The sequence below is a fragment of the Ictidomys tridecemlineatus genome, chromosome X (genome assembly GCF_052094955.1).
Source record: "Ictidomys tridecemlineatus isolate mIctTri1 chromosome X, mIctTri1.hap1, whole genome shotgun sequence".
Classification (NCBI taxonomy): Eukaryota; Metazoa; Chordata; class Mammalia; order Rodentia; family Sciuridae; genus Ictidomys; species Ictidomys tridecemlineatus.
The window spans coordinates 13,316,816-14,470,248 of record NC_135493.1 but is presented as its reverse complement, the minus strand read 5'-3'; the positions used below and the strand labels follow the sequence as shown (position 1 = coordinate 14,470,248).

At 36.7% G+C, this 1,153,433-nt stretch overlaps 2 protein-coding genes and 1 long non-coding RNA gene across 6 annotated transcripts; 1 reads left to right on the top strand and 2 right to left on the bottom strand.

Annotated features, from left to right (window-relative positions):
* The first annotated feature begins 213,401 nt into the window (after nt 1–213,401).
* Nucleotides 213,402–223,292, top strand: LOC101955195 (putative MAGE domain-containing protein MAGEA13P). Its single transcript, XM_040289051.2, has 3 exons — nt 213,402–213,518; nt 215,552–215,630; nt 221,870–223,292. The coding sequence occupies exon 3, from the start codon at nt 221,876–221,878 to the stop codon at nt 222,911–222,913; it is 1,038 nt and encodes a 345-aa protein (XP_040144985.1). The 5' UTR covers nt 213,402–213,518; nt 215,552–215,630; nt 221,870–221,875; the 3' UTR covers nt 222,914–223,292.
* Nucleotides 223,293–347,556: 124,264 nt separating this feature from the next.
* On the bottom strand, nt 347,557–838,302 carry Fgf13 (fibroblast growth factor 13). Of its 4 annotated transcripts, none has more exons than XM_078034210.1 (7): nt 838,158–838,302; nt 836,810–837,022; nt 543,394–543,561; nt 416,615–416,725; nt 410,497–410,600; nt 350,484–350,682; nt 347,557–348,945 (listed from the first exon to the last, which is right to left on the bottom strand). In XM_078034210.1, exons 2-7 carry the CDS (start codon nt 836,856–836,858, stop codon nt 348,809–348,811), a joined length of 768 nt encoding a protein of 255 aa, XP_077890336.1. In that variant the 5' UTR covers nt 836,859–837,022; nt 838,158–838,302; the 3' UTR covers nt 347,557–348,808. The 4 variants fall into 4 exon arrangements, with proteins under 4 accessions (XP_077890336.1, XP_077890335.1, XP_077890337.1 ...); XM_078034209.1 differs by lacking the exon at nt 838,158–838,302 and adding an exon at nt 837,665–837,816; XM_078034211.1 differs by lacking the exons at nt 543,394–543,561; nt 838,158–838,302 and adding an exon at nt 837,665–837,816.
* Nucleotides 838,303–899,177: 60,875 nt separating this feature from the next.
* Nucleotides 899,178–1,038,174, bottom strand: LOC144371604 (uncharacterized). Its single transcript, XR_013431572.1, has 4 exons — nt 1,038,045–1,038,174; nt 1,010,446–1,010,522; nt 908,622–908,733; nt 899,178–899,486 (listed from the first exon to the last, which is right to left on the bottom strand). It is a non-coding gene; the product is annotated as an uncharacterized LOC144371604 (long non-coding RNA).
* Nucleotides 1,038,175–1,153,433: the final 115,259 nt, after the last annotated feature.

Here is a 1,153,433-nt window from a genome sequence, read left to right as displayed (position 1 = left end):
TGTCTGAAATATATTGTTGGCAGTTCCCTTAAGAACATAAGTAAGTTTGGGGTTTTGTTGGCTATAGCACAATATTGGTATGTGTCCATAGGCAGGGGAGCTTTGTTGGCATGTTTTGGACTAGAAGTTTTAGTAATAGAATTTAAATTGAGAATTCTTTCCAAAGCAACGGTTATGAGGAAGTCAACTATGGAAAGAATACTTGCCTGGGAGTCAGGAAACCTCTTGGATTTTATATCTGTTGTTAACCAGTTAGGAGACTCTAAGAAAATTTCTTCCCTATTATTGATCTCAGTTTCCCCCAGCTGAAAAATAAGAAAGTTAGACTAAATGGGTTCTGTCTCTGTCAGCTCTGAAGTTTTAGAAAAATGAACTGAGAAGATAACTACCGTGAACTACTGTGAAATGAACTGAGAGTAAATAACTACTCTGGTTCAACAGCTTCAGTGCAGAGTGCTTTAAAAAGGCAGTAACCAGTAGATAAAAGATAATTAAACCAGTTTATTATTTTCATTAATCATGTTCCTATCCAGAAATTAATCTGATGCCTTTTCTCCCTAAGGAGCAGTTCTAACGAGAAAAGAGCTCTGTGTTCTCAATTGACCCTAGTTTAGCCCCAAAGTGCTGGTTTAAGACCTCTGCTATACCCAGAAGGTGGCTGTAAACAGGGATGAAGGCAGTCTCAGGTTCCCATACAGAGAGTTAGGTGAGGGCTGTGGATGCTTCCGCTACCATCCTCACATCATATCTCCCCTCCCCAACCACAAACAAGAAGTGCCTCCATAGTGCACTGGAGAACTGGGGCTGCTTTTCATTCAACAAGCACAGCCCTTCCAATCTCATAAAAAAGGAGCTGAGGTAGCTAACACCCCTGCAGTTTGGCTAGGGATTGTAGGTGATAATCACCATTAGGACTTTGGGTGTCCATATCATCTCTAGACATTGAGTATCTCTGTCAACCCAAAGTTGTCAGAATGAATACAACCCAATTATGCTCTCAAAAGCAAAGATTAGAAAGCATAAAGGCATTCATATAGGGGGATTTTATGTGCTTAATGAGAAGCTCCATATATTGGATTTAAGTCCATGAACTGCCCCTTTGTTTATCTCCATTTCAAAATGGACCTATTTCATAACCTTATTATTCTGTCCTGTGCTGACTACCGAGGTGTGAGTAAAAGAACCTGAGTGTTCACACCCTTTCTATGTACTCCATCAGAGCACCAGGAACCACAAACCACTCCTTTCCTCAGACTTAGAAAGTGTAAGAAGATCTCAAGAGATCTTCCCCTACAAGAAGGAGTGCAGACCCTCAGGGATTGGGCCTGGGATATGCTTCAGGTAACAATATGGTAATGAAGTTAGACTTCTTTTGGTGAATAATCAACCATAGCTCCTTTCTCTACCAATACTTCTCAACTGGAGACTATACTATCCCCCATGTCTTCTGCCATGCAATGGACATTTGGAACTGTGGGCAGATATTTGAAGTTGTCACAATGACTCAGGATAAGGGCATTACTGGCAATATCTAAGGGAGTTCAACACATGAGACAATCCTGCATTACAAAATGTAAACAGTGTGGGCTGGGGATGTGGCTCAAGCGGTAGCGTGCTCGCCTGGCATGCGTGCAGCCCAGGTTTGATCCTCAGCACCACATACAAATAAAGATGTGTCTACCAAAAACTAAAAAATAAACATTAAAATTCTCTCTCTCTCTCTCTCTCTCTCTCTCTCTCTCTCTCTCTCTCTCTCTCTCTCTCAAAAAAAAATGCAAACAGTGTCCCATTCTGGGTCACTGAACGTCTACACCAGGCTGTGTGCACTTAGAAAGATACAGGATTATGGCTTTATCTTTTCTTTATCCTCCTCTCAGAAGAAACTTGAAGAGGATGGGAGATTAGAGGCCTTGGTTCTAGTTCTAACTATAGTATTACATCACTGCATGGCTTTAGACAAACCTTTCTCTCTGGACCTCAGTTACATACTCTCTAAGATAGTGGTTAGCTGGGATGATTGTCAAGAAGTTTTCCAATTAAACACTTTGGGTTACCTTCTTTCAGAGTATTGGGCCAACTAGATAGCAGCTTGTTAAGAACTCAGATTCCCAACCTTGCCAAGAACTTTCTAAATCAGAGTTTAAGAAGGTGGGGTACTAGGATCCATTTTTGAGACTCTCACTCCAGTCCCAATGATTCCGAAGCATAGAAAGTTTGAGAATCAGGGTTCTAATATTCGAAGTGGTGGAACTGTACTCCGTCACATGATTATTATGAAATCAGAAGAGTGTATGTTTAGATGTGAAAATCTGCATTAAAATATTTCAAAAGCTGCTGAAGACCTGGGCTGCATGATAGACACCAGCTTCATACTTAGTGTGCACTTTGCTCAGTTTAAAAATGCAAACTTATTTTTTACATAATAAAATGCTTTTCATGTAAAAAAAAAATACAAAGAGATGGTTTCCACTTTGCACTGAGAGCTGAAGCAGCATCTGTGTAATGTCAAGTCTGCCTCCTGTGCAGCCCCACCACTGCATGCAAGGCCCTTTGTGGGCTCCAGGCCAGATTGCTCAGGCATATAAGCAAGGACGACAGAGTCAGCTCTGGGTTTGGCAATAGTAGAGGCGGAGGGTCTCGGGGGGGGAGGCAGTGTGACTTTTTAGGATTGCAAGGCTTATTTCTGTGGCAACTGAGAGGAGACAGCCTGCTCCTATTACAGCTGCCCACCCAGCACCTGCCTTCTCAAGCAGCTGCCTGTGTCAGAGCTGCAAACTCGGGCTACATATTCCAATTGCTGCTAACTAAAGAACTTCTTTACTCAGTCTCAGCAGTGCTTCTGTAGCCTGTCTCCTCATACAGCTCCAAAATCTCTCTTCTATCACACCACAGTGGATAAAGTTGGTGCCAAACATACTGTGTGCAACACACCTAGGGAGAATTGATGGTTTCTCTATTGGCTCATAGAATACTGTGCTCTTCCATTCAATAGTCCAAAGTTGAAGGCCTCTGTCAGTATATAAATCTAGAAGACAAAGACACACAGTTTACCTCTGGCTAGTTTGGTAGAGGTTGGCTCTTGGAGTTTGGAAATAAATGAATAAATAAAATGTGAAACAGATTGCTTTTATTCATTGGGAGGAAAGACGCAAGTGTTGTGTTCCAGGAAAGCTTTGGAGATTTATTACCTGGCATTTTAGGTGACCTTCAGGCCAATAGACCATTGGTAATCACCTTTTTAAATAATGCAAAGCATACCCGGCCCAGTTTCCTCAGGGAGTCTCTCAGGGATTTCAAGTTGTCTCAAAAGAAGGAAGGAAGGGAAGAAGTTAGCTGCCAAACATAAACTAGTGTCCCAGTTTAGGATATGCTCCCTCTCTGATGGAGAACAATCTTTCTGAGTTCAACTTGCCCAAAGTCATGGAATACAATGTGAGGGAGGGGCTTATACGTAAAATTTTAGATATCAACGTGCTTCTCCTTCACTATTTCTTGAAATTGACAGTGCGTGTTCCTTTCCGTTGCCCACCTCTGACAAGAAAAAGCAGTGTTAAAGTTGTGTTTACAGTTTGGGACTCAAAGCACCAGTTTTTGCCCAGAGTAAATGCCAAAGATGCATACGACCATTTTTAACAGTTTAATGTGAAGGTTTAATTACAAATAATTTCTTGAGGGCAAAAATAAGTTTAAAAAAGCCAAAAGACAACGTGTTATTGGTGAGGTAGGGCCCATTTTACACCTATTAGAAAGCTTGCTAGTTATTAATCTGCCCTGACAGGAAGAAAGCAGTTTTGTAGCTGACAGGGTTGATAAATGTGGCAAACACTGGCCCTACATTTTAAAATCAATATGGAATGTTTTTCAGAGTAAACCTGGATCAAGCCAGCATACCAAACACAGCAACAACTAACAACCAGCATGGAGACTAATTGTTGAAATGAGTTCCAATGGGCAAATAAACATTATGAGATAGAAGATGGGAAGAGACAATGCTGATAGGAGGAAAATTGGCTTTGGCTTGATTCAGAGAAACTTTTCTCTAACAAAAAGGATTTTCTGGAATGTGAAAGGGACTTGTTATGGCAGAAAGCAGTAAAATGCAGGCAAGAAATGAGCTGGCCTTCAGCGAGAGTTCTTTATGGCTAGTATGCAATTTGTAGCTGAAAGTGTGAGCCATATATCAGAATTGTACACAGCTACTGGTGCAGAAGTGTTAGCAAAATGAGGGAATCCTCCAGATTAAGGACTTCCAACTACATTTTCTATTTTGCTTGAGTCCATTTATTTATTCAACATACATTTATCAAGTATTCTGGAGTCATTGGTGACAGAAGTGTTTTCCTGCCCTTCATGGGTTCTCAGCAGAGTAAGTAATAAAGATATAGATGGAAAATCATAGTGTCATATGACAAATGCTGGGATTGAAAGAGGTTCAGGAATTGTGGGAGCACAGAGCAGGGGCACCAAGTCTGACCTGTTCTGTGGAGAATCCAGGGAACATTCCAAGAGAGGAGCAGAATCATGGAGTGAATTTGAGCCAGTTCATATTTAGATTTTGCTACTTACTTGTTGTATGTAACTTTAAGCTAGTCACTCAATTCTCATTTGCAAAATGGAAACAACAATAGCAATGATAAGGATACACAGATTAAAGGAACCATCTATGGAAAGCAGTCAGAAGCATAGTTTCTGTCATCTGGGATATGTTCAGAAAAGAGTAGGTCTTTATTCACCGACTTCTTTCCTAAAAAGTGGGTGCTATAGACTGGAAGTGTTCTAATGTACAGGTTCTAAGGTTTCTGCCATCCTATTCCCATCAGAAGATTAAAAAGGAATGATTTTTCTGAAAGTCTTGCACTTAAATTGCTTGACTAGCTCCGGAAAAATCAATCCCACAACTGCCACTGACATTTGCTGCACTTCGTTCTACTAAAACTGGCTAGTAGTACACTTGAGCCTTAAAGGAAGCCAGTAATTAAATACACATGCATGTACATGCACCCATCTGTACACATTACACACACACCTATCTTCTACATTCTGTCCGTGTCTTTCACATTTTCTTTTAAAATTATTTTTAGATATACATGACAGTAGAGTGTATTTTGACATATCATACATACATGGAGCATAACTTATCCTAGTTAGGATTCCATTCTTGTGGTTGTACATGTTGAGTTTCACTGGTTGTGTATTCACGCATGAATGCAGGAAAGTTATGTCCAATTTAATCTGTTGTCTTTCCTATTTTCATCCTCTTCCCTTCTTTTCATTCCCCTTTGTCTAATCAATGAACTTCTATTCTTCCCTCCCCCTGCCTTATGGTGTATTAGCATTCACATATGAGAGAACATTTGGCTTTTGGTTTTTGGAGATTGGCTTATTTCACTTAGCATGATAGTCTCCAGTTCCATCCGTTTACTGGCAAATGCCATACTTTGATTCTTCTCTATGGCTGAGTAATATTCCATTGTTTCACATGTTTCTCACACTAAATCCTCACACCAAACCTCAGATAAAATTGTTATTATCTTCCATTAGAGATAAAGAATAGGAGGCCCAGAGAGATTAACTTTTTCACAATAGTTCATATTGTATGTGAACTTGACTGGGTCATGGGGTGTCCAGATATTTTGTCAAATATTGCTCTGGAAATTTCTATGAGGGTGTTTATGGATGAGATTAATATTTAAATCAGTGGAATGAAGCATATTGCTCTCCATAATATAGGTGGGCCTCATCCACTCAGTTCAAGACCTGAATAGAACAAATAGACCAATCTTTCTCCTTATAAGAGGGAATTCTCCAGTGCACTGCCTCAGGCTTTCCTAGGTACCCAGCCTGCCAACCCACACTGTAGCTTTGAACTTGCCAGCTCCCACAATGGCTTGAGTCAATTCTTTATCATATATTTATGAGTCTCCAGATTTCTAAAGAATCTTGACTAATAATTAAATAACATAGCATATGAATATTATTATTTAAAAAGTTCTGTAAGATTTAAATAATATCTAAATTTCATAGACAAAACAGTGGTGTTAACCAAGATTAAGTAACTTGCCCTAAACCACTAATTTAACCTGTGCATTTCCCCTTCCTCAGACTAATTCAAGATGCTTGTTTAAACTCCCAGTTTACAGAACAAATTGTTGCCAGTAGCTTAGAAATATTACTAATTGTTCCAATGTAACTAGTGATTTTATGTTGTAGGGCATCTATCCAAAGCTCTAACACCTTTGAAAGTCATGGCATGGCACACACAGACATGCAGATCAAGCTATTGAATACAAACGGAGCCATCAAGTCTGGAGTATACTTCAGTTTACAAAAACTACTTCCTGGGCTGGGGATGTGGCTCAAGTGGTAGCGCGCTTGCCTGGCATGCGTGCAGCCCGGGTTTGATCCTCAGCACCACATACAAAGATGTTGTGTCCGCCGATAACTAAAAAATAAATATTGAAAAATTTTCCCCCCACCTCTCTCTCTCTCTCAAAAAAAAAAAAACAAAAAAACAAAAAAAACCTACTTCCTTACCCAGAATGCATTTCTCCCATCTGGAAGCCTGCTCTACATAGCAAAAACAAACTTTTAGTAAAGACAATTTTTATCCAAGCTCTGAGTTAGGAAAAATCTTTCCCATTTCTTGTCAAGGGCTGGCGGTCCTGGGTTAAGTTTATCCCCCTATGAATACTAAATGACAAGGATGTCACAGGAGACCAGACAGCAAAATGGAGTCCTAGAGCACAGAGAGAAGGGGGCAGTTGAAAGCCAGAGCTGGCTGGCCTCAGCTTTTCTGACCAAAGATTTTTTTTTAATCCAAGATTTAATACAAAGACAAATAAGACATGTCACTATCTTCAAGAAGTTCATAATTTAGTATACATCACAAGATAACAGGAAATACCTTTATCTGTGGAATAAATACTTATTGACAACTATGTACCAGGCCCATGGACTAAGTGCTGGACATAGAGTGGCAATTAAATCCACACAATATAGGCTCTCAGCTGTAATGAGGCTACCAGTGTGCTGTGCCAAGACACCTGCCCTCAAAATAGATGGGTGGGGGGAGAGAGCCCTGGAAATCATTCTCCCATGCGCAATCTCCTGAGTTGAGCACTTTTGCAACAGTGTGCTGTGTTTTCCTTCTCAGATTCTGAATCTACTCCCTCTCTCAGGAATATTACCCTTGTGATGGGAGACAGATTACTCTATTTTCAATTATACAAAGCCTAATGCTTGGGGAAAAAATAAGATCAACATGTAATCTCTTCAATCAGGAAGCAAGGCAACCAGAGGATGAAGTGACAGTTATCTGTCTTTCTAGAGCAGCAGAAGAACAAAGAGCTTTACTGCATATTAAAAGCCCAGGAACAATGTAGAGAGAAAGTCTGCACTTGGTTTTTCTCTATCCTCTTCAGTGAAATGCAATTCAGATGTTCAGAGAGGTTCCAGCTAAGTAGATAATACAGTCACATTTCTTCAAAGGGCCTACCTTGGCTTTTTATCCTCCACAGCATCTAATACCTGTCAAACATTTTAGATTAAAATGAGTGTGAAAAACAGCCTGTCTGAGCACTTCCTTTGCTCTGTAGGACAGGGTCTAAGATGAAAATCAGCCTTGTGTCCATACTGGTATTTCTGTTCCCAGTGTGTCCTCCCATTGTATTAATCATCTGCTATGTTCAGAAATCGCAAATCAGAAATGGCATTGGTTTTGGCTTTGTACAAACCAAACCTGCTCTTGTCCCTTCTCTGGCTCCCTGCTCCCCTCTCTGGCTCTCCTCTCCCCCTCCCCTCCTCTCCCATCCCCCCTCCTCTCCCACCCCCCTCCTTCCCCTCCTCCCCCTCCTCTCCTCCCCCCTCTGGTGCGCACACGCCCCTGCGCTTGCCTTGGCATTTCTCGGATGTTCAATCTTCCACACCAGGTTAACAGGACCCAATCTGATTCCACTTCTTTATTCTCATAATATGACAAGGATATTCCAAAATTCCTCCTGACCTTCCTTTGGATGTTTATTGCTTTGTTCTGGTCTCCATTTTCTTGCCAATTAGGAGGTAAGGCATCAATGTAGTATTAATACAACCCAATCAAAATGAACACATTCTGTCTTCATTAAGAAAGTGTATAATTTAACTGATGCAAATCCTCTGATAATAAGAAGGTTTCGTTTTCCATATGGAAACAAATCTCTGGTCATTAGCATCCTCTTGTCATGGGTGTGTTGAATGGCTTGGGTCAGTGATTTGCAGCATTCCAAATTCTTATTCTGTAGGGAGTTCAGGCCTAAAAGGAAATACTTTAGGAAAGAGGGAGAACTCTCAGCACTTCTGCTGTCATACATGGGAGTGGCCCTAACACTCTACTCTCTGTGCAGAAAACCCCCAAATCTTTTCCTGTCACCATATCTTCCCATTCAAACATCTTTGGTTCATCTATCAAAGTGGTATATCTGATGCTAATTTAGTGTGTGACTTAAGAAAGTCTCTTGATTTTTTTTTTATTGGTCTCAATCTTCTCTTAAATTGAGTGATCTAGAAAAGATCCAAGAGGAATTTTAGAATGTATTGAATTTGGATTCTATGATTTGTCCTAACTCCTACCTGCAATCAACACCAATAGTGTGAACAACAATTGGATTTATGCACAGGACATCAGATTCAATGGGAGGTAGAGACCTAGACTAGGAAATAAATTTGAACAAGGACAGAAATTATTTGGGCTCAGGGTGGTGCTGCTTGCTTGGATAAACCGCAATTGCGTTTTCTTCGTCCTTGTATCATTGTGCTTAAAGATAGAATGTGCTGGAATTTTGAGCCCAGTTGTATGCATTTGGGTCACCTGGATATACTGCAGCATCTGGAACAAGTACAGGTCAGAAGCAGTCTCCAGGATCCCTTTTGATTTCAACAGTGGGAAAGCAGGCTTCCCTGATCATCCCTACAACTTCAAATAACATGATTAAACTATTCCATTTATTGATCCATTAACAAAAAACCAAAGGTGGCTTGCTTAGTATTTTGTAGGTTGAGAAGATAGATTCCCAGCCTTCCCTTTTAATTTCCTTGCCCCCTACCTCCAGCTAGTTCATCTTGTTTCTACATCGTCAAACTTAAGTTCATGCTTTGTTCTGTAATCATGCTTAAATTTCCCATGCTTTTTTTATAGATTGATTTTTAAATTTTATTCAACAAATATCTTTAATATTTGTTAATTATTTTGTTTATATACCAGTCAAGTTGATATCTAATAGATTCCTTAGAGACTGCTCATGGAAGTGATGACCCCTGATTATTGATAATAGATTGATAACAATTGTGCCATTTCATACTTGACAGTTTCACTGAATATAGAGTTATTGGCTCACTTTTATTTCCTAGATATTTTAAGTGTATGATTTCATTTTTTTCAGTAGAAATCCTGATGATATTATGACTTCCTTTCCTTTATAAATATCATATTTTTTTCCTAGATGTCCAGATAATTTCTATTTTTCTTTTAAATCCATTAAATTTATTAGAATGTGCCTTTGTGTTGTGGGTCTGGGAGGCGTCAAACATGCAGTATGTGCTTTAAATTATATGGCTTCAAAACATTTTATGCAAGAAATGCTTTTGAGCCAGGCTCAGTGGCACATGCCTGTAATCTCAGTGTTTTAGGAATCAGGAGGGTCTGAAGTTCAAAGGCAACCTCAGCAATTTATTGAGGCCTGAAATAATTTATTGAGAACCTGCCTCAAAACAATAATAAGGGCTGGGGATATGGCACAGTATTTGAGCATCTGTGGGTTCAATTCCTTGTACAAAATAAATGTCAGTAGAGAGAGGGACAGAGTATTTGTGGACAAATAATGGAAAGGCTGAGCAGAAAAAAAAACAGTCTTTCAGTACTTAAATTCAGTAGTTTCCCCATGTTTTTAATCTTTATTTTTTGTTCCTACACATTCTTTTGCAAGTGTTTCAGCCATTCTCATACCCTTAATCCCATCTCCATTAAACAACTCTACTCTAGCTCCTGCCCATATCTCATTCAACATTGGACTATTGTTAGATATAGGTGTCTTTCCAGCCTTCAAAGTCAATGAATCTCAAAATACACCTCCCCATACCTCCAGGTCTACCCTCTTACTTTGATTTCTTTCTTTACATGAAACATTTCTTTCTGAGGTACCACAGAAAGAAATTCTGACATTGTGTTTGCTTCATGTCTTTGCCTCAAAACCAGATTCAGCAAAGTTTCTGTTCACAGTGACTTGAAAGAAATCTTTTAGTTTTAGTTTTTAAATGAATTTATTTTTTATAGTACCAAAGTTTGAATCTAGGGTCTTGAACATGCTAGGCAAGCACTGTACCACTGAGTTACATCCTCAGTCCACGTTATTATTTTATCTTCATCCCTATCACACTGCCTTATAACAATGCCTGCAATCCTAGTGGCTTAGGAGGTGGAGGCAGGAGGATCGTGAGTTGAAAGCAAGCTCAGCAATTTAGTGAGGCACTAAGCAACTCAGTGAGACCCTGTTTTTAGATAAAATACAAAATAGGGCTGGGGATGGGGCTCAGTTATCAGGTGCCCTTGAGTTCAATCCCCAGTACTCTAAAAAAAAAAAAATCTTTCCATAATCATCCATGTGGACCATATATGCCTCTGCCTCTAGTGTCAACTTGCTTCAGTCTACACTCCATGAAATCATCAGTGACTTCTTTTAAAAATACCACTGCCCTATTTAAAACCAACAAACTCCCACCTTCTTGGTTTTCAATATGTTTAGTACAATTAAAAGTTACTTTCTTATCCTGGCAGTCAGGGTCCTCCACAATCGTGTCCTGGCATTCCTTTACAACTTTGTATTGTGCTCATCTCTCTAGGAACCCCTTTATTCCAGACAATTTTTTTTATCATTCCAGACAATTTGAAATGGCCAAATGTTCCATTTATCATCCTTCTACTCATGCTGTTTTCCTAAACTGAAATGCAAATCCTTGTGTCATTCTTAACATTAATTTATATTTTGTTCCATCAATGAAGGCCTGTTATGACTCTTACTTGCTATAGGCAATCTACTGCAAAGGAATTATGCTAAGAATAAAATATTGAATTCAGAAGGCCTTTTCCAGTCATCATCATCAAAAATGACTGCAATGGGCTGAATGTATATGTCTCCTGAAAAATGACATGTTGAAACCCTAATCCTAAAATGATGATATTTGGAGTTGGGCCCTTTTTCAGGGTAACTAGGTCATGTGGGTAGAGGTCAGTCCTTGTGAACAGGATCCCTTTCTGCCACGTAGTCATACAAAGAATAGTCACTGGTCTGCAACCTGGGTTAGAGCCTGCAAAAGAAGCTGATCATGCTGGCATGCTGATCTCAAATTTTCAGCTTCCAGACTGTGAGAAATTAATTTCTGTTGTTTACAAGCCACCCAGTCTTTGGTACCTTTTTATAGAAGACCAAATTGACTAAGACAATGATCTATCTCATAAGAATCCCATACTGACAACATTGAAAATTTCCTCTATATTATCTACCAGCTGTTCAGGAAATGAGGCTCAGTGAGGGGAAGAGTCCTGCAAAGCTAACATAGTGAGTTGATGACTCAGAAGTATGTCTGGAATCCAGATCTCCAGAATCTCATACCAAGGCATTGACCCAATGCTCCAGCTCATTGCCTTGTTATGTGTTCCATAGTTCTTATATATTGCTGCCTTACAGTAGGGTTATACAGTTTGCTCCCATATTCCAAATTAGTGCTGAGTTCCCAGAGTCCAGGTAACATTTCTCATACTTTTCTAAATTCCACACAGCACATAATCCATTACTTTGGACAGAAAAGGCACTAAGTAAATATGTATTGATTGAACAAGAAATGATACATCACAACCTGACATAAACCATCAATTTTCACTGTCTTATTAGCATATCCTATCAATTAAAATTAGCAGTGGCCTTGGGTCCCTGAGCAGTTACAATGACAAAGCAAAATATTCCAATATAGACAAGTAAATTTGAAGTGCTAATGTATATTTCATGAATATATATTTCTTTGTATTGCACAGTTGGAATTGCCCTTAAAGTTTATCTTATATAATAGTTCCTTCCTTTAATTTTTACTGATTAAAAAATAGAGGTTCATGAAGTAACAGGACTTGCTCAAATATGCATAGTAAATGAATAGAATAGTCCTGATCAGGAACTACTCTCCAAATTTTTGAGACAAAGTTTTCCATACCCCAAAGGTTTGGCATTACCATAGTTAACATTTAAACAGTTTGGCATTTGGAGTCTGGTGGACCTGGTTTTACAACTTGAGTGAGGTAGGTAAACCTAGTGAACCTGAATTCCTTCATTTGAACTAATGAGCATGCTTGGGGAGCTCTGGTGCCATCTGAGGAGACAGAACTCTCTATAGGCTGTGGTATTGCCTATATCTTGCCACCAGACAGTGCATCCTGCCTTGATTAGAGAAAATTCAATAACCACATTAGGTCTAATTCCTATAAGATCTCTGAAGACTCCAAGAAGTCATGACCCAGAACATTCACAGGTGTGCTCTATATTTTTTTCATAGGCCTGAGATCAAGAAGAGTGCTCCTGTGTGTACATGACAGAGAGATAAATATAATTTCTATTTGGAATATTGACTAATTACACACTTTTAGGCAACAGAGAATAGGTACTGAAGTAATACAATAACATCCTTAGAAACTACTACTCCTCCATAACAGACCAATTGTGAAGCTGTCAACAATGGCAACTCACTGAATAGAGGAGAAGCATCTTGTCCCTGAGGTCCTCAAATGGAGCTGCTTAGTGCTAGGACAGACAGAGTAACTCTTTCCAAAGATTGACAGTAAAAGAATTAGAAAAGGCAGAGGAGTGTCAAAAGATTGAGAATGGCTGAGCTGGTTCCTTTTCTTAGGGTAATGCAGCTATAATCAGGGTGGTACCTGATTATAGCTATAGTCTCATCTGAGGCTTGATTTTCTTTTTAAAACTTATGTAGTTATCATCAGAATTCATTTCCTTGCAACTTGCTTCTTCAAGGCTAGCAGGAGATATTCTTCCAATTCTGATCTCTATATTCTTTTTTTTTTCCCAAAAAGGATCACCTAACTAGACCAGACCCACCCAGAATAACTCCTTTTGATTGACTCAAAGTTAAACTGATTAGGACTGGATTATATCTACAAAAATCTCTTCATCTTGACCATAATCTAAGTACAGCTGAAAATTCCATTAAATTCAGAAATTCTGTCCTTACTCATGGAAGGAATGATTGGCTAGGAGGCAGGAATATTGAAAGTTTAAGATTTTGGCTATCACACACCCCTTCTAAGTACAAATTACATTCATAATGTTTTCCCAACCATATCCCATCATAGCATCAGCTCAAAGTTTTATCATCTAAATCTATTTTTTTAAAATTTTTTAGCTTAAAACTTAAAATCGAATGCAACTATCATCAGTTGCAAGATCACAATCTCATCATCTAAATTGACTCTGTTAGGGAGATGCCTGAGCTTATACCTATCACCATTAGAAAGGCCAAGATAATACTAGTCATTGAGGATCTGTAAAATACTGACAGTTTTCTCCTCCATGGAAAGGAAAACAAAGCAACAGGGTCTTGTGCACATTGGGTGAATTTTCTGCCTCTGAGCTACATTCCCAGCTCAGCCAAGAGGAATTAAACTCGGCTCCAGCCACAATCCAGTCTGATTTGAACTTTGGCCAACATTTAAAGGGGAGTCATAAGCTCCCAGCTGTTTCAGGTCCTTCACTATAATTAGAACAATCAATATCAGAATCAAGTTTAAGTAACAACCAATTTCAATAGTGCCCATGGAAATCCCAACTAATAGGGTAATTCACTCTTATAGTAGGAATAGCCATAGAGGGTGTACTTCACATACTCTGCTGGTTACACCCTACCCAACCATTCTTGTCATACTACAGAGAAAGCAGGTCCCTCCAGCTCTGATACACTACGTATTATCCAAAACTAATTACAGTTCAAGAAGCCATAGGGAGGTTGTATTATGAAGATCATTTGGAATTAAACTCAACACTATACATCAAACCAATTTCCAACTTACATCATTCAGAGAAGACCACTTAATAATATAGAGAGTCCCACATAAAAGCAGAAGAGAGATCTGCTTCAACAGATATGCAAATCTCAGCATTAAAACACAACATGAGACGGGGCTGGGATTGTGGCTCACAGGGACAGCACTTTCCTTGCATGCGTAAGGTACTGGGTTTGATCCTTGGCACCACATATAAATAAAATATATTGTGTCTACCTATAATTAAAAAATATTTTAAAAATATGAGAAAGCAATATGGCACCTCCTAAGTCTACAATTCTATAAATAAAAGGTTCCAAAGGTATCAAAATGGATGAAATGTCAAAGAATTCCAAAGAATAGTTTTTTGAAAAGATCAATAAATTGGAAGAGAATACAGAAAATAAATTGAATGAGTTAACAAAGACAATGTAGAATATGAATGTGCAATTAAAAAACAAATTTTGAAAAACAGAAGTTTCTTTGGAAATGAAAAACTCAAAATATTAGACCAAAACCTGATAATGACACAACAAATAAAAGTATAGACTGATATCCTTGACAAACATACAGAAGTCCTCAATAAAATACTTGCAAATTAAATGCAACAACACTTTTAAAAGATCATATGCCATGATCATTTGTTTCATTATAAGAATGCAAAGATAGTTCAGCATACAACAATAAATGTAGTAGAGCATATAAATAGAATGAAGTATAAAAATCACATGATCACCTCAATAGATGCAGAAAAATCCTTTCATATAATTCACCATTTCTTTGTGATAAAAGCCCTGAATAAATTGGGCATAGAAATATTATCTCTCAATGTAGGCTTTATATGAGGAACCCATAGACATTCACATACTGAATTGGGAAAAACTGCAACATTTCATCTAAAATCAATGAGACAAAGTTGTCTACCCTCACCACTGTTACTCAATTTAGTACTTGAAACTGTAGCCAGAATAATTAGTCAAGAGAAACAAAATGGATAAGAATATAAAAGGAGGAATTCAATTTGTTCCTAGTTGAAGATGACATGATCATACATTTAGAAAACCTTGAATATTCCACTAAAGTACTCATAAAACTGAATTAATATTCAAAAATCACTGACTTTTCTATTTACCGAAAATGGAAAAATAATCCCATCCACAATAGCCTCAAAATACCTAGGAATAAACATAACCCAGGAGATGAAAGACTTTTGCAATGACTATTACAAAATACTGAAGAAAGAACTTGACGAAGACACTACAAGATGGAAAGGCCTTATGTGTTCATGGATAGATAAAATTAATATTGTTAATTTGGCCATTCAACCAAAGGTGATCTACAGATTCAAAGCAAACCCTGTCTAAATACCAATGACATTTCTTAGAAAAAGAAAAACACTCAGAAAATTCATATGGAAGGACAAAAGACTGAATAGCCAAAGCAATCATGAATAAAAAGAGAAATTCTGGAGGTATAGCAATATGACATTTTACAAAGCCATAGTAACAAAAACAGCATGTTTTTGGCATAAAAACAGACATGTAGAGCAAAGGATAGATATCCCAGATAAAAACCCATGCATCTACAGTTGAATGATTCTTAACAGAGGTGCCAAAAACATAATATTGGAGAAAGGACAGCACCAACAAATAGTGCCAGGGATACTGCATATGCATACACAAAAAATTGAAAGACTCTAATCTCTCAACCTCAAAGTGATTGGTTTGATCCAACTCAAAGAGGATAAAAGGCCTTAATGTAATACCTAAGACTTTGAAAATACTAGAAACTACTAGAAGAAGACAGGGGAACCACTCTAAAGTATTGGCATAGGCAATAATTTCTTAAATAGGAATCCAATGATTTGGGAAAAAAGCAAGAATGAACAGATTGGATTAGAGCAAATTAAATCTTTTGCACAGGAAAGGAAACAATCAGCAGAGCGAAGAAACAACCCACAGAATGGAAAAAAAATTTTGCCAATTATTCATGTGACAGGATTTGTATCTAGAATGAATAAATAACTCAAGCTTATCAAAATAAATAAACCAATTAAAAACTGGACAAATGATGTGAGTACTATTTAAAGGAAGTACAAATGACCAATAAATATATGAAAAAATGTTTATTATGTTTAGCTATCAGGGAAATACAGATCAAAACTACATTGAGATTTCATCCCAGTTAGAATGACTATTATCAAAAAACAAAAACAGAACAATAGGGCTGGGATTGTTGCTCAGTGTAAGCATACTTGCCTAGCATGTGTGAGGCACTGGGTTCGATTCTCAGCACCACATAAAAATAAATTAATTAATGTGCTCTCTATGTGTAATATGAATTATACTGCATTCTGTCATATATAACAAATTAGAATAAAAATTTTAAAAAAGGATTTTGAATGTTATCACCATGAACGAATGATAAATGTTTGATATATATATATATATATATATATATATATATATGCTTAACCTAACTTAAATGTTACATATAAATGTTTTAAAATATCACATGGTATCCTATTAATATGAAAAATAATTAAATAAAGGTATAAAATTGCTGGTAAGAATGTGGAGAATAAAGAACCCTTATACTGTTGTTTGGGATGTAAATTAATATAGCCACTATGGAAAGTGGTATGGAAGTTCCACACACACACAATAGAACTTCCATAGGATCTAGCTACACTATTCATTATTCACAACAGCCAAGGTTGCTCTCAAATAGGTGAGTAGATAAAGAAAATGATATATATACATATACACACCAAAGTATTTTTGTTTTTATTAGTGCATCATAATAATAGTGATTTATTATTGTGGTGATTTTGACATATGCTCAGTCCCTCAGTACTGCCTCTCTCTCCCCCTGATTCCCTTCCTCTATTTTTCTGGTCTTCTATTTATTCACATATGTGTTTCATGAGTGCATTATAATTATACATTTGATGTATTTATACATGCGTATAACATAATTTGCTCAATTTTATTCCCAAGTTCTTCCCCTTTTTCTCCCCCACCTCTGACTCCCTACCTCTACTCTACTGACACTCTTCTTTCTGTTTTGTGAGATCCTCTTTTATTCCTTTTATTCTCTTTCTCTCTGTAACTTCTGCATATGAGAAAAAAAAATCCCACCCTTCAGTTACTGAATTTGGCCTATTTGCATGATGTTTTCCAGTTACTAATAAATCTTATAATTCATTCTTTTTTTGTGGGAGAGTAAAACTGCACATAATGGAATATTATACATCCATAAAGAAGAATGAAATCCTCTCATTTGCAGAAAAAAAGAATGGCACCAGAGAACTTCATGTCCAGTGAGGTAAATAAGAGAAGGGCTAGGATTGTTGCTTAGTGGTAGAGCGCTTGCCTAGCACGTGCGAAGCCCTGGGTTCGATCCTCATTAACCACATTAAAAAAAAATAAAGACATCTTGTCCAACTACAACTAAAAAACAAATATTTTTTAAAAAAGAGAAACACAAATATCACATTTTCTCACATAAAAAAGGACTTGAAAGTGGTAGAGGTACTATTCAGGAATGGGAGGAAACCAGAAAAGGGAGAGGGTAGGAGGGTGGGTGGGTATGATCAAAGCACAATATAGTCATATATAGAAATGGTATAATAAAAGCTATAAATTTGTACAATTAATATGCATTATAATAAAAATATGGATGAGTTTTAAAAATAAAGATTGATTCCATCTGAATTGCAGAATGTGAAAATAAAGAGGATTTTAAAATATATATGTTAGGTATACATGAGGCCTCCTATCCATCTGTTCAGCTCTTCACACACAACATTATATTTAATTCTCAATCCAGTGAATAAATGTTCATCATCTCCATTTTATAGACACAGAAACTGAGGCATTGAGAATGTAACTCACTTGCCTATAATCTGTTAAAGACAAAGTTTCGTAGTGAAAACTTAAACCCAGATTTATGGAAGTTTGTTAGCAATACCTATTGTCTTCACAAAACCATGTTCTCAATCCCTCTTGGCAAGTAGATCTCAAATGATCATCCATATTTCTAGTAGCCAAGCTTTGGACACTTAAGGTTTTCATACTGAAGAGCTAAATGGCAAATATCAACAATAGCTTAGAATGGTGGGACATTCCTTGGTATATTTCAGTGGCAAAATTGAGAATTGGGTTGTGGCAGGAGTATGAATTAATGAAACAAATGTTACTAACACAAAGTACATGACACAAGAAAAAAGGGGAGGGATATATGGGTACTAACTCCTCCTATGTCATAATTTCATTCATGATTTGGGTATGTAGCTTTTTTGGTCTTTGAGCCTCAGTTTTTTTTTTTCCACAATGAGGAAGATATCTTTGAATGCTAGATGATCTCTAGGTAATTTTAAAAAGCTTGTAATTCTAACAAGAGAAGTTCCCAACAATGCAAACAAATGGCATGATTTGGCATTTGATGAAGAGAGACCTATTTATTTGAATTCCATGACATCATTTGTTCTAAAACAGAAAATGCTTAGGTATATGGACCTAGCTTTGACCTCAGGATATGTGATGGATCCTAACAAAAAAATTACAAGGGAACAAACAGTTCAGGAACTTTGAGAAATAAAACTGATATTTAAGCCATTGAGTATCATTATTCAGGCTACTATGTTTCTAAAAAGCAATGTCTTGAGAGGTGGTGGGAAAAATGAAGTTCTGTGGGAAGTGAGTATTTCCTATTTGGGGAGAATTGGAAGCCCTGGGAGCCTGGAAATTAAAAGGGAGTTGAGTGCAATGAAATGCAAGGTTCCACCGGGACAGATACCACTCCTCGCATCACTTTCCTTCTACAAAGCCACCATTCACGTCTTGAAATTCCCTTTCTTCTACTCACAAAGTCCTACTACTGAATTTATTCATTCTACAAATATATAATGATTAGGCACTCTGCATTCATAGTATGCATTCTTTGCTCTTGCCTCAAGTATCTGACAAAATCATTTATCTTTCAAGACTCACTTCCATGGTTGCATCTGCCATGTAAATTTATCTGGTGACTAATTCTGCCTCCATTTCCTCTTTCTTCTCCTCCCTTCCATCCCTTCTTTTCTCTTTTCAGCTCTTTGTGTGACCTCTTCACATACTACTTGCCATTGCCTTTCTTATGCTACAGACAGTGTGCTTAAGTGTGATTTCCTCTGCAGTCTGTGAGAAGCATCAGAACAGCATCATGCTTTGCTTATTACACAGTAGGTGCTCAGTGCTGTGAAGTCTTCCTGTGAGGTTGCTCTTAAGGACATGATTCAGAATAATAATCACTATTGTTACTGTTCTAGGTGCTGTACTGACTACATGCATTATATAATTTAATCTTCATAATATTTTCTCTAGATTAATCAGACTATCAAAATAATATAATTTCAACAGGAACCCAGGTCTGCTTAATTCTTAAACCTGTTAAAACACCATGCTATCCCCTTCCTAGAGTATCCAGTAATGTCCTGTCACCCTTCTATGACTCCTATCAATGTACTTCTGTTAGTTAAAAGCCAGTTCTTTCAAGCTTTATTTAGTTCAGGCCACGATTGAAGTTAATTTGTATTCTTAAAGCTCACATCGACTACTGGTTTGTGTAGAGTGGAAGGGAAATGGAGCAAAGGAAGACAAGAGCAAGCTTGAAGGGTAGTAGAACAATCAAGCAACACAGGGAAAATGATTCTCCAGGGTCCTTGGAGTCATTGGGATATTATGAAGAACCATCTTGAAGTGAGAGAAAAGAGCTAGAGACAAAATGATTACACTTGGCCCAGGTTTTCAGCTTGCCAAATTCTTGCTTAGAAATGATATTCATGGAAGAGCAAAGAGGGAAAATCTTTCCCTAATATGCTCAGTGTCCTTGACTCCAAAGGGAAGGCCAGACGTGTCTAGTTCCCTGGGCCTGGCCCCAAATGTCACTGCTACCTTCCAAGGCTCTTGAAGGGACAGGATCACCCTTGTGCCCTATGATACCTCAGTGAATAAAGCCTATGAAATGAATGACTTTTGTCTACTAAAATTGTAGGAAACATTAGAAAGTTGGCCTACCATTATTTTTAACAAAAAGCCAAGTAGCTTTTTGAGCAAACACTGTAACTACCCTCTCATTGGTGCACTCTTATTAATACAGAAAAATAAATTATTTCTCCCTATATTTATAGCCAGTAGTAATAAACTCGGGGCTTTACAAAATTCATTTATAAAATCACATTTTTAGTGCCGCAGATCAGATACAAATTAGATCTTCTCCTAGTTTTCTTAATAGTTCATATTCCAATCACTTTTCTGTGCTCATATTTTATATTACCAATTTTTAATTTGTCTTTGAAATAGTTTTAATAAATCATTTGGTGATGCTCAGTTTGCATACTCCATCCAGCATTCTGTGCTCACACAGTGATCCAATTCTGGAACTACCCAAATCATTGTTTGATTCCAAGCACTTGCAAGACTGCAAGCAGATCATTCTTTAAATGCATTTTTTTTATTGGAACTGTTTTTCTTATTTGAGGCTGTTTCAGATCTTAAATTACTTCTAAATCTCAAATGCATTTTATCAGCTGCAAACAGATAAACTATAAGGCATTATTGTGGAAAAATGTGCACAGATTTGTGCAAATATGTGTATGTGCACATAATCAAACTGCATGTTATAGTTTATGTGTCCCCCAAAAGCTCGTGTGTGAGACAATGCAAGAAAGACAAGAAAGTTTAGAGGAGAAATGATTGGGTTGTGAGATCCTTAACCCAATCACTGAATGAATCCTCTGACAAGGATTAACTGGTAACTGAAGGCAAATAGTCTATGGCTGGAGGAAGGGGTCTTTGGTGGTATGCCTTTGGGGTTTACATTTTGTCCTGTTGAGCAGTGTCTACACGCTCTCTGGCACCTGCTCTCTTGCTTGCTCATTCTCTCTTTTTCTCTCTGCCTCCCCCTTTTTGGTGACCATATCCTGACATGCTGTACTCTGTCACACTATTCTTCCTGTGATGTTCTGCCTTACTTCAGGTTGCAAGGAATGGGGTTGGTCATCTATGGACAAAGACCTCTGAAAATATGAGCCCCAAATAGGTTCTTGTCACATCTTTTGGTCACAGCAGAGAAGAATCTTACTAAAACACTGTGGAAGGCAAAGGGCAAACCTTGAATGAAAGCACTGCTTCTATTTGTCAGAAATACTGAAAAGATTGCATGTGATGATAAGGTTTTTGCTTTGTCATGGTCTTTAGGATTCCATGTTCTCCAGGGTGTAAAATGGAGTTCTAGAAATTCATTTCCAAATGAATCTACTGGCTTTTCAGAAATAAAAACAAACTGAATGTCCCAGGGGACAAGAGGAGATGTCACTACAAAGAATGAGAATGTCCAATTGAGACACAATCAATCTTCACTATTCTGGAAGAAGACAAGATCCCTAGGGAGGTAGTCAGACTAACCTTTACTCCAAAAAGCAGGTATCCAGAAACCAGTTAGAGCCTTTCCTTAGAAGCTAGAGAAAAGTAGGTTTCCTGAGAACATTGAACAGGGTTGAAGTTGAAGCAGAAGAAAGTTGCCCATGTGGAAGGAAAAATGGGAAGAAGAGTTTTACAAAGCTACTCAGGTCAAAGTATTTATTAGGAGGCTACAGGTCCTGCCTGAGGACTGAGTTCTAGAACTAGACACTGTGGATAAATGTTTAAAGACTAGTCTTCATACTCACACAGACATGGGTTTAAATCCTGACCTAGACACTTATAGTGGGTCCCTAGGCAAGTAATTTAAAATCTCTGCTTCTCATTTACATGATCTTAGAGCAAGCCTAATTATAGTACTTAACTCCTAGAATTCTGGTGAGGATTGAATTAGTTAATAGAAGGTGTAATCGAATATTTATTTCATAGATCAGAGTGTATGATCAATGAAAATGTGATAAAAATTAGACTGTGGGGAAAAGATAAGCAAGTATAGATTCAGAGCTGAATGAATAGACTAATCTTAGATACCAAGCAGGTTAGTGTCTGATCTCACAGCTTTAGTTTAGTTTAACTTGGTTTGGTGAAAGTAGGATTCAAAGCTGAAGTAATTAAAATGTTTGACCACAACTACCAAAATACCCCTTGTAGTTTGGGAGTGAGTCTCTGGGCCTGTGGAAGCAGGGAGAAAGTCGTGAATTGGTCCAACTATTCAAGGAGGAAGTCCAAGGGGCAGAATACTAGATACTTCACCATCTTTGCATCTGCAGCCAACATCTCAGCAAGGACACTTAGACCCACTCATGCTTCTCATTCTCAAATCACCTTGACTCAAGACATCATCAACTTTTTCTAAAAATTTATTTACTTGTTGTAATTAGTTATACATCACAGCAGAATGCTTTTCAATTCATAGTACACATTTGGAGCACATTTTTTTCATGTCTCTGGTTGTACACAAGGTAGAGTCATACCATTTGTGTCTTCATACATGTACTTAGGGTAATGATGTCAGTCATTCCACCATCTTCCCTACCTCCATGCCCCCTCCCTTGCCCCCCCTCCCCTTGCCCTGTCCAAAGTTCCTCCACTCCACCTCTAGGAGTTCTGTCTCCAAGACCAATCCTCCCACTGTAATCAACATCATCAACTTTTATCTGGATTATTACAATGTCTTCCTAACTGCTGTTCTGTTTTTCTATTTTCTCTCTTTCCAAAATCTGTATTCAAAGCACAGATATATTGCTCGCGTTACAGTGATTTTCAGCTCAGAAAGCTCGTTAGAATGTCTTGAACTTTTAAAATTACCTTCTTCCAAAGGTTGAATCAGAACTTTTGGTATAACATTTTACTCCACTGCTCAAACCCTTTGGTGTTTTCCTCTCACTCCGGGTAAACTTCTTTCTCATTGTACTCCAGACTTGCTGTCTTCTTTGCTCTTTTCTTGCACATGCCAGGCAAGCTTTCACTTTGGGTACTTTGCACTTATGTTCCCACTGCCTGGAAAACTCTGTCCCTGACACATGTAAAGTTCACTTCCTCACTTCCTTTGGGTCTCTGCTCAGATATAATTTCATCAGAGACACCTTCCATGCTTAGTGTATCAGAGTAACACCCCCATCACTCTCTATCCTTTTGCCATGCTCTATTTTTTATGCATCATCACTACCTACCATATTTTAGATCATTTTGTTTCCATTTCCCTCACTGAAATGTGAAAGCAGGGATTTTTGCCTGTCTTATGCATAACCACATCTTTAGCTCTTAGAGCTGTGTCTGACACATAATGGATGCTCAATAAATATTTGTTGTTGGTTGAATGAATGAAAGAGAGAGGAAATCTGTGTTTCCACCTTGCTAGGCTCTGAGTACATGAAGAGGGGCAGAGGGAGTTCCTAGGCTATGACAGTGCATGCAAGCAGATGGCTGAGTAGAACTGCTGTGCAAAGCCTAAGCTCAGGATTACAATAATTAATTGAAAACCTATTAATAATCATTACATCAAATGTGTTTTGGTTCAGTGGTCATAGGATGGACCCCAAGGCATCTTAAAGCTGTTGATAATATATAATCTGATAGGTATTGCAGGACTTTAGATAAAGTCTTAGAGTGGAACAATTTTTGAGCTCATCTCTGAAAACCTAGCAGATGGCAATGCAAATGTGGTATCTGATAGTAATACCACATTTGCATAAGTACTGTATTTTCAAAGCAATTTATTGCTTTACAAAAGGCTGGACTAGAAATGGTACATTATGTGTTTCCCATTAGTTCTTAAATGTGATTCCAGTTCAGGGAATATGTTGGGTGGCTCTGCATTGCTTGGGTTGGCCCAGTGAAAATCTTATATAGCCACCATGTGGATCCAGGTGGATCTTGAAATAGTATGATGTTCCAAAAACTGATTTTGCCCCAATTTTCATCATTGGGGAATGACAGAATTGGCCTTCAGTGCTGCTTTTCTTCCTTATTTGTACTCTACCCAATTCAGCTGTGCTGGACGATTCACTGTTACAGGAACATTCCTGCCTGAACATTATCATTTCTACAGCTGTGTCCTTGGAATCTTCACTGAATAGAAAACTCCATACTGTCTTGCATTTTTGAATTCTAGCCACCCTCCAAGGACCAGATTTAGTTCCCCACACCACCAGGGTCTTCTCTATACATCCCAGATTAAACTGCTGGCCCTTCTGATCTCCATTAGGAACCCCTGCTCATGTCATCAATCAAGTCTTTCAGTAGTTTTATCTCTGAGCATCACATTGGGTAAAAGCACAGGATCTTGTCAGGACATAATTGGGCTTCAATCTTGGCTCTGCCATTTCCTAGTTATATGCCTTTAGCAAAATGCCTTCCTTTCCAAAGTGATTACATCTTAGAAGTGACTAAAATAGTCCTAAAATTAAAACCACTTAAAACGTGAATGCTCCAAACATAAAGAAATGATAGAGATGGAAAGGCTACATACTCTGATTTGGTCAGTACACGTTGTATATACACACACATTGAGTTATCACAATGTAGGCCATAAATATATACAATTATTACTTGTTAATTGAAAAGAAAAATAATTTTAAATAAATGTCAAACTCAAGAAAAAAATGCTTAGTTAAAAAAAAACCTGTTTAATGATCAAGCTGATTCACAAATAAAATAACTGGTAAAACAAATCCTCATTAAGTCACAATGAATCCCACCATTCTGTATAATATGAAACTGATAATTTTTTTAAAACAACTTAAAAGAGATCCAGGTGTGGTAGTATCCACCTATAATCCCTGCTACTCAGGAGGCTGAGGCAGGAAAATCTCAAGTTCCAGGCCAGTCTGGGAATCTTAGTGAGATAAAAAGGGCAAGGGGTATAGGTTTTTACTGGACCAGTATGAAATATATTTTTTTAAATATAAAAGGAACCATTAAAAATTTAAAGATAATAAAATATGGACATTCAACACAATCACTTTTATAATGTCCACAATCTAATCAAAAATTAATAGGCTCAAAGAATCAGGAAAACATGATATACAACTAGTGGATGTATTAATAAACAAATCAGACATAGAAATAACAGATGAAATTAACATACAAAGATTTTCAGCAGATATTATGAATGCATTAAGTGTAAAGAAAAATGTATACAATGAGAAAATAATCTACAAAAAAGTACTTAGTAGAACTTCTAGAGTGGAAAAATGCAATAGTTGAGATATTTACTTTATAGTCTGAGGTACATATTAAACACTTCCACAGAAAAAGAGATCATTAAACTTAGCAATAGCAACTATACAAATTGAGATACAGAAAAGAAAATGATCAAAAATAAATGAACTGAACTTCAGTGACTTGCGGGATAGTATCAATCAATGAATCAGATATATAGTAACGGTCACAGAAGTGTTGGTGGGAGGCTAGAAATATACTTGAAAAAAAGAGTGGCCAAGTATTTTTAAAAAATTGATGAAAAATATAAACTTACAGTTGTGAGAAGGTCAACTGTTTCCAAGATGAAAAAGAAAACACACAGGAAACAAACCACACAGAAGTACATCATAATTAAATTGATGAAAATCAGTTATGAAGGAAAAATATTAAGAGCAATTAGAGAAAAAAATTCAGAGAGGGAAAGAAAGATAAACATTGATGCCGCCTCAGAAACAAACAGTGCTGAAGGAAAAAAAGAAACACCTATCAATCTAGACAGTTTTTCCAAGCAAACACAGACTGTAAGAATTCATCACCAAAAGGCTTGCACTAGAAGAAATTTTCTTTAGGTTGAAGGAAAATAGTGCCTACAGAAACTGGGATCTGTACAAGGGTGAAGAGTAATGGAAATTATAAAACGTTTCCTCCTTATCTAAAAATCATTGAGTGCTTAAAGAATTAAAAATAGCAATGCATTATGAGGTCGATAATATGTATAAAAATAAATACATGAAACAATAACAAAATTTGGAGGGAATATTGTAATATTCCTAAATTATACATGGAGTTGTATAATATTATTCAACATGACTCTGATAATTTAAATGTAGATGTTGTAAACCCTAGAGAAACAATTAGAGAAACAGAAATAAATCTAATAAACAGGGAAGGAAAAAAATATATCCTATAATGAAACAACAAAAACCAAACTCCTCAATCTGAAAGGAAACAGAAAGAGAAGGGATAAAGGACAAATGAATAGATAAGGTAAATAGAAAAAAATATTGATATGGTAAATTTAAACCCAACCACACATATAATTACATCAAATATAAATAGTCTAAACATACCATTTAAATAGCAAAGCAAAGTTTGTCAAACTAATAAAAAAGGCAGACTCAACCATATGCTCTGAGACACAATTTTAATATAGTAACATAGATTAAAGGGATGGAAAAAGCATAGCATGCCAGCACAATTAAAAAAAAGCTGGAGAGCTATGTTAATATCAGACAAAATGGACTTCAGAATAAGGAATCCTGCCAGTGACAAAAGGATTTATTTATCAAAAACCCAGCAAACATAAATGTTCATGTATCTAATTATACAGTGCACTTCACAGAACTGAAATGAGAATTTGACAAGAGCAGCATCTTTTTTTTGTTTATTTTTCACAGTACTGGGCTTGAATCCAGGGCCTTGGGCATGGTGGGCAACTGCTCTATGGCAGAGCTACACCCCAATCTAAGCGTCTAATCTTAGCTGGAGATGGCAACATGGTCCGCTCAGTAACTGCATAAACAAAAAAACAAATCAGTGAGGATAGAGAAGAGTTGAATGCTCAGCATGTTTTGTCTCATATGTGGAAGCTAGACAGAAAAAAGGAAAAGGAAGGGAAGAAGAGTAGCAAAAGGAGAAAGGGAGGGAAAAAAAGGTAACGAGCAAGGAAATTGATCAAATTATGTTATATGCATGTATGAATTTGAACTATTTTTGTTGCATTAATATGTACCAATATAACTTTCTTTTAAAAAAAGCTGAATACCATGAAATTCCTTGACTTTGCTGATATTTATAAACCACAACATCCATTAACAGCAACATACACATTCCTTTCAAGTGCACATGGAGCCATCAGTAGACCATGAAACATGCCTAAATAAGAATATTGAAAGAATATAGAATGTTTTCTGTTCAAAAAATTAAATTGTAAATTAATAAAAATTTAGTTGAGAAATAGTCTAATATTTTTAAACAAACAACACATCATATGCATTCCTGTGTTGAAGAAATCACAAGGGATATTGGAAAATATTTAAATAAAATGAAAATAAGAAACAGCTTCTCAGCTTTCATATGTGAATGAGAACATAAAGTATTTCTTTCTGAACCTGACTTATCTCACTTAAGATAATGTCCTCCAGATCATCGACTTTGCCATAAATGAGAGGATTTCATTTTTGTGACTGAATAATATCCCATTGTATATATACACCCCATTTCTTTATTCATTCCTGTGCAGATTGGCACCTTGGATACTTTGAAAAGTGCTGCAATGATCATGGGAGTGTAGGTATCTCTTTGATATGCTATTTTCACTTAATTTGGATATATGCCTAGAACTAGGGTGACTATCATTAAAAAAAAAGGTAGATTTAAAAGAAAAAGAGAACAGTAATTAGTAGAGGCTGGGAAGTAGAAGAAAGAGGGGAAATACAGGGAGTTTGGACAGTGGATACAAAAATACAACTAGAGAGGGGCTGGTGTTGTGGCTCAGTGGTAGAGTGCTCACCTAGCACATTCGAGGACCTGGTTCAATCCTCAGCACCACATAAAAATAAATAAAATAAAGGTATTGTGTCCAGCTGCAACTAAAAAATAAATAAAACTAGAGAGGTGATATAGTTTTAGTGTTCTATAGCACAAAAGGGTAACTATAGTTTATTTTTTAATTGCTTGTATTTTTTTAAATACATGAAAGCGGAATGCATCACACTTCTTACTATGCATTTAGAACACAATTTTTCATATCTCTGTTTGTATATAAAGTATGTTCACACCAAATCATGTCTTCATACCTGTACTTTGGATAATGATGTCCATCACTTTCCACCATCGTTGCTAATCCCCTGCCCCCTCCCTTCCCATCCCAACCCTCTGCCCTATCTAGGGTTCATCTATTCCTCCTATGCTCCCCCTCCCTATTCCACTATGAAGCAGCCTCCTTGTATCAGAGAAAACATTCACCAGGGTAACTATAGTTTAAAATACCCTATCATATGTTTTATAAAGCTAGAAGAGGAGAAATCAAAGTCTGTAAATACAAAGAAATAATAAGAAGGAAGTGCTGATTACCCTAATATGATCATTACATGTTGTGTACATGTATTTAATTATCATGCCGTACCATAAAAATATGTACAAGTATTACGTATCAATTAAAAAGAAAAAATTAATGAAAGAAAAATATATGGTATCACTATTTGGGGAAGGCAGTTGAAGCAGGGCCTAGAAGGAAATTTACAGCATTGTATGTGGGCAATAGAAAACAAACTTTCAAAATCAATAATCTTTCCCTGATTTCAATCCTCAGCACCTGAGGGAAAAGAAAACAAAATAAGAAATAAGAAATAAAAGGGAAAAGGTATTGAAATACAAAACCAAATAACAGAGAAAATTAAAGAAACCAAAAGTTGTTTCTAGTCAGACTGATCAAGAAAAATTAGATCACAAGGTCTCAATATCAGGAATAAGTACAAAAACTCCTTAGAGAGCCCTCAGATATTAAAAATAAAATAGCAGTATGTTATGCATAAATATATGCCAATAATTTTAACAATTTAGGTGAAATGGATGAATTCCTGAAAAGATACAAATTATCAAGTCTAACTCAGGAAGAAAGAGAAAATCTGAATATCACTATATCCATTAAAGGAATTAAATTTGTAATTTAAAACCTTCCAACAAAGCAATGATAGCTCACTTAGCTCCGCTGATCAATTGTATCAAACATTTAAAGCACAAATAATATCAATCACCCAAATTATTTTAAAAAATTGAGAACAAGGTAACACTTCTCAGGTCACTTTATGAGGCTAACAAAACCAGATAAAGACATTACTAATAAAGGAAACTAAAGACCAATACCTGCTTTCTGTGAGAAGGTACCACCACCCCTTCTCTTAAAGAACAACAATATGGGAGTAGTGGTTAAAAAATGTACCAAAGTGAGTATTCCATAAAGTAGAGGGTAATTAGCATTATAGACATTTCCTTGAGCAAGGTGAAATTGTTTGATGGTTTTCAAGTTTTCTATATTTTCACTGATTTCAAAGACACAGAAGAAGCATGAGATCTTCCAATCAAAGATCTGGGAGGAAAGAAATGAGAATGGGGATTGAAATCAAATTCCTTGCATGTAAGATTTGTCAAAATGAACCCAAATACTATGTATAATTTTAATAATCTAATTTTTAAAAACTTGAATAAAAGATCTGTGATATTAGGCAATTATTTATGTCCATATCTGAGTTTACTTATTATACTTTTCTCATAGACAGAAAATGTCTCATTTATTTCTGTCTACAAAGCGTTCAACATAAGATCATCTAATAAATTAATACTTTATAGCAAGGATTAACAAACTTTTTATGTAAAGGGAAAGATAGTGACTGTTTTAGACTTTTTCAAACACATGGTCTCATGGTTTCTTATTATCTTGACTCTGTCACTGCAGAGAGAAAACAGCCATAGATGTTGTATAAATGAGTGGAACTAGTTGTTTTCAGCAAAAGTTTATTTAACAAAGACAGAAAGGGGACCAGATGTAGCCTCCAGGTAATAGTTTTCCAACTACTGACTGAAGGCATAAGACAGAATTCATCTAAGACTGATCCTGAGGGTGAATCTAGTAGTACAAGTAGAAATGATATCTCCCAATTATTGATGTTCATTCAGTACTGTACTATAATAACTAAATATTGAAAATAGCCAAGTAGCTTATATGTCAATAATGAAATAATTGACCAAATGTTGTTGTAGGTATACAATGACTGCAGTCAAATGGTAAAGAACCAGTGTTCAACATGAAAAGGTATTCTGTACACATCAAGCAAAAGAGCAGAATATAAAATCTTTGTATTTTTATCCTAGGCATCTCACTGAACTCCTTACTCTAAACCATCCACATTACCCAGCAGTTAGAGTGCTATTTGAAAATTCAAATCAAAATGGGTCACACTCCTTTTTCAAATTCTTCAGTAGCTTTCCATCATATTTTCTTTGTGTGATTTGGCCTTCACCTATCCCTTTAATCTCATCTCTTCCTGCTTGCTCCTTATTCTTTAGCAAGCTCCATCAATTCAGCTTGTGCTGTTGGATGCCTTTTCCACATCAAGAGTTTTTTGTTTGCCATTTTCTCTGCTTGGGATGTCCTCATTCTCATCCTTTGGATCTCAGTTGAAATGATGCCTTCTTATAAGAGCCTTTCCTTCCCAATCTTTTGCAAGTTAGCCTTCTTCAATTACTTGTTTTTTTTTCTCTTTTTAGAGTTCTTCTCAATCTCTTTAATTATCTTGCTTATGGATTGTCTATTTTTTGTCTCCCTAACTATACATAAGCTCTAAGGGAGCAGCTACTTCATCATCACATAGTATGGGTACATTGTAGTCATTGAATATACATTTGTTAAATGAATGAAAGAATGAATGAATGATTGGTAGAGATCATATCATTGAAAAGTACTAGAATATGGAAATAACTTCTAGACTTTGTCTTCCCTCTCTGTCTCCCCTGCCCCCCATACCTGTCTATGTTCACCCCACCACACCCATTACATGGTTTATAGTCAGATAATCCATTGGTTAAAACCTAGTATCTAATTTTTTGATACTTACAATTTCTGTAAATGTAGCCCTTTATTTAAATATACTGACTTCCCTCAAAACATATTCAGGTTTCTTAAGAGAGTCAAGAATGAATCATCCTTTTTTTTTTCTACTTTTCACAGAAGGTAGCAGTTACCTCCTCCTGGAAAACAGTAAGATACAAGCTTTGCATTAAACTCTCAAAGCTTTTTACCCCTAATGAGAAAGAACCTCTTCACTGGAAGTGTAATGTGTGGTATTTTTGAAAACCTACTGCTCGCTTTCGCATTCGCTCTCGCGCTCACTCGCTCGGTCTCGCTTGCTCAGTCTCGCTCGCTCGCTCTCTCTCTGACATATATTCTCCACATAGCAAGAAACATCTCTTAAACCTGAAGACTTCTTTAAAGTATATACCTGCACACACAAAAGTCTATGCATATTTATTTACCCAGACAGGATCAATAGCTTTCTTTAATGCAGAAAATATGCACATATAAATAAACATGGAGGAATAATAAGCCTAGATAGCTTTTCAAATTGGCCAGAATAACATATGTAAAACCTATACAGTTGCTTGAGTTATTTTAGCTATTAATTTGCAATGTTATTGTCTTGTTTAAATTTTCATTTGTTGCTCAAGTTCTCCACCTCCATAATAGGAAGCAATGGCTACAACTTTTGAGCAATCACAAAATTTTCTAAGCTATCACAAAATCACCTGTTTGAACTTGCCCACTGGCCAATCCATCCAATGTGGGAAGCATTATTCACTCTGTTTTACCACATATGTGACAGTTGTGATTGTTAGACCTATTGTTAGTTATGACTAAATTCAGTTTAAAAGAAGTCATCTGCTCAATTCAAATGATGGCTTGGATTTAGTCAACTAACCAGTGATGGCCTAGTGAATGTTTAACAGAACAACCAACTTAGCAGGAAAAAAAATGCATGTCTACATAGTTTGTGTACCACATGTCTTGTAAGCAAACATTTAAAGTGTAATGCTCTACTCTGAAAATTCTAGAAAATAGAAAAATTATATTTTTGTCACTCAATGCTTTTTCTGCTTTTTACTGTACTCTCATAGGGAAAGACAACTCCTGGTTTCAATTCAACCATGATTTGACAAATGGAGTTCCACCCTAACTCTTTCCTCAAAAAAATTGTGTTCTTAAAATTGTGTTCTTATTTGTGGACTATATTAAACTATCTCTCATGTAAATTATTAAACTAAAACTCCTTTTACCTTTCACTCTACTGATTGCAATAGTGCTATGCTTCTAGCTCTTTGTATAAACTGTAGAGACTGGACAATTCTACATGATTTAATAATGGTTAATGGCTCTGTTTCAGTACTGGTTCAAAAAATTCTTGAAAATTTGACAGCTAGTTCAAAAGCCAGTAAAACCTGGTTCAGTATACATTACTGAGATAAGTGGCCAAGCAACTTCCTGTAATTAACCAGGTATTCCTGTCATAACCAGATGTTAAGAAATTTCTGTGGGGGATATGCATTTGTTTACATTTATCTATGCAATTTCATTCAACTTCATTATCACAATTAGACATAATTGAATATCAAACATTTCACTATGTAATATCTTAAGAAGAGGCCCTCTAGGAGTGTTCATTAAAGAGTAAACTGTTCAAATCTGAGATTATCTCAAGTTTTGAGAATGTCAGGTCACCCCAGTAACAAATCTAGGGATTCTATTTGTAAAACCTTAGTGTATTGAAATAAATTAAAACAATTGATCAAATATCTGCTACTATTAGGAAAGAAGTGGTTTCCAAGAAAATAGTACTATTTTACCATTAGAAAACCAAACTACTGGGGCTGCAGTTGTAGCTCAGTGGTAGAGCACTTACCTAGGATGTGTGAGGCCCTGGGATTGATCCTCAGCACCACATATAAATAAATAAATGAAATAAAGCTATTATGTCCATCTATAACTAATAGATTTTTAAAACCAAACTACTCTTTAAAAAGAATAAAGTGATTAAACAGAAGTCTTCATTCATACTCGGGAAATGAGCTTAGAGGTAGGAAATTAAAGGGAGAGTTAAATTGAGACAACTTTGTAAGAAGAAATGGACAGTTCTCTCTCAGTATCCTTTTTCACATGGTTAACTTTTGTTCATTTTTAAGGTCCTAACTTAATCATCATTTTTAGGTGTCTCCCCTGACATTCCTGAGTCCTTTATGTATTAAGTCAAATCATATGAAATTGTGGCTTACACAAATGGTCAAATAATGACAATATATTATGTCCAATCTATTACGTCTTCTATCATGCTACTCTTTACACTGTATTCTAATGGGCTTGTTCACTTGTTGATGCTACTTATTTGTGAACTCTATGACTTTCTGTGTATAGGTGGTTATCTTTACTAGACGTTTGTTGAATGAATGTATGATCAAAGAAATAATGGAGTCTTCTTAAGGATAAAAATGTCACCAGTATTTTTTATTTAAAAGATTAATTGGGAAATGCACATCCAGAAAATTTCCAAATTTTCATAAACATTTCAAGTAGCAAAAATCTAAGCTGGTGGGAGCTTCCTGAAAGTTCAAGCATCAGAAGCTTATTTGAGGTTATGTGAATGGACCTGATGCATTGACTTCAAATTGGGTAAGAGAGAGGCAAAGAATCTGTATGAAAATCAGTCAAATGTTGCAAAGCATGTCCCATAAAGCACAGTTATTATCCAGAAAAGTGTTTTGGAACTCATAGTAAATGGTTCTCTCTTAACTACAGAGGAGATCAAATATTAGATGCTCAGTAAGAGTCAGATACTGATATAGACATTTCTAGGTTGGACCGGTATAGTAAAATAGTGAAATCTTATATATATATATATGTGTGTGTGTATATATATATATATACACACACATATATGATTATTAATGCTGATATTCTAATTTTTTCAACATTTTAGCCATACTAATCTTGTCAAATACCTTGTGAGAGGTTCAAAATAAAGTTTTTAAATGAAAACCAATATCAATTTAATAATCACCTATAGACTTATATGTTAGAACCCAGTATAGTAATTCTTAAGTTGTATTTTAATTGCCGTTAATTAAGCCAAAACTAATGCTTCTTAAACTTTCATGTGTATATGAATCATCTATTAAGATGTTAAATATGAAAATGCAGATTCTGATTTAGTATGTCTGTTGGGATTCTGCATATTTAATGAGCTCCCTTGTGATGTCCATGCTGTTGGGTCCTGAACCATATTTGAGTAGTGAAGAGATAGAAAACACACTTGTGGAAGCAGGAGAAGATGGCTCTTTTCTCCTATTGCCCTAGTGTCTAGTAGAATTATCAGGATTACCAAAATTTTGTTGATCACCTATTAAGGATATACAGGCTAAGAATTATATTAAGGGCTTTTATTTATGTGTTACATTTTATCTTCATGTGTATGAAGTGCTTATTACTATTGACTTTTTCATTTAAAAGTGACATTACAGTCTGGCCTGTGTATCATTAATCATTACTCTCACTCATTTATGGCCACGTTTCTATTAAGTTCTTAATATGTTATATGTATTATGCTAAATGATGGTTGGAAATTAAATTCAGGCCCATGGGTTTGTAATGGGTGGAGATTGAAACCACTGAGGTGATTCTTAAGTACAGATAATGAGCTTGGGCTTTGTAATTTCTCAGAGTTCATAAAAATTGGGTTAGGTGGGGTTCATCATAAGTCCCTGCTATGTGAGGAACAAATTGCAGACTGAGCACAAGGGGCACACTATTTTGGAAATCAATGGAAATTACACCACAATTAGCTGGTCATGTATGCAATGTTATACAAAATATGTTATATGCACTACACAAAATGCGGGTTGGAAGTTTAATTCAGACCAGCAAGAAGTGAACTAAATCCATTGCAATTATTTGTCAAGATCCTTATCCTCAAAGTGCTGATCAGAAAGACACAAAATTAAATTAGGGGGACCTGCATCTGATCAGTTGGCCTTTGACATTCTGTATATTTGGGATCTAATCATTGATGTTGCTGAAAGGTTTTAAATTAGGCTTCAAAGTTCTAAAAATTATCCCCCATTCTATAGCTCCTATCAGTATTGCAGGGTAGTCATTTTATCAAAAATGCCTCTCTGGTCAGATTTGGGCCAGGACAGCTGAAAAGCCCATACTTAACCTGGATAGTTATATTCATTTTGATTAGACCTGTAAAGGGTCTTGGTAGGGTATTGTCATGGTTCATAATATGGTTCAAGTATATCCATCAATTCTTCATGTGTTGAAAGTTACCTAGAATTTTCTTAAAATGTCATGTTCTGCCCTCAAAACTAATACATAGTAGCATATCCCCAAATAGGCAGTTCCCCCATCCCACCAGCAGTCTAGCTAGCTTACTCCTATGAAGGTATACTGAGAACTTGCTAGAAATGCATGATTTCAGGCCTCACCACATCTTAACTGAATCAGAATCTGTATTTTCAAATGATCCCCAATGACTGGTTAAGCACACAAATAATTGAGGAGTACTGACTTATGTCAAAGGCCAACATCTCACCATTAGCCTATACTGTGAGTTTTGTCTCCATCGATCCAATAGAGACCCAGTCCAATGTACACTGCTAAAGTAACTCTTTAACCTCCAATATTATTAACATTAGGGCAAAAAAATTATGTCAGCATGTGGATGGGTGGCTTTTCATGTTAGTCATTACTATTTTGTTCAACTCTAGATATGCTATGGCAGCCAAGGAGCCAAAGTAGAACAGCTGGATTAGTTTATATAATTTAGAAAGCCTGTTTCCTTGCCTTTCCTGAGAGACCATTGAGTCAAGCGATGTCTTTTTCCCATCATCTGGTTAGCTCCTGTGGAAACTAATTTCGTGGCTGCTCTGAAAAAGCTCCATTTAAACTCATAATTTTGTGGAGCACCTTTTCAAGTGTTCATTGATCAGCCATGTATTCTCATTTGTCAAGTTTCTGTTCAAGTCCATCACCCATAATATGGGTTCTTGATGATTGTCAGAAGTTCTCCCTAGAAAATATTCAATTTTTTTGCCCATTAATTTTCTCAACCTCTTTAAGAAATGTCAGTGTAGGTGAACAACTAATTTATGCCATACCATGCCCTATATAGAAAAGGATTATAACTGTACTATGTTAAGCTACACTGATATCTGTACTTGGAGACATTTGAATGAACAGGACTATGTAAGACAGCTGTTCTACTAAAGTATTTGTTGACCACTGCATTAGATCTGCATTTTCATTAATTTCTTCCATTGTGCTCCCAAAATGAGTCTCATATACGCTTGAGTAACCCTCTGAGTATCGAACAGAGTGGCTGCATTTTCTGTAGGCAAGGATAAATTGACTAAGGAATGTGCCCAGTGGGTCAGGGAAACCTGGGCTATGAACCAAGTTCTTTCAGTTACTACCTGTGTGAACTTGAACAAATTATGTAGCCTCTCTGAGTCTCAATTTCCCTCGTGTATTAAATGGCGATAAATGTAATGTAAGGATCATATTCAATAATGTCAGGAAAACATTTTGGTGGTTTGCTTGGCTCATAGTATGTGCTCAATAAATGTGTGCTAGGAGCTATGTATATTATTTCATAGAGCATCTTATCCCAGTCTAATGCATAGAACCCATACCTTTTTCCATTCTGGAAATGAAATTTGCCTTTTATGTATGTATGCATGCATAATATTTGGAATTATAGCTATCAAAGACAGACTACAAAAACCATGGATGATTTGTAAGGATTAGAACAGGCAAACAGATGCCTCTTAACCACTGCACATTTCATTTTGTTTTAAGCATCTGGGCACTGTGGGCAGAAGTGTTCAGGGATAGGAGAGTTGTTTCAAATGCCCCTGCTCATTAAGCCAGCTGAAGAACTAAGACTGGAGTCAGAACTTGCCATCTCTGTCTACTAAAAGAAAATGTCACATCATTTTTGAATGTGCTATATTAGAAATCTGGGAAGATCTCTGGACATAAGCTAGAAGTGATAATTAAGCAGGTGAAGAATTTTCTCCTTGCCACAAAAAGATTTTAAAAATGAGAGTGCCTGTTGAGTCAGGTAATATTCCACAGGAAGAACTGATTGGTAGAAGGCATGGAGAGAGTTTTCATTTTCGGATACCAGCTCCCTGAGCTGGACTTATTTATAAAGTTCCTTAAGTTCAGTTGATTCTTCATAGGGACTGAAAGCAGACTGTTTCATTTGGAGTGATGGGCAAGAACATAAATGCAGAAACACAGAAAGGCAAGTGAATTTTTATTGCTGTTTATTAGGACATGAAAAGTCAGACTGAAGTTCTTTATGGTGTGTTTCCTGAGTTAAGAAGCTGCAAACCATCCCTGCCTATACCTCTTTCCATTGGCAGCCTGTGGAAGGTGCATTGCGTGATGTACCTGCCTGTTGGGATTTTATGTGAGCATAAATTAGAGCTTCCATTGCAAAAGGAACAGCTTGATAGGAAATCAGCCTAATAGCTAAAGGTTACCCTTAAATATTACATTGCACATTTATTTTTATGTCTACCTTGCAAAAGTGCTTACCAAAGAGGTGTATGCCAGAAAGCACTATTGATTTGAGAACCCTTTGCTGCATTTTGGTACATATTCGCATTAGGCAAGCATCTGAAATGTGACGAACTCTCTTCCTGTAGCAGGAACTTTGTGAAAATGGCCGGGAAACTAGTGTGCTAATGACATCACAGTCTTGCTCCTGATTCTGTTATTGAGTGCTAACTCCTATGGCCTGTGTGGTTCCTTAGAATTATGCAGTCATTGGGAAATGAGGGGATGCTTAGCAGTCTAAATGTTTCCAACATCCTGCAGCTTCCCTATGTTCCTCATCTCACCTCTCTCCTACTGTTCATGTTCACCTCTTGTTCTGTCAGTGATGACTATGGAACGCTGGAAGGAAATACTGTGCTTCAGTGTTTTTAGCTTCTTTTTCTTAAAAAAAAGTTTGATATAATAGGAAAAAACTATAAAGTGAGACAGACTTGGATTTTAGTGTAGAATCTGCCACTTCCTTATGGCTTTCAGGTTGCTATTAGAAAATTCCATGAAGTAGGTAGCTTATAAGCAGCAAAAAGTTATTGCTAACCCATAACAAGGGAGGGCAGGGAGGGGAAAAATAGAAGTTCATTGCATTAGACAAAGAGGAATAAAGGAAAGTGAGGGGGATGAGAATGGGCAAGATAGTAAATTGAATCAGACATCACTTTCCTATGTTCATATATGAATACACCACAGTGGAACTCCACATCATGTACAACCAGAAGACTGGGATCCTAATTAGGATAAGTTATACTTCATGTATGTATAATATGTCAAAATGCACTTTACTGTCATATATATACAATAGCAACAATTTTTTTTTAAATGTTATTGCTCACAGTTTTGGAGATTGGGAAGTGCAAGATCAGTGTACTAACAGATTTGCTGTCTAATGAGGGCCTACTTCCAGGTCCACAGATGACATTTTCTTGCTGTGTCTCACATGATGGAAAGGATGAGGGAGTTTTTTGAGGTCTCCTTTATAAGGATGCTAATCCCATTTATCAGGGTCGCTTTTTAATGACTTAGTCATCTCACAAAATATCCCCCCTCCTGAAACTATCACCATGGAGGTTTTGATTTAATCATATGATTTTGGGCTAAGAGGACACAAATATTCAGTCTGTCTTTACCAGTCACTCACTAGGTGTGTGCTCTTAGGTTACTGAGTTCATGTCTCTGAACTCATTTTTCTGATCTACAAAATCAAGATCTATAAAATCACTCATGGAGTTGACAGGAAAATCAAAAGAAAGAATGTGTCTAATATTTGGCATAGTACTTGGTATCTAGTAGCTACTTGACAAACATCAATCTTACTAAGCCTGAAGCAGTCCCTATCCCACTACAGGGTCCCTTAGAACCTCACATTCCTTCTGGTCCCCTGATCTACTCAAAGACAATAGTGTATATGGACCATCTGTCCTTTTATGATTGTTCAGGGACCTTCTGCTGATATCTCCCCTAGTCATGGCCTCCTTACTCTTCTTCTGTCCGTATTCCAGTAGCTTAGAGAAATTAAAATTAGTTCCTTTCCTCGCAATTATTGAGTAGCATCTGAAATTACTCTTCCTTAATCTGAAGCTCTGTTTAATGGTACTGCTGTCTTTGGTATGTTGGCCACTGGGGTAAGCCCTGGCTTTTTGTCAAACCTTTTTGTCAGATCCTTGATAGTGGTTAAATCAGAAGGAAGGGAATAGGGGCAATTGAACTTAAAACTTCCACTAAATCCCTGAACAAAATATTCCAATGATTGGCCATGGCCAATAACCAGCTGCAAGGTAGTTGGAGATATTGGGCTTATCTCACTCCATAACACTGTAAATTTACTCTTGGCCTACATAGTATAGCTAGGCTAGGGTCAATGTCAACCTCATGTGATCTCATGAGGGAAAGAATAGAGCTGCAAACAGCAGTTTCCAGTTTTCTGGTGCCTGAGTTCATAGGGCCCTCATGTTTGCAATACCATCTGTGTTCACTGTGCCTGAGCAACTAAAAATCTCCAAGTCTTCCCTTCCCAGAGATATGAAGGAACAAAAGCAATCATTTTTTCTCACTGAACTCCTTGGTTGCATCTACATAAACCTCTAAAGTGACATAAAGAAGCAACCCAGTTGAACCAGCTCGTTGGAAGTCAATCCAGATGGTTTAGGTGGGGACTAGAGGAATTTCCTAAGTGTAGCCTTGTCAAAGCATTAGGTACAAACATCTCATGCTCTCGTAAAGCAGAGTGCTGTATTAGAAGACACATGGATCTTCCCTATGTCTACTAAAACTACCTACCAGATCATTCAATGCAGTATTGAGTCCTCAAACTCCAAGTTACTTTGTCCTTTATTTAGTATACCTAAAGGACCCCATTCTAGTAATTGATTTGTTTTGTCTTTCTTACTACAGTTTGTGTGATCAGTTTGAGGAGATAAGAGACAAAGTTGTTTTCACCCTTATTTTCCTCAGTGACATATTTTATTTCAGCAGAGAATGGGGCCAACAAGGCAGGATATGAGCTCTGTGAGCCCCAGCAGTTTTTCCAACTCTTGGATTCAGTTTTCACATCCAAGAAAGTATGCAATGATACATGTTGGCTGAATGGATGAAGAAATAAATGCAAAATGGGGATAATAATCACACTCAGCCTAAAGCAGTTTTGTGGAGAGTAAATGAGAAGGTGCATGCAGTTGGCACTATGCTGGCACATAGAAGTAAGGGTAGCAATAAATGTGGGCCCCCTCCTTCCCTACTCCCTCTCCCTGGCATCCTTATAGCCCCACCACCTCCCAAGCAGTCCTGCTCAAAATGCTGTAGCAAATATTTCATTTCAGTCTGTCTTCCCTCAGTACCTCTAGAGACTGCCTCCCACGCAGCTGGTGTGCGCATTCAGATGGCAAGTGACTCAGGGACAGTGTCAACGGGGTGATGGAAACCTCAATGAGAGAAAAGGTTAGTCTGAAGGCAGAAATAACTACTGTGAATCCAAGTGCCTATTGATGAAGCTGAGAAGGTGCACTTTGGATGATTGGAGGTTTTGCTGAAACTGAATTTGTTAGAATATTTCAAGATTCTTATTCATTTACATACTTTGCCAAATTAAAGGCATCCCAGCAGAAAGCATTACTGATAATTTACACACAGTATCAGAAGTCATGAACTAGACTTAAGATAAAAAAATCAAGGTTATGGGAGTAGCTGTTGATGCTACCCTACACCAATGAAATGGCATCCTCTTTTTGGTCTGATCTTGCTGGTCTTCACAGATTCTCCCCACATTTCTTTTGCCTTTTTGGCTGCTCTGTGTCATAGCTGATGTGTCTGCCTTCTTTTTCCTTGCCTTCTCCCTTTCCCTTTTGTGAATTTCCTTATTTTAGGGTTAGTGATTTCTCCCTCTCTACTGCACTATCCATTCTGTCTGATGTGGTCTCTAATTTCATCTGCCAGATTACCTGGTTCATCTCATCCAATTGAAAGAGTTTGAAGCTTGGAAGTAGTTTATTTGAAAAAGTGAAATTTTCTAAGAATTTCTAGAACTGTATGAAAAGATAATGGGCTTCCTAGACAGGTGTGAGGTCCCCATTCTAAGAGGTACAAAGGCAAAAGTTCCATGGCCCATTGAAGAAGATGTTAGAGTTTTAGTATCTGATGTGGTCCCTTAAGAATGCTGAGATTCTATAATCCTACCTAGGCCAACCGTCTTATTTTATAGATGAGAAAACTAAGGCTAGGAGTTTAAGGAGATGTAATACCCGAACAGGTTTCCTGACTCCTAGTTCAGGGCTTTTCTCCCTATGCCATATGGCTTTCCCAAACCACCTTCAGTCTCAATCCCTCTAGAAAACTCTCCTTGATGAAATGAGTTGCTGGATAGATTAAATTTTATTTCAAATGCAATTATACCTTTTTTTTCCAAAGAAATTCTATTACCGCCACAAGTCTCCCTCATGCACCCATTATAACTTTTTTGAAGCCATGTGTTTGTGCCAAGCCACTAGATGGACCACTGCTAATTAAAAGAATCAAACTCAGAAAGACCTGATTCCTAGGTCTCCCTTCTTGGTTACTTATGGTTATTTATGCATGGAGCATTGACTAAAGGTGGGTTGGCATTGCCAAGTTCAATATTATGCAAGATCAAGAAAAAAGAAAGAAACATAGCCAGGGTCTTGCCTTTGGAGAGCTTAGATTCTTGTTAGGAAGATAGCAAACAAGTGAGAAAATGACTTGAGGATAATTGTAAGTAATGTGGCAGGTACCTGATTATGTGCTTAAAAATGAAAGCATTGGTATGGACTTAGAGCACAGTAAGGGAAATGATTAGAGCTATTTCAAAATCAATATTTGAAGCACTCGCTCTTCACTTATTATCACTAATAACAAACATTGATGAGCACCTTTTCTACAGGCTGGGAGAAGAGGCATCTGTGTCAGAGTGGAGTTCTAGACCATGCATCAAGTAGCAAGTGCAAAGGGGCAAGAGTGTTCAGATATATGGATGTGCAAAGGAGGTGGTAAAAGTATAGATCTTGAGAGTCTGAAGAGAAAAGGAGGGCTTTCCTGCAGGAGGCTGCTCTCAAGAGCTAGGGAAGCATAGAATGCAAAGTATGCCAGGATGGGGGACAATAGACAAATGAGAATTAGTTTACTTAGGGCTTGATGGAGATTGAAGAAAGAGGTGCTGGAGTGTGGAAGACCACACATGATACATAAAGACTGTGTACCTGATCTGTAGCCACTCAAGCACCGCTGAGCATTTCTGCAAGGAGGAGCAGAGGGATCAACTTTACAGAAAGGTTTTTAGCAGTTTTCACTTGACTTCCAGTGTGGGTTGTTAGTAGGGATTATGGGAATGATCATGTAGATGTACATTTGGAGTCAAAGCCTGAATGTGAGAATTTCAGGGAGAAAAAAAATAAAACTGAGCCCTTGTTTGGGGGATAGATATTTATGGAAAACCATGTACCACATTTTAAAGGCAAGAGTAAGGATATTGTTTTCTTAAAATTCATTGATCAGTTTTTCTCTTTTCCCTGTCTTCCTCCCTGCTATGTACATGTATGAATATATCATGATATATTTCAATTTTATATGTAACTGTAATGCATCCATTGGAAGAAAAAGAAGTACAAGTGTTAAAGTGGAGAAAACTGTTATATGCTTATATATACACACATATACATGTACATATGTATGTATATATATATATGTGTGTGTGTGTATATATATATATATATACATATACATATATATATATATATATATGAGAGATCAAAAGGAACCCCACTATTATGTATAACTATAATGCACTAACAAATAAAAAAATGTAAAAAGTCAATGGACTTTAGGAATTTGGAGTATTTGAACTCTTTTTCATGTTTTAAAGTAACTATAAAGAACAAAGTGAACATGTCTCATGTGCCAGTGAGTTATCTTTCCTTCTTCAAACCTAAATATACCTAAACTACTGTTTATTGCCAAATTGTCAATTCTGCAAGGTTAAGGTGAATTGAAGAAAATAAGTTCTTGTCCCTGATGAACCAATCTTTTGCTATTTTTCATGTTCCCTTCCAGATGTAATCCTTACATATAATTTAATTTATATAACTGTTATTACAGCCATTTATATAATTGCCATTAAAACCTGTGTACTAAATGGATGTTTTAATAGAAAACCAAAAAATATAAACAAAGATGTAAAATACAATTAAAATTAAAATGTTGTTTTTTTAATTGATTTTTAAAAATAAATGACAGCAGAATGCATTACAATTCTTATTACACATATAGAGCACAATTTTTCATATCTCTGGTTGTATATAAAGTATGCTCATGCCAATTCGTGTCTTTATACATGTACTTGTTTTTTTGTATTACAATTCTTATTATACATATAGAGCACAATTTTTCATATCTCTGGTTGTATATAAAGTATGCTCATGCCAATTCGTGTCTTTATACATGTACTTGTTTTTTTGTATTACAATTCTTATTATATACACCACATTTTTTCATATGTCTGTATATAAAGTAGGTTGACACCCAATTTGTGTCTTCATACATGCACTTTGGATTATGATGTCCATCACATTCCACCATCATTGCTAACCCCCTGCCCCCTCCTTTTCCCTCCCTCCCCTCTTCCCTATCTAGAGTTCATCTATTCCTCCCATGCTCCCTATCTCTACCCCATTTTGACACAATTTGTCTCTGATTGTCCAAACTTTCCCTAAACTACAACTAAAGTTGTACAAACTATTAGAAGGCCCTTTTACATATTACAAGCTTGACATTTGACATTCTAAGAACATAAACTGTTGATATTTTTAGGATCATTATACTTCTCATGGGTAGATAAACTGGGCTTTATGATTTGTCCCCTAGTAGTTGTGATATTTAATTCTTTCAACAATAATAGTAGTTGCCTTTACTGTATGCTTACTGAATAGTAGGCATCATGCTAATCAATTTACATATATTAATTATTTCAAGAATTCCTTCATCTAAATGGGATAGAAGTTTTTCTCATTTTGATTAATTGTTCAATTGATTGATGTATTTTGTACATGTTAGGCAAGTAAGCTACATCCTCAGTCCTTTTTAATTTTCTTAAAGACAGAGAGAATTTTAATATTTTTTTTTTTTTTAGTTATCGGTGGACACAACATCTTTGTATGTGGTGCTGGGGATCGAACCCGGGCCGCACGCATGCCAGGCGAGTGCGCTACGGCTTGAGCCACATCCCCAGCCCCAGTCCTTTTTAATTTTATTTTGATACAGGGTTTCTCTAAGTGGCCAGGCTGGCCTTGAACTTGCAATCCTCCTGCCTCAGCCTCCTCAGTGGATAGGATTACAGGTATGTATCACCATTCCCAGCTATCCCCAGTTTTATATGAAACAAATTTGGTATGAGAAAGGTCAGTAATTTCCCCAAGACTGTACAATTAGTTAAGTAGCAGAGTAAATATCAAATCTAGATCAGCCTCATTCTTGTGTACAATACTCAAAATTTCTTTTTAATTTTTGAAGGGGAAATGGAGATATTCTTGTTCCTCTTATTTATGCCCCAACTTCTATATTATTTTTCACATTAGTAGCAACAGCAACACTACAGAATCCCTGATGTCAGCAATCAGTGGGGGTATGAACAACCCTAAAGCTAACACTAAATGTGTGACTCCTGATGGAAGTAGGCACATTGGGAAACTGTTCTGGCCTAGACTTTGGAGGAATCTACCTAGTAGAAAATTACTACTACTTCCAATGATATGGATCCCAAGTTTTAGAAGCTGGGAATCACTTACTTGCATCATCCATGTCTTCTACTATTTCTGTATTATAATATCTGTTGGGTGTTAGGAGATTGAGTGTACAGCTAAGCACAGTCCTTTATTCTTTTATTTTTAAAATTATAATTAGTTACACGTGACAGAATACATTTTGACACATCATATATAAATGGAGTATAACTTCTCATTCTTCTGATTGTATGTGATGTAGAGTCACACCAGTTGTGTGATCATATATGTACACAGGATAATAATGTCCAATTCATTCTATTATCCTTCCTACCCCCATGCCCCTTCCCCTCCCTTCACTCCCCTCTGCCTAATCCAAAGTACCTGTATTCTTGTCTAGACCCCCCTTATTGTGAATTAGCATCTGCATATCTGTTCAATAGATGAATGGATAAAGAAAAATGTGGTTATATACACAATGGAATACTACTCACCCTAAAAGAAGAATTGGGAATTATAGCTTTTATAGGTAAATGGATGGAGCTGGAGAATATCATGATAAGCACATTCCTTTGACAAATATTCAAAGGACAAATATATATCATTACATATATGGAACCATATTTGACCAAGTTTTATCACTTGTGTTTATACAAATGTCTTCTTTTTGTTTCATTGAATATTCATTTTTTTTTTAAATCTTCGTTGCTTTTTTCCTCTATTGTTTACTTAGGGAAATGAAAACTTCTCAGAAGTTCTCTTTTTGGGCACTCTGTGCTAGACATGTCAAACAAGGTCTGCTCATTTTTCTAACAAAGTAGTACCTGAGAAGAAATATTTTGAGCTGTTATAATCAGTGCTCTTTGTGGGTCAGGGTTTGCTTCCTGGGCATACAACCTGTGTAGTCATACAGGCCTGGGCTTAGAAGAGCCCTACACTTTGTTGAATACTCTGCTGTCACTGTCTTGAAATTCTTAAAGATTTTGAACAAGGTGTCCAACATTTTAACTTTGTACTTGGCCTCATAAATTGTAAGGCTGAACTTGGATGGGCCATGGCCCACTGCAGCCAGGGAGAGCTGTGTTCACAGAAACATTTCCTGCCATCCTCCTCTAAACCACTCCCCATGCTGAACTGAAGGATAGTGAGAACAGTTCACTTTGTTTAATGAAAGTCTTTCCTCCAATGCCTAGTGTTAAAATACTTTGAGTTACCTTATATTTTGCAAAGTTTTCTTCTGACAGACATATTCTAAGCATAAAATGTTATTCTGCTCTACCACTTACTCAGAAGGTGATATTAGTAACTCAATATCTTTGAGCCTGTTTTCTACTGATATAGTAGTATCTGCTTTACATCCCTGAAAGGGTGTTTATAAGATTCAAATGTGAAAATGTATGTAAAAACTATCAAATGTGTTTCAAGCTTTTGGGATCACTAAAAATTTGTACTCCCAAGGTCTTTATACAATAGTTTAAAACTTTTCTAATTAACAGAATAAGCAGGTGTGATTATAAGAGCAAACAAATAACTCTAAGAGTCAGGAAATGCACAAAGAAATGCATCCAAAACCTTGTAGAGAATGCATGACATTTGTTGCATTAGAAGCTGTCAAAGTGATTAACCAGTTACCATGATATTTTCAATGTCTTGTTACAGATCTCACTTCTTTAAATAAGAATTAACATCTGAGAAGCATTTTATTCCTCCACTATAAGTCTATCATCTTTCTGTACACTAACACTTCAAAAAGTAAAACTGGAGATATTTGGGAGGAATTTGTGCCTACTTGTCTAACTTCTGAATATCTTGTACTCATATTTCTGCTGTCCTGTTTGTTGACAGCTGATATTAAATTCTTGTTGTTGTTTTTAGGATAGAAAGATATGTATAAAATGGTATTTGTCCTGTATGTCAGAATCCCCTATCAATCTGCCACTCTCCCCTCCCTCTCCAGTCAGCTATGAGCATTTACCCAGGCATAACTTTTATTGGGAGGTTTTTTTTTAAACCACAGGAGGCTGCACTTGCCAAAACTGCCAGTCTCTTGTCCCGTTAGCTAGTATGAGGTGAGGAGTCCAGCCATTTTTGAAGCTTATTTACTCTTAAATAAGCTTCCTCTTATCCTCCATGGCTGTTCTGACAGTTTTCCAGAAAGTTGGCTCAATCACTGATTTGTACAGTGCATTCAATTTTAGGCTTATATGTCACATTCCCAGAGTAAAATGTATAATGTTCACTCCTGACTTATAAGCTCGACTTTGTATCTATTTCTTCCAAGTCTCAAAATCACATCTTGTATAAAAACATATTTCCAAATTATTAGATAACTAGTGGAGTTGTGTGGTTCTTCAGAATTTGAGGGGTGGGGGATGTTTCATACTTTCTACTAGAACTACTTCATCCCTAGGTTGCTATTTTTGGAGGTGGACAGCCTTGCCTAATTTGTGCATAAAGGGTTCCAACATCTGAGCAGTCCATACAATTTGACCGTTAAGATGGTCAAAAACATTGATCAACCATTTGTGGTCTTATTTTCCTTATCATACACACATGGCTACACAGTGTAAAATTTTAAGTTAAAAAGCAATTTTACAGTTCCTTGTATTTCATTTCATTTTGTCATATCACCAAAAGCCATTCATAAATGAATCTTCATATTCCTATGGCTTAGCCTCTGGTCTTATCACAGATCCTGCTTTAGCACTTTGGCTACTTTTTTTTTAAAGGCAATAACCTTCCTGTATTATGTGTCCTCTGAGGTTTTTCACTAGATTTGTCAAACTTAGTTTCTCCCAGATTCTCCAAGGCTGATTGATTGAAGCACTTTAAAGGTACATCTGTGCACAGCCTTGAGCAAAATATGCCCCCATTCACAACATTAATGACAAAAAGTACACAAAATGGAATGATTCCATTTGCCTTCAAACTAGCAAAGGGACTGTATTTCTGACCTGCTATTCTTAAGACCCTGAAATGAAAACTGGTAATAGCAGCAGAGCCAGAAGCTCATATAGGTTCCTAGTGAAGATGCCTCATCTCAGGAAGGTGGCTGCCCAAGCTTGTGAACATTAAGTTCTACCAATGATTACTTGGGCCCAAGCAAGCAACTTCTGTGCTGTTGGCTGCCATTTCCTTATCTGTAAAGAGAGAGGGTTGGGGTCCTCTTTAAAAATAGACTTTGATAGGAAGGTGATAGATAAGAGACCATACAGAATAGTGGAAAAAAATGTGGTTTATATAGCCAGGAAGCCTAGATTCAATTCTGGTTTGCCATTTATGAAATGAATCTTCATATTACTATGGCTTAGCTTCTGGGTGGCTTTGGGGAAGTTACTTTCTATGCTTTCAGTTCTGCATTCACAGAAAGGGGGCAATAATGGTGCCAACTCCACAATATTGCAAGAGTAAAATGAACTCACACATAGAAAGACTTTTAAAGCACAGTATTACCAGGTACAATGGTACATGCCTGTAATCCTAGCAATTTGGGAGGCCGAGGCAGGAAGATCACAAGTTCATGGCCAGCCTCAGAGAGTTAGTGAAGCCCTAAGCAACTCAGTGAGAGCCTGTCTTAAAATAGAAAATAAAAAAGGGTAAGGGATGTGGCTTATTGATAAAGTGCCTCTTGGTTCAATCCCCAGTATCGAAATGACAACAAAAGCATAGGACCTGGCACATTGAAAATGCTTAATAAGCTGTAGTTATTGTTGTTATCAGTGGTCTTTAAGCTAAAAGAAGTCCAGAATTGCTGATTTGGATGCTGTCTGGTCATAGGGTCCCAGAAAGCTCAAAATATCAGGCCCCTCCATGCCCTTCCACCATCCCACTACTGAATAGTGACACACTATTCTCTTCACCTAGCTGAGCCACTGATGAATGGAATATCCCTCTTTTTGCCCCCTTGCCATGGACATCACACTCATCCTACACCTTTTCATTCTTTTCAAACTGCTTTATGCAACCCACAAAGCACATCCACAGGCACAAAAATAAGCAGTCCACACGTAACACTTGGAATGATGATTTAAAGCCTATCTTCCACTCCTCACAGACAAGCACATGGCCTCTCTTTTTCTCTTTCTTTTTCTAAGACCTTTTAATGCAATAATGACATTGACAACATATAAGTTTAGAACAGCAGCCCAGGCCCACGTTCTGCCCCAACAGGCCACCTCTTTGTGGCCCAGGAATGACATCTTTGTGTTCGTTGTTGCTCATAATGGAAGCAATGTGCTCTGGCTGGCCTTGCATGGCCCCTGTCCAGCTGGCTGCCAAGCAAATGAGAATGCCTGGCATTAACTGACTGAGACCATCATTACCTGAAGTTCAAAGCTCTTCACTTTCCAACACTACGTGTGTGCCAAATTACAGAAAGAGTCTCTTCCTGCATCACAATCACTGCAATAATTGCTGCCTCAGAGGTCAATGCAATATTATAGCATGAAACAGGACTGATCTCTACTCCCTTGCCTGAGCTTCTCGGTTGCTTCTGTGCATTGTATAAACTATGAGTTGTTCTATGAAACACATCATTTTCTTCCATAGTTTGGGTCCACGTACTATTTATTGGGCTAGTGTCTGAAAACAATGGAAAGCGACAAAGGCTGCTCCTTGATGAAAATTCAATTCAAGAAAATGAATATCCCTCCCCTTTTCGACCTGCCAGCTTAAACAATGAACACCCCTTACTGTTTTTGAGACTTATGGGGCTCTCTAGTCCTTCACTTTAAAAAAAATCTTTAATGGCCCTGTCAGTTTATACATAGAACAATAACACAGATGTCAAGGAGCTATAGGAAGAATACCAGCTTCAACTTGGCCATAAGCCTGCTGTGAAACTTCATCCAAGACACTTTCACAGTCTTCTATGAGCTCCATTTCTCCATATTTGGTGTGTGGGAGGGTACTGGGGATTGAACCCAGAGATGCTTAACCACTGAACCACATCCCCAGCCCTGTTTAATATTTTATTTAGAGATAGGGCCTCGCTGAATTGTTAGGGCCTCACTAAGTTGCTGAGGCTGGCTTTGAACTCATGATTCTCCTGCCACAGCCTCCCAAGTTGTTGGGATTACAGGCGTGTGCCACCATACCTGGATTCTCCATATTTTTGAATTTCCTCTTTGGTGCAATGCTCTAGATGACCATAGGAGTTATACCTACATTCTTCTAAAACCAGAAGAGTTATTGTCCTGGGTCTCAAAAATTATCCTTAACATAGGAGGAATTGCTCTAAAAGCAACAGTATTGCATGGATCAGGACACACTAAGAAAAAGCAGGAACCAGATCTCAATTTCTTCTTCAACTGAAGACAGGACTAAAGATCTCACAGCATGGTTGTGGGTGGGGAAACTGGCCTTGCAGTTGGAGGATGCAGTTTGTCAGCCTGCTATGCTACCCACTTACCCTCTTGTTAGGTCACAATTTACATATCCTCTCAGGGCCTTTCTGTTTCCACCTTAAAAAAGAGAAGGTTTTCCAGGCATGGTGGTGTATACCTGTAATCCCAGTGGCTTGGGATTTTGAAGTGGGGGATAGTGGAAGAAAGCTGTCTAGCTTATGCTAGAGAAAGAAACTTGGCGGGGGGGGGAATTCATTGAAAGGCTTCTAGTTTTGATATTTCATTATTCTCCTTTAGGGTTTCACATAAAATGGAGCCCATTCTATAGTTACATACTATCTTCAGTCCTGGCCCAGTGTTTGGTTACCAGCAGAAACAGGCAAGAATATGTCTATGACAATCCTTACTATCAATCACCAAGTGCATATCTGCCCTACTAACAGAATCAGCAGTGTCAACTTTGTGTCTGGACAACAGCATATTCATATCATTGCTCTATTTGAAGAAGAGCATCATTGACTACCTGACAGCAAAAAGGACATGGGTCCCTCATGACTGCATATGTGCTTTCACTGTCAAGGAAATTGACTATCTGATCCTGTGACTTGACAGATGTGGAAGGACTATGTAAAACATAAAGTATGGTAGAAGTGAATGCTGTTATTAAAATAGTAAAATATTTATCCAGTGTACTGATGAAACACTGTGGTCAGTTTCTTGCCAAGTTTGTTGAAATAGATAAGTCATCATAGCATCCATGTAACCACAGAAAGATTACCCAGCATGTTTTATTTATAACTCCTCCCTAACTGAAAGAAAAAAAAAACTAGTTATCTAGCCTTTTTGTCCTGGGGCACTTAATTTGATTTCCAAGTTTTAGACCTTCCTTAATAAGAAAATGCCAGCTTTTCTAACCTATAATCTAGTTACCTAATACCTTGCTAAAGTGATTAAAATTGATTAAAATGAGAAAGCAATGCTCTTTTAAAAACACAAAGAAAAAGGAAAATGATTGGATTTCTATGCTTTAGGTTATACTTAAGTGGAAATTGAATTAACTTGATTTTGATTGAATAAAAGACACTCTAAATAATTCTAAACTTATTCCAAGTCTAAACATTATTTTCTAGGATGCCTCAGCACAAAGTGTGGCTGTCACTTTTGTTTTATAAGCACAGATATATTTTAATGCATAGCTAATGTACTTTATAGGGGCTTTTAAAGCATAGACACTTGCATAGATATTTATTTACAACTGTTTTTGCTAAACCAAAATAGAAAAGGCTTAGTTGACTTTTAAGCACTTGCATTTTCCAATTTGAATACAGAGAATTATGACTCTGGAGTTCCTCATTTACATAACCAAGAGGTGGCAGTATTACATCCATTATGTATTCACTGTGTCATGTATCATTTAACAATAAAAAGTAAAATGTGCATATAGAAATATGTAACAAATACTTCTGTCCTTTCTAAATGGTTGCATTAGTGATAGCCACTAAAAAGCAGTCATAATAGAGTGATGTTTCCTTGTAAACAACAACCACAGCCCCTAAAATTCAAAGGTGGGAGACTTAATTTATCTCCACTAGTGAGTTTATTGCAGCTGTGGGAATCCATACACATCTACTTTAGTAATCAATTCTTTTCTGGTAAAGCATTCACATCCTTCCCAAATATATGTAAATTAGTTTTAAAACAAATAGTCACAAGCTGCCTCAAGGTAGGAACCCCTGTTTCTCTATAAAAACAATTTCGAAATAAAAGCCAAAGATTAAAATATAGAGAAACATCATCTTATTAACTGTTATTACTATTTAAATCTGATTGAAATTAAACTCTTTTGATTACCGCTCAGATTTTTTTTAACATCACCTAAGCTATGACATGTGATTTTTGACTTGGGCCATGATCCAATTAAATTTTACCTAAGCTACTTGAATCAGTTCTATTTTTGGTATTCTATTTCTAACCAGTCCTGGAGATCAAAAACCAATAATAGCAGAAGCAAAACCACTTAAAAAGTTGAACCTGTTGGATCACCCACTTCCAATAAAAGTACTCTTAGTAAAAATCAATACCATAAATGCATTTGAGCAGTCAGGAACTGGTATTTGGAATGGAAATTTAAAAAAAAATTAAATAGAATTAAGCAGTCTACATTTGACCTAATAGAAAGTTAGGTAGATCAAACTTTCTGTCACAAACAGGGAAATGTTATTTTAAACCACGAACTGCATTATGCAAGATTTCTAAAGACCAACCATCCCCAAAACTGCTACTGATTAAAATCAGTGCTCAATTTAACTCTATAGAGTGTTTGTCATATGGGTTCTGAGGGTTTTCAAAACATTTGTAAAGCACATAGATTGTTAATATCTGACCCAAACCAAAATATTTCCATCTCCAAATTTCCAAAAAAAAAAATTATATCGATTAATCATGAGATTGGCAGTCCTGACTGTGAGCAATGGAGTATTTTAGACCTGACCTTTTTATTTCTTGTTCCATATTTTATTTTGAGTCATTTTGATTATGATGGAGAATACTGAATATTTCTTTCACATATGGCGTAAATAGTGAATACTTTTTCAATGTCTTTAGTCTGAGTACTTAATTGGGGAGAATTTCATTTATAGACAGGATTCAAAGAGTGAATGTGAAGATTATGTAGTAGGACAATAGAGAAGAGTGGAGTGCCAGTAGCCATGTGAGTACATCAAATATTCCTTTCGAATAGCTTCAAAGTGGGCAAGGAATTTAATTCCTGAAAAGGGAGTAAGGATTAATTTAATTACTGTAATCCCCCTTAAGAAATGTTCCAGTTTCATCACTTTGTGGAATAATTTTAAGTTTAGAATTCATTCTGAAGCAAATTTGATGTATTTTGTTGTCATTTTCTACAATGTCAAAATTATATCTGAATGTTTCAATTGATTATCCCATGTGATTTTCACAATTTCAGATAGGAACTGTTATTATCCCTATGTGATGAATAAGGAAACCAAGATTTAGAGATATGAATGGACTTGCCCAAAGTGACATGGCTGTAAGTGATAGATACATGATTCCACACACAGGAGGCAACACCACCAACAGCCCCCATTTGCTGATTTGCATTATATGTTAAATACCAGATGAGCACTGTACAAGTATCAGTTCATTTAATCCAAAAACAACCCTATGAAGCAGAGCAAATCTAATCTCCATTTTGCAGGTACACAAATGGAGACACAGAAGTTATATAAGGACACATAGCTGCTAACCTGAGATTCAAATCCAGGTCTGTTATATTTTGAATCTGGAATGTTCCCCCAAAGGCCCGTTAAAGACTTAGTTCCCAGCTTGGCACTATAGGGAGGTGGTAAAAACTTCAAGAGTTGGGTCCCAGTGGAAGGAAATTAGGTCAATAGGGACATGTCCTTGAAGGTGATATTGAGACCCCAGTTCTTTCTTCTTCCTCTCTTTGCTTCCCCACTACCATGAGGTGAGAGCATCAAGGAACCATGAATAGAACGGATCCATTTGGATCTTACAGATTCTTTAAAGAGCAGTGCTGGCAGGAAACCCTGGCCCTGGGTATTTGTACTCAAAGGCACAAATCATTAAAGGCCAAGATCTCAGATCCAAAGAAATGAATCAGAAATAGTAGAATTTCATACCAGTGGAGGGCTAGAGAAATTATTTGCAAATGCTTTTCATTTTGTGGACTATAGTACAGATGGAGGACCACATAGTAGTTTTTTTTTTCAGCAATAAAAGCTTTTTGGTACTAATGTACTGTGAAACAGAGTTACCCACAAAAGACCCCAATTAAAGCAAACTTACTTTTTGTACCAAAGATATGATTTATATGCTAGTCTCCAAAGATTAAAAAACCCATGCAAAGATAGGGACATCTATGACTTGAATTATTAAAGTTGTCAGTCCCTATTTTTAAAAAGTCAACTTGACATGCAGTCCTGGATGTGTGAGCCTCATTTCCATTTGCAGAAGGCAGCAGTAAGGATGCCGACTTCATTTCTCTATTTCTTTGTTAAGTAATGAACAATTTGAAGAGATGAGTTATTTGTGATCAACCCATCCATTAGAAAAGATGTCTCTAAGAGGAAATGCAATCATCAGTTGAAGTTTGGGTTTAGTAGCAGGCCTGTCTTTGGAAAACAAAGTACTAAATCTCATCTATTAGCACATGCATTTGAAATTGATTACAAGTTAGTCTGCAGGGCTTTGCAGGGTGTTGCTGGTATAGATAATGAAAGAACTTGGTGATTTTACCTCAGAGATTTCTGTTCAAGCATTATGCAAGAGTATGAGTAATTTCAGCTTGAGTAAATGCAGTGGAGATGCCACTTCAATCATAACTCTGTCTCTGTGATCTTGGACAAGTTACTTAACCTTTCATGCCTCAGTTTTCACTTGATTAGAATAGGATGTTTGATTCATTGATCCTGCGGATATTGGAGGGGGACCTATCATATGCTAAACACTGAAGTCATGACAGTAAATAAGAAAAAACACTTGCCTTCATGGGGTTATACTCCATATGGAGTGAGTCAATAAGCATGTAAATAAAATAATAGAATGTATAATTTCACAGTTGCATGTTTTATGGAAAAACCAATGAAAGGGAATAGAAAGAACGAAAATGATAAATGAAGTAACTTTTTTTAAAATATTTTTTTTTCAGTTGATGGACCTTTATTTATTTATTTATATGTGGTGCTGAGAATCAAACCCAGTGCCTCACACATGCCAGGCAAGCTCTCTACCACTGAGCCACAACCCTAGCTCTGGAGTAACTTATTAATAGAATGTTTCAGGGGGACTTTTTTGAGGAGAAGTCTTTTGAGTATAGACCCTAAGGAGATATGGAATCCAGCCCTACAAAAATTTTGAGGATGATTGTTCCAGACAGAGGGAGACAGAAAGTACAAAGACTCTAAAGTGAATGTACTTGTGTTGGAGGTTCAGAGAGTAGAACAGACTGAGGAAAATTAAGAACAGTAAGAGATGTGGCGAGATCATGGAGAGCCTTCTAGGCTATGGTAAGAAGTTTGTTTTATTCTAACTATGATGGGAAACTATTAGGATTTAAACAAGATAGTGATTGCTTTACGTATATAAAAAGATAACTTTGTCATCTATGCAGAGTTTACTGTCAGGAGGTGAGGGTAGAAACAACAGTTAAAATCATGTTAGTTTGGACCCAAATTGCCCTCACAGAGGTGGTAAGAAGTGATCAGATTGGCACATATTTCAGAGGTATAGCCAACTCAGTTTCTTCATATGGATATGGTATGTGAGGGTAAAAGAGCTTCCAGGGATGATTCTGAGTTGTTAGGCTGAGCAAGTGAAAGATATGACTTGACAGCTGAGATAAGGAAGACTATTAGAGAACAGTTTTGGAGAAGTATCCTAAGTTATTAAAGACATGTGGAAGTTGAGATTCTTATTACATATTTAAGTGGAAATGTTGAAGCAGCAGTTAAATATATGAATCTAGAAATTAAAGAATGTATGCTTAGATACAGTTAGATGGATTTGTATTTGGGAACTTCTTATGTATCAATGATTTTTGAAGCCATGAAGATTATAATACCAACTTTAAAAGGAGGAAGTATAGATAGAGAAAACATGTCCAAAGATTAAACTTGGGTCAATACTACATTAAGATGCTAAAAGATTAGGAAGAAAACTGGGAAGAATCAGCTAGTGAGAGAGGAGGGAAGAGAATAGGCAAAATAAAATTGTGTTTCAGGAGGAAGTGTTTTAGATGTGGTGTGGAAAGTGACAAAACATATCAAACATGAGAATTGGCTAGTAGACCTAGCTCCAAAGTGCTTCTTGAGGAAACCTGATAAGGATGGTTGCTGAAAAATGCATGTTGAAGCCTGTTTGAGAAGGCAATGGAAAGTGAAAGAAGAAGAGACAGTGAGTATAGACAACTATTTCTTAGGAGTTTTACTATGAATAGGAGTAGATAAATTACATAGTAACAAGGCTGAGTTTCCTAGATTATAATAGAAGTGGTTTGCAAATTGTTAGGCAATGATAAAGCTCTTCACTTTCTAATGTCCATAACTGGAAAGCTCACTTCATGTGCTTCTACATATGCATACACTATAAAGTTTTATCGACAATTTTGTTGACCACATTTATCTGCACTTAAGCACATGACAGTTTTGAAAATCAAGGACCCACATTTTGCTACATGCTTTTGTTACCAATAACCAGAATAGAAGAGATTGTATTTTCAGATTAGCCTCTATTCCCCGATACATATACTAACTAGAGAGATAATACTTTCTCTTCAGTCTTTGATAGAAGCATAAGATCTATGGGGAATATAAAACAGGATGAGTCACAGTTCTAGAGAGTGACTTGAGGTCAGTTTCATAGTAATGAAAAGAGGTGCAGTAGATTAGAGAACAAATATATTTTGATTTCTTTTTTAATGAGACAATCATAGAAAAGGGAAGGAAATCAAACTTGCATTAGATTGCAACTTTCAAAGAGACATTGACGTGTACACATGTATTTATTTTCATTCTAAGGTGTCTAAGGAGTTCTTTGAAACCTGACCCCATTCATTTAAAAAATGAGAGTGGTAGAAGAGTTTATACCAAAAGTGCCTGACAGCATTAAGTAATTCTAGAGGCTGTAGTTATCATCAATATTCTCTGTATTCCCCAATGATACTTAGAGTAAAAGAAAAACAGAATTTGACCCAAGGCAAAGTAAATATTGACCGTCTTCTCTAGGGTTTACCTGGTAGGCTTGGTAAAAGCAAAGGACCTTCAGTATGTGCATGTGTGAGCAAGATGGTGGTGGGGAGAGAGAATGAATCAATCCTGTGTCCAAGTACAAACCCTATTCACCCCAGCTCTCATCTTGGAAAACTGTAAAAGCTTACAATATGGATTTCAACCATATATGTTTGCACACATATGTGCACACACACCCTTTGTGCTACCTAATATCTAAAGACCAACTCTAAATAATCTTCATGGGGAAAAGTAGTCAACAGATGTATAAACTCCATTGACATATTTTCCCAGAGCTGATTGTTTTGTGCTAATTTCCCACAACTCTTGCCTTGATGGGAACTGGTGAGAGGAAAAAGAAAAAATAAACAAACTATGGCATTGTATAGTTATATTCATGTTTAAAATTTCTTTTTTGTTTCTCATCAATATGCAACACTTATCGTATATCACTGTGTTCTGACAGCTCTAATATAAGAAAAATAAAGCAAACAATTAGCCTTGGGGTTAAAGATATAAACTAATGCACAATTCATGAATTTGCCACTCATTCATACTTGCTGTGATTCTAACAGAGTTGATGAGATACAGCAGTGAGTGGTTTTGAGCAATTTTGATTTAATCTTCTGAAAAAAATACTTGATGTCAAGATTACTTAAAATACGGCTTTTTCTTATGGTATATATTCAAGACAGGCTTTCTTTGAGAAACTAAATTCAATGATATACTTTGGTACAACTTTCCTAGGTAGGATTGGAATGAGAGTCAGGGAAGCTTCATTATAGCTACAAAAGCACTCTGCCATTGACTGAATATTTGTATCTCTCCCCAAATTCATGTGTTTAAGCCTGCATTTCCAATGTGAGTGTATTTCAAGGTGGGGCTTTTGGGCTGTGTTTACGTCATAAGGGTGGAGTCCTTATGAGTGCAAATATATTGAATAGATAATTTATCTCCAGACTGGAAAGTGAGTCCTTACTAGACACCAAAGTATAAGAAATAAATTTGCGTTGTTTAAGCCACTCGGTCAATAGCATCCTGTTATAGCAATCTGTAGCTTGATGTGTCTGTCTTGATGGGATTCAGTTTTGCAGAAGCAGGTGTGGTCTGCAATAGTCAGAGCTCCGAGTTGACTCCAACTCAAGCCAGTTTATGGACAAATAAAAATATATTGATTTAGGTTATCAAATATAAAAGAAAGAAGGTTATACCAGGTGGTCAGCAATAACTGGAAAAGGATCTTATCTTCTGGGTATATCTCTTTTCCTCTATTGCTGGTCTGCTTCCCAATGTTTACAAGTTTCATTCTCCTAGATTATCTTTTAAAATGCTAGGGAGATGATTTTTTTTTTTTTGGCCCAACTGGAGTCAGGCTCCCACTCTTATACCAATGAATGGTCCCTTGAGCATTACTTCTGGCAAATATGAGGCTACCCATACTCCCATGAAACTTTCAAATGCCCTGGAAAAGTTATTTCTAGGTGTAGTTTGGCCACATAGTATTACCAGGATTAAGGCCAGGAGAAGTAGTTACTGCCAGCCTAGGACTTAGAACTGTTCACATCTCAAACAAGATTAATAAAAAGCTAAATGAAATAAAGGGAAAAAACTCATATATCCTCAATAAAATCAATATTTTATTTTGTTGGATTTCCTTACAGACCCACAGACACCTGTGTTGGACCCGGCAGGAGCTCATTATTCAGTCTTTTTCATTTTTCTGAAAGCAATTGAGAAATAGACACAGGAGCCATATGAAATTAAATGTTTGTTTATAGTCAGTAATAGTGGATTGGAAGAAGTGATTTGGACTGGTTTCCAAAGGGAGGGTTCCATATCACTTCCTCAAAATTCTTTGCCTGGTGACCTATGGATGGTAAGTGTCAGTTCTAAAGACCAGGCATTTACTCAGATTGTCACATGGAATACCCTTAATGAGCAGGAATCAGAGGGACAAAAAGGAGAGAGACTTCTAGTCTTGCCTGTAGAAGGTAGGCCCTGGTCCAGCTGGGCTTTCCATATATAGAAGCAAGTGGAGAGAGAACAAGTGCCCTTGAAGAGAGAGCAAGCAAGAAACAGATGTATCCATGTACCCAGTGACACTTTTCCCTACCTTGCAATCATATAAATCATCTTCCTTCCCTAAGAGAAGGAAAAGCAAGAAATAAAAAGAAGGTCTTAAAATGTCTTTCTGATACTGTTCCCTCCTGGGAATGAAGCAAAAACTCTCTCATGGGAACATGAGGACAGAAGAGTAAGATCTGTTCCCCTATAAAATATTATTTTTTCATGACCATTATTATACCACAGTGTTTTTCACTTTTTTTATGTCATGAATACTTTGTGTCATTTACATTGTCTTCCAAATCATAATCATAATGGCTGCATAATATCTCATTTAGGTGATTACTGCTTTGCTAGATAATTTACCTTTATTAAATATTTAAATGATTTGTTTTCTAACCTAGATAATACTTAATTGGAAATTTTATGACTAGAGTTTATTTTTCTTATTCTTTGGGGGATTCTGAGATTGAATTCTCAGAAGTAGGATTACTATACCAAGGCTACATATACCTGAATCCAAAATGTTTATTACAATCTACTCTGCCACCAGTGATAGGGGCATGTGCCAATTTTGCTACAGCTTTGTAAGGATTACGGGTGATGAATAACATTTTAGTTTTGACTGATTTAATGGCTAGAAAAGCCACCTCATTAGTGTTCTCTTTTTTTATTTATTTGTTTGCTACAGGGTGTAAATATTTTCCTTTATCCTTTTATATGTTGATCATCTCCAGTACCTATTTATCTATTGAATTTTTTTTCTTCTTATCAATCTGTAGAAGTTTTTTGATTATATACACATCATCTTTTGTCATTTTTCCTGTTAACTATGTCAGTTGTTTGCCTTATTATTTTTAACCTTTTTGGTGTATATAGAGGTTTAATTTTTAGGGAGTCTTCATCATCCTTTGTTCCCTTGTAAATTCTTAAACAGTGTCAAAGCAAAGAATGTTATCAACCCCTTATTCTGATATTTTTTGGTGGATATTTATTTTAAAAATAGTCATGTCACATATCCAAAAAAGTTTCATGAGAATCAAAGCAACCTTGAACTAGAACACAGTTTGTAAATGAATTAGTTAAGCTTCAGGTTGATTTTTTTTTTTCCTTATTCATGCTGAAAAAGATTTTTTCTCTTTAAGCAAGCAAATATGGATCACAGCGGGAAGTATTAACTTCTAACACTTTCCAAAGAGCACAAACCTTCTGTTATTCCATTCACATAAAATATCAGTTGACAGATGGTACTTGCCAGAAAATAGGGGAGAAAAGCATTTGAACAGAGATTTATAAATTGAAAATTCTCTCAAGAGAAGTACCTGCCTATTTGCTTGGATATGTAAGAGATAATAAGACTAGGGCTGGTGTAAGAAAATGGAAAGAAAGCAGGGATAAAAGGAATTTTGTTCCTAAGCCAGGTTCGATTTTAACTAGCTATATGATTTTCATCATCTATCTACTCTCTTGGGTCCCAAGTTTTCTCATAGTTTTAACAAGGGAATTGATTAGGGTACTTTATTAAATCCTGTTTAGTGCTAGCATTCTGATTTCACATTCATCCAATCATTTATTCAATAAACATATCTTATGCCCATAATATGTTACAGATATTATGCTAGTTGCTAGGAATATAATGGTAAATAAGATAGTCTCTGGCTGGGGTTGTGGCTCAGTGGTAGAGCACTTGCCTAGCATGTGTGAAGTACTGGGTTCCATCCTCAGCACCACATAAAATATAAATAAATAAAATAAAGCACAAGCTCTTAAAAGAGAGAGAGAAATAGTGCCTTTCTTCACTCTTCTTTAGTAGAGTAGGGAAAGACACATGCAGGACACTGAAATTAGATGAAATCAGTTGTATAGTGACAGTGGAGAGAGAGGGCTATGTACTGGGGGCAAAGGGAGCACAGAAGAGAAGCATCTTCCCTTCCACCCTCCCCCATGCTCATTTTCATGCCTTCTACCACACAGGCTGGGTTGCCAAGGGGAAGATTTCTGGAGGAGGTGACACCAAACTGAACCTTTAAAGAGGAATAAGATTTAGCTAAGGGTAGAAGAGCTGTGGGTAGATGAAGAAGTCTATGCAGAGGAATCAGTAGGATCAACGGCTGAGAAGCAAAAAACAGCAGGAAGCATGTGGAAAACTACAAGTTTGAATGGTACTGGAGCTGGGAGTGTGAAGCCAAATAATCCAGAGAGAAGGCTAGAAAATAGAGCTTAGTTTATAGGGGACCCCTTGATTTAGGCTAAGGAATATGGCACTAATTCTGTTAAAAAATGGGGAGCTACCACAGGGTTCAAGCAGTAGCATACCGTAGCCAGATGTGTATTTTGGCAAGAGAATTCAAGGTGGATTGGAAAAGAGAAGAAGGGACAGGATCAGGTAATATGCTGAAAAGCTATCATCACCAACTCTATGTGATCCCAAAGGCTTAAATGGGGACGGTAAGGTTAGTTGCATATGGTTGTTCAGGTAATTCACTGCAGAATGGGTCCTTTTGCCCCTGGCTGAGGGCACAAAATGGAAGCTGAAATCCAGTTTGCACTACAGTTGCCAAGTCTATGCCCTTGGGAGAGGCTTTACCCTTCTGGAGAAAGAGACACTTTGTTATAATCCATGCAAAGAAGTCACCAGGGCAACACTGGCCCTGGGGGAGGCGCATACATATGGACACAGATTTGAGGCAAGATGAAGCTCAGACTTTTTTTAAGTATTTTTTTTAGTTGTAGTTGGACACAATACTTTTATTTATTTATTTTTATATGGTGCTGAGCATCGAACTCAGTGCCTCTCATGTGCTAGGTGAGTCCTCTACCACTGAGACAAAACCCCAGCCCAAGGTCAGACATTTAAAAAGTTACTTTCAGTATTGAAAATGTATTTGGTATTTTCACAATATCTATAGCAGGTGACACTGGTCTTTCCCTTTATCAAATTTTCATGCATAGTTCTAACTTTATCAAAATTAACTTATTTAAATAAAACCCATTGGAATTATCAGCAATTGTTACTTTAAAGATTCCCAACACTATATTTGGCACACCTCCATGTTTACTTTTTGTCACTTTTAATTTTCATACAAACCACCTAAGGAAGGCAAAGCAAGTGGTCTCATTTCCCTTCTGTAAACAAAGAAACATAGGATCAGAAAGCTGAAGGAACTTGGTATGTTCACAAACAGATACAAGATGAGAACCCAGGTTCTTTGGCTCCTAGTCCAGCAATTATTGCTTTACAACAAGTAGCTTCCATGACTACTCATGGAATCTCACTGCATAAACCAGTGTGAAAGACACCATAACTGAACATACATTCCTAGATTAATTTTCAGTATTCATGGCGACAATCGTGGCATAGAAAGCATACTGATACTTAGAGTTCATTAGTAAAAACAGTTTATTCAACTAGAAAAAAAAACCCACTAAGCGTTAGTCCCATTAGATTAATGAAGCTATCAGAATGGGGAGAGGCTCCACTTCTCTGACATTCATTCTAGCATCTTTGCCTTTGGTTCCCATATTAGTTGTCAAGTGCTGCATAACAAATTACCCCAAACCTTAGTGAAATTGATGAATAGATTGTACACAAAGCCCTAAATATCTACCAAGTGCCAAGCTCTATACTAGGTGGTAGGAATATTATAAGACACATTCCCTGCCCTCACAGATCTTAGGGTTTTGTGGTAAAGTAAACACACAAGAGCAATGAACTCTGATGAGGGCTTTGTTGAGGGTAAGCCTAGGGTGCTTTATAAGTACAAAGAAAGTAAGCTCTTGCCTCAAATACTGTGACAAGAGAAGAAGAAAGGAAATCATCATAGCAGACATATATGTGGTTGACTAGAAGTGAGTATGCTAATGGGACCAGGGGCAGGAAGTAACATTCTTGGTAGGCAGAAAAGAAAAGGTAAAGGCCCCGGGACCAAATGTATTTGGTTTGCTCTAATAAGATAGGGTTTTCTAGAGAAACAGACCCACTATGATATTAAGATGTGCATGTATATATAGTCAGCTCTCCATATCTGCAGTTTCCACCTTGGAAGGGTCAACAAACTGCTGATGGAAATTGCTTTTTTTTTTAATTCTAGAAAGTTTCAAAAAGCAAAACATGAATTTGTGTGCACCAGGTAATACATTGAATTGAGGCCAATAAAGTGATGTGAGGCATGGCCTGCTGTAGATTCCTGTCCTTATTCAGACCCTTCCCTGAATCATATAGTATAAAAACTATTTACATAAAATTTACATTGTATTTGGTATTAAAAGTAGCCTAGAAAGAAGGAGTGATAAAGAGACAGAAAAAGAAGAGAAAGAAACTTTAATAAAATGACATAGGCAGTTACAGACTGAGAAGTCCCAATCTGCAGGATGGGCCACCAGACCAGAAACCCTGGGAAGAGCTGGTGTTGCAGTTTGAGTCTGAAGACAGTGTGCTGACAGAATTTCTTTCTCAGAAAGGATCATTCCTTCTATTAAAGTCTTAGATGAGGCCCATTCACCTTCTGAAGGATGATCTATTTACTCAAAGTCCACTGACCCGAATATTTATTCAACCTGAAGATTACCTTCACAGAAAAATCTACAATGCTTGACCAAACACCTGAGTACTGGGGCCTAGTGAGGTTGATCAGCAAAATTAACCATCATGTTTGATAAACATGTCTGTTTTGCAAGAGATGAAACCACAGAGTTAAATAGAGCTCCAGTCCCTAAAGATCTTGCAGTTCAGACAAGGAACTAGACAGAGTCTTGAGTACAATGAAGAACTATGTAAGACTTAAATTTTCATTTTACAATAACTCTTGTGAATGCAAGGAAGAAACTTAATTGGGGAGGGGAGGGCATGAAGAGCTAGGACTAGGAAGAACATAAAACAAAAAATTGGGGTGGTTCAAGGAAGAAATGATTATAACCTGGACTAGGGAGATTGAGATAAATGGTTGGAATCCAGAGATCATTTGGTGGTTGCATTCCCAGAATTGATCATGGATTTGATATGTTAGGGAAGGAGAAATTGCATATGATGATACTCAGGTTGCTGGTTGGACACTGGGTAGATAGAGATCGCATTTATTGAAATAAAAAAGAGGAAGAAGGAGAGGCATGAAGGAAAGTATATAAAGGGTTCTTTGGTACATTTTGAGTTTGAAATACTGTGAGATTCTAGCTAGAGTAGTGATGAAATACAGAGAAATATATAGCCCTATCCTATCTAAAGCAGTGAAAAGTGACTTTATCCTGCTGTGTGATTCATCTGCCTTTATCTCTTCATGAGACAAATACATTTATTGTAAAGGCCTCCTAATATTTCTATAAACTAATGACTATCTACCTTCCTCCCTGGATTCACTTTGAATGCAACATAGAATGATACAATTGAGCTGTACATAGTAGTATCAAAAATTTCCTGGACCTCTTTGAGATTTTTATATCAAAATAATAGAATGTGGATATTTTGGCACTAGATTCTTATCCATCTTCATAGTCTCTGGAATCCTGTGAACTATCTAACTTAGGTGATGTCAAATGGACTCCTAAAACACAATACTAAGTTGTCATCCTACTTTTTTGAAAAAAAAAATGTAATTGTAGATACAGCATGCTTTATTTTATTTATTTATTTTTATGTGGTGCTGAGGATCAAACCCAGTGCCTCACATATGTAAGGCAAGTGCTCTGCCACTGAGTTATAGCCCCAGCCCTGTCATTCTACTTTTGTATCCACACAAAAACCAGTAAGATCCATTACAATGTAAATAAGTAAACTCTTGCTTTGGTTCTGTGTATAAGTCAAAATCTTCAGAATGACTTTCATCCTACAAGATCAGTTCTCTGGCTATTTCTTCCATCTATTCTATTTTCCCCTTACTCCTATCACTCTAGCCCTTGTGGTCTACTTGCTGTTTCACAAAATGTACCAGGTACATCTCATTCTTAGAATATTTGTATTTGTTTCCCTTTTGCCTGGAATATTCTTTTGCCAAGTATCAACATAAACACAATCAGCCTTTATTCCAGTATCACCTCTTGTAAAAGGTCTTCCCTGATCCCTCTAAATAAGCCTTGGATGACTATACCAAATTTGGTGTCTATCCCTTTGCTCATGCAAGCAGATTTAGGCATTTCTCTCCACAAAAAGGAGTTCCTTGGCAGAAACAAATGTTCTTTTACAAAAGATCTCCTTGGCTAAGACTGTGGTATAATCCTCCTTGGTCAGCCTCTCTCTCAGTAGTCTGTTTCAGTTCCCATTTTTAATCTCTGGAGCAAATATTCCCTCAACTCATAGAGAATGTGATTATATTTTATTATTTTTATTATCAACAACTCATGACATATGCTCAAGAAAGAAAAAGGAGGTTGGGTGTGGGTGGGGGGTTGAGGAGAGTAGGCCAAAGGGACAATGTTTCATGGAACACATCATTTACTCTAGGCTCTTATGACAAGAATTTATCATGTTTCCTTCTACAGTATAGCCACAACTCTGTGACTGGCCCTGCAACATCAGTATAACAAACACACCATTATAATTGAGAAGCTTTTTAACGTTGTTTGAAGGCATTAGGAGTTAGCTTAATAACTTGACTATTATATTCAACAGAGTCTATTCAAATTATAAATGAAGCTTCATCATTAGCTTTTTCCATTTTAATTTTGCACACATGTACAGTATCTCTGCTTCACAGAATGACAGCTCACTATCAGTGAGCAAACACAGGTAGAGGAAGAAAAATATCCAGCAGAGAAATTGAAACTAGCTAAGAAGTTCAACATATATCCCTTTATGCTGAATCTGACCTTGGAAAGAGGAAGCTCATTGTTAGTTAAGATTGGAAATCCAGGACAATGTGTCCAACATACACAAATCCCAAATCCTACAATTGGTTTGTTGCTGCACACTTCATGACTATTTTATACCTCTGCAGCTTTTCCAAGGGGCTCACTGAACCTGGAAGGTCCTCTCTGGAGGTACCTCCCTCTCCTTGACTATCTTGCCAACATCAGCTTTGTTTTCAGGACTCGATTCAAGCTCCACCTTTTTTGACAATTAATAGTCAATGACATCTATTAGAGTACAGGAAGGAGAACAGGTGAAGGGAGAGCAGAAAAGGGGAAAACATGAACTGAAATTGAAATTTGTGCATGTATGAGTTTGTTGAGATGAACCTAACTACTATGTATAATTTAATAGCCACATGTGGTGGTGCACATCTGTAATGTTTGGGAGGCTGTGGCAGGAGGATCAGAAGTTCAAAGTCAACCTTAGCAACTTATCAAGGCCTGTCTCAAAATAACAAAAAATAAATAAATAATAGGGCTAAGAATGTGGCTCAGTGGTTAAGAACCCCTGAGTTCAATCCCTGGTACCAAAAATAAAATAATAAACATTAACCAAAAAATTAACAAAATATTTTGAACTGTGGGAGCAATAATAAAATGATTTTTTAACCTCAAAGAATTAACAAAAATGTCAATGAGAGTTTGTTTTTATTTTCCATGCACCTGTAACATTTTTAATTTTTTGTAGTTGTAGATGGACAGCATGCCTTTATTTTTGTATATAAAAATACATTTGCCTAGCATGTGTGAGGCACTGGGTTTGGTCCTCAGTGATAGAACCCAGTACCTCACACATGCTAGGCAAGTGCTCTGCTACTGAACCCCAGCCCCAGAATGCAACTGTAACATTTTAAAACTTTTAATTTTGAAATAATTTCATATTTATAGAAAAGTTTCAAAGTATAGTTTTTATAAATTTGTCATTCTGCTTCCTTGAATGTTGATGTCTTATAAAATCACAGTAAATATTATCAAAACTAAGAAAATAACATTGTTTTAGTATTACTAACTATATCCTTTATCTAGATTTCACCAGTTTTCCTACCAACATCCTTTTTATATTTCAGGATCTAATCCAGGATCCTATATTGCACTCAGCTGTCATATTTTCTTAGTCTCTTCCAATCTGTAATTGTTTTTTTTGTCTTGTCTTGTTTTTTTTTTTTATAACCTTGGCACTTTGGAAGAGTCCTGGTCAGGTACTTTTCAGAATGTCATCTTTCTTCAGTGCAAAGTTATTATTTTTCCCCTTTTCTACTCTATTTGTTAGAAGTGAGTCACTAAATTCAACCCACACAGAAGAGAAGAGGAATGAAGTTCCACTTCCTAGATGGAGGAGTCTGAAAGAATTTGCAGATGTTTCTTAAAACCTCTAGAGTAATATTTATGTGAATACTTTGAAACTATGTAAATATCCCATTTCTTTTTAATAGCTTGCCTACATTGTTGATCACTATTTGTCACCATTTATCACTCATTGCTTCTACATATTTTAATGAGAATTCTTCTGTGAGGAAGATTTGTCCCTTCTCCCCATTTATTCACTCAACCACTTATTTATATCAATATGAGATCACAGCTTTTTATACTCAGAATTATAATTTAATACTGCTATAATTTATTTTCTTGCTCATGTTTTGAAGTATAAGACAGGAGGCTATTTTACTTGGGTTATGACATACTTTTAACATCACCCATAACATTTTATTACACTTACCTGGGTATGTGTCCATGTTTTCCAATTAAATTGTGAGTCCCTGAGGACAGAAATATTATCTTATTTATCTTTGTGTCCCCCATCCTGAACACAGTGCCCGTCACATAGTAGGTTCTTGATAAATGCTTGAGACACAGAGAAATAAGAATGAAAGTCTTATCTCTCTAATAAAAGAAGAATCTATCACTTTAGGCCCATACAAACCTACATAAGACCACAGGAAACACAGATCCAGAGGGTTTTTTTTTTTTTTGGAAAGAATTCACCATTTTCATTGGAATACTATCTGAAACAGTTGTAGACCAATTTGTAAGCAGAATTACTATAATCAAAGAAGAAGGGCTGTAGTTGAATGGATGAGAATAAATAGGGTATGTGTTAGTCAGCTTTGCATCACTGTGACCAAAATACCTAATAAGAACAATGTAGGGGAGGAATAGTTTATTTTGGCTCATGGTTTCAGAGGTTCAGTCCATGGTGTGCTGAGTCCATTGCTCTGGGCCCAAGATGAGGCAGAACATCATGGTTGAAGGATGTGGTAGAAGACCACTGCTCCATTCATTGCTAGCCAGGAAGCAGGGATGAGGGTACAGGAAAATGATTCCTTTTAGAGCATGTCCCCCGGTGATCACCTCCTTCTGCCATGCCCCATCTGTTTACAGTTACTACTTAGTCTATTCCAACTGGATGGACTGACTAGGTTATAGTTCAATTCAATCACATTACTTTGGAATATTCCTACATTAACATAAGAGTTTTGGAAGGATACTTCATACCCAAACAAGGTATCTAAAATAGCAAGAGAGTCCCCAAAATCAGGGTCTTGCAGGTTCGAAATGTGCTTTGTAAATAATACTAGTAAGCAGTTGAGGTAACTTTACTGATCAGACTCCTTACAAGGCTCCTTCTGAGTGGCAAGTTCTCACTGATAGCCCAAAAAGCCACACACACCCTATCCAGGATCACAAGAGTGGTATAAACTTAGAGTAAGACTATTTAGCCAGTCCTACTTTTTGGATTGCCAGTCTGATGATATAAGATAATATATTCCATATCTCAGTGTTCTGACATTTATTTTCATTTTTGATTCGCATTTTTTCAAAGAGTAAAAGTCAGCAAGTGGCATAATTTCATAATAGCTAATATTCTCACCCATTGTTGTCTTTGGTGAGGATCTTCTATCCCAGTTTCTTGATAGAAGGCTTATGGCTCCCAAAGGCAAAACTGACTGAATGTTGGCCAGGATATGTTTTGTCTCTATCCAAGTATTAAAGAGCTAGAAAAATACACACTTAGGCTAACCCAAAGCTCCCATGTTCTCATTTTCAAAATATTCAGAAGAGGAGGATAATCAGTTATCTTTGAAGTATCTTTAAAACTTTTGAGAAACACTGTAGAATAGGCTGGGGAGTCCATAAGACTTGAATTAGAACCTTGTCTACCTCTTGAATAAATTATTTACCTCTCCAGGCCTGTTTTTACCTCTGTAAAATGGAGATTAAAGTGCCAATTTGATAAGTAGTTTTCATTTATTTATTTCAATCATAGATGTAAAACCCCTAATGGAGAACTTGGTACATAGTAGGTGCTCAAGAAGAGTACCTGTTATAAAGGCTTCCAACCCTCACATTCCTCAAGCTCATCCTCCTAGGATTTCAAATTCTAGTCTAATTTGCAGTAAATATCTGGTGCTGCCCTACTTCATCCTAGATGTGAAAACAAGGCACTAGCTTTCTTGCATACAGTCCCCATGCCCCTTGACCTGCAATGTTTCCTTGTGGTTTTTAATCATGTTTATAACTCTCCTCAAAATGGCTCCAAAAATGTTTAAAAGTGTTACCAGCTTCAGAAGCCTCCAAAATCAACTTCCTTCTTTTATTTTTTTCTCTCTTCAAGCCATCCTGTGGTTCTCTTGACAATACATCGTGTTCCCACAGCATGCTCTAGTAAAATGGGATGAACTCTCTTGTGTTTTCTGATTGAGTGTTACAAGCTTTTTTTTTTAAATAAAAGGAGAAGAAAATTCACTCTTTATCATCCAGAATCCAAAGAAGAAAAAAAAAAATCCCCACACATGGGAATTTATTATCACTGGGAAAAAACTAATTAGAATGCAGTGATTTGTTCCCATTGTTTCTTGACTTCTGAGTAGCCTGAATCTAAAAACACAGAGCTCTTGCAGGCATTTTGGCTTCTGATGCCTTCCATCCTATGCCCAGTCAGGCTGATGGAGATGAATCTGTGAGTATAAGCCTTTAGGTCAGACTCTGGCTAGCACAGCATTGAACATCCTATGAGCTGACAATAAATAATAAAACCATATTACAAGCACCTATAAAAGTTACATGGCCTGACCTCATGCACTACAAGATAAAGGTTCTATAATCAGGACCTAATTGGCCACTTTTAGGATGCTGGTTCACTGCCATAAATGTGCCTCCAGGGCTACAATTTGATCTGTGCAGCTGAGAAGAAAGTTGGTAAGTAGGCAGGGTATTTATTTCTAAATATCTGAGGAAAAACCATAAAAGGAAGAGCTGGAAATTGTGCAGCAGTCAGTGGGGCTAGAAAGAGGTTACAGAGCTTCATTTGTGTTTTTTGAGGCACCAGGCATGTTGCATTGTTAAGGAAAACGGTATGTAACAAAAGGTGAACAGAGGACACTCTCAAGATTCATTATTAAAATAATTTCATTACTTTTGATTTGTAGGTGAGTGAGTTAGGGATAGAAGGCTACAAGCTTCCTTACAGTGTGAGACTCCAGGATGGGGGGACAAGGTCAGACAGGGTCACTCTGATTGGGATAATAAGAATTGAAAATGAAATAGATGGGGTTAGCCATCTGTGGAAATCTTTTCAGAAGCAACCAACCCTAAGAGATGACTTGAAAATGTGTTGCTAATGAAATGAAGGCCAGTCCCTAAAATTTCCTCAGGAAGATGCCAATCAAAATGTCATGTGTTTAGGATCTGCTGGGATCTGAGAATTGTTAATTCTATTGGGAGTAAGAACTGAGATCTTATTTTCTGGGTGACCTTAGGGAAGTTCTTTGAGTTCCATGATACTCAGTTTTTCTATAGTAAATATAGTAAAGTCTTATAGCTACCTGATAGAATCACTGCATTATATGAAAACATACAATAGAAATTGCTTTGTAAATAAGAGCTTGAAAATATTAGTTTGATGATGATGAAGTGACAAAAATGCAAAATAAACTGTAGAAAATGCAGAATTATTGTGAATGTTCCTCTTTACAGTGATTGTGTCTAAGTCCCCCTGACTGGTTTAGGGATATCTTGGGGTGCTTCTGACCCCTGTCTACCTCCTTTAACACACCCGGGCATAATTATCAATGATTTGTTATCCAAATCCCACTCATCTCAGTCATTCATTTTACCTGAACATAAGTATCCCCCCTTCTTTGAGGAGCCCCACCCCTTCCTACTTTTTAGCACTTCTCACTTCTCCTATAGACAGTTGTATAATAGAAGGGGAAGAGATTTTTTCTCTTTTTTGCTACCATTTCTATTTTGCTTATTGCTCATATGCACGTAAAGTGCATCATGTCAAGAGAATGTGCCATTGAATAGTCAATTACCTCAGCCTCAGGTCTAAGCCCCCTTGGGGAAGGGACCATATTGGTTCATTTGTTTTGTTTTCGATCCCCCTAAAACCATGCTGAGCATTCTTATATATTTTGGGACTGATGGTGCTGTAGTCCTAGGAGGCTGCCAGATCTCTATCCAATGTGATGTTTTATTTTGTGATTCTGCAATTTATTCCAAGCATATGCAACCATTTCTCCTCATGCTTCTACTCCTATCAGCTCTTTTGTAAATCCTGCTCTAGAACTATTGACTGCTCAAGATTGTGTTCCACATTGGCAATGAATTGTCAAGATAGTAATTCATTTTGATTGCTTTGGAAAACACTTTGGACAGTGTTTTACATTGGAAAAAAATTATAACAAAGAGTCAGAGGAATTGAGTTCAAGTTCTCAGGCTATGAAATCTTGGAAAATATTTTATTGGTTGAACTTCAGTTTCCTCATCTGTGTCTTTGGAATAATCATTGTAACTCTTCCTGTCCTGCAGAGCCTCTGCAGGGATTTCATAGCATCCTGCCCTTTGGTCTCTCATAGCATATATTATATTGTGCTTTAATTGTTTGCTTTTTTATCTATCTCCCCCATAAGAGTATCAGTTTTCTGATGACAGGACCCTCTGTATCCTCAGAACCCAGCAGAAATCCAGGCACATTCTAGGTTGGTCACATGAATGAATAAGGTAATGATTATGAAAACGCTCTGCAAATATAAAAACTTATTCAGAATTATTTTGAAATGCCTTGATTAAATACATATTGTATACATTTGCCTACCCATTTTACAGATGGAGTAACAGAAATAGGTACATGGTTCAAAGTAGTACAATGTGTTGATTATGGAGAAAGGAGGCACCCTAAGTATTTTGATTCCTAATGCAGTTCATTTTCCACTGTTGTACACTGTGTCCAGTTTCCCTATCAGTACTGTTAATTTTATTGGTTGCAGTTTTCAGATATCTTATCCTGGACCATGTGGAAAAAAGTTGTGATAATGCTCAATTTGGCTTGGGTCTGGATTTTTTAGAAACATTGCAGATTTGAAAAAAAATGGTTGGTAGCACATAAGTCCCATTATTATCAGTAAAGTCAATGCAAAAGGACACAATCTTTTTCATCAATGAGAATTTTTCTATTTTAATTAACATCTTATAAGGAAATGTCTAAATGAGGAGACTTTACATTTTTAATCCATTATATATTATACATTTCACAACTCTGTAACTGGTTTTAAGACAAAACATTTAGTTTAAAAGTTATCAACTTGAAATTACACACATTAATTAAACTGCATATAGGAATTTTACTAAAACAAAAAGTATGATGGGTACTTTTCTTGATTCTGGATCAGCTGTCTCAGGCAGGAATTTTTAAAAAATATTTTATTTTTAATTGGTGCATTGAGATTATGAATAATAGTGGGATTCATTATGCCACATTCATGCATGCACATTACATAATTTGATCATTCTCATTCCCTAATTCTTTTCCTTCTTGTCCTCCTGCCCCCAATCCACTTGCTCTAATCTACTGATCTCCCTTTTATCAATATCATCATCAGCATCATCATTATTTTTTTAGTGTATTATAATTATACATATATAAGAGGAACTCATTGTAATATGTTGACACATGGACATAGCATAATTTGATACATTTTGCACACTTGTACTTCTCCATGCCCTATCTTTTCAATCCACTTCTTCTACTCTGTTGGTCTTCCTTCTATTTTCATGTGATCCCTTTTTATATTCAAAAGGACACAATTTCTGAGCAAGGTTCATCTAAACAAGAAAGTGATACCAAAGAACAGAAGTAAAAATGTTTGCAGAGCTACTATAATTTGCAGATAATCAGATAATTATCAGCAAGCCAGTCTCCTCTAAAGCACTCGAAACCACTTAGTTCTCAGGAAACTAAGTAACTTGCCTTTATTTTATTAGGTAATGGTTACCCTAGGAATCTTTATAGCTAGAATGGATGCTAAAGGAACAATAATCACCTTTATGAAACAAGTATATGGCAGATTTCAGGAGCCCTGCAATTGTAATGTGGTGTCTCAATCAATTATTTCAAAATAGCAGCAGCTGCAGAGGCGTTGTTACCATAGAAACACAATAAGCCCAATAAGCATAGCTTATAGAACTGGACAACAGGACCCAAGCACCCACGCACTTCTATGTGAAGATAGTTCAGAGCATAATTATGCCAACTCATGCCACACCAAATACTCATTTTTAGGGTACTATATTACACACGAATAGACTATATAACCGAACCTAGATGGGCTCCAAGAAAATCCTGTGTTGCATTCAATTCCATGCTGAATTAGTTAATCCTTTCTGTCCATTATTATATACCTGCCCTAAGCAGGCCCTCATCCTTCCATATCTAGGGTACTGCAGTAATCTGTACCCTATTTTTGAACTCTCTATAATTCTTTGTTCCCAGGAGTATTCTTTCTAAAATTCAAATATTTGCTCATGTCACTAAACTACTCTATGAAAACCATTTCCAGTGATTCCCCATAATCTCAGCTGTAATTCCCAACATGTATTATTGGGTTCCATTGTCAAATAAGATTTAGAAGGGCTCGTATCACATTCATTTGCTTGCACATTCCCCCTGAGAAGAGTAACATAGGAAATCTGATTTGTTTAAGCCCAGTACTTTCATATTTATTTGACAACAGAACACTTTTTCCATACTGCTTCTATCAACATGTACAAGCCATTTTTACATCAATTTATCAGTCTCTTCAGTGTCTAAGCCATGTACTACCTTTTTTCTTTTTTTGTTTTCTTTTTTTCATTTTTGGTATGAGGAATTGAACTGATGGGTAGTTAACCAGTGAGCCACATCCCCAGCCCTTTTTGTTTTTTATATTGTCAAGGTCTTGCTAAATTGTTCAGAGTCTCCCTAAATTGCTGAGGCTAACCTTGAACTTATGATCCTCTTGCTTCAATCTCCCAAGTCACTGGGATATAGGCATGTGCCACCATGCCTGGCCCATGTACGGCTTTCTAAAAAATGAATGTATAATATATCAGTAGCTTAACCATTTTGTAGACCCATGTTCATTTTTATTTCCAGGTTGCCTAGAAAACCTGAAGATTTCTTCATTTTGTTTTCTTTTTTAGGTCATTGGCTTGAGCCTTTTTAAAATTAATTAAACTTTATTTTACAGAGCAGTTCTAGGGCTATAGTAAAATTGAGTGGAAAAATACCAAGTTCCCATGTAACCCTGTCACCACAGGATGTACACCCACAACCTCCCCTTCTATCTACATCACTGTGGTGTATTTGTTACAATTGATAAACCTACATTGACACATAATTATCACCCTAAATCAATAGTTTATTTTAGAATTCACTCTTGAGTAAAATCTTAGATTTTCAGTACAAAATAAAGTTCCTTGCCACTTTCTAATCTCTTAGGATGGCGTTTCTGTTTAAAATAGGGGCATCAACAATTTACTTTTAAGGATTAGCTTTTTAGTATTCAGTAAAAGTCCTTGATAATGAACTTTTTGTACAATGAACTTGTTAACACAGCAACACCTTAGGGAATTAGTTGTTCTCATTAGCAACATTTCCCACAAAACTGTCCTTTCCTACTGTCAAGGCATAATGACAGCGTACAGCACATAAAGACAAAAGATAAACACTGAGTTTTGAAGAGGGGGGATAGAAGTTTGCCAAATCAAGGAATGGAAGAATGGCACTTTAAGGACTGAATTATATCCTCCCCCAAAATTCATCTGTAGAATCCTTAGCCCCCTTGTGACTATATTTGGAGAAAGGTCCTTTAAGGAAATTATTAAGGTTAACTGAAGTCTTAAGGATTGAACCCTGATCCAACAGAACTGGTGGCATGATAAGAAGAGAAAAGCTGGGCATAGTGGTACATTTCTGTAATTTCAGCTGCTGGAGAAGCTGAGGTGGGAGGATTGAAAATTCAAGGCCAGCCTCAGCAACTTAGCAAGACTCTGTCTCAAAAATAAAATTTTATAAAGGACTGAGGATGTAACTCAGTGGTAAAGCACTTGCCTAACATGTTCAAGGACCTAGGTTCAATTCCTAGTACCCACCCACCAAATCAGAAAATAATGAAATATCAGAGTTCTCCCTCCATTTGTGAGGACACAGAAGATAACTACCCTTTGACCTGGGACTTTCAGCCTCCAGAACTATCACAAAATAAATGCTTGTTGTTAATCCCCCCAGTTTATGGTGTTTTGTTATGGCAGCCTAAACTGTTTAATATGGTATCCAACCAGAGAGAACAGCCTATGTAAAGGAAAAGTGTCCTAAGAAGAATGTTTGCAAAGAGTAGCAGGTGATGAAGCCAGATTTCAAATGCCCTTTATGTCATCCTAATGGGTTTCAAAAACAGTAGCCCAAAAGAATTAAGTTCAATGTGTGGCTTTTTTTTTTGTCTGTAGTAGTTGGACTATTTTATGAAAAATGTATAAGAAGGGAGAAACTAGTCAGAAAGTAGGTCTGGAGCCAGTGAAAGTTCCAGAAACTGCAAAGAAAATTAGGTGATTGATAAAGGATTACCTGATTTTCAGCAGTGGAATCTTCAGAGCCCACATCATCTGTCAACTGAATTATTATATTCACTTCTTTTTTAATATTTATTTTTTTAGTTGTAGCTGAACCTTTATTTTATTTATTTGTTTTTATGTGGTGTTGAGGATCAAACCCAGGGCCTCATAGGTGCTAGGCAAGTGCTCTACCACTGAGCCACAACCCCAGCCCATTCATTACATTAGCTTCTTGACTGATCCCAAGTCTAGTTCAGTCCACTTTGAACCGCACCAACCCATTTTTTTTCATTTGTGTCCAGAGTCCTAGATCAGTGATTCTCAAATTTAGAGTATATCTGAATGGTTTAGAAGGCTTTATAAAACAGATTGCAAGGCCCTGCTCTTAGAGATTCTGAGTTAACAGATCTGGAGTGGGGCCTGTGAATTTGCATTTTTAACACCCACAAATGAAATAGTTACTCTAGTTGTTGGATAATTCTTTGATGACCACTGATATAAAGGCAAATTGAATCAGTCTCCTGCTAACTTTGGTAGGCCCCAAAGTGTGGAAGAATCTGCCACCACTGATATTTCTAGTGCCTCAGGATAAAATCCTTAATATGGAAAATATGGTCTAAATTATCTGGCTCTTATTATTGTCTTAGACTTCATATCTCACCCCTTCCCTTGTTGAACTATTCTTTTTTAAAAATATTTTTAGATGTTTATGGACCTTTATTTTATTCATTTATTTATATGTGGTGCTTAGAATTGACTGCACAGCCTCGTAAGTGCTAGGCAAGTACTCAACCACTGAGCCACAACCCCAACCTCCATGCTGAAAGCAAGGCTAGGAAGATAGTGTATTAACAGTAAGGAAAGCCTGGCAAATTGCCAACTAAAACAATCTGAGTTCTGTAGGGAAGGAATAGAAAATAGATGGTGAATAGGTAATTAGTTGTGTCTTCAGCAGCAATACCCATTGAATATGAGATGTTTCTTTTCTGTTTAATATGCCACCTTCTTTTATATTTGAGGTTTATATAACAAGTTGAGAAAAATTACAACAATGTTCATTATTATCCCATTTGAGGTACTGTTTACAAAATACTATGGTATCTTGGCATTAGTGAGTCTAAATCCTCAGAATCGGCTACCATTTGATGCTGAACATTATCTGTTTCCAGTTTTCTAAATTTCCCAAATCACATTTTCCCCAAATTAACATTAATTTTTCAGAACATTTTGTGTTTTGTGCTGTCGATAAGGGAGAGAGAAAGCCAAATATTCACTAGTTTAGGATGTCTTTTTTGCTGATAAAATTATCCATTTTATGAAGCGATAATGATAGTAACTTGCAATCACATCATAATTAATTATCTTAATAACTTTAGTTGGAAAAACATTTTTTCCAGATACATGTGACACCTGAACTTAAGCCTTAATAATAAAGGGATGTGGATGCAGACCTTAATCAGATTGCTTTATGTTAAGTAATACACAAACTCCCAACTCCAAAAGAATGTAGTAAAGTGTTCTTTACTTTTGAAGTAAATATATGCTCTAAATAATTTGAAGTATATGGAAACAGAGACCATCTCTTTATATCATTCAACTCATCCCAAGTTTACTAATAGACACATAGCCTTCATTCAATTCTTTCTAGTTAGTCCACTTAACCAAACTTTTTCAACTGAAGAGATGTCTCTCCACCCTAATTTCATTTTTCTCTCATGTGGCCATTTAGATCCACTGATTCATCCTCTTGACTTAGGAAAAGGACTGTCAAATGGTCTAATCCTTGGACGCCTGATAGATTGCTTGGTGTATTCATACAAGGGGAGTTTAGATTCTGAGGAATAAACAAGGAAAGTCCAATATAATATGTTACCTTTGTCTGCCTTCAGGAAGGAGTACATAAAAAGAGTCAGATATTTTTCACCACTCAGATCAAACTGCTTTTAACAACATCATTCTGCATTATTAAGGTAAAACAATCTCTAGTTCTTTGTTATCATGGGGTTGTGGAAACAGAGAACAGTTTGAGTTATTCTGGCCCAGGTGTGCTTTTTACCTCAAAAACAAAAGCAGGAGCAAAGAAAAAATATGCATTCCATTGCACTTAACAGCATCCCAACTTCAAATTGATATATGACATATGATAATTAGATTATGGCAGACTTGTACCATGTAGTTACATTAATCTTTTACATCTGAATACCACTTTCAAATTATTAAAGACCTGCCATTGTTATCCACTACCTTCTTTGATTTTTCCATAGTCTCCTGTGAAATACTTGAGTGAGGTAGTTGTTAATTATGATCATAAATGTTTAAACTATGTCTCCTGTTGGCACATGAGAAGATTGCACTTCTCTGCCCACTTGAAGTTAGGCGTTGTCATATAACCTGCTTTGGCCAATAAAATATGAGCATATGTATCATTTCCCAGTGGAAGCATTATAGCCATCCCCTTTACTACCCTTTATTTTCCTTATTTACTTTACTCCATTTTTCCAAAAGTTTTTCCAAATAATCAGTGGTATCTAAGTCTCAGTATGAGAGCAAACATTACAATTCAGAGCCAAGTCCTCCAGACCCAGAATGAACGTGCAATATGAGTGAAAAATAAACATTTGTTGTTTTATGTCACTGATTTTGAAGTTTTTTATTAAACCACATAACCTAGCTTATCATGACTAATATAAACAGGCATGGCATAATTGAATCATAGCAAGAGATCAAAGAAATCCATTCAAGCTACTTTGAGAAAAGTAGGCTATGAAGATAACATACAAAACCTAAGTGTAAGGGATGGGATGTACCTCAGTGGTAGAGTACTTGCCTAGCATGTGTGACATCCTGGGTTCCATCCCTAACACTGAAAAAGTAAGCAAACAAACAAAAATACAAGTGTAGGGAGATATAGTCAAGACTTGTGCAACCAGACATATTAGACATCTCCTTATTTTTCCTCTATCCTTTCTCTCTCTCCATGTCCCTTCTCTTTCTTTCTCTTATATACACACACTATATATGTCTCTTTCAACACCTCTGCTTCATGCTTTTCTGCTCATCTATCCATTTACATATGCTTTGGCATGCCTTCCCCCAGCAAATGACAACCTTGGGCCCCAAGTCTACACGATCAAATTTCTAAAAAAGAAAAATTGATTGCCCATGGTAAAGGGCATTCAGTCATGACCAAGAACACAGAGTCCTGTGGGAAGTAGGTTGTCCAATTTGTACTATAGGTAAGACATACTCCCCTAACAAGAGAGAATACACAGAGGCATTTTTATCCAGTAGTCAAAACTACTAGTAGGCTTCAGAAACAGAAGCAGAACTCAGGTGTTCTGACTTCTAGGTCAGGGCTTTTTGTACCTTACCACCTGCTGTAGTTTCAAGCTCTTCTGTTTGGAAGAAATGATTGTATCCAAACTCTATCTAAACCAACATAACAATGACTCTTTTTGTAACAAGATACTATTATACTTTCAAAATCGTAATATATAGCAACACAAAAGGAAACTGGTATGTCTCTAAAGACATTCATATTTAATTGGACAAGTCAAAATCTCCTTGTATTTATAACTGTAGTTTACTTATTATAGGTGCCTCATTCCCTTACCTTTTTTCCCAATGTTTCTGATCTGAATGATCTGTCTTTGTCTAAATCCACCTAAAAATTTTTTTAAAAACTGTTTTATATTCCTTCCTCCAAATTTCAGAGTCAGATGTATTTTTTCCATCCAGATATCTTTGACTCCATATATTTTACATACGTTAGTATTAAATCTTTAACTCTAATGTTCCTTAAAGTACTTAAAGCAAATTGAAGGTCAACTTAGTAACTTGTATTTCTCCCAAATTAATAAATATAGTATGTGTCCTATAATGTTACTCCACTACATGCATAACATTCCTGTGGTCAACATACAAAACTCAATATTTTCTGAAGAATTTTTGCACAATTTGGGCAAGCTTCCTATATTAAATGAGTGGCGACAACTTTTTTCATGGTTCTGTGAATAGAATAGGTATCCTCTAGGGTTATTTCAACAATGAGAGATGGCAATTATTTTATCCTCTGTACAAAAAAGATATTCATATTCTTTTCATTCTTTTCCACCTTATCTATCATCCACATTTCTGTACTTGATTAGGGTGTAAAATATTTTTATGTTCTCCTTAGCAACCAATATGTATGCTATGTTTCTAGAGATCAAAGCTATCCAGACAACTGCTTACCATAAAGCTTCTTTTGGAGGCAGGATGGTGTAATAGAAAGAGCTCAATCTGGTATTGATTAACCTAGCTTCTATCCCTAGTTTTATTATTAAGAGTTCTATTCTTTATTACAGGTATGTGTCTTTATTAAAGTTCTATTCTTTATTACAGGTATGTGTCACCATGCCCAAGAGCTGGGTGTGGTGACACATACCTGTAATCCCAATAGCTTGGGAGGCTGAGGCAGGAGGATTGCAAGTTCAAAGCCTCAGCAATATAGTGAGACCCTTTCTCTAAAAAGAGCTAGAGATATGGCTCAGTGGTTACACATCCCTGGGCTCAATCCTCAGTACCAAAATTGAGAGAAAGAGAGGGATGAACCTTCTCAAAGACAGGAAACTATGAGCTTCCATTTCTCATCTGGAAAAGACATGTTATAGTGCTGTTTTATCCATCTCTCAGGCTCACTAGAGGCTCAAATGAGATACTCAGAATAATTTTTAAAACTGTGAAACAATATACAAATGTAATATACCATGAATATTTTCTACAAGAGTCTTTCTCTTAAACTTCAAAAATCAACACTGAAAAAAAAAATTGAGGGCTCAGGTTGTGGCTCAAGTGGTAGAGTGCTCACCCAGCATGTGTGAGGCACTGGGTTCAATTTTCAGCACCACATAAAAATACAATAAAGATATTGTGTCTACCTAAAACTAAAAAAAGTATTTTTTTAAAAAAGTTTGAGCATATTCTTTGGACTAAGAATATAGCTCAGTTATAGAGTGCTTGTCTAGCATGTGTGCAACCCTGAGTTCAATACCCAGTACAGAGAGAGAGAGAGAGGAGGGAGAGAAAAAGAGAAGAGAGCAAATAATCTTAAACAGAAGATAAGCAATCCCTGACTTAGCAGCATCTAAATCATAAATGATTTAATATGCAATTTGCCATAGTTAGCCCAACTGTTGCTTATCAATGTTAAAACAACTGGAACTTTCAGAGAAGCTGTAGGTTCATAAATGGAAGGAGGGAAAAAACTAATAAATAAAACCACTTTAAGAACAGATCTGAGGACAGATCCAAGGACAGATACATAGTCACACTCTCTAGTGGATAACCAAATCCTAAATTTCAAATGCCCCTCTGAATTTTTCACTGCATAAAGTCCTATCAATTACAGAATCCATAGAATTAATATACATCTTCTTTGAAGATGGAAAAACCTCCTCTTAAATCTCTGCTTTATAAGGATAGTGGTTTGGGGTTGAGGCAAGGAGGTATTTATTTTTACAGGAATAAACCTTATAGCATGGAAGAGCAGAAGATGTATTTTCTGAGGGAAAATTGCCTTCCAAAAAGAGATACAAGGAACTTGAGGACATGAGTCATTAGATATCCTGTAATGAACAATGACAATAATAACAAATACATGTGAACATGATACTAAAATAAGAGAACACAACCTTAGATGATTTCAGAATCCCCAAAAGGAAAAGCGCAAAAAAGTACAACTAGAAAAGACAGAGAGTCAAGTTGGTATGAGACTGCTCGCCAATAAGTTGTGTCTTTATGCATCTCCTCCATAACTTTTATTCTTGAGTGTCCTATTATATAAAAAACGAAAATCTTTGCCAGCTACTCATGACAGGAGATTAATACCCAGAATACATAAAGAACTCAAAACACTCAACATCAAAAACGATTATAACCCAATAGATAAACGAGCAAAAGAACTAAACATAAACTTCTCAAAAGAAGAAGCACAAATAGCCAACACATATTGGAAAAAAATATTCAACATCTCTAGCAATCAAGGAAAGGCAAATCAAAATTTCACAAAGATTTCATTCCTGGCAATGATCACAAATACAAACAGTAATAAATGCTGGTGAGGACTTGGGGGGACATGCACTTGTGCATTGTTGGTGGGATTACAAATTAGTACAACCACTCTGGAAAGCAGTATGAAGATTGCTCAAAAAACTAGGAATGAAATAACCAAAGGACCAGGTATCCTACTCCCTGGTATTTTCCCCGAAGAACTAAAATCGGCATACAATAGTGATACATCCACCTCAATGTTCATAGCAGCTCAATTCACATTAGCTAAACTATGAAACCAACCTAGGTGCCCTTCAACAGATGAATGGATTAAGAAATTGTGAGATACACACACACACACACACACACACACACACACACACAATGCAGTTCTACTCAGCTATAAAGAAGAATTAAATTAAAGCATTTGCTGGTAAATGGCTGGAAATGGAGAATATTATGCTAAATGAAATAAACCAGACTCAGAAAGTCAAAGGTCAAATGTTTTCTCTCTTATGTGGAAGCTAGTAAAATAAAGGAGGAGGAAAGGATAGGATCATAAAGATATAGGGACTATCAGTACCGAGAAAGGAGGAGATCAAAGGCAGAGTGGAGGGATGGAAAAGGGGAGGCAAGGCAGAAAGGATTCTTTAAAAATTATGTTATGAGCATATATAGATATATCACAGGGAATTTTACCTTTATGCATAAGTAAAAGAACCAATTGAATATAAATGGATGAGCAAAATGAAGTCTAGAAGAGTAAAAGGAGAACAGGGAAGGGAAGGGAGGATGGAAATAAAATGGGGGGTGACAGGGGTGGAATCATGAACTGAAATCAAATTCCATGCATGTGTCATTTTGTTTATAGGACTCCTTCTGAATAAAGCATACAATGTATGTTAATGGGTACCAAATAGTTCAGTTATATTGTTATCAATCAGTGAAAAAAAGTTCCTTTATTATGTTTAAATACATATTAGTGGCTATACAAAAACAACCAAGAATATACCTAGGAATATATCTAATAAAAATGTGCATGACCTTTAAGTATTAAGTCACAAAACTTTATATTAAAGAATATTAAGGGGCTGAGGATGTGGCTCAAGCGGTAGCGTGCTCGCCTGGCATGCATGTGGCCTAGGTTCGATCCTAGGCATCACATACAAAGATGTTGTGTCTGCCGAAAACTAAAAAATAAATATTAAAAATTCTTTCTCTCTCTCTCTCTCTTTAAAAAAAAGAATATTAAATAATATCCAGATATACCCTGTTTATGGGTATGAGTCAATATCACCAAAACATGAATTCTTTCAAACTCATCTATAGATTCTATGTGAAGTCAAGAAAAAGAGGTTTATACTGCATGATAGATTTTTTATTTTGTAAAACTATAGTTACACAGTGAATTATTGGTACAGGGATACACAAATGAGACCTTGAAACAAAATTGAAGATATTTCCATATCTATATATATGAAAACTTGATATATGATGGAGATGGCATAATATACTAGTGTGAACAAAGCATTTAATAAACACTGCAGTATAATTGGTTTTCCATGTAGAGAAATAAAATTGAGTCCTAACCTTATGCCACACACAAAATCAATTTCAGTTCATTTAAGGAGGTAAATGTAAAAAGCAAGACATTAAAAAAACCCTCAGGAGCCAAGCACAGTGGTACATGCATATAATCTCAGAGACTCTGGAGGCTGAGGCAGGATGATCTCAAGTTTGAGTCCAGCCTGGGCAACTTATCAAGACCCTAAACAACTTTGTGAGACTGTGTCTCAAAATTAAAAAAAAAAGTGAAAGAGGTTGTGAATGTGGCTCAATGGTTAAGTGCCCCTAGGTTCAATCCTTTGTAGAAAAAAAATCCTCAGAAGAAAACATCTTGACCTGATGTTAGGTAAGAATTTAATAATCAAGACATAAAAATTTAAAACCACAAGGGTATTAGTCCATTTATATTAAGGTAAAAAAAAACCCTTACAACTATATACTATACTGTTGTAATAAACTATAAGAAAACAAGAGAGCAACTTAAATAAAATTAAGAAAAGCAAATCTTCTAGAGAGATGAAGCTAGATGCCATGGAGGAGAAGCACAGTGGGGACATTTAAGATACTAGTGATGTTCTTTATTCAGTTTAATAATAGTCTTTGTTTCTTTTATTTTTAATTGACAAATAATAATTATATACATTATGGGTTTAGATGTAATGTTTTGATACATGTATACAATGGGCAATGATCAAAAACTCTTATTATATAACCTTTTTGTATATATGATATATTTCATACTTTTAAAATGCAAAACAATAAATTTATTACTTTAGCAAATCTGCAGTGAGTACCTCCTAGGTGATGGGCACTGAAGATAGCAGAGTGGACAAAACAAAACAAAACAAACAAAACACAAAACACTGTTTTCATGATGCTTGCAATTTAGGGGAAGAGGAAAGTCAATAAACAAGACTAATCAGAGCAGGGAGGAAGAGCAAGAAGAAAAGATTAACATTAAACAGAGACATGAGATGGGAGGGAAAGGGAGAGAAAAGGGAAATTGCATGGAAATAAAAGGAGACCTTCATTGCTATACAAAATTACATATAAGAGGTTGTGAGGGGAATGGGAAAATAAACAAGGAGAGAAATGAATTACAGTAGATGGGGTAGAGAGAGAAGATGGGAGGGGAGGGGAGGGGAGGGGGGATAGGAAAGGTAGCAGAATACAACAATTACTAATAGGGCATTATGTAAAATTGTGGATGTGTAACCGACGTGATTCTGCAATCTGCATTTGGGGTAAAATTGGGAGTTCATAACCCACTTGAAATATATGAAATATGATATGTCAAGAGCTTTGTAATGTTGTGAACAGCCAATAAAAAAAAGACTAATCAGTACCACAGTTTATACTTTAGACAGTGACAAGTGCTAAGGATAAAACAAAAAATCAGGTTGGAGCTATGGCTGTGGCTCAGTGGCAGAGCACTTGCCTAGCATGCGTGAGACACTGGGTTTTATCTTCAGCACCACATAAAAAAAGGTATTGTGTCAACCTACAACTAAAAAATAAATATTTTAAATCAGGAGGGAATTATGAAGTGTTGTGGAGGGTGGGTGGAAGGGAAGCCCTTAGCAAAATACTAGGGTGTAGAAGATGATGTCTCAGAACTGATGAGATTGGATCTAAGTAAGAAGGGAAGCCATTGAAAGGTGTTGCACACACAAGTGGATATGATCTGATCTGCATCATAACAAGACCACTGTTAATGAATGTCATATCATTTGGAAAAAAAAAGAGTGCCATAATTGCTCCCCTGCACAGTTACCATGAGGTTCAGAAGTGAAGTATAAAATATATCAAAGCCTAACCCCCCAAAACCATAACTTTTATTATTTTAAAAGCACTTTGAAGACAACAATAGTGTAAGAGAATCAATTAGATATTTAAGGAAGACATACTGGTGAGGGGCTAAAATGAAAAGTACCAGATTGGCAACTATTATAATATAGTGCACTTGTGCTGCTACTGGACCTTCTGATCCATATCATAGCAAGACTTCAGGGCATTTGCATCTGAGACTCTGTTCATGTATCTATAAGATTTTGTAGTCTCCCTATCCGTAAAGCTTTCTTTTCACCTTGAAATGATTCCAAAGAGAAATGATTGTCAGGAATCCAGGTAGGAGCTACATATTGTCATGTAGAGATCATAGTTTCTAAAGTGATGTTATCTGACAAACCACACAGCTACTCATTACTCAGAAACTAGGAATCCATTCTATTGCTGAGAAGCTAAAAAAAGAAATGTACCTGAAATGTACATGCCAACAAAGATGTCCTTGCAGAGAATTTTGAAAAATAAGTGCAAAAATAATGGTACAGTTGTCTGCTTCATATTTCAGTCATTGTGTCTTGTTACTTCCACAGGCACATTAAGGGAGCGAGTCCACTAGCAGATACTGAGATTTACATGCAGAACTACTTGGTAACCTCCAGTTTAGAAGGTATGTGTATGTGAAATGTTATATGTGAGAGATTTGGGAAAAATTAAAATGTTAAAATTGTGAATTCATAACATACAATAAATCATATTAATAAGTACACTTTGCTAGGCATAATACCAGTCACCCAATTTATTTTCACTTGGAAAGTTTTATAAACTAGATCATTAGACATAGACAACACAATGAATTAGCATTTTTAAAGTGTAGTCTGATTCAGATAAATGATAAGAGGCTAAGAAATGACACATGGGAAATGTCAGATATGTGGAGGGAAATTGAAAGAGTCATTTCATTGATTTATTTTATTCATACCTAAAATCAGCTACTGGACATAGAAAGCATGAAAAAAGATACTGATATTAATTTGACACTGAGATGTTAGGACAAAACAAATACAAATGAGACATTTATTCTTGTCACAGGAATTGCTACTGACACAAAGGACCTTTTGTCTCTGGGCCATTGGATAAAAAGAAGGCTGGTACCGGTCAATGCTGTTACAATAACCTCTAAGACACCGGCCACATTCTCTTCTTTTTTCTTTTATAGTTGTAAATGGACAGAATGCCTTTATTTTATTTATTTTTATGTGGTGCTGAGGATTGAACCCAGTGCCTCACACATGCTAGGCAAGTGCTCTACCTTTGAGCCCCAGCCCCATATTCTCCTCTTGTACAAGAATTTGATTGCATCAAATACTCCTTAGAGTACATGAAGTGGAATCTCAGTTTGGCAATCATCATTATGCACATTATACACTGACTTTTAATGGTGTATATTTGGGAGGTAAAGAGTGAAAACTATTCTATGTCTAATTTGAGATATAGATTAATTGGTTTGAATATGTACGTATTCTATGTATATAGAGAGAGACAGAAAAAGAGACTGGTTTCAGTTTTCAAAAAAGGATAATTAACTCAAAAGTCAGAAGCACCATCAATATATAAAAGAAAAAGCCAGGAAAAAAATGGACTTGTGTCAGGGCTCTTCAAGAGCCAATGTTCCTCCATAAAAGGACTGCAACAGCTAGTGGCCTGAAGCCATAGTTCTCCTAATGATAAGAAAGTATCAAGCAAGAGAAATTCAGCAAAAAGAGCCTCTTTGTAAATGAATGAGTAATGAAATAAAGTATGCCTGACAGTGAACCCTGCTGAGATCTAGAGTTGTTTAAATTGACCTAGGAATCTGATGAAGGAGGGGGTCAAACCCACCCACCATCTGCCAAGTAAGTTAGAGAAAAAAATCACCATTCTTTTATTTTGTATTTGTTTGTTCTTGTATTGGCTGCTTTATTATTGTCAAGACATAGAACTGTGCTGAGAATTTAACTTGCTCATTTCATAAATATTTATTAACCAATTCTAATGGTATAAGATACTTTGTTTAGTGCACATATAAGGTGATGAACAAAACCGATATGGTCTCTGTACTCATCAATCTAACTCTGGTAAGATAGGTAAATATTAAGCAAATTGATCTATAAATATATGAATGAATATATACACACAAATCAAGATAAGTGCTCTAAAAGAAAATTATAATTTTTGTGCAATAACAAAAAGTAGCAGGAGCACTTACAGTTGATTGTGTATTATGGAAGGCTTCCCAGAGAACATTGTTTTATTTAAAACTCAAAATAATTGGGCTGGGGGTGTATCTCAGTCATAGAGCACTTGCCTAGCATGCATAAGAACCATGTTTGATCCCCAGCATTGTAAAACATAATAAAAAATGCAACTCAAAATAACTGTAAGCGAAATATGCTATTATTACCCCATTTCACAAACAATAAAAAGGAGATTTAAAATGATTAAGTGCCAACAGTTAACTCAGCTAGTAAGGAGAAGAAAATGGAATCAAACCAGGCCTGCCTGATACTATATACCATCCTTTTAGCTACTGAGCACCAGGTTGAGGAGCAGATACTGTAAATTTCCTTGAAATAACTTATTCATGTTCATCTGTGTTCTGAGCCATGACACTGTCTATGCCTGCCTAATATCTAGCAGTACTTTACCTTTAGACAATGAATAGGGAACGTGGTATAGCTCCAAGCAATGAAGAGAAAACAAAACCTAACCAGAACAGAATTTGATTGGTGTGAAAAGAAATGCTTCATATTTTGGCTTAAGTTAGATTTTTTTATAAATATGAATCTGCTTTAAAATTGAAGTTTAGCTATAGTTGTTAAACTCTTTTTCATTTTTTCCAGAAATGTTTAAACTATAGTGTTAGGCTAGGCAATTTTCAGAACCATCCTTATTAATCAAGTCACTCATTTGTATATAGATGAAATATTTGATCCAAATAGTTAAAGGAACAAGAGAATACAATTAGAAAAAAATAATACAAGGATAAGAGCAAAAATTATTAAACTGGCAAAAAGATTTTAGATAATATTAAAAGTAAAATCTGATTCTTTGGAGAAAATAGAGAAACAAGAAGTAGTGTTACATCCAGGAAACATTTTTATATTCTTTACTGTCAAATGTTCTCTCTTGAAATAGTTTCATTTCTCTATCACATATAAAAAAGTAACACCACCAGCTGAATGTGGTAGGGCACCCTGTAATCCTGTGGCCCAGGAGGCTAAGGCAGGAGGATTGCAAGTCTAGAGCCAGCCCAAATCAACCAGTAGAAATTCTCCAGAATTCTCTCTTCCTCTATCTTCATTACTTGATCAAACTGTAAAATCTTAGGATCACCAGAATTTTATAGGTTCTGAGAAAAAAGATGGATGCTGTCAATGTTAGAAATGTTTGGTTTAATAAATTAACCAGAGGGAAAAAATCCAAATCACAAATATATTCTGAGCAATAAAGGAAGGTGGTACAGAGAACAGATATATAGCTATTTTTCTTATGTTGGTGACAATTTAGTTTTGGAGACGAGATATATATGCACATGGGGGAGGTCATGATTAATAATATTCCATAGTATATAAGTGGTGTGTGTGTAGAATGGAGAATATATAGTGAAGTGGAAAAAGCAAGATCCCTAGAACATAATCTTACAATTCCTGAAAAATCTATTTGACATTGAACAAGTCTCTTCAACTTTCTAATTGGCAAAGTTCTTCTGTTAAAAGCGGGGAGGGGGGCTACATCTTGGGATATTTTCAAAATCCTAATACCTCTTTCCCAGAGATTATGTTTAATTGCTCAGAAGTGGGTCCTGGGTTTTGATACTTTGAAATTGGTCTTCTAATCTTGAGAATCTTCAGACCAGATGATCTTTGAGGTTCTTTCAGCTTGAATAGTCCAATCATTGAACTGTAGGATTATCCAGAAGACGAAGAGGTCACTTTCATCTAGGGGTGATGAGAAAGTCAACACTTGTGTAATTTTAATAGATAACTGTAATCTTAATAGCTGAAAATGAAGAAAATAGACATCAGAATATATATACAGGAAGAAATATGCAACATGGGTTCAGGTAATAGTTTATAGATAATGTTTTTCTTGAATAGTGTAATAATGTTTGGAAAAGTAAATTAAAGATCAATCTAAGAATTTTTGCCCCTATCCTATAAGTAAGGGAAGCAGAGGAGATACATGATCTGTTGATTTTGTTTTTTGAAGAAAAGTATGGCAGGCCAAGCCAAGTATATAATTTGTGGATCTCCTTGTTCAAAATGAAAGAAAATTCATGATTAAAGGTACATGTAAAAACTTTATTTTCTTCTGCAGTCTGTCTTTCAACTTGCCCTGGTATATTTTTACTTTATGCAACTCTAAGTAAGACAAATTAAAATTTTAAATTATTAGCAGGAATTTTATGATTCACCTTTATATTGTGCAATGCCAGTTTTGAATGTGAATATCAGACCCTTTAACTTGTACACAAAATCACTAAAGTGACACAATTGGTACTCTGTGGCTTATCTCTGGAGGCTGCCTAGAGCTGGCCAAAAGTAAAAAACACAAAGCAGACTCAGGAAGATTGGAAAGAAAAAGAGAATAACCCAGGCCTGGAACTGGCAGGGGAGTGCACCAGTATACTAGCAAGATAGTTGTGTACTCAACGGACTTGTATCATAGCCTTCTCAAGCCTGACTACTGCTATCCCTTCTCCAGCCAATGGGCCTTTGCACTGCTCCCTGAAGAAGGAGGGGTCTGAGGATGTCCACTTAGGCATCTTATAAAACCAGAGCAAACAAATGATTTCTAAAGATATTTAAGATTCTACATTGAGATGTACTTGATACTTGGATAGAGAGTATGTGAGCAAAAGATTTGCCTCCACCAAGATGTAGAGCCAGGGCTGGCCACTTACTCTTCTGTGGTGCTATTAGCCTTGGGTGGGGCTGGCTGCCACCATGTCCAGCGCTGACTTGTGCATGCACACCCATTGTCAACTTGTCTCCCACTTGAAATTTTTTTTAGAAGGTGGCAGAAAGTGAGAGTGCACATGAGCCAAGGTTCCAAACTTCCAGTGCAGACACAATTGTCCTGATGACTTAAAAAGCAAAACTATAATGATCAAATCACTTCAAAAATTTAAGCCAGCACTGCATAACATCGATCATGAAGTGCATGGTCTTCATGTCTGATCTTCTGTGACTGCATTGACCATGTGGCTGTGAGGCTGATCTTCCTAGCAGGATGAGGGAAAGTAGATGCAAAGAGCAGATGGGATTAAGAAATGAATCCAGTTATGTAACTATTGAGATAGCTGGGACTAGAGCAATGTTGATGTGGACAGAAAGGGAGAGAGCCATTGGTGGGCTGTGTACGGAAATAAGTTTGGAGACACAAAGATGAATATGTGCTAGTAAGCATGAGGGGCAAAAGGAAATAAATTGGAAGGCAAATGGCTCAGGAAGGTCAAAGGCAGTATTTTCTTAGATAGGGAAATGTGACCTGGGAGCTTGTTCTTGATAACACATTGACAAAGTTCCTCAACGTAATACCACAAGGCTAAAATGAAGTAGAAATGAGGGTAGAACATAGAAGCACAAAGGGAATCTTTTCCCATGATGTTCAGTCTCTCATCTCATAGCTTAGCTTCTAGGCTTCCTTCTCCATCACTATAGTTACAATCTCTATATGCACATTGCCAGGAGTTTTTAGGTGGCTCAGTGTTTTGGTCTATCATTTTGTACTGATCCAGGGAAGATAGCCAAGCTGACCATTTCTTCTTGTATATCATCCTTGGACTGTTTGCATACATGTCCAAACAGCTATTATCTATAGTGAACTCTTTCAAGGACTCACTTTATAGGAGAGTCTTTCCTTCATCTTTTCCTTACTCTTTTGTCTTTCTTCCTTTATCAATGTGTCCAAGTTTCAGTTTTGTATTCCCTTTCTGTGACCCTAAATGTAGTAAAAAGAGAAATCAAAGCAGGATTACCAAAGTTCTTTTCCTGTTCCCTTTCCTCCCCTACAATCACATCTCAGCTGTTCAGAAACTTTTCTGTGAAAGTTGTTGATATGTAGTTTATATGTAATCATAAACGTATGGTTTGATGAATTTAGACAAATATATGTATACCATTTAACATCACAAAAATCTCGATACAAGGCATTTCCATTAAACAGAAATTTCCATCATGCCGTTTGTTGTCAACCCCCCCTCCTTTTTGTGCAATCATGAATCTCTATTACTTTACGTTGCCAGTTTTCAATTTCATAAAAATAGAACTACGTAGTACATACCATTATGCCTGCCTTTTTTTTCACTTAAGTATTTTAAGATTCATGTTGCTTCTTACCACCAAAAAGTATTTCATTGTAAGAATATACAACTAATTTATTTATTCAATCACTAATGGGCATTTGGTTGTCTCCAAATTTTTAACTATGATGCATAAAGTTGCCATGAACATTCATTTAAAGTATTTGTGTCAAAATACATATATACATATGTATCATATTGTAATCTTATATACATGTATATAAGATTATAATATTATATGTACATACATATATACATATGTATATATAATATTTATTTGGGGTATATACCTAGGATTATAGTAGCTATATCTTTAAGTAAGTGTGTGTTTAAATTCATATGGAAATTTCAAGCTGCTTTCTAAGGTAATTGTACCAGTTTATATTCTAATAAGAATGTACAAGTAATCCAGTTGTTTCACATCATTGGAAAAATTTGATGTCAGTGCTCTCCATTTTAGCCAATTTACTGGGTAAGAAGTGTTATCTTATGAAGTATTTTATAAAATATGTTTCTTCTGAATAATTAATAGTGTTGAGAATATTTTCATGTGCTAATTGGCTCTTAATATGCTCAAATATTTTGTCCATTACCAATTGAATTATTTATCTTACTTTAGAGTTATAAAAGTTTATATGTTGCAGATAAAAGTCTATCATCAGACATATATCTTCTAAATGTTTTCTCCTCATATGTGACTTGCCTATTAATTTACCTAATTGTATTTGGAGAAGCAGACATTCTAAATTTTCCTGAAGGCAAATTTATTATTTTTTATGATTGCTCTAAGAATAATAAAATGTATCCTTAACTTATGAAAGTTCATTTGTAGTTGATAAAGTACCTATTTATATCTGACCCTTCATATTCCTACTTCTCATTTAACATGTGACACTTCTCATTTGCCTCTTCACACATCACAGATATAATATTTTCACAATGTTTAGTTCCATTTACTCATCTCTTATCATTTGTGTTATTAACATATTTGTTAATATATACACATTGTAAATCCCATCTTATAATGCTATTATTTTATTTTAATCAGATGTCTTTTAATTACATTTGGATAAATAAAACCCAGTGTTTATTTACTCACTTATTCTTTCTGAAGTTCTTTTTTTAATAGATCATGTTATCTGTGTGGTATCATTTCTCTCTAGCTTGATGAGATTCTTTTTTAAAAAAATTTATTTTTTAGTTGTAGCTGGGCACATACCTTTAATTAATTTATTTATTGTTATGCAGTGCTGAGGATTTAACCCAAGGCCTTGCATGTGTTAGGAGAGTGCTCTACTGCGGAGCCACAACCCCAGCCCTTGATGAGATTCTTTTAGCATGTATTTTGTTGCATGTCTGCTGATGACAAAGTATATCATTTTTATTTATTTGAAAAAGTATTTCACCTTCATTCATGAAAAATATCTTTTGATGTGTATGGATAGGTTGAAAGGTTCTCTTTTTTTACCTTACTGTACTTTAAAGATGCTGCTTCACAGTCTTCTGGTCTACACTGTAATGGAAATCCAGCATCCACTCTTTAACAACTGTTCCCTGTGTGTAATGGTGTTTTATAGTACAGCTGCCTTCAAGATCTTCTCTTTATTTTTGGTTCAATAATTTGTGATGCGACCCATTTTTATTTATTTATAGTTGGTTTTTTTTGTTGTTGTTTTTTGTTTTCTAGTCAATTGGATCCATAAATCAATATTTTCTATTATTTTGGGGAACTTTTTGATCATAACTTTACAAATTTATTCTGCCCTTACTGCCAGCCTCTTCTGTTTCTGGGACTCCAATTACAAATATGGTGTATCTTTCAATATTATCTCACAGGTCTCTGAGGTTCTGCTCCCTTTTATCAAACCTTTATCTCTATCTTTCAGATTAGATGACATTTGGCTGGGAGTGTGGCTCAGTGGGAGAGTACCTGCCCAGTGTGCACAAGACCATGTGTGTGATCCCTAGCGCTGCAAAAAATAAAACACCTCCGCCCCTTTAAAAAAAAAAAAAGGATAGCATCTATTGTTCTTTCAGATCACTGACTCATTATTCTGTCATCTTCAATTCACAATTTTATGCTAAATCTAAGTAGTGAATTATTTATTTTAGTTATTGTACATTTCACTTTGAGATATTTCATTTTTATATTGTCACTTTCTCTGCTAAGATTCCTTATCTGTTCACTCACTAAAATCATGTTTTTCATTTGATTATCTTAACATATTTCTTTTAGTTCTTTATACATTTTTATTAAAGTTGCTTTAAAGTCTTTATTTGCTAAATCCAAAATCTGCATCATCAGATGAGCAATTTCTATTGACTATCTTTTACCATTGACTAATTTGTCATATTTTCTTTTTCCTTGTATGTTTATTAACTTTTTTATCTTGTACTTGGTATTGTTGATGACACATTTTAAACACTTAAGATTCTGTTATATCTGGAAAGTGTTTATTTTTAATTACCCAGACAATCATCTTATGTTAGCTCAAGTTTACACTTTCATACGTAAGATCTATGAAACTTCTACAGTATTTCCAAAGCTTCTACTTAGTAGAACTCAATGTCCAAACTTTTTCTGCTGAACATTTTGTCAGAGATTGGTTTTCTTCTTCATTAAGGTAGATCTAGAGTCGGCCATAGTGTAGTTCTTAATCTTGAGGCCCAGTCTTTCTGATGTCTCAGCTGCATGCTCAGGATGTTCTTGAAGTGTTAAAGAAGACTTTATACTCTGTTTAGGTCAGACTTCCAATGATTCCCAGTGCTGAATGACTGCCATACCTGTGTTCCTCTGTCAAGCACATAGCAGCTACTCTCTAGTGAGAATCATGCAGGGGCCTTCAGGGGCCAGTCAAGAAATCATGCAGCACCCTTTATTAGACTCCTGGGTGCCCACCCTCTGTGCAGGTCTTTCTCTTCAGTACTGTACTCTGCACATTATAGCCATTTCAGCTTCACTGAACTTTTATTTCAGTTCAGTAAGATTTCTATCCTCTACTTAGATTCCTGTCCTCTGCATTGTGAAGATTGCACAGTGACTTGAGTATTCCTTAATGTTTTATATATTTATCGGTCCATGCTCACACTTTGGTCTCATTCAAAAACCATCCCTGCTGTTTGTTTACTATCTACAAAGTTACTCCCTTCAATTTTTAAAAATATTTTTTTTAGTTGTTGATAGGCCTTTATTTTATTTATTTATATGTGATGATGAGAATGAAACCCAGTGCCTCACACATGCCAGGCAAATGTGTTACCACTGAGCCCCAGCCCCACTCCCTTCAGTTTTTACTACATTTAGTAACAACAATAAAATTTTTTAGATGTAGTGGTTTAGTCACAAACATAAGTTAACTGAGTTTTCAGTAGGTGATTTGATCTCACCTTATGGACATGTGGGGAGGTCCTCAAGTAAACAGCTCTCCATTGTCTGATAACTCTTGCATTATGTATTTTATCCAGTTTTATGATTACTTATGATATGGAGGCAAATATGGTACCAGTTACTCTATTATGAGCAGAAAATATTATTTTTTCCAAGTCCTCTCTTACTGGTGGTTCTTTGCAATCACTGTTCCTCTGACTAGAGGCATGGGATGTAATTCTGGACCTTTAATTCATCTTCTTTTAAGATAGTCACTGCCATTTAAAAAAAAAATTGCATTTACAAGTCCAGAAGAGTACGTTGATAGAAAGAGACAATGTTAGTTATACTAAATGCAGCACTTTAAAAGGGTTCAACATTTGCATTGGTGTCTAATATTTATTTAATAGTAATTTTGAAGATTGGTTATTTGTTATTTAGTATGCCTATCATTTCTCTTCAGTATACCTCCTATTTATATTAATGAGCTTTCTAGTTTTTTATATAATTGATATTTATTAAGCTTTTAGTATAATACACACAAACACACTATACTGTATATTGTGGATACAGAGATCAAATATAGTCCCTCATTGTCTAGTGAGGGAAGCAAATGAATAAACAGATTATTTGCACAATGCCCAAGTTGTCGAATTATTTAGTGCAATATATGGGAAACTGACAAATAAGAAAATATTGTTACCTTTTTATTTTACTGATCTGTTGCAAATTACATATTAACTTGATTATTCCTTGATGTTTTATTTCTTGCACACTGTTCAAAATCAATCCATGCTCACACTTTGGTCTCATTCAAAAACCATCCCTGCTATTTGTTTATCATGTATAAAGTTACTCACTTTAATTTTTACTACATTGAGTAACAAACTATAAACATTTTTAGATGCAGTGATTTAGACACAAATATAAATTAACTGAGTTTCCAGTAGGTGTTTTGATCACACATTATCAATATGCAAGCACTCGAGCGGGGAAAATAAAATGCATTTTTATTGTTTCTTTGCCTATATTTAGGAAACAAGAATCATTCACTTATTCAATAGACTGTATTAGGGATGATTAATCCACAATTGAGTATGCTATAGTTGGCTTCTTGAAACTGTATTATGAGACAGAAGGGATTGGGGAGAAGCACTTAACACACCTAGACCCTCTTTCTTGAAAGGCTAAGGTTTGGAATAATTCTATTTGATGGGTTAAGTATTGACCTATAAAAGTAGAGAAAATAGGCCAGGGAAGAACAGGTAAGCTTGGTGGAAAGAAGTTGAAGTGTGGTTGCTTCAGAGTTATAAAACTCCTAGACCTGATCAAAGAGAGGAAGGCCAAAGGGGTCCTTTCATGTGCCAGAAAAGGAAGTTTCAGAGCATTCTCGTGAAATATAAGCAATGATCTTGCTTAACTGCTAACTGGGTTTCCTGGAGGCTTTTTCTGTCCTTTTATTCCAACATCAGCAGTTTAATCACTTTTATGAAGAGAAAGAAGGGCTTGTTAAAACTCCTGCTTGGACTTTTCTCTTTTTTTCCTCTTTCTTGCACACTGTTCAAAATCAACCAATAAATGAAAAACCTACATGACAATGTTTCAACTCGTTAATGTGAAGGGAAATGGGAGGCCTACTGAATAACAAGTAACCAGTCTTTAATATAACTGCTACTTGATGACATATTAAACAGCAGTACAAATGATGGGCCTTTCATGGTGCTATATTTAGTAGAATTGAGATTCATCCATAAAAACTTTATGTATTAGAGGAGATGGAAAAATTGGGCTTTAGATGAATGAAAACCAGGTTTTTAAAATGAAGAGAAAATACATGCAAATGCTTAGGAAAATGATAAGGCTAAAGTCTCAGCTATAATCTTTCTATTTCCCTTGTTTCTCTGAGTTTTCAGTTTAGAGTATCTAACACTCAATATACTGAACAGAATTACATTAGATTAGTAGACAAAAATGACTGATGATGTGTTCTTCATGGCATGGGGTAATAGAAGAGGGAAGAAAATGAATCTCCTCTCTATTTTGGTTGCTAAATTTCACTGTAAGCAAGACTAGTAAGCATGTTTAAGGGCAGTATTTTTAGAAATACTCTGAATGACTCCTTTGTCAAAAGACCAAACACTTTTTAAGATATGAATCTCTGCATGGCCTTTTGTTTTGAGATGGATTCCATGTGAAAAATGTGATCTGTGGAGACAAACTTCTTGGGTTCATATCACAAGTCTAATTTCTCAACTTGATCTCTCACTGCCCCAGTTTGTTCATTTTTTCTTCTTTTTACTGTTGTAAGGATTTAAAGGTCAGTTAGGTTATTCACAAAAATGGAAACTCCATGAGGACATAAACTGCATTATTCATAATTGCATGTCTGGTTGTACCTAGTGCCAGACACATCATAAAAACATGATAAATAAATGTGAATGAATGAGCCCCAATCCACCCCCATTTTAAATTACATGGAATAATTCACCTCGAAGATGGTACAGGCTGTTAATGAATTCTTACAGAGAGCAACCAATATAGTCAAACAACAAAATCCCATGTAGGGAAAGATTCCTTCTGTCTCTGTGCCTCTGTAATACAAATACTTGAATGACAACACCTAACCACTAGAGGGCAGAGATAGCAACCTGGCTCTGTGACAGCATACCAGTTGGGAGAAATGGAGGACATATGGTTTTGGTTTTAATCTTTTGATGTTCCTTCTTTAAATTATTCTGTCATATCAGTGATATACAGTAACATCTCCAAAGGTAACAAGTCTCTAGAAAGATTCTTTCAAGATACCAAGAGTTAATCTATGTTTGTTCAAGATTACTGGATATAGCAGAAGTATTCACTGACAGTATTTAATTTACTCTTTTAAAAAAATTAATGCAATAGCAGTAACTTTGGTCCTCATTGATTTGATTAAAATATACCAATAAATGTATTTATACCAGTCCAGACCCTTGTACTTTTGGATCTCTTTCTTGGAGATACTCTGAATGACTTCCAAAATGAATCCTCTGGAGGAATACAAATATAAATAAAAGATTCATAGTTTATCAGTACTCAAAGAAACAACAAATTAAAAGGAGAAAGGGTAAGTGTGAGATGGCAGTGAATTCTGATTGTATAAAACTATAGCAAACTCCTTATCTGAAAGGGAGCTGAGATAAGCAGTATCCTACAGCTTCTGCACACTGGATGGGCAAGAGAACTCTCCCCTGTGTAGTTAGCACACCCAGTCAGCTCTTAGCCTTTGAAGATTACTATGATGATAACGTGGATTTTTCTCTCTTCTAAGAAGAGGTCTGGAAGGGTTTCCTTTTACAGTATGCTTTCAATCTCTGTGACAAAATATTTTAGTCTTTATATTATATTGATCTTTCTATAATTTGTTAACAAAGTGATTAATTTTCTTATTATGAAATTAACCCCACTTAATTGAGAAACTGAAAATTGCAGTGGATTAAAAGGTGTTAGTCAGGAAGATGTAGAAACAGAATCTATGTTGGTCACATAGGACCTTTGACAAATTCCTGTGTCATTGTGTACCTCAGTTTCTTCAGCCGAAAACTAAGAAATGATACAACTTTAAAGTGTTTTAGGGTCAAATCCTCCTCCTCATTTATTTCCAACCTATATAAAGAAGAGTCAGAGATGAAGATTTCATATCACTTTGAGCTTTAGAAATGTGGATATTTAGATTCTTTTATCACTTGCTAGTCAATACAATTAATCATATTTCACTACATACTTGAGACTTTTACAAAATAATAAAGAAATAAGTGAGCATTGTTATTGCATTTCAGAAAAAGAGCAATACTCTTACCATAAAAAGACATTTGCCAAGATGATGAAATGTTCTTTTTGAGTGCAATATAAGTAATATGCTCAAGTAGCTTTCAGTGAGTAGAAAATCGAGCTGTGTCACTTGGTTTAAAGAATTATAGCCATTTTATTTTAGATTAGAAGTGTGCTGGCTAGAAATTTTTTCCTGTCTTTCAAAGCTATGAAGTCTAAGGGAATAGGAATGACTAAGCTCATTTAGATAGGCCCACAGATGCCTGTCAATCAGTGACCCAAGCCTTCCTGCAGAACCAATAAAATTGGAGAAACTGACCTCTTTCACTTTAGGCTGCCTCAAGTACCAGAGGCAAATACGAAACTATTAAATGTTCAAGTAAGATTAGGCCAAATTCGGAAAAAGACGAAAGCTGAAGCTTAAAAAAAATGACTAGAACCACCATCCCCATATCAAAGCATGGCTAATGTAAATAAATTAATTTTAGTGGTTTTATTGAGAGATAATTCTCATATCAAAAATTCAATATAAAGCAGGGAATTCAATGGGTTTAGAATTCAATGTCCAAGTATAATCACAGTGTTATGTAACCATCACCATTATCTAGTCTTAGAAATTTTTCCCATCCTGAAGAGAAACCCTGTACTCATTAAGCCAGTCCCTAGACATCACTTATCTGCTTTCTGCCTCTATGGATGGGCCAATTCTGGATATTCCATATACATAGAACCATACAATATGTTGCCTTTTGTATATAGTTTCATCTAATTAGTGCAATATTTTCAGGTTTCATCCATTTCAAAACATATATCAGTGCATTACTCCACTTTATTTCCAAGTAATATTCAATTGGACAGATACATCATTTTATTTATTAATTTGTATTATTATGGACATATGTATTTGTAGTTTTTAAATATTTTTTCCTAATTGTCAATGGGCCTTTATTTATTTGTATGTGGTGGTGAAAATTGAACCCAGTGCCTCACATATGCTAGGCAAGTACTCTACCACTGAGCCATAATCCCAGCCCACTGTTTCTACTTTTAAGGTATTAAGAATACTGCTGCTATAATAATTCATGTACAGATTTTTGTGTGGCTATATGTTTTCATTTCCCTCTGATATTTACCCAGAAGTGAAATTCCTGGGTTATAAAATAATTATTGAATTGTGGGAGTCTTTAATACAGTCTGAAAATAAGTATTTTACAAATTATATGGTTTGCAAATATTTTAACCCATTCTGTGAGTTATTTTTTTCACTTTCTAGGAGATATGTTTTGAAACATAATTTAAAATATTTTGATGAAGTCCAATTATCTTTTTTTATGGCCTGTGCTTTGGTGTCACATCCTAGGTGAGGTGGTTGCCTATGATGTACTCCTATGTTTTTCTATTTTTTTCTTTCTTTTTCTGGTATCAGGAGTTAAACACACTGAGCACATCCTGAGCCCTTTTGAAAAATATTTTATTTAGAGACAGGGTCTTGCTCAGTTGCTTATGGCCTCACTAAGGTGCTAAGGCTAGTTATATTTCATTTTATTTTTTAAATTTGTTCTAATTAGTTATATAAGACAGCAGAATGCATTTTGACACATTGTATACAAATGGAGCACAACTGTCTCATTCCTCTGGCTGTATATGGTGCAGAGTCACAACAGGTTGTGTAGTCATTCATGTATATAGAGTAATAATGTCCATCTCATTCCATCACCTTTCCCACCCCCACATCCCCTCCCTTCCCCTCACTCCCCTCTGCCAATCCAAAGTTCCTCCATTCTTTCCTACCCCTCCCCATTATGAATCAACATCTACTTGTCACAGAAAACATTAGGCCATTGGTTTGAGGGGGTTGGCTTATTTTGCTTACTATGATACTCTCCAGCTCCATCCATTTACCAGCAAATGCTATAATTCCATTCTTCTTTAAGGCTGAGTAATATTCCATTGTGTATATATACCACATTTTCTTCATCCATTCATCTGTTGAAGGGCATCTACGTTGGTTCCATAGTTTAGCTATTGTGAATTGAGCTGCTATAAACATTAAAATGGCTGTGTCAATGTAAGTCCCTTGTGTATAAATTGAGGAGTAGGATATCTGGGTCAAATAGTTGTTTCATTTCAAGTTTTCTGAGGAATCTCCATATTGCTTTCCATAGTGGTTGCACCAATTTGCAGTGCCACCAGCAATGCATGAGTGTACCTTTATCCCTGCATCTTGGACAACACTTATTGCTTGTATTCTTGATGATTGCCATTCTGAATGGAGTAAGATGAAATCTTAGAATAGTTTTGATTTATATTTCTCTAATTGCTAGAGATTTTGAGTATTTTTTCCATATATCTGTTGGCCAATCATATTTATTCTTCTGTGAAGTATCTATTCAATTCCTTAGCCCATTTATTGATTGGGTTATTTGGGTTTTTTTGGTGTTAAGAGTTTTGAGTTCTTTATATATCCTGGAGATTAATGCTCTAAGGTGTGTGTGGTAAATTTTATCCTATTCTGTAGGTTCACTCTTCACATTGTTGATTGTTTCCTTTGCTAAGAAGAAGCTTTTCAGTTTGAATCCATCTCATTTATTGATTCTTGATTTCACTTCTTGCACTTTAGGAGTCTTATTAAGGAAATCAGGTCCTAAGTTGACATGATGTAGATTTGGGCCTGCTTTTAAAAGAAATAGGTACAGAGTCTCTGGACTAATTCCTAGGTCCTTGATCCACTTTGAGTTTTGGACAGGCTGTGAGATAGGGGTTTAATTTCATTTTGCTGCATATGGATTTCCAGTTTTCCCAGCACCATTTGTTGAAGAGGCTATCTCTTCTCCAATGTATGTTTTTGGTACCTTTGTGTAGTATGGAATAACTGTATTGTAGTGGGTTTGTCTCTGTGCTGAGGCTGATTTTGAACTCATGATCCTCCTGCCTCAGCCTCCCAAGTCACTGGGATTACAGGTGTGCATGACCACACCAGGCCTGTTTTTTTTCCCTAATAACTATACAATTTTCGTTCTTGTTATGGTTTGGATATATGAAGTGTCCCCTGAGGACTCATGTGTTGAGACTTGATCAACAATGCAGCGATATTCAGAAGGGGAACTTTTGGCAAATAATTGTATCATGAGTGCTCTGACCTCATCAGTAGATTAATTTACTTATAGGTTAATAATTTTAATGGACTACTGGGAGGTTCTGGAAACCATAGGCAGTAGACATGTTTGGAGGAAGTAGGTCATTGGGGGACATACCCCTAGGGATTATATCTTTTCATCAACCCCTTTCTCTCTCTGTCCTTGCTTCTTAAGTGCCAAGGCTGAGAAACTTTCCTTCACCACACCCTTTCACCATGATGTTGTACCTTATCTCAGGCCCAAAGTAATGGAGCCCACTAACCATGAACTGAAACCTCTGAAATTATGAGCTAAAATAATTATCTCCTCCTTTAAGTTGTTTATTTCAGGTGTTTAGGTCATAGTGATTAAAAGTTGATTCATACACTATTGTGTTTAGATAATCTATTTTGAATTTTTGTATATGGTGTAATGTAGGTGTCCAGCTTCATGCTTCTACATGTGGGTATCCAGCACAAATTGTTGAAAAGACTATTTTTTCCCATTCCCTGGTGTTGGGACCTTTATTAGTCCAATTTGTTATAAATAAGTGGATTTATGTCTAGACCATCAATTCTATTGTCTTGATGTGTATGTCTGCCACTAGGCAAATACAACACTATCTTGATTACTAAGACTCTGATTTTTCAAGATTACTTTGCCTATTCTGGGTATCTTGAATTTCGACAGGAATTTTAGGTTCAATTTGTTCATCTTGCAAAAAACAAAAACAAAACAAAGCCCCAGCAGGGATGGCATTGGATTTGAAGATAAATTTTTGCAGTATTGCTATCTTAATATTAAGATTTCTAATCCATGAGTACAAACTGTCTTTTATTTGCTTATCTCTCTTGAAGTTCTTTCAATAAATAATTTTGTGGAAGAAAAATTTTGTGGGATGTTTTCTGGTACTCATCCATCTCCTTTAATACTGTAACACCTCTTCCAGGCATCCTTAATGGCCTCATTCCTTGGACTTTTCATGGATAATATAATAGACTGGTGTTCAAACAGATGTGAGTTTAATACTAACTGTTTTGTTTAAGGTCTGTGGGATCATTTGAAAATCAATTCATTTTTCTGTGCCCCAATGCCCTCTTCTTTAAAATGGACAAAATGTCTGCTTCAGGATTACGGTAAGGAATCAATAAGTACTGGAAAGTGTCTGCCTGGTTTCTGGTATATGGCCGTCATTCAATAATAACTACTCACCTTCTCACCCTTTGTTCATATCAAAATAAATCTTTCCTTAAGATGAGTGTCAGTAGCTCATGGAAAAAGCACACTATATTGTATATTACCTTTCTTATAATAATAGTCATTTCCAGAATAACTTAGGGGAGATTTTTAAGTCATGTGCTTTTTCAAATTACACACTACAGGCCACTCCCATTCAATTATATTAAACATTTACTACATGTATGATCATGTGAGAAGCTACAGTTTATGTAAGGTATAAATAACTCTTGGCCTAGAGATATTGATATTGTAGGTAGGGAAAAATAGAAAGAAAATAATGAAAAATTGCCATAAAAATGTCATAAAAAATTGTGGCTATTCCTGGCACATGCTGTGGGTTTGTCAGACTTTAAATACGGTTATTCTACACTCAACAATAGCCCCCTTTCATTATTTTATCAAAAGGATTATATGAAATAACTGGCATGAAGTTACAGAGGTAGAAAAGGTCAAATGTGGATTGGTTTGATACAAGCTGTTTTAGTCAGCTTTTTCATCATTGTGACCAAAATACCTGTCAAGAACAATGTAGAGGAGGAAACGTTTATTTGTTGCTCATGGTTTCAGAGGAGTCAGTTCATGGATGAATGCCTCACTCTGCGCCCAAGGTGAGGCAGAACACCATGGCAGAAAGATGTGGAGGATGAAAGCAGCTCCGCACATAGCAAACAGGAAGCAGTGAGAACTCCTCTCACCAGGATCAAAGCATAAATACAAAGGCACATCCCCAAGGGCCTGCCTCCTTTATCTGTAACACAATGTTTGCATATTCTTACTATATATTGAACATCTGATTTAAAATTTTAAATATCTGTAGATCAAAACTTGCTTGGTAGCCTTATTTTCATAAAAAATATAAAAACTTCATGTTTTTTAATTTTTTTTGAGATTCACTGTGGTGTATGTATCTAGGTACATAGGAAAGTTATGTTTACCCTACTGTCTTGTCTTTTCTCATTCTCCCTTCTCTCCACTCTCTCTCTTGCTCCCTTCTCAGTTTTAAATAGTTCCTCATCTACTCTCATCATTTTTTCAAGTTTCCACATATGAGACAAAACATGTGATTCTTGTCTTTTTGTGTCTGATTTATTTCACTCAGCATGATGTCCTCCAGTTTCATCCATTTTCCTATAAATGGAAAGATTTCAGTTTTCTTTATAGCTGAATAACACTCCATTGAATACATATACCATATTTTCTCTATTTCTCTGTTGACAGACAGACACCTGGGCTGTTTCCATATCTTAGCTGTTGTGAATAGTGCTACAATAAATGTAGATATGCAAGTCTCTCTTTTGTATGCTGACTTTCTTTGGGGTAAGCACCCAGGAGTGGTATAGCTAGATCATAGGCAATTCTACTTTTAGGTTATTGAAGAGCCTCCATATGGTTTTCTAAGATGGCTGAACTATTTACATTCCCACCAGCAGTGTATAAGTGTTTGCTTTCTCCACATCCTCACCAGCTTTTGTTATTTTTATAATAGCTTTTCTAAATATGGTGAGATGGAATCTCAATGTAGTTTTGATTTGCTTTTCCATGATGGTTAAAAATATTGAGCATTTTTCATATATTTTTTGTACTTATTTTTAGAAGTGTCCATTTTTAGATTGGATTACTTATTTTTGCTAGGTTTTTTAGTTTTTTATATATTCTGGATATTAATACTATGTCAGAAAATTGGCCGGCAAAGATTTTCTCCAGTTTCGTAGGTTATATCTTCGATTATTTCCTTTGTTGTGCAGAAATGTTTTAACTTGATACAAACCCATTTATCAATTCTTTTTTCCTTGAACATTTTTTACTTGTTCTTTTTAGATATACATAAAAGGAGAGTATTTTGGCATATTATACATACATAGAGTATAACTTATTCTAATTAGGATCCCAGTCTTGTAGTTGTACATGATGTAGAGTTTTACTGGTCGTGTACTCATATATAAACATAGGAGAGTTTTGTCTGATTCATTCTAATGTCTTTCCTATTCCCAGCCCCTCTATTCCCTTCATTCCCCTTTCTCTGATTCACTGAACTTCTGTTCTTACCTCCTCCCCACCTGTTGTGTGTTAGCATCCACATATCAGAAAGAACATTTGCCCTTTGGTTTTGAGGATTGGCTTATTTCTCTTAGCATGATACTCTCCAGATCCGTCCATTTATCAGCAAAAGTCATAATTTTTTATGGCTGAGTAATGTTCCATTGTATATACACACCACATTCAACTACTGAAGGGCATTTAAGTTGGTTTCATAGTTTAGCTATTGTGAATTGACCTGCTATAAACACTGATGTGGCTGCATCACTGTAGTATTCTGATTTTAACTTGTTTGGGTATATACCAAGGAGTGGGATAACTGAGTCAAATGGTGGCTCCATTCCAAGTTTTCCAAAGAATCTCCATACTGCTTTTTCAGATTGGTTGCAACAATTTGCAGTCCCACCAGCAATGTATGAGTGTGCCTTTTACTCTACATCCTTGGCAACATTTATTGTTACTTGTATTCTTGGTTTTATTTATTTATTTACTTATTTATTTGGTACCTGAGATTGAACCCAGCAGTGCTTAACCACTGAACCATGTCCCCATGTTATTTTTATAATAGCTTTTCTAAGTGGTTATTTAGGGTCCTACTGAATTGCTAAGTGTCTTGATAAGTTACTGAGGCTGACATTGAATTTGTGATCGTTCTGTGTCAGTTTCCCAAGATGCTGGGATTAGAAGCATAAGCCATGGTACCTGGCTATTACTTGTATTCTTCGTTTTTTCCCCATTCTGAGTGGTGTGAGATAAAATCTCAGTGTAGTTTTAATTTGCATTTCTCTAATTGCTACAGATATTGAACATTGTTTTCATATATTTATTGACCATTCATATTTCTTCTTCTGTGAAGTGCCTGTTCAGTTCCTTTTCCCATTTATTAATTGGGTTATTATTATTTTTTTGGTGTTGAACTTTTGAATTCTTTGTATATCCTGGAGACTAATGCTCTATCTAAGGTTCAGGTTCCAAAGATTTTCTCCCATTCTGTAGGCTCTCTCTTCACGGTCTTGATTGTTTCCTTTGGTGTGCAAAAACTTTTAAATTTGAAGCCATCCAATTTATCAATTCTTGTTTTTGTTTCCTGACTTATTGGAGGCCTTATTCAGGAAAAATTTTCTTTGCTAATATCTTGAACTGTTTCTCCTAAGTTTTCTTCTATTATTGTAAAAATTTCAGGTCTTATATTAAGGTCCTTGATCAAGTTTTAGTTGTAATTTGTACAAAGTGAGAGATAGCATTCAAATTTTAATCTTCTACATATAGATATCCAGTTTTGCCAGCACCATTTGTTGAAGAGGCTGTCCTTTTACCAATGTGTGTTTTTGGCAACTTTGTAGAAAATCAAGTGGCTAAAGATGCATAAGTTTATTTTGAATCCTCTATACTGTTTCAATGGCCTTTGTGTCTATTTTTATGCCAATACCATGCTTGTTTTGTTATTATGGCTCTGTAGCATGTTTTGAAATCAAGTATTGTGAAGTCTCAGGTCTTTATTCTTAAGTCTCTTAATCTGAGTCCTTGGGCAGAGGTATTCTTCAGGTCCCTCTGCCATGGCTTCACCATTGGTAAATATGGGAAAAACTGTGTGTGTGTGTGTGTGTGTGTGTGTGTGTGTGTTGCTGGGGATTGAACCCAGGGCCTTGTGCATGTGAGACAACCACTCTACCAACTGAGCTATTTCCCCAGCCCCAAGGGGAAAATCTTAATGAAAAAATTTTCCCCTCTGTCTCGGTCCATAATCACTACTTTTCTATTCTGACCCATCCTTGACCACCTTCTTAAATCTTAGGGTCCATAAAACCGTAGGAGCCTTTTTTTGTGGCTGAGATGACTCCTACTTCTGCCCAATCAACCTATCCCTTGACTGGTGCACCATTCTGTGGGGGAAAGTAGAACAAGGTGAGTTAGTGCTTTCTTGGGGTTTAGCCTCTTAATTATACGATTGCAGTGAGTGAGTAGAAGCTTAACTCTTCAACTTTGGGTTTGTTGCTTTAATCAACAATTGTAATACCTGGCAGCTCAGCAATCTCTCCAAGCTCAGTTGAGCTTCTGAAAGTATGCACGAATGAATAACTTGCTCTGGGTAAATATACAAAAGAGAAACTTTCTTGGAAAGATAAAAGAAAATGTAGAGAATTGATGGGAAAGTTAAAGAACCAAACATCAGAAAAGACAGTACAGAGAATTCTACAGATTCCAATATAGTTAATATTTCAGAGATAATTTTCTGGATGAATCAGGTCCAATTCTTATGTTTAGTACTTATTTACCCTGATTCTGAATGAAAATTCCAGACAAAGGGAGTTTGGTTCAATTAAAACTATATTTTCCTGTTGGGTACTTTATTGGATGGCCCACAAAGATGTATGCAATGGGAGTTGGGTAGGTTTCCCCAAACAATATTTGCTACTTGAAGAGCATGGATGAATTTTGGTGGGGAAAAAGAACAGGTATATTTTAGGGAACCTAAAATTGTATATCAGAACCAGTATAGATTCCAGTTTCCCAGGACTATGGGATTCATCCAAAACATTAGGGAGTAGAAAGGAAATATTAGAGGCTGACTCTATGGACATCTTAAAACTCAGACTAAGGAGTTTGTTCTTTATCTTGTAACCATAGGAAGTCACTAAAATATCTTGTCAATGAGGCAACATGATAAAGGTGTAATTTTAGAAAGATTGACCTGATAACATAAGGAGTTGGGGGGAAAAGGGGGAGAAAGGTAGGAGGTTACTGTAAGAGTATAAGCATGAGACCCTAGAGGAGAAGATGGTGGGCCAGAGGGAGGCATGTGTTGCTCCATGACCCAGATCTCACCTAGTCGGAATACTGCATCTCAGAGAGTGTAAGAGGACCCAGTTGATTTCTGCAGCCATGCACAGCTTGTGAGCACCTTAGCAGAACCACCTATCAGCACCTCTGCAGAACTCCAGACTGCATTCCACTCCCACACAGATCACTCAGCTGCTACTACCCACAGCACAACACCATCACCTGGCTCCCCCAACCTCACTAGACACCCTGGCGCTGAAAGCAGACTCCATCTTTGACTACATTTCTTGCCATATTCGGTGGGGGCAGCTCCCAGATCGGATCTCCATCTGTCCAGGTACAGGTTTTCAACTCCGTCTCTCCCAAGTGGCAATAACTCAACATAGTAACCACCCAACACAAAAACAGCTCTCAGTTGGACAAGTGTGCAGTGTGACCAGGGTACCATGAAGAAGTAATTAACAAAGTAATTAACAAAAGTTAAATAACAAAAATAATCAAATATGGCTGGGAATACAAACCATGTCTCCATAATAACCCTGAATGTTAATGGCTTAAACTCACCAATAAAGACATAGGATAGCAGATTGGATTATAAAAAGACCCAACAATATGCTGCCTCCAGGACACTTACCTAATAGGAAAAAACGTACACAGACTGAAGGTGAAAGGTTGGGAAAAATCATACCACTCACATGGACTTTGGAAGCAAGCAGGGGTCTCCATACTCATATCAAACAAAGTAGACTTCAAGCCAAAATTAATCAAAAGGGATAAAGATGGACATTACACACTGCTCAAGGAAACCATACACCAACAAGACACAACAATCATAAATATATATACCCCAAACCATGGTGCACCTATGTTCATCAAACAAATTCTTCTCAAGTTCAAGAGTCAAATTGACCACAACACAATAGTCTTGGGTGACTTTAATACACCTCTCTCACCACTGGATAGATCTTCCAAACAAAAGTTAAATAAAGAAACTATAGAACTCAATAATAAAGAAACTATAGAACTCAATAATACAATCAATAACTTAGACTTAACCGACATATATAGAATATTTCAACCTGCATTAAGTGGATACACTTTCTTCTCAGCAGCACATGGATTCTTCTCTAAAATAGACCATATACTATGCCACAAAGCAACTCTTAGCAAATACAAAAATGTAGAGATACTACCATGCATTTTATCAGATCATAATGGATTGAAATTGGAAATCACTGACAAAAATAAAGAATAAAAATTACTCCATCACCTGGAGACTAAACAACATGCTATTGAGTGAATGGTCACAGAAGACATCAAGGAGGAGTTTAAAAAATTCTTAGAGGTAAATGAGAACATAGACACAACATATTGAAATCTCCAGGACACCATGAAAGTAGTACTAAGAGGAAAGTTCATTGCATGAAATTCATTCCTTAAAACAAGAAAAGTCAACAAATAAATGATATCACATTACATCTCAAAGCCCTAGAAAAAGAAGAACAAATCAACAGCAAAAGCAGTAGAAGGCAAGAAATAATTAAAATCAGAGCTGGAATCAATGAAATTGAAACAAAAGAGACAATTGAAAAAATTGACAAAACAAAAAGTGGGTTCTTTGAAAAAATAAATAAAATTGACAGACCCTAAGCCATGCTAATGAAGAGAAGGAAGAAAGAACTCAGATTACCAGCATACATGATGAAAAAGGCAGTATCACAACAGACACTAGAGAAATACAGAGGATAATTAGAAATTTTGAAGCCATATACTCCAATAAAATAGAAGACATTGAAGGCATTGATAAATTCCTTAAGTCATATCATGTACCCAGATTGAACCAGGAAGATATACACAATTTAAATAGACCAATATCAAATGATTAAGTACAAGATGCCATCAGAATCTTAACAACCAAGAAAAGCCCATGACTGGATGGATACAAAGTCAAGTTCTATAAGACCTTTAAAGAAGAACTAATACCAATACTCTTCAATTTATTTCAGGAAATAGAAAAAGAGGCAGCACTTCCAAACTCATTCTATGAGGCCAATATCACCCTGATTCCAAAACCAGGCAAAGACACATCAAAGAAAGAAAACTTTAGACCAAAATCTCTAATGAACATAGATGCAAAAATTCTCAATAAAATTCTGGCAAATTAAATACAAATCATATCAAAAACATTGTGCACCATAATCAAGTGGGATTCATCCCAGGGATGCAAGGTTGGTTCAACATATGGAAATCAATGAATGTAATTCATCACATCAATAGACTTAAAGATAAAATTCCTATGATCATCTCAATAGACGTAGAAAAAACATTTGACAAAATACATCACCCCTTTATGTCCAAAACACTAGAAAAACTAGGGATAACAGAAACATATCTCAACATCATGAAGGCAACCTACGCTAGCCCCAGGCCAACATCATTCTAAATGGAGAAAAAATGAAGGCATTCTTTCTAAAAGCTGGAACAAGACAGGGATGCCCTCTTTCACCACTTCTATTTAATAAAATCATGGCATATGCAGGTAAATGGATGGCGTTGGAGAAGATAATGCTAAGTGAAGTTAGCCAATCCCCCCTCCAAAACAAATGCTGACTGTTTTCTCTGATATAAGGAGGCTGACTCATAGTGGGGTAGGGTGAGGGAGCATGGGAGGAATAAATGAACTCTAGATAGGGCAGAGGGGTGGGAGGGGAAGGGAGGGGCCAGGGGGTAGAAAGGGTGATAGAATGTGATGTACATCATTATCCAAAGTACATGTATGAAGATACAAATTGGTGTGAACATACTTTATATACAACAGGAGATATGAAATATTGTGCTGTATATGTGTAATAAGAATTGTAATGCATTCCACTGTCATTTATTTTTTAAAAATCAATTAAAAAATAAAAAACAAAAATCACCTTATTTTCTTTTTGGATATTGGGGATTGAACTCACGGGTACTTGACCCCCAAGCCACCTCCCCAGCCCTATTTTATATTTTATTTAGGACAGGTTCTCACTGAGTTGCTTAGTGCCTCGCTTTTATTGTTGTTGTTGTTGAGGCTGACTTTGAACTCTTCATCCTCCTGCCTCAGCTTCCAAAGCCACTGGGATTACAGATGGGTGCCATTGTGCTCAGCTAAAAATCACCCCATTTTCTTATAAGCAAATAATAATGAAGCTTCTATAGTAAATTTATTTGTTTTTAAATGCATTTACTTAAATAATCTACACCTTCTTTTTGTTGTTGTTCATCCCTTTCTGGGCAGATGAGTTTGAGGAAAAAAAATCAAGCAAAGCAAGTATGAGAAAAAGGAGAAAAGTAGGCAAATAAAAGAAGAACGGCATAAAGAAGGTCAAAGGCCAAATACTTATAATACATTAGCATCAGTGATATTGTATGAGATGAGTCTGTCAGGCCTTGGGACCTACTTAAGGATTTTATTGTTCCTTTTTCTCCAAAATCTTCTGATGAAGAAACTAAAACATTGCCAAGTCAGGGTAAAAACCACACCATTATGAGAAGCTCTCCCATATCTGCTTGGGGTTTCAGCTACATCTTCTCAGTTCTTTCAAAGTTAGCCCACGGAAACCTCCAACTGTTAGTTGGAACATCTATTCAGTTTATAATGTATTTAGTTGAATTTGTTATGGGGTAATTCTGCATGTGAAAGAAGAGCCTTGGAAATAATTTTTAAATTATTATTGCAAAAAGTTTATTTCAGAGTATCTAATATCCTTAAATAAATAAAATAATCAGAAAACATTTAAAAAAGAGTATAAGCATGAGATTAGCTACCTGGAAGATTTCAAATGTAAAGATATTGCTAGATATTACAAAGTTAGATTTGCATTGCTGAATGGTTAGATAAGTGGTGGGGGAGACAAAGATGAAGCCTGACCAAGAGACAGATTGGAAAGTGAATTGGAACATGCTGCTTTTGGAGAGAAGAGGGAATTAATCCCTCTATCATAAAATGAAGACGCTAGATTAGATTTCTAAGGTGATTTCTAGCTCTCATTTCCCTTGATTATGGGAGGGAGTTATGTGGTTCTCTTTTTAATTATTTTAAATTGTTGATTGACACATAACATTTGTATGTGTATACACATACACATGTATACATGCAAGTTAAAATGTGATCTTTTGATTCATGCACATATTGAGTAGTGATCATCTCAGGGTAACTAGCATATAACTCTATCAGAAATAATTGAGCTACATAAAATAACACATAATTAACAGATAAAATTGGATGAATATAGATTTATGCATAAACCTATGAATCCATCACTACAATTAAGGTAAATAAAACCCATTGCCTCCCCCCAAATCCTCATTTTACAAATTTATTTTTTTAGTTAAAATTTTCTTATTAAATTTTTGTCACAAAAACATGTACTATGAGACCTACAAATCTCTTAACAATTTTTAAATACATAAAACTGTATTGTTGGGGCTGGGGCTGTAGCTCAGTGGCAGAGTGCTTGCCTAGCACATGTGAGGCCCTGGGTTAGATCCTTAACACTGCATAAAAATAAACAAGATAAAGGCATACTATCCATCTATAAAAAAATTTAAAGAAAACAAAAACAAAAATTGTATTGTTAACCACAGGCACTGTATTGTTTTGTAGATCTATTGAAGTTACCCATTATGCATACTGATATTCCATACTCTTTGAGCAAAAACTCCCTATTTTCCCAAGCCCTGGAAACCATCTATTCTCTCTGATTCTGAGTTGAACTGTTTGGATACTTCATATATGTGAAATCATGCAGCATTTGTCCTTTTGTGACTGTTTCATTATACTTAAAATTATTCCTAAGTTTCACCCATGTTGTTATATATGGCGGGATTAATTTTAAGATTGAATAATATTGTCCATGGTGAGAATATACCATTGTTTCTATGGATGTTTGGATTGTTTCCATATCTTAGTATTGTGAATAGTGCTACAATGACTATGGATGAAGATATGTATTTGAGATCCTGATTTCAGTCTTTTTGATATGTGCTTAGATATGGAATTTCTAGATCACAAAATAATAATCTTTTTGAGAAACCTTCATACTATTTTACACAGTAGCCATACTATTTTAAACTCACACAAATATTGCACATGGGTTGTAATTTCTCCATATCCTTGCCAACAGTTTTTGTTATTTTGATAATAGTTATTCTAATAGGTGTGAGGTGCTATCTCGGGGTGGTTTTGATTTGCATTTTGGATGATGAATAAGGTTAACCACGTTTTGGCCCCTTCCATTTTTCTCCTATAAATGTCTATTCATGCCCTTTGCATTTTGAATTGAGTTACTTGCTTTTGCTATTGAGTTGTATCTTATACCTTATAGTTCTACCTTACATATTTTAGATGTTAACTCCTTATCTGATATGTAGTTTGCAAGTATTTTCTACCTTTTTGTAAGTGGCCTTTTCAATTTGTTGATTATTTCCTTTGTGTTGCAGAAGCTATTTAGTTGAAGTCAGTCTCACTCTTCTGTTTTTCCTTTGGTTGCCTGTTCTTTTGATATTATATCCAAGTAATCTGGTTTACTGCTGTTGGCACAGCTTTAAGAAATTTGTATAAGTTACATAACTCTGAGAATTCTCTCAGGAGGGAAGAATAGTAGTGGAGCATGGATTCACCTTTCTGGCCTTTGGTGTATTGTCCTAAAGAAAATGTCTGGATGGCTTGTTGCAGCCAGCATGGCTCTGAAGATTGTGAGAATGTGCATAACTCTCTCAGAAGGGAGAGGAGTGGAATGTGCATGCTACATAAAAGATACAAAAATCTCCCAGAATGTATAACAGGCTGATTGGTACATGTCTTCCCTTGTCAAAGTCAGTATATAAAGACTGGCAAAGATATCAAATATGCAGATACCAAAGTGTGTGTGTGTGTGTGTGTGTTGTATAATGATTTGGGGGAGCTACTTCCAATGATTTACTCTTTCACTTCTCCCTTAGACAAAACTGAGCATTTTTAAAAAATGAGCTTATTGATTGGAAGAATCAATTTAAAAATGTAAACATTTGGAGCTGGAATCATAGCTCAGTGGTAGAGTACTTGCCTAGCATGTGTGAGGCACTGGGTTCGATTGTCAGCACCACATATAAATAAATTAAATAAAGGTCCATTGACAAATAAAAAATATTTTAAAAATATAAAGATAGAAATGGGATCAGTCACACATTATTTCTACCTCTCATCCCTATTACTTGGCTGTAATATAGAACACTGTCATGGGTTGAGCAGGAAGGTTGCTTATGGTAGACAATGTTAATGCCCCTACTAGACCACTGGATTATATTCAATGAGTACCCTGATAGCCCCCCTCCTTTTTATTCATCCCTGGGGAACCTGGAGGAGAGAGTTGGATTTCAGGACATAAGCCACCCATTAGCATTGAACCAAATTCCTGTTGGTCTTTCTCTGCTAAGCCTGAAACATCAGAAGTAGAGGGAGAGACTTATGATTTATTGCTGCCTAAAATACAAATAAAAGAGATGGAAGTCAATTACATCATCTTCTCTTTTTTTATTGGTTGTTCAAAGAATTACAAAGCTCTTGACATATCATGTTTCATATATTAGGTTCAAGTTGGTTATGAACTCCCATTTTTACCCCAAATACAGATTGCAGAATCACATCTGTTACACGTCCACATTTTTACATAATGCCCTATTGGTAACTGTTGTATTCTGCTACCTTTCCTATCCTCTACTATCCCCCCTCCCCTCCCCTCCCATCTTCTCTCTCTACCCCATCTACTGTATTTCATTTGTCTCCTTGTTTATTTTCCCGTTCCCCTCACAACCTCTTATGAGTAATTTTGTATAACAATGAGGGTCTCCCTCCATTACCATGCAATTTCCCTTTTCTCTCCCTTTCCCTCCCACCTAGTGTATCTGTTTAATGTTGATCTTTTCTTCCTGCTCTTCCTCTCTGCTCTGTTCTTAGTTGTTCTCATTATATCAAAGAAGACATTTGGTATTTGTTTTTTAGGGATTGGCTAGCTACATCATCTTCTTTAAGGAGAAAAAAACTAAATATTAAAACATCCCTCTGACTTGGTCATGCTGACAAGTGTAAAGTTATTTTTTGAGTCCTGTGTATTTTGAATGGAAAAAATAATTTAAAAATAATAGTTAAAATATGAATATAAATTTGGTTTTGGGCTTTGTTACAAAAGCAAAACAAACAAAAAAAAAACACAAAACTCAGAGTTTAAAATCTGTTCCACCATTCTTTAGACCAACCCCTAAGATCCATAATCACAAGTAGCACTTTCAAAAACATACTCTACTGTCCATCATTCATCTATCACATGGAAGCAGAGGTATAGCAATCATCATTTTAAAGTACTGCTTTAATCAAACTGCACCAATTCTAAGAAAAGGGCCATTATAACAAAACAATTTTCATGGACTATTGATCATACATGTGTTTAACACGGAAATGTATAATGTTTGTTTTATGGGTAGAGTGGGATTGACAATAGATGTAATTTTTTTCATTTTAATTATTTCCTCATAAATATGTTCTTAAACAAATGACATTAGTTACAACATGACTACTAGTGAGTACTCTTAGATAACAGAAATAATCAGCAAAACGGGAACAGATACTCATAGGATAGGAAAAAAGCTAGTAAAAATCGTATCCACACCTACCAATTTAGAGCAGCTTTACAATATTTGGGGAAAATATTCAAGTTCTTTGTTCAGGCATGATTTTCCTCAATATGTATATTTATAATCATTTTTCATGAACTCTTTTGAAGAATCTTTTCATCTAAATCAGTGTGTATCTTCTGCTGAAGCTTTCCCTGAAAGTAGTATCTGTCCCAAATATTAGCAGTTTGAATTCAATGAACACTGTCAAGAGTAGGAAGGACACTTTAGTAATATTAAGATTCAGCATTTTCTTTTTGCATTACATACCCAGAATTTGAATTCAAATTAACTTACCCATACAAAGTGTGGGACACTTTGCTAATTGGTAGAGTGTAGAAACCCAGATAAAGGCCTTCATGAGCTAGGTCTCCACATGCTTATGAGCACATGCTTATGAGCCCAGTGATTCTGGAGACTGAGGAAGAAGGATCACACATTCTAGGCCAGCCTCTACAATTTGGTGAGATCCTGTCTCAAAAATAATAAAGGACTGGGATGTAGGTCAGTGGAAGAGCCCTTAGCTAGCATGTGTGAGATACTGGGTTCAATTCTCAGTACTGAAAAAAAAAATAGAAAGAAAAAAGAAAAGGCCCTTACACTCAAGACCTGTGGAGTCTAGTTGGAGATACAGAAATAGAAGCAAATAATTCTAATACAATGTGGTATGATAACTGCTATAATAGAGATAGGTTCTAACTACTGTGTGTACCAGAGGGAGTGCAAATCTCCTTAGGTAAGGGAAAGGAGAGGCTTTCCTGAGATGGGGATATTTACTTTGGGTCTTGAAATATAATTAGGAATGCTTCAGACAAAGGGAAATGAGAAGGGAAATCTGAGAAGAGTAAAAACTGATATAAAACTAAGATGACTGCTATATCCAAATATATGGGACAAAGTAAAAAATTCAAAAAAGCCCAATGGCTTTTTCTATTGATTTACAGCTTAATCATATGAGCACAATGAATATTTAGAGACTGTATGATATAAAAAGAACAATCAGAATAAGCTATTATGTCTTCCTGAATCTCATTTAAAACCTAATTAGGTCTGGTTGGAAGCTGGCAGAGTCTTGTCTGGGTGGAAGGAGATAGATCTGTCACTGGAAAAAAAAAAAAAATCCCGAAAAGTCAGCTTATTTCTTCACAAGCCTAGCATTTATCTTTTAACTCCACTTTACAATGCTGGGAGAGTAGATACTTGCATTTAAAAAGACATTTTGATTTATAAAGTGTTTTTCAGATATGTTTTTTTCATTTGATCTTTAAATCACCCTTTGAGGTATGGACAAATAGGACCTGTATTACCGTCTTTACTCATATGTAAAAAAAAAAAAAAAAAAAAAAACTCAGAGAAGTAATGTAACTTGTTCTAAGTCACAAAGCATGTCAGTTTGCAAATCCAGGACCTAAAGTATACCTTCTGATAACTAAATTCCTTATTCTCTACTGTACCACACAATATTTACCAAATCTAAAACACATTTACAAAGTAAAAATGCCATGAAATTATAATTGTTTTTAAATTGTTCTATAGTAATCTTCACTGCAATTGAATTAAATCACTTCTTCAAAATAAATTCTACTTCTGTAATCACATCAACTTGTAGACACATGTAGGCATGTGATCACTTTTTTCCAGAAATCCTTACAATAGAAATCTCTGCATTCTTCTTCACCCTTCTCATTGCCCCAGGATGCTGACTCCTGTAGGCTTATATCATCAGGCACCCTACCCTTCAGCTTCTGGTCCAATGGGAGTGCTATCGGATGGGAAAAAAAGAACAAAGTGAAGTTGGTATGTGTATTTCGCTAACTCCCTTCCTGAGGTCCTATGGTGGGATGACAATGTTCCTCTGTTGAAGGTTGTGGTCCCTTACCATATAATTGGCTTGTCTGGGTTCTAATGATCATTTCCTCTTTTGTCCCTTCAAACCAAGAGATAGTTGCAGAATCCTATGTTGTTAGCCTTGGGATCCTTCACCATTCTTTATAGCTTTTCCTAAATCCTATCCACACTTTTCCATGTGTTAAATTGTCTTCAAATTATGGAATATGAGTGTGGCATCTGTTTCTTACATGGACCTGACTAATAAAGCCCTTGATCTTCCTCTTTTTCCCTGCATACATTTCCTGATGATAATAATCTCATGTAAACACTTTATTTTCTAATGGCCATTATATGTCGATTGGAACACTCTCATTCTTGCTGTCCATTTTATCATGTTCCAGTGCTATGATTTTTTTTATTTTGTGTTTTGTGTTTTTTTCCCTTCTTGTTTTTCTTTTTAGTACTGAGAATTGAACTCAGGGAGGCTCTAATATTGAACTGCATCCCCAGAATTTTTTTTTTTTTTTTTACTTTTCAAGATGAGACAGGATCCTATTAAGTTGCCTGAGCTGGACTCCTGAACTGGACTCAAATTGCCATCCTCCTGTCTCAGCCTCCCAGGTTGCTGGGATTACATGTGTGCACCACTGTGCTTGGCCCCAGTGCTAGTTCTTGGTCATGAAACCATTTATATGATTGTCTTTGTTACACATGTTTAGTGGTTAGGGATGTAATCCTGTAGACTCTGAGGAGCTATGGAGTTTTGGGTGCTTAACATGTAATTTATTAATTTAATGGCAAGGTTTATCCCATAATTCACAAAAATGGGATACACACACATACACAGCACAACTTAATGACATAGGCATCAATTTGTTTAAAATTTTCAGGTCTGTGCAGTCATTGCTGCATTAGTAAATATAAACTATATGCTGAAATTATGATGACCAACAATTTTAGAAACTGATTTTGTCATTTTGATGCAGTGCCTTTCTCAACACAGCTTATTTTGCTGAAAGCAAAAAAAAGAAAACCAACCTAGAATTCTTATGCAAAGAGCATTTTTTTTTGGTAGTGGCAATTGAATTTTGGGGCACTCAACCACTGAGACACATCCCCAGCCCAATTTTGATTTTATTTAGAGACAGGATCTCGGTGAGTTGCTTAGCACCTCGCAGTTGCTGAGGCTGGCTTTGAACTTGTGATCCTCCTGCCTCAGCCTCCTGAGCCACTGGGATTATAGGTGTGTACTACAGTGCAGGGCAAAGAGTATTTTTAGAAGTTGTCTGGTGGAATTTTTTGGATCTTGAAGATATAGAATCATGTCATCAGCAAATAGTGATAGTTTGAGTTCTTCTTTACCTATTTGTATCCCTTTAATTTCTATCTTTTGTCTAATTTCTCCGGCTAGAGTTTCAAGGATGATGTTAAATAGAAATGGTGAAAGAGGACACCCTTGTCTTGTTCCAGTTTTTAGCGGGAATGTTTTCAATTTTTTTCTATTCAGAATGATAGTGGCCTTGGGTTCAGTGTATATAGCTTTTACAATGTTGAGATATATTCCTGTTATCCCTAGTTTTTCTAGTATTTTGAACATGAAGGTGTGTTGTAATTTGTCAAATGCTTTTTCTGTATCTATTGAGATGATCATATGATTCTTGTTTTTAAGTCTATTAATATGATGAATTACATTTATTGATTTCCATATGTTGAACTAACCCTGCATCCCTGGGATGAACCCCATTTGATTGTGGTGCACTATCTTTTCAATATGATTTGTATGAGAATTGCCAGAATTTTATTAAGAATTTTTGCATCTATGTTCCTCAGGGATATTGATCTGAAGTTTTCTTTCCTTGATGTGTCTTTGTCTGGTTTTGGTATCTGGATGTTATTAGGCTCATAGAATGAGTTTTGAAGGTTTCCCTCCTTTTCTATTTCATGGAGTAATTTGAGGAGTATTGGTGTTAATTCTTCTTTGAAGGTCTTGTAGAACTCGGCTGAGAATCCATCTGGTCCTGGGCTTTTCTTGATTGGTAGGTTTTAGATGGCATCTTCTATTTGATCTATTGAATGATGAATGGATAGTAGAAGAAATCAAGGACGAAATAAAAAATTCATAGAGGTAAATGAGAACACTGATACAACATATCAATTTCTCTGGGACACTATAAAGGGAGTACTAAAAATAAAGTATATTGCATTGAGCTCATTCATTAAAAGAATAAAAAGTCAACAAATAAATGACCTAACACTACATCTAAAAGCCCTAGAAAAAGAAGAACAGATCAACATCCCAAGTAGTAGAAGACAGGAAATAATTAAAATCAGATCTGAAATCAATAAAATTGAAAGGAAACAATTGAAAAAATTGACAAAACAAAAAAGATGGTCCTTTGAAAAAATAAATAAAATAGATAAACCTCTGGCCATGCTAATGAAGAGAAAAAGAGAGAAAACTCGAATTACTAAAATACAAGATGAAGAAAGAAATATCACAATGGACATATCTGAAATACAGAAGATAATTAGAAACTATCTTGAAAATTTATATACCAATAAAATAGAAAATATTGAAGACATTGACAAATTTCTAGACACATGAAACTATGGCATTTGCCAGTAAATGGATGGATTTGGAGAATGTCATGCTAAGTGAAAAAAGCCAGTCCCACAAAACCAAAGGCTGAATGTTTTCTCTAATATGCGGATGCTAATTCACAATAAGGTGGGGTGCACTAGGGAAGAATAGCATTACCTTAGATTAGGTAGAGGGAAGTGATGGGAGGGGAGAGGAGGGGACAGGAAAGATAATAGAATGAAACAGACATTATACTGTATGTATATATGTGACTGCATGAATAATATGAATATGAACAACATGTACACTCAGAAAAATGAGAATTATATTCCATCTATGTATGATATATCAAAGTGCATAAATGCATTCTACTGTCATGTATAACTAATTAAAACAAATTTTAAAGTAAAAAAAGTATTTTTAATGTCCTAACAGCTATTAGTTTATGTACTAACATTGCCATAAATTGTCATCATGTATCAACTTCTCCACGACTATGTATTTTTGTACATTTAAAAGGGGAACTCTTTGAAAATGAGTCACTGTGTTGCAGGTTAGTTACTACAGCTCAGGCAAAAAAAATTGTCCCTACAAAAACCAGACAGCTACTGGAAGCAACAATCTATATGTTAAAGCAAAGCCTATGTAAGTACACACCCATCAAATAACTCAAATGAGCACAATGATTTAAAGAGCAACATTTTGTCACCTTATACTAAGAATTTCCCAATTAGCTATACACGACTGTTGAATGCATTTTTTTGAGAGAGAGAGAGAGAGAATATTTCTTTTTTGTAGATGGACACAACACAATGCCTTTATTTCTATGTGGTGCTGAGAATCTAACCTGGGTCCCTCCCGTGCTAGGCAAGCACTCTACTGCTGAGCCACATTCCGAGCCCAGTAGTATGCATTTTGATACATCATATATAAATGGAGTATAACTTCTCATTCTTCTGGTTGTACATGACATAGAATTACACTGATTGTATAATCACACATGCACACAGGGTAATAATATCTGATTAATTCTACTGTCCTTCCCACCTTTGTACCCCATCCCCTTCCTTCACTCCCCTCTGTCTAATCCAAAGTACCTCTATTCTTCCTTAGCCACTTCCTTATTGTGAATTAGCATCTGCAAATCAGAAAATATTGGCCCTTGGTTCTTTGGGATTGGCTTATTTCTCTTAGCATGATACTCTCCAGCTCCATCCATTTACTGGAAAATGTCATAAATTTCATTTTTCTTTAAGGCTGGTTAATGTTTCATTGTGTATATAGACCACATTTTCTTTATCCATTCATCTGTTGAAGGACATCTAGTTGGTTCCATAATTTAGCTATTGTGAGTTGAGCTGCAATAAACACTGATGTGGCTATGTCATTGTAATAGGCTGATTTTAAGTCCTTTGGGTAGAAACTGAGGAGTGGGATGACTGGGTCAAATGGTAGTCCATTCCAAATTTTCTGAGGAATCCCCATACAGCTTTCCATAATAGTTTCACCAATTCACAGCCCCACCAACAATGTGTAAGTGTACCTTTTCCCCACATTCTCGCCAACATTTATTGTTGCTTATATTCTTGATAATTACCATTCTAATTGGAGTGAGATGGAATATCAGTGTAGTTTTTTCTTAAACAGAGAGAGAGAGATAATTTTAATTTTTTATTTTTCAGTTTCCAGTGGACACAAAATCTTTATTTTATTTGTATGTGGTGCTGGGGATTGAACCCAGCGTCTCGCACATGCCAGGCGAGCACGCTACCACTTGAGCCACATCCCCAGCCCCTCAGTGTAGTTTTAATTTGCATTTCTCTAATTGCTAGAGATTTTGAACATTTTTTCACATATTTGTTGATTGATTATATCTCTTTTTTTAAATTTTTAAAATTTGTTTTAATTAGTTACACATGACAGTACAATGATCTTGACGTATCATACATTTGAATCAGATGGGATATAATTTCTCATTTTTCTGAGTGTACAGGTTGCAAAATCACATTGGTCATGCAGTTACGTATATACATACAGCAATAATAATGTGTTTATTATATCCTACTTCAAAATTCTGTAATGCAGAGAAAGTATGAATAAATAAGTAAACAACAAACATGCTTATTTGGTATTAGCAAATAGCATTTACTCTCTTTGACCCATTTGCCAATCAGTTCAAAGAAGCAAACTCTCAGATGATTTAACTGACTCATGTACTTTGCTGTTATTGCCCAGCGAATGGATGCATTTGACCAAATTACTTATTGCAGTGGTTTTCTGTATCAGAGGGTAACTTCTGACAAACTCTAGCAAATTGATGAAAGCAAGGTAGTTAACTTTCTCAAATGATCATCAGGAAAAAAAAATCTAGTATGCTATGTCAAAAAGATTCTTAAATCATCACCACAACTCAATACTTTGAAACTTGCACAACAATGCAAGCAATTTGGTGGTAATGTCTAAAATTATACAAGAACTGGGACAACTTCCACAAACGGCAACAAGGAGAAGAATCTATTGCCAGGGTGTTTTTAGTGTCTGTGGGTTTTTAAAATAAGGCCCAGTTTTTCTCCTGGTCTGGAACACCTCATTATCATCATCAAAAGGAATATTTCATTCTGATGTCTTACATATTTACTATCTTTTAAAATATAGCCAGGGGATTGCAGTCCTTGACATTTACATTTATCTAATTTATTGTCCACAGGCTTTGAATTGCTTATTTAATTTAAATTAATGGGCCGTGTTCAAATCAAAGGAAGCTAAACTAATTAAGGCAGAAAAGTCTAATCTGGCACTTTAAACTCTAAGATTTATTGCAGACATTCAAGATTTGAATTTGATTGCATTTATTGAATTAAGCCAGGAAGCTATTTTACTCTAATGTTTAGACTAGACTGATCTATAATAAAGTCCAACCTAAGATTAAAGGTAGGGGTTCAATTCAGTTCAACGTTTCAGTGCCATTTGTTATATAAATAGATGCTAGATACTGGGCAAAGAGTAATGAGTAGGCCTATGATCTTAAAAGAGGTCCTGTCTTCTGAGTAAAGGAAAAGAAGATGTTAATAACTGAACAGATGCATCTTCCTATTTTCTGTCCTACCTCTATCTACTCTGAGCAGGATATAAGTTTCAAATATCTACACAGTTCAAAAATCTCTTACTGAGCACTGACTACTATGTGACGAGAACTAGTTCTCATTCTGTGGACTGGGAATGCATAGATGCATCTGTTGTTGAGTTTTATCAGAAGGAGATAGGAAAAAGAAAGAAATGTTTACAACAGAGTGGAAAGAACAAAATATATGAGCACTGTAAAGAGAAACACAACTTGTTCTGGAGAAGTGAGAGATGATGAGATGTTGTCAACTCATACATTAAGTAAACATTTAATAAGTGCCCACCATGCAACAAAGTCACCGGGTTAAAAAAAGATGAACAAGATATGATACCTTCCCTAGAGGAGCTCACAATTCAGTGGAGCTATGTATTGCAAAGTGATAAAAGTGTTAGCACCAGATGGGTGTTTTTATAGCAAAAAGTAAAAAATGTTTTAAGTACTCAATCTTCTGAAAGATACATCAATGACTTAAAGGTAAACACCAAACAAAAAATTCCAAGGACAGAAATAACAAATGTTGTTCATTTAAATACTCAGAATTGTTAGTTAGATGAAGGTTAATAAATTATTTATTTTACTTAGTTGTGTTTAAAAAATAATTTAAATACTAAATGCTGAAATTCAATGCAATTAGGGTTTCCATAAATTAAATTATGTGAAATTGCCTCAAATATTTTTCTTAGATTAAATTCTTATCTATAATATTAGACTCTGTTTATACAGTATCAAAATTGCTGATGGAACAGTGCAAGATTCGGTGAATTAGTTTTGATCTACTTTATGTTAAATGATTTGAATAGAGCAATAATAATTTCTATAAATATAACAATGCTCAAACATGATTCACAAAATTGTTACCATAGTACATTTCTGTACAATCGAGAGTTATTGAATTGGTTAGGAACAGAAACTATTACATTTTCATAGAACAGTTTGTTTGCATTTAAACAGGATATTCTTTTCCAAATTCTGAAACTCAAAAAATATTAATGTATATGATTATGTACCTAAAACTCTGGTCTATGTTTAAGAACCATGACTTTTTTTTTTGAATGTTCTACCTGCATTACCAGTAGTTGACTTCATCATGAGGGCTCTTCTTCCCTACAAAATTCTTTATCAGTTAGAATTATGTGAGGTTGACGGGAGAATAATCCTGCCACTTACAGAGGCAAAAGCATTCTAGTCTGCTGGCCTCACCTATTGGCTTCATCCAAACAAGTACTGAATATTGCTATTGGTATGAGAAGGAAGCAAATCATAACATCATTACCCAAAGCACCATGTGAAAGTAATTTAAACTTTCAACATGAAATCCAAGATTTCTCTTCTGTACTCTAACCATAGTTTTATAATATTTTCACATATATGCCTGGTAACATCTCGAATCCCCTGACAATCAATATGAGAATCTTAGAAGATGGGAGAGGTGATTGGAATTATTTCTATGTTATTTGTGCCTAGTATTATAGTCCCACCTTCTTCATAATCACATCATGCCCAATTGGTCATTAATATGATTGTTTATGCCAGAGGTTAACAAACTTGTTCTATGAAATAGTAGATATTTTTGGCTTTGCAGGTCATATGATATCTGTCACAGCTAAACTCTGCTAAGGTGGTGGGAACATGGTCATAGACAATAGATAAATGAAATGAATGGAAGTGGCTGTGTCCCAATAAAATTGTACTTATGAAAACAAGGCATAGGCTGCAATTGATCTGCAGGCCATAGTTTGACAGCTCCTGGTTTGTATAGCCAGAGCTTTGTTTAGCTTTACATAAAACATAAGCCCACTTCTGCCTTTTTCTTAAATTTTTGTGCCCTACTCCTTGTATGTAGTTTTCTCCTTCCCGAAATGCATCGTTTTATAGAACTTTCTGTTTCTAAAGCATACATTTTTTTTTTGGCTGTAAGGCAATCCTGAAGCCCTTTAGTCTACAGCTTCTAATCTAGTTTGGTAATAAGTCCAAGCTTTACATAAAAATTATAAGTTCTGATTATTTTCTTCAAAAAGCCCTATTATAATACATATCCTCTATTTAAATCTACTTAATCATGGTATAAATATGGACAACAGCTGGGAAAGAATGTATGGGAAAAAAAGAGTTGATTTGTTCAAATGGTAGGATTGAAAGTGATTCTTTTTTTCTATTTATATTTGTTCAATAAATAAAACTTTAAAGGTCTTCTTGAAACTGATCCAACTTTCTTTTCCATAGAGAAAAAGATATCTCCATCTTTCAAGTAAATTGGTATATTATCAATATCTAGATAAAATGACATTGTTTCCCCTTTGTAAGATTCCAGTTTATCAAAGAATACCTTAGGGACAGATCTTGACAATTCTCTGTAGTTATGGTGTCTGGTCGACACAAATGTGTCAAACAATAATTCCCAGAAGTATACACTGATTTCTTCCCAAGGGGCCTATGTGCCTGTCTCATATGCTGAAAATTGGTGGCCTCTTCGCATAGGAGCTCTACTATATAGTCTCTGCTCATGTTCCATCAGTATAATTTGTGCTACTGACTTAATCTCATACTTACTTTTAAAAATTTTTTAATTGATTTATTAAAAATAAATGACAGTGGAATGCATTACAATTCTTATTACACATATACAGCACAAATTTATAAATGCCAAATGTTTCCTCTGATATAAGGAGGCTGATTCATAGTGGGATAGAGAGAGGGAGCATGGGAGGAATAGACGAACTCGAGATAGGGCAGAGGGGTGGGAGGGGAAGAGAGCGGGCAGGTGGTTAGAAAGGATGGTGGAATGTGATAGACATCATTATCCAAAGTACATGTATGAAGACACTTATGTCGATTTTAATGCCCTTGGCAATGGCTATTTGGAAAAAAAAAAAACTTTGTTACTAGACTATCAGTAGAAAAACCTAGGTCTTACACTCATGACATATTATTCAGTGATGACTGTCATAATGGAATATTCTTTTTAAAAATGTAATATTATATTATGTATAACAAAGTGTCTTAAAACTTAATGGCTTAAACAAGCAACTGAATCCTATCTCTCCAAATTTTTTGAGTCTCCTAGGATCCATTTCTGATATACGCTGGTTTTATTGATGTCTTCTGTGATCACAGATGTGTCTCTGTTCAGGTAGTGGGTTGGATAGTACCTGGATGTTCCAAGATAGCCTCACTCAGGTGTCTGGCACTTGCCAGTCTAATTGAGTGGGATCTTTGTTCTCTGTAGGATGCTACTGAATGCAATTCATATCTTCCTCTTCAAGGTGAAAATATTTTTTCCCTACAAAACCTTGAACTATTTTCTGTGGACAACTTACTGATGAATTCCCACTCTGAAAATTGCTAAGTGTAGCAGCTCATACTCCCTCATTGTGGGCATCTTACTCCAATGACTGACTGGTTGATGGGGAAATAAAAAGTTGCCTCTGCTTTCAGCAACTTTGAAGAACCATCTGAGCTCCATAGTTTTCCAAGGAATTACCTGAGATTTGTTTTAACTGTGTTGTAGCCTATGACAAATTCTATATTTAGTGCTGCCTTATTATGGTATTTCTCAAAACTTCCAGCTTGTAAATTTCCACCCCAGAAGCTATCAACTGAGGAATATGACCTAAGGTTATCCTCCATGTGGCCTCTCATCCTCCAGCAGACTTTCTTGTGTTCATTCACCCAACAGTAGTTACAGGCTTCCAAGTATATAAAAGTAAACCACATCTTCTTCTGAGACCTGGTCTCAGAACTTGAACAGTTTTTAGTCTGTCACATTATTTTGCTCAAACATATCAGATATTACTTTGTGTCAGGCATCATTCTAAGCGTTAACTTCTTTAATACCACAGCTTTATGAGGTAAATACTTGTTGTTATTCTTTTTTACCAATGAAGGCCGTAGGGTTTCATCATATATTTTGCACAATAAGTTAAATCTACCACATGAAAGACCTCGAGTCTTAAAATGGAGATGAGTGACACAGAAGTATAAAGAAATCAATTGGCTGATTTTAGTTTTGGAATTTCAATCATTGAAGACTGCTAAATGTAGTAAGAAATTTCATTGATTTGAGAATTTTGCAGGTTAATGAAACCTAGGTAAAGCACAGATAGTGACAGACCTCAGTTATTCTGGTCTTTATTTGGAGTCCTCCAATGTCATAGCCCTCAGTGTACTTATGGTCATGGACCTTTACCATATTCTATTTACTAAAATGCTGAAAGAATTTCAGCTGAAAGATTAGTCTAGTGTAGGCAAACCTCCTGTTGTGCGTCAGAGCAGACATTTGAAACATCAAGCCGGCTTATATTTGAATAGAGGTGGATTTAGTTCTGATCCCATGCATTTATGCTGTCTATCTTTTATTTTAATGATTGCTTTTCCCCAACCTCCCTTGATAATCAGAAGCTATTTTTATGTCTACTCAAATACTACATAGTGAGCATAGATTTAGCATAAAACTTTGTTCATCTGAGAATTAACCATTCCTTCATTCCTCTAACATAAAAGTGCAGAGACCATTTTTAAGGGAATGTGAGAGCAATATTCTAACACTTTTATCCCCTGAGTGAGAGGATGGGTATTTGGTCTGTCTGGTTGGGTGAATTCTCTCTCTTCCTCACTGTTTGACCATATATTTGTCAAAGAGGCTGATGTTCCCATATGGTAAAGATTACTACTTTGTCCAGGGAATGCAAGATATCCTTTCATGCTAGAGTTTTTAAACAAGCTTCTAGAAAACAAAAAAAGGCATCTTAAATACCCTACAATTATAGAATATGCATTTTTATTACTATTAGGACATCTCAAGTGTCTTTGTAGATTCTCAACCCGGAGCTATACCACTTCCCTGTCACTTGTACTGGAGGGAGAACACTAAATATATGATTTTAATGTAAACCTTTTTCTCTTTCATAAGATCAAATAAAAAGTCATCATCCAAAATAGAGCAGTGTTCAGATATATTCTTTAAAAACTGGTATACAAGAGATTAATGGAAAAATTTGTCAGAGAAAAGAGGATGTATTCTAACCACTTCTTCTAAAATGCTGCCATTGACTTCAAAACAATCATAATCAAACTCCTGGGAGAGTTAGTGAAATCATTAATGAAAGGTGACTGAACACTAATAAGATTGGAAAGGTTCTCCAGTGAATAACAGCCCAATCAGAATATTCATTTTGATTTTTTTGTATTTATCACTTACTGAGTTTATTAAATTAACAGAGCTCATGTTAGGCTTCCTGACCTCAGTGTTATTGATATTTCTCAGAGAATATGATTTTCAACAAGGGAAATCATTTTGTTTAATTTCTCAGTGAACTAAGGAAAGATTCTATCTCATTTCCAATTCCCTAGAGTTTATTCACTTCATTCAGTCTTCAGTGTTTATATTGGAGTTTGTATAATTTCTTAAGTAGGACAGGAACAAAATGATGTCAGAATACTAAGGTATCTGGATATTTCTCTTCATAGCCTACTAGGTGTTTTTTCTGCCTAACTCAAAGAAAGTTCTACCTCCCTAAATAGGGCCCAAATTTCCAAACTGAAAGAACATCACCATTTTTATCAGTGGAGCAATATGCTAAAAATGCCTTCAGCAAGTGATTTGTTATAACTGAGCTAAAATTCTACAGAACTCCCCATTGTTTTGAACTGGACCTCTATTTGTTTTTACCTTATGCAGCTAAGATGTCAAATTATAGATAGAGAAACTGAAATGATTTTTTTAATTCCTCAAAATAAAAGCAAATAAAAGCCTTTAAGCAGTTTGTTTTCTCTTAAAACCTCCAACTCCACAGATAATATCCTATTCCAAGAGAATTAAAGTCAAGTCATCAGATGATTATACCTATAGATAAAGTTATTTTCTTCACTATTCGGATCCCTTTGAAATTGTCTTCCCTCTAGCTCTTAATTTCTTATTAGTGTATTTTAGTACAGGCTTGAAATCATTGAATTACCACTGATGGTTCTGCCTTGATCACATTTTTTTTCCCACTCAGTGTTTCCCTTGATGTAGCTAGGAGCTATTTTTCCACTTTGATTTGACTGAGATTTTGAAAACTAGAAATGCAAATATCATTTTACATCATAAACTGCACTAAATATTTTTCCTTCTCATCCTTGGAGGATCTTTGTTAATATTGGTTTAAGATGGCTATTCTTAGCCACAGGTCACATAAATTATTTTTCTGAACTGTATTTGAATTGATTTGGTTTTTATAATCAAATAAAGGCATTTATTGACATCATTAAAATAAAATTTTTCACCTCAGATAGGGAGTTAATTTCTAGGATATATAAAGAACTCAAGAATCTTAACACCCCCCCCCAAAAAAGGAAAAGAAAAAACACAAATAACCTAATCAATAAATGAGCAAAGAAATAGTCACTTCTCAAAAAAGAAGAAATATGATGGTCAACAAGTATATATAAAAAAGTTCAACATCTGTGACAACTAGAGAAATGGAAATTAAAACCACACTGAAATTTCTTCTCATTCCAGTCAGAATGGCAATCACCAAGAATACAGGCAACAATAAATGTTGGTAATGGTATGGGGAAAAGGTTCAGTCATACATTGCTGGTGACACTGCAAATTGGTGCATCTACTCTGGAAATCAGTATGGAGATTCTTCAAAAAACTAGGAATGGAACCACCATTTGACCCAGTTACCCTACTCCTTGGTCTATACCCAAAGTATTTAAAATCAACATACTACAAGGACACAGCCACATCAATGTTTATAGAAGCTTAATTCACAATAGCTAAACTATGGAACGAACCTAGATGCCCTTCAATAGATGAATGGATAAGAAAATGTGGTATATATACACAATGGAATATTATTTGACCATAAAGACGAATGAAATTGTGACCTTTGCCAGTAAATGGAAGGATCTGGAGATGATCATGCTAAATAGAATAAAACAATCTCCTAAAACCAAAAGGTGAATTTTTTTTCTGATATGTAGATACTAACACACAATAAGGAGAGGGGAAGGAAAGAAGTTCAGTGGATTAGACAAAGGGAAATGAAGGCAAGACAGCAGGAATAGGCGTAGGAAAGACAGTGGAGTGATTACGACATCACTTTCCTATGTACATATACAAATACACCCCAGTGAATCTCATCATTATATATATCCACAAGACTGGGATCCTAATTAGAATAAGATATATTCTATGATTGTATAATTTTATTTAAGAAATGGACCCTACAATTGTGTATAACTAAAAAGAACCAATAAAATTTTTTAATCCATTCATCCATCTAGATTTTCCAGATGGTTATGTTTTAGGATTGACCTTTCAAGTCACTTTCCCCAACTTTTCATCCTGCTATGCCACTATAAACCTGAGTGGCAACAGTACCTACTAATAGTCATATGAGTGTGCACACATACCACAGAAAAAGAATTTTCAAATGCCAAAGATAAAGTTTATGACTACTTTTTCCCAATTGGTGTGCAAAATTTTATGTGCTGGATACCTAGTGGAATTTCCTTCCAAATATCTGTAGACAGGGAGCTATCTCTTAATTTAAGCTGTGAATTTTAAAAATGGAAACCTCATTAACCTTGATTATGGACTCTTGAGATCCAGCTGAAAAACACACTGTGAAGAAACTGTTAATTAGGAATTAAGTTATGTAATTGATTAAAATTTAACATGTTTTATAAAATTATATTCAACCAAAAATATGTAGTAGGGTCATTAAAAAATGACCAACACTATAGAAACCATATTGGGAGTACATAAGAATGCAAATAGTTTAGAAAAAAATGTGTCGTAAGATTGTAGCCAATGAAAAATTTGGATTTCCAAAACCTATCATGGGCCCTTCTTTCTTCTTTCTCTGGCAAATTATAATTCAAATAAAGAAAAGAAGCCCCACAGAAAGCAATGTTGTGCTTACTACTACTCTTCATTTATTGTCCTTATTATTCTTATTCCTTCTGTTTTTGACTCGTTAGTTGTAAGTACCTGCATTTGTGTATACGGGAAATCAATACTAGGCAACAGTATTGAACTCACAACTTAAAGCCACATGACTAGCTCAGTTTCTGTCCATCACTGTGATTCCAAAAAACTGCAGAAAAGGGATGGGCTTGTTAGTCTTCCAGTTAAATCTCCTCCTGAATATCCAAGTATGAATGATAAAAAATAAAGAAGATACGTTATGCACATTAACTTTAATTATCTCTTTAGTAATTCATTTGAGTCTAGAAGTAATATCCAATGACAATACGTATACCGGCCTTCCCTGAAAGCCACATCTGGGCCAGAATTGCAAAAACTGCCTTAACTGTAATCTAGTGTCCCAGATGTATGCACTCCTTTGCAACTCATTTGCTAAACCATTCATGAAATATTTAATCCATTTTGGAGAAATAGTATGGGATATTAGCAGCAGACTTCATTCTGCCAATGAGGAAACCAAGACCCACGGAGACCAAATGACTTCCCCAATATTACCCAGTTCGCTTGTTAAACTAAATGCAGATTGAATAGGTCATAATTCAGAACCTCAAAAACTGCTGTTTACTACTTTTATCTGCATTAATTGACATGTAGCAGATAAACAGGAGCAGTAGGAACCTATAAGAAGATACCTTCTGACCTCTGCCAACAGTGCTCCCTCCCACCACCTAAGCTCTTTGAAAAAAAAAATAGCCTAAGGCCACTCTGGTCCTACCCTGACTTGAGTAAATAGGACCTGTTAGGTTCCTCACCCAACAACCAGTTTTCTGCAGAGCTATTGTCAGGGCCTCTCTGCTGATAAGAAGAATACAAGCTACCCTGAGGGGGGGACTTTTGTGATCTTTACACAGACCAAAGATTCCAGAACTCAGGATACAGGATAATTAAAAGCAAAGACCACGCACCATAAAATAACAGTAAGGATTTAAAAATCTGAAACGACCCCACTGTCAATCAAAAGTTGAGAAGGGACATCTGGACAGGACTCTCTAAAAAACTTCCCTAAGATTCCCAATAAAATTGGGAAATAAAGAGCACACATTCTCAAACTCCTTTCTGAGAGGACTCACTCTCCTTTGAGAGGGTCTTTCTTCTCTTTTTCTCCTTCTAATAAAATTTGCTATACTTTTACTAAGTTTTGTGTCTTGCCCAAAATTTTCTCATGCAAGATCACATAAGCTGAGAACACAACACAATCTCCTATAACATTAATATCCGTCCACAAGAACCATTTGTAATATGGGCTTTGATGAAATGAGTTTTGTTAGGACAGAGGGTAAAGGTAAACCTTACGTGGAGTGAATGACTTTAGCCACTTCTTAAATGTCATAAACCTATGTAGAATGACATAGCAAATATCATAAATACAGAAAGTACTTAGGTTATGATTTCAGTACCAGGAGAAAACAATAATTATTATAGCACCAATAGCAATATTTCCCCCATGTATTTTTGCTTTTATTTTTTATTAGAAAGAAAAAGGAATTGGCTCCCATGATTGTTGATGCTAAGAAGTCCCACAATCTAATGAATTCAAGCTGCAGATAAAGGAAAGTAAGTGGTATAAATCCCACTCTAAATCTGAAGGTCTGAGTATCAGGAGTGCTTATGATGTAACTCTCAGTCCAACAGCAGAAGATCCATGTCTCAAATTATACAATAAGGTAGAAAGAGAAAGGATTCTACCTTTATCTGTCTTTTTTGTTCTGTGTAGGCAATCAATTGTTTACATAATGGCTTATATTGGAGAAGTCAATTTGTTTTACTCAATCCATCAATTTAATGCTAATGTTTTCCGGAAACACCCTCACAGACACAACAGAAATGTTTAACCAGTTATCTGGACATCACATTGCCCAATCAATTTGACACATATAATTGACCATCACATATAGATAGTGGTTTTAATGTCTGGTCTAATGAATCTTCACTTACCACTAAGATTGCAAATATATCATCCTATCTGTTCTTCTAGAAACTATATAATTTTAGCTTTGACATTTCTATGATCAATAATAAGTCAATTTTGTAAAACATGCATTAGAGATTGTTTCATTTTTTAAAATTTTACATTTATCAAATTCTTCTACCACTGTCAGAAATTTAATTTTCTCATTCAATTATTTTGTGGTGTTTTCCCAAGATTTCTTGTATCTTTTTAAATTCATTTCTGTACTCTGTTGTATTCCATATGTAAGTGTATCTACATGTTGATACTATACTCTTCTTTGATTATTATACTTTCAGAGTAAGAATCAAATTCAGATACTATGAGTTCTTCAAAATCCTTAATAAACACATGAAGAAGATGGTACATCATGATCAAGTGGTTGTGAGAAACAGAAGGTGCAGTGGTCCATTTTCAGTATATAGTATTTAGCCTTAATTGGGATATAAGATCCAATGGTAGCCATTTTAACTCTAGACCTTTTCTTTGCCCTCCTCAATTTTAATTAGCTGGCATAGATTGTAACCCTGGGCTGCTCCTATCAGGGCAAGGAGCAGTGCTGTGTTAGGGATAAAAGCAGGCAGGCTGCCCATGTGCTTGCTTGCTGGGTTTTCTATGGTAGCACATCTGTCTGCAGAAGTGAAGTTTGCCTTGCCAATCTACTTTCAAGCATGCATTTGATTCCTTGTGACACTCTGGTATTTCTAACATAGGTTTTATCCCAAGGATACAAGATTGATTCAACACATGCAACTCAATAACTGAAACTCACATAAATAGAATTAAAGACAGGAAGCACATGATCACCTCTACAGAAAAAGAAAAAAGAAATATAGTCAAAAACAGTTGGGAAAAAAACCCCAGCACCTTATTCCTGTTAAAAATACTGGAGAAACTATGGGTAGAAGAGACTTTCCTCAGCATTGTGAAGGCTATATACTAGTTCTCTAAATTAATTCTTTTTCAAAATTGTTTTTAATCTGTTATAGATATTCTCCATTTCCATAATAATTTTATGATTAACTTATAAATTATTCAAAATTTCTTAAAATGGGGTTTTCATTAGAATTATATTGAATCTCAAAATGAATTTGGAAAGAATGAATATCTTAAGTCTTTGGTTTCATTTATTTAGGCCTTCTTTAATTTATCTCAGCAATATTTTGTAGTTTCCAGTAGAAAACTTGTATATCTTTTAAAATATTTCAATCCTAAGTATTTTTGATGCTGTAGCAAGTGGCATTATTTTAAAATTTTATTTTCTCAGTGTTTTTGATAGTGTATACAAATGTAGTTGATTTTTATAAATTGAACCTCATATTCTTTAGCTTTACTAAATTTACTTGCTAGGGCAATACATTTTTGTAGATTCCGATTTTCACATAAACAATCGTGATCTGGCCTGTGAATAAGGTAATTTTACTTATTTTGTGGGGGGCAATGCCTTTATTTTTCTTAGTTTTTCACATCACTGCACGGTCTAACTCCTCTAGAATACTGGTAAATATCCTTCACTGGTTCTTGATCTTTTTTTTTAAAGAGAGAGTGAGAGAGAGAGGAGGACAGAGAGAGAGAGAGAGAATTTTTAACATTTATTTTTTCTTAGTTCTCGGCAGACACAACATCTTCGTTTGTATGTGGTGCTGAGGATCGAACCTGGGCCGCACGTATGCCAGGCAAGCGCGCTACTGCTTGAGCCACATCCCCAGCCCTGGTTCTTGATCTTAAGGAGAAATCATTCTATACTTCATTACTAAGTATAGTGTTACTAATGCTGCTTTTTAAAAATGCATATTTTAGTGGCTAAAATCGCACTGATTTACTATTTTTAACCAATCAGAGGATTGGTTGATGGCTTATTTTTCTACTTTTTGCTGAAATAACTCATGTGGCTCCAATCAGCATATGTACCTGGGAGATGTGTTCAACTGAGATGTTAGAGTAGCTAGGTATCCCTACATAATCTCAGAACCTTTCTCTCCATGTGATCTCTCACTTTTCAATGGTCTAGGTGAGGTTATCTTACATGGCTACATGAGCCTTTCAAGGAAACACAAATGAATGCTGTAATGCCTTTTAAAGCCTATGGCCAAAGGTACATAAGAGCACTTCTGTCATAGTTTATTGGCCAGCAGTAGACACAGTGCAAGCTTAAATTTAAGGAGAGAGAAGGTAGATCCCACCACTTTGGAAAAGAATGGCATATATTTCAATGGATGTGAAGAATTGTTGATTGCCATCTTGGCAGAAAATCTACTACATTAAGTTTAGGTTTTTAGGAGACATCATTTATCTGATTGGGAAATTCCCTTGGATTCTTGGTTTGCTTAGAACATTTTTGTTGTGCAAGAGTATTATGTTTTATCAAATTATTTTACTATGTTTGCTGAGGGCCATTGCCAAGTAGAAATGACGCATCAAAATTTCCTTGCCAGCGTACCCCATGTTAAATGGACTTGCCTTGGAAATTCACTATGACATTGCATGTGTGTTTGAGAAAGGTGACCCTGCTCAAGGACCAGGGTGGATCCAGGTTTAGGGTGTATCCTGCAGGTTTTAGAAAGTATCTTGCTCCTTGGGTTTAGGGCGTTCCCTTGTTTAAGACAAGTTTAGGGTGTTCCCGGTTTAAGACAATCTGGGTTTAGGGCAGTTCCAGGTTTAAGGTTATTCCTGCTGGGAATACAGATAAAAAGCCTCATGGAGTACATGAAATGGCGGCGGCAAAACTTGGATTTCCCCAGAACATGTGTAGAGGCCGGTGTGAGTTTGGGAATAATGAATTGCTGTTTGAATCTACAAAGCTGTGAGTGGCTTGTGATCTTGTGCCCAGCCAGACTGTGGCATTTGGCGGTCCGTCTGAAACTTGGAGGTAAGTGAAATTGCTCGCCCCTGAGGGAAGGCGAGAGAATGGGTGATCATTTCAAAAAACAATGTGTTCTTGTTTTGATTTATTTTGTTTTTATTTCAAGTTGCCTGTCCCTAGAAATTTCTCAGGCAAACTGGGAAAAATGGTTGGCTCAAGGTTTGAAGTTTGTCCACCCTGAGGAAGAGAAATTTGATACAATGATTTTTTATTCAGTTTTTGTTTCATTCAGTTTTGGTTTTGTTTTGTGTTATCTTATTGGGTTGCATTATCTTTATAGTAGATTAGAAATTAGTAAAAAAAAAAAAAAAAACCGAAAAGGTGTAAAGGAAATTGTTAGAGGTTCAGACCATGGAGAAAGACATTTTAGAACAAGCAAAAGAGAAGGTCTCTCGAGCTAGTCAGACAGAGGAAGAAAATTTAAAGGAAAAGGGGCTATTAGGAAAAAGGCCACAACAAGAGGCTGTTACTAACTCTGTTTTATTACCAGAGGGCGTAATTCAACCAACAGCCCCACCGATGGAGACAGCTGAGTGGCCCTCAAACCCTGTAGTTGATAAATGGGATCCTGAGACAGGACCTCAAAGATTAGCATACCCTGTACTTGAACAGGTAGGAGGGCAGCGAATTCACCATGCTTTAGATTTTAAAACAGTGAAGCAGTTAAAGGAGGCTGTAACAACCTATGGTCCCCAAGCTCCCTTCACGGTAAGCATGGTCGAGTCCATTACTAACTTGGATATGATGCCAGCAGATTGGGCTAGCATGTGTAAATCTGTGCTAAATGGAGGACAATATTTGTTATGGAAGGTTGCCAATGAGGAATTTTGCATGGAGGCAGCTAGGCGAAATGCAGGAGCTGGTTACCCTCAAAGAAATCTAGATATGTTGTTAGGAAAAGGACCTTATGAGGGTCAACGGCAACAAATTGAATATGATCCTGCTATATATGCACAAATTGCTGCAGACGCAGTTAGGGCATGGAAGACTTTACAAGGATATGGAGATTTACAAGTTCAGCTATCTAAGGTAATACAGAGAGCTAACGAACCTTACGCTGACTTTATAGATAGGCTTATTCAAACAGCTGCCAAAATTTTGAGGGATACAGAACAAGCAATGCCATTAATAAAACAACTGGCTTATGACCAAGCAAATCATTGCTGCAGAGAGGTTATTAGACTATGGAGACATGAAGATTAAACACATATATTCAATTATGTAGAGATATTAATGAACAAGGGCAAGTCTTGGCAGCTGCAGTACAACAAACAGGCTTTAGATGCCAGGCCAAAAACATGCGATAATTGTGAACAAACAGGACATTTTAAAAGGAGTTGCCCCATAGGAGGAGGGTTTAACAAAACTAGAAATCAAAGGAATAGAATACTGGGTATTTGCCCACGATGCCATAGAGGAAGACATTGGGCTAATGAATCCCGTTCTCAAACCACCATAGAAGGTACTCCCTTATCAAAAAACGGACAAGGATCAAGTATTTACCCACGATATCATGGAGAAAGGCACCAGGCTTCATTGCCAAAAAACGAACTGGGGGGCCCAATGCTCCGGGGCCCACAACCACAAATATACGGGGCAGTGGAGGAACCCAGCAACACCATCAGGGTGGTGCCCAGGACACATTGTCCATTAAATCCCTCATCAGACAAACCCGAGGGAGTGCAGGGTTGGACATCTGCGCCTCTGCCAGAGCAGTACTAACTCCAAAGATGGGAGTTCAAATCATTCCTACAGGAGTAAAAGGACCTCTTCCCCAAGGAACAGTAGGCTTATTATTGGGACGTAGTTCATCTACATTAAAAGGACTTATGATAAGTCCTGGGGTAATTGATCCCAATTATGTAGGTGAAATAAAAATTATAGCTAGTTCTCCAAGAGGTATATCAGTAATTTCACCTGGAGATAGAATAGCACAGTTGTTAATAATACCCAGCCTATATAATAAGCTCTAGTTGTAGTGTAGAAAGAGGTTCCAGGGGATTAGGCTCCACAATGTAGATTGGGCTATGCTGTCTTTAAATTTAGATTCTCGCCCAATGCTAAAACTAAATATTCAAGGTCATGAGTTTAATGGGCTACCGGACACAGGTGCTGACCTTAGCATCATATCTCGTCAAGAATGGCCAAAACATTGGCCATTACAACAAGCCACTCAAATGCTTCGAGGCCTAGGAGTGGTGACTAATCCCCATAGAAGTGCAATGATATTAGATTGGAAGGATCCTGAAGGATGTGAAGGAACTATACAGCCATATGTATTGGATCACCTTCCTATAAATTTATGGGGACGAGATGTCCTAGATCAACTAGGTTTGATGTTAACAAATAACATCAATCCTAATGTGCCCACTACTAGGGCTAGACAAGGTTGTAGGAAAGAAAAAAGATTAGGAGAACAAGAACAAGGTATAGTAGCACCAATTCAAATAGATCAAGGAACAGACAGACATGGGTTGGATTTTCAGAAAGAGCCACTGAGATAATCAAAATTACTTGGAAATCAGAAAGACCAGTGTGGGTTCCTCAGTGGCCCCTGACTAAAGAAAAGATACAAGTAGCCCATGATCTTGTCAAACAACAATTAGTGGAAGGACATATACAACCTTCCGTATCTCCCCATAATACTCCCATTTTTGTCATCAAAAAGAAATCAGGTAAATGGAGATTATTGCAAGATTTAAGAGCCATTAATAATGAGATGGTTATTATGGGACCTGCTCAACCAGGGATTCCTCAATTGTCTGCTTTACCAAAAACCTGGCATGTTTTAGATATAGATATTAAAGATTTTTTTAGATTCCAATTCATCCAGAGGATAGTCCACGTTTTGCATTTACTACCCCTGCATTAAATCATGAAGGTCCTGATGAGAGATATGAATGGAAAGTACTCCTTCAAGGAATGGCTAACAGTCCAACTATGTGTCAAAACTATGTTAATAAAGCAATCCAGCCACTTAGAAATCAAAATCCTGAACTACAAATATTTCACTATATGGATGATGTATTGTTAGCACACAAAGATAAAAACACATTGCTAGAATGTTATGCCACACTTACAAACTTATTAAAAATTATAATCTAGACATAGCAATAGATAAAGTACAATTAAATTTTCCAAATATTTAGGAGTTTTATTATCCTCAACCATGGTCCATCCACCAAAATTTCAAATATGAGTAGATCAACTCAAATCACTTAACGACTTTCAAAAGTTATTGGGAGACATAAATTGGATAAGGCCTTATCTAGGCATACCAACAGGAGAGTTGGGACCTTTATTTGATATCCTAAAAGGTCCATCAGATCCAAATTCACCCCGCATGTTAATGCCTGAAGCAAGAAAGGCATTAAAAATTATTGAAACATATATGGAAAATATGCATTTGGATATAATTGATATAACTTTGCCTTTATTATTTATTGTAATACCAACAAGAAATATTTCTACAGGAGTATTTTGGCAAGAAGTTCCATTATTGTGGATACATTTATCTTATTCTCCTAACACTATTCTTACTAGGTATCCTGAGGCTGTAGGACAATTAATACTCGAAGGAATAAAAGCAGCAAAGAGAGTGTTTGGAATTTCTCCCAATAAAATTATTACTCCATATACTATGGATCAAATTGATGAGTTAGCTAATGAGTTAAATACATGGGCAATAATCATGTGTAAATCTAATGTTTCATTTGATAATCATTTACCACCTAATCCTTTGTTGTCTTTTTGGTCTAAGCATCCTGTAGTTTTTCCTAAAATGACAAGAAAAACACCTATCATGAATGCTCCAAATATATTCACTGATGGGTCTAATAATGGTACAGCAGCAGTAGTTAGCCCTGATCAAACTTTTATATTTTTAGTACCCAAACAATCAGCTCAAAAGGTAGAGCTTAATGCAGTTTTACAAGCTTTTGTGATGTTCAAAGATTCTGTATTTAATTTATTTTCTGATAGTCAATATATAGGTAATGCTATAGTATCCCTTGAAGATGCTGGTAGGATTTCCCCTTCCTCTACTGTTTTCTCTTTGTTTTCCACTATACAAAGTCTAATCTGGGACAGAAAAGATCCATTCTTTATAGGACATATTAGGGCACATACAGGATTGCCTGGAGCCCTTAGTTTGGGCAATGATTTAGCAGATAAAACTACACATGACGTACATATTTTCTCTACACTAGAAGAGGCTACAAATCTTCATAAAAGGTTTCATGTTAATGCTAATACTTTACAAAAGCGTTTTAAAATAACTAAGGAACAAGCCAGGCATATAATAAAACAATGTCAAAATTGTGTGACCTTTTTACCACAAGTTAATCTTGGAGTCAATCCTAGAGGACTGATACCTAACCATATTTGGCAGATGGACATCACACACTTGCCAGAATTTGGAAAATTAAAATATTTACATGTTACAGTTGATACTTCTTCTGGATTTTTGATGGGCTCCCTTCATGCCAGAGAAAAAACTAAAGATGTTATAGCTCATTGCTTACAAAATTTTGCCACTGTGGGTGTTCCTAAACAGTTAAAAACAAATAATGGTCCTGGTTACACTTCTACCTCTTTTAAACAATTTTGCTCATCATTTGGCATTACTCATATAACAGGAATTCCATATAATCCACAGGGACAAGGCATAGTTGAAAGAGCTCATCAAACTATTAAAACGTACTCATTAAAGCAAAAAGAGGGAATTGGAAAGGGGTATATATCCCCCAAAGATAAACTTAACTTAACCCTTTTTACTCTAAACTTTCTAAATTTGGATTCATCAGGACTTAGTGCTGCGGAAAGACACATGTATCTGAAAAATGTACATAAGCCTAAGGTACTTTGGAAAGATATTCTAACAGGACAATGGAAACGTCCTGACCCAGTTATTGTCTGGAGTCGGGGTTCCGTTTGTGTTTTTCCACAGGGAGAACAGCAGCCAATTTGGATTCCAGAGAGATTAACTAAAGCAATTTCTACAGAAAAAGAAGATGATTTGACTCAAATCCATAACAGCTGATATCCAGAGCTCCAGCTTGGCTATTCTTACATCTGCAACAGTGGTTAACCAGGGTGATTTTTTCAATATCTATTTTATTATTGCATTTTTCCCACATCATAAAGTTCTATTTTATTTTTTGAGCTCACACAGACCTAGGTTAATGTTTTTCTGATCAGTTTTATTTTTTGACTGTGGAGTTTTTAAACATTGCAATAGAGATTTCACCTAGGTAAAGCTACAAGGCCTTTATTGTCTTATGTGTTGTATGTTATGTGTGCACACTTCTGTTTTGTGTTGTATGTCTGTATGTGTGTATGTCCATATTTCTTATATGAGGAGTGCTCATGAAAAAATGGATCCGAATTTTTTTTATTCACATGATTTAAGTGGTTTAATTTAAATTAGGTAAACAGCTGTTAAGGATTGTTTTTAAAGGTGGTTAACAGATCTGTTTGTTTACTAATTTAAATTAGGTAAACAGCTGTTAAGGATTGTTTTTAAAGGTGGTTAACAGATCTGTTTGTTTACTTTAACCTTTCCTTCTCATTATATTTAATAATTCTGTTCAGGATAATGTCTCTTTAGCATCATTGCCAGAATTCCCATCTCCATCCCAGTGCTGGTGAAGACTAAGATAAAACCAAACTACAGCTTCTATGATAGCTATCACAGTAAACTGTATAAACTGATGCATCAATGAATATAACTCAACAAGTAATGCTCAATCAAGGACTCGATTTACTTTGGGAAGAAATGGACATATTGATAGACTCTTCCACTTTGAACTGCCTGCAGAACTTACCTGGACTATATATCAGTTGCATGCATTGTGAACTATCATCTGGTGCAGCGAATTGTGGTACTGCTGGCATATCTTTGCTGCTGTTGTCACCAGTGAAGCAATTTCCTTGCCAGTGCACCCCATGTTAATTGTGGTAGTGCTGGCATATCTTTGCTGATGGTGTCACCAGTGATGCAATTTTTCCAAAGGAGCCGTCAATTGGCTTGGTGTCGTGGCATTTCTGTATGCTCCTCCCTTCTACTAGTGATGGTCTAAAATTTGGGGGCCAACAGAGGTGAGGCAAAGAACCTCACCCCCCCACTGGCACCAAGGCTAAATTTGGGGGCCAACAGAGGTGGGGCAAGAACCTCACCTCCCCACTGGTGCATAGGCCTATCCACAAGTATGGCTGAATGCTGGACCGGTAGTCAGTGACGGGTTTGATCTGATTGCAGTGGTATCAACCTAAGACAGGAGGCTGATGCCTAGAGGTCAGTTTTTCCCATGACAGGTAAGAACCATATGTTGAATTGGACAACCTACCAGGCACGGTTCTTAAGCCACATTGCTTTTTGTTTAATTAATCAGAAGCGGGGAGATGCTGAGGGCCATTGCCAAGTAGGAATGACGCATCAAAATTTCCTTGCCAGCGTACCCCATGTTAAATGGACTTGCCTTGGAAATTCACTATGACATTGCATGTGTGTTTGAGAAAGGTGACCCTGCTCAAGGACCAGGGTGGATCCAGGTTTAGGGTGTATCCTGCAGGTTTTAGGAAGTATCTCGCTCCTTGGGTTTAGGGCGTTCCCAGTTTAAGACAATCTGGGTTTAGGGCAGTTCCAAGTTTAAGGTTATTCCTGCTGGGAATAGGGATAAAAAGCCTCGTGGAGTACGTGAATTGGTGGCGGCAGAACTTGGATTTCCCCTGAACGTGTGTAGAGGCCGGTGTGAGTTCAGGAATAAAGAATTGCTGTTTGAATCTACAAAGCTGTGAGTGGCTCGTGATCTTGTGCCCAGTCAGACTGCGGCATATATTATTGAGATAATCATACAATATCTCTCTTTTATTCTATACAAGTCCCAAATTACATGGTTTGATTTTCAAATGTTAAAGAAATCTCAATGTTGCCATTTATTAATGTCAAGAATTGTACATGGATCACTAAATTTTTAAATTTTTCTTTTCACTTTTAATTGATAAATGTATGTGTTAAGGAGTACAATGTAATGTTTCATTAGATTATATACAATGTGGAATAAGAAAATCAAGCTCTTATTTTTCTTAAATAGGTGTTTTCCCATCCTATGGAGAAAAAATTGATTTTCACTGTTTGAGTTGTTTATTTAGTGCTATGATTTGAATAATTTGTCCCCATCAAAATTCATATTGAGGATTGATTTCTCAATGTACTATTATGGAGAGGTGGTGGAATATTTACAAAGTAATTAGGTCATGGGAGCTTCAGGGCCATGAAGGATTTGATAAAATTCTTATAGGAGTGAGTGAGTTATATTGACACTGTGTTGTGTTTATTCCTTTCTTGTCGTGTGATCTCATTATGAGTCTGCTTACTTCTGCATTTCATCATGTGGCCCTTTCCAGATACTGAGCATATACTGGTACCATTTTCCTGGACTTCCAGAACCATGAGTCAAAATAAGCTTATTTCTTTATAAATTATCCATGTTCAGGTATATTGTTCTAGAAATAGAAAATAGATTAAGATACTCAGGGTTATTTTCTAGTATGCAGTAAATCCAGAATTCAAATATAGGTTAACTAATCCAAAATCAGCACCTTTCTTCTGCATTCTGGTAGTGGGGTACTTAAAAGGAAATGGATAACCTCTGGAAGTCATTTTTTTTTCTAGCTAATAACTTGCCACATGTTTACTTGTCATTTTAACCTTTGAAATGTTTTAAAATTTACATTATATATGAACCTGGTTCTGCTTACATTGGCATTTTCAGCCCACATTTTATCAAACATTGAAAAAATATTCAGAAAATTGGGCTAGGGTTGTGGCTCAGTGGTAGAGTGCTTGCCTAGCAAGTGTGAGGCACTGGGTTCCATCATCAACACCACATAAAAATAAATAAATAAGTAAAAATAAAGATATTGTGTTCATCTACAAGCGGATGTGGCTCAAGTGGTAGTGCGCTTGGCTGGCATGCATGTAGCCTGGGTTCGATCCTCAGGACCACAAACAAACAAAGATGTTGTGTCCGTCAAAAACTAAAAAATGAATATTAAAAAAAACTCTCTCTCCCTCTCTTTAAAAAAATATATTAAAAAAGAAAATTGGTAATGATAATGATTCTGAAATATTTTTAGCTTCACTTTCATACTCACTTTACAACTAATTACAAAATAATTTTAAAATAAAAATTATAATATAGAAAAATCAATCCAAATTCTGTTGTCATTGACTCAAAAATATAATTAGGTAGGATAACAACTCTCAAAATAATGTACTATATTTCCATCAAACACAACAGATTATCTTACCTATCACAAAAATGCCAAAACATTGTGAACACAGGACTTACTATGCTAGGAATACACTACTGCTCTGCTTTCACGTATACTCATGAAAACTGTCCTTGGTGAAAGCATTAGAGTGAATAAAACTATTTTTAGTTAATTTGAGAAAGTAAAATTACCTGTATTCAATCAGAATTTCTCCCATGCTAAAAGATACAAAACATTTTGGTAAGTCACAACGTAGCAATCATTTCAGGTGTCTAGTAAAAAAATTGTGTCCCTATCACCATGTTTACCTATATTTAGAAATAACAGACCCATAAATATAAGCATTTATCTAAATTATACTGAGAAACATTATTCATATACCTTAAACTGATGTCCAATGTTCTTTTACTGCATCAGAACTGTAGTTTTGGTTCTTTTTAGTTATGCCTAACAGAATTCATATGATACAATGATACAAGCATGGAATATATCTTATTCTAGTTAGGATCCCATTCTTATGGATAGACATGGTGGTGGGATTCAAAGTGTTGTTTTCATATATATATACACACACATGGGAAAATTATGTCAGATTCATTCCACTGTCTTTCCTTTTCTCAACCCCCTCCCTTCTCTCCATCCCCCATTATCTAATCTACTGCATGTCTACTCTTCCCCTCACCCACACCTTATTGTGGGTTAGCTTCCACATATTAGAGAAAATATTCAACCTTTGGCTTTTGGGTACTGGCTTATTTCATTTAGCATGATAGTCCCCAGATGTATCCATTTGCAGGCAAATATCACAAAGTCACTCTTTATGGCTGAGTAATAATACTCCATTGATTGTATATATATATCACATTATTTTATTCATTCATCTGTTGAAAGGCACTGAGGTTGGCACTGGGTCAAATGGTGGTTCCATTCCTAGTTTTTTGAGTGGTTGCACCAATTTGCAATGTCACCAGCAATGTATGAGTGCACCTTTCTCCTCACATCCCTGCCAACATTCATTGTTATTTATATTTATAATTGCTATTCTGACTGGAGTGAAATGGAATCTCAGTATCGGTTTAATTTGCATTTCTCTAATTCTAGAGATGTTGAACATTTTTTCATATACTTGTTGACTACTAATTTCTTCTGCAAAGTGTCTTTTCAGTTCCTTTGCCCATTTACTGATAGAATTTTTAGGGGGAGTGTTAAGTTTTTTGAGTTCTTTGTAAATCCTGGAGATTCTCTATCTGAGGTGTAGGTTGCAGATGGCAAAGATTTTCTTCTGTTCTATAGGATGGCTCATCATGCTTTTGATTGTTTTTCTTTTCTGTGAAGAAGATATTTTTAGTTTGATGCCATCTAATTTTTTTGATTATTGATTTTATTTCTTGTGCTTTATGAGTCTTATTAAGGATGTCCGTTCCACATATGGGCATTGGCCCTATATTTTCTTCTAGTATGTGTAGGGTCTCTAGTCTAATGCCTAGGTCCTTGATCCACTTTGAGCTGAGTTTCGTGCAGGGTGAGAGATAGGGGTTCAACTTCATTTTGGTACATATAGATTTCCACTTTTCCCAGCACCATTTGTTGAGGAGTCTGTCTTTTCTCCAATGAATGTTTATGGTGCATTTCTCCAGTATAAGATAACTATATTAATGTCGATTTTCTCTGTGTCTTCGATTCTGTACCATTGATCTTCATGTCTGTTTTGTGCCAATACCATGCTGGTTTTGTTAATATAGCTCTATTGTATATTTTCATGTCTAGTATTCCTGCAAAAGAACTATTAAAATATTTTAAAAAGTATTTTTTAAACACTGTGAAAATATTTAAATATATTGCATCTCTATAGTGTTCTGAATTTGTAGTTCAAATGAATGAAATTGGGCCACTATCAAGATGTAGCTTTGTATAACATAGACACCCATGTTGTTATAATGTATGGAACACAATATATGTCCTTCTATAGAACCATTTTTGCCACACACTCCTCAGTGCCTTTTATCCACTTGGAATGGCAGTTTTAAAAATGTAAACAACCCAAAGGCAACGTATTAATTCAATAATAAACCCAAATAACAATATCTAAAACATGCACATCATACTATATTTGTCAATTATAATTATACTTTGAGAAATTATTTTAACCTTCCTTAACTTACTTACTATAACCAAATGAATTAGGTGGTTATATTAGCAGTAGCAGTAATAATAGAACCCTTATATAGCCTATACTATGTACTAGATACAGTACAGATATTTAGTCCTTGTTTAGCATGCTGAAGGCCCTGGGGTTCAATCTCCAGCAAAAGACACACACACACACACACACACACACACACACACACACACACACACCATCATCAAGTTGTATACCTTGACTATACACATTTTTTATTGTCAATTATACTTCAATACACCTGGGAAAAAACAAATAAGTAGCTCTTCCCTAATCACTATCTTTCACACAACATTTTATACTTTATCTAACATTAACTAAAATTTTCTATATGTGTGTATATATCAACACACATACATATAGCAATGTATGAATATTGAGCACTATAGTATATTAACTCATTTGATCATTATATCAACATTATGAAGTAGGTCCTATTTATAGTACCATTTTTAAAGCTGTTAAAATCAAGTCATGGAAAAGTTGAACACCTTGCTCAAGGGCATAGGACAGGCAAATAGTGAGTCAGGATTCAAATCCTGGCAATCTTATTCTTAGGGCCTATACTCTTAAATGCTTGACCAAGATTTTTTATTTGGTTATTTACTCAGTAATTATTTATTGAGCCCATATGCCAGACATTCCTCAAGGCTCTGGTGATTGAACAATGATCAAAAAGTTTTGGTCTCTCCCAACAAGGGTCTTCAGTTACAGAAAGGGGAAGATGTCATGCATGGAAAGGACAATTTAGCATTAATGTTAGATAAGGAAAGTAAAAGAAAGTGATTATGAAAGAGTTACGTATTTATTTTTCCCCAGCTGTATTAAGGTATAATTGACAATTGAAAATTGGGTATAGTTAAGTTATACAACTTGCTGATAACTGCTGTGTATATGTGTTTATGTGTATGTGTGCATGCACATATGTGGTGGGGATAGAACCCAGGCCCTTGTGAATGCTAAATAAGCACTCTATAATTGAACTGTATCCTCGGCCCTTGATAATTTTATGTATGTATACACTTAAGATCTACCCTTTTAGACAGTTTCAAATGTATAATAAAGGATGGTTAACTATTTAGTGCATTTTTTTCCTGCAGAATTAATTCTTCTTGTATAACTGCAATTTTATACTTCTTGATCAAAATCTCTCCATTTCCCACCTCGTTTCTTTTAGCATTATTCACAATAGCCAAGATATGGAAACAACCTAAAATGTCCTTCAATAGATAAACAAATAAAGAAAATGTAGTATTATCATACAATAGAATTTTATTTGAGTGTATAAAGAATGAAATCCTGCCATTTGTGACAGCATGGATGAACCTGAAGGACATTATGCTAATTGAAACAAACCAGGCACAGAAAAGGCCAATATTGCATGATCTCACTTATATAGGATAGAGCTACTTTTATTTGGGATCTAGGAAGAGAAACCTGATATGAAAACACTGGAGCTGAGAAAAGAGCAAGAGGAAAGAAATAACCATGTAGAAGATTTTACAAGAGTTCACTGTGAAGGAAAAATAACAATAGCTGTAAAGTGGAATTAATGAAACAATAGAGGAAAAGGGAGGAAGTAAGTGTGGATAAAATTTGGAGAATGTGGGTGAGGGTAGCAGACCTTGATATCAGAGGTTTCAAAGGGGCTCAATTTGGCAGAAGATTTCTGGATTTTGCTCTGAGAGGAATGGAAAGTCATGGAAGGCTTTTGAGTAAGATAGTATCATGGTCTGATGTAAATTTAAAATGGCTATTTCTGGCTGTTTTGGGGAGAAGGAACTTTACAAGGTTAAAAGTGAAAGCAGAAAAACCCATTAGAAACAAATGGATTGGAAACATATTTTAGATTCACAGATAGTAAGGAGAGAGAGAACCTGTATGAGAATTCAAGTTGTGTCAAAAACTGTTTCAATTTTAACACCAAGGAAATGGATACTTCATCTTCCAGCAGAGAGAGGTAAGGAATGAGCAATAGAGCCTAGGGGACAGGAAAAGGTGGGGAACAGGAAAGGGAAGGAGAAGAAAGAGATTTTGGACTATAGATCTCTGCGGATATCATTTAAGTGAATGGCCACAGATGGAAGTTTTTAAGCAATAGACATTTTCTAGATTTGATGGAGCAGGTACTTAGTGTTACAGAATAGCAGGAGGACAATTTAGCCTAGGAAACTTGCCCATTAAGGATAAAGGCAAGATAGACTCTAGGTGGCTTCTAAGATGGGAGGCAGAATATCAGAGTTCATGCTCATAAAGTAGCTCCCCTTTATCCTTCCAACAAACACCGCTCCCCTAAATTGAAAAGACTAATGGAATTCAGTGAACTAAGTGTACTTTTTCCTTAGCTTCTCTAATACTTATTTAGTAAATTTCTGCCATTTTCCTTTTAAATAGGGATGTATAGTCACAGCATATGCCTGATAAATGTTCAGTCACTAATGAACTAAAACCTCTTCCTGGATGGCCTTAGGCTTTTCTCTGGGGTGTAAAGTCTACATAATTCTGGGAAATAGTTACAGTAATGGTTCAGTCAATTAGTATAAGTATTAGCTGTGACTACGTTCAAATGATGAAATTATATTTTAAGTACTTTGGATATAAAGCGCAATATATCTAAAACCTCTTTTATAAATTAAATCAAATTACAGCCAATATTTCATCAAACCCCATTTAACAAATCTTCCAAAAACTTAGAAGATCACTCCCTATCAATATTATTTCTCCTTCACTTCCTTTATCTTGTCAAAATCTACTCTAAGGCAAAGATTTAAAAAGTCATTTGCAGAAGTATAAATGTCTAATAAGTCTTTAGATATTTATTTACTCCTCTAGCAAGATTTTCATTCTAATAGGAAAATAAGAAATCCCAAGCAAAAGATTGAAATTACAGTTACAAAAATATTATAAGGAGGTTGATCATGCTATTTATTATGAAGGATGGTAATTCCCAATTTACAGTATGGACCCTTAGGCTAGAGACCAAGAAAGCCAGTAGCATAGTTCTAAGTCCAAAAACAGTCTACTGAAGAATTCCATCTTGCTCAGGGATGCCATTCTTCTGATTTCCTTCAAGTCTTCAACTGATGGGATGAAGAGTACCTATACCATATAGTGTACTGTTTTCAGTAAAGTTCACCAGTTTAAACGTTAATCTCATTCAACCACATCCTTCAAGTCAACACACAGAATTAAACCATCACAGCCACTTTGATAACCATAGTTAAGAATATAGTTCTATTTGTGCACTAATTATGTGGTCTGTAGTCCCCCATTATATTTATTATTATTTATTTCTTTTGAGACAGGGTCTCACTATGTTGCTCTGACTAGAGTCAACACTCCTGGGCTCAAGGGATTCTCCCACCTGAGCTTCCCAAGTAGCTAAATCTATAGACATGTGCCACCATGCCCAGTTTCCCCATTATATTACAATCTCTTTTATTTGTAGTTCTGTACAAACTAAATCTAACTACATATTCCCATATTTGAAATGTTATATTATCTTCTATCTGCATATTGATATGATGAAGAATTGGTTATGGATGATTGACCCTGTCCAATTTGACAAATGTATATATTGAGCCTTTATTATATGATGTGGATTGCCTTTGAAATAAAAAAAAAACAAGACATAGACCTTATTCTCATACACTGTGTAAGTGAGGAATAATGTGAGTATAGAAGTAACCATAAAACAAGGCAGAATAATAACACTATCAAAAATAAATATTAGCTTGATGTTTGGGGGTTCAGTAAAATGAGATATCAAATTCCATTCAAAGAATTTATCCACTTTCTTCCACAAATATTTATGAAGTTCTATAACCAAGCACCATTTTAGATTCTGTAGATACAGCAGTTAAAAAAGTCCCTGCTCTTATGGAACTCATCTTCTAGTGGTTAAAACAACAAACATTAAAACAAATAAGTGGAGTGATTTTAGGTTCTAATAATATTTCAAATAGTATAAAGTGAAATTAAAAAATAAAGTGAATGACACCCACAGAGCCCAGGCAGGCCCAGGACAGCCCTGCCAATGCCTATGGAGTCCACACTGGATCTGGGCTGCATCTTTGAACATATTGCCACCACCAACCCCCCTCCCCATGAGAGCTGACACTCCGTCACTGAAAGCAGCTGCCTCCATCTTTCGTCACCATCATGGCCATCTTTCATTGAGGCAACTCCCAGCTTGGAATACCACCTGAGCATGAGAGGTATTGCAAATTGGTACAAGCATTCTGGAAAGCAGTATGGAGATTCTTTGGAAAACTGGGAATGGAACCACCATTTGACCCAGCTATCCCACTCCTCAGTTTCTACCCAAAGGACATAAAAATAGCATACTACAGGGACACAGCCACATCAATGTTTATAACAGCACAGTTCACAGTAGCTAAACTGTGGATCCAACCTAGATGCTCTTCAGAGGATGAATGGATAAAGAAAATGTGGTATATATATACAATGGAATATTACTCAGCAATAAAAGAATAAAATCATGGCATTTAAGGTAAATGGATGGAGTTGAAGAATATAATGCTAAGTGAAGTTAATCAGTCCTCAAAAAACCAAATGCTGAATGTCTTCTCAGACATACAAAGATGCTGATTCATAATGGGGATGAAGGGAGGGGGGAACATGGGAGGAATAGATGAAATCTAGATAGGGCAAAGGGGATTAGCAAGGATGGTGGAATGTGATAGACATCATTATCCAAAGTATATGTATGAAGACACTAATTGGTGTCAACATTTTATATACAACCAGAGATATGAAAAATTGTGCTGTATATGTATTAAGAATTGTAATGCATTTAAAAAAATCAATAAAAATAAGAGTGGCATTTGAACTGACATCTGAACAAAGGGAGAGAATTATCCATACCTGTGTCTAAGGGAAGAACATGGCAGTAAGCAGGAAGAGCAAGAAGACTTCTGAGGGAGAAATGAGTTTGAGATGTTCAGGAAAATCTTCCTGATGTGTGGCATTTATGAAGGAGCTTAAAGAAGAGTTAATATTTTTGTAAGTAAAAGCTTTTTTTGAGAGAAAAAGCACTGATTTAGAAGCATAAACTTTTCTAGTGAGAGTATTAGTTATAGTTGGCCACTGACTTGCTGTGATTTAACTTGGGATTTTCTAACTGTATGATGGTGCAAATGTGATACATGTTCAGTTGAAATCACATTTAAAATTTCAAATTATGATTTATCTCCAGACTAGCAATATGTAATACAATCCTCTCTTGTATACTGGGCATTGGCAGAGAACCACAGCTACCAGTCCAATAGGGGATCACCAAGGGAAACTCCTGAAACTTTGTACTGTGCTCTGTGGCTATGTGAGTGTGATTGGTAGGTTAGATGAATAAAATAGATTTTTTGACTTAAAGATACCTTCAATTTGTGATGTGTCCATCAGTTACAACCCCATTGTGGTTGAGGAACAGCTATATATGTGTTTACCTGGCCTTATAATATTAATTTGAGTTGGATAAGTCCAAATATAGTGCAATATTTTACTTACTATGTATTTTATTTCTCCCCTGCTTTGTACAATGAGGAATTTAAAACACCACCAAATATTTGCCTGAGGATTAGCCTTGTCCATATGAAAGAGTGAAAAAAGGGAGGAAGTGGGGAGGGGGGTGCTAAGCAGAGAATATGTATAAGATGGTGGAAAGTGCTCTTCTTTCCCCAATCACCTTTATCTCTAATTTTACAATGAAATTCAGATAAAGCATGTAGCAGTTTTATATGCCACCAGAGAGGGTTAAGTCAATTCATCATTCGCACTGAAGTGAGAATAATTCTGATCACATAATTGAATACTTTATTTGAATACTTCATGCAACTTCAGATAATCAGAAAATTTAAAAGCTGTCTCATCTGAACAATTCCTAATGTTTTTTTTCTAATGGTTTTGTCCCATCAAGCAATTACTTACCTTATAGAACACAACTAATGATTTTTACAAGCCATCTCATCCCATCATGAGTCAGCTTTGATTAAATCAATTCCTCCTTGAAGTTTGTAGCCATTTTTGTCTGAGATTATACCTGCGTAAACCAGAGTTCCTAATTATAGAATCTAGCCACCTAACCATAACAGGACTCATCACAACTTGCTAGATTATTTACAGAACGTCCACAAACAGAAAAGACCTCAGAGTGGGTATTATGCAACCACTAATGTGAAGTTCCTAATGAAACTATGGGACCACTCTAAAAGGAATTCCAATCAACACCTATGATTTTTGGCAACAAAGAATGAAAAAAACCTCTGCTATTTTCTCTAGAAGATTTTTATTCATAGTAACATTTCCCTCTCAAATTTAATAGGAAAGTGCACCTGTTTTGGTGAAGCCTAGATCACATGCAGAAGTATAGATGCAAGAAAACCTGGGAAATGTGATTCATAATTACAAGACTCTTAGTAGAGGAAGGCATAGCAGAAAAATATTAAAAGGAATATTAAATAAGCCAATTTGCAATATTTGTCATACTTCTCTCTGAGCTTTCTTGAGAGTAAACATCTCCAGTTCCTTCAAATATTAGAGGATGTTGAGGTTTCAAGTTCATTCATCATCCTCCTACTCCTTTGACTGCATCCCAGTGTGTGCAGGTCCTTCAAATGTCACAACAGAAACAGAATAAATTTTTAAATTATCTTTTGACCTGTGCGAAATGGAGCAGGCCTATCACCTCTTCTAGATATTGAACATTTGTCACTATAGCTTCATAATGCTGTTGACTCATAGGATCTGTTGCATAAGACAGCAAATATTTTTCACACGTTTTACAATGTTTTTAAGACAAATCATTCCAAACCCTGCTGTTGCATTTGTATGCTGGTTTTCTAACAAAATTGGGAGGCTAAAATATATCACTATTAAATTTTGGCTTATTAAAATCAGAATTCAAAACATAATATCAAGAGGCTAGAGAGATATCTTTAGTTATAGCTCAGAAATATTGCCAGTTTGGTTCAGACCACTGCAATAAAGCAAGTCATATGAATTTTCTGGTTTTCCAGTATAAAAAACATTATAGTCATACTTTACTGTAGTCTATTAAGTGTGCAATAGCTTTATGTCTAAAAGTATATGCCTTAATTATACAATATTTTGTTGCTAAAAATGCTAGAAATAATCTGAGCCTTCAGAGAATTGCAATGTATTTGGTGGTGGAGAGTCTTGCCTCCATGTTGATGGCTGCTGACTGATTGGGGTGGTGGCTGCTAAGGGTTGGGGTGGCTGTGGCAGTTTCTCAAAATAAGACAATGGGTGAAGTCTGCCACATTTGTTGACTCTTCCTTAATGAAAGATTTCTCTGAAGCATGTTATCATTTTACCCATACAGAATTTCTTTCAGGGTTGGTGTCAATTTTCTCAGACCCTACTGCTGCTTTATCAACTAAATTTATGGCATATTCTACATCCTTTGTTGCCATTTCAATGATGTTCAATGCATCTTCACCAGGAGTAGATTCCTTTTCAAGAAATCACTTTCTATGCCTATCCATAGGAAACAATTCTTAATCCTTTTAAGTTTTAGTATGAGATTGTAACAATTCAATCATGTCTTCAGACTGACACCACTTCTGAATCTAATTCTTTTTAAAAAATTTCCATTATATCTGTAGTTACTTCCTCCATTGATGTCTCAAACCCCTCAAAATCATCCACAAGATTTAGAATAAACTTTTTCCAAATTCCTGTAAATGTTGATATTTTGATCTCCTCCCATGAATCATGAATGTTCTTTTCTTTCCTTGGGGTACTGGGGATTGAACTCAGGGACACTTGACCACTGAGCCACATCCCCAGCCCTATTTTGTATTTTATTTAGAAACAGGATCTCACTGAGTTGCTTAGAGCCTTGCTGTTGCTGAGGCTGGCTCTGAACTCGAGATCCTCTTACCTCAGCCTCCCAAGCCACTGACTGGGATTACAGTTGTGTGCCTCCATGCCCAGCTCATGAATGTTCTTAATGGCATCTGGTATGGTATTCCAGGTTTTCAACTGACTTTGTTTGGCTCCATCAGAGGAATCACTGTTTGATCTTACAAAATGCATTTCTAAGGCTATAGCTTTATGGCTATATGGTTACATTGCCTAAATGATAAAACTTGAAAGTTGAACTTAACTCCTTGATCCCTGGGCTGCAGAATGGATGTTGTGTTAACAGACATGCAAAGAACATAATCTCGTTGTGCATCTTCATGAGAACTCTTGGTTGACCAGGTACATCAAGCAGTAACATTTTAAAAAGAGTAATTTTATTTTTTTCTGAGCAGTAGATCTCAAGAGTGGGCTTGAAATATGCAGTAAACATGTTGTCAACAGGGGTAGTGTCACCAGGCTTTGTTGTCCTACTGAAACACTGGCAGAGCAGACACAGGACAATTCTGAAGGGCCTAGGGCTTCAACCCAATCAGCAGCTGCATTACATACCCCACCCCCCCACCCCCGCAGGCAGGAGAGTCAGCCTGTCCTTGGAGGCTTTGAAGTCAGGGTCCACTTCTCCTCTCCAGTGCTGAGAGTCCTATAGCTGCCATTCTTGCCACAGAAGGCTGAGTCGGTCTGTTGAAGACGTGCGTCTCCACTTCTCCACCTTCATCCAGGACCCCAGCTGGGTCTCCTGGAGAACTTGCGGCACTTCTCCATCTGCTCTTGCTGCCCCACCGCCCGCTGGCTTTCCAGAGATGGCCTCTTTCCTTAGGCCTCACCAACCAACCTCCCACTAGCTTCCAACTTTGCTTCTGCGGCTTCCTCACCTCTCTCGGCCTTCAGAGGATGGAAGAGTTGGGGCTTGCTCTGGATCAGGATTTAGATTCAGGGGATGTGGCGGCTGCTTGGTTCTTCTGTCCTGACCACTAAAACTTCCTCCAGATCAGCAATGCAACTCTTGTACTTTCGGAGCTTTCCAGTGTTCACTACAGGAATACTTTTACTTTCCTTTAAGAACCTTTTCCTTGCACATACAATTTGGCTGTTCATTGTCAGATGCCTAAATTTCAGCTAATCTCAGTTTTTGAAATGCCTTCCTTACTAAACTTACTCATTTGTAATTTTTGAGTTAAAGTGAGAAATATGTGATTCCTTCTTTTACTTGAACACTTATAGACATTTGTAAGGTTATTAATTTCAATTAGTCTAATTTCTTTTTATTAAAATTTTTAATTTTTTTGTTTTAGTTGTCAATGAACATTTATTTAATTTATTTATATGTAGTGCTGAGAATTGAACCTAGTGCCTCACATATGCTTAGGCAAGTGCTCTACCACTGAGCTACAGCACCAGCCCAATTGGTCTAATTTCAATGTGGTTATTTCTAGGCTATAGGGAACCCTAAGGGGAGAGAAGGATGAGAATGACCACAGAAATTTTGTGGAGCAGTCAGAACACACACAATATTTATCAATTTTTTCTCATCTTACATATATTTGGTTTATGCTACTCAAAAAGATCACAATAGTAACATCAAAAATCACTGAACTCTGGCTTCTTAGGACTGGCTTATTTCACTTAGCATGATAGTCTCCAGTTCCATCCATTTACCAGAAAATGCCATAAAGTCATTTTTCTTTATGGCTGAATAATATTCCATTATGTATATCTACTACATTTTCTTTATTCATTCATCTGTTGAAGGGCACCTAGGTGGGCTACTATGAATTATGCTGCTATGAACATTGATGTGGCTGTGTCACTGTAGTATGCTGATTTTATGTCCTTTGGGATATATACTGAGGAGTGGGATAGCTGGGTCAAAAGTCAAATATTTTCTCTGATATGTGGAAGTTAATCCAAAATAAGGGGGAGGAAGTATAAAAATAGAAGAAACATCAGTGGAGTAAATGAAGGGGAATAAAGTGAATGGAAGAGGGAGGGATATGGGAAGACAGTGCAATGAATCTGACCTAACTTTTTTATGTACGCATATGAATATACCACAGTAAATCTTACTATCATGTGCATACACAAGACGCTAATTATAGAAAACTGTAAGTAAATAACAGAAAGATCTGTAGAATAGAGGAAAGGGAAAGGGGAACAATTGGGGGCTGAATTAGAACAAATTATATTCCATGCTTTTATAATTATTTCAAATGAATCCTAAAGTTATGTATACTAAAAAGAACCAATACAAAGAAAATTGATCACAGATAATAACAACAGATATAATAATAAAAAACTTAAAAAATTGTGAGAATTGCCAAAACATAACTCAAAAACATGAAGTGGGCACATGTTTTTTGGAAAAATAGCATTGATAGACTTAACTGCTTGAAAAGAGGTTGCCACAATCCTTTAATTTATAAAAAATTATAAAAATTGCAATATCTGAAGTTCAATAAAACAAGGTGTGCCTATACTTATGGTTGGATAAGCATGTCAATTATGTTCTCTCTCTTCATTCATATTAATGATTAAAATGACAAGGCAGATGACAGAGTTCTAAAAGAGATGAGTTCACATTGATGTATTAATTAGGACAAAAATTATTTAGCCAGATACATATCAGCACAATTATGTGGTTCCAATTTATTCATATTATTAGTAAGATACTAGATTTTGTTAAATGCCACATAGAAATTCAGTTTCAAAATATTTATAAAATACCATTATCTACCAATCTAATACAATTTAATGCAATTAATCTCATCAGCTTACCCTCATAATAGATTTCTCTCTTGATTTCCCTGTGTCTAAAAAAGAGGTCTTTTCTCCTCAGGTTGCCCAGGATAGAATGTTAAATCATCTTTGATACCATCCCTAAGATGACTAACTGTTCTTCAATTATAATGTTGTGGCACTCTGGTATCTCCAATTTTGTATTTTCACTACCATAAGCCAGGGCCTTATCATTTCAGATATGGACCACTGAAAAAATCTTATTTTTCCCTTTTTTATATAATGGCAGTGTGAACAATGGCTTCCCTTTGTTCCTATCACTCCCATTGAAAATATACTCCTCCATCTCCTCAGTACAGATTTATTACACATTTTGGGGGTTGTTTCTTGTCTTTTTCAACCTGTTGTAAACAACATTAAGGCACATATTATAGTATCAAGCCCCACATTCAATGTTGACACAAATACTGCATGATTTTTAGTAGATTAACTAGAGCTTGACTCCATTGAATCAATTCATTTATTTAAGGTAAATACATGATCTCATGTAGCCCTTCAGTGAAGACAAATATATGCATTTTTTGAAGCTAGAACACTATATTGAATTCAACAAGGCAGTCATGTGGCAAAGTATTATGAATGTGTTTTTTGACACTCTTCCTAAAGGTATAGGCTGCTACTCCAAACAGAAAGCTATTGGCACACAAAATACCCTGAATTCAGTGTTTCACTTGCAAGGTTGGACAGAATCATGTGTGTCAGTAAAATGCATCTAGAGACATCAAGAGACTTACTAAAACTAGATAATGCTGAAGCATAGCAAAATATTTTTCATTTGGACCATGGTGCTAACTTAATAGATGTATGAAAAATAAAATGATTAAGTAGTTTCTGCTAAGGACATACATCTAACCATGCAGTTCCTAAAACAGCCAATATGTATACATGTATTAGGTCAATGTAGTTGACCTAACTTCTTTGAACCCTATGACCTAAAATATGAAGGCCAAGAAATGGCCTCATACTGCAGCATGTATGTACTATAATAGTAGAAATAATACATAATTTTGAAGTAGAAGTATATGCTCCATTTGTATGACATAACAAATGCGAATAGTCACTGGGAGAAAATCTTAGTGATGGGGGAATGGTTCATTGGTTCCCAACTCTGTATATGAAACATGTTTATCTCAAGTCTCAAAGCAATGAAAAATGTTCTGATTGTCAGTGGAATAATTCATTGTCATTATAGAACACTTAGAAAATACTAAAAGAAAACAAATTCACCTGAAATTCTATCACTTAGATATTACTTATTCCAGTTAACATTTGGAAATCTATATATGTAAAATTTTAATCACACATGATATAAAATTCATATATATAGTATGTATATATATATATATATATATATATATAAAAAACCATGCATATTTTTTAAAGATTTTCTACAATAGAATTTTGTTATTCATTTTCTTGAATTATTGATGCTTCCTAATTGACATCCATATGTCTATTGTTATCAACTTTAACATTTTATTGGTTTGTTTTGAGAGAAAACCATGAACATGTGCATTGCCAAGATCACTGTCTGAGGCTTATTTTAGCAATTTTGCTAGCTGTTATGAAGCTGTTTTCTGAAAGGCCTCATTGGAGGCACGATAAGGTCCAGTGAAATGTGAAGCTCTTTGATTGTTGTCAACAAGTGTCAAATAGGCTCCTTCCAGGGAAAACTGAGTGTCTTATGTACTTCTTAGGAGCCTTTCTAGTGGGAAACATTAGCCAATGTGAAGACTGGGAACTGGAAGTCTAAGTTGTTATTGTGACATTGCCACTAAATTGCCACTAACCTCCATTTCTTACCTATTTATGGAATTATGGGGTGGGTAGGAGAAGCAAAATATTTTAAAAGATCTTAAAACTCACCAGGGACCTATTCTAGTCTAAACAGAAGGTACAAGTGATCAATGTATGACACATTGGATGTTGAATGATTGAAATAGGCTCTCTAGCTCAGAAAGGTTAGACAGTTATAGCTACAGCACTAAATTAACTAGAAATGTGGGAAAAGGTAAAGGAAAAAATATTGTATCAACTCTCCTAAAAGTGCTTTTCAGTGAAACACAATAAATAGCTCTCCTTTATAACCATAAGTAACTGAAAATATGCATTAAATAATGCTAAGTCACTCATTTGCTGAGGTTGAAATCTTGATCACCTTCGGCTCCTTCCTATCACAATCTTCCTTTTTCTTTGAAGATTTTTATTCATTCCATTCTTGGAGCAGTGGAATGACACAGGTAAACACCAACAGAAATCTCAAGCTGGGTAGCTCATTATATTAAAGTCTTGAAATATATCATCATGTGTCCTACTTAAATCCATATTAAAGTAGTTAAGGTTAATGTTTCCTGAACTTCCTCTGCTGTTAATTCCTCCTGAAATTGACTAAAAGAACAATTGTATATGTGTATTCACAAGCTTTACTAATGAGACAGCCTATTTTTATGTTTTGGCTCAATTTTAGTGACTTGGGGTTGGAGATTCACATTAACTATGTGGCTTTTCAAGACCTTACAGCTGACAGAGTAGATTATGAATGATACAGAGGAACAAAGCTCTGACAAGGTCTCACAGTGATAAAGTGCTATGTCCCAAGACAGACAAAAACCTACAAATCTCAAATCTATCATTAAATCTCTGTTTTCAACAATAATAACAGCTACACACAGGAATAAGTGGAAGAAACTCCACTTTTCTAACCACCTACTCCTTTTTTCTGCATTACTCCCATGTTTGCCTACATTAGACCTGGTTTCTCGTGTCTGTACTCAAATTGTTCCTGTTTGCTTCAACCATTTGGAAAACAAAATCAGCCAGAAAACTTTCAGGGGAGAGACAAGAAAAGTCTGGGAAAACTAGAGATTTTGCCTGTATAATCTATTGCCCTGTCATTCCTTATTGCTACCTTGGAAGCTGGAAAACTTCCAAATTTTTCAGAGGAAGAGATGAATGGAGGATAAGAAGCATTGTGTGTCTTCTTTTTCTTCTCAAGGATCTATGGGGGCCTATTTCTGAAAAACATGGGAAAATTGAGGAGAAGAAACAAATCACTGCCACATGAAATTTGAAATTTGAAAGCAGTACTGCCTGGTAGCAAAAAACAAACTTGATGACAGATAAATCTTCTTCAATGACAATTGGATCAACATGCCACAAGTTCCAAGTAGTATAGCCACAATCACCAGCTGAGGACTTTATTGAAAAGAATGGAGCAACAAGAACTTTGCATAGAATCAGTACCCAGTTTACAGCATCTCTTAGAGAATGAGAAAGTACCCGGCATGGTGGTGCATGCCTATAATCCCAGCAACTTGGGAGGCTGAGGCAGGAGGATTGCAAGTTCAAGGTCAGCCTCAGCAACTTAGTTATACCCTAAACTTAGTGAGATTCTGTCTCAAAATATAAAAAGGGCTGTGGATGTATCTCAGTGGTTAAACACCCCTGAGTTTGTTCCCTAGTACTAAAACAAAACAAAACAAAAATAAGAAAGAAGAAAGGCACTTATAGAAATAACCAAAAAAATTACATCTTGTTTGTGAATATTTCTACTCACAGCCATGAAGGATTCTCAAAAAAATCTCTTTGCAAAGCCTTGGGGAAAATGAAAATTTAAATTTCTGCCTAATAGTAGAAAGCAAAGGGTTCACTGGAAGACTCCTAAATCATATCTCCAACCTTTCTTGTTAACCCATTCTTATTGGTAACACAATAACAACTACCAACATGGCTGGCATTTATCTAATATGCTTCTATATCACCTACATACTATTTGTATCAATTCTAATTGGCCAGTGCCTGATTAAGCTATAATATTTCTAAAGGGGATTTTGGAAGCATATAATTTTCTTCCTTGATTTTGCCTGATGTATTTCTCAGTTATGAAGGCTTCTGTCAGAGAGCTACTAGGGAGGTCAGGAGCTTTTACATGAAACCAACTTTCCCATTCTTACATTTGACAACCAAATGCTGCCAGATGTTTAAGAGCTGACAAAGTCAATAGTCCAGGGAAGATTTGGTTAAGGGGTTCATAGAAGTTAAAAAAAAAAAAACTAACAGCAGATGGTGTGGGATTCCCAGGAGAAATGTCTTCTCATTATCTCTATCTTCTCCTATTTCTGGTTGCAGGGAGTTCTCATGGCTGCTCACATCCACCCAAACCAGGAGACCTAAGGAGCTTTAGCTGCTCTAATAGCCATATAGCCCAAAACTTGTAGTAAATATCAAGTAGCAGCAGGGATTTTCTAGGTGTAGAGCACCAAAAGAGATGGAAAATCTGAAATGTTAGTAGTAGAAAGTGGTTACAATGACATCTCTAAGTTTGACAATTTCCAGGGTAGATGCAGAACTGCTTTCTAGAGTTGGAAGTATTTTCTCTTTTTGGTCATATTTCTGTAGCTAGTTTTCTGCTGCTTTTCCATTCCAGCTCATAGATATTGGGTGAGGAGGAGAAGGTACCACAGAATATTGACATCAGTTCAGTCTTAGGGGTGAATGAGGGAAAGGCCGAAAGTGTGCAAAAGGTGACACTGGAATGTAAATGTTCTGATTCTAAAATATGATAATAAATCCATTAATGTAAGCCTGTATAGGAGAATCATGGAAATGGGTTAAAGTTTATGATTCCTACATGTCATCTCATAGTATAGCTTATAGCTCTACCAAGAAGCCAAAATATAGAATGTAATAGCTGAACATTTTTTATAGTTTGATATAATGTTGTTGTAGGTATTGTCCAACCATGAAAATCTAAGGCAAATGAACTGGGAACTCAGAGACATGAGTTCTTTACAAAGGGAAGGTATCACAGTATGGTAAAAAGTATATAGATTTGGGAGGCAGATAAATTGAAGTTCAGATCCCAGATATGCCAATAAATATATATTTTGTGAATTTAATCAACTTGGCTTTGGTCTTCCCATTTGTTAAATGGAACTAATAATAGCACCTATTTATTAAGGTTTAACAAGGATTGAATAAAATATTATCTTAAAAGGCCATAACATAACCATCTGATACATAATAGGTACTCAGTAAATGGTTATTCAATTTCACTTCACTTTGCCCTTCTTTTAACTTAGCCTTGTGGAGTTCAAGAACTTAAAATACAGACACAGGTATGGGTCCAGGAAACCCAGAAAGTGAAGGGTAACTAAGCATGATATTTCTTTTCTCCAGACTATAGCTTAAGAAAAACCAGCCTTTTTTGAGCTTGAAGGAGACCACAAAAGAAAGATTTTCGCTAGGAAGTATGCAATCAGTAATGCTGCCAAGCAAGCTGCCCTACTTACCTTACCTAGGATCAGTCTTTAAAGTTTCTTTTCATCAGAGCTTATGGAATAGTGGCTAAAATCCCAGAAATGATAAATAATCCAATTCAGAAAATAGCTGAAAGATACAAGTGTTTGTCAGTGTCGAACTGTTTCCCTAGCTAGGCTCTGTGGGTGCTTTAATTATGACTAAGAAAAATCAAACATGTTACAGATACACCATATAAAATTACACCATACAGCTGGGTGGGGTGGCACACACTTGTAATCCCAGTGGCTCTGGAGGTTGAGGCAGGAGGATTGTGAATTCAAAGCCAGCCTCAGCAAAAGTGAGGCCCTAAGCAACTCAGTGAGACCCTGTCTCTAAATAAAATACAAACTAGGGCTGGGGATGTGGCTCAGTGGTCGAGTGCCCCTGAGTTCAATCCCTGGTACCCCTCCCCCCAAAAAAATACACCATATAAAATGTGGTGTATCTGTGACATATTTAGAACTTTCTGTGTTGCTTTTGTTTGAATCTGAATTAGAAGAAATTTCTTTATTGAAAAAAAAAATCCACACCTGGATTTATTTCAATAGCATATTTTAGAATGAATTTTCTCCATATTCAACTCTTCATGAATGTGCCTACTGGGAAAAAGCAGAATTCTGTATATAAAAGGAAAGAGGTGATGATTTACCAAAAAATCAAGGGAAGCAAGCATGAACTGGACATAGGTCTTACCATTTGTTCAATTGCCTTCTTTATTGGTGATACTATGCTACCAACCAATCACCAGGAACAGCTAAAAAAGAGTTAACCACATGACTGAAAATTTAAGTGTGGCTTTTGAAGTGTTAAATTGGAATCAACTATTGCTGAAAAGTTGCTAGATGCACAAGCATCTCTTTTAATACATATTATATTCTGTACAATATATTATTATTAAAACCTATTAAGTAATAATTTGAGGCACCCAGGGAGTCCATGTGTGTCAGCTATAGCTCTTTTGGTGATGGAGGAGATATTATAATTTAGAAAGGCAAGAAGGAAATAAAATTAGTTTCTATTAAAATTAAAGGAAAGCATTAGCTGACTTCATTAAGACAAGGCAGAGCCATTAGGAAATGAAATTACATATCCCAAATCATGAAGCCTGCAGATAGAGCAATAAGTATGGAATCTATCTATTTCCCTTCTAAATTTATCTAATGTTACTTCAAACCCTGCCAGAAACATAATTCATTCTCTCATGCCCCTTTCCTAGTTAGAGTTATAGAACTTTTCATAAGAGGCTAAAATTACCCTATATTGTAAGACACAGGTTGTTATTCATGTTTTTAGTCCTGGTGTTATATTCTTTCCTATGATATCAAGTGGAATTTCCAAAGAAGCCAAATCTTTTTTTTTTAAATTTAATTTCTTAAAATTTGTTGATGGACCATTATTTTATTTATTTTTATGTGGTGCTGAGAAGCAAACCCAGTGCTTTGCACATGCTAGGCAAGTGCTCTACCACTGAGCTACAATCGCTGTCCCCCAAGTCTTAATTTATATTTCTTAAACATTGCTGTAACAGAGTCCTAGTAGGACAAAGAGAGCATGCCCAAGGGGTATTATTGAAGGTACTTAATACAGGGGATGTTTTTACAAAGGTGTAAACAGGGAAGGGAAACCAACAAAGATGGCAAAGTGCTTGGGGAGAAAAAAACTGAGGGAAGATGCCAGCATGCATATTATTAGAGGAATCTGGGGAGGGAGTGGTGTTATCAGAATTCAGCAGGAATTGTAAGGTTTGGGAAAGGATGACAACCACTGGGAAACAGCATAGTCTTGTTGGATGTGGGGTGGGGAGTCAATGCTCTATCTAATATCTCTTTCTTCCCATATTTTGATATGAAGCTAATTCCTCTCATGGACTGAATCAGGAGTCACTGATAGGGATCCTAGAGATACAGTAACTAGGCTCTGTAGAGAAATAAAATAGAGCAGAGAATCATGGAGAATTGTTATGATTTGGATCTTGGAATGTCCCCTAAAAAGCTCATGTGTTAAGCAATACAGCAATATTCAGAGGTAAAAAGATTGGATTGTGAGAGCTGTAACTTCATCAGTGCATTAAACTATTTGATGGATTAATGATTTGAATGGACTACTGGATGATAATTGTAGGCAGATGGATATGGTTGGAGGAGATAGGTCACTGGGGGCATGCCCTTGGGGACTATGTCTTATCACTAGCTCCTCTCCTATTGAGGAAGAGCCCAAGGGTTTGAAGGATTTCACAGATAAGTTCTACCAAACATTTAAAGAAGAACTAATATCAGAACTTATCAAACTCTTTCAAAATTAAAGTGGAGGAAATATTGGAAATATTACAAGGCTAGCATCGCCCTATAACAAAGCCAGATGGAGAAAAGATAGCTTCTTCAACAAATGATGCTGGGAAAAATTGGACATCCATATGCAACAAAATGAAATTAAACCCCTATCTGTCACTATGCACAAAACTCAACTCAAAGTGGATTAAGGACTTAGGAATTAAACCAGAGACACTGTGTCTATTAAAGAAAACGTAGACCCAACTCTCCATCATGTAGGATTAGGCCTCAACTTCCTCAATAAGACTCCTATAGCATAAGAATTAATATCAAGAATCAATAAATGGGATGGATTCAAACTAAAAAGATTCTTCTCAGCAAAAGAAATGATCAGTGATGTGAATAGAGAGCCTACTAATTGGGAACAAATTCTTACCACATGCATGTCAGATAGACCACAAATCTCTAGAATATAGAAAGAACTCAAAAATATTAACATCAAAAAAACAAATAACCCAATCAATAAATGGGCTAAGGTACTAAACAGACATTTCTCAGAAGATGATATACAATCAGTTAACAAATATATGAAAAAAATGTTCAACATCTCTAGCAATTAAAGAAATGCAAATCAAAACTACTCTAAGATTTCATCTCACTCTAGTCAGAATGGCAGCTATTATGCATACAAACAACAATAAGTGTTAGCAAAAAATGTGGGGGGGAAGGCACACTCATACATTGCTGGTGGGACTGCAAATTGGTGCAGCCAATATGGAAAGCAGTATGGAGACTTTTTGGAAAACTGGGAATGGAACCACCATTTGACCCAAGTATCCCTCTCCTCGTTCTATACACAAAGGACTTAAAAACAGCATACTACAGGGACTGGCCACATCAATGTTTATAGTAGCACAATTCACAATAGTTAAACTGTGCAACCAGCCTAGATGCCCTTCAATAGATGAATGGATAAAGAAAATGTGGTATATATACACACTGGAATATTATTCAGTATTAAAAATGAATAAAATTATGGCTTTTGCAGATAGATGGATAAAGCTGAAGAATATAATGATAAGTGAAATTAGTCAATCCCCCAAAACCAAATTCTGAATGATTTCTTTGATTTAACAATGCTGATCCATAATATGCTATGTGTGTGTGTGTGGGGGGAGGATTTAATGAACTCTAGATAGGGCAAAGGGGAAAGGGGAAGGGACAGGGCATAAGGGTAGGAAAGATGGTGGAATGAGATAGTCATCGTTACCCTAAGCATATGTAAGAAGACAAGAAGGATGTGACTCTACTTTGTGTAAAACAGTGATATAAAAAAATTGTGCTCTATATGTGAAATATGAATTGTAATGCATTCTGTTGTCATATATAACAAATCAAAATAAAAAATAAATATGTAAATTCAAAAAGAAAAGACATTACAAGAAAATAAAATTACAGGGAAATATCCATGATGAACAGAGATGTAAAAATCCTCCACAAAATGCTAACAAATAGGATCTAACAACACATTAAAAGAAGGTTTCACCATGATCAAATGGGATTTATCCCAGGAATATAAGAATAATTCGACACATGCAAAACAATAAGTACGATACACCACATAAACAGAATAAATGATAAAAAGCATATGATCATCTTAATAGATGCATAAAATAATTTGAAAAAAATCATTATTCTTTCTTATATTATTTTCTAAAACCAGGGAAATGAGTTCCATTTTGATTTTATTTATTTATTTATATGCGGTGCTGAGAATTGAACCCAGTGCCTCACACATACTAGGCATGCTGATAACAGAATGAGAGAAAGATGGAAGAAGAAAAAAATATTTGAAAAAAAATCATAACTCAGAACTTCCCAATATCTTGAAAACCATTAATCTATACCTAAGCATCCAACAAACTCCACATAGAATGAAAGTAGAGATCCCAAACCAGTCACATCATAGTAAAAATCCTGACAGGCAAAGAAATGGAAAAAAATTAAAAGCAAGAGTAAATGATGCATCACTTAAAAGGGAGCTTCAATAAGATTAATAGCTGACTTCCCATAAGAAATATTGGAGGCCAGAAAGCTGTTTGATAGCATATTCAAAGTGCTCAAAGGAAAAAAAGTGTCAACCAAGGATTCAACATCCAGCAAAATTGTATTATAAAAATGAAGAAAAATAAAGGCATTCTCAAATAAACAAAAGATGAGAGAATTTATTGCTGGCAGATCTTCCTCACAAAAAAATATTTAAGGAAATTCTCTAGACTGAAAGAATCTGAAACAGTATTACAAGTCCACATACACACAAAATGAAAGAACACTGGCTAAGGTCATTATGTAATTAGAAAAGATAATATAACTGAATCACATCAGCATAAATGGTAGAGTAGGCAGCTTCAAGCTTCCATCCTACCACCACCCGCCAGTGCAAAGAAACAGCATAAAACAAGCAGAAGCTGTCAGAATCAACTTTGTCAGAATTCTGAAAAACATTCCAAAGTTTACAGCAACCTAATCAAGAGTGAATGAAGAAAAAGGTAACTTAAAAATGGTAGGAAAGTTTTGTAGTGCTTTTATCTGCCCTTGCTCCACACCTCCACCCACCCTCTCTTGTGGGAATGGTCTTGGCCTCTTAGCAGTGGCAACCTACCTATTCTCAATATGGTACCATTGCTCCTGATTCTGGAGGAAGGACAGCAGACCTTATTTGTGAAGTATTGTGTTTGTGTTTTCTAACCTGTCTAGAGGTTACCTGAGAAACAAACACAGGGTACTCATATCTATTTTGCCTAACTTGGGACTCAGGCTGGAAAATGTAGATTTTGCTCAAAAACACTGCAAGCTGAACTAACAACCCTCAAATGCCAGGGGCAAAAATTTATAGTTGAAACATTCAGTCTATGACTGAACTGGTTTAGATGTAGTTTGTTCCCTCCCAAACTCATGTTGAAATTTGGTCCTCAATATAATGTTGAGGTGTTGAAAAGCAGTGGGACTTTTTTTCAAGAGGATTTGGTTCATGGAGGCTCTGCCTTCATGAAAGTATTAATGTGGATCTTACAGGACTGGATTAGTTACCTGAGAATGGGCTAATATAAAAACCAGTTGGTTGGTCTTCCTTGGTTTTCTTTTTTTTTGCAAGAGAAAGATATTTACTTGAATACAGGCATAAAGGCAAACACACTAGCAGGGCTAGGGTAGAGGCGCGGTGTTCCCAAGCATTGTGGGTAAGAAAACATGACAGAACAGGAACCCAGTCAATTGCTTTTTGAGAAGGAAACCTGCAGAAAACTTCTTTGTGAAAGCAACAATATTCAGAAGCAACAGTATATACATGGTCATTTAGAAAACAAATGCACATCCACAGCAAGTTACATGCTAAGAAAAGACCCAAGAACAAAAGAATTAACCATGCACTGCTCTATAGTGTCTCTCTACTCATATGCCCTTAGTGATTTTATAACTTTACTGTGACAATAAGAAGATTTTTAACACCAATAGTCCAGAAGAAAAACTGGTATATAATAAAGCACTAGACTGCATATAATTAAGGGCCTTAATGCATGATAAAAATTACCATAGGGTTTATTCTCTTGGTTTCAGAAAATACTTTGAAAATTTTTTCTTTTTTTCCAAATTAAATATTTAGTATACCTTTAAAATATTCATATCCTTTTGTTTTAATTTTAATCCTTAAAGCACATGCATATACTCAAGCACGTATAGTGCTATACAATTCCATTAAGATATCAAATTCATTAATGAGGAGGCCTCTGATGGAAATCGTGATTATTTTCCACCAACACTTTCACACTGATTGGCACCATCTCTTTTCTTCTTAGCTCAGATGGTTTTTCAAGTTGCTATAGGGAATTTTTCTTCATCATTACAGTGAAATGCCAGGCTTATAATAACCACTGCCTGGAGACAGGAGCTAACAATCTATTACCCCAAACTCTGAGAATCAATTAAAGTACTTTATTGAATCAATGAGTCAAACTTTCATCAAGCATTCTTGCTAAGGCCCTAAAGCACAGACATCCTTTCCTTAGATATCCATTATCTCAGTGTTTTCCCTTGTTTTCAATTCTCCTATACTTTTCCATTTTCTGTTTTGGCAAAAGATTCATGCTATATGGGGTGGCCCAAGGAAGTAGGCTTCACTATAATGTTACTAAATAAAAATGATAGTGAAAAAGATGGTGAGCAGTGGGAAGGGAAATAAATAGTAGGTTATTTATTATTTTAATAACAAATTATTTTTATAAAATAATTTGTTATTAAATTTTTAAAATATCAAAACAACACCAAACCATACTTAAAGAAACAAAACTACATGAGAATAAAGACCTATGCCATCTTACTGAATATGAAGATTTCATAGTATACAATTTTTTATTCTTTCCAAATTCCTCTATACTTTGAGCACACACACAACCAACCAATGAAATTTATTCTGCACCTAAAATTTAATCTTATATTCATCAAAAAGAATAAATGTATATGACCCATCAAGAAAATATTGTAAAAGAAAAATGTTATAGGGTAGTTTATTACAAAATAATTTTTAAAGTATAATGTGATCATAGAATAAGTCAGCATAATAAAACAATAGAGAATCCTGATGGATATCACATATACATCAGATATAAATATGATTAAAAGTCACTTCTATTTAGTAGGAAAAGGAAAACTATCATATATGTTGTAACAAAATCCACCAAACCAACAAAACGTTTTTATAAGCAAAACTACTGTGAAAAAAACTGAACTGAATGACAAATCAGAAAAAAAACACTATTATTTCAAGCTCTATTATACATTTTAAAAATGAATAACATTTTCCCTTAGTTTGTAACTATGTGAATTCAAGAAAGAGAAATGACAAACACAAAAATGAGATAAAACCTGAAAAAATCCAATCTCTCAAATAAAAAAAACTGGCATAACCATACAAAATTATAGTAACTCAGGTTGCCAATGGAATGTGGGAATGTTGACAGGCTGATATTAAGAGGGTAATCCAATGAATCTCTGGAGGCAATGTGGTAGCATGAACTAAAAACCTTAAATACATGATTCAGCTGAGAGATAGCTATTCTGCTTCCAGGAGTTCATATGAAGGATAGGATCATGGAAACTCAGAGATTTAAATGTGAGAATGCTTTGGTATTTTTGGTATCTCATACCAAAAATATTTCTTTAATCTTCTTGGTGATCACCTTTCCCCCTAAATTTCTACATTAAGAAGTACTTTTATAATAGGAAAATCAATATTGTATGCTTTTGAACAGAACTAAATAAGCAAGAAGGTAGCCATTTGATTTAATGAAAATAATATTGGAAATAGGATTTCAAATGCAGATGTGTCTCAGAATCACTGGAGTAACTCTTTTCTAAGATTAATCTTTACTAGAGAATATGTCATATCTGACTTAGGCCTCTATTGCTCTATTACCCATTACCCCATGACTATTAACAATCCAAGGTGTATGAATATCTTTGCTACTCTTATCCCTGGTTTGCAGAACAAAAATCACCAACATACTTGTTACTAATGTTATTGTCACTCTCATTCCTGAAGGCCTTGGTGAATGATGAGTATTTCAAGTTCCCCATGGAACATAAATCTCATTGGATTTTACAGCCCCATATCCATTCCAGAATTACCACTTCCTTGGGCTTATTTTCCTTTTCCTCTACCATCTGCCAGGACAACTTCGGTATTTCAACTTTCCACAGCTTGAAACATCACTTTCCCCAAACATCTAAGAGAGACATTAGCAGTGAAGGCTGTCCTATCCAGGGGATCCTTGCCAGGTGGTAAATCCTGTGCCCTAAGTAAGTGCCCTAAGTCAACATATTCTTGAGAATCAAGTATTGGATTCCAGTTATCCTGTAGACTATGCTTGGAATTCAATCTGAGGGAGTACTAAGTTTTCTATAGTACATTCTAGCAAATTATTGTCATTACGTTAGTATGTAATGTGTCTCTTCCTTGTCAGACCCATCATATCCTAAACCAAGTTATGCTGAGCTTTAATCCTAGTTAATTATAGGCTTGGTAACCAGAAAAGTTGATAGGACATCTCTTTAGGGTGGGCCGTACAAGTTGTCTTGCATGGGAAGTCCTCAGCAGTTTCTTTCCCCATGAGAGAACTGCTGGCTCCTAACTCCAGAATGATGGGCCACTTTTTCAATCTCTGAAACGTTTAGGAGAAATATACAGAGTCAAAATCCTCAAGACTATCTCTCAGAGGTCCTCTTCTCATGTTTTATCATCTCTCCCAACAACAAATTTGATTTTATCACAGTTGACCTGCCTTGCCTGACAATTTAAATATCTCTAGGACCCTAACAGGCAGATTCTGCATCTAGTCCTTTTCTATGCCTGTTCTACTCCTGGAAGCCTCCTATGTTACCAAAATAATACTCTAGCTTTCATATTTGGCCATTCTTAATATCACTCTGCAGATCACAGTGCAACTTTGTAAAAAACCAGCAATCCCTATTGGACTACATAAAAATTTCAAACTTTTTCTCTTCAAAAGACCTTGTGCAGCCAGGTGTAGTGGTGCTCACCTGTAAGCCCATCAACACTGGAGCCTGAGGCAGGAGGAGTACAAGATCCAGGGAAGCCACAGGAACTTAGTGAGATCCTGTCTCAAAATAAAAAAATAAAAAGGACTAGGGATGTAGCTCAGTAGTAAAGCACCCCTGGGTTCAATTCCTGGTACCACACACAAAAAAGACACACTACAGAAAAGTACACAACTGACACAAACATATTCAAATCAAACATATTCTGGACCATAAAATAAAGCATAATACTTTAAAAAGTTTAAACTACCCCAGTTATGTTTTCTGAATGTAATAGAATTTAACTAGAAAAAAAAGAAGTAGCTGGATGTGGTGGTGCATACCTGTAATCCCTGCAGCTCTGGAATCTGATGCAGGAGGATCACAAGTTCAAAGCCAGCCTCAGCAACTTAGAAAGGCCCTAAGTAACTTACTGAAACCCTGTCTTAAGATAAAATACAAAAAGGGCTGAGGATGTGGCTAAGTGACTAGGTACTCCTGGGTTAAATCCCCAGTGCCAAAAAAGAAAAAGAATTAAACTAGAAAAGGGTCAAAGTAGAAATCACAAGGGAAATACAAAAATAATTTTGGTAGAATAATAAATTCCCAGAATATGGAGGTACAACTAAAGCAGTGCTGAGAGAGAGAAAAAGTAATGTTTAATGCTTATACTATAAAAGTAGAAAGATCTCATATTAGTGATATAAGATTTCACCAAAAAAAAAATAGATGGGACTGTAAACATTGGTGCAGCCACTCTGGAAAGAAGTATGGACATTGCTCAAAAAACTAGGAATGGAACCATCATTTGACCCAGTTATGCCACTCCTTGGTTTATTTCAATTCAATATACTACAGTGGATTAAAAAAATTTAATGTCAGTATACTACAGTGATGCAGCCACATCAATGTTTATAGCAGCACAATTCACAATAGCTAATTGTGGAACCAAAGTAGGTGCCCTTCAGCAGATGAATGGATAAAGAAAGTGTAGTATATATACAAAATGGAATATTACTCAGCCTAAAAGAGGAATGAAATTATGGCATTTGCTGGTAAATGGATGGAGCTGGAGATTATCATACTAAGTTAAATAAGCCAATCCCCAAAACCAAAGACTGAATGTGGATGCTAACACATAATAAATAGAGGGGATAGAAGTTCATTAGATTAGACAAAGGGGAATGAAGGGAATGGGAGACAAAGGGAATGTCTTTCCTAGGAGAAGGAAAGACAGTGGAATGAATCTGAAATAATTTTCCTATGTACTTCTATGAATACATCATAGTGAATCCTACCATCATGTACATCTACAACAATGGGATCCTAACTAGAATAATATATATTCCATGTTTGAATAATTATATGAAAATGAATTTACTGTCATGTTTAAGTAAAAAGAAACAATAAAAACTCTTTAAAAGGATTTCTGTTGCAGTAATTCACTTGCAGGTCAGCATGGGAAAAGAAAGAAAAAGAAGAAGCAGAGCAAGCGAAGCAGCAGCAGAAAAAAAGTGCTTTATTGTGTACAAGCAATCTTTTTATAGTATTGTGAACAAAGAAGGCAGCCTTCCAACATCAATAAATCAGGTCTTTCAGCTAATTAAACACACCAAAAGAACTAAGTAAAGAAAAACACTGAAACAAAAACAAGTAGAGGGAAAAAATATAAAGGTAATAGTAGTGAAAACAACAACAGTAGAAAGAATCAAGGAAATAAAAAGCAGTTTCCTTGAAAAAGGCAATAAATCTGATGAACTTCTAGCTAGACTGGCCAAGAAAAAAAGGAATACATCAATTACAACTATCAGTAATAAAAAAGGGGAAATTACTGTAGAAAACACGGATACTAAAAAGATAATAAGAGGATATTTAAAACAGCACTATGGCAATAAATTCTACAAGTTAGATAAAAATAGATGAATCCTCTAAGTGCTACAAGCTTCCAGAACTCACTGATGGAGATACAGATAACCTGATAGTGCTCTGTAAGTAAGAAAGTGGATTTGTAGTTTAACAAACTTGCAACAAAGAAAAATTATGTTTCAATGGCTTCACTGGAATATTTTATCAAATGATTTATGGAAGAAATAATGACAATTACAGAGAAACTCCTGTAGAATAAATAAAATGAAGGAATCCTTCCAAACTCAATTTATGAGGACATCATCATGCTGATAAGCAAAACAGACATTACAACAAAAGAAAATTATACAATAGTATTCATCATAAATGTCAATGCAAAATTCCTCAACAACATATAACCAAATAGAATCCAACAATATATAAAAAGAAGAATTGCCAAGTAGGGTTTATCTTGGAAATACACGTTACTTCAGCATTCAAATATCAATCACAGTAGTTCACTTTATCAGTAGACAAAAGAAAAATACATATGGCCATTTCAATAGATGTGGAAGAAGACTTTGACAAAATTTAACATCCATTCATAATAAAAACAAATTTTTAAAAACCTTAGCTGGGTGTGGTGCGCACTTCTGTAATCCCAGTGACTCCAGAGGCTGAGGCAGGAGGTTGGCAAATTCAAGGTGAGGCCCAGCAACTTGGTGAAACCCGTCTCAAAATAAAAAAATAAAAATAAATGCTGGGTATGTATCTCAGTGAGAGAGCATCCCTAGGTTCAATCCCCAGTACCCCCTTTAAAAATCTCCTAGAAATTAAGTAGTGAAGTGAACTTCCTCAGCCTATTAAAGCCTCTCTCCAAATATTTTACATTTGTCCAGTGATGATCTAATTTCACTATTTCTTTAATAACTGAAAATGTTTAGTTTTCAGTTTATACTGAATAGTGGCTTTTATTCATATTCAAAAAAATTCACTGTATGCTTTTAAGACATTGGATTAGTTGGGGAATATTCTAAGTTCACCATAAACATCCACCAGATAGGCAATAATCTTTCAACTATTGTTTCTCTAGAAAATAAACCTTACATCTCTTTTTTGAGTTAGACAATGTGGCTACATGAGTTCCTATTGAAGATAAGAAGTCTAATAGCATTTTATATAGATTTTAAAACTGTTCTTATCCTTTCATATTACCTCAGTTTCACCTATGCTTTCTGTGGGTATGTGTGAATCAGGCCTCTAATTCAAAACCATGCTCATTTTTCTCAAAGAAAAATTTGGTCTCTACTTATTATTCCTCCCTGTAACTACATAGGCTTTAGCTCTTTCTGTTCTGAGAAGTCATTTACTATTCTTCTAGTTACTATTTATCTTTCAAAATTTGTACATATTCTCTTGTGTAGCCTCTTCTCCTATGCTCTTTGTAGTTATGGTTTTATATGTGTCTTAGTTCATTGTGTTCTTTTAATGAGATGTAAGGTAGCAGCACAGACACAGATAAAGACATCTTCATGTGTCACTTTATAGTGTTATTATTGTTTAATTTACCCATTCTAATCCTACTTTCAATAACTTTTAATAAAATTTTTAAGGTTATTCAACTTCCCCTACAGTCCAGTTTTAGAACATTTGTATCACTCCCAAAATTTCTCTCATACCTATGTCTTCTTATCAATACCCATTCCTATACCCATACTCAAGTAACCAGTGATCTCTTTTCTGTCTCTGTGGATTTTCCTTTTCTAGATATTGTATATAAATAGAAAAAATTCAAAGTCTTTTGCTGCTAACTTTTTTCATTTACCATTATCAAATTTCACTACATAATAGTCACCAGAGCATTAATGGATATTGACAAATATTCCTTTCATCCCAATCTTGCACCAAAGACAGATTAGAAATAAATTATTTTTAAGTAATAGAGGCACAATGTTTTAAAAAAGTGGCTTCCTATAATGGTTGCACCCCACCATTGCTTTCTTAAAACAATTTGGCACAAAATCTGTAATTATTATGTAGTAAAATACCATGTATTTGAAATTTGTTCATGTATAGAATGTATCAGTGGTCTTTCTCTCTAATGATGAATGCTATTTCACTGTGCATAAAAAGCACTTTTGTTAATCTTTTCAAAAGTTGATGGATATTTGACTTGATTCCAATTTATAGCTATTACATTAAAAAACTCTTCTAAGGATTTTCCATCACAAGTTTATGTGGGAACATGTTTGTATATCTCTTGGATTGATATCTAAGAGCAGAATTTTCTTGTGTGGTATGTTTATGAGTAGATTTTTAAGAAATTGCCAAACCATTTTTTAAGTACCTGTAGCATTTTGCATTCCCACCCACAATGTATAAGGGTCCTAATTTTTCTACATTCTCGTCAACATTTCTTATTGTTTGCCTTTTAGCTATAGCCTTTTTAGTCATTGTATGCTGTTATATCCTTATGTTTTAATTTACATTTTCATAATAACTAGTGATCATAAGAATTTTTTCATGTGGTTCTTTACTATCCCTCTAACTTTTCTGCTGAAATGTCTATTCAAATCTTATGGCAATTTCTTTTATTGTGTTTTTTTACTTGTTCGTTTTAGATATACATGACAGTAGTGTATATTTTGATATATCATACATACATGGAGTACAACTTATTCAGATTAGGATCTGATTCTTGTGATTGTACATGATGTGCAGTTTCACTGGTGGTGTATTCATATATGAACATAAGAAAGTTGTGTCTGATTCATTATACTCTCCTCCCTTCCCTTCATTCTCCTTTGTCTAAATCAATGAACTTCCAATCAACCCCATTGTTGTGTGATAGCATCCACATATCAGAGAAAGCATATCGCTTTTGGTTTTGAGGGGTTGGCTTCTTTCACTTAACATGATAGTCTCTAGATCCACCCATTTACTGGCAAAAGTCATAAAGTCATTTTTTAAATTGTCTTTTAAACATAACTTTTTTAAAATTTATTTTTAGTTGTAGTTGGACACAATATCTTAATTTTGTTTACTTATTTTTATGTGGTGCTAAGAATCAAACCCAGGGCCTCGAATGAGCTAGGTAAGTGTGCTACCACTGAGCTATAACCCCAGTCCAGTAAAGTCATTTTTAATTTTTTTTAGTTGTAGATGAATACAATATCTTTATTTATTTATTTTTATGTGGTGCTAAGGATTGAACCCAGGGCCTCACATGTGCTAGGCAAGTGCTTTATCACTGAGCTACAGTCTCAGCCCCAGTCCCAGCCCCATAAACTCATTTTTTATGACTGAGTAATACTCTATTGTGTGTATATACCACATTTTAAAAATCCATGTATCTGTTGAAGGGCACCTCAGTTAATTCCATCACTAAGCTATTGTGCTGCTATAAGCATTGATGTGACCATGTCACTATAGTATGCTGATTCTTAGATCCTTTGTATATATACTAAGGAGTGGGATAACTGGCTCAAGTGGTGGTTCCATTCCAAGTTTTCTGAGGAATCTCCATACTGCTTTCTAGGCTATTTGTACCAATTTGCAGCCCCACCAGCAATGTATAAGTGTACCTTTTACTTCACATCCTTGCCAACATTTAATGTTATTGTATTCTTGATAATTGTCATTCTGACTGGAGTGAAATGCAATCTCAGTGTAGTTTTAATTTGCATTTCTCTAATTGCTAGAGATGTTGAACATTTTTCATATTTTGTTGACCATTCATATTTCTTATGTGAAGTGCCTGTTCAATTCCTTTGGCAATATATTTATTAGGTTATTTGTTTCTTTTTTTCTGGTGTAAAGTTTTTTGAGTTCTTTTTATATCCTGAAGATTAATGCTCCATATAAGGTGTAGGTGGCCATGATTTTCTACCATTCTGTATGCTCTCTGTGTTCTTGATTATTTTCTTTCCTGTGAAGAAGCATTTATTGGTTCTTAATTTTATTTCTTGCTCTTTAGCAGTCTTGTTGAGGAAGACAGTTTCTAAGCCAACATGATGAAGATTTGGGTCTACTCTTTCTTCTAGTAGGTACAGAGTCTCTGGTATAATTCCTAGGGCCTTGATCCAATTTGAGTTGCAAGGTGAGAGAAAGGGGTTCAATTTCATTCTGGTACATATGGATTTCCAGTTTTCCCAACACCATTTGTTGAAGAGGCTGTCTTTTCTCCAATGTATGTTTATGATACCTTTGCCTAATATGAAATAGCTATATTTATGTGGGATTTTCTCTGTGTTTTCTCTGGTATTCTCTTGGTCTTCATGTCTGTATTGGTGCCAATGCCATACTGTTTTTGTTACTATAGCTCTGTAGTACAATTTAAGGTCTGGTATTTTGATGCCTCCTGCTTCACTTTTCTTGCTAAAGATTGCTTTGGCAATTCTGAGCCTCTTATTTTTTCAAATGAATTTCATTACAGCTTTTTTTTATGAAGAACATCATTGAAATTTTAATAGGATTTGCATGAAATCTATATAGCACTTTTAGTTGTATGGCCATTTTGACAACACTAATTCTGCCTATCTTAGAACATGGGAGATCTTTCTATCTTCTAAGGTCTTCTTCAATTTCTTTCTTTAGTATTCTGTAGTTTTCCTTATTAGATTGATTCTCAAATATTTTTTGAGGCTATTGTGAATGGGATAGTTTTCCTAATTTCCCTTTCAGCTGATTCATCATTAACATATAGGAACGCAATTGATTTATGGGTGTTAATTATATATCCAAATACTTTGCTGACTTCATTTATGAGTTCTATTAGTTTTTGGTGGAATTTGTTAGGTCTTCTAAATATAGAATTATGTCATTGGCAAATAGGGATAATTTGAGTTGTTATTTTCCTATTCATATTCCTTAATTTCTTTCTTTTGCCTAATTGCTGTGGGGAGAGTTTCAAGAACTATCTTGAATAAAAGTGGTGAAAGAGGGCCTCCTTTTCTTGTTCCAGATTTTAGAGAGAATGCTTTCAATTTCAACAACTGGAGGAGGATTAGTCTTCGTTCTTCTCTGAGGGTCTGATAGAACTTGGCTAAGAATCTGTCTGCTCCTTGGCTTTTCTTTGTTAGTAGGGTTTTGATAGCATCTTCAATTTCAGTGTTTGAAATTCACCTGCTTTTATTTTCTATGTTCTCTTGATTCAATTTGGGTAGCTCATGTCTCTAGGAACTTGTAGAAATGGTTATTTTATTTATTTTTATTTTTTTAAGATAGAATTTTTTTAATATTTATTTTTTAGTTTTCAGTGGACACAACATCTTTGTATGTGGTGCTGAGGATCGAACATGGGCCGCACGTATGCCAGGCGAGCATGCTACTGCTTGAGCCACATCCCCAGCCCAGAAATGGTTATTTTATTCAGCTCTTTTGCTGCTATGACTAAAGGACATGAACAGTACAATTATAGAGGGGGAAGATTTTATTTGAGGGCTCACAGTTTCAAAGAGCTTAGTCCTTAGAAAGCTGGCTACATTCCTTGGGGCTTGAGGTGAGGCTTAACATCATGGTGGGAGAGGATGGCAGAGGTTAGCATCTCACATCCTAGTGATCAAGAAGGAGGGAGGGAGGGAGAGAGAGAGAGAGAGAGAGGAGAGAGAGAGAGAGAGAGACCGCACTTGCCAGATATAAATATATATACCCCAAAGCCACATCTCTAATTCCCACTTCCTCTAGGCACACCCTACAACTTCAGTTCCTACTTAGTTAATCCTGATCAGGGGATTAATTCACTGATTGGGTTAAGACTCTCACAACCCAATGATTTCTCCTCTGAACCTTCTTTCATTGTCTCACATGTGAGATTTGGGGGACACCTCAAATCCAGAGTATAAAAGATGTCAAGATTTTCTATTTTATCAGAGTATACATTTTCAAAATAGTTTCTGATTATTATCTGTATTTCAATAGTGTCTTTGGTGATATTTCCCTTTTTATCACAAGTTTTAGTAACTTGAGTTTTTCCCTCTTTCTCTTGGTTATCATGGCTAAGGGTTTATCAATTTATTTTTTCAAAGAACCAACTTTTTCTTTTTTCAATTTATTGAATTTTGTTTGTGTATTTCAGTTTCACTATTTTGGCTCTGATTTTAATTATTTCCTGTCTTCTGCTTTTTCATGTTGATTTCTTCTTTTTCTAGGGCATTGAGATGTAATGTTAGGTTATTTATTTGTTGACTTTCTATTCTTTCAATGAGTGAGCTCAATACTATGAACTTTCCTCTTAGGACTATATTAATAGTGTCCCAGAGATTTTGATATTTTCTGATGCTATTCTCATCTACCTCTAAGTATTTTTTTAAATTTTACTCCAATTAGTTCTGAATGCTATTGATCATTCAATGGTGTGATGTATTACTTAGTTTCCAGGTGTTGGAGTAGCTTTTATTTTTATTTAATCATTGATTTATAAATTCATTCCATTATGATCTAATAGAATTTTAGGTATTATCTCTATATTTTTGCTAAGAGTTGCTTTTTGGACTACGATATGGTCTATTTTAGAAAATGATCTGTGTGTTGCTCAGGAGAAATTTGATTTAGTCATTGACTAATAAAATATTCTATATATGTCTGTTAAGTCTAAATTATTATATTCTTTAAATTTATAGAATTTTTACTTAGTGTTCTTTTGACAATGTATCCAGTGATGAGAGAAGCATGTTTAACTCACCTAGTATTATTGTGTTGTGGTCTATTTGATTTTTGAAATTGGGAATGGTTTGTTTGATGTATATGTGTGTGTATATATATATATATTCCATTGTTTGGGGCATAAATATTTATGATTGATATATCTTGTTGATCTATTCCCTTAAGAAATGACCTTCTTTTTCCCTTCTGATTAACTTTGGCTTGAAGTCCATTTTATTTGATATGAGGATAGAAACCTCTGCTTGTTTACAAAATCCATGTGAGTAATGTGTTCTTTTCCCATCAATTTACCTGTAGTCTGTTGATGTCTTTGCCCATGAGTTGAGCTTCTTAGCGACAGCATATTGCTGGGTCTTGTTTTTTAGTACAACCTGCAAATCTGTATATTTTGATTGATGAGTTGGGTCCTTTATATTCAATGTTATTATTGAGATTTGATTTGTAATTCCTGTCATTTTTATTTTTTCTGGCTTTTAATTTGAATTAATTCTCATTTTATTGACTATTCTTCTAGTGCAATTCCTCCATTTTCTTATTTTTAATTTTATTTTTTTATTCTTCATGAAATATTTTATTGAGTATGTTTTGTAGTGCAGACATTCCCATTATGAATAATTTTTGTTTATCATGGAAGGTTTTTATTTCATCATCGATTCTGAAGCTTAATTTTGCTGAGTATATTATTCTTGGCTGGCATCCATTTTCTTTCAGAGCCTGGCATATATTATTTGAAGACCCCCTAGTTTTGACAGTCAGCTGAGAAATCAGCTGACATCCTTACTGATTTCCCTCTAAATATGACCTGCCATTTTTCTCTGATAGCCTTTAAAATTCTAACCATATTCTGTATGTTAGGGAATTTCATAATTACATTCATTGGTGTGGTCTCTTGTAATTTTGTATATTTGGGGTCCTGTAAGCCTCCTGTATTTGATTTTCCATTTCATTCTTAAGTTTGGGGAAATTTTCAGATATTATTTTATTGAACAGATTGTATATTCCTTTGATTTGTATTTCTAAGCATTCATCTATTCAGATAAATCTTAAATTTGGTCTTTTCACATTATCCCATATTTCTTGGAAGTTCTCCTTATGTTCTCTTAACACCTGTTCTTCATGGTCAATTTTATTTTCAAGTTTATATATTTTGTCTTTATTGCCTGAAGCTCTACCTTCCAAGTGGTCTAGTCTGATGGTGATTTTTTATTGAATTTTTTATTTAGTTTATTGATTCTTTCATTTTGAGGATTTCTACTTTTATTTGAGAATCTCCATATTTTTAATGTAGTGATCTTTCACTTCCTGCATTTTCTCTCTGGTTTCACTCCTTACATCATCCCCTAACTCTCAGATCTTTTTAACTATGAACTTTCTAAACTTCCTCTCTGACATTTCTTCCACTGTGCTGTCATTGGTTTCTGCTATTGAGAAATTTCTGTTTATTTAGGGTAGTTTATTCCCTTTCTTTTTCATGTGGTATATGTGTGTCCCATATAACATGATAGATCTGAGACAGCTAAGTTTCTACCCTGTGGACTTATAGTGTCCCTGAAGGTTTCCAGTACTTTACAGTTTTGGGGAGACAAATAATAATAATGAATGCAAACAATATACACATTAAATGTAGTTCCTTCTATGTCATCTACAGTGTTAATTGACACATTAAGCAGAAATGATTGATTAGTTATTGCCTGCTTTAAAAACAGTAAGTTTGCAAAAGGGTTTATAATTTCAAATGGTGCACTGGGAGAGAACAGAAGAGGTGTAGGATGTAATGATTATGAGGGAGGAGGAGAAAAGTAAAGAATTAAAGTATCTCAGTGGCAGAGCACTTGCCTTGCAAGTTGAGGCACTGGGTTTAATCTTCAGCACCACATAAAAATAAATGAATGAAGATATTGTGTCCATCTACAAGTGAAAAAAAATTTTAAAAATAATAATAAAAGAATTAAAGGAAGAGTGAAAGAGAGAACAACAGAGTTTGACTGTTAGCAGAAGTAAACTGAGAAAGAGAATCAAGGGAAATAAATTAGTGAGAGAAAATATAGATATAAAATAAAAATTTTAAACTAAAAATAATTTAAAACAAAACCAAAATATACTAATCAAACATCCTTGCCCTCAAAAGATTGAACCATGACAAAATACATGCCTTCAAAAGTGCTAGAATTGAAGTCAGGCATGGTGGTGCACACCTATAATCCCAGCAGCTCAGGAGGCTGAGGCAGGAGGATCACAGGTTCAAAGCCAGTCTCAGCAATGGCAAGGTGCTAAGCAACTCAATGAGACCCTGTCTGTAAATAAAATACAAAATAAAGCTTGGGATGTGGCTCAGTGGTTGAGTGCCCCTGAGTTCAATCCCCGGTACCAAAAAAAAAAAAATGCTACAGATGAGAAAAAAGAGAAAAATAGACATATTTATAAGTGTCCATGAACCACTCAGCTTACAATTAAACAGAAAAAGAAAAGAACATGTTGTCAATAAGAATTTAAGGAGTTGTTTCTGGTGGAGTTGAAAATATTTTCAGCTTCCCTTCTAAGTGTTACATAGGATTGGCTGGAGTGTGATTTCTGTTCCACCCTCAGTGTTGGTTCACCAGCATATGAGAGGAGAGCCAATAGGTGGAGCTTCTGGAGGCTGGGTTTATGCTTAGGTAGGCTTCAGGGTCTTTGTTGAATGGTGATTGGACTGAAGATTTTAACTCAGCGCACCTCCAGAGCCCAGCAGTTGCTGGTCCACACTGGGGTACTGCACCCCACAAATCTCCCTTGAGTTCCACTCCTGTGGCAGAGGAGTCAATCCTTTGTCCCCTCTATCATCAGTAGACCCCACATTTCCTGGTCCCTTGTATTCAGTCTCCAAACTCATTCACTTTTTCCCCAGCCCTTTCAAATTCCTGGCAGGGTGCATCTCTCCCAGCTGGTCCTGTGAGTGGCCAAACTGAAGAGATGGGGGAGCTAGCTAGGTTTCCACAACCTGTATAACCCCTCTCTGATCTGATATTCTCTTGGTCAATTGTGCACTCTCTATGTCATGCAGTGTGGGTTTGCCAGTCCTTTATTTTGGGCACATCTCAGGTTTGTCAGGTTTGCTCCTCCAGCTCCTGGCCTTTGTGTTGTGGCTTCAAAATGGCTTCTTCTGTCCTCCACAGGTTTTCATGAGAGATGTAGCTTCTTTCCAGCACAAGGGCATTGTGCAGCACATCATCCAGGTTAATCCAGCAGCGTCTTTGATCTCTGATCTCTCCATACCCAGGCACACCACAGGCCTCCTAAAAATGTGAATTCCTTTAATTCCCTTAACCTTCCACATTGCTCACAAGGGACTTCTCTGGTTGGTGCTGGTGCCAGTGTTGGCACTGGGGATTTCTTATTTTATTATACTCAACCTCCTGAGTCCCCAATCTGCTTTGAATGTCCAGTATTAATTCCCAATAAATTTTCTCTCCCCTTTTTATTACTCACCTTACTAAGAAAAGCTGCCTATCCACATTCTTTGTTTTATACCATGGAGCAGCCAGGAAGGCAACCTTCTCTATTCCACCATATTGAAAAACCATATGACCACTTCTTAATTGGGTTGTTTGTCTTATTATTGAGTGACAGAAGTTGTTTAACTATTCTTTATTCTACTCTTTTATCATATATATGACATGTAAATATTTTCCTTCCAGTTTGTGAGTTGTATTTTTATTTTCTTAACATTGTATTTTGAAATACAACAGCTTTTTATTTCTATAAAGTGATTTACTTTCATGGATCACTTATTTGGTGTCATATTTAAGAACTTGCCTAACTCAAGGTCAGAGAAGTTTTCTTTTAAAAGTTTTAAAGTTTTTCATCTTATATTTTGTTTTGCCAAATTTTGAATTAATTTTTGGGTATTACCTGAGATAATAGGGTAAATTCATTTTTTTCACATATGGTATTGTTAGACCAGGACGCAAGAAAAGACCACTGACTCCAATTAAAATCAAATTAAAGCAAGCTTATTATTTTGACTGCCTCTCCCACCCAAAACCTCTGGAAACCAGACAGCAGCTGCAGCTTTCCTGCAGCCCAACTTATAGCCCAGAAAGTTACACAAAGCGGGGTTACAGATAACAGAACTCTGATGGGCATTACACAAATGGTAGTTTACATTTTTTGCTGGCCCCAACATCAGAATTTATGAGGACAATTAGAGCCTCAGAGAGAGTTGTTGTCTGGCCAGGGAAGGCCAATATTTATGAGGTGTCACTAAGGTTTCAGAGAGGGCTGCTATCTGGTCAGAGAGCCAGGCATGGGTGAGTTCAAGGCACGGGCAGGCATTCCAAGCAGGTTCAGAATTTGCAGTAATTTATAGTAAAGCCAAAATTATCTTTTCATGGCTTTGTGGTGAGATGGCTCCCAATTTTAAGAAAAGATCAGGTTGGGTCTATCAGGTATTATAGTGTCCTGGGACCATTTTTTGAAAAGGATATACCTTGGGGTCTGTGGTTGTAACTCAGTGTTAGAGAGCTTGCCTAACATGAGTGAGTCACTGGGTTCAATCCCCAGCACTGCATAAAAAACTAAATAGGCTGGGTGTGGTGGCACACACCTGAAATTCCAGTGTCTTGGGAGATTGAAGCAGGAGGATCTCAAGTTCAAAGCCAGCCTCAGCAAAAGAAGTGCTGAGAAACTCAATGAGACCATCTCTAAATAAAATATATAATATGGCTGGGGATGTGGCTCAGTGGTTGAGTGTCTCTGAGTTCTATCCCCAGTACTCCCCTCCCCACAAAAAATGAATAAAAAATAAAGGTATTGTGTCCATCTACAGCAAGTTTTTTTTTTTCAAAAAGGATATACTTTCTCTATCAAACTGATTTGACAATTTTACTAAACATAAATTGACCATAGAAGGTATTTTGAGGATTTTAGTTCAGTTCCATTAATAAATAAGCCAATCTGCACATTATTATCAGACTGTCTTTACTAGTGTAGGTTTATAATATGTTTTGAAAGTAGGAAATATAAATCATTCAACTTTATTCTTTTTCAAGATGTTCTTGGTTATCCTGGGTCCTTTATATTTACATATGGATTTTAGGGAGAGCTTGTCAATTTCTGTAAGAAAAAAAGAACATCAGAGAATTTGATAACATTGACTCAACAGATCAATTTGATCTCTTAACATGTTGACACTTATAATCCATGAACATGAAATGTCTCTCCACTTAGATTCACTGTAATTTCTCTCAGTCATGGTTTATAGTCTTCAGATTGTAAGTCTTGCTTTCCTTTTGTCAAATTTTCTCCTAAATGTTTACTCTTTTGTTGGTAATTGTTTTAGTCAGCTTTTTTTTTTACTGCTATGACTAAAAGATCCATCCAGAACAACATTAGGGGAGGAAAAGTTTATTTGAGGGCTCATGGTTTCAGAAGTGTTAGTCTATATAAGGCCAGCTCCATTCCTCAGGGCTCAAGGTGAGACAGAACATCATGGTGGAGTGTACGGCAGAGGGAAGCAGCTCACATGATGATCAGAAAGCACAGAGAGAGGTGTCCACTTGCCAGATACAAATATATACCCCAAAATTCATGCCCTCAATTACCACCTCCTCCAGGTACACCCTACCACTTCAGTTACCACTTCAGTGACCACTCAGTTAATCCCTATTAGGGTACTAAGGCACTGATTGGGTTAACCCTCTCACAACCCAATCATTTCTACTCTGAACCTTCTTGCATTGTCTCACACAGGAACTTTTGGGGGACTCCTCACATTCAAACCATACATTCTGCCCCTGGCCCCCAAAATCATCTCGCAATGCAATATACATTTTATCATTTCCAACAGTCCCCATAGTCCCAACAGTTCTCAGATTGCTCAAAGTTTAAGTTCAAATTCTTCTCTGGGGCTCAAGGCAATCTTGCATTGTGAGCTCCTGTAATATTAAAAGCAATTTACAAATATAGAATATATAATAATACAGTCTAAACATTCCATTCACAAAAATAGGGGCATAGAAAAAAGGTATGGGACCAAAGCAAGACTGAAATCCAGCTGGGCAAACAAGTCCTTCAGCTCCACATCTGATATCTGGGGCACATGTCATTGTGATGTTCTCTACAAAGGGTTTATGCAGCTCTACCCCTGTGGCTTTGTTTGTTGAAGCACAAGTAGCCTTTCTGTTGACTTGTCTCTGCTCAATTCCCACATCTTTCCTAGGACAATGTTCCATGTTACTGGCCTTCTAAACCTTGGGGGTCTCCACTGCAGCTTCAGCTTCCTTTTCTCATCTCCACACCTTGCCTTCTCAAGGGGTTCCCACAGGGACTCTGACCCTGCTGCACTTTGGCCTCCAAGGCCTTCCTTTGAAATCTTGGTGGAAGCCTCCACGAACCCCTAACTCCACCATTCTGCATTCTTGCAAAACCAGTACCACATAGATGATGCCAAGGTCTGCTACCATCTTGAGCTGCAGTCTAGCCTCCAGGGACCCTTGCTGGAGCAGCCTCTGCATTTCTATATGGTTGAGCATGTTGAAAAAACTTCCTAGGCCCCCTTGTGTAACAAGAGTGCTCCCCTGATTTCTGCTCAAAAGCATTTTCACCTTTAATCCCTTGAATTTGAGATAGGTGTGGTCTTGCCAGCTCCTAAGAAACCCTCAAGCCATCTTTCTTACTGTGCCTAGGCAAAGTCTTTAGCATTTCTTTAGTGGCAGTAATGTCTTTAACAACTGCAACTTCCTTAGCCCTAGTTTTACTCTGGCCTTTTAAGTCCATGTTTACTAAATCTTTCTGCTCTGCTTTATGCTCCTGATTATCAAAATAAATTTGGCTAAACACCACCAACAATATCCATGCCACCATCTGAATGCTATGCTGCCTAGATTAAGAAATTAATTGCTTTTAAAATCAACCAGATTAGGAAACCCATTGCTTTTAAAATCAACCTCACACAAACTCTCAGGACACAGGCAAAATGCAGCCAGCTTCTCATCATGAACATAAAATGAGTGACTTCTAGTCCAAATAAATATTAAGAGTATCCTCCTTTTCCTCTAAACCCTCCTGATCCCTCTCTTCACGGCCCACATCCTATTGGCATTCTGATCTTCTGAGCTCCCACCAGGATATGCCATTAAGCTCTATTTACAACAACCTAATGCATTTACAGCTTCCATTGCTAAACATCTCAAAATTCCTCCCCCCAATTCCAAAAAGCTCAAGAAACTTCTGAACCACATAGTCAGGTTAGTCATAGCAATGAGCCGACTTCTAGATACCAATTTCTGTCTTAGCTTTTTTACTGCTATGATTAAAAGATCTGAACAAAATAATTTCACAGGAGGAAAAGTTTATTTGAGGGCTCACACTTAGTCTATAGAAGGCCGACTGCTTTCCTCAGGACTCAAGGTGAGGCAGAACATCATGGTGGAGTATAAGGCAGAGGGAAGCAGCTCACATGATAATCAGGAAGCAGAGAGAGAGGTGTTCACTTGCCAGAAATAAATATATAGCCAAAGCCACACCCCCCAATTCCCACCTCCTCCAGGTACACCCTACCACTTCAGTTACCATTCAGTTAATCCCTATCGGGGGACTAATTCACTGATTGAGTTAACACTCTCACAACCCAATCATTTGTACTCTGAACCTTCTTGCATAATCTCACATGTGAGATTGGGGGACACTGCACATCCAAAACATCACAGTAGTATAAATGAAATTGTTTATTTTCAGATTATTTATTGACTTAAAAGAAATTCCCTATAATGGTCATTACCAGCCTTTTAATGTAAAATATTAATTTCATAATACTGGTTGAAAAGCTACATAAATACATTTTTCTAGTGACATTTGCAACAACACTACCCATTCTCTTGTTTAGAAATTCAATGTCTGATGTTTAAGAAATATTTCCCTGTAAATAGAAACAACTAGGTACCTAAAAGTGTGTTTAAAAAAAAAACAGTAAACCTTGATTTGTAAATTTAAAAGGAAGGACTTAAGATAAAATTTCAGACAATTATACTAATTCAAAGATTATCTTAGTTTGTTTAATTCTTGACACTTAGCTTTTATTAGAGATTATGGTTAGATTTTTAGACTTATAATAAATATGCTGACAGAAATAAAATCATTATGAAATGATATATCTGTGTAATATTCTATGAATCTATTAGATTTTTTATGACAGCAAAATTCTTATTACAGCATAATATTATAAACTTTTATACATGTTGTATACACAATTTATCAGTTAACTATAACACTCCACAAAATCTCAGTGGCATAAATCGTGAACATTTTTATAGCTCACAGGTCAGTGAGTGAACTAATCTAGCTATGTTCTGTTGAATGGCTCTGCTAATCTCAGATTTGCTTGCTCAAACATCTGGATGTTGTCTAATCTAGGCTTGGCTCTATTGTGATACCAACTGGACTCTTTATTCTCTCATTTCTTTTTTGGGGTTCCAGTAGGCTAGCCTGAGTCATGTTCTTTTTATAGTGATATCAAAGGCCAAGAGCAAATGGAAACATACAAGCCTCTTGAGACCTAAGGTTGAAACTAGTTCACTGTTCTTTCCAGCTTACTCTACTCTAAAAAGCAAACCTTACAGTCATACCCAAATTTGAATTAGGGAGGACACTGCTGCAACATGGTTTTAGGAAGGAAGAGGGAATGTGAAATAGCACAATCTATAATAAAAACCTTTAAAATAACTGATTTATAAAATTCTGAAATCAGCATGAATTCACTTATGCTTATTCAAACTCACATTTAAGATTCTAACCCTTAGACTCTCTCAAAATGAGAATGTCTATTCAATGCTAGAGTCAGGGACTACTGAAAATGTATTATCTGGGCCTTTGTTCTGCTCTCTGCAATTTAAGTAAATAAATACACTTCTAATACATGCTATATTGATGTATTGACCTACACAGTATGCCCCAAACTACAGACATTTATCTAAATAATGCTTTGGAATGTCACAACTAATATATTTAATTTGATAAGAAAAACAGATGGCTTTGTGCTTTTGAAACTCTGCTTTGAGCATTCACTTGCCCTTTGTACCTTGCTCCCTCTGATTTTTATCCAGCTCTAATGGCTCTGTGTTTCAACAGTCCCCCAGCCTCTTATGCTGAGAAGACTGAGTGGGATGTTCAGCAATTGTTATACTGTTCCTAGTTGGCCAGATTCCATACAAATCACTAAATGGTAGAAACATCTCAGTGTATTACAAAAAGAAAAGAAATATTTGACATGTAATTAGACTGTACTTATTTAGTAAATTATATTGGGAGCAGAGGAAAATTGCATTTTGAACAAATATATCAAGACACTACTATTTTATCCTAATTCGTAGTTTCACTGTGGGTTTCCATTCAACTGTGACTAGGAAATTGTTTTACTTGGTGAATTTTAAATATAGAAAAAATTTGAAAGGAGAACCAATTTATTAAAAGTCTAAGTTTTCTACAAATCTTTTAGGAATAAAAGTCCTAACAATATATCACAGTCTAATCCCACAAAAGTCAATGGCACCCAGATAATACCATATTCCAAAGAATGTTATGAAACCTAAGTGAATAATAAGTTTGAGTTTAGTTAGATATACCTTTGGATCAAATCATTGATTCAGTATAAATCCTCATCTACTCTCAAATCTATTGATCTATAAGGAAACTGACCAAAACTGATTCAAAATGAATTACTGGGTCCTCATTATTTATAAGGCACATGAAAGTACAGTATGCATCCGGATATAGTTCTGGAATCCACACATCCAAGAAAGGAGAGAAATACCTAGAACAATACTAATTATGAGAACTAACTTTTTTGAGGGCTTACTATGTGCTAAACAGTATGTTAAGTGTTATAGTCATTATGTAATTTAACCTTCACAAAATTCTGAGACACAGTAGTTATCATTAATCTCATTTTATCAATGAGAGAACAAAGGCTTAGAATGGTTAAGTAACTGGTGCATGGTTTCACAGCTAATAAAGAGGGCCCAGTTTGAATTTGAACAACATTGTGTTGGATTCAGTATTAATAACCATTATTTAGTAGAAGTGCTCCAATTGGAACAAAAAGTGCAATAGGATCAAAGAGAAGAAGGAACTTAGTAGATATTAAGGAAGGAAATCATAAATGGATGCAGTGACGAAAGGAATATTCAGGCAGAGGGATACATGAGCAAAGTAAAACTCTACAGGGCATATCCAGGCAAAGGCAAAACATTGGAATAGCTGATTGCTACTATTTTATCCTAATTTGTAGTTTCAGTATGGGTTTCTATTCAACTTGACTAGGAAATTATTTTACTTGGTGAATTTTAAATACACAAAAAATTTGAAAGGAGAAGCAATTTATTTAAAGTCTAAGTTTTTGCCCTCCAAAGTGATGGCAACTGTAGTAATGTGAACCTGGAATGATAGTTTGGCATGAGTTTGTCCCATGACTTGAATGTTTTTCATAGAAAATTGTGTTTTAGCTTTGAAGGCTGCAATCTATCATAGAAGGGTCATATCAATCATTAGAATAGGGACGGTGATGAATTTAAAATTGAGATCTATATGCTTACCAAAGGGGTGCTAACCATTTGGTGTTATTCAAAAAGCTACAAACTTCCATTATTATGGCATGCTGCAGTTAATCTTGGAAATACAAGGCCAATTCATCATTCAAATATCAATAAGATAAACTCACATTATCAACAGAAAAAAAGCAAAAAAAATTATCATCTTAATAGACATAGAATAAACCTTTGACCAAATTTAACATGTATCCATGATATAAAAATACAAAAACAATAAAAACCTCCCCAAAGTATAGTTATAGAAAGAATCCAATGTGAGCATATAGGAGAGTCAGTTTGAAAAACCCATGTTTGAGTCAAAGTCGGTACTAAATGTATAGGGAAGCTATCACTTCAATGGTATATGAAGTAATATTCATTTGCAGATGTTTGTGAAACCTGGACTATTTGAAATTTAGTTCTCAGATGGGTAAAATAGATGATAAGCATTTAAGAATTTCAAGATTCTTTTGACAAATGTATAAGTTATAAACTGAATGAAACATGGCATCCATGTAAAGCTGACTTCAAAAATGAATTGTTTAGTGAGGTCATGAGGTATCATGTAGGATTGTAAGTGAACTTTCCTATTCTATTGAAGTTCTTATTTGTTTTGTTTCTTCCAGAATTCCCATCCTTACTCTTAGTCTTACCTTAATGACTTTGTATTAAGTGGTTCCTGTACCTGGAATGTCCTTCGCCTTCCTCTGCTTGATTTATTCTTAATGGTCATACAAGACTTAGCATGGGCATTACCACCTTCTTTCAGTAAGCTACTGTAGCACATTTTCCCACCCACATATTAATTATGTGCACATTTTGTATACAATCTAAGTCTCTGGTTCTGGACTCTGGCTACTCTTATAATTTTTCTTATACTAGATTGCATTATTCTGCTTACTTTTCCATGTAATGATGACTGTGAGAACTGTGAGTTCAGGGACAGTCATATTCACTTTTAGGTCCTCAATCATCTTTTATCTATGTAATTACATGTGCAATAAAACATTTGCTAAATGAATGAATGCATCTGTAACTGTGAAGCTAATACTTCTGGAAAAGTGATTTGACTGCTTACGAGCCATGATTTTAATTGTAAATGCTATAAAGTGAGATGAGATAGCCTTTCTTTATAATGAATGTGTACTTTTATTTAATAGTTATATATTTACAAGGGACAACAAATGTTAGTGCTAAAAATTGGATGAAACCAATATAATAACCCTTGCTCTGAGATTGAATATGATGTTACTCAGTATACTGGAAATAATTAACTCCAAGACCAATTTGAAGCACTATACTCTCATTACATCAAACTCTAGGCAAAGTTGACTCTATTTCTGGATCTTTTGCAGTTTTTCTTTACTTGATTCAATGTTGGACATTTCCTGTGTTTGAATCAACACATAGGATTCATTTTCTGCTTTCATTTTATTGATAGAAATCTTTTGATAAGCATTTGAGCTACTGGCTTCATATTCATATCAAAATACTGTAATATCAGGAATGGTATCTTATAAGTATGATGAGTTGGTACCCAGCTATTTCTCTGGCTTGATCATATAGAGCTGCCGAGCGCGCTTGCCTGGCATGCGTGCAGCCCGGGTTCGATCCTCAGCACCACATACAAACAAAGATGATGTGTCCGCCGAAAACATATAGAGCTGCCGAATTTGAGTATTGTAAAGTTTAAACAGATCTCAACTCTTTCTTCTCTCATAGTATTCACAAGGATAAAGATAGTTTTGAGTTGTTTTCCTGACTCTCATACAAATATGCAGAAATTGACTAGTTTTCCCATTGGCATTTGGGCCTACTGTGTTAAACAACACCTTTAATATAGAACTTTAGAATGTGGAATGTATTTCTTTTCTGTAACATTGCATTTCTTATTATATAATATTTTAGAATTTTACTCCTCATGAAGGAATTTAGCACTTAACACTCTTGTCCTGGAAGGGGTGATGCTCTTATCTACAACAAAGAGTTTAGGTCATGTTTGGAATGTATAAACGCTAGAAGCCTATGCTCTCCTGCTAGTGATACCACAAGTATCCCAGGCTAATGAGTGAGATAAGATCGACCTTCAGCATAGCACCTAGCAGTGCAGAAACTCTGGAGCAGGCCTAGCATGATTCCTTCCCCTCACAATATAGTAAAGACTTACATACATACATACATACATACATACATACATATATATTTCATTTGATGAATTGAAAGTCCTTCTGCCAGACCATTTTTTAAAGATTAATTTGGTTCTTTCATGAATCCAGTGATACCATTTTAAAATGATTAGCTTGATAATCCTGCTTTGATTGCATTTTATTTTCCAATATATCATACTTTTATAATCTCATTCCTTCACTTGGAAACCAGAATTTAGATGGTCATTCATATCTTATTATAATCATTTTCTCTCATCAATTCAGCTCTCAGTTAAGACAGTCTGGATTGATGTGTATGATTTTGGAATATGCACTTATACATTTATCCCCAGATCTGGATTTTATTATGCATTCCTTAAGGGAGAAAATTCCAACTGGCATAACTATAGTTATCCCCCATGTTGATAAACCTATTCCTCCAAAATGTAATGAGGGACTTTCCAATTTTTCAACAAACTGAACTCCCACTCATAGCAGGATAGAAGAACTCAGTTATCTAAAAGTTAAATTATTAGTATGTAATAATGAATCCCATAATTATGTACAACTCTAATGCACCACCAACAAAAATGTAGAAAGAGAAAAAAATTAAAAGGTGAATATGTAAAAGTTTAAAAACAAATTTAAATTATTTTTAATATTCATAGTTTAAAACCTCATACACTAAGTAACCAAAATACACGTTTGTTATATAAGACAACATGAAGAATAAAGAAAAATTAAACACTCTTTCCTACCAACAGGAAAACTAAGAAATGAGAAAGTGTGTTTTCATATAGTATCCTGAGTTGGTTTACTTCATTAAGTTTCTTGCATTAGAATTCTCTTCAGGAATGCACCAGCAACATAGCTTCATTTCTTATTATATTAGTGATCTCTTAGAAGCGAAGCATTTCTTTTTAAAATATACTCAAGGAAGAACATGGTTTAATTACAAGAAGAAAAGCCAACAGAAATATTTTTGGCACAGAAAGTTTACTCTCTGCCAAAGTATAATTTGTTCCTATATGTATATACATAAGAATATAGAAAAAGAAAAAGTGTGTATTCTTTCAGACCACATCATTTACTACATTCTCATCAAGATGAAGGAGGAAAGGATTGGATGACACATAAAGCCCATGATTTTCACACTCAACAGCCAAAAAAAGATGAGCATTCTTTCATTCATTCAAATCGACTTTATAATTTTTTTTTCTAAATACCATAACTGTAGGTTTGATACCCAAGAAGCCAGTTCTGAGATGAACTTTGATATTCAGGATATTTACTCAGGAGTGATCTGGAAATACAAACCTATGGAAGGGAGCAGGAAGAAAGCAAAAGTGAAGTTGAACTAGACAATCTGTGATGTAGTCCAATAACCACCATGTGCAACCCCACAAGAATGGCTTAAAATATTAATTCCCTTCAGAATTTTCACCCCTCACCAGGTCTGTCTATTCCTAAATCAGCTGCTCATTATGTCTAGGTCACCATGAGAAGGGATATGATCTAGAATCAGTCACTTCTCTCAGAAGCTGAAATGATCCCTGAATTAATTACTGAAGGGTGTCTGCTGTCAGTACTCTCAACACCCCTGAAGCAGAGTCCTTCACTGAAGGGGATTTTGGATAGCATATCATTGAGTCCATCACAATGCTAGGGCCTAGGTTGGCATAATCCCATTTATGCCAATCTTTGCCAGTACCTAGAAATGCAGAAGTGGACATAATGTTTGCCCTTGGAAAGGTCAAAGTCTTATAGGGTAGATTGTCTCATAAACACACAAACAAAAATAATATTGCCATTTCTTTTGTTATTTATGCTATTCATTTTGTAGATTGAAGATATTGTCACACATATTTTACCTACATTATCTTTTTTAAACATCATCAGGTCCTAATGTGTGTGGTACTATTCATATTTCCTCTAACAGAAAAGGCAAAAGTCAATTATAAAGTGACTTGCCCAAGGTCTGATAAGTGGCTGATGGATCCAGGATTCAATCCCTTTCAGCCTGACTCCAGTGGAATAAATGATAAAATAGTAGTTGCTATAGAAGCACACAAAAAGCATGGTCAACTATGATTGCAGAGCTATTTGCAGATTTCAAAAAGCAGGATCTTTTCTAAAACACAACATATACCATGCCCCTTTCTAATTTTAAACCTTTTCTAACTACTCATTGACTTCTAAGACAAGGCCAAACTCATCAACATGGAGTTTTCCAAAGTACTTTATGATCTAGCCATTCTAGCTCTTTATACTTATCTTTATTAAATATTTAAAGTCTCTCTCATCCCTCACCTCCTCACTCATACACAGGCAGATTGGATAGCTTGAAGCTTCATTACGCAAATTTCAAATAAGGTTATATTGTTTTAAATTTATCCATCTTTGCATACCCAACCCCCTCTTCCAAGAATGATTTTACCACAATGATCCATTACCATCCTAACAAATCTTATATATTCTTTTTTTTAAAAGTAGATGTCTATTTTTTTAAGAGAGAGTGAGAGAGAGAGAATTTTTAATATTTTTTAGTTTTCGGTGGACACAACATCTTTGTTTGTATGTGGTGCTGAGGATCGAACCTGGGCCGCACACATGCCAGGCGAGCACGCTACCGCTTGAGCCACATCCCCAGCCCTCTTATATATTCTTTAAAGCCTTCCTCAAATTTCCCAGGTAGGGTAAATCACTTCCTCCTCTTTATTCTCCACTATAACTTGTATATAATTTTACTTTTGTTCTATTATACTATCTTATAAATATTTTTATGTCTTTCTACTTCTTTTACCTGAAGACAAGGACTGTATTCTACTTATCTTGAGATTTGTAGGCTCTAGTGATTTCTGGCACAAAGCAGGAAATTAATATATTTTTAAATGAATGAATAAATAAATCATTTAGGATTTCTACCTCTACTTCATCTCCCACACCCAATCAATCACCAACCCTTGCAGCATCTGCCTCATTCTGAATCACTGTTGCCCTCCATATACCTGCAAGCAGTAACTAGTTTAACACATATCATTTTATACCTACAGTATATCAGTAGCATCCTAAATGGGTTTCTTGCCTTCAATTATGCTCCCTCCTCTCCCTGCTCATGCTATCTTATGCATGGCTAGCAAAGTGAATTGCATAAAATGTAAATTGAATTATGCCAATCTCATAGCTAAATCCTTCCCATAGATGTTAATGATGCACAAGATAAATTTCATATTTTACATTGTATATAAGGCCTGTTAGTTATTTGCCCCTGATGATCTCTGCTGCCTCATCTCTCATTACTCTCCCATATTCAGAGGCAGAGTAATAAAAAGTTCTATTCTCGGGATGGCTAATAGTTTGGCACTAAATTAAGTCAAAAAATTTTAAATACTTCTTCAGCCACTTTCAAGTGAGGTTAGGAAGAAACATATTTCCTAATGTTAAAATCTTATTCCTTTTTATATTTAAAGGAAAGGATCTATGAAATTAATTTATTCTATACAGTTGTCAAATTCTGACAACTTCTTGGGCAGCAGAGTGAAGTACTTAAAATACAGCTACTTGCCTGGCATGTGTGAGAAACTGGGTTTGATTCTCAGCACCACATATAAATAAAATAAAGGTTCGTCAACAACTAAAAAATATATATTAAAAAATACAGCTACTAGATAAAATTTCTAATTCCAAATAGTCCTATACTTTGCTTCTGAATTTGAGTGACTGTTCTCTGCCTGATGTTGGGTTTAGTTGTGCCAACTGCAATTGGAACATGCAACTTGCATGTATATGTTACAAAGACCATTCACAATGAGAGGATAGCACACTAGGAACATTTTAAAATTTCTCTTTGAGATACTAAGAATTTCAGACAAAGAAGGCCTGATTTCTATTTTCCCAGTTGTATGAATGACTTGTAGATAGAAATATGAAAAATGGTGCCATTTACTATTTAACATTTTAATGCTGATAAAATAATAGTTTGACACCCGTGCCACTGCCTGCCTGATCCACCTGAATATGCTTCTGCCCCTAACTACTTTGTCTGACTATACCATGTATCTTCAAGCCTTCAACATGTTCCTAAACATATGCGTTTTGAATACTCTATCATTTCTTCCTTCAACACTGTTATGGTTTGGATGTGAGATGTCCCTCAAATCTCACGTGTGGGACAATGTAAGAAGGTTCAGAGGAGAATAATTGAGTTGTGAGAGTCTTAACCCAATCAGTGAATTAATCCCATGATGGATTGAGTGGTACCTGAAGTGGTAGGGTGTGGATGGAGGAGGTGGGAATTGGGGGGTGTGGCTTTGGGGTATATATTTTCTATATGGAGGGTGGAATCTCTCTCTCTCTACTATTGGGTCACCATGATTTGAGCTGCTTTCATCTGCCACACTCTCCCGCCATGATGTTCAGCCTCACTTTGAGCTCTGAGAAATGGAGTTGCCCTTCTATGGACTAACCCAAACCATGAGCCCCTGAATAAACTTTTCCTCTTTTATAGTTGTTCTGGTCAGATACTTTAGTCATGGTATCAAGAAAGCTGACTAAAACAAACACTCTTTGCTTTCTTTGTTCTCACTAGGATCTTTCTTTTCAAAAATGTTATCTTATTGAAAAACTATAATTGTATATAATTATCAACTACACAGTGATGCTATGTGTATATAGTGTAGAATGATTGAATTGAGATAATTAACATATTCATCAACTTAAATACTTGACATTTATGCTAACTGTAACTTTCTACACTTTGACGAATCTCTCTCCATTCCCTCACCCGTTTCCTCTGATAACCATCATTTCTACTCTCTAAATTTATGAATTTGATTGTTTTAGATTCCACATGCAAATGTGAACATGTGGTACTTGCCTTTCTGTGTCTGGATTTTTTTTTTAGCACTAATGTCTTCCAGCTTCATCTCTGTTGTTGGAAATGATGAGATTCCCTTTGTTTTAAAGTTTAATAGAATTCCTGTGTGTGTGTGTGTGTGTGTGTGTGTGTGTGTATCACATTCTTTGTGCATCCACTGATGAATGCTTATGTTGTTTCTATATGTTAGTCATTATGTAACTTGATCACCCCAACCAAAATGAGGGTGCAGATATATCTTTGATAAACTGATTGCAAAGGTTTTTTTTAGCATCATCTGCTCCATAAAGCTTTCTATAAACCTTTCTCTAATGCTCACCTTCAAGCCACCAGAGGCAAAGTTATGATATTCCCTTGTCTTCATTTCTATATAGCTATCTACATAACTCCTAGGTTTGTCAGCACACATTGTGTATGAGATATCCATTACCAGGAAGGATTATAGAGATGTTAGTGAGAAAAACAGAGTTCAATTTTGAATACATCTAACTTGTGATTACATTTAGGGCACCTAAGTAAAGATATCCAGTATTCTGTGGAACATGCATCAGTTTACACTTCAGATGAGAAGTATGTGGAAACGGCTCTTCATGATTTCTCACATTTTGGCATGACTTGAGAGCAGAGAATTCTAAGTTCTAGATATAGGGGAATTTATTTACCATGAATTGAGGATTCACAAAGGTACAATGGAATAGGCCATGACAGAAGTCTGCAGTGAAAGAATTATTTAATTCAGATCACTAAGAGATGAGAGCAATGATACCCTTGGCTTAAAAAATAATCTGCACTTAATGATGCTTGTCTGCCTAATAAACTCCTATTCATCCTTTTATTCTCAAGAAGTCTAAACTTGTACAAACATTTTCCAGAAGACCTCAGTTTCCCTTTCCCGTCTTTATACCACTATCTATCTTAGTCTGTCACTTTTACACAGTATTATTGCTGCTGTTCTACATGCTTTTCCCTTTTTCTCTAGAACAAGAAAGAAAGGAACAAACTACAAATAACACAGTCATTTTTCTTAGTATTTATTTGAGCTAATGTTATATTTTGGATATGAGGTATCCCTCCGACATTCCTATGTTAATGCAGGAATGTTTGGAGGTAAAATTATTGGATTGTGAGAGCTGTAACATCATTAGTCCACCCTCTGGGTGGTAACTGTAGACAGGCGAGGCATGGGTGGAGGAGGTAGGTCACTGAGGTCATATATTTGGGGATTGTATGTTGTACTTCTAGTTCCTCCCTTGCTCTCACTGTCTGCCATGAGGTGAGCAGCATTCCTCCATCAGGACCCTTTCATCTGTGATGTTCTGCTTCACCTTAGGCCCAGATGGAGCCAGCCAGCTATGGACTGAAGCTCTGAAACTATGATTCCCAAATCGACTTTTCCTCCACTAAGTTGTTGTTGTGAGGCATTTTGGTCACAGCAATGAAAACCTTACTAGCACATTTAATAAGAGAGGTATATAAAATAGTACTGAAAAAGGACTTATACCTAGAATAATCTTATGCAGGGAAGAAGTATGATCAGGCTGTGGGGTGGCAAAAGAGGCAAAGGACAATTGTTACATAGTCAGTGATACAACATCAGGACCTGACTATGAGAAGAGAATATTTATGGTTGTGGAATAAATGCACAGTTAATTGTGAAAAGCAGGACACAATGATAATGAGAAAAGTAATGAAAAGTAATGGCTATATTGTCTAAGCATCTGCACTAGGCATTTTTTGTACATTGTTTCATTTAATATTCCAAACATTAGTGTAAGGTAGTTACTATGGTAATTTGGAGGCTTAGAGATATTACATAATAGACATATTTGCAAAGGTGGTTAAAAGAAAAATATGGAATATGAATGAAGGCCTGTCTAGTTTTAAATGCTTTTTCTAGTATACAAGTTTTTTCCAATCTGTATTTAATATAATGGTGATATGTGCACAACTATCCAGAAGATGTTGAATTAGTATGCCTCAATAGAGTATTCTGAAGTCAAATAAGGTGAGGACACTGAAATAAGCAAGTTGAATATACACATTAACTGTGGAATTCCTTTTTTTCCTTTGCAGGTGCACTTTTTAAAAAAATATAATTTTAATTTGTCCTTTTTTAGATATACATGACAGTAGACTGTACTTTGACTAATTATTCATACATAGATCATAATTTATGCTAATTAGGATTCCATTCTTGTGGATGTACATAATGTGGAGTTTCACTGGTTGTATATATGTTCATATATGAATATAGGAAAGTCATGTCCAGTTCATTCTACTGTCTTTCCTATTTCCATCCCCTCGCCCTACTCTTGATTTCCCTTTGTCTACTCCAGAGAACTTCTGTTCTTTCCGCTCCTTATTGGGTATTAACACCCACATATCAAAGAGAAAATTCAGCCTTTGATTTGGGGGATTGGCTTATTTCATTTAGCATGATATTCTCCAGTTTCATCCATTTAGTAGCAAATGCCATTCTTTCATTCTTCTCTATAGTTGAGTAATATTTCATTGTGTATATATCCCATATTTTCTTTATCCATTCATCTGTTGTTGTTCACCTAGGTTGGTTCCAAAGCTTGGCTAGTATGAATTGAGCTGCTATAAACATTGATGTGGCTGTGTCACTGTAATATGCTGATTTTAAGTCCTTTGGGTATATGCCAAGGAGTAAGGTAACTGGGTCAAATGGTGGTTCCATTCCCAGTTTTCTAAGTAATCTCCATACTGCTTTCTAGAGTGGTTGCACCAGTTTGCAGTCCCACCAGCAACGTATGAGTGAATCTTTTCCCCCACATCCTCGCCAACATTTATAGTTATTGTATTCTTGATAAATGCTGTTCTGACTGGATGAGAAAGAATCTCGGTGTAGTTTTAATTTGCATTTCTCTAATTGCTAGAGATGTTGAACATGTTTTCATTATTTTTGACCAAATGTCTGTTCTGTACCTTTGCCCTATTACTGATTGGGTTATATCTTTTATTGTTGTTAAGTTTTTTGAGTTCTTTGTATGTCCTGGAGATTAATGCTCTATCTGAGGTGCAGGTGGTAAAGATTTTCTCCCATTCTGTAGGCTGTCTGTTCGTGCTCCTGATTGTTTCCTTTGCTGTTAAGATTTTTTTTTAATTTGATGCAATCTCATTTATTTATTCTTGATTTTACTTCTTGTACTTTAGGAGTCTTATTCAGGCAGTCTGTTCCTGAGGCAATATGATAGAGAGTTGGGGCTATTTTTTCTTCTCATATGCACAGGGTCTGTGGTCTAATGCCTAGGCTCTTGATCCACTTTGAGTTGAGTTTTGTGCTGGGTGAGAGATAGGGGTTCAATTTAAATCTACTACATATGGATTTCCAGTTTTCTCATCACCACTTTTTGAAGAGGTTATCTTTTCTTCAATGTATGTTTATGGCATCTTTGTCTAGTATGGGATAGCTGTATTTTTGTGGGTTTGTTTCTATGTCTTCTATTCTGTTCCATTGGTCTTCAGTTCTATTATTTATATATTTATTTTATTTATTTTTATGTGGTGCTGAGGATCAAACCCAGTGCTTCACATATGTGAAGCAAGCATTCTACCACTGAGCTAAAACCCCAGCCCTTCAGTTCTATTTTTGTGCCATTACCATGTCATTTTTGTTACTATAAAGTCTGGTTTTGTGATGTCTCCTGCTTCACTTTTCTCACTGAGGATTTCTTTGGCTATTCTGGGTCTCTAATTTTCATGACTGATTTTTCTATTTTTATGAAGATTACCATCAGAATTTTAATGGGAATTGCATTAAATCTGCATAGTGCTTTTGGTAGCATGGCCATTTGATAATACTAATTCTGCCAATCCAAGAACATAGGAAACTTTTCCATTTTCTAAGGTCTTCTTCAATTTCTTTCTTTAGTGTTCTGTTTCTTTCTTTAGTTTTCATTGTAGAGGGCTTTCACCTCCTTTGTTAGATTGATTCCCAAGTGTTTTATTTTATTTGAGGCTATTGTGAATGGAATAGTTTTCCTGATTTCTCTTTCAGCTGATTCATCATTGGTGTATAGGAACACAATTGATTTATGGGTGTCAATTTTATATCCTGCTACTTTTCTGAATTCATTTAGGAGTTCAAGAAGCTTTTTGGTGGCATTTTTTGGGTATTCTAAATATAGAATCATGTCATCAGCAAATAGGGATAGTTTGAATTCTTCTTTTCCTATTCCTATCCCTTTAATTTCTTTCTTCTAATGCTGTGGCTTGGGTTTCAAGGACTATGTTGAATAGACGTGGAGAAAGAAGGTATCCCTGTCTTGTTACAGGTTTTAGATGGAATGCTTTCAATTTTTTCCCCATTTACATTAATGTTGGTCTTGGGTTTAGCATATATAACTTTTACAATGTTGAGGTTTATTCCTACTATCCCTAGTTTTTCTAGTGTTTTGAACACGAATGGATGCTGAATTTTGTCAAATGCTTTTCCTTTCATCTATTGAGATAATTATGTGGTTCTTGTCTTTTGATGTGATGAATTATATTTATTGATTTCCATGTATTGAAACAACCTTGCATCCCTGGATTGAACACCACTTGATCATAGTGCACTATCTTTTTAATATGTTTTTGCATGTGATTTTCCAGGATTCCATTAAAAATATTTGCATCTATGTTCATGAGGAATATTGGTCTGAAGTTTTCTTTTACTTGATGTGTTTGGTTTGGTATCAGAGTGATACTAGCTTCATAGAATGAGTTTAGAAGGGTCCCTTCCTTTTCTATTTCATGGAAATAGACCTTATGTGAATGTCTGGTAGAACTCGGCTGAGAATCCATCTGGACCTGAACTTTTCTTTGTTGGTAGTCTTTTGATGGTGTCTTCAATGTCATTGCTTGAAATTGATCTGTTTAAATTTTTTATGTCTTGCTGGTTCACTCTGGGTAGGGTATATGTCTCTAGAAATTTGTCAATGCCATCATGATCCTCTATTTTAATGGAGTTTAAGTTTTCAAAATAGTTTCTGATTGTCATCTTTATTACAAAAATCTATGGTGATATTTCCTTTTCATCATGATTTTTAGTTATTTGTGTTTCTCTCTTTTCTTCATTTGCCTGGATAAGAGTTTATTTATTTTATTTATTTTTTCAAAGAACCAACTTTTTGGTCTCTTTTTTGAACTGTTTTTTTTTTTGTTCATTTGTTTGAATTTGATTAATTTTGGCTCTGATTTTTTTTTTTTACTTATTTCCTATCTTATACTGCTTTTAGTGTTGATTTGTTATCCTTTTCCTAGAGCTTTGGGATGCAGTGTTAGGTTATTTATTTGGTGACTTTCTATTCTTTTATAGAATGAAAACAATGCAATGAACTTGCTTCTTAGAACTGCCTTCATAGTATCCTAGAGATTTTGATAAGTTGTGTCATGATTCTCATTACCTCTAAGTATTTTCTAATTTCATCTCTGATTTCTTAGACTATCCATTGGTCATTTAGTAATGCATTATTTAATCACCAAAGGTAAGAGTAGCTTCTATTTTTTGTTTTATTGTTGATTTCTAATTTCATTCCATTATGGTCTGATAGAATGTAAGGTATTATCTCTATATCTTAGTATTTGCTAAGAGTTGCTTTTTGGACTAAGATATGTTCTATTTTAGAGAAGGATCTGTGTGCTACAAGAAGAAAGTAAGTTTAGGCTTTGATGGATGAAATATTCTATATATGTCAGTTAAGTCAAAAATTATTTGTTGCATTTTTATTTCTATCACATTTTTATTTAGTTTTTGTTTGGAGGACATATTCAGTGATGAGAGAGGTGTATTAAAATCACCCAGTAATATTATGTTGTGGTTTATTTTAAATATTCTTGAAATCAAGAAGGATTTCTTTGATGTATGCAGATAGTTCATTGTTTATGGCAATAATATTTATGATTGTTATATCTTCTTGATGTATAATTTTCTTAAGCAGTATGAAAAGGCTTTCTGTGTCCTTTTTGATTAGCTCTGGCTTGAAGTCCACTTTATCTGATGTGAAGATAGAAATTCCTGCTTGTTTACAAGATCTATGTGAATGATATGTTTTTTTTTCCCATACTTTGACCTGCAGTCTATGGATGTCTGGACCTGTGAAGTAAGTCTCTTAGTGACAGCATATTGTTGGGCCTTGTTTTTTAATCTAATCTGCCAGTCTATGTCTTTTGATTGATGTGTTTAAGCCTTTTATAGTCAATGTTATTATTGAGATATGATTTTTACTTTTTTTAATTTATTTTTTATTGGTTGTTCAAAACATTACAAAGCTCTTGACATATCATATTTCATACATTAGATTGAAGTGGGTTATGAACTCCCCATTTTACCCCAAATGCAGATTGCAGAATCACGTCGGTTACACATCCACATTTTTACATAATGCCATATTAGTAACTGTTGTATTCTGCTACCTTTCCTATCCCCTATTATCCCCCCTCCCCTCCCCTCCCCTCCCATCTTCTCTCTCTACCCCATCTACTGTAATTCATTTCCCTCCTTGTTTATTATCCCATTCCCCTCACAACCTCTTATATGTAATTTTGTATAACAATGAGGTTCTCCTTCCATTTCCATGCAATTTCCCTTTTCTCTCCCTTTCCCTCCCACCTCATGTCTCTGTTTAATGTTAATCTTTTCTTCCTACTCTTCCTCCCTGCTCTGTTCTTAGTTACTCTCATTATATCAAAGAAGACATTTGGTATTTGTTTTTTAGGGATTGGCTAGCTTCACTAAGCATGATCTGCTCTAGTGCCATCCATTTCCCTGCAAATTTTGACCCAGCTATTGCCCTTCTAGGTCTATTCCCTGAAGACCTTAAAAGAGCGTACTACAGGGATACTGCCACATCGATGTTCATAGCAGCACAATTCACAATTGATAGACTGTGGAACCAACCCAGATGCCCTTCAGTAGATGAATGGATAAAAAAGGTGGCATTTATACACCATGGAGTATTACACAGTACTAAAAAATGAGATATGATTTTATATGCATTTTTTCTTAGGTTGTAGGTAGACAAATATTGTCATTTAATTTTTATGTTTATGTGATGTTGAGGATCAAACCCAGTGCCTCACACATGCCAGGTGAGCACTCTAGCCTTGAGCCACAGCCACAGCCCGAGAAATGATTTTTAATTCTTGTCATTTTGATTTATTTCTAGTTTTTAATTTGAATTAGTTTCTCCTTTGATTGAATATTATTCTGGTGTAGTTCCTCCCTTTTCTTATTTCCACTTTATTTTTCATTTCTTCTTCATGAAATATTTTATTGAGTATGTTTAGTAGTACAGGCATTCCAATTGTGAATTCTTTAACTTTTGTTTATCATGGAAGGTTTTCATTTCATCATCAATTCTGAAGTTTAATCCTGAAGCTTAATTCTGGGTATAATATTCATAGCTAGCACCCATTTTCTTTCAAAGCTTGCTATATATTATTCTAAGACCACTTATCTTTTAAGGTTCAAGTTCAGAAATTAGCTGAGATCCATGTTGATTTGCCTTGAAATATGCTGTTCTTTCTGGCAGCCTTAAAATTCTATCCTTATAAGCAGGATTGTAGCACACTTGCTTAGCACTTGTGAGGCACTAGGTTCAACCCTTAGCACCACATAAAAAATAAAAGTATTTTTTAAAAATCTCAGTCTTCATTAAAAAAAACTATCCTTATTCTGTATGTTAGGAATTTTCATAATAATATGTTTTGGTGTGGGTATGTTATAATTTTGTATATTTGGGGTCCTATATGCCTCCTGTATTTGATTTTTTATTTAATTCTTGTTTGGGAAATTTTATGATATTCTTTCATTGAAAATATCATGCATTCCTTTGGTTGAGCCTTCATCAATCCTGCTAAATCTTTAGTTTGATCTTTTCATTCATTCTGTTCATAGCCTCCTAACATATTTTCTCTGCAGTCTACTTTATTTTCAAGATTATATATTTTACCTTCATTGACTGAAACTCTGTCTCTCAAATGGTCTAGTATGCTGGTGATAATTTCAAATGAGTTTTTAATTTGGTTTATTGATTCCTTTATTTCAAGGATTTCTGACTGTTCTTCAGGATCTCTATTTTCTTATTACTCGTTCACTTCTTATATTTTCTCTTCTTTCTTTCTTACCCCATCTTTTATTGTGTAGATCAGTTTAACCATGAATTTTTCTGAATTCCATCATTAAATTTCTTCTACTGTGGTGTCAATGGAATCTATTGTTGAGGTATTCTATGTTGTTTGGGACAGTTTGTTTTCCTGCTTTTTCACTCATTTATGTGTATACGCATCTTTCTGGATTGATCTGAAGCTGTAGAGTTTCTACCTTATGAGTTTATAGTACCTCACAGATTGAATGGGGGAGCCCAATAACAGCAACAATCTATGCAACAATATATAGCAGTAGACTGGGTACTTAGTTCCTATTTTGATATTTACAGTGTCAGTTGGTACAATATGCAGAAATAGTAGGATCATCAGTTTCCATCAGTAAAAACAGTACATAATCATGAATTATCTCTGGCTTAAAATCAAACAACAGGTGTTGTCCATGACTTCTACCATATAAATTATTGCTCTAACATTGGTGATAGAGGTAGACTTATATATATATATATATATATATATATATATATATATATATATAATAAATTGGTATTAAGAGGTATTAAGGATAGATCTATGTATGAGGAAAGAAGAAGAGATAGGAGGCTAGAAAGGTGTTTGAAATTTCAAAGGATAAATAGGGCAGATGCAGTGGTAATTTAGGAGGTGTGGTTAAGGAGAAAGGGAAAGACAAAAATAGAAGAATATAAAGCAGTAGACAGAGAATAGAATTTAGCTGTCAGCAATAGAAAAAAGAGAGAGGGAGACAGGGAGATAGAAAACAAAATCAAAAATATTCTAATCAAGCTGGCACAGTGGCACTTGCCTGTAATCCCAGCGGCTTGGGAGGCTGAGACAGGAGGATCGAGATTTGAAAGCCATGCTCAGCAACTCAGTGAGACCCTGTTTCTAATAAAAAATATAAAATTGGACTGAGGATGTGGTTCATTGGTTGAGTGGCCCTGAGTTCAATCCCCAGTACCCCCCCCAAAATATTCTAATCAAAAACCCTAACCCTCAAAATACGGCACATGGTAAAACAACACCTCCAAGACAAAAAGGCAAGAAATAAGGAGATGGAGACAAATATGTGTATGTATATGAGTCCTTGAATCAATCAGCACATATTCAAATAAATAAAAAACCCAACCTAGAAAACCAAAAACAAAAATCAAAACAGCAAAAAAATAAAAAAAATAAAATAAAAATCTTGTTGAAATGTTATAAAGTTATGGAGTCATTTCCATTATGTTAGACTAAATAGTCAATGAGGATATGTGTTTGCTGTGCCAAAATAACTTTCTTTTCATTTTATTTTGAGGTATGACCTAAGCGTGGGAGTATGGGTCATGGATTGTCACCTCCTTCCTTTTTTTTTAATGTCTTCATAATGTACTTAGAGTAATGATGTTCATCTCATTCCACCATCTTTCCTACCCTCATCCTTCCTCCCCCTTTTTTCTCCCTTCCCCTCCCTCCCCTCTGCCCTATCTAATATTCCTCCATTCCTCCCATGCTCCCCCCACCCCTATTATGTATTAGCATCCACTTATCAAAGAAAACATTAGGCATTTGTTTTTGGGGGGATTGGCTAACATCACTTAGCATTACCTTCTCCAACTCCATCCATTTACCTGTAAATGCCATGATTTTATTCTCTTTTAATGCTGAGTGATATCCCATTGTGTGTGTGTGTGTGTGTGTGTGTGTGTGTGTGTATGTGTGTGTATGTATATATACAATCACTTTTTTATCCATTCATCTACTGAAGGGCATCTAGGTTGGTTCCACATTCTAGCTATTGTGAATTGTGCTGCTATAAACATTGATGTGGCTGTGTCCCTGTAGTAAGCTTTTTTTTTTTTTTTTAAAGAGAGAGTGAGAGAGGAGAGAGAGAGTGAGAGAGAGAGAGAATTTTTAACATTTATTTTTCAGTTCTCGGCGGACACAACATTTTTGTTGGTATGTGGTGCTGAGGATCGAACCCGGGCCGCACGCATGCCAGGTGAGCGCGCTACCGCTTGAGCCACATCCCCAGCCCTAGTAAGCTGTTTTTAAGTCCTTTGAGTATAGACTGAGGAGAGGGATAGCTGGGTCAAATGGTGGTTCAATTCCCAGTTTCCCAAGGAATCTCCATACTGCTTTCCATATTGGCTGCACCAATTTGCAGTCCCGCCATCAATGTGTGAGTGTATCTTTTCCCCACATCCTCACCAACACTTATTATTGCTTGTCTTCATAATAGCTGTCATTCTGACTGAAGTGAGATGAAATCTTAGAGTAGTCTTTTTTGATTTGCATTTCTTTAATTGCTAGAGATGTGGAACATTTTTTCATATATTTGTTGATTGGTTGTATATCCTCTTCTGACAAGTTTCTGTTCAGGTCCTTGGGCCCATTTATTGATTGTTTTTTATTCTTGTTTTCAGATTTTTGAGTTCTTTATAATCTAGAGATTAGTACTCTGATGTGTGTGTGGTAAAAATTGAATCCTTCCTTTTTATTGTGTTGCTCTCTGAGTTGAAGTTTTGGGTTTAAAACTTCCCAACTTTCCTTCATGGGAAATTAGTGTGGGTGGGCCAGGCTGTGGGTTGGGTTGTGAAGCCACAGGTGGGCCTAGCAGTGAATTGGCTTATTGGGCAAGCTGGCTGTGGCTGGGCAATGAAGCAGCAGGCTGGGCTATGGGCTGGGGGTAAAGCTGCAGGCCTAGTAGACAGAGTGGTGGGCCAGGTTATGGGAGTGGGGACTGAGAAGCCCAGGGGAGCTAGCAAGTGCCAGACCAGTGTCTGCAGGGCATGGTGGGTAACAGGGAACTGGGTGGATGCTGAAACCCCCAGGAATGGGCTACTTCTGGGGAACTGATGAGTTCTGGCCTGGGTGGGTGCCAGGAACTTTAATGCCAGATTAGTGGGACCCAAATAGACCTCCAGGAACCAAATTCAATGCAATCACACAAGAGTCTTTATTGCAAGCTTGAACCTGGACTCACAACTGTTTCTGATGCAGTGGTCCTGAGGAGTGAGTTCTGGTCCTTTGTTTAGTGAGACTTTATAGGTTTTGGGGGAATACCCCAAAGAGGGTTACAGATAACAAAACTCTGACGAGCATAACACAAATGCTAGTTTATATTTTTTGCTGGCCCCAACATCAGAATTTATGAAGTTCAGTAGAGCCTCAGAGAAGGTCATTATCTGGCCAGGGAAGGCCAAGATTTATGAGTTGTCACTAAAGTTTCAGAGAGGGCTCCTATCTGATAAGGGAAAGCCAGGCATGGGTGAGTTCAAGGCACAGGCAGGCATTCCAAGCAAGTTCAGAATTTGCAGTAATTTATAGTAAAGCCAAAATTAGCTTTTTTGTGTCTTTGTGGCGAGATGGCTCCCAATTTTAAGAGGGAATCAGGCTGGGTTTATCAATTTGCAAACAAACATCTCAGCAGGGTGGCTGTGTGCCTAGGAGTGCTCTGTGGGTTTTTCCAAGGACAAGGTCATGCCCCCTCCCTCTAGACAGGCCTTGAGGTAGAAGCTGTTTTCAAAAATGGAGTCATATCAGTTTCTCAGAGCCAGTAGGTGCCAGACCAGCTGACTGGACTTAAGGAGAGCCAAGGGCCCTCATACCCACCTTCCCAACCTCCCAACCCACTACAGCTGGCTCCATCAGCCACTGTGAGCCATAGGACTCTCAGGGCTGGGTAGAGCCTTGTTCTCTCCAACCTCTTCAACCTTTCCACAGGTTTTCTAGACCCAGTCAAGTCCTTGCTTGTCTTAGACAGGCCCAAAGGGACTTATCCACGAACTCATAGATCTGGGTTTCCAGTTCCTGTTGGGGCCATGGTGCTGCCATCTCAAGATTCTTCCTGGATTAGCTTTCCACAGACAATTGATAAATTCAAGGAAACTTTTTTTATCCATTGAATGAGTCAAACAGTTTGGTTTGACTGACCCAGTCTCAGGATTTTTTACTCTAAGCCTCCAGAAGAAGGAATATTCCTGCTGCTTGAGTCCTGGGTAGCTGAGTTAGGAGAAATACTGCCTCACCCTAATCTACCATCTTGCCCCCTCCAACTACAGAATTTTTGAGATCTCCTGATAGGTTAAGGTTTACCATGAATAAATTAAGAAGGAGAACCCAGCAGGTCAGAGTTTAGGAAATGCTACACAATACTATGATAATAAATGTCATATGTATACAGTATTTCATTTACAGATGAAATATAACCAAAACAAAACATGCATGACTTTCACCCATTCATTCACTTAAAAGTCTTAAATGTATCATACGGCTCAAAGGTCCTATGAGCCAGTTCACATTGTTCATTCTCAACGTGTCATTCTACTATCAACATATCAAAAAAGACTTATTCCATAGCAGGGCCACTAATGTTTGACTTTGTTAGGCTCATGATAGCAAATGCTCCCCGCTGCCTTAGAAAAACTATACAATTATAGATGAACAAAATGATCTGCTGGTGATCTTATGTCAATTTTGGAAACACCAATGTGGGTATTCTTAAACTAAAATGACTTTGTATGTAAAAGTACTAATTAAAAACTCTTTAGGGAAAAATATACTTCAGTATTACATGCATCTAAGCAATTTAAAGGAAAGTGTCCACACAACACTCAGAGTGACCAAGGGATCTTTATTGCAGTGGTATCTGACCAGAGAAAAAGAGAGGAGAGAGAGAGAGAGAGAGAGAGAGAGAGAGGGAGGGAGGGAGGGAGGGGGAGGGAGGGAGAGAGAGAGAGAGAGAGAGAGAGAGAGAGAGAGAGAGAGAGAGAGAGAGAGAGCGAGCCCAGCAGGAGAAGGTTTTTATAGCCCTTTGCTGTGCTGATTGAATCTAATAGAGTCTCTGGGTCTGCAAGTTGCCTTGTTGGCATACAGTGATTGGGTCACACAGTAGTTGCTAAGGGTGTCATCTTCTGCCTTCAAGTGGATTGGGCATGGGCTCGGTACCGGTTTCAAATCGAAAAACAACAGGAGGAAGTAAAGGGAAAAGGCACCAAATAACTGTCCCAAAAGGAAGGGACATGAAGGGTGGGGGTTGGGTACTCAGTTTTACCCTGCATTTATTTAGCCTGTCCTGCAGCTAACATATTGCTCTTTGTTGATCATTGCTCTACTTTACATGGTCATTTGTTGGGGTGTGTGTGTGTGTGTGTGTGTGTGTGTGTGTGTGTGTGTGTGTGTTGAGGAAAAGAAGTTTTATTGCTTTGATAGCACAGGAGGAAACAGGTGGCTCTGTCCCAGAGGCGGTGATTCTGCCCATCACTGGGAGGGGTTTTTTTTTGGGGGGGGGGATACTGGGGATTGAACCCAGGTGTGCTTAACCACTGAGCCATATCCCCAGCCCTCTTCTTTATCTAGAGACAGGGTCTGGCTAAGTTGCATAGGGCCTTGCCAAGTTGCTAATGCTGGGTTTGTCTCATGATCCTCCTGCCTCAACCTCTTAAGCCGCTAGGATTACAGGCATGTGCCACTGTGCCCGGCAGCAGGGGGCTTTTATTTTCTTTATTTTTTTATGTGGTGCTGAAGATAGAACCCAATGCCTCACACATGCTAGGTGAGCACCCCACTACTGAGCCACAACCCCAGCCCCAGTAGGGGGCTTTTAAAGAGGTGATTGAAAGGCTACTTCCATGTGTTCTGAGTTGTAATTCACTGGTTAATTTAGGAGATAGCCATTTTTGAGATCTTCTGGTGCTATTCCCAAAGTCTGAATTACTTTATTCCTGTGATGAATGTATGCTCAAGAACAGATAACTGCTTAGGATGGGAAGAAAGTTAATCCTATTTCACCTGAGATTAAGGAAGGGGAGAAATAGAGAAAGAACATGCCTATTTTGTATTTAAAAAAACGTTGCAGTGGCAGAGCAGGGAGGGCTATACTTAAAATAAAAAGTGGACCACTGTTACATTTTCCCACTGACAATTTCTACATTCCATTTCTATGGGAAAATGGGTGAGGATATCTCCAAACTGCTTCCTGATGAAAGAGTGCGAAGTTGGGGCAAGTAAGCAAAAATCTTTGTTCTCTATCAGATGGGATGTCGACAGTTAAGGGTATTCAGCATAAGAGTCGTCCAGAAGTCCGAAGTGGCAAATTGGGGGTGAGTGGACAAGGCACACATAGGGCAGAGATTGTTTAAAGACAACCATAAATAAGACAGCAAAGTATTGCTATTTTGTAAATAATTAGTGCAAAAACAATTAGTAATTTAGCCCGTCTCTGAAAACCGTTGAAGACAGTAACTCATAATCATTATCAGTGAAAAACAGGAGTTACCTATGTAGGACCTTAGGAAGATTTGTAAATCAGTCTCAAATTGACTCATTTGGTGTTTAAATTGCTTGCCTAATTGGAAAACCACCTCATGTTGTCTGCAGGTGATTCTGTAGACAAATGAAGATGGAGATATTAACAAGCTAGTGGAGGCCTTTGTGTATGAGATGGGCGGAGGACAGAGAGAGGGAGAGGTGTAGATAGATAGGGGCAACCTACCACTGAGCTGCATCCCCAGTCCTTTTATTTTTTATTTTGAAAGAGGGTCTCACTAAATCGCTTCCACTGGCCTTAAACTGACAATCCCAATAGAGGCCTCTTTTAGGTTTCCATGCGAGTTATGATTTCAAATGGATTACATTTCCCTCAAAACCTAAAAATCAATGTAACCTATGGTAATCTATACTGCCATTATCTGTTTTTTAAAGTAAAGATATTAGAATAAAATTTTAATTTAACATAGAAGTATAGACTCTTGATATATACCATATGAGTCAAGTGATATAGAAAAATTAACATATACTCTCTGCATGATTTTTGTCTACTATAAAGATACTATTAACCCCTGCTTCATTGAATTTTAGGTGAATTTAATGAAATGACAAAGCCCTCCAGGAAAAAAAAAGGAATTCAGACTTTGAAGCACATTAAAATGTTAACTCAATGTCCTACTAGATATGCCTTATGTTATTTATAAAATATGGTCAATAGTAATACCTACTTTATTAAAAAGTCACTGTGAAGATTAAATGTAATCATCTGTATTAAATACCTGGTAATAGTAATTGCTCAAAAATGCTAGTTTAAAAAAATCCCTTAGATTAGTACCTGTAACATATTGATGCTTTATAATTGGTAGATTTATTAACTCCAGGGCTTTTATCAAAACATTTAATGTGTTTGTTTGTGGATCTATATGAGCTTAACTGTCAAGAAATGGAGTAGCATCCTACCTATTTGGTACTGTACTAGAATTCCTAGCTAGCTAGCAAGCACTCTGAGCCAAGAAAAAGGAAAAAAAAAAAACACATAGGTTTGAAAAGAACGAAACAGGACTGAAAAAGAAATGGCACATCAGAGGAACCCACAATATCATTGCAGCTCCTGAGAGTGAATTAGAAGAGCAGTCCTCCTGTAGGAAACTGAGGTAGGCAGATTGGGGAAACACCTGTAGGCAATCCAGAGTGCTAGCGACCAAGTGAAAACCAGTATCATCAGTTTCTATAGTACAGAGACTTATTGCTGACATCTGTTGATTTCATTATCTGGTGGCTCAAAGAGGTTGGAGCTGGAAGCTCCCCTTCAACCAGATGAGATTCTTTGGTAGAAATTTGAATAGAAAATAAGCTCAGAAACAGCAAGTCAAACCAGTATGCAAGACCTCTGAGGAACTCCCCAGAATCACCTTGACAAAAATACCAGATAAAGACAAGCCAAGGGGAAAAATTAGAGACCAATAACCCTAATAAACATAGCTGCAAAATAGTTAGTATTTATTAATATTTATTTATTAATATTTATTAACAATATTAATTGTTAGTCTCGGGAAGTTGAGAACAAGCACCACCAGCAACACCTTCGACGTTGTGTGAAAGGTTGTCTCAGAGAACTAGAACACCTGATGAAGGCAGGAAGGGCAAGTCCCATTAGGAGAAAGTGTGAAAACTTTGAGAAGGACTGAAAGTAACCTCCAACCCAGAACACGAGCAATCACACAGAAACCTCCCCGGCTCTAGTAAGCCTCCTAAGAGTCTGTCTGGCGAGGCCGTACCTCACACCCATATTGGTTGTCTCAGGGCAGTAAGGGCATTGATCTGAGGGGTGTGGCCTCACATCGACACACTGAGAGGGTGTCAGAAATCGGAGTGCGGACACAGCTGTGATTTATGGGTTTTCCAATCTCAAAAGAGAATCTGCACAATGCGATCCTCCTATCAGCCCTAATAAACCCCACGTGGAGTGCCCGGATGTGGGTGTGGCCTATAGTAACTTCCGCTTTGGGCTTTGAAAATCTGAATGTGGGGAGGCCTCCACGGACGTGTTTGGACAGAGGTCGGAAGATTGAAGGAGCTCTAGACGGTGTCGGACACCAAGACCTTGTTGGATTTCAAGGCAGCTGTCGTCCCACTTAAAGGTGAGAATCCAGAAAGAAGAGTAACGTCCATCCCACCACAAGTAGGACCCCCATTTTCATCCTAGCCATTCCCTTTCTATCAGCCCTCGATGACTCAAGGCAGGGTTCCCGGATGTGGTGTATTGGCCGCCCATCTTGAAGTTAGGGAATAGTTTTTCTGAGCGGTTTTTCAGACTCCGCTGAGCAGAAGGAGGCTTCTCAATCAGCGTCAGGCATCAAGATAATGATTATGGTGGGCAGAGGGAACTTTTACCTGTGTAGCTCATAGAACTGCACCCCTGCACTCAGCTGTGGGAGCTCAGACGGGACAGTCAAGCAGAGACACCTCCCCCAATTCTCGGCACTTCATGTTGGTATTACCATGGTAGGGTCTTGGCTGAGTTCAGGAAATGGAACTATTTGGAAATATATGTCCCAGTCATTAAATATGACCTTGGAGACAAGGAGAGTACCCACCACAGAACCCAGAACAACATTGAAATTCCCCCTGGCCAGGTAGAAATCCTAGTGGCTCAGGGGGCTGAGAAAGGGGAATCCTGAGATCAAAGACGGCTCCAGCAACGTAGCGAAGCCTAAGCAATTCAGTGAGACCCTGTCTGTAAATAAAAACACAAAATGGGGCTTGGAGTGTGGCTCACTGGTTAAGCACAACAAAAGTTAAGTACCAATACCAAAGTAAAATAAGAGAAATGCACCCTGATTAGTTATCGACATTGCTGACTCTAGGAAATGCTGCCCACTGGAGCCGCCTCCTCACCTTGCATCCTATCTAGGAAGAGCATTTCAGGGTGGTGAGTGCCTTGGTCTCAACTGAGCCTCTGCTTCTCAAGGGAGGCACAGGTTCTCCCAATTGTAAGAGGAGTACCCTTTGATACAACAAAGCTGAGTGTACTTGCCACTGCATATTGGGAGAGATCCACAGAAAAGCACCCATTTTCTAAGAGCCCAAGGTGCGGTTCTACAGCAAAGGATTCACTTTCTATTCCCTTTACTTCCTTGTCTGGCATCTATGGGAGTTGAGGGACTTTGTTTAAGGGAGGAATTCTCAACTTGGACAAATGAAAAGGTTGGCTGGACACTGGTGCACACCTATAAACCCAGAAGCTCAGGAAGCTAAGGTAGGAGGATCGGGAGTTCAAAGCCAGGCTTGCAATTTAGCGAGGCCCTAAAAAACTTAGCAACTACGTTGTGCTAGATGAAAGAAGAGGGTTGGGGGATGTGGCTCATTGGTTAAGCACCCCTGGGTTCAGTCCCTGGTACCAAAGGAAAAATTGACCCTGATCCCTGGTGTCAACACTGGGGACCCCAAGAAATGCTACCCAGCTGAGCTTCCTCTTTTCCTTGTATCCTATCCAGGTAGAGCGTTTCAGGGTGGTGAGTGCCTTGGTGTGAAGGGCTGAGCCTCCGCTCATCAGGAGAGGTGCAGGCTCTCCCAGTTGTGAAGATGGGTCCCTTTGGTAGAGTACAGTTGAAATCACTTTTCATTGTAGATTGGGAGACAGCCATAGAAATGCACCCTTTTTCCAAGAGCTCAAGGTGTGGTTTCTAAGAGCCCAAGGTTCCCTCTTTACTCCCTTTACATAGTTGTCTGACAGATATTACCCCCTCTACTCCCTTTACTTTGTTTTCTGGCAGAGGTTCTCCGCAACCCCCCCCCCACTCCCTTTACTTTGTTGTCTGGCATCTCAGAGTTGTGGGCTTGGTTTAAGGGAGGCATTCTCAATTTAGGAAAAGGAAAGAATGGCTGAGCATGGTGGTACACACCTGTAATCCCAGCAGCTCAGGAGGCTGATTCTAGAGGATCTGGAGTTCAAGCCAGCCTTGCAACTTGGCAAGGCCGTAAGCAACTCAGTGAGACCTTGTGTCTAGATGAAAGACAAAAGAGGGTTGGGGATGTGGCTCATTGGTTAAGCACCCCTGGATTCAGTTCCTGGCACCAATGGAAAAGTTGACCCTGATCCTTGGTGTTAGCACTAGGGACCACAGGAAATGCTACACAGCTGATCCTCTTTCTTCCCTTACATCCCATCCAGGTGAAGCGTTTCAGGGTGGTGAGTGCCTTGGTGTGAAGGCTGAACTTCTGCTCATCAGAGGAGGCGCAGGCTCTCCCAGGTGTGAAGATAAGTACCATTTGATAGAGTACAGTTGAAAACACTTGTCATGGCAGAATGGGAGAATACCATAGAAATGCACCCTTTTGATTTTTCTTTTTTTTAATTTAACTTAACTATTTTTTTTGCATTACAATCCTTATTACACATACAGACCTCAATTTTTCATATCTGTTCCTACAGTATATTCACACCAACTTATGCCATTATATGTGTGCTTTTTTGCATTACAATTCTTAATACACGTAATAACACATTTTTCATATCTCTGTATATAAGGTGTGTTGGCCCCAAATTCAAATCTTCATATATGTATTTTGTATAAGGATGACCATCAGATTCCACCATTTTTGTTAGTTCCCTTACCCCTCCCTTTCCCTCCCACCCCTTTTTTTTCTTGGCTAGAATTTAATCTTCCCATTCTCTCCCTCCCTACCCCACTATGAATCACTCCCCCTTATGTCAGAAAACATTCGGTGTTTGTTTTGGGGGGATTGGCTAATTTCACTTAGCATTATCTTCTCCAATGCCATCCATTTACCTGCAAATACCATGATTTTATTGTTTTCTTAGTGCTGTGTAATATTCCATTGTATATAAATGCTACATTTTTTTAATCCATCCACTGAGGGACATCTAGGTTGGCTCCACAGTTTAGCTATTGTGAATTGTGCTGCTATAAACATTTTTGTGGCTGTGTCTGTTTGCTGTTTTTAAGTCCTTTGGGTATAGTCTGAGAAGAGGAATAGTCGGGTCAAGTGGTAGTTCCATTCCCAGATTTCCAAGGAATTTCCGTACTGATTTCCAAATTGGCTGCACTGATTTGTAGTCCCACCAGTAATGTATGAGTGTACCTTTTTCCCCACATCCTCGCCAACTTATGTTGTTGCTTTTCTTCATAATAGCTGCCATTCTGACTGGAGTGAGATATCATCTTAGAGTAGTTTTGATTTGCATTTCTCTGATTGTTAGAGATGATCAATTTTTTGTATATTTGTTGATTGATTGTATATCCACTTCTGAGAAGTGTCTGTTCAGGTCCTTGGCACATTTATTAATTGGAATATTTGATTTTTTGATGCTTGTTGAGCTCTTTATATACTCTAGAGATTAGTACTCTATCCGATGTGTGAGGAGTAAAAATTTGCTCTCAGGCTATAGGTCCCCTGTTCACCTCAGATTATCTCTTTTGCTGAGAAAAAACTTTTTAGTTTGAATCCATCCCATTTGTTGATTCTTGGTTTTAATTCTTGTGCTATAGGAGTCTTATTAAGGAAGTTGGGACCTAATCCCAATTGATAGATTAGGGCCTACTTTTTCTATTAGACACAGGGTCTCTGGTTTAATTCCTAGATCCTTGATCCATTTTGACTTAATTTTTGTGCATGATGAGAGATAGGGGATTCAATTTTGTTTTGTTGCATATGAATTTCCAGTTTTCCTAGCATCATTTGTTGCAGATGCTATCTTTTCTCCAGTGCATGTTTTTGGCACCTTTATCTAATATAATTGTAATTTTGTGGGTTAGTCTCTGTGTCCTCTATTCTGTATCATTTGTCTACCCGCCTGTTTTGGTGCCAATACCATGCTGTTTTTGTTACTATTGCTCTGTAGTATAGTTTAAGGGATGGTATAGAAATGTCACCTGCTTCACTCTTTCTGCTTAGAATTGCTTTAGCTATTCTGGGTCTCTTATTTTTCCAGATGAAATTCATGACTGCTTTTTCTAATTCTCCAAGGAATGAATGCCATTGTGATTTTGACTGGAATTGTATTACGCCTGTATAGTGCTTTTGGTAGTATGATAATATTAACTCTGCTTATCCATGAGCAAGGTAGATCTTTCCATTTTCTAAGGTCATCTTTGATTTCTCTTTATGGTTCTGTAGTTTTCATGTATAGATCCTTCACCTCTTTTAAGTTGGTTCCCAAGTATCTTATTTTTTTTTTTTTAGGCTATTGTGAATGGGGTAGTTTTCCTCATGTCCTTAGAGGATTTATTACTGATATACAGAAATGCCTTTGATGTATGGGTGTTGATTTTATGTCCTGCTACTTTGCTGAATTCATTTACTAGTTCTAGAAGTTTTCTGGTGGAGTTCTTGGTGTCTTCTAGGAATAGAATCATATCGTCAGCAAATAGTGCTAGTTTAAGTTTTTCTTTTCATATAGTGATTCCTTCAATTTCTTCTAATTGCTCTGGCCAGTGTTTCAAGTACTATGTTGAATAGAAGTGATGAGAGAGGGCATCCCTATCTTGTTCCAGATTTTAGAGGGAATGCCTTCAGTTTTTCTCCATATAGAATGATGTTGGCTTGAGGCTTAGCGTAGATAGCCTTTACAATGTTGATGTTCCTGTTATTCCTAGTTTTTCTAGTGTTTTGAACGTAAAGAGGTGCTGTATTTTGTCAAATGCTTTTTCTGCGTCTATCGAGATGATCGTATGATTCTTAAATCTTTAAGTCTATTAATGTGATGAATTACATTTATTGATTTCTGTATGTTGAACCAAACTTGCATCCCTGGGATGAACCCCACTTGATCATGGTGTACAATCTTTTTGATGTGTTTTTGCATTTGATTTGCCCAAATTTTATTGAGGATTTTTGCATCTATGTTCATTAGATATTGATCTGAAGTTTTCTTTCTTTGAAGTATCTTTGACTGGTTTTGGAATCGGGGTGATATTGGCCTCATAGAATGATTTGGAAGTACTCCCTCTTTTTCTGTTTCCTTAAATAAATTGAAGAGTATTTATTAGTTCTTCTTTAAAGTTCTTGTAGAAGTTGGCTGTTTATCCATCCATTCCTGGGATTTTCTTGGTTGGTAGGCTTCTGATGGTGTCTTGTATTTCCTCACTTGATATTGGTCTGTTTAAATTGTGTATATCTTCATGGTTCAATCTGGGTACATCATATGACTTAAGGAATTTATCGATGCTTTTACTGCCTTCTGCTTTATTGGAGTATATGGCTTCAAAATTTCTAATTATCTGTATTTCTGTAGTGTCTGTTATGTTGCCTTTTTCATCATGTATGCTGGTAATTTGAGTTCTCTCTCCTTCTCTTCATTAGCATGGCTTAGGGTCTATCAATTTTATTTATTTTTTCAAAGAATAAACATTTAGTTTTGTCAATTGTTTTTGTTTCAGTTTCATTGATTTCAGCTCTGATTTTAATTTTTTCTTCCCTTCTGCTTTCACTGCTGATTTGTTCTTTCTAGGGCTTTGAGATGTAGTGGGAGGTCATTTATTCGTTGACCTTTTCTTCTTTTAAGAAATGAACTCCGTGCAATGAGTTTTCCTTAGTACTGCTTTCATAGTGTCCCAGAGATTTTGATATGTTGTGTCTGTGTTCTCATTTACCTCTGAGAATTTTTTAATCTCCTCCTTGATGTCTTCTGTAACTCACTGTTCATTCAGTAGCATATTCAGTCTCCATGTGATGCAGAAATTTTTATTCTTTATTTTGTCATTGATTTCCAATTTTAATCCATTATGAACTGATAAAATGCATGGTAGTATCTCCTTTGTATTTGCTAAGAGTTGCCCTGTCACATAGATCCTTCTCAAAAACAGACAATATACTATGTGCTGCTGAGAACAAAGTGTATCCACTTGATGCTGGTTGATATATTCTATATATGTCAGTTAAGTCTGTTATTGTGTTACTGAGCTCTATAGTTTTTTTTTTATTCAACTTTTGTTTGGAAGATCTGTCCAGTGGTGAGAGAGGTATGTTAAAGTCACCCAAGATTATTGTGTTGTGGTCAGTTTGACTCTTGAACTTGAGAAGAGTTTGTTTGAACATAGCTGCACCATTGTTTGGGGCGTATATATTTATGATATGTATTGTAGGTGTACGGTTCTCTTGAGCAATATGTAATGTCCATCTTTATCCCTTTTAATTAACTTTAGATTGAAGTCTGCTTTAATATGAGTATGGAGACTCCTGCTTGATCTGTAGTCCATGTGAGTGGTATGATTTTTTTTTCCCCAACCTTTCACCTTCAGTCTGTGTATGTATTTTCCTATCAAATGAGGCTCCTATAGGCAGCATATTGTTGGATCTTTTTTAATCCAATCTTCTAGCCTATGTCTTTTGATTGGTGAGTTTAAGCCATTAACATTTAGGGTTACTATTGAGACATTGTTTGTATTTCCAGCCATATTTGTTTTTGTTATTTAACTTTACTTGGGTTTCCCCTTTGATTATTTTTTTCTTTTAGTTTACTACCTCCCTCTGCTGGTTTTCATTGTTCTTCATTTTCTCTTCATGAAATATTTTGCCAAGGATGTTTTCTATTGCCAGTTTTGTAGCTATAAATTCTTTTAACTTTTGTTTATCATGGAAGGTTTTTATTTCATTTTCAAATCTGAAGCTTAGTTTTGCTTTGGTTTAAAGGTGGTTTTCTCACTTTAGAAAAAGGAAAAGGTTGGCTGGACATGGTTGTGAACACCTGTAATCCCAGTGGCTCAGGAGGCTGAGGCAGGAGAGATGCAAGTTCAAAGTTAGCCTCAGCAACTTATTGAGGCCCTTTATCAAAATTAAGAATAAAAAGACCTGGAGATTGTTCAGTCATTATGCTTCACTGGGTTCTATTGCCAGTTTTAAAAAAGTTATATGCCTTGTTGAGAATAAATATGCTGTTAACCCATCACTCAGAGGGATACACACAGACAACTACTCTGCTCTTTGTGAGCCCCAGTAGACCTGTCTCTCACACTCAACCTCACTTCCTTTCTGATAATCTTGGTCAAGTAAGAGAGGAGCCCCAGCTGTACCAGGAATCAAAATATGGCCTCTGAAAAAGGCCTGAGAGGACCTCCAATTATAGATAGAGATCTAGCTCTATTATCCTGATATCATTTCTGGAAAACCCTGGTAGGGCTGTTTGGCACAGGTACCACCCTACTACCCCCTCCCTCCATCTGTTCCTTGTTGGCATTTGGAAGATGGAGGCCTTGGCCTGAGGGATATATCCTCAGGATAGCAGAAAGGAAGGATTGTAGGTCCAGTCAGGAGTAAACATGAATACCTTCAGGAGGATTAAGAGTAACTCTTACTCCAAGGGGTTCCTTAAAGAAACCTGCTTCACCCCTGTTAACTCTGGCAGAACCCACATAGGTCTATCTGAATCACCCCTCATTTCCAGATGACCTGGTTGTGTAAGGGTGGTGAGGATTGGTTATTATTGTTCTGTTGTTTGAGAAGACCAAGTCACCAGAAGGAGTCCCAGGTTCTGCTGGGCATAGAGGAGCAGACCCTGAGGGAGTACTACCATATGCCACCACTAAAGGACATACTGGGTTGAGCCCCTGCTGTCCACCCTAGGAGATACTGGGCAGATGTGACTGTGATATCTTCTCAGTTTTTTTTCATTGGTCTGAAGGAGGTGAAGGTCTTGGCCTAAAGGGTCAACCTCACATCAACAGGTAGCCACATGTGGTCAGCCTATTGAGATGACCCAAGGTAGGAGTCAAGGTGAAGAACCTGAATTTAGATTTAGAGGACTCTCTCCCTATGCCTTGGATGTTTGGGGGCCCTGACCTGAAAGGCCCTGGGCACTGGGTTTCCAGATGTGTTGTGCCCTTACTTCTACCTGATAATTTTAGTGAGCTAGATTCAGTTCAGCTGAGGGAGGAATCTTGGGCCTTTCAATAAATCAGTATGAGGATAGAGAGCCCCTGTGCACAAGAGCAGATGGAGCTTAGCTCTCCATTCCTTTTAGTCTGTTGTTGGGAGGGCCCATCCACTTCATAACTATAGAGATCTTACAGAATCCAATTATTTCTGCCTACCTGCAGTCTGAAACCTGTTTCTCTTACAGAGGCTCCGGAAACTTGGGGTGGAGGCCTTGAAATGAGTCACATAATCCCCAGATCATAGAGTAGAAGAGGGTCCGGCCATGTTAGAAGGCATGGTGAGATGCACACCCTGAATGTGTGTCTGGGACCTTACCTCTAAAACAAAGAGACCCCATAGTTCTGAATCTACCTGCTCTGCTGCCAGCCTCAGACTGTGCTGGCCAAGTATATCATGAAGAGCATTCTCGAATCCTCCTACAGGTTCCTAGGAGATAGGCTGATGAGTAGGACAGAAGACTTGTGAGGCCCTAGAGCACTGTCTGAGGGAAGACCTGTGAAGATGGCTTTTGTCAATGTTGACAAGGTTAAGTTTTTCACACTCTTCCCCTCTCAGACCAATTTGTATTAACAACCCTTCTGGTTTGTCTTTGCAGTTAATTATGATTCCTTCTAAGCAGAAGACTCAAGAGTACACTCCCCTCCGCGCTCAAGGAGAGGAAGTGGATCCACTTGATCCTGATGTTCCTGTAGTTGAGGAAGTGCTTGCTATAGCTACCTCATCCCCTGCTTCAAGCCTGAGCATCATGGAAGAATGGCCTGAAGCTGGAACACCTGTCCTTTCTCAGAGTCTATTAAATCTTACCCAGAGTCTTTCTCAAAGTCTTTTGGAAACTGCTTTTATTGATTCCAGTCTAACAGGCCAGTCCAGTGAAGGTTCTAGTGGCCAAGAAGGTGATATAGGTGCCTCATCTGCCTTCAGGGATCCCGAAATCTCCCTTATTAATATACTAGAGAAAAGAGTGGGTGAATTGGTGAATTTTCTTATCGCCAAGTATAAATCAAAGGAGCCTGTCACAAAGGAAGAAATGCTGCAAAGTGTCCTTAAAGAGCAAAAGGACTACTTCTCTGCAATCTTCAAGAATACCTGTGAATGTATGGAGGTTGTTTTTGGTATTGAAGTTAAGGAAGTGGATCCCACTAGCCACTCCTACATGCTTATCGAAATGGTAGATCTCACCTATTACAGGAAGATAAGTGACCAGGGTATGCCCAAAACTGGCCTTCTAGTATTTATCCTGGGTATAATCTTCTTGGAGGGAAACTGTGCATCAGAAGAGAAGATATGGGAGATGATTAATATGCTTGATGTGCATGGGAAGAAGGAATTCATGTCTGGGGAATGCAGGAAGCTCATAACCAGAGAGTTAGTGCAGGAGCAATACCTGGAGTACCAGCAGGTGCCAAATAGTAATCCGCCATTGTATGAGTTAGTTTGGGGCCCCAAATCGTATGCTGAGACTAGTAAGATAAAAGTCTTAGAGTTCTTTTCGAAAGTCAGTGGGAATCGCCCCACTTCTTTCTCATCCTTGTATAGGGAAGCTTTTAGAGAAGAAAGAGAAAGATCAAGATCTGCAGGTGATGCTACTACTGTAGACAGTGAAAATTCAAAGTCCAGATGCTTTTCCTGTCCTGAGTAAAGTCCCATAAAGATACCTAACTGCTCAAAGAAAAATCAAAAGGTTTAAGTAGTAAAGAGATTGAGAGAAACATTTTCTTTTTGGTATTTTCACATTTTGTTTAGTAGTTTTATTAGCTTCAGAATTTAGGTCTACTAATTACATTGGTCACACATTTATTGCTTATTAGGTTTAATGAGTTTTGATATTTTGAAAAACTGAGAAACTTTGTTTTGTGATCTGCAACAGTATACCATGGTGTTGGAATAAAAATTTTCTTAAAAATGTGAAAATCATTAAATGTAGGAAAATGTAAAAGATGATTCATCTTAAGATTTCTATATCCATTTTGTCTGATCATTGTGCACAATTAAAGATATCTTTGGTTGGTTTAAGAATATGCAAGAAATTAAATATTGATAAATATAGTCCTGGTTTATTGGCTTGCTTATTCTGTGAGCATTGAGTATCTGCTCACTGGAATGAATTGTATTAGCAATGGAGATTCTAAGATCAGCAAGGAAGATGGTAAGATGTTCTCTAAAACATAAAGATCAAGTAAAAGATGAAATGAGGAGGTGGGATTCTAGATGCCAGCAGTCAAGTGTAAATGCCCTGATCCAGGGGACTTGGGGATTTGGGAAGCTGCCATTCTTTCCATGGGAGCTTAGGTTAAGCTAAGTGGTGACAGAGGTCAGACTCAGACTGTGTATTACTGGTGAGAGAAAAGCCTGTAATGGAAAACTGATCTGAGCATTTCCTTTTGGATTATAGATAAACCTGAAAGAAATCTACACCTGGGCCAGGTGTGGAAAGTGTCCAGGTATAAATGAACAGTGCACAAACTAAGTGTCATATACAAAAAACCTGTAAGAATTTCCTAGGAAATATTCCCTTGCATTCTTTTCCCTGGCCTGGGACAACTGGAGTCCACTTCATTGAAAAGATATGTATAATTAAGTTATCTTGTAACTTAGGAGTTAGATTTTTGGTTAGAGTGAAATGAATGAAAATGGTTTGGATGAAGAGCTAGTTTAAATTTCTAGGGGCTTTGAGCTACACACAGTTGGGGAAAATTCAGCCACATCCAAATTCTGTCCTGTCATAGAGGAAAAATTGCTGAGTTATGTGTATAAAGTAGCATTTCTGACCCATTTTTTGAGTCATAGAATTTTGTCTCTTGAGATGTCCTTAATCTCACTCCCAGAGAAAATAGTAGTTAGGTAGAATCTAGGGTCAAACTTGGAAAATACTGCCTTTAAAAAAAAAAAAAAAACCAACATACACCAGACAGTATGTAAAGTGCTTTACATGTTTGACAGGAGTCCTACACAATAGGACTCAATGAAATCATTTTATAGATGAGGAAACTTGGACTTAGCACTTGGCAAATTTTCCAAAATCACATGGCTATTAAAGGACAGGGCTGGGACTTGACTTCTAGTCTAAATCCATCTAGCCCCATATTGTCCCCACTCCTATCAGTTTAAGGCAGACCTGTTCATTTTTTCCCTCAGTCTTTCAGGCAACAAAAAGGAGAGCCTTGAGGCCAAGATACTAAAGGTAGACCTAAAGAAGAAAGTGATAGGAGAAACAATCTGGCACTGTCTTATGGTTTTTTAAACCTGAGGTCCTACAGCCTGAGTTCCAGGATTCTAGAGAGCTAACTTTGCCCAGGTGATGGTATCTTTGCCCCACCCCAGGGATTTCCCAATTTTCAGTACCCTTTCCCTAGTGACTCCACATGCCCTCCTGTCCAACTCTGGAATCTACCCTGATGACCTATCACTGCAGCTTCCTGTGAAGGCTGTACTCTGTTCTCTCAATGGAACAGCCCAGAATCGCCTTCTTTCTCCCTGATGTGCCATCCCTCATTCTTAAACCTCTTTGATGGCAACAGCATATTCAATGTAACAGCGCACTTTGAAGAATATTTTGACCCCTGGTCACCCCCATTGAGCCTCTTCAACACACAAATTATTTTTCAAATGAGCTGTGAGTAGAACCTAATTTGCAAATAAAGTACTGATCCTTGTAATATAACCCTAAAGTTAGAGGAGAGGTTTTGAAATCACCCTGATATTTGCAGTAGGATTTTAAAAAGTTGTATTATTTGAAACAGGCCACTGGACACATACAGTTGAATGGACTTAGATGCTTGAAAACTAAAGCCTCTCACATAAGTGGTAGATGAAGAAAGACCATAGAATATACATAAGAGGTTAAATTCCTAAAACCCTGGAATTCCCTTAGGAGGTGGGCAGTAGTTCCTTGCCGCAGTCTGGCTGGGCACAAATAATCGAGCCGCCACAAAGCCTTGTAGGTTCAAACAGCAATTCTTTATTCCCCAACTCTCACCGGCACTGCACACACACTACTGGGGAACATACTCCTTCCACAGGGCTCCGTGTGCCCAGTTCCCCGAACCCCGGGGAGAACTTCCCCAGGGAACTCCAAAGTAGCATCTGAGGCAGATTTCCCAGAGCCGCCCTATTCTCGGAGCAGGGTCCATATACAACTCAAATCAATCCAGCATCACAGCAATTATATACAGCTTAACTCATCTCAATGGTTTGCTGGTGTCACCTTTTAACCATTCCCTCTGGCAATATGCCAGGCATCATTCTGACTCGGTTGTGGCTCTCAACAGTTCCTAGTTTACCTCCTCATGCTGATGGAAAAAAGAAAATGTTTAATAGTCCTTCCACTGCCGGTGTTTGTTTCCATAGGAAAATATTTGTTTGCAGTTTACCTAATGGCATCTATACAGGTGTTCAGAAAAGTTTGTTCATGTGGAAGGTAGCAGAGGCTTGTAAGTTGAGATTTTTACCATGCCTCAAATAGGAGAAAAATCTCAACCTACTAAGATTATATAACTTATTACAAAGAGCAGTGTATAACTCCCTATTAACATTTACAGGATCCATTTGAAACTAGATGTAACCCTATATTTGAAGGCATTTGAAAAAGTGGATTTAAAAAAAAAACACTTGGCTTTCTCAGAAATTCCTCTAAGAAATGAAGGGTTTTTTATTATTATTAAAACATAATAGTAGCATGTAATTGAGCACGTACTATATAAAACCTTATGGAAGAAACTAGAAGTGCTCACCCAAGGCCTATCTTTCTCTCCTTCTGGGCCATTCACCAGTAGTTAGTCAGGAGCCAGTGTGACATTTCCATTCAACAGAAATGGCATTCCTGGGTCAAGATGATGAAGCTAAACATGGAAGCAGCCTGGATCCCTGGCTGTATTAAGAGAGGAAGTCCCTGCCAACCTACATCAGAATTAATGTGCTCATTAATTCTGTGTTAAGCTGTTCAAATTTCAGGTTTTGTCTGTTGTATAAACTAATAGTCACTTAACTGATTAATGCAGAGTTCCTATTTATAGTAAATTATATATTTTAGTAAATATTAAATATTTATATTAGAAAATATTTTACTAATTTATATACTTAAAAAATATTTAAATTACTCTAGGAGCTCCTTGACTTTGCATATAGACCACTAAATATTTTAATTACAAAGGTAATTGTGCAAACATACCTATTGCAAAAAAAAAAATCTGAAAGTTCACATTTAACACAATTCTTACCTTTACAAAGTTCCTCCAAAAGGTCATCGGAATTAACCACAGTTAATAATATGATGTGTAATATTTGAGGAATGGCCTAGGACTAGTTACCTCATGCAGATAAAGGGCTGGGGTCCAACATGCCTTGAAAAATGATCCAGATAGTGTACCCACCTCAGACCATCTCCCTTGCATTCTGGGCCATTGGCACTCTAGAGGGCATTTTTGCTGTGGCTATGACTGCTGACCTATGTTGCCACCAGATACTATCTGGGATAGAGGATTAGATAAAGTTCAGACATTGGCAGGTTAGATGAAGATGGCTTGCTTCCTTGTGGAACTGAAGAGATATGTGGGTGGAATGCTCCTGAAGATGGAATACTTCCTTGTTAAATTAACAGAGATGTGTGGGATGCAAAACAAGAAGCATTGTGTGCCATGCTGTGTGGAAGTATATCCACAATCAAGAGGGCATTTAGGCCTGGAACAGAGTCCATATTGAAAGTTTCAGTGGTAGCTTTCCATGGGAATTCTTAAGTTACATTAGCAGTTGTGGCACTTTGAGTTTTTTTCCATAAAGGCATAAGGCCCAGGCATGGGGCAGGCTCCATGTTTTAGTCTGTGAATGTGATCCTTTGCTACTTTGATTCATTCATTCATTCACTCATTTATTTATTCATCCAGCAAACATTTATTGAGCAAATGTTAAGGAAAAATGAAAAAAAAAAAACAAGAGAACACTTAATTTAGCCTGGATTGGGTGCATAGATAGAGGTTGTCTGAGACACAAGCTTAGGAAATATTGTAGTTTGTATACAATACAATCATCCCTTCTCCTGAAAACACGGTAACCAAAATCACACAAAACTTGATAAATCTAGGTAACCATTTAAAAAGAGAAATTACTTACCAAGAAAAATCTACCAATCAGAAAGTTTTCCTGTTTACACACACACATGTGCCTATGCCTTTTACATCTCTAGTCTTATCCCTATGATTCCTCTAAAATAATATGGCTGTTTTAGGCTGTTGGAAGCTCTTCAACAACCAAAGTTTCTTGTGGCAAACAGAGCAAGTGGCTAGAGGCAATACTGAGCATAAGTATCTGGAGGCCAAGATTCCATTATCTATCATAACTGGTGAATAGTAGTTGTCAAAATTTTACATGAGAGTGGCTCGAAAGGCCAAGGCAGGAGGATCTCAAGTTCAAAGCCAGCCTTGGCAACTTAACAAGGCCTTTGAGTAACTTAGATCCTGTCTCAAAATAAAACATAAAAAAAGGACTGGGTATGTATCTCAGTGGTTAAGCATCACAGGGTTCAATCCCTGGTACCATAAACAAACAAACAAACAAACAAAAAACATTACACAAGAGACCCATCATCCAAAATGAAGCCTTCTACAGAAATCCAGCCCATGAACATGAGGAAACTGGAGCAAGCTGATTATTGTGAGGATTACTAGACCAGAGTCCTGCCCATTCAGTACCCTTTCCTCTCCCTTGGGGTCAATGGGTCTGGATACTCAACTATAGAACTCTAGGCTTCCCCTAGCACAGATAGGAAAGCTCTGTATTAGAAAAACCCCCTCCTGAAAGATGAAGTTTATCATACACCTGCACAAGCATCTGTGAGGTCCGCATTCTGCCCAGTACACTGAATCCCTACTTTGCTTCCATAATTACAGATACTATCAACTTTTGGCCCACCAACTTCTGTATCTCCAGCATACCTTGCCATTCCATTTATGATTTCTCCAACCCCACATTGCCATCAAGTTAGAGCCCCATAGGCACCCACTACCTTCCTAGCCACTCATTAAGACTCCATTCTCAGTCCAAGACAGACTGAGAATATCTAATTCCCTGTAATGCACTATATTCCTTCAGATTTTGCATAAATTCTTTCTTCCTGCTGATTCCATTCCTGGTCTCTACCTTCCTTCATAACCTCCTTTGACTTTTCACCATGTTTTCTTCTTTTGAACCTATTATCAGGTCATATTCCAGCTCCCTCAAAAAGAGCAGAAAACCTATCTTATTTTACTTTGATTTGTTGGCTCTTTTCCCTCAACTTGATTCACAATTCCCTTGACTGATTTTCAAATTACCTAATCTTAGCCATACTCTATGAAAGATGTATAGCTTAATTCCTGTTAAGAACCCAAGGGGAAATTATTCTTCTAAGAGTTCTTTATATGGGACAGAGAATAGTAATTTGTGGTTCACAGCACCCATTCTGATAACCATGTGTTCACCATTTAAATGACAAGTTTTTTTTTTAAATCCCTCTTATATGTGAGCTCACTTGGTCACTATGCCAGGGCCTTATGTATAACAGGCAAATAGCTTGCCCTACTCAATTGGACCTCAGAATAATCATCAATATGAAAACTAACAATATCTCTCTTCTTGGCCTGTGGTGAATTGTTAGCATACATTTTACACCTACACATGTTTAAACTCCTTTTGTACATTGTTATTCTTCTTATTTTAATTGTTGATTATCTTTTTTAAATTAAACAACACATTTATTTTCTCATAGGTGGAGGTACAAAACTGAAGGTATCATCAAGTTTGTTTTTTTTCTGAGTTTTTAAAATTTTTTTAATTTGTTCTTTTTAGTTATACATGACAGTAGAATGTATTTTGACATATCATATATACATGGAATTACATGGAATATAACTTCCCATTCTTGTGGTTTTACATGATATGGGGTTACACTGGTCATGTATTCGTTCATATATGAACATAGGAAAATGATGTCCAATTCATTCTACTGTCTTTCCTATTCCCATTCCCCCTCCCTTCCCCCCTGACTCTGCCCTGTCCAATCTGGTGAATCTCCCCTTCTCCCTCCCCTCTTTGTTGATTATCTTTTAAAGACACACACATAAAAAGGAAAACATTTTATATTTACCCATGTAGTCACAATTTCTAGTGCTCTCCATTTGTATAGGATCCAGATTTCTGTCATTGTTTTCCATTGACAGAAGGACTTCTTTTTAACATTTCTTATAGTCCACAACTGTGGTTGACAAATTATGTTAGATTTTTATTTCTACAAAAGGCTTTGTTTCACTTTTCTAAAAAATATTTTTCCTTATATAGAAAATTAGGTTGAATTTTTTCCCTTTTCAGTACTCTGGCTTTCATTGCTTTTGATGGGAAATCTTCTGCCATCCTTATCATTGTTCCTTTGTAGGTAGTGCCTTTAATTTTCCTCTAGCTTCTTTAAAGATTTTCTTTGTATCGCTGGTTTTTAAGGAATTTGATTATGATGTTGTGATGTCCGTTTGCTATGTTTTCCTTAATGTTTCTTATTATTGTATCTATGATTTGCAGTTTATATCAAATTTGTGGACTTTCACTCATTATTTCTTTAAATATATATTTTTTCAAACTGCCTTTGAGCCTCTTTCTCAAGGTCTCAATGCATATAAGTTGGGCTACATGAAATTGTTCCATAGATTGATAATTCTCTACTTAGTTTTGGTCTTTTTTCTTCTTTGTTCCAATTTGGAAAGTGTCTATTGCTATATCGTCAAATACACTAACCTTTTATTTTGCTATGTTTAATTTGCCATTAATTTAGACAAGTGTAATTTTTTACTTAGATATTGAAATTTTCTTCTCTCAAAGTAACATTCATTATATATTTCATGTCTATTTTTAACATGTTTACTGTTCCTCTTATTTCTTGAACATGTGAAATACTGTTATAATAACTGTTTTTCATACCTTTGCCTATTAACTAATCATCTGTGTCAGTTTCAATCAGCTGATTTTCTTCCTCAGTATCAAGCCAAATTTCATGCTGCTTGGCATGCATGGTAATTTTGATTAGATGTCAGACTTAGTGAATTTTACCTTGTTGAGTGCTGGATATATTTTTTAATTCTATAAATAAATAACCTTGAGCTTTCTTTGGGGACATAGTTAAGTTACTTGAAAACAGTATGATTTTCTCAGGTCTTGCTTTTAAATTTTGTTGGATAAGATTACAACAATGTTTACTCTATAGCTAATATTGCCTTATTACTAAGGCAAACACTTCAGAGTATTATACCTACTGCCCCAGGAATTATAAGGATTTTCATTCTGGCTGTTGGGAAAAGGAACTATTCCCAGCTCTGGGTGAGCTCTAGAGTTTCTCCCTGTATATCTCTTTCCTCTCAGATATTCTGTATTGCAAATTCTAGCTACATTGGCCTCCCTGGATTCCCAGCTCTAAATCCTTAATTCAAGGAGAATGTGTTTTTTATTATCTCCCCAGGTAACTACTACTCAGCCTACTGGCTGAGGCAATTGTGGGTTCACATTATTTGTTTTACTGTTCTCAAAAATCACTCTTCATCATTACCTGATGTCCAATAAGTTGAAAATTGTTTTGTAGATTTCTTCTATATCTTTAAGTATATCAGATAGGACTAAAAATTTGTTCCCTGTTGCAACATTGTAGTCAGATGCAGAAGTCCTATAATCCAAATGTAAAACTTAAATTATCTGAGAAAGACAAGTCTCCCAATTTCAATATTATTCAAATTAAAATCAGAATTGAAGGACTTTCGGGCACACATTTATATTCGTATGGACATATTTATATATAACTGGCAGAACATAGAGCAAAATACCAACAATGTTTTTCTTTACTTGTTGTAATGTAAGTGGTTTCTTCATTTATGTTTTTAAAATTCTCTAACACTTATGAACCATATGAATTATCTTTAAATATATAAAATAATATAAATATTTAAAAATATGGTTTAGACTACCAAAAATAAACACATGTTCTCTAGGTTGTTTGTTTGCAATATTGATCAACCTCTTGCTGGATTCTAGTCAGCCTTTGGCATGTCTACTGCTTGTTTAACAAGAAAGAAAAAAATGCAATGCAATTAGTAGACTATGGTTAATCATCCAACTTCCCCCACAGTTTCACATAAAATGCTGCCCCAATAAGAAAGCATCTTCATTTTAATGTCCTCACTTTAGAAAAAGTATTCATTTATATTTTATAAGGGAATTATATGTATACTTAAACTATATTCTCTCTGACATGATTGCATCCAATATTTATATGAAGTACAGTATATAGGCAATATTTGGAGAAGGGATTATGATGATCACTCCATTAATTATGAGTATTGTTTTACATGTCTTTTGTAAATGCTAACAAAAATTATGCTATTATACAAATGTATTCTTTAGTCATTACTGCCAATATTTCCAAGTTGTGATTGAAAATGTACTTTTACTTAAATATTCCTTGATTTTCCTGTGAATTATGCAATATTTTCAGAAGAGAAATTAGCATTTTCTTTCATAGACTTTTATTCAATACATGGTTTCTTAACATATAGTTAAATATCATATTATTAAGTAAATATCATGTAAAAAGTGCTATGCTTAGGCTGGGGTTGTAGCTCAGTGGCGGAGCGCTTACCTAGCATGTGTGAGGCACTGGGTTTGGTTCTCAGCACCACATATAAATAAATAAATAAAATAAAGGTCCATCAACAACTAGTAAAATTTTGAAAAAGTGCTATGCTTCATGATCTTAATGTTTCTCTACTGTATATATTATGTACTTTGTTGTTAGCTCTATGTAACATATTCATTTTTTGCACTCAAAAATTTCACCATTTTAACATTTTCACTCACACACTCTCCTACCAATGTCATTAATGGTTATTGATATAATTCCATATTATTTTTATGGTTTTAGCTTTTCTCATTCCTGTATTATTTTTATTTCTTGTTACTATATATGAACACAATACCTTTATTTTCATTTATTTATTTTTATATGGTGCTGAGGATCAAACCCAGTACCCCACATGTGCCAGGCAAGTGTTCTACCACTGAGCCACAGCCATAGCCCTCATCACTCTATTATTTGTTCGTCTTTTATTTCCTTTTTATAAAACAACACTGTCTACTTATCACTGTGAATTGGTAGATAGACACCTCTTATATATTCTGAACTTGTTTTTTTCCTATATTGGATCATAACCCTCTTTCTGAAACTACCAGTTTCTGAACTTTACCAACTGATTTGATTCAAATGTGTCTCTATAGGTATTAAATTGTAAAATATGTATACATTACTTGCAAAGGAATTAACATATATTTTTTTTTAATTTTTGACATATAGGTTTGTTTTATCCAAAAAGAAAAGTATAAGTGAATTAATAAGTACCAATATCTTTGACAATATCATTAATACCAACACCATTCAATATTTAACCAGCATTTTTCCCTTGCAAAAATAAATCTCTTAGTTTTCCATGTTATTACCTTTCTTTATACTAATTCCCTATTGAGTTAAATAATTTGGTGACTCTTCCACACTTTTATATACCTCAGTGGTAGAGTTCTTGCCCAGCATGTTTAAGGCTCTGGGCTCAATCCTCAACATTGCATTTTTTTTTAAAAAAAAGTAAACTATTACACACCAATTATGTGACATTTATTCATTTATATGATTATAACAGATGTCTTGTCATTTTTACCCTCTAGCCAACTCCTGTGTTATGTCTTTCTATATGTATATGCAGTTCCCTTTATTTTAAGTTGTTTCCAAAGTCATTCCTTTTCAATTAAAATTTTTTTTTGAATATTTAAGATTTACTAATTTTTTCCAAAGAAACATTTTTGTTCCGTTGATATTATTTATTTCTAATTTCTATTACATTGGTTTCTACTCATCTATATTATAACTCTTTTTGCTTGTCTTGGGTTTGATTTATTTGTTTTTTATAATTTCTTAAGGGGGAAGCTGATATCATTAATTTGAGACATTTTTCTTTCCTAAAATGATCATTTAATGGCATAAATTTTTCATTATGTTGTCCTTTAACTGAATTCCATAAATTCTAATAAATGGTAGTTAGAATTTCATTCAATTCAAAATATTTTATAATTCCCCTCAAACATTGTTTTGAAGTATGGCTTATTAAAACTGTATCATTTCACTTCCAAATATATGTGGACCTTGAAGATATAACAAAAAATAATATTGGGGCTTTAAAATGCCAGAGAAAAGTATCTATACCTAATATGTTGAATAGTGGGTGTCATTGATGATTTCTGAGAAGTATACTGATCATAGTTATGTATGAGAAAAATCAGTCTTGAAGGGTAGACAGATTGGAGGCAAGAAGTGAGTGGGTAGATAGATGCCTCTGACATATTCTAGCCAACTGTGTCATATACTGCACTTACCTGCATTGAATTTCTAAGAAAGAAGGTATTTCTCTAGGTATTCAGGTCACTTTAAATTTAAATCCCAATTTTAATACACTAGTAAATTCCCTAGATATAGTATTATCTGCATTTTTAATTAACACATTTAAACTACCTATATTCAAATGACTGTTACACTGATCAAGTCAGTTAAATCATTCAAATTGGGATAAAACTGTTGTTAGTAGAAAAGATGTTTGCATTTAAAATATATTTTCAAATTATAAGTAATTGTTGTTTAGCTACATATAACCTAAAATGTAATTGGCATGAGACATAATTAGTATGAAATCAGAATCTTATATATCTCTGCCTAATTATTTTGATTCATAATCCCTGAAGTCTAAGTGCTATATATATTTTAAAGGTTTTATGATTTTTAAAATTAAAACATTTATTTAAACAAATATATTAGAACTTACAAATGCTATGGAAATAATACATTTGTCATATAACATATGAAATAAAAATGGTAAGAAAATTACATTGAGCTGGGCTCATAAAATAACATTACATTTTGTTCTGCAAGGATTCTTCAATTTTAAAGAGTTTTGGTATTTTGTCAATAGAGCTAAGTATCACGACAGCATATTATGTAGTCGGGGAGTAAGAGTATCCTCTTAATTTGGTACATAAGGACAAAGAGATAATTTTTTCCTAAAAAATGGATGAAAGGATAAGCCATAGCCCTACAGTTAAAACAAGCTGGTTCTTTTCATAGAAGAGATTTCTGAATCATGGCTTGGGATACAATGCTCTCATCTCAAAGTCAGAAGGCAGTTTTCAAAGAATATTTGAGAACTTTATCAGTGGCAACTGTCTTTTTTTTTTTTCAAGACCAAAAGGAGTCACAGTTTATTGATAACAGCCATGAGAGTCAGTTAGCATATAGAAGACAGATTTTCAATAATGTTAGGGATGTTAAGGTCCTGGAATGAATTCATAACTTTAGTCAGAATGATAAATACAAATTTCTTTTTTTTTATTTATTTTTTTTATTGTTGGTCGTTCAAAACCTTACACAGTTCTTAATACATCATATTTCACAGTTTGATTCAAGCGGGTTATGAACTCCCAACTTTACCCCGTATACAGATTGCTGTATCACATCAGTTACCCTTCCATTGATTGACATATTGCCTTTCTAGTGTCTGATGTATTCTGCTGTCAGTCCTATTCTCTACTATCCCCCCTCCCCTCCCCTCCCCTCCCCTTTTCTCTCTCTACCCCTTCTACTGTAAATCATTTCTTCCATTTGTATTATCTTGTCTTACCCCTCCATTACATAGTTCTTGATATATCATATTTCACATTTTGATTCAAGTGGGTTATGCACTCCCATATTACCCATTATACAGCTTGCAGAATCTAGTGTCTGTTGTATTCTGCTGCCTTTCCTATCCTCTACTATCCCCCCTCCCCTCCCCTCCCCTCCCCTCCCCTCTTCTCTCTCTACCCCCCCTACTGTAATTCATTCCTCCCCCTTGTATTATTTTTCCCTTTCCCCTCACTTCCTCTTGTATGTAATTTTGTATAAACCTGAGGGTCTCGTTCCATTTCCATGCTATTTCCCTTCTCTCTCCCTTTCCCTCCCACCTCTCAACCCTGTTTAATGATGGTCTTCTTCTTGTGCTCTTCTTCCCTAGTCTGTTCTTAATTACTCTCCTTATATCAAAGAAGACATTTGGCATTTGTTTTTTAGGGCTTGGCTAGCTTCGCTTAGCATAATCTGCTCTAATGCCATCCATTTCCCTCCAAATTCTATGATTTTGTCATTTCTTAATGCAGAGTAATACTCCATTGTGTATAAATGCCACATTTTTTTTATCCATTCGTCTATTGAAGGGCATCTAGGTTGGTTCCACAGTCTTGCTTTGTGAATTGTGCTGCTATGAACATCGATGTAGCAGTGTCCCTGTAGCATGCTCTTTTTAGGTCTTTAGGGAATAGACCCAGAAGGGGGATAGCTGGGTCAAATGGTGGTTCCATTCCCAGCTTTCCAAGAAATCTCCATACTGCTTTCCAAATTGGCTGCACCAATTTGCAGTCCCACCAACAATGTACAAGTGTACCCTTTTCCCCACATCCTCGTCAGCACTTATTGTTGTTTGACTTCGTAATGGCTGCCAATCTTACTGGAGTGAGATGGTATCTTAGGGTGGTTTTGATTTGCATTTCTCTGACTGCTAGAGATGGTGAGCATTTTTTCATGTACTTGTTGATTGATTGTATGTCCTCCTCTGAGAAGTGTCTGTTCAAGTCCTTGGCCCATTTGTTGATGGGATTATTTGTTATCTTATTGTCTAATTTTCTGAGTTCTTTATATACTCTGGATATTAGGGCTCTAATATCCAGGAGTAAAGATTTGTTCCCATGATGTAGGCTCCCTATTTACCTCTCTTATTGTTTCTTTTGCTGAGAAAAAACTTTTTAGTTTGAGTAAGTCCCATTTGTTGATTCTAGATGTTAACTCTTGTGCTATGGGTGTCCTATTGAGGAATTTGGAGCCCGACCCCACAGCATGTAGGTCGTAGCCAACTTTCTCTTCTATCAGATGCCGTGTCTCTGATTTGATATCAAGCTCCTTGATCCATTTTGAGTTAACTTTTGTGCATGGCGAGAGAAAGGGATTCAATTTCATTTTGTTGCATATGGATGTCCAATTTTCCCAGCACCATTTGTTGAAGATGCTATCCTTCCTCCATTGCATGCTTTTAGCCCCTTTATCAAATATAAGAAAGTTGTAGTTTTGTGGGTTGGTTTCTGTGTCCTCTATTCTGTACCATTGGTCCACCCGCCTGTTTTGGTACCAGTACCATGCTGTTTTTGTTACTATTGCTCTGTAGTATAGTTTGAAATCTGGAATCGCTATACCACCTGATTCACACTTCCTGCTTAGTATTGTTTTTGCTATTCTGGGTCTTTTATTCTTCCATATGAATTTCATGATTGCTTTCTCCATTTCTACAAGAAATGCCATTGGGATTTTGATTGGCATTGCATTAAACCTATAGAGAACTTTTGGTAATATCGCCATTTTGATGATGTTAGTTCTGCCTATCCATGAACAGGGTATATTTTTCCATCTTCTAAGGTCTTCTTCAATTTCTCTCTTTAGGGTTCTGTAGTTTTCATTGTATAAGTCTTTCACCTCTTTTGTTAGGTTGATTCCCAAGTATTTTATTCTTTTTGAGGATATTGTGAACGGGGTGGTTGTCCTCGTGTCCATTTCAGAGGATTTGTCGCTGATATACAGGAATGCCTTTGATTTATGCGTGTTGATTTTATAACCTGCCACTTTGCTGAATTCATTTATTAGCTCTAACAGTTTCTTTATAGACCCTTTTGGGTCTGCTAGGTATAGAATCATGTCATCTGCAAATAGTGATAATTTAAGTTCTTCTTTTCCTATTTTTATGCCTTTAATTTCTTTCATCTGTCTAATTGCTCTGGCCAGTGTTTCGAGAACTATGTTGAACAGAAGTGGTGAGAGAGGGCATCCCTGTCTTGTTCCAGATTTTAGAGGGAATGCCTTCAATTTTTCTCCATTCAGAATGATGCTAGCCTGAGGCTTAGCATAAATTGCTTTTACAATGTTGAGGTATGTTCCTGTTATCCCTAGTTTTTCGAGAGTTTTGAACATAAACGGATGCTGTACTTTGTCGAATGCTTTTTCTGCATCTATCGAGATGATCATATGGTTCTTATTTTTAAGTCTATTGATGTGGTGAATAACATTTATTGATTTCCGTATATTGAACCAGCCTTGCATACCAGGGATGAATCCTACTTGATCATGGTGCACAATTTTTTTGATATGTTTTTGTATCCGATTTGCCAGAATTTTATTGAGGATTTTTGCATCTAGGTTCATTAGAGATATTGGTCTGTAGTTTTCTTTCTTTGAAGTGTCTTTGTCTGGTTTCAGAATCAGGGTGATGTTGGCCTCGTAGAATGAATTTGGAAGTTCTCCCTCTTTTTCTATTTCCTGAAATAGCTTGAAAAGTATTGGTATTAGTTCCTCTTTAAAGGTTTTGTAAAACTCTGCTATAAACCCATCCGGCCCTGGGCTTTTCTTAGATGGTAATCTTTTGATGGTTTCTTCTATTTCCTCAATTGATATTGGTCTGTTTAGGTTGTCTCTATCCTCCTGACTCAATCTGGGCAGATTATATGACTTAAGAAATTTATCGATGCCTTCACTATCTTCTATTTTATTGGAGTATAAGGATTCAAAATAATTTCTGATTATCTTCTGTATTTCTGAAGTGTCTGTCGTGATCTTGCCTTTTTCATCCCTTATGCAAGTAATTTGAGTTCTCTCTCTTCTTCTCTTCGCTAGCATGGCTAAGGGTCTGTCAATTTTATTTATCTTTTCAAAGAACCAACTTTTCGTTTTGTCAATTTTTTCAATTGTTTCTTTTGTTTCGATTTCATTAATTTCAGCTCTGATTTTAATTATTTCTTGCCTTCTACTTCTTTTGCTGTTGTTTTGCTCTTCTTTTTCTAGAATTTTGAGATGAAGTATGAGATCATTTATTTGTTGGTTTTTTCTTTTTTTAAGGAATGAACTCCAAGCAATGAATTTTCCTCTTAGAACTGCTTTCAATGTGTCCCATAGATTCCGATATGTTGTGTCTGTGTTTTCATTAAACTCTAAGAATTTTTTAATTTCCTCCTTGATGTCTTCTAAAACCCATTGATCATTCAGTAACCTATTGTTCATTCTCCAAGTGATGCATGATTTTTCCTTGCTTCTTTTATCGTTGATTTTTAGTTTCATTCCATTATGATCAGATAAGATGCATGGTATAATCTCCGCTCCTTTATATTGTCTAAGAGTTGCCCTGTGACATAATATATGATCTATTTTTGAGAAGGATCCATGTGCTGCTGAGAAAAAAGTGTAGCTACTTGATGTTGGGTGGTATATTCTATATATGTCAATTAAGTCTAGGTTGTTAATTGTGTTATTGAGTTCTATAGTTTCCTTATTCAACTTTTGTTTGTAAGATCTGTCCAGTGGTGAGAGAGGTGTGTTGAAGTCTCCCATGATTATTGTATGGTGGTCTATTAGACTCTTGAACTTGAGAAGAGTTTGCTTGATGAACGCAGCAGCACCGTTGTTTGGGGCATATATATTTATGATTGTTATGTCTTGTTGGTGTATGGTTCCCTTGAGCAGTATGTAGTGTCCTTCTTTATCCCTTTTGATTAACTTTGGTTTGAAATCTATTTTATTTGATATGAGTATGGACACTCCTGCTTGTTTCCGCAGTCCATATGAGTGATATGATTTTTCCCAACCTTTCACCTTCAGTCTATGTATATCCTTTCCTATCAAATGCGTCTCCTGTAGGCAGCATATTGTTGGATCTTGTTTTGTGATCCATTCAACTAGCCTGTGTCTCTTAATTGGTGAGTTTAAGCCATTAACATTTAGGGTTATTATTGAGATATGGTTTGTTCTTCCAGCCATATTTGTTTATTAATGCTGCTAAACCTGATTTGTTTTTCTCTTTGATTTTTTCCCCCCTTTACTGTCCTACCTCCCACTGTTGGTTTTCATTGTTGTTTTCCATTTCCTATTCCTCTAGTGTTTTGCCAAGGATTTTTTGAAGAGATGGTTTTCTAGCTGCAAATTCTTTTAACTTTTGTTTATCATGGAATGTTTTAATTTCATCTTCCATCCTGAAGCTTAATTTCGCCGGATACACGATTCTTGGTTGGAACCCATTTTCTCTTAGCGTTTGAAATATGTTATTCCAGGATCTTCTAGCTTTTAGAGTCTGTGTTGAGAGATCAGCTGTTATCCTGATTGGTTTACCCCTAAATGTAATCTGCTTCCTTTCTCTTGTAGCTTTTAAAATTCTCTCCTTATTCTGTATGTTGGACATCTTCATTATAATGTGTCTAGGTGTGGATCTCTTATGATTTTGCACATTCAGCGTCCTGTAGGCTTCTAGGATTTGGGGTTCTGTCTCATTCTTCAAGTCTGGGAAGTTTTCTCGTATTATTTCACTGAATAAATTGTCTATTCCTTTGGTTTGGAGCTCTGTGCCTTCCTGTATCCCAATGACTCTTAAGTTTGGTCTTTTGATATTATCCCATATTTCTTGGATGTTATCAGTGGCAACTGTCTTAATACTTTTCAATGGGGAATCCTTTCAGAATCAGATGAAAGTTAAGGACAGAGCAACTTTTGCCAATAAAACTCTCTATGGGTGTAGAGAACTCATAATTTTGTCCATAATTCCAAGTAGTTGATAAATTTCTTTATATTATGGATTGAATTACAACCCTCAACAAAGAGAGATTGAAAGCCTAACCCTTAGTACCTCTAGATGCAATCTTTATCAATATAAAGACACTTGTGTGACCCTAATTCAATATAAGTGGAGTTCCCACAAAAGGAGGGAAAACAATGCAAGACACAGAATAGGAATAGAATGTCACATAAAGATCAAGGCAGATTGGAGTAGTGCATTTATAAGCCATAGAACACAAAAGACACCTAATGATGTGGATTCCCTTGAAATTAAAAGAAGACTAAAAGGGCCTTCTAGGACAAAATTCTTCTCCATTTATAGAACTATGAAATCTAGGAAAGAAATTATTTTCTTCCAAGGCACAGTAGTGAAACAGACCTAAGATAGATATTCTATTCCAAAAGGAAGAAATCATAAGGAAAAACAAGAACCACTGATTTAAAACAAGTTTGCAACACAACAGGGAAAATTCTATTAGTTTCCAAGACCTGTGAAAGTGACCTTATTTAGAAATAGGTTCTTTGCAGATATAGTCACATTCTTTAGGGTAGGCTCTAATCCAGTATGACTAGTGTCCTTATAAAAAGAAGGAATATAATACAATGTGAAGATGCAGACACAAGGGAAGTGCCATGAGCAGATGGAGTCAGACGTTGGAGTGATAAATACAAGCCAAAGAATGCCAAGGATTTCTGCCCATCACCAGGAGAGATAGAGATAGATAGATAGATGATAGATAGATAGATAGATAGATAGATAGATAGATAGATAGATAGATAGAAAGAAATTCTCCCTGGGAAACCTTGTATGGAACCAACATTGCTGACACCACGATTTTGAACTTCTAGCATCCCAAATTGTAAGACTATACATTTAAATTGGTTTATGCCACCCAGTTTGTGGTACTTTGTTTCATCAGTTTTAGCAAACTAATAAACTTACTCTCAGATCTCATCCATGACTTCTTTTAGCAGTCTATGAAATCCAGGATCCTTCCATTGGTAGGTATTTGTTCAGCAGCCAGAGTTAATGGTGCAATGCCTTGAAAACAATATAAAGCACATTTTGCTCCAACTTGTATGACTAGGACTAGATAATACTATACATTTTAAGACCTTTGCATAATTTAATATGCATAATTTAACTATTGAAGAGTATACTTTGAAATTGGCACAAGTTGGACACAGAAATTTTATTCCAGAATTCTGATTCTCCCTCTGACTAGCCTTTGCTTTCTCATTGATTAATGTGTTTACCTGTTCTCCATGAGCACAGGGTTGAATATCAGATTTGCAGCTGACTCACTATTAAATAGACATTCAAATAAGCTCTTTTTCAGGTTCTAGGTAAAACATTTTTCTCAGTAGAATAAAATGTAGTCAATGGGTAGATAACTTTTACCTACTGAACTGTTAGGGCGAGTGACTTCCTAGGTTGTTAACTGGCGTTTATATCAGTATCCTACCCCATAAATCATTGAAATATGGAAAATACAAGAGTTTAAAGATGGACTGGTACAAAAGTAAAAAATCAAACTATTTGGGTCAATACATCATGTTTCTTTGAGGCCAAAGCAGTTATTGAAAATTCATGAAATAGGTTTCACAGTGTTTAAAAAAAACAGAGAAAAAAGAAATGATTGCTTCCATTAAATTTAATTTTTGTCTTCTAGGGAAAAATATACTATTCTATCAAGTGTGAGTTTAGAGATCTATTTTAGGAAACATTTTCTTATAATTTCTTAGTGCAATAGTAAAAGTTTTCCAATTGTCTATAAAGAGAAAATATAAATATCAGGTAATCATTCACTTATCAATGCCTATTATAAGTAAGGTACCATGCGGAACAATGAGAATATAGAGACAAATTAGATATAGTTTCTACCATCAGGGAATTTTGCTGATAGGAAAAAAATACCCAAAATAGCAATTATTACACATGGTAATAAGAGTCCTCTGCTCCACCCAGGATACCTAGGTCGGAGAGAATTTCAAGGATGGGTGTCATAAAGGAGATAGTAATTGCACTAAATCTTTTTTTTTCTTTTTTTTATTGGTTGTTCAAAACCTTACAAAGCTCTTGACATATCATATTTCAAACATTAGTTTCAAGTGAGTTATGAACTCCCATTTTTACCCCAAATACAGATTACAGAATCACATCGGTTACACATTCACATTTTTACATAGTGCCAAACTAGTGACTGTTGTATTCTGCTACCTTTCCTATCCCCTACTATCCCCCTCCCCCCCATCTTCTCTTTCTTTCCCATCTACTGTAATTCATTTCTCTCCTTGTTTTTTCTTCCAGTTCCCCTCACAACCTCTTTTATGTAGTTTTTTTATAACAATAAGGGTCTCTTTCCATTTCCATGCAATTCCCCTTTTCTCTCTCTTTCCCTCCCATCTCATGCCTCTGTTTAATGTCAATCTTTTCTTCCTGCTCTTCCTCCCTGCTCTATTCTTAGTTGCTCCCATTATATCAAAGAAGACATTTGGTATTTGTTTTTTAGAGATTGGCTAGCTTCACTACTTCATAATCTGCTCTAGTGCCATCCATTTCCCTGCAAATTCCATGATTTTGTCATTTTTTAGTGCTGCGTAATACTCCATGGTGTATAAATGCCACATTTTTTTAATCCATTCATCCATTGAAGGGCATCTGGGTTGGTTCCACAGTCTAGCTATTGTGAATTGATTGCACTAAATCTTAAAATTACAAGTGATTGAATGGTTATTCTCATGTGGAAAATAAGTAGAAGAATGAAAAGGGATCTCACCAAATTAGAAGAGTGACCACTAGAATAGAAGTGGGGGACCAAAAGGGAGGGAGGGAAAGGGGAAGAACTGAGGAAGGAACTTGATCAAATTATACCTTGTGCATGTATGAATATATCACAATGAATTCTACTCCATTATAACTATAATGAACCAATTTTAAAGAATTATGTGTAAGACCAAGAGAATAGAAGAAGAGGATCACGGGAGTGGGGGGAGAGGAAGTACTGGGGGTTGAAAAGGAGCAAACTATGTTATATGCACTTATAGATATGTCAGAATGAACCCCACTGTCATGTATAACTATAAGGCACTAATAAAAAAAGTTGAAAAGTAAATCCAGGGAGATGTGATAGCATTATCTAAAACTAAGACAAGAAACAGTATGCTATATGCAACATGCATATACCAAAAATGTGTTCATTGTTTATCTGAAATTAATATAAGTTAAAAGTCCTAAATTTATATGGAAACTCCATATGTGATTAAATGAGAGCATTTCTGTATCATTGGAATATTCTGTGTAAGGCAGGGATTGTGAGATTATGCTGGAAGTGTAGATAGATGTCAGATCATAAAAATCTAGGTTTCCCAAGTCAGACATTGCACTTAGTTTTGAGGAAAATAGAGTACTAGTACTTTGACAAGTTTTTAGTAGAGTACTAGTACAATCATATTTTTTAAATGTGTTATTAAATAATATATGGAGACTACTTTGAAGTTAATAAAACTATGGACAGGGAAATTATTAAATAACTAAAGCTTTGGTTAATCCAGAGGAGATGATGGTAGCTTGACTGGTTCAGTGGCTGATAGAGTTGAAGATAAAGGAATGGAAGAAAATTTTTCAAAGTCAAACCTAAAAAAAATTGAGTGTTTGGTTAAATGGGGAAATAAAAGAGAGGAAATCTAGGATGACCCTAAACATCCTATTACAGTGACCAGATGGATGAAATGTGTTATGGTTTACAGATGAGATTTTCCCCAAAAATTCATGTATAAGACAATGCAAGGTTTAGAGGAGAAAGTATCAGATTATAAAAGTTTTAACTTAATCAATGTATTAATATCCTGATAGTGATTAACTGGGTGGTGACTGTATTCAGGTAGGGTTAAAGGAGGTAGGTCCTGGGGGTGCCTTTGGGGGCCCAAAGTTTGTTCTTGGTGAATGGAGCCTGCTCTCTCTTGTACCCAACCCCCCTGCCACTGCTCTCTCTCCTTCCTGATGGACTTTCCTCTCCACACCCTTCCACCATGAGACCTCTAAAACTGTGAGCCCCAAAACAAAATTTTCCTCCTCTAAAATTGTTCTTGACAGATCTTCTTTTGTTAACAACAACAAACTGACTAAAACAATATGGAAAATCTAGGTAAAAGGGGAAGGATTTTTAGGAAAAATTACAAGTTATGTTTTGGAATTAAGACACAGAGAAGTTAATTAGCATTTGTAGGGAGATGACAATTTCCTGAGTATATGTTTAGGAATGTCATATTATGTGTAATATAATATATTTTTAATGAGTGTCATGTATATATAGAAGTAATATATAAATATACATATCTATGTAGGGATATACATGAAAACATAGCCTAATGTGTAGTCTAATAATTTTTTACCATTGTCAGAGTAACATTCCCTATTTTACTGCTTGTTTAATGATGCATATCATAAAATCTGCATCAAAGGGAATGGTATAATGTGAATTTCTCCCTCTCTGAACAGCTATGCCATTAAATAGCCAACATATTGCTTTGACATATGTCAATTTACCTTCTTACATTTGAACCATAGAATCTCAGAGTTAAAAACTTTTTTATTTTCTTATTCGAGTATTATAGTTAGACATAATATTGAGATTCATTTTGACATTATCATATAAGCATGGAATATAATTAGCTCTGATTCACTTCTAAGTGCTTCCTCTTTCCCTCCCCTAAGCCCTCCCCCTGTTTCCCTTCCTTTACTGGTCTTCCTTCTATTTACTTATAGGCTATTTCTATTTATCTATTTGTTTCATAGACATACATAAAGATGAAATTCACTGTGGTATATTCATATATACACGTAGTATAGTTTGGTCAATTTTATTTTGCTATTCCTCCCTTTTCCCATCCTTCATCCTCCCCCTCTGTCCCCTTCTTCTACTCTACTGATCTCACTTCTATTTTCATAACCCCCCTTTTCTGCCTTATTTTGGTCTAGTTTCCACATATGTGAGAAAACTTTCAAATCTAGAAGTAATGACAAATTTATAGACAATATGACCTACCCAAATTGAACCATAAGGATGAAGAAAAATTAAACAGATCAATATCAAGTAATAAGATTGAAGCAGCAATTAAAATCTTCCAACAAAGAAAAGCACAGGATCAGATGGATTCTCATCCTAGTCTACTAGTCCTTTAAAGAAGAATTAATGCCATTCCTTCTCAAATTATTTTATGAAATATAAAGGAAGGAAGCACTGCCAAATTAATACTATGAAGCCAATATCATCCTCATACCAAAACCAGACAAAGACATAACAAGGAAAGAATACTTCAGACCAATATCCATGATAAATATGGATTCAAAAAAAATCCTAAATAAAATATTGGCAAACCACATTCAAAACATACTAAGAAAATAGTATGCCATGAGTAAATGTGTTTCATCCCATGGGATACATCATATGCAAGTCAATAAATGTAGTTCACCACACATATAGAGTTAAGGGCAAGAATCACATGATCATTTCTTTCCTTTTTACTGTCTTTTTATTGACTCTTTAGTTATACATGACAACAGAATCCATTTTGATATAATTATACAAGATATAATTAGAATATATTTTATTCTAGTTAGAGTCCCATTCTTTTTTGAAATACTTATTTTTTACTTGAACAAAATACCTTTATTTTTTCACATTTATATTACCATGTTTTTAAATTTTAATTTGTTATATAGGACAACAGAATGCATTACAATTCATATTACACATATAGAGCACAATTGTTTTTTATCTCTGGTTATACACAAAATAGAATCACATCCTTTGTGTCTTCATACATGTATTTAGGGTAATAATGACCATCACATTACACCATCTTTCCTATTCATATAGCCCCTCCCATCCCCTCTCTCCCTTTTTTCCCTTTGCCCTATCTAGAGTTCATTTAATCCTCCCATCCCCCTCCCCCCACACAACATATTATGGATCAGCATCCTTAAATCAGATAAATCATTTGTCACTTGGTTTTTTGGGGATTAGCTAATTTTACTTAGTATTATGTTCTCCAGCCCCATTAATTTACCTGAAAAGGCTATGATTTTATTCTCTTTGAATGCTGAATAATATTCCATTGTGTATGTGTGTGTGTGTGTGTATGTGTGTACACACACACACACACACACACACATACCACCTTTTATTTATTCATTCATCTACTGAATGGCATCTAGGTTGGTTCCACAATTTACCTATTGTGAATTGTGCTGCTATAAACATTGATATGGCTGCATTACTATAGTATGTTCATTTTAAGTCGTTTGGGTATAGACCGAGGAGTAGGATAGCTGGGTCAAATGGTGGTTCCATTCCCAGTTTTCCAAGGAGTCTCCATACTTCTTTCCATATTGGCTGCACCAATTTGCAGTCCCACTAGCAGTGCATGAGTGTGCCTTTTTCCCTGCATCATGGCCAACACTTATTGTTGTTTCTATGCCTAATAGCTGCCATTCTGACTGAAGTGAGATGAAATCTTAGAGTAGTTGTGAATAAATGAAAGAGGTGAAAGACCTCTACAATGAAAACTACAGAATGCTAAAGAAAGAAATTAAAGAAGACTTTAAGAAGATGGAAAGATCTACCTTCTTCTTGGATAGACAGAATTAATATTGTCAGAATGACCATACTACCAAAAGCACTATACAGATTTAATGCAATTCCAATCAAAATCCTAATGACATTCCTCATAGAAATAGAAAATGCAGTCATGAAATTCATCTGGAAAAATAAGTGACCCAGAATAGCTAAAGCTATCCTTAGCAAGAAGAGTGAAAGAATGAAGCAGGTGGCATCACTATATCAGACCTTAAACTATAGTACAGAGCAATAGTAACAAAAAGAGCATGGTATTGGCACCAAAATAAACTTGTACACCAATGGTACAGAATAGAGGACATGGAGACTAACTCACATAATTACGGTTATGTTATATTTGACAAAGGCACCAAAAGTATACATTGGAGAAAAGATAGGCTCTTCAACAAATGGTGCTGGAAAAAACTGGAAATCCATATGCAACAAAATGAAATTAAACCCCCATCTCTCACCATGCACAAAACTCAACTCAAGTGGATCAAGGGCATAGGAATTAAACCAGAGACACTGCATCTATTAGGAAAAAAAGTAGGACCAAATCTCCATCATGTAGTATTACGCCCCAACTTCCTCAATAATATTCCTATAGTGCAAGTATTAATATCAAGAATCAGTAAATGGGATGGATTCAAACTAAAAAGCTTCTTCTCAGCAAAAGAAACAATCAGTGATGTGAGCCGAGAGCTAAATTGAGAACAAATGCATGTCAGAGCACTAATCTCTAGAATATATAAAGAATTCAAAATATTTATTTATTTTTATGTGGTACTGAGAATTGAACCCAGGGCTCACACATGCTAGGCAAGCACTCTACTGCTGAGACACAACCTCAGCCCTAGAGTTCCATTCTTATGGATGTACATGATGGTGAATTCGCTATGCTGTTTTCATATATATACATGGGAAAACTATGTCAGATTAATTCCAGTCTTTCCTTTTCCTATCTCCCATCTTTTCTCTCTATTCTTCATTGTCTAATCTACTGCACTTGTATTCTTCCCCTCATCCTTACCCACCTATTGTGGGTTAGCTTCCACATATCAGAAAAAAATTTGACCTTTGTTTATTGGGGATTGGCTTACTTTAGATAGCATGATAGTCTCCAGATCCATCCATTTGCTGGCATATGTCATAAAGTCATTCTTTTTTTATGGCTTAGTTATACTCCGTTGTGTATTTGTACCACATTTTCTTATCCATTCATCTGCTGAGGGGCACCTAGATTGGCTTAGCTATTGTGAATTGAGCTGCTATGAACATTGATGTGGCTGCGTCACTATAGTATGCTGATTTTAACTCTATACCGAAGAGGGGGATAGGTGGTCAAATGGTGGTTCCATTCTTAGTTTTTTGAGGAATCTCCATATTGCTTTCCAGAGTGGTTGCACCAATTTGCAGCCCCACCAGCAATGTATGACTGTACCTTTTCCCCCATATCCTTGCCAACATTTATAATTATTTTATTCTTGAAAATTGCCATTCTGACTGGAGTGAAATGGAATCTCAGTGTTGTTTTAATTTGTATTTCTCTAATTTCTAGATATGTTGAATATGTTTGCATATATTTGTTGACAGTTCATATTTCTTCTTCAGTAAAGTGTATGTTCAGTTCCTTTGCCCATTTATTGATTGGGTTATTTGTGAGTTTTGTGTTTGTTTGGTGTTAATTTTTTTGAGTTCTTTGTATATCCTGGAGATTAATGATCTATCTGATATGCAGGTAGCAAAGATTTTCTTCCATTCTGTAGTCTCACTCTTCATGATTTTGATTGTATTTCTTTGCTGTGAAGAAGATATTTTTAGTTTCATGTCATCCCATTTATTAATTATTGATTTTATTTCTTGTGCTTTAGGAGTCTTATTAAGGGAGTCAGTTCCTGAGCCCATATGTTGGAGTGTTGGGCCTACTTTTTCTTCTAGTATGTGCAGGGTTTCTGGTCTACTTCGTAGGTCCTTGATCCAATTTGAGCTGAGTTTTGTGCAAGGTGAGAGATAGGAGTTAAATTTCACTCTACTACATATGGGTTTCCAGTTTTCCCAGTATCACTTGTTAAGAGGTTATCTTTTCTATAATGTATGTTATTGGCACCTTTGACATGATCATTTCTATTAGATGAAAAGAAGCATTGACAAAATCCAGCACTCTTTCATGGAACTCTGGAGAAACTAGGGATAGAAGGAACTTATCTCAACATTATAAAGTCTATGTATAAATAAACCAAAGGCCAACAGCATACTGAATACAAAACTTTTAATTAAGTTCAACCTCCCTTTCTATGTGAGATTCACTCTCTGAAATCCATGAATATGTTTTTGTTAGTCTCTGATGAAATATTTGTAGTGACTAGAAGAACAAAGGCCATCAATTCTATTCTTGGGCAGCTGCAGTAGGTATATACTGACCCACACTCTGAGTAACACTCTATTTTTAAAAGAACTTTTGTAGGGTTTTCCTCTAATTCTTCAGGCATCTCCTACTCCTGAAACTTCATTCAGAATTTCCTTGAATGATTTGTGCAGTGGCAGTAAAATATGTCCACGTAACTTTGATACTATTCCTTTCACAATGTAGTGCATAATTGTCCCCCTTTTTGATTATAAGCTGGATTAACAAATAAAGTATGGCAGAAATTATCATGTATGACTTTTATAAAAGACACTGAAGCTTCTTTCTGTTTTCTTCCTTAGATTACTTGCCCTAGGGAAAGCCAGATGCCATGTTTTAAGGACTTCCAATGAGCCCCGTGGAAAGGTTTATATGGTGAGGCACTAAAGTGTTGTGCCAAAATCCATAAAGGAACTGAAGCTTTATGCCAAAATCTATGTGAGTGAGCCATGTTGAAAGTGGGTCCTCCCTGCTTCAGTTGACCCTTCATATGACTGCAACCCTAACACTGAGCCAGAACCAATAAGCTAAGCTTCTCTCAAATTACTGACCCCTAGAAGCTGAGGTAAAAATGTTTATTTGACTTGCTAAATCTGGAGTTCATCTGTTACACAGCAAAAAATAACTAATACAATGATTTCTAGGTCTTTTCACATACTGATCTCCTCTTCTGGAAACACTGAAGTTTGTTGGTATCTATCATAATATGTAACATAATAATTGATCAGATTGTTCTGATTCTTGTCACTCTACTTGGTATGAAATGCACTGAACTATTTTAAGAATTGCAAAATAATAGATTGTGAACTTGCAGTGAACTGAATCCTTAGATTTTTTTAGATGAGCTTTTGACAAGCTTTACTTCTTTTCTGTGGTTATACAACTGAATTTGAAAAAACATAAATCACAAATATGACATTTATCCTTATTAAATATTATTTTATTGGGGATCAAATGCTTCCACCATGCTGAATATTTTATTTTATTCTGTTTTGAAAGAACTTTAGATTCACATTACATTGCAATTAATAATACTGTGAGGTCTCATACAGCTTGTCTGCAGTTTCTTCTAATGGTAACATTTTGTATAACCATTGTACATCACAGCAAGGAAATTGATAAGGATACTATCAATCAATCTCATTAAGTCTTCCTGAGTTTTAGATATACATGTATACATGTGTGTATTAAGTTTTTACAATTTTATCCAATGTGTATTTTGTATATCTCCCATGACATTCAAGTACTGAATAGTTTAAAGCCACAAAAATTCTTTGCATTGCCCTTTTTAACCACACCATCTTAGATTTCTCCCTCCATCTAATTCTGATCCTTTGGTAACCACTGATCTACTCTCCAGTGAAAATGGCAGAGTAGGGGCTGGGGTTGTGGCTCAGTGGTAAAACCCCTGCCTAGCACATGGAGGCCCTGAGTTGGATCCTCAGCACCACATAAATATAAATAAATCAAATAAAGTTATTGTATCCATGACAACTAAAAAATATTTAAAAAATTAAAATAGAAAAAATGGCAGAGTAGGTGACCAAAAGAGGTCATGTACAGAAACATTTAAAAAAATTGAATAAGAACTGTCAGAATCAACTATGTCTCAATTCTAAAATATAGTCAAATGTTTACAGAAATCAAATGAACCAAGAAATTGAGGGGAAAAAATGAACTTTTAATTGATAGGAAAGGTTTCTGGTGTTTTGTTTGCCCTTGGCCTACTCATCTCTCTGACTTGCCAACTATCTTGAAAATGGAAGCCCATGTTCTCAGTATGGGAGCCTATCTGGTCTCTCATTCTGAAGGGAGCAAAGCATATCTAATTTTCAAAGCATTGTTTTTGTCTGTTTTTACTTGTCAGGAGGTTTTCTTAAGGACTGATACAAGGTCTTTGCCTTTTTTTATTTAATGCAGAACTCTTTATTACTGATGCAATATAATTATACATAATAGTGGGATTCATTATGCTACAGTTGTTCATGCACATAACACAATGTAATCAATTTCATTCCCTAGTATCTTCCTATTTCTCCCATCCTCCCTCCCCTTATCTGCTTGCTCTACTCTACCAATCTCCCTTTTATTACTATTATTATTATTATTTTGATTATTACATTGTAATTACATATAAAGACAGGATTTACTGTGGTATATTTATATATGGACATAGCGCAATTTGTTCCCCATTGTTTCCCCCTTCTCTCTCCTCCCCTCTTCTCTCCCTCTTGATTCCCTTCTTTTACTCTATTGGTTTCCCTTCTATTTTCATGAGACACCTTTCTATTCCATTTTTTAAAAAAATTCTAAGACAAATGAACCACCTATTTCCATTGTGGCAAGAAAGCACAGATGAGGCAAACAACAGCTATATTAAAAGCCTAGAAGAGAGTTTCATGGGGAAGTAGTGTATTGAAAGTCAAATGCACATATAAGGGAATTAAATAGACATGCACATAGCCAGAATATGCTCAGTAAATGTCTGAGAGTGCTAAACTTTCACCTCTGGATTATCTCTAGGCTCAGTCTAATCAGGAATTGAAAATGAAGGCAATGATGGCCTAGCTAAGACTCAACACTGAAGCAACATGCAAAGGTGGTGTACAGATCTTTCAATTCCTAGGTCAAAATTATTCCTAAGCATTTTATTCTTTTTAATGTTACTGTAAATGGGATTTTATTCTTTCTTTATTTCTTTCTTTCTCTTGGCTAATTTCTTGTTAGGGAATAAAAATGTAACCGCTTAAATACTACAGTGCTGGTAAAAAAAAAAAAAAATCAAACACACAGACCAATGGAAAGAGAACAATGAGCCCAGAAATAAACCCATACATATAGAGTTAACTCATCTTTGACAAGGGTGTCAATAGGATACAAGGAGGAAAGGATAGTCTCTTCAATAAATGGTGTTAGGAAAACTGTATTATAACCACATGAAAAAATGTGAAATTGAATTGGAACCTTGTCTTACAACATATACAAAATTAAACTCAAAATGGATCAAAGACTTAAATATAAGATCTGAAACTATAAAACTCCAAGAAGAAACCCTAAGGAAAAAAATCATTAACATTGATCATGGTACCAAAAGCATTGGGAGCAAATAAAAATAAACAAGTGTGACAACATTAAAATTCCGTACAGCAAGGGAAGTGATCAACATAGTGAAAACCTGTAGAATGGGAGAAAATATTTTCAAACCATAAAACTAAGGGGTTAATATCCAAAATACATAAGGAACTCATAACTCAGTAGCAAAAATATAAATAAATTAATTAATTAAATAACCTTATTTAAAAATGGGCAAAGAACTTGATTTTTTCCAAAGAATGTATACAAATGGCCAACAATATACAAAAAAGGTGCTTTAACATTATTAATCATCAGGGAAATGCAAATTAACACTACCATGAGCTGTTACTTTATACCTATTGGGATGATTATTTTTTTTTAAATGAGAAATAATGATGCTCACCATTAATCATCAGAGAAATGCAAATTAGTACTACAGAGAGATATTACCTCACACCTGCTGTGATAGTTATTATACAATACACAAGAGATAATAAGTACTGGTGAGGATGTGGAGGAAAGGGAACCCTTGCACACTTTGGGAATATAAATTGGTATCGTCATTATGGAAAACAGTATGGAAGTTCTTCAAAAAAGAAAAAATAAACTTCCATATGCTTTAGCAATCCCACTACTGAGTTTCAAAAGGAAATGAAATTGGTATCTTGCAGAGAGATGTGCTCTTACATGTTCATTGTAGCACTATTCACAATAACCATGAGATGAAAATAACCTGTGTCCATTGACAGATGGTTGGAAAAAGGAAATGTATCATACATACACATGTACTCACATGTATATGTGCAAATAATTGAATAGTAAATAGCCATAAAGAAGGAAATCCTTCCATTTGTGGCAACATGGATGAACCCAGAAGACATTATTCTAGGTTAAATAAGCCAGATAGAGAAAATACTGTATGACCTCATTTATATGTGGAATATAAAAAAGTTGAACAAACACAAAGAATGGAGAGTAGAATAGTGGTGGCCAGAGGCCCAAAGGTAGAATAAATGAGAAGATGTTAGTCAAAGGATACAAACTGTCATAAACTATTTTAAAATAGATTGATTATGGGTATATAATGTACAGCATTGTGACTATAGTTAATAATTCTGTAATGCTTTCTTGAAATTTGATAAGTGAGAAGATTTTAAGTGTCCTAATCACATATACACAAATACAAATTGGTAAATTTAGGTGGTGATGGAGTGTTAATTAATATGACTATGATAATCAGTACACAAGATAGATATATATAGCTAATAGATATATAAAATCATCATGTGTACACCTTGATATGTATATATATATATATATATATATATATACACACACATAATTCTTATTTGCTAGTTAATTTTTAAACAACAAAATAGATATTTGCAGAATGAAATGTAAAAATATATGATCCAAATATGTGCTCTCAATTTTAATTCAGACAAAACTTTGTGGAAAACAAAAGGATGGAAAAAAGACATCTCAAGAAATTAAAGAGAGCTGGAGTGGCTATACTAATATCAGACAAAAATATACTTTAGGCAAAAAGTTATTGCAAGAGAAAAAGTTACATTATATATGAATTAAAGTGTCAATTTATCAAGAATATATAATGATTAGAACACACACACATATATCTATATCTATCTCTATATCTATCTATCTATCTCTCTCTCTCTCTCTCTCTCTCTCTCTCTATATATATATATATATATATATATATATATATATATATATATCCTGAAATAGAATTAGCAAAATCCACAGAATTGGAAGGAGAAGTTGTTCGACAACAACTGTTGATTTTTATATCCAACTTTCAATAATGGACAGAACATTTAGAAGATCAGTAAGGAAATAGAATACTAGACCAGAACAATAAATCATCTAGCACTAATAGACATACATAGAACACACCATCAAGAGAGAAACACTTTTAGGTCACAAAACAAGCCTCAACAAATTTAATGATATTTAAATCATCCCATTTATCTTATCCAACAATGATGAAATGAAACTAGAATTTAAAACCATGAAGAAAACTAGAAAATTCATAAATATGAAGAAAGTAAACAATGTACAACATTCTTCAGCAATCAATGGGTCAACAAAATTACAAGGGAAAATGAGAAATACTTTGAAACAAATGAAAATACAACACACTAAGATTTATGGAATGTAGTCAAAACCAAACTGAGAAGGAAATATACACCTGAAAATATTTAATTTTAAAAAGAAAAACAATTTCAAGCTAATAACTTTATATCTTGTAGAACTATAAAAAGAGGAGCCAACTAAACCCAAAGCCAGGAAATCTAATAATAAAGACTAGAGAGTAGATAAGTTAAATAAGAGAATAGAAAGATAATAGGAAACTTCAACCAAATTAAAAGTTTTTTTTAAAAAATCAACAAAATTGACAAACTTTTTTCTAGACTGATTAAGAAAAAAGACTAAAATTACTAAAATCAGAAATCAGAAATGAAATAGAGATCTTAACACTGACCTTACAGAAATTAAAAAAAAAATGATGGCAAGCATATTAGAAAACCAAGATGACAAGAGCAAATTCTTGGAGAGGTACAACCAACCAAAACTTACTCCAGAAGAAATAGTTAATAGCAAACAATGAGATTGAATTAGTAATCCAAAACCTTCCATTCAGAAAAAAGTTTTAGATTAAATGACTTCTCTGTTCTCCCCTTCTTTCTCTCTCCCTTTCCTCCTCCTCCTCCTCCTCCTCCTCCTCCCCTTCTCCTTCTCTTTCTCCTCCTCCTCCTCCTTCTCTTTATTCTTCCTCTTCTTCCCCTTCTCCTTTTATTCCTTCTCCTTCCTCTTTTTTATAATTTGGATTGAACCCAGATTTGCTTAGCCATAAAGAACTTTCTATTTTTGTTTGTTTGTTTTGAGACAAGTCTCACTACATTATTTAGGGTATTGCTAAATTGCTGAGTCTAGCCTCAAATTTGTGATCCTCCTGACTCAGCTTCTTAAGTTACTGTGATTACAGGAGTGAGCTCCCATACTCAGCTTCACTATTAAATTCTATCCCACCTCATGTCATATGAAAATTTCAATGCAGAAGGGATTAATAATCCAAAGGAGCTAAAATATAAAAGTTTTGCAAGAAAACAGGTATAAATTTTTATAACCTTGGGTTTGATGTTACACTGAAAGCACAGCCAAATAACAAGAATATGAGATAAGACTTTATCCAAATATGTCATAGCTTTTGTTCATTAAATGACATTCTCAGGATAGAGAAAAGACAATCTCCACAATAGGAAAAATATTTGCAAACTATATCTGATAAATTTCTAGTATTCAGAATATATGAAAAACTCTACAATTAAAGAAAACTACACATCATAAGAGGGCTTGAATATTCATTTCTCCAAAGAACATATCTAAATGGCAAGTATATGAAAAGATGCACAATATCATTAGTCACTAGGGAAAATTGAGTCAAAACCACAATGAAATATCATTTCACATCCATTAGTATGGCTATAATTAAAAATGCAAAATAACAAGTGTTGGAAAGGATGCTTAGAAATTGTAGTTCAGAATATAAAATGGTGCAGCTGGCCTGGAAAACTGATGGGTGGTTCCTTATGTTAAGCATATATTTTCCATATGATGGGTTATTCCACTTCTGGGTATACCTAAGAAACTTGAAAACAGTATATTCAAACAAAATTTGTGTACAACTGTTCATAGTGACTCTATTCAGAATAGATAAAAAGTCAGGGGAAACTCCAATGTTCATCAAGGGCCAAATGGATAACTAAAATATGGTCTATCTAGAAAATAGATATTCAGTCATAATATGAAATAAAGTGCTGATGTATGCTACAATGTGGATGAACCTGTAAAATAGTATGATAAGTGAAAAAAATTAAGTGCTATGTTATTATCTGGTTTCACTTCTATAGAATATCCAGAATTGGTAGATACATAGAGATAGAATGTATATTGGTGTTTTCCAGGAAATGGAGGAAGGTTTTAATGGGGAGTGACTACTTATTGAATCCAATGTTTTGTTTTGGGGTCATGAAAATTATTTGGAACTTGATACAGGTAGTATTTTCACAATATTGTGTATGTCCTAAGTTCCACTGAATATACACTTTCTAATGATTAATTTATGTGCATTTCACCTCAATAAAATATGAATGGTATATAAATGTAATCAATAGCATATGACCTTTTCTGTCCTTGCAATACTGGGGATTGAATGCAGAGGCACTCTACCACTCAGCCTCATCCCCAACCTTTTTACTGTTTTATTTTATGACAGGGTCTCTCTAAATTGCTTAGAGCCTCACTAAGCTGCTAAGGCTGGCATCAAACTTGTGATCCTCTTGCCTCAGCTTCCTGAGCTGCTGGGATTATAGGCATGAGCCACTGTGCCTGGGCAATATGTAACATTTTGATATTAACTGTTTTATTCATCAAATTTCATTTGAGATCCATATAAGCTCTATGTTTTCTGTTTTCAGAGAAACTGAAAAAAGGGTCAAGGCCAAGCTAGAATATTAGTGGCATTCTCTACCCAGGTTAAATTGCCCTATTCATATTTGTGTACATTTCTACTAGATGTAATGCCACTTACCTGTCCTATCATCTGGTCTACTTTTCTCCCTCTTGCTCCTAAAGCTGTAATGAAAGTCTTTGCTGAATTTAATGAATATCTTCATTTGTTACTATTGTTGCTGTAATAAATCCCCCCATTTTGAAGCTTAAAGTAACAGGAGTTCATTCTGCAGTTCTGGAAGGGAAAAAATAAACAGTGAAGTACGTTTCATTTGCCTCAGATGAAGATATCAATAGGACTGAATTCCTCTTGGAGACTCCAGAGGAGAATATATTTCCTTGCTTTTTCCATCTGTTAGAGACTGCCAGCAAGCCTTGCCTATTAGTGGTACTTCTATCTTCAAATTCTATCCCTCCAACCACCTTCCATTATGAAAACCCTCTCTCTCTGCCACTCATTTCCTTACTAAAAGACTTATTACCTTGGAATCACCTGGATATTTCAGGATACTATCCCCATCTCAAGGTCCTTAATTGAATCACATCTGCAAAGTCCCCTTTGCTGTGTAAATTGACATACTCAAATATTATGGGGATTTAGGACTTGAATATATTTGATGGACCATTATTCAACTTTTCACAGTACTTTTCCCCTGAAATCCACGCATATTGGTTCAACAGCATCCCTTGACTTTCTAACCTTGTAAGCCTTTCAAGGGATATCAACCAAATCCATTGATTTAGCTGCAATGCATTGAATGAAATGAGTGAAAAGAACCACATTAAATTGCATATGCCAATTATGTTGCATGAATTGACTTTTTCTAGAGCTATGATTTTTATTAAAGCATAACCCTTACTTACAGTTATTCATACACTGTGTTTAAGGGAAATGCTTGGGATATTTGCAGATTCAATATGCATTGATTAATTAATCTTTCTTACATCTCTTCATTGAGTTTTTGTTTTGGTGGTTTGCAGTATTGATTTCCACAGTAGAAGTAATGATTTGTATTGGTAGAAAGAACAAATTAATACTTAAGTATTAATTTGACCAACATTGTTACCATCTTTTGAAGAAAGAGAAGAAAATAGAGACAATACAATCTCAGAAAAGCTAGGCACTTCTTCTAAATATACTTAAGATACAAGGTACAGCAATGTATCTAATGTATCTAGTGCATATTTATGACATAAAAATGCAAAGTAAAGCAATGTACATTTATACACATGTTGCATATGTAATGTATTAAAATATATAGCATAGTATGTATAATATATACCCTCCTTAAAAATGGGAAAACATATCCAAATAAGAACATTTTTTAAACTGGGTCTTCAAAAAAAATTTCTCACTACAAAACTAAAATTTTATTATACAAAAGGAAACCCCTTTTTCAGGAGTTCAGACCCAATGTTCCATTAGTACTTATGGCAATTACCAGCTGAAAATATAAAAAGTATAGAAAATCCCATCATAGCTTTCAAGTCAGTTGACGACAATGAAAATACTGGGACATTTATTCCTCAGACTGTGACTCCAAAGAGACCTTAGGAGTCTTCTAGCTTAAATGTTATCTACTCAGTTTGTGGCATCTGCCTGTTTAGTAAACATATCTTCTAGGTAGTCATCAAAAATGTTGACTGAGTAGAACCAAAGATGGGGAGCAAAATAGGAAGGTCCCTTGAAAGCATTCTTGGCCATGTTTGTTTGGACATTTCCTAAGACTTGTGTGGGGGTTTCTAATTTACCTGTGGCCCTCCCCCTCTCTTTGTCCTCTTCCAGCCCTTGCAACCTGTTTTGATGATCATGTTCATTGCTTGTATTTGCAAACATGTTTGACTGGACTGCTTTGATATAAGGAAGTTACTAAGGGTCTTCTTTTAAGCTTCAATTTTATTCTATGCACTAAATCCAAAGGAAAGAAATTTCTTTTTACAGACTATGGAATATTTCTATAATATCTTTACTGCAGTGGTATCTTTACTGAAACTGGGAATTTGCCTTACTTTACCTTTTCTTATTCATCGGGTCACATTTATTTTTTAATCAAATGGTATATATTGATATGTCATTGTTTCCATGTTTTTCTTTGTTGCCATTTGTCTCTCTAAGCTGTGAGCTGAGAAGGTTGAGAGCCAGACTTTGAAATGAGTCAGCTGTGTTGAGCCCAGATACCAAAAGAGGTTTCCCTAGCAACAGGAGCTGTGTGGGAAAGCCTTATGCACACTATAGTTTAGGAAGTAGGATTTACTGGCTGAGGCACAAAGCTTCCCCTTGGTCCTGGAGTTATTTTTTAAGTATCAGGATAGTTTGTATTCGTTTTATCTAACAAACATGATAAAATTTCTTCTCAAGGCAAAACTTGCATTATGTGCAAATAAATTAGATGGTGATACGGAACACATATTGCTTCAAAAATAACCATAAAATCACACAGAACCCTATTAACCAAAGGAGCCAAGCTTTAGTAGTCAGTGATAACTAGCAAAGGTGTCTGATTTGTTTCAACACAAATACATTCACTGTAATAGTGAATTCAATCTGGTAAATGTCTTGCTTCTACCCTTATCTAGAAAGTGGTTCTTAAATATATAGAAAACATTTGACACCTAGAAAGTTTCCTAGAAGGGACTTCATCTTTCAGAACAATTGTTAGTTGATCTGTGGTTGACTTAACTGGTTAAAAATGATACAAAGTGAGCCAAAGCTTCTAGTCTGATCCCCTGTGCCTCTGAATCCTATGTAGTTGCATTGTGTTGTGGGCATTGAGCAAAAGAAAGAATCAGTATGTTTCCACTACTAGAGAAGTGACTCCAAGGGCATTCTGGGAAATGCATTCTTCTAAAATAAAGAGATTATATATTTCTGGAGATTTTGAAGACCAATTACAGATGTCTATGTGATCTAAGAGATACCACCACTAGACCATAAGGGTACTTGTAAACAAATTCTGCAAATGAACAATTTTTGTAAAATACTCTGTCTCAACTTAAAGCTAAACATGGTAATTTTTGAGGTTAGAATTATCATCCCATAGTCTTTGGGTCCATGGTGAGAACCTGGTTTATTAAGAACCATTCCTTTCTCTTTATTTCTGTCTTCTCTACTCATCTGTCCTTTACACTCTTGTTGCCATTCTGCTGCAAACCCACAATAAGATTTATCTCCCTTACAGAATCACTTTGTTGACATTTAAAGGGACCCCAGCATTTTTTAACTAAAACCTGCCTCAAATTTGTGGTCACTATAATTAAAATATTAGATGGTCTTTTAAAAGTGACTAAAACTAAAAGCTATGTAGGGGTACATGCAAACTACCAGCAGTGTTTTGTAACTTCAACATAGGGACCTGCTTTTAGATTCAGCTCCGTATTTATAGAATGTGAGAGCAAGAGTTGCTTTAATTAAGTAGACTATTCTTCTCATTTTATAGATGGTAAAACTTGGTCTTTTATTGACAGGAGGTTATTTCTCCTTCATTTTAATAAAGGGAAGTTTAGTGATGCTTTTAATTTGAAATATATTTTTCAATTCCCTTCGAATATACATTTTAAAACCAAATTACATGTGGTTAACATGACTATTTTTCTTTGAAGATCTTACAGGACATGAGGGCAGTACCCTCATGAATGGGATTCAGGCCCCTATAAAGGAGGCACTTCCTAGCCTACAGAACTGTGAACAATTAATTTCTGGTAATGACAATTACACAGTCTAAGGTATTTTGTTTTAGTGGTACAGACTAAGGTATTTAATGAAATAAAAAATATAATGAAATCTTCTGTGCCTAGGTTCAGTGATCCTTCCTCTTTGTTCATGATAAAGACAAAAATGTTGAAAATACCTAATATCATTCAGACTAATATTTATAAATACTAAATATGTAAATGGAATGCTCTTATTTCTGAATTAATATAAAAATATTGAAGGTATAGCTAAAGCCTCAGAAGTGATTTCATTAATGACAAATACTGTCTTACAGCTATAATGAGAGAATTTCTCTATTGGTTTTCTTTGATTCAGTAGGCTGTACATAGAAAAAAACTGCCTATGAAAGTCTTTCTCAAACAAATGTACCAGTCTTACTATCTTGCCTGCTTTTCATCTTGGTATTACTGAAGTAGTAAATTATTTGTATTTGAATAATTAATAAGTTCTAACAAGTATATAGCACATAGTTTACAATTAGTGAATGCTTACTGAATAAAGGAGTGAATGAATGAATAGTACTCCTAATTTGTTTTTGCCAGGCTCTCTTAGGGACTCCTATCTTCCATCTAATCCCTGCAATTAGTATTAATCAATGCACTATTTCAAACGTCACATTTCAAATTTGACCCTTTGACCCCGTTCTAATATTTCTGCCTGGATATTTGACATATCTTCTTGAAGTGTGTATTCTTTCCCCCAAATTAGTTAAGTCCATAAGCAAACTCCCTTCCCACAGCTACCATCCCGAAATTGTTTTCTATTCCAGATAACTTTGTCCCTGCTAGTAACACTTTTAATTTCTTAATGTATTTAGGCTTAAAACTTTGGATCATCTCTGGAAATTTCTACTCACATAGCTCTCATTCTAATTAAACACTTCATTTCTTTTCAAAAATGACTGCTGTTTTCCTCCTATATTATTTCCCTTCTCTCCATGCCCATTCTCAAGTATTCACGGTCTCATCCTTAAATTGCTGTAAGAGCCTCCTTGCCAAGACTCCAGGTTCCAGCTTTTCCTTTACCTCAAATTATCTCCATTGCTTTCCAACTCTGCTCTCTACAACAGCATTTAAAATGTATCCATCAGGTCAGCCTTGAACTATGCAGTTTCACACTGGTCCTTACTGCTACATGTAAAGCTCATTTTCCCCCCAAAATATTGTAAATTCCTCAAAGACCTGGATACTATCTTAAATTGCTCTGTATTTTTTTGCAGCACTAAGCCCAGAGTAGACACTCAAAAAATTAAGAAAGAATGTGGATAAAAATAAAGAGAAAACAGAAAAGGAGAAACAAAAGAGGAGAAAATAATCCTTAGAATTCTGTGGAGCATGTAGTAGTTTCTCAGAAAAATATAGCACCTACCACCCAAAGAAGGTATGGTAACTCTGCAAAGGCCATAAATTTAACTATTTCAGAAGTGGAATTAGAAACCAGTATTTTTTTTATTTCAGAAGAAATGAAAGAAATTTTCTATGAAAAAATACATTTAGAGGAATGTTATCTCCCAATTCTGTCACACCATGCCCCTGACCCACTCACGGTATTGGAATAGAAAGAGTCCTTTGTTTCTTACCATGACTGTCATTTGTTTTGTTGGTCTAATACTCTGGAAGGCTCTTAGCTTTAACATCAAAACAGGGCTTATGATAGAGCTGATGTCTTGGCCAGAGTACTGAATTTTGACATGATTTGGAGAAACTTTGCTCAGGAAATAAAGTCTGTAATTCTTCTTGTAGGGATCACCACCAAAAGCTTTTTGGAGTTCCACATCCCTAGTTCTCTAACTTCCACAGAATATTTCAAATATCAATAATGGCTTATGTTTGTGCTATGGTCTGAATGTTTGTATTTCTTACAAATTGATACATTATCCCCAATTATATATAGTTATTACAAATCATCTGATATTGTGTGAATATATATATATATATATATATATATATATATATATATATATATATCTTCAAAATTTATACGATGAAATTTGAAATACTAACCCAAAGTAATGGTATTAAGATATGGGGCTCAGGGAGATGATTGGATCATGAGGCAGGACGCTAATGGATGGGATTAGTGCCCTTATAAAAAATATTCTGGACACCTTGTTTTCCTTTCTGTCATGTGAGGTCACACAGAAGGCATCATCAATGAGGAAAGACTCTCACCAGACACCACAGGCACATTGATTTTGGACTTACCAGCCTCCAAAACTAGGAGCAATAAATTTCTGTTGTTCGTAAATTATCCCATCTAAAGTATTTTGTTATGGCAGCCCTAACAGACTAAGACAGTTTGTAGCAATGCATTAGAAGAGGATTGGGTATATTTCAGTAACATACAGCCTCAAAATCAAAGAGGCTTAAGATACAAAAATGTATTTCTCACTGTTATGGTGTGAATGTGAGATGTTCCCCAAAAGTTCATGTTTGAGACAATGCAAAGTTTGGAGGTGAAATTGTTGGGTTATGAGAACCTTAACCTAATCATTGCATCAATCAAATCACCTGATAAGGTAATTGGGTGATTACTGTTGCAGGTAGGATATAGCTGGAGGAAGTGGGTCCCTGATGGCATCCCTTTGGTGTACATATTTTGTTCTTGTTGAGAAGACCTCTCTATCTGCTTCCTGGTGTGATATCTGAACTGCTTCCCTCCACCACAGTGTTCTACCATAATGTTCTGCCTAACCTTGAGCCCTGAGGAATGGATCTGGCAGTCTATGGACAGAGACCTCTGGAACTGAGTGCTCAAGTAAACTCTCCTCCTTTAAAATTGTTCTTATCATGTCTTTTAGCCACAGCAGCAAAAAAAAAAAAAAAAAAAAAAAAAAAACCTGACTAAAACACTCACACAGTCAATTGAGAATCATTTGAGTATGGGGGTTTTCATCCATTTAATAACTCAGTAATTGATGTTCCTTCTATCTTATGATACTACCATTTCAATATATCATCTCATTGGTTACTAAAGAGAGAAATATGGAGCTTGGAGAGGGCACACTAATTTTTCATGCTTTGACTTAGTTGTAACACGTGCCATACCTACTAACAGGGTGCTCATATGGTCCCAAGATAACTAAAAACTTGTTAGGCTAAATATGGCAACACACAGTAAATAGGAAGATAACTACTGTGTTCCACAAGCACTTTATGTTATCCAAGCAATTTTACATCTCTTTCTTGCTTGATTCAAACAACAGTCCTGTGAAGTCTGTAGAAACAAATCACCCACCACCCAGAGGGCATGACCCTTCTAAGGTCATAAATTTGACTATCACAGAAGTAGAATTATAGCCAAGGATATCTGTTTTCATTCTAGAGTTCTTTGTGCTTTAAAACATTTCTTCCTAGAAGAAAGAAATCAAGGGCCAAGAGAAATCCAAGAAGATATAGTCAACTTACTGCATACTTAGCTACTTTCATTCACTTCTGGATTTCAAATAAGTTCTCCCTCTTTAGAATGTACTTCTAAAAAAATTAAATGCATTTTCAGAATCTTTTCAGAAGAAATTATCAGATGTTTATACATTTTTAGATAGATACATATATTTCTTTTTTACTAGAAAAGAATCTCTGTTGATGCAACAGCAGTTAGCACCACAAAGCAGTTTAAAAAAGTAGTAGAGAAAAAAATCTTAATACACAGAACAGATGCTAAAAAGAAAGCCAATCAGAGGAAATTTAGTATTACTTATATGGTCTTCTTATGTCATGGTCATTTGCACACATATATACTTCTGATTATACTAAACCAAAGAGAGAATTTGTCAACTAGACTTCAAAATAATAATGTTCCCAATTTGTTACTATGCCTCTCCTTACTCTTCTTCCACACTTACAGACCCCTGTAGTAACATGTGTCACATTGTGCTGTAATCACTGATGTTGGTATCTCTCTCTCATCCTTCCAATTTTTAGACAAGGACCATGTTTGTTGGTCATTACAGTCACAACACATAGTGAAGTGCTCTTGCCTCTCTTGTTCCTTCTTTGATCAACTCTTGTCTCAGGTCCTCCTTCCTTCTCAATCTGTACTCTCCTCTTGGGAGATTTCATCTATTCCCATGGGTTTAATTCTCAGCATTGTGATGATCCCTAATCTATCTCTGATTGAGCTTTAGAATCATAACTCATGGTCTACAAGACCACTCCATTGATCCTAAAATTTAACACATTTCTAGCTAACTCAATTATCTCCTTCCCCATACCTATGTTCCCTAGCTCTTTGAATGACACTATCTTCCAACTAGTCATTCAAATAAGATATTTGAGAGTCATTTTTCCTCCTTCTTATCACCTATCATGATCAATTAATCATCAAATCCTGCTCATTCTACATCATTAAACTTCTCTCAAATCCATAAAATATCTCATCTCTGTCTCCATCACTATATTAATCATGACACTATTACCATCCAATTGAAATACTCCAATCTGTTTTTCTATCCCTTTTACATAATCTAGAGGGTGATATGTGTAAAATATCAATATGCTCTTATAGTGTTCATAGTAAAAATAAATCAATATGCAAATTATATAGAGGAAATGCATGATTCATGATCTTAAGGAGCTCAAGTATAGAAAGAAAAATCACTTAAGATTTTTGAACACAAACAACAGAAACTGACTCTAGATATTCAAGCAAAAATTTTTTAAAAATGTGTTGAGGGGCTGGGGTTGTGGCTCAGTGGTAGAGCACTTGCATAGCATTTGAAAGGCCCTGGGTTCGATCCTCAGCACCACATAAAAATAAATAAATAAAATAAGGATTTTAAAAAAATGTGTTGAAAGATCAGTGAATGGTTCACAGAACCAATGTGAAATCTGGAAAAATAGGTTCAGAAAACAGTCAAGAACCAAAGATAACTAGGTGGCAAAAAACACAGCTAAAGTCATTCCACAAGAAGAGCCGAAGCTGGCAGCAATATCTGTGGTTACTTAACTATCATATCAATGAATAATCTCTAACTGTTCATCTTTCTTTGTATTACTTCCTCAAAATTCAAATCCCAGGGGTTGGGAGTATAACTCAGTGGTAGAGTACTTACCTAGAAAGTGGAAGACCCTGGGTTCCATCCACAGCATTACAAAAAAATTCAAATCCCAGAGTATACCATTCAATTGGTGAAATCTAGGTCATGCAACCAAGACCAGGTGCCAGAAAGAAGTAAGGGTACCTAACTACTTTGAAATCTATGACACAGTACTGCCAGTACTCCCATGATGGCAGATTCTCATAAATAGAATGGCTATTTAGATATTAGGCAACCCAAACTAATGATAACTCTATATAAATACAATCAATTTTCAATTCCTTATCCCCCAAACCTTGTAAATTGCTGTATTTCTGAATTCATAGATTTTTCAGAGTCAGAAGAGTAGTAAAGTCTTTATAACATATTTTAAATAATATGTTGAATAGGATTGGGGTCAATATTCTTCAATCAATCACATTTATATTTCTGAGCTGAAATATATGGCTATTAACACTAAACTGAACTAAATAATGTCTAGAGAGAGTCTCACATCACTACTGGTTAAATATTACCACCAAAAAATCCAGGCCAAATCAGATATTTTAATGTATTATGAAAAGTTTTCTAATTTTATAGCTTTGAGGATTTGAGAATTATAAGAAAGACATGGTTAGCCAATTTGTGCTAAGCACCATAAATACTAAACAAAATTTCTCTGATAAAGGAGAAGGTGATTATTCTAAATCAATCAAGTAAAATTACTGAATAAGGTAACATTTGAATCTACTCTAACTTAAATGATGGCTAGGATTTGAGTGGCCCTGAATGTGAAGGACATACATATTAGAAGGCATAGCATGAGGAAAAAAATCCTGGATAGAATTACAAGGAAACATGTGAAGAGTAACTTGGGTTAAATTTTACAGTCTTAGAATAGGAAGAGTAGATTATAATATTGAAAGTTGGAGAACCAGATCAGGAGATTAATTTTACTCTCTAGCCAATGGGGAACCATTGAAGGTTTTTGAGCATGGTATTATAAGATCAGCAGTATGTTTTGGGAAGATTAATCTTGCTGCACTGTGTCACTTTCAAACAATCTTTACAGATAAATTTGATCTGGTGTCACAGGAGATTTTTAATTTTTACAATTGAAATCCATTTTCACTTGTCCTTGTCTCAGTGAAGATAAACTGCTGCTCAACACAAACAAGTCAATATTCCTATACTTGCAGAACATCCCTATTCAATTGGCTACTAAAATTATTGAAGAATTGTCAGAAGAGTTGTGAAGAACTAGGTATAAGATAAACCCCAAACATGCAATGTAATGCAGAAGACTGGAATTAAATGTTAATATTTAGCCACCTTTTCAGTTATTGCTTGTTTATTTTAATTATCTAGTATCAATATGCCAGATGTTGGTCAGAATAAGTTATTTACAGTTTTTCCTTAGTGAGGGAAATAGTTAAGAGAAGATCAGCTCCAAAAATATTTATTGAGCATTCGGAGCCAGACATTATCCTAAGCAATTTCTGTATGTGATATTCATGTCAGGAGAGAACTACTTCTTGGCCATGCACCAGCAAATAAATCTCTCACCTTTTCCTCCTCACCCCAAATTACACACTCATTTCTTGGATGCAAAACAAAAATTCCATATTTGGCACTTCTTTGTCTTCAGGAATAAGAACTGGTAGTTTTGTTCATTTCAAAGTATCTCTAGTCTCAGCTACCACAGGGATCCAAAGTAGCTGTATATATCAAAGACCATTGGCTGTCCCAGCTGATTAACAGCCAAAAGCACAAAAGAAATTCAGTCTCAGCATATTTGATAATAGAAGCCCATTAGTACCCACTAAGAATGAGCCATGAAAATTCTTCATTGCTACCACCCTCACCACTGCATTTGGCTAGATAGCACTATCCTCCCTGTTAGCTCTTACCTGCAGACACTGCCATGACATAAATCGGCCAGTTATGGTCGATATTAAACAACATATTTTTGCTCTGTAGGCTAAAATATTTCCAGGAATTAAGGGACTTCAAAATGAATTGTTTTAAAACCAATTATTTTTCATGCATTTCACCAGTATCATTACAATACAATATATAATTCAGATCTTCAAATCCCTTAGTTGCTCCTTCCAACAACTAATTGTAAAAAAAATGACTCCTCTTTAATCTGGAATAACATTTTATAGCAATAAATATGTTAAAAGTCAGCTAACTATGTTAAAATATTTTCAAGGACTTTATGTTTAGTTGGCTGCTATAACTGGAAAGATAGCATGGCCCAATGGCAGCAGTTCTCAGCTCAACTTTCCCATGGCATGTGGAATGGAAAATGTGAATATTTTCCCCACTCCTCTGAGAAAATCCCAATGCACTATTAATAACGGCATCCTTTTCCCTTTCATTCAAGAAAGCAAATCAGAAAGTTTGGGGCCAACAGTAACCACATATTCTCTTGTTTTTTTTTCTTTCTCTTTAATATTTATTTTTTGTAGTTGGACATAATACCTTTATTTTATTTAGTTATTTTTATGTGGTGCTGAGGATCAAACCCAGGGCCTCCCATGTGCTAGACAAGCACTCTACCACTGAGCCACAACCCCAGCCCGTGTTTTTTTTTCTTCTATGTCACTAAATCTTTATTGTTGGATCTTCTTCCTCAGCTTGACTTCAAACATGGAATCTCTTTGAGATTCAATCCTGGAGACATCTATTTTTATTCTAGACTATTTTGTTAGAGAAACTCTTAGATATCTATAGATTGATTTAATATCTAGATGCCAATGACTCCAATCAAATATATATATATCCAATACAAATCTCTTTCTTGGTCTCTAGAAACACATCTGTTTTTCTGTCTACTTGATAGCTCATTTTTTGATATTTAAAGGGCATTTCTAACTCAACTTTTCTGCATAATATTTCCCCAGGTCATTTTCCAATATGTCATGCCTTAGCTAGTTCTATAAGTCAGAAACCCGGGATTTAACTATACAACCTCCTTATCCCTCAACTACTATCGCTAATCTATCCTCAGGTCTTATCAATATACACAGCAAAATATGTCTCTATTTTGTCTGCATGTCTCTCTTTCTACAACTATCACAGCTATCCCCCTAGTCTAAGTCATTCTATTTACTACTTTACTTGGATTATTATCGTTTACTTTCCACAGAACAGACCAAATAGAAGGTGAATGGTGCCCTAAGAGTTAGGGGTTGCTCGACTCAAGTTGTGGCACTGGAAAGTAGTAAAATTATGTGATCATGACCAGAAATCAGTTTTCAGAATTGTAGATGAAGAGATGCTCAAAGGCAGACGTTTCTCTGTGACCAATCTAGGGTCACAGGTGATAAAAAAATATTAATAGATGCGAAGAATTAGGATGCAAGAACTGAGAACTCTGGGTTCATTTTTTATGGAGAAGTTAGCTTCTTATGACTCTTGTGATAGTCCAGAAACTTTCAGTGATCATGAAACTTGACCATCATAAAGGCTCAGTACACTGAGTGGAACCTGTCATAGAATTTGTTTTCCATAAAGGTCTTCTCTAGCTCCTGGGCAGATTCAGCTCTGTCTGCTAAATCCAGTTCTCTAAGAGAAGAAGGAAACGGATGAACAGGGAGATGTAGATGGAGATAGAGATAAAGGGAACAAAGTTCTATTCTGAAAAAGAACAAGAACAAATAATATGGTCTTAAACAATGAAGAGGGGCTGGGGTTGTGGCTCAGTTGGCAGAGTGCTTGCCTAGCATGTGTAAGGCACTGGGTTTGATCCTCAGCAACACATAGAAATAAATAAATAATAAAATAAAGGGATAAAATACAATAACATTATAAAAAAGAATGTTATTAAAGATAATGAGGAAATGTTTCACCTACAGCTACTTTTGTTCTCTTGCAAAATCACAAACTCAATTTCATCATCCATTGCTAATTAGACATGGGCCCATAGCAATGAAAGTATGCATCATCTTTTACTACTCTCTTCTCCATATTCCTTTCAAATCAGGAATTCTTCTTGCTATTACAGGAACCTACCACGGCTTGCCTTAAGGATTTATACTTGCTGTTGTCTCCGCTTGGACCCATCTTCTCCAGATATCCTCACTGCTTTCTACCTCACTTCCTTCAGGTCACATCTCTGGTGGTATTTCTTTCTTCTTACATCTCAGATGGTAATGTTCCTTTGGTTCTTCCCCCCATGCCTACCCACCCATAATACAATGTCAGCTCCATCAGTACATGTTCTATGTTTGCTTCTTTGTGACATGCAAAAGGTTTAAAACAATGCCAGACTTACAGTAAGTGCTCAATAAATGTTGGTTATATGAAAAAATGAACAAATAATCTGATGCACCCTAATGATAAAAAACCCTGATGAAAATTCTTCCTATTAATTACTAGCAAATGCAAACAAAGAAAGCCCTAGTTACTTAAGCAGCATCAATCTGGTTGGATAGAATCCAGGAACTATGACAATCTCTGCTAACACCCACTCAGAAACCCCTTTGCCCCATCCATCTGCTAAGTGTTTCTATTCATGTATTTGCCTTGCGGCTTTGTTTTCAGTCCCATTTAAACCTTTTCTTGCCCAAAGGAAGAAAGATAATCTCAGTGTCTTGTACATATTTAGCCTTTTCCTGCTCAAGAATTGGTGTTATTTCTTTTTCCCAGGCTTCTGAGCCACAGCCCCAACTGTCAGTGGTTATCCTGTAGCCAGGCTACCCACCCTGCTCACCACATTGCTGACCTAAAATATATTCACATTTTCTAGACTGAGTTAAGTACCTACCTCATACTGGGAAAGTATGGACAAGCTGACTAAGTTGTGTGTGGGAAGTAGAACTGTGAAAACTAGTTTTCAAGCTGCTTTTAGGAGTTGCCTGAGTAGTTATGCTTATGACAGTAAGCAGCACAAGAATGTATTCATGCTCACAAAACAGTAGGAAATGCTAAGAATTAAGTTTTCCAGAAATTAAAAATATTAGTATGTGCTTATTTATACAAAACCAAAATAAAACACTAATTATTCTACTGGATTTATATTGAGCCCTTTTCCTATGAAGGTTTTGTATGGAGCATTTTATAAACATTAAGTAAATCAGTGTAGCAGGGAGAATATCAGGAAATGCAACTCTCATGCAATAGGTCAGATGGCTGTGGAAGGTTCACAAAATTTATAGAACAGTCATACTCAAAACTCATACCTCTTCTTCATGGTGATTTTTCCAACAAGTGATATTAACTTAGGAGACAAAAATAAAACTATCTTCTAGTTCAATTTACATTGGAGTTATAGTTGGAATATTTTCATAACCAGAGAACTGAAACAAGAACTGGGATCTAGTCATAGGTCTGTAAAAGGAAATTGTTGTTCAACTTATGTAAATTACCTCCACTCTATGAACCTCAGTTCTTCCATCTGGTCAATGAGAGGGTAGAGTAACAGATGGCTCTACAATACCTTGAGGGGTGTATTTTGTAAAACTTTGGTGGCATTCTTGGCAGGTAACAGACAGGCAAGAGGATATTAAGTGTTCTACAATGTATATGCCAGTCCTATACAATTAAAAAATGTCCTCCTCTAAATGTCAATAATGTTCCTCTGGGAAAACCTTGGGCTGTGTGTTTTTAAAGATCTCTTCAAGCTCTGAAATTCTTCAGTCTTATCATACTACCTCTTTTAAAATCACTACACTGATATATAAATACTTACACTTGGAATCAATAAGAAACATTTTTTGAAAGATTGTTTTAAATGTAATATGAAATATCAACTTTTCTTTTGGCCAATAAATTGTATGGGTGGAAATATACACTGAATATGATCACAAAAAGTATGAAGGATGAGGAAGAGAAAATGGGCTTATAAATAATAAGGTTTATATATATTTTGGGAAGTGACAAAATATTAACCACAAGACAATGAAAAGTTAAAGAAGCATAATATCTAAATACATTCTAAAATAAAAATAAGAAAGATATGTAGTTACAGAGCCAAAAGGAAAACAAAAATTAATTTTTAGAAACATTTGATTATAGTAAAAAACATTAATGGAATAAGTAACAAGGGTTCACCAGAAAATGAATAGTAAATTTGTAAACCTAAATCTAACTGTATCAGCCATTATAGTAAAACCTCATATCAAGTTCTCTAACTAAAATGTTAAAACCATTAGAATGGATAAAATTCAAGACCCACGTGAATGCTATCTACTAGTGGTACACCTTAAAAATAAAGACACAAATTGGTAGAAAAAAAGGTGGATAGCCAAAAAGATGAAGAACATAAACTGTATACATGGGAAAGCAAGAGTCACTATATTAATATCATATAAAATGGGTTTCAGTAAGTGTATTAACAAATGCAGTAGGGAATTTCATAACAAAGAGGATGGGTAAATTCATAAGGAAGGCATAAACAACCATGTTTATGTATTTAGTAAAGAGCTTCAAAATAATATAATAAATCTGAAAATGTCAAAAGGAAAAATAAACATTTCTACAATCAGGCAGAAATAAGAACATATCTCTTTCAGACATAAAATAATAAGACAAAAAGTCCCCAAAGATATAGAAAATCTGAACAACTTTTATCAATCACTTTGAGCTAGTTATTTATAGAGCTCTGCACCTTACAAGTGCAAAGTGCACATTCCTTTCAAGTGTAGCTAGACCAGTGTCTGGACTGAAAACAAAAGACATTTAGTACATTTAATAAGACTAAAATCATAAGAGTATGTGCTCTGATGCCAAGGGAGTTAGAAATATCATGATGTTGTCTAGAAAATAAACAAATATTTGGAATTAAACTTTTAAATGACCAAGAGAAGAAAGGTCAAATCACAAGGAGAATGAGAACATTTGGTTGGGGGTACCAGGAATTGAACCCAGGGGCTCTTAAGCACTGAGAAACATACCTGGCCCTTTTTAAAAATTTGTTTATTTAGAGACAGGGTCTCACTAAGTTCCTTAGGGCCTGACTGAGTTGTTGAGGCTGGCCTCAATCTTGTGATCCTCCTGCCTCAGTCTCCTGAGCCATTGGGATTATAGATGGGTGCCACCACACCTAGGAAATTGGATCATTTTAAAGCTGAATATAATAATCATGACAATGAAACTATATGACATGCATAAATTGTGAAATGTAGGTAAAGCAGTACTTATAGGAAAAATGTATAGCTATAAGTGCTTATAATAGAAAAAAAAACTCCACCCCAAAGGCCAGAGGAAAAAAGAGCAAAAATAACTTTTAAACTTATTGCACAATTTTCATGTCTTAGATGTCAGTAAAAATTAAATATAGTAAAAATTTGTGGTAATTTATTCTAGCAGCAGAACCTTTAATCTTAGATAAGTAAAAGGACATAATGAAGACAAAAATCAGGGGCTCTTCATTCAATCCCAAACACCAGGAAAAAAAAGAGGAGGAGGAAAAAGAGAGTAATAGAGAACATAAAGAAAAATTGGTTTCTTTGAGGAGTTGATAAACCTCTAATTAGTCTGATCAAGGAAATATGGAGAATAGAAATCAGCAATATCAGTAATTAAAGAGGACTTAACAATAGAAAAAATATTAAAAGTATGATAAGGAATTATAGCCCATCTATGTATGATATATCAAAGTATAGAAGTACCTTCTACTGTCATATATAACTAATTAAAACAAATATTTTTTTAAAGTATGATAAGGGAATTTTATGAATAACTTTATAACAAAACAGACTGTTTAGATGAAGTGGGCTAATTCATTGAGAAATACAATCTATCAAAAGTGACCAAAATAAAAAAAATCCCTGAAAATCAAACTTACACAGTAAATCTTAAGAAAAAATGAATTTATTATTTTAAAAATACTGTCCACAAAGAAAGATTTTGGCCCCTTATACTTTCAATTGTGATTTTTACCAAATAGTTAAGGAGGAAACAAATGAATCTTAAAGAAACTCTTTTGGAAAATAGAGAAGAAGGGTCAATTCACAATACATTTTATAATGCAAAGCATAAATCTAATTATAATACCTCAGAGAAATTAAGAAAATAATATTCTTCATAAGTACAATCATAAAACTCTTAACATAATTTGAGCAAATGAAATTCAGAAACACAAAAACACATCATAATTATGTAACATTTATCTCAGGAGTATAGAATTGGATTAATTAAAAATAATTGGGAGGGGGTGGGATGAGGGTGCAGCTCAATGGTATAGTGTTTGATTAGCGTCCATGGAGCCCTGGATTCAATCCCCAGCAACATAATAGTAACAACAATAAATAAATAATAAACTTACGTATTGAATAAAGAGAAACATAACTTTGCAGAATTCAAAATCCATTTATGATAGGAATCTTTAGCAAATTGGGTACAGAAGGTAACTTTTTAAAGTCAGATGAAAGGCATTTACAAAACGACCTAGAACCAACATGACATTTAATGGTGAAACACTGGATATTTCTCACCTTCCCCTTCAAATAAGAATGGCCAATTCCACCATCTTTGCTGGAGGTAAATAAGGGAAAAAAGAATTAAAAGATATAAAGATCAGCTAGGAAGAAGCAACAGTCTTTTATTTCTAGATCTCATGGAAGTATATATAGAAAATCACAAGGAATCTACAAGTAAAATTACTAGAACTGATTTATGTCACTTTAGCAATGTAACAGAATGCAAAATTAATATATAAGCTCAACTATATTTTCATACAAAATGTCTCAATTGGAAAATATAAAATTAAAGCAATACAATTTACAATAGCAACAACAACATTATATTCCTAGAAATAAATCTAGCAACAGATGTGCAAGACCTCTACACTGAAAATTACAAACTATCGCTGAGAGAAATTAAGACCTAAATTAAATAGAAACATATGCCATGTTTATGAATTGGAAAACTTAATATTTTAAGATGTCAGTTATACTCAAATTTATCTTTCAATTCAATGCAATCTTAAATATGATCTTACCATTTTTGGTAAAAATTGACATTCTGATTCTCTAAATGCATGCAGAATTCAAAGAACCTGGAAATGTGAAAACAAAAAAAATAACAAATTCGGAGAAATACACAACCTTATATCAAGGATTACCACAAAATTACATTAGTAAAGATAGTGTGGTACTGGCATGAGAATTAATAGGACAGAGTCCACAAGACCCACATGCTGACAACATTTACTCAATTTTTCAAAATGTGACTGAAGCAATCCAATGTTCAATGGAATGTCCTTTCAACAAATGGCAATAGGAAAATTGGCTATCCATATAAAAATAATAAAACTCAATTTTTACTTTGTATCACAAACAAAAATTAAAGATGGATCATTAACATAAATGTAGGATAATAAATATTATGTGTGTTTATAATTAAATACAACTTAGTAATAGAAAAGTACTACTGAAATAGGAAACAATTTGGAAAATCTCAAAAATGCTGAATGAAGAAATCTTCCACAAGCAAGCACATACTGTGTGATTCCATTAAATGAAGTTCTATAAGGGAAAACAAATATACTGTGGAAAACATCAGAACATTGCATCTGGTGAGAATATGGGCAGGATATGCCTAGGCATGGTGCATTTTGGAACTTCCTGAAGTCATGGTAATGTTCTATATTTTTGATATACATTGGAGTTACATGGTATATTCATTAGTCAGCACTCATTGAAAATTACATTAAAACTTTTACATTTCATATTATGTAAATTTCACCTAAGAAAATAGATGTAAAAACACTTAACTGTAATTAATGATATGCATGCCCAAGTCTTCCCTGAAAAAAAGTCTTCCATTTATTTTGAAGTGCGTTAAAGAAAAAAAATGTATGAAAACAGATATTTTGATAAAGCAGAAATCATAGCAGTAATTCTAAAATCTAGATAATATGGGGCTGAGATTTTAGCTCAGTGGTACCTAACTAGTGTAGCATATTTGAGGCCCTGAGTTTGATCCTCAGCACCATAAAATAAATAAATAAAAGTATTTTCTCCAACTACAATTAAAAAATAAATATAAAAAATCTAGATAGTATGTATATTGGTGCTCATTGTAATGTCTTGGAGCTTTTTTGTGTGTATCAAAGATTTTATTGCAGAATGTTAGCCAAACAACAGACAAAAGGAATAAATGGATACATTTATAATGTCAAGTAGTTGTCTTCAATATAATACTAAGTGGGCTGGGGCTGTGGTTCAGTGGAGAAGTGCTTGCTTTGCACGTGTGAGGCCCTGGGTTAGATCCTCAGCATCACATAAAAAAATAAACAAATAAAATAAAGGTATTGTGTCTACCTACAACTAATTTTTTTTAAAAGATAATATTAAGTGAAAAAAATTAAGGCACAAATTAATATGTATATTATGCTTCCATAATGCAAAGATATATGTATATATAATATTATAAATTCATGTTATATTGTATTATAATATTATATATAATATTATATATCACATATATAATATTACATGTTTATGTATAATGTGTGTACACATAGACACCTATGCATATAAAATATGCATATATATGTTTTATATATAATTTCTTATATTCTTTGCATAAAATATTTTTGGAAGAGTAGGCAAAAGACTGATAATAGTGGTTGCTTTGTGGCTGCCTCAGCAGGTAGAGACTAGAGGACTAGACACACTATTTATCCTGTACCATTCTAAATTGTATGAAATTTTATTATATTAATGCATGCTTTTTCAAAAAGGTGCTATGTAAAAAGTTAAAAATAAGCAAAATAATAAAATAGAAATTAATCCAAGCATCTTCTTCTCATATTTATTTAATAAACTAGCAATAGATAAGCCTAAAATTTAGAATCCAACAGAGTCTTGGCCATGCTATCATCAGGGTAGGCAAGTAATCAGTTTCAGCAAGGTCAGTATACAGATACTCTATACCTGTGTGGGTTTCAGACAAGTTATTTAAAGTCTCTGAACTTTGTTGCTCGTTATAGGATAGAGATAATAATATGAGACTTCAACTTTAAATTACATGACCAGTGCAAGCATATGGATGAAACAAGATCTCAAAAGTCATAGCCCCCATGATAATAAACTCCCCCAAAAAGTGGAAAAATAAATTGATTGAGGATCATTTGACTTGCTGGATATGTATGAAACAAGACACCTTCCTTCAAAACTACCACCATAAGAGACCAAATGCTCAGAAAACTATTCATAAATTACCAGGATAAATTAATGTACATGATGCTCTGCTGCATCTTAAACATGTTGATAAATGGGTTCAGTTACTTCTTAGCACCTAATGCCTGAATACCTGTGAATCTTTGCTCAGGTGAACCCAAATCTTGTAATGAGTTCCTTGCCCTCAATACACTTATTTAAGAAGTGCCTAATAAATAATAAAAATAATTTCATTAGATTATTAATATTAACTTAGGGGTTAATATTTATCTATTTAGGAAAACTGTTTTTCCAAACAATTGCTTTTCTAAATACTTCAGTTTTATGAAGATTATTCAAGTGTTGAATGGTTGTAAGGACATGGATCCATTATAGGGGTGCATTCAATGCACATTTATATATCTGATTAAACTTTAGCTTTACACATATCCACATTTAGCTTTGTCCAAAAGAAAAAGAAAGGTCATTAATAGGAGAAAGCCAATGGTGTTTCTATGTTCCTGTTGACCTAATATGCAGAGGTGGTTCTAGAAATCTAGGTGTTGCCATCAGATCAATGTTTGATTAATCCAGCAAGTATTTATTGAGAACCTTCCTTTTAAATGCCAAACACTACTGCGGCGGCAGTAAAAGCAATGCTGTGAAAGAAAGATCAGACTCTAGCTTTTGTTGGGTTTTCATCCTCATTGAGAAAGATAGGCAATAAAAAAGTAAACATATACAGAATAACATAACTTCCAGATGGTGTTAACTGTGAAGAATATAAGACAGGATGATGAAATAATGACTATATGATTTGGATGTGAGGTGTCCCCAAAAGCTCACATGTGAGAAATGTAAGAATGTTCAGAGGAGAAATGATTGGGTTATGAGAGCCTTAACACAATCAGTGAATTAATCCTCCTACAGGGATTAACTGAGTGGTATCTTGGTATCTCCAGGAAGGTAGGGTGTGGCTGGAGGGGGTGAGTCCCTGGGAAATGCTTTTGGGGTACATATTTTATCCCTGATGAGCTCTTTCCCTGCTTCCTGGTTATCATGTCTTGAGCTACTTTCCTCCTCTACACTCTTTTGCCATAATGTTCTGCTTCACCTGTGGCCCAGAGCAATGGAGTAGGACATTTATGGACTATGAGCCTCTGAAACCATTAGCCTCCCAACAAACTTTTTCTCCTTTAATTGTTCTTGTAAAGTTTTGTTGTTGTTGTTGTTTGTTTGTTTGTTTGGTAACAGGGATCAAACTCAGGGGCACTCAACCACTGAGCCACATCCCCAGCCCTATTTGTATTTTATTAGAGACAGGGTCTCACTGAGTTGCTTAGCACCTCCCCGTTGCTGAGGCTGGCTTTGTACTTGCAATCCTTCTGTCTCAGCCTCCCAAGCTACTGGGATTACAGGCATGCACCATCACACCCAGTTCTAGTCAGGTCTTCAGGTTATAGCAGTAAAAAAAAAAAAAAAAAAAAAAAAAAAAAAAAAAAAAAACAGCTGACTAAAACAGTGACTTAAATTGGGGGCAGGGGGCTGGGGTTGTGGCTTAGTGGTAGAGAGCTTGCCTGGAGGTGTGAGGCACTGGGTTTGGTTATCATCACCACATATAAATAAATTAAATAAAGGTCCATTTGGCACCTAAAAAAATTGGGGGCAGGGTATGTTCTGCTACACTGGCTGGGAAATCCTCTCCATTCTAGAAGGAGACACACTGAAGGAATAAAAAGGTTTTATGGTTTGGATATGAGGTGTCCCCCAAAAGCTCACATGTGAGACAACGCAAGAAGGTTTGGAGGGGAAATGATGGTGTTATAGTCTTAACCCAATTAGTGAATGAATCTGTGATGGGATTAACTGAGCGGTGACTGGAGCAGGTGGGGTGTGTCTAGAGGAAATGGTTCATTGGGGGTGTGGCTATGGGGTATATACTTTATATCTGGAGAGTGGAGTCTCTCTCTCTGCTTCCTGATGTGAGCTGCTTCCCTCTGCCATATTCTTTTGCCATGATGTTCAGCCTCACCTCGAGCCCTGAGGACTGGAGTCTGCTGTCTATGGACTAAGACCTCTGAAACCGTGAGCCCTCAAAGAAACTTTTCCTTCTCTACAGTTGTTCTGCTCAGATCCTTTCAGTCACAGCAGCAAGAAAGCTGACTAAAATATAAGGACATGCAATAACAAGGACTGATTCTTAAATATTCATGTAGTGATTTAAATAATAATTTCTGAGCTCCAACTGAACTATTCTCATTCAATAGGTCTGAGTTGAGCTCCCACATCTGCATTTGAGCCAGCTTCATGACCACCCCAAGATATTTCTGATTCTGATAATTTATTAACCACATTTTGAGAAGCATAGACCTAGGTCCTGCATCTTGTCTATGTGGGATGGATTTTTATACACTGAGGCTCAAGATTGATTGGGGAATCTAGAGCTTTGGGCCTAGAAAAAGGACCACTAGAATTTTGTAACCCTAGAGGCATGGATGACATTGAAATGGGCAGGCAAACTGAAATCACGTTGTCAATCAAGGCTGGAAATCGAGTCGAAGTAGGAAGATCAGCTAAGGTAGATGGTATAGGCTCCATGTCTAGTCAGATAATTTTCTAATTAGCAGAAATCACTGAGATTTGTAAGAACTGATGGCTGATCCAAAAGCAGGCTGCTGTCTGCCTTGCTCATATTTCCTGTTGTGTGTGGGTAGATCTGAGCTCATGGGTGTTGATTGGCAAAGAAGGACTTCAAAATCCTGCAGACATACTGTCTCTAAGGGGGGAAAAAGTTGAGATGTTGAGTTTTACCTTTCTTATTGATGCATCTCACCAGTGGAAGTATCTCAAGGTTGTTGACTGAGAGAAATGGGGAAGAAAGAGATACATTCCACTTTTTATTTCCAACTCGGATGATAATGAGCTTCACCATATTCTAATTACTGATTTCTGCCTGGAGGGACATCTTGACTTTTCCAATTAACAATAATTTAATATGTTATTGCTTATCCTTTGTTCTTTTTCTTTGACTTCATCCAATTATTACATACTGCTTTTGTTTTCTTAGGCTGAAACCCTAGTTTTATTATTTTTTTCCTTGTGAGATTTTTCTTAGATCTTGTCCTAATTATAAAGTATTTCCAGTTGTATTTAAAACCATAGTTAAATGCTTTGTATTTTTGACAAGTATTAAAAGAATGGATAAAGTATCATACATTTGTTATTTAGGCAATAATAGAAATTACAAAATATTGTTTTGAATTTTTTAAACAAATCATTTTCATCTCTCTAAACTATTATCTGTACAAGGTATATGAAATTTAAATTAAATTGCATCATCTTTGCAAATCAATAGTTTCAGAAATAATCTCCATTGTTGATTGAATAATCAATCCAGGATTCATTCTGTTCCTTTTGCAACAGTGTGCAAATGAAATCATCCAAAAAATATAGTGGTTTAGCTGTTAATGAAATACTTTAGAAAGAAAATAATCATTGGCATAAAATTTCCCAAGATATCACTGTTTTTATTAAGTAATAACAATCTTGTAGGCATTGTAATTAGTGTCTTCTAAGCAGCACCTGCAGTCTATACCTCATAATTTACCTTATTACAATGTTTTATATTTCCCAAATGTAATATCAACTTATTCATGGCAGAAATCTTCTTGTGTGCCTTTCTATGTCCCTATCATGTCAATCAAAAAGCTAGGATCAGAATGGGATTCCAAAGGTAACTGGCTGGCTCCCCAGTTCAAAAAGAAAGAAAGAAAGTTGCTAACATATTTTAGTGTCATTTGTCCCTCAATGTGCTACCTACATTTGTGGTATAAGAGCATCCCTGAGTGTAAAATTCAATTAAATTAATGTTTCTAACTCATTTGTTCACCTACAACTTCACTGAGCTCATGCTTTGCCCCCGTTATAGGCTGTCAGAGAGGCCGGCTAACTGATCTTCTGTTGGGAGGAAAAAAGAATAGAATAGACACATTCCTAACAGTTTTTCCAGTCTTCATTAGAAAATTCTATAGCCTGAAGGCCAAAGCACAATTTTCAAGACTACTCTTTTAACAGAACTCATCAGCTTTATTTCATTGATTTCATTGATAGAATTTGTGATCTACTAGAAGAAATGTAACCTCTGAATCATTTATTATAAAAGGACAACACTTTTAATCAGGTTGTATACTTCACAAAAGGTTATACATGTTGGAATATTTCAATTACTTACCAACCCACCCTTCTTAAGAGATTGGAGAGTTTAATTCACTGCAATAAATCATTGACTTATACAAATACATTATTAGCTATATGTTGTAAGCACCCTCATTCAATCTAAATTTGCTAAAAAGCTCTTCAGTTGATTTGCTTATGTAAGAGAATATGTTCTTAATGTTGATGTAACTTCAGATGTAAACATGTGAAATAGCTTTGTGGGTAATACAATGAATTCTGAAGATACAATTGGAAGAACTGGCTCTAGGCTTGATCATATCACTTATTGGCCAGGCCACATTGGGCACATCTGGGTACTTCTCTAAAATATTGACTCATTCCTTGTAATGATGCCCATTATCCATCCCTTTTCAGGGCTCTGGGAATTTAAATACTTTGAAGTGGTCAAATACAATGCACACTTAAAGGGTGATAGCCACATGTTGACCAAACAAATTCTTACCTTGGACTGTACTTTTATTGGATTGAGCACGAATTTTTCCAGAGGCAGGAAGATTCTAGTATCTAAATGAATAAAATTCAGGTCCTACTGGCTACAAATTGCTTCTTGCATACAAACATTTACCAGTTCTCTCTAAAAAGGTAGGTCTGGTCTTTTCTCTTCAATTTAGATACCTTGTTTCTAAGTACAGCTTTCCTCCTCATTTTTGCAGGCTGTTAACTCCAGTTCCTTGGCCAATGTATCCACACTACATTGGTTTCTTCCTTCCCTGAGTCGTCTAAACCATTTGGAAAATTCCAGCTCTAAAAGCAAAATTTCCCTGAAACCCCTGCCACGTCTGCCATCCGAGGCCCCTGGGCATGTCACACCTCTCTTAAAGCACCTGTCACACTTCATATTTTAAAGAGCATTATGAGCTCTGACATAAAACTGAATTAAATAATAATTATTTATTCAAAATAGATTTTAAGAAATAATGACCTCATCAAAATATTGAAGTCATCTAGGCCCGCCTCTTGAGCTTCATCCTTCTTTCTTGCCCAAAGAGGTAGCCATTCTGTGTTGATATACATTGTTCCATGAAATTCCATATCATTTGACTATACATCATCTACAACATATAGTATTATTTGATATCTTTTAAAAACCACATACGGAATTACACTGGAAGCATTTTCCTGTGATATATGTTTCTGCTTAATGCTTTTTTGAAAAATTCCTCCATGTTGTGTTCTTGTATGTTCTGCAGTTTTGGGCTTTGAATATACTACAGGCTGAGCATCCCTAATCCAAAAATCTAAAATCTGAAATTCTTCAAAATCTGGAACTTCATGAGTGCCCACATGTTGCTCAAAAAGCTTTTGATTTTAGAACATTTTAGATTTCAGATTTTTATATTAAGGACACTCAACTGATAAAGTCCAAAACAAAAACTTCCAAAGGCTGAAACAGTTATAATCCCAAGCATTCTGGTTAAGGAATACTCAACCTGTACAATATGCTCATTGATTGTTTTGACTGATGATTTATTTTTCAACCAATATTTTCAGATATCTATGCTATGGGCATTCTTGTCTTTTGCTGTACTTGTATGTGTTTTTCTGAAAAGTATATACATAGAAGTGGGATTGTTGAGTCATAATGTATGTATGTGTTAAGATTTAGCAAATATTGCCAAATTGCTCTCTAAAGTGTTGGTTAAAAAACCCATCAGGATTGTATGGGGTTTTCCTTTGCTGTACACACTCTTCAACACTTTGTATGGATAGAGTTTTAAAATTAAATGGATCTTCTGCCACTCCAGATCCACTCTTCATTCCTTTTTACCCTGCTAGGTGATCTAGGAGATTGAACTGTATGGAAGAGAACAAAGGGTTCCCTTGTCTTTGGATTCTATTTGGGTTCACAGGAAGAACCAAAGAAGAAAACTGAAGGAAGGGAAAAATATTCTTACTCCTCCTGTCCCCTCTCTGTGAAGTAACTGCAATGTGGTCTAGAATCCTTTTTTTCATTATTTCTTTTGGAGTAATCTTTTATTTACTGATTTACTGAAGTTTTTATATATTCTGGATACTAATGCTTTGGTGGTGGAGGTGGGGTATATACATTGTAAATATCTTCTCCCAGTGTGTGTTATTTTGTATCAAGAGTTCTAAAAAAATTTATAGTGGTTATACATATCAAGTCATTCTTTTTTATAGTGTATGCTGTCTTTGTTTTCTTAAAGAAATCTTTCTCTACTCTAAAGTCATAAAGTTTTTTTCCTGAATTTTATTCTAGAAGATTAATGAAAGAATTGTTTTTCACGTTAGACTTTTAATCCACCTGGAATTGATTTTTGTATATAGTGTAAAATGAAAATCCACCTTTAATTAACTTTCAATGCCACCTTCCTCTGAAAGCTCAGGGGGAGAATGCTCTCTTGCTCTTTTATGGCTTCTAGAGGCCACCTATATTTCTTGCTTTCCCTGACACATGACTCCTTCCCCCCATGTTCAAAGCCCACAGCATAGTAACTTCAAATCTCAAAAGTTGTTACATCTTTAATCTTCTGTAGTAAAATCTCGTTCTTCCTCCAGTTTATAAGGAGTTTTGTAATTACACTCAGGTTCTACCTGGATAATCCAGGAAAATCTTTCTATCTCTTGATGCTTAACTTAATCACATCTGCGAAACCCTTGTTACCATATAAGGTAACATTTATAGGTTCTGAGAATTAGGGCCTGGATATATTTGGGAGATATTATTCAGTCTATCACATGCTCCATGAGACCTGTAAGCTGCTTGAAGGTCTATAATCTTATTAGCCTTTATATCCCTAGTGAATCACACATAGCAAATGTTCCCTGAATGAAAACAATTTTGCTTCATTTCCGTGCTATTATTGTAAACTCCTTTAAAGATGATTTTGTGTCTTTAGCTTATTTCATACCTTCCAATTAGTCTACTATAGCATAGTAAATTCAATATACTTAAGGCAATATGGCAGAGTAGAAAAAGAACCTAGAATCTAGTCCTGGTTTATTGCTTATGGACAATGAATTAAGGTAAACACATTTTTTTTGTTGTTGTTGTTTCTCTGGAATTCTCTTTCTTCATTGATAAAATGGAAAGGAGAGAATAAGCCTAGCTGGTGAGATCCTAAGCTCCCTACTCCTGATCCATCCAGGGATTTTCTGCTTTTATTTGTTTAATATAACTAATGAGCTTTTTTATATGAAATTTCATTTGAAAAAAGAGTTTTGCTGTTTGATCAAATTATGTTATGTGCATGTACAAATATACCACAATGGAACCCACTATTCTAAATAAATATTATGCACCAATAAAAAAGTCTTTATTATTGTTCTTCTTGCAGCCCGCCATGGGTGATACTGAAATTCAGAAAGTAGCATTACTTTACCCCCTGAATTTTTTTTTTCTGAAACCACTATCTTGAAACCATCTTGTTGAAAGAGCCACTGGGACCATTTCTGTCTTTTTCCTAGGGGTTGCTAACATTCTCTCTTGCTTCACTCAAAAGTCACCGTGTAAGATCTAAGACACCATATAATTATATCATCAGTGACATGTTTCCTATTAACAGATGAAATCCCAATCTGTAGTACAGTTTCGTAAATGCAAAACCAAACAATAATTTGGAAAGAAAGGGAGAGTAGCACTAATCCATCACTAAGCCAGGCAACTTACTGTCTGTATTCCATGTGGTGGGGTGCACAAGAAACTCATTGAAAGCAGGAATGGTATTTTATTTATATTCATACACACATTTATATTGACTACATGGCACAATATCTTCCCCAAAGGGACTTATATCTTAGTATGTTACATCACATATACAACTTTCATCTGTCTTCATCAGTAAGGCTGCCAAGCTGATTTGATTGACTATGGGCCAATACTTGTAGTCACTCAGATATGAGTTACATTGTCTCTCTCTAAGCTCTATGATTCAACTTCTAGAGCTCACTGTCATACATCCAAGAAATGGTCAATAAAATGACTGATGAGGAATATCTTAGCTTTTCTTTTATATATTTTCACAGTTTTCCTGAAAATTTAAATAAAATCACAAGCTCATTTTATTATATGAGAATCATGTTTATGTATTCCGATCATTTAATATCTGTGGGACTTTAAGCAATCCTTTCCTAATTCAGTGTGTCATTTTTCATATATATAAATGAGAAGACTCAGGCTAAATTATCCCTGAATTCCTCTTCAGAGCCAAGGGTTTATAATATTTTATTATGTACATAAATGTATCACTTTAACCAAGTGAATTGGTTTTCTTAAATGTTTTCACCCTTCAATAACTATTTTAATAATTACTAGGTGCAAAAAAATCACTCAGATAAAAAAGAAGCAGGAAGAGAGCATTGATTCTGTTAGTGATAGATAATATTATTCATTGGCACAAATGGTGATGTCTGGGTATTTTTTCAAGTCAACCAAGAGTAACCATGGTAACATAGGTTAAATTGACTATTGCCCTATGGTAAAGTGTCAAAGTTTTAACAAATTCCTCCTCCGCAACAATGATAGCAAAGCAAGAAACCAGACACTCATTTCTGAAGCTCAATTAGTTGAAATAAATGCAGTAAGCTGGGTAATTTGAAAGGACTTCTCAAAAAATTTGTGACAGACCTTTTAAGTATTGAAGAGGAATTTAACTGCCACCAATAAAATTAGATTACCATTTTCTAATGTCCCATTCTGTCCATACAATGTAAACTCAATAGTCTGAGTTGTTGAAAAATATTATAATAAAAATGGATTCGTATTGAAAATATTTGCTATATTAGTCAATTTTCTTATTGATTAAAATTAAGAAATAATTTTAAAAATTTTATCATTAATAATATAAGAAATGATGAGTGAAAGAACATACAGTGTGTGAAAAATATGAAAAATAACCAATACATCTTGAAAAAGAATTTTTAAAGGGTAGAATAATTCAGAACCACCACTTGTATAAATCATTTAGGATTCAAATAAAATGAATTACATTTGAACTGGTTATTTAACTGGTTATTTGAACTGGTTATTTGTCTTAAATTATGGTTGTGTTATAGCATCTTATTTTTTTACTAGGAGATATACCAACAATATTTGTTAACATGTTAGATTGCTTCTCAAAATCAGAGATGAATATTTCTTAGTTCTTTATTATGTTATGCCAAGTCCCTAATCTTTTTTTATCCTCACTTTCAACTCTACTTTCACTAAGAAGACACAAGAAGATAAACGTGGGCTGGGGTTGTGGCTCAGTAGTAGAGCACTTGCCTAGCATGTGCAAGGCCCTGGGTTTGATTCTCAGCACCACATAAAAATAAATAAATAAAGATGATATTGTGTCCAACTAAAAAATTATCTTTATTGAGTTCCTCCAAGGTTTTTCCATTCCACTTCTGTTCACTCATTCCCTCATTTTTTCATATTTTAGAGGAAATAAATTCTTTCCATGATTTTAAATGTAATTCATCCCATTGCTCCTCTGTGGCTCTTTCCCCAAAATATACTCATCTCAATTTTTTAATCCACTTCCTATATTTCTGTCTCAAGTACTTGCCTTTTGTGTAGGATCCAAAACAGTCTTTACCAACTACAAGATGGATATTTATAGGTAAATATTCCTAAGACTCTTCAAACTCAATTTTTCAATGAAATTCATTATTGCCTTGTAAACTCCTATCCAAAATGTTGCAAATTCTGATTTTCTCATTTTGTGTAATATTACTACCCAATTATTCTGTATTATCTTGAACCAAGTTTTGAACCATTCCTCCCACTATGTTTTGAACCATTCCCTCACTACATCAAGATAGTTATCAAGTCCTATTGATTTTAAGACTGTTATATTGGTGACATGTGCCCTCTGTTTTGTGGTCAAGTTAATTCAAGCCCTCATGCTTTCATAATATACTGCAAAAGCCTCCCAATTAATCATTTTCTATTCTCACCCTCTTAATTTTATCCTTCATACTATTCTGAAATGATCTCTTAATATTCAGCTATAATCATGCCTTACACCAGCTTAAATACCTTTGTTGAATGAATCAAGAGCAAAGCATAAACCAGTTAACAGCAAATTCCATTTCCTCAAGAAACATGGGCTAATTTTCCCATGAACCTCACTTCTTAGATCTACTTAACAACTCTTTGTTTCAGAGATGACCCTATTTCATTTCATCTTTGCAGACCTGCCCCCACCCTGTATCTGCAGCCTTACTCTCATGTCTATCAAAATTCAAGTCCAGTTCAACCTTCAAATCCACTATGAAGGCTTTTTATCGCTCTGTTTAAAATCACTCTTTCCTTACCTGTGTTCCCTTCATTCTCTACTTGTTCTCATCAGGTTTTAATTATTAGATGCTATGTTCTCAAAGATTCTGACACAATATAGGCCCTTGCATGTTTGAAGTGAATTGAATCAATACATGGGCAGTAAGTTGATCTGTGGTTGTGGTAATATTTTATGTTGTATTATATGAAATCACTGTTTCTTTTGGTAAAAGAAATAGTTGAATGTAGGTAATTTCACATGGTTTAACTTAACACAGGCTTATAATTGGATGTTCTATTTTTTTCTGGAAATGAATTTTCACAGTATAGCTGGGCCATAATTTAGCTAGTTTGAGTGCCATGGTTCTCCTTGTTAGAATTAGAGTATTTGGTAAACATTCTTCTATTTGTATTTCCACATTATTAGCAGTCACATTTTATTCCCTAGATCATATCACCTAAATCACAGGACTAAGGTCATATAGGATCAGAGCTAATACAGCATAAGTGAATTCCTGAAGAAGTATTGGCACACATATTTCATGGAAAATAGTCATTTGAACCCAAAACAGTATGGCTGAACATCATGAGTCAATAGAAGGGTTTAATTTTGGTTTAGTTGATCTGGCTCTATTGAAGGAATATTACCACATTCTTGAAGTATTTTACAAATGAACTGATTCTGATTTTCTTCTTTAAATTCATTATGGCCTGTTCAAGAGAATTATGAAATAATTTTCACATATGTAAACGAAATGCACTTGTAACCTCTCTATAATGCACTTTACTTCACTGAGCCCTCAGCGGTAAATGATTTCCTGGAAATGGCTGGCATATCAGGATTACAGTCAGTACATTTGAGTTATATCTTGCATTTTCTCAACTACCCAATCTGCTCTTTGGAAGTAAAAAATACACTGGAAATTTTATGCGATGCTAATTCACAATAAGGGGGAGGCTAGGGAAGAATAGAAGTACTTTGGATTAGGCAGAGGGGAGTGAAGGAAGGGGAGGGGGAATGGGAGTAGGAAGGATAGCAGAATAAATCAGATATTATGACCCTTTGCACATATATGACAACATGAGTGGTGTGATTCTACATCATGTATAAGCAGAATGAAAAGTTATACTCCATTTATGTATGATGTGTCAGAATGCATTCTATCATGTCTAACTAATTAGAAATAATTTTAAAAATGGGCAAAAGTTATGACAAAAGGAAAAAAGAGCTTTATAGAAATACCCGTTTTGATATTGTGGAGGAACAACTAGTTAAACTATTTTTTAAGCAGAAAAAAGTTGTTCTGCCAAGTTACCAGTATTTATTCTCACCTATTAATCTAAGAAATGTACTGAAACTATAATTACATAACTTGATATAATCATTCTAGTTGTTTTATGAATTTCTGAGTTCAAAACAGTAAAATAAAACTAGAATGCAGATTCCAAATACATAGCTGAATCCCATTGAATATAAATGTGTACATTTTATCAAAAGTTATTCCCTGCCTTATAAAAATGTTGATATATAAAAGGCTCTATGTTCAAATTTCATCACCTTAAAATAAAAACAAAATAAATGCCCCCCCCCAAATGGAATCAGGCCAAATGCATTTTGATAGATGATGTTTAAAAAGAAACAGAGAAGGAGTTCAACAAAGTAATTTAGAGTCAAGGGGTATATAGTTTGAGGCCCTACTTAGCCTCATATTAGTTAATGACATTGAGTCAGCTGATTTCTATGGATACTTATTCATGTATAGCACCTTTTCTGAAAGTTTATTAGGACTGCTATAAGAACAAGAGATTACAGAAATTAGATAACTTTTTTAAGGCAAAGAAACATCATCTTTATAGAAACTATAGAGATAAATCAGTCCATTTTAAAAGGAATGAAATACTTCACACTTTATAAAACTGCTAACAAATCTTATTTTCCTGCAGATTCCAGAGCCTCCTAGCAGAGTTAATTGTTCATGCTAACTGGCTATTGCCATTTTTATTTACACTTTTTCCCGTTAAACCATCATTCTGATTTCTTACATGCAGAAATAGCTGCCTTTATATTTCATGTCTTCTTTCCAATATCAATACTAATACTTTGCGGTGACATGAATAATAGCCAATCTGCCATAGCATGCACTATACCTAGTAACATGATTCATTGAGGCAGTTCTGGTAATGCAATGCTCCTTGATCTGAAGTCCTGCAGGTCTATGGTTTCTCTATATTAACTTTGACCATGTTTTGTCAGAGGCTTTGGACTGAAGAATGCTCCATTTTGAGGGACAAGGACTGTACTGTTGAATATAGAACCACAGTTTTTAGACAGATCCAATCCTTTTCTTAGTTCTCATTCTCTTGTTTACATTAGAAATAACTGTTACACTGTAGTGTACATAATGATTGATTTCACAACGTATTTCATTGCTTTCCCCTCATTTCATTTTGTAAAGAGCCAGCGTGAGTTAGTAAAGCCATCACAAAAAATCTTTTAATTGAAAGAGGAGTCTATAAAGTAATCAATGGCTATGTTGAGGGCAATCCCATCCATGGCTTGTCTGCTTACTTGTGGTTTTTTTTAAAAAAAAAGTCTACCAGCACTTTCTACGAGGTTTTTTTCTTCAAAACTGTGAGATACTCTCTTTGTTCTGGGATATGGGCTCTTTTCATATCCCTATACCTATAAAGTCATGTATCTGTAGAAAAGTCAATTCTCTATTTTTAGCTGTGCTAATGGCCAATTTTCACACAATAGAGGAACCTGACCAAACACTGACCTGAAACAGCATGTTAAGACAGATGACACATAGACCTGCCGCTACGATTCAAAATGCTGGTTGTTAAAAGCTATATGTGGTAACAGCTAAATCCAGAGCTGCTTAAAGATGGCACCCATAGCACAACTTTGGGAAGTTATTTGCAGCTCCATTTCAGATAGATGCTGAGTTCATATTCTGGGACAATGGAGTGAGCCCTTTTATGGGCTGAGGTTGACATTTCAACTGATTGATACATATTTCTTGAGTCTTTGCCATGTGTCTGAGGCTAGCAAATTGACTGAATTATTTGATTGTGTTGAAAGGCACCCAGTTTTAAGGCAGGGATCAAATTTGCAAAGTGAAATACTAAAAACTAAATTTAAAATGCCTTTACCATAGCCTAGGCTATGATACCTTAAAAATTATTTAAGTAAGGCATCTAAAGAGCAGACTGGGGGCCTAACCACAGCAAGAAGCAGGAAGAAAAATGGCACATAAGGTCTCAGAATGGGACTGGGAAAATGAGGGGAGATCTCTAGTCATCCTGTATGTTTTCACCCATGGCCTCCAGCTCCCTTTGGAGGTAACACTGGATGCCGCTGTTCTCTTTAATATATAAGTCAATTAGTCAATTGGTAAATAATTACTTCCTTGTGTACACTCTTCTCTTGATAATATAGAGAGGTGAAATATGAATATTGAAATATATGAAATATGAAATATGAAATATTTATTTTTAATTAACTTTAATCAGATATGATTTATATTCAATAAACTGTAGTCATTTAAAATGTCCAAGTTTTGATATGTGCATAAGCCATGGAATCACTGCCACAATCAAGATATAGAACATTTCCATTACCCCAAAATTCTCCTGAGTCCCTTTATAATCTATTCCTACCTCTGATTATGGGCCCTGGCAACTACTGATGTTTTGGTTACTATAACTTCAGGTCAATTTTATAGAATTTCACATACATGGAAATATAGAATATGTATCCTTTTGTCTAGCTTCTTCCACTAAGCATAATGACTTTGAGATTCCTTCATGTTATTGTGGTAACACAGTATTTTTTTGCACACCCAACAGTATTTTCTGATAACCATTTCCATTTTATTGCCATATATTATTTCAGTCATTTTCTCATGAAAAATGGACAAGTGTGTTCCAAGTGGCATGGGATATTTTATAAGAATCTTCAGAAGAGTCTTCAGAAGAGACCTCAAAACTTATCATTGTTAAGTGAACTTGCATCATGCATTGGAATGAGTATTACGTAATTTTCATCTTTTGAAACTCTGGGATTCATTTTCTTTCTTTTCCTTTTAGCTAACTTCTTGTCAGATGTATTAGATAGTCATTGTTTTTAACTTGAATATAGCTAAGAGCTTGTAAGAAACATGTCAAATCTGTCATTTACCTGTCATTAATTTGTGCTCTTGTTATTTGTATTAGCCTCAAAGCTAAATGTCTTTGAAGGTATATTTTTATGTTGCTTGTCAATTTTGTAAAGGTTTGTTTATTTCAAGCCATATTTTTAAGAACCCACAAATCAACCTAACTGGGTTCACAGAAACCGTAATTCATTGTAATCAGTGGAAAGTGAAGTTGGATAAGCAAGGGCTCTACTGTGTGTGGAACACCCCTCTGTGTGGTGGTCCCCCTCACTCTTTCCTTGGTACACTTTACCTACCTTGTGCTGTATGTGGTCCTATAAACACAAGGTGAGGCATCACCATATATCTGCATATTCACTATTAGTAGAGTGTATTTCTCTTGCCTGCTTTTCAAGCTCAACTATGTAAATAGAACCTACTTCACTTTGGAAACCACTATAGGCAGAGTTAATGAGGGTCAGTGAGCAGAGAAGTGACATGATGTAAAAGGTGCTTTAATTATATTACCCTTTTTAATACCATACCAAAAGCATTGTAGAGACTAGAGAATGGAGGCAAAAGGAGCAGTTACAGGTTTGTTTGTTTTTATGTCCATTTATTTTTTAATGAGTATATTTATGTTTTTATATTTATTTTTTAGTGGTAGATGGACATAATACCTTTATTTTATTTATTTATTTTTATGTGGTGCTGAGGATCAAACCTAGGGCCTCGCATGTGCTAGGCCAGTGCTCTACCACTGAGCCACAACCCCAGTCCCTAATTAGTATATTTTATTAGACAATCTTTATAAACAATCCTCCACAAAGAATGTGTGCATTTTTGATGGCTCTTTACAACTCTAAAAATATTGTAATATCCAGTATACCATAGAATAATAATATAAAATGATATAAGATGTATTGTAAAAGAAGAGCCAAGAGAACTTTTTAACTGATTAGCTATATAATGATAGGCAAGGATTTTTAAAATTTCAATGTTCAAAATTGGGCCTCATTGCCCAAGTTAGAATTTTGTACTACAAGAAACTACTCTGCTCTCAACCATAATAATGCTCAGATACCCTCTACAAACACATTCCTAAGGTACTTAAGCATCTTTAATAATAGAACCTCTCCTTTCCCTACTATAATCATTCCATTCTTTAGAGTTTGGCTACATAAGTGTCCTCAATCAAATGAAATTGTTCTTCCTAGAAACTTGAACTCCTCAGTCCTCCTTCCAACATAGAATACAAAGAATCATTCAGTTCTTCCCTTGCCAATTACCATGCTCTTCCTCAGTCTTTTCTTCTTTAGATTTAACATCCCCAGCTCTTTCATCTGTTTCCCATTTCATATCCCTTCCAAAATATTTATACTCTCTGTGGACAGCTGTATATGGATATTTCCTATTTTCCAACATTCCTTTGTCTCACACAAAATATGGAGTCTCACAAAATATAATGGAATGCAGTACATAAAAATGAGAAAGGTTTGACTAGTATAAAGCAAAGCCGAACCATTATTTCCTTTCCTTGGTAATTAAATTTTTAACATAAACCGAGGCTATGCTAGCTTTTTTTTTTTGAAAACTGCATTTTACATTTTACCTATTTATATTTTTGAATAAATGAACAGCCAAAAAACAGAAACATAATTGAAAAACCTTTTTTATGATACGTTCATTTTGACACTGTGCCAGGAGAGCCTTGAAAAGTCCTGAACTTCCAAGCCAAGAACTTTTTGTCACCCTACGTGTGACAATCTTTCATCTATGAAGAAACTGGGCTTAATAAACTGTTGTTCCTCTTACTACAAAGTAGTATCACTAGTACTGGTCCATTTTTATTCCCAAATTATAATTTAAACATCACATGATTTACTTTACAAAGAAAAATAATAAAACTTGAGATGCTCTGGGAAAATATTGTATCTTGCTTTTGTCCTGAGACCATATAGATATTAGGTACCCTGTTATTATTTATTTATTTATTTATTTATTTTTGTGGTTCTGGGGACTGAACCCAGGGTTTTGTACATGGTGGGCAAGTGTTCTACCACTGAACTTACTCCTGATTATGTTCTTAACAATAGATTCACTGTTTCTACCAAGTTCTTGTCATTTTTTTAAGTACAGAAAAAGCCTACTTTTCATTGTATCAAATGAGAAGGAAAAGTTGTACTTACACATTAAGATTGTCATCTCAATATATTAATATTAAAATATAATAAGAAAGAAAAGGCAGATGGGCTGAGGTGATAGCTCAGTGGTAGAGTGCTTGCCTAGCATGTGTGAAGCAGTGTGTTAGATTCTCAGCACCAAAAAAATATATAAATAAATAAATAAAGCTACTGTGTCCAACTACAACTAAATATATTTTTACCAAAAGTAGAGGCAGTAATACTTTCCCATAAGTAACCAGTTTCATTCTTTTGAGAAGGTGGAAATGGTTGGGATTTCTAATTTTTAGATGTTTAAAACGAAAGAAAGAAATGTTATTGGCATAGGATTGAAAAACCATTACTTATGAAAATAATTGTAACTTAATGCTGTCTTTAATATAAATGGGTCTTTGTTTTGACTTTCTTTTTGAGTCTAAAATATAGTAATTAATAGTCTTATCAATTAATTGACTAATAGTCAGTTAATCAATTTATGGTTTAGAAGGGAGCTAAGTCCCCTGATCTTTGGCGATGAGTTCCTCTAATATAAGATGACATTTCCCTAAACTGTAGCTGCAGAATGGACTTTTTTCCACACCAATTATATTATTTTATATCAATCAAGATTCATCATTTTATTCAGACCAAGAGTCTAGCTTGGATAAATCTCTAAGGCTCCTGATTATGTCTTAACAATAGATTCACTGTTTCTACCAAGTTCTTGTCATAAGCAGATTTTATGTGCATGTTATGAATGCCATCACCCAAGTCATTAAAAAATTATTGAATAGGACAAGCCCAAATTTTTAGCTCTGCAGTATGGCACTAGAAAATTCCCTCTAGGATTGCAGGGAGCTGTACTCAGCACCTTTTTGGCTATAGAAAATCAACAGGGGCTGAATCCACCAAGTTCTACTGGGCATCTAGCCCATTCCTTTCTAATTCATCCAAAAGGACATCATGAGAAATACTAATATCTGCTTCCTCGATGCCCACTCTTGTTTTCCTCCCTGAATTCCTAGTTTTTAACTCAGCAAGGTTTAAGATTTTCCTCATATTATTTAAGCTTCATAAGGAAAGGCATTTCTAATGCAAGTATATTTTTGAATGACCATAAAGTTCTTTAATTTGAAAATGCCAAATTCATCCATACAACAAATAAAGTGAAATAGCCCAATGCACGCTATTCTTAGCACAATCTGTCAGAGCAATTTTGCATAATATCACAATGTACTGATTTCAGCTGTTTGTAATATCAGTACCAGAGGGAGCAAGGCCAGGAAACAGTGGAAGTGGCTGTAGATGCTACAGTACTGCTGTTCATTAATAAGGAGCTTAAAGAATGGCCTTCAAAAAAATAACACTTGTCAGAGGCTAAAATGGGTGCTTTTGAAGGAGTTTTGATAGATCTCAACTAGCCAAGAAACTAGAAAGAGGAGAGCTATAGTGCAATCAATAAAAGGAATCTTCTGCTCTGGAAACCATCTCTCTCCTGGTCTTTAGATATTAGGTAAAAGCATCTTTAAGGATGCCATCTTTCAGAAATGTATGTTTCTTTAGCAATTTTTATGTGTTATATTGGAAAGTTATTCAATTATAGTAATTATTTGAGCTTATACTTGTCAACTTAAACCACTTTTACTCACACTCTCCTACAAAAGTAAAGTGTTATAGGTATGCAATGTCCCCTAATGTTATGAAGGAATTTCTCAATATAGTTTCATTGAAAATGACCTCATGTCAATGAAAATTCAAAGTTACATTCAATTTGTAATGCTTTCATTAGAATGTAAGCACCATGAGATTTGCAGTGTTCCTTTGCTCTCTGTCATGTCCCTAGCAATGAGATGAGTGCCTGGCATGTAGCAATAGTTAATAAATATTTGTGAGATAAATTTATGCATAACTTCTTTAATACATATCTATAGAATTTCTAAAATAGACAAGGGGTCATATGCTGTTGAGAAGATCCAGTTAGTTATTTAACAAATATCGAGTACCTTCTACATCTCAGGCCTTGAACAAGGTTCTAGGCTTACAACTATGCAGAAGATGATGTTTACCCTCTTAACAATTTATAGAACAGTAACAAGTAGCCAATAATAAAAGATAGATTCTCTACTCTTGAGAATTAGCTATTTGAAAATCAAGTTGTTGGGCTGGGGATGTGGCTCAAGCGGTAGCGCGCTCGCCTGACATGCGTGCGGCCTGGGTTCGATCCTCAGCACCACTTACCAACAAAGATGTTGTGTCCGCCGAAAACTAAACAATAAAACATTAAAAAAAAAAAGAAAATCAAGTTGTTGAGACAAAACCTAAACACAAAAGAAGTTAAACAATGAGAGTTTAACATATATGATACAAAATCCTGCCATTTCTTTTTGTTATGTGTAGTTCATAAAGCATAGAGACTCCACCTGCAGTTAAAGGTCAAATCAGTTTTTTAAATTTTGTTTTGTAAGAATTTAGTTGCCCTTACCTTAAACACATAAACCTATTCTTTCCTTTTCCCTTATAGCTACTTTATTTTCACTTATGATTTTTTCTTTCCTGTATACTGTAAACCCCCAACCAAATAGGAAACAAAATAAAGTGTGATACATCTTGTTTATTTTAAAACGTCTCAACCTTTCTGCCTACACCACCAAAAAGCAATCATACTTCAAAGTCTGTTGGCTGTATCATCTCAGCACTTTTAATTTAGATGTAGTTACATTTGCATAACAGTTTAGCTGTGAATTTGGCAGGAAATTTCTGAAGAGTTATTTTGGATCTACAGAGAGTGTGCCCAATGTCTAATAAGCAGATCTCCTGTGCAGTGTTGCATTTTTATCTTTATAAAAAAAAAAAAGTACCCTGGAGACTCATATCTTGGCAAAAGCTTTTTTCCTAACAAATAATACGATTAGCAGCACTGCCTTTCGTAAGAGTGAGAAATGGTAAAGCCTGTTGAATCTCTGAAACCATAGTAACAATACAGGAGAAACTCAATGAAATGGTCTTTAACATTTTTGTATGATTTAATTTTTATTGTAAAAGAAATGAATATTCAAGATTGCATATTTAGAAGAGGCAGAAAAGTATAGAGAGGGTAAAAAAGAAATCACTCAAATCCTACTACCAGAAGGTAGCCACTTGTAATTTGCTGGAGTAAGTCTTGGTTACTTTTTCTGTGTATGTGTGCACGCATGTGCGTGCACACACACAAAATCCAGAGTATACAAGCCCAGTATAGGAAGTAAGCATTATTTTATGTGCCCCTCTGATAGATTATTAGAGATTGTTAATGTATTAAAGACAATTCTTGCTGGGAAGGATGGTGATGTATGCATGTAATCAGTGACTCTGAAGACTTTGGCAGGAGGGTCGCAAGTTCAAGGCCAGCCTCAGCAACTTAGCAAGGCCGTGAACAACCTTGTCTCAAAATAAAAAAAATATGAGGGGTTAGGGATGTGACTCAGTGATTAAATGCTCCTGGGTTAGATCCCCAGTACCAAAAAAAAAAATGACAATTCTACACAAAGATACTGTGAAGAAATTAATGACTGCCTTCTTTGTTTCCTTTTTACTTTTGATTACAGAAAATTTCAAACATAAAATTTTAAAAAATAATGGAAACCCATATACTCATTAACTCACCTCAATAACTATCAATGTTCTGTCATTCTTGTCTCATCTATATCACCCCCACTCACCAAGTTACTTGATTATTACATTTGTATATTTTATATAAAATATGCAAAAATGCACACATTTTAACTACACAAATTTAAAAAGTTGACAACATTCATATCCAGAAAATTTCCCTTTTATAGTCAATCCTGCCCTCTTTCACCATGGAGGCAAACATAACTTCACCTCTCCTAAAATACAGTGTATTTATACATGTAAATGTAAATGTGCTCTTTTGTGTATGGCCTCTTCAATCAGCTTAGTACCTATGAAATTAATCCATATTATTGTGAATACCACAGTTTATTCATTTTTCCATTGATGGCCACATGAGCTATTTCCAGTTTTGGCTATTATGAATAAAAGTGCTATAAAAATTCTGGTGCATATTTCTTACATATATTGATTAATATATTTTTATTTTTATTCAGTACATACCTAGAAGATGAACGGTTGAATCATAGAATAGGTATATGTTTTCTTTTATAAGAAATTGCCAGAATTTTTCAAAGTGTTTGTACCATTTTCTATGCCATTAACAATGTAAGAGATTTCTTATTTCTCTATCCTCAACCATATTAGTTGCTACTGGCCATTCTGGGGGAACATTGCTATTACATTTTGCTCCAGTCATTATGAAGACCAGCTTCCTAATGTGCACATTTCTAGAGCAAACTTGATCAGAACCCAAAGGACACCAACATCACCCTAATGTCTGAGGTATCACAAAAGCTAATATGGAGCTAGAGCACTGGGATACAGTGTGCAAAAATGAGCACTAGTGACTGGTGTTTTATGACACTAAGGACAGCTGGATGATCAAGCTTGACCGGTCAGACCAAAACCCAGCCATCTCATTTTCACCATGACCAAGAAAATAAAGCATAGGAGCTCCTATAGGTGTCAGAAGCTGACTTTCTCCTTCTTCCTAAGAACTGAGGAGCAGTTCCCAGGGAGCCATGTGGATTGCCTTAAGCAGGAAAAATATACTGTCTAGTGTCTGGGATTGTTCATCTGGTTTTCCTTAGTGCTACTCTTCAGTACTTGGTGGCCAACATCCTGGAGCTGATAGGTAACAAGGCCCACAACTACAAGATGTACATCACCACAGAACACATGAAGAGGGTGGTGGATAACAACCCACCACTTTGAGGATGACATCAACCCTCAAATTGATGAATTGTTTTGATCCAGGATGAACTGCTGATACCTGGGTCCTATACTCTGAAGGAAGTCCACACAGCCTTGTCATAATACCAAGCCATTTCTAGTCATGAGAGCTCAGGCTATTGCCATCTGAACATACAAGTAAGGACTTTATATCAGTATGCTTCCAGTTCCTCTCAATTTCAGATGATTTGAATTGAAAGTGTGAAACATCTAGGAATAAAAATATATTAAAGAGTTGAATGGAAAGGATCAAATACTTTCTCTCATATGTGGAATCTAGAGATTAAGAAAAAGAAAAAAAAGGTATAGAAACTTAACAGAGGGGAAGATCCCACAAAGATAGAAGGAAAACCAATAGAATAGAGGAATAAGATTGAGAGGAAGGTAGGAATGAATAGGGAAATACTGTGGAATGAAATCTACCAAATTAAGTTGTGTGTATTTATGAATTATACCACAATGAATCTCCCATATGTATGTGTAATCATAATGCACTAATTAAAATAATAGAAGAGAAGTCAGTGGAATACAGCAATAAAGATGGGGGAAGGTAAATTGATCAAATTATGTTACATGCATGTACAAATACAGCATAATGAATCCCACTACTATGTATAATAATATAGCACCAATAAAAATATTATGGTATGGTCAGTGTAGGGTGTTCACATCAGTGATTTTTGGATAAGTACAATTTCTTTTTTTTAATTTGTTTTAATTAGTTACACATAACAGTACAATGACCTTGACATATCATACATTTGAATCAGATGGGATATAATATCTCATTTTTCTGAGTATACAGGTGATAAGTGCAATTTCTAATGGTGACAGTGCCAGACTCATTAGTTCTAATAAAGGCCTTATCAGGCCAGGAAGTTGATTTGGGGCCTCAAGGCATGTTAAATTCTCAAATGATGGTGACAGGTGGAATTGAATGTCATGACTGTGGTCTAGAAGGCTTCTTTTGTGATAGATATAGCCTAAAGTTTAGAAGGTGATAACAATGAGGATGGGGCAAAAAGGATTACATAATAGTTGGGATGAATTAATGGGGCTTTTAAATGAATATTGAGGCAGAAAAAATACTAAAAACTATATAAAACAAAACATGCTCATGTTTATTTCATTATTATTGTGCCCTATTTTATTCAGAGAAATGACTTAAAGCAGACATTATTAGCTACATAGTGCTGTGGTCCTCACTGTAGAAATTATCTTTCTCTCCTCTTTTATGACACTGGTAAATAGTAATATTATTGTTAAAATAAGGCCTAAAACATGCAATTCAAAAAGTTCTTGATGACTATTAAGTATTAATGAAAGGTTTTATTAATACATGTCATTGTAAACACAATTATCAATTGCATTATCAAATCACGTAACAGTGAATAATGATAATATGTCAGGTACAGTACTATGGAATTATAAGTGGTTGAATAAGTGTTTTAAAAGGTATAAGTATATTCTATATAAATTCCATCCGAAGTGATGGACTCAAAGAAAATGTAAGACTTATAAACACTTATATCAGTAGGTGTCACAGTATGTGTTGTAGGATAAGAAATCAAGTTTTATGAACATTAACTATTCACCCTCTGTTGTGAGTGTCAAAATTTGATGTTTTCATTGTTCATTGGATACTGAAGGGTTACTTTCTTCTGTCTATTGACTTTTTCATAGAGAGCTAGTAAAAGCCTAAGCATCTGACTTGCACCATGGAATCAGAAGGCCTGGGTTTGAGATCATGATTCACCGCTTACCAGCCTTGTAATCTTCTTTATATACTAAACATTTTAGGCATGGCTTCTCAAGGTCAAATAGATATGGTCCTCACATGATTGCTGTAAACCTGGATCATTTGATATGGAAACTACACCTTGCTGAATCTTTTGGAGAGACAAAGGAATACAATGAAGGAGACATCAGAGAACTAGACAATCCATACACTAGTTTCTCCTTGGTTGTCCAGTATGTGGTGACTCACTCCCTCTCTGTTTCTTTCTACCATCTTTCACATTAGAAGGACTCTTTGGCCTTTGCCTGCTTCACAGGAGTTGCCTAAGAATGAAATTTAAAGTATTAGGATTGGGTTAACAGCTTTGTGGGAATACATGTCTATGTAGATTCCAAGAAACTTTTCTTGTCTCACAATGCTTATTAAAATTCATATTGAAAGTTGATTGTCAAAATGCTCATATTACAAATTTGTGATTTGTTATAGAGAGGCATTAAGCCTTCCTTTCACTAGCTAAGCTTAATTCATACTAATTTTGAGCCTCTCCCTGACAACTGGCAGTGGAGATTCAGCTTCAGATGATAATACTGGAACACACACATTGCCATTATCACCTAACCCCAAAATGAAGTATGGTTTTCCAAGACATTAATTTCTCATATTACTGCTCTTCAGTCTACAGTGAATGCCTCTCAGATGAATAATGCCAAAAATTAATCATTACATATTATGGTTTGGATGTGAGGTGTCCCCTAAAAGCTTCTGTGTTAATGTAAGTATATTCAGACATGAAATGGTTGGATTACGAGAGCTGTAAGTTAATCAGTCCATCCTAGCTTGTGTGGCCTGGGCAATAAATGAAGGTAGGTGGGGGGTGTAGCTAGAGGAGGTGGATCAATGGGAGCATGCCCTGGGAGAATTTGTCTTCCCTGCAGCCCCTCCTGCCTCTGCTTTCTGATCACCATAAGCTGAGCAGCTTGCCTCGTTACACCCTTCCACGATGATGTTCTGCCTCATCTTGGGCCCAGAGTAATGGAATGAGCCCATCATGGACTAAGCTTCTGAGACTATGAGCCAAAATAAATTTTTCCTCCTCTAAGCTCTCCTCTATTTTGGTCACAGTGATGAAAAGCTGACTAACACATTATACTAGGATATGACATGTTGATAAAATAGTTAATCTGATTTTTAAAAATTGCTTACTTGGTTTTAGAGTTGTTACTTATGGCACAAAACATAGTCTTCTGGATACTTCACTTGCACAGCAGAGGAATTCATTATAGGAGTCAAGAGGCCACAGTAGACAGAAAAAAACAATGTCAAGGTTACATTTTTATATAGCTAGACACAGACCTAACAATCCATGCAGTAGTCAAAAATGGTCACTTATGACTCTTGTAAGGAGACAGGCTTCCAGGGCACTTCAGATACTTAGTTTAACATCTGAAGTAAAAGCTGAGCATTCATGAGCCCATGTTGGCAAGTCCTTTGCAGAGTTAGGAGAATCAGGCAGAAGAATATCACAATAGATTTAAAGAATTGTGTTTCAGCTGCCCTTACAGTTTTTACAGGAAGCACAGTGACTATGACAAATATAACATGCAATGCAGTTTGTAGCTTGCTTATTCATTTCCATTTATTGGTGTCTTATGAGAACTGTAAATTGTTATGAAGTATATTTTTTCAGAATTATGTTGAATTTCATGGAATTATTTTACCTTACCTTGCTAGGATAGTTCCACTCCATCATAATGTATTTTCTACTTTATGTATTACTCTATACAGTTTGCTAATATTTGACAAAATAATTTTGGATTTGTGTTTCCTGAGGAATAGCAGTCTAAAGTTTTTCTTAGACTCTTCAAATGCCTTTTTGGAAAGTTTTGGCATTAGGGTTATTTTAGCCTCTGAAATTTAGGAAATATTTCTCCTTCTGCTTTCTGAGTTTGTATAACATTGTTATTTCTTTCTGAAATGTTTTATAGAGCTCAGCAGTAAAATTATCTGAGGTGGAAGTTTGGTTTGTTTAAATGTTTTCAATAACAATTTCAATTACTTTGATAGATATAAAACTATTCAAATTTTTGTTTCATCTGTAAACATTTTGATGAGGTTTGTTTTTCAAACAAATTAATACTTTTTTCCTCATTGTTAATTTATTGGCATAATATATTCTTTTGATATCTGTAGAATCTGTATAGACATCTGCTCATGCACTCCTGAGACTATTTGTTGTTGTTTTTTTCACTCTTTGTTTCTTAGTCTTTCTAGGCTTTTATAAATTTTATTAACCTCTGCAGACAATAATATTTGCTTAGTTCATTTTATGTTTTTTGTATGTTTTCTGCTTCTATATTTGTTTTTTGTCATTTCCTTTCACTCTACTTAAAGTTCAATTTGGTATTATTTTTCTAGTGACATAGGGTAGAAACTGGATAATGATTTTTACTTTTTCTGTAATATGAGCATTTCAGATGCTGTAGCTGCATACCACAAAGTTAATATGTTGTATTTTTAGTTTCTTTTTTAAACATTATTTTTGTAGTTGTAGATGGACAACATGTCTTTATTTTGTTTATTTTTATGTGGTGCTGAGGGTTGAACCCAACACCTCACACATGCTAGACGAACACTCTACCACTGAGCCACAACCCCAGCCGGACACAGATTTTTTAAAAAATGAAAATTTCCTGAGTTTTTTTTCATAGATGGACATTATGTTTTTACCATTTTCAACATTTGATGCTACCTTGGACAGCTCTACCCTATGCCTTGTGTTATGAAGGCTTTTCATTATGGATGGTAGGAACACAAAACATTCTCAGTCTTGTGAAACATTCAGAATTTTTTAGCCTAGTGCTTTACAGTGATTCTATTTCCTGTGCCTGCTAGTTTCCTCTCACATATGGACAGTAATAAGAATCCAAAGACACACAAGAACATTTCTGCAGGTCTCTGGAACATTTTTCTTTCTGGTATTCTGTCACACATTTGACTGGCTCTGTTGGCTTCCCTGAACTTTGATTATTGGTTCCTCAACCCGGCAACATCACCAGATTCTATTTAGTTGCCACCTCCTTTGAAATTGCAGCTTGAAAAAACCTCCAGGCAAGAAATCGGGATAATTTGGAGAGATCACCTCCTTATTCTTTGTGAAAATGGTTCTGTGCTGTCTGTTGTCCAATCTGAAAACCATTCATTCATGTATTTTATCCAGCTTTCTGGTTGCTTCAGCAAGGAAAGTAAATTCAGTCCCATTATTCCTTTTAATCTTATCCACGTTAGTGATGTATTATTGACAAATAAAAAGTGTGCATATTCAGAGTGTACAATGTGATATTTTTGATGCATATATACATCATGAAATTCCAGTTACTCTAGCATGGATGAATACAGAAGTCTGACAAATTTCACGATTTGTTATTTCCCAATGACATTTTAAAGCTTGTCTTTTATTTCTTTAAGCACAGTAAGCATGGTCATTTTGTGTTTGACTACAGATAGTTCCAATTTCTCTAGCCTTTATTGGGGTTTTCAATTTTTATGGTTGCATATCAAATTACCACAAATTTAGTCACTTAAATCAGCAACTGTTTATCAGTTCACAGTTTGGCCAGTTGGAAGCTTATATGGAATTCTCTGCTTGGTGTTTCATAAGGTTTTTGCAAGCTGCATTTCATCTGAAACTGAGAGTCCTCTTCCTAGTTCATGTTGTGGCAGACATAAAATTTTTGCAGTTGTAGGACTGTGTTCCCTGCTTCCTTGACTGGCAGCTGCAGTGCAGTGCTAGTTGTCACATGCCTGCATCACTTGACACATAACCCTGCCAATTTCACAGCCTGAGGGCCATCTCCCTATCTCAGTCAACTGATTTGGAACCTTAATTACATCTTCAAAACCTTTCCACAGCATCACCTTAGTGTTTGATAAAATAACTGGAGAAGGGATTGTGAAGAGGGCTGCAAGGGACTGTGTCTGAGAATTTTGTCCACCACATTTGGTATGTTTCTGTTGACTGTGGTTTCTGTTAATTCTTTCTCATGGTCCCTTATTTCCTTATGCATCTAGATATAGTTACCTGTTTTCCTAGTATGGTATTTGAAAGTACCGATAAGAATTATTTGAGGCCTATAATTATAGTATCATTCTTCAGAGAGGATATTTTCTTTGTTTATACCAGGTGCTTATGGGCATTACTATTCCAAGAACACCTTAATAAAAATTTGAGGTTCGTGTTGGTCTAGACCATTTAAGACTCTTTGTGTTCTGTTTACTTCTCATTACCTTCATGTTGAGAATTTATTTCTTCAGTGTTCTACCACAGAGTGGGAGCCAATTTATTCAGTCTCTCTATCCTAGGAAGACCCTGGGGTTTGACCATTGTCTTAATTAACCCAGGAAATTGTCAAAAATACAGATCATTTTTGTAGATTTATTTTTTTAATTTTCAAGTTAGAAAATTTCCTTCATAGCCAAAATGTCTTTGAGTGTTGGACTCCCTTATTTTGTCTTCATCTTCTTATTTCAGTTATTTCTTTGTGATTTAGAATGTGAATACAATATTTCATTCAACTTGTCTTAGATGTGTTCCACAGAAAATTATTCTAATTATTTAGCTGCCAATTTCAGAAGTGGATGTCATCTCCATTGTCTTCTGGGCTTAATGTTATTTTAAGGAAACTGATGCCATTTTGAGTCCTGTTTCCTTGTATATGACCACTTTTCTTTTTAATAGTTTTTAGTTGTAGTTGGACACAATACCTTTATTTTATGTATTTTTATGTGGCGCTGAGGATCAAACTCAGTGCTTCACACATGCTCAGAAAGTGCTCTACCACTGAGCCAAACCTCCAGCCCCAACCAATTATATTTTCACCACACAATGTTTTACAATTCATTCTTTAGGTCTGATTTATTTTCATTTCATAGTGATGTGTCTGTCATATTTTGTTCCTATTTATTGTCCCAGGAACTTAGTATGTTCTTTTGACACAGAAATTTATATTCTTCAGTTATAGGAAGTTTACTCAAATATTTTATAATTTCTTTCTCTGATTTCACTGCTCTCTTTCTAAATATTAGTTAGTTGGATATTTTGCATCCTATAATGATCTTCTAAATTCTGTCCTTGTTTCCATTATTTATTCCCTTTTTTCTTTTTTTTCCTTATTTTGCTCAAATTATCTCCTAACACTTCATTAAATTTTCACATCAGCAATTACATACTTAATTCCTTGTAACTATGGAGTGGCTTCATCTGAGAAGATTTTTCCTCTCTTAGATTTCTCTCTTTTTATGTCAAAGAGGGTGTGGAAAATCATGGAAGCCTTTCTGGGCCAGCATACCCTATTATATTCTATGTCAAGTGCTTTCCCCTATAATGTGGCTCAATGTCTCAATGTTTCAAATTCAAATTCTCAAGAAAAGGAAACAAATTAACCTGATACTGCTAAGTCTGTAAATTATACAACTTTTCTTGAAGTCTTTGGTACATGGTGAATGAGGAACTCAGGGTGCTATGTTCTCAGACAGTAGGTGGAGTGGGCCACAGGGAGCCAGGGACACTGGAACTCTTGAGGTTACAGAAGATGTCAGTGATACTTTAGTTTACCTTTCATAGATTTTTCTAATCTGCATGCAGTATAAGTAGAATTACGGAGTTAAAGGAAGACTTAGAAGTTAAAAAGAAGCCAGGCATGGTGATGCACTCTTATAATCTCAGCCTCTCAGAAGCCTGAAGCAGAAGAGTCCCAAGTATGAGAAGGGGAAGGGGAGGAGAAGCAGGAGAGGGAACTCCAAAATTTAAAATTGGAATGATGATGGATCGTGGTAGCAGATGACTGCTTAATTGCCGCGTCCGGCTAACGGGAGCTGAGTCCAGCGAGGGACAGCAAGGTTAAGAAACACACAGGACACCAAGGTTCTTCATCCAGGAGGAGGCATGTGCACTTTATTGTCAAAGTTTGTTCCCTTATATATCTTTTGTAACAGCTGTGGGAAATCACTCAAAAGCGAGGAGGGAAGAGTAATAACTGCGTCCTTGAGTTACCGCCACCATCCCCTATCAGGAGGCTCCGAACAGGTCAAGATGTTCCCAAAGAGGCACATATGTCTGAGGCAGATAAACAGGAAACCGCAAACCTGTGTCACGACCCTATGAGCTGGCCACTTTGACATGCAGAACAAGGAACTGGGGGCTGGGCCCCAGGGGCCAGGGAAGGCCTGCTACCAGCACTTAATGAAACCTTATCAAATTGATGATATTTTTATTAGCCATCTCAAGGAGAAAACTAGTAAGTGGCAGAAGAAGCAAAGAAAATTTTGTAAGAAACTGGCATTTAAGAATTCATCGTGCAATCATTTCAGCAGGTGTCAGCAGATTTGAAGTTTAGTATGCAAAATTAAAAATAATATAAAACTTGAAGGTTATAAAAGTTAAACATGCTATAATACTTAAAATTTTGTTTAATAAAATTAAATATTTTAAAAAATGAAAAATAAGTATTTGTTTTGATCTGACAATTCCACTTCTAAAAAAATTATCCTAAGAAAATAAACTTAAGGACACTAGTTAATATATGTATGCACATGCACGCAATGGTGTAATAAAATATCTATATTTATATGTATAAATACACATACATATGTGTATATACATACAAACTTTCATGTTCTAAACATATTTTATGACATGAGCTATGACATTTTAATTTTTTAAAACAAATTACAAAATTTTAGAGATTCTCTTCTTACAAAAATAGAATAATGCATAAAAATAAAGGATGTATGTTCTCATGTTAATAGTGGGCATGACTTTATTTATCCTTTTTAAATTTATTTTTTAGTTATAGTCCGACATAATACTTTTATTTTATTTATTTATTTTTATGTGATGCTGAGGATCAAACCCAGGGCCTCACACTGCTGAGCCACAACTCCAGCCCCTTTATTTTTTCTTTGCACTTTTCTAGATATTCAAAGTTTCTATAGTGAACATATATACTTTTTAAAAATAAAAATGACATAAATATTATTTCACTTGTTAAATAAAAAGATCTGGTAATTTCAAACAGCATATTGATTGCTTCAAAGTATAGGTGCCTCTTGAAACAGACAATGCTTGCATGATTTTCAGATCAGTACAGATCCTGGGAATTTTGTGCTACAAGGCAGGTAGTCAAAGAGAGACACTGTCTTCTTGTCTCTTTGCACATTGATAGGGAACTGCTCATTTTTTTTTTCAGAGATCATTGCTAGAACTTATTCCCAAGAATCTGTCAGTAGATGGCCTGTCTGACTTTTTGCTGCCTTTTTGAGTTTTTATCTTTTTCTGGGTATTCATTGATGTTTCAGGGGATATGTTATGTGAGGCTTAATTAAATATATTAGTGTAAAGTCCTTTTGAAGCAGAACATAGAGGAAATTATTTCTGTTGCTCTACAATTCAGTTGTCAACAATAGTTGTGCAATATATGTGATGGGTCCCCCCACCCCGACGCCGGGGATTGAACCCAGGGCCTTGCATATACTAGGCAAACACTCTACCACTGAGCCACAACCCCAGCCCATGGCAGTATCTTAAGTAGGCTATTTTTCCTCTTATATTATTACTTCACAGAGACCAGTAATGCCTCCCACTTTGTGGTCACTACAGTAAGTTAGGTATGGCTTCCTGGCATATTGGGGAAATTTGTTTTGTTTTGTTTGTATTTATTCCATATGTCTGAACCAGAGTGCAAAAAGAAGAAATGTTATACACAATGTGGATATTGTGCAAGCAACAAGGTTTGTTTCCGAAGATCACTTTCCTCCTGGTCTTCAGGAACCTCAGACAGCTTGTAGTTGTTAATATGCTTGGAGCAAAATCTCCCTGAAAGTTGAACTGTACTAACAATGAAAATTAGGGTCATTACAAGAAAAAAAGTGTCATAGATCCCACTTCTCATACGTGTGGATTTTCTTGAGGGTCTTATTTATTTTTATTTACTTTTCAAACAAATTCCAATGATCAGAAATTTGCCCTAGTGTTTTTCTTTAAGCCTCACAGAATTAGCCAACATAGGAAGAGGCCTAGACTTTTCCTTTACAGATTTCCATGGGTTCCCAAGGCTTTTCTTCTCCAGATTTCAAGTACTCAGTTCTGTCTACCTCTTGACATTTTGTTCTTTGTTCCAGCTCCCTTTGGGCACAGTGGTTCATTGTATCCCAAATCTTCCAGCCCTTCTCTTTTCAGGTCACCATTTTTGCATGTTATTCACCATGATATCTCAGGAGCCTGTCAAGTTATTTGCTGCAGATACCTTATTTCAACAGGCTTTGTCTGACCAAGTCAAACTATCAAAAAAAATATGAGTTTTTGTCTGGAGTTTTCCCTTTGTAGAACAAAGTTGGAGCAAATTTTATATGAAGTGTTTCTGTCTCCTCCACCTGAAAGTATCATTGTGATGGGTTTTATGTCTCATTGGGGAAGGCTTCCCAGACCTAGTATTGTAAAAGCGAAGGCATGTAAGTTTGCCCTTTGGACATGTGTTTTTAAGATTACACTTTAAAGTTTTCTGCTAACATGATATTGAAGTGAATGAATGGATACAAGTTACATGTAGATTTGATGAAGATTGGGAAGTGAGATCTCATAGAAGGTCACTACAATTTTCTCCTAATAGAATTTTCTGTGACATCCCAAAATAAAAATTTTAAATTGTATACTTGTTTTTTAAAATATTTTTTGTAGTTGTAGATAGACAGAATGCCTACATTTTGTTTGTTTATTTTTATGTGGTGCTGAGGACCAAACCCAGTGTCTCAAGCATGCTAGGAGAGTGCTCTGCCACTGACTGAGCTACAGCCCCAGCCCAACTGTATGCTTGTTTTTAATGCCTTAAATGAGTTGCCCTGAACACAGATTATTTATTCCATTTTATGTTTTAAATAGAATAAATTTTAAAATATGAAATTTATCATTCAAAATAATGATGGAGCTGTAGAGATGGGTTGTAAATGAGTTTTGTGTGATCCCTAAGACAGTTTGATTAGTAATAGTCTTTGAATCATTCTCCCAAAAATTAGCAAATCTGAAAAATCCTGAAAACTAGAGTTATATTGTTTATCAACTTGAAGAAAACTTTGAAATCATCCAAACCTAATTCTTTATTATTTTAAAGAAGAAAAAAATGATACTTTTCTAAATATAAGAGCAAATGTTGTATGCCAATCAAAAAATAATAAATATATAACTTGGGATCATATACCAGAGTTTTAAAACTACTGTTTCCTTGCTTTTATGAGACAGTCAACTGCAAAATACACATGCTGTGGAGGATGTCAACACAGGTGTCCTATAAAAACAAAATCCTGAACTTATTTGTTGAGCAATTCTTTCCTTTTTGTAAGTGAAAAGAATCAGAACAGCTATTGCTCCTGCTATTTCTTTTGCTACTTATATTTAGTTCACATTTTTTTTCAAAGGCTCATTTGGTAATTACATAAAATCACAACCATTAAGGATGAGTCAGTCTACACTCAAGCAAATTTTTATTGAGATTAATTTATGCTAATCAGGGATAATGGGCTGACCATGAACAATTATATTGGCTAATGTAAATACATGAGCTAGTTATTAGAGTGGCGGCGCTCTGAGGAAAAAGCCAATTTGTAATGAAACAGACCTCTTCCACCTCTGAGCTATAGCTAGAGACCTGTCAATCCTTCAAATTCCCTAAGGCCTATGCTTCCTAAGCTTTGACACTAGCTACCAGAAACTAAAAATGAATTCTTATTTCTTTCACAAAAATCCTCCTGGCATTTAGTGTCTTGTTAGGCACCTAAGCAGCAGATAAATCTCAGCTTCATGAAATCTGACTGTTTGGCTCTGTCTCTTACAGAGATGAAACTAAAGAAAAAAAACCATCAATTTCTGACACCATCATGATTTCTCAAAAAATTGTGTGAATGTATTATTGTCATTTAGATGTGGACCCCTCCAGCTGTTTCTATGTGAGCTTTTGGAACATAGTTACTAATAGATTTCCCTGGGAATGTGATGGTTGTTTAATGATGCGATTTCCTATACAATCTCTGCTTTTCAAAATGTAGTAATTTCCCCCAAATTTATAAACACTGCTAATCACATCTCTTCCTCCATCTCTCCTGAAGGAAGTGATCTCAACCTAAAAATACAATAGTAATTTCAAACCAACATGTAGTTCCATTTGATCTATTCTTGAACGTATGTGTGCATACTTGTTTAGTTAAGAGGCAAGTTTGAATTAATGAAAATTTGATATGCCTAAATATTCTAGATAAAGAGTGATAAAACATTTTGCTTGTTGAATACCTTTATGTGTCCAAAAGTATTTCAAATGCATTGTTTCATTTGATTTCACTTTTTTGGTTGTCATCATTGGTATTTAAAAAAAATTTAGTTGTAGGTGGGCACAATATCTTTATTTTGTTTATTTTTATGTGGTGCTGAGGATCGAACCCAGTGCCTCACACATGCTAGGCAAGTGCTCTACCACTGAGCTACGATCCTAGTCCTGGTATTCTTATTAGGACATGCATTAATGGATTTAACAACATTATGTAAATTAATTTTATCATAACATAAGTAAATGAACATTACTGAAGTGTTTGAAAAGAGTTAATGAAATATGTTGTTATAAAATTATTACTAATACTATAGGGATGTAGCTACATCAGTGTTTATTGCAGCACAATTCACAATAGCTAAGCTATGGAACCAACCTAGGTGCCTGTCAACAGATGAATGGATAAAGAAACTGTGGTTTATATACACACAAGGAGTTTTACCCAGCCATAAAGAAGAGTGACTTTATGACATTAACCAGTAAATGGAGGGAACTGGAGACTTTCATGCTAAGTGAAATAAGCCAGATCCAGAAGGTCAAAGGTCAAATGTTTTCTCTGATACTTGAAGATAAACCAAAACAATGGGGAAAAAGAAAAGCAAAGCAGGGAGGATTCCACCAAAATAAAAGAAAGATCAATGGAGGAGAGGAAGAGGATTGAGGGGGAGGGAGAAGGGATAGATAAAGGAAGAACACTGAATGCCTCTGACTTAACTTTCCTATATATGTGTAAGAATATAGCACAGTGAACCTCACTATAATGTGTATTCACAAGGCACTAATTAAAAATAAACTGTAAAGTAAACAGCAGAAATATTAATAGAGAAGAGGGACAGGAACAGAGGGAGGGCAAATAGGAGGAAGAAGGGAAATACTGGGGAGTGAATTAAAGCAAATTATATTCCATGCTTTTATGTGAAAATGAATTCTAATGCTATGTATAACTAAAAAGAACTAACTGAAAAGAAAAAATATTGCTGATATATTCGGAATTCTGCACAGAAGAATCAAGACGTCAGAGGACTCTGGGTAATATAGCAAATGCTAGAAATTAGCCCATCATTTACTGATCAAAGTTGACCATTCAAAATTGACATGGTGACATTAACAAGGTGCTATTGTTTGAATATGTTTTTTTCTCCATAGATTTGTGTGCCAAAAGCACGGTCACCAGTTGGTGGTATTGAGAGGTGGTAGAACCTTTAATAGGTGGGGTCAAGTCGAAGAACACTAGGTCTTTGGGAGCACCACATTTGGTCTTATGAAATTGGATGGATTACAGCAAGAGAGAGTTTTATAAAGCAACTTCAGCTTTCTTGTCTTACTTTCTTCTTGCTTCCTCTCTTACCTTGAGATATCTTTCTTGCCTCTGTTCTTGCCATGTGATGCCATCCACCATGAGTATCTCACAAGATTCTAATGCAAGTGTAATGCTCTTGGACTCCATAACTGTGATTTAAATAAATTTATTTTCTTTATAAAGTACTAAGCCTCAGGTATTTTGTTATTGCTACACAAAATAGACTGAGACATAAGGTTACCGTTCCAATTTAGGATATTCAAGCTGGTGTTTTAGTTGTGAGTACCAGCTCAATGAGAGCTGAAGAATAAACCATTTTCACTCTTTTTCAAGCCATAGTATATCCTCTCTTTGCCTCTACTTCACTTAATTGAAAGTCTTGCACTGGTAAGTTGGCTTTTTCAGGAAGCTTTTTTTATCTGATGTAGAACTCCATGGAAGCATGTTCTATTCACTGTTGGTGGTACTGAATTTATAACCTCCTCTTGCCTTATGTATTAAGCAGGTCTTTCACTTGTTCCATTTATCACACTATCTTTCAATATGAGAGCAATATAACATGCTTGCTTAAAACATGGATTTAGAAGTCAGATTGACTGAGATTTGTTCTTATCATGTTCTTATCTTATCCTGCCACCCTTAGCTGAGTGATCTTGGACTACACTCCTGAGGCAATGATTCCACATCTTAAAATGGTGTTAATGTGTTATTTACAGGGGGGTTGGATAACAATTATACATAGCAAGTATAAAGCTGAGACAATGCAGGGACTGACAATAACTGTAGCTGAACTGATTATTCACCCAGATTATTTGGTTTAAGGAAGCCTATGTTACTTGGTTGTTACAGTTATTGAATTATGATGAGCTAGATAGACAGGCTGACATAGATACTTATAGATATCATCCACATTCTGCCAAGGCTAGTTAATTATGTGACCACTCAACTATAGAAATATCTCCTATATAGATAGATGTATTTACACATAGTTTCTGCAGTTCATTTAACCTAATTTCTTCTTCTGGGACTCTGTTTGTTAGTATATTTAAGTACTCAGTAATAGAATAACCAATTAAAAAGTGATTTAAAACAATGGAGGGCTGGGGTTGTAGCTCAGAAGTATAGCACTTGCATAGCATGTGTGAGGCACTGAGTTCAATTCTCAGCACCACATTTGAATGGATGAATAAAATAAAGATCCATGAACAACTAAAAAAATATTTTTTAAAAAAGAAACAAAAACAAACAAACAATCAAACAAAAAACAATGGAGATTTGTTATCTGATTTGGTAAGAATAGATCTACCCTGGGCTGGGTCTATAGCTCAGTGGCAGAGCACTTGCCTAACAAGCGTGTAGCACTGGATTTGATCCCCAGCACTACATAAAATAAATAAATAAAATAAAGTCATGCTGTCCATTGACAACTATAAAAATATTTTAAAGGGAATAGATCTACCCTAGGATCCAGCTATACCACTCTTGGGCATATACCCAAAGGAATTAGTCAGTAGAGTATAGAAATACCTGCATACCCATGTTTATCATGGCAAAACTTACAATAGCCAAGTTATGAATTAGACTTGATGCCTATTAACAGAATACATAAAGAAAATGTATGAAATTCACAATGGAATGTATTCAGCCATAAAGAAGAATGAAATCTTGTCATTTCAGGAATGGAAATGAATGGAACTGGAGATCATCTTAAGCAAAATAAACCAGATTCAGAGATTATCACAAGTTTTCTGTCATATGTGTAATCTAGACAAGAAAAATGGTATGAAAGTAGAAGGGATACTATTAAAGAAAAATGGGGGGCTAGGGTTGTAGTTCAGTGGTAGAGTGTGAGGCACTGGGTTGGATTCTCAGCACCACATATAAATAAATGAGTAAAATAAAGATCCATTGACAACTAAAATATTTTTTAAAAAAGGAAAGGGGTGAGGGAAGGAAAGGAAGAAAAGGTAATGTGGGAGTGGATGTGAGTAAGTATGTTGTATACATGAGTGAATATGCTGCAATAAAACCTAGTACTCTGTATAAATAATATGCACTGATGACAAAAAGGAACTCTATAACTAGGCTCTCCTGAGATCTATGCCCCAGGATTCTGAGTTTGGTGTCTTCACAATTATTTTGGCTTCCCCTTCACGATCGCAAGATAGCTGCCACAGGTAACATATTGACAGGGAACCTGGCAAAGAGTTCTCCTACTGCATGTTCTGCTGTTTATCAGGAAGTAAACTTTACCCAGAAGCCCCACACCCTTGCCCTCTTGGAAGAATTTCCTTTAAGTCTTTTTTTTTTTTTTTGAGGGGGGGTATCAGTGATTGAATCCAGGAGTGCTTAACCACTGAACCACATCCCCAGCCCTTTTATTTTATTTTTTAAGATTTGAGACAGCATCTTGCTAGGTTGCTTAGGGTCTCGCTAAATTACTTAGGGACTCACTAAGCTGAGGTTGACCTTGAATTTGTAAACCTTCTGCCTCAGCCTCCCAAGTTCCTGGGATTACAGGTGTGTGCCACTGCACCCAGCTCCCTCTTATGTCTTTTTAAACAAAACTTGATCACATAATCATTACTGAACAGATCACTGTTATGTTAGTGAAGCTTTCTGTGATTGTGACCAAAATGTCTGACAGGAACAACTTAGATCAGGAAGTTTATTTTGGTTTATTGTTTCAGAGGTTCAGTTCATGGTTGCCTGACTCCACTGGTCTGAGCCAGAGTGAAGAGGAACATCATGGTAGAAGAGTATGGCTGAGGAAAGGTATTTACCTCATAGTACTTGGGAAGTAGAGAGAGTGGGAGGAGCCAGGGATAAAGTATATAATGCCCAAACCATGCCCCAAACAACCCACTTCCTCCAGCTCAAGTTCCACCTGCCTACAGTTATCATCCATTGATCCATTCATATTATTAATCCATCGAGTGGATTAATCTATTAATTAGTTTATGACTTTCATAATCTAATCATTTCACCCTCCTGTATTAACACAGGAGCTTTTGGGGGACATCTCATATCCAAATCATAACAACTGTCAAGAGGGCAATGAGGTTCACATATTTCATTTAGACTGGAGCTTATCACTATATATCACTATATATTTCTGTGAGCTTATCACTATATATCGAATGAAAGTAGGGTTCTGTTAATAAGGTAATGGGGGAGTGGGGAGCTGGCTATAGGCCATGGGGACACACAGATTTTTGCCAGGCAATAAGTTTTTATCTGATGTAAGATTGAACCTCTCCTTGGCCTAAAACTGAAGAAAAAAATACAGCCCTAAAGACTCTTTGGAAAGTGAGAGTAATTTTCTTTTTTGGAATATTTGTTGTTTAAACAGTGCTAAGAGCCACAGCCAAGCAATATGATGCATGGCATTTTTGGTTGAAAGGTGACGCCAGCTAGCCATTGAGATGATATGATTATGTTAAGATTTGCATTCATATGGATATTGGACTCCTGCTGTTCACCTTGGCCTGCTGCAGGACTCCTGGAGAGTCCCCATTGATTGGGGAAGTGCAGTAGGAGGGAATTGGAACTTCTGCGTGTGTGGATCCGCAATCTTCCCGGACGCATACAGGGCATTGGCGGCAGTTTCAAAAAATAAAGTTTGTTCCCGCTTGAGTGGCTCGTGATTTTGTGCCCAGCCAGACTGCGGCAAAACAGTACACATTGGTTTTCTTATCATTCTGGTGACTAAAAGTCTGAGATCTGGGTGCCAGTATTGGTCAGTTTTGGTAAAGCCTCCCTTCCTGCTTTATGAGCAGTCCTCTTTCACTGTGTTCACATGACCTCATTTTACCTTAATAAAAGTGACCTCTGGAGAGACACTATCTCCAAATACAATTGCTTTGGGGGTTAGGACCTCAACACATGAATATGCAGGATGAGGAGACACAAGGAAGCACATAACAAAATGTGAGAAGAGAGCCAAAGCAGAGACAAGGTAGGATTGAAGGGGGATTCTGTGAGTCTCATTGCAAAGGAAGTAATAACTTACAGATTGTTTGAGAAACCAATTCAAATGAAAGTTGCAGATGGCCCCAGTAAATTTAGAAGTGAAATTTGATATACAAAACCATATAAGCTATAATTTTAAAATTAGAGGATCATTTTCTAAGTTATCCAGAAATCCCAGTGTTGTGTTAATAGAAAGTAGTTCTCTCAGGTTCAGATATCTTCTCAAATATTTATATATTTTGGATATAAATTAGAAATGACTTACATTTATTTATATAAAAATATAATCCATTTTCCACCCTTATGAAACTACTGTTAAAATTTTTGTATGTTTTCTTTATAATATCTCATGTCTTTCTCTTATCCTCCCCCTTATGATCTTAATCACTTTGATATTAAGCCAAAACATGTCAGGTGAATATGTTCTGTTTTTTTAAATGTTTTCTTTTTTTAGTTGTTGATGGACCTTCATTTTATTCATTTATTTATATGTGCTGCTGAGACTAGAACTCAGTACCTCACACATGCTAGGCAAGTGCCCTACCACTGAGTCACAACCCCTGTCCTGAATGTGTAATTTCTAATGAAAGAATGCAACATACTTCCTTCACCCATTTCCCCTTCATTAGGCATTTAGAATGGTGGTTTTAAGTAATGCTACACTGAATCTCTCAGCCATATAACGTTTACCATATTTTGAATAATTTCCTAAGCATAACTCCCAGAAGTGGAATTAATTAGTAAAAGGGCATGAATATTTTATTGAATATTTTAAATTTCTTTCCAAGAGATCTATAAAATTTGCAATAAAATTTTCCACATATGAAGATACTGGTTCTGTCACACTGTTGCCAGAATCAGGTCATATCACTTATCATTTAATTTTTTGCAACTTAATAGACAAAATGACCTTATATTGCCTTCTGTGACATGCATTTCCTTGATTATCAGCAGGGTTAAATGTGTTCTTACTCTTAAATTTTTCCCAATCTGTTATTTTTCATTTATTTAGAAGTAAGGATGTAGGTTTTGGGTGAATAATAATATTTTTTAAGTGGCCATGAATGATCTGATGATAACATGGTTTATGTGAAGATTCTTATCATGCAGTTTTCTGAATGAATATATATTCATTCCACAAAGTAAAATCAATGACAGCATCTGAATACTTACCTGGTCCAAGGGAAACCAGATCCATAGGGCAAAAAGCCCTGTCTACCTTGGGGTAGGAGTGGGGAAGACATGGAAAGAAAGGTAAGAGAAGTAGGGAATTATCTTTCATTCTGTTATTTTGAAAATATTGGCAATATTAAAAGAAATATGACAATCAGTTTTGAACAAATTATGCTTTACTACACAGAAAAAGATACCTAGAGACAATAGGAAGTTCTCTAGTTTATGTGGATCTTTTCAACCTAACTTCCAGACTTTTAAATATCCACAATATGTAATTTGTGCTTTACATTTAGAAAAATAGCGTTTGGTATAAATTTTATTCTTTTTGATAGTCCATCCTTTGCATATCTCTCACTTTATTTATACATTTCTCTATTTACAAATATTCAGGTTGCCTTCAATACTAACACTACTGCAATGAGCATACTCGTACCTATTTTTGTGTGCCTGTGCAGGAATTTTTCTAGGCTCTATATTCAGGAGCAGAATCTCCAGGTCCTGAAAACTTGTATATTTCTGTTTTTGCTGGAATCTTGCAAATGCCTTTTTGTAATAGCCACACCCTATAAACACATAAGGATTCCAAATTATGCAATACCTTTATAGCACCAGTTATTATCCAGATATTGAAGTTATCTGACAAATATAAAGCAATGCTTTCTGCTGTTTCACCCTGTATATTTTTAACATACCAGGTTGAGCATCTCATTTTCCACTTATTACCCATTCATGTTGTCCTTCTCTGAACTTTTTTCCATATTTCTTAACCATTTTTCTATTATGGACGTCCCATTTTTATCTTGCTGATTTGCATGAGTTTCTTGTGCACCTAAACTCATTATTCTCAACGAGGGTAGCACTCCTCCCAAGGGACACTTTGGAATTTTAGTTGCCTCAATGATTGGAGGGTATTATTAGGATTTAATGGCAAGGGACAGGAATGTGAAACATCCTACACATAAAAAATTACTCTTTTATCCTTCTCAGATTTCAAATGTCTTCTCAGACAATCATGTGAATGATGAACATTTCTGCATAAAACATACTAGATTTGGAGTTCAGATAATTTAAGCACAAAGTAGTCCTATGCTTTGTTCAAGAATCCATCTCATTTTATTCATCATTTTACCTCAGTTTGTTTAGAAAAGCAGATCATTGATGGCCACAAGGCTCAAAAATCTGTGACTTCAATAAAACACATCTACATTAGATTACATTTGTAGCGGACCCATTCCTAATAATTCTAAGTATAGATTCAAGCATCTCTCTACTCTGTATATTTTGTGGTATATTTGTCCTGACATTTACATTTTGAGCACATATATTATCATTATTATTATTATTATTAGTAATATTATCATTATTACTTCACTACCTCTAATATACAATTAGAATATTATAGTGAATACTCTAAATTGTGTGTATTGGTAGGTCATAGTATCCGTAAATTTTATTTCAGGATAATACAGGATGGTTGCAAAACAGTAATGAGAGGAATAGAATATGATAGAATTGTGACCTACTGCGGTTTACATTAATCTGTTTGTGTGTTTTTGACATTGCAAATGATCTTTCCCTAATAAGATCCTTTGTGTGTGGTGTCTTCTAATAAAGTGGGCATTGGATTTTGAAATGTATTGCATTTTTTTCATTATATTTTGTGTTTATTGCATCTTTCTTTAAAAAATCTAATTCATATCCAACAATAACTGAAATCTCTTATATTTCCTTATAATAAAATTATAGTTTTACTTGGAGTTTATACTTTGAACATGGTGAAAGGTAAAGATATTATTTCACTTTCTCAATATGGTAAATCAGTTTTTCCAATTTCATTTATTAAATATTTGATACAACTTTGTAGTATGTTTTTGTTTTTTGCAGTACTGGGGATTTACCAGGGCATTTCACATGCTACAAGAGAATTTTATGTCTAGGTTACATTCCCAGCAGCACCCCCCCTCACTTTTTTTTTTTTTTTTGTTATTGGGATTGAACTCAGGGGCACTCAACCACTGAGCTGCATCCCCAGCCCTATTTTGTATTTTATAGGCACTCAGTTGCTTAGTGCCTTGCTATTGTTGGGGCTGGCTTTGAACTCATGATCCTCCTGCCTCAGCCTCCCGAGCCACTAGGATTACAAGTGTGTGCCACCATGCTCAGCCATCCACATCCCTTTTTTAAATTTTGGTTTTGAGACAGAGTCAGGCTAATTTGCCCGGGCTGGCCTCAAACTTGCTACCCTCCTGCCTCAACTTCCCAAGTACCTAGAATTACAGGAGTGTGCCACCTTTTTAAAACTTAGTAGAACCAGTGGCTTGGAAAGCTGAGTAAGGAAGATCTCAAGTACAAAACCAGCCTCAGCAATTTAATGAGAATCTAAGCAACTTACCAAGACCCTGTCTCAAAATAAAAAATAAAAAGGGCTTGGTTGAGTGCCTAGTAGGTTCGATCCTTGGTACAAAAAAAATAGTACAATAAAATCCTTCTTTGATATTTTTTAGAATTGTCTTAACTAATTATTATCATTTACTTTTTTCTATAAACTTTTTAGTCTATTTGGCTTATTACTCCTAAACTAATGCTGGATTCTGTCTAATTTCATTAAATCTATAGATTATCTTGGTGTTTTATTCAGCTTTTTTTATCAGTATGACCAAAAGACATGAAAAAAAAACAATTAGAAGACAAAAATTTTATTTGGGGATTGACAGTTTCATTGGTTTCAGTCCAAAGACAGCCAGCTCCATTACTCTAGGTTCTAGGTGAGATGGAATACCATGGCAGAAAGATATGGAGGAGAAAAGCAGCTCAGGACATGAACGAGGAAGCAGAAAAAGACATCTTCAATCTCCAGGATCAAAATATTTACTCCTAATGGCCTACCTTTTCCAGCCATATCCTACCTGCTTAGAGTAACCACCCAGTTAATCCCTATCAGTGGATTAATGCATGGATTGGTTAAAGCTCTCATAACTCAATCATTTGACCTTTGAACTATCTTGGTTTGTTTCACACATGAGTTTTGTGGAACACCTCATATCTAAACCATAACACTTGGGTAGAAATGCATGCAGCAATATCATATATATATATATATATATATATATATATATATATATATATATATATATATATTACTTATTCAGCTATTCTTTAAGGTCCTTTGTAAACATTTACATTTTCTTCATTAGGTTTTGTGCTTTTGAGTTAAATTAGGTTTTGGATAATTTGTCATGTTGTCTGCTGTTTTAAATTGCATCTTATTTTCTATTATATTTTCTAATTCGTTATTTTTGATCTAGAGAAATGCTATTGATTTTTTATGTTGACTGTGTTAGGCAAATTTTAGGAATTCTTCAGTTAATTCCAATGGTTTGGGGATTCTTTTCTGCTTTTGATGTAAATTATTATATCGCAAAACTACATTTTCAAAATTAACATTATATCTAAACCAATTATAGTAAAATGTAGTGGTAACAATCAGCATCATTGTATATATCCCAACTTCATAAGAAAAGTGTGCATGCTTTCTCCATTAGAAAGTGCTGGGCCTGGAGGTTATAGCTCAGTGGTAAGATGTTTGCCTATCATGCACTGGATAGATCCTAGGTTCCTTTCCCTGTGCTAAAACCAAATAATAGTGATTGCTATAGATTTTTGAAAGATAAGCTTATGAAGGCAAAGAAGTTTCTTTCTAAGCTTTGTAAGCACTTTTGCCTTAAAGAGTTCCCCTCTTTGGTTCATTTATGTGGAAATTATATTAAAATATTTTTTCTGACACTAAACTATTGTATTCCTGTGATACACCTCATTTGATCATGATATGTTATTTTTCCCTTGAGTTTCTCTTCACTTGAATTTAGCTAGTTAATGTTGAGTTGTAAATTTTATATCAATAGTATTTGAAATTTTCTTGTTTTATCCTTGTATTTAACTGGACTTAGTTTTAAGACTGGAAGCCCTATAACACGAATATCTCTCCAAAATTTGTATAAGAGAATGAAATATTCTTTGAAAGTTGGTAAAAGAAGGAAAGTTGTTTTATTATCATTTCATTTCTTTAATATGATTAGGTTAATCAAGTTTTCAAATTTTTATGGCAGTTTAAGAATTTCTATTTTCCAGGTTAAATTGATTTGTGTAGGTTTAAGAATATGTCCAATGAATATATGCCATTTTTATTCCTGTAATTTTTCCACTGGGGTCTAAAGTTTCACATTTTATTTTTGTTGCTTTCAGATGTCTCTAGTTTCACATACATAAAAGCCTAGACTGTTTAGTAAAGTGATGTTTTCAGAGCTGGATTCCCCAATACAAAAAGGAAGGAAGGTTCTTCAGCCTTGTCAATATTGGTAATATATAGTATTTATTATACAAATGTAGGATTTGATAAACTTTCTGATGGGGATATTTCAAGAGACTGATCTCTAAGCATCACAGGTTTTAAGAGGGTAGTGAACATCCTGGTGGTCAGAGGATGGCCTGATTATCTCAGAGGGAATATAGGCTGTGATTAGGAGAAGGAACAGTATTTGAATGTATTATATGGCTTCAATATTTTCTCAATGGCCACATTGGATTAAAAGCCAGAAAACTTTCCTGAAATTTTTTTGGATTATATGTGTTATGACAATTTTATGCAAACAAATCAAACAATTATATGCAAACCTCCAAATCATGACTGAGACCAAATTTCACACTCATTTTAGTGGTAAGGGCTAAGCCAGGTTTAATTAGGTCATTATAAAATTAGTTTTCTCCTACAAACTAGAAATAATGGGAATACTTTGATAGAAAGGAATGGTTTGTTTTCAGAGAACCACAACCAAAGGAATTCTTCCTGTAAGGCCATATAATATTTTGTCCCATCTCTCTTTTAGCATTTATTACATTCTTCCTTTTATTAATGTTATTTGTGGCCATGAATCATTAACTTAGAGCTCCAAAGGCATATATCATTTCATATTCATCATTAAATATTAGTTATAGTTATATTTCTGATTTTCCTTCCAGAAATGGTCTGAGGAAGGTGATAGTTCTCTGCCCCCTAAATTTAAGTCCAGCCATGTCACTTGTTCAATTAAACATGAGTGAAAATGTGTTTGTTATTTCCAAGTAAAAACTTCAAGAACAAGGACATAATCCACCACACTCTTTGTCTGGTTTAGCAATTCTAAAAGCACAGAGTTTGAGATTTTCTCAGCATGAGTCTTTGAGTAAAAAGACTGGATGTAACACACCAAGCCAACAGTGGTGAGCATGTAAATTGGATGAAAAATGCATTTTTGTTGTTTTAGCCCTCTCATACTTGGGAGTTGTTTGTTTTTGAAACATAAATAAACCTATTCTGACTAATATATAATCCATATCACTAAACATGGTACCTCACAGATAAATTATCAATCACTAAAGGTCTTTTAGTTCTTAGGATTATTTCATTCTGTGAAGAGTCTTCCAGATCAGTGGCATGGATTGCTCTTGGTGTGGAAGCCTATATCTTTCTATGATTCTGAGTTTACCATGATGTACATGACCTTTAAATAATGTTTCATTATTTCACCTTACCTTTCCACTAAGCAGTAATTGAAATCAATGTGATTTGAGAAGCACCTGATCTTCAATTGCTATAGCCATGGAGTTCTAGGACATCAAATTTGGAAGATACCACAGAGAACATCAACAATTTTCTTTCACTGTACTGATGGCCATTACACAGAGAACTCACGACTAGAGAAGGAAACCCTTAAGGCTATGGTCAGTAGAAGAAAATGGGTTTAATGTTAATGACTGAAGTATTTACAGTCTAGTAGGGCAGAGAACAGGATGCAAGAGCAAAATCTCTGAATACACTTATAATAAACTTATTAAAAATGGGAACCTATAAAAGAAGTGATCTATCTATCTCTGCTATATAATAATATATCAGTGACATCATATGAATTTTCTCCATGTGGCTTGTGTGCAAAAAATGTTGCATTTCTTAATTTAAACAAAAATCTAATTGAATCTGACTTAGTCCTTACCACTAAGAGGAGTGTGAAATTTAGTCTCAGTCATAATTTTGAGTTTCTGATTTTTACTTTGCTTGCATAAAATATCCATAACTCATATAATTCAAGAAACTTCAGGAAACTTAGTTGGCTTTTAATTAATTACCTAAATATTAAGCTTCAAATACCTCACACAATGTGTAAGCACAGAGATTTCCATGTGCACTGCATAAAAAGGTTAAAATAAATATGAGATGGGGTTAGAATATCCCAAATTTAACTTGGAAGAGAGAACAAAGTTTAGATCCATGTATGTAATTCAGTTCAACTGCTGTTATTATGATTATTCTGGAGTTTCAATCTATTTAAAACTTCCTTATAAATACATTGAATCATATCTGAAATGTTTCCCAACACTGGTAAAGGGAAAGTGCATCTCATAGTAAAATTTTCAAGGATAGTAGTTAGTCCTTGGGCATCAAAAGTGATTACATGGGCTGGGGTTGTGGCTCAGTGGTGGTATAGCACTTGCCTAGCACATGTGAGGCACTGGGTTTGATCCTCGACATCACATAAAAGTAAATAAAATAAAGGTATTGTGTCCATCTTCAACAAAATTTTTAAAAAGTGATTATACTTTGAAGCTTTCCATTTGCAGTACAATATTCATTGAATTTCTGTTCAATTCCTTTTAATCATGCTCTAAAAACTTACTGGATTTGAATTAAGACACATTTTATTTATTCACTTATTGATAGAGTGGTTGTTAGAATGTAAATTGCAAGCCTCATTATGTGTGGAACTTCTTGTATTGGTTTGCATTTACTTGTGGATTACTTATTCTCTCATTATTTTGTAACCCTTGATAATATTAAGTTGAGTACTCACTAGTTCTTTTTCTCCACTTCTGATTTCTTTCAGGTGATGATGCATTAGTTTTAAATAACCTAACTGGACATAGGGGGCACTCAGATTTCCAGAACTCATAGAATGCCAGTCCCAGTCCCAGTGTTTGCCTCAATAGTGTAAACTCTAAATTTCAAGGTTCCTTCATGACACCCACAAATGTATATTCTTCTTGATATTCTTTTGTCTTTTTATATGGTCCTCATAGATGCATACTACAAAGAAAACTTCCAGGAATATCTATAGTCATTCTATTTGGCCACAGCAAATTTATAGTTTTCAGAGTTTTGTGTAATTTAGTGATAAGGATATCTAAAAACTTAAACTAGTTTTTTTTTAACTACAGTTGGCAAAAATCATAGTTTCTTTGTGCTGGCAACAATTTTATTGTTCTCAAATTCTATGAACTTTCATTGCACTATAAGTTAATTGCTATCAAAAGTTACATATTGCTGTGTGTGGTGGCACACACCTGTAATCCCAGTGGGGAGGCTGAGGCAGGAGGATCATGAGTTTGAAGCTAGACTCAGCAAAAGTGAGGCCCTAAGCAACTCAATGAGACCTTTGTCTCTAAATAAAATACAAAATAAGGCTGAGGATATGGTTCAGTGTTGAGTGCACCTGAGTTTCATCCCTGGTACAAAAAAAAAAAGTTACATATTGCCAGGTGCAGGAGTGCACGCCTGTTATCCCATCAATTTAGGAGGCTGAAGCAGGATGAGCCCAAGTTCAAGGCCAGCCTCAGAAACTTAGCAAGGCCCTAAGCAACTTAGTAATATCGTGTCTCAAAATGAAAAATAAAATGAGCTTTGGATGTAGGTCAATTGTTAAGCACCCCTGCTTCAATCCCTGATACCCTCCCAAAAGTTACATATTACTACAACTAGAAAAGTGTGGAGGTTTCCAACACGTAGAAATGAGAGATATTTGAGGAGATAGAAATTCTGATTACCCTTACTTGATCATTGGACATTATATACATGTATCAAATTATCATATATACCCAATAAATGTCTACAAAAGTTACGTGTCAATTTTGTTAAAAACTTACATATTAATAATGTAGTTTTACTGTTTATCTTCAATTTTAGGTGGTGTCATACCTTTTTTTCTGAGAAAATGGAAGCAATTGAGAGAGAATTTCCACATTTTTATACCACTAAATTGATGGATCCAACTATATGGTACACAAAATGCTGCTTCATCATTGCTTTTAACAAAAACACTTCCACTTTTGTACAGGATCCCTAAACAAGGATTAAAACTATCACCTTTTAAAAAAATAAATAAAAACCCTTCCTAGACACCACAACCACCCTCCTCATTCCCCAACCTCCATTATTAGTTATCTACTGCTGGGCAACAATGACAACAACAACAAAAATCTCTAAAACGTATTAGCTGAAAACAATGTACACTTTCTTACAGTTTGTGTCAGAAATGTGGAGGCAGGTCAGATGGCAGATGTAGCACAGGTACTCTGATGAGACTGTGATCAAGCTATGTATTTGTTTACTCACAAAGTCATTGGCAGGATATGGTCAATAGTCCACCAGGACGTGGTCCTTTGTGGAATATTGGCAATTGTATAGAGGGCCTTAAATTCTTATCATAACTTTTGAACCTCTCCATACAGTAGAGAGTGCTCTGCTACCTGACAGCTTGCTCCCCACCAGAGAGGAAGATAGAGGGAGAGAGAGACAGTGAGGGGGTGGGGGGAGAGAGAAATGCCACAGAAAATATTACACTGTTTTGTAAATTCAACTTAAAAGTTGAACTGTGTCACACTCCAATCTTAGAAGTAAGTCTAAGAATTTAAGGGGAGAGGATTACATAGTAGTATGAATCCCAGGAGGTAGGGAATCATGGGAGAATAGTTTGGGACTGAGACTAGTAATACTGCCTCAGCTGCTGTCATAGTCCTCAGCCTCCCTTCCTAGCTAGCTTAACACCCTAAAGGGTGATGCCTTAGTCAATTTTTGATGCCATGATAAAATACCCATAGAGTGGGTAATTTATAATTACAATAATAGAAATTTATTTCTCATGGTTCTGGAGACTGGAAAGTCCAAGAGTAAGGTGTCAACAGGTTCAGTGTCTGATGGGGGCTTCTTTTCAGCTTCTGAGATGACATCTTGTTGTTTTGTCTCCAGAGGGAATAAATACTGTGTCCTCACATAGTAGAAGGAATGGAAGAGCAAAAGGGAACTCTGAACTAACTATAGTTTCTTTCAGAACGCTACTAATCCCATTCATGCAGGCAGAGCCTGAAGACCCCACTTTTTAATACTACTACATTGAAGATTAAGTTTCAACATGAATTTTGTAGGGGTACAAACACTCAAACTGTAGCATGTAGCTACTATTAAAAAGAAAGAAAGAAAAGAAGCATTGGTGAAGATGTAGAGAAATTTGTATAATGATGCAGCTACTATAGAAAACAGGACAGTTCCTCAGAAAGGCAACACAAGAAAATCCAACAATAGTTAATGACTGATGAAAATAGATGTGAAAATTCTTAATAAAATACTAACAAACTGAATTCAATAATACATCAAACAGATTATACATCATGACTGAGCATGATTGAGCTTAACTCCTAAACGTTTAGCCTGTACTTGTCATTTTCTCACCTCACATACCTTATTTTACTTCTTCCACTTCATTGAAACAACTTTGACTTTGACAAATCCACTGATTATTCTCAGCCCTTATGTTAAGGAATTATCAACAGCTTCTGATGTTGGAAATCACATCCTCCTTGAAACAATTGCTACATATGGGTTTTAGGACTCCATAGTCACTTGGTTTTCCTGATACGCTGATGGCTTTTCCTTGCTAACTTCTTTTATTGTTTTTTTCTACCTATTCTACGAAATTTCTAAGTGTTGGTATGAACAAGCATTTACTCCTAAATTTTAAGGTTTAGATATGAGATTTTTTTTCCAATACAGGAATGTTCAAAGGTAGTAAGATTAGATTATGAGAGCTATGTCCTAATGAGAGGGTTAATCCATCAAATGGATTAATAATTTGGATGGATTAATGGGTGACAACTTTATACAGGTAGGGTATGTCTGGAGGAAGTATGTTATTGAGAGGTATACCCTTGGGAATTGTACTATCCCTAGCTCCTTGCACTCAAGTTTCTCTCTCTCTCTCCCCCCCTCCCTCTCCCTATCCCTCCCCCACCCCTCCTTCCCTCCCTCTTTCTCTCTTTCTCTTTCTCCCTCCCTCCCTCCCTCCCCTGCCTCTCTCCTCTTTTTCCCTCTCTCCTCTCTCTGGTTGCCATGTCCCAAGCAGCTTTCCTCCACAATGCACTTCTGCTATGATGTCCTGTTCATCTCTGGCTCAGAGCCTAAATTGCTCTTCTCAGATCTTTTAGTGATGAGAAGCTGATTAACACATAAACCATCTTCTTTTCCTTATATTATTTTATCCAGACTCACATCTAATGTTGGAGAATTTGATCAAAAAGTTTGGAGATGTTAAACCTGGGCTGCTCTCATAGTCTTTGAACTGAATTTCTGCTTCCATTCTTTAAATCCTACAGGTTTGTGTATGTTAAAAAAATGCTTAGTATCATACCTTTTAAGTAGTAGTTAAGTAGTTTTAATTATACTCACAATGTTGTGAAAGAGATATGAAGCTTCTTTTACCTTGTAAAACTAAAATTCTGCATCCATTAAACAACAATCTCCCTTTTTCTCCTTCTCCCAGCTCTTTCTATCAATTTGACAACTATAGATAATGCATATAAGTGGAATCATAATGTCTTAGCCCATTTTGTCTTACTGTAACAGAATAGCACAACTGTGTAATTTATAAAGAACAGAAAATTACTTGACTCATGGTTCTAGAGGCTGGGGATTGAAATACTTTTGTTAATTTATATAAGCATTACTATAGTCTACACTAATTAATATATGGAAAATAGAGAAACATAGAAAGAAAATGATAATTACCCATAGATATTTTGTGGACATGTTAATATATATCAATTTAATTTGTTATAAAGAATTGGAATTTTTACCTAAATACATTGCTGAACATGGATGAACTGTACTTTATTTAACCATTTCCTTTTTGTTGAACATTTAAGTGGTCTTTAATCTTCTGTTAATATCTGATGAACAGTGTTATAAAATTTTTTTCATTTTTATGCATGTTTCTTAATAGGAAAATTCAATATTAAAAGATTCTGGGTCACAGAACATACAAAGTATTGAGTTATTTTTATACATATTTCTAAATTTTCTGCGGAGATAATTCTTTTAACTTGTACTCATATTAGTAGGGTTGGAAATTTCCTATTCCTTTAAAATTTTCCAACTTTGAATACTTTCATATTTATTTTATCAATTCATAGGCCAATTCATAATGATGCTTTGTCTTAATGTACATGTGTGTGTGTGTGTGTGTGTGTGCTTTACAGGAGATTGAACTCCAAGACATGGTAAGCAAATATTCTACCACTGAACTACATTCCAGTCCTAGCATCCATTTTACTTATTAAGGCTGAGCATTTTTATATGTTTATTGAGACCTTATTTCAATTTTATGATTATCTACCCCTTGTCACTTTTTTAGTTTTCATTTTTGCTTATTGATAAGGGAGTACTCTATTAAGAAGATAATACTTTATTGAATATATGATCCCTTTCCGAGTTTCTCATTTTATTCTTATGTGAAGTTTAATGTGTTTATTTCTATTGCATCTAAATGTCATAATTTTATTTAGATAAAAACTAAATATTACTTGTGTTAATTATTAATACTTTATATTTTCTTGTTTTTGTAAATAGGACTTTTGTCTCATCTTTTCTAAATTACATTAATAAGTTAAAATTTTAATAGATGTAATTTTATTATGTTTATTAGTTTTTTAATATTTTTATATTTATTTTAGCTGCAGTTGGACACAATACCTTTATTTTGTTTATTTTTATGTTGTGCTGAGAATCGAACCCAGGACTTTGCACATGTGAGATGAGTACTCTTCTGAGCTATAACCCCAGCGCTATATTTTAATCTTTATTTTATGTCACTTGAATGTAATGTTTTACTTACTCCTTCATTCAACTATATTTATCTAGTACCTAATTTAAAAACAGACACTACTCCTCACACTGGGGATCTTTATCCAGCTACAGAACAAGACATATGACAACTGTACCCTCAGAGTAGAAGAAATCAATGATCCATCAAAACCTTCTACAATACATAAGATGCTGATAAGTATTTTGAAAAAAAATGAATCAGGGAAAGAGAATAGAGAGTAACAGAGAAAGGTTGTAATTTTAAATATGGTAGTGATTCAGCAAGGATGCTCTGATAAGGCAATATTTGAGAAAAGGCTTAACATAAGTTAGGGAATAAACCATGGAAAGATATAGATCTGAGAAACAATATGCCAGATAGAGAAGGGCACATGAAAAGTTTTTCTCTGAAGCAGAAATAAATCTGACATTTTTTAAAGAACAGTAAGGTGGCCAGTGTGCCTTGTGTGGCATGAACAAGAGGAAGAGTAGTAAGAAATGAGGTCAGAGAAGTAATAACAATGGTAGAATGTGTATCACTTTGTAGAGTTTTGGTTTTTGCTCTAAGTGAGATGGGAAACCATTAAACAATTTTAATGAAAAAAAAATGACATGAGCCAACTTAAATTTTATAGTGATTTATCTACTAATAGAAACATTGGTGGGGAAGGACAAAAGCATGAAAACTCAGTTTCAAGGGTATAATCAGGGCAAGCAATGAAGATATTGGCTATAATGAGATTGGTAGCATTAGAGGTGGTGGAAAGTACACAGGTTTGTAGTATGTTTTGAAGATGTAAGTGACGATCATTGCTCACTGGATAGATGTAAATTATGAAAGAAAGTGTATTAAGTATAGAGTAAAGTATAATTTCTAAGTTGATGACCTAGACAACTGAGTTAATGTCCTAGCCATTTATGCAGATATAGAAATATAGAAAAGGAGTGGGGTTAGCATGAGAAATGAACAAAAATTCTTCTTTGCGTACATTAAGCAGGAGTTTTCAATTCAACATCCAAGTAGAGTTCTCATGGAAGATATTTAATATATGAATGTGAATTCAGGGAACAGTTCTGGGTAAAGATATTAGTTTGGGTTTCATCCATTTATAAAGAGTGTTTTAGTTAGCTTCTGCATCACTGTGACCAAAATACCCAACAAGAACAACTAAGAGGATGGAAAGCTTATTTGGTGCTCACAGTTTCAGAGATCTCAGTCCATAGGTAACTGACTCCATTGCTCAGGGTCCAATTTTAGACAGCACATCATATAAAAAGGAACAAGCTAAGGAAAGCTGCTCAGATTATGATGGGATCAGGAAGCAGAGAAAGGAAAAGAGAGGGAGGAGAGAGAGGGAGGAAGGAACCACAAGGAAGCTGCACCCTTCCAGGGCTTGCCCCCAAATGGCCCACCTCCTTCAGCCATACCCCACCTGCCTGCAGTTAAAAGTCAGTCCATTCAAAGTAGGTTGGACTGATTAGGTTATATGTCTCACAATCCAGTCATTTCACTTCTGAATATTCCTGCATTAACACAGGAACTTTGAAAGGAAACCTCATATCAAAACCATAACAGATGAAATTGAAAGACATCATCTGGATAAGACTATCACATGGTATCCAGCCATATGATTTTGCATGGAAAGACCTCAAGGTCTGAGCCCTGAGATGCTCCAACATGTATATGTTGTGAAAATGAGTCAAGATCCAGCTTTGGAGACAGAAAGGAGTAGTCTGCAAGGTTGAAGAACAACCAAGAGCAAGTGGTGTCACAGGAGCAAATACAAGAGAGTATTTCAAGGAGGAATTGGTTCTTATTTTCTAAAATTGATCTCTAATTTATCATTACATTCTCCAAAGATTTCAATGATATTATTAACAGCATTTATGTATTAAGCATTTTGTTAAGTCCTTTATGTGCATTATACAATTTAGTTTACATAATTGTCTTAGGAGTAGATGAAAATTATTTTCAGATGCAAATCTAAGGACAAGGAAAATTAGAGTACTTACCTAAGATTGCATAGCCTTGAATCTGGATTTGAACCCAGAAAGTCAGAATTCAAAATTATTGTTCTTAACCACTAGGCAATTTTGCCAAAGTTGTGTTAATTATTAATGATATTATCAGTGGTCATCATTGGTTTTAAAATGGGTCTTGCCTTCTTCATTGACTGTAATACTAGCAAATAAATAAAATAGATTATAAAACAGATTCATAGAGATAGACAAACACAGTCATACTATGGAAATACAAGAAAAATAACCTATTTCTAATTTGAGAAGAATTTTTATCAGGGACAAATACTAAAATTGATTTAGAAACCCACTGAAGTGTTTTGAGATAATTATTGATAAGATTATTTTAAGGGGCTGATTTCAATGATATTATTAACAGCATCTATGTATTAGGCATTTTGTTAAGTCCTTTACATGCATTATACAATTTAGTTTTCATAATTGTCTTATGAAAACTAAGAGGCTGGGGTTGTGGCTCAGTGGTAGAGCACTTACATAGCATCTGTGACGGTCTGGGTTCAATACTCAGCACCACACACACAAAAATAAAATAAGCAAATAAAATAAAAGTATTAAAAAACAAAACAAAAATTTAAAATATATATGGAAGCTGGGCATAGTGGTGCATAGCTATAATCCCAGTGGCTCAGGAGGCTGCAATAGGAGGATTGCAAGTTTAAAGCCAGCCTCAGAAATTTAGCAAGTCCCTAAGCAACTTAGCTACACCCTGTTTCTAACATTTAAAAAAGGGCTGGGGATGTGGCTCAGTTCAATCCCCAGTACCAAAAAAAGTATATGGAAATATTAAAAGGCCATAGAATAGCTAAAACAATTTTCAATAAGAGGAACAATGTTAGAGGATGTACCTCATCTATCTCAGAACACTATAACACTACAGCAATCAAGACATTGTGGTATTGACGTAAGAATAGGCATATCCTTTTGTCAATGGAACAAAATAAGGAGTCCAAAAATAGATTTATAAATATATAGTCAATTCATTTTGACAAAGGTGCAAAAGCAATTCAGGGGAGAAAAGATAATCTTTTAAACAAACTGTGCTGAAACAATTAGATGCAAAAACAAGTGGCCTGATGTTTTTATCAGGTAATAATACAAAAATTAACTTGAACTGAATCATAGACCTAAATTTTAAATCTGAAAACTATAATACTTCCAGGAAAAGACATAAGAGACAATCATTGTGACCTAGGGTTAAGCAAAACTTTCTGAAATAGGATACAAATATGTGCATGAAACCACAAAAGAAAATTTGGGCAATTGAACTTCATTGAAATTTAAAAGTATTGCCCTTCAAGGTACATGGTTAAGAAAATGAAGAGGTAATCCTCAGACTTGGAGACGTAGTTGCAAAACATTCTGATAAAACATGTATTTCTATATTATATAAAGAACTCTTACAATCCCACAAGAGGATAAATGATCCAATTAAAAATGTGCAAAAGATTTGATGAGATATTCCACAAAAGTATGCATGGGATCAGTAAGCACATGCAAAAATAGCCAGTATCGTAAGTGGAATATATGACAAGTGTAGCTTTCACAAACTGGTGGTAAGATATACAACAGTATAACATCACTTGTGTGATGGTCTGGGTTGAATACTCTGCACCACACACATTTTTATTAAAATAAATTACAAATTTTTATTAAAATAAACATGCAGTGGGCTGGGGTTGTAGCTCAGCAGTACAGAGCTCACCTAGCATGTGTGAGGCCCTGGGTTTGATCCTCAGCACCACATATAAATAAATAAAATAAAGGTATTGAGTCCAACTGCAACTAAAAATAAAAATAAATAAACATGCAGCTGTATTACTCAGCAATCCTACATTTTTGCTTTTACCCAGGCAAAGTAAAATTCTATATGCACAAATAGACTTGCACCTGAAAGATCATAGCCACTTTGCTGATAATACCAAAACTCTAAATCATACAAATATCCATCAACACATCAATACACTGAAGCATTATTCCACAGTGAAAAGGAATGAACTCATACATGTTATGGCCTGGATGAACCTCAAAAATATTAGATTGATCAAAAGAAACCAGACAGAGTGGATACTGTATTATTTCATTTATTTAAAACTTCAGACAAAAAGGCTACACTAGATATATTAGGGAAGGGTATTGACAGTGATGTTAGCATGATGAAACTTTTAGTGGCAGAAAGATAGTTTTGGGGATAATAGAAAAGTTTTACATCTTCATTGTTGTGATGATCACATGAGTTTCAGTCAGCTTTTTCACTGCTGTGACTAAAAGACCTGACCAGGACAATTGTAGAGGAAGAAAAGTTTGAGGGCTCACAGTTTCACAGGTCTCAGTTCACAGAAGGCTGATTCCATTCCTTGGGGGCCAGTGAGGCTGAACATCACGGGGGAAGAGAGTGACAGAGGGAAGCAGCTCATATGATGATCAGAAAGCAGAAAGAGAGACTCCACTCTTCAGATATAAAATATATACCCCCAATTCGCACTCCCCATGCCTACCTCCTCCAGGCACAGCCCACCTTCAGTTACCACTCAGTTAATACCATCAAGGGTTTTATTTACTGATTAGGTTAAGGCTCTCATAGCCCAATCATTTCACCTCTGAATATTCTTGCATTGTCTCATACAATAGCTTTTGGGGGATATCTCACATCCAAACCATAACATGAATAAATCTGTCAAAACTCAACAAATGCACAAAGTTGTATTGTAGATGAATAATACTTCAATAAACTGTACTTTTTGAAAATAAAATCTGTTTTGACAACCGAGGAGGTAACAGTATGATTTTTCTGGTTGATGATTTAGTGTGAGAAAGATATTTATAAATTTCATAATATTTGCCCTCCTTGCATTTCTGAAGTGAAGCACAATTTATCATATTTTCTTCACTTACTTTCTTGCTAATTTTCAGTTTTTAGGATTTTCTTTAAGAATTTTGCATCTATATTTAGGAAATTCATTTGTGATTTTATTTTTCTATATTTGTCAAATCTTAATATCATGATCATAATAGCAGTGTGAATAAAGTTGGAAGCATTTGTAGAAAAAAATTTAGAAGTTGTTAAATAACATTATTGTCTTTTTTTTCTTGAAGGCACATAAAAATCTGTGTACAATGTCATTTAAGGATGCTGTTCTTTAATTTTTTTGCTGTCTCATTGCTATTGTGTGTCTATATTTTCTACAGTCCTATAAATTGTTTTTTACCTTGAATTATATTTTGTGTCATTTGATTTTGTTTCTAGCAAGATTTTTGACCTTTCTTCTAGTCTTTATTTTCTGTTATGTGAAATATCAAATTAGTTATCATTACCAAAATAAAAACCAAGTTCATATATAAATCCATGCTTAATTTCCAAATAACATGTTTCTTCTCTTCCCAGCTCATCCATCCCCAAGATTATGATATACTTTCTTAGGGATGTTGTGTGTGTCTAGGTTTTTATTATTTAGTAAGATTGCTAGTGACACATATAGCATAGCAACATTGACAACAATAATCACACATAAAAAGAAAACTAAAAATAATGTATTTGTTCGTTTAACTATAAAGGTCAAGAATAGCACAGTGAGTAAGAGAAACTATTGCTAAAAACAAAACAAAACAAACAAACAAAACAACTTAATTAGATTGTCCCTGTTTGGGATATGTGCCCACTTTTGAACCAACCATATTGAGTCAGGAAATAGTAGGCTGGGGCCAGGTCAGGGCCATGTACTTCACTCATACAGTGGTCCAAAGAAGGGTCAACTCCATTATAAGCACATCAAACAGGTTTCCCAAAGAAACAAGTGGTTCTGTTACTGAGGAAGAAAGGAAATCAGAAATGTGCCAGGCACTTTAATATACTCTCACCAATTGCACACTGGCATGCATACATTTGTCCTTCTTATCTCTCTTTCCCCTGTGGTCCCTGGTATTAGTTCATAGCCTGACATAAAAGTTAGACATTTTTTTCCTGTTCATATTTTGCAAGAAGTATTTGTTACACCAAAAATATGTTTTATAACTTTGTGTAACCTGGTTTTTGAGTGACCTGGGCTCAGTTAGGACTGGAGGAAGTTCTTTGACTATTTCCCAACAGTTCTTATTAAACTTTCTCCAGCAGTTTGCTCATTCTTCTCAGAAAAAAGTATTGGGCATGTTCCATAGCTCTTCTGGTCATTCTAGGGTAACAAAAAAGCCCTCCAGTGACTTTCAGGTAATGAAGAGGCCAGTTCAATGCAACACCAATGTCACAAACCTCATTCACTTTAAAATATCTCCACTTTCCCAACTTGTGGGTACCACAGCCTGGTAAATCAGAGGAGAAGGGAAGTTTGGTGCTTTCTAATTATTTCTTTCTCCAATTCTATCCAAAGTTACAAGCTGCCATAATGTGGAACTTCAACAATCAATCACAAAGGGTGAAAGAAAAGAGGTCAAGAAAGTAGAAAAAATATTTTCCCTACATTTCTTATTTTCATATTTAGTTTCTTATTTTATACTGTCCATTTTTTAAGAATAACCAGTAGAAACAGAAGTTATCTAAAATTTGTTTTCTTTCCTTCTACAAATAATTTAAAAAATATGTCCTTTCTCTTGAAAGCAGAGATCATCCACGATTATTATTTCTGCATTTGCCACATTTGGCAAACACAATAGATTTGATTCCCAAAGGCATTCATAATACATATTTACCTTGTTTTCCTTCATTATAAAAGCAGATTATCTAAAATACCTTGCCAGTCTTGCTTGCAGCTGAGTGTGGCTATAGCCAATAAAACACAAGCAAATGTTTCTGAGTAAGACTTACTAGAAACTTTTTATGTGAAATATTAAGTATCTAGGCATGGATGTACACTAAATTAGCATGTTCTTGAAGTAAATTATGTATTTCTGCCTAAAATTCAGATGTGAAGCTTAGGGATACAGTTATGAAGGGAAAATCCATGCATTAAGGCTAGTAGAGCAAGAAGATAGAAAAATCTTGAATCTCTGTTGTTGTCCTTGAGTGCTGCATAAGCCCTGGATTGTCTACCTGTGGTCAGTTAATCACTGAAATATAAAGCCTTTCATACTTTTAGTCATTGTTAGTCAGGTTTTCTCATATACACAGAACAAACGTAAGTGGATTTTCCTTGTATAGATTCAATATCTACCAGGTGGCTATTGACATTTTTCTATCACATATTACAATGGAGAGTGGACTGAAAACTATTAAAAATAACAACTAGTGAAGAAGGTAGAGCAAAGAATAGAGAAAGTGTTGGTGTTCTGAGAAGCTATATAATTTTTTTATGATGTCTTCCGTTTAATAAAGCCACTGAGCTGTGTGACAGCTTTCTGTGTTCATATGCCTTTTTTGCTTAGCCTCCATTTGATGGCTCTTCCTGGTCTTCTTCCTAGAGCTGTTATCAGAAATGCAGCCATCTGTTCAGCTGGCTATCTGCTCTTGGTAGCAATGTACATCCTGGAACCTTCCAGGGTAGTTGTTTGTTGATATTATGGCTCTTCATTGTCAAAGGGGACTCAAGGAGGTTTGTTTCACATCTGCTCTAAGGTCCATTCTTGCCTGCAGCCCTTGCCCTTCCAAATGAGGTGATGATGATTGACCATTGCTAGGATCCCCTCTTTCTATGGTCCTGAATGCACAGTGCCTTTTCAGAAAACATTTCACAGTACAATTTTCCCCTCTTCAATATGCTGATATATTCCTAACATTTAGAAAGAATTCTTTGAAATTTTACTATGTGACTAGCACCCTTACCTGGTTTCCAGAAACAAAACAAGTCCCCTGCCATCTTTTTAAATTCTTTTAGTTGTTCAATTGGTGCCTATTTAGGAAGACACTTTTGTTCAAGCCCCTTTCTTATACAGGGTTCCTGAAGTTGGCTTTAAACTTATGTAAGTATGTAAACATTAAGAAATAAAATTAAATATCTCAGTTTCAAATATAAATGATCTGCTTCATAACACTTGACAATGACACTAATGCATGTCAATCCAGTCAGTGTGGAACAGTTTGAAGTGCCCTGGTCTGGAAGCTAAAGGCTTGCTTACTAGGTGTACACTAGGGGCAAGAGATTTCAATTTCTCCATTTCCTCATCTGCAAGCAAATATTTGGTTACAGTTTTCATCCAAAATTACATTGTAGAACAGTAAATTGTCTGATGTCTGCAGTGTGAACCTCAGGAATAATGAATAGAGCACAGGGGACAGAAGAGGGCATGTTTTCAAGACACAAAATAGCAGACAATATCCTAAGATTTCTTTGAGCTCCAATATTCTAGTACATGATTTCTTTCAGTGTGTGACATTTCTTAGAAATACCACGCTCAAAAAAATGAGATGCCTCATTTTCATGAATTAAATATAGATAGGTAGATGATACATAGATATAGATAAAGATAGATTTACAATGTATATTATATATGGTGGCTATTTTAATTTGGCAATTTTTATATTTCTATGTTTGAGCCTTTCTGAATTTCATACATTTTCTACAGAGTCACATATTATATGTCTAACAATACATGCAAAAGGAAAATCATCCTTTCTTTTCCTATAATGACATGCTCATTTAGGTAGGGGTTGTCCAATAAAGACATTGGGATAGTTAATATGCTGGTGTCAGTTTCCAAAAGGTATAATACAATAATAGAAGCAGCAGCAATAACAAAAACAGTGATAATAAACATTAAGCTCTTATTCAAGCCCTATTTTGTGTTTTAGACTTTTATTTTGTTATATAAGATAGTTAATATTTCTCATTTAACACGTGCCAAAACCTGTTCTAACATCTTCAATTCAATTTTCTTTAATTCAATTTTTATAAGAAACCTATAAGAACACTACTATTATTATCCATAATTCATATTTAAAGAAACTTAGGAATATGGAGATCTACATCATCAGAATGACACACCATCACATGAAACAGAGGAGAACCACAGCAACCCAAAGATCTCTAAAACAATCAAGTAGTTTTAGTAAACTCACAAAATTGTACTACCAACACCACTATCCAATTTCAGAATATTTCAATTCCCCAAAAGGAAACCCTATACCTATCAGCAGTTACTTCCCTAAACTTTCCTTACTCTGGTGCCTAGCAACTATTAATCTATTTCTTGTCTTATGGATTTGCCTCTTCTGGATATTTCATATAGATGGAATCATACAATATGTGGCCTTTCATGTCCACCTTCTTTCACTTAGCATCATGTTTTCAAGGCTCATTCATGTTGTCAATGTGTCAGTTTTTTGTTCTCTTTATTGTATGAATATGCAACATATTATTATCAGTCAGTTGGTGTCATTTGCCCTTTTTTAGTTATTGTGAATGATGCTGCTATGAACATTCATGTACAGATTTTAATATAACATGTTTCATTTCTACTAAGCACATACCTAGTAGTGGAATTGCTATGTCATGTGATAACTTCACATTTAACTTTTTGAAGAACTACCAGACTGTGTTTCAAAGTGGCTATCACATTTTACATTACAACTATCAGTGTATGAAGGTTCCATATTCTTCACATCCTCACCAATGTGTTTATTATTTTTTCCTAACCATTTTAGTGAATGCCTTTATTGCAATCTCATTGTGATTGTGACTTGCATTACCCAAATGACTACAAAGTTGAGCGTTTTTCATGTACTTATTAGCTATTTTTCTGCAATCTTGGAAGGAATGACTATTCAAATCATTTCGCTACATTTAAGTGGGTCTTTTTGTTGTTGAGTTGTAATGGTTATTTATATATTCTGGATCCAAGTATCTTACCATATATATGATTTGCAAATATTTCCTCCCATTCTATAGGCTTCCTTTTCACTTTCTTCATACAAATTTTGAAGCACAATTTTTTTTTTAAATAAGCATTTTGATGTGGGCAATTTATTCCTGTTTTTATCTCTTGTGCTTCTGGTGTCCTATTTAATAAGACTTTGACTCATCTAGAGTTATAAAGATTAATGCCTATGGTTTCTTCTAAAAGTTTTAAGGTTTTAGTTTTTCATATTTAAGTGTAAATGTAAATGGGCTCATACATAAATTTGGAGTTGATTTTTATGAATTTTGTGAGCCAGCTATCCAACTTTATTCTTTTGTGTATAGATATCCAGTTGTCCCAGAATCTTTTATTGAAAAACTCATATTTATTCATTGAATTGTCTTGGCACTGTTGATGAAACTCAACTGACATTAAACCGAAGGGCTTAGTTTTATACTCACAATTGTCTGACATTGATCTATATCCTTATGGCAATATCACACTGTCTTGATTACTGCAGCTTTGTTAATTTTTGTTCTTATTTTGGCCATTTAGTCTCTTGCATTTCCCTATAAATTTCAATATAAGCTCTTGAATTTTGGTACAAAAAGGTTGATGTACAATTCCGTATTCCTAAGTTCCTTTAAATGTTATATATGGATAATAATAGTAAGCACTGAGTCTGTGGATAATTTGGGGGAATGTTGTTAAGTTTTATGAGGCAGCTTGGTTAATGCTGTTGTTTAATCAAGTAACAATGTCATAGATACACCTATATCTCTACAGGTGTTTTGTAGATATGGTTAAAAAACCTTTAGTGCACTTTAAGTAAAGGAGATTATCTTTTACAGTGTGGATGGAGGGCTTTAAGCAACAAGTTGCTAGGCCGAAAGAGTATAAATAGGTTTCTTGGAAAGAAAAATATTCTCTCAAGCTTCAGCATCAATTCCTGCTTGACTTTCCAGCTTGTCTGCCCTAAAGATGTTGTATAACAGCCCCCCATAATTATGCAACTGAACTCCTTGAAACAAATGTCTTTATAAATATATTTTTTCTCTCTCCTCCTTTTATGACTGCTCTCCCTATTGATTCTTTTTCCCTGGAAAATCCTGACTGATACAAAGACTGACTGTATGTTTAATATGTCAAAATATACTCTACTTTCATGTATATCTAAAAAAAACAAATAAAAAAATCAAAGAATATAGCTATCTTAAAAATATGAAGTCTTCTAACCCAGAAACATACACTTTTTATTTATTATACCTTTTCATTCAGCAGTATTTATAATTTCCACTGTACAATAGTTGTACTTTTTTATTTCTGAGTATTTTATTCTTCTTGATGTTATTATAAATGGAACTGTTTTTGTAGTTTCATTTTAGATTATTTATTGATATGGTATAGAAATACAATTGATTTTGTATATTAATTTTATAACGTAACAATGTTGAATCCATTTATTAAATCAATTGTTTTTGGTAAATGCCTTTTCTCTATACAAGTTCATGCCTTCTGCCAATAAAGATAGTTTTACTTCTCTTTCAATCTTAATTCCTTTTATTTTTTTTCTTACCTAATTGCACTGGCTAGAAACTACAGTATTTTTTTTTAAATGGAGGTAGCAGATGTCTTGTTCCTGATGGTAGAGATAGTTTTCCGTCTTTCCCCAACAACTACAGTGGGAGTTATAAGATTCTCATGATATTCTTTATCAAAGAAATGTCCCTTTTAAGCTTCATATTTTCAGTGTTTTTTTTAATAATGAAAGGGTGTTGAATGTTGTCAATTTTTTTCCTACAACTATTGAGACAGTTGTTTTTTTCCCTTACTAAATTAATATTCTACATTATATTTTCTTATATTTACATGTCAAATTGCATTCCTGAAATAAATCCTGCTTGTTCATGGTGTATATAATCCTTTCTGTATGTTTCTGGGTTTAGTTTGCTAGTATAATTTTTAGGATTTTTGAATCTTTAATAATAAAGGATAAGGATCTGTTTGTGCTTCAGGTAATTTGGAGTTTCATTGGTATGTCATATATAGCTATAATTGTTATGCCTTCTGGATGGATTGATCCCTTTATAGAATGTCCATTCTTTCTAGTCTCAAGTTTTGTCTTAAATTATTTTCTAGTATAAGTACAGCCACTCATCCTATATTATGGTTACTTCTGGCATAGTATACACACACACACACATGCACACACACACACAATGCATACTATATGACAATATTTTGTACCAAAACATAATGTTTGTGAATGTAATGGTCATGTATTTTGAAATGTTCTTAAGATTTGTGAAACTCAAATGCCGTTCAAGCTGTTTTGTTTCTATTCTTTTACTCTCCATAATTTTATCTTAGACTCTAACGTGTGTTCTTTTAGATAGCTGATGTCTAAAATATGCATTTTCTCCATTCTTCCAATCTATGATTTTGAAGTAGAGATTTAAATCCATTTATTTATTTTTTAATATTTATATGTTATTTGTAGTTGGACCCAATATATTTATTTATTTATTTTTATGTGGTGCTGAGGATTGAACCCGGGGCCTCGCATATGTGAGGCAAATACTCTGCTACTGAGCCACAACGCAGCCCCTCCATTTATTTTTGATTGTGGAAAAATATACAATTTAAGTTATCACTTTAAATATTTTAAACTGTACAATCTACTTCTATTAATATGTTTCTCTTGTTATACAATTATCACCCTTCTCCACTTCCAGAACTTTTTTTATATTCTCACACTGAAACTCTTTTTTTCACATTTTTATTTTTGATGAATACAACTTACCTATTTTCTTCTTGTTATCTGTGCATTCAATGCCATGTCTAATCCATTTATTTTAAAATTTTTAGATTGACACATGGCAATGGTACATATTCATGGGGTACAATGTGATAATTTGATACATGTAGAGAATATGTAATGATCAAATCTGTAATTAGCATTTCTATCTCTTTCAACATTTAGCATTCCTTTGTATTGGAAACCTTAAAACTCTTCACTTTTAGTTCTTTATCAGCTATGTAATAAATTGTTGTGCACTGTAGTCACCCTATTGTGTTGTAGAACAACAGAACTTATCATTCTTTTTTAATATTTATTTTTTTAGTTGTAGATGAACACAATGTCTTTACTTCATTTTTATGTGGTGCTGAGGATCGAACCCAGAGCCTCACGTGTGCTAGGCAAGCACTCTACCACTGAGCCACAACCCCAGCCCTGGAACTTATCATTCTTATCTAATTGTATTTGGTACCTGTTATCCAACCTTCCTCTATCTCCCCTCCCCTTGCCCTTCTTAGCCTCTAATAGTCATTATTCAAGTCTACATTTCTCTGAAATAAACTTAAATCTTCTATTATACGACAGAAAATATGCAGTACTTGTTTCTCTTTGCCTGAATTATTTCACTTAACATAATGTCCTCCAGTTATTTCTGCATGCCACAAATGACAAGGTTTAATTCTTTTCTATTGTCGAGCAGTATCCCACTGTGTACATATGCTACATCCTTTATCCATTTTCCCATTGATGTATAGCTCTGTCAAGTCCATATCTTGGCTATTATGAATAGTGCTGCAATAGACATGGCTATGAAGATATCATTTTCAGAAAGTGATTTCATTTCCATTAAATATATATTCAGTAGTGGGAAAGCCAATTCATTTATTTTTAGGGTCATTACTAATATGGTAGAACTGACATCTGCCATTTTGCTGTTTTCTATGTCATATCTTTTTTGTCCCTCTGCACCTTTGTTACTGTTGCTTTTTGTCTTAAATGACTATTTTTACTGTATGACTTTAATTTCCTTGTCACTTTTTGCTACATTTTCAAAGTTTTAGTGCTTACCCTCAAAATTCCAATCAATGCTGTATTTTAGATTAATAATGAACTTGGTAGCATATGAAAAGTTCGCTCCTACATATCTGTTCCCTTCCCCCTGTGCTATCACTGGCATACATATTCAGTCTTTTTATATTATACATCCAACAGTTGTATAGCGTTTATCATACTCTCAATATGTCTACTGAACACTCTAGACTGAGAGTTTGTAGAAAGTAGAATCTATGCATTTGGTTTCTAGCACAGTTGAGCCACATGGTATTTTACTTACTGATGTGACTCCAAGGACCTTTGAAGCTCTCTGTAGCCACACCTCCCTGAGAGTAGGAGGTAATAAGAATTATGTAGTGCCTTGCTCCATAACACACACACACACACACACACACACACACACACACACACATACAAATGCACACTATATGGCAGTATTTTGTACCAAAACATAATATGTTTGTGAATGTAATGGTCACGTACTTTGAAATGTTAAGATCCTTGAAACTCAAATGCTGTTCAAGATGTTTTGTTCAGCTATTTTACATTACAAGAGTAGATAGTCTTTTAGAACTAATTCATTCTGGTTTTAAGATTTTTAAAGAAAAGAATGCTTGGATTGTAAACATCCTGTTTGTATAAGGGTATGAGTGACACAGAGGTTTTCATGTGTGAAGAACTGAATGGTTAATTCCAATTAGAGTCCCACTTTATTAATCTCAGTAAGGAGATTAATCCTTACAAAATCCCCCTGTTGCTGAACCCAGAATCTCTCTTTTTCTATGAGATTGACTCAGCCTCAACCCATTTATCTTTGTGTGAATGCTTTATCCAGCCTTGGTAACATGCCATGCAGCATCAACATTTTATGAATCAATAAATACCCACAGTGCCAACAAGCTGAGCCATTGATTCAAAGAAACAGAGTTTTTACCAAAGCATTGCTCCATACATTTTAACTCTAATTGTTAACCTTACACAGCATCAAAAACATTATTATGAATGCACACAATTATTTAGAGTACAAAATGTGCAGACATACTAGCATGTTGTGAGGCATACCCAGGCAAAATTCCTTAATGTGCAGAAGACATGTGTCATAACTGCCAGGTCAGCTTCTGAAGTTTGAGATCCCTGGATTTCTAATCTGGCTGTTCTAGTGTCCCTACTGAATAAACACATGGTCATCTTTCCAGAACACAGCATCTCTGCAAACTTTAGGAGGCACATCTGTGTTTGTGCACGTGTGTGTGTGTGTGTGTGTGTGTATGTGTGTGTGTGTGAGAGAGAGAGAGAGAGAGAGAGAGAGAGAGAGAGAGAGGAGAAAGAGTGGGGGAGAAATGTTTATATGAAAGACAAGAGGCAGAGTGAAACAAAAACTAATAAAAAGGAGAAATTGAAGTGTTATTAGGTCAGTTTAGAATTCTAAAGTGAAAATCATCCATATTTTATGTTCTTCAAAAACTTCCTGCATGATGACAGAATTACAGCTTTTACAAACATCTTTGAGAATGTCCACATAGAAAGCCAAGCATGGTGACATGTACTTATAGTCCCAGATACTCAAGGAGCTGGGGTAGAATTACTTGAGTCCATGAGTTCAAATGAAACCCCCATTTCATAATACATGTAAATACCAAAATACCCACATAGAAGTTGTAATGTCCCCCCAAATGATGCAATATATACTTTTCTGCATTCATTAGCATAAATGTGATGAGAAGGACCAGACATTTGTACTCATGAGATATTAGCAAAAGAGCTGATTTTGCATAGATAGTTTGCAACAAATCCAAACCAAACTCTAAATAATGGTATGATGTTTAGAGATTAAAATGACCCAGGATGTGGTTCAGGAAAGAATTATTCCCCAGTGCTTTTACATTTAAGGTGGAATTTTCTTTCTTTCTTTCTTTCTTTCTTTCTTTCTTTCTTTCTTTCTTTCTTTCTTTCTTTCTTTCTTTCTTTCTTCTCTCTCTCTCTCTCTCTCTCTCTCTCTCTCTCTCTCTCTCTCTCTCTCTCTCTCTCATAAAGAACAGTCCAGAGACATATATTTTTGAGTATACAATAGCTTGTAGCAGTCTTATTAAAGAGAAGGGGAATGCCTAGGGTCAGAGCATGGCAGCTAAGTGTTTTCATTCCAAGGTAGCTAAATGCATGAAGTCAAACCATGGACCACATCTTTGTGGACAGAACAGTGAAAGCATGTCATGCTGTCCTTGTAAATATGGAGTCCTAGTGGCCTTCCCTAACTACAATTCATAAGTTATTTCTGTAATTGGAAATGATCATGTATTATGGCACTGCCATATCCTTGTATAGATTTTTTGTGGCAGCAATAGGATCCTGCTATAATCAATACTTAAAATGTAGAAGTGGCTTTGAATAGAGGTTGGAAGTATTTTGAGAAACAGAATAGAAAAAGTGTATGTTGTTTTGAAGTGACTGCTGGTAGAGACATGGATATTCTTCAAAGACTGCTGGGAGGATACTTTTCAATTTAACCCATGAATGATACACTTCAGCTAATGAGGGTTCTAAGATGCACTTGGATGAAATTGATTCAAAATGATTATCAGTTCTGATCCCATCACCCCTTATCCACAGAATGGTTACTATAATAAGCCAGCATCAGTGAAGAGATAATCCTATTAGACATTCATTTCCCCCATATGTTTACTTAGACAATGAATGGTTGGGAAAGTTGGAAACGTGTAGCTAAGGTCTGTGAGAAATTCTTTAGGGAGCATGTCTGGCTTAGGACCAAAAAAAAAAAAATGCTGGTGACGGAGGTGAGGAGGAATGCCATAGATCACTTCCCCTCTCAGTGCTTTATAGACCCAATGGCAATGAGAACATGCCCTGTCCAATTGCAAACTCCTGGTTAGGATTTGTAAGTAGGGGCTGGGGTTTGTTTGCATTATTACTTAGAAGAAAGTGATTGTTTCTGTTTCTATATTCTACCCTAGGCTAAATACAGTGTAAGGATTGGATGTACATTCACAGAATAGTGATAATCTGTGGTCAAGTGCTATGCCACAGAACAATTGTTTTCAAGCTTTGGTAGAAATCATATTCAGGAGATTTCCACCCAAGCATAAAAATGCAGAAAAATAAAAATGACCATAGGTAGTTCAGATATCCACAAAGGTTTTGAAGTCTGCACTCCAGTGTTAATTGGTACTGTGTATGCCCAATCCTTATATAGCTTTATGTACAGATTTGTTTATTTCAGCATTTCACCAAGGTAAGCAGAGTTCTTCAACATGTTTTTTTCTCCCTCAGAATATGTGCTAATGCACACTTCATTTTTACAAGAAAGTTTACTTTTTTCTTACTAGGTCTTCAATATCTCCTGTCTTTTTTGTTTGTTTTGTTTTAAGACAAGGTCTTGCTCAATTGCCCAAGCTGCCCTGGAACTTGTGATCCTCTGACTTAATTAAAGATCCTAGCCTCTAAAGTTGTTAGGATCCCAGACATGTACCACCATGCCCAGTTTTAATGTACACTTTAAATCTGAGGAAGGGAAGAGTGTATGCCAATGGATGTCAAAGTGTGGTTCCTCAGGATCAACAGTCTCAGCATCACCTGGGAACTTGTTAGAAATGCTAAGTCTTGGGCCCACGTCAGATCTACTCAATCAGAAGCTCTGGAGGTCAGTCCAGCAATCTGAGTCTTATAAATCTTCCAGGTGATATTGTAGTGTTTTCCAAAACTATTTGACTACAGAATCTTTTGTCTTTCATCAAGGATATGGTAGGACTAATATTTTCTGCCATGATGTGTGCATGTGTGTGACCAAGGGAGGTGTGTGAAAGTGGTGTCATCACTTACAGATAAGTTTCTTTGAGAACTATTTATTGATTTAAGTACCTCCTTCTTTTAAAAATAACTTGAGGCAGCTTAAAAAGAATACTAGGAACAAAGTATTCTTCAGTATTTTCATTCTTTCCTATTTATGTCAGGTTTCCCTGAGACACCAAAGTGCTAACTTGTTAACTACCAGTATGCCTACAGTTTTCCTGAGCAATGAAAGAGCAAAACCAGCAACCTCATAATAGTCAATAAAAAAATCTTAAAGTTCTTGATGGTGTGCTGTTTTATTGGTTGAAAATTATTAAGACTTAAAGGGGGAATGGGGAACAAGTGAGAGGCTACTGGTGTTTCTATCGTGTGACAAAGGTTTCTGAGTCCAATATAGGCAGCCTCACTACATACAGGTGTGCTTTAGAGCTAAGACAGGATGACTTAAAATGGAATCTCCAGGTCACTGGGCTAGGCTGGGCTGGATTGGATTGGGAGTTTGTGCTGAATGTACATCTTGGGAATGGGCAGCCCCCTGGCCTTGCAAAACAATGCTGCTTGGGCCACAGTTACTATTTTGTGTATGCCCTGAACACAATTATGTTTTATCTGGTCTACTATTCTTCCCTTCTGTCATGGTTCGGATGTGAGGTGTCTTCCAAAAGCTCACATGTGAGACAATGTGTAAGAAGGTTCAGAGGAGAAAGGACCAGGTTGTGAAAGCCTTATCCCAATCATTGATTTAATCCCCTGATAGGGAGGGATTAACTGAGTGGTAACTGAAGTGGTAGGGCGTGGCTGGAAGAGGGGGGAATTGGAGCATGGCTTTGGGTATATATTTTGTATCTGGAGAGTGGAGTCTCTCTCTCTGCTTGTTGATTACCATGATGTGAGCTGCTTCCCTCTGCCCCACTCTTCCACCATGATGTCCTGCCTCACCTTGAGCCCCAAGGAATGGAGCCTGCTGTCTATGAACTGAGACTTCTGAAACTGTGAGACTCCAAATAACTTTTCCCCCTCTACAATTGTTTTGGTCAGGTCCTTTAGTCATAGCAGTGAAAAAGCTGACTGAAACACCTTCATATATCGATAATTCCCAAAGAATTCATGGTCAGGCAATAGCAGCTTGTGGGAATGAGGTGAAAGATATCAACACCAAACAATGTTTTCCTTCAGCTCTCAGAGATGAGAAGAACTTCAGATATTTAGTCCTGTGTATTTCCTCTACAGAGGTGAGAAATGAGAAACAGACAGGGGATATGACACTGTAAATGGTAGAAAGACTACTACAGCACAGATCTCTTTTGTGTAATTTGATTGCTGAATGGGAATGAGATTTCCTTGTACCAATCTGAACTCTAAGTAAGTCCAATAAATGTACTTGAAAGATTGAACCTGTTAATATGAATGTCTAGACTGTAGATTATCTGAGGACATTGACTTTATCTACATAATTCAGTGTTTAACTCCCATTTCTAATATAGTTAATGACACCTAATGGATACTCAATAAATATATGTTGAAGGATAATCTTCTTTGAATGAATATAAAGAGTTTATTCGGTGCGTATTTGGGTATACAACAACAAATATTAAACAACTTTTTTTTTTTACTTTTTGTGCACAGGACAGAAAACTGCCTGTACATGCTATGTTCACTTTTGGAACACAGATTTTAACAATTATTAATGCACAAAATCTTACATATCATGCAACTCTATGCCAAGATTCCAACTTTCTTCCATGCAACAGATATGAAGATCTAAATGGAAACCTAGCTAAGTCTTAAACACTTTTCCAGTAGCAGGTATAATATATGTTGTTTAGGGGTAACCAGTCTTAACATTTCCTTGTACACAATATTCACGTGCCAAATACAATGACAGGAGGACTTGTACATATACAGAGAAGACTTTTCTTATGTTAACAACACAAAAGACAACATCACATTTCCACAGTTCCTGTCTTACACAAGAAGCCACAACAATAGTTTAACATGATACACAAATGGAATTAAGAGAAATCTACACTTAAGGATATTCTTTTTTTAAAGTTATCTTTACTGACCAGGGTTGACAATATAACTTAATTTCTACTCACAAAGTACAGCACAAGAACTTGACCAGAATACTACAAATCTAAATAAAATAATTGGTAGAATCACAAGAACACTGTTACCTTGAGCCTGAGATGCCAATTCAGATTCAACCCTGAATTTGGTTGATTTGGATTAGGTGACACAGAGTCAATAGAACCATTGAATTCAGAAACCATAAAGTTGCGCTATATGAAAGTAAAGAGTACAGTTGAATGAAGCATAGATAGAAAACATTAAGCCAAGAAAACAACACTGTTCACATAATTTTGTTTGCCCCTACAAAACATTTAAGCGGTTAATTTTATTTTGTTTTGTTTTTGAAGAACAATTGTGGTCTTTTAAATTTTCTTGGTTGGAGAGCAAATTTTGATCAGCGTTAGTGCTGTGAAATATTTTTGGTTGTCATCCCCAACATATATGTAAGATTGTGAGAAAATTTGGCAGTCCTTCTCCCAGGTTTAGTTCATTGATAATGCTTGGCATTCTTTTGCACAAGCTTTATCTAAATTACGGGGCTTTAGTATGGATGATTAGAAGGTCTAATGGCAGATAGAATAGTGAACTCTGCCTGTTTGTTTGGTAAACGTCACTGACAAATTTGAACTTTTGGGTGAAGGACTGCTAGAAGAATTCAACAGCACCTGGAGGTAAGGTTCTGTTACAGAGCCCTTGTTTTGCCCTCACTGGCTACGTTGATTCATTGTGGCTCATGGATTTGCCTCCGTTCAGCACTCCGGAGACACTTCTGCTCTTGGTTGGGGTCCCACTTCCAGATCGAGAGAACTCCGTGAGATCGTGCAGCGACGGCTCCTTGTACATGGCCACTGAAATGCACATAAAGATCGTGTAAAAGGCCTTCAAATGAGCACATCAATGTATTGTAGCTTTGAAAATTGCTAAGAGAATAGATGTTAAGTGTTCTCACCACAAAAAGAATATGCATGCTATGCAAGACAATAGATAGCTAATTAGCTAAATGTAGTCATTCCACAATGGATATATTTCAAAATATCTTGTCCATGAAAAATATATACAGTTTCATTTGTCAATACAGAAATAACTAAAAAAAAGGCAAAACAAAACAAAACAAACAAACAAAAAAACTGGGCATATCACTCCACATTGGCCAACTGTTCTTCTGGCCAAACATGAAAAATGCTGGTTTCAAGTCCTCATTACAGAGTGGATGCGATCAGATGAAGCAAAATCTGGTCTTGATGCAGTAGTGTGTCAAGAATTTTAATGCCTAACTTCTATCACTTATGTTTATATATGAGAGGATTGATGAAAAATGCATTTAATAAAGCTCTTAGAAGTTTAAATATGATCTACAGCATACTGTGCAAGCCAAATATTAAAGTTTAAAACATCTTAAAATACCGATTTCTATCATACTTAGAATGAAATTCTCCAAGAGTCTATTACCATATTTCTTGGTGCAGTAAATGTAGCAATTGCTACTGTTGGATTGTAAATAGCAGTACTAGCTTATACTTGTAAAACATAACATGCTAGAAGTTGTTCTGAATTCTTCACATGAATTATCTCATTTAATCTAGATTCCTATGGCATAAATACTCTTACTCATACTTTACAGATGAACTTGAGGTACACACTGATAAATAACCTTTTTAAGACCATTAGTTAGTAAAAGTAAAGCCAGGACTTGTACCCAGGAAGTCTGGCTCCAGAAAATGTGTTGTAAAACATAATGATATGCTGATTTCAATGGGGGTGGCATCATTGTGCCCCTACTTTAAATTCTTATTCTAATCCCAGTCTGGAAAACTTCTTTGAAATCTTCTCTTTGATCTGCATTTTCTGTGTCTTCTTTAACATATCTCACTACTTCTAGTATCCCTGTGTTCCATAGCCAATTCCTAACTTTTGCCTTTCTAATTTGCTATTAATCTGCTAGTAATGACTGGAAAACAAATTTATGAGTGAAAATTCTTGGGACCATATTGTTGGGTCTTAGAAAGGGCCCTCAGGAGATATCTGATAAGTGTTAAGTGTGTGCACATTTTTAACATCTGTGTTTCTTCATAGTTACCCTTTTGGTATAATTTGGGACTCTTAACTTTCCTGAGTTAGCAATTTAGCTACTTCTACTAGGAGTTACTGTTGTAGATGTACAATGGAAAAAATCAGGAGACTAACTAACATTGCCTTAATATTTCTGTGACTTTTTCATTATTGTCCTAATATTTTGAGTACTATAAAATGTAACTCTATGTATAAATGCCTTAACATAAAAAAAATTCTCAAAGTTTTTATCAAACTTTCAAAAGTATAATAAAGATTCGAGTTAAATTAATATTTTTGGTACTATAACCCATAGTTCCTACAGTATCAACTTTACCTTTTAGTGGTTTGGGCAGAAAATGAGCTGCAGGCTTGTTCTTCTTCACATGGTTGCCTTTCATGATCTCTCCTTCTTTGTTCAGACCCAGATACCACCCTCGGCCTGACTGCTGCTGACGGTATATCATCGACGAATAGGTCACATAATAATTTTCAAACACTGATTCTTTGAATTTGCACTCAGGTGTGAAATGTTCCTGCAACAAAAGTAAATAACCAAAATCTCAATATTTGTAGCTATGAATTTCATGTAGAATAACTTGAATCACCTTTCGGGGGTTTAGGACATACTTTGTTAAAGCTTGTATGACTGCTGCTCTATTTTAGTAGCATAAACTATTATCATTGGAAACCAATAGACTATACATAACATTTTACATGATGTTTTAGGAAAAGACCTAAGTGAAAGTGTTACTGATCAATGATTAGTTCTCTCTGTAATAGGTAATGGGGAAATGAGAAGTAACCACATAAGTATAACATATTGGACAAATAAAAGAGCCAAATTTTGAAACGACCAATATAAAGCTATACTATGGAGCTTTGCTCCGTTCAAGAATAAATATGAGAAAATAAACAGTCAGTATTTGTACTTAATTTTCATGGATTCTCAAGTTATTATACACTATGGTTGTCAGTTGCCTGAGGCAGAAACCTGTGTTACAATGCTGACTGCCTATATTTCTAAAAGGATGCTACAAAAAAGGCTACCTTTTACTTTAAGACAAACTAAATTGATTTTTTAGATTATTGGACCTTGACTTTAAAAAGAAAAAAAAATCCTCCCCCCACCCCATCCTTGCCTTATAGTACATTTACAAGCAAATCAATATAGAAGCAAGGAATTTACAGTAATTCTACAAGCAGACATGAGAGAGCAACCCAGGAGACTCTGAACCCTGGAATGTGATTTTCTGTCACGTACTTGGCCATGTTTTCTTTGGACTGGGCCATACAAAGCCACAAGAACTTATTGGGTAGAAAAAAAAAAAGACCAAAAAATAGCCTCTTTTTTAGTGTATGTGTACCCATGTATACATGCATGCACACAATAAATAGCCATTACAAATGACCATTTCTAAGTTGAATAATTGAAAAGCAGATTTTAATCTGTAAGTAATTCAGAGAGTAGCAAAGTGTTCACTGAGAATGGAAGATAATGAGGAAAATGCCAACTGAGCTACCTGTGATACACATACCAATGGAGTGCTATCAGATTTTTGCTAATATTTTATATGATATCAGGAATAACTGTTGATAATACCCCCAAATTTTTTAAACATTGGATTGTAAGCCTCTATCTTTTTTCTAAACATTGCCTCTATAGTCCTTCTTTTTTCATTTTCATATTAGGTATCATTTTTAAAAAATATTTTTTAGTTGTTGATGGACCTTTATTTTATTCACTTATTTCTATGTGGTGCTGAGAATCGAACCCAGTGCCTCACACTTACTAGGCAAGTGTTTTACCACTGAGCCACAGCCCCAGCCCTAGCCCCATATCATTTTAAGCAATTGTACACTAGTTGAGCAACTACATCTGAAGTACACTTAAGTCACTTCAGCAAAGAGGGGCACATTCCTCAGCTTTTCTCTAAAAGTTAAGTACCAAAGCAATTTTCTTTCCTCTTTTTTTCCTTGGAATTCACAAACCCTATTTCATTCAGTTATCAGTCTTATTCTCCCCCACTGGGCCTCCAGACCACATGAATTTCAGTATCCTGAAGGGGTGGAACATTGCAGCCTAGGTACACACTTGACAGATTCTCAGAGGAGTCACACAAATTCAACCTACTCAAGAAGAAAGGTACTTCTAAGGCAGCTGTCACATGGTAGGAACTGAAGAGTTCTATATACAGGCTGTGAAAACTCTTTGTAGGATTTCTTGACATAAGGAAAGCCAAGGTATGTCTACAAAAAATCTGACTAGAAGTCTCATTTTGTCTAGTGGTGGGGCCAACTGCATAGAATACTACTGAAATTCGTTGGGAATTAAATAATTTCTAAAAAAGTTGCCATCCTTGGACAGTGTGGACTGTGCTTTCATAAAGAGTCAGAAATCATTTAAAAATAAAATTGCTGGAAAAACATATCATCAAGGTGGGAGGTACCATTTAGCCTCATGAACCATGTATAGCTGACCACAGAATGATAAGATGAGATTATAATTGTGTTCTAAGCTAGATCCTCAAAAAGAGCTATATTTTAACATCTTGTGTAATAGCAGCATTAATTCATTCATTTCATGCACATTTTCTAATAATCCATGTGTTTAGGTGGTGCTCAAAATTCATAGGTAAATAATATGTCCTGCCAGATGGCTTATTATGAATTTGCAGGAGTCAGGCACGTACCCAAATGACTTACACACAAGATATGCTGCCCTAAGAACAAAAGGGAAACATCAAATAGGTATTGTATGAGAACAGAGGAAGTCAGACTTAATTCTGACTGGGGGACCTGGGAGAACTTCACAGAGAAGGTGTCATTTCATTTGAGCCTTGAAGGATGGGTAGGAATTCAATGCAGAAGAAAAGGAACGATACTTGAAGTACTGTGTCACACTTACTCTCCCTACACTTTCCCTAAATTTCCTCTCTTAGTAATTGGAATCATCTATGTTGGTAGTTGCTTACACTAAAAGCTTTACATTCATTTACATACTCTCCAATCCATGATCCATGACTTTCACTTCCTCATTGCCACTGCTCTAGTTTATGCCTTTGTAATCTCTTTATTGGACTGTTGTAAGAATCTCCTAACTGGCCTTTCCTCTGCTGGCAGATTTGTCTTCCTAAAGCAAAGTTTCCTTCCTCAGGAAATTTTGATGATTTCACCACGCCTATAGTACAAATGACAAACAACTTGGTGTGGCATTTAAAATCCTCCACTATTCAGTCACCACCATGCCTTCCAGCGTCTTCCACCAGAGAACCATATATGTTTCTCCAGATGCTATTCATTTCCTTTATTTGGAAGGTCATTCCTCTTTTCTCTCTACTGGTTTCCTCTCATCATTCAAAGCCTTGCTCAAATACGAGTAATTTGGAATCATATATAATCTGTCCCAATCAGAGCTGAGTATATCTGTACCTGGGCTCCCATAAACTCTATCTATATGACTACATGGCTCTGAGACTTAGACATGTGCATGATTAGCTACAGATGACGGGGAACTCATCTTATTTCCAAATCTATCTTCTCCCCTCAAAAATGACAGATCCTACTGTCTAGCTCATGGCAGACCAGTTGATTATTAGACCACTCAATTACTGTTGATAGAATTTGAATTTCAGAGAGTCATATTTAAATATTAGAAATTCCAGGACTCTGATGTGTCAACCAGTAAAATGTCTGCAGGGATTTCCTTAATGCCATAGAATAAAATCAGCTGTCTGTAGAAGCAGGCTGTCATTGCACAGGCAGATCCCACATGTGTGATTTAATATCTGTTAAGAATAACATGACACCTACAATATTAGGAGGAAAACTTGGCAATTGTTACAACTATTGGAAAATGGCAAGGAAGGACTCAATGAACTGAATGCTCTGTCACATCCTGGAAATTTCTTAGTCATCCTCACTAAATTTGGACTCAAAAGCTCAGTAGAGAGAGAAAGAGAGAGAGAGAGGAAAATGAGGCCAAAAAAAGAATGTTGAAGCAACCAAAGGAGTGTTCTGTTCTCTATGTGTGACACTTGTCATTTCATCCAGTGTGGGAATGAGTAGGCAGAAGAGGTTTGATTTTATCAAATGTGGAAAATGTGAGCATCCCACCCAACACAGAAAGGTCCCCCAAAGGAGACAGGGTGCAACTGTACCTCTTTATATCTATATCCCTATAAACAATAAAAATTCAATTTGACACAAGCCAGAAAGGTCCTATTCAGGGGAGACTAAATAGACATATGCTAGGAACCAACCTACTTTGATTGATTTGGAGATGCTCACTAGCACCCTGAAAGAAAGAACCCTAGTGGTCACATATGAAGGACTGAATGAAGAAAGTAATCACTGTGTTCCAGAATTAATAGGCACTAGATAAATATGTCCTATTAGAATGAATAAGTGAGGTAAATAAAATGTCCCATATTCCATGCATAATCACTAAGAAATTACTTGGCATGGGCAAAAAGGAAAGGTGCTTTGTAACTTTTTCTACACAATTTTCTCTTAAAAGTTATTTACTGCCCTTGCATATCTGTATGGGAGAAATAACATCTTCTTAGTTCATGGAATAATTGATTTGTCTCTAATATCTTTCCTCTATATAATTGTCTCTATTCTATTTCCCTTAAACTTCAAGGTTTGCTTTTTTAGTGAATATTGAAACTTTTATCTATGGAATCTATACCAGCTAGTTATAATGATCATATTTTGAGTAAGGAATGAGGATCTACAGTTAGGGAACACATGGACCCAGGAGTAAAATATAACACTGCTATTTTGCCAATTTGCTCACACTATTAAAGGGGAACAATTTGCAACTCTGCTATGTCAATAGAACACATCAATAGAACATATTGAGAATTTTTACAGCCACAGATGTTAATGTCAGCTGCTCTTCTACGGCAGATCAGACCTCCACACAGACTATGAGATATGAGAGTTAAATGAAGAAGGCATTAGCACAATCAGTAATGTGGCCTGTGTGCAAATAACCCCAATAGTAAATGGTGTGTCAGGAACATATTCACCTGAGTATAAAGGGCTATTCTCTATTATAGTCAGAAAAAGCAATAGGGCCCTGGGTTGCCCCAGGCACTGAGAGTAAGATGTGGGGAGCACAGTTATCTTTGGCCTGCTGCAACTGGAGAAAGTCAAAAGCATGGGCTGTGAAGGTGGCTTCCCTGAAGGGAGCCAAGCAAGGGCCATGTCACTCAGCCAGAGGGTGTATAGCTACACCCTCAGCAACTATAACCCAAAACACGAGAGTCAGAATATATCTGTATATAATTTATATTATCTCAGTCCTTAAATACATCTCCAATATTAAAGGATACTCACTCAGGCTAAATACCTTCCTGATTAAAGTACGTAATTTTGTAAACATAGGCCTTAACAATAGATTTTCATTCTTTCTTCCCTTGGTCTTGTATTTTCAGCTATGACACCACTACTAGGTACCAGCATTTCATTTAAATCTCTTTCTCAGCAGGATGGGAAGCTTTGAGAATGGCTGTGTAGACTGTAAATGTTTCCTTTTAACATATTTTTCCCCAGAAGAAATATTTTTTAAATGAGCTGCCCTGATTCTCTTGGATCTAGAGAGAGCAAGAGTCTATTGAAGTGGTCCATACACAAAATGGCAACACTAAGCTCCTAGACAGTAGGGGAAAGCCTGTGATAACAGTATCACACATTAATCACTTTTCACATATGTGTATGCTATGCTAAGTGCACACATCCTGGTACAGATGAATGCTTTTCAAAACACTTTATTTAATGCACATGTAACATTTTTAAGGCAGGCACCACAGAAAATGGAAACCAAAATATTTTATAGATGTATGAGTGAGCATTAACAAACTCTGATAATGAACCTAGAAATACATGATTTCCTGTTTCCAGCAAGTTCTTCATTTTAATTATTCTACATTTCCCTTCAATGCTCCCACTTCCCTCCCTTCCCCTTCTCTCTTCCAATGGCCTTATCATCCAATTAATTTAAGAATTACTGCCTATAGCAAGGGTCACTCTTCTAATTCTGATCCATGTTCTGATGATGATTAATTTTCTATATTTAAAGTGAGCAGGTTATTTAAGCAGGTTTGACTTATGTGTGTCAATTATTCCCCAGGCTAATGAAAATCATAGGCAGATTAAAATCAGGTTTTCAACTCTGTAAAAAAATAAATAAATGGAATTTTAAAACATAGATCAGACCCATGGGGTGACAATGTAGCTACCTATATTCTCTGTATAGGCTTGTCCTCCATCAGTGATCTCAAAATCCAGGACTAATTATTATATTCAGGGCTTTCATGTTCTCTCCCAGGGTGTATTTGATGTGAATGAACTTCATTATCATTGAGTTCAAGGAATGGGAATGGATAGGTTAGGGAAGAGAGAATCAGTACTTACCCAGTACACTGTAGCTAAACTTGTTAATTCATGATAAAAGTGCATGGTTTATTCACAGATTATGAGATACTTGAGGGCAGCACATACTATGAAGCATAGCTAATAGTATAAATCCAAAAAAAGGGTAAAATATGGCATTACATTTTCCAAATGAATAGAGAAAGCTATTTTAAAGGACAGAGCTTGCCTGCCAGGGCAGAAAGAATAGGTAATAAAAGGAGGAAAGTGGCCTATAGATACATTCAATATTTTTGTTTTAAAGGAAAAGAATGGAGGGAGGGAGGGAGGAAGAGAAGAAGAAAAGAGAATAATAAAGCATTGTTTTCTAATGCTTAAGCAGCAAACAAGAATAAAGACACTCCCTCATAATCAAGACATAGGCACAAATGTATACTCTTGGTTTTTGGATATGCAAATATTTAAAGTAAATTTTACTCGTCTGCTTTTTGTAAAATGTTAAAAAAAAGTCTACCAGTCCTGCTCACCTTATTGGGTTTTTGTAAAAGGATCCAATGAAATGATATAGTGAAAGAAACTCTGAAAATTATAAAGCACCATAAACATGAAATGTAGGATTACTTCTTATAACACATGCCCAGAAAATCAGGACAAAATAAATAAAATCTCTTTTGTTTGCAATGCTCTTTTTACTATGGAATCAATTTACAAAAAAAAAAAAAAGTCTGCCTGTATACATTTTATTAACATGGAAGAATATAAATTCTGCCAAAAATTAGAGCTGCACATGAATTACACTTGGTGTTTAGTGTTCTCCAAGCTTGCTTCCCAGAAAACAGTTTTGTCTCGTTTCATTTTTCATTTCTGTCTGCAGTAGGCTGAAATGGCTGCAGTGCTTCAAGCCACAACACTAAAGAAATGAGGTGTTTAAAATGGGCTTCATGAAATATCCTGCTGCAAAATGACTTAAAAGGTACACATAGTAATTAGCAGGCATTTGAGAGTAAGTGCAAATTATAATTAACAATATGCATATGGGGCAATTTTTCCTCATTGTTACAATGGAATTTCTTAGTAGTGTTTTTTATATTCCAAGATATTTCATAGACATTTTAATTTACTTTAAGTTGAGCCCATAAAATATGCCAAAACAGTATTGCTTTATTCTCTTAGTTCTTTATGAACAAAAATAAATAAACTATTGAAGTGCCTGTCACAACCCATGGTCTGTTGAAAACAGAATTAGAGCAGAGATAGCATGATATTTTAGCCCCAGAGGGTCATTTAGACCTTTGTAATGGATAGTTTGGGATTTTTATATATTTCTGAAAAACGGGGCCATGTGTTAGATTATCCAGTCTGTCAAATTTTTAAAAGCAATTTCTTTTCATAAACACACTGAAATAAGCTAGAAAACAGAATAAACAAAAATCATACATGCTTTACAGAGCTAAAAGGGTTATTTTTGTCATGACATAAAATATATGATCCAGAAGCTGGAGTTGTGGCTCAGTGGTAGAGCACCCACCTAGCACGTGCAAGGCCCTGGGTTTGATCCTCAGCACCACATAAAAATAAATAAATAAAATAAAGATATATATAAATATCCAAAGGCCTCCAAGCCTGGTCAACAAGTGCAGTATAAAATGGAAGTAGCTTGCTGATATTTGTAACAAAAAGGGATGGCCCACATATCTTCAAGCTGTGTGATTGGCACAAGGCAAGTTAGTCTATCCATACTTTCTAGAAGAATACAGATTGTTTAGGCAATCCAATTAGGTAGCAGAAGAAATACATGATTTTACATGAAATATGTTCCAGAGACTAAAACAAACCAAACCTCAAATTAACAGAAAGAAAGAAATAATAAAGATTAGAGCAGAAATAAATGAAAGAGACTAAAAAACACAAAAGATTAATGAATTGAAGAGCTAGTTTGTTGAAACAAAACATGAAACTGATGAACCCTTAGCTATCCTAAAAGAGAAGCCTTAAATCAATAAGATCAGAAATGAATAAGAAGATATTATATTGACAACACAGAAATACAGATAATCATTAGATTTTTATGAATAATTGCATGCCAACAAGCTTAGTAACCTAGAAGAACTGGACAAATTCTGGGATGTATACACCTTATCAAGATTGAATCGTGAATAAATAGAAAACCTGAATTGACCAATAATAAGTAAGACTGAATCAGTAATAAAAAGTATCTCATCAAGGAAAAGCTCAGGACCAGATGGCTTCACTGATGAGTTCTATCACACATTTGTAGATCTAATAACAATCTTCTTAAATCATTCCAAAAAAAATTGAAGGGGAAAAATTCCTCTAAACACATTCTATGAGGCCAGCATTACCCTAATACCAGAAACAGACAACAAGGACACAACAAGAAAGAAAACTACTATCCAATATGGTTGATGGATACAGATGTAAAAATCCTCAACAAAATGCTAACAAACAGAATCCAACAATACATTAAACAGATGCTCACCATGATCAAATGAAATTCATCCCAGGGATGCAAACATGGTTCAACATATGCAAATAATAATCTTGATAAACCACAGCAACAGAATGAAGGACAAAAAACATATGATGATCTCAAAAGATGCAGAAAATTCATTTGATTAAATATAACATCTCGATTTTAAAAACCCTGAAAAAATTAAGTATAGAAGGAGCCTATGCAATAAAATAAAGGCCATATGTAATAAGCCAACAGCTAACATTATGCTGAACGGGAAAAACTAAAAGCTTTCTAAGATCTGGATCAAGACAGGATGCCCACTTTCATCACTTTTGCTCAAAAGAGAATTGGAACTCCTAGCCAAAGCAATAAGGCGAGAGAAAGAAATAAAGCTCATCCAAATTGGAAATGAAGAAACAAAACCATCACTTTTGCAGATAATACAATTCTACAGATAGAATATTCCAAAGATTCCACAAAAAATGATAGACTAATAAATGAATGCAGCAATCTTGTAAGATATAAAATCAACATACAGGAGTCAGTAGCATTACTGTTCACTAATTGTGAATTATATGAAAAAGAATTCAATGTCCCCTAAAATGATCTATACATTTATGAAAACTCTATCAAAATGCCAATGGTATTCTGAATAGAGAGCCTAGAAGTAAACACAGCCATCGATGGCCAATTTATTTTTGACAAAGGGTCTAAGAACGTACATTGAAAAAGGCCATCCTTTTCAATAAATAGTGCTGGGAAAATTGGATATTCATATAGAAGAAAGAAACTATACTCCTTTACCAGTAACAAAAATCAACTCAAATTGATTAAATAATTAAATAAAAGATCTGAACTTATGAAACCACTAGAAGAAAACATAATGGAAATGTTTAGGAGATGGGAATGGCCAAGGATTTTTTTTTATAAGACCCCAAAAGCAAAGAAAATAAAAGCAAAAATAGAAAAATGGGATTCCATCAAAATAAAGTTCTGCACAACAAAGAAAGCAATCATCATAATGAAGAAACAGCCTACAGAGTAGGAAAAATATTTGCAAACTATATATCTGACAAGGAAGTGATATCCAGAATATGTAAGGAGCTCTAAAAACTCAATAGCAAAAACCAAGTAACCAATTTCTAAATGGGCAATAGACATGAATAGCTATTTCTCAAAAGAAGACATATAAATAAATGGCCAAATGGTATATGAAAAAGGCTTGACATTATTAATCAAAAAGAAAATGCAAACCCAAACCACAATGAAATATCACCTCATTTTAGTAAGAATGGCTTCTATTGAAAAGACAAAAAACAACAAGTACATGTGAGGAGGTAGAGAAAAGGCAAATCTTGCACACTGTGTTAGCAATGTAAATTAATAGAGCCACTATGGAAAACAGTAAGGAAATTCCTCAAAAAAATAAAAATAAAAATTGATCTATCATATGACTCAGCAATCCCACTACTGGGTATGTACCCAAAGAAAATAAAATCAGCATGTCAAAGAGAGGTCTGCCCTCCCACATTGATTGCAGCAATATTCATATTAACCAGTAAATAGGAATAATCTTAGTGTCCATCAAATGATGAATGGATAAAGACAATTTGGCACATATACACAAAGAAAGACCATTTTGCCATAAACCATGAAACCCTGCCACTTGCAACAACATGGATGGAAGTGCAGATCACTACGTTAAGTGAAATAAGCCAAGCACAAAAAGAAAAGTGTCATATTATCTCACTCATGTGGAATGTTAAAAACATAGACCTCATAGAAGTTGAGAGTGGTATGGTGGCTACTAGAAGGTAATGGCTACTAGTGGAATTGTGGGTAAAGCAGAAGGCAGGGGGAGTGATGAAACATTGATCAACGGGCACTGAATTACAATGACATAGGAGAAAGAAATTCTGGTGTGGTATTTTACAGTAGGATGATTAAAGATAGGAACAAATTACACATTTCAAAAAGCTAGAAGAAAGGGTTCTTAATGTTTTCTCCATAAAATTGATGCTTGAAGAGATAGATAATGTTTAACCTGATTTAAACATTACACAATGTGTACTTGAATTGAAACATTATTTAGTACTCCACTAATATGTGTGATTTTAATATTTTATGTATACATTAAAGAAAGAACTATGTTCCAGGGAGACTGTGTAAGCATCAAGTTATTTTTTAAAAACACAGTGCAACTTACTGTTTACGAGAATTAGCAGAAAAAAGTATTTTTTTCTAAATAAAGAATACTTCTATAATGGGAATAAGTTTCTAAAACTTTCTTGCTTATTATATGTATTAGCTCTGCATATTGGCATTTTTAATGGCAGAGCTGACCTACATGATTTGGAAGGTAGATCACATATCAGAAAAATTTTCTCAAAATAATCTTTTTAGCTAGTTCCTAGAGTTAATTACCCTGGTGCTTTCTAATTTGTGGCAGTACTTTTCTCTGTAATAACTTCAGAGTGTGATCTAAATCTATCTGCAAGAAAATGAGATCTGAAGTACTTTGAGGCAGCAGAAGAACAAGCTTAGTAGGTTGTATCTTTTCAAATAGCTGATGCTGGCACCTGACTGCAAACTGAAAGCCTAGGAACTCTGGAAAATTTTTCCCAGAGATCTGACCAAGTGTCAGGCAAAGGAGAAAGCTTCTTTTCCTCCTACAGCAATTGAAAAGTTCTGGCACAACAGGTAACCAATTAAGAAATAAAATCATACCAACATAGGTACAGAGGATGCTTTGATACTTGAGGAAACTTTGAGTTTCATAATTGGATAGAGGTTATATTAAACTTGATAGGGTCTGTCTCTGTAGAAGTATATCACTTACACAAACTAGGAGTCTGCCTTTTCAAAGATTTCCAGAGGAGACTTCTCTCTTTTGTACAGGTAGAAAAGCAATGCTGAACGAGAGACTGGTAGCTCCAATGGAAATCAGTAATGCATGCTTCCACTGCAAAGTAGAAAACCTGGTATCACAGGTCAAGGGGCAAAGGCCTCATGTATACACTGAGGATGAGAAGAGTGTCACAGAGGACTATTGGACTGCTATATTGCATGATCTCTGCATATTACTTCTGAGGACAGGAATCTTTCTTATAAGGGAGTGCATTTCCATAGTCAACTGCCCCTTGAAAGGAGCTATATGAGAGGATGCTAGGCTGTCACTTTCCAGGAGTCTGAATGGAGGAAGTCAGTTGATTAATTTAAGATCCTCGATGGAATAATTTATTCTCAACTACCACTTACTGAATGCCTACTGCATGCTGGGCACTCTGGCAGACCCCTTTGTGCATATAATGATCTGATTTAATCTTGACAGCACCTCTCTGTAATCACTTCAGCAAGGATCTACATCCTTTGGTCTGAGAAAGAAATTCCCCCATCTCATAGGTAGAAAGAAAAAAAAAACCCAGAGGAAAGAAACCCTTAACAAGTCCTTTATTTATAAATTCAATTGCAAGTTCACCTTTTCACCCAGTTACCAGTAACTGTGTAGACAATAGTTTCAATGTCAACTTCTTTCTAAATGTATGATTCCAACATGAAGGTTCAGCCCTTCCTCTCATTTGTGTGCCCTGCCCCTTGAAGAGATCTGTTTGAGTCTGTACTCTACCTCTTTCCAGCTTTTTGAAACCAGGCAATTTACATTGTGCTCTGATCCTACCTCTGAAATATGGGAAGTAGTATCATATGCCTCAGAGGGAGGATTGGAGAGGGCATGGGAAGTGATTAACGTGTGTGTCAATGTTCAGTGACCACTGGATCTTTTGCCCTGACTTTCTGTTTGTGATATATGAGAATATTATAGTTTCCCTTCTACCTCTCCCCACTTTGGAACTGCTATAAAAATTAGTAGCTGTCAATGAAGATACATGAAGTAGAGGACCACTTTTCCATTTCTGTGAAGGGTTAATGTTACGGATTAATTGTACCTGTGAGAATTACTTTCACTTGCAATTCCTTTTCAAGGGTAACAATACATAAGCTTTTAATTTGGACCTAAAATATCCTAAGATTCTAAAACTAGAATTACTATAATGTGTATCAGTAAGCCCACATGATATTAAAGGGATCTCTGAGATAATCCAGTATTAATGGGCCAAATGACATTTCCATGTCTCATTTTGATTTCTATGCCACAAAAAGTACAACATTATTATCTCACTTCCTTTGTTCTAACCCACTGTTTCACTAGTTCTACTTTCATAATGTAGGCTACCAATAAAAACAATAATGAAAACCCTAATAGTACCTTATGTTTAAGCAGTGCCTGCTTTTAAAGTTTCCTGCAACTGCTTGAACATTATGTTATGGCATTCAAGTGACAGATAAGGGACAGTTTAATAATGATGATGATAACAAAGGTAATGATTATAATGAATTTTGGTAATTCTTCTTTTTCAAAAAATGTTCTCTAAAGAGCTTTTTTTAGCATCAAAGAAATGGAACCAGAGATGCTAATATGCTGGAACCTGGCATTAACAATTTTTGCTAGAGAATGAATCCAGGGCAGGGAAGCAGTTCTTTCTAGAGAAAGATAAAATCTGTTTAAGGTAGCTGGCACTGGCCCCTGAGAGGCCCTTATTCTGGGGCAACCTGCTCTCTAAGATGCTCCCCTGGCAGTAACACACTGAGCATCCAGTAGCCTTAACTGGCCCTGGATTCCAGAGGGAAGGACAAATTGTAACACAGAGCAGAAGCCAAGATACTTCTTCCTCTACCATACCAGGCAGCAGCTTTCCATTTTTATTATATAAATCTGTCCACTTAACATTCTCCTAGATCATTCCAAGAATAGTCTATTCTTCTACTGCAAAATATTTACAATTATACTTCAGCACATTTTAGGTTTTTTCTTTTCAGTGACTTTCTCTCTACCCCATAGGTTTTTAAGGACATTTGCTGAAACTAAGCTTGTGTCTTTTTGGGTGCAGATGTGGGCATCACATACAAGGAGAAATCTGCATTAATCTAGCCAGACTTAATGTGTGTAGATTTGCATGCACATGTGTGAAAGAGAGAGATGGAAACAGGGAGAAACAGAACACAGAAATAAAAATAGAGAAAGGAACAATTGTGATGACTTGGTTTTTCCAATTCTATAATTCTATGGTCTTTGAGAATGCACCCCCAAAATGTTAGTGGGGAAGATGAAAAGATAAGTTGTTTTCTCTCTGTTGGGGAAGATGTGTTTCTTATCGACAGTACTGGCTGTGCTCAGAACTGGAGTAAAATCTGAGAGGCTGCCACAGACAGGCTATGTTCTTTAGTGAAGTTAGCATGTATACAGGAACCAGAGACAGAAGTAACCCTATTTCTTCTGGGAGATATCCCAATGCACAATGCACATCCATCTCTGGGAGGAAAAAAAGGAAACTCAGGTCTCTTGAGAAACTAAGAATTGATGCACAGAAGTCCTGTAAAAGTTAATTAAGACACTTTGAAATATGAATGTCACTCTCATAAAGTGAATCACATTTTCACAAGGGACATGTAATGCTTAGCTGTGTAGTTGCCCTGAAGTAATCAAGATGATGGTTACCTATTTATGACCAAACTGCTATCACCTGGGATGCTATTTATTATTATTAGCACCTTATATTATGGTTATGTAGAAAGCACTGCAGTGAAACCTTAATTCTTAAAAACACTGCTTTATAGGATTGTGTCAAACAAGTAGATAGCTATAATTCATAACTGAGCTTCTGCAGCTTAGCTAAAATTAAATGTTTTTTTCTGTATTTCCTGAGATGCTGCAATATTTTGTGTTAATATTTTTAAAAAGCATTTGATGACATTCAATTTTGAAATAGGAAAATTATGGTTCTTTGTCAAAATATGCAATTTAAACTTTCAAATATTTGTTACTTAAGTATCACCTTGGTTGAAAACACAGCAATGAAACAATAGAATATACACTCTGAGACTATATAAAAATGATGACTACTTCACAAGCTTTGTACAACCATTACCTATTGGAATAATTTTCAGCTTTCATTTTCAACTGTGTAGACTGTTAAAGCATCTGACTAAGAGCAAAAAATGCATAAATTATCCCTCCAGGAGCACTTAAAACTTAAGGTAATTATATAGCATAGAAGTGGGGTCGAATGCAAACAAAATAACAATTCTACAATCACTCTTTAAAATGATTATTTTCCTGTTACCAGTAATCATGATCACTAAAATTCCTTCTCTTTACAACTACATTCACAGGATCAATTCTTACTTTGTTCTTTTACCATCAAGCTCATACAGCTGGCTCTGAAAATTTGCATGCTATAAAAGCTGAACTAGACAGCTAGTAGAGATGAATCCTCCAGTTATATTCATGCTGCGAACAGAACCGTAACACTCCCTTAATATATCTTATCATTGCACTTTTATACTAAACATGCATCCAAATCAAGTCCTATTTTTTACATTCCTCCTGCTCAAAATCTTTTCATGGCTCCCTGCTGCCTACAGGATAAATTGCAAACTCCCTGGCCTGGCGTTCAAGGCCCTCCACAATCTGGCACCTGCTCTCTTACAACTCCAGCATAAGATTCCTCAACTCAAGCCAGAAAGGAGAAATAAGGCCAGGGCAAAAAGTAGCAGAGATTTTTTTTCTTATGAATGGAAAAAATATCTCCAACAAACCATTTACCGTGCTTCAGAGGCTGGGATACTCACTGTGTTTACAGAGACACTCACTGGGCCACAAGGAATATATAACTAATCATTCCTATATTTCTTTCTTATGCTCTGCTTTATTATATTTTTATCCTGAAAAATGATTTGCACCTCTGGAACACCCAAACTGTCCTATATTCTGATACTCTGCACTGTGAGTTAGCAGACACTGTGCTCATATAAGGGCTGCCACCAGACATGTAATTCTTTGGGGGACACTTGCTAATAATCATCACCTCTTCTTTTCAAAGCACAAAGAGAAAAAGAGTCAAACGTCAGCATGTCAGAAACCTCCAGGCTCAGCTTTGGCTGGAATGCAAAAGCATTTAACAATTGATTATTTTTGAAGACTTTTCACAGCATCAAGGAAGAGGGTAATGAAATTGTATCTGAACAGAAGGAAGCTAAATTATTTATCTCATACTAATCTTTACCAGATGGCTGGTGATGAAAAATCTATACTGGCAAATATGCTGTATATATTACCTTAAAGATAATCAGGGGAACTAAAACTTTAAATGTTCACAATATATGTGTTATTTAGTCTTATGTCTCTCATTGATTGCATACAAAGGTTCTTTGGTTCTTCCAAGTGTACCTGACTAGTATAAAATAAATCACATCACCAATTTCTAAGCACATTGTCTATTCAGAAATCACATACATCAGCAGTTAGATTGCCTTTCTCATTTTAACCTCTCAGATGTAATAAATGTGATAGCTAGCTATGTGATGGTGCCTACTATATCCTTCAACAATCAGGAGGATGCAAACAACACTTCTTCCCCACAAGGAAGAGAAGGATGTAGCCCTTTAGGGATAATGGTCCTCAGAATTAAAACTTCCTCACTGTGCTTCATGAAGAACTGATTCAATGCTGCCTTCCAACTAAAATAAACACATTTTGTCAGTTGAAGGAAAGGTGACTACTAGGAAGGAATCACACTATACCAGATGTACATTCTTTTTGTTTCCTGCCCAAGTTATGTCTTCAGGGGCGAGGGTTGTGTGGGTTTAACATCCAATTCTTCCCTGCCCCATCCATCATAGATCCATTCTCTCTTTGCTTTGAAACTTATCAACAGGGAATGGACATGGACTTGTTCTTTAACTCTTAAATGCCAACTGTTTAGAAAAAGGAGAGAAGACAAGTGTGCAGGTTCAAATCAAACATTTTCAGATGAGCCTAGCTATGCTATACTGTTTCCTATGTAAATTAGGTAAAAGTTCTGACCCCAAAAAGGAATTGGTTTGTGTAAAGAATCACAATGCATGATTTGCCTAGAGGGTCAGAACTTCTCTGAACATCTTCGTATAATGATTTTTTTTTTTTGCAGAATGTGCAATAACACCCCTGGATGACTTATAAAGACTGACTATTCTGTATACCATTGTATGGGGAGGTTACTTGTTCAAGTCAATGAAGATTTCTTGATTGCCAAGCATGTGCACTGGTTTCTAGATTCTGGCAAGCATAGTGCTCAGCATTTGGGGAATTAGCATGTGTCTGTTCAGACAGTTGTCCAAAGTGCACTTCCCAAGGCCATACAACAGACACTTTGGTTTCACTGAAGTTATATTTTTGGCAAATGACATCTACTGAAAGAATGTTTAGGAAAGCTGAGTATTTGTTGAAAATCATAGGGAAGAGGAAGACACAAGAAAATCATAAGCCAAGGGACCAGAAAAAAAGGACAATATCAAGACTCTGAGCAAACACTAACTTTCAAGCCTCATAGCTTTGTGGGGAGCTTCACAGCCTAAGCTTAGTGGTTAGGGACTTTGTGAATTTTCTAGAATTAGAATGAAATAGAAGTAGAGAAATTAAGCAGCTGTGAAGCCATTAGAATCAGGATGTTTAACTCTGTGCAAACATCAAACTGCTTGTGTGAATCCAGTAGAAAAGCAAAGAGATGGGTGTGCAAACAGCAGTCACTGGAGGACAGACATTCACACAAAGGCAGCTTGAGAATGACTGTAGATTACTTGCTTTCTTGGCAATATTAACTCTCTATTCTTCTAAACAGACTCAATGTTTAGACACAGTTGCTTACAGTATTTTGAATAAGCAATAATAGCTTCGATTTTCCCTAAGCTTAAAGCATAGCTTAGTAGTAAATTAGGTACTTAGAAAGGTGCTTTACTTCCTTGAGGACACTGGGCCATCATTTAAGGCATAATATGCTTGCCTTGGTTTATGAAGATGCTCCTGACTCACTTCAGTGGGAGTTGTTCTTGCACTGCTGATGGTGGAGTTAAATGAATGTACTTGTTTTTTCCTTATTGCAGTATGGGTGGGACAGCCTGAGCTAATTACACTTTCTTGCCAACTCCATTGTGACCCACAGAGCAAATGTTCATGATGTTTGGTTAAAGTTTGAAGTTTATTCTGTGGCTTTGGAACAAAGCAAAGTCACTGAGATTAAGTAGAGAAGTGTTTGTGGATTACTTGACAGCATTCTCTAATTGACTATGTTAGTTGGACATTGGTACCATATTAGCCATAACTGTAGGGAAATATTAATTAGCAATATAAGTCTGATAATATCACTCCTCTACTAACACCCTCCAATAGCTTCCCATATCACTCAGTTAAAGCCAAGCTCTTGCCTTGATATATATCATTGATATGATTGCTGCCACTTCTCTACACTTGGGTATCACTTGCCCTCTTTTTTATGTTACATCAATAACGCTGGATTCCTAGGTTACCCACTGAACATGTGAAGCACATTCCTATCTCATGACCTTTGAACTTGCTGTTACCTAGGCCTGGAATATTTCTCTCCAGATAGCCACATCAACCTTTCCCTCTGATCCTTCAAATGCCTCACGAATACAGAGACTTTCCTTGACCAGCCTGTGTGAAAGAGGAACCTCATCTCTCAGACTGCACTATTCTCCTAACCCTGCTGATTTATTCCCCACAGCAAACTATATATTCATTTGTTTGCCTAATGTCTGTCTACCCCTCTAGAACATAAGCTCCATAAGTACAGGGATCATATTTTGTTCACTGCTATATTCTAGCATTTGGAACAGTGCCTGGTGCTCTGTATTCATGCCAAAAAAATTTTACTGAATGAAAAGATGGATAAGTCCTGGTGGCCTGGCAGATTGAAGGGACTAATTGTTCCAGATTATTAAGGTCTCTGCATAGTTGTTAAATAATTAGATTTATCATAAAATATTTAGGCTCCTTTTGAGGTACAGCTATCAGGGCTTTAATTTTCACTGTGGTTATGAATTGCATTATAATTATAAACCAGCATCTCTATCCAAAGCAACCAAATAAACTTTTACTAATACTCTTTTGAGCTAAACATGAAAGGCTACTCAGAAAAAAGGGAGAAAAAGATGAAAGGAAATAGCTAAATACCTTTGAAAAGTGTGCCAACAGGTAATTAATCATTGAAAAGAGCAAATTTTGATGGCTACTAAATTTCAGGGGCTTTCCTCAGTAATAGATGAAGGTGAAGTCCTCTCCTCAACATATTAGAAATGTCTATTCATTGTACAGGACAAAAGAATACATCTTTCCAAAGAAAATGCTGTAATTTTAATGATTCAATTAAGATACATTGAAGATTAAAGCATTAAAACACCAAGAGGAGCTTAGCCATGGACCTAGTGCTTAATGCTGAAGTGTTTCTCAGGGGTAGGGCTTAAAACCTGGCATTACTTGTGCTTAAACTGCTCTGTATAGACACAGAGATCTCAGGCAAATATACATAGAGTAGGATTCACAGCTCATTTCTTTTGCCATGGACCATGTCTTGTCTTCAATTTACCAAAACAATTTTTTTTTTGTAGAAAGAGGTGCATTAAGTAAGAAAGAAATGTGACAACTTACTAATTACATACCATGGGATAAAAAAGTCATTACAGGATCACAATTGTGATATTGTTTACAGAAGGGACTAATTTGAAAGAGAGCAGAGTGAAGGAGAAAGAAGAAAAAGTGATTTGGGAGTGGAGTATAGCACTTGCCTAGCATCAAGTGTGAAGCCCCGGATTTGATCTCTAGCACTATAAGGAAAATAAAAAGTTTACATTGTGAATTACATTTCACAAAAATAAAAATTTAACTTTGTTAATAGCAGGCAATGGAAAATGTTCTGTTATTCTGCTCATTGACTGGCTGTGGCTATGTAAGGTAAGTGTGCACTTCGTAGGCACTTCAGGATTCCAGGGCACTGTGCCTTGCTGATAAGTAGACTCAGAAGTAACTAGACATAACCAAATGCCTGGCATGGGTCAGCCAGGAGCAGAGGTTCAGAGCCCTGATCTAAATATAATGAAGTGACTTGGCTGAATTCCCTGCAAGACAGTCTCTTTTGGATATAAACTAATGAACTAGACACTTTTTTTCATAAGAATAAGGCAAGAAGCCCATTAGGCCCTCTAGTTCTTGTCTCAGAAACATTTATTTGAAGATACACCCATTTCAATCAACTGTCTTACTTCACTGATTTTGGGCACACTGGGAAAAGGAACAGTGGATAACAACATGCCCCTCAAACAATCCTAACTAAAGGCTAATGGCAAACAGTTCCAGACTGCTGTACTGTACACTCTTGACTTCATTTTGAGTACTATGTTAAAGCAAGTTTGTATACCGGTTAAGACAATAGGTTTTAAAGTCAGTAAATAGAAGCGCAACAGTTAGAATTGAGGACTAATTCAGTAATCTTAGGCAAGTAACATAGCTTCTGTGCCTCAGCTTCCTCATATTTAAAGTGGGAATAATACTATTTTCAGAGGGTTTTCAGCAAGATAAAATAGGTTAAGGGCTATTGTAAAGGGCCATCTGGCCTATAGCAAGGAATCAAATTTTCTAAAGCAGATTTTTATAAATCCAGGAATGAATGGCAGCAATTTAGGATGTTTACATTTGTATAAAACATAATTACTTTTTGCCTGAATAAAATATCAACATATTTTCTCTGGATATAAACCCAGAAGTGAGGTGGTGGAATCATATGTTAATCTATTTCCAGTTTCTTGAGGGATGGCTACACTGTTCTCTATAATGGTTATACTAATTTACATTCCCACCAAGACCATATGAGAGTGATTACTAGATACTACAAAGGGGAGGTGATGAATAAAGGGAGGCTGGATTTGATCAGTGCATGCTGTATGCATGTCCTGAAATATCGTGCTGAACTCCATTACTATGTATAATTAATACATGTTAATCCAAAATAAAATTTTAAAATATCAACACAGTGGTGGCTGCTAACAAAATCATATGGGCCCTACATATAAACCACAGCAGGACTATTATTAGCACCTGCAGGCAGCATCAAATCTGCTTCACAGTAGATGATTTAGACTTTGGGTTCTCAAAATGGGATGGTGGCAGGTTTTGAAATTCTGTAACTCAGTTTTTTTCCTCAGTAAAGTCTATTTTTCAATCTATGCTTAATCAGTCATTCTCAGAGCATACGTGAGGATCCTCTACCTTTAAAAATTTAAGCAATATTTCCTAAACATCTGGCTGAGAAATCCCCAGAGGAATTCTCTGGAAGTGCTTCTCCACGCCTCTGCTCTTTCTCAGCTTTTGAGGAGTGAGGTCGCTTCTTCTGTTGCCAGGCAATAAATTACAAGAGCTTATATTCTGATAGTGGCCTCCAAAAAAAATGTGTTTCATTCTAGTGCACCTCCTCCTTATCAACATCCCAGTTCCTAGGATTTTTCTTACTGTTGTTTTGTTAATATTCCCATCTAAAACACTGTTAAAATGTTGCTCAGTAACAGTAATCTGTGCCTGATAGTTTTCACTTGAGAATGGTCAGATCTTACTTTAGAAGGGATCCTGGAGTAAGCATCAATTGTAATTAGCCATTCAGTGTCTCTTTCTTTCATTTGAATGTTAAGTTCAGACAAAGCAGGGACTACATTTGGCAAGTACAGGGCAATCAGTGGATTATTGTTCAATTAATGAATGGATGCAAATATATATGTAACTATAGTAAGCTACTTGAAAATGGTAAAAGAAATAGAGATAAAAAAGAGCAAGAAACACATCTGTTCAGAATTTTACTAACTGGTAAACTAAATGAGAATCTGGGATTAGGTAGACTTGATGAACATATCCATAATAGGTGGAGAAAGTAAAAAGTAGGAGAGACGTAAGATGTGTTGACGGGGTAGGTTTGATGCATGTGGGGTTTGGTTGCATGAGAGGGAATGTGCATTTTAGAGGCTGCTACCCTAAGCAGATTTTAACCAATTAGTAATGGTACTGCATAATGATGGTGAAAGTATAATTATTTATTAACCAATCAAAGGATTTGTAATTAATGTCAAAGTGTTATTATCATCTTGCAACCAACCCACAGTTAATCTCTGGAGCACAATCACTAATAGTCAGGCTTTGCATCTATTCATAGCACTTATGTTGATTACACTAACCAACATAAGGGGGTATAACTGAACAATGTACATCATCTTTGGGGTCCACTCTCACTCTGTAGGAGTCAGTTAGACCCTGTGATAGTAGAACATGTCATTCAACACTTACTGAATACCTATCATACATATGAAAAGCTCACACAGTATGCTATGCACTAGAGATACAGTAGTGAACAAGTTATAATCATTTCCTGCCCTTTTAGAATTTATAGCCTAGTTAAAGAAACAGGAGAGATAAATGTGCAAATACTGTTTGGAAAGATGAGTCCTGAAGGAGGTGTAATCCCAATGTACTATGGAGACCTTGAGAACACAGAGCTATCTAGTCAGGAAATTTGCTGCTGTTTACTAAGAGCACACTAGGCCCAGATGCATCAGCCATTTTATCCTGAGGGCCACTAGAAAGGCTTAGTCATAAAATGGATATTTAATAACAGAAATGGCTGCTGGGTATGGTACCATATGCTTGGGATCCCAGCAACTACAGAGGTTAAGGCAGGAGGATCACAAGTTGGAGGCCAGCCAGTCTCAATTTAGTGAGACCTTCTCTCAAAATAAAAACGGATGTGTTAGATGGCACTTGGTTTCAATCCCTAATACTGCAATAATAATAAAAGATAGGGCTAATATTAACTTTATACTTACAATATGTCAGTAATGTGCATAAGTCTTTATATACACATATATGTAGGTAATAGGATGAAATATCATATGTAGATCACATAGGCATTGCCAGGAGAACAGCAGAGTTGCCTTGGGAAGTTTTCTAAGAAGGCTTTTTTCTAGGCTGTCAGCTCCTCAGAGCTGAGGTGCTGACAGCAAAAAAGAACAAGAACTGTCCTGTGGCACTCTCTTGGCTGGCAAGGAGTTCAGTGGAGCTTGTTAGAGAAGCAGTGAATGGCAAGACCTATAATAGCTATTCTGAATTGCCAGTCCCCAGAAGCACAGGACTCTAACAATAGCAAATCTTCTGGCAGATGCCAGTATGCAAGTATGATGCTTGTGGGAGGGGTGGCAAAGCAGGGGGAGGGGGGAGGCTCAACTTCCTTTTTAATCTTCTATGTAGGTACTACTGAACTATGAAAGAAATGATAGAGTCCTCTAAACCTTGGAAAATAGGCACAATGTCCAGGGAAACAGAAAAGCTTGGGAGATGCTAACTTTGAAACATCGTGAAACATCTTAACCAGGGAAATGCTATATGCAGAAAGGAACAAAGTGTCAGCTATATATACTGCTATGGCCTAATATCAATAGTCTTAAATGAAAGAATCTCTTCTATTTTTTTTTTCTTTTTTGGTACCGGGGATTGAACCCAGAAGTGCTTAATCACTGAGCCACATTCCAGCATTTTTTATATTTTATTTTGATTTAGGGTCTCACTCAGTTGCTTAGGGCCTTGCTAAGTTGGTGAGGCTGGCCATGAACCTGAGATCCTCCTGCCTCAGCCTCCCAAGTCACTGGGATTACAGACAGGCATGCACCCCCTCACCTGGCTTTCTTCTATTTAATGACTCTTAGAGAAGCTTTTTATATATGATGCTGTTTCATAGCCCACCCGTGTATACTTTTGAGCTGAATGCCCAATTCGAGGTCAAATGATTTCTAAGTATTGTTCTCCTTGAATGAAGTCTTATTCTTTTTTAATATTTATTTGTTAGTTGTAGTTGGACACAACACCCTCATTTTTTATTTATTCATTTTCATATGGTGCTGAGGATTGAACCCAAGGCCTCACCTGTGCTAGGCAAGCACTTTGCCGCTGAGCCACAACTCCAACCCCTGAAGTCTTATTCTTTAGAAAAAAAAATAGAAAACCAATTTTAGCAAAAACAAAGCTAATTGACTGTTAAATATTATGGATTGCCTATGGGCAGGACACTGTTCTACCAAATTCTTGGGAACAGATGAAAAATGTTGTTGAATCTGTATTTTCTCTAGGGTCTTGTTTACCATGAATAAGCCCCACCTACTGACTTACAGATTAGGTATCTACATGGCTGCACCTACCATTAAAATAACATTAATCACTTGAAGTTCATCAATTATCTTGTCAGAACTACAAATACAAATATAACTCTACCAACCACAGATTCCATAGCAGCATGAGAAGTTAAAGATGGTCATTTGTCTTTATCCCCAAAGAGCCAATGTTAACTTTTGTCTTAAGCTACATGGGTACACATAAACTATTTAAAAATATTTTCAAAAACTAAACCCAATGTCATGCAATGATATTGCATGTGATAATGAAACTACATTTCCACTTCCAGGCCAAGGCTATATCCTTAAGGAAAACAATTTTTTTTTTAACTGAAGACTGATTTTTAGCAAGGTTCACTCTGGCATTCCATAACAGAAATTCAGTTTATTTCCCAGCATTATGCCTGCTGGAAAAAAAAAAAACAGCCCCTAATATGATTACTTCATTGATGTCAAAAATCACTATATGAAATACTTATTAATGTTGGTCTTTGCTCATTATATTTCTTCCTCAATGACTCTATAGGACAGCATAGAATTCTAATAAAGATCTTGCCTTACTGATTTGCTTTGGGTTTTTAAAATGCCTATGTACAAGTTGATAATGCAAATACTCATTATGCTTAATTGGTTGTTTTCTTTTCTTTTCAGTCATAAAAGGTGGAGACTGTGAAGTAAGCTCCCATTTGCAATTGTGAGACCTTACTAAAACAAAGCCAACTCGTAAAGTTGAACAGTTAGATTTCACCAAAACTATAATATTTGTGTTCCAGAGGGAGGGATTTTTTTTTGTAAAATAGAAGGAAAAATAAATTTTCTGCACTCAAGTAATTTTCCCATGTAATTTCCAGAATGAGCAGAAAATGTGAGCCTGTCAAAACAGACAAGTTTCCTTTAAGGAAAGGTATGAGCAAATATAATCAGCAATTACTAACAGAAATTGCCTTCACTACAACAGTTATCAGCAAGGTTGCATAGCATATGTAAGAAACTAATCCCTAAACCTCATTTCCTTTTGTATGGGTACTTAAATGAAGGCAACCAGCTAATCCAATTATTCTAATTGTACTTTTTAAATTAAACTTTCTGATTTACTTTGGCTAGGCAGATAACTCAAACATTACAATTATGACAAATTTAAGTTCAATTTGTGAATACAGAGAATGATCAGTCCCATATAGCACTACAGGAAATAACTTTTCAATTTGGAAAATGTTTGAGTATTCAATATTTGAGTCTAGTTACATCTTGGAGATTCAGGAGTTCTAGGAAGGGACCTCTGCATCTTTCAGTGACTTGACAAGTACCCTTACTCAAGCCTGGCAAATGCTTTGAGTCTTAGATTTCATAATTCATACAATGGGAAGAATGATATTGATCATTTCCATTTACAAGTTAAGGTATGTTGAGCATTATCTCTGCAAAGCTACGTAATCATAGTTGGATTTATTTCTCAAAATCACCATTAAAGAAGAAACTAGTTTTTAAAGTATGAGTAAACCCTCATCTCCTGCATTTTCTGACAAATATCTCAAGTTGAAAGAAATTTGCACACATCATATCTCAATGAAATAAGTCAAAATATAGGGTCTTAACTCAAGCTGATGGGGGAAATACTGGCTTGCTTTTTCTATCAACCTTATATAATAATCTTGAAAGTTGTTCTTATCTGTCTAATCCTGAAATATGAAGGACATGAGTAATGGCTTGAAAACTGTGAATGACAGATATTCACAATCACATTAATGCCTTCCAAAGCAATGAGCCAAAAATGTTCCATAAAGATATTTTTTAAATTAAGAATACAGTGACTATGAACTTAACTGTTCTTATTTTTTGTAAACCATGTACCTTTACCAATTTGATGCCTGCTTCTAGTATTCATGTCTAAACAAAGCTGTCACATAGGTTATTAACCCAAGGCTGGCCAGAGAAAATTAACTTCACTGCATTTCCAACTTCATGTAAAAGTAATTCACTTTTAGAAGTGAAATGCTATAGCCCTTCCTAACAACTCTGTGGGCTGCAAACAAGTGACAGTGGTTTCCTAGTCTCTTTAACCCACCTGGATACTTTTGTTTAAATCATTTACACCTTGTCTAGCAAGTCAAGCCAATGATTTGAAGTGCCCATTCTTACATGAATGCCACTTTATCTATGTAAGATTGCCTTTGTTTTCAGAATCAATTGATTTGAAATGTTTTATATTTGGGGAATTACATAGGAAATACATACTCACTTTAGTATCCATCTAAGAAAAATATAAATGGGAAGAATCATTTCTGCTCCCCAAACCATCTTGCATGATCCTAAAGGTCCATAGCAAATACATTTGATGAAATGTGCTCAAAGACACTATACAGTTGGGTATTTTTGGCAATTTATTACCACTACTATTAATCTACTGGAGGAGTTTAGGCTAGTTAATGGGTAGCAAGTGACCCAAACTACATTGGTTATTAGCCTACTATGTGTCCATGTTATTTTCCTTCTTCCTCCAACTCCCTATCACAGCTCTCTTGCTTAGCCTTCTCCTTTTGTTATACACTAAATAAATAAGAGCTCAGAAAAATTATTAGAAGCAGTATAAACCTCAAATCTCATCTTCTCAGATATCTGGTGCTCTCTACCATTGACATTTTGGAAACAAGAATCATGGTTTGTTTTTGTGTCTCCTAAATAAACTGTGTTTCTGTTTGCTCATAGAGAGACCAACAATTGAGGAAGAATCTAATTTTCTAAGCTGTGACAAAAATCTACTTGGTGCTGTGGAGTTCAGTGGGGAACAAAGGATTTCACCATGAACTCTGGTGATGTGACTGATGCTATATTACTTCATCATAGTAGATGCTCCCCAATCTAGGAGGCCCAGGAGGCACTGGGCTATTATTTGGAGAGCTTTCCTTTTTCTTATATGTTCTGCAATTTTCATCAAATTTTTACATAATAATTTAATTTCTCTGCCTCATTACTTTGGTAAAAAAAACAACACAGAGAGAGTTTCTGTATTAGATGAAAAATAAAGGTACTGAAATAGTTGAAGATCAGTATCTCTGTGTTCCTTTTCACAATTTGCCATTTTCATGTGTTTAATTCTATAGGAATCGTTTTGTTTTATTTTTTGATAATTGGGATATAATGAGAAACAGAATCAAGCTGTGAAAATGTTCATGACAAAATCTCACTTAGACGATTTCTCTAAATGTGATGCAAATTTCATTAGTGGTTTCTAACCTTCTTCATCACCTAAGTCTTTAGAAAAATAAAGCCCAGGATCCTCAATAAAAATTCTAATCTGCATTTTAACTAAGTTTTGCTTCTCTTTGGAGGAGGTGGAATAAAACTGGAAATAAACAATGCATCAACATAAGAAATGAGGAATTCACATTTACATAAGTCCTCATCCAAGTCTATGTCAGAAATATAAAAAAGCCATATTAGTAAAGTTGAAATTCATGAAGTCCTAATGATGTTTCTCTGAATTCTATAAGCCTGGCATTCAATGAATCACTTTCTGAGCATTGACAAAATCAGATCTATTGTTTCTTTAATTTCATTATTTTTTCCTATAAAATAGTTCCTTTTCAGACAAGGGTACAGTGATAGGTTGTGACAAGTAGAATAAAAAAACAAAATGCTCCCAGTTAACAATGAATGATTAAGCTGTCTCAATAGCAATCGATATGATTCCATAAACTTGCTGTGTGAGTTAAAGGATGGTTTTGGAATATGCGTCAACCGTCATTTTAATATATATTGTTCAGCATGAGAAAATGAGCTTACTAAATAATGTTTTCTAAAAAGCATCTGAAAATAAATGCAGCAATCAGCAACACATACTGAATCCATGTCCAGAAAATTTCCATTTTTAGGTGGAATGAAGCATGTGTCCATGGCAGAAAATAAGACATAGTTCAGGTACAATGGCACATCTGATTCAGAAAAGCGCATTCTTTTCTGTTCAAAAATTGATTCTAAACACTAAAAGCAGCAAGGGCCTCTTCAGTTTTCCATTTGCTAATTGTTTCTAATCTATTCTGCAATAAAAACATGGTGTGCTAATGGATAATCATTAAGAAGGAGGGAATGGCATTCAACTAGCTCCCATTCTCTCCAAGTCCAAAGGAGGCACTGACTGCAGTTTAGAAGCTCTAATACCTACTGGGTAGCTGCTGGGTGCTGTCACCAGCCAGCTGACAATGTAAGAGTTGGGATTTACCTCTACTCTAGAAGGCTCTTGGATTTCATATTTCCTTTTTTTATTATCTAGTCTCAAGCTTTATTCAGGGTTTCTAAAGTGTCTGTGCTATGTAATGAGTTCTAGCTTGGACAAGATAAATTCCTCCCCAACCCCCAAAGGCTAAATTGTGCATTAATGGAAAGGAAAAAATCTGCAGAAGTTATCTAAGGGTAAAAATTACCTCAAATGTGTTTCTTTGGGAATTTTGTATGGTGCAACATGGTATTCAGGCAAGAACTTATCTTCCTAATTACATTTCCCTTAGGTGAATATTAAGATGCCTGTGTATTTTTTAAGACTCTTTGGTTGTGGGGAGTAATTCAGAAATGGAGTAAAGCGAAGCCAGCCTGGAAGTAAACATTTTTCTTTCTTTCTTTCTTTTCCTTCCTTTCTTTTCTTTATTTTCCTTCCTTCCTCCCTCCTTCCCTCCCTCTCTCTTTTTTTGGGGGGGTGGGTACCAGGGATTGAACTCATGGACTCTGGACCATTGAGCCACATCCCCAGCCCTATTTTGTATTTTATTTAGAGACAGGGTCTTACTGAGTTGCTTAGCACCTCACTATTACTAAGGCTGGCTTTGAACTCACAATCCTCCTGTCTCAGCCTCCTAAGTCACTGGCATTATAGGCATGTGCCACCATGTCTGGCTTGGAAGTAAGCATTTTCTGTAGATACAAATCATAATTTTCCATCTTCTAATTGCTTCTAATTAATCTTCAAATAGCCTGACAAAATCCATAAAGTAGTGAATAGTACCTTGATTATATATATATATATATATATATATATATATATATATATATATATATATATTTGAAAGTTGACTAGTGAGTTCTAAAGAACAAAATCCAAAAACATCAAAAAATGGTTGATGCATGAAAAGAGTGCACATTAAATCCTTACCACAAATCACCATTGCTGACTTTGTACTTATATACAGGCATCCACTAGAATTTTAAAAATGGCATGGTTTGAATTGTGTCTGCATTCTGTATCTTATCCTAAATGAGTCATCTTTGACTACTATCCCTCACTCTCCACTATGGAAGCATATAATAAGCAAGTGGACATATGGTTGTGGACAATCTTAGAAACAGACATTCAAATAAACATGCACATATTTTATTTATTAAAAAGCAAAGTGGCCACCTACCCAAAATCCAAATCCAATTTATAAAACAATATAGGGTTGGTGTGAGAGTAGCACAGGCATTTTGGTCTATACTTTCTGTGCTTTATACTTGACATCATTGTAGCTGAAACTTAAGTTTTTTTAATTAGAGTGGGGAAGCCCTACAGAAAGTCTTACAGCATCTTCTTCTGTGATTCACCTGTCTCTTTTGTATTCTTTGTCATCTGATCATCTACTAGTCTAATTTAGGTCTCATTTAGTACACCCCCAAGGCTTCTCTTACAAACAGGCAGCTGCTCCTAGAGCATCTTCTTAAATGGCTCCATAAATGAATAAGTAAAGAGTATGGCTGTTCCAGTGGCCTGTTTTGGCTCAATGGTACAATCTCCCAGCTGGTGAATTCCCCAGGAAGTAACCACTACAAGAACAATCTGTTTGATTGATGTAGTGGAGTCTGAAATTCGCTATGGCATGAAGTTCCCTATCCAGATTGGGAGGAAACTGCCTAGCACAGTCCCTTGAGGACAATCATATGAAAACCCACCTTAGATTTCCCTTGTTAGCCAGGGCCCTCAAAACACTCAAAATTATTTCAAATGAATATTCAGGCCTCATATGCTATATCTGATACCTATACAGGCCCCCAAAACATACATTACTCCTTTGTTGCAATGAAATTACCTCATTTACCTGATTTTAGGAGAAAACATTATTAAAAGCAAGCAATAAAGTTCAGCTGGGAAAAGGAAGTTGTTACAAGAGAGATCAGTTGTTCATTGATCTTCAATCACTAAGGCACAGGGAGAGAGAGAGAATAAATTAATAAAAAATTAACAAGAAAAAAATTCTTCCACAGATGGTTAGTTATAGAACACTTGGCAGTTAGAAAATGCCAAGAGGTTTTCCCATATGGGGCCAAGAAAAATGATTTTACCTCTGTTTAAAAGAAGTAGTGGCAGAAGGACCAAGAAATAGAGAAAGGGAAAGACAAAAGTAAAACAATCTGACCTCCCTCAACCAATAACCAACAATGGTCTGGGTCAAAGAATTCAGGCAACATATACCACCTGGTTTGGTTCTGAGAAATCCAGAGAAACAAAAGTATAAGAAAGCTGTCCCCTTCTCACCCTATTCCATCTTCTTCACCATCATTCCACTCTTTGTTTCTAGGTTGTTTTTAAAAATTCAGTGTGCACTGAACTTAAAAATCAAGGGCATTTTGTGTCCACTGAGCTCCCTGGACGTGAGCGAACACAGCCAAGATATTCATTTGTAGGAAAGGGGTTCTTTGTGCCCTAGAGTTTGCTCCTTTAGTTTCTTCAGAGCTCTCTAGACTTGGTGAGTAAACTCTATCTCATTGTATTAAGAGATCAATTCCAGGCAAAATCCTGTTATCACTTAAGCCTAAAGTTCCTTTACTCATAACCAATTTGAAGGGACAAAGCCATGCTATCTTGCCTCTTCTTGGTCCTGTGAGGCCTTGGAACCTGTGTCAATTTTCCTTCAATTATCATGTTGATTCCACAGCTACCTGGGTTTTGGTTTGAGCATGGGCTCTTATGATCTCAAGTTATCCTTGATCTGACTATGTAATTAATTAAGTTAGTTTCATGGCAGTGCAGTGAACAGCTATTATATTTCCTATGATTACTGGAATGATGAGGGGATAGTGTGTGAACTGATACCTGCAAAAATATTTTTGGAAGATTTCATAAATAGAATCTGTGTATCTACAACATACTCTTCCAGCTGGACCTTTGGAAATGTGTCATAAGCACCAAGTATACTAAAGTTAATGCCAAAGCATTAATTCTGAGGCAAGGGAAAATACTAAAACATTTCTTTGCTATTTGTGAAGCATATGCAGATTATTTTTCATTGATTTGTGCTCATTACATCAAGGGAGTTTTGCTGAGATGCAGTGGCACTTGATTCTTGGAAAAAAAAAAAACAGTCTTTACCCTCATGTAAAACAGGTGGTTAAAGTATGTGCCTGACCAGGATAGAACAGGGGAGCATATGGTGCTATTTTAGAAAAAATGGCAACCTTCTGTGAAGAGGAAAAAAAAGAGGGAAGCAATAATGCCATCAAATCAATTTGGGCTGATATGAGATAGGAAGTTACAAGATCATCTATTTCAGAAGTCATTAGGTGAGGAGAAACCTCATTACCACTATCTGGTTATTTTACCATGTATCATATCTTAAAGATGTTTCGATAGGGAGTTTTTGTCCCATGATTCTGATATGTTGACTGTATTTTTTAACCTGACAATCCACATTTTGAAATTAAGCTTTTCAAAATATGGATGATGGCAATCTATACTTTCTAAACTCTTCAACAGAAGTAATGCATTTCTTTCTTCCCAAGAAAAGCCTTAGTTGCTATGTTAACTCATAAATATCATCAATAAACATCAAACTCTAAGAGTGTTTTCCCTAGATACATAATATACAGCTAATTTGCATTTCTGAAAGGAATTTTTATCATAAAAATCTAGCCATATTCAGTTTTTTCATAATAAGGAAATTGATGAGAAATCTATATTCTCCTAAGGAATGATTTGAAAAATGTGTAATAAGAGAATATTTAAAAAGAGCTACTAGAAGCAAAAGGTGGAAAAGTATTGTTTGAGTCAGAATACTTGATTTTAAATGCTAAATTCCAATTTTTCCTCTTATTTAATAAATTATGTGTCCTTTGGAAAATCACATCATCTCTGTGAACATCAGTTTACTCATTTATAAGGACACAACATTGTAGTGTTTATCTCACAATCTGGTTGGAGAAATCAAATGAGGAAATAAATGTGGAAGTACTGCAAATCTTACAGAGTGTTAAACATATATATTACTACTATTATATATGAACAGGGTATAGACACATACAAAATTTATAAGCAAAAGATTATTATAAACTATTTCGTTTCGTAACACATTTTCAAAAATTCAAGTGCCTAATATAGATGGAGATTGTACATTTAGATGCAAATAGTCACAAAACCAAAATGAACAAAAACAATATAATACACTATAACTATACAGCCATTAAAATGTTGATTTAGAATATTCTAATATATGAGGTAGTATTCATGGATGAGAAGAAAGCAATTTTTAAACATGTACACATAGATTGGTTCTAAATATGTGTACATACACACACACACACACACACACACACACACACACACACACACACACACACCATACAGAGAAAGCAAGAGCAAGAGCACCAGCCAGTCTAATGGACCTATGATAGAACATTAACATTGGCTTTCCTTGGTTAGGGAAATTTTAAAAAATACTTTTTTGTATTTTCTAATTTTTCTACACAGACATTTATTACATTGATAACCAGAAAACAAACATTAGTGTTAAGAGATACAGAAAGAGAGGCTCAACTTGGAACTACAATTACGGTTCAACTTAAGACAATAAGAGAGTTACAAGGACATTTTGATAACTAAAGAAATTTATAAAGGTTGAGTTTCTTCTTACAAGCAGATGAGTTGACTTTTCATGAAGACTTGGATTGGTGGGGTAGATTCCTGGTGAAATGGCTCTGAAATTGAGTTCTGGTCAATCTTTGCTTTGTAGGGTAGCTTGTGCCCTCTGTATGGGAAACCCTGCCCTGCGCTCCCTTCAGTATGTATACAGATAGAGTGCAGACCAGGGTCTCCCAACAGCAGCAGATTCAACATTCCACTCCAGATTTTCTCTCTTCTGTTGTGACTTTATATGGGAAATGGATGGCTCGGAGAGTGACCTTGTCCTTTTGAACTGTCCTACTTTAGTAATGAATATGGGCTGATGAGGGTAGACTGTGGCCTTGTGGATCACTTTACCCCTGAAAATAACTGTACTTTTGGACTTTATATAAATGGTATTAATTCAGTGTTTAAGAAAACAAAATATGACAATTTAATACATGTTAAGATTCCTATAGTTTTCCAAGAATTGTAGGCTGTTACATAGGGGCCTGAAGGCAGCATGTTATTAAATGGGCTGTAATAGCAAATAATAATATCAACCATTTATTAACTTTTGCTTAACAATATAAAATGCTGTGCATGTATCATCCCCTTGAATTCTCTTAAGAACCCTACAAGGTCTATACTATTATTATCCCGTTTCATAGATGAGGAAACTAAAGGATAGAAGGATTAATGCCTTTGTCACAAATCATTAACTTTACAAACACTCGAGCTGGGTTTCAAAGCCAAGTAATCCAATCCTCCCTATTTACCACTGCAAGCATTCTGCAAGCAAATATTACGTAACATTTATTAATGATGTTGAGTCTGTTTAATCCTAGGACATCAAATATTTGTTGCTACAGGGTAAAGAGGAGAAATATTCTGTTCCACTGCAGAGATAGAGACAATGGTTCCACAGTTGGCTATTTTCAGTTTAAAGAACAATTTATGATGGGCTGATGTGCAGGAGCCAGTTATACCGGTCTGGCTTTCAAGAGGAAGTTGTCTGTATATGGATGGTAACATGAATAGAAAACAAGTACAACAGAAGCTGGAAACTAGGGGAAGGGAAGCCATCAGACCTTTAAGAGATGAAATAAGAGGAAAAAATTAAGAGAAAAATGGTGGTGTAGAACAGAGAGAGACACAAGTCGATTTTAATGAAGAGGACATTCCCAACCAGGGTCCGATGCTGCAGAAAGGAGAAATAAGGCAAGGACTGACAGGAACAATGGACTTTTATCTGTCAGTCACTAGTGATCTTAGAAAGAGGAGTTTATGGATGGTGATGAGGGCAGAAGATAGAATGAAGAGGGCTGAGGAATTAAAAAATAGGTGATGAAATGAAGCAGAGGTAAAGTTGGGTTTTGCCTATGAAGGGAAAGACAGAGATAAACTGTCCGACAGGGAGACAGAGTTGCAGGAGAAACTTGTTTAGGATGAGGAGACCTGAAATAATCTGCATGTCAATGGGAAAAATTCAGGAGATAAGGAAATGGATAATGATATATCTAGGTCCACATGACTTTGGGAAGGGAAAAAAATCAATAGAAAGGTAGAGGGCTTAGCTCTGAAAAAGAAGTAGAACCCTTCTTTAGGGAAAGAATAGTTGACCTATAAGGCCCTTCCCGATTTTCATATTCTTTAATGAAGGACGGAAAATCTTACAGCTATTGTAGTGAGTTCTGGAAAAGTAGAAAGTGAATATACTCCTGTGAGATTAGATTGGTTGCACATGGTACAAGGGAATGTTCCAAGGATTCCCGTCTGTTTCAGACAACTACTAATTAGTCATTCACCTGATGCTAAATGTAGACTTTTCCAGCAAAGAACCCTCTTTTCCTGTCTTGCTTGGCTTTTTGTAAATGCTGAGAATAAAATGTGGTACCTTTTACATGAAAATGACATGCAACCTTACATGGAAGTTGCTAAGAATATTTTGCAAATAGGTCACTTTAATACTGTGGATTGGGGCTCCCTACCTCACCCCTATCCATACTATTTTTAAATTCCTTCTCCTCCTCCTCCCTAAAATATTTCAGGATTTCTCCTGTGTGCGTAACAAATAACAGCATGATTTATATTTCAGCACTTTTTCAAAGAGGTTTCCAGGTGCTAGATATAAGCAGAAGATCTTGTGTTTTTTCCTTTAGATCTAAATAGTCTGAATCTCAGTATTGCTCATGGGAACTGTTTCAAAGGCTGAAGTGTCAGAATCAGAAAGGAAAGAAATGTGTGGGTGGGAAGTTCTACATGCAAACTTGTCACACTCTTCTTTCATTTTCAGACCTGAATATGCATGGATGCAGAAATTATAGCTTATTCCAAAGTTTTTATTGTCAGCATCAAATATAACAAAAAATGTCAAGAAGATCAGTTTAGTATATTTAGGTTAAAATGTTCAACAGACTTGATCTTTAACTTAAATAGCTCTATTTGTTAATGAGCTCTTTCATTCCCTCTGAGTATACTTTTGGTTCTTGGGCAAAGTACAGAGTAACATCTCATTTATTCAATTTCATGACTTTGAAATTTACAACAATTTAGAAACAGAATAAGAGAGAAACTTTTATTAATGATTCCTTTAACACAGGAAAACAAAATAATGGCAGTGAAGAAGGAATTTTAAAAGTACTTGCAAATTGAATTATAAAGTTGCAGGGATTAAGACATTCACTGCAGAATTGTTTTAAAACAACAACAACAAAGAGAGCAATTCATCAACAGAAGACTGGCTAAGCAAAGTATGGTACATACATAAGACAGAATATTATGCATCTTTTTAACATAACAATGCAGATTACATTTTGTTGACATAGAAATATGTGCACAAAGCAAGAATGGAAAAGGCAAGTTACAGAATAGCACAGAGGAGTTTAGTCCCTCTTACCCATGGGCGATGTATTCCAGAATGTTCCATGGATGTCTGGACTGCAAATAGCACTAAACCCTATTACATACTGCTATATTTCTTCCTACACATACATACTCATGATAAATTTTAATTTGTAAATTAGGCACAGTAGATTAACAACAGAAATAATAATAAGGGAAAATTATAACCATATGTTGTAATAAAAGTTGTTTAAAACTCATGAATTGTTTATTTCTGGAATTTTCCACTTAATAATATTTTCAGACCACAGTTGACTAAGGGTAACTGGAACTATAGAAAGTGAAACCTCAGATAAGGGAGGGCTGCTATATATAATTATCATGTTAATGTACAATCAAGTACATATGTACATATATATATATACATTATATACATGGAGAGCAATATGGGTAATAGACACAAATCTGGGTGATGAGTTCGAGTGATGGTTTTACTTGTTTTCATTTTACTGTAAAAAGTACATATAAAAAAGCAACTTAAATTCATCTATAAACAACTAAGACACTAACTGTATGTTATCTCATTAAATCAGGTCATCTCAGGACCCAAACTAAACAAGAGTTAGCATAGTTTGAATTAATCTAGGAAATAGATGTAATGATATCTCTTTTAAAATATTTTATAAGACTGACCCAATTCATAATTCTTTTTGGTCATAAGGGGATTGTGTGGTGTGTGTGTGTGTGTGTGTGTGTGTGTGTGTGTGTGTGTGTGTGTACTGAATAGCAAATTCCAATGCTGCTCTTTATCTGCAAGACACACACACATACCACCACCACCACCATCAAAGGGGTATTAAAAGCATGGAAGTGATCACCTCTTAGTGGAAATAAATATATACCTAAAACACAAAAGAATCATTGGATGGACTATAAATGTTTAATATAAATTAGGCTGAATGACATCTTTCCTTCACATGGGGCAATACACCTAGCAGGCAAAAGCTCTGTTTTTTATAGTTATATTTAACTACCTTTGAACAAATCAGCATTTCCATACCAACAGGTAAAGTAAAACATGAATCCTAAAAACACAGGCAATGTTTATCAATACATTTTTCTCACATAGCACTTGGATAAATATCCATCACATTAATTGTATTGGAAGCTGTTTTAATTCTTGAACTGATTAATTAATCAATTATTTCAAACAACATTCATTAAGCACCCACAGTATGCCAGGCACTGTTCTAGCCATTGGGGATAAATCACTGAACAGAATGGACTTTGACATCAAGAAGCTGACATTCTATTAGAGTGACAATACACACAAAAATACATGCATATTCATTCATACAACAAAATAGTGAACAAAAAAACTTGCTTATGAATAATTTATATTCTAGTGTAAAGATACAAACATTATACTTGTCCCTCAGTATCTGTGGAGGATTGGTTCCAGGACCTTTGTCAGATATAAAAAAATTCACAGAAGTTCAAGTCACTTATATAAAATGATGTAGTATTTGCATGTAAACTATATATATATATATACTCCCACATTTAAAATCATCAAGATCATGTAGAATATCTAAATACAAGATGAATTCTATATAAGTGGTTGTTATATGATATTACTTAGGGAATAGTGACAATAAAAAGAACCTGTATATTTTCAGGTCAGATTCAAGTTTTTTTATTTTATTTTATTTTTGTTATTAGTGTTTTTGATTAGCAGTTGGTGAAATTCACGAATACATAACTTGCAGGTATGGAGAGTTGATTGTGTACAAATAAACATCTTACTCAACAAATATACTCAACATAATCAACATGACTTGACCCATTTATATGTACAATATAAATGATGGATGTATAAATAATGGATAATGGAAAATGACGGTGACAAAGTACTATTTTAAATTAAGTAGTCAGGGAAGCCTCTTTGATAAAGTGATATCTGAATAGATACCTGAAGGCAGTGAAAGAATGAGTAATGGGGAAAAGAGTCCAGAAAGGAGAAACAGCCAGTGCAGACACCAAAGCAGGAGTGGGCTTGTCATGATGTGGTAGAGGAATAGCAGGAAGGTCAATGTGAATATAGTATGTGGGTAGTGGGGAGCTCATGAGTATCAGGAGGATGTGGTCACATAGATTGCTAAGGGGCCACATTAGGAAAGGCTTACAATCCATACAAAGGACGAGAATAAATTCATTGGAGAAACCTGAACACAGAATTCATTACATGGTCTGACTAACATTTTAAAAGGATAACTACGTAGAGCCTACAGTGGGGGTGTATAAGGACGGAAGCACAGAGACTAATTAGAAGGCTCCTACAATAATCCAAGTGTAAGAGCATAGAACTAGAATGTAGAAGTGGAAGTGATGAGAACTAGTTTGATTCTGGAGTACATATATCTTGGAAGAAAATCCAAGATTTGCTTATGTATTGAGTGTGCAACCTTAGAAAAAGAAAGAAGGTGAGCATAGGTCCAAAAATATTGACCTAAGCAATAAAAAAGATAGAGATAGAGAAAACTGTTGCAAAGGAATATTTAGGATGGGGTATGACCATTTATGTTTTGAAAATCTTGAATGAAAGGTGTTAATTAACTAAATGGAGATGCTGGAAAAGTAGTTGAAAATATGCCTCTGGTCTTTAGGTTAAAGGTCTAGGCTGAAGAATTTGGAGTTGCAATATTTGAAGCCATGAAAATGGTACATCATCAGGGTAAATGTAGATAGAGAACAGAACTGGTTCAAGAATTGAGTCATGAGCCTACCACAGGCCAAAGGTGAGGAAGATGAGAAGGAGCCAATAAAGGAGACTTAGAAAGGTCCACCGGTGCAGTAAGAGAAAAACTACAAGAATGTGAAATATTAGAAGCCAGGTGAAGAAAGTACTTTCAGGAAGAAGTAGTGGTGAATAGCACCAACCACTACTGTTAGGTCAAGGAAGAGGAGGACTGAGGAGTGAACACTAGCTCTGGACACATGGAAGTAATTGGTGACTTAGCAAAGAGTAAGTTGAGTAAAAGGGGGTAAAAGCTCAAATGGAACAGGTTTAAGAGAGGATGGGAGAAGATGAGGTGAATATACGGATTGTGTAACTATGTGAGGGATTCTGGAGTAGTAGCCGATGAGGGCTGCACAATAAAGGGAGACTTTCTTATTTTAAATGGGAGTATACTTGTGTGCTGATGGGGGTGATCCCTAATAACAGAAAATAAGACAGAGTATGGGGGCAGACATACAGGTGGGTAAGTAGATATGAGATGGGAGTAGAAGCAAATTATATCCTTTGTTTTCTCTGTGAAATAATGAAAATAATTTTTTAAAAAAAAAGGCTGAAAAAGGGAAGGAGACATTCAAGTTTCAAGAGAAAGGATGCATGAAATAATCAACAAGGTTAGATATAAAAGTAATTCAACTAGGGAAATGCTAAGAACACTAATATTGAAAGGGGGAGAAGGGGGAAGAAGGAAAAAAAGAAAGTAAGCACACACCAGATACCAGAGAACTGTAACACTCTTAAATCTCCTATCTGTGACCCTGTTTGTTTGCTATTATTATCTTTATATTATAGATGGGAAAACAAAATCAAGTCAATACTCATTTGAGTCAAAGGTATACTGAGTTGCAACGATGGTCCATTGACAGTCATGGACTTAAGGTGAAACCAGTCACTGTGGTTGTGTTTTCCCCTGGAAGCACTAGTACACATGCAGAGTTGGCACAGACACAGATTTGCCTATGAGTGGGGTGCTGTCTAGTGATTCACAATGGTGGGAGAAATGGAAAACTAAATCTTATGCATACAAGATTATTATAAGGTAGTGGACTCTAGGCTAGGAGACAGAACTGAGGACATGAATGTGAGGGAGGTGAGAAGGTACTAGAGGAAGTATGAAAACTATGATAGAGTGAATATGGTGTCTCCCAATGGGATCAAGAAATTGTAAAAGTATGGGGGCTCAAAGAAGTAAATTGTAAAGGTAGAAAGGGATAATCAAAGAATGGAATGCTTGAATTTAAGATAGGGAAGCAGAAGTAACCATTGATAACCATAATGTTTCTATACAATTGGATGACTAATACAGGGTGGGCAAGATCATGGAGGAGAAAAGTTCAAGGAAGAAAAAACTGAAAAACTCTTCCATACTTAAAAAATTTTATGACTCAGTGAATCAGCAGCTACCTAGTTCTTTGGCCCTAGCGAGCCTGAAAGGTCTATTACCACAGCAGCCTAAGAAAACAATGAGTTGGAACTAAGATATAAACCACGTTTATGGGGCCACTCAGGGTTCAAAGTTATGTTAAAAAATTGATGAAGTTGATGCACTTAGAAAACCTATTTAAATGTCCAGTAAAGATTTATTTCCATGAATATGTGTCTGCTTCATCACTATTCCTCACTGACTTCAGAAAGCTTTAACTTTGTCCTCAGTCTTCCAAGCTGTAAAACAGGGAGGCTATGAGGATATGGGATTACATTAATGGAGCTCAAGACTAGATCACCTTTGTGGAGACTCCCATGATTTCCTATAAGGAATTCATAAAAGTATGAATTCTTTTCACATAACTCAGCCAATCAGAAATTTAAATGTTTGGGACTATGATTAATACTAAAAACTAGCTCAGTCTTCAAATGTGGTTGATCCTTTCACAGAAAGCTTTTCATATTTCACTATATTATGTATTGCTTGTTATAGTCACAGACTGACATAATATCTCTGCAAAACAGAATGGCAGGAAAAATAATGAAATATACAATGATATCTTAGGAAATAAAATAGCTTTGCAAATAAACTATCACTTGATATGGATAAGTAAGCTGTTAGATTCAGTCATGTCAAATATTCTTTCAGTAGCTTTAATGCACTTTTTGTTCCCTTCTAATATATACCAAATACCATTCATAATTATCATGGGTCCACACAAGGTTAGAAAGAAGCGACTACAAGTGTGAGCCTTTCACAGGGCCCTATTTGTGCACATTTACAACCTGACCATATGTTTGTAATGTTAGACAGGTGGGCCATGGCAAGTTCTAGCTCTGAAATAATCTCAGATTTATACTAGTAATATGAACATAGATGAGTGTAGCATTTTCCCACTGATATTCTCGGCTTACTTAATATAGAAGAACTTTTAGCTTATAATGAACAAAGTACTCTCAACCAAATAAAACAGGATAACAAAGTACCCATAGGAGATATTTTCTTTATAAGTTGCTTCATATAAAAGTCTAAAAATCCCCATGGCTTTTCCATAAACTGAGCTTCCAAACTAATATTAAATTTTAGACTCTGTAATTACATGAGCCCCAAGAAATGATTCTAGAACTTCTGTTACATAGAAGGTTGCCTAGTCAAATGTTCATTCAACCACAACATGGATGCAGACATTTAATGAGCATCTATATATGATAGATAATTCACTAAACCTGAAGAAAACATAATACTCCACTTCTATATTTGGATCCTTAAGTTCATAAATGTAAGGTAACTTGTCCAAGGTCACAGAGTTAGCAAGTGATAGGATATTCATGTTTATGGTGCCATGTTGAGTCTTAATGGTGGGTTCCCTACACCTCGATTTTCTGTGACCCTATTCTATCACAGGAAATGAGGTTGTTTGAGGCTTCCACTGTAATTCTTTCCTCTATACATCTATAAATAGATTATAAGATGGAAAATTTTATGCATTGCCATGTCTAAGGAATATTTACAGTGCCCCTGAAAGTTGTGCCATTAGAGTGGGTTGACTCTCTAGGTCAGAAAAAAGTGCTAACTAACTGTGGAAAGTTACATCATGGAACTTCTCAACTTTGTCCTGCAAACTAAATGGATTCTGAATCCTCATAGTTCCTGACAGAATTATACAAATCTCCATCTACAAATATATTTTTAGAGGAGTAACTTGGGGACATTGATCTTTCTGTGTTTCTCTAAAATGAAATAATTTGTACATAAATAGGAATTTTATGACAGACTCTATGTCCTCTAAAAGTTAACCTGAATTTCATTGCCATTTAGAGATCGATAAAAGAGGTCTGTAAACTATGAAATGGCTTATCTTAGCTCATTTATGAAGAAACAGCACAGAACTTCTTTGGTTTAATTCTTGGAAATTCTGAACACCAGTATATTTGATCCCCCCAAAAAATAAAACACAAAGGAATAAATAAACAAACCTGAGTCAAACCTAGAGCTTTAGCACTTCCTCTCTTTACATCATCAAAGCTTAGATTCTTTATCTGTGAACAATTCCCCTGAAGAATTCTCAAGCATGTTTTCTTGCCAGCAAAAGTAATATAAATTCTCAGCAATTATACTTGATAAATTCATAGAAGAGACAAGATTCCCATAAATATATCAGAAGCTTGCTGACATTCTGTAGTAACACTAACAAAACCTGCTAACAGAGAATAGAACTAGGGTATCTTTGGAGGTAAACTGATTTTAATTTGACTTATGTTTATGTATCATATTCAGTTATGCCCAGAGATCCTTTCTGATAAATATCAACTTTTCTAATACTGTTTAACTGAGTTTGGAATGAAACTACAGATTGGCTAATTACCATCTGAGAGAATAAAGCCTGTAACTACCACAATTACCCACATTAATTCAAATTGCATGAAAAGAAAAATAACAAATGTTTGGAAGACTGCACTACGGGGGAAACTAAACAAACCAGCAACAAAGAAAAACCTGATTGTAACAGAGAAAGAAATCATGTATTTTCTCTTGTTATGTGGCATAATGATACTTCAGCTATAAGACCATTTGATTTGCTTCCTGGGGCAAATTATCAGTGGGACAAGAATAAAGATGGGGCAAATGAGCCCTCATTAGATAGATGACTTAATATCTAAGTATATAACAAAAGTATATTTCTAAGCCCAAATGAGAGTTTTTCCATTTAGAAATATCTAGTTATGTACCTTAGCATTTTCAAAAGCTGTCTGCCTCCCTTTGCATACAGCAAATTGCTGTGTTTTGACACTATCCACACTTTCATTTGTTATGTGAGTCATAGAGCACGGAAATGTGACATTTTCCATAGTTCAGTGAGATGAAGAGCAGGACCATTAAGCGGAGGCAATTAGAAGGCACAAACAATCATCCTTTATTGGTCAAGTCCAATTATGTCCCCAATGGAATTCTAATGTTACCTTTATATAAATAAACTCAATAATTAGAGACAGAGAAAAATAAATGTTTTCTACCATGAAAGAATCAATAGAAACCTATATCCACTGTTTTGACCATGAGCAGATAATAACTATTTATTTGTTCAGGTATAGCCCATCTATTCCAAAGAGAAGATCCACCTGGCTACCCAGTATTCAGGAGCACTCATTAGATCTACACTCTACTCAACCTCATTGCTGTGGATTTTATTGGATATTTAATAATGGATACAAAGCAGAGGGATTATTTCTACTTACAAAATAGATCCAAGGGGCCACAAGAATCAAACATTATCATTTAATATCAGACATGTAAAAGGAGGGAGTTGGTCAACTTTATACATTCATTTAAACAAGGTTTAGAAGCTATATTCCTGGATTTCTACTTCACTATGCCTATATTGTAATTCCCTATTTAACTAATATTTCTGATGTATATAAAAAAGACATGATTAATCAACCAGCAATTTATTCACTACCATTTTGGAATGGTGACAAAGATTTGGTACATTAATAGTTTCTATGAGGAAAAGAGAGAGAGATATATATACATGTGTAGGCACGTGGAAATACACATAATTTGAACCTCTAAATCTTTCCTTACTCAATGGTCTCATTCTGATCCAGTTATCTTTTATTTTATAAAAGAGAGATATCATTTTTTTTCTCAAAATCTTTGGAGTTTTGCATGGTAACAGTTTCTTCAACCATTAATTTATTACATATTTGTAGATGATTTACTGGGTATTTGGTAATGAATTTGATATAATGGGAAATATCAAAGAAGGCACCATTCTTATTTGAAAACATCTTATATTATAGTTTACAAGATACCAGATTTATATGCAAGAAACATTTGGGGATAAAAGAGGTATGTGAAAATAGTACACACACTGAGCTCTAAAAATGCAAGGTTAAGGTACTTGTTTCTGTAATCTTTTAGGAGATTGTAATCTCTCAAGCAGATAGTTTGATGTTATCTGATACTTATCTCAGTAATCTTCATTTACAATGGACTAATGAAGTCCAAACAAGGTGTGGACTTAAAGACATGCAATCTAACCTCTACTGAAGAGACTTTTTGCTAAATAAAAATGTGAGGGCAGTGAGTATTCCCTTGAGCAATTCAAGACTGAACAGAATGGCTGTACAAAAACCAAACAATAAAGCAAAAACTAACAAGAAATCCTATCTCATTTGAATACAGAATGTCACACCTGAAGGGAAAATGAACTACTTGATATTCTTACAAAGAAAATTTCAATTTAAAGCAGGAATTACAATTGAGTTTTATGGAAGCTCATTTAGCAAACACAAATAGATACAATAAAACTGTCCAGAGGAATACTTTTTTCCTTGAATTTGGTGAGATGACCACTAAAGGTGTAGAAATGCCTTGGGGATTACTATCAATATCTCAACAGCAAATTTTTTTTCTAAGACCTTTGGATACTATATGAATCTGCCTCAAGATCATTTCAGAGGCAGTTAATTTGGAATTCTTCCCAAGATTGAGACTTAACCAACAACTAAAGTGAAGTTCATGTATCTTTTCAAGAAAGACAGTTGAATGGTTTCTTGGCCAGCACTGCCTAACAGAGAAAGGTACTTTACCTACAACTTCTAGGATGAAAGAATCCTTTCAGTATTACCCTACATCATAATAAAAGTGGCATGAATGCCAGAAAAATAATAATGGGCAAAATGATAAATTTCACGCTATCATTCTTTGTGGTATTTTCTGTTCTTAGGAATTCTGAACCATCTGGACCTATTTGGACTTTGCATTTAATAGAACAGTATAAAACTGCAGTTCCAATACAATAGTGTTTTGTGATCACTTGACAAGTAAGTGCTATAAGGTAATGTAGGCAACAGGGCTTTGAAAGTATAAATTTCCATACTAAGTATTATATCTTTTAATATTATTACACTGGGTTATTATTATAATAGTACCCTTAGAGTCCTAGAAGCAGGAAAAACATAGAATGCAAATTGTTTTTATAGCAAAGTTTCTTTGGCATGCCACAAACTAAACTCCCCTAAATGAGATCTTCCTATATAGAGTGAGAACATTTATAACCAGGGTCTCCTGTGAACTTCTGACCCACCATGCATTCTAATAAAACAGCTCTGCTTGTGACTTCATAAAAGAGTAATTTCCTCAATATACTGTATAACACGCTCCTTCCTGATGAGATGGTAATAGGTTGGGTTGCCACAATAACAGCAAATTAATGTTCAATAAAATATCATCAAAAAGACAAATTGTCTACGATGTTTGTAGTTTACATAAACTCCATTTGAAAAAAATATTTTAAAATATCTTGATGCTAAATTTTAGGAACAAAGGTTAATCTTAATTTCAAAGAGAAAAAATATTATTTACTCAAAAATTATATTGAATGGTTTCAATTTTTCCCTAATGCTCCAATAAATGTTTGAGAAGGCAGCATGACCACTGAATTGGGTCAGCCCATATGCTAATTCATAACCTATGCAACAGTCGTTAGTTCATTATGAAATTAAATGTTGTTAATGTTCAGTAAAATAAAGTGTTATTGTGCTTATAAAAGTGAAATGAGAACATGATGGACAAATTTGTGAAGTAATTAACTAATGTGCCAGAAACGAGCAACTTGCTAGTGATACTTTTCAGGGTTTTTCCACAGTGGCCCTATTTTCCTTTTACCTGACTTGAAAACATCCTATGAAGTTTGAGATCTGTCAGGTTGAGGAGTACTGAGGCATATAAAAAAGCAAATTTAACTATTAGATGCTATTTATTCAATAAATCAGTGGGTTAACATCTCATACTCTTTATGGCACATTTCATATAGTAAGATCTTGATATGATTTTACCTCTCCACAAATGACTCTGATGTCTTAGTAGAATTTTTTGGACTACTGAATTTTGGATCTGATGAAATCTATATAATTTCAGCTAAGACAATTGTGTCATATTAAAGAATGACTCAAACTGTGTAATGACACCAATACTTGAGGATTAGCTGTACTTAGAAAAAGGCTGGGATGTGCATATGTGAAGCCTCTCGAAGACTGATTGTGTCACTATTTGATGATACATAGAAATACTTCAGGAAACATTAATAATAAAACACAGCCAAGCATGGGTGGTTAAAATGACGTGAAAATCCAAATAAATGAATTGTCCAGCTCCTCAGGAAGCTTTTATGTTAGCATTCCAGTGCAGTAACCCATTACAGCAACAGAAAGTCTCATTATGTTTCTAATGTTCACAAGAACTCTGACTAAAATGGCAAATGCTTCCTCTTCCAAATGGAGGACTGACCATAGAAAAAGATGATGGTACAAATGCTTATATATTCACCACAAGAAATATTTTGTCAAATATGATGACAGAAAATGCTAAATAAACAGGAAAAATCTGACCTTTTGGTATGAAATCAAACCATTTAAAAACCCATTTGCATAGATATTTATATGAATATGAGCATAACTGAAATAAATAAATTATAATTTTTTTGAAAATATCTGCCATGTATAATCTACTGACTCGCCGAACTCCCACCATTTAATAGCATTATCTCTTAAATAACAAAGGTGGGGACAGGAATTATGGGGTATCTAAGGAAGGAGCCCCCACACTGTTGAACCCTGAGAGTAGAGCCTAGCACTTAGAGGTCAAGCAGAATTTCAAAGAGAACTAAAAGCTTTGTAGAAGAAAAGTGCATTTTCATTTTTGCTTTGGCTCCCTAAACTGCCAAGACTGAAGAGTCCCAGCTGCTAAAATGAAGAGAAACCAGGTCTGAAACAAATTGAGTCCAGAATTGTTTCATACACATCTGGGATTCTTACCTTTCTTCATTCCTCACCTGTATGCTTGCATTTTTGTTTGCATGTATTGATTTTCCACAATTATAAAAACAACACTGCTATCTAGGTAGCTTGTTGCAAAACAACTGTGTCTGTGGATCAACATCTAGGTGTAAATGCCAATAGGCAGAGCCCTTGCCTCTCTGACAGCAAGGACCATGAATGGTTCATGCAAATAGATGAACATCACTAGAATGTTACAGATATCAGAAAACAAATAATTCCTTCACTACTCTCACAAAGGATTCAGAAACTCAAGAAAGCTGGAAAGATTGGCCAGGAAAAGATAGATTATAGAAAAGAGAAAAAAAAAGCCTAACTTCAAAATATGAATAGGTGACAGAGCTGAGGCAACTAGAGTACTGAATAAAAGAGCTTCCAAGCCATCTCAGAATGCTGCTATGCATAGACAAAATCAGGCCAAGGTCCACAGCAAAGAAAGGTGCTATGCAAAACCATCCATCACAGTTCTGTTGACCACTGTTGTCAAGGTTAACTACTGATTTGAATGAAGGCTCATGCTCAGATTGAAAACACTAACAGCTAAAGCATTTGTTAAACCCGTTTTCTTATGTAAAACTTAAAAATCATTAGGTGAAAATACCCTTGTGACATACAAATGCTTTGATTTACTGATAGCCCTACTAGAAACAGAACTTCTTTTGTATGAGCAAATAATCCTATTTGGAAATAGATAAGTACAAGGAAACATGAGTTGGCCAGGTGGTTTCCCTTGCTGGTAAGGATATTAGGAATATAAATATAATAAATAGCTTCAATAAATATGGTTGCATCTACTTACTTTTTCTAGCACTAACTACCCATCTACTCCCAAGGAAATAAGAAATGAATAATAGAGATTTTGAAGCAAGTAAAAATAATAGGATCAAAATGTGGCTCCATTTCCTAATTGCTCATGAAAGTCAATGATAGCAAATAACTCCTTTCTGGAGGAAACAAAGCACTTTTTATTACTCAAAATATCAGGTGTTAATGTGTCTTGTGTATTACAGTTGCAAGCAGTTGTACCTCTATAGATCTATATTGTTTCTCTTTGTTATTCCTATTACTACAGAATGGAATCATGTAGGGAACAATAGCCCTATGTCCTTGCCCAAACATGGAAGGTGGACTCTGATATATCTAAAAGGTTTGGTTGGTTGAATCCATCATAATCCACTTGTGCTGTACAAGTGGGAGATTTTTTAAAGAATCACATATTTATGAAAAATTAAAAGCACTTTAACCAACATCATTTCTGGGTAAAATTGAAGATTGTTTTCCATTAAACTCAATTTTACCTCACCATGACATATAAACATGGTCTTAATGTGTTCTGTATTGTTTAGTACAACTGGTAAATTCCCATAAAGGTGTGCCCTTATCCACCCCCAATCCCAAGGGCTCTCAAATTGTTTCCCTATATGGAGTCCTCTTCCAATGAGTTCTAGGCTAAAAATAGCATTGCCAGACTGAATAAATTGGGTTGAAATAGTTTCTGCAGATCCTTCCTGTAGTAGATCAACTATTAGCGATCAGAGCTCTGAATTTAGGGCATATGTCTTTATGCACCCTGTAAAATCCAGACAGTGTTAATAGGGACCAATATGATCACTGCTTGGGGTGCCTCAGAAATTGTGGAGATTCAATGGGTATCTACTAATCTATTAGCTGAAAAAGTTCCTGGAGCATTTCAAGCTTCAGGTTCTCTGGGAGTGTGTGACCAAGTTCTCTGAGACTAGAGGAATGAAGGGAGTTTTCTGGGAAATTGCTACTTCACAGCTTTCAGTCTCCAATAGGTTCTGTCTTCCACCCAAACTGCTTGCAAAGAGGCTTTTTCATTAAGACTTTTATTAGAGTGATTCATTATTGTGATATGGGCAGAAACCAGGGAATACTTTATGCAATATTTTAAAAAACTCTTTAACCAGACCAAATAATCTAAGAGGGATTTTAGTGTTTAACCTTGCTGACTTTGTGGCCAGGATACAACAATGGATGTTCTAACACAGACTTTTTTTGTTATAGCATTTGCTATATACAATGGAGTTTTACCTGTCTGAATTTCATTTCTGAAAGTGATTACTGTGATTGTCAGGTTTCTCACTGCCAATTATGAAAGTATTATGGGATAATTCATACCTTCCTTCTGTTAAACATTTTTATCCTTTATATTTTCAAAGTCTAAGTTATAATACTTTGGAGTTGTACATTTGCCTTTTCTAAATCTCTATGAAATATTTTTCCTTAGGTAAATATGTTCATGATCTCTAATTTTAACTGCTCCTGTTATATTCTCTCCCAGAATTCCTGTACCCATCTGAAGTCTTTAAGGAAGGGGGTGTTATGTATTATTGCTACTGGCTATATGCAAAATCCACCCAAGAAATCAATTGAGGTTTTCCCCTAGTTCTACTTCCAGGGTTGTCAAAAGTAGTTAGCATCAGAGCATCTGATGAATAACTTAATCAGAATTTTTGCACAGACGTGTCATCCATTCGCACATTCAGGCTGGGCAAAACATATTAAATGTATTAGTCAGGGGCTTGCCAGTTATTAACCTTGGTTACAGCTATTATAATGATCAGAGAAATGTTTTCATTTAAAGTTTCTCTGTTCAGAAGTCACAATTCCCTTTAAGCATTGTAATCACTGAAACCAGTACTGCAGCCTTCAATATTTTTTTCTTGCGTCTCAGTAATTCACTTACTTATGTAACCTTGAAACGGTAACAGTTTAGCAGATCCACAAAAGGTTATAATTGGGTCCTTTAACATATTTAAAATATTCAAAAGACCCAACAGAAAAATATTAGTGGTCTTTATATTTTATTACACAATAATCTACTAATTATTTAAATAAATAAGTACAAAAACATACTTTGTGCCAAATATTGCTCAAAGACTAAGGGGAATGTGGAGAAAAAAATCAGTTACTACTTAATGAGTAAATATTTTTGTAGGCAATTTGATTCAAATGTATGAAATGTCAAGATCATTGTACTGTCATGTGTAATAATTAAAAAATTAAAAATAAATAAATAAATAAAAGATTTTGGTAGGCAAACCATTGCAAAGTACAAGTTTCATGGAAAGAAGGACAACACAGAAAAATGTGTTGATGAGCTGTTTTTTTTTTCTCCTATCCCATTATGGATTAAAATGATACAAACAGGAAGGCAGAGACTAAAAAACAATATTCTCATCAAGACAGTCAACTCACTGGATAATCACATAAAATAACGCTAAGAAGTCTTATTTGTTCTCTTTCATAAAGCTATTAAGTATTACTGAATGTTGCTAGAGCAATCTCCAAATGTTCAGTGTAGGTTACATATTTAAAACTTAGAATTATTTTAAGAATTCCAAAATAAACTCGTGTCATCATAGCAACAGAGCAATGAATATAAGACTGGTTTCATATGTGTGTGTGTGTGTGTGTGTGTGTGTGTGTGTGTGTGTGTATCTGTGTGTAATCTCCTTACATCTGGCTTTATTTGTTAAAAGTACGCTTAGTCATTCCTGCCAATTATTTTATTCTTCATCTCCAAGATACTGGTTTCTTCCTACAAAGATGAATTTAGCTTCAGAGTTAAAGCCATGAGACATTGTTAAATATGTGCCCCATGACCTCTTATTTAGATTAGTTTTTCAACTTGGCCACAAAAACAGAATACAGAGCCAATCTTGCTCTCTTTAGTTACAACCACCATAGTCTCTGATTTCTGAGAAAGTATCATTATCATTCATATACATAAGAAAGTAAATAACTTACCAGCTTTGGTTATTTTTTTAAAAGGGATCATAAAGAAAAGATACTTGATTTTGAAGGTACAAACAGATTTATCTAATTCCATTTTCAAATATGCTCAACTAGATTTTCTTTTACATTTTTAAAATATTTTTAGTTGTAAATGAACACACAGTATCTTCATTCATTTTTATGTGCTGCTGAGGATTGAACCTAGTGCCTCACATACGCAAGGCAAGTGCTTTACCACTGAGCTACAGCGCCAGCCCTAGATTTTTTTTTACATTTTAATGAAATTTTATTAACTGCAAAAAATACTAAACATGAAGTAATCTGAATTGGGAAATGTATTTTGGCATTGAAAATTATGCTGATTCACTGGTAGTCTGAGGGAAAAAATGTAAGACAGCTACTTGGGTATATTTTTCACTGCAATAATTTTAATGACTTCTTAGCTCTATAGCACCAATACCATAACTGAGCATCTCTTTAAAACATATAATCTAGCTCCTTAATCTAACAGAATCATTCAGTAACAAATAAAATGTGCTTGTTTTCTCTGTCTTCTTGTAAAATAACTTTCTACATTTTCCATTTCTAGAGATGTTACTCAGAAAAATGTGTGTGTGTTTGTGTATGTATATATATAATTACCCTCATAATCTTACAATTCAGTATCTGAACTAAAAATGCCCATCGAACTTCAGTGCAGTGGCACATACCTGTAATCCCAGCACCTCTGGAGGTTGAGGTAGAAGGATTGTGAGTTCACAGTCAGCCTCAGCAAAAGTGAGGTGCTAAGCAACTCAGTGAGACCTTGTTTCTAAATAAAATACAAAATAGGGCTGGGGATGTGGTTCAGTGGTTGAGTGTCCCTGAGTTCAATCCCCAGTACCCCCCCCCAAAAAAATGCCCACTGAAAATATTTATTTCCATATGTATTCACTATTTTGTCAAAAATTTTCTTATATATGCACCAAATTAGGGAAAATAAGTTTTGGTTTATATTAAACAAACCAAATTGAATAATCTTTTAAATTAAATGAAGGGTACAAATATGCAAAGTTGTAATTAGAAGTTAGAATTCTTTGTACATGCCTGCTCTTTTTGGTTTGATATTTTCATTTGATCATGATCACTTTTTTCCACATTGGATATGATACTGCTGGTGCATATTTTAAATCTATTTACATTTGTAACTGAGTCAATCTCACTTTCTAAAGAGCTCAAATGATGAAACCAATGCTCTCCATTTAATTCTATTAAATTTGCAATTCTCTATGATGATAACCCTAGAAGTTATATTGTAAGTATATGCTGATATAAGGATTTGACATAATGTAAACATTTACATGCTACAAATATTTACTAGGAGTATATTCATCACTGCACTGATCCATGAATTCATCTAAATTTCAATAACCCTTCTATAGTAGAATGTGGGATATAGATGTGAAGTCACATCATCTAAAATTAAGTCCTAAAGTATCACACTGAAATCAGAAGAACTAAACAAAGTAACAGAAGAGTAGCTCAGAGTCCACAAGTAAACATGCTGAACATTTGAGGCACCTTAACACGAACCAATCTCCATCCACAGTATGAAATTAAAACATTTATAAGAACTAATTTAAATATACCTCTGCAAAACTTGCCCATAAATAATTCTATTTAAGCCCAGAGATAAAAATGCCAAATCTATAAAATCTTTTGTTGCCATATCCTATTTTTCATGACTCTTGTTGACTTTGGGATATAAAATATTAATTTTTTTCTACCTCAATTTAGGTATCAGTAAACTTACAAAGACTATCTACTAATCACTGGTCATGTCCAATCATATTATTAACATAATTGCTAGTATTCATATATTTATTCCTGATTTTCTCTCATTCCAGTAAGCACATGAACACATATTACATTTCTGTTATTCATTAGAATTTTGATGAGTACATGCTACTGGTTTCTCAATAAAGGCTTGATGACTGAATTGGTTAGACTCAAAAGAGAAGGATAGGTATGACCTCATGAGTATTAAAAATTTGTTTTTATTTCTACATAATTCAAAACTTACAGAAAATCTGTAAGAACAAAGAATAACATATATCCCTTACTAAGATTCATTTTATCTCAAATTCTTTATCATTTCTTCATTTGTTCTATCTATAATATTTTTCTGAGCCATTTAAGAGTATGTTGAATCCTGGCATAATATAATTATAATTATATTATTATATAATCATGTTATATAATTAGTGAAACTAATTATATTATCTTTTGAAAGAGGTTAGGGATTCCTAAAAATATAGTGTTAAAAACTGGGCTCTAAGGCGGGTATGGTGGCACACGCATGTAATCCCAACAGCTCCCAAGGTTGAGACAGGAGGATTGTGAGTTCAAAGCCAGCCTCAGCAACTTACCGAGGCCCTAAGCAACTCAGTGAGACCCTGTGTCTAGATAAAATACAAAATAGGGCTGGGGATGTGGCTCAGTGGGCAAGTGCTCCTGAGTTCAATCCCCAGTAACAAAAAACAAAACAAAACAAAACACAACAACCTGGGATCTTAGAGGGCTGGGTTTGTGGCAGTGGTGCAGCACTTCTCTAGCATGTGTGAGGCACTGGGCTCCATTCTCAGCACTACATATAAATAAATGAATAAAATAAAGGTCTATCAACATCTAAGAAAAATTCTAAAAAATACTGGGCTCTTAGGAACATGATATTTACATGGTCTCAAAATGTCTCCTGATGCACTGTTTACTAGTTGAAGCAAACAAACAAAAACTCAAGAGCTAAACAGTGGAAAAATCAGATAATGCATTGACTGGAGGATCAAACCTAACATCATCAGTGAGGACAAACATGTATGCCTCCAGATGTGAACCCCTAGAAGGATATATAGTATTCTGGCTAGAAACAATTAACCTCAGTCAAATCATGAAAAATTATCAAACCCCAAATTGGGAATTTTTTTTTCAAAAATGGTGGATGGATTTTTTTTTCTACAAAAACAATGTCAAAAGATAAAGACTATGGAACTTTAAGGGACTCTAAAGGGACATGGCAACTTAATTCAGTATCTGACCCTAAGCTAGATCCTATAGTGAAGGAAAAAAATGCTATAAAGAACAATTTGTCAACTAACAAAATTGGAATATGGACAGTAGATTAGATAAAATATTATATTCATGAAAATTTACTGCAGTTGACAAATGTACTGTACTATTGTTATATAAGAAAATAGACTTATTCTTAGGAAATATATACTGAAATATTTAGAGGTAAAATGCCAGGATTCAAAATACTCTGAAATAGCTCAGAAGAATATGATGGGCAGATAGATAGAACAAATGAACAAATGATAAAGCAAATGGGGTAAAAATGAATGTGAGTAAGGGATATATGGTGTTCTTGCTACTGTTATTCTTGCAGATTTTCTATAAGTTTGAAATTATTTACAAATAAAAAGTATTTTTTAGAAAAAATGCTCACAAGGCCATACTTATCCTCCTCTTTTGAGTCTAACCAAGTCAGTCATTAAGCATTTATTGAGAAACCAGTAGCATGCACTCATCAAGCCTCCAGTGCATAACAGATATAAAATATGTGCTCCAATATGCTCATTGGAATGAGAGGAAATCAGGACTAAATATATGAATATGAATTTAAAACAGATAAGATATTAAAGAAGATAAATGAGGATAACATGGACAAGTAAATGTACTGCTTCAGTTAAGGTGTTCAGAAGTGAATTTTCTAAGGAATGCCTTCCAGGTTAAGACATGAGAATGAATCAGCTATGCAGCTATCTGGAAAAACAATTCAAATTTCTATCAACTGATAAAGGATAGACTAAATGTGGCATAGCCAATACAATGGAATATTACTCAGTCATAAAAAGAATGAAATACTGATAATATGCTATAATATTTCAAGGAGAGAAATAATGTAAGTGACTTCATATCTACTCTGTGAAGTTTTGAGGACTCTCAAAGGCTCATATGTAACTCTTTATTATTGGTAAGAAAAACCAAAGGTAAGAACAAAGTTACCACTGCACAATGAATAATAAGTTCCTTGTAGTTCCAGAAAGATTTAGTTATATTATGGGGGAAAGTAATTATGTTATGAAATAATGGCTAATTATGATTCTCTTGCCACAGATGGTTTCTCACTGCCACTTGAGCCTACATCAAGTCTGTCCCCCATGGCAACAGGAAAAAAAGGGGAGAGGGGAGGGTGAAGTGCAAGAATCCTGAGATTAATTATGGAAAGTAAATTGCTATCTCTGTAACAATAACAATGTGGAGGTGTTGTTCCTTTATTTAATGGAAAAGGGGGAATAATTTGTAATTTATAATTCAATCCTGAATTCAAAAGAAATTAGGGATATAGAAACAAATGCAAAACAGGAAGGAAAAAAGGAGATAGAATAAGAAAGCTCTTCCACGAATCAGCATTTTCTATCATCTTAAGAAGAGTCCTTTAGAAATATAAAGGCAATTTGCTTATAAAAGCAGAAAAAGATTGGCATTAGAAATATGGGATAAAATAAAGTGCATATAAATTCATGGTTTCTAACTTCATGAGGGGGGGCTCAATGCTATTGTATTATCATTTTTGTTAGCCTCAGATCTGTGGTTTCAACACAGGCTACATATACACATCAGCTTAGAAGCTTTAGAAAATAGACCCTACCCTCAGATATTCCTATATAATTCGTGTGCATATAGCACAGGGAATGGCATTTTTTTATAGGTTCCTAAGTGATTCTGATGGATAAGTAAGGCTGAGAACACACTGTCTTATTAATAAGAGTTTAGAAGTCCACCAGGTGTGATGGCACATGCCTGTAATCCCAGCAGCTCTGGAGGCTGAGACAGAATGATCTCAAGTTCAAAGACAGCCTCAACAAAGATGAGGCACTAAGCAACTCAGTGAGACCTTGTCTCTAAATAAAATACAAAATAGGGCTGGGGATGTGGCTCAGTGGTCGAGTGCCCCTGAGTTCAATCCCAGGTACCCCACCAAAAAAAGAGTTTAGGAGTCAACAAACATTTTTTGATAAAGGGTCAAGTTATTTGGTAAATAATTTAGGCTCTGTGGTCCACAAGGTCTTGTCACAACTATCTAACTTTGCTAATGTAGCATAAAAGCAGCCAAAGACAGTAGGTAAATGAATAATTATGACTGTATTCCTCTAATACAACTTTATTTACAAAAATAGGTAGTGGCCTGGATTTGATCCATGGCCATAGTTTCTCCATGCCTGGTTATTAGACCCTTTTCCTTGTTCCTTTCCCAAAATAGCTATTCTTCACCAAATGCTATCCCTATGCCTCTGATTTTCACAGATGACCTCTTGTTGTACATCAGTGGGAAAATGCAAGTTGTGTGGCAGGAAACCCTTCAACTTCCTTGTGCATCGCCAGCAGACTCAGAAAGAACATCTACATCTGCATCTGTCATCATCTTTGCCTTCTACCACAAGAGGAACCCTTCTTCTCAAAGGTCATTCTAATCCTTTTACTTACACTCTTTTTTTAATGTTTTTTTGTTTTTAGTTGTTGATGGAACCTTTATTTTATTTATTTATTTTTAGGTGGTGCTGAGGATCAAACCCAGTTCCTCACACATGCTAGGCAAATGCTCTACCACTGAGCCACAACCCCAGCCCATTACTTATACTCTTAATTGCATCACTCTCCCATCTACTCTGGAGCTATGCCCCATAAAGAATACCATTTCCTATTTCTTTAATCAATCTCTCTCTGCTAGCTCCTTTCTTTTACATAACAAATATTTCCATGTGTCTTATTAAACAAAAAACCTTCAAAGCCTTCCTGAACCCTGTGTACTCACCATGTCTCCCTTTCTCTTAGGAATTCTATCCTTGCTGCCTCTTCTTCCTCTCCTCTCCTTCCCTCCTCTATCCTCTGAAGCCTGGCTTGTGTTCCTACTACTCCACTGAAAGTGATTTGTCTACATCACCAAAGACATTCATATGGTAAATTCACAGTTCTTGGTTTTGTTTTCTCTGAAGCATTTGACATGGTTGACTCTTTTAATACTCTCTCCCCCTTTAGTTTTTGCAATATATCTGCTATAATTAGTTCTTTCTCTTCTGGATGCTTCCATGCTAGTATTCCCTAATATTATTTGACAATTCTATTCTCTTCTTATGCTACATATGCTCTCAACTATTCCCATGGAATCAAGCACCACCTACATATGATATCTTCCAATTTTATCTCTAGCTCAAGTCCTTTTCTCAAGTGCTAGGTCCACATTTTCAAATATCTTTTGCAAGCTGTACCCAACGATCTTCTTTCTCAAATCTGCCCTTCTTCCTTTATTCCCATTTAGTTAATAACTTTACATCAAATCAAATGCCAAAAGTCAAATTCTCCATCTCCTTCATGACCTTTGAACACCCTCTGAGCTCTACTGTACAAATTTGTTTAAATTACTACCTATAAACACTTCATTTCCATCCATGCAGTGAATGGCAACAATACATGTTCAACCATATGTGGTAATCCTGCATTCTTTTCAAATACAATTAGCCAATAAATCCTGATGATTTTACCCATGTTGATCACCATGGGTAAATTGGTATAGGGACTGTAAGCTATAATCAACATGGTATAGGGACTCTAAGCCATAATCAATCACGAGTCATGGGAGCAATGGTAACATTTATCATGGAGAAGATTTGGATTTCTTTCTTAGGTAGAATAATTTGAATATTTTCTTCCTATATGAATTTCTGAATCATCAACCAGGCATATTTCCTTCTTCATAAAAACAGTTTGTTTTCCTTTATAGGAAATGCTTACTTACTGCTTCTTTTCCTAAATAGGAAATGTATACAGAATGTTTGACATTTTGCTAATATCTTGTACATTATAAAAAGGAAACTCACAAATCTACAGTGTTGATTCCTCTGGGAACCCAGACTGTCTATCTTCTTTTTTTTCCTTCCTTCTTTCTTTCATTTGGTACTGGGGATTGACGCAAGGAGCACTTTACTACTGAGCTACATCCCCTGTCCTTTTTAGTTTTTTATTTTGGGACAGGTCTCACTAAGTTGCTGAGGGTCTTGCTAAGTTGCTGAGATTGATCTTGAACTCTCATTATTCCTGATCAGTCTCCTGAATTACTGGGCTTACAGATGTTCATTAACATACCCATCAGCTGGGAAGCGGTTTTTTTTTTTTTTTTTTTTTTTGTTGTTGTTTTAGAAATGAGCTCACATTGACATTTACAAGTTTGTTGGAATAATGGTAAATTTGAATGGTAGACAATACATTTCCAATATCAGGTCCCTAAACTTAATACTGAATGCTCTCATTTTCTTGAGTGGGGGAACCTCACATATGGCATAATGTAAGTGATTTCCCCACTCTTAAATATTATTTCCCAAATGTGAGTTTAGAAAAATTACACCATTGCAAGATCTGTTTTTACTCTATCCTTCTCATCCCAGCACCATAATGGGGACTACATCCCAGTGAAATTCTGAATGCTTTACCAGTAATTATTTCCTCTGCCATCTGGCATTTGCCTTCTTACTGTCCATTATGTTCCATTTTCTTCCTGTGCCTGCATATAAGTTTGTTTTATTTATTTATTTATTTATTTATTTATTTATTTATTTATTTGAATCACTGGGGTATAATTTCTCATTTTTCTGATTGTACAGATTGCAGAAGCATATAAGTTTTTGAAAGCGTTTTTTATTAGAAACCTACCTTTGCCTCTGGTCCTGTTGACCTAAGGGAGGCTCCTGAAAATCCTTCATTATAAAATTATCTTACCTCAATGTACAAATCTAAAAAAATAAATTCCTTTTCCTATCAGTTATTTTAATAGCACTGTATTAAGAAAGTGACAGATTTCATGAAGTTTACAATACTTTCAAATCTTTCATTTAGTAAGAGGAATAAAATCCCTGTATTCATTAAGTAATGAGAAGATGGATATAGGAAAGCAGATAGAGACCAGGATTTGAAGCTGCTAATTATCTTTCTTATCAAAATCTTTTTCCATAGCATGAAAAGGACCACTTGGGTTAATCAAATAAATAAGCCCTTTATGGACTAACTCTTTTCTCCCTTTTTTCCTATCCTGGCCTCTGGTTTCTACCATGTCTTCCAAGAACCTTTCTATGTGCCTGGCTTGGAAATAAATTCAGGGAACAGAAGAGAACAAAAGTGATTGCAGGTAAGTGTTTTACCTGCTGTTTTAGGAATAGATTTCTATAGTCATAATAATAATTTCCTTTAGGGAAAACTGGTGGGGAGTTTGACAAACAAATTTTTCCCTCTTAAATACCCCCTCCTTTTATTAAAATATAAGAATTCAAAATAAAGATAAAATAATTCATATATTAAATGGTCTCCTATATCTGAAAATATATCTACTGATATGAATGAAATCCTAACTTTTGTGCAAGTTTTGCTTCATAATTAAATGTCAAACATTTGTCAAAAAGCTTAATTGGCCTCATGTTCCTGATTGAATTGTAGACTATAAATTAATTCACCTTTAAAAAATTCCATTTTTTTACTTATTTCACTCCAAACTTGTAAGAAAAAGTCAAGCAAGAATTTGTATGTAAGGAGAGGTTGAATTGTGCTTGACAGAAAATGGTACTTAAAATGTATGTTTTATGAATAAGAAGAGAGGAACTCAAAGGCTCCAAACACAAAATTATGTCTGAGATACAAATACAAATTATCCTGCTTTGTTAGGTACATATTATGTACATGCATTGAAATAGTACACCATACTCTATAAATATATACAGTAATTGAGTGTTAATCAGAACAATTTGAATTATTAAGGAAATGGAAATGTTCATTATCTGATTAGACCATTACACATTGTATGCATATATTCAATTATCATATTATACCCCATAAATTTGTATAATTGAAATAAAAATTTACAAAATTGAAAGTAAGTATAGGCAGACAGCCATCATGTACTAGTTGAGCAGTTAACAAAACTCTAGAAGTATTTCTAGAACTGGTCTTTTTGTCCTAAAGTTCATCTGAGGGAGATATATCATTAATTATTTTAGGAGTAAAAATGGTTAAATATGCTTAACTGCATTAAGAAATGGCTTTCTTTTCCAAAGCAGCAAAGCAAGAGAGATCATTTATTCCCATAGCCCATGACATTCCAATGGCACTGTATGTACAACTTTCCAGTAAATCTTTAATTTATTCTAAACATGTTAGCTTCACATTGGTTAATCAATAAGAGATATAATTTTCACAGGAAACTAATTTATCCTTCCAATTATGTATTTCCATCAAGAACATGATTCTTTTCAACACAGAAATTTGCACATTATTATGATTTGAACCTGAACATGTTCCCCAAAAACTCATGTAGCTTGGTCGCCATGAAGGCAGTATTCAGAGATTTGGTCTTTGGAAGGTGATTGAATTAGGGTTCCAAAATGATTAACCCGTTGATAATTTCATAATTTAACAAACTACTGGAAGGTGGTAGAAACTTAGGAGTTGGTGCTTAGTGGGAAGAGGTAGATCCTTGGGTGTGTGACCTTGAGGACTATGGCTTATCCCCAATGACTGTCTGTCTGCCCACCCCCACCCCTGCTTTCTGGCCACAATGAAATGAGCAGCTTTGTTCTGCCACATCCTCCCTAACATGTTTGCCTTATCAAAGGCATAGAAACTACAGAGACAAAAAAAAAAAAAAAAAAAAAAAACATGGACTGAAACCTCTGAAGCCATGAGCCAAAATAAATCTTTCCTTCTTATGTTGTTTTTCTCAGGTATTTTGCCACAGTCACAGAAAACTAACACACATAGATATTTTGTTTCATATCAGGTGAAAACTAGAATAGCCAAAACATGCACAATCAGAGGCTTACCGAGGTGTATAAGTATCCCTCACTGTTCATTGCCAAATACAGCTTGGTTTGAACTCCTTGAATAGCCACCACTCGAAGACCCACAGGGATGAGGTTAAACAGAGCTGAAATTTAAAAGAATGTGAAAACAACATTAATATTCTGGATTCCATAGCTTTTAATATTTCTAGCAGAACTACTTTATTCTCCAAAAGTAGTGTGAACTTGGTGAAGATAGATAATTAGATACAGATGGTCATTTTTTTTCTTTCTGTATGGTTAATTTATGGATATAGTCACTTAACAGGGAGTATAACTATACATTATTGGATAAAAGAGGAAATAGAAGACTTTTGTCCCAATTCTATGTGGTTTACACTATTGGAGGTGGAGAATCTTGATGCTTCTGGGGACCATGATCTAGTTCCAGGAATTGGTCTGTATACTAAACAGTGTCATCCTCCACAAAGTGAGATTTCAAACTGCTCCCCCAGATAGTTACTGAAATCTGCACAGGCACAGTTAATATCTACCAGTCAGGGAGAGGTTATTAGACTTTTAAATACTAGTCCAATGCCCTCATCTAAATTATCTGTATGATTTTCAATGCAAAAACCCCCAAATAATTTACGTCTTGCGAAAAAAGTCATCTTGCAGTCCTATATTCCCAGAGTAGTATTTCTCAAAGAACTGACATTTTCCAAGATAGAGTTGAGAGGGTTCCTAGCTTTTAGTCTCCAAGAGCAAAGGTTACAGGAATAAAAATAATGAATTTGAGAGAGGTGTATTTTATTATTTTATTTTTTTCTGCAAAAGAGTTGCAAGTGGGCAGCTGAGTGGTGCCAATGAGGCCTTCATTGCCCCCACCTGAAGGTCTGATTGCGTGAAACTTACACCCAGGCTCTCCTCACAACCACACACCACTCACTAGAGACAACCAGTGGGTGTCCTCCCACTACCAGCTGTCTACTCCCTCCCACACTGTGAATAAAAATAAAACAGTACATTTTTAAAACATAGTGCTTGCCACACACATCTTTTGAAAATAGCCTATGCACCTTTTGCTTAGGAGTCATAGACTAATGTTGATGATTTTTGCCTTGTTTTGTAATTTTCTCAAAGATGATACATCAGCCTGTTATTTTTGTGAACAAGAATGTAAAGAATTCAGTTCATGGGTAAGAGCAGGTTTTTTAGGGGGAAACACTTTTCTCTGTGCATATATATTCTGCTGCAGTAGGTGAGGTAATATGGATGAAAAATATTAATGAGGAACTAAGTATTCCTTGGTGAGCCTACAGTGTATCTTTCTCTTAAAACCAGGGTGTTACCAAAGAGGAGCTAGGACATATTGTACAGTTCAAAATACAAGTGTTCCTACCACATGCTACTGATGGCACTTTATTCAATGCTCATCGTATTAAAAGCTGTGCCCTTCTGTTATGTGAGGTAAAGGAAAGTAATTGCACAGATTGCAAGCCAGGATCTCATGTTATAGTTGACAAAGCAATGCACAGGCAAGAAGTCTGATATCTTTGGGACTGTCATCTACACGTCATATCTCTATTGACCATGCCTTGCTCACAGCAAGGTGTTCAATACACATTTGTGGATTGATAGCAAACTGTATGGTGAAAACACAATATATTTTGGTAAAGTAATAGATCACAATTCCATAATATAAAAGCCCATATTTTAAATTTTTTGATGTAAAAAAAGTGAACAAAAGCATTTACATAGGTTTGGAAGCTTTAAACCCTATATACTGCTTGACATCTGTAATACCAGAATATGTCTGAAAATGCATTTGGAGGTACTAATTGATAATGTAGAACTATAAATGAAATTCAGAATTATTTCAATAACATCATATTTGATAAAATTCTCAACCTTTTTAAATTCTCTCAATGCAGCTTGAAATAGCAGAGTTGGGGAAAAAGAGGGAAATGGAAAGAGATATTGAGATTGACTTGATGTTTGACTTGTTCCACAACCCTCTGATTTGGGCTTTAATGAGCAATAAAATGTTTAAACTTGGGCTGAGGCTGGGGCTCTGTGGTAGAGAGCTTGCCTAGCACATGTGAAGCCCTGGGTTGGATCCTCAGCACCACATAAAAATAAATAAGATAAATATATTGTGTCCAACTACAACTAAAAAAATAAAAATTTAATAAAAATGCTTAAACTTAAAACACCAGACAACTGTAGGGGGAAGAGAAGCAAACAGCATCAGCAATCCTACCTGAAAAATGGGACTGTGTAGTAGAAAATAAAAATTTCACTATGTACTATATATTTTTATGAAGTCTGTCTTTTTCCAAAAAAAAAAAAAAAAACCCAGTACTCAAAAAAATTTTTTTGAACAGCAAATGCTAGGGTCCTGCTCATACTAATCCAATATTTTTCTTTACTTAGACATTCAAGATAGATCATAACCTGAGTTGGCTTCAAATGTGTTTAAAGGGATAGTCTTTCCAGATAAAAATGCAAAGAAGTTACATTAGGGGTAAGCTTGGACAGGATCACTACCTTTCTATATGCCTTGGTTTCTCTAAATCTGAAGTACTTCATCATAGACTTAAGATTTTTTTGGTCAGGATGAAAATATTCTAAATTTAAGAAGAAAGGAATTGATCATTTCTTTTTCCATTTTAGCTAAAGTTTTGAAGAAGTTTTTAATAAATAGAAGCTTCCTTGGTTCTTATTCGTTCTATGTTGTATCTACACAAAAACACATTCTACCCTGAAGGTATCATTTTCTTGGAGCTGTGCACCTAGTTGGCACTTAGTGTTTGTAGAAGATAGCAGTAAAACCATGCTTCTTTATTGGTTGAGTTAAAGTCCATTTCTCAAAAGACGGTAATTAATAAATGCATATTTTAATGTAGATTGGAAAGACACGACACACTGAGCTGGTAATGCTATAGCAGTTTTGAAGAGAAAGGGCAAACTATCCTTTAAAAATAGCCTTCATTGTATCATAGTCATGAAATGCCTATCATCTTTTCCTTTTCAGGGGAAAAATTCATAATTTATAATGGCTGATTTGCTCATGATGAAATTTCCTTGGACTGACATTTACCATTGTAATAAATCTATATAAGGTAGGCTTGAATGAATAATATCAAACATGTTTTAGGATTGAATATGTCTGGGTAAACATTAAATGATTTGTTTTATCATGATCTTGCTTCCCATATCAGAATTTAAAAAATATAAAATCAATTAAATTGAACTAAATGAGAAAATCATGATAAAAAAGAAAATTAGGAAAAGAAAAACATAAATGTAATACCAGAATACATATTAAGGAAATACACTATAAATGAGTGGTAGTTGAAGAAAAACAACTTGTATTCTTGTTCCACTCATTTAAATAATTAGTTAAAAATTAGTGCCAGGCACACCTGTAATCTCAGAGGCTCAGAAGGCTACAACAGGAGGATCATGAGTTCAAGACAGCCTCAGCAACTTAGCAAGACCCTGTGTCAAAAATAAATAAATAAATAGGGCTGGGGATGTGGCTCAGAGTTTGAGTGCCTCTGGGTTCAATATCTGGTATAAATTAAAAATATATATATAATGCCAGGAACATTGCTTGGATTTAGAAGAAAAGGAAGTCAATTCGGATGGCAAGATTTCCATTGTGACAGATCACTTCAGTCATTAAACACTCTTGTTTCACGATGGTTTATACTGCATGATATTCTCACTGGGGAAGCTAAATTAGCTTTCTAGCTTCTGGTTACTTAGCATCAAGGCTAGAGTCAAGTCTCACTGAAGTACTATTTCCTTTGAGATAACTTCCATCAGTATGCATTACATTAGAGATATTAATACTTACCTTTGCTGACTTACCTGTTTTTGCTTTAATCTGCCTAAAAACAGATACTCATTATCAAGCTATGTTATCTAAAAGCCTTCCAATATCATTAGTATATAGAAATGCCACACTTACCAGTCAAGAGTTATAAGAAAACCAAAGGCTGGAGTTATGCATATGTAGGGATAGAAGAGTAAAACCCACTATGTGATTTAAAGATCCATAGTAAGAATTGGAGCCTGATTTGTGTGTGTGTGTGTGTGTGTGTGTGTGTGTGAGAGAGAGAGAGAGAGAGAGAGAGAGAGAGAGAGAGAGAGAGAGAGAGAGAGAGAGAGAGACACAGAGAGAGAGAGAGAGAGAGAGCGAGAGCGAGCACATGTGGCATGGATCTCCTAAAAAGCTTACATAGAGTGTGATCTTGATGAGTTTGGCATAAAGGCTGTTAGTAAGAGACAGCATAATGAATCATCTATTTTTTTAAAAAAAAATCCTTTTCAGGAAATGCATGTGAACACTGGATCCAAAATATTTCTTCTGATTTGGGCCTGGAGAAGACATTAAACATAGATGGGAGAAAACTTGACTGAGAAGGGCTCATTGGTAGCTAATCACGAGCTTCCCTTTAATAATGCCCAACAGACCCATTTTCTTGAGGGACTCTGGAAAACAGAGCCTTAATTTCTTACCCAAACACTAATCTGTACATGTGATTTTGGGGAATAGTTTATTACAGTGCTAATGTCTGTTATTTGATAATAGTAAAGGCCTCCAGTTACACATAACTAATTGCTTTAAATAGAAGAGTATGCATAAAACTGAAACTAAGATTCATTATAAAACTTTAATATCACAACACAGAGAGCACTTTGCAAAACAGGGAAGAGTCATGTGCAATGGAGATTCTTTATCCCAAGAACCAACAGAGCTGATTTCAAGGGTAATTAAAAGTGACTTCCTCTTGAGGTCACGGCTTTCCCATCAGCCCGGGAAGCATTCCTAAAAGACCCCTGTCTAGGCTTTGCTGTCTAAATCTTTGCTGTCTACAGCCACACAAATTCTTCAAAAGCTGCAGAGTATTTCTTAAGAACAAGGCCTTCTTTGCTTGGCTGTTTTCTCAGCCAACAATGGGAATATTTCTGGAAATTATCAATGTCTGAGGGAAATTCAAAACAAATTGAGGAACAGAGCATGAATTGTGAGAACCAAGTGTGTTAGCTGTGTACAGCATTCCATAGATCTGCAGAAATCTGTAAAACTGTAAGAAAACACCAGTTGTCATATGGAAGAGAAGGTTGCACTTTGTGTTTATGTTTTTATTATTTTAAATAAATCATATATCGGTGATCCAAGGTTATATAACATCTTGAAATTACCTTTTTCCAATAATTATAAATGAAATGGCTGTTATTTTTGATGTGTTTCCTTTTGGGTTCACCACTATGTTCTCCAGTTTGGGCTTTATTTCAACCATGGTTAATTCTTTGTTTTTAATATTTATTAGTTGTAGTTGGACACAATACCTTTATTTTATTTATTTATTTTTATGTGGTGCTGAGGATCAAACTCAGGGCCTCACACTTGCTAGGTGAGCACTCTACCGCTGAGCCACAGCCCCAGCCCCTCAATCATAGTTAAAAATGAAGCACTAGAGCTGGGGTTGTGGCTCAGTGGTAGAGCACTCACCTAGCATGTGTGAGGCACTGGGTTCAATACTCAACACCACATTAAAAAAAACCAAAAAATCAATAAAGGTATTGTGTCCATCTACAACTAAATTTTTTAAAAAAATAAAGTACTAAAAAAATCCTTCACCCACCTGTGGAGGTCACTCCACATTAAGGTCCCAATTAATCTCAGGTCTATCACTGTGTGTGTGAAGGGGGGGAGCAGGAGTGAAAGCTTGAAATGATGAATTCTCATGGTATGAAACCACTCCTGCCTCTTGGGATAAGACCAGTTCTTAAGAGTAGAGATAACATGCTATTTCAGGATCGGTGTGTGGGTGAGTCAATTTTCTGTGGGGAAAAAAGTAATAAAATCTAAAGGACAGCCATAAATCTATCTAGATTACCATGGAGATGACATTTGGATCATTCTTCATATGGTGTCAACATTATTTGCTCAAGTTCACTATTTTAGATATTTTCATGTTCAACTTCCTGTAGGTGAACCTGTGTAAACAGGATTATGTGGTATGATCATATTTCACATTCACCTAAGGATTTAGTGAGGATTCTTTGCTGAAAAAGTAAATAAAAAGAACACAAAGTCAACAATATGCTGGCATATTACATTATTTATTTAGTGGTCACTTACTGTAAGTGCTGTCCTCGTCTTTGGTGCCATCAATGGTTCCATCTGCCTGCAGCTGCAAGTGGTAGCCTTGTCGGCTGTATAGTTTGGTAACTATACCCTTAAGCTGAGGCTCTGCAAAGAGAACAATGATTTGAATCAATTGATGGATTGTGCGTATGTAGTTGAAAAGACTCCATTCGAAATTCTAATCTCAGTTACAAATTCTAGTGCAAAAGGTTGAATTACATGTTTAAAGAATCCTCTAGAAGAAGAAAAAAAATTAAAAGTTTCAGACTAAATCTCCATGCTTCTCCACTGAAGAAATATTTCATTTCTACCTCAGAGCGTTGGAACATTGGTAAAGCCCTAAAGCTTCTGACAGCATTCACAGTGTCTCATAGCTTGTCCTTTGACTTACTCTGATTGAACATTCGAATGGGTTGGCAAATGGTACATTCTGCCTTTTTAACAATGTGCCGCCTTTCAATGTGCAAGGAAAAAAAGTGTAAGGATGATTTAGAGTTGTTTGCCAACCAAGGGCCAAAAACCCACTAGCAAAGGTTTCCTTCAGAATTACCATAATTTGAATAAATAATCGCCTCCATTCTAAGAATGTTAAAAAAGCAAAATAACCTTGAACCCATCAAAGGATCTGTAGTTAGAAAACTGAGGCTTCCCTACAAAACAAGGAGGGGGAGATAAAACAACCAGCATCATGCCCTATCATATTAATTACTGTTAAGGAAAACGGATGTGAGAAGAGCAAGGTTTTTTGTTGTTGTTGTTGTTGTTGTTGTTAATGGGGAGGAAAGAAAATTAGTTCATACTTATTTTCAGATTTAATATCAGAAATATGATTACCTAAAACATGGGTTATTAATTAAAATGATTTTCAATTATGAATTACCATAGATTAATCAAGAGACTAATTTACCAATAACAGCCGTGTTATCCAAAATTTGCTTTTACTGAATACAGACACCTGCGCTGAAATATTTATGTGATTATTCCAGCCACATAATCATACTTCGCAACCGCTTAAGCCTCTTTAAAACAAGCCTAATTTACAGCTAATGCTTTACAAACTTTGTGCAAACAGAAGACGTATGCCTGCATTTCCATTCAGGGGTGTGTAGAATAAAGAAATAATAGATTGATGAGTAAGTCTGATTTGCTGTAATATTTACCTAGTAAAAGGTAAGAAAATACTGCAAAACATTCATTTAGTTAAGAATGACAAACTGCTTGTTCCCCTGAAGGTCTACCTTGACGCAACCTGACACCTAGAGCTATCTGAATTATCCTGTCACCAGAATATCGTGCTACTCTTACCACTGAAATGGTTCAAAAGGACCCACAATCAAGCTAGCTATGAGTTTAAACTCCCTCTTCAATCTTGCATTTTAATAGCTAGTAACCACAGTTTTACTAGTCTAAACAGATCACTAAGCTCTTTGCCGCAAGGTTCTAGAAACCCTACCTCTCCTCCCGCAAACATTTGAAAGCTGCACCACAAGTCTGTCCCGAAAAGCATAAAAGTAATCAAAGAAATGGAATGCCTAGACAGCGGAAGCCCACATCCCTTGGGGACGGAAGGTGTAGGGGAAGGGTCTGACAGGCAGAGATCAAGGAAGAGAGGGATTCCCTGGGTTTTCCAAGGGGAGCAGGCAATGGTGTCTGCCCAGCTCCACTTCTGCAATTTCAACGCCACACACACACACGATAGCCATGTCTGGGTCACGCCTTCCCAGAGCCCACCAGGCATGCACACACAAGTGCGACACGTCTGAAGCTGATGGCGTGCCTCCTGGGCAGGGTATACCCCCAGGCTTTGCGCCTGTCCCAGGGCAGTTGCAATGCAGCAAGCTCTTTACTGTTACGAAGGAGGCAAGAAAGCAATCGCCTTGCCTTGCACGCACTCGGGCTAGGTAGTCTCACCAACACAATATGGGCTACAGACAACTCACCTAGGCTTCCATGCCCGCCCCCTAAACCCCTCCACACTCATAAAGTACAGGGGGAAAAAACCCTGAAAATTCCTAAAGCCCCTTCCGACCTGGTCTTCTTCTGCGCCTCTTCTTGGAGCCGAAGAGTTTGACCCGGGAAAAGACGTTTAACTTGTTTTTGTCGCAGCTGGTCTTGCCTTTGCTGGGGCTGCTGACACACTTGCAGGCGTTGGATTTCTCGCGCTCACGGGCTTGTCTCTTCTGACGGATCAGAGAGCTGGCGATAGCCGCCGCCATGGCCACGACGCCCACCACCACCACTTCTTTTGCTGCCCCTCTCCGGGTTCGCCTCCTCCTCCTTCTCCTCCGCTGCTCTCCCGCTGTCTCGCGCTTCGCCGCCTTGGTCTCCTTAGCCTGCGCTTGCCCGGGCTTCTTTGCACTCGGGCTTCAGCCGAGGAGGGGGCTCAGCATGCCGTCCGAGCTCCTCTGGCGGTGGTCCGGCTCCCGCGCGGGCTGCTGGCTGCCTGGGTCCGAGCCGACGCCACAGCCCCGGGCCGGGATCGCAGGCGAGACTGGCAGGCGGAGGCAGAGCTGCGCGACTGCGTGCGCTCGGCCCCTGAGCCCCGAGGACACTGTGAGTCCAAGTGGCTCGGGTCGGAGTTTCGCGGCACCCCCCGCCCTGTGCCGCTGGAGGGGGCCGGAGGAGGGAGGCGGGAGGGCGGAGGGAGAGCGCGCAGGCGGGAGAGGCCGGGAGCGCGGGGGCCGGAGAGGGGGGAGGCGGCGCGGGGGAGCGCGCCCTGGTCCTGGCCCCTCCGAGTCTTCCACTAGTCCTTGCAACTTCTTGGCCTGATAATCGGGAAAAGTTGGCCCGTGCCGGCTTCCCGGCTGGGATCAAACAGGTAATGGCCTCGCATCCTCGCTGTTGCTGCTGCTCTGGGCGCGGCACAGTCGCAGCACAGGAATTCAGTCGCTGCAGGCACCCTCCCGAAGAGCGCGACGGCCTCCCTACGGCCCCCTCCCTCGCCGGCCCCTCCCTCGCTGCCTCCTGACGCTGAGCCGGTTGGCTCCGGGCCGCGGCTGCCCCCCACCCCCCCACCCCCCAAGTCCCCGACGGGCCGTTGGAGCTAACACCTGTAGGGGCTTGGGCTCTGCCCCATCGCCCCAAGGCTTCTCCTCTTCTTTTCCCGAAAGGAGCTTCGGGAGGAAACAGTGATGGAGGAGGCACCGGGATGAGGTAGTTAGATTGAAGGAGCGGGGGTTTGCTCCGCGATTGGGTGCGGGGAGGAGCAGGGAGGGGGTGTTCCCTTAGTGTTTGACTCTTAGCGGGCCAGACTGTGCGCGGGCTGGAGCCCCTGGAAGTTCACCAGACCCCCAGCCCCAGACTCAGGCTCACCAACACCCCCACCCCCACTGAAATATTTTGCATGGCGACACTTGTAGCCATTCAGGAGAGGAGGCCAGTGCTCCCAGACGGGCTCAGCCCCCGCGGCAGCGGCAGCAGCAGGCACTGCAGCGCTGCGCCCGCACACCACGCTGCCACCCAGTGGTTTTTGCTGACTTTTCATTTCATGCCAATTTGTGCCGTCCGAACCCTGTTTTTCTTCTGCGCCCCTTAAGCTGTGGGTTTTGACTTTGGGATCCAAGCGGAGAGCTGGATCGTGAACCATAGGCAGTATTTGGGAAATATCTTTAAGCTATGGCCCATCTGCAGTTTCCTAATTTCTTCCTTTTATCTGCTCCTCAAACTCAAGCACCCCTCCCCCCAAATTCAGGAATCCAGTGTGGCTCTTTTCTGACTTCACTCTATTTGCAAGTTCTGTCTACACTGTCAACAAGAGAAGAAAGAAGGAGTTTTGAGGATAAGGATGCAGTAAAGACAAGGGTCCTTCGACATCCCTACCTTCAAACAGACACAATTGTCTTACTATTTTACTTGATTTCTGAGGCCAAACAGAAGTCCCAAATAGTAGGACTGCTCTATCCTAGAGCTGCCTCTACACTCCTACACTTTCTTTTACTGGACTCCTTCCTCCTCCTTTCCAGATCTTTTCAGAATTGAGATTAGATGCAAAAACAAATACATAGCTTATCCCCAAGACTCCATTCTGTTTTTGTTTTTTTTTTTTTTTTGCCTGACCTCCCAACAAGCTCAGATTCAGCAAGGCGGAAGCTCTTTCTGGATTCTTAGCCCATCAGAGCTGAATCACCTGAGCCTTCTGTAGATTCTCTTGCTTAACAGGGGCTGTTGCTGCTACCTCCCCTTTATCTCCTTCCCAATATTGAAACGTCTCTTGCTCCATCAGAATCATTATCATGTTGCCTGTCTGCAAGGAAAGCTGGGGTGAAAGTTGGCTGCAGAAGCTGATGGATAGTTACAGGAGGATGATTTCAAAGGGCCTGAAATTCCCTGCATATTCCTTTGTGCTTTTAGCTTTCCCCAAAGAAAAGGACACTTCAGACTTGAATTCATACGGGTTAAAAAAAAAAAAAACCTGGTCTGTCCCACTGGACCTTAAATGCCTTGACTGTTGAGAAGAGGTCTTGTTCACTACTATGTTCCTCATCTCCTATCACAGATCTCATCATATAGTCTAATGCTCAGTAGAAATTGTTGAAAATAATTGATGGATGATCTGAATGTAGGCAATTGTTGGTTACATTTCAGGAGGGGAAGTAAACTCACCAAAAGAGGGGTCAGAAGTTTTGACCAGGATCAGATTCTTGAGGTGTGGATGCACAGTTAAAGAGGTCCTTGTTCATGCTGCCTGTTTGTGCCTTCTGTTGAGCACCCACCCCAAGGGCCCTTGTTTTTCTACTCTTGCTTCTTTCTTGGAATCGAAGCCAGAAAAGGCATGAAGAAGCTAAGAAGGACAAAGTTTGGATTCAGGAAAGGTATGGACCTGGAAAGAATGAGGGGATGATATTGAGAAAATGAGTAAGGCTTTCCCATTCTTTTTTCCTCCACTCGTCTTCTGAGAAAGCTCTCATCATTTGTTCATTCAAACACCATCCATAAGGTATTTTCAGGATGCTTGGAGAGTCACTAGTATGGCCACTCGGGTAGATATTAAATGAAAACAGACCCAGAGAAGACTTCAAGAATATATTATCAGGGTGGGGAGGACACTTATTATTACAAAATTGCACACACAAATGTGTAAACGCATCTGCTCAGTTCCTAACCCCTATCTACCACCCACAGCTTCTTCTGACGGAGAATTAAACTCTATTCCATAAGCTCATGGAGCTACTGGGCCCAAACAGACAGCCTGTTGATTCTACAGGTGTTAATAGATGCCTTTCTTGCTCCAAGCCCCATCTCTCTGATTATTTTGTATTAAATTTTTAACTGCAGCACAAAAACTTAAAATTTTACACATTAATGGGGTACCATGTGATGTTTGTTCAAATCAGATAGATCTCAAATATTTATAATTTCTTTACTATGAAAATATTCAAAATCCTTTCTTCTAACTTTTTACATTTTTGTAATCTATTGTCACCCTACTGTGCAATACACACCAGAACTTCTTGCTTCTATTTAACTGTAGCTTAGTATCCATTGATGGGCCTCTCCTCAGTTGACTTTTATAATCCTGAAAAATGAGCAGTATGAGGGAACCAGACATATTTCTTGTCTGTCCATTTTTATAGCCACCATTCATCCCCATGGATAAGAAAATAGATGGTATGTTATTGGTGACACTGGACAAGGGGGCCTCTAATATTTGTGATCTGTCTGCCTTTAGACCATCTGCTTTCTTTTCTCTCCTTCACTAGGAGAACTCAACTCTACAGGGTCAATTTAATCCAGAGCAGAAAATGAAGAAAGACCATTTTCAGCTGGGGTCTACCCAAAACATATTATCCAATCAGCTTATCAATGAAGCAGATAGTTTATATTTTCCTCTCATTCTATTTCCCAGGTGCTTAGTTACTCAGAGATGAGTGTGAAGAACACTCTCACATCCTCAAAGGGGAACTAGGCCAGAGTCCTATCCATCTCAGGAAGAAATGCTGAAAGACACATGGACTGCCAATCCCAGAGAAGCCCATTTTGCCTTCTCTTTCTTCTGCATTGCCATCTGAGACCAAGAGAATGGCATTTTAGTGGAAGAATAAAGAACTCTCTTTTGACACTTATTTGCAAAATCCCTTTTCTCCTGTCTTGCTTTATTCCAAACAATTCTGCTATGAAACTTCTGGATCTCCTCCAGATTCAGAGTTTCAATGCTCTCTGTTTCACCTCTGAGCTTCCTTGAGGCTGGATAGTCTACTTTTCTTTGTTCCTATCCTCTGGACCTCCTTCCCTATATTGCACTGCCCACCACACTCTCCTTAACAATGTGCAGGAAGAATGCATTCTTAGCCCCTTCCTCCAATTCCACTCCCAAAAAGTTTTAGCCTGGCTGGCAGGAGGCATATATTTTAATCGTATGTCTGCCACTGATTGTGTGACCTTGGATATGTCATTTCTCCTATTGGGGCTCTCAGTTTTCCCATTAAGAAAGTAATGCTTAGATACTATTGGTTGGCTTTAAAATTCTGTTCTGTAGCACCCTAAAAGTACATGAAGATGATATGTTTCCTTCCCAGTGGGAGGGGGAACCATAGCACATCAGCTTTCATTTATTTTATATACTGTGGCTCACTGTATCATTTGTTTAAAAAAATGATCCCATTACTGAAAATAAAATGTTCAAAAACCTCTAGATGAGCTGTTTCTTAAAGTTCTTTTGGCTCCAGGAGTCTGTGATTATTTTTCATTTGCCCTGTTCCTCCTACCTCCTTATCTTTCTCTCTTTATACTCCCTATCCTTCCAGTTCCTTCCTACTTCCCCCACCAAAACATAAAAATCTATTTTAATTAGAAAAAAGAAAAAAACTATAAAATCTAAATGGGATTCCAAAGAAAAACACAAAAGTCCCTTTGGTTCTATTCCTTGTGGCTTCTCTTGAGAATCAGGTTTTAGCATCCTTTTCAAAGAGTTATGTGAGTTATCAGAGCATAGAACGCTGATCATTCTCTGCCAATCTCCCTTAGCAGGCCACAGATGAGCTGTACGAAATGAAGGGGACCTGCTCTCAAGAGGCATCTCCAGGAGAGAGACAGAAACCCAAACAGATGTGACTGTGATGAGTAAAAACGAGAGTATTCAGACAGCCTAATCAGGAGCAGTTTCAATACCTTTGGAGAAGGAAGTAATTGGCTGTCTTTCTGCAACTCTGAAAATGAGAGGTTTTAAACACACTTCCTTCGTGAGGCTAAACATAATCAGAGCCACTTGCCAGTTTGTTTTCTATGTCCACTAACAGTTCATCAAAGCCTCTGAGTGTCCAGTTCCCAGGTCAAGGGCTGATGATGAGCTCAAAGGGAGGCTGTAGGAGAAGGTTCAAGTGCATTGGAATGAAGTAATGCTGGAACCTCCTTATTCACTGAGTAAGGCAGCAGGGGGAGTTTTAAAAGAAATAAGCAACAAGTAGCACCTTTTGTGGTCTATCCAATTATGTCCAAAAGCCCAGAGAAACAACCAGATAGAAATACAAATGAGGAGATTAGGGAAAACCCATTAGAATAGGTTTGTGCCACTTAACTCCATGTAGGAAGAAAGATGCAATTTAAGGAATTTCTGTCAATGTCACACTGGAGTTTCAGTGACAAAAAAAGTGACAAATGTATCCTGTAACATGACCTGACATATTTATTAGCTGCCAAGCAGTCTTTGCTAGTCAGATCATCTGAGGAAGTTTGACTTCAGAAACAATGGTCTCCAGAACCAATTTTTAATAAATTGATTGGCTCTCCAGGTTTGCATTCAGAATGAAAAGCCACGGGACCCTAGGTTTGCATTGTACTGGAATGGTCTTCATTATGTCTTCCCTCTGACATCATTCTCTAAATACTTATTAGAGAATTTACTGAAGCCACCTCTGATTTATATTTAAAATCAATTGAGAAAACAATGATTAATTCTGATTCTTAAGAAGAAAAATCCTATAACCACAAAAATTTCATTGTTCAGTCATAATTTATGAACATTAAAACATAAAACACCCTCATGGTATTAATCATATCCATGAGTTTAGCTCTTTACCATTTAATTAGCCATGGCAGCTGCAACATTGAGAGTTCAAGGCCCATGATTACCTGCTTGGCCATTTAATCAAGAAAACCTGAAGAGAAATAGCAGCTTGCTGGGGTGGAGGTTCCTCTCTTGACCATAAGGAGAGAACATAAGGAACTGAGCTTAAGCTGCAGTATGTGGAGATTTACATTCTGTAGGAGGAAAACATTCTTTTCAGTAGGGGTTGTTAAATACCATAATTGATTACTGATTTTATTTCTGTAGATGCATTTAGGAATATAATAGAAACTAATCCATTAGGTGGGTATGTGGGTTGATTTCACTCAACTCTCAATATGTCATAAAAACTACACTACATATATACCCCTGACCCACAACCAAAACATGGTCACAAAGAAAGGGCAAAGGGGAAAATAAGAGCCATGCCATTACGGAGAAAGCTTAATTGGGCATGGAGACAGCAAAAGCCTTTGTCCTTAGAAGATCATATTGGATGGACTTGGAGCATATGGGTCAAGGCAGTCACATTTGCTTTCCAAATTTTCTCTCATTCAAATTGTGGAAAACACATTGTATAACAATATATTTATTCCTTACCAAATATGTTGCTTCTGTGGTGAGAGAATATCCAGAACTGACAAAAGTATCAGTTTCTCTAGATGAGTTTGATTCTGTTTTATTCAATGATATTTGAAGATCTCGGAAGAACAGTTTATATTTCTTGAACTGACTAGTGGCTAACAACATAAATGAGGTGTTTTGATGATGAACATTTATGGCAGACTACAAATGTGCAAGATTCAGAGGCAAAATATCTGTAACACTGGCTTCATTTCTTGCCTAGTGAACTAACTAATCTAAATGAAAAACTGGGGGAAAATGATGGAGGATTTGAAGCAAAAGCAGACAATACAATATTTCTGGATCTAAGATGTTTCAAACAATAAGGTTAATGGAAGCAGGCTATCTAAACTCAGATTTAAGACAAGGAATGCAATATTTGCAAATGACCTCATGTGCATTATTATTTAGCATATGGCGTAGGGCTCAAAAGAAGCATAAAGAACACTGGATTGATTTCTTACTGTTGTCGTCACTAATTTCCTATCAAGAGTTTTCAATTTTTAAAGAAGCAGAGAGTTAATGGGGAAAAACTTCAGCGCTCTCTTAGGGTTAAGAGTCTTAACACCTCTCTTTTAAGACATCTGACTAGGATTTGTGCAGGAGAACCTGCAGAATTTGGAGGAAATATTATTCTCCAGAATCTATGAGAGTCTGAAGGATATATACCATGACACACCTGAGAACTGTATAGATGCCCTGGATGGTTTTTAAACTCTTCAATCTGCTTCAGATTTTTTCCAAAACTAGGATTTCAAGTAGTAATAACATTCAATTAATTCCATGGTTATAATTGGACAAGTAAATTGTTAAGTGGTAGAAGACTACTTCTTCTAATCAAACAACCTGTGAGGTAGGTACTATCATTATTGCCATTTAAGAGGCAAAGAGAATGAGGTTTAGAAAGACTAAGTGATATATCTGTGATTCCCTGGCAAGTACACAAGTGGCAGTGCCAGTATTTAAACTAAGGATCCTCAGCCAATACAATTTATGTGTACAAGGCTAGCCTGTTAAATATGACTTCTTTTCTCTTTGGCACAGTGTCTGGAATTGGGTTGCTGAAGAATGGTGCCTGGATAAGGCTATTTCTTGGCTGGGGTAACAGAAAAAGATGAGATATAGCATGTTCTCAATTCAGTTCTGTTGTTTTCCTTTCTTTAACAAAAGGGAATTATGAAATAAGCAAGAATATAGATGATTTATACGTTGTAATGAGTTAAAAGTTCATAACACTTTTAATAATAGCCTCTTACAGCAATACTTAAGAAGAACACATTGCTAATTTTCCTCACCAAAATCCAATGATTACAAATCACTGCTTACTGTTGTCTGGGGTTTCCCAGCTCAGGGAACTAGTTTGGCACTAGCATGTAGTCTGAATCAGGTAACCTGGGCCTTTTCAATGACATAGACCCAAAGGACACTTCTAGGCCTTTATCTTCATTAACTTAGCAGAGACAAGAAGTGGAAGCACTCTCCATTCTCTCAGTTCTTTTCATATAAGGAAAGCTGGCTTTCCACATTGTAAGCTTTTCTGTGCCATCTGCTTTCAGCTACAGGAAGCTTGAGTTCAGCCAAAAGAGAGAAAAATATTACACACAGTGTGTTTACTTCCATGGGTGGAAGCCCATGACTATCCTTTTGCAATCAGGGGTTTTTCCAGTATCCATTATAATTTTCTCTCACTTTCCCCTTCTGACAGACAGCTAAAAGTACAATCAACTGATTGAACTTATTTTGTAACTTCTCTTTTAACCACTGAAGGGCTCCAGCAATTTTAGAACCTGATTTCATAACAGAGGCTTGGATGCTCAGCTAAGGATCCCATTTTTGAGAAGATATGTGGAGCAAGGGAAGTTAAAATACATTTGACCTGGGCTATTTGTTCACTTGTTGATTTGTTTGCTTATTCTTTCAAGATTTACCAGCAACTACCACCCAAGTACAGAGGTAAGACCTGAAGAATGCCAAGCTACTAATAGCTAAAGTCTATTGAGCAGTAAGTTTATCCCACGTACTCTTATATCCTTGTTTATTCATTTAATACTTACAACAATGTTATGAGCTTATCCCCACTTTACAGATGAAGAGGTTGAGGCAAAGAGAGGGTAATGAATGTGGTCAGGTAGGAAGTGGCAGAATCAGGATTCAAATGAATGTATTCTGACTTCAGATCCCATGTTCTTAAGACTATTCTACTGCTACTCTCTCTTCAGTGACTATCCTTGGCCTTAAGTGGAAGGAAAAGAAAAGTAAACAATAAAAACACAAATGTCATAAGCACAATGAGTAGCACCATATGTCCAAAGTGCTGGGAGACCCTGAAAGGAGGTACAGCTAACTGTGGGCAGGAGGGCAGGAACTGTGATCACCTTCAGAAAGAAATATCCCACTAAAGATGACTTTTAGAGAATGAGAAGGAGCTAGGAAATTCAAATATGGATCTAAAGTGACTCCTGGTACAGGATTATGACCAGTACATATTATTTCCTCTCAGATAAATGATCTTAGAAAACCTTGGATTTTTATGCCCTTTCACTTTGAATCCCCTGACAATAAGTTGCTCCAATATTGTAACCCTCTCTAGAAGTATACTTCCTTGTGAAATGTTGATTACTACTATGGTTAGGAAGCTTCCTGACCATATTGAAGATTGAGAAAAATAATTGGGCTATGTGGATATTCTGATGGACATTTGGGTTTTATCATTCCTTGCAAACTGATTGTCCTCCTTTCCCCACTGATCGCATTAAGCACACATTGTCAATGATGACATTCAAATGTACAATTGCTATCAATTTACCACTGCCATCAGCAGAGACCTGGTTCAGTAAAAGTAATGCTTTTAGAAAGATGCCAATCAAAATTAAAATTACATTGACAGGTAAGTTGCAGTGAAGCCAGCCATTCCCCTCCAGAAATAACCTGAGTGAGCTTGAAGGCCAGAGATTTGCATATGAATATCATTAAATGACTTTTATTTTGATGATGATGAAGCTTTAAGTTAACAAGTGAATTAAAGATTATAGTAACATCACTGTTCAAGCCAGGCAATTCCTCTATGTAGATTTGAATATGCCTATTAGAGAGGAACAACTAGGATTTGGTTGATATTGAAATATATTGAAAACATGTTTAAAATCTCCTTATTCATCACATTCCTCTTCCTGACTCTAAAATATAATATGTACTTTATTTGCTAGAATATTGGTATCATTTGGTCTAAAGGAAAAAAAAAACACTTAACAGAATTGGTAAGGGAAACAATGCCCTATATCACTACATGAAGAAAAAATGTAGAGTATGTACATGCATGCATGCATGTATGTGTATGTACCTACTCCAGGCAGGCCTCAGGAAATGCTGCAAAGCCAGTACCTTAGCCCAGATTCTCATTGTCTTAATGAGGCCCTATAGAAACCTACTCTTCAGAAAAAAAAAAACACTTTAGGTTCCAGGGTTTCTTAATTATTCTCCTTCTTTAATATGGTCCCTTCCTGTATCACTGCCTTCCAGTGAGACAGCTTGTCCCTCAGATGCTCCCATCAGTGCCAGGTTAATGGGTACTACTAACATGCCTTCAACACACTCCAACCCCCAAACTGGCTCACACAGAGATTTTATGGAATTAATATTAAACTACAAAAAAGCACCACTAATGGTGATATTTGAAATGACAGAATGGACTTCAGGGCAAGGGATACTTTCAAATAATCCTTCCATTCAAGGAAATTTCACCTTTATGTATATGCGGAAGAAAGGAAGTTTAGGAGGGAGGATGGAAGAGAGAATACAGGAGAGGAAAGAGTGGGGTAAATAGGGATTGAAATCAAATTCCCTTTGTGGGGCTGGGGCTGTAGCTCAGTGGCAGAGCTCTTGCCTAATAAACACTGGGTTTGATCCTCAGCACCACATATAAATGATTAAATAAAAATTAAGGTATTGTGTCCATCTACAACTAAAAATTTAAAAAAATCCTTGCATGCATGATTTTGTCAAAATTAACCCAAATAATATGTATGATTATAGTGCTCTAGTAAAAAACTTAAAAAGTCCCCTGCCAGTTCAGTTCATGAGTATGTGTGTATGTAAGTGTACATATGAGGTTGCTGAGCTGTTTTTGCTACTGATGTGGCATAAATTAATATATTTAGATGTGCACATCCTTCTTCTCCTTCATAGCCAAGGTTCTTGCAAAAAAAAATTTTGACTGATAGTCCCTACTGCCTTACTTTATATTCATCATTCATTCTGGTTTATTATATATTCCTGGCAGTTACTCTATGTAGATTTTGGTATTCCTACTGGAGAGATACAAGTAGGATTTCGCTGGTATTATAATATACTGAAAACATATTTCTAAATCTCCCTACTCACTGAATTCCTCTTTGATTGTGGTCCTTCAATTGTTCAATTGTTTTTCTACAATTCTGTAAATTTAGCCACCATCCCTTCAGTTATTGCATCTCTTTAAATCTCTCTATTCTTCTTCTGAAACTTCTATTAAGTGCATCTTCCTTCTTTACATCATGATTCTCACTTCTCCTACTTCTCTTTCCTAGTTTCATCTATTCATCTTTCTTTGCAAAACATAGACACTTCACTCATTCCCCTCTTTAGCTAGACTTAGTGTATTATTTGACTTTGCTTGATTTTATTGGTATATACTCATACTATATTGTATATTATGCATTATATTTTATATATGACATTATAAAATCATATATACATATATTATATACATAATTTATAATTTATCTTTGGTCATTACAAAATATATCTGCTGTTTTTCACAATGTCCTTTGGCATACATTATGGATTCTACTCCTTCCTTTGACCCATTGAACATTTTGAAGATACTTGTGTTAAAGTATTTCATATTACCTTATTTCTGAATACCACTGTGAATTTTTGTCACTGTTGACTTACTCTGATGTGGTTTGTCTCCTTGCTTGTTCTGTAAATTAACCATGGGTTTATCTTTAGCAGAAGAGTTGTTTTCTGTAGAAGTCACATATGAAGCCAGGGTAGAAGGGTTATCTGTCTCTATAGTTTTGTGTTTGTTGTCTACCAGCATTTTTCACTTGTTCCAGATCAGTTTTTCTTTGAATTCCTCAGAATAGTTTAGAAATTCATATGTGAATTCAAATTTCTTATAATCTCAGCCAATTAACATTCTGTAACTGGGCCTTGGGTCCTGATTCATCATTAACTGGGCAGGTCTTGTTGGTTCCTGGTTTTATGCAAGAAACTTGGGACTCTGTATTAGGGCTGTGGTTTCAATTTAAGCCCCACTTCTACTACTTTTGATGGCTATGTAGCATCCAGTGGCTTCTTTGTTTCTTTTTATCTTATTTGACTAATCTTTCTCTACCTCTGTTTTCAGACCATTTGAATTCTTTAGGATTTTGTCCTTTAGTCTCTAATTTTCTCCCTTAATGTTTTCTTTCTAAGGATTTGCTCCATTCATTTCATGCATGTTCTTTTTTTTTTAAATTGCTGAGAATAGAACCCAGGGCCTCACACATGCTAGGCAAGTTGTCTGCAACTGAGCTACAACCCCAGCCCTCAACAAATGTTCTTTTAGCATCTACTATGTGTTAGGGTCAACGTGTAAATATTTGGAAGTGAAAAAGGCAGTGGTGATCCCACTCTCACATGGAAATTACCTTCTAATGAAGAGGAAGATAATAACATAAATATGTAGTTATGAATGATGATGGTTACTCTTAAACAGCATTCTAAAAGTAATGTAGAAGAAACAGAGATTAGAAAGTTGGGGAATACTTCTAAAAGAAGATAATATTTTGCCAACTCTTGAAATATGGAGGGCCAAGCCACATGGACAGTATAGAAAAGAATTACTATTTATACTGTTCACAACTTCAAAGTTCTCGATTTGCTGTCATTAGTTCAGATGGCTCCATATTATATATAGTTTCACCCCAATGCCCCACAGGACTGAAAATTAAATAAATCCAAAGCTGAACTCATCTCAGCACACTGATGATTAACAGTGTCTCTTGTATCCTACTCCTGTCTAGATATACCAGTTATGTCAATCAAGCCAAAAACTTGGGCACTCTCCCAAATGCTTACTTTTCCCCAACATGTATCCATGGGGTAACCTGGTACTGCAATTCTACCTCCTTAATATCTCTATGAAATTCCCATTGTTATAATACTTTACCCATTTCTATTTCATTTCTTTTTTTGCCTGAATACATCATAGCCTCCTAATGGGTTTCTCTGCCTCCTCTCTGCCTGTGATCAAACTATTTGGCTCACTGCTATAATCCTAACCTACAAAATTGATCATGGTATGCCCTATTAACAAGTCTCCAGTGGCTCTTCATTATATACAAGCTCACTATTATCTTCCCCCAGATTTCTTTGTCACAGTTGCTTCCTGCGACTCTTTCTCTGACACACTGTATTTCAGACATATCAAAGTACTTCCTTTCCCCAAACATATCTCTCCTATCCTTTAACCACTCCAATTGCTATACCCTTGAAATTTTGATTCCATCCCATCCAGAAAAGTCTTCACAAGTGGTCACAGATATTATGTCCTCTAGGAAAATTTCCCAACTAATCCCATGTAAAGTCACTGTTTCCTCTTCTCTGTTCCATAACCCCCTTCATATAGAGTTGCTATTATGACAACTATTAATTTGTCTACTTGTCTATCATTCCCTACTAAGCCATAAGCTCTCTGAAACAGGGATACCACAATTCTGTGTCCCCATATCTAGACAGAGTGAACTAAATAAATGATAGTTTCATAAATAAATTAATTTTCTAACTCTCACTTTGTCCCTTGGGAAAGAAGACAGAAGGCAACTGAAGCAATGAAATGCAGGACGGGTCCATGTAGATGGAGTAGATTCATGTTCAATACATATCAGAGCAAGTAAGATTCAGGCCATGTTTAAAGTACAAACAGATAGCAGGAGTGTTCTGGCATTGAACTATGAGCAAGGAACTAATACTAATACTAATAATCAAATTAGTGGTTATATTGGTCCATATTTTACCAATATTCTGATATTAAAATATAAATTTGTAAATATACAACACTTTAAGGTTTGGTTAAGCCTGTTTAAACAGTTGTCTTATTTACTGTGCATGAGGACTAGTGAGGCAACCAGGGTAACTTTCAACTGGATCCATTGTACAAACTGGAGGTCATGGTTTACTTTGGAAAGCAGTATAGAGATTTCTCAAATGACTAGGAATGGACCCACTATATCACTCAGTTATCTCACTACTTTGAATTTTCCTCCAAAGAACTAAAATCAGTATACTATATTGATACAGGCACATCAATATTTATAGCAGCTCAATTTGCAATAGCCAAGTCATGGAACCAGCCCAGATGCCCCTCAATAAACAATTGGAAAAATGTGGTATAAATACACAATGGAGTTTTACTCAGCTATGAAGAAGAATGAAATTATGTCATTGGTCGGTAAATAGATGGAACTGAAGAACATTATGCTGAGTGAAGTAGGCCAGACTCAGAAAGTCAAGGGTCAAATACGTGGGAACTAGAGAGAAATAAGGAATTAAAAAAGGGGGACAGATCTCATTAAAATAGAAGGGAGAACAGTGAAATAGAGGAAGAGAATAAGGGGGGAAAGATTAGAAAGGGGGAGAAATAGCTGAATTAAATTTACCAAACTATGTCATGTGCATGCATGTACATATCACGATAAATTCCACGTTTATGTATAAGTATATTGTACCAATTAAAAATAAAAAGGTTCAATATACTGATATTGATCAGAAAATATTAACATTATATTGTATTCACAATAACTACATAGTCTTTAAAATCATCATCCTTAACAGCTGCAAAATGTTTGAGCAAATGATTCATTCATTCTTTTAATAAATATTTGCCAAGCATAAAAATGGAGTAAAATGGTCATGGTTTATCTAACATTATACTACTCATTTATTAATCAGTGTGGGTCCCACCTCATTCCAAAGAAGAAAAGCAGTGGCTTATAAAAAGTTGTACAAGAAAGAAAAACTGAAACACAAAGAAAAGGACACTGGAATCAGGAGAGGAGGTCAGGAAGGTTGAAAAGTCAAAGCTTCTGATTCCTTGGGTCACTCTTTTTCAGGCCAAATAGGCTGCCTCCAAAAGTTTGTTAGCCACTAAGTGATAATGGGCAGAAATTTTGTTCACATTCAAAAAAGAGTCAGTAAAAAATTTGGCCTCACAAAGCATGTAGCCCAAACAACTATGTTTTGAATAATCTCCCATCAAATGTGAGCACTGAATATTGAATCCAAACATCAATTACTGCAATTATCCTGCTTGGACTAGAAACATAACCAACAAAGGCAAGGTGAAATGAACTGAAACCACAAAGAAAATTGGTCCATGAGATGGCAGAGGCCTGGGTTTGTTTTTCAGAGCTACACATACATTATAAAAGAGGTGACTGTGTTCCTGTGGTAAACTAATTCACTTTTGATCACATAGCGTTTTAGAGATATCCATCTGCTCCCAGATTTTGATGAGAGTTTAAACAATAATGTGGCTTTACTTAGATCCTGTGCCTCAACAAGAATCTCAGTTACCATTTTCCTAAGTGTTGCACTGAAATTGAAAATGATAATACCTATAAAACCTCTCCAGTGCTGACATTTCCAAGTCTCTTTTCTAGCACAAACAAAATTAGAAAATGGAAAATATAACCTTTCTTGCCCTGTAGTTTCTTCACAAGGTATAAAAATTGAAAGGTAGTCTACATTTTAGAGTCATGACCAACTAGCAGGAATAATAATGATGATGATGATAAGAATGATCATCATAATAAAAGCAACTAACATTTTCCAAGTGTTGACACTGGGTCAAGAACTCTTCTAAATACACATGTTAGCTTATGCAAGTCTCCCAACAACTCTATAAAATAGGAACTCTTCCTATTCCCAGGTCATACATGAGAAAGGTGAGGCACAGTAACACTAAAAACATTGCCTAGGGGCTGGGATGGTGGCTCAGTGGTAGAGCGCTTGCCTACCATGTGGGAGGAACTGGGTTCAATTCTCAGCACCTTATAGAAATTTTAAAAAAGGCCCATCAACAACTAAAAAATATTTTAAAAACGTCAACAACGAAAACCTTGCCTAAGGTTACATAGCTAATGAATATTGGAACTAGGATACTAATGCAGACAATCCTGCTATACATTGCTATGCAAATAGTCTTAATTCATAGTTATTTGGTCAAATGAATGGATTACATATTTTATGGGTTAGTTCTAGCCTTTTCCTACTCCTTTCTGCTTGTTTTCTATTTATATCATTGTCAATTGTCATTCTAGTAGTAGAGGCTCAGGGAAGGTAAGGATGCCACCAAGTTTTTAGAAAGTTGTATGAACTTCTTAAAGAAATGAGAATACTTTTCGTTTCTGATTTTGTTTTCCTCTATGCTCACTGCAGTAATTTCTATCATCTCTTACAGTTTTGAAATCACTTCTTCACATGTATACTGCTAACCTCATTGTTGCCATGGAAATTAGATCAACACCATGAGCCAGGGCCTAATTTGCACATTCTGTTGATTAGCAGGGGTATTTGCTAATCCTTGCCAAACACTCCTATCCACTACCATGACTAATCTTACCAGTTGGCGATATATAGGATTCATGAATGTTAGGAACTGATCCTCTGAGGTTATTTAACACTTCAGTTCTGTTCAGTAACAGCTTAATTAAACCTCAAGAGAGAAAAGCTCGACAGAAAAAAATAAAATTTCATCTTTCAAGAAATTAGTTAGCAAGAAGAGAAAGAATTCACTGCTGTCAGGAAGAACAAAGAATAATGCAATGCAACACAAAGGGTCCAGTTCATGTGGGTATTCTAGAGTTGATCATCCTAATCAAAAGGTAACAATCATTTCTTAACAGTCTTTTATGTGATTTTTGGTGTGCTAGGTGCTTCTGTATGTGCTATGCCATTTAATTTTCACAACAATCCTATCAGGTAAGTTTTAAAAAAAAACAAGTTAAGGAAATGAAGATGTTGAGAGAATGAGTTATATGTCCAAAATGAAACACTGAATAAACAATACTATGTGGTTGAATCTAGGACCCCTCTGAATGTGTTCAAATTCTTCCACACCACTGGGGTAGGACTCTATTTTGCAGCTTACTTTCCCTCTAATACCTTGGTTCTCTGGAGTATAGAAATAAAACAAATGAAGAGAAGCTACAAAGGAACAGATTAGAATTCATTTTTAATGAATTCATTTTAACAATATGGACTGTCCAAAGTAGGTAGCACAGATTTGTGGGAGGTAATCAAATGCTGTCACTGAAAATATTCATAGAGGGGTTGAAGTAGCATACAAACCTGTGCCAATGCTTAGCCCATATTGTGGAAGGAATTCTTGAATTTAGTGGATGATTCAATCACATTATCATGGATCAATCTGATATAGCCTCTACATAAAGACCACTGGAGAAATCTGTTGGCCATATAATGCTGTATGTATGTGGAAAAATGCTAAGCAAGAGAAAGTATCCCTTGTTAGAGGATCAGTAACAGCTCAAAACGGAAGAGTTAGTAAAGAGTAGGCATAGGTTCTTAGAGGCTAGCATTGGTCAGACTATAGTTTTAGCGCAGAAGTCTCTTAAATATGGCTCTTACAAATTCAGGTCAAAATCTGTAAGGTAGGTAGGTTGCTAGAACAGTCAGTGGTCCTATCTTTACGACACATAAGCCATGATGAGTCACTGTTAAAATAGTCTGAGCTGAAAAAACAAAATATGAAAGACTGTCACAGACCAGAGGTGGCTAAGGAGACGTGACGACTTAATACAATGTCCAATCCTGGATTGAATCCTAGAACATGATAAGGGCATTAGTGGAAAAACTGATGAAATCCAAATAAAGTCTATGGTTTAGTTGATAGTAATGTACCAGTGTTGGTTTCTTATTCTTTACAAGTGTACTCTAGTATGCAAAAAGTAAACTCAGGGTAAAATGCATGAAACATACATATACTATCATTACAATTTTTCTATAAATCTTAACTTATTAAAAAAATTAAAGGTTCATTAAAAATTTTTGAGGTTCATTTTTCTCACACATCATGTTTTGCTCCAATTGATCTATTTTGTGACTGATAGTTCAATATGTTTTACAAACTGATTTGTTTCATTTCGTATCATGAACTGAAAACCACTTCAGAGGCCATGTAGTGTAATGCAAACACAGTTTCTACATAAGTTGACTTATAAGGAAACAAGTAATGGGATAGATTATGGGGTTGGAAAAGATGTGTATAAAATGAGATCTAAATACTGCATTCATTCATTTTTTTCCTAATTGTATAATATCCTGAGCTAAGGGGACCATTCCGAGTGTACAAATAATATTGCACCAACAAGAATTTAGGGATAAAATGCACAACTTTTGTCACCACTATCCCCAGTGTTACATGTGAAGAAGTTATATATACATGTGAAGAAATGATTTCAAAACTGTAAGGGATGGCAGAAATCATTGTAATGAGCATAGAGGAAAACAAAACTTGAAAGGAAAGCAACAAGCCAAGACTAGGGAAGCCCATGATATGACTATAGCCAGAGACTACAACTCCCTGGGTCTAACGACCAGTGTAGAAAGTCAAAACAAGTTAAGAATGCTTCTAAAAAAAAAAAAAAAAAAGAATAGCTTCTTCATGTCCCACTGAATTAGAAACTGTATCCTTATTTCTCTTAAGAAGTACCATGAGATTTCTCAGCATTAAGACTGCCAGCACCACACATTATGAATGTCGAGTCTTTATCTCTTCAAAAGAGCTAGCTGCAGAAGGTGTTTATGACTTCAGTAGAGAAATGCCATTTAGGGCAAAGAGTATTGATAATACAATGGCTTCTGTCCTAGCTGGGGATATTTGGCATGTGTTTCCACCAATACTTACTTTCATGTGCTCAGGAAGCTTGACATTCCTTCCTCCATACTCCCTGCAATAATAGTGATAGTATTGGTAATGGGCAAAGCCTTACCTTGCATTGGCAGAAGTAAGGCCTAGGCATTATAATAAGACAATTGGTGTGAGTTTTTATTATTTTTATTTTTTGATACCAGAGATTGAACCCAGGGATGTTTAACCACTGAACCACATCCTTAGCCCTTTATAATATTTTATTTAGAGATAAGTTATAACTAAATTGCTTAGGGCCTTGCTAAGTTACTGAAGCTGGCTTTGAACTCATGATCCTTGCCTCAGCCTCCTGAGCCACTAGAATTATAGGTATGTGCCACCACACCCCGCCTTGGTATGGGTTTTTACATAATAATTAGAAGCAGTATTTAGATGTAGTCAAGGTGTATTGTGATTTCCACTTTTCAAACTAATAGGTTTGTTGGAATGATGGAAATAAGCCTCTTGGGTTTGAGTCTCAGTTCTCCCTTTACCTAGTTATGAAACTTTACGAAAGCTCTACCTACACACTGGGCTTCTGTTCTACATATGTAAAATGACAGATAAAAGTTATATGACCTCCAAGGCCTAGGAACAAGAAACCCCTTTGAAATTAATCAGTCCACCACTAATCAGAAAGACAATGGCTATGGGAATTAATCCCATAGCCACCATTCAGTTGATCGATCCATCAAACCAAAAAAGTCAAGAAGCACAGGAATGCTGAAGCCCCAGGGCAAGCTCTCTACCTAGTGTATAGGATACTGGACTCTATGGCAGAGTTAGAAGTATGGGCTTTGTAGCTAGGAAACTCAGATGGAACTCTTGATTCAGTAGCATGTAACATATATGACCTTCAAATGATATTTAATTTTTCTGTTCCTCATTTTTTTATCCTGCAAAGTGATAATAAGTACAGCATCTACTCTACCTTTCTAGGTTAACTGTGAGAATTAAATGATTAATATTTGTAAAAAGTTAGTACATACTTGGTATGTTGTACATATTCACGAAATTGTAGTTACTTATTTTGTAATTTTCTTATTTACAGATACTATGTTTTTATTAGAGTTAGCTTTATCTGCATATATGTCTTGACAAAAGCAGCCAGAACCTCCTGTTTACTGTAGATCAACTAAAATGACTAATAGTTGAGACCTCCAATGGTCTCCCATCTCAGCTTGCCATGATCTGGACTTTCTGAAATGGAGAGGAATAACAAGGATACATAACAATAACAAGTAATAAGAGTAACAAATACATATAAGCATACTTATTCTATGTATCAAACACTGGTCCTTTGATGCATTGATTAATCTAATCCTACTGATGAGGTGGATACTATTAATGACCACCTAATTTGGGGATGATAAATCCGAGGCATAGGGTGATTAAGCAGCTTGCCCAAGGAGCAGTTAGGAGACATCAGAGTCAAGATTTGGACCCAAACAGACTGGCTCTGGAGTCCCTGCTTTTAATATTTTGCTTTGCTGCCATCATAATACCTTGTATTTGTTAAGTGCCTAGCAAATGCCAAACTCAGTACCAGCTGTATCTTTCATACTTAAACTACTGCTGTAAGGTAAGTATCATGTTTACCTAAATTTTTATAGATATGAAAGTGATACTCAGAAAGAATAAGTGACTTGAAATATTTTCCCTATGTTTTTGAGGATGTGGAGAAAGGGGAACCCTCACACACTGTTGAAGAGAATGTAAATTAGTACAGCCATTATGGAAAAGAGTAGTATGGAAATTCCTCAAAAACTGAAAATAGAACAACCATATGATCCAGCAATCCCACTACTGGGTATATATTCAAAGGAAATGAAATCAGTATGTCAAAGAGAAACATGCACTTCCATGTTGTTATGGTTTGGATCCTTAATGTTCTAGAAAAGCTCATGTGTTAGGCAATACAAGGATACTCAGAGTTGAAATGATTCAGTTATGAGAGCTATAACTTCATCAGTAAATTAATACATTTGACCAATTAATAATTAGAAAGGACTACTGTAGGCAGGCAGGGTGAGGGTGGAGGAAGTAGGTCACTGTTAGTATGTCCTTGGGGATTATATATCTTCTAATTACCCCTCCTTTTCTGGCTGCCAGGAGCCAAGCAGCTTTCCTCTGCCACACCCATCTACCATGATGTTCTGCCTCATCTTAGGCCTACAGCAAAGGACTTGGTCAACCATGGACAGAACCTCTGAAACCATGATCCCAAATAAACTTTCCCTCCTCTAAGTTGTTCTTGTCAGGTATTTTGATCACAGTGAAGAAAAGCTGACTAAAGCACAGGTTTATTGCAGTGGTATTCATAATAGCCAAGATATGGAATCAATTCAGTTATCCATCAATGGATGTATGAATGTGAAAAAAAATGTAAGCTATATACACGGAATATTATTCCATCACAAAAAGAGAAAAATACTGTAATTTACAGTAACATAAATGGAACTGGAGGACATTATACTAAATAAGATAGGCACAGAAAGACAAATGTTGAGTGTTTTCTCTCATTTGAAGAAGATAAAAGAGTTGATTTCTGGGAAGTAGAGAGCAGAATAGAGATCAATAGAGGCTAGGAATTGAAAGGGGAAGAAGGGAGGAAGAGAAGGTGAAAAAAATACACACACACACACACACACACACATATATATATATATGCACACCTATATATGTGCATATATATGTATGTGTATATATATGCACATTATATGTATGTGTATATATATAATTATAATATTGTATACTATATATAAGTATAGGCATCATACATCTTAAAAAAGACTAAATAACTTACTAAACATCACAGAGGAATGCTAGAGTCTGTGTTTACAATCTGTGTTCTGTCCACTCACTCTACCAAATTGGGTCTTGGCAGGAAAGAGACCCATTTTTTAAAATTCAGAGGCTTCATAGTAGAAGATGAAGGCAAATTTTATTCAGTGCTGAATTTCAGGGAGAGTTAGATTACAGCAACACCAACAGTCTGTCTGGGAAATATGCTTGTTCCACACCCCCTATTAATGAGGGACTGAAAGCAACAGCTTTCACTGAAGCCCCATACTGCCTGTCTAGCCCCTGCCCCCAGACCCTGGGGAGTTCTCACCAACAAGATTTTCTCATATATAAAGTAAAAATGTTACTGAAGCACATAAAGAAAGCTATCATATGAAATTCAAATTTGTTCAACCTTCCTGAGAATGAATCTTAAGTGAACAAAATAACATTCTGACTGAAGCCCATAATCACATCACTTTTTAACATGATGAAATACAATGAGATACATGATGGAAATAATTGTGGAATAAACTTGCCATGTTTAATTCTATATGAGAACAGTGCACAGGATATCAATGAGGCCAATACATTTTTATGATCTACTACAAAAAGAGTAGTCAGTGTGGAATTAAGCTAATGATTAATATTTCCTTCTCTTTAAACTAGATGCTTGCAAGTATTGCCCACAAAATATTAATATGAAAGAATGTTCCAAAAGGCATTATAATGAACAACAAAGATTTAGAAAAATATGTAAGTTTATGATTTGTATGCTTTCTCACTGGAAAATATCTCCCAAGTTCAATGAGGTCATAATGCTAAATATGAAAAAGAAGACAGATGGGGAAACTTGTATCTTAACAGTGACTTTTACTCACCCAGCATTTTAATATTATATTATCCCTTCCAAAGCCACAGTTAGCAAAAGCTGAAGAGAAATGTGTGAATTTCTACTCTGCTGAGGATCCTTATATGCAGTAAAATATGAACACATTTGTATTAAATCAAAGTCTTTTATGAACTATAATCCATCATTGAATGACTTATTTGCTTATATTCCACTCTAAGCTGATACATTTTTTTACAGCTTTGCTGTTTTGGCTCTATGGGCTAGAATTCCAGGTTCTTCAAAGATTCAGAGTGGAGTATATCTCCTATTTAGCATTTAAACATGGATAGACAAAGTGTTTCCCTTATCCCGTTTCCAAAGACCCCATTCCTTGAGCCCACAGTCTCTTAAATCTTCAAAGACTTTACATTTAAAATTTATTATAAACAAACTCTGACATCCAAATTGAAGATGGGGTTTAACTACACCCTATGTCAAATTATTACTTAGTTGACTACAACATGTACAGAATTTGAGAATGTTGTGTGGTTGGTATACATTTGATTAACATTATATTAAGCTATATGCTATAATAATTATACTCAAGCATAAGTATAATACAAAATGGTGAATGAAACTCAGAAAGTATGAGTCAGAATGCTCCTACATCCTAGGCTTTACTACAAGTAGGAAACAATGGTTATCTAAATTGGGAAAGGATAAGGAAAGCTGAGAGCCACTATATTCTAGATTTACAGTAGAAGGAGGAATAATAACTGAGAAAATAGACACAGGTGTTGATTACTTCAGCATACTTAATAGCACCCAGTGGACCTCTACTGCTATGAGGGGTGAGAGATATAAGAAAGAAAACCCCCTCTAACTAGGGTTCTGCAGATGTATGAGGTTAAGGAAAAAGAATGAAGACAGATTATCCAGGTACTCAGATCTAAAGTCCCATTAAAGATAAGGTTGTGATCTTTCTCTTAAATAGTGTGCAGCCTGTGGTGAACTGAATGTAAATAAAGCAACAACAATGCTTACATCCATCTCAATCTTACAGTAAATTGATCCCCAACAAAATATGAGTGGCCTAATAGAGAAAAAAATTCCATTTTGGAACACTGATATAATTTACCTCAATTTCTGTTCTTTTACAAATAACAAGCTGTATTCAGAAAGTAGATAAACAACAACAAAACACACTTACACAGAAGGAAGAAAATATGAAGCCATATCAACCAGTCACACAGATGGCCAAATCAAGGAATTATCAAATAGGGACTTTAAAATAACTAAGATAAGGGCTGCAGATGTAGCTCAGAGTTAGTGTGCCCCTGGGTCCAGACCCCCCAGTAGTGGGAAAAAAACAGAATAACTAACATAATGTTTTTAAAGATTTGGTGGAAAAGGTGAATAACATGCATGAATGGGTTTATAATTTTGGCATTGAGATGAAGCCATCAAGAGAGAAAAATGAAAAAGCTAGAAATGAAATATAGAACATCAGAGATGAACCCTTTATAAGGGCTAAGCAGTTGACTGGGTATAGCAGAGAAAGGAATTTATTACTGGATAGTCTAAAGAAAAGTATCCAAAACTCAACAAAACAAAACAAAACAGCACAAATCTAGAACACTGTCTGATATCTCTGGGAGAATAGCAAATCATCTAGCATATAAGTAATTGAAGTCTCAGAAGAAAAAAGAGAATTGGGCAGCAGTAATATGTGAGGGGATAATGACCAAGAAGTTTTCAAAATTTGTAAGATACAACATCTTATATATCCAAGAATCTCAAAAAATACCAGGCAGGCATGTCATAGGAAAACTGTAAAAATACAAAGGTAAACAGAAAATCTTGAAGGTATCCAGAGATAAAAGAAATATTACATAAAGCAGAATAATAATGAGAAGTATATATCTTCTTAATGAAAGAATAAAGAATAGAAGACAATGGAACATCTCATCCTTCCCTCTCGCACATCCCCAGCCCTTTTTTAAAATTTTGAGACAGGGTCTCACCAAGTTGCTTAGGGCCTGCCTGGCTAATTTGCTGAGGCAGAGATAAAGATGCATATTTTGCTTTTAAAAATTTGTTTAAAATAATACTAAGAAGATAACATGAAAAATTATGTTTGGTTTACCTCCAAAATGCTAGCAAAGAGGAACAGAGAGACACAGAAAAGGCAAGGTAAATGGAATTCAAGCACCAAATGGAATATTTATATTGAAACATACCAATAATTATTATAAATGTAAACAGACTAAAAGATTAAATAGAAGGCAGTTCTGTGGACCACAAGAAAAAGGCAAGACTCAATTACACGTTGTTTATAAGAACACATTTTAAGCAAAAAGACACAAAAAAGGATGGCAGTAAAAGGATGGAAAATATGCACACTGGAAATACGAAACCTAACAAAGATAGTGTGGGTAGACTGATATAAGGTAAGGTGGACTTTATGGTGAAGAATATCAGCAGAAATTATGAGGGAAATTTCATGATTATAAAATGTTCAATGTAAAAAGAATATACAAATTCCTATATATGTTAACTACTAGTCCCAAAGTTTTTACACACTTAGAGAAAAAATTGAGAGCACTACAAAGAAACTTAAACCCACAACACAGGTTGAAAGCTTCAATACTTTGAGCAATTTCAACACCTCTTAAGGAATGAATAGAATTTATAGAAAAAATCAGAATATAGAAACATTGATCAACAATATTAATTTTACTTAATATGAATTTGTAGAACTGACCAACAGAAGAATATCCAATTAAGTATACATGGAATAGTCACCAAGTAAACCATAAACTGAACCATAATATAAGTTTAAATAAATTTCTAAGGTCAAAACCAAATAAGATATGTACTGATGCTGTGAAAATATTGAGCTTGAAATCAATGAGAAGTTATACTCCATTTGTGAGTGATGTGTCAAAATGCTTTCTACTGTCATATATAACTAATCTGAACAAAAACAAACAAAAAAAAAAGATTAAGGGCAGCACTATTGATTTCCCTCCTTCAAAGTTATAAAATTCTTATTCTAATGTAAAAAAAATGTAAAAAATCTACATCCTCCCACATTGGAAATCAAACATCCCACAACAAAATAAGTCATGAGTAAAAGAAAAATTCAGAAGGGAAGTTGGAAAATACTTTAATTAGAATGATAATTTAAGTCTAATAGTGAAAAAAAGAAAATTAATGTAAAGTAGCCCTAATAGGGGAGATTTGTAGCTTGAAATGCCTTTTCTCAAAAGGAAGAATATCCTAAAAGAAAGAGTTTGCATTTATATCTGATAAAAATCTAACAAAAGAAGAATTAATTAAACCCTGAATAAGTAGGAGAAAGTAATAAAAATGAGAAAGGAAATCAAGTAATGACATAAAAGCAGATAAATAAAATCACCCAAAGCCAAAATTTGGTTCTTTGAAAAGACTAATAAAATGTTAAACCACTAGCAAGACTGATCAAGGAAAAGAGAGAAACTAATAGTACATTACTAATCATTATCACACAAATGAATAATATAACAAATACAAGTGGGGATATTACTGGAGATGATATAGACATTAAAAGGATAATGAGGGGTGGTTATGAACAATTGACTAATAAGACCAAAAAATAAATAGACAAAACACTTGAACAGAAACTTCACTAAAGAAGATACACAAATGGATTAGGCACACCAAAAAGCACTCAGCATCATTAGTTATCAGGCAGAAGCAAATTGAAACCAAACTTCAATACCACTATATTCACACAAGATGGGTAGAATGAAAATAATTGGCAACCCTGAATGCTGAGATTATGTGAAACAATCAGGACTCTCATAGATTGCTGGTGGTGGGAGTATAAAATGGTACACCATTTGGGGAAATTGTTTGGCAGTAGCTTTATTTAAATTTATATCAACCTTATGAACCAACAATTTCACTGGGAGGTGTTTGTCCAAAACAAATTAAAACATTTGTCCAAAGAAGATTTGAAAAAAAAATGTTTATAGCAGCTTTACTCATTAAAGCCAAAATCTGGAAGCAATCCAGGTGTCCCTGAATGTGTAAAAGGATAAACAAACTGGCATATTCATGTAATGGAATACTACTCAGCAATAAAATGTAGTGATTTACTGATACATACAAAAACATGTGTGAATGTCAAAAACATTCTGGGTGAAACAAGGCAGACACACACACAAACACATCACACATACACAGAACTCCACATAATGTAGTGTTTCCATTCCTATACAGTCCTAAAATAGGAAAAACGAAGTTATGTTGATTGAAATGGTTACTTCTGGTGATAGAGGGAAATTCACTATGAAGGACAGAAGGAAATTTTCTGGGTTGATGAAAATCTGTGTCTTGATAGAGGAATAGATTACATGACTGCATTTTCCAAGCTTATCAAACTATCCACTTAACCATGGAGTACTTCACTGTATATTAATTACACACATAAATAGCAAGACAACTTTAAAAAGAAGTATACACTCAACTTCTTGTATGTGGATGAGTGAGGCTGCTGAGAGAAGAACCATGAGCACTAGTAAGAGAGACATCAGTAGAGAGAGGAATTCTCAGTGAGATACATATGGTCTTCCTATATCAGAATCACATGGAGTGCTTATTAAATGTAGATTCTTGGATTCTCATCAACTTAGTTTGGAATCTCCAATTTTAACCAGATTCACAGAGGATACTGATGGCACATGCTAAAGATTGGGACCAGCTGGGTTGTAGAATTTTCAGCCCAGAATACAGAATTTTATCATATAGAAATAGTGTAGTTAGACAACATTGAAGTTAATGCTTAAAATGTGATTTTGGATATTTTCACGAGTTATGAGTGTTATGAGCCAGCTTTCATGTCTATAAATTGTATTATTTTATTGAGATAAGTTGACAGTAATTTTTGAAACTTTGATCATCTGAAAAAAACTAGAACTTTAAATGGGATTCTTTTTATATTATTTTTCAGTTGTAGATGGACACAATACCTTTATTTTATTTATTTATTTTTATGTGCTACTGAGTATCAAACCCAAAGCCTCACACATGCGAGGTGAGCACTTCACCACTGAGCCTCAACCCCAGCCCCTTTTAAATGGGATTCTAACTCTTCCTATGTTATTTAGATAAATTTTCTTTTTTTAATAGAGAGAGTGAGAGAGAAGAGAGAGAGAGAGAGAGAGAGAGAATTTTTTAATATTTATTTTTTAGTTCTCGGCAGACACAACATCTTTGTTGGTATGTGGTGCTGAGGATCGAACCCAGGCCGCACGCATGCCAGGTGAGCACGCTACCGCTTGAGCCACATCCTCAGCCCTAGTTAAATTTTCAATAAATATTTATGTAAAAATGTTTAGGAAAGTGAGTTATATTGCACTAAAATAATAGCTTTGCTTCTGTGAAGCATAAAGCATTCAAGCAACTACTATTAGGAACATAAAGACATCTGCTCAGGATTGATAGCAACCAAACACTACCAATCTTTCACACTGAAGTTTTGAATATACAAAGAGCTTTCAGGCAGAATAGGAATAATCAATCAATCAATCAATCAATATTTGCCTCAAATCTATTATATCAAAGTTACTATAACTTTACATGAACCTGTTTTGAAGAGTAGCTCCAATGATCATTAATTAGGGATCTTGGTCAAGATATTTCACTTCTCTGAGCCTCAGTTCCTTCAGTATTAAAATGAAGAAACTACTAATATATCTCACAGGATTTTTGTAAGGATCGGATCTATATTGATATATAAGTGGGGACTGGCCCATAGTTGATGCTTAATGAATAGTAACTGTCATTTCTTGGTCACAGTCTAACCATTAGAGTGATTATTTAAGCCTCCCTTTTCTTAATGAACAGGGACAAAGAAGATGTTGACTAAGGATCAAGTGGATCATATATTTAAAGAATAAAATATTTTGGAGAGGAAAAACAAGAATCTGAGCCGGGCACAGTGGTGACACAGTCCTGTAATCCCAGTGGCTTGGGAGGCTGAGGCAGGAGGGTTGCAAGTTCAAGGCCAGCCTCAGAGACCCTAAGGAACTTAGTGAGACCCTGTGTCGAAATTAAGTATGAAAAGGATTGGGGATGTGGCTTAGTGGTTAAGTGCCCCTGTGTTCAATCCCCAGTACCATAAAAAAGTACCTTTGTATTATTCACTTTTCCTTGTGTTTGGGATGTTGAGACATGTAGGATAGGATTAGGATGTCCTCTTGTGGAAAGGGACCAAAAAGACCACTTCAGGTGCTTCTAGACCTTTTAGTCCATGTTTTTATCTGTACTTTATACCTGGCAGCCAGCACAGTGCTTGGAACATAGTAGGAAATTAGAATAAGGTTTAGATTAAGCTTCCAGCTAATGACAGTAAACATGACTTGTTTTTTTTTTCCTGTTTGATTCTCTTGGTATCCTTCTGTATAGCAGTGGTTAACTAAGAAATCAAAGAATTCTCAGGATCCAACCAAATATTTTTCACATAAATAACATTTTCAGTTACTATCATTATTGGTTGTAGGTAATTGATTAGAAGGATAAAAAGAAGAGTTGAATATGGGCCTTGCCTCCCAGGAATTTATAATCCAGTAGGGGGAAATAAATACAATGGTCAATACAATATGAGCAAGTTTAAGATAAATGTTGTATGAATGTTTAGCTAGTATTATGAGAGTTGTATGGGATGGGGGGAGGGGAGTGAAAGGACAAATCTCATTTTAGTTGGGAGGACAGGAAAGACATTTCAGAGAACATAAACTAAAATCACATACACTGAAATTATACCTCTTTGATGAAGCTGTCTCAAATCCAGCCAGGAAAAGGCATCTATCTTAATCCTGTTCCCCTGTGGCTTTTTGAATTTTGATTACAGCTCTCTTCCCAGAGTGTCTGTATAAGCTAGCTGGGCAACCAGGCTGTGCCTTCCTGGAAGGCAGGGTCTATGGCTCTTTCATTTTGGCACCTTCCTCACTGTCTAGCACATCACAGAGAGGACACTGTATAGAGTACACATTAATGAATTAGATATGTTTAGGCCCAATAGAGGAGACTGGATTGGCTAAAGTATTATTTGTAGGTTAGGACTAGAAAGATATGTGGAGCCAGACTACTATGCACTTTGTGATAGAATAAAATCAGCCACCCTCTGCCCCCAACTGGTTGGCATTTAAAGTAAAGCCAGGAAAAGGTTGTATATAATGAAAGAATATGATGAATGTGGCATTTGGAGATGTTATTTGGATTCCATTAGAGTAGTTACTATTAGAGCTTAAAAAAATCTTCTTCATATTTAACTATGCAGTGAAGTCTGAGTAGAACTGTGGATGTTACAAAGAACACTGTTATATTTGGTAATTACACTGAGATGCAAGCACCACACCAACCAAAGAGTCCCAGTGAACATTTTCAACTCTGACTCCACTGGAGAGCTGGTATATGTCTAACTAAAATCCACCCTGTAACGCAAGGCAGAACTTCTGAATCATAACTCTAAGAACAAAGTAAAGAATGGAGTATACTAGGAAAGAGCTAATATTTGGACACCACAGCTGCATGTTAAATTTGACATGGGGAACTGGCACAGTTAACATTAATTAGAGTCTCAGGTATAGAAGATGGGCACATACCCTATTTACATATATAAGTGGCCATACCTGTTACTAATAGCACACTTTTGATAAGGTTTTTAAATCCTATTTCAGTAGACAATACTATCATGTCGAATCAGATAATAGCTGCTAAATAGTAAAAAAATACTAATAAGCTTTTCCAAAGCTTGCAAAACAAAGTTAGCAGATTTAAATGTAACCATTTTCAATTTTCTCACAAATGAGGTATTATTGCATTAAAATATACATACACCAAGTAAGCCTTTGTCAAATAATTCCTTCTGAGTACAATGTATATATCTTGTTTTCATGCTGATATAAAAAAATCTAGACTTTCAAACAGATAAAGGAGTGATCCTTTAAATATGCCTATTGTACAGAAATCTTCATTTATAGAACCACTCTCAAAAGATTCTTTTTCTCTTTATACAACCCATGTAGATTTCAAATGAGATTTGAGTTACATATAATTTTCTGGAAACAATTTTATTGTATAAAGTCAGACACATTTACACTGCCAATTGAGATATGCCTAAACTTGTAGGCCATGCCCAGTGGCACTGATGAAATTAAAAGGAAAGTTAATGGCACATTTGTCTTTCTCTCATGGGACTGGGATCCTAAGGGAACTTACAGAACTCTTTCTGCACAGGAGGCACAAGTGCTTAGGTGCTTGGATGAATTATCCTACCATCCAAGATATTTTCACTTCCGATGTTATTCTCAACCCCAAAGCCTCCATTTTCTTTAGAAAATGGTAAAAAGCAAATATAGATTTTCATTATATGTTCTAATGACTACATTAAACAGAGTCATCTTGGTTCATTTTATATAATTGGCATAGATTATTAAATAATTTCCCAAAGAAAATATTCACATATTTTTCAGTGTTCTATGCAGTAATTTTGCTTAGACATAATCACTTGAAAAACACTGTCAAATAAGCACAAGCCAGCAGCCTTATCAGAACTGCAGATTATAAGGAGGCACTTTGAGACACTGTTCAGGTGACAATAGCCTTGGTATTTGGAATAAGAGATCTGTGGACACTGAAAGAACACCTCTGCAGACCCTGAAAATAGACCAAGGAATTGTTGATTAAAAATGATAAGTTTATCATTTCCTAATTGTCCATGTCTAAGAAGATAATTTAAAATATATGGTTTCCTATCATACCCAAAGAGAGTGAAATCTGTTTTTCACATACCCTGTCTTTGGAAACTCGAAGTCAATATGAGAGGTTGACTATTAGGCAGATGGTCACTGAATAAAAGGTTTGTAGCCACAGACAAACAGAAGAGAACATGATGAGCCTTTGAGAAGTCACAAACAAACAGAAGGCATCAAGGCAAGAAGCATAAGGTATATATTTTTACCTTAGAGAAGTAAATGGGTGAAGTAAAGCATGGTGTACTAGAAATAAGACTAAAGGGTAGACTAATGAAACTCAGTCTCCTTAACTCAAATGAGCAAGATCAGAAGGACTTCCAGGCTATGATGGGTTACAGAGAGCACAGCCACTGTCTATTCTTTAGCTTCCCTACAGACAAATGAGAGGCATCATACTTAACTTCAAGATGGGGGACTTAGTGAGAATGTTTTTCTTGTCTTGAGAACTGTTGAAATGAGTTCTTTAGAGAGCTTGTGGATATGGTGGCTGGAACAGTCTCATCTGTAATATGGGGGCTGAAGTATTTTCCTGTCTGTAGGCAGAGATAAACCACCTCACCTTTCTTGGGACTTGACACTTTTATTTCATAAGGCTTTTCCTGGTCTAATTTGCATTGTGCTACTATGAATTCAGAGCCTATCCTATATCACATCAGGTACTTCTAGTATTCCTTTCAAAGAAGAACACCTGCAGCATCACCAGTCACTGCTGATCTGTCCCATAGCCTGCATTCATTTCTGCAAACAGACTAGGTTTCCCATGAACATACATTTATTAAAATGGACATGTCTATTTATAATATTCCATCAATCATCTCGAAGTCTTTTGTAAGCATAAAGTTGGTTTGTGCTTGAATCTAACCCAACAGCTTAGATGGCTGCATGACCATTTCCAATTAATAGATGCACATGTCGATGCAGTGGTTGTTTGGTGAGAATTACCTGTATCACAGACCTTACTCAGCAAAGAATTGATGTACGCATTCCACTCAAACACTTTAAAGAATGCTGAATATAAATGTCTCAGCTACACATAGCATATTCTGAGTTAAAGGACATAGAGTGTGTAGTTTTTTTTTTTCTTTAAGGATGATTATAAGCTGTCCCCCATCTAGTACGTGAAAACTCTAGTGTATTTATTACTGGCATGAATTGTGAAAATAATCAGAAAGTTAAATGCTGACCTGACCTCACAAATTCTACAATGATTTTCATCACTACAGTTGCCGTTGCTGCTTTAGCCTTCCAAGGGAGTCTTGTACACTTTTTCATGGGAAAAACAGTCCAAAATAACCAAATAACACCCATATAACAGGATAGAGCAACCCAAACCTTCATTTGGGATTGTTCTAGGACCACTCCAAGTCACTCAGGAGATCCTATAGTATATGAAGATATACACACACTCCTCAGCAGTTTCAGGGCAGGGGAAAGGATTGTGAAGAACCAAAACATCACAATGAGTAATCGTTCATCTGGACAAAATGCTCTAGCCAAAATATGGCATTTAGAGAGGTTAACACTCTCTCTCTGGAAACCTTTCAAGTTCAGTGGTAAAGAATGAACACGTTTGCTTGATGAGGTTACTCAATTCAGATAATACAAAGATTGGCAAAAATAAGTTTTCCGAGAAATGATGTCATTTTTCATTTAGCTACATATTAAAATTTCCCATCAAAAATTAGCTGGTGGAGTGATTTCAACCTTCCCAAAGAATCCCTGTCCTATTCTCTCCAAAGAGGCTTGAAAGTGACCACTGGCTCCAGCAATCTTCTCTCCGCTTGTTTTTCTCTGTGAGCCGGAGGCTCTTGGGCGTTGGTTCTGTCAGCTATCTGCGGCATCTCCCTTGCCGCCATGGAGGGACACTTGCTTGCTCTCCTAGTTTCCCTTCGGCATTATGGAGTGCTTATCTTCTGTGATTTCCCTGAAGATACACCTAATAAGATTCTCAGAAAAATATACCAATAGCTAATTATAATTACTTATACTCTCATGTCATAAGTTAAAATTAATGTTTTGTGCTGTGTGCTTAAAGTTAATAAAAGTATGAGGGACGAGATCCTTTTTGAATCAGCTGGTATACCATTTCCTAAACACAAATAGGGCTTTAAACAGTCAGATATACACATTCATTTTTCAATATCAATATTTTCAATTCCTCTTAGAAAACAAAACAAAACAAAGGATGTACTTTTTAAAGATTCTAAGCTGAACAGTCAAACATCATGGAGTTTGGAGAATCAAGAACCCCTGTCCCATCCGGAAAGAAGAAATGCCTCAACAAAAAGATCCCCAGCATAAATTTGTTAATTTCTACAAAGACATCAGTATTCAGGTTAAGCCTTCAAATCTACATCCTTCAAAAACATTGCTTAAATAAATCTTACCTGAATACGATTTCCTTAACAAAGCCATGCTTCTTTATAATCTGGTCCTACCCAGACAATTGCTGTCTACATTTGGAGCAGACACAGAGAGAGGAAATCAGAGAAAGTTTAAGGCATATCTAAAGTATTCTCCAAGGTACTGGCCAGAAACATCAAGCCCATACTCGCGGTATAGAGAGATCATTAATGGGCATTAGTGACAGACCATTATGACTCTCACAGATCATTAATGATTCATCATGTAGCAGTATTGTTCTGGCAGTAATCAGACCATTGCTTGGACGCAGATATAAGCTTTGCCCATATTATTTGCTTAAACTTATTATTTCCAAGCATAAAATTTTATTTTGCCTTCTAGAATTACGAAAAATGGTCTGTAATAGGATCCCTCAGCACATTAGAGGAGTTTTTGGAGCTGGCTGCCTTATTTGGTAGTTGCTTCTTCCTAGTCAGGAATCTTATAGTCTGAAAGGCTCCCCAATAGCTTTTGGGATGTAGAAATGTGTCTTTTAGTTTGAAATTGAATTATTGATGAACAGAAAATGCTATGAGCAAAATAAACGTTTGCAAGAAATATAGTTACTCAATCCTCTGAAACAGTTTATAAAATGTTGAAAATCTACCTGAACATTCAGTTCTTCATCTAAAAAATACATTTTCATATCAAAGACTTTTGTTAGAAATCCAGAGAATCTACTAGCAGTCTATGAAAAAGGCTTTCAGCTAATTTTAACAATAAGCAAGAAATAGACTATTCCAGCATTATAGCATACATGTTACTGAAGCACTCGATAGTGTTAATATAGAAATCAAAATGTTAAGAAAAAGCAAAAGCCCAAGCCAAATTACCACTCCTTTTATTTTTGCTTTATGAAAGATCCACTATTTTGGTTAAAATATGCAAATGGAAATGGAAATTTCAGTTATTCCGGGAGCAAATGAGTCTTTCCTATTGAACAGATTGGATTCTCCTTCTGTGTGGCTCTGGGAAAGCTTCCCTTGAGTCAGAGAGAAAGGAAATCTGTCTCAAGTTCTGAATATTGTCACTATCAATGAATATTGAAGAATTACTGACACCCACAGGGAGCTATATTTATGAAGTCCCATCACCAGTATTCAGTGCTATATGGAAAGGAAGATTATGTATATTCAAAAGTATTCCATGAACTTACATTATTTTTTTTTCCTTGAGCTTCTCTGCATAATCAAAGTTGCCTTGTGCTCTTGCCCTCCACTTTTCTATCCAACACTAAGAGTGTAACAGACAACAGCTGCAAATGTTAGCCCCTCCCAAAGGGATCCAGCCTCAAGCAGAATTGGTTTAGCTGTAAGGATGGGATTTCAGCAGAAGACAGAGGGTGTAGAAAATTTGTTCTGCCCTGACATCAAACACCCTCCTCTATACCCCAGTAGCTGTCCATAGCCCAGGGAATTTGAACATCAGGATCCCTTAAGACCCAAAAGGGCAGAAAAGCTGGTCCTCATCAGGGCTAAATTCCTGCATATGTGACTGCTGTGGTTACTCAGGGCACTACTCTGAGAAGGGCCCTCTATTTGGTTTAATGCTTTGCTTTCACTGGTTTGAAATTCCTTAACAATTTGTAAACCAGGAGCTGTGCATTTTTGTTTTGTACTAAACCCTGCAAATAATATAGCCAGTTCTATCCCTCAAGAAAACCATTTGTTAAGTAATCAATAATTCTGAAAAGGGCAGGTGATCAGCTTCAGAGCATAGCCATGGGATCTTCCCCATGGCTCTTTGGGAAGCTGAGCTAGTTGCTCAGGCCAACAGGAGCACAGTTGTATATGCTCAGTCCCCTATTTGCAACCAAAAGGGCTAATGGAAGAATTTAGGCTTCAGTGAACTCCTCATACAGGAGGGATGCCAAATTCCTTCAAACAAAAATAGAAAACCCTAATATGGAGGCAGCATCTCTTGGCCAATATAAGAGCTCTTTTTTTTTTTTTTTTTAAAAAGGCATTTCCCAAGGAACAAAATTAAGTTATCTCCATATGAGTGGTCTTATCAGGTCTAATCAAGAGACTCAGTCTTTGACTTGTGTCATAGCTTTGTATAATGGCCCTGCAGGGGCTGCACGGGTCAGTGCAGTGGGGAAGGAGGTCCCCAAGGATGGAAGCAACTCAATCTTTTGATGTCTAGACAGCACAGAAATAAACAAAATGAGGGCTGACACGGAGCCAAATTGCAAGGTAGGTGAAATTCATTTCTGTTATCCTGTCTCTCCTGAACCAATTCCCAACTATAAGGTCCTCCATGCTGCTCTATCTCTAGCTGTCTGTAATTCCATTGCAAGAGTCATCCCTATTCCCTTAGTAGTAGCCCTTGCTCCTACCTTCTCCTGCATTCCACTTCTCCCTATTCTCCCAGTCCTTATTGTGCCTGGTCTTGGTTAGGAATTATAGAAGAAAGCAGTCTGATTGAATAAATACATACACTTTGTCAATTTTCATGAAGGTATTTTCATTTTGGAACTAAGCATCTTCTCTGATGGGAATACTGTTGGGTAGCAAGACAAATAAGGTGGCTGCTAAGCAAAAGAAAGGCACAGGGTACATCAGTGTTCCCCTGTTATACTTCAGTTTTGATACCTTAGGACTAAGATGCTCCATCCTATAAAAGGTCCTAGGGGGTACTTATTTGTGCCAAACCAGCCTTTGGCTCAGGGCGCCACCCCCAACTCCACACCACCAGCCTGACTTCTCAGAATGTACGAAAGTTATTCTGTACCTCTGCCTGTTTGTTCAAGATCTTTCCATACCTGCCTACTAATCTTTCAACTTTCTCTAAGAAGAATCTCTGCCACCTTTCCACACTTCTCAGATTGACTGTGGCCTCTTTGGTCCCTTTACTCCACAAACTTCTATCACCATACTATTAAATTTGGTGGTATTCAGTTATTTACATAAACTTGCATTCATTAGACTATGAGTGGCTAGAGGGCAAAGACTAAGTGACATCTGACAAGCACCTGTGAATAATTCAAATCAATAGAGAATGGTATATCCTCACTGGTGAATACACTAGACGTCTGAAACTGTGTGGCTGCCATAATTGTGGCACATCCATATAGTGTACATATAATGTACAATTCTGCATTAGCTGACAGGCAGTGAGTGCATACAATAGTTTCAGTCTCAACAGAATCACTACTAGGTTCCACTTCAGTGCTGTGTCATGCATCCTTTTTAATAGATGTCATCAGCATCTCTGTTTTTCTCCATGTCTCAGCCAATTAACCAATAGTACCCGTTTAAAGTCACAATCCATCATCTGTCCCTATAGGCAGAGTCCAACTAAACAGAACCTGACAAATCTAGTTAATTCTCAGGCCTAAGAAATTGCGGATCTCCAAGCTTTCATTGCTTTGTGGTCAAGCAGCCCGAGCAAGCTTCCTGCCTTCCTGGAGGCCTCAATCAATACTCTGCCCTCTTCTTAGAGCCCAGACACATCAAAAGCAATAATGCCTGAGATTTAATCATTTCTCATTAAAATGCAAAGTGCTGTCTCCAGGTCCCCTTGATAGCTTAATTGTTTTAAAATGTCTTCAGAAGCCGATGTAAACAGATTTGTAGTACATTGTTTACTTGCTGTGCCACCACAGCTTCTTGGCTAATTAATAAGAGAAAGCATTGTGCTACAAATTGGGCATCTCCAAGGTACCAATCCCTCACCTTAAGCAGTTATATGGGGCGAATTTTGAGAGTAAGGACAAACACATTTTTTGTTATAAAGTACTAGGTACCAATAAGTTGAAATCTAATATCCACAAAACCTTCCCAAGGATGATTACAGCACTTTTATAATTGCCCAAACTTGGAAGCAAGCAAGGTGTCCTTCAATAGGTGAATAGATAAATAAACTGTGGTACATTCAGACAAGGGAACATTTATTCAGCACTAAAAAGAAATGAGCTAGCAAGACATGGAAGAAACTTAAATGCACATTAAGATGTTAAGGAAATCAATCTGATAAGGCTACATACAGTGTGACTCTAACCATATGACATTCTAGAAAAAGCAAACTATAGAGATGATTTAAAAAATCAGTGATTATCAGATGTTGGGCAGGGAGTGAATAGGTAGAGCACAGGCTTTTAGGGCAGTGCAATGATGTGATACTGAAATGCTGGATACATGTAATTATGTATGTATCACAACTCACAGAATGTACAACACTAACTGTGAACCCTAATGTAAACTGCGGACTCTGGGTGATAATGATCTGTCAGTGTAGGTTCATTACTGTAACACATGTACCACGATGGTGGGGGATGCTGAAGGGGAAGCTTGTGTATAGTGGCAGGGGGTATATAGGAACTTTATAAACTTTATGTTCAGTTTTGCTGCTAACCTAAAACTGCTTGAGAAAACAAAGTCTATTTAAAAGGCAAAAAAGTCTGAAAAAAGTACAAAAATCTATTTAAAGAAAACCACTGTGTTTCAGGAGTACATGTTTTCTCAGTAATCCCCATGACAACCTTCTAAGGTTCTCTTTTTCCTTTTCTTTCTTTCCTCTTTTCAGAGAAGGAAACTCTAGCTAGGAGAGATAACGTTCCTTGTCCTAGGTCACAGAACTGGCAATTGGCTGGAATACTGTCAGGGATTTCAAAAGCTTGCTTGGTGGTTACACTGGACACCTTTGAGAGTTTCTTCCAACCCAGAGTTTACATGAACCCGTGCCTCTATTCATTCCATAAAGTTCTGTCCAGTGATTCCAATTACTTGAAGCCCAACAGAACTGCCCAAGTCACTCTTTTTTTTTTTTTTTGTAAAACTAAAGGGTCCCATGGAGGAAGAGAAACACTGCCCAGGGAGCCCTCCATTTCAGTCATATCAGATCATTGATGGCTATTAACTACCCTCTTATCTTCTCTGAGGGTATCAGAAGGAGAAGGTAACCAGGGAGATTCCTGCCCCCCATGTGAACACAGTAGCCCACTGGCTATTCTGCCCATGCCCCAAATCCCAGTCAGCACCAGAAGCCCTAACATACAGAGGACAAAGGCAAAGCCTTCTATGTACTCAAACACACCATCTATTTGAGTATTTTGATATAATAGCCACATCATGTTAAACAAAACAGGTGATGGATGGTAAGAATTGGGTGATAATAATTTCTTCTCTGTACACTTAAATCATATATTCATATAAAGTCCTTAGTGCAGTGCTGGGCACCTTGTGAGCAGTCAATGAAAGTTAGTCCTCTTCTCTTACCCTTAGTCAATTGTTATCCATTCACTTGTCTCCTCTATAACCTCATCATTCTCCTTCCTAACATTTTTGGCAGCATTTTTGTGAAAACAGATCAATAAGCAAGCAACCCACAAATATTAACTGAGTCATTATAAGGTACTAGGACATTTGCCATGTGCGAGAGTTACGACTATGGAAAACACACATGTACACCCAGAGCTCTGGGTTAGAGGACTAGTTACAGGACCAGTAAAAATAGACAGGGATACAATTCAAAAATATCAGAGTCCAAGGCCATAAGGGATATACATAGAAGGCAGTAACTGGACCTAAGATGTTGACAATGTAGTTTGATTTGTCTGAGTCACTGGTTTCATAAACTTCAATGTTCCCAAACTTGACCTGATTGTGTGTGCTCCCCATATGGTCTTGTAAGAAACAAATCTGAACTAGTATACACAGCTGGTAATGTGGCATCTGTGTACATTTACTGATAAGAGGCGATTGATGTCCCACCTCTGATAGGACAAATCTTCTAAAAGTGTCTATTCTACGTCAGAGTTAAGAGCCACACGTTTTTTTAGTCTATTCAATTCTGCCTCTGACATTGTAATATATAATATCTAAATTTGTCAGTGAACAAATTCCAGATATGGCACAAATCATACATCTTTCAATTTGATGCCTGGTCTTTCAAAGGTGCTGCTGCTGTGTGTCTGGGAGTTGGGGGACAGGCACATTCACATGTGTGCATCTTAGTACCAGTAAGGCTTGTATGAAGCATACATAATTTTCAAGCATTATGGGAATTATTCATTCCTTGCACAATTGTACGCAATGCAGGGAAAACAGAAAAGTTACTTGGTTTCTGCAGTTCCTCTCCAAGGAAGAAAAAATTGAGAATGTCTTCTTTTATGTTTATAGCACCCCCTGGTGGAAAAACAGCACATTTCAGTTGCATGCTAATCCCTGCCAACACACCTATCACCCTTCCTTCAATAATTTATTTTTCTTCTCAAGAGTTTTATGGAAGGAGAAATCAAAGAGTTAGATGTTTCCAGATTCATATTTCATGACCATAGGGGCAGAAATATCAAATTTTAGTCTCTTTGTTCATTTATTTTGAAGATTATCTTGGTCAATTGAAAAATTAATGTCAAATACTTGCCCTATTTTAGGGAAACTTTCTTTTCATTTTTTAATTCAGCAAGCATTTCCAGGCTTCCGGTTATGTTCTATATCTGTTCTGGGTACTTGGGACACAGGAATAAATAAGGCTGATTCCTACTGGGGAGGAGCTTGTCCAGAATAGAGAGAGAGGAACCTGTGGAAGGGAAACAGTTCCATCTTCAAAAATTCCAGGTTCAGGGCTGCATCAGGTCTATAGGACTTAAAGAAGGTGAAAGGGAACCATAACGGCTTTATACAGCATCCAATAATTGAACTGAGTATTGAACAACTATTTAATTTTTCTCAAATCAGATGGGCTTGGTTGGTGAGGAAGATGAAGTACATCAGGCAGAAGTAGAGGGAACAAAAACTTGGAGGTGGGAAATAACCTGAAACCAGGCAAAATACAGATGAAACTTGAAGTAATCTGGCATTCCGACATGCCAAGAGGTAGAAGCTGAACAATAAGACCAGACCTAGAGCTTGACTACCTATTTAACCTCACTTGATCCTTGTATCCCTGAAAATAAGGTGAAGGGTGTTTCTTTTATTACTTTGAGTCTAGTGATTAGCAAGACCTTGGGGGAGAGCTACCCTTTTAGCTTGTCCATGGCTTAGTATGTCAGAAACAGCTCATTGGAAAACTCATCAGCGAGGCAACCCAGGAAATCATGATTTTTGTCGTCAAAAGTTGCAAGAGTGAGAAACATTCCCTGGCCCAGCCATTAGGGTCAGATGTGCTTCATTTGGCCATAAACTTCTACCTGTGAGAAGGCACCCACCAGTCTGGGCTCACCCACCTCTTCCATAAACTCCTCCCAAATCAGCCTCCTGGCAACATGGCCTTTTAAGAATGATGGCCTTGGGCCATCATGCATGAGGCACTGGGTTTGATCCTCAGCACCACATACAAAGTTATTGTGTCCATCTACAACTAAAAAAAATTAAAAACCATAATGATGGTCTTCCATCTTCCAATGAGCTAGCTCATTGTCAAAGTTTTTTCTCTACTCTGCCTCACCTTTTTTTTTAAGCAGCAAAGAAGTGTTTATTGTGAGCTAGCTCTGTCCTCCACACGCACACAGCAACTGGTGATGCTGAGTCTGCCTCACCTTTTGACTAGTTAGCTTCCATCATGTGGCCAGCAGACTGATCCTATGCATGGTAACAGTGAGAGTGGGCCAAGAGTTGGCACCTGCTGAAGTAAGCAAGGGAAAATTTAGGAAGCCATTTGTTGGGGCAGACCATAATGGCTATACTTAGGTTCCTTTGCCAAGGCGTCTGGTGAGCTGTGTTATGACTTTAGTGTGTAACAAAAGCCATGAATCAGCTATGTTATGGTCAGTGTGTAGCCAAGGTCAGAAACACTCTGATTCAGCTTATGTACACAAGGTCTTAAACATTTGCTTGTGCGCATGCACCCACTTATGTAACCTGTTGGCAGTGTGCCTCCTTTGTCTGGCCTGCACATAAAAAATGGGCCTTTGGAAATGGCTGGAGGTGGGGGGGCTGACTAGGGGCTATTGCTGCCTCTAAATAAAGGATGACCAATATTCCTACCATGCCTCACATCTTCTTCCACCTTCCAGGATCCTGAATCTCTTTCCTGGGTCTGGGCCCCCACACAATACCAGATTAAGGAGTTTGGACTTCATACCAAGGACAATTGGGTTTTACACTAGCAATGATCAAACTGCTTTCAGAAAGGTGACCTGGGCTGTGATGTGGAATATGTCATGGGAACAGGATAAGATAGGAGACAGGGAGCTCTGTTAAGAGACACAAGAGGGATGGGGATCTAAATTAGTACCTCACTGTGAGGGTGAAGACTGGAGTGTATGTTCCCTCTGAGGACACCACCAAAACTTGGATCACTGTCTATGAAGAACCTCCTTCTACTTTCTAGAAAACAATTTCCTGGAAAAAAAATGGCACTTGAGTTGGGAAAGGGTCAGCCAGGGATTATTTTAAACAGCTACGCAAGGTTTGATATGACCAATACAGTACAAGTGAGCCCTACCCTTTCTGTAGTTCTACAAAGAAGTAGCAAGACAAAGCTGATAAACCATAACGAAGAATGAAATTTTGGCATTTGTTCGTAAATGAATGGAACTAGAGATGATCATGTTCAATGAAACAAATGAGAGGACTCAGAAAGTTGGGGTCAAATATTCTTATATTCAATAGCTAGAACAAAGTAAGAAAAAAAACTTGAGGAGGCAGTGGGAAGATCCCATGAAAATAGAGGGGATATCAGTGGAGTATATGGGATTGAGGGGGCGAGAGGAGGGAAAGGGAAAGGACAAGGGAGGAGCTGTGGAATGAATTTGACCAAAGTATGTACAGATATGAATACACCATAGTGACTTCCACCTTTGTGTATATCAATAAAGCACCAATTAAAATGTAAATAAATAGAAGGAAGACCACTAGAAGAAGAATATAGGGAAGGAGGAAGAGAAATGGGAAGTACTGACAGAAGTAAAGCAAATTATATTCCACACTTGTATGATTATATCAAAACAAAACCCACTATTATGTATAACTATAATGCACTAATAAAAACTTCTTTAAAAAGAGAAAACCATGAGCAAGAACTGCACAGATATAGATTTGAATCCTGGTTCTACTAATCATTGTAAGCTATGCTTCTTGGGCCTGTTTGCTCATCTTTCTGTGCTTCGTTTCCCTTCTCTGGAAAATGGATATAATAATTGTATCTATATCATAGGCCAGTGATATCCATCAATTAGATAATGTACATAAAGCACCTACTACATCCTGGTACATGGTTAAGCCACCAATAAGGGCCAATTTGTTTCATCTTCCTCTTGCTTGAACAGTGTGTCCAGGCAAGTTAGGTTTTTGTAAGAAGGATGGTACAGAACTTCCCTTAGTACCTCCCCAGGACAATCTACCCTGCACCGAAGAGAAAGCTTCTGTTTGAAAAGTACTCGGTGACTTCATCAGTTTGTTTCTCTGCTAACTAGGGTAGAGTCAAAGCTCCTCAGAGCTGGAAACAAGCCTTTGGTGCTCATAGTCCCAAGGACCTGGTCTGAATTTTTCCCAGTTCTCACAAAAACGCATGGGTCTGGAAATAAGGCTGGCAATAGAATCCTATAGGGTTCCTAAGTCAGTCAAGAAAAAGACAGGTGACCAGGACAAGGTGACCCAGTCACACTGGGAGACCAAATGAGTTTGTTTACTGGGAAACAATGGGTGGGTGATACAGGGAGGGAGATAGCAGGACTATACAGGGGAAAATCACTGAGACATGTTGTTCCCCATAGCAAAGGCTATTTACATAATTCTTCCAGAGTTGGGGTTCCTAAGAGTGAGTCCTGAGGAATTTTAATCTTACCAAGATTCTCTGAAAAGGAATCAATGATTTTGGTAAAGTTTGCCTATCAGACCCCTCTGTTGGTGATTTATATTGTACATTTGGCTTGCTGAAAGTTCAAATAAAGCATACAGAAAAGAAACCTATTTAATATGAAAAATCCTTGGTAAACATACTTATTTGCCTACAGAATCTTTTATTTCCAACAATAACTACTAATGTCCCTTAATATTAGTATTCAATAAAAATGCTTTAAGGGATGTCAGGCTAATTAATGCTTCCTGGGCACAGGTTCTTTAGCCAGGACTGACAGAATCACTCAGAGAGGCCCACCTTAGTGGCCTCCAAAGGTCTTAATCCCAGATTAGTACTGTATTCTCAATCCATGTATCAGATGACCACAATAGGAAGGGACCAACTCTACTGCTTCTGAGATTTCTGGTTTCTAGGCTAGGGTTCTTTAGGGAGGTTTCTGATGCCTGTTACCCAGAAAATGGTAAAAGTGAAGTTCTTGAAGAAAGCAGTCCTTGTGACCAAAAGAGTGGGGCCTCTGAGCCTTTCACAGTGATTCTAAGCATTAGGGGTAACCTGAAAGGATGGAAAAGGAAAGAACTCAAATATCGTTTTTCAAGTCCAAGTGTTTCCCAGGGCTTCCACTAGGCCCTGTACTGCTCCTTTGACACATAAGGTAACTGATATACAGGCGTTTGCTCATTAGTTACAACCTATTTTGCTGCTTTGTTCTAAGGCAATTTAAATGTAGCATTTCATTCAATAACACAAAATTTTGATGACTTAGGAATGTATACATGTTATGTAATGAATTATGACCCCCCTCAAATGCATGTGTTGCATCTGTCACCCACAAAAATGATTGATTTGGAAATAGGATCTTTAGGGTGGTCACTAGGTTAAATGAGGTCATAGAGTGGGACCATAACCTGGTAAGATTGGTATCCTTATCATAAAAGAGAAATGAGAGAACTATTTGTCTTTCCATGCAGGTACAGAGGAAAAGCCAGGAAGAGAGAGCCTCACTGAAAAGTGACCCTGAAGGCACCTTGATATTGAACTTCTAGTCTCCAGAATTGTGAGAAAATAAATTTATGCTGCTTAAGCCAATTAGTCCATGATATTTTGTTATCACATCCATGAAAGAAAAATGTGGTCCTTCTTTCTTTTATTTCTTTCATGCCACTTTTGCCATTTCTTTTTTAAAGAACTCCACCTAGAGGACAAGATAGCATTCCAAACTTAAAAACAAAACAAAACTATAGAACACTTGGAAAAGTTGTCATAAGCAGGAGTAATCTAAAAATGGAAATGTAGGCCAGGTGTGGTGGTTCATGCCTGTAATTTCAACTTCTCGGTAGGCTGAGGCAGGAGGATCACAAGTTCAAAGCCAATCTCAGCAAAAGCAAGGTGTTAAGCAACTCAGTGAGACCCTGTTTCTAAATAAAATGCAAAAAAGGCTGGGAATGTGGCTCAGTGGTCGAGTGCCCCTGAGTTCAATTTTTGGTACCAAAAAAAAAAAAAGGAAATACAATGTACAACACTGTGATTGTACTTAATAATACCATATTCTACACTTAGAATCTAGAGGGTATATACCATGGCATGTATTCTTACTACAATTAACATAAATTTAAAAGAGAATGGAATTTTAATAAAGGAAAAGTAAGAGGTAAACTTGCAATCTCCAAAATGAAAAGCAAATCAGTATATGATTCAAGAGGGCCTAATCTGTACCAGGCTGTATGCTTGGCCAGACAAGGCTCAGGTAGAGAACATAATTTTGAACAACACAGTCCCTTTTTCCAAGGAGCCAGTATTTAGGCCAGGCACCAAGAATGTAAAGGAGAAGTTTTCTGTTACCAAGGGAGGGGATCTAAATCATTGGCTGGAGGTTGAGAGGCTGAAGTCAAGGAAAGCATTCCAGAGGAAGTGATAATAAATTGAGACCTGAAGGAAGAGCTCTAGAAACTGACAGAACTCACACAAATCATACAAATTCTCTGCTCTGTATGGGCTTCTAACTCCCAGGGAACAGAGACAAACATGTATGTGTGCAGATGTGCATACACAGGCACACACAATTACTTCACAAAGCGGTAAGTGTAATGACAGAGATGTGGCACAAGGCATTATGAAATCACAGAAAGGCACTTTCAACCTAGCCTCAGGGGTGGTCAGGGAAACCTTTCTCAGAGTAAGAGTTTGGGGCTGTTTCCAAGGCCTGGGATCATTAGTCAAGTCAGTTAAGGGGAGGGTAAAAATGGTGGGCTGAGAGAATTCCAAGCACAGAGAAAAGCATAAAGACATTCAGGCTGCGACAAGGGCTCAAGCTGTGAACGTTACTAAGGGGACAGATTATGTAGATGTTCTTGGACCACAGAAAGGAATCTGACATACACCTGTATGACCTGGGGAACTCTGCCAGGGTTTTAAGAAAGGAAGACTCATGATTTGATTAACATTTCAGCAAGATCTCAGTGGCTACAGGAAGGAGGGACCAAGAGACTTTGAAGAGGATGTCATTTGTTTAGAGAGCAATGTTGATAGCCACAGAATCTATAGAAATTGGTTATTGGGGAGGTGAGGAAGAAGGAAGTGTTAAGGAAGATGCCAGGGTTTCTGAGTGGGCTATGTGGTCATTCATCAAGATGAGGTGTGCTGGAGTCCATTTTACCAATACTCTATTTTTACAGGAGAAGAAACTAAACATGTGCAACATTACTCAAAAAGTGAGTTGTTCCTGGCGCCACCCACCAAAGCTTTCTGTTTCTCTACCAGCTAATCATCTTCTTCTACCATCTTGTTGCACACAACCAGACACATACACATTCAGTATTGGATATGCTTTTAGGGCATAGTAATGAACACAAGCTAGAAGGATTAGGTCTGGAATAGTAGGGAAGAGGGAACTGGACTGGAGATTCTATAGTGATGAGTCAAGAGTTAGTAATTATAAAATCTTGATGTGGGTGTGGCAAAGGGCAGAATGCCCTAGAAAGAATGTGTACAGCAAGATGAGAAGGATGACAATGGAATCATGAGGCATACTAACATTCATCAAGAAGGGAAGGAAACTAGGAAAGGATAGGTTAGGCCACAGGAGCCTTACTGGCCCTGACCTAGAATTCATGCACAGAAGTGCCTGTTCCCTCAGCCCATGCTCCTGAGACTATCAATTTTATACTGCCTTGAAGAACACAAGTCCTTTTCATTGTTTCTACCAAAGCACAGACCGTGGGATTAATCTAAAATATATCTTTGTGAACAATATATTTTGCAGACATTTGTCCTCTGAGGCTATTTCTCATTGTCAGGAAAAAATCAGACGTATCTATGTTTGAATCAGCACCTTCCATAATTCATTTTTATTGATGATTTTTATAGCTGAAACATGAAAAGAATGTGAAATACACACCCAGGTATATTACAAGTTAGCTTCATTTTCCACACAAACCCTAATCACTATTTTGTATTTATGCATTTATTCCAGTTATTCATTCATCAGCTACTATTGGGCACACATTAGGTCCCAAGCTCTGTTCCAGGCAATAAGGAGTTAAGCATTCATTCAATTCATCTCTCAAAATCCATGCCTTGGATTTTGGTCATTTGTAAGAGCTGTGTGCTGGAGAGAGGGTTTTTGTTATTGTTTTTTTTTTCTTTCAGTTTTTTAGCCACCTGTGGCAGAGAGGTAAGCACTGTTGGTTACTTAGTTTTATAAGAATACAGCAAATATGTAGGAAGTTATTGTATTGGTACACATTAAGTCACAATTGCAGAGGTGTTTAACATTTTGATGGTTTTGAGCTACACTTTGGACTTTTAGAGGGTAGACATCAAGATGTATGTGATTTTATCAAGTATCCAAACTACCTGTATGCTACAGTCCTCACAGAGCCTAATTCAGCTGAAAATAAACAATGCCAAACTATCGGATTCCTGGAACCTTTGAAATAAGCATATGAATCCTAAGATACCAACCTCTCTAGTTCTGTGGCCACATCTGGACAATGTTTGAATCTAAGACTGGACTGTGCAAAAGTAAACTTGTCTTTTATGAACTGTTGTCAAGTTAAGCTGAGAACCACTCTCATTGGTATAATATGGAGAAAGTTATCTGGAGATGTGACCTAGCCAATTGTGCCAGAGAGTTGACAAAAATAGTTCAGTCTGTTAAATAGCAGTATTCTTGAGGATTTAATTAGAATTGATCAGACACTACTAGGCTTGTTTGGATAAAGCAGATTAGTCTGTTTTTTGGACCGGTTGGACCTATACTCTGAATAGCTAGCAGGTTATTCCTCACTCCTGTTATCAACAAGAAAAATACATTCTACTGTCATGTATAACTAAAAAGAACAAATTTAAAAATCTAAAAAAAAGCCATGCTACTAATATATAAATAGATTTCTGATCTTTGGACCCACCACTGACAAAACACCAAGGCTAGTGATCAAAGCATCATCAAATGGCTTCCTTTTAAGTTCAATTTATTAGCAGTCAATATATATATGTATAACAGGTTACTGACACGCAGGCCTAGCTGCAATTTTGGATAGTGGATATTTTCTTGTGTTTCTTCTAATCAGGAAATCTACTGAATATATTTAAATGTTGATGTTCTGCTTGAAACTAGAGAACTTCCAATAAGATAGATGTGGTATAACACATATTTGCATATAAAATGCACTAAAATATAGGCTCTGCAAGGACACCAACTTTTGTTTGGTTCCCTGTTGTGGCTTCAGAGCCTTGCATATCACAGGGCACATGGAAGGAACTCAATACACATTTTTGAATGAATGCACATATGGATACACAAAGACTGTCAACTTGATTAATTTGTCTCCTTTGCCCTCTCCTTTTGTTCATTTTCAAAAAAGCAGCAGCCCTTGTATTATGGTTTGGAGGTGAGGTCTTCCCCCAAATCTCATGTGTAAAATAATGCAAGTGGTTCAGAGGAGAAATGATTGGGTTAGTTATGAGAGCTTTAAACCAACCAGTGAATTAATCCCTTGAGAGGGATTAACTGAGTGGTAACTGAAAGCAAGTACTGTGTGGCTGGAGGAGGTGGGAATTTGGGCATGGCTTGGGGCTATATATTTGTTTCTGGCAAGTGGAGACCTCTTTGTCTGCTTGCTGATCAACACATGAACTGCTTTCCTCGGCCATATACTTCTGCCATGATGTTCTGCCTCACCTCAAGTCCTGAGGAATGGAGCCAGCCTGCTATGGACTAAGACTTCTGAAACTGAGTCTTCAAATTACTTTTCCTCCTCAATGATTGTTCTGGTCAAATATTTTGGTCATAGCAGTGAAAAAGCTGACTAGAACACCTTGATATTACTTTCCCCAGTTAATTTAACTGAGATTGCAGTCCTTAGGTTAGCTTACAAAGTTGCCCCTTGGCTGACGACTGGGCATTTGACTGGTAAAAGTTCTCTACGCTGATAGGAAGCATTTGCTAAATGAACCTAGTGGCTCAATGTATTTAAACAGTTTTGCATAAACAATGTGGTTTATGCTGAACACCTACCTACCTTCTAGGCATCTAGAATTTTGGTATATACCAGGCAGAGAGTACCCATGTGGCCAGCCTTTGACAAAGTCCTTAGATGCTGGGTCTTTAGTGAGTTTCTCTGGCAGACAACATTTCACATGTGTCATTACACTCATTGCTGGGGAAAATAGCATGACCTGTGTGATAGCACTGGAGAGAACTCTTGCAACCTTGCCTCTGACTTCTTCTAGACTTCTTCCATAATACCTTTTCTCTTTGTTCATTTGGCTTTTATATACAAACTATGGTAAACCATAACCATTTGTACAACTATATGCTGTGTCCTGTGAGTCCTTCTAGCGACTTATGAGGCTGGGGGTGGTATGGGAAACCTCCAACATGTCATCTACTCTATACTTATCACATTTAATGCAATAAACAAAATAGTCTCTGATCCACTCTAGACTGTAAGCTCCATGAGGTCAATAATCATGCTGGTTTCATTTAGGATCTGTAGCACCTAGCTCAGGCCTGGCCTACCATGGATAATTGAAATGTTCTTGGAAGGCAGGAGTCAAAGAAAGGATAAGTAAACCCAAGGAATCCATACAGGCAATCAAATCTTTCAGACTCTATATTTACAAATCCATTGTTAGAGTTATAAGAATGATTAAATTCGATATTAGTTTTAATTTATACACCTTGTGTTCCAACAATTTCTTGAGAAATATGTGTCTAAATTATAATAAGAGCTAATTAGAAAATATGGTCTAATCTGTTCAGTTATTTTCTCACACTTAGCCTAGCACCTAGCACATATGAGGCCCCAAAAATGTTATTTAATAAACAAATAAGAATATATAGCAAGTTTTCATTCTATAATGAAATTGCTTACATTGGTTGACTTTAAGAATAAGAAATCAGGGCTGGGGCTGTAGGTCAGTGGTAGAGTGCTTGCATCACAGGTATGAGGCATTGGGTTCGATCCTCAGCACCACATAAAAATAATAAAATAAAGGTATTGTGTCCATCTACAACTTGTGTTAGCTCTTTGTCACTGTGACCAAAATACCTGACAAGAACAACCTAGAGGAAAAGGTTATTTTAGGTTCATCATTTTAGAAGCCTCAGTTCATAGCCAGTAGACTCCATTGCTCTGGGCTGTAGATGAGGCAGAACATCATGGTATAAGGAAATGGTGGCCAAAGCTACTCAGCTCATGGTAGCCAGGAATTAGAGAAAGGGAATGAACAAGGAGCCAGGGACAAAATCTAGACCACAAAGGCACACCCCCAGTGACCTACTTCCTCCAGCCATGCCCCACCTGCCTATAGTTACCACCCAATACAGTTGTCCTTTCAATTATTAATCCATCAAATGGATTTATCTGCTAATGAGATCACAGTGCTTATAATCTAATCATTTCACCTTTGAACATTCCTCTATTGTCTCACATATAAGATTTTAGGTGACTCTGCCTATCTAAACTATAATGTAACCCATGACAAATTTTTATTTCTTTTCTTACCTGTGCTTCATAGAATCACTCATTTTTAGACAATATCTCTAAGCTTTTAGGTCTAACCCTCTTATTATAATGATGGGGAAAGAAAGATCCAAAGAGGGAAAGAATCAGGGTACCCTCTTACCTATATGTAGGGTATTATGGCCTGAATTGTGCCTCACCCCACAAATTCATATGTTGAAGTCCCAAGCTCCAGCACCTCAGAATGTTACTATATTTACAGATATGTCCTTGATTGAGGAGATTCAGTTAAAATGAGTCCACGGGGTGGGGCTTAATCCAACCTGACTAGTGTCCTTCTAATAACAGGAGCTCAGGACGCAGAGACATCAGGGATGTGTACACACAGAGGAAAGTTTTTCAGTGAGAAGGTGGTCATCAGCAAGCAAAAAAGTGAGGCCTCTTGAGAAACCAAGTCTACAAGAAGCCCCTTGATCTTGGATATTCATCTTCCAGAATTGTGAGAAATTCAATTTCTGCTCTTGAATTCCTCCAGTATTTTATTATGATCTCTAGCAAACTAACACAGGGTTTTTTGATCCTTCAAAAATTAACCTTTGCTGTACATCCCTGTGGGACCAGAGAAAAGGAAGGCAGGTGGCAGTCATGGGTTCTAGAAGCCCTGGGCAGTTTCTCCCTCCCTCCAGCTGCCTTATCAAATTTCAGGCTGGGGAAGCCAAGCCAGCCAGTGGAGGCCCGTGGGGGCAGGCAAGGAGGAGCCTGCCTGTGCAGCCAGTTTGAAGCAGGCCTGCTGTGTACTGGATATTAGCAAGCAGGTTCCTGGAGATGGCAGCATTAGCTAATGATTACTCCTTCAGGCAGTACAGCTGCCTTTTTGCTTTTTCTCTAGCAATTTGTAGCAAGGAGAGGATAAACAATAGGCCCAAATAAGGAAAGGACCCTTGCCAGGGCCATATGTTTCTAACTGGGATGGTGAGACCTAGCAAAGCTTGGAGAAAGAAGCGCTTTTTTCTAGGCTAATTACACTTCCCCCTACCCCAGCCCTTCAGCTGAACACAGTCTCAGGAAATGCCAGACTGCCCAGGGGGCCACCGGATCATTACATCCCTCAGTCAGAGTTGCAAATTGCATTCATCCTATTGTACTCTGTCTTGCCCATCCCCCAACATGCCATTGCACATTTCTGGCTCCAGATTTATGGTTCCCACTCTATGCTCCATGTACTCCATCTGGTGTGCCCTCCTTCCTATTACATCATTCCAGTCCTTTACTTACTTGTAGGCAGAAGTGTCCCTGTCATCTATGAAGCCTTCCTTGGGTACTACAACCTCTCAGTAAGGTCTCTGTCCCCAGATCACAATGATGCTGTGATGAGAGACCTACAATAGTGCTGTGCATAAGGGGCAGTGGAGGCCCAGGTAGGAGCAAGGGATAGAGGAGATGGGCCCAGTCCTATCTGCACACCTTGCACTCCTGACTGGCTTGGCATCTACTCACATGCTACCCATGGACACATATAGAATCAAGTTTGACTCTTAGGTCACATTATATTTTATGTACTTGGTCACTGTTTTGTCAGAGTTCCTCTTCCAGCTTTATCCCTCTCTTTGGCCCTCCTCCCCATCATTTGAGCTTTACTTATGGTGTCTGTCACTAAGTCTTCTTCCAAGATACTTACAATGCTGTGAGCTTAGTAGGTGTTGAATATAACACCTACTAAGGTGTTATATTTTTTTGAGGTGAATTTAAATCCAGCACATTGTAGCTCAGTGAATTTCTGAGAAAACTTATAATATTTTGCTATTGTTTTCTGTCATCATTAAAATGTCAGTGAAGGGCTTGAAAGAAGAGCTACCTGCTCTGCTAACTGTGCTTACAGTATCTAGAAATGAACATCAGGCAATACAGAGCTGGTAGTATGCCAGACAAGGCAGGGGCATAGGCAGGATGACAGTGGAAAATGTTTAATACAGGATTGCTGACCTTGAAGTATGTACATATGTATGTGTGTATATGTATTTATACCAGGGATTGAATCCTTTGCATCCCTAGCCCTTTTTATTTTTAATTTAGAGACAGGGTCTCGCTAAGTTGCTCAGAGCCTAAGTTGCTGAGGCTCGTTTTGAACTTGTGATCCTTCTGCCTCAGCCTCCGGAGGCATTAGGATGTCAAGCATGCTGCCATCTTGAAGTATTTTGATGAGTGAGGAAGATAATGTACTGAGGGCTATAATGAGAAATGAGCAAAGAGAGATGGGAGCAGAGGGAAGAGAGATAGGAAGTGGGGAATAAGGACCATTTGCTGAAAACATATTATAAACCAGGATTTGTTACAACTGCTTTCCATGCGCCATCTTATTCAATTCCTTTAGCAATGTGTGGCATTGGGACTATTACATGGGTGTAGTAATGACATGTAATTCTGACATGACAAAGAGTAAGGTTAATTGGCCTGTTCAAAACTACATAACAAAAACAGTATAGGCAAGAGTCAAACTGAGGTTAGATGGACTCCAGGGAGTAGACTGTAAACCACTGTGCTGAGCTGGCAGATGCAGTCCTGAACACTCTCCTCTCATAAAGCTTCCACTCTGGGTGCACGGTGACTTGACTTTTTTTTGGCAGGACTAAAGAAGCTATGTCTGCTTTTCCAAGTTGGAAGTGGAGAAGCAAATGCAGAAGAAACCAGAGCAATCCCTGGACATTAGCACCATTGTGTGCAGTTCTTCCTCCATCACAGGTCTGAGGGCCTACTCATCCTCTCCTGCACATTGGGGATACATTCCCTAAAGGGGTTTGCAGGGTTTGCAGCACACATCTCTTGTTCTGACTCAGTCCATTTCATCCAGATTTGACTTCTGGAATGCAATACCTTTTCTTTGTGATGGCTGCACCCTTCTCTGTAGTCTTTTCCATACACAACCCAGCATGAGGAACCTGTAGCCAAGTGCTCAGCAAATGGCCCACTGACATGACCAGAGAGACAACAAAAGCTCCTGAGTCCTAATGTACGTTATTCAAGCTCTCAAACTCTCCTCTGTGCTGGCTCTTGTGGCTTCTCTTCTCAGTAACCACTAAGTAAGGTTGACATGAATCCAGTCTTTCTCCTCACACAGGAAGTGCCAGCCAATCCCATGGCATGCTATGTGCTTCCTGCTCCAACTGCTCAGTTCTTAAGGCCCACCCCGAAGCTTTCAAGTCCCACAGCTCTTTTTGCTTTTGAGCAAAATGAGTTTCAATTATAAAAACTCTCAGAAGGAAAATCATTTCTCTTTGTTTAGGGACATAGCCAAAATCAATATGTGCATCCCATCCTATATAACAGTCATTTTCATTTATGATAATTAAACAATATATCCACAATCAATTCTTTGCCTATTTACTAACAGGGAGTACTGAAAGAAACTCAGGTGAATAAATTCACATTTATTCCCTCTCTTTTAAATCATTTTAGGACAGTCTGTGCACACTTTAATACAAATGAGCTCACCTTCCAGGTGTTCTTGAACAGCAGGCAGCTCTTGCCTTACACATTAACTCTTTCAGAATGACAGGGTAGCAAAAGGCAACCTATAGGCCTTTTCTTTTGGAACCAATGGGAGATGAAAGGGTGAAAATGTTCTCTGCACGCATCCCACACGCAGTTTTCACTGCAGGTTGGTCTGAGTCATTGTGGGCTTTTGTTCATAAGTAAAGCAGCGAGTTTCTGACTAGATCTCCTGACAAAGAGCTTGGGATGACATCATACATCTGATGAAACCACTTTTGCTTCAAGATCTCAACACTCCTAACCTGCATACATAACACCGAGTGGATATTGGTGTCTTGACATCTCCTTAGGGCTTGTTTCAAACTGGTCACCTTCCCTGTAAAATGCCATTTATGGCAACTGGCTGAGAGGGAGCTATTTATAGTAAGCAAAGCAGGGCACTGCTCCCGTGGACACCTCAAGTGTGCTTTATTCATCACCTGTTTCTCTGGACAAGCAAACAAGGGATGGATGACATTCTAATATAGGCAGAAGAGAAAGAAAATGTGGGAAACAGTTACAAGGGGCCAACTCACAGTTTCCAGGTCCTGAGTCACAAAAGAAATGAGAATATCTTTAGCTCTGCTCAGTGCTATCCTGTGTGCCTCACTCTGTGGCCAAATCCTGGGGGCTGTGTTGCCCCTGTCATCCTCCTTTTCCAGTACAGGGTGGAAAAGCGGGAAGGGCACAGACTGTGGAGTCATAGAGACCTACACTGACTGTGTCACAGAAACTTGGTGACTCTGGGTAATTGTCATCTCTATGAACTTTAGTTCCCTGTCTGTAACTTGGGGCTGTGCACTGTTCTTGTGAAGGTAAGAGGACTAAGTAGTTGAGACCTGCAGTAAATGGTAATTTACTGCTAATCCCAAGGCCAGGTTCCTGTGTTTCACCTCATCTCTCTTCCTAATAATAATTGGCACAGTGACTTCAAGAACTAAAGTAAATTTTGATAAGCCTTCCCATATGGCAGGAACTCTGCTAGATATTGTGCATGCCTTGGTGGGGCAAATGAGGGCGGAATGGTGTGAGTGAGGAAATTGTTGCTATGTACAAAAAAATTATTTGGGTGTTGGGGATATAGCTCAATGGTAGACTGCTTGCCCAGCATGTGTGAGGCACTGGGTTTGATTCTCAGCACCACGTACAAAAATAAAGAAAATAAAAATATTGTGTCCATCTACAATTAAAAATATTTTCAAAAAAGAAATTATTTGGTTACTGAACTTCTGTCATCCTTGGCAACCATTATGAATTTTGGAGACACTCATGTAAGTGTTCCTAAGTGATGCAGTTAATCCAGATTTGAAGTTATGTACACTGTCATTCAAATACATTTACCCTCTCTCCACCAACTCCTTGCATTCATCTTAAATGGAATAAGCAGAAAGGTGTCACTGTGAGATTTGGATGGCTGTGTGTGCGTGCGTGCGTGCGTGCGTATGTGTGTGTGTAAGCTAGTGCCAAAGAGAAAGGCAAGTTTGTGTGAAAAGTGGTTTGTTTACATTAAGTCCTGTCTTCTTTTGCGTGCCAGTGTTCATTTTTGAGAGAAGGAGCAGGGAGCTGATGTGAGTCTGCCTTGGTGTCAGCCTTACTTTCTAAGGTTAGGGCCATCTCTGGGAAAGATTCTGGGGACTCTCAATATGGGTGGGGGTGGGGGTCGGGAATTCATCCACACCAAGGAAGAAACTTGGAGACAATTCATTGAAGCTTAGAAGACTGAGGGCTAGAAGGCTTGCTGGCACGTATAACACCCCTTATCATGAGCCCTCACAAAACTCTGTGAAGCTCAGAAAGGGTAACTACCTGGTCTAATGTCACACAGCTGGTAAGAGGCATAGCCAGGATTCTAGTTCAAAATGGTTCACTCTCAAGGCCTCCAACTTTCCTACTGTAACATAATATACCACAGGATATTTCTTCCCAGGTCACTGAGTCAAGAGCAGAGCTGGATTAGAACACACATCTCAATGTGTTAACCCAGGCCCTCTAACACCTCAACACAGGGGTGCCTTGACAGCTACAAGTAAAAACGAAAACCTGGAACAGTCAAGTAAAAGTGAAAACTAAACTTTCTCTCAGCTTCTAGAAATGTGTGGATGGACTTCCATTGCATTATCAGAAGTACTGGATCCAAATTCTGATTTATTTCCTCTCTGGGCCTATCTCAGCAGAATCACCTGGGCCAGTGTGCCTAAAGGAACCCCAGATGGAAAATTTTCAGTCAACTAAAAAGGCTCTTACCAATACTTTTCACAGTCCTTGTGATGTAACATTCTTTATGGTGCTGACTGGTCTCTCTTACATGTCATTCAGACTTTCTTAATGAGTATAAAAGGTCACAGACATGTTTTTTGCTGTCATTATCAAACTCAATCATCACCTTCAAAGTGAGTAGTGCTGCCTTTCCATAGTGCTGAGCACTTTGCCACTCCTGGAATTGCTCTGGAAATGTTGAAGGCCAAAGGCCTTAAAAGGACCATTGGGACCTTCAACAGCTTAGTGAGACCCTATCTCAAAATAAAAAATAATAATAATTAAGAAGGGCTGGAGAGCTGGGGATGTGGCTCAGTGATAGAGCACTTCCCTGGCATGTGTGAGGCACTGGGTTCAATCCTCAGCACCACATAGAAATAAATGAATAAAATAAAGGGCCATCAACAACTAAAAAGTATTTTTTTAAAAAGGGCTGGGCTGTGGTTCAGTGGTTAAGAGTCTGTGAGTTAAATCCCTGGCACCAAAGGGGAGGGGCACTGAGGCAGCAGGAGGTAATGAGGCATGCTGCTGACCACAGGGTCACAGCCAGTGGCAAGTCAGACTCTCAAAAAGCAAATCAATACTGCACTTCTGTGTACTGTCTGCCCACTGCACTTGAGAGCAAGCAGCAGCTGGGGCTTGGGACCTGCACTGTCCAGCATAGTATGAATTCATAAAGCAGCTTCATTAGCAGTGCCTAACAAGATGGCACCAACTACATATCAAGTCCAGAGGATATTATTCAACCTTTAACTTCAAAAGACCTCTTGCCAGCATCTGACATTGATAATCACACTTGGCCCCTTGTTATTTTCCCACCCTTGGCTTTCTTAATTCTGTATTAGTAACCTTTCCACCCCTTACATCTCCTCCTATCTCCTTCACAGCCCATGTTTCATTTCCTGAATCCTAACAACAGGTAGTCAAGGTGGGTCAACATTTCTTTTTTGTCCTCTTTGTTCCTTTCTCTGTAGATCAGTGCTATCCAAAGAGCATTCTGTGATGACAGAAATGCCCAGTACCTTTGTGTCTAATCTGGTAGCCACCTGCTATATGCAGTCATTGAATAATCAAGTGTGGCTAATGTGAAGAACTGAATTTCAAATTTCATTTAATATTAACTAACTTAAAATTAACTGGCTGCATGTGGCTAATACCTATGTTATTGGATAGCTCTGCTCCAGACACTTGCATGTGGCACTCCTATCCCATTCCATGGCTTCAGGTAGCACCTCCATATACATGACTTCTCAAGGTCCTCTGCCTTGATCCCAAGTTCCCAATGATTCCTTTGACTTGATAACCAATTGCATGTAGAAGAATTTCATAGCTGCTACATTCAATAAAATCTCTAGTTATAGGTCTAACACATGTATTTAACGCTTGTTGAATGAAGGAACAAACAAAGATAACTTAGTTAATTTTAACTTCATTTTTGTGAGAATGAGGTTTCTGGACTGAGAAAAAGGTGGTTCAAAAAATTAATTGGTTTTCTGTTCAAACATAAAAAGCTATGATCTTCTGAAATGATTATATTCCCTCACTAAATTTATAACCCAAGGAACTTTGATTCTGTCCTCTGGGGAGGCAACTGAGTGTTGGGCTTAAGACTTTGATATCAGGCAAAAGTGTGCAAGTTGCATAAATGCCCTGTGCCCCGGTTTCCTCATCTATAAAATGGGGATGATAATAGTACCTACCTGATAGGCTTATTGTGAGAATCACACACCAAATGAGATCACACAGCAAATTTCACAAAGCTCAATATGTGGCATATAATAATGGTAAAAAGCAAATCAATACTGCACTTCTGTGATATAATATAATATAATGTATAGATATAATATCTAATATTGATGTGGATCACAATCTTCCTGAATTCACTGAGTCTGGGTTGGACATGTCATCTATTGGGAAGTATATGGATTCTGCATCTCAGTTGCCAAATGAAGAAACTTCAAAGAAGTCCCCAGCCCCAGAAACTTCAAGTAACAGAACTGATAAGTTCTTGTTTCTGGAATACACTTAGCCCCTGGAGCTTCAAAACTTGTAGGGCCTGCTTCTAACTTGACATAATTATTCTCAATGTTGACTACAAAATTCTAGTAGATATTCTGGACTTATAAAGAATAGTTCCCCAAATGGTTGGGTTTTTCAACATCTCTGACTATATATAGCTAGACAATGTTGTTCCCTACTTAGCTAACAGCAGACTTATAAACAATGCATATGTATAATTCCCAAAGTTGCCGTGAGTAAAGCTGTGGATCCCACTGTCTCTAGTTAAGAATGTGTACATGCATATATGCATACATACAATAGAAGTATATATTATACATACCATTAGATACATACACACATACTTATGTCCACTATATGGAGGGGTTTCTCCTATTTGAGTGGGTCCTTAATACATACAACATTAGCAGAGAAATCATGTATGTCCTTGCTAGTTTGGGGACAGACACTTGGCTCAATCCACAAGTATTGTAGTCCTGTGTCACATCCAGTGTACAAAACTGCAGCTATTTTATCTGGAAACACACTGTGTGTCTTGTATGGCAAGAAAGATAATTAGATGCTAAGGTCCTAAAGTCAACATTTGCTTTTGGATTGAGCATATTGGTAACGGGAAATAAGCATCCCCCTGCACAGCATTACCCTCTATCCTAAATCAAGAACCTTAGCATGAGGGGCTGCTTCAGTGGATACTAAAGAGTCAGCACCCTTCTTACATACCACTTTCTCTCCTCTCAAATTCCCCAACTGTAAAACAAGGCCCCCAGGTCTTCTTCCACGTGGTAAGTTGGACCTATGTGCTAAGAATATATCTTTAGCAATGGGACAGCATTGTCACTCTTGCATGTATGTATTGGATAGCAAGAAGTCAGCCAGGGAGAAGGCTGTACCAGGGCCTCATGAAGACAGTAAGTACTCACACTGCTGCCTGGTTGCTCTTTAGAAGGCCACAAGGGTTTCTTAACACAGAACCTTGCCATCTACCCTGTGCCTGAGGCACATTGGGAAGGAAGACTGCCAGTTCTATAGACACAAAGGTTCCATACCAGCCTCTCTTTCCTCTACATGAGGAGTCTTTGCCGACAGCACTGCTAGCTTAAATCCTGAGTTAAAAAGCCCCTTCCACTCCCAGGGAACCTCAGGTCTGGGGCCTTAGGATAATAGTCCAGCAGCTGAGGAATAAGCTATGATTAGGCAGCATGTCAGCTCTGAACCTGAGCCAGTGGACTCCTGGCAGCTTTTCCAGATGAAAGCATGTGTCATTAACCTTCTGATCCTCCAGCTGAGTAAAATCAAATACTATTGTTTGCCTGAAATGAAATTTGGGTATGGGGAAAAACTCTACTCCTGATCATATAAACATCCAATTTTTTACAAACACTATGAGAGTTGCTAGGCAGGAACACACAGACATGTTACTTAACCCCTTTATACTGAGGTTGGCAAACTGTGGCCCAAAGGTCAAACCTGGCCCACTGCCATCTGCCTCAGCACAACAGCAGGAATGGGTTTTACACTTCTAAATGGTTGGAAAAATTCCAAAGAAGAATATTTCATGCTATGTGAAAATTATATGAAATTCCAGCTGTGTAGTCCACAAGTACAGTTTTATTGGAAACACAGTCAGGGACACTTATTTCAGAATTGTCTGGGGCTGCTTTCTAACTACAGTTGCAAAGTTAAGTAGCTGGAACAGAGACTACAAGATCTAAAATATTTACTGTCTAGCTCTTCACAGAAAAGTTTTGTTAACCCCTCTCTTAGCACTCTAGTAGACTCTTTTATAAAATGCAGTTGTTAACTCTACCTTTGAGACTTCTGTGTGGACCTAATTATATCATGTATATAACTGGACCTGTTGGGAATTTGTGAGGCAACATAGAGGCAAGAGAGAAATCTGGGCTTATTTCAAAGATGTTACTTCCTCTGTTCAATCAGGTCCTGATAATAATGCAATGTGAAAATTAGCAACTCAGGAACTAGAGAGGTTTTGTTTTAGATATGAGCTAAACCACTTACTTAAGAGGTTACCTGGAAAAGTCTTATGAACTTACTGAACTTCTTTTCTCATCTGTAAAATGTGGTGATAATATATCACCCTATTTAATGGTTACCACAATCTAATAGGGAAATAATTACCTATGTCAAATTGTGTTGAACTTTTTTTTTTTTTTTTTGGTAGGGGAGTACTGGGGATTAAACCCAGGGGCACTTTACCACTGAGCCACATTCCCCAGCCCCTTTATAAGAAGTTTTATTTAGAGACAGAGTCTCACTAATTTGCTTTAGGATCTTGCTAAGTTGCTGAGGCTGCCTTTGAACTTTCAATCCTCCTGCCTCAGTCTCCCCAGTCACTGGGATTATAGGTGTGTGCCACTGCGCCAAGCCTTCAAAGTGTTTTTGGATGCAAGAATGCCTTGAATATCAGTGTTAATATTATTACATGGATAGGCTTTCTCTCATTCACTTGCTTGGTCATTCTTCTGGAGAATGCCAGACCTATCAGGCATGACCCCTGCTTATAGAAATGACATGTGCTGCATCTCTCCAGATAGGATTCTCTGGTAACATCCTGTATTGTAAATTCCACCAGCTTATTTGACATGGAAAGTTAGACTCACTCATCTCACTGACACCATGCAACATATACTGTTCCAATGCCCACTGCCACATTGTGAAAAACACTGAGGACATGCTTTAAAACAAATCAAAGCCAGGCACGGTGGTACATGACTATAATCCCAACATCTCAGGAAGCTGAGGCACAAGGATCACAAGTTCAAAGCTAGCCTCAGCAACTTAGTGAGGACCTAAGAAACTTAGTGAGACCTTGTTTCTAAATAAAATATTAAAAGGGTTGGGGATATGGCTCAATGGAAAATTGCCCCTGGGTTCAATCTCCAGCACCCTCCCCCTGAAAAAAAAAACCTGAAAACAAAACAAATAAATGCACAGATTGAATGAGGGATAGCCTAAAGTTTAAGGAATGAAAGAGATTTTGGAAAAAGTGAAGCCACCACAAAAGACTATAAAAGCACTATGTTATCATGGTTAAGAGACCTAGCTGAGCTGTCAGAAGAGCTTAGGTTCGAATCCTCTCACTGCCCCTTACAGTTGTTAAGATCTAGAACAATCCATTCTCAATCTCAGTCTGTTGAAAGACCTTGGAAGTTTCTCCATGCCCTGGAGTCAGCATTACTACCTCTCAGGTGGCCATCAAGGCCCCGTGCAATCTCACTTGTGGGCAACTTCTCTCTCTTTCCTTAAGCCTTACTGGGTCTGTTTTAGTTCTAGAGTGTTCTGTGCTCTTTCTTACCAAAGGAACCCTGTATGTGATATTTCCTCAGCTAGGAATGAAACCCCAACTCCAACTCTTCTCTCACCCACTTTACCTAGTTAACACCATTCATCTTTCAGATGTTACTTCCACTGGAATGTCATTTCTCTAAGAAAGTTCTCCCTATTGCTACCCCCATCTCTCCAAACTGTTTTAGCTCTTCCTCCTAAACTCCCAGTATACCCCGCACCTCTGTGTACTTGCAAGTGACATCAATATTTCCATTTTTAAATGTGTAAATTGGGCATTATTTGTTAAATAGCTACTCACCCATGAGATCAGGGGCTGGTCTTGTTTGCCATTTTCTCTCTAGCATCTAGATTTATGTCAGCTATGTAATAGGTGGTCAATAAATGCTTGTTAAATAAGCAAATGAGTGATTCTGTGATGTGCCGTTGTTACTGTGACATTTTAGAGTTCAACTTTACCATCTCACTAAGCTAACAAGCTCAGAGGATAACAACTGCACAGTGGTCATTTTTTCTGATGACAAAAGGCCTTGGAGAACAGAGAAAACCTTTTCTGAGGAGCAGTTCCAACATTCCTGTTCACATGCTTTAAGTGCAAACCCATTTCTCTTTGCTGTTGCTAGCCAAAATGCTATTAGAAGCCAAGGAATGCAGCCTCTATTTAGGAAGTTTAAGTATCTTTTTGATGCTGCTCATGATTTATTATTTCTTTATTTATGTGGTAATGAAGATTGAACCCAGGGGCACTCTACTACTGAGTTACATTCCCAGCCAGTTTTCATTTTATTTTGAGAGAGGGTCTCATAATTTGCCCAGGCTGTTCTCGAACTTGTGACCATCCTGCCTCAGGCTTCTGAGTAGCTAGGATTTCAGGTGGGCACCACCGTGCCTGGCACCAGCACATGATTTAGAATGTCTACAAAGGCATAACTGAGAATGGCTGATGTTTCCTTACATTGCTGCAAATTAAGGTGTCTATTTTCCCCAGCAGGTGTGTGAATACTGTAAATCCAATTAATGCTAATGTTGCACATGCCTGCAGAGCCAGCAAGTGAATGAGGGAGGTTGTTCCTATTTTAATCTTCTCACAACCTCCCATTGCCTTGGTAAGGTAACAGCTGCAGGGTTTTTTTTTTTCTTCTGGAAATGAGGAAAACAATAATCTCACCCTCTTTTTCTATGCCTTTTACCCAAGACACTAGCTCCACATAAGCCCGTTTCAGCAGTGTATACAAACTCTGTTTCCAGGCACTTAAGCACGCTTCTCAAAATTTAATGTGTATACAAATTCTATTGGGAATTTGTTAAAACATAAGTTCTCATGCAGTCACAAAGAGACAGGGCCCACGATCCTTTGTCTCATGCTGGTGGCCCATGGACCATACTATGAGAAGCAAAGCCCTAAGGGATACTTTAGTCTTTCTCTGGTATAATCAGTAGTAACTGATGTAATTAATGATCATTCTTAGGTCCTGAAAATTCCTTTTGAACCATGCACACAGAGCAGAATTTTAAGACATTGATCTGAAATTCTGGGAGCCATACTCAGGAAATTCTCCAATAAAGAAATACTCTGGGAAGCTACAAGTATCTGGAGCGTTCTCTTCTCTCTCCCCTCCCTCTCCTTCTCCCTCTCCCTTTCCCTCTCCCTCTCCCTCTCCCTCTCCCTCTCCCTCTCCCTCTCCCCCTCCCCTCCTCCTCCTCCTCCTCCTCCTCCTCCTCCTCTTCTTCTTCTCTCTCTCTCTCTCTCTCTCTCTCTCTCTCTCTCTCTCTCTCTCTCTCTCTCAGCAGGGGCTCCAGTCAAACAGACATGATTTTTGCACACTGGCCCAATCATTTATTAACTATTTGATCTATGCCATAGCATTTAGTCTTTCTGAGCATCAGTTTCTCATCTCTAAAAAAGGGCTAACAAGCCAGATGCAGAGGTACACAGCTCTAATCCCAGCAGCTCAGGAAGCTGAGACAGGAGGATAACAAGTTCAAACATAGCTTCAGCAAAAGTGAGCTTCTAAGCAACTCAGTGAGACTCTATCTCTAAATAAAATGCAAAATAGGGCTGGGGATGAGGCTCAGTGGTCCAGTGCCCTGAGTTCAATCCCCAGTACCGAAAAAAAAAAATAGGGAAATTGGCTGGACCCAGTGGTGCATGCCTGTAATACCAGCAGCTGGGAGGCTGAGGCAGGAGGATTACAAGTTGAAAGCCAGCCTCAGCAAAAGTGAGGTGCTAAGCAACTCAGTGAGACTCTAGGGCTGGGGATGTGGCTCATTGGTTGAGTGCCCCTGAGTTCAATACCCACCCACCCCCTCTCAAAAAAAAAGGGGAGTAACAATCCAAGGGGGATTAAGATTCAGAACTATAGTACACCATCTGGCAGTGATTATATTATCCCAGCTAAGGGTTGTCTGCTTGGTCCCATGAAGTCTTGGTTGTAATTAAGACCCATACTGCCTGGCCAACTATGCTTCCTCAGTGGCAATTTCCTCCTGTGGGAATAACTGCTCAAATAGCCCTCTTGGTGGACTTCAAAGCATGGAGTTCTAGGACTTGGCCAGCAGCTCTTGGAGATGACTACTGTTATCAGCCTCTCCAGGGGCAGCATCCTGGAAAGCTGGCATCTTCCAGGGCTTACTCTTTTAGGTCTGGCTATTCAGGCACCTCACTTTAGCTTCCAACACCATGAAACAGATTTTTCCCCTTTGAACCAGAAATATTCTTCCCACATGGAATTTAGAAAGTTTCATAATTGTAGGAATGAATTAGCTAATGTATAAGTTTCAAAGAAGATGGTTGTAGCTCAGTGGTGGAGGACTTACCTTGCATATGTGAGGCACTGGGTTTGATCCTCAGCACCACATAAAAATGAAAAAATAAAATAAAGTTATAAAAAATATATTTGAAAAAACCCCAGATGGTCCAGATCTCATGTCTGCCATTTAGCAATTGGATCCATTTCACTTTTTCTAGCTCATATGATGTTCAGATTCAGGAAGAAATTACCCTTGAGGGTGAAGAGGTCCAAGTCGCTCATCTTGGGATGTGTCTGTGTCTGAGTCCTCACTTTTTAGGTGTGTTCAGTTTGTTAATATTAATCATTAAATATAATATGTGAATTCTTGTGTGTTAGATATTACTGCAAAATTACTAATATGCCATTCCTATTAACTCATCCACAAAGACTAATCAGTGATCTGAATAAATGCTTTGGCATGAAAAAGCAAGAGTAAGTAGAAGAGTTTAAGAAAATGAAAGAATGAAAATATCACAAGTGGCCAGTCTCTGTACTGACAGCCTAGAAGGTGACATCTCATGGATCTTCACAACTAGCCTACTTCCTGTTATTTGGTCTATGTGGAAAGAAAAAAAAACAGATTCATGGAAATCTAGAAGACTTAGAGAGAAGGTTACAGAAGACTGAAATTTGGGCAGCAGCACAGTATAAGCCTGACTGGTTTGGTTCCATTCCAGGTGTATCTAATTGTCCCATGCTCTGGATAGTTAACATCCCGCATCAGCTACCAGTTACGAATCAGAGTTAAACATAATTCAACTTATTATTCTAATTTAATAATACTGTCATCACACTTTGACCTATCACATATATAACAATGATATATAATCAACCTATGACTACTTGGAAAGTATGCATACATAGATCATAAATGGGTTACATGGTAACAAAGAGGTTAAGATTGTTTTCTTGAAGACATATTTGTGTGAACATAGAAAGGAAATGCATAGAACTTCTATTTGGTTATACACTGCAAAGGATTTGTAGTAGACTTAATAGTGGCAAGCACATAGTCTTTAGTGCCAGATAGACCCACAGGTTCAAGTCCTTGCTCTGCCAATTACCTGTTGTGTGACCTTTCAGAAGTTACACAGCTCTCTGTGCCTTGGTGTTATTATAAATGGATTTAATTGTTCAGAAGATTAAACAAGATATTTTTAAAATACATTAAGCCTGTTGCCTGGAAATAAACAGTTAACTGTCATGGAGAGCACCAGGTATAAAGTTAGTGCTGGACAGATAAATACTGTTATTACCTTAGACTATTATTTCAGAGATTAGCATTGGTGTGAAACCATTTGACCTATAAGGCAACTGGAGGTTTTCCTGAATATCTGCAGTATAATCTGGCTTGTAAATAAAAAAAAAAGAAAAAAAATAAGTATAAATTACTGTTCCTGAGGAAGATTTGCAACAGGCTTGGAAGCTGCGCCAGCCCACCTTGTGCATGGCTTCCCATGCTGCCCAGGAACCATCAATCACCCAGTTTCAGAAAGACTATAAAGGATAAGCTGAGCATTTTACTTATCATAGATTTTTCTCACTTTATATTCATTCATGTAGCTATCCATTTTTATTTCTCCTATGGAGCATGATTTCCCCAAGTGTGTTCCAAAAAAACAATCTTTCAAATGTTTTATTCAGTGAAAAAAAAAAAAAACAGGTATGTGGGCAAATAAGGCAAGAGGTATATTATACCCAACTCTTTCAATCTATAACACACACTGGCCAATTCAAGGCTCTGACAAGTCCTGGCATTTATTCAGTCACAAGTTCATTCATTTACTAAAATATATATTGGGTGCCTACCATTTGCCTGTCAAAATTCTAGACATTGGGGGTAGCAGACCAGGAACAAAATTATGGCAGAGGACATTGTTTAATCTGGTGTTTCTCCAAACATTATCTCTGTAAAGATGCTTCATAATTTGCTACCTTTTACCCCCTACTTTCAGTCCAGCTGAAATGAGTACCTTGAGGTTTCCAAAGCATGGCATTTGGTCACAAAATCTCTGTGAACCTACTCATGCCATGTCATTCTGTCTAGAATGCTTTCCTCTCTCACCCATCCTGCCTCACAAAGCTCACTCTTCCATTCAGATTCTGGTTAAGCTCCAAACTCTGAGAATCCCTCCTAATTCCGTGGCACCAGGCTGAGATAGCTTCCCCTTCTCTGTGCAGATCTCCTATCATGGCCCATTTAGTAATAATCTCTTTATCTATCACAAGCCAGACTGATTCCCTAGAAGGAAGGGACCATGCCTCATCTCATCTCTGTATTTCCAGAACTTACAGTGCTTGGCTTAGTAGTGACTTGGCAAATGAGTGTTAATGCTTGTGTGAATCAAGGCCAAGAGTCTAGTGCCTTTATGCAAATTATAAAAAGGTGCCTGCTGTGAGCAGGCACAGTGTGGGAATGTGTATGAGTGTTTGCACAGGCAGGGGTGAGGTGGGCGGTGCCCTTTCTGATGTGCACAGAGCTTGAGAAGCAGAATGTGGGATGGTCTTTGGACACAACTGACCCCTTTTTGCCAGTAATCCTGGAATGAAAAGAACAGGATCCCCCCACAGTAGGGTGATTTCATTACACTGACTGACCTCTGCAGCTCTTTCCAACTCTGAAACATTGTAAGTCTAATTAAAGAAAAATTTCTATGCAAGTGTGTGTGTATGTGTGTGTTTGTGTGTGTGTGTGTATGTGTGTGTGAGTGTGTGTGTGTGTGTGTATATATATATTATATATATATATATATATATCATTAGAATGTTTCTTTTTTCTTATTTAAATTATTATATAAGTTGGTTGTACTCAGCTGACAGTTCATTCACCAAATCAGACATATGCTGCTCATTTGTCACTAAGGAAGTGGTGAACATTCTGCAGGATTCCCACTCTAATGAAGCAAGTTAAAATTGGACTTCCTGCTGTCTCTCATTTATGTGATCTGGAAATTATAAATAGCATTTAGGGTTGCCAGAGAAAATAGAGGATGCCCAGTTAAATTTGAATTTCAGATAAACCATGAATTTTTTAAAATATAAGTCTGTCCCATGAAATATTTGGAACAGACTTATACTAAAAGTTATTTTGTGGTCATTTATCTGAAATTCAAATTTAATTGAGTATCCTCTATTTTTGTTGGATAAATATGGAGCTCCTACACATGGTAATATAGGAAAGATTTTCTGGTGCTGCCCCTCCAGAAAAAGGTACATTTGAGGCAGTAATTAATAGACACACATGAGAACAATCTCTATTCCTTCACTGTTTTCAGAATACAGTATTCAGGGAGAAGGGATACAGTCCTGTCTGGAAGAGAAAGCAGCTTTCTGATCAGAAAGCAAAGGAGGAAATGCAGTTGGGAAGGATTCAGAACTCCAATGTTGGCTTGGTAAATTCTATGCTGGCTGTGATAACAGAGGCATTTAAAGTGAAAAGAAGAGAGTGCCTTTGTTTTTGCTCTTGGTTGGTTAGGTTTTGTCCTCTCTGTGTTCAGACAGCATATAAATTTGTTTTCTTTAAAATGAAGTTTTTAACTGGTTTTGTGTAAATGCTATTCCATTTCCTGTTCATCTATCTCAACCCTTGCTGGGTGCAGACACGTTGTGTTCTCTCCAAGGCTCTGTCTGCTTCCTGATTCTATGAGTAGACTGGAAGCAGCCCCAGGTGCTAGTGCAGGGCTGGGGTGTCAGTTTCTGGTATCATGCATGTGAATCCAGGAAAGCATTTGAGATGTCCAGCTTGGAATAAGGTTTCTTGGGAGGGGTGGGGTGAGGGTGGCTGAAGCTTCCTAAAAATGGGAGGGGGGAACAGTGAGCAGGGGCCCCAGGGTCCATGTAGGTATGGGGAGGTGGTCCCTGGGTGGACTGGGCTAGGGGCACAAACAGATTCCAGGGTGCTGCCCAAATGAAATATTAAATTATCTTTGTCAAAAAATCAATAAAATGAAGTTTTTGGAATATTACCTTGGGGAGAATAAAAATTCCTATGGCTGAGGGTTTCAGAAAAGTAAGAATTAAATGTGGTATGACGTCTTAAGCATCTAAACAGACCAAATGTTCCAGAATCTGAAGCCCTTAATCTTGGTACCGTCTCTATTGCTGTTATTATTTCTACATCTGGATCCCACAATCTAATAAGAGCTACCCTTTTTCAGGTACAAACAGGAAGGAGTACCTATTAGGAAAGAGACTTCTATGCCTTCAATTTCACCCTCAAGACTATATTTGTGCTCTCAAATTTTAACATTCACAACAGCAGCAAATGTTTTACTCAAACAGAATGTTGATGCTATATATTTTCATTTATTATTTATCATGTGTCAGTTTTTTAATTTCAAGCTGTTCTAACCATTTATTAAAATTGACATTGAGAAAATTTTGCTAACTTTTGTTTCCCAATTACAAAGATGGGCAGAGTCTGTGTCTTGCTTTCTATTCAAAAGCACATTCAGATAGCTAGGTTGTTAATTGGAAACTTGAACTCTACCACAAATTGGCCCAGTATGGTTTTGGCAAAGCCACATTTTTTTTTAACGTGTTTAATAGGTCGTTAGTTTTGAAAACCTTTAAAATACATAAAGTAACTACAAATAGAGCCTGTGTTAAGCTGGTGTGACCTGTCATATTTTTAGTTCCTAACAGGAATCTGGACAAAGTATCTTTCTTTGAGGCTTGCTGGCAGAACTAGCAATAAAAGTATCTACAGTGGACTCAAATCATAGCAGAATAGAATATTTCTGCATCATTGACTGAGCTAACTGCTATGTCCTTTTTAAATGTCAAATTGATAGCTGGTCTCTATACAATTTTTTTTAAATGGCATCATTGGAAAATGATATAAGTCGTCAGAGAGAGACAGCACACACAAATGAGAGTTGTCACATAAAATTAGAAGAGGAAGACTCAAGGAGGCAGGGCAATTCAAATAAAGCCATGAAATCAGTTCATGTGCTGTATGGTCTGTGTTCCTCACAGTATGTAGTGTGCCTGGGACTCAGTCCCAATAGACAGTGCTGAGGTCATTCCACTGGGGTCACATGGAGGCCTTCCAGAGAAATTCTGGTCTCACAGGGCCCCTAAAGGACAAAGGAGCAAAGGCAGACTTGACCACAGGTGAAGTTGATGAACTTCCCATATTTCAGTGACCAGGAGAATGCAAACACTTCATTGTACCCATTAAAAAACATTAAACACAAGTAACAACAGACCACCAGCTTAAGTTCTTTGAGACAATGAATTTGGGCCTCCAGAGTTAAACAATGAATATTAACCACATTTCATAAAGCCATGCTATAAAACATTGTCAGGTGGTTAAGGCATTAAAACCAAAATGAACGTTAACTGTTCTTATTTCATAGCAGTTAAATTTGACAGTCTTATTTCTTAGCTCTAAATATTTTTTCTGTGACATGAATATTTATTTATAATTAAGAAATTTATTAGAAAATAATATGTCATGGAGGGTCAATTTCACAGTTTGTGGACACAGACCATTTGGCATCAGCCCAGTAGCTACTACAGATAAGACTTAGGTACTATATACCAGCAATGGGGCATACCCTCGCCTGTGGTTTGTCTAGCTTCCACCCAGCTATTTCAGGTAGTTTTCTTAAAGACAACCCAGAATGGCTTTATGTTCACAAGTGTGCACATGAATAGACTCAGATAACACAGGCCTTGCCCTATGCTTTCACATACTTGACATAAGCTCTATGCATCATACATTCCAGTGACACCAGTCTTCCTGTCCTCTATCCTTTCATTTTCCTGTGTCTTTGACTGCTCCTGCCTTAGATCCTGACTTCACAGAGGTTATAATCTAGTAGAAAGAAGTAGGTAAGCTAGATGTGGTAGTATACATAGTATAATCACAAAGGATTGGGAGACCGAGGAGAGATCACAAGTTCAAAGTCAGCTTCAGCAACTTACAGAGGCCCTAAGCAATAGTAAAACCCTGTCTCAAAATTTCAAAAAAATTAAAAAGGGGTCTAGGGTTGTAGCTCAGTGGTAAAGTGCTTGCCTAGCATGTATGAGGTGCTGGGTTTGATCCTCAGCACCATATAAAAATAAATAAATAAAATGTATTGTGTCCATCTATAACTAAAAGTATTTTTTAAAAAAATAAATAAAAATTAAAAAGGGTTGGGGATGCAGCTCAGTGGTAAAGTACCTCTGGATTCAATCCCTAGTACTATAAAAAAAAAAGGTAAATGTGTTTTACCCATTTCTCATACGAACTGGGAAAAGCAGGAATATAATAAATAAATTCTTCATAAAAAAGAATGGAAGAATGAATCATGAGATTTAACTAGTCCTAGAAGGCAGAACTCAAATACTTTCTCTGTACAAATAGATGATGATGATGATGTTGGTCATGAAAGCTAAAACTTGGTATGTGCAAGGAACTATCAGAAATACTTTGTACATGTTAACTCATTTAATCTTATATGCACCATATCATCCCAATTTATTGATGAGAAAACTGAGGCATAGAAAAGGATGACATCTTGTCCAAAGTCACTCAGATGTCAAGTAGAATATTTTGTATTCAAGCAAGGCAGTTTGGTGCCAGAATCCTTGCTCTTACCCACAATGCCAACATGTTACACTTTCTTAGAGCTCCCATAGCACCTCCACAAAAGCCAGGTGCTTCAGAAATAACTAGAACACATGGTATGCAGTCTAAGTGTTCACATTCAAAGGGAATAGTGAGATCTTTGAAGGCAAGTCCCCTGTCTCACTTGTATCTATATCTACCTGGGTCAAGCACGGTATCCAGATTTGTGACATGCCCAGAGTAATTTTTAATTGAAATGAAAATATTAGACCAATAAATATAAAATATACATTTTTATTGTTAAAAACCATCAGGAATCTCATCAAATATAACACAATGGAATGTGAACAACACCCACCAGCTCTGAAGTGGCCCATATTATTCATGCTGTTCCCATATTATTCATGATATTTAAATGATCTTATTAATTTGCAATGCATTGATAGTTAGAGGAAGAGAAAATACCATCTGACAGTATATTCACTGCCACTGAAAAGGGTGGGAAAAGAAAGAGCTGGCAATCTTTGACTTCTTTATGCAAGTAATTTTTTCATTTTCCTCTGTGGTTGGTACATAATAATGCCTAAGTGGGTATCTACAACACCATTTTTAAAAGTCCAGCACATTTAAAAGGGACAGCACATTAGATGTTTTATCAAGGAGATATTCAGCTTAGCTATGCCTGCACTCCATTTATATCCTCTCTCTCGTTAATTAATTTATTCAGTAGTTATCAAACATTCCTATCCGATTGTGTATGGATGATACAAACAAAACGTATTTGGTTCCCTCTGGTGTCTTTTAGCGACTGCTAAACAGTAATGACAGATCACTCCACTAGATGGCACTACTAATTCTTCTTTGTATTTCTTTTCTATCATGATTAAAAAAAAAAAAAAACTATGATTTATCTACTCTTGTGGAACAAATAGAACCATGACTTCTGTTTCACAATTCATGCTGTGGATGGCGCATATTAACATGTTTCAGACACTTGAAACCCTTGGGTTTTCTCATGGGCTTTCAAGTGTTACCCTGGGCTGTGGTATATGTTAAACAGCATGGAAGCATGCCGTGATGTGAGCTGGAACCTTTCCCTACTGCTGGCTCCCATCCTTGAGGAGTTCTCAGGCTTAAGGATAAGATGGGCAGAAAGTTGCACATAATCCTGCAGGTAGGCAATGCTCCAGAAGAATATGCACCTGAGCTGCTGCAGCTCAGAAAGAGGTCTTAGGCACTCAAGCTTCCTAGGGAAGCAGGTGTTTCAGTTGTATCTTCTACCCATTTGGCCCCCACCTCACTATTCATACCAAGACTGGTCCTCCTATATTTCTGTGCCCACCTTCATCTACACCCTGTCTACCAAAAACATGGATTGAGCTGAGTTTGGCAAATTTGACCACTGATTTTCCTTCAAGGAAATATCTTAAGGCTAAAAAGAAGAACAATGAAAATGATAACAATTAGTGAATGCTGACTACCAGGAAGTTTGCTAAGGACTTTTAAAACTTGATATTATTTAAAATTCATAAGTGTTCATGTCAACATGATGTTCTAGGCATTTCTCAAATATTAATTCATTGCAATCAATCATCATAACATTCTTATGAAAATATATGCTGTTATTATTTCCATTTTATGGGAAACTGAGGCACAGAAGGACTTCTGTGTTTTGCTAAAGGTCTCACAGCTAGTTAGAAGTGCAACTGGAGCTCACAGCCAAGAATGAAAAACCCCAGGGTCTGGACTCTAATGCTGCCACTCTATTCACAGAAAAATAATGAGACCCATCTGCCAAGAACATCCTCAAATTACTAATACTTAAACTATATGAATTTACCTGAATCTCCATCTTCACTCCTCCCCAACAGTTGCTACCATGTATAATCTTATCTGTGTTCTGAGTTCTCTTCTTTTAGCCCTTTTGGGACCTTACTCTATTGACTGCCCTCTCTATCTTCGCTTTGTCTTTTTGGTGTTTAAAACATAATCAAACTTCTGGTTCGGAAAAGATGGTATAGATGCATCTCTCCTTGCTCCTCTGTACAAGTATAAATCCTGGGGAAAATGCAAGGGGCAATCAAAGGAGAACTTTGAAAGGTGGTGAGAGGAAGGCTTACTGGTTTAGGACCACAGGTCTGAAGAAATTAACACAGTGCAGGGCATCTTATGACCTCATGCCATTGACAGAATGAGGTGACCCAGACTCAGAATTTCCTTACCCTCAGCTGAACAATAGAAGGCAGCTCAGATAGTTGTATTTCCTCCTGGATCAAATGATAATTCCTTTGACAACATCAGTTGAACTTGACAGCACCAGCAAGGGGAAGTGACAGGGAGTCCTGCTTCCAGCAAGTAGTCAGGTGAAGCAGTCACCTTTCCTGCCACAAGGACTGATCAACTTAGTGATCAACACCAGGCTGTCAGACAGCACTGGCAAGGGGCATCTGCCACAATGAGCAGGCATGCTCCAGAAAGTTTCTTTGTCTCCTCAGTTCTGACATTTTCTCACCCTCTTGAGAGATATCAATTATCCAGGCAACACCAACCAGTGGGATCCTATCTTGAGTACCTTATGAATGAAAAAAAATTTTCACCCAAAGGGAGCAGAGGGAACTGGGACTCCCTACCCCTACCAGGGTTTTTGGAGCAGGTGGGTGGAAATGATGGAAGGCACTAAGCCTTGATGAATGGTCTGTCCAAGAAGGTTCTTTCTTGCTATGGACCTAGGGAAATCTCTTTTGCCCCATTAAGCAGCCTAAACAGAGACCACAGGGAGCCCCTAAGACATCAGATGAGTAAGTTGATAAGAGTAACACAGCAAATGCTCTAAAAACTAAACTGCCATTGGAACCATAACCTATGAAGTAGGCCAGGACCTTCAAACCAAATCTCAGCAGAGTGACTACCTGCTAAAATAAATGATTTAAATAGAATCCATAGTTTCCTAACATATTAACCAAGTACAGGACACAATAAAAGAGAATAACCTATCATACCAAGAATCAGGAAAATCATAACATGAATTAAAAATAACTCACTCTTGCCAACACTGACATGACTAAGATTTTAAAACAGTGATCATAAAAATGCTTAAATAGGAGGCTGGTGTGGCTTGGTGGCAGAGCACTTGCCTAACATGTGTGAGGCACTGGGTTAGATTCTCAGCACCACATATAAATAAATAAAATAAAGGTCCATTGGCAACTAAAATTTAAAAAAATGCTTAAATAGGCATTACACAAACTCTTAAAACAAATTAAAATATAGAAAATATAGAAAACCTCCATAAAGAAAAGTTACAACAAAGAACCCAATAGAAATCATAGAAGTGAAAAATACAACATTATAAATTAAAAAAAAAACTCAATGGAAAAGCTCAGTGTTAGAGTGGAGACGACATGGGATAGAATCAGCAAACTTGAGAAAGAATCAATAAAAGTGACAATATGAACATAGAAAAAATGGACTTTTAAAAGGAGGGGAAAACAGCCTCAGAGAACCTTGGAGCAAAAATGAAAGAGCCAGGGCTCAGGTTGGAGCTCAATGGTAGAGCACTTGCCTAAGTACCATGCCTGGGTTCAATCCTTAGTACCATGCAAAAATAAATATACAAAATAAAGGTATTGTGTCCATCTATAATTAAACATAGTTTTTTTTTAAAAAAATGAAAGATCCAATTTTTGAAAAATACCTTTTAGTTATCAGTGGACCTTCATTTTATTTATTTATATGTGGTGCTGAGAATTGAACCCAGTGCCTCACACATGCTAGGCAAGTGCTCTACCACTGAGCCACAGCCCCAGCCCAAAAGATCCAGAAAAAGAAAGTGGAGCTGAAAGAACATGTATATAAGGGCTGAATACCTCTCATATTTGGTGAGATACATACCTATAGATTTAAGAAGTCCAGCAACACCGCAGTAGGATAAACCAAAAGAAATGAATGCTAGGACACATCACAATTAAAATTCTGAAAAATAAAGACAAAGTAAAATCCTGGAAACAGAGATGCATCACCCATAGAGGAACCCCAAAATGAATGACAGAAGACCATGCATCTGAAACTATGAAGAATAGAAGGAAGTAGGGAAATAGTTTTAAATACTGAAAAAAAAGGTTTTTTCCTTTATGGAAGGTCATATGAAAATACATGCTACATACTGGGAGAGCATATTTGTAAATTACATAATATGACAAAAAACATATAGGGTAAAATCATTAAAAATCACACAATCCAATTGAAAAATGAACAAAAGATATGAACAGATATTCTATCAAAGAGAACATACAGATGGCAAAAAAACATATGAAAAGCTATTAGGTATTATGGAAATGCAAATAAAACCAAAATAAGATACCACTATACACCTATCAGGATAGCTAAAATTACAAATAACATCAATTCTGGTGAAAATTCCAAACAGATGGGTAACTTATCCCTTGCTAGTAGGAGTGTAAAATGGTATAGCCACTCTGGAAAATGACCTGACAATGTCTTTTAAAAAATTAAATACACAAGTACCATATGACCTAGTACTCTTAAGCATTTATCCCAGAGAAATATAAACTTATTTTTTCACAAAAACCTGTATGGGAAAGTATATAGCAGCTTTATACATAAAAGTTAAAAACTAGTAACAAGGGAGAGATCTTTTAATGGGTGAATAGTAATGCAAATTGTGGTGTATCCATATCATGGGACTCAGCAATTAAAAAAATATGTAAACTCCTCACAGAATACCTAGATGAATCTTCAGTGAATTATGGTAAGTGAAGAAAGCCAATAGCAAAATGTTACATACTGTCTGATTCTATTATATAACAACAATACGAAGGCAAAATGATTGAAAAGGAGAAGATTGATTCTGAGTGATTAGGGACTAAGGTGAGTGGGTGAAGAGATGCAGGAGGGTAGTAGCCATGGTTTATTAAAGGGAAATAGGAGAGATCCCTATGGTATTGGAACAATGTCTTAACAATGGCATTCCATGCATAAGTGATAAAGTTATACAGAATTGAATACACACACTCAGGAAAGGACAGGTGTTGCGGGAGAATGCTGGGTAAGATCAATGTTTAATATTAGTGCAATTTTAGAGTTGAGGGATTGTACTATGTAATTATAGGATGTTAGGACTGAAGGAACCTGGGCAGGTTGTGCAGGGGATCCCTCTGTATTACTTCCTGCCATTTCATGTGAATTATAATTATCAATACAAATTTCAATTAAAAACACAATTAAATGTTAATTGGTCTTTGAAAAAAAATCCTTCACTGAAGACTCCATATTCCTATTTAGCTACCACCTATTCTTTAGTTTCTCTTCACAGCCAAACTTCTTGAAAAAGTCCTCTGACTTCTCTGGCTCAATTTTCTTATTGCCCAATCCTGCACCAAGGATTCTATCAATCCACTGAAACAGCACTTGTTCAGGTCAACAATGATTCTCTTTATGTCAATATATCCAATGTTCATCTTTCTATCCCTATTTTATCTGATGTAAAGTAAAAGTAAAGTAAATGAAGAAAAAGAGACTGGTTGACTGCTTCTTCCTTCTGGAAATATTCTCCCCTCCTCCTACCTCAGTGGTCAATCCTTAACCTCAATTGTGGGTCCTTATATCTCTATCTGCCTCCTCCTTTTCCTTCCCAGTTCAATAATCTCATTCTAGTTGTTCTCTAATTTCATATAATTTCACCAACCTTATCATCTTTCCACCACTCTGTCCACTTCATGTCTTTATATCTCTCTACTCACACTTTGCATTTCAGAATCCATTATATTTGCCATCTTGCAAACATATTTAACTCCTTAATTTCTGTCTTCCTCCATCACATTTTCTCACAAATTCCAAACGCTAGTTTTCTCTGTGCCTGCTTCATCACTGTATTTTTGTAGCTGTTTGTTGCCTGAGAAAAACACACAGCCAAGTTGACAGGTTTCATTTAAAAAGTCACAGCTATAGATTTCAAATGAGTGGTCTATGTTGGCTGAGCATCCTACCACACTAACCATTAATATCCAGCTCTCTGTTCTTCAAAACAACTATTTTTCAGCTTTTCTCTTTTCTCAAACCTACAAACACATCAAACACCCAACCCTTCACTCACAGAAGGTGTCCTGACCTCACCTAGTTGACCAAAATGGACATTACTGTGAAATATCCTTGCTCTTGACCACTTGTATTTAGTATCCATATCATCCTATCCAGCTTTCTCAAGGGTGACCCTCTCTTTCTCAACTCTTACATTCCCCCCTCTTTACAGGATCATCCTCATTAGCAAACAGGCATGTCCTATTTGTCACCTATCTTAGCTCCTATCTTCATTCCAGCTGCTACCTCATTTCTCTTTTCCCCTTCACTTTCTCAACACAATTTCCTTTATAAGTTGTCCACAGTCACCATTTTCAATTCTCACTTCTCTTTTTTTTTCATCAGCTCATTCTAATCTAGTTTCAGTCACTATCACTCTATAGACACTTTTATCAAAGTCATCAACAACCTCCAGGTGATCAAATTTCTTCTCTCCTCTTTCATCTACTTGAGCTTCCAGCAGAATTTATTATGGCCAATTACTTGGTTCTTTTTAAAACCCATTCTTCTCTGGGCTCCCAAGATATTGGACTCTCCTTGTTCTATTTCCATTTAATTGGCTTTTCCTTGCAACCTGTTTTGCAGTCTCTTTTTCTTATCACTGTAAGTGACCTCATTTAGTTTAATAGTTTTAAATATTATCCACGTGCTGTTGATTCCAAAGTTCACGTTTCCATTTATATGTACCACTAACCTCTAGACATGTCCATTTGGTGTCTAATAAGTACTTCAAACTTAACATGGCCAGATCCAAACTCATGATTCTGCCCATTCATTAAATTATCTCCCTTCGTCGCCAATTGCACACATAAAAAAGCAAGGAATGATTTGTCTCATTTTCTTATCTCATGTCTGATTCCTTCACAAGTCTTGACTCTATGTAGAATCTGATTCTGCCTCCAAAAAAAATGTATCCCAATTCTGTCTACTTCTATTCATCACTATTATTACCATCTGAATCTGGTCCACCATACCCATTTGGCCCAAGGTAATTGCTTCTGGTGTGCTTTTTCATAGCTTCTATAACTACCTAGAATCCATTCTCCAATCAGTATCACAGTCATCTTTTTAATGAAAAAAAATGAAATTGTTTGTTCCCTTTCTCAAAATCTTTCAGGGCTTGAACAGGCTTATAATAAAATCCAGATTTATTTTCCTACTTATTTCTACACCTGGTCCTATGGGAAAAGCCAGAGGAAGGTTGCAGTCTGCAACTTCCAGAGCAAACAAACAAACTTGGAGAGAGGGGAATGGAACTAAAATATAAACACCCACTCTATATCTACATCTGATGGGGAGGAAGTTGTTTTGTTCGTAGGGAATCAAAAGGCAATGGCAGCTCTTTCCTAAGTATGGGTTGATGAGTCTGCCACTTCCAGGGCTTTCCATCTGGGACTGCTTTCCAGATTTCTCTAATCTATTAGCCCCTGTTTCAAGCAGGCTTGTTTTTTCAAGGTGTTATAGTGAGTCAGCCTTTTGGGCTCTTGTTAAGCTAGATCTGCCACTGACTAGCTGTGTGAACTTGGGCAAGCCACATAACTTCTCTGTACCTTAATATAGTTGAAATGGCTCTTCTTTTTTTTTTTTTTAAAAAATATTGTTTTAGTTGTAGATAGACACAATATCTTTATTTATTTATTTATTTATATGTGGTGCTGAGGATCCAACCCAGTGCCTCATACATGTGAGGCAGGTGCTCTACCACTGAACTACAGTCCCAGCCCTGAAATAGCTCTTCTTAACATTAAAATTCCATAATCAACTTCTATTTTTCAAGTCAAAAAACATCACTAATTCTACTAGTACCAAGTTAAAGAGAGGAAATGCAATGGTTAATTTTCCTCTTGTTTTTCTTGGAAAGCCTATATAGTTAACCAATGCTTTGATCTTTCTTTCGTGAAACAGAGAAATCTTAAGCTCCTGAAACAAACTGTCAATATCTGCCCACTTAATAGCTTATAATTGCAACAGTTTTAGACTAATTTCTTTAACATGGTGGGTCTTGCTTGACTTTTCAAAGGAGGAGATTTTTCCTCATTATCCGCCCTGTGAAAATGTTTGAAAAGGAATTAAACAAGGAACGATTAATTGATATTTGAATTAGTTCTTAATCAGACAGATGGGGCTGTGGAAACTTCAGGGAAGCACTGGCTCTGGTGGTCCAGATTTTGTTGCACACAGAGAGAGTGATGCTTCCCAAAACAGATACTGAGTATCTTAGACAGTTAGGGCTGCTACAACAAATGACCACAGGTTGGGTGCTTTAAACAGCAAACATTTGTTTTTCAAAATTCTGGAGGTTGGGTGCCAGCAGGCCAGGTTGTGATGTGGGCCCTCTTTCAGGTTGTAGATAGCTCACTTTTCATTTGTATCCCGATATGGCATAAAGAGGACTTGCCATCCCTCCATGCTTTTCTTACAAGGGCACTAATCACATCATAAGGGTTCCACCCTCAAGACATAAATTTGGGAAGACAAAAACACCCACCCATGCCATTGAGGCAAATCCAAACTGCGGGCTCAAAATGCAGTCCTAAACCTTCCAGCTTTCTGGCCTCGACATGCTCTCTCTTTCCCTCCATTATCTGATCCTTACCTACTCCTGGTCCTGGTGAATCCAATATGGAAACATTTCCCAGATAGCTCCAGATCTCTTCACCTTTAACCAACTTATGCTTTTTTGATGCTTTCTCATTATTTTCCCCTTTGTTCTCTGTCTCTGGTAAAATTTCTACCCCAAAAACTATCTTCAGCTCTCATTCATCCTCTTAAATGAAGCTGAAGTACCCCTCCTATGGAAGCCACCCTAACTCTACAAAGAACAATAATGCTTTCCTTGCTCTGTACCCTTCCCCAAATTTACAGTACTGTATCAAAGTTACTTTTTAAATTTATCTGTTGAGTCTGATTCTTCTTTATCAATGTATTGCTAGCTCGTTAGGATAATACTAATGAATTCAAAGTACAGTCACTCCTCAAAATCTGTGAGGGATCCATCAAACAAAATCTGCACTACTAAAATCCCTCATATAAGGTATAGTATTTACATATAACCTGCATATATCCTCCTGAATGCTTTAAATCATCTCTAGATTGCTCATAATATCAAATATAATGTGAATTTTTAATAAATGGTTGCTATACTGTATTGCTTAGAGAATAATGACAAGAAAAAAGTCTGTACATATTCAATACACATACAATTTAAGAAAATATTTGTGTCAGGTATGGTTGTGTAAGCCCATAATCCCAGAAATTGGGAGGCTGAGGCAGGAAGATGGCAAGTTCGAGGCCAGCCTCAGTAACTTAGGGAGACCCTCCCTCAAAATACAAAATCATAATAGCTGGGCCATACACAAGGCCCCAGGTTCAATCCCCAGCACAGCAAAATGGGGGTGGCTATGAATGCAGCAAATGGTAGAGCACCCGTGGATTCAATCTGATGAACTGCAAACATATATACATACATACACATTTGTGATTCACAGATGGTTGAATCTGCAGATGTAGAACCCAAGGATACAGAGTGTCAATTGTAGTCATTGTCTGTTGAATAAGTGAACACAAGAATGGACTCTCAAAGTCTCATTTACCCATTCAGGAAATTTAAAAAGTGGTACTTCCTATACCTAATGCCTAAAACGATAGTTGATAGTTCTATCAAACTCTGAACTGGCTGATTTACTTAGAAAGTACTTTTCCTCTGCCATTGGTTATGACTTTACATTTTAATTGATAAAAACTTGGGCCACTGCATTGTATTTAACTGCCATCAAAGAAAGAAGCAACAAGGCAAATTGGGATTCCTACATTGTTGTTCTGGAAGACTTCCTTGGTGGTCCAAATTGTAATATCTTGATGTTTGAAGCAACACTTTAATTTCTGCAGAAAGCAAGATATTTATGAATAGTCAAGCTGGTCTTGTCACTCTAATGACCCTAATTGGAATCTGCCAGTAAAATAAGGAAAAAAAACCCCTCCATGAGCATTCAGCTAGAAAAGTGAAATGCAATTAAAAAGGGTTCATTTGTTAGTCGTCTACATTTCTCAACTTATCCCCAGGACATATTTAAAATCTGTGAATTTTGACAGAAAAGACATTAGCTTTGATCTGTGGTCTTGATATCAAAATGTTCACCATAGTTAAAATGTTTGCTCGTTAAAACTTAATTCATCCCCAGCTTCTTCATTCCTTTCTAAATTCCTCAAATGTTTGCAATTTCATCCAAGAGTGAAGATGATTTAACTATATTCCATGAAAATAATTTCAGTGGTGTTGCAAGTGGCCATGGGTTGAGCAGTGCTGCATGGTAATATTATCTTTCATCTGCTAAGTTCAACTTGTATTATAGGGAGACTGAGGTGCACCCCTGCAGTGCTTCATCGTGAACAGTAGAATGGCTGGCATAGATGAGGCACTCCATAAACTGCCAACTAACAACAACAATAAGAAATTTAGTGAGTAAACCTTGACACCAACTAAGTTTTATCTACATTTGATTATGAAATGCTCACATCTCTGCAAGTTAAAAGTTGTCATCCTTATTTTTTTATATGAGAAATGAGTTTCAGAGGGTTTCAGTGTTTTGCCCCAAATTAAATTGGTAGTGGATGACAGATCCAGGAACCAAAGCCATGCATTTCTGTCTCCAAAGCCTAGGTATTTTTATCTGTCTCCCAAGAGCCTCTAACCAAAGTGGATTTCCTTATCTGCTTTCTAATCTGCAGGTGAGTTATCTGAGTCCTACAGAGGTTAAAGTAACTTGTCTATGGTCACATCACCTAGAAATATTAGAGTAACTTCTAACCCAGTTCTGTCAGATTTCTAAATTCATACTCTCTTATACTCCCCTGCTTCAGTGAGCAAATGGACCTAGAACAAAACTCTGACTGATCCCATTGGGATTGAAAGAATTTACAGCCTGAGGGGGCATGTTGGAGGGGTGATACTGATAGAATGGGAGGGGAAGGCAGCCCTAACCCTATCTTCACATTCCTATTGGCCCAATTTGACCCTGAACAGCCTGGTTCCACATCACTCAGAACACAGTTGGGGAATGTCAAGATATAGGATGAATGGTGATTCCTCCAAGTGTTCACTCCTGGTCTAGTCCTCAGAACTTGAGGATCTTACCATTTTTGAAAAAGAGAATTTGCAGATATAATTAAGGACTATAAAATAAGATCATCATAAATTATCTGAGTGGGCCCTAAATACAATGGCTAGTGTTGTTATAAAAGAAAAGAAGTGGTGGGAGTGTTGGGGCTTTGGCTCAGTGGTAGAATACTTGCCTAACATGTGTGAGGCACTGAATTTGATCCTGAGCACCACATATACATAAATTTAAAAAAACAAAGGTATTGTGTACATCTACAACAAAAAGTCTTATAAATAAATAAATGAATGAATGAATGAATGAATAAATGGCATAGGAATATTCAAGACAGTAGAGAAGATGATGCTGAAAAAGAATGATATAAAAACAGAGGCAGAGATTGGTGTGATATATCTACAAACAAGAACTACTAAGAAATACCTTCAGACATTAAAAGCTAAGAGTCCAGGGACAGGTTCACCCTAGAGCCTCCACAGGGAGTATAGCCTATTGACAACTTGATTTTGAAATTTCTATCCCCCACAAATGCAAGAAAATAAAATGCTGTTATTTTAAGTTCTCACATTACTTTCAATTTGTTATAGCAGCCAAAGGAAACAAGTACATGTTCAGAGCATGGCTTGAAGTGTCTCCATCTCTAGATACACAGGAAAATAGTTCTATTTCTAGGGCTGAGTAATTGGATTCTGACAAATTCTTAGCCAGGGAATTCAGGATGTTTAGCATCCAGGGGAAGGCCCAACTTAATGGACTCCAAGGTATAGGGAGTTAGAGGGTGGCAGTCAGAGCCTAGTGAAATCTTCATGATTGGAACCATCCCCTGGAGTAAAATGTGTGGCAGCAAATTCGTGATGTGTATGAAAATAAGGATTACAACAAAAGGGGAATCAATGCCATACAATATACATTATCCTGGAACCAAGAGGTCTTCAGCTAGGCTTCCATTAGGACAATATGCCTTGCCCTTAAACTTCATTTTAAGCTATGACATAGCAAAAGGAGCATAGGTTTGGCCTAAAATCATGGGTTTGAATTTTAGCCCTGCCCAAGGTCATGGTTAATTGGGATGGCATGACAAGAATATGTAAAATTGCCTTTTGTGTAAAACTGTGATAAAGATAGTAACTCTTTTTTTTTTTAAAAAAAATAGTTTTATATGGACACAGTGCCTTTATTTATTTTTATGTGGTACAGAGGATCAAACTCAGTGCCTCAAATATGCTATGCAAATACTCTCCCACTGAGCTACAACTTCAGCCCCAAGACAGTAACTCTTATTGAGATGTTGTCTCAGGATTAAATATTACTCATTTATATGTAATACCATTGACACAAAACAAGAGCCCAGTAAATTGTGGTGGTTGTTCTGGTCATTCATGAGTTCTCAGAATAAAGCTCTGTCATTGCTTTCCTTTCCTTGAACAGGTTGGGAGGGGTGGAGCTATATTCTCATACCCAATGCTGTACTCTCAGTGGAAGATGGTCAGAATAGCAGCCTCCTCTCCATCTTGGACTTATTTTTCCAAGTAGAGAAGTGGGAAAATCCAGGATTTCATAACTCTGGGCAGAGGCAATGGTTTCTCATTTATAATAAAATTGCTTGGGCAATTTCCTAGTGATTGTCCTCAACTTAGGATAAAATTCAGTCATATTCATGAAATGCATGGTTCAGAGGAATTACATTTAAAAAATAAAATCTACAGAGCCAGGCACAGTGGCATGAACCTATAGTTCCAGCTACGCAGGAAGCTGAGGCAGGAGAATGGCTTGAGAACAGGAGTTTGAGGTCATCCTGGGCAACAATATCAAGACTGCCACCTCTAAAAAGAAATGAAGTCAGCAAAAGCACTCAAGGTGCCACCACAGCTAATGGGCAAGACAGTGTCATGATATTCACTGATGGCATGTACTTGAGTGGCTGTGGAGATTGGATGATGCAAGGGACATAGCATTTGGAATGACTACTTTTTATGAAGTCACACTTCATTTGCATTGTGACATCAAATGACTCAATTCATTGTCATGTGTTCTGCTTAGTTCACAGGCTTTATCTGCAGTCTAATCTGTCTGATCCTCTTAGAGGTGTTATAAGAAAGATCTGGCAGCATGTCAGGTGGTCTTTTCTTTTTCCTGCTATTCAGTGTTCCTACACTCTGGGATTTGGATAACTGAAAAAATGCCTGTAATTTCTTATTTAATCATGGGGAACCTCAGAAGTGAGGAAACTGATTTATTGTCCCAAAGGCCATAATTTGGTTTTAATATATTCTCTAGGGAGCGGAGAGATCAGCAATGAAGTGAGCAAAATTCTCTGGGCTTTTAACTGTGTGTATTACTCTTACCAAGTCACAAGTTAACTCCCTCTTCAGAATGTCGGTCATTTGGTGGGGGGAGGGGGGAGAAACAGAATCACAAATAACTCCAGCCAGGAATAGTACAATGCATGCGTTTGTTCTTAACTGAAGAGGTATTTTGACATTTTGTGCTGTGCTTGGCATTTTAGAGTTTCTTCATGGAAGTACACAAGAAGTCAAACTCAGACAATTCAAGTGAGATTTTATTCATTCTATAGGGAGTCCTCTTTACAACTATGAACACAGGGCATAGGAAGGGTCAAGTTATTCTCGCAAGAAGCTAAACTGAGGTGGAATGGAGCCAAATTAATTAACTCCTACATAGGTTTAAGTTATTTATAAACCTGAGAAATAAGCACATCTTGGATTTCCAAGTGCCTCTAACTAACACACTTAACTCTTTACTGACTAGTTAAAAAACACACCAAGTCTCACTTTGGCAGTGGAGCATCAAAACTGCTGGGGATTATTACCACATGTTTATTGGGGTCCACTCTGTGTCATTCACCTCTACTTGGGCAAGTCACTATCACATATATATTTTCTTGGATGGGGCTTTGGCAGTTCAGACAAAACCTTCAGGATTTCCACCCCTAAGTCACTGTAGGGAATCTCCTGGTTATTATGACATTCTATTTGTATATGTTTCCTGACTGGCTGATGATCTTTTGGCCTAGAGTCCTGGGGAAGCAGTCTTCTTTTTACACAATTTCACAGTATTTGAGAAAAATAGCAATGGCATAGCTTTCACTAAAGCACAACTCTGCAGTTACATTTGCTTGCTGTGCAGTAGATTTGGTCTCTTGGCTCAATGCCACATGTGGTGGATGCATCAAGTCTGGTTTGGGACTAAGAAGCAAATTTAAAAATATCAAAATCCACACTCTGAACCATAGCACCCACTTCAGTGCAGTTTGTGTGTGCCATCATGTTTCCTTGAGTTATAGAAGGGAGTCAGTTCTCTACGTGACCCCTCCAAAGAGAGGCATATGTTACTACCTTTAGACTTAAAGTGCTTTATAAAACCTGAAACACTTTGCTCCCACAGAATTTCAATGTTTCTCTTCACTTAAAATATCCTCAGCTCCCTAACAAAGAAAAAGTGTTGAAGGTAAACGGCAAACACTCTGCTTCTAATTTCTACTCTCAAATTCCTTTTGCTGAGTGTGTTAGTACCATTCATGTTACTCTCATGGACAGCTACGTTTGTTCTTCAAATGTGGCATTGTCACTGGTTCTTCCACCATTGCTGTTACCTGTCATATGTCACCTGCACCTGACTTGTATAATTCACTATGGACCCATTTCTCAGGTTATATGGTCAAAACATTATTTGGAGCTAATAATTCTTTGACCAATGGCACTATTAACCATAATTATTCAGCACTATTTATTCTATTATTATATGTATGTCTGTGGGATGTGGACACACAAACACAAACACACACACAAAACCAAGTACATTATTGAGATCTTCCTCTTCAAAATGGAGAATCATTAACACAATAGATCACTTTATCTATGCATTTCAAGTGCCTTTCTGCTTTGTCAATTTGACTCTGGTTCATTTTGTAGAAATACACAGATTCTATTTTTAAAAGGCTTCCTTGCAATTCAAATCTCTGTTGTATAAGCATATCAGAAGAAACACTTCACATTTAGTCTTGCTTTGAGGTATACTGGAAACTTCTGAAACAGATGAATATTCAATTTTTGAGACTGTCTTTCTCACTGAACTACATTCAAATAATTTTAACCTTGGAAACATTCTTTACAGTTTTAAAATTTGATGTCAGAATTAAGGTCTAAAAGATTCCACATTACTTTTGAACAGTAGCTTAACAGTAGTGTAAATGTTGATAATATATTTTTTTAAAAATTTTTATTGTTGGTTGTTCAAAACATTACACAGTTCTTGACATATCATATTTCACACTTTGATTCAAGTGGGTTATGAACTCCCATTTTTACAGAATCACATTGGTTACACATCCACTGATTTACATATTGCCATACTAGTGCTACTTAATGGTATCATTATTTGTTTGAAATTAAAAAGCCTCACAATTATTGATATCAAACTGAAAAGGTATTTCAAACACATGTAAAATGAATGTCAGATGTGACATTAAAAAGTTTATATATATCACATAAATACATATTTATATATGAATAACCTCCTATACATTCAAATTTATATAAATACCCTCAAATTTGGATTTAAAAAACATTTATGTATATTGTCTTTGGGGAAATAAATATACAAGATAATATCAAATGCAAAATTATTTTTGGACATTTATGTCTGAGGAAACCTTGTTGTTTTTATCCTTAAACTTTTCAAAAAACCTTGCTACATATTTAGATAGTCAAGGCATTATATTTGAAATAAAGTGAACTGAGATGTCAAAAAGTAATGATAAACATAACTACATGCATAAATTATGGAAGGAACTTGAATATAAAAATGGATAAAGTATGGGGGGGCTGGGGTTGTGGCTCAGTGGTAGAGTGCTCACCTAGCGCATGTAAGGCCCTGGGTTCAATCCTCAGCACCACATAAAATAAATAAATTAAATAAAAGTATTGTGTCCAAGTACAAGTAAAAAAATATTTTTTTAAAAAAATGGATGATGTGTTCATTAAATTGACAGGATGGATTGAAATTTTTTTGGGGGGGGGGTACCAGGGATTGAACCCAGGAGCACTTGACCACTGAGCCACATCCCCAGCCCTATTTTGTATTTTATTTAGAGACAGGGTCTCACTGAGTTGCTTAGTGCCTCGTCATTGCTGAAGTTGGCTTTGAACTCGCAATTCTCCTGACTCAGCCTCCTGAGCCACTGGAGTTACAGGCATGTGCCACCACTCCTGGCTGGATTGTAATTTTTAAATGCAAAATTGGACTCAACCTGTGGTCATCTAAGGTGGGGGTTAGGAATGGAGAAATGTGATCAATCTTGTGCTAAGCAGCTCTAATGCAACACAAAAATCACGATTCAAAAATGTGTTGGACCAGTTGAGTTCTGCAAACATTAGGATTTGAATACTTTTACAATATTTTTAAATGGTACTATAGTAAGAACACAATGCAAGATTTGCCCTCTTATCAATCTTGAGCAGCAAATTATTGATGACTATAGGTACAATGTTGTACAGCTACTCTCTAGAGTTTATTCATCTTGATTAACTAAAACTTTATGTCCTTTCATTCATGACTCTCTATTTTTCCATCCTGCTTTTAATCCTAGAAGAAAAGGGGAAATGCTGGAGTGACTGACTACTCAAATGAAAACATCTACAAACTCTTTGTCTAGTTCAGCTCTGTGGTGCCAGGATGGAGTGTGATGCTTTGCACACAGTGGGTGCTCAATAGAATAAATGGCTGTAAATGAAGTAGATTAAGGAAACTTAAATTCTTAAATAACAACATAGTTTTCCAAGGTATTCTGTTGCTATTTTAATTTAATGACAAATGTTGCATATATCTCTCTTCATTCCCATCTTCTTCTAGTTATGTTTTTTGTTAAGTTTGAAGGTTTATTTTCCCCTGCTATGTAACTTACTTAATTATAAAAATAAATATGTTCTTATGTTTCATTAGCAGCCAAAATCAATCCTGAAAGAAAAATCTCCCTATCTAAGGAAAGATTAATAATATTAGGAATTTGAATCTAGTTCTTATAATTTTTAGAACAGCAAACCTCAAACTTGATGAAGCAGAAACTATATGTGGAACTTGAAATACAAAAGCATTAAATGCAGAACTGGTTGTGTATGGAGAGGTGGCATTTTCTGTCTCTCTAAATACCTCTGTATCCTAACCTCATCATCTCTTCACAACTTTCTGTAGCCCAGAAGCCCCCAAGTTTGAAAACTAATGCTCCAGAACATACTTTAGTAGTGGTAGAGAAAGGAGGCCAAGTTCTATTTCATGGTAGTGCTACGAGGACACAAATTTGGAGCTAGACAATGTGGGTTGACTTGAAAGAATGTATCACAAGGTAAAATGAGCAAGAACTACAACCAGTTATGGTAGCCTCCTAGAATAGCACAGCCTGTGCATTGCTTGGTGGCAACTGCCTCAGCAGGAACAAGGAAACTGCTGTTGGCATTCAGGGTGCATCAGAAACAGCTCCTGTCAACACTTCTAAGTGTAGGACATGTTTTTCTCCCTATGCACTCTCCTGCCTGCATATCTGCTTTTCTTTCCATAGCTTCTCCACCTGAGAATCTGAAATGCTATGACTCTGAGAACACCCTTTGCCCTGGCCCAGGCAGAGGGTATGATCCCAGAGGGCAACAATTATCTCTGATGCAGGAGACAGGCCACATAGGGCACAAATATTTGAGATTCCTTGAAAGTCATTCTACTATCCACATCCTTCAACCATGAACAAATGCTACAGCAAAACTGGGACATTTCCATCCCAAAACAAATTGGAACACAGTACCTAGGGCACTATCAGGAAATGTCAAAGTCAAGTCAAGGCCTATTAAAGCACAATCTCACAAGGAACTAAGACCACAGGACATTTTATTAGAGCCTGAAATGCCCATTCCCTTCCTCTTTTCCTGGGCATAGCCTTCAAGGGCCCGAACAAACACTATCTCCTGCAGCAGGCCATTTTCCATTGGAGTTTGCAATGATCTCTATCTTTGGAGATTTTATTTGCAATTATTATTTCTACTGTATCACTATTTCTTACTTTTGTTTTCAGAATTGTTCTTTAATAGTTTTTGGCCTCCCAAACCAGACTAGAGAGTCATTTAGGATAGACTCTGTATACTATAAAGTGATAAACTGTTTATCTGTATGGTAAATTCCTGAAAACATCATATAGGAGAAAGCTGTGAACTATCAGTAGCTCCAGAATCGACTGGTCTATTTCTACATCCCAAAAGCCAACTGTCAACCACATAAAATATTCAATATTTAGAAAACATTTCCAAATCAACATGATAATAACAAGGATTAAATTTTTCTATTACACCTCTATCCCATCCTACTTTTTCTCAAATTCCCCATCAAGTGTAAAAGGTACTACTATACAACTCAATTATTCAGCTCCCAAACCCAAACTTAATTCTTCATTGTCTTTCTTTCGTTCTCCAATCTGATGCAATCTATCATTACATCTCATTATTTATGTATAAAAATATAGCCTTAATTCAACCATTTTCCATCATCTCCCGTATTACTCTAGAGTCTAGACCATACCACTATCATCTACCTGTCACTACACAGACAGCCTGCTAACTGAGCTCTCTGTTTTTGTTAAGGTTCCTTTATAGTCCTTCTCTTCATTATCCCTCTCCCATCTTCTCCTTTCTCTAAAACTCTTTGGTCCAATGAAAGTATTAGGAAATGCACATTGAACCAACAGCTGCCTCCTTGTTCCACTTTTCCATTGCCCCTTGATCTACTTTCTAGAGTAATGACAAATTCCTGACACCCATTCATAAACAGGCAGGAACTCCAAGTTAGCTCTTCTTTAACCTCTAATATCTCTAGTTCTCTAGTCCTCACAGGAGACGCTTTCTTGACCTCTTGGCATATCTGGTTGCTCTTCTCCAGATTATCTCAATTTTTGTCAATGTTTCCTTAATCTATGATGCTCCCAAAAGAAGAAAGTACTCTCTAAACAATTTAATGTAATAATTTCACAATGTATACATGTATCAAAACATCACATTGAGTGCCAAAAATAGTTTTTATTTGTCAATTATATTTCAATGAATCTGGGGGGGAAAGATGAAAATATTTTTAAAAGAAGATGTAGTACTGATGTATCAATGGAAATAGGAATAGAAAGTTCAGAAATAGACCAGGGTAAGTATGGAACTCTAGTAGTTAATAAGGGTGACATTGCAAATAACTTGAGTAAACATATCTTAAGTTGGACCTTTGATAGTGCTGGAACAATAAATAGTCATTTGAAAAAACACAAATTAAGTCCACACCTCATACTATATATAAGAATAAATTCAAAATGGGATTTCAATTGAAATGTTCAATGAAACCATACAAACACTAGAGGAAAACACTGGTGAATTCCTCTAAGTTCAATGAGAAAGAGTTCATTTAAGTAGAACTTCAAATGTTGATATAATAAAACAAATGACTATTGATATGTAACAACAAAAACTAATATAGGACAAACACTACTGTAATCAATTCAAAATATAACTGACAAACCAGGAGAATATCTGAAATGTGTGACAGCTAAATGGCTAATATCCTTACTATATGAAGAATTTTTAAAATTCTTTATTCATTTAAAAGATAAAAATTGTACATATTTGTAAGTTACCATGTGATGTTTCAATACATGCATACATTGTGTGATATTCAAATCAGGGTAAGCATATATGTCTCTTCAAACACTTGAGAATTCTTATATATTGAGGAGGAAAAGCAAACTGAAGACAGAAAAATGGTAAAAAATGAGAAGCTAAGGTAAAAAAGATAATAAAATGGTTTTAAGGCCTATGAAAAAAATGCCCTTACTCATAATGATGGACACACAAATCAAAGCTCCATTAAGTTACCATTTCTCAGTTATCAGATCAGTATATTTAAAAACAATAACACATGCATAAAGTGAGGCTATGAAGAGGCAGGCACTCTCATATATTCCTGGTGGGAATACAAACTGATACAACCCTTTGGAATGGAATTTGGCAATATTTAACAAAGGTATAAAATGTATTTTGACCCAGCAATCTCACTTATCAAAATTTACTCTATGGGCTGGGGTTGTGGCTCAGTGGTAGAGTGCTCGCCTAGCACAGGTAAGGCCCTGGGTTCTATCCCTAACACCACCTAAAAATAAATAAATAAAGGTATTGTGTCCAACTATAACTAAAAAATAAATATTTTTTAAAAAATTACTCTGAACACATATCACCAACAATGTAAATATTCAGAATAAGCACAAGGTTCCTTATTCCAACATGGTTTTTAATTGAAAAAATGCAGAAAGCAATGCTGTACTAATAGAGTACTGCTCTTTTGACTTTTCTGAAAGTCTGAAATTAAAAGTAAAACAAATGATTTTTCCCTCTAAGGAGATCATTACCAGATCTTTCAAATATGTACAAATATGTACAGATCATTATCAGAATAATAGTCAGAAATCCTATTATCATAGTATGCATTTTGTATTGCATTTTCAAAATAGAGGATCAGAGCTTTTAACATATAATTGTGGAGACTATTCTACAAATCATTAATTATACTGTTGTAGTCCTTTCCAGATTGATAACAAATTCTAGAAATCAGTTGGTCAACAATATTTGCCTTGAAAATGTGAACTATATGGAGAATACTTCAGGAGACTCTAGAATAGGATGGTAAAAGTCATGGAAGTGATTCTGATCATTCTTCCACGTCCCAACTAAAACTGGTTATTGAGTACCTTTAAATCTCACTTAGATGGACTTAGCAATGGAGGCCAGGTGGTAAAAAGATGGCCACAGATATGGTGCTTTCCTCAACTCCGTGTGAAAAAGGCAGATGAACCCTAAGTTTTTTTTCCCTTAAGAGTTGCCTAGAGATTGATTTCATCAGCATGGGCCAGACAGAGTTCGAATGCTTTCATCAGCATGGGCCAGATAGAGTTTAAACTTGTCCGACATGAAAATCAAACAGTAACATGAAAACCAGTGATTCTTACTCTTAGAATATAACGGCCACCTATGATCTCTCTTACTCCTTCCACACAAGTTGGCAAGCTATAGTATATGCATTTTTGCCATTTCTCTCTATGCAGTATGTATGCTTGCCTGTTAAAAGAAACATCAGTGGTATATCATGGATAATGTTGAGGAAATATGTAGAGGATTGATGGGAAATTATAATAGTTACAACCTCCACAGGATCTTCCCAAAGATAATACTATCATATGGTTCATTCATTTCTCTAAAAACATTCTGATCTAGCTTTGAGAAGTAATGATGTGTGGACTGCCTTTGTGCGTCCTCCAGTTTCAAGTTTAGGCCACTAGATTCAAGTTATGGATGTACCTGTTTACAACAAATGTGATGATCTTTTGTTAAAAAGAATCAGATAATAGATATTTGAGGCTATGTGGTCCATATGTTGTCTGTTTCATCTCCACAGATGTGATGCAAAACTAGCCATCTGTAATATGACAGTAAATGGGTGTGGCTGTGTTCTAATTAAATTTTATTTACAAAAGTAGATATCAGATAGGATTTATCATTTGAGCCACAGTTTTCTGACCCCTTAGACTATAAGACAGAGGCCATGTCCTAAGTCTTTATATTGCCAGTCCTAGAACATTACTTAGAATCCCCCATGGGACTCAATAACTAGTTGCTGAACAAGTACACAGTTGACCACAGGGTCAAGTTGTGTGGTTATGCCTAGAGACTTCAAATTTCTGATTTCTCCCAAAGTATGAACTATGGAAATAATGTTAAGTATAATTGTAATTCTGTCATTAATTTAATTTTAATATCTGAATAACTTCTCTGACACTCCCACCAAGTTTGGTACATTTCTGCCTGACTAGCTTTAATGAGAGGAAATGAGCCACCACTGAAGTTACCACAATTGATTTCAGCAAAGTTGTACCATTGTGAAGTAAAATTCTAGAAAAAATGCAAATAGAGTTACTGTTAAGTATCTTCACCACAAAAATGATAACTGTGTGAAGCAATGCATTTATAATTAGCTAGATTTAAGCATTCCACAATTTAGATATACTTAAAAACAACATGTTATAAATAATAAAAACATACAATTTTAACTTTCCATTGAAAAAATGAAAAATAAATTTCTTATTTGAAATAAAATCTATCTCCTTCAATTGGTCCTAAGACTTGCAAATCACACTTCCTATAATAATATTAATAAAATAACAATAATAAGGTGGGAAACAACTTCAAATTTCATTTAACTCAGCTTCCCCATGTTATAGATAAGAAATGAAGGCTCAGAGAGATTTAGAGTTTTGCTCCAAGTAATCCAGACTCTCAGTTGCAGAACTCTTTAATAGCCATTTTGGTGTGTGCTGGTCCCTGGCTGGATTCCTTACAAATTTAAGAAAGATAAATAATAATTCATGGTTGGAGTGCTCTTTTATTTTCTTTCCTTTTCTCTAAGCAGAATTTCTTTTCTCAAAATGATTTCAAAAATAAAATAAAATGGCTGTGCACTTGTTTATATTTAACAAGAAATGTGAATTGGGATGTAGTAATAGTGTAACAGTGGACTAGGTTGTCAGGAAGATAGCACTGTATGTCCCATGAACTGAGCTAGTTAACTTGGGCAAGTTGTTCAACCTCTAATGGTTAAGTTAGGACTCTGGCCCCTTCTAGCTCTAGGACTTAAACTTTCGAATGAAAAAAGAAAAAACGTGCCAAAGCATAGTACTTTTTAATTTCAGAAGTCCCATTATTTTCATCACAGAAAATATTACTTTCTACAGTAGTTACAAGCATAGAGAGATGTGGTTTCAAATCTCAGATCTGCCACTTTGTTGCTATGTAACCTGGAGTACAGGGCATTTAGCATCTTTAAGGACCAGTGTGCTTCTCTATACACTGAAAATAATATCTACCTCACAGGGTTATTGTGAGTTCAAGAGATTATACAAGCAAAATTTTAGCCATGTTTAGTAAGTAAAATTTGTCATTAACCTTAAAATTCTGAGACAACAAGAAGTTAAAAATTTAAACTATAAAATTAGGGGTGAGAGTGAAGGTAGATAATGAATTCCTCTAATTACTATCAATTTGAATGTTCTCCTAGGAATTGAAGGAATTCTGTAGCTTTTGTACCTTTTGCCCTCATATCATAAAACCTCCAGATCTTTCTGTGAGATCTGCACCTTCTTGTCCTTGAAGTTCTTCATTCATAAAGGTATGGCTCAAGTTTGGAAGCCATTTCCAAGGTTTGCTTCCTGAATTCCAGTTTTAAAATGTGACACTATGATTACCAAGTGACATTTTAGTAATATGGTTACCAATTTCCTCCTTCAAACAGGAAACTTTCAATAATAGGGGTGGGATCAGAGCAATGTTCAAAATCTATGGCCATGGTACTTATTTATTCTCTGTGGAGGAAAAACAACTTCTTTAATTTAAAAAAATTATATGTTATGTTCACAATGCCCATTAGAAAACTGCTCATTGCATTCACACACACTTTGAGCAATACTTGAAGGTGGGATATTGTAATTTTCACTCAAGAATCAGAAAATAGCATTAACAAGTTAGGTCAAGTGTCTCATCTAATGTAACCAATTAGGCCAAAGATCAAGCCAAGACTTGAATTCACAGCTTCTGCCACTTAATTTTGTGTTAGAGGCACTCAACCTCTTAGAATTTAATCATTTGGTGTTCTTGAGAAAAAATGAAATTTAATAGGAATCACAGTGGAAATGGTAGTAAAACAAGCAAACAGTGACAGTAAGGTGGGTATTTTAAAGAATTCTAAAGAGGTAGCAAAAACATAACTTTCCTCCAACATGTTATCAATTACAGAGATATCAGCTTTCATCCAACTCATCAATTCAATTTCATTCAATCTATCTATCTTTCAATTCCACCACCATTTACTGAGAACTTGCCATTTATCTGGTGCTATGCCAGGCACTGAGAACACATGAGACAGAGAATCCATCCTCTAGGACAGAGGTAGGCATCTTTTTTTTTCTGGAAAGGCAAGATATAAATATTTTAGATTTTGTAGGTCACTCACTCTGTTGCAACTCTTCAACTCTGCCACTGGAGCATGAAAGTAGTAGGAAATATGTGAATGAACGAGTATGGCTCTGTTCCAATGAAACTTCCTTTACTAACTCAATTTGGCCCATGGGTTATAGTTTTCTGAGCTCTACTCTGAGCTCCCAGATTAGTACATAAGATAAGCCAACACTCAGATCTAGATAATACAATGAGAAATGTCTTTTATTTGAGTTATGCACAGGGAAATTAATGCTGCCTGGAAGAAGGGCTACTAGAAGGCTTCTTGCAGGAAATAGCATTTGATCTGGGCTTTGAAGAAACAATGGGATTTGGACGTGGAAGGGAATCTATGGAGAGTTGTTTGTGCATGGTGCTCCTAAAGAATGGAATGCACTTCAAACACAGAAGAATAGGTAAGGAGTGGCAAACTAAGAGGTGGTGGAGGTTCAAAGAGATCAGGTCAGAAAGGGTCTAGCATGACATATTCATAAAATTGAGCTTTACCCTGCAGTCCACATGGGGGCACTGAAGAATTCTTAAGCAGAAAAATAACCTGACCAGATATGTGTTTTACCAAGACCCATCAGGAATCAGTGAGGATGATCAACTCGGGTGAGGTGGCAGAGGATTAAGGACAAAGTGACTAGATAGGAGAACATGGTTAATAGTCCCAACAACCAAAGTAAAGCTTCCATCTTAGGCTTTATTAGTGAGGGAAGAAAAGGAGATGTATTTTGAAGATAATTTACTTGGAGCTCTCAAGTACTGGAAAAGTAGTAACATATCAAGCCTATTATGCTGAACATGCATGATCTCATCTAAATGACCAAATTTAAAATTTAACTTTAAATTAAACCTTTAATTTAAAAGCCTATACATGATACAGTCATTAGAAAACTTTTGAATATGTTTAGAACAGCTTGAGTAATGCAGACCTAGGTTTTCAGCTGTAAATTTGATCAAATACACACTATTTCCAACAAATATTTGGTTTTTGCTTTGAGATATATAGTAAATATAAAATTAACACCAGATATTAAAGAGAGTATTGACAAGGCTACACTATTTAATTAAAAAACTTTCATATCAATTAAGCATTCAAATGATATTTCAAACAGATTAAAGAAAACTTATCATTAAGGCTAAGTTCACCTATTTCTTATTTTTTTTAGTGTGACTACTAGAAAATGTAAAATTACAAATGTGGCTCAAATTATGTTTCCATTGGGCAGTGTTGTTTCAGAGGGAAGATTTCTATGATTCTGTGACTAACTCCATGGAATACAGTATGAGGACTGTTGGTAATAATAGTAAAGATATGAGGAAGAAAAAAAGCAAAATGTGATTTGAAACTTTAAAAAAACTCACCTTAGGGCTGGGGTACTGGCTCAGTAGGGCTGGGGTAGTTTCAGATTTGAAACCTTAAAAAACTCACCTTAGGGCTGGGATAGTGCCTAGCATGTGTGAGGCAGTGGGTTTGATCCTCAGCACCACATGTAAACAAATAAATAAAATAAAGGTCCATCAACATCTAAAAGAAAAATTTTAAAAGCTCAACTTATTCTCCCATAGAGTACGTAGGGAGCCTAGATTCTCCAATCTGGGAAAGAGAACCAAGGTTCATATACTCTGATCCTCCATGCCTAGCACCTAGTCCAGATCATCAAATATGGCAGGTACATGATATCTGATGATGTAGATGACATGCTCATGATCACACACTGAAACCCAAGGTTAGATCAAGTGAAGAAATGTGATTGTTCCTTTGACTAATATTTCTATGGCTTGGTTAGAAGCACTCTAAAGCAAATAGGAGGACTTCTTTATCTTTGTCTACAGAAATGAGTACAGTTGGAACCACTATCATATTCTTCACAATGAAAGAAACAGCAATTTCTTACCTTTACTTGGTTATACACAGGAATGTATAGGTTAGTCCATAACTTTGTTGGATCAGAATTATAGATAGTGTGAGGGGAATTTTTCAAAACACCTCAAGGGCAGCAATAATCTGATGGAAACAAGTTGCCAAAAGCTATCTGAGTTCACTGAAAGAGAAGGGTCATTTCATATGGGAAGGGTCCTAGAAGGAAGAAGATGGGATATTTAAGAGAATGACATGAAGAGTGCTTGATAAAGGGACCAATTAAAGAAGTATGGGTAGAACTCAGGGAACTCTTAGGGGATGATGAAACTCCCAGAGAAAAGCAAGAGTAGAAAGTTGCCATCTAATATAAATCTGGAAAGATAATGAGAAGAAGTTATTGCTGGAACCTAGCAAGAGCCACAGCCTTGGAAGAAGGGCCACCAATAGAAGAGGAACATGAACCTTTGTCTCTTCCAATCTCTGTCCAGGACTCCCCATTGGCCTGCTCCACCTGAACCAACCTGAAGTCAGAGAGAAAGGGGTTCTGGATGATTCTCTTAGCCCACACCTTATGACCAATACAAATACAAAAGTAAGAGTATGGATCTCTAGTGGCAAATGGGGAATATTTGCCTTCTGAACTCATTCTCCAGCCCAGGTGTGTAATCTGTGAGCCTATAGAAGAAATCAAAATACAGTCTTAGGAAGATAATGAAAAGGGAAAACAGGTAACAGGGATAAAAGTAAATACACGTAAGTCTTTCCACTTAAATGCCATAAGAATACCTGCAAAATAAGTAGAACTGAGTCAGCATTTTTCTTTGGACAAAACCTGGCTTGTCCATCATTTTGTTCTTTTTCTCTTTCCAAAATAAAGAATTTCCCCAACATTCTGACACTAGGGCAACAAAATGGAAAACATAATTAAATCAGAGGTTCTCGAACAGGAGTGCTTTCATCCCTTAAAGAATGTTTGGCTATTCTGGAGACATTTTTGGTTTTCACAGTGGGAGTGTGGTGGCATGTCATTCACATGTCAAAGGCAAGTGACCAAAGATGCTGAAAAATACCCCATAATACATAAGTCAAACCTCCATAAAAAAGTTATCAAACCCAAAATATCAATAGTGTCAAAACTATAAAATCTTGTTTCAAATGCAAATATTCTACTTGATCAAAGACAATGAGAATATGAGGATAGAAGAATTTATAAAATCAAATATTTGGTATACAAACTGAAGAACTTTTCAAAAATACATATGGTAGAGTTTAACTGAAAAATATATTTTCTCTGAGATAAAGTGTTTCCCCCTGCTAAAACACAAAAACAAAGTAGGCCCTGAAATTAAAATATTCAGATGACTACTGTGAAGCCAGGCCTTAGTATGCTCAATTGCTCATTGAATGTGTAACATTATACATACATGAGAAATTTCAGACAACTGAAAACAATGTGCATTATCTTTCACCAACTACTTGCTCTTGATTGAACATGGGCATTCAATTTCTTAAAAGACAGAATGCTCAACAGGGGGTAATGGTCACAGAATGGAGCCTCTTCGTGACTCTTGAGGACATTCATAAGTGTTTTCAAATATCTGAAGGAACCTGAACTTGTTCTGCTTTGTCCCACATCATAGGGAGAGATGCAAGAAAAAAGTAAAATCAGTTAATTACAAAAAAAATAACTTTCCCTCTGTTCTCTCCTATTGAATATTCACAATGGTCCCAATGGGTAGGTGCTAATATTACAACCATTTTAAATATGTGGTGGCTGAGAGGGGTTAAATTCCATGCACAGTCAAAAATCTGGTCAGTAAATCTGAGCAGTTCAAGATAGAGGTGTGGAAGTTATTGATCTGATTCAAGCCAAAAATAAGCAAAAGGGGACATTTAGATAAATTGACCTTTTAGGTCGTTTCTAAACCTTAGATTGACAACAAATAAAGAACTAAGTAGAAAACTCACTTTTGGAAGAAAAGATCTGATCTTACAGGTAAAGGAAAGCTAGGTCTTTAAGGTATCTGAAACTAATGACTAAGATGTAATTAAAACATTAGCTGTCACAAGGTTGCCAACCTCATAAGTAAACTACAATCCCAATCCCATGGTTAAGACAGCCCTGAATTCTTCCTTCCTCTTTAATCAACTTCTTCTCTTCCAGAATTATAATTTTGACCCTGACAAGAAGACAGAATCTGGACCTACTGGATCCTGCTATCTGCAACTCTTTGCTAAATGATGAAGGCATGCTTTACATCTTGAATGAAATCATTAAGTTGATGATAATTACTGCTTCCAAATTCACTATGTAACTTCACATACACCAAACAGGGAAGATGGCAGAGTTCTCTTTCATTTGATGAGAAGTCACTAAAATCACTCAACTCCTCACAGAGAGGTGAATGAAGAGTGGCTGAGAAGGGATTCTACTTATTGGAGTCCATCATTTTTAAGAGATTATCTGCCCTTTATACTCTAGAATCTAAAAGGTTTGATTTCTCAGAATCCATTGGAACAGCTGGGAAGGAAATAAAGATTATATTAATTTCTCAACTATAGAATGTCTAAGAAAGGGACATTCATATTTAACTACTTAAAATTTTGAAAACCAGTTGGTCATGGTAGCATATGCCTATAATCTTAGCTATTCAGGAGGATGAGGTAGGAGGACTGCAAGTTCAAAGTCAGTCTGGGAAACTGAATGAGACCCATGTAAAAGTAAAATAGATGAATGGGGATGCTGCTTAGTGGTAGAATGCTTGCATAGCATGTGTTAGACCCTAGATCCAATCCCCACTACTGTGAAAACAATTTTTTTGAAAAATAAAGAATCTCTGATGTCACCAAATTTATTTAATGTTATCATGCAGTTCCTTTTACTTGGTGCGCAGTGTCACAAGACCACAGGAGTTTTCCATTGACATAATCATTAGACTTTTCCTAAGTATTCCAGCACTGGACATCAAGCTGAACTCTAAATGCAGTAAGCAGATGTAACAAGACTATGGAATATTTATGTACATTGACTCTACAAACAAGAAGAGGCTTTGAGATCCCCAACTCAGCCCAGACTACTGTGGTGATGAGAAAAGGTAACTGAGCTAGGAATACCATTCTAGGTTTTATGGAGGAGGAGAAAATTCATGAAAAGCAAGGAAACAGTATAAACAGCCCTAATGTATAAAAGGCCATGATTCGGGGATGGGAAGTAGCCTAATGTGCCTGAGTCAAAGGAGGTTTTGAGAGGAAAGGGGACCAGGAAAAAATCTGCATGGAGGTATAATGTATAAAACACTATGACAAAAGATAGGGCAGTGAGTTATGGGCCTAAACTTGTACTTGTGGAAGTAAAGGGTATCTTATGGGTATTTTCATTCCATTCCCCCAAAACAAGTATTCCTGCCATTACTACTATAATTACGACAAATAGCCCCATAGCTGCAAATGTTATCATTTTGAGCATTTACTAGGTGACAGGTTCTGTTTGGTGATACACACTGTTCCATGAGTTAATATGCATTGATTCATTTGATGCTCAAAAAAACCATGCCATGTCTATATCATTATAACCATTTAAGAAATCATAACATTTCACTAATGGATTAGTTTGATACAGGGGATAGTTGAAACATGAGAGTGAAGCTATAACTCATTTTCCTGTATTTCCTATCCTTGCCAATTAGCACCAAAAGGCATGTAGTCTCTCAGGCTCATTTCCCTGAGAATGTTTGTATTTTGAAAGACAGCACAGCCAGTGAAGTGAGAAGGAAGAAGCTAGCAATATAACAGAGGGAGGACTGATTGAGATCAAGGTCACTGAAGGGTGGGGAAGAGGGAAATCCATTGTACATGAGGAGAGAGAAGAGGATTTACATTGCAAAGAAAAAGACATTTTCCTGGATATGAGGGATAGAATAAAGGGTGTAGTTATATTTGTAGATGCAGAAGAGAGAAGCTGAGAGAGTGCATCCCAACTTTTTTTCTGCAAAGTTGAGAGTTAATTTGCTGAGTAGGCTTCAGATGGAGCAGAAGGGAGCTCACTGGCAGGGGATTGAGATATCTGCCATGGAAGTTGAAAAAGGAATACAACAAGATACATGTCTGACCTGATGGCTTCAGTGGCAAGACTGGATGCTAAATAAACTTGCCCTACTCACCTATTATAAAAGACCAATAGGAAGAATACTTGTTTTATTGTGTCTTTGAGTGTAAATCACCTAAAAATTAGAGCCTGAATGAGTATAGCAATTTTTATTCAAAAGTGACCTAACAGAAGTAAACAAAAAAATACACACACACACACACACACACACACACAATTCAATTTGTCAGAGTACTTCTAGAAAATATCGACTTATCTTCATGACCTAACAGTGAACCTATGAAATAATGTCAATTGCTTGCATTTCTGGTGTACATTATATGCTAATCAGAAGATTGTTCATGTGCCCTTTCTTAAATATTTGGCTGTGCTTCCCCCCCCAAGAACTTAGTAATATAATTCTTCTGTAGAGTGCTCGCCTAGAACGTGTCAGCACCATATATATATATATATATATATATATATATATATAGCAAATGAAGACGCATAATAAAAGTGACCTTTTATTTGTGGTGATAAAATGCATATGTTAAGAGGAGCTGTGACAATGATCTTGGTCATAAATAGAAGTTTTGTGGAATTCTGCCTATATTTCTTCTAAGCATATCCACAAAAGCTAGAGTAACATTTGGTCTTTAAAGAAAAGGAATTGGGTGTGGTTAGGGTTTCTGTGTTAAAAAAAAAAGTCCCTAACACATATTCACACATTCTTTCCTTCACTTAGTTGTAGCTTTATGACCGCTAAGGAAAAGGAACAATGTCTTCCTGCTTCAGTAAGTAGACTATTACATCTTGCTGCAAGGGAATTATATGCTGTACTCTCTTTGTGCTTAAGAACAATATATGTACTCAAACATTTTCTCCTTTGGGAATTTCCTCCACTAAATAGGTAGCTCACAATACAATTCTTATGCATATAGAACTATTAACTACAGAACTTGGGGAAAACATTCCTTTGAGGGATGTCTCTAGGCCTACTGAATGAGACCTAGGAAGGCTGGACCCTCAGTTCACTCATTTTCCTTTCCTCTACCTTTTAGTGTAACATTGTGAGTGTGAGTAATCCATGAGCAGGTGTGACTGCTTCAATGCTCACAAGTTGCTCACTGGGGTAATAGTCACACAATGGTTAAAAAGCATACTATCTAGAGGGCTGGGGTTGTGGCTCAGTGGTAGAGTGCTCGCCTAGAACATGTGAGGCACTGGGTTCAATCCTCAGCACCACATAAAAATAAATACAATAAAGATATTGTGTCCATCTACAGCTAAAAAAGATTTTTTTAAAAAAGCACACTATCTGGAGTCCAGCAGTTCTGGATTCAAATCCTAGCTCCATAATTTCCTAATTAGGTGATCTTGGACAAGTAAATTCAAATTCATTATCTAAGTCTCCATCTTCTCATCTTGAAATAGGGGACAAATAATAAAAATAAGCTCACAATATTATTGTTAGGATTACAAAAAGTAATGTGTATAAATTCCTAGCAGGGGACCTGGAACACAGTGGTGCTCACTAATGTGCAACTGAATAAAAATAACAGTTATTTCTCTTCCCTTTGCTTCAAAGGGAAAAATCACTTTTTCATTTTCTACCTTTCCAAACCCCTGTGACAAGCATGCCAACCCTCTCAAACTAAACTGCTATGGTTGACAACGTGACCTGTGGACTGACTGTCCAGGTTTGAGTCCCTGTTCTTCTACTTATAAGTTGTGTGATTTCAGACAAGATACTCTTCTAAGCCTCAGTTTTCTCATCTTCAAAAATGGGAATTAAGTGAAACAAAATATGTCAAGTACAGTGATTAGCATATAATGTACACCAGAAATGCAAGCAATTAACATTATTTCATAGGTTCACTGTTAGTTCATGAAGATAAGTCGATATTTTCTAGAGGTACTCTGACAAATTGAATTGTAAGCTTCCCACCCATAGTGTGTAAAGTCTTTTACTTGTTTCCAAGGTGTCAGCCAAACTTGTATCGGGATGGGTTTTTGTTTATCTTCCTAAACAGAGAGCTTCTAATTCCCTAGGCAATAAAGAAAGTTTGGCTATACTGGGCAACATTTAAGGACTTCTAGAACCCTAACTGTTCTTACAATGTTGGCAAGCACATTTATGGAAATAACATCTGACAAAAAATTTTGATTGAAAAGTGATCCATCCTTTCAGTCACAGCCACCTCAGCTTTTTGATTTATATAGATACTTTCCAGAAGATTGTTACATGTGCCCTTTCTTAAATATTTGGCTGTGCTTTTTCCCCCCAAGAACTTAGTAATATAATTCTTCTGTTCTAGGATGTCATGCCAATGCATTAGGTGCTCTACAGAATGAGTTTGCTATTTCTAGAAACCTCTGAACTCTTTTAGGCTAAATGAATGCCATCAGACAATGAATCTCTACAATACACTAATGGAACCAAGGGCCTAAGAGTTGGCACACCCCTTAAATGCCTCACTGGTCATTTATAATGTTCAAACAAAATCTATACAGAACAAATCCAAAGAATGATACCATTCCATAGGAATACAAAATATAAAAACACAAGCCTAAAGTACATGTTTCTTAAAAGACTTAAATGGTGATATTTGACCAAAAAAAATATTCCAGTCATGTAAGCCTCTTCATGATCTGCCAACTATGCAGAAACAAAAAATCAGACTGAAAGAACGCTGCTAAGGGATGGAATCAAACCACATAGCCCAAGGCAGCTCTCCCTTACTTTATCTAATAAAGTGGTTTGATCTTAGAAAGTAACATATAAATCGATGCTTATTTAAATACACTTTAGAATGGCTTTACAAAGCAATCTTGCAGTGCATCCATTAGTAAAATGAATAATCACTCCCATTTACCTCTTTTATAAATTCAAATGCTCAAATAGCAATACTTAAAGTGAGATTTACTTAAGACTCAAGAGACCATAGCTCAATAGTTATACCTTAAGCAACTCATTTTCCAAGATGGACCCATGGCACTATGCTGGCACACTGGTATACCAATGCACAGTAAAATGAAAGAAAAGCAAAAAAAGCTGGTGACATGACAAACCTAGTATAGGGGGCACATATGGCACCTAGCCCTCTCTATAGAAGATTACACTCCTTATTCCATTGGCTGCACTGCTACTTATCAAAGGAAAAGTGAGTGAGTTACTGGTGCCAGTTGCAATGCAGAAAGAATTTGTGGACAAGGTAGAAAATGGTAACAAGAACCAACAAATCTCTAATGAACAGATGGGTATAATCTATGGTCCTCATAGCTTGATAACAGTATTTGCAACTTCACAGCCCCTGACTATTGAAGGACTTCCCTGCACGGGAAAGAGTAAAAGAATGTTAAGAGTTCTGAATATAGAAAGGAAGTCAGCAAGAACAGAAGAGCTTTCATGGTGAGGGGCAGAACTTTGTAATTGAAAAAAAAAATCATAGACATAAAATAAATAACATAGGACTCTTCACAGTCTTTAAATATTTTATTGTTTAGTGTAAAACTCCAGGGCACAGATATTGCAAGCAGCTGTTCCTCCAACAGCTTTTACTCATGGGACCCTTCTTGGGGGGAACATTTCATTCTGGTAACATATTAGGAAATGCTGCACTAAAGACCATTTAAATAATAATAGAATGACTAGCATTTATTAAATGCCAGGGACAGAATGTGTGAAACTGAGAAATCAGTCTAGAAGCAAAGTTTAAGATAGGTTCCAGTGGGAGGCAGTGGTGCACTCTTGTAATCCCAGAGATTTAGGAGGCTGAGACAGGAGGATCATGAGTTCAAAGCCAGCATCAGCAACTTAGCAAGATCCTAAACAACTTAGTGAGACCTTGTCTCAAAATAAAATATATAAAGGTCTTGAAATGTGACTCAGTGATTAAGTGCCCCTGGTTCAATCACTGCTCCCCGAATCCTCAAAAAAAAAAAAAATAGGTCCTAGTGAGTAGTTTGGGAAAGAAGGTAAAATTAGCAAGGACTCTGAAAGTCCATTTTTACATAGCAATGACTGGGTAGGCTTAAGGATGGCGTGATGAGAATGGATTCCTTCAGAGCTGAATGATCATAATCTTTCATAACAACAACAATAATACATTCTCCTTTATTCAACGCTATGTTTCATGCCTATGCTCAGTCAACCCTCAAGACAACATCTTATATTTGATCCTATTATTGTCTCATTTCCCCCTTATTGCCCCCAATCACCCAGCTGGTAAGTGTCAGAGGAGGTTTGTTCAGCAACTAGTTCTGTATTTGCCATTCTACTAGACTTCTCATGAAAAAAAAAATTAAAAAAATATTCTGAAGGTCATTCACAGTATCATATACAATGTATCATGATATAGTTAATTGCATTCACCAGAAGGTACTAGGAGAAAATGATATATATGGATAGATTCACACAGCTTAGAAATAAAAATACAGAAAAATACTTTTAACCCAAAGTAGCCTACAGAAAAATTCTACGAGGAGGTTAATTGCCTTGATAAAATAATGAATCTATTGTTCGCTCTGCATTTTAAAAATTCCATTAAGGAAAAACAGCACTCAAGAGACAGACTTTATTGTGGAACACATTTAGTGGAAAGTGACTTACTAGTAAGACAAACGTGCCCTTAACAAGGATGTGGAACACATAGCATTTTCCAGTTCTAAAAAGTATTCTTTGGGGCATTAAGAGGTAACAGAGGGTTCTATTTACTTGGTGAGTCCCCTGCCTGCTATCTAAAGCAGCAAGCAGCATGTGGATTTGATTGAGAAGTTTGTATTGTTATCTTCCATATGCCAGGAAGATACCAATGGACCTGCATTTTAAGGTGAAAAAAAGAAGCTCTTTAATTTCAGGCAGGTAGTGGTAAGAACTAAGCTGGAAGGCCTTAGCCAAGTGCTGGGAAATTGAGATTAAGGGTCTGATTGCAAGAGCATCTCAGAATTGGAATGTTAGGAGTTGACGTGGGAAGGCTGAGGCAAAGGCTAGATTTGAGAAGGCTTTTAAGAGTTTTGAACCTGACCAAGTAACAGGGATGTGCTATGTTTCCCACACTAAAAGAGAAAAATTTCATGTTAAAAAGTCTAGCTATGAAGATATTCAATAAATTGTGCTTTCTATTTATGGACCAACAGGTTTGAATGCATATGTATGCAGACACCATCTTTATAGTTCACAACAGCTTCATCAATACAGCATTTTGTGTGTCTAATATAACTATTACTCTAGAATAAAATATTTTGTAAATAGAGAATATAAATTTAGTCACATCTTAAACAACAGTTGAAGACACCAACCTAGGTGACACTCCAGATGGAAAAGCCATCTAGTTTAGATTACTTACAGTTGTAAGTCACACTGTATTTTTTAATGCCTAGTGGATTCCCTAGTCTAAGTTCTTTGAGCCTCAGTTTCCTCATGTATGAAATGGAATAAAATACCTTTGTTAGTAGATTTCTATATAGATTAGAGAAGTTTGAGGAAATATCTGGTCCAGGTTAGATTTTCAAAGAAATGGTGGTTATAATGATTGCTCCTCCAAATCCAAAAACCAGATGCTGGGGACAGAGTTGAGGGAGATAGAAATCTGCCTTTATGTGATATTCCACTGAAGTTTTCAGTTTCCCTTCCAACTGAAATATCACTTTTATTTTCTTAACTATTCATTAAACTTCTCCAACTTCCAAACAATCAGGATTCAGAATAATAAAAAAAAATAACAGGGATTATGAGCTGCGCTGTTCATAGAGATACTGGGGCTGATTCTCTGGAAGGACAAGAAGCTACCACCTAACAGAAATCTGGGTAATCCAGGAAACTGCATATCTTTTGATTGTGTTTACTGCTTATCTGGGAACAGTTTACACATGGGAAGGATGTGAACTGTTATTCACTTTCAAATAGAAATAGGCAAACATGGAAGTAGGTGGATGGTTAAGATTCAATGTGCACAAGTACTCCTACCTCCATGTATTTCTCCACAGGGGAGATTAATGAAAATGGTTTCCAGAAGAAAGAGAAAAAGATAAGTTAGCACATACCTAGCTTCTCTCAGAATAGTGCCTCTCCATACCTGACTGTCCCTGTGTATCTGGAAGAAAAGGAAGGGGCTGTAGGTAGGAAAGCATAAATGCCAAGAGAGCACCAAGATGGTGGCTGGTGAATTGAGGAATGATGTGAAATTTGATGTCTATGGTTCTGAATCAGCGACAGACATGTGAAGTCTAAGGGTTGGGGTGCTGGTCTACCAGTAAGCATTCTCTCTCAGTCCCAGCTTCTAATCTTCTACCAGTGAGGAGGGAATCTTCCTTACTCCAAAGTATTTCTTCACAAAATGACACAGAACACAAAGCAGGGGGTTATTCCCATCAGGATCATAACATCATTAGTTTCTTGACATCAAGGTTGGAGGCACTAAAAGAAAGAGTTAAAGGGTCATCAGGTAAGACATGCTTTCATAATCCTCCTCAAGGTAAATTCTGGGAGTCTAATTTGATCATATTAACTAATCTGAAATGAAGACGGTCAGGTTCTCAGAAAAAAATACTTTTCCTTTTCTCATAGCCACACTAGGCCCAGGCTTTACTCTTCTCCAAGCCAGTCAAGAATCAATATCACAAGTTTTGATAAGAATATGGCCCATAGCCATCAAGTCCTCCTGCTTAATAAAGATAGCAAAAACATGAAAATTTTATGAGTCTTATTTCCAAACTGGTTGAATATAAAATTGTTAGGAAACAAAGTAACAAATTGAGTCTTATTTTGTACCATTTTGATATATATGAAACAAGATAAATTAGTACCCATTCAATCCTTTTTTGTTCAGTTTTGTTGTTTTTCATTTTATAGATAAGGACATGAAGACCCATGGAAGGAACAGACCTTATTCAAAGTGACTTAAGTCACTGAAGGCACTTTACTGTAATAAATAAAATCAAAGCTAAAAAACAGGAACCAGATAAACCACAACTACTTTTGAAAAAAAATAAAGCAAAACACACTAAATTAGCTGAGAGGTAAATTTAATTCTGGTCTTTGATAGTCCTTTGGAGTATTAATTTTCTCTGAACTTTGATAGGTTTAATTCCTGTATGTCCCTCAAAATATGCAAAACTTCACAAAATTCATTTTTTCCCTGATAATCTTATGCTTATTGGCAGTGCAAAGGAACCAAGAAGATGCAAAGACAAGTGATGGCTTATTATTTTGGATTGTTTTAAGAATAAAAATCTGTGCAAAGCAATTAGTCCAGTTCTTTGCACTACTATAGGGACCCTATATTAGTTGAGTTTGAATGATCTAAGATTCTGTATTTTGAATTCTATATGAAAACATGGAAACATTGAAGAATACCCTCACCTTTGCTCATTATCAACTCTGCTGAAGAAAAAATGAATTGAGCAGAAGTCTTCTAAAAGGACTACAACAAAAAGACCTTCATGAATAAGGTTAAACATGAGCCTGGGCATGACACAAACTGACTTACATTACTTTTCACATGTGAGAGCTTTACTTTAAACTCTTAGAAGGAGGGATTCTGGCTGGGCATGGTGGCACATGCCAATAATCCCAGCAGCTGGGGAGGGCAAGGCAGGAGGATCTCAAGTTCAAAGCCAGCCTCAGCAACTTGGTAAGATCCTGTCTCAAAATCAAAAACAAAAAGGGTATAGTACCTTTTTAAAATTAATTAAATATTTCTGATAAAAGGAAAAAAGAAATAAAAAGGGCTAGGGACATGGCCCAGTGGTTAATCACCCCTGTGGTCAATCCCCAGTTAACAACAACAACAACAACAACAAAACCCCACAAAACAAAAACAAAAAAACAGTGTGACTCTGTCTTGTGTCTCCAGATCTCCTATGATAGAGACAAGGAAGAAACCAAGTTGGTACTCACTGTAGAATGCTAATTTAACCTGATTTCCTCCATTTTCTTATATGAAATCTTCACTTTAAGCTCTATTGGGAAGTTTTATAAATAGCTTCGAGGTTTTGGAGGGACAGGGGAAGGACTGTCAGGAGAAAGGCAGAATTTGGATGATGTTGAAACTATTACTATATTAGCTATCCCAAGGAAGGAGAACATTGCTGGTGATTAAACAGAAGCATTTTTACTGACTCAAATAATTTTCAGGAAATATCTATTTTGTTGGCATACTTATTACATAGTCCAGGGTTCTTAACAAGGCATTTTTTTCTTCTTGTGGAATAATTCCAATGTCCGAAGATATTTTTGATTGCTACAACAAAGAAGTGATACTGATATCTAGTGAGTAGAGGCCAGGGATAGTACTCAATGTGTCCTACAATGTACAGAGAGGATATCACCTGACAAAAAAGAAAGATCTAACCCCAAAAGCCAACAGCACCCAGATTGACATATACCAATAGTCCAGCATGGGACCTAGAAATACTAAATGAAGGACAGACAAATATATAAACTAATTTTTCAGAAAGAAAGAAGCCTTAGCAAATATCCTCACTGAGATTTATGTCTCACATGTGCATCCCAGGTTAAGTTGGTATAATTATTTTAACCCAATGTTATTCATTATCAAGTATTAGAATGTGTTGGTTGATTTGTCCAAATCTTTTATACAGAAAAAATTAGGGACCATTGGATAAAGATGACAAATCACAAATCTCTGGAGTACTCTAGGGGCATAGGTTGGCTTCCAATGTTCCCTGTGTCCATTCCTTTTCCCACCTCCCAGCAGGATAAGCACAAAGGTCAATTTCTTTGTTAAATCTGACCTTCTTCCTTCTACCCACTGAGATCTTTCTCCTTCCTCATAAAAGCCCTTTCTCAAGGCTAGCAGACAGGCGGGAAAATAATGACAGGATACCAAAGGGCTTCACAGGTTGCAGGAATATATAGTCTCCTTGATTTACTTACATGTACCACTACTGAAACCCCAAACTACATTTAATGTTCAAGATGCTGTCTCAGTACAGAGTCAAATGAAATAAAGTCGGGAAAGGAAGTATCACTGGATATGCTAAGAAAAAAACCACTGAATGTCATTAAGAGTAGGTACATAAGTGCTGTATTTATTATGGTGACATTTGCCTGTTTTAAGAAAAAGGTGTTCAGGGGAAAAAGTATATAGTGGCTCTAGCCTCTGGAATAAATTGAGAAATGCAGAGTAGTTTAATGTAGTCTGAACAGAGGGGTGATTCAAGTACCAGACTTGGTTCAGAAAGAAATATTCCCCCAAATACTCTCCCTTATACTATGAAAAGTGAATCAATTGAATTTTTTTATTTTCTCAGACTAAAGACAACAAGCCTCTCTCCCCACTTGAGGCCACTAAGGAAGAATTATTTGACCTTGGATTAGAGGACAACCCATACAAAAAACTTTCATCCAGTTCTGCATGGGAAGCTTTCCTTGGATCCAAATCCACAAATTCCAGATTAAAACTCAGCTCATTATATGGACTCTATATAATCCTGTCAACTCAACAGTTCTTTACCACAAAACTGTGTATTTGTTCCTTTTAAACACTAGTTTTTTGATTCAGCAAGAAACCTTTGCTGCTAGATAAAGAATCGATTTCCACAGGCTAGCAAGAGTGCACGTTTGTAAAGTTGGCAAAAAAAAAAAAAACTTGCTTTATTGGAAACTCATGTAACATCATCCTTGATTGCAGCATATTAATATAGCTCCAAAAATATGTCAATTTAAAAAATTTAATTCCCAGCACTCCAGTATTTTTATGCTACTGAAAAAAATTATTAAGTGAGCTTAACTATATTAAAAAGGACAAACAACAAAAGAATAAATTGGTCTTGGCAAGGACTTACACTTTAGATGCACTATGAGAAGAAAAATCAATGACATCTTTATGAAGACCTATTTTCATTAGTAGTTAGACGGTATGTGTTTCCCTGTAACTCTATCAAGGATTCTGAGCCAACCCATTTTGATTATTTCTGCCACTTATTCACCAAAATGTGAGAGATGGAGAGACTTCTGTTCTATATTACAATGAATTGTACCACAAAGCCTAGATGTTAAAAGGGATATAGGAAAGACTTACATTAAATTAGCATTTCCTCATTGCATTTAGCTCTTCTTATCTACCTGTCCTTCCTGAAGCCCAGTCCTTCCTTAGCTTCCTTAGCACCTCATTTTCCTGGTTTTCCTTCTTTCACTTCTGAGCTAGTTTCTCTACCAATTCTATATCACTAGGTGTCTCCTCTGCTCTCAGTTTTTTAAAATGTATTCTTTGATGTTATAATCTGTAGACAAAGTATAGCTGTACATACTTAAGGGGTACAAGTAATGATATGGATTTTTCAAACAATGTGAGAGACCAAATCAAGTCAACCAACTTTTCCATCATTTCAAACATTTGATATCATCCTTAATAAGAACATTCAAGATCCATTTCCCTAGAAACATGGAAATGTACTGTATCCAAATATTAGCTCTATTCATTATGCTGTATAAGATACCTCAAGAAAAAGGAAAGAAAATATATTCTTCCTGTCTGAGGCTTTATGTCCTTTGGTACTGGGGATCCAATTCAGAGGTATTTTAACACTGAGCCACATTCTCAGCCCTTTAAAATTTTTTTTTTTTTAGAGAAAGGGTCTCACTAAGTCGTTTAGGCCCTTGCTAAATTGTTGCGGCTGGCCTGGAACTTGCAAACCTTTTGAGTTGCTGGGATTACACGTGTGCACCACTGTGCTTGGCCCCTTTGATTATTATTTCTCCATTCCCCACTGTGGCCTCTGGTAACTACTATTCTATTCTCTGCTTCTATGAGTTCAATTACTTTAGATTGAACATATAAATGAAAAATATGCAGTATTTTTCTTTGGTGTTTAGCTTATTTCAGTTCATATAATGTTCTGCAATTCCATCCCTCTTGTTGCAGATGTCAGAATGTCTTTCTTTTTTAAAAGGCTGAAAAGGACCCCACTGCATGTGCATACATGCACTCATATGTACCATTGTCTGTTTCCATTCATCTGATGATGAATACTTGTGAATATTGTGAATAGTGGTTGAGTAAAAATGGGCATGTAGACAACTCTTCAGCATACTGATTTCAAAGCTTTTGGTCAAATCTGCAAAAGGTACTGACAAAAAAGCAAAAATTGACAAATGGGATTATATCAAAGTAAGAAATCTTTTGCACATAAAAGGAAATAGTGTGAAGAGACAACCTATAGACTGGCCAAAAATATATGCAAGCCACATATCTGAAAAGGTATTAATATCCAAAATATCTAAGGAATTCAAACAACTCTATAGAAAGAAAACAAATAATTCTAATAAGAAATGGGCATCTGAATACACTACTCAGATGAAGAAAGATACATGAAAAAAGTTCTCAACATTACTACTCATTAGGGAGATGCAAATTAAAACCAAAATGTGATATAATCAAAAGATATCAAGAGCTGGCCAGGATGTGGAGTAAAGGAAACATTGGTCCACCCATGGTGGAAATGTACATTAGTACAACCATCATGGAAAACTTTATGGTGATTCATAATAAAACTAAAAATTTTATTATCATATGATATAATATTCTTACTTCTGGGAATTTATCTGAAAGATTTAGAATCATTATGTCAAAGAGATATCTTTCCTCTCAGTTTTAATACTGGCCACAGACTGATAAATCTTAAATACTTATTGCCAGCCTAAAACTCATTTCTGAGCCATTTGAAGTCAAGTTCATGTAGTGCCTGACACACAGAAAAGTTGCTCAGTAAGTGTTGCATGAACAAATCAATTAATGACACAGAAAAAGGATTTATTCAACTTGAATAAAAGAAAAATGGAGGAGATCTGAGTTGTCATATACAAACCCATCCTAGAACCATCAGCACCACCCTAGTTTATCAGCTAATCAAATACATGTGATGGAGTCCAAGTGAGATCAGCAGCACCATCTTGCCAACTACAGCCTATGAGAAAGTGGTTTTGAATGTAAACAAGCTAATAAGAGATGAGTATGAAGTCTGTCTTTCCTGCCAGTCTTAAATTCCTTCTAGAGAGTAGAGTTGCTATCTATCTTGACATGAAGCTCCTAGTCTCAAGCATGATGGATCACTGTGCAAGACAGTCAGTAAATATCTATTGACAAATATATCCATTCTGCTAATGGTGATTAGAAACAGTCACTTGCTGCCAGGAATTAGGGCAAATGGTCCATTGAACTCAGAATATCCAAATTTGTTATATAAGTAAATTATTTGTAATGATAAATATTTCTTGAGTACTTCTTGTTGCCAGACACAAATATGTTTAGTAAAGTTCTATTCAGAAAGGATGAAATAAAGGCTATAATGTTTAAATGAAGTCCACACTGGGAAGAGAAATAGAAGTCTTTTAAATCACTAGTATCTGTTTCCAAAGCAAAAACTCCACTAGAAGAAAAGGTTCTCAAAGTATTCTACTTTGCTTTGGGGAGCTTTTTTTTTTTTTTCCTTCTTCAAGCAAATGTTCTGGGTATATTTAACAAATTATCCACTAAGTGAACAGCTAACCATGCATGTTGATTAGAGATTAACTGAATCAGTTCATGAATCCTCTAACCCAGATGCAAAACACCTTCTTTGAGAAGAATCAAGAGAGTTCAGAAGAAAAAAATCAGTCATGAAGGAAGAAGTGGAAAAAGTAACTGGCTAGCAGTTTCTATAATCCCCACTTTTTGAAATGACTTCTGTCCTTGTTGCATGAAACAAATCAGATTTTGTTCAGAGCCTGAGGCAACCTGCTAGACAAATATTCTTACTGTATGAATGAATGGTTTGCTTGGATCCACAGTGTCCTATTGACAGATGGGATTAGCCTGGGCTTTGCTGGATTGGATGGATACTAACAAAGAACAACAGTGGAGGAACCCTGTGAGCTCCACAACTTCTCTGCTTGTGTTTTATTTCCATAATTAACTATTATGAATACTGGTGTGTGTGTCTGTGTTTGTTCAGACCCTCTTTGAATGGAGATCAGCAACCACAGAGGGGTATTTTCCCTTTCCCTGTGTTTTTGTATTTATTTTGTTTTTTAAATACTTTATTTAGTTAGTTAATGTGGTGCTGAGAATTGAACCCAGTGCCTCATACATGTTATGCAGATGCTCTACCATTGAGCCACACCCCTAGTCCTTGTCCCTGTGTTTTGTGTTTTGCAATGGAGCAGAATCAACTTTGTCACCATAGGGGCAATGGAAAGACTCTGACAGAAGTCAACCAAGACACCTCGTGACCCATTGAGGTCCTTAGTGAAAGCACAGTTCACAATGTCCTGCACAGAATACATCTGCATCTGATTCAGGGAAAGTTACCTATGCTTATACAGAGAGAGACAGAAGGAGTGAATAACCCTAATATGGATATGTTGGTCCCTAAAATCTCCATGTGTTTGTAGACAAACTAACCTAAAAGAGGTGCTGCTCCTCTTATTGCACACGATCCCTGTAATCCAAGGATGGCATGAAAATCCAGAGCAAGAATAAAAACTCTTGAGCTCTCACTAGGAGTACCAAATCCAGATGACCTTAAAACAGGCCTTCTCTACCTGTGTGGACCCTACCCAAAAATATTACAGCTCCAGAACTCTACCTTCCCCTTCCCCCTTTTGGGACAATGCAGCTCATGGCAGAATCAGCAAAGCCAGCTTTAAAGTCTAGTGGTTCCATGAGGTAAACTATGGGATTGAAGCATTCCTCTAATTAGCAAGCATTGCAGCAAACAGGATTCCAGATGTTCATATAGGGAACAATGTAGAAGGACATGGGACACATCTCAGGGATGCTTCTTTATTTAACCCCTTGCCTATCACTTCTGCCACCATTTGAACCAGGATGAGGGAAATATACAAAGGAAATCCTCCATTGGGTACACTAAGTAATTCTCCTGGAAAGTTTCAAAGAATTCTATGATTTTCTTCTTAGTACCTCTGGCATGGATAAGATGGGGTTGAGTTCTTGTGTTTTGTGACTGAAAGGTTCAGGGTATAGGAGGAGCTGAGGCAGCACAGTATGGTAGAAAAGATCAGACTTGGGAGCTAAATAATCTAAACTTCAACTTCCAATTAAGACACTGATTAGCTGTATGACTCTGAATGAGTTATGTCACAGCTCTACACTCCAGCTTCACCATCATGCCTTTCAAGATTGCTGACACCTACCTCATGGGGTGGCTGGAAGATTATCAATAATAAGCCTAAAAGAGCTGACACATAAAAGATGCTAAAAGTTGGTAGTTAAGCATCTACTCAAAGCACAGTTCACAATGTTCTGTACAGAATACATCATGAAAATTCCAAGGACCTCTTTCTTCATACTTCTGGAGTTGACCATTATATTCAATCCCACTTTGTGTCAAAGTCACAAAGAACAATATCTGGACAGTGATCCAACTGAGTGTGGCAGGACTTTCTCCTCATGTGCCTTAAGTTACTTCTATGTAATGAAGGTTTTGTCACACAGGAACTTAAGGCATCAGGTAATATTATGTGAGACAAGTTTGGAAGTGGAAGGTCAACTGGCCTGAGGTGATCAAGAACTACCTGTAGCTGAGAAGCTTACGCCAGTACAGGGAGCGAATCCCATCTTGGAATGCTACATATTGTAAATCATTTTGCCCAAGTCAAATTTGATTAATATTTCCATGAAACATTCTAAAATCACATCTGTTTCTCTTCTCTCCTAAAAGCAAGCTACCTTTTTATTATTCTTCTGACAGCAGGCAAAATGTCTAGCCATCTCTGGTTATAGGCAATGTGTCTCATCAAAATGATACTGTCATCACTAGATGGGAGCTCCTTCTAGGGCCACCCTACATATGACACACATTCTCCTATTAACAGAAAGACCACAGACTCTGGATTGACACAAGTTTCATTTGAGTATTTGCTCTATCATTTACCAGCCAGGTGACCTTGGGCAAGTTATTTCACTTACCTGAGTCTCAATTTCCTCATTGATCAAATGGAGAAGAGAAAACATCTGCCTGCCTCCAAGGATTTCCCTGAGAATTAAGGCAATGTTGGGTAAACCTGGTCCACATACTGAGTTCCAGATAACTCAATTATTATTTTATTTTGTTCCTAATTTCCATAGGCCAGAGAACAGTGTTCCCACAAGTTACGAAAGAGAGTCTGTTGTGATTAGCCCCATGTCTAGGTGATATCTAATTCAATGGGGCTCAGGAAGCCTGCAGGGCAAGTCTGAACACTTCCATCAGTGGTGGTGATTTTATTGAACTAAGAAAAAAAATTAAGCTATAGAATTGGCTTTTTAATAATTTGGATGACATTTCCTCATTTCTATTATTATAGGTGGAGAGAAACATCATCTAACTTAAAGAAAGGACAGAAGGCAAGTGATATGTTTATGTCTTTAATCCAGGAATAGTTCTGTCACGTTCAAATTGATTTAATTATCCACTCATTAATCTACTATTTCTTTGTGTGCCAGATAAATCATCAGCTCCTTGAGGATAAGGGCCACTGTATTTACTCCTTTTGATCACTGCACCCCACTTGAACCTAGGCCCAGAGAATGAGCAAGCAGTCCTGAGTTCCTACTGTTTGCAACAACACCTTCCTTCTACAAAGCTGAGGATGGAGTGTTGACAGTCTTTAATTCCTTTAAACATTAAGACACTTTTTGTAAATAAAATCATATGTATGCATGTAAGGAAGAAGAAGAGGAAAACTGAGCATTGAGAGAAACCATGAAAGGTAAAGGGCATGGGCATTAGAAGCCAGAAAAGTGAAATTCAAATCATATCCTGCCCATTTATTGTAGACATTCTTAGGCTTTCTGTATCTTCATTCATCTGTTCAGTGGTGGCAGAAGTTCCTATCTGACAGGGTTTTGATGCTCCTGCCTTCAAGGGACTTCAGTGTTTTCCCTCTATGGAGACATGACCCAGTTGAAGGTGATTTCTTCCCTTCCCCACTGGAAGGCCTGGACTTGGAGCCAAAGTTGTTTGTTGCTTTCAAACTTGACATGCCTGAAGTTTGTCTTGGAACTGTTTTGAGAACATATATCTTAAAATAGCTGAGTCTCCTAAGTAGACATCTGCTAGCACCTGGGTAGAAGTGGACATGTGACTTTCATGTGATAGAGTGTGGATGTTGGCTGTGAGGCAAGACAAGGGTAAGTGTTGATAAATGCAGGATGTAACATCTCGTTTGACACGTTCCCTTGGGCATTATTCAAGCTGCTTATTCAGTTCATGGAGAAATACTACAGAGGATAACAAATGAATACCTGAATCAGAGTAATTTAGAATGCTAGGAATGATTAATAAATGGATAGAAATTAAAGCCTCCCAATTGGTCAAAGTCAATGTTCACATGCATCCTGCTGTAATGATGTGATGCAGAGGTAGCTGATGATGTGTATGTGATAAAGGGGCAATGCTTCAATAATGAGTCAAGCTCTGCCATGTCACTAGAATAGTAGCAATCAAGTAATGAAGCCACAGTACTTTTCTAACATATCAAAATATCTTTTTTATGCTTCTTTATCTTCTTTAAGTGCACTCACACATAGGTCCCGAGAAACTCTTCCATTTGCAAGCTGCACTAGAGTCTGAGAGCAGATCCAGTGTGACAAGGATTGCTTGCAAGAAAGGATGTTGGTCACAAGGTGGCAGATTACCACGCTCCTATAGAGAAGCCTGATTATTTTTTTGAAAAGCTCAGAATGACACAGAGGCAAGAAAACTTCAGAAAGGGGTGTGCTTGCAGTGGGAAAGATGGCTACCTTACATGGCCACGAGTTCTAAAGGTTATATAAATGCTGCCTGTCCAACTGTGCCCTCTAATCATGGGGCACCACTTGAAAAGGCTCAAGCAATCAACGTGATAAGATTTTGGAAATGACAGCTGACATCAAGCAACAGGCACAATGCCAAGGTAGTTATTTTCTAAGGCACTGGTTCCAACTCTGTTAGCACATTTGAATCACCTTGGAAGATTTTTTAAAGTGCCCATGTTGAGCCTCCACCATGAGAGATTTTGGAGATTTTCTGTTGATTTTGGTCTGGTCTGAGGCTTAGGCATCAACATTATTTAAACAGTCCTCAGGTGATTCCAATGTGAAGACAAGATTGAGGATCACTAATCTAAAGCACTTATTACTCAGATATGGTCCAAAAACCCAGGGCTGGTCTGGGAACTATGTCACTAAATATATTTTTTTAAAATTTAGTTCAGTTGACATTAGTTTTCACCACAAGAGAGAAATACTTTATCGATGAAGGAAGCAGTGTATTATTAACATTTTGGCATAAGCTTCTTATGTAGTCATGAACTGGAAACAAACCATTTTAGACCCAGAACTGATCCATGGACTACACTTTGAGTAGCATGTAGTAGGTGGGAGTCAGAGAGAAGGGGAAGGAATAGCAAAGCATTTTCTTTTTTCTTTTTTAAAGAGAGAGTGAGAGAGGAGAGGGAGAGAGAGAGAGAGAGAATTTTTAATATTTATTTACTTATTTTAGTTCTAGGCGGACACAAAATCTTTGTTGGTATGTGGTGTTGAGGATCGAACCCGGGGTGCACGCATGCAAGGCGAGTGCGTTACCGCTTGAGCCACATCCCCAGCCCAGCAAAGCATTTTCAAAAGTGTGATACTTGTCAAAACCCAGCTCTGATGAGAATACACTGCTCAGTGGAGCCAGCACAGCCTTCCAATATATATACTTGTGGGATTTTAATGGGTATAAAGAATGAGATAGAAGATGTTGTTTAACAATGAGCTGCCTGAAGTAAGATAGCTTTCTCATCTGCAAGACTCCTCAAAACCTTAAATATGCTCATATGCATCATGACTCTCTAGGGATGGTACATAGTTTGGGAAACATTTGATTGTAGAATCTGTCTTTTCCTGAATATATCTTATACAATCATTGTGTCATGAAACATAACTAGAAAACAATGATCTGATGCTTATTTAAGAATCTGAGACAAAGAATACAGTTAATTTATGTATTCTACTTGATCAGGCAAGGAGTTGTAAACAAAAGGGAGTGGTAAACAAAAGATGAGATGGATGTTGAAGTAGCTGCAACAGCAAATTCTTATGCATTTCCTTAGTAAAGGAAAACTGCCTTGTTGGCCCTGACTTAGGGAATCAATTTTTATGGATGAAGAACACAGTCTAGCTGTTCACACTATGCTAAGTCAGAAGGTTAGATTTTGCCTTATCAATCAGCTGTGCAAAGAGGAAGAAAAAAACCCACTAAGGGCAGTTGCTGAGACATCAAAGCCCAGGGGCATGTTGGCCACATGATCTATAAAGTAATAGTTTTGAAAGGGGCAGCACCCAAAAGGATGGGAAATTCCCAGATTTTTTACAGGTAACATACTGCAATTGTGATTTATATCAAAATCACCTCTGCACAGGATTCTTCATCCAGTAAACCTTTCAGAGCAGTTTCCCAGAATGACATCAAATCAAACATAAACTCCTGAAACAGGTCATTAGCACTGGATTCACACAGCAAAAATATTTACTCCTAAATGGGAGTTCATAACCCACTTGATTCTAATGTATGAAATATGATATGCCAAGAGCTTTGTAATGTTGTGAACAACCAATAATAAAAAAAAGAAAAAAAAATTAAAAATAAATAAATAAATAAATAACAACAACAACAAAAAAATATTTACTCCTAATATTATGAAGGGAAACCTGGAGAAGAAATTTATCAGAAAAGATTACTTTGTCTCAAGAAAAATTCACCACCATGATGGGAACACCTAAGTGCAAAAGAGATGGGAGGCCTGCTACTTTAAGAAGTAAATCATATTTTCCAAGAACAAATGATTATTAGTTTGTACTGTAAAAGCCAGCCTGGAAACTGAATTGAGATGCATATATTCAATAAGAGAATAATAAATGCCCATCCTGTCCTGAAATTGAATCATGGGCTCCTAAGTATACTTCCTGGATTAGATTATGAGTTTTCCAGAGTGCAGAAGCTACCCCCAAATATGACTTAATTTCATGTTTGCTGCCATAAGGAGGGGAAATAGAAGGGAACTGAGAACATGTGCCATTTCCGGTTTCCTAATGTTATTAGGACATAACAAATTGTGTTCTAAGAAATAATTGATATGCAACTGAAGAGAAGCATTTTTGAACACTCTGTGGAGAGAGGATGGGTTTTACTGGTTGCTAAATCAACAGGGCCTACAGATTTCTACATTTTATTTGGACTAATATTTTTATTGGAGGGGACTCTGCAATTAAGCTGTCACTTGTTTCAATGAATAAAGAAACCTTTCTGGTGTTGTTCTGCCATCTTTCAGGTCATGAATCAAAGGCAGGGTGAATTGCAATCAAGTCATAGTTACTTTGCAATAAAACAGTTTGGAATAAAGTGCTTTTATCTTTTCATAGATACTCAAACAGATGGGCCCATATTTTCCTAACAGAATAGGGATATTTCCTCAGGTCTCATCCTCAAAGTGACAGATATGGAACTCAGTTTTATTTTTCCTAAAAGGCATCTCAGGTGTCAAGTATCAGAGATTGTTACCTAATTCCAGTTTAGTGACAAAAGGATTTAATAACAGTAGTTTAGATTTGTCACACTGCCTATTAATTCAAATTGATACTGACCTACTTTTCAAAAGAAAAATTAGTATTAAAATGAGAAAGGCACTACAACAGGAGAAAACAAAGTTTGAAAAAATGAAATGAAAAGAACATTTTCATCAGCATGCCCTATAATATTTCTCTATGGTTTTCTGATCTTATCATTTTGGCAATACTGATATTCATGGTGATATATGCTCTTTCTGGGATTAAAATAACTAAGGCATTATCAGAGTATCATCATTGTGATAGTCAAAACTATATCCTCTTAGCATTTAGCACAGAATTGTGCTTTCTCTTGGTTGGTAAAGCCTACGGCACTTTATCACAGTCTCAAGTATATAGTCTCTTCTCCTCCAACAAAAGCCACTATGGTTGGATACCTCTCTCTATAAAAAGGTTATGGATGACCCCAGCCCAGGGAGATGTATGTGTATATGTCATTTGAGAACAGGCTATAGGAAAGAGACCAATGCCTGATTAAAAGATGGTGACAAATCACTGAGCTTGGTAATATTTTCTTCTATCACATTAATTCCTTCAAATTTACTATTGTAATCAGAATTTTCAATCCTAAAAGCAAACACCGGGAATACATGATTTATTTGTCTCTGTAGATTTTCAACACCATCTACTTGTAAGCTTGTGTCTCATGGTGTGATTCTTTTAACAATCTTCAAATATCAGAAAAAGCCCAATGAGTGCCATTTTAGAATAAGGAGCTGTGCTGATAATAGATTGGTTTCCAGGAGTTAGTCTAATCAGTGATTTCATTTGGCACACATGACATAGAAAAAAAAAAAGAAACAAAGCTATGAAGATTATACTTTCTCTTGCCAAAAGGCTCCTGGAATAGTGAGAAAAAAAAATTTGGTAACGATCTTCCCTCTCCATGCAGCTTTCTTATAACAAAGGATGTTGCTGGTACCAGGCCAAGTTAGACTCTCAGATATTTGTATGTACTTCTTCAGCCAAATCCCAGTACTCATATAAGTACTCACTAATATCATAAGTGGTTTTTATGGAAATAATCACATCACTGAAAATCACAAGTATTTGGAACAGATTAAAATTTGTTTTCAAATAAACTGTTCATAAATAGAAACTAGTGTTTGGCAAAGTATAATTTGGCCTTAGTGAAAAACCAGTGATATATTTCATTCCATCTATGTACTTACATGGATTCTGGAGGGCCTGGATATGACCCCAAAAAATGCCTTAAAAAGACAACTATGAAGCATTTTAATGAAGTTATCTGTACCAAATCTTACTTTGTCATAAACTTTGGAAATAACATGGCCCTTACAAACCACTGTCATCCAAAATAAACGCTACAACGTTATCTATACTAATACAAAACATTTTGATTTTGTCAATTGAGTAAGGGAAAGCAAATTAATTCCAGCCTTATCATAAAACACATAGACCTTTTTGACCTGTTAATCATTTCTAAAACGTATGCTAGTCAAACTTTCATTTTCTCCCAGATGTAAATAAATGTTTCATTTTTCACTTCAGGGTTTCTGAATAGACACCACCTCGTTAGAAGAGGTAATACTGGCAGGTTAGCATTGCACAAACCAAACAATGGATGGCTTAACCATTGCCTACTCTTGCTGTGAAATTTGTAGGCATCCACGGTCAGTGTCAATTAAGATCTCATGCTTTGGCTCAGAGACCAAGAGATGGAGTATCTACTCAAAGTGCTTCACATAGGAACAAATGTTTCACTGTCTACACATAGTTTAGATCTAAGATACTATCCATTTATAATAAGAAAGTCTTTTATTCCTATTAATGGCAACAAAATGTTACAGCAACTTTGAAAGAGAACTGAAGACTATACCTTATAGCATTTAAAAACCATCTTGCAAAAATCTTCAAGGTTGCCTGAATGGCCACTGAACCCTTCCAAACCCACAGTTACTTCACCTCCTGGAAATGACAAGATTCAGTATGCTATGGGAAGTAAGTGTGTTAATTTCTCAGCATTGTTTCCTTATTTACCCAATGTCTGTTCCACAGCACATTTTCTTTTGCCCCGTCTAAGGTCTTCTGCATCCTGTTCATCTGCACAGAGATCAAGCATTTTCATTTGTAGATCTGGGTTTACCATTAACTTCCAGGCTCTTGTTTAAAGGAGTACAGTCCAATTTAAGCAGTATTAACATGTCACCCCAGAAAAATTCTAATTAATCTAATTTGATTTACAAACAATTCAGAAGAATAAGAAGGGAAATACTAGCTCCAATACCCCAGAGGACATGGAAGGAGATCATAGCCAAGGGACATCTTCAATCTGAAAGAAGACAATGCCCATCAAAGTATACGAATAAAAAGATGACAGCCACACTCAGTATGATGGCAGTCATTCAATATATGGATGAAATTACAGATGAAAAACTGCCCAAACCTTATAGAGGAGAATTTAACTGCTACCTGCTCTCTAAAGAATACTTCATATTAGAAAACATTCACAACAGGATTCACAATACACTCCAGGTGGTACTTAAAAATTAACAGATCCTGTCAAAAGTGCATGTAATAAAAAGGTGGGGTCTTAAATTTAGTTTTTCAACTTTTCTTTAATCCAAAATATTATTGAAATAATTTTAAGTTTCTAACCAATTTCTTGACTGAATTTATTCAGTGGCTTCTTAAATGGCTTATTTTTCTTACCCAAAGCAAATTTTGCTTTTCAGGCTAATTTGCAAGTACAAAACAGTATTTCTATGTGTGTATACATGCATATATAATTTGAGAGTGAAGAAAGCAGAAAATAATGGAATGCATTATATATAGTAAAGTAATTGCCACTGGTCAAAAATTTTTGTTTCAGTAAAGTCGAAATCAAGTTAGTATCTTCTCTACTAAACCACCAATATGTTGATTTTACTCACTGTAGTGGGTCACCATTTCCACCTGCAGATGAGTAATTGTTGACATCAGAACTCACACTCAAAGTGGATAGGTTATGTACCAAAAGTAGGGGAAAATAAATCCAAAGGCTCTACTCTATTGCTGAAATAGAATTAAACATAGACACATATAGGCTTTTCATTTTCTGCCAATGAACACTTAAAACTCTATTTGAAAGAAAGAAAAGAGATGTCAAATTTTGCTTCTCAAATCATGGACTGGAGTTCACATGTAGTAATTTCCTCACATATCAAACTTCCAACCAAACCAGGTGGCAGTGTTTTCCAGATGAGAAAGACAGTGATAGTGAGGATTCTCACAATGTTGCAAACGGGCAACAAATAGAAACAAAGTCATTTTCAGGAAACATAGAAGAACCATTTATGCATATGTGTACATAAAATACCAAAGAACAGATGAATTTTGTCAGTTTCAGTGTTATTCACTGGAAAACTACAATAGTGTTTCATATGAGGGAAAGATGAGCTGTTATATAATAAGAATTTAAATAGCAAACACATTATAATGATCAAATGTCATCTTTGAAGTTGAAATGTACACAGATGCAATAAAAGAGTACATTTTATTTGTACATTATCAATTCTTTTTTGTAATATTGGGGATTAAACCCAGGGCCTCACATGTGCCAGACAAGCACTCTGCCACTGAGCCACATCCCCAGTCCTACCATATTTTATTTGTAATATGAAAAACAGTCCTATCTGATAAGTGCAAAAATGTTAGAACAAATGAATGAATATCTTCTGGTCAGGCAAGTTACGTCAGAGAGAGTTTTGTCACAAGGATTAGAAGGAATACCTTATTAATCTGAGTTTAAGTAACAGCAAGCAGAGTTGTCCAAACCTGTACTTGAGCTGAAAAGAAGAACAAACTACTCATACTCTCCTGCAGGCATGCATTCACTATGGCAAAGTGCAACTGGACGTGCATTACATGGGAAGTCTGGGCCCACTTCAGCGAACTACGTGGATCATGAGCATTCTTCCAGAGCAATGCAGAAGCTTTATGGAGTGGAGGAGAGTTAGAAAATTTGAAACAATCTTCTCATTATTTCATTTCAGGAGTGTCATTCCTCAGCTGACTGCTGTTTCAGGAATGAAAGGTGATGGGGAACAGACTTGGCCAGATGTTGGCTATAGGAGCAAGCAACTTTGGCAGCCAAAACCAGGCAGTGTCATGACACTAACTGAAAATGTTTTAGCTGCAAAAAGCAGGAGGATGCTGCGTGCTGTGCCAGAGATGACTGTTTTATACAGTGTCCCATCTGAGACTGCATAACACATTCACCCGCGAGCCAGGGGGCCTCCTAGTCATAGCAGGGGCCGAACAACACACAGCACACCAGAGGGCAATGCACAATCAGAAACAAAAAAAGGAGAGAGAAAGAAAGAAGAATGAGAGAAAACAAGCAAAACACGCGTGTGTCGGCCACAAACCTTCGGGCTCTGTGTTCTCTTTGTGGTGTACTTGCTTCAGCGGGCAGCAGAAGATTTCGTGACACTTAGCACGAAAGGGGGACTCTTTTTTCTTTAATTCCGCAGATTGGATGGAATCTTGCCGTAACATAATGTATTCCTGTGTGCCAGGGGGGGCGTCATCCAGAACTGTGGTCACCACATAACAAAATGAACTCAAGTTAGAGCTTTATGAAAGTAGTGAACATCATAAACCAAACCTACACCCAGGAAAGACTAATGAAACAACATTTCCTACACAAGTTTCAAAGAAACACTTTGGATAATGGTGATTTTATTTGTAGGGGATGAGTTTAAAATACTAAAGCCTTGGAGATAGCTACTCAATCATGTATACCTGTATGGATAGTAAAATCAAAATGTAACAGTTTTATTAACTTATTTATTTTTGGTATCGGGGATAGAAACCATGGACATGTTAACCACTGAGCCACATTCACAGTCACTTTTTAATTTTTTTTTAATTGGGAGACAGGGTCTCACTAAGTTTCTTATGGCCTCAATAAATTGCTGAGGCTAGCTTTGAACATGCAATCCTCCTGAGCTGCCAGGATTACAGGTGTGCACCACCACACTGGGTGCAATTTAACAGTTTTAAATTGTACCTGCAATGAATAAAATATCTTAATATCAATAGCCATGCTGTATGTAAATTATCACCATGTAGAGCTCACATGCTTCCATTTGAGATGCAATATAAATATCTACAGATGAAACTGCCTAATGTTGACCAATTATCAATGAGTCAGCTCATGATTCTTGGTCTGTTCTTGGTGAGGGCCTAACTTCAAAGAGATGTATACTGAGTCTGACAGAAGCATATTGGATTCTGCTCTTTGGTTTCCAAAGAGAACTGGGGCCATGATAAATACCCTTCAGATGTTCAAAAACCATTAATGAAGTCCACAGATTCTGGCTGATAGCCCAATAATCAATGGATCAAAGACCTACCTTATTGGATTGTGGAACAGCAGGGCCTGGTTTACTAATTTTGGCCTTTTAGATGCACATCAGGCTCCTCTTAGTCTGCCCTTGCTTTCTAGGCCCCATGTGTGTTTCCTAAGTAGGCCTGTGAAGCACCAGTGTTTTTTCCCTGTAAAACCCAGAAGTCTGCCTTCATAGGATCCACTGCTACATTCTATAGTCAGAAAACCACCCACCAAAGTGGGTACAAATTGGATCTGCATTTGCAGAAACAGGGAACAAACCCCAGAATGGATTTTTTTTTCTCTTTCACACTCTTCCCAATGAGCCTATTCCCTTTCACCAGGAGTGAGTCAGTGCCTGCAAAGCTGTGATTAATGATTTCCTGGCTCATTCTTGTCCCCCAAATGCATACACTTAACATGCATTTAGGAGGACAGATACCACCAGCAGATTTCTTATGGGGAGAATAATGTTGCGGTGTTTGTGAAAAATAAATGGTTTATGGCTGAATTTAGATGGGATCTGAAGTTTCTGTGCTTGGCAAACCATTCCTAGCTCATTGGCTGGGATTTTAATGGGTTTTAACAACTTCCTTTCATATTGGGGGGGGAAATAGCTTAAAAACAAACATAACTTTTAAATTCATATTATGAGTTTGGAACAAATTCTTGATAGATTGCCTGTATTTGGAATCATTGTCATCCTTTATAAGTCATTAAATTATGCAAGAAAGTTATGAATATTTTAGTCAGTTCTCTATTTTGCTCTAGTAGTCAGTGGCAGTAATCAAAAATATTCTATAGATACACCAGCACAGCTTTTCCCAGCACAGAGTTCCCTTCATCTACCAGGGATGTTACTGCAACTTTTTAGGATCTTGTTGTGGGATACACATCTTTGCTAGCAACAGCTGCTGTTCAAAACATGTGCAAACATTTCCTGCCATGAGCAGATAGTTATGATAATATAGACACTTATCAAATTTCAGCATCACAGCTGAAGACAAATTCTGATTTTTTACCATCCAAAATATTTAAAGAAAACTCCCCAAATTAGAACACTTTTTTAAAAAACCCACAATTATATGAAAACTGAGAAATCCATTTTCATGAAGTACTATATAGAAAACACAGTTTAAGATTAAAGGGCAATTGGAGGATAAAAAAGGAAAAAAATGACTTTTGCAGATTGCATAGGAAAGTTGTTGCTCAGGAGCACATGATATATATATTGGTAAGTTGTCTTCCATTTTCATTGTTCAATAGCAACAATGATGTCACAAATGGGCATTTTGGGAGATTAATGGTGGACCAAAGCTAATAGCCTTTGCCTGACTCTCCAGCCATCAGCTTTTCCCAGCTGGTCATTAATTCCCAGAAAATGCCTTACACTGCCATCATTATTGTTTAATTAGATACAACTGGTTATGTGCAACATACAACAAAATTCCAGCAAAAGCCGTGTGCTGACTGATACAGGGCTAACCCCAAAATTCATCATGATGAAGAAAGCACGAAGGTCATGAAAGTGCAGGATAATTGTGTACCACAAAATTCCCTCTCTCTCCTGTTCTTTCTTCAAATTGAATTTAGCAAGTGCAAAAGGTGCCAAGATGAGAGCATTTAAGGAGCCATCTGAGTAATAACCACAGGCATAGAACATTTCCTTGAAAATCGTGAACATCTGGGAGTTAATGGCTCAGCTTTGGGTCACAGACTGTCTCTCTACTCAACGCCTCAAACATCAGTCAAGTCAGGCACACAGAAAAAAAGAAAGAATAGTCAACTTCACAACAGCTTGATGTTATGTTGACACATGCACTAGAAACATTTTGGATTTTCTAACCAGAAAGGGCATTCTATAAGCAACATCTCACTTGGGTCTATAAAATCTCTGACCTTAAATTTATTTTGGAGGAAAAACTATTATATGAAACCCTCTTATTCCCAGGACTTCCTCAGGTGGGAGACTAGCTGTATGTGCAATGGACAGCAACAGGAAAGAAAAGGGATTTCCCATAGGACCCCAGCACTAAGGCAGGTGGGAAGCTCCGTTCTACTTCCCCAAGGAAGGGATGAAGATACTGTGCTTCCAAGGGCCACCAGTTCTAGAAAGGTAAGGGGTTGCAAGGAATTCAGCTCATCAAAATGGGAAAAATGAGATTCTTCTTTTCCTGGATCAATCCACTGTTCTCAGCCATTTCTCCCCTTCTGGTAAATTCCCTTCTTGCCCACAACCTCTATCCTGACTCCTCCCTCTGTTCATTGGAACCTTTTGTTCACATTTCATTCAGTGAAAACTCTTGCCCTTTCAAACCACAGATTTATCCAATCCTGGTGGGGGTAGAGGGTCAAAAATATCCATTGATTAGGTAGACACTGGAATTATACAAAGTTTCCTCCTCTTTCAGAGGTTCAACTTGACTCTGCAAGGCAGATAAGGTGGTAACACTGGCTCATGGTTGGTTTCTGTATCCAGGAGCCCCAACCTTTTCAAAAGGCTGCTGAGCCCCATGAGAATAGCTGCAAAGGGGTATGCCTCTGGAGAATTTTCACTGACAAAGCAGTACCCTCAGTCTTGACCACACAGCCCACACTTTCAGGATTCCAAAGTACCACAGGAATAAGTAGCACAGGGTTACAAGAGACAAGTGCACCCATGCAAATCCACACATCCACAGACACACAGACACTGACAGGTGGCATACTCAGACACAGAGGTGACAAGAATAAGTGACCTTAGTGGTAGAATTACAGTTATAAGCACAATTTATGCAGGAGCTAGTTCCCATTACAATAAGAGTACTATCAACTAAGCATTAGGTGGGTAAGCCTGCATCTAGATTTCATTTCTCATCAGCAACACTGGACTGACACAGAACTATCCCCACCCTTCAGTAGTCTTCTTGCCAATTACCAAAAATCAAGGTCAGGGACAAGAAGCAGTCATGATAAGAGAAGAGAATTTGGTAGAGTCCAAGCCTGCTGACCAGGCCTAAGATACTCATATTCACAGAAATATTCTCATTTCAATCTAGAAAAAAAGGAAAATACCAATTTATAGCAATATTTAACCTCTCATAAATATTTAAAATATCAATATACTATATCTTTCAAATGAATTTTTGTTTGTTTGCTTTTTGCACCATTGGGGATTGAACTCAGGGCCTCACAAATGCTAGGCAAACACTCTATCTTTGAGCTATATCCTGAGCCCATTTTCTTGTTTTTATTTTGAGACAGGGTCTCCCCAAATTGCCCAGGCTGGCCTTGAACTTTAAATCCTCCTGTTTTAGCCTCCCAAATAGCTGGGATTGTAGTTGTGCAATGCCATGCTTGGTTTAAATGTAGTTTTAATTAAAAAGTTCATCATGTATCCATATTTAGTAAGTCCAGCTCTTAGTTTACAAAAATATATCAACAAATATTGATATAAAACAGCTAGCCAAATATCTAGTAATATGATGTAATCTCCATGTCATTCCAAACAAAATTTCTTTAGAGAAAATTTAATGCAAACTTTTTGTTTTAAAACAAGAAAAATAAGGCTTAGAAAGGGGAAATGGCTTTAAAAAGTCACACAGTAAGTTATTAGAAAATCCCAGAAGCCAGGATTCTGGCATGTTTGCCAGAAAGTCTAAAAGTAGACTACTTTGTAAAACCATCAATACATTGATGGTGATCAGGTCTTTTAGTATGTCTTCATTTTCATGATTATCTCTGTCTACAACCAATTTTTCTTTCTTTATTCAAAGACAGAAAAGTATGCAGAAACAACCTAGAAAACTATTTAGACAATGCCAGAAAAAGCACCTCCCCTGTCTCCAGGATACTGTAATTCACAGGGTTTACTGGCTTCAAGCTGGAAGCAGTTAACAAGCCCTCAATTATTTGATGGTTCTGATTTTTGGTTTTGGGGGGTGTTTTTTTTGCTTTTAAATTAACTCTTCACAAAGATGACTCAACATAATTAATGATACATGATTTAAATCAAAGCAAATCTAAGATCACTAGGGCAACAGAAATGAAATTAGCAATGAGACTACCAATCAAAGTTATTAGACATATATTAGTGACTCCAACAAGAAAATACTTAAAACCCTCTATGAAACAGAAAATATGACAAAATATACAGATTACCAAATGTCCTCATGTAATCGCAAAAAAAAGTGAGAGGAAAATGCATTAATTACTGTAATTAACCTTCCATGTCACTGAGCACCTGTTATGCTGAAAAATACATAGAACCACAACATTTGTTAGTGCTAGACCCACATTCTGCCTCCCTAACTATCTACTTATCTGAATATGGTATTAAGCTTTATTGCCACAGTGGACACTATAAGATGGCAGGTTTAAATGTGCATGAAGAACTTAAGTCAACAAAGAGAATATTAATAATAGTCATTAATATTGGTAAAGGTGGACATAACTTTAACATATTTGTTGAAGTTTTAGTTATATTCTGCTTTATAATCTCCACCTATCTCTATTCAGTACCTCAAGCACTCATAGGTCTTTGTCTATCTCATCTTTCTTCAGGTTGTTCTGTTCATTTCAGAGTAGAATGAAAGGCAAACTTCTTACCATGGTTCCCATTCCTCCCAACCTCCTCAATTCCATTATATACCTTCTTGCTCACACTAGATTCCATTAGCCTCTAAAATATTCTGGGCTTTATCTTGCCTCAAGGTCTTGGACTTGCTGTTCCCTCTGACTGCCCTTCTATGTACTTCAGGAATGCACCTCTTAGAAATGCCTTTCTAGGTTTCCACTTGTCAGGATAATAATTCTATCTATCTATCTATCTATCTATCTATCTATCTATCTATCTATCTTGTCTCTCAATATATGAATGAATACAAGCACCCTGAGTCTGGGATTTTATATATCTCCTTTGCCATATATTATTTATGGGGTCCAGGATAGGGCCTCACTCTAAATTCACACTCATTAGCCAATTGAAAGATGCTCTCCTTCTTCACTCACCCTTCCCAAAATGCAAATGGTCAGCTTCATCTCCCAACTGTTAATTTCCATTTAACTTTTTAGGAAGTTTATCTGGTGATGCCTCAGGACAGCTTTTAGGTTAATATAGGCTTTTACTAAAAATTTAGAAGAATAATTACTTTCACATATATGTCTAGAATATCACCTTAAGAACCATGTTTCAGTCTCTTTAGAGAATACCTTTGTTTTGCAAATGGCCTAAAACATTTTACATATGGTAATTTTATATGCACAAAATGAGTTACTTCTAGGAATAGGCGTGCCTACCTTGAACGTGTGCATTAAGGAGGGAAAATAAATGGAAAGAGCACATTGCCTGGCATGTAGCAGGCACAAAGAAAGGGGGCACTGCAGTGGAGAAAACGATGTTCCTGCCAGAGCGAAACTGCTGAGCCCGGCATTCTGCTGGATAAAAATCAGTACCTCACCCTTACTCAACACTTTCTGTATGACCTATGGAATGCCACTTTACTGCTCTGAACCTCGGTTTCCTCATTGCAGAAATAAGAGATTTTGACTGGACCAGGGTTTCACAACATTGAACACATTGGTACTTTGACCATTTGAGGCCTAATAATTCTTTGTTTTGGGGTGCTGTTCTGTGCCTTGTGATAGGGCAGCATCCCTAACTTTCACCTGCTAGATGCCAGTAGCACCCTCCTCCATTATGACAACCAAAAATGTCTCCAAACATTGGCAAATGACTCCTACCACACCCATTGAAGCCATAATGTCTTAGTTGAGAATCAGTGGACTTGAAGATGGGTAGTCTCTCTAAGCTACAGTCATCTTTGTAGCACTAATCCCAGATGTCCCTTTATGACATTCAGAGATGCTCAGCATCCTCCAAGACATAGCAATTCCATTGAAGGGAGCTTGGCCCACACAGACCAGGAAGAGAATGGGATGCACTGGTGAGCATGCCAGTCATCCAGGGAAAAGAACCCCTCTGACTGGCAAAGTGGAAAGCCCTCTATACATCAGTAGAGCCCTTAGTCATCTTAGGGCAAAGACTTTCCTAAGTGAGTGCCATTGGTTGGGACTTAGTGCGTACTCTCAAGGGCCTTCTGTGTATCATAGGTGGGCCCAGCCAACCAAAATCTGACTTAGGAATTAGAAGCAAGAAGGGAGAGCTGGGGGAACCTTCTTTGGCATTATGACAGCAGCTCCCTCCAAGCCTGGGCTCCTCATCATATAATGGCCCATGTACCCAGAGAGGATACATCTGCCTGCTAAAGACACAAATGTATCCATTAAGAAGAAAAGGGCAGCTTCCAACCAGCAGAGAAGAGCGTGCTTCCAGGTGTCCTCTGCCCTAGCACGAATGACACATACCTTATCCCTGCTATAATTTTAAGCATGTGAGAAGAATATGGCAAGATTAGAGAGAAGTACATTCTACCATAGTATGTTGGGTATTGCTGTACAGCCCCACGGTATAGTTAGAATTGATACCAGCCTGTAACTTTCAGCTTTCTAGTCATATCTCATTGTACTCCCCTCCCATAAATGCTCTTCAACTCCAAATCAAATTTAAGCATATGAGACACTTACCTAGAGAACTCGTTAAGACCCAGATGGCTGTGTCCCACCCCCAGAGTTACTGATTGCAGTGGATTGGCATAGAGCCTGACAATGGGCATTTCTCACAAGTTCCCAGATGGTGATGCTGCTGTTGGTCAGGGATCACACTTGGAGAACCAATATCCCCAAGATACCAGTTCTGTCTCTCTGTACTCACCTGTACCAGTCTACATTCTCTCTTGTCCAGTGCAAATGCAATCTAACCAGTGATTCTCAGCTGTGACTGAACATTAGAAGCACCTGTGGGACTTTTAAAAACTAAAATAACCATGGTGGCAAGACAGATTAATTAAACTAGCAGCATTTCCTGGCTGTAGCCTGAGCACTGGAAGGTTTCAAAGCTCCTCAGGTGTTTTGACTGCATTGCCAGAGTTGAGAATTACTACTCTACATAAAGCTTTTCTTCCTTCTCTCCAGTGAAAATTCCTTTCTCTTTTTCTCCAGAGGGAAGATTCAGGTCCCTGATTATCTTATTATTTCCATCTCTTTCCAGAGCTCAGTCTAGGCTTCCGTTAACCCTTGTTCAGTTGTGCAGTGGTGCTATTTACTGTGTAAAATGTCACAGTGGCACATATCACTACACAAGCAGCCCTCTTCTGGCTTGAACCACCATGATGGATTACTCAGAGCTCTACTACAGAATTAATACAACCCTTCCCTGTGTTCTCATCTTTAAAAATGTATAAATGAATATATCCTCACTAGCCAGTTTTATTTAACTGAATAAAACCAAACTGAATTTTTCTTAATGCCCCTAATGATTTTAGGTTGGTGAGTGAGTCAAGACTTCCAACACGTGTCTTGCCCTAAAGGCAATCCATGAAGCTCCATCTCTCCACCGTGGTACCTCCTCATCAGTTCCTTCATGGGCTCCTCATCTATAGGAGCCCATACAGAGACCTTTAGGGTTCACATGGAACCATGTAAAACTTTACATTAGCTGAAACCTTGGGGAACTCAAAGTTCACAGGCACAAAATGATAGCAAAAACTCACTGCAAAACTTGCTGGAGACTGGCTAAATATACATGACCTTCCTCTTGGACATCATAAAAAAGGGAACTGGGGGATATTTTCCAGAAATTGTTTCTTTAAATCCTACAATTCAGTATTCTGATAGCTGCACAACAAAATCACCTGGGGAGCTTTTTAGACAGTGTCCATACACAGGACCAACCTCCAGAGACTCTGGTTTAATTGTTCTATGAGTGGGGTTTGGGCCTTGGTAGTCTAATGAGTTCCCCAGGTGGTTCCAAGGTGGACTGAGGGTGACAAAGCAATATGTTTAATTGAATGAGAAAGAGAAAAACCCACAAGTGTAAGCACAGTTAACTGAAAAAGATGTTTTCTGAAGGAAAAAAAGGAAAAGCTCTACAGGAAGCTAGGACTTTAAAGTGCCAGGCTCTTTGATCAAGTGTGGAATACAAATGGATCTCTCCAGGAGTAGTGCAGTACGGTATACTAGCAGTGTCCTTAAACTCAACCTGTTCCAGGTTCAAATCATAGCCCTGTACTACTTACCATTACCATGAATTTGGGTAAGCCATATATTCTCTTTGGGGCTATTTCTTCCCCCATAGAAATAGAGTGATAGCTGGTCTCCCAAGTGAGAACAAATACAATTTTTTTGAGGCAGTCAGTCACAATTCAACATTTAAAAAAACACACACACAACCAGATGGCACTTTTAAAGAAATATGACTTTTGCTTGTCAGTCAATATGATGATCCATGAGCAGTACACCATCTTTTTTCTCCCCTGGGTCATTCTCCCTACTTTGGCTAGAAACTAAAGTGAAGATCATGTGAAAGTTTCTTTGGACCCTGTCATCCCTTTTTTGGTGTCACCTGAGAGGTTGTTATACATGCAGACTCTCAGCTCTGCAAATTCCAATTCAACAGAATTGGAATCCATATTTTTATAAGATTGTAAAGTGATTGCTGTGCACAAAGTTTCAGATACCTCTGGCACCGTGGTTGGCACATAATTGGTATTAAGTATAGATTCATTCATTTTCTCCTGAGCCCCAACTTTTCTTTGGGCAGAATTAAATGTATATTCATGGAAACTCAGGCCTAGGGTGCAAGAGGGAGTACCTCGGCCACCTCCTAAATGACCCTGGATAAGTCAATTTCCTACATTTTACAGATGACACTACTGATTGACAACATTGAACTCCTTAGAGTTGTTTTACCAGTTTTAAAACATAATGTGAGTAAAGTAGCTAGCACAACATCTAGACCTTGTGTTATGGTTTGGAAGTGAGGTATCCCCCACAAGCTCACATGTGAGATAATGCAAGAAGGGTTAGAAATAAAATGATTGGGTTATGAGAGGCTTAGCCTAATCAGTGCATTAATCCCCTGATAGGGATTAAATGAGTGGTAAAGTAGGCAGGATGTGGCTGGAGGAAGTGGGTCCCTGGGGGCATGCCTTTGGGGTTTATATTTTGTCCTTGTTAAGCAGAATTCTCTCTGTTTCCTGATCATCATATCCTGAGTTACTTTCCACCACCACACACTTCTGCTATGATGTTCTGTTTTATCTCAGGCCCCAAGAGTGAAGTGAGCCATCTATGGACTGAAATGTCTGAAACCTTGAGCCCCCCTCCCCAAGTGAATTTTCCCTTCTCTAATTATTCTTCTAAGGTCTTTTGGTCACAGTGACAAAAAAAAAAAAAGCTGACAAAAACATCAGTATAGGTACTCCATGTGTATTCAGAATTCCCTAAGCATCAAATGAGCCTGACCTTAAATTAACATTGATAATGTCTTTCACAAGGGGGAAAAAATACCAACCACCTATATCCTCACTGATCCACAAAGTCCTTTCCATTATCTTCACTTAACTATTTGGTGAAAATAACAGGAATGACCCAGGGAAGAAAAAAGATGGCTGTATTGCTCATGGATTATCAGACTGACTGATGAGCCTAAGCCATACTTCTTTCAAAATGTCATCTGGAATTTCTTGAAAATGTTTAATTGTGACTGGCTTCATCGACAAATTTTATCTGGTCTCAACTGTCTTGTTATTAATGCAAAGTATTCCTGGCCCAATGTACTAGGGACTGAATACCTCTGCAGCTTTTAAAAACTACTTACAGACTGATTCCATGCATCACTTTTGTACTAAATTTTACATCTTTCTCCATGGATAATAATGGAGGTCACTGATTTCATTCAAGAGTAAGGTTCCCAGATAATGCACTGCTCTGTGCATGTTGTTTCAGCCAACTCTGACCCATGTGTGTGTGTGTGTGTGTGTGTGTGTGTGTGTGTGTGTGTGCGCGCGCGCGCGCACACGCATGCATGTGTATGTGGCTTAACACATGCTTTTGCTTTTAACTACTATTAGTACAGACGCTCCAGTTAGGATATCGAAATGATGTCAGAGCTATTCACAGACACTTTTTGAGCTGAAGTCTTCCCAGACTTTGATCCTAAGACCCTTTTCAGGGAACATCACAGACTAAATTGCTAGAGGAAGTCTATTTTCTCCTCCTCAGTCATTTCCATTTCTAGAGTACTACATCTCAGAGGACTGAGGTTTATGTGCCAGTATACTCCCAAGCACACTCTGAAGCCTTATAGCCTGACTAGGGCATGTGCACCTCCATATCACACCTTCTCACACACATGGCACAGACAGGAATCCTGCACTGGCTCCCCCTCTCTATCCCCCTCACACTCTTCACACTTGCACTTCAAATTTCGAAAGCTAATCCCTGATGCAGATCTCATGGGCCAAGGGAGAAGTTTGATCCTGGTAGTTACCCCAAGCCTCCTAAGATATCCTGGGAGCTCAGAAAATCCCATTTCACAGGTTCTGTTGACTGCCAGGAATTCCTTGGTCCTTGTGCTTATGGCTAGAAAATTATGCTACAAGGTTATTTAAAAATTAGACAATTGGGAGAGTGACTAGTGCCATCTGGCTCACCTCCACTTCTCCATAACTCTCCTGCCTCTGAAAGTTTGAAGAAGGAAACTAATGTTACTTTCTATCAATCATGAAATGCTTGTATTTTCAAGCAGTCATAGTTCTCTTCCTTCCCTTGTGACCGTTTTTCTGTGCTCATATGTGCTTCTGTCACCTACTGGTGCCTCCTTTCAACTTCAAGGATATAGATAAAAAAAAAATCACTTCAGGGCTGGGGTTGTAGCTCAGTGGTAGAGCGCTTGCCTAGCATGTGTGAGGCGCTGGGTTCCATCCTCAGCCCCACATAAATCAATAAGTAAAGGTATAAAATAATACATTGATACATACATTAGTGACCCATCTTAACTGACCCTTCAGCAAAGAACCATAAAGCAAATACTAATAAATAGGCTCAGCCATAAAAACAGCTCTCAAAAACTATGATCTGTGCATATCTTCATGGCCTTTTGCTCCCAGGCTTTCCACAGAATATGGCTGTGCTAGTGATGGGAGTAGGGTAAGTGGATGAGGAAGGCTGAGAAAGAAGGGGAAGAGAAGCTTCTTCCACTTAATCAACACATGAGTCCTGGCTTCTCTCATTTCATATAAAATATACACTGTTTAGATTCTTCTCTCCCTAGTTAGTCACAAGCTCATCAAAAGGCAGTTAGTTCAATTTGGCCTCAAAGTCATTCATCAATTTGCAAGCTCAAATGGTCCTCAGCACCTCCAAGGAGGTGCAGTTTTCTACCTATATGCTAAGGAATTCATCCCCCTTAGATAGTCAAAAGAAGCACATTTTTAGCTAATGGAAAGCACCAGAACATGGCTCCCAATTAAAATAATTGAAATCCAGAAAATAATTCTAATAAAGAAAGAAACATTCCAATTAGATGGGTGCTTTTCTTTGCACTCATGCCTGCCACTACTTCTAACTCCCCATTCAGTAAACAGAGCTGGCGCTGCTTCTCAGGAATTCCTGCAGGGAATTCAGATGGAAGGGTATATTGTGCCAGGTTAGAACCCACTCCAAATTTGTTTGAGAAGAATCTTTAAGCAAATGGTATTTGAGTTTGTTTACACTTGGCAGCATTTCTGTTTAAGAAAAAGGCATTACGATTATTTTAAAAGCCTCGAGCCATCAAATGTCCTTAAAATAGGATTTAATGATTTAGTTGTAAATGAATCATAAGCACTTATATTTAACTTCCCCCTCATTCCTTGTAAACCCAGCTGCTTTGATGAGGTTTTAGCAAAGGAACACTTGGTCTCCTTTTTTCCATTTAAAGGTAAGATTTTCCAAGGTGGGCTCTAAGCTGGATTTGGTGCTCAGATTTAGAACAAAAGGAAGACTCTGTGTTTTTAAAACAGTAAAATAGAATTCCGGATACATATCATTTACTTTCACATATCATATTCAATACAGGCAGCAACCCATGTGGCAGATAATATTATTGTTCCCATTCAATACACACAAATCTGAATGTCAATGAGGTTAAGGAAGATTTTCCAAGTAATCCAGCTCTGAAGTTGGAGAGCTGGAACCCAAACCCAGCCCATGCCATACTCACCAGACCCTATCACATATCCATTTGTTCATTTGCAGTAGGCTCAATAATGACACCCACCAAAATGCTCAATTTTGAATCCCTGGAACCTGTGACTATGTTACCTTAGGCAACAGGTTGATTTAAGGTTGCCAATCAGTTGGCCTTTAAGTGTAGGGATTATCCAAGTAGACCCAATGTAATCACATGAAGTCTTAAAAGGGTAGGTAGAAGAGTATGTCAAAGAGATAAAAAGGAAGGAGAGGCTGAAGAGATGAAAAGAGAGGACTTTCTTTGCCACTGGCACTTCTGAGGACAGAGGAAGGGGGCCATGAGCTGAGGAATACACTTTCACTTGAGAAGTTGGGAATGGCCCTCAGTTGACAGCCAGCAAAAGGAAAGAGGGATCTCTGTCCCATGAGGAGCTGAATTCAGCTAAAGACAAAAATAAGCTTCCAAAAATGGAATGCAGCTATTCCAAGACCTTACTTTTGGCCTGGAGAGATGTGTGTCTGAAATGTAAAGAATAAATGTCTATGGTTTAAGCCATTAAGTTTATGGTAATATGTTATGGGAGCAATTGAAAACTAATACAATATTCAAACCTTAACACTAAAAAACTAAATAGGTTCTAAAGCCTGTAAATCATCTAGTTATTTTAATGACAATAACCAAATATTATATGTGTAATTAATATATCTTCACCATCTTTAACCGAAGAAGAAAAAATACTTCCTTTAAGGTTTTCCATTTCCATTCCCTCCCATAATATTTTCAACTTTGTTTCAACAAATATTTACTGGGAACTTACTATATGCCACATAGCATTAGAGACCTAAGGTATACAGCAGGTATGAAAAAGAGATTGGCAAAAACCCCTGTCTGTCATGGATTTTACACATTGGTGGGGGACAATAAACATAATACACAAATCACTAAGGTCACACCATCAAGGATCTTGGAGTCTCTAATTAGAAGTGAACTTCTATGAATTGCTTTAAGACCCATGTGTGAAATGTTTTTAATGAGTTAAGTACCTAATATATCAGCTAGCTTTCTGTTACTACAGTGCATTTTAGTGTCATAAAGACGATATAGAAGACCTCACTGAGAAGGAGATATCCAAGCACAGGTTTGGAGGAAGTGCAGAAGAGGGTGAGCCATGGAGATATGAAGGGCAAAAGTGTCACCAGCAGAGGGATCAAAAATACAAAGTTCCTAAGAGAAGAGTGTGAATCACAGTAGGACCTGGAGGTTCACTCCTGTAATCCCAGAGTCTTGGGAGGCTGAAGCAGGAGGATTAGAACTCCAAGGCCAGCCTCAGAGACTTAGTGAGTCCCTCTTTCAAAATAATAATAATAATAAAAAAAGATTTAAGGGGCTGTGGATGTAGCTTCAGTGCTAGAGCACCCATGGGTTCAATACTCAGTATCAAAACAAATAAAACATTAACAGTGTAAATTGCTGATTTGCAGAAAATGAAGAAGACCAATGTGGCTGGAATTTCTGCAATCTGTATATGGGGTAAAAATGGGAGTTCATAACCCACTTGAATCAAAGTGTGAAATATGATATATCAAGAACTATGTAATGTTTTGAACAACCAACAATAAAAAAAATTGAAAAAAAAGATATTGAGGGAGACACTGGTATGAGATGAGATCATAAAGGGAACAGGAAGGCTGTTTATATGGGCCATCACTATATTACCTCTAAATCCTAATACAATATTAATGCTATAGAAATCATTGTTATCCTGTTCCATTTAGGGAATAATGCCAAGAAAACAGTCTATACATGTTCAGTACAGACCAATTTTTTCAAATATTTTTGATTGGTAATTGGTTAATATGCAGGTAAGGAACCTTCAGGTATAAAACCCATGGATATGGAGGGCCAACCATATTTTCTTCTATATTTATGCCAAAGGTTCCACCAAACAAATATGACACTTCAGGTGCTAGTAAGGGAAATGAATGGTGCGAAAGCCATGTTGGAAACCAGGTGCTTGGGTTCCTAGCCCAGCTGAGCTACTGCTCTTCATTGGATAAGTCGAGATGGCCTCAAGGGAAGTTGACCACATGACCTAAAAATCTGTTCCTGAGTTTAAGTGAGGTGTGAGAATGCTTTCCTCTCCATGATGTTTTCTTCACTAGGAAGCTCATTAGCATAACATTTCTGCCCTTCTTTGGCCACATTATTCAGTTTTTTACTGAAAGCAGTAGACTGAAGTGGTGAAAGAGAAACCAGCATTCATAGCCAGTTCCTTCTTTTTTCCGCTGGCCTTACGTTTCCTAGGTGGAGGGCCTGGGTCAGGTAAGGATGGGAGAGGAAAACAGGGGTGTGCTCTGACTTAGTTGTCTGCAACCAGATTAGCTCTAATTCTGGGGCTTCACAGAAAAAGTCTCTTCCTCCAACACTAACTTTACTAGGAATATAGAAGATATTTTGCTTTCCATACACCTGTCTGTTTTGACTCATTTCTTAATTTGTTCACAACTTGGACAGAGGAGTAAGAACGTGTTTGGGGTTGTATTTTTTGTTCCCCACACCTCCCAGCCATATTTGTGAAAGCTCACAATCATAGCCTGCAGGATACTGGAGAAGCCTCCAATATCTCCATTATCAAGCTCTGCTGGTCAATCTGGCTCTGGTCCACTTTTCTTTGTAGCCAAGATCAGTAGCAGAGACCTTCACTCCCAGGTCAGGAAAAGCAGCAGGAAGGAATAAAGAAAATTCTGGGTAGTAGGGAGGGGCACAATGAGTGAGTACCAACTTGCTCCCTAACACATGGAAGGTACACACCACCACATTCATTTAAAAAACCTTCTTCTGCTGCTGTGGAAGTCACTTGTTACTGACTGATGTTGCTGTAGTCCCACAGGAATCTTGTCAAAAGCCCTGATTCAGAGCAGCAGCTGGGGAAAGATCATGCCAGACACACATGGGAACAGGAACGCTAAGCAAGGGGCAAATGCAACTGTGAACACATTTCTCTGCAATGACATTGAAGCCAAGTGTTCACATCAGGAGGCAGCAGGAGCTTCCTAAATCTGACCTCCCTGTCTTTTTCTGATGGCCCTTAACAGCTCCCCACTGACACACCTCCAAGTTTTGCTTTTGTAAGATGTATAGTGAACACCTGGTCTTTTGGGAATACCTGTTGCTGTCATCTAGAAATTGAAATATGCTGCTCTTTCGGAGTGGAAGAGCAGCATATTTCAATAGGTGAGGGAGTAGAACCACTTCCCAGTTCTCATACTAAAGATGGGCCTCCGCATCCTCCCTAGTGGGTACTAAAGAGGAGTTCAAAACTGCTTTTAGGAAAGCCAGGGCAAATATTCTTCATAAATTCTCTCCCATCCAAATGGATATTTAATTGCTGAGTGGTTGAACAGATATCTTTAGAGTTCCTATGACATGCAGAAGAATCTCAAACCTTTTAGAGTCATTTTGAGAGTGGTTCACTCTTCCTTTCTCTCCCCAAGTCTTTGTGTAATACATGTTTAAGTGACAACCATTCCAACAGGAGCATAATGCATGTGGGATATTCTCAGCTACTCAAGATATCATTTGACTCAGATTCCTATCTTGCAAAAACATCTTAAGGTGAAGCTATGGTGAACTGGAAAACAATGTTTTGGGCTGAAAGCAGGATGGCTCACATTCAAATCTAGAAAGCCTCAAGGTTCATGGATACATCTACGTGCAACTTGGATTACCAACATTTTTCAGCAGTCTGTTTCTCTACAATTTTCTCTGTTCTGTGAGGAGTTTTGGAAGTTCTGTTCCAAATTTCTGGTGAGCAGAACAGGAACGTGGTTATCTTTTCTGATATTCTGGGTGTGTCTTGGGGGTATTTTTTAAATCAGTAGACTGAGTAAAGCAGATTGTCTTTCCTAATGTGGGCTGGCCTTGTCTCAGCAGTTGGAGGCTTGAATAGAATAACATGGTTGACAATATAATGAGTCATAGTGATTCTTACTTGTCGAACCAAGTCATTACTTTTCACTTGCCTTAGAATTAGAACTGAAGCTTCTCTTGGATCTCCAGCTCACCAGCTGATCCTACAGATCTTGGAACTTACCTGCCTTCTTTTTTTAAGTTGTCAATGGATATTTATTTATTTACATGTGGTGCTGAGAATCAAACCTAGTGCCTTACACATGCTAGGCAAACACTCTACCACTGAGCTATGACCCCAGGCCCTTAACCTGCATTTTTAATCATGTGAGAGCAATTCTTAATGTGTACACCTATCTACACACATACACAAACTTTATTGGTTGGTTCCCTTTCTCTGAAGAGCCCTGACAAATGCAAACAGCCACTATAGCAAGCTGGAGAACATGAAGAGAATACTTGCGCATTTCTTCAACCAAAGTTTGACCTAGCTACATTAGTTTTGTTGTAAAACTCATCCTTCTGCCCATCTTTTGCCAACGTTGGGTAATAGTCCCAAGGTATGGGGTACACATTCTAGACTGATGCTTGATTCCTTAAATTGTAAACAGAAGCTATGATATTCTTTTAGCGAAGAGGATATGGCAAAGGCAAAGATGATTTTTAAGATGTAATTCATATTCCAGATGAGTTGATGGTGAGTACATAAAAAGGGACATTAATCTGGATGGGCCTGACTCAATTAGGTGAAGGCATTAAGAGAGATGCAGTGGTTGCCCCTAAAGAAGTAAGATGGCACAGGAACAAGGAACTCTGTGCAGTCCCTAGGAGTTGAGAATGGACTGGGTAACATCCAGCAACAAATGGGATGTCAATTCCACAAATATAAGCAACTGAACCCAGCCAACAATCATGAGTTTAGATCACTTTGACCATCATAGACACACATCATCCAGGAAATACCTTGATTAGGTCTTGTAAGATCATGGGCAGAGGAACCAACCATACTATGCCCTCCAGAAAACTTCACTCAGAGACGTTACTAGCCAGAAGTGTGCTATTGTTTTGAGGCTTTGACTATTAAGGTTGAAGAAATAAGCTGTGGTGATGGATCAAGATTAGCTCAGATGGGTCTATGTGTTCTATAAAACAAGATTACTATAGTCAGGCGTGGTGACACATGCCTGTAATCCCAGTGACTCAGAAGGCTGAGGCAGGAGGATCACAAGTTCAAGGCGAGCCACAGCCACTTAGTGAGCCCCTAAGCAACTTAATGAGACCCTGTCTAGTGAGGCCCTGTCTATTCCTAGTAACTGAGATTTGTTTGTGGTCATCTTTATTTATTTAGAGAAAAAAATGATTTGAAAACACTTTTACTGCATCTTAAATAACTTTATTTTTAATAAAGTTATTATTTAATAAAGTTATTTTTAATTGGAAAAATTTCTATCTCTGTAAAATCTGAATCATCAAATATCAGTAATCTAAAACTTGCTATTTTAAACAATTTTAGTAGACAATTTTGTGGTCTTAATTATATTCACCATGCTGTGTAAACATCCCAAATATCCATTTCCTAATTTTTTCATCTCCACTATATATCCAAACTTCACTTCCTTTTTCATGGCAAAATATATTCCATTGCATGTGTATAGCAAATTTCTTAACACTTTCATTTGTTGATGAATGCTTAGGTTGTTTCCAACTTTTGACTATTATGAATAATACTAGAACTAACTTTGTAATACAAGTATTTATTTCGGCCTCTATTGTCAATTCTTTGGGGTATATACCTACATGTGTAATTGCTAAGTTGGGGAGTCTATACAAAGCCTTTTTAATAGCTGCCAAACTGTTATCCACAGTGGCTGCATTATTTTATATTTCAACCAGTATTGCACAGTTTCCAGGTTCTTCAACATTTGTTACCACCACCTGCACTTTTTTATTTTTTATTTTTTTGTTACCAGGGATTGATCCCAGGGGTGCTTTACCACTAAGCCAAATCCTCAGCCCCCCATTTTTAAAATTTTGAGACAGGGATTTGATAAATTGCTTAGGGCCTTGCTAATTTGCTGAGTCTGGCCTTGAACTTGCAATTCTCCTGCCTTGATCTCCCAAGATGTTGAGATTACAGGTGTATGCCAACATGTATGGCCTTTCTCTTTCTTTAAGACAAATTATATCCATTTTAATGGGTGTGAAGCAATACCTCACTGTGATTTTGCTTTGTATTACCCTAATGACTATTGGTTTCCCATTGAATGGACTTAATAGCCTTGTCAAAAAAAAATGGCCTTAGATGTACGGGTTTATTTCTGGATTCTTAATTCTATTACTTATTGGCCTATATGTCTAAACTTATGACAATACCCCACTGTTTGACTACTATCATTTCCATTAAGTTTTGAAATCCAGACAAATGAGTCTTCCTTGTATTTTCTTTACATGATAGGAACCTATATAGGAGCCCTTTGTAATTCCATATGAATTTTAAGGTAAGTTTTTCCTCCATCAGTGTACAAAAATGATGTTGAACTTCTGATACAGATTACATTGTATCAGTAGCTCTCATTGGGTATTATTGACATCTTAACAATATTAAGTCTTTCTATCCATAATCACAAGATGCCATTCCATTTATTTAAGTATTAATTTCTTTCAGGAATGTTTTGTAGTTTTCCAGTGAAAGTATTTTACCACCTTGGTGAAATTTATTTCTTGGTATTTTATTCTTCTCAATGTTATTATAAATGGTCCTAATTTCTTTTTCATAATGTTCCAATTGATATATAAAATCCCAAGCAAATTTTCATGCTGATTTTATACCTTTCAACTTTGCAAAATTTGAATATTTTCTCTTTCTTGTGAATTTGTTTTGATTTTCTACATATAAGTATTATGCCACATGCAAAGAAATCATTTTACTACTTTGTTACCAATTTGAATGCTTTTATTTCTTTTCTAACCTGATGGCTGTAGATATAATTTCCAGTAACATGTTGCAGAACAGTGGTGAAATTGGACATCTTCACCTTGTTTCTGATTTCAGGAGAAGAACTTTTAGTCTTTTACCATTGACATGATGTTATCTGGAGGGTTTTTTCCATCAATGGCCTTTATCATGTTGAACAAATTCCTTTCTGTTATTAGTTTTCTGACTGTTTTAATCATGAGAATATTATGTCAAATGCCTTTTATTTTTCAGTTAAGATAATCATGTGTTTTTCTCTCTACTCTATTAATGTGATATAATGGCTGATTTTGTTATGCAGAGCCATCCTTGCATTCCTGGGATAAATCCTACTTGTTCATGGTATATAATCCTCCTACTATACTCTTGGATATGGTTCACAAGTACTTCATTGAGAATTTCTGAATCTATGTGCACAAGGGATATTGTTCTACAATTTTCTTGTGGTGTCTTTTTCTGCCTTTGGTAAGCAAGATAATAATGGTATCATAGAAGAAGTTAGGAAGTTTTCCCTTCTGTTCTCTTATATGAAAGTGATTCAGAAGGACTGTGTTAGTCCTTCTTTAAATGTCTGGTACAATTCACTAGGGGAGCCATCTGTTTCTCGACTTTTCTTCATTGACTGGTTTTAAATTACTGATTTGTACATCTATTCAGATATTCTTAATTCTCCATTATCCAGTCTTGGTAGGCTGTTTGTTTGTGTCCATTCCTTTAGGTTATCCAAGTTATTGCCATATTGTGGCTCTTATTAATCTCTTATAAAGCTTTGTGTTTCTGTAAAGTTACTAATAATGCCCCCATGTCATTTTTTATTTTATTTGTATCTTCTTGGTCAAACTTGCTAAAGCTTTGTCAACTTTGTTGATCTTTACAAACAACTAGCTTTTGGCTTCATTAATTATTTCTATTGTTTTTCTATTCTTTTTTAAAAATTCCATTCTAATCTTTATTATTTCCTTCATCTTCTAGCATTGGATTTAGTTAGTTCTTCCATGTCTTCTCAACGTATAAAGTTAGGTTACTGATTTGATATCTTGCTTCTTTTTTAATGTAGGCATCTGTATTTAGAAATTTACCTTTGAGCTCTGCTTTCACTATAACCTTTAATATTTGGTATGTTGTCTTTTTCTTTTCCTGAATCTCTAAGTATTTTATAATTTCTCTTGAGATTTCTTCATTGACCACTGGTTGTTCAAGATTGTGTTGCTTAATTTCCACATATTCCTGAATCTTCTGGTTTTTTAAATTATGGATTTCTAGTTTTATTACCATCAGAGAAGATATTTTGGATTATTTCAGTCTTTTTAAAAATCCAGAGATTTCTTTTGTCACTTAACATATGGTCTATCTTGGGAGAATATTCTATGTGTACTTGAGCAAAATCTTTACTATTGTTTATTGTTGGGTGCAGTATTTCATATATGCCTGTTAGGTCTAGTTGATTATATATATACATATATATATAATCTTTTGAGGAAGAGAACTTTGGCATTATGTTGCAATCAAATAAGTTTCCTGAAATCTCCTCTTTGACATTCCTCAAAGGAACCTCAAATTCTTCACAACCAACAAAATTACATCCCCACTAAATAAAGTGTTTTATCAAGGGATAGAAAGTGGCATTTTATATCCCAAGTAAACTGATCCATGAAGGTAAACTGGTGGTTAGCTTCAGGTCTCATTCTATAGGAAACATGAATGGGACTAATTTCAGAAGACAGGACAACTAATACATAGACCTGAAATCAGCACATCATAGCAGTTACTTTCAAATTTCTTCCAAAACCTTTTATTCAAACAAAGTCTACAATGGAAAATTAATACACAAACTAGTTTGATAAGGGTTTGATAAGAGCCCCCCACCAAATCTTCTTCCTACCAAATTTGAAAAATGCTACCCTACATCATAGGACTTCAGCCAAGGAGAAAGGATTGAGAAGCCTTCCCTAGAAAATGTTTCTATTCTCTCTGCCTCAAGGACAGTGGCAGCTACCACTTGTATCTGGAGTACCAAGTCAGGAACAGGTATCGATATGATGTGGAGAAGAAAGAAGAAACCTATACACATGGCCCAGGTGAAGTGCAGTGTAGTCATGTTTAGCATAAGTTGTGCTGCCCAAGAATTGCAATAGCTTCAACAAAGAAGTACTATAATCTTATTACTTATCTGGATCCCATTCTTCCATGCACCAAGCAATTAAAATTCACTAGAGCAAATATTTACTATGCAAAATACCTAGAGACTACAAAGTAATCTTCTCTGATTTGGAAGTAAAATCTGTCTTCGTCTCTATCAGACAGAAATTTTATTTGGCTACTCTTTAGTGAAAGTGTGATAAGCAGGCATAAAGAGAGTGGGGATAGAGCAAAGGACTAGACACCAGCAAATGTGGCATTTTATATCCCCAGTAAATTTCTCTATAAAAGAAAAATTTCACTCAGGCCTGTAAGGCAAGCTCTTCTCTATACCGGGATGTCAAGACCTGCACTCAGGAAAGCAAGGTTTGGCTAATGGAAGGAAGATTAATTTCTTCAAAGGGAGAGAAGGCATGTCACCAGAGACCTGGGATATACAGTCATGATCAGCAAAATGGTCATTTATCTGTAGACAATGAAGTCAATCATTTCAGCTATGGAGAATGAAATATCAGAAACTATCCATTCTTTCCATGATTATTGATAAGCAGTCGCCATAAGCCAGACACTGTTCCAATGTAGAAAAGGTCACAATAAGTAGAGGAATTTGGGGTTATCAAAACCACAAGTAGTATCTGATGATGAGACTCATTGTAAACTTGGTTGCAGAATGTCCACATCTCTGATGGTGATGGAAGAAACAGAAGGGATAGCTAATGACTAGTGAGAAGTCAGGGGCACCCAGTCTCAAGTTCTGGTCCTGATTCTATCACTCCTTTCCCTAACCTAGGCCAAATTAATTCCTGTTTAGGTCCAAGTTTCCTTCTCTCTGAGACAGTTTTGAGATACCAGGCCTTCTCCTCTTATAATATATAGCAGTAAAGACTGAAAAGTAAACACTAAATGGGGTGTATTTTGTAGAGGGTAGACTAAAGGTTCAACTTCTCTTGCATTGTGACAATGGTGATGAGGATAACAATAATGCTGCAGTATAAATGAAGATACACATTAGGCATTTATTGAATGCTTACCAGGTCTCAAAACTCTTCTTATGTGGTCATTTTTTTTTTGCGTCTTCAAAGTATCCTGCCAGATTACTAGGTTTGGAAAAACCCACAAACGGTACAGCAACCAGAAAAGTAAAACACAGACCATTCAAAGGACATCAGATTCTCACCTTCATCTCAAGCAAGTCTCCTCATTTCTCCTAACTTATACCCCATTATTTGTACTTCCTCTATTTCAAGTCAAAACTCATCAAGCCCAATCATAAGTGTAATAATGGTTTTTAGTGTTTTCTCCATCCCTCTGGAAGGGTCCCAACTGCTGTGAACAGTATACTATGTATGCAGAGGTAGAATCTTTATTCTAACACCTTGTAGTGTTGTGACAGAGTAAATAATAGGAAACTTATGTTTCAATTTGTACTTTATATTCCTGTATCTGTACATACTAGAAAATGTTAAAATCAACACTTAACACAATTCTGTGCTCTCCTCCCTGTGAGGTGAATCTCCTCAGTGAAATCTATGAATACTCAGTATCATTTCCATTGAATGTTATCAAAATGTTTTGGTGAAATGGATGAAAAACACTGAATGTGGTTATCATAATGATACCCTGAAGACCCAAATACAATGTGGTGTGTTACCAGTAGACAACTAACCAATTTGAAGTATTTAGCATTTTAGACTAAAAATGCTTTCCCATAGAGTCCCTCATTGTGATTTGACTTTGATCTTCTCAGCAACTCTAAAATTCTGAAGAAGGCAAGTATTATCCTGATTGTATCAGGGAAGAAATATGAGGATCTGGGTATTATTTGCTTTAGAATACCCAGAAAGCTCATGGCAGAATTAGAAACAACCTGATCTCTGATCCCAAATCCTCTAACACAGATAGATTGCTTAGATCCAAAAAACTCACTTGCATATCTACTTATTCTGTACCTACTATGTACCAGATCATATGTTGTATGTGCTAGACTGTAAGGCATATTGGGGTGAGCAAAGCAATGAATGTTTCATGAGGTTAATGAATGAATGAATCAATCTTGTCCTCTTTCAGTCTTGTTTCATACAGCTCTCCAGCAAGAAAAGCCATATGACAGATATGTTGGTATGACAATATAGACTTTTCTTACTATGGGACACCATGCTAAAGATCATGCACAAAGTGTATAATCTGAACAATTTTTGAGCTAGGCAAATCGGGGGCCACTAGTAAACTAGGAAGGAAAACACTACTAGACAGGAATTATTCAATTAAGGTCTGCCAGCATTGCCTCTTGAGAGCAAATTACTCCAGACAACTCTATTTATTTCCCTTTTTGAATTTAAATACAGTGACAATAATGACAAAAAGAGTTGAAGGGGACCCCCCAAAACAGGCTAAGGAAATGTATTTCTAAAATGAAACACAAAGCTTTAATCAGCACCTCTGCCTATGTAGCTGCTGGAGGAGATGGTGGTGCCTTTCCTTATTGAATTAAAAGGAAACAAACCTCTAATTTTTCCCATGTTTTGGCAAGAAAATTATAAGTAGCTGTGCCCCCTGGGTTTGGCATGACTCTAAATATAGGCGGGAACATGTAAGCTAAATGCGTGAATGCTGTCAGTTAGAGGCATGTGCACTATCCAGCATCTGGCATGAGAGAAGGTAGGAGGAGTCTTCTTCAGGCAGATGCCCCATAGGAGCTACCCAATCTCGTGCAGTTGCTTTGCACAGAGGGTTTTTCCCTGGGCACGCTTACTCTCTCCTGCTATATGGGGCACAGTGCAGCCAAAAAGGTGTCCTGGTATCTACACGGAGGTAATGTTCATTCTTATTACACACCCAGCCTTGCCATAGGACCTATGGTGACTCAACATGCTCACTTATTATATAGCATTGATGAATTTAAGATAACAGTTTCAGGCCCATGCCCTGTCCAGTCATATTACCCATCTACCCTTGGGCTTATGGGATAGACTGAGAGGGGAAGGCTCCATGTATTGACACAGAGGCCATACAGCATCTACATGATTTAGCAATTATCTAAGCCATTGAATTTTGGGAACTGTCCCATCATAGGTGTGATCAACCACAATGATCACTTGTCAAGGTCTTACAAAACAAGGTCCTCAGAAAGTTTCTTATAAGACCCAGAAAAGCTTAGTCAATATTTTCAGTTGAATCACTCCCCTTTGGCTATTTTAAAAATCACTGCCAAGAGAGGTTTCTGCCATCTTTGATGCTCTGAGTTATTGAGAGAGTTCTAATTTCTTCAACAAAGGGAAAAATAAGACACAGTCACCTGCTTCTCCATAAGGTGCCAAGTACTTATTCACCCATTACCTCCCCCATCTCACCACCTGCTCCCTATTCTCTAAAACTCTGTCTAGTTGAACTGGAAACAAGCTGATCCCAACACACTGAGATAGATTGGCGGGTTTGTCTCTGCTTGTCTGCTGTTGGCAAATCCCAGGGGAGTAACCGGAGCTGGAAGACACAGGGGAGGCAGCATTAAACTAGTTCTCAGGAGTCTGGATCTGTATCCCATACAACACAGCATGGCATTGATTGATTAATGACCAACCAGGAGCCAAGAGAATAAACAGGAGGTGGAAAATATGCTGCCAGATGACAGAGATGGACAAGAAAACAGGTGGCTGGGTAACTGATGAAAAGGAATGCAAAATGAGGATGAAGAATCACACAGCTACAATCCAGAAACTCAGGACTCAAAGAATCACTCCACGGTAAAGCACAGCCAGCCACCAAGAGGCTATAACGAGGAGAGTGCCACCTTGGCAAATTACTTGGAGAAAGCAGATTTGATTTAAATAAATGAAGATGTGCTGGCATCCCTGCATAAAGAGGAAGTAGAATGACCACATTAGCAAGCATGATGCCAAAAAATAAGTCGTTGCTTTTCCTTAACATTGATCTCTGGAAGAGCATAGCTATCAGAAAGTCTAGGGTCTATTTCTATCAACACCACTTAAAAGCTTTGTTACCAAAAGCTTGGTTCTTGTCCCCAATGGCAATCCAATAATGAGTACACAGTTTTGAGAAAAAAGAAAAAGAAGGTCCATTGCTTTGCTAGTGAAGGAGAAGTGCAGAGGACTCCTGTCCCAGAGGCTGTGATTCTGCCCATCAACATGAACTTCTAAAGAGGTGATTCAAAGGCTACATTCCACATGTTCTCTGCTGGAGTTGTAATTCACTTGGTAATTTGGGAGATGATCATTTCTGAGCTCTTTTGGAGCTATCCTTAAGTCTGAATTACTTGGTTCCTATGGTGGGTGTGTGCTCAGGGACAGATAACTCTGACTAGGATAAGGAAGAAAGGTAATTCTGTTTCCACTGAGATTGGGGAGGGGGAGAGATTAGGGAGGAGCCAGGGAGACAGGAAGAGAAAGAACACATCTGTTTAAAACATAAGTTACAGTGGCAAAGCAGCAAGGGTTATATTCAAAGCATAAAGTGGACCACTGTTACAGCTTTGTGATCTTGGGTGAGTCACTTAAATTTTGAAACCATATTTCTTCATTTGCAAAGTGGAACCATTGTGCCTCCATGCCTATGTCACAGGGTAACATTATGGGGTGGCACTGTGAGAATGGAATGAAGTGTCCTCAGAAATTACAGAGGTCCTTCAAGACATTGAATTTGCTCATTCCAGCATATGTAATGGGGAGGACCTTCAGTTGGTACTTTCTCACATTATTTGCTAAAATTTAGATCAGTAAAGAGACATTTATTACCCAAGCATTTGCCCTCTAACCTTTAGTTCCTGATAACAAGTCAATTTTCCCACACTTATGAGAAATGGGTAAAAGGCAAATCTCTTGGTATTATTGAGATGGATTCAAGTTTTCCAGGCAGTTTATTTCTGCTTCAGAAAATGGAAACCAGGAATAAAAGGCTGTAGTTAGATAAAAGGTATTTTGCAAAACACTGGGGTTTCTCAGAAAACTGCAGATATTATATTCACTCACTCATGATTGCAAGATTTCAGGAAGGAAGTCAATATGTATTGACTAAGATTCCAAATAACTAAAATGAGGCATCTAAAGAGACCCTCCTGTGGATTCACCTACTGGTGTAAAAACAAATCAATCACTCTAACACAATGCCATCAAGACCCTAGTTAAAATGCTCTCTTCCACTGAGCAGCAGAATTCGAAAGAGATTCACAGGCGTGCACAATGGTAACTTTAGTGTATCTAGCTCCTAAGTTATCTTTCCTGGCTCCTTAAGACCATGGAAGATAGTAGAGAATGTCATAAATGATCTGCCTCACCATTTTGGCATCTGGTTAAATAAAATGTAATCCAAAGTCAATATCTAAAGAGGAAAACAGAGCATGTTAGTTTTCTAAAATTATATTGCTTAAAGTTGGTTTCCTTGGGTTAGGTTTCCTAGAAGCAGATACTAAGCCAGGGATTTGTTGGGGAGGTGGGGTAATGAGAATGAGCAGGAGAGGGCACGGAAAGAACTAACAAAGCAAGACTGGGGTCTAGAGTTTACCTTTAAACTAACCTCATGGGGATATCTGACCAAGAATTCACCACAGGATTGGTTCTACCTTGAGGAAAGGGGGTTGAGTCAGTCATTGGCTATGGGCTGCCCTTGGGGCTGTGGAGGCAAAGTTTCCCAGGTAAGAGTGCTCTTGCTAACAAAGGAGAGGAGGTACTATGAGCCTTAGCAACCAACATTTCTAGCAGCTAAGGGATAATAGAGCAGTCTGGTAAAGGGAATCTGGGTAGGCCAGCAACAATGCCACTATAGTAGTTGAACATCTCCAGATGATATCTTGTAAACCAAATTTCTCACCATGGTCCACCCAGCTTCCTGGCCACCTCTCTGATCACATCTCCTACTCTTCTCTCCCTTGCTCATTCCCCTCCAGCCACACTGGAGTGTATCACCATCATAAGGTCTCAGCATACTCTGTTCCCCTACCTGGAGCTCTGATGTATGCATTTCTTCATCTTCTCCTTCAGATCTGGACTCAGATGCCACCTGCTCAATGTATTCTTCACTAACCACCTCCAATGCTGGCACCCTTCCTCCTTGCTTTAGTTTTCTCCATAGCCCTTATCACCACCTGACATAAAATATGTTTAACTTATGTTTATTGTCTCTTCTTCCCCTTTTGAGTGTCAGTCGAAGCAGGTAATAATTTTTGTCATTTTAAAAAATTCATTGATGTATCTCCAGTGCTTATACCAATGTAAGATTCATCAAATATTTGTTGAATAAGTAAATGAGTATCTCCTTAATTTTAATGTCCTCTCCTCTATGCTTGAGCTAACTGAAATGTATATCCAGTGTTCACATTTCCCTCCCTCTATTTCATCTACACTATTTCCAGTGCATTAGGTTCGTTTTAAAAATCATTTACAGTAATGGTCTTGTTTATTCCCACTTCATGTTTTCAAATGTTGACCAAATCAACTACAGTCACTACATCCACATGGCTTATGAGTCATATTTGTTTTGAGAGAGAAAATGCTTAAAGCTACAAATTCTGCAGTCATGAGGGACAAGATGCTACAAGAAAGAATCCACTGTCACATACCAAGGGCACAAATAAAATTGAAATGGAATGAAGGTATATTGTATATTCTGAAAGGGAACCAAGCCCCCAACACACATAAACAAAAAAATCAATGCAGCTTCTATCAACTACCAATTTCCATTATATAATTCTTATTGTAGGGAACCTAGAGAATAATGAATGCTACTTGTATTCTTCCTATAATATAGGACAGTATTTATGAATTCAATCAATGTTTACTGAATGAGTTTTTAGATCTGAAATGAAAAAGTAATACCAGTGTATCATTATGCTCCTGCATGCATGATACATGTTTTGAAAAGCCAAATGTTTCACTAACTGGTTCATTTCAGTGGGGCATAAAAACAGAATTGCCAGCTCTGATAGACTTCCTCTGATATATGTTTGTGTTTGCCCATGCCCAGTACCACAGGTGCCTGACAATGACTCCAAAACCTTAGTAGCTTCATGACATTGGGTTCTCTAAACCTTTTATTTCCTTTGTAGTAAAATGGAAAGAACGCTCAGTAGCTTGTTATAAGGATCCTATGTGATCTTGGATGTGGAAGGACTCTGGAAAACACAATACACATACAAGATGTCAGGTGCATCGACTTCTCAACAGGCCTCAAGAATTTAGCCTGTAGATGGATTTATATTTCTTAGCTTTAATTACTGGAAGGGGACCACAGTAGGAAGAGAGAAATACATTGTAAATTACCATGTGTTATTGGCATGGTGGTAAGAAATAAGTATTTAATAGTAACAATATTTGAAATTAGCAGATGTGGATAATTTGCTCTTCTAAATCTAATCTTGTGCATCTGTACTTGTTAAACTTACTCCTGCAAAGAAAAAACATGTTTGTCCTCTATTCTCAACTGTTCCTTTGTCTCTGGACTAGTTAACATCTACTTCATTCTATTCTGGTAATTAGATTCAATGGAGAATGGTGGTTATGAGCACAGACTATGGGGTTTGACTACATGGTCTGCATCTTATAGCACTGAGTTATGAGTTGAGAAAGATTGATAATGCTATCTAACCTCCCTGAGCCTCAGTGTCCTCATTTGGAAAATGAGTAAATGAATATAAGCTTGAGTATTTACCTCCCTTATAGGATTGTTATTAGGACTAAATACATGAAGTGTGTAAAATGTGTATTTCACAGAAAACTCAAAAGGGGCTAGCTATGATTGTCACATAAGTGCTCTGTGCCCAAATTCTGTTTTTGTTTCAACTTTACCTTTTACAGTTCCAGGTTCCTGCTATGCTCAATGAGCATTAGGAAGCCCTGAGCAGCTGTTAGAACAAAACTGAGCTGCCTCATCTGGCCAAGTCATCATGGCTGTGACTAATCATTCCTCTTCCTTGTTGAGCAACAATGTGACACAGTGAGGAGGGAACTGACTTAAAGTCAGAAGATTACAAGTTGCAGCCTTACCACTTACTAACACTGCCATGTAGGTTAACTCCTTCCGAATTCCTACCAGAATAGAAGCTCTTAGAGGGGAGGGACTATATCTAAATGTGTTCACTCAGCTCTAGATAAGAAAGTCATGAATGTGTCTGAGTCTCAATTTCCTTATGCCTTCAAAAGGATAATAGTTGCCCAGCCTATTCCTCAATATTCTCTGGAGACTAAGCAGTGGACCCTGTACTAATCCCTTCTTCACCCATGCCCAGCTTTATTCTACTTAATTGTGACTACTTTTTTGTTTGCTTTCTTGTGCCTAGTAGAATACCTCTCATGATAATCATCCTTCTACTCCCTACTTTAATGCCTATTCATCCATTAATTCTCAGCTCAGAAAACCCTTTCATTGACTCTGCACAGTTCCTCTTGCTATTATAGCTCTTCCAATATGTCCTCCACAGAATTCAAAATGTGGCAACTTCATTCTTACCACTAGAGTTTAAATACCATCAGGGTAGGCACCATGTTTATCTTGCTTACCACTATATATCTTGTGCTTGGCCAATTACTAAGCTACACAAATACCTTAAGAAACGTTTGCTGGATGACTGAGTGAATGAGCAAGTGAATGAATAAGAAGCAGAAGAAAACCTAAAAACTGAAAATGATCACCCTGTCTGCCTTACCATTTTATAGAACCCCCTACTTGTTAGTTTAAGTCTATCACATTGTGTGGTATCATTCTATTCCAATACTCTTAGGAATGTCACTCTACAAGCCTACTTTTTAAAACAAAACATCTACTATAGTAGTTATTTCCTTTTTTTACTGCATGACCAATTTGATTCTATATCATGATAATCATCCTTCTACTCCCTACTTTAATGCCTATTCATCCATTAATTCTCAGCTCAGAAAAAACATTTCTTTGACTCTGCACAGTTCCTCTGCTGTACAACCAGAATAAGAAGTTATACTCCATTTACATATGATGTGTCAAAATGTGTCTTACTGTCTTGTATATTAGAACAAATAAAACAATTATAAGACACTGAAACTGAGAAAGCCAGCACTCTACCTCAGTCTTTGTGAACACTAATCACATAAGGCCCACATTTGCACTCCCACCTCTCCTCTGCTTCTAAGATTTGTGCTCACAGGCCCTCATCTGTCTAGCTTGGAATGGGACCTGCCTTTGTGCTCTACTGTTCTAGACCTCTGAGACCCATGCTTAGCAGTCCTCACTTGGGGCAGTGCTTCCCAAACTCTATAAGGTTGGTAGCTGACAGCACTCTTTATAGCTCAGTGAGGAAGAGTGAAAAGGGAGAAGAAATGGAAAGAAGAGATAACCTTTGTTTGTAAGGTGCTGTCTTTTTTTTTCTCCAAACTCCTGCCTGCTTATAGGACCAAGAAAAAGAGGGAAACCAAAATTCTAGCTGCTACGTAGAAGTCAGAGCTAGCTTCCTTGGAGGGCCTTTATGCGCTGAATTCCTACTATGTTCCTGGGAATTTCCTACTACAATTAGTACTAAGTTCTGAACAAAGAAACTCTGACCAATCTTTTCCCTGGCAGCACTCCCAAGAGTGTCACCATTCTTCTGATATCTTTGTCCACAGTAAGCCCTTTGTGTGATATAAATATGATACATGGGACTATAATTGTGGTTTTTGCTGTTCACTATGGACATTAGAATCATTCATCCAACTAATATTTTGTGAGCAGGAACCATGGGTTCAGCACTATTCTTGGTGCCAGACAAGACAGCCACAGACTTTCAGGAGTGGGGAAAGAAAGATAGAGTTAAATGGACATAACAATACAGTGAGTGCTGTAATGGGGGTAATAAATATTGTGAAGGGAGCAAAGAGAGCTAGATAATTCAGTATGTGGGTGGAAAGAAAAGGCCTTCTTTGCTGTAGTGCACACAAGACTGGCCAAATCCAAACTTACTAATAACATAAGCATTTCCAGTATTCCCCTGAAAGATATTCATTTAATCAACAGATGTCAATTGCATCCTTACTCTGTGCCAAACATAGTGATGTGCACTGGTGATGCAAAGGGAAACAAGGCAAATACAGTCCCTGTCCTTAGGTGGAAGTTTAGACCAGATGGACTCAAGAGGCCCCCAGCAAAAATGTTTGATTGCTTTTCCTCCCATCAGAACAAAAGCCCTTTGATTTGATGCTACCATGACAAACCCCAAGGGTAACAACAGGCAGTCTATCCAAGATTAGGACATCTTAGAATCATACAAAAAGCAAACTCATCAAATCTCCCTGGTGTCATACAGAAGACAACACAGGTGGCTTTCACAACACATCTTGTAGCCTGGCTCTCTTGAGCAGGCCCCTAAAGAAATGACAAATAACTCAAAGCAGCAGGCCGGAAGAGAGTTCCAAGAAAAATCATTCTTATTCATATGACAGAGGAGAGAGTTATTACTGTGGCATCCTTGCTTATAACTGTATATCAAGGCTAGAAGAGAAAAAGGTATATCATGAAAGAGGAGCCTTGTACAGTGCTGAGACAAAACCTGGGCTTCAGGGGGCTCAAAATAGAGGGAGAGGTAGAATGCTAGGGTATACTGGAAACTCACCCATTTTAAAACAATGAAGAGATTTCAACTAAACTCTACCTTTAGAACTTTTTCTATGTAGATACTTCAGTAATGTAAAGGTTTGAGAGCATTTAATGTCTTACTCATTCTACAAATATTTTTGTAATATCTGTTAAGTGTCTAGTACATTGACAAGTTACATGTGAGACATGTAGATAGAACTTCTCATTCCCTAAGACATAAAGATCACTGGTGTCATTAACACCATTCCTCTTCCTTTTGTGTCAAGTTGCACACACTAACAGCAGTGACAGTAACAATGATAGAAGAGCAGAGATACATCAAGTGTCCCCTTTTACTCTAAATACTTTACATATATTAATTCATTTATACCTAATAGTAACCCTATAAATACTATTATTATTCCCATTTTATGGATGAGTGAATTAAAGTAGAGAGAGGTTATGTAGTTCCATCAAATTGTAGCATTCTCCTTTCTTACTCAACCTGGTGTTGAAATAATCATTTCAGGAATATTTCAGTGTGCTTACCCTGTGCCAAACTAAGATATGCTGTCCTGGTTTTTGCTTAGGTTCACTATAGCCTTTCAATTTTTAAGCACTCAAGGATCCTACAAAAATTAAGCATCAGAGAGTTTCCAGGGTGTGTTCCAAGGTGATAGAAGGGGTGTTTCAGCTGAGGCTGCTATAAAAACATACTATAGATTGAATGGCTTAAAAAACAGAAATGGATTTCTCAGAGTGCTAGAGGCTGAATATCCAAGATCACAGGTTCTGGTGAGGGCTCTTTTCACGATTATAGATGGCTGCCTTCTTGCTGTGTCGTCACATAGCCAACAAAAGAAACTCTGGACTCTTTTCTTCTTCTGAGGACATTTTATGGGGACATCCTGCTTATGACCTCATCTAAACATAATTACCTCCCAAAGGCCCCACCTCCAAATATTATCCCACTAGGGGTTAGGAACTCAGTATTTGAATTTATGGAAGGGGGAGAAACACATTTAGTTCATAACAGGAAAAAAGAATTGATATTCAATCTTATCCTCCTAGCTACAATGTAAGCTCTTTTAGGGCAGAGATTAATATCTTACCATGTACTGGTTAAGAATTTAGTTCTAAATTCATGTGAAAACTGGGCTTAAATCTCAGTTTTACTCTTACAAACAATGTGACCTTGGGCAAATTAATTGACCCCATCTGAACCTTATAAAACGGGCATGATGAAAATACTGAATAATTAGAAATAAGTTATATCATCAACATAAAAAGAATAAGTACCTGAAAAGAAGCCAGCAAAGCAACAATGCATGCTACCAATACATATATGTATATCATAAGAACAGAGTAATTAACTAGGAAACCAGTGGTACCATGGATAAGTGCTGTGCAAGGTCAACAGGTACAGGATCAGTATCAACTGCAGGTATCAAAGCTTCATGGAGGAACTAGAGATGCAGGATGCTGAGGTATACGCAAAGCAGAGGAAATGGACATTTCAGATGGGGGAACAAGCTGAGCTAATATAGAGGCCAAGGGATGGCAATGAGCAAAAGCCCACAAAAGGCTGGCCAGGGAATCAGGCTGCCAGGAATAACTTGGTATATTCCTGGAAGCTTCCAGTTATAAGCTTGGTTGATTTAGATGAGCTCTTAAATGATAGGAACAAGAGTTGGTACTCAGGTATCAGTGGCTTCCAGAGACTCTGGTTGAGAATTCAGGAAGTGCACATGTATATGGTAAATATACTTAAATACTTGAGGCCTGCATTGTCCAACCCATTGCAAGGCAAATAACTTTTAAGTTCTGAGTAAGTTCTAATAACTTACTCATACACTATTCATTAAGCATCCCCTAGGACCCAAGAATACCTAAAGTAAATGTGTGAAGTAAGTAAAGGAGTGGGAAATAGAGGGGGAGAACAGGAGGAGGGGAGGAAGAAAGGGAGGGTGGGAGGAAGGGAGAAAACGAGAAAGGGGGAAATAAATATGTGCAGGAAGTAACAGAAAAAGCTTGGAAGGAGACACTACTAAGGCAGCCCAAATGAATCTAAGCAAGGCTTGAAGCACAGGAAATGGAAGAAAAAGGGACCATCCAGGAGACTCTAAGGAGCATGAGAAGAACTTCAAAGGTAGCCCAGAAGGTCTGGCAAGGAAGATCATAGGTGTCAATGGCCTGGATCTGGTGATATCTATCCCCCAGCCCCATGAAGACCCTTTGCTTTTTGAGATATCCCCCCAACTCATTTTGGCCATTTGCCTCCAGGTGGGACTCAAAGCAAGTTAATGCACAAGAATTGTCCATGTGTTTATAGTTTTCTGACTTTTATTGAAATGATACTTTGGATATTGTAAAATGGCCCCATGTTTACTTGTTATCTATCAACGCCCTCATAGCTCTATTGTCACATGAGTTGGGAAGGGATTATCACCTTTAGTTTACAGCTAAGGAAGCTGATGTCTAGAAAGTTAAAATGTCTTGCCCAAGAGCATTAATTAATTAGCTAAAAAGTGACAAATCAGTGTATGGTTTTTACCCAACTATGCTGCCTTTCTTACAATGAGCTGAGCGTCTTCATTGAGGATGATTTTATGTCATTAATCACTAAAGGGTAAGGGGGGAATCAGACCTCTGAGCTAAACTTCACCTGAGGTTCACCTTGTCCAATTTCCTGCTAGGTAGATGACTTTGAGTAAATCTGAGTAATTTATCTGATTTCCGGGTGAGCCACCTGGCATGATGCCCAACACAGGCACCCAGATATTGCTCAGGAAATCAGAGCTATGGTGGTAAAAATACACATAACCTTGACTCCAGCCTGTCTACAAAATGTTCCTTAGTGCATTCAACACAATTACAATCAAAAGAGCCAAGCATAGGGCTCAGCAGGGCTTTTCTCTCCCCACCACATGCTTATATTCATTATAATTGGGGTAACACAGATCCACCATACCTTGTTACCATATCAGCAATTTCAAACTCCAAAATCCTCTAAAGAAAAAGATGTATTTTTGTGGCATTATTTGACCTGAACTGAACTTATTTGGCAGCAAAATTTGACCTCAACTGCCATGAGGCTACTTACTGTCTTTATTTATCCAATTTTAATACCAGTAGAATATTTGAAAATGTTCTAAGGCACACTGGGACACAGGAGATTTTAGGCAAGACTGAAGGATCTGTATTACCTTCTCTGCTGACTGGACACAATTCTTCTGAGCAAAAAATGTTAATCGTTGTGAATATACTATGATTTCACAGAAAAAAGTCTTTGTTTAAATCAAAGTGATTATCATATAATTTTAGAGCTGTACCTATAAGGATGAACTTAGATTATGCTCACCATCTCTAGCAGTCAGAGAAATGCAAATCAAAACCACTCTAAGATACCATCTCACTCCAGTAAGATTGGCAGCCATTATGAAGTCAGACAACAAGTGCTGGTGAGGATGTGGGGAGACGGGTACACTTGTACATTGCTGGTGGGACTGCAAATTGGTGTGGCCAATTTGGAAAGCCGTATGGAGATTCCTGGGAAAGCTGGGAATGGAACCACCATTTGACCCAGCTATTCCCCCTCTCGGACTATTCCCTAAAGACATTAAAAGAGCTTACTATAGGGATACTGCTACAATGATGTTCATAGCAGCACAATTCACAATAGCTAGACTGTGGAACCAACCTAGGTGCCCTTTAATAGATGAATGGATTAAAAAAGTGGCATTTATACACAATGGAGTATTACTCTGCACTAAAAAAATGACAAAATCATGGAATTTGGAGGGAAATGGATGGCACTAGAGCAGATTATGCTAAGTGAAGCTAGACAATCCCTAAAAAACAAATGCCAAATGTCTTCTTTGATATAAGGAGAGCAACTAAGAACAGAGCAGGGAGAAAGAGCATGAGAAAAAGATTAACATTAAACAGGGATGAGAGGTGGGAGGGAAAGGGAGGGAGAAGGGAAATTGTATGGAAATGGAAGGAGACCCTCATTGTTATACAAAATCACATATAAGAGGAAGTGAGGGGAAAGGGATAAAAAAACCAAGGGGGAGAAATGAATTACAGTAGATGAGGTAGAGAGAGAAGATGGGAGGGGAGGGGAGGGGAGGAGGATAGTAGAGGATAGGAAAGGCAGCAGAATACAACAGACACTAGTATGGCAGTATGTAAAAAAGTGGATGTGTAACCGATGTGATTCTGCAATCTGTATACAGGGTACAAATGGGAGTTCATAACCCACTTGAATCTAATGTATGAAATATGATATATCAAGAACTATGTAATGTTTTGAACAACTAATAATAAAAAATATCAATCTAAGTACATACAATGGTCATGGGATTGTTGAAAAATAAAAAAACAAAAATTTCAAGCCACCATAAAAGCTCATGAGCCATTGATTCAGTGAAAGCAATAGAACAGGTTTAGCCCAAACTGTGGATTTCACTCCAGTGGCTGTAGTGGATTCTCCACTTAAGTCAAGGGATAGTCATATATCTGAGATTGGCTCCCATGTGGGCCCCTTAGCCTGTAAATTTGATTTCCTGTAGCATAGATGCTTCTTTGTATTCTCATATATTTGATTTGGAAGAATTTTCTTCTAGGGGTTTCTGACTAATCCCCAGACTAATGCTTCTTTTTTAAAAACATAACAAGAAGAAAATCAACATCTGAGTTACCGCACCCTATTTATCAGCTCTGTGTTCACAGCACAGAGTCATAGAGGTATCTGATTATGAAGACCACATTATCATTACTAAGGATGTTGTGACAGTTTCACAAATAATTAGAACCTAATTCCCCTTATCAAAAGAATTGAGCCAAGTGCATGGTGGGGCATACTGTCTACAGCTTGTTTACTTTGCTAACTCTCTAGTGTACCAAATCGAGTTATTTGTAGCAACTCATTCCAGTTTTCTTTGAAAATTGTAAAGTTGTACTGCATATGGGCAAAATCAGTGTCTTTAAAATGTAGCCTATAATGATGGTTCACATTTTCAGTCTCTGTCTCCAAATAGAATTAATATAGTCTCAGAGGTTTCAAATTTAAACAATAGCTTTAGATGTATCTTATTTGTTGGCAAACCAAGTTCTTCCTGCCAAAATGACCCCAGAAGTATATTATTGCATATATACTATATTCACAAATACCACTAGAGAGATTTAATACAGTAATGCTTTGAGGACTACAAAAAATAAGTAACCCAAGGGAGTAGAATGCAAATGGGTAGTCCAAAAACTGAAACAAAGGAACAATATTTATTTGTTAAGTTTCAAGATACTTTACTGAAATGTTAGTTCAATCTAATTTATTTGATATTCATGAAATGTAAATTAAAATAAATAACCCAAACCAATTGATACTGCCCAAGTAGCTACTTCATTCCAATCAAAGTCTCTTTGGGAATGACATGCATGAGATCAATATGAGACCAATAAAAGAATGTACCCAAAAGGGGAAAGAGAGCACTAGCAAATTTCCTTTTTGGATAATGCTATATTTATATGAACAAGTGGGTATAGGACTGATCATATTATGTTAAATGGAATCTTTAATCCCTAGTCCACCTCTAAATTACTGAGATTTATTTTAAAAGATTTTGCATTTTCTCTACCTCTATTTTATGCTACAACTATATTTAACTTATTTATGCCTACTAAGGTTGCTCATTGTGGAAAATGTGGAGATTAGTAAATTTACAAGGAACCTAACAAGTACACACAAACCTAAAAACTAAGGGTAATCCTCTATTGACATCTTGGCAATATTTCAATTTCAGTTTGCTTTTTTCCTATACACTGTTAATTAGTTCCCACATAATTTAAGTCAAATTTTCATTTCCAATTTTTCACCTAATACCATATAATAGGCATTATTCATGTTACTAAAATTCATCATCAACTTAAATTTTAATAGTCACATAATATGCTAACTATAATTTCCCTAATACTGAACACTAACACACAAGGCAACAATGAACATCTAAATCAGATCCATAGATATTAGGCACCATGAAAATAGAAGAGAAATCACTGGAGTAAAGGAAGAGGTTAAAGGGGAGGGGGGCACAGAAAAGGGAGAAACAGAAAAGAAACTGACCAAACTATGTTACATACAGATATGAATATACCACAGTGAATTTACCTTTATGTATGCCTATAAAGTACTGATTTAAAAAAATTATATATGAATACAAGGAAGACTAGGAAAGTAGAGGAAGTAGGGTAGGGAAGGGAGGAGAGGAGGTCTCAAAGAGGAAGTACTGGGGACTGAAGAAGAGCAAATTATATTCTATGCATGTATGATTATGTTAAAATGAATCCCAATGTGATATATAACTATAATGCACTAATAAAAACATAAAAAAGCAATGACAATGAAATTGTTTATTTTATACTCTAGATGTAGCATTACAAGTATATGTGCATTTTAAAGTTTTAGACAAAACTTGTCAGCACAAATTCCAGAATGATTGTTTGAATGTGCCTTTCCAGTAGCCCTATACTTGAATACCAGTGTCAACTTAATGCCACTCAACAATGGCTATTATTAAAATGCAAACAAATAAATGAAACCAACTTTCACCAATGTGATAAATATAATGGTCTACCAATTTTGATTTTGTCATCAAGTATTAGAGAAGGAAAAAGAACATTTTTTCACAAGCTTATTGTGTGTTTTTAGATTATATTTTATAAACTGACTCTTTAAGATATTTGAGAATGGGATGTTTTTATTTGTTGTTTTTAGATATACATGACAGTAGAGTGTATTTTGACATATTATACATTCATGGAGTACAACCCATCCCCATTAAGATCCTATTCTTGTGGGCATACATAATGTGGAGTTACACTGGTTATATATTCATATATGAGCAAAGGAAAGTTATGTCCAGAGAATGGGGCCATTTTTAAAACTATGAGATAATAAATATTTTCAAAGGAAAAAGCTTTTCTTTTGTTCCCCATAGCTAACATAAATATCTCTTTTTCTTGTTCAAACCCACTTCCTCTCTTGCTGTCTTCACTGGGGATACATGGTTTCTTCTATGGCTTTAAATATAAAATCTTAGTTTAGCCATCAGTCCCCTCTTCCTTGGAAAGAAAGGAAACCCTTTAGTTCTCAATGTTCAGTGCACATAATAATCATATATTGTGCTTGTGAAATGCAGATTCCTTTATCCCTTTACCAGAGATTCTGATTCAGTAACTTGGGACAGACCCAGAAAGTAAATTTTAAAAAGCACCCCAAGTAATTCTGATGTAGGTGATGTACTAATCATACTTTGAGAAGCACTGCTTTAGGTATTCATCATAGATCTTTGGTAACCCCAGGAATCCCATAGGAACTCTGCCGTGTCCATCTTGCCAGCTTCCTCTCCAGTGTTTCCCTCCAGTGCACTTTGGCATTTGGACCCAGATAATTCCTTGCTGAGCAGGATATCTCATTTAATGAAGAGCATTTCACAACTCTGACATCTGCCAACAAAATGTGAATAGCTCCCTTCCATCAGTGTGCAAATTCACAACACTCCCAGTACTTTGCCAAATACGCCCTAGGAAAGTAATGCTTCCCCTGAGTCAGAAGTACTACCAGATTCTCTTTGGCTCATATTGTTGGGGGACATCTGACCAGTTATAAGACTCCTGAGACATATTCACTCTATATGTCTGTATGTATGTATTGGTGTGTCTATATCTTTCTTTAAGCCAACATCATATTTCTTTTTTTTTAAGATTTTTTTTAAGTTGTACATGGACACAATACCTTTATTTTATTTATTTATTTTTATGTGGTGCTGAGGATCTAACCCAGTGCTTCACACATGCTAGGCAAGTGCTCTACCACTGAGCTATAACCCCAGCCCCAACCTTATATTTCTTTCCAACAGGCCCAAATCTACCTGTTACTTCTCAAATAACATGAAGGCACTTGATACACATGCAATATGTTACACAAGTAGATCAAGAGGGGTCTAGGGAATGAAGAGAAGATGTCTGTCTCTTTTGATGTCTATCCATCAGGACACTATTTAATTACAACTGAGGAGCAGTAATGAATTGGGAAGCTGAATCCTGATTGTTTATATGTCTCTCAGATAATAAAGACCTTGTAATATTCTTCAATAAATCTGCCAAATAAAGGCCTTGTAGTACTCTTAAATTTTTTTTAGTTATACATGAACACAATATCTTTATTTTATTTTTATGTTGTGCTGAGGATCTACCCCGTGCCTCACACATGGTAGGCAAGTGCTCTACCACTGAGTCACAACCCCAGCCCTGCTATACTCTTCATTAAAATTGTCATTTTATGACATAACTGACTCCAGTTTAGGTAACCAAGTGGATTCTATCATTGGAAGCTAAGGTATATGGAATGTTAGGAGGAGAGATGAGTAGAGCAAGACACTGAGACTACTCTTGGGAGCTTTTTTTAAGTTGTAGATGGACACAATACCTTTATTTTATTTATTTTTATGTGGTGCTGAGGATCAGAGTGCAAAGTGTATAGAAGTACACTAGGATTTGGGTCACTGTGAGTTCCAGTGTCCTTAAGGCCTTCTTTCTCTTCCTTCCCAGCAGAGAAGTGAGGAGAGCTTGCCCTGAAAACAGTAGCATTATAGTTGATCATCTAAGATTAAAATGAAAGAATCAGTATCTGCCTGAGTTGATGAAATGGAATGATCTAGATAGAGAAGATGACTATCCAATTCTTACATTCATTTTATTTTGGTCCAAAGTGGACATGAGGAGAAAGGCTATATAAACTATTTTCCTAGAGATACTGCTATATTTAGGAACTGGAATGTCCCCCAAGGACCTGAGTCTTGGTACCCCAGCTTGGTGTTATTGGAAGCATGTGGAAACTTTCAGAGGTGAGGCCTAGTGGGAGATATTAAGATATTAGAAGGCATGCCCTTGAAGAAGATTGAGTGACCCCTGTCTTCTCCCCTCTCTGTTGTTTCCTAGATATGAAATGAGCAGCTTTGCTCTACTATATGTTCCTCTCCTGATGTGCTACCCTCAACAGGCCCAAAGCAACAGAGTCAACTGAGTGTGGACTAAAACCTCTAAAACTATGAACCAAAATAAACCTTTTCTATAAGTTGATTATCTCAGGTATTTGTTACAGTAATAGGAAGCTGACTAACATAGATACCTTCTGGACAAGAGCATCATGATAATACAAGTCCAAAGCCCACTCAAAACATAGCTCAGTGGTTATAGTACCCCCAGGTTCCATCTCTAGTACCCCTCACTCCCTGACCACCAAAAAAGAAAGGAAAACACTAAGCCAGAACTTACCATGAAGATTAGTGTCGATGCAGGGGCATGCTGTCCAGGCAGTCAGGGTGAGGCAGGCATTAATGCTGCTTCCACTACTTATGTAACCACTGTGGGGATCAGCATTTCCCCCTCTGATGGTAGCCAAAGAAAGAGGTCATAGCCTCCAGGAAATAACTAGATCATTTTTGAGAGTTCAAAGTACCAAACCCCAGAACAATAGGGACTGGATAAAATTCTCGGTGCAGGAGCAATAGTGTCTGAGCATTCATTCATGCCTGCTAGTGGCAAAGATAATTAGTGAGGCCCTCTCTTCAGAGCTTTTGCAAGTATGCTTTACTGCCACATGACCTACTGGCAGCAAAACAAAAACAAAAACAAAATAACAACAATAACAACAAACCGAATAATCACTTACTCTTTCTTCCAACTCTCCACACCCTCAGCTCCCAAAACTGCACTTTCTGTCTTGCCTCTGAAATGGCCACCACAATGTCCATGCTTACTCATTTGAACTAGGAAAAAAAACATGCATTTGGCTTTCTATATATACTTGTTACTTTTCTTGGACCCCCTTTCTTACTTGGCAACCTACTTTTTCAAACTTAGTTGAGGTATAACTGACAAATAAATTTGCATATATTCTGGGTATATAACTTAATGATTTGATATATGTATATATTGTATAATGATTAACATTTAAAATTAATTAACATGTCCATCATTATACATAGTTACAATTTGTGTGTATACTGGGGGCCAAGAGCACTTATATCTAATACGAGGTTAATGTCTAAAATATATGAGGAATTTATGCAACTCAATCCCATCCCCAAATCAAAACTTAAAAATGTGTAAAGGGGCCTAGGGTTGTGGCTCAGTGGTAGAGTGCTCGCCAAGCATGCATGAGGTACTAGGTTCTATCCTCAGTACCACATAAAAATAAAATAAAGACATGTGTCTACCTAAAACTAACCAGTTAAAAAATAAATATTTAACAAAATATGTGTAAAGGGCCTGATTAGACATATTTTCAAAGAAGACTAATGGTTAACAGGTATATGAAAAGATGCTCAGCATCACTCATCATCAGAGAAATGCAAATCAAAACTATAAGATTTGAAATGCAAATCAATACAATAAGTGTCTCATACTTGTTAGTATGGCTACTATAAAAAGATAAAAACTAATAAGTATTGGCAAGGATGTAGGAAAAAAGGTACAGGTTTGGTGGTAATATAAAGTGGTAGAGCTATTATGGGAAAAAGTATGGAGCTTCCTCAAAAACTTAAAAATACAACTACTATGTGATTCAGCAATGTTACTACTGGATATACATCCAAAGGAAATGAAATAAGTATGTTGAAGAGACATCTGCACTTCCACATTTATTGCAGCACTATTCATAATAGCCAAGACATGAAATCAACCTAAGTGTTCACAAACAGATGAATGAATAAAGAAATTATAGTGCATACAAACAACAGAATACTAGTCAAGCCTTAAGAAAGAAAGAAATCCTGTGAATTACAATAACATGAATAAACCTGGAGGACTTCAGGCTATGCAAAATAAACCAGGCACAGAAAACGAATGCTGTGTGATCTCACTTATATATAGAAACTAAAAAAAAGTCAGAGTCAAAGTAGTAAACAATACGATTGTGCTCACCAGAGGTTGGGAAGTGGATACATGGGGAGATGTTGGTCAGAATATACAAAGATTCAGTTAGGAGGAATAAGTTTGAGAAATCTATTGCATAATTGCTATCTATAGTTACTAAAAATATATTATATATTTCAAAATTGTAAAGAAAGTAAATTTCAAGTGTATCCACCATAAAAGTATCTGAGATGACAGATGTTTTAATTAGTTTGAATCATTCCACAACATATACATATATCAAAACATATTATACCCCATGGATATATCCAATTATTATTTATCAGTTACAAATTTAAAAAAATATACCTGCGATACATATTATTGTAGGGGAATTAAATATCAATAGCTGATAATACAGTGATAGGTTCTAAATCATTTATGCCTATGCTTTTACAACATCCTCCAACTGTTCTCTATTTCTAGCCTGTCATTTTGTTAATCTATGCAGCACATGACCACTGAATTAATCTTCTTAAAACATTGTGTTTTGTCATCTAACTCTCCTTCCTAACCTTTTAATGGCTCTACTTGAGATATATCCAAATTCCTCAATCCAGCCTTCATAAGGCTGCATATTGGCAAATACACAGGCTTTGAAATTAAAGAGACATGGGACTGAATCTGGGCCCTGCTATTTTAACCAGCTATTTGAACTTAAGTAGGATGCCTCAATTGTCTAAGCTTCAGTGTCCTTCTCTTAAATGGGAAAACAACTGATCTTCCCCATCTCAGAGGTTTTTTTTTTTTGGGGGGGGGTACCAGGGATTGAACTCAGGGAACTCAGGGGCACTTGAACATTAAGCCACAACCTCAGCCCTATTTTGTATTTTATTTAAAGACACGGTCTCACTGAGTTGCTTAGCACCTAGCTGTTGCTGAGGCTGGCTTTGAACTTGTGATTTTCCTGCCTCAGCCTCCAAAGCCACTGGGATTACAGGAAGTGCACCACCATGCCTGGCCTACATCTTAGAGTTTTGAATGCTATTCCTCCTACCTGGAATGCCTTGCTCAGGTCTTTCTCTGCCATCACTATCTGAATGCTCCCAATTATCCTTCAAGACACTGCTGTAATAGCAACAACACACTGTACAGAAGAGTAATCAGATAATGCAGATGTTGGTGAGCATCTAAATCCCTGATCTAATCAAAAGTTCCAGGAGGGGGCTGGATTGAGCATTACTTGGCTACGTGAACAAGGACTATAGGATTGGAATAGTTCATACTCTATTGATCACTAACTACAGTGAATAATTATGTGAATGGGCTCTAAGGCCACATGACATCAGGCATAGTTGTTGAAAATCTAGAAAGGAAACTCACCAGAGCAGTAGAGCCAACTACAACAGATGTAGCACAACTGCCACATCTCTGTCTGCTGGGCCAGCACTATTACCATTGTGTTGGGGCCAGAAAACTTTTAGAAGGCCATCTGAGTCTAGGCACACTTACGGATGAAGCTGGTTACAGCAGATAGGCTCAAAGAGCTTGTTTCACCAAACTATTACTGATGGGTCTCAGCTGCCACACTCTAGCTATGTCCTAAATCATCAACCATGGCAGTTTGCCCTGAGAAACATTTCAGAATCAGACCTGGGTCAAATACAGATCTAAACCAGGATTATTCCCTGACAAACAAAGCCAATCCCCATGTCTTTGTTTTTCTTTGATGAAGCCAAACATTAACAGAACTCCCCAAAACATCTGGGAATACCTACTCAGGCTTTTTGTAAGAGAGTTGACAAATCATTCCATATGTACAAACCTTAGATATAACATCAGCCTTCTCTGAAGCTAAATCCCACTTGCCTAAATAAATGTCATGAGATCTCTCTCCAGGTATAAGAGGCATATTTGCCCTTCTGTTTAAAAATACTTCCTCTGACATCAACAGAAACAACACAAATTAAGATTTCCTAGTAGAGCTGGAGTCTAGCAACGTAGAAGAGAGGGAGTATGAGCACTATTTTATTGCACACCTGTGAGTTGTTTGAAGGTAAGCAATAACATCTATTGTTCACCCCTGCACCATCAGCCATTAGCACAAGGTCAATGCTAAGAGGAAGCAGTTGATAAATATTTCTTGAATATCAACTAGCAGCCAAGCCAGGCATGTTATTAGGTACTAGGAAGGTTCGTGGTAGGACTGTGGTGAAATGAATTTATTGCTTAGTCACATTTCCTTCTACTCAGCTACTGAGGCAGATGTTTAAGTACAAGGACCCTGGAAGGCCCAAAACCCACTTTATGCCCCAGGTCATTGAGGTAAAGTCATTGTGACTTTCACTTTGGAGAAACATGTCCAGACTCCCTGTTTTGTGAGTTTGTCTTTTTTCTATTCTGAAGCATTCATTGCTTTTTTAAAAAAATTGATAGTTTGAACAATATTAAGAGATGATTAAATGCCTCAAATTGGTTGAGAGGATGGAGATTTGTCGGGGGATGAGAATAAAAAAGGAAACTTTTCTTTTAACATTTTCATAAAACATTACAGTAATTTCATAAATGAAAAGGAGAAAATTTACATCTTCTACCTTCTCAAATAGCAGTCTGAGGGAGAAATAATTGAGAAAAGCTGTTTTGTGAAGTTTTTTTTTTTTTTTTTTGGGTGTGTGTGCCTCTTCTCTCCTATTGTCTAAGCCCATTTTCTAAGCTCATTGCAAGGGCTCAGGAGACCATCACATTAAAACAGTCACAACATTTCCTTTCACCGAGGAAAGATCTTTCTGGCATTTTACTTTCTAACCCCAATAGTCAGGTCCATGGAGTTAGAACCCAGGTTCAAGGCTGTCTTGTTCTCTCACTTTTATTTGGTTCTTTATTAAAACCTAAGTAAGTTGTTGCTATTGCTTACATATTATAAGGGTGTAGATGAAGAAAGGAAAAATAAAAAGCATATGGGCGTGGATTGGGGGTTATCAGAGTTTAGAACAACTACTGGTTGTAGGCTAGATTTGCTATGTGTGAGTTGGGAAAACATGGGAAAATGACAGCCTATATTTAAATATAATTTCCAATGTCATGATTGTTAAGCAATTAGAATCCCTCACCCTCCCCACATATGCAGTAGAGCACTCTGCCCAGGTTCTGCCCTGCACTCAGGTCCCACAGAGCAGCCTTACTGACTGGGGAAATTCATCTTTCCATCTCTTTTTTGGCATGAACATCAGTCATATAGTCCTCATTCTCTCCATTTCTGAGGAGAATGGTTGCCAAAGTGAGAACACTAGAAATGTTTGGAATGGTTTCATAAGAAAATGAGGCTGGACTAGGGTTGTGGCTCAGTGGTTGAGCACTTGCCAAGCATGTATGAGGCACTGGGTTCAATCCTCAGCACCACATAAAAGAAATAAATTAAAAAAAGGCTGGGGCTGGGGCTGGGGCTCAGTGGTAGAGTGCTTGCCTGGCATGCATGAGACCATGGGTTCGATCCTCAGCATCATATATAAAGAAATAAATAAAATAAAAGATCTATTGACAACTAAAAATTAGACATATTAAAAAATAAATAAAATAAAGGTATAGTGTCCATCTACAACTAAAAAAATTCAAAAAAGAAACATGCTGGTAGGCCCAAGTGACACATGTCCACAGAAGCCTTCTGAATCTCAAGCAAGAAAGCAGGTAGAGCTAGAAAGAAATTCAAAAACGATATATGTGATGAGTCAAGACAAGAATTAATTGGTCATTTTCTACCTTGGATTTCTCCAAAGAAACTTCCATGCAATGTATTTACCCAAGAAAGCCTATTTTTAGCTTTTCCTAAAGTAACTAATAAGTAACTATCTCACTATTTCTCTCAGAAAGTTGCCTATAATTTAGAAACAGGAAGCAGACTGCCAGGCCAGTCTTACAAGTAAGGTCACATACTGTTGGTGAGGAAAATGGAATTAGTATAATTTTTTTGTACACATGAATGTATCAGTGTTCACATGGGTGTGACCATGTGTGCCTGTGTCCTGGGTTTATAATCAGGACAGGACCTAAGTTTTAGAATGTGAGAAGAGAAAAAGATGAAGAATTAAAATTGTAAAAGGCCATATGTCTCATCAGGACTGAGGTCAGACAAGTTTGTTTTTCCTCATTGATAATAAAATGTATATCAAAACCATACTTAGTATACATCAGTCAACATTCTGGGGCTCCCAGTGGATGCTCAATTGCATTCTAAATACCACAAGTTAATAATGCTACTTACTAGTATCCAAATCTCCACTAACTCAGGGTTTCACACAGGATCATGTCCAGATTGCTTAATAAGCCTTCCTTATCTCCATTGTCACCCTCTATCCCTTGGCAGGTCAAAATTGAAACTCTTCATACTCATTTCCCTCCCTTTATTCAGAAGCTTCTCTCAAACCTCCCCATCTTAGTCAAAGGCACCATCCATGAATGCAGCACAAACTTGGGTTTCACTCTTTCTTACATTCTCAATTCCAATCCATGAACAGGTTCTATGAGCTCTACAACAAAAACAGTTCCCAAATCTAACCAATGTCACCATTCTCTCTGCTACCACCCTAGTTCAACATACCATGACTTCTCTGTTGGAGTATTCCAGTAGGTCCCCAATTTTCCTCTTTCCATTCAATTATTCACACAACCTTCACAACATACCTTTTTTACATTTTTTTGAGAGAGAAAGAGACAGATAATTTTTTAATATTTATTATTTTAGTTTTTGGTGGACACAACATCTTTATTTTATTTTTATGTGGTGCTGAGGATTGAACCCAGCACCCTGTGCATGCCAGGTGAGCACGTTACTGCTTGAGCCACATCCCCAGCCCCAGCCCTTTTTACTTTTAAAAGTAAACTCTGATTTGATTGCCTCTCTGCTTAAAATTATCCTCCCATGTCACTCGGAAGAAAATCCAAACACTTTAGCATAGACTATAAGGCTTCCCTTGATGTAGTCAATGTATATAGTCTGTCCTGAGCAATGCTGTATCCCAGCATATTTTCTGCAATATAATCAATAACTGTATTCTGAAAGCCATGTCAGAATGCCCCTTTTTTTTAAGGTGATGATTCCTCTTCCTTCCCCAGTTTTAGTATTTAGCATCTGGATTAAGATGCATTGATTTAATTTTAGCTAAACAGTGGAGCTGTTAGCTGAAAACTTACCAGCCAACTTGCCCCTCTTTGTGCAATACATTACCAAGAAACTTACATGGGAGAGTTGGGAGCTCAGTATGTTAAAGGCACAGCTGCCTATGGCAGGAGCAAGGACAGAGAATTACATATTCCCTTGATGTCCATAGCACTCCCCTTCTTAAAATTACCGTTACCCATCTAGGCTATTGTGAATCTCTGAGCCTTTGAACATACATTATTTTCTTTATTTAATCAATGCCTTATTCCCCTGACAAACTCCCAAAAATCCTACAAAACTTAGCAGAAGCATTGTGCCTCTGCAAAATTTCTATGACTCCCACCCCTTCCTCTGGTTCTCACTGCATCTCATGTAGGTAACTCATGTAATTAATGTGAGGACTTCTGGTCCAAAGTGTAAACTCCATGAGGTTAGGGGATGGTTACTAGCATTTTATCATTGCCCCAGGACCAGACACAAGATGTGATATATAGGGTAAACAACCGGAATGGATTCATTCATTAGACATTCATTGAACATATATGATCAGGGAAAAAAATCAAAGGTCAGTGTTCTTTCTAGCCTAACACATTCTCTAATAACTGGTGGTGATATCATGATTACATCCCTTGCTGCAGCTGAATTTCCAATTAGTTTGAAGGTGTTAGGATTCATGGAAATGAAATTATTAAAATATCTTGCTATTTTGAATCCATGCAGATTTAAAATATCTGTAAACTAGAAACTTTCTGAGAAAAAAAGAAAGAAAAAAAAACACCCAGACTGTAGTACAGAGAGGTAAATAGACACTATAAAAACAAGGTTAATAGACTTGGAAGGCAAAATGAGGAACCAACCAAAGTCTTAACAGGATTTTTGAAAGGAGACAATAGAGAGAATGGGTTTGTTGAAACATTTCAAGATATAATCTCAAGAACTGAAAGAAAAAAATACATGAATCCTGAGATTTAAGAAAAATATTAAGTTCCAGAAAAGATAAATAAAAACAAATCCATACCAAAACACAGCACAGTTATATTGTAGGTTCTTGAAGAAAAAAAAACAACAACAATATTTCAAGTGACCGAAGAAAAACAAAATATTATCTACAAAGGAAAGACAATAAGATTAATAGGCTTCTCATAAGTCAAAAATGGAGTAGTAATTTTGAACTGCTGAGGTTGTTGCTGGGAATCAAGATATTTCTACTGTACTAATCCATCATTAAAAGAGCAAAAGGATAGCAGGGTGTGGTAAAGGGCACCTGTAGTCCCTGGGGAGGTTGAAGTAGGAGTAACAAAAGTTCAAGACCAACCTGGGCAACTTAGTGAGACCCCATCTCAAAACAGTTTTGTTTCAAATGAAAAAAAAAGAATAAATGGGAAATTTCAACCTCCGCAAATAAAGTAGAACTTAATTCACAGCATAGAAAACTTCACTCTAGTAATTAGTCATATTTAAAACACAAGGTATGTAAATCCAAATGAAAGGACTAAGATATAAGAAAAAAAGGACTGTAGAAAGAACCTACAGCATGGGAGAAAATATTTTTTAGGTACTCTTCTGACAGGGGATGAAAAAACAGAATATATAAAGAACTAAAAAAAAACAAAACAAAACAAAACACACACACACACACACACACAAAAACAACCCAAGTGATAAATGGACAAATGAAGTAAACAAATAGTTCTGAAAAGAAGAATTACAAATGGCCAACACGAAAGAGTGTTCAATATCATTACCATTTAGGGAAATGCAAATTAAAACTATACTGAGATTTCATCTCTCTACAATCAGAATGAAAGCCATCAAGAATACAAACAATAATCCAGGTGTAGTGGTGCACGCCTGTAATCTCAGCAACTCAGGAGGCTGATGCAGGAGGATTTCAAGTTCAAGGCTAGCCTCAGCAACTTATTGAGACCCTAAGTAACTTATTGAGATCCTGTCTCAAAAAAAGAAAAAAAAGAAAAGGAAAAGGGCTGGGGAGGTGTCTCCATTGTAAAGTGCCTCTGTGTTCAATCTCTAGTACTCGCCCATCACCCCCCCACACAAAATGAATATAAACAATAATAAATTCTTGCAAGGAAGTAGAGAAAAAGGCAGATACATACATTGTTGAATGGGACTGCAGATTAATACAACCACTTTGAAAAGCAGTGTGGAAGTTTCTCAAAAGACTAGGAAATGAACCATAATATTATCCAGCTATCCCACTCCTTGGTATTTTTCCTAAAGAACTAAAATCAATATATTCTGATATAGCCACATCAATGTTTATAGTAGTGCAACTCATAATAGCCAAACTATGGAATCAGCCTAGATGTCCATCAACAGATGAACAGACAAAGAAAATGGTGTGTGTGTGTGTGTATGTGTGTGTGTATGTGTGTGTGTGTGTATAAGATGAAGTTTCATTCAGCCATAAAGAAAAATGAAATTATGTCATTTGCAGGAAGATGGAAGGAATGTGAGACCATTATATTAAGCAAAATAAGTCAAACTTCATATGTTTTCTGTCATATTTAGATGCTAAAGTGGATAAAGGAAAAGAAAGGTGGGGTGGTTCATGAAAATCAAAGAGTAATCAGTAGAGTAGCAGACAAGGATCAGAGGGACAGAAGATGAGAGGGAAAGGGAATAGACTGGGGAATGATATTGGCCCATATTTGTTTGTTATATTCTGTGCCCGTACAAATCTCACATTATGTACAACTATAATGCACTGATAAAAACATGGAACAAAATAAAAGGTAAGCAAAGAAGCTCCTGGTCAATCTAAATAAATGTTAACTGTAAATAATAAAAGAAAATAATGATTAATGGAGGGTATATGAAAATAAGGTGAAACTAAATACTGGTAGATAATAATTTGGTGTATTGTAACTGAGAGATCAAAATTAACACATTCTATGTTCCTCATGATTATTGGAAGGATATTAGAGAAATTGTATAGTTTTAGATTTGTGAAGGTTATCATAGTTCATAATATTTTAAGGAAGACCAGTAAAATAAGAGAAAATGGAAGTCTGTTCTTGGTGGTCAATGATTGTCTGGTACCAGTGAAATAAACTTTCCTATCTCACAGCCTGCTGGGTTGCAGATTTATTGATGTCACATATTTCTGTTACATTGTGAGAACAGGGCACTCAATGGGAGTTGCCATTTTTTAAAATAATTTTTTGTAGTTGTAGATGGACAGAATGCATTTATTTTATTTGTTTATTTTTATGCAGTGCTGAGGATTGAACTCAGTGCCTCACACATGCTAGGCAAGTGCTCTACCACTGAGCTACAACCCCTGCAGGAAGTTGTCACTTTGATGGTCATACCAAGGGGTAAATGTGACACTTGTTTTGTGTTCTACACAAAGTTTTTAAATGAGGCCTATCAACAGAACAATAGACAGTGGGAATTTATCACTTATTTAGTAATTTGATCTTATTCTCATCTGTGCCTGGTTCTCTGAAGGAAACCATCCCTCCTCCTCTAATAAGATTCAAGTGCCTGCACTTTCTCCTCTTTTCAACAGATATTCTCACAATCTCACTTGAACTAATAATTTCAATCTTCTGCCCATCAACTTTTTACCTATTTCAGGGATAGGGAAAACATCTAAATTGGAGTCATGTTTCTGCCCACCTTTCTGTCAGTGTGATAACAAGTAGGAAGAATAAAAGAATAATAAGAAAAGGTAATGATTCAAGCCCTGAATAAGACACATATTGGTAGAAATACCAAAAATATACTTAATCAGTCCATTGCTTTTTGAAATCTATGATGGAATTCTAGAGATATTGCTAGTAGCCTCTATATTTAAAGCAAAACACAGACTATATGCAGCATCACTTAAATGTCTAAATAAAATCATGAGATCATTTATTAAGTGCCTCTAAGGGGGCCATTACCACAAGTGAACAAACATCCCTAGTTTAAAAAACACATTTAATTAAATATTGAAAAAGAATCATCGGACAAAAAGTGTTATGAGTCTTACATGGAAAAAGGTAGACCTGATTATCAATATTTGAATCTAGAGAATTGGATTAGACATGGAGTCAACTTTTCATTATTTTTATATTAAGAAAAAAGGTTTAAATGAAGATTAAGTTTAAAGAAGATGAGATCTGCTATTATTTCAGGGCCCAGTGAAAAGAATAAAAAAGGGGAAAAGTTCCCAGTGAAACTAGCAGTTTAAAAGCAGCTTAACAATTATAAAGAAAAATACTAATTACCAGATACCGTCAAGCATAAAAGGACAAGTTTGATAACTGACCCTTGCATACAAGCTTCTAGGATGTCAATAAGATGTGGCTCTCTAGGGGCTGGGGTTGTGGCTCAGTGGTGGAGCGCATGCCTTGCACGTGTGAGGCATTGGGTTTGATTCTCAGCACCACATAAAATAAATAAAGGTATTGTGTACATCTACAACTTAAAAAATATATTTTTAAAAAGATGTGGTTCTCCAAATTCCGATTACAGACTATGCCAATATTTTAAGGTTGTTATTCTGCAGGAAGATGTTATTGTAGAGGAGAAGATAGAAAACTGACAAGTCTATAAAAAATTAAAATGGCAAGATGAGTAGGGACTAATACAACTATATTCTACCAGCCACAAAGCAAACAGTCTAGCCCAGGGAAGTGATTCCTTCTAGTGCAGTGAAGTCTGCAGTTCTTTGGCAAGGCATAACCTAGCACCCTGGAGTGCTAGATAAGTTGTGTAATGAATCCACACCTATCTCAAGCATGTTGCAGGGCAGGCTGAGAATGAGTTTTCTCAAGTACTTAAAACACCATATTTATACACAGGATTTGTATCTTTATTTCTGAAAGCAGAAATGAATGGTCCAAGTGCACTTAAGGCTGTATCATGATCATTGCTCTTTCCAAACACCAAACAAGTAGATGAAAAGGACATTGGTTTGTATTGGGATACTTTAAATATGGTCACCTAAAAGCAGCTCCAGGAAGATTTCCAAAAAAAACCCACTTTGCAATTTCCAGGAAGACATGATTTAAGTATTTGGTTGAAACTTCACTAGTATTTCTGGCAAGGACAGAAAGTGATTGGTGCAAATGGCCAGGCACTGGGAAAATGTATACTTCAAATAATACTTTTCTAGATCAGTGGTTCTCAAACAAGATGGACTGCACAATAAAACCCTAGGCATGGGATGCAGTGGAAATTCTGTAATTCAGTGGCTCTTAGGTACATATTAAAATATCCTATACCTTACCCCCAGACCCTCTGATTTACTTGGCCTGTGGTGGAGCTTGGACCATGGTCAATTATGAAAGTCCTCCCAAGTGTTTTTAATAAGCAAACAGGGTGAGAACCTGGAGATAGTTGGTAAAAGAAACACGTGCACTCAGGCAACAAATCACATGGGCTACATTTCTTCCTTACCAATTTATAACTTGAAATGATAGAATGTGTTTAAATGTGAAACTTGGTAAAAAAAAAATAGACTTTTATCTAAAGTGACAGGAACCCAAGTGTCAGGAGCCTATATTCCTTCTTTCAGAGATTTATTCATTATCTACAAGTCAATATGAAATATTGAAAAGGACTTTGAAATCTCAGTGAACTCAAAACATATGTAAGTACAATCATGATCCATTCCAGACAGATAGAAAGAAAAATTGGCTCAGGAAGTCTGGTAAGTGGTTTGAACACTGAGAAGGGACCTAGAATCAAACCAGGTTGAGTAGCACAGAATTCTCCTAAAATCTGGGAGTCTTGGGCTGGGGATGTGGCTCAAGCGGTAGCGCGCTCGCCTGGCATGCGTGCAGCCCAGGTTCAATCCTCAGCACCACATACCAACAAAGATGTTGTGTCCACCGGGAACTAAAAACTAAATATTAAAAATTCTCTCTCTCTCTCTCTCTCTCTCTAAAAAAAAAAAATCTGGGATGGCGAAGTCTTGGCTGGGCACAGAATCAGGAGCCACCACACACCTTGTAGATTCAAACAGCAATTCTTTATTCCCGAACTCACACCGGCCTCTACACACGTTCTGGGGAAATCCAAGTTCTGCCCGCACAATTCTCAATTCCATGAGAACTCAGTGGGAACTCAGGCAGCAGGAATGCCCTATTCCCAGCAGCAATAAACTTAAACCTCGAACTTCCCTAAAACCCATATTGTCTTAAACCGGGAACGCCCTAAACTTGTCTTAAACCAGGAACGCCTTAAACCCAAGGACGGGATACTCCCTAAAACCTGATCAGCTCTAAACCCCGATCTGCCCTGGTCCTTGAGCAAGGTCACCTTACTAAAGCATACATGCAATGTCCCAGCGAATGTCCTCTAAGCAACATGGGGTACGCTGGCAAGGAAATTTCGATGCGTCAATCCTACTTGGCAATGGCCCTCAGCACTGGGAGTCTTAAGACAGAGAAAACTGACTGAGCATAGTGGTGCTGGAGCTTGCCAGGTCCTTGGAAACAAGAGTGACCCCTTCAATCTTTCTTAGGTACACAGCATCTCTCATTCAAATATAGGTCTCCTCCAAAAAAGAATAATAAAACTCTTTAATTGGCTAATTATAATACAAACACACGACAGAGACTTTAATTTTCATCAACACAAGATAATGATGTAACGACTCTGAGGATGGATTGTGCCAGGTGCTACTGTGAAGATCAGCTCTGCTCATGATGAAAATGAGACTCCATGTGCTCTCCCACCCAGGGGGCTCACAGTTCCTGGCAGCCCCCCACAAAGAAAGAAGCCATTGCAGGAATCTTAGGCTGCACAAACAAATATGTATTCCCCTGGAGGAGTTCAGTGGGCTGCTTTTACTCAGGGTGATTTTGTGCTCTGATTTATTTTTGTTGCATTTCTCTTGGGGAGACAGAAAACCTACGAATTGCCCCAATACATTCTGGCTTTGTAAAGTATTTTAAAATGGTAAATGAGGTTGTTTAGATCATGTCTCCAACAGGAGAAAACGCACATTAAACTAAGGACGTATAATGGGCTCTTTCTGTCACACACAATAAGGCACTTTCTGTGTTGCTAGTTTAAGTTTATGATGATAAGTGTGTATGGGTTACAGGTGAAGTGGACACAAAAGAAACATGCACCTTGTGTGATCATTTTAATGAAATTGTTTTGTAGAGTTGGTAAGAAGCAAGGAAAAAATTTTTTAAAAAATTTCAATTCAAAAGGTTATCAAGTGAATCCTTGGCCTGGCCTGTCTGACATTATTGCCTCTAGGTTCTGAATCCAGTCTGGCTCTGGCATTTTTTCATGCTGTGACCCTCCAAGGTCATGGAAACAAGTCGCTTTGCCTTCCAGTCCAATTTTCCTTAAGTGCAAAAGAGGGAAAAGGACAGCATATGGCATGCATGGTTGCTGAGAGAACTAAATGGGTTAACAAACCACATGTATTAACTGTTCTTATTGTCATTTTACCAGTATACTAACTTTCTTATGTATACTAGCTTTATTTATTAACACAATTCATGCATTCATTTGACATATTTTCTGAGCACCTGCCATGTGTTAAGCACTGTTCTAGAAGATGGGGACACACCAATGAACAAAACGAGACCCCTATCTTCTTGAGCTTTACATTCTAGTGGGTGAGACAGACAATAGAAAATTTAATAAACAAATGAGAAGCATGATGTCAGGTCATGATATGTGCAGGGAAGAACAATAATGCTGGCTAAAAGGAGAGATAATGACAAGGGCTACTTTAAATAGAATGCCAAAGGAGACTTCACTGAGGGTGACATTTGAGCAGAAGCCTGAGGTTTCAATACTCCTGGGTAATGAGGCCGCTTATTTTTTCCTAATTCAACCTCTCAGACAATTGGTACACCATGTTTCCTCAGCCCTCAGGTCTGTGACACAGAGTCCTATGTCTCCTTTCCCTAGTGTTCACGTTCTGGTTGCCCAGGGATGTGCAATTACACTAGCAGCACTGCACCGATGCAGGCAAAAAGTCTCATTTGCAGCCCAGCTAAAAAATCTTGAATGTTAAAGTTTGGCAGATCATTATTCTACCTGCTGATCCCCAAAGAGTAAGCTGCTATCTTTTTATTTCTCCTCTTCTAAAAATAGATGGCTGCCTCACTAAGGTGCTGTGTAACAAAGAGGCTGCCTGACTCCCCATCCTATTTGTTTCCTATTATTTTGAGTTAGCTTGGGCAGTATAGTTAGTTCCTGCCTCCCCAAGGAATTATGGCCAGCCAGTAAGGCACAGAGAATCTGGATTCCCTGTTAGGAAAACCCTTGGGGAAAGTTCTTAGCTCAGTTTAACTAAGGGAGTTGGGGCAAGAGGGCATTCTCTTACTCTCTCCTCAGAGCACAGGATGGTATAGCAGTACCTACACTAAAACAGAATGTACTCAAAGGACATTCTGACCGATCTCAGTTGCCCTCAGCCACATCCCTGCCAGGGCACCCTCCCTTCTTACTAATGGACCTGAATCCGACTGATGATAACAAGATTGTGGGTTGGAAGAGATCAGGGAGCTGGAGTGCAGGCTGCAGCTGGAGTTCTAGTAATTTGGCCTTGGAAGAGAGAACAGAAGCTAAATCAAAATGCCTAGGGCCCAGGCATTGCATTCCTGACATTAACAGGACTGTCAGAAGCATCTCCTGTGGCCTTTCCATTTTCTGCTCCCTTTCTGGGGTGGGATGAGCTCAGGCATGGAGGCTGTGTTTCAAATAGAGGGCATGCCACTGAGCATGCTCCTTGAGGGCAGGAATGGGGTTACGCTTGGCTCTCTGATCTAGGCCATTCTGGTGATCTGATTTATTCATGATTTCATTATTAGTTCTGTTTTCTTAATGAGCCATATATGTTTGGGGGCTCACTGGCAGCTCTAATTATTTTAGGTAATTTAAAATCTAAATGTTGTTTATCAAGTATCAAATAAGGATGCCAGTTTAAAAAGGCAGCCTAGTATGCTAGAGAAAGCACTGACCATGATGTTAAAAAGCTTAGCTTGTAATATTTTTCCCAGTAGGTGAAATAAAATGCACAGAGAGAAGACAGAAAGGAAGGCATTTGCCAAAATGATAATGGTGCATATGTCTATGCAGTGGGATTATGAATGTTCTTTTTCTTCATTCATTTTCATACTTTAAAAATGTTACCCAATGAGTATGTCAAATCAAAACATTGTCATCATATAAGACAAGAGATCAGAGTTACAATCCCACTTTTATCATTTATTATCTGTGTCGCATTGGAGTCAGACACAGATCATTCTGTAGTTCCTTGGTTTTCCTGCCTATGAAAGGAGAAGTGAGGAATACATGAAAGGCCTACGGTTCTAACATTCTATACTATTAATGCATTTTTATTATATTTTATTTTTTAAACTGGTAATCTAAAGAGTTAGAACATTTACTGCTACTTCAAGTCACTAGAACCAGAGTTGCCATGTGCTGTGGAAGCTAATCCTTTCTGCAGGATTCTGATTCTCAGACTAAAAGCTCAGGTATTGTTGTTATTCTGCATTAACTTGTGAGTCACAGTTGGCCTGATGTGGGATCTTGAAGTGCTATTACAGATGTTAAAGTATGGGATTAATGACAAACTATTCATAACATCTGCCTTCAGTTGAACCAATTTTTTTATTTCAAATTTTTAATTCAAATGCTGCATTGGAATGCTCATGAGACACATATATAACATAGTCTATCAATTAATTCATCTAATAATTATAATGACACTATGAAAAATGAGCAAGAAGTATTATCCCCATTTAATAATGATGAAACTGAGGCTAAGAGAAGTACACAGCTAGGTATTGAAATCTGAATCTATATTTTCTCAGCTATGATCAATGCCACTCTAGGAATTTAACTGAAGAGAAATGTGGACAGCTAGATTTTATGGGGTTTACTGAACTTCTGTCATTATGTGGCTTTCCTCTGTGACTTAGAGACACCAAATTCTCAAGAAAGAAGGGTTTTGTGTGCCATTTTCTCATCCCTGGATACTGGCGATAATAGCACTGTAAAACCCTCTACAGTGATTCCCACCCCAAGTGGGAGGCTCGTGAGCGGGTATGGAAGACACTGACACAATCCCTAGATGAAACAGCTGGTAATTATGCCATGATCTGTACTCCTCCCATTTGAGAATTTCCCCAAACCCACAGAGATGACAGCAGACCCATGGCAATCTCCCAGGTATGAGACTAAATGACATACCAATGGACAATTCCCAAGATTTTTTTGTGGCCTCAGTTAAACTAGTTCTGAAAGCATAGTGTATCCCTGCTATAAAACTGAGGGAAACAGCATGGGCTACTGATGCCATGAACAACCTATGGAAGGGTATTGCCTCCCAACCTTGTGCAAATATGACATTTTTATTACAGGGCCAAGGTCAGCACTTAAGCCTTCTGGGATAGTAAATGTTGGGGGAAGAGTAGCAGGATTTTCAACAACTTTTCAATTTGCAAATCTTTAATTTGCTTCTAGGTGCTGCTGGACCAGTCCTGTAAGCTCTTTGAACTGTATTTTGTGCATCAATAAAATGGAGATAATATATCTATCTCATAGCACGTTTACTAGGATTCAATTAGGACATTTGATCAAACTGAAAGGAAAATAACATATGAACGCACTAATAGACATTTGGTAGGCATGTTATGTGAATCAGATTGTACATAAGCAAGAAAGTACCATGGCCTAATGGGTATGGGAGACACTGGGGTAAACAAAGTTCAGTTATTATATAAGTAGCTTTTCTACCACCAATTTCCCAACCTGTCATAGAGTCTAGAAACTGCTTAGAAGCCCCCACAGCCAGCTCAAGGCAGGCCAAGATTATCAGGCTGGCCTGAGGGAGCTATTCTGGACTACCAGCTTGTTCATAGTGTGTGAAGACAAGATCAAGCTATGAACCACAGGTCTTCTTGCCTTTGCCTAAGGGCATCATCTGTCAGGTTCAGGAGTCCATTTCAAGGTCAGCAAATATTCAAGCTGGCCTCAAGCTGCTATCCAAGGGTCTCACTCATGATCAGGTTGGTTACTTTTGATCAGCCATAGCCGCCTGTAAGATTGGATTGCAGGACCTGCCAGATGCAAAGACCAGAGTATATTTTAAAAGACTTTAAGGTACTTAGCCTAGAGGCAGCATTAGGAACTCTGTATGGTTGTGGAAAAGCTCTCAGGAAGACAGGGTAAAGCCAACAAGATTAGACAATCCAAGTTGGGGTCAAAGCATGCTAAAATGGGAGCAGCTTAAAACCCCAAAATAAGTCTACTACAGAGGAAATATACTGCAAGTTCTGAGGGGCTGACCTTTTTTTCTTTTTCTTTTTTTTTTTGAGAGAGAGAGAGAGAGAGAGAGAGAGAGAGAGAGAGAGAGAGAGAGAGAGAATTTTTAATATTTATTTTTTAGTTTTCAGCAGACACAACATCTTTGTTGGTATGTGGTGCTGAGGATCGAACCCGGGCCGCACGCATGCCAGGCGAGCACGCTACTGCTTGAGCCACATCCCCAGCCCCACCTTTTTTCTTTTAGGTTATCAACTTTCAAGGGGCTATCCTGATCCTGGGTAAAGTTAAGCAGCGAGCTGAGATTTAAAGAAGACATCGTATGTTGTAAAATAGAAAAAGAAGTGTACTTTGGCTTTATAGAAAGCCAGGCCAGCATCCAGCATCCCATTTTGAAGTGTGGTCTCTATGAACATTACCCAGATAGTTAATTTATTGAACATTTACACTGTATTAGCTACATAACACACCTTATATTTAGTGATTAAATTGTGCCTAGTATAACATGGGTGTTGAGAATCAAAGTTGGAATCCAGGTTGATCTGATTCCAAAGCCTGGGCTTTTTTTCATTTATACTGTAAAGTCAGTAGTTTGTCTGGCTTTTTCTAAACCTTTTGGCCTCTATGTTTCAGTAACATGTCCCAGTGCTGGATCCTTACCAGCCCCACAATTGGCTCCTTATCCCAGCAGAATTTCTGCTATTTATTCACTACCACAGCTCAAAATCCCCAGGATCCCAGGCTTTTCCCATGGAATAGAGTTTTTGGAATGCCCAGATATCTAACAAATCCTTAGATGACTAAATATCAAAATAAACTTCAAATCCTTAGATGACTAAATATCAAAATAAACCCCAACTTACATCTACACAGAGGAAATTACCCCTTTTCATGACAGTCTGAAGGAATTTCAGGAGATTTTGAAGACAATTTCAAACATACCTTGGCTATGTTTACTGTCAAGCCATTGTCCCAGCTGTTCTCTGCAGTGGGCATGCCTGTATATGGTCCAATTGTATGTGTTTCTCACATCAATTTCCCACTATGAATAATTTGCTCATTCTCCCAATATTTGGGGACCTTCCCTGCTCTGAATAATCATGCTAATCATTTTTACTTATATCACAAACAACTGATAATTTACCTTTACCCCACACTTTGCAATCATTAGTGTACACTGGTCAAATCAGGAACTACACATTCCTTATATCTATGTGTTCTGAAACATCCAGAATACCTTGTCCCACAAGTTACTCAAAGACAATTCCTTGATTTGAATGGATAAATAAATGTCTAACTCATATCCTGAAAGAACAGCTCCCTCTTACTTACTGGAAAAAGGACTAAAGGGGAGTGACATCCTACGTCCTTAAGCAAATAGAATTACATCCCAAGAGAAATACCATTTTGTAAAATTGTTCAGGGTTGACATAAATAATACTAACCAAGACAAACTGTGACCACAAATCTATAATTCCTTTTAAATCATTCAATTTAAGATGACAAGCAGAGATTGATTACTGCAAGGTTGATGAATGAATAGTTTTATCCCCTGCCCCCATCTGTCTTCCTCTTCATCTGCTGAGCATACATGTTTTACTGACACCATGTTTCCATGGTAATTTACATTTTGAACTTTTCACAATCATTTTCCTTTTGCATGCAGCATGCTAAATAAGGGTGGTAAAGTCCACACGGGAGACGGGGAAAGACTGAATCATAGATATGTTAAAGGTCAGTCTTCAAATCAGAGGCAGATCTGAGAACAGAACACTGACTTCAGAGACTTGGGCTCTAAAGACACATTAATCAACAATCCAGTTATCCATACAAAGGAAAGAAAAAATGTTACTGAAATAGAGTTAGAAATTTCTATAAACATACCATTATTTGACTTATATCAAAGGATAGATATAAGTTGACCAAGGAGCACGTTCAAGAACACAGATTCCCAAGCCTTACCTAAAACCCACTGACCCAACATACTGGCAAAACTGCCCAGGAATCCACATTTTAATAGATTCCCAAGAGACTCTAATGGACAGCTATGTTTAAGGTCATGGATTTTTGTAACTGCAGAGATGTTACATGTGAATTCTTACTCCCAAGTTCTGTTCTGCCTCACTCTGAAGTTCTTATTCAAAATGGCAATGGGTTTTGGAGAAGATGGTAGATAGTTCTAAGGCCAGGGAAAATGAACTCCCTAAAGAACCCTGAACAGGAAGCTAGAAGACAGTACCCTGACCATGCCTCAGGTTGCACTCAACATTTGGCCTTGACATTTCCTCAAAGCCAGCTTTTGCTCTTGTGTTGTTCTAATATGAAGAGACAAGAAGGTACTAGCAAACACAGCTTATTCAAACTCAGGATATGATTCCACAGCAATAAGCTTCGAACACAATTTCATCTCAAAGCCATTTGCAACCAAACCACAGCATCCTTAACAACACCATTCCTCTTTTAGGAGCAGGACCTTGTTATATTTTTCTTCTCTTGAATCTCAGCAGAAAAGGCCTCTACTATTTAGAGGCCCCAATTATAGTTGGGTTACTGTTAGACTTGTGAAAATCTGATAAATTAAATTACTCAGAATTATAACAATGAACAAGGCAGAAAGCAAAAAGGAAAAAAAAATCTAGCAGGTTGAACAAGGAGCATTTAAAACCAGCCCTAAAAAATAATAATATGATTTGACCAATTTTGCCCATCCTTAACGATTAGAAGAGTTCAACAGCTTGTTTTTTTTGTTTCTGGTGCAAAGATAAGACTCCAGGAAGAAATATCTTAATGGAAACAACTTGTCTGTACCCCAGGATTAAATCCAGACCAACCCTGAGGGAAGGCTCTCACTGCTATCCTGTTAGTATTATTTGTACTGTGCTTGAGCCAGGTGAGCTAATGCCTCATTAATGAGAGTAAGGCTACCACTGAGATAATTCCTCCTTTCTCAGGCCTGAAAAATAAAGAAAATGCAAAAAGCCATGGAAATTTTTCATTTGCCTTTGACAAACTCTATTCACTAATTATAAATCAATCATCAGTTCTCTTAGACATCCTACTCTCAGGGCTCCTGCTGACAGAGCTCCCACCTTCACCTCCTACTGCTCTCCTGGACACCAAGCAGCTAATGAACAAGATCCAGGAAAAAAGGGCACTTGACCAGATGATTCCATCCACTTGTGCCCCCAGAGCAGCCATTGCCTTTCACACAAATACCCTTCCTTTCAGCCCCATCCTGAAATATTAATATTCCTCTGACCATCATTTTGCAGCCCCCCACCACACTGTACATTAGGCCAACTTCCTGGCCTTGTTCTGCTTCTTCACTTCTTCCTCAAAGATTAAAATGTTACATGTTGACTTGCTTCTCAGTTTCCCCCATCACAGGGCAAAGGAATTAATAGCACAGACTATGCTTATCTCTGCTTTTTTCTTTACAATCTATTGGATTGACAACAGGTAGACAGCTTCCAATCCCATAATAGTTTCCAAAGCCTTCATAAGGCCACGACCTCACCACGGTTTCTGAGGTCCTCTTGGAAGTTTTGCTTTGTCTGTTTTTTCATGTATTTGTTTAAATAAAACAATAAGTGTGAAGGGTTTTTTTGGACAAAAAACCCTTCACACTTATTGTTAGGAGATTCTTTGCATCAGAGTGGGGGGAGTAGTGCAGAAACTTCTCCAAAGAAACACTTAGTTAATCTTAGAAAATTCACTGTGTGGTTTCAGGGCCCAAAGCAAATTCTAGCTATACCCCACCTTCAACCTCTTGGCAAAATCTGTTCCTGTATATAGAAACAACTTTCTACTGAGTGCATCTTTAATTTCTGTTTTCAAAGAGTCCTCTCTGGCCCTGGGAGCTTGCTCAGCCTGAGAATGAGGCAAGCTGGAGAATTGGCATAATTGCCAGGGGTTGACATTCCCAGGAACAGCCCTTAACCAATGACTGATAGAAATTAACAAATAACTATTCCAGTTGTTTTCAACTCTGAAGCATGTTCTGCACAACTCCTAGGAGCCCAGGATGATTGAGCCCTAGTTGCCTACAGTTGTAACCTCTCATTAATGTATTCTGAAGTGATTTACATCCCTTTCTTCCCATTTTGTTTCCCCACTCCATTTATAGTGCTTTGTGGAATCAATCACTATCTAAGTAAATCACTTCAACTCAAATCTTATCTAAGGGTCAATTTCATGGAGAGTCGAACTTAAGACTCAGAAGTTTCAAGAAGGAACTGGGCATGATGACCTGAGCTCCTTTGTCACTCTTGATACCTGCTTCCTTAAAGGAACCCATATTGTTTGTTTGGCCACAGATCTCATCCATTATTTCCAATAGCTTTATCAGAAATCAGAAATTGATGATATTTTCATCTCCATTAACCTCCATACCACATCTTGTTTTTGTTCGAGACTCAAATGGGGAGATGAATGGGTATTATTTATTGATCCCCTAAAGCCTCAACAGAAACTTGTGTCTTGTCATTGTTCATTGTCAGAAGAAACCTAGAGTTAAGGAATCCCAAATCCCCTAGGGTGCAGGATGATGGGTCTTTGGTAATCTCTTCATCACTGTTATTAATTTCCATACACTTTCTTCAGAGAGGTAAACATATATCTTCCTTGCCATGAGAACTTTAGAAAACTACTTAAATCTCTCTGCACCTCAATAATAGAATTTTCATGAAGATAAGATATGAAGTATCTTTTACAATGCCTGGCACAGTATGCATAAAACAAATAGTACATCAATTTAAACAATGACCCATCTTTGGCTTCCTCAAGTTCTTCGTGGTCCTAGTACCTTGACTCATCACACTTAGTTCTTACCCATTTCACAGTAAATACCACCATATGTAAATCCTGGATCATAAGAAGCTACAAGATGTTAACAGAAGAAATTCTGAAATGTTTGGGGTTTGGGTAATTTTCTTCAACTGTTCTGATGGAATTGTGAAAGGTGCACGCAGGGATTTTGGAGGCCTACTGACTATAGAGCAACATCTGTCCCATCATCCTCAGTGAGTTTGTTGTAAGGACATCAAGAAATGATTGGGAAAAATGTCACTATCTAGGTCTGGGATGGCAAATTATTGACATGTGGGCCATTCTGACACTTCTATGTTCATAGTGGCCAAACAATCCTCAAAATACTTTTAACAGGGTCTGGAGTTGTGACTCAGTAGTAGAGAGAGCACTTGCCTAGCATGTGTGAGGCCCTGGGTTCAATCCTCAGCACCAGGTAAAAATAAATAAATAAAATAAACATATTGTGTCCAACTACAACTAATAAATAAATAAATAAATACTTTTAGCATAGAACCCTGGTATCCTTCACTAATTGAACAGAATTGTCAAGTGAAATAATCCTACTTTCAATCGCTAGCATGATGAGACTTGATCATAGAAGAAACAGACTTCATAATGGGAAGAAGCCTGCAGAGGTGTCAGGATGATGATGCCAAGAAAGGGTGTGCAATCTGATAGGCTACCAACAGAAGTGGACAGCAGTGAGTCAGTGCATCATGCTGATTATAAATTCCCATTTCTGATGTTGACAAAGACAACATTAAGAGAACTACAAAAATGAAGCAGACAGAACAAACTCTTTTCTGACAAAAAGAATGCTTTTAAAAAACTACTTCAGGTAGAATGATCATATGCTGCTTGCTGTTCAGGCATCATATCAATATTCAATTCAGTAAAGATCATATTTCAATGAATCCAATATAAACATAAGCATAAGCAACTTTAGAGATCTATTTGCCCAAACCTCTCTTTGTATACTTACGAATACTGATTTCTACAAAGCTAAAGGAATATGCCAAGTCCGCATAGTCAATTAGTGGCAGAGTATTGAACATAATTAAGATATTCTGGCTTCTGGATAAATGTTATTTTTATTGAAACAGATTATCTCTAAATTACCAAAACCAAAACAAAAAGGAAAAACAAGGGAGAGAGAAAAAGGGAGGAATAGCAAGATAGTATAAAATTTGGCAGTGTTTTTTTTTTAATGCTAACCTTAACTACATAGTGGCATCAAAGGTCACTTAGGCAAAAACTAATGAAAAAAAAAGTAAAAAAAAGAAAAGCATTATATTGAAAACTAAGGAGTCTAACACTACATGAAACACCTTTGGTTTGAGTCTCCCACTTTGTTATAGACTAAATATTTACCTCCTCTCAGAGTTCATATGTTAAAGTACTAACCTCCAATGTGATGATAGTATTAGGAGGTGAGCTGATTCAGAGGTAATTAGAGTTAGATACATTCAAGAGAGTGGGAACCCCATTTTGGGATAGGTGCCAGCATAAGAAAAAGAAGAGACACGAGAGTTTCCTCTCTTCGCCACATGAAGGTACAACAGGAAGGTGGCCATTTTCAAACATGAAGGAATCCTTTACCAGAACCTGGCCATGTTGGCATCATGAATTTGGGCTTCCAGCCTCTGAAACCATGAGAAATAAATGTCTGTTTTTTTTAAGTCAGCACATCTATGGTGTTTACCAATCCCATCTGACTAGAACATTTGCACTTTACTTTTTGAACAGAAAGTCTCACCCAAAATAATTTACTATCCTATCATTTACAATAAATTCTAAATGATAGTTAATTTCTGGACCATTATTTAAAGTTTACTAAAGCTTGTCAAAGCATGTTAAGTGTGTCTTGTTATTTTCTCTTTATTTTCCTTTTTAATTCTATGTTGCCATGTTATGAGCATACTTTTGCTACTGGCAGCATCTGGGGGTAATGAATTTTAGATCCCACGGGTTACCATGACATAAAATTAGTCTTTCAGCTCTCTAATTTTTAAAAATATTTTTAGTTGTAGATGGATAAAATACCTTTATTTTATTTATTTATTTTTATTTGGTGCTGAGAATCGAACCCACTTTCTCACACATGGTAGGCAAGTGCTCTACCAATGAGCTATAACCCCAGCCCTCAGCTCTCTAATGTAAAACAGGCTTTCTGCTTCATGATAGCAGTCAAAGTCCAGGACCAGCAAGAACTGACCAGAAAAGGAGAACCTATTTTCTCTTCACTCACTATCAGAATAATTTTTCTTAATTACAATGAGTCTGAAAAAAACTGTTTATTATTAATGCATCTGAAATAAGGAGTCACAGAGAATTCTGTGAAGTCTGACCCTTCTCCCTGGGATTGACCATGTGTCTGAGTCTATGATGGGAGAGGGAATATATCCTACCATATAGTTAAACCATTTTGGATCAGAACTTTTTCAAAACAATTTTCAAACTTCTCAACTTCCTCAAATGGAGGAGGAGAAGGAGAAAGAAGGAGAAAGAAAATGACTCCCTCTCTACATGTATTTCAGTATTATTTTCATGTAGTCCCTGGCTCTTGACACCCAGGCATGTTGTTCATACATGCTCCCTCTGGGAATTTGACTTTGGCTTTCTTTTTCTCTCTTATGTTTAACTAACCCCCTTTATTACCAAGACACCCACTACCTTGAGCGTTAACACCGTGCACTGTAGCCTGTGGCCCCCAGACTCTCTTCTCTATTCTAAGTAGTTCAAACTACAAAACTCTGTCAAACCCTTCTCACATGAGAGAGCCAAGGATCCTAAGAGAGTCTGCTTTTGAACTAAGAACACTATATGTGTGTGTTTTCATGTGTTTGTAGTTCGATGTAATTCCATGTGTAGTCTTGTGACAATAAAAAATAAGAATAGCAATGCAAAAATATAGGGTTAAAATCAAGCATAGCTAGTTTAAATCACAGATATGCTACTTGCTAGATGTATGGCCACAACATCAGTTTTTTATTTTATAAAATCAGTATAAAAATCCCTGCCTTAAAAAAGGTTTCTTTTTCTGTGACTAATTAAAATAATGGCTACAATGTGCCTGGCATATACTATGAATCTGATTAATTATTGATATGAAATGATGTTGATAATGGTTAATCCGCTTTATGTAGCCTCTACAGAAATTCATTTGACACATCCCCACAAAGCAAGCCAAAGATTATTCAAGTTAGTCTATGAAGGCTTTTTCTTAAAACAGGACAAGTATACATTGGTTGGTATTTTCACTTTAGCAACATTGAATCATATAGTCCTTTACATGATTTTATAGAATTCAGAAGATTGTATAACAGGGAAGGTAAGTGGGGATAACTGTTGTGATGTCATCTCTGTCAGAGTTTTATTATTATTTTTCAATGGTTTAACACCAGAGAAAAGTAACAACAGAGAAAAGTAACACTGAAAGAATGGAGTGACAGCAACATCAGAGAATTGTGTTTCAAGTTCTCTGTTTTCTACTCTCTACTGCGTATCTGTAGACAAAAGTTTAAACAGTTCTTGGCAAAATTCCATGACCTCCTACTTGCATATACAAAAGAACTGACACTGATTATAATGTAGTTAATATACTCTGTAAGCGGTATAACCTAGTTCTTAAGGGCATGAATTTGAGATTTAGCCTTGAAGAGACCTAGCTCCACCACTCTCTACTTGTGTTCACCTCAAATGAATTACTGAATGTCTCTGAGGCTCCATTCTTTTATCTATAAAAATACAAATGAGTTGGGCACTGTGGCCCATGCCTGTAATCCCAGTGGCTTGGGAGGCCAAAGCAGAAGGATCCCAAGTTCAAAGCCAGCCTCAGCAACTTATTGAGACCCTATCTCAAAATTTAAAAAAAATTAAAAATAAAAGGGCTGGGTAATACTTGGTGCAAACAAAGAAACAAACAAACAAAAAACAACCTTAAAATGAAAAAACAAATGAGAAAAACCTGTTCCAGATGATCAATCATTAAAGGAAATAATAATAATAATCTATATAAAATTCCTAGTATGGTAGCAAGTACATAGTAAACTCTTGAGAATAAGCTAATTGACATTATATTGACATTAGCTTATTCTCAAGAGTTTACTATGTACTTTCAAACCATAAAGTACTGCTCATATCAAAAGCAAACTCTACTGACCATGACATTTTGTCTTAAAAGGTCCTAAAGGAAATTAGCAAGACATAAAAAATAAATTGGGTTATAACTTTCATCACTGCTTCCATGCAAAAGTTGTACAACATGTACTCTTAGGTATGTAAAAGTTCCATCTTATTGCATCTTTTAATACTATAAAATGAAATGATAAATATTTGCCACTTAGTGAGAACTAAGTGACCCGACCTTTATAGCAACAATTTTGGTAAGATATGTATTATATGAAATGTTATTACCAAGTTCCTGGGAGTGAGTCTTACAATAGTTTTCCCATCCCTCTTATAGCCAATTCCTTAGGTCTTTCTGACTTACAGCTAAAAAGAGCCCTTTAAGCTATGATTTCCACATGTTTTTTCCTTTAGCCTAAGAAATATATCTTGTGATTTACTAGAAGAAAGTCAATATTTATGGGAACAGCTTGATTGCAATCTTGCACAGAGGCATGTGAATAGATTTGACAGTGTTTCAAGGGTCATTCTATGTAGCCTTATAATTCTATTTGTTATTATATAGTTTTTTTTCTGTAAGAGATATTTGAGTGTATGCTACAATAGTTCAGCACTATATGAGATATTGTTGGGAGATCCAAAATGTATAAGTAGAGCCCACATTTCAAAAGAGCTGAAAATTTATTGGGGCAATAAAACCTAGAAACATCAAGTAACCAGAGGAATCAACCAATCTTGTCCTTATGGAATTAAAAAATGACACATGACCTCTGTTACCATTCCTCTTCATTTTAAGTTTATAGTTCAGGGTGTCAGTAGCTGCTTTTGCTGTTGGCTATGCCCCAAATAATCTCTCCAAGAAATCACTTCTCACATGTGAAAATGTTCCATTACCATATTTTCTCACAGAAAGGAACCTTAATTAGGGATTCCTAACTAACAACCTGAGTGGAAGCAAAATTTACTCTCAACATATCAGGTCCATTAAATGTGCTTCTAAGTGGCAGAGCTTGAGTGTTCTCCAAAGTTTCCCTGTTCCAAAGACTAAGGCTTGAATCCCACATCACCATGGACCCAATGGTTCCAATCACCCTCATGGGGAATGGTATGGCAAGTTACTCCATGGTGGCCCATACAGGGCAAAAGCCTCTATCTGTGGGCCTCTCTTGTCTCTCTACATTCCTCTCCTTGGATGAGTTTGGCAATTTCCATGGCTTTCACAATCAGCTTTAGAGGGGTGACTTCCAAAACTGCATCTTCATCTTCAGAACTCAACTTGATGCTCAGTTCTAGATCTGCCTTCCAGATGTTCACTAGGTATCATCTTCCATGTTTCTTTGAAGATCCCAATTCTATCAAGAGCACTACCATTTACTCTGCCACCCACAGTTGACGCCAAAAATACATAGTTGATCTGTCTCTGTCAACTCAACATCTAATCTGTTACCAAGTCCTGCTAGTTTGATTCCTAAATAATCTGGTCACTTCTGTAGCTCATGCTTATAGTTTCACTTACTCATAGGACTAGAAGTGTTTCTTATAAGTATGTCCTGCTTTATTTTTGACACACATCCAATCATTCTGTATACAAGAAGCACAGTCTTCTTTTTAGACTACAGATCCATATCAAACATTCCATATATGTATGTTGAATTGAGATGAATTAAATTGCCTTGCCAAATCTTTCTAAGTGGCAGTTTCCTTATTTGGAACATGTGCATATTAAAGATCCAGGGATGTTCTGAGTGTGGAAGAATAAACATGATTTGAAGATATTTTTGTGAGAATATGTCCCATAACTTGAAAAGAAAAATATACATCTATTACATTCTATTAAATCATCACCATTTTTGCAGTATGATGAGCTTCATAGTACTAATTTTATTAACATTGTGAGTTCATGTTTATGGTACCATCATTTGGAAACCAGGCAAAATTCTGAGTAAGGTAGTCACACAGAGATAGGGCATACTCTAGGCCCATCCAGGGCAAGGAGGAGGCAATTGTTAAATTAATCCCCAGTTAATGTGAGAGGTTAATTTATTTCCCAAACCTGAGCCATTTATTTTCAGCTCTGCTAACTTCCTAAAGGATCAAACAGAATATATTTAACTATATGATCAAAACAGAAGGATGATTCACTGACTTTTCTAGGTTGGTAGTACAGCAAGTGAACTGCTGAAGAGCTTTGCAGACATCATCCAGCACAGCTACACTGAGCCACAGTGCCAAAAGGGCAAGCTATCCTGTGAGGTCATTGCAGGAATTCAGGCCTTCTTTTCTGTCTTTTTGGCTGCCCATTTTTATTCCCATATTATGTGAGACAGGGCTAGATGCTTAGACTGCTCATAGTGTCCCAATTCATGTCTTCTCTGAAAAAATTCAAACAACCCTTGCCTGCCTCCACTCTTATTCCATCTCCTTTTCTTTCAAAGCTCTAGTCACATGGACTTTCTGTACATATCAAACCAGCACTGAGCTCATTCCTGTCTCTGGGCCTTTGTACTTGCTGTCTCTAGATGAGCACATGCCTGGCTGCTTCTCATCATTCAGGTGTCAGCTCAAATGTCACTTCCTTGATTTAAAGGAACAACCCTCAGTACCACCTCAGGTGCTCTTTAGCCCATTACTAAGGCGTTCTGTCTCCAGTGGCATCATTATCTCTGCAATTCTGAATTGATCAAGGCAGGAAAAGATAACCACATGGAAACTTTGATACTAGAATTTATAACCTTTTGCTGATAAAAAGTTCTTTTTTATTTTTTCCTGGAGCATTATGAGGTAGTGGAAAGAGGATGTATTAGACAGACCACTTTTGATTGCAAATGGCAGACTCCCTAGTCAAATTAGCTTTAGCAACAATGGGACTTTATTAGCTGAAAAATAGGATGTCCAAGGGGTTATGTTGGCTACAATCATGACAGGATCTAAGGGTTTGACCAATATCAGTACTCTGCTTCTTCTTCATTTCTCTACTTTACTGTTCTATATTTTGGCTTCAGTTTCACACAGGTTTCTCCCCTATTTGTAAAAGATGGTCACCAGAATCACAAGACTCTGTGCCGGAGACACAACCATGAAAAAGAAGAGTACAGTCCCTGTTCTCTTGGGGGTGATTTAAAGAATAATGAGCTGTCTAGGCATCAACCCCTGTGTGACACAATACAGGAGTAAAATGGACAATAGGATGCAAAAATGATATATACATGCAAATAAAGAAATAGATAGGGTAATTGTAGAGAGTGATAAATACTATTTAATACACCCTTAGGACAGTGATCACTATTTCCCACATACTTTAGTTCCAATTGGTCCTTATAGGACACCTACTCTGTGCTTGCCTGTGCAAAGGTTGGAGTGTAGAATTGAGTAATCAAGTCTCTATCCTTTAAGAACACATAGTACTATACTATATACCCCAATAAATCACCAACATAATAAGCATAATAAGATGGAATACATAGGCATCATCCTAACCAAGGGCTATGAACCACTTTGGTAGGTGAACTCTCAAGTTCTTGAGGGCAGGGAAATGTTAAAATCAATCCTGGTAAAATAGTACATGTCTGATGATGAAAGGTAAGAACTAGAGTAGTAAGACTGGTAACTGAGAGGAAAAGATCATCCCTCAAAGAGTCAAATTGAACAGTGGCTCCCCAAGAGCCAGAAAGAAATCAAGGAGTTGGGTATGGTAGAGCATACCTGTAATCCCAGCGGCTTGAGAGGATGATGCAGGAGGATCATGAGTTCAAAGCCAGTCTCAACAACTTAGTGAGGCCCTAAGCAATTTAGTAAGACCCTGTCTCAAAATAAAATATAAAAAGAACTTGGAATGTGGCTTAGTACTTGAGCAACCCTAGGTTCGCTTTCCAGTAGAAGGGAAGAAAAAAAAAAAGGAAGGGAGGGAGGGAAGGAGGGAGGGAAGGAGGGGGAAGAAATCAAGGAGCAGTAGTTTTCTTAGAATAGTCTAGCAGAAAGTGTTGAACTTCTTTTGAGACATGTTAATTTGAAGGATATATAGAAAGCACTGAACATTATAGATTTCCTGTTCCCATTTGTTGAGACCTATATGTGCAAAAAACTGTGCTTAGAATACATTATCCTACTTAATCATACATCTAGTGGCTCTTGGCAAGGTACATGTGCTTTTTATTTATGGAACCCATGAAACTCAGTGAAGTTATGGAACGTGCATAAGGTCATACAGATTAGCGGCATGGCCAGCACTTTGATCCTTTACTGTTATCTGATCTTTTCAACCTTGCCACACTGCCCCATAATAACATATGCCTTCAGAAATGACAAAGGTCTTACTAGCTTACTTTCCCTTTGAAATCATTTCTCAGTTAAAAAAGAAGCAAGGGGGGTGACTAAACCCCAAGAGGAAGGTTGATTATTGTAGAAAACTTTTCAGAAGACTCTTAAGGAGCTCTCTGACAGTGCTAATTTTAACCAAGTCATTGTGAAGCAACTTTGGATTCTTCTATGCCAGGCAAAGTACAAATACAAGTTTGTGACTCAGCACAAAACAGCTGTGGCTCTCCCTCCACCCTATTACCCACACACCAAATGGGATGAGTAACAACTCTCAGGTTCACTAAAGAATTCAAAACTTGCTCAGAAAGCTCTATGTTCCCCATCTATCCAGGCTTTTCCTTATAAGAGTCTACCCCAGAGAATCTTCTTTCCACAATTATCTCTTACTCAGGTATTGGAAGAAGTGTTGAGCTAAGCTGTAGGACATGTCCCAATTATACATGACAGTGAGCATCTATTTTCTGAGACCTCCAATCAAATGAAGATGTGGGCAAGAAAAGGCTCAGATTGTAGTTACAGCAGCAGAAGCAATAGGGACAGAAACCTATTCTCAATTTGGGGATGAGGTTCTTCATCAAAGAACTCTGAAATGCTGATCTTTATTTCAGACCTGTTATGATAACAGAGCTTTCTAGGACATCCAAATTCTCCCTATAATTTTGTCCTCTGTCTTCCTCATGCCTTCCTCAACATGAAGAAATTGAAGTGTGTGTTTCTGCAGTCTTTGGACTAGAGTCCAGAGAAAACAGCTCAGGGGGATGGGAGAGAGTTCAATAACATGATCAGTAATTCACTTCACAAATATATAATGATCCATTATTGTGCAGAAGACACTGTTTTAGGCTCCAGTACTATAGCAGGGCTCAAATAAAGATTCTTGCTTTCATGAAGAAATGGGGGAAACAGACAATAAGCAGCCAGCATAATAAATAATTACACAGTATAATAAAAAGTTATAAGCATAATTTGATTAAAAGGGGAGGAGTCTAAGCAGAAGAGGGACCGGGAATACCAGAGTTGGGTTTGATGGTATGTTGTGTTATTAAATAGGGTACTCAATGTCAACATCACCAGCATTGTAAGAATTGAGCAAGGATATCAATGAAGTGAAGGATTTGGTCCAATGGATATCTGAGAAAAGCCCATTCCATGCTGAAAGAATAGCCAGTGCAAAGGCCCTCAGGTGGTAGTATACACAGTATGTTTCAAAATCAAAACAAGACCCATATGGCCAGAGAAGAGTGAGTTGGTCTCCTTCAGTCAGCCTCTTAGCCAGATGAGGCATTTAGGGCCAGAGTGCAAACTTTGCATCTGTTTCATTACCTAATGCATTTGAACAAACTACCAAAAATGCAGCTCCAATGCTATGTTCGTAAATGCATCATCACTATGAAAACAGTCCTGACTCAAAGAAATAATTGTTAAATGACTAAAGGAATAAATGAAATAATGAATGTAAAGCTCTGGCTTTTATTATGACAACTTGATCTCCCTGCAACCAATCCAGTTCACTTTCACTGCTAGGCTCTGTGATCAGTTCAACTCACTGATTTTATATTGAAACAATCCAGTCTACTCTTCAGTCACATGTGCTATATGCTTCATGAACTAGACCACATTATATCTTTAACATGTTTCTCTCTCTAGCACTTCTCTGATATTAAGTTCCAATGCATTTAACAACATCATTGCTCAGTAGCCCTTCACTTCTCAGTTCTACCTCTCCACTGATTCCTTCTACACATGCTTATATTCCCTTTTGAATTCCCCTCAGCCAAGAACAAATCACATGTCATCTCAATGGGTCTTACCACCTTCCCTTTAAAAATGGCCTTTTCAACAAATACACATAGTATAGCTGATTTGTGCCAAGAAAGGTAAAGAAGAAAATGTCCTGTTTTCTACAATAGATCAGTTTTCCATGTGTCAAGCTAATACAGATTACAAGCCATGCTATTACTTAGCACCAGCAACAACAGGGTAGTCAGCTACTTCCATGTACTGCTGGTGGAAGTATACACTGGTGTACTGTTTCCAAGAAGCAGTTGGTAACCTCATTCCCTTCGTAATTTCAATTAATGAGAGCAAGACTAAAGAAACAGGGAGAACTGGTGCACACATGTAATCCCAATGACTTGGGAGGCTAAGGCAGGATGATTGCAAGTTCAAGGCCACCCTCTATACCTTAGTGACATCCTGTCTCTAAATAAAAAAAAAATTAAAAAGCCTGGGGATGTAACTCAGTGGTAAAGCACCCATGGGTTTAATCCCCATACTGAAAGAAAGGAAGAAACAAACAAACAGACAGACAAACAGCAGACAGATATGGTCAAATGCTTACAAATAAAGCTATTGTTTGCATGATGTCAGGAAGGAAAGTCTGACAAATAAATTCTCACAAACACACATTTTAAAATGCTACTGTACAACTGTATAACCACCAGGAACATTTAATGACATAAGGAAATATATGCCTCACACTGCTAAGAAAAAAAAAATCGATACAAAACTGTGCATTATTGTTAAACTTATTTTATTTAGCACACATACCGAAAGTACTGGAAAGAAATATAATAATATACCAATCTGATCTTCTACAGATGTTTATAGTTACAGATATTTTATGTGCATTCTTGTATCTCCCACAGTGTGCAAATATTTTAACATATATACTAAATTGTTATAAATGACATAAAATTTTTAATAAAACAATTTAAAAATTCTAAAATAAACAATAAGCAACAGACAAAAGATGTATCCTATTTCTCAGAGTTTTCTCCAAGATAAGGGACATGTGTATTCCATGTGTATATTTAAATCTACAGAAGGGATATCAGAGATTTTTTTTTTGTCTCTTCCATTTCTGATTTTGAAGGACATAGTTCTCTTACAGAAATAAATTGTCACATTTTTCTCAGTAAGTAGGAGGTCAGAGTCAAGGATGCCCTCACCTCCCAGGAGTGTCTTCTTCCCCAGGGGGCAGGACATTCCCCAAGGGGAGAAAGAAATCACCGAAGTTCCTCTGGGAGGATTCTGCAGTGTCTCAAATTAAAGAACTATAAGGTGGAACACAATCTTAGAAAAATAAAAGTTTCCCATGAGTGGCCACTGAGCTCGAGAATTTTTTCTATGGTTTCTCTGTGAGTTGGCCATTCAAAGAGCCATAAAGACTTCCTTCTTCCATACTTAAAATGATTCCCTAAGTTACAGGCCCACTCTACTTCTCTTTCAAGTCTATATTTTCACCATTTCCTACCACAGAAATCCTGATTTCCAGTTATTCCAGTCCCCAAACAGTTTACTAAACATACAATACTCATGTCAAATATTAAGTCTCTGCATAGACCTCTATTCTTTCGTTCAACAGTGACTAGCCATATTTGAAATGACAATCAATTCTATGATCTGTTTTGACGCAAGTTGTATACCTTTGAGAATAGTTTTAAAGTTGTGACTTTCCCTCCTAGGTATAGCTGAATTGGATCACAATGCACAATTGATATAAGATAGGTCATTCTGTCATCAGGACATGTAAATTCTCATCAATCTCTGTTGGATCCTCCAATTCTGCAATGTAATTAAAGTTGAGGCTCGAGTGGCCATAACAGTGTAAAAGCAGAAAAAAAAATCCTCTTAAGTATGTGTATACATGAGTTCAGTATGGGAAAGGGAGATAAATAGCCTTTGGAAGGAGTAACATGTGTCTGCATGACCAGAGATAACTGATGAGGAATCTTGCATTACTGATCTGCCCAGCTGTAGGATTTTACCACAGGATCCTGGATCAGGTTGTAATCTCAGACTTCTCCAATATAATCCTCTCTTTTATTTAAGCGGTTCAAATGGATTCTCAAAATATTATAAAAGTTGCACATTTGTAATGAGTTAGTCAATAAAATAAAAGCTGTCTCCATACTAAACCATAAGTTCCATGATGGCACTGATGATGGCTGTCTCATTCTTCACTCTACCCCTAGCATTTAGCAAGTAAGAGGTTGTCAATCACTATTTGCCTTGCTTGGGCAACATCATGAATCCCTGTACCCAGTGTTTATAATATCCTCCCAACTCTATTTAGTTCAGTTCCAGAGCTTTTTTCATGGCTACATGAGTCCCCTGTGATGACCTCCTTTCCCTGTAGTATGTTAGATCATCTGTGGTCCACCCCAGTCACCCTGGTCCACTGTCAGGAAGTGTCCTGGTGCTATTGCTATTTATGTGTGTTACATATGTGCATGAATGTATGTTGGATATTCTCAAAAGACTGTAAGCTCATTAAAAGCAGGTACAACACACACACTCTCTCTTCTTAGTCCAATATACTTCCAATCCTGAGTACTATCTTTGGCTAGAGTAGACAATTAATACTTGCTTAGGTATAGCTCAATGGTAGAGAACTTGCCTACTATGTTCAAGGCCCTGGGTTTAATCCCCAGCATCACAAAAGTTAATTAATCAGTTAATTAATTTAATAAATAAATAAATACTTGCCTAACAAATGCATCATGCATTCTAAATATGCTGTTTCTATTCTCAGGTCAGTCCGTGGCAGAAAACTGATAGATCTCAAAGCCATGGACTCAAAGCCAGCAGAGTATTGGGTATCTGGCATTGAGTGGCCTGAAAGAGTTAATGACATTCATCAGGTCTGAAAAACATGCTACATGTTTACGTTGAGGCCCACATATTTCCCAGTGAAACGTGCACTATGCTAGGGTGTCTGATTTTTTTCCTGTGGTGATTATGTCATAATAAAGTAATGTTTCTGTCTGAAAGCTGTTTGAATGTAACTAAAAACTAGGATGTTCACTTCTTTAGTAAAAGCAAAATTTATATTCTAGGGTTTCTTAATGTTCACAAATAAATATAAAGAAGATGAATAGTAAAATGCACACATAATGGAAAATATGATCAATTGACTGCTTTCTGGATTGGGCAACTTTCCCCCTGAAAAGATGACTTCTCCAAATCCAGAAAAAAAGGCAAAAATGAAGATATACAAACAAAATATTTTGCTGCTACTTAGGAAGACAGATCTGAAAGTCTTGCTCTTTTCTCATTAAAGTCAAAAACAGGCATTTGCCAAGCATCATTTTTTTCATCACGAACCTAAGAACCTGTGCTGGAAAACTCTACCAGCTTTTACTTGCTGCATTATCCTCCCCACACACTTATCTCAGCAGTTTAGTGAAGATAACAAATGAGCCTGAGCTGCTGCTGGACTGCAGCTGTTTACTAAAAGCTTGACACGGGGACTAACACACAGCTCAAGCTGCAACTTGACCACACAGATTATAATTGAAGTTGAAAAGTCAAGGGCTGTGGAGATACCCCAAACCTCCATTGGCTGCTCTGGGCTGAAGCACTTGATGTATCCCTAGCAACTTGGGTCACTGAGGTACACACATATCCTACATTTAATAATTGGTTTTATACAGAAAACAAAAAATGAAAAGAAAGGGCAATAGAAGGGGGGGCTCCAAAAACAGTTCTCTTCTGAAGTAAATTCCTTATGAATTTTAAATTGAAAAGAGTTTTCTACCATAATCAAAATTGCAGTCATTTTGTCCCCTTATGGCCATCCTTTTGGGCTATTTACTCCTTAACTACCCAGAATGCTTAGTAACAGTGGCTACTTGCTGTGAGAAACATGAGCATACCTAAGCACTCGATACAGACCATTTGCAATGGCAGACTTTACTGAAAGGGTATGACAGAACAGAATTCTCTTTTTAATAACTGTCATCTTTTCCCTAACCAGCAGTGAGACTGACAGGGACACCTCCAGCTACAGATACTGCTGGGAAACCTTCAAGAGAATACTGTCTAGGACAATATGATTCCCCTTTGCTTTAGCACAGATGTTTTTATGAAACTCCAACCCACCAGGGAGCTGAGAGTCTAAGCAGAATTCTTTTGTCAAGAATCAAAATGATGAACCAACACCTCTAAGCTGAAACAGGAAAATAAACTCATTAAAAATAGAACATGTCACGTTATCGAGTTTGGGGGTTGAGTTTCCTTCCAATCCTAAAAACAACTCTCCATGGCCAATTGCTCCAGGCCTCTAACACACCCAACATAGCTATATGTGAATAAAGTCATCAACTTCCCCAGTTAGTATACAAAACCTTGTGTATTCCTACACAGAATTTAAGAACTCAGAGATAGTCTATTCAGTTGTATCCTAAATGCATACAAGTCTAGTAAGAAGAGCATAACAAAAGGTGATTTGCAGCATTCAAATATTGGGATATCTTCTCAGTCTAAAGCAAGCATTCCATCCACAATTCAAAGCAAAAACAAAAAAGTATATAAATAGGAAAGAATGAGCAAAGCTCAGCATCTAGAAACAGGCTCTGACAACAGTGGTAGATTTGGGGAAGATTCCCCAAGTATTAATTAACATGGATGATCAGTGACGTACTTGAGAATTAAATACATGTCCCCTCAGACCAAGATTCTGTAATATAGCCTGGGAACATGGCCCAATCAGACAGGAAGAGAGACAGAAATAGAGCAGAAGAAAAGCACAAGTGCTGCCCCCCACCCCCCCGCATCACCATGACATGATGGGATAAAAAAGCTCCTATTGCTCAGCAAACATGAAGGGAGCAAGTCGAACCTTCAAGTTTCACTTTTGGAAGTTCCTAGGGTAAGTAACTTGGTGTTTTAGTGAGCTTTTCTACTGCCATGACTAAAAGACCTGATAAGGACAATTAGAGGAAGAAAAGTTTACTTGGGGCTCATGGTTTCAGAGATCCCAGTCCACAGACAGCTAGGTCCATTCCTCAGGGCTCCAGGTGAGGCAGAACATCATGGTGGAAGAGTGTGGTTAAGAGAAGCAGCTGAGGGGGAAGCAGAGAGACTTCACTGGCCAGATATAAAATATATATCCCAAAGCCATGCCCCCAATGCCCACCTCCTCCAGCCATACCCTACTTGCCTTTACTTATCATCCAGTTAATTCTATCAGGGGATGAATTCACTGATTGGATTAAGGATTTCATGGCTCAATCGGTTCTCCTATAAACTTTCTTGCATAGTCTCACACATTAGCTTTTGGGGAACACCTCATATCTAAACCATAACACTTGGGAAGGACATCACACTGTCTAAATGACACTGTCTTTACCTTAAGGCCAAATAGTAAAACAGTGTGGCATCTTGGTAATGACTTCCTAACTAGTCTCTCTGCTTCAAGCCCTACTTTCTTTACACCATCCTGAATACTGTTATCAGATAAATGGTTCCAAGAGTACTTTTGTCATATTGATGTCCTGCTTAAAAGTTGCACTGGCTTCCAATCGCCTGCAGGACTAAGTTCTTCTTTTCCACCAAGCTGTGAGGTTACTGAGGGCATTGAATACGTCATAGTCATCTTCAAATTCGCAGAACTAACCATTAAACCTGTAACTGTACACATTAAATCAGATGAAGTAATGAACCTGTTTACCTAAGTGGTAGATTATAGATGATTTTAATTTTCTCTCTCTTGTCAATCAATGTTTTAAAATTTTCTGTAATCAACAGTTTTATTTTTCTAAATTAAAAAAAAGATTATTTTCTTAGAATTCAAGATAATCTCTTTTGCTTTAAACTTTAAAGAGCTGAATCACACAGATACCAGCAAGGCACTCTTCATAGTTCTCTGAACAAGACCTGGCTGCCCTGGAGATGAGGTGGATATTATAGACTATTCAGGGATGTAGCAAATAGAGAGATAATTATTTTATGAGGCAAAATGCAGCAGCTATAATCTATAAGCATGGTTCTAGAAAACACCATGGGAGTTAAGGGGAGGGAACAGGCCTATAGTAAACAGGATGCCTTCTATTTAAAAAGATGATAGCAATGAAGGTGCAGGAACATTTTTTTCTCCATGTGACCATACCTCAAAAATGGTTGATTTGACCATGGGCAAGTACAAATGAATTGTCATCATAAGAACAGGTTTCAATTCTTTCTAATCACTCCAAGGTACAATAACAATTTGGTATCTTGTCTAACATGCCAGAATACCTTGATGGAAACTTGCATTTTATTACAATTGTGTGCTGTTCATGGAGCATGGCTGTCTGCTCACAGCTTTTAAAATAAAATAGATGAATTGTGGTATAAGTTGCAAACCTATATCTGTGAATTGGTTGCTAAGTAGATTGAAAATAAAAGCATATGTTCCCATTGTAATAAATTGTAGTGCCCAAGCCAGTCCATCATAAATCCTCATTCATCCTCATTGTCATATACATGTACCCGATTCTTTGATATTTGGCCAAAACAATCTGGGGTTAAACAGGATGAGCTCATTATCTAAATACATCAGATAAAGAAAGAATTAAGGGCTTTATTTTATGCACCTTTCCAATGGTCTCATGTAGTAAAGAGAGGCGTTTAGGAAAATCTATGCATGTTGCTGAAACTAGCAAAATTTGTGACAAATTCTCCCAATATAGAAGGTGGAACTAGAGGATAGAAAAGAGAGAGGCATACAGCCCCCAAATTATTTGGCAGAGATGCATTGGTCCTTCTACTCTACAGCATCAGAATTGAAGGTTCCAGTCCACTCTGTAGAAAACTTTGTGGGTGACCCATTTACTAAGTCAGGGCCTGTGTAAGTCAAGATCTGCCTGCTCTGGGATGCAAATAAAAACAAGAACTAGAGTCATGTCAAACATTGACAGAAAGCTGGGAGGCTGATATGTTTGAGGATTGTGGTCACAGCATGGGCAAAAATGCTCTTTCACCCAGCTTTACACCACTCCCAGAGAATATGCACTATGATTATGTACCATCCCATACTGCTCTCAGGGCCTTTTTCAAATGAGTGCACTCAGTAGCTTAACAAGGTACATGTGAGGATAAATGAGTTATCTTATGACTTGAAAAGAATCAAGTGCCAAATTCAAACAAACAATCTCCCCATTTATTATCCTTCTTCCAACCCTGCCAAACAAATCATCCAATGCTTTGAGTGTCCACACTTTTGTACAGGAACTGAGAGTTAAACAATTAAACACACAAGATGCCATGTACTTAGTTCTTTTTAAATTTTACTTAAAAAAAATAAACAGTAAAGTTGGCTTTTCTTGGTGTATAGTTCTATGGACTTTAGCACCCATAGAGATTTGTGGAACTACTACCACAAACAATTGATCACCAAACTCTCTCATGTTTCCTCTTTTCAGCCATACCACTCTCCTGTCCCCCAACTCCTCACAACTACTGTTGTTGACCCAACACTAGCATTGTATCTTTTCAAAACTGCCATATAAACATGAAAGACACAACCTATGTGATATTCTTTCATTTTGACCTGTATGAAGCACACTTGTGGGACCAGTTGCTTCCAAATGCACATGGTCAATTATACAGCCTGGCTGGGCTGTGGGTTCAGGAAGTTCTAAAGGCACCCTTTCCATTGATTCCCCAGGATCCCTTATGAATCCTTAGAAACACAGACATGGGCAAGGTATACTGAATTATTCTAAGGTTCCAAAGTTGCACCTGTGCAAAGAGGTGAGTCATCTTAAAATTCTTGCTAAGGCCCAATCATCTCTTGGAGAGAGGGCCCCATGGTCTACAGAGGCTGTACTACCATATACCAATGAACCTACCACATTCCACTGCCACTTCCTAAAGCTCCATCCCTGAACTGATTCTCTGCCTATAAGAGGCCTCCCTATTATCCAATCCTGCCAAAATGGTCTCAAGCTTCAGTCCAGACCCAAAGGCACAATCAATGGCATGTAAGAAGCCAAACCTTGGAGTCTATCTGCCTGGTTTGAATCCTGATTTTATCAATTTCTAAATGGGTGATCCTGTGAAAATTATTTATTAACCTTTTTGTGACTAGGTTTCCTTATCTAAAAAGGAGGAGGAAATTAAAGTATCACATTGAGTTATTTCAAAGATTACATGAGATAATGCTCATGGAGTATTACCTGGGCATAAGAAGGGCTCAATAAGCATTAGCTATTATAATGTCCATAATGAAAAATGGTATTGACTTATTAACACCTCAGTGTGTTGCATTAGAACGTAAACAGAGCTTCTTGGGAGCAGAGACCTGAGAATTGTCATCTGTACATACCCAGTATTCACCATAGTAGCCAACCTAAATATATTCTGGCTTATTACAGCTCACCTATAAATCATTTATTCAGCAAGTATTAATTAAGCACCTATTACGCATTTATTTCTATGGAAGTATGCCTTCTATAGAAAAATTTCTATGGAAACTCACATTCTGGGCTCTAAACAGAGCCTTAATATTTCACCATTCTCCCTAACTCCTCCAAACTGGAGAGTGCAGTCTAGGGGTTGAGGAGTGAGTCACAGTGCTATCAAGAGAATATCTTCCTATAAATCTGGGCCATCTCTGGTACTCTAACATGACAGATAGGACAAGAAGGGCCCCACAGCCCTCTTCTGCCTGAGAATAGGTACACTTTTTTCCCTCTATTTCATCTCTACTTCCTCTTTAGAGAAGTTAACAGGAACTCAGAGAGGCCAGGTTTAGACAAATGAGCCCTTCAGGTCAAGTTCAGCCAAATAGGGCTGGAGTTATATATTCTTGTGGGGAACCCAAGATCTAGAAGTGCTCCTATATGTAAGGAGAAAACTATGAACTTGGCAAACACCAGTTTTTCCAACACAACTTATAACATGCACATATAAACATGCAGGCTAACTTTGAGAATCCCATCTACACTTATTTTGGCATCCAAATCATCTCTGTGTGACGCTTAATGCAGCCTTGTGATTGCCTTTTGACTTTCTAACTAAACTATATGCTCTGTACAGCATTATGTGGCATAGCACCTGGCATACTGAAGGTTCTCTGCTAATATTTATAGAATGAAAATTTCTACATGACTATGCGCATACTAATGACTGCATGAATACATGCATCTCTGCTATCCAATGAAGTCACATATCCTAGTGTACTGGAATTTTCTATCCCCAACCCCCCAAACTCCACTGCAGCTATCACTGTGTACAGCATAGATTATCTGCTAATATCTGTTGAAAGTAACTCTTGGGTAATGGAGTCTCCAACAAAAAAGATATCAAAGGCCAAGGAGTAAAAGAAAGATCAGATCTCTCTACAGTTAACTTTACTTCATTGTTCTGCTTTCACAAGAATATTTAGCACAACACATCTGAGAGCAAGATTTAGGATTGGAGACAGCAGTATAGAAGTCAACTACATATATATTAAAGCCATGGTGGCATATGAGTCCACCAGGAAAAGATGTACACAGAGGGAAGCAAGTTCTGAGGAATCCTACCATTTAGAGAATAGTTAAGCGGGAGACAATAGGAAAGGAGCATGAGAAGGAGGGTTCAATGAAGAAGGAGATTTAGGAGAACATAAGGTCAAATGGATGCTGCTAAGAGATTACTTGAGTCATGAAATGAGAAGACCATTCTATTAGGTCCCCTGGGTGTTCACTGGTGACCTTGACAAGAGCAATCTCAATGGATGTATGAGTAGAATGGAATGAGGAAAAACGAAGAAGGGGAGGCTGCTAGTAGGGACACAAAGAGTAAACCTTTCTACCAACCTTTAGGGAAATTAGTACGCTTCCCAAATATCATTAGCACTTCATTTGCTGCTCACTACTTGAAAAGATACTTCTCCTGGCTAAATCAGAGCAATTATAGGATGCAAAAAGCAGGTATCCAGAAAAGAGAGCCAGGGTGGCAAGTTCTTGGCCCAGGTTTCACTGGATTCTGCAGTTTCAAAGAACCATGACTTGTCTCCCTGTGTTGCCCTGTTTTCTACTGGGCCCCTAGCAAGTTCTCACCCTGTCCCTACCCATTCCATCCATTATTAATGACATCATTGTAATGAAAAAAAGAGTTAGGAAGAGTTTGGAATGTATCAAGTAGGAGTTGCAACAAAATACTTTGTTATTCAATGATGAATTTTTAAATGAACCATCTAAATACAGATTTCTCCCCAAAAGATGTTCCGATTTTGAGGCTGAGCTTGATGTACTTCCAAGAAACTGTCTAATTACAAATTAGGTCCTAAACCTAGAAGCTTAGGTAAGTTTCTCATGCACAACACAATGATGTCTTTGCTACCCAGCTTCTCCTCGGGGCTGGGGTGCAGAGCAAGGTTAGGGCTAGACAGCTCTGTTAAGGGGCTTGTCCATTGGATTTTTAGAGGCATATGCTAAAGTTCCTTTGTGTTGGAGTGGTTGGCTTTAAATGTAATGTTAATTTTACTTTGCTTCAAAGTGCTTGTGGAACAGTGGCTGGCATTTAAAGCAATTTCCTAAAACAACAACAACAAAGAATCTGAAATCAGATTTGTCTCTAGATTTTCTTGCTTGATTGAGATATTGCCAGAAAATAATAAAGCTGGACCTGGTTTGGCCTCCTTCTGACATTGTTTAAGTTGCTAGTGAGAATGTCTTTATGGACCCAGGCCATAGGTCATCTGATCAGGATAGGACCAAAATCAATGTCTCCCTTTACCTGTTTGATAAAAGTAAAAACAACAGATGTTGCTTCAAATTTCACAAACTGTAAATCCACAGTCTTGTACAAAGAAGATGTCCTCAAGCCTTTTAAGGTAGCATTTAAGTAGAAGGCCCCTTCCCTGAAATTCCAGGCTAAATTGGGATGCATCCATGACCTCTCATTCCTCTGAAAAAGTGGCACTTCTGCTGATCTACAGGCATCTGATGCCACCTCTCTACTAGTGTGTCTGTGCTCAAGCTGTCTTTCACCTGTCCCTCATAACCAAGGCCACACTCTGAAAGAACTCCAGATAAAGCTTTAATCTGCAACTTGTAAACTTCTGCCTTTCCTAAATGAGACTCAGTGACTCAAAGGGGGAGGCCCTCTCATTAGTATCATGTTCACAGAAACAGAGTCAACAAACCCAGGCGGTCCTTGTCCTGCCCAAGCCCATCATTATCATCAATCTTTCCTCAAACAACTATTTACCATAAGTACGGCATAGGGAGAGGGTTTTTTATATGGATTATCTCATTTGATCCACGAAATAAGCCTTGGAAGTTCTTAATAATGTTCTCTCCATTTCCTAGGCAAGCCAGCTGGGGCTGAGAGAGAGTGAGTCATTTGTCCCAGGGCATATATGGAATAATTGACAAAACTTAGACACCAGAATCCATGTTCCCATACCTGCATGCTTTCTCCTCCAGAGCAAAGTACCTGCCTGAGCCTAGGTACAAAATGCATCTCTATTCAGAAGGAAGCATTCCCTATAAACAACCAGGGCCAGGGTATGTTTTGAACACATATACAACTGTATAATCAATTGGCAAAGAAAAGGACATCTTAAAGGCTGTGTGTGAGCCAAAGATCTGGTTCCAATGAACCTGGTTATTTGAGCAGTGAGATACTATCCTCTTTGGTTCTTCTCTATTCTTCCAGCTTCCCTTGAAAAGTCAGTGAGACAAAATGCAGCCTTCTTTTTGCTTGCTACGAAGCTAATTCTTCCTGTCCATGGGACAAACTCTTCTCAGAATTTTACTTCTAACAACAAATCTCTGAACAATTAATTAAGAATCTATGCTTAACTAGATTCCAAGGTATTCTCTATTTTCTTAGTTCACATGGGGGGACAAAGCTTTCAATATTCCAAGTGAAACAAAATGGGGGAAATTCTCATTATACTGAGTCCTTGTATACTGTGCTCTTCAAGTGTCTTGTTTGTTTTGCCATTCAACATATCACTTTTCATCTTAGAAATCATTCTAGGCCATTTACAAGTTTGCAAATTTTTATTTGAGCCTAAAAAAAAACCAGTTTCTACAAGCATTAGACCAACCAAGATTCTGCTTTGCTCATGAAATTTATGTCAACTCCACCTAAAACTCCCCCACCCTGCTCTTTCCTATTGGCTCTAAACCCTCCAGAAGATCTACGCTGTGTATACTTTTTGCATCGTGGGGGGGGGGAGTGTGGAAGGGGACTGTTGTTCCCTAACTTGGGAATTTGTTTCTGTCCTGGGTATCAAAGGGCTCCATGACTATGCAAAGTCCACATTCTGCAAGGAGGCTCTGCTCTATGCAAGATCCATCATGTAATATCCAGTAGGGCCTCACCATCCAGTCTTGCTGTAAGCTGTGCACAAGTTACTTGGGTTGATGTGATTAGAATCCTACACGTTGGACAGTGTGTGGCAACAGAAGTCCTGCAGTTGGTTCCAGTTCTCAAAATTTCATTAAGGTAATTGTATGAGCTTGGGCTGGGGCTGTGGCTCAGTGGTAGAGTGCTCACCCTGCATGTGTGAGGCATTGAGTTCCATCCTCAGCACTACATAATAATAAAATTAAGATATTGTGCCCAACTATAGCTAAAAAATAAATATTTAAAAAAACAAAAAAGAGTATGAGCTTTCTGGAGCTCCCAAATGAATTCTGAAGAAAATCATATAATATATACTAATGAAGTATTATTATCTGATTTACTGGAACATGGGTAAATCTATCTGTGAAAATGTCATTAACAAAGAGCAACCAACAGATTGCTGGCCCATGGGGTTAATTAACTGCAGGGCATCTGAACAGTAATGGGTAGAGCCATCAGTCTAAAAGAAGGAAAATCTGAAACCTAAATGGGTCTTCACTGTGACTCTATCAAGTAGGACTAGGAATGGGGCATCATTTTAGCAAAGACCATCATGGTAAAGAGGATGGAGGCAGAAGAAGAGAGTAAACTTCACAGCTGGAATAATCCCATGCCTTTTTCACCCCTCAGGGACAAAGTATAATAGGCTAATGTGGACACTAATCTGACTGCCTTTCAAAAGCAACAACACTTGAAATAGTCTACAGGGAGAGACCTTAAATCATTCATGGAAAAGAAAGGAGCCTGGAAATAAATTCAGGACTGAGCATTGACCATTGGTATTATGTTACAGGTTATTTCATGACTCCATAATGGGTATCTTTGTACCTCCCATGTAACCCCACAAGGAAAGTATTTTAGTTCCTATTATACTGATTCATTAAATAAATATTTATGGAATGCCTTCATGTGCCAAACAAATAACTTTAGTGTGATAAAGAATTGGCCCAGGGTCACACAGCCACAAATGACAAAGTCAAACAGTGAAGCCATATATATGTCACTCCTAAGTCTGTGCCCTTTCCACAGGACTACACTCTCACCCCAGCTTCCATGATGCCTTCTATTATCCAAAAGATCTGTCACCAACAACTGCCATTCTCAAAGAGCCCTAAAAATAATTCATTGTTTCTTCTTTCCAAGGTCCTCATTGAAAAACCCATGTCATCAGAGAGTATGACACAATATTAAGCTCTTAGATTTAGTCACGTGAAAATTGAGGGTGTGGAGAAAGATGATTAAGACCCAGAAGACAAGAGTTCTGATTCTCCTTGTCACTTAGGTGCTTGTGACCTTGGGTCAATCACTTTGTCTTTTAAATCTTAGTCTCCTCAGCTCTCCTCATGGGAGGATAAGACAAATAGCTCTCCACAAAGATCATGAGAAAGTCACAGTGGGAGTCCAAGAGCTCATTTAACATTTCAGTGTGCCTAAGGGTGATGGGTTGTAAAGATTCCCAAGATCAAGATGACACCAGGCTAACTGGACCATCTTCTGCCTTTGCTTGAGAAAGAATTACATAAGCTTATGATGGTCACACTGGTTATTTCATGCTAACCAGATACTCTAATGGGCAATCATCAATGGCTCTGAGCAACAAAGAATACAAAAAGGAGTTGTGATGTGATAAAGGTAATTAGTTTGGTAGGCCTGATATTTCAAAACATAGAGTGCAGGGATAAATTAATTAAAGGTGCCCTTGGTAATGAAAACATTTAGAACCACTAGACTAGATCATCTCTAAGGGTACTTCCAGTGCAAAAATGCTCTAACACACTCCAAAGCAGCCAATAGATCATGGGCTGCATCTTAGAACCAGGCAGGCTAATTTCAGGATGAAAGATTAAAAAGTAGCTTCTGTATTGCTGTTCCTCAAATATGCTTAGATATTAAATTTTTCAGTAGCTGAAAAGCAGTGGCAATTTTCTCACTAATATTTTCCTATTCAAGAAACAAGTAATCTAAAGTTCAAAGAATAACCATCTACTACCACCCCCACCAACATGGGATTAATAAATCCACTTTAATCTTGAAAACACCCATCCTAACTTCTGTCCCTTCATATCTATTTATCATCTTCTATCTGTCACAGTTTTCTTTTTCCTAGTTTGACCTACCATGAAAGATATTGGTCACCATTGCTTGAAAGGGGACTGAGGTGGTGTTGAGTATACAGAGGAAGCCTATGGGGAGACATCAGAGAACACCTGGCAGGAGCTGCCCTAGTGAAATGCAGATACAGTGGCCAGAATTTGTGGAGTCTCATGATAGACCTATAGTATTACCAAGGCTTTCATTTTCTACATCATTATGTCCAAAATGGTGTTCTTCAGTGCTTCACTTTGAGAAGTTCATGAGACACGCATTGAACCTCTTTCAACATGATGTGAAGTTGTAAGTCCAAAAAGCAAGTGCAGATGTTGGGATGGTTTCTGTAAGGACTGCTTCTCTACTCCTCCAGCAGAGATGCTGAACCCACCACATGGCATGATGAGGAGTACATTGCATGTAGCAACAGAAGTCAGAGTCAAATGCCTACATATAGGCAATAGGTCTCAAGGAAGCCAGTTTAGTGCAGCAGTCTGCCTACTGAATGAGCAGTGAAACCCATTCAAGGAAAAGAGATATACTCACCCAAGGGATCTACATTATGACACTTATTAACATCCCTTGCCAACAGAATTAATGAACCCTTATCAGGAAAGCATACAGGGTCTGAGACTTGTATGGGTGAGTATGTTTTCAAATAAGTTATACATGAACCAAAAATAATAGGTACGTGGAAAAGAAATCTAGTGGATTAGAGAAATAGAAGGTCAGAAATAGTTTTGTAGCAGTAATGCGCAAAGAAGCTATTCTCTTTGCACTCACAGCACCTGTGAGTGACCCTTAGAGGAACCTGGCTTATAAACTTTCCAACCAACTATAGAAGACTCTTATCTAATTAGATGATGTAGTTAAATTGACAATTTAGCTTTCGTAGGCACATGTTTCATTGCGTTATTTTAAAATTATTGGATATTTTTAATCAATCTATTTCCTAAAGAACGGCCCCTACAAACTATAACTTCCAAATAAGGTAGGTTAAAATAATCTGTCCACTGAATTAAAGGGATATAATGATTAAAAACCATGTTCTGGAGCATGACTGGATTAGTTAAGTTGTATACCACTTAATACTAGCATAACTTACCACTTAATATTAGCAAAATTTTGGGAAAGTTACTTGATAGCTTCTAGACCCTGTTTCCTCATTTATAAGGCTAATATGATAATAGTTCTTTTTACAGAGCTATTATAAGGATTAGAAATAATGTATGGCCAGCACCTAATGCATGGCATTATGGCTGTTCATTACACATTAGCAGCCAAAGGAAAACATGGACATAGAAAACTGAATCAAGGACCAAATTCACTAAACGCTCTGCCTCACAGAGCCCAGTGAGAAAGAAGCCCCAGTATCTTGGCTGGTATCCACTCAGCATTTCAAACTAGTAAGCCACTATTAATGGCCCCAATTCTACTTATAAATTTTTCCAAGAAGACAAAATGTACAATGGTTGAAAGTAAATGACACAATGTGTTGAACATACAAAGAATCATTTGGGAAGTGATGACTTAGATGTTTGCTCTGCCTCCATTTAACCTCTTTCACCTCAATTTCTCATCTGCAGTATAGATATCCCAATCCCTAACTGATCACTTCAATGTGATTTTCTGTAAATCAAAGGAGATACAGAAAATCTGCATAAGTCCTAAAGAACTTAACTATAGAACACATTTTTATTCTCATCACCAACGTCAGTTTGAAATGGCCCTCAAATCCCCTGGAATATATTTTATCTGTCACTGGCACTGCCAACACCCCCTCCCTCTGCAAAGAATCAATCCTTAAGAACCGATCCATTCACTAGACAGAAAGAAGATCACAAAATGTTCTGAGAACTGGGATGGTCCTGACTTTTCCCATATAATCTCTGATCAATTCTAAGAGTTTGGGAACAAAACTGCATATGGAACAGTGCACATAAATAGACCATTTTTGGTACTGCAAAGCAATGTGTTTTGACAAAGAAAACTGGAGCTTGATTGCAGAGGCCATAGGACAAATGTGAATCACTTCATTACACCAGCAAGGCTGAAAGGGCTCTCTGCACAATCACCCCCCAATTCTTTTCCTCAATTTATAATTAACCACTTTGCTGTCTTCATATTCTGATTCTTCAGTTGTTCAAGTTTGCATGGCAAGTTCAGAAACAGAGACAGCAAGTGAGGCAATACTAGAAAGAATGCAGAGTGAAGTATGGATATATGATAAATGGACATATGAATAAACCATGACTGTGAACATTTAGAAACCCCTTCATAGAATTGTTTGGTTTTTTCATTTTAATAAAACAGCTTGAAATGAGAAGAAAACCTTTTCCCCCAATTCCAGATAAAAGATGGATATGGGAAATACATGCATGGATTTACAGACAGATTTATATTCAAATCTCAAGTCTAGTATTTCCTTGTTTTATACCTTTGAGGAAGTCAATTTGGCCTCTCTAAGTGTTATTTTCATCTTATGAAAAAAATGGAGGTATAAAAAATTCATTTTTCTGAGTGACTGGAAAGAGTAATTTAAAAAATGTTATTACAGCCAGGCACAAGTGGAGAATACCTATAATCCCAGCAACTTGAGAGGCTGAAGCAGGAGGATCACAAGTTTGAGGCCAGCCTAAGCAATCTAGCGAGACCCTGTGTCAGAATAAAAAAATTAAAATGGCTAGGGATGTAGCTTAGTGGTAAAATGCCCCTGGGTTTAATCTCCATTTCTGAAAAAGAAAAAACTCCTATTACAGTGCCTGTTGCATGGTATATGTTCACTATGCAATAGCTCCTGTGATTCATTTGCCTCTCCTTTAGTAAGGAAGTCCTGAAAATTGTGCTTGAGTAATTTCTACGCACATACCACAAAGTTGAAGTTCCAGCCCTCAAAACTTAATGTGTGGCTAACCAAGACTAAATTTAAAAATCCATCAAAAAGTGATTGGAAAGCTCTTGGATTATAAAGATCTTGACCACAAACCTACCACAGGGCTGTTATGGGCTGAACGGTAACTGCCAAAAATCTATATGTTGAAATCCTAATACCCAGTACCTTTCAAGGTAACTTTGGAGATAATGCCTTTAAAAGAGTAATTAAGGTAAAATAAGGTCAATATGGGTGGGGATCTAATCCAACCTGACTGGTGTCCTCGACACAAAAGGAAATTTGGACACATGCTCATGTGTGCATGGAGGAAAAACCTTGTGAAGACAAAGGGAGAAGAGAAGACCACCATCTCCAAGCCAAACAGAGAGGCCTCAGAATGAAATCAACTTTGGAACATTTTGATCTGAGACTTCTGGCCTTCAGAACTGTGAGAAAATATATTTAACTGTGAGGCAATATATTTCTGTTGTTTAAGCCACTTAATCTGTAGTATTTTTTGTTATGTAAGCCCAAGCAGATTAATACAAGGCCTTTACCCAGATGGACAGGCATGTTATGTTTATTAACTACTGCCCATGTTAAACATAGTACACATCAACGTGTATAAATGCTCCAGTATGATTTGACATAAAGCCTGCTCTCAAATAATTCTGATGATATGCCTGGAAAATGAGATGATGAACAAAAAGTAAGGGAATGATATTAATCATTGACCTTTTCTAAAAAGGGGATTGGTAGGGTTTGGTACAGAAACCAAGAGCTCAGGACAAGGAACATATACATAGTCCCAACTTATTGACAGGTAGTGAAGCCTCCAGGAAAGAAAAGAAAAAGATTCTCCAGAGCTGACCCCTTTAGGAAAATGTCCTGGAAGAAGAGAGACCAAAATACCAACTGGAAGACTTTCGACTTTTTCATAACAAGCAGCAATGTGTACAGATGTTCCAGTGCCATGTATAGGAGCTATTTGATTAACAAAGCACTTTAACGTTTCCAATTTTCTACTCTACATTTAGCCATCAAGACAAAATCTACCCCACATCTTAAAACTCTGGAAGTAAAGGATTAAAAGACTTTTTGTTTTTTAATAACTCAGTGCCTTAGATCATGGCCAGAACTCCTAAAGTAGAAAACTGGATCCATGATACCCTTAATTTGAACACTGCTTGTCTCTTCCATTGGTAGGTACCACATTCTACTTGTACATACAAAGATGACTGCATGCCCATCTATGTTCCCTCTAGCCCATGAACTACTAAAAACAGAATTGTTGTTCAAATATTAGCACAATGAGACAGAATGAGTAAATCCATTAAGAAATATGTTGTGTCATATTTATTGACACAACTGCCCCCATTAGGTTGACATATTATTTCCCTTATGCAGATAAAGAAATCCAGGCAGAATTTGGGTCAGGATTAGAGTCAAAATTTCTCTGGCAATAAAGTTTGTAATCTTTCCACCACAGCAAAAGAGTACGGAATTAAATCTAGTTAAAGAACACTAAGAAGGTATCATATTTGAGCCTGACCATGAGGAAGGGCCTCCTCAAGGCTCAAGAGAAGAGTCCTTCCTTGCCTCCTCTTCACTTCCAGTGGTTGCTGACAATCATTGGCTTTCCTTAACTTCTAGATTCCTTAACGTCACTCTAATCTCTATCATCACATGGCCTTTTCCCCTATGTTTCAGTAACTTTGTGATGTCACATGACATTTTATAAGGACATTAGTCCTTAGATTAGGGCCCACTCTAACCCAGAATTATCTCATTTTAACCAATTACATCTGCAAAGACCCTAGTTCCACACAAGGTCACATTCCAAGGTTCCAGGTAGATGTGAATTTCAAGAGAACATGATTCAACTCAGAACAGATAGATACTTTTAGTAGTGGATATAGGAGGAAAAGCTTTGTGGGTTGACAGAATGGAATAGCAGGAATAAAGATGTAAAAATAGTTAAACATAAGAATTATCAAAAAAGTAGTTTACCATGGCAAGAAAAGAGGTAAAGTTACAAAGGTAGGTTGAGATCAGAACATGAAGGACCTAGAATGGTTCCCATGGTAAGGACATTAATATGACTAGCTTCTGAAGTCTTGATCAAAGTCTTTGATGCCTAGAAGCAAAAATGAATTTACAGTCAAATTAGCTTTAGCAACAATGGGACTTAATTAGCTCAAAAAAGGATGTCCAAAGGGATATATTAGCTGCAATCATGACAGAATCTGAGGCTTTGACCAATATCAGTATGTCCAAGTGATTGTTTTATATGCTTTAGTCACTGTGTTCACCCTCAAAACAGCAGCTGTAGCAGAAAAAAAAACTTCATGGGCACCTTCCTTTCCTTTTCCTTCCCTCCCCACAACAGAAAGATGTTAAAAGGGGAAATGTATGGAGCAAACTTTCTTCCTCATTATGAGGAATCAGTTGAATGCATGTTTCTATCTTTTAGACATGACAAATGGCTAGGAATCTTCTTGTATGTTTCAGAAATGCATTTAATCAATGAATGATCTATAAAACGACCCCACATATCAAAAGAGATATATTCAGTGAACATAATTTTTGAATGCAAAGAAGAAATTCATCTAAAAGCACTATCCTTCACTTCTTTAGGATCTTACTCATTTGAAATTCAATAACTCACCTTAGTTTGCTATCACAACTGATAATACAAATCACAACAAATAATGAGGCTAAAAATTATCACTCTTGAATATCTGCTATGTGCCAGAAAGTATACACATATTCTATTAAATAGTCATAAAATATTCTCCAGTTACTAATTAAGCCCCATTTTACAGATGACAGAAGTAAGGCTCAGTATAACCAAGTAATATATCCATGTATTCAATGTCACATCTCAAAATCTCTGGCCTTTTCTCTGTACAACACTAACTAGAAACCTTTCTAGAAAACATCTGCATTTATTCATATTTAATCAACACATCTCATGTGTAGGAAAGCATTTCATGTATTATTTCATACAGTTTCAGTTTTCAATGAAATTGTCTTCTGTGCCAGTGAGTTATATAAGCATATCTATCATATCTGTGCTGGACAGGTACAAAAAGTAAGGGACAGACCTTAAAACCATCTTGCTGAGAGAAAAAGTCAGTTATTATTATTACTCAAATTATAAACATGTGATTTTTTTACACAAAAACTATGTCCACAAATAAAGCCTACCTCTTCTTGGTGGTTTGTCTCTGTTCAATAGTTTTTTTGAAGGCTGATAGGAAGGGGGAAAGGGCAACTCTATTTGTCTCTGGCATTAGAAGCTCTTTGTAAGATTGGTATAGTATGAATGAAAATTATTATAACTACAGCAGGTACCATTTTTTGAAGACTTACTCTGTGCTGTGCCCTGTGCTAAGAATTGACTGGATCCTTGTATATTAAATCCTCATCTTGCAAGATACAAATGAGAGAACTGACCACAAAGAAAGATCAGTGATTTTCCCAAGGTCACACTGGAGAGAGGATTTGAATGCAGTTCTAGTGAACATCAAAGGTAATTTTTACTGAGTTCTGCATTATACTGCTTCCCATCACCTTATTCTGATAAAAATGATATGAAGAACAAATGTATCCCTATAAAAAATAGGGGCGGAGATAAAGTGCACATTGTTATCATGGAAAATGTAGGCTTTTGAAGACACCAAAGGAAATATGTTCATGAATTTGGGGTTGACAAAATTCTTTAAGCCACAGGATGTATGCACCATAAAAGAAAAACTGATAAATTAGAAGTCATCAAAATACAGAGATAATGCATAACAAAAGAGCAGAAAAAATAAACAAGCCAGAGTCTGGGGAAAATATTCACAAAAATATGCCTGACAATGAACTTATATCCAGAATATATAAAGAACTCCCACAACTCAATAATAACAGCACCAAAAAACATGGAAAAGGGTTAGCAGATGATTAACAAGAAAAGATACATGTATAGCCAATAAGACATGAAACAGTGCTTATGAGGGAAACATCAAAGAAATATCAAGTGCTGGCAAGGATGTGTCACACCTGCAACTCATATATTACCAGTAGCAAAGTAAAATGGTACTGTCTATTCGTAAATATGCTTGGTAGCTCCTTGAAACGTTAACCATATTCTTTCCATAGCACCCAGGAAATCCAATCTAGGTAAATATAGAGAGAAATGAGTACCTCTCTGCAAACCTGAACAAATGGTCATGACAATTTCATCTGTAGTAGCCAAAACCTGAAAATAATTCAAACATTTATCAAAAGAAAAAAATATGAACAAAATTTTGGTATATTCATACACTAGAACACTACTTAACAACAAAAAGGAAATAATGAGACAAAAAGTAATGGAGAGATCTTAAAACCATCTTGTTGAGAGAAAAAATTTAGATGCACAAAAATTCATAATGTACAATTCTATTATATGAAATTGTAGAAAAGACAAAATCAACCTGTGATTGAAAAGCAAAAACTAAGAAAAGCCTTTGTTTCCAGAGTGGGATGGGAAGTTGACAAGAAAGGACAAGAGGAAACTTCTAGGATGAAGGAAATGTTCTCTTTTTTTAATGTTCTTTTTAAAATTTTTTTAATGTTCTATCTCTTGATGGGTTTTATAGGTATAAGTATTGGTCAAAGCTTATGAAATTATATACCAAACAGTGGAACATTTCATAGTATATAACTTTAGCCTAAGAGAAAGAAGTGGGGTACGTGTGTGTGTGTGTGTGTGTGTGTGTGTGTGTCTGTGTCTGTGTTATTACTGAAAAGAGCACTTTGAAATCAGACAAACTTGGGTTGAATCCAGGCCCACCACTTAATATGTTCTACACACATTTAGTTATTGAGCTATAGTTACAAGCCAAGCACTATTCTCATTGCTAGGGATACAGCAGTACCATAAATGGTCAAATGTCACTGGTCTCACAAGGTCATCTAGATACTTTGTTAAGTATAAAGACTGTCACTGACAAATTTTATAACATTGAATAAAGTGACCCAATTTGCATTTCTAAAAGACCATTCCCATATCTGTTCAGCAAATGTAAATCATTTATTAATTGTGTGGCCTCAGGTAAGTCACCTTGCCCCTCTGAGCTTTATCTTCTTTGTTTTAAAATTAGAAAAAATATTAATGCCTATCTCAAAGATTATCATAAAGATTATAGAAACATAGGTAGTGACTGATACTTAGAAGGTCCTCAATAGCTATTCACCTTGAAATAATTCTACTCTATGACACATGTTGTGAAATTTTCTTAGACTTCAGTCACAAAGTAGAGCAAATGCATTGTTTAAATGATTTGAGCAATGATCTGGGAAAGCCAACAGGAAGCAGAATCCTCAAATTCTCTCTGATCTGTACTATACCTCCTGGCATCTGACATCAAGTCACAAAAGCAGAACCAAAATGTATTTTCCATAGGAAAAAATCTCATCTTCAAGGCCATCTAGAAATAGTGTAAATACTCTTATTTTTTTCCTGTGTGAAAATCACAAAGTCTGAGTGGTGTAGGAAGTGGCAGGCATGACTAATGCACACAATTTTTGTGAGAGTCAGAAGTTCTAAGATGGAAGGAAATCATGAAGGGAGAACTTTCAGAATTTTCTGAATCAGTGGTTCCCACATTCATCAGAATTATCTTCAGGGCTTGCAATACAGATCCTATGACCAAACATTTGATCTCTTCAATCAGACTCTAAGAGTGACACCTGTGTATCTAAAAGATCTAATTATCTTTTATTTATTAACAAATAAATAAATAAATAAAAGATGACTTTAATAATTCAAGTCCTGGATCAGTATAAAGAACAACTGTTCAGGGGCTGGGTGGTGGCTCAGTGGTAGAGCACTTGCCTAGCACATGTGAGGCCCTGGGTTCAATTCTCAGCACCACATAATAAATAAATAAATAAAATAAAGGTACTGTGTCCAACCAGAACTAAATTTTTTTAAAAAAAAATTGTAAAAAAACCAAAAAAGAACAACTGTTCAATGGTAAACCTCTCATTCTCTGGTGAAATCAAACCAAAGAGAGGGAAGGGAAGTGAATCACAATTCATACAATAGTTGGTGGCTAAATTAGTTCTTTTAAACCTATGCCCACCACGTTTTCAGTGTCCCCTCTATTGGGTAGCTATATAAACCAGTGGTAGGGAATACAACATTTAAAATACAAAGTCTATTGTGGGGTTCTGAGGAAAATAGGCAAGGGGAGCAAATGGTTAATATTCAGACTTTGTCTCCTCAAAAGACTTTCCTAATGTGGTTATTCTTTTCTCTGTTTGGATAGATGAGGAAACAGACTGCATCTTAAAAGACTAAGATTATCTGGCCACACAGGTAGTAAGTGGTAGAACTGATTCAAATTTATATCTGACTGAATCCAAAATGTGTGTTTATAACCACTACACTCTGCTATTCTGGTTTGGAACTGCAGCCTGGCAAACTTTTGTTACTTTTTAGTTCCCTGTATAGGATAAAGCGATATGCAAGTAGATCTCTGGCCTGGCAGATGAACCAACTTTGCTTCTGATGTAGTACAGAGAAATTTCACCCAAGGAAACACTAGTCTTCAACTTAGGAAGTCTAGAGGCCATCTTGCCCCTAACTCTATTAGTCAGCTTTTCAATGCTCTGACAAAATACCAGGGAGAAACAACTAAAAGCAGTCAAGATTTGTTTTGGCTCATGGCTTCAGTACATGGTTCACTGGCCCCACTGCTTTTAGGCCTATAGCAAGGCCAAAACATCATGGAAGAAGGGCATGGTGGAAGAAAGCTACTTACTATGTGGCAGCCAGGAAGCGGAAAGAGAGAACACAAGAAGAAAGGGCTAGGAACAAGATATACCCTTCCAGGTCCTGTCCACAGTGACCTACTTCCTCCAACTAGGCCCTACTTACTACAGGTTTCACCGGCTCCCAATAATGCCATTTTAATGCATTAATAGATTAATCACACTGATGAAATTAGAGGCAAAGGTTCAGTCACCTTCTCAAAAGCCCCATCCCTGAACTTTGCTGCTCACTACATGAGACTTTGGGTAGACATTCCAGATCTACATCATAACAACTTCCAAAGTAATTAATGAATTTCCTTTTTGCCTTCTTGATATTGTTTGTTTTCCACTCCGATATCCTAAATCAGTGTCCTCATTTTGAAACAATATACAAAGAAAAAGACAGAGCAGACTACGCTTGGCTTGTGTATACTCAGGTCCAAGGTAGATACTGCATCTGGGACTCAGTTGAGTTTCTTGACAATGACAAATTAGATTGGAAGACTGGGGTGGAGACCAGTCCAATAATATCCTGGGTTGTATAGCCAATGGCCTAAAGCCAAGCAGGCACTATGCCAGGCCTATGGCCAGCTGCCGTTTCTTTAAGAATTATGGGCAGACAGTGTGTATATGGAAAGCCAACTGGAAGGCACTTTTTTGAGGACAGAGAGGTTGCTTTAGACTATGATGTGTATTCTAATAAAGCACATGCTTTGAGGCAGGCCACAAAGACAAGTGGCAGAAATGAGGGAGAGTGAAGGAAAGCCTTGAGAAGGCCACAACACACAAGTCAGTTGTATTTTCATTTCCTTCTGTATGAATGGTGGCATTTTAACCAACTTTCTGTTGCTGTGATCAAAAGTCCTGATAGAACAACTTAGAGAAAGAAAACTTTATTTTGGCTCACAGTTTAAAAAGTTCAGTCCATGCTCAGCTGACTCCATTGCTATGGGCCCAAAGTGAGGCAGAACATCATGGCAGAAGGGTGTGGAGGAAGAAAGCTGCCCAGGACAAGATAGCCAGATTGCAGATAAAGCAAGACAGAGGTGCCTGGGATGATATAAACTTCAAAAGCACACCCCCAGTGATCTACTTCCTTTATCCATACCCCACTTGCCTACAGTTTTCACCCAGATAATCCATTCAAGTGGATTAACCCACTGATTCCATTATAGCTCTCACAGTGCAATGATTTTACCTTGGAATATACACTTGCATTATGTCATACATGAACTTTTGGGAGACACCTCATATTCAAGCCTTAAGAGGTGATGATTATATATAATTGCAGGTGTACAATATGTTGTGTCCAGGTTCCTTATGAGGATAATGCAGTATTGTGGTAGGAGAGTGGCAATTGGAAGAGAAATAAGAGATGGTAGAGGCTCTGCCCTGGGAGTCATGGGCATGGGTTCTAGTTTCAACAGTGCCACTTACTAGATGCATGGCCTTGGATTAGTCAACTCTGCTCCCTCTTAAACATTTTTTCAAATGAAGGAATAAAGAGACTGGACAAGATGACTAGCTTTCAGAGTTTGCTCCTCAGAAGCTCTCCAAGGATTCTGTGGTTAAAATAATTCTGAAAAGCAGGGAACCTAATGATTTGTAGAGCTGTCCCAGCACTGAAATTCCATAGTCCTCATGGGCAAGCATCCAGCGGTGGGCTAAGTCCTTGAGACTCTTCTAACTGGATGTTCAATTATATGTACATAGGGAAGAATAAAATTTTCTTCAGAAAGGATTTACAGATTTCTTCAGATTCTCAAAGGAGTTCCTGATCCCTGCGAAAAGAGATGTGGAATGTTCAAAATGCCCCATATCTTCTAAATCCTTTATAGTGTAAATCAAGATTAGCTATAAATTAGGACATTAGTATAGGTTTATAGGGAAAGAAGAGATGAAAAGGAAGGGAAAGCAAGACAGAGATCAGCTCCCAGCTAATCTACCACAACAAAATAAGAGAAATCATCACAAGTCACACACAATCTCCTCCAGGAGGAGACTGGGAGCATCGCCCAAGCTAATTAGTACACACTGTAATAAGGAGAGACAATTAATACATCATAATGCAGTGGCAAAATATATACATGACTTCATAGTATTCAGAAAACCTCAGCACAGCTGCTGGATGCTATTTAGTTGAAGGTGGATGAAGAATTAACAAGCACAAGAATACATCTACTTTCACCTCCAAACCACATTTCTGTTCAATTCAAGATGAAGAAAATAGATGGGAGTTCAAAGTTCAGCTGCCAGAAATAGAATCCCCATTTGACTTTCTTGGCACACAGTAGGCTCTCAATAAATATTTGCTGATGGCTTAAGAGGCTGTTCCAAATCACTCACTGGGAGGAAAATTAAACTCTTTCAGGCCTCTATAGTCTTTTTCCATGAATTCTGAGATATCACTTCTAACATTCTGGGAAGCTACTCAAATTGCCCTTGTTGCAAGGCTTTCTGACCACTCCCATTATTAGGCAGCACTTTTCCACTTACAGAGTGGTGACTGGTAGTTTAGGAAACACATTACCTAGCAAAGACTTCTGAGAGTCCCTTCACACCTGCCTTAAGAGGTTAATGTTCGGGCTGGGGATGTGGCTCAAGCAGTAGCACGCTCGCCTGGCATGCATGCAGCCTGGGTTCCATCCTCAGCACCACATACCAACAAAGATGTTGTGTCCACCGAAAACTAAAAAATAAATATTAAAAATTCTCTCCCTCCCTCACTCTCTCTTTAAAAAAAAAATAAAAAGAGGTTAATGTTCACTTCCTTCCCATTGGCTGGCCAATCTCCAGGTAAGTAAACTCTGGATTCATAAAACCTAGGTGACATCCCTGGCTTATTTTAACGTATGTTTCTAAGCTCTCTGCACTCACCTTGCCTTAGCATCCTGTACCCACCCAAATCGTCTTGGGACTTGTTCTATACTAACTGAGATTGTTGAATTTAATTCCCATGCAGTTATTTAACTCCCATATTACACTGCACACCTCATGAAAAGACCCATATAGAATCTTTGCGGTTGGTGTTTTGCTTTCAGGAAGCCCTATGAAACTTGATTCATTTTCATTTCTAAACATCCCCTTTGAAGGAAAGACAGTGGAAACACCCTTTGAGTGTTTAAAAAATAGTATAGTTCAATGGATACTTATTTTATTTTACCACCTACCAGCTCCTTAACTGTGGTCAAGATCAACTAGCCATGTCTCAGTTTTACCATCTTTAAAATGGGGATAGTAATCCTCCACTCATTCATACATACTCTCAACCAACACTAGTTCAGCTAGTTAACCAGGAAGTGGACTAGGATATTGGCTTGAAGGTTTTTTTTTTAATTTATTCTACTTAGTTATACATGACAGTGGAGTATATTTTGACATATTTATACATGTATGAAATATATGTTATTCTAATTAGGACCCCAGTCTTGTAGTTATACCTGATGGCAAGATTCATTATGGTCTACTCATACATGTGCATAGGAAAATTATGTCTAATTCATTCCACTGTCTTTCCTTCAGTCTACTTTGTCTAATCCAATGAACTTCTATTTTCCCCCTGCTTTGTTTTAAGTTTTTAAGTTAGCATCCACATATCAGAGAGAATACTTGAATATTTTTTTTTAGTTTTAGTTGTAGATGGACACAATACCCTTATTTTATTTATTTATTTTTATGTGGTGCTGAGGATCAAACCCAATGCCGTACATGTGCTGGGCAAGCACTCTACCACTGAGCTATAACCACAGCCCTTGAAGGTTTTTTTTTTTTTTTAAGGCAGCTTACAGACCCTATTTCCCTTGTGTCCAATAATTTAAGGATCCTTAAACATAAAGAAAACAATGCCTATAAAGTATGATGTATGGCTTGATCAGGTAGTCCCAAGGATGTTGCATAGACATACAGCAAAAGTAGTAACCTAATCTACAGAGCAACAAGGCCTCTCTGGGAGTTTAGAGGGCAATACAAAAGAAGAGGGTTAATGGAGAGTTTTCCAGGAAGAGGAAAAGCAAATGCAAACAAAGCTTCTGGAACCTGAAAGAGCTTAACTCTAGATCAGAAATCAACAAACAATAGGTTAAAAAATCCAATTTCATTTTGTCCCTAAATAGTCAGAAAACTACCTGAAACCCTCTGTTGAATGTTTCATCCCTCACTCTTTGTGGTTCCTCCCAGATTGTCCTAGTTTAAAAGATCATTGTATCATAAATTGAATGTGCATAATTTAGAAGGAAATTTTAAATTCTCTAAAAAGGAATACTATTTAGAAAAAAAGAATATTTTGTAATAGTAGACTCTGAGTATTCTGTAATGTTCTACCATTTTAGAAACCCTGAGGAAGTGAAGTGGAGCTGGATAAGGTGCCTGGGACAAATAAAGGCAGGAATGGAGGGCAAGGGAACTAAAGGAATTGGCAAGTCCTGGATGGAGGGGGTTAAAACACCTGGGCAATCCACGTCAGGGGGGAGACTCAAATCACAATTTTGAATACAACTCATTATCCAACTGTGTGATGCCTTCAAGTTCTAGCCCTGGAAACAGGTTAAGACAAAATACGGTAAACAGAATATAAGGTTATGATAGGATTTATTTATAACCACAGGACAATACAAGACTGTATACCTTTTTGGAAAAGATTAAATGGAAACTATGGTAGTCTATGCCTAACCATCAACCAATTAGTCTTTCCAAAGAACTGCCCAGAAGCAGGAGATCAGAGTAGAACTAGCAAACTAGAAGCAAGACAATGAACAGTTGGTCCACCTCCTTACTTTTCCAGCTGTGGAAACTAAATCCCTCCACAGTGAAAATATTTGCCCCAGATCATCCACCTACCAAATGCCAGAACCAAAATTACACTTTGGATCTCCTGGCTCTGTCCGTTCTATTTCTTCTTGATGCTTCTTGGAAAAATGATTAAAATGAAATAAAATGTACTTCTTGCAAGTTCTGACAATTATTACATAGCAAGAGAATGTGAAGGCAAAGATTAATTCACCTGTGTGTGCAGGAGATTTCATTTAATTTCTCAGTTTAATATTAAGCTGTAGAGAAAATGATTTATAAACCAAATCACAGGCAGAAATATTCATTCATTCCATATTTTAAAGGAAATATATCAGTTGTAAAATTTAGTGGCTTCTTTTTGATTATGCAACCCTGTTGGGTCATAATACAAAACTAGTAAGTTTTCAAGGCAAGGAAAAGTGGAACTATATTGATTTTCTCTCTCCTTTCCTTCCCTCATTCTTCCTTTCCTTCCATTCTGGCTTCCTTCCTTTTGTCCTCCCTTCCTCTATCCTTTCCCTTTTTACCATCTTTCTATCTTTTTCTTCTCTCCCCTCTTGCTTCATGTCCTCCTTTTCTCTCCCTCCCTTTCATGAACAGTAAGACCTATTCAGAGTTCTGGGTAAGTGCTGGCACAGTGCTGGATACCGTGAAGACACAGCTGAAAAAGATATTGTCCCCTTAAATAAAGAGTCAGGAGGGCCAGGTCTGACATGCAAATGAGAAAACAACTTCAAACTATGATAGAAGCATGGAGAAAAGAGAAAGCAAGCTGAAAATCTACCTTAGATATAATGCTTACCAGATGATTCCTGAAATAGGAGTAAGCAATTTCTAGACAAATAGACAGTGAGGAAATTGCTTCAGGCAGAGGAAATGGCATAGGAAAAGACACAAAAGTTGTAATAATGAAACAATCTGTGTATTTCTTGTTTGTTTCTCCCATTATAATGCAAATTCCATGAAGAAAGGGTCTTTTGTCTGTATTGTCCACTGCAATATACCCAGTGATAAGACAAGTACCTAGCACACAGATATGCACCAAAATGAATAAATGCTAGATTCTGGAACTATAAGTATTTTGGATGGCTAGAAAATAAAAAGGAATGATGAGAGCTGATACTAGATAGAGAGGGAACAAATCAGGCAGACCTTTATATGTCATGCTATGGAATTTGTGTGCTATTCTTTACAAACAGCAATGGGAAACCAAAGACCAAACATGAAAGTGACAAGATCAACTGCTTGTCAGAAAATTGAGGCTGTAGTAAAGAAGGTTGAAAAGGTGGAGCAGGACTGGAGCTGGAGGTAAGGAGATTGGTTTAGTTATTGCCATAAAATAAGCCTGAGATAAAGAAAGGAGAAACTAAAGTAGGAAACTCAAGAGAACTTTGCAACAGGACAAATTTGGGAATCCATATGCCAGAGAATTAAACATCTAGGTTGTCTTCTAGATTTCTGACTTCCTTGGTGCCATCACACACAAAGATTTGAAATACACAGGGCAGAACTATTTGTGGAGGAAAAAGATCAATTGGAATATATATACAATCACAACATAGCTTGTATAATGCCTAAAAAAATAAAATAAAAATCAGTTTGTGGGATGTCACATGCATGAAACTTGCTATAAGATAGCATAGTGCATTTTTTCATTTCTAGAATTTCCTTATGAGTCCAAAATGCAACTTATCAGGAATGCCTTTTAAATTATCACATCACTGCAACAAATTAAAGAGCTGATAACTTGTCAATGTCTCCCATGTGTAGCAATACCAAGAAACTAAATTTGAAATGACCTAACCCATCAGAAACCCCTAAAGCCACCTGACTTGGTGACTATATCCATACATTCATCCTGCTCTGTTGACAGGCAAGTCACTCAAAGCCAATCAAGACTGTTTTTTTTTTTTTTAGTTGTCAGTCAGTTTTTGTTTTTTTTTAATTTATATGTGGTGCTGAGGATCGAACCCAGGACCTCACACATGCCAGGCAAGCACTCTATCACTGAGCTACAACCCCAGCCCCTCAAGACCTGTTTTTGACTGACTCTCCTGCCATACATGAAAATGACAACAGTCTTAGTAAAATAATTGAAAGGCATAAAGATCTGAGTGTATGTGCATGTGTACTCAACTGATGCTACACTATATATGCATGCCATTCCTAACATTATGATGCTAAAACAGAAAGAAAGAAAATCCACATTTTGTGAGCACTAAATATGTTGGGGGTAACTTTACATCCAGCACTCTAATCCTCACAGCAGGCTTACTGACCAGAAGGCAGGTACACTCTGTTAAATTTCAATTTCATGCAGGCAAGGACAGTGTCTATTTTATTTGCCACTGTATTTCAGTGGCTAGCACAGTGTCTGGCATAAGGCTGGCACTCAATAAGTATTTTAAAGAATAATTTAGTGGAGGGAGGGAAAGTGGGCAGTCACCCAGCTCCACTTTACAATGAGTCATGTACTTAGTAAGGAACAGAGTGGGCCTTTATATACACTTTGCTCCCTTAGACCCTGTTACGTTTACTGTGCTCCACTGTTCTCCACAATGACATTGAAGGGGGAGAAGAAGAGGAACAATATGTTATTTTCTTTGGAGAGTGATAGTCTACAGAAGTAGTGCCATTTCTGATGCTCCTAAAAACAGCCTGTCCAAAATGGCCTCAATTCTGAAGGCACCATGGAGTTTCCAGTCCAGGAGTGTTTCCGGTTATATCTAATACAATTTCAGGAGAAATTTCTGTTCTCTCAAAGCACCAACAGGACCCATGATAATTGGCTAGTGACTAGTAAAAGTGCACTTGGGAGTTAATAGGTGGATTCTAAACTGGCCTTTATCTACTTCAGTTTTCATTTCATCAAGCCTTGGCAATTCCCCCAAGTTCCTATCCATTATCGACACTTTTTGCAGTAATCAAATCCTATTTTCAAATATGATGTGGAATAAAATGCTTTTAGGTACTACAGTTAAGAAATTATAGATAAATATCACAGTTAGATGCTTAAGTAATTCAACTGACCGCATAACAGTAGCACTAAAGTCCTTTAAGCTTTCAGCAAACTCATTGGCAACTTGATTCAGAATGAAATTCAGAAAACTTGGCTTGAGCATTAACAGATATTAATAGAATTCATGACAAACCCTATTTTCATAATTCTAGAACTGAGTAATCTAAGTAAGGAAAGAGAATACAAACAAATTTAGGCACCACAGACCTCAGTAGCCCATTACAATGGGTATCCTCTGGAGGGAAGTAGAACAGGGGATTGCCAAGGGCTGGTGTAAAACAGACAGATTTAATTTCTGGCTTTAGTACTTATTAGTTGTGTGGCTTTTGGCAAATTACTTATCCTCTCAAGACCTCAATTTCCTTTGAGGGAACAATACCTATCTTATAGGGATATTGTTAGAATTAAATAAATAAAGCATTTAACTCAGTTTGAAGTAATTAGTAAGCATATAATAAATGCCAGATGTCTTTAAAATTATCTTGAGCACATTAACAGAATCATGTGAATCAAATAAGTACTATGTTTTTACTTAGATGAACCCTTCCTTAAAACCTTCAAAGAGAGAGAGAGAGAGTGTGTGTGTGTGTAGGATTATTTTTCTTTGGTACTGGGGATTGAATCCAGGTGCATTTTTACCACTGGGCTACATCCAGACCCCTTCTTATTTTTTATTTTAAGACAGGGTCTTGCTAAGTATCTGAAGCTGGCCTCAAACTTGTGATCCTCCTGCTTCAGCCTCCGGAATAGCTGGGATCATAGGTATGCACCACTGTGCCCAGCAAAGAGCTTCTGTTTTGACTGTAGATAAGACAAATACCAGAGACACCACCTGAATGGTACATGTTCGGTAAATCTTTATTCTGTGATTAAATTAATGAATGAATAAAAGCCGCATATAGGAAGGAGTAAAAGCCCACAAGAGTTAAGGTTATGACCAGTGGAGTTCATTCAAAAAACTAGACTCACACTAACACAGGAACATTATCTCAGATCCTACTATAAGACCATTGGATCTGAACCATTTGTTGCTTCTAGGATAGCCCAAAATAATCACCAGATGCAGAGGATGCTAATTTTCTTCCCTGGGCTACCTCAGTGAGGTAAGAAGGGCTTGGCTTGTGGGCCGATGCTGAAGGCTAGTGCTAGAGCAACTTGAATTAGATTGAGCCTGAGGTAACATGGAAGGCTCAGCCTAAAAATTCCTCCTTAATAGCAAAGTTAGGTCAAAGGTGAGTTAAGGGCTGAAAACAGGAATAGGAGTCAGAGGCCAGAAAAGACATGAGTGAAGAATTGGAAAAGATGGGTCAAAGCAAACTTGGAAGGATAAAGAGAGCTGAAGAGTCTATGGTATTAAAAGAATTGAGCTTCCTATAACTCTTTACTACAGGTGCTGTATACATAAGGTAGTGAAAAGAATGAGTGGGGTATAGAATGGAGCTCTCTGTTGTCATTTTATTCATTTTATGATATGGCCTACTTAGGATTTCCTACCCTAAGAACAAGGGCTCAGGCGACACTTATCACCCTGCAGAAGCCCCATTATTATACTACTTGTTTTTAATTAATTTATTTATTTTAATTAGGTATATATGACAGCAAAATGCATTTATATTCATTGTACACAATTGCAGCAAATTTTTCATTTCTCTGGTTGTACCTATTACCATACTTCTGCCAATTTGCCATTCCACAACCTCATTCCCACCTCTCAAACTTTGCACTGGGTCATTGTCTCCTCTCTCTGCTTCTAAGTCTTCTCTTCTTGAAGGTTCAGTGAAGGTTAGGAGAACCCCTCAAGTGTGAAAGAAAACTAAAGAAAGAGAAGTTTAACAGTATATCAGGCTGGCACAGTATATGTTTTGGAATCTAACAACTAGAATTTCAGTTACACATATTACATGAGTAGTTTTTTTTACATTCATTACAGTTCCAAAATGGAGACAGAGAATTAGCACATTCTGCAGACCAGTGCTGGCATGGTGTTAAGTACCATGTAAGCAAATGCTGTAGTTACAGAAACTGTGATTTTTAACCCCTCAATCAGAACACACAGTGTGACTAAAGATGTCTATACCTCTTCTGCCTCCAGCCTCTAAATTCTGGAAATTCACATTTGTAGGTTAAAATATCATAGTTTCTGAGACATTCTCATGATTGTGCCCAAAGACTTGCTGACACACTTCATTCCCATGCACCTTTCAAACTGATTACTTCAAAGCGACCTTGGCTGCTTTTTCAATGGAAAAACAACAGTGAAAGGAACAATACTGCCTACACACACAGCTCTGTGCTATATACAGAGAACTTTAATGAGCATTAGCTCCTTTAAGATTCACAGAAAGTCCATGCCATGTGCAGAGAAGGAAATATTATTTCTAGATGAAGGCGCAGTGTCTGAAAGTGAAGTTAAATGTCTTCTCCAAATCACATGGCTAGAAAATGGCAGAACTGAGACTCAGTGCCAGGGTTTCTGCTTCCAAGCTCTTTGACCACACACAGTCCTAAAGGACTAGACTACCTTAGAGAGGAAGAGCTTCAGTATGACTGGGGACTCTTGGAAAATTCCCTAGAGAAGATAATATTGGTACTATGATTAGAAGAATGGTAGGTTTTGTCTGGCAGATCCAAAGGCAAGAAAAGACCCTGGAGGAAGAATGGTGTGAGCCAGGGGAGATGGCAACAAAGAGTATGAAGGATGACAATAAAGCTGAACATGGTTACTGGCCATGTATAGGAATAGGACAGTGAGAACAAAGGCAGAGAATGAGGGAAAGAGCAAAATCATGAAGGACTTTGACATTTAGGCCAGAAAAAAAAGTGCATTTAGTGGGCAATAAGCAGCTACAGGAAGTTTGGTTACTGCAGAAGTCAAGGTCACTATGCTGTGTTTTATCGAGTCTAAGCTTGTAGCCGTGTGGGACTTGAGGGGGTTGTCTTGGACCTGCACTGTCAGATTTTGAACTATTGTCCATTGGTAATTCTCACTCACTAATAGAAAAAAGAAAGGCTGGGTTCCATTCATGGCCATTCACTGATGACTGCTGTTTTCAGTCCGGACTGCTGACATTGTACTGTGTTACATGTAAAACTCAGCAAAGCTCCTGGCCCCTGGGGAACAGCTCAAAGTGAGGCCTACTTTCCCATGACTTTGTGAATGAATTGATTTTAATAAACACATTTATTCTGTGAACATGTGTGAGAGCTTTCAACATTTCATATTTTAAATAAAATAAGAAGTATTTGTGACAATTTCCTAAGGGGGAAGAAAAGGCCACTGAAAATGGATTAAGGTGGATTATTAGCAGATAGACAAAATGACATTTTATATAAAGAAAACAGGCACAATAACACATTTGGGATTTGATTGTTGAAATTATAGTCCTTTTCTCCCTAGCCAAATGGAATAAAAGGTCAGAGTCACCATTTTCTCTACAGAAAGCTGCTGAAGTTATAATTTTAATATGGATGGATTCCACAAATACAAAGAGGTTTTACAGTGCTCTATAAAATAGCTTCTTTTACAATAGCAAATGTTCAAGTCATTTAAGATATTAACTATGACTCAGTGCACATTTAAAAAATCCAAAATACTGACAATGAGTGGTTTTAACCTGGATGTTAGAAATGTACAAAGGGCTTGTTTTAAAAGGGCTGTAACTTTGTTCACGTGGCAAACACTGGCCTCAAACAACACTACCTGGATAACAATATAAGTGATTCTCAGCTCCCGTGGTCCAGCCACTATATCTTCACCTTCCAAATATAGTTAAGTGCCATTCATTTTCTTGGCTTTATGTTAAGTGTTTCTCTTTCCCTTAGAGAACTAGTTAACTTTTCAAAATAAGGTGTGTTATAAAATGAAGGAAGTGGGGCTGGGGTTATGGCTCAGTGGTAGAGCACTTCCCTCACATGTGCAAGGCCCTGGATTTGATCCTCAGCACCACATAAAAATAAACAAATAAATAAGATAAAGTTGAAAAAAATGAGGGAGGTATTAAAATATCATCTGCATCCAGCTCTGTAAATAGTGGCAGCTTTTGCTGACAGTCCACCGAAACTTAAATGATCTTGCCAGTGATCTACTACTTAATAGGTTGGTAGGATCAATACTAAATTGATGGAGGGTAACTCTTTGCATGAAAATAGTGCAGAAAAAGCTTTCTTTTTGCCACAGCTTGCAACTACTTCACAATCACCTCCCATTCCTAAGTAACTGACCTTTGCACCACAGGAGTCTTAATATGCATCCTCAAGGATATCTTAATGACCTTAATTGATATGAATTTGCCTACACTGGCACAGGTCTCAAAATACATTTGGTTGAGGAAGCTGGCTGGAAGAAAACAAGTAGAAATGAAAGCAGAGTGTGGAGGTAAAAGGTGAGAAAGTGGCATAAAGGGAGTAACAAAAAGAAACCTTTTTGAGATACAAGAGGGACCTATGAGGTTCCACTTGGAAGAAGTCCCTAATTCCAAGTCACTGATACCAGCAACAGGGCATTCAGTCATATGCAGCTATTTAAAATTAACTATAAATTATGTAATATTAAATACAATGGAAAAATCACTTTCTCATTTGGATTACGCACATTTCAAGTTTAAGAAGCATATGTGACTAGCGACTACCATACAAGAGGGTAGATACAGAACATTTCTATCATCATAGATGGTTCCACTGAACAACATTATCCTCAATCATTATTTAAAATATGGCTTTGTGAATCTTCTGTAATACTGTCCAGCTCCTTTCTTCTGCAGGTCTGCTCTTTCTTTAGGAGATTGCCTATTGTGAATTTAATATGCTTTCCATCATCTTTAGTCTCCTGGACAAGTCATCCTGCTTCTACTGGTGTTATGTTATTATTAATATTTTTTTGGTACCGGGTATTGAACTCAGGGTGACTCGACCCCAGAGCCACATCCCCAGCCCTATTTTGTATTTTATTTAGAGACAGGATCTCACTCAGTTGCTTAGCACCTCACCATTACTGAGGCTGGCTTTGAACTCTTGATACTCCTGTCTCAGCCTCCCAAGATGCTGGGATTACAGGCATGCACCACCATGCCCGGCTGGTGTTAGAATATTTGATAGTTCAGTCAACAATGATGATAATAAGAGCTGACATTTATTGAAGACATGTGATTATACCAAGTATTTTAAAGCACTTGACTTATATATTCAATCCTCACAATCCATTTTAGAGAAGGGGAAACTAAGCTACTGAGAGGTTAACAAAGTGTCCAAAGTCTTACCGCTAGCAGGAGACACACCAGTATTTGAACTGATGCAAGTTTGACTCCACAGCTATCATGTACCAGATTACTGTGTGATTGAGAGGATTTTCAGATAAAGCACTAAAAGAGTTTATATACTTTGAGATCTTACAACTAAGCCCAGGAAACTGACAAAATGAGGTAAATACCAAGCTATCAAATAATTGATAATTTCCAAGTAATGTGTCTTTTCCTCTAATATAGAATGGCCTTCTTAAATTACAGATTTTTGAATGAAGGCTTGTTAAGTAGTCATCCTACCTGCTTAACCTCTAAGTAATGTCAACACAGATATAAAGAGATAACTACTATCCTGGAGTTCTCTGTGTTTATATACCTCCCTGTGAAGAAATGTCAAGGTCAGACCTCTTATCTTCTATGAGAAAACTCCAACTGTGACAGGACAGAGACATTACAATTACTTAACTATAGGACAGATTGATAAGACATCATCATGCAGAAAGACACTAGTTGTGAAATCAAAATATTTATATTCCAGTACTAGTTTGACCACAAGTTAACAAGCATTGCCCCCTTAGGTAAATCCCTTCCTTCTAGGTCTGAGACCATCATCAAAAAGGAGGAGGGGTAGACAAAATCAAATATTTTCTTATTTAGTGTCTGAATTTCCCAAGGGTGAGTAGCCTAGGATATTTGCCCATCATTTATAGATTCTCCTTTCCCATAGCCATTTCCATGTGTTCCTTTTCCCATTTCACCAAAGAGGGAAAGACCTCTGCACCATCCTAAATTTTAGCATGAACTTTGTCCAAGGGGAAAATTCTCCCTCTGAGGTACCAAACAACAAATGAAGGGTTCAAGAACATGGGAGTTTCCAGGGAGAATCCCTAGAGAGCAAAGCAGAATATATGGATAAGAGAACTGAAGAAATAGTTCCTTATTTCACCCACATGAGAGACCATGATAAGGCTCTGGGCCTAGGTGTCTGACTTCACATTAGAATTAGAATGTAGTGGTGGCATGCTTGTCACACAGGAATATAATGAAATCAGACTCTTCCAAACAGAAAGCTAATCTGAGTTGGTGAAATGGGTTGAACAATAAGAATTGGTTTCACTATTGACATTACATAGTGGATAAATTCCATAAACTAAATGAGCTGAGTAATTCAAAGGTATTTCAAGTATATAATAAAAACATACTATGCTGAAAATTATATTTTGTGCAACCATTTAAATATAATATTAGCATGCACACACCTTAATACAAAAACACATGAACAGTTATATAATTTATTGAAATACTTTTATACTTTAAAGGAAGAGAAAAGCAAAAAATAAAAGATAAAAATAAGAGGATCACTGAACAAAATATACTTAAAGCCTTTCCTCTCTGTCAATCTAGGTGTAATGTTCCAAACTACTTTTCACTCATTCCTTTTAATCCCTGAGCCAAACTTACCTGATGTAAAGTCTCCAGGATTTGTATCACTGGATTCTGCAAATTTCCTTGGAACATGAACATCTTACCCTTCAGATTCTTAACTAGAAATCAAAAAGAATCTACCATTTCATCTCTCTTCTGATTTACAAATGCTGATCACGAAAAGTTTCATGTTTTCCTTTACCATGTGGACTTGATTAGGGAGAGAATATTTTCTTTTAAAAAACAAATTTTACATTAGATGCCACTTTGTTCCTGCAATTAGCTACAAAATGTGAAACGATTACTAAAGCTCTTTCCATGAAACAGCTGGTTGATAAATGCTAATAATCACTAGAGAATAGTAATGATAGTCAGCACTAAGGATGCTTCTAGAAGCATTTTCTGGCATGGATGGCAGGGAAAGCATAGAAGAAAGTCATATTAGAAGAGAACCAGTTTGTTTCCTGGATAAGAATAAATTGGGTTTACTTGTAGATGCCCATTAATTTTGGTGACTTCTTGATCTATGTATCCAGATGAGCAAAAGGGTCAAATGGAGCAGACAGGATAAGCAGGAAGAAGGTTTCCATTCATATATCCAGAAAATGTACATTGAAAGCCTAATATGAGCCAAGCCTCAGGTTAAGCACCAGAGACAGAAAAAGATGAATAAGATGCAAACTCTGCCCTCTACAAGCTCACAGTTCAAAACGAGATGAGATCAGAAATAAAACTGTCAAGTTCTGTTCATTTCACTCTTATGGCAATGATATCTTAAGATGCAATGCTCTGAGAACACAGAAGAGGAACACCTGGGGACATTCTAAGGTCATCAAGGAAAACTTTGTGGACAAGGTACTAGAGGGAAATGACATAGGTAGAGCGATAGCAAGTGCAATAGCAAGGAAATATGAAAAAAATATGGCGTAGTCAGAATACCACTGTTCCAACCAAGGGATTTATGTGTGTGGATGAATATGAGAGAGAAGGATTATTGTGGTGAAAAATTAGGCATTCAAGTGTCAGGTCTGTATCTACCATGCTAAGGAAGGCAAGAAAAATCTGGAATAAATAATCCTATATTGAGCAATAACTAAATGCTACCAATATGCCAATAAGATAGGCATGAAGAGGAAGACATATTTCTTTTGAAGGGCCCACAGAGCAATTCTTTTCCATTATCATTTACCCATACAGAGTCCTAGAGAATATTCAAGCAGTCCTTCCCTTTACCTTCAGGTGATATAGTACAACAGTACACTTGAACCACTGTCCACAGAGTCATGAAAACTGAGAAGCAGCCAAACTTATTCACCCACAGACATAGGGCATTAACTTTGGGCTCAGAAGCCATACAATGAAATCTCTGTTATAATTAGTCCTCTTACTCATTTTTCACCTCTTATTTCTCTCTTCCTTCCACATACCTCTCAATTCATTTAATTTATTTACTCTTACCCCCTGCCTTAGATCTGGCTTCCATAATCAGTCACCAATAGGTGATCAAGATCAAGGAACAGACTGGGGACCCGATCAAAGCCCAGAGGTTTGGCAAGATTTGGAAGAAGGGTAAGGAAGGATGTGTTCAGTATTGTTGGGGTATACCTGAAAGAGTAGGGGGTATAGATAGCAGTAGATGTGGCAGAACATTCTTAGCTGAAGTAGCTCTGTGGGGTTAATGAATTTAATTGGGGTTGGGGGACAGTAGTCCTTAAAGTCAGGAATACAAGTATGACCAAAGAGAAGGTGGATATTTTAGGTCTGAGCTGCTGGATATTTTGTCAGAATTCAGGGATCTGATTTAAGAACTGTTTTTGTGCTTGAAATATGGTGAGGGCTGGGAGATGTAATGATAGAAGGGACAGAGAGAAACATTATGCTTCTTTTTTCTGTGATTTCAAGCCCTACTGTTTTCTCTACCAATATCTGCAGTTCTTTCCTTATTTTATCATTTCATATTTATTTAATATTTTTTTGGTAATGCTCCACAAAATCAGGACACAACTATGCTAAGGAAAAACAAAGATGACAAAACCCAAACTCAGAATGTATGTTTTTAAATGCAGAAAAAATTATTGAGAGTGGGGAAAAATGGCTTCTGAATGTCAGTACAGGTTAAATAACCTCAATATAAAAAGCTTGGAACCAGAAGTCTTTTAGATTTTAAGCTATTTCAGATTTTGGAATACTTGCATATATAGTACGAGATATTATGGGGCTGGGACCCAAGTCTAAACATGAAATTCTTCTCTTTCATATATACCATATGGATATAGATTGAATATAACTTTATATAATGTTTTCAGTGATTTTGTGAATAAGACAAAGTTTCATTATATGGAATTTTCCACCTGTGGTGTCATGTTGTCGCTCTTAAAGTTTTGGATGGTGGAAGATTTCAGATTTATTTATTTATTTTTTATTTAGGGATACTCAACCTATAACAGACTTCTGCATAGAAACTCAGGAAGCCATTAAGAAAATTACACAAGAAAGGGTAAATAAATAATCATTTCAGTCAAATATAATAGAATCCACGTCTTCACAGACTGGTAGAAGAGAAATGTGAGTAAACATGACCCAGTAGCCCAGAAGAAAATGGCACAAGATGGAACAGGAAAAACATGGACCAGGAATCAGGAGATTAAAATTCTTATCCCAGCTCTGCCACTAGCGAGGTGAGTACCTCTGGGAAAATTATATTACTCTCTGACTGCCCATTTCTCTATCAAATAATGAGTTGTTTTTGTTTTACATTTCCCTGATGAGGAGTGATTGTGAGCAACTTTTAATATACCTGTTGGCCATCTGCATGTCATTTTAAAAGAAATGTTTATTCCATTCTTTAGACAGTTTTTGAATTAGAGCATCCATTTTATTTTTACTATGATGTTATAGTTCCATGTACACTTTGGTTGTTAATCTCTTATCAGATATATGGTTTGAAAATATTTTCTCCCATTTTGTCATCTGTTTTCACTGTGTTGATTGTATACTATGCAGAAACATTTCAGATGGATATAATCCCACTTATCTATTTTTACTTTTGTTGCCTGTGCTTTGGAGGTCATATCCTAAAAGAAACCATTGTCCAGAACAATATCAAGAAGCTTTTCAATACATTTCATCCTAGGAGTTTGTAAATTAATTTCACATTTAAGCCTTCAATCTACTTGGAATTGATTTTTGAGTATGGTATAATATAAGGGCATAATTTCATTATGTTTATGTGGAGATCCTATGCTCCCAGCACTAGTTATTGAAGAGACTATCCTTTCCTTATTTTGAATTCTAGTGTCCTAATCAAAGATCAGTTGGTCACATATACATGGCTTTATTTCTGGGGAATTGCAAATCAAAATCATAATGAAATATTAATTCACACCTGCTACAATAGCTACTATCAAAACAGACAAAATGTTAGAAGTATTGGCAAGGATGTGAAGAAATTAGAATTCATACACAATGCCGGTAGCAATATGCAATGGTGCAGCTGCTATGGGAACTGGTATACAGGTTCCTCAAATAATTCAAAATAAAACTATCATGTGACCAAGCAATATCCCTTCTAGATATTTAGCCAAAGAAATTAAAATCAGCACCTTAAAGACATACTTACATTATCATGTTTGTTGCAGCATAATTCACAGTAGTCAAGATATGGAAACAACCCAAATGTCCATCAGAGGATGAAAAGATAACAATAATGTAGCAGAAAAATACAGTAGGATATTGTATAGCTTTTAAAAAGATGGAAATCCCAATATAGGCTATGATATTAATGAACCTTGAAGAAATAATGCAAAGTGAAATAAACTAATCACAGAAGAAATTATGCTGTACTTTTATGATATATTACACATAATAGTCAAAAACACAGAAGCAGAAGGTAGAATGGTGGTTGCCAGGGGCTGGGGTTATGAAAAAATTGGGAGGTGCTATTCAAATGACACAATGTTTTAGTTATGCAAGCTGTATAACATTGTAACCTACAGTTATCAATAAAGTGATGTGTACTTAAAAGCCTGTTAAAGGCCTGGCACCATGGCCCACAATCATAATCAAAGAAGCTTGGGAGGCTGAGGCAAGAGGATTGAGAGTTCAAAGACAGCCTCAGCAAAAGTGAGGTAGTGAGACCCTGTCTCTCAATAAAGTGCAAAATAGGGCTGAGGATGTGACTCAGTGGTTGAGTGTCCCTGAGTTCAATCCCTGGTACCCAAAACAAAACAAAACAAAAGTCTGTTAAAATGATAGGATTTCATGCTATGTTTTCTTTTAAAAATAAAATAATTAAGAGCCTTGACTGCTGGGTGATGAAGACTAGCATTTTGATGATGGTTTTACTTTGTTTTTAAGCAAAAACAAGGTAAAATGAAATGTACTGTGTCGGTTTACTGTGTGAGGTTTTTATTTTATTTTTATTGTTGTTGTTTTTGAGGGGTTGATATTTTTGTGTTTTTTTTCCTGTAAAAGCAATAAAGCAACAAAGTTATCTATTTAAAATGAAAGTTCTCATTTTAAATGAAAGCACAGGCAGAAATATTCTTCAGCTACAAAAATTACCTATAGCGGTAACACAATAAAGGCAGTTTAAGGGAATATTGATGGCATCACACCTAATCATACTAATGTCTTTTAGTTAGATAATAGCTTCCTCCCAAAGAGTTCAAATTGTGCACCCTACTTTACCCCTGGAAAGGAAGAAAGGAAATCATCAGTGTCCTCCGATAGGCCTATGTGGAAGCTAAAGATGAGACTATATCTAGATCATAACAAACATGTTATGGCAAGGAACTACATGTTATGCAGATTTGCAAATAGGAACTAGTGTCCCAGTTTTTTGTTTGTTGGTTTGGTATTTAAGCAGCCAACTTAACAAGTTTCACAGAATCACAAGATATTAGGGAGACATCAAGAGAGGAAGAGACAGTGAATAGTGATAGGATGGGAAGAAAACTGGAGTCACCTAACTCTGGGTCAATGGCTTTCTACCACGCTTCTTCCTACCTAACATAACTGATGAACTGGAGCTCCCTATGACATCTCTGCAGTCATGTTTGTCTACTACAGAGATTAAAAATAAAAGAGACCCTTAACGTAAACCTCCCACCAATCCTTTGTGAATACAATTCATTATTGGAGAAATACTATAGCCAAACAGGCTAAAAGAAGTTGAGAGTGCTTCCAGCCCTACTAAGGACAAGTGTGAGCTCAAAGTAGAACCTGAATGGAGCTGCTGAACCTCACATGTGCTTCCTTCATGATGTGAATCCAGGGTAAGAAAGAAACAGACTAGCCACTGGCCAAAAGCAATCAGAATGGACCTTCGCTATTCCCAACCCTCAAGAAAATAGCCACCCACAAATATGACTGATTACTGAATGTGGTTCTCATTTTGCCAAATACTAATCTTAAAGAAATGGGTTATTAGCCAAATTGTTGCTGTCTGAAAATAAGTAAAATCATAAATTATTTCATCAATTAAATGATTAGCATTTAAATAATCTTAATAGAAAAGAATATCAGCTTTTTAAATAAATGCCCTATGTTATAAAATTACACATTACATTTTTTCCTGTAAGGATTCTTGAGAGATTTAAAAAGCTGCTGGAATTATGTAATCTTTATAAATATAATCTAGTTTGAAAACAGAAAAAAAGTAGCACTCTGTTTATTGTCAAGTCTTGAATATGAAGAATTTTCAAGTGTTAATTCAATGTCACCTTTACAATAATCAGTTAACTCAGCCATACCATTACACCCATTTGACAGATAAGAAAACTGAAGCGTAAAATGGTAAAAAGCTCACCTAAGATCACATAGTTTGTATGAGACAAAGATTCAAATCCAAACAGGCTAGCTCCAGAGTTCATACCCTTAGACACTATGTGCTTCTGCCTATGTGCATGGAAATTTACCAGTTGAGATTAGACATTTATTTCTTTTGCACTACAAAAGCAATAGGATCTAACTCTATGACTAATCCTGGAAATTACGAACAAAGTACCACTTGCAGGTCATCTAGCACATTTTATCTCCTTTTACTCAGGAGGAAACTGAGGCCCAAGCCAGGTTCAAGATTAAAGGATGAGTAAATGACAAAGCTAGGAATTTAAACGATATACCATCACCCCACACTTTCCCCAGTCTATATTATGCACTTGAAATTGGACATGCCCTTTACCAAGTTAGCAAATACAGTAATCACTTCAACATTAGGACCATGTACTGTCCTTCATGGAAAAGGAAAAGGACATATGTCCTCCTGTAATTGAAGAATTATTTAAAAAAATATCATCAGGGCTGGGGTTGTGGCTCAGTGGCAGAGCGATTGACAAGCATATGTGAGGCCCTGGGTTCCATCCTCAGCACCACATAAAAATAAACAAAATAAAGATATTTTAAAAAACACATAGTAATGATGTTTTTAAAAATTAACATTAACTAAATTGGCCCTACAGTAAATTTCTATGAAGCAACCCATTTTCTCATTGAATCTATTTTAAAAATAGAAATGTGTTACATTCATTTTTTTTGTCATATGATATTATGAAAAGTATATCAAAATAAAGAGTCACAGGAAGGAAACATGGAAACCGAACAGAAATAGAAGGAACGATTTTTTAAAATCACCCATTACCCTGCCAACTTTTCAAGCCAAATATTTAATGCTGTTATAATGTTGCTTGTGCAATAAATATTTATAATGAACAAAACTTCAAAAACCTTTGAAAGAGAGAAAAGAAAGCAGCACAGCTTTTTAAATAAATAGAAGCATGTATTGAATTGAATGGCCAAGTCATTCAACACTCCAGGAGATTTGACCCCAGCATATTAAGGAACTGTAGGTATAGGCAAAAGACAAAAAAAGGCCCAATCAGGATTTCTCTTAGGTATAACACCAATATTGTGTCATATCCACAAAAACAGCAGCAGTTTTTGGTAGGGATGAGAGTAAGCACCCTCCCCTTAGAATGTTCTCCCTTAAAGTCTACTTTTTTGGTTTTTGGTACTGGTATTGGACCCATAAGTGCTTAACCCTGAGCCACATCCCCAGCCCCTTTTATATTTTACTTAGAAACAGGGTCTCACTAGTTTGCCTATAGCCTTACTAAGTTGCTGAGGTTGGCCTTGAACTCACAATCCTCCTGACTCAGCCTCCTGAGCTGCTGGGATTACAGGTGTATGCCACTGTGCCCGGCCTAAACTCTACTCTTAATCTACTAATAACTCTGTGACTTATTCTGAGTACACTGCCCATTCTATTAGAACCAGCATTAGCAGCAAAATGGGAAGGTGCAAATCCTGCAAGTATCTCCAGATACTCCACAGAGGGAATCCATGGCTGGAATTCATTTAATTAAATTTTGAAATTGCAAATTGGATAATGTTCAGCTGAAGCAAAGATTTGGCTGATGTTCACTTAGTTGAATAATCTTCATATTGACCAAAATGACCTCTTATTGGCTTGGAGACTGGATGAAGTGCTGGTCCAAATGCTGTCTAAAAAATGTTAACATTAGCAAATTAGCTAATGGTAATAGATACATCAAGGAAAATTAATGAATTCTTAAAATCATATTGAGACATTAGCAGGAATAGTGGAAGGTTAAAAAATTTTTAACAGCTACTATTCAACTTTCAGCTATAAAATACATGTTCAACATTTGGTGATAAACTAAGTATATATAAGATATGCTATTAATTTATTAGTTCACTCATTTTTTGATAAGGGGACAGAAACACAATCATCTATATGATTTTATTCATAACTTATAATACCTTTGAATATAGGAAAGAATTTTCCCATCATGATCATGAAAATAGACTACTGTTTATCATTATACATTAAAAAAATTGATGTGGAAAGAACAATCACTGATCTCTCTGGTTTTCCCTTGTTCCCTATTTACCAACAAGCAGAATAATTTCCTACCTAACTCATAGTGTGTTTGTCCAAAATCTCTTTGGTGAGCTCTCTTCTTTATACATCCCTAGCTTATATCTCAGTGTTCCAAAGTCTCCTTTCCTTCATTAACCCCTTTCTCTTCTACCTCTCCACTATCTCCTGCTGTGAATATCATCTGCTCTCTGATTCAACTATCCATATGTTAAGACTTTCAAATGGCCTATTTTCTATAGTGAGCTCAATTGACAATTAAGTCAGGAAATCAGATTCAGATTTCTAATTTTATTTATTTTATGTTATTTGGTACTGTGGATTGAGCTCAGGGGTGCTTAATTACAAAACCACATTCCTGGCATTTAAAAAAATTTTTTTAGTTGTTGACAGACATAAATTTTATTCATTTATTTATATGTGGTGCTGAGGATTGAACCCAGTGCCTCACAGAGGCTAGGCAAGTGCTATACCACTGAGCCCCTCCCCAGTCCCTCCCTGGTACTTCTTATATTCGATTTTGAGACAGGTCCTCACTAGATTTCTGAGGCTGGCCTCAAAATTTGAGATTCTACTGCCTCAGCTTTCCACATTGCTGGGATTACAGGCATGAGCCACCACACCCAGCCAGATTTCTAATTCCTATTACAAGTAAAAATGCACGTAGGAAGTGATCATAAATATTTGCTGAAGGAATGAATGGACCTATTCATAATGATAAACTATTATCAGAGGCTCTTCAGCTAAGATCTCCAAATCATATTATATAAAAATATAGGGAAACAGATTTAAAATGCACCAAAATTTGTTAGTATTTTTCTAAAAAGTCCCAGTCTTCTGAATGTAAATATTGTCATTCAAAAGAGCTCTGCTCTTTCATCAAAATAAAGAAGGAGTGTGCCTGAGGAGTGTGCAAACATGAGTATATATAATTGTAACAGGTATATTATACAAGGATCCCAGTATCCTCGAGTTCTGGAACTCAAGCACTTTATTTACAACTGAGGTGAATGGGACATCCACTCCACCTAGCAACATCATTTAAAAATATAACCACAGAAAACAGGAGTTGGAACTATCATAAATTTTCCCTTGTTTTTTGTTAGTGTATAAAATTCTACATAATAGCAGAATTTATTGTTATATTATTTATACATACACATAATTTAATGATATAATTTGTTCAATTTCATTCTCTACCACTTCCCCTTTTCCCTCATTTCCTCCCTCCCCCTAGTCCCCATCCTCTATTCTACTGGTCTCCCTTCTTTTAAACATTTTTTTGGTATTATGGATTGAACCCAGGAGTGCTGTACTACTGAGCCACATCACCAGGCCTTTATTTTTTGTGAATATATGGATTCACTAAGTTGCTAAGGGCCTTGCTAAGTTGTTAAGGCTGGCCTTGAACTTGCAATTCTCCTGCCTCAGCCTCCTGAGCTGGTGGGATTACAGGTATGCACCACTGTACCTGGCTAAAGTAAAATTTTAGAAAAAGTCTGTGCATTCTTCTCTTTAATATGCATCTATGGCTTTCTGCTACCACTCTATGCTTTCCTGCTGCATAATTTGGGGAAGTAAATTTCTTCCTTTATGCTTATAACATTTTTAATATCTCCAACCAGGAGTGATGACTACAGAAAACTAAGAGATGATACTTGCATTTAACTACCAGAAGGAACTCCTTATTAACTGTATAGAAATTAAACCTGTCCTCCCTAGAAACAAGTGGAGAATATGGAAGAACTACACTTAGCAAGTGATTTTGTGTCCTGGGATTTATCCTACTGCCAATTTGTCCTGGACAGAACAGCAAGAGGCCATGCTGAGCACAGCCATGTTTCTCACAAGAGCCTCACTTGACTTTTCCACAGCTTAAGGGGTCAGCTAGAAACACCCACCTTGAAAATTTCTTAACCCAAAGTATTTTCTTAGAAAGGACCTGGTACATAATAGACACTCAATAAAAAGTAACTATTGCTATTTATATTTCACTATATATAGAAATTCCTGAGCTATAGAAACTTCCTGGTATTGTCATAAATATCTTGGGTAGGCAGATCCCACTTGAAAATAACATTCATAATTAGAGGTCTGGCAGAGATAGAGCTGCAAGGGAAATCATCACAATTATGGAAATAGCAGACATCTAAGCATAATAGGACACTGATTAAATTTGAGAGTTGAACCACACAATGAATGTTATGAAGAAATAAAAATAATGATGTAAAAGGATAATAACATGGGAAGATATTCATGATTTACTGCTAAATAGAAAAAAAAGCAAATTATTTCTCTTTGTGGGGTTAAATGGCTGGTCCAGTTACATAACTACTGTAGGAAACACCAGGAAAAGAACCAAGATTATCTAACCCCAAACCATGCATTACATTAAAACTCTACACTCAGAGATGGGGTTGTGGCTCGTCAGTAGAGTGCTTGCCTTGCACATGTGAGGAACTGGGTTAGATCCTCAGCACCACATAAAAATAAATAAAGATATTGTATCCACCTACAACTAAAAATAAAAAGAAAAACTCCACACTTGGGCTGGGGTTGTAGCTCAATTTTAGAATGCTTGCTTAGCATGTGCAAGGCCCTGGGTCTGATCCTCAGCACCACATAAAAATAAATAAAATAAAGGGATTGTGTCCAACTACAACTAAAAAATTAATATTTTAAAAAACCAAACTCCAGGTAGAGACCCCAAATAAACTGCAATACCCACCAGCCTTGAATCAATGAAGCCTTTGCATAAATTACCAAGTAGAAAATTTTATTTTTTAAATTTTTTAATCAATTTCTGGGACCAACCTTTATTTATTTGACAGTGAATAAAGGTACATATATTGCCATTGAACACTTCCTTTAAAATTACCAAGTAGAAATTCTTAAATACTTTGTAAAAATGAAGGAATAGTGAATATGGTTTTGGCATGTTAAAAGAATCTGCTTGGACAGTATGTGTCCAGGCCTACAGATGTCCTACCCATTAGAGAATTTACATATTTCCTTTTTTTTCTGGAAATGTACTGCATGATACCTATACAGTGAGTCTTTTTGATCTGTCCATTGTGATCATATGTAGAGCACTTAACCATTAGAAGCCAAAATTCTGATCCATAAAGTGTAGGAATTAGGTTAGATATTCTCTAAAGTCTCTTACAGATTTCTCAGTAAAAAGGGGAAAACAGGCTTTCTAGTAAAGAGGGAGAAACACAGATTTTATATTTAGATACAATTTGTTTTCAATCCGGGGGCCTCTGCTAGCCTATAAGGCACTTCTGCATGAATTAAAGCAGCTGTCCCATCAAGGTAGACCCAATCCTATAAACGTATGTAGATTGAGCTTTGGGGAGAAAAAGTGTCCTTTCCTTAGGAGCCCCTATTAAGAACATCTGCTAGAACCTGGCTTGGTGGCGCATAACTTGTTGGCACCAATATTTTTTTTCTACTTAGCAGTAAATCATGAATATCTTCCCATGTCATTATCCTTTTACATCATTATTTTTATTTCTTCATAGCATTCATTGTGTAGCTCAACTTTCAAATTTAATCAGTGTCCTATTACGTGCATGTCTTGGTGGCACATGTCCCAGTGGCTTGGGAGGCTGAGACAGGATAATCAGGAGTTCAGAGCCAGCCTCAGCAAAAATCAAGGCCCTAAGTAACTCAGTGAGACCCTGAGCAGAGAATAGGCTGGATTCTAGCTCCCATAGGTTCCCAGTCTAGGTGTCTTTGTGAATTTTTACATAATCCTCCAGCTTCAGTTGAAATAGATGCTCCAGGTCTAGGGTAGGCCCATGGACATATTATCAAGTGACCAAGAGAAAAGGATAATGAAGCTAGAACATAATTTAGTAATCAACATACACTTAAATGATATGGCTGCAAGTGCTAATGAATTGCTGCTGCCTAAGGATCCTGGGAGAAGTATTATGGATGATTATAAAAGCGGTACATACTTTCCCTCAACTTGATACTTAGGAGAAAAGTTGCTCTCATGAAATGAAAGTGGGAAACCTTACACAGTTGGAAAACAGTGACATATGTTGCTCTAATTACATACACAGTATGCCTACTATAGGTCTGGTTACTTCCAGTTTGCACAAGATTTGTAGCATTCTGGTCAGGACCCATTTCTCTCAGCTTTGACTCACTGTGTGACCCCAAGCACATTACTAGCCCTCTCTGGACTTTGTTTTATCCTCAAAATCATCCAGGGATGGATAGATCATCTCTAAAGTTGTTCTGAGCTTTTACCTTTATGACTCTATAGTTCTATTTTCATTTTACTGAGAGGTCATATATCTGATTCAGGTGGGAAGCAAAAGAGCAAAAATGTTAACATCAGTAACAATGAAAACGACTGGCATTTTGAGGCTTCTTAGTCAGGACTTTATCTCTTTTTAAAAAAAATAGAAGGAGGTAGTATTTGGGAAAGTATTTCAAGTACCTATAAATGCTGGTTGGACAATCTTATGTAATACGACTGATATTACCAATGACCTTCAGGAACATTGTAAAGCAGCCTTCTCCCAAATGTCACCAGAAAAGAAACATATTTCTGTTTCAACCAAAGTATAACCTCTGTATTAGAAAACTGAAAAAGTTCCCTTACCAGTTTGCATTTCCATCAACAATGATGTGATGGGGGTACCTGTTTGCCATAGCCTTACCAAAACAATATGTGGTCATACTTTTAAATTGTAACCTGTCTGATAAGAGTTATATGATACTTTCATATTATATTAATTTGCACTATTTAAATTATGATTGAGCTTAAACACTTTCCTTATGTTTATGGAACATGTATTATATGGTATATATATATTCCCCATAGTAAATGTTATATATATAGTGAATTGTCTGTATCTTTTTTCTACTTTTCTGTTAGATTTTTTAGTCATTAAGTTGTCAATTTAAGGGTTCTTTGTATAATTAGGTATATTAGCCTTTTGTGACTTACCACAAATATTTTCTTCCAGTTTGCCAGATGTCTTTTGACTCTGCTCATGGTTTTATAATGCAGTTGTTTCTTAGTTTCACATAGTTGAGTTTATCAGTCTTTTATGTATAGCCTTTCCCTACAGCAAACTTTAAGAGGAATTCCTCTATATTTTCTTCTAGCATTTTTATGGTTTTGTTTTTTTACATTAATAGGTGTATACAATCATAAAATTCATATGAAACCATAAAATATTCCTGTCTTAGTCAGCTTTTCATTATTACAACAAAATGCCTGAGATAATGAACTTAAAGAGAAAAGCTCTACTCTGGTCCGTGATTTGGGAGATTCTATTCTAAGATTTGGGGGGTATATTGCTTTGATCCTCTGATGAAGCAATACAGTATTGTGGGAATGCATGGTGGAACAAAACCACTTACATTATGACCCAGGGAGGGGAGAGGAAAAGGTCAGGGTCCCCTAATTCCCTTCAATAGTATGTCCCCGAGGACCTAAGGACCTCCCTCCAGACCACACCTCCTAAAGGTCTCACCATCTCCCAGTACCACCATCCCCCTGATCATACCTTTAAAACATGCACCTTTGGAGAACATTTGTCCAAACCCTAGCAGACTCCAAGTAGCCCAAGCAATCCTGAACAAAGATAACAAAGCAACAAAGCTGGAGGCTTCACAATACTTGACTTCAAAACAAACTAAAGAGTTACAGTCACCAAAACAGCAATATATTGGCATAGAAATTGGCATGTAGACCACTGGAACAGAATAGTGAACTCAAGAGAATATTCTTTTATACAGTGTGAAATATAGGCTTAATTAAGAGATTATAGTAATGGAGTACAATCTATATAACAAAGTAATGATATCAGATTACATACTGATAAAAATAATTCAATCAATAGAGAATTCAAATTAATATATGTAGAAAGATTTTAAAAAACACCAATAATCAAATACCACAAAAACAATAGTTATAGACAAGGAATATTAATAGTTGATAAAATTAAGGCATTTACATAATACCAAAATATTTCCCTGAATGATATGAATTAATACAGAGAGAAAACTAGTATCCTTTAATGAATGGTACCATACCATCCCAGCACCCAGTAAGGCAACTTAGGAAAATCAAAAATACCCCTGTTGATATGAATCACAGAATGGCATGACATAACTTCTGTGATAATTCTGTCAAATCTTTGTAATTTGAATTTAACTATGAAGAAACTTCATAAAAACTCACATTGCAGAACATTCTGAAAAATACTTAACCGATAAGCCTCAAAAGTGTCAGATTATGAAATACAAGAAAATACCAAGAACTGTGATAAAGTAGAAGAGAATAAGAAAACATGGCAACTGTATGTAACATGAGATCTTAAATGGGATTTCCAACAAGGAAACATTAATGGACTAGATGGAAAAATCTCAATAAAATGTGTAGTTTAATTAATTGTATCAATGTTTTCCTCCTAGTTTCAAAATTATGCTATGTCAATACAAGAAGTTAAGATTAGGGGACACTGAGTGAAAGGCATATAGGAACTTTGTACGATTTTTGTCACTTTCCATAAGCCTAAATTATTTCAAAGTAAAAAGTTAGAAAAAGTTCCTCTTTGCCATCTGATCTATTTCATCCAAAATGAAAAATTTAAGGAGTGAAGCAGCTTTTATCATTTATACTTAATGAAAACATGTATCTAAGACAATAGCTCTGTCCTAAACTCTTGTTACTAATTAATCATCATAGCTGAAGAACACCTCTTCCAGGAAATCTTCTCTCATTATACCCAGTTGGCATGATGATGAGCAAAAAATAAAGACCTGGGAAACAGACAAACCAAATTCTCCCTCATTTCATATGTCATAGGTATATTATCCTAAGTGACTTAATCTCTTAGAACTGTACTTTCTACATTTGTCAAATTGAGACAAACCTTACCCTGCTATAAAGTATAATAAAGATTAAATGACATACTGTGTTGTCATAGGATTAAGTGTGTTAAGCTATTAAAAGTGCCTCTCCCAGTGCCAGGTATCCAGGAAATGCTAAATTAGTAATAACCACTATTTTCATTTTTTTAATTATCCCAATCGACCCAATCTTTCCTTTTCAGATCAATGCATTTAAATTTTTTATCATGACAAATGACTGAACCTATCCTCTCAGGATTAAGGCACTTAAAATGATTTCTGATGATTAGAGATATTATGTTTGCCTCTTCTATCAGATTAGAGATTACTGAATCCCTGAAGTAGAAAACATTCCCTCCAGTTTTGCTTTTATTTGTCTTAGTCTGCTCAGGCTACTATAACAAAACATCACAGATGTGATGGTTTAAACAATAGCCATTTATTTCTCGCAGTTCTAGATGCTGGAAGTCCAAAGTCAGGGTTCTGATGAAGGCTCACTTCCTGGTTGCAGATGGCTGCCTTCTTGCTGAGTCTTCACATGGTAGAAAGGGGGTGCTTTAGTGTTTCTTCCTCTTCTTTAAAGGGAAATACTTCCACCATAGGGTCACATCCTCATTACCTCACCTAACCTAATGAACACAAAGGTCCTACCTCCAAATACTATGATATTGGAGGTTAGAGCTTCAAGATACCAGTTTGGTGGGAACAACAACAACAACAAAAAACATTAAATTCATAGCACTGTTGTTATTGCATTTTTAAATTTTAAACACCATTTTACCTGGTAATTTTATTTCACATTTAGAAATAAAACATTTTACACATATAATTACCTTACATACAATATGTACTACAGATGTTATGAATTACATTGTACAGTGTGATTTTTCGCGTAGCTTTTGTATCATATCCTTATATACTTGATTAGGAAACACAAGAAACTTATGGTTTTTAAAGCTGCTTAATATTTCATCAGAACATGTATTATAGTGCTAACTAATACCCTTATTCAATATTTTATGGTTGTTTCACCCAACATCATTCTTATGAAAATAATATGTGCTGATGCATAAAAAAAGAATCTTCACTTTTGAGAACATTTCCCTCTATCAATAAATATTTTTACAATAAACTTTTTAATAATTGCATTGTATTTTGCCACATGTTCCATTTTTCTTTACTAAATTCCTGTTATTAGAGAGGTTGTATCTAATGTTTTACTATGAGAAATAACTCTACAACAAACTTGCTTGTAAAAAGTGGCTTTATGCACATCTTTGATTTTTACTTCAAATGAATTCCTCAAAGTGGAATTGCTGGATCAAAGGCTTCACCACTTTCAAGGTTTTGATATCTACCACGAAGCTGTCCTCAGGAAAATAATATAATTTCAAAGTTCACTAGAAGACTATCAAAGTGTCTATGTCTCTATTCTTATCAATATGTGTCATCTTTTAAAGAATGTCTGCTATTTTAATCTGTAGAAAATATTTCAGTTGTGTCAATACTCTCATTTTAAGTTGAGCTAAACATTTTAGTCCCATTTCAATCTGAATTACTTGAACCTGTGAAGGGGTTTAAAATATCATCTGGTTATGTTTTATATTTTGATACCAAGTAGTAGTGCAAAGGACAGGGAAAGTATTACCTCTATGCCTGTTTTTGCAAATAGGGAAGCTGATGCTCAGAAAGTCAAAAGCAGTTATCCCAAGGTCAGTCAAAGTTCAGGCCTCCTACACTCTTCCTAGTTCCCTTCCAACCTGAAGTTGCTAAGTAAACATGGAGCTGGAAGGCAATCCAAGCTTTTCCAAGTGCAAATAAAAACGGAACATATATAATTCAGTGATGAAGTTGGCCCAGGCTTTTCCTCTTCTCTTGCCTTTCCCTTCTAGCTTCATCTTGGCAAAAGAATGTTGAGGGAGGAGGAAAGAAGGCAGCTGGGCTCAGGAGGTCTCCCATGCATAACTAGAACATATTTTATTCGCTTCAGCATTTGGCTCCACAACAGTACTTGAGATGACAGTCTGTGAGGTGCCTCAGGGCCAATCACATGGCCTCCCTACCGATGTCCTATCTAGGTTGCTCTGGCCCTCCTTGTCCCAGCTTGCTTCCAGTTTGCCTACTGCATGGAGATCCAAGAAGAAATGGGCCACTCAAGAGACAGTTGCTTTCCCCGGCACCATAAAAATATGCTCATTTCCTAATTTGAGTTTCTGTGTTTTTAAAGAAAAATGCAAATGTACTACTTCCTTTCAGTCAAAGTCACATTTGTTTTTATGTCCTTCCAAAATATTCATGTTCTTTCCGCACACCCAATACTCAAGACAAATCTTTTTGCTAAAAAGCTTCAGCATTCTTTCAAGTGATTTAATCTTACGTAGCTATCAACTTTACCCTAGAAAAAATATATACATACACATGCACACACATACATATGCAATATATATACATGCATAAATGAGTGTGCATAAAAACAGGATAAGTGCTTATTTGGTTGCATGAATGAAGGCACTAGATATGAGTCCAGAGGTAGGAAGAAAGGAACTGGCACTCATTGAGAGATTTCTATATGAAGGCATTATAATTGTATTATTTCAAAGTAACCCTTGAAATGGGACAATATGGTGCTGGTCTCTCAGACCCACCAGCATATTCCCACTTCAGTTTCAATGATCCTACAGATTGATAATCTCCAGGAAATCTGCATCAGGGCAATGTTAACTCAGGATGATTCATTGTAGGGATTAATAATAATGCAAATCCTTTAAAAACTGCAGGTTTGCTTTTTGGGGGGAAAGGGGGTAACAGGGATTGGACTCAAGGGCACTCGACCACTGAGCCACATCCCCAGCCCTTTTTTTTATATTTTATTTATAGACAGGGTCTCACCGAGTTGCTTGGTGCTTCATCTTTGCTGTGGCTGGCTCTGAACTCATTATCCTCTTGCCTCAGCCTCCTGAGCCACTGGGATTACAGGTGTGCACCACTGTGCCCAGCCCAGAGTTTGCTTTTGCATCTTCTAGTTGGCACCAAACAACTGAAGAAATTCAGCATGGGACAGTGACAGAGCAGAATGATTCAGATACAGATTAAAGTATCCAACTTATTACAAATCTGAGATGCAAGCTGTGTCCCAAACTCTGTTGTACAAATTATATCAAATGTCTGGAGTAAACCAGTGCTATTGGGAGTAAAGCTGATGGTTCCAGTGGAGATTAATAGATCCAATTCCTTATAAAATCAAGATATAAGATGTGCATTTCTTTTTATCCTTTCATCATGTGGAATGGCTCAGTGTAGGGTAACAGGCCAGAATGCTTTACTGTGGAGATAGAGAGAGACCCCATTACAAAATGAGGGCCTAAGTCATGTCCTCAACTGTTAGATCTGCCAGATTGTGTCAAATGTCTCTAATAAGCCTGCACTGAGTAAATTCACCTTGGAGGAGCTTTCCCAGTGGAGATGGATAAATTAACTCTTTGGAAGGTATGGCCTCAATTCTTTTTAGTATCACAACTCCATACTGGATTTGCCAGTATTGCCAGGCCAGGTTGGTTTACATTGAAGAGAAGTAAACTAAAATTGAGGTCTGAGGTATGTCTCAACTCTTCAGCTAGGAACTTGGAAGGCCACTGGCCCTCATATGCCAGGAAGCTCCAAATGGCAAATTATTTTTGCATTGTGCCTACTTCAGGTAGATGCTGAAAATAACTCCCCAAATCCACAAAGGACTAAAAATTACCCAGTTATGGTTTCTAAAAGGAGGCAATCCTGCCACAGAGGCAACTGGCATACAGCTGAGGAGAGAAGACCTGAGACCATGTACTTATGGGTATTTCTTTGGGTCATGAAACTAAATGGTGAACCTCAAGTAGGCAGAAAAGATTGAACTGATTCATTGAGGCCAAAGGGATTCAATTGTTGGTCATCCCAGGAATTTCCCGTCTCTCTTTAAATAGATTTTTTAAAAACATCATTGAAATGTAACGTACACCATTCAACTTATCCTTTAATATTTTAAATATATTTACAAGTTGTCAAACCACCTCAATTGATTTTTAATATAAGAGCCTTGTTTTAATTTCTTCATTCACTTTTGGTCACAGGATTGAACCCAGAGGTGCTTAACCACTGAGCCACATTCCCAGGCTTTTCTATTTTTTTTTTAACTTAGAGACAGGGTCTCACTAAGTTGCTTAGGGCCTCACTAAATTGCTGAGGCTGGCCTCAAACTTGTAATCCTCCTGAATCAGCCTCCCAAGCAGTGGGATTATAGGTATTTCCACGACACCTGGAGCGAACACAGTTAATTTTAGAATATTTTTTCACCTCAAAGAAAAACTCCATATCCTATAGCAGTGAACACCCCATTGGTCCTCCATATTCTTTCATCCCTAGAAAACCACTGGTCCATTTTCTGTCTCTATAGATTTGTCTAATCTGGACACTTTGTGTAATTCTGAAATGTAGCTGTTTTTAGTTTTTCTCAAAAAGCTAACGAACATTTGGAGATGTTAAATAATTCTCCAAAAGACACATAGGTAAAAAATGATGAAACCAGGTACAAAACCAGTGTGTACCTGAATCTAAACCCAATATCACTTCGATCTTTCAATCCTGCATATTTCAGAAGACCTGGGTTCCAGCCTGCCTTACTCAACATTTTGCTTTGTGGAATAAAATGATCCAACATATATTGTATGCATAATAGAAATGACTTAGGATTTGTCTATAGGGATTCAGTCACAGAGAGTCTCTAGCTTGAGCAACTGGGTGGATGAAGGTCCCATTTATTAAATAAGGGAAAAGGGGAGATAAAGGTAGGGCAAGAGGAAAAAGATTAAGGCTCAAACTGCTCCTGTAGAAAATAAAACCATATCTTCACATTCTGAAAATCTTTAGAGGTCAAAAGTGAAAAACTAAATTTTATAAAAGAGTAAAACAGAAAGGGAGACAGATAGGAAGGGCAGAGCTGACTTAGATATCCTAGGCATTTCTGAGGATGAAATCAGAATAACTGGAAGATAATAATTAAAACTATAACTGAGGATAACTTTCCTGAGCTGAAGAAAGAGCTAAATATACTTATAAAATGGGTTTCCCAAATTCCAGGCAAAATCGGTAAAGAGAAGCACATGAGATGTTTTAACTTTATTGTTGTTGTGACCAAAATACCTGACCAGAACAATGTAGAACAAGGAAAGTGTATTTTGAACTCATGGCTTCAGAGTTTTGGCCTATGATTAGCCAATTCCATTGCTTTGCCCAAGGTAAGGCAGAACATTACGGACAAAGGGTGTAGCACAGGAAAACTGCTCACCTCAAGTGTGCAAGGAAGCAGAGAGAAAAAGAAGAAAAAGGCCACACCTTTCTAGGGCACACCCCCAGTGACTACCTCCTCCAACTACACCCCACCTGCCTACAGTTACAACCCAATGAGTCCATTCTAAGATTGACTGATTAGGTCACAGCTCTCACAATCCAGTAATTCCACTTCCAAACATTCCTGCATTAACACAGGAGATTTTAGGGGACACTTTATATCCAAATCATAACAAAATATCAATATGGTTTTTGTATATTTGTGTGTATATGTATAATAATGAGACAAGCAACCATTATTATCATCATTAAAAACAATCACATTGAGCTGGGTGTGGTGGCATACACCTGTAATCCCAGTAGCTTGAGAGGCTGAGATAGGAGGATCACAAGTTCAAGGCCAGCCTCAGCAACATAGAGAGGCCATAAGAAACTTAGCAAGACCCTTTCTCAAAACGAAAATAAAAGTAAATGTGGATGTGTAACCGATGTGATTCTGTAATCTGTATATGGGGTAAAAATGGGAGTTCATAACCCACTTGATTCTAATGTATGAAATATGATATGTCAAGAACTTTGTAATGTTGTGAACAACCAATTTTTAAAAAAAGTAAATGGGCTGGGAATGTGGCTCAGTGGTTAAGTGCCCCTGGATTCTAGTCCCTGAAACAAAAACAAAAACAAAACTATTACACTGAGTCCTGGAGAAGCAGTATAGAGTAATGGGCAAACCATCAGACTAGGTGCCTTAAGAACTGGCTAGTCATATGGAAGTCCCTGATTATCTTGAGACTTGGTTGCTTCCAACTTGATGTCAAGATAATTACATTTTCCCATAGTTTTGTAAGAAGGATAAAAAAGTGATAATTTGTAATTATAAATTCATCAACAGAATCAAACTAATGTTTTTCCTTTCCTTTCTTAAAGTAAGGACCATGAGTTCAAAGCCAGTCTTAGCAACTTAGTGAGGCACTAAGCAACTCAGTGAGACCCTGCCTCTAAATAAAATATAAGAAAGTTCTGGGGATGTGGCTCAGTGATTAAGCATCCCTGGGTTCAATTATCAGTACCAAAAAAAAGTAGTTCTGCTCTGTCCTTCCCTTCTCCTCAGACAGAATTTATAGTTGAGGCAATCTATGTGTGGGGACATAAAAAATCCTCTTTCTTTCTCTCAAACTTCCAGCTCTCAATGTGGTAGCAACACAGGTATAAGCCTCTCTGTTTTGCACAGAGTAACTCACTTGACAGTTTATATTCTCCAGATTTTGGTCCCATCTTGTACAGTGAAACCTATCCCTGGCTCTCTCAAGAGTGAAACTAATGGGTCTTATTTCTTCATATTACTGATACCTGATCCATCTTCTATCATTCAATCTGTTTGAAGCTTGGATCACACCTGCCCTAGTACCTCTGCTAAATGCAGTTGTCTTACAGTTAGGAAGAGATCTGTTTATCCACTTCTGCCATGAAGTGTCCCCCAAAGAGTGCAACCATTATTGAAATTGCCTTTCAAATTTTCCTATTTAAACTGTGACACAAATAATGTGATTGATACTCAAGTCATACTCTTTAGTTTCTATAATTCACAATTTGGTTCTTCTCTATTTATAATTTTAGCTATATTTGCCCATATCTCCAAGTTCACTGTAATTTCCTTGGTGCTAGGAGGTTAGGAGTACATGTATAAAGACATGAATAGTGTGAATATACTTCTATATAACCAGAGGTATGAAAAATTATGTTCTATATGTGTAATATGAACTGTAATGCATTCTTCTATCATATATTATAAATTAGAATAAAAATTAAAAATAAAAAAGATTTGAACTATATAATTAACAGATTTGATCTAAGTGAACTGTGTAAATCCCTGAACACAATAATTAGAGAATATCCATTCTCTTCAAGCCCACATAGAATACTTGGAAATCTGGTCATATATTAGTCAAAAGGAACTTCCAAAAATTTCAAATAAATGCTTTAATAAAGAATACAAGATCTTTCCAACATCTCAAGATCCAATAACAAATGCTAACAAGTAGGACAGAAGGCAAGACAGAAACCTATTGCCTCCTATGTTCAGAAAATGAAAAAGCAATAGAAGTTCATGGATCAAAGAAAATATTGTAACAGTTTTTAAAATAATTTGAAAATAAGCATGGTAAATACTGAAAAGATAAATACTTCCAATAGCCACCACATCAACTTTGCATTCCATCAATCTGGATGATTGAGAACTAACATAAGTTCCTGATTTCTTTAATCCAAATGAAACTTTCTGCTTTGCATTCTTCCAAATATCAAAGAGGACCCTGTGATAAAATTCCTGAAGAAATTATCATATGAATAATAGAATGAAATAGACATTGTTATTACTGTGTGTATATACGTGACTGCATGACCAATGTGATTCTGCAACCTGTACACTCAGAAAAATGAGAAATTATACCCCATCTGATTCAAATGTATGATATGTCAAGGTCATTGTACTGTCATGTGTAACTAATTAAAACAAATAAAAAATTTAAAAACAATAAATTATCATTTGGAATACTTGAAGGTGATGGGAAATCAAAGCAATAACAGATGAAACAAGGTATGAGATTGGCCAGGTTGGGATGGGACAGGAACATATACAGGAAGAAGAAAGGAGAGGCTATCATCTTCTAAGTTTGGGGAAAAAAGTAAACGGATTGATATAGAAAGAAACACAGCATGAACTTAACACATTATATATAAAGGCAATAACTCCAACCACTGTGTACATGGGAACCTTTGATTACTCAAGACATTTCTCCTGAGGTACATAAAAACCTATTTTCTCTAATTTTTCTGTATGACTTTTAGGCACACGATACATAAGGAATATTAAGAATCGTTTTCCTACATCAACTTAAAGTAAAAAAAAAAAAAGTCACCACATTCCAATATCTTTCATCCCCTTTGCTTTCTTCTCTGTCAATTTTTTCTTCTTTTTCTTTATAGACTCTTTACCCAATTTAGTTTCTATAATTTTCTTCATTGACATTGTTCCAGGTGCTTGTGATCGTGACTCTAATACAAAGTCACTTTACAAAGCACTGTGAATTATCTTTATGTGCTTCTGATAGTCACTTTGTAAAGGAAGTAAAACTTATTCAACCACATGCAAGCACCAGAAGCAATCAAGATAGCCCCACCAGACTAGCAACCTGGATGGTTCTTGATCAGGGAGAACAATTTCCACCTCGCCCCATTTGGGAGCATCTCCAATGATTTTAGAAGGTATTATATGTGTCAAACATATGAAGATCTCCAAAAGAAATATGTTTGGACTTCCATCATTTGAAATAAGTGTATGATCTTCTAATGGGACACTCAGCAAATGGCTACATTTTCTTTAGTGATTCTACTTAACCACCTCTGAGCCAGCCACTCTTCCTGGTGCTTCAAATGTATTAACTCATCCACTCTTCACATAAACCATGAGATTGTGATTACAATTAGCTCCATTATATAGATGAGAAAACTGGTGTTTGGATTTACAATATTAGAGTAAGCCATGTAAGCAAATTATTCTGTAAACAATTTAAATGACTTGCATTAGCTATAATTTCTAAATCTCTCTGGGTTAAATCAGGGCTCATCAACCTTTTTCTGTAGAGAGCCCAATAGTATAAATAATTTAGGCACCGTGGGCCATACAGGCTGTGTTGTAACTATTCAACTCTGCCATACCAGTGCGAAAGCAGCTACAGACAACAGATAAACAGCTATAGCTGTACTCCAAAGCATTATTAATGGACACTGGAATTTAAATATCATATAATCTTCACATATCACAGAATATCATTATTTTAGATTCTTCAACCATTTAAAAATGTAAAATTCATTCTTGCTTGTGGGTCATACAAAATTAGAAGGCAGGCTGCATGCAATTGGCCTGTGGACTGTTGACCCCTAATCTAAATCAGTAACATGCCTGATAGAAAATCCACAGTATAATGATATCAAGGATGAATCTGATTTCAAGTATAAATTTTAACAAAAACAAAAGAAAGAAAGACAGGAAGACAGGAAGGCAGGAAGAAAGAAAAGAATAAGAAGACAGTCTAGGGTTATGGCTCAGCAGTAAAGTGCTTGCCTAGCACATGTGGGGCCCTGGGTTCAATCCTCAGCACCACATAAAAATAAATAAAATAAAGGCATTGTGTCCAACCACAACTAAAAAATAAATAAATTTTTAAAAGAAAATAATAGGAAGAGAGAACACTTTGAGTGTCAGTCATTATATTTCTAAGAGCCCAACTAATCATGACTGCATGCCATATGTTTCTATATGTTTCTCCTGAATTAAAATATTTTGGGCATAAGTCTGTGAAAAAAGCAATTTTTCCTGATAGGCTGGTTCTTCTAGCTATAGTGATAGAACACACAGAAGACCATCAGGTATGTACAGCCAAGTCACCAAGCAGTAGGAAAGCAGTCATCTGTGAAATTTACATCTAGTGGCTCAAGCCTAATTTGGGCCACAAGTTTTCCTGGAAGCCATTTTTAAAAAACTTACAAAGTTAATCATTGTTCAATTCTGGGTACAAAGAAAAGTTAGTCACATGCAAATTGTGCCAAAGCAAACTGTGATCCTGGTAAGAAATACTGACATCAAGTTCTAAGCCTTAAAGTTTGGGGTCCTTATCTAAACTTAAACTTTAACCTGGAAGAGTTCTTTCCCAGGACTTACTTTTCTACAATTCACAAGATAACAAGGAAGCTCCACAAAGCTTTCATTAGCCTTCCACACAAAACTGAGGTCAGAAAATCTCAATATTCCTCCATCCTGCACCCATCATCCTTTCTCATTGCCCAAAATGTAAGACCCTTTCTCACCTGTAGTCTCATTCTCATCCCCCCCTGTGCTGCTTCTCTATGCCTCCAGCTCCCACAGCTGCCCTTGTCTCTAAAGCTTTTCACTGTGTGATCTGGACCCTTAAGACTATGGTAGTTGGATTCACCTCTTTCCTGAACCTCAACAGAATGCTCCTCTAACTCAAGACTTTTATGACAAACTGGTTCTCCTCTGATGACATTGTTTTTCCATTAGGGTCCCAAGAGAAGACTAGTTATTCTTCCATCTACTTCTCATACCTCAGTATCATAATATTATTGGCAATCTGGTCCTGTTTTTACTAAGCCAACATAATGATCATTATTCCTGAATTTTTATGTAAAAATTACTGGTCTCTTAAAATGCTCATCTCAGCTATATACCTCCCTAAGCCTCCTAAAAACTCTCTCACATTCCTATTCAGGGTGATTTTAGAGCATAGTTAACTGTCTCCTGTAGTCTACCCTCATATCAGCCTCAGAGGGTCCTGTGGTTCATTGCCATCTGCATTTCCTCCCAGGCTACCAGTGAACACACTGCTCCTGTCTTCACTTTCTTCCCTACCTTGCCTGATCTGATGGTTACAAACACAAACTACTTGCCTCCAGGCCCCTCACCTTATTTCCCTCACTCTCCTGCCACAACCTCAAATCCCAAACCCAAGTCTAATCCCACAATCTACTTTTTCTGTTCTACAAAGCAAGGAAAGCATGCAAACCAGGAAGTTCAGCAACATCACAAGCTCATGATCTCATCTCAGCAACATCCCTTTATACTTTGGTCCATTCTCTATTCTTCTCTATGACTTTGTTAAGCCTTTAATACATTTCCCAAAACCTGTAGCTCAACCTTTGCCCCTTCCAACTTTAATATCTGGCTGGCTTCCCTGCTTAATTAAACAACTGAGACCTTCAGCTAAGCTAACATTTCCATAATACTCCTCCCATCACAGAATAAACATTTACAAATCATGACTGAGGATAAAGGAGTCCCTCCTCTAATTGAAGTTCACTCCTTCCCCTGTATCCCTGCTTGTTATATTACAAACACAGGCCTTCATTCCTGCCTGTTGTCTCTGGGACATCAGTCCTCAATTTCCTTTCAAAATCTCAAACCATTCTTTCCTTCTCCTGTCAAACTATAATTATCCTAAAGATCCATCACCCTTTTTTGGTACCAAAGATTGAACCCAGTGGTGTGTAATCACTGAGACACATCCCCGGCCCTTTTTTTATGTTTTATTTGAGGACAGGGTATTGCTAAGTTGCTGAGGCTAGCCTTGAACTTATGACCTTGTGATCCTCCTGCTTTAGCTTCCCAAGTCACTGGGACTACAAGCATGTACCACCATGCCAAGCCCTAGAGACTCTTTATGACCTTAAGTTTTTTAAAAAAATATCCTTTCTTTATGGATGTCTTGTCTTCCCTCTAGAAATCACATTCTTGTCTCTCACTAAACCTCTGAAAGGAACAGATTATTCTCCCTTCCTTCACTTCCTACTCACCCCTCATTCCTTATTTCTGCTTCTTGACCATTCAATTTAATATAAGGGGATCTTGGTAAGGTCAGTATTGACCTCCCAACTACAAAATCCTATACCTATTTTTAGTCTTTATTATTCTGAACCACTTTTATATGTCTGACCATGTTGAATACTTGATCCATCTTGAAATTTTCTCCTCCTTTGGCACCCATGACAATGTATATTCATGGCACTATCTGCATCTATCTAAATCACAACCACTCTTGTAATGCTTGCCACAGAATTCAGGACAAGTCTTGGAAGGTTTACGCTTAATGTGGATCATTATATTCAAATTCTCATTGCCCCAACTTCTCTGCCTTTATACCACTCCATCAGTGAAATATCCCTGCTAACATTTTTAATGCCTAAGTAATATTTTAGCAATAATAAGTAACTTTTTAAAAGATGATTCCCTTGTCATGTTTATGTCACATTATATGATATAATTTTATTTGTAAAAACATAAATATATTCTGCTTAAAATTAGAAGAGCCACAGCATGGAATACTAGAAAGAGCTTTCATTGAAATACTTAAAATATTAACATTCCTCACAATAATATGAGGATTAAATGAGATAAAAGTATCAGAATAACCAGACACTACCTGGTACAAAGTAAGTCACATAATAAATGTTTATTGAATCCAAATATAATGCCATTGAGTCTCCTTGGCCATTTAACAATTGGTCAACTGAAAAAAAAAATTAGCCCAGGCAAGTAAAGGAAATCCATCCCACAAATCTTCCGGTGTACTCAAATCAAGGTCAGAGGTCAGTATCCTCTAGCAGATGTACCAAAACATGCAAATGACACCATGCTAGTCTTAGTGGGAGGCCCAGTGGCTTTCTCCATGTTCCCCCTCACCATTGCTTCCAGCAGCACAATGGGAGCAGCAGCGTTAAAGAGATGGGAGAGCTGGAGCCTGTGCTTTCACAGCTGGCAGGCACAGGAGGCATGGGAAATATTTGCTGCTGCTCAAACCTGTGTGCAGTCAGCATTCTCCTCCCCCAACTGTAACCAGCACACCTTGGCACACCCCTTTATAATGTGGCCAAGTACCAGCATAAAGAAAACCAGTGGCAGATGGACTGGATCTTGATTTCTGCAAGCAGTCATTTTGGCATTATACAGCCAGTCTTTGAGTGCTTCTCCTCCCCAAGATTAATGAGGTCACCATGGGAGTTTGTGAATAGACACAGGAGGTGAAACTGCCACATTTCTTTAGCTCCTCTTTTTTGGCTGTCAAGTGAAATTACCCAGTATGGCTTTAGTAGTGCCCAAGGCAATCACGAATTTAGCACACATTACACATATCCATTGCATCTCTTCTACTGTGCCCCTTATTCAAAGTGGCATTTGATTGTTTGGGAAAATATTTGTTCTTATGTAAGCTTCCTTAGACCTTATAAAATGTACTGTCACTTGCAATCTAACTGGTACAGAAATGTTTACATAATGTGACACTGATCTTTTTGAATTTGGGAGTGGTATTGATGCATAACACTTTTCCATAATGGGATACAGCTTGTTTCTCCTATCTTCCTAAAAATATAAAAGGTTAGAAACTTACCTACAGGGTTAATAAACTTCATGATGTGGGACACTTTTAGGGCATGATACACATTATCTTTATTACTTTAAAAGTCTCACTTTTAAATATTTAAAACTTTCAAGCCATTTATCTACCTAAATATCATCTCATTCATACTTTGCAGCTACTGCATGAATTCCACTTACATCACAATGTATACGCTGATGCTGACATTTAAAACATGCAACACCAGTAAACATCTGTGCTTCATTGATTCCAAACACAGGCTTATTTGAAATCAAGTTTTCATTCAATACCAATAGGCCATAAGTGCAAATATACCTTTAAATATGCTAAAATAAAAGGCCAAGGGCCAGTTGTACCCTTTTTTTAATGTCACTCTAAATGAAGAAGCATAAAAATGCAGAAAGAAAAAGAACAAAAAGACAATCCTGGACTAATGGATGAGAAATTCTGGAACCAACATACATCTGTTCTCCCAGGATAGCCACTTCTTCTCAAATTTTTGAACACAATATCATAAGTGTCACTACGCAGTATGTACAGATACTTATTTTTGGCAAACCAACTGTTCTACATGCTTTCAAAAGAACAGACAATACCAAAAGATCTAAGACAAACAGTATCACATAGAACCTGTCTACCCAGTGATCACTATCAATACTTAAGCTCAAGTCCCTCCAATTTTATTTGTCTAAGAGAAAGTGAGATATCACACGTACACACACACACACACACACACACACACACACACCCCTCCACACAAATATACCATGGCTACAAAGCTAAACCACAATGCATGTCAAATTCTTTTCATCAGTATTACATTATAAGTGTTTTCTAATGTCACTAAGTATCTTCATAAACATAATTTTAGAATTAGCGTAAAACTCTGTCCATATGGAAGTATCAAGTTAAAAATGGGTTTTCAAAAAAGGTTCAAAACTTTCATTTCAGATTATTATGTGTTTGAGGGAAATTTGGGGTTTGGAGCTCTTACAGCAGTTGCACACTACATTAATTCATAGTTCTTAAGGCTAACTGGGCTAACCAAAAAGATTCTTACTTGTATCTCTCCTGCACTTGTTTTTGGCCAGAGGCCTATAAAGGTTTGCCTGGGCTCAATGTCCAATGATGCTTTATTCATATGCTATCTATTCAGAAAGATAACAAATATGGCACTTGGCTGATCAGACATTGTATTCCATGTGGTCTCTTGTATTTAAGTTTCCTTGATATTGTGGAATTAAGGTAGTCAGACTTCTTACCTGGTACCTACCTTCCACTAGAAGGTTGATTCCAAGAGACTGAGACTGAAGTTGCAAGACATATTATAACCTAGCCTAGGAAATCATGAAATGTCAATTCCAGCACATTCTTTTCTATTCTAAGGCTCTCTAGATTCAAAGGAAAGGCTTAAATACAAGAGACATAGCTCACCAAAGGCATCCACTTCAAATATCCAGTTTTTGGAGCAATACTTGGTTGACTTATATAGAAGTCTGAACCAAATCACTCAACAAACTCCAAGATTACTCTGTCTACTATATATGTGTATTTCCTTAGATTAATTGGCTCTACATGCAACTTGTCAGAAGTTTTGGTCAAAATCTCTTCATTTTCCTAAGGGACATGCAGAGCCACTTTATAATAAAGATGTAAAATATCTTCAAAGAAGCTAAATATATTTGAGACATTTTTTTAAAGCTGACCTTTCAGGAGAAAAGCAAACATTGCTCAAGATTCTATCCATAAAACCTGTTTGAAGGTAAATCCAAAGCAGGAAGACAACAGTTCCTGTATTATTCTAAACTATAGCAGCAAGGATAAGCCAACAGGGAATCTCAGAATTACAAAGAACCCAAGAGAGCTTCTAATTCAATTTTCTACACAAGATAAGAATTCTTTAAGCAACAAATTTTAGGGAAGTAACACTTTTACCAAATATACCAACCCCTACACCATGCTAAATGATTCAAATAATATCTCAGTAATTCCTCACAACAGCCTTATGAAGTCATTACAAGGTAGATGATATCATTACTTCCATTATACAGATAAGGAAACTGAGGCTCAGATAACTTGTAATTTTCCTGAGGATACATATATAGCAGCAGTAGAATCTAAAGCCCATCTGGTGTACATCAAATGCAATGACTTTTTCAACTTTGCTACCCTGTCTCCTGGCCAGTCAATACCTGTACACGTGAAGTATCAAGTATTGATTCCCTCAAGGAATAGTTCATTCCAATATTGGGAAGGTCCATGGTTAGAACAAACGCTTTCCTAATGACTTGCCCCAACAATTTATGTGATCACTCAATAATCTTTTCCTGCAGGGATTTTTACCCTCAGCATGGCATGGCTGGGGTTTAGTGGCACCATAATTCCTTAATGTGTAAATTGTGTTGTTTGCAGTTGTAATTCATGGCAGTGGGGGCTTCAATTTTGATCAGGCTCTCAAAAAAAGGCAACTCCAAAAAGAACACAGTTATGCCCAATGGGAGCTGACAAGGTGTCTATTCATGAAGACAGCAAAGATGGACCATGATCTTCATGAGCTTACATTCTACGTGAGCAGAGAGAAAGTGCACCTATGCAACCACAGCAGGTACAAAATAATATAATTAACACTGAGCAGGTCCCTACTACTCTATGGATATGTAACAGGGCTGAACAGATGCTTTCCCCAATAAACTGCTTTGGCCATAGAACTTTTTCTCCAAACAAAATCACATGCTGTTGTCAAATTTGGGATAAAATGGAAATTATTTGGTGGAAGCAACAATAGGTTCAGTATTTCTTGGGCACAAATTCACACATCTTCTGAATTCCTCCTTATGGAATCCTTGAGACTCCTCCAGAATATTACTCTAGGGCTCTATGAAGTACAGTTTGAAAACCAGCAATATAAATATTATGATTGTCACTGAGAACCCATTTTTTCCTCTACTTCCCTGTAGTGCTATGCCTCTACATTGTTCATAGCTACCAAATAAACATATAATTTCTTATTAGCTAGGGTACATAGAGAAATTATTTAGAACTGAGAATGAATGAACACAAGACACTCCAAGAAGAAAAGGGAAGAACCCTCGGACCTATAGACAAAGGAGGACTTGGCTTAGACATTGGAATGCATGGGTCGGAAGGCAGGTATCAGCCAAGTCACTGTAGCCTAAAGAGTTTGATGTGTCAGTAGAAACAAGAGGAGGCTCATGTATGTGCTTTGCAGCCCACTGCTTCCTGCTCAACTGGGGTCTGAATGGCTGAGAAACCATGACAACTGAGATGGATGGATGTTTCTTTACTCAGTTCGCTATCACCTTCCTGCTGCAAGCTAATAACCTTGCAGTCTGAAGAGGCAGATGGCAAACATTTCAAAGGCACTAAGGAGGGCTTTCTATTCTTTGAATTTCCTGGTGCCAAGAAAGACTCAGGTTTGTCAGCTCTTCTTTCCTGATCTGGTGAAATAATTATAAGACCAGGATCAGGATATCTGATTATAGTAAAAAAAGAAATGGCTGATATTCTGGGGCTAATTTGGAGAGATTCATGGGCCTTCTTTTTCCCCTCAGCTCTGTGGGGAAACTCCCAGACTACATTTGGATTATATCAAAGCAGAGCAAAATTGGAGTTTCTCTGGCAGCTATTGCTTTATTAAACAAATCAATTTTATTTGCAAAGGTAAGACACATTTGATACTTTCTTCTTTCCACCTCTGATTTACAAAAGGATGTAAATAAGTAATGTTAACAATAACAATAAAATGACTACATTCAGTCACAGACTTGGAAAAAGAGAAAAGACCAAAAGTGCATTCTTATTCATACTGTCAAGGGACTCTCCTTTAACAATAACCTACTTAGGTGAAAGAGAATTTTCACCAGATGATCATGAGACTTAGATTACCCTGACCCATTCTAGAAATGACAAATCAAGTCTCAGAGTCATCTACTTGCCCAAAGTAATACTTGCCCAAAGTAATACTTTCAGAAACTAAAAAGATGAGAAAATTTGACTCCAAATTTAAAACTATTTCTAATATCCACATTCTTTCTTACAGGGAGAGAATTATAATGTCACTAGAAGATTTAAAAAAGCCATGTGAATACACAAGGTATTTCATGAAACCCAACTCTGTGAATCTAACCCCAAATGTCATCTTTCAGCCCCCTTCCCTTCCTGACCAAATGACTGCAGCATGGGACAAAAGTCCAAAAGCTCCTTTGAATTGTTGGAATAAGCAATAGTATCAGTCAAGCTACAACCCAATAAGTTCTTTTCTTGCATAGACAAGTGTTAAATGTGAAAATGAATGATGAAATGATTTCTCTCTATTGCTACAATCTTATTGTGATCTTGAACACATCTGAAGAGAAACACATTACTACAGCAAAATATTGCCCAGCAACACAGTGCATATGCTGCCTAAGCAGTATTCCTTCTCTCACTGAATGATTATGTCTGCCCTACTCCCAAAATGACTTCTATCAGCATTATAAACTTTTGCCAAGTGCCTTTCAAACATGGAAAACATACACTTTATAATCAAAACAGAAAAATCCATTTATTGAATACTTACTCTGTCCCAGGCACTATGCTAAGAGTTGGAAATATAATGAAAAAGTATAGCCAGTGTCCCAGAGCCTATAGTCTAGCAGGAGAGACAGATATTCACCAAGTAATCACCACTTGGTGGGACAAATTGCCCAATAGTAAAAGTTACCTACAATAGGGAAACAAGTCTGAAAACTCAGGGAGAAGTTCCAGCAGAAAGTGACATCTAAGATGAAGCATGGGAAGAATGTGGGGGAGTAAGCTAGTTAAATGGGGAAGAAGGGAGAGAATGTGGACCAAACAGAGGAAACGGAATGTATAATGACATAAAGGCAGGAAAGAGCATGTTCTAGAAACAGGAAGAAGTACATTATGTCTAGAGTTGTATGAGGGGGCTGAGGGGAGTGAACAGGTAATAACAAGCCTATTCTTGGAGGACTTCATAGACCATGGTGTCTATACTCAGTGGGAAGACACTAAAGCAAAAGGCTTGCTCCTCCATGATTCATAGGTGGCAGGAGTATATTCCAAGTATCTTAAATATTGGACTTTTAATTCTTACACACTTGCTTTGTTAACTTTTTCTACTCCTATTTATATTACCCAGAGAAAAGCCCTCTGAGGAGAAATTATTACTCTGGAAAAAAATTGATGTTTTTGTCATGTTAGAGGATTGGAATTAGGAATTATATTCTAAATTTTCCTTTTAAAAAGCAGTGTTAATAGCTGGGCACAGGGTGCACACCTGTAATCCCAGCAGCTTGGGAGGCTGAGGAAGGAGGATCATGAGTTCAAAGCCGGCCTCAGCAATGGCAAGGCACTAAGCAACTCCGTGAGACCCTGTCTGTAAATAAAATACAAAATAGGGCTGGGGATGTGGTTCAGTGGTCTAAAATAGTGCTAATAATAGTTGTTCTTTTTGATTAAAAAAATGAAAGCACTATGGAAATGTTTCATGATAACATCACAAAGAACAATTTTTTATCATTTTTACAGGACAATTGATCAGCATTGTGCCATCTGCAGTATCAAATTGGTGGAAATATCCCATAGCAGTGACTAGACCCATTATAAACTCTGTATGGCAATGGTCTTCCTATCCTCTTTCCACTCATCAATTCATCTTTTACTTCATTTCAAAGATCATTTCAAGCTGCTCCAAATAAATACATAATGAAAATATGATTTAAATTTTTTTAAAAAAATTTTTAGGCAGCAAACAAGGAAGGGTAGATTAAAATATGTCACTAAGATCAAGGCGACAAGAGAATGGCATTCAGACATGCACACTTGAAGTCCTATACAGCTCTAAGAAAATGTCCCAAAACTGATTTTGAGCTTTCCAGTAGCCAAAGCACAGAGAGCCTGGTCAGTTCCAATAGTAATCTTAAACTATGATCATTCATTAGAATCAATGGAAGGTGGAAGGAGGATTTTTAGAAAAAAAAATATCCTCATTGTAGAAACAACAAATTCCTGAGAATAGGGCCAAGTACTATTATTTCTAATATGCAGTTATAGGGGTTTTTTTTGGTTGGCCTCACTACTGAATACCAAAACTTCTAATGCCCATAAATTTAAAAACACCTTATAGCTAGGCATCGTGATGCACATCTGTAATCCCAGTAATTCAGAAGACTGAGGCATGAGGATTGCAAGTTTAAGGGTAGACTGGGCAACTCAGCAAAACCCTATCTCAAAATAAAATATAAAAAGGATGGGGATGTAGCTCAGTGGTAATGTCCCTCTGGGTTCAATCTCTGGTACCAAAACAACAAGAACAATAATAAAAATCTTTTTGCTCAAGAAAAACACAGTTCTTCCTGGCAATGAAGATTGAGAGAACTTCCTTCCCCCCTAGCATTCTTCTAAAGGTATGGCATGGGATATGCTGGGCAATGGTCCCAATACCATTTATACAAAAAAAAAAAAAAAAAAAAACCACAATGGCAGTCTCTGAAAAAGAGTTTCTAGAAAGTGTTCCATCAGAAGTAGGCTTAGGTGGGGCTGAGGCACATTTCAGGGACACAGGTCTGTGTTGTGTTCATTTCATCAGAAAAGAACATTTTTTTTTAGAGGAACAGATAGAAAAAAAATAGAGTTACTTCACCTACCAACCCCCAAAAGAGAAGCCCTTTGAAACTCAAGTACATTTCTCAACAGCCAGGCAAAGAAACAGCTCAATGTGCAATCATTCCAGATGATATATTTAAGGCATTAGAGATATGAAACATCCTTAGTTTACCAAGGGACCAGTAAGTAAACCTTAAAAGTCATTTTTATGTCAAGCAAATGCTTAAGGATCACAGAGAAAGCCACTAGTGATCTATGGAATAATAGCACACCTGACCTATGAAATAGGGGATGATTTGAGAATTCTATTGATTTTGACCTTTGCCAATGCAACAGAAATACCCCTTCGTCACAAATGTGTTTAAGCCTCATGGGTTATGAAGCTCCAATTTTTATAATCCACTTTCAAAATACAAAAACAGCCCAGATGCTGTCATATGCATGGCATTCTGCTGTTTCTCAAAGCCATCCTCTGCTTGGAAGCTTGAAAGCCAGGCCTCTTGGGGTCTCCAAAAAGTCTGCTATGTCCCATTCTCCTTTCTGTGAGGTTTGATTAACCATCACCACAGGGATTGTAATTCTTATCATCTACAGAGGCAATATACAGCACATCGACCATTATTTTAAATCATTTTAGCCTCAGAATCATTTTATTATTTTAATGAAATCTCACCTAGAAGTTAAATATTTTAAAAGCAAAGAGCCTCTATGGTTGAAGGAACACATAATTTCACACATATACATCTCTCAAGAAGAAATCCTGGCATGGTGGCAAACGCCTGTAATGTCAGCAGCTCAGGAGGCTAAGGAAGGAGGATCACAAAGTTCAAAGCCAGCCTCAGCAACTTAGCAAGGCCCTAAGCAATTCAGTGAGGCCCTGTCTCTAAATAAAATATAAAAAAGTGCTGGGGATGTGGCTCAGTGGCTAAGTGGCCCTAGGTTCAATCCTCAGTACCCTCCTCCCCCCAAAAAATCCCCTGCCTGGCAGCAAGCCCAAGTTTAAGTAAGGATTTATGCCCTGACTAAAGGTGAGCTCAAATCACACAGCAGAATGTGTTAGGCCCAATAGAGACAGCTCTACTATCATCTCTGGATAGGTTTGCCACTTCAGACATCACCACCTACTTACCCCATAACTCCCTGAAATTTGGCTTTCTTTTGCTACTTCTCTACAGTACAAAGTGTAGCACTGAAGGAAAAGAACACTGAAATTGGAATCAAGAGCACTTGGTTGCATCTCTAGGTTACTCTAACTACAAGCAAGAGTTTTCAAATCTCTGACCCCCCCCTTTCCCTCTATATAATGAATAGAACAATTCCTTCCTCACCAACTACCTTAGTTTACCTGTGAATATTAGAATAATGTTCATGAATCTGCTTTGTAAACTAAAATCAATTAATAAATAGAAAGCTACATTGTCAGTTTCCTATTGCTCCTGTTGAAACTTACTACAAATTTTGTGCCTGAACAGTACATAAATTTATTATCTTACAGTTGTGAAAGTGAAAAGTCTAAACTGGGCCACAATCAAGGTATCAGCAGGGTTGTGATCCTTCTGGAAGCTCTAGGAGAGAATCCATTTCTTGCTTTGTTTACCTTCTAGAGGCTACTCACATTCCATGGCTCATGCCCCTATCTTGGTGACTTGTGCATCTATGATCATGTCACCTTTAACTCTCCTGCCTCCCCCTACAGAAACCCCTGTAATTATATTGGGCCCACCCAGATGTTCCAGAAAATCTCCCCATCTTAAATTCTTAATTGCTTCTGCAAATGTGTTTTACCATATAAAGTAACACATTCACAGTTCCAGGATTAGGACACGGACATCTTCTGGGGAAATGGCATTCACTTACCACAGTTATATAATAGATACTGTGCTGTTTTCAATTTGTCTATGTGGTTGTACACTTCACCCCTCCCCATGTGCTCTATGTTCCAGAAGGATAATTTCTATAGAGTACATCAACCCAGCTCTCTTCTGCTCTAGCCTCCAGTAGAATTTGGCCAATAGGAAGGTATTGGCAAGAGAGCAAAAAACAAGGTATATGTTCCCCCACCAAATTCCTTAGTGTTGAGCTTTAAATTGGTAATAGTTGTGTTTGTCTACCAAAGGCCATTGCAGTCAGCAGGACGTCTCAATGTAGCTGCTGCCCTCTTGGGCTCTGTTATTGCTTCCTCCCCTACCTTCACCAGGACCAGGGGTAATAATAATTCACTGCACTTGCTTATCCTGGAATGTTTCCTTGTTGGTTTCATTTAAATATTAACTCTAAATCCTGTCTAGAGATTTGTAAATAATACGTCTATTAAATTATCCTCTAATTAACCTCCACCACTTGCATGGATCACTCATTTTCCGATGGGACCTTAAACTTATAAAAATATAGAAAATATTTTTAAAAGCTTACCATGGAATCCTTATTGCCTGCTCCTACTCCCTTGACCTCTGTATATTATTTGAAAATGTAAATATCTTTTCCTCATTTTTCTAAATAAAGGATAAGTATATTCTTGTAAAATAATTAGAACATCTGTAAATTTCCCTTTATAGAAACAAAACCAATATTGAGTGAAGGTGAGTAACTTGTTGAAGGTTAATCATTAAGTTTGGATCAGTAATTAGAAACCATGCATCCCTTTACTCTCTAACTCTCACTAATAATAGCTAATGTTTAGTGAGTACTTAGTTTATGGTAGGCTTGTACAAAGTGCTGTATAGGCATTCTTTCTTTTTAGTGCTCATGACAACATGTTGGTAATTATTATCCTTATGTCAAGAAACTAAGCCTCAGAGATGTGAAATGGCTTTCCAGGGATCACACAGCTAGGAAGCAGTGAAAGTGAGATTTAAGTTCAGTAGAGTCTGACTCCAAATCCCTTTCCTTTGCATCATGAAATGCTAAAGACCTTAGAACAGTGTCAGACACACTAAAGCCTAGAATAAGGTGAGGCTTTCCTTAAAAAAGAATGTGTTTCATATTTTCCAAAAAGGATGAAATAGGAACTGCTAGGCTTGTTCTTGGGAACAAGAGCATGCTGTAACCAGAAGAAAGAGAAAGGCAGAGATTTTCAAATCCTATTTTGCTTCTCTGTTCTCCAAACAAGGTAATGAGTTGAAGATTAAGAGAATAATGGGGTGGGGTGGACAAGTTAGGCAAGGAGACTAGAAACAAACCTGTGGCTGTCCTAAGGATTTCTCCTTTCTCCTCATTTCTCCTTACTCCAGGAAGGTAAGGAAATTATTCTGTTCACCCTAGATCCCTAAAACAGCAACTGTCTAATAGTAGGCATTCAATTGGTATTTTATCAAAGAAGTTAGTCTCCTGGAACATTTAGATGACATCCTAGGCAAAAAAAAAAAAAAAAAAAAAACCAACTCACCAACTAGATTACTGAGTGACCCTATATAAGTTGAGAAAAGGAGGTGAACCATATCAGAAACCAAAAATTAGCAAACAATTTCCAAAAATGTTGAATATTTACATTTCTTAACAAGCTGAATGAGCTCAGTAGGATACTATGAGAGTGAATTCTTTAACAGGTTGGTCTGGAAGAACTTACCTATGAGGAGCCTCAGTGCTTACCAATATTTTCTGTTACATTAATTGAACATTTCATTTGTACAGGGAACGTATGAGACATTTCAAGGGATTTCTCTCTTTTAATCTTCATAATAGCCCTATAAGGCAAGTACTATGATTATTCTCTTTTCATAGTTAAGAAAAATGAGACACAGGGAAGTTAAGCTGCTTGCCCCAGTCTGACTCCAGAGCCTAGCCATATTACAGCCCCATCTCATCACTGGAGTGTTCAAATGTGCTGAAGATGATGGAGATAATCTCCAGTCATACAAGCCAATTAAGAAACACAAAATAAGGACTTCAATTTCATTAAAACATTACTTGTGTGTGGGGGAGGGGAGCTTTGAGAACATGGAAGTGAGACACATTGCAGCTAGAAATAGAATATATGTTAGATTGGCTATATCAAGAAATTTAAAAACCCAAATCCTTGGAAGGGTAGGGGAAGATCAAGAGTTGCCTAAGAAAACAGAAGCTCAGGCACATTTCAGTTAACCAATATAATGTGCATGCTAACATAATAAAGGTTGTTGTTTTTCAACTTTTCCTATTAGGTACAATAGACTTGTCAGATCCCTTTTCTATTACAACATTTAAATCAATGGGATAGCACTCTTGAGAGGATTAAGTAGGATTATAACATGTATACAAAAACCATTGGTGGGGGAATGGGAATGTGGCTCAGAGGTAGAAAGCTGGCCTAGTGTGCAGGAGGCCCTGGGCTCAAGCCCCAGCACCACTTGCCACTGTCAAAAAAAAAAAAAGCACTGATGCTTATGGAGTCACATGGCTCGACTTAATCACTGTACAAATATCAGCGGATATTATACAAACTAAGAGGGCCAAAATATCACTAAGGGATATGATCTAATGTGATCATCATCATACATGCAGTCCATCAATGATCAAAACATCAACTACAATATATTATCTATATATGGATACATAGATGGATGCCTCCCCCCCAACATTGAAAATTATATTCTAGATAGATTTCATTTTTAATCATTTGCCGCACACATTCATTCATTTAACTGATGACTGAGTATTCAGTGCATATTCAGCACTCTGCTTGGTCACATCAGTTGCTTTGATAAACCTCAGTTTGTGTCCTAATTGAACCATATTTCCTAGCTATATTCAGATAATTTGAATGGGTATTTTCAAATTACTTTAGCCATACCAACCTAAAATTTGATCTAATGTAAAAGCTGGCATTTGAATATAACTTCAGAAGCCTTGATGACTGTGGGTGGAAAAACAACATGGAAAATCAGCTAATAGTACATGTCCACAAAAGCCACAAAAGGATATACTCTCTTGGAAGAAAATGATGCCTATTCTGTCAAAATCATTCAAAAATTATTTATGATTCTTAGAAGCCTGTCATGGAAAGGAAATAATCTGAATATTCAATCACATGAGTAAAGCTGCTGAACTATCAGAATATTCCATTATGGTTTTTGACAATACTGGGTATTTGGCCATTAACTAGAAGAATGGGTATGTCTAAATTACCTAAGAATTTAAATGGAATTTATACAGAGAAATAAAGGAGTCATCGTACCTATGTCCATTTCCATTTCAAAATGCAGAGCTATGCTTTGTCTATAGAATAGTGCTGCTATTTTTAATAATGGGTGTTCTTTGTGGACACCCCCCCATGGGATATCCAGCCATGCTGGGCATAGATTTAGGATACATGGAGGCAGATCCATGAGAAATGAGTCATTTGGACTAGGAATTATCCTAGGAATGGCACATCTTACTGGTATACTATCCTAGGTAATCCATTACAATATTTACATAGAGTAGGCAGAGATACAATTGGCTCATTGGTACTGCCTACACTCAGGAATTTAGGGACAAGTTCACATATTACATTATGATGGCAAATTCTCTCAGCTATAAATTGAAACTGACAAATAAAGCATAATTAGTGCACTGTACATTGACTACCTATTAACATTCATTTATGTAAAAAATATTTGATTTTAATAATAAAGTATATTAATGATTCCATTTAGTTTCATAATTTAAATATTATTTTAAAAGGCAGATGAACCACTGTAATTTATTCAATTTTGTGCGGTGTTCATGTCAGTTGAATTATGTGTAATTTTTTGGACATGACCCTTTAAATATTTTATGAACTGACATAACAGAAAAGTGAGGTCACTTATCATTGAGAGATATCATTGAATAATGTTGAATTTATATTTCATGGAATTGGATTCTTAAAAGGATCATGGATTCTAATTAGTGTATTATTATTTTACTAAAAATATTCTATACTCAGCTTTTAGAATTTGAGCTTGTGCAGGACAGAAAGTTTTCTTTATGTATTCACAGTGTATGTCACATTTAGTAGTACCTTATAGGTTCTCAATAACTTTGTGTTTAATGCATGGATGATAGTTATTCCTCCTAGCTACCTGTCATCTCTTGAGGATGGCATGCTCCACTTCTCTTTTCCTCTGTGTACATGTGAAAGGATTTCAGCTGGAGTAATAGTCTTAGGTTTCATACACCTGTGACTCACCCCACCCCAAGAAAGAGCAGTATGTTATCAATTGGTGGGAAACAACCACGTGGACTAAACTTCTCAATTCAGGAAAGCAAATGAATATTAAAAGGCTAGAACTATGGACAAGTTTGGTGATTTCTTATCACTTCAAACACAGAATTACCATATGACCAGGGATTTCATTGCTAGGTATCTATCCAAAAAAGAGTTGAAAGCAGGTATTCAAGGAAATACTTGAAGATAAAAGTTCATATTTATAGCAGTATTATTCACAATAACTGCAAAGTGGAAACAACCCAAATAACCATCAATAGATGTATGGATAAGCAAAATGTGGTAGATATCCAGACAATGGAAGTTCATTTGGTCACAAAAAGGAATGAAGTACTGATACATGCTACAATATGTATTAACCCTTGAAAACATTATATGAAGTCAAAGAAGTGACAAAGAAAGCATCATATTATATGACTCCATTCTTATGAAATTTCCAGAATAGGCAAATCCATAGAGCAAAAGTAGATTATTAGTTGCAAGGGGTTTAAGAAAAGAAAATTCAGGGAGGTAGGTGGGTATGGGTTTCCTTTTGGGGTAATGAAAATATTTGAGAACCAGGCACAGGTAGTGGTCACACATTGTGAATACACCAAGTGCTACTGAATTGTATACTTGAATGGTTGAACAAGTGAATTTTATTTTATATATATTTTGTAACAATAAATACAACAGGCCACAAGTATGGGAGATTCATTTTCTTCTGTTCCTTTTTGAACAAGATTTGTAAGAGCCAGCACCCTTGGTAAGTACAGTTTCTCCTCTTGGGTCAACCTTTCCCTCAGGTTTGCCATCCCAACATCTAGATTTGAAGCACTTGGAGGATACAGTGGAATAAAAATGTTATCGAATTCCTTTCACTATAAATCTAAAGCCAAATTCTCTTAGCAGCCTCACCCATAATAATATTGACATTCTGCTTCTATCCATCTGACTCTTGAATCTTATTTCTCAACTAACTCTTAACTTGGAAAGGAAGGAATGGAACATTATTGATTGACATACCCTGCCCCAACAACAAAACTGAAAAACCTAGCAAGCATGGCTTCTATGGCTTCATCCAATTTGATGACATATAGGCTGAACAATAAAGAGTTAAAGATGAAACAGGTGAGGATGTGGGGGAAAAGTTACACTCATACATTGCTGGTGCGACTGCAAATTGGTGCAACCAATCTGGAAAGCAGTATAGAGATTCCTTGTAAAACTTGAAATGGAACCATCCTTTGACCCAGCTATCCCACTCCTTGGTCTATACCCAAAGGACTTAAAGTCAGCATACTATAGTAACACAGCCACAAAAAATGTCTATAGCAGCTCAATTCACAATAGGTAAACTTTGGAAGCAACTAACATGCCCTTCAGTAAATGAATGGATAAAGAAACTGTGGTATATATACACAATGGAATATTACTCAGCATTAAAAGAGAATAAAATTATGGCATTTACAAGTAAATGGATGGAGTTGGAGAATATCATGCTAAGTGAAGTAAGCCAACCCCCTCCCCCCAAAAAAACAAAGAGGAAATGTTCTCTCTGATAAGTGGATGCTGATCCATAATGGGGCAGGACATGGAAAAAATGAAGGAACTTTGGGCAAAGGGGAGGGCAGGGTGGGGAATGGCATGGGGGCAGGAAAGATGGTGGAATGAGATGGACATCATTACTCTAAGTACATGTACAACTGCACATAGGGTGTGATGCTACATGGTTTACAAACAGAGAAATGAAAAGTTGTGCTGCTATTGTGTACAATGAATCAAAATTAATTCTGCTGTCATGTATACCTAATTAAAATCAATCAATAAATAATTTTTAAAAAAGATGAAACAGGACCAGCAGGGCCCCCTTCACTCTAACCCAACCTCTCTGATTCTACAAAAAACAGTCTTAGAATTTGCTCTGAGAACGCAAAAAGAAAACAATCTGTTTGCCCTCAAGATATTGGGACAATGTGGACACAAAGCTTTTCATCCATCCATTTGCCATTCCAGTTCTGAGATTCAGGCCTCTCTTGTATCCAGCTGGTGGTGTCTGAGAGACCATGGCTCAGGGCATCCCTGTAAGTTAGTGGTCAACTGACCATCAATAGACTGAATTCCCTGGCTGCTTTAAGTCCTCTTTGAACTATAATCAATCACATCAGCTCAACACTAACAGTGTCTGGGTATGTTTTCTTAATGATCTGCTTAGATCTACCTAACTATGCCACCACCTAGCACACCTTCCTAGGTTCTTTTCTTTAAGAGAGAGAGAGAGAGAGAGAGAGAGAGAGAGAGAGAGAGAGAGAGAGAGAGAATTTTTTTAATATTTATTTTTTAGTTTTCAGCGGACACAACATCTTTGTTTGTAAGTGGTGCTGAGGATCGAACCCAGGCAACACACATGCCAGGGAGCGCACTACCACTTGAGCCACATCCCCAGCCCTTCCTAGGTTCTTAACAGTACAGCATTCAACATTTATTTTTTAAAGAATTATGGCATTTATTATTTCTATGACTTGTTCCACCATGATTATTTATTTATTTATTTAATATTCTCTCTCTCTCTCTCTCTCTCTCTCTCTCTCTCTCTGGCACTGTGGAGTGTATCCAGGGGCCCTTAACTACTGAAACACATCCCCAGCCTTTTTTGTATTTTATTTAGAGACAGGGTCTCACTAAGTTACTTAGGGCCTTGCTAATTTGCTGAGGCTGATTTTGAACTCATGATTCTCCTACCTCAGCCTCCCAAGCCACTGGGATTACAGGCATACACCACCAAGCCTGGCTGTATCCACCATGATAATTTCATTATCCAACAAAACTAAACCTCTAAAAGTAAGGTATTATATCTTTAAACTTTTAAATTCATTTTGGATAAATGATAATTTTTATTTTATATATATATATATATATATATATATATATATATATATATATATATATTTCCAGTGTACAACATGATGTTTCAATATATGTATATATAATGGAATGAGTAAATCAAGTGAATTAACACACCTATCATATCACATACTTATTTTTGTGATCAGAGGACTTGTACTCTTTTATCAAGTGTCAAGTATACATTATTGTTACCATGTTGTACAACAGATCTCCAGTACAAATGGCAGCTCTGCCACTTTGGGGCTGTATGGGCTCAGATAAGTCAGTCAAACTCATTGAGCCTCAATTTCTTTACCTGTATAATAGAGAAATTAGCATTACACAAGATGAGTTGCAGGCTTGAATGATATTGTATCATACCTGGCACAAAGAGGGTGCTTCATGAGTGTTAATTTATTCTATCTGTAATGGGACTACTTTCCTAGGTCTTTTTTTTGCTTTAATGACAGTAATACTGGTCTTCATCCTCTTGGCTTATTGTAATCTTTCTTACAATACCAGAATTAACTAAAGTAAAAGTGATAGTATTCTTCTCCCTCATCTAATATCAGACCCTTCTGTAGCAACCATCAACAGTTATATGCCTAATATTTCCTAATATTTCCATATTAACAAATAAAAACATACCTATACTTGGGCTTGCTTTTTGCTGTTGAATAGTATGTTATAATTTTTCAGAGATAGTATCTTTCTAATTATGTCTGTTCCTACATAACTTTTAAATCACTACATTGTTGGTAAATGGGATTTTGTCCTGTTTCTAACAGATTAGCACAAGTATAATTAAAAGCAATCGATTTTTTTAAATATTTATTTTGTATCAAGCCAATTTATTAAATTCTTCATTCTAATGATTTTATAGTTGAATCTGTTGGATTTGATAGTTATGATAACCTATGCAAATAATGATGATTATCATATTTGTTTATAATACAATTTCTATTCCTTCATATATAATATTAATGAATATCCACAAAATAATGTTGAACTATAGTATTAATACAGATATATTCCTGATTTTCATGCAAATGCCATTTTCATTTCTCCATTTATTATGATGTTTAGCATTGGTTTTTAGTAAATATGCTTCATGAATCTCCAAATCATGCACAACACAAGAATGGGATTCTAATTAGAATAAGTTATACTCCATGTATGTATAGTATGTCAAAATATACTCTACTGTCATATTCATCTAAAAAGAATTTTAAAAAGTAGCTTTCTACTACCATTTATTTAATATTTGTCATTCATTCCTAGTTTTAAAAACTCTATAAAATGTTTCCTTTTTCTGTATCCACTATGCATAATGGCTTTTCTAATTCAAATTTCTCATATTATAAACAACTAACAATTATTTAAATTATTTAAATTTAAAAATTTAATTAAAATGTTAGCTGATAACTAACATTAACTAATAACAAATATTAACTAACATTAACTAACAATTGTTGAACTAGCCTTGCATTCCTATAATAAAACTGACTTAAAATTTTTCCTCTTATTTTTTCCCCTTCAACTCTCTCTTTTCTGTTCAATTGACAATGGAAATCAATGAGTTAATGGGAACCTATTTGTTTGGCAATGTCAAAAAATTGCCTAGCATGCTGCCCTGCCTTTTCTGGTCTCCATACTGCATAGGATGCCTCTGCTCTGCAATTCTTAGCTTTTTCAAGCTGGGAATTTGCCATGAGTCACAATGGCAGCTGGGCTTCAGAGGGAAGCTGCTCTGATTTTGCTAAATTGTCTGCCTATGCAGATGTTATTTCTGTCTTGCTGACTGAATAACTTTTCATAGTTTGGTCATACCTGGCACAGATGGTGATGAGTTTTGGAATCCCATGGCATTCTTTCTGATTTCAGAGATTAGTACATTTGTATAATGGGCAGTCAGGAGAATAATCAGGGTTACATTTTGGATCAAACTGGCATGAACACATAAGAGAGAAATGAATTTTCTTTTGCCTTGGTTCAGAACTCAATCAATTAAAATCAACTTGCTCCTGGATGTGAAGAAAAGTTTAAAACATACATAGCAACATATATTTACTATATCTTGTTTTTCTAGAACAGTTCTTCCCAAATTATAGCTTAGCTCATATCTGTCATTCATTGAATATGTGTTTAGCCAATGCCATAGTCAGTGTGCTAGGTTTGGGGCAAAGTCACAAGTCAAAAGCATGTGGTAAAGGCACTCTAAATAGGCAAGAGACAAACATTAACAATTCAATATGATATAATGAGATAAGGTACAGTAAAAGAAGGAGATCTGGACTCATGTTCTTCAATAAAGTCTTCCCTTTTGGCCTCCATCTTTGATAAAGTAATTGATTTTCTTTCTCTTGTCTTAAACAGGAGACTCACTTAAAGCAACAATCCTTCAAGACAATACCTTCCAAAATGCAATAATGTATTAGAAGAGTAGCTTATCATCTCTGTATCACCAGCAGCACCAAACAGAGCCTTCTTCTGAATCAGTACATGCCTTGACTATGTTCTGGATTCCATAAACATGTGAGTACAGTCAAATATCAAAAGCATTAGAGCCTACAGAAGTAGAGACCAAAGCCAAAGTGGATGAACAAATAGACAGGCAAGAAGTTGAAAATGGAAAAATCATATAAAAGTATCAACAGTGCCACAATTTTTCCCCCTCAAGTAACATGACATTAATAGCACCACTGTCTCTCAGAGGAAGGCAACTATGTTTTAAAATGGAATGTATGATACCTCCAGTTTATTTTCTTGGAGATGTTGGGTATATCCTGACAAAAATCTAGATTGTCCTTTAATGCATGTGATTTTTAAAAAATCATTTGGAAATGCAACAGCTCAGAAAAAACATATTCAGTCATAGTGAATTCAGATTGCCTGAAATAACTTTATGACTCAAGTCAGCATTTACTGTATGTGTATAAAAAATTTACCAATACTTTACACACACTCTTCTCTGGCTCTTTGGCGTGATAGTCTCTATTAAGCATAAGAAGTACTATCCTAAATTCAGATCCTTCACTAACTGATTCAATAGACATTCAACTGCTCAACATAACTGGGTAATGGCATATATGGATTAATGAAAATCCTAGTCACTGGAGACCCACCAATATACTTACAGCCCCATTAAATATACTACACATAGAAATATACAACAGAAAAATCACAGTAAATCAAATTCAACGTTTTTCTAATGATTCAGAAACTTATTGACTCCAGTAATCTTTGTGGAGGATGTACATAGGTAGCTTGGTAGGTTATTCATCACTGGACATATATAGTACCATTATTAGTCCAGCCTTCAGGATGGGTAACATATCTCAGACAGATATGTTACATAAAGTCACAGACACCTGCTTTGGTTTTACAGATGTCAAAGAATCTTAAACACCTGAATGATCATCTAAGGATCACTTGGTCTGATGATATCCCATTCACTCAGGCCTTAGAATCCTTAATCTAAATGAAACACCAAAAAGAGCCCCTGTGTACAAACCAATGGAAAATGGAATTGATTGGAGTTGAAGGCTTGGAAGTCAGCATCCTTCCTTCATGAGCTCTAATGTATATTTGTGGAAGACCATAACTGCACAATATAACTTTTAATTAAGTATTCTGATTAACTACTAGCCTTCCAGGGAGGAAAGTAAAGTCTACAACATTAAAGTGACTTTTTCAGGACCTCACTATAAAGTAGTGACTGATCTCGAACTAGATACCAAGTATTCTGACTCCCAAAGGGCATTTTCCATCCCTACCAGTCTGCCTCTGCAGTTTCTCTTACCATATATTTTCCTTATAAAATAACAGCATGGTTTCTGAAAGATCCATTTATGTTCAGCACATGACTAATTTCAGCCATGTTCTGAAGGCCCCTCTCATAAAACTAGATCTTTCTTTTCTTTTATAGTATTGATCCAGATGTTGGTATAAATTATAAGTCTCTGAAGATTGAATTTTTCCACAAAATACCACAAATAGCTAAAGAAATCCTGAGCAAAAATAACAAAGCTGAAAGCATCACAATACCTGACATTAAAGCACACTATAAAGCTATATAAACAGAGCAACAAGGTATTGCATAAAAAAAACAACACATAGACCAATGTAACAGAATGAGGAACCTAGAAACTAATCCACATACATAAAGCCAACTGCTTTTTTTACAGTGATGACAAGAACATACATTGTAGGGGAAAATGTCTCTTTGATAAATGGTGCTAGAAAAACTGAATATACACATTCAGAAAAAAAAAAACAAAACTAGATCCCTACTTGTTATTATACCCAAAAATTGACTCAAAATGTAACAAAAACCTAAAGTAAAGACCTGAAACAACAAAACTACTAGAATACAAGGAAAACACTTCAAGACAATGGTGTAGGCAAAGAATTTTTGGATAAGACCCTAAAAGCAAAAATGGACAAACAGCATTATATCAAACTAAGAAAATTCTGCACAGTATAGGAAAAAATCAACAGGATAAATAGACAAACTGAAGAGTGGGATAAAGTATTTATAAACTATTCTTAAGTTTTATTCCTAACATTAACTTAGATAGTGGTACTTTCTTTAATAGTTCATTCATCTGCCCTGCCTTCAAAATGACATAAGGTTATGTGATGTGTGATATATTGATTATTTGTTAGCTTTCCACTGCTGTGACACAATGCCTGAGAAAATCAATTTAAAGGGAGAAAAGTTTTATATTGGCTCATGGTTTCAGAGGGTTCAGCCCATGGTTGCTTGGCCCATTGCTCTGGGCCCACAGTAGGGCTGAGTATCATAGTGAAAGCACATAGTAGAGCCAAAGGAAGGGGCTGAACACAAGATGTACCCTTCTAGGATACATCCCCAGTGACCTCCTTTCTCCAAATAGGCCTTCCCTCCTAAAGTTTTGACTACTTCACATATTTCTATCAGATTGGGGCCACATGAGTCTTTAGGGAACATTCCAGAGGCAAAGTGAAACATAACAGTTATTCGATTTATTTATGTTTTTCAACATTGTTAACATTGTTAATAATGACAGTTTATAAAAATCTTAAAAATAATGAAAAACAGTGGAATGCTTAAATGTAGAAACTACACACACATTACACACAGAGCCATTACCTGAATTAAGAATGAATAAATCACTGGGCGCAGTGGTGCATTCCTGTAATCCCAGCAACTTGGGAGGCTAAGGCAGGAGGATCACGAGTTCAAAACTAGCTTCAGCAAGTAAGTGAGGCCCTAAACAACTCAGTGAGATCCTGACTCTAAATAAAATATAAAATGGGCTGGAAAATATAAAATGTGGCTCAGTGGTTAAGTGCCCTTGGGTTCAATCCCCAATACCAAAATAAAAAATCAATAAATCTGGAATTGTTCAATAAATGAATGAAGAGAAAGTTTTGGATTAAGGGGGATTTGGAGAATTGGCAAAGCCAACTATATAATAAGCTCCTAGTCCACAGCATTTGTTCAGCAAAATCTTACAATAGGTACCATATAAGGAAGACCTGCTAGCAGTAGTTACTTTATAGAAATTTCTTGAAACAGATATATAATCATTACCCTTTACTGCCTAGGAACTGGGGATCAAATAATCACTGAAAAACTAGTGTTATAACTTTACAGGAAACCAAAGGATCAAACCTTGAAACCTGAATAGCCAGTCAGAGTGTCAGTAAAGAGCAGGGATAACAAGATTGACCCAAGGCAGTTGGCGAATGATGAGGATTAGAAAGTTCATGTTTATAGCATTCCTTCTAATCTTCTTTGACAAAATACAAACTGTGAAATTACAGAGCATTGTTGTTATTACAAGGGATTTTGAAAACTGCTGAATGTACTTTCAACTCGAAAGATTGTGCTGGGAATCATTTTAATTCAGATTCTCATTTGGAATGAAAGTAATAAACATCTTTTTAAAAGATTTCTTTCTCTGTCTAAGTGGTTATGAGTAATAATGTGGGTGTAAATCTTCTTAATTCTTCCTGAGCTATTTGAAATTCTTAATCATGATCAGAGAATAAAAACAGAACAAGATATTATATGTGTATCATTAAAAACTGTATTTGCTGAAAAGTCACTTTAAGTTTTCTTTCTCTGGCTTAAAAGATACTAGTTGTCAATGATGGAGCATGCAAATATTCAATAGAAGGAGAGCTGCTTCTTTGATTTTCAATTTAAATCCTGGAAACAGTATTTTTGCTGCCAAAGATAAATTCCAATGTCTGCAAATTAACAACAGAGAGGAATCAAAGAAAAGAGAAGGAAGTTATCTAGGAAGGTAAAAAGAACCCTGGGACTGGAGAAATGAGACCTTCACACTAAGCCCAGGTTGGCTGGTTATGTTCATTCCCTTCTCTGCCCTTTAACGTTCTCTATGAAATGAGGCAATTGCATAGATGACATCTAAGGCCATCTGAGTACCTAGATGTAAATATTCCATAAAATAACAGGGTGTAGAATACTATAAATACTGTCAATCAACAAAGTTTCCTTGGGTACCTACTTTGTGTCAAGTCTGTGCTGAAAGACATAAAAGAAGCAGGACATCAGGACAAAGCCACCAAATGTAGGCAGGTTAAAAACGATTTAGAGAATGCTTTCCAGTAGAAGTGGCAACTGAGCTAAATTTTGAAAGCTCTTCTGTCCACATTTTAGAAAAGATAAGGAAATACTTGAACAATCAAAGCCCTGCCTTTGAAATGACATAAGGTTAGTTAATTGACAGAAGTTAGCTTTGGAGATATTTTCTGAGTAACAAGACAAAATAGAAAAACATAGACCTCCCACAAGAGTGGCTAAATTAAAGACACTTGCCATACCAAATGTTGGCAAGGATATGAAGTAACTGAAACTCTTGTACACTACTGTATGAGTGTAAAATATAGTGGTTGCTTTGGAAAACAGTTTCACATATTATCTGGCAATTCCACTACTAGACATGTACTCAAGAGAATTGATAATATATGTCCACAAAAAAAAACATGTACATAAATGTTCATTAGCACAACTATTCATAATAGCCACAAACTAGAAATAGGCCAACTATCCATCAATTTATGAATGGATAAACAAATATTGGTAAATCCATATAATGATGAACTATATGGCAATAAGAATGAATGAGTACTGATACAAGCTGCTATATGGATGAACTTTGAAAACATTATGCTAAGTGAAATAAGACAGTCACAACACTACCTATTGTATGATCCCACATATATGAAATGCCCAGCATAGGCAACCTCTGGTGGTATATGAGTTAACCCAGTTGCCCTTGTGGTGAGGAGTAAGGGCTGAAAGATAGAGGGAGGAGGACTTCTGGATGTTCATAATGTTATCTTTCTTGATCTGGATGATGATTATTCTGCATTGTTCAATTTGTAAACATTTAATGCAGTATACACTTAGGATTTGTGCACTTTCCTGTGAATAGCATTCGTCTAAAGAACTTTGCTAAAAAATAATCTAAGAGGCTATTTATAATTTGGCTGCTTCTATCTTCTGAGGGAATATTAACTTTACACAATCAAATACCTGCATCATCTTGAATTCTGTGTTTGAACACAAAACCAGAAAGAAGCCATGTAGCTTTGATGTGATTTTCTTCCCTTCCTCCCTGGAAAGACTTCAAACATTTTTAAGATCATAAATAGCAAGTATCCTGTGGCTGGCACTCTGGATATCCAAGTGAGAGGACAGGCATTTTAAATACAAAAGGCAATTTTCCTATAAAGTGAATACCTTCCTCATGAGACTCTCCTGAGGCTTCTCCCTTCTGTTTGTTCATCCTTCTTCCCTTCATTCTTCCCTTCACCCATCCACCCATTCATCTATCCAGGTATTTAATACATTTTGCCTTTTAAGCCTCCACAGCCATAGATCTAGTTATATAGATGACTAAAATATCCCTTTTTAGGCAGTGCAGTGAGTCCAATTTCCTATATGAGTTGCTAAATTTAGTCAATGATATTAAAACAATGATTCCTAACATAATGTGAGATGCATACCAAAATAAGATAGGGCAAAATCCATAAATCAATGATATTAGAATAGTGTGTTGGCACAAAGCTGACAATCGACTAATGTATATAATGATAATTACAACTCCCAGAATGAACAAAAATGTTCCAAATGGAATATGTAATTCAGTTTTCTCTTTCATATATGCAGAGAACATTTCAGATCAAACAGCAGGACCTGTGAACCCTACCATCTAAATTATGGTAACAGGAGGTTGCTTGGGTAGCCACATCAGATGAGGCCCTGATTTGATCTCTGTTGGCCTTCCCTTTTCTCTCTTTGAAAGTTACATTGAGTTCAAAGGGATTAATCAACCAAAAAGTTACTCTTCAGAAATGCCTTCATCTTTCATGTTCTGAGAGTGAAAGAAAGCAGGGTATGGGGATAGAGAAAAGATTTTTGAGTATAACTTTCTTTCATTATCAGTATGGCCAAAAAGCCTGAAAATTCTGAATTTTTAGAAATGACTTTCTATTCTTTAACAAAAAACAGCCAAACGTTAAGTGATTTAAAAAAATAACCACTGGGCCCTTTTCTTTCAAAAAGTTTTCAGTGGTACACAAAGAAAACAAACAAACAAAAAAACCCACACACAATATATGTTTTCTGGTTCAGCTTATAAATTCAGACTTTTAATCTAGAATCTGAGTCATTTGACCCTTAAACTCTTCTTGGCAGAGAGCCACCACACAGAGCACCTGAATCATCACCACAATAATAAATGGTATTCCACCAGAGTTTTCTTCAAGGGTAAGGAGAAGATTCTTCTTAAAGTAAAAATGTCCTAAAGGGGCTCTCTGTTTTACTGCTTCAATTTTGTTAGGCACAAGGAGACAGGACTGATTTTTTCCAAGATAGTCTCCTCAGGGAATTGTATCAGTCATATTTAGCTCACTTACAAAAACTCTGAGAGCTCCTCTGGGCAGGATCTATTTTCCTATTCTTTTGCATATCCTTTTACAAAATTGCTTTGTATACTCAACACTATTTTCCATATTCATCTTTGAAGCATATGCATACAGTTTATCTATTTAAATTGCCATATATTCTTCCATTCTTAAAATATGCTCTTTATAATATTAATCCTTTCTAATATTTTTTGACAATTGATTGACTGATTGGGGGTATTGGGGATTGAATCCGGAGGCCCTTTACCATTGAGCTACATCCCAATACTTTTTTTTTTAATTTTGACACAGAGTCTCACTAAGTTGCTCAGGGCCTTACTAAATTGATGAGGCTGGCCTCAAACTTGTGATCCTCTTGCCTCAGCATTCTGATTCCTGGGATTACAGGCATGAGCCACCATACCTCACAATTAATAATGCATTATAGTTGTATATAACATTAGGGTTTATTTTGACATAATCACACATGCATGGAAATATAACTTACTCCTTCAGTATTTCCTCTTTCCCTCATTTCCTGCCTCCCCATTCCCTTCCTCTTCTCTACTGGTCATTCTTCTACTTATAGTTTTTTAAAAGGTATAATTTGCGCACATATATATAACAGACAATAGTTTTTTTTTAAATGGCAATAAACATTCTTTGCCTGTTATGCACATGCAAAGATTTTCCCAAGGTAATCTAGGAGAGGGATTGGAAGATTTTAAGAAGGTACACCTACCTTTTCTTTGCCATAATGCTCTCCAAAAGAAGTATATAAATTGATACTCCTTCAGAAGTCCTAATCCACACCACAACATCTTCCCAGTGAGTGATCTTGGTATCATTCCACTGTGTAATGATTGCTGATTTGATGGTTGTGAATTACTTTTAATTTAATTCACATTTCTTGTATTATTAGTGAAGCTAGGCACCTTTTTCAGGTTTTGCCTTCTGTAAATTGCTTGGTCACATCCTCTGCACATTTTTAATGAACTGTTTGTCATTTTCATAATGGTTTTTCGAGTACTTTATAACCGGTGGATATTAATTCTTCATTATTTATAGAAGCTAAAAATACTTCCCAACAGCCTATGGCTCATTACTGTGAACTTACTTTGTAATATGTTTCACCATATAAGGGTTTTCATATTATGTGGTATAGAAACAAAAAGAAGTTTTACACAGCCATAAAGAAGAATGAAATTAGGTCATTTGCTGGTAAATGGATGGAACTAGATAAAGAACATCATGCTAAGTGAAATAAGCCAGACTCAAAGTCAAGTTTCCAATGTTTTCTATCATGTGGAATTTACACCAAAACAAAGTGGGGGAGTGGAAGGGATTCCATGAAAATATCACGAAGACCAGTGGAGTCGAGGAAGGGGGATGAGAAACTATATGAATATACCACAGAGTGTTTCACCTTTATACTTAATACTTGATATATAATTGATACTTAATAGATATACATAAGTATATCTATTAAGTATCAATTAAACAATAAATAAGTGGAAGGAAGACCATTAGAGAAGAAGAAGGGGATCAGGGGGAGGAAGGGAAAGAAAGTTAAAGAACTAGGGATTGAAATGAAGCAAATAATATTACATGTATGCACATATATGTCAAATGAACCCCACTGTTAGGGATAAGTATAACACACTAATCACAACTTTCTGAAACACTTTTATTTAAATGAAGTCAGATTCATCAATGGTTTCTTCCATGATTTCCATTTTGTACTTTGAAGTCTCCCCATCTTGAGACCATAAAGAGAAATTCTTCAAGACACTGAAAAGCAAATTAATTTTTGTTTTTCATATTTAGGTCTTTAATCCATCTTGAATTTAATTTGTGGATGGTGAGGGGTGAGGGATTTTTCCATATGAACAGCCAATTGTCTCATGACTACTGATAACCTAATTCATCTTTTTCCCATTAATTTGTAGCTTTCCTTCTGTCAAATAACAAGTTCTCATATAATTGTGAATTCATTTCTGGAATTTCAATTGTGTTCCAGTGGTAGCTTTGTCCATTCTGATGCTGAAATCATACTTTATATTAATATGGTCTAATAATATTTAATTTTGACAGAACTAGTCTTTTCCATCTCATGGATTTTCATCAAAATAATCTTGGCTAGGATTCACCTTTTCTCATTTCATATGAGGTTTAGAATAACTTTGTTAAGTTCCATGAAAACGTTATATGAGGTTTGATCAGAATTGCACTGAATTCGAAATTACTCTGTGGGGTATTGACTTGTTTATGATATTGAGTCTTCTAAATCATTAATCCCTTAATAGTTCATGATTATGTTCTTTAATAAAATTTCTTATTTCCTTAAATGTAGAATATATTTTTTAAATTTATTTATTTTTATTTCAAGTAAAATTTCATATTTCTATAAAAATAAGGACCTCATGTATCTTTTGTGAGGAATATTTCTAGATTTGAGTTTTGTTACTATTGTAAATGGAGTTTTTCCCATTCCAATTTAGTAATTTATCTTGCAAATAAACTATAATTCTGATATAATTCCGTAAATTAAATAAATAGCTAAGGAAATAGATCTATGCTCTTGAGAACAGCTGACATTCTGAGCTCATCAAATTTTAGTCAATTTTCTGCTATCATTAAACAAAATATCACAATTCCCATTATTTCAGAGATGGCTTTTCAGTTTGTATGATGTTGTTTCTTCAAAGTATATTTGAGACATGATATTTTTTAGTTATAAAAGCTACTTTTATTACATAAAACCCCGCTCCATCTTCATAGTTCTAAATTGAAATTTTCTTTTCTTGTTTTTTTAGAATGTGTTGGTGCTTAATTTTCATTTGATATAAGTACTTGCTAAATATTTTTTCTCCTTAGAAAGTTCTAGTTTTAGAAAACATTATTTACTTACATATGTCCTAATTTGTTGTGCTTTTTCTTTTTTTTTCTATTAAAGTCCTTTTTCTGAGTACTATTTGCCTTGTTTTTCATTTATATTTCTTTTCAGTTGTTCTCCATGTCTAATCATTTTGTTCTTACTTTGCTCATTCAATTTTCCATTGTTGAATGAGGCTTCTTATAGACAAAGCAGTTCGTTTTTGTCTTATTTTAGATATAGGTTCATATTCTTTGTAATTCAGTACTTAATGTAAAATAACTGTGATCCACCATCTTGATAACACATTCATCTGTAAATTCAAGAGAACCTGCATTCTTTGTAATGGAATGGATCTATACCTATATGATCCAAGATCGTTTTCTCAATCTTCTGCAACATTCATAAGTTTCAAGGATTCCTTGAGGTTATATCATACTTAGGTTTTTTAAAATAGTTAAATATTTTCTTCAAATGCCTTGCTCATAGGTTAAATTTTTCTTTCACAATAATGGCTTCCGTTCATCCTAAGAATCTAATTATACAAATTTAAGGGCTTTCTTTTTCACTTTAAGTAGGGTCTTGCTATGTTGTCCAAGCTGGCCTGGAACTTCTAGATCCAAGCAATTCTCCTACCCCAGCTTTCCAAATAGTTGGAAATCGGGGTGCCTGTCACCATACCTAAAGCTTTTGTGTTCAAATAGTTTCTTATTTAAATTTTTTTGAAGTATTTGTATTTTCTTTGGTCTTCCCCTTCCTCTTACCCTCTTTTCTTGACAATTTCTGGAGTAACTTTTAAAAGTCAATAGGACTGATTTTTTTTAACTGACAAATAAAATAATATATATATATAATCACATATATGTACAAGATGCTGTTTTGAAGTATATGTACATTGTAGAACAAATAAATCTAGCTAATTACCACGCATTATCTCATATACACCATTTTTGTGCTGAGAACATTTAACATTCATGTTGCTAGAATTTGTACAATTAACTAGACCTCTGGAATATTATTTTTGTGTCCTATGACCAACATCTCTCCAACCCCTCACCCTAAACTGACCTGATCCCTGGTAACCAAAGGTCTATTTTCTAGTTCTGTAGGACCATCTTTTTCAGATTTCACATGTGAGCAACAGCATGCCGTATTTGTCATTCTTTGCCTGGCTTATTTCATTTAAGATATGTTCTTCATGTTTATCCATGTTATCACAAATGGCAGGATTTCCTTTTTAATGGCTGAATAATATTTCATTGTGCATATAGATCATATTTTCTTTTCCCAAGCATTTGTTGATAGACATTGATAGATTGAATCCATATCTGGCTATTATTTTTTAAAATATTTATGTATGTACCTTTAGTTTTAGGTGGATACATTAGTTTGTTTGTTTGTTTTTTATGTGGTGCCAAGGATAGAACCCAGTGCCTCATGCATGCTAGGTGAGCACTCTACCACTAAGCCACCATCCCAGCCCCATATCTGGCTATTATTAATAGTGCTGTAATAAATATGGAGGGGAGATATATCTTCAGTTATTGATTTCATTTCCTCTGGGTATACAACCAGTAGTTGGATTGTTGGATAATATAATGCTTTTAATTTGTGGAGTAACCTCCATCCTATTTTCCATAATGACTGTACTAATTTACACTCACACCAACAGTGTCTGAGAGTTCCCCTGTCTCTATATTCTAATCCACACCTGTTAACATTTTTTATAACAGCCATTCTAATTGCAGTGAGGTGATATTATGTTTTTGTCTTGCATTTCCATAGTGATTAGTGATGCTGAGCATTCTTCATATACCTAATGGCCATGTGTATGTGTTCTTCCTTGTTTCCTTTGCTTAGCAGAAGCTTTTTAGTTTGATGTACACTTATTTGTCTATTTTTTGCTTTTTTATCTGTGTTTTTTTCAGGGTGGGTCATATTTTAAAAAAAAAACAAACATTATGTACATGAATGTCCTGGAGATTTCCCCCTATTTTTTCTTCTGATACTTTCATAATTTTGGTTCTTATATGTAAGTCCTTAATCTATCCTGAATTGATTTTTTTGTATGTAGTATGAGGTGAGGACTTAATTTCATTCTTTTGCTTGTAGATGTTCAGTTTTCCCAGCACCATTTATTTTTTTTATCTTTTCTTTTTTTATTGTTGTTCAAAACATTACATAGTTCTTGACATATCATATTTCACACTTTGATTCAAGTGGGTTATGAACTCCCATTTTTACCCCGTATACAGATTGCTGTATCACATCAGTTACCCTTCCATTGATTTACATATTGCCTTTCTAGTGTCTGATGTATTCTGCTGTCTATCCTATTCTCTACTATCCCCCCTCCCCTCCCCTCCCCTCCCCTCTCCAGCACCATTTATTAAAGAGACTGTACTTTTCCAACTATGCATTCTTTGTACCTCTGAAGAAAATAAGTTGGCTATACATATGTGGAATTATTCCTGGGCTCTTTACTGTACTTAATTTGTCTATGTCTGGGATAAATACAGGTGCTGTTTGGATTACTAGAGCTTTGTAGTATATTTTGAAGTCAGACAGTGTGATGCCACCATCTTTTTTAGGATTGTTTGATTATTCTGGGTATTTTATGATTCCATACAAATTACATGATTTTTTCTGTGAATAATGTCATTGGTACTTTGATACTGACTGGACTAAATCTTTTGAGCCCTTTGGGTTGTATGAACAGTTTTAACAATATTAATTCTCTCAATCTACAAACATGGGATATCTCTCCATTTATATTTACCTTCAACTTCTTCAATGTGACTGGTTAAAAAGAAAAGTAATTAGGTGAACTTGTTGCTTGAATACACTCAAGGGAAGCAACACATTTTCCTAAGGGATGTTGTATCCTTTATTTTGGTAAAATAAAAATGAATTAAATTTTTAATAAGCTGGTACCAGAAGAATCACTGTTAACACTTTAACATTCAATTTTAAAGCCACTCTGAATGAGGAATAGGAACTACTGCAGAGGAATATTTTCTAAGTCCTTCCCAATAATCCTGTTCATCTTCATTTGTTTTTGTTTAATTAAACCAGTTAATTTCTATTTTGAGGACCTAAAAGAAAGGAAGGGAAAATCTCACAGCCCAAGCATATTGTAGTAGTTGGAGATAAAGAGTACCATTAATTTTTAGAAAACCACTTAAGACCCAAAATAATATAAAAAGTGAGAGGAGAAGAGACATTAATGCAAATCATGGGTGCCATATTGGTTGTGAGAACTGTCTTTTAAAACATTTTTTTTCTTGGTTCTTACTGTTGTAGAGTACTATTGATTTTTATATATTGATCGTATGCTCTGAAGACTTGTTGAACTCTATATTAGTTCTATTAGTCTGTCTACATATTCTCTTACATTATCTTTGTAGATAATCAAGCCATTTTTGAAAAATGAATACATATTTTTGCCCTTATATTTATCTTTTCCCAGTTGAATCATTTATAATGCAAAATAAAAATGGTAATCATTAGTTTTCTTGTCAGTCTTCCAAACTTAAAAGGGACATCTGGGTGTCTAATATTTCACCCTTAAGCATAATATTTGTTATAGGGTTTTGGAAGATTATCTTTTTCAGGTGAAGGATCAATTTCTTGTTTGTTAGGTAGATTTTTGTTTTTAATCATAAATGTTTATTGAATCACCTATGTACCTATTGAGATTACAGTTCAGTTTTGTTTCCTTCTTTAATGTAGTTTATACTTATCAGTTTCACACTCTGTATCATTTTTTCTTAAAAATCTGGTCTATATGATGCTAGATTTCTGATACTAGAGATTTCTTTTCAATTTCAATTTTAATACATGTTTCCTATTTGTTAGAAAACACATTTATTCTCTGATCATTGGATGCAGGTTCTATACATGTCCTTTGGATCTAGTTTCACCATTGTGTTTCCCAAATTTTCTGCATTCTAAATATTTGTTTGCTTGATCCATCAGTTTATCATCACTGAGGGTTTAAATCACACATTATGGTTGTATATTTGTCACCTTCCCCTTATGATTCTGCAAATGTTTACTTCATATATTTGAATATATGTCGTTAGATGGATCAGATAAAATATGCTTACTTTATGTGTGGAATTATTCCTTTTATTGTTAACTAATATTCTTATCATTAATGATGCCTTTGTCATTAATATATATTTAGTCAGACGTTGTCTCAACTAGCTTTTTAAAGTTAATGTTTACCTGGTACTTACTTTTTCATCTAAAAACTTCCCATTTTGTTGTCATTGTGTTTTTGTAGTGCTTAGTATAATAAGCATAGGGATGAGTTCTTCATGAAATTAGTCTGAGAATCTTTATCTTTAACCAGGTAATTTACATTTATTATAATTAATGATTATTTCCACCACACAATTTTTAATTTTATATTTGCCATATTGAGTCTATTTCTCTGCTATCATTTTATTGAAAGAATTTTCCCTGTTTTCTTTTATGTCTTCTATTGGTTTGAAGTCTTTACATGTAATTGCCATTCACTTGGTAATACTGATAACCTTCTTACATGATACTTGACTTTTAAAAGTGTGAAGTTAATCAGCATCTATATTCTCTTTCTGAACAATGCAAGGACTTAGAATTTTTTATATCCTATTACTCCACTCCATCTTATATGCTATTTCTGTCCAGAATTTCTTACCCAACTTATTTTACCCTTCTCAATATACTGATTATTTTGTTTTCTTTAGTCCATGCTTAAATTTACACTTGGTTTATCAAAAGCACTGGTCCTCACTGTTTGTTGCATCTCATACATTCTTTATGTGTTTTAATCAATTTCCAGTATAATTGCATCCTGTGAGAGTACTTTTGTCAAAGGTCTGTTAGTCACAAAATTCCTCTATTTTTCATGTCAAAATGTCTTTATAGGTCAATATAAGGCTATGCACCCAAATTTATCATCTCAAAATACATATGTTAAAACACTTTTTATTTTTTCTCAACTAACAGAAATCAAATGGAACTAAACCATTTGAAAGACACATGTGTCTAGTTGCAGTGTTTTCCTCCTCTCCACTGGGAATGTTGTTTGGGCACCCAGAATCAAAATCTTCACTCACAGAGTGAACAATTGTTTCCTATCCCAATTGGAAAGTGTGTAAAATTATTACAGGTTTTGGTGTGATGAGTGGGCAAGAAATGTTTATCAAGTTTAAAAGGTTTGAGGGAAGATGCTAAAACTCTGAATAGCACTTTCTTTTTAATTCTGGTTGGAAGTATCTGTAACTCTCAGAACAAAACGTAGTCCCTGGGCTGTCTTTTGTCAGATAGATGGCACTGAAATTCTCTTTACTCTTGTCAGTTTTAGAAAAAAGTGTATTTGTGTTTAATTGCTGCTGTATGCTTGGGAGAATTCTGTTGGTCCTTTTGTTGAGTACTCCAAGATGAGAGGAATAATGTGTGGTATCACATCAATGTTCTTGTATTCATTTCAAAGCCAATTTTTATCACAAAAATGTACAACTCATTCAGACCACCAGCCTGCAGGGCTGTACTTAATAAAATCCTGAAGAAAATCTGAAGACTCCAAGCTAGCTCTATCTTCCTCTCATAAATCAAGTGTGGACAGAATGTGTTTGCTGAACAGTTGACACCTAAAAGGAGGTTACATATAGCAGATAATCTGAGCAATAAAGCACAGCATCTCTTAATTCATTAAACTAAGCTCAACATTAAGCTAAACCAGAAGCCTAATTAGGTTCAGAGAAGTGAGGCAATTTGCCCAAGATCACACAATCCATCCATTTTTGTCTTACTTCCATCCTAGACCAAGCTACCACCATGCCTTGTCCAGCATACTTGCCAACAGCTGCCTAAATAGTTCGCCTGCCTCCAATGTGGCTCTAGTTTTACTCTATTTCCACTTTATACTTCCAAATAGTCCCTCTACATAAAACCTGCCAAGGGATTCCCATTGTTCGTATACTAATGTTCAAGTTCTTTACCAAGGATAGGTAGGACTGCAAGGCTTCAACCTTCTTATCTCCTCAACCTCAGTTTTTGACACTTTGTCCCTCATTGCTGTGCTCTAGAACCTACTATAATTTCTTCTTATGCCTTACAATTTTTGAGTCTGCTCTTCCCTCTTTCAGAAATGTTTCCTTTACACATCATTGCCTAAATAATCGTTCTTGTCCCTTCATATTAATTCTTCATGTATCAACTCAAGTTTACTTTCTCAGGATGTGAAGTTCCATCAATGAGGTTCACTGATGTACCAGATGAGGCTGGGTCTCCCATAATATGTTAATATGTACTCTTTCTTTCTTTCTTTTTTTGGTGTTGGGGACTGAACTCAGGGCCTTGTGCACATGAGGCAAGCACTCTACCAACTGAGCTATATCTCCAGCCCTGTACTTTTTCTTCATAGCAGCTACCATGTTTGTAACATGCTAAGGTCAATAGCTATCTGGTGAATACATGAATTACTTGTTAAATGGTTCTCTTTTTTGACTAGATAGTAAGTTCAAAAAAGATTACTGATTAAATAGTAGATCTAGGGTTTTAACTCAAGAATTCAACCCATCCCTATTCCATCCTGTTTTCCACACTAATTTCCCACTCTGCTTCTCTCCACTCCTCTGTTCCTCTGTTCCCTGTCTGGCCAGTGGGCTCCTCTCAACAAGTGCTGCCTGATATTACTGGTAGCTCAGTGGGGGGCTATTCTCACTTCCATCTAAATACACATTAGCAAGTGTTCCTTGTCCAGGAAACCCTTCCTCACAGGTGGTAAAAGCAGCTTTCTGCAAATACCTAAAATGCCACCACCTCTGGTCGTGTTCCTTCTAATAAGGATGGTCTTTCCCATGGAGTCCTCTTTCAAAATGCCCATAAGCCTATCATGGGGAAGGTAATGAATGTTTGCCATATCCATAACTCAGAGTCCATGCTCTTATGAGTCCACTCTCTTCACTTCATTGAAAGTGGCTGAGGCACTCAAATAATTAGATAGAAGAGGGAACTGGAGGAGAAAGAGAGGTTCTCAATTTGTCCCACAGGCTAAATCTGCCTCCGTTTTCCTACCTAGTTTTCCATTTTCCCTTAGTTTGGAGTGGGTAATTTGGTTTTTAAACCTGTATATACCTTTACATTAAATTATCCATATCAAACCTGATGGCAAATTATGTGTATGTGTATTTCTCCAGGTACCTTTATTTATGTAGCTTGAATCAATAATAATCATCCAACATTATCCATAAGAAAATGTGCTCTCTGATGATTCTACCAATGCCATTTGCTGGCCATTTAGAGCTTCATGCGTGCAGATAGGCTACCCTTACATTTAAAATTCCCCATTAGCAAAAACATCACATAAATGGCTTGGTCACCTAACACTGAAGCATTCTGTAGGCCATTAGTGCTTTCTGGATTAGAAAACCCAAAAAGTGTAAAATGGAAATTTGTGACCTGAATGTGGCCTAATCATCATATGGTCAAATACAATCAGTGCAATCACTGGAATAAATAAGCTGGTATAGAAGTACAATTTCCACTCATTTGGATACCTGGCTATTTACTTTTGCAGTATTTGACTTTCACGTTCACTAGATCCTAAAAAGAAAAAGTAAAAAGAGGAAAGGAAATACAAAAAATTCTATAAATACAGAGATTAATTTGCCTTAAATAATCAACATTATTGAGTGGTAACTTTTTTATTTTAGTGTTCTGATGTTTTCTCCTCTATCATCTCATTGATGAGTGAAATAGAACATTGAAAATAAATCTGAATAACATGCAGCTCCATGATATCATAATATTTCTAAGTTATGATCACTTAATTGAGGATGGAATCTGACTCTCACTTGGGAATTGAGGAAAAGGAAAACTTCCATTTTTTAAAATCAGTGCCCCATTTTATGACCCTCTGATCTTTTTGAAACTTTGGGGGATCTTAATAGCTTGAGACATGTGACAGACTATGCCTCTGAGATTTGTCTAAAAGTATCAGAGGAAATTAAGCCTACCTCCCACTAGAGCCCCACAAACAAAGCAGCACATAGCATAGGTGCATTTATTTAATGACAGAGAAGAGAAGAAAGTGTTCTTTCTGAAATGTTCAGATTTGAAGAGGGAGGCTATGTTTTTTAGTTTAGTTTTGTTGTTGTTGGTATCAGGTATTGAACTCAGGGGCCTCAACCCCTGAGCCATGTCTCAGCCCTTTATTACTTATTTTATCTAGAGATAGGGTCTTGTTAAGTTGCTGAAGCTGTCTTTGAACTTGCAATCCTCCTGCCTCAGCCTCTCAAACTGCTGGGATTACAAATATGTGTCACCATGCCCAGCTGAAGGGGGAGATTTAAGGAACTACAGAACATGCTTTCCTGTATCACTGCACCCAAACTTCATTTGGATCATTTCATTGTTCTGCAAAATGACAGGAAATTGTGGGGCTGACTGGTGTGGAAGGCATAGCTTTAATTCGTGTTGATTCAACATTGACATCATCACTTTCTAGTGGGCTCTAACCTCCCACTTAACAGATCTCTTGTAGTAGTCAATAAATGCTGGTTGAGCCTTAATAAAATATATCTCCATTTTAAAAGCCACTGGAATGTAACTAAAGATTGCCAATGGAGTGGTTGTTACTGATTAGTTTACCAAAAATTCTATTTGAAGAAATGTAAGTTTATTAAAATAAAACCAACCTTGGAATTACATAGGAATTTTTATTATAGTACATTTGGAAATACTGTGTTGCTTCATTATGGAGCAGAGGCAACACCATTTAAAGGTTTAGGAACCCTATTTCATGATCTCTATGTCCCCAGTCCCTAACACGTTGCCAGACACAGAATAAACATCTAATACACACACACGCACAAACATACTTTTATGAGGTGGTAGCATAGAATGGACTCTGAACTAGCCACTGAACATAGACTTGAGATTGGTGCCTCATATATTCATCTTTTAACAAAAACACAGGTACCACATGTTCTCTTTCATAGGTGGAAGCTACAAAAATGTCAGCCTGAATGTACAATAGTGAATAATAGAAGGGTTGGGGAATGAGGGCAGATTGGATAATTGGTACCCAAATATAGATAGAAGCAATCAGTTAAAGTGTCCCACAAAACAGTAGGGTGACTATAGGTCACATCAACCTATTATATATTTTATGAAAATCATGGAGGATGGAGTTTGAAGTCTCCAAACATGAAGAAGTGTTGTGGAGAGAAAAATGATAATTACCCTGAAATGATCAATGCACATTGTGTGCATGTGCTGAAATACTACAGTGCACCCCATTAATATGTACAATTAATACATAATGATAAAAATAAAATAAAAATGGAATAAGAACCTCTTAAGAGTAGTTATTCTTGTTGGGCATAGTGGTGGCGCATGCCGGTAATCACAGCAGTTCAGGAGGCTAAGGCAGGAGTATCGCAAGTTCAATGCCAGCCTCAGCAACTAGCAAGGCCCTGTCTCAAAATAAGAAATAAAAAGGGCTGGGGATGTGGCTCAGTGGTTAAGCACCTCTGGGTTAAATCCATGGTTCCAAAAATAAGTTGATTTTTTATTTTTTTAGCTAGGTAATGGCCACTATGCATTATCTCATTCACTCTTTCCCAAACCCTATAGAAGCACAGGTTTCCCAGTGGACAAATGAAGAAAGTAAGGAAATTTGGGGGAGAATAAATGACTTTCCCAAAAGCACATGAATAGCAATTGATAAAATAAGAATTCAGACCAAAGTCCTTCTTACCTCCTTTTAGCCACTGTCTTCCATCTACTTGAGATATTCAGTCAGCATTTCTAGCATCAGGGCTTAAGCCTGTGGGATTTTTGTTTCTTTAGTTTTCACAGTGATTCTGATTCAATTTCCTAGTTAATAGTGATTTAGGGAATAATCAAAATGAGAGAGGGAGAGAGCACATGCACACTTTCAGGCAGACTGTTCAGGCTATTAGCAAAATTATTCAAATTTGAATAAAACTATTTGAAACAACCCATTCCTGTGAGTGAAGCAAAAGTAACTGGACCCTCAGATGGATGTGAGTCTTCTCTGAAAGAGGGCTAACACTTCTTCTGTCGTTCTGCCATTAGCTTGTCCTAACAGTCACTATGTATAGCAAGGATAGTTCTACCATTTCTGGAGATGGGACCATAAGGACAATGACACAATCTATATAATATCCTAAACTTAATATTAAAGAATAGATATTATTCACAGCTAAACTGTCCAATACTTTTCCCCACTGAATTTATAAAAACATTGGGAAATAGTCTAAACATCAATGTTATTGCAGAACCAAGAAGCAACTATTGTCCCAGTTCCATAATAAATGCAGATCAAATACATTGGAATTGGAAAAGTACATTTAATTTGCAGGTTGCTGTCTACATGTTCTGCTTCTATTTTCTTTGATAAAATTAGTGAACAAAGTTCAGAGGACTTTTTCAGTTCAAACATTTTCCCATAATGGCAAATCAATCTGCTCAGGCAAACAGAACATCAAAACACTAACAATAAGGAACTATCATCAGAAGTTGATCCGATTTACACATAAATATGCCCACTAAAGTTTCAATGAAACTTTATAGAGGAGTAAAATTGGCTAAAGGATTTTTTTTGGTCTTTTAAAGCAGCTACTACAGTAATAACTATAGAAGTATGCACAAATTCTGCCAACTTTAATCAATCTTGTGTATTTCTTCTGCACTGTTACAAAATACATTTCATAGAAGGGTAGAGCAAGCTCACAGCAGGAAAAATGTAGTAGCTGAAGTCAAGCATAGCTAATTTGCTGCTTAGGACAGATGCAATCTACAAAATTCGTCAATCCATCCTGATCAGCTTTGATATGGAGGACCGATTCCCAGCATGCGTTGCTTCTACGGGTTTTATGTTGATGAAATAGGTCTCTTGAATCTGGATAGATACAGGAGAGAGTGGCAATATATGAGCAGAAAGTATATCCTATTTTACACACTGGCATTAAGTATGATAAAAAGGCAATTTGTCATGCCAAGCCTGGGTGAAGTGAGCAGATCTCAGACTGAGTTCAAAAATTACAGAAAAGAATGGGGATGCTGGGGGCAAAATGATAGCATTGAACAGAAAGATGGTAGCCTATTATCAATGAAACCAGCAAAGCAAGAAGATTCAACCAAGTCTCAGAGATGAGGAGGCATCAGAATATACACTAAAACCTAGAACACAAGTCTTCAGAACAAAGATTGCTCTCACTCTAGCCTCTTATAGATTTTCTATGCACAAAATGGATGGAGGACTTGCAGCTGAACACCACGCATACCTTCACCCCAACCAGCAATTAACATGTTCAGTTAGCACAAAGGGGGCATTGGGAGAGTTCAAGTGAGTGGACAAAGAGATGAATGAGTGCACCAACTTTAGCAAATGAAATCTTATGAACTGAAAGGCAATTCTGGAATGGTTAGGAATGTGGATTGTGAATCAAAGTTCAGGGTTTAAAACCTAGATCTGCAGATTATTAGCTATGTCATATTGGATTAATTGTCTGGCTTTATCTAAAAATGAGAGTAATAGTATTGAATCCCTATTACTGTCATGAGAATTAAATGAGTTAATGTATCTCAAACACTAAGTGAAGTGCCTTCTTTATGGTAAGTACTCAATAAATGTTTTGTTGGTGCAATTATCATTATCATCATCATCAACATCAAAAGACCAGTAAAGCTTTTACACTAACCAAAATAGACATACTTCAACTGCAAAAAATTTTTAAAAAACAGACTCATAGTGAGTTTTCTTCAAAATACCTGCTATTAAGTTTTTAATATTAAATATTCTACAAGCTCGATGCCCATCTCTCTTGCTAACTTGTACATGGTTCCTCTGGGGCTTTGCCATTTTCTCTCTCTCTCCCCCCTCCCCATACCTGTTTATAACTAGGGAGGACCTACTCTGTACCTATTCTGAAATAGTATCAGTAAAGTCATAAAATGAAACAGAGCACAAAAAATAAGGAGGAATCATTAAGGAAGTTGAAGGAGATGAATCCTGGAAGAGGTCTGCATACACCCTCAATTTCCATGCTCCTCCTTTATCATACACATATGCTGACAAAACTCCAGTTCAGATTAATTCCAACTCCAATGACTCCATGCCTGCTCTCAGGAAGCTTACTGTGGCTGGAAAAGTACACAACCATGCTGCCTGTTCTCCTTTAAACTCATGACCTCAAGCCTTGGTGGGGGCCCACAGTGCTGTCTGCCATCTACTTTCTTAGAGAACTGTTTCATTCTGTCTCTTGTGTACTCACACCTCAAATTATCCTTTCCCTTTCCTGTTCTCAGCTGATGACCAGGCTTTCCATTTCATGAGAATATGGAAGCAATTTGAAGAGAAAGCCCACATCCTTCCCATTAGCACATCTACCACCATTTGTAAAATACATCAGTTCCTATCCTTCCTTAGCTACTCTAAAGACTTTGCTCTTGTAATTATTCCCACTCATGTCCATACCATTGTACCATGCTCAGCATACTATAATTCCCACCCTTAAAACAATAAAGCTATTCCTCAACCATGCATTCCCTTCCACCAGCTACCACACTAGTGATTCCCTTCCACTTTAGAGAATAACTCCTTGGAAGATTTGGTCCATCCATACTAACTGCTCCAATTCATAGCTTATCACTCTATTTTGAAATGCCTACACTCCCACATTCTACCAAGTAGTCTTTCATTCTCACTACTCCACTAAAAATTCTCTGGTCAACATCATCTGCAACCTCCCTGTTTTCACATTGGGGAAAAAATTTTCTCTTTATATGACTCAACTCTGAAACATTCATGGGGTTGATTAGTCCTTCATCCTTGAAATATTTTGTTTGTGGGGTATCTCACTCTCTTGATTTTCCATCATCATCAGCATCCACTCCTTATCAACTGGCCTTTTAATACTGGAATGCCTTGGAATCCAAAGCTTGATCTTCATCACTTTTACATCTAATTCAGTTATAAACTCATCCAGTCCCCTCTCACTGCTGACTTCCAAATTTAAATTCTGCAGCCCTCCTTTTCTCCTGTGAACTTTAATATTTTTTTAATTGTTCATAGACCTTTATTTATATGCAGTGCTGAGAATCGAACCTAGGGCTTCACATGTGCTAGGCAAGTGCTCTACCACTGAGCCACAAACCCAGCCCTGAACTTCAATCTTATATATTGTTACCTTCAATCTTATATATTGTTCTCTGTATCAATAAACCACACAGCTATTCACAGTGTTGCTTAGACTGGAAGATTTGCAGCCATTCTTGATTCACATCTCTCTCTCTCTCTCTCTCTCTCTCTCTCTCTCTCTCTCTCTCTCTCTCTCTCTCTCTCTTTCTCCTATCTCTTCCATTAAATTCTTTCTTTTATAAAAATATATTTTAGTTATCAATGGACCTTTATTTTATTATTTTATTTTTATGTGGTGCTGAGAATTGAACCCAGTGCCTCACACATGCTAGGTAAGCGCTCTACCACTGAGCCACAACCTCAGCCCTTTCATTAAATTCTCTCATCTCAATTTTCAAATAATTATTTTCTAATATGACAATTTTGATCAGCTCTACTATTACCACATAGATTTCTATAATAATCTCCAAATTTGCTCTGGGTTTCTACTCTTTCCCCTAGATCATTTTTCATACATTATTGAGTGATTGTTTTTAATTAAGGTTAGATTATATCAATCTCCTGCTCAAAGATTTCCAAGGTCTTCCCTCTGCCTCTGGAATAAAATACAGATTATTTTCCATGAGCTTCAAGCACCTGTATCATCTGATCCCTGGCTGCTTCTCTGACCTCATTTCCTATCACTTTCCTCTAGTCCTTCCCACTGCACTCCAATGGTGCTGATATTTTTGTTCTTCTTCTAGCACACAAAGCACAATTCAGTCTCATAACCACTGCACTTCATATTCCCACTGTCTAGAACACTCTTCCCCAGGAATTCTCATAGCTGGTCACCTCATTTCCCTTGATTCTTTCCTCAAATATTCACTCCTCAGAAAGATCTTTCCTGATTACTTTATCTAAAATAACAGACTTCACTTTTCTTCTCTTTCCATGGCTATAGTAGACTGAATACCGTACCCCTAATCCAAAATTCATGTTCACCCAGAACTTCAGAATATGATCTTATTTTATAAAATAAGATGACTCAAATTAAAGGGGGTTTTACTAGATAAGCATGCACCCCAAATCCAATGACTGGTGTCCTTATAAGAAGAGAAGAAGATAAACATACAGAGACGCTCATGTGAAGATAGAGTAAGAGACTGGAATGATCCAGGAACCATGGAATATAAAGGATGCCAGTAGCTATGAGAAGCTGGAATAGACAACAAAGGATTTCCTGGAGCCTTGAGAGGGAATGTGGTCCTAATGACACTTTAGTTTCCGATTTCCAGCCTCCAGACCTATGACCAAAAAAAAAAAATTCCATTGTTTTAAGCCACTTGGTTTGTGGTAGTGTGTTATGGTAGTCATAGGAAATTAATATAACTGCTTTGTTTATTTCTTTTCCTAGCATCATGACATAGCAATTACTCAATAATTTAATATCTGTCTATTTGGTTACTATCTCCCTCATTAGAATATAAATCCCTTAAGGATACTGTTGCACCCTGAGCCTAAAGTAGTGCTGGACAATTATCATACACTCAATGAATGTCAGCGGAATGAATGAAAAGATGCATGAAGGAAAGAAAAACAAACTTCTCACAGTGTGTGAAATTCCCATTTTCATGCTTAGATTTCCTTCCCTCCCACTCCCTCACATCTTTTAAAGAGAAACTCAATGTACCAAGAAGCTAGGATATTAAAAGGTAATGCTCTTCAGGGAGGAATTCCCTGGGCATCCATATAAATGATGCCACCTGTACATAACCTGGCCTTGGCTAAAAACAGCATCAGTGACTGACATTTCAACCACATAGGAGGGCTGGCCAGTGAATATAGGAAGCATGCTTATCAAGGAAAATTCTATTTAGGATCTGGATCCAGTGACAGGAAAGCTTCTGGACTTCCTTCCTTTCTCACCACTGAGGCTGAGGATGCACCTGAGAAAGTTCCAACCTTCAACACCTACAGAGAGATCCCAGAGAGGAAATTTGAAGCTCTGTACACCACCTACATGGTGCTCCAGAAGCAAGTCAGTCTCAATGGGGAATGTCTGTTGACTTGCACTTTCCATCTGAGGGGAAGATAAAATTTCTGGGCACTGTGGCCAGGATAAAAAAGGATCCAATGAAAATCACTGATGTAATAGTAACTTATTAATTTAATAGCACACATGATTTATAACAGAGAAGTTATTATGAATATGATAATGGAGAAGAACAAAATGAAAGAGGAGGAAAAGTAGGGGAAGGGAGGAGGGTAGGGAAGGAGAAACAAATCATGAAGACAAAATAATTTAGCTCTACATGGCATAAGTGACTATGACTATACTAAGGAAAGCAGATGTGACTACTAATCTCTTAATACTCTCTCAGGTCCCAGTGTGGACACATTGGACAAGTCCCGTTCCTTGTCTGGGCCTTGGTTTCCCTACCAGTCAATGAAAGGAGTTGGTAACTTCCATGGTCTCCAAGGATCTTTGCAGTTCTGACCTCTGTAGTCCATAATCATTGCAGTCACCAGTTTGGCTCTGTAATCTGGGTCAGTGGAGCCACCAAATATTAGGGCCAACCAGGACACAGTTTAGGGATTTAGCAGATGTCCTTGAAAACAGTCACAGACTCCCAGTGCCAAAATTATTTCAGTCTCTGAATGGAAGCTTAGCTGCTTCCTCATAGCCTCCACCTTATTCCTAGGAAGATATTGTCCTTCAGAAACCAATGATAATGTTACGTCTCATTTTACAGTTTCTTTTTCCTGGAAAATGATCAGCACAAACTATCATTTGTTCCTTAGCACAGAATGAAACAGTCCAATGAAGTAAAGCCAATTTGTCCTTTAATAAATTTTACTGGCTCTTTAATGATGAATTCATTTGAGCACTTGGCCCCAGAACCTAATTCACAGTGACTCTTAATGCAAATGAACTTCTCCCAATCTCTGCTCCTGGCACCTTTTGAACTTCCATAAATCACACCTGGTCATGTCAGGCCAGCCACTCTTGTTCTATTTTGGGAAAGAATCCAAGATGGCAGGCAGCACACAGTTCCTCAGAATTTAGCCACAGGCAGGCATCTCAGAGGAAGCCATCCCGGATGGGGAAAGAAAGGGGCCCAGTCTATGAACACCATGTTGATTCCTTATTAATATATCTTTTCAAAATAACTGGTGTGGAATTTAAATCCCTCACCCATGTGTAGCCTTGGAATATCGTAATTTCAAGAGGATTTATGATATACTAGAAAGCATCATAAATTTTAAGTCCAAAAGAGCAAAGTAAAATTTTGTCTCTTCCATTTATTACACTTTGGGCAATTTACAAATTGTTCTGAGCTTCTTTATTCTCTCCATTTCTAAAATAAAGATAATAATTCATTAAACTAGGGCTGAATAAGATACTTTTATCTAAAATACATAGTACAGTAAGTGATACATAATATATTTATTATGCATGAGTGTATAATAAGTACTAGCTATTAGACACTAGTAGTATTAAATAAAATAATGAATACAGAAACACTGGTAAAATAAGAAGAGCCAACAAAGTGTGTTTGCAAAATAGCTGAATCTAGGGCTGGGGTTATAGCTCAGCGATGGAGTGCTCGCCTTGCACGTGCAAGACCCTGGGTTCGATCCTCAGCACCACATATAAATAAATAAAATAAAGTTAAAAAAATAACTGAATCCAATGTTCAAAACATATATTTGAAAAAAATAAGGTTTGGGAAAAGATATTCCATTTTATACTTTATAAACTTATCTTGTATTAATTTTAACAAACATGTTTTACAAGCAAATAACACATGATCTCAATTTTGAAAACATATTCAATTATGTTAAAATGCATAGAAAATTCCCAAAGACATTACACTAACTGGTGATTCTCTCAGGAAAACAGAAATTTTGATGATTTTTACTTTTTCCTTGGAATTAGCTGAATTATGTTTCTATGATTTGTTGTAAACAATGAACTTGTATTTGTTTGATGTTATGACAGACAGGGTCCCTAGCCCTAAATCATCAATTCTCTCAAAAGAGCTAAAAATTATTTTCAGAGGCTGATATGCTAGTTTCAGTGAGCCTTGAGCCTCCTAAAAAGGATAGGCACCTACTTCTGTCCTTCAAATTTACATTGTCAAAGAGACAAAAGCAGAAAGTACATTTTAAAAATTATACCATTCTGCAGGAAGGGAGGAGTGTGGAGTAACTGCATAAATGTGTATGCAATTACAAATGTGAATGAATTTCCTTTTTATTATAATTATTAAAACATAGTAATTGTATAAATTAATTGGTTTCATGGTGATATTTTATATATATATATATATATATATATATATATATATATGTATGGAAATATATTTTTTATGCTTTGATCATATGCACCTTCCCTTCTATGCTCTATTGACTTCTACTCTTCCCCCTCTGCAGTTTCCCTTCCCATTCTATAATAGTCCGTCTTCTAACTTTCAGGTTATGTGTTTTTTTTTTCCCACATATGAAAGTAAATATGTGATACTTGTCTTTCTATGTCTGGTTTATTTTGTTTAGTGTGATTTTCTTTATTTCCATCTGTTTTCCTGAAAATACAGGATTTAATTCTTTATAGCTGAATAATACATCATAGTGTGTATACATATTTTCTTTATCTAGGTTTTGTTTTTGTTTGTTTTGTTTTGTTTTGGGTACTGGAGATTGAGCCCAGGGTTGCTTTACCAGTAAGCCACATCCCTAGGCCTTTTCATTTTTAATTTTGAGGCAGTATCTTTGTATGTTACTTAGGTGGTCATAAGTTTCTGAGGCTGGCTTTGAATTTGCAATCCTTCTGCCTCAGTCTACCCAGCCACTGGGATTACACACATGTGCCACTGCACCCAACTCTTTATCTATGTGATGAGTACCTAGGCTGATTCCAGAACTTGGCTATTGTGAGCTGTGCTGCTCACATGAGTCAAATTAACCCTGTTTGCAGATGATATGATTCTATACTTTAAAAACTCTAAAAACTCCACCAGAAACCTCTCAGAACTGATAAAGAAATCCAGCAATGTAGCAAAATACAAAATCAACATACACAAGTCAGTATTTTTTAATATACCAATAATGAACTCACTGAGAAAGAAAACAGGAAAGCAACCCCATGCTCAATAGCCTAAAAATACTGTAGATTGGGGCTGGGGTTGTAGCTCAATGGCAGAACACTTGCCTAGCACGTGTGAAGCACTGGGTTCAATCCTTAGCACCTCATAAAAATAAATAAATTAAAGGTATTATGTCCATCTACAACTACAAAAATATTTTTAAAATACCCTGGAATGACCCTAACCAAGAAAGTGAAAGACCTCTACTATGAAAATTATAATACCTTGAAGTAAGAAATTGAAGACTTTAGATGGAAAGATCTCCCATGTTCATGAATTGAGAGAATTAATATTGTTAAATGGCTATATGACCAAAAGTGATCTTCATATTCAAAGTAATCCCATCAAATTAACAATGACATTCTTGAAAAACTTAGGAAAAAAAAACATTCCTAAAATTTATATGGAAGCACAAAAGGCCCAAAAGAGACAAAGCAATCCTGAGGAAAAAGAATGATGCTGGAGGTTTCACAATACCCGATTTCAAAACAAATTACAGAGACATAGGAACAAAAACAGCGTGGTCTTGGCATAAAAAAACAGACATGTAGAGGAATGAAATAGGACCCAGAAATAAACCCACACATCTACAAAAACTTTCTTGGCAAAGGTGCCAAAAACATACCTTGAAAAAAGGGGAGTCTAGTTAACAAATGGTCCTGGGAAAACTAGATATCTACATACCGAAGACTGAACCTAGACCCTTTCTCTGATTATGTACAGAAACCAACTCAAAATGGATAAAATACCTGAACTTTGAAACTACTAGAAGAAAACATAATATAAACACTCGGGCTGGGGTTGTAGCTCAGTGGTAGAGTGCCAGCCTTGCATGTGTGAAGTACTGGGTTCAGTCCTCGGCACCACGTAAAAAGAAATAAAGATATTTTAAAAAGATAAACACTCTAAGATAATGGCAGAGGCAATGATTCTTTGAATAGGAATATAATAACTCAGGAGACAAAAGCAATTATTGACAAATGGGATTACACAAATTAAAAAGCTTTTGCCCAGCAAAGTAAGGAATCAACAGAGTGAAGAGACAATTACAGAAAGAGATAAATTTTTTGCCATTTATTCATCTGACAAAGGATTAATATCCAGAATATATAAAGAACTCAAAGAGCAGCAAAAGAAGCAAAATCCAATAAAAAATATGATTTCATCTTGGCAGGATGAAAATATTTTGGAACAAGATAGAGCTAATGTTGCACAGCATTGTGAACATACTAAATACTACTGAATCTGCATATTTAAAAATGGTTAATTACATGTTGTGTGAATTTTGCCTCAAAGAAAAAATAAAAATTAAGCTGTGGACGCTGAGTGCAGGTAACTTTATTATGGGTGTAAAAACATTGCCTTTTTGGTTTTTGTGTGTCCAACATGTAAATATTCTCCACAAATAGATCAAAATTTTAAAGAATTCTTTTCATTTTGTTTGGAGGAAATAAATGTATATTAACTATTGTGCAGTTTTCATTATGACATAATATTTACAGGATATTAGAACTAAAAGACAGTTTAGCTACTTTGTTTTACAGAACAGAAAACTGAGGTCAGAGAAGACTTGAACACATAAGGAAATTACAAAACCAGATTTAGAATTTAAGTGTGCTTGTACAGTGTTCTTTTCACAATAACGTGTGACTCATCTTGTCTTCATTTAATTTTCTGGGACTCTTTAAAATTATTTTAAATATTTAATGTTTGATTGTATGTTTCCTGTCATTATCCAGGATTTACTATGTGCACTCAATTTTTTTATATACTTTGCATTAACCATATGTTTTGGTACTTGCAATGAACAAATTTATCTTTGTTTGATACAGTTAATTCCGTTGTGAGAAGGATGTGATGTATTGTGGATTAACTTAGTAATGCTCCACACCTTCTTATATCTACCACTTTATCCCTGGGAAAGCTGAAGATTGGGGTTGCACCTGGGTCTCGAAAATACTGTCATTAACACAGCAGTTTCTGTAGCTGTACTTCTTACACTGCCTTGACTCCATAACCAGTTAGATCATTTATTTGTGGGACAAAATCTTTCCATTCACAGCTAAGAAAATTATACCTTACTTGTGCTTTGTACACATTAATTTCTGAGAAGGCATATAATCAAATGGCTCTTGAATGTGTGTACTCCACAGTTGGACTATATGGTTGCTAGTGACCTGCTCTTTGAAATTAAAGGAGCATTGGCATGAGGGGGGCTGCAAGGAGTTTCTGGAACATCTTGTTAAGTTACATGGTATAAATTTGCACTTTTGTAACATCTCCATATAGCCATTTGTAGTGTGAGTTGAAGTGTGCCATTTCTGTAAAATGGCAAGTTTTCAATACAACCTGGGAAGCTCTGGCATTGTGAATATTCAGATACATTCAGAAGGAATGATCTGATTTGAATCTACATGCCAGCCTTCAGAGGTTTACTCCCTAACACACACACACACACACACACAAAAAAAAATCCCAACCCTGATCACCAACCTAGCAGAGAGCCAATGATGACATACCAAGTAGTAACTTGGGCAGGAAATAGAGATGGGGAGACCTATTTGTTAATATATCCCAGTCAATGCACATAAATTTAGAGCTAAAGTTAATTTGATGGTGGGGATGTTAATGCAAGGAAATAACCTACAAAGTTTCCCCAGGCAGATTTAACAAAATCAGCTACAGTATGATTCAGTCAGCATTACGGACACAAAACACTCCCCCCTCCCCTAAAGAAAAACCCTGATAATAAATTTCCAAACTTCAAAGGAAATGCCAATAACATGTGCCCTATCAGACTCGGCAATCTAATCATAAAATTAGAAGGCTGAACAACTGCTATGATTTTTACAAATATCTATCTTACAATGACACATGTTTTGGAGAAAATATACCCATGGTGGTGCTGTGGTTTGAATGTTTATGTCTCCCCAAAACTCATATATTGAAATCCTAGCCCCTAAGGTGACAGCATTTGGAGGTGGGTACTCTGCAAAGTTACTAGGTCATGAAAGCTCTGCCCTTATGAAGGGGATTAGCACCCTCATAAAAAAAGACACATCAAATTCCCTCATCCCTATTTCCATGTGAGGATACAATGAGAAGGAATCATCTATGGACCATCCCACCTGGATCTTGATCTTGAACTTCCTAGCCTCTTGAAATGTGAGATATAAGGTTCTGTTGTTTACAAGCTGCCCACCCAGTATGTGGTATTTCATTAGAGCAGCCTGAACAGGCCAAGACAGGGATTGGCCAGGTTATGATAAAACCCCAATGGAAATTCCATTCTGTGTATGTGTATGTATTCACATGCATGCATGGCACTATGGAGGAACAAAACCAAGGAGCAGCTTCAAGACAAGTGGCTGAAGCACCCCCGGGGGAGTCCTAGCACACAGGGCAGCAATTGGCTCATACACTCTGACAGTGCAATATAATTTATTTCAAAATAAATCAAAGTTGAAAGCCTCTAGACTACAGCTCTTTAAAATAGTTGAATTGAATCAAAAATAGTACTACTGTTATAAGATCTTTAAATATTTAGACTTCCTTGTCACTATATCTACATCTAATACCCACCTGAACTCTCATGAAGCAGTGAAAAAGTGCTTTTGATCCCCTGTTCATGTCCATGTAGATGTCTACATTACTCATTCCATGTGATGGTTGTGAGCTGATGGAATTGATTAGTTTTAGTGACAAAGACATGGACTCAAATTTTTCCTCTGCCACTGGTAAGTTTTGTCTGACTCAGTTTCTTCATCTGTGTTCAAATCCTGAAGAACCATCATGCAATCTCCTCAACTTCTCTAGGGCATGCTCTCATTGTTTATAAACTAAGGATAATGATAATATTCATTTACTACACTTGTTCTTAAGGATCTAATGAAATGATATGTGGAGAGCTCTTCAATTGCCTACAGCAGAGAGAGTGCTCAATAAATGTTAGTGACAGGTAATAGAAACATTGCCTTTGATATTATTATTATGACAGTGGTTTTTATGGTTCTCATGTATAGTAGGCATTTTAAGTTGACTTTTGAATAACTTTATTAACTTCCTGTACTCTAATAATTCACTTAATAACACTAATAATAATAATAATAATAATAATAATAATGGCTAAGAATTGAGCTATTATGTATCACATACCATGATCACAGTAAGCAGTTTTGCATGAAATAATTTATATGATATTAGCAATGTATCTGCTGTATAAGTCCATAGAGAAGGTTCCCATAGATAAGAAACTGGTATCAATAGTCACACCACAAATATGTGACAAAACTAATATGTGAAGTCAGGTCTGTTTTACTGGAAAGTAATTATTAATGATATAAAAAACAGCAAAGCTTCATTGAGTTCTAATTATGTACCAGGCACTGTACCCAAAGTTAAATGTGCATGACAACTGTGTCAGGCAGATTCACAATGAGTATACTGCCTTGGTTTTCAGGGTCAAAAATTAGAGAGGCTCTGGAAATATTAGGAGATCTGGGGTCTCTGAGGGCAAAAATTTTTTTAAAAGACAGTTTATCCCTTGATCTCTCCCCATATCCAACAATCAAAGTAGCACAAGCCCAAGCTCATGATGCAGAGGAAATGATTTGGTTTTCCAAGCAGAAATTATAGTTGTACAAACCCTTCTTGGAAAGTTGGGTCATAGAATGCTGGAGCTAACCAGGACCTCAAAACTTTAAAAGCCAACATTGCAACACCTCCTCCCAGATTATTAGACCAGAAAACTTAAGTCCTAAGAAAGGAAGCAATATGTTTTCCTCCCCTCCTACAGACTCTCAAGGGTTTTGCAAGCTTTTAGCCAGTGTGGCAGGTGGGGTCATGAAAATATTTACCAAGGGCTCTCTTAAGGCCCCAAAGCAGAATGTGATGATGAATCTGGCACAGGTCCTGGCATTCAAGGAGCTCACTGTCTACTGCAGGGTGAGGGGCAGAAAAGTCACAAGCACTTGAACCGAAGCCAAGAGAGAAATTCAATCACCAGCCTATGTGAGTTCAGAGGAAGAACACCGTTTCCAATTGGGGATAAAGTATCAAGGAAAGCTTAATAAAATACATGATATTGATGAATGACGGGTGAAATTGAGAGAAGTAGAAATAGGTGACAGTTGTAAAAAAGGCATATAACTTCAGGTGTGTTCTGCAAATTTACCTGAATATGAGCTCATATGAAGGGGGATAAACAGGTATGGGCTTTAAATTGGTTGGGAAGCCTGTGACCAAGAAACTAAGGAGGGAAGACTCTGTTTCTTAGCTTATGGAGTCTGAGTCCAGGACTAAGTGATGGACTGGGTCTTAGAAAGATGTATACTGCACTGCATTATGGAAAGTGGTAGAAGAGGAAGGATCCAGAGAAGGAGGTATGGGAAGCCAGAAAATAGCTAGGAGGCTATTTGTTGCCATACTCAGAGAGGCATGGTTGAAAATCTACCTAAAATTGGTCAAGAGCCTGGGAAGGGAGAGGAGGATGGCTACTAGATACACTTTTCCTTCTCTTCTATTCCATCTGTGCTCAATCACTGAATGGCACCCAAGTATCAGAAGCAGTAAATAGCCCTGGCTCACACTTCTCTTACACTTTGAAGGCTTTTGCTCCCTGAAAGGGTTATCACTAATGACATAGCTTTTGATCATGCAGTCCTACTCTGGGCTTCATTCAGTCAAATTCTGGTATAATTGAGCCCTTTATAACATTCTCAAACCTCAAATTTTATAACCTCATCAACACATTCCTCCAGACTGCTTTTTCTTCAGAAAAGAGTATAGGAGTGGGATGCACAGGTAGAAGCCAGGCAGTTCAAATAACAGTCCTTACTGTGATCACATCTGTAATTGCTTCCACTTGCCTGTGGCCACTGCTTTTCTGGGTTTTTGGTTCCTAGCTGGAGCTTTGTGCTGCACCAATGGTCAAACACCAAAGGTACCTGCCTCCCAGGATTGCAACTAACAGAAAAAGCTACTCAGCAATGACATATATCTATTCAGAAGCTAATATTTACCCAGTAAAATCTTGCAAATATAGCTGGAAGGCACAGAGCAAAGAGAGATCCCCGATTAACTCTCCACCATGTTCTTAGACATTCCAAGAAACCCAAAAGCCCCACCAGAGAAACTAATCCTTCGCATTGCGTATTTATGTTTAACCTACCCAGAGAAATTCGCACAATTAACAAGATGAATTTGGTTTTCTCCCCTAAGATGAGTTACTCATCTTAGGATAAGGCAATAATACTTGATAAAGCCATATCTGTAGCAGTAGAACACATCTCAAATCTTCCTATAACAAAATCTGTTTCACAGCTATTCAACAGACTAAAAATGGAACAACCACAAGCATGGAATGATCAGCAGGGACTAGAATAATCAAGAAGGAGGCACCAGTCTTCCAGGGATGAGCACTGGGGCATGCTGCAAACACCTGTGGAGCACTATTTACCTGAACCCACTGCAAGCAGAGTCATCCTGATGAAAAGAGATGTAAAATTAATGGGCCAGCCAGCTTTGTGCGGCACACCAGGTAGAAGAGATGGCTCTGATGGACTAAGGATAGCTGTTGTCACAATTATACCTGCTTTCACAGCTGTATGATTTCTTGCCTTCAGAATTGTCTCTTGCCAATTCAAGCTTACTGCCTGTTCTTAGGACTTTTGGCAGCTCTTCCTTGGAAGCTGCCTTTGGAGATGCTTGTATGTGCTTTTAAGCATATGCTATTGCTAAGAGAGCGAGGGGACACTGGAGAAGTGAGTAGCAGCTGGAACTGACCCTACAGCTAAATCCTACCTTTTGCCAAGCAGGGGTGGATTCTGAACTTCTGTAGTATTTGCTGACCTCTTTAGATACTAAAGGAAGGTGTAGCCCAGAAACCACAATAGAGGCATTAGAGTTACCTTTCAAACTCCTCTTCTAGGGCAGGACAATTTATTCCCTTAGACTGCAGGCAGTGCCAGAGGCTCCAGAAGGCTGGCTTTCCATGGATGCATGTGTCAGCTAGCACCGAGAGCTTAGGGGACATGCACAAGAATATAACAGTATCTCTGCTCTTACAGCATCTCCTACAACTATGTTTTATTATTTTATAACCTCTCTAATAATAAAAAATGTACAGTTACTGTTCAGAGAACTGCATACACCATTTCCAAGTGTTTTTGATATATATCACCTCATTGGGTTCTCCCAGCATATCATGGCAAAGGTTATTATTACTATCAACAGGTGAGGAGACTAAGACTAGGAAATATGAAGTGACTTGACCAAGGTAATTTTTCTTGGTAGAGGATGTCAGGGATAGCGCCAGTATAGGAATGTGAAGAAAAGACAAGCATATCTGACACACTATTCAGCAGGTATCATCTGTTCTTCATGCAGCCCCCCCCCCCCCGACCTCCCAGTGGCCTGTTGATTTGTTTCAATTACAGATTGATATCCCAAGAGAAGCTTGCTTTCTTAAAGCTGGGGAAGAAAGCAGAAAACCAAGCTTCATAACCCAATTATTCTGTATCTTATTGACAAGGTAGACATAGCTATGCACTTTTCTTGATGGTACTGCATGAAAAATTGCCTTATAGCTTTAAAGTTAAATGAAAAAATACTCTACAGACCATATGTATGTGATGTAAAAGCATTATTAAAAATCTGCATGAATCAGTCAGGTATGGTGGCCCATGATTGTAATCCCAGCAACACAGGAGGCTGAGGTAGAAGGATCCCAAGTTTGAGGCTAGCCCCAGCAGCTTAGTGAGGCCCTAAGCTACTAGCAAGACACTTTTTCAAATAGTAAAAAACAACTGAAAAAATAAAATGAGCGGGAGAATGTAGCTCAGAGGTAAAGTGCATCTGAGTTCAATCCCCAGTACCAAAAAATAAAATAATAAAACTGTGCATTAATTAGAAACAGAGTTTAGAATGGACTTCAGGGCACTGGAGCTAGTAGAGGGCCTGGCTGTGAAAGCTCTCCCTCCAGGTAGAGGAGATACATACAGTCAAAGGTTGCATTATAGTGAGGGCAAGGCCAGAGACACTAGGAGTCCTGTGGAATGAGGTTCAGAAGAGGAGGCTGAAGCAAATAAGGCAACAAACTCTCATTGAGGACCAAGTATATGCAAGGCATGGTAAGGAGTCCAAAATCAATTATAAAATATACTCTCAGTCTTCAAGGTACTTAAAGTCAAACTGAAAATAAAGATCATGTTCCCTAGAAAATATAACTAATAGAAAGCATAATCTTCACTGAGAGCCAAAGAAAGTCGCCCAGGCTGGGACATTCCATCAAAACTCCCGAGTCTTGCAGGATATAGTGGCACATGCCTGTAATCCCAGGGGCTCTGGAGGCTGAGACAGGAGGACCCCAAGTTCAAGGTCAACCTCAGCAAGTTAGTGAGGCCCTAAGCAACTTACTGGGACTCTGTCTCAAAATAAAAAACAAAAAGGGCTGGGGATATGGCTCAGTGGCTAAATGCCTCTGGGTTCAATTTCCAGTACCCAAAACAAAACAAAAAAACTCCTAAGTCTTAATGTAGGCTTGACCCCCACAGTCCCCACTGTGCTATGTGACCCTGGGTGAGACATGCCCTCTCTCTGGGCTATCTGCTCCTCATCTTCACAACGAGGGGTTTGGACCAGATGACCTATAATACTATAGACCTGGCAGCCCTAAAGCAGCTTTATGGATTGGGGGCGTGAGAATATGAAAAATGTGGACTCTCAGAAGCCAGCCAAAGACTGCCTGGAAAACAGAACAAGAACTGTCCACAAATATATTCAGTCTCCAAACACATGTGCTCTTTGGTTGGCCCTCCAAACTATTTCCTGAGGCCACCCTTATTCCCAGCTTCCATGGAGACAGTTGTCTCCCTTTCCTTTCAACAAGGAAGTTGGTGTTTCCAAAAGTTGGATGTTGGTATGATCAGGTTTCAGGAAAAGTCTACAGATGCAGTTGGAATGACATGACAAAGCAGAGACTTTGTTTTTAAAGAGGTTTCAGGTCCTTCCAAAACCCAAAAGTCCTCACTCAGGGAACAGAAAGAGCTGCTATGGGTACTGGAAGCAGCCCAAGAAATTTCACACATTCTTGGCCTCTTTCCAGCAGCTCCCAAGAGCAGTCAGCAAACAGGAAGTCACTTTGACCACTAAAGTATCTGAAAAAGTGACAATGATAGTATGGAGCCAAGCAAAGCTACTCATTTAAAAAAAGGTGCTTAATAAATAGCTGGGGTTTGGACATGGGGTAATAAATAACAGATAACTTGAGTAGGGTAGTAGATCACAGTCCTCCAGAACTTCTTCTGAATCTCAACTATGCATTAACTAGTTGAGTGCTCTAAGATAAATGTCTTAACCTCTCCGAACCTCAGTTTTCTCTTCTGTACAACTAGAGATGATTAGTAGTACCAAACTCTTGGAGCTGTTATAAAGAATATATATTATTTAGGACCACACTTAGAATACAGCAGATACTAACTAAAAGTTAACCACTGTGAGTATACCTAACCATTACTTTCTGCATCATTTTTGCCTCCTAGAGATGTTCCTTGTTCAGGTCCCATCAGTATATCTATTCTCGCAAAAAGATCTAGGAAATCCACTTGCTTTTTAGAGGGTAGGGAAAACTGTATGGAGTTGGGTGTCAATGCCCAGTAAGAACTCTTCTACTTTGCTAGACCAGTTAGTATTTTTAACAAAGAAGAAACCATTAAGATAAATGAATGGAGCTCAAATGGTAGACTTTCTGACTTTAGCCAGTTATCTAAGGAGGACTTTTAAGAGAGGTAAGGACCTCTTCATGTTACTCCAGAAAGAATGCTTTTCAAATTCCACTCAGTTTTATTCATTTCCATTGACTATAACAGATTTTGAGTAGAGCCCTGCTAGGTGTTTAGAATGTAACTATAGAGAGGACAGGGTCTTTTTAAAATTTTTTTGTTCATAGATATACATGACAGTAGGGTGTGTTTTGGCATATCATACACACATGGAGTCTAACCTATTCTAAGTAGGATCCCATCATGTGGTTGTACATGATGTGGAGTTTCACTGGTTGTGTATTCATATATGAACACAGAAAATTTATGTCTGATTCATTCCACTGTCTTTCCTACTCCCATCCCCTCTCCCTTCTCTCATTCCCCTTTGTTTAACCCAGTGTTCTTCTGTTCTTCCCTCCCCCTTTATTTTGTGTTAGCATCCTCATAACAGCGAGAACATTCAGCCTTTGGGGTTTTTTTTGGACTAGCTTATTTCACTTAGCATGAGCCACAGGCTCACAGCCTACAGGAGTCTGCAGACACATAAGCAACTCATTAAGTATAAACAACATTATACTTGCTGTGGAGAAGTTCGAGGGAATATTTTGCCAGAATCAGAAGAAAATTTGTATTCTGTTTTGCAGAAAAAAGAGAAATTCATGGACAGAATTTGATATGAGCCTTAAGAAACAAGAAGTATTTCAATGGATGAAGATGTACAAGAAAGGGTAACCAAAGGTCACAAAGGCATTGTGCTACAGAAGTCCAGAATATATCAGAAATACATTAGTCCAGTGTGACTAAATCTCAAAGAGGAGGAAGACAGTTTCAAACCAACTAGCTGGGGTTACATCATAAATGGCCTTGAAAGTCCTCTTATGATTTGTTAATGTGGAAGGTAATTATACTATTAGTTCCATGTTTGAATAACGTTATTTTGGTGATTATGTGGGCTTTGAAATAAAAGGGAATAATACTGAAAGCAGAGGCACAAATATCAATATTAAGAATTAAAAGGATCATAACTACTGATGCAGCAGAGTTTTAAAATGATCTGAAAATGTTACAAGCACATTGGAATTCAGAAATTTCAACAAAATATCCAAATTGCCAGAAAAATATAAATTATAAAATGGACTAAAAATGATCCTATAACCATTAATTTTTTTATATTTCCCATTAAGCAAGCATCAGGCAAATTCTACAAAATATTAGAAAAACACATAATTTCAATGTTATATAAACTCATCCAGAATTTTAAAAAAGGGAATATTTCTTCACCTTTGGAAGCTACTCACACCCTGGCACCAAAAATAGACCAGAATAATATGACAAATTAAGAATATATACTAATATATAAAATTTATGAATATAAATTCAAAAATACTAAACAAAACATTAGCAAATGATATCCAGCCATGTATAAAACAGAAAACAAATCATGATAAAGTTCTGTTTATTCCAGGAATTTAAGTTTGTTTTATCACTAAAAATCTATGAGGCTAACATGCTACGTTGGCTGAAAGGATCAAAAGAGAAAGAGGGGCAAAACTATGTTAAATAATTATCTCAAAAGACACAGAAAACACGTTTGGTAAAAATCAACATCCATTCACAATAAAATATATTAATTAACTATATGTGATAATTCCTCAACTTGATAAAAGCTATCTATAGGAAATATTTTGGAAATATTATAACTCAACAATAAAATGTTAGAAGTATTCCAATTGAAAATCAAGAATAAAAGAAGACTGTTTACTGGCACCACTGTGATTTGACATTGAACTACAGATATTATCTAGTACAGTAAGTTAAAACAAAGGAAGAGATGGCATAAGGACTGGAGATGAAGAAGTAAGTCTCATTATTTGCAAACAATATGATTGTCTCCCTAGGATAAAAGACTCTTATAAATTATTGGAATTTTATTAAGAGAATTCAGCAACATTGCTAAATATAGTCATCTAAATACAGATAATATTCCATTTCTCAAGCTATATGTTAGATATGTTAGGAGTTCATTTTGTTCTTAATCCCCATGCATATGTTAATATGTACTTTTTAATCTATATTTCACCATATACATTAAAAACAAACAGAAAGATCAGTGCTGTGCCTAGATGATATTTGAAAGCAGAAAGATCAGTGCTGTGCCTAGCTGATATTCCAGGTAAGAGAGGGGAGGTCTTGTGTAGGGCAACACAGGATGGGCTAGCTAAGGGCTGTTACAGGAAGTCCACCATCACTACCGCAGAGCTTGACAGATACTGAGAAAGGAAGAGGGTCTGAATAGGGCATCATAGAGTCACCCATCACCTCTCTATGAGGACACCCCTCTCTTAGCAATCTTTGCCCCAGAGCACCTTAGTGCTAGGCTGTCTCTAAGCACACACACAGCCCCAGCTCAGAGACAGTGGGAACTAATCTCTTGGCCAGTGGTTGGGAGTTTCATCTCAGCTCCATGCTCTGCTTCCTATGGCCACAAAGCATTTTAGCCCTGGCTTTAGAATGACATTAGAATGACATGGCCAAATGGATCAAGTAAATATGCCTTTACTGGGTCTGAGTGACCCAGCTTTGCTTCTTAGAATAAAAGTTGGAAATAACAACCTCATTATAAGAACAGAACAGATCTTACTCACTTAAATAATCTCTATTAAAGACATGGTAACCTGTCAAGCTGCTATCAGGGCTGGTTCTGCCTGGGGCTTTTGGCTGCAGGGGAAAGAAGTGGAGAGGATCTTTTCTGTCTTAAAACAAGAAGGATTCAACATCTTAACCCTCCATACTGGCCAGACATCTGTTAGATACTGACATGAATATTGAACCAGGGGCTGTCTTTTTGTTTCATTCAGGACCAATGATTGGGCTGCTCACTACAACTTTGCACGGTTGACCCTTTCTGTCCCTCTCCTCTCCCTGTCTGCATCTTGGTTGTCATGTATAAGTTGAAAGGAAAGAGAATCAGCCCTAGGCTTCATCAAGCTCTACTCCAATGAACTGTAGAGGTGGCTGGGGAGGAGCAAGGAAAACGCAGAATTCTCCACCTACATTTTAAGCACAGCTGCTCCAACTGACCTATTTAAAATATTGAACTTTGCTCAAGATTTCCTAATAATCCCAAGTGCTGGGGATACAGCTCAGTGGTACTCCATTTGCCTAGCTATTGTGAGACCCTGAGTTCAATTCTCTACATTGCTCTCTCCAAAAAAATCCCTATTAGAAGAAAAGAAAGGAAAGCAAACCAATCCCCCCCAAAAAGGTGTGAAAGCTGTGGATATCAGAAGACCTACAGTAATGAAAACAATTTATCTCTAGATCATTAAGCCCTAAAATTCCAGAACCATAACCTGATGCACTTACTGGCAGCAAAAGAGAAGCAGACTTGAATGTGAACAGGGCCCATCCATACTCCCTGAATAATGCAAAAGTTGGGGGTGGGGGTGGGGATGGTCTTCACAGTGTCTGTGTGTATACAGCAATCAAGGAAGCAAAATTATTTCTTTGGGCAGGAACCCATCATAGTATGGCATAACAAAAACTGGGCGTGAGCTAGAGTTTGTGGAGCAAATGGCCCCAGTTTGAAACAATACTTTCCAATGTGCTACAGGCCAGGTACTAAGGACACACAAGCAGAATAAAAAGGAATTGAGGAAAAGAAACCAGATACCTCACTGAGAATATACTAGCACTTAGAAGTGACAGAATCAAGAGATAGCAGGTGGGAGAGAGAGGGAGAGGTAAAAAGAAGGAGGGGGCAAACATAGTGGCACAGACCTATAATCCCAGGGGCTTGGGAGGTTGGGGCGGGAAGATCACAAGTTCAAAATAGCCTCAGAAACTTAGCAAGGCCCTAAGCAACTCATTGAGACCCTGTCTCAAACTTTAAAAAAAAAAAAAAAAAGGGACTGGGGATGCTGCTCTTGGTTCAGTGGTTAAACATCCCTGGGTTCAATCTCTGGTACAAAAAAAAAAGGAGGAGGGAAAGAGGAATGATAGGAGAGAAGGAAAAAGAAAAAGGTGGAGAGAGAAGGGAGGATAATAGGCAGATAAAAAGAAAAATGGGAGGCTTTGAATAGCAATGAAAAGAAGCACTAGGAATTTCACAAGAAGTCCAGTTCTGAAAAGGGGAAGGCAGACTATTACCTGAAAACTTAAGGCCTATAATCCTGATTTTGGAGGCTGAGGCAGGAATCCTGCAAATTCAAGGTCAACCTCAGCAATTTAGTGAGGCCCTAAGCAACTTAGCAAGACCTTGTTTCAAAGTAAAAAAAGAAAAAGTGTTGTGTGGATTCTTCTGTTATATATAACTAAAAATAACCAATATTTTTTTAAATAAAAATAAAAAGTGTTGAGGATATAGCTCAATGGTAGAGTGCTCCTGGGTTCAATCTTCAATACAAAAAAAAACATTTTAAATTAAAAAAAAACAATTTGATGCATAAAGGGTGCTATGGTTTGGATCTAAAATGTCCACCAAAAACTAAAACTTATGTTTTGCAGCAACGTCAAGATGTATGGCTTTGAGAAGTGACTAGATCATGAGTGAGGTAGATACAGAAAGGTGTAGGCAGTCAGGGTAAGATGGAGAGTGAGGAGGTCGGGGGCAGGGCCAGAATAAAGGGGTATGAACGGGTAGGTCTTCTGATGAGGTCAACCTCCTGCTTGATGAAAGTGCTCATGAACACAAACAGGGGACCCAATCAGACAGACATTTCTGTACTTGTACCCCTAAGTGGGGAATCCAATAGAAAAATGAAAACAGACGCATGGAGATAGGGCATACCAATTTATGATAGTGAAGCTAGTGTGGACAGAGGAAGAGATAGGAGACGGAAGAAATTCCAGAGACCATAAAAAGAACAGGCCCAAACTCCCCCACCTGACCCTTCCTCTTTGGAGAAGTTCATCTCTGAATCATCTGTCACCTTTGCAATAAACTTACTTCTTCCTTGCTATCTCTGTGTCCTGTTCTTCAATTCTTTTTTATTGATTTTTTAAAAAAATAATGCTGGATGCATTACAATTCTTATTACACATATACAGCACAACTTTTCTTATCTCTGGTTTATATAAAGTATATTGACACCAATTCTTTGCTGAATGGAGACCATGAACCCAGCACCCCTAGACAATAACACAAGGGCTCTGACCTTATCAGTGGATTAGTTCACTGATAGCTGAATGAACCATTGGGAGGTAACAGAAAATGCAGGCAGATTGGGCATGGTTGGAGGAAGTAAGTCACTGGGGTATATGCCCTTGGGGATTATATTTTGTCCCTGCCCCTCCATTCTCCCTCTCTCTCTGCTTCCTGGTTGCCATGAGAAGTTTTCCTCCATCATGCCCTTCCACCATATTGTTCTACCTTACCTTGGGCCCAGAGCAATGGAGTTGGCCAACAATGGACTAAAGTCTCTGAAATAATGAGTCAAAATAAACCTTTCCTCTTTTAAGTTGTTTATGTCAGGTATTATAGTCACAGTGAGGAAAAGGTGAGTAACACAAAGGGCCAAGTTGAGGATTCGCTGGTGGAGATGTAATACAAGGAAAAAGAAAGAAAAGTTTTTCCCTTTGAACATGACTATCTGAGAATAACAGGATTCCTCCACTTAGAAGGAAAGGTAAAGAATTTTATAATTACCCTTTTCATGAAATACACAAGTTCAAAGGACAAGCAGAACACTTGAAAAGACATCACAGCATTCCTAGGGCCTGGGTTCTGGGATGTGATCTCTTATATATAAAGGGGAAGAGAGGGACTACTAACTTTATCTGTAAGCTAACTTCTTTGGCCCAAGTGTAAGGTGAGCATCCATCCTTGGCTCTTTTCATGTAATGCTATGAATAAAGACAAGTGGTTGCTATGGTTTAGCATCATGACAAGACAAAGAGAAAAGATCAAACAAGAAGAGGAATTGCTTATAAGGTTGAGTGCTCTCAGTTTGCCTGGTCCTCAAACATGACTCATACTAATTCAAACCGAACAAGTCCATCAAGACCAGGATACTCAACTGCTAAACCATACATGTACTTGGGCTCAGAGGCCCAACTCTGACCCTCTGCTGAGCAGGTGCTTTTTATACAAAAAGCCACACTCTCCTCAAAGCCATTGTGACAAGAAGCCAATAACCCACTATCCCTCCAGAGATTATTAATACTGTAGTTTTGTTAGAAATCAATAAATGTACTTTTTAATCATCCTTGAAGCCAAAAGCTATTGAATAGTCTGCTGTAAATACCTAAAAACCTGCACGATTTATTTTACTGCTGTTCCAACTACAGCATTTGTTTTGAACACATGCTATTATTTGTGGTTTATAATCAGACACAAGATCATATTTTTAAGTGAGAAAGAGGTTTATAATTTTGAAAAAGAATGTTCAATGGGATTGGATATTGCTTTGCCTTTCAAGAAAACTGAAAGAGCTCAAGAAATAAAATTAGAATGTAAGGAAGTATAAAATCTTCAGAATAAATATCAAATATATCTACAATGGAACAAAAATAAATTAAGGCTCCAATCTATTATAGTAAGTGAAAGCAGATGCAGATTTTAAAATCAAGTTTAATATCTCAGCAGAATACCAGATGTGCAAAACACACAACTCTGATACAGTAAGGCACAGAATGGTTTTAAAGGGAAGGGTAAGAAGAAACAATGCTCTGAAAATATAGGTTTACACAAAATGATAGACCCTTCAGAATTCCATGTTAGGGATGTTAGGGTTTACAACCAGATTGGTCTGAAGAAAGAGAAGGACCATTATTGAAAAATGCAAGGCAAACAGGTAAGTTACCAATCCAGCCTGGACCCCAGATACAGGTCCAGGCATCTAACCTGGGCTGGCTGCTTTCCTTGTTGTTCCCTGGGGTACCATATGGGAGGATGCAACCAAGGCATTCCATAGGACTTTTGCTTTTATCATCACACTGGGCTATATGAATTCAGTTTCATTTGGTAGTTTAGGTTTTTCTTCCATACAATACACACCTGAAACAAGGAAAGAAGTTACACAGGGAGTGACCTTGCTTAGGGCTCATGCCCTAGTGAGAAATGCTGACTTGTTACAGCACACTATAACTACATGTGTGTCTGATTCATACTTTGAAGCACAGATGGAGGCTTTTGTGAACTCTCTCACAAATGACATTAGTTGACAATGGTATTCACCAAAGCAAATTTATTTTAAATTGAACTTATAAACCTAAGTAATTCTAATATACATCATCCAGTTATATCATGGCCTCACCTGTCCCTTTGAGATACATAAGCATATTACAAAGTCATATGCCTACTTCCATGTTACACAACTCTCTTTTTCTAACACTTGTCCCAGTGGTGCTAAGACCAGTGCTAAGGATCTTAGAGAATATTGGACAATGTGGAGGATGGGGCTGGAAAAATGACTCCATCAGAAGCTTTGAACTGCTCCCTCTCACCACCTGTCTTTACCTCTCCCCTCTCTGCTTTGCCAAAGTCACTCCTTCTTCAAGAAGAAGAACAAGCCTTCCCTCGTTTATGAAGCTGTCATGACCTTTCTCAAAATTTCTATGACATTTATAATCCTCACCACAATATAGAATCTTCTAGCTGCTGTGATTGTTTATGTGTGAGCATCTCTTCCTCCCTGCTGTTTTATAACATGGTAATTATCATCATCAAACAGCACGCTGAGGCCCCAACACACACTAATGCCATAGTACAGTAGGGGGAAAATGTGCTTAGAGACAGAAGTTCTAATTTTAAAGTCTCTTCTTCAACACTCACCACACATGTGACCCTGGAAAAGGCACCTAACTTGTCTGAGCCTTCATCTCCCAATCTGCAAAATGGGAAGGATGCCGAACCTGGCATTAACTGGACCTAAGCTATATCACTTACCTACTGAGACATCAAATATAAGTTACTTGGGCTCTCTGTTTCCTCAGTTAAGAAATGAAAATAATAGTTCCTAATCTGATGACTTGTCTTTTTGGTTGACAAATACAAGGTCTGGCATGTTACAATTACTGAAACAAATAGTAGGGATGGTTATTATACTCATGATCCTGGTTATGAGTCACACTTGATTCCTGACCTCGTGGGGTTACAATTCAACAAAGGAAATGAAATAGATAAGTATAGCCCTCCCAGTGTGTAGCAGCACATGCTAAGGGCCACATGAGCAGTAGAGACAGCTCCTCAAAGAACAAGAGAGGAAGCAGAGCCAGTTGACATGTATGACAAGATGGGAAAGCTTTATGAATAAGCAGTTTTTTTGAAGGGCCTGAGTTAATTGGCCAGAAAGGCATTTCAAGCAGGAAGAACAGAGTGAAGACAAAATACTAAGAAACAAATTTGAAATATAAACATAACAGAGAGCTTGTGTTGACGATATGGTAAGAAAAAGTAGGGGCAGGAGGAAGAGCAAAGACTTAGGAAAGCACAATTCCCTCACCATTCCATCTGCAGTAGAAGTGTCCAGTCCATACCTTGTGCTTTCCCATAATAAAACGTGAACTCTGGAATTTAAACAATATCTAAGAAGCAACAGGAAATGTATGATGACTTTTGTTCAAAGGGATGACATGATGACTGCACTTTAGGAAAATTAACCTGAGAATGCTGTACAGAATATACACAAGAAGCCAGTTAGTTCATAATATTTAAAAGATTGAAATGACCCAAATGTCCATCCACTAATGACTGGATAAATAAAATGTGGCACACCCATGCAATGGAATAATATTCAGTCATCAAAAGGAATGAGGTTTTGATGAATGCTACCTGTGAACTTTAAAATAATATGGTAAGAGAAATAATTCAACCTTAAAAGCCTACATATTATATAAGTTCTCTCAAATGTAAGTGCAAAACAGACAAATCCATATCAATGAAAAGTAGATGCATGGCTGCCCAGGGCTCTGGGAAGGAGCATGCTGAACAGGAGATAGTGGCATGATGCCTAAAGGATTTGGAGCTTCCTTTTGAGTTAATGAAAATACTCTAAAAATTGATGTGGTGATAGTTGCACTTATCTGTGAATATACTAAAAATCACTGAACTCTCCACCTTAAATGGGTGAGTTATAACACAACAGAGCTGTTTTTAAGGGAGCTAGTTGGAGTTACTGAAGAGATTCAGGCATGAAATACTACAGGCCTGAGACTGAGAATTGAGGACAAAATAGGAGCAACATGGGAAAGGAAGAAGGGAAAGAACGATTTCAGATGTGGATTGAAAATCAATGCTACTATTTGGTTCTCGAATAGTTCCCAAAAGCTCATTAGTTGAATACATGATCCCTGATACATCCAGGTTCAGAGGTGGGGCTTTGGGGAAGAGAATGGATCATGAGAACTGTGACCTCATCAGTGGAGTAATCTATTGAGAGCTGAATGGACTACCAGGAGGTGGGGCTTAGTTAGAAGAAGTAATTTATCTTCTCTCTCCTTATTCCTCTCAGACTTTTTCTCTCTCTCCTGGCTATCATGAGCTGACCAGCTTTCTCTTGCCGTGACCTTCTGCCATGATGGTTCTGCCTTGGAGCCAGCCAGCCATGTACTGAAACCTCTGAATCCATGAGCCAAAATAAATCTTTCCTCCTCTAAGTTGTCCCTATCAGGATTTTGGTCACAGTAACAAAAAGCTAACACAGGCAGCCTTCCTGTGCCCTCTACAATCTGAAACACCAATGAAGTGTAGGACAGTGGTAAAGGGCATGGACTTTTTCATCACCTGGCCTGGCTATAGATTTTCCTTAGCCACTTATTAGCTATTTGACCTGGATCAAGTCACTGAACCTCTTTGAGCCTCAATTTCATTATCTGTTAAAAGGAGGAAAGGTAGTATCTTTTTAAAAAAGTTATTCTAAGAACTCAGTGATGAAAATGTATTAATATTGGGTAAAGTGCTTGACACATAGAAGGTCCCGAGTAAATGTCAGCCGCCATGATCCTTGTTGTCATTATTCATAAATACTTTTGACTAAATTGGTAGAATAATGAGTGTGGAGCTTTAAATTCAGAGGCGCATTCTGTAAAGCGTTATATTGGTGAGGCCTGAGCTAGGGCTTAATGCTGTTACCACTGAGATACTTATTATTTGATATGACTTCATTGCTCAAAATACCTCTTAAGCTATGTTTACAAAAAGAAGAGTGAAACTTAATAGCCAGTCTATCAGTAAGGAGCACCCTCAGAGAAATGAGGCCTTTGGCATAACCAAGAGTAACTAGGGACATTGGGTAGCACTGGACCATTCTGCCCAGCTTGGCGTTGACCAATTTGTGTCTGCCTGAATGCATACCCGAAAGCAATCACAAATAAACTGTCTTAGTTCACCTGAACTGCTATAACAAATTACCATAAACCAGGTAGCTTATAAAAAACCAGATATTTATTTCTCACAGTTCAGGAGACTAGAGGACAGGGATTAGGGTGTTTTCATAGTCAGGTTCTGGAAGGGGCCTGGGTGAAGACTACCAACATTTCCTTGTGTCTTCACATGGAAATAAAAAGACAGAGCTAGGCCTCTGGTCCCTTCTTATAAGGGTACTAATCCTTCATGTCTAAATCACTCCCTAAAGGCCTCACGTGCCAACACTATCCCATTAGGGATTCAATATGAATTTGGGGAGGACATAAATAGCTGTATCACATACCAATTCATACTTTTTTACTATAGGATCAGGATTATTTAAGTCAGAAGTGGCTTGCAAACCAGACCCATCTTTTTCATATAAAATATCATGGAAGCCTAGCCATGGTCATTTGTTTATATATGGTTTCTGCCTTTTTTCCTTTTTCTTTTTCTTTTGGTACTACAAGGGTAGAGATAAGTAGTGAAAACAGAAGGTATATGGCTTTCAAAGTCTTAAGTATTTTCTATCGGGTCACTGCTAGCAAAAGCTTCCCAAACCCTGATTTAAGCTATAATGAGCTCACTACTATGTGCTTGATACATTTCTTATTTTTTAGAGATAGGGTCTTGCCTTGTTGCTCAAGCCAGTCCCATACTTCTGGGCTCAAGGGATCTTCTTGCCTCCTGCATAGCTGGGACTCAAGTTGTATGGTGCTTACAAAGGCACTTTTTATTTCTTTCAATGTTTCTCATTTTAATTATTTATTGTTCTTTATAATACCAGTACCATTATTAATACCAAAACTGTTTTCCAGTAAGGCTAAACTATTCCTTATCTGACCAATTCTCACAAGATTATACAGGCCACACATATGAAAGGCATTGGAACTCTGGGCAGCCTGACATGTTAAAAATAAAGCCTGGTTCATTTTTTAATCTTGATTGCCATGCAATGACCTGACCTCTAGACATCATGAGGTGCCATGTGTTGTAGGATCAGGGTGGTGTGGGGGAAAGCTACTGGATGGGAATCAGAAAGCCTGATTTCTGGCCCCAGGCTTTCTATTAACTTTCTGAGACAAGGAAAATTGCTCTCCTTCTCTGAACTTCAGGGTCTACTTCTGAAACTAAGAACATCTGGTTCCCTTCTGTCCCTGTGATTCAGGTGCCAAATTCCATGAAATATAATTTACTATACTCTATCTTCCTGGTCATGAGCTACTACCCCAGAATCAAACAGGCTTGGATATAAACTGTAGCATTGGCATTTGGCCTGGTGTCTAATCTCAGACAGGTGGCATACCCTCTTAGAGACACAGTTTCTCAATCTGTCAAATACTGAGGATCCAGTAATATCATTTAAAGTAGCCAGCACAGAATGGGGCATATAGTTAGCACTCAATAAACAGTAGCAGTTCTTATCATTATCATTCAATATTTACTTTTTATTTACTAAATGTTTAAATTACATTATCAACTTTTCAGAATATGTTAGAATGCATTCTTTTACAATATAAAGCTTTTGAATACATTATAGGTTGTTGTGACTAAGAAAACAATTATCCAAAGCAATCTAAACTTATAGAAAAGATAGATTACGAGATGAATATTTACATTATGAAAAAGCTTTTTCTTTTACTAAATAATTCATCATAAGTTTCCTGGAAAAACACAAACTTGCCTCAAGCAAATATAATTGGCTGTATGACCATGTGATTTTCATTTAGTTCTTAAATATCACCTCCAATAGCTTTAAAAAAGCAGTATATGTAGTATAGATTATGGGAAAGCACCAAACTGCCTTCCAGTAGTAACAGCAGGATTTTAGAATTAATTTGAGAATGCTGTACAGGAATGATAATTCATATCCATTTGAAACTGGAACCTGTGTTTGTAATGCAAGATCTTTGACCAAGTGTCCATCTCAAGATGAACCTCTCCCCTCCCAAGCTCAAGATGGTATCCTCCAGCTACTGGAGCACACTCCACACAAAGGCAGTCAAGACTGATTACCTTCATTTATCAGATGACTCAAAAGAGCCACAGAGGTTTGGTGACTTATCCAAAGCCATTCAGCTAGTCAGCCACAGAGATGCTATTTCAAGTCCAGTGATACTTTTCCCTATACTTTCCACTTGGCTTTGTGCAATCCCAGTACTATAAACTTCTAAAGGATGGTTTGGGTTTGTTCACAAAAGTCCAAAATTTTATAATTTCTTACTATGGTCTCACTGAGCCTATACTTGTGAACATTTAGGGCTGGATAAAAAAAAAAACAGCATACACAGATGGGATGGAAGTATGGAATAATCAATTTGGTCCTCTGAGATGTTCATCCCCAATATTGTTTCTGGTAACTGCTTTAAATATTTTAATGAATCACTTCGTTGGGCTTAAGTTCAATGAAGTGATTCATTAAAATATTTAATGAATATGTGAGCAATCCAATCCCTAAAACCACAAAAACAAAACAAAAATACAGAGAATATATAAACAAAGAAGGTTACTTCTAAGATCAAGTTAGGATTCCAAACTTACTTGGGAAAATATGTGCAGGATACTTCATAGAGTTTCAAACAGGGCTTTGACATTCTTTCTAAGGCATTTTAAACTCTTTACTGTCAATTGAAAAGGAGTCTGGATTTGCCGATGCAATCAATGTCACAAAGGCCAAAGAGTCTCAAGACCAGGAAGATTTCAAGAAGGAGCTAGGGAAGGGAAGCTAGAGTCTTGCTGAACATATGAGGAAATCAAGCCTCAAGATATTTCCAGAAGGCTTCAGAAGCTTATAAATTATCCTCACTGTAGAGGGCATGCTTTTTCATTGTTATTTCATTTTTAATATGTATCAGACCCTGGGGATATAAAAATGATTGAGACACAGTTCTTTACGCTTAAGGTGTACACAGTGAAATGCACAGGAAGGGTGTGGAGCAGTAAACTGACAAGTACAATAAAGTATGATAAACAGAGGCACATGCTGTGCACCTCTGTAAGGAGCATCTGGCCCCTTATAATGATTATAGAGTAAGTGAACAGGAAAAATTATGGTTGTGAGGGGAGAAGCATATTGTAACTTGTTCCTGTAAGATGGCTTTCCTGAAACAAAAGTGGCTATTTGTCACAAACATTCTACTAGCAAGAACCCTCTAAAAAGCAAAGGCAACAAAATAAACTAGGCCCTGCAGATGGAACGTAATCAAAAAGCCTTAGGTCACTGATAAAATATGCTGATCCTGAAATATTTATCCTTTGCTGCTGAAAAGAGAGGGATCAAGTTATGAAAGCTGGCCTCTCCGGCCATCTGCCAGGCTAAGTGTGAATCTCCAGTGAATCTTAGTTAGGAGAGTTTAAAATAAAGATTTATAGAAGTAACTAAAGAATGAGAGAAAGATGGAGGGTGAGAGATGGGAAAGGAGGAAATGCAACAGGGATGACTTTGTATGTTTGATGTCATCTTCTGGGTCATATTCTGGGTTCATGAACAGGTATTTAGTCTCTCAGAATGTAACATTCTAAATGGCATAAGTGTGGTAGTTAGACAGAAAAGACCAAGACAAAGATGACAACAATGATGAGAAGGAAGGGGAAGAGATATGGAAGTAGCAATCATTTTATTGAAACATAGTATTACTCATTTAATTAATGAATACACTGTGGTGAAGTAATACAAGTTGAGGAATTTGGATTCAATTGTTGGTTCTCCCTCTTCCTAAATGGTCATATCAGACTTTAGTTTTCTCATCTATGAAATTAAATAATAGTTCATATCCTAACTATCAAGAAGTCTGTAAGACATAACCAGATGATGGAAATGAATAGGTCATATAAAGTCTAAATAGTTGTATATTGCTGTTAGCTATAATGGACAAGTCTCTTGTCCATTACAAATCCAAGGGAGGTACAGCTGTGCTGCTGTATTCACATCCAACAAGGCATACACTAATACATTCTTGATGTCAAATGTCACAGACCTAGAGAGTTTTGATCACTGGAAGTTGGGAATCCTTAACAGTCTGGCAACTAATGGCTCATAACCCTTGCTCTGCCTGGGCAACTGACACATAGGACTGCTGTATCTCATTGACTCACAGGCAGGGGCAAATAAAGAAATGATAGGTTCACCTTTAAGAAGATGCCAATTCAGACCATGAATAATAATTTGCTTTTTCATTTTTCTATTATTAATAAAAGTCATATAAATTCATGACAAAAAATCAGAATATGAGTGTAAGAAAATAGAATCAATGAAAAAGTGTACTAGTTTTACTAACTACAGTCAACTGTGGTTAATGCCCTTTTAGTGTGTATTTTAAGAGCTCATTCTATGCACATTTACACAGATGTTTAAAACAATTGTAGATACTGATCTTTTTTAAAATTTTTTTCTTAGTTGTTGATAGATCTTTATCTTATTTATTTTTATATGTTGCTAAGAATTGAACCCAGTGCCTCACACATGCCAGGTAAGTACACTACCACTAAGCCACAGTCCCAGTCCCTATACTTCTATTTCTTTTAAAAATAAAGATTTTTTTAAAATAAAACTAATGGGTTTTATTTTAAAAAATAAGCATTTGATAATGAATGCAAGGAAGACATGGAACAAAATGATGTGAGAATCTCCACAACATTTTCTTTTGACAGTGATGAGAATTGATTCTGTGGTATCTTTCCCTGCTGTGGGACATGGGACCAGCTCATTAATGTTTATTTAACAACTAACCCAGCAACAAAAAATGCTCCCGACTGCCAACACATGTCACAAAGGGGATGAGAATCCTAAGACACAGGCCAGCACTTCTGTAGTATATTTTTGGATAAAGATGAAGACAAGAAAGACTACATGGAAGAGGAAAAGGAAAAGAAGGTGACAAATCTATGCCCTCAATGTCATTCTCTTTGAGAAAAACTGAAGCTTGCTTAGTGACAATAAGTAGGACTTTCAAGTGAGGCAGATGTGAGCAGTATGACCAGGACCAGCTACTTCTCTTTTCTGAGCACCCATTTTCTCACATATTAAATGACTAAAACTCTTCACGGGGTCTTCAGGAGGCTAAAGAGAAATGCTGCACGTCAAGTGCTTGGAACAGAGACTCACACAGAGGACTGTGATGGAGATCTTCAGGTAGCTGCCTAATGCAAGTCCACCTAAGAAACTCTCAGGGATTTAAGCTGGAATTTGGAATTTGGAATTTGTCTAGTCTAAGCCCTTCCTTTCTCAAAGAGAAGGCTCAAAGAAGGGAAGATGGTTTACCAACAGCATACATACCTATTTTTAATGAATCCAGGACACACCTACAGAGCATTTGGGTAAAAACTTGTGCTAGAAGAGAACAAAATGCATATCAAGTGGTAAATGTGCTTATAATCCGTGCAAGTCACTAAATATCCCTGTGCCTCAGTTTCTTCATCTGAAAAATAAGGGCAATAATTGCAGCTATTTCATAGGGTAAGGATTAACTATACTAGGATTAACTGAGTAAATGTATATAAAGAGCTTAGAACATTGCCTGAAACATATTAATCTATGTGTGTATTTTCATGTTGATATTTTAGGATATTTATATATTTAGAATTGGCATGATATCCAAATACAGATAGATAGGCAGATGTCCATACAAATGCTTTATTTTTTTTTACACATTGTTCACATTATATGCTTATATTTGGGAGATCAGAGCACAGCAAAGACCATTTTCATACATCAAAGCTATTTGGTTTTTCACTCCTGGCAAGCCAAGTTGAAGAGAATGGAATATTTCACTGTGATATGCCAGGGTCTAGTCACTAGCTTTGGCAGGAGGGATGGCGGTTTCCTCCCGCTGGGCTACAGCATTACCTATGTGCCCTGGAATCCAGCTTTTAAGTGGTGGTCTCCCAATCCCCCACCTCCCTGGATGTAACAACACAGCAGATGCCTTTGGTGGGCCAGCTCTGAGTTGATGTTCTGGTGTCATTCCTGCAGACTCTGACTAGAGCTCCTACCACCATTCACCCCATGACTTTGTAAGTTCCTAATTAAAAGCATTGAAATACCTGTCTTATCTTTTGTTGCCTACAGAGGAATATAGAGGTGGAGTGGAGAGACAGGAAATGTGCCCCAGCTAGTGGGGACAGCCAGAACAAAGATGTAGGGGCATGGTATGCAGGATACCTTCTGGTGACCATGAAAGGAAGGGGTCTCATGCCAGAGTGGACAGTTGCAACAAGTCCAGCAAAGACTTGCTACAGGGACTGACAGATACACTAAAATGTACCCCACGAACAAGTTATTAAACATTAAAGAAAACCAGAAATCAAGGCATACCACTGCAATGAGGCAAGGCTGGAAGATCCTCAGTACCACTACAACCCTCGAGAGATTTCTTTTAGAACTACGGAAAGATCTGGAGCTGTAAAGTTATAGCATCAGACTCCAAAGATGAAGATGTTTTTAGCAAGAAGGATAAGGATAGAACCAAGTCTAACTAACACAGAATGACTTTATTGCTTCTAAATAGGAATTTTAGATTAAAGTATATCAATATGAACTCTATTTTATAGAATTCCAATATTTCTGCCAAGATAGTTTCGTTGCAGTGCCATAGAAAATGCCCCCAATGAAACTGCTTCATTTTATGAATGCTATCTATTTCTAGAAAAAACACACGCTGCTGCTTGTCATAAATGAGGAAAGTTTACATAAGAGAAACAAAACAGAACACCCAAAATGAACAGTACGTTTAAAATAAAACATTTCAGTACTGCCAAAAATGAGCACAACAAATAGCTCATACATTTTCCCCATTCTAAATTCCTTACACATGAAGCATTTTTCAATCTCCAATTTTTACCTGATATATTAAATTTTAATCATTAAAAACTGGATGAACACTCCCTCCCCCTAGCTGTTTCCACATAGAAAAATAAAACATGTGGGTAGTGATGTGGCAGAAACATTGCAAAGTTTTCTTCCATGACCATTTGATTGTAGAGACAATCATAAATTCTAAGACAAATAAAAACGGAAGCTATATGTTTTCTATACCAAAGAAAAACCCAACCACTTCCTTATTTTAGGAAGATAGAAAAAGTACAAAAGCTTTAACATCAAAGACAAGTGGGGAGGCTGGGGCTGTGGCTCAGAGGTAGAGCACTCGCCTAGCATGTGTGAGGCACTGGGTTTGATCCTCAGCACCACATATAAATAATAAAGATATTGTGTCCACCCAAAACTAAAAAAAAATGTAAAAAATTTAAAAAAAGACAAGTGGGGTTAGGTTCAGGCTCTAATGCCTACATGTATGATCTTGGCCAAGTTCCTCAATCTCTTTAAGCTTTGACTTCCTCATCTATAAAATGGAAATTATGGCACATTTACTTCACAGGGCTGTTTTGAGAACAACTAAAACACTGTTTATAAAAACCAGCATGATTTACAACATATATTAGGCTCTTAGCACTAACCATAAAGTTATCCTGCCTTTATATAACAAAAGATTTGAGGTATAATCCACATGCTATACAATTCACCCATTTCATGTATTCAATTCAATGACACTTTTTATTTTAAGAAAATCAGTTGTGTGACCATCATCACAATCTAAGTTATTCTTCTCACCTCACCCCCATTCAAAAAAATTTTATACCCATTAGCAAGTCACTATAATGCCTTTTTTTTCTTTTTTCCTTTTTTTCCCTTTGGTACTGGATAATGAACCTGGGGGCACTTTACACCTGAGTTACATCCCCAACCCCTTTTATTTTTATTTTAAAATAGGGTCTCACTAAGTTGCTGAGGCTAGTCTCAAACTTGTGATCCTTCTGCCTTGGCCTCCCAAGTCACTAGGATTACAAGTGTGCACCACTGCAGCAAGCATTATAATGCCTTTTGAATACCCATATAATTTTGCTAAAACCTTAGGTCCTGGAGATAGTCACAACTGGATTCAATTCCAAGCTCTACTATTTTCTAGCCATGTAACCCTGGACAAATTGTTTCCATTTACTAGAGTCCCATTTCCTCACTGAAAGAGGGAGGCTGTAAAGGGACCCACATAAATAAGTCAGGATACAGTGAGACAATGTGCTTATAGTACCTGCTCATGGCTGACCCATAGCAAGTACCAGGTAAATGGCAGTATCATTGCACTTGCACTCCTTCTCCTTTTCATTCTGCTTATTTTCCTTCTCCTATCTTTCCTATCATTCCACTAGAATGCATCCTGCATCCCAGGGACCTTGAATAGTACCTCATGCATAGTAAGCACAATATGTGTTTCATGCATTAATTATGTGTATGTGCATGCATGCCTATGTATTTCTTTTCATTTAGACCAGGTCCTATTCCAGAAAACAAAAATTAAAGTGGTTTCTTTAATAGTAGTAACACATCAAAAATTAAAAAGACAAATGCTCACATTAATGCCAACTACATACAGGCCATTTTAGTGAAGGAATGCGTCTATCAACACTGTCCCAAATTATCAAAATCACTGTCTAGATTCATCCACAGAGTAGAATTCTGTCACATTCTAGAGCTGAACACCAGGTTCTCCAACATCTCTGAGAATGCTCTTTCCAAAGACTTAAAAACTAGTAGATTGTAAAGCCATGATTTGGAAACAACAAAGCTCTATGCTCTCTCAACTACATGACACTCCTACCTTGTCAGAATCATTCATGTTCTTTTCAGGAATTAAAAAGAAAATTATATTTCCCTCTTTGTGCACTCTGCAATGGTAGCAGGTTACAGAGATGGAGAAAACAGTACTAAAAATATATAACCATTCCATATTCAATAGCAGATGTTGCCACTGCAAACCAGGCTTGGGGGTTGATTATATTTGGTCTATTATTTAAAATACAAGGTTACACTTTAATGAACTACTTCTTTACTCTTTAGTAAAAGCCCATTCACAATTCCTTACACTTGGTGAGAATGCCTTTCACATGTTAAATTAAGTGACAGCATGCTAAAGTAGAAAGAGCCCTGCAGTGGGAGGCAGAAGACAGGCCCAGTAAATGGCTTGACCTAGCCAAATGCCTCTGCTACTCTGAATCTCCAGTTACTCCACTTCCTCTTCCGGAAAATTAGGGGGACTGAACTGGGGATGACTAAGGGCCCTTCTGGCTCTAATATTCTCAGATTCTCTGGTGTCTTTAGGCAAAGCAAAACTGACTTCATATTCTCTTAACACCCACTTAATTTAAATAATTAATGTCCTTACAGCCTTGGATGGCAAGTAAGTCATCAAGTGACTTAATCATGAGTACTCTGAAATGAGAAGAGAGCTCAAGTCTCCTTCCAAGGCCTCAGGGCCTGGTTAACTGGAAGTTGGCTTACTAAAGGGAATGAAATGCAGAAAAATTCCCTCTATAGAGAAAGATTTGCTGTAAACGATCTGGGTTGTTTTGCCTTGAAGTAAACAAACTCCCAAAAAGAGAACTGGCTGTGCTTTGGAAAATACAATTATTTAAAATTTTGGAAAATATGATTATTAAAACTCTAGGTTTATAAGATAAATGAATCAGGACAACTGTTCACAGTACAAAAGAAGATAGGCCAATAGATCTGGATGGATTCAAACCTAGATGTAACAATTAAATACTAGGAATGTGAACTAGCTAAGCCAGATCTGTTCAACACATGCACATTTTATTGGGTACAGATGGAATGCTAGGCCCTGGATTAGGAGATTGGGCAATCGGATGCAATACAATCAGTCCCTGCTCATGAGGATCTCATTGTCTTGTGACTGGAATTGGAGAAGGTGACACCTAAGCAAGCGTTTGAACTTACCTAACATCCTCTCTGAGCTTTTGTTTCCTCATCTGTTCAATGGAGAAAATGAAGTCTGCCTTACAAGACTGCTATGAGAGTTCAATGAAGCCACTGATGGAAAACTGAAGACAATAGAAATTCATAGTTATAGTGGCTGTGATGTTTTCTCAATCTTATGTAGAACAGGACTTACATAAGCTATTTATTTTTCTGTCAGTTCTTACTTGTCTATCTACCTCACTAGAATGCCTTACATTAGAACAGGGAACTTTGTTTTGTTCTTTTGGGTGGGGGCAGTACTGGGGATTGAACTCAAAGGCACTAGGCCACATCCTCAGCCCTTTTTATATTTTGAGACAGGTCAAGCGCTTAGGGCCTCACTTTTGCTGAGGCTGGTTTTGAACTTGAAATCCTCCTGCCTCAGCCTCACAAACCACTGGGATTACAGGCATGTGCCACCATATCTTTCTTGTTTTATTTTTAATATCCATCTCCAGTACCTAGAGGAAGCAGGGAAGAAAAGAGAAAGGAGGGAAGAGAGAAAGGAAGGCAGGCAGGAAAAAAGAGCCAGTTGGTCTATAAAACTTTGCTACTTTTAGCCATACATAAAATACAATCTGTTAAAAGTGTATGTGTTATACAAATACAATTTCACATTAAATCTCTGAGCTCCTCCTTCTAACTGTAAGTTCTTTTGTGAAATATTGCTGTTGACATGAGAAGTAGTAGTATGTCAACCTGAAAACTCCACCGGAAGTTTCACAGCCATCTCAAAAATAATACGACCCTAACTGAACTCTTGGCTGTTTCCCCCAAAACATATTCTTCCCAGACTTCCGCGTGTCAATAATGTAACCATCTGTCCCTATTCTTCACATCCTGACATTTTATTCAGTATAACCAGGTATCTAGCCAAAACAGAAAAGAAAGCATGCCCCAACCACATTTGTAACTGACATATAAATAGCAGTCCAGTTATTGGGTAAGACTTGCAAGGATTGCTCTTCAAAGGGCCTGACTTAGCTGAGAGGCAAGTCCTTTTGTCTCCTCCATTTCTTTCCCTCTTCCTCCTCCTGCCTGACCGAAAGGCCAGCAGACATCTCAGACCATGAAGTGAGTTTAAGAGGGAAGCCCTACTCTAATTCTGGAGAAGCTAGAGGGGCAGAGAGCTAGAAGGTGCCTGTATCCTGATGACATTATGGAATCACCTCCACCCTGAACTGCTCACCCCTATACTTATGTCATGTGGGAAATACATACTTTGAGAGTTTTTCCTGTTATTTTGAGTTGAATGATTATTCTGACACAAGTTCTCAGCTCAGATATTTGTTTCTTTTGTAGTAATGCTTAACAGTTTTCATTAAATTGTTTATTTCTCTGTGTTTTTGTCCTTTTGATGTTTTCTCAACTGGAAATATCAACTCTATGACTTTAGAGACTGTCTGTTTGGTTTACCATCATGTAGTTTATGCCTGGCACATAACAGGAACTTAATAAATATTTTTAAATAAATGATTCAAGCTTGAATATGGTATGATATAAAATGAATATTTTAGATAATTCCCACTTTAAAAACTCATGCAGAAGGTACTTTAATGAGTTTACTCCAGAATCAATTGTTAATAACAGCTCAACAAACGTTTGTTAAGCACCTACTAGGTGTCAAATCCTATGCCAGAGACTAAAAGGAAGTGGCCCCAAATTTTTATGTCACAGTACTTCATACAAGAAAAACCTCTCAATTTGCATTGCAAACTAACAAAAGCAACCATATTCTGATCATGGGTAATTCTGAAATCTTAACAAGGAATATAGGATGAGTGATCATTGCTAATTTTCATTAAAAATGCACAAGTTCCAAAATAGTGGGATGCTCATATTATGGCACTAGGATTAATATCTTTAATTTATTTTCTTCATTTCTAGCATACTTTTTTTGCATCAGTACTTTTCCTTCTAGATCAAGAAAATGCAGAAACAAATATTTCTAATTTTTCCCAAAAGACCAACTTGTTTTGGGTAATTAATATACAACAGACTATAATAATTCGATTGCAGCTTTATCTATTCTGGTAGTTGAATTCTTCCCATGAATATTGTTTTGGCATATTTTTGAATCTTGAAAAAGAATATGAATATTAATATTAAAAGGCACATATGTCTTCTTATTGCAAAGCTAAAAGCTTATTTCTGTGAAAGTAATCTAATGTAATATCAGAAGTTGTTCTAGAGGTTGGATCCTGTTGCTTCTAGTTGGCAAAGAAAGGATAAGGGGGAGCATGAAAAAAGTCTATTTTCACTGTGTCTCACTAACCAGGAAGAAAGAAAAGAACACCAGGGGGATTGTTACTGAGCAAAGGAAAGGCCAAATTGAAGAACATGCAAGCAGGAAGGAGAGTGGTACAGAGTGACCATGTTCCTGTCTCCGCCATGGCAACCACCTGATTACCCATGGCTAGACTTCCCTGGAGACTGCTAATGAGATATTCTACGAACTTGGACATTAAAATTATCAGCCACAGTGTTAGATGAGTAATAGCCAAACAATAAGGACTTTTGAAAGGAAACAGAATAGGAACAACTACCATTAAGTAAGAACTTAAGATGTGCCTGATACTGTGCTAAGGACCTCTTAGGACAGAAAGTACCACAGACAGATCATTTAGCCCAGTGATTTACAACTGGGGGTGATATTGCCCCTCCTCCCACAACACTTAGTAATATCCAAAATCAAGTTTGATTGTTACAACTGAGGAAGGGATGCTACTGGCATCTAGTTAGTAAAGGGCGGGATGCTGCTAAACATGCATTAGATAGTCCCATGCTACAAAGAATTCACCAATCCAAAATACCAATGGTTGAGAAACCCTAATTGAGCTCTTCCTCTTATGGTACAGAGGAGGAAATCAAGGTCAAGAAGGAATATGTCTTGTCCAGGTAATCTTCCATATCTCTTTATTCTCTATATGCCCATCTTTCCATCCAATCATCTATTCATGTATCCACGATTGCATGCATCTATTGGCCTTAGCTAAAATTTTTCATTTGAATAAAGGATTCAGCCATCTTTAAAGGTATGAAAACCACTGCTCCAATCTCCAGGTATTCTTAGATGCACTGAAGGAGGTGTTTCCTCCCTTTTCCAAGGAGGCTATTAGTGTCCAGAAAGGCATATAACCCTCTCAGTTAAGTTCTATTTCTATCATTAATTTTTAGATGAAGCACAATAGTGATAAGAAGAGAGCAAATCACTCACCACCCCACCACTCACACACTCTACATCCCACCCATGCCTGAGGTGATACCTCCCTGATGCTCAGGACCTGGATGTTGAGTTCCCTACCCTTCCTCAATCATTACCCATCATTTAGTCCATGAAGTATCCCTTCTCAGGCTTCCTCATTTGCCTGATCTTCATATCATCTCCTTGGTACAAGGCACTGAGCTAGGGCTGGAGTAAGTGATAATTAGGTGTAGAGAATCACAAAGCACAGTCTAGGCCCTCTAGGGACACCCCAGCTTGGTAAGGGATCGAGGAGACAATGAACAATTTTTCACCAGATATGCTGGAATAAAAGTTTCTGGAGGTTACAGAGTCCTACAGGGGCCACAGGAGGAAAGGACTACCCATGGCAGCTGGAAGAACAAGAGAAGGCTTCCTGGAGAAGGTAGCAGGCATCCTGCAAGGCCAAGTATGTACTGGAAATTGGGAGAATCTACAAAGGAGGAGTAGTCTCAGACCTACTCTAGACTTACAACTTTTGACATTGAGGTCAAACAACAGAATCTTATTTGAAGCCTCCTTTCCCTACTAAATGATTTATATCCTCTATGGCCAGCAAAATCAAAACCAAATTCCTTACCTCAACATCCAACACCCTTCTATCCCTACATTAAACCACATCTCCCGCTACAGGAACCTTCCACGGGATCCAAACTTGTCTGTTCATCGCCACCAAAACTCCATGGGAGCTTCTTGCCTTCCTGTCTTTGCCACTATATAAACCTTTCCTTTTCAGAACACCTAAGTCCTTACCTACCTTTCACAATGGCAGTTTGAACTCTTCCAGAGAGTTACAACTTGCACGTACTGCAATTGTGAGGATAAGCAGCAACTGGTAAACAATATCCCCATCTACTAACCACTGTGTCACGTACTATTCAAGACAATTTATGTGTACTACCTTGCCTAAGTCTCCCAAGGATTCACTCTCATACCCATTTTGCAGTTAGAGAAACTGAAGCACAGAATGATGATGTAAGTTGCTCAAGATCACTCAGCCAACAAGTGGCTGAGCAGGAATCCAAACTTAGGCCCATAGCCAAACTGCTTTCCAATATATCAAGTGTGGCCTGGGGGCCTACTATCTCTGCAATGCCTTCCAGGAGGCCCCAGTTCCCAGAATGCACTTGTTCCTCTGAACTCTGAAGCACACTGTGTCTGCAACTCTTCAAGCCCATGCTGCCTTTGGCTACTGATATAAATGATCAATAGCAATCATCACAAACATTTATGTAGTCCTTCCATATGGCAGGTACTCTTTCAATCACTTGACATAGTTGAACTCATTGAATGTTGGCAATAACCCTATCATAATCATCCCCATCTTACAGGTACAGTAAATGAAGCAAGTCAGGATTCAAACATAGGCAGACTGGTTTCCCCACTGTCTTCCTACTTGCTGTATTATCATACCTCTTATATACTAACTCTTTTCATCTGCACATCATCACTACGAGGTGGGTACCATAACCTATATTTTTATAGATGAATAAATTGAAGTTGAGAGATGTTAAATAATTTGTCCGAGGTCCTACAACCAATAGGAAGAAGACCTGGGATTGGAATTCAGTCTGGCTCCTAAGTTCACATTCTTACTCAACACACTATGGCCCCTACAGAGCCACAAGATTTCTTAAGTCTCCCTATCTATATCCTTTATTAAACTACCATGCAGTTATAATAGGTTCTACCTAAAGAAAAAGAATTTTCAAGCCTCCTGCTGTAGGCCCCTGAGAGGTCTCCCCAGGAGGTCTCTTTGGGCTCTGATCTCAGTTAATTTGGGATATTCCCACATGCAGTTACATGTCCCTGTGGGTTGTGGGCCAGCCAGAGAATCTAAACCCCTGCTTCCCTATCCTCAGACTCAAGTCAAGCCTAAACTGACAACCAGATCCACCACTGAAACAGATGACTAATGAAGGCAGAGGAGGCAGGGAAAAATGACAAGCATATTACTCATTTTTAAACCACAAACGTACAATTATAACCTTACTCACTAATAATTTCAGGTGGCACTCTCCTGACAAGTAAGGATGACTCTCTGCTTGCAACAGGACCATTTTATAGTAGCAAGTGGTATGGCGAGAAGCATATAATCATTTATTGTTGTTTTTATTCCCCCTAAGGGCTTCCAATGTTATGATTCTGACATCACTATAATTTATTACATTTCTTTCTATTCTTCATCAATAGAGCCTGTCAGAAAATGAGTTACCAATTCTCATTCTCCATGAGAAGATCAGACAGGATTTAAATGCTTTGGGTGTTTTCCTGAGACCAACATCTGCAGGGCATTTGTAAAATAAGCATGTCTACAAAGCAAAAGAAAGAGCATGGATCCTGCTTTGAGAAATTGGGATGGCACAAGTGGCTTCACCAGCACCTGTGTGGTCATGGGCAAAGCAGTCCTCATTCCAGGCATGTTGCAATCATATCCAGAATTTGTTCTAATCGGGTATGGCAAGGTACACCAACATGGAAATGAAAGAGTTTACTGTACTACTTACAACCCCTTAGGAGTAGGAGGCTCTCCACACCATGCAGAGCCACATGGGGTAGCACCAGGGTTAGTAAGGAGGCAGTGGGAGCCAAAGAAAATGTGAGCAAGAACCTTAATTGTGACTTCCCCAGGAGAACAGGGGAGGCAAGGTAAGCAGGCTTAGGAATGGCTAGTTTGTAGAACTGCAGTGGGTTCTGGAGTATAAGAGCTCTTGTCCCTGCTTGTCTGACAAGGGTGGGGGTGGGTAATAACAGCCCAGAGTCTAAGAGCTTGAAAAGAGAGATTGTTGAGGTAGGGAAATATAAGATGTACACTCAAAGTAGGCTTCTTCATCATCTCTATTAAGTAGCTAACACGAGGAGGGACAGTCCCACCAGGGTCATCAAGTTCCCAAGATGTCAAAGAATCAGAAAATAAAAAACATGACTAATAAAAAGTCTCAAGACCATTCTCAATAATAGGAGATAGCAATGTTGGTATGGGGTTATTTGAGGAGTAAATACCATAATTTGTAAATGTCAAGCCTCTCCATAATCTTACAGAGCCACCAAGAATAAAGCTGGTGGTTAAAATCATAGGGAGGCACATTTCAATTCAAGTACCTTTTCCAAGTAGGTTTTCATCCAACTACCCCACTGGCACTGTGGATGTCATGAGCCATGATCATGATCATTACTGACTTCCCCATTGCCAAATCTAATAGGCAATTCTCAATCCCTACCTCATTCAATCTTTCTGTGGCATTTGACACTTGAAACACTTCTTGGACGTGACTTCTGTGACCAGTAGTCTCTTGATTCCCATTCTCCTTCTTTAGCTACTCCACAGTCTCCTCTAAAGAAACTTTAGACACATAACAGCCTCCCCAAATGTATCATGTTCAAAATTGAATACTTGATTACTCCTATCCAAACCTCCCCACCCCCACTCCCACCACCCAGGCTTTCTTATCTCAGACTCTCAGAACAAAATTCCTGGCATCATCTTTCTCTTACATCCGTGTCCAACCCATCAGCAAATCCTGTCAGCTCAATCTTCAAACATGCATCTTAAGGGAAACATTTTGCAATCTGGATGCTGTTCATATTTTGAGCCAGATCATACTTTGTTGGTGGGGGTGCTGTTCTGTACACTGTACAATGCTTAGTAGCATCCCTGCCCTCCACCCACTAGATACCAGTAGCAACCCTACCTACAAACTGTGGATGTAAAAAAATGTCTCTATACATTGCCAAATGTTCCTAGGAAAGAGGGATATTACCCTTGGTTAGAACCACTATCCTCCACTAATCACTTCTCACCACCTTTATCCAGGTCTCAGCCACCTTTCCCCTGCTCCTACCTTTGCCTTCCTAAAGTATATTTTCAGTAGGATACCCACTGATCTTTTTTTATTGGTACTGGGGATTGAACTCAGAGGCACCCAACCACTGAGCCACATCTCCAGCCCTATTTTGTGTTTTATTTAGAGACAGGGTCTCACTCAGTTACTTAGGGCCTCACTATTGCTGAGGCTGGCTTTGAACTCAAGATCCACCTGTCTCAGCCTCCATAGCTGCTGGTATTATAGGCATGTGCCACCAAACCTGGTGCACTGATCCTTTTTAAAAAGTCAAAATTGTGTCACTTTTTTGAGTCCACCCAGGGATGCAAAAAAAAAAAAATGATGTCACTTTTCCACTCAAAATCCTCTAAAGGCTTCTTATTGAAATTTTTAAAATTCCTGGTATACTTCCTAATCCTTACAAAACCCTATAGGATCTGGCCCCTGCCTACCTCTCACACCTTATCTCCTTCCAGTCTTCTGCTCACTCCTCCCATGATGCTGCCTTGCTGGTCTTCAAACACAACAAGCAGGTCTTGAGCATGGACACTTTGACCCAACTCTACTCTGTGCCAGGAATGCTTTTGCCCAGTTGTTCACCATGGCTCACTCAATATATTAAGGTCTGAACTTAAATGTCACATCTTTGAAGAGACCTTTCCTAGCTGAAACAGCACCATATGCACTCTCCCCCACCTTCTTTTTTGTTCCTTCATGGTGCCCCTTTCAAGTTTCCTTCCTTTTTATTCCTTGTCACATTCTGATATTATATACTTGTCATGGTGTGTGTTCTGCATTAGAATATCAGCTCCTTGAGGGAAGAGACTGTCTGCTTTGCCATGCATCTCTAACATTACAAAAGGTTCTCAGCACACAATGGGTGTTGAATAAATATGGTGTAGATGTGAAGTGTCCCTCAAAAGCCCACATGTGAGGCAATGCAAGAAGGTTCAGAGGAGAAATGATTGGGTTGTGAGAGTCTTAACCTAATCAGTGAATTAAGTTAAGATTAGGCTTTGTGGGAGCAATACATTGAATTAATGCCCTGACAGGGATTAACTGAGTGGTAACTGAAGGCAGGCAGGGTGCAGCTTGGAGGAGGTGGGAAGTGGGGCATGGCTTTAGGGTGTATATGTGTATCTGGCGAGTAAGACCTCTCTCCTTTCTGATCACAGTGTGAGCTGCTTCCTTCCACCATACTCTCCCACCATGGTGTGCTGTCTCATCTTGAGCCCCAAGGAATGAAACCAGTTACGTATGGACTGAGACCTATGAGACAGTGAGCCCCCAAATAAATTTTTTCTTCCCCATACAATTGTGCTGGTTGAATCCTTTAGTCATAGCAGCAAAATAGCTGGCTAAAACATGTGCTGAGGGGCTGGGGTTGTGGCTCAGCAGTATAGCGCTCACCTAGCATGTGAGAGGCTCTGGGTTCGATCCTCAGCACCACATATAAATAAATAAAATAAAGGTATTGTGTAAAAAAAACAAAACATGTGCTGAATATATACAATATAAGGTCTAAAATTAAGGCCCAACACTATATGCTTCTTTGCAAAATCAGGAGGGTCTCAAGTGCTCTAACCATAATTTCCCCTCCACACACTGCTCCTTTGGATAAGGTCGCCTAGTCAAACAATCCTCCTTATCAAGTGGACAAGGTACTATTCTTACTTATACATGAATAGTGAGTTTCAGTTTCCTGACAGCATGTGGAAATTTTCCAACAAAATTCCAACAAATCAAGCACACTGTCCCAGGGAACGAGGGCACCCCACCCTCTGATGCTACAAAGCCTGCCTCTCACAGCTCCTGCTGGCTCACTTTGTTCACATTTGCAATCCTTGTGTATCTTTGCATGGCATGAGGTACCCTCCTCCCTGGGCTGTGGGTATGAAAGACTAAAAACCATGGCCAATTTTATCTGTCCAGTGTCAGCTGACATGTTTTAGGCCATTCTCATAATTGTAAGGTACTAATTTCTCCCTCATCAATGGGATGAATAGGAGGCAAATAAAACAATTATAAAAGAACATAGAAATATTTTCATAGGGAAAGCCCATGAGATAATGATAGCTGAACAATTACTTCCCTCTGAGTCTTTTTTTCTCCACATCACCCACCCAGTCCCCTTCCCAGACCTTTAGTCCTCACAAACAATTCTGGGGGTCCAGATCATACCCACTTCGCAATACAGGGCCTACAAGTAAGCACAGGGACTTCCTTCCCTCCACAAGCAGGCTCACCACCAAAATGAAAATACCACAGGTTCTGAAGTTAGACAATTGTAGGTCCAACCAAAGCTCTGTAGCTTCTGCTCTCAGCCACCCTAGCTATATTTTCCTCATCTGGAAAATAAGACTACCATCAAGTTCCTTATAAGGTCTTCCTGGGGCTCAACTGAAAACACATTTATATGGAGCTTAGTCCAGAGGTGGAATTTAGTAAACTATTGATATTATTACTACAATCAAGTCAGAAAACACCAATGCTATATGGGAGAAAACCTGGGCTGGGGGTGAAGGGAGGGCTGAAAATGGGCTACAGACGAGCACAACCATCTTAGGCCTCCAAATGGGAACTCTCCTGTGCACTTCCTCTGGGAAGAGGGTAATACTGCTGATTCCCATCCCAGCTGCATGGAGAGCAAACACATTCTAAGGCTCCAAATTGGCATTCCAAACACCAAAATCACATGACACAAGATTCATCCTTCTGTCTATGAGACAGGAAAGTAAAACCTTTTAATTTTTTAAATTATGAACACAAGGTGATTGTGACATGGCCCATGGGCCCAATCAACTAAAATCTATCATGGAAGCAAGAGGAGAAGTTGCAAAACTAGAAATGCCTACACATCTGACTTCAGGGGTATTTTTAAGTCTCCCTAGAAACAGTCTCCCTATGGGCATATTCATATTTAGGACTAATTATTTCATAAGTATCTTCAATTTGATCCACAAAAAGGGGGGGGGAGCCTATTGTCCCTAACACCAGCAAAAAAAATTTGGCAACCAAAAGATGTTCAGCTCTTTTTTCAGCTTGCAAAATTATGGACTTTGTCATCTTCCACTTTCCATTCATTTAAAAAATAATAATAAGTGAAGAATGAAAAATTTTTTTTCCTTTTGAGGAAGTGCCAATTTACTGAATGCTACATAAACTGATGAAGCAAATGTGAGCTGGGCACTTGCTCAGTGCCAGACCTGTGTTGGGGAGGTAGTATAGATGAAGACATGTGGCTGAAACAAACCGCAATGCTTCAAGGCAAGACCTTGGAAATGGGTAGCCTGTTAGGAGGAAAGGATAGACTACAGGGTAATAATAGGTCCAGAATACCAGGACTAGTCCTGATTCTCATGGCACAGTATAAGCACACTTCTTCCAGGTTACCCACAGGCCATATTTCACATGTACCCTTGACCCTTACTACTAGTGCCAGGATACTTATGTGTCTGGGCTTCTTTATCTGTTCATATGAGGTACTGAACACACAGGCAATTGTTTGGCCTAGGGCAATTCAGTTAACCCCTATGAACTCCTGTTTCCTCACAGACAAATGGAGATAAGAAATGTACTTATACCTTATTTGGCACAGCATTCTTCAGCAGTCAATCATTTGTTTATATTTAGTCTATGGTGGTGGTTGCACTACAAGGTACACTTGATTAGTTGAAAAAGACAATGTATTGCTCCACAAAGCCTAAAATATTCACTATGGGCCACCTATAGAAAAAGTTTGGAGACTCCTACTCTATAACACCCTCCCCTCTCTCTCCTACTTGAGTAAGTCCTTATCTTTTAAATTAAGCTCAGGAGTCCTCTCCTGTAGGAAACTTTCCCAGATCTTCCACCTGCCAAGAGATACTTGGAGGGAATTTGAACCTTCTTCTTCTATGCACCCTTACCCCAATTTACACTCCAGCCATGCCCCTATCAAAGCATTAATCACACTGGATTGGAATTATCTGTCTGAGACACAAGAGAGCAACTTTGCTGCGGACAGGCTCATACATCTATGGATACTGAACACCCAGCACAGAGGGCTTGCCTGTAAATTGCAGTAGATAAATTCTGCTTGAATGAATAGGCTTAGCTGGCTTGTATTTTTAATGTGACATTAGGCTATACCAGCCAGCATTCAACAATCACCTTGGCACTTTAAGTCACAGGCATGGCCCTTCAGAAGAAAAATAACCGCTGGGGGGAGCCGTTCTCTAGTAGACAGGTGTGGATGAAAGATGTCAGCAGAACAGTCCAACCTGGCCCTTCTACTTACTAGGAAGGGTCATCTACCCGGCCTTGAATTCTAAGAGCTATTTCCCAGTCTTTCTCTATTCAAATATAAGCTGTGAACACAGCTTAACCAGGGGTCTGCTAGCTGAGCCACACTCCAGGCTGTGGGTTCTCAACCTCTTCATTTCACAGCTCATCACCCCCAGCTCCAACCAATCCCATACTCACACCCTCATGCACGCACCATGGTTTGAGTACTGCCTCCCTCATCACATACAGCATGTCCATGAGCCTGATTTTTGACCTGCTTGTTGTCTTCCTAGGTACTGATCTTAATATTAGGGGTGGGCACAGTGCCACAAACAAAGCACTGGACTTGGAGTCAGAAGACCCAGGTGTTACTATGGGCTCCTGCACTCTGTGTGAGAACCTTGAATAGCTGAAGCCTTAGCTTCCTTTTCATAATTTGGAGATGACAATGCTACCCAGTCAGAGGAAGTGGGTGGAAAGTTCTTTTGTATCTGGAAGTACTAATTCACAAGGGATAGGAACATGCCCCCTCAGGAAGGCATTTCAGTCACCTGAGGTGCATTTTCAAACTATATGCAACCCTGGGAAGATCCATAACACAGCCTGCCCATCATGAGAATCAGAACTGGGTCAGATACCTTTATCATGGCAGTGGTTCTTATCACTAAAAGGTCTGGAGTAGAAAAGGGTTTAAAATCACTACTCTTTTTTATGAAATATGATATGTCAAGAGCTTTGTAATGTTTTGAACAACCAATAAAAAAATAGAAATGAAAGAGGACATTGTACAGCACTTAAAGAGGCTGATATGGAGTGAGACTTCAGTGACATTTCCCAAACCTTCTCATATCATGGTACTTAGCACAGAATGCCAATTGCATAGGATATTGTGAGGGAAACACCTAAGGCTGCTAGCCACAGGAAACCCAGGGTTAGCACTCCTGGAAGTTATGAGAACTTAGGGGTAAAACATGCCCAACCTGAACTCATTTTTAAGTACATCATTGGGAAGCTGCGCTCAAGGAGGAGTTGGAAATTTCAAGATATATGACCACATTTCATGAGCAAGTGAGCCAGCAGGAGCCATTTTCCCTAATGCAAGGGGATGCTGAGAGCATGCCTGTAGTCATAACCCCACCATCCCATGGCACACCAGGAACTTTTTAAAATTCTCAGCCCTGAAATTCCCTTTCACTTTGGCACAGGGTTTCATGACCCTAAGTCCTCAACCTGCTTTGAAGGAGCCCCTCAGCTCTCTGCCCTGAATCTACTTCTCTCTCCATCTCTGCAGTTCCTTAGCCTGAACTCAAAGCCTTTGTCCCATCCTATACTCAGTCAAGGACTACTATGCACACAGTAGCTTATGAAACTCAGCATCAGTACCAGGGATGTTGGTACTGCCTTTGTCCTGGGCTCTAGTTCTGATTGCAGGGGTTTATCCTTGCTTCATAGAGTAATCCCCTAAACACAGTAACTGTGTTTCCTCACAGACAAATTGGGATAAGAAATGTACTTATAGCACATTATAAGTACTTATACTAACTGGCTTCTCATCTTTTATCTCTGTATCCAAGAAACAGTATGTTCCCCAATTCTTCAGGACTATGCTCCTGTCTTATTCTTTTCTGATCTCTAAAGGCCTGGAATGAATACTTTTAGCCCTTACTAGGACTTCAGTTCTACATGTTCTACCCCAGTTCCCTGCTGTCTATCCCAGAGCCCACCTGGCTCTCTAGATCCCCTACTCTGAATTTTCTCCAAGGCCTTTCCGCTAATTATTCTCACCAGTGCCATCCTGCCTGGGGTGTCTGCTGTGTATATCCATGGCCTTCTTGACCTGGCCCCTGCCTAGTCCATAGGGTAGAAGGGCTCATTCTGCTGGATGGCCCATTAGAGGATTGGGCTTTGACATAGAAAAACCATGGGAAAAATTGCAGCTCCATGCTCACAGGCTATAACAGATTGAACGGAGCAGCCGACTTCAACTTCCACATTTATGAAAAGATAAGAAGAGGATCCATCTTATTAGGTCACTGTGAAAATAAAAATATGGTATTCATTCACCAAATAAAGAGTTGAGTGCCCAATGTGTGTGAGGCACTATACTTCTTAGTCACTGGGGAATACAGAGGTACACTCTCCTGTTAACATTCTAGTGCAAATTAGCAAATGCTCTATAACTGTTATAACAGTGATAATGATGATCAGAGACCAGAAGTGTTTACTAGACACACTGTAGTGTATTCCAACACCTGCATTAGCAGACCAGTCTAAACATTTTGCCTAATTTAATCTCTTCATTCAGTAACTTTGGGAGAGGACTCCTCTAGGCAGGTACTCTATCTGATACTATGAAGTAGTTTTTTTCCCAAACCTGGTTCTTCAGCAAAATAATCACAGAAATAAATACATAAACAAAGATACATACACAGACACACAAATATACATATATAATTTAAACAACTGCATGTTAAGTGATATAATAAAATATCTAATTTATTTAATATGTAATAACATGAAATATATTCATCATGTACTATGCCTCCAGATCTATGTAATCTGAATGATCAAGGTCAGAGATTTATGTCTTTTTAAAAGGTTCCTCTGTGTTTTGATAGCCAGCCCAGTTAGGAACTGATGCTGTAGGGAATAGGGAAAAGAAGGCCTTAATCCCACCTTTGAGGATTTTGGTGGGGAAGACAAGCCTGAACAAGTTTCCCCATGACCTATTTGAAGTCTTTCATTGAACAAATGAACTATTGCATAGGTGCAAAGAAAGGGAAGACATGTTTGTTATGGGCACTTGAGAAAGATTTGCCCCCAGAGACAGGCCCCAGAAAATGAAGAGTTTTCTACATCAGAGAAATAGGCGAGGCCAGACTCCAAGAAGCAGTAGAAAGCAAGGAGAAAGCAGACTGGTACCCTTGGTCAAACTTCTCACCCTTCTTTAGGAAGATGATGATTAGTGAGAGCTCCCAAGTATTGTGGTGGCACTACCCAAGTCCTCCATATGCTGAGGAAAAAAATCCAGGTATTTCCTTTATTGACTCAAAATGTCACCAAGAAAATCTTACATCCAGGAACATTTCTTTGTTTCTATGATCTTTCATGCCTTACTTGCTTAAAAATGAAGGCAAGTCTCTGATGTTGCGACTCATCAATTTTCTGATGTTTTGGAGAAAGCCACTAGTTAGTTCTTAAGGCCATTTTCAAAGTCCTACAATAATGATTCATTTCTCTCACTCAAAAATTTATAGGTACTTTTATGAGGTAGGCACAGGACTAGGAATTGGGTGGATATATAAACAAGAGACTAACTAACTCATGGTAGAATAAAATACCTGTCAAAGTATAACTTCTAATGATCAATTTTAAAATGAGTATTCCTGCCTTATTTTTCTTGATGAATTATGCCAACAATTTGTCACATCTCATCAGTTATTCCACTGAGTCTTTAATTGTCATATACTGACACTATACATGAACTCAGGTAATACTGTAAAAAATTTTTCCCACGTTTTGCCTTTTCAATTTAAGCAAAGTATCTCTCCATTTATTTAATGTATGTTATTCCTCCCATAGGATTGTATAATTTTATTTAAATAAATCTCATGTCACCAATTAAAATAATGTCCAAGTATTTAATGTATTCTGTCTCCATTGCAAATGAATTACCTTCCTCAAGATATTCATCAAATGTTTGCCAGTAGGAACATGTGTTAATGTGCCTTGGATTTCATAATGTTGCTGAGCTCATTTATATCAACTAGCATATAATGATCTTATGCCCTAGATCTGCACAGTCTTTCTGGGGTGCATCTTCACTATCTTTCATAATGACTAGCATATATGAGGTGCAAGGTCTGTTGAACAAAGGATTATCTTTCTTTGCTGATGGCCTTCATCTGATTTCTTTTTCCCTATCAATGGCTATGGCTCATATTTCTAGTAAAAATGTTTAAAATGGTAGAACTTTACCATTTGTCACTTATAATTTTTTCCTGTTTTTATGGAGACTCTCTTCTCCGTAATATGTAGTATTGGATTTTATATTTAAATATTTAGAAATTAAGCTCATTTTCAGGTTGCCAAAACATTTCCTAAGAATAGTTGTTTCCATTTTCTGGATATTTCAATATCTATTGAGACAAATATTATACTAACTGCTTTCATATTAATATGATTATAATGATAATTTAATCATCCTGTGCTCCTGGATGAAATTCCACTTAGAGATAGATTTTTAAGTGGAATTATTTTTATTTAAAATTTAATAAATATTGAATATCCATAGGTAAAGTTGGCCTATAATTTTCTTTCTTTATACTTTTTCCAAATGTGAAGATTGACAATATTTCCCCAAAATGTAAATTAAGAACCACTTATGAGAGGCATTTTTATTCTGACAGAAATTATAGAACAGGCAAAGATTATGAACTTTGTAGCCAGACAGATATGGATTCAAATCCCAGCTCTATCACTTATTTGCTATGTGATTCAGGCAAGTCATTGAACTTTTCTAGACCTACTATATTAGCTGTAAATTGATTTTATTAATAACTCCCACATAAAATGTATGTATGGATTAGAACATATAATATAGGGGTGTGTGTGTGTGTGTGTGTGTAAAGTATCTAGTCCAGTAGGCAGTAAAAAATTATTAACACTGTTCTGAAAGTCTGGGATCTTTCTATTAATCTGTTGGGGATAACAACCATAGCTTATGTGGGTTACATAGTAAGACTTTAATGACTTCCCTCATTTCTTCCTCTGATATTGCTATATTAATGTTTTCTATTTAATATTGCCTGAGTCTCATATTTTGTAATTTTGCAGGGAGTCATTCATTCCCACTCTGATTTATTTGATTTATTAACATGCAGTGGAGAGTATTGCTTCTCATCAAATTCCTAAATCTTTTACATTTATTGTCAACTCTCCCGTTTCATTCCTAATTTAATGAATCTGTGCTTTTTCTTTCTTGGTTAATCAAACAGTTGTTAGTTTTCTGAAAAATCAGCTATAGAGTTTACCAGCATTTTATTCGGTATCTTATTTCTGCTTTCAGGTTTATTACTTCCCCTGCCCATCATTTCTGGCCCCTGACATTGCTCCTGTTTGATGATATCTAAGTACAAACTTAATTCATTATGTTTTACCATTTCTTTCTGACCAACATAAACAACATCATATTATGTTCCTCTAAATACCACTCTAGAAATATCCCACATTATTTTATTATGTTCACATTTATTTTTGTTTTGCTTCTTCAAAAGTCTGGGTTATGAGGTTCTACACTTCTCTCAGGATGAAGGTGTTATTTGAGAGAGTATATTGTTAATTTCCCTTATTTATTCATCATTTTTATTACAGCTTCATAAAATACACTCTTATTACTTTTATCTTTTTATATTTACAAAGGATGTATCTAAGTCCAGGCATATCATTAATTTTTATGAATGATCTGCATACATTTGCAGAGAAATTTTATCACTATCTTAAGAGTAAATAATGTGATTAGTTTGAAATTTATGCTGTCATTTTTAATTAAAATAAGAGCAAGAGGACTCTGAAAAATGTGTGTTTTCTTTTTTAGATTCCACTCTTAATTATGGGAATTCTTCCAAAGAAAAATTAAATGCTGTTAGTTAATTTCCTAATGTTGCCACTTCACATGAGAATGACAGTTAGTCTAAACAAAATATTTCAATGTGTTAATTCTAACCAAATGTAGTAATTTGTGATATTTAAAGTGGGGAACATAGTGAGGTCTAATGTTAGTAGTATCAAAATACACCAGTGTTGAAATACACACCTCTTTTAGATAAATGACCATTGGTTAAGGGGGGAAATTCCACTTCTCAGTGGGGAAAATAGTTCCATGAGTTAAATACTTCTCGAAGCCTAGATTAAAAGTTTTCTTACTACAAAATTTCCTGGATTCTTTATGTTCTTATTTAGATTATGAATCCCTAAAAAAGGAATATGATTTCTAATATTTGACCATAGGGCATTTCATTGCTCTGTATGTTGAACAACTAGTATTTTAATGGAATATACTTTGGGAAACACTATTGGTATAGATCTCCAAAGGCAGAGATGCCTGATGTTTTAGTGAATTTTTTACTGCTGTGATCAAAACTGGCAACAACAATTAAAGGAGGAAAAGTTTATTTGGGGGCTCATGGTTTCAGAGGTCTCAGTCCATGGAAGGCCAGCTCCATTCTTCAGGGCTTGAGATGAGGCAGAACATCATGGTGGAAGAGTGTGGAAGAAAAAAGCAGTTGGAGACTGCACCAGGAAGCAGAGAGAAAAGGATTCTACTTGCCAGGAACAAAATACATATCTTAAAGGCACGCCCCTAATGACCCACTTCCTCCAGCCACACCCTACCTGCCTTCAGTTACCACTCAGTTAATAATCCCACCAGGGGACTAATTCACTGATTGAGTTAAGGCTCTCAAAACCCAATCATTTCACCTCTAAACTTTCTTGCATTGTCTCACACATAAGTTTTGGGGAGAATATTCCATATTTAAAGTGTAACCATTCTGCCCCAGCCCCAATAAACTCATGTCCATTCCACAATACAAAATACATTTAGTCCATTTCCAAGAGTCCCCGTAGTCTTAATAGTTCCAAGATTTCCCAAAAGAACAAGTTCAAAGTCTCCTCTGAGACTAAAGGCAAACTCTCAGTGTGAGCCCCTGCAAAAATCAAAATCAAGTTACACATATCCTATATACCTGGCCTCTGGAAGCTGGTTCCCGAGCCCTGCACAAATTTGCCTCAGCAGGAAGCTTAGTAAAGTTAAGCTGGTAATAATTCTTGCAGGACCAGGAGAAAAAAAAAATAGATTCTCACCAGGAGGCTGGGGCAAAGCAAATGCAGAGGATAGGGGTCAGGTAGTAAGAGGAATGCCCTCATGGCTGTTGTACAAAATTTAAAGGGTATCTATTTCTTAAAGGGCCAAAGCAGAGACTGTCCTGGGTCAAAGTAAGCTTTAGATAAAGAGGGAAAAGTGCAACTTCACATTCTGTGTAATATGTCCCTTCTTTGAGGTTTATAACCATACAACTATGTGACCTCTCCATTTCCTCAGCTCTGTTGCCTCAGGCCTCATAGGTGCTTTCTCAAAACTACAGGGGCTTTGACGCCTGGCCACTAGACTTCCTCTCTGCTGTAAGCCCCACCTTCACCCTAGATGGCTTCAGTGTACATGTGGATAACAAATCCAACATGTGGCCTTTTGGATCCTTGCTTTCCTCACCTCCAAAGATGTTCACTTTTCCATACCCATGTTGACCCCTAGAGTTTGTACTCATGTGGTACATCCCAATTCTGAAATCTTAAATTCAAATAGCACACTTTCTGGTCATTAGTTTTCTCAGCCTTTTATTCTCATTCTTCCAGAATTTGGATATAAATTAGAGGAGTCAGGGCTACTAAGTCTATCAGGGCACTCTTGCTTTTCATGTTAGATACCATGGTTCCTGAATTCAGTCACTCTTTGTTCAATGTCCTTAACTGTTTTCCTCCTTTTCCTTCCAATTCCTCCACCTGGAAAACGTTTAAACCCAGACCAACATGGCAGAACATACATCATAGAACCATGTGGACTAGGGCCCAACCTCAGCTGGGTCTTCAACCCTGCGGAACAATCAACTATGCATTCCTCAATATGGCTCCCTTAATTCTTTCATTTGTTTCTTCAACCTTGAGTTTACTTGTTAAAATATAGCTCCTGCCTATATTCTCTTCATTTGTCACTCTCCAGATACATCAAACTATTTATTGTTCTCAGAATGAATCCTGGTCTCTCTTGCTACTGGAATTTTTCACATGCTATATTTGTTCTTGCTAGAAAGCCTTTCTCCTGTCCAGGTTGAAATCCCTTATACCTTATACCCTTATACCTAGACATCTCCTCTCATGCAACACTCTCCTTGACTACCCACTTGCAGAGGAGGATAGGAACTCTCATCCTCAATCTCATCATCTTGCAGCAAGATTTCCTCAAAGTCCAACCAACTCAACTCAGAAACTTCCAGATCCTCTTGAAAAACAAGGGCTTGAACTTTCACTCTTGAGTCCCTAATAGGCAGCACAGAATGCTTTAAGATATAGTCAATGTTCAGCCCATGTGTGACATGTTAGTGAACACAGTCATTAAACATTTTTAAAGAAAGGAGTGAATCAAATCTAAAATGATTTAATGTAGAAGAACAAGTTAGTCTTTAAATTTGTGTAATGTCTTTTCATCCTGCTTCACATAGCTAACTTTCAATTGCCCTTCTAGGTTTGATTCAAGAGCCAGGTGCAGTGGTGCATGCCTGTAATCCCAGCAACTCAGTAGACTAAGGCAGGAGGATTGCAAATTCAAAGCTAGCCTCAGCAACTTAGTGAGACCATATCTAAAAAATAAAAAGGGCTGGGGATATAGCTAGCTCAGTGATAAAGTGCTCTGGGTTCAACCCCCTAACACCAAAAAGAAAAATAAATTAATTAATAAAAACATTAAACTCAAATGTCAACTCCTCCAAAAAGCTCTCCCAGCCCCTCTCCATTAGAGCTGGAGTAAATGTTCCTCCTCAGTTCTACCCCAGCCTCCTGAATTAACTTCTACTCACTATATTATAATTATATGCTTAAATTTGGTTTCATAATTAATGTGTTGAATCTCTGAAGGGCAAAGTATGTGTCTCACAGTTACATCTATATCCATGTGTCAGGGGTCTCAAGACCATTCCCAAGTTTGATGATCTGCTAAGAAGACTCTCAGCATTCCCCAAATTGTTGTGCTCATAGCTATGGTTTATTATAATGAAAACAGGCAAAAATATAGCAAAGGAGAAAATTACATAGGGCAAAGTCCAGAAAAAAAGCAGGTGCAAGCTTCTGAGAGTCCTCTTCTAGTGAAGTCACACAAAACATGCTTAATTCCCTCAGCATATTATGATAACACATGTGAAATGACATCCACCAGGGAAGCTCATTAAATTCAGTGTCAAGGATTTGGGAATGGGAGAGAGGCTGGTCATGAAGGTACTTTCTACCAAGAACATACCAAAATTCCAGAGTTCCTAAATGAAAGCAAAATGTTCTACATAAACTACATTTTTTGTACCAAAATTATAGGAACTGTGAAAAATTATGTTATTTAGAAATTGGTGAGACCCTTCCTGAAATCCAAATTCCCAAACTCCAGCCAAGGACCAATCATATAAACGGACCTTCCAAAGGACAACAGTTAGTCAGGTCTGCTATGTCAACCTTTTTCTGTACACTTGGTAATGACTAGTACTGATCCTGTACAGAGTGGGCATTTAGCAATATATAAAGAATACCAAATGCCAGATATTAGATAAACCAATGACCTGTTATCCCATGACTTTCACAATCAGCCTGTAACAAAGCACCAACAAGCCAACTGAACTTGCAGGACACATACCACCAAACAAGTTTCCAAAAGTTCTCAAGAGCCATTCATATGTTACCAAATGAGGAACTTGCAGGGGTCCTCATCTGGATTCTTCCTATTCTATAAATGAAGTTACTTAGCTGGGTTATTGATTGCTAAGTTACAGACTACTTCACCACTTGGAAGTCACACTTGTCCCAGATACACAGTCACACTAATGAAAGCTAAGCAGACAAAAATCCCACCAAAGGATTCCATTTGGAACCCAACCTAGGGATGAGGAGTTAGAACTACTCAAATTGCCAGAGTCCTCAGGCACTAGCTGAGGAACACTCACCTTTACAAATCACTCCTCACAAAACCATTTCCATTATATAAACCTTAGTATCTACTGATGAAGGTCTGTGACTACAATACTGGGCCAAACTCCATTTAACAGCTCATCTAATGATTGAGTGTTTATGCTTATGTTTAGGGAAAAACATTTCAAACCACCATAAAGCAACATTTACATATCCACTTCAAAATCTCTGCCTTGTATTGAGTGCATGCTCTGGCCAACCCTAGCCCATGCCTTGAGAAGGCAGAGTGAGCAAGGTCCAGTCATGGTCCTTGTATACTGTATGCAATAGTAAGGGTTACAAAGCAGAATATCCCTCATTCTGGACTGTCTTCTATCAATGTGGAATTGAAAGGACCTACTGAAATCTATATCCACAGTAAAAACAATAGCACCCACCATTTACTAAGCCACTTGGCTAAGCACATTCAGTGTAATTTCATTTGTTCCTCATAATAACCCTGTGATATATATTCTTATGAGGTACACATTACAGATGAGGAAACTGAGAATTAGAGGGGCTAAGTAATTTTGTAACCTTCAAAACCCAATAATTGATAAAGCTGGGATTCAAATCCATTGCTCTTTGACTATAGAGCCGAAATTCTTGTTTGTGTGTATATATGTGTGTGGTGTGTGAGCACACACGCACATACGTGCATGCCCAGGCAAGTGTGAATACATCACTAAAAATTGAACCAGAGGTAATTTACCACTGAGTTACATTCTCAAACTTTTTTTTTATGAGACAGGGTCTTGCTAAATTGACCTCAAGCTTGCAATCCTGTCTCAACCTCCCAAGTTGCTGGGATTATAAGCAAGTGCTACTGTGCCCACATAGTACTCACTGCCTTAGAGAAGATACTGAAAAGAAGCAAGGTGGCAGGATTTAGCCACTCTGCTCCTCCCTCACAACCTGGAGGGTCCTTTCTTACACTTAGAACAAAATGGTCTGGTCAGGGAAGGCCCATACTTGGGCCCAAGAACAGGTCTGGGACTCATACATAGCCTATCAGCCATTTTTGTATAAACAGCTCCCTCCACAGAGACTCAAGTGCACAGGGGCTTGAGACAACTACCAAAAATTCACTTACTAATATATCCCTACCTGAGAGATACCTAGTACAGGATAAACAATAGCATATACCAGTTACAGATGATGAGCCCCAGGCACCCAACACCCAAATGCTCTGGCTGGGATTCCCATACAAGCATACCTTCCAAGGGGAAAATATTTCCAGTTTGCAAAGCACGTTCACATGCATGACCTTATCCAATGGCAGCCTTTTAAGAGAGGTTTGACTCTCTTGCTTCTGATTAGAGGAAACTGAAGTTTGTGGATGTCAAATGACTTGTCAATATCACACAATATATATGGGGCAAAGTGGATTTTGACCTAGGTTCTCTGATTCCAAATCCTTAGTTTTTCTATATTAACTTACATTTGTTAGCACCATACTGCTAAGCAAGTTAGACAAAGAATTATTGAGTACCTTAATGTCCCAGGTGTCCACAAAAATAGGTATGAATTACTCATATGTCCTCATGTGCATACAGATACATTTACCTGGAATGAGCAGATTACTCAAGGCCCAATAAGACATTAGCATATTTTGGAGAGAGTACCAGGAATTGAACCCAAAGGCACTTAACCACTGAGCCACATCAACAGCCCATTTTTAATTTTTTTAAATTTTGAGACAGGGTCTCTGCTAAGTTGCTTAGGGCCTCGCATTAGCATTTTTTAAAAGGGTCTGTTAAATCAAGTGTTAAATTTCTTTCAGTCTTAAGAAGTAGACTAACAAAGGAGGATATTCAATTAAAGGTACCAAGAATGTTCAGGCTTACAAAATTATACAATATTAATTGAAATGGGAAAAAAATTTTTCCGCTTATCTTAATATGATTTGTATATATCTTGGAGAAAAAGATAGCTAAATGTAGCAAGACTTTCAACTTTATGAATTAATGATACATAGAGCTCCATAAATATATGGGGGTATACATATTATACCCTAGTAACTATATCTACTTTGAACTATGTGCCAGAAATTATTCTATGGCTAGATGTAAAGGTAAAATAAAGCACAATGTTAGAGGAATATGCAGGTAAGGGTGGGAAGGGAGGTGTAGGTACTGGGAATAGTGTGTGCAAAGGCACTGAAGCAAGATCAATTGCTGTGAACAACTCATTTCTTCTTGAAACACTCTACCCTTGACTTTTGTGAAGCACACCCTCCTGATTTTCCTTCTGCTCCTTTAAACATTCTGTTTCTACATGTCTTTATAATTCAATTCTTCCCAACCTTTAAAAGTGGTGATCCTTACCTTGCATCATCCCTTTTCTTTTCTCAATCCCTCTTTACCAAGCTTATTCATAATCCATGGTTTTACTTCTCATTCATATCTTCTTTCAGGTCAACTCCTAAATCTACATTTTTCAGTTCAGGTCACACATCTGAAATCCAGACCTGAATGTCTAATGGTCTGCTCTTTTTCTCCCCCTCAGGTTTCTTGGGTATCACTAAATCTACCCTAGTTCAAAGTAGAATCATTCACCCATTTGGGAGCAAGAAGTGCCCCCAGTAAATGACATCACCTAGTTGCTTCAGCCAGCCAAACTGGAGCCATCCTTAATGCCTCTCTTACCCTCATTCCCCACATTCTACCCATCAGCCCACCCTGCAGATCAGCTCTAATGATCTATCATATCTGCTCCTACCTCAGCCCCACACTCAGATTCAGAACATCCTCAGCTTTCTTCCAGTTTCTTACCAGGTCAGTGCACCAGCTCACTAATGCATCTCCTGGCTTCTATTCTTGCCTTCCTTCAAATCTGCTCTGCAGTGGTCATTCTGATCTTACCTGTGATCCTAGTCAGCATCTCTTATTTCCACTTTATCCCTAATGGTCTACTTCAACAAAGCAGACTGGCAGAGGACGGAGGCAGGGACTAGCAATCAAGACTGATCAGCTAAAACACCTTGTATGTTACATCATTCCTCCAATGGCTTCCCATTTCACTCAGCATGAAAGCTAAAATTCTTGAATTGGCTGAAAAGGCTCTCCACAATCTTGGTCCTTACTATCTCAGGGACTTCATCTCCCTCCACTCTCCTATACTCACGCTCCCCTTGAACATCTCCTCCCTCCTTCCAGCCTTTGAGCCTGGTCTTCTCTCTACCCAGAAAGCTCTCCTCCTTCATGGTTCTTTGACTTCCACCAGGTCTTTACTTCAATGCCAGTTTCTGTTTGAGGCATTCCCTTGCCACCATGTATAAATTAGCACCCATTCCCACACCACACACTTCTAGACCTTTGCTGCTCTGTCTAGATCTCCTTGCCATTTGGTTCTATCCATAGTCAGTTGCTAACTTCTTTAGTATCTTCCCACCCCACTATAATGTACATTATAGGGCAAGATTTTTTTTTTTGTCTAACTTGATTCCCTGTTTTACCCCTTCCCCAGAGCCATTTCTGTAATGTAGTAAATGCTCAATAATTATTTGTGGAAGTAATAACAACTACATTGACCTTTAAAAAATGTAAATGTAAATTGGATCATGTTACCCCAGGCTTAAAGCCTTTAATAACTTCCCATTGCCATTAGAAAAAGGTTTAAATCAGCATCATCTGTGCTACCCCACAACACCTCCCTATGTCTGCTTACTCTCTCTGCTCCAGGCCTGTTAGACATCTCTGTTTTCCTCTATCATACTATTACCTCTTCCACTGATAGGCCTTCACACATACTGACTCTTCTACCTACAATGCTCTCCTTCCTTCTCATCACAGACTAACCCCTGCACACCCTTCCATCCAGCAGAAAAGACATTTCTCTTGGGGAAGCCTTCTTGGAATCCCTACACTAAAGCAAGATTCCTTTTGGATTTGTGCATTTCTTTTGCAGCCTTTCCTACTATTAACTTGGTCATATTTGGCTCCTCAGTGTTCTGTTTCCCTAATAAACCATGAAGATGAAGACCATGTCTATCCTATTCAGTACTCTAGTTCCTACCATGCACATAGTAGGTACTCAGTAAATATTTAAATGACTGCTCAAAGCTCATGGCTGATAATACAGTTCAAATCACATTAAAGTATGTAAATTAAAGGCCATGGGTTGATGCACCCTGGGATTCACACACTGATTACTCTCCAGACCATAAATAGAGATCACTGGAGCTCAAGCCAGCAAGCAATATTTCAAGGCTCAAGCACCCAAGATACATGTTCTGCCTTAGGACCCCATAGGCAATGTAAGACTACTGAATGCCTTCTGTGAGATCCGAAATGGTGTTGTAAACACCAGTTCTTTACAAGGGCATCTGTCACCTGAATATGAAGACAGTTTCCAAAACTGAGTCATGATAAATGTTTTGCCACATTTTTCTAAGCTGTAAACAATGATTTTGATGTTTATTGTCAATATTTTCCTTGCTGAGTAAGAAAATAGCCCGATAATCCACTATAGGTTCTGTAGATAAAAATGACAGCTTAAAAGAAAAAAAAGTAAAAATACCACCATATAAAAACACAAATGGCATCACAGGCAATAAAAACAGATAAAGTGTAAACTTTCAGATAATAACAAAATACTTTCTCCAAGAAAATTTTGAATATATGAGTCTTCAAAGTCAGCTGCTAAGTAGAGTAACACCTAATTCTGAATAGTTTAGGAGAAATGTCTTTTGGCTTTTAGGTATGTGTAATGGTTATAACAAGGACTTGGGCTACCTAAATTCTCATTCAGCCACTTCAAGGCATGTGACCTTGGGCAACTTTCTAAGCCTTCATTTCTTCTCCATCTGTAAAACAGAAAAAAATAATGTCTCTCTTAAAGGTTGTTATGAAGATGAAATGCACTAATGTACGAAATGAACAGAATAAGCATTCAATGTCACTTATTTCATTGTGGCAGTTGTCATCACCACATTTAATATGAGCTAAAGACTAAAGAAATATTGGCAAGTAGAGGTCTTGATAGACTTTTTAATGAAAAGAAGAATGAACTGGGCATGGTGGCACATGCCTATAATCCCAGCAACTCAGGAGGCTAAAGTGGGAGGATGGCAAGTTCAAGGCAAGCCTCAGAAACTTAGCAAGACTCTGTCCCAAAATAAAAAATAAAAATGGCTGGGATGTATCTCTGTGATAAAGCACCCCTTGATTCAATCTGGAGGATAAATATTGGGGAGAAGAAAAAGGGGAAAATCACCCAAGGTCATTCACAACAAAACATAACAGCACACTGTCAAAGATAGGACTTAGCAATGCAAACACTGTCTTCTCTTAAAGGTTTTGATAAACAATATAAGGAAGCCAGGAGATTAAATGGTTCATGGGGAATGTCTTGCCTGTAAGAAGCATGCTATAAGTATTTTTGGAAAAGAAACTAGAAGTCTCCAAGCACATTTATATTTGGTTATTTATTTGATAATCTAAGTTATTGGTTCTACATTACTGGTGTCCATGTTAACAAGTCCGTAGTTTGGAAGACCCCAATGCTTCTGCAGTTATCTGCAAGGTGCCTATGGTCCTTTATACATGTGCCATACTTTGTGAAAATGGATACACTTCCATAAATTAAATGTAAATTTTTTAAAAGATAGATAGATTGAGAGAGAGAGAGAGAGAGAGAGAGAGAGAGAGAGAGAGAGAGAGAATTTTAATATTTATTTTTTAGTTTTTGGCGGACACGACATCTTTGTTTGTATGTGGTGCTGAGGATTGAACCTGGGCCGCACGCATGCCAGGCGAGCGCGCTACCGCTTGAGCTACATCCCCAGCCCAAATGTTAATTTTTAACAAATACATAACACATTTACAAAAATGTTCATTTTATCTTTGGTTCCATCTGAATGGCCATTACTTTTATATCAGTGATGTTCAAATTACTAGAGGTTTAACACACTTCAAAAAGATATACCCCCATATATTACATGTGTTGCTGGTGCCCTCAGAGTGTGGAAGAGACCCCATGACAAATAAGGTTCTTTTCAGAAGACCTCAAAGCTCAATTAAGGAAGGTGATACCCATTCATTCCAATTTGGAGCTTCTTGTCCCCAAATGTTCTCTGGACTTGAAGACAAACTAGCCTAAATAAGGAGCTGCTCTTCTATGGGCTAGAGGACTACTTCCCTCCAAATGGACACCAAACAGACTTCTCCAGGGCAGGGCTGGAGGCTCTGAGCTCATGTTGGAGTTGCATCAAAGTCTAGTCCGAAGGAACTTCTAGGTACAATGTCCATTAAATCTAACTGATCATACAAATCCATTCTACCTTTTCAACTGCCTTCCAGTGTGGTCTCAGGCTCAAAGGACTGCCTCTCTCCTCTTGCCATGTCTCTGCCACACCAAAACTTCTGCCAGTCCCTGCCTGCCACCATACTTCCTTCACAGTGGTCAGGTCTTCAGTCAACCTAGCTCAAGTCCACACAAACACAACCAAGGAAGGATGGGTCAGGTAGATTGCAGTGATGCCTCCCTTCTTCTCCCCAGCAGCTGCTGGCTTCACCACAGTCTCATTCTGTGCACCAGCTGCTTTCTGGGCAGAGAAGCCTAAACCACCCTTAGACTGTGGGAAAGGACTCTGACTTGAGGTCCAGCCCTGCCCTGGCCAGCCCTTTCCCTTTACCCTGATGGTGTTCTGCCATAGCCCAGCTAGAAATCCTGGACACAAGAAGCTGCTTCCCTCTTATCCACTCCTAAGAATCCCTGTGTGGGGAACAGTTTACATCCACATTCTATGAGAAATGAAGTCCTAATACCATACCTTCTGTTCTCGTGATCTCTCAAGCCAGGTCCCTTCTGTCCAATTCCCTCTGCCATGGTATCCTCTCTCACCTGGACTCCTGCAAAGGTCTCCTTTCTGGTCTCCCTGTCCCGTCTTCTCCCATGCTTGTGCTGCTAGAGCCTTCTTCTAACCCCAAGTCAGATTTTGTCACTTCTCTGCTGAAGAAATCTTCAACAAGTGCCCACAATTTAGGGTGGGGAAGGGGAGGAGGAAGTCCATAAATGTTAAAATAGCATCAAAGCCCTACATAGCAATTATTGTCAAATGTTTTGATCTCAGGATCTTAAAAATAACTGAGAGGTAGAAGAAAAGGACGCTTTCTAGAGAGAGAAAAAAAATGAGTATTCCCAAAATCTCTCACTGGTGTGGGTTAAATTTACCAATATTTATTGTATTATAAATAAAAACTGAAGCTTAAAAATATTCAGGTATAGATTCATTTAAAATAACAATATTGTGTCTATTATATGCTCATATAAATAATTAAGTACATGGTAATATAAATAATATTTTTAAGAAAATAACTATATTTTATGAAAACTAACTATAATTTTCAAAACAACCAAAAATGCAATTCAAAGCAGTACAGTTCTGCTTTTTTGCACATCTCTTTTGGGTCTAGCTTAGTGGAGGACAGCTCAATTCTCATGTCTGTTCCGGCTTTCAACTTGTAATCAGTTGCTTTAGCTGAGATACAGGAAGAAACTGAAGGCTTATGCAGACACATAATTAGAAAAGACTTCATGGACCCTGGAAAGTGGGTGGCTTCGTAGACATGGATGCATGAGTATCAGAGCCATGGAGAAGTGGAAAAGAGGGAATCACAAAAGACAGAAGGAAACTTTGGGGGTCATGGATATGTTCATTATCTTGATTGTGGTAACAGTTTCATAGTATACACATATGTCAAAATTTATCAAATTATACATTTTAAATATATGTTGTTTGTTATATATCAATTGTGCTTCAATAAAGTGGTAAAAAGTAGGAATATTTAGAAAGAAATATTAGTCATCATAGCCTCAACCTCCGTTTCTTCCTCTTATGCCTCCTCTCCCAAAAGCCATGACTGCACTACTGCTATGGGTTACTGACAGTCGTGCTCCAGACCCACCAGCACTGGCTCCTCTCTGTACTTTTCCAATCATCCCTTCCTCTGCCTTAAATGCCTTTCCCTATCCATGCCACTCTCTGTCTCCCCTCCTTCTCCAACTGAAAAATCTCTACAAAAATCCACATGAAATATCATCATATTTATGAAGCCTTCTTAGATCCCAGTACCCTCTCTGTGATAAATTAAGCTAGCAATGTGTCAACTTCTAAAGTCAAAAAGGACTCAGGTGAGAGCAGCTAGGCACAACTCAATCTGAATTTCCTCACAATGGCCTATCTGCTGGTAAATTTCATTAATCAAGAAGACACCAAAAAAAGGAATCAAAGCCAAAGCAGCCTATAAGCAGATGAAGGCAACCCAGGACAAGCAGGGACTATTGGAAAAAAATCATCTCCTCCACATCCAGGGCTCACCCAACATACACAACAGAGGAAGTAACCAGCGCTACGTACTGCAGGGAGCTTTCTGAGGGCAAGGGTCACACTTAGCCATCTATAAGCCAAGTATCTGACTCATTGAAGTTGCTCCTAAAATATCTGTGGTGCAAGTGAGACAGGACAAGCAGTAAGACTGAGCTTCCTCCGGGAGATCTACAGTTGCAAAAGAATACCTAGGAATATATAAGATAGGACTTTCACCTGCCAATGTTGTCAAAAGTCCTTACTAACACAGTGTATCAGTTTCCTGGGGCTACCATAACAAAACCACCAATTGGGTGACTACAAACAACATAAATATATTCCTTCCAAGTCCTGAAGTCTTGAAATATAAAATCAAGGTGTCTGATATGGTTTGGATCTGGAGTGTCCCCCAAAAGCTCATGTGTTAGGCAACACAGCAAGGCTCAGAGGTAGGGATTTAGGTAATGATCGGATTATGGAAGGTTCTAATCTCATGTGATTAGATGAATAAACTACTGAGAGGTGGGGCCTAGTTGGAGAAAGCAGATCACTGGGAATGTGCCATTATGAACTATATCTGTCCCTTCTTTCCCACCTACTCTGCTTCCAAGTTGCCATGAGCTGAACAGCATGCATGTTGACATAGTCATGCTTCCTCTGAAGGCTCCTCTAGCTTCTGGTGGCTACCAGAAGTCCTTGACTTTCCTGAGTTTGTAGCTGCAAAATTCCACTATCTGCCTTGATCTTCAGGTGATCCTGTGTCTCTGGGTATCCAACTCTGTTTCTCCTCATAAGGATGCCAGTCACTCAATCTAATCCACTATAACCTCATCTTTTTAAAATAATTTTTAAAATTTTTAGTTGTAGATAGACACAATACCTTTATGTTATTTATTTATGTGGTGCTAAGGATCAAACTTAGTACCTCATTCATGCAAGGCAAGTGCTCTACCACTAAGCTACAGCTTCAGCCCCTAGATCCTCATCTTAACATCTACAAAGATCCTATCCCAAATAAGGTTTCACTCTGAAGTTCCAGGGGGACATAAATTTGGGATCGGAGGATGGCACAATTCAGCCCAATACATAAACCAGTGTGAAAGTGCCAAGAAATAGCAGGTGTCTGGTTCATGTGAACATCCTCCTTTCCTGCTGCAAAGGCAGAAGCATAGCAGAACCTCCTTCACAGAGGGCTGAGCTGAGCTGATGGAGGGCTTTCTACTTAGATGCTTACTAACCAAGTGGCAGCCACTGGAAGGGAACGAATGATATAAGCCAATGATAGTTTTCCTTTACAGTCCCAGTCCCTGTCTTCCTTCTACAACTGTTCTGCCCCCATTCTTCCTTGTTCCCTCACCCCATATCCGCATGGTCCATCCCATCAGAACATACACCTGCCTATTCAGGGTAGAATTCCATATGCTATCCAAGAAGAGCCTCTTTTCACTTAGGGACTAAAATTTAATGTTAAAATTTCTCAGTAACAGCAATAGCATTTCCCAGAACGTTTCTTATGTGATGTCTACACAATAAATTGTAAAGGCCAGCTTTTTCAAATGAATAAAGGGGAAAGAATAGCTCTGAATAAAATTACCCTAAAGAAGTCTTCCACACTAGCTCTGATCCAAAAATGCTACAATGTAACTGGGCTTTCTAATATCATTAACCCCTGGTCTTAAAAAAAAAAAACTCTTAAATATATGTTAAACCATCAAAAAGCTTGGTTGAAAAACAGAAACAAGTAAATAGTATTTGTCCATCTTTAATGATGAAAGGTCAGAAAAGTGCAACAAAATCCACATTTGGGAACCTGAACTTGAGCTTTTAGCTGTAATGAGCATACTCCTAATATCAGTTGTACAGTAAATTAGTAACAAGTCCTGCATACCCCAGAGGTCTAGATGCCTGGGAAGTATGGAGACAATTGGGGGTCACATATGGGAGGTCCTGAATACCCCCATATACCCCAAGAACACAAGGATTTGTCAGACAATGAGGTGGTAGGCATACAGTCCTGCTATGATTTTTTTGTCCCAAATAACCAGATATTAGGTACAATTTTGAGTTACTCAAAACATCATTACTTCTCAGAAGCAACTTGGACTTAGTCTCCTGCAATGTTAAAATGGCCTTGACCTTTTCTGCTGTCACTCCTTGGTGATTTGGTGATGTATTTACAAAACCCTATTATTTCCCTTGAAGATTTTTTCTCTCTTTGTTTTTCTTCTGTTCTTTATTCTTCCTCTATTCTTTCAGAATGTTCACACTACCTTTTACAAATTGTGATACTTAACACATCATTAATTTGCAGCATTTCAAAGGTTTTCCATTTCTAGACCTATCTACATAACATATACTATTGGAATACATTAGGTTAAGGATATAAAATTAAATTAGAAACATGGAATTGACATCAAAATGGAAACCACATGCTATAATATATTGAGAACATTCTGTTAAATGGACACAGAGATTCAATCTTTACAAATGCCAAAAACTAATAGTGCTCACATTTGTAAGGACAACTCTTATTATATCTTGCTCGTTTGGTTAATAAAAGTAAGTTTAAGATGTTCTAAGAATAAAAGTTCAGTATCTGGGTCAAAATTCTCATTAAAGTAATTATATTTTCCAACCAAATGTTAATTAGTGCTTTTTGAAAATACTGTTGGATCATATTACTTGATAAGATTATTTAAGCAGGTACAGGTCCACAATGTATAAAAACAACCAAGATCACCAATAGTTTACTTTTTCTATGAATTGGGAATCTGTAGTTATTTATTCAAGGGTGAGTCACCACTGAAAGATTCTTGGCCAGCCCATTAAGACAAACATAAACTTCATGTGGATACATTTCATAAACTTTTCTGAAAAAATAGTAAACCAGTCACTTGCTTATGTAACACAAAACTTATCAGTGCATTTCACCCATCCAGAACTCAGGGAATAATGGGAAGAAGAACAAAACAGGTTCTGGAGAGGTCTGCAGTTGTGCAGCACATATCTATACCCAAAGTTCCAAAAATTTAAATCATAGAACTCCTCAATTATTCCTGAGAACTTTCCTGTCTCCTATTTTACAAAAAATTTTTACAAAGTGGGCTACTGATCTCCATTTGAACAGTCTATAAATATCAAATGAGAGCAAAGAGAGCAAGTGCTACCAACAGGTCCCCAACAGAAACCCAAAGTGATAGCTACTAAGCTGTCAAGGAAGGAGACAGAAAAACATAGAAATATCAGTTTCCAAGGACTCAAAATCTAGTCTCAGACCACTTGGTGCAAGATAAAGTGATCCTATTGCCTCAAGAATTTATACATATTAGGGAGATTTTGAGTCTCCAACAAAAGGTAAAATATATTCAGCAGTAATATTTACTTCGAAAAAGCAAAGTGGTGACTAGTATATTTTAGAGATAACTCCTCAAACTTTTCAAATTATAACTATTTTGCTATCTAAATGGCAAATAGTCAAAGTCAGTTCTCTACAATATCTCCCTTCCTGAGGCTCAGGTAGATGAGGTAATGTTAATGAGAAAGTTTTGTTTGGAGATGGTAGCTTGGGAGTCTTCTCAAACAGTGAAGTTTCTTTTGTCATGTTGGATTCAATCCTCACATAGCTTACAAAGTTGGCCAAGTTCATCCCTAGTTTCTTCTCTCTACTCTATCAACAAAGATCTACTGAGCTGTTTCTGTGTGCCAGGCACTTTGTTAGATGTTAGCCAACAGGCAGAAATGGATGATGCCTGCACAGGGCTGGCAAACTATAGAGCTTATGAAATAACTGTTACTCATAGTACAGAAAGCACCAGGATGACACCAAAAGATGCAAGAACTTGGAGGAGTGGCCCTTAGCTGACCCTACTGCTACAGTACCCTCACATTAGTGACCAAGATCTCTTCTTTCAGTGCTCCACTTGGGCTACTCTTCCATGTCCTGAATCTTTCCTCATCCTTTGTCTGAAAGCCTAATCCATTCCCAGACACCCTGAAATGACTTACCACTCCTCTGGGGGTAAGGTGGGAGCTAAATCTTGAAAGAAAGTTTGCAAAGCATTTCTTGATGCCTCCTATACCCAAATTGAATTTCTTCCCATTTCCCCATGTGCTGTTTTTGCTGTCTCCCTTCCAAGCCCTCACACCTATCCTTCATTTTGTCAAGAAAATTCCTGCTTCTCCACCCCTTTGTTCTGCTTGTTTTCTGGGTAACTCCCAGTCACCTTTTGAGATCTCAGTTCTTCAACACCCCCACAGAATTCGAACTGGGTGCCCCTATTGTGTACTCCTCTCACAGCCCTCACACAAATGAGCAAAAAATTTGAGTATAACATAGTCTGAGCATTCACTGGACTGTGAGCTCTATGAAGGCAGGAATAGGTCCTATCCCTTTTATCAGTGAATCCCCAGTACCTAGTTCAGGCTAATAGCTCATTAAAAATTTTGATCTGATTGAACTGAAATGCATGGAAGACTGACCTGGACTCTAGTCTCACATGGCTTTGAGCAGTCAATTCACCCTCTATAGATAGCCAAGAACTACAACTATTGGCAGGTCAAATCTGACTTCCATTTTTCTAGCTATTTTTAGTTTTATACTAATTTGCATCAATGTCCATTGGGATGTTAAGTTTTTCAGCCACAACAATCCAACATCTTTATCACAAGGAAAAGGAAGAAGATAAAGAAAAGTCTTCACCTTGAAGTCAGGAAACTCAAGTTTGACAACTTGACTGTTCCTTACTAGGTTTACTAGATTTCTGACCTTAGCCAAGTATCCTCCTTGACCCAAAATAGAAGTCTATGACTTCTCCTAGCTTTCTCCCTTTTGCTGTAACATTCTATGACATCTAATTTTTGTAAATCAATTATTCCTATATCACTGGGTACAATATATTTTTCAATGGAAGAAGCAGAAGTCTCCATATCAAAATAAGAGAGAAAGAGAAATACATGTTATCATGGGTTAAATGTACCCCCCTAAAAATATATGTTAAAAATTTTTATACCTCATATCTGTGAATGTGACTTTATTTATAAATTGGGTCCCTATAGCTATAATCAGTGCATGATAAGGTCACAGTGTATTGAGGCAGGCCTTGATGCAATGACTAGTGTACTTAAAAATGTAGAAAAATATGGATAAGAGATAGAGAAGATGCACAAAGGCACACAGGGGAGAAGGCCCTGGAAAGACAGGGGCAGAAATTGGAATGCCAGCAACTACTAGAATCCAGAGGAACCAAGGAAGCATTCTCCCCTGTAGTCTTTAGAGGTAATGTGACCTTAGTAGTAGATCTCAGACTTGTAGTCTAAAACTATAGACAATAAATTTCTATTGTTTGAAGGCATCAAATCTGTGCTCATTTGATGTAGCAGTCCTAGGAAGCTAACTGGAGTACCATCTTAAGAAGAGACCAAACATAAAAAAGTATTTTTTTTTGTTCATTTTATCTAAGATCTAACATCCCTTGACTACACCATGGATCCTGGTAGTTAGGGGACTTCTTAGGACTACTGCTAGCAGCAAGAGGGTATCTGGCTATGCACAAAGCAAACTTATCTTCAGGAGTGGGAAAAGGGGGCCAAAAATAGCCCTACTTAGAGTTACATTTTGTGCTGATCACAAAGCAGGCCACAATCCGTCATTTTAAGACCACTGACAAAGTGATGCATTTACCAACCTCCAATCAGCAACAGGGATGTATCTAGGACAACACATCAATTGTCTCAAGAAAGGGATAGATGAATATACTACATTATCATGGAAGCAAACAATTATGAAAAAGGGTTCTTCTGGGCACAAGAAAAGTACATCTAGGCAACCACTATTTTTGAGAGACTCCCATTTCAATATGTGTCTACCAAACGACAATAGGCCCTCAACAACAACAGAAGGCTCAATTGCCTTTCATTAGGCAAAGGCTTTAAGAGACAAAGAGTTCAGTATACAATAGCAAAAAATGATGTGGCAAGTGTGTACAGGATCCCTGAGCTCTGTCCCCAGCTGTGCATTCATTTAAGAAACATAATAGCAGTTGTATTTTTAGTATCTTTTGATTGAGAAAATGTGAACAGCTACCATGCACTGAGTAGTTCTTTTAATTTGGATGTTAGTAATAATAAAGTTAACACGTACAGCACTTTGTAGAAGGCACCATTCGAAGCACTTTTTTTGGAATATCTAATGTAAGCTGGACACCAAACTTCTATGGTAGAGACTACCATTATATTCACTTTCTAGACAAGAAAACAAAGGCCCAGAGAAGTTAAGAGATTCATCTAGCACCATCACACATCACATAGCTTATATGCTCTAGATGAAGAGTCTCAAACTAATGTCCTGGATACATCCCCATTGCTGATTGGGAGTTGGCAGTCTAGTTCCAGAGCCTACTCATTCTTAACTTTTCATTACAACAGCATGAATGTACTTGTGAAAAGCAATAGCACATATTAATGTTAACCATTTAGACTATAGCAAATACTAAATGATGGCTGTCCCATCATCCTTTTACAGAATATCTGTAATGACATAATATTTATTTCAAAGTTACTATAAGTGGTATATTTGCAGCTCAACTTAAGCTCTTATAAATGTCCTATATATCAAAACATGTGACATAATGGTTTAAGGCACCCCAATATCCTCAGGGTCCAGAATCTACAGGTTAGAGCCAGTAGACAAGATATTTTACAGCCGAATCCAGCTGTCTCTCTATGGAGAACCCTTACAGGAATCTACTACAACGAAAACCTTTCAAGCCCCACTTGAAGCAAAGAAATTCCCCAGCACTCAGATGGAAAGACATAGTGACACAACTTCTTTGATTTTTAAAGTTGTCTCCCATGAGTTAGCCTAAGCAGTATGTAGCTAACTGTGAACTTCCTAACTCACCATAGTAAGGAAGAATTTTGTCATATCCTGGGAATAGGAAAAGGGGCAGAAATGTTCAAAGGCTCTTACTGGCCCCAGCACTTGTGAAAGACATATTTGTACCACAGATCCAGATGCCTGGTAGATAGCAGATGGGTAGAGAAGAACATGGAAAATACTTGACTTAGACATCTATTTTCTCCTCTGTATTTAGCGTTAGCTCCCCCAAAACACTGTACCAAATACAAAATAAAACACTCTTCCAGAACTCATCCTCTCTACTTTTCCAAAAGTGCTTGGGATAATGATTTAGGGAGTCCCCCATGCTAATGGTGTCTCCTGGTAGTAGCTGCTAGGTCAGGGATTAGCAAACCACAGCTGGGGGGGGGGGCTGTTAATCAGGTTGAGTCTGGGCTGCACTATTTTCCAGCAAAGAAACCACCAGAAATAGGGCTCCAGGGAGCTGCTCTGCTTGGTGGTAAAGGGTACTGACTTACCTTTCTGTTAAGCTCCATCCCTGAAAAGCCCACTGTTTATCTGACATCTTCTCTCAGCTTTCCCACAGGAAGGACACATCCATGTTTGGTGAGGCCTAAAGCTTACACAATTCTAGAGTCCCTTTTCTAGGAATAGATTACAAAACTATGAATGTGAAATTAGGTATATGTCCTTGGAAGGTCTGTAAGTACAGGGGACTGGACTTGAAACTTTTTTAATTAAAAAAAAAACTACCTTTGCACATAGTGCCTTAACTGTCACATATGGAGAAATGAACTCACCATCTCCATGTATCTTCACGTTCTGTAGGAGACAGATTCCAATGTGATTCCCATGATCCCCACCTCCTGGTATTCATGACCCTATATAAACCTTTCCTTTTCAGTGTGACCTGTCCCTAATCAAAGGATATTGTAAAGGTGACAGGATGAATGTGATTATGTGTACATGGCTACACTGAATCAGAATGTAACACCTACATTGCTAAAATAAAAGACTCTTCCCCTATTGGCTTTGAGCAATCAAGTGGTCATGTTGGGAAGGCCCAAGTATTGAGGAACTGAGGGTAGCCTCTGTCCAATAGTCAGTAAGAAACTAAGGTTCTCAACCCTAAATTCCATGGCCTAAGAAAGAGCTTCTCAAACTCTGAAACACACAAAAATAATCAGGGGAGCTTATTACAAATCAGGGCCTATTTCCAGATACTTTTTTTCCATGTTTTTATTGGTATGTTATATTTGTACTAATTGTGGCATTTATTGTTACATATTCATACATGTACATGATATAACAACATAGTTTGGACAATATCATTCCCCAGTATTTCCCCTTTTCCCCCCTATCCTCCCTCCCCCATGTCCTTTTCCTCTACTCTACTGATCTCTCTTTGGTTTACATGACATCCCTCATCATTTTTCTCCTCTTTCTTCTCTAGCTGTCACATATACAAGATATTTCACTTAAAATAATGGTTTCAAGTTTCATCCATTTTCCTGAAAATGCCATAATTTCATTTTTCTTTATGGCTAAATAAAATTTCATTGTGTATATATACCACATTTTCTTTATACATTCATCCATTGATGTATATGCACGGTCTGGTTACATAGTTTCACTGTTGTGAATTATGCTGCTATAAACAAGGGTATGCATGTATCACTGTAGTAAGATGACTTTACTTCTTCAGGATAAATACTGAGGAGTGGTATAGCTGGGTCTTGTGGTGTTTCCATGACTAATATCTTGAAGAGCTTCCATACTGATTTCTATAGGGGTTGTACTAATTTGTATTTAATTTATAGCCCCACCAACAATGTAAATGTGTTCCTTTTTCTCCACTTAATCTCCAGCATTTATTATTGCTTGTATTCTCTTTTTAATTAGTTGTCAATTAATCATTTTATTTATTTATATGCAGTGCTGAGAATCAAACCCTGTGCTTCACACATGGTAGGCAAGCACTCTACCACTGAGCTACAACTCAGCCCTTATTGCTTATATTTTTCATGATTGCCATTCTGACCAGCGTGAGATGAAATCTCAGTACAGTTTTAATTTGCATCTCCCTAATTGCTAGTGATGTTGAATATTTTTTCATGTATTTGTGGATCACTTGTATTTCTTCTTTTGAGAAGTATCTGTTTAGTTCATTTGCCCATTTATTAATTGGGTTTTTGGTGTTAAGTTTTTTGAGTTCTTTATATATTTTGGATATTAATCTTCTGTCAGAAGAGTATCTAGCAAAGATTTTCTCCCATTCTATAGGTTCTCTCTTCACATTCTTTTTTTTAAGAGAGAGAGAGAAAAAGAGAGAAAACTTATATATATATATATATATATATATATATATATATATATATATATATATATATATAAGTTTTCAGCAGACACAACATCTTTATTTGTATGTGGTGCTGAGGATCGAACCCGGGCTGCACGCATGCCAGGTGAGCGCGCTACCGCTTGAGCCACATCCCCAGCCCTCTTCACATTCTTAATTGTTTCCTTTTCTGTGCAAAAGCTTCCAGACACTATTTTTCAGTAACTAGCATAGAGAAGAAAGACTATCAATCATTTTTAACAATATGGCGACTCTGATGCTATGCTTTGCCAAATAATGGACCCTAATTCCTATTCATCTTTCTGCCTGCAATCCTTCTCATTTGTCACCTCACTAGTATATCTATGATCTTATTTTACCTATACTAATGGAATAGTCTCCTGCCATTTCTCCCTGCCTATAATCTCTTATTCCTGCCATCTACTTATCATAGTGCCCCAAGAATAATACTGAAATGGAATTGAGATCTTGCCACTCCCCTTCCTCAAAAAACCTCAGTGACAATACAAACAATTTACAAGCCAACACCTTTAAACTTTAGGGCTTATAATAATTTAAGTTAAGGAAAAAATTCAGGTCTTTCTGTTACTGCTTTATGTCAAATTGTAATGAAAATCCAGGCATGGTGGCTCACACCTATAATGCCAGCAACTCAGGAGGCTGAGGCAGGAGGATCAAAAGCTCAAGGTTAGCCTCAGAAATTTAGTGAGGCCCTAAGTAACTTAAGACACCCTGTCTCAAAATTAAAAAATAAAAATAACTGGGAATATAGCTCAGTGGTAAAGCATCCCTGGGTTCAATCCCCAGGAGCAAAAGGGGAAAAAATGAAACATAGTCAAAAGCTAAGGGAACTGGGCTGGGAATGTGGCTCAGGCAGTAGCGCGCTCATCTGGCATGCGTGTGGCCCGGGTTCGATCCTCAGCACCACATACCAACAAAGATGTTGTGTCCACGGAGAACTAAAAAATAAAATATTAAAAATTCTCTCTCTCTCTCTCTCTCTCTCTCTCTCTCTCTCTCTCTCTCTCTCTCTCTCTCTCTCTCTCTCTCTCTCTCTCTCTCCCCTCTCTCACTCTCTCTTTAAAAAAAAAGGCTAAGGGAACTAAGTAACACCACAAAGCCATCTGGAGAAAATAAGACCTGGACAGAGGTTGTTGGGGAAATCCAATAGCAAGATTTTATATTCCTGGCAGCATTTGCAGGGCAGGGATGTGAATATGAGTAAAGAATAAAATATACTGTCATCCTCATTTCACTGATATAACTTCTTTGAGCTTCAGTTTGCTTATCACTTGCCCAAGGTCACACAGCTAGTAAGTGGTAAAGCAAAAACTCAAACCCAGGTCTTCCTAATTTAACCCCTGTGAACTAAAATAGACCATAATAAGGTTCCTCCTTTCAGTACTAGCCTGGCTATATATAGTTCCTTCAAGATGCCACTAGAAAGCCCTTTCTAAAACCTGTTCTGAACATTCTACTTCCCCACATAAAACATACCTAAGAGATACACCTAAGAGATAACATTCAAGCTTCTTACAATGAGATGTGACATCCTTCAAAATCTGGCCCAGACTATTTCTAGCCACTCTCATACCCCCACACATGCTTCCCAAATTCATCATCCTATTTCATGCCTCTGCACTTTTTACAAATGATATTCCTTCTGCATTTCAATTGGGAAAACTCCTATTCACCCACAAAAACTCATGCCAAATATCACCTCCTCTGAGAAGTCTCCTTTGAGCAATTATCCTTTATAAATTAACATCTCTTTCCTTTTGTTTTTCTCTAATACATCATATGTAAGTCAACTGAAGCAACTGCCAAAGTATACTGTCTCCTTCACTGGACTGTGACTTCTTCAAGAATGAAGTACATACCCTGTACTTACCATAATAGCTGGCATATAATAACATTCAATCAATGTTTATGGGAAAATAGCACGTTTAATATAAACACCAAGACAGAATATATTCTAATTACAGAGGTAAAAGTAAGCAAAAATCAAGTCAGCAATTACATGCATGTGCACACATACCCCAAACTAAAATGTCAACTTTGCATTAATTATAGCAAAATAGAGGCTCAATCAATGTCAATCATCTCAACACACTCCAGGAAATTTTCTATTCCTAATATCCAAGATATGAATGTTAGCAACACCTGAAAATGAGGACATCTCACTCAAGAATATGTTAATACAGAGTGCCAGAAGAATGACATCCAACAATGCCAATCATCTAATACATGGACAGATGTCAAAACCTCAACTGACCCTAGTCCCTCATGAGCTATATATATAATAAGAATAATTCCAACCACCAATTTCTGTGGAGTCCCAGTTGGGAATTTCAGAGCCCATGAGTGATATCTGCATTAACAAGTCACAAGTTTGATCCAGAAAATAAATTTGGTAGTATTCATCAGCCCACAAATTCAGACAAATTCCACTTCACAAAAATCTGGGACAATGTCATAATGTATATGCCATCAACAGCTTTAAAAAGCAGCACAGGACTCCTTTCAAACACTGACATGTAAATGTTGTAAAGTAATAATTTGCAAACTATAACTGCAATTTTACTATATATATAACTACAAATATCTATGCTTTCAAAAAGCACATACTTTCACTTGTTCAGAAGACATCATACTTTACAAATATAAGTAATCCAAATGTAAACTAGGATTTCACACTTAAATGAATGAATGTGAGAGCAATTTACAGATGTATGCTTTTTCATTTAAGACCTTTTATGAACTGAACTATTTCTTACATTCTTTTTCAAGACAGTTTCATAGTAAATAAGCTAGATGACAAGTTTCTGAATTGAAGCAAGTGTTACATAAACAGAACTTTGGAACTTTATCAGTAAGACTATCCAATCAAGCTTTTAGTAAAGTGCAAGTTTTGGTACCCTATACTTATGAATGGCAGATAAAATTCCAAAAACTGACTCTCTTGTCACTTAGATCCTTAAGAAAGTCAATTTCAAATGGACTTACTCTTTAAAATATACCTTTACTTTGTGATAAAAAGGTAACTATTCTCCTTAATAAGTAAAACTTTTTACTTCCCTATAATATATACAGCAACAAGTATATATTAATATCTATAATAGGTAAATGTTAAGTGTAAGAAAGAAGCTGAGGAAGAATAAATACAGTGAGAGGTCTTATACCTAATGTTGAAATAAAGAACAGCAAATGACATGGAGCTAGGGTTGTGGCTCAGTGGTAGAGTGCTTGCCTGGCACATGTGAGGCACTGGGTTCAATCCTCAGCACCACATATAAATAAATAAATAAATAGATAAGTTGTGTCCATTTACAACTAAAAACAAAAACCAAAGGACAAACCAAAAACAAAAAACAAATAACATACAGTCAGCCCTCCATACAAGCAGGTTCCACATCTACCACTTCAACAAACCACAGATGGAAAATATTTGAAAAAATAAAGTTATATATATACTAAACACATACCAGCTTTTTTTCCATCATTTTCTAAAGAAAAGAACAACTATTTACAGCATTTACATTGTATTAAGTATTATAAGTAGTCTAGAGATTATTTAAAGAATATGGGAGGATATATATATAAATTACATACAAATACCATAACATTTTATATAAGGGACTGAAGCATCTGTGGATTTGGGGATCTGTGGTGGGGGGCAAGGGTCCTGGAACCTATCCCTGGGGATACTGAGAAGCAATTGCATCCTTCACAGATGTAACCAGAATATGTAATCCCAATATGAAGGGTCTCAACTGCATCAGTAAATGTTTTGTTACAATTAGTGCTGGGTCCACAAGTTCTCTATGAATTATTCTTCATTACTATTTTGGTATCTGAATTCCTTCCTAGTAATTTTTAAAAGCCAGTGCTAGGGTTAATTCCTTGAATTTCCTTCATGAGACATAACTAAAAATACAGGATGCTCGGGTTGTTGAACTGAGAGGCGTTCTTCCTTAGCAAAGATAAATTTATCAAGATATGAGGTTTGAAGCCACTGCTGTAATTGAGTAGACAGTCTTCTGATTATAAATAAAGAATATTAATAGCCAAAATATATCAAGCACTTACTATGTGACAGTCACTGTGTTAAGCACTTTACACAAATTATGTTCTTTAATCTTCATACAAACCCACTGAAAGAGGCACTAGTGTGATTTATGTTTGATAGATAATGAAGCTGATGCTCCACAGGGTTAGGGAAGTTGTATGAGGTCACACACCTAGTAGTGGCTGGGCTGGGACTTGACTCCAACTGCAGCTCCCCAGCTCTCTCCTGCTCCTCACCACGTCATCATACTGTCCCCTCCGCAAAAAAAAAAAAAAAAAAAATGCCCACTGCTAGAGCAGGAAGGGTCTTTGTAGGAATTTTTAAAAGGCACCCTCCCCACAGGAAGGGCACAACCCCTCCCTGGCAGCCAAAGCACCATCTGCATTACATCTCCACTCGCCCCAAGGGCCAGGTGTCCTTGTGCAGTGACTCTGGATAACTGCATAGAGTAGCCCCATCTCCAGCTCTCAAAGAATTCTCCAGATATTTTGCCTGTGAGCCCTTCCTGGTTGATGAGAGCCTCAAATAGAGACTCAGCTGACTGTCCCCGGGCAAGTCTGGCTACTCACTGCCCAACTATACCAGTGAGGAGGCCAGTTTCCCTTTCCCAGAATCATGGAAGATAGCAGCCTTGGTTCCTGGTGGAGTACATGGATCCTTTCAGAGCACTGGCTTTCAAACTGCATTTTCAGAGCTTTATTCCATTCTAGGAGGTGCCTCAGGATCCATTATAAAATAAAAGAATTTGGGAGAACAGGGAGACATCAACCCAGGCCCCATTCCCACCAGAATCCCATGTAGCTTGGCCCTTATTGTTTTTGCCATTTGTGTAAGGTTTTCATCAAAGAGTCCACTCAACTAATAATGTAGTTTTAGCAAGAATATAAAACCATTCCCCTAAATCCTTTTAGTCATCCCTCCAGCTTTTCCAGACTCTAAGCCCCTAATACTGTTCCTTTACTTGTTTTGCCCCCATGGTCACTCTTCCCTCACCAAACCAGCTTTTCTCATTTGTTCTAATGCATGCTCCTTACCACTACCAAACTGGTGGGTTTTTTTTTTTATTGCTGGATTGTTTTATTTTTTTATTTTTATTATTTTTTTTTATTGGTTGTTCTGGTGTTTTCAAAGCATGCGTGTAACAACCCTTTCCCGCAAATGGTCCCTGAAGTCCAAACTGCTTAGCTAGGTCTCAGCTCTACTGGGATCTGGTTCCTGCCCTCTCCCCATCTTTATCTCCCATATACCTACACTCTATAACAAAGTCTCTAGCAAGACACACTCTCCAAGACCCCTGGAACTCTGCAGTTGCAATTCCTTCAGCCTGCAATATCCTCCTTCAACTCAACCCCTAAGGACTCACATCCATCTTTCAAGACTCATAGAAGGTCATCCATTGATTCGTTGACACGTTCTCCAGCTTCCGTAACTGTGGAGATTAGTGGTTCCCTCACTCTGTGCTCCCAATCCATTTGCATTCATTTCTCTCATGGTCATAAAATGCTGTCAATATTTGTTGTAGGGCTGCCTAGCTAATTCTCTGGATATGTCTTAGCACTACCTATAAATAAAGTCCAAAAGGCATTGCTCTGACATTCAAGGCAGTCCTTGCCAATCCAGCTTCAATTTACATTGCTAACCTGACCTCCCATCATCTCCCTTCCCAAGCCTTGGACTTCCAGAAAAATCTACTTCTGTTAGCCAATGTGCTATATTCTTTCTTAACAGTGTGGCTGCTCCCTCTGCCTCCACCACCTCCTCATGCTCAGATTCTACCTATCCATCAAAATCCAACTCCAATTGCCCTCTTCATGAGTGCTGCCCCGAGTCTCCTAGGAGGAATCAATTTCCTCCTTCCTTAAGTGCCCATAGGCCCTTGGTGTGTCTTTATGTCACTCTTATTCCATGAAACCAACTAGATTGTGAGCTCCCAGCAAGCAGAGTGTGCCCCATTCATCTTTGTGTCCACAGAGCTGACAGTGGGTGTCCAATGCAAGTTTGCTGAAAGAATAAGGATGAACTCTCAGGGCTATTTTTAAAAGAAAAATCCTTATTAGGAACTTGTGAAATGCAAATTCTAGATCGTGTTCCTTTTGCCTCCTTAAAAAAACTATTATTAGATGCCCAATTTCTCCTCAGTTGTACAACAGAGTACCCAAAGAAGATTGAATATACTTGTGAAAGAAACAAGAGCAAGGGACTGGGGAAGGAGAATGCCTCGTAATGGCTTCTGGTGCCATGTTCTAACCCAGCCCTCTACTACAGCTCTTAAACTATCTTCTTTCATCAGAAGTGGGGGTGTGAACAGATCCTGTTCACAATCCAGGCTCTGCCTTGGGTCCTTGTTCCTCTGCCTGTTTGTCCTTCCATCCCCTCCAGTGATGACTTTTACTTTGTAATAAGAAGAAATCTATTTCATCTCTAAATTGGATGCTTTTCCTAAAACATATATGTCATTAATAGCAAATCAGCATGCTCATTATCCAGTGGTTTCTTGAAGACTTATCACAGTCATGTAAAAGAGTGTGCTAATTGTTTTCTTTTCAAAGTGTGATTTACAAATGAATGAATAAGTTAGACTTCTAACAACTTTATGCAAGAAAACAATGTATTATCTTCTCTATGTTGTGATTATGATATTGCTTTGACATGCAGCCAATTTATAAACTTTTCAAGAGTGAAGAAATGTGCATAGTTCTATTATTTTCCTTTATAAATATTCAAGTAACTTCATTATGACTGGTTCTATCTTCCTTTCAAAAAAAATCTTACCTAGAATAGGTATGATTTGAGTACCCATACCAGTGAGTACTCAACAAATTATTTAAAAGTAGCTTCATGAAGATATCATTCCAACGTAAAAACTCAGATATGACTCTGTATTTCTATTTTATTTGTATTAAACTCCTAACTGTTCCAGAAACATCCCATATACTTTGACATACATTTAAAATGGTTTCAATTTTTTTTAACTCTTTAGTATCAGGACCCATATCCAATTTGAATAATAATTCTTATGGGATTATTTAGATGGCTGGTGGGCTACTGCTGCAGAATGCTGGAAGGCCAGTGTTAGCAAAGGGGCACATTAACTCTTTATGGCCAGCAGGTCATCTGGGGAGATGACAATCAACCAGGCTTCCTGATTCAAACATCAGGCTTGTGTCCAGACTCCTACTTACATTGCTTACACTTCCTATTTCTTCCTTCCTCTTGCTCTCTCTCCATTTTCCAATCTTGCCTAATCTGGCTTCCGCTTTCTTGGCTCTTAGCACAAACCAGGTATTTGATCCTCCTTGGTTTCCACGGTTCTGGTTTTAGGCATAGAATATTACCCTGTGAAACACTGCGCAAAGCTCTAAAGACGAATCTTCAAAGGAGAAATAAAACAAACTTTTTCACAATTGGCAGACACCACAAAGCTCTGGAGACAATTTAGACAGCATTCTACAAACTCTATGCCAGAACTCTGCAACCTCAAATTAATCTTTATATTCATATTCCAACAGTCAGAATCTGCTGGCAGACACAGATTTTCTCAAATCAAGAGACAAATTTTACATAACACCTGATTAAGGATAGGTGACTTGCAAATTTTATTACCCATGATTTTTTTTTTTTTACCCTGAGCCAGGAAGCAAAAGACACTTGCATTTCCAGATTTATTTTAGACATATGCCAGGCCCCAGATGACTGTGAGTATCAGAAAATCAACAAATACTCATCAAGCTTGTATTTCAGGTTAGGTACTAAGAGAGATCATATCCAAAGGCAAAATAAAACTTGGCTGGCCGTAATCCTCAGAGACATAACAGAGAAACAAAGTAGCTACACGTTTTTAAAGTTAATGACCATTCTAAGGAAATTTGCAAGTGCCAAGGAACAGTAGTGTCAAAAAATGATGCAAGAGGGGGCTGGGGTTGTGCCTCAGTGGCAGAGAACTTGCCTAGCACATGTGAGGCACTAGGTTTGATCCTGAGCACCACATAAAAATAAATAAATATCCATTCATCTATTGAAGGGCATCTAGGTTGGTTCCATAGTCTAGCTATTGTGAATTGTGCTGCTATGAACATCGATGTAGCAGTGTCTCTGTAGTATGCTCTTTTTAGGTCTTTAGGGAATAGACCGAGAAGGGGAATAGCTGGGTCAAATGGTGGTTCCATTCCCAGCTTTCCAAGGAATCTTCATACTGCTTTCCAAATTGGCTGCACCAATTTGCAGTCCCACCAGCAACGTATAAGTGTACCCTTTTCCCCACATCCTCGCCAGCACTTGTTGTTGTTTGACTTCATAATGGCTGCCAATCTTACTGGAGTGAGATGGTATCTTAGGGTGGTTTTGATTTGCATTTCTCTGACTGCTAGAGATGGTGAGCATTTTTTCATGTACTTGTTGATTGATTGTATGTCCTCCTCTGAGAAGTGTCTGCCAAATGTCTTCTTTGATATAAGGAGAGCAACTAAGAACAGAGCAGGGAGGAAGAGCATGAGAAGAAGATTAACATTAAACAGGGATGAGAGGGAAAAGGAGAGAGAAGGGAAATTGCATGGAAATGGAAGGAGACCCTCTGGGTTATACAAAATTACATACACAAGGAAGTGAGGGGAAAGGGAAAAATAATACAAGGGGGAGAAATGAATTACAGTAGATGGGGTAGAGAGAGAAGATGGGAGGGGAGGGGAGGGGAGGGGAGGGGGGATAGTAGAGGATAGGAAAGGCAACAGAACACAACAGACACTAGTATGGCAATATGTAAAAAAGTAGATGTGTAACTGATATGATTCTGCAATCTGTATATGGGGTAAAAATGGGAGTTCATAACCCACTTGAATCAAATGTATGAAATATGATATGTCAAGAGCTTTGTAATGTTTTGAACTAATAATAAAAATTTTAAATAAATAAATAAATAAAGGTATTGTGTCCACTTTCAACTAAAAAAATTATTTTTTATTCCAATAATTCATTTATTTGGACATTTTAACATATGAGACATTGGGAAATATCTTTCAATTGATGACATCTTAGATTTTATGAAGAACAGGGATTGAAATTCATTGTATTTAAATTGAGATGATAGCACCTAATTATGTCATATAAATTCATATAATGAAATCTTGAAAGTCACCAGTAAGTGTTTCCCCACTTTGAATAGAACACCAAATCTGTAAAGAACATCTTCACTCATCAGGAAGATATTGTTATATAAAACAGAAGGACTTTAAAAATACGGGAGACAACATTGAATCTAATTCTTAGGATTCATTCAATGTGATTACAAATGCATATGAGCTTGGAGTGCATCAAATCATAGCACATGCTTTTGAAAGCCCCCAAAACACTTGTTTAAATGTTGAAATAGAAAAACAAAATAGTTTCCAAAATTTATATACCAAAGTTAAAAAAAATGATGCAAGAAGTACTTCTTTGACAGGCCTAATGCAACAGAAATGTCTGTTTGGAGGCATTATGGTGTCCTATCAGAAATCTAAAGACTTGGGCTTTAATCCAGGTAGGCCACTCTCTCTCAGGTCTAAACCAGCATTTTAACCTCTTTAGTTGACTGGGTCTTCCATACATTGAAACAAAACGACCTACCCTACCTTCCTCACCAAATTGTTTTAAAGACTAAGCATAGCTTGAAAAAAGTATTCCCAGCAGGTATACTTTACTATCCCAAATCCTTGGGAAGTTTTGTACCCTCCCCTGGCCTCAGTTCCTTCAACTATACAGATAGAACACTGGTTGATCTCTGAGGTCGCTGAGTTTAGGATGATGAGAGAAAATGGAAAGAAAGAAAAGGAGAGACATCACTTATTCCATATTACCAGTGGAAACTTCAAAACATCAATATCTCTGTCCATTCAGGTCTCATAACACCAGAGAGAATGCTGCCAAGTATATAGGTATTTTCATTCTAACACAATGCCATCACATACTTGGAGCCAAAGCCCATACTCCAAGCTACCATATCACATTAGGAACTTTTCTACCACTGCAAAGTTTGGAATTCTCCATGAAAACTTCAAGGAAGGGCAGATCCAGAACATGGTTGCTAAATAAAATATGTCAACTGATGACTCTATCTAAGGGATTTAAACAAAGATCTAGTGAACTATCTGCCTAAAATAATAACAACATGTGTTTCATGGGACCACAAACTGCAGAATTTGGGTGTCAGGCCTATAATAACAATTTCTTTCTTTCATTCTTTGTCAGAAACCCTTCCCAGTTATGTGCCTACTTCATCCTCTGATTGCAGAAAAGAATAAAGTATTAAACTGTATATCAGTGTTCTATATCCTCTTTATATGTCTCTTTGCTTATCTGAAAAGTATTGTCAGCAAAATAAGAGAGAAAAAAGCCAACCAAACTAAGCAGTATTTTTTTTTTTGAGGTGGGGTGGAAGCAGTTCTGAGGATTGAACCCAGGGCCTCAGGCATGCCATGAAAATACCCTACTACTGAGCTACATCCCCAACTCCTCTAGCATTCTTTCTTATTAAAAATGTTTATGCTGCTTGTGATGACTCATACCCATAATCCCAATAGCTCAGGAGGCTGAGGCAGGAGGATCCCAAATTTGAGGCCAGCCTCAGCAACTTAGTGAGGCCCTGAGCAACTTAGTGAGACCTTGTCTCAAAATAAATAAATAAATTATATATATATATATATATATATATATATATATATATATATATATATATATATATATATATATATATATATATGACTAGTAATACAGCTAATTGGTTAAGCACCCCTAGGTTCAATCCCTGATATGAAAAAATATAAAATAAAATAAATATAAAACTAAAACAGACTGGGGATGTAGCTCAATGTTTTAAAGTACCCCTAGGTTCAATCACCAATACTAAAAAAAAAAAGTTTATAAAGTGCAAGCCAACAAGATTAAAAACTGAGACACATAGATGATTAGATGCACAAGTGACTTTTACACAAGTTTTGCTTTGTAGAACACTTAAGTATATGGTCAATATTCCATGGTGCTATCTGTAAATTATCACCACTTGTTTGAGAAAGAAATACGTCCCAACAATTCCAAGACTTTTGTGAAGGTAAGACTTTTGAAAGGGAAGGCTCTTGTCTAGTAAGTCCTCGTTTCTTTTTTTTTTTTTTTTCTTGGAGAGCCGGGGATTGATCTCAGCTGCATTCTATCACTGGGCTATATCCCCAGCTCTTTTTGAGACACAGTCTTGTTAAGTTGCTGAGGATCATCTCTAAGTTGAGATCCTCCTGCTTCAGTATCCTGAATCACTTGGAATAAGTTCTCATTTGTAATAAAAGTTCTCTCCAAATATTAAGACTGCCTTGATGCTCAGGAATCAGTGAAGAAGGATTACACAACTACTTCTCAGCTCTAAGACAAGAAAGAAGAGTATGGAATGTACCAGAAATCATAGCAAACTGTGGTATTTCACAGTGAAGTAGTGAAGCAACACATCCCGCCTGGTTCCTTTTTATTTTTAGTACTTATTCACCTTCCTGTTACATGTCTTCAAACTCTAACTTTTCTTGAGTTAATGGCAATTTTTTTTCCATTCAGAAAAATCATTTATTTCTTTAGGAGAAAGATGCAATTCTTCCCACAGAAAATCATTTTTCAAACTTTATTTCTGCTCATACCATATTGAACTGAGCAGCCTCATGATTCTAGAACATAAAAACACATACAGAAAAAGTGGGTTCATGTCCTGGCTCAGCTATTTCTTAGTGTGATCTTCAGCAAATCACTTAATTATTCTGTGCCTTCAGAGCACAGATCTAAACTCATAATATCACATTCATAATCTCTTCATTCATAATCTCACTGATTATGTGAGATGTACATGAAAACAGAAACAATCTCACAGGATTGCAGTGAAGATTATATCTGCCTCATGTGAAAAAAAAAACACTGCTTAATGACAAATGGCTAACTTTGTTTTAATATATGAATCTACCTGGGCTATGGAAGTGTGTTAGAGTGGCCTGATTTATTTCTGTATCCCCAGCATCCAACATAGAGTGAGACCCAAAGAAGAAACGTAATCGGTGTTTGATAAAGGCATCAATGATTGATAAGTAAAGGAATGCATTCTCAGTGTGGCCCTACAGTATGCCAAGAGCAGGGACAATGTCCTATGTATCTCCATGTCCCTAATATCCAGCATAGTACCTGGCACAAAGTAGTTGATGAAACAAATTTCCACTCATGAATGAATGAATGATTTGTTCCACCACTAACACCCCATATTCCATTTTATTTTCGTTCCCAACTTTCCCTTTCCCCCACTTGAATTTTACTTTCCTCTACCATAGGTCTTTCCCTAACTTACCCCACCCTTAGCATGCTTCCTGTGAACACTTCCCATATGTACAAAATAGACAGCTTAGCTTTATATTTTGTATCCTCTCCAACTGCTCACTAACATTTCTTTGGTGACAAAGACCAGGGCTTAATAATTCTTTACAATGACTGGCACCATGCTGGACACTAAACTAAATGATGCTCTTATGCAACTTATATTCCCTAAGGGTATTCCATATATGAACTGCTCTAAGCTGGGGTAGCCACTGCAAGAATTCTCTTTTCCAGAATTTTTTAAAACTGAATTTTATGAAATACTTGGGGTTATTTATTTTTTTAGTTCTATTTCTTTCTGGATATATATAAAACAAACTTACTCTAAAACTACTATATACTTGTTTAACTTTTCAAGTGAGGAATCTCAAAGATGATTTGCCTACCTTTTGTGTATCAGTAATCACAATGAATACATTGAACTTCAGATGTACATGAGGATGGTGTTCAATGGGGTTACCTGATTTAACCACTCACTGTATGACTATGTGTGGTCACCATTTCCTCTACTTCTAAACTACACAGGTTGATACACTCAACCCCTTACTCAGGGACCTCTGCCCTATGAGTTGCTGACCTATATTCCCACCTCCAAATATACCCAGAAAATAGAAGCACCCTACACCTATGCTGCTTTTAGGTATGTTCAATTCAACATTCACCAACCAATTCCTATGTGCCAGGTACCAAGTGACATCTCTTTTGCTTGTTTCAACCTCTTTACTGAACAAAACTCCTTCAACACTCCCTTTTCCCTTTCTAACAGCCCATGTTTTATGCAGAGTATTATACTGGGGTTTGAACCTAAGGTCTCTCTACCACTGAGTTACATACATTGTAGTACTTTTTATTTTTTATTTTGAGATAGGGCCTCACTAAATTACTGAGGCTTGGCCTTGAACTTGCAATCCTCCTGCTTCAGTCTCCCAAGTCGCTGGGACTATAGGCATGTACCATTGCATCCAGCTATTGTACTTTAGACAGATTCTTCAAACCAACGACCTTCATACTGTAATAGTGTCCTGTGCGTACTGGAGGGTTCTTGTCTCGTACACAAGAAGAATGAAGTACACAAATGACAGATGTGGAGAATTCATTAGCAAATGTATAAAAAGCAAGCATAGGAGAGGTCCCAAACAAGGTATCACTAGTGGCTCTCTGTCTAGGGGTTTTTATAATGTTTTGACTAGGAACTAACCTTTCATTAGAAAGTGTCTCTTGACTGTTCTCTTTCTCTGGAATCAACTGAAGGTATACAATTTTAATTCCTTATTCCCATAATGAGATGGTTTACTGTGTTAACCTGAGTTTTTCCTGAACTTTTTCCTTAAAACAAGATAATTGCTTGGGTTCAAAAACAACTCTTTGGGGTGGTGTTAGGATAGTCAAGGAAGCCTGGAGCAACAATAGAATGTATGGGCATTCAAGTGTAAGGGAGGCCTTCCACTCGGGCAGCCAAAAACAAACAAACAAAATTTTAGCCTAGGGTTGTGTGTTAGGTAGAATTTGGCACAGGCTATGCCATTTTAAAACATATCCTCCATCTTAGAATAAGAGTCACTTCACAGTCACTCTGACTCAGCCTGAACTAAACCCCAGACAATAAAAGAAACCACAAACACTCCATCATCATAAGAAAAACAAAGGTTGTTATCTGGGATTGAAATCCAGAAAACACCTTATTCCTTATGAAAGTGACACCACAAGGACCCTTCTCTGACAGGTCTCAGTCTCCACTGGGCCCTCCTTTGCAGGTTTGTCCAGAATAAACCTGTGTTACTGTGGAGCTGCCTCCCCTCTCTGTTTATTTCCTTCACTGGCTTCTTTGCTTTCAGTGGGATCCCATTCTCCAAGGTCCCCAATTCTATCTGCCTATAGACACCCTAAGTCCTGCCTCAATATTAAGGGTTTATACACTGATGATAATAGTTATGTAGTCCTTATTCTGTGTCTGTTATAATTCCAAGTATTATATACATTAACTGATTTAATCGCCCAGCAGGTAGGTATTATTGCCATTCACATTTTACAAATGGGGAAGCTAAAGCCCAAATTTTGTGCTTAGCCACTACGCCACACACCCTTTCCTTTTTATTATGAGATTTTGAAGGTCTTCCCTCACAGCAAAATGGACTTTAGTAAGCAATCCCCAGGATACTTTGATTTAAATACAAAGTGTTAATCTCAAGTATCAGGGTCACTGGAAGGCATTTCCCTAATTGTTTCAATTGTCCTTCTTGAAAAACTTCCCATCTTTGAATTCCAAAAGGACCATCAGTCTTTCATGTTAAATAAATTGCAGTGTCATAAGGTTGCTTCTTTTGAAATTGCATATTGTTCTAGTTCATATACTATTAAACACTCTATAATATTTTCATCATTGAATGACAGCAAGGCAGTAGAAATGTAAGCTCTCCTGCTGATCTGGGCCTGTCACTTTCACAGTACATTATCTTTTATTTGTCAATAGTAAATTGTCCACATGTTCCCTTAGGGTAGGGTGGGGAAGGTATCAAAATGAAATAAAATGGCCTATAGTAGTTTAGAAACCAAACATACACTTTCAAATGTGTTTAATGCTCATCTGGGGGACTTTCCTGACAAAAGATTGTAAGTTCTTTGGATGGCTGAAAAACTTTCACTAGAAAGGCCTTCTAGAAAAAAAAGCAAGTCCACTGGCTAAATCAAATACACTTACATGCATGGCAATATACCAAGTGCTTTCACATACTACATCTTGTTTTATTCTCCAATAAGTTTAGTAGGTGTTTAACTCATTACTCTCATAGTAAACATCCAAAAAAACTGAAATCCAATGAGATTAAGAGGCTCACCCAAGATCGCCCAGTTCCTGTTTTCTTCCTACAAATAGTTCCTTCCTCCCCTCTACCCCACCCCCATAAGTGTATATTTTACAAATGAGCATTTAAGAGAAGACAAAGTAGGGGAGCATATCACAGTCCCTTCCCAATTACAAATATTTTTCCTAGCATGAGTTTACTCCCTGGCTCTATTGGTATACAAGAAGCAGACATGCCAAAAGGCTAAATATTACATGCCCAGATCTTGTGCAAGGGAGATTGCAGACATAACTTTTCACTTGGGGACTGGGATCTTCCCAACAAAGGATCAGTCCATCCTTTCCAGATCTAATGGGTCTCCCCCACCTTATCTCTCTCAGGAACCAGCAAGGGTTAAGCAGAGCACTGTTGAGGGAGATAGATTTATACATTTCTAGTCCTAATACTAATCCACACCAAATAACTGCACAAGATCCATTCCTCCCCATAATTTTGACTCCCACGCTACTCAATGCAAGTAGTTAACTACTGTTGTCACCTGCACCCTGCAGGTGCTCTGAAGAAGCCAATCTCTCCAAAATCATCCCAATTTCAGGAGTCAAATTTTAAAGTTCTCCAAATGAACCTCTGTACCGGGGAGATGCTCATTCTTCCAAGATATCCTTCTAGTTCATGCTTTCTTTTGCATTAATGAAAATCTGGCATGCTTGCATTTACAAGTCAGCAAGTAGTTCCAATGCCAAAGCAGGTATATCCATGGGTACATACCAATTTAATACTTGCAAATGTTTTCTGTGTGCATATACAGAAATTTCAGAGGATGCAATGAAAAAAGCTGTTCATGCACTTTTAAGATTCAAATAACTGGAGACTATATTTGAAATTCTATCTTGAAAAATTTATACAGAAATGTAGACAGAAGGGCTTCAGTCCTGTTCAATAAAAAAACAACTCTAACTGCATGACTTCTGGTTGATACATTTTTTATTTGGGGGCCCTTTTCTTTTCCCCAGGAAATGTGGCAAAGTTTGGCAATCCCTTCCCCCCAGGTATCTGTACGGCTGTTTCTCGGGGTTTTTTACTTATCAAAAATCATCCTCTTACCAACAGAGTAGAGGAAGGAGAGAGAGAGAGGGAGGGAGGGACTGGGGAAGTACTAGGTAACAAAATCTACCAAATTATGCTATGTCTATGAATGAAAATACCACAGTGAGTCCCACTTATGTATATAATTATAATATACTAATTAAAATAATAATATTAATGGAAGAGAGATCAATAGAGCAAGTGGATCAGTGGGAGGAGGAGGGAAGAGAAAGGAAAGGTACTGGGGAATGAGATTGATCAAGTTATATTATATGCATGTATGAATATGGCATATGAATCCAACTATTATGTATAATTATAATGCACCAATAAAAAATCATCTCAGTGAGCCCTCCTGAGATGATAGATTTATACATCTCTAGTATATACCACACTCAAAACTGAAGAGATTTATCACCACCATCTCAACTCACCCCAATATGCACACATCTTTTGGGAGTTATTTTCCTTCAAATCACTTCTGAAAATATAACATCATTTAGTCATATATTTTGCTTATTGTATATTCAATTAAATATTCTCTTAATCTCTCTCCTTCTCTACAACATAAGCCCAGGAAGGAAGAGATCTTCATTTTATTCTCTGCTTCATCATCACATCTGAAACAGTACCTGACACACAGTAGGTATTCAATAAGCATTTGTTAGTGAATGTTGAATGAAAACTCCCTGTTTTCAAAATTGAAATATTTTCCCATAAAACCACAAGTGTTACTTCAAAATGAACATCCTTTTTCATTTCTTCATTTGCTAACACATTTTTGACTTATGAGCATTTCTATCTTCAGAGAAAGCACTCAAATGCATATTCTAAGACATTTTATTGGGCTGGCACTCATTATCATAGCCTCAAATGTAAACCATTTGGTTCTAGCCCACGCACAGATGAAACAAGCTCTCGTAGGTAGTTGTATTAACTTTGGTTTTGCACTGGAGAAAAACTTATTAAATCCAACCCAACAATATAGAATTCATAAATCCCACATGGCCAATCTTTAGCTATTTGTAAGGAAAGCGTGTGCTGAGTAAAACTTAGTAACACTTGCCAAACACTTTTGCAATAGCTACCTTTAAAAACAATATAAAAATTTTTTTAAAAATTAAACTATTTTAATTTCTTCATTATAAAAAATCATAAAATCCTTAAAAAATTTGCTAGGCAGACATTCACATTCCTTTGTATACCTGTGTATAATAAAAGTGACCTTTTTTGAACACATTATTTTTTTAGATGTAGATGGACATGTTATTTTTTTAGATGTAGATGGACACAATACCTTTATTTATCTACTTTTTTATGTGGTGCTGGGGATCAAACCTACCACTGAGCTACAACCCCAGCCCAACAGAACTCATCTTTAAACCCATTGCCTTTCATTCTACTATTCAGATGAACACCTATTCCCTGAGATAATGACCTCAAAACACTGTGCCTTTGACAGTTTGGCCTAATAATCTAGTCTGAGGTCAACAGCAATAGCAATCCCTATACATTTCCCCTTTACCAGGATAGAGTTCTTACCAGTTGTGGTTTTGGCTTTTACATTTGGTGCTGAAAAAAGAAAAGACCATGTTGCACAAGACTATGCAGAGTGAGGTGTGTGATTGGGAGTGAGCAGAAAGGCATTACCTAGACAGTGGCAGCCTACAGGGAGTTCAGAATGCCCACCACACCCACTGCTTAGGTTAAGTGTGGGGTAGTGTCAGGGCATAGATTCTCTGAAAAGCTTAAAGACTCTTCAGGGAGTTCCATTCTCTGCCGTACCCCATCCCCAGTAACAACAATGAATGCCTACAATCCCAGTGACCAGGGAGGCAAGTTCGAGACCAGCCTCAGCAGGTTAGTGAGACCATGTCTCAAAATAAAAATAAAAAGGGCTGGGGATTTAGTTCAGTGGTAATCACCCCAGGGTTCAATCTTCCCTCAAAATACTAAATGCTTAAAAGCTATTATATTTCTAATAATAACACCACTGAAAATTTAAGTCAGGATCTGGAATTATTATCTACATTTTACAAATGGGAATACTGATCTAAAGCACTTAAGTGACTTTCTGGTACACTAAAGAAAAGCAAGATAATAGCAGAGGAGAAGAATGTGAGTTTTTAAGTGCCAGCCCAATATGGGGGACCATGATACCACACTCACTCTAAGGTTTGATTTCTACTTTTGACTGGCTTAGTCTTCTTTCAAAAATATATTCCAAGCTGAAAACTCTAGTAAGAGAAACCAGATATGCTAATCTGCGCCTAAAGCAGGAAATAAGCATATACATAAAGATGTACCTGCATAATGTCATTCATTTAGGCAATTTTTTTTGAGGGTCAGCTATGAACTTTAGAAGTAAAACATTGAGAATCATTTTGAAAACAACTGAAAATCGGTCTGCACTCACAAAGGAGGCACAGAGAGAAGTAATACTGCCCAATCACATGTTGAATAAGCGCTTAAATGGAATGATATTCCAAAAACATGAAAGTCATCAGTCTCAACTCCTCTCTCCTCATTAATTAAATGAGATATCAATGTGCCACTTATATTATTATTGGCACTAAACCAAATCTCCCTCTACTCCTAAAGAGTGCTTTCAAATTTTTAGACATCATCCATCTTTCTTCCTACCCTACGAGGTCTCAGCCTCAGCCTGGACCACCGCATCAGCTTTCTCAGAGCTCTCCCAGTCAGATCAAGGTTTTGAAAACATACATCAGAACATTTTAAATCCTCCCTTTTAGCTATTTTGAAATACATAATACATTATCATTAACTATAACCTCATTAAATCATCCCATAATGTATATGTATATCAAAATACCACATTGCACCCAAATAAGTATATGCAATTATTGTCAATTAAAAATAAAAATTTAGGCCAAGCACAGTGGGATACTCCTGTAATCTCTGCAACTCGAGAGGCTGAGGCAGGAAGTTTGCAAGTTCAAGGCCACTCTCAGCAATTTAGTAAGGCCCTGTCTCAAAGTAAAAAATAAAAAGGACTGGGGATGTAGCTTACTGGAGAGCACTTCTGGGTTCAATACTTACTACCATAAATAAATAAATAATTTTAAAAACATATATAAGACCATTAGGGTTTCCATCACAGAACCCTCCAAGGCTTCCCAAGGAATTTAAAATGAAATCCAAACTCTTCATCCAAATCCACAAAGCCTGGCTGCCTTTGTGTGTCCACCTCTCTGGGTGCAACCCATGCCTCTCTAGCCATAAAGCATGTCATGGTTTTAGTCACATCTATTTACATATGCAACCCCTCCCCCTCTCCCTTCCCACCCTCCATCCCTCTCACTTCTTTGTCCTCAGAAGTGCTGTGCCCTCTGCTTGCGACTGTTTTCCCCTCCTCTTTGCCAGGCCAACTCTTAACTCACTTCTAGGATGCAAGGGGATCCTTTTTCTCAGGGAGCCTTTGCTTCTCCAAAGTTGAGTTAACTGTCCTGCTCTGGGCCTGCACAGCTTCCTGAGAGCCCCTGTTACAATGCTGGTCAAACTGTTTAGTCTAAACTATTTCCTTGTTTTTCTTCCCCACTAGACTGTGAGCCCCTTGAGGGCAGGAATCATCTATAGTGTGATCACCGTTTCCCAATACTTAGAATTAAGCCTGATCTAGAGCTTGTCCCCAATACATACATGTTCATTGAATAAATGACATGAATTGAACTATCTAGAAATTTCTGTATGGCAACATCTAGGCAAATATTGTGAAAGCATGCTGCCTCTCATGAAAGTGCTGAAGTCAAAGCTGAGAGATGACATGAGTGATGAACATGAAGTCAGAAATGAGTTGTGTTCTGCCTGACTACACCTCAAGCTATAAAGAATGGTATTATCTGTTAAATATCAATGGTCTTTCTGACTTAAAAATTCATGACCTACTAATAGCATACATATAACTATGTACTTTTGTAAGAATTAAGCTGATTAAAGAAGTTTTCTGGACTAGCTGTGAATTAATACAAAACAATCCATATTCCAAATAGCTTAGAGATTATCCCTCACTCCTGTTGTACCCAATTCATGTTCATTGAATAAATGAAATGAATTAAACTATCTAGACATTTCTGTGTGGCAACATGTAAGCAGAAAAAACAAAAAAATTCATATATTTATGAATTCCTGATTGTAGAGCCTATAACCAACAAAAGCCCAAGGCTTTTGATCGTAGCAGCAAAAAATATGGCTTCTATTTAAAATCTAATGAGTTTTATTCATTTAAAAAGAATATCTGAGGTTTTGTTCACAATCAGCATTTAAACAAGTACATTATATATTATCACTGAGCACTGAGGCTGAGGCTGCTTGTCTCTACCTACTAGGGAACTTCCTTTTTTTTTTTTTTTTTGTTTCAGGGAATTGAACCCAGGGGTGTTTAACCTTAACCACTGAGCCACTTCTCCAGCCTTTTTTATGTTTTACTTAGAGACAGGATCTCTAGCCAAGTTGCATAGGTCTTTGCTAAGTTGTGTAGAGCTTCACTAAATTGCTGTGGCTGGCCTCGAACTCACAATCTTCCTGCTTCGGTCTCCCAAATCGCTGGGATTACCGGCTTGCGCTACCATACCTAGCCAGGAACTTCCTTTTAATACATGGGGGGAAATGGTATATTTTTTATATTCCTGCTTCCAAACTGGAATCAATGAGACTCTCCACTGAAATAAGAGTGGCATAATTCAGCATATGCAAGGACCGTCTATGTAACTGAGGTGACTCATTCCTCTAGGAATACTGAACTTCCTTCAGTTCTTTAAGTAAGCCATGTTCTTGCTCATTTCCCAGCCTTTTGTGTGCTGTTCCCACTTTCCAGGACTCCCTTCTTCCTCCTCATCAACTGACAAGCTCTTACTCATCCTTCCGGTGTCAGATTAATAATCCCAATATTACCATCACAGGAGAGCGTCAGCTCTCTTTACTATCTTTCCAGAAACTTCCCTAACTCTCTATCCTCCCTCATCAGGGCACTGCTTTTTTGCCTATTTCTCCCATGGTCATCTCCAGAAGAGCATAAACAGGGATTCTCTCCTCACCAGTGTCTCCCCAGTGCTTGGCATTGAGCCTGCCATATGGCTGATACTCATTGAATGAATGGAGTCCAGATTCTCAGACATATGTCGCTAAACCATTGTCTATCACCTGAAAATAAATGTATCCACAGGTTTTCTGCCCACCAATGGGAAATAGAAAATTAAACACTGTTAGCACCTTTACTAGAAACCAGAGTCCACTTTGGGAGATTTCTATTTCTAGAAATTTATAAAGATGCAGGACTGGGTTCAGAAGAAGGCAGGGAACATGGAAAACAAGGCTTAGGAGCCAACACATGGAGTGGGAAATCTGTACCCTAATACAAATACAGCACTTACCACACTAGCTGTCCAACCCCAAGTCACACATAATGCCTATGCATACCACCTTCAGAGGTGGATGGGAGGATAAACGCATAGTGAAAACATCAGAGGAACCTACCCAAATCTAAACTAAAATCCAGGCTCGAATATTTTCTTTTCATGCCAAGTGTTCAGCAAATGTTTTTCCCACACCCTACAAAGGGGTTAAGAAAAAAAAAAAAACCTTAACTGTCACATACTTAAACTTAATTTGTGCTCCTGAACATAAGCCATGTCTCGCACTTGAAAGCAGATAAAAACAAATAAAAATGTCAAATTGTTCCAAGACTAACTAGGGATTTAATTTTTTCCAAATGACAGAATGAGACAAATTTCTATTCAAACAAGCATTTATGTGTTTCATTTGCTTTATGGGACAGGCTGTCCTAGGTACTGGAAATCCCGAGATGAATGTCAAGGTCCCTGAGTGTAATAAGTTTATAGTATAGTGGGAGAGACATACAAAGCAAAAGGGAAATAGAAGTAAATGGCAAAGGGTACAGAAAGGCACAATCCACTCCAAATGCAGGCATAAAGGGTCAGGGAGGCAATCACAGATGAAGTATCTTATTTCTACAAAAAGCTGCACAAAAGGAAACAAATAATAAACAGACCTAAGAGGACCAAAGAAAGCCCTGTTCTCTCTTCTCATATTGTCAAACTTGCAAGTCATTTAGATTGGCATGTCAATACTCCAGGTCCTTGACAAGTTCGAGTTCTTCTTTCATTTTATCTACCATGTTATTTTAATAATCTAAGACTGAAGATTGAGGAAATATATTAAGTATGTTAAGACAACTTTCCCATCAGTTAAGATCTACACTTGGGCTGGGGTTGTGGCTCAGTGGTTGAGTTCTTGCCTAGCATGTGTGAGGCACTAGGTTTGATTCTCAACACCACATATAAATATGAACAACATAAAGATCCATCAACAACTAAAAAATTTTTAAAACAAAGATCATGCTACAGTGGTACTTGGTATACTGTCATAAACCTCTACTCCAAGAAAATGTGACTGTGGTAGACAATATTCCCAAATGTGTAACTTGTGTAGAAACAGTTACCACATCAAATGAAGAATTCTTCACCTAATTACTAAATCAGAAAAACAGTGCTGCTTCAATTCTTTCAGTCATGGGTCAATACAATGATATGAGCAGGAATGAATGTACTTTCAAATACTGCTCGTGCTTTTGTAAGGGAGAAACAATGCAGGCAATCTGATTTAGGTCACAGCAGTTACTGTAAACATCCCAAGGAAAGCTTATTAATAACAGCCACCTACAAAGGGCCTGGTTTTAACCATGGAATGACATGGAGTCAATGGAAGGAAGGCTAGAGGACAATTCTTCTGGATCTTAGAAATTATAATATAATATTAGCAAGCTCTTGTATTTTAATTTAGATTTAGAAATAGCAAATTGATTCAATGTTTCAAATAAGGAATTTTGACTAGAGGTTGTCTGAAGGGTTTCCAGCTCTAAACGCTAAATGGTTGCTTGCTTGATAAAAATGAAAATCAGAAAAGCATCCTAAATATTTATGCCAGTCCTTGAACCTGCTATCAAGAAGGGAGACCACATGCTTGAATCTATCAGTATGTCAAAGTAGAAGTATGCTGGGCTAGGCTCCCGCACTACCTTGGTTTATGACTTTGGGCAGGTCACTGCCTGAGGCCTGATTCTTCTCTGAAATAGGAAGGTTGGACCAAATGATTATTACGGTCCCTTCCAGCCATTATAATCTATGATTAAGAATTAACTTCGGGAGAATGGTGCTGAAGGCTGCAGAACAATGTGAATGTACTTAATTAATGCCATGGAACTGTATACTTTAAAATGGCAAATTTTATGATGTATGTTTTACCACTATAGAAAAATTTAAAGTAATTAAAATTTTAAAAAAGAAGCTGGGAAGCAAAAACAGATATTCTGAGCAATAGTTTATAATTAGAATTGCAAGAAACTTAAATACTTCCACAAGAGCCCTCTAGGCTTGGTTTTTATTTCTTTATTTTTAATCAAGTAGTCCTTGATCCCTAAAGAGACATTCAGGTACACCATAGATGATGCTATTAAAAGAAAACCTTTTCATAAAACAACAACTCGCAAAATGGTAGTTAAATCCCCATTCACCATTTAAGTCCAGTTTGTATATATATGATTTTCATGAACTGAGCCTCACTCCTATAGAATATGGTCCAGAGATGGACAAAATCTCACTGTCAGCAAAGCAACTACTCTCATTTCTTCTAGCCATGTAAACTAAGCAACTCAAATCTGACTCAAAAAGGCAGGGGAACAAGTTTATTATCTTTTACTAGGTTCTTCAGATCCTAGGGAGGAGATGCCTCTGCACTAAAAAATCAATATAAGATTTTTCAAGGTATTCAGTTTTGTCACTTGTCTGGAGACAATGGCCTCAGAAAAGATGAACTGCCTTACTTCCTTTTCCTCCCTTTTTGTGCATGCTGCCCTTTAAAAGTATGTTCTTTGTATCATAAATTCAAAGGTTGCTTTTATGTCCAGTGGGGTGGAGGAAGCTGGTGTTTTTTAAATGGTGAAATCTGTCAAAGTCCCAAAGGCTCTTGTGATACAAATCAGGTCATTCTATACTGCCTGAACCCCCAAATACATAAGAGAGATTAAAAAAAACATTTATAACTCGAAGTAACTAGCAGTAATAGGTCAATGTACTTGATTGGTCATGAACCAATTACAGCAAATACTCCTTGGTACCTGAAGGATAAGGAGAGGTAGGGGATGCACCTAGTCCTGGCCTCAACCTTACTCTCCCACCCACATCTCCTGCCCACTGTCAGACACAGGAAGGATATCCAAGAAGGAAAATTCCCTTGACCACCTCACCTCATCCTGTTCTTGACTAGCAGATGATCTCTTAGAAGTAGCCCCACCATATCTCACCATATAAGGATTTACTGAGGGTAAGTGGATAAATTAATTTGTTCCACTATGCTAGGATCCACTGAGGTTCAAGCTACCAAAAGCCTCAAAATATTTAGGCACGACCTCTACTGTCCTAACAGTTGTGCTGGGATTGCCAGCTCTGAAGGGCATCCCTAGCACTACCTCCTCTCCCCAGGCCCTGCCCTCTCTAGAAAGGCGCAGGTTTTGAAATTCTCATCTATCTCCATTTTCCCCTAAAGAGTGGGCAAGCAAGAGGAAGAATGGAGGCAAAATTAGCAATAAGAAAGAAAATAGGCACCAAAAGGAGGAAAGGAATCTTCCAAACAGTTCATTCAACCCATGAGGAAACTGAGACAGCAAGACACACAGTTGATGACAACATTGGCCCTTGACTTCAGGGATCTACTGCAAGTGTATTTTTGGAGTCACTGATGCCCTTGAGAATCTGTTGAAAGCTATGGACATTGCTCACCACCAAAAAAGTCTCATTTATGTGTTATTTCTAGGGGTCCTGTGATTGTTTCTAGGAAAAAATTTCTCCAACTTTGCCTGATAAGAGTCATCCAGACATATTTTAAACAATTTGGATTACCAGGCTCTCTTCTTACATTTCTGATTCAGAAGTCAGAGGGAGGTGTATTTTGTTCTTAAGCAAACACTCAAGGTGATTCTTAACTTCAGGCAAGTTTGAGAAATACTGCTCAGGGGCAGTAAGTCCCTGAAACAGCTGTACATTAGAACCACTTCAGGAACTTCATAAAAACGATGGCTTCCTAAGCCCCCTGCCCACATCTATTGAATCATGGTGGGAGATATATGTGATGGGAGATAATGTTGATATCTGCATGGATTCAAGCACCATGATTTTGTGGTCCTTGGAGCCAGATAATAATCCCTGCCTAACTCCATTCAGGTTGCCTCCTTAATAGTTTGATTGGGCCAGGACCTGAATGACTATGATGAACACCAAGTCACTCACTACTTGACATACCACCAACAAAGAGCAGAGTGCTTCAGACACTTAATGTCTGGTTTCCAGAAGCAAATTTATAAAATACAAGCTCCATGAAGCCAAGGGTTATTATCTGTTTCGTTCACTGCTATACTCTCAATGTCTGAAGTAGGAGCTGCCCCATAGAAGATTTAATAAATTTTTGTGTGTATGGTACTAGGGATTGAACCCAGGGACCTTCTACCACTTAGCCACACCCCCAATCCTCTTTTGGGGGTATACCAGGGATTGAACTCAGCGGCACTTAGCCACTGAGCCACATCCTCAGCCCTATTTTATATTTTATTTAGAGACAGGGTCTCACCGAGTTGCTTAGCATCTTGCTATTGCTGAGGCTGCCTTTGAACTTTTGATCCTCTACCTCAGCCTCAGGAGCCTGGCTCCCAGTCCTTTTTATTTACTTTAAGACAGGGTACTGGTAAATTGCTAAGGATCTCACTAAATTGCTGAGGCTGGCCTTGAATTTATGATCCTCTCTTGTCAGCCTCTTGAGTCACTGGGATTATAGCTTGGACTTGAAGGATTGTAAAATGCAGAAATGATAAGGGTAATACAAATTAAGAAACACTGGGGTCTGGAACAGAAAAATCAGCCTGAAGAAAATAAGCAATACTTTGTTTATATGAATATATTGTTAATGTAGTCATGTATATCCCCCGAAGACAAAATAGAAAATAATAATAAAACCTGCATATTTTTTTCTAATCCAACTGACTAAGGGTCCCTTTTAGTGTGTATGTAGTGTTTTGTTTTATTTTGCTGTGGTACCAGGGATAGAGATGGAACCCATAGAAGAAAACTTCTATGCTACACAAGTGCTCTACTACTGAACTACATCCAAGGCCCTTGGTATCTATTCTTACAGAATTTAATCTAAGCACATTTGTAATGTATTTATTTAGACATATGCATAGTTGTCTACATGTTATTTTGAATTTACAGGTTTATACATGCACATAGGTATCTCATATGCACATATTCATATATATACTTTTATAAAATACTAACAGCACTTGTGCAGTCCAGTGATAATGATGTCAAGGAAATGCAGAAAAACCTGTCACGTTCACAGATACAAAATTACCATCTCTCTTTTGTTATACCCAAATTCACACCCAGTTCACACACTAAAAATGATGGTGCAGATTAACAACATAGACTAACATCCCAACATGTTATTGGGAAAAAATGAATATAGTATATTCTGCATGATTCCACACACATACTTAAAGATAATTATCCATGTCTATGCGTCTATAATAATATGCGGAGAAAAAAAGACTGAAAGGAAAAATCTCAAAATGTTAATCAGGGGGGTGAAACCTTGGGTAACATTTTCTTCTCTATGCTTCTGCAGCATTCCATATTATCCCTGGTAAGCATGCATTATTTTGTAATCTCAAAAAGCATTGCAATGGAACATAGCAACAAAAAAATGCAAAAAAATTCCAAACAGCCCTGAGCATTCTGCTCAAGATGCATCCTTGATTGTTTTGGAACAGCTAAAACCGAATAAGCTTTAACCAGAAGACAGAGAAGGCAAAGCTCTGGTGTTAACCAAGCCGGGACTTCAAGCCTCTGGTTACAATCTTTGCCTTCTGTAGTCTGCCTTTGAGGCGTCCAGTGGGTGGGGATCAGGTGTTGGGAGAACAGGGCTACTTGACTCCTGCGCCCCCTGAGGCCACCACCATCTTAGGGCTGAACATTGCCTCCCACCGGCTGCAGGGTGCCCGCCCGCGGGCCGCAAGGAGCACCGGGACTCTCTCTGCACACACTCCGCAGGCAGCCACCGGCACAGCCAGTCTTGGCCCGTCTTATGGCTCCCTCAGAGGCGCCGGCACACCAGCCAGCCGCGCCACGGTTCCGAGGGCAAGTGGGCAAAGCCCTCTGCTGCCGCCAGGAAGGAGCTTTGTCATGCCAGGCGCCGCGCAGCTCCTCTCCAAGTTTCACCTTCGGTGACACAACTTTTCCGTGTTTCTTTTTTAGGCAGCTGCCACATCACGAGGCTAATGAGCACACTGAGGTTTGTAATAAACCTGACTGCCAGATACATGGTGACTGAGGGACACTGGTTGACCAGACCGTTCTGCGTGACTGTCCGGTTCCCAGCTAGTTGCAAAACAAATGCTCTCTGGAATGAGAGCATCTAAGGAGCGCCCTGCCCTGTTTCCAGACTGGCTCACGTTGTGTCCAGAGCTCGGAAAACCACCATGAGCAAACCCAAGTGCTCCTGGAAGCCTTAATGTTCAATAAACCCCCTGAGGGGAGAGGCAAGCATACACACAGAGAATCAAAGGCAAGATAAGCAGGTCAATTCTCAATACTTTCAAAGTCATGGTTGAAAGAAGATTCTGAAAATATCTATGGGCAGATTCAAGAACTGCATTCAGCCTGCCTTCTTTAGGTTGTTTACTTTTACTTTTAACAGCAAGATAAATATTTCAAGAACTGGAGCTGTTTACTAACCCTCAGTTCCTGAGCAGTAGAAACGCTACCTATGTTATTTAAAGGGATTTTACAAAAATGGATTTCATTTTTGTTATTAAACTTACCTATAACCATGTAATAGACCCATCACTATTAATTACAACTGTTAAACATAGGTTTCCACAGCAGAGAAACACTACATGATTCCCAACTTTGAGAACTATAATTAATATGCTCGTTCAAGGCGTGTGTCTCTGTTAACAAGATATATTTTTGGAAATATTATCTAACTGAAGACAGCATAAATAGTATAAAAAATAAAGCTTGCACTTTTTTATTTTTTCATTTAAAATGAGTTATATAAAAAGTAGCAAAAAGCTCCTTCCATGGAGCTACACTTTAAGGGAGGTGGGGGAATTTTCTTTCACAGTTAATATATCTAGAGGAAAAAAAATCCTGAAATGAAAATCCTCCAATTAGCCTAGCACACCCAAAGGAACCCCATTTGGTTAATAAAAACCAGAGACATCTGTTGACAAAAAAGGAGGGAGGGGGGGAAAGAGAGAGGGAGAGAGGGAGGGAGAACTGGATAGAATTAAGAAGGGAAATGAAACATATGATTCTGATGAGAGACAGACTGAAAGCATATGCCATGTAATGGAAAATAAAATAAACAAGTGGAGTTTTACACAACAGTGAATTAAGAAGAAGTGAAACAAGCTTCCAGGTACAGTTCTGGAAAAAAAGTCCCATTGTTTTCAAATTGACAAACACTTAAATCTTGAAAGCTACAGTCACATAGCCAATTCTCTGTAGCAGACTCCAAGCAATGGTCAAATGAGGTCAGATGCCATTGAAAAGGGAAAAGTTGGAATGTCCAAAGCCAAATGGGGAAGGAAAGGGAAACCTTATGAAAGGACTCAGGTTCTTTCTTCTCTGTATTCTATGGCCTAGCACAGAACCTGGTATAGAAGTAAAACAAGAAATGTTCAGAGATTTGTTCAGCTGAATCAAGACCACAGACAACCCTAGAGTAACAATGCATGTTTGGGCACACTCTTCTTTATATCCATGTTGGTGAATGGAGGTAGTTTTATCTTTCTGCAAATCTGGATTTGAAAAGAACTGACTATGTTGTCTAGGTAGACATTAGGAAATTGGATTTGTAGCCAATTAAACTTGGCTCATATCCTCATTCTATCAATGTTGGCAGTTGAGTGACCTCAAGATGGCTTCCATTTCTGAGACTCAGATTTTTCATCTGACAAATGGGAAGAGTAGAATGTATATCTATCCTCCATAAATTGTTATAATGTTTTCATGAGATATTTCATGTCAAACCCCTGGCATACGGTCAGTGCTCAGAAAATATCTATTTTAGGATCCCAACCAAAATTACTTCCCTAACTTACCCAGATGTTTAGAAGTCAACCACTAATGATTGATTCATTCGGGTTAAAACTTTATGTCTTAGTTACAATATAAATATTTCACCCAGACATTTATCAGATTAAGCCACCAAGAGGCACAACAGGGCCTTTCTCCATCACACTGCCTTCTGACAGGACAACAAAACAGGAAGTTCACATAGCATAGGACCAATGACTTTTGATGGCAATGGCACATGCTCTCAATGATCATTTATGTATTACCAAAAAACACCTAAGCACTGTGCTAGTAATTTGCAACCTACTAGCTGTGTGACCTCATACAATCTACCCAGTCTCTCTGGGCTTCAATTTTTCTCATCTTCAAAGTCCATGTACTAATGACTATTTCATTTGGTTATCATAAGGATTAAATTATATATATATATATCTCCTAATAAAAGTTCTCAGCAATTTAGAAGCTACTGTAATAATGGTGAGAATATTGCTTATTGATCTTAAATGATGAATAAAACATACTGATGCCTAAAGGGATTCCCTGCTTTATCTCAGTTGTTCAACAACTGCTTCTTATAGTCTATCAAGGTACAAAACTCTATTAAGTACCCTAGTGTAGGGAACAGTGGGTCCTCAAAGAAACCAGAGGACAAGAAAAAGAGATATCAATAGGGGAAGTATCACTGAAAGGGGAAGTGACCAAAGCCAAAGAATGCATACCACATAGTTCTATTTATATGAAATTCAACAGCAGGCAAAACTAATTTGTAATAATATAAATCAAAATAGTTTGCCTTTGAGTGGGGGAATGATTAGAAATAAATATGAGAAAACTTTCTGGGGTAACAAGATTCTATATCTTGACACTGGTACTGACTACATGGGTATGAACACTTGCCAAAATTCATTAGGATGCATACTTCAAGCCAGGCATAGTAATGCACTCCAAGGACTAAGGAGGCTAAGACAGGAGGATCATAAGTTCAAAGCCAGCCTCAGCAACTTAGCCAAGCCCTAAGTAACTTTGGCCCTGTCTGAAAATAAAAAGGGCTGGGGATATATAGCTCAGTGATAAATTGCTTCTGGGTTCAATACCCAGTACCAAAAAAAAAAAAAAAAGAAAAAAACTTCAAAAGTGTGCATGTTACTGTAGGTCAACTTTGATTACAAAAAGGGAAGTTGAGTCTATATTATATTTTTTAATTAACTATTCTCTAATTTTTTTTGTCTCTGTCCAGGACTACTTTGCATCAAAATTTGTTTTTTTTTTCCCCTAGGCCCCACTGACATGATCTAAAAAGGACAGACATTCACAATGGGAATTCTTGTGGGCCAAATAGTGACTGTCCAGATGGAATCTAATATCTCAGCAGGCAGACCAGGCAAGTGACCTAGCTCAGGCTAGCCCTACTCTCTCTCCTAGAATGTCAACCAAAACAATAGGAGCCAATAAGACTTCCAAATTTAAAAGAATTAGCAAGGACAACTATTACCCTTTTCCCTCTGCCTGTGGGGAAGGTCATTAGCAAGTAATGCCAATACCATTTCCATTTGAAAATTAATGCTAAAAGTAACTTCAAAGGGCAAAGACCAGGGCATGAGAATTGCTTTCCAATAATCTTAACAATGTAATTGTAATTTAGGCTTAATGTTTATTACAACTTAGCTCTCTTAATAAAATAGTACACATTTTGATCATTCCCCAAGAACCAAGAATTTAACTCTTTTCTAATATAAACTTCCCACTTTCAGGAAAAATGAAAAACACTGCTTTGCAGAGAGAAAAAAAAAAAAAACAATGCCCAACCAATTCAAGGAGAAACTGGACTTCAGGGCTAGAATGGTGGTCATAATGACTCTATATATTATTTTGTTTTCTTTAGGAGATCAGTACATTTACCTAGAAGTCCTCACCCCTAAGAAATTTTTCATCAATACATGACATTCAACAAAGAGATAAACTGCCATGTTAAAAAATGGCACAAGGGCTGAGGTTGTGGCTCAGTGGTAGAGCACTTGCCTAGCAAGTGTGAGGCACTGGGTTCAATTCTCAGCACCACATAAAAAATAAATAAAAATAAAATCCATTGACAACTAAAAAATATTTTTAAAAATGGCACAAATAAGATTCAATCAAATTTTTAGAACTCGTATATAACAAGTAGATAACCTACATTTCAATTTGAGAAAGATGAACCATGTTACACAGGACAATGTACCTGAAATCCACTCTTCCAGCCTGTGCTGATAAATCCCAGTGATAATATGTATTCTGAGTAGGGAAATGTAAATTTGTGACTACAGAATATGAGGTATGCAGTCATTTGTATTCTGTACTAATTATTAAAACCATATTCTGTGCCTAACCTTTATATTTCAAAGGTTATGTTACGCTCAGTGTGGTAACAGACATACAAAATCCCCTCCACCCACTGTATTTTCAATTCATGTGTGTTTTCTACATTGAATTGTTTAATCTTGGCAATTATTTTCCATTCCTTTCAAATTTCTCAACTCCAAAAATATAAGCCATAATGAAACAGACACTTGAAAGCCTTTTTATTGGATATATTTGAAGAGCTGCAACACATTCCGGTTGTTCTGTGTTGATTGTAATTCCCAAAATGAGGAGTTGATTTGGACATAAAACAGCACAGCTGCAAAGAGACCTGAAACTCTAACAGTTTCCTCTCCTTATATGCTGCCTTAAAAATCTGCCCTCCAGCTTACTTCCCAGACCCTGATTCCAATTCCCTCCCCAGCTCTGCCCATCTTCTAGGCCACTATACATCTGTGGCCCCACCATGGATGCAAACCTCAACCCCTTCCTTTACCCCACAGCTCACTTTCCACTTCTCATTCAGGCCCCAATCTGATATCCATTCCCACTCCAACCTCACCCCTTTCAGGATCCCTAGGGTACACCTTTTTAGTGACTTAACTATATTCCAAGTTGACTTAAATGAAGAAATACTAAGTTAGGGAAAAGAAACAGGACCCCTACCTTATGCCTCAAGATAATATAGGGATACAAGTAGCTGGTGTTGAGGCATAAGACGGGGTACTATTTCTTTTTCTTTTTTTTTTTGAGAGAGAGAGAGAATTTTAATATTTATATTTTAGTTATCGGCGGGCACAACATCTTTGTTTGTATGTGGTACTGAGGATGGAACCCGGGCCACATGCATGCCAGGCGAATGTGCTACAGCTTGAGCCACATCCCCAGCCCCAGGAAGTACTATTTCTTCTTATGCCTCAAGATAAGGTAGGGGTACTGTTTCTTCTCCCTAACTTAGTACTTCTTACTCTCTTCTAATTTCAGCCTATGTCAATGAAGAAGGCATATACATACAGAAATAGTAATGACAGAGAGGATCTAGGGACATTGTGCATCCATCTCCCACACCCATCCTCCAAGAACAAGCTAATATTTGTGATTAGAGGTTTACCCTCCCTGACACTGTGATCACCATTTTCAGCATTGAACAGACTATGTGGCTTATGACAACTGTCCACAAAACCACTGGTCCATGATGACAAAATCAAAAAACAAGTCCTTACATAAGTAATAGATTATGATTGTTATTTTTTAATAAGAGGCCACCAACATGCTTTCTTACCAGAAAATAATCTCTAAACACCTGCTTTGCCTGGCCCAAGTCTGAGAAAGACACTTCATGACATTTATTAGAGTAAATCACCGAGACCAAGATGATCTTTGGGAATGGCATTTGGGACTCTGAGCCTTGATATACCGAATGCCTGACCACAATGCTCTCCCTGTCCTTCTTGGGTAAGGTACAGAAGCCATTGGAAAAGGCCAGGAAGTGAAGAGAAAATGAGCCATGGACATAAATGCATGTGGGCACCACAATCCATTAAAGCAACAGCTGTGCAAGTAGCTGGCCTCTTGGACTATGCATGGAATTATCCTCCATCATCCAGCAGCCAGCATGAGCCCAGCTCTGATGATAACACTTTCTCACCAAGAGAACCCACAGCCTACATAGCCTTGAAACCTGCCTAGATCTGCTGGCTCTAGGGGTAGGCACAAAAGAAAAGATTTCTGGAAAACATACCCAACTCCACAAATATCTAGCAAAAAAACAAGTGACCAGATTTAAAATCAAGAATTGCCTAGCACTTTTACAACATCCAGAAAGATTTGCTTTTATCTATAGCAGGCTACAAGTTTTCTGGTGCCACAAATGCACAGTTGCAGTAACTACACACAGCCTTACTTAGTGCTTTTCCAGTGGAGGGCTGCTAAAAAGATCTCATGTGACAAGGTAGAGAAAAGTGAGACAAAGCTAAGCCAATATCTGCTTGAATGAATGAATGTTATGCTTTCATCTTCCCTGAACTAGAAATAGATTCCCGTGTTCAAGAGCAGTGTGACCCAAATTACATACACAACTGACAATTTTAAAGTTTATGCAAAGCATAAATTAATACACAAAAGGTTACTGGCTGTACAAGAGGCCATTTTAATAGTTTCAAACAGAATCAAGATTCCTGCCCCCCTTCCAAAGGGAACAATCTTATCTAGCTACATTATTGAAAAGGTTATCAAAAAGATCATTGTCCATCACTGATCTTAACCTCAAATAGTTGAAAAGATCATTTTAAAAGATGATCAGCAATTTATATCCTCTCAAACCCGCATTTCAGCTGGGCAGTGATGTGTGCCTGTAATCCCAGCAACTCAGGAGGCTGAGGAATGATTTCAAGTTCAAATACAGCCTCAGCAACTTAGCAAGCAACTGTGTCAAAATAAAAAAAAAGGTTTGAGGATATAGCTCAATGGTACAGCACTCATGGGTTCAATCCCCTAGCAACAAAAAAGCCATATTACAATCATCAGTACAAAATAACTTTCTAATTACCTGTGCTTCATTTTTATGTATGTATATATGTATTTAGGCATATGTATATATGTATTTATATGGGGAGTGAACACAGGGGTGCTTTCAATGAGCTACATCCCCAGTCCTTTCTATTTTTTTTTTCTTACTTTGAGACAGATCTTGCTAAGTTGCTAATGCTGGCCTTGAATTTGGCACTCCTCCTGCCTCAGTTTCCTGAATCCCTGGGATTACAAGCATGTGCCACTGTGCCCAGCACTACATGTGTTTAGAAACTCTAGAAACATGGGAGTCTATGAAAATCTCTATTTAGTGATGATAGGCTGTGGGCATAAGCCCTAACTGTTAGGGTGGGAGGTTAGATTTAAAAATAACAGTACACTCCAAATCATGAAATTCATTCAAACTTAATTTCTTGGATTTGATTCAATTATTTGTCACACCACTGTTCAAAATTAAATGTGTATTTATTTGAAGTATCTATTCAATGTTTGATCACATATGCTAATGAGTACTTCAGCTTTAAAAAACTCAATAGAAAATTTGTAAATAACCAAATCTCTTCATGAATATGGACAATGTAAATACCCTTTATTGGCTAAAAATATGAACAATCCTAGTATCTTTCACCTCTAACATAAAAAGTAGTCTTTAAATTTTAGTCATAATGTGGGCATGGTGTGACATACCTATAATCCCAGCAACTTGGGAGGCTGAGACAAGAATATCACAAATTCAAGGTGAACCTCAGCTAATTAGCAAGGTCCTCAGCCACTTAAAGACTCTCAAATAAAAAATAAAAAAGTGCTGGGGATGTGGCTCAGTGGTAAAGGGCTCCTGGATTCAATTTCCAGTACCAAAAAGGAAAAAAAAAAACAGTCACAAGTCTTTTCACATACTTGAAAGGAGAAATTACTAATGAGGATATGTATTCACTATTTTGAAACTGCTCTAAATTCAACAACCAACAGAAAGGTTGAATGATAATATTGTTCCTAACAAAAAGGAAGAAGATCCCCATCTCCTCAAGAAAGTTGCCTTATGAAATTAATTTATTTTAATTACAACCACAATTTCAAGCACTAATTACACAATTTCTACGGAGAGGTATATGGTTTCAAATGTGTTGAGTCAACATAAGAAAATGTCATGATGGATGCCTAGTAAAATTTTCATTATTGAGTTACAGAAACCTGTCCCAATGTTTCCAGACTTGTTAATACATTCTGGACAACTGCAAATTATATTCCTAAACCAGCAAGTTATTTTCTGTGAATGAATTTGGTTTTAGAATCCTTCAAAGGTAGCCTGAAAGAAACTTGAGGTAACCACCTGATGGAAATCAGGAATTCAAGTTCCAGAAACAAAGGTGAAACACCCCCAGGTTCCCAAGGGAATGACTTACTTAGATCAATTAGGTGCTAGGATCTTTAATTGCATTCACTTCTCTGGGGCCAGAGAAAAATAAAACCTCTTAAGGAGGTGGGGAAGGCTGTATAATGGGAGCATGTTTGCCTAGCATGTTGGATGCCCTGGGTTTGATTCCCCCCAAACCACACACACATACAGATTTCTTAAGTAGCCTTAAGTTATTTGCCTTTATCATAACTGTCCTTATTATTATGGCATGCTCAAGAAAGCCCTGAAAATGTACGCCAGCAGTTCTAACTTTCTTAAGTTACTGCTACAATTAATTTGTGTACCACGGCCAACGTGTCTGAATGGGTTCGTGGGCACTGAATTCTGGACTGGAGCGAGGCCAGCGGCAACACTGACCCTTAGGACAACAGATACAACCCTCCACAAACTTAAGGAGTCTTCCTTCAAACCCTTTGCCTAGTTGGAAGAGAAACGGCTCCATTTAGAAACAAGGATAAAGGCCCTGAGCTGAAGACTTTGACAACTTTCTGCGGGGGAGGGCTGGCGCTGCCCTAGAATCTCCCGGGAAAGAAAGCTCTGAGAGATGGGGAGAGGCGAGAAGGAGGAGATGAGAAAAAGAATAGGGAAAGGAGTGGGAGGGAAGGGGGCCCGAGGGCTTAGGGAGGAATTGAGGCCCCCATGAACGAAAGCTGGGGCTTCCCCCGCTGCAAACCCACTTCCAAAGCATAGACTCGGCACGGTGGTTCGGTGTACGTGGGGCCCTCAGGGCCACTTCAGCCAGCGTCTGCTCTGTGGCCATTCGGGACACTTGCACCTAAGGCACCCACTGCTCTTCCACACCCCCTCAGTGCCTCTCTCCACGCCCAGGTCTCCAAGGCTGTCTTCAGTTTACATTCCAGAGCTAAGCCTGATCAGTGGCAAGGCACTGGATAGGACTGGTGGGGGTGGGGGGACGCCCCTTCCTTTGCCTGAGTTCTCCCCAGCCTGAGCCCGGCCCTGCTGTGCCTCCCCAACCCGCGGTGTATGGCCCCAGGCCGAGACGCGCACTACAGGGGACCTGAGGCGGGGCGCCCTGGGCTAGGTGGCTGAACCCCAACAAGATGAGGGAGGGTACTGCCTTCTCCAGCGGAGGCCCACTCCTTCTGGGCACTAGTGGCAAGGGGACAACAGCCTTTGTTCTCCCGGGGCTTGGCGAGGCTGCGCTGCTGAGGCGCAGCGCGGGCGGCGCCAAGGCACCGAAACTGCTCACTTTTGCACGCGGCGGGTCAAAGGGTGCAAGCTCCTGCCTTTCCCAGGGGGTGGGATGGGTAGGGAGTTGGGGAGTAGGGGGATGAGGGGAAAAGGAGCGTGTGGGGGGAGGGGTTCTGCGTCTTGGCCAGGCTCTTTGTTTGCACTGGGGGCGGGGAGACGGGGTTGAAGGTGGGTTCAAGCTTGGGTTCTGAGAGCGGGGCAGATTCCTGAGTATGTCACCATGTTATACTCGCGCAGCACGCATATGCACACTCGCGCACACGCACACACACGCACTCGCACAGACCCGCGGTCGGCTGGTAGCAGGCAGCGCGGTTCTCGGCGCTCCGGGCTGCAGCAGCTTCGTCTGCCCGCAGCGCCGCCAGCGTGCGTCCAGAGGGGTAGGCACTCGAGGGGCGACAATTCCGCCAGGAAGGAGGGAAAGTAGTGCAAACCCAGACTCCCCCAGAGGCCTCTGACCCCCCTTTCTTGCCTTGGGTCGCAGAGGTCATGGGCAGCTTAGGCTCCAGGAGGGAGAATGAGAACCGCCGGAGGGCGGCGCGCAAGCAAGGGGTCGAGGGAAACCTAGCGAAGGGAAGCAGGCGGACTTGGCAGGCGGGCTTACCCTTAGAAGCATCTTTCTCCTCTTTGGGCTTGGTCACCTTTCCACTCATAGATCCCAGCTTGCTTGACAAGGTTCGCCCAGGAGACTGAAGTCCTCGCCGAGCGGGCTGGACTTGGGAGAGTGCTTAGGGCGGCAAGTCGCGACCGCAAGCTCTCCTCGGTGTGGCTCGGGGCGAAATCCGCTTTTCCCCACCGCTGCCGCTGCCGCCGCTGCCTGCAGGAGAGTGGGGAGGAAAAGAGAGGGGTGAAGGAGGAGCCGCCGCAAGCCCGAGCGGCCGGCTGCGGGAGGAGCCGCTCGCTCGCTGCGCTCAAGAAGTGAAGAGACAAAGCGGTGCGGCGCTGCCTCCGCGCCCAGTACCAGCCGCTCCTGCCCGCCCGCGGAGAGCCGCACTCGAAGCCCTCGGGGCGCCCGAGAGGCGCGGCCGGGACTCCCCGGCTTCGCCGCCGGCCTCCCGGAGCTCTGCGCTAGCTGCTGGCCGGCCGGCGCGGGCCGCGCCTGGAGTTGCCTGGGTGGGCTGCCCGCGCACGGCGGGCCGCTTTCGCCCGCCTCTCTCAATCTGCTGCGGGCCGCCAACTCAATCAAAATAAAACCCCGAGGAAGGTTTTTTAAAAATCAAAACAAAGACGAAAATATTCACTTAAAAATAACGAGCCTCCCGAAAGGGAAATGTTTGAACATGTGATGAGCAACGTGTGAGCCTGTTACACCGCAGAGCCCAGCAGCTTCTCGCTCGCGGGGAATCGGAAGGAGAGGGTCGCCTCTTTCTGTTTAATCCATTTTCGGGTTCCTATTATTTTGTCAAAGGGGGGGCCTGAATTGCTCGCGAGCAGAGGAACGGGAACCGACGACCCTTACCTGCTCTCTCCCTACACCCACACCCCCTCGGAGCTCGCCCGCTCCCTCGCTTGCGCTCTCCTTCCAAAGAACTCTCAGGTCCCAGAGAGCCGCGAATCAACACCGCGGCGCATTCTATATAAGCGGCAAGGTGTGGGCACGCGGGGGGCGGGGGCCGGCGAGGGCGGGGCCCCACAAAGCCGCCTGCCGGCTGTAGTAAAAGGAGAGCTCGGCAGGGGCGCGCCGACGTCAGCCGGTGGCTGGCAAAACCCAGGCGAGCCCGGCGGAGTGCGGGCGAGCGTGTCGCCCGGGCGTTCCCCGGCCCCTCGGGAGAGGCAGGACCCGCGGTCGACACCCGAGCGGGCTCGCTGTATCCGCCGCGGACACCAGAGCCTGGCGCCCCTTCTCCGCCCCTGTTACTCCCTCTCCTCCCAGCGCCTGCCTTCCTGGCTGCGCTGCCGGTGCCCGCGCTGGTCGTCACCCACACTTTTGGGACTCCGCTGTTGGCAACTACCTGCACCGAACAGTGGAATCTCAGTCCGGGAATCGGTGACTTTGCCGCTGGCCAGCTACCCAACTTGAGACAGCCGAACTCTCAGAGAGGAGAGGAGGGCGCGCTGGGATCTGGGTGTCACTAGGGCACAGAGTGAAACTGACCCACCCCTACACGCTAGCCCCTCCTCCTAGAGCTGTTGGCTCCAGTTGGCAAACAGGACGCTAAGAGTCCCAACTGCCCAGATTAGCCAACCCCAGGCAAATGGCGTGAGGTGGGACTAGGGACAGGTGCCGGGGAGAAATAAGTGGGATTGACAAGTCGCCTGGGCATATTTGTTTCAAAACCCAGGGAAAGTCCCTGAAAATACTAGAAGAAAAACTGCTCAGAAATTGTACAGAGGCGAATGGGGAAAGGAGAAAAAGTCAATGGAAGGGGACAACGGGGCATCCAGGAATCAGCCCCCAGGGCATCATAGGAAACCATTCCAGGGATGGCCCTTTCTGTAAGTAGTGATCAGCGTGGGCCCGACACTTTCTTGAGGGACTGGGGTGGCTGCTAGGACTTGATCCACAGCATCATCCATTAATTAGACTGTAGGTTTCAGCCTGGCCATGGCAACATACAGTGAGTCTTACGTAGCAAATCTGTTTCCCCTCAACCCCACCCGCACCTTAATTCGGTTTCCTTAATGGCATTAAACCAGGCGAAGAAATCATATAGATGGATTAGTCCTACTGAATCCCTGGCAGTAACTCAATTATAAGAGCCTGCTGTGGCTTTCAAGACCAGGAGTGTGGGCTGCCCCTGCTGCCAACCGGGGTCTAAAGGTCAGCAACCCTCTAAACTCAATTTGCCGCCTCCATCCTCAGTCTGGGAGGAATTGGAGGTCTGCTTTTCTTGTAAATAATATCTAATAATCTGGAGCTTGATGACACAATGCAATTATCCAACCCAAGTTTAGATCATTAATTAAGATCAGTAGTCTGGGAAGGAAGGAACTACTCTTCAAATGACAGGAATTCAAAATGGGTGGAGACTTGCATAGGTTTAAGGGAAATGGGTAAAAAGTTCCTAAGTAATTAATACTCAATAGTTACCATCCATTTAGCGCCTGACCTGTGCCAAGCAGTGTACTAAATGCTTTCTATCACTCTTTTTCCTCTTCAAATCAACAACCCTAGTAAGTGCTGGTACTGTTATTTCCATTTTACAAATGAGAAAAGGGAGGCGCAGAGAGATTAAGTAACTTTCAAAGAGGTCACACAGCTAGTAATTGGTGGAGCATGGATAACAAACTAGGCAGGTCAGGATAGGAAGCCAGTTGGGGTCTCTCTACAAACAATGTTCTTCTATTATACTTCACCATATCTCAGCACTCCTATCAGCCTTTTAAATAGAAGGTGGAAGAGGGCTGGGAATGTGGCACACTTGCTTAGCAGGAATGAGGTCCTAATTTCAATCCCTAGCACCACTAAAAAGGTGGGACACATTTTCACTTGGCCTATCAGACAATTCTAAACTCCTAAGACTTCCAAACTCCTCTCACACACACTCCTCTCCTATGTACACATACAAGGTGCTTTGTCAACTCCCCACCCCCAGTGAGCAACAACACTGTGAACTTACATACATACCAAGTGTATTAGCTTTCCTGCCACCTTAAGAGATCCCAAAAGACTCTCCGCGCAAATTTGCTCCACTCATCCCTGCCCAAACTCTATAATCAATGGCATCTTTAACAAGGATAACTTCCAGGTGGAAGCCACATTTCATTCTGTTCTTTAAAGGACACTAATAATCAATATATGGCTAGGTCTAGGTTAGTTAATATTACTGAGGAGAGTTGAGATGTTTGCTTAGGAACATGAGTAGAGTTTACCTGTTCATGAATATAAACTGAGAAGACAAAGTGTGTTTCTTCACTTGTAAGCCACCTTGAAAAATAAATATCAGAACATAAAGGGAACAGACACCTCATACAAGGAATCTATAATGATGTGTGTCCATATGGAGGCAAATCAATGACATCGTAAGGGAATTCATGCCAAAGAACAAGGATTTGGATTATTCATGTGCAAGGTCAAGTAATTGTATCTAAATAAAACTTCTGAAGCCCCACCAGGAAGGTGACAGGTAGCCTGATTTGTGAAAGAAACAGTGGCCTTCTCATCTTCAAAGCTCCATGTGTCTAATATGAGCAGAGTCCTATTAACACTGGCTCAGAAAAAGGCTTGCTCCAGTGTTCAGTTCCCAAACTACTTGGTAATGCAGAATGGTCTTCTGGAAGATGACCTCACATCTATGGAGGTCAGAGGGTGGTCTTTTCCCCACCACCAAAGGGACTCAATCTGGAAGCATCTCAGTGAAGCCCTGATTTATCTTGTGGCACCCTCTTCCCCACACATCTACCTTGCCCACTGGGGTGGAAGTGCCCTCAGATTTCAGTCTAGCAATTTTCCTTCACTTTTCTCTGCCTTCTCACCATGGTAAAATATGTCCCAACCTGTCTCTGCCTCTTCTATGAGCAAGAAGTACATAGACCTGACAAAGCATTGGGCACAGGAATTATTTTGTGTAGTCAATTCATCATGGAATTAAATATGCTAAAACAAAATGTGGAATGGCCAGGTCTCTAAAGAGGGTGGGGCTTTTTTTCTGGAGTAAGAGGCAGAGGCTTGAGTCTTAGTTAATACAAGTGAAAAAGGTCCTGTGAGTCTCAACACTCTTGGCCTATAATTTCCCTGGTATCTGTTTTGTTTCTATTATTATTATTATTATTATTATTATTATTATTATTATTATTATTATTCTAGGGCTTGAACCCAAGGGCACTTAACCACTGAGCTACATCCCCAGCCCTTTTTATTTTTTTTATTTTGAGTCAGGGTCTCACTTAAGTTGCTCAGGGCCTTGCTAAGTTTCTGAAGCTAGCCTTGAGTTTGTGATCCTCCTGACATAGCCTCCCAAATCACTGGAATTACAGTGTGCCATCACACCTGGTCTGGTGTCTGTTTCCTGACAGTCTCCTAAGGCCTCAAGACACCAGCCTCTGAATTCCAGGTTGCTCTTCCTCCAGCACCTCTGAGTACAATGTTTCCAGACAAGAGGCTGCATACTTCCCTGTCTATAGTAGAAGGTAAGGTTGGAGTGAGTGGCAGCATGAAGGGCACATACACTTAGGGATTTATTCCTGGCAGTGTTGGACTGCCTGAGTGTGGAGACATTATCATCAGGCACAGCCAATTAGATATTTTAGTAACAAGACTGCTTCTAATTGGACAAAACATGTTTTTCATTTGTGAAAACCCTGCATAGCACAAAGCTTCTTCAGAAGGAGGCAGCCTGGCAAAAGTTCCACTTCTAGTCAGGCTACTTGAGATAAAGAAAGGCCCATGGGCCAAAGTCTAGGAGTTGGAAATCACTTTAATTTTTAAGCTCATGTCTCAGCAATTTGAACCTTCATATCCAAATGCTAGAACTATGACAGACATTCATTTCTGATTCAAGCACTGCAGTGTTTATCTACATCATGATCTAAGGCTGCTTTCTATCAATCTCAGGTGGGTTAGCAGGTTACTGGAACATAAGAGCATGGGAAGATAATCTCCAAAGTGAACACTGTGTCAGTTTTAAGTATGGCCATAGAGATGTGGAACTATGTCCTCTCCCCTTAGTCCTAGCTGGGCTTGTAACTCCTTCAGCCTATAGTGTGTGGTGGAATTGATGCTCTGTTCATTTTAGGCTTTGTTAGAAAAGGCCATATGGCTTATGACTGGCTCTCTCATGGGTCTGGGGAAAAGCCTTCTGCTATGTATGAAGTTTCCCCACCCAGAGACCACCATACTAGAGATTTCACAGCTAGGCTCCTCAGTTGACAGTTCTAGCTCAGCTCCCAGACAACAGCCAGCATTACTTGCCAGCCAGGCAAGAGAGCCATCTTGGACAGCCAATCCAATCAAACTATCAGATGACTGCAGCCTCAGCTAACACCTGACTGTACCCTGATAAGAGACCCCTCCATGGAGAATTACTCAGTGTAGCCCTGCTCAAATTCCTGACCCCCAAAAATTGTGATCAAAATTAAATACTTGTTTTAGCTACTGCCATGGTTTGGGTATAGTTGGAGTATCTCCCAAGTGTCCATTATGATTATAGTCATCCATAGGAGGGTGCTATTGGGAGGTATTTAAACCATTAGGAGGTTAAAGCCTAGGTCACTATGGATATGCCCCACCTTGGAAGAGGTTATAAGATGCCAGCCTCTTTTTATGACTGTCTGTTTGGTTATATAATTTCTTGTATGTGCGCGCGCGCGCACACACACACACACACACACACACACACCTACCATGATGTGACTGTTTGACCTGAAACTCATTCCTGCAATCCAACATGAACTGTTGCCATCCAACATCTACCATAGGCCTCTTGCCATATCCACTTGAGCTGCAGTGGCCTGTGAATGCCTGGGTGGCTAAGCACAGTGAAACAAACCCTAAGGAAACAATTTCCTAGTCACTCCTCTGTGAGCAGGGTACCCCCATGGTCTTAAACAAATTTTCACTTTTACACCATTGAGCCTACATGGATGAGGTCTTGCCCATACCTGAGATGCCCTCATGGTATCTGTCCTATTGTATCTGTGCAAAGTAATTAGCATTTCTTTGGTAATGATAATCTCTTCAATACCACAACTTTCTTGACCCCAATTTTACATGTGCTTCTCTGGCCAAACTGCAAGTTTTTAAAATCTTTATTTTCTGCATTCTGATCCTGATTCTCACAGTAAACCTGACAAAACCTGGCATCAATACCTATACCACCACTTGAATGCTGTGCTGCCTTCAAATTTCCTCTGCTGGATTAATTATCCCATGGCCTTTAAATTCAGTATCACAGAAAGTCTCAGGACATGGACAAAACAAAGACAACTTTTTTGCCAGAATGTAACATGAATGGCCTCTGGTCCATTTCCCAATAGAGTTGTTTCCCTCTGAAACCTCATGAGCACAGTCTTTACTGATCACAATTCTATCAGTATTCTAGTCTTCTAAGCTCCCATCAGAATCACCCATTAAGCTCTGCTTATAACTTTCTAAAGCTTCTCTAGCATGCATCTCCAAACTTTCCCAAACTTCTTCCATAACCAGTTCCAAAAGCTTCTGAACTGCAGGATCAGGTATTGTCACAGCAACAACCCATCTTCTTGGTGTCAATTTCTATGTTACTCAGCTTTTCATCACTATGACCAGAATGCCTAACAAGAACAACTTTAGAGAAGGAAAAGTTTATTTTGGGCTCATGGTTCAATCCATGGTCCACTGACTCCATTGCTCTGTGCCAGAGGTGAGGCAGAACATTATGGAAGAATGGCATGACAGAGGAAATCTTCTTAGCTTATGGCATCCAGAACCAGGGTGATTGAGTACTGAGGGACAAAATATAATTCCCAAAGCCATGTCCCCAGTGATCTACTTCCTCCAATCATATCCCATCTGCCTAGCCAGTTGTCTATTCAAATTATTAGTTCATCAAATGGGTTAAACTACTGATCAGGTTACAGCTCTCATAATTTAATTATTTCACCTCTGAATATTCCTACACTGCCTAACACAGGAGCTTTGGGGGAGAGGGGTACATTAAAGATTTAAACCATAACCAGCAGAAATCTCAGGGCTTACTAGACTTACATTCATACTCTGTCAATGCCTGATCCTGCCACCATCATCTGCTGCCATGATGTCACCATGAAGGTATGCTATCCAGATATCCCCCTCCAGAAAAGACTTGATGCTCTGCTATATGGAGAGGCCATCCTTCAGCTTTCAGCTCTGTCAGGGTCTTATATACAAGAGATACTTGTATCTGTACTTTTCTTTACTTGAAACTGTTTGTAACCCAGTTGTTATATGTGATAGTCAGCTTTCTGTTACTATAACAAAATACCTGAGATAATCAACTTTTAAGGAGAAAAGTTTTGCTTTGCTCATAGGTTTGGCGGTTTTAGTCTGTGGTCAGTTGGCCCATTGCTTTGGGGGCTGTGGTGAGGCACTACATTTTGGTGGGATTGTGCAGTAGAGAAAGCTATTTACCTTATGGTGGCCAGGAAATGAAACAGTGTGAGGAATGGGCTAGAGTCCCAATATATCCTTTGAGGGCACACTCCCAGTGACTTAATTTCTACCCTCTGGGCCCTATCTTTTTAAAGGTCCCATGACCTCTAAATAGCACCATACATTGGCAACAAAAGCTTTAACACATGAGGTTTTAGGGGACACTTATCCAAAACCATAACTGTGATTTTTTTATATGCACAGAATGGATATGTGCCTGGCATATGATCACAGTGACTTTACCCATTATACTGTTGTTATGACTATATCTGCCATGCATGGATAATTTTGGTCTTCTCTAAGGGACCTCCATATTCATGTACTCCTTCTCAGTTTCCCACTTCTGGGTTTCTTTATTCTTCCCCATTCTACTTCTCCCAGTGCAACTTCTGGTACTATTTTCCATTTCATATTCTCATTCATTCTCCTACTACTAAGATTTAGCAAGACTATTTCTTTTTTTTTCTTTTTACAAAAGGGGATTTATTTATTTTAAATTGTTCTTAATTTTAATTTGTTATATAAGACAACAGAATTATTAGAATTCATATTATACATATGGAGCGCAATTTTTCTCTACAAAGTAGAGTCACATCCTTCATGTTTTCATGAATGTTCTTAGAGTAATGATGACCATTGCATTCAACTGTCTTTCTGACCCCCATGCACCCTCCCTTACCCTCCCTCCCCTTTTCTCCTTTGCCCTATCTAGAGTTCATTTAATCTTCCAATCCCCCCTGAGTATGGAGATTCCTTAGAAATCTGTGAATAGAACCACCATTTGACTCAGCTATCCCACTCCTCGGTCTACACCCAAAGGACTTAACAACAGCATACTACAGGGACACAGCCACATCAATGTTTATAGCAGCACAATTCACAATCATTAAACTGTGAAACAAATCTAGATGCCTTCAGTAGATGAATGGATTAAAAATAATGTGGTATATATACACAATGGAATATTATTCAGCATTAAAAGAAAATAAAATCATGGTATTTGCAGGTAAATGGATGGAGCTGGAGAAGATAATACTAACTGAAATCAGCTGATCCCAAAAAAACAAATGCTAAATGATTTCTCTGATTTAAGGAGGCTGATTCATAAGACTGTTTCTTAATACATTTTGCCTCCATTCCATATATTTGTAAAAGACTCCCTCTGTTCTATATCACTTAGCCTACAAGGTAAAGATTTACTATTGTTTGTTTTTGGAGAAAACAATAGATCAGTGGCAGGGGATTTGCCTCCCTGCTATAAGGACAGCAAAAGAGGAGCTGCTTTGAGAGTTCACACTTGCTATGGAATAAAAGAAGCAACAGCATCATTTTGCTTTGCTGTAGGCAGACACCAGAAGCATAGTGTGGCAGCAAGGCTAATGACTAAAACAAAGGAGGAAACTCATATATGGTGCTTGATGTAAACTGTCATTTCACCCTTGAATTGTTTTAAATGTTAGATATTTTTTTCTTGATTTACAAATAATAAAATGAGCTAAGAAAAGGCAGGAATAGAAAGAGACACTCTGGCTTTAGTGTTAGCAGAAAAGACATTTCTGAGACATTGAATCATTCCATTCAAGAGAGATATGGCACTGTGAGTAAGGGCAGAGGAATGATCTCTAGAGGCTTTCTTAGCCACACCCACAATCCTATACTGTTTTTCTTTGTTCTTCCTAGTGGGATATTGTGCTGGCACAAAATGGCATTTGGTCAGAGTGACTGTACCCATTACACTGTTGTCAACTCAGCTACCAATGCCAATTCTGATCAAGGCTAGGGTCTAATTTTCCCAGAATCCTCTTCACTGTATGATTCTAGGTTAGAGTTTTACATCCAGAGAAACTCACTCAGGACTCTGAAAGTGGTTGTGAAACAGAAGACACTGTTCTCTGGAGGCTATAACAGCCAGATAGTGTGGCTTCACAGAGAGTTCCTGCTTATTGGTAGTACCGTACAGCTAGTATGGAAACTTTTCAGAATTACTGTGGGTTTTGATTTCCTCACTTCTTCCAATGCTTCAAGTTGAAGCCATTAGAAACATTTATCTGATACTACAGTGTGAACCTTCTGGATCTTCACTCTGTTAGCTTCCCCTACTTTGTAAGAACTGAAGATTTAAAATACATTACATCCCTTAGCATTGCAGTGTTTTAGTGGCTCTATTTCCATGGCTGTCCCTAGACTAGTACAGGTACCTACCCTGAGCCTTACCACCAGCCCTGTGCTTTTATAAAGTGACTGCTTGGGAAATGATGTAACTAAAGTCTAGTCTATAAATGTCATTTTCCTTTTTCTCTAGAAACCACTGAAGGCTCTGAGAAAATGATGACATAAGCATAGATTGTGGCCCATTCCCAAATCCAGGCTACTTGCCTCTCCTCAGCCAAATAGCTGTTGAGGCCTACGGAGATAAACTTAATGTGAAGGAAGTCTGAGATGTTGTAAGAGCCTCAACACAAAGAAATTTCTTTCTTTCTCCCTTGAATGCCAAGAAAATCCTGCATCTAGCACTAAAAAGCCTAGCACAAGGAGACCAAGAAACAGAGAAAGTGATATCCGACCTGTGTTCCTGGTTTACTAGGCCTTCAAGAGGCCATGAAAGAATGAACTGAAGATACATATAGGGACAGTATAGACCTGTAGAGAGGGAAGCTTCCTTTAGGTACTTTTCTAACATTTCAAGACCCACTACTACTTGGGGAGCTCCCCGTTGATCATAAGCTGACCTCAATGGGCTGACAACAAAATATTTATAACCCCCACTGTGAATCTAACAACCAGCATCCACGAAGGGGTGCTTAAGTAGCCTAAAGAAATAAACTGGTGGGAGAAACAGGTGACAACTTGAAAACCAACAATAATGATTTAGGAGCATATGTGAAGATTAAAGTATAGCATAAAAAAAAATTGATTTGGGGAGGGGCTGGGGCTGTGGCTCAGTGGTAGAGCACTTGCCTAGCATGTGTGAAGCACTGGGTTCGATCCTCAGCATCACATATAAAATAAATAAATAAATAAACAAACAAACAAACAAACAAACAAATAAATAAATAAAGGTATTGTGTCCATCTACAACTAAAAAAAAATATATAAATAGTAATGGGTAAATTGCCAAAATGCAATTTCCCAAATCAACAGATCAGTAGGTACGTTGAAGAAGAGGATGATCATGGTCAAGATCCCAAACATTGCCTAGAAGATAAAGTGGAAGAATTACAGAGCACAAAGTCAAATACACCACAATAGAGAAGTTGTGATGGAAAAGATAAATGACTTGGAGGATATATCCTGAAGAATAATCTTTTAGAAGGAAAAGGAGGAAACAAAAGCAATATAGTAATTTTAAAAATGGAAAAGAGCTTTTTTGAGCTTAATACCTATAAAATTTAAGTAAATAATTTAAAATATGCAAAAAAACTGTTTAGAATTTAAGAAATACAATCCTAGAATACCACTATGTGAAAAGTGAAATTTCAAGCTATCTAGAGAGCAATTAAAAAGGAATACTTTACTTCAAAACATACATGGCACAGAGAATGCTATATTCAGAAAAAAATTATATTCTTCAGTGTCTTCAGTATTAATGAACAAAAGACAGGAAGACAAATGAACTTGGTGTTCATCTTAAGATATTTAGAAAAGAATTACAAATTAATCTAAAAAGAATTAGGAAAGGGGACAATCAACAAAAAAAGTTGGAAATAATAAAATAGCCAACAATTGTTCTTTGAGAAAACCAATGAGACACATAACCTCTTACAAGTCCAACTAAGGAAAAGAAAATAAATATTTATAAGACTTGAAATATAAAAGGAGATATAATCATGGATTGGATAAAGAAAAGATTTAAATAATTATAAAAGATACTACATTAAGCTCTATGGCAACATGGTTGAAAATCTTAAGAAAAAGAAGGATCTTTTAGAAACCCAAATTAACCTAAAAAGAAGTAGAAAGATTGAATAGGCTGGTTATGAAGTAAGAAAATGAAATAATGAATAAATATTTATCATTGAGCCAATCATCATAGCAGAGAGGTTCATTGGCTTTAATTCACCTATATATATATATTTTTTTAAATAAGGTATTTCAATGTCATTTAAAGTCGTATAGGACATAAGAAAAAACCGACAAAAGGCCCTTAATTCTTTTCATGAGGTCAACCTAAGTTTAATCTTCAAACCTACGGAGGATGCTACAAATTAAGAAATCTATAGACACTTTCTTTCTGGATATACATGCTGACATTTTGAATAGAACATCAAATATAACCCAGCAGTTTTCCAATAAAGTAAAATTTTATAACCAATTAGGATATGGTATATTATAGCAAGGATTTCTATTTTTCACTCCTCCTATGTCCAGGAGTTGTTTCAATGGTGTATATTTCCCTGCCCATTAATTTGGGGATCAGCCAAGTAACTGGTGACACATGTAAGGTGGAAGTGTGCCACTTCCCAATCTGGGCCTTAAGAGACTTTCTGCATTTTCTCTTTCCTTCCTGTTTCTCTGCATTCCCCTTGAGACTAGCCTCGCTAGCCTGCTTGCCCTAGCAGGGAGAAGAGAGTTACCTGAGGCAAAGTGGTGCCAGCCACCACAACCTGAAGAAAAGCAGCCCAAAAGACCTACAGTGACAATCACAACCACTTAGTTGAGCCCAGACTAGTCTGATCAGCCAGACCCCAGTTATCCTAAAGACACATTAGCAGCAACAAATGACTGTTGCTTTTTCAGCTACTGATATTTTGACTGGTTCATTTTACAGAAATTACTAACCCACATATAAGATTAAATTTGGAAATGCAAAGGAGGTTTAATATCAGAAAATCTATTAACATAATTCATTGCATCAATAAAGAGGAAAACCATATGAATGATGATATCAATAAAGGCTTAAAAGTCATCTGATAAAATTCAGCTGTATTCCTAATACATTTCTAAGTTAAATAGGATTAGAAGGAAATCTCTTAAAATAGTACAGACTGTTTACCAAAAATGGATGCCAAATATAATCCCAAATGGCAAAGCACTGACCTGTTTAAATAAAATTCAGAACTAGACAAGAATACCTCCTATTCCTGTTATTATTCAACATTGCCTTGAAGGTTCTACCTAATAAAAAAGATCCAAATATTAACTAATACAAACATCAGAAAAGATATCTATTTCCTGCCTGCTGATGTTATTATATTTGTACAGCTAGAAAACCAACACACTCTAGTAAGATCTGTGAGACTTATCAGAGAATTTGGTATAGGGAAGGAATATAAGGTTACTATACAAAACAATTTTTGTCTTGTCAAGCAACAAGCACCAAGAAATGAAAATTTTAAAAATTATATTCACAATAACAAAAATATATATTATATTCAGGACTAGATTTAACAAGAAAAACATCAGATCAGTATGAAGAAAATTATAATACCATTGTGAAGGAGGTAAAACAAAAGCCCCCCAAAAGGGTTAAATGAATCATAAAACAAGACATCATAAAATCTTAATTGTACCAAGGTCAAATAATATGTATTAAAATTCCAATTTAAATTCTCAATATGATTTTCAGGAGAAAGATAGGAGGTTTATGTAATATACTTTCTGTCTCCCCCTTTTTTTTTTGGTACTGAGGATTGAACCCAGGAGTACCACTGTGCTTTGACCCCAGCCCTTTTTATTTTGTATTTTGTATTTTGAGACAGGGTCTTGCTAAATTATTGACTGGCCTCAAACTTGCAATTCACCTGCCTCAACCTCAAAAGTCACTGGGATTAAAAGTGTGTGCCACTGTGCCTGGTAATGTAACAGATTATTAATCTTTATATGTAAGAATAAATGCCCTAGACTAGCCATGCAAAATAAGACAGATACACACACATACACACACACACACACACACACACACACACAGAGGCAAAGAGAATATCTTATCCTGATATCAAAATATACACTAAAGTCAATGTAATCAAATCAAAAGATGGTAGTGGAACAGGAATAATAGATAAATAAATTAAAGAAACAAAATAGGTGGTGCAGAATTAAATTCCATATAAAAGCATTGAGTACTTGACAAAGTTTGTGTTTTCATTTCAGTGGGGTAAAAGATGGATTCTTAATGAACAGTATGGATGTGACTGGCTATTAATTTGAAACAGAATTAGACCTCTATTTTATACCTAAAATAAATAAAATTTCCAGGTAAAGACAAATTTAAGTATAAAAATAGTAAAAGTCCTGCAAGAAAATAGAAAACTTGGGCTGGGGATGTGGCTCAAGCGGTAGCACGCTCGCCTGGCATGAATGTGGCCCGGGTTCGATCCTCAGCACCACATACAAACAAAGATGTTGTGTCCGCCAAAAACTAAAAAATAAATATTAAAAAAATTCTCTCTCTCTCTCTCTCTCTCTCTCTCTCTCTCTCTCTCTCTCTCTTTCTCTTTCTCTTAAAAAAAAGAAAATAGAAAACTACGTATAACCTTGGTGTGGGGAGATCCTCTTAACCAATTCTCAAAACTCAGAGGTTATAAAAGAAATTTTACAATATATAATTTTTCAAAATTTGACATAAGATACAATAATTAAAATAGACAAATAAGAAACTGGAAACATAACTACACCCAGAAAATGGATGAAGGGTTTATAGCAAGAATATATAAGAAGGTCTTCCAAATTGATAAGGAAAAATAACTCACTTTAGATACAGGCAAAATATTTGAAGAACTGCTTCACAGAGAAGGAAATTAAATAGCCAACATTTTTCTCTAAAGATGCTCAGACTGAGAAGAAACTAGAGAAACTTAAAGTAACAATGAGGTGACTCACTTTGTCCACAGGATTGGCAGAGTTTAAAAAGAGCACTAAGATCTAACATGGTGGAATTGCTGGTAGAATTGTGAGTTTGTTGCATGCTTTCTAGAAACCAATATGGCAACATTTAATGAAATTAAAAACAATACTCATACACTCTTCAACCCTGCTTTGTAGGGAATCTGCTCCAGAGTAAGAAAAACAATAGTATGTAAGGGGATATATTCAAAGGTGTCCATTGCTATATTGCCTTTGAGTGCAAAACATAAATTTAAAAATTGGAACCAAAATGAATATTCACTAAAAGTGGAATTGTTGGAGAAATTATTCTCCATTGACTTCACAAAATGCTGTGCAGCCAATGGAAGAGTAAAATTGAATGACTATGGATGATTTTTAGGTTTTGTCAATTGGGAATTATAGTAGCAATGTAGTAGCAAACATTCACATATGGCAGTTTTAAGTGCTTTATGTATTTTTTAAAGATTTTGAGAACTTTGTTACTGATTCTGCTTTGTTGTCTTTTAATATATTTTTAGTTGTAGAAGGACACAATACCTTTATTTAGTTATTTATTTATTTTTATGTGGTGCTGATGATTGAACCCAGTGCCTCACCCATGCTAGACAAGCGCCCTACCACTGAGCCACAACCCCAGCCCCAAGTGCTTTATGTATTTTAACTCACCAAATCCTCACAGCAATCCTATAAGATATATACTATTATCATCTTTATTTTCTAGATGAAGAAAGCAAAACCCAAAGAATTCAAAGGCCACATAGTTTGATTTAACAATTAACAATAACATGATTTAATATGATTTAACAATTAGTCATCCATATAATAACTTGGGTTAGTGTATATTCTTTAATTATATTACTTATTATATATGTATGCTATATAATTTTATTTTATACTATGTATTTAAATTGAAAATAACTAAGGAGCCACAGCCTTTCATCAATGAACAATTACAGAGATGCAGTTGTGGCTCCAGGTGCAGCCGTGAAGGGAACCCTGTCCAAAGTGAAGCACATCTGAATCCCCATCATCCATTGCCTCTTGCCCTTCCTTGCACCCTTTGGCAATTGTGCTTATCCCTCCCATATGGGATAACTACTGTATTTAGAAATGCCAGGTGCTTCCCAATCTAAATAAGCCAAGAGATTCTCTGGAATCCAGTCATCAATTTGCTCTGAGAATTCCCAAACAGAAGGCCTTTACGATTCCACTCTGGTACATAAATCTCAGATATGGGACATGTAGACAAAAAAAGAACCTGCCTCACTCATGTCCACGTCTATTAGGAACAATAAAATGTCACCTTGTGACAGATTCTACCATCCTCCATCTATAACAGAGAGATTTAAATTTTACCACCCCCATAGACACACTTATACTCATACATAAGGTATTCACAAAGATGAATAGGCAGTGATCTCTTCTCCCATGGAGTTTGAGTTCTTGAAGAAAAGTTGTGCCTTTTACATTAGGCACTTAATGAATGTTATTTGAGTGTAGAAAATGCAAACATACAATAATTCAAACAAGGTAGAGAGTGAAGTTTTAAATTATCGTGCTATAAACAAACTGCTATGGGAGTTTGATTAGGGAAGGGTGAACAATTCCAGAAATGATTTTGTAAAAAGACAGTATTTGAGCTAGATGCAATGTTTCTGAATGTGAGGTCAACATTAGATCGCCTGAGGTGCTTAAGAATTCTAGACCTCCTAGCTCAGCATGCTGACACAAAACCTGTAGTCCTGGCAGCTCAGGAGGCTAAGGCAGGAGGATCACAAGTTCAAAGGCAGTCTCAGAAACTTAAGGAGACCCTTTCTCAAAATAAAAATAAAAAATGATTAGGGATGTGGCTCTGCGGTTAAGAACACCTGGGCTAAATCCCCAGTACCAAAAAAAGAAAAAAAAAGATTCAGACATTCTGAAAAAGAAGTTGTAGGAGTTGGTTATTTTAAAGAAGCCCTCTGTATCATTCTTATGCACAATATAGTAGAGACCATAAAAAATCAGATAGACTTAGGTGTGAAGAGAAGTGAGGAAAGACACAGATATTGAAGGCAATATCATGAGTAAAGTATCCAGCCATGATAGCAGAATGGAAGCCAGGGGCCAATTCAATTAGACTGTGGATGTTGGAGGTGGCAAAGAGAAATAATGAAGAATAAGATGGTGGTTAATGCTAGACATGGAGGGCCCGGGTAATGTCAAGTTAAAGAGTTTGAACTTCATTCTGAAGGCAAAAAAACATCATTTAAATATTTTGGACAGACAAACAAAACAGAAGTAGCAGGATCTTGAGTTGCTCACTGCTTCCCAAACCAAGCTATGCATCAGAATTACCAGGATTGCTTGCTACAAGTCCAGGGTGTAGGGATCCAACCCCAGATCCTCTGAATCAGAATTTTGAGGGATGTGACTCAGAAATCATATTTTAGACAATCTTTCTAGGTGATTACTAAGCAGCCAGTCTGTCATTGGTTCATGAAACAGTTTGGGAACCACTGCTTTACTGATGAATGCATTTCTGAAAAGTTGTTTGTACACAGAGATTTTATTATTGGAGTCATTTGTTGAAAGTACTAGGCAAGTATGCTATTTAGAGGCAAGCTCCAGGAAATCTTCTTGTTCAGCAAAAGAAAAGGAAATCACTTTCTCTAGAGTATTTCAATAAAATGCACACCCAGGTTAAATGAAAACCCCCTGACAACTTTCAATAAATGTGACAATATGTTTGAGTGTGCAGTATTAGTGATACCATATGGTCCACTAATGCAACATGGAAAAACAATTCAAAATGTTCAAGTTTTATCTAGCTCTGCAGCAAAATGAATAAACCTTAAAGCAATGTTGAAAAGGAGAAAGCACCAGTATGATGTGATGCTGGCAGGATGTGATGCCATGGCTTCAAAATGAAAAATCTACCATGTGGCCATGTTGAGGTTCCAGGGAAAGTTGAGGAAACATTTGAGGTAGAAACTCATCACAACTCAAACTCAAATAAGGAAAAGATCATATGACTTTCAAGGTGTTTTTGGTAGTGTAAGATTTTAAGTTTATGTTATTTGGATATTTACATACCTTGAAGATAAGTGAAAGAAAAAATAGTAAGGAAGGGCAGTAAAGGGAAAAGTTTCCGTCTAATTCATTTTTCTAAAATAATGCCAAAACAAGGATGATTCTGAGTTAGGTTTGTTTCCTTAGCCATGTGATATTTTAAGATTGTCATTTTCATTTAAAGAAAGCATATCTCTTATTAAAACATATCTTTATTTCCATGAAAACACCTTGTTTTGGCAAGCTGCAATGTTGGCAATGCAGTTTGCTTAGTATAATGCTCAAAAGCTAATTCTGAGCAAGAACTTGCTGATGTTTAACCTTCCAACAGCCAAGCCTGCTTCATTTTCTCTCAAAGGGCTCCAATCCTTACCCCCAGAACTTTTAAGTTCCCCTTCAATTCCAACACCTTCCTCAAAGCCTATTGCTGTAATCTGGGTAGGAATCAGAGCTGAGTCCTGACCGTAGTATTTCAGGAAGAAAATGTAATCCAAGCAAGATTTTAGTGCACCTGCATTGGAATCCTTCTTTCATGGGAACAATAGGAATCCCTTCAAGGCAGCTCTGTATTGCTCTCAACTTTCACATAGCAGAAAAGGCAAATACCAATAACCAATGCCCTGAGCAAAATTCAAATGCACAGAGTAATGGGGCAGGAAAGACAAAGCACCCAGATAAAATAAAGCAGACCTAGGCAGAGAAGTTGAGAGAGGATTAAATTTAACATTTGGTGTGCTTTCTTACAGGTTAACGACTTGGCTTTTAAGTGGAAGGTGTTACAAAAGGAATATAATTCCCACATGTTATTGTAGTTTGATTGTGTTAGGAGCATAGACTTGTATTTTTTTATTTGTAGGCTATATCCTGTCCTGACATTTGTCTTCCTGCCCCAGGCCAAGGAAACCTGGGCCTCAGTTACCCAAGAGGATCCCAATTCCCATAGCATTTTCCCCAATGAATTTGGTTTCACCTACCTTAGAAGTGGAGACACAATAGGCCTGGTAGTGAGGAACAAGTAATATCCCACCATGGACCAAAAGCTTAAAGGGCCCTGTTGTTATTAGTGCCAATGGTCACACACTCCTTGGAATAGGAAGCTTCTTGGTCATATCGTCTCCGTGAGTTTCTGAGGTTTGCAAGAGTCTGCATGTGAGCCAAAACACCCCCAACCCTCTAAGCTCCTCCTGGCTTCAAGGGCTCCAAGCAGGAAACACAAATAGTCCAGAGTGATTTCAGGGGCCAGTGGACCCTGTTCAGCTCATATCAGACTGTTCTGAGGAGTGGTAAGTCACAGGGTCTATATTGCAGCTATTTTTAGTGAAACCAAATTCCTTCCCCAAGTTCTCTTGCTTCCAACTTGTTCTAAGTGTAGGAGACCAGCTGTGGTCAGATCATCTTACTGGACCAAGGCTCTGTCAAGGCAAAGGGACCAAACCAGGGAGGTAAAACAGAGAGCTTTTGACTGGTGGTGGTTTGGCCCTCTCTTACTGTCTCAGCCATGTCCAGAAGAGGAGGATCCTTTGGAAAGGAAAGTGTTATGACCCAGGGTAGTGGGCATTCCCCTCCATTCTGGCAGAAACTTGATAGGTAGGTGACATGAGGGGAAAATTGAGAAACTGGCAGTCCTTCTCCTCTTGTCCAAATCATATAAACACACACACACACACACACACACACACACACACACACCAGCTTTTCAGGCCAAACCTACATGTTGGCCAGACTTTCTAGAAGGATCTAGAAAAGAATGTCATCATCCAGGATCCAGGCCAGGGGTGAAAGTGTGAGGAAGAGTGATGTCTAGTCACTTTGCAGCTGTCATTCATTATTCTAAGGGGAAAATTTAATGGGGAAGAAAATTCAAGGAAGATTTTTTTTGGCTTCAGACCTTGGCCAGAGGTGTTAATTCAAAAGAAGATGGTTCTCTGGGCTCTTGAGAGTGCTAATTGCCTTCTTCAAATTCATCTAGGTAAGTGTTTTACAAACTGTGGGCTATGACCCATTAGGCAGTAATGAAATATATTTAGTGGGCTACCATGAACATTTAGCAAATGAAAAGATAAAATGGATAGAATAGAATGAAATAGAATAGGGGACACTGTACACAGTAAGGGTAAATCTCATGAAAGTTTTATTTTTTCTGTGTATATCTGCACTCAAGCACTACATAAAATGTATTTCTTATTGTTGGTCATAACAAAATTTCACTTTCTTGGAAAACACTGATCTGGATGATGTGGTAGAAAAGTACATAAAGTTAAACCCTCAGCCAGCCTCGATTTTTATCAGTTACTCCCAATTATGATGATTAGTTTGGGGTGTTTATTGCCAGGTACTATTATAAATATCTCATGTTTATCACATTATTTAATCCTTATCACAACCTTCAATGGTAGGTTTATTTCAGATTGATAGAAGAAGCAGTTGAGGTTCAGTAACAAGTTCAAGTAGCTAATAAGGGGAGCACCTAGGGTACGAACCTACGTCTCTATGTCTCCCCAAATCTGTGGATTGTGGTATGTATGTGTGCATGGGTGCATGCGTGCATGTGTGTACATATATGTACGTGCACACATATGTGTGGTACTAGGGATTGAACTCAGGGGCACTCTACCAGTGAACCACATCCCCATCCCTTTTTATTTTATTTCTGAGGCAGGGTCTTGCTAAGTTGCCCAGCTACCCCAGTTGCAAAATCTGTGTTCTTAACAACTTGAAATCACTTCCCTCTTTAGTTGGACAATATAAGGTTAAATTCATTAGTTAAATGGATATGAAAATCTTGGCAGTGCTCATAGCTTTATATAAAATGAGATAAATGAGATTTTTTTTTTTTTTTTTGCGATTTTAGGGATGGAACCCAGGGCCTCATGCATGCCAGGAAAACACTCTACCACTGAGCCATATCCTCAGCCCAGATTAAAATGTTTAGAAAAATAATTTCAGTTTCCTAGAAACTGCCAATAATCTCTTATTAAATAGACTTCTTAATTTTGATTGGTTGCCTGTTTGACTCACAGTGTCACACCCCAACCCAGTCTCAAGACTCCCTACTGGATGTCCGAAAAATCACCTGGAGGAATATGATTTCAAGGCACTATATTTTCATGGCTTTACCCCTCTAGTTGCTTCCATTCTATTTCACACAGAAATTTTGTCCCAGGGTGCATTTGGTTTTTGTCTTTTTATAGTTTGAGCTAAATCAGTTCAACCACTTTTGAGTTGATGAAGGAAAAAAAATCATACTTATTCCACTTCCAAAATAAGCTCCTCTTTTGGGTACACAGAAAGCTCAGAAAAGGCTGAAACTTTCAAACTTCCCACTTCACATATGGGGACTTCTAGGTCCTCATTACTTTGAAATTTACTTTAAAAATTCCTAGTGATTTGCTCATTTTGTAACCTCCTATGTTTTGTTTTTGTTTTTGTGATTCCCATGGCACACATCCTGTGTGCATGCCCAGTATGTTACAGATCAGAGCTACTTGCCTCAACAAGTGCCACCATATGGAAGATGTGCATATGTGTGTGGGGGGGGGACAGGACTAAGTAGGGGGTAAATATTAAATAAAGCCTCCCGCAGAGCCCCTGCAGGTGTACAGGATAGGTCAAAGATGCCCAAAAGGGAAGGCCCCTTTTGTTTCTTGGCTGCCTGCAAAGGCCAGAGTAAAACTGCATGGTTGCTAGCTTCAGAATAGAATTCTCTCCAAACCAGGCAAGGCTGAAACTTGACCTAACTGGCTATTAGCTTCTCTGTAGCTGTTCCTGGCCACTCATCAGAGCTTCTTTGCTCTCTTTGTTTGGAATGAAAGTTAATTGACTCATAAATAAATGCAGAATTTCCAGGCAAAACATTCTCCATTGTTTCCAATGTCCAAACCAGGCACTGGGGCCACAGGTGCTGTCAGGAGTCCAGCCCAAATCTTAGCTTCCCACCATGGGGCCCAGCAGCTTCCTGGCAGGGCTTTACTCTTAGGGGCAGATATTCACCCCCACCTGCAGCCACATCCTTCCGACTCTCTTCAAAACAGGAACAGTTGTCTCAGTCCTCGTTCTCCTGGCTATTCTATTTTTGCCAGGCTGGAATAGGATATTGCAGGCCTTCTCTGGCCAGAGCTTGGCTGACATGTCTAAAGGGAGCCCAGGACTCCAGGGCTCAGGGCTTCCCATCCCAGGCATGCTTCTGGCCCTATGTGTCCCAGCCACTACTTTCATAGAAGCAGTGTGGCAAGGACAAAGGAAAGGGGTTCTACTCCTCAACCTTACCACTCTGCCTGAAGCTTCTAGGAACAAAGGACATTTAATAATAGAATTCCTCCTCTGATATTTATAGCATCAATTGCTCAAAGCTGTTTTAGGTTTTTATTTTAAAATCCCAGTCTTTGACACAACCTTGCCAGGATCTAGAGCAAAAGGCAGGTACAAGCAGCTCCACTTTGCAGACCAGGAGACTGAGGGCTGAGGGGTCATCTTTCAAGGATGGACAAAATGCAAACATTGCTGAGAAGTACAGAACCCATTAGCACTACTGTGCTAGGATGTTGAAGATGTGGTACTTTGCTCATTCATTTATCTGTTTGCCTAACAAGAAGTTTGGATTATTTCCTAGTTTCTGCACTAGGTGCTAGATGACTAAATTATGGCCTCCCATGTCTTCAACAAATAAATTTCAAAGAAACAAAAGAGGGATGGAGAACTTACTGATTAAAAGAGATTTGGGAGATATATAAACTAGATGTAATATGTGAATTGTGTTTGGACCTTGAATCAAGCACACCAAATAGAAGGACACATATATGAGACCAAAATGAGAATTTTAACACAACTGTTGGGTATGACATAATTATTGTATTATAATTACCTTCCTGTTTAGAAATATATACCAAATCATTTATAGATGAAATGACACATTTGAGATTGAAGGAAATGGGTAAGGGATATAGATGAAATAAGAATGGGCTTAAGTTGATGATTGTTGTAGCTAGGTAATGAATGTAGGGTAGTTCATTTACTTTTCTCTTTAGTTTTATATATGCTTGAAAATTTCCATAACCAAAGAGTCAATTATAAAAGAAAAGTAAAGAAGAGAAGTCATGGTATCTGCTCTTGAAAGAAGTCCCAGAGTCCACATTCCCTAGAGAACTTTATTGACAGCCATTTGTGATGAGCCCACAGCCTCTCATGACTTATAACAGTCAAGATTAAGGAACATGAGGCCCAGCATGTGGCCAAAGGTTCAGGAAAAATTAGCTGGGCTAATGTGGGTCCTGATATCATTTCTTTCACTACTGGGGACTCACCAGGTGATTTTAAAATTTTCTTCTTTTTAGTTATACATGACAGTAGAGTCTATTTTGATATATTTACACAAGCATGGAATATATCTTATTCTAATTAAGATCCCAGTCTTGTGGACATACCTTATGGTGAGATTCATTGTGGTGTATTCATATATGTACATAGGAGAGTTAAATCAGATTCATTCCACTGTCTTTCCTGTTCCTGTCCCCATCCCTTTCCTTCATTTCCCTTTGTCTAATCCACTGAACTTCTATTCTTCTTTCTCCCTTGTTTTAGGTTAGCATCCAAATATCAGGGAGAACATTTAACCTTTGGTTTAGGAGGATTGGCTTATTTTACTTAGCATGATAGACTCCAGATGCATTCATTTACTGGCAAACGACATAAAGTTATTCTTTATGAATAATATTCCATTGTGTATATGCACCACATTTTCTTTATCCATTCATCTGTTGAAGGGCACCTAAATTGGCTCCATAGCTTAGGTATTGTTAATTGTTCTGCTTTAAACATTGATGTGGCTGTGTCACTGTAGTATGCTGATTTCAAGTCCTTTGGGTACATGCAGAGGTGTGAGATGACTGGGTCAAATTCCTAGTTCCATTCCTAGTTTTTTGAAGAATCTCCATACGGCTTTACAGATATTTGTAGTACTACCAACAATGTATGAGTATACCTTTTTCCCCAGATGCTTGTCAACATTTATTGTTACTTGTATTCTTAAAGATTGTCATTCTGTTTGGAGTGTGGTGAAACCTCAGTGTAGTTTTAATTTGCATTTCTCTAATTGCTATAAATATTGAATTTTTTTTTCATATATTTGTTGACCATTTGTGTTTCTTCTTCTGAGAATGGTCTGTTTAGTTCCTTTGTTCATTTATTAATTGGGTTATTTGTTTTTTTGGTATTGAGTTCCTTGAATATCCTAGAAATTAATGCCTTATGCAAGGTAGGGGTGGCAAAGAGTTTCCTCCCATTCTGTAGACTCTCTCTTCCTGTTCATGATTGTTTCCTTTGCTCTGAAGAAGGTATTTTTGTATGATACCATCCCATTTGTTGATTTTTTAAAAAATTTATGTCTTGCCCTTTAGGAACCTTAAGGAACTTGGTTCCTAAGCCAACATGTTAGAGTGTTGGGCCTACATTTTCTTCTACTAGGTGCAGGATTTCTAGTCTAATTTCTAGGTTGATTCACTTTGAGTTGAGGCTGGTGCAGGATGAGATTTCCAGTTTTGCCAGCACCATTTGTTGAAGAGTTTATCTTCTCTCTAATTTATTTTTTTGGCACTAGGTTTGTATCTGGGATTTCTAATTCTATTCCATTGATCTTCATGTCTGGTTTGGTGCCAATAGCATGCTGTTTTTGTAACTATAGCTCTGAGGTATAATTTAAGGTCTTGTATTGTGATGATGCCTCCTGCTTTACTTTTCTTATTAAGGATTGCTTTGGCTATTCTGGGCCTCTTATTTTTCCAAACGAATTTCATCACTGCTTTTTCTATTTCTATGAAGAACATTATTGGAATCTTAATAGGAATTGCATTAAATCTATATAGTGCTTTTGGTAGTTTGGACATTTTGACAATATTAATTCTGCCTATCCAAGAACAAGGGGGATCTTTCCATCTTCTGAGATCTTCTTCAATTTTCTTCTTTAGTTTTCTGTAGTTTTCATTGTAGACACCTTTCACCACTTTTGTTAGATTGAGTCCCAAGTATTTTTTGAGGCTATTATGAATGGGATAGTTTTCCTAATTTCTCTTTCAGCTGATTCATCATTGGTGTATAGAAATTCAATTGATTTGGGGGTGTTAATTTTGGATCTTGGTACTTTCGTGAATTCATTTATAAGTTCTAGATTTTTGTTGGAATTTTTTTGGGGGGTTTTGAAATATATAATCATTTCATCAACAGATAGTTTGAGCTCTACTTTTCTGATTTGTATCCCTTTAATTTCTTTCTTTTGCCAAATTGCTCTGGCCAGAATTTCAAGGTCTATGATGAATAGAAGTTCACTAGGTGATTTTTGAACCAGAGGGCCCTGAAGCTCTAAAGTGGAAAAATTGAGTCTGCGAGTTTTTACACGGCCTTCCAATACTACACAGCAAATGAGTGGCAAAAGCAGCCATCTGAAATCTGAAGCCCTTGACTCTTCACCAGGATTATATTCTTTAAGCAATTAAGTTCCAAGTTTTCATTCTGTGAATGTTTTAATGAAACTGAACAGGTGCATTGAAAGAAGTTGGAAATCATAATATAAAGCTTATGAATTCTTTATATATATTTTCATATATATTTCTCAGAAGAACAGACCTCTAAAAACATAATAACAATTTCAAAGTTATCATCAGTGGCATATCTTATTCTCAATTTAAGTTCTTAGAGGTTCTCCACATTCTGGGATGATGGGACAAAATGATATAAACATTTATAGGATACCTGTTACGTGCCAGGAACCATACTAGGCAATAGTATACTGTCATTCCAACTTCAGATCCTCAAAGACAGAGAAATACATATTCATTCCATTTTATTGCTCTTAGTTGAATATCTCCTATAAAGTAAGCACTAGTCTGAAATTTGATTTAATTAGGGTTGAATCCCTGAAGAGCAATATTCCTTTGTCTATATTTGACATATATTTGGATCTATTTGTTTCCTTTACTGAAGCTCTAACCTCTAGTACCAGAATGTGACCATATTTGGAGACAGAGTCCCTGTAGATGTAATTAGTTAAGATGAGGTCATTAGGGTAGTAGGCTTTAATCCAATATGACTGGTATCTTTATAAGAAGGAGAAACTTGGACCCAGACTTAGACTCATACAGAGGGAATACAATGTGAGAGGACTTCAGGGAAAGATAGCCATCTTCAAGCTACACAGAGAGAGAGATCCTTCCTTCCAAGCACTCAGTGGGAAATAACTTTACTGTTACCTTGATCTTGAACTTCTGACCTCTAGAGCTGTGACTCAATACATTTCTGCTGTTTAAGCCACCCCATTTGTGGTACTTTGAATGGCAGCTCTAGAAAACTAACACAGCTTTTCTGAGTAGGCAGGTGAGTGGAGGAGGAAGTGACTGAAAGAAAGTCAATGGAAAGAGATTCATTACACAAACACATATTGTACCCTTTTGATGTGTCAGCCATGGTGCAAGGCACCCTGGAGGCTATAAAGATGGCCTTTTGCTCCCAGTGGTAGTCACAGAGATAACATGTTCACTCACAACTATAACGTGGGGCAAAAAGTATTGAGAAACCCTGAAGGAAATACTGATAAAGTACCAGTGGTGTTCAGAACATGAGGAGGATGTCTTTCAGCTAAGAGAAGGAGAACAATACACAAGACTAAATGGACAAGACATAAGTTAAGATATACAGTGAGTAAGATCAGAATTCCATATCAGTGAAGGGCAGTTCCAGAGGAAGAAATGGTATAACATAGGCATGACAGAGACTTAAAAGAGAGGGATGCAGTGGGAACAATGAGTAGTTCTTTAGACCAGAGTTTAAGTTTGGTGAGAGAGAGTGTCGGAGGAGAAAAAACTTAAAAGGCATTGAGGAAACCAGTTAAGAGGCAGTATGGAAAAATACCTGACACAGCAGAAAGTTTTGAGGTAGAGAATGTAGCTAACAATAGACTTAATGATACTTTCCCTCAGTTCAGTAGTATGGCAAGAAGAGGGATCAGAAGTTGTCTAGTTTGGTAGACTAATAAGGCTAAGATGAGTCAGAGTGCTCTTCTTCTATGCTAAGTCCATGCTAGGCCCTGACCAGGGCCTACAGATCCAGCAGTAAGCAAAACCATAGTCACTACCCTTGTGAAATATGATGTGGAAAGATAAGGGTAGTATATACCAGCACATTCATTTCAATCCACTCTGAGAAATGCTAAGAAGGAAATATATGGGGGTACTGAAGAGGTAAAAGACCACAAGGCAACTCCCACCTCCACTTTGCCCTTAGAGAGACTCCTGGTTTGCTTTCCCAGCATGAAATTATTTTTTCATCACAATAGCACTGTGAGGAAGTTAGGAAATGAGATGATACATGTGCAGGCTTAGGCCAGAGAAGTTAAGTAACCTGTCTAATTCACTCAGCAATGACTTAACATGTGTGCTTTAGAGACTATGACTTCTTTGTTCATCTCTTTTTTCTCCTAATACCTTTGGCACCTAGAACACATCTTGGCCCAGAGAAAGCACACATAAAGTATTTAGTGAAAGAAATAAAATGGTATTGTTCCTCTTAATTAAACACTGGAAACAGTAGCTCCTTCCTATTAAAATTCCACCCAAAGCTATCTAATTACCCTTCACTTATTTGTTGAGATTTCAAAGTGCTAGGTATAGTTAACAGTGAGGTTTAGCCTTCTAGAAGCCATATGAGCCTTAGTTAAAAATAATTTAATCAAGGAAAGCATCTTTAATAGGCACAGAGATCACCCTTTAGGAAAATGAAATTTGCAGAGGGAAGTAGTGAACTTTTATTCTAGAAGCCTAGGATCAATGATAGAATTAGCAAGCTGAAAATGGGTAGGCTATACTCAGTAAATATAGTAAAATAGGGAAGTAGTTTTTTTATATACAAACAGAGATATGAAAAATTGTGGTATATATGTGTATTAAGAATTGTAATGCAAAAAAGAGCACATGTATAATGGCATAATTTGGCGTGAACATACTTTATATAGAGAGTTACAAAAACTTATGTTGCAAATGGGTAATAATGAGTGTAATACATTCCACTATTGTCATGTATGTAAAAATAAATTAAAAAAAGAAAATGGGTAGCCCATACTAAGTATATATAGTAAAATAGGGAAGCAGTTTTTTGGTGGGAGAATTCATATAGGCAGAGACAGAGACAAAAGGTATGAAAGAGGGGAGGCCAGCTTTGAAGTAGCTTATTTTCTTCAGAATGGGATCTTCTTCTTATGATTTCTAGTTTGAAAGGCAAGGGGAGAAAAGCAGGTAGGGATTTCTTAAAATGTAGTAGTTAGGACTCTTGATTGCAATAAACAGATCAACTTCAATGGCTTCCCCTGTCAGGCTATTCTTAGGTCTGTCAAACATAAGAAATACAACTCTACTGAAAAGAGATCTCTTTTCCAACAATTACAACCAAAATTCTGGAATTGAGTCACATTGAACTCAACTGAGTCACTTGTCTAATACTAAGCCATCACTGTTGCCAAGAGGCTGGAACTCATCAGTAATCCAGTCTCAGGTCACAAACCTATCCTTAAGTGGTAGATGGAGGAGGTCAATCCCACCCAAACCAATTAGACAGAGAATGGGGACAAATGGTTCCTAAATGAAAAATTAGTGTCATCAGAACATAAGGAAGTAAATGATGGGTAGAGAAATGACAGAAATCCTCTGTACTGGAGGATGACACCATGAAAAAACATACACTTGAAAACCTTTGAGGAGAACGAGCCCGGCAAGAGATGAGGAAGATCATTGGATTTAGATGGGAGAGGAGTGATGGTGGGGAAAAAAAAGGCTTCTTGAGGCCATTGGGATGGACTTTGGGGATTTTTGCCCTGTGTTTGGGACACTGACATAATGTTTTATGGGACTGACATGAAAAATGCTCTGCTACTGGACTAATCAAAAGAGGAGTAGAAGTTGTAAGGGAAGATAGCCTCTGGTCCTGAGCCACTTATTCACAGAAGGCCTGAAAAACAAATTGTAAACATAATCCTTGAATGACAGTAACAGCCATCACACAGTATGTGCTATGTACTGGGCCCTATTCTGAGTCCTTTGTAGATAACTCATTTAATTCAAATAAGGTTATACTAAAGTGATATTTTAAGAAAACATTAAAATTGTATATATGCTAATATTTTAAACAGAGCACAAATGTTGTAACCATATTTGGGCATTATTTTTTCCTTAATATATTATAAGCTTCAAACAAATGAAAGATGCCTGGGTCTACTGAACTTGGAAAGGACCTGTCACCATGTGTCATTAGCCCACTCACTCACCCATTCATCCATCCACCCCATGCATCTATACACACATCCATCTACTCACCCATCCATCTATCCAACAATGCTGAGTTTCTCCCATATACCAGGTCCTAAGGCTTGTGCTAATGATACAGAGATAGAGAGATACAGTACTAATAGTCTGTGCTTGATTCCTTCAATTTGGTAGAGGAAGAATAAGTATAAGAGACTATAGAACATGAAAACTACTGTTCAGTAGTGACATAGAAGCACAAAGGAGGGGCACATTATGTGATCTGTTTTAGAGGGAAGTCTCAATGAAGATTTAAATGCACAAGAAAGTGACACCTCAGAGGAAACTGGAACAATAACAATAGGAGACCCAAGCAAAAGTTTTCACTTTCTGATATCATAATACCCTTTGAAATTCTGATGAAGATTGTAATTGTCTAAATAAATGCATATATATATATATTTATTTATTTATATACACATTTCACCTATTTTGAGGTGAGTTTAAAAACAGCCCCATTGCTTACTAGCTGTAAGACTTTGTTACCCAATTGGTAAAATGAAAGTTAGCAATGACATTTGTCTTCCTCTTGGGGTAGTTGTGATGATCAAATGCAAAGTTGTGTGTTAAATACCGCAGAGAATTGGCAATCGATAAGTCGGAGTTCCTTTTCCTTTCCCTAAGTGGAATTTAATTTTCAAAAGCAATGAAATGGCAACGTAGCCAAGAGGTTAAATTGATCTTTTCTTGCTTCACATGGAGTCTACTTCTTCCTGCCTGTCTATCACACAGGTTAGTCTGGCCTCATTTTCCCAAGTGGCTTCTTATGGTCAACACCTTAGATTAAAAATTCAGAGCTCCTTAGAGTGCCCAGAGAGATCTGATCCCTGCTGAAGGCAGAAAGCAGTTCTTTCCCTTTGGGAAATCTCGTTTTCTACCTGAAAGAATTTCAACATCTTTTCCTGTAGGGCTCTCAGAAGTTCCTAACCAATCCCAATTCTAATAGAGTAATGGCATGGGCTGGAGGTACTGGCCTTCAGGAAAATGCCATCGTCACCCCAAGATCTTAGCTTTCTTTTTAGGGTCTGTATTAGTTTCTTAGAACTGATGTAACAAAGTACCACAAACTAAGTAGTACTCTCACTGATGCCCCTCTCTTAGCCTTTCATGGCTGCTGGCCATACTTGGCATTCATTGGTTCATATTGGTTTATAGACCTATCACTCTAATCACTGTAGCCATCTTTTCACATCCCCTTCTCTGTGTCTCTCTGAGTGTCAAATCTGTCCCAATAGAGCTGCCCCATGCTGCTTCTAACAAGAACACTTATCATAGGATTTGGGGCACATCCAGATAATCCAGGATGATCTCATCTCAAGATCCTTAACTCAATTACATCTGTAAAGACCCTTTTTAAAAATAAGGTCACATTCATAGGATTTGAGAATTGGGACATGGATGTATGTTTTGGGGGTTCACTGTTTAACCCACTACAGATCTTATTTCTTAACCAAAGTCCAGCATTTTCAAGCATGGCATTTAGGCTTTTACATGATGTCACTGCCTTTGAGTAAAATGAAAAAAACCTTAACAGTTATGATTTGGTGCCAAGCAGAGTACTGGGTGCTGTATATGCATTAACTGACAATCTTCACAACCTTTGTAGGAGGCAGATGCTATCTATGATCATTCTTATTTTATAGATGAGGCTGAGAGTGTGTCAGTAATTTATTCCAGGCCATACAGCTCATATGTAGTGAAGCTAGCATTCAAATTCATCTCGCCTAATTCTGAAACTTAATCGGTCAAGCACGAACACTGGGCAAAGTACTCTTCTGTGTGCTTCACAAATAAAACACATCTAACATTCACAAGAATTCACCAAGTTAAGTATGGTTTTCTTTAAAAAAATTTGTAGTAGTAGATAGACAGAATTTTATTATTTTATTTTTTATGTGCTGCTGAGGTTCAAACCCAGTGCCTCACATATGCTGGGCAAGTGCTCTGCCACTGAGCTATAACCCAGCACTAGTACAGTTTTTAATAGCCCTTCTTCCCCTATAGATAGGGAAACTGAGGCACAGAGAGTTTTTTAAAAGAGAGAGAATTTTTTAATATTTATTTTTCAGTTCTTGATGGACACAACATCTTTATTTTATTTTTATGTGGTGCTGAGGATCAAACCCAGCACCCTGTGCATGCCAGGTGAGCATGTTACCGCTGGAGCCATATCCCCAGCCCAGGGGGTTTTTTTGTTTGTTTGTTTGTTTGCTTTTTTGGTTTTTTAGTAACTTGCCTAAGGTGGTGCAGCTAAAAGACTAACTATGAGCTTGAATGTCCTTCATCTGTAACATCAGAAAGGTTTACTGAATACCTACAATGAGTTAGGCACCTTGTGTTTTTTTCATATAGAGTCTCCCTGGCAACCTGTGAAATAGATATTATTATGATGCCATTTCACAGAAGGGGAACTGAGACTCAGAGGGGCAAAAGAACTTGCCCATGTATGATGGTAGTAGGATATAAACCCAGGTCTTTGCACTTTGGCCAGCATTATTCTTCCCACTGGCCCTCACTGCTTCCCAGAGTCATCATAGAGATTAATGTGTATAACTATGACTCACTTTGAAAAGTTCGGTGGAAAACTAAGTAATCGTCAGTATCTTTATAATACTCCTCCTCTTTGTCATCGTTGTCGTCATCATCATCATCATCATCATATCAAAGTCTTACTGTATTTGTCCAAACTGAAAAGACTAGGGCCAGGGTCAGCAATACCCAGGGGGTGCTGCAGGCTCACACAGCTCTGATCTGACTCTGACCCTATTGAGCAAAATAATTCCATAACATCAGGGAAGGAGGACAAGTTGACATGAGGCACACGGGTCAATCACATTGTAGTCACACTTGGAGTGGCCAATTAAGCATCAAGTGTGTTCCTCTTGGCAACAGCTGCTAAGAGGGTCATGACAGAACCACACACCCCCTATATACACAGGGACCTGGGAAGCAGAACTTAGAGGTACAACAGAGCTATGTAGCACCAAGTGCTGCTCCAGGTGGGCCTATCTGCTAACAATGAGGATAGGTGAAGACAGAGCTAATGTCATCAGAAACACTATTCATACTGCAGGTCAAGGGCAGCAGAGATTCAACCATTCAGGGCAGGTTCCCCAAAGCACTATTTGTCCTAATGTTTCTTCCTAAATGATGCAATTAGTGCTGAAACTCCAGCTCATTTCAGCTCCTTTTTCTGCTTTATATTTTGTGGAATTCACATAGTGGTGATGGCCTTGGTCCCAGAAGTCTCCTTGGGTTCCATGCTTATGGTTTCTACCTCTCTTTTGAGAAAAGGTTCCTTTTCCATGGTGATGATAAGACAGGGTCTCACTAAGTTGCTTAGGGCCTTGGTAAGTTGCAGATACTGGCTTTGAACTCATGATCCTCTTGCCTCAGCTTCCCAAGCCACTGATATTAAAGGCTTACACCACTGGACTAGTTGTAAGGGTTTATTTAACATCTTTACCAAGCCAAGTGTGCCTGGGAGACAGTCTGCATCTTCTTTCTTGACTTCATCAATGTTCATTTGTCAATACCTTCTACATTTTTGACCCTACACTTTGTGCTGAGGATGGTTAAAAATATCAGAAAACAAGACAGAGACTATCCAAAGAACTTTACACACATTAATTTTTAGAGTACATTATGCTTATATAATTCTTACAGTAATTCTACAGAGTTGGTATTATTGTGCTCATTCTGCACAAATTAAATAAATTGCTTAAGTTTTCATGACTAATGAGTGGCAGAGATGAGATATAAACTTAGGCAGTGTGGCCCCAGAGATCTATTCTTAAGCACTAAACTAGTCTGCCTTTGTAGCCTCTTTTCCATCCTGGCACTCTCTTCCTCGATGATCCTATCCATTCCTACATCTTCATTTCTTTATTCTTTCATCCATTCACACCACACAGTTTTATTGAATGCCTATTGTGCGCCAGATACTGATGGTGATTCAGTAGTACAGTGAGCTGAATGATGGCACCAAAGATATGTCTACATCCTGATTCTTAGAACCCATGAACACTGTGTAATATGGCAAAGGATGTGATGACATTAAGGATCTTGACAAGGTGAGTTCATCCTGAATTAACTGGGCAGGTCCAATATAGTTACAAAGTTTCTTATAAGAGGTAGGAGAATCAGTCAGTAGAGACATGACAATGGAAGCAGAGATTAGAGTGATGCAGCCACAAACCGGGCAATTCTGGAATGCACCAGAAGCTGAAAGAAGCAAGGAACACATTTTCCATTAGAGCCTGTGGAGGGTGTGCAGCCCTGCTGACACCTTGATTTTGGCCCAGTGATACTGATTGCAGACTTCTGGACTTTAGAATTGCTAGACAATATAGTTCTGTTGTTTGAAGCTACCCAATTCCTGCTAATTTGTTATGGCAGCTCTAGGAAATTAATACAAACAGTGGTCAAGATAAATGTGATTTCTGCTTTGATGGATTAAAACAAGACAGATACTAACAAAAAATTAGAAGGCCACTGAAGATTATAAATGGGAAGTGCAGAGCACTCTTGAGAACTTCCATAACAAACCAAAAGCTCTTCTTCCTTGTTATATGCTTGAGGTGGACAAAGGAACAAGGATGATGGCTAAAGACTCAAAGATTTAGTACAGTAATTTCCCCCTTATCCATGGGAAATACTTTCCAACACCCTCAGTGGATGCTTGAAATCACAGATAGTATTAAACCCTATATATAACCATGCTTGTTCCTATGCCTATACCAAAGCACATTACTAAGGCACAGTAAGAGATTAACAACATTAGCTAATACTAAAATAGAACAATATGACAATATACTGCAATAGAAGTTATTTAAAACTTATGAATTCTTTATTTCTGGAATTTTACATCGAATATTTTCAGACTACAGTTGCCCACAAGTAGCTGAAACTGTGAAAAGCAAAATCACAGATAAGCAGGGACTACTATCAGCATATTGAATAAGAATGGCAAGGGTATCTTTGACCAGTGTCCCTGGCATTGCTTTATGACATAAACATAGCATATAATCCTCATTTCAGCTGCTTTCACTGTTTTTATGGGAGATACCCAGAGGTTCTTAAAGCCTCTACCAGGAAAAATATCTCTCTCCTTTGTTAAGATATACACAGAGGCAGACCTGTTGTCACTTATGCTAGGATGACAATTGAATCTCCATTAAATTGGTAGTGACTAATTAGGACACTATTTAAAGAAAGCATGGAGGACTTGTCCATGTTCAGCTAGAGTCATAACAGGCTGTGTATTATGAATTGGTAGCATATACACCACTCTAGAGCAATAGTTCCCAAACTTTAACTTGCATCAAAATCACCTGGTGGGTTGAAACACAGAATGTTGGGTCTTAGTTCCAGAGTCTCTGGTTTAGTAGCATTTGTGTGAGGCCTTAATATCACACATTCTCAGGTAACATTGATGCTGCTGATTCCAGGTACCACACTTTTCAAACAACTGCTTTAGAGTGCTTCCCAAACTTGAACATGGGTGCAAATCACCTGGAATCTTTGTGAAAAGGTGGATTCTGATTCAATAAGTCTGCAGTAAGGTCCATGATTCTATATTTCTTTCCAGCTCCCAGGTAATTCCTATGCTGCACCATGAGCTACATGCACCTTAAGTAGAAAGGAACTAGAAAATCAGTTCTCAACTGTGGTGACATGGCACACAAGCAAGCCAAGAATAATTAGAGGTGTCACAAGTATCTACATGAATTACCATCTTGAAAGGCAAACTAGAGGTGATTCATTTTCTCTATTTAAAGAGGCTATCCTTTACTTGTGTATTTGTGTAGTAGGAGAGAAAGAGATGCAATTGTAGTGAATCCACAAGGAATTGTTTGCTAAGTCAGAGACCATCCCATCTGTCCAGTGGGCCATAGTGTGTTGAAGTGTATATTGTCCCTCTAAAGTTCACCTATTGTATGTAGAAGCAGAAAAAGGCTAAGACCACTGCCACTGGGCAAAAGAGTAGGATTCAGACCTTTTGGCAAAGGACATCTACTTCTTCCCCCTAAGCTTTATTACAAGGACACCATGAAGGGTAAGAAAAGAGACGGTGAGTTCTTTATTAAAAGATAAGGCAAGTTGGAACATAGTAGGGTGACCAACACACTAGGTATGCCCAGTGACTTTTCAAGATGCAGAAATTTAGCACAAGAAGCCAGAGAATTCCAGGCAATCAGGGATGATTAGCATTCATTTTCTTTTTTCTCCCCTCCTTATATTTCAGGTTCCTGTATTACATAACCCCTGTCCTTCTCCAAACACATAATATTATTTGGAAAGTTCTTGGTGCTGTTCTGGAATGTTGCCATTGCTTATGGAATATTAACCATTATTAATATAAATGTTGGTAATGTTAGAGACATTTCTCCCACTTCGCTTCATCTCAAAACAGAAGAGCAAAATGATGGGACAGGAAAGAACAGAAAGATGATAGGGATGGAATGAGAAAGCCAATTACTAATGTAGGCAGAGTCCATGCAAGTAGGCAGGGAGATGTGTTTTCACAATGGGAGAGAAGACACCACACATTTCCTTCTCCTTCCTGTGGATTCCCCTCTGGCTAATTTTGTAGATTTTTTCTCTATTCATTATAATAGAAGTATATAATGTATATCTATATAATAGAGATATATAATATATAACTGAATTGGGGCTGAGACTGTTTTCTTCAAGGTTGTATTTCATTATAAATAAGTTGTGATCTCTGTGGATGAGGATGGTTGGACAAACAAGGGAAAATCCCTCACCTAAGAACCTGTATGACACAGGGTCACCCATGGGTGTATCAGGTCTACCCATTTTCTGCATAGAACATCCAAGCCCTGATAATATTTGTTTAATTCAGGAATTCTAGTCCTGGGTCTTCTCACACAAGATCACCAAGAAAGGGAAAGAGTAGAATGAGGCCTCTGTTCTTTGGGGATTTTATCTTCTTTTGAGGCTACAGGGGAGAAAATATAAAACTAAATTCAAACAAGTCATTTTTAGAACCTTGATATGGTAAAATCCCATGGTAACATCATGGTCTACAACTTACCCGTAAGTAGTAGACATAATTTACTTAGCAATTAGATGAATTGTGGTATGTGTTGACAGAGAAGAAAACTCTAGGTCATGTGCTGTGGGTGTAAATTTCAGAAACAAAAATGTATGCAAAAATTAAATGTCATTTCTCTAAAGCTTAACTTAGCTCTTAGTCTTTCTATTTGTACTGAAAACAGAAAACTTAACCTTCCCAAATCAAAGTAAAACTATCATTTGCAGTTTTCTTTCAGTTTCTTTTAAGTTAATACTTAACAACACAACATATTCCCTTACCCCTTTCTTCTGTCCTTCTTCATTTTGAGAAGTTTACATAGGGCAGATATCCGTGACCTGCTTTCTGTCTTTAATGAGTTTTAGTTCTAGGTTGGCAGCCACTGTCCATGTGCCTCATTCTCTCTGTTCTTTGCTATCTTGCTGCACTCACTGCTAAAGCACTCAAATTCACCTTTAATCTTTCTTCCTTGTAACCCTGCAAATAGTTTTGCTTCATTCTCTCAGGTTGTGCAAGCTCCCCAAGCTCAATGACCTACTTTTAAGTACTATCCCAGAGAGTCACATGTGTGATGAGGGTGTGTCAGGCAGGATCTTTCTATTCATCCCATACCATCCTTGGTGATAACCAGGTATTTTAGGGTGGAGGTAGATTTTTCTACTGACCCCAGAGTATCTTCTGATCAACTGATATCTCTGTATCAGAAGGCAAAGAAAGAACCAGAGTAGGTATAAGGTAAAAGAAGAGAAGGAGCAGATTGATTAGTCTGCCTCTGGTCTGTGCAAAAAGTGTCTAGGCCATCCTAATGTGCTCATCAGAGGAAGAATGATCACATATGGATCTCAGGTCAGAGTATCAGTCACTGGTATAGTCATGGAGATGATTTTGACCTTCAGGAATCTATAGCAGCAGTATGAAATTGCCTGATGGTTAGTAGTTTCAGGGATCTAACCAAAATCCATGCAATATCCAGGACCAATGGAGTTTTCTTATTTCCCTAAATATCAACACAGTTATTTCTTTTATTTTCCCTTATTTTGTAATATTTTTGGCATTATCTCAGATCACTTATGTTGGTATTTCAAGAAAATAGTTTTCCCATGAGGCAGAAGTTAATAATGCATCTATATAAATTCCCTCAAGAGGTTTGATTACTGAAGTCTCCAAAGAATCTCATGGTCAAATATGTTTTGTTTTTGTTTTTGCATATAAAGCAGGGTTTATTTAAAAAGGGGTAACATATCTTTCTCTCAGGAGGGAGAAGGGAGCCATAGCTGTTATCCTGGTATCCCAAGAAATGACAGCATTCTGCCTTTTTATATGTCCTAGGCTTACTTTGTTCTCCTCCTCTCTTCCCCCTATCTCTCTCCTTCCTGTGTCCGTGACTAGGCCCAGGAGATGCTTTGGTGGGATGGCCAAAAGGTGAGAAGCAGTTGGGCTGGAGGGACAAATATTTTAATGATGACAGTCCTGGTATGTAGTTCTTCCCATTAGTTTAGAACTGTGTACCTATTTAAAACAAAGATGTTCCATTTTATTTCATGTTATGGTTAAATATTGGTGTCCCCCAAAAGCTTATATGTGAGACAATGCAAGAAGGCTTAAAAATGATTAGGTTATGAGAGCCTTAATACAATCTATTTTTTAATCTACTGACAGGGATTAACTGAGTGGTAACCATAGGCTGGTAGAATATGGCTGGAGGAGGTGGGTCATTGTGGGGGGTATGCCTTTTGTGAGTTGAGCTTAGTCTTTCTCACTGCTTCCTGCTTTCATGCTTTGACCTACTTTCTTCTGCCATACACTTTTACCATGATGTTCTGCTTTACCTTGGGCCATGAGAAATGGAGCCAGCCATCTATGGATTGAGACTTCTGAAACCTGCTTCTACAATTCTTTCTGAAGTAAGAACTTGAAGTCCTCAGGGAAATAGCAGCATATTTTTGTTGTTGTTCCTAGGCATCAAGTAGAAATGCAATGCTTCAGGAAGAGAAGCAAATGGGAAGGAATTTATCTTGGGATCAGTATCTTGCAACGATACCAAAGAAAGGCCAACATCACCTAGAAGAGGGGAAAGAAGTCCCCACACTAGAATGGCCACAGATTAAGGAAGAATTTGGATGCCACAGGAAACAAGGGTTAAGAACACTGAGAAATCAGTACACAAGAAAAACCCATCCCACACCATAAGCCAGCCTATCACTGAGTGACAAGCAAGAGCAGTTTAGCAACTATGAGGGGAAAGTCACATCTTTAGTGTAGATAGAAGGGACTGGTGAAAGCTGAGGAGGGCAATGGAAATATTTGGGGAAAAAAATCCGCATCCAACTCCCAATCTATGTACAAGGCAACAGCAATCTATACCTAAAGGAATTTAAAGTCCATGCTACACTTAAGGTACATCTACAAAACACAAATTTGCGAAGTCCTTGACTAGGCTGACTCAACCCCTAATGCTAATGGCCTGAAAGAAGTGTACTCATTGCCAGTCTAAATATTATTTTTTTTCCATTTTCAATGTCCTATCCATGATGTCCAGAATTCATAAGGAATTTCAAGAAACACCAAAAAAAGTAAGTTATAAACATTGTCAACAGATAACATGATTAATAGAACCAGACTCAGAGATCATCCATTTTCTGAAATTTTTAAACAGACATTAAAATAAATATTATTAATGTGTTGAATATGATACTAGAAGGAAATGGGGATGAATACAATAATTAATAGTGTAAAGAATAGTAAAGAGTAGTAAAATTAAGGTAAACATAAAATATGTTTTTTTCATCATCATTTTCATTGCTTTAAAAGACACTAAATTCAAATCCTAAATACCTTACAGAATTATACTCCATATTCTCTCCACTGAATGCAATTATAAAACCTTGACTGAATGTATGAACTTCTACTTTAGGACTCTAAAAAATAGTAGCACACAAATTGAAGAAGTAAATGACAATTCAAAGTAACACTAAATAAGCAACAAGTTTAGCATTTTCTATCTCCTTTGCTATTTTCCAGTTTAGACATAATGCAGCCTGAAACCTAGAAGCAGAAACTGACATGAACAGAAAAAATTTCTAGGGAAAAATCTCTATTTGTTGCTTAAGAAGCAGGAAAAATAACTTCCTAATGTTCTAAGAGGGAGAAATTGACATTTTTAAAATTTTTCCATTAGTTCTCTCATACTCCCAAGTCCCTCAATAGTTTTGTATTGTTGACATAGGAGTAAAAGAATCAGCAATAGGGATTGGGAGGAACCAAAAAGTCTCAAAGATGAGAATCATAGTCTCCAATCAGAGGACCCAAGGCCCCAAAAGGATGGGCTAAATGTGCCTTTCAATTTTTCTTCTATCTTCCCACCAGTTAGTACCAAACATGGGCATAATCAAGGGAAGTGCACAGCAGCATGAAGTAAATACAATCTCAGTGACTGAGTCAGAGAACCAAAATGGGGGGAGTCCCAGGGGATGGAGGCAGGTAGGGAAAGAGAGGAAGAGAGAGAGAGAGAGAAAGGCCTAGAGAGAGAGAGAGATCAGGATACAAAATCAATAAAACTGCTCATGAAGTCATGTCCATGTATAAATCATACCCTGAAGTGTAAAGTGTAGACGTTGAAAACTAAGTTAAAGATAACCTGCCAGTCAGGTCCAAGACTGCCCACTGGGTGGTAAACACATGGAACAGATACCAAAAGCACTTAAAAGGCATTGAAAATAGAACAAAACTTGGCACCATGACCCATAAAAAGCTGTTTGGAACTTGTGACCTGAACCTGACAGGGTTAATTGCTTACGAAAGGTAAATTATCAGCATTCTCCATAAATAAAATACAGAGCTTCATTACATGATATTTTCAATGTCTAAGACACAATCCAAAAGTACTCAGAATACAAAGAAATAAAAAATATAAATTCTCACTGGAAAAATAACCAACAGCTTCAAAACCAAGATAATAGAAATGTTAGAATTAACCAACAAAATAGCTATTTAAAAATATGTTTAAAAAGCCATTATGAAAATGCCTATCAAAGTAAGGTGGGATGTTGAAAAGGTATAAATTTCAGCAAAAAAAGAATAAATAAAAATATAGATATGAACAAGAACTAAATGTAAATTTTAGAACTAGGACATAATGAAACAGAGGAAGGGCTTAGCAACAGAATGGAGGTGACAGAGAAACAGTAAACTTGAAGACAGAACAATAGAAAATGATCCAAAATTAAAAAACAAAGGGAAAAATTAAATTATAAAACAGAGCCTCAGGCACATGGGGACAGCCAAAGGTCCAACAGTTATGTCACTGGAATTCAAGAAGAGTATGAAGTTGAAAATTTTTCAACTAAATTATAGTTGAAATTCCCCAAATTTGGTTAAAGTTATAAAACTCTAGTTTTAAGAATCCCAGTAAACCCCGAAAAGATAAGCCCAAAGAAACCCAAACTAAGATAAGCAAATTGCTGAAAACTATAAACATAAAAAACTTAGCATCTGGAAAGAAATGGCACATTGCCTTTAGAGAATGATGGTGTGACTAGCTGTGGATGTCCCACAAATAACCATGAAAATCTGAAGTAAGGGACACAACATTTTAAAGTGCTGAAAGAAAATAACCCTCAACTCAGAATTCTATATCCAGTAGTATTCCTTGGGAAAAAAAGGTGAAATAAACTCATTCTTAGATGAGGAAAACTAAGAAAATTTGTAGGCGGCAGACCTACTCTTAGCAGAACTGCTAAAGTTCTTCAAAAAGAAATGATATCTGAAGGAAACCTGGTAAATCAGAAGTGAAGAGAAACAGCAGATATGACAGAGATCTGGGTAAATATAATAGGCCAATCTTCTCTTGAGTTCTTTAAAATATGATGTATACTTGAAACAAAATTATAATATTGTTTGTCAAGGTGTTCTGTGTAGGTAGATGTAAAGCAAAAAGTATAACAAAGAATGGGGAGGATAACAGGACATATATGGTGGTAAGGTTTCCATGGGCCACTTAAAGGAATAAAACATTTATCTTAACTAGACTACTGAAAATGAATTAGGATATCATATATCCTAAAAGTAGCAATATTTTAAATCCTAATAGTAATTCACACAGAAACCACTAGAATTAATACATACAGAGATATACTAAGAAACAAGGGATAAACAAGGGATAAAAAATCCTCAAATAACCAAATAATAATAAAAGAATCCAGGATAGAAGAAAAAGAATAAATACCCAGAACAGAAAAAAAATAATGAAACGGTATATATAAATCCAAATATATTAATAATGACATTAAATATAAATGTCTTAGACACACAAATTAAGATAGATTGTCAGAATGTATTTAATTTCTTTCATCAGCATTATGTAGTTTTCAGCATACAAGATCTCTATGTTAATTTTTTAAAATATTTTTTAGTTGTAGATGGCAGCATATCTTTATTTTATTTGTTTATTTTTATATGGTGCTAAGGATTGAAACTAATGCCTCACACAACCACTCTACCACTGAGCCACAACCCCAGCTCCCTGTTTTATTAATTTTTTGCGTAAATAATCTTTGGAGCAATTGTAAATAGTATTGTGTTTTTAACTGCCATATCAACATTTTCAGTGTTTTTACACAGAAATATAATTGATTTTCATAAGCTGCTTTTGAAAGAAAGAATAAAGATAACAGATAAAATAAACAAATGGTTTACCTTGCATTTAACCCAGGAATATAATGTTTGTTCAAATTTAAAAGACTGCCGAATATTGATGAGAACTTTTAGGACCCTAGTATGATTTTATTTTTCTTAAAATCATAATTACAAGCAGGTTTCTACCCTACTGAGGCAAGCCAACCCCCCTGCCCCCTTTTAAACTAACAAAACTCTCCCCAAGCCCTTTTTTAAGATTCTCCAGAATCTTAGTGCTTATTGACAGAAAAGGAAAGCATAAACCTTTCTATTCTTACCAAGAAAAAAAAAAGTGTATGAGAAAGTGTGGATTTTCAGAGTGAATAGAGTCCCTGCTGAACCCTGTGTGATGAACCACCTAGGGGTATGTTTTGAAGAAGGCTATGTAGGGTGGGCTCAGGAATGTGTATTTTAGGGAAAGACAAAACACTAGTGGCAGAACTCTCTGGGCTCAAGTCTAGGATAAATGAAATTCATTTTAACTCTTAGTATGGCATGTGTAAGCAATGTGATTTTGCAATCTGTATACGGGGTAAAAATGGGAATTCATAACCCACTTGAATCAAATGTATGAAATATGATATGTCAAGAGCTTTGTAATGTTTTGAACAACCAATAATAAAAATGATTTAATATTGATAACAATATAAAAAACTATTTCAGAAACTCATCTTTGTAAAGATCTAACAGTATGATCATAGTGTAATTTGGTAAACAAAAATATTTTATACAAAAGGAAAAATAAAATTAAGACAATACAGTGAAAAACAAGGATGAATCATTTTAAGTGAAAAAATACATTTCAATGAAAATGAAGAAAAGAAGTTATACTTTGGTAATTTCTAGGTTCAAATAATGTTAAAAATATGAATCAGATTTCTTTAAAATGAAGTAAAAAGTTCAAAAGCCAATAATGAGATTCACTATAACAACAGATGAATTCTCTTAAAAAATGAATTATCTCTCTACATGTAACAAAAGCATTGACAAGATTCACATTCATTCATGTTAAAAATTTTCAGAAAACAGGAAGAGAAAAGAAATTCTTAAAACTGATAAAGGATATCTACAAAAAAATCATATAGCCAGGGCTGGGATACAGCTCAGTGGTAGAACACTGGTCTATATGTTCTGGGTTCTATCCTCAGCACTGCAAAAAAAAAATAGCCATCATATCTCCAGAAAAATTGCTATAACATGCTAATTCAACCAGGAAAAGTGGACCATACCTATAATCCCAGCAACTCAGGAGCCTAAGACAGGAGGATTACAAGTTAAAGGACAGCCTCAATAGTTTAGTGAGGCCATAAGCAACATAGTGAGACCCTGTCTCAAAACAAAAATGGCTAGGGATGTAGCTTAGTGGTAAAGTACCTCAGGGTTCAATCCCCAGTAACCTCTCCCCCAAAATAATCTAACAAAATACATACAAGTTTTGTATGCTGAAAATATAAATTCATTGTAATAACAGCTTTATTAGAAAAAAACTGCAAATTAGATTCATGCCCATAGTATAGGATTGGATAAACAACATATGATTCTTTAAATAAAGAAACACTATTCAATGATTTTAAAAGCTATTGTATGGAGTATTAGTCAGTCATAAAGAAGAATGAAATAATAGCATTTGCCAGTAAATAGTTGAAAGTGGAGGACCTCATGATATATGAAATAAGCCAGACTCAGAACATTGAAGGTCGAATGTTTTCTCTCATATGTGAAAAGAAAAGATGACCTGAAAGTAGAAGAGGGACTATTAAGGAATGGGAAGGAGGCTTGGGGGAGGAGCAACAAAGGGGAGCTCAAGAGAGGGTGGAAGGGAGGGTAGACATGATAAAGGCACTATATATACAAGTATGAAAATGTCACAGTGAAACCCATTAATTTGAACAATTAATATAAGAATAAAAAATTGTAGATTATTATTTATCAAAGTGTAGTTTCCATAAATCATGTTTAAAAGGAAATTTTTAAAAAGTATATGTAATAAAATTTTGTTTAAAAATTCTATATACAAGTATTAATAAGAATGAGCTCTGACAGACATACATCAAGGTTTAAGTCATAATTATCTCTAACTAATAAAATTTGGGGTATATTAAACTTTTTCATCTATTATCTTCTTTTCCTTATTTTTACACAAACATGGTAATAGTTTATATCATAAAAATAAATGGTAAACATTTTTATATGTTACATTTGGTCTCTATCATCTCTCTCTCTTTTCTTTTGGTACTAGGAACTTACTCCAGGGCGCTTTACCATCAAGCTACATCCACAACTCTTGCTAATTTTCAGATTGAGACAGGGTCTTGCTAAATTGGTGAGGCTGGACTTGAACTTGCCATTCTCGTGTCTCAGCCTCCTGAGTTGCTAGAATCATCGGCATATGCTACCACTATCACCCTAGCTATATCAGTACTCTTGTATGGTTGAGAATGAATATCACAGAATCATTTATGTGTGTGTGTATATATATATATATATATATATATATAAATGATTTATGTGTATATATATATATATAATCTTTCTAAATTTTTCTTCATCTTCCTCATCTTCACCTAAGTAGCTATCAAGATAAATTTAGTGCCAGCCTTATCATGTAACTGTGTTGAGATTTGGGTGGTTTCATTTGAACTTCATATTTTCAGCATTCTAGAATCTCAATTATGTTTATAATTTCCCCCAAATGCTTTAAGGTTCAATTATATTTTGACATTCATAAACAATCTTGCTATTTTGAATTTCCTTTTTTTATTGACTCTTATTGCATTTGGTGTGATAATATGACACATCACTAATTTTGACAGTAGTTTTAATCAAATAATAGTACAAATGATCACATTTCCATTTGCATTTTAAAATATTACTAAGTATACATAATATATATATTATTCAGATAACTGCTGGGGAACATAATTTCTATTTTACTTGTATTGTCTGCTTTGGAAAAAATCACTAATTCACATCTTGAAATTATTATTATGAAAAAATGTTCCTAAACAGAAATCAGATCCCGACTTGTCAACAAAATCTTGGGCCTGGTACCTTGTCTAAAAGTCATCTATTTCCCCCTCCTTTTAAAGGATTATGGAAATCATTATACATTGGTTGGCCACTGGAGTTAAAAGAGAAAACTGACCCAGGATTCTAGTATATTATGATGAAATTGAGTTTAAAATCAAATACTGGTAAATGAGCTAATAATGACACATGTTTGCAACATTTTAGGAGACTAGGCTCTGGAATCAGATGACTTGGGTTCCACACCCTTGGCTTATTGGTCAAGATAAAAGTTACTTAATCTCTCCTGGTCTCCATTCTTCTTTTTTTTTTTTCATTTTTTTTTTTAAAGAGAGAGTGAGAGAGGAGAGAGAGAGAGAGAGAGAGAGAGAATTTTTAATGTTTATTTTTTAGTTCTGGGCGGACACAACATCTTTGTTGGTATGTGGTGCTGAGGATCGAACCCGGGCCGCACGCATGCCAGGCGAGCGCGCTACCGCTTGAGCCACATCCCCAGCCCCTCCATTCTTCTTTTATAAAATGAGGATAATGCCAGTCTCTCCCTCAGAGGGATGAAATGAAAACTGATTGAATCATTACTTATAAGGTATCATGTGACTGTGCTAAGTGCTATTGCATAACATTATCCAGTTTTGTGAAATTCTCCAATAATCTTATGGTATAAATATTAGCATCTCTATATCATATAAGCAGCATAACACAGTAGTTAAGAATTCAGACTGAGGATCAGACTTCCAGGGTTTTAATCCTGGCTCACCACCTATTAACTATGTGCTCTGGGACACATCACTTAAACATTCATAGCTTCCATTTCCCATCTCTAAAGTGGGAAACACTTTAAGCAAAATGCCTACAACATAATGTAACTATGAGGATTAAATGAGCCACAGCCTATTGAGGTCATCACAGTGCCTGGAACATAAGGTGATCTTAGCTATCATTATTGCTACTAGAACAGATGATAGCAAGAATTTTGTCCCATGTCACAAAACTTCCTAGTTTTCCACTTCGTGTTCTTCGCATAGTTCTGTGCTGCTTATGATGACAATTTAATTCCCTTTTCTTGGCTTCAGTGAAGGATGAGGATCTTAAAAATAAGTGTGATCTCTGGTTGCACCATAAGGCTGTCTTGCTACTCTAAATGGCAATGATTCCTGGATGGATTGAAATAGTCTAAATTAGAAGTTGAACAAAAAGCAGGAACGCATTCTTTCTATTTAACATTTAACATGTCAGCACACACACACAAAAAAAGGTTGAAAGGGAGATATATAATTAATGACAGCAGTGTCACCTACAACACAGGTATTTGCATAATTTTTAAATTATCTTATTGTGTTTTCTAGTGTTTATGAATGTAGAACATACAGAGTCCAATACTCTGGTAAACCTTACTGAGAAGGACAGTACATGTAAATGTGATTCTGTTCAACTAATGGTGACATAAACTTCCCATCTCTGAAAGGATGGGAAGGTGATTAAAGGGAAAGAGGCAAGCAGAAAAATCCACCCTCAGAGTAAATCTTTCTATGTGTACAGCCAAAGAGCACCAGGCAATTAACTCCTCTAGACAGCCTTGAATACTCTTCCTAAAGTATAGCCTGTGGGTTTGACAACCAAAGAATTTTTGTTACCTTTGTTGACCAAAAAGATCATTTGAATCCTTAGATTTTACAGCTTCAAAAGTAAACTGATACCAAACTAACTTGGATTTTTGTTTCATTTGAGCAGTATGACTAAACATCTTTTGAAAATTTCAGAGACTAAAATTCAGAAATCAAAAAAAATCATAAAAGACATCTTAGCAAGAATACTGAATTTGGTAAAATATCTCAGGAAAACAACATAAGAGGAGGTGGCTAAGCATACTACCTCTTTTTCATTCTGAACCTTGCAACATTTATGCTATATTTGAATTGCCCTCTGAGAAAGCTTTATGAAACTTTCAACACTAAAGGAGAATGTGCTATAATTAGTCTGTATTTGTGATTGGGGAAAGTTTTTCAAAGCAAAGAATACATGAAAAGTATAGCTTCCAATAAATAAAACTAACTATTGTAAATAAAAAATCACATTAGGCCCTTAATCTGAGATCAGTTGTGTCACAAAACCTCTTCACTGATATTTTGGTTTCTACAAACAACAAGCCAAAAGGACTTCCATTCAGGATATGTACTGAAGTAAAAGTAAAAACAAAAACAAATTTCTTGCTCAAAACACAAGCAAATGCTACATTAAAAAATGACAAAGTTCATTTTAAAATGCATTGACAAGATTAAAAACAAGAAGAGGAAATCCACTTGTTCTAAAACCCAAGGAGGACCTCAAAATCATAACACAAATGGCTGTTGAAATCCAGCAGCTCATGGAGATATAAGAACAGTTCTCCAAGTTTATATTTTACTATTTATTCAGGAATAGCAAAGAACAACTCAGGTCTATAGGAATCTATGATTGAACTCCCTGCATAAAGCTACATGGCATAAAAAACATGGCCCTAACATGATGCAGGTAACTGCCTACCAGCCAAGGAAGGCATTAAAGTAGCTCACCATCTTCTTAGCCCTGTGGGTAACAAAAAAGGAGTCGACTTCAGCAACCAGTCCCCAAACCTGTATAACTCACAGATGTAATATCCCGATTCATAATACTTGCATGTTTCAGGAAACTAAAATGAATAAATAAACATAAAAATAAGTTTGAAGAAAGGGGATTTTTAGGGCTACCAAAGAGACAGCCAAATTGACCTATAAGGTGACATCTGCAACCAAAAGATCCAGGATGTCTACTGAAAATAATTCCTTTTGAAGACTCATTGGCATTCAAGCATTTCAAGGAAACAAACCACTATTATTGAGAATTTGGATTTCCCAGAACAGGAAACAGTTCAGTATCTGACATATACTTAATATCTCTTTAATTTTTTTTAATAAAGGAAGAAATAGAACCAATATAGTAAGAATCAGTGGATTTGGAGAAGATCTAAATAAGAACTTCAAAGATTGAAAAACACGATCATTAAAAATCTTTAAACAATATGTTAAATATGCTATAAACATGTTAATTTATTTTGTACTTATATATTTGTATATTTATATTACATTTTTATATTTTAAAATGTCATATTTTTAAACAATATGTTGAAAATAGCTTAAGAGAGTTAAATGAACTGGAAGATAACTCTGAGAACATCATTGACGATGCAGTACTAAGAGATAAAGAGATGGAAAAATGAAAAAGAGGTTCAGAAACATGAAGATAAAATGAGAAGAGTCAACATATGGCAATCAGGAGTTTTCGAATCTTAAAATATAGAGACTATCTTCAAAGCAATTATTGCCAAAATTTGTTCAGAATTTAAAAAGTCTCTCCAAATTCAAATGGCAGTACCCTGGACCCCTAGCAGGATGAGTTACAACAAATTACAATTAGACATACCGAGATGAAATTGTTGAACAAATAGCATGCTTTAAGAGAGGATAGATTAATCACAAAGGAAAGAAAGTCATGTTGGCAGTAGATATTGCATCACAAATAAGAGATGTTAGAAAGTGGTGGAATAATATATTCATAGCTTTAAGGGAAAATAACAATCTAATGAACTATAGACAGTTAAACTATAATCATTTATATACATATATGCATATATATCAAAACATAGAATATAGACATATAAATCTTGAGTTTATCACACAAACTAACAAAATCACTAAATGATATATAACCACAGAATAAAACGAAAATCACAAGTAAATTGTTAAATGCAAAAGCACTGTAAATAAAGTACTAAACATTTCAGAAAATCTAAATATTATTTAATTTACTAAAATATAAGACGTATATAGCACTTACTATAAACCAGACATTCTTATAAGCACTTTGCAACAACCCTGTGTAATATTTACTGATATAATCCTATTTTATAAATGAGAAAGCTGAGATTCATAGAGGCTAAGTAATTTCCTCATGGTCTCACATCTAGTACATGGCAGAGCTTGGGTACAGAAATTGCTTATATCCACTTTGCTCTATTGAGTCTGCATAAACATCAACTATTAAAATTATTAATACAAATGATAAATGAAAGATGAAACTAAGCATCTAAACAATGCTAACAGAAGATGGAAAATGTTATCTCAGAATTAAGGCATCTTAACATAATTTTATTGTTCAGGAGGATAGAAATATTTATGAACATTAGTTTGTATTAAGTATAAAGAGTAAAAATTTAAAGGTAACCACTAAAAGAATACAAATAAGCTCTATAACAAACCAAAAGAGGGATAAAGGAATAAAAAATCCTTGATTACTCCAAGCAGATAAAGAGAAAAAAGAGTAAATAAAGAGCATAGTGAAAAGAAAACACAAACTAAAAGAAACATACCCAAAAACGTAAATGGTAAATGTAAACATATTAAACGCATCTATTAAAAGAAAAAGTCTCATACTGGATTCTAAAATGAGAGATACATCTAAAAATCAATGATATAGAAAGCAAATAGATTAAAAAAGATATATCAGTTAAATACTAGCCAAAATAAAGATGAATCCATGACTTAATGAAATAAAAGAGAATACAAGGTAAAAAAAATGAATACAGACACTCTGAAAAATGAAAAGAAAAATCCACCAAGAATAATCATAATGATGTACCAGACAACCTAGCTTTTACACACACACACACACACACACACACACAGGGAAACATTAACTAAATGACAAAATTTGATAAATCCACAATTACAGTGGAAGATTGTTAACATACTTTGCTAAGAAACTGATGTTTCAAGTAAAAATTAGCAAATCTGCAGAAGATTTGAACAATACTTAACAAGTATTCTCTAATAGACATATAGAATTCTGAACTTGGTTAATATAGAATTCATAACTTTTTCTTTTTTTATTTTTTTTTATTTTTTTTTATTGGTTGTTCACAACATTACAAAGCTCTTGACATATCATACTTCGAACAATAGTTTCAAGTGAGTTATGAACTCCCATTTTTACCCCAAATACAGATTGCAGAATCACATAGGTTACACATTCACATTTTTACATAATGCCATACTAGTGACTGATGTATTCTGCTACCTTTCCTATCCTCTACTATCCCCCTCCCCCCATCTTCTCTTTCTATCCCATCTACTGTAATTCATTTCTCTCCTTATTTTTCTTCCAATTCCCCTCACAACCTCTTTTATGTAGTTTTTTATAACAATGAGGGTCTCTTTCCATTTCCATGCAATTCCACTTTTCTCTCTCTTTCCCTCCCATCTCGTGCCTCTGTTTAATGTCTTTTTTTAAATTATATATGACAATAGATCCACTTTTTATACCTTTATTTATTTGTTTATTTTTATATGTGTTGGGGATCGAACCCAGTGCCTCACGCATGCTAGGCAAGCACTCTACCACTGAGCCACAGCTCCAGCACAATAGATACATTTTTAAAATTTTTGTTGTGTAGTTGTAGTTGGATACATTATCTTTATTTTATTTATTTATTTTTATGTGGTGCTGGGGATCAAACCCAGGGCCTTGTACTTGCTAAGCAAGCATTCTACCACTAAGGCACAACCCCAGCCCGACAATAAATTCATTTTTAAAAATATTTTAAAATATATTTTCTAGTTGTCAATGGACCTTTATTTATTTATATGTGGTGCTGAGACTCAAACCCAGTGCCTCCACATGCTAAGTAAGTGTGCTACCACTGAGCCACAACCCCAGCCCCAGGATTAATTTTGACATAATTATAAAAGCATGGAATATAATTTGCTCTAATTCAGTCCCCAGTATTTTCCCTTCTTCTCCTTTCCCCATTCCCATTCCCTTCCCTCTAATATAATTATCTCTCTTCTATTTAATTATTTTTTTAAATTAGTGTCTTGTGGATATACATGATGGTGACATTCACTATGGTACATTCACATATGTACATAGGAAAGTTAGGTCAGGTTCATTCCACTGTCTTTCCCTATCCCATTCTTCCTCACTTCACCTTCATTCCCCTTTGTCTACTTCACTGATCTTTCTTCTATTATTTTTTATCCCCCTCTCCTTATTTTTAATTAAGTTCTGCATATTAGATAAAACATTTGACCTTTGACAGTTTTGGACTGGCTTATTTCATTTAGCGTGATAGTCTCTAGTTCCAAACATTTACCAGCAAATGTCATCAAATCAAACTCCTTTACAGCTGAGTAACACTCCATTTGTATATATAACACATCTTCTTTATCCCTTCATCCCACATTGTTTTTAAATACACATGTAGTATGCCACAAAGGAAAATTTAAGTAAATTCCAAGAATTAAAAGCCATAGAAACATTTTTGTTCAACCACATTTAATTAGAAATCAATGATAAAAACATTGCAAATATGTAGACTCCAAAACATATTTTATAAATGAGTGAATTAAATAAAAGACTAATGAATCTAATTAAATATTTGCAACAATGAAAGATCTATCTATTGAAATGTGCTGGATGTAGTTAAAGGGGAATATTTGGGGTAAATTTTATAGCTTCAAGTATATATATTAGCAAACAGGAAAGATTGAAATTTAATAATATAAAACTACAGATCAAGAGGAAAGAAAAATATCAGTACACAAAAATGAAAAGAATGGAATGGTAACAATAAATATCTAAATGAAACACCAAAAACACAGATGATCAGCAATATCAGAAGATAGTTTTCTGGAAAAAAGAAACAAATAAAGGTTAGAAAGGAAAAAGAAGACATTACTATAGGTACCACAGAAATGTTAAAACAATGACACAATACTATGAACAGTGCATGCCATTAAATTTGAAAATGTAGACAAAAAGAATAATTTCCTTAAAACTACTCAAACTGATTCAATAAAATATATAGATTTAAAAACTATGGAGAAACTTAATTAATAGTCAAAAAACAAAACAAAATAAGCAGTAGGCCAAGAAATTTTCCAGAAAACAAATTTTTTTAAAAACTTTGAGGAATAGATAACTCATATCTTTTATAAAATGAGAGAATAAAAAAGAAGCAAAGTCCTCAACTCATCCATCTTGTTATGTTGTTATGTTACACACACACACACACACACACACACACACACACACTGCTAACAGGGAATAAATTACATCTAAAAGATCTTCATTTATATATAAGCTATTATAAAATTTTATCTAAGGACTTGAAAGAAGACCTAAATAGAGAAGCATGTTCGTGGATGGGATGACACAAAATGAAAACTGTCCGTTTTCCCCAAAATAATCTATCAATATATCATGAAGCTACTCTAATAGAATGTCCCATGGAATTTGATCAACTGATATTAAAATTCACAGAATGTTGTAATTCAAATGACAGTATTTCCTTGTTATCATACCTGATTTTCTAATTGTATCTCATTTTGATCTGACACTATTGAAAATATTAGATCTTCCAGCTTTATTTGCAACCTACTGCCAGAGCTATCCCACTTGGTATCTTCCCACACCTGCATACATTGCATTTGGCAGCACTGATTCATTTTGGTTCTAGGATACAAATGTCTTTTACTGTCATTGAAAGTGAGATTTAGGTCCTGATTTCTTTTTCTACTGGTTGATTTGAGATTATTTCTACAAGAAAGAGGAGGTTACTGGGCAAGGTGGCACACACCTATATTCTCAGTGACTTGAGAGGCTGAGGCAGGAGGATCGCGAGTTCAAAACCAGCCTGAGCAAAAGCAAGGTGCTTTGCAATTCAGTAAGACCCTGTCTCTAAATAAAATACAAAATAGAGCTGGGTATATGGCTCAGTGGGTGAGTCCTCCTGAGTTCAATCCCTAGTACCCACTCACAAAGAAAGAAAGAAAGAAAGAAAGAAAGAAAGAAAGAAAGAAAGAAAGAAAGAAAGAAAGTCTTCAGTGGGTTTTATTTTTTTTATTCTTGTTTCCCAAAATAATGTTTTAGGAACAATATGCTAACTTGCACATTTTAAAGTTGAAATGTTTTTGTCATATGTGTAAATAGATATAAGGAATATAATTTTCTACATGTGAAAAATTGTTATATCATTCTATGGTAATCACCATTATCTACTTTAAATATGCATAGTTACTTTTCCTCTTGATTTCATATATCCATTCCTTTTCATCTGCATATTTTTGTAATGTAGTGTATTTTATGTTTAAATATTTATAATTTTTCCATATCAAAATATTTACATTAAAATTAATTCCTATAAACATAAACCTAGATTGGGTTATCATTGCAGTGGTCACTATTGTACAACTAAAAACAATATAAATTAATATTTTGGTAAAAATTTACTTGCTTTTATGTTTCATAATTTTTTACCAAAATAAAAAGTAAAATTTTATTACAGAGAAATCTCCATGCTTTGGATAGGGATGGATTTGCAATTAATTTGTAAATTAATGAATACTATGTTTTGCAAAATGAATAGAGTTTAATATTTAGCCCTCTTTTACATTTTTGTATAAATGAGAGCTAAGAAATTTTGTTCACATGAGCAAGTACGAGAAGTTTGGTATAACAATGCCACTCAATTTTTTGAATCCCTTCTGAGTTCTATGCCAAAATTGCTTAAACATGTTTCATCAAAAATATTTTCGGTATACTCTTAATGGGAATGTAAATTAATATAGTCATTATGAAAAACGGTATGGCAGTTCCTAAAAAATAAAAAAAATGGAACTATATAATCCATTTACTATATAATCTAGTAATCCACTACCAGGTCTATAGCCAAAGGAAATGAAATCAGTGTGCTGATATAAAACCAATTTCAAAAGCCCACCAATGGACAAATAATAAAGAAAATGTGATATACATAAATAATGAGATATTATTCAGCCTTAAATGAAATCCTGCAACTTGGGACAGAATGGAAAACCCAGAGAAATTTACATTAAGTGAAATAAGCCCGACACAGAATGGTAAATATTGCATGATCTCACTCATATGTGGAATGTTAAAAAGGTTAACTCCAAGAAACAGTAAATGGTGGTTACCAGGGGTTGGGGTGTGGTGAGTGTTATTAGTCAAATACTGATCAAGTTATACAAAATTTCAGTTATATCAGAGGATAGGTTTGGATATTTTGTACATCATGGTGATTGTAGTATATTGTATGTTGTATATTCAAAAATTGTTTTCAGTGTTATCATCACAAAGCATTGAAAAAGATATGTGGCAATATATGTTACTTTGCTCAAAGTAGTCATTCCACAATGCATACGTATTTCAAAATGTCATGTGTTACTGAACACTTTTCTATTTGTCAGTCAAAATTAATTTATTAAAATAATTTTTAATGATCTATTAGTTGAGCACACTATGAAGTCACCCTAATCTCTTCTCAGGTAGATGAATTTCAGGGGAGAATACATAAAGAGAAGATATCAACATGGATACAGAATGTCCATGTATTCCCAGGAGTATATTCATCCTAATTCAAAAAATCATTGTTTTACTCTACCATCTTAAAATTGAAAGTTTCTGGGAAATAAAAGATGTGATCTGATCAGGATAGGCTCAGAACTCTATTCAGCTTGAACCTGAGCATTCCCACTTTTATCATGTTTATAAATTGAGTTTCTGCCTCAGATTTCCATTTTAAAAAGGGCATTGGTATTGAAAAAATAAACAAGTCTAAAAACAACAACAACAAAAAACCCTGCCTGTAATACCAGTGACTTGGGAGGCTAAGGAAGGAGGATCACAATTTGGAGGTTAGCCTTAGCAAATTAGTGAGACCCTGTATCAAAATACAAAATAAAAATAAAAAGGACTGGGGATGTAGTACTGGGTTCAATCCCCAGTACCAATAAATAAATAAATAAATACACCTAAAAGTTTCTGTAACATAATTATGAAAAATTTGAAGTAAAATATCACCATTCATTGTTTTGGGGTTTGAGCATATTAATATATGTGCTCTGTATTTGTCTGTGCATGTAAAATATCTCATTCAACATAATTCATTACAAATTGACAATGGTTGACAGGACCTAATGAGGACATCATACTCTGAGTACAAGCCCCACCCATTGTCTAGAACATCTGTTTTCTTTTGTGGCATTCAGTTGCTTTGATTTCTCAGATTTCACTGCGAAGTTCAAAACATACTATTTAAAACAACCATTTAAAATCCACTAAAGAGCATATACAGAACTTGGAGCCTTGTCAAATTTGAAAGTCTCAGACATGGCTGGAGGGCACGTGTGTTTGCAAGCCTCCAGTACCCACACCATCACTGCCCATCCATACCTATACTCACACACTCTGAACATAGTCTGTGTAAAAAAAAAAATCCTTCAGAAGAAGATTTCAGCCAAATTTGTTATCCAGGGTATTCCAGAGTAGGAATGAATGAGCCTGTGGCTGGGGCTGGGCATAGTACAGCTCTGAAAGTACCTGATCTGAAGGGAGTGGAAATCAACTGTAAATATTAAGCTTGATCACACCACTTATATGGCTCAAAGAGAGTTGAGACAAGATATATTCATTGAGAAGCTACAACACCAAGGCTATGTGAATGCCATTGTAAAAGCAGCCTATTAGGTAAGGAAACACAAAGGCCCAGGAGTCAGAGTGACCTAGGTTCAAATCCTGATTCTCCTGATAAGCACAAGCTAAATGATCTCAAATACATTGCTAAATCTCCACAAGTTTAATTTCAGATTGACTGTAAGGATGAAATTAAAGGGTATGATTTTATGTAACAAGTCCTAGTCAAGCCCAGCACAGAATAAGCATTCATTCAAAATCTGTTCCTTTCATGTTGTTATTTTTAAAAGATATTTTTCCATCATTTGAGGCATTAAAGTTAGTGAAAGATATGCAGATAAACACATGAATGATACTGGGAGTTTACTATTTGGGAATTTATGAATTTTGGGTGGATGGTATAGTGAACAGGTTTAAGAGTTCTAATGTCCAAATGTCTGGGTTCAACTCTCACCTCCACTATGTTTTAGATATATAAACATGGATATATAAACCCTAGCAGACTAATACACATTTTTATTTTTATGTTGAAGCCCTTGCATGCTAAAACAGCTTTCTGTCCTCAGATCTTCAGTTGTTAATGGTACCTCTCACAGGATTGTTATAAAGATTAAAATGTATTATCCATGTAAGGCTTTCCCACTGTGCTTGGTACACATATGAAACACTCAGTTTAGTTAATTTATACACACACACACACACACACACACACACACACACACACACACACAATTTTATGAGGACCTACTCCCAACAAATCATACTACATAGTTTTTTATTATCGTTGTTTCTTGAAAACATTGCTGAATGTGCTGAATGAACGCTTTAACTGACAACCAAGTCAGATAATTGACCATTTATAGTTTTGTTTCTCAAACACCATAAACATTGGTGCTACCTGAGTATTGGTCAGAAATGAGGAATCTCAAGCCCCACCCTGACCTACCCAATCAGAATCTGCATTTTATCAAAATGCATACCACAAAAAATATATACAGCACAGTTTCAGAAATGCTGGCTTACCACTCTACTTTCACTCTTCTCCCTACTATGACATGTTTCACTGTTCCAGAACAGGCAGAACTCCTAGGACTTCTAACAAAGCCTATATTTTGACCTTGAACTCTTCCATAAGTTTTCAGTGTCTTCTTTGGTCAAGCCTGCTGTTTCAGGACAAGGACTGTCAGAGCTATACCTGCTTTACATCCAGCACTGAGCACAGCACTTGATGTTAGTCAGTTTACCCCGACAGGATTATAAAATCCCCAAAGGCAAAGACCATGCTATGGTTGATCATATCAAGACACCATGGTTGACTACTACATTTCATTTTACACTGAGCACCTGAGGGAAAGGGTAGACTACAGAAAAACCATAAAGCCATCTTTAAGATGAGGACAGCAGACTCACCAGAAACTAACCTTGACAGTATGTTGATCTTGGATTTTCAGGCTCTAGAACAGGAAGAAAATAAATGTCTGTTGTTTAAGCCACCTAGTCTATGGTATTCTGTTACAACGGTCATAGCATAATAATACACATTTTATTTTTATGTTGAAGCCCTTGCATTCCTAAAACAAACCTCAGTTTTTCATGGTTTATAATCCTCTTTATTTTTGTGATGCTGGGTACTTAATCCAGGGTGTGGGCATGCTAGGGAAGAGCTCTATCAAAAAGCTACATCTCCAGCCCCTATAATCCTTTTAATATATTGCTTGATTTGGTTTGTTAATATTTTGCTGAGGGTTTTAGCATCTATATTAATAAGGGATATTGGCCTATAATCTCCTTTAGTTTTATGAGACACAATCCTTCACACATGCATGTCTTTCTAGATACCCAGGGCTTTGTTGGGGTTTTTCAAGATATCCCATGGACATCTCACTACCTAATCTTTCTCTACAGTCTTTTTTTGTCCAAATTAGTATCGTTCACTCAGATAGCTACAATGTTAAGTGTTGGTGACCCTTTGTAACCAAACACCCTCTAGCTAGGGTTTTTGGCAATGAGCAAGATCTTTGCCAGGTCAAAGAGAGATAAACTTTGAAAATAACACATTTTTGCATGTTGTCATCCAGGTCAAACAGTAAAATGTCTCTAGCTGGGTGTGGTGGTGCACACACCACCACAATAATCCCAGTGGCTCAGGAGACTGAGGCAGGAAGATCACAAGTTCAAAGCCAGCCTCAGCAATTTAGCGAAGCTCTAGGCAACTTAGCAAGGTCCTGTCTATAAATCTAAACAATAAATTAATTAAAAGGACTGGGGATGTTGCTTAGTGGATAAGCTCCCTGGATTCAACCCTTGGTACCAAAAACAAAACAAAAAAGTCTCTAGCCATGGGCTTTGGGGGGATTCCAATCCACTCTTCTTCCAGTGTCTGCTGGGCTACTAGTTTTCATGGCTATTATGAGTTGAGGAGAGTAGAATGAATAAGGGAATTTTAAAATATTGCAATGCTCTCTGTTCTTGTTGAGGTTCAGTTGTTTTTCTTGAATAAAATGCTCCATGGATTTCCAGAGTTGTGACAAAGTTGATTTTGAAAAAAAAATTTTGCAGGGCTTTTCCTTGTCTTTAATGGAGAGTATTTTTTGGAGGTCCTTACTCTACTATTCTGCCAGCATTTTCGTGTTTCTAGTGCTTTTTCGTTCTAGATCCAAATGATCTCTGACCTTGGGCAATCCAGGTTACTTCTCTGGGCTCTCTTCCTCTGTACAACAATACATGAGTCTGGAGGTATGAAGGATAGATAATCTCAAGATCACTTTTTCTTACATAGTGAATGCACTTATGATGAAATATATTAATCCTCTACTTCATTGATTCTAAGATGCATTTTAAAAATTTTAATATCACTGATATCAGAATGCATGCTGCAATTGATGTGTAAAACAGCACTAAGCCACAATTTAATTTGCAGTGTGAAAAAAAATTCTTAGAGGCATATAACATAAGAGAGTACCTTACATAAGAGGCATTTGAGATTCTATAAGATACATTGAGATACTCCTATTTACAAGGCTTTTAAGCCAGTTGTCATGGCAAGCTGGCTCAAGCTGTTTGACAGGGGTAACCAGGTAATATCTTATTTCTTCTCTGCTAGCACAGGACTCAGCCTGAAGTATTGTTAGGCTATCCAAATCACCCTCTTCTCTGTAAGCCTCATAGCCTAGGAAAAGTGATAGAGATTGTAAACTTTAACCTGTTGATTTTTAATTTTAGATCATTAAATCTGGCAGGAATTTTAGAGATCAATGTCCAACCTCTCTTTGTGCACACTGGGACTCTGAAGCTCAGCTTTGCAAAAGGACATCTCAATATCACTCAGTTAGTGATAGAGCAGAATTAAAACCATGTTCTATTGCTCTGTTCTCTCTTTTATCCCTTCCTTCTGAGCTTCAAATTTATCTGCATATCATTTTCCAAACCATTCCAAAGGCATTCTCCCCACCTTAATGGGCAGTTAGAATGGAGACAGCTACATGTTTTAAAAATCATTAAATCATATTTGTATTTCAAGTAATATGATTCCCATTTGGAAATGAGTAAAAATGCCAAGATAAGCCAAAGCCCTTTTGCAGACCAGATTCTCTTTCCAGACTTCAGCCAGATCACTGTTGGCAGGGGCAGACTGGCTGTAGCATTTGTTAACCCTCAGTGGTAACTCAAATGTTTCTAAGCCATTAGGTCAGGAAATGCAAGTTTTTGTCTCGGCTGGCTGTGTGACCTGAGCACTGGGTTGTCGAGCCAAAGTGTGGACTGTGACTGCTATAGTTTAAAATGAAGCAATCTGGATCAAATGCCAAATGGATAGGGATTAAGAACCTTGAAAAAGTATATGGCCCTTGACATAGAAATTCAATTTCTAGGGAATTATTCTTTGGAAATAATAAGATTGATATACAAATGTGTATAAAAGGGGAATACAGAAATGCTACTTATTACAGTAAAATTGGAAATAATTTAATATTTAATGTATTTCTTTACAGTGAAATGTTATATAACTACTAAAAGTAAAAATAGATTTGTGATGACAAATATTTTCATAATTGATCAAAAGTCAGTTTATGAAATAGTGTGTGAATGCCTTCGTGTATAAAAAGTGACAATCAGAAAGAATAAGTGAGTGAAAGGAAGATCAGTAAAGTAGAGGAAGAAAAATAGGAGAAGGACAAAAGAAAGGAAAGTGGGGAGAAAGAGATTGAAATCAAATTCCATGTATATGTGATTTCATCAAAATTAACTCACTATGCATAAATATAATGCTGTAAGAAAAATAGTGTGTGAATGATAATGCCATGTTTGTAAATTTAAAAACACATATATTTCTATATGGATAGGAAAAAGATAAGAAATTCATGTTCTCAAAACATCAACTGTGCATTTTTTTCCTCCCTTTATTTGTCTATATTTTGCATCTCTTCCTCAAAGAATATGCCTAATTAAAAGGTTTAATGCTGAGCTGGGGATGTAGCTCAGTGGTAGAGTGCTTGCCTGGTGTGCACAAGGCCCAGGGTTTGATCTCCAGAATCATAAAGCTGAAAAAATGGATCCTGAGCAAACTGAGCAGTGCTCACCAGAGGAAGATGGAATATAACTTTATGATGAAAGCTGCTTTGGCTTTCTGGAAGGTACTGTGGAGGAATACAGTTTTAGACAGATAGGTTCTGAGAGCTTAGGAGCCATTGCCCAAAGGCACTGTGTTTGGCCCACATATTCACAAGAAACATCCAGCATGGGTGCCCCCAATAAGTACTCTATAAATGTTTAATGACTGAATAATGATAAACAGATACACAGTTATTAGTAACTTATTAAGAAACATTTTCTTTTGTTTTAGTCCCAGGGATTGAACCCAAGGGGTGCTTAACCATTGAGTCACATCCCCAGATATTTTTTTTTTATGTTTTATTCTGAGACAGGGTCTCACTGAGGTGCTAGGGCCTTGCTAAATTGCTTAGGCCGGCTTTGAAATTGTGATTTTCCTGCCTCAGCTTCCAGAGCTGCAAGTATTATTACAGGCATGCACCACCATGCCCAGTGAAGAAACATCTTTTTACTTAATACAGCAGAGGCAAAGCCTGCATGATTTCAGATAAATCTGTAAATTAATATTCCATAAAGAAACACTTCATTTACAACATTCTGATATTTTCAAATAAATACATACACAAAGAGGTTACTTCCCAACTTCCCTTGAGTTTGTGGGAAAGTATGCCTCCAACCCCAGAATATTTTAAAGATTAACTGCATTAAAATTATTTCTCATCTTTATGAGTTGATGAAAATCAAGTTTGCTTTAAAAGGGTCTGAAATAGCCAGCCTTAATCTAGTTCTCATTCTAGCACTGACCACCTTTGGGCTATTGAACAGGTCATGACCACCCAACACCTGAAAGCCTCCATATATACAAAACACCATCCAGATCTAAGAGTAATGACTCCAGAAGTGAATAATAACTACAATAAGCCTGTATTACCTTTTGATTTTAAATATAGATGTTCCTGTGTGCTCTTGTTCTATCTCAATTGGAGTTTCTAGCATTGAATATATAAATTCAATGGGTTGATTCTTCTTGGATTGACCTTCATGGGTCAGAGTCACTGTTGAAGGATTGGAAGGATAGGTTTATCTCCAGAAAGACCCAGGAGGACTGGTGGTAAGGAAGAAGACCCCCTCTCTGTTCAGTGGTGGCCACCATACATACTAGACTACTCTTTGAAAAATTATCTCTCCAATATTTCACCAATTGTGTTGATCAAGCACTTGCACATACATAGGTGGTATTAATACATTGGTTTCTACTGCTTCAACTAGCTGTACATGAGAAAGAAATGGCCTCACTCAAAGTTCTGTTGATTCCTTTTCAGGAGTGAGAAGAGAAGAAGAAAAGGAAGGATATAGAAAAATGAAACAAGAATCATGGCTATTCGCTTCACCATATATCTGATTCCTCCTTATAACTGATTTTGTATTATGTGTGGTAATAGGGATTGAACTCAGGGGTGCTCTACCCCTGAGTTATATCCCCATCTCTTTTTTATTTTTTATCTTGAGATAGGGTCTCCCTAAGTTGCTGACACTGACCTTGAACTTGTGAGCCTATATCAGCCTCCTGAGTCACTGGGATTATAGGCATGCACCACCATGCCCAACTAGTTCATTATGATATATTCTTGTATGCACTTAGTATGCTTTACTCAATTGATCTCCTTCTATTATTATTTTAATTAGTGCATTATATATGTGTATGTATATGGATATATAATGCACTAATTATATATAATACATATATACACACATCTAAAAATTAATTGTGGTATATTTGTATGTGGACATAGTATAATTTGGTAGGGTTTGTTCCCCAGTACCTCTCCATGCTCTCCTCTCCTGCCTCCCTCTTGATCTCCTTTCTCTATTCTATTGTTCTTCCTTCTGCTTTTTGAGCAGAGACATATTTCTAGGCTTTGGAGGGTCGTGGGTTTAATAGAAAGAGAGCAGGTTCTGGAGATAAAACAGTTTGGTTTGAAGACCTGGCCTTGTCACTTACCAGATTTTTGGCCTTGTGAAAATAAATAAATCTCTCCAAGTCTTAATCATTATACCATCACTGAGATAACTATAATGCACCTTTCTCATAGAGCTACTGGGAACCATAAATAATTTGTGTAAAAGTGATCGGTATGAAACTTGTTGTAGGATAGCTGCCCAATAGAGGGTCTCTCTTTTAAAAATACTGGAAGTCTAATCGCTAAATGTGGGACTTCCTTCTCTAGCCAGTCCACATCTCTCAGATATTTAACCTGGCAAAACAGAAGAGAGAAGGCAATGAGATTAGAGAGCTAAGAAGGACCTGAAAGCCACTAAAGGGCTTTGGCTATTATTCTGAGTGAAGTGGAAGAATATATGGGAATAATATTAGTACCTAACTCCTCGGTTTTTTTTTTTTTGAAGATTAAGTGAAATAACATGTCAGTGCTTAGCCCAGCAGCTGGCACATACACGCCAGCTATTATCATAAATAGTCCTGATATTATTTAGTATTCCTGTTCTGGAGACATGAAAGTATTAATGACTGAATGAGAAGAAAGAGGAAAGAAATTATGGAGAGCCTCTGTCTGACCTCAGATTTTTCAGTCAGTTAGAAGGTGAGCAAGGGTTACTATAGGTGGATGTGTGACAATAAGATGAGATCATGCCTGTAAAATTGTTTCCAGAGGAGAAAGATGTCCTGCAAATTTAAGTCACTATTATTTTGAAAACCAAATACCAGGCTTCGAAATACAGCCTACCTCTCTCCAATATCTAGTTATGTCTCCATAGTACAGAAAAAAAAAACCCAACTGTTTATATGCAGTAGTATTTCTGGTAACTGAACTTATTAGTTTAAAAGACAATATTTACAGAGCTCACAAAATAGTGTGCACACTGTCCACAGAGACCCGTTTTAATTAAAGCTCTACCTTTAAAATTCATTAAAGTAATCAGTTCTAAGCGATTAGGAAACCTGCATATTAGATTTCACCATGTGAGAGCCTCAGATTTCCTTCTGCAGGTGCAGGAAGCAGTGATTTAAACAATTGTAAAGATCTCTTCTTTCATTTGATTTCAGTTTTATTGAAAGGCACCGAATGGATAGCCTCAGGAATTTCACTTCGTTATTAGGCATGAATAGCTCAGATGCCTGTTATGTAGATCACCTCATTACTATTGTCACCTGGGCAGAGTTGTGATTCAGAAGCTGGTGCTGGTTCTCCTGAGGAAGAAGGGATAGAGAGGTGGCAGTTAACTGTTGAGTGACAAAACATCACAAAGAGCCTTTGCTTTTTCACTCTGAATCCCTGGTCATTTCACAAGAGGGATAGTGGGAAGAGCTCAGTGAGGTGGCTTAGAGTGGTGATGACAACAATAACAACAGAAACCACAACCACCATAGCTATTACCACTACAGTGTGTGGGGCACTGACCATGTGTTAGGTACATAAGTTATGTTTTGTGTGCCTCATAGCAACACTATCAGGTAGGCACTCTTGTCATTTTTATTTCTTAGATGAGGCTCAGAATGGCTAGGTCACTTGCCAGGAAAGCAGTGTAGAAACAAAAGGATTGGCCTTAGAATTCCCTTGGAATTACATTCTATATGTGGGTTCTGTGGCTTAATTCCCCTGGGCTTTAGTTGCTTATATAAAAAATAGCCATGATTAATGTCCACCCTTAGAGGGTTGTGGTAAGGATCAAATGAGGCAACATAAAACATTTAGCATAGAGCCTAGCCCAGAGGATATACAGATGTGGAGTAGTGATTCATGTCATGAGACTGAAATGTGGCACCACCAGCAACCTTGTACCCCAATTATCTACCTTGCAACCATGACTGGGAGAGTGGGAAGGAGGCAAGAAAGGTGTCCTGCAAAGAGGGGATTTAAATCAGCTTGTGTTGGGGATGTAAAATAGCCCTAAGACTGAGGGCCATGTGGCAGCAGATAACAACCCTCTTCTCACAGATCATGTGAAGTAGAGCTTTTCTGGAAAGCACTAAGGCAGGGATACTAGGTACAAGAGGATAGCAAAGAACAATGAGCCCAGGGAGGTGACGGTTTACTCTGAGAGGGACCTTGGCCACTTCTATCACTGCCCTATGGAAAGACTAAGAAACATCTTTAATGGCATTTGTGTCCAGCCTCCTCAGTTTCCATGTGAGGGTACCAAAGATTCATGATTTGAAGTCCCATAGTTTTAAGTATATTCCATTATCTTTATTGTCCAGAGAACAAATCTCTACACTCAAGTTCAAGATGACTCTGCCACCTTACTAATTGCAAAACTCTAATAAAACTACCTAATAACTTTATGCCCCAGTTTCTTCTTCTGTAATGAAGCACTCCACAGAATCTTTCAAGGACTAAGTGAGAAAATTTCTATAAAATGCTTAGTACAGTACTTGGCACCTGGTACACATTCAATACCTAGAGGTTTCTTCTTATCCTTCCCTAATTCTCTGGAACTTTATTCCCCCATCAGAATCATCTTCTCTGCTGTCCCCACCTTTCTTTCCCTTAAAAGCTATCCTTCAAAGTTTCCCTAGATGCTTGCTGATGCTCACCCCTGTTATTTGTGTCAGTTTAGCCCTCACTATTACGCCCACATTGGTGAAATGTCTACTCTGTAGCCCTCTGGAAAATGGAGGGCCTCACTCAGTGTTCCTGTTCTAGAAGCTACTTTTGGGATAGCTGAGCCCCAAAAGGATTAAATCCAGGAGTCTCCTGAGGGCAGGCCTGCCTTACCAGCTGTGGCTTCTCCTGTTGAGAATCTGTAGTATGCCTCTTGCAGGCATGACATTCATAGCAGGCTCTTACAGTAACCTTTCTCATTGTCCCTAAGGCAAGGCTGGCATCTATCCCTGAACCAGACTCATTCCTTCAGTAGGCCCTGATCTGGGCATTGAGCATACAGTGGTAAGCAAGATGGATACAGGGTATGCTTTCAGGGATCCAAAATGACAGTCAATTAAACAAGAAATCAAAATACAAGGTTATTAGAGCTATTTACTACTTAATTAACTAGTATGGATTGAGCCAATATTTTGTGCCAAGTCCTATGCTAGGTGTTAGAATCATGCTGATGAATCAAAAGACACTGTCCCCTTACAGTCTAGCAAAGGGACTTAATAATTATAATTACATATTTCTTATTATAACCACTTGATTGGCATCTAAGTGATGAGAAGAACTGGGTAGCTAGAGCAGAGAATGGGGATCTGACCCAGGGGAGAGGATCAGTGAGGTTTCCCCAAGGAAGTAATATGTGACATGAGCTCTGAAGGATGCAGAGTTATTTAGGTGTCTTTGTTTTGTGTTGTTATAATAAAATACATGAGGTGAAGTAGTTTGTAAAGAAAAGAGGTTTATTTAGCCCATGATTCTGGTTCCTGTCAAGTCCAAAAAGCATGTGTTGGCATCTGATGAGGGCTCTCTGGCCATATTATAATACAGCAGAGAAACAGAAAAGGAAGTGGACATGTGCAAAAGGAGAAGTGAGAGACCAGGAAGGGGCCAGGTTTGCTCTTTTATAACAACCTACTTTCATGGGAAATAACTTGGTTCCTGTGATGATTAAATTAATCATTTCCAAGGGTGTTGTTGCCTATAGGATGTGATTTGATCTTGAAGGCCCTACCACCTCTGTGCCTTCACATTGGGGGACCAAACTTCCAACACATGAAACTTTGGGACATAAACTTCATTCAAACCATAGCACTAGGCAAAGGCAGAAGGAAGCAGGGTAGTGGGTGGGAGAAACCACTCAAGGAGGAGGAAAAATAAGGGAAGGTTCCAACAAAGGAAATCATATAATAAATTTCAGGAGTTGAGAGGTGACCAGTGTGTCTGGGGGTAGTCACCAAAGGAAGATATGGTACAAAATGATGTGATGAGCTTGCGAGTTTAGAATAACCAAGGTCTTGTGTCCATCGTAAAGGATTCAGACTTTCTTTTCAGGGTAATGGGGAGCTGTTGATGGATTTTAAGCCAAATAGTGATGCTGTCTGAATTATGTTTTCAAAAGATCTGGCCACTATGTGTAGAATGGATTGTGGGAAGGCAGACCAGAACGAAAGTGCAGAGACAAGTTAGGATGCTGTTATCCAATAAGGGATGATAATAGCATGGACTAGGGTGATGGTGAGAGGTTAACTTGAGATAGATTGTCAGAATTATACCTGGAAACACATGGTGACTAATTGGATATGGAGCGAGAGAGAGAGGGGTCAGGAATGGCTCCTCGCTTTCAGATTTTCATACCAAGTGGATGATGGAGCTGATTACTGAGATGGGGAAACCCAGGAGGAAGAGCAGGTTTGGGATGGGGTGAGAGGATGGTGAGGTCATTTTTAGATGTTGAACTGAGGTTCCTTTGGGACATGGAACTGTGCAGTTTTACACGTAAATCTGGAACTCAGAGGAAAAGCTGCCAACTGAAGATAGAAATCTGGCTGCTGTCAGTTCAGTGCAAAGGTAGTAACTGAAACCAAGGAGTGAATGAATTCACCTAGCAAGAGTGGAAAGTGAGCACAGAAGAGAACCAAAGATAGAACTCCAATAATCTGCAACAGCTAAAAGTCAGAATAAACTTAGGAAACTGAGAAGAACTAGCTAGGAAAGAGAGTGCTTTAAGGAGGGAATGGTCTATAGTAACTACTGGGACAGATGTCAAGTACATGAGAACTGGAAAACAGCCATTAGATTTAGCAACACAGATGGAATCATACAGGGTGAAGAAACAGCCCAGCTCTTCCTGTTCTCCGCTTTAGCTGAGATGCATTCTTTTGGTGACTGGCCTTAAGTTGTGGAATCCAGCTTCTTATTCTTTTCCCTCACCAGTACTGTGGATTGAACCCAGAGGTTCTTTACTACTAAGCTACATCCCCAGTCCTTTTATAATTAACTAACATTGATTTTATGGTACTGAGGATTGAACCTATGGGCACTTTACCACTGAGTTACACCTCAAAACCTTTGACTATTTATATATTTACTTACTTTGTGGTACTGGAGATTTGAAACCAATGGTGTTTTACCACTGAGCTACACCCCAGATCTTTTCATATTTATTTTAATTAATTATGGTACTGCAGATTGAACTCAGGGGCACTCCTACTGAGCTACATCCCCAGCCCTTTTCATTTTTAATTTTGAGACATGGTCTCGAAAATTTGCTGAGGGTCTCATTAAGTGTCTTGCTAAATTGCCAAGCTGGCCTTGAATTTGCAATACTCCTGCCTCAGCCTTCCCAGTAACTGGGATTATAGGTATGCACCACCACACCCAGCCCCTTTGCCCTTTCCTAAACCCACCAATGTGTTCGGAAAATACCAGTGACAAGGCCACCACCAGTACAGTTCATCTAGTCCTTCAGGTCTCTGGGTTACTACCAATTGGTTGGTGTTCCAAGTATCATTTTTATAACTACCACTTATCACTAATTTGGTCCTAATTCTGGCTTCATGCAGTTTTCCTTTTAAAGGCTAATAGTTATGCATTAGCTACAATTTATGCCAACAATTACTTTTGAAGGGCTCAGCAATGATAGTTTTCAATCCTGTAGTATAAAATGTGTTTTCAGAGCTATTATAATCACATAATTATATAAATAAGTGAATGAACAAATTTTTCAAAGCAAAATGCTCTTAGGCTTCAGGTACACTATCTTATCTCTAGAATTACAGGTACTTTCTCTTTCAGGTACCTCCCAGTAATGTCATTACCTCCATATGGATACATAAAAATTAAAGCACAAAGCAAAACTACTAAAGCAGCAGATAAAAAAATTCAAGGTCCATCCTAGGCAGGAAATTTGATGATGCAAAAGTCATTGAGAAATAGACAGTTATTTAAAACCACAAAAATGCATAATTAATTCAAACTTGGAGAAACTTGGAGAATGCAAGATCATAATTCAATTTTTGTTTCAGAAGTAGTTGTTATATGGGCTGGGGTTGTGGCTTAGCAGTAGAGTGCTCTCCTAAATCTTGCGAAGCCCTGGGTTTGATCCTCAGCACCATATAAAAATTAATAAATAAAGGTACTGTGTCAAACTACAACTAAAAAAAATATTTTTGAAAAGTAGTGGTTATAATTTGGATATTAGGTATTCCCAAAGATTCCTGCTAATGCAGGAACATTCAGAGGTGAAATGATTAGATTATGAGAGCTGTGACCTAATCAGTCCATCCTAGCTATAATGGGCTCACTATGTGGTAACTGTGGGTAGGTGAGGTGTGCCCAAAGAAGGTGGGTCATTAGGAATGTGTCCTGGCAGGGTATACCTTCCATGTGACTCCTTCCCCCTCCCTCTGCTTCCTGACCCTACCAGGAGCTGAGTAGCTTTACCCTCTGGGCCCTTCCCCCATGATATCCTGCCTCACCTGGGCCCATGGCAATGGAATCAAGCATCTATGGACTGAGACCACTGAAATCATCAGCCCCAAATAAATTTATCCTCATCTAAGTTGTTTTTGTTAGGTGTCTTGGTCACAACAATACAAAGGCTAACTAAAACAGTAGTTGTTATTTTCTTATATAGGAAAGCAGAGCATATTGAGAGTGGATTTACCTCTTTATAGAAGTTACTCCTTAACATCTCCTGTGAGGATTCTCATTAAGTTTAATTTTAAAGATGCCATTGCTGACTATTTAACATTTGGACAAAATGGTTCCCTCCTACTCACTAGTTGTATTTGAATCTGTTAGGAATAAATTGAGCTGTATCTACCCAGGTTGACATCTCAAAAATGCCATATGATCGTGGGTACTAATGATTAGTCCAGATATGAAGTGTGTGTATTCTATATTGTGCACTTAGTGGCATGAAGCCTGGCAGCACCTTCAGGGAGTTTTGCCCACTGTTCTGGGCACCAGGCTCTACTCAGAAACTTGGAGAATACACCTTCTCAGCCAGCTGGACAGTTTGTACTCACAACTCTTCAGCTCAATTTACAAATAACTTTTAAAACAATTACCATGTAGCACTTTGCCCTCTCAACAATCTACTCTATCTCCATTAGCTTTCCTGGGACTTATTTTCTTACTTCAGATAATTTTTTTTTTCTAGAGTTCCTGCTTCTCCTTGGCTGGTTCCTTGTTCTCCCAAGGTTTGCTGGTGTGTGTCCTTGTTATTTCTATCCTTGTTATTTTATGGAAAGCCCTCTCATTTAAGAAAGAGACTTTGTGGGATTGCCAGCCCTCTTCATGTAATGTCTACTCACAAAGAAAAACACCCTTCCCTTATAAAGTCCCTTTTTCTCTTTTATTGCTGGTGATAATGAAACATAACTTCATTTGAATAGCAACAATTGCTTTGTCCCCAAACTACTCTCCTTCCAATTCCACTTAAAAATTGGTACATTCTTTTTTTAGAAGACTACATCCTAAATCTCCATCATTCTCCCCAGTCTTTGTTTATGTCTCATGTATCTCAAAGGGACCATAGAAGCATAACACACAAATTAGCACACTGAGAAGCAAAGAGCCCCCAACATCCATAAGCAATTGTTTTTAAAGGCAGAACTTTTCTGATTTCAACAGACTCATTTTTTAAAGATTTGAATATCCTAATTCCAGTTTAAAAATAAGAGAAAACTCTTCCTCCACTATTTGGAAAGCACAGGGACAATGAGAGTACTTCGTTTTGTAAAGAAAAAGCAAAAAAAAAAAAAAGTACCATTATCTTGATCTTTGGAACCTGGCTTCCCTTTTATTTAAAGATCTGCTTGATTATTATTGTGGTCAGTTTTGAGAGTCCCCTGAAAAGTTTCCAAAGTTGGATGTTACAATGTTAAGAGACTCTAAGGAAAAGTCAATATTTCTCAAGACTCAATAACAATGAAGAGAAACAATGGGATATGAATTTCTAGGTGAGCCATGTTCTAAAATGAGTAGCTTATAAATAAACAATATGCCTCTGATTGTGGTATTACTAATATTCTTTCTTTGAGAAAATTCTAGCCACAAAACTCAGAACAATGCAGACAGAGCATATTTGCATTACAAAAGGCTTTTTCAGATTATAAAAGAATTCTCCACAAGGCTTCTTTAATGAGAACATTTGTACAAGAATTCTGTTTACCAAAATAAAAACATCAATCTGTATCAGAGTTATAGAAATGCTCTAATGGGTAATATGAGATGCACCCTGTTAGATGATTTATCTTGGGTCAGCTGGGATGGAAAGCCACACTCAAGAATGTGCTGGCTGGCTCCACCAGGACCCTGGAATCCACTGAGTAATTCTAAGCTCATGTTTCCCAAATATCCTTATCTGTTTTTTGAGTGTACCTGTGTGGAAGAGTGAAGAAAAGAATGTTTCAGGATATTTCAACTTGGAGATAAAATCTAACTTAATCCTGTGTCATCCTGAGCTTCAGGAATCATACCACACCAACCCTTTCATTTTACAGCCTCTTAGCCACCAAAAAATTGGGGAGTTAAGTGGCCAGTACCCTCAAACTCATGGAGTTTGACATTAACACGTAACTGCAGAGACCAGATTCTATATCACTGCTCATGTTGGGTCTGTATAAAAACTGCTTTAAGTATCCATTTAAAATATTTGCTAGTGATTGGCTAAAAACATCAACAAAGGTTCTTTTCTGATATAAGCTCCAATTTGTGAATGGAATCTCTATCAAACAAGGCTATGTAGTAGTCTCAGTACTTATTTAAGGAAGCTCGAAAATGTATTACAGTGATGCTAGATTTTGTCCCACTCAGAAGTTTACAGAAAAAGAAGCAAATAACATAAAACAGGGCCATTTTGTAATTCGTGAAAGAGGAAATCAGTTAGCAACCTTTACCATTAGTCACTCATCCTACTGTTATGGGACAGCTTTTCTTTTCATTTCAACTGGGAGAAAAATAGTAAGAAACCAAGTGAGCACCACATAAACATGGACAGGGTCCCCTGATCTGGAGATGAGCTACAGGCAGCTGGAAGCAGTTGAGCATATTATTAGAAAGAGCCCGTGGAGCTTGGCAGCTAGTAGACCTGGGTGTGAATCTGAGCTCCACCATTTATTTTCTGTGGAACTTGAGCAAGTGACTACATCTCTCTAATGATATGATTCCTCATCTGGGAAATTGAGAGGATACTTCAACCTTGCAGGGTTGCTATAAGTTAACAAGATGTATAGGTAAAAGGTTTAAAGAACACAAAGCCTGACAAACAGTAGGTTCTCAAGAAATGTTGAATTAATGAATGACTACATATAAATATTGAATCTAAAGCTATCTCTTTAATTCTTTATGAAGCTTAAGCAGGGTCAAGAGAGCACTTATAGTTGTGACATAATTAAAATTAGGCAGAGCATTAGGCTTTTGATGCAAATTTTAAACTCAGGATTTGATTTTCAGATTACATTTACAGTAAGTTAACAAAGATGATCTAATCAAAGCCTGGAAGCAAAAAAAGAGTTAAGATTAAGTATAGGTGATTGCCATTAATGGATGTTACAAATATAAGTTCTGCAGTTAAGACCAGGCGTTGGGGCCACATAACCAGTGCTCACAATGATAGTGCATCTTCTTTATATACAACTTACCTGAGGGGAAAAAATGTGTCCCCTGAAGAACGTACTCTTCTTATTACCTCAAAAGTGTAGTAACCATAAAAGACTTTTCCAATCACTGTCAGTTACTGAACCCTTTTCTTTAAGAGAATGAAGAATCAAATGTTTTCCCTTTCAAGTCTGCCATGCCTCATCTGAGGGGTTTCAGGAAAAAGGTAACCCCTTCTGAACTTCTTGTAAGAATTACGACCCTTGGCTTGTCTTCTTCATCTCGTCTTGGATATTAGTTCAATGAGAAACACATGACTAGAAATAGATGGCATTAACAGGTATTCCATAAAGCAAAGAAAAACAGCATGAAACTTGCTTTGGGTTAATGTATCTCTTTGCTTCATCCAGTGTCAGAGGGGAGGAAAGAGCTTTCATATTCAAGCTGTACCAACAACCTTTTCCCTGCTCCCCAATTGAATTTGCCTTATCTCAGGTAAGTATGCCTTATTTTCCTGACATGCCCTCTCCAAGAGTCAAGGTAGCCTTTCTCTCTTTTTATTTACATGTAAGAAGATCTATTGCCTGGTGCCATAGAAGCATACTGTGGAATCCAAGGTTCTCTTTATATACGGACTCCATTTGGGCTATCCCAGACCTCTTCAGGAAAGCATGAGGATCAGGCCATATTTGTCCTTTGACTACACTAACGGCCAAGAAGTTCTTTCTGACCTTCTGTAGTGCATCTGCCACATGCTCTACTCAATGTAATTTTTCATCAAGCATTTATTGAACACCACAAGTGAGAAACACTTATTTGATTGGCAAATTTAGACAGATTACCTGGATATTCCCAACTCCGTTCAGTCTTCCTTTGTCTTGGGAGCGATCTCACTGATGAGAGCAGGTGTTGCAATCTGCTCCTCCTGGTGGGCACCCTGTCTTCCTGTGCTGCCTGTATTTAAGTGGAAAAGTCAGCCTTATTTCTGAAATTCACTTATCAGAAACTTTGTCTTGCCCATCAATCTAGGTTCTCTAGCGTGACCTCCATCACTGATGAAGTAGTAAATCCCATACAACACTGTTCTATGTATTTTCCAACTTGTTCAGAATGTGGATGATAAAATGAAGTGGTATTCATTGGGGTTTGGGGGCGTCCCCCACAAGCACCAACTACATGCCAGGCACATAGTCTACAATGCACACATATAATGGTAAGCATCATAAACAGAGGTCTTGTCTTCATGGAGCTAATATATCTAAGTCTCCCAGGAGATATATTTGGAGAAAATTGCATTTCTCTCCCCATGACTTTTATGACATGTTATCTCCATGGAGTAGATCACTGGGGAAGTCCCCCAGCCATATGATATCTGCAGCATAGCCAGATATTCTGCCCTGCTTTCTGCTCATGCCTTTTTCCAAGATGGCTTTGCTAAGAGTTATGTTCCTTATGGATGTAACTGCTACTGGAATAGAGATGGAATCCTGCCTGCCACACCTAATGTTGAAACTTGGCACTTTTTTTTCCTTTTCAAAATGTGTTCTCTTCTTGTTTATAGATCACATCAATGCCCTGTGGCAGAGTCAAAGCTTTTGAAGGTTTACTCTTTAGGATTCAGGATTACTTCAAAGCCCTGGAAACTTTAAGCTTTGACCAAATATCAGATATAAATTTCCAAATAAAATCATAAAGTCCAAAAATATTCCATATGGTGCACTGTGCTTAGAGTTCTGAGGCTGTTAAATGTTGTTAGGTATGCATGCATGTCTGGAACCACAACCTGGAGCCATTACAGGTATGCCTCTTTTCAAAAAAGGTTTTCATTAGTGCATAGTTATACATCATATTAGGGTTCATTTTAACATAATCATACCTGCAAGGGTTATAGTTGGCTCCATTTCAGTCCCCAGTACTTCCCCTTCCCCTCCCTTCCTCCTACCCCCTCTTTCCCTTCCTCTACAATACTGGTCTTCTTCATATTTATTTATTATTTTTAATTGGTGTTTTGTATATATACATAAAGGTGAAATTCACTGTGGTATGTTCATATATGTACATAAAACAATTTGGTCAATTTCATTCTGCACTTCCTCCCTTTTCTCATATGCCTCATTTTACCGTGTTTTGCTTTATTGTGGTTTGCAGATATTTTGAGTTTTACAAATTGAAGGTTTGTGGCAATCCTGAATCAAATGAGTCTATAAGCACCATTTTCCAACAGCACAGATGATTGTTAGCATTTTTAGCAATAAAGTATTTTTAAATTAAAATATGTACATTGTTTTCTAGACATAATGCTATTGCATACTCAATAGACTATGTATAGGGTAAGCATAACTTTTAAATATACAGAAAAACAAAAATTCATGTAACTGACTTTATTATGATATTTGCTTTAGTGCAATGGTTTGGAATCAAACTTGTAATATCTCCAAGGTATACCTGAATAATTTTACTGGATGTATTGAGGTTACCTCTAATAAGTACTCTCAAGCAATGTGCTTTTACCAAGTGCCAGCAATGTGCCCCAAGGTGTAGTAACTGTCAACTCCTGCTTATCCCAGCTCTGCCCAACTTTAGTTATTAAAAGCCTATATATTGCAGAGGAGGATACAGGCAGCCCAATCTTTACCAGGGATAGATTTTTTTCCTCATTTTTTTTTTTGTGGGGGCGGGGGGGAGTATACCAGGATCACTTAACCACTGAGCCATATTACCAGCCTTATTTATTTATTTATTTATTTATTTATTTGTTTGTTTATTTATTTTACTTTGAAACAGGCCCTCAGTAAGTTGCTGAGGCTGGCTTTGAATTTGTGATCCTCCTGCCTCAGTCTCTCCAAGCTGCTGAGATTACAGGCATGTTCCACTGCACCTGGCCTTTTTCTCATTCGCTGCCTGAAACTTGCTCTCATATCTAAGATGAGACTTTGGGCATTCATGTCACATGAAATACAGCCTCCCCTCTGAACTTCGTTATATGTACTCAATCAGTTTCTAGTTACCATTCCCAGGCTTCCCCTGATATAGGAGCATGGCTCTGATCCCACTATTCACATTTATTTCATACTCAAGAATTTACATGATATCCAGCTTTGCGATTTTTTTCCCCACGTGCTACATGGTTATTCTGTCAAAGTCACAGTCATTTGTTATCTAAGACTAATCTCAATTGGAGATAGAACTGAGGATTTTAAAGGGATTGGAAATAAAAGACCAGGTAAGAAGAAATTAGTAATAATTATTTTAGAGGAAGAGATAAAGATATGGTCTGCTTTATATATTTTTCTTCTCCATCACTAACCATAATATATGTTAATTGTGATAATGATTTTCTGAATCATAAATCTTTAAGACACATAGCTGATTAAACAAATATTTAAACCACTTGCATTGTGAAAGACACTCAGAATTTGTAATAATGGCAAACAGTGATGTTTATATTTTGATTACTTGTGGCAGGGTTAAAATTTCAAAAGTACAAGTTCCAAATATATAACCAGTGACTGAAATGGGATAAATGTAAGACCACAGGGAGTGGTGGGGATATTGGTGAAATGGAGTATGCTTGCCCTATTTAAATGCTTACCAGTTCATGGAGGGCATCATATTAATCAGAGTAAGTGAGACTCAGAAAGTAAAAGGTCATTTGTTTTCTCTCATTCATGGAAGCCAGAGGAAAAAAATGGAAAAGAAAAGTCTCATAAAAACAAAACAGAAACTAGTAGGATAGAGGAAGGCAGGCAGAGGGAGGGGGAGGACAAGGGAAGGTATTGAGGAAAGAACTTGACCAAAGTATGTCATTTATGTGCATGTACAAATGTGTCAAATGGAACCCACTATTCTATGTAATTGTTATATACCAATAAAAATGAAGTTTCTACATATAAAAACATAAAGACTTATCAGTTAAACTGAATCAAACTATGGGATTTAGGGTGGATTAATTCTAAGAGACACCAGTTTGCAAAACTTAAGTTTACAAAAATTGTCCATTCGCAAAACTTCAGGTTTTAAAAAATCTCTATAGCTAATAATCTTCTAAATATAATTATTCACATACAGCTTCTTTACACAACCATAGTAACAATGGAAGATACACTAGAATCAGGATCAGAAGACCTGATTTCTGCTTTAGATCTAAAACTGTGCTCTGTAGTACTGAATCAGTCCCTTCTCTGCTTCTTACTATGTAAATTTTTAATTGAAATTTTGCATATGTGATGTGATGTGTTGATATACATACATACTCTGAACTGATTACTAGAGTCAAGCTAATTCATATATCCATCTCTTCATATAGCTACCATTTGTGTGTGTATGTGTGTATGTGTGTGTGTGTGTGTGTGTGTGTGTGTGTGTGTGTGTGTGTGTGTATGTGTTGAGAACAGTTAAGATCTAACTCTTGGAAAATTCCAAGTACACAATAGAGTATTATTAATTATGGTTCCTACACTGTACATTGGATCTCTAGAAAGACTTTATCTGTAAATCACCTGTACTAGATGGCCTCTAAAGCACCAAAGCCACTTCATCTCTAACATTCTTTGTTCTATTTTCTAATATAAGAATGAGATTCTGGGAAAGAGGAAGAGAAAATATTAGAATACCAGTATTTACTTCCATGATGTGCAAATAACATGTCCATGATAATGATTTCAAAGAATAAATTCTATTAATATTCATGACAAGCAATTGAACTCTGTGTTCTTGTGTATAAATGGTTTGGGGCTAGATATGGCAAGAAAGGGCAAGAGACAGAGTTCCATTTTGCTTTTTTATTTCCAATAATGCTGATATGTAAGTCTAACTCATGAATAATTGTGAGCAGAGAAACAGGAAATGGATGCTGGCTAAGCAGTTTTTATTCACCATTAATTGATTAGTCATACCTTCATTCAACAAATAATGAGGACCTCAGCTTCTGGGGGTGCTGGGATAAGTGAGCAAGTTTTTTTGCCTGGTGGAGCTCAATGATAAGCATTAAGAGGCATCAGGTTTCACTGAAAATTATAACAGCAGGGAGGTGGTGGCTGAGGTGTTTCCAAATGGTGTCTTCCCTTCAGGTATAAATCAGTTTTATTCAGCTTGGTTCTGGAGTCACAAGCTTTTACTTTAGGTGCTTCTGAGACAGTCATGGGAAGGAAGTAATGGCAGTTGAAAGGGTAAAACATTAAATACAGCAGCTCTGCTATAATTTATATATTGCTATTCCTCACATGATTTCACTTGAAAAAATTTTATTAATTGTGATAAACTGAAGAATAATGCCACCCCCAAAGATGTATACATCCATGGGGCTGGGGCTGTAGTTTAGTGGCAGAGCATTTGCCTAGCATGCATGAGGCACTGGGTTTGATCCTAAGCACCACATATAAATAAACAAACAAAATAAAATAAAGTCATTCTGTCCATCTTCATCTACAAAAAAATTTAAAAATATGTATACATCCAAATTTCTGAAACCTGTTATCTTGTTAGGAAAAAGATATATTTTAACTCAGGATCTTGAGATTGGCAGATGATCCTGGATTATATGAGTAGAAGCAATATAGTCAAAGGATTCTCATAAAAGGAAGATGGGGGAATCAGAGTCAGAAAGAGATTAGACAATGTGACAATAGAAGCAGAAGTCTGGATGAAACAACTACTGGTCAAAGAATGTAAGTGGCCTTTAGAAGCTGAGATAGGCAAAAAATGGATTTTCTTCAATAGCATAGAAGGAACATGCCCTGGTAACACCTTGATTTTAGCCTACAGAGAGCTGATTTGGACTTTTGACATACTATAAAGTAATTAGTTAGTGTTGTTTTGAGATACTAAGTTTGTGGTGATTTGTGATAACAACAATAGGGAACTAAAACATTAGTATAAAACTTGATATTAGAAGTCCTCTAATCAAAGCAAGTGTCATTAAATCTACAAGGTAGAAGGAAGTTTTCTCTGGGGCTGGGGATGTGGCTCAAGTGGTAGCGCGCTCCTCTGGCATGCGTACGGCCCGGGTTCGATCCTCAGCACCACATACAAACAACAATGTTGTGTCCGCCAATAACTAAAAAATAAATATTTAAAAAAAATTCAAAAAAAAGAAGGAAGTTTTCTCAGAGCATTTTTGCCTCTCCATCACTGTTTCTAAGGCCTTTCTAGTCCTGGTACTGCAGTTATAATTCTAGGTGCAATCTTTCCAAGGACCAAGTTTTAACAAGATTCCAACCATACCAAGCTACCCCAGGCTAGAAAAGCTGATTGTCTCCTGCTATGGGTACAGCTCAAAGATGGCCAGTTTCCACTGTTTAAGAGTACTGACCTACCTCTGCAAGTTATTGCTAGTTAAATTAACATTCTGAAATAGATACGTTATTGCTTATTCCTCTCCATCCTATTATCTTTTTTAAATATTTCTTTTAGGTGTAGTTGGATACAATACTTTTATTTTATTTATTTATTTTTATGTGGTGCTGAGGATTGAACCCAGTACCTCACATATACTAGGCAAGCACTCTACCACTAGCCACAACCTCAGCTCCTCCATCCCATTTTCTAACCAGGTTGTATTAACAGTAACTCAGAAATGGATGCTATGAGTAGGTTCTTCTGACTCAAGAGGGAACACATCAGCAAAATATTTAAGTGACCATTTTTCTTGGCCCCCTGCACTCCAACAGGGTTAATAATCATAGGAAGAGAATTTCATTGTCATTTCCCATTGGACCTTTAGCTGTTCTTTTGTTCCTGAATTTAAAACAAAACAGAAAATAAACAGTACATGGTAAAAACTTGCTTCATAGTAAGGACAAAGGTTTCTTTCACTGCCCCTTTCCATTTGGAGCATCAGAACAGGTAAGGGGAAGCTCAGTTAGCCTGAGTGATCTGAGTTCTAATCCTGGTTCTGCTATTAACTTGCTATATGAATTTGAGTCCTTCAGCTTAAGTATCTGCAAAATTGGGATGGGGATTAATGTTGAAGAATCCTTTCATTTTGGTGTTCTAAGACTCCCATATTTCTGGTTTTCATGGATCAATAACACTTTCCCTAAACATTTCATATATGTGAACAAATAGATATTATATAATATTATATATTAAACAAATATATAAATACTATTTATGATTATATCATATATCATTGTTTATATAGTCATGCAACATATATATTTATAAGTATGTACTCATACATAAGTAAATCCTATGGATATATTTATATGCAAAAACTGTCAAAGTTCCTCAGATTTACCTTTAGGATTCAATATTCTACAACATGCAAATTTTCTTCTTGCTCTCAGTAAATTACTCTTGATAGGTTATTACTTCTGCCAGGTTTGTATATTGCTGCTTAGTCAGAATCTCATGGAATGGTGATATCACTGGGCTTTTTACTCCATAGAGAAAAATAACAGCTCTGCCTACAAGCTTTTGAAAAGAACAAGGAGGAGAAAAAAAGTGACAAAGGAAGCTGGGTTTGATGACTTGGAAAAAATCAAACAAATAACAAAAACACGTGTTAGCTTACACACACACACACACACATTCCAAAAGAAAAATAAAGAAAATTTGAAGTTTGGCCCCTGGCAACTGAAGCTCAGTCTCATTTATCTGACTCTGGTTCCAGTGAAAAATGCTATGACCTGGGTCTCTCCACCCATCAGGGTAGGCTGGACAGCTATTTTAAAGTCAGGTCTATCTAAGATTTTCAGCAAATGCCTCTGAAATAGTTCCAGCTCACAAATGTTGGCGATTCTTATTGGTTCAGAGCATGGATCTCAAGCCAGTGATGCTGCACTATGCTGACTTTAATCTCAGAGTAAGAGAGGTTACGTGACTTACCCAAAATCACAGGTTGGCCAGTAGAAAAGCTGGCATCCCATCCAGTACTATCAAAATACAATGTGTATGTTCTTAATCAGGCAATATACTGCCTTCCAAATAGTCCATTTTTAAAATTTTATTTGTTCTAATCAGTTATACATGACAGTAGAATGCATTTTGACACATCATACATAAATGGAGTATAACTTCTCGTTCTTCTGGTTGTACATGATGTAGAGTTGCACCAGTCATGTAATCATGTATGCACATAGGGTAATTATGTCTGATTCATTCTACTATCCTTCCTACCTGAAAACCCCTCCCCTCCCTTCATCCCTCTCTGTCTAATCCAGAGTACCTCTATTCTTCCCTGCCACCCTTATTGTGAATTAGCATCTGCATATCAGAGAAAACATTCAGCCCTTGGTTCTTTGGGATTAAGCTTATTTCACCTAGCATGATAGTCACCAGCTCCATCTATTTACCAGCAAATGCCATAATTTCATTCTTCTTTAAGGCTGAGTAATATTCCTTTGTGTATATGTACTCCATTTTTTATCCATTCATCTGTTGAAGGATGCCTAGGTTGGTTCCATAGTTTAGCTATTGTGAGTTGAACTGTTATAAACATTAATGTGGTTGTATCACTATAGTATGCTGTTTTTAAGTCCTTCAGGCATAAACCAAGGACTGGGATAGCTGGACCAAATTGTGGTTCTATTCCAAGTTTTTTGAGGAATCTCCATACTGCTTTCCATAATGGTTACACCGATTTTCAGTCCCACCAGCAATGTATGAGTGTACCCTGTTCCCCAAATCCTTGCCAATACCAAATAGATCATTTTTTTTACTGTAACATAGGCTGTATGATGGTTTGATAACTCATTCATCAAAACTTTTTTACTGAAATAGTAGAATGAGAATGATTAAGCAATTGTGGTGAAATTTGAGTGATGGATAAATTGGAGTTCTTTGTAACTATTTCTTAAAGTATGAAATTATTTCAAATGAAACAATATAAAAATAGTAAAAAAAAAACATGCCCCAAAAATCAAACCTGGCAGGCTTATTGGAAATTATCATAAAAGCCAAAGTATATTCAGTGCTTAATGTTTCAGGAACAGTGAAAAACACTTTACATATGTTATTTTATATGATTTTCATAGTAACACTATAAGTTAAGAAATATAATTATCCCCAAATTACAGATAAAGAAACTGAGGTACTGAAAAATTACAAGACCTGATATAGGTCACAAGGCAGTTGATCCTGGAAACCATTTCAGAGAGAGAGAATTGAGAACCCCACTGTATCCTCCATAATTCTTCTTCCCATTTGTCTCTTCTTCCTGTTAGGACATCTGTATCAAAGTTCCTATTTATGTTCATAATAATTTTTATACTACACACACATACAACCATAAGCAATATATATCATTGGTTTGTGTGTTTTCCAATGTTTAACTAATGAGCTCATGCTGAATAATGAGGCAACTTGTTTTTTTCATTCAATGTTATATTTTCAAGATAATGTATGGTGCCTCTGTGCAGATTGTTTTATTACAAAATAAAATTTATCAGTTATTTCATTTATGGTTTGCGTTTTTCTATCTTGTTTAACAAAACCTTCTGTGTCCTATGGTCACACAAATTTCTACCCATGTCATTTATTTTTTGTATTATGTGTAATGGAGGTTTAATTTTATTTTTCACCATCTCATAATTATTCTATTAGAACCATATATTAAATGATACTTCCTTTACCTCATCAATCTGAAACTCCTTCTCTGATGTATGTCCACTTTCCATGAACATATGGGTATGCTTATGGGCTCTCTATTCTAGGCCATTGGTATTTTTTCCTCCCTGCACCAAGACCCAGCATCTTTTTTTTAACCATATGATTTATTTTTAATTTTTTTAGTCATACATGACAGCAGAATGTATTTTGATATATAATACATATATGGAATGTACATACATCAATTATAATGTCTATTCTATTCTGCTGTGCTTCCTATCAAGACCCAGCATCTTAATTATTTTAACTTTATAGGAAAATTATTAGGTGGGCAGATTCTGCTGCTTCATTCTTCTAAGATATTTTACCTATTTCTCTTCTACTTTTTAATTCACTGATATAGTTTATAAAAGGTAGGAATTACCTGGTCCTTGAAGTTTTAGAAAACTTTTCTGTAAAACTGCCTGAGCCTTGTGTCTTTTAAAGAAAAAACTCTTGACAACCAATTCAATTTCATTGATGTTTATTGGTTATTGTTTTTTTCTTTAGTCACTTTTGATCCATTTTCTAAGAAATTATTCACTTGTAAGTTTTCAAGTTCCTTGGCATAAATTTAATTATAGTATTATCTTATGATCGTTGTAATTTCTAAATCATTTGTATAATTGTTGCATTCCCATTTTGTTCCTAAAATGGTTTGTTTCTTTTCTTGACCACTGTTGATATTTTATAATTGTATTCACTATTTTCTCCCCTAAAGAACCAACTTTTGATTTTGTTAATCTTTTCTATGGTTTCTTTCTTTTCTACCAAACTAATTAATTTTTTATTCTTATCTTCCAATTTTCTTCTATGTAATTTACATTTTGTTCTTTATTCTGTTTTCCTGAGTTGAACACTTACCCTACTGATTTTCTCTCTTCCTTTAAAAAAATTAGTTATAGATGGACACAACACCTTTATTTTACTTATTTTTGTGGTGTTAGAGGATTGAGCCAAGTGCCTCACATGTGCAAGGCAAGTGCTCTTCCACTGAGCCAGAACCCCAGACCCTTCTTCCTTAATTTTTTAATTAAATATAGTTAAGATTGGAAAATTGGCCAGGCATTGTGGCACACACCTATAATCTTAGCAGCTGAGGAGGCTGAGGCAGTAGGATTGAAAGTTTGAGGCCAGTCTCAGCAATTTAGTGAAATCTTCTCTCAAAATAAAAAATAAAAAGGTAAAGTATGATGTTTAAATACATGTATATAATATATAGTGATAAAAGTGCCCAAATCCCAGAACCAAAAAGAAAAACAAATTGCAAAATTACTTTTAATTATTACTTTAGTTAGATACCATCAGATTTTATAGTACAGTACTCTTATTGTGTATATTTTTGTTTTATTTTTAAATAATGTAAGAGGGATAGAAAAGTTGCAAAAGCAGTGAAAGAATTCCCATGTAACCCAAATTCCACAAATGTTAACATTTTATCCTATTTCATTTAACTTTATCACGGTTTTTTCTTCCTTCTCTCTTTCATGCACACACACATAAACTCACACAACTATATTTACTATAGATATTTTCCAAACTGCTTGTTGAAGGAAAGTTGCTGATAATTCCCTTCAAGGGCATACCCCCAATGACCAGAACACCTCCCAGTAGATCCCACCTCTAAAAGGTTTCACCACTTCCCAATAATACCACAGTCTAGGAATCAAACCTCTAACAAATGGGCTTTGGGGTGAAACTTATCCAAAATATAGTAATCTCCTTAAATATTCTTTTAAATTTTTTATTAACACTTAAGAATCATGCATATTTATGTGGTAAAGTATGAGGTTTAAATACATGTATATAATATATATTGATCAAATCAGGGTAATTAACACTTATATGTCTTTACCAAAACTTTGTTTTTTAATCCTTTGAGTTCCTCTCTTATGGGTATTAGGTAGAAGTAATAAATTCTAGCATTCTGTAGCACAGTGGGGCAACTATATTTCACAATAACTTATTATATATTTTATGAGCTATGGGTTCTTAGCAGGACCTAGTAGGGATAATTAGGCACCTGGGATGCAAATTTTAAAGAGGCACTCACTCTCAGTATTGTGCAAGGACCTTCTTAAGAATGGTATGTTATGTACCTCAAAAAACTAAAAATAGTGCTACCATATGATTCAGTTATCCCACTTCTGGGTATATATCCAAAGGAAATGAAATCATCATACCAAAGACATATCTCCATTCCCATGTTTATTGTGGTACTATTCACAATAGCAAAGACATAGAATCAGTCCAGGTGCTTTCCACAGATGAGTGGGTAAAAAAAAAATACAGTATGCATATAGAAAAGAGCATTATTCAGCCACAATGAAGATTGAAAACCTGTCATTTGCTGCAAAATGGATAGAAATGGAGGTCATTATGTTAAGTGAAATAAGCTATATATAGAGAAACAAGTACTGTATATTCTCTCTCATATGTGGAAACTAAAAAAATGAATCAGAAAGTGGAATAGTGATTACTAAGAGACTGGGAAGGGAATCAGAGGACAGGTGGGAAAAAGGTGATTAGATTTGATCCATGAATGCTGTATACATGTATGTAAATATCACACTGAACTCTATTAATATGTATAATTAATACATATTAATAAAAATTTCAAAAAACATAATGATATGCCTAGGGACCTTTTTTGTTTCTTCTTCTACTCCCATTCCTCCCCATCTATTAATTTTGTTTTTATCTCAACTCAGCCATAAAAGTTCCTATTCCAGAACCAGATCTGATAGAATAAATTTAGAGTTTTAGCCCAGTGGTAATATTGAAGACATGGCAGATCCTTTCACTGAAAAAAATTTGTTAGTCAACTTTCCATAACTGTTTCAGAATACTGAAAGTAAATAACTTAAAGGGAGGAAAGATTTATTTTTGCTCAGTTTCAGATGTTCCTGTCCATGGTCATTTGGTCTCATTGCTTTTAGACATTGTGGTGTGAGTGCATGGCAGGACAAAGCTGCTCATTTCAGGGTGGCAAGGAAATGAAGAGAGAGCCTTCTTTTATAACAAAGCCAATCTCCCACAATCGATTAAGCTATGAATATCAATTGATTAATCAATTGATAAGGTCAAATCCTTCATGATCCAATCACCTCTCAAACACCTCCCACCTGTCTTTGAACACTGGGAACGAAGCCTTCAACACATGAGCTTTTGCAGGACATGTCAGATCCAAACTATAATAGATAACTTGGTTTATTCTTAAGTCATGAAGTTTATTTATGTCCTCCTACTCCTTAAGCCCATATCTTATGAGGACTATGGTCTCAGGTGACATTTTCCACCTTCCATGAGACAAAGTGATGTGTTCGGTTCCCCATTCTCATTGATTTTAAGCAATGAGTTAAATGTTTAAAGTATTCTTCTTTCTATGTGGAACACTTTAGCTACCTCACCCCTGAAGGATCTAAATCCTTGGTCATCATTGCCTTTTATTAGATAGGAGCTCAGCAATACTAGCCTTAACAGCACTTGGATTTTTCTCTTCAGGATATGATCTGTGGACATACTTATTTTCTATTCAAGGGCAGTTGTTATCATTTTATTCATCTTTTTTTTAAAGCCTCCTGAAGAAATTTATATGCTTCCTATTTTAGTTTTTTTTAAATCTAGCAAATAATATATTTCAGTGTTCAATACCAGCTTTAGATTTTAAATAAGAGAAGCTGAAGAATAAAATGCAAATAAGATAGGAGAAAGCTCCATAAGAAAGCTTGATTAACATTGTAAGGTGAAAAAGAAGGAAAATAGCGTGAATTAGTCCTGCTTGACATTACCAATTGAGCTTTTAGCTTCTGTAATAAGTACCTAACAGAGAGGAATGGGTTATATTCTTTCTTATGCATACATGTGAATTTTGTTTCTTTAAAATTATGAAAATAAATCTGCTTTTAGAGGAGAGACTAATTGCCCATTTATGCAGGTTCTAGCTAACTTTACTGTTAAATTAATTATGTGGCATATATAGTATGTTTAATGATCAACTAATAACCTCATTTTAAGACTAGAGGTTGGCATTTAGGCCTCCAGGATTTTTGTTGTGGGCTGAATATTGAAATTAAAGCCATGTTCAAAGTTTTGAATTCCCAAGCTCATTCTCTCCTGGGCCTGATTTATGTATCAAGTAGCTGACATGGATTTGTGGTGGAAACGTGCGCTTTAGCTAACCAAGACAAGTGATTAATTACCCTGGACAGCAATTACATGAACAGATAACTTCCCTTTAATTAAATATCAGCCTTAATATCTACAATGTCAATGTCACTTCAGAAAATATAATGGAAATGATGAAAATGCAAATCTTTTAGAATCATAAGAGAAAATGTTGTAAATATGAAACTAAATCTTTCATTTTAGGATTCATTTTCATATATTCTCAAATCCCTTGCTTTTATCTTAAAACCTTTCATTTCAGTAGTTACAGAATGGAAAGGCTTTGGGAGATATGAAATCAACACACTGAATACTTAAAGAATGATGAATACAGATATTACAAAACAAAAGCCTATGTCTTTATAGTGTAACAAAAATCCTATGAATACTACACTGCACATGATAGATGCATTTTTTTCAAATTTGTTCTGCATTTAATGACAAAATATTCTGACTAAAGTTCGATTTTTTTTTTGCCTCAAACACCTAGCCATGCAAATAGGTGTCACCGTCTTAAATTTAACTTTATTATTTCCTGTCTTCTCATTTTTTCTTGCCCTTGCCATCTCATACTAGGATTATTATAACAGCCTCAAAGCTGGCTTCACTCTTTTCTCATAAAAATAGGGGCTTTTGCTATGGTTAACATGTTTGTCCTTTCAAAATTCATGTTGACATGATCCTCAATGCAATAGTATTAAGAAATGGGGCCTTTTGAAAATTGATTAAGTCATGGGAGCTCTGCTCTCACAAATGGGATTAGTGCCTTTATAAAAGGGCTTGAAGGAGAAAGTCCATCCTGTTTTTGTCCTTTTTACAATATTAGAAGCAACAAGGAGGAGCATCTTTGAAAGAGATAACAAGCCTTCACCAGATACCAAATCCGCTGGTCCCTTGATCTTGGACTTACCATCCTTAAGTCCTATAATTAATAAATTTATGCTGGTTACAAATTACCCAGTCTAAGATGTTTTTAGAGCCACCCAAAATATGGTTACCACTTATTGTTTGATTACTATGGATCAGACCTAGGAAAAGCAGGTCTGAGACAACTTAGAGTCAAGAAAGAGAGAATGGGACAACTGAGAGTTAAGAAATAGAGAATGGCTTGCAAGGCTACATAGCCAATCAGTGACAGAAATAGGAAAATGATCCTAAAATTCAAATGGAACCACAGAAGACCCAGAATAGCCAAAAGTTATCCTGGGAAAGAAAAAAATGAAGCTGGAGGCATCATAATACCTGACTTTTAAACATGCTACAAAGTATGGTATTGGCATAAAAATTGACACATAGAAGAAGGGTGAAGAATAGAGAATCTAGAAAGTAATCTATGTACATAGAACCAACAGATTTTTGACAAAGGTGCTAAGATCATACACTGGAGAAAGCACACTCTCTTTAACAAGTGGTACTAGGAAACTAGCTATACCTGTGCAGAAGAATAAAACTTCCTCTCACTTTACACAAAAATCAACTCAAAATGGCTAAAAAACCTAAATACAATACCTGAATCTATAAAATTACTATGAGAAAACATAGGGGTAATAGTCAAGACCTTAGCGTAGGCAGAGTTTTAGGGATAGGACCTCAAAAGCACAGGCAACCAAAGTAAAAATAGACAAATGAGATTATATCAGCAAAGGAACAATAGAGTGAATAGAGAACCTATAGAGTGGAAGAAAATATTTTCAAACTATTAATCTGATAGGGATTTATATTTAGAATATAATAGGAACTCAAAAAAATTCACATCAAAAGCATCCAATTTAAAAATGAGCTAAAGATCTGAATACATGCTTGTCAAAACAAGGTGTACAAATGATAAAGAGGTATGCAAAAAATGTTCAATATCATTACTCTTTAGGTAAATGCAAATCAAAACCACAATGAGAGGGGCTAGGGATTATGGCTCAGTGGTAGAGCGCTTGCCTAGTATGTGTGAGGCACTGGGTTCGATTCTCAGTACTGCATATAAATAAATACAGATACATCAACAACTAATACAATATTTTTTAAAAAACAATGAGATATAATCTTACCTCAGGTAGAATGGTTATTATCAAAAAGTCAAAAATTAATAAATACTGTTGAGGATGTGGAGAAAGTGGAACCCTTTGAGCTGTTGGAAGGAATGTAAATTATGTGAACTAATATGGCCATTATGAAAAACACTAGTGGAGATTCCTTAAATAAATGAAAACAGAACTATCATTGATCCATCAATCTCACCATTAGTTCTATGGCCCAAGAATATGAAATTATATCAAAGGGTTGCCAGCACTCCCATCTATATTGCAGCACTATTCACAATATTCAAGATATGGAATCAACCAAAGCATCTATCAATGGATAAATGGATATGGAAAATATGGTATATTCACAGAATGGAATATTATGCAGCCATCCAGAAAAATAATGAAATTCTGCCATTCACTGCAAAATAAGTGGAACTGGAGGTCATTCTGTTAACTGAAATAATCCAGACACAGAAAGGCAGATACCACAGATTTGCATTCATTTGTGGAAACTAAGAAATTAATCTCATAGAAGGATGGAGTAAAAGAATGGTCACTAGAAGCTTGGGAGGACTGGGGATGGGTCAGAAAGAAATTAGATAAGGGTCACCAAAACACATTTAAATAGGAGGAATTAGTTCTGGTTTTCTCAAAGTAGAATAAATATTGGTTATAAAAATCAACAACATATTTCAAAACAACTTGAAGAATACAAAAGTTTCTAGCATATAGAAATGATTAATGTTTGAGAAGATTGAAATGCTTATTATCATGATTTGATCATTACACAATGCATACATATGTCAAAATATCATACTGTACCCCATGAAGATGCATAAATATTATGTCTCAATAAAACATACTGAGTGTGTCAAAAAAACACTGTAACATTTAAAATATAATAAAAATTCTATCAAAAATCATCATAAAAAGAGAATCAATTCTGGAATTAAACTACTTGGGTTCAATCTTAGCTTTGCATCCCACTGTCTGTCCTTGGGAAAATTAATTTCTCTTAGCCTCAGTTTTTTATCTGTAAAATTATTGTGATAATACTTATAACAAGTAGGACGGTCCTTCTCACACATGATTGTTTTTGAAGTTTGGCACTACAGTTAGTAAAAAGCATCCACTACAATATTCTAGCACATTGTAGGAATCTAATTCTTTCCATAATTGGTGCTCAGTAAAAATATAGATGATATGTAGAGAGATTAGATACATGATAGAGTGATAGATGAAGATGTAGTAGGAGTGAGTGTGCTGGCCCCGACTGGGTCAATACAGAACACTAAATGTTGGGAGCAATATGGACACAAATGTACTTTCTTCAACTGTGCTTATTTGAAAAAAAAATGGTTTTCCATGTTTTCTCATTTCCCAATGAAAAGACAAATGTCCACATCAGTGATGTGACACCCAGTATAGTACTCTTATATCCAGAACTCCAAACCAGAGCTGTAAATGGTATTACCTTCACTAGAACATGTGGTTTTGATACCACAGGACTAGAAAGTCTCACTATTTGCATTAAGTTTCACAGAAGAATCAAGCTAGAATCTGCATATCATATGTTTTAGTGGTAAAGGGGATATTATACCAGGAAACTATTAATTTCTTCCAGGAAAAATAATCTCATTTCAAAATAGGAACCAAATATTGCTCCTTAGAAAATTATAATTTTGTTACTAGAGTGCCTCTTCATCTAGAAGGAAAACTGCTCACTCATACAGTCAAACATGGGTAAATAAAACATGCTGGTAGTGAAATACACTAGGTATAAGGTCCCATTTAATTCCATTCTACTGAGTCAGTACATTCTCTAGAGATAAGTTTCCTAGACTTCCACAGAGTTTTTGCTATTAAAATATCGGGGATTGGGAAGCAGGTTGAATCAGGCTTATATCCAAGTATAGTGTAGAAAAGTAAAAGTTCTCTTAACAAAAATATGTATGAGATGGATTCATTTAAAATAATACCTCTATTTATAAGCCTCTGTAGTTTTGGTACAAATCCAAGAATCTCAGGTTAGACCAGCTTCTCCCAGTATATCAGCTACTTCCTGAGAGGCATTCTTCATACAAATTAGAATCAATATTTGCAAACATCTCAGGTACAATTTCATTTGGCAATATAATGAGTGATTCCACCAATGTCCCTCATTTTAGGACACAAAGATTAATGGGTTGTAATAATACTTATTTATCAGGAACAGAATAACTGTCATCATTGTTGTCATTAATACTTATATAACAAATATTTTGTGACAGACACTTTCTAATATGCAATTCTGAGAGATGGATATATGATCTTTACTCATTCCCAGCTATATGCCCTTTGACAAGTTGTTTAATCTCTCAGATCTTCTACCTACTCATTGGTAAAATGTCTATAAGGACTTTTTGTTCACACAGGTCCAAAAAGACACAAGGTAATATGCAGATGTCAGAGAATGAAACCAATGATTTGCCACTACATGTTTGTAACTAAACCTGGTCTGTGCCTGAGAGATTTGTTATGATTTGGATATGAGGTGTCCTCAAAAGCTCATGTGTAAGTCAATGTTCAGGCCAGGTGGTAAGATAGGAGACTAGAGGGGAATGGCATTTCTCATAGCTCAGCAATCCAGGATTCAAGCAGTGGGAAAACTGCTTCTTTGTGAGGTCCTTCCTATTATTTGGCTCCCCCTATTCTATGGGGGTACTGGAAACCAAAAGGGGCACTAGATATTCATAGGGTAAAAAGTCTTCTGCTTCAGATTTATTCAGATAGATGGGTTAACACAAAAATAATATGAAAAATAAAGGGAAAAATCACCCTTGATCAACCCTGAATGCTTCAACAATAGACTCCATTGATACCACAGTGGAGGATATGTCAGAGAAAGAATTTAGACAGTTCATAGTTAAACTAATCTACAAGGTAAAAGATGATATGGAGTGGAATCAGAGAGAAAATACAGAAAGTGAAAGATCACTTCAATAAAGACATACAGATTATGAAGAAGAATCAATTGAAAATCCTCAAAATGAAGGAATCAATAAAGCAAATTAAATATTCATTGTAAAGCATCACCAATAGACTAGAGCACTTAGAGTTTTAGGCAGCAAAACATATAATCTTGAAAATGAAGTTGATCATGGAGAAAATATGTTAAGACACCATGAACAAAATTTTAAGAAATATGGGATAACATTTAAAGGGCAAATCTAAGATTCAAAGGGATAGATGAAGGCTCTAAAGAACAAGCTAAAGGAAGGCACAATCTTTTCAATGAAATAATATCAGAAAGTTTCCCAATTCTTAAGAATGAAGTGGAACATCAAATACAGGAGGCATACATGACTCCAAATATACAAAAATACAACACTCACTCCAAGACATATTATTAGGAAAATGCCTAACATACAGAAAAAGGTTAGAATTGTAAAAGCTGCTAGAGAAAAAAAAACCACTTGTCACATTTAGAGATAATCCAATCAGGATCTCAGCTGATTTTATTCAATCAAGAATAAAAATTAGGAGGTCTTGGAATAATATATACCAAGCTCTGAAAGAAAATGGATGCTAACCAAGAATACATACCCAGCAAAATTAAGCTTCAGGACTGAACATGAAATAAAACCTTCCACAATAAACAAAAATTAAAAGAAATCACAACTTGAAAGCCTGTCTTACAAAACATAATAAAATATTTCATGAAGAAGAAATGAAGAAAATAAATGAAAAACAGTAGAGGGAGAAAACACTCAAAGAATAGTCAAGTAAAGGAAAATATAATTCAAATTAAAATCAGAAATAAATCAAAATGACAGGAAATAAAAATCATCGCTCAATAATAACTCTGAATGTAAATGGACTAAACTCATCAATCAAAAGACATAGGATTGGATTAAAAACTAATAACAAACAATATGTAGTCTCCAGGAGGATCACATCATAGGCAAAGATATCCACAAACTGAAGGTAAAAGGATGGGAAAAACAAATCATTCATATGGATCTTGTAAACAAGCAGTGGTCTATTCTCATATCAGAAAATTTATACTCCAATAAACTAAAATCTTGAAGACATAGCAAATTCCCAGAAACATAGGACCTACCTACATTGAACCAGGAGGATATAGAAAATGTAAATAGTCCAATTTCAAATAAGGAAATTAAAGCAGACATCAAAGCCTACCAACAAAGAAAAGACCAGGAAAAGATGAATTCTCAGCCAAGTTCTACCATACCTTTAAAGAAGAACTAATACCAATCCTCCTCAAACTATTTCATGAAATAGAAAAGGAAGGAATTCTTCCAAACACATTCTATGAAGATAGTATTAGCCTGATTCCAAAACCAAACACACATCAAAGAAAGAGAACTTCAGACCAATATCCTTGATGAACACAGATGCAAAAATTCTTAATAAAATACTGGCAAATCACATACAAAATCACATTTCAAAGATAGTACACCATGATCATGTGGGTTTCATCCCAGGGATGTAAGATTTTGTTCAGTGTATGGAAATCAATAAATGTAATTCATCACATAAATAAACTTAAAGACAAGAATCAATGATTATCTCAATAGATGCAGAAAAAGTATTTGAAAAAAATACAGCATCCATTCATGTTTAAAGCACTAAAAAATAGGAATAGAAGGAACATACTACAACATTATAAAAGCTATATATATTAAAAACCAAGGCCAACATCATTCTAAATGAAGAAAAACTGAAAGCATTCCCTCTAAAAACTGGAACAAGACAAGGATATCCTATTTCACCACTTCTATTCAATATAGTCCTTGAAATTTTAGCCAGAGCAATTAGGCAAAATAAAGAAATTAAATGGATATGAGTAGGAAAATAAGAGCTCAAACTATCTTTGTTTGCCAATGACATGCTTCTATATTTAAAAGACTCAAAACGTCTACCAGAAAACTTCTAAACTAATAAACGAGTTCAGCAAAGTAGCAGTATAAAAAATTAATGCTCAAAAATCAATTGTGTTCCTATAAACCAATGATGAACTAGCTGAAAGAGAAATTAGAAAAACCATCCCATTCACAATAACCCCCCAAAATAAAATAATTGGGAATTAATCTAATAAAAGAAGTAAAGGAGCTCTATTATAAAAACTATAGACCACTAAAGAAAGAAATTGAGGAATACCTTAGAATATGGAAAGATCTCTCATGTTCTTGAATATGCAGAATTAATATTGTCAAGTGGCCATACTACTAAACACACTACAGATTCTATGCAATTGACATTCAAATTCCGATGAATCTTCATAGAAACAGAAAAGGCAGTCATGAAATTCATTTGGAAAAAAAAACTCCAGAGGCCCAGTATAGCCAAAGCAATCCTTAGTGAGAAAAGTAGGAGACATCACAATACCAAACCTAAAATTATACTACAGAGCTATAGTAACAAAAACAGGCAAGAAAATCAATTAAATGGAATAGAAGACACAGAGACAAACCCACAAAAATATAGTTACATCACACTAGAAAAAGGCACCAAAAATATACATTGGAGAAAGAATAGCCTCTTCAACAAATGGTGCTGGGAAAACCGGAAATTCATATATAGTAGAATGAAATTTAACCTCTATCTCTCATCTTGCATAAACCACAAAATGAAAGGACTCAAAGACCTAGAAATTATACCAGAAACCCTGCACTTACTACAAGAAAATATAGGTTCAACACTCCCACATATTGGTTCATCCTTAGCAATACTCTTAAATTGTAAGAAATAAGACCAATAATCAATAAATAGGATGGTATTAAACTAAAAAGCTTCTTCACAGCAAAGGAAACTATCAATAACATGAAGAGAGTCAACAGGATGGGAGTAAATCTTTGCTATCTGCACCTCAGATAGGGTGTTAATTTCCAGGATATATAAAAAATTTAACACAAAAAAACCAACAATCAATAAATGAGAAAAGAACTAAACAGACCTCTCTTAGAAGGAGAAATACAAGTGGTCAACAAATGTATGAAAAAAAATGTTCAACATCTCTAGCAATTAGAGAAATGTATATCAAGAATATAAGTAACAATAAATGTTGGCAAGGATGTGGGGCACACTCATTCATTGCTCATGGCACTGAAAATTGGTACCAGTCTGGAAAGCAGTATGGATATTCCTCAAATAACCTAGAACAGGGCTGGGGTCGTGGCTCAGTGCAGAGTGCTTGCCTAGCATATGTGAGGCACTGGGTTTGATTCTCAGCACTGTGTATCAATAAATAAAATAAAGGTCCATTGACAATTTAAAAAATATTTTTAAAAAACTAGGAGCAGAACCACCATCAGACACAGCTATTCCACTCCCCAGTATAAATCCAAAGGATTTAAAATGAGTATACTACCATGATACCACTGTTTCTAGCAGCTCAATTCACAATAGCTAAGTTATGGAGCTAACCTCCATGCCCTTCAACAGGTGAATAAATTTTTTAAAATGTGGTACATGTACACAATGGAGTATTACTCAGCCATTAAGAAGAATGACTTTATGACATTTGCCAGTAAATGGATGGAGCTGGAGACTATCATAGTAAGTGAAATAAACCAATCCCCAAAAGCCAAAAGTTGAATGTTTTTGCTGATATGTGGAAGCTAACCCATAATAAGGGGAGAGAGAGGAAGAACAGATATTCTGTAGATTAGACAAAGGGGAATTAAGGGAAGGTAAGGGTATAGGAAAAGGATAGACAGTGGAATGAATCTGAAATAAATTTTCTATGTATATTTATATGAATACACCAGAGTGAATCCTACCAGCATGTACATCCACAATAATGAGGTCCTAATTAGAATAAGATATATTCCATGTTTGTATAATTATATCAAAATGAATTCTACTGTCATGTGTAAGTAAATAGAAGCAATTAAAAAATTAAATACATTTCTAAAAAAGAATGTTTCAGAAATGATTGCATTATGATAATCTTAACTAATTAGTGGATTAATCTATTGATATGGATTAACTGGGTGGAAAATACAGGCAGGTAGGGTATGGCTGGAGGAAGTAAGTCATTATAGGCATACTTTGGGGGTTTATATTTTGTCCCTGGTGAACAGAGTTCTCTCTGCTTCCTGGTTGCCATGTCCTAAGCTTCTTCCCTCTACTATGCCCTTCTGTCATGATATTTTGCTTCATCCTGGGCCCACAACTATAGAATCAGCTGAGCATAGACTGAACCTCTGAAACTAAGTTGAACTTGTCAGATATGTTGATCAGAGTGACACAAAAGCTGTGTGAAACAAGACTTATCAATGTTGAACACTTCAAATGAGTGCTGAACTTGCCAGCACTATTCAAATTACTACAGTGGATTCTTGGTGTAGAGGAAAGCACTCAGACCTACCCATGAGTTCTAGATTCACATTAACTGGGTTTGAATCCTAGTTCTGCCAGTTGCTAAATTTATAACTTTAAATTATTTAAATTTTCATGTCTTCATGTCTTTATTCTCTCATAAGATTCCTCAAGAAGCGAAACAAATATAGGCAAACAGCTTAGCAACCATGCTTGCCCCATCACATGTGCTTAATAAATCTCCCTTTTTATTGTTTTAATCAGTTTTCTTGCTGCTATGACCAAAATACCTAACAAGAAAATTTAGAGGAGGAAAATATTTATTTTGGCTTATAGGTTCAGTCCACAACTGGCCAACTCCATAGCTGTGGGCCCAAGGTTAGGCAGAACATCATGGCAGAAAGGCATGGTACAAGAATGCTGCTTAGAACATGGTAACCAGGACCCTGAGAGGGAGGTGGAGGTGGGGGAGGAAGAGAGAGAGAGAGAGAGAGAGAGAGAGAGAGAGAGAGAGAGAGAGAGAGAGAGAGAGAAACACTTTCCTCACTAGGGACAAAATATAAGCCCTAAAACTTCCCCTGGTGACTGACTTACTCCAGCCATAACCCGGTTACCACTCAATCAATCCATATGAGTGGATTAATCTGCTCATTAGGTTAAGACTCTCACAATCTAACTATTTAACCTCTGAACATCCCTGCATTGTCTCACACATGATCTTTTGGGAGACACCTCATATCTAAAACATCACAGTTACTTTTGTTATTTTCTGTAAAGTGTGGATGAAAGTAGTAGAATTGTTACAAGTTTTACTGAGGAAATTCCATCAGTTTCAAATGGATTGTTTCACATTCAGAATTTATGCTGAAAGAGTCTCTAAGAGGCCAGTTATTTTGATCTCTCTTCCCCATTCAAGAATTCCAATCCCATTTGCAGGTAAATGGATGCAGTTGGAGAATGTCATGCTAAGTGAAGTAAACCAATCCCAAAAAACCAAAGGCCAAATGTTCTCTCTCATAAGTGGATGCTGATCCATAATGAGGGGGGGAATGGAGACAATGGAGGAATTGTGATTGGGCAAAGGGGAGTGAGGGAAGAAAGGTGAGGGGGTATTGGGGTAGGAAAGATGGTGGAATGAGATGGACATCATTATCCTAGGTACATATATGTCTGCATATGTGGTGTGACACTACATCATGTACAACAGATAAATAAAAAGTTGTACTCCATTTGTGTACAACAAATCAAAATTCATTCTTCTGTAATGTATAACTAATTAGAACAAATGAATAAATAAAAATAAAGTCCCAAACTTAAAAAAAGAATGACAATCTCACAAATGGAAAATAGCTACAAATGTTGTGTCCATGTAAAATTCTCACATTAGGCAGAGATTCCTTAGCCTCTATCCTGTAAGTCCTTCCTCCTGGTAGCCATATATTGCTGGTAGCCATATGTTGCTATTTATGCTATCCAGCCCCACCTCATGTTTCCTGAGTTCAACCTCTCCTTTCCAATTTGGTAGGGTTAAAACCCACCCCTTTACCCATCTCCTTACTCCCAGGATATACCTTTGTGTATAGGAAAACATAATACTTAAAATTAATCCAAATTGATTTTATGTTCAGTAGTCCTATAAAAAGATGCCTTTAGTATTAGGTAGGATCAATTACTAAATATATTAAATTCAATCATGGTTGATTGAAATACATAGCAGCAGAATATGTTATATTTGACACTATGGGTCAAGGGTCTTATATATATATATATATTTAAAACAGTAATTGTATTAGGAATTTATAATAAGGTAGTGGTTGGTCAATATATAGACAAATTAATTCATGATAGAACTATTTATAATTGGTTTTTATAATAGCAAGAAATGAAAGCAGAAGAATGTCCAGTAGTTCAGTAATAAAGGATGGGTTAAGTGAATTTTGATCAGTTGAATCATATATAACCATGAAAATTTTTTCAACAAATTAAATGACTTGAAAATATGCACACAACAAAAGGTTAAAGGTTAAAAGCATTGTATAGAACCATGAATAAAACATATTCATTAAAAAATGTAAGCATGCATTTGGATAAAGAATTGGATAAAATATAATAAATGCAATGGATATGTGTAGGGATTTTGAATCATTTATATTCTTGTTTTCCTCATTATACTTAATCTTTTTCAATTTTTCTCTAATGGTCACATATGGAGGCAGATCTTGGGGACAGTAAAGTGTACAAGATCTAGAGTCAGAAAATCCAGATTCTAATTCCAGAACTGCTAGTTTCTAGCTGTGTGGTACTGAAGGAGATACAGAATTCTTTGGACCTTTTCCTTCTATTTTGAATGGAAATATTTACTCCAGAAGGTTTCAGGGACTAGTCAAAGCATGTAAACACTAATCCTATTACTAGCTCTTGGTATGGACTCAAAAGGATGCCATTATTATGCACTTCTTTTATAATCAGAAAGTGTTATTTCAAAAATAGCTCTGAATGTTCCAAAGTTGATGATAGGCCCCAGGTGTTTTGCTTGCCTGAAAGCCTATTTGATAGTAAAATATGCACAGAGCAAAGAAAATGCTAAAATAAAGACCCCATTTAAAGTACATCACATAAAACTTGTCCTGGTTGAAAAAGTAGCTACACTCTGAAGCCCATAAGGGAAAAATGGAGAATTTTTTTTTCAATTTAAGCATAGAACTATAGGAAAATCAGATCCTAGCCATCTAGCATAATTATTGAAGTGCATACTCTATCAAAAAACTCCATGTTTTCATCATATCATGCTTTTTGATATTTTGTTAAGAGTGATGGTGTGAGTTGTCTTAGCATTGTGCCAGATGCACTCCCCAGCTTTTGTGAGTGACCTTTTCCAGATAAGCCATGTCAGGCAGCACTGTACAAATCTATCAGCTTTCTTACACAAACCCAAGGTACCAAAGGACACCAGGTAAGTGGCAGCATGAATGAACTATAAGCAGTCCATCAATCACTCTACAAAAATCTGAGCAGGATAATTAGTCCCTCCTTCTCCAGGAAGTAACAGCCCTGGTAAGAAAACTCAGAGTCCTCTTGAGATGCCAACCTTACAATCCAGCGTCAGACCACAAAGACGAAGATAGAATGAGTCTGAACACGTGAAGAAACACACAATCCACCAAAGCATTGTATGCTTAGAAAGCAACATCTGAGTTGAGGATTCAACCTCAGATTGGCACTTGCTCAATACACAAGAATTCTTGACAGAGGGAACAGATACCAAGAGATTTGTGAGGGAACCTCAGGGTGGCATGGGCATGTTCACACTTGTTTGATTATTCATGAAAAATTTGAGTACTCTCAACAACTTCAAGAAAACTTTATGAGAAGAACACTCACAAATCCAAATAACTGTCTTGGAAAATAATGCAAAGACACTAGTGAAGCCAAAGTGCTCCCGAGGTTCACTGTAGACTGTGAATGCTCACAGGTATCCATTTTTTATTCTTCCTGGGAATAAAGCTAGACTACACTTCCCAGCCACCCTTGCAGCTAAATGTGGTCATGTGACTGAGTGCTAGCCAATAGAATGTGAATGAAAGTGATCATATCCTTCCAGGCTGACCCCCTAAAACCTACTTCATTCAACAGCTCTCTCCACCCCTGTTTTAGTTGGTTTTTCATTTCTGTGACCAATATAACCAATATACCTGACAAGAACAACTTAGAGGAGGAAAAATTTATTTTGGTTCATGGTTTCAGAAGTTCCTTCAGTGTTTGGCTGAGTTCATTGCTCTGGGGCCAAAGTGAGGAAGAAAATCATGGCAGAAAGGCATGGTAGAGAAGAATAGCTCAGGACATGACAACCAGGGAGCAGAGAGAGAGAGAGAGAGAGAGAGAGAGAGAGAGAGAGAGAGAGAGAGAGAGAGAGAAAGAGAGAGCTCTGCTATCCAGGGACAAAATATAAACCACAAAGTCACACCTCCAGTGACCTACTTCCTCCAGTCAAATCTTACCTGCCTACAGTTACCACCTAGTTAATCCATATCAGTGAATTAATGCACTTATAGGTTACATCTCTCATAATCTAATCATTTCACCTCTGAATATTTTTACTTTGTCTTATAATGAAATTTTTTTGCACACCTCCAATCTAAGCCAAAACAATCCCTTATAATCAATTGCTAGAGATAATGAATATTGTTTCATATATTTGTTAATCAATTATATTTATTATTCTGTGAAGTATCTGTTCAGTTCCTTAGACCATTTATTGACTAGGTTATTTTGGAGGTTTTTTGGGAGGGGGTCAAGTTTTTGAGTTCTTTATGTATCCTGGAGTACAGTGCTCTATCTGAGGAGTGTGTGGTAAAGATTTTCCCCCATTCTGCAGGCTGTCTCTTCACATTATTGATTGTTTCCTTTGTTGAGAAGAAGCTTTTTAGTTTGAATCCATTCCACTTATTGATTCCTGATTTGACTTCTTGTGCTTTAGGAGTCTTGTCGAGAATGTCTGTTAATGTGGTACATATACACAATGGAATATTACTCAGTCTTAAAGAAGAATGAAATTATGGCAATTGCATGTAAATGGATGGAGCTGGAGAATGTCATATTAAGAAAAAGAAGCCAAACTCAAAAAACCAAAGGCTAAATTTTTTTTTTCGAATAAACAGATGTGAATCCATAATAGTGAGGGGTGCTAGGGAAGAATGAGGAAATTTGGATTGTGCAAAGGGGAGTGAGGAGAGGGGAAGAGGTGTGGGGATGGGAAGGATGGTGAAACGAGATGGACACTATTACCCTATATACATGTATAATTATATGTGTGACTCTGCAGCATGTTCAGCTAGAGGAAGGAGTAGTTGTGCTCCATTTGTGTACCATGTGTCAAAATGCATTGTACTGTCATGTATAACTAATTAGAACAAATTTTTAAAAATAAAAATAAATGTGAAAATAAATAAATTTTTATCTTATTAGCACCTCCAAAAATTTTTAAAAAATGTATATACAAGTGATCCAGTGGTTCCAGTAATAAGCATTTATCCTATGACTCTACATGCATTGTAAGCAATGATGTATGTACAAAAATTATTTGAAATAGCAAAAAAAGTACAAAAAAATTGGGGATTGTGTAGGTAAATTATGGGATAGTCATATTTGAGTACAACATAGCCATTAAAATGATAGAAAGTTATTTATAATGAAATGGCAACATCACTGAGACACATTGATAAATGATTAAAAAAACAAGGTTCAGAATTGTGTGTAGAATATACAATCAGGGTGATAAAATTATGCAGAAATTGTTGTATATGAACAGGTTGGTTGATAGAAAACAGCTATTTATTCTTCAGTGTATAACCTTTGGTAGTTCTTGTCTTTCCCCCTGTGGGTATATATTATTAAAAATATAAAATAAGAAAAAAGGTCAAATTTTTGAAACCTCTGTGATGTACAAATTCTTCGAGAGGTTAGAATTTCCATGTAAACAGCCAGAAAACAGAATAGATATATTTTCAGAGGGGAAAATGTAATACAAAATTGCTTCAGCTTAGTTTCCCAACTTATCCAAATTTTAATACAAAAAATACATCTTTCTAATTTGAAAATAGTCAAGCTAAAAGTTCAGCCATGACCACTGTAGAGCTGAAGCTGAAATTTGCCAACTACCTAAATAAAGGCAAAAGATCTATAATTACAGATAAGGGAAGGACAATGAACAGATAGTTGCTAGACTAGACACTCTACATGTACTTTCTTTGTTTTTAAAATAGACTTTATTTTGTATTGTAATTTGGGGTTCACAGCAAATTTGAACAGTTATGAGATTCTCATATACCCCTATCCTCACACATTCATAATCTCCCCACTATCAACATCTCCCATCAAAGTGGCATATTTGTTACAATTGAAGAATAGCACACCATTATCACCCAAAGTCCATAGTTTGCATTACCTTACATCACAAATTTGGTATACATTCTACTAATCTGCATAAGTTTATAATTACATGTTGTATACACTTTCTCATTTAATATTTATGGCAAATATGTGATGTAGGGGTTATCTCCATTGTACAAAGGAAGGAACAAACTCAGAAAGAGAAATGAATTTGACCAGAATGACATGGTTAGTTCCTCTGAGAAAGCAAAGAGATAATAATACACCTTCCATGTTATTTATCAGATGTCCACTAAACAAAAAGAATCGAGATTTTGCCTTTCTTACCAGTTCAGAAAATGTCTAATGAAACCCAGTGGCATATAGCCCTTGTGCTTCCCAACTTTGAAGGATACTAAGTTTACAATTAAAACACAGTGCCTGATCTCCATGAGTCCCAGATTCCTTATCCATAAAATGGGAAGCACCTATATAGCAGAGATGTTTCAAAGGTGCAAAATAATCTCTCTGAGTTGTTAGGGACATTATGGATGCTCAAAAAATGGTAGTCCCTAGATTTGCTATCTTCATCAACTGAAAGTGATATTTATATGAACAACAGTGGGATTCCTGATTCCAGACTATGGAAATTGCTGGAACCAGGATGGTGAGAATGTGAGCTCTGGAGTAGACTTACCTCTGGCTGAATACTGACCATGATTTCCTAGTTGTGTGACTCCGAACAAGCCATTTAACTCCTCTTGGCTTTCATTTCCTCCCCTTTAAAAAGGAAGTGCTTATTTGCAAGCACTATCTCATAGATTTTCAAGTTTTCAATGAGGTAATAATACATCTGACTTATTTAACAAGTGTTTGATCACATATTAATTGATCAATAAATGTCATATTCTATTTTTACTCACTTTTCTGAATTTAAATATACATCTCTATGTCTTGAATCAGAACTCACAGATTCTTGGTTTTGGATATCAAAGCACAGAGATACTCATAATAAAGGAAAAAAACTAAAACATCATTAATCACTACCTCTGCTGTCAGATATCCTCTTTGGTTTCCCCCAAATTCCACCTCCTCTGTAATCCTTTTTTACCTAATTCACCCAGAGAGAAACCTAATTGTGCTTTACTCAGAGTTCCCACAGCATAATAGTTATACTGCTGTCACAGTATATTTGAGAGTCCATATGCCTGTCAGGGTGACCATACAATTTATTGTTCAAATTGAGACATATCTGAGAGTGAAAGGGGGTCTGTTAATCATTTCACTAGAAGAACAAGATTAAACCAGGATGGTCCTAGAGAAACCAAGATATGACTCTATGCTTAGTAGAATGAGAAGGAGTCTTGGTTTAGGTGAAGCCCAGCTCTACCAAGTACCAGCTCTGTGATCTCTGACAATGCCTGCAGAGAGTAAGTATTTAACAAATGATAGCTATTATTTTTGTGTACTTGTATTACCCAATAAATTGCAAGCCATTTGAGTGAACAAAACAGGTTTAAATTACTTTTATACATCCCTAGTATCTCATTTACATATACATGGAGAATATTAGGTGGTAGCAGAACTGTTGACCAAGTAACATATGTTTCTACCTCCAGGGGAGGTGTCCCACTGCATGGAGGAGATCAAATACTATAACAATGACTGTCACCAGGAGCAGCAGTCAACTCATTCCAGGATGTCAACTCACTCCCAGCTTTGAGGTCACCAAGGTAAATATGACTCACATATGTACTAGAAGGAATACTCACACAGAGAAAAGTCAAAGCCAAATCAGCTACAATCGTGGTGGAACAGTTAGCATAGGGAAATTATCTGCTCCTACCCCTCTCATGCTTTAAAAAGCATAGAACCCTGTTCCATTTCCACCTAGAACAGATATAATAGTGTCTTGGTCAGGTACTGTGATGCATACACTTAAACAGAACAAAAGAGAATAATCAGTCTGAAACAATGAAAGATATTCCCACATAAACAATAAGATTAGCACAGGCCATGAGGGCTCTTTGTCTCTGGATAAGGAAGTGATGTGGACCCAAGGCATTCTTCTACAGCCAAGCAGGGGGACAAAAAGACTGCACTAATGAGACTAACTTTCCTAGGAGTATTTAATGAATATTAATTGAGTGAATGGGAGTAAATATTTTATTTTTTTTCTGAAGTCCATATTCCTAACTAGGAATTCTAGGATTGTCTGAGAGAGAGAGAGAGAGAAGCCAGTGTCACCAAGTAGGCACTGAGAATGGGAATGTCAGCACATTATATTCATGCTAATCTATTGATTAATACATTAATTTAAATATTAGAATATTTATGAAGTGCTAACTATGTGCTAGGCAGTAAATACCATGGTAACTAAGACTTAGTCATTGTCCTCTTGGAGCTCAGTGTTTATGGAGGTCATAGCCAAGGGAACTGGTAATTAGGGTTGAGAATAATAAGTGTTCTGACAGAAACAGACCCAGAAAGTAGCACTCATATCTAGCCTGGAGAGCAAGGTCTCCATTTCTAGAATAGAAGAAATTTACAGCTAGCAAGGATCTCATAGAATAATCTATCATAATAATAAAAAAATTGACCAACATTTGTTGAATGCTATGTATCAAGCAACAGAGTAAGAGCTCTGTTATGTCCTTAACCTCATAACAGTCCCTTGAAATAGGTAAAATCATTGTCCTCATTTTATAGTTGAGGAAACCAAGAATCAGAGAGGTTACATGGCTTTCCCAGGGTCACAGAGATAGGAAATTGTAGGGTTGGGTTTTATCTAATTCATGTGTATCTGACTGGCAAGGCCTGGGCCCTTTTTGCTATAGAATATTGCTTGCCTTTGTAGAAAGTACAAAGGAGTTCATGATACCCATGAGTTCCAGGTTCCCAGATCTTGCAAATACATATATAGTATATATATGTATATATGTCTATGTATACATATATACAAACATACGATACCAACTTTGCTCTTTCTTTTCAAGATTTATCTATTCAAGTACCTTCCTTCTCTAAATTTTAGAAACATTTTATCAATTTTTATAAAATAAACTTCCTTGATTTTTCTTTTATTTCATGATTCTATCAATTACTTTAAGAAGAATGGATATATATATTTGAGGCAGGGTCTCACCAAGTTTCTTAGGGCCTTAATAAGTTGCTGAGGCTGGCTTTGAACTTGCAATCCTCCTGCCTGAAGCTCCTGAACCACTGGGATTACAGGTGTGCACAACTGCACCCAACTGAATATATTAATATTTAGTTATTATGCAGCAATTTTTGTGATTTTCAATCTAAAGATACTATATGCCTGTTGCTAATTGTTCTTCATAGATCATGTTATATTTCAAAGATTCTCTGAACAGAATTGGTCACTTAAATTTTTCCAATTTTTTTCCATTATAAAGATTAGTAGTGCTATTTCTTTATTAAATAATGCTAAGTTGTAGATTCACTTATTTATTTGTTTTGAAGATTTCTTAAGAATATTTTACATGAACATTCATGTTTAATGAATAAATACACTTTTCCATTTTCCTTTTAATATTTACCCATATGGTTTATTTAACCTGCTTTATTGCACTTGTTACTATCTCCAAAACAGTGTTCAACAGAAGTGGTGAGAATGAGCAGCCTTGCCTAATTCTGAACTTCAGAGAAAGTGTTTATATTTCATTAAATATCATGAAAGATGTTGGTTATCAGATGGAGGAAGTTTTCTTCTATTTCTACTCCACTAAATTTGTTTTATAAAATTATGAACATGGGCTGGGGCTGGGGCTTAGCAGTAGCACACTGGCCTGGCATGTGTGAGGCACTGGGTTCGATTCAGTGCCACATATAAATAAATAAAGGTCTAATGACAACTAAAAAATTTTAAAAATATATAAACAGGTATTGGATTTTGTCTTCCTTTAATTTTTAAAATTTGTTCTTTATAGATATACATGACAGTAGAGTGCATTTTGATATATTATACATACATAAAGTATAACTTCCCATTCTTGTGTTTGTACATGATGTGGAGTTTCCCTGGTCATGTATTCATATATGAACATTGGAAAGTTATATCTAATTCATTCCACTGTCTTTCCTATTCTCATCCCCTCTCCCTTCCCTTCATTCCCCTTTATCTAATCTAAATTACTTCTATTCTTTCCTCCCACCCACTTTGCACCTACTGTCTGTTAGCATCTGCATATCAGAGAGAATATTCAACATTTGCTTTTTTGGAATTGGCTTATTTCACTTAGCATGATACTTCCATCCATTTACTGGCAAATGCCATAATTTCATTCTTCATTATGGTTGAGTAATATTCTATTGTGCATTACCCCATTTTTTTCCCATTCACCTGTTGAAGGGCACATAGGTTGGTTCCATAACTTGCCTATTGTGAACTGAGCTCCTATAAACATTGATGTGGCCTGGTCACTGTAGTATGCTGATTTTAAGTCCCTTGGATATATTCTGAGGAGTGGGATAACTGGGTCAAATGTTGGTCCCATTCCAAGTTTTCTGAGGAATCTCCATACTGCTTTCCATAGTGGTTGCACTAATTTGCAGTCCCACCAGCAATGTGTGAGTGTACTCTTTTCCCCACATCCTCATCAACATTTATTGTTACTTGGATTCTTGATAATTGACATTCTGACTTGAGTGAGATGAAATCTCAGTGTAGTTTTATTTGCATTTCTTTAATTACTAGAAGTGTTGAACATTTTTTCATATATTAGTTGACCATAACTGGGTTATTTGAATAAGCCAATTAATAAATGGATTTTGTCTTCTAAAAACTATTGAAATGATCATACTTTTTTCCTTTTATTCTACTAATGTGATGAATAGCAGATTGATTGGTGAATGTCAAATCAACCTTACATCCCTGGAATAACCACCATTATATAATGATTTAATATCCATTTTATATGTGGCTGGTCTTATGTAAATAATTTTAAAGGATTTTTAAATATGTGTGCAAAAGTATATTGGCTTATAGTTCTTTTCTTTGATTTTTTAGAAGATTTTGGTATCGGTATTTTGTGATTTCTTGGAAAAATTTATGAAGTATACTTCCCCTTGCATTTTATATAATTGTTTGTGTGTGATAAGTAGCCTCTCTTATTTGAATATTCCATTCAATTTACCAATAAAAATATGGGCCTGGAGTTTTCTTTGTGAGAGAAATTTTTTCAATGATGAAATTACCTAATGACATATTTCTAAGAATATACCTCTATCATTAAGTAAAGCATAAATGTATTCTGTATGTTTCCAGTCTTTTGTAATGTTTGAGATTTATTTTATGGCCTATCATATGGTCTATTTTGTTTAATGTTCTATGTTCACAGAAAGTGTGCTTTGCAGTTGTTGTCTATAATGGTCTGTTTATTTAAGTCAAGAGTTTTTGTAGCCATTATTTATTCAAGCACTTTTATTTTTTATTTTTTTTAGCACTTTTATATCCTATGGTGTGTCTCCTTCTGACTTCAGAAAATGTTATAACAGTTTTTACAAAATGTTATACCATAGTTCACAGTTCATATTTTTCCTTAGGAAAGAATACATTTTATTGATATAATATTCATTTTTACTTATCCATTGTACTGCAAGGTCTAGTCTACTTTTTTCTGCAGGGCTGGGGATGGAACCCAGGGCCTCATGCATGCTGGACAAGTACTCTATCACTGAGCCACATCCCAGCCCTCTAAATCTACTTTTAAGTCCAACCAAAAATTTATAAAATTTCAGAAATTTACTTTTAGTTTTAATCTTTTCATTTAGTTTTAGCTTTTACTATTTCCATTCTTCTGCTGAGATTTCTCATCTGAAATTTCAACGCAAGCATGAGTAAGGATACATATTTTCACCTTAGAACAACCTAACCCTATCCCTTTATTTTCAATAAGAGGATTCTCCTTTTTATTACTTCCTATACAAACTATAATTTCAAGTATGCAGGCCTATTTTTGAAAGGGAGTGTTTAAGAAAGTAATTTTAAAAATATTTTTAGTTATACATGTGCACAATATCTTTATTTTGTTTTTACTTATTTTTATGTGGTACTAAAGATTGAACACAGTGCCTCATATATGCAAGGCAAGTGCTCTATCACTGAGCCACAGCCTCAGCCCAAGAAAGTAATTTTTAATATCCAAGTTCTTAAGATAGTTTTGTCATATTTTTATTGGTTCATTCTAATTTCATTTTATTATTACAAGCAGAAAATATGAGTTGCAAAATAATGTCTGGCTTCTGATCAGTTTCTGTTAATATTCCTTTAATAGAAGAAGAAGTGCCTCAGGTACAATGGCTATCATAAAAAAGACAAAACATAAACTAGGTGTCGGGGGAACATGCCTGTAATCCCAGTGACCTGGCAGCCTGAGGCAGGAGGATTGCAAGTGTCAGGCTATCATGGGAAATTTAGCAAGACCCTATTTCAAAATTAAAAATTATAAAAAGGGCTGGAGATATACCTCAGAGATAATTACCCCTGAGTTTAATCCTGAGTATTGGGGTGGGGGGGGAAGCTTACAAGGATGCAGAAAAAAGGGAAATTTTATACACTGTTTGTAGGAATGTAAATTAATATAGCCACTATGGAAAACAATATGGAGATTCTTCAAAAATCTAAAAGTAGAACTACCACATGATCCAGCACTTCCACTATGGGTAGTCATCCAAAAGAGATGAAATCATTATACGAAAAACATATATGCACTTCCACGTTTATTGTAGCACTATTTACAATAGCCACAATAATGAATCAACCTAAATGTCCTTCAGTTGAGAAGAAAATGTAGTATATTTACACAATATAATTTAGCCCGAAAAAGTGAAATTATGACATTTGTAGCAACACAGATGGAACCAGAAGCCATTATGTTAAGTAAAACAAGCCAGATACAGAAATATATACACACATAGTTTTACACATTTGTGAAAATCAGTAAGTCAGCCTTGTAGAACAATGGACTGGGGTGGGATGCCACAGCACAGGCCTGTCATCCTAGTGACTTGGGGACAGAGACAAGAGGATAACAAATTCAAGATCAGCCTCAGCAACTTACTGAGGTCCTAAGCAACTTAGCAAGATCCTGTCTCTCAACAAAAAGGGCTGAGATTGTGGCTCAGTGGTAAAGTACCCCTGGGTTTAATCTCCAGTACCAGAAAAAAAAAATAAAGGACGAGAATGGTGGCTACTAAAGACTGGGAAGGGCAGGGAGTGAGCACAGAAAGAAGTTCAGTAGGGCACACCAAAAATACAGAATGGAAGAATCACTTCTGTTTCTTATTTAGCACAATATGGAAACTATTGGTTTAAAAAACATGATATAGTTCAAAATGAGTAGAAAATAAGGGTTTGATGTTCTCAACACATAAAAGTGATGTATAGTTGAAGATATGGGAAAGCTTATAACCCTGATTTGATTATGACACATTGTATACATGTATTGAATTACTATAATGTACCTCATAAATCTATACAAATAAAAAATGAAGTTAAAGTTTAAAAATGATTTCAAAAATAAGTGTATATATAATCCATATTTTTAGGATATAAGGTTCTAAATATATTCAGTAAATCAAGCACATTGTTTATATTCTTTATATTCTCAACACTTTACCTAGGTTTTGTTTTAAAATTTGACAAAAGCTGAAAAGGGTATAATAAAATCCCTACCATAACTGGTTTTTGCCTTAAATTTTGAGGAATATTAATAAAACTTTAGCTGATATTTAAGGATATATACTAACTTATGATCACTAAATCTTTTTTCTTTCTTTCTTTTTTCCTTTTTAAAACTTAGCTTTTTCATTGAATGATGTCCTTTTTATCTGGTTAATGTTCTTTAACTTAATCTCATTTAGCCTGATATGCATTGCTCTGTTACTGTTCCCTTTTTGATTCTTATAAAAGATAGTGTTCTCTTTCCTATTACTTATTTCATCTTTCTTTCATAATTTTATTTTAGATATGTTATTTTGAAAAAAATAGCTGGATTGTTCTTCCCTTTTAGTGGGAGAGTTCATCGTGATCATATTAAAATTGGTATGCTTATGACAATAACCTGAAAAAATACTTGGGAATTAATCCAATGAAGGAGGTAAAGAACCTCTGCAATTAAAACCTTAGAAAATTGAAGAAAGCAATTAAAGAAAACCTCGGAAGATTTAAAGACTTACCATGTTCTTGGATAGGCAGAATTAATAGTATCAAAATTTCTATATTACCAAAATGCTATTGAGATTCAATGCAATCCCCATCAAAATAACAATGATATTCTTCACAGAATTAGAAAAGGCAGTTCTAAAATTCATTTGGAAACATAAGAGACCCAGAATAGGCAAAGCAATCCTGAGCAAGAAGAGCAATGCTGGAAACATCACCAGACCTCAAAATATATTACAGAGCTATAATAATAAAACAGCATGATATGGCACCAAAACAGACATGGAAACAAATGGAATTGAATAGAAGACACAGAGATAAACCCACATAGATACAATTATCTAATACTGAACAAAATTTAGAAACAAATGGTGCTGGGAAAACTGGAAATCTATATGTAGTAGGATGAAATTTGACCTCTATTACTCATCCTGCACAAAAGTCCACTCAAAGTAGATCAAAGACCTAGGAATTAGACTTGAAAATCTGCAACTTCTGGAAGAGAAGATGTAAGTCCAACACTCCAACATGTTGACACAGGAACTGACTTCCTTAACAAGACTCCTAAAGTGCAAGAAATAAAACCAAAAATCAATAAATAGGATGACATCAAATTTAAAAGATTCTTCACAGGAAACAAGAGTGTGAAAAGACATTCAAAACAATGGAAGAAGATCTTTGCCAGCTCCTCCTCAGATAGGGCATTAATATCTAGAATATGTAAAGAATTCAAAAAACTTAACAAAAATTTAAAAATGAGCAAAAGAACTAAATAGACTCTTCTCAAAAGAAGAAATACAAATGGCTCAAAAATACATGAAAAAATGTTCAATATCTCTAGATATAAGGGAAATGCAAATCAAAACTACACTGAAATTTTATCTCACTCTAGTCAGAATGGCAATTATCAAGAATATAAATAATAAGTGATGGCAAGGATATGGAGGTAAAAACACACTCATATATTGCTGGTGAGACTGCAAATTAATACAATCATTCTGGAAAGAAGTGTGGAGATCTCTCAAAAAACTAGGAATGAAGCCACTATATGACCCATCTATCCCACTAATTGGTATATATCCAAAATTGGCTTACTATAGGGATTCAAACCACATCAGTATTTAGGGCAACACAAGTCACAATAGCCAAACTATGGAACCTAGGTGCCCTTCAACAGGTGAATGGATAAAGAAAATGTGGTACATACCCAATAGAGTATTACTCAGCCATAAAGAAAGATGAAATTGTGGCCTTTGATGTTAAATGTATGAAACTGGAAACTATTATGCTAAGTGAAATAAGCCAGACTCAGAAAGTCAAGGTGAATGTTTTCTCTGATATGCAGAAGCTTATTCAAAATAAGGGGAGGGGGCAGAAACCAAACACTAAATATTCTCTCTGATAAGTGGATGCTGATCTATAATGGGGAGGTGGGACTGGGGAGAATGGAGAAACTTTAGACAGGGCGAGAATAAGGGAGGGGAATGGGGTAAGGAAGATGGTGGAATGAGATGAACATAATTACTTTGAGTACATAAATGACTGCACATGTACTGTGACTCTACATTATGTACACCCAGAGAAATGAAAAGTTGTGCTCCATTTGTATACAATGAATCAAAATGCATTCTGCTATCATATATAACTAATTAGAACAAATAAAATAAAATTAAAATATAATAAATGCTGGAGAGAATTTGGAAAAAAGGTGCAATCATACATTGTTCATAGGACTGCAAATTGGTGCATTCACTCTGGAAATCAGCATGGAATTTCTGCAAAAGACCAGGAATGTAACCACCATATGACCCTGCTATACCACTCCTCTGTATTTATCCTGAAGAATTTAAGTCATCATTTGGGGCTGGAATTGTGGCTCAGTGATAGAGTGCTCACCTAGTGCATGCAGGACCTTAGGTTCGATCGTCAGCATCACATAAAAATAAATAAATAAATAAATAAGTAAAGGTATTGTGTCCAATTACAACTAAAAAACATTAAAAAATAATTAAAGTCATCATGCTTTAGCTATATATTCATATCCACATTTATAATAGCATAATTCACAATAGCCAAACTATGAAACCAGCCTAAATGTTCATCAATGGACAAATAGTTAAAGGAAATGTGACATATATATATATATATATATATATATATATATATATATTCAGCCATAAAGAAGAATGAAATTATGTCATTTGCTGGAAAATGGATGGAACTAGAGAACATTATGTTCAGTGAAATAAGCCAAACTTAGAAAGTGAAGGGTCATATATTTTCTCTCATATGTGGAAGCTAAAAAAGAAAAAGGATGGAAAAAAGGAGGGATAAAAAGGAAGATGCCATGAAAATCAAAGGCAGATCCGTAGAATAGAGGGAAGGGAGGGAGAAGGGGAGGGGAAGGGGAGATACTAGGGAATGATATTGGCCAAATTATATTGTATACATATACAAATATTTAACAACAAATCCCACCATTATGTGCAATTATAGTGCACCAATAAAATATGGAAAAATATTTTTAAAAAATAAGGGGAGGGGAAAAGAGAGAAGGGAAAATGTGTGTGGAGAGAATTCCATAAAAATAGAATAAAGATTGGTGGATTAGATGAAGGGGACTGAGGGGGAAGGAGAAAGAATGGGATAAGGGAAGAATGGTGAACTAACTTTCCTATGTACATATGTGAATATACCACAGAGAATCTCAAAAAATGTTGGTATACTTAGCCTTTTTTCTGTCACCTTGTTTTTTGCTTGATTCTCTTTCTTGGTTTTGTTTTTTTGTTTTTTGCTGGTCAAGTTTTTGTTCCCTTTTATCTTCTTACTGCTTTGGACTGTGTTTCAGTTCTGTCAATGGTTACTATTCCATTTGTAAAAATTACAAATATATTTATGCTACTCAATTATGAAATGAAGAGAAAACTACATTTTACCAATCTTCTCCATACCATTAGAACAATTTTATCTCAGCACTCCTCTCATTATTTTAGTTCTTTTTTTAGTTCTGAAGTATTAATAGGCCTTTCCTTATGGTTCATATTTCAAAAACTTCTATTTTTACAGTAGAAATTCCTACTCATGCTATGATCATTCATTTAGATTTAACTAAATATAATACTGTTAAATTATTGTTTTCTCCCTTTAGCTTTCCCTACCTGAGGGTCTCTATTATTTTTGTCCTTTGTCTGAAGTCTACCTTATGAAATATACCTTGTTGATAAAATTCTTCAGTTATAGTATACACACAGTAATGTACTATATAAATACCTACATACTTCCTATGTCCTTTCTTTCAGTATGACAAGTGAATATTTCAATAAGTAACGACTTTATTGTAACAATATTTTTCCTTCATTAGGTTGTGACTATTGCTCCAGTCTCCTGTCTTCTGGATTCCAGAATTACAAATGAAAATTCTAATATGGTCTGATTCTTCTGCCATTGTAATAACTTGCTCTTTGTGTGGATCTCAGAAAGTTTGTTCTCTTTATGTGAATTTCACGAGGCTATAATTATAATTATATTATAATTAGCTTCTCTAATTAATACTTTATGAATAACTGCACCAGATTATCAGATTCAAGTTGCTCTTTTTTTCCTCAAAATCAAGTCCTTTCTAATCATTTATTTAAATACTTCCTCTCTCCCACAATTTTCCCCTCCTTCTGGAACTCTTAATACTCTCCTGTTTAGCCTCCTGGATCTGTTCCCCAAGTATCTCTTCCCCAACTATTTCCATTTATTTATTTGGTTTTGAATTGTTTTTTCCATTAGATTGTCTAGGTCACTAAAACTGCATTCAATAGTGATTATCGTCTCTTTCAGTTCATCAATCAAATTAACAGAAAATCATATTATTTTAATTCCATTCAGTATCTTTCAATGTTCCAAATGAATTTTCTTAAAAATTTGTACTGGTTATTGTTTTGTTTTGTTTCTAAAATTCTCTCCTGACACTTCCATACTTTTATGCAAAAAGGAATGACTAAAAAAGTTGCTCAACAAGGTTTACTTATTGTAATTTATTTTCATTAAATTTGATATTTATTTTAATCTTTTCATGTTTGGTTTATCTTCCACCTTCAGTTAAGAGTATTTGAGTGTCTTGAATAATAGCAGTTTTCTACTCTTTGCACTGAAAAAAAAACAACCTGGAAAACAATTAACCCTCAATGAAACACAGATCAAAAAAACCTGTTACCCAAGAATTAATCAAGTACAACAAAAAAATCATCACCTCACCTCAGGAACTATACAAGTGAGTCCACTAGTTCATTTATAAATCAAGCATTAAGAGAGAACAATATTAAGTAGTATCCCAGAACCAGAAGCAAACAAGATTCAGCTCTTCTCTAGTTTTGGCCTCAGATCTCTAACACTGATCCATAGGCTTCTAGCCAGCAAAAAGTATCTCAAGTTTTCAGACCTTCTGTACCACCCAGTGATTCTGATAGAATCTGTAGACTTAATCACACCATCCAGGTTTGACTGCTTGCCTGCTAATGTTATTCAAAATGGGAGATGAGTAAAACTTGTTATGGAAAGGTCTGAGTTGGTGTCTCTCAAGTCATTATCTTTTCAGAATCCCTTGTGTTTTAATATACATTAGGTGTTGGCAAACTGTTGCTCCCCAACTCTTTAGTGTGGTTCATAAGCTAAGAATTACTTTATATTTTTAAATGGATAGTAAAAATAAAAGTATCAGTATTTTGTGACACATGAAAGTTATATGAAATTCAAACTTCAGTGTTTTTAATATACACGTGCATTTAACAAATATATTTTGATTTAATTCTTTTAAAGTCTTCTGTACAAAAATTCACAGCCCTGATTAAATATCATCACTACTTAATGATATTAGAGTATTATCTAAAAAAATCACTTAATTTGGTTCCAGTTAAAATTCAGCATTTTTAATGGAGTGCAACAATATTCATTCTTTTGCATGCTGTGTATGATTGCTTTTGTGTTGCGACAGTAGAGTTGAGTAGTTAAACCAGAAGTCAAATGGCCTTAAAATTCTATCTTGTCCTTTACAAAAAAGTGGATAATATCTGATATGAATCATCAAAAATGTTTTATGACAACATATAAATAGATATCATATGGCAAAAATTATGACTGGAAAAAAGCATATTAAGGAGGAAAAAACAGACAATGATTAACTTTAGCTGTTATTGAGAAGTATAAGCTAAAGTACTGTAGTTGTTATCTGCTGATGAATATACTGCTTTTTGAATGAGACTATTTAAATGAATATCCCTATTTTTTGCAGGGAGGAATAGCAAACAGTTTTATGATCATAGTTATACCACAATAATGTAGACACAAAAAGTCTGAGGGTAACTATTACTACATTAGAAAATGAATGCATACAATCTTCAAACAAGTAGAACAGAAAAGATGTAACAAGAAAATGTTGACTCCACCAAATGGCAAGAAATATTTCAGGAGAAATTACTACAAAGTTTTATAAATAGAAAGTAAAATTGTGGAAATGAGCCCATGCATATCAATAATCACAATACACTTTTTACATAATAGCTTTATATTTTTCTTCAGTCCACATTTATTAGCAATTATGTTTTTAAATTATTTTTTACTATATTATAGTTATACATGGTTTGGGGGTTCATTTTGACACAATTACACTTGCATGGAATATAATTTGCTTCAAATCAGTCCCCAGTATTTCCTCTTTCCCTCCCCTACTCTCTCCTCCATTCCTCTATTTTACTGTCTTCCTTGTATGTATTTATAGGTTTTTTAAAATTGGTAATTTATAGATATACAAAAAGGTGAAATTCACTGTAGTATAATCATGTATGTACATAACATAATTTGGTCAATTTCATTTCATGGTTGCTCCCTTTTCCTGTCCTTCCTCCCTGTCCCTCAATCTCCTTCCTTTCCTTCATTGGTCACCCTTCTATTTTCATGGAACCCCCAAGTTTTTTCTTATTTTAGTCTAGCTTCTGCATGTGAGAGAAAATAGTCAACCCTTGGCTATTAAAATACTTAGGAATAAATCTCACAAAGGAGGTGAACAACTTCTAAAATGAAAAATATAGAACAACAAAGAAAATAATTGAGGAAGATTTGGAAAGATTATGGAAAGATTCCCATGTTCTTGGATGGGCAAGATTAGTATTATCAAAATAGTCATACTAACAAAAGCAATATACAGATTCAATGCAATCTCCATGAAAATATCAATGACATTCTTCATAGAACTAGAAAAAGAAGTTCTAAAATTCATTTGGAAGAATTAAAGACCCAGGATAGCCAAAGGAATCCTAAGCAAGAACCATAATACTGAATGTATCACAATACCAGATCTCAAATATATATTACAGAGCTCTAGTGACAAAAACAGCATGGTTTTGGTATCAAAACAGACATGAAGACCAATGGAATAGAGATAGCACAGAGACAAACTCATATAGATACAGACATTTAATACTTGGCAAAAAGTGTAAAAATCATGTTAGAGAAAAGATAACCTTTTTAACAAATGGTTTGGGAAAACTCAATATCTACATGTAGAATAATTAAACTATATCCCTATCTCTCACCTTGCACAAAATTCAACTCAAAGTGGATCAAAGACATAGGAATCAGATCAGAAACTTTGCAACTGCTAGATGAAAATGTAGGCTCAATGCTCTAACATATTGTTGCAGGATGACTTACTTAACAAGACCACTAATTCACAAGAAATAAAACCAGCAATCAATAAGTGGGTCAGCATCAAATTAAAAGGCTTCTGTACAGCAAAGGAAACAATCAAGAGTATGAAGGGAGAGTATACAGAATGGGAGATCTTTGCTAGCTGCTCCTCTGACAGGGGACAAGCATCCAGAATATATAAAGAACTTAACAATCTTAAAACCCAAAAATAATAATAACCCAGATAATAAATGGACAAAAAAACTAAACAGACACTACCCAAATGAGGAAATACAAATGTTCAATGAATATATGTAAAAATGTTCAACATCTTTAGCAATCAGGTGAATACAAATCAAAACTACATTGATTTCATCTCACTCTAGTTAGAACAGCAATCATCAAGAACATAAATAAGAATACAAAAAAAATACATACTGGTGAGGATGTGGCCCTGATACATCATTGGTGGGACTACAAATTAGCACAACCACTCTGGAAAGTAGTGTGGAGATTCCTCAAAGACTTAGGAATAGAACCACCTTAAGACCCATCTATGCCACTCCTCAATATTTATCCAAAAGATCTAAAATCAGCATATTATAGTGATTATAGTCACTTCAATGTTTATAGCAGTACAATTCACAATAGCCAAGTTATTATGGAACCAGCCCAGGTACTTGTCAACAGATAAATGGATTATAAAATGTGATATTTATACACAATGGAGTTTTATTCAGGCATAAAGGAGAATGAATTTATGGCATTTGCTGGTAAATGGATGGAAATGGAGAATATCGTGCTAAGTTTTCTCTTATTTTTAAAATTTTTTCATTGTAGATGGACACAATGTCTTTATTTTATTTATTTTTATGTGGTGCTGAGGATTGAACCCAGTGCCTCACACATGTGAGGCAAGCCCTTTACCACTGAGCTACAACCCAAGTCCATTTTCTCCTATTTTTGAGGGAGATTCTCAGATTTGATTTTTTAAAAATCTAATTAGGCAAATTTTTAACAAAAGATACTCACCTAAAACAATGCAAGGTAAAAAAAACAAAATGCAGGAAAAAGAAATGATAGAGAATATTTGAAAAACAATTAGCAAAAGTAATATAATACCAATTTAGAGAAAGTTTTACACAGAGATAATCTACCTTATTTTTAAACAGATATGGAACCATCTTAAAGGTTAACCACACATTATTTCTGTCTCCCTCCCTCCCTCCCTCCCTCCATTCCTCCCTTCTTCCCTCTTTTTCTCACATACCCAAAAAATTCCTGCACATTGCAAAAGTAAATGTAATAGAGGCAAAATCTACTGATGACAATGTAACAAATTTATACACTAACCAGAAAATGGTGACTACAAAAAAATCTACAAACTAAGAAACAGATTTTAAAAACTCTTCTAGACAATTATTTTAAATGAGGCATTTTAAATAATGTAGTGCAGCAATTCCAGAAATCAGATTATTCTCCTCTCCCCATAATTTGCTGTGGTTGTTTTTTTTTTTTTTTTTTTTTTTTTTTTTTTGTTGCTGCTACTTCTACTGCTCACATAGCAACTTTCCTGGACTATCCCTGTAAAGTCTGTATACTTTATCATTTTTAGTCACTGGAGTGTCTGGCTAGCCTAGAGGTCAGGTAATGATTATAAACAATGTTCATTTAATGCCTTGAACCCATAACTTTTTAATTCAAGTAAAGGGGCTCTCATAGCCAAGGGACTATGTGTATATATTGGAATATGCTTCAAACAATCCAGCAGGTAGTTGTTTCACTTCCAGTTCATACAAACCTCCAGGTCAGTCAGATGTCAGAGATTAGGACCTTTTTAGACTTCTGCATGCACCACATACTAGTCTTACACATGACCTTCTTGATTTTCTCAAAATATCATAAAATTTTAAAGATCTCTAGGGATGTTTTGTTCCCAATTTTCCTTTTAGATATTTTGATTACCTTGCTATTTGACCCAACTGTTATCTGCATCTCAAGCAGCTAAGATGCTTTAAAAAAATTGTCCCTGATTCTACAAATCCGCTGGGGAAAATACCTATTCATCCTAGGAAAACTCTGACCTGGGTCAAATAAAGACAAGCCCTGCAAACTGGGATTTTATAAGGAATGGACAGATAGATAAAATAATGGCAGTTACCTGGGAATGGACCTTTGGAAGTGCTTCAACCCCATTCTGCTCCCTCCAGTGCTTACTAGGCTATTCATTTTCAAGAAGATGAGTATCTATCTGGGTGGGAAAGAATAGGGCTAGTAAAAGTGCCACAAAGTTTGTGGTTCGTACCACCAGTAAGTCATTTTTTTATTGAATAACTTCTCCCTAAATTACAGCAATTTCTGGTTAATTTCTAGAATTATAAAATTCTTATTTTGACATTTTTTCTTCAATTCTTAATATTTGATAAGGGAATAAATTTTTGGAAGTCCTTACTCTACCATTCAGGAAATTCTTCTCTTAGATTATTCCTGAATTATAGGAAAATCACAAGTTGTTTAAAGATAAACAATGAATTGAAAATTATATGTGTTAGTCAACTGTTTGTCCATGGCACAAAATTTCTGAAAAAAAAAATCAACTTAGAAAAGGAAAGATTTATTTTGGCTCATGGTTTCAAATGTTTCAGTACATAGTGTGGCTGGCTCCATTTTTCTAGGAATACGGTAGGGTAACCAATCATGACAGAAGGGCATGATAGGATACAGTTGCTCACCTTATGGTGAAACAAAGAGAAAGGGGAAGGGGCCAGGAACAAGATATAGTTCCCAATGGCACACCTCTAAAGTTCTATTTCTTCCAACTAAGTTCTACCTGTTATAGTTTCCACAACCTCTCAGCAGTCCACTCAGCTATGAATCCTTCAATGGATTAATCTAATGATGATGTTATAATCCTTATGATCCAATAACTTTCCCACATCCCCACCTCTGAACATTGCTGCAAACCTTCAACACATGTGTCTTTTGGAAACATTTCATATTAAACACGATATACGTATCCCAGTGAAATGCAGCCAACATTTGGTAAAAATAAAATATGTAAAATAAAGTACCTTACTGAGAACATCAAAAGACCAATAATATAAAGTTCAATTTTAACTCAGAAAATATTGAAAAGAACCAAAATAAATAATGCCAAAGAAAGTATGAGAAAAAATGATAAAACCAGGAAATACTAAAATTTGACAAAACAATCAATCCCTATAGAATTCAAGATTCACTCAATATATTTTTATTGAGCCTCAATGAATTCTTTCAGTGTTCTTACCAGTAACACTTTCCAATATAACTTTCTGTGCTGATGAAAATATGCATTATAATCTGCATTGTCCAATTTGGTAAATATTATCTACATATGGCTATTGAGCTCTTGAAATGCAATTGAGGAGCTGAATTTTATATTTGACTTATATTTGATTAATTTAAATAAATGCAGTCAACCAGACACATTGCTGAGTCTTGAGTGATGAGAAGGAGCCAGTCAAATGAAGAACAGGAAGAATAGTATTGTGGGGGCAGGGGGCTTTGAAGTAGAAACAAGCACATTCTCTTTTAGAAAGCAAACAAAAGACACTGTAACTGCACAATCAGGGAAGAATGGTAGGAGATGGCATCAGAGAAATAGGTGGGAGTGAGAACATGCAGTCATATAAACTGTGATAATTAATGAGGATTTCATTCCCATTACAATGGGGAAAATGTTAAAACATATTATTTTTATAATAATAACAATGAGTGCTCATTGTAAACAAATGAAATAATGTATAAAAGTACAAAGAAAGTAAATATCACTCAGAAATTTAGGAAACTATGTCATATGTTATATAGACTATAATGTGACTATTTTATTTCATCCAACAATATTGTTTCCTTATCAGTGTTACATTTTTCATCATCATTTTATGATGTTTTTTTTTTAGTTGTTGATAGACATTTATTTTTTTGTGTGGTGTTTAGGATTGAACCCAGTGCCTCACACATGCTAAGCAAGCACTCTACCACTGAGCCACCACCTCAGCCCTCCATCATCATTTTTAATGGGCTGTATAACATTTCATTGAATATACCAAAATTTATCGTACCTTACTGATAGATATTTAGATTGTTTGTTTTATACTGAAAGTTTTAATCAAAGAGAATAATGTGACATGACTTTTATTTTAATGTTATCAGTCAGATGCAATACAGAGAATGGACTGAGTGAGTAAGAATCATAGCAAGGAGTCTATTCAGAAGCTACAGCAGTATTTCAGGTCAAATATTATAATATCTTGATAAAGGTTTTAGTAGTGGGGATGATGCCATGTGGTTAGATTCAGAAAATACCTCATTGGTATTGGCTGCTGAAAGTAAATTTGGAAAACTAAGATTTTTTTAAGACCAAGAAAAATGAGCAGAACTTTGGCAATTTTGACTAAGAAAAAGAAGAGAAAAAAGTAGAGCATCTAAAAAAAAGGGTATGTGAACATAGGTACATAAGATATTTTTTTAATGTAAGGGTTAACTTAATGCTATGTACAACCTCAATTAAAATATTTAAACCTATACTAAATAAATAATTAAGAGTATATAAATGATCTAGATTTGAGCACCTGAATAGGACATAAGCAAAAAAAAATGATTGCAATTTGGTCAAAGACCTATTCCCTCAATATAAGATTCATATGGCTTTATGTGTGAGTGCAAATCAATCTTCAAGCCATAGGTGAAATCTACCTTAAACTGTAAGCATAGAATTTTTAAAAATAACCATTTGTTTTAGCAGAAAAAATACAGCACAAGAAATAAAAGTCAAACGAATTTCACAAATAAAAACAGATGAGAAGCCAGGCATTGTGGCAAATGCCTGTAATCCCAGCAGCTTGGGAGGCTGAGGCAGGAGGATCATGAGTTCAAAGCCAACCTAAGCAAAAGTGAGGCCCTAAGCAATTAAAGACCCTGTCTCCAAATAAAATATAAAATAGGGCTAGGGGTATGGCTCAGTGGTGGAGTGCCCCTGATTTTAATCCATGGTACAAAAAAAAAAAAAAAGATGGAAAATCCTAAATAAAATGTAATAATCCACCACTGTGTCAAAGAATAAAGAATAATGTATTATGACCAAGAACATTTCACTTTCAACATACTAATATGATGGCAAAATCCTCTTACCAAATCAAGAACAGAAGAGAATTTTATTAACATATAAAGGTCAACTTGTAAAACCCTACAAGTTGAATAGCTGTTTTGAATTATTTTCCATTCACTTGTAGCAGATCAAACCACTTACCAAGAAAAAATTAAAAATTGTATGGATTTTTAAAAACAAAATATCTACCTTGAGGCATCACAGTGCTACCAAGGCAGATGGACCTCCGAAGTGAAGGCCTAAAAGAGAAGGAGAATTCATTGAGATGAACCATGAACTCAACATTCAATGACACTTTTCCCCTCACTGGCATTTGTTAACATTTAGGCCTACATTCTGAGAAGCAGAGTGCATGAGGAAAAACTGGCAGCTAAGGGGAGACAAGTAGACCTATAAAGTTTATCATGATATTGAGGACACACAAATGGGGCTCTAGGGATTGCTAAACAAAAGAGGCCTTGGTAAATAACCAGGTTTTTTTTTTTTTGAGACTACTAAAGAAGTAAACAATAGGAGAGGGTCTAATTTTGAAACAGATTTTGACAAAATGAACTCTAATCTCTTAACAATTTATTCCATGACTACATGATATTTAGCTGAGTCAATAGACATAAATACCTGCCCAAAGCTAAGAATTTATTATTTATTCAGAGTATCTATGATTTTTATGTAAAAAGTTCCTATATTGAATAAAAATTTTCAAGTTAACTAAGAGAATGCCAAGACAAACAGGGCATTCAAGCAAACCTCAAAGTAACCCAACATTTGAGTTATCAGACTTATTTTTTTAATACTAGCAATTCTAAGTTTAAGAAAACAGATGAGACAAACTGCCCTCTGAGCAAAAGTAAAATAATATCAGATGGAAATTTGGAAGAAATAATGTGAATTTTAATACAATCTCTTAGAAAATAGAAGAGGAGGAAATATGTTCCCTCCTGTCTTATGACCTTCAGAACAAGATCCAAGACTTATAAAAATGCACAACAAATAGTGTTTGTGAATATAGGTATAAAGCTCCTGTATTAAGTGAAGACATAGCCAAAGAGTAAGCTTCATTTGATAGACTAGATTTAGATCATAAAGGGCCTTACCTATAGGTCACATTAAGGATTTTAGATTTTACCCTAAAAGCAACCTAAAGCCATTGTGGTATTTTAAATAGGGTGGTTCCATGCAGCCTGAATGATATTGTAGAGAATTGGAAAAGTTAAAGTGTTCAGGTAGTCCAAGTAAGATATGGTATGACAGAGATTAAGGTCATGTCAATGGAAATATTGAAAATTAAACAAATCAGAAATAAATCTGCCAGGTACAATGACTCCCAAGTTTCTGGGTTTAGTGACTAGATTGATCATGATATAAATCATGTACACAATCAGGGACCAGAGGGTAAAGAACGAATTTTGTTCCTGATCTAACTCTAAATTTCCTGGATTGCCCTGCATACCTCTTCACATAGGTTAGGTACTTTTTTAAAATAAATAAATAGGCCAAGCAGAATACATACTCTTTATAGTCCATGTATCTAGAATATGTCACAGAACCTGACAAGACAGTTTACCTCTGCTTCAGGAAGAAATGAGTGATAGCTCAAGAAATAAACAAATTGACTATTTTGAAATCCTGAGTAGTAATAGAAAGAATTAATAACCTTGGACATATTTTCATTTTGCCTATTGTGGAAGCCAGATCTTCAGGTCAATACAAACTGTAAACATTTGTAGATAGAGCAATGATGTTCAGGGAAAAGTATTTTTTTTCCAAAAGAGAGTTTATGATACCAAAATAAAGAACAAGAGAAATGGTCCATCAAAGGACCTCATTGCCAGTCTGACCTATTTATATACCTCTCCTCCCATGCAGAAGTTAAATATCCCCTTGAGAAGAGCTGAAAGTGGAATAGTGTTGGAATACTAAATTGAGGAAATCTCCCAGAAAGTATAACAAAAAGTCAAGATACAGAAAGGAGAGGTAATTTTTAAAATTTTACCTACTTTTTCACCTAAAATTGCCACAATACAAAACAAAATGGAAATCACCTCAGGACCTCACATTTTACCTTCAACACTTAGTCATGATTATTACAGCCAGGAGAAAGCAAAGACCATCAGGAATATACTCTGAATTTTATGCTTCTCTGTACAAATATTTATATCCTCTTGCCTTCCCCATTGATTATTCCTCCTTTCTGTCTTTCCTGTATCTTCTGCTTCACCTTCCCTACTGAGTCTTCGTAATCATAAATATAAAAATGCCTGAATATGTCCTAATTAAAAAATAATAGATCTTCTTCCTTAGCCCCAAAATACCATGGTATATCCTTCACAACCAATCTTCTTGAAAGAATTATCTATGTTTAGAATCTCCATTCCTTTAAAACCTCTCACTACTGAACTCATAGCATTGTACCTTCTGCCTTGTTGCTCAGAGGAAACTGATCCCACCAAAGTCATCAATGATGTCCCCGTTTCCAAGTTTGAGAAATAATTTTCAGTCACTTTTACTTGACCCAACTACATCATTTGTTACTATTATCCAATTTCTGCTTCTGACAATTCTCATTTTTTTCCACATTTTAATTGGTACATTATAGAAGTACATAATGATGGAATTTGTTGTTACATGTTCATACATGCATACAATGTAAGAATATAATTTGGAATAATTCTCATTTATGGTTTCTGCTATCAATCAATGGGGAAACTGTATTTCTTCCAGTTTCCTTTTTCTCTCTGTAGCTCTTCCTCATTTCTTTTTCTGCTTATGCATCTTTTAAAAGCTCTTAATTGATGCCTTCCAGGATTCTATCTATCTTCAGTGTTTCTCCCTGCTCAATGTTCTCATATTTTCCAGGTAATCTTATCCACTCCTATAGCTATACTGATATTTTCTTAGTTATTTTCTCTAACCCATACCTCTTTTCAAAGTATGCATCTCATTCATTCGTTCACACTCATACATATTAAGTTCATCCTATATACCAACACTCTTCTAGGCACCAAGGATCTAGCAGTGGATAAAACAATCCTTACCTACAGAGAAACAACAACTAAATAAATAACCTAGAAATGAACCTAAGGATGTGAAAGTCTTCTACAATGAAAATGAGAAAACACTGAAGAAAGAAATTGAAGAAAACAATAAAAGGTGTTTTCTTACTTCATTCCCTAGCACAGGAACTCAAACAAAACCAAACAAATGCTAGGCACAGTGACACATTCCTGTAGTCTTAGCAGCTTGGGAGTCTGAGGCAGAAAGATTCCGAATTCAAGGCCAGCCTCAGCAACTTAGCAAGACCCTGTCTCAAAATAAAATTTAAAAAAGGAGGCGGGAATATATCTCAGTGGAGGAGTACCCCTGGGATTGATCAATCCCCAGTAACAGGTGCACATGTGTTCACAAACACATGCACACAATTTCAATGACATTCCATACTCAGAAAGTCAAGGGTCATGTTTTCTCTCATATATGGATGCTAAGGAGAAAAAAAGGGGGGGAAAGGGAGAGGATCTCATAAATATAGAGGGGAGACCAATAGAGTACAGAAAGGGGACCAGAGGAAAGATAAAATAAAAGAAAAGGGAGGTACTGGGGAATGAAATTGACCAAATTATGTCATGTGCATGTACAAATATACAATAATGGATCCCACTATTATATACAGTTATAATGTACCAATAAAATATTAAAAATAAAAATAATAAAAATACTATTTATATAGCATCAAAAACAGAAAATGAAATGCATTGAGTACTTTTATGGCAGCCATGCTTGGAATAATATAAATATAAATAATGATGACCTATGTTAAGATGACTATTGCAGAAAGAAATAGGAAAGTCCTGATCTCTTAGGTATGAGCAACTGCTACATAGTGGTATCAGCACAGTACTTGAAGTTAAAAGACATATTAGCATCTTTGTTCTGTCACTTAGTAGCTTTGGAATTGTGAAAAAAAATATTTAAACTATTAGAATATAAAGGATTTTATTATACCATAAAATGGTACAATGTCTACCTACTCTTTAGGTATGTGTAATAAACAAATGTGATAAGAAATGTAAAAATGTAAACTATAAAAGTGTCTACAAATGTAAGATAAAATGATTCCTGTGGTCTTCAATGACAATAATAAATACTGAGGGTATTAAAAACTTTTTAAAATGCCATTATCTACAGAAATAGAAAAAGCAATCCTAAAATTCATATGGGAGTACACCCTGAATATCCAAAGCAATCTTGTACAAAAATAATGAAGCTGGAGGCAACACCATACCTGATTATAAGACATACTACAAAGCTATGTATTGGCATAAAAACAGACAAATAGACAAATGGAACAGAATAGAGAACCCAGAAATAAATACATGCATCTGTGGCCAACTGATAATTGACAAGGTGCCAAAAACATACATTGAAAAAAGCACAGCCTCTTCATCAATCTCTGCTGGGAAAATGGATATTCACATATAGAAGATTGAAATTAGATCATCATCTCACCCTGTACAAAAATCAAATCCAAATTAATCAAAGACCTTAATGCAATACCTGAAAGCTTGAAAATGAGAGGAAAACATAGGGGACACATTTCAAGAAGCTGGTACAGGAAACAATTTCCTGGATATGACTCTAAAACCAAGAATTGACAAATAGGATTCCATGAAATTAAAGTTTCTCTCCAGCAAAGGAAACAATTAACAGAGTGAAGAAACAATGTATGGAATGGTAGAAAACCAGGTACTCATTCAACCAGGGATTAATATCCAGAATATATAAAGAACTCAAAAAGGTTAATAATAAAAAAATCCAAAAAAATGTGCAAATTGATCTGAATAGATCAAAAGAATAAATACAACTGGCTAATAAATTTGTAGAAAATGCTCAATATCATTAACCATTACAGAAAAGCAAATCAAAAGCACAATAGGATTTCATCACAACCCAGTTAGAACATCCATTATAGAAAATAAAATAAATGATGGCAAGGATTTGAAGAAAAAGAAACCCTAATACACCGTTGAAGGGAATATTATTTAGCACAAAAACTAAGGAAAATAGTAGGGAGTCTCCTTATAAAACTAAAAACAGAACAGCCTAGATGCCGGTCAAGAGATGAATGGATAAAGGAATAAACATAGGTTTTGTGGTGGATATTTTGCTGTGGAGTAGTGATTTATCAGAGATCTCTCATAGTATGAAGAAAATTTTCCAAAATCATATTGGTCCCAGGTAACTGAAGTGTGACCTACCACATTTGCTGTTTACCCAGACTCTTGTTTGTTCAGTATTGTCTCTGTATGTGGCTGAGGTTTACATTTAGCTCAAAAGGTCTCAGAGAATTTATTGATCAATTAATTGTGCTGCAGACCTGTCCCCTAGCTCTTATTTATTCAGAATGGATCAGTCTTTTTAGGAGTTCTGATGTGTTCCAAATTTGGCCCCATTGATTTCTATAATCTGAGCATCAGTTCCTTGCTTCCCTGCTGGTAGGCTGGAGGAAATATTACCAACTGCTGTCAATATTATTGATATTTGCAATTGAGCATTTGGAGAATCTAAACTTTTAAATCATTTATGCTATTTTCATGAACACATTTAAAACATGATCCATAAGATAACATAGATGACAAAACATAAGCATGAAGAATTCAGTTCTTTCATACAATTTTGCATCAAAATATAGGGCCTCAGGAACTTTATTTTTTTAAAACTGCCATTAGCTGGAGCCTGGACATTCAGGATTGTCAAAGCAATGGGAATCATTTTTTGATGACAACTTTCTCCTCTAACAACACCAGCAAAATTATATGTACTTTTTAAGGTTTCTCCTATAGATGCTTTGACTTCTTTTGGAAATTAAGATAACACTGAATATAAAAATTGGTATTTAAAAGTGATAGGAAACAGACGTGAGTTGTGGGAACACAAGATTAAGGGAATAATTCTATAAACTGGGCCCACTGTGCTGACCCCCACATGCTTTCTTTTGCAAGAAGCAACTTACCTGCAGCCCTGCCTGGCCTCAGTGGACAGGGTATGTCACATTCTTCAGCAAACTACCTGTTAGCCACAGAAGAAATGCATGCCCAAAATAATATTGATAAGAGGAACCCAAGTTACCCTGAAGGGAGGGGCTTTATGACCCCTTTCATAGACCAGAACCCGAATCTCATGGAAATAAGGATAATTCCTCCTAACAATAAAATTGTAAGAATTTATAGTTAAGAATCCAATTAGAACTGGTCAGCATGGGCCAAGGTGACCTAGAGTTGTCATGGCAGTGGGGACTTAAAAGTCTGATGTCACCTTGCTGTCAATCAAAAGTGAAGAGGTGGACCTGGGTGGGGCTCTCTGGAAACTTCTCTGGGATCCCCAATAAATTAAGAGTGCAGGAGAGGCATACTGTTCCTCTCCTCTCTGAGAGAACCCATTCTATCCCTTGAGAGTGTCCCCTTTCTTCTTTCCCATCCCTTCAATGAACTCATGCCTGTTTCTCTGAGCAACATATCATAAATCTTTCTGACATGATCACAAGAATCAGGGTTTGAAGGTGGGGGGGGCTTTACATTGTCTCAGTTTCTTGGAAGGCCCTATCCCCCCAAATCATAAGTGGGAACATACTGTGCAAACTGATCACATCAATTTGTGATCCAGTTCTTTTGAATCCTCACCAACATTTGCCAACAATTGCAATCACTGTTATTTTTTATTATTTTAGCCATTCTAATAAATGTATAGCAATGCTTCATTGTGATATTACTTTTATGGCTACTGATGTTGAACATCTTCTAAAAAATGAACTACTAGCAAGACCTCCATTATCACCAAAATTTAGTTTCCACATCTCTTCTCTAGACTTCTGAAATAGCATGTCCAATTAAAATTTTCACTGAAGTAAAGATTCACATGCAGCTTTAAGAAATAATATAGAGAGATCGCTGTTCCTTCTGTCCAGTTTACCTCATGGTAGCATTTTACAAAACTATAGTATAATATCAAAATCAGGATACAAACCTTGATACAATCCACCAATCTTATTTAGGTTTCTACAATTTTAGTGATTCTCATTTATGTCAGTGTGTATGTATTGTATACTTAGTTTTATACATTATTTTTGTCCTGTATAGGCATATTCACCACAATATCAAAATACTGAACAATTCCAATGACACTAGAATCCTATCTGTTTCCCTTTTACAATCATGAACGTCCTCCTACTGTCCTTTTCCCCACTCCTAACCCCTAACAACCACTAATCTGTCCTCCATTTCTGAAATCTTGTTATTTTGAAAATGTCACATAAATAAAATCACATTTTTAATCTTTTGTGAACAGTTTTAATTTCCTAGGCATTCAACTAAGTTGCATGCATCAATAGTTTGTTTCTTAAATTTACTGAGTAGTTGCATTCCATGGTATGGATGTAATTTTTTTAACTATTCACTTGTTGAAGGACATCTGGGGTATTTCTAAATTTTGCCTCCTAAGAATAAAGCATCTGTGCTGAGGTTGTAGCTCAATGGTAGAGCACTTGCCTAACACATGAAAGGCACTGGGTTCAAACCTCAGCACCACATATAAATAAATAAAATAAATGTATTCTGTCAACCTACAACTAAATTTTTTTGAAAAACTAATTAAGCATCTATGAACATTCATGTATAGATTTTTAAAATATTTTTAGTTGTCAATGAACCTTTATTTTATTTATTTATTTTATGTGGTGCTGAGAATCAAACCCAGTGCCTCACACATGCTAGACAAGCACTCAGCCACTGAGCCACAACCCCATCCCTCCTCATGTATAAGTTTTTTGTGTGAACATAAATTTTGACTTCTCTTTGATAAATACCCAAATTGTGCTCCCTGGGCCATCTGGAAATTGCATGTTAAGTTTTATAAGACTCTGTGAAACTAGTTCCAAGTGTAGCTATATCATTTCACATTTCCATATCAATTTGTCATCTAGTTCTTTTGACTCCTCACCAACATTTGTTGTCATCACTGTTATTTTTTATTATTTTAGCCATTCTAATAAATGTATATTAATGATTCATTGTGATATTAATTTGATGGCTACTGATGTTGAACATCTTCTAATATGCTTATCTGCAATCTGTGTATTCACTTTGGTGAAATGTTTCTACATTGTATCTTTCTATTATTTTATAATTGTTTTTTTTTAACTGCTGAGTTTTAAGAGCTCTTTATATATTCTTGATACTAATCCTGGGGCTGGGGATGTGGCTCAGTGTTAGAGTACTTGGCTAGCATGCATAAGGCCCTGGGTGCAATTCCCAGTCCTTTGTCAGTTATGTTGTTTGCCAATATTTTCTCCAAATTTGTAGTTTATCATTCATCTTCTTCACATGCAATTTCAAAGAAGAAAACTTTTTAATTTTGATGAGGTTCATTTCTCTCTATTTATCCTTTTATGGATCATACTTTTGTTGTCAAGCCTAAGAGGAAGGCCAAGGAACTGAATAGATACTTCTCTGAAGGTGATATATAATCAATCGACACACAATATGAAAAAATGTTATACATCTCTAGCAATTAGATAAATGCAAATCAAAACCACCCTAAGATTTCATGTCACTCCCATTGGAATGGCAGCTATTAAGAATACAAACAATATGAGTTGGTGAGGATGTGGGGGGGAAAGGCACACTCATACATTGCTGGTAAGACTGCAAATTGATGCAACCAATATGAAAAGCAGTATTGAGATTCCTTGGAAAACTTGGAATGGAACCACCATTTGACCCAGCTATCCCACTCTTCAGTTTATACCCAAAGGACTTAAAAACAGCATACTAAAGGGACACTGCCATATCAATGTTTATAGTAGCACAATTCACAATAGCTAAATGTGAAACCAACACAGATGCACTACAGTAGATGAATGGATAGGGAAACTTTGGTATATATACATAATGGAACATTACTCAGCATTAAAAGAGAATAAAATCATGGCATTTGCAGGTAAATGGATGGAGTTGGAGAATATAATGCTAAGTGAAGCAACCCTGTTGGGGGTTTTTAGCCCCGTCTCCTCCTGACCAGTGGGAGAAGCGGGAAAAGCACGCCCCGACCAAGATGAGCCAAGAAAGGTAAAGATCAACTGGCCACCCACACCCAGTCCTCCCTCCTGGGAGGACAATCAGAGGTGCCAGGGAGAACAGTCAAAGCAGGATCTCGTTTAATAGGAAGTACACACAGCTTATATACTGCGCAGGAGCCAATCAGAATAATGGTCAGAGGGGTGGAGCAAGTTCACATGTACACCCACCCCATAGTCTGTAAGGGAAGGCACAAGCTGTCCATGAGGATGGAAGAGTCCTGGACCTATCCTGGAGGTGGTCCATCTCCTCCATCACCACCCACAGCACCGCCTCCTGGCTGATCGCCAGGAGCCGTCCCAGCCATATGTGCGGCCTCAAGACCAGGAAGCTGGTAGCTGGAAAATATAACGCTAAGTGAAGCAAGCCAATTCCAAAAAACCAAAGGCCGAATGTTTTATTTAACATGAGGATGCTGACTCGTAATGGCGATTGTGGAGAGCATGGGAGGAATGGAGGAACTCTAGATAGGGCAAAGGGGAGGGAGGGGAAAGGAGAGGGCAAGGGGATAGGAATGATGGTGGAATGAGTTAGACATCATTACCCTAAGTACATGTATGAAGATGTGAATGGTGTGAAAATACTTTGTGTACTATTAGTGACTTGAAACATTGTGCTCTTTATGTGTAATATGAAATGAATTGCATTCTCCCATCATGTATAACAACTTAGAATAAACAAATAATTTTTTAAAAATAGACCAATATGCCTATCCTTTTTGACCAATACCACACTTGTTTTTTTTTTTTAATTGTAGGTATACAGTAAGCCAAGTAGAGTGATTCCTCCTACTTTATTCTTCTCCATCAAGATTATCTTATTTATCTATGGGCTTGTGCCTTTCCATTAACAATACATTTATTAATGTATGCACAAACAAATAAAAAATAACTTGCTGGGCTTACACTTAATGCATCAATAGGTAAATTTGGCAATAACTGTCATCTTTAGTGTGTTGAATCTTCCAGTCCATGAACACAAGTGTCTCTCTATTTGAATTCATACTTTTGGATTTCTTTCATGTGTGTTTTATAATTTTCAGCATATAGATCCTGTACATATTTTGTTAAATATATTCATAAAGATTTCATTTCATTGGAGTGATTATAAATAATATCATTTTGAATTTCTGTTTTCAGAGGTTCATTGTTAGTATATAGAAATGTGATTAATTTTTGTGCCTTGCCTTTGAATCTGCAACCTTGCTGAATCCACTTATTAGTTCTAAGAGTTTTCTTGTAGATTCCTTGGATTTTTCCATATATGCAATTATATCTTCAGATAGAGAATTGTATCTTCCTTTCCAATACATATGCATTTTATTTGTTTTGCCTTAATGCAGAGGTTAAACATGTAGTACTATTTTTTAAATATTTTTTTTAGGTGTAGATGGACACAACACAATGCCTTTATTTTTTTATGTGGTGCTTAGGATCAAACCTGGATCCTGCTCATGCTAGGCGAGCACTCTACCACTGAGCCACAATCCCAGCTCCTGTAGTACTATATTTAATAGGAGTAGAGAGAGCAGAAATCCTTGCTGATTTAGGAGAAAACTTCCACCAGTAAGGATGATATTTATGAATAGGAAAGACAGTAGAATGAATTGAACATAACTTTCCTGTATTCATATATGAATACACCATCAGTGAAACTCCAAATCATATACAACCATAAGAATGGGATCCTAATTAGAATAACCTATACTCTATGTATGTATAATATGTCAGAATGCACTCTATGTCATGTATATCTAAAAAGAATTTTAAAAAGAGAAAAAGGAAAAGCCAACCTTATTAAATGTTTGCAACAACAATAAAAAGAATGTCATCTGCAGGGATTTTTTTGTTATTTTTGTTAATGCTCCTTACCAAGAAGAGATAATGGGACTGGGGTTGTGGCTCAGTGGTAGCGTATTCACCTAATATGAGTAGGGGCCTTGGGTTCAATCCTCAGCACCACATAAAAACAAATAAATACAATAAAGATATTGTGTCCAACTATAACTAAAAATAAATATTTAAGAAAAAAAGAGGAGGTAATATCCCTCCATTTTAAAATTGCTAAAAGTATTTTTTTTCCATTAGTGAGTGTTAGATTTCATCAAATACTTTTCTGTATCAGTTGATTTGATTATAGATTTATAGTTCTTTAGCTTTCCACTATTGTGGAATAAATGTTTATCAAGCCTTGCAATTTGGAATAAATTCCAGTGGTGGCCATATAATGTAAAATTCTTTGTACTTTGATGGATTCAGTTTGCTAATATTTTGTTGAGAATTCTGGCATCTAAATGTATGAAAGATGTTGGTCTGTTGTTTTCTTTCCTCTCCTCTCTCCTTCTCCCCTCCTTCCTTCTTTCCTTTTTTGATACTATTATTTTCTGGTTTAGCTAATCACATACCACTGAACTCATAAAATGTGCCATGAAGTATTCCTTTCTCATCTATGTTCTAGAGGAAATTTATAAAATTAGCATTAAGACTTCTTTAAATGTTTGGTAGAATTCTTTCATCAAACTCAGAAGTTTCTTCTTGGTAGCTATTTATTACGAACTCAATTTCTTTAATGTGTATAGGCCCAGTCAGCCTACCTATTTTTCCTTGTTTGGATCTCTGGACTGTTGATTTTTTCAGGAAATTGGTTCATTTCTTCTAAGTTTTCAAATTTATTTGCTTAAAGATATCCTAATATTTTAAAATTATTTTTAATGATTATAGGATCTGTTGTGACATCCTCTAGTTTATTCCTTATACTGGTGACTTGTGTCTTACCTTTTTGTCAGTTTTGTTCCAGGTTTATCAATTTTTCTGAGGTTCTTCAATTTTATATTTCTGTTTAAGAAGTCAGCTGTTTGTATCATTTATTTTCCCTACATTTCCTTATTTTCAATTTCATTGAATTCTGATCTTATTATTTCCTCTTTCTACTTTGGTTTTATTGTGATTTTCATTTTCAAGTTTCTTGAGGTAGGAATTTAGGTACTGATTGGAGACCTGTCTAATTTCTTTTTTTTTTCTTTTTTTTTCAAACTTTTTTTTTATTGGTTATTCAGAACATTACAAAGATTGCAGAATCACATCGGTTACACATCCACATTTTTACATAATGCCATATTAGTAACTGTTGTATTCTGCTACCTTTCCTATCCTCTACTATCCCCCCTCCCCTCCCCTCCCATCTTCTCTCTCTACCCCATCTACTGTAATTCATTTCTCTCCTTATTTTTTCCCATTCCCCTCACAACCTCTTATATGTAATTTTGTATAACAATGAGGGTCTCCTTCCATTTCCATGAAATTTCCCTTTTCTCTCCCTTTCCCTCCCACCTCATGTCTCTGTTTAATGTTAATCTTTTCCTCCTGCTCTTCCTCCCTGCTCTGTTCTTAGTTGCTCTCATTATATCAAAGAAGACATTTGGCATTTGTTTTTTAGGGATTGGCTAGCTTCACTTAGCATAATCTGCTCTAATGCCATCCATTTCCCTGCAAATTCCATGATTTTGTCATTTCTTAGTGCTGCGTAGTACTCCATTGTGTATAAATGCCACATTTTTTTTATCCATTCATCTATTGAAGGGCATCTAGGTTGGTTCCACCGTCTAGCTATTGTGAATTATGCTGCTATGAACATCAATGTGGTAGTATCCCTGTAGTACATTCTTTTAAGGTCTTTCTAATTTAAATATTTAGTACTATAAATTACCTCAGCACTAATATAGTTGTATCTATATCTTTTTCTATGCTTTACATTCCTTTTCATTTAGTTCTATGCATTTTTAAATTTTCCATTGAGTTTTTTTGTATGACTAATGGATTACTGAGAATGATGTTGTTGAAATCCAGGTGCTCAGGGATGTTGTTTTGTATTTATGCTACTAATTGTTGGTTTGATTCTTCTACAGTCAGAAAACACTATATTATTTAAATTCTTTTAAAATCTTGAGGATTGTTTTATGGACATAAAATATCATCTATTCACATATTCATATGAATGAGTAAATAAATAAATAAATTTGCATATATTTGAAGTTTAAACATGATATTGTGGGATATGAATAAATAGTAAAAATGATTACTATAGTGAAGCAAATAAACTTATATGTCATCTCATATAGCTGCTCTTCTTTTTATGACAAGACCAAATAAAGTCTGTTCAACAAAAATCTCTAATATGATATAATTTTATTAAATATAGTCCTCAAATTGTACATCAGATCTCTAAGTCTCTTCATTCTGCATATCTGCTTCTTTGTGTCTCTTGTCCTATATCTCCCCATTTACTCGTACCCCAACTTGTCCCCTCGTTATCTCTCTATATTCTGGCCTTTAAAAATATTTTTAGATCCTATATATAAGTGAGATTATGCAATTTTTTGGGTCTTGCTATGTTACCCAAGCTTGCCTCAAACTTTCAATCTTCCTGCCTCAGCCTCCAGAGTAGCTGGGAGTATAAGCACAATGCCATCCTGCTCTGCCATACACTATTGTTCTTCCTGTCTGGATTATTTCCCTTAGCATAATGCCTTACAGTTCCATCTATATTGTGATAAGTGCAAAGATATACTTTTTAGGGCTGTATAGTTTTCTTTATCATTTTGTCCATTAATGGACATTTAGGTTGTTTATAAATCTTAGCAATTGTGAATAATGCTGCAAGTAACGTGGCATTAAAGAGATATTTACAAGGATATGGGTATTTTTCATTTGGGTATATAACCAGCAGAGGGATTTGGGGGTCCTAGAGTATTTCTGCTTTTTATTTATTTAGGAATCTCTGTATTATATCTATAATAGTTTTACCAATCTATATTCCTTTAAGTATGAGGAGATACGTCACTTCATTGTGATTTTAATTTGCAATTCCCTAATTAAGAGTAACATTGAGATGTTTTTCATATACCTGTTGGCCATTTTTATGTATTCTTTAGAGAAGAATGTGTTCAAGTCCTTTGTCCATTTTTAAATCAGGTTATTTGCTTTTCTGGAATTGAGTTATTAGACAGCTTTATAAATTTTTAATATTAACTTCTTATCAGATATGTAGTTTGTACATATTTTCCCCAATATGTAGGCTATTTTTTTCATTTTGAGTGTTTGCCAAGGCCAAGGCCAAGGAGCTTTCCCCCTGTTTTCTTCTAAGGTTTTATGGTTTTATGTCTTACATTTACATCTTTTGTACAATTTTAGTTGATTTTTATATATAATAAAAATACTATAAGATGTAGTATAAGATGATTTTATTTCTTTTTCTATTTTTTTATTCTTTTACGTCTGAGAATTCAGTTTTCTTAGCACCCTTTATTGAAGAGACTGTCCTTTGTCCATTGTGTCCTCTAGGTACCCTTGTCAAAAATTATTTGATTATATATCTTTGGTTGTTATTTCTCAGTTCTCTATTCCATCTCTTTGGTCTATGTTTCTGTTTTATGCTAGTAAATAATTAGCTAATACTAACCATATTATTTTTGGTTACTTTAGCTTTGTAATACAATTTTAAATCAAGAAATGTAATGTCTCTTGTCAACTTTTTACCATTTCAAATGTAGGAATTTCCTTCCCATTTAAATACCTTTACCCTTCCAACTTTTAAATGTAATTTTTGAGTATTAGATGATATCATAATTTTTGGTTTTGCTAAAAATGTTATTTATAAAACTCATGAGGAAATGGATAGCCTAAGGTACATGCCAATATTTCTATTATTTCCATTGTTCCTTCTTTCCTTCTAATGCTCCAAAACTCTTTTTTTTTAATCATTATCTCTCTAGTGGAAGAACTTCTCTTAGTCTATATTTAATAGTAAGTATGATAGTGAGAAATTCTCTTGATTTTTCTATGTCTAAAAAAGGTTTTATTTTCTATTTATTCCTAAAGGATAATTTCCCTGTATACAGAGTTTGTGGTTGACAGTTCTCTTTCAGCAGTTGAAAACATGTCACTTGTTTCTGGTCTCCATGCTTTCAATCAGAAATCTCCAATTGAATTAGTATTTCCCTTTAAGTAATATATAATTTCCTCCAGGCTGCTTTAAAGAAACTTTTTGACTTTATTTCTAAATTTTGAATTATGATGTTTTATTAGAGTTTTTATTTGGCTTTTCCTGTTTATGAATCATTCAGCTTCTTGGGTCTGTAAGTTTGTTCTGCCAAATTAGGATTTTTCAGTTATAATTTCTTCAACTACTCTTTCAGCTCCACTCTCTAGCTCCTGTCCTTTATTAATATAGATTATATGGATGTTAGAATATTGTTATTTTCTCATATGTCCCTTAGGCTCAGTTTATTTTCAGCTTATTTTCTCTCTGTTCTTTAAAATGGGTGGCCACTATTATTTTGTCCTCAAGTTTATGTCCTCCGTCATCTCTACTCTACTATTAAGCCCATTCAGCAAGTTCCTTTTCCAGTTGTATTTTTCAGTTCTATAATTTCCATTTGGTTCCTTTTTGCAACATTTTTGCTATTTTCTATGTTTTTCATTTATTTCAAGAGAATATATAATTGATTGCAGAAGCATCTTTATGATGACTGCTTTGAAATCCTTGTCAGATAATTCCAACATCAGATTTATTTTGGTGTTGGAATCAATTGATTGTCTTTTGCTCATTCAACTTGTGATTTTCTTGTTCTTGTTATGATGGGTAGTTTTCAAGTGTATCTTGGACATTTTGTCTATTATGTTAGGATGCTCTGAGAGCTATTTTTTTTTTTTTTTGTATTTCAGCAGGCAGTCACCCTGTTTTAGTTTAGCATGCAGGTTCTGACCTAATTTTGTGGGCTGTAGTTCCAATGACAGTGTGTTTTCAGAGACTTGATGGTGTTATTTTAGTCTGCTTCTTTTATGTGTTGCCATATTTCTTGCAGGTGCTAACTGGGGGGATTAGTAAAATAAAGGTTCAAGTTGTTCTAATGAGGGAGTAGGGGGTATTTTAAGATACCTGTACAGATATCTCCAATTGCTCTGGTATCTCTGGATGGGGGCAGAGAATCTCTTACCTGTGGAAATAAAGAGATTTCCATATCTGGCCACTTACTGTTGACCAGCTTTCTTTTTCCAATTCTTCTTGCCTTCCCTAATGTCTCGCAACAGGGGATAAGGGTCCTTTGTTCATGAAGAGAAAAATACTTCCCAGATTGGGCCCATGGCAATCCTATAAAAATCATTATTTTAAATATTTTTTGAAGTATAATTTACATAATGCATAATTCATTCATTAAAAGCATTTAAAAACAATGACTTTGTAAAATTATAGACATATACAATGAGAAACATCATATAGCTTTAGAACACTTGCATCACCTCAAACAATTTGTTGATACCCTTTTGCAATTAACCCAGGCTTCCACCTGCAGCCCATTGATTTACTTGAGGTTCTCTACAAATTTACACTTTGTGGTCATTCCATATAACAGGAATCGTAAAAATTGTCAGGGTTTTATATCATGTTTTTATAAGTGGTTTCTCTCACTTATCACAATGTTTTTCAACTTCACCAATGTTATTACATGTATTAGTAATTTATTTTTTTTAACTGTGAATAGTAATCCATTTTATAGATATACTACCTTTTGTTTCTCCATTAATCAATTGATGGTCATTTGGATTTATATATATTTTTATAGTATGTTTATATTTTTTTATATTTTTATATTTATATAAAATATATAAATATATTTTTATATATTTTATAGTATGTTCATAACATTAAAAATGATAATGTTATGAACATACTATAACATTCTTATAACATTATAAGAATGATGTTATGAATATTTAAATGAATGTTCTTGTGTGGACACATGCTTTCATTTATCTTAGATTTGTAGGAATGAAATTGCTGAATTCCCCCATTAAGAAATTGATAAACTGACTTCAGTGATTATATCATTTTACATCCTCATCACAAATGTTTGATGAGTTATTGTTGTCATACCATATTTTTTTTAGTTCTTTGAACATATTTATAAGAGTAGCTTTAACATCTTTTGTGCTAAACACAGCATCTTGATCCACTCTGAGACCAACATGTTGATTATTTTCCCCTGAGTATGGGGTCACACTTTGCTGTTTCTTTGGATGTCTCCTAATGTCTTACTGAAAACTGAATATTTTCAAAAAACTATAGGAAGTCTAGATTTATCCACTAGGGGTTTATTGTTAATTTTTTGTTAGTTGTTTATAGACTTTTGTTGTATGCTGAATCTGTTGCCCCTAAAGTATGCAACCAATATCTCAGCTCAGTTTTTTAAAAATTCTTCTTTTTTATTCTTAAGCCTCTTTTCTTAAAGATATTCTTGAATCAGTCTACCTTTGTGAGCAAACAAAGATTGGTAAGAGGTTGTACTCAAACACTTCAAGCCAGTAGGTCTCCCACCTTTGGCTGACGAATCCCTGCATGAGTTGGAGATCACATTCAACTTTCCAGCTTTTACCTTCTAATGGGCTCTCTTGTGTCTCTTCCACCATGTGCAATGCCTTATATTTGGACAGGGATTTATGGATAGCTAGAGCTCCCTCTGATCTCTCCTTTACATACATGCAGCCATAAGCATGCACATAACCTTCCAGACTTCCAGAGACATGTACAAGCTTATCAAAGCCCACCATAGCTATCTTATTCCCTGGATTTCCCTGTTTAATTTGAAGTCAGTCTGCCAGACTGTTGCTTACCAAACAGGATCATAACATCAGGCAAGCTGTGACATTGTCCTTCTCCCCTCTCATTTCTTACCAAGATCTCTTCTTTTTCCTCCTATTCTCAGGGCAGGTGTGGAATTTTCCCTATTATACTCTAAATCAACTCAGCCATGGTTAAGTAGCAGAGTATGTATCTATCTCCTCAAACATTTATCATCTCTTTGTGGTAGAAACATTCAAAATTCTTTCTTCTTCCTTTTTTTTGGGGGGAAATACACAATGCATTATAAATTATCAATCTGTTATATGTCCTTAGTTGATTTCAAAAATTCAGAGTGGGTGTTTTTGTTTGTTTGTTTGTTGTTTTTTAGTCAATTTTGTGCAAATTTATTGTTGCTTTTTAAAGGACTATTTGCTGACCTTCACTTTTTACACAACCCATAGTAGCCTGTAACTGTTTCTGATGCCCTTTGTGCCTTGCTACATTTCACTCCTCAAGAAGAGGTCAGATCATATTCCTTCCCTACTGAAAATATATCACTGGTTTTCCATAGCATTTAAAAAAATACAGCCAGAGGTGGTGACACATGCCTTTAATTCCAGCAGTTTAGGAGGCTGAAACAGGAGGATCATGAGTTCAAAGACAGCCTCAACAATAGCAAGGTGCTAAGCAACTCAATGAGACACTGTCTCTAAATAAAATATAAAATAGGGCTGCAGAGGTGGCTCAGTGGTTGAGTGCCCCTGAGTTTCAATCCCTGGTACCCCCAAAAGATAAATAAATAAATCCAAACTCTTTAGTGTGGTCAATGGGTCTTACATGATCTGGCTCCTGCCACCTTCTCAAACTGCCCCCTCATGCTGCCACCAAGTTAATCCACTATGCATGCACCTAAGTACCCATCTTCCTATATCTGCAATATACATGCTCTTTTTTTCACTGTTCTCTGTTGTATTTGCTGTTCCCTTTGCCTGAAATGTAGAATAACTGCCTTCTTCTTATCACTTAGATCTCACCTTCTCGGAGAGGCCTTCCATGACCACCCCAACTAAAACACTATCTCCAATCTGATTGCTCCATTTTATTTATTTATAGCACTAATTGCAGTCAGAAATCATAGCATTTGTGTTAGTTCATTCCCTTGCTAAATTCTCCTGATACAAGCTTTATGAAGATAGTTTGGATTCTGTGGCACTTTAAACTAAGTCTGGCACTATAGTAGGTGACCACTGAACGTTTATGTATATAAAACAAAAATATTTTGGATATATTGCCAAGCTTTTACCATTTTTTGTAATGGATATATATTTTTTCATTGCAAAATGTACTATCATTCATTCATTTGAGCATCTTACTACTATAATAACTCAGAGTCACATGAGAGTTATGCAAATGAACTTTGAAATCCAGCAGACTTGAGTTCAAATCCTGGATTAATTATATTTATTAATATAATATTAATTATATTTATGTGATTTCATATCAATTCTTAATCTCTCTGTCTGGTCCAGTTTCCTTATTTGAAATAATGGCATCTGCTTCACAGAGTTGTTATTAAATAGTAGAGCGTTAGAGGTTCAGGATTGGCAAGGTTCCCAGCAAATGGAAGTTAAATTGCTTTATTTTGCTTTTGTCTGAAGTGGCAAATTTGATCCCTAGTGCTTTCCCTTCCCTGTCAATCCTGCACAAAAATAATATAACCCACATCAAATAGACTGACTCTCTGTCTCTCCTCCTTTTTCATTTCCCCTTGTACAGACACTCAAGTAATATGGAATCCCTGCATTCCATTTTTTTTAGTAATAGTAGAAGCCCAGCAAAGAGGATGACACTAAGGATGATATAGGTTCTCCAAAGCACATCAACTAAGTAGGTTGCAAATGGAGCCTGAAACACGTTTTGCTTCTCCTGCCAGGATCAGATAATTGTGGAATTCTATAAAGTCCAGGAAGGACCTTGTTGACCTATAGATAAAGTCAACTCATTTGATTAAAAATTGTCCATATGTAAAGTCAACCATATTTCAGTAACCACTATAGTTTGTAATCTGGTTTTTGAAAACTTCCTCTTAAATCAGAGAAATTCTGAAGAAACAGTAGACTAATACACTTATCAGGAAGAAAAATATTCTGGCTTCTGAAAGCCTAGTCTAAATATACATGTTTTGTGAATGCATGGGTACAGACTGACAGGGATGGGGCAAAGGGCCTTTTAAAAAAAACAACTTGGCGACCAGGTGGAATCCCACCAGCCAAGCCCGCACTGACCCCCGGGCTGAGTACGGGAGTTTAGACGGGGAAGGAAGCGGTACAGTCCCATCCCCCACAGCGGACACTCCACCAAGGGAATCAGCAGTCAGCATCTTGAACAGCTGAAATATCCACCGCCATTCTCCGACAGATCTCAACAACAAAACAGGTGTGTGGCACTCAGCCCATCCCCCATACATCGGGAACTCGCATAAAATCTCTCCTAGGCTTGCTGGGGGAGGGAGAATCAGAGTGAGCCTGCATAAAGACTAGGGGGGAACTAGAGGCACCTGACCTGCAACCCCCCCTACCCATCTGCAGCCAAAACGAAACCTGTCTAGCTAGCGCTGGGGAGGGGCAAGCAGGAAAAATCCAAAGGACAGAGTGCCTGGGATCCCAATTGCCAACTGTGGGACCCCGGAGATCCAGGCCCACTGATTCGTGTGGCCTGCCCTGCGGCTACAGAAGGCGTGGCGCCCCAGGGAAGCGATTAATTAGCAAGCAGGGAGAGGCTCCGCTGCGATCAGGTGGAATCCCGCCAGCCAAGCCCACACTGACCCCCGGGCTGAGTACGGGAGTTTAGACGGGGAAGGAAGCGGTATAGTCCCATCCCCCACAGCGGACACTCCACCAAGGGAATCAGCAGTCAGCACCTTGAACAGCTGAAATATCCACCGCCATTCTCTGACAGATCAACAACAAAACAGGTGTGTGGCACTCAGCCCATCCCCCATACATCGGGAACTCGCATAAAATCTCTCCTAGGCTTGCTGGGGGAGGGAGAATCAGAGTGAGCCTGCATAAAGACTAGGGGGGAACTAGAGGCACCTGACCTGCAACCCCCCCTACCCATCTGCAGCCAAAAGGAATCCTGTCTAGCTAGAGCTGGGGGTGGGGCAAGCAGGAAAAATCCAAAGGACAGAGTGCCTGGGATCCCAATTGCCAACTGTGGGACCCCGGAGATCCAGGCCCACTGATTCATGCGGCCTGCCCTGCGGCTACAGAAGGCTAGCAGGAGAAACCAGGAGGCTAGAGGCAAGGCCCTCGAGACTGGGCAGCTGGAAATTGCAGGCCCGCCGGCGACAGTTCACCCACTGCCCGAATAGCTGGGCGGTAGGAGAACACCCGGCCGCAGGTGACCGATCACCCGCCCGCGGCCTGTGATACTGGGCGGCTAGAGACCGCCTGCCTGCCGCGACTGGGAGCTGAAATCAAACAGAGACAGTCCAGTCACACCACCTCATCAGGACACCCAGGCAAGGAACTGGGGCCGGTCATAGCAAAGTAGTGTCGTCACTGGAGCTCGGACGTCGGATCTTCCTTCACAGTGGAATCCACGTCAGCAGGCATAGTTTAACAACACTAAGGAGAGGCATCAGAGTAATACAGAACCAAAACAAATCTATAGAAGAGAGTAGAAACACGACAATCAAATAGAGCTGGAAAGCAACGGGGACAACATGAGAAAACAAGGGAAAAAAGGAGTACAAACAATGCAAGACAACTTAATTCTACAAGAGGACATAGAAACATCAGAAGCAGGGATAGGGAAAGAACTCAAGGCATACCTAACTCAAATGGAAAGGAATATTAGAGAAGACATGAGACAGCAAGTCCAAGCAATAAAAATATATTTTGAAAATGAATTAAACAAACAAATTCAAATGGCAAAGAACGAGCTCTACCAGGAGATAGAGATCTTAAAAAAGAATCAAACTATAATCCTAGAATTGCAGGAAACTATAAACCAAATTAAAAACTCAAACGAGAATATTACAAATAGACTTGATCAAGTAGAAGTCAGAACATCAGATAATGAAGACAAGGTTTATCAACTTGAAAAGAGTATAGTCAACACAGAAAAGATGCTTAAATCCCATGAGCAATCTATTCAAGAGATATGGGATGTCATTAAAAAACCAAATTTGAGAGTCATCGGGATAGAAGAAGGCACAGAGATTCAAACCAAAGGAATGGACAGCATATTAAATGAAATAATTGTAGAAAACTTCCCAGAGATGAAAGATGGAATGGATTGCCAAATCCTGGAAGCCTACAGGACCCCAAACATTCAAAACTATAATAGACCAACTCCAAGACACATAATTATGAAGATAGCCAACATACAGGACAAGGAGAGAATATTAAAAGCTACCAGAGAAAAGAGACAGATTACATTCAGGGGTAAACCAATTAGGTTAACGACTGATTTCTCAGCACAGACTTTGAAAGCAAGAAGATCCTGGAACAATGTATTTCAAACGCTGAAAAATAATGGATTTCAACCAAGAATACTGTATCCAGCAAAATTGAGCTTCAGATTTGACAACGAAATTAAAATCTTTCATGATAAACAAAAGCTAAAAGAATTTGCAGCAAGAAAACCAGCACTGCAAAGCATTCTGAGCAATATACTACAAGAAGAGGAATTGAAAAATAGTGCCCAAAACTAACAACAAGAGGTATCTCAGTAAAGGAGGAGGAAAATAACCAAAAAAGTAAAACTAGCCAAACTAAAATAAATAAATAAAGAAGCATGACTGGAAGTACAAATCATATCTCAATTGTAACTTTAAATGTTAATGGCCTAAACTCACCAATCAAGAGACATAGGCTAGCAACCTGGATCAAAAAAACAAATCCAACAATATGCTGCCTTCAGGAGACTCATATGATAGGAAAAGACATACACAGGCTGAAGGTAAAAGGTTGGGAAAAATCATACCACTCACATGGCCCTCGGAAGCAAGCAGGAGTGGCCATACTCATATCAAATAAAATCAACTTCAAACCTAAGTTAATTAAGAAGGATAAAGAAGGACACTATATACTGTTAAAAGGGACCATCCACCAACAAGACATAACAATTATCAATTTGTATGCACCAAACAATGGAGCTGCAATCTACATAAAACAAACGCTCCTCAAGTTCAAGAGTCAAATAGACCATAACACAATAATTACGGGTGACTTCAACACACCGCTCTCGCCATTAGACAGATCCTCTAGACAAAAACTGAATAAAGAAACTATAGAACTCAACAGCACAATCAATAACCTAGACCTAACTGACATATATAGAATATACCAACCATCATCAAGTGGATACACGTTCTTCTCAGCAGCACATGGATCCTACTCAAAAATAGACCATATATTATGCCATAAGGCAAATCTTAGTAAATATAAAAGTGTGGAGATAATACCATGCACCATATCTGACCATAATGGAATGAAATTGGAAATCAATGATAAAAAAAGGAAGGAAAAATCCTACACCACATGGAAAATGAACAATATGTTATTGAATGATCAATGGGTTACAGAAGACATAAAGGAAGAGATAAAAAAATTCTTAGAGTCAAATGATAATACAGACACAACATACCGGAATCTATGGGACACAATGAAAGCAGTTTTAAGAGGGAAATTCATATCCTGGAGTTCTTTCATCAAAAAAAGAAAAAACCAACAAATAAATGAACTCACACTACACCTCAAAAACCTAGAAAAGGAAGAACAAAACAACAGCAATTGTAGTAGAAGACAAGAAATAATTAAAATTAGAGCAGAAATAAACGAAATTGAAACAAAAAAAAACCATTGAAAAAATTGATAAAACTAAAAGTTGGTTCTTTGAAAAAATAAATAAGATAGACAAGCCCTTAGCTAAGCTAACAAAAAGAAGAAGAGAGAGAACTCAAATTACTAATATACGGGATGAAAAAGGCAATATCACAACAGACACTACAGAAATACAGAAGATAATTAGAAAGTATTTTGAAACCCTATATTCTGATAAAATAGAAGATAGCGAGGATATTGATAAATTTCTTAAGGCATATGATTTGCCCAGATTGAGACAGTAAGACACACACAATTTAAACAGACCAATAACAAAGGAAGAAATAGAAGAAGCCATCAAAAGACTACCAACCAAGAAAAGCCCTGGACCTGATGGGTATACAGCGGAGTTCTACAAAACCTTCAAAGAAGAACTAATACCAATACTTTTCAAACTATTTCAAGAAATAGAAAAAGAAGGAGCTCTTCCAAATTCATTCTATGAGGCCAACATCACCCTGATCCCAAAACCAGACAAAGACACTTCAAAGAAAGAAAACTACAGACCAATATCTCTAATGAACTTGGATGCAAAAATTCTCAATAAAATTCTGGCGAATCGAATACAAAAACATATCAGAAAACTTGTGCACCATGATCAAGTAGGATTCATCCCTGGGATGCAAGGCTGGTTCAATATACGGAAATCAATACATGCTATTCACCACATCAATAGGCTTAAAGACAAGAACCATATGATCATCTCGATAGATGCAGAAAAAGCATTTGACAAAATACAACATCCCTTTATGTTCAAAACATTAGAAAAACTAGGGATATCAGGAACTTACCTCAACATTGTAAAAGCTATATATGCTAAACCTCAGGCTAGCATCATCCTAAACGGAGAAAAACTGAAGGCATTCCCTCTAAAATCTGGAACAAGACAGGGATGTCCTCTATCACCACTTCTATTCAATTTAGTTCTCGAAGTACTAGCCAGAGCAATTAGACAGACAAAAGAAATTAAAGGCATAAAAATAGGAAAAGAAGAAATTAAATTATCGCTATTTGCAGATGACATGATAATTTACTTAACAGACCCAAAAGGATCTACAAAGAAGCTGCTAGAATTAATAAATGAATTCAGCAAAGTGGCAGGATATAAAATCAACACGCACAAATCAAAGGCATTCCTGTATATCAGCAACAAAACCTCTGAAATGGAAATAAGGAAAACCACTCCATTCACAATATCCTCAAAGAAAATAAGATACTTGGGAATCAACCTAACAAAAGAGGTGAAAGATTTATACAATGAAAACTACAGAACCTTAAAGAGAGAGATAGAAGAAGATCTCAGAAGATGGAAAAATGTACCCTGTTCATGGATAGGCAGAACTAACATCATCAAAATGGTGATATTACCCAAAGTTCTCTACAGGTTTAATGCGATGCCAATCAGAATCCCAAAGACATTTCTTGTAGAAATAGAAAAAGCAATCATGAAATTCATATGGAAAAACAAAAGACCCAGAATAGCAAAAGCAATTCTAAGCAGGAAGTGTGAATCTGGAGGTATAGCGATACCAGAGCTCAAACTGTACTACAAAGCAATAGTAACAAAAACAGCATGGTACTGGTACCAAAACAGGCAGGTGGACCAATGGTACAGAATAGAGGACACAGAGACTAATCCACAAAGTTACAACTATCTTATATTTGATAAAGGGGCTAAAAACATGCAATGGAGGAAGGATAGCATCTTCAACAAATGGTGCTGGGAAAATTGGAAATCCATATGCAACAAAATGAAATTGAATCCCTTTCTCTCCCCAGCCACAAAAGTTAACTCAAAATGGATCAAGGAGCTAGATATAAAAACAGAGACACTGCGTCTGATAGAAGGAAAAGTTGGCTAAGATCTACATATTGTGGGGCCGGGCTCCAAATTCCTTAATAGAACGCCCGTAGCCCAAGAGTTAATGACAAGAATAAACAAATGGGACCTACTTAAACTAAAAAGTTTTTTCTCAGCAAGAGAAACAGTAAAAGAGGTAAATAGAGAGCCTACATCCTGGGAACAAATTTTTACCCCTCACACCTCAGATAGGGCCCTAATATCCAGAATGTACAAAGAACTCAAAAAATTAAACAATATGATAACAAATAATCCAATCAACAAATGGGCCAAGGACCTGAACAGACACTTCTCAGAGGAGGACATACAATCAATCCACAAGCACATGAGAAAATGCTCACCATCTCTGGCAATCAGAGAAATGCAAATCAAAACCACCCTAAGATACCATTTCACTCCTGTAAGATTGGCAGCCATTATGAAGTCAAACAACAATAAGTGTTGGCGAGGATGTGGGGAAAAGGGCACACTTGTTCACTGCTGGTGGGACTGCATAATGGTGAGGCCAATTTGGAAAGCAGTATGGAGATTCCTGGGAAAGCTGGGAATGGATCCACCATTTGACCCAGCTATTGCCCTTCTTGGACTATTCCCTGAGGACCTTAAAAGAGCACACTATACGGATACGGCCACATCAATGATTATAGCAGCACAATTCACAATAGCTAGACTGTGGAACCAACCTAGATGCCCTTCAATAGATGAGTGGATAAAAAAATTGTGGCAGCTATACACAATGGAGTATTATGCAGCACTAAGAAACGACAAAATCATAGAATTTGCAGGGAAATGGATGGCATTAGAGCAGATTATGCTAAGTGAAGCTAGCCAAGCCCTAAAAAACAAATGTCAAATGTCTTCTTTGATATAAATAGAGCCACTAAGAATAGAACAGGAAGGAAGAGCATGAGGAAAAGACTAACAGTAAACTAAGACAAATGGGGGGAGAGAAAGGAAGAGAGAAGGGAAAACATATGGAAATGGTAGGAGACCTTCAGTGATACACAAAATTATAAGAGGTTATGAGGGGCAAGGGGGTGGGGGGAAAAAAGGGGAGAGAATTGAACAACAGCAGAGGAGGTAGAGAGGGAAGATGGGAGGGGAGGGGAGGGGAGGGGGGATAGTAGGGGATAGGAAAGGTAGCAGAATACAACAGTCACTAATATGCCATTATGTAAAAATGTGAGTATGTAACAGAAGTGAGTCTGTATTATGTATTTGGGGAGTTCAAAACCCAATTGAGTCGAATGTATGAAAGATGATATGTCTTGAGCTCTGTAATGTTTTGAACAATCAATAAAAAAAAATAAAATAAAAAAAAAAAATAAAAATAAAAAATAAAAAAACAACTTTATTGAGATATAATTAGCATATTACACAATTTAAAGCATACAATTTTATAAATACTGATATGTATATGCACTTCTAAAGCCACCTGCACAACAAAGAGAGTGAATAGGTCCATTATCCCCAAGTTTCTTTTGTGAGTTTGTCCCTTTGTGATTATTCCACATCCCATCCCCCACCCACTCTTCCCAGGAAAGCATTGATCTCACAAAGGGACATTTATAAGACTTACATCTATCTTGCAGAAAACTGATTTTGCTGGAAAATGAAATTTTATATCTCATGTTCTTCTTAATTAGAATCTTATAAAAACTGAAAATGGAAGTCAAATTTAATATGCAGTAATATTGTTGATAGGAGGTTAAATCCAGTTAACAAAATCTGAATAAATTTGGTTTTCTGTCATGCAACCCAGATGTAGTAAGGGCTTTCCTTTCTGACTTAAAAGGTATTTTTGTCATCTCTATTGTGGATCCAATTTGGTTTCCTCTTGTACCTGAGGGCTCCTTTGGGATGTTTTCTCCTATAGATAACTAGTGGACATCATCCCTTAATAATCTAGTAGGCAGTAGGTACCTGTGTTAATCAGCTTTTTGTTGCTATAATTAAAAGACTTGAAGAGAACAACTTAGAGAAGGATAAATTTCTTTTGACTCATGGATTCAGTGGTTCAGTCCATGGTCAACAGAGTCCACTGCTGTGGGCCTGAGGTGAGGCACAACATCATGTTAGAAGGGTGTAGTGTAGGAAAGCTACTAGCTCAAGAGAGCTGGGAGGTGGTAGTGGGCACAGGGAAAATGAACCCTCCTAGGGTATACCCCCAGTGACACACCTACTCCAGCCATGTTCCACCAGCTTACAGTTACCATCCAATAATCAGTCCATTCAAATGAGGATGGACTAATTAGGTTACAGCTCTCACAATCCATTCATTTAACCTCTGAGTATTCTTACATTAACATAGGAACTGGGGTGGGGACACCTCATATTCAAACCATAACAGTGCCCTTATTTGTGTCATTTTATTCTCAGCAATAACAATAAAACCATATCATTTTTAGGCCTATGACTATCCTTTCTCTTCAATATTCCACAAGATGCACTGTATTAAAATGGGAGGATATTGTACTTTATTAAAGAGTAAGAGAAATCAAGAGTAAATGAAAGTCATATTCTTTTAGAGACTATTTACTGCATTCTATATCCAGTCCAAGGGCCACTGCAATCTCGTGAGAGAAAGATGGTCTTTTCAATATTGGGTAGTGGGCCAACTGCATATCCACGTGGAAAATTAACCACAACTCTCAAACAGTCCATGAAAATGAACTTGAGATATATAATAGACTTAAATGTGAAAGGTAAAACTATAAAACTTCTAGAAGAAAATATCATAAAATACATTCATAACACTAGGTTAGACAAAAGTTTCTCAAATATAGCATAAAAAGAACTATTTTTAGTTGTGGCTCAGTGGTAGAGCACTTGCCTAGTACATGTGAGGCCCTGGGTTTGATTCTTAGCACCACATATAAATAAATAAAATAAAGGTCTATTTACAACTAAAGAAAATCTTTTAAAAAGTATTAATTATAGACAAAACAATTGATAAGGTGGACTTTGTTACAATTATGAACTTATTAATGAATTTTAATTAAAATATAAAATAATATATGAGCTTAATTAGTGCTGGATGCTGAAACAAACAATGCAACAAGGGTTTATTTTTCATTCACATTATAATAAAATTTGGATTAACTGTTTTGAAAGCAATGACTAAAAAACTCAGACTGCTTTCATCTAGTAACTTCAATATCACCTGGTATCATCCAGACAGCAGAAAAGTGAAAGAGGGTGCTAATAATATGAATGTTCATGTCACCCTGAAATCTATGTGTTGAAATTCTAGCACCCAATGTAATGGTATTAGGAAGTGGGACCTTTGGGAAGGAAAATAAAAGAGGCCCAACAGGGCTAGTTTAATCCTTCCCACCATGTGAAGACAATGAGAGGGTACCATCTATGAACCAGAAAAGGGACCCTTACCAGACATTAAATATGTTGACAACTTGATTTGGGACTTCCCAGCCTTCAGAACCATGAGAAATAAAATTATGTGCTCTATAAATCATCCATCTATGGTATTTTGTCATACCAGCCCAAAAAGAGAGTTAAGAAGTGGTGAACTGGATACTTAACCACCTAGGTATGTAAATGACACATGTCACTTTCATTAAGATTCCATAGACTAGAATCAGTCTATGGCCAATCCAACTGCAAAGGGATGCTAAGAAGTCTAGGTTAGCTCAGGGCTATCAATAAGCACCAAGACTGGCCAATGAAAAGCAAACTGTTTCACATTTTGAAAACTGTTATTACTCTAAGTTGAAGAAAATTTGGAAATTACACATACCAAAACTAAATGTAAAGAGAAAAATAAAGTTTAGATATTCAGGGTCCCTTCTGCTCCCACTGATTTATGAAGACCCTTCTTCTGCTTGCCTGACCCTGGAAGGTACTAGCAAGAAAGAGATGAGTAGATCCTAAACATGAGAGCAAAGAGCAAGGAATATAAGACTCACAGTACAGACTATCTTTGGGAGGGGCTGAGACAGAAAAAGCACTATAGGTAAAAGCTACTGAGATGGAATGACACAGAGAAGGAAGTTTTAGAAAGAGCATTTATGGAAATTTGGTATACCTTGAGATTAGAATCCTGTTTGGTACTTTATGTAACAACATCTATAATACTAATTCTAGTTTTTTGTGATGTTTAGAACAATAGTTCTTTGAATGTGACCTCTTCCTGCCAAGATTAGGTCCTTGGTTATTCTGCTTTTCTCCACACACCTCCTTCCCATGGAATCTTTGCATACGCTATTCCCTTTTTCTGGAATGCTTCCCCCACCTCCATACACTTGACTTAGTAACTCCTATCCATCTTTTATATGTTGATTCAAATGTAAGAAAAATCTTCCTTGACATTAGACCAGTTATGTATAATCTGTAGGGCTGTGGCTGTGGCTCCGTGGTACAGTGCTTGTCTAGCACATGTGAGGCACTGAATTTGATCCTCAGCACCACATAAAAATAAAATAATAAGATAAAGGTCCATCTACAACAAAAATATTTTTTAAAATAACCTATATTTCTCCTTCATATCATTAATGATAATTTGAAAGGAAGTATTACTTTGTATTAAATGTTTACATCTGCCAGTTGGCCCCATCTGTTTTGTTCATCATTGTATCCCTAATACCTAGCACATAAAGGCCTTTAATAACTGCTTTTTCAATGAATGAACACATGTCTTCTGGAGGGATTAAAAGCCAAACCTGTCATCCAAAGTTACTTTCCCCATCCCCTCTGGGGGAGCAATGATAGCTTGGTCTGGACCCCCCATTAATATCCCTCTGCTTAACCGGTTGCTTCCAGGATCTCTAAGCAAGGGTTCTCTCTGTGGAAAAAGTCATTAAGAATAGCCAAGTGGAGATAAAGCTGTAAACCCCTATTTCAGCCCTGATGCTATTTTTTAATTTAAGAGTTGGTATAAAGACTTATTCTGTTGATCCCTTAGGGAAGACCTAGGACCAGCTTATAGAAGAGCAAACTCTTTTGATTCACATAAGAAAGAATCTATCAGAACTATTCCAAGATTGAATGGTGGCACTAAGAGGCAATGAGTTCTCTGTTACTGGAGATATTCAAGAAAATACTGGATAACCTCTTGATGAAATTATTGTACATCAAATGGAGAACAAAATGTAAAGAACTCTAAAGTTCTTTCCAACACTGACATTGGGAGATTCTAAGATGTATGTTCTTTGAACTGTCTCTCTAATCATGAGGTATGTGTTTATACTGAGTCATCTCCTCCCTCCCCTGGATTTCCTTAGCCCCAAGAATCTTCTGGCTATGACTGGGTTACTCTCTGTCATCAGGGAACATAACTGAGTTAACACCTTTACAGAAACTGAACCCATAACCTTGTCCTCATTAGCTCTGTCTGCTAATCCCTCAAGTTCACAGGCACATTTCTTATAGGCAGCAGTGAAATTACCTCGAGAGAGAGTCTTTCACACCATGAAAAGTGATGTAATCCAATGACATCTATTTCAGCATGATAACATTGTGCTCAGTTTAAAAATGAAATTTTCAGGGTGATAAAAATTTAAATGATGGTTTTGAAGTATTTGAGTGAGGAATTTTCTATCAAAGCAAGAGGAAATGTTATGCAAAAGGATTTGCAGTTTCAACCATGCAGAGACATAAATATCACATATTAATAGATTTGACCTAGTTGCAATCATAGTCAGCTTCATTCTCATCTTGTCTCCCTCACATGTTTGTTCTCTATCTGGGTAGCTTACTCTTAAAGCTCATGGTATATCTGTAGATATGCAAAAATAATGAGAAGTGGACAGTAAGTATGATACTAAACAGCACAAAATAAAGATAACTTGAAAAATATTTTATTACTACCTTCATTTAAAATTTTTGAGGTTTGCAGCTTATTGTTCCTTATTACTCTTGCTGTCTCTAATTTAAAATCAAATTAGTTTATCTCAATACATAGATTTTCAATTATGCTAGGTAGTGGTAAATATGACATGGCCTTCATTGGGCTACTGGTTGAGTTTCCTATCACCTTCCTCTCAACAAAAGAAGAGCTAAAATAAAACTACTCCATAAATCTCTGAGCTTTAGAGTTACAGAGGAACTTAAAACACCTCTAGCTCACAGATGCTTAATTTTCTGGGGTTACAAGAATGTTGGAGAATCTAATGAAAGCATCTACTCTATCATCAGAACGATGCACATATATATTCACGCATACGCATACACACACACACACACACACACACACATACACACAATTTTGCTTAGTTTCCTGGGGCTTATGGATTCCCCCTCCATGAAGCCCACCCATGGAGCTCAGATGAAGAAACTATGGTGTAATATAGCTTTTGCCATTTAAAGGCAAGGTAGGTGAGGATAAGGATGTGCCTGCTCATTTTTCTCCAGGGATATGACAAGATGAATGTGGGTTTTTGTTCTTATTCATTTGAACAAAAGGATGATTTAGTCCACAACAGAATTAACAAGAGTAGAATCAGTTGACTCGAGAAAATGGCTCAATTTTCAGTTGAAATCTGATTAAAACACAGAAGACAAATGAGAAATTGAAGGCATCAAGTTTAAGAGAACATATCACTTGATTTTTTTCTTAAATTTAAAACCTCTATAAATAAACTTTGAGAATCTAGAGTCATTACTAAAATATGGGACTAGCATATATAAATTGAATATGATTTTAAGTGATATGTCCAAAGAAGAGGAAAGACATTTTGCCTGCTAAATTTATTATAATTCCTTTTCTTCATAGTCATATGTATTTTGAAGACCCTACACTATTTTGTTATTTTCTTTGGAAAACTATACATATCAAGTTAATTATATTTTCTTCCCATTCTAAGGAAGGCCTACAAAAGTAATATTTGTTTGCTTATCTATTTGTTTATAAAGATAATTTAGTGTGGACACACTGATACAAGAAAAGGTTCTCAGGAGATCCAACATGGCGGCGGGCGCGGAGAGATCAAGTCTCTGACCCCTTCAGCTGCGCGGGCATAGGGAGTTGTAAACTGTCTAGATGCTGTTTTCTCAGGATCACTAGGCAATGCTGAGCTGACGTGGATCTGGGGCGAACAGTCTGGGCCTCTCGGAACACACACCGAGCCGGATCGGCTGCATTCAAGCTCCGGTTTGCCTGCTTCTCGTGACTCAGCACTAACGATCCCGCTGAAATAACTGGTAGGCCCTCCTGAACTTACAGAGGTAAAAGCCAACCGAGCCTTCATAGGCAGTGGCCACAGGATTGAAACAGGGCTTGGGAGAGACAGTCAGGACCCACCCGTTGCATTGGTCACCCAGCAAAGGGAATGAACGGACACCATTTGCATGAAATACCACCATGGCAGAGAACTGACATCATGGGCGGAGGAGATAACTTCGTTGAAACCAGCGGCGACAGCATCAAATAAATTTATAAGAGTAAACAGTAACTCAGCAGTCAAACAGAACAAGAAGTAACATGAGCAGCATAAAAAAGCAAGGAAGAAAAGGAGTACAAACAATGAAGGACAGCCTAAATATTCAGGAGGACCTAGAGTCATCAGAAAAATGGTCATATAAAGAACTCAAGGAATACCTTAGACAGATGGAATGGAACCTTAAAGAGGATACGAGACAGCAAATTCAAACAGTGAAAGAACACATTGAAAATGAATTACATAAACAGAAAAAAGAAGAAGTTAAGCATCTTTATCAGGAGATAGAGATTATAAAAAAACAAACAATAATTCTAGAAATGAAGGAAATGATAATCCAAATTAAAAACTCAATTGAGAGTATCACTAACAGAGTGGAGCAAGTAGAAGCCAGAACATCAGATAATGAAGACAAAATATATCATCTTGAAAAGAGTCTAGCCAACTCAGAAAGGCTGGTAAAAAATCACAAGAAAAACATCCAAGAGATATGCGATAACATAAAAAAACCAAACTTACAAGTCATCGGGATAGAGGAAGGTACAGAGATTCAAACCAAGGGAATGAGTAACCTGCTGAATAAAAAAATTACACAAAACATTCCAGAAATAAAAAAGGAAACAGATATACAAATTGTAGATGCATACAGGACACCGAGCACACAAAATCACAGTAGACCAAGGCCAAGACACATTGTTATGAAGATAGCCAATATACACAACAAAGAGAAAATATTAAAATCTACAAGAGAAAGGAGGCAGATTACATTCAGGTGTAAACCAATAAGGTTAACAATGGATTTTTCATCACATACGCTGAAAGCGAGAAGATCCTGGAACAACGTATTTCAAACATTGAAAGAAAATGGATGCCAACCAAGAATTCTGTATCCAGCAAAATTAAGCTTCAAGTATGACAACGAAATAAAAATCTTTCATGATAAACAAAAGCTAAAAGAATTTGCAGCCAGAAAACCAGCATTGCAAAGCATCTTGAGCAAAACACTACACGAGGAAGAAATGAAAAACAACAACCAAAACTATCAGTGGGAAGTGCCTCGGTAATGACAGAGGGTGAGGGGAAAGCTAATCATGGAGAAACAAACTAAATTTTAAAAAAAGGATAAATAATCAAACATGGCTGGAAGTACAAACCATATATCAATAGTAACTCTAAACATTAATGGCTTAAACTCTCCAATAAAGCGACATAGGCTGGTAACATGGATTAAAAAAACAAATCCAACAATATGTTGCCTCCAGGAGACACATCTGATTGGAAAAGACATACACAGGCTGAAGGTGAAAAATTGGGAAAAAATATACCACACACGGTCCTCATAAGCAAACAGGGGTGGCCATCCTCATATCTAATAAAATAGACTTCAAGACTAAGTTAATCAAAAGGGATAAGGAAGGACATTATATACTGTTAAAAGGAACCATTCACCAACAAGACATAACAATTATCAATATTTATGCACCAAATAATGGTGCTGCAACGTTCATAAATCAAATTCTCCTCAAGTTCAAGAATCAAATAGACCACAACACAATAATTGTGGGTGACTTCAACCCACCTCTCTCACCATTGGACAGATCCTCCAAACAAAAGTTGAATAAAGAAACTATATAACTCAATATCACAATCAATAACCTAGACCTAACTGACATATATAGAATATATCAACCATCATCAAGTGGATATACTTTTTTCTCAGCAGCACATGGATCCTTCTCAAAAATAGACCATATATTATGTCATAGGGCAACCCTCAACAATAATAAAGGGGTGGAGATAATACCATGCATTTTATCTGATCATAATGGAATTTAAACTGGAAATCAATGATAAAAGAAGGAAGGAAAAATCCTACATCACATGGAAAATGAACAATGTGTTACTGAATGATAAATGGGTTACAGAAGACATAAAGGAGGAAATAAAAAAATTCTTAGAGATAAATGAAAATACTGACACAACATATCGGATTCTATGGGACACAATGAAAGCAGTTTTAAGAGGGAAATTCATCGCCTGGAGGTCATTCCTCAAAAAAAAGAAAAAAACAACAAATAAATGACCTCACCCTTCATCTCAAAGCCCTAGAAAAGGAAGAGCAAAACAACAGCAAATGTAGCAGAAGGCAAGAAATAATTAAAATCAGAGCAGAAATCAACGAAATTGAAACAAAAGAAACTATTGAAAAAATTAATAAAACTAAAAGTTGGTTCTTTGAAAAAATAAATAAGATCAACAGACCCTTAGCCATGCTAACGAAGAGAAGAAGAGAGAGAACTCAAATTACTAACATACGGGATGAAAAAGGCAATATCACAACAGATGCTACAGAAATACAGAAGATAATTAGAAAGTATTTTGAAAACCTATATTCCAATAAAATAGAAGATAGTGAAGACATCGATAAATTTCTTAAGTCCTATGATTTGCCCAGTCTGAGTCAGGAGGATACACACAATTTAAACAGACCAATATCAATGGATGAAATAGAAGAAGCAATCAAAAGACTACCAACCAAGAAAAGCCCAGGACCGGATGGGTATGCAGCAGAGTTTCACAAAACCTTTAAAGAAGAATTAATACCAATACTTTTCAACTTATTTCAGGAAATAGAAAAAGAGGGAACTCTGCCAAATTCATTCTATGAGGCCAACATCACCCTGATTCCGAAACCAGACAAAGACACCTCAAAAAGAAAACTACAGACCAATATCTCTAATGAACCTAGATGCAAAAATCCTCAATAAAATTCTGGCAAATCGGATACAAAGGCACATCAAAAAAATTGTGCACCATGATCAAGTAGGATTCATCCCTGGGATGCAAGGATGGTTCAATATATGGAAATCAATAAATGTTATTCACCACATCAATAGACTTAAAGATAAAAACCATATGATCATCTCGATAGACGCAGAAGAAGCATTTGACAAAGTACAGCATCCCTTTATGTTCAAAACATTAGAAAAACTAGGGATAACAGGAACTTACCTTGACATTGTAAAAGCTATCTATGTTAAGCCTCAGGCTAGCATCATTCTGAATGGAGAAAAACTGAAGACATTCCCTCTAAAATCTGGAACAAGACAGAGATGCCCTCTATCACCACTTCTATTCAATATAGTTCTCAAAACACTAGCCAGAGCAATTAGACAGACAAAAGAAATTAAAGGCATAAAAATAGGAAAAGAAGAACTTAAATTATCACTATTTGCAGATGACATGATTCTATACCTAGAAGACCCAAAAGGGTCTACAAAAAAACTACTAGAACTAATAAATGAATTCAGCAAAGTGGCAGGATATAAAATCAACACGCATAAATCAAAGGCATTTCTGTATATCAGCAACAAAACTTCTGAAATGAAAATGAGGAAAAACACTCCATTCACAATATCCTCCAAAAAAAAAAATACTTGGGAATCAACCTAACAAAAGAGGTGAAAGATTTATACAATGAAAACTACAGAACCTTAAAAAGAGAAGTAGAAGAAGATCTTAGAAGATGGAAAAAATATACCCTGTTCATGGATAGGCAGAACTAACATTATCAAAATGGTGATATTACCAAAAGTTCTCTGTAGATTTAATGCAATGCCAATCAAAATCCCAACGGCATTTCTTGTAGAAATAGATAAAGCAATCATGAAATTCATATGGAAAAATAAAAGACCCAGAAGAGCAAAAGCAATTCTAAGCAGGAAGTTTGAATCAGGCAGTATAGCGATACCAGATTTCAAACTATATTACAGAGCAATAGTAACAAAAACAGCATGGTACTGGTACCAAAACAGGCGGGTGGACCAATGGTACAGAATAGAGGACATAGAGTCTAATCCACAAAGCTACAACTATCTTATATCTGATAAAGGAGCTAAAAGCATGCAATAGAGGAAGGATAGCATCTTCAACAAATGGTGCTGGGAAAACTGGAAATCCATATGCAACAAAATGAAACTGAATCCCCTTCTCTCGCCATGCACAAAAGTTAGCTCAAAATGGATCAAGGAGCTAGATATCAAATCAGAGACAAGGCATCTGATAGAAGAAAAAGTTGACTCCGATCTACATATTGTGGGATCGGGCTCCAAATTCCTTAATTGGACACCCATAGCATAAGAGTTAATAACAAGAATCAACAAATGGGACTTAAACTGAAAAGTTTTTTCTCAGCAAGAGAAACAATAAGAGAGGTAAATAGTGAGCCTACATCCTGGGAACAAATTTTTACTCCTCACACTTCAGATAGAGCCCTAATATCCAGAGTATACAAAGAACACAAAAAATTAAACAATAAGATAACAAATTACCCAATCAACAAATGGACCAAGGACCTGAACAGACACTTCTCAGAGGAGGACATACAATCAATCAACAAGTACATGAAAAAATGCTCACCATCTCTAGCAGTCAGAGAAATGCAAATCAAAACGACCCTAAGATACCGTCTCACTCCAGTAAGATTGGCAGCCACCATGAAGTCAAACAACAACAAGTGCTGGTGAGGATGTGGGGAAAAGGGTACTCTTGTACATTGCTGGTGGGACTGCAAATTGGTGCGGCCAATTTGGAAAGTAGTATGGAGATTCCTGGGAAAGCTGGGAATGGAACCACCATTTGACCCAGCTATCGCCCTTCTCGGACTATTCCCTGAAGATCTTAAAAGAGCGTACTACAGGGATACTGCCACATCGATGTTCAAAGCAGCACAATTCACAATTGCTAGACTGTGGAACCAACCCAGATGCCCTTCAATAGATGAATGGATAAAATTATGTGGCATTTATACACCATGGAGTATTACACAGCACTAAAAAATGACAAAATCATGGAATTTGCAGGGAAATGGATGGCACTAGAACAGATTATGCTTAGTGAAGCTAGCCAATCCCTAAAAAACAAATACCAAATGTCTTCTTTGATATAATGAGAGCAACTAAGAACAGAGCAGGGAGGAAGAGCAGGAAGAAAGATTAACATTAAACAGAGACATGAGGTGGGAGGGAAAAGGAGAGAAAAGGGAAATTTCATGGAAATGGAAGGAGACCCTCATTGTTACACAAAGAGGTTGTGAGGGTAATGGGATAATAAACAAGGAGGGAAATGAATTACAGTAGATGGGGTAGAGAGAGAAGATGGGAGGGGAGGGGAGGGGGGATAGTAGAGGATAGGAAAGGAAGCAGAATACAACAGACACTAGTATGGCATTATGTAAAAATGTGGATGTGTAACTGATGTGATTCTGCAATCTGTATTTGGGATAAAAATGGGAGTTCATAACCCACTTGAATCTAATGTATGAAATATGATATGTCAAGAGCTTTGTGATGTTTTGAACAACCAATAAAAAAAAGAAAAAGTTCTCATGTATCTTTCACTTAAGCTTCTTGAAATGTAAGCTGAAGATTTTTATATTGTTCAAACTCTGGTTGTTTCCACACATCTGCATTGGAATGGCTTCCCTGGGTGACCTATTGCTAGGGTCAGCCTGCTTTAAAACAATGTAGCTAAAGAATAAGCACTTCCCATAAATATATCATCTGTACCAAATCCCAGTTACCCACAGTGTCATGCAAAGGCTATGACTCAACACTGACCGCAGGAATCAGCATAACCCCATAGGCTTCTACAAATCCTCTTTTTCCTTGAGTATAATAAATCCATTGAGCTATGATATGCCCTATAAACCTTAAAGCAAACATTACCATTCTAAAGGCTGAGCACAGATCCTGGCGAGAATATTGGTGCTAACAGATTGGATGCCATGGAAACTGAGAAAGACCTATTTAAGCAGAAACCTGCCATTTATTTATTTATTTATTTATTTTGATCAGCCTTCTAAACCAAGAATGAGTAAGAGTTTGGGGGCTTCTAAAAATAACAGATTTGTAATATTTAAAACCACTTGTTTTTCTGAATGTAGGGCAACAAATACCAAAATTTCTTTGCCACCTGCTTCTTTGCAGTGAAATGCTGGTTTTCAGGACTATGAAATTCCTGAGGCTGGGCTTGAGATTGTTATAGCAATTGGCATAAATGCATAGATCTCCCAGTCTTTACCTGAAGAATCATGTACTTTTACATATGCAATTTATCTTAGATCTAGCTCAGAAATTATTTGAGTAGACTATTAATAAACATCCTGCTCACTTTTCTCAGTGGATGTTGTTAAACAAGGTGAGTGTGGGTGTTTGTTCGTATTCAATTGAACTAAAGTACAATTTAGTCCACAACAGAATTAACAAGAATAGAATCAGTTGACTAGAGAAAGTGGCTCAATTTTCAGTTTTGCAGATGATATCCACCATTTCTGTTCTTGAACTGCATGTCAGGGCTACCAAGTGCAAGAATGGCACACAAGCAAACAATCCTACATACAGCATAAAAGTCAACACATCACAATCTGGTCTTTGTCTACAGTCTGGCAAGTAGCAGCCAAGATAGAGTCAAAGCACTGTCATTCTGTCTTCAAAAGATGCCACAGGATAACCTTTAACCACTCAATCCTTTACCTGAAGTAGGATGGTGTAATGATTAGGTGCACAAATCCTAATGCCACCACTGCTTGAATTTTCATTGCTGAATTCACTACTTCTTATCTGTGTGATTCTCAGAAAGTTTCATTACCTCTTTGTGCCTCTGTTTCTAAATGTGTAAAATGGTGATGATAAGAAAAGCATACCTACCTCTGAAGGTTGTCATGAGAATTAAGTAAAATAATGACTATATAATCACCTAGAACAGCACTTGAAATATACCAAGTACTATATAAAAATTAGATACTATTTACTAGATTTTGCCTAGTTCTTTAAGTGCTAAGAAACATGGCTTCACTCAGGAATATACTAAGGAGACATCAACTTATTTTTTATCTTTCTTCTTCATTACATGGTCAAAGGAGTGAAGAAAGTGCTGAATCCTAGATGGTATTGATAGGAATGAAAGCTTTATTCCAGCAAAGAAAGCAATATTCTTTTCTACCGCCTGTGCTCCTACCCCTACCCGACATTGCTACAGGTTTCACCATCAATGAGGTAGCTATCTGTTCTAGATTTGCTTTCTCTTTCTTTGGAATAAAATGAAAATGAAAATCAATTGCTTCTCATTTGAATTGCAATAGTTCCTCAGAAACCAAACTCATAAAATTTCCAGTCCCTTAGTACAAAGACAGAGCATTTGTAGAGCAACTTCCATCAGGCTACTTGCCAGCCAATCATGTTCCTAGAGGAAACAATGAGTTACTAGAGGACAACAGGCTGTGAAAGACAGACTCCAGTGTATATGAGAACCAAACTCTTCCTGCTACTTTGTGAGGTTTATAGTAAGTCCTATTTGCCAGCCAAAACATGGTTCTTAGATGCTACCTACTGATTCTCCTAAAGAAAATGTGTAAAAAGTCACCAGATTGATGAAAGAAAATCCAGGCAAACTTCTGAGATCCTCTGACATTCTCCAATTGTGACTAAGCAGTCTGCACATTGCTATGTTTAACACATGCGCTGTGAAATCAAACAGAGCTAGGTGTGTGAATCCTGGTTCTGCAATGACTCACAAGGCGAAAAGCTATTTAATATATCTGTACCTCAGTTTACTCACCTGCAAAATAAGATAGTAAAACTTACATTGGAAGACTACAGTCAGGCTCAAATAAAATAATGTAGCTCTGGTAATTAATGCTTTGTTGCCTCAATATCTGAGCATGTAAGAACAGAACACAATGGAAAACCTAGAGTAGGGGACTTGATGTTTAGTATCCATTATTTTTTCTACATTTTAGCCCAGAATTGCAACCTCTTCTTACCAGCCCAGAATACCCACTTAATCATGTGACCCCTTGAACAGGAGTCTGTTGAGGGCTTTGTATATGCTGCATAAGCAGCTAACCCCCCAAGAACATCAATATTTTGTCCAGATATGGCTCATTAATGTAATAACCCTGACTTGGGCACATGTGTCAAACCTCAGTAGTAGTTTTGCTCACTTCCACTTCCAGGCATAACCTTTGCAGGAAATCACCTTTTCATTAATGTCACGAAGGAGTTGGGATAGAAGATCATCTCTAAGGGCCCTGAAACTCTGATATTTTAGGTTCTTTTGAGTTTATATCTAGAGATATAATCATGTAGAAATATCGTGTTCTGCTGGGGATGTGGCTCATGCGGTAGCGCGCTCGCCTGGCATGCATGCGGCCCGGGTTCGATCCTCAGCACCACATACCAACAAAGATGTTGTGTCCGCCGAGAACTAGAAAATAAATATTAAAAACTCTCTCTCTCCTCTCTCTCTCCTCTCTCACTCTCTCTTTAAAAAAAAAAGAAATATCGTGTTCTTGGGATTTTAAAAAGTGATAGAGACAAAGATGGGGAGGGAGTGCCTCAACAATGGGTTTAAGGGGAACAGTAAACCCTTAAGAATAAAAAGTAGAGGTGAAAAGAGTTACAGAATTCCTGTAGGAACTTCTAAGCAAGGAAGAAGGAAGAAGCATATGACAGTTAATGACCCAACCTCATTTAGTTTCAGGAAAGAAAAAAGATGACTGAGAGTGTTAGGATATTTCTCTCCCTCCTTTACTCTTACATACAGATATGGTGGGCCTCTAACAACTCATAGACATGAGACAATTTTGTCTTATAGAGCTTTCAGACTGGGATTATGGACTAACAAGATCTGGCCACAACCAAGGGTTTATTACAGAAGAAGCAACAATCCGTGCACCAAGGCCAATTTGAATGCAAGTTTACCCAATCTAGTTCTTGGCATGAAGTAAGAAACAGATTTGTTTGAACAGAGCAGTCTTTCTATTTGCAATCATACCACTATGTGCTATGATCCTATTAATTCTCACAAGCAAAGCAACTCTGTGGGGCTCGCTGCCTCCATCCATGTACACACAGAAACACACACACACACACACACACACACACACACACACACACGAACCTCCAAGAACACACAAAATGGTATCATGGAGGCAGTAGGTAGCAGTCCTCTACTTCTTAGCTCAGGAATACTTTGCAGATTGGGGGCTGTCTTTTGTGGAAGGTGAAACTATGGTCCTGAATACTCCTGAAAAAAAAAAGATCTACTTCTTTTGACGTTGAATGAAGGAATGAAATCCACTTATCACCAAAGTGTAGGGCAGAAACCTCATTTCATCCACTAATGGGAGACAACCTGGTATGAGATAGGCTTGGAGTCAGATTGCCTGGGCTTTCTTCTGGACTTTGCCACTTATTAGCTCTGTGACCGTGGGCAAATTACTTAAACTTACATTGCCTTAATTTCCTCATATATGTAAAGTGGAGGTAATAAGAAAGCCTAGCTCATAGGTTTGTTGAGAAAATAGAAAATGGCAATATTTATAAAGCAGTTTTAAAGGGCCTAGCAGAGTAAGTGCTATATAGTCATTTATTAAATAGAACAAATAGTCTTTATATATTTGACACTGCCTAAATTATTTCAAGGTCAATAGTAACTCAGATGTTTTTCTCCTTTATTAAAAATCTGCAGCCCACTTACAGAGTGCAAGCACTAATGGCCATAATCAGTAAAGCAGATTTTAAATAGCTTCACATCACTTTGAAATCCATGACCAAGCTTACAGAATATTCTGCTCCAAATTATAAATCCAGAAAGATGCAATTGTATTAGTTAGGGTAGGATAACTTCTAGAACAAACAGATCCAAATATGTAACACAAGTGAATTTTATTTCTCACTCAATTAAAAGCCCCAAAGGTTGTTTCTATTAGGCAGGCATCTCTCCTAACAGTAAATCAGTGACTCAGTCTCCATCTATTCTGTGGCTTTATTGTCCTCAATAAATGGTTTCCAGGTCACTATGCTGCTCTGTATCAAACACACAAAAAGGAAAAACAGGGTGGAGGAAAAATGCATGATTGATCTGGAAATAATATATATATCTCTTTCTCTCATGTCCCATTGATGAGAACTAGTCACATAACCCCTCAAACTATAACAAAGACCAAGAAATAAAGTCCCTGGCTAAACAGCCACCTCCCAGGGACCACTTCAAACAATGGAAGGGAATCATGAGTTTAGGTGGAGGATTGGTCATCTCTACCACAGCCTCTAGGGTAACAAGCTTGGAATTGGCAGAGTAAGAGTGGAGTATTACACTGAAATCCTAAAGAACAGGGGTTGTCTTATTCTCAGTATCCAGCACAGAGATTCTTTCTTGGTGGGGGACAAAGAAGCAAAGTGGATAAGGTACCAGTATGGTCCCAAATTCTTTCTTTTGTGAATACTTATTTGTGTCTATGTATACTGGTATATATGAATAAATATGTAAATGTATGTGCATCTGAGTATGCATGTATGTCATATATGTGTGTGCTTGCATATATATATATATATATTTGTATTTTTATGTATGCATTATATGTACATTCATTAATGTATGTGTTGGATGTATGTGTGTGTAGGTATATATATATATGTATCAGCTCATTGAATGTTTATATGCATATGCATGTATGTGTGTGTACATATGTGTATATATCTGTATATTTGTGTATGTTCGTGTCTTCATTTTTTTTATGGGGTGCTGAGAATTGAACCCAGGGCCTCACACATGTGAGGCAAGAGCTCTACCACTGAGCTACAACCACAGCCCCCATATGCAAGTTTTATATGTACATGTGAATATGTTGTAAATGTGTGTATCTTTAAAGGTTTGTGTTTGTATAAAAGAATGTATATGTTTTCATGTATAACCATGCATGTTTTCATGTGTAGCCATACATGTATTAATATATATATGTCTATATATTATAGGCATATGCATACACAAACACATTTTTAAAGTTTTATGAAATAATAATTTACATTTATAACATTCAGTATGTTCATATTTGTTATTTATTGCTATTTAATTAATGAAATATCAAGGTCATGGCTACCTAAATTTTTTTTTATTATCAATGTGTTGCAAGCAAAGCAAGAAAAATACTGGTATGAGATAATAATAGCAAATATTTGTTAAGCAGTAGCTATGTGCCAACCACTTTACATTTATTATTTCATCTAACACAACAATCTCATGAGGTTGGCACGATTATTAGTTCCATTTTATGGATAACAAAACAGTCATAAAAGGATTGATTAACATGCTACATGCCAGAGCCTGAATTAATAAGTTAATCATGATAACTAATCAGAGCTAGAATTTGAAGCCAGAGTGGCTCCAATGCCCTAGCTCATAGCCAGTGGTCTACACTACCCTGTCATTTATTTGTAAAGAGGCCTCTCTAGAATGCCCTTGGCCATGATGGTTGTTGGAAGTATATTACTCTCCTATACTTTCCCACTCTATTTTCCCACCTCCATCTGTTGCAGGGGCCATGGCTTCCAGCCTCCCTAACTCTGGCTACAATAACTCAAGAGAATCTGGCAGTGCTTACTGATGGGCACAGATGTAGTAGAGTCAGGTGCAGCTGTAAGATGTATGCATTATTCTCCAGCAAGTTCCATTATCATTATTTTTTTCCAGTAATAATGTTCCCAAGTCTTTGGGCCCCAGTCAGTCATAGAAATTGAGAGATGGGCCCCAGCAAATCAAAGTGACTGAATCTTCCTAGCATGTCTGATTGCACTATGGGCATAAATCCATGGACTTCATAATCTCTATATGTCTTCTTTTGACATCTACTTAATGAACATAATAACTGCAACATTTATTAAGCCCTCCTTGTTGATTTCCTTTAGTTTTCATACTTGGCAACTGAAACTTTTCTCCATGCCTTTTTGTACTTGTCTTTATTTTTATTTTTATTTTTTTTGTAATTGCTCTCTGCTTTACATCACCTGTTTAGCTCATAAGCAACTGAAGGCCCAAACCATTTATCTCATTTCCTGAGTGTTCCCCAGCCAATTGAGGGAAGTACCTGCATGAAAATTCTCCAGCACAGCTGTGCCTCACTAACTCACGTGTACTGGGCTCTTCACTGTGCCTGGCACTGTGCTAGGAACTGCAGATACAGAAAGCCAAAAACACAAAGCCCTTGCCATTAAGGAGTTCAGTGTGACTGGCACTTGAGAACTTATCAGCAGTTCAGTTTCATTTGGCTTGAACTTGAGATGAGCACTCCTTTCCCCCTTCATGGGGAAGAGGGAAAAATGCCCCCACTTCTCTTAATAATTCCCCACTAACCCAAATTCTCTTTCTTCAAAGATTCTCCTACCCTCAAAATTCCTCATTCTTTTGCTTATGTAGGCTGGATGGGATGATGGGAGTGAGAGTCTAAAGGAGCAGTTTAATCACCTCTCATCAAGCACTGAAAAGGCATATTGGGTAGCTCCTTGGTAGATCCCTTGAGCCTAAGAAATAGTTGAAAAGTGGCTGTGAAGGGCATGGACTCCAGAATCAGATCACCTGGACTTAATTCTTGGTCACTGCACTCATTGTTTGTGTGGCTTCAGACAAATTACTTATCATTTCTGCACTTCGGTTTCCTTTGCTGTCAAATGAGAGCCATAACAATAACCACCTCATGAGATTGTATTTAAATTAGTCAAAACATGGAAGCATTTAGAAAAATGCCTGCAGCTGAGTAACTGAAAACTTTCATTATTATTAATTTACTTAACACCAATTCCACCCCCCCCCCGCACCGCTCCCCGCTATTCTGAGCTTTAGCCAAAGACCCAAGAGTACAAAAAAAAAGTCCCATCATGCATCCTACAACATTCACCTATTTCATTTCATCTAGTGTGTCTAGGGCAGAGTGAGAAAGGAATAAAGTGAGAGGAGATTAAGCTTAAAGACCAGAAGGGACCAGATGATGCAGGGCCTCTCAGCTTATAGCAAGAAGTATGGGTTTTATTCTGAGTGTGATCGGAAGTGCTTGGAGCAGGACAGTTACAGGATCTACTTTACATTGATAAAGGAGTGCTCAGGCTGCTATTGAAGAAATAATGATTATAGGGAGCAAGAGTGACCATGTAAAATAACTGGAAATATTAGTTAGGACCCTAAGGCTAACTAGGGCTGTGATCTAGGTTAGGGATTATATATAGAAAATATTATATTAGGAGTGTGTGTGAGAGAGTATGAGTGTATGTGTGTTCTGGATATATTTTCAAGATAGAGGCAATTGGATTTGGTGGTGATTCTCATTCATATTCTCTCTCTGTCTCTCCCCCTCTCTCCCTCTCCATTTTTCCCTCCTTCTCACCCCTCTCCCTCTCCCCCTCTCCCTCTCCCCCTCTCCCTCTCCCCCCTCCTTCTCCCCCTCTCCCTCTCCCCCTCTCCTTCTCCCCCTCTCCTTCTCCCCCTCTTCTTCTCCCCCTCATTTAGAGAAGGAAAAGTTTATTTAGGGATCATGTTTCATTGGTCTCTGTCCATATATAATCAATTCCATTCTCAGGGCTTGAGGTGAAACAAGGACATCATGGTGGAGGGAAGTAGCTCAGAACATGACACCAGGAAGGCTGGGGGGGGGGAGAGAGAGAGAGAGAGAGAGAGAGAGAGAGAGAGAGAGAGAGAGAGAGAGAGAGAGAGAGAGAGAGAGAAATAAGGACAATATAAACCCCAAAGGCACACCCCCAGGGACTAACCTCCTGCATTAATTCCTATCAGGGTATTAAAGCACTGATTAAGTTTAGGCTCTCATAACCCAATTATTTCATCTCTAAGATTTCTTGCATTGTCTTACCCATGAGCTTTTGGGGACACCTCACATCCAAACAATAACACACACTCTCTCTCTCTCTCTCAGAATTAAGGAAAACAGACATATACTAGACCAAAGGAATGTATCATCACTCAATTTTGAGTGAATGATGGCAGTTACTTGCTGAGTGAAAAACGTCAAAGTGTTTAAATGAAGGCTCCTGAAGAAAATAAGTTGTGGGGGGATATTAAGGTAAAGATATAATCATATTCTATGACACATGATTATGATGGTGGTAATCGTCCTGATAATGGATATAGTTTGTAGATAATGAGATAACTCTTGGACAGTGGCTGTACAGGAAAAGTCACCACTCTTGAGAAAATAAAGAACATGGAGAATATGGTGGGTACCTCCAATCCCTCCAATCCTTAATTACTTAACTCTTGTAAGATCAGACCTGTTCTCATTGTTTCCTAAGAATGAAGCCATAGAGCTGATGAGATTTCTCATAGAGTAAGAAAGCTAAAATGAACAGAAAATGTCTGTTTTTAAAGCTCCTCACACTTTCCTAGCATGTGTACTGTCATAATGCTGCCAGTTCAAGAATTGTATTACTTAGCTATTGCCTTTAGATATGAAAGGTTCATTCATCAGTCAAGGTTTAATCCAGCTGTGAGCCAACACTGAAATGAGTATTACATAACATATTTTACACACTTTCAAAAGCACATGAGATTCTGGTCTCCAAGATTTAAGATTAAGATCTAGGGCTGGCTATATATTCAAGAGCCCCCAGGAAGTCTAATTATAGCCTAGTTTCACCTGGCCAGGAAGAGAAACATTTTGCAGGATTCATCCTTCTAAGGACACAGAAGACAAAGGGAAACCAAGAGCTCCAAACTGGTCCTTTGGGTATCTTGAAATCAATGTTTTATGGAAAGGTATTTAGAGAATTTAGGCTTGGTAAGTGGCATGTACTGATGGGCTTGCAGCAATTTCCTTTGGAAGGGCCATGCTCAACTCCACCAGCACATTTAATTCATCAAGATATCAGCAAATGCCAGTTGAAAGCTAAAGAACAGAGCAAGGAAAACTTGCAGCAACAGAAAAAAAGTGCTTTTTAAAGTGTACAAAGTACATTGTATAATATTCATTTTAGGGTTGCTTCACAGCTGAGATTACACCTAATGAATGAATGAATCTTCTTTCTTGGTCTTCTGATACTTATCTGTTACATTATTGAAAGTCTACATGTGGGGAGACTACTCTTTTAAAATATGGAAGTGTAGATTTATCCTTGAGGATAAAGTATTCATTCTTAACAGATCCTAAATAATTATCAAATAGTCTGCAGTCTCAGCCACAGCAATGAGGGCACCTTACTATGAATAGGTTGATCTAACAGAAAATCCTCAGTGTGATGGTACAGATGGTAACAAACAGAAAGTTGTAGGGGAAAGAGATTACACGTTTTCAAAGCACAAAGATCTGAGCTCTGATCCTGGCTCCTCTGCTTGTTGGCAACATGACTTTACCCTTCTTCAAGTATAAAATGGTAAAGATGTAACAATAAAAGGAGTTCTGCAAAGATCACATGAATGAATACATGAAGTATTCAGAATTCTGATCATAAAAATTAGCATGTACTGAGCATCAAACTTATTGATTCTTTCATGCATTCATTCATTCAAACACTTGAGTGCTATCTATGGGCCAGATGTCATTCTTGGTGCTGAGCATGTAGCAGTGAGCAAATTTTCACAATTATTTCACTTAAATCTTAGAACAAGCTCATGTGGTACATATTTACTACTCCCATTCTACAGAGAAGTTCAGAAGCTCAGAGAACTTAAATATAAATTTTTAAATATTTATGATAACTATGTGCTTGTCACATAACAAGTAGTGGCAGGACAGGGAATTCCATGATCTTACCCTGACTCTAATACCCATTTCCCCCCCATTGCATTATACTTCTATAGTTGCTATTTTTCCTTCCCTTCTCTATGGTAGTTTTGTGTATTTTCATAACCTGATTGAGAAAAAGAAAATGCCATGTTGAGGACACAGGCTACATGTTGGATTCTGCTCTAAGGAGGTATTGGTCCCAGGGCACTGTGTACTGACTCAGAGTCCCTGAGTCAATACTGTGTTCTGCTCTGGACTTTTTGATTAGTGAGGTAGTTCACAAACTGTAACCAGTACTGACACAGAATAGTCACCAGAATGGCAAGTGATATGGATGGTGGGCATGGACACATACCATGTAGATCTCCCCTCAAGGAAGGACCACAACCTACCTACAGAGAGCATGGTTGGAACACAGCCTCCAGTTATCAGCTCCTTTAGGGTCTTTCTCAACTGCAGAGAGTCTCTTATCTTGAGATAACACCTACTGAAAGCAACATGACTTAGTTTAATGCCTTTCCCAAGGCTGCCATCATCTGGTGACTGAGCAAGGTTGGTGAGGGGTGACAGGTTAAGAAGGACTAACCATTCAGCCTGCTTTGGGGCAATTGTGAAGGGCAACACTTTTTCCTGGGCATCTTGGTTGGTCAGCCAAGGCTTTATCAGGTCAACATTGCATTTTGGCTACTTCATCTACTCAATCATGTTTCCTTTCACAGGAATTATTCCCTAAAAATATCCTGTACTCTAAATGCCATCTTACTGTCTGCTTCCAGAAAACTCAGCATGCAGAAGTTAGTACTAGGCATGGTCCACAGAAATAGAGAATAAAATAGATGTTTGGAGCTGGATCTCTCACAGTATCTACCCAGGCTGGCAGAGAGGATTCCCTCACTGGTGATAAGAAGAGCATAGATTGCTCCTGGCTCAAAATAGTTTTCCAATTGTTAAAACTCTTAACAAAATTCAGAAGATTGTCCTATAGGAAAGAAGTCACTAGTGAGCCAGATGTGTTCAGACTTTATGGATAAAGTAATAGATATCTCAAAATTTTGTGAGTCTACAGAAGCGGCCCATCTAATAAGGGGTTAGTTCTCCATTCCATTGCTAAAAGACAGTTCAGAAGTCTCTACCAAAAAGGTATTATGTACCTCCCTCAGTATCTTCTCCCAACACCACTTCTGGTAACCAGAACTATCGCTAGAGTTAAGTTACAGGATAACCCAGCTAAAAAAGTACTGGGCCTGATAAAGGAAGAAAGAGATTCTACCCTAAAGAAACTTGTCAGCATGTACCATCAGAAGCTTAGGAAGCAATACATGGGTTTGGATTCTGAGGGTGTTTGACAAAGGAGAGGTGGATAACACTGGATATGGAAGAGTCTATTGATTAATGAGTGCTCTCCAGAGATGCAGAATTTTACAATCTGGTGAGCATCCCAGGAGATATGAACTTCCTAATGAAATGGCTCCTAAAAACATGGGAAATAATGGCCCATACTGAGTAGAGTTGAAATGCCAAGAAAGGTGGTAGAAGAAAATGTTAAATGGCTCAGAGTTATAGGTACAGTAGAATGAATCTACTTCATACCACTGAGATAGAATCAGATGATTATAATTTATAGGATAGACCTGGAGACATACCATGTACTAAGGCCATAGGGAATAAATGCTCTGATGACTGGGGTACCAACATAATATATCTTCAGTGGTGTATCCATTATGCAGAAAGGGGATGATTAGTGTAGGAGAGGCAGTCACAAAACTTAGTTTACTGATATTAATGTGTATGAGAAGATGCCAAAAGCTATAGAGGCTAAGTAATGGAGTTTAAATGCCAGAAGCCACAGAGTCACAATTGTCATAATGACTGGCAAGGTTAGAGTGGCAGTGAATAAAATCTGATCTGTAAGAGTGTTATGAAGGTAGTTAATATTACATAAATCTTTACAAGCAAAATACATGGAAAGGGGAAAGGGTACTACTCATCTTTGTATCAGCAGAAGAAATTAAGATGCATGACCGGGACACTATGGGAAGTCATGTCAATAAAAGTATAATTCCTGGCCCAATTTCTAAATCTAAAAGAGTGTTTTGATCTAGACCCATTGACTTAAGTGGCTGAGTCCACTAGAGGAAGGTCCTTTAAAAATCACTGCAAATACACACAATAATGATTTACCTTGATCTTATAGCAAAGAGATGCAAAGTTATAGAGGTATACTAAGGATGAAGGAACATCCAGACATTTCAAGAACTCCTGGGCCATGAGACTGAATTCACATTTTTTGTCCAGAGATCTGAAGTATTATTATCATGTCCATTGTTTGGAATGAAAGAATAAAAAGGCTAGGCAATACATGGAATCCTGGCCAAGGTCTAGCTTACAGTGATCCACTCTATCTGTGGACATACTTGATAATTATCCTCAACTTGTTCAAAGGTTTAATTAAGATAGATATATTTAACAGCTAAAGGAATAGCCACCCTGGGTCCTTAGACTATGGAGCAAGAGCTATCACATTAGAAAAGCAAATGGAGACATCTGAATCTGCTTCTTTATCAAAATAGCAAATAAAAAACAATAATGCATAATGGGAAGGAGAAACAGAGGACAGAAATTAGTTTTCCTTTAAAAATGTAACAAATGCAGTATGGTTGTCCCCATCATATCTCCATTGATTCTACCAGTCTGGCCTTGCAGAAACCTAATTGTTTCTTAAGAATGACTATAGACTACACCAAGTTTAATCAAGTAATAATTCCTAATCATAATCACTTCACCAGATGTGACTATTTATGAATCAGATTTATATGGCCTTGATACATGGTTTGTAGCCATTGATTAAAAAAACATCAGAATAAGTCTGAATTCACAAAGAAATGAAAACAATACATATTTACGGTACTCAGGCAGGGCTAGTTAACACTCCTGCCATTGGTCATGATATAGTACAAAGAAATCTGGACCATTTGAATATCATGCAAAACATCACAATGATCTATTATATCAATGACATTATGGTAATCTGGATGGGGAAGCAAGAGCTACCAAGTGTGTCAGAGGCTTGGTAAGACACATATTCTCCAGAGAATAGAAGATGACTTCTAGAAAGATTTAGGACTTGCACATCTGTAAAAACATTTAGGGTTCCAGTAGTCAAGAGTATGTTAGGATAGTCCCTCCAAAGTAAAATATAGATTATTATAAATTGTATCTCCAACCATAAATAAAAAACAAAAACACTGATGGGCTACTTCAGTTTCTAGGGAACCATATTCCACATCTAAGAATAGATCTCCAGCTTATATACTAGGTGATATGGAAAATTACCAGCTTTGAGGGGAACTCACAATAGGAAAGGATTTTGTATCAAGTTCTCATTATTAGTACAAGCAATCTTACCTCTTAAGTCATATAGTAGTAGACCCTATGGTGTTTGTTAAAGGCATCAATGGTAAGAAACAATACCATGTACAGGCTTTGGCAAACTCCAGTGGAAAAGTCACAAAACAAGTCACTTGAATTCTGGAACTAGGCAATGAGACCAGCAGTAAAGAAATATAAAAAAAAAAAAAACTCATGGTATATGCTACTGGGTTCTGGTAGAAAAAGAATGTTAGAACATTATCCATCAAGAGGCCAAGAGGCAAAAGTTTCCCCTATGGGCTGGGTTCTGTAAGATGCATCAAGTCACTAGATTAAATGGGTTTACCAACAACTTTTCATAAGATGTTTGAGATTAAGTATGAGTAGGATTGGTAGCCCAGATCCCCATGACCATCACTATTGACCCAGGACCCTCTATTAGGTGACATTTATGACCATACCACCCTCTGATACAGAAGAAAACTGAACTTGGTTTATGAATATAGAGACATCCATATGTGGGTACGTGTGGGTGGTAGCAATATAGCCTCACACAATGATGGCCTTGAAAAATCTTCTCAATGAACAGAGTTTTGGACAGTAACCTGGTCACCTACTTTACATAGAAAAAGTAATAGATAGGTCACCTGAGTTGGGGTCCTAGAAAGAGAAGACCAGATTATAGGAGATGAGGAATTCAGGAGAGAGAAGCCTGTGTATGGGTATGAGAACAAGTAAAAAATATGAAAATGTTTGTATCGCCTACTGACACCCACTATAAAGCTTTATCATGGAAGAGGCACTTAAAAATCAGGTTGGCAAAATGACTCAGTCAGTTGACTTTAGTTAGCCTTCAGATGACATCAGGCATCTCCAAACTGGCATAATGAGCACATGAATAGAGTGGTCATGATGGCAGAAATGAAGGTTAACTGGAGGTCCAATAGCAAAGACTCCCACTTAAAAAGGCTAGTTAAAACTTAATTATTGTTGCCTCTGAACATCCAACTTGTTAGCAACACAAAATAACAGAGTGCCCACTATGGCACCATTCCTTAGAGTCCTAATGAGTACTTGGCAGTCCCACTGAGCCATCCTTATCTGGAAAGGTCAGTGGTTTATTCTCACAGGAATAACATTAATTCACCTTTCTTTGACTACAGGGCTTAGCACTGTTATCTGAGGGCTTTTGGAGTATTTGATACATCACAAAGTGATCCTGCATAATATCACATCAGACCAATGGACCCTTTTTACAGCCATTATATGTGAGAATGGAACCATCCATACCATGGGCCCCACTGTTTGTAAAACACCCAGAACCTGCTGACCTGAGAGAACACTGGAATGGCCTCCTGAAGGCACAGCTAAAACATTAACTCAGAAGCAACATTTATTAAGGATGAGTAAACATCCTTCAGGATGCCATACACTGAATTAAATCTGAGGCTTCCATTGGTGTTATGACCCCAATAGAAATAATAGAGAGTTCTGGAAAACAAAGAGTAGAAAAACTCATGACCCAGTTGTTAGGAGCTGAGCTGTCTGTTTTCCACAATTTATACCCTGAAATGTTAATCTCCACTACTTCAAAATGTGCAATATTTGGATACAAGATCTTTATAAAATTAAGTTAAAATTAGTTCTTTAGGTGACCGCCTAATCCAATATGCCTGGTATCCTATAAAAAGAGGAAATGTATACACAGACATGTACAGAAGGAAGATGATATAGAGACACATGTAAAAGACACCTATCTATAAGCCAAGGACAGAGGCCTGGGATAAATATATCTTAGTCAGCTTTTCATTGTTGTGACAAAATACCTGAGAAAAATCAACTTAAAGGAAGAAACATTTATTTTCTCACAGTTTCAGAAGTTTCAATCCATTGTCACTTGGCTCCATTGCTTCTGGGCTTGTAGTGAGGTGGAACATCAATGGTGGCTAGGAAACAAAGAAAAAACTCACTTTTAAAATAAAGCCCCTTCTCTCAAACCTGATGAATCCATAAATGGACTAATCCATTTATGAGGGCAAAACCCTCATGATCAATCACCTAATTAGGAAAACCTAATCCATGAAACAGAGTAATAGTCTCAATGAATTATATACAGCTGTCACTTGGGCAGTCTGAACTCCTTACTTCCAGTAAAAAGCAGGAAAAATCATTGTCTTGACAAAAGCAATTGTTTCTAGTCATCAGAAATAGGGTTGCTCTCAAACAAAGGTATGGAAACAGGTGATCTACTGGGATAGTTCTTGGTACTCCCTTGCCCATTTGTGACTATAAATGAAAGGGCAAGATGTCAAATCCCTCAAGGATAAGGGTCACCGAGGTAGTAGTTGAGGGTGGGGAGACTCTGGATAGAGGAAAGAGGGAGATTGATATCAATTATAATCCTGAAATCAACTGAAGAAACAGGGCTATGATCTGTCCAATTAACCTCTCTCATCTGCTTTTTCTAAACTTCCTCTCAGAAAGACAGATCTACTGGCTCCATTGATTCCTGGAAGACCTGGGCTTTGAAATTGTGTGAAGTGAGTCCACATGGCACAATGGATAGTCAGATAAACATGGAAATGCACTAACAGGGATCCCTCTCCAAGAAAGTCCTTGTTGCCAGTTGCAGGCAGTCAGCAGACAGGCTCAGCTGAAGACAACTCTCTCAAACAAAATGGCACCCTTCCCACCTCTTGGAACTGAGGGATGTTGGGCTGGCCATTTCAGCCTGCCAATGGCCAACTTTCACAGGCAATAATCCTTCCAGAGCTCCCTGACTCAATGAGATGAGATTTTTTTTGTTGAGCCAGAATTATACTTCAACTTCTTCCTTTCCCTAATATTGCTTTTTTCCCCATTCCTTTTACAAGCACTGATTCATAATAAACATCTTGCACCTTGTAGTCCATTTCAATATCTACTTCTACAGCCTCTGAGGAACAGTTGACACATTTGGGAAATCTTGGAAAAGAGCTAATTTCAAAATGACAGGAGAGCTCTTTCTAACTATATCAAGGCTTGTCATAAGGTATCAGATATAGTAGAATTTATTAAGCTTGTTCTGGGCTCCATGAGGCAAAACTAGGTAGGTCCAATGGGAGGGCATCACAAGCAGACAGATTTGGGTTCGACATAGAAAGTGAACTTCCTAGTATTTTGAATTAAATGAAAAATGAAATGGTCCAGACATGAAATCCTGCCCTGGAGAACGTGAAGTGGAAACTGAATAAGCTTTCATAGCACAAAGGTAGCAGAGTTTCTTGCATTTGTTGGAGGCACCACCTGAATGATCTCAGAGCTTGTTCCCCACTCTCTGGAGCCATGGCATGACAATTGGCTTCTTTTGCCCCCACCCCCACACGTTGGCACTTAAAAAATGCAAAGGTAACTATGCCATCTACAAATTTAAAATAATACATAAGAGTATAAAGTAAAACACCATCCTAATTCCACTGCCCAGAGACAGTGAAGATATTTGACAAGCAACCTCCAGATACTCATCCATCACCTATTATGTTTCAAGAATCATAGTATACTTTATTTAATGAATTAACTCCAACCTTAGGAATCCTGTAAGTAGGTACTAACATCACTGTTTCATAGATGTGAAAGTGAGGCTTACAGAATGTCACACAGCTAGGATATATGATGGTGATAAAGCCAGGAATTGAAACCAACTCTGTTTTACTCTAACTCAGGGCTCTTAACCATGACACTAAATTTTGGAGATGAAATGGAGAAAGGAACAGAGATAAACAAATACAACCATGGCAGTTATTTCATAATGATGGAGCAATGTTTCTGAAACTTTTCAAAATTATTAATACCCATACAAAACTGATAGTGAATCAAAAGACATGACATTCCAGTGACTTACTGAGTTCCAGAAGCCACCTGTAATTTCTGCCATCCTACCCTTTGGGATCCATTTTGAACAATAATAGCCTCTGAGAATCTCTGTTCATCACAAGTGCTTAAGCTCAGCTTTTGGGGATTAGATTATTCTGTACAGGAGAATTCTGTAGGATTCTGGTTAGAATCACCTAGGGAACATTTATAAAATACCTAGGATAGGCCCTATACTAGAAATTCTGAATTAATTTGTCTAATAAAGAGCTTGAACACTAGGATCTTATAAAAAGGCTCCTCAATTAGTCTAATGTACAGTCAGAATGAGATTTGCTTTAAAGCAATACCACAGCTCTCATACATGGAAGCCACCCCAAGGATAAATCAATACCAATTGCAACTGGACAAACTTGGGACAGCAGAATTCATGTAAAAAGTAATGCTTCCTCTACTATGGAGCCAGAATAGTTTTGGTACTTCCTTCCTAAGAGTGTAGAAGAACTCCTTGTCATTTGTCCCAATAGCTAAATGCCTTGTGATCCCAAAGAGTAGCCTCAGAATCTGGAAATAAGCCTGAGCTAAAGGAGATGGCATTTTAGAAAACCAAAGTCTGCCCCTTTGGTGACTTAGACATACGTCAAATTTACATCTGAACTCACCATGAACACTCTCTTTCAATTCATTGATTACTTTAGTGTCTCCAGCACCAACATAATGTCAAGTACATAGTCGGTGCTTATTAAATGCTTATTGAGTGAACTAATAAATGAAAGAAAAGATTTCTATGTCAGGATCCCACTTTAGACCACATTTTTTTCAAGTCTGAGCTACCCTTGATTCATTTCTTTATACCCTGAAGCCCATGTTTTAGAGTAGCAGTTCTCAAATGGTAATCCCATGCCAGCAGATCAGTATCACCTTGGAATTTATAACCTGTTAGACATGCAAAATTGAAGAACAACCCCAGAAAAATAATTTCATGAATGTGGCTCAGTAACCTGTGTGTGTGTGGGGGGGTGGTGGTGGTGGTGGTGGTGGTGGTACTAGGGATCAAACTCAGGGCCTCACATATGCTAGGCAAATATTCTACCCCTGGGCTACATCCTCAGACCCCTAATCTGTGCTTCATCAAGCCCTCCAGGCAATTCGTAAACACTCTAAAGTTTGAGAATCAGCAAATTAGAGAAGAAGTTTCAACTCCTCAGGAGGTGACACAAAGCCCTTCACCCTCTGATCCCAACTTCCTTTCTCCACCTTTCAACCTCTTTCAACTTCCCTCCAGGCAACTACAGAACCAGACACAGCATGTTCTTGCTATCAAAGACTTACTGGTCCTTTATCAGCCTACACAAACATCTCTAGCATTTTCCTCCTTGTTTCTCCATTCTTCCATTCACTAAATCATTAATTCATTTAGCCAACAGACATGAATGAAGCCCATGATTGCTAGGTGCCAGAGATATAAAACTAAAGAAGCTTGCAGTTATACTGGAAGAATTCAAAACACAAGTAAAAGATAAAAACACAATGTGGTGATTGATAATATAGAGGCAATAATAAGATCCTATGGAGGTCAAACTGAAGCATTCCAAACTCTGCCTGGATATGAGGAGAGTAGTTTTCTGGAATCTCATAAAGAAGATGACACCAATAGAGTCTTAAACCATGTTAAGAAATGTTCAAAGGCATTTAACGGGTATTTAGGCTGCCTTTGCTAGGACCGAGATGCCCAATGAGTAACTAAAAGCAGGATAAAGCTTGATACCTCTGCTTTCATTTTTTTAATCTGTCTTCTTTGTAAAGCAGTAAAGGTGCATGAGATCAGGAACCATGGAACAAGAATAAGGCACCAAAAGAAGACTTATTGGGGGACGCTCCTGGGCGAGGTTCACCAGTCCGCAAAAGGGTGAGGGCCAGAGAAGTCTGTGGCGGGAAAGGTAAGAACAATGTTTATAAGGGAAGTTGGAGGTAGGAAGGCCTAGGCCATCTAAATTGTTGTTGCCAACAGCAGGTTGGCTGAGTTTAGGGGCATCTGTCACTAGTTGACAGGGTCATTGCTTCAGCCTGCGGGAACCCATGGTCATTGCCCCCCACTCCTTGCCATGTGAGCTTCTGATTGTCTATTTCAGGTCTCCTCGGCCAGGTGGAAAGTCCCCAGTCACAGCCACCATGGAAGAGGGAGGGGGAAGGAAGGCTGCATACCTAACTTCCTTTATTGCCTTAAATGTTGGAACAGATCCCTGCTCAGCTCTACATGTGGACATGTTAATTATTTAAGGAGTGGTCATCTAAAAACTAGTTAATACAAGGTTTATTAATCCTAAATTTACCTAACCATTCTTGACCCCTTTAGGCCTAAGGCAAGATATGCAACACCCTTTTCTGATAAAGAAATATCCTGAGCAGCAAGTGGAAAGTGTCCCCTCAAGTAATAAGGACTTCTGTGTAGCCACCTCATAGAGCCAGAACTGAGGAATGATCAACTAGACACAGTATGACTAAGACTGCTTCAGTATGCATACCTCTTGCCCCAGCCCCAATTCTTTCTCTATTTATCTATCTTTAGGTTATAGATGGACACAATATCTTTATATTATTTATTTATTTTCATGTGGTGCTGAGAATCAAACCCAGTTCCTCACACATGCTAGACAAGCCCTCTACCACTGAGCCACAACCCCAGCCCCCTCTTTCTCTATTTAAACCTACTACTCCTGTCAGCACACTGAAGACAGGTCTGAGATGCTAGCTCTCACTTTGCCTTCCCAATATGACCATACTGATTAAAGTTCCTTTCTTGCCTTTCATCATTACCCTTTTGGTTTGGTTTTGGGGGCAAGGCTGGACCTGCTTTGTTGGGAGCCCTAGAGTCAGGGCACTGGCCCAGGACTCTGGTAACAGGTTCAATAAGTTTTCCTAGACCTTCCTTACACAGTGTTGGTTCCCTCATCTAAGATCTTCATTCCTACAATTCCCTAACCTACTGCTTGCTGCATATCATACTCAATCTGCCTGGTTGAGCTGTCTCCTACTTGCGGCCCTGGGTCTGCCCCTCCAAACACCCATACTGCTCTGTGGCTCCCTTCTGGAACCCAGCTCTACCATTTTCCTATTCTTTCTCTTCTGCTATGGCCTAGAATTCTGAATAATCATGCTCCTATTTTCCTGCTGGAAAAAATATTTATAGTCTCTCAAACAGGCTGAACACCAAGATACAGTCCACTTTATGAGAACAATGCATTTTACAACATAGCAAGAAGTGTGGGAGCTACAATCTGGAGGTGTGGAAAAACAGAGCTTCCATCTTCTGTTTAAAGCTAAACAGTTCATTCGGGATTGAGTCTATGACCCTGGCCTCATTGGTGCTGGGCCCAATGAGTAGCCCAAGTTAGGTCTACTATAAATAATGTCCTTAAAACACTTATACATTAGAGGTAAGACAGTATTTTTGAAAATGGATGATGTCAAGAACTTATTGATAGTCATGTTGTATGTAATAAACAAGGAGAATTCACCTCTTTAGAGTCGCTGGAAATCTACAAGAAGGAAAGTTTTAGAAAATACTTCAAGGGCAGTGTAATACTGTGAATCTTAAATGTCCCCCAAAGGCCCATGTGTTTGAGGCTTGGTCCCCATGGAGGAATTATGGGTAATGGTGAAACTCTAAGAGGTGGAGCCTACTGGGGTTTTATAGGTTACTGATGGCATGCACCAAAAAGAATTATGTCTCTTACTAATTTTGCTTCCTGACCATAAGGCAAACAATTTTGGTCCATCATGTGTTCCTCCTCTTTGCCATCCAGCACTCCCACCCGAAGAATAAAAGCAATGGATCCACCTGATCATGGACTGGAACCTCTAAAATTTAACCAAAATAACACTTTTCTCTTTTCAAGTTATCTCAGATATATGCTATAGTAACAGAAAATTGACTAACATAGAAAATTGGCACTAAAAAGTAGAGTCTTTGCCATTCTTATATATCTGACAATGTGGAAGAGCCTTTGGAGTCAGTTTATGAGAGGAGTGAGGAAAAGTTTGGAGAATCAAGACAGGACTGAGATGCTGGATCTCACTTTGACTTCCCAATATGACCATACTGATTATGAATACTATACTTAGAGGTTAATGGGTGATTCTGAGAAGATTTCAGTAAACCAGAATGTTGACAAATATATGGACAATAAAGGCTAAGCCAATGAAATTTTAGATGGATATGAGGATTCTACTGGTAATTAGTCTAGAAACCAGCCTTGTTACATCATAGCAAAGAATTTGCCCAAATTTTGTCCATGCCCTGAGACTTTGTGGGAGGCTATGCTTAAAGAGGATGGACTAGTATTGCTTAGCAGAGAAAGTTTCAAGGCAGCAAAGCATTAAGGGAGTGGCATGGGCATTGGCTACTTTTAGCCAAATTTTCTATGAGAAACAAGAACAAAAGAGGAGCAGAATATAAAAACTTGCAGTTTGGCCAGAAAAGGAACATGTATAAAAATAACAAAATAAGGTATAGTTGTTAGCCTCAATAAAAAGAAGGCCAAGTCATTTTGTACCAGGACAATAGGAAGGGTGCCTTGAGGATATCTTGGGAATATAAAGCCCACCCCATCCATCACAAGCTCAGATATGGAGAAATTCAAATTTGATTCAAAGGCTTTTCAGGGCGGGAATGTTTCAGAAAAAAACCCCAGGATGTCCTGAGCACTCAAAACTGCCTAGGTATTCATGTTCCCTGTTGAGCTGATAAGATATTCAAAGGTCACCAAAGCCATGGTTTAAGTAAGCCCATTTACAGCTCAAGATGGCAGCATACTTTAGCATCATCCATGTGATGCTGGCTTTGAAGACATGCAGAATCCAAGAGGTATGGCATCTTGGAGGATTCCAACCAGATTTCAAAGGAAAATCTGGAGGTTTGAGTAGCATGTTGTATGATCACTGTCCCTTCAAGCATCCTTCAAACAGGACAATGCATGGGAGTGAAGCTAAAGTTTCAATAGAGATACCAAGGAGACACAAGTGCCTAAAATTAGCAATTCCTCCTGAGGGAAGCTATAGGTGATGAACAGTAGCAGCCCAAGGGAGTGAGTGACCAAGTAGATTATAAATAGCAAGGCTACAAGGATAGGGCTGTTGAGGATCTTGTGAGTCCACATCCCACCACAGTATGCCCCAAATTCCAGACATGGATATTTAAGATTTAATGTTTGCTCTGCTGGGTTTCAGTCTTGCTTTGGATAAATTCATTATTACTTCCCTATTTCTTCTTTTTTGGAATAAGAATATTTACCCTGTGCCTGTCCAATCATTGTATCTTGAAAGTATATAACTTTTATATTTATTTTTATAGACACTCACAACTGAGTTTTACCTTGAATCTCAAAAGAGATATTGGAGTTTTGAGCAATGCTGGAACAGTTCACTTTGGATACTCTCAGGGATGGACTGACAGCACTTTGCATTGTGAGATGGACATGAATATTTGGGGACCAGAGGCAGAATGCTATAGTTTGGATTTTGAATGCACCCCATGGCCCATGTATTAGAGTCTTGGTCCCCAGGGAGGTAGTGAAATCTTAAAGAAATGGGGCCTTGATGGGCACAGTTGTGCATATCTGTAATCCCAGCAACTTGGGAGACTGAGGCAGGAAGATCACAAGTTCAAGGCCAGCATTGAACCAGGACAAAAGGAAGTATGCTTGAAGTTGCTAAGCCTCAGCAACTTAGTGAAGATGTAAGAAGCTTAGCAAGACCCTGTCTCAAAATTATAAAAATAAAAATGGCTTGGGGATGTAGCTCAGTGCTAAAGTGCCACTGAACCCAGTTTTCAGTATGAAAACAAATGTAGGGCTTAGTGGGAGGTTTTTAAGTCATTGAGGGTGTGCCATAATGAAGACTGTGGGACCCTGGCTTCTTCTGCATTCTCTTCATATCCCCCCAACCCCACTACCCCATCTTTCCTGTCTCTTCCTCTCTTCCTCCCTCTCTCTCTCTCTCTCTCTCTCTCTCTCCCTCCCTCCCTCCCTACCTCCCTCCCTTTTTCCTCCTTGGTCATGAGATAAACAGCTTTGCTCTGCCACATACTCCTACCATGATGTGCTGCCTCTCCATAAGCTAAAAGAGATGGGGCCAATCAGTCATGGACTAGAACTTCCAAAACTGTGAGCCAAAATAACACTTATCTCTTTGTACATTTGTCATCTCAGGTATTTGCTATAATAATGTCAAGCTGACTAACAAAGGCAGTGTTCAAGACCAACATGATCAACTTGAGTAGAAGCATATCTCAGGACTCCAGAAGATCTATTTCTGCTCACTTGATCTCTGGTTGTTTAATAAAAAGGATGTCTTATAAGCATTAATGTAATGATTTGCAACTCAAAAGAATTTTAGTTTTAGTTTTCCAATTTGGGGGAACAAAAGCTATTTAGGGAAGGATGGTTTTTAAATATTCTAGACTTGAACTAACTAAAAATAACTAATGAAAATAAATACAATTTGAAAGTCAAAACATGGTCTACCTTCTGTTGCTACACAACTAGGCTCAGAATACAGCAGCTTACCTTCCTTCTGTCTTGCTGAAATAGGCATTAGTCTCTGGAGACGCACTCAGAAAGCAAGAACAATGGGAAATTTCTGCTTATTTGATGGCAAGAAGGCCTTGGAATGATTCCACTTGCCATCTGCTCCTAAGTAACCCCTCATTTACCATACCTGAAGACTTTCTATTCTAGCTTCATTTTTAGGAGTCCCATAAAGCATTTTGGCTATGTAGGGCCCTTTATGAAATAAACATGAGAAATCATTGAAGGCATTAAAGCATGAATCCTTATAGTTATGATCAGGAAGATGGCAAATGAGTGACAAAACAAAAATCTTCTGGCATAGTATTATGGTGGGGTGTACTGAGAGGGGACATGACCATTGTGTTCATCTGCTTATAGCTAAGCCATAAATAAAAATGCATAAAATAATTTATTGTTCCTACTGTTGTTTATCAGTAGGAACAATAAATTATTTACAACTTTTCCCTAAGTTGATTTGCAGTTCAAATTTGAAATATGAGAAATGACAAAATGTAGTAAAGTTTTAGCCCCATTCTTACCCTGTAGATCCCCAGATCAGTGGATACTTTTCATATCCACTATATGGTTCCTCTCTGCCTATTTCAAATAGCCCCTCTTTTCTGGGTTGAAGGATACAACTTGGAGTCTATATGAATTGTGCCAGATTCTGTCTTGACTCCAAGAAAATGCAATCCAGAAAGGGCTAAAAAAGAGCAGCAAGATTTTGCTCACAATATCAGGATCTATTTCCTCATGCTTCAAATCTTAAGCTTTTCTCTCCTTATTTGGCAAAAATAGTAACTGGGTCAAATATAGAAAACTCACCACCTCTCCCTTTTATTTACTTCTCCATCTGTGTACGCTCTTCATCAATGATGACAGCGGGAATTAGCTTGGCTTTGGAGCTTGGTTTGTTAGCTATTTGATGTGAGGAAGCAGCTGGGAGAACATATACACATGCCATTCCTGGGCCATGCTGGGGGGTGGGGGGGCGTCATTGGGCTTTTCCCCATTTGCCAAGTGAGAGACTGTTCTGGAAGTTGCTTACAGAACCCTTAAAAGAAATGCTTTCCTTGTTTTACTTTTTTAAAAAATCCTACATGAAAGGCATTTTAATCATGTGTGTTATGAATTTTTTTCTAAGTATGAGAGTAATAAATATCCACTCTGGACCACTTGGAAAACAGAAAAATTAAATAGAAAGAAATAATCCATAATCGTACTACCATAAATTAACCATATTGAATATTTTTGTCTATGTCTTTTTTTCTGCATATACCTATGAGAATAAATGAAATTATTAGTTATATACAATCCTATCATAATTTTCAGTGTTTTCTAAGCAAGGTAGATCCTGAGGAAAAATCAGCATGTCATGTTCCACATCTTCTGTACTCAACAAGGCAAAGTTGAAGATCCAAAGGACACCTAGCTTATTCCACCTAAGGATGGTCTACTAGCCACATGTTGATAATTTAAATTAGATTCCCTACAATTAAATAGAAAATTTTAAAATATGTTTCCTCAGTTGTACTAGCCATAGTTCAAGTATTTAATAGCCAAAATTAATAATTAATAATTAATAGCCAAAATTAATAAAGTCAAAAATATTTTTTCTCAGTTACAACAGTTACACTTAAAGTGATCGATAGCCACATGTGACTGGTGGCTGCCATATTGAATAGAGCAGTTTATAGAACATTTCAATCATGAAGGAAAATTTCTCTGGATATGCTAGACTAAAGAAACACAGAAGGCTGCATGGTGGTGGTGGTAAAGGTAAAGAAGAAAGAAGGGGAGAAAAAGATATTAACCACAGAAAGGGGGTGAAACACTGAATGGGTTTGAGATAAAGGGAGGTGATAAGAACAGCTGCAGAAGGCCATCAAACTGATAAAAAAAGGAGAGAAATATGTTTGAAGGGTGAGTGATTTAAAAGATTTTGCAGTTTAGTATATGAAATAACTCCACCCTACTCTATTCTCTAAGGAAGTTTTCAATGAAACTTGTATCATTTCTCTGGTTTTAGTCTTGAATTTATGGGCATGTATGTTAATATGATAAATGTTACTAACTTCAAAGTGGACATTTAGAAAGTCAGGGCTACATTTGGTTTATGTATGGCATGAAATAAATGAGATATTAACATATTATCTTATTCTTTGCTTTTGCTCACTTATCAATATAAAAATCTTCTCAGGTTTACCATTTATATACTCTCTTTATATGCAAACATGTCATAAACACACATGCACACACATTCCTTTAGGAAATATTTCTAGATGTCAAATATCTGGGGTTAGAAGATATATACATTTTCAAGCTATCAATTCATATTATTACATTTTCTCCCAGGAGAGATATACCAACATAATTGCCAGCCATAATGTATTCGCATTCTCATTTCCTCATGCCCTCACCCAAACTACATATTTTAATACCTTTATTTTATGTATTTATTTTTATGTGATGCTGAGAACCAAACTCTGTTCCTCATATGTGCAAGACAAGCACTCTACCACTGAGCTACAACCCCAGACCTCCAAACTCCATATTTTTAATTCTTTTATATTTGCTCATTTTTTCAGAGGTAAAAATATAGTATTTGTTTAAGTCAGAAATATTTCTGAGGTTTCTCTAGAGAAATGCAGAAAAAAACCATGACAATGCCAATACTTCAATATAATGTTTGGATTTTCAAAACATCATAGAGAAACCTGTCCATGAAACCCAAATAGGCAACCAAACCAATAATTTAATCCCAACAAATCTATTTAGTCTTTAATCTCCAAATAATATGGTGCCTCTATAAAGCACTTGGAAATGTGACTATACTAAATATATTCATATATATTTCCATTTACCCCCCACTGGGTCACAATTGCATTTCATTCCCCTGTGAAAAAAACTATGGGGCTTAGCATAATGTTTCATATACAAAGAGGGTGAAAGATGTATATACTCCCATGAATTGAGGAGCTCTTGCACAGCTTTGAAATCTTGAGCTCCCAGTGGGGAAATAGTCATAGTGCCAACAATACCAGAACTTGGTTTTAGCCCTGATTCTGCTTTATACAATCTCTCTTTGAGCCTTAGCATATCCATTTATGAAATGAGAGAGTTGGTTCAGATAATATTTCTAATCTATTCCTATTTTTAAACAATTCTATTTCAAGGCCTTGAGCATGTGTAGAAATTGGGTGGGATGGGATGAGAGAGGTGAGTAGGTGAATACAAGTGTGTGGGGGGAGGCACCAAGAGTGATTAATGGATACTCTCTGCTCTCTTTCTGAGAATCCTTAGAGATAAGGAAAAAGAAGCAGCAACAACAGGTTAGAACACCAATTAGATAAGACTTCAAGATACACAAGCCCATCATAATAAATTGTTTTGGGGATAAGTGCTCTGGGCCTTTAGGGCAAAACTCCCATGATGCTTTTTGAAGCCGAAGGTCATTTTAAAATGCCAATGTTGGCATTGTTCTTTCAATACTGAATATAGTAACTTAAAAAAAAATCTGTGTAGCCTGGTTCTTGATTAAAAGCAGCAAGAGCACTCTCAAAATGAGTTAGTAGTCTCCTGAGGCTAACATTGAATAGTTGCAAAATTTAGGAGCCATTTTTCTAATTGCCACTTCAAACAAACTTTATGCCAATGACAAAACATTTCATCGCTGGAATGTCTTGATGGCATGGCCTCGTGAATAAATAACTGCCTGGCTAGTGGTTGGGCTTTGTGTCATAAAAAGGATTGTTAGCATGGCATGTCTTTATTCTAATAAGGAGATAGCCATTGTTCAAATAAGGGAACACAAGATTCTACAACCTGGTCACAGATAAGGATTTTTTGAGGCATAAACATGATGCCACATTTATGTACTATCAGTCTAAAGAAGTATGTTTCTCTACACTCTTTTTGTCAAATTTGAGTTCATTTGAATCAGAGAGACTTTCTGAAGATTCATTATGAAGAACCACACTATGGCTACAAGCTGTAGAACTTGAGAACACAAGAACAGTGAAAATAATTTTTCTGATGGGTTAACTTAATACCTGAAAGCAGAAAGGACTTTTGCAGATAAAGGGACAGATCAGAACCTGAAGCCAAGAACCCTACCCTCAGTTTAGTACTAAATGTGGAGGTGCACCCATGCCTCTGTTTCATTCAAACAATCAAAATTGATTGAGTACCTATAGAGTACCTGACATAATGCTAGGTGTGTGGGGAAACACATGTGAACAAGACACATCTATTTCTCTGGATACTTTGCAGAACGACTGCTTTCTGACTAAAAAAAAATACTTACTCAAGCTCCAAACCTACATTTGAGGCTCATTTGTACCAGGACCAAAAATATAAGCATTTTCTTACTACCAGAGTGCAAAAGTCCTTGTTTTAGTGACTGAGCAACTTCCAGCTTCCCTTTGTTTGCCACATCTTCTCAACAACATACTAAGGACTAGGAGGCATTTATATTCTTCTTTGCTGAGAATTTTCAAAACCTATTGTCTTTTCACTGTCAACTGCATTATGAGGACACTAAATAGAAATAACATTTCTGTCAGGGTATTGGTGCCAATTAAGAATTTTACCAAATTCACAGTGCCTTTGAGGCCACATTTACATAGTTGAAAAATGCTTAAATTTGTTTCAGGAGGAAAGAAACCAAAAACATGTTTTATCAAGTAAGGCAGCTGTTATAGTTTAGATAAGTGGTGTCCCTCCCAAAACTCCTATGTGAGACAATGCTAGAATTTTCAGAGGTGAAATGATTAGATTATGAGAGTTGTGATGTACTCCATAGATTAATCCACTGATATGGACTAACTGGATGGAAACTGTAGGCAGGTAGGATACAGCTGGAGAAATGCCTTTAGTGTTTATATTTTGTTCATGGTAAGCAGAGTGGTTTCTCTCTCTCTCTCTCTCTCTCTCTCTCTCTCTCTCTCTCTCTCTCTCTCTCTCTCTCTCTCTCTCTGTCTCTCTTCTCCCCCTTTGTGTTTGCTATATCTTGAGCTGATTTCCTCCACCATACCATTCAACTATGATATTCTGCTTCAGCTCAGGCCCTAAGTTATGGAGTTGGTCAACCATGGACTGAACCTCTAAAACCACGAGTCCAAATAAACTTTTCCTCCTCTAAATTGTTGTTGTTGGGTTTGATAGTCACAGAAATGAAAAAGCTGACTAAAACATCAGCTACAAGTGGCTGAGCCAGGACTAACACCTCAGGCCTATTTGACTCCAGAGTCCACATGAGAAATAATGTCATGTGGACTTTGGGCAATGGTTGTAGGAACAAGACAAACGGAAATTTATAAGATAGAATCATCATAACTAACAGATATATACTCACTCAGCAGTCATACATCCCACCAGTGTTTATTAAGCCATTGATACATATATGTGTGTGTGTGTGTGTGTGTGTGTGTGTGTGTGTGTGTAATATTTACTTCTGTAACATACCTTAATCTGTGATTCATCTCTAGTTCCATTGACATGCCTTATCTCCTGAATCAGAATGTAAGTTGTTTTGAAGTCATATGCCATGTTTTGTAAGTCTTTATATCTACCTTCCACAATGACTATAGAAAAAAAAGTAGTTTTAAAACACAAGAGGGGAAGGAATTAAGTGATACACAAAAGAGCTACCTTTCTCTGTGAGTAGGTGACACATCAGTGCTGCCTAGAACTTTCCAGTTGAAAACCTTGAAAATGCTTATTTCCATGTTTACTCCACATTCAGAATTATGATTGCTCCCACTCACCCAATACTCACCCTAACCTTATCTACCACCTTATAGAAGATTTATATTAAAATAAATATTCACTTGAAGGCAAGGATCATGTCTCACTAATTTCAGTATTCAGCCTCCTTCATAGCACCCAGTGTATTCTTTGCATATATGAGGTTAACAATAAATATTTAAAACATAAAACAGTGGTAGGTTAATAATATAGGCCATGGACCTCATTTTTCCTGGTTTGCCATTCATTTAAGCAGAGCATATCAAATGGAGTTCTTTATTTTCTAAAACCAACCTCAGTGCCATCTTCCTTATATCTGTCTTTGGCATTGATGTCCAAAAGAATTTTCCAGTCTCCCAGGCTGGATGCATTAAGAGTCTTTGATGAAAATAAATATCTCTGGTTATAAATCAAAATTGCACTATTATATAGGCACTTGGAAAGTAAGGCAGAGGTAGAATGGCTAAGTTAGTGAGGAGGAAGAGTCTTGTTCTTCCTCTGAATCTGGAGAGAAGAATGACATAATACATGCAGAAACAGAGATGATCTGAGGCAAGGAGAGGAGAATATAAAGGCAGTCAGTCTCAGCAAAGTAGGAGAGGTCATCTGCTAAGGCTGGAAGTAGATGGAAGAATTAGGGGGAATGTTTTAAATAACTGGTGTCAAGAACTCCCTTGAGTATTGACATAATTGAAATTCTGCATCAAGAATCCTAAATCAACATGCCATACTCAAATAATGGTCCCATTGTTTGAGGTTTTTGAAAAATGACTGTAGAGGTTGATTAAAATAAATATTCACCTTAGACAACACATGGGTTTAAGATAGATATTCTTTGTGTACAGTGACCCACTTAGGTCCCATTTAAAGTAGTTAGAATGTAGTCATTCTAGACATGGTATGAGACAATTTCTTTTGCTATTCTTCCATTAGAATATTAGGATAAGATGGAAGGTGAGTTGCTAATTATTCCCCTTCTTTACCATTATTACTAATTTTACTTAAAGTAATATGCTTACAATCTATATTTTTGTTCTGATCTCTTCCAACCATTAGCTTTATTTAGGGTAATTGATTATCTTATTTTGAAACAAAGCACAGCCACTTTGTAACCACTACCAGGTTAAAACAATCTTGCCAGTTACCCCAAAAACACTTCCAAATGCCAAATTGTAAATATGGGCTACTCTCTTCCTCCAATGTAATTGCATTCTGAATTTTATAGTTATTATTTCTTTGCATTCTATACAGTTTCATCACCCAAAATAGAATAGTTAGACACTGTAGCATAATCTTGTTCATTTTTAAAACACATATTAAGTCTTGTGAGCCTGTATTTATCTATACCCCACATTGTATTTGCTGAAGAACTCACTGGGCAAGGTGGCACATGCCTTAATTGCAGCTACTCAGAAGGCTGAGGTGGAAGGATGGCAAATTTGAGACCAGCCTAGACTGTGTCTCAAAAAAATTAAAAGGGCTGAAGATGTAGCTCATTGATAGAGCATCCATGGGTTTTATCCCTACTACCACAAACAAACAAACAAACTCATGCTGTTTCACCTGCCAAGTTTCCTATAGTCCTCATACTGCTGATTGCATACTAATGGTACAATTCAACATGTTCCTCTGTATTTCCTAGTGGATTCAGGTCTTGATCAGTCCCAGGTTTCCACTTTTTTGTTCCTATTCATTATTGTAAAATAACCATATTCTATAAACTTATTATCATTTACTGGTTGGAATTATATTTTTATTGAGATATAATTAGTACATTCACAAAATTCTGTAACCATCATGTCTGTTGTTGTTGTTGCTCTTTTTTTAGTGACTTTTCTGAATGAATTCCATCAAGGCTACATTCTTTGTTGTGTGGTCAAGTAGTCACTTAAGTTTCTTCTGGGTTAGCTTAGTAATCAGTTAGAAATTAGAGATTTCCTTAAATTCTTGGAATTAATGAGTCTTCAGTCTTTATATAGAGGCTGTGTGTGTGTTTTGGAGTATGCTTTCAACACTCAGCCAGTTAGTTTTCAGCTATGCCTTAGCCTTCACTCTCTTTGTGCCCAGAATAAATGCCAGCCAATGGTGAGAGTATAGGATTTGCTCATATCCTTTCTGAACATGTGCATAGCCCTACAAATATGTATTTTCTTCAGGATTATCATGAATATGTTTGGCCTTTTCAAAATCCTTGTAGTTACATCATTCCCTAAGTTTCTCCTACAATTTTTGGTTAGCCAGCTGTTTACCACAAAGTTCAACAATTGTGTCCAAATATTTTCAACAAATTTTCCCCAGGGAAAATTTTTTGGTACTATGTTATCTATGTGCTAGGTCTAATAAAGACAGCCTTGAAAGTGAGGTCTTCTAGGAAACCATCAAACATCTTAAATAACCACAATTACCTAGAAATGAGGCTAAGAAGGAGCTCCAATACTGGTCTACCTCATCTAGTGGCTGCCAAGATTCTGTATTTTACTGGGAGGAGCTATTTGTTTTCAAGACTGCTGTGGTGGTGTACATGGGGGATGGAAATAAGGATGAGAAAATGCCATAGAGTTCACTATTCTTACTGGGATTAAGTCATTTTCTTGAATAAAAGATTCCTAAAATTTTGCTAGTCTATTGTTAAGTTTCAGTCTTAAAATACTGATTTTGATCATTTTTTGACAGTTTTCATTATGTTTTTCAGAGTCCCTTACTCTACCATTCCCAATAATGCCTGACAATGGATGATCTTATTAAAAAATAATTTCTCTCATACCATACAGGAAAGATAAAGAAATACTGTAGTCTTTCCTTTTATTTGCCCATATCCTGTCACCCTTAGAAGGCCATCAATTATTATTTTTAAAAACCATTATGAAATAAATATAATACTATTATGAAGTCTTTAATCCTATTTAATGGGTTTCAATCCATTGAAATTTCTGTAATTATTACACTTCAAACTGTAACTCTGGCCAATAAGAATATCTTTAAATTGGCCCCTCAGTCATTTTGAGTTACTTAATAGTTTCCTATCAAGGATATTAAGGATGCCTTGGATTCGTCTTGTTTACTTTCTGCCTGAGACCTGAAATCTACAATTTTTCTAAAAACCCTGGTTTCTTTTTATATAAATGAGATTTTAAAAATCTGGCCAGTAGGGATGCTCACTACTAATAGGTTCATCATTTATTCTAGGTCTTTTCAGTGGACCAATAAAGGTAAAATGTATTTAAACCTAAAATACCTCATTTTCATACTGATATTTCTATTTTAAGTTCAGGACTATGGAATTTAATCTATTTTGTATTTCATTATTTGTATTTCCTTTCTATCACACTGAGAATCTTGGTCTTCTCAATGACACAGAGATGACAAACTTTGAACAGTGTTTCTGAACATTTCATTCATTATTCCCTGACTGAATTGCTTTTTTACAATCTGTAGCTGTAGATGGACATAATATCTTTATTTAATTTTATGTGGTGCTGAGATTCGAACCCAGTGCCTCACACATACTAGGCAAGCACTCTACCACTGAGCCACAACCCCAGATCCTAAGTTGCTTTTTTAGTACATTTCCCCTAATATCCCCCACCATGAAATTTTGACACCATACATACACTATATCTCATTTTCTGTATTGTACATGTATCTATGCTTTCAGCATAACAAGTTGAAAGGGATTTTTTGCTTATCAACAATTATTTTTTGCCTTCTTAGATGTGATAGCCCCATTTAGAATACACAACTTTGCGTATCCTAAAATTGCTCGTGTGTTTTTTCATATAAAATGCATAATATTTGCATAATGATACTATTACTGCCTCTATAAACATGATCATTGAAAATAGTTTTAAGAATTTGATGTGTGTGAGCCCCTTTCTTCTCCCATCTATTTTGATTATACTATTCCTAAAATGTCAAGTCATATAGCTATACCATATTTTCTCCCTTTTAACTCTCATTTTCAAATTAACTCTGGGGGTAACTACATATTTAATGCTTACCATCAGGTCTTATGTATATGTATGTGTGTGTGTGTGTGTGTGTGTGTGTGTGTGTATATATATATATATACACACACACACACAGAGAGAGAGAGAGAGAGAGAGAGAGAGAGAGACAGACAGACAGACAGACAGACAGACAGACAGACAGACAGAGACAGAGAGAGAGGAGAGAGAGACATCTAACAAATTTTTTGGTGGTCTATGGTTCATTTTCCATTGTTTTCCTCAGCAAGGGTTATGGAAATAATAGTCTATTAGTTCCTACCTACTATCAGCAATTTGTTCCTTTTATATATGAAGATATTTCGCTGGATATAAAATTCGTGGCTCACATTTTCTTTCCTTGACTACTACTCAATGATTTTGTTACATAAAACATTGCTTTTAAAAATTCTGATGATACTGACTTTATTTTTGCTTATTAGTCTTGTTTTCTTTATCCAAGATTCCTAAGGTTTTTATTTTTCTTTAAATTCCAATAATTTTATTAGAATAGTTTCCTGAAATTTTTCATTCTGTGGACAGCATTCTCAGAGACACTGTGAGTGTGCTTTTCCAATATGTAGTTTAATTATATATATTTACATGTATGTATCTGCGTGTGCATGCACATATGTATCTTATGTGTGAATTTGTTCTGTTCCCTTGTTTTGCTTTTCCTTCTTCAGAGATTACTATTTTCTGTATGTTGGATGTTCTTTGCATACTTTCCATATTGGTCATTTACTCTCAAGTTACTTCTCTTTTTCATTTTATTTAATTTTTAGAAATTTCTCCTTGTAATCTTCTGTTTCTCTTAAACATTATTTGTTTTCCCTATTCACTCTTGTATTTCATCTATTTTACTCATTTCTAAAATGAATTTTCCTGTTATTTACAATTATTGACTCTGATCACTGTATTTCTGAGTTTTACTAATTATTTTTTTCTTCTTTTTAAAAATGATTATAATATTTTATTAGTACATTATAGTTATTTATAATTGTGGCATTTATTTTGACATATTCATTATCTAATTCTTATTTATTCTTTCAAATCTTGTATTATTTCCTTAATATAATGTAATTTGTTATGAAATAATGTAAATTGTATCAGTTTTTTGAGCATGTCTTTCTTGTATGCCTTCATAGTTTGTAGGGATATTATTTACTCTTTAATCTGTTTTCTTTATCGTAAATTCATGAGATTCTTCCATGATACATTTTTGTAACTCATTTTACTGTAAATTCACTTTCAACTTTTAGAATGATCCAAATAGATTTTCTGACTTCACAGGCCCTCATCATCTGTTACTGTTGTGCAATGTTCAACAATATAGCCATTTGCTTTCTGAGATTTCTTGTACCTGTTTCCTTCAACTTGATTTGACCTTTTCTTTCCCTCCTCTCTATTATTTCTAATGTGCTTAATTTCATTCAACTACAAGGAATGTCTCCTCAACATGGGGCTCCATCCTAGAGGGAGAGCTCTAGCAGTTCATAGCTACAGCCCTTTCAGATCTTTTGAAGATTGGTTCCTATAATTTATTTTCAACTATTTAATATTTTGTATATACTTTTCCATGCATTTCAATTCTCTTCATACTAATCATTTTCATTGATTATATCAGGAATTCTATTGATTTTGAAATGCCATAATTATTTTTCATTTTTATTCTAATTTGTTATGTATGATAGCAGAATGCATTACAATTCTTATTACACATATAGAGCCCAATTTTTCATATCTCTGGTTGTATACAAAGTATATTCGCACCATTTGTGTTTTCATACATGTACTTAGGATAATGATATCAATTTCATTCCACTATTTTTTTACCCCCATGCCTCCTTCCTTTCCCTCCCACCCCTCTGCCCTATCTATAGTTTGTCTATTCTTCCCATGCTCCCCCTCTCTACCCCAGTATGAGTCAGCCTCCTTATATCAGAAAAAAAAACATTCAGCATTTGGTTTTTGGGGATTGCCTAACTTCATTTAGCATTATCTTCTCCAACTCCATCCATTTACCTGAAAATACCATGATTTTATTCTCTCTTTTTTTTTTTTTTTTTTTGCTGAGGAATATTCCGTTGTGTATATAACCATCTCTCTATTAATGGCTGTTTGGGTTAGGTCCAGTTTTTCATGGTAATAAATGACATATATTGCTTTCCTTTTTCTGAGTTATATCCTTAAAACTAGTATCCAGGAGTGAGATTATTTAGTAAAAAGGTATGAAACTTTTTATGACTCTTGCTAAAAATTGCCAGATTGCCTATCAGTTTGACTGAGATCATTTATAATGCCACTAGAAATGTGTAAATGTTTCAGTTTTCATAATAGTCCCATCACTGTTTTAATAATGTTCCTTTATTATTGCTAATTTTAGAGGTATAAAGTGACATGTCATCATTGTTTTAATTTGCAGTTCATTGATTGTTGGCAGGAATGTACACTGTTTCCAATATTAATATACTAATGGTGTTTCATCTTACATAATCATTCTTCATATTCTTTACCACTGCCCACAGGGAACTTAAACTTATAAAAACTCTTAATATATCTTAGAAATGCATCTTCCATCATATATATTAAATATAATTTTCTATTTTGTCACTTAACTTTTATCAGTTTGTTGCATTTTAGTTGTATTACATTTTTGTATAATCATACTGCCTGTCTTTTCCTCTGTAATTCATTTTTTTTTCCTTTAATCAAATGTTATTGTCCTCCACAGACTGAATAAGAGTAATATTTTCTCCTGTTTTTATTATCTTGTAATTAATTTTTTAAAATATTTGACATTTTAATTTTGTGCTATTGATTGTGATATACTACATGAGATGCAGGTGTACATTAATTTTTCTCCACAGTAATACAAAATTATCTCAACATCATTTATAGAAATGAACTCCTTGTTACCTTAAGTTTTGGTGGGTATGTATTGAGCTTCAATGTATGTTGATTAAAGTTCAAACTCATATTTTCTATAGGACACCTAAAAAGATTCAATCAGGCTATATTAATTATGCTGCTTTTTGAGAAACAAAGGTAATGTTGCTGCTGTTTTATCTAGTGGCCAGATAATGAGCTAACTAGTGACAACTACTCAAAAGTAACCCTCTATCCTTGTTTTTACTCCCTCCCCTTCTTTCTTTCTAGAGAGCTCCATCCATCCCTCTGGTCTATTTTCACCATTGACATGATGAGGTATCATCCAAGAAAAGCCTCTGGCCTCTCGATGCTTTATGAATGGAAAATATGTGGGATAGGGGATCTACCTTTGCACCCATGGGTCCCTTTTCTAGAGGTCTCCATGGGGCCCTTTTCTAGATGTCTCTAGGACCTAACTCTTCTCTGAAATGGCAGTGACTTGAACAGAGAAGGCACAGAGGGCTTGGAGCGGTAATGATGCTTCTACACTTTCTTCACTTTAAACAGTAGATGTGCTCCTGAGGTGTGAGTTGAGTCACTGTAACTTTGGCTGTGTCTTTCCAATGAATGGAGTTATTTTATAATAAACACCTTCCTTGTGATATTATTGACAAGTAATTCTGTAAACCAAAACTTCGATAAAGCAAATATATTAGGCATGTTTCATAATCATCTGTGAGGCTTTTGAATTTTTAGTCTACTGATGCCTCTCCCTGAGGCTCCATATACCTTAGTGCCTGAATATTTAAAGAGAAGGTAAAAGGGGAGCTGAGGAATGCAGGAATTTGAGATGTTTTGCAAAGCCCCAGAAGATAATGTTACACCTGTCCTCACCCACACACACAGTAAAAACCCTTGAAGCAAGGTACACTGATTATATTTTATAAGTTCAGATTTTTCTTCATTACATTTTCTTAAAGTAGAGCCCATCTATGGAGTACACAACTAGCCAGCCCTCTGGCATGCCAAAGAATGTAGAAAAATATAAAGAGGGCCATAAATAATTTTTAAATTAAATTAAGCCTTCAAATACTTGTTTCCATAAAAAATGTTTTTGCATTTGGCAGTCTTTGCTCTGTAGTTTAACTAAGCTTGGGCGCTTTTGAGTTTAGGCAGCAATAAAATGAATGATCCAAAAACTGCTTAAGAGGCAACTTTCAAGCTTTGCATATCCAGGCTAGGACTCATGAGACAGTTTTCTACAAGGCATTAGACCTGAAATTAAAGCTGTGTAAACACAGTATCTTACCTTAAGGATCAAAAATCCAGAGGTATTTCCAACAAGGGAATCTGTATATACTGAACCCTTACTATGACTAACACACTTAGAGGCTTTAAAACATTCCTGCTAATTTTCACAAAATTGTTGGGATATAGGTTAAATATGTTAATAGATTAGGAAACTGAGGCATGGAGCAGTTTAGAAATTGTCCAAGTTCATATAGATATTAGGTGGTGAAGCTAGGACTGGAATTCAGGTCTATCAAACTCTAAGCCTCTGTCTGAACTGCTATATCTCAACACAGCAGAAGCAAATTAGCAACAGTGTTGGCTAGGTAGAGAACAAAGGATTAGCAGCAAATGGCTCCAACTTTGGTTGTGGGGATGGTAATGCTTAATCTTCTTGTTACCCTTGAATATATCAGCAGCTGTGGAATGGCGGTGTCAGTGAACATCTGCCCAAACAGATGAAGCACAGAGCAATTACAACCCATGCTTATGGGTGTCCTCATTTCCACAATGACTTGAAGAACAAGGAGCCCATTATCAATTGGTGTTGAATCTGTGAAGTCCATTTCTCTTGAGAAAAAGAGAGAAGTAGAATAAAAATCAAGTGATTGGCTGTTGAGGGATCAACTATTATCCTACACAATTTGCCTTAGAAATTAAACTCATCTGTTGCAATCTCCTATTGCTTTTTTGAGGAAAGCACTTTAGTCATCCTGTCTTCTTTTGACACTCTTTGCTCAATCTGAGCTTTCATCTTCTGAAACTCTTTTTTTAAATATTTTTTTTAGTTGTAGATGAACACAATACCTTTATTTATTCGTTTTTATGTGGTGCTAAGAATCAAAGTGCTCTATCTCTGAGCTATATCCAGCTCCTTGCTTAACTCTTTATTGACACTATAAAATATGGTTAGGTAATTTCATCTTTTATGCAAGGCTTTCTTAAAACTGAGGTCAGCAGGAAGTTTATTTCATAGCCACATTTAAATATTTTAAAATTTTAATTGTGGCACAATACACATAACAAAATTTATCATCTTAACTACTGTTAAATATACAATAATGTTAATTATATTTATATTATTGTGAAATAGATCCACACAACTTTTTCACTGGGCAAAACGGAAACTCCAGACCCATTAAACAACTATTTGTGCCCCCATTCCTCTATCCCCTGGCAAACAAACATCATTCTGCTTTCTATGAGTTCGACTACTCATAGACAAACTCTGAGTTTGATACCTCGTGTAAGTGGAATCATATGCTATTTGTCTTGTTGTGACTGGCTTATTTCATTCAGCATAATGTCCTCAAGGTATATTCATGTTGTAGCATGGGTCAGAATTTTATTCTTTTTTAGATTCCTAAAAAAAAAAATCAGGATAAATATACCATATGACCCAGTTATCCTACTCCTTGGTATATATCCAAAAGATCTAAAATTAGCATACTACAAAGATGCAGCCATATAAATGTTTATAGCAGCACAACTCACAATAGCCAAAAAATGGAGTCAGCCCAGATACCCATCAATAGATGAATGGATCAAGAAAATAAGGTATATATACAAAGGAGTTTTACTTAGCCATAAAGAATGGAATTATGGCATTTGCTGGTGAACAGATGGAACTGGAGGACATCATGCTAAGTGAAATAAGCCAGACCAGAAAGATAAGAGTAAAATATTTTCTCTCATATGTTGAAGCTAAACCAAAATAATGGAGAAAAAGGAAACGGGAATACCATGAAAACAGAAAAAAGAACAGTGGAGTAGAAGAAGGAGATTGAGGGAGAGGGAGGAAGGACAGAATAAGGGAGGAACTGATCCAACTATCCCATGTACATATATGAATATACCACAGTGAATTTCACTATATATATATATATATATATATATATATATATATATATATGCACTAATTTTAAAAACTATGAAAAGAATTTCCTTCATTTTAAAGGCCAAATATTATTCCATTTGTGTGTGTGTGTGTGTGTGTGTGTGTGTGTGTGATTTTGTTTTTCTATTCATCTCTGGATATTTCATTGCTTCCATCTTTGGCTACCATGAAAAATGCCATTATGAACATCAATGTATAAATATTTCTTCAAGTCCCTGATTTCAATTCTTTTGGATATAAGAAGTGGAATTACTAGATTATATGGTAGTTCTATTTTTAATTTTTGAAGCATTGCCATACTGATTTCCATAGTGACCATACCATTTTACATTCCCATCAACAGTGCATAAGAATTCCAATTTCTCAATTTTCTCACCAACATTTATAATTTTCTTGGTCTTGTTTTATCTTTTCTTCTTATAGAAGCCTACCCTAATGTATGTGAGGTGATTTCTCAATGTGCTTTTGATATTCATTCCTCTAATGACTAGTGATGTTGAACATCTTTTCACATGCTTATTAGCCATCTGTATATATTTAGAGTAATTTTATTTAAGTTTTTTGCTTTTTTTAAAATTCAGGTTATTTTGTTGATGGTATTGAGCAGTAGGAGTCTGCATATCAACCTTTATCAGATATGTGATTTGCAAATATCTTCTATCCTATAGGTTACCTTTTCATTCTGACAATTGTGTTCTTTGATACACAGGTTTTCATTCTGATTTTGTATAATTTATCTATTTTTATTCTTGTTGCCTTGGCTTTTAATGTCCCATCCAAAGAATCATTGCCCAATCCAATGTCATGAAGCTCTTCCCCATATTTTCTTCTAAGAGTTTTGTATTCTTAGGTCTTTTAAGTCTTAGATCCATTTTAGTTAATATTTATATATGGTATAAGGTAAAAGTCTACCTTTGTTATTTTGCATGAGGATATTCAATTTCTATAACACCATCTGTCGAACACAGTCACATTTTTTTAATGTTTCTCCTTGATTAATGGAATCATTCAAGAATGGCCAGTTTCATTTTTGAGAGCTTTCTATCTTTCTAGAGCTATTTTCCTTTCTTGAGGTTGGGCCATAGATCCACACTTGATTTTTTTTTCGAGTATATTTTTAATAGTTTTTTTTTAGTTACACATAACATTAGGATCCATTTTGACGTAATTATAAAAGCATGAAATATAATTTGCTCTAACACACTTGATTTTTATTGGACTTTTTGTAACCATAGTCTGATAGTCTTTTGAGCACAGTTCCTCCCCTTTTCTTTGCTTTCACAAATGTTATAGTAGTCTCTTTCATATTTACCAGTATTTCTGAAATTTTGGTAAAATGCATGTAGGCTGAGAAACAATGAATCTATGATTCAGTTCCATTTCTGTTGCTGCTGTGCTACATGACAGACACTAGAGGCAAATAAATGGCTATTATAATATTCAGCTGAAACTTTGGTCCCAAATCTGATTGGTAGAGCTTAGCTTTAAGCATTGCCTTTACTCAGATGTGGGAAAGGATATGCATCTTCTTCCTTGGTACTATTCTCTTGAATCGATTCACCTCCTCATTTTACCAAACCTGTTCTTCTGACTTTGTCTTCCACAATGGTACAGAAAAACAAGCCCAGAGAATTTTATCACTTATCCTTGGCCACATCTTGATCCTGTTAGACTATTCTAAGGTGGCTGATATATGAGGAAGAGTTGCATAGGGAAGGAATTGTAATAAAGAGGTTCTTCTCTAAGAAAAAAGGTAGTCTAAACCCATATTATTGACTAGAAAGTATGAAGGAAGAGATTTCAAAAATAGACATGCCATCATGAAGAGAGGCCCTCATCCCTAAAATGTTCAACATCTCTAGCAATTATAGAAATGCAAATAAAAACTACTCTAATATTTCATCTCACTCCAGTCAGAATGGCAGCTCTTAAGGACACAAACAACAATAAGTGTTGGAGAGGATGTGGGGGAAAAGGCATACTCATACATTGCTGGTGGGGACTGCAAATTGGTGCAACCAATATGGAAAGCAGTATGGAGACTCCTTGGAAAACTGGGAATGGAAACACCATTGGATCCAGCTATCCCACTCCTCGGTCTATACCCAAAGGACTTAAAATCAGCACACTACAGGCACACAACCATATCAATGTTTATAGCAGCATGATTCACAATAGGTAAGTTGTAGAACCAACACAGATGGTCTTCAGTAGATGAATTGATAAGGAAACTTTGGCATATATACACAATGGAACATTACTCAGCATTAAAAGAGAATAAAATCATGGCATTTGCAGGTAAATGGATGGAGTTGAAGAAGATAATGCTAAGTAAGCCAATCCCCCCACAAAACAAATGCCAAATGTTTTATCTGATATAAGGAGGCTGATTGATAGTGGGGTTGGGAGCAGGAGCATGGGAGGAATAGACAAACTCTAGATAGGGCAAAGGAGTGGCAGGGGAAGGGAGGGGCCATAGGGGTAAAAGAGATGGTGGAATTAGATAGACATCATCACCCTAAGCACATGTATGAAAACACAAATGATGTGAATATACTTTGTATACAACAAGAGATAAGAAGAATTGTGCTGTATATGTGTAATAAGAATTGTAATGCATTCCACTGTCATATATAACAAATTAGAATTAAAAAGTTAAAAAAGAAATCTGTAGTATTATCCCAACATCACCATTCATCTGCTTTTTATCATGTTTTCCTCTTGTCCTATGGATTTAGAATGTTAGGTACAATACCTTGCAACTCTTAATCCCTATCAGATGAATTTTAGATAAAAAGTATACACTTATTACAGTATTTCAGTCATGAATTCCACTCTACATACTTCAAAAAACCTAGGAGATAATTTTAACTTGATTTATGAAATCTTCAACTTCATTTTGGTCATGATCTCTCTTCCATATGTGGAATTAACACCTGAAGCCAAGAGAAATTACCCTCAAACTTTTACCTTGTGAAGTTACCAGGCACCTTCTTTCATTTCTATTCTTCTATATCAGATATTTTAAACATTCTAAAACCATAATTATTTTTTCAATGAAGTTTTAAGCAGAAGACCAAAAGACAAAACAGATAAAATCAAAGCTGGTCTGGTTCAGCAGGTATAGACAATCTGAAGCCTTACCTATTACCATGCCCCTGCCTCTCCTTCTCCACCATCTGTGCTAGTCTCAGAGGTATTTTCTCAAACTTGTAAACTCCACATGACACAATTTGTTTTAGCCTTTTTGTTCCACAGTACCTGAACAGCGATTCACAGTGTTTTTCTCCCTTGCCTTCAGTTTCAATCCAAAACCTTCTTAATGTAATCAATGAGACTGAGTGTTTTCAACATCTCAAGTATCCATATGGTTTGGCAGGTGTAAATATCCCTATAATGTAAGAGGATGATTTATCAGGTCACAACAGCTGGTTGAAAATACACTTAAGGATTTTCCAAATCTATTTGTCATGATTCTACTTTAATCATGCATCCTTCTGCTCTTACAAAATTTCCTAGGCAAAACAGAATCTCTCAAATGATCTCTACTTAAATTAGTTTAAAAATCAGCCAAATTCCCATTCTGTTTGTAAAACACCCTGTCCAAAAGTCATAACATGCTAAACCCTCAAGGATAATAACCTGGGTCCTACTATACCCAACCCGATTCCACCATTAGGATATATTCATACTGTTTATAAGTTCAATTTATTCACAATTTAGAAGTTCACTGAAGAAAACATTTCATTGAAATTGTATTTGTTATCAGAATTTTCAGATTTAATTTAAGCATTAAACCAACTAAACAGAAGTTCAGGGAAAATGTAAGATGTCTTTTGTAAAAAAGTAAAGTTGAATATTTGAGGAATACTTTAAAAATGAAGTCACTATTAAATTAGGTATGGGCAAGACTTCTGTGAAATAATGGAAAGAATAGTTTAAGCCTAGAAGGATTCTGTACCAGATTATACTATAGTATAATAATAAAGTTCATTACCCATTTAAAGAAACAGAAACTGTGAGTTTTAGAGGAGGCATGATTAATGCATGGGAAAAACCTCAACTCCCTGTTTTATTGATGAACAATGCTCATTGCTTTGTTTCAATTTGAAACATTAGAGTCTATATATAAACTTTTCATTTTTTAGTGCAAAGATCAAGCCCACAGCTTTGTACATGCTAGGGTACTCTACTACTGAGTTATTCCCTCCAGCCCATGTATACAATTTTTTTTTTTTTGGTGCTGGGGATTGAACCCAGGGCCTTGCATATACAAGGCAAGCACTCTACCAACTGAGCTATATCCTCAGCCCTACAAACATTTTTAATTAATCCCTACAAAATCATTTTTAAAATAACTCATCATACTACATGTAAGCACATCATAGTTAACTAATGAAAAGCAGAAATGAAGAGGATCTTTAAAGCAGGAAGAGGAAAACAACACATGAACATTACAAATGATACCCAAATTCCATAAAAGAAACAATGGTGGCCAGAAGACAAGGAAAACATATCTAAAGTGCTGAAGAAACACACAAAAATTCCATTCAAAATTCTATATCCAGAAAAGTATCCTTCAAAAGTAAAGGCAATATGTGATATCAGCAAGATAGCAGAGTAGGAAGCCCTGGACTTGACATTCCCCTGTGGACAAACCAACTCAGCATCAATACACCAATCAATTTCCTTTATGAGAAATTTAGAAACTAATGGGAGGCTCCTATACCCAGGATGAATGCAAAATTAACCACATCAAAGTTGGTAGGAAAATTGGAGAAACCCTCTTGCCATAATCCCAACTCCTAGCACAACACCACATGATCAGAAAGAAATCCCCATCCCCCAACTTCTTCCTGAGGAGAGAGACAACTGGACCATACACCCAATGCCTCAACTTTTTCAGGTGCTAACACACTGGTTTCAATCCTATCTATCTCAGAGTATTTAAGGGACCCAGCAAACACTGGAATCCTGGGGCTAAAGAGAACAAAGGTAGTAGCAATGTGAACTAGCATGTGGACACTGATCACAACTCTTCATTCTAAATCAGTATAGAGCAAGCAGGAGGAGAAAAATCCTACTACCTCCTTATCCATGGGAGAGGAAGAGGTGAACCATACAGCCAACATTCCAGATATGGGGGGGAGACACTACCTAAGGGACTGAATTCTGTGTCACCTGTATTGGAGTATTGAAAAGCCCTGGCATATTCTAGATACCTGTGACTGACTTTAAACAAGATTGAAATTTGAACTAGCAATATTTGAAAGGCCCACAGAAGCTCTGGACAGGTTGATTGATGAAAATATTTTCCTACATAAAACCAATCCATGAAGACTTGGAGAGGGTACAGGTTTTTCTCATGTATAAACAACAACAAAAACAGTGAAGGAAAGTGAAGAAATAGGGATGCACAATCCAAATAAGGAACAAGATAAAATTTCAAAAATAGATCCTAATGAAATATAATAATGAATTATCACACAGAAAATCTTAAATAACCATTCTAAAAATACTCAATGAGCTCAGTAGGATGATACATAAGCAAAGTGAATTTTTCAACAATATATACAAAATATAAAAGCCCAAATTAAAAAGTGACCTGTCATATATAAGAGCCCTTCACCAAACAATAAGCAGATTTTTCAGCAGAAACCCTGTAGATCAGAAAGCAATACAGTAATATATTCAAAGTGTTAATAGAAAAAAATTCTAAGCAGGAAGGGGTAGAAAAACAGTGTAGAGCTTTTACATGAAATTGAAGTTATCAGCTTAATATAACATGGTATACCTATATATTATTTTATTAAAGTCTCATATGTACAAAAAAACTATGTAAGTGACACAAAAGAAAGGGAGAAAGGACTCAAAATGTAGCAATAAGAAATTAGTGTTATGGTTTAGACAAGAGGTGTCCCTTGAAAGCTCATGCATGAGGGACAATGGATGAATGTGCACAGGTGTTATGATTACATTATGAGATTTGTAACTTAATTGGTGGATTAATCCATTTGATACATTAATGATGAGAATAGAAATATGGGTTGTAACTGTAGAAAGTTAGAGCATAGCTGGAGGAAGTAGGTTACTGAAAGCATGCCCTTGGAGATTATATTATCCCTGGCTCCTCAAACTCAAGCTCTCTCTACTTCCTGGTTGCCACCTCCTGAGCAGCTTTTCTCTGCCACACCCTTCCTCCATGATGTTCTGCCTTACCTCAGGCCTGGAACTATGGAGTCAGCTGACCATGGGCTGAAACCTCTGAAATCATGAGGCAAAATAAATCTTTCTTCTAATTTTGTTCCTGTCATATCTTTTGATCACAGTGATGAAAAGATGACTAAAACAATTATTGAGACAGATAAAAAAGTAAAAGATGGACAAAAGAAAGAATAAAAAATAAGAGGGACAAAAGAAGTATAAGATACAAAAAAAATAATTAGCAAATGGGTATAAGTTCTTCCCTATCAAGAACTACTTTATATGTAAATATATTTAACTCTACAATCAAAAGATATAGAGTGGATAAATGGATAAAAATAAGATTCAACTATATGCAATGAATGAATTTCTGTAAGAAATTCATTTTATATTTAAAGACACACATTGGTTGAAAGGGACAGGATAGAAAAAGATATTCCATATAAATGGAAACCAAAATAGAGCAGGGGTGGCTATACTCACATCAGACAAAGTAGACCTTAAGTTAAAAACTGTCATAAGACAAAGAATATTATATGATTATCAAAGAGACAATTAAGAAGACACACAAATTATAAATAAGTGTACCCACCATCAAAACACCTAATTATATATGGTAAACATTAACATATCTGAAGAAAGAAATATCTATGAAGCATAATTAAGAGAATTTCACATATCACTTTTTGCGGGGAGGGGTACCACAGATTGTACTGAAGGGCAGTTGGACATTGAGCACACCCCCAGCCATTTTTTTTATTTTATTTAGAGACAGGGTCTCACTGACTTGCTTACCATCTCACTTTTGTTGAGGGTGACTTTGAACTCACAATCCTCCTGCCTCAGCCTACTGAGACACTGGGATTACAGGAGTGTGCCACTGCGCCCAGTTTAATATACCAGGTTTAATGATGAATAGTCAGAAAGAAAATAAACAGTGGATATGAATAACACAACAGGCCAAATGGACATAATAGAGATATATACAGAACATTCCACCCAAAAGAAAAAGAATACCAAGGGAGAGAAAAGGGAAATTGGAAATGAAGGGAGACCCTCATTGCTATACAAAATTACATATAAGAGGTTGTGAGGGGAATGGGAAAATAAACAAGGAGAGAAATGAATTACAGTAGATGGGGTAGAGAGAGAAGATGGGAGGGGAGGGGAGGGGGGATAGTAGGGGATAGGAAAGGTAGCAGAATACAACAATTACTAATTGGGTATTATGTAAAATTGTGGATGTGTAACCGACGTGATTCTGCAATCTGTATTTGGGGTAAAATTGGGAGTTCATAACCCACTTCAATCTAATGTATGAACAACCAATAAAAAAAAAGAGTTAACAGCATACTGGTAAAAAAAAAAAAAAAAAAAAAAAAAAAAAAAAAGATTTACCAAACTAAAAAAAAAAAAAAAAAAGAATACCCATTCTTCTCAAATATACAAAGAACATTCTCCAGGACAAATCAAATGTAAGATCACAAATACAGAAATAAATTGAGGGAAGATTCAAATTTTTACAAGTATCTTTCAGACTATAATGGGATAAATCTAGGTACCAATAAGAAATGGGAAATGAGAAAATTTGCTAATACATAAAAGTTAGGGACTAACATTGTAGTTCAGTGGTACAGCACTTACCTAGCACATTTGTTGCACTGGGTTCAATCCTGAGCACCACATAAAAAGTAAATAAAATAATGGTATTATGTCCATCTACAATTAAATATATTTATTTATATAAAGAGGAAATTAAAGGGAAATTAGGAAGCATTTTGAGACAAATGAAAATAAAAATACAACATATCAGAAATTATGGTATAAATTTAGCAAAAGCAGTACTGAGAGAAGTTACAGTGATATATGCCTCTGTTAAAAAAGAAGCAAGATCATGAATAAACAATCTAACTTTCCTCCTCAAGTAACTAGAAAAAGAACAAACTAAGCCCAAATTATCAAAAGGAAGAAAGTAATAAAGATTAAGGCAGAATTTAAACAAAATAGTCTAGAAAAACAAACAAAACTAAGAGTTAAAAAAAAAAAAAACAAGACAGCTTGGCACAGTGGCACAGGCCTGTAATCCCACTGGCTTGGGCGGAATTGTAAGTTCAAAGCCAGCCTCAGCAACTTAGCAAGGCCCTAAGCAACTTAATGAGACCCTGTCTCTAAATAAAAATACAAAAAAGGATCGAGATGTGACTCAGTGGTAAGCACCTCTCAGTTCAATTCCTGGTACCCGCCCCCCACACACACATACACACACACACACACACACACACACACATATACACACACACACACACACACACACACAAATATCAATACAAGCTGGGGATGTTGCTCAGTGGGTGTTAGATTGCTTGTGAAGCAAGCATGAGGCCCTGGGTTTGAACTTCAGTACTGCTAAAATAAGAAATCTAGACTAAGGGAAAAAAGAGCATTCTAATAAATAAAATCAGAAATTAGAAAGTAAACATTACATTTGATGCCACAGAAATAAAAAGGACCCTAAGAGTATACTATGAACAATTTCATGAATATACAAACAAGATAACTTCAAAGAAGTAGAAAAATCTCTAAAAACACAGAAAGTATGAAGACTGAATCAGGAAGAAATGGAAAGTGAGAGCAGGTCTACAACTAATAAGGAGATTGAAATCAATAGTCAAAAACCTCTTGATAGAAAAAATACCAAAACCAGATATCTAGACAAGAGAACTGTACCAAAAACATTTAAAGAAGAATTAGCACCAATCCCTCTTAAACTCTTCCAAAATCTGAAGAAAATACTTCCAATCTCATTTAATGAAGCAAACATTACTCTAATACAAAACACGAAATAAATACAAGAAAACTACAAGACAATATCTTTGATTAACATAGGTATAAAAATCCCCAACAAAATATTAGCAAACGAAATTCAACAGCACATTAAAAGGATAATACACCATGACCAAGTGGAATTTATCCCTGAGATGCAAGGATGTTTAACATATGAGAATCAATTAATGTGTTACACCACATTAACAGAATGATAGATATGAATTACATAATCATCTTAATAGATGCAGAAAAAAACACTTTATAAAATTCAACACTCTTTCAGGATTTAAAAAAAAATCCCTCCCAACAAGCCAGGAACAGAAGGAAATATCCCTACTATAATCAAGGCCACACATGCAAAGGGCACAGATAACACCATATTCAACAGCAGAAAAACTGAAAGTTCTTCCTCTGATATTAGAAAGAAGACAAACATGCTCATTCTTACCACTACTATTTAGCATAGTTCTGGAAGTGCTAGCCAAGCAATTAGGCAGGAAAAGAGAACTAAAAAGCATCCAAATTGTACAATAAAAACTAAAATTGCCCCTATTTGCAGATGAGATGAACTTTTATCCTTTTCATTTATTTTCAGTTTTGTTGAGGTACATTTGACAAAGAAAAATTGAATATAATTAAGATATGCAACATGATGTTTTGATATATTTACATTGTGAAATGATTACCACAATTGAGCCAATAAACATCCATAACCTCACATGGTCATGATGTGGCATGAATACTTAAGATAAGCTCAGCACATTTCAAGTATACAATATAGTGTTTTATAGTCAAAATATTGTTTATTAGAACTCCAGTATTTATTCATTCTGCATAACTGAGCTTTCATACCGTTTGAATAATATCTCCCCATTCTTTACTACCACCCTTACCACCACCACCCCCTGGCAACCTTTAGTCTACTTTCTACTTTTATATGTTCAATGTTTTTATATCCTGCATATAAGTGAGATTGTGGAATATTTATCTTTCTATGCATGATTTATTTTGCTTAGCCTAATGCACTCTGGCCCATTCATTTTGCTGCAAATGGCAGGATTTCCTTCCTTTATAAGGCTGAATAATATTCTATTTCATATATATAATATATACACATATGTAACATTTTCTTTATTCATTATGGGATAGTTAGCTGTTTCCATAGCTTGGCTATTAAGAATAATGTCTAGGGCTGGGTGTAGTGGCACACGTGTGTAATCCCAGCAGCTCAGGAGGCTGAGGCAGGGAGATTGCGAGTTCACAGCCAGCTTCAGCAACGGTGAGGCCCTAAGAAACTCAGTGAGACCCTGTCTCTAAATAAAATACAAAATAGAGCTGGGGATGTGGCTCAGTGGTCGAGTGCCTCTGAATTCAGTACCCTAGCACCAAAAAAAATTATTAAAGAGTACTGTCTAGGATGACCATAACAATGTTTCATACAACTGGTGGTAAATAAAAACAGAAATATACTTTCCCACACACAGTTCTGAAATCCAGTCATCCAAAATCCATAGCAGAACCATGTTTACTATAAAACCTGTCCAGGAATCCTTCCTTCCCTCTTCCTGCTTTCTGGTTATTTATGGACCATCATTGGTGTTCCTTGACCTGCAGCTGCTAAGTACAGTCTCTGCCTCCATCTTCACAAGACATTCTCTCTGTGTCCTTCTGGCCTCACAGGAATTTCTTCACAAAGACCCAAGGCACATTGGGTCAGGAGGTCTCCATGTTCCAGTGTGGAATCATCTTAATGCCAGCAGCAATGATACTATTTTCAGGTAAGATTTCATTCTGTGGTACTTATGGTAGTCATGTAAACATATACAGGGAAATATTCTAAGAACATCCAAGAAGAATAATCTTTTCCAAAATGTTATAATTTTAATACATTTTAAAATGTTATACAATATTCTAGCATTATACTATAATCAAACATAGTAAAATGGATTCCAAAAAAAAATAATGCTGCAATGAACATGTGGATGCAAAAATCTGTTTGAGATTTTGATATGAAATCTTCTGGATACATACCAAGAAACAAGATTGCTGGATCATATGGTAAATCTATTTTCTATAGGTATGAGGTCATGTCTTGTGGTTTTGATTTGCATTTCTCTGATGATTAGTGACATTGAGTACCTTTACATATGTCTGTTGGTCATTTGTATGTCTTCTTTTTAAAATATCTAGTTAGTTCCTTCAAGGATCACAGTTGAATTGAAATCAGCAAGCTATTACTGGGGATATGGGTGGGAATATCTCCCACTATCTACCTTTGTGGGCAAGATTGACTCTGACAGTGATAGAGCAGGACTGACAACAAGTTATAGAGCTGCTTTCTGATCTGCAGGTGGGGCTGAGGTCAGCAGATTTGTTACTAAGAACACAGATTGGGGTGGCTCCTCCAAGTTTCCTTGGTAGATGGGAGTGGTTGCAGGAACATAGTAGAGTTGGAGCTCAGTCTATTGAGGGAAAGGACTACTTTCAGTCTATCAGTACCATATTTGGCAAGCCTGCCACCAGGGTGCAGCTCTGCCTTTTCAAAGTGATTCATTATTCTTGGGAATCACCAGGATTTCCAAGTCTTTTTAAAAATATATATATTAAATTATCAATGGATCTTTATTTTGTTTATTTGTTTGTAGGTTTATATGTGGTGCTGAGAATTGAACCCAGTGCCTCACACATGCTAGGCAAGTGCTCTACCACTGAGCCACAGCCCCAGCCCAGGATTTCCAACTCTTTACCTAGATCTCACAGCCAGCAGTGCCCTGATACAGAAATGACCCAAAACATAGAGAAAGGTACATTTCAATATTTCTTATAAAGACAAACATAAAAATTTTATATAACAATTTTGATAATAAAATATTATCAAAGACAATACAGTCAAGATATAAAAGGACCATGAGAGGTTTATCCTATGAGTACAAAGTTGGATTAATATTTACAAAATCCAATCAATGTCAACCAATATGTTAACTGACTAAAAGTAAGACCTATATGTTCATTTCAAAAGAATGCAAAAAATATTTTTGACAAAATTCAATGCTATTTCATGATTTAAAACTCCCAGAAAATCAGGAATAGAAGGGCTCTTTGAGTTTATAAAGTATATCTTCAAAAAAGCTAACAATTAATACTAAATGAGCTAACAATTAAAATTAATGCTGAAATATGGAGCATTTTATCCTGACTTCAATAATAGGCCAGCATGGTCATTTTTGCCATTTTTATTCAATTTTGTGCTAAATGAACAAATATGAAGTTATAATTTGGATGTGGGATGTCCCCCAAAAAGGTCATGTGTTAGGCAATATAGTAATGTTCACAGGTAAAATTATCAGATTATGAGAGCTATAACCTTGTTATGGTTTAGATTAAAAGCTCATGTGTGAGACAATGAAGAATGTTCAGAGATCAAATGATTAGATTGTGAGAGCTATAAGCTAACTGGTGGATTGATCCATTTGAATGAATTAACTAGGTGGTAACTATAAGAAGGAAGGGTGTGGCTGGATGAAGTAGATCACTAGGAGCATGCTTTCAGTGTTTATATATTTGTCCTTGGTTAGTAGAACTCTATTTGCTTCCTGGTTATCTTATACTGATCACTTTCCTCTGTCATACCCTTACACTATAATGTTCTGCCTCATATTGGGCCCAGAGCTATGGAATCACAAATCATAGACCGAACCTCTGAAACTGAACCAAAATAAACCTTTCTTCCTTTAAGTTGTTCTTGTTGGGTCTTTTGGTCACAGCACTGAAAATATGACTAAAATGAACTTCATCATGGGATTAATTCATTTCAGGGGTCAATAATTTGAATGAATAATTTGAATAGTAATTATAGGCAGGTAGGGTGGGGCTAAAGGAAGTAGGTCACTGAGGGTGTGGCCCTAGGGACTATAAGTGATCCTGTGGCCCTGGCCTCTTCCTATCTTCCTGTCTCCCTGCTTCCCTGCTACTATGAGCTGAGCAGTTTTTCTCTGCCACACTCTTCCACTATAATATTTCTGCCTTGGAGCATGATAACCATAGAATGAACCTCTGAAATTGTAAACTTTCTTCCTCTAAGTTTTCTTGTCAAGTATTTTGGTCATAGTGATGAAAAGCTAACACATACAGTAAGGTAAAGGGTATAAAGTTAGCATGAAAGAAATTAATTTCTATTTGCAGTTGCCATAATTGTTTTTGTAGAAAATAATGAAGAATTTCCAAAACAATTACAAGAACTAATAAGTGAATCCAGTAAAGCATCAGAATATGTCATCAATATACAAAAATCAATTGTATTCTTATATACTTCAAGTAAACAATTGTAAAATGAAATTTTAAAAGACAATTCCATTTATATTAGCATCAACAAGATATGATGTACTGAGAAAGACATAATATCTTTTGTGGTATCTCTGCCAAAAATATATATCCTGAATTTAATTATGAAGAAACATCAGACAAACTCATATTTAGGGACAATCTAGAAAGTAACTAGACTATATTATTTAATAACAAGATCAAAAAAGCAAAGAAAGGATAAGAAACTATTCCAGAATAAAGGAGATTAAATTCTCATGATAACTACGCATAATGCATGATCATGAATTATATCCTGGATGGCAGAAAACATTAGCTAAGCAAAACATTATTTGGAAAATTGGTTAAACTTGAAAGTAGACTGTGAATTAGATAATAAAAATGTATTGCTAAATTTCCTGATCTTGAAAATTATGCCACATTTAAGATAATATCCTTGTTCTTAGCCAATACACAGTCAAGTATTTGAGGGGCACTAAATCTCCAACTTACTGTACATGCATGTGACACACCCACACACATATATATATATATATGTGCATGTGCACATGCATGTGCATCATGAGTGTGTGTGGGAAAGTATAATTTTTCATACACCTCTCTCTAGAGAGAGAGAGGTAAAGAGAGAGAGTGAGAGAGAGGAAGAGAACAAGTACAAATAAAGCAAAATGCAAACAATGGATGGATCTGAGTAAAAAGTGATAGTACATGGTGCATGGTATGCAATAGTTCCTTGCCTATTCTTCCAGTGTATTTTTTTTAATTTTACCAAAATAAAATTTAAATGAAATAACCAACTGCACATCCCCAATGCATTAGACAAGAGTGCTCCTAGTATAGTTTTCCTTTCTTGGAAGGTAAAGGATTAATGGGAACATCACTGATCATTTGACAGTTTCATTGTAAATTAACAGGCTGACTTTCTAATTCACAATCTGAGCTTTGATGCATTAACTCAGTTTTCCTAGAGCTAAATTCTGAAAAATTGAGATGCTTGAGAAAATTCTGGACCTCATTCTTTCTTCAAATTTTTCCTAAGTACATCCTCTGTGCAATATTCTGTACTACTTTGGCTCTGGAGCCAAGTAATTTTCCCAGGAGTCACTTCCTATGTTGCTTGATGTAACACATTCCACCAGTCTCATCCATCTTTACTAAAGAGAATCATCTCCTCTCTCCATTTGTTTGGCAAGAGAAAAATGATGTCTTGTCATTTATGTCTCTGACTTCTTCAACTGACTGCAAAAACAGGCCTTCCAAATTGGCAATTCTACAGTATCAATTGCCAAAACACATTTTGCCACATGCTCAGTGCTGCAACACACTGATGCAACTTTGTTTACATATCAAGTGATTTTCCCCATTGCTATTGGAATGTCCCAATATTCTTTTTGATATCTCAGAACCCTCACATGAAGATCACACTATAAACCCTAAATATCCTCCTTAAGTACTTGTTAACCCTGAAAGCATCACTTGTGTTTGGGAAGGCAGATGGCAATTTACTAAACTAATTTAGATGAGAAAGGTGTGTGTGTGTGTGTGTGTGTGTGTGTGTGTGTGTGTGTGTGTGTATGTGTAATGATTTTCCTATCTGCTCTTAAAATATAATATGCTGTGAGTGGAAAGTTTTAAAAGGCTCTATTGTATATTTATCTTCAGTCTTCCTTATACTTTACTTATATTTTTAAAAATTTCAATTGGTATTATGGGGATTCCTTAAACCTCACATACTCTATCTAAAATAGTCCCCATGCCTTATCACCCACTTTCCTCTTATTTCCTATTTTCTTATCCTCCTTTATTTTTCTTTATACCTCTTATCACTACTTGAAATATCACATTTGTCTTTGTTCTACTTAGTGGAATAGAAGCTCCCTTATAGAAGGAGGCTATCTCTCAGCGCCTAGAAGAGCACCTAATGTATAGTCAGCAATCCAAAAAAATGTGTATATCTATTTGTCAAATGAATGAATGATTAAACAACCATAGAGCAACATCTTGTGTTTCCGATGCACATTATAACTCAAAAACACATCTTTGTCTAATACTATACTCAATCCTTATAATAATACTGTGAGGTAAAAAGAGAGAGGAACAACATAATTTTATGAATTTGGAGGCTGGATTTATATACCCTAAATGATAGGCCCAAATTCATCAAGTAAGTCATAAGCATAGTTGTTATATATATTCCATCATTTTCCAAGCTTTGAGGCCAGGTTCTTTCTACTCACTTATTCTGCCTTGCATAGACCTTTGATGTCTTAAATTAAACCTGGAGGATGGGATGGGGATGAAACAACCCTATAGCCCTAGGATAATTCTTCCTTCATGTAACTAGGTTATGGTATCCTTTTCTTATCTGATATCAAATTTCCCTCTCAAACCAGAGTAAAATGATGAAATAACCATACTGTAGTTCTATATTTAGTTTTTTGAGTAATCTCCGTACTGTTTTCATAATGGCTGTACTCACTCACATTCACACCGTGTATGAAGGTTGTATCTTGTTCACATTCTTGTCAATACTTGTTATCTTTCTCAATAATAGGCATTTTGAATGTTAGGAAGTAATAATCTCATTGTGGTTTTAATTTTGCATTTCCCTGATGATTAATGACCAAGTATAATTTTTTCATACACCTATTGACCATTTGCATGTCTTCTTTTGTGAAATATTTATTATGTCCTGTGTCCATTTTTAAATCAGGTTGTTTTCTTACTATTGAGTTGTTTGAGTTCATTGTATATTTTGGATATTAACCTCTTACCAGATTATGGTTTACAAATATATTTTCTTCCCTTTCATAGGTTGACTCTTCACTCTGTTGTTGTTTACTTTGCTATGCAGAGACTTTTTAGTTTGATGTGATCCCATTTGTCTATTATGCTGTTTTCCCCTGAGTGTTTGCAGTCGTATTCAACATTACGATTACCAATATTGGTTTGGTAATAACATGGAGATTTTCTCCTGTTATTTATTTTTTAAAAATTTTTTAAATTTATTCTAATTAGTTAATATATGACAGTAGAATGCATTTTGGCACATTGTACACAGATGGAGCACAACTTCTTCTGCCTTTGGCTGAAAGTGATACAGAATCACACTGGTAGGGCAATCATACATGTATGTAGGGTAATAATGTCTGTCTCATTTCACTTTCCTTCCCATACCCACTGCCCCTTTCCCTCCCCTCACTCCCCTCTACACAATCCAAAGTTCCTCCATTCTTGGTTGCTTTATCTATTTCTTCAAGAAATGCCGTTGGGATTTTGATTGGGATTGCATTAAACCTATAGAGAACTTTTGGTAATATCGCCATTTTGATGATGTTAGTTCTGCCTATCCATGAACAGGGTATATTTTTCCATCTTCTAAGATCTTCTTCTACTTCTCTCTTTAGGGTTTTGTAGTTTTCATTGTATAGATCTTTCGCCTCTTTTGTTAGGTTGATTCCCAAGTATTTTATTTTTTTTGAGGATATTGTGAATGGAGTGTTTTTCCTCATTTCCATTTCAGAAGAATTTCATTTCAGAAGAAGAAGAATGTACAAGAAGAACTTGTACATTGCTGGTGGGACTGCAAACTGGTGTGGCCAATATGGAAAGCAGTATGGAGATTCCTGGGAAAGCTGGGAATGGAACCACCATTTGACCCAGCTATTGCCCTTCTCGGACTATTCCCTGAAGACCTTAAAAGAGCTTACTACAGGGATACTGCCACATCGATGTTCATAGCGGCACAATTCACAATTGCTAGACTGTGGAACCAACCCAAATGCCCTTCAATAGATGAATGGATTAAAAAAATGTGGCATTTATACACCATGGAATACTACGCAGCACTAAAAAATGACAAAATCATGGATTTTGCAGGGATATGGATGGCACTAGAGCAGATTATGCTTAGTGAAGCTAGCCAATCCCTAAAAAACAAATACCAAATGTCTTCTTTGATATAATGAGAATAACCAGGATCAGAGCAGGGAGGAAGAGCAGGAAGGAAAGATCAACATTAAACAGATACAATAGGTGGGAGGGAAAGAGAGAGAAAAGGGAAATTGCATGGGAATGGAGGGAGACGCTCATTGTTATACTAAATCACACATAAGAGGTTGCGAGGGGAATGGGTAAATAAACAAGGAGAGAAGTGAAATACAGTAGATGGGGTAGAGAGACAAGATGGGAGGGGAGGGGAGGGGGATAGTAGAGGATAGGAAAGGGAGCAGAATACAACAGTTACTAATAGGGCATTATGTAAAAATGTGGATATGTAACAGATGTGATTCTGCAATCTGTATTTGGGGTAAAAATGGGAGTTCATAACCCACTTGAATCTAATGTATGAAACATGATATGTCAAAAGCTTTGTAATGTTTTGAACAACCAATAAAAAAAAAAAAAGTTCCTTCATTCTTCCCCACTCCCCCTCACTATGGATCAGCATCCACTTATCAGAGAAAACATTCAGCCTTTGTTTTATGGGTTTGGCTTATGTCACTTAGCATGATAATCTCCACCTCCATCCATTTACCGGCAAATGCCATAATTTCATTCTTCTTTAAGGCTGAGTAATATTCCGTTATGTATATGTACCACATTTTCTTTATCCATTCATCTATTGAAGGCCATCTAAGTTGGTTCCATAGTTTAGCTATTATAAATTGATATGCTATAAACATTGATGTGGCTGTGTCACTGTAGTATGCTGATTTTAAGTCTTTGGGGTATAAACTGAGGAGTGGGATAGATGGGTCAAATGTTGGTTCCATTTCAAGTTTTCTGAGGAATCTCCATACTGCTTTCCAGAGTAGTCGCACCAATTTACAATCCCACCAGCAATGTATGAGTGTACCTTTTTCCCCCGCATCCTCACCAACACTTATTGTTGCTTATATTCTTGATAATTGCCATTCTGACTAGAGTGAGATGAAATCTTAGAGTACTTTTGATTTGCATTTCTCTAATCACTAGAGATGTTGAACACTTTTTCATGTTTGTTGATTGATTGTATTTCTCCTTATGTAAAGTGCCTATTCAGTTCCTTAGCTCATTTATTGATTGGGTTATTTGGGGATTTTTTTTTTGGTGTTAAGTTTCTTTATATATCCTGAAAATTAGTGCTCTATCTGATGTGCACATACTAAATATGTTCTCCTATTCTGTAGGCTCACTCTTCATGTTACTGATTATTTTCTTTGCTGAGAAGAAGCTTTTTAGTTTGAGTCCATCCCATTTATTGATTCTTGATTTTATTTCTTGTGCTTTAGGAGACTGGTTAAGGAAGTCAGTTCCTAAACCAACACAGTGGAGACTTGGTCCTCCTTTTTCTTCTATTAGGCACTGGATCTCTATTCTAGTGCCTAAGTCTTTGATTCACTTTGAGTTGATTTTTGTGCAGGGTGAGAGAGAGAGGTTTAATTTCATTTTGCTACATATGAATTTCCAGTTTTCCTAGCACCATTTGTTGCAAAAGCTATCTTGTCTCCAATGTATGTTTTTGGGCACCTTTGTCTAGTATAAGATAACTGTATTTATGTGGGTTTGTCTCCATGTCTTCTATTTTGTACTGTTGGTCTACATGTCTATTTTGGTACCTATACCATAATGTTTTTTTGTTACTATTGCTCTGTAACGTAATCTAAGGTCTGGTGTTGTGATGCCTCCTGGTTCACTTTTCTTGCTAAGGATTACTTTGGCTATTCTGGGTCTCTTATTTTTCCAAATGAATTTCATGATTCTTTTTTCTAGTTCTATGAAAAATGTCATTGGGATTTTAATAGGAATTGTGTTAAATCTATATAACACTTATAGTAGTATGGCCACTTTGATAATATTAATTCTGCCTGCCCAAGAGCATGGGAGATCTTTCCATCTTCTACGATCTTCTTGGATTTCTTTCTTTAGTGTTCTGTAGTTTTCATTGTAGGGTGAAAGACCTCTTTTGTTTGGTTGATTCCCTATTATTTTGTTTTGTGGCTATTGTGAATGGGGTGGTTTTCCTAATTTCTTTTGCAATGGATTCATCACTTATGTATAGAAATGTATTTGATTTATGGTTGTTGATTTTATATCCTACTACTTTCCTGAATTCATTTATAAGTTTGAGAAGTTTTATGTTGGAATTTTTGAATTTTCTAAATATAGAATCATGTCATTGGCAAATAGTGATGGTGTGAGTTCTCCTCAAAAGCAGTAGAAGACAGGAGATAATTAAAATCATAGCTGAAATCAATGAAATTGAAACAAAAGAAAAAAATTTTAAAAATTGACAAAACAAAAAGTTGGTTCTTTGAAAAAATAGATAAAATTGATAAACCCTTAGCTACACTAAAATGAAGAGAAAGAGAGAGAAAAACCCAAATTACTAAAATTCACAATAAAAAAGGAAATATCATGGGGCTGGGGATGTGGCTCAATTGGTAGCACGTTTGCCTAGCATGCGGGAGGTACTAGGTTTGATTCTCAGCACCATATAAAAAAATAAAATAAAATAAAGATATTGTGTCCACCTCAAAAACTAAAAAATAATTTTTTTTAAAAAAAGGAACTATCATGATAGACACTACTGAAATACAAGAGATAATTAGAAACTATTTTAAAAATTTATACTCCAGTAAAATAGAAAAATCTCAAAAACATTGACAAATTTCTAGAGACACATGAACTACCTAAATTGAATCAGGAGGATGTACACAATTTAAACAGAACAATTTCAATCAATGAAATTGAAGATTGCCATCAAAAGCCTACCAACCAAGGAAAGCCCAGGACCAGACGGATTCTCAGCCAAGTTCTACAAGATCTTCAAAGAAGAATTAACACTAATACTCCTCAAACTATGCCATGAAATAGAAAAGGAGGGAACCCTTCCAAACTCATTCTATGAGGCTAGTATCACCCTGATACCAAAACCATACAAAATAGCAAGGAAAGAAAACTTCATACCAATACTTCTGATGAACATAGATGTAAAAATTCTTAATACTGGCAAATTGCATGAAAAAACATATTTAAAAGATAGTGTACCATGATCAAGTGGGGTTCATCCCAGGGATGCAAGGTTGGTTCCTCATGAGAAAATCAATAAACATAATTCATCACATCAATAGACTTAAAGATAAGAACCATATGATCATCTCAATAGACACAAAAAGAATTTGATAATATATGCCACCTTCTCATGATCAAAGCACTAGAAAAATTAGGGATAATAGGAACATACCTCCAAATTCCAAAAGCTATCTATGCTAAGCCTAAGGCCAACATTATTCCAAATGGAGAAAAATTGAAAGCATTCCCCCTAAAAAACTGGAACAACACAGAGATGCCCTCTTTTACGATTTCTATTCAACACAGTCCTTGAAACTCTAGTCAGTACAATCAGATGGACTATGTTATTTCTTTAGAGTTTCAAGTCTTATGTTAAGTCTTTCATCCATTTTAAGTGGATTTTTATAGAGGGTGTGGGATAAGTGTCTAATTTCATTCTTCTGTGTGTGGATACCCAGTTTTCTCAATACCATTTATTAAAGAGACTGTCCTGTTCTCACTGTATATCTTTGGCACCTCATTGAAACCAACTAACTGTAAATGTATGGGTTTATTTTTTGGTTCTTTATTCTGTTTCATTAATTTTATGTCTATATTTATGCTAATATCATTGCTTTTTTGATTACTATAGCTTTGAAATAGATTTTGAAATCAGGTAGTTTGATGCTTCTGGCTTTGTTCCTTCTGCTCATGATTGCTTTGACTGATGTCTTTTTATGATTACACACGAATTTGAGAATTGTAATTTTTATTTCTACACAAAATGGCATTGGAACTTTGAGACAACATTAAATCTCTAATATTCTTACAGTTGTATGTACATTTTTAATTTATTTTATTACTACATTTTTCTTTATGCATAATAGTGGGACTCAATATACAATATTCTTACATGTGTATTACATAATTTGATCATTCTGAATCCCTTTTCCTCTCCTCCTCCCTCTTCTGATTCATCTGTTCAATTCTACTGATCTCCCTTCTATGAATATTTTAATTAGTGCATTATACATGTATATATACATATATATGTGTTTATATATAATATAATAAAAATCAGGATCCATTGTGGCATATTCATACATGGATACAGCATAATTTGGTAGAATTGTTCCCCAGTGCTTCCGTATGCCTTCCACTCCACCCCCATTCTCAATTGTATGTACATTTTAACAATATTTATTCTTTCAATCCACACACAGAATATTTTTCCATTTATTTGTGTCTTCTTTCAACTTCTTTCATCAATGTTTTATGATTTTCAGTGCACTGGTCTTTTACCTCCTTAGTTAAATTTATTCCTAAGTATTTTATTTTGTTTTTACAGTTATTGTAAATGGGATTATTTTCTTGATTCCTTTTTCAGATAGTTCACTAGTGTATAGAAACACTTCTGGTTTTGGTATGTTGATTTTGTAACCTGCTACTTTGTTAAATTTGTTAATTAGTTCTAACAGTAGAGTGCTTTTTTTAAAAAAAAAAGGTTTTGTGATCCTTAATTTATATACAATTCATGCACTTAAAATACACAATTCAATGTTTTTATATATTCAGAGTTGTGCCAACATTACCACAATCAATGTTGGAATATTTAGAATATTTTTGTCATCAGAAAGAAACCCTGAATCCCTTACCCATTATCCACAGCATACCCAGCATGCCTCCCAAATTCCCTGGTAAACACTAAATTACAGTCTATCTTTAAAATTTTCCTATTACAAACATTTCATGGAAATGGTATCACACAATATATAATCTCTTCTGTCTGGGATATTTTATCAAGCATGTTTTCAAAGTTAAACCACCAATGAATGAAGGTTCAATTTCTATATATCCTCACCAATACTTGTTACTATTTTTATTTTTTTTATTATATCTATCTTAGTGGGTGTAAAATGGTATGTCCTCCAACTGTTTACGTTCTTTGGAGTTTTTTCCGCAAGGTTGTTTTGGCTCTGTTAGTAAAAAAACAAAATGGTGCTGTGCTCTGGAAAATAGTATGGCAGTTTCTAAAAAATCAGAAAACATGGCATGTAAACACAATGGAATATTATTCAGCAATAAAAACAAAGGAAATCCTGCAATATGTGACAACATGGAAGATATGAAAAACATTGTGGTAACTGAAATAAGCCAGTCACAGAAAGTCAAATACAGCATGACTCCACCTTTATAAGGAATCTAAAACAGTTAAATTCAAAGAAACAAAGAGTAGAAAGGTTGTTGCCAGGGGTTTGGGGAAGAGGGGAATGAGTGCTGCTATTCATTGGGTATAAAGTTTCAGTTATGCAAGATGAACAACTTGGGGCTGGGGCTGGGGCTCAGCGGTAGCACATTTGCCTGGCATATGTGAGGCACTGGGTTCGATTCTCAGCACCACATATAAATAAATAAATAAAATAAAGATCTATCAACAATTAAAAACATTTTTTTAAAAAAGATGAACAACTTTTAGGGGCTGGGGATGTGGCTCAAGCAGTAACGCACTCACCTGGCATGCATGGAGTGCTGGGTTCGATCCTCAGCACCACATAAAAATAAAATAAAAATGTTGTGTCCACCGAAAAACTGAAAAATAAATATTAAAAATTCTTTCTCTCTTTAAAAAAAAGATGAAAAACTTTTAGAGATATGTTGTACAACATTATACATATAGTTAAGTATATTGAATTATGCACTTAAAATATTAAAAGCATAGAACTTGCATTAATTGTCTTTACCATATTGGGAAAAAATTATACTAGTTTGAAAATCAAGAGATATGTTTTCAATTGAATAGAGTATTAGACAACATCATATATGTAAAACTGTAGTCTTTGAAGAGAGATTGGGGACAGGACAAAGAAAATATTTTGAGAAATAATGACTGGAAATTGTCACTTAATAGCTGTCTCAGCTATCAGATTCAGTTTTAAGGTATCAATGCTCCTGTGTTAAAATAACCCTTATTTTATTTAATAAAGCATGAGAATGGTGATGCACCATGGCATAAAATGTGTAAAGACAAACTAATATGTGACAGCAATGCAGGGCATATAGGAAAAAATATATTATATATAAGGTTTGCTACTATCTGTAGTTTCAGGAATCTACTTTGGATCTTAGAATTTATCCCTCATGGATAAAAATGGACTATTGCATATAGTCATCAGGCTTTTATACTATAATTTAAGTGCTATAATATCAATTGAAGGTAGACCATGACAAGTTAAAAATGTATACCACAAACTATAACTCAACAATTTAAATAACCCAACAAAGAACTAAAACTAATAAGATGACAAAGGATAAAATGGAATCATTAAAAATACTTAATTAGTATGAAGGAAACCAGAATATTCTACCCACAAATATGGCATTTTGGCATGCAGATTATTTTCAGGGAAAGGCAACTGAGGACCAATAGTAGATGCATGAAAAGCACTTCACCTCCCCTAACTATCTAAAATCAAAATATACATTTCCCCTTCTATAAAGGGATTTTCCAATTAGAAAAAAAAGAAATTTCCATTTGTAAAGATGACTCTGTACCAGGAAAAAACTATTCCAGAAGACAACTCTTTATTACCTGAGAGGTTCTTACTACATAATAAGATAAACTTAATTTACATACTCTTTCCCCCATAACTTGTTTCCCTTGCCCAAATGTCTAAAACTCCTTTCTTTTGTTTTTCATGAAATGATATATAAGCCTCAAACATCTGGCCATCCTTTTGAGTTCCATTTCTTTGTTAGACTTCCATGAATATGCTTTTGTTGTTGTTGTTGTTGTTGTTGTTGTTGTTGTTGTTAAAGAGGGAGAGGGGGAGGGAGAGAGGGAGAGAGGGGGAGGGAGAGAGAGAGAGAGAGAATTTTTATTTATTTATTTAGTTAGTTAGTTTTCGGCAGACACAACATCTTTGTTTGTATGTGGTGCTGAGGATCGAACCCAGGCCGCATGCATGCCAGGCAAGCGCGCTACCGCTTGAGCCACATGCCCAGCCCCCATGCATATGTTTTAATTAAAATCTTATTTTTCTCCTTCTGTTAACCTATCGTATGTTGGTTTAACTTTTAGGCCACTCACAGAAACTAAGAAACTAAGATTATTCCCCTACAATAAAATTCAAAAAGAATGCAGAATTTAAGGATTAAGGAAATAAAGAACAAACAGAACAAAAGAAATCAAATTTCAAGATGTGAGATTTAAAACTGTATCATAGCACTAATCACATTAACTATAAATGGTTTAACCACACATACACCCCCACACACACAGTTAAAAAACAGAGTTTGCCAGATTGGATAATAAAACAAGACCTAACTATATGCAGCCTAAAATATCTTCACTTTAAAATATAAAACACAGATAAATCAAAATTAAAACAAAGGAGAACAATATACCCTGCTAACCAACATCAAATGAAATGTGGAACGGCTATATTTATTATCTGACAAGGTAGATTTCAGAGCAAATAATATTACTAAAGACAATGAAGATGATGTCATGTTGACAAAAGGGAGCATTCATTGAGAACATCATAATTCTGATTGTTTATGCAACTAGTTGTTTTAATATTTATTTTTTAGTTTTAGATGGACACAATATATTTATTTTATTTTTTTATGTGGTGCTGAGAATTTATCCCAGTGCCCTATGCATGTTAGGCGAGCACTCCACTACTGAGCCACAAGCCCAGCCCTGTTTATGCAACTATTAATAGTGCTTCATACACATGAAGTAAAAATTGCTAGAACTGCAAGGACAAAGACAAACCCACAATATCTATGAATCAAAAACTGATAGATGAGGGCTGGGGCTGTAACTCAGTGGTAGAGTGCTTGCCTAGCATATGTGAGGCACTGGTTCGATCCTCAGCACCACATAAAAATAAATTAATAGGGCTAGGGTTGTGGCTCAGCAGTATAGAACTCACCTAGCATGTGCAAGGCCCTGGGATTGATACTCAGCACCACATAAAAATAAATAAATAAATGAAATAAAGGTATTGTGTCCAACTACAACTAAAATATAAATATTTAAAAATTAATTAATAGGGAGGAGGAAGACGAGCCAGGCGCCCAGCCAGACCGGAGGAGGAAGTCTGGCCCCGCCCCAAGAGCTAGTCCGGAGGAAGCCCATCAACACTTAAAACCCATCAAAGGGGGTGTGGCTACCAGCACAGTTCTGCGGCTGATCCAGAGGAATTTTGGAGCTATACAAGAACAATACAAATATATAAGGGGAAAAACATTAGCACAACAGTTTCACAAAGCTAGAAAGAATCATAAACAGTATGAAAAGACAAGGAAAGAAAGGACCACAAACAATACAGGTCAATTCAACATTAAATGAGGTAATATCTGCAGCTGATGAAATGTCAGACAAAGAGTTCAGGATATATATGCTTCAGATGATCTGGAGTCTCAAGGAAGACATTATACATCAAATTCAGACAATGAAAAATCACTTTGACAATGAATTACATAAACAAATGCAAGAAGCAAAAGATCAACTCTATAGGGAGATAGAGGATATAAAAAACAAACAAACAGAAATCCTGGAAATGCAGGAAACAATAAACCAAATTAAAAACTCAAATGAAAGTATTACTAGCAGAGTAGAACACTTAGAAGATAGAACTTCAGACAACGAAGACAAAGTTTTTCAACTTGAAAAGAACATAGACAGCTCAGCAAGAATGTTAAGAAATCATGAGCAGAACACACAAGAATTATGGGATAACATCAAGAAAACAAACCTAAGAGGTATTGGGATACAAGAGGGTACAGAGGTCCAAACCAAGGGAATGAGCAATCTATTCAATGAAATAATACTAGAAAACTTCCCAGACTTAAAGAATGAAAAAGAAATCCAAATACTAGAAGCCTACAGGACACCGAATGTGCAAAATCATAAGAGATCCACACCAAGACACATAATAATGAAGATGCCCAACATACAGAATAAGGAGAGAATCTTAAAAGCCACAAGAGAGAGGAAGCAGATTACATTTAGGGGTAAACCAATCAGGATAACTGCTGATCTTTCAACACAGACTCTGAAAGCTAGAAGATCCTGGAACAACATATTTCAAACACTGAAAGAAAAAGGGTTCCAACCAAGAATCATGTATCCAGCGAAATTAAGCTTCAGGATTGAAGATGAAATAAAAATCTTCCACGATAAACAAAAGTTAAAAGAATTTGCAGCTAGAAAACCAGCTCTTCAAAATATCCTTGGCAAAACATTACAGGAAGAGGAAATGAAAAATAACAATGAAAACCAACAGCGGGAGGTAGTACAATAAACGAAAAACTAAGCATAGAGGAAAAATAAATCATGTTAAGTATCATACATAACCAAATATGGCTGGAAATACGAACCATATCTCAATAGTAACCCTAAATGTTAATGGCTTAAATGCACCAATCAAAAGACATAGGCTAGTAGAATGGATTAAAAAAGATCCAACAATATGCTGCCTACAGGAGACTCATCTGATAGGAAAAGACATACAGACTGAAGGTGAAAGGGTAGGAAAAATCATATCACTCATATGGACGCTGGAAGCAAGCAGGGGTGTCCATACTTGTATCAAATAAAATAGACTTCAAGCCAAAGTTAATCAAAAGGGATAAACAAGGACACTACATACCGCTCAAGGGAACCATACACCAACAAGACTTGACCATCATTAATTTATATGCCCCAAACAATGGTACAGCTACATTCATCAAACAAACTCTTCTCAAGTTCAAGAGTCTAATAGACCACAACACAATAATCATGGGAGCCTTTAACACACTTCTCTCATCAATGGACAGATCTTCCAAACAAAAGTTGAATAAAGAAACCATAGAGCTCAATAATACAATTAATAACTTAGACTTAATTGACATATACAGAATATACCACCCAACATCAAGCGGATACACTTTCTTCTCAGCAGCACATGGATCCTTCTCAAAAATAGACCATATATTATGTCACAGGGCAAATCTTAGCAATTACAAAGGAGTTGAGATACTACCATGCATCTTATCTGATCATAATGGAATGAAATTGGAAATCAATAATAAAATGAGAAAGGAAAAAATCCTACATCACATGGAGATTAAACAATATGCTACTGAATGAACAAAGGGTTACAGAAGACATCAAAGAGGAAATTAAAAAATTCTTAGAGATAAATGAAAACTCAGACACAACATATCGAAATCTCTGGGACACTATGAAAGCAGTACTAAGAGGAAAATTCATTTCATGGAGTTCATTCCTTAAAAGAAGGAAAAGCCAACAAATAAATGACCTCACACTACACCTTGAAGCCTTAGAAAAAGAAGAACAAATCAGCAGCAAATACAGTAGAAGGCAAGAAATAATTAAAATCAGAGCTGAAATCAATGAAATTGAAACAAAAGAAACAATCAAAAAAATTGAAAAAACTAAAAGTTGGTTCTTTGAAAAAATAAATAAGATTGATAGACCACTAGCCACGCTAACAAAGAGAAGAAGAGAGAGAACACAATTTACTAGCTTACAGGATGAAAAAGGCAACATCACAATAGACAATTCAGAAATAGAGAAGATAATCAGAAATTATTTTGAAACCCTATACTCTAATAAAATAGAAGATAGTGAAGGCATCGATAAATTCCTTAAGACATATGAACTACCCAGATTGAGTCAGGAAGATATAAACAACCTAAACAGACCAATATCAAGTGAGGAAATAGAAGAAGCCATCAAAAGACTACCAACTAAGAAAAGCCCAGGACCAGATGGATATACAGCAGAGTTTTACAAGAACTTTAAAGAATAACTAATACCAATACTCCACAATCTATTTCAGGAGATAGAAAAAGAGGGAGAATTTCCAAATTCATTCTATGAGGCCAATATCACCCTGATTCCCAAACCAGATAAAGACACCTCAAGAAAGAAAACTACAGACCAATATCCCTAATGAATTTAGATGCAAAAATCCTCAATAAAATTCTGGCAAATCATATACAAAAACATATCAAAAAGATTGTGCACCATGATCAAGTAGGATTCATCCCTGGGATGCAAGGCTGGTTTAATATATGGAAATCAATAAACGTTATTCACTACATCAATAGACTTAAAGATAAGAACCATATGATCATCTCCATAGACGGAGAAAAAGCATTCAACAAAGTACAGCATCCCTTTATGTTCAAAACACTAGAAAAACTAGGGATAACAGGAACTTACCTCAAAATTGTAAAAGCTATCTGTGCTAAGCCTCAGGCCAGCATCATTCTGAATGGAGAAAAATTGAAGGCATTCCCTCTAAAATCTGGAACAAGACAGGGATGCCCTCTCTCACCACTTCTATTCAATATAGTTCTCTAAATACTGGCCAGAGCAATTAGACAAAAGAAATTAAAGGCATTAAGATAGGAAAAGAAGAACTTAAATTATCACTATTTGTGGATGATATGATTTTATACCTAGAAGACCCAAAAGGGTCTACAAAGAAACTACTAGAGCTAATAAATGAATTCAGCAAAGTGGCAGGATATAAAATCAACACGCATAAATCAAAGGCATTCCTGTATATCAGCGACAAATCTTCTGAACTGGAAATGAGGAAAACCACCCCATTCACAATATCCTCAAAAAAACTAAAATACTTGGGAATCAACCTAACAAAAGAGGTGAAAGATTTATACAATGAAAACTACAGAACCCTAAAGAGAGAAATAGAAAAAGATCTTAGAAGATGGAAAAATATACCCTGTTCATGGGTAGGCAGAACTAACATCATCAAAATGGCGATATTACCAAAAGTTCTCTATAGGTTCAATGCAATGCCAATCAAAATCCCAAGGGCATTTCTTGTAGAAATAGAGAAAGCAATCATGAAATTCATATGGAAAAATAAAAGACCTAGAATAACAAAAGCAATTCTAAGCAGGAAGTGTGAATCAGAAGGTGTAGCGATACCAGATTTCAAACTATACTACAGAGCAATAGTGACAAAAACAGCATGGTAGTAGTACCAAAACAGGCGAGTGGACCAATGGTATAGAATAGAGGACACAGAGACTAATCCACAAAGTTACAACTATCTTATATTTGATAAAGGGGCTAAAAGCATGCACTGGAGAAAGAATAGCATCTTCAACAAATGGTGCTGGGAAAACTGGAAATCCATATGCAACAAAATGAAACTGAATCCCCTTCTCTCGCCATGCACAAAAGTTAACTCAAAATGGATCAAGGTGCTAGGAGCCACAGCAAAAGTATTATGATACATGGTACCTTTTTTTTAGGTGACTGCCAGCTAGCCATTGAGATGATATGATTATGTTAAGATTTACATTCATATGGAAATTGGACTCCTGCTGTTCACCTCGGCCTGTTACATTTTACGGGACTCCCGGAGAGTTCCCATTGGTTGGGGAAGGATAGTAGGAGGGTATTTCCAGGGGAGGTGCGGGCCCCCGGTTCCGGTAGACAACACACGTGGGTGGACCGGCTTGCTAGCGGGACGCACATGGGTCACTGGCGGCCTTTTTAAAATAAAACTTTGTTTCTGCTCGAGCGGCTTGTGTTTCTATGCCCAGCCGGGTTGCGGCACAAGGACCTTGATATCAAATCAGAGACTATTCGTCTGATAGAAGAAAAGGTTGGCTCCGATTTACATATTGTGGGGTCTGGCTCCAAATTCCTCAATAGGACACCCATAGCACAAGAGTTAATAACTGGAATCAACAAATGGGACTTACTTAAACTAAAAAGTTTTTTTCTCAGCAAATGAAACAATAAGAGAGGTAAACAGGGAGCCTACATCATGGGAACAAATGTTTACTCCTCACACTTCAGATAGAGCCCTAATATCCAGAGTATACAAAGAACTCAAAAAATTAGACAATAAGATAACAAATAACCCAATCAACAAATGGACCAAGGACCTGAACAGACACTTCTCAGAGGAGGACATACAATCAATCAACAAGTACATGAAAAAATGCTCACCATCTCTAACAGTCAGAGAAATGCAAATCAAAACCACCCTAAGATACCCTCTCACTCCAGTAAGATTGGCAGCCATTATGAAGTCAAACAACAACAAGTGCTGGCGAGGATGTGGGGAAAAGGGTACTCTTGTACATTGCTGGTGGGACTGCAAACTGGTGCGGCCAATATGGAAAGCAGTATGGAGATTCCTGGGAAAGCTGGGAATGGAACCACCATTTGACCCAGCTATTGCCCTTCTCGGACTATTCCCTGAAGACCTTAAAAGAGCATACTACAGGGACACTGCTACATCGATGTTCATAGCAGCACAATTTACAATAGCTAGACTGTGGAACCAACCCTGATGCTCCTCAATAGATGAATGGATAAAAAAAATGTGGCATTTATACACAATGGAGTAGTACGCAGCACTAAAAATGACAAAATCATGGAATTTGCAGGGAAATGGATAGCATTAGAGCAGATTATGCTTAGTGAAGCTAGTCAATCCCTAAAAAACAAATACCAAATGTCTTCTTTGATGTAATGAGAGCAACTATGAACAGAGCAGGGAGGAAGAGCAGGAAGAAAAGATTAACATCAAACAGAGACATGAGATGGGAGGGAAAGGGAGAGAAAAGGGAAATTGCATGGAAATGGAAGGAGACCCTCATTGTTATACAAAATTACATATAAGAGGTTGTGAGGCGAATGGGAAAAAACAAGGAGAGAAATGAATTATAGTAGATGGGGTAGAAAGAGAAGATGGGAGGGGAGGGGAGGGGAGGGGGGATAGTAGAGGATAGGAAAGGTAGCAGAATACAACAGTTACTAATATGGCATTATGCAAAAATGTGGATGTGTAACCCATGTGATTCTGCAATCTTTGTAATGTTTTTAATAACCAATAAAAAATAAAGTAAAATAAAATAATAAATAAATAAATAAATTCTTCAAAAAAATTAATTAATAAACAAAGATATTTTGTATCCCTCTACAATTAAACAAATATATTTTTTAAAAAATTGATAGATAAAAAATTGAAATACAATTTGAAAATTGCATATAATTTCAGTTTATTCACTAGCCTAGTTAGTAAGGACTAGACTGTCATCTTCTTAAACTTGGGCTTTTATAATACCCTCCTACCTGTTCATCCTAATCCCAGGCTCTCACTCCATTCCATTCCATTTTTCATATTACCAGTAAAATGAGGCTTCTAAAACAGTCTTCTATTGTACGTTTTATGCTTCTTTTCTGCTTTCAAACTTTTGATGTCTCCCCAGTGCTTACATGATATAGTAAAAACATTTTAACAGAGATAGTATAACATAGTCAAATTAGGACAGGCTTTGGAATTAGATATTTTAAATCTCACGTCACCACTTACTATCTGTGTAATCTTAAACAAAAAGTCTAATATAATAACTCAATCTCTTCATATCTAAAGTGGGTATAATAATACCTGACTTACATGATTAACATAAAGCTTATTGATAATATACTTAAAATACTTAGCAAAAGGTGCAGCATATGACAGGTCTTCTAAATAGCCAATTTTATTCATTTCTACTAATAGTACTGATATTTTAAAAGGGTGTTTATAATCTTTTCCTGAGTTTCTATTAATAATTTTCCCACTCCCATTTTTCTATTTATACACCAGCCATGCCAAGTTACTGTCCCCTGAACTTATCACATAACTTTATAGTTTTATGGTTTTACCTGAATATGTAATCCCTATGTTTATATTACAGCACTGTATTCTTGTGAGTTTCTAGTCATCCCTCAAACTGCATCCTTCTCTTCTGCAAAGGCTTGTCACAACACTCCTAACAATGACATGAACCCCTTCACTGAGACTCCAGTTGCACTCTGTTCTTGTATCTGAGAAAGGCTCATTAGCAAGGATTTGGTATATCTGTGTACTTGATTATATATTTAGTCAGAAATAGTAATCGTTTTCCTTGGATTCTCAAAGGAATCTGTCACTGCATAAAGATAGGAACCAGTTATTACTACATAGAGCAACTGGCACAGCAATTTTTAATTATTAGAAAGTTTATGTGTAGTATCTCTGTGCTATGAATGGTTCATTACCAATCTTTATGTCTCAATACCTAGCACACTGCCTGGCACACTACTGGAGCTTAATAGTCATTGTATAAATGTATAAAGAAGTAGTCTAAAATCAGAGGAAACTTTGATTACTTACTTTCCAATGTTTGCTCTTCCGACTTCTGTATTCAGTAAATCACCTATCCAAAACTTGCCCTAATGATAGTTGCCATTTTTGTTCCTAGTATTTTATTCCAGATCTTCAAAATATCATGTAAACTGTTTAACTGATTCCCATTAGTATGACCTCTGAAAATATTGCTTTGCAAATATCATCCCCATGCTCAGTAGTTTCCTACAAGTAATCTCAAAAAGAGCTAAGTCAAATATCCAGTTCTTTCTTCCACATCTAGCCTCTGTTTGCTTCACTTGAGAAACTTTCCAATCCCGTCAAATGGATCCAGTTGTAGTCTCTTATACATGTTTCATGTATAGGAAGAGACTCATATCTAGAGTTTTGTCAACTACATTCTTTCCATCTAGAAGAAAAATGTACTTTTCATCATTTCTCCTTATTTACCTCTATTTATCTTCAATGGTTCAGCTCAAGTCCCACATTCTCCGTGGAGTCTTTGCTAACAATGTCTCATTGAAAGCCTCTGTCTCCTGTAGACTCACAGTATACTTACTGAAAGTTTCACTCACCTTAACATGCCACACTATAAAGTATGTTACTTCATTTCTGTATATTCTACCTTAACAACTGGATTGTTAGCTCTTGTGAGCTAGGATAGCAAGCTTTGTATTTCTCTGAACTACCAAGATCTAGTCTACTGACCTTTACACATAGTAGATCTGAAATAAATTGGTGATGGTGATGGTGATGGCAATGATTTCGTTGTTGATGACACTTTCTTCTTTGTGCCTGCCAAACTTGAATACAAAGCGGTATATATAATTAAAAAAAAAACACTTGTGTTCCTTGCTCTACTAGGAAGACCTGATGCCAAACAGAAAGAGAGTGTTAATAAAGGCATCAGCTACAATCTGTAAAGGAAAACGAAAGTGTGGCTGAATGTGCTTACAGACAGGCTGAGAAGAATCTGGGAACACAGCTTTATTCCTTCTTGTTTAATCTTGTTTTGACAGGGAATTAGAGGCCCCTGATTTCTGTGACTATTGTAAATTCCTCCCAAAATTGGCAGTGTTCCTGCCCACCCACCTTCACAGCTGCTAATATTGTACTGCAGGAGATACCTAGAACTGACTAAGTCATCTGATGTTCCTATGCCCGTGAGTAAAGGTTATATTTTTCATAATAGGAAATCATATAACTGTGGTATCTCTAAGTCTAATCATGTTGTCTGTGCTCTAAAATAGTGGTTTCTAGCAGTGATGGCAGCATTCCTTTTCTCATTCATATAGATGCTGCCATCACTGCTATGGAACAAATTAGATTAGGAACCTAAGTGCAACTTGCCTAATATCAGAAGATGAAATTATTGTGGAAAACCACACCATCTCCTTGAACATAATATCATTTGAATGATTTTTTACTTGTGGTTTAAACAGAATGGGTGATATTAAAGTAGAAATAACTGCCTTCTACTTCGGAACATGTGCAGGACTCTATCTAGTAGAGATTTATCTGGAAATATACCTTGTTGCTATCAAATTATGTCTCGATGCAGGCAGTCTTCATTCATTTTTTGAGTTCTGACTTGCCTTTTTTTTCAGTATTAATATAATTACTGAAACTAATATAACGAAACTAATATAAGTTTCCTAGAGTTTGTATAATGAAATAGTATATATCAAGTGGCTTAAACCAAAAGAAACATATTCTCCTCCAGTTCAGAAGGCTAGAAGTCTAAAACCAAGATGTTGGTAGTACTATGATCCTCTGAATCCTCTAGTGAGACCCCTTCCTTGACTTTTCAAGTTTCTGGTGGCTTTAGGCATTCCTTAGTTTGTGTCATCATTATCCCAATCTCTGCCTCTGTCTTCTCTCCATAAATGGTTTTGGCTCTTTTCTTCTTCTTATAAGGAAACTAATTATATTGTATTATGGCTCCCTTCTCCAGCATGACCTCAACTTATGTTGATTAAATCTGAAAAGGATCTATTTCCAAATAAGATCACATTCACAGGCACAGAGGTTTAGAACTTGAACATACCTTTGGGGGGACAGAATTCAACCCACAAAAGCGACTAAGACATACTATGCCAGTTGCTCTTTGCTAAGAAAATTAGATCACAACTCTAACAACCTGATTCATATTTAACATTCCGAGGCATTTTCCTTGAGTCTTCAGAGAGACATATTTTTGTATATGGGAAAAAATTTGAAGTCTTTAAAAGTATTTTACAACTGTAATGAAGTGCCAAATAACCATGTACAAATAGCTTCCCAGGATCTTTTCAGCGTACTAAGAAAACACTTCTGAGATAGAGGTTAGGACACTGCAAGAGAGGAAACAAATTAACCCCAAAAATAAGAACATTTCATTACTTTATCAGTTTTAAAAGTCCCAGAGCTTGTTGACAATTAAATTCTTACTAATACATGTTCTTTCTTCAGAATAAATTGGTTTTCCCCTAGCTGAACACTTTTTACAGGTTAATCAAATAAGATTTAAAAAATTGAAAGTAAAAAGTATGATGACTGTACCAATAAAATGTTTGCAGGAAGAGTTTTTATATAAGTTGTAATATCATCAATGACATCTCTGATTCCCAGATAGTGCCAATAACTGTTTGACATAGATACTTTCTCTTAGACCTGGTAAATATGAGCAAGCAATGTTTTTCTAAAAAAAAACCATTTTTACAACCCCAAGGGATATAAAACCCTTGAGTCTTCAGAGAGATTGCTGTATTAGTTGGAAATTCATGACCAAAATACCCAACAAGAACAACTTAGAGGAGGGAAAGTTTATTTGAGCTCACAGTTTTATAGGCTCAGTCTGTGGTCAGCTAATTCCACTGCCCTACACCTGAGTGAGGCAGAATGCCATGCCATAAGTGCATGGCAGAGGAAAGCTGCTCACCTAATGGTAGCAAGAAACAGAAAGAACAAGTGAGGAGACCGGGGTATAAGATACAATCCCCAACTCACCTCTTCCAGACATACCTCATCTGCCTATAGTTACCACCCAGTACAATAGCCCTTTCAAATTATTAATCCATCAAATGTATCAATCAACTTATTAGGTTATAACTCTCATCATCTAATTATTTCATCTCCTGGATTAACACAGAAGCTTTTGGAAACACCTCATATCTAAACCATAACAACTGCCAAATCCTCCTCATTCTTTATTATTTGACTCTCCACTTACACACAGAAAATATTTTAAAGGGTGGAGGTCCATCATATTGATCCAGTTTGGACTTAAAATATCCACTGCACTTTATTGCAATGTTAAAAGGTAGCAGACAATCGGAAATGTTAATAGTCTTTGCAAGTCAGAACTGGCATCAGAAAATTAGAGGACTGTAACAGCATAACCCTGTATGCATGTTAAATGAGGAAAAGTCAATTGAGAAAAAAGTTAAGAATGAGTTTAATTAGTTAGAATCAATGTTGTTAACTATAAACACTCAAGTGTGTCTCCCCATGAATAAAGTTGGAATTTGGTTATGAGTATTTGTTAAATGAAATGCAATGCAAAAACAGGTATACCAGACCAACAATGATGGCTTTACCCAACAGAACAAGGGAAACTACAGTTTATAGTTTATTATAGAGAATCTGAACATCATTTCTCTAAACTAAATCAATGATTTTGGTCAGTAAATAATGTTCTAAATGACTGATTATTTTCAGAAAGAATTCTCAGACCAAAATTGATTGAATGTACCCTCTGTGCACATATGTTGCTCTGCAAACTAGAAAGAAAAAGGATACTCATATTATACAGATGCCCCAAAATGCACAAGTAAGCAAGAAAAGACCCTTGGCATCCATGCAAACAAACTGAGAGTATCAGTTCTCCCACATGAAGTTGAAACCTGAGTCTAAAGATGCAGCATCTCCCTTCCTCTTCCTATTGCTGTATGCATGAAAGAAGAATTGAGGGAAGAAATGAAGGTGAAATGTAAAGAATAATAAAGGGATTATGTCAGTTTAGGATGTGCTCTTATACTCTATACAGTCATAAAATCTATTGCTTAATTTGTTATCTCATTGAATTAAATTCAACATTATTTGAGTACCCACTAGTTCTAGGCACCACCAAGATATATTGGATAGTCCAACTAGATAGCAATAGCAACTCATGAGTGAGAGAATGTTTGGCATGTTTGAGAGAATAAGTAGGTTGAGGAGGCCTAAAAAAGATGACATGGAATGATTGAAGAGAAAAAAAGTAAATGATTACATAAGAGAGGCAACACATGACCAGATCATGTAGAACTTTGAAGGCCATTGTGATAGCTTTGGCCTTACCCTGAGTAAAATGTAGGGCCATTGTTGAGTTCTGAGGAAGAAAGTATCTTATTAAAACAATTACTAGGACAAGGGTGATAGTGATGGGGGTCATAAAAATTCAGATTCAAGAGGTGGGAGAAGGAAGGGAAGGAGAAGTGAGAGGGGGAAAAGTAGATATCAGAGAGTCAACACATTTTTTTCTTCTAATGGATTGATTGTAGGGTATAAGAGAATAGAAACGGAAAACAATCAAGAGTACACCAAGGTTTTGGAACTGAGCTATTTTTAAAAAGGCAGGACAAAGTTGGTGTTCCATGGTATATAGAAGACACACTAGAACAAATCTGAGGTATGTGTGGAAATCAGAAGTTCTGTTTCTAACATGCTCATTTAGGGATGCTTATGAGCTATCCAAGTAGATATGTTAAGCAGGAAGTTGGATATACAAGTAAGGAGTTTAGTGGACATATATAGGAAAAGATACATATTTGGTACTATAAAATATTTAAATTTCCATGACAAGAAAAGATTACTAAGGGAATAAGGATAAATAAAAAGTCTAGGGACTAAGTCACTTCAAAGGGACAAAGTCCTTTAGAGTAGGGACTTAGTCACTTCAAAGTCAAGAAGTCAAAAGATGACATATATTTTTGTATACCAAAGGAGATTGGGAAAGTGTGGCCAGTAAAGTAGAAAGAAAATGAGAAGGTAGACTGTGTTTTCCTAGAAACTAAGTAAATAAAGTATTTCCAAGAGGATGAGGTGATTAGCAGTGGCAAATGCTGCTAAAAGATTAAAGACAATGAGGACTGAGAATTAACTGTTGAATGTAAAACACAGAAGTTATAATGACCTTGGAAAAGTCTGATTGGAGGGGGATCAAGAAAGTATGGACAGAGATGAATTGGAGACAGCTAGTATAGACAATTCATGAGCTTTCATGTAATGGGGATATGGTAAATGGGATTTAAGTGGGGTCAACAAAAGACTATTTTAAACTGAGAGGACTAATAGTATGTCTTTATGTTGAAGGAATTTATCCAGGAGAAAAAGAAACACATGAGGGAAAAGGGAGAAATGTTGGAGCGATATCCTTGAATAGGTAAGAGGGGGATCTGATTCAGAGTTGGCAGAATTGGCCTCACACAGAAGCATAGATGAACTCTATGTTTAGCAAAAGAATAGAAGGCAGAAGATATGAGAACACATGAATATGTGGGTGAATGTTTTGGTAGGAGTTTGCAAAAGTGTTCTTCTGACCATTTCAGTTTTCTCAATGAAGTAGGAAATATGAACACTATCTGACAGAGAAGTCGAAAGAGGAGGTGTTGGGTATTTGAGGAAAGAAGAGAATGTGTGAAACAGTCATCTGGGAGAGTGGGTGCACAAACTGGACTAGTAAAAAATAGTGGGATCGTTAGGTGGCATCAAGAATCCACTTGCAGTTCATGAAAATATTCAGCAAAATTGTATGTTTTTTCCTGTCACATTCAGTTACACAGGTGAATGGCTACACAGAAATGGCAGAGTTGGATTTATCTAGTGTTACAGTTTGGATATGAAGTGTCCCCCAAAGACTTGTGTTGAAAGCTTGGTCCCTAATGCAGCAATGTTCAGAGATGGGGCTTTGAGGAAGTGATTGGATTATGTGAGCTCTGACCTCATCAGTGGGTTAATCCATTGACAGCTGAATGGGCTACAGGGAGGAGGGACCCAATTAGAGAATGTAGGTCACTAGGGATATGCCATGGAATGGTCTGTCTTGACCCTGCCCCCCCTTTTTTCTCTCTCTGCTTCTTGCTGCCATAAGCTGCCATACCCTTCTGCCATGATGATCTGCATCACCTCAGGTCCAGAGCAATGGAGCCAGCCAACCATTGACTGATAGTTCTGAATCTATGAGCCAAAATAAATCTTTCCTCCTCCAAGTTGCTCACATCAGGTATTTTGACCACAGCAACAAAAAACTCACCAACTTAGGTGGGATTGTGCTTTAGTCATCTAGGAAAATAGGGTATATTTTAGAGGATCAATATAATAATTGAGCATATAATTTAAACTGGGAAAGGAAGATAAGGGACAGTAGAACATAGCATGGCTATCCTTCTAACTTCATTCTCACTAAAGAAGAGCTGAAAGAATTCCAATAAATTATGAGAGTTTTAGCAATAGCCATCAAATTGCAAAGAAATTGAATGAGGTAATACATAAGTCACCCTCAAAACCTCAGCAATGGCAGGAAGATCCATTAGGATTCATCACCTTTTCCAAAGGAACATCTTGAGCTAAGAAGATGAGTGAGCCAAAACCCACACAAATGGAAATACAATACTGGCTGGGTAGAATGGCCTTGATATATTTAATAGGACCTTAAAAGACTAAGTCACCAACACATGTTTTTCTGAAAACACCCATGTAGTACCAACTGAACTGTCTACCCAAACAACTGAAAACTGGAGTTTTGAGATAAGAGAATATTCCCCACTTTGCTAATTTCCTTGTGGGTTCTTGTCTTGCAAATTATCCACGGATAATCACAGAAGGAAAGAGGAAATGGAGTAGTATTTATTCATTTAAGTGAAAAGAGATAGAACTTCTACCATCCAGGAGGGGACCTGATAGCAGGAAAAAACTCATCTTGGTGTATTACCTTAGGAGTTTATATATGGTTCTAAATATAACATGAAGTAAAACCTATGCAAAATAGGCATTGAAAAACTATGAAGGCTATAGCCTTCCCATTACTTCTATCTGGTTCACCTCCACCTTCCCATTTTCCCACCTCAGGGACAAAGGAGTTGGCTGGAGGCATTCATACAGGTGAGCCTCAAGGTCTTTTATATTTGAAATAGACCTTGATAGTGCCTATTAATATCTCTATAGGTTAGTCTAATTGCAAAGCAACTATACCAAAATACTGCCACAGTAAAGGAAAAAAAGGAGGGGGAAAGGGGGGAGAAGAAGAAAAGGAAGACTCACCTCTTCTAGAGGCAAATACATATCAACAAAAGAGAAACACCTATTTTTTCTAGGAAGGTTTTATGCTACAAAAAATGGTAAATAAAACATAATATAACAAAATCAGAGAATGAAGAGAGAGATAACAGGGCTAAGAAAATTAAATTAAACCCCAAATGCTCTTAATAAAGATTATAATAAACAAATTGTAAATAACAAGAAAATAGAACCAAGTGAATAGAGGAAATTTATGAGGTAATGAAGGTACATGTACAGGGGGAAGTCTTTAAACAACTACAGGAAAATAATAAATAAAGCAGACACAAAAAGATGATCCAACATTTGGATCTCTGAAATAAGCAACATTTCCATGAAGGAAGAACTGGTTCTTCCAATCAAAGGTCACACAATATGCTAGGAAACATTGACACAATGCAAAAACCATCAAAACATATCCTGGTTAAGTTGTTAAACCTGAAGTATGAATAAAAATAATCTAAGTATTCAAGCAGAAAAAGCAGCTTATCTACAAGGGGGAAATTCTCTCACTGGTATCAGACTCTTCCCTAGGACCTTTTGTGCTAGAAGATAAAGGAAAATCTTAAAGAAAAGTAAATGTAACTACAAAATACTTTACCCAGACAAGTCATTCAAGTATAAAAGCAACTGGCAGATATTCTCAGACATGAATAAATTAAAAACTTGGGAAATGCAGAGCCCTAATGAGGTCTTTTAAAAAAAATAGTACTTGATCATAAAATTCATACAACCAAGAGGGGAATCTAATGAGGAACTCAGGACAAGATAAAGCAATGGAACAGTAAGCACTGAATCCAATTAAATGTAAAACTTAACTGAGAGAATTATGATTGCATAATAGCCTATAAATATTATTAGCCCTGATGAAATAAAACAAAGACAAGCAGTCACAAATGAACGGTATATGGGAGGGAAGTCGTGGGAGAAGGAGCTAAGACATCTAAATAGTTCATCTTTGAAAGTGGTGAATTCACCATACTGTTTAAAATTGAGATGTGGAGTTCTACAACATATCATGACTTCAGCGTTCTAATGATCTTTACAACCTGTATTCATTATCTTAAAGGGATTTCTTATCTTTTATGGCCAAGAAACATTAATCTAAGTAAGTTTCAATGATTCTTTAACTTTATTTTAACTTGTTAAATTCAGGAAAAATCAAATCTACTAGACTTTATTAAAATAATAACATGCTTCGTATAATCACTTTTCTTTTGCCTATATATATATATATATATATATATATATATATATATACACATACACACACATACACAATCCATTCATCCTCCTAATACTTATATGAGAGCTACCTATAATGATGACCACAGAGTGTGATTTACCTCTAAACCTTGGGATTTGGTTTTTTAAAAAATAAATTCTTTTTACTTCTTTGTAATATTCACCTGTATCTTTTTTTAAAAAAAAATGAGGCCTGTTAAAACTAATTAGAGGGTCACTGGATGGTAGAGGGAGCAGTGAGAAAAAGAATTGACTAAATATTTGTTTTTGACCCTAAAATGAGGCTTTAACTATAAGTCACCCATGTCAGAGCTACTTTACAGGGTCATCATTTTGAGCAATTTCAAATTGATTTAGGTTATTGAACATGTGCTGCCTATACTGTTCCAACATGTAATTATTTCTCCTTCTGCTTGTGACAAAGTAAACACTAGCCAAGAGAACACTGACAAGGCATAAATTATGCTGTGAACTCGAGGGGGACTGGGGCTTTTATTGTCTGCAGCAGTGGTTAAGTAGCTGTTCAGAGATAGAAAACACACGATCCAAGTGGTAATAGCTCTATGAAACTCCGTTGCAGAGTGCTGGAGGTATAATTGCCCTGGTCTTCCACTATTCAACATACATAGTCATACCCTGTGTTGCAATACATCATCCAGGTAGAGCCTGTGAGAGAGAATGCCTTATTTCTAAATAATATTATTTCTGAGGCCCTAAGTCAAGTGACTCTGGATCATTTTTATTCATACACTTGTAGATCTGAAGATTAACTACAAGCCCATTAAAAATAACACTAAAAGATGTGTACCCTGTGAAATATTCATAGGAACTGGGAACCAACTTCCTTCCTTTGAAAAACAGGTAAGCCTTGCACTTAATGATGAAAACAGAGAGCTTCAGAAAAGAACTTCTGCAGCATAAAAACTGCAAAAAGAGTAGAGGGTTCATATATATACTCCTTCTGGCTTCCTTTAATGTTAACATCTTATATAACTATAGTATAACCATCAACACTAGGAAATAAAATTGTCACAATACCATTAGTCTCATACTTTAAAGCTTCACCAGTTTTTCCACTATTGGTTTTTTTTTTTCTGTTCCAGGTTCTCACCTTGTATTCAGTTGTGATTTCTCTTCAGTACTCTCTGATTGGCAACAATTCCTTATTCTTTATTTGAATTTCATGACTTGGACACTTTTTTAAAAATTACTTTATTTTTTTATTCTAACTTAATACCCTTCAATAGATGAATGGATAAAGAAACTGTGGTATATGTACACAATGGAACATTACTAAGCATTAAAAGAGAATAAAATTATGACCTGGAAACTTTTAAGAATAGTAATGACAAGTTATTTTGCATAATGGTCTTTCCATTTGGGTTTACTGATGTTTCTTCATGATTATATGGAGTTGTGAATATCAAGAAGTCATGTTATACTCTCCTCAGTGCATCTTATCAGAAGGTAAACCAGGCTTATATGTCTTATTCATATTAATCATGAGTACTTGGATAAGGTGGCATTTGATGGGTAAAGTTAATATTTTCCTCTTCAAATGATAAACACTTTAGATATTTTAAAACTATGCTAATATCCTCTTTCTTCTCATTCACCTAATGCTTCTGTTACCCACCAGTGGCTCTAACTCATGAATAATCATCACTGTAGTATTTGCCTAATGGTGATTTTATATTTTGTTCTTTCCTTCTCTATATATTCATTGAAATTTTCTATAAAGAAAACTGCCATTTTTCTTCAATTTATTTATTCATTCAATCATTTATATTTGTATGAGTGAATAGATATTTATTTTATTCCATAGGTTAAATCCAATTTTGTCATTATTTATTTTGTTGATCAAATTGTTCCATATTTGGTCACTAGGGGCTCTTTCAGGTGGGATTCCATCTTTTTTTGACACGTTCCTATCTTTTTGTGTGAAAGTTTTCTCATTTTCTAGTACTGGAAGATGTTCCAGGATGATTTATATTTTCCATACCCCAACTCTGGAATCAGTCACTTTTTCGAAGAGTCTTGGTTCCATGTTTTAGAGTGCTGTGTTTTGAAACCAAGGTCTGGATATTAAGTATGCTTACTTCTAGTGAGTTGTCATTAGTCCTAGTCCTCTCAGAGGATAAATCTGGGAAATATAGGAATGTACATTGATCTATGAATACACAAATATCAATAGCTCTATCTCTATTTAAAAAAAACTATGAATTCACACTGATACTTAATAATCCGATCTAATGCCTCAAAGTTCATTCTAGCCTTCTCTCCTTCCTTATTTGTAACACCTTTCTCCACACATAAGAAAATTGGTTTTCAGGGCTGGGGATGTGGCTCAAGCGGTAGCGCACTCGCCTGGCATGCGTGCGGCCGGGGTTTGATCCTCAGCACCACATACAAACAAAGATGTTGTGTCCGCCGAGAACTAAAAAATAAATCTTAAAAAAAAAAAAGAAAAAGAAAATTGGTTTTCAGGGCTGGGATTGTGGCTCAGCAGTAGAATGCTCACGTAGCACATGCAGGGCCCTGGGTTCGATCCTCAGTACACATAAAAATAAATGAATGGAATAAAGGTATTGTTTCCAAATGAAAAACTTAATAAAAAAAGAAAATTGATTTTCATAATCTATAATAGATTCATTCACTTGTTCAATCTTGATCACATAAATTTATTACAAAATTTCTGAACAATGCTCCTGTGAATAACATTATCAATAAGAATACAGTATTGTGGGGCTGGGGTTGTGGCTCAGTGGTAGAGCACTTGCCTAGCATGCATGAGATACTGGGTTCCATCCTCAGCATCACAGAAAAATGAAATAAAGATATTGTGTCAACCTACAACTAAAACATAAATATTTTTTAAAAAAGAATACAGTATTGGTATATTTTTTTGTCTTTAATCTTATACTATCCAGTCAGAATACTGTTCTTCAAAGTTATTATATTAGTTATCTTTTGTTCCATAACAAATTTCCCCCAAAACTTATTCATCAAAAACATAAATATTTTTCTCACAAAATATGTAAGAAATCTGGGCACGGCTTTACTGGATACCCTTAGCGCATGGTTTCTTACAAGGCTTCAGTCAAGGTGTCAATGAGGGCTGCATTTATCTTATGGTTTAACTGGGGAAGGACTCATTCCCAAGTTCATTCATGTGGCTGTTGATAAGCCTCAGTTCCTCCTGGCTGTTGACAAATCAATTCTTTGCCCCATAGGTCCACTCAAAACATGGCAGCTAGCTTCTGTCAAAGTGAGTAAACAAGCAAGAAGAGGTGCCAAAGGCAGAAGCCACAATCTTTTAGTAATCTAATTTCAGAAGTGATACTCCATCATCCCTGCCACATTCTTTTCATTGGAAACAATACTAAGTCCTGCTCCAACTCAAGGAGAAGAGATTACACAAGGGCAAGAAAGTCAGGGGGTGAGGATCATTGGAGGTCATCTTAGAGGCTACCTACCACAGTGGCTTAGGCCATTTCTTTTCTTCCAGATCCCCTTCAGTGTGACTATATTATTCATTTTAAATAGAATTAGGTTTATTGGATGCTGTTTGTATTCCAATTGAATCTTCCCTCACTCCACTTTCTTGATTTTACTTATTGATTCACCTATGATGTGAAATGTTTCCAGGGTTCTAAGAGTCAATAATATATAAAACAACAAACACTGAGAAGTATCACTACCTCCTTATCTGTATTACCTCATTCACATGCTTCCCTTCTTTCCATCCATTTTTCACCCAAAGCCTATAGGTAACCAGTCTTCAGTTTCTAATTTACCCTTCCTGTATCTTTTGTACAAATAAGCAGATTATGTCTAAATTTTTATATCCCTTTCCCGCTCACATAAAGAGTAGAAATTACCAATAGTCTTTTTTATTTATTTTAGTTGTTGATAAACCTTTATTATTTATTTATATGTGGTGCTGAGAATCAAACTCAGTGCCTCACACATGCCAGGCAAATGTGCTACCACTGAGCCACAACCCCAGCCCACCGATAGTCTTTTATACTTTGTCTTTCACTTAACAATATACACTGGAATTCATTCCAAATCAGTTTATTATAGATCTCCCAAATTCATTTTGCCAACTGTATAGTACCCCATTTGGGGGGTGCACCATAATTTATTCAACTACTTGGAATGAAGAAATTTTTTTATTTGTTCCAATTAGTTATACATGACAGAAGAATGCATTTTGATTCATTGTACACAAATGGAGCACAGCTTTTCATTTTTCTAGAAGTATATAATATAGAGTTGCACTATATGTGTAGTCATACATGTACCTAGAGTAATGACGTCCATCTCATTCCACCATCTTTCCTACCCCCATGTCCCCTCCTCTCCCCTCTCCCTCCCTATGCCCAATCAAAGTCCCTCCATTCTTCCTATGCCCCCCCATTATGGATCAGCATCCCACTTACGAAGGAAAACAATCTGCCTTAGGATTTTGGGGATTGGCTTACTTGTCTTAGCATGATATTCTCCAACTCCATTCATTTACCTGCAAATGACATAATGTTATTAATATATTACTTTTAAGCTAAGTAATATATTGTGTGTGTATATATATATATATATATATATATATATCCCGCAGTTTCTTTATCCATTCATCTATTGCAGGGCATCTAGTTTGGTTCCACAGTCTAGGTATTGCCAATTGAGCTGCTACAAACATTGATGTGGCTGGATCACTGTAGTACGCTGATTTTAAGTCCTTTGGGTATAGATCAAGGAGTGGGATAGCTGGGTCAAATGGTGGATCCATGCCAATATTTTAAGGAATCTCCATACCGCTTTTCCAGAGTAGTTGAACCAAATTGCAGTCCCACCACCAATGTATGAGTGTACCTTTTCCCCCACATCCTCACCAACAATTATTGTTGCTTGTACTTTTGATAATTACCATTCTGACTAGAATGAAATGAAATTTTAGAGTAGTTTTAATTTGCATTTCTCTAATTACTAGTAAAGTTGAACATTCTTTCATATATTTTTTGATCAATTGTATCTCTTCTTTTTGTGAAGTGTTTGTTCTGTTCCTTAGCCCATTTATTGACTGGGTTATTTATTCTTTTGGGTGTTGAGTTTTTTGAGTACTTTATATATCCTGGAAATTAGTACTCTATCTGATGTGCACATAGTGAAGATGTTCTCCCACTCTGTACGCTTTTTCTTCACATTGTTGATTATTTCCTTTGATAAGAAGAAGCTTTTTAGTTTGAATACATCCCATTTATTGTATCTTGATTTTATTTGTTGGGTTTTAGGAGTCTTGTTAAGGAAGTTGGGGCCTAATCTGACATGATGAAGATTTGGGCCTACTTTTTCTTCTATTACGTTCAGGGTCTCTGGTCTAATTCCTAGGTCCTTGATCCACTTTGAGTTTATGCAAGGTTAGAGGAGTGGTTTAGTTTCATTTTGCTGCATATGGATTTCCAGTTCTCCCAGCAATATTGGTTGAAGAGGCTGTCTTTTCTCCAATGTAGGTTTTTAGCACCTTTGTCTAGTATGAGATAACTTTATTTATGTGTTTGTCTCTGTGTTTTCTATTCTGTACCATTGATCTTTGTGACTATTTAGGTGCCAATACCATGCCATTTTTGTTACTATAGCTTTGTAGTAATTTAAGGTCTGGTGTTGTGATGCCTCCTGCTTCACTTTTCTTGCTAAGAATTGCTTTGGCTATTCTGGGTCTCTTATTCTTCCAAATGAATTTCATGATTGCTTTTTCTATGAGAAAAGTTGTTGGGATTTTAATTGGAATTGCATTAAATCTGTATAAAGCTTTTGGTAGTATGGCCATTTTGACAATATTAAATCAGCCTATCCAAGAACATGGGATATCTTTTCATCTACTAAGCTCTTCTTCAATTTCTTTCTTTAGTGTTCTGTAGATTTTATTGCATAGGTCTTTCACCTCTTTTGTTAAATTGATTCCCAAATATTTTATTTTTTGAGGCTATTGTGAATGGGGTGGTTTATTAAAACTTCTGGTGAAGTTTTTTGGATCCTCTGAGTACAGAATTGTGTCATCAGCAAATAGTGATAATTTGAGTTCTTTTCCTATTCCCATCCCTTTAGTTTCTTCCATCTGTCTAATTGCTCGGGCTACAGTTTCAATGACTATGTTGAATTAGAAGTGGTAAGAGAGGGCATCCCTGTCTTGTTCCATTTCTGAGAGAAAATGCTTCCAATTTTTCTCCATTTAGAATTATATTGGCCTTGGGCTTAGCATAGATAGCTTTTACAATGTTGAGGTATGTTTCTACTATCCCTAGTTTTTCTAGTGTTTCAAACATGAAAGGGTGTTGTATTTTGTTAAGTGTTTTTTTTCTGCATCTATTGAGATAATCATGATTTTTATCTTTAAGTCTATTGTGATGAATTATGTTTATTGATTTCTATATGTTGAATCAACCTTACATTCCTGGGATGAACCCCACTTGATCATGGTGGACTCCTTTTAATATGTTTTTATAGGCAATTTTCCAGTATCGAGAAATTTTGCATCTATGTTTATCAGGGATATTGGTCTGAAGTTTTCTTTCCTTGATGTGTCTTTGTCTGGCTTAGGTATCACGGTAATACTAGACTCATGGAATGAGCTTGGAAAGGTTCCTTCCTTTTCTATTTCATGGAATAATTTGAGGACTATTGGCATTAGTTCTTCTTTGAAGGTTTTGTAGAACTTGACTGAGAATCTGTCTGATCCTGGGAATTTCATGGTTAGTAGGCTTTTGATAGTGTCTTCTAATTCATTGCTTAAAACTGATCTGTAAAACACTTGCCTAAATGAATTAGGCTCTGGGTTCAATCCCCAGTACTGAGGGAAAGAGGGAAAGAGAGAGAATGAGAGGAGAAGGAGAAAATGAGAATATATAAATCTCAAAACCAGAAAAATAACCTAAATGTCTAATAATGAAGTCTAATGACTTAGAATTCATCAATAAAATTGGATATCATGTGGCAAATAAAAATTATTAGGAAAACTTCGCAATTAGTGAAGGTTTTAAGATAATATTAAGAACCAGGCAAGGTGGCACACGTCTGTAATCCCAGTGATTTAGGAGGCAAAGGTAGGAGGATTTCAAGTTCAAAGCCAGCCACAGCAATTTAGTGAGGTCCTAAGCAACTCAGTGAGACCCTGTCTCTAAATAAAATACAAAATAGGGCTAGGGATGTGGCTCAGTGGTCAAATGCCCCCTGAGTTCAATCCCTGGTATACCCCCAAAATATAATATCAAGTGAAAAATCAGGACACAAATTGGTATATTATGATTGCAATGATGCCAAATTGAAATTAGAAGCTATTTGTGGCTGTATCAAGTTGGATTGATTCTGGAAAGTGACTGCCTTGACAGATAGGACATTGACCAGTTCCCCTTGCATCCTTGTGGAGCTACGTGGATGAGTTCTGGCCAATAGAATTATATTGAATTTATGTGATCAACTTCCCTATCTGGTCCATCAACATATCCCATGTGGTTTCTTTCTCTGTCTGTGAGTCAGATGTCATCTCCAAGAAAACATGTTAAAGATCACAGAATCTGTCAGACTAAGTCCCTGATTATGAGGCACAGCCTCACCTGTACCACTATTGACTGCAATTTAATGGACAAGAAATAAATATCTGCTATGATAGTCCACTAAGATATGGTCTATTAGAGCACCAAGAATTATTTTAACACTGTGTACTATCATGGTAGAATTAGTAAGTGATTTTATATTAAAAAAAATTCTTTAATGCTAATATTTTTCTACCTGTTGATAATAAAAAATAATGTAACACTTCAGTTTGCAGGAAAAAATAAAAAATAAACAAGTGAGTCTCTTCCCTATGTACTCTTCCCTTTGGTCACTTCATCAGGAAGATGGCCAACAGAAGTCAAACATTCATTTTACAGCTGATTAGACTAGAATTTCATAATACTCCTTGATAACGGTTGGGAAGTGTATTTATGGTCCTATGACTCTCAAGATGTTGTACTCATGGGGCTGCCTCAGTCAGCAGGAATACAATAGTCTAGGAAGCCAAGAGTGTCAGAGATTTGGGGATATAAAAGATGACTAGCAATATATCAAAGCATCACCTTAATCCAATTGTTCAAGCAAAGATGTATTAGACTGAACAGCTGCCTTGGGCCTGTCAGAGATTGGCTGACCCAACTCTCTAGACCCTGATAAAAAGAGGCCTTAGGCTGTATATCATCAGCCTTAATATCTGCAGCCACATCTACAAACAGCATTGCTTCTTGTGTTAGAATTCCTGCTACCAGTTTGCCTCAAGTGCCTTTGTGCTGACCAATGCTGGTGGCTTACTACACTATTCAGAAGTCAGAACTTGGGTAGTCCATATAACGGTTAAAGAAACCTACATCTTTTTAAAGCCCAAGAATGAAAGCCAACCCCCTCCAGAAAGCCACTTATTACCTCTCTCCTATGACTGCACCAAGGGGGGAAAAACCTGACTCCTATGGGCTTTCAGAATTTATTCAGTTTGAATTGTATTTTTTCTATTGCCTTGAATATACATCTCTTCTCCCCTCTTGCCAGCTCCTTCAAAGCAAGGACCATGTCTCTCTTATTTACCATCTTCTCATTTCAGGGTCTACAAAGGGGTCAAAGGAATCCTCTCTGTATATTTAATGGATTTGAAATGATTTACAAACACCCAAATAGTCAATGTATTTCAACCAGAGAATGTTTCCACTTTAGTAAGCCACTGATCTAAAGATGCTGGTGTGCTTATGAATGTAATAAAAAAAATTGTTTTAGTTAGAAAAAATTCCCATACAAATGTCTTTCCTGGTTAACTTTATGAGTTAGTTTAACAAGGAAACTTTCTAACAAATCACAAACATTTTTCTTCACATTTGGTTGCAAATAATTGATTTTACTGATTTTCTTTCCCCTTGAGGTAAAATTATGCAAATGACCAATTATTCAGACTCATCCCCTGCCTTATATGAATATAATAAGAACTCTCCTTTATTGGATCTATACTAGCTTAGGGGACCTGTGAAATGTTAATAAACTTTAAACTTATTTCCATTTTATAGATAGAAAAACTCAGCAAAGTTAGTTGATTTTTCCTATGTCTTGTGGTATGTAAATGACATATGAGGATCTGAATTCAATTGTCTAATTCCAAAATCAACTAGGCCAAGATTTGTGCTGAGAGAAAAATAAAACCTATGTCTGTGTGGTTTCTCTGTCTACATGGAGCAAATCCTGTCCTTTAGCTATAGTGGATTAAGTATCAGAGAACATAGTCCAGAGTGCTGGAGTTAACATAGGGCATTACATCTAATGGAGGAATGATTAGGCAGATGGGGAAGGAACCTAATCAGTCAGTCCCTAGGAGTAATTAAAATGGTGTATGTTGGGAGACATTCATTTGTGGCAAACCAAATCATGCAGAGTTATATAAGTTTCCTCCTCAAACACCATAAAGTGAGTGCAAAGGAATTAAATCGGACAAAGTTTATAAGACAGGAATGCTATAAAGAAACAGAATATTCAGAAAACAAGATATACTGTTGTGGATTAAGAATTTGATAGTTGTTTTAAAGAATATGAAGAGGGGGCTGGGGATGTGGCTCAAGAGGTAGCGCACTCGCCTGGCATGTGTGCGGCCCCGGGTTGGATCCTCAGCACCACATACAAACAAAGATGTTGTGTCCGCCAAAAACTAAAAAATAAATATTAAAAAAATTCTCTCTCTTTCTCTCTCTCTCTCTCTCTCTCTCTCTCTCTCTCTCTCTCTCTCTCTCTCTCTCTTAAAAAAAAAGAATATGAAGAGTTAGAGGCTTAAATTGAGACAATCTGATCTGCTTAGCTGCAGATTGGCTGACCAGGGAAGCTGAAGAGGAGATATTAAATGCCCCCCCCCCCAACACCAGAAGCACTCAGGTAGGTATCCAAACAAAAGACTGCAGCCCTGGGCCAGCCTTCTCAGGCTGCTAGCCCAACAGAATCTAGAAAATAGTGGCACAATAACTCTATGTCTACAGTGTCAAGCATTGCTCTGCCAACTGTCCAAATACAGATGCTTAAAAGGATAATATCTCTAGTCCTAGCTCCAATTCATGGTTTTACCTTGACCAGCTCAATTTATTCACTACCTCAATTTATTCACTACAAGTGAAGAACTTAAGGCACAAGTCAGCAATCATTGGCATCACTAACTTTCTAACCCAGGTAAAATATAAATTCATTCTCCTATAAGAAACGTATCCTGCCAAAATGGACACCAAAAATCCTAATTTAATACTGGTCTTGTAGGATAAAATTGATATCCATTTCAATGTCTTATCCCATTAGGGCACATGATTTGCCCAGCAATATTTCTGACCCTCTTTTATGGTAAGATTGGGTATCATGAAGTTTTTCTGCATTGTATCTAACAGAGGCAATGAAAACTGATCCTTTAATGTCCTTTTATGACTGAAAACAGAAGACATATTTATATTCAAGATATTTTAATTCTCAGGGTTTAGGTTAGACTAAAATTATTTTTGGAGAATATTCCACACTATCACATATAGATCATCTAATTCAAAGAAGACCTCTCTCTTGTTCTCTCTCCTCCCATCCGTGCACATGACCCCCCCCCCATGCACAATGAAGCAGGCAAGCTCTCAAATTAAACGCAGAAGAATTCCATTCTCAGAGGCTTCTTGTACAGTTGATTCATGTAGATTTTATTCAGTCTCTGGCTTCTCTCCTGAAATCCCAACCAGAAAATTGGTAGTTAAGAAGATTGTGGCAGGTCTATTTTTTGTTTGTAAAAGTTTTTGGGGGGAGGGGAGGGTACTGGGGATTGAACTCAGAGGAATTCAAACACTGAGTCACATCCCCAGCCCTATTTTGTATTTTACTTAGAGACAGGGTATAACTAAGTTGCTTAGCACCTTGCTCTTGCTGAGGCTGGCTTTGAACTCGCAATCTCCTGCCTCAGCCTTCCAATCTGTTGGGATTATAGGCATGCGCCACCACTCCCGGCCTGTAAAAATTTTGTTTTTAGTTTTTTGGTTGGCAAGTTGCATTTTACATCTCTTAGAAATGAAACTGAGGGCTGAGGATGTGGCTCAAGCGGTAGCATGCTCACCTGGCATGCGTGCAGCCCGGGTTCGATCCTCAGCACCACATACAAACAATGATGCTGTGTCCACCTTAAACTAAAAAATAAATAAATAAATAAATAAAATAAAATAAACTCACTCTCTCTCTCTCTCTCTCTCTCTCTCTCTCTCTCTCTCTCTCTCTCTCTCTCTAAAAAAAAGAAATGAAACTGGAAAGGAAAAATTCATATTAGTGTCAGTGATATCGTCTGTGAAGACACTTCCAGAGGATCATAACAGCTGCACCAGCCAATACTGTCCTGAGCACACAAGCTGTCCCAAAGAGGGACTCACAAAGTGGAAAGAGAAATAATAAAGATTTTATCATCAACTTTCATTACTGAAAATCTTCTCCTGCTTTTCAAAGGCTTCATTGTTCACACACAGTTGGCTATTTTATTCTTCAGCAACATAGGGAATGTGCCTTAATCATTATTTGACTAGAACCAGGTATAATATCAAAAATATTTAATAATCAGTACCACATAGATACTGAACAATCAGAAAAAAAATGCAGGCCTGCAGGCTGGAGCTACTTACTAAAAGTTTCCTGCTTTAGCAGAACTTAACCCCTCAATTGCTAGATGCACAGGAAGGAAGTAGAGAAGGTTTGTCCTGCCCATGCAAAGCAGCTGAATGTTGCCATGACTGGAACTGGACATTAGGCTACAGCAGCCACATTTATTCCCTGAATTCAGCACAAAGAATATATGGAGTTACCATTCCCAGTGATAGAGGGGATTGTCATGGTCATAGTGATAAAAGTAGTCACAATTTAGAAGTAGCAGGAGCAACACCAGCAATTAAGCTACCATCAATTGAGGATGAAACAGTAAGCTAGGTTTAGTTTTATTATCTCTAATCTTCATAATTCCACCAGACAGAGACACAAAGTTTCAGCAACATTAAGTAACTGGCTATAACCTACAAAGCTAACACATGACAGAGCCACTATGACAACCTTAGCCTATATATTATGGTTTGGATCTTAAATGTCCCCCAAAAGTTCATATATTGAAGTTTTGATCCCCAGTTGGTGGCACTATTGGGAGGTAATGGAAAATTTAGGAGGTGGGGCTTAGTTGGAGGAAGTGGGTTATAGGGGATATGTCCTGGAAAGGCATATCCTCTCCCTGGCCTGTCTCTGTTATACCTGTCTCTCTCTCTTTCCCTTCTTCCCTCCTTTCCAGCTGCCATGAGATGAGCAGCTTCATTCCACAATACACTCCTGCCATGATTTTCTGCTTTACCACAGGCCCAGAAACAAGGGAGCCAGCCAAACACAGATTGACAGCTCTCAAACTGGGAGCAAAAATAAATCTTTTCTCTTTTAAGTTGTTTTTCTCGATATTTTGTCACAGCAATGGAAAGCTTCTAAACACCCTATTCTGTTTCTCATATGCAATACTATCTCCATTGCAAAAGGAAATCAAAGAATAATGCCATCCACCAGGGGATTCCAATTTCATGACTTAATTCTGACATGTGCTTATACAACTTGTACCTCTGTACTACACTTCTGACAAGAAAGGCTTCAGTTCACATAGAAATATTTGTCTGCAAAGACTAGTAAGCTTCAGCAGTCAAATTTAGAAATGGGAAAAAGTGATAGAACTAGTGTTTTGGTAGATCACTCCACATTTTTGCATTTGAAAAGAGAGGATTCAAATACTTTAAGATTACCAAGCTTCTCTTAGCCTCTAATAATTTTAATAAGATTGTTGAGATACTGGACTTGATTGACAAGTATAGTGACTAACGTTCTTCTCATAAGAAATTCATGCTCATTTTTTAAATTTTGTAATATATAAGAATATAAAAACTTCCCACTATCCCACTTCCCAGAGATAACCATGTTAAAATATTGATATATTTTCTCCTAATCTTTTTACTATGCCCATATAGGCACCTCTTGTACATATATACACACAAATTCAAATCATATATATATATATTTTTTTTAAAACTATGTCATATTATGAGCATTTTTTCTAATGGCCATTAAATTCTGAGAAATAAAATTTAAAGATTTTGTAATGTTCCAACATAGAGATATAGTATAACTTATTTAACCATCCCTCTATCTTTGGAAAACAGTAGTCCTTGGTCAGGAAATAAATGCTTATGTAAATAACAGGACTTGAATTAAATGAGGAAGATTAAGAACCCCAAGTTATTCCATGGTCTTTGCAAGTTAATAAAATCTAGGGAGGCAGGAGAATCAAATGCAATATTTTTAGCCTTTTAAAAGATATATATATATATATATATATATATATATATATATATATATATATATATATATATATATGTCCCTGATGTGTTATGCTGAAAGGTGCCCCAGAGCAAGGTATTTAAGACAGAGGCTCCAAGCCAGAATGAAAGGAGTCACTCTCACATCCATATACATCAAAAACCAGTACCAGAGAATACAACTCATAGAATGCAACTGGCCCCAACAAAATCTAGCCTTTACCTAAGGAAAGTAGAGCATCATTTTTAAATAATGTTTCAAAGTCATGATATTTAACAAACATGGAAAACCTGATCTGAAATCAACAATTATTTCATTTGTTTTTATATCCTCTAAGTGATGACCAATTGTTTCCAGCTTTATTGATGTGTAAATGATTTTGAAAAATCATATGTATTTAAGGTATAGAACATAACATTTATATATATATATATACACATTATAAAATGATTACCCCATCAAACTAATTAATAATATATCTCCTCAAATAGTTAGTTATCTGTGTGAGTAATGTGATGTGTTTATGAGAAAAAATGCTTAATATTGACTCTTAGTAAATTTAAAATGTACTTTATTATCAATTGTAAACACCATGCTGTACATTAGGTTACTTGGAGTTATTAATATTATAATTTAAAGTTTGCACCTTTGATCAACATCTCCTCATTTATCCCACTCTCAATGACTGGTAACCACTCTTCTCTATTTTTAGGAGTTTGACATTTTTAGATTCCACATATAAGTAAGATCGTGCAGCATCTGTCTTTCTTTAGTGATGGTTCAATTTTAATGGGTATGTTTCTTGTCCCAGAAAGCATTAACTATAAGATGGTGCAGTTATTGGCATAAAGAAGTACCCTACTATTCTCCACATATATTATTTAAATGAGGAAATTACCATACTTATTATTGATGGCTTTGACTTGAGAAGGATTTTGTAATTTCACATAATTCATCCAGAAATAGAAAACAGAGAGGGTTACTTATGGATCCAAAGACAGCTGAGGCACTCTCAAGGAACAATGTTTCCAAAAGATGGTGAGCCAGAAACAGTTGGAAGTACACCAAAGTGTAGTAATGTCACTGGGAAGTGATTGCGTAGCTAGTCTACATTTCCCAGTCCATCTTCCATCTATGTAGTGCCATGTGACCAGTTCTGGCCAGTGGATTTAAAATAGAAGTGTAGTATATACAACTTCTGGACCAAATGGTGAATGTTCCATCTTTGTACATTCTTTCCTTTCTATAGAGACCATAGAGGCTCATACCAAAGATAGCAGCATCACAAAAGGGAAGGAGGCTGCATCCTTGAGTCAACATTTAGAAAAGAGCTACCCAGGACACAGTCTAACCAGTAACATCAACATAGACTTTGTGCCACGGAAAAATAAATATTTATTATGTTACAGCACTGACATTGAGGGTTGTGTAAGTAGTCAACATATCTTGACCAGTTCATTTAAAAGAATTTTGCTATCTGAGTACTTGCTATGGAAGAAAGAGAATAAGGGAAAAAGTATAGAGTACTTTTTTTATGATGGAAAATATAAATCAGGCAAACATAGGAAAGGAGATGGGAAAGCACTAAGGGTAATAGAGGGAATCAAATCTTAAATTCCAGAAAATCAAGGTGGTGAAGGAAAGTCTAAAATCAAATTACTATTTGATGTGACTTGGGCTCTTGATTTGTTTTCTGGCCTACATGAGCAATGAAACAATAGTTACAGGTGTATATTTCTGTCAACAAGAAGTTTTTTTCTTTGTTATTCAAATCAATTCTGTTCCCCCAAATTATCTTCATCTTTTTAAAAATATTTATTTTTTTAGCTGTAGTTGAGCACAATACCTTTATTTATTTTTTTAAAGATAGAAGAAAGAGAATTTTTTTAATATTTATTTTTCAGTTTTTCAGTGGACACAACATCTTTATTTTTATGTGGTGCTGAGGATCAAACCTAGCGCCCCACTCATGCCAGGCAAGTGTGTTACCGCTTGAGTCACAACCCCAGCCCCAATTTATTTATTTTTTAATGTGGTGCTGAGGATCGAATCCAGAGCCTTGAACATGCTAGTTCAATGAGCTAAGCAGGAAACACATTAGATATTAAAACAAATACTGACTAAGGCAGAGAGTCTTACAAAAGTTCCAGCCATGCCAAAAGGTAGGATTTTGGACTGGGGATGAAGCTCAGTGGGAGAACACATATGTAGCATGCTCAAAGTGCTCTACCACTGAGCCACAACCCTAGCCCCTCCACCTTTGATTGATGACTCTTCTAGGGCACATTCTAATTTATTATGTCCTCTTAAAATTTTGGTTACTGGCTCAAGCAACAATAAAGGCATGAAAACTAGCTTCAGATTTCATTACATAGATTAAAGATGTTAATGAAAGATTTTTTGATCCTAAGAAAAGCATTCAGGATTTTTCATTTAGCTATAGATTTTTCAGACCACCAAGATTGTTCAGAGTGACATAAAGCTGCACCAATCCCTTTACTGGTATCTTGAGTGTTAAATGTTCCTAACATTGCTCTGAGGATAAAGGAATATTGAATTGTTGTAATGTGTTAGCCTTTGTTTTCTGCTGAATTACTGAGTCTCATTTATATCTGTCTATCTGTATTTCTTTCTTTCCCCCAATTTTAATCCTTAATAATGAGCTAGGCCAGGGGCAGTATCACATGCCTCTAATCCCAGCTGCTCAAGAGGCTGAGGCAGGAGGATCACAAGTTCAAAGTCAGCCTCAGCAAAGTAAGGTGTTAAGCAATTATTTAGAAACTTTGTCTCTAAATAAAATACAAAATAGGGCTGGGGATGCGACTTAGTGGTTGAGTGCCCCGAGTTCAATCCCTGGTACCCCCCAAAAATAATAATAATAATGAGCTAAGCAGGAAATACACTAGAAACTAAAACAAATCCTGACTAAGGCAGAGATTCCTACAAAACTTCCAGCCATGCCAAAAGGTAGGATCTTGGACTGGCGATGAAGGTCAGTGGTAGTACACATGTGTAGCATGCTCAAAGCCCTAGGGTTTAATTCCTGGCAAACACACACAAGAGAAAATACTGAGGGATTAAATAGAGCAAATTATATTCCATGAATGTAAAATTATACCAAAATAAGCCCCAATATTATATATTAACTGTAATACACTAATGAAAACATGTTTAAAAATTGGTATCTAGACTGTGTCTTGTTGCCTTTATATGATCCTAGGTCTGCCTTATTTACTATATCCACTGGCCTCTCAATTCCTTACTGTTTAGGGGCATTATATCCTCAATGCTTGGTAACTTATTATATAGTGAATACTCTACAAATGTAAATTGAATGAAATTAAGATCTGGAATTCTCACGGTCAAGTTTTGTTTTGTTTTGCATCACAATTCTTATGACACATACAGAACACAATTTTTCATATCTGGTTGTATATAAAGTATGTTCACACCAATTCGTGTCTTCATACATGTACTTTGGATAATGATATCCATCACATTCCACCATCATTGCTAACCCCCTGCCCCTCCCTTTCCCTCCCACCCCTTTTCCCTATGTAGAATTCATCTAATCCTCCCATGGTCTCTCTCCCTACCCAACTATGAGTCAGTCCACCTTATATCAGAGAAAACATTCACCATTTGTGTGTGTGTGGGGGGGGGATTGGCTAACTTCACTTAGCATTATCTTCTCCAACTGCATCCATTTACCTGCTCAGGGACAAGTTTTTCTTAGAGCAATTTGCTAATTGGTAAAGTCTATTTGAATAGCCTTCTGCCTTACTTTCTTATTAGGGCAAAATATCAGCCTTGGAAACAACTACACCCTACTTCAGCACTGATCAAGCTCCTCCTAGATGAAGTTGGATTCTATTATCAGTGGATATATCATTTTTGCACCCTCTCTAAAAGAACCAATGGATATCCTACACTTGATTTGAGAGTATCACCAACTCCTGTCACATATACCCTTCCACCTATACATGTGTAAACATACTGTAACTTTGAAGATTTCCAAATAGGCTTTCTCAAGGAAAAGTTCACCCCACTCTGTTGGATACTGCATTTTCTATTATTGGATAGCCATGCCATTGGAACACAGCCTATATCTCTGCCTCTTCTCTTAAGAGGTCCTACTATTTCCACTGCTTCTCTCTCTTTAGTTTTTCTTTTTTTTATTGGTGGTTGTTCAAAACATTACATAGTTCTTGATATATCATATTTCACACTTCAAGTGGGTTATGGACTCCCATTTTTACCCCGTATACAGATTGCAGAATCACATCAGTTACCCTTCCATTGATTTACATATTGCCATACTAGTGTCTGTTGTATTCTGCTGCCTTTCCTATCCTCTACTATCCCTCCTCCCCTCCCCTCTTCTCTCTTTACCCCCTCTACTGTAATTCATTTCTCCCCCTTGTATTATTTTTCCCTTTCCCCTCACTTCCTCTTGTATGTAATTTTGTATAACCCTGAGGGTCTCCTTCCATTTCCATGCAATTTCCCTTCTCTCTCCCTTTCCCTCCACATCTCATCCCTGTTTAATGTTAGTCTTCTTCTCATGCTCTTCTTCCCTACTCTGTTCTTAGTTACTCTCCTTATATCAAAGAAGACATTTGGCATTTGTTTCTTAGGGATTGGCTAGCTTCACTTAGCATAATCTGCTCTAATACCATCCATTTCCCTCCAAATTCTATGATTTTGTCATTTTTTAATGCAGGGTAATACTCCATTGTGTATAAATGCCACATTTTTTTTATCCATTCGTCTATTGAAGGGCATCTAGGTTGGTTCCACAGTCTTGCTATTGTGAATTGTACTGCTATGAACATTGATGTAGCAGTGTCCCTGTAGCATGCTCTTTTTAGGTATTTAGGGAATAGACCGAGAAGGGGAATAGCTGGGTCAAATGGTGGTTCCATTCCCAGCTTTCCAAGAAATCTCCATACTGCTTTCCATATTGGCCGCACCAATTGGCAGTCCCACCAGCAATGTACAAGTATACCCTTTTCCCCACATCCTCGCCAGCACTTATTGTTGTTTGACTTCATAATGGCTGCCAATCTTATTGGAGTGAGATGGTATCTTAGGGTGGTTTTGATTTGCATTTCTCTGACTGCTAGAGATGGTGAGCATTTTTCCATGTACTTGTTGATTGATTGTATGTCCTCCTCTGAGAAGTGTCTGTTCAGGTCCTTGGCCCGTTTGTTGATTGGGTTATTTGTTCTCTTATTGTTTAATTTTTTGAGTTCTTTGTATACTCTGGATATTAGGACTCTATCTGAAGTGTGAGGAGTAAAAATTTGTTCCCATGATGTAGGCTCCCTGTTTACCTCTCTTGTTGTTTCTCTTGCTGAGAAAAAACTTTTTAGTTTGAGTAAGTCCCATTTGTTGATTCTAGTTGTTAACTCTTGCGCTATGGGTGTCCTATTGAGGAATTTGGAGCCCAACCCTACAGTATGTAGATCTTACCCAACTTTTTCTTATATCAGATGCCGTGTCTCTGATTTGATATCAAGCTCCTTGATCCACTTTGAGTTAACTTTTGTGCATGGCGAAAGAAAGGGATTCAGTTTCATTTTGTTGCATATGGATTTCCAGTTTTCCCAGCACCATTTGTTGAAGATGCTATCCTTACTCCATTGCATGCTTTTAGCCCCTTTATCAAATGTAAGAAAGTTGTAGTTTTGTGGGTTGGTTTCTGTGTCCTCTATTCTGTACCATTGGTCCACCCGCCTGTTTTGGTACCAGTACCATGCTCTTTTTGTTACTATTGCTCTGTAGTATAGTTTGAAGTCTGGTATCGCTATACCACCTGATTCACACTTCCTGCTTAGCATTGTTTTTGCTATTCTGGGTCTTTTATTTTTCCATATGAATTTCATGATTGCTTTCTCTATTTCTACAAGAAATGCCCTTGGGATTTTGATTGGCATTGCATTGAACCTATAGAGAACTTTTGGTAATATCGCCATTTTGATGATGTTAGTTCTGCCTATCCATGAACAGGGTATATTTTTCCATCTTCTAAGATCTTCTACTTCTCTCTTTAGGGTTCTGTAGTTTTCATTGTATAAGTCTTTCACCACTTTTGTTAGGTTGATTCTCAAGTATTTTATTTTTTTTTTGAAGATATTGTGAATGGAGTGGTTGTCCTCATTTCCATTTCAGAGGATTTGTCGCTGATATACAGGAATGCCTTTGATTTATGCGTGTTGATTTTATATCCTGCCACTTTGCTGAATTCATTTATTAGCTCTAATAGTTTCTTTGTAGACCCTTTTGGGTCTGCTAGGCATAGAATCATGTCATCTGCAAATAGTGATAATTTAAGTTATTCTTTTCCTATTTTTATGCCTTTAATTTCTTTCGTCTGTCTAATTGCTCTGGCCAGTGTTTCGAGAACTATGTTGAACAGAAGTGGTGACAGAGGGCATCCCTGTCTTGTTCCAGATTTTAGAGGGAATGCCTTCAATTTTTCTCCATTCAGAGTGATGCTAGCCTGAGGCTTAGCATAGATTTCTTTTACAATGTTGAGGTATGTTCCTGTTATCCCTAGTTTTTCTAGAGTTTTGAACATAAAGGAATGCTGTATTTTGTCAAATGCTTTTTCTGCATCTATCGAGATGATCATATGGTTCTTATTTTTAAGTCTATTGATAATATGGTGAATAACATTTATTGATTTCCATATATTGAACCAGCCTTGCATCCCAGGGATGAATCCTACTTGATCATGGTGCACAATTTTTTTGATATGTTTTTGTATCTGATTCGCCAGAATTTTATTGAGGATTTTTGCATCTAGGTTCATTAGAGATATTGGTCTGTAGTTTTCTTTCTTTGAAGTGTCTTTGTCTGGTTTAGTAATCAGGGTGACGTTGGCCTCGTAGAATGAATTTGGAATTCTCCCTCTTTTTCTATTTCCTGAAATAGCTTGAAAAGTATTGGTATTAATTCCTCTTTAAAGGTTTTGTAAAACTCTGCTGTATACCCATCCGGTCCTGGGCTTTTCTTGGTTGGTAGTCTTTTGATGGTTTCTTCTATTTCCTCCATTGATATTGGTCTGTTTAGGTTGTCTATATCCTCCTGACTCAATCTGGGCAGATCATATGACTTAAGAAATTTATCGATGCCTTCACTATCTTCTATTTATTGGAGTATAAGGATTCAAAACAATTTCTGATTATCTTCTGTATTTCTGAAGTGTCTGTTGTGATATTGCCTTTTTCATCCCATATGCTAGTAATTTGAGTTCTCTCTCTTCTTCTCTTCATTAGCATGGCTAAGGGTCTGTCGATCTTATTTATTTTTTCAAAGAAACAACTTTTAGTTTTATCAATTTTTTCAATTGTTTCTTTTGTTTCGATTTCATTAATTTCATCTCTGATTTTAATTATTTCTTGCCTTCTACTTCTTTTGTTGTTGTTTTGCTCTTCTTTTTCTAGGATTTTGAGATGAAGTATGAGATCATTTATTTGTTGTTTTTTTCTTTTTTTAAGGAATGAACTCCAAGCAATGAATTTTCCTCTTAGAACTGCTTTCAATGTGTCCCATAGATTCCGATATGTTGTATCTGTGTTTTCATTTATCTCTATAAATTTTTTAATTTCCTCCTTGATGTCTTCTATAACCCATTGATCATTCAGTAACCTATTGTTCATTCTCCAAGTGATGCATGATTTTTCCTTCCTTCTTTTATCGTTGATTTTCAGTTTCATTCCATTATGATCAGATAAGATGCATGGTATTATCTCTACTCCTTTATACTGGCTAAGAGTTGCCCTGTGACATAATATATGATCTATTTTTGAGAAGGATCCATGTGCTGCTGAGAAAAAAGTGTAACTTCTTGATGTTGGGTGGTATATTCTATATATGTCAATTAAGTCTAGGTTATTAGTTGTGTTATTGAGTTCTATAGTTTCCTTATTCAACTTTTGTTTGGAAGATCTGTCCAGTGGTGAGAGAGGTGTGTTGAAGTCTCACATGATTATTGTATGGTGGTCCATTAGACTCTTGAACTTGAGAAGAGTTTGCTTGATGAACACAGCTGCACCATTGTTTGGGGCATATATATTTATGATTGTTATGTCTTGTTGGTGTATGGTTCCCTTGAGCAGTATGTAGTGTCCCTCTTTATCCCTTTTGATTAACTTTGGCTTGAAGTCTATTTTATTTGATATGAGTATGGACACTCCTGCTTGTTTCCGAAGTCCATATAAGTGATATGATTTTTCCCAACCTTTCACCTTCAGTCTATGTATGTCTTTTCGTATCAAATGTGTCTCCTGTAGGCAGCATATTGTTGGGTCATGTTTTGTGATCCATTCTACTAGCCTGTGTCTCTTAATTGGTGAGTTTAAGCCATTAACATTTAGGGTTATTATTGAGATATGGGTTGTTCTTCCAGCCATATTTGTTTATTTATGTTACTAAACATGGTTTGTTTTCCTCTTTGATTATTTCCCCCCCTTTACTGTCCCACCTCCCACTGTTGGTTTTCATTGTTATTTTCCATTTCCTCTTCCTGTAATGTTTTGCCAAGGATTTTTTGGAGAGATGGTTTTCTAGCTGCAAATTCTTTTGTTTATTGTGGAAGGTTTTAATTTCATCTTCCATCCTGAAGCTTAATTTTGTTGGATACACAATTCTTGATTGGAACCCATTTTATTTCAGTGTTTGAAATATGTTGTTCCAGGATCTTCTAGCTTTCAGAGTCTGTGTTGAAAGATCAGCTGTTATCCTGATTGGTTTACCCCTAAATGTAATCTGCTTCCTTTCTCTTGTAGCTTTTAAAATTCTCTCCTTATTCTGTATGTTGGGCATCTTCATTATAATGTGTCTAGGTATGGATCTCTTATGATTGTGCACATTCAGCGTCCTATAGACTTTTAAGATTTGGGATTCTGTCTCATTCTTCAAGTCTGGGAAGTTTTCTAGTATTATTTCATTGAATAGATTGCTCATTCCTTTGGTTTGGACCTCTATACCTTCCTGTATCCCAGTGACAAAAGTTTGGTCTCTTTATGTTATCCCATATTTCTTGGATGTTCTGCTCATGGTTTCTTAACAGTCTTGCTGAGCTGTCTATGTTCTTTTCAAGTTGAAATACTTTGTCTTCATTGTCTGATGTTCTATCTTCTAAGTGTTCTACTCTGCTGGTAGTATTCTCAATTGAGTTTTTAAGTTGGTTTATTGCTTCCTGCATTTCTAGGATTTTTGTTTGTTTGTTTTTTATAACCTCTATCTCCCTGTATAGTTGATCTTTGGCTTCCTGGATTTGTTTATGTAATTCATTGTTGAAGTGATCTTTCATTGTCTGATTTTGTCGTCTAATGTCTTCCTTGAGACTCCAGATCATCTGAAGCATGTATATCCTGAATTCTTTATATGTCATTCTATCTGCTGCAGATATTACCTCTTCTAACGTTGAGTTAACCTGCATTGCTTGTGGTCCTTTCTTTTCTTGTCTCTTCATACTGTTCACGTTTCTTTCTGCTTGGTGAAACTGTTGTGTTATTAAATTTTCCCCGTATATATTTGTATTGCTCTTGTATAGTTGCAAAATCTCCCGCACAGGCGTGGGCGGCGGCTCTGCTCCTCCTCCAATTGGGGCAATGTGCCTACCACACCGGCAGGCCGCTGGGCCTATACTTCCAGTCAGTAGCAGGTTCGCCTACCTTGCAGGCGCAGGTGGCGGCACTGCCCCTCTGCGGACCGCTGGGCCTGTTCTGTCGGTGGGCGCAGTTCCGCCTACTTTGCAGGCGCAGGCAGCAGCTCTGCCCCTCTGAAGGCCGCTGGACCTGTTCTGCCGGTGGGTCGCAGGTCCGCCTACCTTGCAGGTGCATGGGGCGGCTCTGCCCCTCTGCGGGTTGCTGGGCCTGACCTGCCGGTGGGTTGCAGGTCCACCTACCTTGTAGGCGTGGTTGGCAGCTCTGCCCCTCCGCGGGCCACTGGGCCTCTTCTCACTGCTTCTCTCTCAATACCTGATCACTAAAAAGGCTCTAGTATGTCCCTCATCAAAGTCTTCTTACCCCCTTAACCCCAAGGAATGGCTTAAAGCTAGCTTCAAATGTTTTTTGCTATTTAACAAACCCAGGATTTGTTACATGTAAATAGCTATACACATAATTAGAAATCCATAGAACATGGTTGCTTTCTACTGATAATTCATTGGATCTAGGATTTACTGAAAGTGGAAGGATTTTACCTACTTACAAAAGGAATTGAGGTAACATATATCTGTCAATAATTATAGATAAAATGATGGGGGAGGGAAGTGCATATGACCATAACATAGAAGGAGAAATACTTGTAAGGATACTAATATTCTGTATATTGACTGTGTCAATGTCAATATCCTGGCATGATATTGTATTACAGTCTTTGTAAGATATCACCACTGGAGAAAGGAAATACAGTCTGCATTTTTCTTGCAACTGCATATGAATCTACAATCATGTTAAAATAAAACTTTTAATTAAAATCAATGAATGGAAGTAAAAGAAGTTAGAGTTTTAGAATTTTGCTCTTAAAAGTCTTGTGTATACATGGAGAAAAAAAGAAAACTTCAACTAAAAATGACTGAATTGATTTACTGATAAGGAAAATTCAGATAATATACAGGCTATTCAGGCCATTTTCAGTAAGGAAAATGAAGAACAAGTAGAAGAAACATAGTAGCAGAATCTTCTAGACGTCACCAGGATATGAATCATTCAACTCCTGACTATACTCTGAAGAAAACTGCCTAGAACAAAACTTTTAATATTTTCAGGTTCCACACCATGCATGCCATAGCATGTGAAATAGCAAAATAAATCTTTCACTCTGTGTTATAAGTCACATGAGATAACCCATGATAAAAAGTAAGAGGCCTGATGACCAAAGAAAGAAGTATTAGGCTGCAACCCAAATGTCAACTAAATAAATTCCTGGCATTAATTTAGAACTCTTTTTGACAGTTGCAATATAAACCAAACTATCAATGACATGATTGTTGATGTGCTGAAGTCACCTAGGAGGTGATGTTAAGTTATATTTCCTCATGTACATTCACTAGGAAATAATCATGATTACTTTTAGTACAGCCCTGAGCTATTATTAGTGATAAATAATGATCATCGCACTGCATACAGTTCAATGTTACTGAGTACATGAATAATAACAGTATTAACAAATTAGATTGAAGATCTTATCTAAAATTAATGCTCTAATTGGGAGAGATAAACCCCTTCCAGTGAGAGTCCCAGAGCTACTTACAGATTGCCAGTACTTTCTTCCTATGAGCTCTGATGGTATCAAGTAGATAGCATGAGAAGTGGTAAGTCTCCAATTAAACATAAACTCAGATCCCTATTCTGAGTGAGAATAAAGGAATAACTTGTACTTCCCACTTGCAGAGTCATTAGCCAAAACTTGCAACTCCTGGAGGAAGACCCAGAGAACTGGACCATGTGTACCAAATAAAGTAGGAAAGATTAAGGTCTCCAAGTTGACATTAGTAGAATAGAGATAGAGACCTTGCCAGAAATTACAAGTCATAGGATAAGTCCAAAAAGGAAGAACATTTACTCACCCAAATGAAATCAGCTATCAGAGTCAGAAAGAGATTAAGTTGAGAAGGCATACCCATGCTCACAGGACACAACAAAGGATGCTCATGTGCACATTTTCCTTTCTCCATCTCTAGTCCCAATACCTTCACTTATTGCTCATCTTGTACTGACTATTTCATTGCAAATCACCTCAAATACTTTTAGGAAAGAAGTACAAATAAAAGGATAAAATAATGATCAAAAATACCAGCCTTGTTTGCAGCTCTTGAAGGCCTGCATCTACCTTCCTTGTACCTTGACTTACAAAAGTAGTTAAGTCATGAGGTTGTAAATCATCAATAATCAATTGCTGATGTGGACATAGGCATTTATGGAGAATTGTCATGATCAAGTAATAAGCTATCTGGCTCCAGTTAACAGTAGTCTCTGAAGAGAAAGAGATGTTTTGCTTAGAAACTTTCCCTTGCACCCCTGGGTCCCAAAATAGTCTGATCAAACAGTACTCCTATCTTCACATATCTATCATGCAATTATTCAATCTCTTCAAGTTATTTGAGCTACAGTCATTGAATGTTTGAGGTATACCTATTTCCAAAAGCACTTGAGCATGTTCAGCACCTGTGGCTAATTGTAGATAAAAATGGATAGAATTTTTTAAGTAGTGATTTTTGGCATTTTCTCTTAAAGCCCTGTCAACACATGCAGAAAGATAAAGAAACTTCAATTGAAAATTACTGAATTGACTAAGTGAGAAGGAAAATCCTCCAAAGCATGGTATATGCAGCCAATTTTCAGTAGGGAAAATAGGAACTGGAAACCAAAAAGAAGAAATCCTAAGAGCAACCAAAAAATGGCTAGCTTATGTTTACCTCCTCAGTATCACTGCATGGGTCACCCCTCTCACCTAGAAAGCCCATTCTTCCATCTTCACATCCCTACTGCTTATTAACTCTTCCCTACTTTCACCCCTCACTCACTTTATCTACTCCTTTTCTGATTAAAAAGAAATAAAGGTAAAAATGATGAAGTGTGGAGAATAAGGGAGTGGAGGTCAAGCACAGCTGATCTCTGCTGGTAGTGAGATATACTGAGATGTGGCTAAGAGGGTTTGCAATGCAGCCTGGCTCCTATCATGGAGATGCAGAAAGGAGGATAGCAGAACTGAATGAGGTATAATATTCTTTCCTGGTTCCAGAAACACCTGGCATGTCTCAAGAGATTATGGAATAACACAGCCACGGAATAAGGGACCACTCATAAGAGACGTAACTCTAAGTGAAAAAGACAAAGATCACATCCATGGGCTAACTTTTCTCATCATACCACCCAGAAACAGGGCTTCCAGGTTTAGCAAATAAAAGTATAGGACTTCCCTGGCCTCAGCATAATTTAAATTTTAGATCAAGTATGAATGATTTTTAGCATGAGCTTATCCCAAATTTGGAATAGGACATACTTATACTTTATTTAGAAAATTACTGTTGGACTGGGGATGTGGCTCAAGCGGTAGCGCGCTCACCTGGCATGCATGCGGCCCAGGTTCAGTCCTCAGCACCACATACCAACAAAGATGTTGGGTCCACCAAAAACTAAAAAATAAATATTAAAAAAATCCTCTCTCTCTCACTCTCTCTTTTAAAAAAAGATTTAGAAAATTACTGTTTATCTGAAGTTTAATTTAACTAGGTAATCCTATCTAGGAAATATATATATACACACACATATATACACTTGAGTGATAGGTTTGAATACAGCTTCACTGGGTAAATTGATTAATTCTGTGTGTATATACCTTGTTTTTTTTTTACTTATAAAATGAAAACAATAACAGTGCCTACTGCACAGGATTCTTATGAGAAATAATTCATGTAAAGCACTTAGAAAAATGCCTCGCACATAGTAACTCCTCAGGGAATGTTAGTTAAATACCATTATTTGGAAGCATATTAAGGGCCATAACAACTGGATCAGAAAAGTGGCAATGAAAAATTGCTCAACTTTGTGGCCTCAATGCAAATGAGGTTCAAAAGCATTATTTCTAACAAACTCTTCCTCCACTGGCTGCTGACTAACTGCTGCAGCATCTCACTCTCAAACTAAAGCAAGTACACTATCTTCCTAGGTGTTACAATTCTCAAAATAACCTTAAGTCAATTCATAGCACCACACTTCCCCCAGGCTCAAGATCTACTAGTCAACTCTGGCCACACCTCTCCCAAACCCGAATCTGATATCTTTGGTATCAGTTAACTATTACAGGTTGCATATTAATTTCATTTTTTTTGCTATTAATTTCTTTTAACATCACAAGTCTATGAAATTCTGAATAGGTATTATAACTATTCTCTTCTTAGAAATAATGAGAACATATGAGTGCTGCTTATCTGACCAACACTGCTTTCAGAAACAGGATACATGTTTATAGAATTAATTGTAAATCCCACCACCAGGTTTTCCTTCATATAAATGAACAATAAAAGTGAACTTTGGCCCTGGGGAAGGACACAGGCTTTGGAAATGAGCCAAAGTCCTGAATTTTATTTGAATTTTTTTCTTTAAGTGAATATAATCAACACAGATTTGTTTTTTTAATTTATTTATTTTACAGTAGAATGTATTTTAACAAATAGTACACACATGGAGCACAACTTCTAATTCCTCTGGCTGTGCATGGTGCAGAGTCACTCCAGTAGTATAATCATACATGTACATAGTGTAATAATGTCTGTCGCTTTCTACCATCCTTCCCATCCCCACAGCCCCACCTCTCCCCTCTCTCCCCTCTACAAAAATCAAAATTCCTTCATTCTTCCCTATCCCCCACCCCACTGTGGATCATCATCTGCTTATCAGAGAAGAGATTTGGCTTTTGGTTTGGGGGGACTGGCTTATTTCACATAGCATGATTATTCTCTAGTTTCATCCATTTACTGCAAATGGCATAATTTCATTCTTCTTTAAGGCTGAGTAATATTCCATTGTGAATAAGTATCAGATTTTCTTTATCCATTCATATATTGAAGGGCATCTAGATTGTTTCCATAGTTTAGCTATTGTGAATTCAGCTGCTATAAACATTGAAGTGGCTCTGTGTCCGTAGTATGCTGATTTTAAGTCCTTTGGGTGTGAACTGAGCAGTGGGATAGCTGGGTCAAATGGTGGATCCATTCCACGTTTGGGGAGGTAACTCCATATTGCTTTCTATAGTGGTTGTACCAATTTACAGTCCCATCAACAATGTATGAGTATACCTTTTTCCCCACATCCTCGCCAACATTTATTATTGCTTGTATTCTTGCTAATTGCCATTCTAACTGGAGCAACATAAAATCTTACAGTAGTTTTGATTTTCATTTCTCTAATTGCTAGAGATGATGAACATTTTTTCATATGTTTGTTGATGAAGTGTATTTCTTCTTCAGTAAAGTGTCTGTTCAGTTCCTTAGCGCATTTATTGATTGAGTTATTTGTTGGGTTTTTTTGTTAATTTTTTTGAGTTCTTTATATATCCTGGAGATTAGTGCTTTGAGGTATGTTTGGTAAACATTTTTTTCCCATTCTGCAGTCTCTCTTATCACATTATTGTTTTCTTTGCTGATAAGAAGCTTTTTAGCTTGAATCCATCCCATTTATTGATTCTTGATTTTACTTCTTGCACTTTAGGAGTCTTATTAAGGGAAGTCAAGTCCTAAGCCGACATGATGAAAATTTGGGCCCATTTTTTCTTCTATTAGGTGCAGGGACTCTGTCCTAGTGTCTAAGATTTTTATCCAATTTGAGTTGATTTTTGTGCAGGGTGAGAGATAGAGGGTCACTTTCATTCTGTTGCATATGCATTTTCAGTTTTCCCAGCACCATTTGTTGAAAGACTATCTCCTCCAATATAGGTTTTTGGTACCTTTCTCTAGTATGAGATAACCATATTTATGTGAGTTTGTTTTGTGTATTCTATTTTGTACCATTGGTCAACATGTCTATTTTGGTACCAGTATCATGCCATTTTTGTTACTATTGCTCTGTAATATAGTTTAAGGTCTGGTATACTGATGTCTCCTGCTTCACTCTTCTTGCTAAGGAATGCTTTGGCAATTCTGAATCTTTTATTTTTCCAAATGATTTTCATGATTGTTTCTTCTAGTTCCATGAAGAATGACATTGGGATTTTTATAGGAATTGCATTAAATCTGTATGAAAGTTTTTGTAGTATGGCCATTATGACTATATTAATTCTGCATATCCAAGAGCATAGGAGATCTTTCTATCTTCTGAGGCCTTCTTTAATTTCTTTCTTTAGTGTTCTATAATTTTCATTGTAGAAGTCTTTCACCTCTTTTGTTATATTGATTCCCAAGTATTTTGTTTTATTTTTTGAGGCTATTGTGAATGGAGTGTTTTTCCTAATTTCTCTTGCAGTGGATTCATTGCTTATGTATAGAAATGTATTTGATTTATGGGATTGATTTTATATCCTGCTACTTTGCTGAATTTATTTATTAGTTCTAGAACTTTTCTGGTAGAATTTTTTGGATCTTCTAAATATAGAATCATGTCATCAGCAAATAGTAATAATTTGAGCTCTTCTTTTCCTATGCATAACCTTTTAATTTCTTTTGTCTGTCTGATTGCTCTAGCTAGAGTTTCAAGGACTATGTTGAATAAAAGTGAGGAGAGATGGCATCCCTGTCTTGTTCCAGTTTTTAGAGGGAATTCTTTCAATTTTTCTCCATTTAGAATGATGTTGGACTTGGGCTTAGCATGAATAGTTTTTACTACGTTGAGGTATACTCCTATTATCCCTAGTTTTTCTAGTGTTTTGAAAATGAGGAGGTGCTGTATTTTGTCAAATGCTTTCTCAGCATCTATTGAGATAATCATATAACTCTTGTCTTTAAGTTTATTGATGTGATGAATTACATTTATTGATATCTGGATGTTGAACCAACCTTGCATCCCTGAGATGAACCCAACTTGATAGTGGTACACTATATTTTAATATGTTTTTGTATGTGATTTGCCAGAATTTTACTGAGAATTGTTACATCTATGTTCATCGGGGATATTGGTCTTAAGTTTTCTTTTCTTGATGTGTCTTTTTCTGGTTTTGGAATCAGGGTGATACTAGCCTCATAAAATGAGTTTGGAGGGGTTCCCTCCTTTTCTATTTCATGGAATAATTTGAGGAGTATTGGCATTGATTCTTCTTTTTTTTTTAAAGAGAGAGTGAGAGGGAGGAGAGAGAGAATTTTTAATATTTATTTTTCAGTTTTTGGCAGACACAACATCTTTGTTGGTATGTGGTGCTGAGGATCGAACCCGGGCCGCACGCATGCCAGGCGAGCATGCTACCGCTTGAGCCACATATCCAGCCCGCATTGATTCTTCTTTAAAGATCTTGTAGAACTTGGCTAAGAATCCATCTGGTCCCAGGCTTTTCTTCATTGGTAGGCTTTTGATGATGTCTTCTATTTTCTTGCTTGAAATTGTTCTGATTAAAATGTGTATGTCCTCCTGACTCAGTTTGAACAGATCATATGCCTCTAGAAATCTGTCAGTGTCTTTGGGATTTTCTATTTTATTGGAGTATAAATTTTCAAAATAGTTTCTGACTATCTTATGTATTTCAATAGTGTCTGTCATGATATTTCCTTTTTCATCATAAATTTTAGTTATTTGAGTTTACTCTCTCCTTCTTTTTGTTAGGGTGGCTAAGCATGTACCAGTTTTATTTATTTTTTCAAAGACCAGCTTTTAGTCAACTTTGTCAATTGTTTCTTTTGTTTCAATTTCATTGATTTCAAGCCTGATTTTAATTATTTCCTGTCTTCTATTACTTTTAGTATTGATTTGTTCTTTTTCTAGGGCTTTGAGATGTTAGGTCATTTATTTGTTGACTTTTTATTTTTTTAATGAATGAGCTCAATGCAATGAACTTTCCTCTTAGCACTGCCTTCATAGTGTCCCAGAGATTTTGATATGTTGTATAGGAGTTCTCATTTACTTCTAAGAATTTATTATCTCCTCTCTGATGTCTTCTGTTATCCATGTGTCATTCAATAGCATATTGTTTAGTCTCCAGGTGTTGGAGTAGCTTCTATTTTTTTATTTTATCATTGATTTTTAATTTCATTCTATAATTGTCTGATAGAATGCAGGGTAGTATCTTTCTTTATCTTTAATTTGCTAAGACTTGCTTTGCGACATAACATATGGTCTATTTTAGAGAAGGACCCATGTGCTGCTGAGGGAAAAAAAAAGTGTATTCGCTTGTTGAAGGATGAAATATTCTATATATGTCTGTTAAGTCTGAATTATTGATTGTATTATTGAGCTCTATAGTTTCTTTATTCAACTTTTGTTTGGAAGATCTTTCCAGTGGTGATACAAGTGTGTTAAAGTCTCCCAGTATTATTGTATTGTGGTCTATTTGACTCTTGAACTTGAGAAGAGTTTGTCTGATGAACATAGATGCTCCATTGTTTGGGGTATAGATACTTATGATTGTTATATCTTATTGATGTATGATTCCCTTAAGCAGTATGAAATGACTTTCTTTATTCCTTCTGACTAACCTTAGTTTGAAGTCCACTTTATTTGATATGAGGATGGAAATCCCTGCTTATTTCCACAGTCCATGTGAGTGGTATGTTCCCCCGCCCCCCAAACTTTCACCTTTTGTCTATGGATATCTTTTTCTATGAGATGAATCTCTTGAATTCAGCATATTGTTGGGTTTTATTTTTAATCCAATCTGCCAGTCAATGTCTTTTAAGTGATGAGTTTAAGCCATTAACATTCAGGATTATTATTGAAATATGATTTGTATTCCCAGTCATTTTGGTTTATTTTTGGTTTCTATTTTGACTTGGTTTCTCCTTTGATTAGCTTTCCCTTTAGTGTAGTGCCTCCCTTTGCTGATTTTCATTGATATTTTTCATTTCCTCCTCCTGGAATATTTTGCCAAGACTGTTCTGTAGGCTTTCTGCAGGCTTTCTAGTTGTAAATTATTTTAACTTTTGTTTATCATGCAAAGTTTTTATTTGGTCATCAAATCTGAAGTTTAATTTTGCTGGCTATAAGATTCTTGGTTGGCATCCATTTTCTTTCAGAGCATGGTATACGTTGTTCCAGTATCTCCTGATTTTGGTGGTCTGTGTTGAGAAATCTGCTGAGATCTGAATTGATTTCCCCCTGTATGTAATATGAAACTTTTCTCTTGCAGCTTTTAAAATACTATGTTTATTCTGTATGCTAGGCATTTTCATTATAATGTGCCTTGATGTGGATCTGTTGTGTGGATCTGTTGCTACCTGTATTTGCTCTCTTATGTCTTTGTTGGAGTGATCAGTTGTTTGCTCCCTTATATTATTCTGTGCTTTGCAGATCATTTTAATTATGTACATTCTGAACTCCTTCTCTGACATTTCATCTACTGTACTATTAATGGATTCTAATATTGTAGTATCTTGGTTTGTTTGGGACACTTTCCTCCCTTGTTTTTTCATGTCATCCATGTGTTTTCCTCTCTAGCAATGTAGATCTGAGGTATTATAGTTTCTACCCTATAATCTTTTACTGTCCCTGCAGGTTACAAATACCTCACCTCTGGTATAACCAGGCCTTTAGGTTGTTGTCTCTACATGGAAGCCAACAGGGAGAGTCACACATTGGTAGATAGGAGGCCACAGTGGCATCAGTTTCCTCCTCCTCTGTGCATGTACAGTTGGTTATCTCCTCCTTGCATCGGGCCAGGTGGATCTCCTCTTCCATGTGCTGAGCCAGGGTAGGTCTCCTCTGCCTCCTCCATGCACTGTTCTGGGGTCAGTCTCCTCTACCTCCAAGATTTAATCTTAATTACATCATACATGTCTCTATACAATCTGAACCTAACTTATTTTACAACTGCACCTTATGCATACTCAATATACTCACCAACCTGTAGGCATACAGATGCTCCATTTTCTATCTCTGTGCTTCTTTGATTTCTGTTTCTCCTACAGATTCACTTTTTTGAGCACTGCATTAGACCTTTTCATATATCCTGTACTATATCAGCTAATTAACATGGCAAATCTGTCAAGGGATTGGTATCATCCTTCCATTCTCCACCTTATACATGAAGAAACTAAGGCTTTGAGTAGACTGACTTAACAACACATGCTAGTGAGAGGCAGAGCTGGGATTTGAAGACAAATATGCCAACAAAGTCCCACACTCTTTCCATTATACCACACAGCTTCTCTTGGATACAAACTCCCTTTGACTACCCTCATTTCCAAATTTTCACCCATTTCAAATACTATCTCCACCACAAACTCTTCATTGGTTTCCTAATCTAAAGTGAGCTCTCCTTACTCAATTTCTTTAGCATGTTTTCCATCTATTGAGTCATCTAGTAAACAACTGATCAAATTCTGTATGCCAGCTTCCATGGAATATGCTAAAAAAACAGCAGTAAATGACACAGGAAGGATGGATGCTGGTCTCATGGAGCATGGATTTTTATGGCATATATCATAGAATCCTATAATAATAACTTTTAATTTCAAGTCATCTCTTGCTTTTATTTTATAGTAAAATCACCCACATGAAGTTCAGCATCCTGCTGTTACAAACAGAGCCTATACTATGCCTTCATACCTGCTTTTTTTTTTTTTTTTGCTTCTTTTCCATACTAGACTGTAAGCAACTTGAAGGCAGAAACTGGGTCTTAATCTAAATCTCTGTATATCCCTCAGAATTAGCATAGGAAGGTGTGGTAATCATAGCATATAAAAAAGACAGTTTATCATCTTTTAGGTCCTGACAGGGTAAAAGAGCTAAACAGTTAATATTTATAAAATATTTTACAATTTCAGTATATTTCTCCACATCGGGAGCTATTATAAAGTGTAGATGTATACCACAGAGTTGAACTTGTGGAAAGAATCACATTCATAAAAACTAAAAACACTGTTTTTGAGAATGGCCTTTAATTTCTCATTGTTTCCACTTAATTCAAGCATCATGAATTACAAATAACATATTAATACCTAACTTATCTGGAAGGAATACACCTTATCTTCAACCACGAGGAGGTCACCTAAAATACAAAAAGCAGCAGAATATTCTTCTAATAGCCAAAACACATTTTGCAAAGTGTAGGCTCTAAACATATATATTGAATTGATACCTCTACTTATTCATTACACAGATATTCAGTATGCATGTTTTCTCTGTGCCAGGAACTCACTCTGGGATCTTTAACTCTTATTTTAGGCACAATTCTATCAAGCATAGCTACATACTTTTCATGTCCTACAGCAAAAGAAAGGTAGAAAAGGGTTGGCCAGAAGCAGGCTATTACATCCCATATTCCTAGATCATTGTAATTCCAACAGCCACAGAAATTTGTCATTATATGCCAAAGAATGAACACAAGGAGGTGTCCGTCTATGGATTACAGCATTTCATATTGGTGAAATATATTATATATAAATACACTGTGCAAGAGAAATTGGGTTCCTTCTTCACAGAAGCCAGTTAATAATCAGACTTTAATGACTAATGGAAGAAATACTCATTTCTTTTTCTGCACTCAAAAGGCAAAAATCACTAACTACTGTAAGTGAAGGCATTTTGTTGCTATGCAATTCAAATTCTCTCCTTTGAAATTGTTCAGCTCCTGAACAGATCACATATGGATCAGTTTTCACCAGTAAGGGGAGGTTAAAAACAAGGAGGTTCTGAAAACTGCCAAGTCTTCTTCAGGGAGGCAAAGCTTTTCTGTAATGTGAATGATTGGCTCCCTTTTGCAGTACAGTGTAACTTGGAAAGGTTAGGAAATGGCACTTAACATCTACTGAGGTGACAAGCTTAGCAAAAACAAAAATGGCAAAAATGAAATACTCTCAGTCCAACTGGCCCTTGTGCATGGCTCCAAGGAGAAGACCTAAGGGATAAGCATCACTACGCACTGACAAGAAACCCTTTTTTTGCCATGAAATCCACTTGGCATGATTTTACAGTGAGAAGACATATATACTTCAATTCAGAAAGAGCTTAGTTTTCATTACAATGACACTCATAACATGAAGGCACTAGTTGTCATTACTATGTGGAAATGTTCATGCATAAATCTAACTAGTTGGCAAGACCAGGGTAATGGGCAGAGAGGGGCCAACTCCCTGCTGCTACCACCTTGAGGTCCAGTGTGTGAGGGCCTCTGAAGGAACACATCACCTAGGATTGTCTCAGGGAGGCTTAGTAATTATCAGACTGGGAAGCACAGTATAGAATTAACTAACCACCAGACAAAATCACATCCAAGGAGAAAGGGGGTCATGCTCTGAAAATGCAAATTTTAACAAGTCATTTGCATCTCCTGAGAGATAAGAACAGGCATAGCAAATTCAGGGGAAATCCAAGTTTAAACATGAACTTGCTATAAAGTGAGGGGTTTGAACAAGTCAAAGACCCTCTTTCTGCCTCAGTTCCTCCATCTGTGAATCCAGGAAGAAGTGCGGACTAGAAAATCTCTAAAATAATTTTCTTGGTCCTCACACACTAAGCTCTGTGAATCAATTGCCAGAATGAAAACATGTGAGCAGTTTTATCTCCCCAAACAAAGGTTATCACATATGTGTATTTATTCCTCATAAGAAAGATGAGTCGATTATTGGCAGTATAATGAATCAATCCTCTCTCATGAATTCTGCTCAATTTCTAGCCATATAACTTTATCCAGAGACAGGAACAGTTGCTACTTTGTGCTGGCTGTGGAATTCCTCTCCGGGAAAGAACTGTTTTTATTTAGGACAAAGACTATGTTTGACTATAAAGATGAGTCCCCTGGGCAGAACCTAAACGGTCTTGGCTCAACTAACCTAACAGCTAAACTATCTTCCATTAAAAAAATGAAGAGATTTTGGGTGTTGGGAAGGAAATGAACTGGAGAGGGAACAAAAAAAGGGGGAAGCCCGGAGCAAGAGACCATGCAGCACTGGATAGTTACATCATGAACATATTTCAGGACACATCTGGAGAATGTCTGTCAGGTACTAGGGATAGCCTATATTTTTAAGTGAACAAGGAATAATTTTTAGAGTAACTACACTCCAAATATTGCTTGAGACATACTTGTACTAAAAATATTTGCTTATCAGAAATTCACATTTTACTGGTATCCTATGTTTTCATTGGCTAAATCTGGTGAACCTACCAGGAGCAAAAATGACATTTTAAGAACTTCAATCTGAGGTTGTTTAGCTATATTGGGTTAGAACCTCCCTTGGGACTAACACCAACCCATAAAGCATGTTTAGGTTAATTAGAAAAAGGTGCTCCTTCCTCCCAGGATCCAGCCAAAGCACAAGGTGTGCTGAGTGGCTTATAGCTAGATTTTAGCCTCCATTTGCACCTCAATCCTGTCTCCTTCCATGTTTTCAAACCTTTAGCAAAGTCTGCCTCACAGGACCATAAGTCAAGGATATGAGGGTGGGGATAGTAAATATCTTCTGGTCCTAGAGTGAAGGATTTGCAGGGAGAAATGCAGGAAAATAAAAGCAGGTCTATTTCAGGAATAAGCCCCAGAGCAAAGATAAGGATTCAGGAGTTACAGGGAATAGTATCAAGAAGTGACTGAATCAAACAGCCCTCAGCCCTCATCAAGAATCTCTAGAGATCTTAGAGGTATTCTAGGCTGCCTACTGTGTATTGAGTGGGGATTAGAGTGAATACTAAAGGATAGGGTGAAACCCAAAGATGGGACTATGTAGAATATAAATATGGTTACATAACTTAAAAGGAAAATAGAAGAGTTCATGAAGATTTACTGATCATGGAGAAAGAATTCTTATTTGTAACTTTAAGACTCAGGTCAGATCTGTGAAGCTTCTTCTGATAGCTCCAGGAATGCACAATGCATTCCTTCTTCCTAGAGCTGACACTTATCTCTGTTAAGCCACATTCTTCCCTCTCCCTCTTTCTCCATCCAGATCATGAGTTCTTTAGAAACAGAAACTGGTTTATTAATTCATTAATGTTATGGCCCCATTGACTAGGATATTTTAGCAAATTCATACATTTGTGAGAAAAATAAAATAGATTTTGAGTTTGAAATTAAGACTGTGGAACAATATAATAATTGTCTCCATGTATATGAAGTCTTATACAGCTGCACTCCATATTCAGAGGGCACAACAAGAGAGTAGACATCTCAAATGCTAGATGAGAAAACTAGGTTAGCCAGAAGGAGGATAAGAAGAGGAATTCCAGCAACTGATGTAGGCTTTTAAAAATAGAAACAAATCAGGGCTGGGGTTGTAGCTCAGTGGTAGAGCACTTGCCTAGCACAAGTGAGGCACTGGTTAGATTCTCAGCACCACATAAAAATAAGTGATAAATAAAATAATGGTATGAATAAATAGAAACAAAGCATTTTTCATTTTCTTTGGTCAATTTAGTATGGCCCTACCTTCAGGCCTCGTGCAGATTTAGTTCTGTTCTATGACTCTGAACTGTAAGTACAGCTGTATCTTTACCATTTCCCTAAGCCAGTAAGGTAACTAAGTACACAAATTGTAATGCTATGCTAACTGCCAGCAGAGTTGCCACCCTGGGAACATTTGCAAGAAAACGTAGCCCAGAAAGCAAAAACAAAACAGCCCGTCCACAGGGGATCCTGAAGTATGTACTTTGATTCAACTCTGAACTTTTCCTTTAAGGAAGGAGAGATGCAATTGACTCTTGAAAGCCCTGCTAATTCAGTCCTGTTGACTAATCGTCTTGGGTTAATTTTGGAAGTGCTAGAACTGTCTGAACTCTCATATAAAAGAATTGTAAATAGAAATCTGGAAAGGAGAAAGGAAGGACAGGTCAAGCCTCAGAATAATATTGCTAATAGTGATGAGAATTTTTCTAGCCTATAAAAACTCACAGAGGCTTCATTTTCCCTCTTTTGTTCACATTTGACTCCTTTCCAAGGTTAAGTTCACCCACATGGTACCTTTGTTCCCATCCCTCTTCCAGGGCTTTATGGGATCAATTTGCCCTTTTCCCCCACCCTCCTCCTTTCTCCTTTCAAATTACTCTTACTCTGGCACTTTTCTCTTGGTGTACACATATGCTTAGTTCTCTTCCAGACTAAAAATGCTTTATCCCTCCTCTGCTCCCTTATAAGCAAAAATGCCTGGTCCTCGCCAATATCTAGTTTTCCTCTCCTTCCATGTGTATGAAGTATGTACTCTTTTAGTTGGGTAGTCTCATGTGTATGGTTCTAGCTAATGAATTGTAAGTAGAGGTTACATGTCACTTAGTGGTAGATGCTTAGAAGAGTAGGGGCAAAATGTCCACTCTTTTTCCTTACAGCAGCAACTAAGGTGATCTCATGTTCCAGACAGTATCTCAACAATGATTCACATCTCTGTCAGCCTGAGACAGAGACTTCTTTCCTGGATTAGAATGATCATACAGTGTGAAAAAGAAATCAAGTTTTGCTATGAGAAAGCATTGAGATTTGGTAGTTATTTTTTAGTGTAATATTGCCTAGCCAATCCTGACCAACACACCTGGAGAACATTTCTTATGTACCAGACATGTTATATTTTCTTCTTCTTCCACTTTATTGCCATATTATTTAAATAATAGTCTAGACAATGGTTCTCAAATCTACCTGAGCATAAGAAACACCTGGAGTGCTACTTCAGAAGCCATATTTCTGGGTCCTACCCTAGTCCTGATGGATCTGAATGTAATTCTGGAGCCTGGAAACCCATATTTTTATAGACATGACCCCTATGCCTTTAACTTCAGTCCTCTGCTATTTTCTCCACTATATATTATCTCCATTCATTTGTGAGGGCTACCATAGCAAAGTACCACATCCTGGGTGGCTTAAGCCTTCAAACTGTACCAATCCTGAGACATGTTTGAATATACACCCATAATCTCTACTTCTTCACCTCCCATTTACTCATCAACATTCTGTAACCTGTCTTCTTGAGCCCCTATCCCTTGCCATTGCTGAAAGTGCTTTCTCATAAACCATTTAATATTTCCAGGACCTCCTAAATGCAAAATCATTCAGTCATTGTCCTACTCAAATTCCCTGTAGCATTTGGCACTGTTATTTGCAACTCCCTTTCTTGAAGTTCTCTTCTCCCTTAATTCTCCGGACATGATAGTACTGTTGTGTGCCTTCCAATAGTATAACCAAAATGTTTTTTTTTTCTTTCCTTTCCTTCCTATTTTCTTTCTCCTTTCATCATTGGTAGATGTAATCCTATACTTTTAACTTGAGTCGTCTGCTCTTTTCACCATTATATATTCCCTCCTTCTTTAGATTGTTAGGGCTACCATAACAAGGTTCTACATACTTGTAGCTTAAACAACAAAACTTTAGTATCTTACAGTACTGGAGGCTGGAAGTCTAAGGTCAAGGTATCAGTGTTAGGGGACAGACAGGTGTGAATGGTGGGAACACAAAGTTAAGAGAATAATTCCATAAAATGGGACCTCTGTGCTGAACCCCACGTTTTCTTTTCAAAGAAGTAATTTACCTGCAGCCCTGACTTGGCCTCAGTGGACAGGATATGTCACATTCCTCAGAAAACTACCTGTTCACTGCAGGAGAAATACAGGCCCAAATTAATGTTGATAAGAGGAACCCAAGTTACCCTAAAGTAGGAGACCCTTGTGACCAGATCCTGAAACTCTAGGAGATAAGGATAGTTCTCCTAACCATAAATCTGTAAGAATGCAAGGGTAAGAATACAATTAGAACCAGTCATCATGGGCCAAGGTGACCTAGAGTTGCCATGACAGTGGGGATGTGAAAGTCTTATGTGATCCTGCTATCAGTCAAAAGTCAAGAGGTGGACCTGGGTGGGACTATCTGGAGTGCAGGAGAGGCACATTGTCCCTCTCCTTCTGAGAGGACCCACTCTCTCCCTTGAGAGTGTTCCCTTCCCTTTTCCTATCCCTTCAATAAACTCATGCCTATTACTCTGAGCAACATATGTGAAATCTTTCTGACTTGATTGAAAAAATCAGGGTTTTAAAAGGTTTTAACTTTCATGGGGCCTCAGTTTATCAGAAGGCCCCAGCTTTGTAACATCAACAGGGTTGATTCCTTCTGAGGTTTTGAGGGATAATCAGCTCCAGGCCTCCCTTGTTGGCTTATAGATGGCTGTCTTCTCCTTGTCTCTTCACAACGTCTTCCTCTATCCATATGTTTGTATCCAAATGTCTCCCTTTTAGAAGGGCACCAGTCATATTATATTAGGATCTACCCTATTGACCTCATTTTGACTACATTGCCTCTGAAAAGACTCTCTTTCTAAATAAAGTCACATTCTGAGGCACTAGGGTTTAGGACTTCCACATACAAATTTTATGGAGAAGCAATTCAGTCCATAACACTCTCCTAGTAATTTAACCTGCTCAATGGCTTGAATGATTGCCTCTATGAAAGTGATCCATCACTCTTGGCCTTGACCTACCTCCTAAGCATTAGTTCACTGATTTAAAAAAAAAAAGGCATTGTGAACCTGTGATTTCCCAGCTACACAGAAAAAGCAGAGAACTTCTCTACACAAAACTAACAGGAAATCATTGCACAGATATCTGCAAGTAAAACAAATGAGTGTTGGGGTAGAGAGAGTGTAGGAATCTATGGGAAATTATTATCATAGGATCTACCCTCATTTTGTTCCATATTTCCAACTGCCTTTTGAATATCTTTACTCAGACTTTAACTAACACTACAAACCCAACAGGTTCAAAATGAAACAGAGCTTCTCCTCTTTCAAATCAGTGACTCCAGCTAATTTCTCTATTTTTATAAGTGATATTATTCACCTAGTAACCCAGGTCTGCAACTCACTGCCAACATTCAATCAGTCACCACATCAGAATCAATTTAGCTCTCCAATATGTCTGTTAAGTCCTATTTCCTCCATTCTACTACCACTGGCACCAGAGTAAATCAGGCCTACATCATTTCTGCTTAAGAGCTAAGAAATGGTATAACTCACTTCCACACTTCCAAGATATTTTACATGGTAATACAAATTCATATTTAAAGTAAAAGCTGCTCTGGCTGGCACTGCCCCAACACATCTTTCCAGAGTTATTTCTTGTCACTCCTCTACTTTACTTGGCACTAAAATGTGCCCCATATTTTCCAACCTCTCTCCATGCCTTTACTTTCTTTTTATTTAAATATATTTTAGTTACAGGTGGACACAATACCTTTATTTTGTTTATTTAGTTTTATGTGGTGCTACAGATAAAACTCAGTGCCTCGTGAATGCTACGTAAGTGCTCTACCACTGATCTACAACCCCAGGCCTCCATGTCTTTATTTTCTGAGATACTCTATGTTCACTAAGAGCATTGGACATAGTATGCATCTCTCCACTCTCCTTATTCTAACCTATTCTTACACTCATGAAATAGGGTTTGGTACTTACTGGTTTGATTAATGTGTATGGTGTTCTCTGGTTTACAAGAGATATGTCAGATACATCCTCAGATTCACCCTTGAACTGAATTTTTAGGGGTCTATCCCCACCTCAAAACAGTGCTAGGGGATTGAACATATGTTAGTCAAGTGTTCTACCATGGTTCAGTCCTAGGCTAACTGGACTGGGCCAGGAAATTGGGAAAGACAGCCATTCTAGAGCTTTAAGAGCATGTCTCCTGCCCAGTGAAGCATGTCGGATAATGCAGAGAAAAGCTGTGTTCATGGAATTATTTGGGGTATTAGCTTCAATCCTTTGCATCTTGTTCTTATGTGTGCCCGCTCTCTTATGCTTATCTGTCTTCCAGCTAGCACTGCCTTCCAGGGTGGCAACCTATTTGATCAATCTTCTGACTCTTGATCTTCCTGTTTTCCTTGCCACTATAAATTACCCTGTTCCTCCAGTCTCAGAACTTTGGCTTGACCAAAGCTTGGCTTGATCCCAGGTTCTCATAACTAGGAATAGCATAGTTCTATCCCTTCCAGGAGAAATCATACAACATTGGGATTGCTTTCAGATTTTGTGGTCAAGTCTGATGGTGATAATAACTTCATGCTTCTTTTAATGTGAGCAGTATAGCTTGAAAACACCTAGGTACATTACCTTTCATTAATTACTCCTGAAATCCTGAGCCCTATTGGGGAAGGCTATCAGGATCAATGCTGATTGGTCCCTTAGCAAAACATCCTCTGGCATCACTTATGCTAACTGACTTCAAAGGAACTTCACATCGATTTTCCCATTGTGTGTGGGATCCTTATCACCTCCTAGCATACAGCTCCTTGTTGGTACTTTTTCTAGAATGAAAAAGAGCTAACATTATCTGTTCTTCCTATTCTCAGCTGCTAAAAATCCAGTCATGCTTTTATGCTTCTGAGATGGGTGACAGGAAGGTCCTGTCTAAAGGGCTCTGGGACACTAATCCAGACAAACAGCAGAACTGGAACCAGAGTGCTTGCTCTGCTTCTCTCCTCACAGTTTCTAAGCAAAAATCACAGGGAAACATCACTCTATGCTAAGTATTGGGGAATCTAGATCTTGCATCCCTTGAGTAGCTCACAGTATAGTAAACAGATCATTTTCTTTTTTATTATGATCATTCAAAACAAGCATTTCCTCACATTTGGAAAGCTCTAATTCGCTTTTTCTCATCAACTTCTTTTTTCCCCAAGGGAAAAAAAATGAGAGTTTTGCCTAAGAAAATTTGCATACAGATCCAGTGGGAAGAAAATAAAAGATTTCCAGGGTAGTGGTCTTATTTATACCCTTCTCCTTGCAGACACTATTCAGCCATAGAAAATATTTCATCCACAGGAGATTACTTCATTTCATTTTTCTTTTGTCTTGTGGAAATCATATCATGTCTTAACATGAACTTGAAAATGTCCCACCTTAACAAAGAGATCACTTTCACCCATTGTGAGTATAGCACAGGTAGCTGGGCACTGTGGCAGATACCTATAATCCTAGTGGCTCTGGAGGCTAAGGCATGAGGATTGCAAATTCAAAGCCAGTCTCAGAAACTTAGAAAGGCCCTAAACAACTCAGCAAGGCCCTGTCTCTAAATAAAAAGTAAAAATGTGCTGGGGATATGGCTCAGTGGTTGAGCGCCCTGGGTTCAATCCCTGGTACCAGAAAAAGTTGGGGGAGCCATAGTGCTATAGAAACACAAGAAACCAGGCCTGATACTTAGCCCAGTCTGGAAAGTGGAAGAGGTGGTCAGAAAATAGTTCTTATGGGTGATTCTTGAAACAAATCTTAAAAATTGGGGGAGCAAAAGAGGGAAGAGTCAGGCTAAAAGACCAATGGTGGAGAGAGCCTTATTCCAGGCAGAATAGACAGGAGGAACAATGACCTGAGGGTGAGCAATGGCAATGACACACATCACATAGAGCTTGTCAGGTCCCTAATGAGCTGCTTCATTTCCTTGGAAAATAGAAACAATAAAATATCTGCAAATTCTCTACCTCTGGTGTTTGGGAAACCTCTTCAGTGACTTAGGTAATTTTTTCCCCATATTGCATTAAAGAATTTCCCTTTTCCCCTAGTTGGATAATAATATGTCCCCAGTTGTCTGCATGCCAGTATTATTTTGGAGCTTCTCTAAGATACTGCTGATATTATATAGAGTGGTAAAATTCACTAGGTCTCCTTTGAAAATACAAAGGCCCTAGGCAACCATTAAGGCTCTTTTGTGAATGTGTCAAGTAACAGATATTCAATTGCCAAAGAAAACTAAAAGAAAAGCTCTCAGCCTTGACCAAATGACAAGTACAATCACTACAGGTGTCGTGATCAACAGGAAGGTCTCCTAAATGAGAACAAGAAAATATGGACAGGAAAGAGGAGACATACCAATCTGAAATGGACAGTGAGCTAGTGACAGAACTCAGCATGGTTCTTTGAGGATGGTTAAGATAGTGATCCAGGGCTGAGGCAAGTCAGAGAGATCTCAGACAGATGGTCATGTAGAATGAGTAACCAAACTAGCACATGGCAGTATATATTAGTTTCCTATAGCTGCAATAACAAACTACCTCTAAACATCAGAAATGTATATTTTCATGATTCTAGTGGCCAGAACTTCAAAAGTAAAGTATCAGCAAAGCTGTACGTCCTCTGGAGGCTATAGATGTGAATCCTTCTGTACTTCTTCCAGCTTCTGATGGTATTTTTTATTTAACATTTTTTAGTTGTACATGGATACAATATCTTTGTTTTAATTATTTTTTATGTGGTGCTGAGGATCGAACCCAGGGCTTCATGCATGCAAGGCAAGCACTCAACCCCAGCTCTTCTGATGGTATTTCTTAGTTCATGATCACATCTCTCCAATGTCTGCCCCCATCTTCATGGTACTCTTTCCTCTATGTCTGTGCCTTCTTCTCTTCTGTCCCTTATAAAGACTATTTTCATTGGACATAGGGCCCAGCTGAATAATTCAGAAATTATGTCATCATGAGATCCTTAAACTAACTTTTTGTACAAAGGTTCTTTTACCAAACAAGATCACATTCACAGGTTCTAGGAGTTATAATATGCACATGTATTTTTGGCAGGCAACTAACCCACTATATACTGTTTACAAGAAGGAGAGGGATCTTCTCTTTTTCCCTTCCTAATTATAAAGTTAGTATATATTCACTACAGAAAGTATATAAAATATTGTAAGATCACAAAGAAAAATAAAACCCACCTCAGGGCTAAGGGTGTTGTTCATTACTAGAGCACTTGCCTAGAATGCAGAAGGGCTTGGATTCCATACCCAGCAACAACAACAACAAAAAAAGATGTTTATTTCTACAACCTACAGTCAGCCACCATTAACAATTTCAGAAATTATACTCTAGGATTCTGTGAATATATGTTCTTGTATTTTAAAGCTCCTACTATACTTATTCTTATATAATCTTCTTTTTTTCCCAATTGTTGACATACTGTGAACATAATCCCATGCCATTAAATCTCTTTCTTCAACAAATGCATAATATACCATCATGTGGCATCATAGTTTAATGAATCAGTTCTATACTGTTTGACATTTAAGCTGTCCGCAATTTTTCAACTTAGATATGAAGATGCAAGGCAGGATACTTAAAAGAAGACTTGGGTTGTATGATACAACAAGGCACTGATTGTGTATACCTTAAATTTGCTGAATTTTATAATGAAGTGTGTAGTGAATGATACTGAATCAAGCTGGAATTAGGCAAACAATTTGGCCTGGAACTGAGAATCACTTGACTACTCCCTTTCTCCCTCAGAAAAAGGCTTCATTTATTCAGCTTCAACTCCTACCACTCCTTTCATTATGCTTTTTTATTTTCAATGATGTAGGTAACATAGCTATTGCCTCTCTTTTAAAATCTGATTAATATTTTCTTAATCCTTACCATATTATCTATACAAGCAAACCTTATTCAGTGAAATATAAATATAGCTTTTAATTTAAACTCTATAATAAAGCTGAAATAAATAGCACAAGGAAAAGAATCCACATACCTGTGCTGATAATATTTGTATTTTGACTAGAATAAACCGCCTCTAGGAGAGGGACATGTGAAAACTGAGTAAATACAGAGCTGCTTTAAAAAGTTACTTGTACCCTTGAATAACTAGAAAATTTAGGCCTGAAATGAAAAGGAAGCTTATGTTTGAACACAACATATTCAGTGCAATAAGGAACACAAAGAGTCTCTAGATTGTTCATTAAAGAGAAGTGGTATTTGTGAGGATTCCCATTCTTGGGCACAGTCAGTTTACCTTTTGAAGTGACAAGGAGACTAAAAAATTTCAATCTATTTGTATTTGTGATTTCCAGAATCTCTGACATAGGATTTTGGCCCATAAAGTTAATATTTTTTTCTGGCTTTGGCATCTTGCATTAATAAAGTGAGGAAATGCATTAAAATGATAATCTTGGGGTTATTTCTGCATCTGAATAGCATAAGAAGATAATCCTTATGATTAAATCACAGAATTGACAGTAATACACATTAACAGTATGTCCAATTTCACAAATTATGTTGGAAGCACACTTTCTTCATTCACTAAGGTCAACTCCAATAGTGATTTACAAAAATAAAAGGGGTTGGGGATTTGGCTCAGTGACAGAACCCTTGCCTAGCATGTGGCAGGGTCCTGAGCTTGGTCCTTAACCCTGAAAATTCCAGTCCTAATGGAAGGATATTTTTGAGAACTTCAGAGAAAACACACTGTAGCACATTCAGTTCATTAATAACAGCTTTTGTTGTCTTGCAGTTCCACATAGCTTTCTTCTTTCCACACTGAGCTTTCATACACAGTGTAAACATTTAACCCTTAGTTTGGCCAGGGATATTCTTTAGGATTTGTCCCATTCAGGCATTTCCTCATTCATCAAATATTCACTATGCCTGCTATCAATGGTCTTAAAACAGATGAAACTACACAGCCTGCTAACCACAATTAGAAAGGCAAGAGTATAGAAGAGAAACAGACACTTTACCCTATTGACAGTAAAACAGGCATGTAGAACAATGGAACAGAATGAGGACCCTGAAATAAATCCATGTATTTATAGCAACTAATTGTCAACAAAGATCCCCAAAACACACACTGGAGGAAAGACAGCCTCTTCAACAAAATACTGCTGGGAAAATTGGATATTCATATGTAAAAGATTGAAACTTGACCCTTATCTCTTATCCTATGAAAATGAACTCAAAATGAATCAAAGATCTTAATGTAAGACCTGAAACCTTGAAACTACTAGAAAAAAACATAGGGGAAACACTGCAAAACATTGGACAGGTGACAATTTCCTGGATATGACTCCAGAAGCACAAGAAACAAAAGCAAGAATTGACAAGTAGGATTATATGACATTAAAAAGCTTCTGCCCAGCAGAGGAAACAATCAACAGAGTGAAGACAAACCCACAACAGAGTGAAGATAAACCTACAAGAGAGAGTGAGAGAAAAATCTCTGCTATCCACTCATCTGGCAGAAGAAGATTAATATCATTATATATATATATATATATATATGTGTGTGTGTGTGTGTGTGTGTGTGTGTATATATATATATATATATATATATATATATATATATATAGAGAGAGAGAGAGAGAGAGAGAGAGAGAGAGAGGGACTCAAAAACAACAAAAAAGAAGAAATCCAATCAAACAATGGGGCAGATGATCTGAAGAGATATTTCTCAAAAGAAAAAATACAAATGACCAATAAATATATGAAAAAAATATTTAATATCTTAGCCATCACGGAAATATTGAGATGCTATCTCATCCTAGTCAAAATGGCTATTATCAAAAGACCAAAAAATGCTTTTGAGGATGTAGAGGAAAAAAAGTAACTTTATACACTATTGATGGGAATGTAAATTAGTACAACCACTATGGAAAACAATAGGGAGTTTCCATAAGAAAAACTAAAAATAGAAATACCATATGATCCAGCTATCCCATTCCAGGGTATATACCTGAAGGAAATAAAGCCAGTATACAAAAGAGATTCATGCATACACTGTTTATTGCAACACTGTTCACAATAGCTAATTCATGGTATCAGCCTAAGTGTCTCTCAAAAGATGAACATATAAAGAAAATAGATTACATATACACAGGAGTATTATTCAGACAAAAAAAGGAATGAAATCCTGTCAAATGCCAGAAAATGGACACAAAAGGAGGGCTTTATGTTAAGTGAAATAACCCAGGCACAGAACAACAAGTTACACATATTTTCTCTCACATGTAAAAACCAAAAAAGAAAACTGAAAGTAGAATTATTAAAGAATCTTAGCAGATGGGGCTGGGGTTGTAGCTCAGTTATAGAACGCTTGCCTCACACCATTGAGGCACTGGGTTTGATCCTTAGCATCACATAAAAATAAATAAACAAAATAAAGACATTGTGTCCATTTAAATATATATATTAAAAAAGAACCTGAGCAGAAGGGGGAAAGAGTGGAAGTAAGAAAAAAAGGAGAAGGGACATGATCAATGCATGGTATATGCATGTATAGAAATGTGACAGTAAAACTCATTGATTTTGACAATTAATATGTGTTCATAATATAAATATATAAATAACTATTTTTAAAAGTGCCTCACTTCCAACATCCTTTCACTTGCTTGGTATCTAAGCTGACACTCAATGTCTAGGTTCTTCCCAGGCTGACTTGAGAGCTAACACTTACTTCTCAGTTTGTGCTTACTATATAACACATATTTTATATACATTAAATCAAGTGACCCTCACAATCACCATATTAGGAATATATAAATTCAATTTTATTGACTTACAAAAGATGAGTAAAATTACCCAAGAATTTGAACCCAGGCTGGCCCAACATCAGAACTCTGTTTCATTCCACTTCACCATGCTGACTCAATGATTTTAAAAAGGAAGCTGGCTTATGGGCTGGGGTTGTGGCTCAGTGGTAGAGCACTCGCCTACCCCTGGGTTCAATCCTCAGCACCACATAAAAATAAATAAGTAAAATAAAAGGTATTTTGTCCAACTGCAACGAAAAAATAAATATAAAAAGCGGGGGAGCTGGCTTATTAGGTTAGAGTTCAGAAGGGCTGGATTTTATTACTATGCAGTCATGTCTGTGCCCATTGCACTGATTGCTAAAGTCACCATAACAAAGTATCACAAATTGGTTGACTTCAACAGCGGAAATGTATTGTTTGTGTGTCAATCTGAAGACTAGAAGTGAGAGATTATGGTGACAGTAGGGTTGGCTGAGGGTTGTGGGGGAGAATCTCTTTGTGTCTCTCTCCATACACCTCTCTTGTAGTAGCCTCAATCTTGGCATCTAGATAGCATTTTCCCTATGTCCTGACATCATTTTCCCTTTGTATGTGTCTGTCTGTGTCCAAATTTCCCCTTTTTTATAAGGACACCAGTCATATTTGATTAATGTCATTTTTATTTGATTACTTTTGTAAAGACCCTATTTCTTTTTGGAGGGTGTACTGGGGATTGAACTCAGGGGCACTTGACCACTGAGCCACATCCCCAGCCCTATTTTATATTTTATTAGAGACAGAGTTGCTTAGCACCTCTCTTTTGATAAGGCTGGCTTTGAACTCTAGATCCTTCTGCCTCAGCCTCCCAAGCTGCTGGGATTACAGGTATGCACCACCATGCTCAGCTAAAGACCCTATTTATAAATAAGGTTACATTCTGAGTTGTTGGGTGTTACAACTTCAACATATCTATTTTTAAGTGAATTTGGACATAATTTATCCCATAATCCTCACTGAATGAGTACTTTCAGCTCAGTAGTAATTAAAGGAGGCAGTCTGAAGGGTAATAAAGGCTTATATATAAGGTCATAGAAATTGGATAGGGTAGAGGATGCTTGAGAATGATTTTCAGGTGAGAGAAAGCAGCAGAAGTAAGGAAAAACTCCAAGATCTATGGGGAGTGGGCTGGGGGTGCAGCTCAGTGGTAGAGCATTTGCCCAGTATGTGTGAGGCCTTGGGTTCCATTCTTAGCACCACAATAAAATAAGAAAATCTACTCAGAGAGGATAACTGGCAGGGCAAAGTCCTGAAGGGAAGGAGAGAGGAGGTGCATTGTCAGAAAGAAGGTAGGATTTCACCTCTTTTTCAAGCAAAGGACAAAGAAGCTTTAACAAATTGTTATTCATATGCCCTCCTGGAGACATCTTCATCAACTCAGCCCAAGTCTCATCCGAGATTTACCAGAGAGGCTTGCCTCCTTTTTCCAGTAACTTGCAGCTATAGCTTTATAACTTTTGAGCAATTTTATTTTCAGCTTTAAAATACTCAGGTATTGCTTATGCCTTGATACCAAGTATCACAGATATTCCTTGTAGTTATTTCTAGAAAAAAAATGTTTGAATGAGTGATTGAATACAATAACACACAAGCATAAAGAAAAGGAAATGATGTCACGCAAAATGATTGAGTCTTGTCTCTACTTAAACCTGAACATAGCACATTGCTCTGCCTCACTGAGGTTAAGCATGCCTGTGGCAAAGGCCTGCAGGCAGAGACAGGAAGAAAGCACTAAGCAAGAATGTCAACAAAGCATTCTCCTGGACCCAGATGTGTGACAGGAGCCCTCTATTTGCTGCTGGTGCTCACACTCCAATAACAGGACACTCAGAGAGAATAACTACAAAATCCATAGGCCTCATTTCCTGCTACGATAAGTAGCAGTTAAGTGTAGACTTGAAAACCTTGACATATAATGAACAGTTGGAACTTAAAGGATGCCTTATTGCCTACAATGTCAGTATTTCCATCCAGTTATCAAAATTCAAAGCTACCAGAAAAAAAGACCTACAGATAAGTACAAGATTGGTGTATTAGTCAGTTTTTCATCACTGTGATCAAAATACCTGACAAGAACAACTTAGAGGAAGAAAAGTTTATTTTTGGCTCACAGTTTCAAAGGTCTCAGTCCATGGTTGGCCAACTCCATTACTCTGGGCCTTAGGGGAGGCACAATATCATGATGGAAGGGTGTGGAGGATGAAAGCTGCTCAGCTCATGGCAGCTGGGAAGCTGAGGGAGTACATTCATGAGGAGCCAGAGACAAAAGATAATCCCCAAAGGCACACTCCTAGTGACCTACTTCTCAGCCATACCAAAACCTACCTACAGGGATGGGGATATAGCTCAGTTGGTAGAGCACTTGCCTCACATGCACAAGGTTCTGGATTCAATCCCCAGCACCACAAAAACCAGTACTTACCTGCCTACAGTTACCATCCAGTAGCCCATTCAAAGTATTAATTCATCAAATGGATTAATCCACTGATTAGGATACAACTCTCATAATATAATCATTTCACTTCTGACTATTCCTGCATTGTCTAATACATGAGCTTTTCAAGGGAAACCCCACATTCAAACCTTAACAATGGACATGGCTGGAAATAGACATTTTGATATGGCAACCAACCAGCCACCATGCTCCAGTGTCTCTGGAAGTGCTTTGTGGAGTTGTCCTTGCTGCTGCAGATCTTGGGACTTGGTAGAACATAGTCCTTGCAATTTAATCACATTTATTTTAGAAAATTAAGAAAGTTCCTTAAAGAGAGTTGGAATGCTTTCCCCAGCAAAGTCAATGAAAATGTAAATACTTAGTGTGACCCTGAAGACCCCTGAGTGCCTGGCTTATCTCCTAACCATGAACCAGAGTAGGCTCAAGAATATAGCACAACACAAAAGGGAAGCTCATTAGCATTGTCAACATTTCTCTCTCTCATCATAATTTCTCTTGGATTCAATATAGTGTATATCTACAAAAAGAGTTTATATATAGCTTACCTGTCTTACAGCATGATTCATTCTATATAAAATGTGACATCTTATATTTGAACATATACTCTACTCACTTTATCCTTTCATTAATGTTACAATTCTCTCTTGAAAAGAGAAGTTCTCATAAACCAGCACCCTGTGTATCTGTGCATATGTGAATGTAAATAAAATAACTAAGAAAATATTATACTATGTAAAGGAATAAGAGCCAAAATTTAATAAGCCTATCCCAAAAAGAAAATGAAAGCTTCAAAGAACCTGACAGATTCAACCATTAAGCCTTCTTCTCCCTTTAAGACATTATTCACAGAAACAGGTTCCTATTAAATTATAAAAATATTTTTTCAGTCAAACTGCTACATTACCTGTTCATAATTCAAATATTTTGTTTTCAAAAGAGAGTTAACATGAAGAAACATACCCCAAAGACAATGCCTGTGGACTAATTCAATCACACCATTCATGACTTTCCTTTCCTTTTCCCCTTCTGTCTGCTCCATTTGGGAGCTAAGAAGCAATTAGTGCTGTCTCTATGTGCTATGGTTAACCATGAAGAACTCAATTCAGAAAGTCCAACTATTGCTCACTCATGCCAATTAAAGGACTCTGTGCTTAAATTTGCTCCAGGCCATCTTTTAGAAATGAGCCTTTGTGACCAAAATTCTCAAAAGGGGAAAGGCACTGGAAATTAATTAGTACTATTCCTAGGTACCAGCAAGGATGCTGCAGTGCCACTGTGATTCAGGAAAGCTCGCCTGGGACTTGAAGCTATGCTCAGAATTTGCACTATCTCACCTATTTTCTAAGTTAACTTTTACTAATGACAGATACTGGCAGGTCAGTTCAGGCAAGGTAAAATTCAAAGAGCAAAGAACCAAAGACTGAACTTTCAATTCACAGTACACCTGGCCCTAACCTTCTGCTTCAGAAGAGATTTGTATATCAAGGATGGTGCTTCAAATAAGCAGGGATATGGAATCTGCCTCTAAGTTGTCACTGCTGACATGACATTTAATGGTGACAAAGAGGAAAATAGCACTTGGGTCCTCTTTTATGTGACCTGTTGATGAATGTCAAAATAAACTATGTCATATTTGGAAATAGTTCCTTTGCTCATGCTAACCTTTCCATCTCTATTCTATCCCACCCTTTTCCTCCCTCTCCCCCCACCACAAAAAACAGCAAAGTAGTAAATTGACCTGTCATGATGATGGAGTGCAGCAACATCTTAATTATAACACACTGCTCTGGCTACAACAAAAAGTGGTTCTGTTACAATATTTGCTTTGACAAACTGTCACTGCCCAATATCTCCTTAGCATCTTGTACTCGACAAAATTGTGAGATTATCTCCCACCACACTTTTTAAAAACTGTGAGAAATACTCTGATATATTGACTCTGAGGTTCCTCCAACCTGGGGTGGGGGGAAAGACCTAATAGAGTGATTGGGACTAACAGAAACAAATTTTGTTCTACATTTATGGTCACTGTCAAGCACACATTTGAGACCTCTCATGTCACTTCACTGTCTTCTCATTTTTAGTAACTTTTGTTAGCTCTTCCCTATCTCCCTGGCCTTTCAAGTGTTAGAGGGCTCCAGTCTTTGGACATCTTCTGTCTCTATACTCACTATGAAGTTTGGTCTTTATTATCTGCTTCATGGCTTTCAATTCCATATATATAACTCCTAAATGTGGATATATCTTCTGAGACTAAGATGTGTATGTCCAAGCTGCCTCCTCAATAGTTTCACTTGAATATCAATAAGTATCTCAAAATTAACATATGCAAATCCCAAACCTTGACTTTTCCCAAAATCCAGCTGTGCCTTAATCTTCCCCATCTAAATTTATGACAATCTACCCTCCTAGTTGTCAAACCAAATCCCTGGAATCATCCTAACTCCTCTTTCTCACACCCCAAACCTGTTAAAAATTCCCACTTGCAATACTTTCAGAATACATCTAAAACTCCATCATTTTTCGCTTCCTCCACTGTCACCACCCTGGTCAAGCCACCATCATCTCTCTCCTGGATTGTTGTAATACCTTCTTCACTGGTTTGCCACTGACCTTTACCTTCCAGACTGTTTTTTTTTCTTTTTTTAGGAGGGGTACCAGGGATTGAACTCAGGGGCACTCAACCACTGAGCCACACCCCCAGCCTTATTTTGTATTGCATTTGAGACAGGGTCTCACTGAGTTGGCCACACTAGGCCCAGCCTGTTTTCAACACAGCAGCCAGAGTGATCTTCTTAACACATGTCAAACCATATCACTTCTTTGCAGAAACCCTACTACTGGCTCCCCATTTCTTGGAGAATATAAACTCAAGTCCCTACAATGATCTGGACCATGATCTGGACCTTCTTGTGCTGTTTAACTTTAATGCTCTTAACCATTCTCTGTCTCCATCACTCAGCTCCAACCACCTAGCATTTCAGCAACATAGCTATAAATGGATGCAAATCAAAGTCTTTGCACTCACTGTTATCCCTCATCTGCAACTGCCTTTCCCTCAGGAATCTGCACACATCATTTCCTCAATTCCTTCAAGTCTTTGTTCAAATGGCACCTTCAATTTCCAAATGGCACCCTCTCCCATACATCACATATGCCCTCTGTTGCCCTCCCTTCATTTACTCCATAGCGCTTTTCACTAACATATTGTACATTTCATTTATTGCTTAATTCTGTGTCCCCTGACACATAAAAATATATTTGATAAGAAATATTTATCTTTTTCTCTACTTTATCCCTAGCACCAAGAAGAGTACACCTAGAACATGATGAGTGGTCAATAAATATCATTTGAATAAATGAATTAAAATCCCAAGGCAATTAATCAATTCAGAATAGAAATAAGGCAAACATATTAAAGTAGCTATACTTTGAATAAAATGTGGACTTCAGTCAATTATTCAAATTATTTGAATGACGAGAGAAAGATAAAACTAAACTACTTAGCAATGAAACAATAAGGTCAGGAATGACGACAGAGTGACTAAGCAAAGTCCCCCAGGCCATGAGGCACCACCAAAGCACCCAAGACCAATTCTGTAGGCCTGATTCTTTAAAAAATGATGAAATACTATTGACAATTAAATTAGCCATATGAATAAAGGCAAATTCATCTAACACCATGCTGAAAAGTTGTCATTTTATTGTATATTATGGCTACAATCATATCTAAACAAAATTACCAAGTCTGATTATTTCTTTTATCTGATAGTTCATCATCAATAGAAAACAGGCTAGACTCAATAGAAGGAAAGTGATAGATGTTATAGGAAGAAAATAAGGTTTACAAATGAATTAATAATCATGTTTGTCCTTTCTACTATAAAGCCTTGCCTTCCTCACCACTCACTTTTGTCACTTGAATGGAAAACCTATCTTTCAAGTATATATTTTAAGTCAGGATCTTCATTCAACCTGTATTTTTTTAACTTTGATATTTTTTTACTCTGACAGGATTTCTCAGATGAAAGCAGAGTTCAAGATAGGTTACTACACAAAATTCTAATTAAATATTTGAGAAAATAGGTCTTTTGATCCAACAAGTATTCAAAAATCTATTTATTCATTTCCCTTCTAGTATACTAAAAATTTTAAGGTAGGGTTTAAGATGGCTGAACAAACAATAACCAAGTTAGCCTGAAATCAACTCAGTTCCTAGGATAGAAGAGTTTGATAATGGCAAGAGCACTGGCTACAACTCAGTCTTTGTTTCCATATCTGTAAAACAGACAACATTTTTCCCTACCCATCTCAAAGGATGACTGGGACAATTAAGTATGAAATTAAGTATGAAAATAAAACACTGTCTAGTTATAAGCCAAGATACTGGGAGAAGTAGGAGGAACTTTCCTCTACTTAGTTCCCAAGATGGAAGAGTAAATGGAATTATTAAAATATAGACACATTCGGCCTCCAAATAAAATGAAATGCTTTAAAAGGCAAAAGAATAGTGTTAAATCACTCAAAAATTCCTTTTATATTTCATCTGTTATGATGTATTATCTTTGGAGACAATATGATGCTTCTCTTCTAAAAATGTCAGAGCTTTGAGTATAATAATTTAAGAATTTCAGACAAGCCAATGAATTTCTCTTAGAGATCCTTTATGAAAAATGACCAAGCGTAAATCTTTTACCCTCGATTTATGTTATAGCAATCAATAACCAGAGTGACTGACTGACTTGTAGTTGGCTATATCCTACCAATATTGTTCTTCAATCTAAAATTCAGGGATGCAGCAAATGCTTTTACAAGAGACTGAGGTACATATTGAAAACCAGCTACTTACATCCACTATTTTTTATGTCAGAAAACATATACTACAACCTGAGTAGAATGGTATCTTCTCTGTTTCCTTTTATCCACATAGTCACATTATGCCAGGCAATTGCTCCTCATTTCCCTGGACTCTTTTGCTCATCTGAAGATTCTGACAGAGAGAGGACACTTAGTGATTATCATCACATCCTCCAGTTCTTGATCTCTGCATTCAGAGATGCAAAAATGGCTGGTAATAGATGTAAATGCTAGCTACCCCCACCCTAAAATGATAAACACTTAAAAAGCAATGCTCTAGAGTGGACAAGTAAGCAAACCATACACTGTACACTGCCAAGCAGTATCCATGAAATCATCAATTTATTTTTAAAATTTATATGTTTCTTTCTCTTCCTCTCTCTCTGCCCCTCCCTAATCTAGGGAAACAACAAAACCTTTCTTTCCCATTCTAGGCAAAATTATCTGTCCTTGAGTACACACCCTCCATAAGAACCAAGTAATCCAGACTTTGGAGATGGTACCAGAACATGTTAGAAATGACTATCTCCCAAATTAGCAAAGAATTACAACTCAGACAGAGGACACATGGAATGTAGCCTTTGAGGCACCTCTTAAAAAACAACAACAACAAAAAAAAAACCTGTTCTATTCCCCCTGGTGGGCAGAATCACAGCCTCTGGACAAGAGTCCCCTGTGTTTCTCCTTTGCTAGCAAAGCAATAAAACTTCTTTATACTTTTTCTTAAAACCTTTTCTTCATTATTGGATTGGCATGGGGACAAGGACTGAGCTTTAGAAAACAATAGCCAAAAAGTGCCGCAGTCTGGCTGGGCACAATTCATGAGCCACTTATCAAGCAGGAACGAACTTTATTTTTAGAACGCACATGCTGCACCATGCGAGCTCTTCAGGAATTCCCTCAGAGCCCAACTGCCACCACCGGCTCTTCCAGCAAGCCCTTCAACCCCAACTCCTCCCACTCTTGAGGCCGATTGGCTGGGTCACATGGGTGGAGCCAAAAGAGTCCCCCAATGAACAGCTCCATGGTCTGAAAGGGCGGGGAAACAGCCCAATGAGCATCATCGCAGAGGAGCCAATCAGCTGGAAGTTTGCTGGGGCAGTGGTGAGCCAATCAGCTGGAAGTTTGCTGGGGCAGTGGTGAGCCAATCAGCTGGAAGTTTGCTGGGGCAGTGGTGAGCCAATCAGCTGGAAGTTTGCTGGGGCCGCTGTGAGCCAATCAGCTGGAGCCGCTTAGGCTGTGACTCTCAACAAAAATGTAGAAATTTTCATCCATTAATAAATAGATAAATAAAACATGTTACATTTATACATGGGACATTTTTAGCATAAAAAGGAATAAAGGATTCATATATGCAATAAGATGAATGACTTTACAAACATTATGCTAATTAAATGATTCCAAACATAAAAGGACTACATTTTTTATGATTCCATTTATATGAAATGTTCAGAATAGGCAAATCCACAGAGAAAGAAAGTATATTGATGTTTTCTGGGGTCTTCTGGGTCTGATGTTTTCTGTTTTTTAGGGTGAGAGGAAAATTGAAAGGGATTAATGTAATGGGTGCAGAGTTTCTGTTAAGGGTGATAAAAAACAGCCTAAAATTAGTGGTAATGATTTCAGAACTCAGTGGATATGCTGAAAATCATTGAATTATATATATTAAAAACATGAATACTATAGTATAGAAATTATATTTTAATACAGCTGTTATAATTTTTTAAATTAACTATTTTGTACTTACCAGAGCTTGTATTTAAAAAACAAAAGGAGAGAAAAATATAAGGACTTTTCTAAAAATAAAGGGATAGAAAAAAATAAACCAAGCAAACATTAGCCAAAAGAAGGGTGCCTGCTATAATTTTATTAGTAGCAGATAAAGTAAATTTTAAGGCAAATAAGCATTATTAGAAATAAAGGGCAACATTTCATACTGAAAACCACAAAAATCTTTCAATATGCTATTAATGGTAAAGAGGTCAATATGTTCTATAAGAAGATACCACTATCCTACAACTATATATACATAATCAGCTTCAAAGTATATAAAGCAAAAAAAACATGAAAACTAAATAGAAATTGACAATTAAATGATCATAAAGAAATACTAACACACTTAAGAACTAATAGTGTAGATTAACAAAAAAATCAGTACAAATAAAAGTTCTGAATTTGATGTAATATTCTGCATCCAGAAAAGCCAGAATTCCCATTTTCTAATGGCACATGGAACATTTATCAAAATCCACTATACACTGAGCCATGAAGAAAACCTCAATGAATTTGAAATACTGAAACCAATCAGAACATGTTTTTAACCAAAATAGAATTAAAGTAGAAATTAATATCAGAAAGATAAATAGGAAAAAAGCCCAAGTGAATAAAAATTGTACAGCACAAATAAAGCAACCCACAGGGTGGGTGGTGGTGACTTAAATATCATTTTAAGCCTTAAAGATTTTGCTGTGGCACTTTCAGGCTTCTCTGTTACAATATGATTCCAGGGACAGCTTGAGACTTTCAGGATGTTCACACACAGGTTTAGGACATCTTCTCCAACTCTCTCCCTTCTGGGAATTATCCATTACTCATGGATGCCTACGTTTCTTTCCCTGGTTCTCCTGGCCAGAAAGGCAGCCCTATTTTGATCTGACTTTTAGCTTCCTTTATTGCCCCATTCCACTGATCGACTGATGCCTGCTTTTAAGTCAAAGCCACACAAATATAAATGCACAGAAATCATGCCCATGGCCACGTGCTTCTCCAATTTTCAGTTCTCTTCCACAGTTGATCTACCTATATTTTCCCTCAGAATCTTCAGGCAGTTATCTTTGTATTTTATCTAGAGTGAATAGTTGGCAGTGAGAGAAATGGTTTATAAAGTGGTTACAACCCTCATAACAGAAGCTAGACATCCCACATTGTGATTTTAATTCCATTCTTTATCTGACAACAATGAAGCAGGATGACCATTGCTTTCTTATCTCATCAGAAAATATGAAGTAAGATAATGGAATAGCATATTTAAAATGATAAATGGAAAAAAAGGCTACATAGAATTCTGTATCCAGTGAAAACATCATTCAGGAATGACAACATAATACATTTTTCAGAGAAAAAGGAAAATTAAGAAAATATATTGCAGTGTTCATTAGACTAAAAGAAAATTTTCTGGAAGGAAGATTGAATCTTTAAGAACAAATGAAAATAATTAGAAATGGTTTACTTGTTAACTTTTTATTCTTATGCTTTCATTAGTATATTATAGTTTTACATAATTGTGAGGTTCATTTTGACATATTCATAAATACACATAATTTGCTCCATTTAAATCTTCAGGACTATCACTTCTCTTCCCTTCTCTCTCCCCCTGATTCCCTTTTTCTACTCTATTGGTCTTCCATTAATTTAGTTTTATTATATGTTTTTATTTTTATTTTTTTCTTGAATTTTTATTGTTGGTTGTTCAAAACATTACATAGTTCCTTTTTTATTTTTTTTATTTTTTAATTTTTATTGTTGGTTGTTCAAAACATTACATAGTACTTGATATATCATATTTCACACTTTGATTCAAGTGGGTTATGAACTCCCATTTTTACCCCCTATACAGATTGCAGCATCACATCGGTTACACATCCACTGTTTCACATATTGCTATACTAGTGTCTGTTGTATTCTGCTGCCTTTCCTATCCTCTACTATCCCTCCTCCCCTCCCCTGCTCTACCCTCTTCTCTCTCTCTACCCCCTCTACTGTAATTCATTTCTACCCCTTGTATTATTTTTCCCTTTCCCCTCACTTCCTCTTGTATGTAATTTTGTATAACCCTGAGGGTCTCCTTTCATTTCCATGCAATTTCCCTTCTCTCTCCCTTTCCCTCCCACCTCTCATCCCTGTTTAATGTTAGTCTTATTCTCATGCTCTTCTTCCCTACTCTGTTCTTAGTTACTCTCCTTATATCAAAGAAGACATTTGGCATTTGTTTCTTAGGGATTGGCTAGCTTCACTTAGCATAATCTGCTCTAATGCCATCCATTTCCCTCCAAATTCTATGATTTTGTCATTTTTTAATGCAGAGTAATACTCCATTGTGTATAAATGCCACATTTTTTTTATCCATTCGTCTATTGAAGGGCATCTAAGTTGGTTCCACAGTCTTGCTATTGTGAATTGTACTGCTATGAACATCGATGTAGCAGTGTCCCTGTAGCATGCTCTTTTTAGGTCTTTAGGGAATAGACCGAGAAGGGGAATAGCTGGGTCAAATGGTGGTTCCATTCCCAGCTTTCCAAGAAATCTCCATACTGCTTTCCAAATTGGCCGCACCAATTGGCAGTCCCACCAGCAATGTACAAGTGTACCCTTTTCCCCACATCCTCGCCAGCACATGTTGTTGTTTGACTTCCTAATGGCTGCCAATCTTACTGGAGTGAGATGGTATCTTAGGGTGGTTTTGATTTGCATTTCTCTGACTGCTAGAGATGGTGAGCATTTTTTCCATGTACTTGTTGATTGATTGTATGTTCTCCTCTGAAAAGAGTCTGTTCAGATCCTTGGCCCATTTGTTGATTGGGTTATTTGTTATTTTTTTGTCTAATTTTTTGAGTTCTTTGTATACTCTGGATATTAGGGCTCTATCTGAAGTGTGAGGAGTAAAGATTTGTTCCCAGGATGTAGGCTCCCTATTTACCTCTCTTATTGTTTCATTTGCTGAGAAAAAACTTTTGAGTTTGAGTAAGTCCCATTTGTTGATTCTAGTTGTTAACTCTTGCGCTATGGGTGTCCTATTGAGGAATTTGGAGCCCAACCCCACAGTATGTAGATCGTACCCAACTTTTTCTTATATCAGATGCCGTGTCTCTGATTTGATATCAAGCTCCTTGATCCATTTTGAGTTAACTTTTGTGCATGGTGAGAGAAAGGGATTCAGTTTCATTTTGTTGCATATGGATTTCCAGTTTTCCCAGCACCATTTGTTGAAGATGCTATCCTTCCTTCAGTTCATGCTTTTACCCCTTTATCAAATATAAGAAAGTTGTAGTTTTGTGGATTGGTTTCTGTGTCCTCTATTCTGTACCATTGGTCCACCCGCCTGTTTTGGTACCAGTACCATGCTGTTTTTGTTACTATTGCTCTGTAGTATAGTTTCAGGTCTGGTATCGTTATACCGCCTGAATCACACTTCCTGCTTAGAGTTGTTCTTGTTATTCTGGGTCTTTTATTTTTCCATATGAATTTCATAATTGCTTTATCTATTTCTACAAGAAATGCCGTTGGGATTTTGATTCGCATTGCATTAAACCTACAGAGAACTTTTGGTAATATCACCATTTTGATGATGTTAGTTCCGCCTATCCATGAACAGGGTATATTTTTCCATCTTCTAAGATCTTCTTCAATTTCTCTCTTTAGGGTTCTGTAGTTTTCATTGTATAAGTCTTTCACCACTTTTGTTAGGTTGATTCCCAAGTATTTTATTTTTTTTGAGGTTATTGTGTATGGAGTGGTTGTCCTCATTTCCATTTCAGAGGATTTGTAGCTGATATACGCGTGTTAATTTTATATCCTGCCACTTTGCGGAATTCATTTATTAGCTCTTATAGTTTCTTTGTAGACCCTTTTGGGTCTGCTAGGAATAGAATCATGTCACCTGCAAATAGTGATAATTTAAGTTCTTCTTTTCCTATTTTTATGCCTTTGATTTCTTTCATCTGTCTAATGGCTCTGGCCAGTGTTTCGAGAACTATGTTGATCAGAAGTGGTGAGAGAGGGCATCCCTGTCTTGTTCCAGATTTTAGAGGGAATGCCTTCAATTTTTCTCCATTCAGAATGATGCTAGCCTGAGGCTTAGCATAAATTGCTTTTACAATGTTGAGGTATGTTCCTGTTATCCCTAGTTTTTCTAGAGTTTTGAACATAAAGGGATGCTGTACTTTGTCGAATGCTTTTTCTGCATCTATCGAGATGATCATATAGTTCTTATTTTTAAGTCTATTGATGTGGTGAATAACATTTATTGATTTCTGTATACTGAACCAGCCTTGCATCCCAGGGATGAATCCTACTTAATCATGGTGCACAATTTTTTTGATATGTTTTTGTATCCGATTCGCCAGAATTTTATTGAGGATTTTTGCATCTAGGTTCATTAGAGATATTGGTCTGTAGTTTTCTTTCTTTGAAGTGTCTTTGTCTCATTTAGGAATCAGGGTGATGTTGGCCTCCTAGAATGAATTTGGAAGTTCTCCCTCTTTTTCTATTTCCTGAAATAGCTTGAAAAGTATCGGTATTAGTTCCTCTTTAAAGGTTTTGTAAAACTCTGCTGTATACCCATCCAGTCCTGGGCTTTTCTTGGTTGGTAGTTTTTTGATGGTTTCTCCTATTTCTTCCATTGATATTGGTCTGTTTAGGTTGTCTATATCCTCCTGACTCAATCTGGGCAGATCATATGACTTAAGAAATTTATGGATGCCTTCACTATATTCTATTTTATTGGAGTATAAGGATTCAAAATAATTTCTGATTATCTTCTGTATTTCTGAAGCGTCTGTTGTGATATTGCCTTTTTCATCCCATATGCTAGTAATTTGAGTTCTCTCTCTTCTTCTCTTCATTAGCATGGCTAAGGGTCTGTCGATCTTATTTATTTTTTCAAAGAAACACCTTTTAGTTTTATCAATTTTTCAATTGTTTCTTTTGTTTCAATTTCATTAATTTCATCTCTGATTTTAATTATTTCTTGCCTTCTACTTCTTTTGCTGTTGTTTTGCTCTTCTTTTTCTAGGATTTTGAGATGAAGTATGAGATCATTTATTTGTTGGTTTTTTCTTTTTTTAAGGAATGAACTCCAAGCAATGAATTTTCCTCTTAGAACTGCTTTCAATGTGTCCCATAGATTCCGATATGTTGTGTCTGTGTTTTCATTTATCTCTACGAATTTTTTAATTTCCTCCTTGATGTCTTCTATAACCCATTGATCATTCAGTAACCTGTAGTTCATTCTCCAAGTGATGCATGATTTTTCCTTCCTTCTTTTATCATTGATTTTCAGTTTCATTCCATTATGATCAGATAAGATGCATGGTATTATCTCTCCTCCTTTATACTGGCTAAGAGTTGCCCTGTGACATAATATATGATCTATTTTTGAGAAGAATCCATGTGCTGCTGAGAAAAAAGTGTAACTACTTGATGTTGGGTGGTATAGTCTGTATATGTCAATTAAGTCTAGGTTGTTAATTGTGTTATTGAGTTGTATAATTTCCTTATTCAACTTTTGTTTGTAAGATCTGTCCAGTGGTGAGAGAGGTGTGTTGAAGTCTCCCATGATTATTGTATGGTGGTCTATTAGACTCTTGAACTTGAGAAGAGTTTGTTTGATGAACATAGCTGCACCATTGTTTGGGACATATATATTTATGATTGTTATGTCTTGTTGGTGTATAGTTCCCTTGAGCAGTATGTAGTGTCCCTCTTTATCCCTTTTGATTAACTTTGGCTTGAAATATATTTTATTTGATATGAGTATGGACACTCCTGCTTGTTTCTGAAGTCTATATAAGTGATGTGATTTTTCCCAACGTTTCACCTTCAGTCTATGTATGTCTTTTCCTATCAAATGCGTCTCCTGTAGGCAGCATATTGTTGGGTCATGTTTTGTGATCCATTCTACTAGCCTGTGTCTTTTAATTGGTGAGTTTAAGCCATTAACATTTAGGGTTATTATTGAGATATGGGTTGTTCTTCCAGCCATAGTTGTTTATTTATGTTACTTAACATGGTTTTTTTTTCTTCTTTGATTACTTTTCCCCCCTTTACTGTACTACATTCCACTGTTGGTTTTCATTGTTATTTTTCTTTTCTTCTTCCTGTAATGTTTTGCCAAGGATGTTTTGAAGAGATGCTTTTCTAGCTGCAAATTCTTTTAACTTTTGTTTATCATGGAAGGTTTTAATTTCATCTTCCATCCTGAAGCTTAATTTTGCTGGATACACAATTCTTGGTTGGAACCCATTTTCTTTCAGTGTTTGAAATATGTTATTCCAGGATCTTCTAGCTTTCAGAGTCTATGTTGAGAGATCAGCTGTTATCCTGATTGGTTTACCCCTAAATGTAAACTTCCTTTCTCTTGTAGCTTTTAAAATTCTCTCTTTATTCTGTATGTTGGGCATCTTCATTATAATGTGTGTAGGTATGGATCTCTTATGATTGTGCACATTCAGCGTCCTGTAGACTTCTAGGATTTGGGATTCTGTCTCATTCTTCAAGTCTGGGAAGTTTTCTCGTATTATTTCATTGATTAGATTGCTCATTCATTTGGTTTGGACCTCTATACCTTCCTGTATCCCAATGACTCTTAAGTTTGGTCTCTTTATGTTATCCCATATTTCTTGGATGTTCTGCTCATGGTTTCTTAACAGTCTTGCTGAGCTGTCTATGTTCTTTTCAAGTTGAAATACTTTGTCTTCATTGTCTGATGTTCTATCTTCTAAGTGTTCTACTCTGCTGGTAATATTCTCAATTGAGTTTTTAAGTTGGTTTATTGCTTCCTGCATTTCTAGGATTTCTGTTTGTTTGTTTTTTATACCCTCTATCTCCCTGTATGGTTGATCTTTTGCTTCTTGGATGTGTTTATGTAATTCATTCTTGAAGTGATCTTTCAACAATGAATTGTCTGATTTTGCTGTCTAATGTCTTCCTTGAGACTCCAGATCATCTGACGCATGTATATCCTGAATTCTTTATCTGACATTCCATCTGCTGCAGATATTACCTCTTCTTACATTTATTTGACCTTCATTGCTTGTGGTCCTTTCTTTCCTTGTCCTTTCGTACTGCCCGCATTTCTTTCTGCTTGATGAAACTGTTGTGTTATTGACTTTTCCCCCTATATATTTATATTGCTCTTGTATAGTTGCAAAGTCTCCCTTGAAGGCGCGGGCGGCAGCTCTGCCCCTCCTCCAATTGGGACAGGCCGCTGGCAGACCACTGGGCCTGTTCTGCTGGTCGGTAGCAGGTCTGCCTACCTTGCAGGTGCGGGCGACGGTTGTGCCCCTCCACAGGCTGCTGGGCCTGATCTGTCTGTCGGTTGCAGGTCTGTCTACCTTGAAGGCGCAGGGGCGGCTCTGCCCCTCCGCGAGTTTCTGGGCCTGTTCTGCCGGTGGGTCGCAGGTCTGCCTACCTTGCAGGCAACGGCAGTGGCTTTGTCCCTCCCCCAACCGGGGCGATGTATCTACCATGCTGTCGGGCCACTGGGCCTGTTTTGCTGGTGGGTCACAGGCCCGCCTACCTTGCAGGCGCTGGGGCGGCTCTTCCCCTCCACAGGCCGCTGGGCCTGTTATGTCGGTGGTGGCAGGTCCGCCTACCTAGCAGGCAAGGGCGGCGGCTCTGCCCCTCCCCCAACCGGGGTGATGCATCTACCATGCTGTTGGGCGGCTGGGCCTGTTCTGCTGGGGGGTCGTAGGTCCGCCTACCTTGCAGGCTCGGGGGGCGGCTCTGCCCCTTCAAGAGTTTCTGGGCCTGTTCTGCCGGTTGGTCGCAGGTCCGCCTACCTTGCAGGCGCTGAGGCGGCTCTTTTCCTCCGCAGGCCCCTGGGCCTGTTCTGCCGGTTGGTCGCAGGTCCGCCTACCTTGCAGGCGCTGAGGCGGCTCTTTTCCTCCGCAGGCCCCTGGGCCTGTTCTATAGGTCGTCGCAGGTCCGCCTACCTTGCAGGCGCTGGGGCAGCTCTGCCCCTGCCGGCTCTGCCTCTGCGTGGGTGTCTGGGCCTGTTCTGCCGGTGAGTTGCAGGTCTGCCTACCTAGCAGTTGCTGGGGCGGCTCTGCCCCTGCGCGGGTAGTTGGGCCTGTTCTGCTGGTGGTCGCAGGTCCCTAATATATGTTTTTAAATATTGAATATATAAATATTACTCTTTGAAGAAAAAGTATAACATTTTATGTGGTTTTCAATGTAGGTAGGTGCAATACACATAATAATTATAACAAAAAGGGTAACACTGGTTTAAAAGGATCTACATGGTTAAGAAGTTTCTATGTTTTACATGAAATTGTACCATATTTTAAATAAACTGATAAAGTTTAGGAATGTATATTGTAAATTGTAATGTAAACACTGAAAGTCGTATGGGCAAAGTGCTATTATGGTAATAAAAAAAAAAAAAGATTCAAAGAGATTGGTCACCCAAGAGCACCAAGCCACAAAGAGGCTGTGCTCACATTTGAACCCAGGTTGTTGAACTCTAAAGTGCATTCTTTTCAAAACTATCTACTGCCTCCTCAAACTATCTGTAGTCAAATGCATAATCTTTGAATTTCTGTACACCAAGTCATAGAATCACTCCATAAGCTAAGAAATGAAACTGCATTATTGGTCTTTTAAAATTTTTTTAGTTGTAGTTGGACACAATATCTTTATTCATTTTTATGTGGTGCTGAAGATTGAACCCAGTGCCTCACACATGCAAGGCAAGTGCTCCACCACTGAGCTACAGCCCCAGCCCCCATTATTGGTCTTATAAGCATAAGTCAGGTGGTGGTAAAACTTTTCAGTCACTAGATGTCCTAATACCCTAATGCATTACTTCACATGTAAGGAACAGTTCCTAAAATTTTAAACATAAAATATCATAAGATTGTGGAGGTGCTCTACTGGAGATTGAACTCAGGGCTTCATGTATACCAATCAAGGTTCTACCACTGAGCTATAGCTCCAGAACAAAATATTACAATTTTATCCTGCACACAACATTATCCTCCACAAGATAAGAATAGTTCACAAAATGTTTTTACATCTGTTATTTAATTTAATCCTCTTACACTATCATGAGGTATAAAGTCATTATCACTTACATTTTTATGATGAAGAAACTAGGACCCAGAAACATGATGCATATGACTCAAGATCTCACACAATAAATCACAAAAATGCAAATTGAACGTAGATCTTTGGTCTCAACAGTCTGCCTCCAGTTTACTAATATAACCTAATTTTTGAGGCCCATCACTAAGTGGCATGTGAAAGAGAAATTGTTATAATTTCCACAAAATATTTTTGAAGAAAAAGAATTGCTAACTGTAATTAGAAAAACCACTCTTTTCCTGTTCTAGACATATTATTATATTGCTTCCATCATGTGAAAGAGATGGCAAGTGCCCAGCTATGTATGCACAATGATCATTAATTAACACAGGTTCAGTCAGGAGGCACACTGAGACCTCTGCAGGGAGCCAGTAGAATTTCTTTTTCTTTTTTTTTTTTTTTTTTTGAACACAGGGGCACTTAACCACTGAGCCATATCACCAGCTCTTTATTATTATTTTTTTATTTCTTTTTTTTAACATTTTTTTATTATTGGTTGTTCACAACATTACAAAGCTCTTGACATATCATATTTCATACATTTGATTCAAGCAGATTATGAACTCCCATTTTACCCCATATACATATTGCAGATTCACATCGGTTCCACATCCACTTTTTTACATAGCCAGTAGAATTTCATCTCCTCCTTTTCATTTCTTTCTGAGGCTTACCTAGCTTGCGGAATGAAGGCCTCCATCCAGTAGGATGGAGAAGCATGCTCTAAACATGCAGAGGAATGATCCCCGAGCAGAGTGATCAATAGTACAATGCACATAGCCCCAGAGGTCACACATTAGCACATCAGAATTGAAAACTGTGAGCAGCTGAGGTAATAAAATCAGGCTCCCAGCTCCATGGAAAGTGAAGGTAAAGTAGACTATATACTGGTAGAAGAGAGTTTAGAGGAAAACTGGTGGGCCAAATGGAAGAAAATGAGGCAGAACTCCAGTGAGATGGTCTACTCAAAGGGTTCACCTCAGGCACAGTGAATACAGGCCCTGGTAACAGAAGGAGGTCAAGGCCTCACCTGATGGCAGGGATGGGACTTATTATACTTTCTGCCTCAGGTCTGGTTTGGGCTAAATCCATAGCCTGGAGACTAGAGAGGCAGAGGTTAATTGTGAGAGTTTTCCCTGAGCAGAAAGAAAGCTCAGCACTTTATTGAAGATAATAATATCGTTTTCCTACAGAGTCTGATGTATGGGAAAGGAGCAAATCAAAGACCTAATATTTTGTTCCTATAACATAAACTCATTGTTAAAAAACAGGGCACTCAGGGCTGGGATTGTGGCTCAGTGGTAGGGTGGTTGGTTGCCTTCCACTTGTGAGGCACTGGGTTCAATCCTCAGCACCATATTAAAAAATTAAACAAAATAAATGTGTTGTGTCCATCTACAACTAAAAAATATTTTAAAAACTAGTGCACTCATTTCTGAGACATTCTTTTTTTTTTTTTTTTTTTTTTTTTTGGTACCAGCGTTGGAACCCAGGAGAGCTTAATCACTGATCCACATCCTCTGCCCTCTTTAAAAAAAAATTTTTTTTGAGAAAAGATCTTGCTAAGTTGCTTAGGGCCTCACTAAGTGACTGAGGCTGGCTTTGAACTTGTGATCCTCTGGCCTCAACCTCCCAAGCCACTGGGTTACAGGTATATGCCACCATGCTCAGCCTTCCATTTTATCTTATGGCTGCTCCTCTTGGCAAAATGCAAGAGAGTGTTTCAGGAAACATCTACTGAGAGAGAATGCTGGAGGCATTCATTCCCCAAGCTAGGCAAGCCTCAGAGAGAAGTGAAAAGGAGGAGATGGAATTCTGCCAGCAAAATCCCACGAGATCACTCGTGGCATGAGACTTGCTTGCCCAGCCTGATACAGGCTGTCTCTCTGGGCTTTCATTTTCTAAGTATACTGGCTTATCTTCTAACAACCAAGAGGCTATCTGACAGCCATAATTACCAATAGGCCATCAGACAGCCATAATTGATTCCCAGGTATAGCGTGAGGGCTATTTATTTTGTAGATGGCTGAGCCCATCTGAGAGAATAAGTCTAATACCAGTTTTTCCCCTTAACAGTTGTTCTGATGCCATTTTCAATAATTGTTTTCTCAACCCCCAAAATACAGGATACTTCATGTATTTTAGTATCCTTTGTATGCTTAACATCATTCTTGTTCCATAGGATTTGGCAAAGAAAAGTAACTGGTTACCAACCATTTTTAATTAAAAAAAAAAACTATTTATGAGTTGATTATAGCTGCTTCACATGCAAACAACTCACTATTCAGGACTCTGAGTTATCTTTTTCTTTCAGAGAGAGAGAGATAATTTTTTAATATTTATTTTTTAGTTTTTTGGTGGACACATCTTTTATTTTATTTTTATGTGGTACTGAGAATCGAACCCAGCACCCCACACATGCCAGACAAGCACACTACCGCTTGAGCCATATCCCCAGCCTTCTTTGAGTTATCTTTACCAGAAATATTCAATGTGGAATTTTCTCAGTACCATATTTTGGGGTACCTCTTTGAACCCTTAGCATGTTCTGAGAGCTGTGTCCACATTAATTTCTGAACCATCCTTGAATCCCATTTTTCAGCCACAAAGATCAGGCTGGTGGTTGACAAAGATTTAATCAGAGCATTTAATACTCACAAATTTTCTGCCAATTGATTGTCCCTTTACAGAATAACTGAACCAATCAGTTTGAGTGAAACTCAATATGGTCCTTGGAAATCTGCCATCACAACCAAAACTCTCTGTAGTGAAACTTCGTGTAAACCCATGTCAATCATGGCCTAGTGCAAGGAAGATATTATTTCTACAGTGAAACAATTGAGTGAGGTTATTAAAAAAAAAAAAACTTCGGTAATTTAGTGTTACAATTACAGGGAGGGAAGAAGGTAATGTTTAAAAAACATAGGCTTGGGAGTCAGACAAACTTTGATCTAAGTTATATCATTTCCCAGCTGTGATTTAGAAAAAACTTCATCTCTCTGAGTCTGTCTCCTCATCTGTAAATTGAGAAAAGCAAAAAGGTCAACTTCAAAATGTTATAAAAATGAAAATATAATAAGTTTGAAAAGAACTGAAGATAAGCTCTGGTATTTGACTCATATTCAACAAATGAGCACTACTGATACAGTTACAAATATTGTAATTATTCACAGACTCTGCAGTGAGTTGATCACATATCCTCAAGTCCAGTCAACCTCAAATACTACTTGGATTGCTCTGCTAAGTGCCTTACATTCACTGTCTTAGTTCATCTTATTTAACCCAGACAACCATTCTACAAGGTGGTACCAACAAAATAGTTAACCACAGGATTTTGCAATCAGAAAGACCTGTGTTTGAATTGTGGTTTTACCCACATAATAGGCATATGATCTCAGAGGAGATATAGTACCTATCTTAGCTACAGAATATCAATTTCCCCAACTGTAACAAAAATTTAATTCCTACTTCATGGTGCTCTTGTGAGAAGTCAAGGGGATAGCATAAATAAAGTTCCTGTCACATAATTTGTGTTCAATGTTAGACAACTTCCTTCTCTTTTTACAATTTAATAATAAAAGGACAAATGTGGGAGTTTTATACTACCTTATCATTCCTTAAATCTACAGATTAAGCCAGGATTTGAAAGAAGACAGCCAAGAAAAAAATGGAAAACATCAAGCCTTCTTGGAAGAAGTGGAGAGAAAAAAAAAAAGAGATTTTGATCTCAGCTTTTCTAAATTACTCCTGAAAATAGTATTATTTTTACTTGAATGTGGTGTTATTACTCAATTTTATTCACTTGACAACTATTTCAGTAGTTCTTCATTGGGGTTGTGTTTACTGGGAAAAAAAACATTCTGACATTTGAATAAACCCTTTTAGAAGATCAATTTTGGCTAAATATAGACAATGTAGATGTCGGGGAAGCAGAGTCAGAAATCAACCCAGTGGCTAAATTCATCTTAATGGTATGAAACCTTAGCTATCAATTCCCAGAAACATTCTAACTGGCCCCTTCCCAGCAAGACATGATTCAGCCCTGGACAGAACATTTACAAGCTATCCTGGCCACAATGTGCCACATGCCCAGTGTTCACAAACTCATCTCCTCAACTACCCACTTCATTCGCTCCATACCTTTTCCTTACTCTGACTCCTTTCATCCACTGGCCCTTCATCATTTAAACATTAAATAACCCCCTCAATGGGGAATTGGGAGTGGATGAAAAAGAGACATTAATCAAAGGATACAGAGTTCAGTTAAGGGGAATAAATACTAGTGATATATTTCATAGCATGGTAATGAGAGTCAATAATAATGTATATTTATTCCAAATTCCTACAAAGTTGACTTTCAACATTTTAATCACAAAGAAATGATAACTGTACAATGATAATGGATACTTTAGTCTGATGTGATCATTCCAACAATTAAATCATCACACTGTATCCCATAAATATATAAAACCATGTGTCAATTAGGAAGGCAAATTTTTAAAAGTAAATCACCTCTTCAGCTGAGCAGATAATCTAATCCATCTAGACTTCCCTCCTTGGCTTCTTCATAGCTGATGTTTCCATTATCTCCATACTTCATGAATTCTGATAATTTGCAGAATAAACATTCTTTTTGGATCAGTTTGTCTCCCTAGAAGATTTCTGTCTATACACTGCCCCAGCCTGCAGCTTCCTAAGCCTGTTCTACCACAGCCTTGCATACAGCCCTGGACTGACATGAATGAGCAATGTAGAACCCATGGGTCAGCAATCCAACAGTCTTCTATGCAAAAAAAATCTGAACTTGAAGGTAAATGAGATTCTTACAGAATAAAACTTCTTCCATGGGTCTATCCACATCCCATTTCACTCTTCCCCCTAACATTATCCCAGTTCCAATTTCAATCCTCACACTCACCCGAATTCAACATCTTCCCCCTAATTCTTCTTTCATCATATAGCCATTTGGATTGGTATTCCCATTAGTCAATACAAGGGACAGCTACTAAAGAAATATCCTTCAGAATTGATGCTGATCACACTAGCATCTTCAGCAGGCTTGGCTGAATGGTTTAGCACAACAGCATTTACATTTTGTTATAGTTTAGATATGAGGTGTCCCCAAAAGATCATATGTGAAATAATGCAAGAAGGTTCAGAGGAGAAATAATTGGGTTATGAGAGCCTTAACCTAATCAGTGAATTAATCTGATGATGGGATTATTATCTGACTGGTAACTGAAGACAGATAGGGTGTGGCTGGTGGAGGTGGACCTTGGGGTATATATTGTGTATGTGGTGAGCAGAATTTCTCTCTTTACCTCCCAATCATCATGTGAGCTGCTTCCCTCCATCACACTCTTCTGCCATAATGTTCTGCCTCGCCTCAAGCCCGAAGGAATGGAGCCAGTTGCCTATGGACTGAGACCTGCCCAAATAAACTTTTCCTCCTCTACTGTTGTTCTGGTCGGGTGTTTTAGACATAGCAGTGAAAAAGCTGACTAAAACACATTCCATTTAAGACACATCCTTTGGCTTCTATGGGCATAGTTACAGTGTACACTTTGAGATTTCTGCAGCATTCAAAAAAGTTATTTATCATTCCTTTTGTTACCAAAAGAATTTAAGGTAGCTTACTATATTATTTTATTTATCTCATTTTACTTCACAATATAATTAAAATTGTAAGTAAGAATATAAAAAGTGAAGAAATTGAAGTAAGATGAAAATAATGGTTGAAAGATTAAAACAGGGCCATATGTAACGTTAGTATTCAAAATGTCTACTGAAAGTTTGGAACACTTGCTAATTGGTGAGCCACAAAATTCACCAGAATGAAGGAAGAAAAATGGTTACAAGATTTATAGTGTCCGTAGGAAGTAAGCCAAACAAAAGAAATATGAGTATTCCTGGTACTGAATCCAGGCATCACATTATCTACAGCAACACATTTCATAGAACTGTTTCCTCTATGGCAACTCCTGCTGGCTGATGGCTTCAGGCCAAAGCACAATCTAGCTTCTACAGGGAGTCAGAATGATCAGATCCAGGTCAGTAGCTCTCCAAAAGCCTCACTTAATTTAGAGAAACATCTTAGAATTTCTGTAGGAATGGGTAAACAATATAACTTTTAAGTAATCCTCCATAAATATGGTTCCTACAACTGAGTTTTCGTTTTTAGCATCAGTAAGTCTGTGTACATTTTCCCTGATAAGTCACTTCCATGAAGCTCTTTTAGATTACCAGTTAAAATTGAACCATGTACTTTAACAGTAAGTCTACCTATAGTGAATGAAATACCCATGCTATTTAGAAATATAAAATAATCATAAAATGCCTAATCTAGAACAATTTAGTTTCTGGTATACACTTTAAAATAAATGGTGTGTCAGATAAATAAATAAAATGGTAGCTCCTGTGATGTGCTCTTCCTGACAGTCATGCTCTAAACAAATATGGGATCTGTGACTTGTTTCTAACCAAAACATATGTCAAAAATGATAGGATGTTACTCTTTTTTTTTGGTATTTATATTTTGCTTTAATTTACATTTTCATAAGTTTAAGGATTCTTTATAATTCTTCTGTGAGTTGTTTTATTCCTATTTCTTATTTTTCCTACTGGAATATCAGTATTTCTTTTATTGCTTTGTAAGAGCTCTTTATTGACTAAGTAGATAAACCCTTTGTTATTTTGTTGGAAATATGGTCCTGAATTTGCATTTGCCCTTATTTTTTAACTGTCCTGTTATCTAAATTTCAAAACCTGTGTAAGGTTTTGAACGACCAACAATAAAAAAAAAAAGAAATTAATGAAGAAAAAATAAATAAATAAATAAATAATCTATTTCAAGGCAATATTTTACTGAAACCAAATTAATATTATATTAAGCATTTCATACAACAAAGGATCTATAAGTACATTGTCAAAGCTAAAATGTAAATTTCCTTTTCAAGTAAAATAAAGTGAATACAAAATTCTTGAAAAAAAAATTGAAATTTAGATAATAGGATGTTACTCTTATGATTAGATTACATAGTATAAGGTTTCACTTTGTTATCAGTCTGGCTCTAGAAACTTCTTCCTGACTTGATGAATTAAAGGGAAGCCCACATGTGAAGGAACTTAGGGTAGCCCCTCAGAAGTATAGGTAGCATCCAGCCAACACCCAACATAAACAGTATCTTCTGTCCTTATAACCCCAAGAGAATGAATCCTGGTGACCACTTAAATGAACTCAGGAGCAGATTCTTCCTTAGTTCAGTATAAAATGATTTCACAGCATGGCTAATACCTTGATTGCAGCCTTGTAAGTTCTTAAGCAGAAGACCCAGTAAAACCATGCCTAGACTCCTGAACGACAAAAACTGAAATAATAAATGAATGTTGTTTTAAACCACTAAGTTTATGATGATTTGTTTTTGCAGGAATTGGTACCCAAAATCATCTCATAGATTTGTTCAAAAATGGCAAAATAGCAGTCTATTTGTTAACTACAAGTCAGTTAAAGGATAAGGAACATCTATCAACAAGGAAACCTTTAGTTTGAGAATATAGAAAATCTTGCTGGTCACAACAGCAAGACTAGTTGATGATCAAAATTTCTCTTGCTTTATGCTAGTGCAACCATTTCATTTGCATTGTCTGTGCCTCGGCTATGTACAAAGCACAATTATTAGGTTCTGGGAGAGCAAAAACAGGGGAAAAGATAAGAATCTACCCTAAAACAAGTTACAAGTTGCTCAGGGACCAAATATATACAAACAAAACATATATGAATAAAACCTACAAATATTAAATAACATATCAATTTTACTGATGCAGGGAACCCACTCAGAAAAATAATAGGCATTCTTAAATGAATTTCCACTCAGCTGTAGGTGTTTGAAGAAATTTCATTTGATTGTGAATATGCCTGCTATACTGAAAGCCCCCCCTCTCCGCCAAAATAAATAGGAACATGAACCTATGCCCATTATTCCCCCATCCTTTCACTAAACATGGGGAAGGGAGCAGGCTCATTTTTTCTTACCAGTTGATGCTAGGTTTGTCTTCCATAATACTTGCCCTAGAGCAGAGGAGATATGTCAGGGGAAAGCTGAAGTTCAATGCACTTCTCCACTATATCTGAGTATAGAAACTCCTGCAGTTTCATTCTGAATTTTAAATAATATATGCTGAATACAAAATTTTAAGAAATTATGAACAATGAAAAAAGGATACTAAAAACCTGTAACTCAACTTCATAAAAAACACTTTGAAAATGTTGGGATAACCTACTATGTCTATAAATGTACATGTCTTAGAATCATTTACATACACATGAACAAAACCATGGTAAATATAATAACACTAATATACTGATGTTTTTCCCTTGCTTAACAATTGTGAGCATCTCCATGTCAAATACTCTACCTTATCATTGTTTTTAAATCCAAGACTTTGTTAGAAGCTTTCTTGAAAATAAAATGAATGTTCCAGTTTAGGATTATTCCAAACCACATCAATTTTTAGATCTAGTCCATTTATTTGTATTAAGATCATGATTCATACTTTATATTATTCACCAATTCAAAGTGTACAATTTAATGATTTAGTATATTCACAGAACCCTCTAGAACTGTCACTACAATGAATTTTCAAACATTTTGATCATCCCCCAAAGAAAGTCTGTCTCCATAAGTGGTTACTCCCTTTCCCCCTCATCATCCCCCTAATCTCCCAGAAACTACTACTTTCTGTCTCTAGAAATTTGCTTCTTTTGGATGTTTAATGTAAATTGAATGATACAATATGGGCCATTTGTGACTGGCTTCTATGAGTTTAGCATAATTTTTCAAGTTTCACCCATGTTGAAGAATTTAATAAATATTTCATCTTTGTTTATGGCTGAATAACATTACATTGCATCAATCAGACCACATTTTTTATCCATCAATCCATTGACTGACACTTGAGTGGTTTCAGCTTTTATGCTATTATAATAACTATAATAAATATCCTTTCAGGTAAATTTTTGTACTTTCATAACTAGCAGAACTAGTAGAAAATGGGCAAAAGATGTGAGCAGGCAATTCACAAAAAGGGAAACACAAAAGTGTGAAATTATACAGAGACATATTCTATTCTAAAATGTAAAAAAGGCAATATCAGTTAAAACAGATAGCACTTTACCTATTTTAAACTAGCAAAAAATGTAAAGGAGGATAATGCCAAGCTTTGGCAGAAATATATAGTATAGAAATCTATATGTATTGCTGATAAGGTTACAAAATGATGCAGCTACTCTGGAGAGCAACTACCAGTGCTTAGACAAATCAGGACTATGAAGGTATCCATTGTAGATGAATTATAGAAGCAAGAAGTTTTAGGCAATCTGTCAATCACTGGGTAAGTAGTTAGGAAAATATGTAGTATTAGGCACTAATCAGAAGCATTAGACTAGACAGTCATATGGCAATAAAAATAGACCTTAAAATTATCCTGATTTTTAAAATTAAAGAAACACCGATACATAATTTACTTCCATTCATATAAATTAAAACTAAGCAGAATGGATGGAGAGTTCAGGAGAACTCTCACATGTATAGAGCCAATTGATGTTTTATAAAGGTGTCAAGGCAATACTACTAGTGATATTAATAGTGCTAGAAAAATTCCATATGTGTATAAAACATGTCTCACTCCATATGTAAAACTTATTCAAGATATATGATAAATGCTTTTATAAACTCTATTTTTATAAAGATGGTATCGAACTGTACTGGCACCAATAGTTCAAAAAAACTTCAGAGGGCTGGGGTTGTGGCTCAAGCGGTAGCGTGCTCACCTGGCATGCATGCGGCCCGGGGTTCGATCCTCAGCACCACATACAAACAAAGATGTTGTGTCCGCCAAAAACTAAGAAATAAATATTCATTCTCATTCATATTCTCTCTCTCTCTCTCTCTCTCTCTCTCTCTCTCTCTCTCTCTCTCTCTCTCTCTCTTCTCTCTAAAAAAACAAACTTCAGAGAAGACAACATTTAGCACAAATTAAGCACTGATGATGGAGGGTTAATTTTCTATTGATGCATAACAACTTGCCATAAACTTAGTGGCTTAATACAATACCTCTTTATTATATCACAGTTGTATAAGTCAACAGTTGAAGTGAACTTAGATGAGAGCTCAGCTTAGTGTCTCCCAAGGTAAAAGTCCCAGTATCAAGTAACTGAGTTTCAATCTGGAGGCTCTGAGAAATAATCCATTTTCAGGTTCATTAAGGTTATTCACATATTAAATTCAATTTGCCTATAGAATTACAGTCCCTGAGTGGGGCATGGTAGTGCATGCCCATTATCTCAGCGGCTCAGGAGGCTGAGGCAGGAGGATTGCAAGTTCAAAGCCAGCCTCAGCAAAAGTGAGGTGCTAAGCAACTTAGTGAGACTCTGTTTCTAAATAAAACACAAAATAGGGCTGGGGATGTGGCTCAGTGGTTGAGTGCCCTTGAGTTCAATCCCCAGTACTCTCCCCCATCCCAAAAAAGAACTACAATTCATGATTTCTAGTTAGCTATTAGCCATGGGTTGCTATGATCTCCTAGAATCCAATCTTTTTTCCTTTCATATAGCTCCCTCTATCTTCAAAGTCCCGGTGCTTCATCAAATCCTTCATGTACATTGATTTTCCATTATTTCTCCTTCTTCTCTCAGCTAGAAGAAAGTTCTCTGCTTTTAAAAGAGCACACATGATGAGGTCAGGCTAACCCAGATAATCTCTATATCACAACATCAACCGAGTTGGAACTTTAATTGTCAAAATAACACCACAAAGGATCTGTAAATTAAATTGGAATTGGAATCATGGCCTGGGAAGAAGTCCATAACTTGGATGTTAACCCTAAACAGGCTGATTGCCTGTTAAAAAGGATCCAGAGTCTATTAACATAAATTATAAAATGTCCAGGATACAATTAAAAATCATCTATCATACCAAGAACCAGGAACATCGTATACGATGAAAAAAGACAGTCAAGGAGAGCCAACATTGAAATAAATCAGATGTTGGAATTATCTGAGAAGGGTATTAAAATAGCCATCCTATAAATG

Bases quoted from the DNA above. Each gene is read 5' to 3' on its own strand.
- LOC101955195 (XM_040289051.2), top strand. From the start codon at position 221,876: ATGATTCCTTCTAAGCAGAAGACTCAAGAGTACACTCCCCTCCGCGCT.
- Fgf13 (XM_078034210.1), bottom strand. From the start codon at position 836,858: ATGAGTGGAAAGGTGACCAAGCCCAAAGAGGAGAAAGATGCTTCTAAG. The intron at 543,562-836,809 runs GTAAGCCCGCCT...TGGTGACCACAG, and splicing joins GGAGAAAGATGCTTCTAAGG to TTCTGGATGACGCCCCCCCT. The intron at 350,683-410,496 runs GTAAGCCTCTGA...CTTTTGTTGCAG, and splicing joins AGGGATACTTATACACCTCG to GAACATTTCACACCTGAGTG.